General features: G+C 37.9%; 4 protein-coding genes and 2 non-coding genes across 29 annotated transcripts; 4 read left to right on the forward strand and 2 right to left on the reverse strand.

Moving 5' to 3' along the window:
- The first annotated feature begins 61370 nt into the window (after positions 1-61370).
- Positions 61371-639983, forward strand: PDE4B (phosphodiesterase 4B). Of its 6 annotated transcripts, none has more exons than XM_074380971.1 (17): positions 61371-61492; positions 171049-171161; positions 177515-177753; positions 513811-514005; positions 524472-524508; positions 524618-524688; positions 530489-530538; positions 599047-599159; positions 622023-622116; positions 627948-628126; positions 628999-629097; positions 629238-629402; positions 631467-631566; positions 633498-633652; positions 633745-633867; positions 634589-634771; positions 637715-639983. In XM_074380971.1, exons 2-17 carry the CDS (start codon positions 171120-171122, stop codon positions 638078-638080), a joined length of 2211 nt encoding a protein of 736 aa, XP_074237072.1. In that variant the 5' UTR covers positions 61371-61492; positions 171049-171119; the 3' UTR covers positions 638081-639983. The 6 variants fall into 6 exon arrangements, with proteins under 6 accessions (XP_074237072.1, XP_074237071.1, XP_074237074.1 ...); XM_074380970.1 differs by lacking the exon at positions 61371-61492 and adding an exon at positions 61756-62125; XM_074380973.1 differs by lacking the exons at positions 61371-61492; positions 171049-171161; positions 177515-177753; positions 530489-530538 and adding exons at positions 262927-266261; positions 539642-539653; positions 584456-584487 and having other exon boundaries at positions 524618-524675; positions 599016-599159.
- On the reverse strand, positions 364595-364733 carry LOC120366293 (U4 spliceosomal RNA). The gene has a single exon (XR_005581017.1). It is a non-coding gene; the product is annotated as a U4 spliceosomal RNA (small nuclear RNA).
- A 132930-nt stretch (positions 639984-772913) lies between the features above and the next one.
- On the forward strand, positions 772914-992788 carry SGIP1 (SH3GL interacting endocytic adaptor 1). 19 transcript variants are annotated; one of them, XM_074380980.1, is made up of 26 exons: positions 772914-773048; positions 773901-774023; positions 873007-873070; positions 879420-879444; positions 880440-880523; positions 886230-886286; positions 889570-889624; positions 890323-890498; positions 908371-908382; positions 913770-913781; positions 917223-917247; positions 918135-918186; positions 919501-919586; positions 923198-923290; positions 926088-926162; positions 928286-928786; positions 935503-935630; positions 936639-936765; positions 940864-940929; positions 966002-966113; positions 977391-977546; positions 982381-982513; positions 987480-987682; positions 988693-988757; positions 989296-989460; positions 990778-992788. In XM_074380980.1, the coding sequence occupies exons 2-26, from the start codon at positions 774014-774016 to the stop codon at positions 990798-990800; spliced, it is 2505 nt and encodes an 834-aa protein (XP_074237081.1). In that variant the 5' UTR covers positions 772914-773048; positions 773901-774013; the 3' UTR covers positions 990801-992788. The 19 variants fall into 19 exon arrangements, with proteins under 19 accessions (XP_074237081.1, XP_074237082.1, XP_074237076.1 ...); XM_074380981.1 differs by lacking the exon at positions 940864-940929 and adding an exon at positions 941881-941940; XM_074380974.1 differs by lacking the exons at positions 772914-773048; positions 880440-880523; positions 940864-940929 and adding exons at positions 882326-882397; positions 941881-941940 and having other exon boundaries at positions 773673-774023.
- A 4799-nt stretch (positions 992789-997587) lies between these two features.
- Positions 997588-1027599, forward strand: DYNLT5 (dynein light chain Tctex-type family member 5). Its single transcript, XM_003921448.3, has 5 exons — positions 997588-1000173; positions 1002238-1002359; positions 1018706-1018797; positions 1024849-1024973; positions 1025799-1027599. The coding sequence occupies exons 2-5, from the start codon at positions 1002241-1002243 to the stop codon at positions 1026000-1026002; spliced, it is 540 nt and encodes a 179-aa protein (XP_003921497.1). The 5' UTR covers positions 997588-1000173; positions 1002238-1002240; the 3' UTR covers positions 1026003-1027599.
- Positions 1023561-1023701, forward strand: LOC120366279 (U4 spliceosomal RNA). The gene has a single exon (XR_005581006.1). It is a non-coding gene; the product is annotated as a U4 spliceosomal RNA (small nuclear RNA).
- A 12495-nt stretch (positions 1027600-1040094) lies between the features above and the next one.
- Positions 1040095-1043615, reverse strand: INSL5 (insulin like 5). The gene is made up of 2 exons (XM_003921447.3): positions 1043321-1043615; positions 1040095-1040600 (listed from the first exon to the last, which is right to left on the reverse strand). The coding sequence occupies exons 1-2, from the start codon at positions 1043493-1043495 to the stop codon at positions 1040368-1040370; spliced, it is 408 nt and encodes a 135-aa protein (XP_003921496.1). The 5' UTR covers positions 1043496-1043615; the 3' UTR covers positions 1040095-1040367.
- Between the last annotated feature and the right edge of the window lie 2809 nt (positions 1043616-1046424).

Below are 1046424 nucleotides of genomic sequence, written 5' to 3' on the forward strand. Positions count from 1 at the left end.
AATTCTGATTCTTTCTCTGTGTTACCTTGAATTTCTTTGAGTTTCTCAACACAGCTATTTTGATTTCTTTTTCTGAAAGGTTACGTATCTCTGTTTCTCCACGTTTGGTTCTTGGTGCCTTATTTTGTTCATTTGGTGAGGTCATGTTTTTCTGGATGGTGTTGATATTTGTAGATCTTCTTTGGTATCTGGGCATTGAAAAGTTAGGTATTTCTTGTAGTCTTCTCAGTCTGGGCTTGCTTTAGCTGTCCTTATTGGGAAGGCTTTCCAGATATTTGAAAGAATTTGCATATCATGATCTAAGCTGTGTCTGCTCTAGGGGGTATCCCAAGCCCAATAATACTGTGGTTCTTACAGACTTATAGAGGTACCACCTTGATGGTTTTGGACAAGATCCAGAAGAATTCTCTGGATACCAGCCAGAGACTCTTGTTCTCTTACCTTACTCTCTCCCAAGTGAATGGAATCTCTTTCTCTGTTCTGAGGCACTTGGAGCTGTGGGTGGTTTGATACAAGCAGCCCTGTCACCATGATGACTAGGACTGTACTAGGTCACTCCTGAAGCCAGCACAGCACTGGGTCCCACCAGAGGCCTGCTGTAACTACTTCCTGGCTACAGACTATAATTAATTGGTAAAGGCCCTGGGGCTCTACGGTTAGCAGGTAGCAAAGCCAGCAAGGCCTGTGTCCTTCCCTTCAGGGTGGTGAGTTCCCCCAGCCCTGGGCAGGACCAGAAGTGCTATCTAGAAGCCAGCAATGAGTGTCAAAAACCTTAGAAGTCTGCCTGGTGTTTTCTTGTATTGTAGTTGATCTGAAACTCAAACCACAAGACAAGTCCTTCCTATTCGTCCCTCCTCTTTCCAAAGACAAAGGAGCCTCACCCCATGGTCACCACCACGACAGGCCCACAGGGAATGCTGCCAGACTACTAATGTTATTCCTTTTAGGCCTAAGGACTCTTTAGTCAGCTTGTGGTGAATGCTACCTGGCCTTGGACTCAATCTTCAGGGCAGTGGGCTCTCATCTGACTCAGAGCAGGTCCAGAAATGTCATCCAAGAATCAAGTCCTGGAATCTGGAACCCCAAGAGCCTGCCTGATGTTCTACACCCCCGTGGCAGTGTTGATACCTAAGGTGCAAGACAAAGTCCACTTTGCTTTTGCTTCTGCTTTTCTCAAGCAGAAGGAATTTTGCCCCATAGCTACCACACCTGGTAATATGCTGAGTCTCACCTGAAGCCAGCAAGTCTCATAGGCTCACCCAAGGCCTTTAATATAGCACCTGGGTATCACTGATGGTTATTCAGGGCCCCAGGGCTCTTCAGTTAGCAGGGGATGAATACTGCCAGAACTGGGTTCTTCCCTTCATGACAGTGGGTTTCCTTCTGCCCAGGGTATGTATAGGAACACCATCCAGGAGCTAGGGCCTGGAATGGGAGCCTCATGACTCTGACCCATGCCCTACCCTGCTGTGGCTGAGCTGGTATTTATGGTATTTAAGATGCAAGAAAACGTCTTTCCCACTCTTACCTCTCCTCTCCTTAAGCAGAAGGAAGGGGTCTCTTTGGAGCTGAGCAGCCTGGGCTTAGGGCAGGGGTGATACCCACACTCCCTAGCTGCCCCTTGCTGGTGTCTCAGTAGGTTGCATGCCCCATCAGTCCACTGTCTCTGGGCCCAGTTCAGCACTAGGACCTGCCTGGAAGTTGCAGTCCTTGTGGTCTAGACAGCCTTTCAAGTTTACATAGGGCTCCAAAGCATGTTAGCCTGTGGTGGTGGCTAGGATTGTGGGAACTGAAGTTTACACCACTGGGATTGATGGTTCCCCTCTTGCTATGCTGATTTAATTGCTCTCTCCATGGGCAGGAATCCAATGACTTTTGTTTTGTTTTGTTTTGTTTTCTGTTTTAATAGGGCAGCACTGAGTTCAATGCCTCACAGATGCTGCAATAAATATCCTTCTCTCCAGCACGAAGAAACACTCTGCACCATGCTGCTGCAGCCAGGGGATCAGGTAGGGGCAGCGTTGGTGATTCAAGACAGTTTCCCACCTCTCCAGTGCCTCTTTCAGTGATATGAAGTTAAAACCAGAATCTCAGAGTGTTCCCCTGATTGTTGGTTCTTAGGAAGGTGCTTCTTGTGCGTAGATAGGTATCCTTGTGGCAGGGGATTGAGGGGTTGATCAGTGGAGCCTTCCACTCCACCATCTTACTCATCAATGCACCACTAGTCAAAAAGAACTGGGTAAATATCCTGGCTTTGTTATCTGTATATATTTATATCTTCTAATCTCAAGATATTAAAATACATACCTTGCAGAACCATAAAGGATGAAAGATCATTTATAAGCCAGTGAGCCTGAGACAAAATATGCTCTCAACAAATAGCATTAATAATAAGTAATATATAAAGTATATACTTCCAAAGGGTTGTTAATTGTGGTCATATGCTGAATTCCCCCTCCTCTAAAGCATTTATCCAATAATAAGTACTCATTAAGTAAGGAGAATTTTGAAACATGAATTAAAGTAAATATTACATTGAATGAGCTCTGCTTATGGCCAAATATAGATCCAGAAAATATTTATATGTGACCTCATCAAACTGTAGTGCACTGATTATGCATTAAATAAGGCTCCCCTAAGCATAATACTTTCAAATACTCCTTTATTTGGTTCCCCTGAGTTTTTACATTCTTTTCCAGTACATCGTGGTAAAATTCTCAATGTATTAGGGACATATGCTTTAAAAAATTCTTTTAAAATAAGAGTAAGTCTACTGTGAAAAGGTAAAAAAAATCTTTTAAAAAAAGAGTAAGCCTACTGTGAAAAGGTAAATGGGAAAGAAGAACCTGCATAATGCTAGGAAAGGGCACATATAGAAGTTTGGGACCTGGAAATTGATTCCTTTGCAATTATAAATAAACACATACCATTTGGGGTGTTCAGGTACTCTCAAGGAGATACACATTCTAGTTTGAAGACCAGTCTAGGGGAATGGAATGGCTTTGCCCAATATTAAATCCTGTAAGGGAGCAATACATCTATCTATCTATCTATCTATCTATCTATCTATCTATCTATATACATATATATATCTATACACAAAAGAAATAAAATGATTTACACATGTAATAATGAGAACAAGTAACATTTTGCTATTTTTACTAAGTGCATTATTATAATTAAACTTGTTGAGTATTTATAACATCACTGTGAAGAAGTTTGGATGTTAGTATTTTTTTTTTTAAAAGAGTAAGTTAGAATTAAGAGAGTTTAAGTGGCTTTCCTAAGGTCTCAAAATGAAGTGGCAGAGCCAGGACATGAACTCAGTCTTCTGGTTCTAAAGATGTGTACCAGATAACAGTTATTACCTACATTAATAAAATCTGCAACCACTGTAAATAAACACTTAAAATCTTCCTTAAAGATTGATTTTTGAAAACTTCCTAAAAAACAGTTTTTTCAAGTGTTTTAGTAAGGGAGAATGTAAAGTGTATAGATTGTTTTTTCTTACAGCTCAAGTTTTCTATGAATTATGAAGCTAAAAATTCTATTGCTATTTAGTTTTTAAATTAATATTTCTAGGGCATGACAGAATATACAAAATGACTTGCAATCAGTAGCACCACAACAATTTCAATGACCATGACTTTTTTTTTAATATAAGATATTCAGTATTTCATTTTGGGATATGAAACATTAAAGAAGTAATATGGTGTTTGTAAACTTAACTGAGTGCCCTTTCAGTAGGTTAGAAATTAAAGCTGACATACTTTTTTCCAAAATATTCTTTCTTAAGATATTCTGACCTTATGGTTTTTCTCTCACTACTAGAATGGGATTATTTACTTATTGCCAATTTTGAATTTAAGCTATTGTTTTTGGAGGAGACAATTTTGAGACTAAATTTTGAGACTAAAAATCTGTGTGGTAAAAATCAAGGCAGGTAACCAACAAAATAATATAATTTTATAAATATAATTTTATAATACTACTCTTATAAATAACATATTATAAAAAGAGTTTTGGGAAATGCTTTCTGGTACTTACTGGCAAATAGATTGCATCTTCTCCCCAGGAAAGCCTTCAATATTTGGGTCCTACATCCCATGGAAGGCCCCTATGGAGGCTTGGAAAACCTATTGCATCTCATCACTGCTAACTGACAAATTAGTTAAAGCTTATTTCCTGTCCATGAAAGTCAGTGGTCTTTCCATGAAAAGCAAGTTAGGAGATATTTATTTTTCATACTATAGTGTATACATTTAAAGAAAGTATGTGATTTAAAGAAAGTAATGTATAAGAAATTACAGTCCATTCCCAAAAGAAGATCCTTTAAATTAGAAAGATCCATTCAAAAATCTAGGCACAAGAATCATTTATTAACCCAAGAATGTGAAAAGGAAACTGTCCTTTGATAAATATATTAAAAGAAGAAATTTAAAGAAAATATGCAGATGTTTCAGAGTTTAGAAATGGAACACCACCACAGGAAATTATTAAATAGAAGCATAAGTCTGGCCTAAGGACAAGTGTCAATTACTGGTGTAAGGTGAAACAGGAAAAAGGGACGGTGCAGTGACTTTTTAATAATGCTATTTTTTTAAAAAAAAAGTACGTTCTGAGATGGTATCTTTCTTACCTTTTTGTTTTACTGGTATTTAAAATACTTTTTTAAAAATGAGATGATAATGATAGGAAATCATGGTAATTGTTTATTTTCTAATGCTCCACCTCTACAGAAAAAAAAAAGGGCTGGTTTTCTTATGTGGGCCTCCTCTGCCTCATCCTAACTCTAAATGCATGTTTAACACCACAGCATCCCAAAGCTTAGGAACCACATGGGATCTGAGGATGGAGAAGGCATGTATAGGTGAACAGTGTCCTTCTGTTCTTTCAACACACTTATAAAAAACTCCACATTTCTTGCCTTGCCCCAAGAGTCCCCGTATGACCACCTGCCCACACTTTTTAGCCTCATCTCTTCTCACTCTCCCATATGCTCACTGAGCTCTGGCTGCACTGTCCTTCGTCTCTCTTCAAGGGTTTGTACGTTCTCACTTTGCCTTGTGGCCTTTGCACCCACTAGTCTGCTGGTTCTTCCTTCCTCCTGGCTCTTCAGATGGCTAGCCTCATATCACCCTGCAGTACCCAGTGCCCTTGAGCATCCAATTTAAAGGGGCCCCCTTTCTCCTCCATTCATTTTCTAACATATCAGCTTATTTCCCTCATTTCACTAAGTGCTAATTTTTATTATTTGTTTATTTCTAGCTTATTTGTCGTCTATCTCCTCCTGCTAGAATATAAGCTCCCAAACTGTAGAATGTTTATCTTTTTTGTTCTCTGTTGTAACCACTTTTCCAAGAACAGTGTTTGGCAAATGATAGTTATTGGGTACCATTAATTGTAAAGGAGTGAAGGAAGGGAGAAGAGAAGGGAAGGAAGGAAGGAAAGAAGAAAAGAAGAAAGTAAGGAACAGGGGAGGGAAGGAGATTGTAGAAAGATTTTTTTTTTGAGTGAAAGAAAACTCAATTGATTTTGTCAATAGCATGAGTTTAAAACTATTTTGATTATATTTATATTTGATAATTATCTGTAATCTTCTTTAGAATGAAAATTTTGCAAGTACAAAGACCTTTTTGCTTTTCCACTATTCGATTTCCAATGTCTAAAACAGGGCCTGACATGAAGAACTAAATAAATATTTGTTGAAATAATGGATAAATGATGAGCTCCACTTAGGAAATCCTTTGAAATACTATTAAGAAGCAAGAATATTTTGAATGGCAAGAAGTAATCTTTCTAGTAATTGAATTTGAAAATACATGAGAAACTATACATAATGCTAAATAAGCTTCAGCAAAAGCTTACATAGCAATGTTTAAAATAACTACAAATTGGCTGGACACAGTGGCTTACACCTGTAATCCCAGCACTTTGGAAGGCTGAGGTGGGTGGATCACCAGAGGTCAGGAGTTCAAGACCAGCCTGGCCAACATGGCGAGACCCCATCTCTACTAAAAATACAAAACATTAGCCAGGTGTGGTGGTAGTCACCTGTAATCCCAGCTACTTGGGAGGCTGAGGCAGGCTTGAACCTGGGAGGCAGAGGTTGCAGTGAGCCAAGATTGCACCATTGCCCTCCATCCTGGGAAAGGAGCAAAACTCCGTCTAAAAAAAAACAAAACCAAACAAAAAAACAACTCCACAGATTATTCATAAGATTTGCTCAGATTACCTACTTGCTGCCTACTGAACTAATAAAGGAAAGAATGCTTATTAGCATCTAGTATGGCCCAGGTAATGTGTTTACCATTTTCACCTGTGTTACTTTACTGGGTCCACATAACAACTAAATCATGTGTGTTTCATGGAAGTTATAGGGTGTCTTGGCTACGCGAACATTCCTAGGAAATACAATTAGGAATAGTCCTATCATGTCCAGGCAGGATCTAGAACATAGAAGCTCCTCGCAAACGGAATTAGTCGGTATCTATCCCCTACTGTGTGCATTTGCACCCACTGATCCACACAGGGGCTGAGAACCCTTCTGGGTGGAGGGCTTACACCTTCAAGTCACTGGATTTCAAGTATATTTGAATATGTTTGACAGATTCACGTGACCCTGACAGATGGCAGCTTTTAGGGAACAACATGGAGCCTCTGAAAGTGACATTGCTATCGCATGAAAGGAAGCTGGCATTGTAAGCTACACCTAACCATATGGCTTGTTCTTCAGAGGAGCATGCTGGGTTCTTCTGGGCATCAGTATGGTGCTGATAATGGAATCTTCTCTCATTCAGCCACTCTGTTGGTATATTTGTACCCTGGGGAGAAACTGGCTGTATTTCAGTCAAGGTTTCAGTTCTCGATCGCAGAAACTACTTTAAGCAGAAAGCGATTTAACACAGATGCTTACAAAGTTGTTGGAAGGACTGGGGCACCTGGAATTGGCCTGAGCTTCTGGGAACAGTACTGAACAGTCTCTGAACAATACTGTAGAACTGACTAGTTAAGGGTGTCATTTTAACACCATCACCACAACGTGGAGGAATCTATAAGTTGCTGGAAGCAGAATACTCCACCTCATCCATAAGCTGAGGAACCAGAAGATGCCACCACCACTGACAGCTCCAGCTCCACTCCATCTCAGCCATGATCCACTCTAGCAGAGTGAATGCCCCATGCCTAGCCTCTTGACATGACAAAGCCAGGGACCCCTGTCATCATCACTGTGGAAAATCCTTATGCTTCTATGTCATGCTTTTCACAAAAATGACGAAAGCAGGAGAATGGCTGCCCTCACATCACTCTTGTCTTCTACATCTTGGGTGGGTGTCTCTTCTTGGAGAAGCGAGGTCACATACAGAAGAGGAGCTGTGAAAGAGGTCAGAGAAATGTTTTTATGTTTTATCCTCCATTGGGCGGGGAACCAGTGGGCAATATCTGCAACAGCTTACATGTGTGAATTGAAAGGTATGTCTCTGGATGCTGAAGTCCCTTGGAGCACAAGCAATTTTGCTGTGGGATGACTACAATAAACAGAAGGGTACTCAGATAACTTTCTGGCAATTTCTTCAGTGAAACACACAAATGGCAGTCTCTTCCATATTTTCCAAGAATGACAACAGAGATCCCTAGCATAGCGGGGTGGGGGTAGCATTTCAGGCCCACTACAATCCAGGTATGTAGGTCTCTAACTCCACTAACATCAGAGCAGAGCAGAAGAATGAGAACAAAGGTCCCACTTGGGAAAGAAACCACAAGGAATTGTCAGTCCTGAAGCTTTGAGCTCTAAATAAAGGTTGATTCCTAAATACATGTAAGCTTCCTTAGGGTTGTGTAGAGAACTGGAGATCTGGAATTGTCATCGTAACATCAAAAAGGAGGGGTTAAAGTTCTCAAGATTACTATATTAATATACCTTCATTTGAATTCATGTGGGTCTTTTGGTTGTATTGATGAGGATGATGAAGCTTAGAACAACTCATCACCTTGCCTAGATAGGAGTGGGCCTATAATTTGACCATCTCCAGTGTGGATGGTATTTATATTGGGATACTTTTGACTGAAAGTGACAGAGTATCTTGCCTAATACTGTCTTACACAACAAAGATGTTTATTACTGCCCATAATGGGAAGTCTGGAGATGCCATGAACAGGGTGGCAGGGCTCTAGCTCTCCTCTGATTCCTTTAGCTCTATTTCACTCTGACACTTCTGGTTGGAGACAAGATGGCTGCCCTGGGTCCAGGCCTCAGGCCAAGCATGATGATGGCATTTTGAAGAAAGGGGTCATATTTACCTCTGGTTTTTCTAAGATGATGAAAACTCGTTTTCTGTAAGTACTCCAGCAGACTTTCTCTCATGTCTCATTCACTAGAACCCATCCCCTTCTCTCAGCCATCCTTGGGAAAAGAAATAAGATGATTGTGGTGGACTGCACTAATTAGGATTTGCCACTGGAGCTGGGAGTGGACTTAACTTCCCCTGAAGCACAAGGCAATGCGAAGAAGTGTGGTCACCTAAACAAAACTAGTTATGCTAGAGAGGAGGATGATGAGGGTAATGGAGGGTGAGTAGGCAAAGAATGATGCCTGCTTTGACCTCTTCATTAAATACTTCAGTGTTCTCCTGGGGAAAAATTACAAGAAAATTAAGGTTGGGTGATACACTGAGCAATGACGGAACACCCAAATGCCAGGGGAGAAGAGGCAAATTTAAAAAAGAGTGAGAGAGAAGATGGATTGTTTCAAAAGATGGAGTACAGAAGGGAATCTGTTCTAACATGAACACGACAAAGGTGCTTGTATATACCCTGGTAAAGGTTTTTATGAGAAGGACCTCTGAAGAAGAGGCAGGACACAAAGAATTCCACAGTTAAAGGGATCCAGGAGACGAGTGGAGGAGTGTTTGACAAGAGAGCAGGAATAAAGTGACAGATGAGAAAAAGAAAGGAAAGAAAAGGATGAGAACTGCTGGCCTGTAATTAGTCAGTGCAAGGTGCTGTTGCTGGGATACCTGTTCAAGTGCTGCTGGGAATTAGTCTCTGGCAGCTGGGTTCTGAAGAGAAGAAGTGGCTCTTTAATAGCTGATGTCTTTTGTGTCTCTGGTTATTAAAAATACAATTTAATGATGAGAGAATTCAGCAGAGCAGCAACTCCAAGGCTATCGCCTTGTGCTTACTGCCTAGTAAGAGAAGATCACCAAAAAAAAAAAAAAAAAAAAAAGGAGACATTTACCACTCCTCTGTTTTCTCCTGGCTGACTTTGAATCTGCAGAATCTGAGTGTGGTCTGTAAAAGGGGTAGCGGCTTTACATTAAAATGAACAGCACTGTAGTTCTCCCAAACGTTGCCCAGAATGTCTTAGTCTCTGAACCATAAGTCAGTCACTGCTGTGGTCCTCTGGGATGCTTTCTAGGAATATCCCTGTACAGATGTTCTCCAGGAACCCTTTCAAACCTCAAACCTTTGTCTCCCCTGATTCCTGTTACGTTGCATATAATGCTTAAGTCTGTAGTACCTGACACCATTATGAATGAATATATAGTGATTTATGAATGGATATTTGCGCTTTGGAGGTATTTTACAATCTAGGTACTATTTTATAAAATGTGGACACCTGGTATTGGCATTTAAATGAAGTTGCCATATAAGCATAATCCTATAAAAAGGAAGGAAGAGCTAGTCTTAAACAACAGCCCTCATTTGGTACCTACTTATCCAATCAAACTTTGACTCTTTGATTCTCATATGTATGTCCCAACAGTCGTGACCTGGTTGAGGCTGCATTACTTGTAACCTCTTTTGGCTGTGTATGTGGACTTGACATCTTGGTCCCATTTTCCAATTCCAGCTCCTATGGATTGCTATAAAGGAAATTTTCTGCAGCATCCCTGAATGTGGTAGTGTTAACTCCAAACCTCCTCAAAAAAGAATCAGGATCAGGTACTAGCATATCAGGAACATCTCTTTGCTCTACAAGAGCTAAGCACTCAGTGTGGCCAGCTGATGTGTTTTGCTGATTGTATTTTGAATGTGTTTAGATTAAGACTGAGCCACATGTTCCACTCATGAGCCTCAGCAGAAATCAAGGGAGAAGCTGATTTCCCTTTAGAAAATCAAGATTCCGGCTGGGCACGGTGGCTCAAGCCTGTAATCCCAGCACTTTGGGAGGCCGGGGCGGGTGGATCACAAGGTCAAGAGATTGAGACCATCCTGGTCAACAAGGTGAAACCCTGTCTCTACTAAAAATACAAAAAATTAGCTGGGCATGGTTGTGCGTGCCTGTAATCCCAGCTACTCAGGAGGCTGAGGCAGGAGAATTGCCTGAACCCAGGAGGCAGAGGTTGCGGTGAGCCGAGATCGCGCCATTGCACTCCAGCCTGGGTAACAAGAGCGAAACTCTGTCTCAAAAAAAAAAAAAAAAACAAAAAAAGAAAAGAAAATCAAGATTCCTTGCTGGGAGAAGAAAGTATACATACTGGACATCAAGACTGATAGATGTCTGCTATAATCATCTGCATAGAAGTTTCAGGAATTTAAAGGTTTATCAGCCTGAAGTATTTATGTTTCAACCCTGCGTAGTGATTTTCTATAACGTTATGTTGCATAGGCATCCATTTTAATAGGTTTAATTTTCTCATGCCAGAAGTGAGCTTGGTCGGCCTTGACGTAATTTTTAGTTGTCTGCCTTTTCCCAGTTCCTTGATGTGGTAGATCTAGATATCTGTCTTGTGCAATCCCCTCCTGGTGACCACCTCACCATAGCACAGCTAGATGCAACCTACTGGACCTGCCCCACTGACTCCCACACCCCACATGGGCTGCACAGATAGGCTGCAGCAACCATCTCTCCCTCATAACATGACTCCATGGAATTTTTGCTGGCTTGCTCAAAATCCAACAGTTAGAACTCCCCATGGAAAACCTGCTTGAGTAACACCCTGAACCTCAATAAATACTTCAGTCCACACGTTCCTCTTTCTCTCTCTTGCTCCTCACTCACTGGTTGAGTGTGTATGTCCTAGACAGGTCCCACTTTCCATTGGCCCTGTGAGGCATGCTGCCCTCTTCTCTGATCTGCAAGTAATAAACTACTTCTGTTATTTTACGTGTTTTGTTGAGTTGTCTCCTCTGTGTCTCACCTGGCCAACACATTTGAGCTTAACATTTTTCTTCATCAGGGTTCCCCTAGGGAGTGACTTTCTGGTAGGAATAACCTGGACACAGATCAGACAAGAGTCACAAAGATGTCATCAGTATGAACCGGTTTCTGTGAGAGGCACATTGTTCATGGGTCAGATGCTTAGGCATCAGACTGGTCTGCCAGAATAAAGAAGAATCCTGTGAAAGGCTCATCGGAAGCATTCATGACCAAATTCCTGGAGCCCCGTCAGGCAGGAATACAGTCTATAGCCAGTTTTGTAAAAGAGACCTCAAGACCAAATTAGAAAACAAAATACAACTCCCTGAAATTAGATTTTTGAATATCAAAATAAAATTTCAGATTATGGAGTCTACATCCTTTTTATAGTACATCTTGAGAACCTCATCTTTCTTCTTGGTTATTTTAATTATGTATCTAATAAAGGCAGTAAAAATGACTTCAAAGTAAAAAATTATTTTCCATTCTTTGGAATAGATCATTAGTAACTTATTCCTAAATTATAATATCTAGGAGAGTTTCTGCTGCACCTTATTACAAGGTGCAAAACTGCAGCAATTCCATAGTTGCTTAGTTGGAATAATTTCGTAAAATGCAAAACACCATCAAAAGTGCCAGAAAAGGAGGCTAAAGACATAAAGTTTAACATATAAAACAATCTTCTGAAGGGGAGTGTGAAGCTCACTGCAACATGTGATTGGGTATTAGCACATAACAGTATAAAAGGTATTACTTAACTGCAAAGATATACTTTACTAATAATGGGGTATTGTTATGCAGAGATTGTATTTTTGATTAGAGAACAAATACCGTATGTCCATCTGCTCCATGGGCATTCCAGTTTTGCATACCATGCACGTACTCTGCTACATGCATGGCAGCACTCAATTTGGAAAGTGCTATGTTGCTTGACAACATCCCCAGATCTGCTCAATAGGAATTAAAGAGATTGCCAGTCCTATGCAGTCTTGACAATCATCCCCTTTGCACATGCTGGAAACAACACTAATGGTCCTGTCATCCTTACCTCCTCAAGTACTCAGGCAGACAAGGCTGTAGGGGATAATGAGGTCCATGATCTCAACTATTCTTGGTTTCTGCACCTATGTGTTTGCAGAGGCTCAAGGAGTTCCTCTGAAAGCTGAAGATCTGAGGATAAAAATGATTCACAGATACATGCTTAGTTAATGAAGTAGAATCTCTTTGTTTATCTTGTTTTTTTTTTTTTTTTTTTTTTTTTTTTTTTTTTAAAGAATCCACACCTGGATATGAATCTGTGTCTCCAAGGGCTTTATCGACTACTTTTATTGTTATTTGTGATTTTAGTTCTGCAATTCTTTGACTACTAACCACCTTCCTTTCTGATATAGGGATCTTGCTGCTTTTGACAAATCTTATGGAGGAGATAAGACAGAGTATGAGTTGTGGCTGCTCATGTGGACAAGGTTAGGGGTGAGTATAATTAATTAGGATGCTTGGAAAGTTTGTGAGTTGCCAAAGTGATAAAATCTAAAGTACTGATGAGAGAATTTGGAGAGGATGGAGAAGGAGATCATGGAAGTTTTGCATCATGGACATATTTTTCTCCTCTAGTCTATAAGAGTATATGTGCAATTCTTGGCACAAAGTAGGTGTTTAATAAATATATATTGCATGTTGAACTAATAAAATATAAAAACATGATGAGGGCAGGATAATTTGATTTTCTAATTATGTCTGGGTAAAAATGATGTAGTGAGGAGAAAGCACACAATTTCCCTCTAGTCCTTAATTGAATAAGATAAGAAGTGTTCATTCAATAAAACAAACAAATCCTAGCAAAAAATAATCACCAAGAATCTAACAGGAAAAAGGGAACAATAGTTTATCAAATAAAATTTAAAAACATGGAGGTAGCTCTGGAAAGAAAGGAAACTTCAGCCTTGCTTTCTTGGCTCCTAATCTGGCTTCAACTTTACAAAGTCAGTTATAGGGAAAGAAAAAGTGTCAACCAAATTCTGGTAATTCTGTTTTTACCCTTCATTCCTAAGAATAGGACTTAGAAAGTGGTTTTCTAATTTCCTCTCTTTAGTCCTGGATAGAGTAAAAGTAGTTTTGAGCAGAAGGGGCAAAATGGGCAACCTTAACAACCACTATCAGCTGAGTCTGATGAAGTCTAAGTACCAAAGCTCCATATGAAATAGTGGTAACAATACAAGGCCAAAGAAACTCACCACTGAATAGGCTATACCTCCTCCAGGCCAAGTATATAATGATAAGAGTGTCAACCTGAAATAACTGAATATTAAAGCAATGCCAAGTGTGAGCTTCTATTGCAATGCAAAAGGGCATATTTTTCTACCTGCTTTAGAGTGTTTTATATTCTAATAAAATTCTCTGGGCTGAGTGCTAGTAAGAAATGTAATAAAACTGCAGATTCTGCACATGTATCCCAGAACTTAAAGTAAAAGAAAAAAGAAAAGTAAATATATAAATACTGATGAAAGATGATCTCCCTTCCTCACCATTTAAAACTGGAAAACAATTTTACTTTTGCTAGGCTCATTTCTATTGGTTTAACTTACCCCTTAACCTGCTTTTAACCATATTACAGAAGATGCATCATTATTTGTCTCTCTCCTCCTTTATGTTCATATAGAGTGGTTTTCATTTGAAATATTTTATGATTGCAGAGAGCAGCAAAAATATACCCAAAAGCATTGGGGAAATGATGGCTCTTTCTGTTCATTTTTTTCTCCCACAAATGATGCTTCATATAGTAGCTGGTTCATCCAGTAGAAAGAATGGCAGATGGAGTTTACTAATACATCAGTACATGAAATGAAAACAAAAACAAAAACAGGCCACCAGGAAGAGGGCTTCCAGAAGAAACATTATGATAGGACATTTACCCAATAAATGCGAGCTCAAACATATCTCATCCCTGCAAATCAAGTTAAAACACACAGCCTTGATATGCTTGCTATTTCTGAACCAGGCCCTGTGTAGCCTTCCTGAAGCTATCCAGACAGGACCAGGTTAGCATCTTTTTAGTACTGCAAAAGGCAAAACGAAACCAAATACCAATAATGACAAACCCTATGTCTTCTGTGTACTATTTAAAAATTGTTGAGGCTTGATATATTTGTTCAACAACTCTTTAATAATTTCTTACTACGTGTCAGGTACTAAGTTAAACAAGAAAATATTATTAATAGAATAAACAAGTCACTCTGTACTCCAGATATTCAAACATGTAAGACTGGCTGGTCAGGGTTTTCTTGGCTCACCTTAGCAACAGAAGGCCAGGCTGGCCTGACCTCAGAGGGCTGCAGGCGGGAACGTGACTGATACTCTCCCTCACCTTTCTCTCTTCTCTGTTCTCCCTCTTGCTCTTCCTTTCTCTCCTTCTGTCTTAATATCTCCTCTCTGTTTCTCTCTGCATATTAACTTTGTTCTCCCAAGCTACTTATTCTTATAAGCATACTACTACAGCCACAGGGAGCTCTGGACTTGTATCCTTACAGATTTGTTTCTGGAAAAGAAAGCAAGCTTTTCCCAGCCAACTTCAGTTAATTGCAAGGATCCTACTTGGCCTGAGGATGAGCCCAACTCTTCAGGTGATGGGTTACAACTACTAGCCCACTTATGGTCATATGCCCACTCCTGTGGCCAGGAAGTTGGATCTGTTACAATGATATGACCTAGTGAGAGGAGATAAGGAGTATAGTATTATGTAAAGAAGAGCTGTTGCAAAGACAGCATGTCATTAGTGTGCGATTACAAGACATGCCATGAGAAAAACCATCTAAAATTATCCATTGTCAGTTTAAAAGAAGATAGAATTTTAATTAAAAGAATGTGAAGCAACAAATCAGAAAATTGAAGTAGGGAGACATAAAATAGCTGGAAACAACTAAAAAAATACCTAACAAGGTATTTTCCTCTAATCATCAAGACTCAGCTTAAATGTCACTTCTCTTTCTATCTGACCCTCAAGTCTGGCTAGGTCCTCCTTCTCAGACATACAAAGCCAGTGTTTCTCTTCTCTCACACGTGCCACATGGAAATTTGTTGTTTAAAGTTTTTTCCTCTGGTGAGATTGTAATCTCCATGAGAGCAGGAACATATCCAGAGTTCAGCATAATGCCTGATACACAGTAAACACTCAACAGATATTATTATAAAATGAGACAGTAAAAACAATCAAATACAATTTTTACATTTAAAATTTGTAAGGATTTTTTTAAACTGATCATTTTCAGTGCTAGTTAGGATCGTTAAAAAGGTAATTCTTACACACCACTGATAAAACTGTAAGTGATGCCACATTGCTAGAGAATAATTTGGCAATTGGGACTAGAGCTCAAAATGTTCCTAGCCTTTGAATTTTATTTAGAAACTTAAGTAAATAATCAGGCAGTTATACTCAAGGCTATAGCTGCAAATGTCTCTTTTATACCTTTCTCCTGTTTTATTCTTTCTAATTACCTTCATGACCAGCTGTAAACCTCATCCTCATGCAAGTAAAATATATCAGCTGCTATTTCTCCTTACACAATTATTGAAAAATTATGGCTCACCTCCTCTTCCTCCTCAAGGTGTGATCTGGCTCATCACCAATGTCTCTGGTACTGCTCTTGAATTAATTCTTAGTGAATTTAATATCTGCATACATTATCCTTCCAAAACCCTGGCCTCCTAATTACTGAGCCTCTTCTCTTCAATGATTTTCACCCCCATCCTTTGAGATAGCCACTTCCATGGTTTTCCTCTAGACTTTGTCAGGCTGTTTGCTACTATAGTCTTAGTTTTTAGAATTCCAACACTCTAAGCAACCAACACCCTCTGTCTTTAAAGTTAATTCCTTCTATGATACTGTTATAAGGACTGTTAAAGTACCCTAATTCTAACAATTCTTTCAGCCCACCAGGACTATGTTAGTCCATTTTTGCATTACAATAAAGGAATACCTGAGGATGTATAATTTATATAGAAAAGAGGTTTATTTGGCTTATGGTTCTGCAGGTTGTATGGTAAGCATGGCACCAGCATCTGCTTTTGTTGAAGCCTCAGGAAACTTCCAATCATGGCAGAAGGTGAAGTGGGAGCAGGAACACCACGTGGTGAAAGGAGCAAGAGAGGAGAAGAGGTGCCAGGTTCTGTTAGACAACCAGCTCTCATGCAAACCAACAGAGTCAGGACTTACTCATTACTACAGGGAAGCCACCAAGTCTCCATGACCAAAATTCCTTCCACTAGGCTCCCCTGTTCCAACAGTGGGGATCACATTTCAACATGAGATTTGGAGAGGGCAAACATCCAAACTAAATCAAAGACTTACAGTCCATCCTGTCTTTCTCATTGTCCTAATCATCTTCCTCACACTATTAGATTCTATGTTACTTCATTATGATCATTCTCCTGTCCCTTTCTATCCTCATTGCACTCACATGGCTCAAATAAAATTCTGGTTAAAGCAAATTCTCCATTTATGTCTGTATCTAAGTTGCTGAATTGGCTGGTGGAAAATAAAAAGCATGGTGACTGCTCTGTTTAAATTAATGATCTGCAACTCCAAGAGAAATCCTTATTATTTCTTGGTAACCCTGCTATTTTACATTAGACTTTTTCCTTTCTCATCAGCTCTTTAATTCTCTAACATTGTCCCTTTCCTCTTCTGTCACATCTGATGCTCTTGATTCCTACTTCACAGAGAAAAATATAAGCAGTTGGATTGTACTTTCTACAATCTCTTCCCAAGCATGTTTACCAGCCTACAGACACCTGTGCCTCCTCTGCTTAGTTAAAGCAAGCTTGTACACTGTATCTCATCCTTTTCTGCTTACTCAAGGGCATTGTTCCAGCAAATCTCTCTCTCTCTCCCTCTCATGTATCATCAATTTTTTGTTTTATACTGGATCATTCCCACCCATACAGGTCATGGTGCTGTTTTCTTGAAAAAACAAAAGCAAAACTTTCTCTGCTTCTGCCATCAGCTACCAACCTCCTTTTTCTGCTACCCTTTAAAGCAGATTCCTCGGAAGTGTTGTTTATACTTGATTCTACTTTGCTTTGCATATTTTCTCTTAATTCCCTTCTAATTAGGCATTCATTTCTACCACTCCAAAGAAACAGCTTTTTTCAAAATCATCAGTGATCTTTTTGTTTCCAGATTTAACGATCGATTCCTAGCCCTCAGCCTATTTAATATTATCAGAAGCATTTGACATAGTTAACTCTTCCTTCCTGTATCACTTCCTTCACTTTGCTTTGGGAATGTCAATCACTCAGTATCTTACGGTTTTCTTCCTACCTACTGATCATGCATGTTTAGTCTCTTTTGCTGGTTAGTCATGTCCCTGACTTAAATATTGGAATGCCCTGGAACTCCACCCATAGATCTTTTCTCTTTTCTATCTATGTTGCCTCCCTAGGTGATTTTGTCTATTTATGTGGCTTTAAATACCATGTAAATGTTGATGATTTCTGAATTTTTTTTTTATGTCAGACTACTCCTCGAATTCCAGGTTCACACATCCAATTCCTACTTGATCTCTCAGATGTTTGCTTTGCATGTCAAACTTAATAGATCAAGTTTGTTATTTCCTGGTAACCCTTGTTATTTCCCTTAAGTGTATATTGGCACTTAATATAACATAGAACTTAATATATCAAGTCCTGATCACCTGATCTCTCCATCTTGCTTCTCCTATAATCCTCCATATCTCATTAATTGACAACTTCATTCTTTCAGCAGTCAAGGTTTAAATCTTAAAATTATCATTAACTCCTCTGTCTCATATTATCTGTTAGCAAATTCTGTTGGCACTATCTTCAATGTCGAGTCTGACTGCTTCTCACTACTTTCCCTGCTGTCTCTCTAGTTCAAGATACTTTCATCTCCCTAGATTGCTGCAAGGCATCCTGACTGGTCTCCCTGCAACCACCCTTATCTTATTTTAACCCTCTCAATACAGCATTAGAGTGATCCTTGGAAAATGTAAGTCTGATAATTTCATTTCTCTACATAAAACTCTCTAGGGTTCCTTTCTCCTTGAGGTTGAAAGTCAGAATTTTCATCAATGCCTACAATTATCTGGCAATTTATTCTCTATGACCACATATACCATGCACACACTTGCTCAGTCCACTCTGACTACTCTGCTTCCTTGTTGTTCTTTGAGCACTTGAGCAAAATTTTACCTCAGGGCATTTGCGCTGGCACCATTTGAAATGCTTTTCTTTCAGATATGTATACAGCTAACACCTTAACTCTTTTAGTTCTCTGCTAAAATAGCACATCAAAATGAGATTTTACGTTATCATTCTATTTAAATTATAACTTCCCATTGTTGTTGCTGCTACAGTGGGCACTTTTGCGGTTATCTGGAGACCTGTGGATCTACCACCCTGTCTGCCACCACTAATGCCCATGTACACCTTCTGGGTGCCTGAGGATAGGCCTGCCCTACCCCACCACTTCTACCACTCATGCTGACCAGAGGTCTGGAGATAAGTCCTGCCCTTCCACTGCCACTAGTAGATACACAGACCATCCAAGGGTATAAAGATGAGCTCATGCTACCTGCTGCAAGTGCCTGGGTGCACCTCCTGGGGGACCAAACACCAGCTTGCACAGCCTGCTGCTATCACCACCAGTGTCCACCTGTTACACCATTGGGAGTCTGGTGACCTGCCCACTCATTCCATTGCAGCAATTGTACCTGCGTGCACAGCTTGGGGGCCCTAGTATTGGCCCATTGCTGCTACTGTTACTGCCAATGCCACACATTACCCAGAGGCCCAAGGACTGGCATAGCTATTCTGCCACCACTGGTGCCCAAGGACTGGCTTACCTGGCATCCCTATCCTAAGGAAAGTCTTACCACAGCCTTTATTAAAAATCACAGCTTGAACCACTGAGGCACTTAGAGACATCACTCATGCTGGTAACAATTGACTAAGTCATATAGAGACTACACTACTGTGTACATCCAGAATTGAACCTGAAGGACCCTATCTGATCAACACTATGAATATATCTACAGGCAAAAGTTGTTCCTTGTAAAAACCAGTCTACAAAATTAGAAGTCACTGTTATATCAGATATCAACATAAGGACATGAGAAATATGACAGATTTCTTGAAACAAATGTAAATGAAAACACAACATGCCAAAACCTATGAGATGTTGCAAAACCAGTACTAAGAGGGCTGTTTGTAGTAATAGATACCTACATCAAAAAAGTAGAAAGATTTCAAATAACCTAATGAGGCACCCCAAGTAACTAGAAAAGCATGGACAAACCAAACCCAACCTTACTAGCAGAAAAAAAATCAGAGCAGAAATAAATGGAATAGAAATACAAAGGATCAATGAAGTAAAAGTTGTTTTTTTGAAAAGATAAATACATCAACAAACTGCTTGCTAGACTAAGAAAAAAAGGAAACCCAAATTAATAATATCAGAAATGAAAAAGATGTTACAACTGATACCACAGAAACACAAAGGATTATTAGACACGATTATAAATAACTAATTGCTAACAAATTGGAAAACCTAGAGAAATGAATAAATTTTGGCTACATAGAAACCATGAAGATGGAACCAGCAAGAAACAGAAAACTAAAAGAGATCAATGATGAGTGACATAATTGGCTCAGTAATAAAAAGTCTCCCAATAAGAAAAATTCAAAGACTGGATGGCTTTACTGTTAAATTCTACCAAACTTATAGAAAGAACTAATGCCAATTTTTCTAAAACTATTTTTAAAAGTTGAAGATAAGGAAATTCTTCCTAACTTATTTTATGAGGCTAGTATATAAAAAACTAGGATATCAAAATCACAGAAGGACAAAACAATGAAAGAAAACTATAGGCCAATATTCCTGATGAACATAGATACAAGAATCCTCAACAAAATACTATCAAACCAAATTAAATAACACATCAAAAAGATAATACATCATGATCAAGTGGGATTTTTCTTAGGGATGCAAGGATGGCTTAATATATGAAAATTAATAAATGTGATACATCACATGAACAGATGAAGAAAAAAACTGTATTATGACCTCAATAGATACAGAAAAAGCATTTGATAAAATTTGCCATTTTATCATGACATAAATGTTCAACAAATTAGGCATAGAAGGAACATACCTGAATGACAAAGACATAGCTAACATCCTACTAAATGGGGGAAAGTAGAAGGTTTTCCCTCTAAGAACTGGAATAAGACAAGGATGCCCACTTTCATCATTTTTATTCAACATAGTAATGGAAGTCCTAGCTGGAGCAATGAAGAAATAAAATGAATCCAGATTGGAAAAGAGAAAGTCCAATTGTCCCTCTTTGCAGATGACATACTCTTTTATGTAGAAAAATTTTAAAACTCAGTGAAAGAACTCTTAGAACTGATAAATTAAAGTTGCAGGATACAAAATCAACATACAAAAATCAATAGTGTTTCTATATGCCAATCACAAACTAGAGGAAAAGAAATAAAAAAGTAATTTCATTTACAACAGCTACAAAAAAAACCCCAAAAATCCTAGGGATAAATTTAATCAAGGAGGTGAAAGACCTCTACAATAAAAACTACAAAACACTGATGAAAAAATTTGAAGAGGGCACACACCCGAAATAGAAATACAGCTCATGTTCATGGATCAGACAAATTAACATTGCTAGTATGACCATACTACCCAAAGCAATCTACAGATTCAATGCAATCTGTATCAAAATGCTGGTGACATTCTTTACAGAAATAGAAAAACAATCCTAAAATGCATATGGAACCACAAAAGACCCTGAATATCTATGGCAATTCTGAGCAAAATGAACAAAGCTAAAGGCATCACACTACTTGATTTCAAAATATATCACAAGGCCATAGTAACCACAACAGCACTGTAGTGGCATGAAAAATCAGACACAATAGACCAATAGAACAGAAAAGTGAACTCAGAAATAAACCCATGTATTTACAGTTGACTGACTTTCTACAAAGGTGCTAAACACATACATTGGGGAAAGGACATCCTGTTTAATAAATAGTGCCAGAAAAAAATTTTGTTTATGCAGAAGAATGAAAGTAGATCCCAATCTCTTACCATATAAAAAATTAATACAAATTTAATTAAAGACTTAAATATAAACCCCAAACCATGAAACTATTAAAAGAAAACATAGGGAAAATCCTTTAGGACATTGATCTATCCAAAGATTTTAAAGCTAATTCCTCAAAAGCACAGGAAACAAAACCAAAAACAGGCAAATGGGACAATGTGAAATTAAAAAGCTTCTGCACAGCAAAGGAGACAATCAACAGACTGAAGAGATAACCTATAGAATGGGAGAAAATATTTGCAAAGTATTCCTCTAACAAGGGACTAATATCCAGAATACACAAGGAACACAAACAACTTAAGAGCAAAGAGACAAATAATTCCCATTAAAAAGTAGTCAAAGGATCTGAGTAGACATTTATCAAAACAGGGCATATAAATGGCCAAGAGTTACATGAAAAATGCTCAGTAGCACCAATCATCAGGGAAATTCCAATCAAAATGTCAGTGAGATATCATCTCACTCCAGTTAGAAAGACTATCATTGAAAAGACAAAAAATAACAAATGCTGGTAAAGATGTGGACAAATTCCTGTACACTACTGGTACCTAATGCACGAGCAGCTTAAAACCTAGGTGACAGGTTGATGGGTGCAGCAAACCACCATGACACATGTATACCTATGTCCCAAACCTGCACATTCTGCACATATATCCCAGAACTTAAAGTAAAATAAAAAAAAAAAGGAATTGCAAATTATTATAGCCATTATGGAAAACAATATGGAAGTTTCTCAAAAAACTAAAAATTAAATTCTCATACAATTCAGCAATCTCATGACTGAGAATTTATCCAAAGGAAAGGAAATCAGCATGTTAAAGGGATATCTGCTCATCTGTGTTTATTGCAGCTGTATTTGCAATAGCCAAGATACTGAATCAACTGAAGTATCCAACAGCAGTTGAATGCATGTAGAAAATGTGGTGTTTACACACAATGAAATACTACTCAGCCATAAAAAAGGAATGAAATGCTGTCATTTGCAGCAACTTGGATGAGCTTGGGAGACATTATGTTAAGTAAATGAGTCACAGAAAGACAAATATCACATGAACTCACTCACATCTGACAGCTAGAAAAGTTGGTCTCATGGAAGTAGAGAGTAAAATGGTGGTTACTGGAGACTGGAAGGGTGGAAGAAGGAATGAAGAGAAGTGGTTAATGGGCACAAACATTCCATTAGAAAAAGGAATAAGCCTAGTGTTCAATAGCACAGTGTGGTGACTTGTTAATAATAACATATTGCATATTTCAAGATAGCTAGAAGAAAAGATTTGAAATGTTCTCAACATAAAGATATAACTCATGTTCGAGGTGATAGATATCCTAGATACCCTAACTTGATCATTACACATTGTATGCCTGTATCAAAATACCACACACACCCCATAAATATATACAATTATTGTGCATCCATTTAAGAAAAGAGAGAGAAATAGACAATGGGTTTCTCCTTTGATGTATACAAAGCCTATATAAATAATAAATAAATAATTTAGTAGAACAAATTAAGGGGATAGCATAAAGAGAATGCTTTCAGAAAAATATGAATTTCCAGTGCACATATTGCAAAAGAAACTATCATCAGAGTGAATGGGAACCTACAGAGTGGGAGAAAATTTTTGCAATCTATCTATCTGACAAAGGGCTAATATCCAGAATCTACAAAGAACTTAAACAAATTTACAAGAGAAAAACAAATAACACCATCAAGACTTGGGCAAAGGATATGAACAGATGCTTTTCAAAAGAAGACATTTATGCAGCCAAGAAACATGAAAAGAAGCTCATTATCACTGGTCATAGAGAAATGCAAATCAAAACCACTATGAGATACCATCTCACACCAGTTAAAATGGCGATCATTAAAAAGTCAGGAAACAACAGATGCTGGAGAGGATGTGGAGAAACAGAAATGTTTTTACACTGTTCATGGGAGTGTAAATTAGTTGAACCATTGTGGAAGACAGTGTGGAGATTCTTCAAGGATCTTGAACTAGAAATACCATTTGACCCAGCAATCCCATTACTGGGTATATACCCAAAGGATTATAAATCATCCTACTATAAACATGCACACATATGTTTATTTTGGCACTGTCTACAATAGCAAAGACTTGGAACCAACTCAAATGTCCATCAGTGATAGACTGTGTAAAGAAAATCTGCCACATATACACTATGGAGTACTATGTAGCCATAAAAAAGAATGAGTTCATGTCCTTTGCAGGGACATGGATGAAGCTGGAAGCCATTATTCTCAGCAAACTAACATAAGAACAGAAAACCAAACACTGCATGTTCTCACTCATAAGTGGAAGTTGAACATTGAGAACACATGGACCCAGAGAGGGGAACATCACACACTGGAGCCTGTTGAGGGGGTTGGGGAGGCTAGGAGAGCCTAGTGATCAGTAGCACAGTGTGGTGACTAGTTAATAATAACATATTGCATATTTCAAGATAGCTAGAAGAAAAGATTTGAAATTAGGAGAAATATATAATGTAGATAATGGGTTGATGGGTGCAGCATCAAACATGCTGCTTATACCATGGCATGTGTATACCTATGTAACAAACCTACACATTCTGCACATGTACCTCAGAACTTGAAGTATAATTAAAAAAAGAAAAAAAGTAAAATGCTCAATCTTACTGGTAAGAAATCCATGTCACAGGTAAAATGACAATGAGATCATTTTAAATTATCTTTCATATTGAGATAAATTACAGATTTTGATGATAATGTCTGTGATAGTTTGAAGTAAAGGGTGCTGGGATATATTTTGGTGATAGTAATTGTTACTGTAGTTTCTCTAAATGGCAATTTGATGGTTTAAATAAAAATGTATACGGATATACTTTTTGAACCAGGAACTTGAAACTAAGGATTGAACCAATAGATACAGGTACAAAATTAAATAAGATGTATAATGATATTTTTTAAAAGGCAAAATATTTATACAACCTGAAAAAACCCCAGAGTATTATAATGATATTTTAAAAAGTGGTATTGGTAATAAGAAAACAAAATATATGACTATATATGTTCACCTGTAGAAAGTTGGTTAAATTAAATGAACTTTTGAGTAATGAAAGATCATGTTACCAGAAAAAAGAATGAGATGGTTCTGTATATGTTAACATGAAAAGAATTTGCAAAAAATAAACTTATAAAGTACAGGTATTATATGTAAATATATAATAAAGTAAATAGAAATAAACATTGGTATATGAAAACATATATGCCAGTATATGCATAAATATTTTCTGAATGAAAACATAAAGAATTATTCCAGTGGTTGTTCTTGGGAAGTGCAGCTGGTGGGAAGAGGACTTAAATTTTTATTTTTCATCCTTTGCATTGTTTGAATATTAAAATCATTTTCATGTATTATATAATTTTCTTAGAGATATCATTGTGTGTTACTTGCATGGTAGAACTATGGTTTTCTTTTACTTACGTTTCTTTATATAGTTCAGAATTTTAAAAAATAATAAATTCTTTTTTTTTTTTTTAAATCCCAGTAGTTTAGAGTCTGGACAGTCCTACATCCTCTGTGACCTTTAGGATAATCCTGCACACGATATGTATCCATGTTAAATGAGTAGGGCGATAGGTTCTATAGAACTTTAGAAGACAGATAACAATAAAAATTCATTTTTAGTTTGAGAATTGTTAATCTGTAGCTTTTCTCTCATGGAGCAATCAAATATTAGGGGTAACTGCTGGAAAAGGCACTCCTAGGTAATGATATAAAACCATTTTCTCTCTGATAAAGCAACATGAATCTTGCTATTTTTTATAGTAAAAGAACATGCAATCATACTACCCAAAAGGGAACTGAGTTCATTTCAGAACATTTAAAAAGATACAAAGTTTCTTATTTGAATGTTTTCACTGCCAATTTTTAAATCCTTTTATTGAAAATATGGGCTAAAGAAGAAAAGGCTTCACAGATCTCATGTCCAAAGCTAAAGAAAGCAAATTCACTTTCTATGTGATAATGGCTTCATCTTTACTTGCATAAAGATCTTTTACCTACGTTAATGTTAATTCATTTAAATTGTCAGAATAATCCTTTGAAATTTGTATTATTATCACATCCCTTTTATGATTGACAACCTGGGGCTTTAAAGAAGTGAGTCACTGGAGGAGTTTCAGCACCAATGAGAGTGCCTGAGAAACACAGACAGTGGTGATATTTACTGAATGAATGACTTCCTAATATCATACCAGCTCTGTCACCCAGGCTGAAGTGCAGTGGCACAATCTCGGCTCACTGCAGCCTCTGTCTCCCAGGTTCAAGCAATTCTCTTTAGGTTGGTTTAATTTTGATCAATCTAGTATAAATAACAAAGAACAAGAAAGCTAAGAAACTGATTTCTTGACTTGTTAATATCTACAGTTAGAATGTTTTATTTACTGTAGTTATATTCTGCAATCCCTCTTTATGCCAATGTGTTCTGTTGACCTGTGCTGTCATCCACCAGAAGAAAACTCAATACAGCTGGAAAGAAATACAAATGAGCAGGGAAATGTGTGTGTTCTGTATATAGGAAATTTCACTCAATGAAGATCATGAAAACATAGGTAGTATAATATATAGTTAAATTAATGGAGCATGTTCTATGTGCCAAGCATGTCTTTATTGCTTATAATAAAATGCCCACCTAGGTCTCATTGACCATTTTGAAACACCACAGCAAATATATTATGTCCAGGACATAACCTGCTGCTCTTTAACTGTTGGGTCTTTCCATGTGGGCTGGCCAGAAAGACACTTGACTCTGAGGTGATCCAATGCCCTAAAGCAGAAGAACCACACAAAAAAATCAACACAGAAATTTAATTGAGTGTAGTTTCCAAATAGATAACCAACAGATGGGATTACTAATGTGCTAAATAAAACTTCTCCTGATAATCTAGGAAGCTAATATGTCACTTTTCAAAAGTTTTGGAAGCAATTCAGGAGACATAGTTGAAAAATTATGATTGAACTCTAAGTGATATGTTTATTTGGGTTACCTTTTGGTGCTCTCCTATTTACAATTCCTTATGTTTATGTAGCAAATTAGACACCGGTGCTTTATAGTTTACTTGATGTTATCACATGGATTTTCTCTTCTGAGCCTTAAAAATTGATGTGAAGTAGATAAGAAGCTATTTTATTCCTCAGATAGAAGAGGAAACTAAGCTACACAGAAGTTACATGATTGGCCCAAAAAGACACGCTGGAAATGGTACCCTTGTCTTCACATTTGCACTCCCAATCTCTCTTGACTACACCACACTGTCTCTCAAATACCACCTGGGCCTCAGTGTTTTTTTTTTTTTTTTTGCTTTGTGGTGTGGGAAACCAACTCTGAATGCCAGAATCAAGTCAACCTACAGAAAAGCAGAAAAGGACTTACTATTGTAAAGGAAAACATAGTCTACAACCTCAGAAAATCTAAAGAAAGCCCTATGGGTTAAGGAAGTGTTCTCTTGCCGGTGTGAGCCACATTTTGTGTGGCTTTCTATCTTGTTAAGTTTGCACTCAGCCACCTTCTTTTTCATTGCATATAATAACAGCCCTGCACGCTCAGAATTATTTTGCTGTCCTGCTGTGAAAGCTTGCTGCCACCCTTTTTAAAATGGAGACATTAATTTATTACTATTAAGACACTGAAAAAGATTGGGCAGTATACATATAAATAATCTAGGCATTCATCAGGAATGAGTTGCTTTCAAATACCAAGAATGCTCAGTAAACAGCTGATGAAAAACTAAAAGATATCTTAGTGGAGGTGAATTATCAGAAGAGTGGGATCTCACTGTGTGATTTGGTTTGTTATTAAAGGAATTAGTGGGCCAGGTGCGGTGGCTCATGCCTATAATTCCAGCACTTTGGGAGGCCAAGGCTGGCAGATCACGAGGTCAGGAAATTGAGACCATCCTGGCTAATACGGTGAAACTCTGTCTTCATGAAAAAATACAAAAAATTAGATGGGCATTGTGGCATGCGCCTGTAGTCCCAGTTATTCAGGAGGGTGACGCAGGAGAATTGCTTGAATCCCAGAGGTGGAGGTTACAGTGAGCCAAGATCATGCTACTATACTCCAGTTTGGGGGACAGAGCGAGACTCTGTCTCAACCAACCAATCGATCAATCAATAAACAAGTAAATAAATAGCAAGCATTAGTGAGCAGTTTACTTCCTTATAAGACTTGAATACAAGAGAATCAGAAACATTGACCTTTTCATGTATGTGTGAAAACAGGAACATTTTACAAATAAATCCTGCAAGGAATCACATTATTTTCTTGTTTTTCCCACTGAGAAACCTGATACATCGTAAAGAAAAACAAAAACCAAGAAAATCCCACAAACTTACCAGTTCCCCTCTTGGGAGCAGAGGTTACTATAAGCCTTGATTTCGCTCCCTCTGAGTCATAATTTTAACTTTTTATGAGCCTATTATCTATCTAAGTTTCTAGAGTTGGTTTTTTAAAAATCAGTTTTTATAGATTTGCTCCTTAAGTTTTACACTAATTTATCTGTTCTATAGTCATTTCAAACAATTTCAAGTAGCTATTCTTCATAGGACACCATATCACAATATCGGAAGCACCTAGGAAACATTTTAAAACACACCTCTCTTTTCTTTTTCTCTTTCCCACTAAGCTATGCCCCCATTTGTGGAGTCATTCCTTATAAAAGTCCTTGGATCAAATTCATAGAAGCACTGGTAAGATCATTTTTTTCCTAAACATTTTTGGCAGCATAATCAACAAGATAGCAAGGAATTTTACTGATGATGAACCGGAGTCCCAAATCACTCAAGCTTAGCAAAACACACAAAATAAGCTAGAGCAATAAAATATGAGAAGCAAATTACATTTTTAATATTCTTTCCATGTTAATAATCTCTAGACTGTTACTGACAACAGTTGCAAGGAACTTAAAAATGCATTACCTATGTACAGTCATGCTCCCAATGGTTTATTATAATAAGATTTTAATCTGCCTGAGTTGTTCCAATTCATTCCTCCAAGAAATTATTACTTTGCAGAATAACTAAAAGGTGTGCAAGTACTTATCTGACATACTCTAGGGTGTTTATCATTAGCTCTGGATACCTATACCTGAAGAATTCAACATAGTCACTATACTTAAAAAAATTAACTGTGTTAAAAAAATAAACATAAGTACGTTAGGGACAGCTTAGGTATTTCCCAGAAGAAAGACCTGGAATTGGGTATGGGCAAGGAGAAAAGTTAAGAAGACAGATTCTGGATACCCAAGAATAAAGAGAAAGCAGAGAGAATGAGTGTCCAATGTTAGACATCCTTAACTTTGTTCATGGTCTCTCATTTTTCTGAGCCTTGAAATTGTAAATATTTGAAAGTCTCTGATCTCTCTGAGGTCCTCCTTAATCCTCCCATGTGGGACTGATTCTCCTCCTGATACATCATCATCACTATAGGGACCTGTCCCACTTTTAGCTACTTACTTAATAGTCTCCTCTTCCTGCCATTGCTGTCCTCCAGCTATAGCTAATTAGACAGGAAGTAGAAAACAGATCTAAAAGATCTTATCCATAGATTGGCCAAAGCTTTCAACTTGAAGTGAAAATATGGGCCAGAACAATCAGATTTCCTTTTGGGATTCTTGAATTAAAATGCAGTTCTTGGGAAGAGAGCCGAGATGGAAAATTATAAAAACTCAAAGGCTGAATATAGATCAAGAAAAGATTTCGTATACTTACTGATCTTACGCAAGGTAAAAGGGATATTTATTATAATAGAAAGCTGATAATCAGAAAAATTATTCAAAACTTGGAAATAGATAAAAGAGAATACTGGGTATTCCTTCAGGACAGTATTGGGCTTAGTTTTCTATTAATAGGGTATTTTATAACTCAGTGAGAACAGAAGATACTTTATAGATTTTTGTCTGGTAGACAAGCAAATAATTTCTGTCCTTTGGAACAGATACAGTAAAAGTTACAATTTATGGCCCAGAAAGATATTAATCACCTTTGCATCTAAGCCAGCCATCTAAACTTAATATCCTTTTATTAAATTCCCTACATACATCTTTCTCCTAAAATATTATTTGGGGCTGCTTTAATATATTTAATAACTTTCCCATTAATAAATTAAATAAAAGCTTTGGAAAGTATTTATTTTATATTTATATGAAATCACTTTTTTTTTCGTTTTTAGTATTTTGGGAATTCTTTCTTTTTTGAGACAGAGTCTTGCTCTGTTGCCTGGCTGGAGAACAGTAGCATAATCTCTGTTCAGTGCAAACTTCTCCTGGATTCAAGTGATTCTTATGCCTCAGCCTCCCAAGTAACTGGGATTAAAGGTGCTCACCACCACACCTGGTTAGTTTTTGTTAGTTAGTTAGTTAGTTTGTTGTTAGTTTTGTAGACTACTAGAGACGGGGTTTTGCCGTGTCACCCAGGCTGATCTTGAACTCCTAGGCTCAGGTGATTTCCCTGCCTTGGCCTCCCAAAGTGCTGGGATTACAGGCATGAGCCATGCGCCTGGCTTTGGGGTTATTCTTTAACAGTTTTGGCAGTCACCCATTATGTGCTTCATAAAACTCACCTAACAGAGATAAGTAAATTGTGTTGCCTGTTGAATACTTCATGAGCTACTAAGTCCAGGTACATGTGTTTTGGCTCCAAGTGTGAATTTCAAGTGATAGGAGAACTTCAAACTTTTCTAACTCTCTTTTTCCCTCTAGTTTCATTCCCTGTTTCCTTGGCTGATTTTCTCATGGCTGGCATGTTATTTCCTGTGAATGGTAGTTAAACCTGTGAATTTGGCTTTATGACCTGACCTGACCACTTGGTGATTGTTATTGTTAAAATAGAGGTCATTAGACTGATGAAATGGACTCTGTGGCAATGAGATACCAAATATAAACAAGAGCTAAGGCCATTCCAGGCAAGGGTTAAGTCATGCACCTTTACACATGAAGAATAAACTGTGTTTTGAGTATCACAAGGTTCTTTTTCTTCAGCAGCTAAATAAGCACTGGCCTTGAGATAAGCATTACTGAAACAATTGCGGCTCACCTACTGCCTCTTTGTTCAACAAGCTGACCTCTTCGTTCAACAGGCTATAACTACAGCTTTGCTTGGACAAGAGACTGATCTCGGTAACTTGCTCCTGATAAGAGATCATCATCCATGGACTGGTTCTTGTCTGTTTACAGAGGCTGAGCACTGATTGACTTTGTGTCCTCTGCTTCACACAGGGCCTAATTGCAATGCATTTAAATGTTACGTTTCCACCCTAAAGTAAACAAGAGACACATGTAATACGCATATTTGCTCACTACACAATTGCATGCCCCCTGTTCATGAATATTCATAGCTTCACCTATAACCTGTTGTGTATGTATACTTAGCCAATCTGTTCAGCTTAAATTCCTGTTTCACCTTCCCTCCTTCAAAGTGCCTGCTTTCAGTCTCTGCTGGAGGGTACACTTCCCAATCTGTCAGGATGGCCACTCTGCAGGCTGCAACCCTTTATAAGAAATAAAGCCCTCTCCAAGTTCATGAGCATCATGATTCTTCAGTTGACATTGTGGGAAGAAGATGGAAATCCATTATTTGCTGGGTGAGGGAAACAGAATCCAGCTTGTTCATTTATTTTGTTTGCATGTATTCATGAGGGCAAATCAGTTAAAAATTTGATGCCCACTGAGGAAAAAAAGTTATTTGAGCTCTATACTCATGAGCTTTTTAATTATTATGCTGTGATATTTTGTAATATATTGGTCTTTGACCCCGTTTTCTGGCATACAACTCATAAAAGCTGTAGAAACTCCAAAATGATGTCTTTTTGTATGCTGAGTTTTTGACTGATGGCTGGCAGCCTATAGGTAGCTTCGGTATGGGAACTAGCCACCAGAAAGATCATGGCAGGATTAGAGGGTTGGGACTTTCAGCCCACATCCCAGCCTCCGAGAGAGAGAGGGGCTGAATGTTACATTGACACTAATGGCCAATGGTTTAATCAGTCATGCCTACATAATGAATCTTCCATATAGAATCCCAGAAACAGAAATTTGAGAGCTTTCAGGTAGGTGAACACATGGAAGCTCCACATCCCTTGCCCTTTCCCCCATACCTGGCACTAGGCATCGCTTTATCTGTATCCTTTATAATACTTTTTTTTTTTTTTTTGACACGGAGTTTCGCCCTTGTTACCCAGGCTGGAGTGCAATGGCGCGATCTCGGCTCACCGCAACCTCCGCCTCCTGGGCTCAGGCAATTCTCCTGCCTCTGCCTCCTGAGTAGCAGGGATTACAGGCACGTGCCACCATGCCCAGCTAATTTTTTGCACTTTTAGTAGAGACGGGGTTTCACCATGTTGACCAGGATGGTCTCGATCTCTCGACCTCGTGATCCACCCGCCTTGGCCTCCGAAAGTGCTGGGATTACAGGCTTGAGCCACCGCGCCCGGATATAATACTCTTTATAATCAACTGATAAACATAAGTAAGTTTTCCTAGTTCTATGAGGCATTCTAGCAAATTAATTGCACCCAAAAAGGGAGTTGTGAGAACCCCAACTTGAAGTGGGCCAGTCAAAAGTTCCAGAGACTGGAACTTGCAACTGATATCTGAAGAGGGTGGCAGCTTTGGGGGACTGAGTTCTCAATCTGTGAAATCTGAGGCCATGTCCAGGTAGAAAGCGTCAGAATTGAGTTAGAGGACACCCAGTTGGTGTCTGCTGCTAGTTGTGTGGGGGACTTAGTCACAGAAGTATTTTGTGTTGATTGATTGTTGTGGTGCAAGAACAGAATAAATGTAGTTTGCATTGTTCTGCTCATGTATTCACTTCATATCTGTGACTGATTTGTAAAACAAACTAAAAACTGTGTGCCTGTGATCAGAGAAGTCTTTACGTCTCATTGTATGTGAAATGACTTTCTAACTCTGGAAAGTGTTAATACATTAGATTATGTTTCTGAAATTACTGGAAATGGTTTTTGATTGGTTTCATAGATAAATAATTGGTTATAACAATACAATATTTACTAAATTTGCAGAAATAAAGAGGCTTAACTTCTAATTATTTTAAATGTGCTAAACTTTTAAGGAAAGAACATCCTTACATAAGCTGCTAGATCAAAATCATTTTTTAATAAAATCTGAGTTTCTATAATTATAATTGGTATTTGGACAAATTTGACTGATTTAATAATTCTGGCTTAAACATCAATAATTGCTTTTTGTTGTTTTCTTGAATTATTCATGATGGAATGTGAAATAAGCATACTCAAAAATTTTAAACAATTTGCATTTGTTTTCTCATGAAAAGACTAGTTCAGATGAACTTCTAAGTCTTCTGGTTATACTGACTTCCTGACCAAATAGTTAACATTATGCCTAAGTACTGATTAAGATTATGAATAATGCAAATTTGTGTTAAACTGAATTGAATAATAATTCCAGCAAACATTTTTATAATGGTAGATCCCTAGAACTCCTGGGATCATGCAACCCTTTTGTCTTAGCCTCTCCAGGAGCTGGGACTACAGGCCTGCTTCACTGAGCCCCACTGTAAAACTTTTAAGTCCGTAAAGGACCTATAAAATTTGTTAAATTTGGCAAAGTTCATACGATTTGGATGGACAAGCTGATTTAAGGAGAAAAAGGGAACCTAACAAAACTTGTATTGCCAAATATAGTAATGTAAAACTAGAATATGGCTATCTCTCTGATAAGATAAAAAAAATTGGTGTCAGAGCTTTACCTTCCATGTAATCTACCCAAGAGGTGCCATAATTCATCAGAATAAGCTCTGTTTTGGTTGGCTTTGTGATATATTTTCTTGAAGGGAGAGTATCTCCTCAGTTATAAAGAGCTAATTCCATAATGTGCTTTTATGTGTATTTGAAAATATTTTATTGTCACCTTGACTAAATAGATAACCAAGTATTATTTCTCAGAGGTCCGCAATCCAATATTAATCAAACTACCATATTTTCTTACACGTTTTGCCTTTTCTTTATCCAGACTTGTTTTCAAATTAAGAAAAAATAAAGTGAATTATCAGGATATTTTTCACACTCAAGATTATTTTTGAGATTTCGTACAAAGCCCCTGGAAATTTGCAATATTTTTTTTGTGTCTTATAAAAAACTATGCTAAAATAATTAGATTTGTCTGATGTGCTCATATTTCTTAATTAAATTAACATTATTATAAAAGCAGTATAGAAAAAATAGTCAAATCAGAAAAGATGCCCAGTCTATCCTAGGTTACATTTGTGTAAGAAATGTGCTATTCATAGAGGTATTTCACATATTGCACACTTTATGGGAAGGCCATGGAGATTTTTCAGTGCCTTAGTAATCCATAATAGCGTTTTACCCTCAGGGGAAACATTTATCAGCTTCTTAAGAAGTAGTAATATGCTGCACATCAACAGAAAATTGTATTCTCCTCCACAGTCATGTTATTGGTCACTGTATTAAAATAACCACAGCTACTCAGTTGCACTCTCAAACTCAGTTGCACTCTGCTTCCCTCTAATTCTTGCTTTAAGAACAGGCTACGAGTTTGGGCTACGGTTTGTATTTTCAACATAGACTGACTCAGTCACTTGCAGAAAAAAACTTTACCAGAGACTCTGAGTTATTGGGTGCCTCAAAAAATTAACTCCTGGTGTTAGAATAGGCAGATAGCCAGACATGGGCAGAGAGGAAGCCCTTGAGAAAAGGGAAATACCAACGCAAAAATAAATGACCCTTAAGATGCTCAGTAATCATTCACTCTGCTGTAAACCTGTCAGATTGTATCGAGATGCATGCTGATAAGGGGCAGGGGGCAAAGAAGAAATTCCTGAGATACAAGGCACAATTTGTATCCAATACTGGCCCCACGTATGTGCACCAACTAATAGGTAGGAAGGGTCCCACAAGGCTGGGGTGGGAACTGGGCAGGGAAAAGGAGGGCTCTTAAGGCAGGAACGTGAAAATTCAAGCCAGAAAACAGGTGGAGACTTAAAACAGAGACGGGAACATCAGGAAAGAATCCAGCAGCATCTAAACCCACCAGCAGGACTCTCAGGCTACTGACGGCCCACTCCTTTCAGCAGTCTACTCTGTCTCATCTTTTCAGAGTCTACTGTCTCTCTAAATAAGCTCTCTGCTCTCTATTTTCCTTCAGTACATTCTCTTTTTAGGCTAAATCAGTTGCTTGGCAGGATTCTTTCTCCAAGTAAGACTAAGAACCAAATATTCTGTACTTCCTGGTAACCCTGGTACAGGTCAACTGACCCTGCTTAGACAATTTTCAGATTGTACCAGTGTACTGAATCAGGATTTTCATGACTTTTTCCAGTCTGGAAGTCAATGTATTTCTAAAATCTGACTTCTGAAGCAAGAACCATATCAATAATGAGAGAAATATAATTCATTTTTGGGGGCGTTATTTTTGATATTACCTAAAATGTTTGATATTACCTGAAATTTTTCATAGATATGTGAGGAAGTCCCTTTTCCTTCATCTTAAGCCATTTCTGTCTAACCCGTTTGGTAGACTATGCTTTTAAAAGCTGAAATGAAATGTTAAAAAATGGTGTTTGAGTTTCACTGACTCCTTGGAATTCAGGGAAAAAAAAAAAGCCTCCTGAGTAGCTGGGATTACATACGTGAGTCACCATTCCTGACTAATTTTTGTATTTTTAGTAGAGACAGGGTTTTGCCATGTTGGCCAGGCTGGTTCTTGAACTCCTGGCCTCAAGTGTTCCACCTGCTTGGCCCCCCAAAGTGCTGTGATTACAGACGTGAGCCACTGTGCTCGGGCTATAGTTTATATATATTCAAATTATATTAGCTGATTTTTAATGGTGTAAAGAAATACCTGAGACTGGGTAATTTATAAATAAAGGAGGTTTAATTGACTCAGTTTTGCATGGCTGGGGAGACCTCAAGAAACTTAACAGTTATGGTGGAAGGTGAAGGGGAAGCAGGCATCTTCTTACATGATGGCAGGAAAGAATGTGAAACAGGGAAGAGCCCCTAGTTTAACCACCAGATTCTTTGAGAACTCACTCACTATCTTGAGAAAAGCCTGGGGGAAACTGCCCCATGATTCAATTTCCATCCACCAGGTTTCTCCCTCAACATGTGGGGATTACAGTTTGAGATGAGATTTGGGTGGGGACTCAGAGACAAACCATCAAACCTGTTTTCTTTTCTACCAATATGTAATTGCTAAATCAATTATGCAAACAAAGCTGGACCTGGAGTGCCATACTTGACAATAAATCTCATTTAATCAGGTATGACAAACCCACTGATAAAGAGCAAGCACAGATTTTATGTGAGGAGGCTGAGTACAAAGTCCTTTTAAGAAAATTGGCATGGTGCCTGGCATAGAGGATTTTTTCTTTTAGATTTAAAAAAGGATTTTATTTGAAAAAGAAAACATATGCTTTGAGAATGGTTGTATTCTTTTTAAAAACATTTATTTGTTATATTTTAAGTTCTGGGGTACATGTGCAGATCCTGCAGATTTGTTACGTAGGTATTCACATAACATGGTGGTGGTTTGCTGCATCCATTGCCCCATCATCTGTATTAGGCATTTCTCCTTATGCTATCCCTCCCCAATCCTCGCATTGCCTGCTGTTCCTCCCCTATCCTCCTCCCCACCAGGCCCTGGTGTGTGATGTTCCTCTCCTTGTGTCCATTCATTGTTCAACACCCATTTATGAGCGAGAACATGCACTGTTTGGTTTTCTGTTCTTCTGTCACTTTTCTGAGAATGATGGATTCCAGTTTCATCCATGTTTCTGCAAAGGACATGAACTCATCCTTTTTATGGCTGCCTAGCATTCTATGGTGTATGTGTGCCACATTTTCTTTATGCAGTCTATCATTGATGGGCTTTTGGATTGGTTCCAAGTCTTTGCTGTTGTGAACAGTGCCACAATAAACATGTGTGCCTGTGTCTTTATAATAGAACGATTTAGAATCCTTTAGGTATATACCCAGTAATGTAATTGCTGGGTCAAATGGTATTTCTATTTCTATATCCTTAAGGAATCACCACACTGTCTTCCACAATGGTTGAATTAATTTACACTCCCATGAACAGTGTAAAAGCATTTCTATTTCTCCACATCCTCTCCAGCATCTGTGGTCTCCTGATATTTTAATGATCACCATTCTAACTGGCATGAGATGGTATCTCAATGTGGTTTTGATTTGCATTTCTCTAATGACCAGTGATGAAGATTCTTGTCTCAGGTGATAAAGAAGGATACTCCTTGGCAGGCCACTCCTTAGTAAATCTTGGGAGGCTCAAAAAGAGAAATATTCATCCAAATTTATAGGTACTGTAGGTAGAATCTGGTGAAGAATGTATTCTGGTTTGCTAGGCTCAGGATAGAAGGACAAAATAATAGAGACTTAAAAGTTCAATCCAAGATTCTTTATGAAAATCCCCAGAGAGCCCACATAGCCAAGTCAATTCTAAGCAGAAAGAACAAAGCAGGAGGCATCACACTACCGGACTTCAAACTATACTACAAGGCTACAGTAATCAAAACAGCATGGTACTGGTACCAAAACAGAGATATAGACCAATGGAACAGAATAGAGGCCTCAGAGGAAATACAACATACCCACAACCATCTGATCTTTGACAAACCTGACAAAAACAAGCAATGGGGAAAGGACTCCCTGTTTAATAAATGGTGTTGGGAAAACTGGCTAGCCATGTGCAGAAAGCAGAAATGACCCCTTCCTGACACCTTACACCAAAATTAACTCCAGATGGATTAAAGACTTAAACATCAGACCTAATACCATAAAAACCCTAGAAGAAAATCTAGGCAAAACCATTCAGGACATAGGCATAGGAAAGGACTTCATGACCAAAACGCCACAAGCAATGGCAACAAAAGCCAAAATAGACAAATGGGACCTAATCAAACTCCACAGCTTCTGCATGGCAAAAGAAACAGTAGAGTGAATCGGCAACCAACAGAATGGGAAAAAATTTTTGCAGTCTACCCATCTGACAAGGGGCTGATATCCAAAATTTACAAAGGACTAAAACAGATCTACAAGAAAAAAACAAACAAGCCCATTCAAAAATGGGCTAAGGATATGAACAGATACTTTACAAAAGAAGACATACAGGAGGCCAACAAACATATGAAAAAATGCTCATCATCACTGGCCATTAGAGAAATGCAAATCAAAACCACATTGAGATACCATCTCACACCAGTTAGAATGGCAATCATTGAAAAATCTGGAAACAACAGATGCTGGAGAGGATGTGGAGAAACAGGAACACTTTTACACTGCTGGTGGGAATGTAAATTAATTCAACCATTGTGGAAGACAGTGTGGCGATTCTTCAATGACCTAAGAATAGAAATCCCATTTGACCCAGCAATCCCATTACTGGGTATATATCCAAAGGATTATAAATCATTCTACTATAAGGACACATGCACACGAATGTTCATTGCAGCACTGTTTACAACAGCAAAGACCTGGAACCAACCCAAATGCCCATCGATGATAGACTGGATAGGGAAAATGTAGTACATATACACCATGGAATATTCTCAGCATCATTCTCAGCAAAAGACACAAGAGCAGAAAATCAAAACCATCATTCTCAGCAAAAGACACAAGAGCAGAAAATCAAACACCGAATGTTCTCACTCATACGTGGGTGTTGAACAATGAGAACACATGGACACAGGGAGGGGAGCACTACACACTAGGGTCCGTTGGGGGGAAATGGGGGAGGGATGGGGGGTGGGGAGGTGGGAAGAGATAGCATGGGGAGAAAGGACAGATACAGGCGAGGGGACGGAAGGCAGAAAACCACACTGCCATGTGTGTACCTATGCAACAATCTTGCATGTTCTTCACATGTACCCCAAAACCTAAAATGCAATAAAAAAAAAAAGAAAATTATCTTGCATTTGTAGTTGCTTGATACTGGGTGGCTCTAGATTTGCAGTTAATTCAAGGAGGCCTGCATCACTATTAAAATTCTTGTTGGTCTAAAACTTAATGAAACCAACCATTTTGTGATTACTAATATTATTTTGAGATAATACCAAAGAGAGAGACTAACAGAAAAATTATTCAAAGTTTGGAAATAGACAAAAGAGATCACTGGGTATACTTTCAGTGTCATGTTGGGCTTGACTTTCTTTTGACTAGGGACTAATTTTTGGTGCCAGGACTAATTTATAGGTTTCTGTCCTGTTTTCCTTATTAATTTAATATTCAAATTAAACTACATATTTGACATATGTTGACTTCATATTTGTATGAGAATACAAATTTTTCTAACCTTTGGAAAATTACACTTTAATGCTGCTAATAATAATAGAGGTTATAAGATAGATATTTGGTATTACAATATGTCATATTGCTAAATATGTTAATGCCAAATCTTTGAAATCTAGTGCTAAATTCTGATAAGAATTGAGGCTTTTAACTTTCCCTAATCATAGCTCTCTTTCCTCACTTCCATGGAAGCCTTTCCTTGAGAATCAATAACTCTGTACCTGCAGTTATTTTAAAACCAGTGGCCTGGTAGTAGCTATTGAAGGGTCTAAATTGGATTTTGAGCTCCCCACAGTCTCATATTTAGAGAATTGCTACTATTTGCCTCATGGAGAAGTTTACTGAAAACCTCCATTATTAGAATTTGTCTCATTTAACCTGAATTATATCCCAGTGGTTCCATCTACACGTACAGTAACATTGGAGGTGGGAGTTCAATATGTGAATTCTGAGAGACAAAATTCAGTTCATCGTACATTTGAACAGTACCAAAAGAGAGCTGGTTTTCCTATGCCACTACCAGAGAAAGTAGGCTTTAAGAAAAAAGTTGTTCTGAAAAAAACCCTAAGGGTTTATGATGATAAAAGGGTCAGTCCATCAGGGAGATATATAATTATAAACATATATACACTTAATAACAGAGTCCCCAAATATGTGAGGCAAGAACTGATAGAGTTGAAGGGAGAAATAGATAATTCAACAATAATGAAAACCTCAATATGCCTCTTTCAACAGTGGATAGTAGAATTAGGCAGATTAATAAAGAAATAGCAGACTTAACAACAAACTTGAACTGTATTAATCCCTTTTCATGCTGCTATAAAGAACTGTCCAAGACTGGGTAATTTATAAAGGAAAGAAATTTAATTGACTCACAGTTCCCCAGAGCTGTGGAGGCTTCAAGAAACTCACAGTCATGGCAAAAGGGAAAGCAAACAAGTCATTCTTCACATGGCAGTAGGAGGGAGAAGTGCCGAGCAAAGGGGGAAAAGCCCCTTATGAAACCATCAGATCTCACAAGAACTCACTCACCATCACAAGAACAGCATGGGGGTAACCAACCCCATGATTCAATTGCCTCACACAAGATTCCTCCCATGACACATGGGGATTATGGGAACTACAATTCAAGAGGAGATTTGGGTGGGGACACAGCTAACCCATATTAAGAACTAACATCTATAGGACATTCCATCAATAGTAGAATATACATTTTTCACAACTGCACATTAAACACTATCCAGCATAGACCATTTATTAGGCCATAAAATAAAACTCAATAAATTTACAAAGACTGACATCATACAAAATATGTTCACTGGCCATAATTATATTTACTGTCCATAATGGAATGAAATTAGAAATCAAGAACAGAAGTGAATTTAGGATATTTACAAACAAGTTGAAATTAACATGCTTCTAAATAACTAACAGAAGAACTCACAAGGAAAACTCACAAAGATAAATTAAAAAATAAACTGTGATAAATGAAAATAAAAACACAACGTACCAAAACCTAAGAGATACAGCTAAAGCAGTAATTCAAGGGAAATTTATGATTATGAACATCTATGTTAAAAAAGAGAAAGATCTCAAGTAAATAGGTTTTAACTTTTTACCTTAAGAAAATAGAAAGAGAAGAGCAATAAAAATCCAAATAAAGCAGATGAAAGAAAATAATAAAGACTAGTGGAAACAATAGAAAAAATAGAGGAAATTAGAAAAAATAAAAGTTAATTCTTTGAAAATAATCAACAAAAGTGAAAAACCTGGGCTGACCTAGAAAACAAGAGAGAAAAGTCAAACTACTAAATCAGTAATGCAAAAATAATATTGCTACTTACCTTATAGAAATAAAAAAGAATTATAAAGAAATATGAAAATTATCAACAAAATTCTTTGTCAAATTAGATAACCTAGATGAAATGAATAGATTTCTTGAAATAATTCTTAGAAAAACGAAATCTTTGAGTTCCTAAAACTGATTATAGAAATGAAATAAAAAATCTAGGCCAGGTACTGTGACTCATACCTATACTCTCAGCATTTGGGGAGGCCAAGGTGGGAGGATCAGTTGAACCAGGAAATTTGAGACTAGCCACAGCAATATAGTGAGAACTAGCAAAAATAATTTTAAAATTAGATGGGTGTGGTTGTGTGAAACAGTGGCCTGAGCTTCTATGGAGGCTGAATCAGGAGGATCACTTGAAGTTGGGTGATGAAGGCTGCAAAGAGCTATGATCACGCCACAGCCCTCCAGCCTAGGTGAAAGAGCAACAAAACTAAAACCAAAAAACAAATAAACAAACAAAACCCCAAACAATTAAATACATCTATAATAAGTGAAGATATTTTATTAGCAACCAAAAACTTCTCACAAAGAATAGCACAGGTCTAAATGGCTTCACAGACAAATTCACAATGATTTTAAGCAGAATTAACAACAATCTTTCATACTACTACTAAAAAAAAAAAAAAGAAGAGGAGAGAATGCTTCTAAAATTATTCTATGAGGCATTATTGTCCTGATACTAAAATCAGACAATGACATCATTAGAAAAAACAAAACAAAACAAAAAAAACTACAGATCAACATCCTTTATGAAATAGATGCAAAATTCTTCAACAAAATACTAGCAGATCGAATACATAAATATATAAAAAAAGATTATGCACAATTACCAAGTTGGATTCATCCCAGGATTGCAAAGTTGATTTAACTTATGATAATAAATTCATATAATGCACTGTATTAATAGAATAAATGACAAAAATTATATGATCATCTCAACAGGCACAGAAAAATTGACAAAACACAACATCCTTTCAAGCTAAAAAACACTCAATAAATTAAGATTAGAAAGGAATTTCCTCAACTTGATTAAGGTCATCTATGAAATACCCAAGCTAATGCCATACTTAATGGTGAAAGCCTGGAAGCCTTCCATTTGCTGTTTGAAAGAAATACAACGCATCCAGATTTGGAAAGAAAGAAGTACAGCTATACCAAGCTATCATTTTTTTTCCTTGAATAATGGTGCAGTTCAGAATGAGCCAAAGTTCACCACCCCGGGTAAGTACTGCACATTTATTAGCATCACTCCAATAACCATAATGATGACTGCTAATATTCTGAGAGCAACTCAGCATGTCCCATGCATCATACTAAGAATAATCTCACTCTCCTTTTTTTTTTTTTAACTTTTATTTTAAGTTCAGGGATACATGAACAGGTTCATTACATAGGTAGACTTGTGTCATGGGGATTTTTGTACAGATTATTTCATTGCCCAGGTATTAAGCCTAGCACTCATTAATTATCTTTTCTAATCCTCTTTCTTCTCCAACTTTCCACCCTCCCATGGACCCCAGTGTGTGTTATTCCCCTCTATGTGTCTATGTATTCTCATCATTTAGCTTCCACTTATAAGTGAGAATATATAATATTTGTTTTTCTGTTCTTGTGTTAGTTTGCTAAGAATGGCTATCTCTATTATTATTTACAGATGACATGATCTTGTATATAGAAAACTATAACTAATTCACTAGAAATTATTACATGCAATAAATGAATTCAGCAAGGTTGCAGCACGGAAGATCAGTGTAAGAAAATCAACTGTATTTTTACACAATTGCAATAAAAAAATCCAAAAATAAAATTCAGTGAACAATTCTATTTAAGATAGCATAAAAAGAAATTTTATTCTTAAAGGAGAATAAAATTCCTCAAAATAAGTTTAACAAAAGAAGTACAGAAGTTATACACTAAAGACTACAAAACATTGTTGAAACATATTAAAGTAGACCTAAACAGTTGGGCGTACACTCCATATTTTTGCTTTGGAAAACTTAGTATTGTTAAGATAGCAGTATTCCCCAAAATGGTCAACAGATTTAATGCCTATTAAATGCTTATTAAAATTCTACTGGCTTTTGGCAGAAATTAATAAGGTGATCCTAAAATTAATGGAAGTGCAGGGGACACAGAATAGACAAAATTATCTTGAAATAAAACAAAGTTGGACTACTCACACTTTCCAATTTCAAACCTTACTACAAAGCTACAGTAATTAAGATAGTGCGGTACCAGTGAAACGGTAGAAATATCTATCAATGGAATAGATTTTGGATTCCAGAACTCCTTACGTTTGTGATCAACTTATTTTTTGATAAGGAGGACAAGACAAATGAAGAAAGAATGTCCCTTCAACAAATGATGGTGGGATAACTATATAGCCACTGTGACAGAATGAAGTTGAACTCCTACCCCATACCATATAAAAAAATAAACTCAAAAATGGATTAGATATCTAAACATAAGTAAACGTAAACATATAGCTATGACTATAAAATTGTTAGAAGAAAATGGGAGTAAACTTTTGTGCCTTTGGATTAGCAGCAGTTTCTTACATTTAACACCGAAAGGTTAAATGACAAATGAAAAAATAGATAAATTGAACTTTGAAGCTTTTGTGCTTTAAAGGACATTTAAAAAAAAGTGAAAAGACAACTCCTGGAATGGGAGAAAATATCTTCAGGTCATATGTTGGCTAAAGAAACTATACATTGATTGTCCTGGCTATGCGGGCTCTTTTTTGGTTCCATATGAAGTTTAACATGGTTTTTTCCGGTTCTGTGAAAAAGGTCAATGGTAGCTTGATGGGGATAGCATTGAATCTATAAATTACTTTGGGCAGTATGGCCATTTTCATGGTATTGATTCTTACTAACCATGAGTATGGAATGTTTTTCCATCTGTTTGTGTCCTCTCTTATTGTCTTGAGGAGTGGTTTGAAGTTCTCCTTGAAGAAATCTTTTCCCTCCTTTGTTAGTTGTATTCCTAGGTATTTTATTCTCTTTGTAGCAGTTGTGAATGGGCGTTCACTCATGATTTGGCTCTCTGTTTGTCTGTTATTGGTGTATAGGAATGCTTGTGATTTTTGCACATTGATTTTGTATCCTGAGACTTTGCTGAAGTTGCTTATCATCTTAAAAATGTAAAACTGTGCATTTGCTTTAGAAAATGGTTAGCAGTTGCTTAAAAGGTTAAACATAGTGTTATCATACAATCCAGCAATTCCACTCCCTGATTTATACCCAAGAAAATTAAAAACATATGTCTACACAAATTCTTGTATGTAACTGTTCTGAGCAGCATTATTTGTAATAATCAAAAAGTGAAAACAACTTAAATATCCATCAACCAATGAATCAATGAATAAAATGTGGTATATTCATATGATGGAGTATTATTCAGCTGTAAGGAGAGGAAGTCATAATCAACATGAGCACTTTAGAAAACCAGGAGGGACTGAAGTTATTTTTGAGGAATATTGTAGGGGGAAACATGAAGATTTGAGTTGCTTTGAAGCTGTTCTTTCACCTTAAAATAAATCATTGTTTACTCAGTCTTGCTCTCCCAAAGAATGGGTTATAGAGGTCAAACCAAAGCAAGTCTACAATTTCCCAGCCTATTCGTAACCGTGTTGTTCCAGCATTGACAATGATCCTTATTTTGAATTTTCACTGGTGGCTGTCTATGACATGAGCTGTACATTCTTCTGAGGTTGACATTTTCAGAGGATTGCTCTGTTCCTACTTAAGGGCTGAAGTTTGGGAACAGCAGAGTTGAATTTGTAGATGCTACAAGTTCCTTAAATGGCTAGGCTTAACTTTTATGTTTGAAGTCAGCCAATTTTGGCCTGAAGTCTAATATAAAAGCTTTCAAACAGGGATATGGATAAATATATCATTTCTTTAGAAGTTGTCATTTCTTTTGACACTTGAATATATGATTAATAAGTAAATAATAAAGATTACATTCCTGAAATAACCACATGAATCATGCTTGATAACATGATTATAACTCTGCATGTGAAAATTAGTTTGACCTTTTCACAGAAAGAAATCACTGAAAGTACTGTTACTGTTCTGTGGCATCAGAATTTCCCCCCAGCATTAAAGACAGCATGGCAGATAGAAACACATAATTCACATTACATCTAATGACTTTAAAATTTTTATTTTAAAATGTTTAAATAGATAAAAATTATAAAAACTCACTAAAAGCTTATTACCCACGTCCCAGGTCCCACTCCACCTCCAGAGTTAAGCATTTTTATTTGTTTGTTGGATATCCTTTCAGAGACTAAAAAAATTTGTATTCAATTAAGACAAATGCATATTCTTACATTTATCTGTTTGTTACCCAAAGGTAATCTACTTTTTAAACTTAATAACGTATCTTGGAAAAATTTCCACGTTGGTACACAGAAGGATTACTCTTAGTTTTTTTTATATAACAAAGATATAGCCATACAATGGAATGGCTATACTTGTATGGTCATTTGCATATGAATTATTTCATATGTTAGTCAACTTTAGTAACTGTTAGTATGTTCACTTTAATATATTCAGCATGTACAGTAACTGAAATATAATAAAAATGAGGTTTCTGGATCAGAATGTACATACATTTTCAATGAGAATCTACATGACTAAATTGCCTGCCAAAGGAGCTGATTCAGTTTGTACTCCCCCAAGCAAAAGGAGGAGCTTCCAAATTTTCAAATAATTTATCCCAATTCATCTTTTGCTTTTGACTTTGCTTATTGTTGTTTGCTTAATCTCTCTTTTATTTTTTTTTCCTTTTTGGTATACAGAAGTTTGCTTTTTCTTATACAGTCAAACTTTTCAATCTCCTTCTAATGGCGTTGGATTTAAGATTTGTGTCCATGTTTTCTTCTAGAACTTTTCTTTTTATTCTTCTGCATGAAATTTAGAAATAGTGTTTTTGATTCTAAAAAATTCTATTTTGGAGTCATTACTTTAAATTTATAAATTAATTTAGAACACTTGTTTTTATTATGTTGAACCTACCTGTTGAAAAACATGGAATGTCTTTCTGTTTGTTTATGTTTACTTTTGTTTCTGTAGTCAACCAGAGTTTTCTATATATTGATAGTCATGCATCACTTAACATTAGTGATTTTGGGGAAAATCATTTGGGGAAATGCAAGGTTAGGTGATTTTGTCATGCAAACATAATGGAATGTGCTTATGCAAACCTAGATGGTATATCCTATTATACACATAGGCTGTACAGTATAGCTTATTGTTCCTAGGCTAAAACAGCATGTTACTATATTGAATACTGTAGGCAATTGAAAGTATTTGTGTATCTAAACATAGAACAGTTACACTAAAAATTTGGTATAAAAGATTAAAAGTGATAGAACTCTAAAGGGTAGCTTCATTATAATCTTATTGGACCACTGTTGAGAATGCATTTATCATTGACAAAAGCATGGTTATGCATATCATGGCTCTATAGGTCTTAAACAATTTCTGTGTAGTCTATTTTTAGATATTTCAGCTTTTTGTTGCTAATGTGAGACATTTTATTCATTATGTCTTACTGTTTGTTTGTATTTATAAAAGCTGTTTTTCTGTATATTGATACAATACTTACTGTTTATAATAGTTTTCAATTGATTTGCTTGGAGTTTCCAGATATTCTTATATTTTCTACAAATAGTGAAGGTTTTACCTCTGTATTAGTCAGGGTCTTCCAGAGAAACAGAATCAACAGGAGATATATATATATATATATATGCACACACATATATACATGTATGTGTATATATACACACATATGTAATGTGCACATATATATGCATCTATACATACATATGTATGTATATGTATTATAGCCATATATACATATATGTAACATACATATTATACACAATAGTTCTAAATTAATTTATACATTTAATTACTCCAAAATAGAATGACTATTCTGTTTTGACTCCAAAATAGAATTTTTTAGAATCAAAATAGCTATTTCTAAATATACATATGTGTATATATATATATACACACATACATAAAGAAGTTTATTATGAGGAATTGGCTCACATGATTATGGAGACTGAGAAGTTTGACAATCTGTCACTTGCAACCTGGAGGCGCAGGAAGCTTGTGTTATATTTGCAGTCTGATTGAGTACAAAGGCTTGGGAATGAGGGGAACTGTGATGGTATGAGTTTTAGTCCAAGTATGTAGACTTGAGAACTTGGGGGCCTATGGTGTAAGTCCCAGTCTGAGGGCAGGAGAAAAACAAATGTTCCAGCTTAAGGAGTCAATAAGAGAGAGATAATTCTTTCTTCCTTGGCCTTATGTTCTAATCAGGTCCTCAATGGATGGAATGATGCCCACCTATATTGAGAGGGGCGATCTGCTTTTTAAGTCTACCAGTTCAAATGCTAATCTCTTCCAGAAACACACTAACAGATATACCCACAAATAATGTTTTTCCTTTTATTGATACATAATATTTTATTTATGTAGTACATGTGTTTTTTCATGCATAGATTGTGTAATGATCAAATAGGGCATTTGGGGGTATATATCATCTTAAGCATTTATTATTTCTATGTGTTGGTAACATTTATGTCCTCCCTTCTAGCCACCTTGGAAAATACAATATGAAGTGTGACAATATAGTCACCTTAGTCCACTATTGAACATTAGAACTTATTTTTTCTATTTAACATGAGTTTGTATCCATTCACCAGACTCATACCTTCCCAGATCTGATACCTGTCATTCTGTTCTCTGTCTCCATATAGTCAAGTGCTTTTAGCTCCCACAAATGAATGAGAACATGTGGAATTTGTCTTTCTGTGCTTTGATTATTTCACTTAACATAATGTCCTCCAGTTCATTTATGTTGCAGCAAATAACATAATTTCATTCTTTTTTTATGGAGGAATAAAATTATATTTTAGGAATAATGTTTAGATATCTGGGCATCTTTTGGCTCAGCTGAAATGCCATAAAAATTAATCATGATGAACCTTCTTAATTCCAATGGTTAGAACTTTAATTTCTTTTTCTTCTCTGCACTAACTTATAAGCCAAGTATAATGTTAAAGATAGTTACAAAATTTGCATCATGGTGTTTTCCTTTACTTTAGTGAAAATGCCTTTACTGTTTTACCTTTAATATGGCTTTTGGGTTGACATGGACAAATTTATCTTGTTGAGCAAGGATTCATATACACCTAGATAACTGGGTGGGAGGTTTTGTTTTTTTTTAAATAAAAAAATCGTTGTTGATTGAGACTTCTGGTTTCCAAATAGTGACATAGAAGCAAGCTAGCTCTGCTCTCCCCCACAGAAAAGCAAGAATGAATATAAAGCATCGAGATTATCACTAGCGATATTCCAGAACTCAAATATGAGGAGACAGTTCCTAGGGCCACAGAGAAGAGGAAAAACTCAAAGCAGATGGTATGAAACCCCAAAGACAAATCTATCAAAACCAATAATAGCTATGGCAACCTGTTAAGAGTTATGCAATAGAAATAATTTTTAAATTGCAACAACATAAAGTAAAAATGTGGGAGGGAGTTAAAATGGAGAGTTTAAAAATTTTTTTCTTTGATTGTTTGTTTCTACTCTTTTTTGTGATTTAACATAAGTTGTCTTCCCCTTAAAATAGCTTTTTATAGCTGTAAGATGTTTTTGTAAGCATCATGTTAACCATAAAGCAAAAACTTATAATAGATTCACTAAAAATAAAAAACAATGAATTAAAATATATTACCAGAGAAAATCACTTAACCACAAAGGGAAGCAGTTAGAAAGGAAGATAGGAAGAAGTTAGGGAACAGCCAGAAAATAAGCAATAAAGTAGCCACAGTAAATCCTTGTTTATCAATAAACACAAAAGTAAATGGGTTCAGTTGTCCAATTAAAAGGCACAGAACAGATTAATAAATAATCAAGAACTAACTATATGCTGTTTACAAGAAACTTACTTTATCTATAGCAGGCGTCCCCAAACTATGGCCCGCGGGCTGCATGCGGCCATTTATCCGGTCCCCGCGGCACTTCAGGAAGGGGCATCTCTTTCATTGGTGGTCAGCGAGAGGAGGACAGTATGTGGCGGCCCTCCAACGGTCTGAGGGATGGTGAACTGGCCCCCTGTGTAAAAAGTTTGGGGACACTTGATCTATAGAGACACACATAAACTGAAAGTGAATAGGTGGAAAAAGATATTCCATACAATTAGAAAGCAAAAAGAGCAGGAATCACTATAGTTATATCAGTTAAAATAGTTATATAAGATATAGTTATATCAGATAAAATAGACTACAAATCAAAGACTGTAAAAAGAAGCAAAGAAGGGAACTATTTAATGATAAAGGGGTCAATTCAGCAAGAGGATATAAGTGGTTTGAAAAGATAAAATCAACAAATCTTTAGCTACACTAATTAAGAAAGAAGAGAAGGTCTAAATAAATGAAATTGGAATTGAAAAAGGAAACAACAACCGAGACTACAGAAACATAAAGAATCTAATATGAGAGGCTATTATAAACAACTACATGCCAACAAATTCAAAAACCTGAGGAAACTGGTAAGTTTCTGGACATATACAACCTACCAATATTGAAAATTAAGAAGTAGAAAACCTCAACAAACCAATAATGAATAATGAAATTGAGTCAGTAATAAAATATCTCTCATCAAACAGAAGCCCAGGACCTGATAGCTTCACTGCTGAATTGTAACAAACAGTTACAGAAGAACTAATACCAATTCTACGCAAACACTTCAAAAAACTGAGGAAGAGGGACTCTTTCCAAATTTATTCTATGAGGCCAGCATTATCCTGATACCAAAACCAAATAAGTATACCGCAAAGAAAAATACATGCCAATATCACTTTTTAATATAGATGCAAATATTCTCAACAAAATACTAGCAAACTGAATTCAACAACACATGAAAAACATCATTCAACGTGGTTAAGTGAGATTCATCTCAGGCATGCTAGGTTGGTTCAACACACACAAATCAAGAAATGCCTACATTAAACAGTCTGAAAAAGCACAAATAGACAACGTAATGTCATAGCTCAAGGAACTAGAGAAATAAGAACAAACCAAATCCAAACCCAACAGAAGAAAAGAAATAATAAAAATCAGAGCAGAACCAAATGAAATGGAAACAAAATAAAATTTAAAAATCAATGCAAAAGATAAATGAAACAAAAAGCTGGTTGTTCGAGAAGATAAACAAAATTGATGGACCATTAGTGAGATTAACCAAGGAACGAAGAGACACGATCCAATTAAGCTCAATTAGAAACAAAATGGGCTATGTTAGAGCCAATACCATAGAAACAGAAAAGATCATCTAAGGCTACTATGAACCTCTTTAGGTGCACAAACTAGGAAACCTAGAGGAGATGGATAAATTCCTGGAAATATACATCCCTCCTAGATTAAGCCAAGAAGAAATAGAAACTTTGAACAGACCAATAACAAGTAGTGAGGTTAAAATGATAATTTAAAAAATTTCCAACAACAATAAAAAGGCCAGGACCAGATGGATTCACAGTTGAACTCTACGAGACATTTAAAGAAGAGTGGATACCAATCCTATTGACACTTTCAAAAGATGGAGAAAGAGCAAATCTTCCCCAAACCATTCTATGAAGCCAGTATTGCCCTAATATCGAAATTAGGAAAGGACATAACAAAAAAGGAAAACACAGACCAATATCCCTAAGGAACATAGATGGAAAAATATTCATCAAAATACTAGCTAACTGAATCCACCTGCATATAACAAAGATAATTCACCATGATCAAGTAGATTTCATACCAGGGATGCAGAGATGGTTTAACATCTACAAGTCAATAAATGTGATATACCACATAAACAGAATTAAAAACAAAAATTACGTGATTATCTTAATAGACACAGAAACAGCATATGACAAAATCCAGCATCCCTTTATGATTAAAAGCCTCAGCTAAAATCAGCACAGAAGCGACATACCTTAAGGTAATAAGAGCTATCTATGATAAACCCACAGCCAACATTATATCAAACAGGGAAAAGTTGAAAGCATCCCCCCTGAGAACTGTAATAAAAAAAGGATGCCTATTTTCATCATTTGTATTCAACGTGGTACTGGAAGTCTTAGCTAGTGCAAACTTACAAGAGAAAGAAAGAAAGGACATTCAAATCAGTAAAGAGGAAGTCAAACTGTTGCTGTTCACCGATGATATGATTGTATATCCTGAAAGCCCTAAAGACTCATCCAAAATGCTGATAGAACTGAGAATGAATTTAGCAAAGTTTCAGGATACAAAAGTAATGTGTATGAATCAGTAGCTCTTCTATATATTGATAGCAACATAGCTCAGAATCAAATCAAGAAACCAACACTTTTACAACAGGTGCAAAAAAAAAAAAAAAAAAAAAAAAAGGAATAGAATGAACCAAAGTGATAAAAGATGCATACAAAGAAAACCACAAAACACTGCTGAAAGAAAACCACAAAACACTGCTGAAAGAAATCATAGACTTCACAAACAAATGGAAACACATCCTATGCTCATGGATGGGTAGAATCAATATTGTGAAAATAACCATACTGCCAAAAGCAATCTACAAATTCCATGCAGTTCCCATAAAAATACCATTATCATTCTCATCATCATCTACCATCATTGAAAAAACAATCCTAAAATTCATATGGAACCCAAAAAGAGCCTGCATAGCCAAAGCAAGACCAAGCAAATAGAACAAATCAGAAGACATCACATTACCTGACTTCAAACTATACTATAAGGCTATAATCACCAAAACATCATAGTACTTGTATAAAAATAGGCAAATAGGCAAATAGAACAGAATAGACAACCCAGAACTAAAGCCAAATACTTATAGCCAAGTGATCTTTGACAAGGCAAACAAAAACATAAAGTGGGGCATGCACATCCTATTCAACAAATAAGGTGGAATAATCGGCAAGCTACATATAGAAGAATGAAACTGGATCCTGATCACTCATCTTACACAAAAATCAACGATGGATCAAAGACTTAAATCTAAGATCTGAAAAGATACAAATTCTAGAAGATAACATTGGAAAAACCCTTTTAGACATTGGCATAGGCAAAGACTTCATGACCAAGAACCCAAAAGCAAATGCAACAAAAATAAATATAAATAGATAGGACTTAATTGAACTAAAAAGCTTCTGCACAGCAAAAGAAATACTTAGTAGAGTAAACAGACAGCCATAAAGTGGGAGAAAGGACGAATATCCGGAATTTACAAGGAACTCATACAAATCGGCAAGAAAAAACCAAACAATCCCATCAAAAAGTAGCCTAAGAATATGAGTAGACAATTCTCAAAAGAAGATACACAAATCTCCAAAAAACATGTGAAATAATGCCCAACAGCTCTAATTATCATGAAAATGCAAATCAAAACCACAATGTGATACCATCTTACTCCTGCAAGAATGGCCATAATTTAAAAAATCAAAAAATAATAATAGATGTGGGCATGGATGTGGTGAAAAGGGAACACTTTTACACTGCTGTTGGGAATGTAAACTAGTGCAACTGCTATGGAAAACAGTGTGGAGATCCCTTAAAGAACTAAAAGTAGATCTAACATGTGATCAGCAATCCCATGACTGGGTATTTACCCAGAATAAAAGAAGTCATTATATGAAAAAGACACTTACACATGCATGTTTATAGTAGCACAATTTGCAATTATAAAAATATTAAAGAAGCCCAAATGCCCATCAATCAACAAATGGATAAAGAAAATGCAGTATACATATTCCATGGAATGCTACTCAACCATAAAAAGAAATGGAATAATGGCATTCACAGCAACCTGCATGGATTTGGAGGCCATTATTCTAGGTGAAGTAACTCAGGAATGGAAAGCCAAACATCAAATGTTCTCACTTATAAGTGTGAACTAAGCTATGAGGACATAAAACCATAAGAATGATACAACAGGCTTCAGGGATTCAGGGGGAAGATGGGAGGGAGGTGAAGAATAAAATAGTACACACTGAGTATAGACTGCACTGCTTGGGTGATGCGTGCACCAAAGTCTTAGAAATCACCATTAAATAACTTACCCATGTAGCCAAACACTGCCTGTTCTCCCCAAACATACTGAAATTTTAAAAAATAACAACATCTAGTCAAATACTCCAAGAGAGAAAAAAAAAATGTGATAAATCACATCTACAGAACCAAGGACAAAAGCCATGTGATAATTATAATAGATGCTGAAAACACATTTGATAAAATTCAACACCCCTTTATGATAGAAATTCTCAACAAATTGGGTATGGAAAGAGCATACCTCAACACAATAAAGTCCATATATGACAAATTCACAGATAACATTGTACTGAATGGAGAAAAATTGAAAGCCTTTCCTCTGAGATCTGGAGGCCATTTTCAAGAATGCCCATTTTCACCATTTTATTCAACATAATACTGGGAGTCCTAGCCAGAGCAATTAGGCAGGAGTAAGAAATAAAGGGCATCTGAATTGCAAAAGAAGAGTTCAAATTAGCTGTGTTTGCAGATGACATGACCTTATACTTAAAAAAATCTAGAGACTCTACAAAAACTGTTTGAATTTATAAATAAATTCAGTAAAATTGTAGGAATGCAATATCAACATAAAAAATCAATATTTACATATGCCAACAACAAACAATCTGCAAAATAAAACAAGAAAGCTTATTTACAATAGCTACAAAGAATATAAAATGCCTAAAAATCAATTTAACCAAAGAAGTGGAAGCTCTACATAAGGAAAATTCTAAAATTATGATGAAAGAATATTGAAGTGTAACAAAAATGGAAAGATATTCCATGCTTATGAATTAAAAAATATATTTTAAATGATAGTATTATCCAAAACAAATTACAGGTTCAATGCAATCTCTATCAAAATACCAATGATAATCCTTCACAGAAATTAAAAACCCTCAAAATTTATATGGAAGTGCAAAAGACTTAAAATAGTGAAAGAAATCCTGAGCAAAAAAGACAAAGCTGGAGGCATCACACTATGTGATTTCAAAAAATGCTGTAAACCCCTAATAATCAAATCAGCATGGTACTGGCATAAAAACCGACACAAAGACCAAGGGAAGTAAATAGAGAACCCAAATATAAATTCACATATTTATAGTAAACTCATTTTTGACAAAGGTATCAGGAACATACAATAGGAAAGCAACAGTCCCTTCAACAAATGGTGCCATGAAACTGAATAACTATATGCAGAAGAGTGAAACTAGATTTCTATTTCTCATAATACAAAAACATAAAATAAAAATGGATCAGAAACTTAAACTGAAGATCTGAACTATAAAACTACTAGAAGAAACTTTTGGGGAAATGCTCCATGACATTGGTCTGGGCAAAAAAAATTGGGGGTAAGACCTCAAAAGCACAGGAATCAAAGCAAAAGTAGACAAATAAGATTATAGCAAGCTAAGACAGTTTTGCACAGAAAAGGAAACGATCAACAAAGTGAAGAGACAACCCACAGAACAGGAGAAAATATTTGCAAACTATCTGGCAAGGAATTAATAAGGAGAATATGTAAGGAGCTCAAACAACTCAAAAGCAAAAAAACCCAAATAATCCCAAATTTAAAAATAAACCCAAACTTAAAAATGGGCAAAAAAAGCTCAACACACATTCTCAAAAGAAGACATATAAATGGCCAACAGGCATATGAAAAAAATGCTCAGCACCACTAATCATTAGAGAAATGGAAATCAAAACCACAATGAGATATAATTTCATTCCAGTTAAGATGGCTCTTTTTAAAACGGCAGAAAATAATGGATGCTGGTGAAGATGCGGGGAAAAGAGAACCTTCATATATGATTGGTGGAAATGTAAATTAGTACAGCCACTATGGAAAACCGTATGGAGCTTCCTCAAAAAATGGAAACTAGAACTACCATATGATCCAGCAACTCCACTATGAAAATGTTCAAAAGTATAAAAAAAAATCAAAGAGATAGCTGCACTCTTATGTCTACTGCAGCAATATTCAGAATAGCCAAAATATGGAATCAAACTATGTGCCCAACAGTGAATGAATAAAGAAAATATGGTCTATATACACATTGCCATATTGTTTAGCCATAAAAATGAAGAAATACTGTCATTTGCAGCAACATGGAAGTAACTGGAGGTCATTATGTTAAGTGAAATAAGCCAAGCACAGAAAAACAAGTATTGCATGTTTTCACTCATACGTGGGAGCTGAAAAAGTGGATCTCATGGAAATAGAGAGCAGACTGATAGTTACCAGAGACTGGAAAGGGAAGAGAGATTGATGAACAGGTGCACATACACACTTCGATAGATGAAAGAAAACCTTGTGTACCTTGTGTTTGATAGATCACTAGGGTGACTAGTTTACAGTTATCTATTGGATATTTTGAAATAGCTTGCAGAGAATAATCAAATGTTGCTAACATAAAGAAAACACACTTAATGTGATGGATACCCCAATTACACTGATTTGGTTTTTACTATTTATATAAATGTATTGTATTATCACAGGTACTACCCCAGATATGTACATCTATTATGTACCAATAAAAAATTAAAAAGTGAAAAACACTCAAAATGGCTGATGAATTTTTCAAGTGCCTTTTTAATGTCTCTAGAAAATAATTTTTATAGTTCTTGCTATTTAGGTCTTTCCCTATGATTCGTTATCTGAAAAAAATTGCTAATATGGAATTGTGCTTATATTCTTGGATTCTGGACTTAAAAGTAAGACTGGTCTATAGGCTTCCTTTATGTGTGGTCATTGTTAGATTTTAGTATTAATGCTAAATACCTTGTAATATTTAATTGAAATTAAATATTATAAGGTATTTAGCATTAATACTAATGCTAACAATGACCTCCTTTTTTAACACTTTTTAATAGATTAGATATCATGTGAATTATCCATTCTTCAATGGTTTGGTAAAATTTCCTAGTAAAATTCATATTGGCTTGGTTACTCATTGGAGGAGGGCAAGGAATTGACAATTTTCTCAGCTTTTTCCCTTTGGAATTTCTGTCCTTTAGGGTCGGTTTAGGTTAATTATATTTCCCACTAAAAGTACCCATTTAACCCACGTTTTCAAATGTATTTCCTTTTAGTAGAGCATTTACTGTCAATTGGGGCAATATATCTCTGATATTACAATAGTATCTAATTAGAGAAAAATTTATTTAAAATTTTCTTAGGGAGCAAAAATGAAAAAATGGTTGAGGAACATTATAACAGATAAAAGTTGTCTTTAAAATTATATTAATATTTATTTCTATGTTTAACCCCTTATAATTTCTTACTTTGTATTTATATTTTCTGATTAACAATTATCTTAAATATTAGAAAGACTGACTTTTCAAATTACACATTAGCTCTAATCACCTTCCTTTCCTAACTCATTTATTAATTCTTCTAAATTGTTTAATTCTTTTATTTTCCTTCTATTTAATAATAGTTGTTCTAACTTTTTGAGTTGGTGCATAATTCATGAATTAAGCTTAAGCTGCATCACAGAATTCTATTCAGAAGTGTTTTCATATCTTATTATTTTCAAGAAATCTTACAATTTTTGTCATGAAAGTTATTTAGGAGTTTTTTGTTTATAATTTTTAGGTGAAAATATTTTTGTTTTTCTGATTTTTCTATTAGTTTCTGTTATTATGGAATTGTGATCAAATAGTGTTGTGTGTAATTTCTTATTTCTGCATTATATTTTTATGGTTTAATACACAGAAATTTTTATGAATATAATATTAGCCCTTAAAAAGAATATGTAATCTCTACTTCTGAGGCAAAAAGTCTAATATATCTAGAATTTGACTGAGGGAGATGAGTGAAAGTCTCCTGTTTTTGATCTGTTAGTTTCTATACGTGTTTATATCTCTTGTAATCAAATTTGTATATACAAGTTTCTGCTATGTATTTGGTTCACGGATATTTATAATTTTTACATCTTCATTGTGATATTTATTTTTTATATCACAACATGTTATTCTTTGTTTTATTTGATACTTGTTTGTCCGAAGTCCAACTTTGCAGGTTTTAAAGTCATAAGTTCTGCTATATTATGGTTATTCCTTTTCCATGTATTTGGGTGGGGGAAATGTGGAGGGGCATTATTTGGGTAAAATTTTGCTCTTCCTTTTATTTTCAACCATCTGAACCTTTCTTTTTCAATGTGTATCTTGTGTATAGCATGGAGTTTTGGTTTCAATGCAACTGGAAAATCCTTTTTAAAAATAGCTTAAAATATGTATTGATTGAGAAATATTTGTCTCAATTATTTGATATATACATGTGTGTATACATATGTGTATCCATGTGCTTGTATATACATGTGTGTATACATGTGCACATGTGTTTATGGTTCCTCTGATATTTAAGAAGGTGTGCATTAAGGTGCGAATTTGCTCTCTAGCTGCTACTTTTATAATTCCATCTTTACACAATACTCATATTCTCTATTGTTTTGGATGTAACTATTAGTTACGAGCAATGATAAATTTGTATGTACTCTCTTCTTTTTCCTACACTGCATTTTATCAGCTGTCACAGTTTGTTTAAAAATTAGATTTCTTAGTGTTTGTCTTTTTACTGTTACACATTCTTAATCCTCAACAGTTACAAGTGAATCAATCAGTGAATTTATTCTAATTACCACCACCTTTTCTTTTTCCCTTCTTAGTGTTGGTGATTTGTGTAATTTTCATATTTTCAAAGCCTATGACATTCAAAAATTTTTTGTAATATTAGTTTTATAGTAAAAATATATTCAGTGTTCACCACCAGTCCTTTTGAGAAAGTTTTCCTATTTTTATTCTAGTATATTGCCTTACGGGAGGAATATTCTCTGAGTTCTAATGTTTAAAAATGTGACATTTAAATATGATGAGTAACTAGCTAGATATAAAATCCTTAGATTATGTATTTTTTTTCCAGGAGAACGTAATAAGTTTTGTTTCCATTGTCATCGGAACAAAAGCCCATAGTCATTAGGTTTTGAATGTTGTTTTCGAGAAAACTGAGGGTAGTTTGATTTATTTTTCTTCTTACAAGAATTGATCTTTTTGCTTTTCTGCTTCAAGGTTTCCTTACTTATATATATAATTTAATAGTTTGTTAGTATAGTTTTTTGTTCAAACATTATGAATCAGCTTGTTTACTACATATTTATTTTGAGCATGTAGATTGAAGTCTTTTTTATCGATTTCAAGAAAGTTCTTTTATAATTTTGTTTTAAACGATTGGCTATGTTCCACTAATAAGGTTTTCTTCTTTAGAGACTCCAGTTATATGTGTGTTGTATTTCATCTGTTATTATCAGTTTCACACAGATAATTTTATTTGCTATCTCTTACTTATCCACAATACTCACTCCTCCTTTGTGTTTCTTCCAATATGTTCTTCATTTCTGTCATGGTTTGGTTTTCTTCTTTCTATAAAAATATAAGCTAATTTCATCCTCCTCATCTCTCTCTTGGGTTTCTTCATTTGTGTTTTTTGTTGTTCCTTAATAGATGATGTTTATTTCTTATCATAGCAACAAATATACTTCATTTAGAGAAGTACGCTGCCTATGAATAAGAGCAAAGACACTAGAAAAAGATTAACTGGGTTTAAAGGGTCCTCCTCTAACTAACTGTGTGATCTTGAGTGTTACTTAATTTGTGCCTTAGGTTTTTAAATCTATATAATGGTGACAATAAACACAATATCTAACGTACAGAGTTGTGGTGAGAATCAATTGAGTTCATACCTTTGTAAAGTGGTTAGAATGGCAACAGTAAATACTATGCAAAAGTACTATTAATTTTTTTCTTTCGTTGCAAAATTTAGTCAGAATTTTAATTGTCTCTGTGACATCACATTTTCCCTTCACCTATTAGAAAGTTTTGATGCTTATTTTCTGAATTTTAAAAATAGTATGCCTGTATCTGTATTATTCCAGTTTCTTCTTTATCACTGATCATTACTGAATGGATATTTTTTTCTGGTGAAAGTCCTTAGAGAAAGTTCTGAAGTGGAGGTTGCAAAGTGGCATTCCTGCTCTCAAAACAAAAAGCTGACACTTAATGATCCCCAATAATTGACACTTCCCTCTACCCATGCCCATAACATCCTCCCACATTGACTCTGGACTTACCTACATGACTTGCTTTAGCCAATGGGACATTAGCAAACATGACACATACAGAAGCTTGAAACTTGAAAGGGTGCGAACACTAGAGCATGAACACTAGGCTGCCATCTGTCTTGCTGCTGGGAATGTCTACCTCCATGTGAAAAAGCCTGACTAGCTTCCTGGGAAAAGGTCCTAGGTGTACAAGCCATCCCTTCAGAGCCCCAGATATGTGAGTAAGACCTGATGATACCACATAGAGCAGAAATTAGCCTTTGAACTCACATAGCTGCCCATTCCAATTTTTCATCTCACTAAATTGTAGGCAAATCACTGGTAGCTTTTTAAACCATTGTTTTGGGTGGCTTATTATGCAGCAAGAGATTACAGATTCACTTTTACTGCTGTCTCACAGACTGCTTCCAATAATTATGGCATCTTTGTATACTCACTTCCTCTGAGACTCTGAAGGAAATTAAGTCCAGAAGATCCTTGTCCAATAGTTCTCTGCTCCCAAGTTCCAACAAAGAAGAAACAGAACTTTTACATTTTTATAGTGATTTGATCATCTTCAAGCACTAAAGTTTTGCTGACCCTGAGGTCTGCTGCTACTGTGTTTCTGGAAACTCCCTGTGTCTCCTTTCTTCATCGGTATCTGTGTATCTCTTTTGTCTCTTCCTTCTGCTTCTGCTCCAGTTTTTCAGAGACATAGCATTTGCATTTTATGATACACCTCTCATTTCCCAGAAAATGTAATTTTGCTGGCACTTTCTGATATTTCTACTGCTAGTTCCCATTGCCTCTCCCTGGGCCCTTTTCATATGACTTCTGCCCAAACTCAGCTGCTTTTGGCAACCTTTAGAAGTGCTTTGGAGTTTGCAGGTAAAAGCAATCAGTTGACACTTTTTCTCCATTCTCTTTGTTAGTTTATGTAATTTTTAGAAAGACATGGGAAAGATGCCTAAAAACCTGACATCATTTTCTACTGGAGTCCATATAAGAATTCTTTTTGCAGTAAGAACTCTTTGGACACATTTTTCTGAAGATGATATAATAACCTTGGAAAGCTTAGTAATTATTAATACCTTTCAAGTTTCTCATATTCAGAAAGGGGAAGCATGACACTCAAACTGGTTCTTTATTTCCCTTAGATTGAACTACAATTTAGGTTCCTTATACCCTCTTTAGGCAATGTTTGCCGTATATTTAATATATCCAAACAATTAATCCTAAATCTAGTTTAGAAACAGAGATTACATTGTCATCATTTTATGGATGAAAACTGAGAGAATAATGACTACAATGCAGAATTTATTGGCTTCCTTTTAGGTACTTATTGCCTCACTATTATTAATTTTTGCCTTTGGGATCAGTTTCAAGGTTTTGAATGAGGTAGGTGGTATAGTGTAAGCAACAGGTCCAAAAGGGCAGAATAACCAGTGAACACTTGGTGGCATCTCAGATGTGGAGAAATGGGTGTTCTACACTCCAAAGGCTAGTGTTTGAATATGTTTACTCCAAAACCATGAAGGGGAGAGTTCATTAAGTCCCTACACTGATAAGCTCTTAGATGTGCCTTTCAATGTATAGGCTTGTAAAGCTATTTTGGGTTAATGGGTAAATACAGGTTATTGGGTTATAGCCACTTCTTTGGGAAGTTCCTATTTGTCCTTTAATACACAGTTCAGATGGGATTTAATTCCCTGACCTGTTCCTTCTTTTACAGAGAAAAAAAGTGCTTCCACTTATGCAATTGGCATGTGCTTCTGTTATGTAATACTTGTGTTTGTCTTGGGCTTTCATAGTTGGTTCTCCCATTAGGCAGTGAGCTCCTTGAGTGCAGAGACTTGTCCTAATCGACTCTGCACCCTCACCTCTGCAAAGTGCTCAACGCAAAGTGGGTGTGCCATGAGGTATATTACAATAAATTGGGAAACAGGCAAATGTTATCTATTAAAGTCATTTTGGTCTCTAGCCAGTGTAGTAGTCGGATAGACAACGTTAATTCATGCCTGTCTTCCTTCTCTTTTCCCTGCTAGCTTCCTTCTCTTTTTCTCTGACTGAAAGGGCTGGACAACCGGGGGAAAGGAAACTTGTGCTTTCCCGCATACCTCTCCCACACCATACACACACATCCCACACAACAAACACATAGATAAACACACACGCAGGAACCCACCCAGTTGTATTTCTAAAGCAGGCTTAGGTTCCTGAGTGCCTGTTGCTTCATTGCACGAATTCCCAAGTTGCGGGACCCACCTTCAGGGGTATCTGTCTTGGTGGAGCACCTCTTGGGAGGTGATCCGACCTGTTGGTTCAGAAGCACTGCGCGTATATACTCTGGAGCGCCTTTGTGCAACAGGAGACCAGCAGACTCCCACGGTCCCACTGGCTCCTTCCACGTAATGGGCCCCGCTGACTACCTCGCCTCCCTCGATCCCGGGATCTGTGTCCTCTGCGCCCCAGTCCCTCATTGTGCAGCCAGTAGCTGCAGAGCTCTTCGTCCTGTATTCATGGCAGATGCACAGCGAGAGACTGACACGTTCCAGGGACGGCGAATGGGAGCGAGCGCGGGCGGCCGGGGGAGGGTTTGTAGTGGCAGACGGCCGCTGGGATTATGAATGGGGGCTGGGGGGACGGCGATTGTGGGGTTCAAACTGGGATTTTCGGTCTCTGGCTTTGGATAGGCACGCAGGGCTGTGCGTAATCCTTCAGCTCCGGTGGCAAGGGAGATGCCGTGAGCTCTCGGCTGGGAGAGAGGGTTATTTTGTAAAACTCCCTTGGTACCGTGCCCGTGGAATATTGTAGGAGGTCTGCGAGGTAGGTGGGGGAAGAAAATAACCTGGGAGGGCAATCGGGGAGAGGCCAGCCGACTGGGGACGGCGTGCCTTGCACCCTAGAATTGACAGGTGGTGGCCTCAGCAGTTACAACATACTACACAGCATTTCGTCCGTGCGATACGGTCACATTGTTATTCCCCGTACCTGGCTGAGGAGCGCAGCGCGGCAGACCAAGTGGCACCGGCGAGCTGTCTCTTCCGGGAGGCGGGGGTGGACAGTAGGGAGAGGGGGTTTTAAAGGGCCAGAGGAGGAGAGAGGAGCTCAGGGGCGCGTCGCCGGCGCCTGTGTCTCTCTGGCGCGGGTCCCCCAGGCTGGCCCGCCGGCCCGTCCGCGCGCGCGCTCTGCGGTCGTCCCCGGCCCGCGCGCCCCTTCCCAAGGCTCCTGGCCTCGCCTTAGCGGCTGCGGGCTCTTCGTTGCGGGCCGGGCTGCACGCGAGCGCCCTCCGGGCAGACTTTCGCCCCCCCCCCCCCACCGGGAGCGCGGAAGGTTCGCTCTCAGCGCGTGGTCGAGCCGCGCCGGGCGGAGTCCTGGCGTCCAGAGCGCGGCGGCCGCGGCGGTGCAGCAGAGGCGCCTCGGGCAGGAGGAGGGAGGCTTCCGCGAGGGCAGCCTGAGGTAAGGGCTGCCTAGCAGGCTGCGGGGTTATTTTTCCTGATTCTCCTACTTCATCACACACTGAAGCCGCAATGGAGAGTGTGGGGTGCTATGGGGCTGATGGAGGGCAAAGGGGAAGTGGGGCCGCTGGGCCTGGATGGTCGTCTTGACGGCGTCATTGTCACCCCTTGTAGGAAATCCGACAACCGGTCCCTAGCCTTTTGCCCTCACCTTCTCTGCCTCAGCTTCCTCCCTTGGACCTCTGGACAAGTCACTGGGGAGGAGAGGATGGAGAGACCCTAAGGGAGGGTGGAGAGACGCTAAGGGAGAATGGAGAGTGGCAGAAGGATTCAGGACTCGGAAGCCCAGGAGTGGGTGACCCATGGGCGCGCGGTGCCCAGTATTGACTGCGGGCGGCGGGCGCGGGAGGGAACCTGAACTACCCAAGAGTTTGCTGGGCTGCGGTTCTAAGGAGGTCCTGCGTGCCATGGCGGCTGTGGCACCAAGGGGGGCGCACTCAAGCCTCGGCATCAGCAAGGCTCTGCCAGGAACTTTTGGGAAGGTCTGGTGTTTGGTGAGGGGGCCTAGACCTTTCTAAGCTACAAGAGTGTGTTGGGGAAAGAAGAGGCTCTCCTTCCTCCTGTCACTTTCCTTCATGCCTACTCTTTTTCCATCTTCCTGTTTTGCCTCCTTCCCTCCGTTTTTTCACAGACCACCTTCCTTGTGCAGTACTTCAAACACAAATCGGAACCCACTGTGGCCAACAGCATTAAAACGTGTATAAGGAGGAGTGCACAGAGGAACCGTTCTTAATTACAGTGGTTATATATACGTGTGTGTGTGTGTGTGTGTGTGTGTGTGTGTGTGTGCCACACACGTGCCTGGGATAATTTTTAGCAAGACTTTGAGACTGTCACCTAAAATTACATTGTACTTACATTAGGTTTGCATCATAAGTATATGATGCCATTAAACAGAAATGGTAAATCTATGCATTTTGTGTCTTAGATCTAAGATTTAACTGTTGCTTGAATTACATGCACTGTTTAATTTCAAAGATTTCCAGCTGCTGGAAAACGGCTACGATGTAAGACTCAAAGGCACATTAATTATAAAAAAACAACAAAAACCCAAAAGTCCAAATGCTATTTTTGTTAGCAGATCATACTCCCCCCTCCCTTTCCTTTTGCTGAAACCTGTTATTGTGCCAATTATATTCATAAAAACAAAACCAATTTGGAGATTTCAAAGTGTTTTTGCCTACAGCCTGTAGTGTAGGCAGGAATTTATTGTAGACGAATTGATCAGAAGACAGATAAGGCCAATGATTTCACTGCAGGTAAAAGGAAGTTGAGCTGCTTCTTTCTCAGGATACCTCATTTCTTGACATCCCAAGAGAGAAATCCCCTTAATGTCAACAAGCACAACACTAGCCTTTTCAACTCTTCAAATCAATGCCTGTAGGACTTTACTGTAGTATATTTGCTGGCTGTTTCTATTCTTTTTCAGTTTCTAAACAATAGCATGCCAATTTGTTAATTTACAAAAAATAAATAAGATTGTTAAATGGACTGGAATTGTTGAGATGGCATGATTGATGCATTGAGGCTGTTTATCTATATATCTATCATCTTTCTATTTTCCTTATTACAGTTGTGAGCTAAACGATGTTGCAGTGTGTCTACTTGTATTTTTCTCAGCCGATTTGGTTTTCAGTTTCTTTGTGGCTTGACATATTTTGCAAAAATGAATTATCTTATATTTCTCTAGAGAGTAACCAGTTAGACATACTTGTTTGCTTTCAAAATAGGACTGTTTTTTGATTTGAGAAATAAGAAATCTATCATACATGGTTTTCTGATCTTGGAGTCCTTTGCCTGCTAGAGACAGGTATTTAATAATAGCGGATAGTGTATGTACAAGCAAAGGTTTGTTTGATAAAGTTACTGGACACACACAGAAATAATAATTCCATTTTGATTTACAAATGGAACATTTAACATTGTGAAGACATAAAGAGTTCTAGGTTATTCTTAATATCTTACTTGACTTAATTCAGCCAAGGAGCAAGAGGTATATGAAGAGGTCTTCAGTGAAAAATTTGGGGGTTAGTAATTTATTATTATGTCACAAAATTTCACCCATTTCTATTCCCCCCAAAATTCAAGCAGCATAGTTTGCGGCAGGTATAGGATGTTGTTGACCACAAAACAATTGGTTCCTTCAGGCACTGACTGTTGTAGCCACCGTGTGATGATGTGGTGGACATTGTGATGTGCCAAACTGTTCTTCAAGGAGAGACTTGTTGCTCAGCTTCTGGGAGTGCTGTCAACAGACAGTCTTCGATGGTCAGACTCTTTGGGTATTGAGCTGTAGAAAGCTCCCTTGTCTAAGGTCACACCTCTATCCAGGGCAGGTCACATCCAATGGCTGATCAATGTGGGAGTGTAAAGGTCAGGTCATCACAATACAAATCTGGAAAACTCTGAAGGGTCTTTTTAGCTTTGAAGCTCCCTGAAGGATGGTGTTGCAGCTCTACTTCTCCCTTTGGCCATTTGTGTTTTCGTCCCCATCCTTCCTCAGGTGTGGATAACAAGGCAGTCCCAAATAAAATAAGGCTTTGAACTTCATTTCAGAATTAGCTTGCCAGGGAAATCAACCTGTGATGATGCTCCTACCCCATACATCCATTTTGCCAGTTTTAATCCATTGGTCTTTTGAAATGTAGTGTTTCAGTCATCAAATATGATACAGAAAATGTATATGTGGAAGGAATTTATAGTTGACAGTTTCTGTTTTTTCAGCACTTGAAAAATATGTCACTTCCTTTCAGGCCTCCCTGGTTTCAATGAGAAATTTGTTGTTCGAATTGATGCTTCCTTATAGGCAATGTGCCATTTCTCTCTGGATAGTTTCAAGAATATTTTCTATATCTTTACTTTTTGGAAGTTTAATTATGATGTGTTTTGGCATGAAAGTCTTTTGGTTTGTTCTGTTTGGGATTTGATCAGATTTTTAAAATGTAGGCTTGTCTTTCATTGAGTTGGGAAATTATTAGGCATGGTTTCTTCAAACACGAAAGTGTTTCAGCCCCACTCTCTTACTTATCTCCTTTTGTAACTCTGATAATATGAAAGTTGGATCTTTTGTTGCTGTCCTACAAGACCCTGAGGCTTGGTTCATCATTTTTTTTTCTGGTCTATTTTCTCTTGGTTCAGATTGAAAACATTCTATTGATTTGTTTTCAACTTCATTGATTCTATCTTCTGTCTGTCTTTGGAGCCCATCTAGTGAGTATTTTATTTTGATTACTATATTTTTCAGCTCTATAATTTCCATTTGGTTCTTTTTTCAGCTTATACTTATTTGCTGAGACATTCTATTTTTTTATTAGTTTCTAGAGAATTTGTACTTGCTTGTTGAAACTTTTCTTTTTTTGAGACAGAGTCTCGCTCTGTTGCCCAGGCTGGAGTGCAGTGGTGTGATCTCGGTTCACTGCAGCCTCCACCTCCCACATTCAAATGATTCTCTTGCCTCAGCCTCCTGAGTAGCTGGGACTACAGGGGCACAACATTACACCTGGCTATTTTTTATATTTTTAGTAGAGATGGGGTTTTACCATGTTGGCCAGCCTGGTCTCAATCTCCTGATCTTGTGATCTGCCCATCTCAGCCTCTCAAAGTGCTGGGATTACAGGTGTGCGCCACTGCACCTGGCCTGAAACATTTTTAGAATAAATGCTTTACAATCTTTGTCAGATAATTCTAACATCTGATTCAGTTAAATGTTGGTGTCACTTGATTGTCTTTTCTCATACTTTGGGCATGTTAGCTATTGTGCTAGAAGACCCTGGGTTTCTATTTAAATCTTGTATTTTAACAGGTAAACACTCTGTTTAGGGTTAGCACACAGATCCTGGCCTACTTTTGTGGGCGGTGGTTTCGATGACAATTTAATTTCTAGAGGCTTTGAGGTGCTGTTAGTCTGCCTGGTTTGTCTGGTGCTTCTGGAATCTCCCACTGAACGCTGCTGGTACCACCTGAAGGGGAAGAAAAAGCCTCCCAGGATAGGCTCTCTGGTGCCACTAGGTCAGGGAGTGTCTCTAAGTGTATTTCAGCCTTGTAGAAATAAGGAGCACTCTTAGGCATGGACCTTGTTGTGGCAGGATTCCTGGTGCCAGTGCTTTGAGGCCACTTGGCATTGTCAAATGGACCCCAATTAGATGCAGAGGAGGAATGAGCCTATCTAGATCATCTTCTACTACTAGGTTAGGAGTTGGGAGACTCTGGGCCTGGGTAATCTGCTGTTGAATAGAGAGTTGGAAGACACCCACTGCTCTACTGCTCTATTGTTCCCCCAGTCCAGAGGTCACTAAGCAGTTCATCTCCCTCTTGCAACCATTCTCAGTCCTCCTTGGGATGCCTCTTGCATTATTTTTGTTTTTTTATTGTATTTGGGCTCTGGGGTACATATACACATCCTGTATCCTGCAGTTTGTTTCATAAGTACATACATGCCATGGTGGTTTGCTGTCTCCATCCCCTGACCCCCACCCCTTTGAAGTCCATTTTGTCAGAGACTAGGATTGCTACCCCTGCTTTTTTTTTGCCCCCCATTTGCTTGGTGAATCTTCTTCCATCCCTTTATTTTGAGTCTATGTGAATCTTTGCATGTGAGATGGGTCTTCTGAATACAGCACACCGATGGGTCTTGACTTTTTATCCAGTTTGCCTGTCTCTGTCTTTGGATTGGGGTATTTAGGCCATTTACATTCAATGTTAATATCGTTATGTTTGAATTTGATCCTGCCATTTTGTTACTGGCTGGTTGTTTTGCCCATTAATTGACATGGCTCCTTCATTGCATTGTTATTTTTTACCATTTGGTACGTTTTTGCAGTGGCTGGTACTGGTTGTTCCTTTCACTGTTTAGTACTTCCTTTAGTAGTTCCTGTAAGGCAGGTCTTGTAACGATGAAATCTCTCAGCAATTGCTTGTCCATAAAATATTTTATTTCTCCTTCATTTATGAAGCTTAGTTTGGCCGGATATGAAATTCTGCATTGAAAGTTCTTTTCTTTAAGGATACTGAATATTGTTCCCCCACTCCCTTCTAGCTTGCAGGGTTTCTGCCGAGAGATTCGCTGTGAGTCTGATGTCTTTCCTTTGTGGGTGACTTGACCTTTCTCTCTGGCTGCCCTTAGGATTTTTTCCTTCATTTCAACCCTGGTGAATCTGACAGCTATTTGCCTTGGGGTTGTTCTTCTTGAGGAATATCTTTGTGGTGTTCTCTATATTTCCTGGATTTCAAGTTGGCTTTCCTTGTTAGGTTGGGAAAGTTCTCTTGGATAGTATCTTGAACAGTGTTTTCCAACTTGGATTCATTCTCCCCGTCACATTCAGTTAGGCCGATCAAGCATAGATTAGGTTTTTTTCACATAATCCCATGGTTCTTGAAAGCTTTATTCTTTTCACTTTTTTTTCTCTAATCTTGCCTTCCTTCTCATTTTATTTCATTGATTTGTGATCTTCTATCTCAGATGTCCTTTCTTCTGCTTGATCGATTTGGCTGTTGAAACTTGTGTATGCCTCTCGAAGTTCTCGTACTGTGTTTTTTGGCTCCATGAAGTTGTTTGTTTTTCTCTAAGCTGGTTATTCTACTTAGCATTTCGTCTAACCTTTTTATTGGTTTAGAACATGGTCTTTTAACTCAGAGAAGTTTGTTATTACCCACCTTCTGAAGCCTGCTTCTGTCAATTTGTCAGATTCATTCTCTTTCTTTGTTCCCTTGATGGTGAGGAGTTGTGATCCCTGGGAGGAGAAGAGGTGTTCTGTTCTTTGATGGTTTCATCATTTTGCACTGTTTTTTCCCCATCCTGGTGGATTTATCTCCCTTTAAGATTTGAAGTTGGTGATTTCAGGAGGAGTCTCTGAGTGGACTTTTTTTTCTATCGGGGCTGGAACTGTATCTATTTTTTTTTTTCCCCCCTGAGACAGAGTCTGGCTCTATTGCCAGGCTGGAGTGCAGTGGTGTGATCCTGGCTCACTGCAACTCCTGTTTTCCGGTTTCAAGCAATTTTCCTGCCTCAGCCTCCCGAGTAGCTGGGACTACAGGCATGCACCACCATGCCTGGCAATTTTTTTTTTTTTTTTTGTATTTTTAGTAGAGACGGGTTTCACCATGTTGGCCAGGATGGTCTCGATCTCTCGACCTCGTGATTCACCCGCCTCGGCCTCCCAAATTGCTGGGATTACAGGTGTGAGCCACCGCTCCTGGCACTGCAGCTGTATCTTTTTTGGCCTGTAGTGCTAAGCCCTCTCAGGTTCAGTCAGGTTGTTTGATGAGTGGTCCTTCCCTGGAGTTTGTTTGCAGGTGAGATTGGCCCCGCCTTCCCAATGGCGTCTCTCCCAGAGCGCCAGCTTCCTGGTTGGGGTCAAGCTGGTGTATTTGCTGCCAAGCTCACTAGCGAGGGCTTCAGTTTGAGCTCTGTGGAGGTAGGGCCTACCAGGCCTTATGGCCTGTTTCTCTGCTTTGAACTCTGCCTCCCTCCGTGGGGTGGTCCGCCTGCTGGCGTTAGTCCAAACTCCCGCCCGGGTCCCTGCGACAACTTGCTGCTCCCGGCTGTAGAGGCTGCTCAGATTTGCATCAACTATGCACAGCGCCCCACAGTCTGGCAGGGCTCTCGTGGACCGTGAGTTGCAGGAGGGATGAGGTAAGCACAGCATCCGAAACCCAGCGCCTAGGGGATTAAGTCCCCTGACCCTCCGAGCTGGCTGCACGTTTCAGGTGGCCGCGCCCGCACCCCCGGTTCCCCCGTCTTGATTTGCACCACCCCCCCCCCCCCCCCGGGCGGCTCACGCCCTGCAGCTCCTTCCCTGGGCCTAAATTCAGCGCCCTATCTGTCCCACAGAAACGAACCCGGCATCTCGTTTGGAATCGTGAAGTCCTCTATCCCTCTTGAGTCTCGTTTGCTGGGAGCTGCATTGGAGTGCTGGCTTCTCTCGGCCGTGTTGGCGCCCCGGCTCCTTATTTTTATTTTTTAATTTAAATAATTTTAAAAAGTTTTAAAAAATTATTATTATTATTATTTTTTGAGATGGGGTCCTGCTTGGTCACTCAAGTGATGTGATCGTGGTTCACTGAACTTTTGATTTCCTGGGCTCAAGCAATCCTCTCGCTGCAGCCTTCTGAGTAGCTGGGACTATAGGCATGCACCACCATGCCTGGCTAAGTTTCGTATTTTTTGTAGAGACATGATCTCACTATGTTGCCCAGGCTGGTCTCAAATAACTGGGCTCAAACGATCCACCTGCCTTGGCCTCCCAAAGTGTTGGGATTACAGACGTGAGCCCCTGAGCCTAGCCCACCTCTTGCATTAACTCCAGCGTTTATAGTTATACTGAGAAGGAAGAGGCAGGGAGAGACAAGCATATGTCCTCTTGTCAAGCAAGCTTATGCTTTTTAAAAAAATTCTAGTTTAAGTCCTCAACCACATTATCCATTACTATTATTGAAAATACTAGTTTGGTTGTATTTTCCTGTCATATGTATTTGTTGTGGAGACATAGTTAAACCTTAGTTCAAGATATCTTATTTAAATTAAGTTCATTAATATTACTGCAATTGGAGAACTAAATGTCAAGTCATACCCTGTCAGTAGCGTCTAAGACAAAAATCTTCCTATGTGACATTTACTCTATGGAACATTTTTTTCCAAGTTATCTTAATGCATTCGAAAAATATTATTAGTACTTCTTATTTATTGCCGTCTTTGTGGGAAATGTTAAAAAATCCTTTATCCAGTGGACACTTTAACTTTAGAGAAAGTAAATGACATTATTTGCCTAAGGAACTTGCTGATATTTTGAATGGATTAAGGAGCAGATACCAGGATTCTGTCTTTGGCTCTCCTGGTATACCACAGTGCTGACTCATAGAATTACGGCGTTTTCAGAACTGGAAGTGATCTTAGAGATCACCTATTTCAACCTTATTGTTTTATATTTTAGAAAACTGACACCTTAAAAAGCCATAAGGGAATCTAAGTTCCCTTCAGTTCAATGATGGGAGGACTTGTTTGTTCTGAGTTCTTAGAATTTCCTAGTTTGATATTTTCTTTGAGAAATCAGAATTGTCTTCCTTTGAGAAGGCTTATTAAACATTTTTGTGAGGTATAATCTCTCAGTACAGCTTTTATAGCAAGAAAGAGTACTTCAGTAAGTTGGGAGGACATGTTTTTTTTTTAATAAAAAATAAGCTTGTTTGAAAATCTGAGGAACAGATGGATCAATTATCTAGAAAAATGAACATATAGTCAAAAGTTTACATTCAGCATTAAGGATTTGTGGATTCCTAAGTAAGACTTCCAGATACTGTTTTGTGTTCTACTTATGCGTTAACTGTGGATTGCCTGTTGGGGAAAAGGACTTAGGGATAATGACTTATTTTATAGTCTGGGTCAGCCTTAAAGGCCTGTGGATGGTGGCAGTTGTCCTGGGCATGGTACATTGGTATGCTGCAGGATTCGTTTCCCTGCAGGTTCTAGAGTGGCAGTAGGTGAGAAGGATGTAGCAGGACCGGCAGGTGTTCAAATAGACTGACTGTGAGAAATACAAACAGGCAGCTCAGCCCACAGTGCTTGCTCTCTCCTCCTCCATAACACACACACTCACTCTTACATACATATATTAAGATTCCTTAGAAAGATTCTCCATCTCTTTCTTTCTGCTCTCACCTTCTTACTGTATGGAGAAACAGTGTCCTTTTGAGATAATTCTCTCTTTTTCTGATAAGGCTGCTCTGGTGGTCATTTAAAACTAATTTCACCTGTATGAAATGTTATGGGCTGAAAAAAGAAAGCTTAAAGTGGCATCTGCTGTATTTACTGGGGAGGTTTTTCAGAGGGCAAAAACAAAACCACATCCATGTTTTCCTTATATTACGGATAAAAATAATTTAAGACCATAGAATGATAATGACTGAATTTAGAGATCAGGAGGCAAGGCCAATATTGAAATTACTTTTAAGAAGTAATTTCAATATATACCTAGATATACTGCCTATATATACTTAAAGGAAGCCCCTATATACATCTCTGTGACTAGAACAACTCCCTGGATGAGAAATAAGACTGAATTGTTTTTGCAGTGTTATGGAATATACCAGAGTGAAAAACTCAATGCAGAAAAATGTAAGAAGGAAGCCTTCGAAGTCCTGGGCACTGGGTGAGAAAGTGATGCTAGTGGGGGCATGCTTTTGTGCACACTGTCTGGGGCTTCAGTGTGAGAGGTGTGCTGGGGCCGAGGGCCTTGTGGAGGATGGTGGGTGATGGTGATGGAGGTGGAGAGTATTAAACTGTCTGCACTGAAAGAAAAAAAAAAAAAAGGAATGTTATACAAAAAGACATAATAGAATGAGACAGTTTTTTTCTAGTTAATTATCCTAGAAAGCATTTTGTAGGACTTCTATTTGCAAGGTTACATTTCTGTAACTGAATAAATGAGGACTGGGGATTGGAAGTCCTGAGTTCCAGTGCATGGAACCCTCAGGGTACAAAATACGGCCACTTTATGATAATTTCTAAAGTTATTTTCAGCATTATCATTTGGTGAAACTTCAGATTAGTGGATATTGTTTGACAAAACATTTGAGGCATTTTGTGATAGGCCCATGCAATTAAGTATTATCCATAAGAAAGATATCCAGGAAGTTAATATTTGAATTTGAAATTAGTTTAATACCTTGATCTGGTCAGAATTTGCAGCAGTTAAGAGTAGTCGTGGTTGGGTTAAGGCTATCCAACTGTATGAGTATAGCAAATAGCACAATTTGGGGAACAAACACTTTACTGACAATGATAATGACAATGGTCATGATACTAGTATGGATAGCACTAGATTTAACTGGACTGGAGTTGTGGCAGATACTGTAGATTGACAACATCAATTCATCCCCTTTCTCATCTTCCTCTGCTATACAAGTTGGAAAGCAAAATATTCAATTTTCCAGCCTCCCTTGAAGGTAGCAATGGACCCTATGACAAAGATTAGATGAAAGCTTCTGGGTGCCACTTCCCTTTAAACCTCTTAAAAAGAAGTCTGTTTCCCTGTCTCCTACCCCTTCTTTCTCCATAGAACATGGATGATGCTTTGAGATGAGTGGCCATCTTGCAAGCACAGGGAATAAATCCATAGGCTTCAGATGATGAAGCTTGGATTCTTAGTAATATTTTCAAGAAGACATAGCAGCCCGGCACTGCCTACCACCAGACTTACTATTCCATCAGAAAAATATAAACCCCTTCATTGTTTCTTCCATGATTTTTGAGGTTTTCTGTTACTTCCAGCCAAACACATTTCCAACTGAATACATAAAATAATTTTTAAGACTTCACAGTTTACATTTCTGAAGGATAAAATTAGTATCTACAGATCTGTGTAATTACTGACCTTGGCCTAAGACATTTAGGCTACTTTGTACCAATACTTTCATTTTGAAGAAATTTGGGTGTGAACATTTTGAATAATTTGTATAATTTTCATCTTATTTTTCATTGCATGAGACTTCAAGAGTCTCTGTTTTGCATTGCTTAGAGAATAGTTCAAATTTTATTCAATGGGTGAAATTTATATTAAGAAAACTCTTTTTCTGTGAGTCATACCTCCTACTTAGCTATAATCCTCGGTAAGATAGGGATACAGCTGAGGAATACCAATGAGTCTTGAAAAAATTGTTTTCCACATTTGGATTATAGGCAAAATGTATAGCAAAGTGGGTTGCCCTCTTTACCATTTAATGTAAGTTTGTTTCCACCAAATTCCTTCTGACTTCACACTATCACAAACTGAGAAATACTTTAAAAAGAGGAGTTTAAAGGTTAAAGAAGTTTGGCATTTGCAGTAAGTGGATATAAAGATGGAAAATTATTTTGTGCATATGACAAAGGATCTACGGACTCTCCATTTGGATTTGACTGCTTAAGTGCAGGGAATTAATTTTTGATTTAAGCCATGTGATAAGAGAAAAGGATTCAATTGGGATACACTGATAATATTTTATCAGTTAAGATTGCATTCATTTCTAATCAGTTAAGATTGCAATAATTTGACATACAATGCTGTAACCAGCAAGAAGTTTTTTTTTTTTTTTTTTTTTTTTTTTTTTTTTTTTTACACAACATAAAGTGTCAGGAGGAAGATAGTTCTTAATAACTAAGAAAACGCTGAAGGAATTGGGCTCCTTCTTGCTTTTGACTCCACTATAATTAGTGTATGTCTTTTATTCTCCTGGTGAAAAGACAGTTAGTAAAGCTCCCAGGCACGACATCTGTACCACAGACATGTAGAGGGTGCCAGGCACAAGGTACACAGCAACTGAGTCAGTCCTTTTCAATAAGGAAAATATTAGCTTCCTGGGAAGTTGCATCTGGTAGACTTCTAAAATCTTATTCATCAGAACCATGTCAACAGCCATACCTAAGTACCAGAAAGTATGAGAAATAGTTTATTTCTGTTTTAATTGTTGTTTGGAAAAACTGGCACCTCTCCAAAATGTCAAGGTTCTGTTATATAATATAAAAAGAGAGAGTAGATATGGGGTAGGGAACTGCTATTGTCATTGCATATGAAAATATTTTTCAGCTTTTAAAATATTTGTGGTGTTGTATCATAAATTTGTAATCTGGAGATTTCTTAAAATATGACAGTTTAAATGGTTATAAATTATATGCCTTATTATCTAATGTTTTTAATCAGTTGTCACTGTGACAAGAGAGCTGACTGATATATAAAGTTGAGTGATAGTGTTGCTATTAAGTGAATCTTATAAAAAAAGTCATAATTTCCTTCTACATTAATAATGTCATATATGTGTGAAATTCTGAGAAATCAGATAGTTATATTATTATGTATTATTTATTTTTAAAATATGCTTTTTTGGCTTAAATTTATTTTGTTGTATCTGAATTTTTAATGACATGTATTAATGTGATCTAAGAGCAAATATATTTTTTAAAAGAATAAAATAAAATTGGCTGAATCTCAGCATTTCTACTTTGCTATACTCATTCATGATATTGACAAAAATATCCTTCATAATTGAGGGTTTATTCTGCAATTGATGTAGGCACTCTACTTAGCAGCTGTTTATCCACATCAAGGATAATGGATTTCTTTTTCTAGTTAATTTTTTCCCTATTAAAATAGGGAGAGGCAACTGTTCTCACCACACATCAGTAGGGTATTATAAAGATAATGAAATAATGGATGTGAAGTGCATTAATCTGCTCTAAAAGAAGGTGTTATATAAATTCTATAAATAGTATTATTAATAGAATTTGTATATACAAGATGATGGATGATCATTTCCAAAAGTGAGTATCATAACCAGAAATTTTTAGTGTGGTCCTCCGTAAAAGGAGAACAATATAGCAACACATTCTTAAGTTGTTGTATTGCAATATCACTGGTAAACCTCATTGTGAGGGGAAGATAATGTATACAGATAGCTTCAAAGCCAGGCAATTTCTTGAATAATGCAACATAGTAATAGATTTTGCCCAGATATAAAAAAGTCCTTTGGGTCTCTTAAATGGTTTGTGAGATGGGAAAACTCTGGTTAAAATGTACTATTCCAGTGCTGGAAATAGAATCTTAAATGTAGAATGGAACTTCCAATGCCATATCTTAGAAACAGTGAGGCTCTGGTTGACTCAAAAATCTTCAGTAAGGGCTTTTGTAATATTGTCAGTTAAGGTTTTTGTCAGCCCTTTGGGCACCAGCTTCTATTTCTTGAAAAACAATTTTAAATAGAAAGTTGTTCTTTATTTCTAACCTAAATGTCATTCTTTCTATGTGCTGGTCACTAGGAAAAATGAATTGCATGATATGTTGATAATGCTTGACTTTGAGCCAGGGAGCAAGGCTTGTGTCTCAGTTTTGTCACTAACTTAATTGTGTAACTGGGAAAATTATTCAACTGCTTTGTGTAAAGAAACAGCCTTTAAACTACATCCTTTTTCTCTTTAGACTTTTTAGGCATGAGATGCTTAGAGAACTTGTCCAATCGAGGTTGAATGGAAAAGTTACACCTCCATGGGAAAAATACTGGGTCTCTTTCACATCAAATTTGTGGTGATGAGTGTTTAGCCATGAAATTGTCAGGTGAAAAGTAATCTGGAAATAGGTACAAAGAGGGAAGCTTTGCTTTTCTCTGCTTTATTCTCTTGCTTGATTTGTTGAAGATAAATGCATAGGTGTGAGCTTCCAGGTGATGTATGCTAAAGAAACAGTAGCTAAGATGGAACAAACGTGGTCAGTTAAGGAGAGCATGTCCTGCTTTTTAAATCAGATTGTCAAGGTTATGTTATGTCTTTTTGCTTTACCCCAAGTCATTACAAAGCCTTGTTTAATTGTCGTGGCTGTCTTATGAAAATTAAGAGGGAGGATAAATTCAGGCAAGTGCTTTGGGCAGGAAGAGGTGCCCCTTCACTTAAACCATATTGTGGTAGTAGCAGTAGCAGCAATAATTAGAGAGTGGGAATTCTTAAGAGAAGATAGGGGAGAGAAGGCGGGGAGTAGGGGAATTATGGCTGCCAAACACAACTAGAGGTCCAGCGGTCATTTTTCAAATGGATAATTTTCTTTCACTATGCATGACAGAAATATATTTCTGGGTCATGTAATGATACTGAGCTATTCCAGGTGGGCTGGGAGGAGGAAGTGGGACCTCTTACCTGCTGTTTCAGATGAGTGGCATTGTGGCTGCTCTGCTTCTTGGAGTCACCCAGGGACCTTAGAATAGAGGCACTTCTTTTAAAAAATTCCTTAATTAATAGACTTTATTAATTTTAGTTGATATACAAAATGTGTACATATTTAAGGGGCACGTCTCTTTTCTTTTTTTTGAGGGGGTGCTGGATGGAGTCTCACTCTGTCTCCAAGGCTGGAGTGCAGTATGATCTCAGCTCACTGCAACCTCTGCCTTCCAGGTTCAAGTGATTCTCCTGCCTCAGGATTCTGAGTATTTTAGTAGAGACGAGGTTTCGCCATGTTAGCCAGGCTGGTCTCAAACTCCTGCCTCGGGTGATCCACCTGCCTCAGCCTCCCAAACTGTTGGGTTATTACAGGCATGAGCCACCGCACCTGGCCAGGGGTACGTCTCTTTTCGATACATGGATTTCACAGCTGTTATGATCAACTCCATTCTGACAGAGCATGATGGAGAAAGAGTGGGCAAATATTATGGTGTAGTTCTAGAAGAGGCACCCATATCTTACGTTTATATATTATTGTTTAAAAATCTGTCTTATGGCCAAACCTAATTGAAAAAGAGACTGGAATATTTTGTCTAAGCTGTGTGTCTGGAGAAAAGAAAACACTTTTTTTAAAAATAATAGTATCTGCAGTACAATCATTGTGCAGATTTTTATTTTTAACCTCTTTCCTACATCAGATTCCTTGTTTCCTGATTTCTATAACTTGCTGTTTTTTGGGTTAATTTTTTGTATTGATAGGTGGAGCCTATCTTCCAATGTCTTCCTAAGGAGAAGTATATTAAAGGTAAAAGTTTGGAAATGTTTTACATCTGGAAATGTTTTTCTTCTGTTTTACACCTGTGGATATAGAATTCTGGGAAGTCATTTTACTCAGAATTTTGAAAACATATATCCATGTCTGTTGGCTGCCATTTTAGCAGTTGAGAAGTTTGATGCTATTTTGAATCTTGATTCTTTAAATGTAAGTTTTTTTCTCACTTGAAGCTTTTAACATCATCTCATTATCCTTGAAAATTTTGAAATTTCAAGATTATATACTTGGATGCAGGTCATTTCTAATTTTTTGTGGGGGAGGGGTACTGAGTGGGTTTTTCTTTCTGGTTACCGTGCTGTTCTTTAGTTCTGGAAGTTTGTCTTCTATTTCTATTTTATTAATTCTAAAGTTAATTTTCCCCCATTATTTAACACCTCAGATCAAGATGCACCTTTAATCGATGGTGTCTTATAAAAGCCAGGTGTCAATTGTGACTTGGTTCTGTAAAAAACATTCTACTGACACCTTTGACATGACTTTGTAAAAAGTGCTAACATTTAGGAGTCTTATAGTCCATGAAGTAGTCTAGATTATTTCATTTGGTTTTCTTGGTTCTGTTTTTCTAGAATTTCTTTTATTTCATAGTCATACATAAAATAATGCTTGTTTTCAATTGTAAGATACACCACTTTTTAATGTATGATTAAGAAAAAATATTAGCAATGAAACTGTAAAGTGTTTTCTAATTACTTACAAAATTAATTTTTTTATTGAAAGAACAGTTAGACTTAAATATAAAATATTAGATATATTTCTCCCATGTATGTACAACAAAGGAACATATACTAAAATAGCTTAGATGAGTATTCTAAAAACTTACTCACTTTCAGATTTTTAAATTCACATTCAGAATCCTGAGTCACTCATGTCTTTGTTTATCTATGCAGTCCCACTTTCTGTAGCAGCCGTAGTGCTGGTCCTGAAAAGATGCCTAGCAATTATGTTGATTGAGCTCGCAGTGTGGTTCCTGCTTTGGGGATATTGTTAAACATGCTTGATTCCCCACTGATCCTATCTCTTCATTACAGGTATATGATTTCTTGGTGCCAAAAGATGCTCCATTATTATTTCTTAGATTTCTTCGTGACCAAACTAATACTCATTTTGTAAGTTTTTATGAACATGCAGGTCATGACAGTTACCTCATTACTGTTGAATAGAGTGCCAGATAGCAGTTATAAGATACTGTCGATTGTAAAACATATTCTGATTTCGGGGCTGTAACTGGAAAATATACATGGTATTTAGATGTTGAGCCATCAGGATTAATCTTCTAAAAATTTCTTATCTTTTTAAAACAAAATTTCTTTCACATGTTACATATTGTTGTATGTATAGTTACTCTTCCACTGTGTACCTTAATTGCAAGGTAAAGATAAATTTGAATTTTCTTAAAGTGAGACAGAAATGGCAAGAATCCCTGGGGTCCTTTTACCTCTAAAAGCAGCACATCTGCTAGAAAACTCACCTGAGCTTGGAGATGATCAGATCATAAAGAGAACCACGTTTGTGATTTAGGCACCCCTTTGTAGGTGCTTCAGGGAATCATGTCTAGAAGCAGTAGGAAACATGTCTCACCTGTCCCTCTCCATAGACTCACATATTCATAATCATATTAGGCACATTGTTCTATAACTACATGTATTCACTCAAAATTGAGTAAAAAATGGATTTCTCTCATTGATGTGAATATGATGAAGGGCTGCAGAGTATTCTATTGAATAAGTGTACTGTATTTTATTGAATCCATTGTCTAGTGATGAATATTCAAATTGCTTTTATTTTAATTATTGGAATTTACCAATGCTTTAATAGGCATCCCAGTATAAATGTTTGGAATTGCTAAGGGCTATACACATTTTAAAGGCTTTTTGACATAAGCTTTTCTTCCAGAAAGTGTATACAAATTTATGGTTTCACCAGCTGTTGATTGGAGTGCTGGTTTCCTCATATCCCTCTAATTCTTAATTTTGTCAAGTCATTGGTCAATGCGAGGAGAGAAAAATGGTCTTGTGGCTATTTTCAGTTGCTTTTCTTTGATTACTAATGAGCCTGACAAACTTTTCAATGTGATATGGTATCCCTTTGAGAGAGAAGCAGCTGCCCTAGTAGGGTTGGAGTGAGCAGGGCAGCCAGAGTGGCTCCTTGGTTGATGTCACCAGAAGGTATCTGTCAGGAAAGGAGTAGTTACTGCTTTGGAGTCCTGGAAGGTTGGAGAACTCTGTGATTTAAGCCCTTTAGCCTTCATGGAGATCTTTTTTATTAACTTTCCAAAGTGGCTGGATTGCCTTCCAGGTTCCACAGTGACTGTTACTTTGACCATAGTGTCTGTGTGATACCTAGGTTGATACAGAGCATCAACCTCTAGACTGTACTATCCTCAGCTAGTCCCAGAGACAGGATGGCCTAGGAGCAATAAATCCGTCAGGTGGAAGTAGGGCTTTGAGTCAGTGGGGATTAAAGAGAGAGTTGGGTCCACCAAGTAGATAGACAAATACAAATATTTTTGTTTTTGTTTTTTTCAGGCAGAGTCTTGCTCTGATGCCCAGGCTGGAGTGCAGTAGTACCATTCTAGATCACTGTAACCTTGAACTCCTGGGCTCAAGTGAGCTTCCTGCCTCAGCCCTCCAAGTAGCTAGCACTACAGGCAAGCACCACCGCACCTGGCTAATTAAAAAAAAAAAAAATTGTAGTCCTGGCATGGTGGCTCACGCCTGTAATCCCAGCACTTTGGAAGGCCGAGGCAGGCGGATCATGAGGTCAGGACTGAGATCACATTGTGAACTTTGAGCATATGTGAGTTTTAGGAGGGGGATCTTTATTTTAATGGCACTGGGGGCCCTCTGAAATTTTTGGAATTCTGATATGGCGGGACCTGACAAGTGTCATGTTTTAGGAAATTTAATAGCAGTGGAAAGCAATGGAAATGAATGCAGGCAGTACAAAAGGCTCCTACGTGTATCCTGTAGTTGGTAAAGGGTAGAACCTTTTTAGTTATGGCTGAAGTGTGTTTAGAGGGACGTAGAATCAGTTGATTACTTCTAGTACATGATTGTTGTTATTTTCTATTTCTCAGAAAAAGACAACATGGGAGTAGCTCATTTTTTGGACACACGGGTCAGGCTTTTAGAATATGTTTAGGTTGTAACAGAATAATAAAAAGTGGAGTTGTTTTTTGAACATGCTATGTGGTGTATGAGTAGATATTTAGCATTTAAAAATGCAAAACAGGCCAAGCTCGGTGGCTCACGCCTGTAATCCCAGCACTTTGGGAAGCCAAGGTGGGTGGATTACTTGTGGTCAGGAGTTTGAGACCAGCCTAGCCAACATGCCTAAACCCTGTCTCTACTAAAAATACAAAAATCAGCCGGGCAAGGTGGCACAGGCCTGTAATCCCAGCTACTTGGGAGGCTGAGGCAGGAGAATCACTTGAACCTTGGAGATGGAGGTTGCAGTGAACCGAGGTCACGCCACTGCACTCCAGCCTGGGTGACAGAGTCAGACTCCATATTAAAAAAAAAATTGCAAAATGAATTCAGAAAGTGTATCAAAAACAACCTACAGAATTGCCATAAGATCAACTTTGCCAAATGGTAGCAGACATACAATTTCAAATGGAAAATACACTCATTAAGCTATTTAGACTAGTGATGTTGTATATGTTATATTTTATATTTTATTTGTATATGGACTCATTTTTCATACTGAAATATTAGCATAAATGAGGAGATCTAAACACTGCCTTCATTTGATTTGGAAATTATCTTAAGCACATATTATAAGACATTTAAAGTGGCTTTAGCATTAATAGCTTGGAACTGGATAGTTTATGGCTATTTTCTTATTTTTGTTGAAATCTAAACTGTACTTTCTGAAATAGCATTTGTTATACTTTTAGATATAATCTGTCGACCAGGAAGTCAGCCACTGAATAAGTAATTTTGTTTCTGGTATTACTGCCTGACAAACAGTGATTTTCAGAGATGGTCATAAAAGCAGCATTAATGATCATTTTTAGAGATAAAGTGACAAATATCTTGATAAATCATGCCTTGTGCTTAACTTATTTATGAATAGTTTCTGCCATGGATCTTTTTGGTGCTCTCAAAATGCAGTTAAATTTGTATTTCAAGAATTCAATTTTCATTCTTCCAGTAATCGCAGCCAAGGGCTGCATTCTCTTTCAGCCTAGATAAGTCATAGTGACATTCCTAGGCCAAAGGAAGGATGCATGTTGAAAGCTGGTGGGTGGTGAAAAGGACATGCAGTATATAGCTTCCCTTTCAAATGCAGAAACAGGGCTTCTCCAAGGTGGGGTGTTGATAAATTATGGGATATTCCAGAAGTCCTTAGTCCACACTTTCTGCTCTAGCAAACATAATTTTTGCTGTTTATTTCGACCTCAGTACCTTTATAAAGATTTTTTTTTTCCTCTGGGGGAGGGTAACTAATATTTATTGAGTACTTGCCATGTGCCAAGTATCTTAGGAAATGCTTTAAATGCAGTCTCATTTAATTCTTACTATTATCGTGTGATAAAAGCATGTTATACTCATTTTGAGGATGAAAATACTAAGCCTCAATCAAGTAATTTGCCTAAGTTCATATAGTGAGGGATGGCTTGTTTTATTGTTTCGCTAATCCAAAGTCTATACTTTTTTCTAGTGCCTGCTTAAGACTCAGTATGTTGAAACTTTAAAAATATTTATTGAGAGTTTTATTATGTTCCAGGCATATAACTTAGATATATTTATTTTCATTTTAAAGATGAGGAAATGGAGAGGTTCAGATTAATACTTTTTTCAACATTACACAGAGCCAGGATTCAAATTTAGGTCCATCTGACTCCAAAGCCTATGCTCTTACCTACCACATTGACTTGTAAGACTTTTTCTTAAAGGTTTATATTTTAAAATTATTATTAATATTTACAATTATTTTCTATTTAATTCTTAAGTACGTAAATGCCATAAATGCTACCACCTTTTCATGCAAATATAGTGAGTTAATGGGGAGGACCTACTACTAAATGCCTTTAGGATTATGCTAAATGCTCCATCTACATTATGGTTTCTCAAACTCAATGCTATTGACATTTTGGGCCAGATGCTTCCTTGTTTGGGAGAAAGCCTGTCTTGTGCATTGCAGGATGTTTAGCAGCATCCCTGGCCTCTACCAACTAGATGCCAACAGCACTGTCTTTTTCCCCTACCCATTGTGACAACCAAAAATGCTTCAGACATTGCTAAATATCTTTTATCAGAGAGGAAGTCACCTGAAGTTGAAAACTAATGGTATACATTATGTAATCTTATCCTTAAAACACTCCATGAGGCTCATATTATGATCTCAGTTTTACACAATAAGAATAACTTGCTTAGGGTCATATTGCTGAGAAATAGTATCTTCAGGGCTCAGATTCAAGGCTTATCTATGACTTTGGACTAATTTTTGTTGTATTTCATGGACTATGTCTTGTTTCAGACTTAACTTGAGCATTCTGGAAGGCTTAGCTATGTCAGATTCTCCTTTTTCTTTTGCCCAAAGGCATCTAGAAAAGTACTTAATACTCAGCTGTGCTTTGACAGATGTTCATTAAGCAAATGACCCATTTTATGTGGGTCATATTTAAGCATATTTTAAATGAAATGGCACTGAGTGCAGCAATTAAAAATCAGACACGTCACAGGTTTGTATCTCATTTCTACCATTTATTTGTTATAGAATTGTGGAAAAAATTTTGACCTACTTGATTTCCTCATTTGTTTGTGACTAATAATCCCTTCTGTGGATATTGTGAGGAGTGAGTTGATATATAAAGTCATCTAGCATAGTACAAGACACAGATTACAAAATTAAGTAAATGGTAACTACTAGTAATACAAAGAAAATTATAATAAAGTGGTTTGGATTTTCTCTTTATATTATGAGATAATTTACATATACTTTTTGAAAGGACAATTTAAAAGCTACTGTTTCATTAACATTAAACAAAAATTGCATAAATATAAAACATACAGAAGGTAAATGAGGAAAGTAGGGGGAAAAAGTAAAACTAAACAAACCAAAAAAAAAAAACCCAGGACCATTAAAGGACAAAATTAACATGTTAAATTACTTAGGTCTCAGTGAAGAATTAAGCTTAGTTCCTTTCGTTTCACTAAATAAGTTTTAACCCTCTTGGTGGCTCAAGGGCTAGGGCTTCTTTTGGCCTTGAGAGCAGATGAATTGACTCATCCCTGACCTCAGCCCTCAGCCTTCTGCTGGTTTGGCATCTCTAGCTTCCTTCCCCGAGGTCTGACCTTTTGCCTCATTTCCTCTGACTCATTTTTGGGTTCTGTTCTTGGCTTTCAGCTTCTGCTGTGTGATTTTCTTTTCTAAGTTTCTGGGTCCTCTTGTAGGTTAGTTACTCTCTTGTTTTTCTTTTCTGCTGGTCTCCTTCTTAGGGTATGGCACTCCATGCTCTGCCACACCTGGATTGCATCAGCTACTCAAAGGCAGCGTTTCTCACCTTCAGCTGCTCCCCCTGGTCCTGGAACAACTTGGACAAATCCCTTCTAAACGTAATTGGCCATAACCATGTAGGTTTTAACTATAGGTTGATGGCATTAAATTCCTAAGACAGTGAAATGCCAGGGTGCAAATTTATTGTTTTTAGACACTGAAGGGCCTTTCTGTGTTTTAAATGCCCCTCAATGTTTTTTTTTAATCCATTGGCACATTTTGGAATGTTAATATTTGTAGTAAACACTGAACTACATAGATAATGCTATTTGTGGTTCTAGGAATTACATGGCTATCTTAGGGACTGAGGGGATGGCTATCTCAGCCTCCTGTGTGATATTATGCATAGGTATACACTGGTTGAGAAGCTCTATTCTAAAGTCTTCATGAAAACACAAATAGATGGCACTGGGTAGGATTTGGGAGAGAGTATAACACCTTAAACAATTATTCTCTAGCTTCTTTATTTCTGTTCGTCTATCAACAGCTCTCTAAAAGTCCTAGCCAGCCCTGGAAAAGTTGCCCCAATAACTTAAGAATTGAAGATAAGGACACTGAAGTTTCTGTAGGGGCTGGAGAGGGAATACCTAAATCTATTCTAAGATATGTTGAGAGATGTTAGAACAAGATTGGGAACAGGCAGAGAGAGTTAGGAGGCTACTGAGCGTTTGTTCTATTAGCTACTCACCTGAAAAGGAATGAGTCACTTGTTTAGATTCATACAGAAAATGTTTAGGCATATATTGTGGGTTGGTTGTTAGGTACACAGTTAATACTTTGTCAAATGAATGCCACTTAACTAATTGTGGGAGGCCACTATAATTACCATTTAGAGGTGAGAGGTATAGGGAGGGAGAAGTCAGCAATATGCAAGTTACTACTTTAATTAATTGAGGGAATTGAGTTGCCATTCACTAAAGAAAGAGTAAGAAAAAGACAGTTTTGGTGAGGGAGGTGGCATGTTGAGTTTTGAACATTCGAGTTTGAGATGTTTTTGCAATATAAAATAATAGCAATCTGAAAAGTATTTGGAAGCTGATCTGGAACTCTCAAGAAAAAGCCAGATCAGAGGAAACAGATTTTAGCAGTGAACAATGTAGAGATTTATACATTCTCACTGTGGACCCTGGAAATCATATGCAAAATTGCATGAAAAACGTTGTGTGCCAGTGTAGTTTTTCTGAGGAGAGGGTCCTCTATAGTTTCAAAGAATCACTGGTACAGATAGATGAGATAGGTAAATCAAAACCTTAATGACAAATGGGCAGAAATTATGATTTTTAAAGTAAAAGATGGAAATGAATCAAAGATAATTTCAGAGTATTTTTTTCTTTGTCAGCAATGTGGTAGGAGAAGAAATTGGTTTGGGAAGCCATGGAGTTAGAAATACTGAATTCGAATTAGGACGTAGCTTTGGAAATTAATGTATCCAATAGGTAGTAGGCATCGTGGCAAAAAAAAAAAAAGTTGAGAAATCTGGAATATAGATTTGTCTTCAGTATTATGATGATAATAGAAGCCCTGAGAGTATGCGAGTTTTAAGCAAATTATTAGAATAAAGAGAGAACAGTGAAGAAGTCCAAGTTTTGAGCTTTGGGTATTACCCAGAGTCGAGAGCCAGGTGAACAGAAGGGCTGGGACACTCTGGGCACTTGACAGAAAATTCAGTCGTGAATTAACTACAGCACATTGCTTGCCAAAGCCTTGCCTGAGGCAGCTGCTGGTTGATGGAAACAGCTCAGGGTATGTATCAGTATTCTTCCTCTAGCTGACTGGACTATTAGTCTTCAAATCCTTTTTCTCCCTCGTCCCGATAACAAAATGTATTTAAATCACACCATCTTATTATATGTATATGTGTTTAGATGCTGTACAGAATATGTGAAAGCAGAAAATTATGAAGATGAAATACATTGATAAAAGATGGATGTAATATATATTCTTATAACCAATGGATTTTTTTGTGCACCTTCTATGATGCTTCTTTTAAAAGAAACTTTATTGAGATACTGCTTAAGTACAATGAATTAAACTCATTTAAAAGGCTACAATTGGTGACTATTGACAAATGTGTTCAGTTACGAAACCACCACAATCAAGATATTTCCATTACTCTCGAAAGTTTCTCCATTCCTCTCTCCAACCCATCCCTTGGCACTGATCTGCTTTCTTTCACTGTGAATTACTTTTAGTTATTAGAATTTTATATAAATAGAATCACGTAGTATCTACTTTTTTTGTTTCTGTCACTCAGTGGATGCTTTTTGTTTTCCCTTTCTCCCTTCTTCCCCTCCTCCCCTCCACCCTTCCTCCTTTCCTTCCTTTCTCTCTTTCTCTCTTCTTTCTTTCTTTTTTTTGATGGAGTTTTGCTTTTGTTACCCAGGCTGGAGTGCAATGGCATGATCTTGGCTCACTGAAACCTCTGCCTCCCAGGTTCAAGTGATTCTCCTGCCTCAGCCTCCCAAGTAGCTGAGATCACAGGCATGTACCACCATGCCCAGCTAATTTTGTGTTTTTAGTAGTGATAAGGTTTCTCTATGTTGGTCAGGCTGGTCTCGAACTCCCAATCTCAGGTGATCTGCCCACTTCAGCCTCCCAAAGGGCTGGGATGCTTTTTCTTTTTATTGCTGTATGTAGTAAAATGTACCTGTTGATTACCATTTAGGTTGTTCCCAGGTGTGAACGATTATAAAAATACCAGCTACAAATATTTTTTGTATCAATTTTTCCATGGATATATGTTTTTATTTGTCTTGAGTAAATAACTAGTTATGGAAAAGCTTGATTGTTCTAAATAATTAGAAAATGCTTGGCTATGCAAAAATTATTGAATTTTCCAGCGTAAGTGCATTCATTCATTCTTCGTTCAACAGACATTTGAATGTGTCTGTTTAATGTGTGCTTTAAGAGCCAAATTAAATATTACATCTCAGCTTTTGAAGAAATTTAAGATATATAAATTTGGAAGCCATATATATGATTAAATTGGTGTTTCAAGTCATGAGAGAACACAATTATTTATCAAATGATAGTTCAATTTGGGAAAAGAAATTGAACACCGTTGGCTCTAAGTAACAAAAAATATAACAAAAATTAAAAGTTAAACTGATATTAAATGCAATATGGTATCCTGGATTGGATGCTGGAATGGTAAAAGTACATTAGTGAAAAAATGGGTGAAGTGTTTATGGAAACTGTGTACTATCTTGACAACTTTTCAGTAAATTTAAAATGATTTGAAAATAAAAAACTTTATTTTTTAAAAAATGTTCGTTGAGAAACCAATTGTACAATTATGGATTTCTGCTCAATAAAATTTGTCCTAAAGCTAAAAAAAAAAATGAACTAAACATAAACTGAACATTTGATTGTATATGACAAAGATACATTCTTATTAAATATAACTCACTTGTGAGTCCATAATAAAAATTCTAATCTCAGATAGTACTGGGCCAACTATATAAAAGCAATCAGTAAAATGATTTGTACCTTTTGCTATATAAGGCAGGAACCATATTCACCTGCTTCATGTTTTTACATGAAAGGACTTCAGCTCTAGTACCTTGTCCAGTTTCCTCATTTTTCAATCTGTCCTAAGCTAACTGATTTTAATAATTGGGGAGAAAAAAAATAACACCTACTTGGCTCAAGTCTTTCTCTATTTTCTCTTTGCCTATATATGTACCTCAGCTGTTTGTGTTTTGATTTTAGAAGAATCTTGGAAGGCTCAAGTGTTATCAAAAGCCAAGTATTCTTTTCTAATCAGCCTAAACATTAAGAAAGCTATTTTTTAAAATTGGTGTGATTCCTGTTTGTTTTTAGTGATTATTAATACACTCTGTGTATATGTATGTGTGTGTGTGTGTGTGCACGTGCGCACATGTGCATGTGTGTGCACCTGCATGCACATGTATGTGTGTTTGTGTGTGACAGAGAAAGAGATTTGGTTTGGGGGTGGGGTGTAGAGTACAATTAATTATCTCAACTCCTGACAGCTAATAAGTGCTTGAAGATATAATATATTAATTCTCCATAGTAACCAAATAAATGCAACTTGAAGCAAGATTGCTGCTACCAAACTGGTAATTCATAAAAGGTTGCAGAAGGAAAAATAGCCAGTTTTGAAGAATTTGTAGTGAAAGGACCTTTAAACTGTGAGTAGAAATATAAATTGGTACAATTTCCTCAAAAGGCAAGTTGGCAGTTTGTATCAGTAACCATAAAATGGTTCATAGTCAGTTTTGATTTTATGACAAAATCTAAGGAAGCAATCACAGATTTCATCACAATAATTTATAAACAAGGATGTTAGTCACAGCACTATTTGTAATGGATAAAAAAGGGAAACAGCCTTATTGTCTAACATGGGGATATTATGCTACTTATTATTAAAGCCGTGAAAATTATTTTTTGAAGAGTGTTTGTTGACTTGGGAAAATGAATATAATGCAGTATAAATTAGATAAAAGCAAGATAAAATACTGTATGTGTGTTTTAATCTGAGTTTTATAAGCAGCTTCTTTCTATGTAATAAGTTTTGTAAAAAGCATTTTTATAAAATTACAATTTTGAAAAATAATTTTGTAACAAAGTCAACAGAAATATATTCATAAAAATGTTTGTAAAAAAGTATTATTAAGCGAGGTGGTTCTTGTATTCTGGACTTGTAGATGAGATTCAAAACTGTGAACCAAGTTTACTATGTATTGTGCAGAAATGGTTATTTTTGGGGGAGCACAGTGTTTGTAAGGAGTGGGCCCAATGAAAGGGCTGTTATCATGATGCCTGCCTGCCACACAGGAAGCATTTAAAGCCAGTGTGACATTATGAAGCAGAGAAACAAAAGCCAGGAAAATAATCAGAAGAGGGTGACAATCTCTCTCAGTTAAGTTAGGAGAGATTTATTCCTTTTCTCTTCCCTGCCTTTGGTGGAGTTAGCCTTTAAGAGAAAAGAGGCAGTATGTAAGGGTGCTTCCTCTTGCATTCAGAACTTTTTGACATGAACACAGTCTAGCTTTTATTGGTGGCAGGGTAATGGAAGAACTTTAAATTTAAGGTTGAAGATTGAAATCTTAAAATGAAAGGACTGAGCCTTAAATATCAAAGCAAGATTGTTTTATAATGATAAGTTTACATGTGTACATCAGTGCATATGTGGTTTGCTGATGGGGTCCCAACTCATTGCAGTGTACACGTGAAGTGGTTTTTGTTTATTTATTTTTACTGTGGCAGATCAAACTCTAGTCTTTCCCTTTATTATTGCAACTCTTCCTCGTGTGTTGACTAGACTGTATATCTAAATTTGCTGTTTCGTTTTTATAGGATTGTGTTTATATTTTGTACATCATGAATGAGTGAAAAGAGCTAGAAGAATGTACACTAAAAATTGAAGATTAATTAATGATCTTTTAGTCATAGAATTATTTATTTTGTTTGCATCTTTAGACTTGTATTTTCAAAAATAATTTTGTATAATTTATAATCTCACAAAATATATTTCAAAAATGTCTTCTGTAAAATTATATCTGAAGATGATATTCATTGTGTTACTTGATTTACATATTTTACAAGGATATCCACATTACTTTTATTTTTAAAAGATTAACACCTAGGAAAATGTTTCTTCAGATAAACTTGTAAAATTTCTTTTATCAAATAAGAATATAGATCCTCTTCTGCTCTAGTCATCAAAAAAACAAAGCTAAATTCATTGCTCAACTGTCACTGTTACTAATTTTGCCCTCATCATGTCTAATTTCGAATGCCTCAGCAGCCTTCTAGCTATTCCATGCTCTAACCTCTTCCACCCTCAACAATGCCTTCCAAGGGATATTTCTAGCCTGCAAATTTGGCTATAGTTATTTCCATGCTTAAAATTCTTCAGTCAATTTCTATGTCATGAAACCAAAACTCTGGGTCTGGCACACTAAGCTTTTCCTGCTCAGAACTCTGCCTAAAAGTATTTTCTTGTATATTATCCTTTCCCTGTTTGCATTTTATTCTTCAGCCTTATTAAATTACTTGTAATTTTCCTAGAGAGCTGTGATCTTTTCATGCTTTTGCTGTATTTCTCATGTTCTTTTCTTTTCTGCCCTCCTTCTTGCCACTGTCTCTTTTTTTGGAGAAAACTTTTTCCTTCCCTTTAATGAGCTCCCTTTTACCTGGCAGAATCTGTTCTGTTCTTGTGTTTCCAACACCACATGTACAGAACTGTAATTCTTTGTTTTCTTGTTTGTGTCTTCTGTGTAAATATTGGGAGATTCTCAAAGGTCAGAACCATGTGTTTCTCAATTAGCTAAGGGCTTATTATAGAATGCATGTTTAATTTATACATATATATGTATATATATATATACACACACACACATATATACATACATAGATACACACACACACATATATACATACATAAAATAAACTCTTCAAATACATTGCCTTTTAAAATCTCTGCAACAAATGTATAAGGCAGATGTTATTATACAGATGAAGAAATGGAAGCTTAGAGATATTATATTTATTGTGTTATTTGCTTAATACCTGTCTCTTCCACTGGAATCAACAAAGCCAGGGATAGTATTAGTCAAGGATAAGCTACAATATGCTGCAATAATAAAACACCTCCAAATTTCAGTGGCTTCTTAAAAACCCCAACATAGTTTGTTTTTGACTCGTACTGCATGCTTCTCGTGAGTGTGGTACTTTTCTGCCACACTTAGATTTTACTCTGGGATCAGTCTGACAAAACAGCTGCTACCTAGAACATTGTCAATTGCCATAACAGAAGGAAAAGGGATGTGGAATCACACATTGGACTTTTGAACTTCTGCCTGTGTTTCATTGGCCAAAGCAAGCCACATGACCTATCCTAACTACAACAGGATGGGTATATATAATCCTCCTAGAGGGATGGCACCACAGAGAAAAATGAAATATATGGCAAACAACATAATCTACCATAGATAACCTGTTTTGTTTACCATTGCATATCCGGTACCCTATGTCTGATTCATTATAGGTCTCAGTATATGGTGATTGCATGATTGAATGTCACAAGATTTGTAGGAATGCCAGAACTGTTATTTGATTAGTGTAACTCCAGAGACGAGTCAGAATGACTTTGCTGTTTATATAACTTGGTCTCAGATACTTACAAATATCCCTTCTCTGCTTATTCTCTTGTTTTTGCTTTGCTTTTAATTGTTTTGTAAAGAGCATGGAATTAGTTGCTGTGACTGTAAAATAAATTAGAGAAAGGATGACCACAGAGGTAGAGTGATTCTACCCATGTATAGCTCCAGAGAAATCATGTTAAGAAAAAAAAAATTTCACAAGTAAAAGAATATGAGACAGTGTCAACAGAGCAAGAGACTGATTAGACAAAAAGACTAAGATTTGGTTGGAAAAGGTCTTTGCTGTTAGACTCTTCAGGGGAGTCATGGGAGCAACTAAGTGAAGGTTTTCAGATTTGATCAAACTTTAAAAGACAGAAGTAATAGCAACAGTATTTATTTTTCAGAGCATTCTAAGACTGAGGTTGGGAATGGGGGTGTGGTTGAGATCTCATATTGAAGGTATACAGAGGTTTTCTTTTTGCAGTTCAGATATTCAAGTGGGCTAATTCTCCATTTTCTTAGAAACAGAGAAGAAAAGAAATCTAAACACGAAGAATGGATTTTGTCTCTGAATAACCACATGAATTTCCTTGAATGACAAATCAATCTGAACAATTCACTATGGAAAAAAACTTCAAATTCTGTAGGTTAGATAGGTACTTTTTGAAATTCTAATAATCTTAGTTTATGGTTAAAGTAAAATATGAAATTATAAGGATTAATTGAAGTATTGTTTTCTCACGAATGAAATTAGATTGTCTGTGGTCAGAAATATGTGTTAGTACAAGAGATTTAATAGAGGTGAGATGAATTTTCTGAAGAGGAATTCTAGAGGCAGAATGTTTTAAGTAAGATGTATCTTGGTCCTTTAAACAATTACTTTACCCCCGTAGATTTAGGTTTTAATTCAGCCTGTAGTCCTTGATAGCAGTGAGTCCATGGGAAAATTAATCCCTGTGTTCTTCCTTTCTTCATCTATAGAGATACAGTATTTACCTTGACATTTTGTTTAATAAATAATAATGCATGTGAAATATTGACAATCAATGGTAGCTCCAATGATGGACTAGTATAAGTAATTACAGTAATAATCATTTACTCATCATCTTTAGCTCCGAAGAGCAGGAAAAGTGAGATTAGATGGACAGAATTTGATCAATAGTAGTTTACTTTTTGACACATTGATATCTCTGCAAGGTAAGTCAGGCTTAACAGTGCTGCATGAGGGGCCCCAGGCAAGGAAGGTATTTTTCCTTAGAGCCTCATAATTCATTTAGCTACTTGGAATCTTAATAAACAATTTTAGTGACCCTGGCCATAATTTACAAAACCTGTGGCTTGCCTGAATCCATTGAGGAGAGATGAGTACAGTGCAGGAAACAGGGCACTCTGTCTCTAGTGATGGCTCTAATCGACCACAGCTTGGTCAGGCACGGTGGAATGCAACTCATTCTGCCCCTAGAAAGCTTAAAGTGGTTGTGTCATTTATAAACAGCCAGCCTTTTTTATTCTTGCTTAAGTTTGCAGGAGAGTAATTGCCATAGCAACAGTTATCCCTTCCAATGCTGTTAAGTACAAGGGTGCCCCTTGGTAGAATGATTCAAGATTCAGGAAGTTCTAATTCTGTTATGATTTATTCAATATTTCTTCAATTTTAAATCTATTTAACAAGTTCTTTGCCTCATGTTCCTGGAAAGTAGCATAGATGCTGTATAATAGTTCTTAGGGCTAGAAGCTACCTCCTAAAGAAATCTACTTTTTCCAGTCCTCATCTTCAGATAGATAAAAGTTCTCTATTTTTTTGAAAACTAAAAAGTTAATGGCTTTATCCAGTTACTTGTGTCTTAAATCTGTTTTATCTATACCTCTTTCTAATCCACTTCTCCTTCCGATTTCTCATTTTAGTTAACGGTATTAATTTCTCTTTCTACAAAGAGAAACTCAGAATTGAGTGTCATTTTATACTCATCCTGCAATCTAAAATTGATCTGCCAATTTTGCCTATTTAGTTCAGTGGTTCTCTCATTCCTGGCATGCATAAGAATCACTTGCAGAGTCTTTTAAAAATGTCACTCTAAAACTTATCCCTGGATATGTTGGGATATGAATGTCCATCTTATATATTGTGAAAATTTCAGAGATAATGAAAAGTACAAAATAAAATACAAAAATAAGGTGTAAATTTAAGAAAACAACTGTTTAGCTACAACTTAGCTCAGAAAAACAGAACATTACCAACACAGCTGATGCCTCCTATGTATTGCTGGTCTATCATTTCCTTCTTCCTTTCTTCAAGGGTCATTCCTATTCTCAATATTATATTTATTTTTCCCTTAGATTTCCAGATAAGTATGTGTCTTCCTGAGCAATAGCTGGTTAAATTTTGATTTTTATGTAAATGTCATACAGTGTGTAATCTAGACCTGCCTTTTTTTTTTTTTTTTTTTGAGACGGAGTTTCGCTCTTGTTACCCAGGCTGGAGTGCAATGGCGCGATCTCGGCTCACCGCAACCTCCGCCTCCTGGGTTCAGGCAATTCTCCTGCCTCAGCCTCCTGAGTAGCTGGGATTACAGGCACGTGCCACCATGCCCAGCTAATTTTTTGTATTTTTAGTAGAGACGGGGTTTCACCATGTTGACCGGGATGGTCTCGATCTCTTGACCTCGTGATCCACCCGCCTCGGCCTCCCAAAGTGCTGGGATTACAGGCTTGAGCCACCGCGCCCGGCCTGACCTGCCTTTTTATTCTCTATTTTGTTTTGATATTCATGCTGATGCCTGCACCTGTGGCTCACTTATTTAGTGTAGTACTCCATTAATGTCTATAGATCAATTAAATCACACAGTCTCCGATGCATGGAATTAAGATTGTTTTTGGTGATTTTTTTTTTTTTGGCCAGGTGCACATATTAACTAGCATCTCTAGGGCATATATCTAGGAGTGAAATTGCTGTCTTCAACTTTACATTTATATTTTCAACTTTGCAAAATGATGCCTCCCCCCCCCAAAGTGGTTGTATCAATTTACTCCAACCGTCATGTAAAAGAATTTGTGCTTCATATCTCTGTCTTTACTTGTTACTGTCTGCTATGGTCTGAATGTATGTGTCCCTCCAAAATTTGCATATTGGAACTTAAACCCCAAAGTGGCGATACTAAGATTTGAAACTTTCTGGATATAATTAGGCCTTGAGGGCTCTGCTGTCATGAATGGGATTAAGGCCTTATAAAAGGGCTAGAGGGAACTAACTAGGTCCTTTTTCCCTTCTGCCCCTTCTACCACATGATGACACGGTGTTTGACCCCTCTGGAGGACATGGCAAGCAACAGGCACTATCTTGGAAACAGAGAGAGCCAACTGAACCTGCCGGTGATCTTGGACTTTATCACAGTCTCTAGAACTGTGATAAATTAATTCTCAGTCTGTGATATTTTGTAATAGCAGCAGGAACATACTGAGGTACTGCCCAAGTTTATTTTATTTTTTTCCAATTTTATATTAGAGGATGTAAAGTGGTATCATATACTGATTTTAATTTCCATTTTCCTGATAACTAACGAGGCTGAGTCTCTTTTCTTATTTATATCTACCATTCTTCTTCTTCTGAAAAATTCTTATTCTTCTTTCCTGCTGTTAATCTGCATTTATAAAAATTCCGGAGAGGCCAGTGGCTCACGCTTGTGATCCCAGCATTTTGGGAGGCTGTGGCGGGTAGATCACAAGGTCAGGAGTTTGAGACCAGCCTGGTCAACATGGTGAAATCCTGTCTCTACTAAAATTACAAAATTTAGCTGGGTGTGGTGATGTGTACCTGTTATCCCAGCTACTTGGGAGGCTGAGGCAGGAGAATCACTTGAACCCAGGAGGCAGAGGTTACAGTGCCTGGCAACAGAGCGAGACTCCATCTCAAAAAAAAAAAAAAAAAAAAAAATTCTGGAGAGGTTATTCTGAAGTGCAGCCAAGGGTGAGAGTGACTGTCATTGTCTCACTTTTGTCCCTTCCTTATTGTTTCCACTGTGTCTGCATTTGCTCAGGCCCTCACCACCTTAGAACATCTCATCTGTGTGCAGTACTCTTCTCACTGATATCTGAGCATCCAGTCTCCCCACTATCAGTTCATCTGACCAGCTTCTTCCTGGACCCTAGTTCTGACTTATCATGTAACTCCCTTGTTCAAAATATTGGTGACTTCCAACTGCCTGCAAAGAACATTTGAACATCTTATGTGCCTCTTTGATTAATGCCTACCTACATCTCACACACACACACACACATATACATATTTATATATACAAATATATACATATATACATCATAAACCAAGAAATTCTCTAGTGTACATATTTGAAAATAATTTCATTTACAGCAAGCCCTTCTTGGTAGTTTCCTTGTGCAATTGATGCTGAATACAACTTTATTGCTGCCTCCTCAGGTCTGAGTTGGTGTGCAGGCAGTAAGGAGGTCCAACTTTCTGAAGCCCATTTGAATCAGCCTGTCTAGCAATGTTACAAATCATTAGAATGGTTAATTTGGGGGCAATAACAAAGTTCCATTAAACACAGTCTATCTCTCATAATGATGGCAGAAGAATGTGGCTGTTTTCTTTCATGAAATCCCCCAGTACCGTCTGGATTTGTAGCAGACATGGTTAACTGGTGACCCCAAAGCATTACTTATTGTTTATCCCTTTTACCCCTTGTCCCTTTCCACTAGAATTTGAAAAGCCAGATACATATATGTGACCCTGTTCTGGCCAAATAAACTTAATGGAAAGATTGTTGAGGACTTTCTGAGAAAGATAATTTGCTTCCCAAGGAAAGGGGTATATGAAGAGAGATCATTGACATTGCCCTTTCCCACCCCACCTTTTTCTTTTGTAGACATTGTCATGATGATATTGTATCTGGAACTGTAACATTCTGTAGCTACAAGAGCAAAAACGTAAAACAATTAGGTGGTGGAACACAAAGATGGAGAGGCTGGTTCGTGATGACCCTGTTTAGCAACGGAATGAACCCTGGAAAAACTTTCCTCCATATATATGTATAAATAAACAATAAATCCTTTTTTGGTTTACTGCTCATAGATATTCGATTACTTGAAGCCAGATACATCCTAATTGATAGAGTCACATGTTGAAAGAGTCTACTATCCATAATTATTTCTACAATCTGTTTGAAAACATCAATTGGGGCCAGGTGCAGTAGCTTACACCTGTAATCCCAGCATTTTGAGAGGCTGAGGTGAGCAGATCGCTTGAGCTCGGAAGTTCAACGCCAGCTTAGGCAACATGGCCAAACCCCATCTCTATAAATAAATAAAATATCTACCTGTCTATCTATCTGTCTGTCTATCTATCTGTCTCTCTATCTATCCTCTTGGTGAGTTTTCTATTATCTGTCCTGAAATGAGCTTCAAGAGTCTCCTTTAGTTTTCCTTTCCTGAGATTTTTTTTCTTTAAAAACAACGTCTTACTCATTTTCCTTATATACTACATCCTTCTGGTACTGGCTGTGAATACTTTTACAGTGATGGTATTATCATCTTTGTGGCAATCTGACTCATATTTGAATTTCATCATATTTTGCATCTGGACTAACATATTCTGTGCTCATCTACATGGAAGACTTGTCTGGTTTACTGAGAAATTGCTAATTTTTTCCCTTTAGGGATTTGTAACAAACTCTTCACCTACAGGATAGTTTTCCTTTCCAAAGTCCACATTTCCTAGGAATTCATGAAATTTATTACTTTGGAAAAGCTGGGTTATGGGAGCTAGGTGTATTCACAAATCCTCTTGATATTTCTTGCAAAATAATATTGGTAGTCTAAGTTGTTATTTTACTGTCCATGCCTCCTAAGTTACTGATCATTGGACTTGAAGCATAGGTATTTAATAAATACGGAGTTTTTAATTCTAGGGAAGAAGTGGCATATAAGCTGATAATATTCAGGTAGAATATTTAAAAAAATTGCTGAGGCTGATTGTGGCCTAGCATGGTAGTTACAAGTCTCTGGGACCATAGCATTTTCTTTTTATTGTATTTTGGGCTCTGGTATACATGTGCACATCCTGCATCCTGCAGGATTGTTGCATAGGTGTATGTACCTGCCAAGGTGGTTTGCTGTCTCCATCCCCCCACCCCCCTGCCCCGTTGCTTACATCAGGCATCTCTCCCGGTGTTATCCCTCCCCATCCTCCCTGACCCTCCTTTCCCTTCTCTCCCCTCCCCTCCACCCCCACACCTATCCCAGTGAGTGCTGTTCTCTTCCGTGTGCCTAAGTGTTCTCATTGTTCATCACCCACCTATGAGAGAAAACATGCGGTGTTTAGTTTTCTGTTCTTGTGTCATTTTGCTGAGAATGATGATTTCTAGATTCATCCTTGTCTTTACAAAGGACACAAACTCGTTGTTTTTTATGGCTACTTAGTATTCCACGGTGTATATGTGCAACATTTTCTTTGTCCAGTCTATCACTGATGGGCATTTGGGTTGGTTCCAAGTCTTTGCTATTGTAAACAGTGCTGCAAAAAACATACATGTGTATGTGTCTTTATAATAGAGTGATTTATAGTCCTTTGGGTATATACCCAGTAACGAGATTGCTGGGTCAAATGGAATTTCTATTTCTAGATCCTTGAGGAATTGCCACACTGTGTTCCGTAATGGTTGAACTAATTTATACTCTAACCAACGTTGTAGAAGTGTTCCTTTTTCTCTACATCCTCTCCACCATCTGTTGTCTCCAGATTTTTTAATGATCGCCATTCTAACCGTCGTGAGATGGTATCTCAATGTGGTTTGGATTTGCATTTCTCTAATGACCAATGATGATGAGCATTTTTTCATTTCTTTGTTGGCCGCATATATGTCTTCTTTTGCAAAGTGTCCGTTCATGTCCTTTCCCCACTTTTGAATGGGTTTGTTTTTTTCTTGTAAATCTGTTTTAGTTCTTTGTAGATTCTGGATATTAACCCTTTGTCTGATGGGTAGATTGCAAAAATTTTTTCCCATTCTGTTGGTTGCTGGTTCACTCTAATGATTGTTTCTTTGCTGTGCAGAAGCTCTTAAGTTTAGTTAGATCCCATTTGTCTATTTTGGCTTTTGTTACTATTGCTTTTGGTGTTTTAGTCATGAAGTCCTTGCCTGTGCCTATGTCCTGGATGGTGTTGCCTAGGTTTTATTCTAGGATTTTTGTGGTGTTAGTTCTTATGTTTAAATCTTTAATCCATCTGGAGTTAATTTTTGTATAAGGTGTAAGGAAGGGGTCCAGTTTCATCTTTCTGCACATGGTTAGCCAGTTTTCCCAACACCATTTATTAAACATGGAATCCTTTCCCCATTGCTTGTTTTCATCAGGTTTGTCAAAGATCAGATGGTTGTAGGTGTGTGGCATTGTTTCTGAGGCCTCTGTTCTGTTCCATTGGTCTGTATCTCTGTTTTGGTACCAATACCATGCTGTTTTGATACCAATACCATGCTGTTTTGATTACTGTAGCCTTGTAGTATTTAATAATCAGGGGCTTCGTACCTTTTACCGACTTCTTCCTCCTGGGGTCCCACCAGAGTTACTTTGAGGGTCCCACCAGAGTAACTCAGAGTTACTTTGACGGAAGATCCAGAGTGAATCCTAAGAAAGCTGTGCTTGTTCTCTATAGTGCTAGCTGAAGGAAGGAATAGTATCCGTTCTGAGATTACCCAGACACATTTCCCTTCTCTATAGTGCTAGCTGAAGGAAGGAATAGTACCCACTTTGAGCTTACCCAGACCCATCTCCCTAATCTTCATTTGGACAAATATCTTAATAAACAGGAGGAAGAGTAACTAAAACTGTAGCCTTAGAGAACTGGTGCAAACACGCTACATCTTGGGGGAGAAAACAGGAAAAATAAAAAAGTCCTACTCTGCGGAAGGGGCAGGAATGTAGCTTTGGTCCAACCATACTTCTGGAGGATAAGAAGGAACACTTAGGAAAATTATAGCCCCTATTGTGGCCCAGGTTCACAATGTCTGATTAAGAATGAGGCTGAATCAGAATATTAGATACTTTCCACACCCTTTAGCCCTACCCCACCATGTGCATCAAATAAAAATAGTAGTGACATACAACTAGGAAAGCTCCAGCAGGAGTTTCTTTCTTAAAAGAGGTGCAAAGGGATTGCCTGAAGCAAAGAAGAAAGACTTTTGAAAATTTACTGCATGCATTAAGCACAAGTTATCACTAGAGAAATTTAAATTCTGAAATTTGACTGAGTGTAATCATAGCAACTGCAACCATCAAACACAGACCAATACCTGTTTAGATTAAAACAAAGCATACTCTAATGCCAAACCAGTCAAAGATCCTATAAGAAAAATAAACTCCAGATGAATATCTCCCAGGAACATAAACATAAGATTCCTCAATAAAATATTAGTAAATCAAATTCAGCAATACGTAAATGTGAGACTCGTTCCATTGTTGAATATCTAGAGCTAAATGAAAGCAAAAATGTCTTCATTAATTCATTCAGCTATTTTTAAGAATTAGACACACATTCAATATTTGCTATGTGTTAGATCATATATCAGGCACCTAAATAATGACAGGAAGAAGAACTTCTGTTGTGACCCTCAGAGAAAGAGATCAGTCATAACCATTGGTGAATTCCTTTTGGGAGACACAAAAATGACAAGATGTAGGCATGCCATCTTCTTGAGATTCCACGATATTGCTGTGAGTTTCCTGTTGCTTATGAAATAATTTGGACTCCTAATGTTAGGTGTAAGATTGAAAGAAATAATCACAATATCTAGATAAATTCTTACAAAGATTCTGAGGTAGGAGGTAAAACTTAAGGATTTGGAAGCACATAGAAACACATTCAGTGTTTCCACTGCAGGATGAAACTTTAGAAGAGAGAAGATCTGGAAGTTGAACAGCTGCTGTCTGTAAACTTAAATAAGGACTGAAATAGCTTTTGGCTAAAGATAAAAAAAACATGATATGCCTGCAAGAAATGTATTTAATTGGCATCTAGGTAACTTGGTCAAGAGTGATTTTAATTAAATGTGAAAATAAAGGGAGGATTTGGTCCAGATAAACACATGACTTTAATTTCTGTGTGGTGAGCACAGAGCAGGAAGGCAAGACTAAGAGTTCTTGTGGGATGCAGTGAACTACTGTGGCACTCAGTGATTCAGTTCCTAAGAAGCAATTAGGAAAAGGCTCAGGAATGCTAGTGGTAATTCAGAGACCAATTCAAATATCATAGGAAATATGCAAAGTACGTTGAGATTTTAAGTTGGGAAAGAATAATTGGTCTTTTATGTATCACCAGGTCCTGGTAGGATAGAAGTCAGCTTCAGAAATGGTGGAGAGATATATCTTCTGAAAAACTGAAACAGAAAACAAAGAGTGATGGTAATGAATACCAGAATTTCATGTGGAATTTTAAGAGATCTAATTGAGTATGTTGCTCATTAAAGTTATTAGGTAGGACATAGGTGTAGGCAAGGACTTCATGACCAAAACGCCAAAAGCAATGGCAACAAAAGCCAAAATAGACAAATGGGACCTAATCAAACTCCACAGCTTCTGCACGGCAAAAGAAACAGTCAGTAGAGTGAATCGGCAACCAACAGAATGGGAAAAAATTTTTGCAGTCTACCCATCTGACAAGCGGCTGATATCCAGAATTTACAAAGAACTAAAGCAGATTTACAAGAAAAAAACAAACAAGCCCATTCAAAAATGGGCAAAGGATATGAACAGATACTTTACAAAAGAAGACATACAGGAGGCCAACAAACATATGAAAAAATGCTCATCATCACTGGTCATCAGAGAAATGCAAATCAAAACCACATTGAGATACCATCTCACACCAGTTAGAATGGCGATCATTAAAAAATCGGGAAACAACAGATGCTGGAGAGGATGTGGAGAAATAGGAACACTTTTACACTGTTGGTGGGAATGTAAATTAATTCAACCATTGTGGAAGACAGTGTGGCGATTCCTCAAGGACCTAAAAATAGAAATCCCATTTGACCCAGCAATCCCATTACTGGGTATATATCCAAAGGATTATAAATCATTCTACTACAAGGACACGTGCACACGAATGTTCATTGCAGCACTGTTTACAATAGCAAAGACCTGGAACCAACCCAAATGCCCAACGATGATAGACTGGATAGGGAAAATGTGGTACATATACACCATGGAATATTATGCAGCCATCAAAAACGATGAGTTCACGTCCTTTATAGGGACATGGATGAACCTGGAAACCATCATTCTCAGCAAACTGACACAAGAGCAGAAAATCAAACACCGTATATTCTCGCTCATAGGCGGGTGTTGAACAATGAGAACACATGGACACAGGGAGGGGAGCACTACACACTGGGGTCTGTTGGGGGGAAATGGGGGAGGGGCGGGGGGTGGGGAGGTGGGAAGAGATAGCATGGGGAGAAATGACAGATACAGGTGAGGGGACGGAAGGCAGCAAAGCACACTGCCATGTGTGTACCTATGCAACAATCTTGCATGTTCATCACATGTACCCCAAAACCTAAAATGCAATAAAAAAAAAAGAAAAAAAAAAAAAGTTATTAGGTAGGTATACATAGTGTAGCCAAATGATTAGAAGGTTGTAATAGACATTAGGGCTGCTCAATAATATTTTGAGTTTTACTCCTGAGCACAGGGAATATAGCCCTTCTCAGCCTCTTTTAAAATTAGTATGACTTTCTATGATGAATGAAAGTGAGCAAAGTGAAGAGTGTTATCAGGATTTGGAGCACATTTGTATGAGTGAGAAATAATTACTTGCTATATTAAACCATTTAGATTTAAGCATAATTTGTTACTGTTGCATAATCTAGCCCATCTTCATTGATACAAAGATTATGACACTGTAAAAATTTATAGATTAGTGGTAGTATATGATAGATGATTACAGAAGTGGGTTTCAATCAGCTTTTAACTATAAAAATGTTTTCTCAAGTACAAACTTACAGAGATTCCCAGTATATAAAGGATAAATTATCCAACTGCTTTGTTAGAAGCACAAGCTAGAATGGTATCCTCAAGCCAGCCTTTCCAATACTCCCCTCACCAACTTTAAGGCCTCTGAGGTCATTGGGGCCAATTTGTAGAAACTCTAAAGCATAATAAAGCACAGTTGAAAAACCACAGCTATAGCAAGATAGATTTTTAACTCAGTGAAAGGAAGTACTTTCAGTCAGAAATGTTCAAAGATAGAATTGGCTACTAAAGTAGTGAGCTGCTGTCACAGGAAGTGTTAAAGCACCAATTGGTTATACTAGGCAGATGTAGTGAGAGAAGGTACTCTGTCATTGCCCGGCCACTTCTAGCCTCAGAGGTTTTGATTCTTAGGCTTCTTCCAGTGGATAACGTCTGCTATTATTCTTTATCTCCAGCCTTTTCTTCATTAAAATTATCACTTGTTTACATTATGTAAAAATTCATCTATCAATCAGTATACGGAACCAATTATTAAATTTTTTTGAGTCAGTTATTCAGCAGATTGTTAAAAATTAAATTATTCCAACTTACAAATAAGTTATATTAAAAACTAGGTAATAACAACACTCAAAATGCATCACTTTCTAATTACTTTGCTACATTTTGCTATTACCTATGCTCTTGAGCTTATTTACATCTATCGTATATGTATGGTAGAAACATTATATAATGATGTGCTATATAATGGTGTGCTATGACACTGAGTTTCTCTAAGCAAGATTTTTTTTTTTTTTTTTTTTTTTTTTTTTTTTTTTTTGAGATGGAGTCTCATTCTGTCACCCAGCTGAAGTTCAGTGGTGCAATCTCAGCTCACTGCAACCTCCACCTCCCAGGTTCAAACGATTCTCCTCCCTTAGCCTCCAGAGTAGCTGGAATTACAGGCACCTGCCGTCACACCCAGCTAATTTTTGCATTTTTAGTAGAGACAGGATTTTGCTGTGTTGGCCAAGCTGATCTTGAATTCCTGACCTCATGTGATCCCTCAGCTTTCCAAAGTGCTGGGATTACAGGTGTGAACCACCGCGCCCAGCCTAAGCAAGTTTCTTTAAGCAAACATTTGGGATGTGATGCTGAGTTTCTTGCTTAAAGAATGTGTAAAGCACTTAGCATGAGCCTCTTACAGAGTAAAACTTAAATGCATGTCAACTAGTAAGCTTTTTATACCTTATATGAAGGATTTTAAGGTTCACATTGGAATTTTAAGAATGAGAAAAGGGGAAGAAAACACTCACCATTTACTGAGTTTCTACCATATGCCACAGGCTGTTCTAGAGAATGTACACTAATGGTCAAATTAACCTTTCATAGTCCCATGAGAGAGGTATAATTTGGTATAACTAATATTATTTTGTAAATATGGGAACTAACAGACACATTTATATATAGCCAGGTCCTCATGTCTAAATTGAGGCAGAATCCAGATGGTAGCCCACTTATTTTTGATTCCAGATTTCATTTGGCCACCTCCTGAGTTGTACTGATAAGCTCTAAATCACACCAAAATCGATAGAGAAGCCAAGCGCAACTTTGCATTCATGATGTTAGTTTGAAATCAGACATGGTACAAGTAATTACATCACAGGAATCATCAAACTCTATAAATCAGAGCTTCATCCATAGAGAACTGCTTGTTAAATATTTACCAGCACACCACTATATTCATCCATAGCTCTCAATGCCTCTGGAATGTAACCTCCATAAGGATACGGCACTTTGTAATGTTCATTGTTGTCAGTTCTCAACAAATACTTATTTAGTGAATAAATTAATAACCAACAAATAATAGGACAAGCAGGAACTTTTAAAGAAGCAAGTTGAGAAACCAGGGAACATGAATGGGAAGGCCTAGATGAGACTGAAATTGCCTTCTGTCCTTTTCAGGTGTGCTACTTTGGCTGACTCATAGGGACAGTACATAGGAAATGGCATCTAACACTGTTCAGTTTGCATATAGAAGTCATCCCTCTCTGTTCTCCAAAGAGAGCTTCCCAGGGCAATTTCTGAGCCATTCACAAGTTTCTAAAGAAAATTTGACATTTTTCCTTTCTTGTGTTGTTCATTGTAAGTGTATTTGCAAGCAGGAGTACTGATTTGATGAGCAGAGATAAAATTTTAACCCAGAAAAGTGTTAATTCTCAAAATATGATATCAGCAAACCTAAAGGAAAAGCCAAGTCCAATTAGATGGCCCTCAGAGAAGTCTGAGCAAGTGAAAATAAAGGCAAATCCAACCATCTTAAGTAGGTTTTACTGAAAAGTTCTCTTGATTGAAATCTATTGGTTATTTTAATGAAGTCACTAGAAGTATCAACTTTTTACCAACTTGCCCACATTTAAGAAATGTTTTCTGAGGACATTTACACTGCTGTAGACTGGGGTTCATGAGCTAGAACCCTTCAGGCAGTTTCTGAACTGTCAACATGTTAGGTAGGTCTGCATGGCAGTTCAAAAAACTGAATTAGTTTCTAGAAATTAAACATCAGAAGATTTCCACTAAAAATTTGGATTTCTGAGTTGTCTTGAAAATTCAGTGTATCCAGTAACACCAGACCTGTGTTCCCACAAAACAAAAATCCCCTTGAGTGAAGTATCTTTATTCTCTTTATTTTTATTTATGTATATTTTTTTCAGAGACAGAGTCTCACTCTTATTGTCCAGGCTGGAGTGCAATAGTGTGTTCTTAATTCACTGCAACCTCTGCCTCCTGGGTTCAAGTGATTCTCCTGCCTCAGTTGCCAGAGTAGCTGGGACTACATGTGCTCACTACCACGCCCTTCTAATTTTTGTATTTTTAGTAGAGATGGGGTTTCACTATGATGTCCAGGCTGGTCTCAAACTCCTGACCTCAGGTAATTCACCTGCCTTGGCCTCCCAAAGTGCTGGAACTACAGGCGTGAGCCACTGTGCCCAGCCCTAGTAGCTCTACTCTCTTTAGATGGGTCATACATTTTCCAGCTCACCGCCATCCTCACCGGGTCCCAATGTCCTATGCATGGTCAGCACTACTCTGTAAGATCATTTATTTCCTCCTGTATTCCTCTGATATTTACTCAGAGTTGTCTTCCTCATGTAATATTGATTACATGTGGCGGTTGAGTAGCTAATGAGGGCTATGATCTATTGTTTAGCATCCAGTAATTCTTCTACTAGGCCATTAACTTCCCTGCGTCTCATTTTTCTCAGGTGTAAGTGAAGTGGTTGAACCGGGTAAACACTGGGGCATCTTGTTGCTCTGGCATTCTGTGCTTACCCTGACTAAGCTATGTACTTATACTCTCCTCTGACAACTTTTGTTCAAATTTTTTTACATTTCTGTCTCTTATTACTGTATCTCTCTTTCTCCATCTTTGCCTCTGTCTTTATCATCATCTAAAAGATTGTTGTTCTTCTACTGTCTGTTTTAGAGAAGAATGCCTACATGTTATCCATGGTAGAGAGAAAGTGTGTGGGACCTTCACGGAGGCAAAAGAGTATGTGTGGCCATCCATTCTCCATTCTTCCTTCCTATGAGAGACACTGCTTGCTTAGTTTATAGTTTTCATGGGATTTGAAGCAGTAAAACATGCTCATTCTAAAAGGGTTCCAGAACTCAGGGAGAAGACTTCCTTTTTTACTTCCACCATACTTCCTGAGTATAATTTGCTCATAATATAGAGATTAACTGTTGGAAATGTCACTGTATACTTTTTAAAATTAAACATACCAGCCAGCACCAGGATTTTTTTTTTTTTTGGCCATTAAGCTACCATAGTGATAGATATCCTAGACACACATACATAAACAACAATTTGCATTTTTCTATATATACTGCACTAGAGATTATTTATATATCATGTATTGTTTATATAAAGGACAAAGGGCTTATCACACTTAAGTGCATAGCTTTTGAAGCAGTATTTCTTAAATCTTGTTCACAGGGATAAAGATGTTACCTACAGGTGGGGCACAGTGGCTCACACTTGTAATCCCAGCACTTTGGGGAGGCCAAGGCAGGAGGATCACCTGAGGTCAGGCGTTCAAAACCAGGCTGGCCAACATGCCAAAACCCTGTCTCTACTAAAAATACAAAAATTAGCTGAGTGTGGTGGCTCATGCCTGTGATCCCAGTTACTTGGGAGGCTGAGGCAGGAGAATTGCTTGAACCTAGGAGGTGGAGGTTTCCCTGAGCTGAGGATACACCACGGAACTCCAGCCTGGGTGACAAATCAAGACTCTGTCTCGAAAAAAGAAAAGAAAAGGAAAGAAAAAAGATGCTATCTATAATACTCTAGCATCTTCAGTAACCTGAGAACCACAGTATATGAAAAAAGCTGACAAACAACCTTACTAACAAGGATTTTGTCTTCTTTAAAGTTCCTGTTTTTTTTTAACTTTTATTTTAAGTTCAGGGGCACATGTGCAGATTTGTTACATAGATAAACTTGTATGTCAGGGGGAGATCTATTGTACAGATTATTCCATCACCCAGGTATTGAGCCTAGTACCCATTAGATATTCTTTCACCCTCCACCCTCTGAAAGGCGCCAGCGTGGGTTGATTCTATGTGTCCATGTGTTCTCATCATTTAGCTCACACATGGGATTTCATTTTAGCACATCTCCTATAGTGTCCTTTTGCAGTATTTTGCACCCCTTTGGATATAAAACATCATTGTGAAAATGAAATGCAATTTATTTTAGTGTCATAGCTAGGTGGGAGTTACATAGTTATGTGAAGGAATTGGGTTTTCTCCTCTCAACTTCCTTTTTTGTTCATTGGAGGTGTATGTCTTGCCAGTGGAATCTCCGTATGTACTTTTTATTTAGAGTTCCTAAGAATTAACATTATTTTTCAAAATGGGTAAAATATTTCACTAATACTTTTATTTTATGTTGTTCTAGGTCATCAAAAAAAATGAATAGTGACAAGAAATTTAATTGTCTCGCTTGTGGAGGATGACAGAGATTATGTGGAAATAAAATCTAAAGCAGAAACACACTTTCCAGCCTTTATAAAGTTTCTACTTTAGAAATAATTTTGTTTAGAACAATTTACATTTTGATCTAGTTGATCTTTTCTTCTTCCTTCCTTTAGATTGTTGCTGTGTGTGTGTGTGTGTGTGTGTGTGTGTGTGTGTATTTTTTCCCCATTTATGGCAGGAACAGATAGTGCTAGTGATCAATTTAGCCCTGAGGGATGACTTGATAATACTAGGTTCCTCTAATCGGATTCCTTGATAATACTAGGTTACTCTAATTGGATTCCTTTACTTTCTTTTTCCTTTAATAAGAAAGGCAGGAAAAAAGAAATTCTGTTTTTCTTGCGTGTTTGGAAAAGCTCCACTAATGTTAATTATTCTTTCTGATTCATAAGCTCAAGAGGTTTCTGTTGATTAAAAATCACAATTGCAAGCAAAGTTTCTGTGAAACCAAAAATACCTTGAATCTAATAAGTGTTTTGTGTAATTTCATTGTGTTGCATGATGAACTTAAAAAGTTGTACTAAGGAAAATAATTTGTTGCTGAAAACTAGTTGTGACTTGTGGCTTATACAGTAGGTGTGTAAGATAGAGTTTTTGTTCTATTCTTTAGGATTTGGAACTACTTATTACAGCTTATATGCTATAAACTTAAGTTATGAAATAACAGTTATAAAAATCTCTATATATTTCCTCTAGCTTTCCAAGATTAGATGAGTTCTTTTGTTAGGTGCATGTTTTGCTGTGATTTTATTTTGTACTTTCATTCTATACCAATGATTTTAAATATATAAAAAATAGAAGAAATAAGCCAAGCGAAGTTAGTATGTGTAAACTGCACCACATGAGGATAAAAAGATTGCTGAATTTCATGGAAAACTATACTGTGGCATCTAACCATATCCTTAAAACTCAGTAATAAATAGTTCTGTTTTATATGTGTATGTCTGTGTGTGTGTGTGTATGTATGTATAAAATGGTGAGAAGTATGAAAAAGTTGTAATAGAAGCAAATGAACATAAATTGCTCAAAGGAAATATAGCTTGGACCAAGACATCAGATACAATGTAGCACACTTTAACTGATTTATAATAAAAGTTTTAAAAGAAAAACATACAGTTATACTAATTAAGCTTGATGTATAAAATAATACCAAATTGAATTTGAAAAGAATTTATTAAGATATTAAAAAATTGTCCTGATTTTTAATGAGTAGTTACAATTTTATTTTAACCTTTTAAAAGTTTGTTTGCCTTTAGCATTTCTTAATATTATTGTAAGCACTAACAATACTAAACAAACAAACAAAAAAGAGATTGAATATTCAGTCAAGACAAATAGAAATAACAGTGAAAGAATTTCCCAGAAAATATGAACTATTTAAGGACATGAGCCATCTCTTATGTTGTTTTAGTTAAATAAATGTTCCAGCTTGTTAGCTGCCAGACCCCGTACTAGGCACTGGATGAATCAGACATATTTCCTCTGCCCAACCAAGGTCAGATGAAATGGCTATCTTTGCTCCTTATGTGTGTATTTTTCATCTCTGTACTTCTGGTACCTAGCTTAGAGCTGAAGTCGTAAAAGGCAGTCAGTGTCCACCTATTGCATTGAATAAAATATATGTTGTAAGAGTGAACATGTAAAAGTTTGGAATCACTTTTTGAGTCATTTTGGGCTTCTCAGAAATTTTGTAAATGAAACAGAATACATATGTAGGATACTTTGAACTTGCTAGGCTGCAAATTATTTAGCAACATTCAAATGAAATTGTTGCACTTAGAGACCAGGCACGTACTCCCAGCACTTTGGGAGGCCTAGGCAGGCAGATTGCCTGAGCTCAGGAGTTCTAGATCAGCCTGGCTAACATGGTGAAACCCTGTCTCTATCTTTTTATTTTGTATAAAAATAAAAAAAATTAGCCGGGTGTGGTGGCACATGCCTTTAATCCCAGCTGCTCTGGAGGCTGAGGCATGAGACTTGCTTAAACCCAGGAGGTGGAGGTTGCAGCAGTGAGCCGAGATCATCACCACTTCATTCTCTCCAGCCTGGGTCATAGAAAAATAAAAATAAAAAAGAAAGGGAGAGAGAAAGAGAGAAAGAAAGAGAAAGAAAAAGAAAGAAAAATTATTGCACTTAGAGTTTACTGCCATTTCTATTTATGTTAATGCTTAGTCTAGCAGGAAGAGCAGGAGTCGGGGGTAAGGTACTTGTGTGATCTTGTGCAACAGCCTACCATCCTCAAACCTGGGATTTCTCCATCTAACATGAGGGTCAAAAGCAGGTTTTGAACCAGAAGTTGCAGTCATCTAATACTTTAAGAGAGACGTTGAACTAGTTAGAATGGTATGTAAGATGATTTAAATATGTTTGAAAATATATTTTTTACTTGGAGAGGATCCAAACTTCAGTAGATTCTAAAGAAGCCTATATTGCCATCTCTCTGATATAAATTATCTCTAGAGTTTATTTCACCTTAAAAAATAGTTTTAGTGTAACGTGCAAAAATTTTAATCAAGATTAAAATTAGGCAACAAAGCTTTCACCATGTAATTATATAAGAGAAATTCCATTTTGGGTTGTCTGTTTTTAACCCTGATCTAATAATTTAACCATGAAGCAGCTAATGAACATTTATTGATAATTATTATCTATTCCAAATGGCAATAACAAAGGGAAATAGTGAAAGATATACCAGTAACTTTCTTCAAATAATCTATTATCTAATTAGAAATATTAAATCAACTTAGTCTTTCCTTTCGATGTAGTCATGGAGATGAGTATTACATCATGGAAAGTTAGAGAGAAGCTATATGTAAGACTATGTGCTGCTTTTTTTTTTTTCTTGAGATGGAGTTTCGCTCTGTCATCCAGACTGAAGTGCAGTGGCATGATCATGACTCACTGTAACCTCTGCCTCCAGGGTTCAAGTGATTCTCCTGCCTCAGCCTCTTGAGTAGCTGGGATTACAGGTGCATGCCACCATGCCAAGCTAATTTTTGCATTTTTAGTAGATACAGGGTTTCACCATGTTGGTCAGGCTGGTCTTGAACTCCTGACCTTGTGATCTGCCTGCCTCAGCCTCCCAAAGTGCTGAGATTACGCACCCGGCCTGACTATATGGGTTTTAAGTGAAACAGATCAATTCTAAGGTCTTTATTAGGGAGATACTATTTTCAAGGTGTTGTGCTAATCCATTCATGCAAAGCATATTTATTGGGTACTGAGTTGCCAGATACAAAAAACACTACTAAATAGCATATATGATCTCTAACATTAAGAAAGTGTTGTTTTTGTGCAGTTAATTATAGTATTGTTATACAGTATTATAATTCATATATGAAAGAGTTGCATGGGAAAAGAACAGGCACTCTAAGGTGACCCCTTTTGGTGATCCCTGGCTCTTAGTAGTTTGAAGTCTAATTGAATGATATAATAAAATATGCAAGCAACTAATACATAGGACAACATATGTTGTGTCATAATTAGCTACAAAGTGCTGTGCTGTTTCTGAGGACGGAGAGTTCTTTGTCACATCTGAGGAAGGAGTTTGAGGGAAAGATCAAAACAAAGTTTGTGAAAGATGTGGAAGAACCACAAATGTGGTGGAATTTATTAATAGTAGAGGTGAGCAGCATGAGCAAAGACATTGGCTAAGGGCATCCCTGTGACACACACATCTTCCACTTTACCTGGGACCCAGGGCATAAAAGTGTTGTTGTCTGCCACAGCAACAAAGGTTAGAAAGGTGGATCAGGGTCAAGGGTGGGGTCCAAACCTTATCTTTTAGATAGTAAGGAAGCATTATGGACTTAGGCACAAAAGAAAAATGAACAGAACTGTGCTTTCTGAAGCTTACCTGGGATGAATTGAAATGAGGAGAGGGCCAAAGAACGATCTGCTGTAGCAATAGACCATTGAGAAATATGAGAAACTAGGCAGCAGTAGGTGAAGTGGGAACAAACAGATTTCTGTGGCATCGCAGAGACAGAGCAGCAGGCTTTAACTGTTGATGAAGTATGGGGATGAGCAGGATAACAGGCAAAGATGAGTCAGGGCTTTTTTTTTTTTTTTTTTTTTTTGCCTGGGTCACTGGCCGGATGCTGTTGCTGTTGGCAGAAATTTAGAAAGTCAGATGGATGAATTGTTTGAGGAAGGAATAATGGTAATGAATTTAATTCTTATTGAGGTCAGTGAGGATTGGAACAGTCATGTAAAACTTGGGAACTTGGAATATGGCCTGGATGTTGAAGGACAAATTAAATTTGGATACATGAAGAGGAGAGGTTTGGACTCTTTAGGCCCAAGAACAGTATGCGCAGAAGTTCATAAGTGGATATATTTATACCAACTGTAACAAGGAATATTTAATTCAGCAGATATTTATTGAGCATTATTGGATTTAAGTCCTATAATGTTCCCTATCTTCCTGGCATGAGCTCCTATTCATCCTCCTAGATGCTATCCATTCTCTAAGCATGTCAGACGACTTGTTATTACAAGCTTAAGATGGTACTTAGTACTTTGCATGTTTTCAGTAAATATTTGCTGAACAGATAAAGACCCACTTCATGCCAAGAATAGTGCAAAATACTCACATAGAGGCAGAGAAAAATAAGTTTGTGCCCCCAAAATGCTCACAGTCATCATTTATATGCCTGTGTATTTATTTTCAAAATACTATGTTACATGGTAATAGAGTTGCATGCAGAGCACAAGAGGTACTTCTGAACAGCCTTCAGAGAAAAGACATTGACATTCTCAGACAATGGGTGGCATCTAGGAGGATGAATAGGAGCTCATGCCAGGAAGATAGGGAAGTGGAGGAAGGAGTTCCAGACTGAGGCTGTTACATATGCATAGGCATGGGCAATTGAAAGTTTATTGACTTTGGGGGATAACTATCAAATGTGTAGGATGTATATGCATAAATGAAAGAAGAAAGATGAGACTGGAGATGTAGACCACTGGAGACCATTTCTTAAAGGGTCTTTTCTGTGATACTAAGGAGCTGTGAGTTATTCTGAAGGCCTGAGGTACATTGAGGAATTATGAAGAAAAGAGGTTATACAGGAGGTATACTCAGGAATAGCTGCCAGCAAGAGGGAGGCTGAGAAGGCCCAGCTTCCTACACATGAGAGACATACGCTTCCTAGGAAGGCCCCTAAGGAAGAGAATTACAAAGATTCATTTTCTAGCTTCTCTTTCATCATTTGTTTTTAATCTTCTGGAGCCTGGATGTTCTAATTCCTATATGGCAAACTTTGCCATTTTATTTCCCACCACCAAAAGTCATTGGTGGGCATGAGAAGCACCTCTTGTTAACAGGTAAAAAGTAAAATACATTTGGACTTTCTTTCTTTCTTTTTTTTTTTTTTTTTTTTTTTTGTGATGTAGTCTTGCTCTCGCCCAGGCTGGAGTGCAGTGGTGTGATCTTTGATCACTGCAACCTCCACCTCCTGGGTTCATGTGATTCTCTTGCCTCAGCCTCTGGAGTAGCTGGGACTACAGGCACGCACTGCCATGCCCAGCTAATTTTTCTATTTTTAGTAGACGGGGTTTCACCAGGTTGGCCAGAATGATCTCAATCTCTTGACCTGGTGATCTGCCCGCTTTGGCCTTCCAAAGTGTTGGGATCAACACTTCGGTGTGAGCCACTGCACCTAGCCTGGACTTCAGCTTTTTATTTCCTAACTATGGGACATGGAAGAATGTTTGTTAGTATATATAAACTTGGAGTTTCTTCAAATTAAAAATAAGACTAAACGTTTTTAATTAAATATATGCATTTAATCAGTCTGTTGGATTGATTTAAGTCAGCAGGTGTTGAAAGACAGGATTTGTTTTTTTTTTTCCCAAGTCTGCTTTTTTCTTACATTTGCAAATAAGAAGTTTTGTATCCAAACATATTATTCTTCCAAAGTTTTTAAGGATAAAGATGTACTTTTAAAAAAGCTATAATTTAACATTTTCTTTTGGTTAAATATAATTATTCTAAAAATGGCATATCTCTACATTATGTTTGCTTGGTAAAACTGAATATTACTCGCCTGATTCCAGGATATGACATAAGTGGAAATAAGACAATTATAGAAAATTTTCATAACAAAGTTGCCATATAAAGCTTGTATGAGTGGATGATTTAATTAGATTGGTTTTAGAGTTTCAGGTAGTCCAGTCTTTTTTCCTGGTTTTTACTTTCTGTTTGACCTTCAGGGAAGCTAACTGTATTTGTTTCAAACATTTCTTATCCACGTGTCTTCATTATATAATCATAATATTTGGTACATTTGAAGTGCCTGATACCTGACACTTCTAAATTTCTTCATAAATGTGGATTTAGGCTTTATAGGCCAGATGGCAAAAGTCAACAGAATGGCAGTATTTATTAGGTATTAATGATTGTACTGGATGCTGTACTAAATAACAAAATTGAGAAAGAAAATATTTTCTATGATTTCATACCTGAAATTTAGCCAGGCAGTCCAAACACAAATACATTTTTGAAGAGGAAGAAAGTAGTGCACGTGGAAATGACTGGCATTGCCTTGATGGTAGATCTAATATTACCAAAGAAATGTCGTCTCAGAGCTGGAATCTTACAGACCGTTGTGTTCTCTTAGGCAGATGGAAACTTTCCAACTAAACTGGTGTAATTCATTACTATTTACTTGGTAGCCCAATAATGTACTGCCTTATTTCATGTTGAATTTGAAATTCAAAAAAGGAAACAAAATAAAATAAAAACAAATTTGAGTTTCTTATAATTTATTTTATTATAGGGAGTTTTGTTCCAAGGCTGTTTAGTGACCAAAACCGAAAAGGCTGCCGTCTTTAATATATAGCTTATTTCCCCACAAACACATTACTTGAACAGCAACTGAAAAAAGAGATAAAAAGATGTAGGCGGAATATACTAGGCAATCTTTTCTTCTTGACTCAAAGCTAAGAGGTTGTGACCAGCTGGACAGCTTTCCAGAAATCATAAGCAGATGACTGGGCCAGTTGCTTTTATTACAGAATTATAGAGGAATTCTGAGGTGTAAATGATTTGTAAAGCAGCTCTATTTAGGAGTATTTTTGCAGAGGTTTGGATCACTTCAGTGGGTTGAAGTTTGACATATGAAGTGGTAACTGTATGCCTAGACAGTTCCAGCTGCTGAATTTGCAACTACAGTGAAGAGTTGTATCCACCCCATCTGTCTAAGGGGCATCCCCACCTGTCATTTCTGTACCCTGGCCTCTATGACATGATAAATTGTTTTTAATTAGAATTGCAGACAATTTTTCATTCTCTGGATAATGTCCCAGTATATAACATGACATCCAACATAACTTTGGCAGTTTAGAAGCGAGCTTAAACAAACATGTAGTAATTCTTTCCATAGTTATAAAAAATTGGAAATAATTTGTTGAGAGATACACACTCATTGCAATATAAACATGAAATGCCTTTATTTTTTCCAATCTAAATTTTCAGCCTTGCTCTGTAGATCCTTTTCTAGCATCCTTTAGCAACACTTTGGCTAGCTTCTGTAGCTTCCTAGTCACTTCTCAGTTACTAAGGTTTAGTCTAGCCCAGTTTAGAACTTGAATCTCATGTATGAGTCAAAGCTCCCTCTCTCTACAGCATGGGCTGGAGTTGTAATCCTAACTTTATTGTAGGGGTGAGATATGGTTCAGCTCTGAGATGCCTTCTGTGTTTTACTCTTTGAGGTGAAGAAGCTCTTCTGGTTTAAGGAAATGTGAGCAGAATGAGGGAGTAGGGAAGCACAGGTCTTGGAGTATAGCTGCTCTCATGTTGGGGATGCAGGACAGTGCTCCTGCTGTCACTATATTCCATCTGGTTCTGGTCTCTGTCCATGTAGAGCGATAATCCACCTAAGTGCTGTGCGTGGTCCTTGGTAGCTGTCAGCTGTCAGCTTTACCCCTGTACCCTGTATCTTTTTTTTTTTTTTTTAGAAAGAAAAAGAAAGGAAGAAAGGAAGGAAGGAAAGAAGGAGAAAGAAAGAAAGAAGGAGAAAAGAAAAGAGAAAGAGAAAGAGAGAGAAAGAAAGAGAGAGAGAATGGGAGTCTTGCTCTATTACCCAGGCTGGAATGCAGTGATGTAATTATAGCCCAGTGCAGCCTCAAACTCCTTACCCCAAGCCACCCCTCCCCCTCAGGTTACCCTACCAAGTATCTGAGACTACAGGCATGCACCTCTGTGCCAGGCTAATCTAAAATAAAAATTTCATTTCCTTTCTTTTTTATTTTTATTTTTTGAAAATTGTTTTCTAAAGTGACTGTCTTGTTTTGTATTTTTACCAGAAACATATGAGTTTTGCTCCAGTTGTCCCACATATTCACCAGCATGTTGTATTATCAGTTGTTTTATTTTAGCAATTCTAAAAAGGTGTATAGTAGTGTCTTAATTTGATTTTATTTTGCATTTCCCGTGCTGTGACCCACTGCATGGGCTGAAACAGAGGCGCTGAGATTTGGGGCGTTTTTTTGCCTGAGAATCTTCTGGCCTGGCTCTCTGTTTCAGTCCCCTTTTTAATCAGGTGAATGGGTGACTCTGCCTTCCCAGAGCTCCATTTGCCAGCCAAAAGGGCGCCCAGTCCTGTGTATTTTGTATTGAGAACCACTGCGCCCGGGTGCTGGCAAAAGAGTCACGCCAGCCAAAAGAGCTGCCCTCGTGACCCATGGGGCTCCTCTGCCTGGTAATCTCCTGGTCTGTGGGCAATAAAAATCTGTCTGGAAGTGCAGGGTCCACTCAGTCTCTGTGCTTTCACTGGGAGCTGCAATCCTGAACTGCTGCTAATCGGCCATCTTGGATCTCTCCCTCACCCCGTATCTTTAATGACTTAGATGGAGGAAGACAGATTTTTCTTAAGTTCTGCATTTTCTTTCTCTGGATGGATGTCTTATTACAGAGAACCATGAGAACTCTTTCAAATTTTTCTCCAGTTCGTATTCAGGGGCTCAGAGAATAGGGAAATAAATTCCCATCTTGTTCTTCAAAGCCACACTGTATCTGAGTATCTTGAAGCCATGCCTGGCTGGCGACCTCCATGGGCCTGTGGGCCTTTCCTCTTCAGAAATGTGTTTTTCAGAAGAGAGCCTCAATCCCTGTGTTCCCATATCTCTCCAACTTCAGGATTTATGTTCTAAGTTCTTACTGTTACTGTTCAACTCCATGACAGCGCTAGGTAGGTCTACAGGTTGTTTCTACCCAGAAAGCAGCCAGCCAGGGTAGACGGCAGAACCTTCCAGTCTCTATGAATGAATCTCTAGGAGTCACTCTCGCTTAATTCCAGTGAGGAGAAAGCACAGAGAGAGGAGGGTATGGTCTCTATCAATGAGCTCTGCATTTTCCAACACTTGTGGGAGATGACAAGAAACTACAGTAGACTGGGTTAAGTATAGAATAAATCATATTTTAATAGATAAACTTAGGATAAGATTGTGGGATTCAGAAAGGCTGAAATGAACACAGCTGAGAAACAGAACATGTTTGGAGACAAAGAAATAGATCAGTTTGGTTGTGGCATAGGGAGGTAATAAAAAATCCAGTTTCAGAAAGAAGAACAATTTGGGATTTAGTTTTAATGACCTTGAATTCCAAGTTGATGAGCTTTGAGTTAATTTAATTTATGAAGGGTTAAGAAGCTAAGATGCTAAGGATGTAGCTGTGAATGAAACGGAGGGGCAAATTCTTACAAGTTTGGATATTGTTGCCTAAATTGCATTTCCAGAGCTTTTTTGGGTAGTAGCAAGTGATTCTGAAAGCTCTAGAATTCTAGCTGCGTATCTCTAGTGTTTGTTAGAGTTACTTCATTTATAGTTACAGAGAGGACTAGTTTTTATTTCAGTTATCTGGCACAAATGGAGCATTTTTTAATCATAAATTTGTATTATTAGCAATTTCTTAGCTCTTGGCAGATAAGCTTAATAAGATGTATCAATCCATGATAACCTATACTTAGAGTTACAGAGAAAACTATGCATTCTTTGTGTATGGTAAATAGCTCTTCCCTGGTATTGATTCATTGTGGCAAGAAATGTAACAATAAAGCAGCAATATGAAATTAAATTCTTATTGATCACATTAACTGTTGTAGATTTAAAAAAAACGTGTTTCCTGCTAACAGTCATACCGTTTTCTAATATGGTTGGGCAATAGCATTGTTCGCTTTCGTTATGATCACTGTTCTAAATACTGTAGTAGTATGTCATGACAAATAACACTAATAATAACAATATATAGGCCGGGCGCGGTGGCTCAAGCCTGTAATCCCAGCACTTTGGGAGGCCGAGGCGGGTGGATCACAAGGTCGAGAGATTGAGACCATCCTGGTCAACATGGTGAAACCCCATCTCTACTAAAAATACAAAAAAAATAGCTGGGCATGGTGGCACGTGCCTGTAATCCCAGCTACTCAGGAGGCTGAGGCAGGAGAATTGCCTGAACCCAGGAGGCGGAGGTTGCGGTGAGCTGAGATCGTGCCATTGCACTCCAGCCTGGGTAACAAGAGCGAAACTCCGTCTCAAAACAAACAAACAAACAAACAATATATAACATTTATTGAGATCTTACTTTATGTCTTCCATTTTGTAAACACTTTCCATGGGCTCATTTGAGCCCCACAACAACTTCATGAGGAAGGTACTGAAGGAACTGAGCCATAGGGAGGTTACATTTTTTTATTATGACCACATCACATGTAAAGGTAGAGCCAGGATATTGTTCAGGCAGTCTGAGTTCAATTGCTGGGCTCTTCAACATCTCAGCTGTGGCTGCGGCCATATGGAAGTCAGGATGGACATTGTGTTACAGTCAAACATAAGAGGAATGTGATGGTGGACTTATTGTGAGTAGATTATATGGCTGTGACCTTCAAATCTTTAATAGTTTGGTGGGGCTGCCTCTTTCTCTTAGCCTCTTTCCTTGCTGAAAGTCTCTGAATCACTTTCTGATTATAGCAGAATGGATGTCTCTAAAGCATGGCAACCTGGTGAGTTGCCATGATTTTCTGTAGTTCTCAGCAGCCTATGAGTGGCATAACTGCAATCATTGTCCTTACTTCACTGTCATTCCTACCTTCATGTTTAAGTGTGGAGCACATAGAGAACTAAGAAGCAGATAGTATCAAGGGCAAGTCCAGAAAGGTGGCAGTTCTTCATTATAATATCATCATTTGACATCAAGCCCTGAGCTTGAAACATTTGGAATAAGAGTTGAGCAAGCCCAGGGAGATTACTTCATACAAATTAAATTAGTGGGGAGTTGATATCTTGATTAATTTTGTGAATTCATTAATTATTTAATGAACTATGAGGTATAATTTTTTAATGAACTATGAGGTATAATTTTTATACAATAAGATGAACCCATTTTAAATGTACAGCTTGATATTTTTTTTTTTTTTGAGACAGAGTCTTGCTTTGTCACCAGACTGGAGTACAGTGAAGTGATCCTGGCTCACTGCAACCTTTACCTCCTAGGTTTAAGTGATTCCCTTGCCTCAGCCTCCTGAGTAGCTGGGACTACAGGCGCATGCCACCACTCCCAGATAATTGTTTTTGTATTTTAGTAGAGATGGGGTTTCAAATGTTGGCCAGGATTATCTCAATATCCTGACCTTGTGATCTGCCCACCTTGGCCTCCCAAAGTGCTGGAATTACAGGTGTGAGCAACTGTGCCCGGCCCACCTTGATAAATTTTGACGTATGTATATATCTATGAAATACCAACCACAATCAACATGTAGAACTTTCTGTTATCTTAAGAGTCCCTTGTGCCAACTTCTAGTCACTTCTTATGCCCTACCCTCAGCCCCAAGCAAACACTGATATGCTATCACCATAGATTAATTTTTCTTTCTAAAGTTTAATGTAAACCGAATAATATAATATATACTCTTTTGTGGCTGGTCTTTCTTGTTCAACAAAAGTTTCTGAGATTCATTCATGTTGTTTCATGTACTGATATTTCATTCATTTTTATTGCAGACAGTATTTTATTGTATTGACATATGACAAATCATTCATCCATTTACCTTTGATGAACATTTGAATTCTTTCCAGCTGTCAGCTGTTATGAATGAAGCTACTCTGAATATTTGTGTAACAGTCTTATTGTGGATGGAAGGAAGTATTCATTTCTCTTGGTATATAAGTCAGGGTCCAATCAAGAGACAGAAACCACACAGTGTAGGGAACATTTAATTTAAAAATATTATTGAAAGCACTTAATAGATAATTATTAATACAATACTATTATTACTATTATTAGAGCATTGGAGTAATGGGAAATTGGCTATTAAGAGATAAAGAGAATTCTACAGAATATCAGATTAGCAGAATAGGAAGAAGCCACCACTCTATTTGAGAGGGCATGTTCATGTCTCAATGGACAGTGGGGTATTTCTGTGAAGTGTCTCACCAACAGGACTCTGTTGGTTATCTGCCTTCAGAAGTGCAAGGGGTAAGTCTTGATGGAAAGGAACTGTGCTTCAGAACTTATTGCACACCAGCCTGATAACAACAACAACAAAAAATTATCAAGCTGTACATTTAAAATGGGTCCAAGTGAGGGCTGGGAAGCTGTTGAAGTGGAGGTGCCTTACTGGTAACACTCACTGGGAGATGATTATCTGAAAGCTATTTACCCAGAGCATGTCCACAATGTCACTCCATAAGGAAGCATCCTGAAGGGACTTCAGGGGAAACTGAGACTGGGGAGGTGCCAGGCTGGCAGTACTCCATTGGGAAACATTCTGAGGAGGTGTTGAAATAAACTGGTTAAGTTGTCCTGCCAGTGACTCTTCTCTCTGGGTACCAGTGAATGCCATTTAAGGGAATGTGTTTAGCAGGTGGCACTGGTGGGGATTCCACTCTTTGGGCCCTGAAGGAAGCTTCCCTGCCAGTGGCACTCCACTACAAAGCTACCCAAGGGAAAGCCAAGGGAAGCTGGCCATGAGAACATGTCATATACTTTTAGACACTGGTAACTGTGGGGAAAAAAATAACTGTGTGCATTGTGAGAGCCTGATGTAAGAAACATACCAGAACCAGAACAAGAAATCCTTTTTTCTCTATTGTCATTTTAGAACCTTCTGTTACAAAGCCTCATATTGTGACACCTGGCAAAGGAGAACTATTTATAGGATTCAGCTTGATTATTACAGGCAGGTATTGCAAATTGGATATGGAACTAAGAGTCAATAAATTGGTAACTGACACAAAATACATAAGAGCACAGTCACTAAGTCATGTTATGGTTGTATGTTTCTATAAGCAATTGTCGAACTGTTTTCCAAAGTGGTTGTACCATTTGCATTCCCACCAGCAATACACGAGAGTTTCAGATACTCCATATCATTACCAACGTTTAGTAGTATTGCTCTGTACTATCTATCTACTATCTATCTATCTATCTATCTATCTATCTATCTATCTATCTATCTATCTATCTACTTATTTATTTGAGACAGAGTCTTGCTCTGTTGCCCAGGTTGGAGTGAAGTAGCATGATCTTGGCTCACTGCAACCTCTGACTCCCGGGTTCAAGCAATTATCCTGCTTCAGCCTCTGGAGTAGCTGGGATTGCAGGCGCCTGCCACCATGCCCCCCGCTATTTTTTGTATTTTTAGTAGAGAAGTGGTTTCACCAAGTTGGCCAAGTTGGTCTTGAACTCCTGACCTCAGGTGATCCACCAGCCTCGGCCTCCCAAAGTGCCGGGATTACAGGTGTGAGCTACCATGCCTGGCCTGCTCTGTACTTTTTGTAGTGAATGTGCAGTGCATAGTGTAGAATGGTGTAGTGAACAGTGTAGTTATTTTGGTGAGTTTGATGCAGTATCACTTTTTGGTTTTAATTCACATTCCTCTGATGTTGAAGAATGTGGATAATTATTTTAATTTGTCATTTTTATATCTATTTATGAGAAGTATCTGTTCAAATCTTTTGTCCATTACAAAAATATGTTATTGGTTTGTCTTCTTATAACTGAGTAAGAGTGTGTATTTGTGTGCATATGTGTGTCTAAGTGAGTATATATATATTCTAGATTTGGGTGCAGTGCCAAATATATGTCGCAAATAATTTCCGTTGGTCTGTATCTTGCCTTTGCATTTTGTTAATGATGAGTTTCAAAGAGCAGAATTTTAAAAAAATTGATTAAGTCTGGCATTTTTTTAAACAGTGTTTTTTTTCCCTAAGAAATCTTTGCCTAGGTAGCAAATATTTTCTTTCATGTTTTATTCTGTAAGTTTTAGTGTATTCGCTTTTACATTTAGGTCTATGATCCATTTCAGATTCATTTTTTGGTATGGAGTGAGATAATACTTGAAGTTCACATGTATATGAATGAGTCATTCCACTATCCCAGGGAATACTCAGTTGTTCTAGCAACCTTTGTTAAAAAGACTTTCTATTACTCATTGAATTAGCTTAGATGCTGTCAAAAATCAATAGACCAAATATGCTTGATATGTTTCTGTATTCTCTAATTTGTTTCATAAATCTATGTTTTATTCTTATGACAATACCATACTGTCTTTATTACAGCAGCTTTTTGGTAAAATTTGCCATCCAACAGTTTAAGTCCTCCAAATGTGTGCTTTGTCAAAACTGTTTTTGCTATTTTCACATTTTTTTCTTTTTTTGCATTTCTATACACATTTTTCTCTATATACATGTTAGAATCATTAATATTTACGAAAGCATCTGCTGAGATTTTGGTTTGGATCAAGTTGACTCAATGGATAAGTTTAAAGAGAACTAAATGTGAACAATCTTAGTCTTATGATTAGTGAACATTGTGGGTTTATTTATTTAGGTCTTTCTTTCCACAGTGTTTTGTAGCTTTCATTGTACAAACGCACATATAAATTGTTAAATTTATTTGTACATCATTCATGGTTTTTGGTGCTATTTTAAATGGTATTTAAACATTTATTATCCAACTATTTGTTGCTAGTATATAGAAATAAACTTAATTGTTAAAATATTGGCATTAAACCTTGATTCCTTGTTAAATATACTTATTGGTTTTAAAAGTTTTTTTCCCCCTCTTTTTTTTTTTCAAAAGGAAATCTGTCTTTCTTGTCTGTATTCTTTTTAGTTTCTTTTCTCACCTTGCTTCACTACTTACTACTATAACGCTGAATAGAAGTAGTGAGATTGGAGTTCTTATCTTTGTTATCTAATATTGGGGGAAAGCACTCTTTCATCATTAAGTCGGATATTAGAAGGGTTTTTGATATGCTTCTTCTATGGATAGTTTTCTGAGAGTTTTAAAATATGTTTTAATCAGGAATTTTTTTTCTGCATCTACTGAGATGGATGCATTTTAATATGTTAATGCAGTGCATTACACTGATTGATTTTTGAATATGAAATCTACCTTCTTGATTATGGTATATTATCCCCTTTTTGTATAGTGCTGTATTCTATTTTAAGAACTTTTGAAGATTTTATATCTATTTTCATGAAAGACATGTATCTGTAGTTTTCTTTGTTTTACTTTGGTTAAACTATTGGTTAAACTATCAGGTTATGCTCACCTTGTAAAATGAAATGATAATTTTTCACTCATCTCCAGGTTTCCAAAAGAGTTTATGTAGGATTGATATTATTTTTTGCTTAAATATTAGATAGAATTCTTAGATAAAGCAATCTGAGTTCAGAAACTTTCATAGTGCTTGTTCAGATTTTAATAAAGAATTTAATATTTAATTGATATAGGAGTATTCGTAATGCTTTCAAAAAACCTGTTTTTGTTTCCATTTATTTTTCTATTTTATTAACTTCTGTTTTTATCTTTATTTTTTCTTCTATTTTGAGCTTACTTTGCTGTTCTTATTCTACAATATTGATGTGAAAGCTTACAGTACTGATTTTGGATCTTTCCTCGTTTCTGTCTTGTTTTCTAATTTAAATCCATGTCTCTCACTGTAAACACTGTTTTAACTGTTTATCACAGAATCTTATATGTCTTACTTTCATTTTTATTCAGTTTAATATGTTTTCTAATCTTCATTTACTTGGGGATTTCCATGTAATTTTTTTCTATTGACTTCTAGTATCACTCTGTTGTGGTCAGATACATTTTTTGAATGATGAGAGTTCTTTAAAATTAATTAAGATTTGTTTATGACCCATACTATTATATCTCTTGGTATACTTTGCATATACTTGAAGACAATTTGGATTCTACTGTCATTGGGTGTATATTTTATAAATGCCAATTGGGTAAATTTGTTAATAATGTTGTTTAAGAATTATTTATACTTACAGATTTTCTGTCTGTTTGTTCTTTCAATCACTGAGAGAAGAGTCAGAAGAATGTTGAATTTTCCAATTATAATTGTACCTTTATTTATTTTCCTTTTCAGTTCTGCCAGTTTTTGCCTCTTGTTTTTGAAGTTCTGTTATTAGGTGCATACAAATTTATAATTTCTATGCATTCTTCATCAGTTGATTCCATCACCATTGTGACGTGCTTCTTTTTGTCCTGATCACATTCCTTGTTTCGAAGGAATGTGTCCTGATCACATTCCTTGTCTAATGTTAAAAACAGTATTCTCATGATTACAATTTTTGTGGTATATCTTTTTTTTTTTGTCATTTCCTTGTATGTATCTATAACTTTACATTTTAAGTGAATTTCTTGTAGACAGCATAAAGTTGGATTATGCTTTTTATTTAATCACGTTAGTCAATCTCTGCATTTTAATTGGCACATTTAAACTTTAATGTTACTATAGATATGTTTCAGTTTAAATCTACCGTATTTGTATTTATTTTCTATTTGTCTTTCTTGTTTTCTTCTTTTTGTGACTTTTAAAATTTTAATTGTTAACAAAAGTATTTTATGTTGTTCTTCATTATTAGCTTATGTATTATAGCCCTTTGATTTATTTTTATTTCTGTTTTTTATTTTTGAGATAGAGTCTTGCTCTGTCACCAGGCTGTAGTGCAGTGGTGTGATCTGGGCTTACTGTAACCTCCGCCTCCCAGGTTCAAGCAATTCTCCTGCTTCAGCCTCCCAAGTAGCTGGGACTATAGGCATGTGTCGTCACACCCGGCTAATTTTTGTATTTTTAGTACAGATGAGGTTTCGCCATATTGGCCAGGATGGTCTTGATATTGTGACCCTGTGATCCATCCGCCTCAGCCTCCCAAAGTGTTGGGATTACAGGCGTGAGCCACCGGGCCTGACTGATTTATTTTTAAGAAGTTATTCTAGGGTGCCGTTGCTCAATTTGAATTTAAAGGCAGAATTATACCAATATCTGAAGGCATCTGTTGTATATAATGAACTGTTTTCTTTCTTATTTGCCTAATACGGAGTTATTTATTGACTATCCTTTGGAAAATGAAATAGTCACTCACATAGTTTTCTGTGTTCAGTGGTCCACATGAGAGCCTTGGGGTGATTATAGATGATATAAGAAAGTTTACAATATGCTTATCATGTTCACCTTTGAATAACCTTCACACATAAGAACCCCAACCCACCTGTACTTCTACCTGTCCTTTTAAAAGACCATACATTTTCCATATATGTATACATATATGTATGTATACATATATATATATGCACATTCTTTTTTGCTTTAAATGGTAAATTTTGTTTTAAATAAATTAAAAATGGGAAACAAATTTTTAATACTTCCTAATATATTTACAGATTTTCAATTTCTCCATTCTTTTTTGGGGACTCATTTTCATTGATCCTTTTCTTTCTCTTTGAAGAACTTTCTTTAACATATTCTATAGTGCCTATTGGCTGGCATTAAATTCCTTCAGCTTTTTTTTCTGAATGTGTTTATTTTGCTCTCATTTAAAAAATATGTTCTCTAGGTGTAAAATTCTAGATTGTCTGTTTTTTCTTTATCAATTTAAAGTCATGGCTCCATTGACTCCTGCACACATATTTGTTTCTCTGTAAGTAATGTATCTTATTTTCTCTGGATGCTTTTAAAAACTTATATTTATCATTACCCTTTGACAATTTAAATATGAAATGTGTGATATAAATTTTTTATGTTTATCCCACTTGAGTTTGCTGAAATTCCTGCAAGGTTTATAATTTTCATCAAATTTATTAAAATTGTAGCTTTTAAAAAGAATTTTTTTCCATTTTCCATGTCTTTTCTCTCCTCTGGAACTCCATATCTCTTGGTTAGACCTTTTAGTATCATGCTTCAAGTCACTGAGTTTTTGTTTCTTGTTCTCCCATTTTTTCTTTCTCTGAACTCCATTTGGATATTTTTTTTTTTGGATATGTTTTCAAATTTACTACTTTTTTCTATTCATTCAATAGTATCTAATCTGCTCTTAATATCATCCAATGAATTTGTTTTTGAAATATTGTTTCTCAGTTTTAGATATTCCATTTTATTATTTTCTGTATTTAATTTCTCATCTCGTTTAAAATTTTTTTATTTTAAGAAATAATTTTAGTATCTGCTTTTACATTTTGTTTAAGCAGATATTATATTATATCATTTCTACCATTTCAGGGTTGGTTTTTATTGAATGATATTTTCCTGGGTAAGAGTCATATTTTCCAGTTTCTTTTCCATTTGTAATGATATTTTATTAGATACAGGAAATTGTGAATGTTACATTGTTGAGTATCTGGATTTTGTTTTCTTTTTTTAAATTATATTGGATTTTTTTTCCTAGCAGTTGGTTAATTGCAGCTTAGGTTGATCCTTTTGAGGCTTTTAAAGAAGTTTCAATAGAATAAGTCTGGAATAGCCCGTTTTCTGGAGGTAGGTTACTCCTACTACATGCACAGAACTTCTAGGTCTTTACTGATTATTCCAAGTGGTCAATGAGGAATCTCTATTCCATCAGAACTCAGATGTTTCCCGCTTCTGTGTGGGCTCTAGGAATAGTTGAGCTGATTGCCACCTGATTATTCCGTGTTACAATTTTGTGACATAAGTATGACTCAATATTCAGTGGATTCAAGAAGATCCCTGTAAATATTTCTGGAGCTCCCACTTTTTCCTACAACTCCCTCTTCTCTGTAACTCTACTGCATATAGTCCAGCCTCCAGAGCCTGTTTGAAATCTGATCATTATGTCCTTGACTTGATGAGGATTGCTGTGTTCTGCTTAGGATCTTTTTTCCCTCTCTGATATATAGGGCGTAGCTCTAGGCAGAAAGCCAGGGCAAGCATAAGGCTAACCTCATTTGCCTGCCTTTTCATAGTGATTGCATTCCTGTATCGTCTCTTTTTCTAGGTCTGAAAGTGTTTTTTTGTATGTTTTCCCAATTTTCATTTTGTTTATGGTGGAAGACTGCATATAGGCTCATTGTTTTATAACTAGATGGAGAATCAGTGGATTAAATTAATAATTGAACGATTTACTGGTGAACATGCAGTCAATGTGCAAGGAGATGGAGATTCTATTTTTTCTTATTTTACTTTAAGTTCTGGGATACATGTGTAGAATGTGCAGGTTTGTTACATAGGTATACATGTGCCATGGTGGTTTGCTGCACCCATCAACCCATCATCTAGGTTTTAAGCCCTGTATGCATTAGGTATTTGTCCTAATGCTCTCCCTCTCTTGTCCCCCACCCCTCTGACAGACCCTGATGTGTGATAGTCCCATCCCTGTGTCCATGTGTTCTCATTGTTCAACTCCCACTATGAGTGAGAATATGCAGTACTTGGTTTTCTGTTCCTGTGTTAGTTTGCTGAGAATGATGGCCTCCAGCTTCATCCATGTCCCTGCAAAGGACATGAACCCATTCTTTTTTATGACTGCATAGTATTCCATGGTATATATGTGCCACATTTTCTTTATCCAGGCTATTATTGATGGGCATTTGGGTTGGCTCCAAGTCTTTGTTATTGTAAATAGTGTTGCAATAAACATACATGTGCGTGTGTCTTTATAGTAGAATGATTTATAATCCTTTGGACATGTACCTAGTAATGGGATTGTTGGGTCAAATGGTATTTCTGGTTCTAGATCCTTGAGGAATTGTCACACTATCTTCCACAGTGGTTGAACTAATTTACACTCCACCAACAGTGTAAAAGCATTGAGATGGAGATTCTTAAAGGTTTGTTTGGCTCAACCACAGGAAAACCATATGAACACTGGCAGTCTCACAGATATACTCCTTCCTTCCAAGTTGCTCCACCCCAATTTAATGCAACTGCCTTGTCAGTGGATCTTGTCAGATATCTTGGAGTCCTCCTTGACTTCTGATCTTGTTTTTGGTGATAGAATTGAAATTTTGTCAATTGTGTCATCAAAGCAGCATCTTGTCCCCATTTCCGTTACCATCATGCCTGTGCCTGTTCTAGATCCCTGTTTTCTCTGCAATTTTTCTTACAACCTATACCCACACCTCTCCCCAGTTTAAGGTTGACAGAGTAGCTAAACTACTACTTTAAAAATGTAAGTCATATATAGTAATGTTCTGTTCTAAACTTTAATGATTTTTTATCTTACCCGGAGTCAAAACCAGATTCCTTAGAATAGCCTACAAGGCCCTTCACCAAATAGCCTCAGTTAACTTCTCTTTTCCTGGTACTCACTGCATTCCAGACATAGTGATGCCCTTGATTTTTCTCAAACACACCAGGCATGATTTCACCTCAGGAATGATTTCTGCGATTCTACCTCTTAGCATTACTGTTCTCTTTACTTTTTTATTTATATTTTTTAGAGACAGGGTCTTGTAGCTTCAAAGATGACTTTGAATAAAACTATGCTCATGTTAAGAGAAGCAATGTGAATACCTGATGCAAGAATAAAAAATAAACTAGGTCCAGTGATGTGCACCTATAGCCCCAGCTACTAGGGAGCCTAACCCAGGAGGATCTCTTGAGCCCAGGAGTTTGAATTCAGGCTGGACAACATAGCAAGACCCTGTCTTGTCACTTATTTTTCTTTTATCTTGCCTTGAATGTAATTTTTTTCTGTTTTAATCGTTGTAATATTCGGTTGCCAAAAACAGCATTGAGCATATGGTGCATACTCCAGATATATTTGTTGGATAAGTGAATACTTGAAGTCGGATATCTTAATGACCAGTTACTTGTGCCTTCTAGACTCAGTATTTCTTTGCTCTTGGCAATGTTGTACAAAAAGTTAGAGAATCCTCATCTTGACTCCTTTTTTTTCCTTTCTCTAGACTTCACATAGGCCACCATGTTGCCATGTTTACCATTTTGCAGGCTGGTTACATAATGCAGATGACTAGGCTGGAGATTTCTTTTGTATTCAGACATGATTTTTTCTGGCTTTGCATGGTGGTTATTTTGTCTGAACTTCGAAGTTCCCAAATAGACTCAGGGATCTATCTCTTGGAGTGGCTTATTTCTACTGAGAACTAATTTTGTCATTTGTGGTTTATTTCTGAGATTTTCATTCTCAAATGGTGACATTAATTTAAATTCTAGGGCAACTCACTGTAGTCAGTAGGAACACTTTGAAAGTGTTAAAAATAAATTCAGTTCAACTGAGAACATTTGAATTCGTATAATAGTGTTTATTCCCTGCCACCTCCTTATTATAAGTGGTGGTTAGGTGTATAGACCAACCCACAAAAACCTATTTTATTCACATGAAGCTGAGCTATAGTTCTAATACTCTCATTGTACATACCTGATTTATAATCTTTTTTTTATGAGAAAATATATCCAAGTTTTAAACAGCCTTGACAGCTATTTGGCTGCAAATTCCAACACATTAATCTATAAACATTTTTAAAATATAGCTTAATGATAAGTTTACATCTACTTGGAAATATTTCATTAACTTGGATAAAATGTAACAACCGATGTTGACTAAATATTGTATATAGCAATTGGAAATTAGAAAGTGTTAAGTTGTAACATTTATACTTAATTTTACAGTTTTTCATCTGTCTTTTATACAACATTGTGGCCCTTCTCTTGAGTCTGTATACCATGTTTTCTTGTTTTCTGTCTATATCTTCTGGTTAGCAAATCATATACTGAGACTGACTCCTTTAGCATTTAAAAGTTTAGCAATTTTGTTATGAAAAAGACTGAGAATTTACTGCAGAATGGCAAGGGACCATTTTCATGGCCTTTGTTTTGTTTTAATAGGGTGGTCGAGAGGAAAAAGATGCAGTTCAGCTCTGAATTCTGGTCTGGAACATCTGTGTAGATAATCAGTGTTCCTGCCGTTGTGACTGTGGTCCCTTAGAATTGCAGAGTGACCCCCTCCCCCCGCCAAAAGATACCAGTGTCCTCCAGTAAAGTGAATGAACTTTTAGATCATGATGGCCGTTCACAACATGAGATTAGGCTATATGGTATATCTAGCCTGATTCAATACATTTACAAAGAATTTATTACATGTCCCTATCTTTGAATACTTCAGGTTCCCATCTATTATTTAGCAATCACCATTCTGTCGTAGACCACTATTAAGAGAGATGGGAAGAAGGAGCTCTTTACTTCCATTTCAGGGATGTTTGCACTTGGAAGTATGTGAATTCTCAGGTTTTCTTTGGAACTATTTGAATTTTATCATATACTGTACACATTAGCATCCAATTATTCAACTTCTGATATTTGTATATTCCCCAAATATTCTTGCACAAGTGCTAGAAGTACCTAGCATTCCTCAAACTGACACCTATGGATTCCTTGTATCTTTGAGAACTTATTTTTGATTATCCATGAATACAACAATAATGTTTAGATTTTCTATTTGATTATATAAAATAATCTATATAAGATATTTTGGATTGCCTAGATGCCCCTTTTGTACTATTTTACATTTATATTGGAACAAAGTAAAAATCAATTGATATCACAATAATGAATGCAGAGTTTAGTCTTAGTTTAAATTTAGAAAATAGTTGGGAGAATTGAATCAGCATAGGACTCTGGTACAAAGATGTAAAATACAAAAGAATATGCACCATATCACATTTACCTTTTAGGTGAACATGCTGGGTAATTAGGTAGATCCCATCTTTGTATAAATTACAACATTTGTTTCTTTTTGTTTTGCAATGTTATAAAAACATTTTCATTAGTGATATTTTAAAATTTGGTATTCAATTTTGATGTAGAACTATGTGGACTGTCATGTAAAATGAACAGTTGGTCATCAAAAGCAAGCTTGCTGTTAGAAAAATAACAAAAATTAATCAATGATCAATATATGCTCAAAACAACAATAATTAAACCAATGGTAACTGACACACAATCTCTAAAAGCTGTAGATAAATACAGCTTTCCACTAGAATACTCATTATAGGCAACTAAGTTTTAGAAAAAGCATTATGTATCACATTAAATTGACAAAGATAAATTAATTGCTTGTTAAGAAAGTTCTCTACTCTTCTTATTTCCCTGTAGAGAGATATCCCCTTTATCATTTTTAGTGTGTCTCTTTGATTCTACTCTCTTCTTCTTTGCTTTTTGTTAATCTTTTCAAAAAACCAGCTTCTGCATTCATTGATTTTTTTGAAGGTTTTTTTTTTTTTTTCATGTCTCTATCTCCTTCAGTTCTGCTCTAATCTTAGCTATTTCTTGTCTTCTGCTAGCTTTTGAATTTGTTTGCTCTTGCTTCTCTAGTTCTTTCAGTTGTGATGTTAGGGTGTTGATTTTATATCTTTCCCACTTTCTGTTTCAAATAACTTCTTTATTCCTGCCTTAATTTCATTATCTACCTAGTAGTCATTCAAGAGCAGGTTGTTTGGTTTCAATGTAGCTGTGCAGTTTTGAGTGAGTTTCTTAATGCTGAGTTCTAATTTGATGGCACTGTGGTCTGAGAGACTGTTATGATTTCTGTTCTTTTGCATTTGCTGAAGAGTATTTTACTTCCAATTATGTAGTTGATTTTAGAATAAGTGCTATGTAGTACTGAGAAAAATATATATTTTGTTGATTTGGGGTGGACAGTTCTGCAGATGTCTATTAGGTCTGCTTGGTCCAGAGCTGAGTTCAAGTCCTGAATATCCTTGTAAATTTTCTGTCTCATTGATATGTCTAGTATTGACAGTGGGTTGTTAAAATCTCCCATTGTTATTGTATGGGAATGTAAGTCTTTTTGTAGGTCTCCGAGAACTTCTTTTATGAATCTGGGTGTTCCTTTATTGGGTGCATACATATTTAGGATAGTTAGCTCTTGTTGTTGATCTCTTGGCCATTATTTAATGCCTCTTTTATTTATTATTATTATATTTTTGCCTTTTTTGATCTTGTTGGTTTAAGGTCTGTTTTATCAGAGACTAGGATTGCAACCACTGCTTTTATTTTTGCTTTTCATTTGCTTGGTAAATATTCCTCCATCTCTTTATTTTGAGCCTATGTGTGTCTTTGGACATGAAATGAGTCTCCTGAATACAGCATGCCAATGAGTCTTGACTCTTTATTCAATTTGCCAGTCTGTGTCTTTTAATTGGGGCATTTAGCCCATTTGCATTTAAGATTAACATTGTTATGTGTGAATTTGACTCTGTCTTCATGATGCTAGCTGGTTATTTTGCACATTAATCGAAGCAGTTTCTTAATAGCGTCATTGGTCTTTATAGTTTGGTTTGTTTTTGCAGTAGCTAATACCGGTTTTCCTTTCCATATTTAGTGCTTCCTTCAGGAGCTCTTGTAAGGCAAGCCTGGTGGTGACAAAATCCCTCAGCATTTGCTTTTCTGGAAAGGATTTTGTTTCTCCTTCGCTTCTGAAGCTTAGTTTGGCTGGATATGAAATTCTGAGCTAAAATTATTTTCTTTAAAATGTTGAATATAGTGTTCTGCAGAGAGATCCACTGTTAGTCTGATAGGCTTCCCTTTGTAGGTAACCTGACTTTTCTCTCTGGATACCCTTAACATTTTTTCCTTTGTTTCAACCTTGGAGAATCTGATGATTATGTGTCTTGGGGTTGCTATTCTCGAGAAATATCTTAGTGGTGTTCTCTGTATTTCCTGAATTTAAATGTTGTCCTGTTTCACTAGGTTGGGGAAGTTCTCCTAGATAATATCCTGAAGTATGTTTTCAGAATTGGTTCCATTCTCCCCCTCACTTTCAGGTACACCAATCAATAACAAATTTTGTCTTTTCACATAGTTTCATATTTCTTGGAGGCTTCCTTTATTCCTTTTCATTCTTTTCACTGTAATCTTGTCTTCATGCCTTATTTCAGTAAGTTGATCTTCAATCTCTGATATCCATTCCTCTGCTCAATCAATTTGGCTATTGATACTTGTGTATGCTTTACAAAGTTCTGAAGCTGTGTTTTTCAGCTCTATCAAGTCATTTATGTTCTTCTCTAAACTGGTTATTTGAGTTAGCAATTCCTGTAACCTTCTATAAAGGTTCTTAGCTTCCTTGCACTGGGTTAGAACATGCTCCTTTAGCTCAGAGGAGTTTGTTATTACCAACCTTTTGAAGCCTACTTCTGTCAATTCACCAATCTAATTCTCTGGTTTTGGGCCCTTGCTAGAGAGGAGTTCCGATCATTCGGAGAAGAAGCATTCTGGTTTTTGGAATTTTCAGCTTTTTTCGTGCTGGGTTTTCCTCATCTTTGTGGATTTATCTACCTTTGATCTTTGAAGCTGAATGACCTTTTGATGTGTTTTTGTGTGAGAGTCCATTTTGTTGATGTTGATGTTGTCACTTTCTGTTTATAAATTTTTCTTCTAACAGGCCCCTCTTCTGCAGGTCTGCTGGAGTTTGCTGGAGTGCAGCTCCAGACCCTGTTCGCCTGGATATCACCAGTGGAGGCTGTGGAACAGCAAATACTGCTTCTTGCTCCTTTCTCTGGAAGCTTCATCTCAGAGGGGCACCAGCCTGATGCCGACTGGGGCTCTCCTGTTTGAGGTGTCTGTCGACCCCTGTTGGGAGGTCTCTCCCAGTCAGGAGGCCCAGGGGTCAGGGACCCACTTTAGGAGGCAGTGTGTCCCTTAGTAAAGCTTGCGTGCTGTGCTGGGAGAATCTTCCTTGTCAGTATCAGCTGCTCTCTTCAGAGCTGGCAAGCAGGAATGTTTAAGTCGCTGAAGCAGCACCTACAACTGCCCCTTTCCCCAGGTGCTCCGTCCCAGCGAGATGGGAGTTTTATCTATAAGCCCCTGACTGGGGCTGCGGCCTTTCTTTCAGAGATGCCCTGCCCAGTAAGGAGAAATCTAGAGAGGCAGTCTGGCTACAGCTGCTTTGCTGTGCTGTGGTGAATTCTGCCCAGTTCAAACCTACGGGCCTTAGCATTGTCAGAAGAAAACCGCCTACTCAAGCCTCAGGGATGGCAGACACCCCTCCCCACACCAAACACCATCATCCCAGGTAGACTTCAGACTGCTGTGCTGGTAGTGAGAATTTTAAACCAGTGGTTCTTAGCTAGCTGGGCTACGTGGGAATGGGACCTGCTGAGCGAGACCACTTGGCTCCCTGGCTTCAACCCCCTTTCCAGGGGAGTGAATGGTTCTGTGTTACTGGGGTTCCAGAAGCCTCTGGGGTGTGAAACAAACCAAAAAAACCTCCTGCAGCTAGCTCAGTGTCTGCCCAAACAGCCGCCGAGTTTTGTGCTTGAAGCTCAGAGCCCTGATGGTGTAGGCACATGAGGGAATCTCCTGATCTGCACATTGCAAAAACCATGGGAAAAGCATGCTAGCAGGGCCAGATGGCATAGTCCCTCACGGCTTCCTTTGGCTGGGGGAGGGAGGTCCCTGGCTCCTTGCAATTTCCGTGTGAGGCAATGCCCCACTCTGCTTCTGCTCATCCTCCATGGGCTGTACCCACTGCCTAACCAGTCCCAATGAGATGACTGGGTACTTCAGTTGGAAATGCAGAAATCACCTGCCTTCTGTGTTGGTCTTGCTGGGAGCTGCAGACCTGAGCTGTTCCTATTCAGCTATTTTCCCAGATCCTCTCGAATTCAGTCTCTCTCTGATACAGCCTGTCTTTCTCTCTCCCTCTCCCCCACCATCTTAACTCCACCCCACCACCTTTGAACTAGCACAAAGCTGTGGTCCTGTGTAAATTGTAGCTGCTCTGTAGATCTAAACTTTCTATAAGTAGGCTGTCTCAAGATTTGAACTCAGACAAGTTATCCTCAGCCCAAGCCATGTTCTTCAACAACTTTATCAGTATGAAAGATGATATTCTGCTCTCCACTTGTCTCTTTCATTTGATTGGTTCCAATCTTGGGAAAGGGAGGGATTAATCACTGCTGAGCCTCTAAAGCTCCAAGTTTCCTTTTATTTTGTAAATTTGTCTTAGTTTTATGGTTAATGAGCACTATATGCAAATAACTTTATTTATTTTTACATTACATAAATATAAGTACAATTATGAAAAGAATTTAAGCCAACACCAAAAACCCCTGAACATGTTTTTTCTTTAATATGCATCCATATAACACATAAGTTGGAGAAAATCTGAAACAGCAGAATTGTCATTAACACACTCAAACTCAATCAAAATAAAGATTAAAGCAATTTCCCTAGAAACTTAAAAAAAATAAAGTCAACAACAACAATTTTAGAATATGGTAATGATTATAAGTAGTTTTTGAATTTCCCTGCATTCACCATAAAAAGTAAAGAAAGAAACTTTTCTTGCTTTCAGACAATATATATGAAAAAACTAGCTGATGAAATATGAATCCTAAAATGTGACTAGGTCAGACAAAGCTACCAACAGCAGTAAAACCCACATCATAGAAACCTCTAGATATGATTACCCATTTCCTGGAAATAGAACTGTTATACCTCTCGATAGGAATGCACTCAACATATTTCAGTCTATGGGAAGAACCCTGCTGGAGAAATGGAATCTTTAACACATAACTAAAAGAGTAAAAAAAGGTTGATTAGAGAGACTTCCAGGGAATATTGGCATGTTGAGCAGCTGCAATGTATGACTCATAATTGAATCTTGACTAAAAGTATAAAATTATAAGAAGTTAGAAGACACGAATGTAACTGAGTGTTTGCTTTATTAATCAAAACTTTTTAGATGATATAATGATATTGTCATTTTTTAAAAAAAGAATTTCTAACTTTTAGAGGTGCTTAATGAAATATCTACGTGTAAAATAATATGGTGCCTGGAAAGGAGGATATAAAAGAAGGCATAGATGGAATAAGACTGATGAGTATTGAATTCTTGAATTATTGAAGTTGGATTATTGAGGTACATTATAGTATTCTCTTTAGTGTGGAATACGTTTGAATTTCCTGTAGTAAAAATTAAAAAACCCCTTAGTAGCACAAATGGACATTTAAATGAGACCATCAGGACCAAATGATGGATTATTAGACTTCAGAGAAAGTGTTTTCACAGTTCAAAGAAAAGGAAGGCCAAAGAGGTTTGAAATCCTAAGTATCTAGTAAAATTATTTCCAACTCTGTTCAAATATTAGGGCTCCCTAGCAATCTATAATAGCAGGTAAGAACAAAGTTATTTCTTTTAACTTTGGAATATATTTTCTTCTTACAGCTAAATAGGCTTATCCAATACATTGACAATTATCCTAAACATTTATCAAACCATAGATTTACAACACGTGTGGCTGAGAATGATTCACTTTAGCTCTTCTGGGAGCTGGGACATCTGATCTCTGAGCTAAGCTTCCAGCCTCTAGCTGTATGCAGCATTGTCTTTTTTATCTTTTAAATTTATTTATTATACTTTAAGTTCTGGGGTACATGTGCAGATCGTGCAGGTTTGGTACATAGGTATACACGTGCCATGGTGGTGGTTTGCTGCCTCCATCGCCCAGTCATCTACATTAGATATTTCTCCTAATGCTATCCCTCCCCAATCCCCCTACTCCCTGCTATTCCTCCCCTAGCCCCCGACCCTGCAGGCTCTGGTGTGTGATGTCCCCCTCCCTGTGTCCATGTGTTCTTATTGTTCAACACCCACTTATGAGTGAGAACATGCAATGTTTGGTTTTCTGTTCTTGAGTCAGTTTGCTGAGAATGATGGGTTTCAGCTTCATCCATGTCCCTGCAAAGGACATGAACTCATCCTTTTTTATGGCTGCATAGTATTCCATAGTGTATACGTGCCACATTTTCTTTATCCAGTCTATCATTGATGGGCATATGAGTTGATTCGAAGTCTTTGATATTGTGAACAATGCTGTAATTAACATACATGTGCCTGTGCCTTTATAATAGAATGATTTATAATCCCTTGGGTATATATCCAGTAATGTAATTGCTGGGTCAAATGGTATTTCTGTTTCTACATCCTTGAGGAATTGCCACACTGTCTTTCACAATGGTTGAATTAATTTATACTCCCACCAGCAGTGTAAAAGCTTTCCTATTTCTCCACGTCCTCTGCAGCATCTGTTGTCTCCTGATTTTTTTGATGATCGCCATTTTAACAGGCACGAAGTGGTATCTCTTTTTTATCTTAATAAACTTACAGATATTGTTATTTTAAAATCCCTGTTATGCCCTAAAAATGTATCGGAAGCGCTAGACTGTACTATAAATCTGACTTGTGATTTCCTCTACGTAGGAACTATTCTCTTTGTCCTACATCATTGTTCAGAAGGTCAATGTGTTTTCTCAAACAGAGATATACACTTCACATAGAAGCAGATGTCAATCCCCCAGCTAACATTTATTTATTGATTTTCTAGACACAGTGGGGAGGGAAAATACATACTTTATCTTACCATCTGTTCTCTCTAAAAATCCCTTTATTTCTCCACTGGCTCTGATGTCACAAAGTCACTAGTGCACTCAGTCTATGGTCAGTTAATAAACATTTAATGAGTGGATAACACATGTCTGACTCAGTGTTGGATTCTAGAGCTAAAGAGGTAAATATGCAAGACATGGTTCTTGCCATTCTTTTCTTAGTTCTCAGTCTCCTTGCTGTCATTGCTAACACTGATACCAATGAAATCTACCTTGTAGAAACTTTATAATTCTTAAGCTACCAGATGGCTCCCTAAGCTCTCTGCTCCAAGCTTATTGCATCATTCTAAAAATTTACTGATTGATGCTGCCTCTGATGAAATATACGCATTTCTTTTATCATTTCTCATTTATTTAACAGTATTGAGACTACTACTGAGTTCTGGGCTCAGGGAACCCATCTGTCCAGCAGGAGACAGAGATTGCTAAAGACTAGTGAAGTACAAGAAAGTACAATTAACTAAGAGTTCTGAAGGACACTGTCTGATGGCCAAGGGAGCACTTCACAGAAAATGGAAGTTAGCCAGGGTTTCAAAGGATGACACACCCAGTTGGGCTGATGTTTTATTTTCACTGTTCCTCCTTCTTCCACATAGCTGGGATTAGCCAGAAAGCATTCACCTATTTATTCATTCATTGAATAAATACTTACCAAACACCAACTATGTCAGAGGGACTCTGCTAAGCAGATTCAGCAGGTGAATTGTTACCAAACCAGCAAAGAGACTGTATAGAAGGGGTCCCCAACTGCCAGACTGTGGACCAGTAGCGATCTGTGGCCTGTTAGGGACCGGACCACACAGCTGGAGGTCAGCTGCGGGTGAGTCAGCAAGCATTACTGCCCGAACTCCACCTCCTGTCAGATCAGTGACAGCATTAGATTTCTATAGGAGTGGGAACCCTATTGTGAAGTGCACATGCGAGGGATCTGGGTTGCACACTCCTTATGAGAATCTAACTAATGCCTGATAATCTGAGGTGGAACAGTTTCATCCTGAAACCAGCTCCCTCACACCCCCATCTGTGGAAAAATTGTCTTCTACAAAACTTGTTCTTGGTGCCACAAAGGTCGGGGACCACTGCCCTATAGGGAATATAATCTGGGTCATTGACAGAGAGTCACTAATACAGGATCAGACATTCATGGATCAAGTCCAGACAGAAATAGAAAATCTAGTCTGATTCTTGGAAGATAGTGTATCCTCAGGAATTTGTGACAGTGGTATAATCAGACAGTTTTGGAAATGCAGGCATATAATGCAGTTAAATCATTTTCCATTTCAGGTAAAATCTGTGCCATTTACATGAGTTCACATCCCAAACATGTTATCTTGAGCAAAGTTATCCATTCTGTGTTCTTGTTTTCATATTTGTAAAATGAAATAAGAACTTTATTTCATTTTACACATATGGAAACAAGAGCACATTTTACAAATATGGAAACAAGAACTTCTGTAAGTTCTTGTGGGGGTATTAAATGTAATTTATATAACTCAAGAATTTTTGTCACCTGAATGTGCTCAATAAATGCAATTGTTTAAAGTTTGTGGATTTTGAACTAATGATGTTGTAGTGTTTCCTGAAAGGATGAAACAGCAAAGTGTGTGTGTGTATGTATCTGTGTGTGTCTATTATAGACACAAAGGGTGCAAGACTTTATAGACTGTCACAGAAATAATTACTTTGTGAACTATTGATAGTGATTAATCATTATCATGAATTTAAGTATCAGTTGTCAGTTCTCAATTACAAGAATAGTATTCAGGAGGCTTAAAATTCCACTCTTTTTCTGAGAGGGAGGCTGGATGGTTTATGTACATTTGTTAGGAGCTGAGTAAAATTTACTCCTTGTAATTTGTGAGGTTATCTTTGTATTAGTTTATCTGCTTTAATTTTTAATGACCAGAGTGCTGGAAAAAGCTGTACTTATTACATGGCTATCTCATACTTTTTAAATGGCATTTTTGTATCTTTAAGTAGGAAAGATGAAATTTCAGTTTACTTTCGTTTGTAACTTGTGACTTTTTCCATTAGCTAACAGAAACCCTCTCATAAGGCAATTATAGCCTTTAGTCATTATTGCCATAACTGACTACTTTCATTAGAGATGGTAAAAAATGTGAGTGTGGTTGTGGGAAGAATTTGAGAACTAAGACAGCTCACATATGTCATAAGAGTAATTTTAGACTAGATATATTTTTTCATTCAATGCTCACTTACTTTCTCCATTTTTTCAGTATCTTGCTAAGATTTAAAATATCCGAGAGATTTTCACCCAGAGAGACAGAGTATTGTTTTCCAAGAGGATTAGTTCTTATGCATTTATATTCTTCAAGCTGAATAGATTGCAGAGCTAGGCCAAGAAATGTGTAAAAGGTTTGCATAACCTAACCATGTCTCCAGAAATAATATGTTCATTCTCTTAGATGTTATTTTGCCTTGAAATCATATCTGAATGCTCACAACAGCACTATTGAGCATAAAGTATATAATTTCTCTAGTTTTTCGTTAAGTCCCTGCTTTGCTTCCTTGCTACCGGCTATAAAAACAAACCAGGAAACAAACAAACTAACTAAACTGAAATTTTAAAGATTAGAAAGGCCAAAAATTACTTTCTGCTTAAGATACATCAAAATTTTCAGTTTTTTTTGAGGTTTATTTTAAAAAAGAGATAAAAACAAACAAATTAATACCTTTCCATCTGTGTGCATGGATGGCACTCCTTAATAAAAAGTCTTTGTGACTAACAAAAAAATTAACGAAATAGTTATAATACAGTATTAATCTTTCAAATCACCAAGAACTAAAGTTTTTAGTGAGAAGAGGGTTACAACATTTTTGGATCCTTTAAGTCAAGTGTCCCCAAACTACGGCCCGGCCCACAGGCCGCATGCGGCCCCCTGAGGCCATTTATCCGGCCCCCTGCCGCACTTCAGGAAGGGGCACCTCTTTCACTGGTGGTCAGTGAGAGGAGCACAGTATGTGGTGGCCCTCCAACGGTCTGAGGGACAGTTAACTGGCCCCCTGTGTAAAAAGTTTGGGGACTCCTGCTTCAAGTAAATTATCAGCATTAAGACAGATCTTATTATTACTATATGGGTGTGACCAACCCTGTCCTTGTTTAATTTCAAGCTAAGCAGGATAGATTATCAGAGAGCATAGTAATAGATAGCAACATGCTGTGACTTAGATAGGTCCAGGTAATATTAATAGTAATTTTAATGGTCTAAAAGCTAGGTAGATAAGAATGAGACAATCTGGGTTAAGAGAGTCAGACACCAAATTAGAAGTGCCAAAATTCGAGGAAGGATCAGTAAGACTGAAGTCTAAGGGCAGAGCTGCAGCCCCAGGGTCTGATCAACATTGGAATATTGGGCAGAATATTTAGACCACAGGGGATGATGACAGGGACCTAGTTAACAAAACTGGAAGTCAAGGTAGAGATTTGCTTCTAAGGACAAGATAAATACTTGGCTATTAGGGTGAGTCCTAGAGTCAGAACCCGTCAAAGGACAGCCTGATTTGATTTCCTTAAAGTATGCTTTATATCTCTTGATGACTTAGGTTAGAACTGATCCAGGACCTTGGAGTGCTAGAATTGGGCTTGCAAGTGAGAGTTAAGATGTAAGCATTTTCCATTTATGCTTCATTCCCTAGTGACACAGAGTTCCTTTTTCTCTAATCTGAACTAGTCTGTCAGTTTAACTGTTGATTTAATGTATGGCTTGGATTAAAGATAGAAGTTCTAGTATTAAACAAATGCCTTTACTAGCTTTGGAACCCAGGTCAGCTTATTCAACCTCTCAAAGCCTCTGTTTCCTTATCTACAAAATGCAAATAAGAAATTTTTTCATAGTATTATTGTTAGCATTGATGTAAAACACTTGGCATAATGCCTGACATACAGCTCATTAGAATTTGTACTTTATTTTTATTTCTAACTGATTACCAGGTATGAAAAGAAGACTTCAGTTGCCTGAAAGGTTGATACTTAGGCACCAGTCGACATGCAACTTCTATTATCTGAACATGACTTGTGTAGGCTGCTCTACCACCTCTTTCATTGTGTCTGTCTGCCTAGCTGACTTGTGTCACAGTCCCATAATAAATATCAAATCCTGTAATGAAGCTTGCCAAGAAATATAATATCTGAAATTCTATCTCTGGATATCTGTTTAATATATTAATCAATTTCACCTAAGCTCTGAATGTGATTTTTAACTCTTGAATACAATATAATATGGAGTGCTTTTTTAAATGGATGTGACTCTTTTGTGAAAACTTAAGCATTGTACTAAGAATAAGATGTGAGTATGTTTTTTAAAAAAGAGTAGATGAAGCTAAAAATTATTATCTAATGGTTCTTATTTTGGTTTCCTGCATGATTTTATGGGAAAAATCTATATAAATTGTGTGTAGGTATTCAATTTCTTCCTTTGTGCTTGTCAGACTCACAGTTTTCTTCCCCCTGAAATGTATATGCACCAGATATAGCCATATTTCAGTAAATGTGAATTAAAAAAATTTTTTTCTGACTGCTCACCAAATTACTTAGAATTTTTCCTGAAATCATTCTCAGAAAATGATCACATTTACAAGTGATAAAATTACATGTTGCAATTTATTGAATAGTTGTTAATGACAAATAATGAACCACATTCAAGAGATGGATTCTGGTCTCAAATAATTTACAGTTCTTAAAATAATAAGCAGATACTTCTTGGTAAGGTCCTTGTTTCAGCTGACACTGGGCTTACTCTGAGAACAGGAAGTAATCAGAAAACAGTGGTGGTCTAACGCTACCTAACTTAGAACTTAGATCAAAGAGTTATAGCAGCTTTATAATCTTCAGCACTCAATGAATAGATTGCCAAAGTAAATCTCAGTTTGTTTAATGTCTAGTGAAGAAGAGGAAAAAGCAGCTATTAAGCCACCACAATTTTAAAAGGAGGACAGAATGACAGTGTTAGTGGATGTGGAATTTTCTCTGTTCTCAGTCAGCATGTTTCATTGAATACTTATGGTATGAAAAGTACTCGGTGCAAATCCCCACACAAAGCATTGTGGTGGGATATAAAATTATAATAAAGGCACTTGTGTAGCACATTGGAGGTAAAAAAAATTATTTCACATATATCATCTCATGTGATATTCACAACTTCCCTGTGAGGAAGGAATATAGATGTTATTATTTTTTTCCCACTTTACTGATAAAATGACTGAGAATTTTTGAGATTATTTGACTTATTCCATGACCTGCAGAGCTAACATCAGACCCGCATCTTCATATACAAATATTCATTGATTCAAACATATTTGTCTAGCGATCGCTATGTGCAAAGCACTGCGCCAAGTACTGGTGCCATGCCAGAACAAAAAGCTTCTGCTTTTCCAGAGCTCATATTCCACACGGGAGGTGAAAATATAACAATTTCAATTACTAAATGCTGGGCTGTGGAGGGATGGTGCAGATGTAGTAAGATGTACTGACAATTCAGAAAAGGAAGTCCATTTACTCTGGCAAGAAAGAAGGGGGTGTCTGCTGGATTTTAAAATTGTGTGTGGTGGGAGTTCTTCAAAGGGAAGTTGGGTCTGGCTCAAGCATAAGATAGAACTCAGGAAGTATGAGATGAGTAGGAGCAGCAGAGAAACGTGACAGCAAAGAAAGGCTGGGGAGGGCCAGATACAATGTTTGTTTGAACTTTCTGAGGTGAGGATCACTGAATATTTTTAGGTGTCAGAATGATAATAAGATCAAGAGGGTAGAGTGTGATGTGTAGATGTAAAGTGTGAAATTAGAGGCAAGAACCAGTTTTTTAAGGATTAGTTTAAAGCATTTATCTTCTACATGTATGTTGTACAATGCAGTTATTACAATAATCATCACATGCTTTCCTCAATTACTTCTTTGAATTGTGTAAAAGACATTAAACATACTCGAAAAATTAATTAAGAATTTAATATAAAATAACTCTTTTAACTGAGTATATAGAATGAACAATTTTCTTTGGTTACCAAGATCATTGTCTAAGACCAACATTTTTGGAAAACATGGAATTCTACATACATGTGTTAGGGTTTGACATGATATTTCATAAATAGAGGTAAAGTTTTTTTAAAAATCCTGATTATTTTCCTTATCTATAGTTTGTTCAAAGGCATTCTTTAAAAGGTTTTTTTTCTTCATATTGTACTCCCATCTTCATTCAATCGCTTTATTTATTTTCATGGACAGTCAAACTGGTTCATGGGGGGCACAGAATGAATTTTTTAGGATTTAAAAAACAATGCAAATGAAAGGAGTTTTATTACATATCATAAATTTTCATTTTTAGCCCAAATCACTTAAAAATATTTTATAATAATTTAAATTTTCTCACTACTCACCAGTAGATTCATGGTATATTTTTTACTATAAAAATTTCTGTATGTAATTTAATGCTTGCCACTACTTACAGAAATTCAATGAACTAAAACATTGTCTCTAATAAGTTGTCAGTATCTGTTTTTCAGGATCAGAAAATTTATAAATATGACAGCACACAATGGAGCAATACTTAATATTTTGCCAAATAGTTAAAACAAATATGTAAATACATATTACAAATACATACACATGTATATAAAGTTTTATTTTTAGACTGAAGTTTGTTAAATTAGAAAAATATAATGTAAACATTATTGTATTTACTTGTAAATCTTTTTACATTGGTGTCAGTGTCTGTCCAAACTCTTCAGAGTTCTAACTAGTAAATTATTTAAATTATTGGTGGTCAGAGTTCCTTAAACATATGGTCTTACAGCTGTTGATTAATACAGTTTCATAAATTATGACATTACATATACATAGAATTATTAATAACTGTTACTTATATTCATACAATTTGAAATATTTCCATGGTTGGAAGCTGTAGCCTGGTAGTATGTTTCTGTGTAACATTTTCAAATTAATGTGATCATTGGCAATTGCTACAAAGAAAATAAAATACCCAGGAGTACAACTTACAAGGAATGTGAAGGACCTCTTCAAGGAGGACTACAAACCACTGCTCAAGTAAATAAGAGAGGACACAAACAAATGGAAAAAAATTCCATGTTCACTGATAGGAAGAATTAATATCATGAAAAAGGCCATACTGCCCAAAGTAATTTATAGATTCAATGCTATTCCCATCAAGCTACCATTGACTTCCTTCGCAAACTTAAAAAAATGACTTTAAATTTCGTATGGAACCAAGAAAAAGCCTATGTGGCCACGACAATACTAAGCAAAAAGAACAAATCCAGAAGCATTATGCTACTGGACTTCAAACTATGTTAAAAGGCTACAGTAACCAAAACAGCATGGTAATGGTACCAAAACAGATACATAGAACAATGGAACAGAACAGAGGCCTAAGAAGTAACACCAGGCATCTACAACCATCTGATCTTTGACAAACCTGACAAAAGCAATGGGGAAATGATTCTCTGTTTAATAAATGGTGCTGGGAAAACTGACTAGTCATAGGCAGAAAACAAAAACTGGACATCTTCCTTATACCCTATACAAATATTAACTCAAGATGGATTAAAGACTTAAACATAAAACATAAAACCATAAAAACCCTAGAAGAAAACCTAGGGAATACCATTCAGGACAAAGGCATGAGAAAAGATTTCATGACTAAAACACCAGAAGCAATTGCAACAAAAGCCAAAATTGACAAATGCAATTAAACTCAAAAGAGCTCAAGCATAGCAAAAGAAAACTTATCATCAGAGTCAACTGGCAACCTACAGAATGGAAAAAAATTTCTGCAATCTCTCTGTCTGACAAAGGCCTAATAGGGCTAATATCCAGAATCTACAAGGAATTTAAACAAATTTACAAGAAAGAAAACAACCCCATAGAAAAGTGGGCAAAAGATATGAGCAGACACTTCTGAAAGTAAGACATTTATGTAGCCAAAAAACATGAAAAAAAAAAACAAAACAAAACAACTCATCACTGGTCATTCGAAAAATGCACATCAAAACCACGATGAGATACTATCTCATGCCAGCTAGAATGACGATTATTAAAAAGTCAGGAAACAGGCTGGGTACGGTGGCTCATGCCTGTAATCCCAGCACTTTGGGAGGCTGAGGCAGGTGGATCACAAGGTCAGGAGATTCAGACCATCATGGCCAACATGGTGAAACCCCGTCTCTATTAAAAAAAAAATACAAAAATTAGCTGGGTGTGTTGGCACGTGCCTATAGTCTCAGGTACTTGGGAGGCTGAGGCAGGAGAATCACTTGAGCTTGGGAGGCGGAGGTTGCAGTGAGCCAAGATCACCCCACTGCACTCGAGCCTGGTGACAGAGCGAGTCTCCATCTCAAAAACAAAACCAAAAAATGTCAGGAAACAACAGATGCTGTATAGGATGTGGAGAAATAAGAACGCTTTTCTTGTATATCTATGTAACAAACCTGCACATCCCAGAACTTAAAATAAAAAAAATTATAAAGACAATATGAAAACTTTTTGAACATAAATAATGAGAATAATTTGTTGAGGGGTTATGATGTGCCAGTTATTATCTAAACTCTTTACAAAGTTATGTTGAGGTATACTTTATGCAAATTGTTGTTCCCGTTTTAGAAATGAAGAAACTGAGACAGAAAGGTCACACCCTGGTTTCTTCCCTCCTTTTGCCCTCTAGATTCCCATTAGTTATTTTATTGGCTGAACTCAGGAATTAACTGTCAGGGGTGCCTGGGATAAGCAGTAGTCAAAATTCTCCCTCCCAGGCCATTAAATACAAACTCAAAGCAGGAAAGGGCAAAGAGTGGATCCCAGGGAAAACAGGTCTATAACTAACACATAACTACTGCTTAACAGCTCCAGGTATGTGCTATTTTTTTTTTCTGATAGTTCTAAGGTTTTATATGAAATTTTACTTGGTCATTTTTTTGTTGTTTTAAAAATGTTAAGCTCCTGCCAGGTGAGTGTGACTGAAAGATAAATAAAATAAGAGCCTATTGGAAGAAGAGACAAGTTCATATGTAAATAAAATATATAAAACATAATTCTGTAAGGTAAATATGTAAAAATGTTTTATGGAAAAATATGAGAAGAGATTTAATTTGAACTGGAGGAATCAGAAGTCTGGAAAAGATAAGAAAAATAATGCGATCTGAGCTGGGCTTTGAAAGAAATAGGAGACTGGAGCCCAGTTAGGTAGACATTTATGAACAGGATAAACATAAATAAAAACATGGAAACTATAAAGGGAGTTGTATATCAGGCACAATAATTTGACCTGTGTAGCTGTAGTACAAGGGATATGGAATAAAGTAGAAATATTATTCATTGCATGAGCTCAAAGTCTTTTATACATTTGAAGAGTATTCCTAACCAAACTTACGGGCTCTTTATGTCCCAGATTTATGAAAATTGGTTGCATCCATCTTTCTCTTCTCATTGTTTGTACAGACCAGCATAGTGTTAATGTTGTTCTTGGTCTATGTATCTTTCCTGCATCATATAAGAACCGTGGAATTACAAAGGAAAAATGGAGTTGACTTGCCTTACCCAAAACATCTGTATTTGTGGCTTCCCAAAACGTTAATATGAATCATTACTACAAGACTTGCAAAGGTGATGCTGATGTGTCTGTGTGTGGCTTGTTACTGTTTGTACCTTCATTTGCTAGATTTGAAGTCTGGCCAGGGAAATAATCTGGGCAATTGCTCAATTATGCTGCTTCAGCTTCCCTTTAATACTTGGTCAAGTGCAGTCTCCAGTGATGCTGGGCACTCTGAACACCTCTGCTGCTCCTTGACTAGCAAGGACTCAGAATTTAGACAAAGGTGAGTCATGCCAGGCCTGAGTAGGTGGCCATCAATATAATGTAGATATTTTAAAATAGCAAAGTATTTCCCTGCTTATGCTGGTCATAGTGCTTACTCCTTCAGATCCATTCTCTTCTATTCTCTGTGCTGTAGGAGGTTGATCTCTGTAGAACCTCTTGTTATGGTCTGAAACTGGGTATCCCTGTACGAACATTCACATGCTGACATCCAATCCTCAAGGTGTTGGTATTAGGAGGTGGACTTTTGGGAGATAATTAGGTCATGAGGATGCAGCTCTAATGAATGAGATTAATGCCCTCATAAAAGTGACCCCAGAGGGATCTCTCGTCCCTTCCACTATATGAGGACATGGTGAGAAGGTGCTATTTGTGAATGAGGAAGTGATCCCTCAGCAGACACCAAATCTACCAGTGCCTTGATCTTGGACATCCCAGCCTCCAGAACAGTGGGAAATAAATCCATGTTGTTAATAAGCTACCCAGTCTATGGTATTTTATTATAGCAACCTGATCAGACAGACAGTGCTCCCTTGATCTTTGGATTGCATTTGATTTTTGCCTATGGGAGGAAGAAATAGAAGTTAGGGAAGATGAAGAGCAATTGAGATATTTATTACCTCTCTTTCTCCTTTCTAGGCCATAGCTTTTGCAGAGTCTGTGTTCTTTAATTACTGTGAGATAATGAAGTGACCCCCCCCCCCTTATTGCTGACTTCAGCTCTTGAAAGGTTTCAGTAGCACTGTACTCTACTTTTGCACCACAGGCCTAGGGATGGCAACAACTCCCCATTGTGACTAGTCACCCTATTCTGCTATTGAACATTAGAACTTATTCATTCTATCTAACTGTATGCCTGTAATCATTAAATAACCTCTTTTTATCTCCCTACCCATCTACCTACACACACTTCTCAGCCTCTAGTATCTATTATTCTACATGAGACCAACTTTTTATCTCCAGTACAATGAGTGAGAACATGTGATATTTGTCTTTCTGTACCTGGTATATTTCACTTAACATAATGATCTCCAGTTCCATCCATGTTTCTGCAAACGACATTATTTCACTTTTTATGGCTGAATAGTATTCCATCACATACATATACCACATTTTCTCAATCCATTTTTTGATGGAAGCTTAGGTTGATTCCAGATCTTTGCTATTGTTAATAATGTAGCAATAAACATGTGAGTGCAATATCCATTTTATACACTTACTTGTTTTCCATTGGATAAATACCCAGTCATGGAATTGGTAAATTGCATGTTTGTTATATTTTTAGTTGAGAAATCTTCATACTGTTTTTCATAGTGGTTTACTAATTTCATTCCCACCAACAGTGTATTAGAGTTCACTTTTCTTTGCATTCTCACCAGCATTTGCTGTTTTTTTAAATTGTCATTCAACTAGAGTAAGATTATAGCACATTGTGGTTTTGATTTCTATATCCCATTTTTTCTTTTCATTCTCTTCCTTCCTTCCCTCTTTCTCTTTACCTCCTTCCCTCCTTCCCTCCCTCCCTCCTTCCTTCCTCCCCTCCCTCCCCTCCCTTCTTCCTTTCCTCTTCTCTTCCTTCCCTCCTCTCTTCCTCCCTCCCTCCCTCTGTCCCTCCCTTTCATTTCTTTCCTTCCTTCCTTCCTTCCTTCCTTCCTTCCTTCCTTCCTTCCTTCCTTCCTTCCTTCCTCTATCTTTCTCTCTCCTCTCTCTCTCTCTCGCTCTCTCTTTTTCTCCCCTCCTCTACTTTCCCCTCCTCTTCCCTCCCCTTCCCTTCCCTCTGTCACCCAGGCTGGAGTGCAGTGTTACAGTCTTGGCTCACTGCAACCTCCATCTTCCAGGCTCCAGAGATCTTCCCACCTCAGCCTCCAGAGTAGCCAGGAGTACAGGTGAACACCACCATATCTGGCTAATTTTTGTATTTTTTGAAGAGATGGGGTTTTGCCATGTTGCCTGGGCTGGTCTGAAACACCTTAGTTCAAGCAATCCACCCACCTCAGACTCCCAAAGTGCTGGAATTACAGACATGAGCCACCATGCCCAGCCCAGCATTATTTGTTCATATACGTGTTAAGTCATTTGTTTGTCTTCTTTTGAGAAATGTTGATTTATGTACTTGCCCACTTTTCAGTGGGATTTTTTTTAACTTGTTTGAGTTCCTTCTATATCTGGATATTAGTCCCTTATTAGATGAATAGTTTGTAAGTTGTTTCTTCCATTCAACAGATTGTCTCTTCACTAGGTTGATTGTTTCCTCTGCTGTGAAGATGCTTTTAAATTTACTATAGTCTCATTTTACCGGTGAGGAAACTGAGGCCTGCTGAGTTATTGTACGTACTTGCTTAAGAGAATAGTGAAAAAACCAGACTGAAGCTAATGTTTTCTGTTTCCAGGTATCTATCTACAAACCAGAGACTCATAATATTGATAATATCTACTTTAAGAGCATACAACTTAAATGTTTTGACAGGGCTTACCATAAATAAGTCACTATTTTAATTGAATGACCTTCTTTAAACAGATTAGGATGTTGTTTTACTGTTAAAGGGAATCACCAAGCAAAACATGCCTTAAAGCCTATTTATGCCTTTTGCTCAATTATTAAGTCTTGAAAGTTGAGACATCTTCAGCTCCCTAAGATCAGAACAGTATTTTTTTTTTTTTTTTGAGGTGGAGTTTCGCTCTTATTACCCAGGCTGGGGTGCAATGGCGCGATCTCGGCTCACCGCAACCTCCGCCTCCTGGGTTCAGGCAATTCTCCTGCCTCAGCCTTGTGAGTAGCTGGGATTACAGGCACGAGCCACCATGCCCAGCTAATTTTTTGTATTTTTAGTAGAGACGGGGTTTCACTATGTTGACCGGGATGTTCTCGATCTCTTGACCTCGTGATCCACCTGCCTCAGCCTCCCAAAGTGCTGGGATTACAGGCTTGAGCCACTGTGCCCGGCAGAACAGTATTTTTAAAAAAGAAAATTGTGAAGCAATCCATGCGTCTACTTATGGCTAATTTTCTATCTGTGCTGTAGGTCTCTCTTCTGCCACTTCTTCAGTTATCACTTTACCATTAACCTCTTCCTGTTCTTTCTAAAAAAAAAAAAAAAAAAAAAAAAAAAAAAAATACTTATTCAAGTCCTCTCCTACCCCCTCAAAAAACAATAACTTTTTATTCATCTTCTGTTGTTTTTCTTTTTTTGTGTGTATTAATCCCTTCTCTTTTTTTCTATAGAGTTAAGTTTCACTAAGAAATTACCTACATTTGCCAGTTCCATTTTATTAGCTCAAATTCACCACTTAGACAGTACTTTCATAAATTTTTATAAATTAAAAATTTATCTATTGAAAGTAAATAAATAATAAACATTAACATGAAAGTAAAGCTTGAAAATAAAATTCACTATAATAATTTTTTATTGTACCCCCTAAGAAAGAGATGAATTGATGAATGGTGGTTGTGGAAACAAGTATCTATGAGGTATTCTTTGGAAGGAGTATTTTTTTCTGCACTGTTTTTTTTTTTTCCCTGCCAGTTTTTGGACCTTTTAGGGGCCCATGGTTATCTCCTGCTTAAGTTGCCCATAAAGATAAATTCAGGGTGGACTTACTTTTGGTTAAAAATTAATGTTTCCTAAATTTATATTAAAATGCAGAAGTCTCTGACTTGCTAAACAATTTTTGATAAGAAAAAACATAGTTGGTGGACAAAGGACATGAATAGACATTTCTCAAAAGAAGACATACACGCAGCCAACAAACATATGAAAAAACAAAACAAAACAAAACAAAACAAACAAACAAAAAAAAAGGCCGGGCGCAGTGGCTCAAGCCTATAATCCCAGCACTTTGGGAGGCCGAGGCGGGTGGATCACTAGGTCAAGAGATCGAGACCATCCTGGTCAACATGGTGAAACCCCGCCTCTACTAAAAATACAAAACATTAGCTGGGCGTGGTGACGCGTGCCTGTAATCCCAGCTACTCAGGAGGCTGAGGCAGGAGAATTGCCTGAACCCAGGAGGCGGAGGTTGCGGTGAGCCGAGATCGCGCCATTGCACTCCAGCCTGGGTAACCAAAGTGAAACTCCGTCTCAAAAAAAAAAAAAAAAGAAAAGAAAAGAAAAAGAAAAAACAGTCAACATCGCCAATCATCAGAGAAATGCAAATTAAAACCACAATGAGATACCTTACTCCTGCGAGAAGTATATCTTACTCTTTACTCTTGCAAGAATGGCCATACTTTTAAAAATTAGATGTTGGCATGCATGTGATGAAAAGGGAATACTTTTATACTGCTGGTAGGAATGTAGATTAGTACAACCACTGTGGAAAACAGTATGGAGATGCCTTAAAGAACTAAAAATAGAACTACCGTTTAATCCAGCAGTCCCATTGCTGGGTATCAATCTACTCGAAGGAAAAGTAAGCATTATATGAAAAAGACACATGCACACCTGTTTATAGCAAAACAATTTGCGATTGTGAAGCTATGACACCAACCTAAATACCCATTGAACAATGACGGATTAAATAAAATGTGGTATTTGTACAAAATGGAATACTACCCATCCATAACACAGAATGAAATAATGTCTTTTGTAGCAACTTGGATGGATCTGGAGGCCATTATTCTAAGTGAAGTAAACCAAATATTGTATGTTCTCACTTATAAGTGGGAGCTAAGCTATGAGGACACAAAGGCAGAAGAGTTATTTAATGGACTTTAGGTACTTGCAGAGAGAGGTTGGGAGGGGAGTGCCAGATAAAAGACTACATATTGGGCACAGTGTACTCTGCTTGGGTGATGGGTGCACTAAAATCTCAGAAATAACCACTAAAGAGCTTTTCTGTGTAACCAAACACCACATGTACCCCCAAAACTATTGAAATAAAAAATAATGAAAAAGCACAGAGGATTTACACTAAGTGATTTCAAGACAATGTTATATTGGCATGAGGATAGACACTGAAATAGAGAGTTCAGAAAGAATTCCATGCCTATATGATCAAGTAATTTTCTAAGTAACTTAAAGAGGAAAAAAGTATTTTTAACAATTAATTTTGGATGTTTTGACATATATGGAAAAGATTAACTTGCATAATAACTCATACCATATATGAAAATTAACTCAAAATGAGCATAGATATTCATATGAAACTTAAATATATAATTTCTAGAAGGAAATATAGCAGCATAATCTATATAACGATGGGTTAAACAAAGATTTCTTAGAACACAAAATGTCGAGCAACATAAAAGTAATAAATTGGAAAACTCTAAACCTAAAACCTTTGCTCTTTAAAAGCCATTATGCAGAAAATTGACATGTCTCAGCCTTGGAGGAAATGTTTACAAAGCATACATCTTGTAAATAATTTGTTTTCAAAATATATAAGTAACTTGTACAAACCAGTAAGGATAAAATAACCAAATAAAATTAGGGGAAAAAAATTGAACATAACTCCACAAAAGAAGATATATGAATGGAAGATAAACACATAAAAAGATGCTCAACATTATTACTTCTTAGTGAAGTGTAAATCAAAACCATAGTTAGATACTACTACACTCCCACTAGGATGGCTACAATGAACAAAAACAAAAACAAAAGTCCTGGTAGTAATGTTTTGACAAAGGTGCAAAGTGTCTGGAATTCTCATACACAGCTGCTAGGAATGAAAGTAGTTTAGCCATGTTGATAAGTAACTTGGTAGTTTTTTTAAAAGTTGAACATACATTTACCAAATGACTCAGAAATCCCAGTCTTAGGTACTTACCCAAAATAAATGAAAACATTTATCTTTAAAAATACTGTATTGTACTTAAACGTTCATTGCAACTTTGTAAGATGTGAGGGGATGGAATTTATCATAAACAGGCAAAATGATGGAAAAATTGTGTCTTGGTTTTAGCAATGTTACAGAACTATATACATTACTCAGCATAAAGCAGATGAGTTTTAATATCAGTTTTACTTCAGGTATGCTGATTAAAACAAAATGACACTTCAGGCAGGGCATGGTGGCTCATGCCTGTAATCCAGCACTTTGGGAGGCTGAGGCTGGTAGATCATGAAGTCAGGAGTTAAAGCCCAGCCTGGCCAACATGGTGAAACCTTGTCTCTACTAAAAATACAAAAATTAGCTGGGCAAGGTGGTGCGTGCCTGTAATCCCAGCTATTCAAGAGGCTGAGGCAAGAGAATGGCTTGAACCTGGGAGATGGAGGTTGCAGTGAGCTGAGATCAAGCCACTGCACTCTAGACTGGGTGACAGAGCAAGATTCCATCTCAAAAAAAAAAAAAAAAAAATAGACACTTCAACCACAGGATAAACATGGGATCTGTATGAATACTGACGTGTTTCTCACAAACACAAACATTCATTTGTGTTCTGCCACCTGGTAAATATATACAGTATCTAGCTTCTTTAAATAAGTGGATGAATGTCTTATAAAAATTAGGATGGAGATTATTGCCTAATTTCCCATTAGGCATTAAAAATCATGACCAAATAATAATGAAACAGGAGAATTCACAGATATAAATCCTAGAGAATAAAGTAAATTTTCTCTCTATTCAGTATTACTTAATACAGTATTAGAGTTAACATGCATTGCAAATGATAATAATGACTGTTGTTTTATTTTCATCTGGGCAAAGATAAAAAAGAAAATAATAATAACACTTCAAATCATTTATATTAATTCCCTAAGAAGTGAACAGGAAGATTTTCTGTAACCTTTGCATTCTATATTTGAAGGATGTTATATTTGTTTTAAAAAAGATATACATTCTATTTTTTACATATGCATGTGTGTGAGTGTGTGTGTATGTGTGTGTGGGGGTATTAGTCTGTTCTCCCACTGCTAATAAAGACACATCCATGACCAAATAATTTATAAAGGAAAGTGGTTTCATTGACTCACAGTTTCACATGGCTGGGATGCCTCACAATCATGACAGAAGGCAAATGGGGAGCAAAGTCACATCTTACATGGCAGCAGGCAAGAGAGCTTGTGTAGGGGAACTCCCCTTTATAAAGCCATCAGCTTTCAAGATACTTATTCACTCTCACTAGAATAGCATGGGAAAGACCCACCCCATGATTCAGTTGCCTCCCACTGGGTCCCTCCCATGACACATGGTAATTATGGGAGCTACAATTCAAGATAAGATTTGGGTGAGGACACAGCCAAACATGTCAGTGTATATATACACACAGTCTGTGTAATGGCAGTCTGAGAAATAGAGGTAAACCTTTCTTTGATCCAGGCAATGTTATTTAGCTTTATGATAAAAGAGATAAATAGATATTGGTTCCTATTCACCAATACTGAGGGAGAGTATTATAGATTGCATTCATGGCTGGATAATAATTTTTCAGAATTTGTTGTTTGCTATAATAATTCATGATTATATATAATCTGAAAGACTTGGAATAAATGCCATGTTAAAAATTGTATTATTTCCTCCTCTTAATGATTCGTCCTTTTGTGATGATGGTAATGTTTACCTTGTCAATTTCATCTTGACCGCCCATCCAGTTCCTTGGAGACTGTGAAGCAGTTGTTATGTTCTTTGGTAGTAAGAAAATTTAGGCATAAATAGCTCTAAAGAAGAATTATGTAAGGGGTTCTTTCTATTGTGTTTTTTAAAAGGAAGTGAGGTTGAAAGGAGGCATTTTGTGGCGAGAGGAAGAACATAAGACTTAACTGAAATGTTTTGGTGGAATCGTAATTCAACAAAGTATTTAATAAGGACCTACTCACGTGGAAGACCCTGCCAGACACTACTCACTGTTTCATTTAATCCTCAAAATAACCCTGTGAGACAGATAGGATGCATTATTTCTATTTTAATAACTAAGAATATAGTTTCAGAAGGGTCAAATGAATTCCTGAATGTTCCACAGATACTATGGACAGAATTAGAATCTCAACCCAGAGTTTGTCTGAATCTAGTTGCAGAAAACTTACCTGTAATATAACTTAACAGACATATAATGCATTGGCATGCATTGAATATAGTTTATATTGGAGAATCTTCAAATGCCTATCACTAATTCTAGAAATATTACTGCTCCCGTCTTCCTAAGGCATGCAATAAAATTTCAGCTTTTATTTAAGATTTAGGGGGTACATGTGCAGGTCTGCTACCTGGGTAATGAGGTTTGGAGTATGAATGGCTCCATCATTCAGGCAATAGGTAGTTTTTCAGCCCTTAACCCCTTCCCTTTTTTCTCCCTCTAGTATTCCCCAGTGTGTATTTTTCCTGATGCTTGGCTCCCACTTTTAAGTGAGAGCAAGTGTATTTGGTTTTCTGTTCCTGTATTAATCTGCTTAGGATAATGGCCTCCAGCTGCACAGGACATGATTTTGCTCTTTTTAATGACTGTATAGTATTCCATGGTGTACATATAACACATTTTCTTTATCTGCTCTACCACTGATGGGCACAGAAGTTGATTTCATGTCTTTGGTATTGTGATTAATGCTATGATTAACATATGAGTGCATGTGTCTTTTTGGGAGAATGATTTATTTTCCTCTGGGTATATACCGAGTGATGGGATTGCTGGATCAAATGGTAGTTCTGTTTAAGTTCTTTGAGAAATGTCCAAACTGCTTTCCACAGTTGCTGAACTAATTTACCTTCCCACCAACAGTGTATACGCCTTCCCTTTTCTCTACAGTCTTGCAATCATCTGTTATTTTTTCACCTTTTAGTAAAAGCTATTCTGTCCGTTGTGAGATTGTATCTCATTGTGATTTTGATTTGCACTTCTCTAATGATTAGTGATGTTGAATATTTTTGCATATGCCTTTTGGCCACTTAAATGTATTTTTTTTGAGAAATATCTCTTTACGTCCTTTGCCTTTTTAAAATGGGGTTGTTTTTTGCTTGTCAAAATGTTTAAGTTTCTAAAGATTCTGGATATCATATGGAATAGCCAGGTGCGGTGGCTCACGCCTTTAATCCCAGCACTTTGGGAGGCCGAGACGGGTGGATCACGAGGTCAAGAGATCAAGACCATCCTGGTCAACATGGTGAAACCCCATCTCTACTAAAAATACAAAAAACTAGCTGGGCATGGTGGTGTGTGCCTGTAATCCCAGCTACTCAGGAGGCTGATGCAGGAGAATTGCCTGAACCCAGGAGGTGGAGGTTGTGGTGAGCTGAGATCACGCCATTGCACTCCAGCCTGGGTAACAGGAGCAAAACTCCGTCTCAAAAAAAAAAAAAAAATCATTTGGAACCAAAAAAGAGGCTGTGTAGCCAAAGCAAGACTAAGCAAAAAGAACAAATCTGGAGGCATCACATTACCTGATTTCAAACTATACTATGTGGTCATAGTCACTCAAACAGCATGGTACTGGTATAAAAATAGGCATATAGTCCAGTGGAACAGAAGAGAGAACCTAGAAATAAACCAAAATACTTACAGACAACAGATCTTTGACAAAGCAAACAAAAACATAAAGCGGATAAATGGCACCCTTTTCAACAAATGGTGCTTGGTTAATTGGCAAGCCACATGTAGGAGAATAAAACTGGATCCTCACATCTCACCTTACACAAAAATCAACTCAAGATGGATTAAGTACTTAAATCTAAGACCTGAAACTATAAAAATTCTAGAAGATAACACTGTAAAAACCCTTCTAGACATTGGGTTAGGCAAGGAGTAATACCAAGAACTAAGAAGCAAATGCAATAAAAACAAAGAAAATTCCTGGGGCTTAATTAAACTAAAGAGCTTTTGCATGGCAAAAGGAACAGTCAGCAGAATAAACACACAACCCACAGAGTGGGAGAAAATCTTCAAAATCTATACATCTGACAAAGGACTAATATCCAGAATATACAACAAACTCAAACAAATCAGCAAGAAAAAAAAAAACGATCTCATCAAAAACTGGGCTAAGGACATGAATAGACAGTTCTCAAAAGAAGATATACAAATGGCCAACAAGCATATGAAAAAATGCTCAACATCACTAATGATCAGGAAAATGCAAATTTAAACCATGATGCGGTATCATCTCACTCCTGCCAAAATGGTCATAATAATAAAAAAATAGTAGATGTTGGTGTGGATCAGGTGAACAGGGTACACTTCTACACTGCTGGTGGGGATGTAAACTAGTACAATCCCTATGGAAAACAGTGTGGAGATTCCTTAGACAACTAAAAGTAGAGCTACCATTTGTTCCAGCAATTCCACTACTGGGTGTCTACCCAGAGGAAAAGAAGTCATTATACAAAAAAGACACGTGTACATGCATGTTGATAGCAGCACAATTCACAATTGCAAAAATATGGAATCAACCTAAATGGTCATCAATCAATGACTGGATAAAAAAACTGTGGAATACATATACAATGGAATACTACTCAGCCATAAAAACAAATGAATTAATGGCATTCACAGCAACCTGGAAGACACTGGAGGCATTATTTTAAGTGAAGTAACTCAGGAATTGAAAAGCAAATCTTGTCCTCACTCATAAGTGGGAGCTAAGTTATGAGGATGCAAAGGCATAAGAATGGCACAATGGACTTTGGGGACTCAGGGACAAAGGGTGGGAAGAGGGTTAGGTATAAAAGAGTACAAATAGGGTGCAGTGTATACTGCTTGAGTTATGGGTGCACCAAAATCTCACAAATCACCACTAAAGAACTTATCTATGTAATCAAACCTCACCCGTTCCCCCAATAACATATGGAAATAAAAAGAGTATTTCCTAGATTTTCTTCTGGGATTTTTATAGTTTAAGGTCTAATATTTAAGTCTTTAATCCATCTTGAGAAAATTTTTTTATGTGATGAAATGTAGGGATCCAGTTTCATTCTTCTTCATATGACTAGCTAGTTATGCCAGTACCACTTATTCAATAGGGAGTCCTTTACCATTGCTTATTTTGTTGACTTCGTTGAAGATCAGATGGTTATAGATGCATGGCTTTATTTCTGATTTCTCTATTCTGTTCCATTAATATATGTGTCTGTTTTTGTTTGGGAACCATGTTGTTTTAGTTACTGTAGCCTTATAGTATAGTTTGAAGTCAGGAGATATGATTCCTCCAGCTTTGTTCTTTTGCTTGAGATTGCTTTCACTCTCCAGGTTTTGTTTTTTTCATTCCATATGAATTTTAGAAGTTTTATTCTAATTATATGAAAAATGATGTTGGTAATTTGATAGAAATAGCATTAAATTTATAAATTGCTTTGGGCATTATGGCCATTTTAATATTTGTTCTTCAAATCCATGAGCATGGAATGTTTTTCCATTTGTTGGTGTCATCTATGATTTCTTTCAGCATTGTTTTAGAGTTCTCCTTCGAGAGATCTTTCACCTCTTTGGTTAGATGAATTCCTAACTATGTTATATTTTTGCATGACTATTGTGTATGAGATTGCATTCTTGATTTGGCTTTCAGCTTGAATGTTATTGATGTATAGAAATGCTACTGATTTTTGAACACTGATTTTATATCCTGAAACTTTACTGTAGTCATTTATGAGTTCTGTGAGCCTTTTGGTGGAATCCTTAGGGTTTTCTCCATATAGAATCATCTTGTTTGTGAAGATAGATAATTTGTCTTTTCCCCTATTTGGATGACTTTTATTTCTTTATTTTGCCTGATTGCTCTGGCTAGGACTTCCAGTACAATGTTGAATAAGCATAATGAGGGTGGAAATCCTTGTCTTGTTCCTGTTCTTAAGGAGAGTGCTTCCAGCTTTTGCCAAATCAGTATGATGTTGACTGTAGGTTTTTCATAGATGGCTCTTATTATTTTGGGGGTATGTTTCTTTGATGCCTAATCTGTTGAGAGTTTTTTCGTGAAGGGATGGTTGAATTTTATTTAAAGCTTTTCTGCATCTGTTGAAATGATTATATGGTTTTTGTTTTTAATTCCATTTATGTGATGAATCACATTTATTGATTTGCCTATTATGAATTAACCTTACATTCTAAGAGTAAAGCCTATTTGATCATGGTGAATTAACTTTCTGATGTGTTGCTGAATTCAGTTTGCTATGTATTGTTGAAAATTTTTGCATATATGTTAATCAGGGATATTTCTGTAGTTTTCTTTTATTGTTGTGCCTTCGCCAGATTTTGGTGTCAGGGTGATGTTGGCTTCATAGAATGAGTTAGGGAGAAGTGCTCTCCTTGTACATTTGGTAAAATTTGGCTGCGAGTCTGTTTGGCTCAGGGTTTTTTTTGATTGGTAGATTTCGTCTTCTTTTTTTTTTTTTTTTTAATTACTGATTCAATTTTGAAACTTGATATTGGCCTATTCAGTTTCAATTTCTTTCTGATTCAATTTTGAATTTGACATTGGTCTAGTCAGAGTTTCGATTTCTTTCTGATTCAATCTTGGGAGGTTGTGTGTTTCCAGGAATTTACCTGTTTCTTCTAGATTTACTAGTTTGTGTGAATAGACGTGTTCAGAATAGTCTCAGAGAATCTTTTGTATTTCTGTGGGATCAAGTATAATGTGACCCTTGTGATTCCTGATTGTGTTTATTTGGATCTTTTCTCTTTTTTTCTTCGTTAATCTAGCTAGTGCTTTATCCATCTTGTTTATCCTTTCAAAGAAACAATTTTTGGTTTCATTGATCCTTTGGATGGATTTAGGAGTCTCAGTTGCATTTAGTTCTGCTCTGATTATAGTTATGTTTTTTCTTCTGATGGCTTTGGGATTAGTATGTTCCTGTTTTTCTAGTTCCTCTAGGTGTCATGTTAGATTATCGATTTGAGATGTTTTCAACTTCTTGATGTAGGTGTTTAGCACTATAAACTTTTAACATTGCTTCTGATGCTTCCCAGAGTTTTGTATGTCTCTATTTTCATTTATTTCAAAGAATTTTTTACTTCTCCCTTAATTTTTTTACTTACCCAAAAGTTATTCAGGAGCAAATTGTTTAATTTCCATGTCATTGTGTGGTTTTGAGAGATCTTCATGGTATTGATTTTTATTTTTATTCAACTGTGGACCAAGAGTATGGTTGATATGACCTGATTTTCTTGAACTTATTGGAACCTAATTTATGGCTGAGCCTGTGGTTGATCTTAGAGTAGCATGCAATGTTTTAACACTCTCTTATATTGATTATGTGTTATTACAGCCATTTTAAAATATATACAACAATAATTGTTTTGCCAATGGAAATACAAGATTAGAAGCATCAAATGACTCATTAATGATTTCATAGTCACTCGTTGAAATCTTATTGGTAGCTAAGTATCAGTGATAAGAAGTTTTGTTTATGAATTAACTACTGTTCCTCATCTTCCTGATAAAATTCTACTTATCTTACAAAAGCACAGTTCGGATTTACTTTCTCCATGAAACTTTCCCTGGTTCTCTTAGGCAGACTTACATAGCCTTCCTCTCAGTTATTGCTGCACCTTCTAAAGCACCTCTGTTATTTAACTGGTTGTATCAGTTGTGCATTGCCATTGTGATAATACTTTACTTAGACTCAACAGTTTTTCAGGACAGAGTCATACTGTTTCATCTATGATTTCTTAATTCCTATGCAGTACATGGTGCTCAGTAATGCTCAATAAATTGTTGTTGGATAAATGAATGAATAAATGTCTGGAGTATATGACCATATGAATTCATAAAGAATAAAATTTTTGGTGGGTGCAGAAGTTTTTTTTTTTTGGGTTTTAGAATGCTTCCCAACATATAAATAAATAAGCTTTTGCTAAAACAAAACCAAAACTAAACAAAACAACCCTGTAATTTAGAGTCTGCAGATATAGGCACTGTAGTGAAATGAACTGTGGACCAAAAGCCAAGTTATGCAATTAACTAGGTGAGTGACTTGTTATCTTTTATGGACCTCTATATTTTATCTGTAAAATGAGGAATCTTGGGATGGCAGACATTCCAAAGATGGTATTTTAATGAGTAAAAATTGAAAATCACTGCTCTAAGACATGTTATGGAAGTAGGTAAAATAAGCAGTAATGTAGTGGTTTTCAAGCTTTTCTTTTTAAGTGGCAGAACTTCTTGTCAAGTTAAAACTTACACAGAGTTTCAAAATGTAAAATAGTTAAAAATTGAGATGTTGTAGCTGCTAAGCCTCTTTGTCCTCTAGTATTTGTTCCTTCTGGTCTCTCCCTTTCTGCATATCAAATGTATTAGGTGCTTGCCAAATTTCATGGATTAGTCCATTCCTAGGGTAAAGCTTAATTTCTTATCTTTAAAAATAAATATGTCCTGGGCAACATGGTGGAACCCATCTCAACAAAACACACACACACACACACACACACACACACACACTAGCCAGGTGTGGTGGTGTGCACCTGTGGTCCCAGCTAATTTGAGAGGCTGATGTGGGAGGATTGCTTGGGCAAGGTTGAGGCTACAGTGAGCCATGTTCATGCCTGGGCAATAGAGCAAGAACTTGTCTCAAAGTAATTTTTAAAAATTAACAAAAAATAAAGAAATGATAGTTTTTAAATATGAAGATACTTAAAGACCAATCAAAAATGTATTTCTGGCCTGGCACGGTGGTGCATGCCTGTACTCCTAGCACTTTGGGAGGCTGAGGTGGGCAGATCATGAGGTCAAGAGATTGAGACCATTCCGGCCAACATGGTGAAACCCCGTCTCTACTAAAAGTAAAAAAATTAGCTGGGCGTGGTGGCACGCACCTGTAGTGCCAGTTACTTGGGAGGCTGAGGCAGGAGAATTGCTTGAACCCGGGAGGCGGAGGTTGCAGCGAGCCAAAATCGTGCCATTGCACTCCAACCTGGTGACAGAGTGAGGCTCTCTCTCTCTCTCTCAAAAAAAAAAAAAGAATCTCTATGTTCCTTTATGCTCTATCAAAACAGTATTATGTGGCATTCTGGTATTATCACATGAGTTTCAGTCTTCTGCTTTTGAAATTGTTTCTGTTTGTATGCTTGTTTTTCATACGTCCACATAGACCTGAATCCTCTGACATTTTAATAGAGCTGGGACACATAGGCCCAAATTGGTTGTAGCTTCTAGGTAGGGAATCACTGGCAGACTTAATATCCAATTATATTTCAGTTAAGCCAGTAAATATTAGGCCGTTAATTCATCTGAAGTCCTGGAAAGATTTCTTACATTTTTATTGTCTTCCTCTTATGAAGTCTGTAATGATGTAGTTTTTATATTTCTGAGAAAGGAATGCACAGAAACTTTGTGTGCTCGCCTGCTTAGGAAAAGAATGAACTGAACTGTTGCACTTTGTAGTTTCAGTCTTCATCACAAGAAAGGAAAAAAAAAAATTACTTGATGATGAATGTCTGGGGTCTTTGAGTCTAAAAAGAAGACTTGGACCTAGTCTTGTCTGTGTTCCATATATGCTATGAAGCAAGTTTAAACAGCACTGTACTGGTGGACAATTTTTAAGTCTAGAGACATAGCACTTGTGAATGAATGTCAAGAGTCTTCTGTGTGAACCTAGAAATAATTTTAGTGCTGGATTGAAGCCTAATTTAGAAGAAAAAATACTTGATGAATTCTTGCTGAAGCATAAGATAAAACAGAGGCAAATTATTATGTTTTTAAAGTTATGTTTAGATATACAGTTTTATACACACAATCTACATTTTCTAATTTAATGCAAATTCTTATGAGATTACATAAAAGAGTAGCTGTTCATAGGCTCCATATGTTTTGCCAACTGCATCCCTCTCTTTTTTGTTTCATCATTTAAAACATCTTCTAATTCCTTCTTATTCTGAAATACCACTTTTATTCCCAATTATCTTGTTGCTTGGCCCCAACCATCCTCCTTTGCTGCTTGTTCTCTGATAAATAATGCTTATTGCTGCTTCCAAGTGGCAGCAGAGGTAATGGTTGGTTTCGTGAGCTCTGCAAGCGTAGTGCCTGGGTGTGAATCCTGTCTCTCTGCCTCTTCCTAGATTACTGAGCTTAGATGAGTCATTCACCCTTTCTGGGCCTCAGAAGTTTCCCCTGAAAAATGGAGATAAAAATAATTGTGAGAATTACATGAGATGATAGATTTAGGGACTATACCAGAGTACCTGCCACAAAGCTATTCATATCTCTGTCAGAAGAGTAGGAATATGCATCCTGTCAATATAGCTGACATTTGCAGTTACCAGGCATTCTGATTATATTTCATGCCCCCTCCTATCTGCTGCTTTTGGATTATCACACTTTCAGAGAATCTAGCAAGAGGCCTCAAGCCTATCTAGTCTACTCATTCAAACATTTTCCAGCAAATATTTATTGCTTGGCACAAGAGACATAGTGGTTGGCAGTATTCTCTATGAGCTTCTGGGAAGCATAAAACCATTCATACCAACAAATATGTAATTGTGAAAAATACTGTGAATAGAAAAATAATGTGATAATACCTTCTTACAAGTAGCCGAAGTTCATGAAGGCTTTTCTGAACAAATGACATCAAAGCTGAAGGCTGAAGAATGGGTTAGCCAGGCAAAATTGAAGACGTGTTACAGTGTAGCAAAAGTCTGGAGACAAGAAAGGCATGCTGGATACACTCTAAATCCAGTTGAACTAAACCTAAATGAGTTACAGGGGAGAGTCACCTGGCATAAGCATAAGGTGAACAAACAAGTGGAAGCCAAAATAGGAAGTTGAAGCTTAAAAGTCAAGCAGGGACAAGATTTGTAGGGACTTCTATGATTAATTTTCATATTAAAGATTTTGCATTATCCTAAAAATTACAGAAAGCCATAAAGAATGCAAAGCCAAGGATTAATATAAGGAATTTTGCATTTTAAAAGATCACACTGGAGAATAGAGAGAAGGGGAGTGGAAGGGCTTCTTTCTTTGTTCCATAGTTACAGTACCTCGAAAAGGACAGTATCTTCTTCAATGAAGCTTTCCTTGATAGTATTTTTGCCATATAGGTGGCCATGGCCTTTACTCATTTTTTCGCATGATAAACCCATGAGCTATTGCACTTCTCACACCGCATTGTGAACCTGACGCAGGCCACTGTGTTCAGTATTGCAGGAGGAATAAGCATTGATTCTCCTCTCCTAAGATGAAACAGCAGCATTTTAAGGTCAAGGACTATATGTATTCATCTTTGTTTTATCCACAGCATCTGGCAAGTCTCTGCCGCATGTTAGGCTCTCAGTCTTTTGTTGATGTTGTTTTGAGAAATCAGATGAAAAGAAGTGATTTTCATGATGGATGGAAATGGGGGTTTTGGATCATGAATGCAAATTAATTTTTTATACTCTCATTGAAAGTTGGTAATATTAATTAAGTTCCTAGAGTGGCTGTTAGAAGGTGGCATTTAGAAGATCTAAGTTAGAGTATGAGCAGATACCCAGCAAATACTTATTAAATGAATCGAATGTGTTTCAGTCATACTTGCCTTTTACATATTTGTGGATCTCCTGTGGTTCATCTTAGGAGATGGCAAAAATTCCCTAATCCATCCTAAACCTCCTCTAATGTCATCTTCACTTTGGCACAGTGATAACTCAGAGATGAAAACTCTCAGAGGTGGACAAAGCTAGCAATACCAGGTTATTAATATATTTAAATACAGGGCTTTTTTGTTCTTTTCCCTTTGTTTAAGATGAAACATAAAATGACTGAAACCAAAGTGATTTATATGTCACTTTACGGTATTTTAAACTATAAGAGATTATTCAGGTTACTTTTTTTAGACTAAGAAAAATAATTCAATGCTTTAAAACTTTCCTACTTAGTATTTACTGCAGGGAAGTTCACTAACAAATTAATTAAGGCATTATTTACACACGGAGAAACATGGGATTCGTTTGTCCCTTTCTCTCTGTTGTTATTGTTGAAAATTAGCATCAAGCTCAGCAAATTGAATACTAACAATTTTTCTTTTTTCGTCACCAAGTGTATTGATTTCAAATTTGTGCCCTATTAGTAATTTACAAAGAACATATTTTACAGTAGAAATTGGTTTAAGTGGTTGTTCAGGAGACATGTTTTACTCAAAGAAGCATTTAGCCTTGCTACTTTGTCATTTGATGATTATTTAAAAGGATGCCATTATCTCTTTGTTATGTGTTATTCTCTCAGGCTAAGCTGATGGTTTAAGTTCATATTAATTCCTAACACTTTTCAATTTTTATCTTAAAAGTCCTTGATACTTAGTACTTAATTGAAAAAAAAAACTGGATTCTTCTCTCCAAGCAATGCTTCCCTCTAAATATTGAGCAACTTTACAAAGAAAATGACCTTCCTTATTATGTATACATTTTTTTCCTCAAATTTACTTGCTCTTTATTGTTTGTATCATACAATTTCAAAAATTTTTAGGAGGAAGCACATTTGTCTCTGTTTATCTCTATCAAATTAAAATCAAAAAGCAGCAAGAACTGAGTGTAATAGTCCTGAATTTCTGAAAGTGTGGTGAAAGCAGTAGATGCAAACTAAAGAGGGAAGTCTAATATTTTATGTATCAAATTCTGGATATGTTTATCTGATTGTTGAGTCTTGAGAGCTGTTTTTTATAGTTTTCTGGAATTTCATTAGCGTTATAAAGTTTATGGATAATTATATTCCAATCCCTTCATTTGACAATTGAGGAAACTGAAGTCCCAGAGCTAAGCGGATAGCTATAGCTAGTGGGGTCTGGGAGGGGAAAGAGCAGTTCAGGGCCTACCTTGTCTGGTATGTCTTTTTTCAGTTCATAGTGCATTAGATGCTAGCACAAACCAGAAAACCTTCCTTTTCTTGAACTAAACCTTAATGTTAGTTGTAAAAGTTAAGATCTCATGATCTAGTTTTGAGGTTCTTCGACATTTATACTTTATGAATTGATAAAATTTCCAAAGAATTAGGTGACTCACACAGAATGGCCAATTTCTAGTTTTCTCAGTTCAGAACATTAAGAAACAAAGCAAAAATACACCAATGCCTCATTATATTATCATTTCATAAATGAACATTTTCTCATCTAAAAGGATGATGAGTAGGACTTTTCCTATTAAGCTAGAAAGGGCAACTATAACTCAAAACAGTTAATTAAAAGCCATCAAACTAGTTCACGTTCTGTATACAGGTATTAGAGGATGAAAGTGAAAAGTGACCAGCAAGGCAACCCAAAGATTAGTTAATTGCAAGAAGCAGCTACCATTCCTAGCAATGAGGAAAGAAAGCGGAAGATGGTGTTAGGAGGGTCAAGGAATGCAAAGTAGGGGTCACCTCTGGAAGACCTGTGACCCGCAAACATCCACTCTGAAGCTAATGAGAAGATGTCAGAATCTCACATGGCTGGTTTTGGGTCTGCCAAGAGGGAATGCCCAATTTTTCCATTTTCCAGGAAGAATAAAGAGGGTCTTTCTCCAACTCTCTTGTAGTCTCCTACCAGTGATTTCCATTGTCAGCAGCTAAAGGAAGTCACCTAGAAAGAGAACCTGTTAAATGTAGTTTGACTCACACTGCAGAATTTAGAATGATTGGCTTGGGGCTGAAAGACATTGTTAAATAGCCGACAGTATCTTTTCTCTCCATGATCACTTATACAGAAGAATTTTTGCATTTTTGAGAAGGAGAAAGAGAACTGGAGAGATATAGCAGGGAACAGAGAAGAAATAGCAGCAAAGCAGCCTATACATTTAGATATATCTATACATTTGTGTACGTACATTGACATTGAGTGTATACATTTAGTGTGACAAGGATGCTTGAGCTTATTCTGGATCAAGTGGACATTGCAGCTTGCGCCATCATGTCATTATTCCAATCAAGAGAGTAGACTTTACCAACTAGAGTGTCAATGTGTACCAATGTGGGCGAAATGGAGGAGACTAGAAAAGTTATTTCTTTCCAGTGTGAAGTTCCTACTGCCCCTTTAGAGGAAGAGCCTCATCTCAACACCTGCCTTAGAGAAGGCATCAAAGTAAGTCTAATTTTACCAGAGAAGCAGAGACACTCAAAAAAAGGACTACAATTAAATGCCTAGTTAAGTAAGAGATTTTTCTTTTTTGTCATTAATTCTTCTACTCTGCCACAATATGGAAAGAGCTAGAACCTGAAGATAAAAGCAGGGAGGGGGAATAAAAGAGTAGACCATTCTCTCTTCCCACTCCAAGTCCCAGACATTGTCCACTGAATTAAAGCAGTTATAAGATGGGAGTTATTAAATCAATCTGAATTGTTGTTAAGGAGGAGAGTGTAGATTTGATATTGCATATGGAAAACAGTTACTGGAGAAAAAATTAAGACTAGTTCATATCTGTGCTCTACTAAGTTCAGAATGTTCAGTAAATTAGTTCCATAAAAATAGAATGATCATCTCCAAACTAAAAGATAATTTTTAAATTGGGAAAAAGTCATATTTTCTTAAATCTCAAAATACTACTTTTGTTTTTATCATTTATGCATGGTTTTGTCTAGCATGTGTCCATGATATAGAATTTTAAAGTAATTATCATTATTTGTTGAAATTCTTTTCAGCTGTGTATCACTAATACTGATAACTCTAACCCATGAAAGGCGAAAAGACCCTTTCCTCATTTTAGCCTTTAAATACCTGTGGAGAAAGGGGAAAGAGGAAATGATGCAATTATTTAAAGAATATTACAGTCTGAATATAACGGAATATTATGAAGGACTAATATGAATTTCAAAGCAGAATTTAAAAATTTAAATATTTATAATATAAATTATAAAGTACCGCTTTTAAGTTGTGAAATATGAAACCACAGGGAAAACTATTAAACATATATCATAAATGGAATTTGTCATCACATTTGTTACCTTATAAATTTTTAGAAATACTTTGCTTTTATGAAACATATGGTGTTTTATATTATTCAGAAGCAAATTTTGTAAGGGACAGTAATCTTAGATTAAGAGAACCTGACCTGTCCTCTCATTTACAACATGAGTGAGGCATTTAAAAATGTCAGTATCTTTTAAAATTACTTCTTTTTGTCCTTACAATAGCAGGGAGCATGGCTCCAGGAAACTGATCAACTTAACTTGTATTACCAACATCAGAAAAAAAATGATATAAAAACCATTTCACTTAGTTCCACCTTGAAAAGATGTAAATAAGACCCAATCAGCTGTGCAGTGATAGGTTAATAGTCTTTGTTTTAGAACAAGAATGTTCTGGTCTTAACCAGTAGAGTGCATGCCTTTGGGCAGATTTCATTACCGTTCTGAAGACATGATTCCCTTTCTTGTCTTGATACTTGTGCCTAGCTCATTTGGTTGGTTGCTTTTATGACATAATTGAAATCACATATGTAGGGTGCTTAAAATGGCTCAGTGTAAATCCTTCATCTCTCTTAGCCTAAACAAAAGGCAGCAGAGGTTCCTGAAAAGAATCTCCATTGTCACCTGTGAATGAGGACACCAAACTATTTTTGCCTTACAAACACAACTTGAGATAATGCTTGCTGACCTTTTCTCAAATTATCAAAACCAATCTAGATCTTCAAGGAGATTTTACTCATTTATTCTTTGAATAGTTATTTACTGAGACTTGCTTGTGTCAGTCACTGTGCTAGGAACTGAGGGGGAGCTATTTAACAGTTACCTTCTAACTATTGTAAGGTTTTGGAACCAAGTCTGTATTAGTCAGGGTCCCAGTAGGGAACAGATTATTCTTTCTTTTTTTTTTTTTTTTGAGACGGAGTTTTCTCTCTTGTTACCCAGGCTGGAATGCAATGGCGTGATCTCGGCTCACCGCAACCTCCGCCTCCTGGGTTCAGGCAATTCTCCTGCCTCAGCCTCCCGAGTAGCTGTGATTACAGGCACGCACCACCATGCCCTGCTAATTTTTTGTATTTTCAGTAGAGACGGGGTTTCACCATGTTGACCAGGATGGTCTCGATCTCTTGACCTCGTGATCCACCCACCTTGGCCTCCCAAAGTGCTGGGATTACAGGCATGAGCCACTGCACCCTGCCCCTATTCTCTTAGAGGATGAAAGAGAGTTTAATGGAGGTACTATTCACAAAGGCTGTGGACAGTGTTCAGGATAACCAAAAAGGACTGTGAAATACCAGGAGGCTAGCAACAATGGGAAGCTGCTTCCAGTTCTACAGCTAGATAGGGAGGCCTGCAGGATCTGTGATCTCAAGTAGAACATTTTAGCCATGGTTAAACTATGGCCAGCAGAGAGGGACCCCTCTTTCCTCCTGCCCTCTGATATTTTGCAACTGCCTTCATTGGCTGAACATACCCAAGAACCAGAGGGCTAGACAATCCCTGAGGACCAGCCACCCAGGGCACAGACCAGCATGGAGAAGGGCCAAGAGTGTGTCTGAAGGGGCAGATGAGCAATATCCAGAAAATAATCTATATTTCTTGCTTTTTTTTTTGTCTTAGATATTGACTTTTTTCCCCTAAATACAAAATAATATATTTTTATTGTCGAACATTTGGAAACTGCCTTGTAACTTGTGATCCTGCTTTTTCCTAGCCAGGACATGTTTCTGGTTGAAGGCACATGAATTTATACAGTAAACTCTTATACTCGAAGGATCATAAAACAAATTTATTTCCATGGCTAAAACCTTACAGAAATACTCTTGCTTGTCAAAAGATCTACTGATGTTACCCTGGAACATTCTGTCTCTCTGCCTGTTGTAAGCATCCTCATGACAGCATCTTTCTACATGTATTACACTCTTGGCATTCCTTTTTATATTTTTGAACATCATACCGTTCTACGTTGTCTCCACTAAACAAATTCAACTCATTTAGAAAACTTTCTATAACCCTTATTTTATTATTATTATTCCACCATCATCATTTCACATAGCGTCTTTATATTTTATATGCTTACAACTTTACAGTTATAATCATTGAGTATATATAGTTTTATAACCAGCATTTAATACAAATTTAGATCTTGCTTTTCTTAAATTTAGGAGTTTGAACTTTTTTTTCAAGTTTAACCATACCTATAGAGGCCCTTAATATTGACTATAATCCTGGTAAGATATCTCTGTTACTTGTCTACTTTTGCTGGATTTCAAGCAGCCTTTGAGTAAAAGCCTTAAAATTCTGCCTACTGCTGTTCGGTCAGCATTAGAGGAGCACCATAGTTTGGTATATGCTGAGGAAATTCTTTTTCTGGCATATTGAATCAAATACCTGAAAAGCCCGTTGGGTTCTCGCGCTGGAGCACTTATAAAGGCAAAATTTCTCCCTTCCCCCATTCTCTTATCTACTTTGTCAGTTTCACTGCCAACTTCTGCATAATGTAGTCAAATTATGTGTTAGAAATTCAACCCCGGTTTCCTGGGTGATCGTACAATGTCACTACTTAGTATTCCTAGTCACGTAGCTACAATTTCATCATGCTCTTAATCTATATATATCTTCATGTTAGAAAACCAGACTTTTTTTTTTTTTTTTTTGAGACAGTTTCACTCTTTGTTGCCCAGGCTGGAGTGCAGTGGCAATATCTCAGCTCACTGCGACCTCTGCCTCCCGGGTTCAAGCAATTCTCCTGTTTCAGCCTTCGGAGTAGCTGAGATTACAGGAGTCCACCAGCATACCTGGCTAATGTTTGTATTTTTAGTGGAGATGGGGTTTCACCATGTTGCCCAGGCTGGTCTCGAACTCCTGACCTCAGGTAGTCTGCCTGCCTTGGCCTCCCAAAGTGTTGGGATTACAGGCATGAGCTACCACACCAGGTCAGAAGCAGACATTTTTTTTTTTCAATAAGGCATGCATTAAGGTTTAAATGGACACAGTGAAAAAATATATAGGAGTCTTTGAGCTCAGCAACAGTAGGACGTTTTTGGTACTGAGACCTTGTGAAACTATCATATGGACTAATACTTCTTGGATCTTGTATTTTTTTTTTTTTTTGAGACGGAGTTTCGCTCTTGTTACCCAGGCTGGAGTGCAATGGCGCAATCTCGGCTCACCGCAACCTCCGCCTCCTGGGCTCAGGCAATTCTCCTGCCTCAGCCTCCTAAGTAGCTGGGATTACAGGCACGCGCCACCACGCCCAGCTAGTTTTTTGTATTTCTAGTAGAGACGGGGTTTCACCATGTTGACCAGGATGGTCTCAATCTCTTGACCTCGTGATCCACCCGCCTCGGCCTCCCAAAGTGCTGGGATTACAGGCTTGAGCCACCGCGCCTGGCCTGGATCTTGTATTTTTTATATTACATGTTTTTTGGTTAAATTCTGCAAACACAGAATTCTTTGCATTGTCTTATAGTCCATTGTATGACAATTTTATTTTTTTTTAATTTATTTTAGATGTAGGGGGTATATGTACAGGTTTGTTAAATGGATATATTGGGTAATGCTGAGGTTTGGGCTTCCAGTGAACCCATCACCAAAATAGTGAACATAGTACCCAAGAGATACTATTTTACCTTTTACCCTCCTCTTACCCTCTCCCTTTGAGTCTTCAAGAACCAGTGACTTCTTTTTCTTTGGTTTGCACAGAGCGCATCCTTAAATTTTGTTGGTGTTATTGACGTTCTTTGTTTTTACAGTGACTTCCAATGATCTACACAAAGCAAATGTCATGAACTCCAGCATCTCTATCTCAAAATAGCTAGATTTGTTTGACTTAAACCAGGAAATTCAAGCTCTACCTACTGGTTGCTGGAATTTTCTGTGATAAATAATTGCCTACTAGTTTATGTACTAGACGTATGAGAAGTTTAAACTAGTGGTAAAAATTAAGAGTAAAGGTTTTTTATGCATTTATTTTGTATATGTTTATTTTTCTTTCTTTACTTTTTTTTTGACAGTATAAAGGAGCCATATTCTTTAAATTCTGAACTCGTCATATTTTAGATATCTTACCTTGACCAAATAATTTGTTTTGACCCTCTGTTCCTTTATTTAAAAAATGATGAAAATAATCTTGCAAACTGTTATAAACATTAAATATTTTATGGGAATGTGCTTTGTAAAGTATAAAACATTTGTGTGAAATGTATATTATTTTTGTATTTTTCATGATTATTGATTATTTGGGAGCCCAATTGTTACTCATTATTCTTATTCTCTTCTCCCAAACAGTGTTGTACAAATTTCTTGGATTTTTTGTATTAATATGTGGTGAAACTCTTTTCTCAGCATGTCAAATTTAATTAACTTGGTAAATTATGATGTTTGCTTTTGCACATACATTGTATGCATTTCAAATGTTACTTTAGAGAGTATACCACATATTTTTCTCTAAGGACACAGAGCTGTTGTTTTTTTTGTGTGTGTTTTTTTCTTCTGTAAGTATTAAAAAGTGTCAGCAAAACTGTTTTTTGTGCTTTTTTCTTCTGTAGGTATTAAAAAGTGTCAGCAAATCTGCATTGAATAACAGACATCCTAAGAGGGGATATTTTCCACCTCTATAATGAAGAAAAGCAGGAGTGTGATGACAGTGACAGCTGATGACGTAAGTTCCAAAAGGTCCTGATCATGTTTGCTTTGTTCAATAAAGAAGTCACTGGATAATTCTAGTCAAGGGGCAGATGGGAATGTTTAACACACCACTCTGTAACTAGGTGTTTCTAAGACATGAGAATAGCCAGCAGCTGGACCTGACATTCTGTGAGTTGGACAGCAGGAACAATGCTCTCTTTGCATCTTGGAGATGGGCTGAGTTTCACTTTTATGGTTTTCAATCACAGAGCCACCAATCTCTGGTCTATGTCCATATCCTCACTCTCAGATAATTCCGCTTTCCACACTGTTTGCATTATCAGTTCCCTGATAACTTTCTCCCACACTTTCACCCATGTATGGCTAACCCTTGAAAGTCACTTCCTATGGTGAGGTCTTTGACAACTACTTCTAAGAAGCTTGTGGTATACACATCCCCTAGGACTTTGCTACTCAAGTGTGGTTCTTGGATCAGCAGCATTTACATTACCTGGGTGTTTATTGAGAATGCAGAATCTCAGGCCACACCTCAAACCTACAAATCAGACTATATTCTAGCGGGATACCAGGGTAAATAGGCATGTACTTTATTTGAAAAACCCGAATCTAAATCGTCTGAAGAAGTCTGTAAACTATCTTTTATAGCTTTGGATCTTGATCCTTAATTATCTCTTTGCTTTCAATTAACCAGTCCTCCATTAGTGTGTCTTTAATTTTCTTGTCTTTACCCAATTACTGTTTGTAATTGAGCTAAAAATTAAGATCCACTGATCAGATATGTGAAAGGAAAGAAGGGAGGGAAGAAGAAAAAACAAGTTAATTTTCCTTGCTTTCTGTAATAACCCATCTTGTTAAGCTCCTGTTTCATAGATGCTCACCCCATGAACCCTGTGGTCCCTTTGCCTCATCCTGCAGCAAAGTCTTTGGCAGGAAGGTTAAAACTGATTCTCAGCTTCCTTCTGTGTTTCTGTAAGACCCACAGTGCAGAGGGAGAGTTAGGTATGCTATTTAGGTTCTTGCTTTTAAAATACTCTTCTTTTCCATTGCCATTTCTATTCTTTTGTGTCAAAGAACATAGTCAATGTGTTCTGTTCTGTCAACTTGTGGCAGCATTTACTTCTTTTTTTTTCTTCCCTCCTGGACCAGAAGGGCATTTCCCTTAAGTTACAGTCTGAGTTCTCAGTAACAACCTTGCTCAGGATATCTAAAAGAAAACTTCTGGAATTTAGAAAACTTTTTTTTTTCTTAAAAAAAAGAAAAGAAAAAAAAAGCTTGGGATTGTCCCTTAATACTATTTGTATACTGTGTGCTCCAGTATTTTGCTTTTTGGAAGAATAACACTCAGCAATGCATTCCATCTATAAAAGATGGAAAAACAATTAGTTCTTTATCATTGCATCCAGGATACTAATCCTGATCCTCCATGAGGGAATGGTGGCCATATTCAAAAGGAGTGGAAGGTTGCCTGCAGGAAACATGCAATGAATATGAACATTAACACCACCATACTGGATAAATATTACCTAGATTTACTCTGTCTGCTATGGTAGCCACTAGCCACATGTGACTATTAAGCACTAATCTTAATGGAAATTTGCTGTAGGCATGAAATAGATCTTGTATTTTGAATATACAGTACAATACAAAACATTGCATTAATAATTTTTTATAATATTATATGTTGCAATGGTCATATTTTGCATAGCAAGGCTATGTTAAATATAGTATTAAAATACTTTTTACCTGTTTCTTTTTACTTTTTTAATGCAGTACTAGAAAATTTAACATTATACATTTGGCTCTCATTTCTGCCTTGCCCTTTGTTTCTAGTAGACAGTGCTGACCTAGAACTTTTCATTGTGTAACTGAATCTTTCAAGTAGAGTGAAGATGCATTGAATACTTCACATAGAATCACTTCCTTCACAAAAGCAACATGGCAGAGTTTATATTTTATATACCATGCCCTTGAAGTAAGTTTTCACCCTTAAGACAGACATATGTTATTATATTCTTACTTATTTCAACTTAGCAAATTTTATTCAGTGATTTAAATATATACCTAATTATTAATTTAATACCTATTGTATGCTAAACACTGTTCTAGGTTCTAAAGATTCAGCAAGAAATAACACAATGTCCTTGTCCTCTTGGAGTTGACATTCCAGAAGGGAGGACAGAAATAAATTCATAAATTATAAAATAATCCAAGCCATGATAAAAGCTATACAGAAAAATGAACTTGGTCAGGGGTGCAAACAATGGTTGGTTGGTGAGAGTAGGGTATTTATGGGAGGGCAATGTGAGGAGATGACATACTGGCAGAGATGACATGTGAGCAGTGAGGGAGTGAGCCCTGTGAAGATATGGGCAAAGAAGACTCTGAATGCAGAGGCCTTTACTTGTATGCAAGGTGCTATGTTTGGGTCTGTGGAAATACAGGAATGTGCTGTGTCTCCTGTCTTTATATACTTGCGGTACATAAATAAATTTATGGAGGCTTAATGCAATGTATGTATAGGAACAGTATTAAGGAGGCTTAATGCAATGTATGTATAGGAACAATATGCATTTAATGCTTTGGATTTGAAAAATACTTTCCAGAAGTGAGAGGTAAATTAAGTGCTATTGAAGTACTAAACACAAGCAATTAATTATGACTAAAGGGATTACAAGATCGTTTATAGAGAAGGAAGTTACAGGTTTAGGGAAAAAGTGAAAAGGAGAAAATAGGTGAGATGTATCAGGAGATAAGCATATAAATGAGAAAAAGAGGGAGAAAGAGAATAGCTAATATATACACACACACACAGAGTATAGTATATATATATGAGTATACTCTAGTATATATGTATATATATCATATATTTTACATTATATATATATATATATATATATATATATATATATATATATATATAGTACAACCCAAGGACAAATATTCCAGTTATAGTTTTGCATTTCTAATCACAGAAATTATATACACAAGTATATTAGAAGATTGTTTCAAAGAAGGGAAAATAGATAGTAAGAACAATAATAATTGCCTCCAACAAACTAGTCTTGTAATTGATGGTGACTGTCTACAATAAATCACATTTTTCAAAGAAAAAATTACTTTTATTATTGTCCCATGGAGTATCATGACCTTTAGCCTCAATGGGGACTCGTGTCATTTGCTGCTTTCCGTAATTTCAATTTCTGATTTCATAAGACTTGAAACATTCTATCCTATGGTCCAAATTGAACGTGTACTGAAGCACAGTAGGAAACCTTAAAAATACCTTATTCCATTTTCTCACTCTGAGTTTAATCAGAAGAATTCGAAAAGTAGAGAAAGCTTCAAAAATGACTGAAATGGACAAAACAAAAGAGAAGTAACAGCAACAAAACCTTGGCTGCTTAAGCACCAGTATTTCTCATCTAGACATTTCAATGGTCCCAGCTTGCTTGGTTTTGATGTGGGGATATGACAAAGAGCTCACTCCTCTCTGCAAACTTATACTTAGGTGCAGGATTTCCCATTACCTTTTTCTCTGTGACAATCTTTTGAAATTTTATTGGCAAGAATATTGACTTTTAAACAAACAGTTATTCAGAAACATGAGGTTAATCCAAAACTAGATTGTTTCCTTAGGGATTGTTCATATTTCAAGTGAATTTTGGAAAGTATGATGCATTTTAAAAGTTGTAATTTCCAGAGGTAACATTCAAATTAATGTTTCTTTCCCTAAAATCTTTGAAAATCTAGAAAAAGACATTCAAGATCACAAATCAGTAATTGAGAATTGACTAAATTAAATTTTACTTCGATGTTTTTAGTAATTTTTAAGGTAGTGGTATATAAATTATGGGTATGAATTATAGGGTGTAATTATTATTAATTGTGAATAAATGTGCATGAGTTAATTAGTGTTTGTAAAACAAGATTAAGTTTTCATCTTGATTTTAATTTTTGAAAGCTATTCCATCATGTTCTTACTTTGTGGAAATGCATTTAATGTCAACTGAGGTCTTCTGGAACAAATCTTTTTAACTTAAAGAATGACTTCAAATTTGAAAATTCAAGCTTGTTTGCAAGTTAGTGTGGGAGATACTTTGTGATAGGCATGACTTTGTTATTTTTCAAATAACAAGTACCAAATAAGTACCCATTAAGGTCACTTACTACAATTAAACCTGGTTGGTAATAGTTCTTTTTTTTTTTTTAAAGGAGAAAAATATCTAATAATCATATTAGGAGGCTAGGATGATTGGTGGTTTAGCAATATGATATCCTTATTTCTGTTCTTGGGTACAGTGTTTCTTATATGAGAGGTAAAGTATATAGTCAACTGTAGGAGATCGGTCAGACAAGATTTTGCTTTCCAGATAAACAATGCTTTCTTTCCATGCATCTTCAGAACTAGACTGATTTACAGCTAGAATTTCCAGCCTTCAGTTTGTTCTTAAATCTCTTCAAAAAGGTTTTATATATTTTGTCTCCTAAAGTAGTTTGTAAGTCTTTTAAAAATAAACATATATATTAGTGTTTCCTTTCAGTCTCTAATTTACACACACACACACACACACACACCCATGCAGTAAGTGCTAGGCCTGCAATGGATTTAATATAATAACTAGTTGCTAAACAGTGAAACACTGATGCATTCCAGAATGTTTCAAACTCTGAAAAATTTTAAATTGTTGTCTTCTTCCTGATACTGAATTATGGTTCTACTGAAATTCAAATAAGTAGTATTTGAAAACTGTAAGTCAAGCACAAGAAAATATAATGATATCCCATTTTCTGGCATGGAGGGTGAGGCTCCTGAAAATTGTCAAGCCTGTTCTTGCCCAGATTTCTATTATCAAAATATGTCTTGCGTGGATCAGATAAGTGTAAATCACTAGATTCTGTGTTCTATGAGAAAAGATCCTATTCCACTTTCTGCTGTTGTATCCTTCTTAAATAGTACAGTGCAAAATAATAATAGATGTATGTCAAATGATTGTTGAATTAGCCCAGCTAATTACTTAAACTTGAGTTAATTATTCTTGTATGAACTAGGATAAGGGCTGTGGGATGGAGAAGTGAAGGGTAAAGAACTTTGTTTAAACTTTTGGAGGTCTAGTCTCAGGATCTCCTAACTCTAGTCTTAAGGGCTAATGGGAAGTACCTGTTTTTAGGGCCACAGTGTAATTTTCAGGTGAGAAATTTTAGCCGGATGCTAGGACTTCGTTATTCCCTGCTATATAAGTGTGGATGATGAAAATTTTAACTTTTAAACCTTAAGTTGCTGTAAGTGGCCATTGCCGAGCTGTAACATTTTCTATCTTTCAGCTGATATGATCGGTATATCAGGCAGAGGCTCGTTTGGGGTTCCTACTCCCGACAATCTCAGAACTCATAATCACCAAAAGATATGAGAAGAATAAATAGCTTGTATCATTGATTATAGCAGAATGTCTTTGTCTTCTCACAAAGTATATGATTTATGTCAGCATTAGGGCATGTTCTTGAATTATTCTGAGTTCTTATACAACTTCACGAAAAAATTATCACCAACTGTAAGAAGACCTTCCATAAGAACATAACAGTCACCTATAATTAGCAACATTCAGCTGTCCTAAGATAAAAAAATATTTTTACTTAAAACACTGAACTGCTAGGAGCGGTGGCTCATGTCTGTAATCCCAGCACATTGGGAGGCCAAGGCAGGCAGATCACCTGAGGTGAAGTGTTCAAGACCAGCCTGGCCAACATGGTGAAACCCCATCTTTACTAAAAATACAAAAATTACCTGGGTGTGGTGGCGCTTGTCTGTAATCCTAGCTCCTTGGGAGGCTGAGGCAGGAGAATTGCTCAAACCCAGGAGGAAAGGTTGCAGTGAGCTGAGATCACTCCAGCCTGGGAGACAGAGTGAGACTTCATCTCAAAAAATAAATAAAAATAAATAATTACATAAAATAATGAATAAGAAACTTTATATTTTTTCATAGTTTGTTCCCATAGTTGCAGAATAACATTGATTTCAAAAATATATTTTTAATTTTAGCAAATATCATTTTAGCAAATTATAAAAAGAAATTAAACTAGAAAGAAAAGAAGGAGGCCTCCAATGCACATACTACAACTAGTAAACACTATCTCTATGCCTAAAGATCTCTAAGAATATGCAACTGGTAAGTTTATTCTAAAAGCTGAGAATCAGCCCCTTCTACTGTTTTCTGTTAAGCTTTTGACATCAATGTTAGATTCTGATTGTGAGATAATCAAGACATCATAAGTGACAGCTTGATCATTTTAGTTTCTTGTTTCACTCCATTTAACATTTGAATTTCATTTTCTTTCTCTTCTTTTTTTTCTTTTCTGTGGTTCCTCCAGAATGTTAAAGATTATTTTGAATGTAGCTTGAGTAAATCCTACAGTTCTTCCAGTAACACACTTGGGATTGATCTCTGGAGAGGGAGAAGATGTTGCTCAGGAAACTTACAGTTACCACCACTGTCTCAAAGACAGAGTGAAAGGGCAAGGACTCCCGAGGGAGATGGTATTTCCAGGCCGACCACACTACCTTTGACAACGCTTCCAAGCATTGCTATTACAACTGTAAGCCAGGAGTGGTGAGTAGCCTCAAAATCAAATATCAATTCTAAATTTTATTTTCCAGTTTCAACAAATACAATTTCATGGTATTAAAATGTCAGTTTTCTGTGAAATATAAGATGATTGCTATTTTAAGAATTTGTTTCAATTTGGAAACAAAGATAAGGTCTTGTAAACAGTGGAGATATTTTCTAGTTCTTCAGAGAAGAAGAAACACGCTTCATTTAAAACTACTGAGAAAGAAATGAGATGCATTTGCATTTATGTAAAGAGATAATAAAATTACTACTTATGATCTAACTTTATAAAAAGAGCTATACAGTGTGCATCAGTATTTTTTAACTTAGAAAAACATTACATATGAGCTACTATATGTACGTGATATTCTTATTGCCAAACTCTATACTTAGCTCTAGCTTCTTTTTATTGTCATATCACTTTATTAATCTTAGTTTGTTGATTATCTATAAAATAGAACACTTCATTGTAAATCAAAAGAGCAATGAAAATGGTGCTATCAAAGTTGCTGGGACTGTTTTTCAGAGTCTAAATTTGTGAAAGAGGCTATTTTAAACTAGTGTTGAAAAGTAATCATATCATCTTATAATTGTGGTTATTGTGCCATGACTGCTTCAAATATGTGTTTTATTATATATTTAATAATTAACATTCTTACTTTTCATTTCTGTTTTCCTACATAATTTTAAAATATTTTTCAAGAATGGTTGGCTTACATATTATAGAGATTTATCATAAAAATGAAAATATATTCTCTGATATGATTTTGAATTAATAATGTATTGCTTTAAAAATCACTTTTTGTTTACATAATTTATCAAGGCAAAAGGCTAAACATTAAATTATTGCACAACATTATTCTAGTAAATCATTAAAAATCTATGATTTTTGTGGTGTGCCACATACCTCTGCCACATGCTGAGCTCTCCAGGGCTGATGAGTAGCCCAGTATGTGCTCTTTGAATGATATATGGCATCTTGACATCCTTTAGTCAATGTTTACCTGACACACTGAGCATTATTAGATCACTAAAACTCCAGGTATTACAGTTAATAGCATCAAATATTTAATCAGACAATCTGTGTGATAGAGAAGCATGCTAAAACATTATAAAGAAAATGGGTTAAATATTTGAGAAGGACTGTCTTGCATCTTCTGTTCAGCTGAATTAACATTATGTAACAGTCAGCCAATCATTGAGAATTAAAAGGGGGCATGGTGCTTCTTTATAGGGTACTCAATCACACAGCTTATGTGATTAGTCTTGATTATGCTTCTGTATAATTACAGATTTGGAGTCTCAAAGATTTCCAGATTTGTTTTTCACCAAGTTGGCAGTGATACAATTCTACCAGTTGTTAAAATATTGAAATGCTTTCTTACCGGTTGGTAAATATACGCTTTCCTGAACTCTCTGATTGCCCCTACTACTATTCCAGAGTATTCTCCAGAAGCCTCCAGAATTCCTCACAACCTAAAAACAAAGAGGTGAAAACTGGCACAGAGGAGTCTGGTTTTGGTGGGTGTTGGTGCTATATCTGTTGTTAGATATTTCGAATAACACATAGGAAACAATGTAGAGTGCCTTATAAAGTTTGAGTGCATCTAATTAAAGGACATTTTGGCAGTTTTAGAATTGTTCCTTCCTTGGAAGTATCAAATATAGACTCTGCCATTTGGAGCATGCTTGTTTATCTTTCCTAGTTGAGTGTTTTTATTTTAAAAGAGGGCAATAATATTTACCCCATAGGATACTGTGAGGATCAAATTAGGTAATCTAAGGTACTTTGCTTAGTAAAATGCATATATTAGGTAATCAGCAAATGTTAGTTTTTATCCTCTTGATCATTATCCAATAAAGATTTTTTTGAAGATTAGACACCTTGTCTCAACTATTAGTAGCCTCATTCTGGGTGTCAGTATTTTAGGGTGAAATAGAAAATTTAGGCATTATTCATATTGTAGAGTCAGTGAGCACCATATATTAGTAATTCATTCATAATATGTTTGTTTTATTTAACTAACTGGCTACTTTTTAATGTATGAGAGTATGCAGTTATCAACTCTAAATTTATTTTTTTTAAAATATAAGCAACTAAAAGCATTTGTAAACATCTCTTGAAAATCCAGCTTCCACTCTAATACTAATAGCTGAAGACTGGTGAAGGAATCTGATTGAAAAATGATTTGACTAGAAGTGAGGAAATTGGGTTCAAATTATCAACATTGCCATCAACTTGATGAAAGTTCATAGAGTTGAATACAGCTGGTGACTAAGTGAGAGAAATAATTATACTTACCACTTAGAATACCAAGAATATGGAATCAATTTCCATGCCAAGACCAGCAATGAGCAAATATTTTCTGTAAAGGACCAGATAATAAATATTTTAAGTATTATGAGCTCTACAGTCTCTGTCCTAACTACTCATCCTTGCTGTTATATTGTGAAAGGAGCCATAGCCAATGTGTGAACAAATAAATGTAGCTGTGTTCCAATAAAACTTTGTTTACAAAAACAGGCAGCAGGCTGGATTTGACCTGCCAGAGTTTGCTGATCCCGACTAGTAAAGATCTCTAAGATATGATTCTAGGATTTGATAATTGCTTTTACAGTTATCAAGGACAAAAAATGACTTTGAGGTCCTGGCTGATGTGCTAAATAAGTCATAGTATGGGACTATGTGTTCTAGATCAAGCCATCAAAGACAGTGACATAATTTGAGTGAGTCCTATTGAAAAATATTGCCCAATTTTTAAGAAAGTTTTATATAGAAATATTAACCTGATTTTATGATATGTTTATTTGCAGAAAACTAGCCATAATTACAGACAAAAGGCCTGGAATATAAGAACAGTGGTTTTATTTATCATGGAGCAAGAAAGAGTTAGAAAGGGTCAAGCCCTGTTTTATTGGGTGACCTCCATTCTGTAGCCTTTTAGATGAGCTGCTACTATAGTACATTCCCCAAAACACAAATGAACAAACAATGAAGATGACAATACCTTCGTTTCAGAGTTATGAGGATAATTTAAGAAAAGGTTTGCCGGGCGCGGTGGCTCAAGCCTGTAATCCCAGCACTTTGGGAGGCCGAGGCGGGTGGATCACGAGGTCAAGAGATCGAGACCATCCTGGTCAACATGGTGAAACCCCGTCTCTACTAAAAAAATACAAAAAAATTAGCTGGGCATGGTGGCGCGTGCCTGTAATCCCAGCTACTCAGGAGGCTGAGGCAGGAGAATTGCCTGAACCCAGGAGGCGGAGGTTGCGGTGAGCCGAGATCACGCCATTGCATTCCAGCCTGGGTAACAAGAGTGAAACTCCGTCTCAAAAAAAAAAAAAAAAAAAAAAAAAGAAAAGGTTTGCTATGCATGTGTCACAGTCACTTGTTCTTAATGGTTATTTTGATGTTATTATTTTTTGTCATTTTTATTGCTATATTTAGACTGAGTAGCCAAAATTATCCATTTTCTATTATTGGAGGTTTTAGGGGAATTTTACCTCCTGAATTCTTGGAACCAACTTGGAAATATGATGAAAGAATTCAGATATGAAAGCAAGATGTTATTTTTGCTTTATCAATACCAGCATTGATAAAGTTGATATTGAAAAATGTAATTTATGCTGGGTGAGGTGGCTCACGCCTGCAATCCCAGCACTTTGAGAGGCCGAGGTGGGCGGATCACGAGGTCAAGAGATCGAGACCATCCTGGTCAACATGGTAAAACCCTGTTTCTACTAAAAATACAAAAAAATTAGCTGGGTGTGGTGGCTTGTGCCCCTAGTCCCAGCTACTTTGGAGGCTGAGGCAGGAGAATCGCTTGAACCCAGGAGGCGGAGGTTGCAGTAAGCCAAGATTGTGCCACTGCACTCCAGCCTGGTGACAGAGTGAGAATCCATCTCAAAAAAAAAAGAGAAAAGATAAAACAATGTAATTTATGTCTGTGGGTAAGTGGGTTCCTAATACTGAACCCTATAATTATTACATAGATGCTAGATCTGAGCAGGATCCCCTCACCCCTAATATACACATGAATAGAAGGCCTACTGCTACAAAACATGTAGCATGGAGGATCTATAGAAATCCCACTCATGTGAGAAAGTAGAGGGAAGCACTTAATTGTACATGGCCAGTTTCTTCTTCTGAAAACACCAACAAAGATTAAATTATTCATTCTCCCTGGTGAATAGTGAGTAAGGAGGCAGAAGGAGGCTGGAAGTGTGATGCTGGTGCATTCTGGACACTTGCAAGGTGTATCAAAGAGTGGTAGAACTATGTTCTTCCTTAACTTTTCTCAATTTTTAAAATCTTTTCACCTTTAGTTTAGGGGCACATCAGGGATGTGGCTGTTCTTTCCAGAAAGATATCAGGAATATACCACGACCGACTTACTACCACATTTGTGAAGCTGTTCTCCCAATAGCGATCATTGCTCTTTTGAGTATTATGCACCCCCCCCCCCCAAAAAAATCTGATTTCAAAGTTTCCAGCTCTCATAAACTGAAGTTAAGAGAAATTAAGCCCTCATTTTTCTCATTTTGTTAGCAGGACTTTTAAGCATGGTGTAGAGGAAGGGATTCCTAAGCAGTTGCAGCCTAAGTCATCTTCTGCTGTAAAGGCTGTGGTTTTTTCAGGCCCATATAAATTACATTAGTATAATGCCAAGTCCCTGATGGATTTCACTTTTTAAATAGTTACTGATCTATCAAATTTATCAGTGCAATACCGCATAACCAAATTTAGAAAATAAGCCAATTCTGGGCTTTGAATATCTGTAGTTAATCTATAACTTTAATCTTCTTAGATGAGGATCTTAGAACACTACTCTTTCAAGCCCTTGCCTGTTTACAGTTTGCTTTTATGTATTTTAATTATCTATCTATCTATATATCTTACCACATAATACATTAGCATTATTTTTTGCATTCACTATTTGATTTGAATTTTCCCCGATATTTACCAATATTTTTTATTTCAATTCCTCTTCTTATCTTAGACCCTCTGCTGGGATTATTTGCCTTTTTGCCTGAGTAAATTCTTTAGAATTTATTTCGGTGTATCTGAAAATGTCTTTACTTCATTTCAACACTTTGAAACTATTTTTTTTCCCTGCTTTTTGTCTTCTGTTGTTACTATTAGGAAATCAGCTATCACTCTAATTTTCTTATAGATAAACTTTCAATTTTTTTTGTCTCTGGATTTGGGCAGTTGAACTTTGACGTGCTTAAGGGTAGATTTCCTTTTATTTATCTTATATGGGATTTCCCAGACTTCTAGAATATGTAAATTTATGTCTTCCTCATCAGATGTGAGATATTCTTTATCATTATCTCTTCAAATATTTTCTATGCAAATCTTTTTCCTCTGCTTTTGGACTTCTGATTAAATGTATTTTTTTAAAACTTACTTCTTTATCTTCCATTCCTCTTAAATTATTCCACTTTTTTTTTTTGCTAATTTTGTCTTTCTAGGCTGTATTCTGATAATTGTTTCTAATTTGCCTTCCAGTTTGCTAATTTTTTAAAAAACTGTCTCATTTGTTATAAAACCTATTATTTTGATACTTTTCATTTTCGTTATTGTATTTTTTATTTTAAAGTTTATATTCATATATTTAAAAATATACTGGATAATGTTATGTGGTTTTCTTTTCCCTGAATATATTCACTATCTATTACTGCATAAGAAATAATTCTAAAATTTACTGGCTTAAATTAACTAACGTTTTTTATTTCAAGAGTTTCTATGGCTTGGGAATCCAGTCGTGCCTTAGCTGTGTGCCTGTGACTGAGAGTCGTTCACAAGGCTAGAATCAAGTAATCGGCCAGTACTGTAGTCATGTACATGTGTGGAAAGTGGGCAGATCTGCTTCCAACCTTCCCAACATGGTTGTTGACTGGCTCAATTCTTGGCTCTGGTTGACTAGAAATACCAGTTCCTTGCCATGTGGGTCTCACAGACCCATCTGAAGGCTATTTTTAACATGTTAGTTTGCTTTCTCCAGAGCAAGTGTTTGGAGAAAGAGAGACCAATAGAGAGTGAACAAGACAGACATCAAAGTATTTTTACAGTCTTAGAAGTGACATCTCATTGCTTTTGTATATTCTGTTCGTTAGGTCTTGCACATGCACAAGGGAGGGGATCCTGCAAAGGAATAAATGAGGTGGAGATCATCAGAGATCAGTTTAGAGGCTGTATATTGCACTGCAGATATTTTCAAACTTTTTGAAAGAGCAAGAATAGTTATTTTACCCTTGTGCTAATTTTAGTATGTAAAGTTTTTAGTGAGTCTGTTTTCTATTATCTGTATTTCCTGATGGTTATTGGTCATGCTTTTAAAAAACTTTCTTAAGAAAAACAGCTAACGCATGCTGGATTTAATACCTAGGTGACAAGTTGGCAGATGCAGCAAACTGCCGTGGCACACATTTACCTATGTAACAAACCTGCACATCCTGCACATGTATCCCAGAATTAAAAATAAAAAAATTTCCTTACTACTATTGAAAAAAACTTTATTAAAGTACAATCAGTGTGCAAAAAAGTGTACATATCATAAGAGGGCATGTTGATAAAATTTCACAGTTTGGGCACAACCACAAAACCAGGAGCAAAATCAAGAAAATGTTCCTAGCATCTCAGAAGCTCTTCTTGTGTATCCCCTGCCCCCCTGCCAAGCTCCTGTCCCATCACTACCTCCTCCATACTTCTAACAACATCTATTAGTGTTGTTTGTTTTGAACTTTACATAATAGAATCACGTAATATGTACTCTTCTGCGTTTGACTTATTTATTCCCTTCAACATTAGGTTTAAGAGGTGTGCTAAATTTTTAAAAATTTATTGTGCGCTGCTCATTGTCCTTGAGACATTATTTGTAGGCACAGTTTAAAGTATCAGAATAAGGTTCACCATGGAGAATTTGCACATGATTCTACCAGGTCTGTAGGGGCATTGGGGCATTGGTAGATTGGTTAGAGGATTTCTCAATCATCCCTTTGAAACATGTTTATAATCTGTTAAGGTCCGCTGCCTTTGATTCCACACCCTGAACACCTGGCTTTGCTTGGATTATCATGGAGGCTAACCTTCTGGCAGTCTCCTGGATGTAGAGTAGGGGCATATTTACTTATGTTTTACCTTTGCTCTGAGAAAATAGCCCTTTGAAATTCTGATTTAATTTGGGAAGACTCCTTTTGAATGCCTCACCGTGGGCATGGCTGGCTTTGATTAAGATTTCCCCTTGACCCTCAAGGTCATCAGACCAATGTTAACTTTTACACTGTGTGATAAATATCCTCAGGCCAAAAGCAGCTTTGGTGTCCATTAATGTACCTTTGGTGAGAAACGTCCACTTAGACTTTGGCTTGCTACTTCCTTAGTAACTTGGTATTTCTTCAGTAGCATCAAGAAAGTAACATGATACTTTTCCTTATTTTTAAAGCAAGGGTTTTGTTGAGATAACCTTGTTAACAATATTACAGAAACCTTTCATAATTACTTCATATGGAGCTCTTAGGCCCTTCATCCCACACTTGTTTTGGCTATAAAATTACCTTTAGTACATTCTTTTTTTTTTTTGAGATGGAGTCTTGCTCTGTTGCCCAGGCTGGAGTGCAGTGTCACAGTCTCAGCTCACTACAACTTCCGCCTCCTGGGTTCAAGCGATTCTGTCTCAGCCTCTTGAGTAGCTGGGACTATAGGTGTCTGCCACTATGCCCAGCTAATTTTTTGTATTTTTTTTAGTAGAAACGGGTTTCACTGTGTTAGCTAGGATGGTCTCGATCTCCTGACCTTGTTGATCCATCCACCTCAGCCTCTTAAAGTGCTGGGATTACAGATGTGAGCCACCATGCCTGGCCTTTTGTACATTCTTAAACTGAAGCTTCTGATGATAATTCTTAAGTTTGTGTTCCTAAGGACCTAGTGAGGACCTATTTCTTTGACTTTTGTTCCTGAAGACACTGTCTTTCCCCAGTATCTGAATGTTCCTGGCTTTGGGTAAAATGTTTTCTTATTTTATATAGTAGATATTAGTGTCTTTACTGTTTTATCTCCCTTTCAGAAAGGAACATCTGAGTTTGCAATAGTTTAATCTGAATCTTATTTTAGTGTCTTTTCTTCTTTCGTACTTGTAGACCTACGTGAAATTGATTACTTTACTTCTTTTACTATCTCTTGATATTTGATCTAGGTATTGGTAATTATCCACGGATAAGAATTCACACACACACGCACACACACACACACTCACTTTTAGGCATATCATATTCAAACTGCAGAAAACCAAAGACAAAAATTGCTAAAGAAGTCAAAGAATAAAAGCAGACATATAGAGGAACAAGAATAAGAATTATACTGGACTGTTTGTCAGAAACCATAAAAGCAAGAAGAGAGTGGAGTATGTTATTTAAAGTGTTGAAATAAAAACCTTCACCAGGCTAGAATTTTATAACTAGCAAAATTATTCTTCAAATGTGAAGGAGAGAGGGAGACTTTTTCAGACAAACAAAACTGAGCAAATTCATTGTTAGCAGATCTGTATTATAAGAGCATGTTAAAAAAGTTATTCATTAAAAAGAAAAATGATATAGAGCATAAGCACAAATCTACACAAAGAAGAGTGTCAGAGGAGAAATAAATGAAGATAAGATAACATTGTTTAGTTTTTTTTCAAGATAAACTTTCTTAACTATATAAAACAACTGTTTCAAGCAATATCAACAATGTACTGGGTGATTACAGTATAGGGATAAGGGAAATGAAAGACAACAGTGTGAAATGAACAAGCAGGAGCAAATAGGAATATTCTGTTTTAAGATATATATATATACACACACTATATGTGAAGGTAGACTTAGGCTACTTAAAAAACATATATATATATATATAATATATATGTAAATATACATAACATATGTTTATCACATCTGGTACAGCAGCCGCAATTGGAGTCACCACTTGGTTAAGCTTATGATAATCCACGGGCATTCTCCAAGTTCCGTCTATCTTCTGCACAGGCCAAATGGGAGAGTTAAATGGGGATGTGGTGGGAATCACCACGAGTGTGTCTTTCAAGTCCTTGATGGTGGCACTCATCTCCACAGTCCCTCCAGGGATGAGATATTATTTTTTATTTACTATTTTTCTAGGTAGAGGCAATTCTAATGCCTTTCATTTGGCTTTTCCCACCGCAATAGCCCTCACCCTACCAGTCAGTGAGCCAATGTGCAGGTTCTGCCAGTCGCTAAGTATGTCTATGCCAATTATGCATTCTGGCACTAGGGAAATGACCACAGGGTGAGTCTGTGGGCTCACTGTATCCACTGTAAGTTGGACCGAGCTAAAACTCCATTAATTACCTGACCTCCATAAGCCCCTACTTTAACTGGAGGACCACAATGATGTTTTGGGTCCCCTGGAATCAACATCAGCTCAGAGCCAATGTCCTGTAGTTTTCCAAAATGTCAATCATTTTTTTTCCCCTCAGTATAATGGTAAAAGGCTGGAGACTTCCTTGGGGAAGGATGGAAGAAAGATTCACTGTAGGAATTGTTAGTAACATATAGGGGTCTTTCTCAAGGGGACCTGGCTTCCCCTTCAGTCAAGGGGTTCTGGGTCTGTAAATTGGCTCAAGTCTAGAAATTGATTGAGGGGCCATTATTCTCTCTTTTTATAATTTAAATTAGTCTTTTGTCCATTCAACCTAGAAGTTTTCTGCTTGTATAAATTAAGTAGGAATGCAATGGGCTTCCTATCAATTTCACTTCCAGGAACATTGCGTTTAATTAGCCCATGCCAGAGCGCTACACCAGTCAGACTATCTGATTTCTGCTTCGACTTTGCTGTCCAATAAGGTGGCTATGCCCACCTTGCCTTTGACGGTTGAGTGCCACCAGGATCCAATTACTCCCATTGTATTTAAATTTTGTAGTTGAGTGACTGCAGTTTCCGCTATTAGATCTGGCATTCAGAGAAGAGCAATTACAGGGCTCTTCAGAGATGTACGTGCTGCCCTCACAAGTCTATTTTGCAAGGAATTGGTCAAGGGTATATCTTCTAGACCTTCCCAGCTGGGATGAGGTGGTCTAAAGTGACTAATCCACTCTACTATCCCAATCTCCCTAAGCCTCTGGATCCCTTCCTGTACATTAAACCAAGGGAGACCAGGCATTTCCAGCTTGCTCACAGTGGGCCATGTTTTCTTTTGAAAGGGAGTCTCCCTCTGTTGCCCAGGGTGGAGTGCAGTGGCAGATCTCAGCTCACTGCATCCTCCGTCTCCCAGGTTCCAGAGATTCTCCTGCTTCAGCCTCCTGAGTAGCTGGGATTATACATGCCACCACGCCCAGCTAATTTGTTTATATTTTTTTTAGTAGAGTTCAGGTTTCACCATGTTGGCCAGGCTGGTATGGAATGCCTAACTTCGTGATCTGCCCATCTCTGCCTCCCAAAGTGCTAGGATAACAGGCTTGAGCCCTCACGCCCAGCTGTGGGCTATCTTTTAATCCATATTTCAGCTAACCAAGCAAATAAACTATTAAAACCTTTCTTAACTTCCAAAGGTGCAATATTAAAACCAGAGTCCCTACTTAGTGGGCCCAAATCAATAAATTCAGCCTGATCCAACTCAATGTTCCTTCCACCATTATTCCATACCCTTAATATTTATTGCCATGACTGTTCTTCAGATTTCTGTTTATGTAAATGAGAAAAATCAAGCCGTTCTTTTTGAGTATAGTGCAACTTCTCATGGGTTACACTCTCAATCTCACCTCTAGGGGCCCGCCAGGATTTTGGTATAGTTATAGGTTTAGAAGCAAACAAGGGTGTTGAAGGTGGGTCCTGAAGAGAATCAACATTACCTTGCCTGGCAACTGCATCAGGGGAGGCCATCACTGCTGCCTCAGGCAGAACAGGGTTTATCTCCTCAGACGAAGGTGGAAAGGCTGATGGCAGCATTGGTCAGGGAGGGGATATTGCCACTACTGAGGATGGGGAAGCTGTTCCTTCTGGCAAAAAAGGTTCATCAGAATTTACACACTCATTGTCCCCAGCTTTATCAGGGTCCTCCCACATGTCCCCATTCCAAGATGCAGAGTTCCATTCTTTTCCAATCAATGCCCTCACGTTAACAGTTGACACCTGGAGAGGCTGTGCACCCACCTTTTGTTGCAGATCACCCACTTGCATAAGAGCTTGTGTCTGTTTATCCACTATTTCAGCTCTTTCTCTATAGAAGATAAGATCCTCACTCAGGGAAATCTTAGCAGATTTGAGGTTCAGTATCTGCTTCTGAAGCCAGGAGACAGAATCCCTAAGTTCATCACTTTCTTTCATCACTTTGTCTGCTGAACTTAGAAGCAACCTACCAGCTTCATTATGTTTCTTGGTTCTCCACATATGGTCAAAGGAATTATATATAGCATCACCAAACTCCTTGCCTCTCACGAGTAGTGAATCGGCAGTGTTAAATGCATTTATTTTGCATAACTGTCTACACAGTCCATGCCAAGGACTATCAGGATTCTCCATACTATTAGAAGTAGAGTTCTTAGTGTTTTGGGGTCTAACCATATTAAGCAACCAATTCCAGAAACCCCAAAAGCAATGAAAGAACTCCCTGCTTAATATTCTGTTCCTCTAGAATGATTCCTGGTACCAAAATCTGTAATAATCAGGGTTCTGTAGAGGGACTACTAGGATACAAAGTCCTATAATAGGCTATCTGTAAGCTTGAGAAGAAAGGAGGACCAGTCTGAGTCTCAGAACTGAATAACTTAGAGTCTAATGTTTAAGGTCAGGAAGCATCAAGCATAGGAGAAAAATGTAGGCTTGGGAGACTAGGCCAGTCTGGGCAGTCTCTCCTTTTCACGTGTTTCTGCCTGCTTTGTATTTGCTGGCAGCTGCTTAGGTTGTGCCCACCAGATTAAGGGTGGGTCCTTCTTCTCCAGCCCACTGACTCAAATGTAAATCTCCTTTGGCAACACCCTCACAGACACACCCAGAATCAACACTTTGCATCCTTGAATTCAATCAAGTTGACACATTAACCATCGCAGAGGACCACTGTTCTCTAGACTCCAGAATGGTAGATCCACTGACAGCTTATACCCAGCACCTGGAAAAGACACAGGCATTCAACGCCAGCCCTTGAGAGCAGCTTTGGGGGTTGAGCCCTGGTCGGCCACAGAAGTGGAGTTTCCCAAGGCCTTGGGAGCCCAGCCCATGCATTAGTGTGTTCTGGATGTGGGACGTGGAGTCAAAGGAGATTATTTTGGAGCTATATAATTTAATGACAACTCTGCTGAGTTTTGGACTTGCATAGGGCCTGTAGCCCTGTTCTTTTGGCTGATTTCTCTCTTTTGGAATGGAAGTATTTACCAAATGCGTATACCCCCATTGTATCTTAGAAGTAACTAACTTGTTTTTTATTTTAAAGGCTCATAGGCAGAAGGGACTAGCTTTGTCTCATATGGGACTTTGGACTGTGGACATTTGAGTTAATACTGGAATGAGTTAAGACTTTAGGAGACTATTGGGAAGGCATGATTGTGTTTTACAGTGTGAGAAGGACATGAGATTTGGGAGGGACCAGGGACAGAATGATGTGGTTTGAATCTGTGTCCCCAGAATGATGTGATTTTGAATCTGTTTGAATCTGTGATGGGTCCCCATGTCAAAATCATGTCCAGTTGTAATCCCCAATGTTGGAAATGGGACCTGGCGAGAAGTGATTGGATTGTGGGGGCAGTTTTGCATGAATGGTTTAGCACCATCCCCTCAGAGCTGTTCTCGTGATAGTGAGTTACTGAGTTACTGTGAGATATGGTTATTTAGAAATGTGCCACACTTCTCCCCCTTCTCTCTCTCTTCCTTCTCAAACCACGTAAGACATACCTGCTTCCTCTTTGCCTTCCACCATGATTGTAAGTTTCCTGAGACCTCCCTAGAAGCAGAAGCAGCTATGCTTCCTGTACAGCCTGCAGAACCATGAGCCAATTAAATCTTTATAAATTACCAGTCTCAGGTATTCCTTTATAGCAATGTGAGAGTGGCCTAATGCAAAGAGGCATACAATTTGAGATAGAAGAAATAAAATGATCTTTGCAGATGACATGTTTGTCTTTATAAAATATCCTAAAGACTGGCAAAAATGAACAAAGAAAGAGGCAAAAAAGAAACACCTCTCCTTGAAGGAAATAATAATCATGTAACAAGCTTTCAGGATGCATAGTTAATTTATAAAATCAGTTGCTTTCCTATACATTGGCAATAGACAATTGAAATTTGAAATTATAATAATAAAATGTCATTTACAGAAGTGATACCCTCCTTCCCCGAACAAACCCACCAATTAAACAACAACTCAGACAGCTTCTCTTACTCAGAAATCTAAAACTAGTTGAGAGGCTCCTGTATCCAGACACATCAAATCCCACAGGAAAATTGAGGGCTTCCTCTTGTCTGAATCCCTACCCACAGCTCAGTGCCACATGACTGAAAGGAAACTCCTAGCTCCCAGCTTCTCCCTGGGGAGTAAAAGAGTTGGACCGTATTTATGACACTATTCCAATTTCTTCCTCCCCAAACGATGGACTTATCTCTTCCAGTCTTGGAGCAGTAATGGAACCCCACATAATCTAGCCACTCAGGGGCTGGTGAGAACAGAAACAGAAATTTGGACTGATGGTTCCCATACCCTTTTCCTCAGCTCAACACAGAGCAAGAAAATGAAAAACCCCTGCTTCCAGCATCTCCTGGGAAGAGAAAAGTTAGTTTGCTTGGTTGTGCCCACAAGATTAATGCCCAGCTTTTCTGGGAGCTTCCCAAAGGACTTCCTCTGTCTGGCTTGTTTTGGGGCACTCATGGGACCTGGCATACTCTAGTTGGCTTGGGGCCAGTGTGAACAAATATGCTGGTTTGATCTAGCACCCAACTAGACGACACAGTCCCTCTCACAAGCTCAGTGTAGGGTGATCAGGTAAAAAACCACATATCCCAGCTTCTCTCTCTCTCTGTGGTGGGAAGAATTGGAAAGGGCATCAAATGATTAGACTTTTCTGGTGGCTACTTGAGGAATGCCTCCAATATCACTTGCCTTGGAACACTGAATGTACCTAGCATACTCTATATGGTAGCTGCTAAGAACAAAGAAAACAGGTTGGCAGGTTGGAGAGGCACCCACAATCTCTGGCTGAGCTGGTTAGTGAGGGTCTTCTCCTATACAAGGTAAGTCTGTGAAGATTGAGAGAGGTTGCTGTTTTGTCTAATGTACAAGCACCAATACAAAGAGTCAAAGAAAATAAAAACATGGAAATAGATTCCAAACAAAAGAACAAGATACATCTCAAGAAACCAAGCCTAGTGAAAGAGAAGTATATGATTTACCTAACAGAACTCAAAATAAATCATTAAAAAGATGTTCAACAAAACTGGGAGAACAATGCATGAACATGAATATTTCAACAGAGATATAGAAAGTATAAAAAGTATCAAACAGAATTTGTAGAGCTAAATAATACAATAATGCTGAAAAATTCACTAAAGCAGTATGACAGCAGACTAAATCAAGCAGAAGAAAGGATAAGCACACTTGAAGACAAGTTATTGTTACTGGAAATTATTTAGTCAGAAGAGCAAAATGAAAAAAAAAAAGAATGACAAAAATCAGCTTAAAGGACTTATGGGACATCATCAAGTGGATCAATGTACACATTATAGGAGTCCTAGGAGGAGAGGGGAGAGAAAGAACCACAAAACTTATTCAAAGAAATAATAGCATAAAACTTCCCAAATCTGGGGAAGAAAATGCACATTCTACTCTAGGAAGCCCAGTAGATACCAAATGAAATGAATGGAAAGAAATCTACATGGAGATACATTATAATTATATTGTTAAAATCAAGGCATAGGGAGAATTTTGAAAGCAGCAAGAGAAAAGTGATTTGTCATGTACAAGGGATTTCCCACAAAACTAAAAGTGGATTTTTCAGTACAAAACTGTGAAAGCCAGAAGGGAGTAGGATGATATATTTAAAATGCTGAAACAAAAAAACCTGCCAACCAAAAATACTATGCATGCCAAAATTCTCCTTCAAAAATGGAGACTTTCCCAGACAAATAAAAGCAGAGAAAACTGATGAGCTTCATTCTTATCTTAAGGGAGTGATAATGGAAGCTGTTCAAGTTGCAACAAATGACACAAACAGTAACGTGATAGCTCAAGAAAGTAAAACTTGCTAATGATAAATATTTAGATAAATACAGACTACTGCAAATACTGTAACTGTTGGGTTAGTAACTTTTAATTATAGTATAAAGTTAAAAGACAAAAAATATTGAAATGTAATGAAATATTATGTAAAGCGATATGGAATACTAAGAGATGTGAATTTTGACATCTGTAACATAGTGTGTGATGAGAAAGAAGGGAAAGTATAAGGAAATTGAATGTAAGTTGTTATCAGTTTAATATAGACTGTTTTAAATAAGCTATAAAATAGACTAATAGATATTTTCTGTAAGCCCCATGGTAGTCACAAATAACTATAGAAGATACAATAGAGAAAAGAGAAAGGAATCGAAGTATATCAATACAAAAAATTCACTACAACACAAAGGAAGACAGCATGAGGGAGTAAGACATGGGAGGTCAAGGCAGGAGGATTACTTGAGTCCAGGAATTTGAGATCGGCCTGGGCAACATAGCAAGACCCTGTCTTTACAAAAATATTTTAAAAAAATTAGTTGAGCATGGTGGCATGTGCCTGTAGCCCTAGCTACTCAGGAGGCTAAGGCAGGAGGATTGTTTAAGCCTAGATTACAATGAGTTATGATTGTGCCAATGCACTCTAGTCTGGGTGACTCTGTCTCAATAAAAATAAAAGACAGAGAGAGACAGACAGAGAGAGAGAGAGAGAGAGAGAGAGAGAGAGAGAGAGAATAAAAGACAGCTTTAAGAACCACAAACAGACAATAATGAACAAAATAGTAATAGTAAATTTTTCTCTATCAATGATTACTTTACATAGAAATGGACTAAACTCCTCAATCAAAAGACAAAGAGTAGTTGAATGGATTAGAAAAATACGAGCCACCTATATGCTGTCTATAAGAAACTCACTTTAGATTTAAAGACACAAATGGATAGTGGAATGGAAAAATATATTCCACGTAAATGGTCACCAAAGCAGAAGTGGCTATACTTATATCAGACAAAATATATTTAAAGTAAAAATTATTACAAGATACAAAGAAGAACATTATATAATAATGAAAAGGCCAATTAAATGGGAAGATATAATACTTATAAATATATGTGCCCAACATCAGAGTATCTAAACATATAAAGCAATAATTGACACACCTAGAGAAAGAATACACAAAGATACAATAATTATAGGAAGCTTCTCTACCTCACTTTTAATAATAGATAAAACAACCCGACATAAGATAATGAATAGCAATCTTGAGCAACACTATAGACCAAATGAGCCTAACATATTCATCTCATAGCAGCAGAATATACATTCTTCTCAGGTGTATATGAAATATTCTCTAGGATAAATTACATATTAGGTCACAAAACAATTCTTTTTTAATTTTTTAATTTTTTATTTTTTATTCTTTTTTTTACAAAACAATTTTTTTTATTGCATTTTAGGTTTTGGGGTACATGTGAAGAACATGCAAAATTGTTGCATAGGTACACACATGGCAGTGTGGTTTGCTGTCTTCCGTCCCCTCACCTGTATTTGTCATTTCTCCCCATGCTATCTCTTCCCACCTCCCCACCCCCCCGGCCCTCCCCCATTTCCCCCCAACGGACCCCAGTGTGTAGTGCTCCCCTCCCTGTGTCCATGTGTTCTCATTGTTCAACACCCGCCTATGAGTGAGAATATACGGTGTTTGATTTTCTGCTCCTGTGTCAGTTTGCTGAGAATGATGGTTTCCAGGTTCATCCATGTCCCTACAAAGGACGTGAACTCATCGTTTTTGATGGCTGCGTAATATTCCATGGTGTATATGTACCACATTTTCCCTATCCAGTCTATCATCGTTGGGCATTTGGGTTGGTTCCAGGTCTTTGCTATTGTAAACAGTGCTGCAGTGAACATTCATGTGCACGTGTCCTTGTAGTAGAATGATTTATAATCCTTTGGATATATACCCAGTAATGGGATTGCTGGGTCAAATGGGATTTCTATTTTTAGGTCCTTGAGGAATCGCCGCACTGTCTTCCACAATGATTGAATTAATTTACATTCTCACCAACAGTGTAAAAGTGTTCCTATTTCTCCACATCCTCTCCAGCATCTGTTGTTTCCAGATTTTTTAATGATCGCCATTCTAACTGGTGTGAGATGGTATCTTAATGTGGTTTTGATTTGCATTTCTCTGATGACCAGTGATGATGAGCATTTTTTCATGTTTGTTGGCCTCCTGTATGTCTTCTTTTGTAAAGTATCTGTTCATATCCTTTGCCCATTTTTGAATGGGCTTGTTTGTTTTTTTCTTGTAGATCTGCTTTAGTTCTTTGTAAATTCTGGATATCAGCCCCTTGTCAGATGGGTAGACTGCAAAAATTTTTTCCCATTCTGTTGGTTGCCGATTCACTCTACTGACTGTTTCTTTTGCCGTGCAGAAGCTGTGGAGTTTGATTAGGTCCCATTTGTCTATTTTGGCTTTTGTTGCCATTGCTTTTGGCGTTTTGGTCATGAAGTCCTTGCCTACACCTATGTCCTGAATGGTTTTGCCTAGATTTTCTTCTAGGGTTTTTATGGTGTTAGGTCTGATGTTTAAGTCTTTAATCCATCTGGAGTGAATTTTGGTGTAAGGTGTCAGGAAGGGGTCCTGTTTCTGCTTTCTGCACATGGCTAGCCAGTTTTCCCAACACCATTTATTAAACAGGGAGTCCTTTCCCCATTGCTTGTTTTTGTCAGGTTTGTCAAATATCAGATGGTTGTGGGTATGTTGTATTTCCTCTGAGGCCTCTTTTCTGTTCCATTGGTCTATATCTCTGTTTTGGTACCAGTACCATGCTGTTTTGATTACTGTAGCCTTGTAGTATAGTTTGAAGTCCGGTAGTGTGATGCCTCCTGCTTTGTTCTTTTTGCTTAGAATTGACTTGGCTATGCAGGCTCTCTTTTGGTTCCATATGAAGTTTAAGGTGTTTTTTTTCCAGTTCTGTGAAGAAGGTCATTGGTAGCTTGATGGGAATAGCGTTGAATCTGTAAATTACTTTGGGCAGTATGGCCATTTTCACGATGTTGATTCTTCCTAACCATGAACATAGAATGTTTCTCCATCTGTTTGTATCCTCTCTTATTTCGTTGAGCAATGGCTTGTAGTTCTCCTTGAAGAGGTCCTTTACGTTCCTTGTTAGTTGTATTCCTAGGTACTTTATTCTCTTTGTAGCAATTGTGAATGGCAGTTCGTTCTTGATTTGGCTCTCTTGAAGCCTATTACTGGTGTATAGGAATGCTTGTGATTTTTGCACGTTGATTTTGTATCCTGAGACTTTGCTGAAGTTGTTTATCAGTTTCAGGAGACTTTGGGCTGAGAGGATGGAGTCTTCCAGATATACAATCATGTCATCTGCAAATAGAGACAATTTGATTTCTTCCTTTCCAATTTGGATACCCTTTATTTCTTTTTCTTGCCTGAGTGCTCTGGCTAGAACTTCCAATACTATATTGAATAGGAGTGGTGAGAGAGGGCATCCTTGTCTAGTGCCAGATTTCAAAGGAAATGCTTCCAGTTTTTGCCCATTCAGTATGATATTGGCTGTTGGTTTGTCGTAAATAGCTTTTATTGTTTTGAGATACGTTCCGTCAATACCTAGTTTATTGAGGGTTTTTAGCATAAAGAGTTGTTGAATTTTGTCAAAAGCCTTCTCTGCATCAATTGAGATAATCATGTGGTTTTTGTCTTTGGTTCTGTTTATGTGGTGAATTACGTTTATGGACTTGCGTATGTTGAACCAGCCTTGCATCCCCGGGATGAATCCTACTTGATCATGGTGGATGAGCTTTTTGATATGCTGTTGCAGTCGGTTTGCCAGTATTTTATTGAAGATTTTTGCATCTATGTTCATCATGGATATTGGCCTGAAATTTTCTTTTCTTGTTGAGTCTCTGCCGGGTTTTAGTATCAGGATGATGTTTGTCTCGTAAAATGATTTGGGAAGGATTCCCTCTTTTTGGATTGTCTGGAATAGTTTCAGAAGGAATGGTATCAGCTCCTCTTTGTATGTCTGGTAGAATTCGGCTGTGAACCCATCTGGACCTGGGCTTTTTTTGGGTGGTAGGCTCTTTATTGCTGCCTCGACTTCAGACCATGTTATTGGTCTATTCAGGGTTTCGGCTTCTTACAGGTTTAGGCTTGGGAGGATGCAGGTGTCCAGGAATTTATCCATTTCTTCCAGGTTTACTAGTTTATGTGCATAGAGTTGTTTGTAATAATCTCTGATGATGGTTTGGATTTCTGTGGAATCTGTGGTGATATCCCCTTATCGTTTTTTATTGCATCAATTTGGTTATTCTCTCTTTTCTTTTTTATTAATCTGGCCAGTGTTCTGTCTATTTTTTTGATCTTTTCAAAAAACCAGCTCCTGGATTTATTGATTTTTTGAAGAGTTTTTTGTGTCTCTATTTCCTTCAGTTCTGCTCTGATCTTAGTTATTTCCTGTCTTCTGGTAGGTTTTGAGTTTTTTTGATCTTGCTCCTCTAGCTCTTTCAATTTTGATGATAGGGTGTCAATTTTAGCTCTCTCCTTTCTTCTCATGTGGGCACTCATTGCTATATATTTTCCTCTAGAGACTGCTTTAAATGTGTCCCAGAGATTCTGGTATGTTGTGTCTTCGTTCTCATTGGTTTCGAAGAACATCTTTATTTCTGCCTTCATTTCATTGTTTATCCAGAGCAAGAGCAAGTTGTTCAGTTTCCATGAAGCTGTGCGGTTCTGAGTTAGTTTCTGCATTCTGAGTTCTAACTCGATTGCACTGTGGTCTGAGAGACTGTTTGTTATGATTTCTGTTCTTTTGCATTTGCTGAGGAGTGATTTATTGCCAATTATGTGGTCAATTTTAGAGTAGGTGTGATGTGGTGCTGAGAAGAATGTATATTCTGTGGATTTGGGGTGGAGAGTTCTGTAAATGTCTATTAGGTTTGCTTGTTCCAGGTCTGAGTTTAGGTCCTGGATATCCTTGTTGATTTTCTGTCTGGTTGATCTGTCTAATATTGACAATGGGGTGTTAAAGTCTCCCACTATTATTGCGTGGGAGTCTAAGTCTCTTTATAAGTCATTGAGAACTTGCCTTATGTATCTGGGTGCTCCTGTATTGGGTGCATATATATTTAGGATCGTTAGCTCTTCTTGTTGCAGTGATCCTTTTACCATTATGTAATGTCCTTCTTTGTCTCTTTTGATCTTTGTTGCTTTAAAGTCTATTTATCAGAGATGAGAATTGCAACTCCTGCTTTTTTTTGCTCTCCATTTGCTTGGTAGATCTTCCTCCATCCCTTTATTTTGAGCCTTTGTGTATCCTTGCATGTAAGATGGGTTTCCTGGATACAGCACACTGATGGGTTTTGGCTTTTTATCCAATTTGCCAGTCTGTGTCTTTTGATTGGGGCATTTAGTCCATTGACATTTAGGGATAGTATTGTTATGTGTGAATTTGATACTGTCATTTTGATGCTACCTGGCTGTTTTGTTGGTTAGTTGATGCAGCTTCTTGATTGTGTTGGTGCTCTTTTACCATTTGGTGTGTTTTTGGAGTGGCTGGTACTGGTTGTTCCTTTATATGTGTAGAGCCTCTTTCAGGAGTTCTTGTAGAGCAGGTTTGGTGGTGATGAAATCTCTGAGTGCTTGCTTGTTGACAAAGGATTTTATTTTTCCTTCACTTATGAAGCTTAGTTTGGCTGGATAGGAGATTCTGGGTTGAAAGTTTTTTTCTTTAAGGATGTTGAATATTGGCCCCCAGTCTCTTCTGGCTTGTAGGGTTTCTGCTGAGAGATCTGCTGTGAGTCTAATGGGCTTCCCTTTGTGGGTAACCCGACCTTTCTCTCTGGCTGCCCTTAGCATTTTCTCTTTCATTTCAACCCTGGTGAATCTGACAATTATGTGCCTTGGGGTTGCTCTTCTTGAGGAATATCTTTGTGGTGTTCTCTGTATTTCCTGGATTTGAATATTGGTCTGCCTTGCTAGGTTGGGTAAGTTTTCCTGGATAATATCCTGAAGAGTATTTTCCAGCTTGGATTCATTCTCTTCATCACATTCAGGTATACCTATCAGACGTAGATTGGGTCTTTTCACATAGTCCCACATTTCTTGAAGATTTTGTTCATTCCTTTTTGCGCTTTTTTCTCTGTTCTTGCCTTCTCTTTTTATTTCATTGAGTTGATCTTCGACCTCTGATATCCTTTCTTCTGCTTGGTCAATTCGGCTGTTGAAGCTTGTGCATGCTTCACGAAGTTCTCGTGTTGTGTTTTTCAGCTCCATCAATTCACTTATATTCCTCTCTATGCTGTCCATTCTTGTTAGCATTTCGTCCAATCTTTTTTCAAGGTTCCTATTTTCTTTACGTTGGGTTAGAACATGTTCTTTTAGCTCACTGTAGTTTCTTACTACCCACCTTCTGAAGTCTGATTCTGTCATTTCATCACCGTCCTTCTCCATCCGGTCTGGTTCCCTTGCTGGTGAGGAGTTGTGATCCCTTTTAGGAGGAGAGGTGTTCTGGTTTCGGGAGTTTTCATCCTTTTTGTGCTGGTTTCTTCCCATTTTTGTGGGTTCATCCACCTGTTGTCTTTGTAATTACTGTCTTTCAGATTGGGTCTCTGAGTGAGCTTCTAGTTCGTGGATGCTGAAGTTACTTCTCTCTCTCTCTCTCTCTTTTTTTTTTTTTTTTAAGCTTTCCTTCTAACAGTCTGGCCCCTCTGCTGTAGGACTGCTGAGGTCCTCTCCAGGCCCTGCTTGCCTGGGGGTCACCTGCAGCAGCTGCAGAACAGTAAGGGTTGCTGCCAGTTTCCTCTTCTGCTATCTTTGTCCCAGAAGGATGCTCGCCTACTGTCAGTCCGTTCTCTCCTTTATGAGGTGAGTCTTTGGATCTATGGGGGTCAGGGAGCTACTTGAGGAGACAGCCTATCTTTTATTGGGGCTTAAGTCCTGAGTTGTGAGCTCTGTTGTTTGTTCAGAGCTGCTGGGCAGGTATGTTTAGGTCTGCTGCAGCTGAACTCATAAAGCACTTTTTGTTCTCAGGTGCTCTGTCCTAGGGAGTTGGAGCTTTATGAGTTTCCGTTGCACTACTGCCTTTTTTGATTTTTCTTTCAGGTCTGACCCGCCCAGCTAGCAGCACACCTAGCCACTGCCTGCCCGCAGGGGCTTTGCTGAGCTGCTGTGGGCTCCGCCCAGCTGCCCTGAGCTCTTCCCTGCAACCCTGTTTATATGGGCATAGTTAGAACTGTCTCGGCAATGGGGGCCCCGCCTCTGTTATAGCAGACTCTCTCTGTTGTGGCAGGTTGCCTTGGGAACGGTGGGTTGCCTCGGCAACGGCGGCCTGCCTCCGTAGTGGTGGAGAGTCTCAGTAATGGCGGAAGCCCCTCCCCCACGGAGCCGGACCCTCCGGGTTCAGCTGTGCTTGGTTTGAAGGGCTCAACCCAGAGGGTTTCCAATTACTGTTTTTGTTTTCGTTGTTGTTGGGGGTGGAGGGGTGGGACCAACCGAGCCTGATCACCTGGCTCCCTGACTCAGAGTCTTTTCTTTTAAGTTGAAGGACCCCGCGTTCAGGTCGCTTGTTGAAAAGGCGCCGGGATCTCCCGTGCTGCGACTCACGGAGTCGGTTCGAACCGCGGCGCCGGCTCCTGGCGGATTTTTTGTCTAGGAATCTCCTGGCCTGGCTCGCTATTTCAGATGAATGGGCTATTCCGCCGTCTCAGGGCTCTGCTCGCCAGCTAAGAGGGCTCCCAGACCAGTGGCTTTTGTAAGGAGAACCGCAGCAACAGGGAGTGGTCACAGCAGCCGCGCGGGCGGAATCAGTCCCGCGGGGGCCAAAACAGCCGCACCGGCTGGGACTGCGACGCTGGCGACCCCTCTGCCTGGGTATCTCCTGGTCTGTGGGCAGTAAGAGTTCGTCTGGAAATGCGGCGTCCACTCACCCTCTGCACTTTCACTGGTAGCTGAAGTCCTGAGCTGTTCTTAGGCGGCCATCTTCCCAGCATTCCCACAAAACAATTCTTAACAAAATTAATAAGATTGAAATTATATCAAATATCTTTTTGGAGCACATGGGAATGAAACTATAAATCAATAGCAGAAAAAAAACTGGAAAATTCACAAATATGTGGAAACTTAACACACTCCTGATATCCTAGTATTCTTCAGCTAATGGATCAAAGAAAAGAATAAGGAAAGAAATTAGAAGATATTGAGACAAATAAAAATAAAAATACAACATACCAAACCTATGGGATGCAGCAAAAACAAAACAAAACAAAATGTGATATGCCTGTATAGAGCATTTACCATGAATGGAATTTGCAAGACTGATCATTGTTCTGGGTGAGTCAGCGAGTGAATGTGAAGGCTTAGGACGTTACTATACACTACTGTGGATTCTATAAGTACTGTACACTTAGGCTACACTAAATTTACAAACAAATATTTTTCTTCAGTGATCAATTAATCTGAGCTTACTGTAAGAGCTTTTGCTTTATAAGCCTCTTAATTAAAAAAAAACTTTTGGACTTTTTGTAATAATACTTAGTTTAAAACACAAACACATTGTATAGCTACACAAAAATATTTTCATTTGTTATATCCTTATTCTATAAGCTTTTTTCTATTTATTTATTTTTACTTTTTAAACTTTTTTCTTAAAAACGAAGACACAGCACACACAATAGCCTAGGTCCTTACAGGATCAAGGTTATCAATATCTCTGTGTCCCACTGGAAAGTCTTCAGGAGCAGTAACACACATGGAGTTGCCATCTCCCAGAATAACAATGCCTTCTTCTGGAATAGTTCCTGAAGGACCTACCTGGGGCTGTTTTACAGTTAACTTTTTTTTTTTTTTTTTTTTTTGTATATGCAAGGGTATATTCTAAAATAATGATAAAAAGTCAGCACGGTAGGTTTGTTTACACTAGCTCACCACAAACATGCCAGTAATGTAATGACGTTGTAATATCATTAGGCAACAGCAATTTTTCAGCATCATTATAGTCTCATGGGACCACCGTCATATATGTGGTCCATCTTTGACCCAAACATCATTATGCTATGCATGACTGTGCTGGAAATAACAAGGAAAGAAATAGGAGAACCTCAGTTCCCAAGGTGGAGATCAGTTGTTAAATACTAAAGTGCATTAGAATCACCTGAAGGACTTCTTGAAACAGACTGCTAAACCCTTAGAGTTGAGTGTCTAGGGCAGGCGTCCCCCAAACTACGGCCCGCGGGCCGCATGTGGCCCCCTGAGGCCATTTATCCAGCCCTCCGCCACACTTGAGGAAGGGGCACCTCTTTCATTGGTGGTCAGTAAGAGGAGCACAGTATGTGGCGGCCCTCCAACGGTCTGAGGGACAGTGAACTGGCCCCCTGTGTAAAAAGTTTGGGGACGCCTGGTCTAGGGTAAGACCTAAGATTTTGTATTTCTAAGAAGTCTCCAGGTGATACTTAAACGATACTGGCCCAGAGGCCATATTTTGGGAACGACTGACATAGATTTTCTCAAAAAGTACCTAGGACCTTAGGTCATCTGCTGAGAATAAGGGATAGTGGGCCCTTGAACCCTCTTTTCAGCCAAAGGCAGGCATGTCCTAGAACACTGACACACGTTAAGATCAAATTTTAATCTGGGGCAATTTTTTTTTTCTATGCTAAGCCAACTGATTTGTGGTGCGATTAATTCCCAGGTTTTAGATAACAGCACTGCTTTGAGAATGCTCACAGCTTAATGATACCACAGAACTATTATCAGCCTCATTTTCAGTTGTGTAGGAAGAGGCGCAGAAATAAAGAAGGCAGGAGTCTTGTTTCAGATTTCCTTATGGTGGACTTTTTCCTTAAGAAACAGTTCTGGCTTCTCCTTTGTTGTTCTCTCAAAGAAGATTATAAATGTTTGCTCATCTCCCACCTCCATCTGCCTGAGGGCTGTGCTTTGCTTCTGTTAATGTTTCAGTTGGAACATGGTGAATCTGTTTGGGCATCTATTAACTTAGGTGTGATGTCTAATGTTCACTGTCCCAATGTTCACCTCCACTGGGGAGGGTGGTGCCGATTTCCCTGCCACTGTCTAAGGCTGGAAACAACATTATCTGTTGTCATTAAGGGAAAAATGGTTGGTTCATGGAGGTGGGGGCTCTGAAACACAGGCTGTGCTTTATTGCTCCCACAGTCAGTCACAAGTTGACAGTTGCATGAGACTTTCAATAAAAATATTTTATACTTTTGTTCTGCCTCTTAGCTGCAGATCCTAAAGCTGTGTTTTAAAGATCAAAATACCTACAGATGTGTGAATGTCAGGAATTCAACAAAAGCTAGTGCAAGGATGGGAAACTGATGACACACACATCTGTTCAGCTCTCATCAGGCTTCATCACCCACTGGATTCTTTTGGCTACAGAAACTGCATTTGCGATTTGTACATCAAGCATTGCAGTCAATAACTCAGCAATTCACAAAGTCTCCTCTAGGATGTCTGTCCTATATATATGAAATGGACAATGAATATTTTAAATTATGCTTCAACTCCGCTTTACCACATCACTTATTCTGGTATCAGTTAAATTTATATTAGAATATGGGTGTGCAGGTTTTATATAAAAGGTGCCTAGGATAGATTCTGGACTATATAGCTCTAAAAATTGTTATAATAGTTTAAAATATAGATGATGTTCTCACTGTAACACATTATAGTATATAATGTCCATTCCATCCTCTACTTTATTTAAACTCAACTCCATAACAACCTTATTAGATGGGCATCATTCCTTAAGGTAATAGAGCAAATAAAATATGGCTGCAATCAAAATTTAATAATTAGTGTAACGGTTTCATGATAAAAATAAAGACTTCACTTTTGATTTTTGATGGCTGACGCCTTTCCGTTTCCCACCTATCTTCCTTTTTGTCCTTAGTCCCACATTCTGAGAGGATAAGAGAAGCTGGCCTCTCCTCCTTTGGTGCCCATGGGGAAGTTTGAACTACACAAAATGCCTGTCCTCTAGGAATTCTCATTCTAGTCCCAACCTCTTAACTATGATTAAAAACCCTAAACCATCAACACCACCCTCATCTTGACTTGTCTCAACTTAGGTAGAATCTGAGCCCTTCACCTTGGGGAACACGTGAGTAGTAAACTGTATTTTGTATCTGTAATTCCTATGTTCTATTCATGCTATCTGTCATAAATTTCTGAGGATGCTGGACGTTCATATAAATAGGTTTATTAGCTTTAGATAGACTGTACTTGATTCAAATGTATGGTGACTTAAGATCAAAGAGAAGGAAGCATTGTGCTTGACACAGGGCTAAGAACTGAAAGATGAATAAAACATGGCCTGTGCCCTTTCCTCAGCAGTTGCAGTCTGGTAGAAAAGGCAGATGTGTACATTAAAAAATTATAAAACAGTGTTACATGTAGCATGTACAAGGTATTGTGGGAATGCAGAAGACAGAGTGGCTGGTTCTTCCTGGGTTTAGCAATATGCGTGTGAAGTCATAAGAGCATAAAAGAAGATTGCATGTTGAGGGAGCTATGTTTAGTTGTATATAGTTGGAGAGCCGGATTATTGTGGTGAGATGCAATTGGAAAGGACCTTACAGGCTCTCCTGGTACATTTGTTTTATCCTGAGGGCTTTAAGAAATGAAATAAAAGTAGAACACTTTTAAAGAGTTCACTTTGATGGCAGTATGGAAGATAGATGGGAGCTGAGACAAAAAGATACTTGAGAACAATACTACTTTTGTCCAAGTGAGCAATGACAGTGGCTGAATCAGGACAAAATCAGAACAAAAGCAGTGAGAATGGTTAGAGGAAGACACGTGTCAGGCACTGTTCCAGGTGCTGGGACACAAGATTGAGAGAGGACAGAGAAATTCTGTTTGTACGATATTTTTATTCTAATAAGGGTACAGAAAAGAACCATTAAGATTCATTCTCTTCTCTCCGGCAGTAAGAAAACTCCAGAGTTGCCGCTGAACACATGACTGCTCAGAAAACAGACTGTATTTTTCAGCCTTTCTTGCAGCGTCCTCCAAGTTTAGCTGTACTAGGTTCTGGCCAGAGGCACCCTCCTCCTTTCCCTTTCCCCTTTCTGCTGTTTGCAATGGGTACACAGTGGTGCGATTTCTTGCACCATGTAGCCAAGGTTACCAGAGACCTGATAGAGAAGCAAGACTGAGGGCCCTGACTATGTGACAGCTTTGTGGAGAACCGTCATACCAGGCTGAACTTTTATGTGAAATAACTAAAATTCTGTCTCGTTGTTCTGCCTGTCTGTCACAGAAACTGAGCTTACCTCATAAGTAATACTGGGGAAGATATACAATCATAATGGAGATTTATGTGAAGAGAATGCTCAGGTCTTGAACCCCACAAAGGCAGTCATCTAAGTATAAATAAGTTATACAAGTATCTAAGAGTATAAATAAATTATACAAGTATAAACTGAGTTTGTTAAGCTTAATATATAATTAGTAAAAATAAGTACCAGCTGTACTTTATATGCAAGGAAAAGCTCTGTAGACTGTTTGAGCTCATCAGTGAGGGCTCCTCAGACAAGAAAGATCCACTGATGCAAGGCACTTATACGTGGGAGTGCCAGCCACTACAGAGAAGATAGAGCTGAATATCTCATCCTATGTCTTATTATTTGAGGAACTCACTAAGCCTATGTTAAGAATTTGGTTAATTATTTGATAAAGGCATGAGTCTGTTCATTGAGATGCAAGCTGATTACAGGAGTAATTACAATAACTAACAAGAAAACTAAGAGATAAATGCAATAAATGAAATAAACAAGGTGATGTGATAGAATAAATGTAAGCTGAGCAAAAGTATGCTGCTTTAGACAAGTTGCTATGGAAGTCCTCCAAGAGAGTTAATGTTTGATTGATACCCAAATAATAGATGGCAGTTAACTGTATAAAAAGTAGGGGGCAAGGTAGGAACTTTATAGGCAGAGGGACTAGAAATACAAAAGCTCTTAGGTGAGAAAGAGCCTGGTGTATTTTCATAGGAGAAAAAAGGCCACGGTGATGGGAGAATGGAAAGCATGGGGCTGGGGGAGAAAGAAGGAAGTTGAAATTATAGAGGTGGGGAGCAGTTAAATCATTGAATGGCTTGTAGGCTATATTAAGGAATTTTGTTTTATTCCAACAGCAAGGGGAAGCCATTGTATAGTTTTAAAGAAAAACACGATATTATCTGACTTGTAAAAAATAATGTTTTGGTTATAGATGAATCATAGAAACAAAGTGGAAGCACAGATTATTGTAGGAAGGTGAGTTGAAACAGGGTGATGCCAGAGGGAATGGAAAGAAATAAAAGGATTTAATTGGTTTTTAGAAACATTGATGGGGCTTACTATGAAATACATGTAGAGGTCTGAGAAAAGAAGTGATCAAGAATCAATCTCATGCTTTTTGCTTGAGTTGCTAGGTTGATAGTGGTACCATTTGTTAAAACTGAAAACACTCAGGGAAAGATATTTTTGGTATAAGCCAAGAAATCAATTTTGGACAAGTGTAAAAGTGCTAAAGGCAATTAGGTGTATGAATCTGGGCTTCAGAGGAGAGAGTGAAATTTCATTAGTCCTCAGAATAAATATAGTATTAATACTTTAATAGCTCATGTTATTTTTTAAATACTTCAAATATACTAAAAGTACAGAAAATAATTTAATAGGCATAATTTCTTGATGTACCCACCATATAGATTTAATAAATGTTGATATTTTGCCTTATTTTTTTCCTCAGAACTTAAAAAAATCTAATGTTGCACATAAAGTTAAAGAGCATTCTTAAGGATGATGGGAAGACAGAGGCTTGAATGTGTCTTACTTCTTGTTCACTCCCAACTGTACCTCTTCTGCCAGCAGACAGGTCCTAGAGGATAGGAATGAAGCCTCTGGTTCTGTCACAGTCTTGGCAAGGAGAGCAGAGGAATTTCTCTTCTTTGGGAAGAAGAGAGCTTGGGCATCAACACTGAAGAGCCCCAAGATTAGAATCAGAATGCCTGGATCCTGGGACAGCTTCGCTTTCAGAAACTCATAATCTCCCACAAATTCACATCTAAAGAAATATACCAAAATTCTTATTTCCAGATGCCTAAAAACCGGGAAGTGACCAAGCAGGCAGCTGGACCTTATCTATCTCTTGGGTTGGGAGGGCATGATGAAGCCAGAGCAGGAAGATCAGAAAAGTTTCCTCCTGATGCCTTGACATGGCCCCAACAAGGTGTCCTTTACCAGAGGAAAAACCAGAAAGGAGAAAACCTATAACGTATACCACATGAAATAGAGTTACTGGGGGAGACAGACAATGACCCATGGCAAAAAAAGAAAAAAGTCCTTAGGAGATTCAAATACAAAGCAGAAAAAAACTTTCTGGAACCAAAAGTAATTTTAAACATTTACAAAAATATGTATACATTGTGAAATAGATAAATCAAAACATATGCATTACCTCATATACTTATTTTTTGTGGTAAGAATGCTTAAAATCTATTCTGTTAGCCATTTGCAAAAATACAATATGTTGATGTTAGCTATAGTCATCATGTACAGTATATCTCCTGAACTTATTCCTCCTAAGTGAAATTTTATATCTTTTGACTGACATTACCCCAATCCACAATCTCTCCATTTTCTCTGGCATCACCCTTTTTCAAATCACCTTCCTGCAATAGTCTCTGCTTCCACCTTGTCCCTACAGTTCATTCTACCCATACCCAAAACATTATTATTTAAGGTCAGATTACATCACATTTTTGTCCAAAGCTGTATAATGGCTTCTTATTGCTGTTAAGATCAAACAAAATTCTTTACCGTAGCCTATTAGCAATTAGGTTGTCAAACTACTCCCTGCCTCTACCATCTCAGCTTCCTTCTTTCTCTTCCCTTGCTTTTCATTCTCCAGACACACTGGCCTCCTCAGTCCCTGCTAAGCATGATTCTACTCTCCACTTCTGAGTTCAACTTTTTTACAATCCACATATAAATGAGATCATGTGGCATTTGTTTTTCTGTGCCTAGCTTATTTCATGTAACATAATGTCCTCCATGTTCATTCATGTTGTCACAAATGATAGGAATTCCTTCTTTTTTTGAAAAAAGATGAAGGAGATTTCTTTTCATATATATACTACATTTTATTTCTCTGTTCATCCATTGATAGACATTTGGGTTGGTTCCATATCTTGGCTATTGTGAATAATGCTGCAATTAACTGGGTAGTGCAGATATTCAACATAGTTATTTCATTCCCTTTAGATATATACCCAGTAGTGAGATTTCTGGGTCATATGGTAGGTCTATTTTTAAGATTTTGGGGAACCTCTCTACTGTTTTCCACAATGGTTGAGCTAATTTACATTTTCATCAACACTATAAAAGGGTTTCCTTTTCTCCACATTCTCTTCAACACGTATCTTTCACTTACTTGATAATAGCTTTTCTAACAGGTGTGAGGTAATATCTCATAGTGGGATTAATTTGCATTTCTCCAATGATTTGTGATGTTGAACTTTTTTTTTTTTTTTTTTTTTTGAGACGGAGTTTCGCTCTTGTTACCCAGGCTGGAGTGCAATGGTGCGATCTCGGCTCACCACAACCTCCGCCTCCTGGGTTCAGGCAATTCTCCTGCCTCAGCCTCCTGAGTAGCTGGGATTACAGGCACACGCCACCAAGCCCAGCTAATTTTTTGTATTTTTAGTAGAGACGGGGTTTCACCATGTTGACCAGGATGGTCTCGATCTCCTGACCTCGTGATCCACTGCCTCGGCCTCCCAAAGTGCTGGGATCACAGAACTTTTTTTATATATCTGTTGGGTATTTGTGTTTCTTCTTTTGGGAAATGTGTATTCAGATCCTTTGTCCATGTTTAAAATTACTATTGAATTGTTTGAGTTCCTTATATATTTTGGCTATTAAACCCATATCTGATGTATGGTTTGCACATATTTTCTCCCATTTTGTAGGTTGTCTCTTCACTCTGTTGATTGTTTGCTTGGCTATACAGAAGCTTTTCAGTTCAATATAATCCCAATTGTTTATTTTTGCTTTTGTTGTCCATGCTTTCAGGTTTATATGTAAAAAATTATTGCCCAAACCAATGTAATGCAGCTTTTCCCCTATGTTTTCATCTGGTAGTTTTTCATTTTTGGGTCTTACATTTAACTCTAATGTATTTTTAGTTGATTTTTGTTTGTGGTGTGAGATGAGGGTCTAATTCATTCTTTTGCATGTGAATATACAGTTTTCCTAACACCATTTATTAAAAAGACTATTCTCATTGTGTATTCTTAGTACCTTTGTCAAAAATTAACTGACCATCAATGTGTGGATTTATTTCTGTGCTCTCTCTTCTGTCCTGGTGGTCTATGTATCTGTTTTTGTGACAGCACTATTCTGTTTTGATTATTACGGCTTTGTGGTATATTTTGAAATCAGGTAGTGTGGTCCCTTCAGCTTTGTTATTTTTGCTTAAGATTGCTTTAGCTATTCAAAGTATTCTGTGGTTTCAAACAAATTTTAGAATTTGTTTTTCTATTTCTGTGAAAAATACTATTGGAATTTTGATAGGCATTACATTGAATCTGTAGATCATTTTGGATAGTATAAACATTTTAGCAATATTAATTCTTCAAATTTATGAGCATAGACTCTTTCCATATATCTGAGTCTTCTTCAGTTTCGATGTTTTACAGTTTTCAATGTAAAGGTCTTTCACCTCCTTGGTTAAATTTATTTCTAAGTAATTTTTCTGTAGTTGTAAATGGAATTGTTTTCTCTATTTCTTTTTTAGATAATATGTTATTAGTATATAGAAATGCTACTAATTTTTGTTGATTTTATATGCTGCAACTTTACTGAATTTTTTTTAATAGTTCTAATAATTTTTTATTCTTTGCTTTCTGTTGCAAGAAGGTCCAACATTCAGCAGCAGCAGTTCCTAAATCAGCTTTGATTTATGGAGTTTTTAGGGTTTTTTTATTTATAAGATCTTGTCATTTCCACAAAGGAACAATTTAACTTCTTCTTTTCCAGTTTGGATATCTTTTATTTATTTCTCTTGCCTAATTGCTCTGGCTAGGATGTCCAGTACTGTGTTGAATAGAAGTGGTAAGAGTGGGCATCATTGTCATTCATGTCTTAGAGGGCAAACTTTTAACTTTCACCTTTGACCATAATGTTAGCTATGGGTTTGTCATATATGGTCTTTACTGTGTGGGGTACATTACTTCTATACCTAATTTGTTGAGTTGCTTTTATTATGGAAGGTTTTTGAATTTTGTCAGTTGCTTTTTCTGTATCTGTTGAGATGATCATACGGTTTTTGATTTTTTTTTAGATTCGCATATGTTGAATCATCCTTGCATCCCTGGGATAAGTCCAACTTGATTATGGTGAATGGTGCTTTTAATGCACTGTTGAATTCAGTTTGCTAGTATTTTGTGATGATTTTTGCATCTGTGTTCATCAGGGATATTGGCCTGGAATTTTCTCTTCTTGTAGTGCCCTGTCTGGCTTTGATATCTGTCAAATGCTGGTCTGAAAATATTCATGTAACTCAAGAGCAAGATTAGATATAGAGAAGCTGACTTATAAGTTTGGGGCTTATAAAATGATAGTTGAATGTTTTATAGACAGGGAGATGGAATCCCCAAGTGAGTTTCTAGGATGAGAAAAGAACAACATTTGAAAGGAAGGGGAATGCAAAGGGCAAGTTAAGATGATGGAGATGACCAGCCCTGACCATATAGGAACAAGGTCAGAGACAGGAAAAATGAAGTAATTAAGCATACTTCAAGTAAGTCAAGTAAAATAAAGGCAGGAAATGTAGACTGAGTCAGGAGATTTGGAGAGCATTTATGACTTCCCATTTCCCCGTAGGCTTTATGAATCTAGTGGTTCTGGTTCTTACATGGGGAGCATTTCTACCAGGGAACACAATAAATGTACCACTAAACTTGAAGTTATAGCTGCTAACTGATCACTTTGGGCTCCTTATACCAGTAGATGAATAAGCGAAGAAAGAAGTTAAAATATTCACTGGGATAATGTATCCTAATCATTAAGGAAAGATAATGCTGCTGCTAAATCCTGGAAATAGGCAGCCACAGATATTGCAAGGACAGTAAAGGTGAGCAATGACACTTCTACTTCTATGCCTTGGTTCCCTGCCCATGTGTTCTCCTATTTGGGCTATAGAACCACATAATGGCTATTAGTTTAAAGTGTATTCCTCATCCTAAAGTACAGTGTTCCGTGCTATAGAGTGTCATCTTCCTGCCAACCCCTCAGTGGCAAATTTGAGCCTATTACATATTTTTCTATTGCTGGCAGCTTCTGGATGGTGTGTTGGTCATAGGACCAGTGCACTCCATGGTTATTTCCTCTACATTACATATCCTTTGCTGTAAAGTGATCCCTTGGCCTGAGTAAATATCTTGGGGCATTCCAGTTGGGTTATCATATACTTTGAATCTTTGGATAGTGAACTGGCTGAGACACTGTGGGCAGGAAAGGCAAACCCAGACCAAGAATACGTGTTAATTCTGGCTACAGTAAACACAACCTTTTCCTGGGTGAAAGGGTTCGTATGTAATCAACTCGCCACCAAATGGCAGGTTGGTCTCCTTGAGAGATTGTCTCAGCTTTGCTTTCGTTGCAAGGAGGTCCAACATTCAGCAGCAGCAGTTACTAAATCAGCTTTGAAGTGATGGAGCCTATGCTGTTAGGTCCATTCATAGCTTCTGTCTCAATCACTGTGGCTACACTGAATGTAAGACCATTTTCCAGGCATTAAGGTGGCCAAGTACAGAGAATTGCTGACCTTTCTGGCCGTTATCTTTGGGATTCTGTAGGATTCTTCTGCAGTGGATTCTGTCTGGGAAGCACAAATGTACAACAGAACAATCCCTGTACTTTGTGCTCACTCTCATAGGTTCATCCATATGCCTCTTACCCAGACCTTTTCATGCCTGGTCATTCAATCTTGTTTACTCCAAGGCCCCAGCCAGTCAGCTGGGTAAGTCATGAGTCCATATATCCCAATTTCAGGCCACGTCTCATCTTTCCCTAACTACAATTTTTCAGTGCTACTCTGTAATACAACAGCAATTCATTTTCAGCTTATACCCACATACCGAGTTGATCCATCCATGTACTAGTCTTGGGATTTTTCTCCCTCATCACAGGTCACAGGAAACCCTTCATGAATTCACAAGTGTGAAATGGGGGAGAAGCATTGTAACAGTGACAGATGGCATGTGGGTTTGTGACATATTTTTATATATCTTTCTTACATCCTCTTACACCTGCTTACATTTGAACCTGAGCATATCCTATCCGTGTTATGGTAGATTGCTGCTGGGTCACCTGATTTTATGATTTGTTGGATCTATCAGTATCTGTGGTATGCTAGTAAATGTTTAATGATCACTTCTGAAAAATATTGCCTTGGCTTGTAGCATTTGCTAACTTCTGTGGCATAAATATTTCCACTATGGCTGATTTCAAGTGCCAAAGTGATGTCATAATGTGGAGTTGGGAAGAGATGTGCTGATATGAACTGTCTCTAGCACATCACTGTCTTCAGCTGGTGATAGGCAGTTCTGGTCACACAGTCACTTGATGTCACTTGAAGTTCCATGGTTTGATACTCATTTTCTATGGAGCCCAGTGGTATGCCAGGAATTGTTTATCAATAGTTTATAGTTCTGTACTGCAGATGTCATAGCCTTGCTTTGGAACCTAGAAGTGTGAACTATATAAAACACATTTTGGTACTACAGATACTTCCAGTACTATGGGTAATGTGGTACAAGCAACAGTCCTGGACCTTATGCAGATCCATTTGTTGTCTGGGGCTCCTCTCAAAAGTAACATCTCTTTGCCTTGTCTGGCAAATGAATCATAACAGTAGTCTCAAATGTATATTATATGTTGCACTTCAATGTCAAAGAGGTCTACTGAATATTGTGGTTCTCTTTCAATACTAGGAGACAAGATCATAATTTATCCTTTACTTTATATCCCAGGATGCTCAGAACACTGGAACCCTAAGATGTTTACTTATGTGGCAGCTTCTTGAATATGCCTGTAGAGCACACATTTCTTTCCAAAGTATCCAGAATACTTGCCACTTCTTGCACATCAGGTATGATTAACATGACATAGTCAATATAGTGGACCAGTGTGATGTTCTGCAGAATGTCCAGATGATGCAAGGCTGTGCTGACAATAATATGACAAAGAGCAGGAGAATTAATACAGCCCTGGGGTGAGATTGTGAACCTACACTATTACCTGTTTATGTGAATGAGAACTTCTTCCAATCCTTCTTTCTGATAAGAATGAAAAAGGAAACATTTACCAGTTCAGTGGTGACATACTTTTGATGTGCTTGGTGACTCTTGGCTAACAGGTGGTCTATACAGTTTTTGCAAGGTCAGGCTAGTGTATTAAATAGGGCCCCATTAGAGGCCACCATTCATCTATGCTTTAAGGCTTGGAGGGTGGCACTAATTTTTGACATTTCCTTGAGATGCTGTTATGATTTGAATTATGTCCCCAGGAGATATATTGAAGTCCTATCCCATGGTATCTATGAATGTGACTTTGTTCAGAAATATGGTCAATGCAGATGTTATTAGCTAAGGTGAGTGAGTCATACTGGAATAGGGTGGACCCTTTCTCCGATATGACTGGTATCTTTATTAGAAGAGGGAAATTTAGACACAGATACAGACAAAGAGGGAAGACAGACAGTTATGTAAATGTGGAGCCAGAGATTGGAGTTATGCTACCACAAGGATTGCCTGAGAGCTCCAGAAGATGGAGAAGATGAAGAAGAATCCTCCTTTTAAGACTTTGGAGAAAGCGTAACCCTGCTGACACCTGGTTTTTAGATTTCTAGCCTCCAGAGCTGTATATTAAACTTCTGTTGTTTGAAGCCACTTAGTTTGTGTACTTTGTTATAGCAGTCATAGGAAACTCATACAGATGTAATATATATACGATATGTTATATATGACTACATATACATAAATACATATACTATATATATGTATACGTACATATAAATATATATAATCATATATATATTTATAAATTCATTATCCTCATGGACATGTCTTACTGACATATCTAGGATAATTCTCTTGGCCTTTGCTATAAGAACAGCTCTAACTTTACAATTCAAGGAACAAAGAGTTCTGCCAGCTGCTAAGTATGACCATCCCAATTGTACATTTGGAAATTGGGCAAAGGCCCACCTGTACCCATTGTGAGACAGACATTGTTTGGACTCTGTTTACTAGCTGACTTCCATATACCTCTACTCTTAGCAGGAGGGTAATGTATTAGTTCTCTAGAGGGACAGAACTAATAGGATATATATATTATATATATCTTATGTATATATATATATACACACACATATATATTATATATATCTTATGTGTATATATATATACATATATATACACATATATATTATATATATCTTATGTGTATATATATATACACATATATACATATATATACACATAAGATATATATATATACAAACACACACACACACACACATAAAGGGGAGTTTATTAAGTATTAACTTACATGATCACAAGTTTCCTGAATAAGCTGTCTGCAAGCTTGAGGAGCAAGGAGAGCCAGTCCAAGTCTCAAAACTGAAGAACTTGGAGTCTGATGTTCAAGGGCAGAAAGCGTCCAGTATGGGAGAAAGATGTAGGCTGGGAAGCTAGACCAGTCTCTCCTTTTCACGTTTTTTCCACCTGCTTTATATTCACTGGCAGCTGATTAGGTAGTGCCCCTCAGTTAAGGGTGGACCTGCCTTTCCCAGCCCACTGACTCAAATGTTAAGTTCCTTTGGCAACACCCTCACAGACACACCCAGCGTCAATACTTTGTATCCTTCAATCCAATCAAGTTGACACTTAGTATCAATCATCACAGGCCATGGTGGTGTTTGGGATCTTTGACTATCAGCATCAGTCTGTATTCAATTCTTTGGAACTAGCTGAGTAATTTATGGATTGATCTATGGTATTGTAACATCTTTCCTTTTTTTTTCAGTTGATGTGTTCTGGGTCACAGAACTGGCTCAGGCCTAAAAGCTGAGCATGGAAATACGGCTTTTTGCTGAGCATAGCTGACCTCAAACTTCTACTCCACAGTCACCTATCTCTTTTGAATATTCATATTCAAATACCCTTATTGGCTGCTTATCTATCTTACCCCTAGGGACAAAGGGAGCCCTTTCCGTAAATTCTATGGGTCATGCCTTGCTGACTCATTCAGAACTTACTATGGATTATAGTTATTCTGTCCACTGCTCTTCTATTGGGTACATGCTGCCACCTGGCCTCTGCTTTTCTCAGATCCTATCATCTGCATTGCCATTAGGAAGCCCAGTGCTCTAACAGTATCTCACATCATTATTCCCAGGGGTCCTTCTGACCTCGTTGCCTTGGAAAAGGGCATGTCTTGTGGGCTGCCCTAGGAAATATGGTCGGTACAGGGTTCTCTGTCTCATAGAATGGACCCATTCCTTGCATGTTGTTTCCGTGAGCCTTTTAAGCTCTTCCTCTATCATTTGCTCCAGCAATTTTGGCATCTCTATATTGCTTACTATAGGCCTTTCCTTTTTTCAAGCTTTCAAAGTTAATTATATCAGCCGATTACAGCAATCATTGGGGCTCTTGCCAGGGCATTTAATCCTGTGCCACTGGAAAGTGCCACCATATTGCAAAACTCTCCCTAACACAGCTTTATAGCTTATCTTCTCTTGATCTCACCCCCTGCAGAACCGCTGCCAGTTCTTGATGGTAACATGTCATCCAGGTCTTGATGTTTTTAGGCGTGTAATTTCTTTTCTGCTTTACCTGGCCCAACACTCTTTGATCAGGTTGTGCTGAGATTTTACTCTAATTATGAACCAAGAGAGGAAGTAGAGCAAGTCCTGAGAAGGTCAAGAAATGTCTAAGATACCTGCCTCACTTGATATCTTTGTATAACTTCAAATGTGTGTGTCTGTGTGTGTGTATAGCTCTATCTTCCAGTAAGAGAAAATTGGTCACATTTTCAGGTGCATAGGATTCAGGGTAACCCAAAATTCAAGGTTCTTAACCATGTCTGTACAGATATCCCCATCTGAGCATCAGGGTCCCACTCCTTTCAGGGCCTGAAGTTTGTGTGAGACCTGCCTAAGCTGAGATCCAGCTTTCTCTGATGCACTGCTAACAATTAAGTTTTTTTCCCCCGTTCTTCAACTGTGGCTGCCATCCAGGTGCAGAAGTGGAAGTTTTCTTTAAATGATGCCTAGGAGTTCCTCTTACTCTCACTTTGCCAATTTACTTTGTTAATAGACTTGAACCTGTCATTTTTTTCTCTTCAATCACTGGTGCTGAGCAATGGCCAACCAATTCCACATTTTTATAGTTGTTATTTCCTCATATCTCTAAAATACACAGAGCATTGTCCCAGCTATTGCACCGTTTCCACCTGTATCCCATCACAGGTCACCATAGACGAGAGCCAGTAAAATGCACCAGCATTCCAAGGACTGTCAGCACTCTACTTATCACCAGCAATAGGGTTCTCATCACCCAGCTGGAAAACGATCCAACTCCAGGATCCTCATCTTTACAATCTGTCTCCTTGGAGTGTTTATTGCATCAGTGGCCATAGATTGGATTCTGCAGAGCAAAATCTGAGCTAGGGATCCTTGTGTAAGTGATTTACTGGGGGTGTGCTCAATAGGGGAATGAGGGAACCAGAACAGGATGGGGAAAACACCAAGCAAGAATGTGGTCTCAGGAGGGACTAGCTTCAGTCTGATCCTACAGGACACTCTGGAGCCCAAATTACACAACAGAGCTAGTCCTACATAGAGAAAAAGAGACTGGCCTTGTGTATCCCTTCAGGAGGTCACTGGCTGAGTCAGCCCTAAAGGAGGGAGGGGAAGAGGTGTATCCACCCAGGCAAGGTGGCTTCCATCTGTGTCAGGGTGATTCTCTGGAATAGGGGTGAGCTGTTTATTGTTACCTCCAAAACTCACAGCAAATGGGAGATGATACAACTGAAGAGGGAGTGTGGGAAAACACCAGCCACATTCACCACAACGTTACAGAGCAATTAGAAATTGTAATAATTAGTACAGTAAAAGTTTTCTGTACCCTAGCTAAGAAATACATTTCTTTAAACTCTGGAAATCTTTACTATCTTGGCTAAGAAGGTTGTATTTATCTTTCCTCTTTTTAAGTGAAATTATACTCAATTATACGTCCTGGCATGGGATTCACAAGGCCAGCCTCTTTTTCTCTATGTAGGACTAGATCTGTTGGATAATTCCAAATGCCCATTCACCATCTTTAACAAGGGACCATCATCCAAATAGAATCTCCCCTCCTGGTCTACTGTCTCCACATCAAGAATGTTATTCCCCATTGTGTTAATTTTAGTTTTCTTTCTTGCTGTATAATGGTTGGAGTGAGGGATTATGAGAACATCTCCTTTCAGATATGTTGTCATATTTGGAATCATGTGATCTTTAAATGGTGCCTAGGAGTTCCTCTTACTCTCATTTTGCTAATTTACTTTGTTGATTAATAGATGTGAACCTGTCATTTTTTTTTTTTTATCATTTTGAGAGATGCTTAACCTTTTTTCTTTCCAGGTGCAAGTGAAAATGTCTCTATACTAGTACACGTTATTTCTGAAAAGGGGACAGAAAGAAAGGGACAAGAGAAGGGATGATACAAAAGTAATATAGAAGTGGCCAAGAATGAGATTTGGGTTTCCTGTTTTTTCAGGTTGAGTTTGGAAATTTATGCATTCTTTTTTTGTTTGTGTGTTTTTGATCCAATTAAAAAAAGTATAACATCTGGTCAGGGTTTCAGCACTTCTGAAGGGTCTGGAAATAAGTCATTGTCTCCTGAGTTGATTTAAGGCCATTTATAATGAGTGCCATTCTGTTTTTTATTCCCTAAAACCCTGAGCATGCTGCTGAATGAATCATCTGTGCTCTACAAACAGTTGAAAAATGGTGATGCAGTCCAAAGTGTTTTGAAAACTGTAAAAATCCATGTAGAAATGAGGTATTATGGTTGCTTTAAAATGACCTCTCCAAAGGCTGTATAAAGTTGTCTTTTACCTTTTATTCTGTTTTACCTGATATATAGATTCCAAGATTCTTTCTCCCACTTGCTGCAGAATGCCCTTTTCATTTCATTTTTTCCTTTTTAGCCATAAAAATTCCAAAGATAATTCTAGGGCTTGGTTTGAATCCCACTCTGAGGAAACAAATCCCAATACTCTAAGGTTTGGCAATGGAGGATGAATATCTCTTTGAGGAAAATGATGGCTGAAACTTGTGGGTTTCACTCGTGTCCACTGAGATTCTCCTAAGGGATCTTCTTTTCTTAGGACAGTGTTTTCAAAGTGTGGTCCCCATGTCAGAGTATTAGCATTACTAGAGGACTTGTCAAAAATGAAAATGGAGAGTCAACTGGGGAGAGGATCTAAGATGGCCAAATAGGAACAGCTCTGGAATGCAGTTCCCAGCCAGAACAATGCAAAGGGTGGGTGATCACTGCATTTCCAAATGAGTTTTTACTTCCCACAGACTAGGAGATTCCCAGGCCAAAAAGTGCCACGAGTTTCCAGCATGGCTGTTTCAGCTAGTGCTGTGGGTTTCCACACAAAAACTCACACAAATCTGGGTGGTCGTTTCAACTGGTGCCTGGGAGACAGAGCTGTCCGTTCAACTGAAAAAGAGGGGCTGAAACAGGGAGCCAAGTAATCTGGCTTGGTGGGTCCCACCCTCACAAAGACCAGCAATCTGAAACACTCTGGACTGAGAGATTCACAACAAGCACAGCTGGACCCAGGGTGGTTCAGCTCAGTGGGGGAAAGGGCGTCTGCCATTACTGAAGCAGTCCGCCACTACCAAGGCAGTCTGCCATTACTAAGGCAGTTGCCATTACTGAGGCAGACCACCATTACCAAGGCAGTTTTAACTGTATCTCTGTAAACAAAACCTCAAGGAAGTTTACACAGAAGCTGGGCAGAGCCTGCGGCAGCCCAGCAATGCCTCTGCCGGCAGACTGTGACTAGACTACCTCCTTGCTGGGCAGGGCATCTCTGAAAAAGGCAGGAGCATGTCGGGAACTTATAAATAAAGCTCCACCTTCCCAGGAGAGAGCATCTGGGAAAAGAGATGGTTATGAGTTCCACTGCAGCAGACTTAAACATACCTGCCCAGCAGCTCTGAATGGAACGATGGAGCTCCCAGCACAGCTCTTGAGCTCCCATAAGGGACAGACTGTCTCCTTAAGCAGCTCCTCCACCCCCGTATATCCAAAGAGACACTTCATAAAGGAGAGATCAGGCTGTCATCTGGCAAGTACCCTTCAGGGATGAAGATAACAGAAGAAGAAACTGGGAGAAACCCTTTCTGTTCTGCAGCTCACACGGGTGATTCCCAGGCAAACAGGGTTTGGAGTGGACCTCCAGCAGTCCTGCAGCAGAGGAGCCTGACTGTTAGAGGAAAATTAAAAAACAGGAAGAAATAGCTTCAACATCAACCAAAAGGATGTCCACTCAGAGATCCCATCTGAAAGTCACCAACTACAAAGACCACAGGTAGATAAATCCATGAAGATGGGAAGAAACCAGCACAAAAAGGATGAAAACATCAAAAACCAGAAAGCCTTTTCTTCTCTCAGGGATCACAACTCCTCATCAGCAAGGGACCAAAGCTGGATAGAGAATGAGTCTGATGAATTGACAGAAACAGGCTTCAGAAGGTGATGAATAACAAACTTCTCTGAGCTAAAAGAACATGTCCTATCCTAAATCAAAGAAACTAAGAACCTTGAAAAAAAGGTTAGATGAAATGCTAACTAGAATAAAGAGCTTAGAGAAGAATATAAATGACTTGATGGAACTGAAAAACACAGCACAAGAACTTTGCAAAGCGTGCACTAGTTTCGATAGCTGATTGACCAAGCAGAAGAAAGGATTTCAGAGACTGAAGATCAACTCAATGAAATGAAATGAGAAGGCAAGATTAGAGAAAAAAGTAAAAAGAAATGAACAAAGCCTCCAAGAATACATGGGATTATGTGAAAAGACCTAATCTATGTTTTATAGGTATACCTGAATGTGACAGAGAGAATGAATCCAATCTGTGAAATACTCTTCAGGATATTATCCAGGAGAATTTCCCCAACTTAGCAAGACAGGCCAACATTCAAGTCCAGGAAATACAGAGAACACCACAAGGATATTCCTCAAGAAGAGCAACCCCAAGGCATATAATTGTCAGATTCACCAGTGTTGAAATGAAGGAAAAATGCTAAAGGCAGCCACAGAGAAGGGTTGGGGCATCCACAAAGGGAAGCCCATCAGACTCACAGTGGATCTCTTGGCAGAAATCCTACAAGCCAAAAGAGAGTGGGGGCCAATATTCAACATCCTTAAAGAAAAGAACTTTCACCCTGCAATTTCACATCAAGCCAAACTAAGCTTCATAAGTGGAGGAGAAATAAAATCCTTCATGGACAAGCAATTGCTGAGAGATTTTGTCACCAGCAGGCCTGCCTTACAAGAGCTCCTGAAAGAAGCACTAAACATAGAAAGGAACAACCAGTACCTGCCACTCCAAAACCTATCAAATGGTAAAGACCATCAACACAATAAAGAAACTGTCTCAACTAACGGGCAAAACAACCAGCTATCACCAAAACGGCAGCATCAAATTCACAAACAATATTAATCTTAAATGTAAATGGGCTAAATGCCCCAATCAAAAGACACAGTCTGGTAAATTGGATAAAAAGTCAACACCCATTGGTGTGCTGTATTCAGGAGACCCATCTCACATGCAAGGATACACATAAGCTAAAAATAAAGGGATGGAGGAAGATTTACCATGCAAATGGAGAGAAAAAAAAAAAAAGATTTGCCATCCTAGTCTCTGATAAAATGGACTTTAAACCAACACAATTCTAAAGAGACAAAGAAGGGTATTAAATAATGGTAAAAGGATCAATGCAACAAGAAGAGCTAACAATCCTAAATATATACACACCCAATACAGGAGCACCCAGATACATAAAGCAAGTTCTTAATGACCTACAAAGAGACTTAGACTCCCACACAATAATGGTGGGAAACTTTGACATTCCACTCTCAGTATTAGACAGATCAACAAGACAGAAAATTAACAAGGATATCCAGGACTTGAACTCAGATCTGGACCAAGTGGACCTAATAGACGTCTACAGAACTCTCCATCCCAAATGCACAAAATATGCATTCTTCTCAGCACCAAATCACTCCTACTCTAAAATTGACCACATAATTGGAAGTAAGTCACTCCTTAGCAAATGCAAAAGAACAAAATCATAACAGTCTCTCAGATCACAGTGCAATAAAATTAGAATTTAGGATTAAGAAACGAATTCAGAACCACACAGCTTCATAGAAAGTGAGCAACTGGCTCCTGTGTGTCAACTGGATAAACAATGAAATGAAGTCAGATATAAAGATATTCTTCAAAACCAACGAGAATGAAGACACAATGTACCAGAATCTCTGGGACACATTTAAAGCAGTGTTTAGAGGGAAATTTTTAGTAATAAATGCCCACATGAGAAGTGAGGAAAGATATAAAATCAACACTCTGTCATCAAAATTGAAAGAGCTAGAGGAGCAAGATCAAAAATCTCAAAAGTTAGCAGAAGACAAGAAAGAACTAAGAGAGCAGAACTGGAGGAGATAAAGACATAAAAAAATCCTTCAAAGAATCAATAAATCCAGGAGCTAGTTTTATGAAAAGATCAACAAAATAGACAGACTGCTGGCCAGTAAAAAAGAAAAGAGAGAAGAATCAAATAGATGCAATAAAAAATGATAAAGGGGATATCACCATCAATTCCACAGAAATACAAACTACCATCAGAGAGTACTATAAACAGCTCTATGCACATAAACTAGTAAACCTGGAAGAAATGGATAAATTCCTGGACAGTTGCACCCTATAAAGGCTAAATCAGGAAGAAGTTGAAACCTGAGTAGACCAGTAACAAGGGCTGAAGTCGAGGCGGCAATTAATAGCCTACAAACCAAAAAAAGTCCAGGTCAAGATGTGTTCACAGCTGAATTCAACCAGACATACAAAGAGGAGCTGGTACCACTCCTTCAGAAACTATTACAAACAATACAAAAAGAGAGAATCCTCTCAAATCATTTCATGAGACCAACGTCATCCTGATACCAAAACCCCGCAGAGACTCGACAAAAAAAGAAAACTTCAGGCCAATATTCATGACGAACATACATGCAAAAATCTTCAATAAAATACTGGCAAACTGACTGCAACAGGACACCAAAAAGCTTATCCATCACAATCAATTAGGCTTCATCCTGGGGATGCAAAGCTGGTTAAACATACGCAAGTCTGTAAATGTATTCCCCCACATAAATAGAACCAAAGACAAAAACCACATGATTATCTCAATAGATGTAGAGAAGGCCTTTGACAAAATTCAACAGCCCTTTATGCTAAAAACTCTCAATAAACTACGTATCAATGGAACATATCTCAATAAAAGCTATTTATGACAAACTCACAGCCAATATCATACTGAATGGGCAACTAGAAGCATTCCTTCTGAAATCTGGCACTAGACAGGATGCCCTCTCTCATCGCTCCTATTCAGTATAGTATTGGAAGTTCTAGTCAGAGCAATCAGGCAAGAAAAAGAAATAAAGGGTATTTGATTAGGAAAAGAGGAAGCCAAATTGTCTCTATTTGAAGATAACACGATTGTACTTTTAGAAGACCCCATTGTCTAAGCCCAAAATCTCCTTGAACTGTTAAGCAACTTCAGCAAAGTCTCAGGATACAAAAATCAATGTGCAGAAATCACAAGCATTCCTATACACCAATAACAGATTAACAGAGAGTCAAATCAAGAGTGAACTCCCATTCACAATTGCTACAAAGAGAATAAAATACCTAGGAATACAACTAACAAAGGATGTAAAGGACCTCTTCAATGAGAACTACAAACCAACACTCAAGGAAATAAGAGAGGACACAAACAGATAGAAAAACATTCCATGCTCATGGTTAGGAAGAATCAATATCGTGAAAATGGCCATACTGCCCAAAGTAATTTATAGATTCAACACTATCCCCATCAAGCTACCAGTGACCCTCTTCACAGAACTGGAAAAAACCACCTTAAACTTCACATGGAACCAAAAGAGAGCCCACATAGCCAAGTCAATTTTAAGCAAAAAGAACAAAGCAGGAGGCATCACACTACCAGACTTCAAACTATACTACAAGGCTACAGTAATCAAAACAGCATAGTACTGGTACCAAAACAGAGATATAGACCAATGGAACAGAACAGAGGACTCAGAGGCAACACCACACATCTACAGCCATCTGATCCTTGACAAACCTGATGAAAACAAGCAATGGGGAAAGGTTTCCCTCTTTAATAAATGGTGTTGGGAAAACTGGCTAGGCATGTGCTGAAAGCAGAAACTGACCCCTCCTCAAACCTTACACTAAAATTAACTCCAGATGGATTAAATACTTAAACATAAGACCTAACACCATAAAAAAAAACCCTAGAAGAAAACCTAGGCAAAACCATTCAGGACATAGGCATAGGCAAGGACTTCATGACTATAGCACCAAAAGCATTGGCAACAAAAACCAAAATAGGCAAATGGGTTCTAATTAAACGCCAGAGCTTCTGTACAGCAAAAGAAACAATCATTAGAGTGAACGGGCAACCAACAGAATGGGAAAAAAACTTTTGCAATCTATGCCTCTGACAAAGGGCTAATTCCAGAATCTACAAAGAACTAAAACAGATTTACAAGAAAGAACGAAACAAACCCATTCAAAAGTGGGTGAAGGATATGAATAGACACTTTTCAAAAGAAGACATATATGAGGCCAACAAACATAGAAAAAATGCTCATCATCACTGGTCATTAGAGAAATGCAAATCAAATCCACATTGAGATACCATCTCACACCAGTTAAAATGGCGATCACTAAAAAATCTGGAGACAACAGATGCTGGAGAGGATGTGGAGAAATAGGAACACTTTTACACTGTTGGTGGAAGTGTAAATTAGTTCAACCATTGTGGAAGACAGTGTGGCGATTCCTCAAGGACCTAGAAATAGAAATTCCATTTGACCTAGCAATTCCATTACTGGGTATATACCCAAAGGATTATAAATTTTTCTGTTGTAAAGACACATGCACACGTATGTTCATTGTGCCATTGTTTACAATAGCAAAGACCTGGAACCAACCCAAATGCCCATTGATGATAGACTGGACAACAAAAATGTGGCACATATGCACTATGGAACACTATGCAGCCATAGAAAACGATGAGTTTGTGTCCTTTGTAGAAACATGGATGAATCTGGACTCATTCTCAGCAAACTGACACAAGAACAGAAAATCAAACACCACATATTCTCACTCATGGGCAGGTGTTGAACAATGAACACGTGGACATAGGGAGGAGAACATCACACATTGGGGTCTGTTGGGGGGGACTAGAGGAGGGACAGTGGGGTTTGGGGAGGCTGGGGAGGGATAACATGGGGGGAAATGCCAGATGTAATTGATGGGGGGATGGAGGCAGCAAACCACATTGCCATGTAGGTACCTATGCAGCAATCCTGCATGATCTGTACCCCAGCACCTAAAGAACAATTTTAAAAAATCCAAAGATTAAAAAAAAATGAAAAGATTGACTCTACCCTAGACCTATTACATTTTGAACCCTGATTGTAGGACCCTACAGTTCATGTTTCAGTAACTCATCCAGGTGTTTCTGAGGCCCACTAAAGTTTGAGAACCATTGTCTTAGGGACTCACTGATGATTGATGACTTTTGATACCATCCTGTGAGCTTCAGTGAGTGCTCCTCAACTTAGCATTTTACACTGAATTAACTCTTAATTATTTTGGCACAGTTAAAACATTTAAACTAGCTTTCCTACCTAATGCCTTCTCCATCATAAAAGGAAAATGAATTTCTAAAATTAATGTATAATTAGGCCAAGTGCAGTGGCTCATGCCTGTAATCCCAACACTTTGGGAGGCTGAGGTGGGTGGATCACCTGAGGTGAGGACTTCGAGATCAGCCTGACCAACATGGTGAAACCCTGTCTCTACTAAAAAAAATATACAAAAATTAGCCAGGCTTGGTGGTGTGTGCCCATAATCCCAGCTACTCTTGAGGCTGAGGCAGGAGAATTGCTTGAACCCAGAGCTGGAGGTTGCAGTGAGCCAAGATCATGCCATTGCACTCCAGCCTGGGTGACAAGAGCAAACTCTGTCTCAAAATAAATAAATAAATAAAAAAGATTAACATATAATTGGACACAATGATTCCTAAGATTTGGAAGTGCATTATAATGGTTAAAAGCACCAGTTTTACAGTCAGGCAAACTACACTTTGACTTCTGCTTGTCATTTAATCATGTTGATATTAAAGCTCTGCATCTGTTAAATGGTGATAATAGCAATACCTATCTTTTAAAACTATTGTGGAAATTAAGTGATATGGTGAAAGGAAAGCAATTAGCAAAACATCTGACTTGTAGGTAGTGTTCACTAAATGATTAAAAAAAAATCATAATTTAGTTATGTCATCCTCATTTCATAGCCCCCTATTGGCAGTGGGTCTCAGCAACTAGCCACCTCCACCCAGGCCACCTCCACTGGGCACGGAACATTTTTTACCCTTGGAATTTAGGGGCACCCCTAAGCATGTCTTGGGCCCTTGGAGTCTAGGCCAAGAAAGAAGTAGGAATTCTGTCTTCCATATCTAACTCACACTGTCCAGATTCTAGTTTACTGTCTTAAGACCCTTCTCTCACCTAGAGTATTGTTTTTGGGAAACATCAGGCCCATTCCCAAAATTTACAGGGCCTCAAGCAGGAGTACACATGAAGGCCAGCACATCATATGTGTATTTATAATTTACAGAACAAGCTGGAAATGCTTTATACTCTGTGTAGGCAGAATAACCACCCCCACAATCCCAGGAAGCTGTGACTATGTTACATTATGAGATAAAGGGACTTTGTGGATGTGATTAAGTTAATAGCTTGAGATGGGTTGGTGATCCTAGATAATCTAGTCCAATGAAATCACAAGATCTTTATAAGAAAGAGGCAGGAGAGTCAGAGGAGTTGTAACAAAGGAAGCAAAAACTGGAGTTATGTGAATCCATGAGTGAGGCAGTGGGTAGTCTCTGAAGCTGGAAAAAGCAAGAAAAGGGGTTCTTCCCTTGATCCCCAGTGGGAGTGCCATCTTGCTGGCCCATTTTAGACTTCTGACCTTCAGAACTGTGCCATAATACATTTGTGTTTTAAGTCACAAAGTTGTAGCAATGTGTTACTCCAGTGGTAAGAAACTAATAGCCCTCCTACCTTCATAACCGCACAGTTTTAAAAAAATGTCTATGTATGTTTTTATAAGACTGAAAGTTGGCAAAATATCAATGGTGATTGAATTTGATGATTATTTTGCATAGCAAATCGTCTTTGAATGATTCAGTAATATTTGGGTGAATAATAAAGTAAAGATACAATTTACTAATTTTTTTTTTCTTTTTAAGCTGGAGTCTTGCTCTGCCACCCAGGCTGGAGCACAGTGACATGATCTTAGCTCACTGCAACCTCCATTTCCCAGGTTCAAGCAATTCTCCTGCCTGAACTTCCCAGGTAGCTGGGATTACAGGCATGTGTCACTACACCCAGCTTATTTTTGTATTTTTAGTAGAGACAGGGTTTCACGATGTTAGCCAGGCTGGTCTCAAACTCCTGACCTCAAATGATCCACCTACCTTGGCCTCCCTATAAAGCTAAGATTACAGCCATGAGCCACTGTGCTCGGCCTCACCAATCATTTTTATCCCTTAAAACTTATTTTCTTACCTTTATTTCAGGACCATCATGAGTTATATGGTTCAGATAACTTGTTTCTTCTAGACAGTATTGCCAAACTAGGCCACCTTTCTGTTGTTCCTAGCTAATATTTTAAAATTAATTTCAGTTTGAAGAAACTTGGTTCTACTGAGGCAGTAGCAACTGAATTGTCATTAAAACTCTCAAAGAATACTGGATTAAGAAATAGATATTAACTTACATATCACATTCCTACATTGTCTATGATGAATATCATGATCTCAGAAAAAATGACCAAGTATTTACTTAAGCAAGTGATTACTGTTACATATATTTTGCTTTTCAACACCTACAAAGCAATATCTAGATGCCTAGAGTTTTACTTCTTTCTTTTTTTCCCAGTTTTTTTCTATGCTGAAATATTAGATTAAAATTTACAAATAGAAGTATGATGCTTAATTTGATCAGTTCTCTCACTACCTTTGATACTGTTGCTAAATGAGAATGACCAGCATGCAGTTTCTCATTTATTTGGGTATGAATCTTCTCCTTTGTGCTCATGTAAATGTTTTCTAGTTTTTTTTTTCTACTTTTTGAATATTTTATTGCTGTATCTCATATGCAGTTTATTTCAATTTAGAGAAAAGTAATTCAAAGTATTTGGAAGTACTTTTTATTCTTTTTAAAATAAAGTAGCCAAATCTAGATTGTTCATGTTTTATAAACTTTTGCTCTTTAATAAGTAGCAAGCAGCAATTCGTACTGCATCAATTTGCGAGTCCCTTGAGAATCACAAACCACAACACAGAGATATAAGACAGCAGACACTTAGCACTAGTGGAAAATGGTGTGTGGTTATACAAGAATCTTGTGCATTTGTTCGTCAGGGCAAAATGGAGTAATTACTTTGTCATTTCTTTTACTGAAATTCTTCTCTGTACACTGAAGTCATGTCCATCCATCTCAGATGTTAGTTTCAGCACAATCCCATAAACCTTCAGGCACTGACACATAAAGACCTTTTGTTCTGAGGACTGAGATGATAGATGTAGAAAAGTGTTTCTCTAGGGTGTGGACAGTTTATAGTACATCCACTAAAGTCAAGCGTGGTTCTGAGGCAACCCTTTTATGGGATTTTGGATTCTCTACTCATAGAAATGTGTCTTTCTCTTCTTACTGAAAAAAACAACAAAAGCATAGAAATAGTAATAGAACTCACTACACCAGCATAATGCACCAAGTGGCACATGTGTGCACACGGACACACACACAAGTGAAGAACTGAAGCAAGTTGCCCAAATTTGCACGAGTAACAGATTTGGGATTCGAGCTCATGTCTACTTCTCATTGAGTTCGTTCCGGTATGTCATCCTGCTTCCTCAAGAGCAGTTACCTTTATTTCTCTGGTTTATCTATCATCTTACCTCTATTTGTGACTCAGAACTGACTCACATTTCACTTCTTGGGGAAAGTCTCCCAATTCCCTCTTGAACTTTCTACAGTAACATGCTATTCAGTCATTTATTGGGTTAAATAAAACTGGTCTCTGATTCTTTGAGGACAAGGATTGTGTTTTACTGGTTTCTGTATTTCTGAAGCCTAACAGAGTGCCTGGAATATATTAGGAACTGAATATGGGATAATAAGAAAGCTCTTAATTTTAAAAAAGAAATATACTATCACTATAATTCAGCATATAGAGCAGTAAGCATGGGCATGAAATTCAGAAGTCGCATGAATTCATTGTTAGGTCCTAGATTGATACCTGCTGGGATATTTTAAGAGAATTCTGAAAATTCCACAGTTTTCTTCAGTAATTTATTCAAATATGGGCCATTTTATACTGTCAGCAAATTCTTTCTGATATTTAACCTGAAGCAGTAACCTATAAATGGTATGCTGAGACTGAGAGAGTTGCTGTAATAGCCAAAGTTTCATCCTTACTACTGGGATATATTCAAGGTTTGGGAAAGTCTTAATTCAGCATATTTTAAAGAGCAGTATTTTTAGTTTCTTGAGCTAAAGGTCCTGTTTTAATTCAGGAAACAAAAGGTGTTGGTTTAGCTAACAGTTTGATTTCACTCTCTGAAGCCTTTTTACCAATCATTTTCTTTTTCAAGCAAAATCAGTCTTTCCTCCTTGTTCTCAAATCCATTTTATTTAAAGCACACACTACCTGTCTGCAGGCACACATACATACACACGCATAGTATTAAAGTACTACTATTATATGCTGCTTTAAATGTAGATACAGAAAGCAAGTATAGACGTAGATTGTAGTTTCTTGAGTTTCTGAGAATTTCCTTATTGTGTACTTCTCCAGTGACTTTGCAATAACATAGCAAACTTCCAGCAAATGTTTGTGAAATACGTGAATAATAAAGGAGAGAAATGAGGTGGAGCTTGAAATAATCCTGCCACCTTTGTTTGTATCATTGTAACTGTTATGTATACCATCTCCTTCAGTAGAAAGTCTTGCACATATGTACCCGGAAAAGAGATAGTCATTGGTGATTGCTGTCTTAGAGGGTATCCACAGCTTGAACTTTACCAGGAAACAGCAAATTATTTTTGAAAGTGATTGAAAAGTTATACTCCTAACAGCCATGTATAAAGGTTCCTGTTTATCTTATGTACTCTATGACCTTTGACATTGTCTGACTTAATTTTTGCCAATCTAGTAGATATGTAATGGTATCTCATTGTGACTTTAATTTGTGTTTATATAATGACTGATAACTTTGAACAAATCTCAGATATTTATTTGCCATTTATTTTTTATTTTCTGTGACATCTCTGTTAAGCTTTTTTGTCCACTTTTGTTTTTCTTCTTTATTAGTGATTTGCAGGCATTTTTACATTTATGTAAATACTAATATTTTGTCTCAGGCTGGCTTGTCTTTTTATTCTCTTTCTGGTATTTCTTGAATAACATTCTTCATTTTGATGTAGTTGAATTTCATCAACCTTTTATTTTTATATGGCTTTGTGCTTAAAAAATCGTTTTCTACCCCAACTTCATAAAGATATTTTCCTGTATTTTTCTCTAAAAATTTTAAGGTTTGCACACCAGTCATGGACTGATCTTTCTCTAAATAATTTGCAATGCCATCTCTGTTACAGAAGAAGATATCATTTATGCAGAGGTCTGATTCTAAGCTCTTTATTCTGATTTGTTTGGCCTGTGTATCTGTCCCTAATTAGTAATTTATATCAGTAAGGCATTTTCTCCTACTCTTAATTCTTCAGAAATGGTGAGTTCTTCCTGATCCTGTGCTCATTCATGTAATTTTAAAATCACTGGTTAAATGTGGTGGAAACTCGTTACAACTTTCATTGTAATTATATTGAATTTAAAAAGCCATTTCTGGAATTTGGCGTTTTGTTTTGTGGTATTGTGTCCTTCTATCTATTAATATGCTGTATTTCTTGATTTATTTAGGTCTGTCAAAGTCTTTAGAAAATATTTATAATAATTATTATTAGGTCTTGCACCTCTTTGTTACGTTACTTCACTTTTGCTACTATAGTAAGTAGTACAGTTTAACAACATATATTTTCAGTTTGTGACTGATCATGGAAATAAAATTAGATTTTATATTTTGATCTTACAGCCAGCTGTTTGTTATTGATTATTATGTATAACAACTTGTAAATAATCTTTTGTGTTTTACATAAAAACCCTAATACTGTGTTTCTTTCCTTCTAATCTTTACTCCTTTAATTTTTTTCTTGTAATTGTATTGGGTATTTAGTACAGTGCTGAAAAGAAGTGCTATTATAGACATGCTTGTCTTGTTTTATATTGTATGGGGGATTGCCATCAGATTATGTCTGTTGTAGGCTTTTTATAGATGCATTTGATCAGGTTATGGATGTTTTCTTGCATTCTTTTAAGATTTTAAAAAATATGCTTGTGATATGGATTTTTAAAATTATATTTTTCCCTGTACTTGTTGAGATATTCTTGTGTTTTTTCTTTTTGAATTTATTGATATGGTGATAAACATATTTTCTAATGTTAAACTGCCTTTTCATTCCTAGAATAAGTTCGTCTAAGTCAAGATATATTATCCTTTTAAAGTTAATTTTGAAAATGTTGCCTATATTTTATTTATTTTTTTTGCATCTAGTTTCATAAGTGAAGTTGACCTATATTTTTTCCCACATTGTGATATTTTAAAAAGTATCAATGATATGCTAGACTCTTAGAGTGACTTGAAGATTGTGCCATCTTTTTTTTTTTGAGACAGAGTCTCGCACTGTCCCCTGGGCTGGAGTGCAGTGGCATAGTCTCGGCTCACTGCAATCTCTGCCTTCCGCGTTTAAGCAATTCTCCTGCCTCAGGCTCCCGAGTAGCTGGGATAACAGGCCCCCACGGCCATGCCTGGCTAATTTTTTGTATTTTTGGTAGAGACGGGGTTTCACCATGTTAGCCAGGCTGGTCTCAAACTCCTGATCTCGTGATCTGACTGCTGCGGACTCCCAAAGTGCTGAGATTATAGGCGTGAGCCACTGCGCCCGGCCCTGCCATCTTTTTATGTTTTGGAGAAGAGTTTAAAACATATAAATGATATAAAATATCTATAAAATATTTGGGACTTATATTTTCTTCGTGGGAAGATTTTTTAAAACTCTGATTTAACTTTTTAAGCTATTTTAAGCCTACTCTTTATTCTCGATATTATCTTAATGTTATGTTTTTTCTAAGAATGCGTCCTTTTTGACTAAGTTTTTTAGTGTATTGGTAAAATGTGATACACACACACACACACACACACACACAATACAGTAGTACCTTATTTTTAAAAACGGTTTTATTTGCAATTACATATCCTCAGTAATCTGCAGTTTTGTATCTGTAGTTATATAGTTATTTTTAAAACTTCTTTTTGAAACAAATGTTTGTAACTATATATCAGAAAAGTATTATGGAAAGTATTTAATCATTTTAATTTGAGTGTGTTCTGTGCCTCCCAGATACAGAAGTAAAATATTTTCATTTGTTTTATTTTCCAACACAAGGGGGCACCATTGCTGCACTGTTAATTTCCTATAGGCTAACTCCGCTTTCTTTACCTTGTGTAGTTTTAAATACACAGCACGTTTCTTTCAAATGGATAATCATTTGAGGATTGCATAAATGTAGACCTTGTCTATTTTTCACTTACATGATATTCACTGAAATGTTAGTTTTGAAAACAATACCATCTGATTAGCGTTCATACATGTTTCGTATTTGCTTCATTGTTAGTTATTCTGTATCACCTAATTCTGAGAAGACAACTAGGTACTATTGCATTTGATAGTGTTTATGTATGGTCATTTTGTAGAAGTCTGAATTTTGAAAATGGCTTTTCAATAATAGATAGGGTACCATTTTGACATGAAGGATGTAGAACCCACAAAGCCCATGAGCTTCCTGTCAGATGTGAGATTAAAACTGATGCTAACTACACTGTCAGGTCTATGCCAATGAACTCATTTGGAGATGGGGGTAAGAGTGGGAAATTAATAATAATAACAAGATTAAGTACCATTATTGGCTACTCATTATAGCTTAGATTTGATCTAATTAGATTTTTTAAAAAAATAAAATCATCTTATAAAGTAGGGATTATTACCCCCATTTATACAGATAAGGAGGCAGAAGCTTGGGTTGGCTGACTCAACCCTTAGTTTATGTTGAATTCAACGATTCAACAAAAAAGTAATTTTGATAGTTGATAATTTTGATAGTTTCCTTCATTGCTTACCATATCTAGTTCACATATATGATGATGATTTTTCTGGTGGAAACGAGGCCTTTTTATGTTGTCCAGGCTGGTCTCAAATTCCTAGCCTCAAGCAATTCTCTCCCACCTGAGCCACCCAAAATGCTGGGATTACAAGCATGAGCCAAGTTCCTGGCTCACGATTTTGATTTGGTCTAGGCTACTTTAAGCCAGATACAAAGTGCTTTGTAAAGTCTACATTTTGTTATTTTATTTGCTACTTTTAGCAAATGAATTTTACATCTGAGCAATTGTTTAATGCCTGTGCCTGAGAATCTTGTTCTCAGCAGGGGAACTGTGGGGGAGACTCCAGAAGTTCCTTTTAGAGTTGTTGTTTCACTGTATCGGTGCATCAGTGACTCAGAAGGAAGTATTTGCTTTAGCGTGGCAGCATAGTAAATTCACAGAACATAGTTCTGAGAAGCCCAAGGCATTGGCAAGAATGATAGGTCACCATCTCCATTATCTGTCAGTAGTGGATAGCACGCCATATTAACTTTTGAGAAAGAAAAACTGAGGCAAGAACAGACTGCTGAAATAGATTGTCTGTGATTGCTGATGGTTGAAGTTCCTGAGCTAGCATTTTTATTCCTGGCCAAGGAATAATCTTTGGGGTTTAACATCACTTTAAGAGTCAGCCTTGAATGTTAGACTGAGCTTTACATTTAGGTCATGACTTTAGGTAGACTCCCTAAGCCTCAGACTCATCATCTGTGAAAGAAAGATAAGATTAATACCAATTTCTCCAGGCTACAAAATATATAAAAATATATTTTTTTGAACATACATACTCAATAAATAATGGCCATATTTTTAAATGCTACCCTACATTGTGTCAAGTGCACCAGTCTCTAATGTAGAGGCATTTGCAATTCTGAGCAGTGCCTTTTGAGGCCACTGGGTGTCTCTAGATAGCTTGAATTTTAGGAGTGAACAAAAAGATGCTTGGAACATACTTTATAAACTGTAAAGACTTGTAAAAATATAAAAATCATTATAATGGCTCCTCTCTCTGAACTCAACTTCCACTGCATATATGGCATATACTTTTGCATGTATCAAGTTGTTCAAATCAGTAAAAAAACTTTTTTGGACTCTTAATATGTGCTGGGAAAACATCCATTCATTAAAAAAATATTTATTAGGGACCTAAATGTGCACTGTTTTAGGCACTGGAGATTGGACAATAAACAAAACAGATTAATCCTTTGCCTGTGGAGCTTGTATTGTAGAGGTGACACATACAGAACACACATAGGTAGGATGTTTGGTAATATAGAGAAAAATAAAGCCTAGGCAAATGGCTAGCAAACAGTGGAGGCTTGCTATTTTAAATGGAGTTGTCCAAAAAACCTTCTTTGAAGACACAAAAACTGAGCAAAGACTTGAAGGAAATAAAGAAACCAGCTACACATCTGTCTAGAAAAACTGAGTTGTTGTCAGAGAGAACAGAAAGTCAAAAGGCTTTGAAATGAGGCTGTGTGTGCCTGGTATGTTTGCACAACAGTGGAAAGCTGTGGTAAACCATAAAAATTATTGGGTTTTCCATGTAATTCATTGTCTCTTTGAGAGACAGTATCTATTATAATTTTATAGCTCCTCTTTTATAGGTGTTCATAATAAGGATAAAGATAATAATTACTATTTTTTGAGTACTTGCCATGTGCTATTTTGTCCTTACAACCCTCCCAAATAAATATAATTATCCACTATTATACAGAGACTCGAAATAGCTTTCTTAAGGTAGCATATTCAATAAAGTTGGTGGGGCAACAGTTTGTTTTACTTCAAAGTGCAGGGTGCATAATAACCCAATGTGAAGACAAATGAGTGAAAAATGCATAGTAATGTCAGAGGGCTTATGAGCGTTACCTAGGGAAGCTGTCATGTTGTGCCATGGAGGATCAGTTTGTTAAGGAAGGAGAAGATGGAATGGGAGTGGACAGAGAATCTCCTGTGAGAAACAAAGGCATGGAGGCTCGGAAGAGCATGGGGTACCTGTGCAGTAAATAACAAACAGTTAAGAGGGGCTGATGACTCTTTAGCATGCAATTTAATACAGATGTTCCTCCACTTTTGATGAGATTACAACCTGATAAATCCATCGTAAGTTGAAAATAATGTAAGTTGAAAATACATTTAATATACGCAATCCATAAAACATCATAGCTTAGCCCAGCTTACCTTAGATGTGCTTAGAACATTTACATTAGCCTACAGTTGGGCAAAATCATCTACCTCAAAGCCTGTTTTATAATGAAGTATTGAATATCTCATGTAATTATTGAATACTGCAATGAAAGTGAAAAACAGAATAATTGTATGGGTATTCTAAGGCTTTTACAGCATGTGCATTCCTTTCATACCATCCTAAGGTCAAAAAGCAGTAAGTTGGGGACCCATCTGTAGACATGCTCAGGTGCTACTATGCTGAGCAGGGTCTGCTACTGTAATATAAGATGCCTCCCAGCCATGGCTGATTCGACAGAGGTGAAACTCTGACCCAAGTGAAGCAGAATCCACTGTTTTACCAGGGACATAGCACGTGCGTGGCTTTCAAAACTTTGAAGCAAGAATGCAGAGAATGTTGCTAGTCCATGAAGGGCCCTGGGTTAGGGGGGTCATTGTGCTGTGGGAGAAAGCTGATTAGGCAGCTGTCTGCAGAAAGAGCAAAGTGGAACTAGCACAGAGAGAAGCAAAGATGAAAGCTCGGAGAGAAATGGGGATTGCAGATCCTCAGTTTCTGTCGCATTACCTGTTCCTGTTTTTTTATGCCTCATGAGGCAGGTCTATGTCCTGGCCTAGATTTAGAGAGCTTTCTATCCCAAAATTAGGGAGACCATATAATTTAGAATCCAAACTGTTACTCTTTTGAAAGTGAAAGTGGCTGCTGTTAATAATTACAGGCATAAAGTTGCAAGTCACTGGGAAGACTGGGTTGTGTGCAGTGGTGGGCCAGGAAGTATTTAACAACTGGGTCCCCAGAAAACAACAGCAACACCGAACCAGAATTTGATTAGTAGCATTTGTTGTTTTCCATAAATACTCCCACCATAGCTGATTCCCAGCTACCAACTGGCTTGAAAAATTCCTGAAAATTTAACAGTCACAAGCTGCAAGCTGCTGCAACAAGTCAGCCCCGCACACCACTGGATGCATATTGCCCTGTCTGAAGGACTCTCCCTCTATACTCAACCCTGCCCCCACCTCTACTTTTACTTAGGTGTTGTGAGTTTATTTGAACCTTGCAACTCCAAAAGCACCTATTAGAACAGTAGTGCGTTTGGCTCTGTGACTGTAGGCAGTGGGAGGCCTGCCTACAAGCCTGCCCTCCAGCTCCTTGAAGAGCGAGACTATTTTAAACTTCCTTTTCCTTCCCAGCATGTCCAGCACAGTGAGGAGAATGCTGTACCTGTCAGTAAATGCTGACTGCATTAATGCTTGAGATGTCCCTTATTGCACTGCTGCAGCAAGGTTGGCCGGCTGTGATTTACAATTTGTCTGTCAGCAGTGGGAAAGTAACTTTGTGACAGCAGCAAACACCAGCTTTTCAGAGGATTTTGAGACCTGGGCTCTGACACTTTTACCTAGATCTGATTGTCATCAAGTTATCATCCCCTGTCAAGCTCTAAGCTTCCATGAGCAGAAATGAAGTTTATTAATTCAGTTATGGGATGATCGGACTCTTTGGTCACATGGGTACTAACTGCCTGATCAGTGCCTCCCTTAGCAGGTTCACATTGGCCTGAGGCGAGCCCTGTCACACTCATTCTATCTTCTTCAAATAACACAATCATTGTCTTCCAAAAAAGCAGAATTATCCATCCGGTTTTAGAAATAAACTGGTTACCCAAACTAATTAGCTGAGCCTGGACTGTACAAACACCTTCTTACCTGGAATCCAGGTTTTTCTTTATATTTTCCTCTCTATTATTCCTTTTTAAATTTTATTTTATTTTTATTTTTCTTGTACTTTAAGTTCTGGGGTACATGTACAGATCTTGCAGGATTGTTGCATAGGTGCACACATGCCATGGTGGTTTGCTGTCTCCATCCCCCTGTCACCTACATCAGGCATTTCTCCCAGTGTTATCCCTCCCCAACCCCTCCACCCCTGTGTCCATGTGTTCTCACTGTTCAACACCCATCTATGAGTGAGAACATGTGGTGTTTGGTTTTCTGTTATTGGGTCAGTTTGCTGAGAATGATGGTTTCCAGATTCATTCATGTCCCTACAAAGGACATGAACTCAACCTTTTTAATGGCTGCATAGTATTCCATGGCATATATGTGCCACATTTTAAATGTGTGATTGTTAAATGATTGATACAGCACTTACACTGGGAAAAAATTTACTTCAAGTCAAGTACATGGGTGAGCTCACACACACATAGACAGACACACATATGCTTACTTCTCTAGCAGTTTTTAGGTGAAAAGAAATCTCAGGTGAAATGACAATTCTATGCTTGCACTAATACTGTCTTTTAAAGTTGTTTATTTATGAAAGTCTTCCCAGGTTACATGCCAAGCAATAAAATGGTTAAACAATTAAAAGGTTTCCAAGACAACTTATTCCAAAGTACTATAAAACATCAGCTATAAAATCACACTTGTAATTGAAGACTCTAAGTCTCAGCTTTCCGTAGGTATGCAGTAGTATCAAGAAGGTCAAGATTCATGGTTTCTGGTATTTTTGGTTATAGCAAGAGAAATTAACTTTTATAAACCATAGTGTGAAAATCAATTCACCACAAAATTCTGTGTGTTTACAATGTGTCTGTTAATGTCCTGGTTAATGTAAAATAATGAGGACATTTAAGTAATAGATGTTCATAAAGTAGAATATATAGAGGTGCTTTCTAGAGCATTGTTTAATTTTGAAAAAGAATGACAATTCTATATCTCTAATAAGTGAGCATGATTTAATTTGCAGCCAGGTAGTGAATTGTTATCTGACCACTGAAAACCATGCTGTAGAAGAATATTTGCTGTTGTGAAAAGATATTCAGAATATATTGTGAAGTGGTGAATTCTGCTACAAAACTCTATAATAACAATTTGTATATATTGTGTGTATGTTCATTTGTGCATATTACATATAGGACTAGAAAAATATGGTCACTTAACAGTGGTTATATCTAGGTAGCATGATTAAGTCGTATTGCTCTATTTTCCTATTTACATTTTTTATTATGCTGTTTTTACTGTGAGTATACTTGGCTATTTTAGTTACAGGAAAAGTTATTCTCCCGAGCATACTGAAATTCGAAGGGAATAGAGTCTTACACAATTAACTATAAAATGAGCCATATGTATGTGCCAAATTTATGGTGTAGGGACCTGTAATTCATTAAATTCCTGCCCTTTTATTTAGGGACAGGTTTTAGAAGGTGAGCGAGGGTAACCTAGAGGAATGAAAACACCTTGGGTAACATGAATTGATGAATGCTTAAAGAGTTAAGGCATCTCATTCCCCCATGGAGAAGGAGAACAAAGCCTTTACTGTACGATTAATTAGAATTCAGCTTTGCATAGTCTGTCGTTACAAACTTCAGTGAAATTGGTGCAGGATCCTATTCTCAAAGGGTTACAAAGCACATATTGTTGTCAAAGTAAACCCAGTACAGAAAGATGGCATCCTCAGAATAAAAATTAAGTGCATTTCATATGGAGCAATCCACATTAGATGCTTTCATAGGTTTAAATATTAAACAATGGTGAACAGTTCCAGGAATCTTCTGAGCGTTTCTTACTTAAAATGAATGCCCTTATTTCCCAGAAATCTAAAACTTACATTTCTCAACAGCTTATCTGATGGGAACAAACCTAACTGGCATGTAATTATTATCAACCATGATGGTTTCCAATTAATGGTTCAAGGTAAAATAAAATTTATGTTTTATTCAACTATTAACCCTAATGCTTAGCACAGTGCCTGATGTATTAAAGGCACTCAACAAAAATACTTTTCTTTAAGAATGTTGAATAAACAGAACCAATGACAAAAAGCACATGATTATCTCAATAGATGCAGAAAAGGCCTTCGATACAATTCAACACCGCTTCATGCTAAAAACTCTCAATAACCTAAGTATTGATGGAATGTATCTCGGACTAATAAGAGCTATTTATGACAAACCCACAGCCAATATCTTAATAGGCAAAAGCTGGAAGCATTCCCTTTGAAAACTGGCACAAGACAAGGATGCCCTCTCTCACCACTCCTATTCAACATAGTATTGGTAGTTATGGTCGGGGAAATCAGGCAAGAGGACAAAATAAAAGATATTCAAATAGAAAGAGAGGAAGTCAGATTGTCTCTGTATGCAGCTGACATGATTGTATATTTAGAAAACTCCATCGTCTCAGCCCCAAAACTCCATAGGCTGATAAGCAACTTCAACAAAGTCTCAGGATACAAAATCCATGTGCAAAAATGACAAGCATTCCTATACAGCAATAATAGACAAACAGAGAGCCAAATCATGAGTGAACTCCCATTCACACTTGCTACAAAGAGAAAGAAATACCTAGAAATACAACACAAGGGACATGAAGGACCTCCCAAAGAAGAACTAGAAACCACTGCTCAAGGAAATAAGAGAGGGCACAAAAAAATGGAAAAACATTTTATGCTCATGGATAGGAATAATCAATGTTGTGAAAATGGCCATACTGCCCAAAGTAATTTATAGATTTAGTGCTATCCCCCCATCAAGCAACCACTAACTTTCTTCACAGATTTAGAAAAAAACTACTTTAAATTTTATATGGAACCAAAAAAGAGTCCATATAGCCAAGACAATCCTAAGCAACAAGAACAAAGCGAGAGGCATAATGCTACTTGTCTTCAAACTATATGACAAGGCTATGGTAACCAAAATAGCATGGTACTGGTACCAAAAACAGATATATAGGCCAATGGAACAGTAAAGAGGCCTCAGAAATAACACCACAAATATCCGATATTTGACAAACCTGACGAAAACAAGTAATGAGGAAAGGATTCCTTATTTAATAAATAAATGGTGTTGGGAAAACTGGCTAGCTATTATGCAGAAAACAGAAGCTGGACCCCTTTTTTGCACCTTATACAAAAATTAACTCATGATGGATTGAAAAATTAAATATGAGACCTAAAACCTTAAAAACCCTAGAAGAAAATCTAGGCAATACCATTCAGGACATAGGCATGGGCAAATACTTCATGACTAAAACACCAAAGCAATGGCAACAAAAGCCAAAATTGACAAATGGGATCTAATTAAACTAAACAGCTTCTGCACAGCAAAAGAAACAATCATCAGAGTGAACAGGCAACCTACAGAATGGGAGGAAAATTTTGCAATCTATTCATCTGACCAAGGGCCAATATCCAGAATCTGCAAAATTCTTAAACAAACTTATAAGAAAAGTGGGCAAAGGATATGAACAGACACTTTTCAAAAGAAGACATTTATGTGGCCAAAAAACATATGACCAAAAGCCCGTTATCACTGGTCATTAGAGAACTGCAAATCAAAACCACAATGAGGTACCATCTCATGCCAGTTAGAATGGTGATCATTAAAAAGTAAGGAAACAGGTGCTGGAGAGGATGTGAAGAAATAGGAACACTTTTACACTGTTGGTAGGAGTGTAAATTAGTTCAACCATTGTGGAAGACAGTGTGCTGATTACTCGAGGATCTAGAACTAGAAATACCATTTGACCCAGCAATCCTATTACTTGGTATATAAAGGATTATAAATCATTCTACTATAAAGACACATGCACAAGTATATTTACTGGAGCACTGTTCACAATAGCAAAGACTTGGAGCCAACCCAAATGTCCAGCAATGATAGATTGGATAAAGATAATGTGGCACATATGCATCATGGAATACTATGCAGCCATAAAAAAGGATGAGTTTATGTCATTTGCAGAAACATGTATGAAGCTGGAAACCATTATTAGCAAACTGACAAAGGAACAGAAAACCAAACACTGCATGTCTTCACTCATAAGTGGGAGTTGAGAACATGTGGACATAGGAAGGAGAACATCACACGCTGGGCACTGTCAGGGGGTGGGGGGCTAGGGGAGGGATATCATTGGGACAAATACCTAATGTAGATGATGGGTTAATGGGTGCAGCAAACCACTATGGCACATGTATACCTATGTAACAAACCTAATATGTTCTGCACATGTATCCCAGAAGTTAAAGTATAATTAAAAAAAAAAAAAACCTAGGAATACAACTAACAAGGAACGTAAAGGACCTCTTCAAGGAAAACTACAAGCCACTGCTCAACGAAATAAGAGAGGACACAAACAGATGGAGAAACATTCCATGTTCATGGTTAGGAAGAATCAACATTGTGAAAATGGCCATACTGCCCAAAGTAATTTACAAATTCAACGCTATTCCCATCAAGCTACCAATGACCTTCTTCACAGAACTGGGAAAAAACACCTTAAACTTCATATGGAACCAAAAGAGAGCCTGCATAGCCAAGTCAATCCTAAGCAAAAAGAACAAAGCAGGAGGCATCACACTACCAGACTTCAAACTATAGTACAAGGCTACAGTAATCAAAACAGCATGGTACTGGCACCAAAACAGAGGTATAGACCAATGGAACAGAACAGAGGCCTCAGAGGAAACACAACATATCTATAACCATCTGATCTTTGACAAACCTGACAAAAACAAGCAATGGGGAAAGGATTCCCTGTTTAATAAATGGTGTTGGGAAAACTGGCTAGCCATGTGCAGAAAGCAGAAACTGGGCCCCTTCCTGACACCTTACGCTAAAATTAACTCCAGATGGATTAAAGACTTAAACATAAGACGTAACACCATAAAAACCCTAGAAGAAAATCTAGGCAAAACCATTCAGGACATAGGCATAGGCAAGGACTTCATGAGCAAAATACCAAAAGCATTGGCAACAAAAGCCAAAATAGACAAATGGGACCTAATCAAACTCACAGCTTCTGCACGGCAAAAGCAACAGTGATTAGAGTGAATCGGCAACCAACAGAATGGGAAAAAATTTTTGCAGTCTCCCCATCTGACAAGGGGCTGATATCCAGAATTTACAAAGAACTAAAACAGATCTACAAGAAAAAAGCAAACAAGACCATTCAAAAGTGGGCAAAGGATATGAACAGACACTTTACAAAAGAAGACATGCAGGAGGCCAACAAACATGAAAAAATGCTCATCATCACTGGTCATTAGAGAAATGCAAATCAAAACTGCATTGAGATACCATCTCACACCAGTTAGAATGGCGATCATTAAAAAATCTGGAGACAACAGATGCTGGAGAGGGTGTGGAGAAATAGGAACACTTTTACACTGTTGGTGGTAGTGTAAATTAGTTCAACCATTATCGAAGACAGTGTGGCGATTCCTCAATGACCTAAAAATAGAAATCCCATTTGACCCAGCAATCCCATTACTGGGTATATATCCAAAGGATTATAAATCATTCTACTATAAGGACACATGCACACGAATGTTCATTGCAGCACTGTTTACAATAGCAAAGACCTGGAACCAACCCAAATGCCCATCGATGATAGACTGGATAGGGAAAATGTGGTACATATACACCATGGAATATTACGTAGCCATCAAAAACGATGAGTTCGTGTCCTTTATAGGGATATGGATGAACCTGGAAACCATCATTCTCAGCAAACTGACACAAGAGCAGAAAATCAAACACTGCATGTTCTCACTCATACACGGGTGTTGAACAATGAGAACACATGGACACAGGGAGGGGAACACTACACACTGGGGTCCGTTGGGGGGAAATGGGGGAGGGACGGGGGTGGGGAGTTGGGGAGAGATAGCATGGGGAGAAATGCCAGATATAGGTGAGGGGAAGGAAGGCAGCAAATCACACTGCCATGTGTGTATCTATGCAACAATCTTGCATGTTCTTCACATGTACCCCAAAAACTAAAATGCAAAAAAAAAAAAAAAAGAAAAAAGAAAGAAAAAAGTGCATACTTGATTGAGCTAGAAAATGTGCTTGTCTGGAGGTCTCTAGTCTGTGCTTGCTGATAAATAGAATGACATAACAGAAAGACTATGGAACGGGAGACCAATACTCAGAGCAGCTGGGACTGAGTTCTGACACCAGCTCTTCTGTTAACACAGTGTATGGCTTCATCTCTTTGTGGCTCTGTTTACTCATTTGTTAAAAAGAGGATTAGACTAGATTAACTCCAATGAGAGTATCTTTCAGATCAGGGTACCTAAGGGTTTCTTTTCTTTCTCTATTTCCAAAGCTCATGTACTTATTAATGTATTCTACAGATGCTTATTGAATATCTTCACTGTTATGTCAGGCCTGCAAACAAGGCATACAGTCCCTGACCTTGGGGTTCCTTTCTCTGGTGAGAAAGTTGTGTTCCCTTCTATTTAACTGACTGTAATTTTTTTTTTTAAATAAACTAATTGTTTAAAGCAAGATCTTAGAGAAATGAAAAGTTATTCTTATTGGGAGAATTACATGTCATCATAGAGTTCTCTTTGATGAGACAGAGAAATTTAGAAAGATTAAACTCCTAAATTGCATTTCCTTGTGAATTGTTCAAATGGACCAAAATAATGACAAGTTTGGTGTTTTCTAGCTTTTTAGTGACAGTAAGGGTACACCTCACATCACAATGTAAATGCATTTTTAAATGCAGTTTGTAAAGTATGTTTTATAAACTGTCATATTTTTAGAGTACCAGAGTAAACTAACCATTTGAAGGAATGTTTTATATAGTGAGTCATGTTGTCATGTAATTATGACCCAACCTATATTTTTATTTCATATTAGGATTTTTCTTAATGCAAAGCATCTTCAAACTTTAATATAAAGGAGATAATTCTATTAAAATATTTATAACCACATTTTGACACAGCATAGCTCTTTTCATTGCTTTGATCTAATGGTTTGTGGAAAATAGAATGTACCAAAATATCTCATCTAATTTTAACTGGGAAACATCCTACTTTTTCCAGGTGTATAAGTCAGGATAGGCTAGCTATGATGCTGTAACAAACAACTCCAAACTCTTGGAGGTTTAAAACACTATAAGTTTTCTTCTTGTCCATATGACACATCATCTTGGGTATGGAAGAATTGGACGAATCACAATTACTCTGGAATCCAGGCTGACAGTAGCCACTATCTCAAACTTTTTCATGATAAGTGCAAGAGAGCAAAAAGAGCTCGGAGAGGGTCTCACTTTGGTGAAGAATTGAGTGGTTATATCCGGTTACAAATCACTGGCTAGAATTAGTCACATGCTTCGTATTTTCACAGGGGCCAGGAAGTACTGTCCTACCATCTGCCTAGGAAGAAGACAGCTGGGACACTTGATGAGTAACACTAATTACTACCAAACACGGTACAAAAGAGTTGTTTTCAGGCATTAGCTCTCTTAATTTGCTAGAGAATCAATTAACACTTAATTAGCCAACTAAATACATTGCTAGGCTAATCTACATCTTAAAGTATCATTTTTAAATCTATTAATAATTTTAATCACTTATAAATTTAATTATTTAACAAACTTTTATTGTATTCCTACATAGCAGACATTCAAACTGATTCAATGGTTTAAAATATATGTAATTGTACACTAAGAACTTCTGAGAATTTATGAATATTTTTTTAAGTAAGTTTGTTATGCTTTAAAGGTTATACAATTCTATTCTTTCATATGAAACTGACAATACAAACCTAATAATGGGAAATACATTTTGAACTACATGTCCAGAGGCAGGAGGTAGACACCTTCTTTCCTGTTATTTTTTTTGCAGAAGAGTGATATACATATTTGGAAGATAAATGATGTGAAGACACTAGTGTAATATATTACTGTCAAATATTCTGGGATTCATACTTTGTTCACTTAACCAGCCCAAAGTGACTATATGCATACAGTAGGCCTTATGATTAGGTAAGGACTTAAAATATAAAGATTAAGACATAAGCCATATTCTTTTGGAGTTCACACTCAACTGGGGGAAATAGATATGCCAATATACAATTAAGTATATAATGTAATAAATTCTATGGTAAAGGCATCTACTGAGCACAATGGAAGTACCAAGAGGTTTTGGAAAACCAGCTTGGAGGCATCAGTGAGATCATCCAAGAATGGAAGTGACATTCGATTGGGTCTTGGGGTAGAATGCACTGGGGAAGAAAGGAGGGAGAACATTGCATGTGTAACCAGCAGCATGAGTGACGAAATGCGTGGAAGTGTGAACTAATGTGCACCTGGAGGACTCCATACATAAGTGTGAGGTGCAGTAGCAGGAAATTGAGGCTGAAAAAAAACACGGTGCTGGACAGGACAGGATCTGTGTTTGAGTTTGCCTCAGATAAGAAAGGATAGGCTAAAGGATAAGAGAGGAGAGGCTAATGAACTTCTGAAGAGGCATTAGCTAAAGGGATTGGAATTTATCTTGTAGGCACCTGGGATCACTGAACTGTATACAGGAAGAGAGTGGCATAGTATTCAGTAAACTAAGTAATTGTAGTGAGACACAGAGAGGAAGAAATTAGAGACAGTGAAGGCTGGAGGCACAAAAACTTACATCTTGGCTTCATCAGCTTAATTTGCCAGTGACTAGATGCTAGGCAATTGAGATAGGTGACTAATTTTTGTACTTTAATTTATAATATCATGACTATGTGCTTAGAAAATAGCACCTGGTCCTTTAATAACTTGATTGCTTTTCTATCTAAAACATCTCCATTAAATTTTCTGTGAAGTATCAATGCATTTTCTAGAAAGCAGAAGGCATGTTAACAGCAGCAATTGCCTTTCTCCATTATGAACATCTATGTGGTACTAAGTAGTTATTTAGGCATTTCTATTAATAGATAGTAATAGGTATACCAGGAAGATTTCTAAGGGAATCATTTCATGGAGCACCTTATATAACTTAAATGCAACAATCCCATTAGTGAATAAAGGAAGATATTGATCAAGTCACACATTTGTAGCCACCAGCATAGTTTGAAGAATATGTAATTGAAGTGAAATGAAAATGCTGAGAATGATATTTATTCCAACTATTTCAAAAGTAGAATATGATAGTCCCTGACAATATTCAGGGAGGATGCTGTTATCAGCAGTATGAGCTGTTTTTGACAAATCAAGAATATAAATGAGGGATAGTGATTCGTGCCAAAATTGATTAACTCTAAGTAATCATCTCTAGAATGCTTAAGTAGGTGTTTTGCTATATTCCTGTAGTTATAGCAATATAACATTTGAAAGATTTTCAGAAATGAGCATCATTATCAATGATGAAAAAAGGTAGGACATAATCTCTTCTTCCTTTGGACTTTTAAATGCCAAGCCTTGTATCTTATGAATATAAAAGCCATTATCTGTGTTACCAAGAAATATCCATCATTGTTGCTGCTCTTTGTTATGAAATGACATCGTTTTTTCTAGGTAGACTAGGTAGAGATTCTGGTACAAAAAATGGATAATATTTATGACTGTGGATTTATTGGATTTTATGTTTATTTTAAACTTACATGCTTTGCTTTTTAAATTTCTAAACATTTAGATCCCGTGCACATTCACATAGAAGTGTGTTTCAATGCATATGCCTTGTGGTTAGATAGCCAGTTGTTTTGGGAATCAGTTTGCCATTTAGATGGTCAGTCCAGGAGATTATTCCTTCAAATGGTCCACTGGACACATGTGCATACTTCTTTATCTTGCCATATGTCAGAGGTGATATTTTTGTCAATTGGGATTATGCATTTATTAGAGCTGGTGAGTTATTGGGAGATCTGTGTATCTTAGCTTTTTGAGTTTTAGAATTCTTTTTTTTATTGGCATAATGTTTTACAGGTCTAGATTATTTGGGGAGAGGTGTGGTAAAGCTGAATATTGTCCTATAGAAGAAACAACTTGTAATCTATTTTAGCTTTCTGTAATGGAAAGTAGATTTGGCCAAAAGGTGACAATATTCTTCAATTGGTAAGTGTGGAATTGGATGAGAGACCAAATCAACCTGAAGGTGTATGCCAGGCGTCCCCAAACTATGGCCTGTGGGCCGCATGCGGCCCCCTGAGGCCATTTATCCGGTCCCCCGCTACACTTCAGGAAGGGACACCTCTTTCATTGGTGGTCAGTGAGAGGAGCACAGTATGTGGCGGCCCTCCAACGGTCTGGGGGACAGTGAACTGGCCCCCTGTGTAAAAAGTTTGGGGATGCGTGGTGTATGCTATTTAGTAAAAAGTAGATTAGAAGTAGAGAAAAATGAGAAAGTAAATTCTAGCTAATAAACTTTTATTTACTTAGTGTTTCTGCGTAACTCTTTCTGGGCAGTATTTTCAATTTTTTTTCTTTATTTAGATGCAGTTCCACTATAACTAGTCGTACTACAAGCAAGCATTTTCAGCAAAGAGAGGAAAAAATATACTCTATTGTTTGTAATTTCTTTTGAGCCAAATATTTGTTGAATGCTATGTTGGGCCATGCATAGAGTTGAACACAACAAATTGTTGCCAAAGAAAATTCTAGATTGGTGAACAATTTGTCTTGAATATTTTTTGATTGCATGTAGGTAAAGTTCTTGAAGCAAAGTGTTCCGCCGGCTGCAAATCTGTCCCTTCTGTTTGTATCAGAAAAACCCAGGGCTAGCCAGCTTTGAGCATTAGTTAATTGACAATATTAGAAAAAAAATCAGTATCAGAACCAATCCCTTTTTTCCATTGATTGGGAAGACACACAGAATTATTCCTTAAAGTGGTCCCATTTCCATAGAACAAAACTGAAAATAAATGAATGACAGAATTGCTTCAATCCAGATAATTATGAATGAATGCAGGTTTACTAATGTAGGTACTCAAACTTAGTGACTATGTTTATATTTATATATAAAATATATGTGTATCTTTATAATTTTATGTATAAATTAATATGTATTTTATAGAGTAACTGATCTTTAGAAGAGACATTTTGGTTGGAGAAAAATTCTTGGAGTGAGACAACTGGGTTTGAATAAAACTTTCAGTACTTAATGTTTTTCAGCTTTGAATCTCAGAACAAGAGTTTCTTTGAATGTACAATGGGAGACGAAAGTACATATCATACAAGTTGTTATGATATTTGCAAATTAGAACACAATAGACACCTAGGAATTGGTAGTTATTATCCTTTTGCTATTAATTTATTTTTCACAAATATTCCAGTGCTATTGCGTTCAGAAGACTGCAGGAAGATATTGTGGGAAAAACACTAAGAGGAACAGTACAAAATCTCTCTCTTTAAAGGACGTTGATACAATTTAATTGGAAAGATAGATATATTCCCAGTTCCAACAAATCTTAAACAATTCTAATCTAAAGTATGCAAAACAATGCAAAATCTTTATAGGGCATAAATGTAGCAGTGGATTTTTTTTTTTCTTTTATTTTGAGGCAGAGTCTTGCTCTGTCACCCAAGCTGGAATGCAATGACGTGATACCTGCTCACTGCAACCTTTACTTCCTGGGTTCAAACAAGTCTCCTGTGTCAGCTTCCAAAGTAGCTGGTACTAGAGGTGCATGCCACTAAGCCCAGCTAATTTTTAGTAGAGATGGGATTTTGCCATGTTGGCCAGCCTGGTCTCAAACTTCTGACCTCTGGTGATCTCCCCAGTTTGGCCTCCCAAAGTGCTGGAATTACAGGCATGAGCCATTGTGCCTGCTCTGGAATAATTTTGATGTCACCAAGATGGAAATTCTAGGTCATGGTTGCCCTCTCTTCCAATCTCTACTTAGAGATTTCCTCCTTAGATGTGGCCTTAATAGAATACGTTTAATAAACTAAAAAATGTTCTTAAAAACTATTATACATAATTATGATGTGATCAATGACAATAAATAAACTATTTGTAATTATCATGGATTGCTTCAACCTGATTCTATATTAAGGTCTCATTGTTATTTCTGATAAGCTACTGATTGCTAAAGCAACATCTTTAAGTTGGCTCCTTATATAGGAAATATTCAGATGTTAACATAATTATAGGTGCTTATAGTTGATCACTCTACAATGCTTGGGTGTTACTATCCCTGCCTGGGTCATGGCAGACATTACCTATTAACCATGGCATTTTTTTTTTCTATTTATTGCAGTCTCACTAACCTTCCCATGTCAGTGTGATATGGTTTAGATTTGTGTCCCTGCCCAAATTTCATAGCGAGTTGGAGGAGAGAACTGGTGGAGGTGAATGGATCATGGGGGTGGACTGCCCCTTGGTGGTTTTGTGATAGTGAGTGAGTTCTCACAAGATCTGATGATTTAAAAGTGTATGGAACGTCCCCATTTCTCTCTTTCTTTTGCTTCACCATAGTAAAACGTGCTTGCTTCCCTTTCACCTTCCATCATGACTGTAAGTTTCCTGAGGCCGTCTAGCCATGCTTCCTGTACATCCTGTGGAACTGTCAGTCAATTATACCTCTTTACCTCATATATTACCCAGTCTCAAGTAGTTGTTTATAGCAGCAAGAGAATGGAATAATACAGAAATTTGATACTGGGAGAGTGGGACACTGTTACAAAGGTAACTGAAAATGTGGAAGCAACTTTTGTACTTGGTAATGTTCGAAGGTTGGAACAGTTTGGAGGACTTAGAAGAAGACAAGAAGATGAGGGAAAGTGTTGAGCTTCCTAGAGACTTGTCGAATGGTTTTGACTAAAATGCAGATAGTGATATGGACAGTGAAGTCCAGGTTGAGGTGAACTTAGATGGAATTGAGGAACTTATTGGGAAATGGAGTATTGACTCTTGCTATGTTTTAGCAAAGAAACTGGTGGCAATTTCCACCTACCTTAGAGATCTGTGGAACTTTGAACTTGAGAGAGATGATTTAGGGTATCGATGGAAAAAATTTCTAAGCAGCAAAGCATTCAGGATGTAACCTGGCTGTTTCTAAAAGTGTACACTCATATGCATGAACAAAGAGATTATCTGAAACTGGAACTTATATTTGAAAGGAAAGTAGAGTGTGAAAGTTTAGAAAATTTGCAGCCAAGCCATGTGTAGAAAAGAAAAACCCATTTTCTGGGGAGAAATTGAAGCCTACTGCAGCAATTTGTGTAAGTAAAGAGGAGACAAATGTTAACAGCCAAGACAGTGGGGGAAATGTTGCCAGGGCATTTCAGAGACCTTCACTGCATATCCCATTACAGGCCCAGAGGTGTAGGAGGGAAAAATGGTTTTGTGTACCTGACCCAGGGTCCTGCTGCTTTCTGTGGCCTTGGGACAAGGCACACTGCATCCCAACCACTCCAGCTCCAGCTGTGGCTAAAAGGAGCCAAGGTACAGCTCAGGCCATTGCTTCAGGGAGTGCAAGCCTCAAGCCTTGGTGGCTTCCATCTAGTGTTGTGTCTGCAGGTGCACAGAAGACAAGAGTTAATGTTTGGAAACCTCCACTTAGATTTCAGAGGATGTATTAAAGCACCTGGATGTTAAGGTATAAGTCTGTTGCAGGGGCAGAGCCCTCCTTGAGAACTTCTCCTAAGGCAGCATGGAGAGGAACTGTGGGGTTGAGGCCCCCACACAGAGTCCCCACTGAGGCACTACCTAGTGGAGCTGTGAGAATGCTACTGTCCTCCAGACCCCAGAATGGTAGACCCATCAAAAGCTTGTACCATGTGCCTGGAAAAGCCTCAGGTACTCAATGCCAGCCTGTGAAGGCAGATATAGGGGCAGTACCCAGTAGAGCCATAGTGACAGGGCTTCCGAAGGACTTGGGAGCCCACCCCTTGAATCAGTATGTCCTGGATGTGAGACATGGAGTCTAAGGACATTATTTTGCAGCTTTAATATTTAATGACCACCCTGCTGGATTTCAGACTTGCATGGTGTCTGTAGCACCTTTAAGGTTGGGCCACTTTCTTCCTTTGGAATGGAGGCATTTACACAATGCCTGTACCTTCATTTTATTTTGGAAGTAGCTAACTTGTTTTTGATTTTATAGGCTTATAGGTGGAAGGGACTTGCCTTGTCTCAGAAGAGACTATAGACTTGGACTTTTGAATTAGTGCTGGAATGAGTTAAGACTTTGTGGTACTGTTGGGAAGGCATGATTGGTTTTGAAATGTGAGAAGGTTATGAGATTTGGGAGGGTCCAGGGACAATTTGTGTCCCCACCCAAATTTCATGTCAAATTGAAGGTGGTGCCTGGTGGGAGGTGATTAGATTATGAGGGCAGATTTCCCCCTTGGTGTTATTGTGATAGTGAATGAGTTCTCCTAAGATCTGATGGTTTAAAAGTGTGTAGGACTTTCCTGCTTCTCCCCCTCCCCCTCCCCCTCCCCCTCCCCCTCCCCCTCCCCCTCCCCCTCCCCCTCCCCTCGATGTGCTTGCTTCCCATTCACCTTCCATCATGATTGTAAGTTTTCTGAGACCTCCTAGTGATTCTTCTTGTACCACCTGTAGAAATGTGTTAATTAAACCTCTTCATAAATTACTCAGTCTCAGGTAGTTCTTTATAGCAGTGTGAGAATGGACTAATACAGTGTTTCAGGTAGTCACAGCCAACTAATTTGACTTGACACATGTGATAGCATGTATTTTTCACCCCATCATAAGCATTTCAGAGTTTGAGAAAGTTCATGGTCACTATGTTAACTGAAGCTCCCTTATAGCCCTGTAAATCTATTTTTAGGAAACTTGATCTACTACTAGTAATAATTCTGCCTTTTTCTTCTGGTCTTATTATATGATGGAAACTGTTGATTATCAACTCTGAACACATGGCAGAATGCAGTGGTTTACAAATACTGGTGTGCATCAGATTCACCTGAAGACTTGTTAAGAGATTTCTGGGTTTCACTTCCCAGAGTTTCTGATTTAGTAGGTGGCAATATTTTAAAACAGGTCCAGAAAGCTTTTAGGAAATATAAACTCAAGCAATGCTTTTGGTGCCGATCATAGAACCACATTTGGAGAAAGAATGACAATGAAAAGAACAAACACTTACTTACAGAGAGAAAAGCACTGAGAGCATCATTACTGGATCCTTGAGCCTCAGTTGTTCTCAGTGAAGTGTTCCCAATAATAAAGCCTGTAACATGGAATTACTTGAAGCATTACCTGAGAAATATTTCAAGTATTTAGTAATAATAAGCTTTCAGCCAATGTTCATTTCCCTTTGTGTACTTTTTTTTTTTTTGCATTTGTAATAAAAAGTCAGATCTTGGGGAGAGATAGCATGGGGGGAAGTGCCAGATATGGGTGAAGGGGAGGAAGGCAGCACATCACACTGCCATGTGTGTACCTATGCAACAATCTTGCATGTTCTTCTCATGTACCCCCAAACCTAAAATGCAATAAAAAAATTTTTTTGAGAAAAAAAATGAAATAGAGAAATAAAGCAAATTTTTTAAATTGTGAGAAAAAAAGTCAGATCTAGCATTGTTCTATATACAATAGGGAAATGGAGATGGTGATATATAGTTCTTGTCCTTTCTTCCATGAGCTGTTACATATTCTAATCTTCAGAAACTCCCTTTGTGTTATCCTATACAGCATTCTATATTTGTTTTTTGCTCCAGAAAGCTTGCTTTAGGCCCTGAGGAGAAAGTTTTACTTTTTTATTTTGAGTTTGGAAAAGTGCACAAATGATAATCCAGCAGGTGACTGTCTATAAAAGCTGTGGAGCCACATTAGGCTGGAATTTCCCTCTTTACATATAATATTTTTAAAATGAATGTGATGATACCTAGAGCACATTTTACATCCTGCAAAGGAATATACTATTCAAATATTTGTGCCAGGTTGCATTGTAAGTGTAGTAAGATTTAATTTTAATTTGATTTTTATTTATTTATTTATTTATTTTGAGACAGAGTTTCATTTTGTTGCCAAGGCTGGAGTGCAGTGGTGTGATCTCAGCTCATTGCAACCTCTGCCTCCTGGGTTCAAACAATTGCCCTGCCTCAGCCTCCAGTGTAGCTGGAATTACAGGTACCTACAACCACACCCAGCTAATTTTTGTATTTTTAGTAGAGGTGGGGTTTCTCCATGCTGGCCAGGCTGGTCTTGAACCCCTAACCTCAGATGATCCACCCACCTTGGCCTCCCAAAGTGCTGGGATTACCCTTGTGAGCCACTGTGCCTAGCCACACTACCATTTAATTTTAAATTGTAATTTATTAATTCACATGAATTGCCCTGCAGAGTACTTTGTCTGAACATCTACATCTATGGACAAAGCACTGAGAAACAGAAAGCCTGAAAGGATTTCTCAAGGATGATGAAGAACCTGGCTTAGGTTTGATCTCAAAACATAGACTCCTGATAAATAATTCACTCACTTAGGTCATTCTCCTCTGATTGCTCTTCAATTTACTAGGGGTTTAATTTGTTTCCACAAGTATTTTCACATGCATATTCTTTATAGATTACTGTATTTTTGTGCTTGGTAATCTTAATAAAAACATCAAGAGTACTGTTTAGGAAATATAATGTTATCTATGGCAAAATAGTTTTTAATTATAATGTAGTGTGTTTGGACAGTATAAATGATAGCTTAGAATTGAAAAGAGAATTACTATGCTTACCATAAATCTCCTTGACAACAAGTTCAATGTTTTGAATACTGAATCATTTAGAATTTTATACAGATTTACAGGTCTCTCACCTTGGCATCTCATTCCTTTTTTTATACATGTGAGATTTTAACAGGTAGTCTTCAAAAACCCCATAATTATTACTGCTTTAACAAATATTTTTGACTATCCAACTCATTTGTATTTGAAGTGTTTGCCTAATTTTTACTATCATCATCATCATCCATCATCTTCACCTTTCTTCAATATTTATTGAGCTTTGAAAAACTGAAAATTAAGTTCAAAGAACATCTTGATTACTTTACTGAAATGAAGGTCCTTATTGGAACTCCCACTCCAGAAAAAAAGAAGTGATACGCAGATTCTTGGTCTTCTTTCTAAGGAATATATAATGTGAGTTAGGCAGTTACCATCCCTAAAACTGCTTGCTTCTCATTTTGCAACAAAAAGAAAGCTCTCGCAGCATATAGTATTCTGTACAGATTGCCTTCTTGCCTTTGGCGGAGCTCCTGTTTCTCCTGTGAATCATTCCTCGGTACACAGTGTTACCATTGTGTTATCTGAAAGAGCGAATCCTGCTGGGTGGTGGTGCAGCTACTCCGTTGGGAAGGTCACAAGTTCATGTCTGCTTTGCCTTCTGTCTAGTGAAATGTGTTCCCACTAAGGAATAGAGAATTGCAATGTTTTTCTGCTTATGGAAGGTCAGGCTTTCAGTGGTACCCCAGCAGTGTTGGCTAAAAGGCCATCAATAGTGGCGAATTCAAGGCAAGGCTTAACCTTGCCTGTTGTCTATCATTCCATGTGTCTATTTGCACCTCCTCTCAGTGGCTCAAAAAATGAATTTGCTTAAGGACTTGGTTGAAGTGACTGCGGATGAAGCAGATGGCCCTTAATAGAACCCCAGAGTGAATGCTCTTGCAGTTTAACTAAGTGGCCTTTATTGATTAAGCAGGCATTTATTGAACATCAGCTGTATGCCAGGCACTGCTTTAGGTGCTGGAGTTACTGAGGTAACTGAAACACTAGAGGTTTCTGTTGTTACGGAGCTTTTGTTCTAGTGGAGGCATAAGACAATAGCAATGGCAGAGAGTGAGTGATAGATTAAAGCGGAGATTAAAACTGAGCAAGGTGAGAGGAAGGGCAGGGCTGTTGTTTTACATCGGGTCATTAGGGACAGACTTTCTGAGGAGAAAACACAGATACCTGAAGGAAATGAGAGAGGGAAGCGTAGAAAGATCTGGAGAAAGAGCTTTCCAGAAAGAGGTAAAAGCAAACAGACCCTGAGGAGTGAGTATGCATGGCCATGAGATGGGGCCACATGTGAATTCAACATTTTTTTGAAATGAGAATATTTTGTTAATAATGATTATATACATCTATAAAATACATTTGAAAATATGACATTAAGTGCAAAAAGCCATCACCACTTTAAAAAATATGTGTATATAATGAAGGTATAAAATAATATTTTCTGTCACAAATTTTTTCCCCAGTAGAGCCATCACAGGGTTAAAACAATATGTTTTATACATAATGTACTGTAACTGCTTTTTTAACAACTGAAAATGTACAGAAAATGGTGTTTTGACTGTCTATCTTTAGTCTTCAGCTGTTGCTGTCACGATTCAGAAATTTGGATCTCTGCCTTAAGAAGCACATTCTCTTAGCTGTAAAAAAATCTGATGGAATCTACAACTGTAATCATAGGCTATGATTTTAGAATATAAATCACTTGTTATAAAGGGGGGGTGTTAGTGTTTCTTTTCTTTTCATTTGATTCTCATTTGTGTTCTCAATATGCTTTACTTTGAGTTTGTTTGTATTTGGATCAAGATAAAAATTTCCTTGGCTTCAGTGTGTGGCAAGCAGTGCCCATTTATTTTAATAGATACTGTACCAACCAGATCCCAGTGTGTGTCAGGAAATCCAGAGAACTGAACCCGGAAGTGATGCTAGACACAGATAGAAAGGAGGACTTCAAAAATTCCTACATGTTACTTTGGTAACTGGTGTAAAGGGATACTTTATAGTATCTTCTAAAAGCACAGTTACTTTCAGAAAAAATGAGAAAAATTTAAAGAGATTTAAAAAACACAATGTCATTAAGAATTGGATCTCTTGCCTCTAAAATTTCTAAGTTACCAGAAATAAAATAAAATAAATTTATTGCCTATAGGTAATATAGCACAAATCTAATAATTTAAAATCTCCGGCATGTAAAATGAGAACAGATTACATACCAAAACACTATTTGTAGCAATGATAGCCATGAGAATTAAGTATCTGACCTGGGAGGCCCCAAAACATCAATCTCAGGAGTATCTATTAGAAGGTAAAAAATCTGGAAGAAGAATCCTAAGATGATATTTCTTATCTTTAATATTTAAGGTAAAAAAGAAAAGGAGGTATATAAGAAAGATTTCTAGAATTTTAACACATGAAAGACAAATTATATTTTACATGAAAGACAAATTTTGAGTTGCAAATGAATGAATATGGCAAGGCACATTAAATCAATATACTGTCTTCTCAAACTGGCTCAGAAGAAACACTACAAAGTATGACTGAAAGTGACAGAACTGGGATGAAGTAAAGGAAAATGGTCAGACTTCTGGGGATTTTACAAGCAGAAAATGGGTTGATTGAACTATCTGATGGCTTGATAATACAGACATCATTATCTTTTAAGAAAAGGGAAGAATGATCCAGAAGGTAGTTTAGAGGCCTGCGGAACTGCTTCTTCTGTCATCATCGGCCCAGAGAGCACAAGCCTGGTGACACTGGGGCCGTCTCCTCCTTGGTTCCAGAAAATGGGACCACGTCCTTGGTTTCAGAGGGCAGGTCTGGCCATCAATGCTTAGGTCCTAGGCAACTGGTGCCACCACATTCATGGACCCAAAGGACAGAACACTGAGCCAAAGAGGATTATTCTCAAGCCTCAACATCTAATGGAATTTTTCCTGCTGGGTTTTGGACCTACGATCTATTTCTTCCTTTTGGAATGGGAATGTCTTGTCATATGCCTGTCCCACCATTGTATTTTCAAAGCATATATCTAATTGTCTGGATTTACAGGTTTCCAGATGGAGAAGAACTTTGCCCCAGGATGAATCATACTTCACCCATTGTTTCACCCATTGTTGATTTGGCTGATTTAAATGAGATTTGAGGCTCAGAATTGATGCTGGAACAATTAAGACTTGGTGGTGTTGTGATGGGGTGAATGCATTTTGCATATGACAGACAAAGACATGAATTTTGGGGGTAAGGAGATGGACTTTTATGGGTTTGGGTCCTCCTCAAATCATGTGTTGAAATTCTGACTCCCAGTATCTCAGAAAGTGACCTATTTTGGAGAAAAGATCTTTACAGAGATTATCAAGTTAAAATGAGGTCATTAAGGTGGGTTCTAATCCAATATGACTGGTGTCTTTATTAAAAAGGGTAATTTGTGCATTGAGACAGGATAAAGGGATAGCCATGTGAAGAGGCATAGAGGGAAGGCAGCCATCTATAAGCCAAGGAGAAAGGCCTGCAACAGAGTATTCCCTCATAACCCTCAGAGGAGCCAATTCTGCTGACACCTTGATTTTGGATGTCTGGCCTCCAGAACAGTGAGACAATGCATTTCTGTTGTTTAAGCCACCCACTCATTTGTACTTTGTTATGGAAGCCCTAATAATGTAATATACTATTGTGTATGTCAGAGATTCAGACTGTATTATTAAAAAGTGTCTATCCTATTGTATAAGGATAGTTGAAAGAGTGTAGTTATTTAGGGTGGGAGAGAAAAGTACTAAAGAAAATATCTTTGCAGGCTATGTGTGACCCAAGAATCCTACTCTTGGGTATTTACCACAGAGGAATAACAGCTTATATTCACACCAAAAACCTGTACATGGATGTTTACAGAAGCTCTATTTATAATTGCTCAAAACTAGAAACAGCCCAATTGTCCTTCAGTGGGTAAATAAGTAAGCTGGTACAGGCATACAATTGAATACTATTTGGCAATAAAAATGAATGAACTATTAATAAATATAACATCTTGGCTAAACTTCAAAGACATTGTGCTGAGTAAAAACTTGATCTTAACAGGTTAAACACTATATGATTGCATTTATATGATATGATTGAAAAGACATATCAGTGATGGAGAACAGATCATAGGTTGCCAGGGATTAGTGATGGCAGGAAGGATGTGACTATAAAGGTGTAGCACAGAAAGTTTTCTGAGGGTGACAGGACTGTTCTATATCCTGGTCATGGTGGAAATTGCAAGAATCTATATGTGTGTCAACTTTCATGGAACAGTATACCAAAAAAGTGAATTTTATTTCATGATAAATTAAAAAGCAAAACAAAAGAGACAAAAATAGTAACCAGGGAAGCTTTCAAAAATATATATATTCTTCTTCAAGACCAGCCTGGCAAACATGGTGAAACCTCATCTCTACTAAAAATACAAAAAATAGCCAGGCGTGGTGGTGGGCACCTGTAGCTCCGGGTACTGGGAAAGCTGAGGCAGGATAATTGCTTGAACCCGGAAGGTGAAGGTTACAATGAACCAAGATTTTGCCACTGCACTTCCAGCCTGGGTAACAGAGTAAGACTCCGTCTCAAAATATATATGTGTGTGTGTGTGTGTGTGTGTGTGTGTGTGTGTGTGTCTGTATGTGCATATCTATATATTCTCTTTAAAAGTCTTTGCTAGAACTCTCAGCATGCTTATATATCAAATATCTCAACTCTTTGATTTTTACATATGTAATATTGCAGTGTTTTGATAATATGAAATATTTATATTGAAGTAAATTTGAGTTACTCTAAATGTAAATTTGAAGTCTAGGATTTTATACCAGGTCTTCACAAATAAAATCATATTTTCTTCATTATAAACTAATAAGCCATCATAATTAATGTTACTGAAATTTTTTAAATTCCTGATATGAACAGATTTAAAATAAACAGACTGTAGTGAACAAACAAATCTTGAAATTAGGTGAGCTGATCTTGATCTAACCTACTATTTTGGAAGCATTTTCTACATTGATATGTATTATGTACCCTTACAAGGCTCAGAGTAGTAAAATATTAATTTAGGAAATTATTGTTTCTGTGAAATAGCTTACAAATGTCCACTTAAACACATAATGGATCCCTGCATATTATTCTTTTTTTAAAGAGCAATGAAGTGGATTTGATTTAATATTCATGTATGCTATACTCTGTGATCTCTGTAGTATCACAGTTAGCTGGACTTACATAGGCAATTACTTACATTTGAAATTTTAAAGTGTAGATAAATACTATGTTATTTTTTTCTTATCTATTTCAGACAAGACTACTGACAAAATAGGAAACAATTAAAAGATAAAATCTCATTTTAGAGAAAGAGGTTTACCCAAATATAACTTTGTTTCCAACAGCTATGTCCCTAATGTTTTATTCATTTGAAATCACCCTTTTCGACAATTTTCTGACAGGTTAATATTATCTTTGGGAACTGGAGTACCCTCTTTTAGTGTGGTTTTTTTACAACACATACCATGGGAACAGCCTCCCCTTGCGTTTATGTATCTGACTCATCCTTGCTAATATATCTTGATGTTAATAATGACCTAGGGAAGAAAGAGAGGAACTCCCTTAGTATTTTTATTCTATGTAATCTGCCTTCTCAGAATGTGCCTTGTGAAAGAAGCACCTAATTACTCTGCCAAAACCAGAAAGCACTGTAAGGAGAGAGCCTGGCAAGTTTTTCCTACCAGTCTGCCACCTAATGAATAGACAGTATAACACACTGGTATTCTGCTTTTGCACTGCAGCAAGAATGTGAAAAAAAATAATAGTAATTACGATTAAAAGAACAAAGAAATGTTAGCTAAAATGGTAAACATAGATAAACTGCTGTGATTTAAAAAGTTTTAATTTGGAATTCTCTGTAAGCTCAAGTATAAAAAGGATACTGGCTGTAATCGCTTTCAAGACAGTAAGAAAAATCCAGGGCTAATAGCAGGGCATGATTTGAGGCACTAAATTTATTTTTCATTCATGTATTTAACTGCTAAATATTAATTAGTTGGAATACACAATGTCAGGCTTTGACGATACAAAAGTGAATACATTAGTTTATGCCCTTGGAGAGCTCATAGATTAGGCGAGGAAACAAATGAAAAAAAGTATTATAACATATTACAAAGTGTTCTCAGGGAGGCAGCCAATGCTGTTGGAGTATGGAAGTTGAGAAAAATTTTACTGAAGAGTTTTCCTTTGAATTTAGCCTTAATGGATGAGACATGATATGCTTGACAAAGAAAATAGAGAAATCACACTTCAGACAGTGAAAACTGCAAAAAATAATAAATATACAACACTTTGAAAATGCTACTGCTTAATGTCTATATAGCTCTTACTTGAATTTGAAAGAAATAGTTTATTTCATTTTGTTTGATGCCCCCTGCTTTGTCTTATTCTGTACCAAGATCAGCTATTTATTCATTCAATGAATATTTGTTTAAATACCTACTATGTAGCAAATATTATTTTGGGAGTTGGGATTATAGGATTGAACAAACAAAGTCCTGTTCCTCATGAAACTTAAATTCTAGGGGGAGCAAACAGATAATAATAAAGTTATTAAGTAATATGAACTGTGATAAACAAGCCGATAGTATTATATGCTGACAAGTACCATGGGAAAGAAATGAAGCAGAATGGAGGAGGTTGGTAGTTTCAAATAGGGTGATTATGGGGGACTTCATCAAGCAAGTGATATTTGGGCAAATGCTAAAGGAGATGAAGGAACAAACCATGCAGATATACTGGGAAAAAGGAAACTTGAACAACATTTTCAGTGAACAGAAAGGAAGCCAGTGTGGCTGAAGAAGGACCAGGGGGAGAGTTGAAGATGAAATAAGAGAGGTGCTGCAGTTGTGGATGGGGAAAACTCATGTAGGGACCTCAAGGCCATTGTGTAGACTTTGCTTTTACTCTAGGTGATGAGGTGTTACTGGAGGGCTTTGCCTGGGCAATTCTTTTTTGAATGGGACCATCTCTAAGAAACATGAATCCATGCTCAGGCATCTGGGATACAAGCCTCTCACCTAGGATTCAGGTGACATTATCAGGTGTTACAGGCTAAAGCTAATCTTTCTGAAGCACCGTTTTACTAAAGTTGAATAATTAAATAGCATCATGTGCATAAAAGTGAGGTATTCACATCATCTTATAAAGATATCATGCTAAGTAACTTCAGACTCAAGGATGCTAAGTAAATGTGAAGATGAACTTCTAGCAATATGACTGGACCACCCTGAAAACATGAATTCCCTCTTCTGTCCCATAAGATATCCTCTGTTATAAAAAGCTTGGGTAGCATGGGTGTAGTGTAATAAAATGGACACTCTAGTTAGAGTGGAAAGGCTTGGTTTTGAGTATTGGATCAACTCTTTAAAAGCCATGTAATTTTGTGTCTTGATATTCTTATTTGAAAAATGGGTAAAATAATGTACATTCATTCTACAAATACTTATTGACTGTCTACTCTGTGCCACACTGTATCCCAAATTGCAGAAATACAGTATTAAATAAGACTCAGCCCAACCCTAAAGGATTTTATATTTCAAACAGGGAATTTCAACAGTATTTGTCTGAAATATTTATGAGGATCAAATAAAATAATATATTAGAAATGCTTACTGCCATATATGGCACCTCAATAGGTATGCAAAAAATGTTAAGTTACATCAAAGAGTTGCTCATTTTCTAAGATACCTAGAAGATCATTTTCATCCTGTTAGAATAATTCTAATATTTTTTGTTAGAATTTTTAAAAATAGAATAGGAAAACTGGGAGAAGTTGCAATTTGGGGTGCTGTAGTTATATATAACAGTATACTTACTGTTATATATTGTTGTATAACGGCATACACTGTTGGAAGAGGCATGGTTGTTCAATGGTGTTCTGTTACCTTGTCTTTGACTGAAGGAAGGGATCTTGTATAGCTTTATTTGAATAAAGTCTAATTGTTGTGTGTTGTTTTAGAAAAAGGAAACTAGCTAGTGAAATAAATAAAGGCATGATCAACAATAATTCAACTTCGTTAATATTGTTAGTCTTAAATCTCTTCTTCTTTTAAAGTTTTTTTAAAGAAGTTTTTGAATTAATTATCTTTTTTAAAAAAGCTTCTGAATTAATTGTCTTTTTTGAAAAAGCTTCTGAATTAATTATCTTCTCAAATATCCATCTTTGTATTTGTAGAAAGTGGGAACCATGTTATTTTGGGTTCAATGTTGTGCTTGGTATAATATTGTATGCAAACTGCAGTTTTGTGCCTTTAAAATACTTTCATTTTATAATAGTTGAAAAGTGGTCACTCATTAGAAAATTTATTCCAGGTCAACTTTTAAAGTTTAAAGGATATTGAATATAAAAAGAATATAATTATTTTCATCCAAAATAGTTGTATTACAAGGATGTTGAATTTTAAAAGCATTTTAAAACAAAGTTATTATAGTATCACTATAAATTTATAGTATTTTTGGCTGGAATTAATTGACCTTTCTTTTCAATTCAGTAAAAATCAAAATGATTTCAATTTTTTCACAATATTTGTAATCATAAGTAATGTAATGTATTATTTAATTGCTATTGACTATATAACTATTCAAATCCTTCAATGATATTTTATTATGATAAATTATTGATTCTTATTGCTTTGATAGAATATGAATACTAGAAATTTCATTATTTAAAACTGAGACAGGCCAGGCATAGCGGCTGACATCTGTAATCCCAGCATTTTGGGAGGCCAAGGCAGGCGAATTACTTGAGGCCAGGAGTTCGAGACCAACCTCGCCTACATAGCAAAACCCTATCTCTACTAAGAATACAAAAAATTAGCCAGGCATGGTGGTGGGTGCCTGTAATCTCCTACTGAGGTAGGAGAATCACTTGAACCCAGAGGGAGAGGTTGCAGTGAGCCTTGAGGATGTTACTGCACTTCAGCCTGGGTGACACAGCAAGACTCTTTCTGAAAAACAAAATAAAATAAAATAAAATGTAATTGAGTTATAAAAATAAATAAAACTGAGACATACCTTTAATTTGAATTCTCAAATAATTCCCAGGCATCTGTACATTGATAAATTAATTGAGAATTACTCATTTCTCTTTTTGAGATGCCAAGGCTAAGGATTATACATGAACAGGAAAGTTTTCATTTTATCCATTAGTTCCTTCCTAGGCACTTGACAGGGCACATAGATTCTATCATATAGACTCTATTTGCTTTTCCTTTTGTTCTCCTGGTTGTGTCTCTCAAATAGTATTCTTTGCTGAAAATATAGCATGGGATTTCTTTTTACTGTGCTTATGTTTACTTTTTCTTAGATAGTATCGCCTATCTCCTATCTTGTAGACTAATCTTTGATTTCAATATTTGGCAAAGCATCTCACTTTTTAATTTTTTTAGCAGTTTGACTCTAAAAACAAACTTTTATGCATTTGCCTTAAACTTTTTTTTTTTTTTTTTTAGAAATAAGTAATTCAGATTTTCAAACAGTCTGATTATCTTTTAAGTTTTATATTTCAATTGACTGTCTTTGGTATTCCTAATATTCTTTCTAGAGTAGGTAGAGTTAACAGACTTTACATGTTTTTGAGAACTTCACATCTTAGGATGATTCTCAAAATTTCTTTAATTGGGACCTTGGCTGTCATAGTAAGTAAAGTGAAAAGAGTAATGTGGAATGCCACATGATGTCACATATATTGGCAATAGGAATTGGAAAGTAATTATAAATGCATTATTGTACTGCTTTAGGTAGGTTTCTGTCAACATTTTCTTATCTAAACTCCTGTTCACATATAGCTAAATCTGGATTGTGAGATTTGCTGTAATATTTTTAGGAAGAAATTTCTAAAAATTCTTACTATATTTTGGCAGCTTTGAAAAGTAAATATGAGAAATACCTTTTGTAACTTCTAATTGCTATTTTATTTTTTGCTAATATGTCACTCTGAATAATGGCAAAATCACATATTTTCATCTCCCAGTTTTAAGTCATATTATTGCTGGAGGGAAGTCCCAGCTTTGTTTTCGTAATTCAGTAAATAATGGGTAGCATAGCTATATTTTCTCCTAATAATCTGTCTTCCCAAATAGGGCAGTTAAAATATCGTTAGATATTAAAAAATGCATTAGAGCCTAGCTGAACAAAATTACCACTTTGTAATCGAATCAAAGAACATTCAACTACGCATCAAAAAGCCTGGATTTTAGTTTTAGCTCTAACATCATCTGCTAATGCGACTTTATGAAAGTTGCTTAAATTCTCTAGCTCTGCTACCTTGTCTTTCACATGAGGAGCTGAACAAGGTGATGACCAGGATTCAGTGCAAGTTCTAAGATTCCATGACTGTGTTTTTATTCATAATAATTTTAGTTAATTATTAAAATGTTGTTATGCTTTCCAGAGTAGTACCTATAAATCAGTACTCTAAACTCTTCCTATAATGTTTGAACCACTTTCCCACGGGATGCTGTGGGTCTTACTGACTCCTACACTTAGGAGTTGGTCTGCTCTTATTTAGTCCTTTAGATCAGGCATCCCCAAACTACGGCCTGTGGGCCGCATGCGGCCCCCTGAGGCCATTTATCCGCCCCCCCAACCCCAGCGCACTTCAGGAAGGGGCACCTCTTTCATTGGTGGTCAGTGAGAGGAGCACAGTATGTGGCGGCCCTCCAATGGTCTGAGGGACAGTGAACTGGCCCCCTGTGTAAAAAGTTTGGGGACGCCTGCCTTTAGCTATTTAGCACATTTTAACCAGAATATCTGACACAGATGAATATTTTATTTTTTGAGACAGAGACTCACTCTGTCACCAAGGCTGGAGTGCAACAGCATGATCTTGGCTCACTGCAACCTCCGCCTGCTAAGTTCAAGCGATTCTCGTGTCTCAGCCTCCTGAGTAGTTGGGATTACAGGTATGTGCCACCGCGCCTGGCTAATTTTTGTATTCTTTTTTAGGAGAGAGGGGGCTTCACATGTTGGCAAGACTGGTCTCAAACACCTGCCCTCAGCTGATCTGCTTGCCTCGGCCTCCCAAAGTGTTGGGATTACAAGCATGAGCCACTGCACCCAGCCCAAATGATTTTATAAGGGTAAAAGACTTCACATCTTAGTGGGAGAATTAAACATCTCCCTTTTTCACTGAAGTCTTACAGAGCATCATTTTTGTGTGTGTCATTCTTGCTAATGAGCCCTAGTTCTGCTTTGTCAAATTTATTTGAGATCAGGCTGGCCCTTGTGGCAATCATTGCTGGTATAGACTTTTCATAACATCCAGAAACTGCAGGCACCACTATATTCGTTCTACTTCCCCATGTGCCTTTTAAAGTGTAGAAGCTGTATTCTAACATGTATCTGAATATCAGGTTACAGTGATATTTGGACTTGAGGCATTTTTTGGACTTTCCTGTCCATAGGTCTCACTTGCATTCCTGTGAGAGCACACACACTCTCAAATGTATATGCCCACACACAAGTATACAATATCTTGTACACATACCTGCACACACACAAGCACATGCATAGTGCTTGACTTTGGACTCTGCGCTTTAACTGAGAGTATTCATTCTTCCTGGTTGTTACCTTCATTCCAGTTTTGGTGAGCTTTGCTGTCAAAGTGGCTGTGCGTCTAATACAGAGTAGCTGCTGTTGGCAACCCATGAACAATGAGCTTAAACAGAAGAATGAGGGTAATGTTTATTGGAATAAAGATTGGGCATTAAATTCCTTGGGGGCATGAACCAAATCCAGTGTTTTCCTGTTCACTGACATTTTTTATATTGATGCTGTTTTGGATCTTCTAGAGAAGGGAGGGGCAAAAAAAAAAAAAAAAAAAAAAACTTCAGCAAATCAGCTCTTTCTTTCAAAAATGGAATTCGGAGGCTATTTTAGCTAGCTTTTTTTTTTTGACAATCCCGTATTTAATCAGTTTTTACTGTGGTAAAGACAGCCTCGCAAATTTTGTGGAAATCTAAAGCGACGAAGGGTGTTGTTAAGGGAGAAACAGAGTGCAGTTGTTTAAATAATCCTGGGCCAATAGCATTTGGTAGGTGGAGTTACTGTTGTGTGCATTACAGAGCAAGATAATTCTGAATGAAGACTTTAAACATTACACATGCTGGACGGTTTCTGGGTCGGCTCTTTGTGCACACAAAACAAGTGACTAGGTTTTACTTACCATCCCTTAGTGAATGCAGCTTGTTTGATAAGATTTTTTTTAGGAAAAAAACATGTAAAGGATTTATCAGAAGCCCTTATGAATATTTCATGAGTTGATACATTCAGCTGAATGAATTCAGTGAGTGTCAGTGTGTAGCTTGCAGACAAACCTCATCCACAAGGAGGCTACTGACATTGGAAGCACTTTGGCGCATTTTCAGAGGCAAACCCAGCCTGATAAAGCTCCTTGTGACAGCCTGACTTGCCATTCTTCGAGTATGCTGCTCTTTCTCTGAGAAGCTCATACATTGGAGTCACAGCTTCGTAAATTAAACTGGGAATAGTTTGCAGACTTATCAGTCTTCTAACCTGCAGCAGTGTCTCTGCTATGTTTGAGATTTTTGTTTTGGATGGTGAAAGCTAGCACTCCTTACAAGACATGACAGCAAAAGATTCTTCAAAGGAACTTACTGCTTCTGAACCTGAGGTTTGCATAAAGACTTTCAAGGAGCAAATGCATTTAGAACTTGAGATTCCGAGATTACCAGGAAACAGACCTACATCTCCTAAAATTTCTCCACGCAGTTCACCAAGGAACTCACCATGCTTTTTCAGAAAGTTGCTGGTGAATAAAAGCATTCGGCAGCGTCGTCGCTTCACTGTGGCTCATACATGGTAAGACAAGACTTGGAGGTACCTACAGTGCTTTTCAGATTCTTGCGTTAGCGCTAGTGATCTAGCAATGTAGAAAATGTAACATTTGAGTTTTTTTCCTAATACATACCACAAGTGTGAAATAAATAGAGACCAGGTCAGCTGAAGAGTACATAAATGTACTGTGTGCTAAATTGTCATTGTGCTACTAGCTATTTCCACATAAAATATGCTTTTAACTCTAGAGTCTTTAAAATTGCTGCTTATCCGAATACATAGCTAATTCTAGGTAAGTAGAGTTATAGATGAATTTTTAAAGTCAGTTTTTTGTTTCATCTCTGTTGAGGTGGTAGGTGACTTTTTTGTTTTGTGATTGTTAGTGATTTAAATAAAATAATTTTGGGACATGAATAAGTCTCTTATTCTTAGTTCTAATTTATTTTTAAGATAATGTATGAAGTCAAACTTAATTTATTGTGTCACCATGTTTATAGTGTATAAACCAGTGAGATTTTGATTTATTGACTTATCTTTGCACTACTTAAGGAAAGGGAAAACTAAGTTCCTACTTCTGAAATTGCATTGTTACTTTATGATTCCAAAATGCTGTTATTTTTAAGAGCCTCTTAAAGAAAAAAAAAGGACCTTAACATTTATAGATATTTTTGTAATGCCCAGCAAATAAATTCAAGAATGCTCTGTAAAACTTGCACTGAGAGTGCCACCTTTAATGTATATGTTTAAAACGTATATAAATATAATAGGGTAACCTCCTCAAACAGTATAATGATGAAATATAAGGAAAAAACACAACAAAATTAAATCATTTTTACTGTAAAAGACAGGCCACTTCAGATTTTTTGGAGAATATGTTTTCTTTCAGATTAAGGTACCTTTAAAAATTAGGTAGCTGTACCTTAGTTTTATCTAGCAGGGACCATAGCAATAAAGGGAACTTGTACATCTTAAAGGCAATTCTAATACAGTGATTTTGTGACTACATGCTGGATTGCCAATCAACATTATAAACTGAGGAGATCTGATTTTTAAAAATTAATATTCACTTGAGTTATTTTCTATCTATCTAAAATGTTTGTCTGCTTAATCTACTGCATAGTGCATTGGCAAATTAAAGTTACGCCTAGAAAGATATAGCTTGCTTTTGATGGATACCACATGCTTAGCCAACACATTCTTTGCCTGGCATATATGATGTGCTTGTTCTTGCTTTGTGACAATGGACTGTTCATATAATGGCTTTATTGCAGAATTTCTTTGGTAATCTTCTCGATGTATTAAATCATGTTGTTTAATTGTAATCTCATTTTTGCAGAGTACACGTGGTTAGTCTTTCAAAGCCTACCAATGGTGGTAACATTTGTAGAAAGGGAAGGTTTACGTATAAGGATGTACTGATTTGAAGAAGTCTTCTCTTTTGTGCTTTATCCCACCCCTAATGTGTGTGTCTATTTTCATATAGTTTGCTAAGTAGTATAACTGAATAGGGAATATATATATATATATATATATATATATATATATACTCTAAATTAGTTAGAAAAATTATATATGTAGGAAATATGTGATTAATAGATGAAACATTTAAGGAAATGTTTCATTAAACATACTCAATTAGTTAGGAAAATAATATATGTAGGAAATATATGATTAATAGATGCATATGTTTTCTTACTTGAGTAAATATTAAATCACTAGTTTGACCAAAAGGATATTTTTTTAGATAGCTAATTTTTAGGTAATAATAAGTCTTCTTAAACCCTATGTAATATTTTTCTTAATACAGAGTTTTGGTTCTGAATACAATAGTGTGACCTTTCTTTTTCTTATAATAGATTTTTGATTTGCTAGGAACATAGAGCTATAAATCCTGGAGTTTTTTACTTTTCCAAAGAACCCAAATTTTAAAATAATTAAAGGGCTAGTTTTACTCATGCATTATACAAATATTCTTGCAGCAAGTTGTAAAAGGAACAATTAAATGATATCTGAGGTTACCTACGCTAATAAGATGATTTTCTTAATTGAGTTAAAACAAAATTTTGCAATTGCCAAAAAAGAAAACATAGGACTTTGATATAATGCTCTGTAATATAGATTAAAATAATCTATTAATCATTAAACTTATAAAATAATTTTAGTTATGACTATGATTCATTTTCACCCTTTATTCTTCCAACTCACACATTCCTCTTCTGATGTTTCTCAGTAAAACTATATCACAGTTTGTTTTCAGCTCGTGATTAAGTCTTTATTTATATTTATTTGTATTGTTTTATCTGAATATATGCTTAACATTTTTCAAATTTATTTTCATAAAACATGGAATGAAAATCTCTTTCTGGAAAATAGACATATATCTTACATATTTTCATGATTTTTTTCAAATCTTAAGAATTGTGCCTTTTCCAGGGGAACCCCAATAAAAGCTCTGGCCTAATGCTTAATGCTTTCTTCTTGCTTCACATTTTTGTCTCTTGAGCACCCTAACGTCTCTCCAATGAGTATATGTGGTTCTTTATGGGCTGCCATATCTCCTGTCTCTAAGATTTGTGAGTGTAATAAACTTTTCTTTCTTGAGTCTCCAAAAAATTTTATGTGCTTTTTAACATTAGATGAAATGGTTACATGAGGAAATAAGAGCATAAGTACTTTATTTTTGCCTCTTTGTCATAGTGAAATGTAACCAGCTTTTCACGATCAACGATTGGCATTTTCCAAAGCATGCACTTAAGTTAGAAATTCCAAGATATGCACTTAGAAGTCTCTAAAAACATGTTATTACTTTACAGTAGACAGTAGGCTTCTTTTAAGAAGATTGGATTGTTTTGATTCCAGCATTGAAATTAAAGTAATTTTCATGATGAAGCTAAACAATGCAGAGGATGCAGTTTATATGCAAACCCACTGAACAGTTTTTATTTGTGGGTTTCATATTTTAGTCATATGAATGTGAAGTTCTGGCTTTGAAAACCCAAGTTATGAACGGTAGACTAATGGCAGAAGATTTAAGAAATATTTATGAAATTCTGACTCTGGGATTGTTTAAAAATATCTCAAGAAATGTAGGTATTCAATGTGTTATCACTAATCAGAATATTTACAAAATCCTAAATCTGGAAGGAATTTGGATGATTATCTCATTGCTTCCTTTTACCCTTGGGCAGGACCACAGTCACTCCATCTTTAACATATGGAAATCTGTCCTACTTTTAAGACTCTAAAGAAAATAATTCTAAAACCTCACTTAGTACACAGTCTTACTACTTTATAGTCCAGGTACTGAAAAGTTATTTGTCATGATTAATCTATTTTATTTATATGTTATATATAATCTGTTTTCCACTCAGTGGATATTATTAATAAAAAATGCATAAGAGTTTGCTTGAATCTGTAGATCATTATTAACTGGTGCCAGAGTTTTCTTTTTCATTCACTCAACATATGTAATTGAGCACTGCTGTGAGCATGAAGAGAAAAAAATCTGATTCAACCCACATGTATTCCAACACCTACTATATTTTAAGGTTGTTTTTTTTTTTTTTACTAGGATGTCTGCATATGTTATCTTATTTAAGTTTCATTTGGAGTATAAGTATACTCCAAATTCACGATCCTTTCAATATTACCTGTGGCAGATATCAGAAGTGTTCTGAATTGCTTTAGCTTCTTCTAGGTGTTTATATTCCATTAATCATCATTTTGAATCTGAACCACCATCTCAAATTTCCAAATTTTTCTTTGAATTCTGAAACCCAAAAGTGGATACCACACTCTTTGCTAGATGATATGAAAACATATAGATATGGAGCATGTAATAAGTGCAAAGTCGACGGAACCTTCAGCATTAGTGAATTGGAAAATTACTGCCAGAGTTCTCAGGTAAGCGTAGTGTTTATCCCCAACCCCACATTAGGGCTGACAACTTCTGAAGCACAGTGTTACCCTACCTGGTCTGTATGGCCTTTCTATGCTTGCCTGATACTTGTCACATTGTCCAGCTTTTATAACCTTCCCTTCTTTGTTGATGTCTCAACCTCAGTCATCAGTTCTCTTTCATCATTAGCAGCATGATGCTCTCTGAAGAAAGCTACAGCAATGGTCTTGAATATATCCTGGGCCCACCACACACCACCGCCCCCCCCAACACACACACACACACACACACACACACACACACACACACACACACACACTGCCTCGTTGCATTGCTGCTCTTTTCTGGACCTCTCTTCTTATACTGGTGAGCACCATCCTCTATCTGTCTGTCCGTGCTTGCACACAGGAAACAATATTTTTCTAATTAGAAGTTAGTAGGAGAAAAGAGATTTGTATTTGTTTTCCTCATTTAGTTTTACCTATCTCTATCTTGGAAATCTTTTCTCATTTTAACAAAGCTTCATGAAGTCTTTACTTGTGTATCTGATATTTGAATACAACAGTTTTAAAAGCCATGGTTAGTACTCTAAAGGGACTTATACTTGGCAAGACAACACTGGATTAAGTGGAGGAGTATAGGACAAAAAAAAAACAGTGAGTATGATACATGATTGACCTTTCTCAGAACTGTAGACATGCTTGTTATATTATACAATTTAGTCCTAGTTTGTTAGCTAAATCTGCTGAATCTGTGCTAGCATTATTGATCAATTTCCTCAAATTCTTTCTTGGTAATATTGAAACTTTTTTGACAGATATCTGTCTTTACATATTTATTGATTGAACATTTGTTTGAACAAAACATTTGTTAAGAGCCTGCTATGCACCAGGCTTGGCTCTGGACTTAGGAGACACAAAATGAGAAAGAGTCCTTGTCTTCAAAGAACTCCCATACTAGCTGGAAGACAACCTTGTGAATTAATAAGTAATCCATGGCATGGGAATAATGCTACTGAAGTGTGTTGTTCAACTTGTCACGAGAGCACAGAAGAAATAACTACCACTAGAGAGTGAGTCAATGTGTTAAGGGAAGTTTAGAGAAAAGATGACATTTTTGTGGAGTTGTGACAAATGAATAGGAGTTGTCTAGGAGAAGAATGGGCAGGAAAGGTATTCTTTTGGCCAAAGGAGTAATAATTGGAAATCCTGTTAACTAAAAATAGCAATAATAGCTCTAATATATTCAGCACTTATATACTGTGATGGATATTAGTTCTAAATGTATTTACTCATTTAATCACATAAAAACTCCATGAGTTATATACTATTATTTTCATTTTATAGGAAAAGGAATAAAGGACAGACAGCACAAGTAGTTTGTTCAAATTTACACAGGAAATAAACAGCTGAGTTGAGATTTGACTCTGAGCACGAGTAAAGGTACATATAGTTTACTGGGGTTTCAGCCTAAGGATGCAAGGTAGGAAAGCCAGGAAATAAGACTATGCCAGTTGATTGGAGCTATTTGCTAGGGCTTCCAATAACATGAACAAGACTTGGCCTTTAGCCCATCCATCCTCAAGGGGAGCCATGACAGGTTAAGAGAAAGGGATTGCCATGTATCATTTTTATTTTGGAAAGGTACTTTGCAGGTCAGGTGGAGAATGGATTAGAGGATGAGGAGTTTAAAGGCAAAGGGAAAAGGGACACTTGCATTTGAGATATAATGACTTCTACTTATTTTGTATATCCCATAAAATTGAAAACTATGCGTATGACTTGCTTTGTGACTTAACAAATTATGGTTTCTGGAAACTGAAAGGAAAGCATGTGAACTTGGTGTCTCTTGCATTTATCACTTACACCATGATGCTGTACATAGTACTAGCTGGTACAATACCCCACATGCATCAAACAATCAGCAAAGGTGCATAGGAGTATGGACACATCTGGGGAAAACCCTATTAGCTCAGTCCTAATTTACTAAAAGTGCTTTGTATTTTGCTTTAAGTGGAGACCGTTAGTGGGTTTTTGTTTTTAAATAGTAGGCATTATCTTAGTCCACAGTCTGGATCAAATGCCAGTAGAAATCTATGCCTCATAGCCTGAGTCTGTTGCTTTAATCTGAGCAAGCATTTTATCAGTACATCTATAAATAATGTTTTCCTCACCTTTTAGTGTCCTAAAGTCTTCAATATATTGGATTTTTAAATACTTACTGTAAAAAGGGCTTTGTAAAGTAATGCTGACAACCCCCAGGACACATGCCGGAAGGTGGCCCAGCAAGCTTGCCAGCTGCCTTACTGCTAAAGGCTAAGCCCATTTTGCTAAATCCCACTTGCTTTCTTTTTCTATTTCTTTCTGTTTTTTTTTTAATCTCTCAGTTTTTCTCCTTGGATGTTTATAGTGCTTCCTTCTCTAACATCACTGTCAGAGCACTTGCAACATTATGCCAGAAGCATTTAAGTGATTCTTAGAAAAGAATCTCAAATGCTTACCGTGGTTTTCAGGCTCTATATTATCTGGCCCCAGGCTGCTTCCAACCTAATCTCCTGTTCTCCAGTCCTGTGAGCTTTCTTTCTTTTCTTCAACAAACTAAGCCTATATACACTTCTGGGCCTTTGCTTGCTTTTCTTCTACCTGGAAGAAAAGTATCTGGATGTTCCCATGGTTTCCTCTTATGTCCATTCAGGATTCTACTATCTCCAGATATCACTATCTGGAGAGGCCTTTGCTGGCCCCCCTATGTAAATAGTACCCTTTCACCTTCTACCTCCTTGTCTCTTTGGTACTTATTATTACTTGAAAATACATTATAGACATGCTTATTTGTTATATTGTTCCTTTTATTGTCTGCCATCCCTGCTAAATTGCATGAGGGCAGAGATTCTGTCTTGTTTTCTGTATCCTGAGAGCCTACAAGAAAGGCAGTCATTTAACAAATACTTGTTGAATAAAATAACGAATGAATATGGTTTCTGTTTCCTGCTCTTTATTCTTTGAGCACTTTTCCTTTAGCTTGATATGAAGGAAGCGGAAAGGAAGCTTTGTTGATACTTACTCTACAAGCATCCTTCTCCATTCATCTCTTAGTAGCTGTGCTCCATTTCTGTCAATACAGCCACTCTGATTTGCTTTCTATATTGTATTCTCAGATATTGCAGATACAGGTTTAATTATAATATTTCACTAGAGCCTAAGTGCTTTACAAGGTAGCCTATTTAATTAAGTCACCATGTACAAATCATAATACCTAGCCTGTAGTGCTGTAAAGTAAATATTTGTAGCACTGTACAATTATTTATTTGGTTATTCTTCATGCATCAAGTAGCACGGTTGGTGCTTCAACTCAGGAAAGCTCTACATATCTTTCACCAACTGCGTGAGGAGAAGCGCTGTATGGAGGAATCTATTTGTTATTTTGTCTTCAAAATGTTTACATAGCATACATTAGAATGCTTGATTATCTCTGTTTTTTTACTGATGCAACATTTACAATATTAACTCTAGCAACAGCTACAGCAATTTGAGCTTTTTATAGGATTTCCCCAGGGAACTTGGAAGGAAGAAGTCTGCGACTTGCAGAGTGAGGAAATTGCGAATTAATAACCCTTGTAACTCTAGAAAAGACATCACTGGGAGGGAAACTATTCACTTGGTTTTGTCTCATTTTTTTTTCCCTGAACTAGGGTTGGGGACCTCTGTCACTGGCAGTATTTTGTTTGACATAAATATGTTTGAATACCACTATGTATAGTTTAGGTTGAAATGAAAAGTAACTCAACTTCTCAGGTTACTTCTTGCTGGAACTTAGGGAGAATGAGGATGACTGCTTCTCAAGACCTTTGTGAAAGAGAATGCCTATGAGAAGATGTGTTCCCCTGAGAGACTTAGGCTTGTCCTCCTCTTCCTAACTATACCTCTTACAACTCAGGTTTATTGAAAACTATGCAGACTGGAATTAAGGGGGTGGAGGATAATGTGACTTCAAAGAGTGCTTCTTTCAAACTATATTTTCTGGAAAATCAGTGTTCTAGGAAATTTGGGAATTCCTTGAAAAAGAGGGTGGTGATAATCTGTTTCCTGGTTCTGGGTCAGAACAAAGCAACATGGTTGATCATATGCTTAGAGAATTTTGGAGGATTTTCACACACATTCCATAATCTCCAAATACTTGAAAACTACCAGTTTAAGAGTTAAATGAATATAGAGAGAAAACAATGTTTAGTTGTGTTTGATAAAGTCACAGACATTTTCAGGATAATTTATAACATTAAAATTATCTTCATCTAACACGTCCAGGAATGGCAGCAGGATAAATGAGGAGGATGTAAGCAACTGTGGGTCCATGAGACGTCACTGGTAGTGAAAATTTAAAATTTCAAAGTTGGAAGAATAGTATAATGAATGCCTTTTACCTAGATATACTAATTGTTAGTGGTTTCTCTTATTTATCTCTGTGTCTCTTTCTGTGTAAAAAATCATATATATGTTTTCTTAATGTTGAAGAGAGCACATAGATGGAGAGCAGTAGTTTGGGGATCAAAAGAAAACTCTTATTTATTTTAAAATATGAAATAGTTTCTATGTTATTAGCATGATGTTATTACAATTGATCCATGTTTTTACATTTGTCAGTAGTTTATTCTCTTTTATTATTAAGTGGTATTCCTTTGTATCGGGTATACTACAATTTGTTTATCTATTCACCAACTGGATAGAAATTTGGATTTCCAGTCTTTTGGCTATTGTGAATAAAGATGATATAAACATTCATATATAGTTTTCTGGGTAAACATATATTCTAATCTTTCTTGGGTAAATATCTTTGAGTGGCATTGATGGGTTGTATGGTGAAGTGTATATATATATATATATATATATATATATATATATATATATATATATGTATTTGTAATTTGTCTGTTTTTTTGAGACACAGTCTTGCTGTGTCACCCGGACTGGAGTGTAGTGGCATGGTCTCGGCTCACGGCAACTTCTGCATCATGGGTTCAAACAAGTTTCTTGCCTCAGCCTCCTAAGTGGCTGGGACTACAGGCATACGCCAGCACACCTGGTTCATTTTTGTATTTTTTGGAGAGACAGGTTTTCACCATGTTGCACAGACTGGTCTAGATCTCCTGGGCTCAAGTTATCTGCCCACCTCAACCTCCCAAAGTGGTGTGATTACAGGCATGAGCTACCATGCCTGGCCTAAAGTATATGCTTTACTTTATCAAACACTGCCAAACTGTTTTCCATCATGGATGTACCACTTTATAGTCTTACTAGCTATATATGAGAGTTTTATTATTCTGTATCTGAGAGAGCATTCTGTATTGTCAGTTTTTAAAAATTTTAGTCGTTCTAATAGGTAAGTAGTGGTAACTTACTGTGATTTTAATTTGCATTTCCCTTATGACTAGTAATACCGAACACCTTTTAATGTCTTTATTTGCTATCCTTATCTCTTTGGTGAAATAGAATTGTTTATACAAGTCATGTGTCAATAAACTTTGCAAATATTTTAATTCTTAACAGTGCGCTAACAGACTGACAAGTTTTGAACACATTTGTAGCACCATTTAAAAAAATAAGACTATTAAAATAGTTCTAGTAGAGGGTTAAAGGCATCTATAACAAAGTATGATTTTTCTTGCTAATAAATTATTGGTTTTCATCACTTAAAATGGCTTCTAAGAGGTGATGTCTATAGCATTCAAATTCTTCTTCCTCAAGAAAGGATGCTGTTTTTTTTAAAAAAACATATATCTATAAGAATGAAACACTGTATAATGTCTTAATGTAGTATACTACAAAACATGGGGTTCTATCATTGTATAATTTTGGTGTTATCTTGAATTTATTTTTTATGGTGAATCATTGTTTTATGTGACTTTATCTGGAGTTAAGAAAGCCAGGTTGTGTATCGTTATTTTACTTTGATTTGCAATTGAAACTTTGGATCAATCCTAGACCTAATTTAACTGTCCTCGACCTCAATTCTTTTATTGGAAAAATGGTGAAAAGAGTTTTATGTCCAGATATTTTCAAATGTTAATTTAATTTAAGTATATCTACCTAGACTGTGAGTTACCTATTTCTTGAGATTATTAAAGTACTTAGAACAGTGCTTCAAGCATTGTAAGTTGTATAATAGATGTTACTGTTTAATTATCTGACTAACTCTCTAAACATACACAAACATGCACATTATTGTCAGGGTTGGTTGGAAAAGCAGGAACTAGTTTTTAATTTTTTTGAAAAGCATCTGAGTATGGACTGTGCCAATTTGAGAGTCAAACTGCATATGGGCTGGTTAAGAAATACATTTATAATATCCACAATGTGACAATTCAGTATACTAAAGAAACAAAATACTATTTATTTGCTGTCATGTAATAATCACATTCTAATGAACGAAGCTAAATTATACCAAAATGCACTAATTATCAGAAGACCCTGTATGAATAGCTTAGATTTCCAATAAGAAACTTTATAGTTTTCTTTTGCTCTCATCAATAGATTTTTAAAAACCATTTATCATCTTCCACTGTGTGAAAGAGATAGGAAGAGAACCACTTTGAAGTCATTCCACCCACTTGTACCAATACGCTTGAAAGCAGAAAGACAAAACAAAACATAAGAAGATGCCTTGTCTATTTCAGTATCTGCATATTAAAAGCCAATATAGGATTCAGTGAACAAATGCCTTGGAAGAATTCCAGTCTTGTTAAACTTATTTATCTCAAAATGTCTCCTTTCCATCCTTTCTAGTCTTCGACAAAATTAATAAGCTGAGACTATTTGTTGCAGTGTAGAGGATCCTAGCTTGCTTCCGTTGCTTATTTATGCTGTAATTTCCTCAGCAGTTTATACTAGAAATCTTTACCTCACCATCAGGACTGTTTAGGCCTGAAGACAGGTCAGAGAAGACAGGACAAATAAACTATGGGTTCCTAGTCTTTCTCGCTGGGGTCCTAACTGCTCAATACTTCCTCCTGAAATTTTGCTATTGAAATTTGTATGCAAATTTCAATTTCATGGGATTAACCCTGGCTTTTGTCTTTACCTGTCAACCTGCTTAGCCAGGTATGAGTTCATCCATAAAACAGTGTCTTTCACATGCTTGTTTACCAAAATGACATAGAGACTTTAGGAGGCCAGGTGATATGATGCAAAAAGCACAGCATTTGGTTTCTAACTGCACCTTTTACCAGACACTAGTTTAGAAAAACTAGAAAAATTAGAAAAATTAAATTATACTTGTAATTCTTTAGGCCTTTATGAAGATTAAATGAAGTAATGTGTGTATGATAGGTAGTATAATCCCTGGCTAATGGCAGGTAATAAGCAGTCCTTAGTTCACTAATGTATCGAGAGCTTATGATTTTGTGTAAAATTTATGTAATATGTATTATACTGTAAACTACTTAAAGATCTTTATAACATGCTTTAATTAAATCAGTTTTCACTGAGCAAATGTGGTGCATCTTAAATCCATTCTTGTGGACCACTTAGATACTATTTAATTTCATAGGATATGACTATCATAAAGCCCATATTAATTGTCCTTACCACAATACAATAAAAAATAAGTCCTTATGTGTTATGACATGTAATCACTCTTATTCATCACAGAGGCCATTTCAAATTGCAGATTTTGACTACAAAATAATCTTTTTTGTTTAAAATTTCACTTTCTTGAATTTGATACTTTCTCCATTAGTTAAACTATTAATAGATACCAATGAAGCACTGTTTTTTTAAGTTAATGTAAAAAAAATTTAATGGTCTTTTCAAAGTGCCAGAAAGTCTCTGAAGTTGTTTTCCTTAGTAGGATATAACCTCCTAGTGACTTGTTTATATAAGAAAGTTTATTCATGAGAGGCAGTGGAAAAGTGCCTAGGGATTTAGATTGACAGAATCTAGACATGTATCCTGGCGCCACCACTTACAAACTGGTTATTTATTTATTTACTGAATGGAGAAAAAGTAGTCATTTAACTTTTGGGAGCATCAACTTCTTCATCAGTAAATTAGAGATAAAACAACACATTTCTCTACTTATATGGTTACATAATATTTGCAAATATTAGTATGGTTGAGAAGCATGGGAAAAGAAAGATAAAGATTACTGGGCAGAAAGTAATGGTACTCTATCATTAACATATAAAAATCAGTGTGCTTGACTTAAATGCCGCAGTTGTATTTGGGTGTACGTAAATAGCATCCCATTAATAAATAGTATCAAATACCATACACTTTGCTCCAGACTTCTATTATAAAAGAGGGAGGAGTTTCCGCTGTCTGGGACCAGGTAAGTGAGAGACTGGAGACAGGAGATAGACTAAGTGGTATCTTAAGATCTCATCTACCCCATGGTTCTTTATATCACTTTTATGCTTCCTGCAGAAAGATAATAATGAGCTCATATAACCAATATATAATGAAGTGAAAGTTGTATTTAACCTTTATTCAGACTTTACAACACTTAAATCAAATTGCTCTTTATTTCTTGGTCATTTCCAAGAATATTTAAGGTTGAAAACAAAAATAAAGGTTATTGCTTTTCCTTTGAGAAAGGCTTCCTTCTCACATAATCTTCGATCAGGCCAGTATGTCCCTTGGCTACTTAAAGGCAGGAAAAGGTTATATCTTTAAGACCAGGGGTTCTATTTAAATGAATTGTCATTGAAAAATGGCTATTCAAATCAACTCAAAGCTTAGGAACAGTGAAAAATACAGTAAACTACTTTTGGGTTTCACGAGTATCATGCCAAGTGCCTGGCTCTGTCTAAATTAATACAAATAAGAGTTTTAGGAACCTATCTGGAAATTGTAGATTAAATTAAGCAACTGCTTCATCTGAATAAAGCTTTGCAGAGTCTAATATGAAGGATCTATTTTCATGAATATAGTGCTTGCTTGGGATTGAAGGGATTTGAGTTTTAATGCCAGCTGAATCCCAAATGCCCACGGAGCACATATGCATTCATTTGCTGCTGGTAGCTTTTCTGTCAAGTGGGATTAATAATTACCTGCTCTACCACCCTTACCTTAGGTATCATGGTATGAATATTCAATACCGGTGTTCATAGAGTGCTCTGCTTTTCTGCAAAATAACATGCAAGAAGCATTCAGAAAGAAAAAAAAGTTTTCTAAAAAAGTTTTATGCATATCAGATTTTCAAAAATGTGTCTCAGCTTTAGAATGCATTAATGAATTTTGTATTTTATGTGAACCCTAAAAATGTTCTTGTCAAGTACTTAGTAATCTGAAAGCTAACATAATTGTTTTGGGTTTCTTACAGCATTGCTGCATTTGTGTATGTTAGTCCTCCTTCAATTGATAAACACCAGATGGACATTGCTTAGTGAGTTCACTCTGATGGGTGGCTTGTATTTTTATTATTTATTGATTACAACCAACAGATATTTATTGGTGGATAATGCAAAAATGATGGACCATGCCATCAAGGAGCTTTAATCTGGGCAAGGAGAATATATAGTCATTTAGCATGTGAAATGATTTATTTTGCATAGATACAAGTGTTAAAATCATGTGAGTATAGCTAGGCATAGTGGTTTGTACCTTTAATACCAACCACTTGGGAGCTGAGGCAAAAAGATTGCATGAGGCCAGAAGTTTGAGACAAGCCGAGGCAATGTAGTGAGTGATATGATTTGGCTGTGTCTCCACCCAAATCTCATCTTGAATTATAGTTTCCATAATCTTCGTATGTCATGGGATGGACCTGGTGGGAGGTAATTGACTCATGGGGGAGGTTCTTCCATGCTGTTCTCATGATAGTGAGTGAATTCTCATCAGATCTGATTATTTTGTAAGGGGATTTTCCCTGCTTTGCTCTGCACTTCTTCTTCCTGCCATCATGTGAAGAAGAACATATTTGCTTCCTCTTCTGCCATGATTGTACGTTTCCTCAGGGGTCCTCAGCCATACGGAACTGTGAGTCAATTAAATCTCTTTCCTTTGTAAATTACCCAGTCTCGGGTATTTCCTTATAGCAGTGTGAGAATGGAATAATACAGTGAGACTCCCGTCTCTACAAAAATTTTTTAAACAAATAAATTAGCCAGGCATAGTGGCACATGCTTGTCACTCAAGTTACTCTGGAGGCTGAGGTGGGAAGATCCTTGAGCCCAGCAATTCCAAGCTTCAGTGAGCCCTGATTGCATCATTGCACTCTAGCTTGGGCAACAGAGTGAGACTTTGACTCTGAAAGAAAAAATATATAGAAAAGTATAAAATACAGGACCAAGCATGGTGGCTCACGCCTGTAATCTCAGCACTTTGGGAGGCCAAGGCAGGTGGATCATTTGAGGTCAGGAGTCCAAGACCAGGCTGACCAACATGGTGAAACCCCATCCCTACTAAAATGCAACAATTAGCCAGTTGTGGTGGTAGGCGCCTGCAATCTCAGCTTCTCAGGAGACTAAGGTGGGAGAATTGCTTGAACTCAGGAGGTGGGCATTGCAGTGATTCAAGATTGCACCACTGCTCTCCAGCCTGGGTAACAGAACAAAAAAAACAAAACCTAAAAATTCCAAACTAACAAAGAAAACAAGCATAAAACACAACGACCCTTCCACTGCTACCAGGTGGAAACAGTCTAATTATGAAACTCTAGGTTTGAAGAACAATGGTTTTACTTCTTTTTCAAAATGGCTATGGGCCTTGACTCTGCCCCTGTTAATTGTGACTTGCTGAGCAATTAATCACTAGTGAGCTATACCTAAGAATCTGGTATACTAGCAACAGGCTAAGTAGTCTGCTGATGTGAGCATGTAGGAAATATCTTCTAAGACAGAGGGAAACAAATTAACATTTTAATTGTTTCACATAAAAATTAGGCAATGACAGAACAATTACATCATATACTTCTTATATTGTTTAGTCTTCATCTCCACTTATAGATGAGAAAGTTGAGACTCAGGAAGGTTGATTAATTGATACCAGGTAAATAAGCTACAAAGAAATAAACCAAGATTTATTCCATGAGTTCTAATTTGAAGTAACACATTTTATATATTGACAAGGTCCATAGATACAGAGGTATATCATTACACCACCCACCCCATCCCCTTTGCAACTTCCAACTCCCAGCTCCTGTGGGAAAACATTCAGGATTACCAGACTCAATTCCCCTTATTAAAAGCTTCCTCTCAGTGAAGACCTGTTAAATTCATTTGCACTTAGACATAATGGACTCATGGGGTTTAATGTGTGGTTCCATTTTGGGAGAATAAACAATGAAACTAGAAGAATTAATTTCTACTTACAGAATTTGGCACATTACAGAGAAGAGACAAAATTGGAGTATTTTGGAGGACGAAAGGGTATGTTCCAGGCATGGCACATAGATGATGGGCTGAATGTCCAGGCATGTTGTTGTATTTGCATATCATTCATTTGTTCATTCGTTCATTCATTCATTCATTCACTCACAATGTCAACCACCTGCTTGTTGTCTGCCCACGTTTTCTGCTTTTTTTCCGTTTCTATAGATGAGTTATCTGTGAAACTGATTAAGGCCACCCCTTACTGTGCACTGCAGTTTATCACTACTCACCCACAAAGGCTTTGCTCCTGCACGTGTCCCTGCTGTCTCCTGTGTCGTAAGTTTTCCATTCTATTCAATGGTTCTTATCCGTTTGCATTTACAAGCATGCTATTTCCCTTTTAAAAGCCCTGTTTTATTCCTCTATCTATTGCTCTATTTTATTTCTCCCTTATAAGAAAAACTCTTCCAAATAATTGTACTGCTCTCCTGGTTTCCTCTCCTCCACTCCTTTTCTGGAAACTTCTAACCCAATTTTCTCCTCACAACTTCACTAAAAGTGTTTTTACTGAGGTTATGACATTCCATGTGCCAAATCTAATGACCAATTCTTTTTTCTAAATAAATTTTAGTTTTTTCTTTATTGTAAAATATATTACCTTATAACAGTAAAAGGTAAGAGGGGAGAGAATCTGTATATTTATCCAAATAAACATTCACTGCTGCCTTATCTATATAAACGTTTACCTAGACAGCTTTTGGGTACCAAGATTTCTTTTTTTTTTGTATCATAATAATGAAAAATATCAAGAATTATATCTTATCACTTTTTATACAGGTCCAAGTGATGCTTTTTGAACTTCCATGCTAGATTTTCCTTAGCCAAGTTTTCATCAGTTGGGAACTCTTAAGAGTTGTTTATTTTTCAGTGAAAGACAATCTTTTAAGGACTTTACATCCTAAATATTTTCTGGTTTTGCAGTAGCATACATCAGACATAGTTATTGTGTTTCGATTGGGATTTTCACTTTTAACATGTTCTCAAATTCTCTAGGCGTTTAATGTTTCCATCTGGTCCTCATAAAAGATTTCACATTTGTAATGCAGCTCAGGTTTCTACTCAGAGAGCATCATTATAATTCTACCCATGACTCTGGTTTGATAGAGCAGCTACTTTTAAATCTTTGGATTTGATTTTGCTTTTTTGTTCTTTCTTGAACCTAGGAATGACACTTGAGTTTAAGGGTGCATTTCTCTCTGAAAATAATCATAGTGTGCACACCATGACAACAGGTTCACACCCCGCTTCCTTCTGTGCAGTTTGAAGCTCCTAGGGCAGGAGGAGTAACCATGTTGTGAGCCCAGTATGAGGAAACTTAGCAGTCATCTTACTTTCTGTTCATTAAACAATCTGTTCTCAGTCATCACAGATGGAGAGGATATTTTCAAGGACTTGAACACTTTCTTGAAATAGCCCAAACAACTAGGAATGTCCTATTGCCATGTTAAATAATAGGTTCTAGGGCACAGTTTGAGCAAAGTTCACAGCTTCTAGCAAGGTGCTTTCTATGTAGTTAGGTGTGCAGTACATGTGGATTTGTTTAGTGAATATGTACTTAAGTAGCACTTATTATATGTCAAGCAATGCTCTAACAACTTCACAAATATTAACTCATTTAATTCTCACAGTACTTTATGAATAAATGTTATTAGTATCCATATCCTAGGATGTAGAAACTGAGGCATAAGGCAAAAAGACCACAGCTAGCTAGTGGCAGAGTCAGAACTAAAACCTAAGTGGTCAGGCTCAAGAGTCCATGGTCTTAACTCTAAAACTATGCTATGACTGACTGTGTTCACTGTCAGGTTTCCTAAGATCTATGATTGCTTTCCCAGAATTGAATTGCACACTTTGTGTAACTCCCCCCAACACCGTCCTTGACTCATAGTTGGCACTCAAGGAATGTTTGTTTGTCTTAGCATTTAATTAAGAATGAGTGAAGTGATAACTGAGTTTGCCATCATTTGGAAAAAGGCAGAACCAAAGGTGAATCACAATGGTAGCCAGTGGAGAGGCTGTTTTTCATTCAGTAATATCAATGATGATCCTGTTATCCAAGGAAAACCTATATTTAAGGCCCAGAAACTTCTAAGATGGTGCTTTGGATTTCGCATTTACAAATCTGGAAGAACTATCTTCATTTCTTTAATTGTTCTTTACTGATACAGTATATATATTTTTAAATTTAAGTGTGGTGAAACACAAATAACACAAAATTTACCATCTTAGCTATTTCTAGGTGTACAGTTCAGTAGTGTTAAGTACATTCACATTCTTGTGCAGTCATCCTCCAGAACTCTTTTCATTTCTCAAAACTGAACGTCTATACCACTTAAGCAACCACTTTTTGTTTTCCCTTTCCTCTAGCTCCCAGGAACCACTACTTTTTTTTTTTTTTAACTATCTCACCCACCTATGAAAATTTGGGTTGATTCCACCTTTTGGCTATTATTAATAATGCTGCTATGAACATAAGTGTAAAAATATCTCTTTGAGACTCTGCTTTTATTTCTTTTGGGTATGTAGCCAGAAATGGAATTGCTGAGTCATATAGTAATTCTGTTTTTAATTTTTTGCCCATACTGTTTTCCACAATGGCTGTACTATTTGACATTCCCACCAACAGTACATAAAAGTTCTACCTTCTCCACATTCTGACCAATATTTATTGTTTTCTGTTTTTTTTTTTTTCTGGTAGAAGTTATCCTAATGGGTGTTAAATGGAACTTCATCATGGCTTTGATTTGTATTTCCCTAATGATTCGTTATGTTGAGCATCTTTTCATGTAATTATTGGCGATTTATCTATCTTCTCTGGAGAAACGTATTTTGAAGTCCTTTGTACATTTTTAAATTGGATTGCTGTGTTGTTGTTGAGTTGTAGAAATTCTTTATATATGCCAGGTATTACCCCATTGTCAGATATATAATTTGCAAATATTATCTCCCTTCTGTGGGCTGGCTTTTCACTATACTCTTGTGTTCTTTGATGCAGAAAAGTTTTATATTTTGATAAAGCCTAATTTATCTATTTTTATATTTTATGCCTATACTTTCTGGTGTCATAGCCAAGAAATCATCATCAATTCTAGTGTTACAAAGCTTTCCCCCTATGTTTCCTTATAGAATTTTTATAGTTTGGGTTTTTTATCTATTTCAAGTTGATTTTTGCATATCGTGTAAGATTAGAGTCCAACTGCTTCCTTTTGCATGTTGGTATCCAGCTCTCCCAAAAACCATTTGTTAAAAAAACTGATACAGACTTAAGTGAAACTCGGACCACATAGCTATACGCCTGTAGTTACTCTCATAATTTCGTCCAAACCGTAATGGATTTAGAAAAAAGTCATGACTTAAGTTCTCAACTGGGGCTCTTTTCTCCCCCCTAGAACATTTGCCAATAGGTAGGGACATTTTTGGTTGTCACATCTTGGGGTGGGAGTAGGGATAGCAGTTATTACTGGAATCTAGTGAGTATAGGCTAAGAATCTTGCTAAATACCTTGCAATGAACAGGACAGCTCCCTAAAACAAATAATTATTTGGCTTCAGATGTCCATAGTGCTGAGACTACCGAGGAACCCTAGCCTAGAGTACAGTGAAGCACAGATTATGTTCTAGGACTGCAAAATTGAAGAATCTCCTTTTCTATGCCATTTGAGGGCTTGACAATGATTGCTGCAGAGGTGACTATATAAGGGTCTAATTATTGACTAGTTGGTAGTTGGTTTTTTAAAGAGACCTGAATATCATATACATTCACTTAGGCATTAACGATAGAATGCCATTTTGCATTTAATTTTTGCCTTCAAGACTGTTCTTTCTTCTCACTTTCTTTCAGCATGATGTTGTCCATTTATACATTCATCTTCTCTTCTCTGTAAGAAAACAAGTAAATAATTGTAGGGTCGATCATAAGAATTGGAGTCCTATTAGATTATACAATAATCAAGGATTACAGGAATTCCTAGAGATTGTTTTGACAGAGCTGCTTCTCCTAATTCTGAGCTACTTACAGGAGAAAAGTGCCCAAATGACAATATAAACATGAAATTAGTTACTTTATAATAAATGATTAATTTATAACACCCAGACTTGTATTTAAAATTCCAGAGCTTGGCTCTCTGCTGAACTGAGGTGGAGTACATGACTTCAGCCCAAGGTAATTTTATTGGGTGGTTTTGGTCAGGGAAACTTCATTTGCAGAGGTCATGCTTGAGCTGACACCTGACTGGCTACAAGTCTCAAGCCATGAGAAAATTTTGAAGAAGAGTATTTCTATAGGAAAAAAAACCAACAAAAAACAAAATTACAGTGCAAAGGTTTTAAGGTAGGAATAAGCTTGGCATGTTCAAGAAATAGAAATAAGGCCAGTGAGGCTGATGCTGTGAATTCCTGAGGATAACAGAAGTATGATGCAACTGCTGAAATCAAATTAATATTTCTTTTTCCAGAAATAGAAAAAGAAATATTAAGGTAGGGGGTGTTTGCTTATAACTTCTCCTGGTATAAGGAGCATATTTGAAGAGTTTCTCTCAAACTTTGAGACCTGAAGTTGGCAGGTGTGTAAAGCATTGGTTTTGTATTACATGGTTGGTTCATGTTATCAATTACTGTTAAAGTATTCATTTATTCACTCATCAAAAACTACTAAGAATTTTCTGTATTCTAGGCACCATTATAGGGCTAGGCATTGGAGAGATTGAGATGATTAAGACAAAATGCTTATGTTTTGGAGCTTGTCGTATGCATTTATGGATGGGGTAGTTTGATAGGACTCTTCTAATTATTGACTATGTGACCTTGGAAAAGTTATTAAACCTCTCTGTGTCTGAGTATTTCCATATATAAAATGAGATATTTATTGCAGCTACTTCAAGGAATTGTTGTGAGGATTAAGTGAGTGAATACATTTAAAGCAGTACCTGAGACATAATAACCACTCAATAACTTACCTATTATCGTTGTGATGGTTTTACAGAACATAAAGAGACTCATTAATTCAGTCCGAAAAGTTAGGGACAATTTAAAAGAAGAGGTGAAGTTTGAGTTTATTCATTAACTCTTCATTTGTTTGATAAATATATATCAAGTGCTTACTGTGTTCCTAACACTGCTTTTCTGCTATGGCACATACTTCCTTTTTGCTGCCTAAATTATCTTTGACACCATTATGCAGCTGTCAAACTTTAACATCCACATCATCCTCTTCAATGTAACCTTCTTCAGTTCAGGGAAGTGTATACATATTAGAGACAAAAATTATACAAATAATAATTTAGTTATTAGTCAACATAGTTGACAACTGTAACTAAATTAACAATAATTTAATTATTAGTCAACATAGTTGACAATTGCAACTAAATTAACAATAATTTAGTTATTAGTCAACATAGTTGACAACTGTAACTAAATTATTATTTACTGCCTGTAATCCAGTCAGTGAGAGGAACAATGCAAGGAACATCGAAAAAGTGTGAAAGGTAAGGAAACATCTTAGCTAAGAGATGCAATATATGAGAGAGAAGAAAAGGAAAATACCGTAAGAAAAAATAGAATAATAATGATCATCAACTTTGTAGGTTTCCTAAACTTCTTAGATTTTGTGTATTTATCTTCTAATTTTCTAAGAGTTGAGCACTTGTAACCAAAAGGGCTTCAATGCTTGCTTTTGGGTCAGCCATAAATGGATAAGGAGCAAAAGGATGCAGCTTGCTTTCAACACCAAGTCAGACTTGTGTTGGAGGAGGTGTTAGGGAGGGGTTTTCTAAGGGAGAAGAATATGTAGGGCACATACTGAAGGAGAAGGAGGAGAAGAATATGTAGGGCACATACAAAGGCACATACTTTGGCCATTCATGTCAAGAAAAAAGGCAAACAGTGTGGGTAGGGTAGGAGCAGAACTAGGCTAGATATGGAGGAATAGATTGGAACAGGAGGGCTGGAGGGTAGTTCTCTGGAATTTTGATTGTGACTATAAAAGCAATTCTTTGCCTTTTTTTGGATTTACATGCTTGATGTCTTCTTTCAGACTGTTGAATATTAGAGAAAACATTTGAGAGCAGAGGATTCATTGTATTTGTGTAACCAGCATCTATCATTCTGCTGCATATATAAAAGACCTTCAGTAAATGTTTGTTAAATTACCGTATCAATTTATATATCAAGTAATGAGATAATAAATTGAAAGAAAGGATCATATGCAGTAGAACTAGTCTATAATTTGTTCAATATTGATTTTTTAAAATAAAAAAAACTACCTAGGTAAAAGGCCAAAATATAATATATAGTTATGACAGACAGGGTTTATTTAGCATTTCTACAAGCCAATAGCCTTTCAACTTATTCTACATGTATTCAGTGATGGTGGTAGACAACTGTTTTTGTGTTCAAAATTGCATATAGAATCATATTTTACTGCTAATTCAATTTTCTCATCTCTAGGTTGGTAAACTTTGTGGAAGTAGTAAATTATTTCCCATATATCTATAGATTTTCTTGTTTTAATAGCTTCACTTGTGACTGTGAGAACCAGAATACTGTAGAAAATTTTAAAATAAAACAAGCCATTTATTCCTCGAATAAGTCCCTATGCCATGCATATCTTGAGTTTAGAAATTCAGCTGAGAGCAACTAGTGATTATCCCCTGAATACACCTATTTGTGAGATACAGAAATCTTAATGATGATAATCCAGTATTAGTGAAGTTTTTAAAAAATAGATATTCAAGGGTGCTTTCCAAGAGCAATTTTTACCTCACCAATTATTTACAGAGTTGTATGTGGAAATTGGAATTAACTGGAACCATTTATTTCAGTTACATTTGAAACCACTTACAAATTGACACCTGGGTAACTGGCTGTATTTTGTATAGCTCTGCACAGATCATAGAGGCTTAGAGATGGAAGTTATTTTTTCTTTTAATGTTACTCTTGTAACAGGAGGTATTTGACTGTTTCAGCAAAAGGAAGACACACATTTCCATCTGAAGAGTATGTGATTTTTGACTGTTATAATACAGTAGATTCTGCATGAATAAGTTTTAAGTATTTTAATTTTGTGCTTTGTGTAGATACAACAGAAATATCAAAGAACAATTCCAATATGAGGTTAATATTTTAATATAGGAAAATATCTGAGCACCTAGAAACTGTTTGGCAGTGACAATTAACAGCTTAAATAGCTCCTTGAATAATTCGATTTAAGGGTAGGATTTGGAAACAAATAGCATTATCAGACTGAAAACAAAATTATTTTATAAGAATGTCTGTGGATACACTCTTAAGTTAGTGGCATATGCTTGTTATATATTTATTAAACCAATATCAACTATGTGCAAAGAAGGTGATCTAAGTAAGCACTTTGGGAACCCAAGTCAAGTGGATCACCTGAGGTCAGGAGTTCAAGACCAGCCTGGTCAACGTAGTGAAACCCCATCTCTTCTAAAAATAAAAAATTAGCTGGGTGTGATGGCAGGCACCTGTAATCCCAACTCCTAGGGAGACTGAGGCAGAGAATCACTTGAACTTGGGAGGTGGAGGTTGCAGTGAGTCAATACCATGTCATTCCACTCCAGCCTGGGTGACAAGAGGGAAACTTCATTGCCAAAAAAACAAAAAAAGGAATGTGTAAAGGCAGATAATATATGCATATTATAATAATTAAAAGGTTCTGTGATGCAGACTGACCCAAGGATAAAATACTATAAGATAAAATAATTACCATAATTTTATATTTTATAGTGATAAAACTACCTATAAAATGAAATACTTTATATCTTACTTTTTGCTGCTTTTGGGGTTAATTATGCACTTAAGTAAACGGTAGAAGTTTTTACTCACTGTTTTCACATTTAAATTCATTCTGATGTGATGACATATACTTTTAAATGACCTGGTTAATACTGATGAAACTTTCAGTGGCAGTGCCTGGGGCCAGTAGTCTGCTGCATATTTTGTTTTGATATTATTGCAGTAATAACAAAATATATTGGTGCTTCTGTTCACCTACAATTCATCAATTAAGGAACTGAAGGCTTTTTTATTTAAAAAGCATTTTTAGTATTTTAAAATAGTATTGGCTAATAAATTATGAATTCTATAAAGTGGTAAGACTTGGTATGGCTGGAATCTAGGAATGAATATTCATTAAATGTTTCTTATTGCTTTTCCTTCCCTAATTCATACAATGAATGTATGGTATACTTACATATTATAAAATAAACTAAACCTCTTCAAGAGGTATCCTGTTCTGTAAGATCAGATGTTTTTATTGCAGGTAAATATAATACTGCCAGAGATGGAAAATACCCCCTTATCAGTCCCTTAGTGCATCTTTCTATTTGTGGCATGGTAAGAAAACCCATGCTGAAAAGATTATACTTTGTAATCTCAATTAGAGGTATGCAGCTGATCTTTTTGCTGTTGAAATAAGAATTCATGAGAAACTTTTTAAAAAAAGCATTTTTAGAACAAGTTGATAGTTCACATAGAGCTATTTAAATGTCCTATGCAAATTTATGGAATGTTCTAGGAAATATTATTTAGAAAATTTTATTTTATTATTATTTTGACATGGAGTCTCACTCTGTCACCAGGCTGGAGTACAGCGGCATGATCTTGACTCACTATAGCCTCTGCCTCCTGGGTTCAAGCAATTATCCTGCCTCAGTCTCCCGAGTAGCTGGGACTACAGATGCGTGCCACTATGCCCGGCTAATTTTTGTATTTTTAGCAGAGACAGGATTTCACCATATTGCCCAGGATAGTCTTGATCTCCTGACCTCATGATCTGCCTGCCTTGGCCCCCTAAAGTACTGGGATTATAGACTGAGCCACTGCGACCTGCCTAGAAAATTATTTTTAATAGTACTGGGATTATAGACTGAGCCACTGCGACCTGCCTAGAAAATTATTTTTAATAGCTCACCTTCTTTGCCCACTCATTTCAAACCAGGATCCCATAGGAGTTTCTTTGCATCCAGAAACAGAAACAATTAGATTTTTATACCATCTAACAGTATTCTTTTGTTATGTAATCACACTGTATAGTGCTAACCTAAATCCAATCTGGAAATCTGTTCAGATTCGGTTTGAGGAACTAGTTAAGTAAACAATACTCTCAGAGAGATACAGGAGCTAAATGTCCATCTCTGATTCATTTCTGGACATTATTCCAGCCTCAAGTTTGGATTCTTCATTTAGGTCAGCCAGTCAACAAGAATTCACTGAGTGTCACTCATGAGATTGAGACCTGAAGAGGACTGTATACCTAGAAGTCAAAGAAAAATAATCACTATCAACAAGCATATATTGATACATATAGGCACAATTTCTCTTTCAAAAGTTTGCATTACTGTTGAGAAAAGATCTGTACTTTTATAATGCCTATTTGAAATTTGTTCAGGAAATAGTGTTGCTGGGCAACAGTGTAACTAGGCCTGGTACAAGAACAGGTCAGACAGTAGGATTCAGATTAAGGCAGGTGTCTGGCATCATAATATTGAAAGTCAGGAAGGTAGGATTCCTGGTATATAGCGTTACTTAAAGAACACTTTGAACTGTTACCATTGTTTGGATGGGGAGTCTAAATGGTGACAATCTGTTGGTACCTTGGAGAGCTCCCAATAACTTCTATCTATGATTCATTAAGGTGTTACTGAGGCTTTTTGTTGTTGTAGCTTTAGGCCTACTTTATTAGCTCTGCCATCCTGGTGGACCTAAGAGATAGTTAATGCAGCTGTACTTCAATTTGCTGTGATTAGGCTGTGTGATACTAGGACATTATCTACATCCTGCTAAAGCCTTTTGGCCCTCACACCAGATCATAGGCAATATTTTTGGGTTCCTCAAAGTTTCCTGTGCACTGAGAAAGACAGACTTATCAGTTCACAGTGTTGGCACACTTTATCTCCAGGGGAAAGAGCATTTTTTTTTGTCTCAGACAAAAGAAGTGTTTCTGAGGACAAGGTGGCATATGTTCAGCTCCAATTAGTGGCAGAGATAATGAACACAGTAAGAGCTTAGAGAAGAAAGTTTTTTCCGAGGACTATGGAACCAATGAAAAACTCGACGCAATAGCTGGCCCTATAGTAATGAAAGCATTCAGGTGGAAGAGGGAATTCAGGTGAAGAAAATGGTTAACATCAGATTCCGTTGATTTCAATGGAAGACAATTAAAAGGCAAAGTCTTTTATCTTTCATTAGCCTATAATCCACTCTAGGGAGAAAAGAACCGTGAAAGCAGGAACCAATATTAGAACAACTGCCATTTATGTAGTGAAAACTTAAACAGTATAAACTTAATAATAATGTTTAGGAGATAAAACCTTAGGAATAAAGGATCTGTGTTGGATAGGGCTATTTAGGGCACTATATGGATTATGTCTCCTGATTTCAGTTATTTTTTTCTTATGTTAGTACTTCATTACTATATGTGTCTTAAGTGGAGTTGAACTCAGGAAAACAGTCTCATGAAGAAAAAGAAAAAATACTACATATAGGTCTTAGCTATACATATTTTGATAATTAGTAATGTGAGTTTTTTCAGCCTGAGTTTCTTTTTACCTTTTGTGCTGCCTACCCACTACTTTTCATGTTCTGGCCAGCCTCTTGACTTTGGGGTTCTCCATTCTGAGAGACTCTCCATACAAATATCCTCCATTAATGTGAAGTAGAGTTGCTTACACTAGCAAAAAGTCCTAGAAGATGGAAAAACAATCAATAATGGGTAAAAATAATAGATACTCTTTTTGATAGTATTCAAGTAGGTCTCTTACCTAGTTATTTTCAGCATATCCCTAAAAATATAAATCTGGCATCACAGTACCTTCGAGTTAGAGGTGCTTCAGAGATCATCTTATTTTTCCCTTACCCAATCAGATAGCCATCCAACTTGCATCACTTTTCTGTTCACTAGGTTCTGTCTGAACATTTTCAGATATGGAAGGGTTACTATCCCCAACGAAGCCATTCTGCTGTTGACCAACACTTAGAAAGGTGTTGCATTAAACTAGAATTTGTTTGACTTTAAATTGATTTTTCCAGTTTCTTTCCAAAGAAGCTACGCCAACTATGTCAATTTATACATTTATTAAACAAACTGTATTGGTCATATAATACATGCAAGGAATTTTATGAGCCCTACAAATGATAACTTTATAAATATAGATATAATATTGCCCTCTATGGGAAGGCAGATTCTTAATAAATTTTTTTTGGATCAGCACATAGCTGGTTAGGTGAATCCTTTTCACCATTAAATAATGATAAACTCTTGATATATAGGTAAAGTTGGTGTATTCCTTGATAAGTGAAGGATGTGGGATAAGCATATTAATATTCTAATGTCCTCTAGAATGGTGATGTATTTTATTTCATAGCCTATCAGTATAAAAGAACAGGTAAATACAATATTTATGTATTTATTTTCAAATTATAAATATGGATTACTTAACTAAAATATATATGAATGAAATAGATGTTTTTAAAGATTTAACACAAGTATATATAGATATATATTTTAATAGTTTATGCAGTGCCTTATATACCCCAAAAGTGTGACTTATAGCTTTGTTAGTTATTCAAATATGCTGCCTTTCTAGAAAACCAGCATTTTAGTTGTCCATTATATCTTTGTTGTTTTCCTAACTGGAGTCAAGTGATTGCAATATGGTAGCATTTAAGATTTGTCTCAAGAACATATTAGAAATCACCAGGTTTTTTTTTTTTTTTTTTTTTTTTAAAAGGCTTTGAGACAATATTTATTTATTTTTTTTTTGAGACGGAGTTTCGCTCTTGTTACCCAGGCTGGAGTGCAATGGCGCGATCTTGGCTCACCGCAACCTCCGCCTCCTGGGCTCAGGCAATTCTCCTGCCTCAGCCTCCTGAGTAGCTGGGATTACAGGCACGTGCCACCATGCCCAGCTAATTTTTTGTATTTTTAGTAGAGCTTTGAGACAATATTAAGAAACAGTGTACTTAAAGGAAAGATGTGATAGTAATTTTTGAAAAAATTTATAAGAAAACTTTGTACTTTTAATATAGAAGTACTATAAAAAAAACTGTAGTGATGCATAAAAAGGAGACGTTTGAAGCAATGTCGAATAAGCTAAAGTCCTTATGTTTTTAGAAGCCAGTTGGAATACCTCACAGAGTAGAAGTCTGGGATCTCATTAAGAATAAATATTTTCAAATAACAATGATGCAGAGGCAAAATGTAAGAAATAGAAAAAAGGAAGAAAGAAGGAAAATAATGCCTTCATACTCTTCTTACCTATTGTCAGCTATGCCAATTTGGATTACCACACTACATATTTAGCTTGAAACTGAACTCATAATTTCTCCCCAGACTAATGTTTCTATGTGAGCTTCCTAATTCTGTGTATGGTGTCACCATCCTCTGGGTGTCCCAGGCCCCTAACTTTGAACTTAACCCCTGTTTCCCATTTCGTGACTAATTGGTTACCAAATTATTTTGATTCTCTGTAATATCCAGCAAGAAAATTTTACCATATACTTAGGTAAAGCAAAAATTTAGGTCTGCTAACAATCACAGAGGTTGGTGCTTTAAGTTTAGTTGTGAGCTCTGAAAAATTATAGAGTATTAAGTGTCAAACTTAAGATGGCAAGTCTATTTTCAAAATTTAATTTTTAGTTTCAATTTCGAAGAATCTCATCAAATGTGTATGTCTCAGAATATAAGCCTTTATGAGTATACATATATTTTTCTAGTCGATGACATGTCTTATTGTTTTCATGGTCCTTAGACTTACAACTTCATGTAAAAATGTAAATGTCTGCAACATTTTTGCAATATTGCTTTATAGATGAAAGTGTAGACAAGTTCAGTTTCTTACATCTTCGAATCTAGGAAATGCCCCTGAAGCACGAATGACAATGTTTCCTCAAGGGTTTAACCTTCCATTACAGTATAAGGCATGGTCAGGACTCATGCCTACGCTTTTAGCTTTGACCCACCGTGGCTTTGGACTTTGGGTAAATGATTAGTCTTACTCAGAATAAAACTTTGACTGGGCTTTTCATGTCAATGGTCCCTTTCTAAGCCGAGCTAACATTGCATCTCAAGTTCTCTATTATCCTCATCTGACCCTAATTAGGTGAGGCTTATCATGACAGCATGGCTTCAGGATTAAGCTCACAGGCTTGAAGTCAGAGACTCTGGGTATATATCCCTGTTCTGCTACCTATGATAACAGGACAAAAGCATTTAATCTCTATGTTTTGTTGTTGATCTGTAAAATGAGATTAATAATAGCACTTAATTTATAGATTTGTTGTGAGAATACCACAAATTAATATATAAAAAGTGCTTAGGATTAGAACATAATAACTACTATGTGGTTGCTGTTATTGATATTCATAATAAAGCATAGTGCCTGGTATATAGTGTGCACTCACTAAGTATTAACTGTTATTCCCATTGCCAGACTCCATTTCAATTTCCGTAAGCCTTATTTCAGACTTTGGTCACAAAGCAAAACAGATGAAAGTATTTCCTCATAATACAAATCTGTGTTCTTGATCCACAGCCAACCAACTATGGTGTCCTGAGGAAGGGTGTGTGTGTCACCTTGCAATGCCATACATAACACATGCCTGCAAAGGACTGTTATATAATATGTGGCTCAGTAAACTTACTTTTTTCTTTTTGACAGCTGCAAACAAGATTTGTTTTGAATAATCCTATTAGTTTGTGCCGGTGTTACTGTGAAAGTGCATATTCAAATTGTTTGCCCTTGTTTTATGTATTAGCTTTAACACACTTGACTTTTTTTTTTTTTTGAGACGGTGTTTCGCTCTTGTTGCCCAGGCTGGAGTGCAATGGTGCGATCTCGGCTCACTGCAACCTCCGCCTCCTGGGTTCAGGCAATTCTCCTGCCTCTGCCTCCTGAGTAGCTGGGATTACAGGCACGAGCCACCATGCCCAGCTAATTTTTTGTATTTTTAGTAGAGACGGGGTTTCACCATGTTGACCAGGATGGTCTCGATCTCTCGACCTCGTGATCCACCTGCCTCGGCCTCCCAAAGTGCTGGGATTACAGGCTTGAGCCACTGTGCCCGGCCACACTTGACTTTTTAGTATTATAATTTACTAAAATCTAAAAATACGTGTGTTAGTTTTCATGCTGCTGATAAAGACATACCTGAGACTGGGAAGGAAAAGAAGCTTAATTCCACATGGCTGCAGAGGCCTCAGAATCATGGCTGGAGGCAAAAGGCACTTCTTACATGGTAGTGGCAAGAGAAAAATGAGGAAAAAGAAAAGCAGAAAGCTCTAATAAACCCATTAGATCTTGTGAAACTTACTATCACAAGAATAGCATGGGAAAGACTGGCCCCCGTGATTCAGTTACCTCCCTCTTGGTCCCTCCCACAATATGTGGAAATTCTGGGAGTTAGAATTCAAGTTGAGATTTGGGTATGGACACAGCCAAACCATATCATTCTGCCCCTGGCCCCACCAAATATCGTGTCCTCACATTTCAAAACCAATCATGCCTTCCTAACAGTCCCCCAAAGTCTTGACTCATGTCATCATTAACCCAAAAGTTCACAATCCAAAGTCTCATTGGAGACAATGCAGGTGCCTTCCACTTATGAGCCTGAAAAATCAAAAGCAAGCTAGTTACTTCCTAGATACAGTGGAGATACTGGTATTGGGTAAATACAGCTATTCCAAATGGGAGAGATTGGCCAAAACAAAGGGGTTAGAGGGCCCATGCAAGTCCAAAATCCAGTGGGGCAGTCAAATTTTAAAGCTTCAAAATTATCTCCTTTGACATGTCTCACATCATGTCACACTAATGCAAGAGTTGGGTTCCCATGTTTGGCTTCCCATTGTCTTGGGCAGCTCTCTACCCCTGTGGCTTTGCAGGGTACAGTCTCCCTCCCAGCTGCTTTCAAAGGCTACCACTGAAAGTCTGTGGCTTTTCCAGATGTATGGTGCAAGCTATTGGTGGATCCATCAGTCTGGAGGATGGTGGCCCTCTTCTCATAGCTTCACTAGGCAGTACCCCAGTGAAGACTCTGTGTGGGGCTTTGACACCACATTTCCCTTCTGCACTGCCCTAGCAGAGATTCTCCATGAGGGCTCTGCCCCTGCAGCAAATTTTTGCCTGGGCATGCAGGTGTTTTGATATGTCTTCTTAGATCTAGGTGGAGATTGGCAAACCTCAGTTCTTGAATTCTGTACACCTGCAGGCTCAACACCACTTGGAAGTTGCCAAAGCCTGGGGCTTCCACTCTCTGAAGCCACAGCCTGAGCTGTATGCTAGCCCCTTAAAGCCAAGCTTAGAACAGCTGGGACACAGGGCACCAAGTCCCTAGGTGGCACACAGCATGAGGAACCTGGGCCTGGCCCATGAAACCACCTTTTCCTCCTAGGCCTCCAGAACTCTGATGGGAGGGGCTGCTGTGAAAGTCTCTAACATGGCCTGCAGACATTTTCCCTACGATTTTGGGGATTCACATTAGGCTCCTTTGCTACTTATGCAAATTTCTGCAGCCAACTTGAATTTCTGCCCCCAAAATGGGCTGTTGTTTTCTATTGCATAGTCATGGGGCAAATTTTCCGAACTTTTATACTCTGCTTCCCTTATAAAACTGAATGCCTTTAACAGCACTCAAGTCACCTCTTGAATACTTTTCTACCTAGAAATTTCTTCCATCAGATATCCTAAATTATCTTTCTTAAGTTCAAAGTTCCACAGTCCCTAGGGCAGAAGCAAAATGTCACCAGTCTCTTTGCTAAAACATAACAAGAGTCAAATTTGCTCCAGTTCCCAACAAGTTCCTCATCTCCAGCTGAGACCACCTCAGCCTGAATTTTATTGTCCATATTGCTATCAGCATTTTGGGTAAAGGCATTCAACAAGTCTCTAGGATGTTCCGAACTTTCCCACATTTTCCTATCTCTGAGCTCTCCAAACTGTTCCAACGTCTGCCTGTTACCCAGTTCCAAAGTCACTTCTACATTTTTGGGTATCACCTACTCTACTGGTACCAATTTACTGTATTAGTCTTTTTTCACACTGCCGATACAGACATACCTGAGATTGGGAAGGAAAAAAGTTTATTTAGACTTACAGTTCCACATGGCTGCAGAGGTCTCAGAATCATGGTGAGAGGCAAAAGGAACTTCTTACATGGCAGTGGCAAGAGAAAAATTAGGAAGAAGCAAAAGCAGAAACCGCTGATAAACATTAGATCTCATGAGACTTATTCACTATCAATCATGAGAGTAGCATGGGAAAGACCAACCTACATGATTCAATTACTTCCCCTGGATCCCTCCCACAACACATGGAAATTCTAGGAGAGACAATTCAAGTTGAGATTTGAGTGGGGACACAGCCAAACCATGTCAATAGGTGATCAGAAGGAAGCTTGCTCTAAGTTGGTAAAATGTAATTTAATGCAAGAGAGTTTGAGTTGAAACAGTTTGAAATAAATGTGATTTATATTACAAATATTTTAGAGTAAACTTTGTATTTGCCATTGTTAAAAATGTTTTAGATGAAGATGAAAGATAGTCTATTGACTCCTTTTTCTCAAGCTAAAATAGACAATACCAATATTAATTTATATATAGTATATATGAATGTTATTGTTACTTTTTGATATGAAATATAAGTCATATGTTACTATAATAATGAGCACTACTGGCAGTTTCTTATTAATTGTGTCTTCTTAATTATTATCTTCTTTACAGTATAATGAATTCATTTTCCTGTATCTAGACATGCAATCATGAAATATTTTAAATACTGAATTTAGTATTAACTTGATTTTGTGTATACTCTTAAATTTGAAATAACCACTTTCAGATTTCTCAACCAGTGATTATAACAATAAATAATCTTTGCTTGATAAGCAAAGGTACTTTCAAGCAATAATCCTTTTGTTGCTTACCATAAATTATGAAAACATAATTTCAGAAATCTCGGATTAAGTGAGATAATCAAGCATAGGGACAAAATTGGTATTTAAACCTGGATTTCTTGGATGCATAATCTGTTTAGGTTTTTTTTTTTTAATGATGAAGGGATATTGGATTTTATTGTAGGCTTTTTCTGCATCTATTGGCATGTTCATATGGTTTTTTGGTTTTGATTCTGTTTATGTGATGAATCACATCTATTTATCTGCATATGTTGAACCAACTTAAAGCCTACTTGAGTGTGGTGAATTAACTTTTTGATGTGCTGCTGGATCTGGTTTGCTAGTATTTCATTGAGGATTTTTGTGTCTTATGTTCATCAGGGATATTGACCTGAAATTTTCTTTTGTCACTGTGTCTTTGCCAGATTTTGGGATCAGTATGATGCTAGATTTGTACATTAAGTTAGGGAGAAGCCCCTTCTCTTTGATTTTTTTGAAAGGCTTCAGTAGGATTGATATCAGTTCTCCTTGCATGTCTGGTAGATTTCGGCTGTGAAGCCATCAGTTCTGGGGCTCCTTTTGGTTAGTAGGTTTCGTAGTATTTTTAATTGCTGGTTCAATTTGTGAACTTTTTATTGGTCTGTTAAGGTTTTTACTTTCTTATTCCATCTACTCTTTGACTCAGCAATCCACTACTGGGTGTATACCCAAAGAAAAATAATTTATAATATCAAAAGGACACATATGCCCATATGTTCATTGCAGTGCTATTCGCAATAGCAAAGACATGTAATCAACCTAAGTGCCCATCAACAGAGGATACAATAAAGAAAATGTGGTACATATACAACATGGAATACTATGCAGCCATAAACAAGAATGAAATCATGTCCTCTGCAGCAACATGGATAAAGCTGGTGGCTATTATCTTATGTGACCTAATGCAAGAACAGAAAACCAAATACTGCATGTTCTTACTTGTAAGTGTAAGCTAAGCATTTAATACTCATGAAAGTAAACATGGGAACAATAGACACTAGGGACCACTAGAAGAGGGAGGGAGGGAAGTGGGCATGGGCTGAAGAACTACCTGTTGGGTATTATGCTTTCTGCCTGAGTGACAGGCTCATTGGGACCCCAAGCCTCAACAACACAAAATTCACTCATGTAACAAACCTGCATGTATATCCTTTAATCCATAACGAAAGTGGAAATTAATAAAAAACAAAATAAATTAAATAGTATTAAAAAAAACCTCTAAACTTCTAATGCCAAAGACTACATTTCCAGGTATTTAAAGTAAATAGACTAAAATAATTGATTAGAGAATTTTAGGGTAGAGGAAAACACTGTTTCTCTGTAGATTAATAAAGTACCAATTAATATTTTTTCTTTTTATTCTCACCTCACATTCCTTTATAGAGAAGAGCAATGGAAAGAAGAAGGGAGCAGGGAAATATGGTCTAGGAAGGAAAGTGATTCTCAATCAAGGGAAAAGCTAGCTTTCATTGGTGAAAATTTGGTGCAGTATACCCAAAAGGCAAAATCCAATTTACATTTTTATGTTGACAAATATTTTGAATTAGTAACTTAGAAAAAATGAAATGTTTCAGTGACCCATATATTTATTTTTCTGTGTTTATGTGTATGGGTTTGGGTTTTTTCCCTATTATTTCAGAATTGGGCTGTAGCCTGCAAGTAAATTACAGAGCACTTGTTTTCATTTTTAATTATTGATCAGCTGCCTCTAAGGTTCATTTACTATTAATGTGGAGGTAGAATTGTGTTTTTTTCCTTACTCTTTAGTTCTTCATGAACCCCATATGGTTCTGGTGCTCACAGCTCTTCAATAATTCAAGATTACCATGGAAAAAATAATCAAGTTTTGAAAATCTAGATCAGTGGTTTTCAAAGTTTTTTTTCTCCTGTCAACAATAGCAATATTTTGCCTAGTTAAATTATAATCTGAACTCAAACTTTTAAATTGTGTTTAAGTTGAGCTGCTTGGCTTTCACATAAGAAGGAAGATTTCTCCATGGCTAATTCAACTTTCCATCCTCTCTGGTGGCCCTGGAAGTGGCTCTTTCAAAGGCTGGGGCTCCCATTTAACAGAATTTGAAGTACACTGAAATACATGATAAAACAGTGAGATAGGATGTAGCTCAGGCTGAATGCTGAGATAGAGCTAATCTGGGTTCAAACCATGTACCTCATCATCAACTAGCCTTGTTACCCACAGCAAGTAGCTGAATTTCTTTAATATCAGTTTTCTCCTCAGTATAAGTGGGGAGAAAATAATGCTCACCTCATAAAACTGTTTTGAGGATTGAAATAATACATACAAAGTGTTTGGGATGTATTGTTACTTGTGTCAGTATAAAAATCTCTTCGGAGACCTATTCTATAGTGATACAATGTTGGCAGTATGATGAAGCCATAGAGATAATGCTACTTACAGTAGATATTTCTTTCTTGATGACAGACCTGAATGTTTCAAATTATAATCCTAGGAGTCTATAGTTTAGCTTCTTTTCTCAACGCTAAGATTTGTATAAAGACATATAAAAAACATGTCCATTTTGAATAATACATTTGAAGGGATACTTTATCCCTTAAGATGCCACACAGGTGAAAATCCTTAGGATAATTTGTAATTTTCTTTGACAGTATGTACACCTGAAATAGTTTCACAAGTGCAAGTTAGCAATGTAATCTTTCCACGTGCAAATAGACCCTATTCCATTGAGAGTAGAGTCTCTGAAGTAGTTTTTTTAATGCCATGGTATCATTTATCTAATTCTTTTTTTTAATTGCATTTTAGGTTTTGGGGTACATGTGAAGAACATGCAAGATTGTTGCATATGTACACACATGGCAGTGTGATTTGCTGCCTTCCTCCCCTTCACCTATATCTGGCATTTCTACCCATGCTATCTCTCCCCAGCTTCCCACCCCCCGCTGTCCCTCCCCTATTTCCCCCCAACAGACCCCAGTGTGTGATGCTCCCCTCCCTGTGTCCATGTGTTATGATTGTTCAACACCCGCCTATGAGTGAGAACATGCGGTGCTTGATTTTCTGCTCTTGTGTCAGTTTTCTGAGAATGATGGTTTCCAGGTTCATCCATGTCCCTACAAAGGACACAAACTCATCGTTTTTTGATGGCTGCGTAATATTCCATGGTGTATATGTGCCACATTTTCTGTGTCCAGTCCATCATCGATGTGCATTTGGGTTGGTTCCAGATCTTTGCTATTGTAAACAGTGCTGCAATGAACATTCATGTGCATGTGTAGTACAACGATTTATAATCCTTCGGATATACACCCAGTAATGGGATTGCTGGATCAAATGGAATTTCTGTTTCTAGGTCCTTGAGGAATCGCCACACTGTCTTCCACAATGGTTGAACTAATTTACATTCCCACCAACAGTGTAAAAGTGTTCTTATTTCTCCACGTCCTCTCCAGCATCTGTAGTCTCCAGATTTTTTAATGATCGCCATTCTAACTGGTGTGAGATGGTATCTCAATGTGGATTTGATTTGCATTTCTCTAATGACCAGTGATGATGAGCATTTTTTCATGTTTGTTGGCCTATATATGTCTTCTTTTGTAAAGTGTCTTTTTATATCCTTTGCCCACTTTTGAATGGGCTTGTTTGTTTTTGTCTTGTAAGTCTGTTTCAGTTCTTTGTAAATTCTGGATATCAGCCCTTTGTCAGATGGGTAGACTGCAAAAATTTTTTCCCATTTTGTTGGTTGCTGATTCACTCTAATGACTGTTTCTTTTGCCGTGCAGAAGCTGTGGAGTTGGATTAGGTCCCATTTGTCTATTTTGGCTTTTGTTGCCAATGCTTTTGGTGTTTTGGTCATGAAGTCCTTGCCTACACCTATGTCCTGAATGGTTTTGCCTAGATTTTCTTCTAAGGTTTTTATGGTGTTAGGTCTTATGTTTAAGTCTTTAATTCATCTGGAGTTAATTTTATTGTAATGTGTCAGGAAGGGTTCCAGTTTCTGCTTTCTGAACATGGCTAGCTAGTTTTCCCAACACCATTTATTAAACAGGAAATCCTTTCCCCATTTCTTGTTTTTGTCAGGTTTGTCAAAGATCAGATGGTTGTAGATATGTTGTGTGCCTCTGAGGCCTCTGTTCTGTTCCATTGGACTATATCTCTGTTTTGGTGCCAGTACCATGATGTTTTGATTACTGTAACCTTGTACTATAGTTTGAAGTCTGGTAGTATGATGCCTCCCACTTTGTTCTTTTTGCTTAGAATTGACTTGGCTATGCGGGCTCTCTTTTGGTTTCATATGAAGTTTAAGATGTTTTTTTCCAGTTCTGTAAAGAAGATCATTGGTAGATTGATGGGGATAGTGTTGAATCTGTAAATTACTTTGGGCAGTATGGCCATTTTCACAATGTTGATTCTTCCTAACCATGAACATGGAATGTTTCTCCATCTGTGTCCTTTCTTATTTCATTGAGCAGTGGTTTGTAGTTCTCCTTGAAGAGGTCCTTTATGTTCCTTGTTAGTTGTATTCCTAGGTATTTTATTCTCTTTGTAGCAATTGTGAATGGCAGTTCGTTCTTTATTTGGCTCTCTTTAAGTCTGTTATTGGTGTATAGGAATGCTTGTGATTTTTGCACATCGATTTTGTATCCTGAGAATTTTCTGAAGTTGCTTATCAGTTTCAGGAGATTTTGGGCTGAGACGATGGGGTCTTCTAGATATACAATCATGTCTAGTTCTTAACAAGCAATCTACTTTGCTTTCTTTCTTCTCTCCCTCCCTTTCCTCTCTCCCTCCCTTTCCTCTCTTCTTCCCTTGCTTCTACTTAGTGCCAAGCACAGTGTTTTATTTGTGCTATTAAAAAGTAAAATGAATATGGTGGTGGCTGGCCACTCATTGTTTTGAATTACTTAGAAAAAAAAATTTCAGTGGCCCATATATTTATTTTTATGTGCTTATGTGTGTGGTTTTGATTTTTTTATTCCCTTCTATCCCTAGAAGTCACTTTGATCTCAACACTGTACAAGTAAACTATTCAGCAAAAGCACCAGGTGAGAAATCTAGGAGAAGCCATTCTATAAGACAGTATGAATGGAGTGGACACAGCAGAGTGAACACAACACTCCCATTCTTTCCCTAGCCTACAAACCATCTGTGTTGCCTGGCTCAGGTTCTCCTTGTTCATCCTGCCACATTGGCACTGGCTTCTTTGAGTTTTAGCACTAACTTCTGAGAGGACGGCACCTTATTCACTACTAACTCCCAGGACCACTGCATGCTATGCTTTAATTTATTGTATTTATTAAAAGGACTCTTCTTAAAAAATTATACATGCTGCTGGGAAACATGAACACTTGAATTTTATTTAGAATCTTAGTTGAAATGTGTTGGTAGCCAGACAAAAAAGTAAGACTGATTCAGGAAAGAAGCCAGAGAGAGGGTAGTGTGTCAAGCAAAAGTAGACAGCACCACTAAATTGAAAAAAAAATATGGGAGAAGGAGGAGAAGAGGCTGAAGATACATCTTTTTCTTTTTCTCTTTCTTTGTTTCTTTGTTTCTTTCTTTCTTTGTTTCTTTCTTTCTTTCTTTCTTTTGTTATTTTGCCTTAAGCTTTTCATTCAAATCATCTTGTACTTCTTGGACTAGCTATTAGAGTTATGATTAATTAGCATTTCAAAGAGATAGAGACAATGGCTGATGATTCTGTGACTCACCTACTCCATTGAATGACAGCTTGACTAACCCAGTGACACACACAGGTTTCAGCCACACCCCTACCCTGCAGGTGACTTCTCAGAATTCTCTCCCTTAATCTTGATCTTTATGATCCTCTCTTGTGTCTTTTGCCTCTTGTAAGGAATCATCTGCTTTCCTAATCTTTCCCCTTATCTCTTTCAGTGTCTGTGTATTTCTTTCTCCCTGTTTGTGAGTGAGCATTCTCTCCCTTTCTCTAATGTTTTGCATACCCTTAATTCTTATCTGCACAAGCCATGGATTTTGAATTACATGTTTGAAATATTAACTGCAGCTCTTTAATAAAGATTTACAAATCTAGGTTTCTGTTAAATAACAAGTAAGTTGAAAGTTAAAAATTTCACATTTCACAGGAGAGTTTTTTTTTGTTTGTTTGTTTGTTTTTTCTTTTTTCTTTTTTTTTTTTTTTGCTATGTAAGACATTTCTTCTTTGGACTTTAGGTCAGAATGTTTCAGTAGAAAAAGAACCATCAGTTCTAATTTAAGCTGTTATTTTAATGTTATAGATAATAAATTTAATTTATTGGCATTGTGGAACATTCCTGGGTTTCCTGATCCTCTAGTTTTAGGCTACAGTGTTTCATGAACTGGCTTAACTACAAAAACCATTATCTAAAATCTATACCAAATATTAAAAGGGCAGAAAAGGGGAGAAGGCATCCAGACATTGAAAAATTCTGCACAAACTGCAGCCTGGTAAGTGCATTGAACTCACACAACCTTTAATATTTACCTTTTATTCTTTGAATGAACCTTGGTTTCTTGTTCAGAACCCTAGCATGTCTAGGAACTTACACTGCGTGTGCTCAATCGTGGAAGTGACCATATGTACTTTTTATTTCTACCTCTCTTTGGCTCCGTCTGCTCTAGACTTTTCCTCTCTGGTCGTAAAGTTTTTATCTTACCATTCAGTTTCTCCCAGGAAGCCTCTGAACCAGCCCAACTTTCTTATTTCTGTCTGCTCCCTCACTTCTTGATGGGAATGTGGGTGGGGATAGGGGATTGTTTAAACTTTTCACTTTTAGGTTACCATCTTATCTTCTTGTTCTCTAGTATCAATATTTTCTCTGCTAGAGAGTAACTTAGCTTCTCCGACTACTTGGGTCCCTTAGGGACATCTCTGCATGCTAGTCTTTCAGTACTTATCTGCAATCCATTACTTACTCTCATTATATACAGTTTGGATCATTTCCCAGAGTCAGTGGCAAAAATAAAAATGAATTTTTAGTTTAATTAAAGACTGGCATCATTTTTAATTTTTTTGACAAATAGTAATTGCATATGTTTATGGGGTACAATGTAATGTTTTGATACATGTATACATTGTGGAATGATCAAATCAGGGTGATCAGCATATCCATTACCTCAAATATTTATTGTTTCTCTGCGATGAGAACACTTAAATTCCTCTTTTAGCTATTCTGAAATACATGCTGTATTATTATTAACTATAGTGACCTTCCTGTGCCATAGAACACCAGAACTTATTTTTCCCATCTAACTGTAACTTTATACTTATTGACCAATATCTGTCCTTTCCCCGTTCACTTCCCCCACCCACAGCCTCTTGTAACCACCTCTCTACTTCTATGAGTTTACTGTTTTTAGTTTCCACATATGAGTGAGATTATACAGTGTTTGTCTCTCTGTGCCTGGCTTACTTCACTTGCATAATGTCCTCTAGGTTCATTTATGTTGTTGCAAATGACAGAATTTTCTGTTTTTGTAAAGGCTGAAAAGTATTTCATTGTGTATATATATCTTACATTTTAAAATCATTCATCAGTTTATGGACAAAAGTTATTTCCATATCTTGAGTATAATAAATATTGCTGCAATGAATATGGGAGTGTAGACATACTAATTTTAATTCCTTTGGGTGTACACCCAGTAGTGGGGATTGCTGGATAATATGGTAATTGTATTTTTTGTTTTGTGAGGAACTTCCATACTAGTTTCCAAAGTGGCTGTGCTTATTTACAATAACATCAATAATGTAAAATCTTGTCATTTTTTCCACATCCTTGACAACATTTGTTATTTTTCATCTAGCCACTCTAACAGAGTGAATTGGTATGTCATTGCGGTTTTAATTTGCATTTTACTAATGACTAGAGATATTAAGCATTATGGCCATTTGTATGTCTTCTTTTGAGACATGTCTATTCAAGTTCCTTGCCCATTTTTAAATACAGTTATTTTTTTGCTTGTTATTGAGTAAATCTGGGTTCCTTGTGTATTTTGGATATTAGCCCCTTATCTAGCATATGATTTGCAAATGTTTTCTCCTAATCTGTGGGTTGTCTCTTTACTCTCTGAACTGTTTATTTACCGTGCAGAGATTTTTAGTTTGGTGCAGTCCCATTTGTCTGTTTTTGGTTTTATTGCCTGTGCTTTTGGGGTAATATCCAAGAAATTTCTGCCCAGACCAATATCATGAGTACTTGCCCCTACGTATTTTTTGGTAGTTCACGGTTTCAAGCCTTATGTTTAAGTCTTTAATCCATTGTGAGTTTCTTCTTGTATTATGGGTGAGATAAGGGTCCATTCTGTTTCTTCTGTATGTGGATTTCTGTTTTCCCAGCAATATTTATTGAAGTGACTGTCATTTTCCCATTGTGTGTCCCTAGCACCTTTGTCAGAAATCAATTGACTGTAGACGTGTGGGTTTATTTCTGTGCTCTCTGTCCTATACCATTAGTCGAGGTGCCTGTTTTTATTCCAATATCATGCTGCTTTTCTGTTTTGATTACTATGGCTTTGTATATTATTTTGAAATCCTGTAGTGTGACAACTCCAGTTTGTCCTTTTTGGTCAACATTGCTTTGGCTACTTGAAGTCTTTTGTGGTTCCATACAAATTTTAAAATTGTTTTTTCTATTTCTTTAAAGAATGACATTGGGATTTTGATAAGGATTGCATTGAACTGTTGGTCACTTTGGGTAATGTGGACCTTTTAAAAATATTAACTCCTCCAGTCTATAAACATGGGATATCTTTTCATTTGTTATCAATATTTTATAGTTTTCAGTATATAGATCTTTCACTTTATTGGTTAAATTTATTCCTAAGTATTTTAATTTTTGATGCTATTTAAATAAGGTTGTTTTCCTATTTCTTTTTCAGACACATTGTTGGTAGCATATAGACATGCCACTGATTTTTTTAAGTTGATTTATGTATCCTGCCACTTTACTGAATTTGTTATTCAGTTCTAGCAGTTTTTTGGTAGAGTCATTAGGATTTTTATATAAGATCATGTTGTCAGCAAATAAAGGCGATTTTTACTTCATCATTTCCTATTTTGAAGACTTTTATTTCTTTCTTTTATCTAATTGTGCTGGCTAGGACTTCCAGTACTATGTTGAAAATAAATGATGAGAGTGGGCATCCTTGTCTAGTTCTTGATCTTAAAGGAAAGGCCTTGAGCTTTTTACCATTAGATATGATGTTAGCTGTGAATATTGGCATCATTTTCAACAACAAAAATGTTTTTAAAATTTTGGGTTTTGGCAAAAATTGCCTATGCAAGATATTTTTATCATTTTATAAAATATTGTGGATCAAAAATATTAATGAAAATAAAAGAAAATATATTAAAGCTTCCCCTATTATCCTTATTCAACTTAAGTCTAAATTGTGTAATAAATCAGAAGTGGAAAAGATTAACAAAATAAAAGGCTTTATAGAACTTTCGTAGAAATTTGAAAGATTTGCATAATTTGGATAGAGTAAAATTGGGGACAATTTTCCATGACATCATAAGTACAGGGTAAGAGGTCATTAAGGTGATGGACTAAAATTGGTTCATACTGATAGGGTACATAATTACAGCAAAATATGTGCAGTGGGTAGGATTCATTTATTTAGTCAGTTGGACAGTCAGTTATATATTTTAAAAAAATGTCTAGTTGCTCTTATTTTGTGCCAGTCATTATGCTAGGTTTTGGAATTTCAGTGGTAAATAAAAACAGACAACATGAAATGTAACTATATAAGCATTCATTGAGTAATAACACAATAATTTAATGATTATATATGTGTTTGGCAGGAAGACAACTGAAGCAATAGAACCGTATAGCTGGGGGTCTTGTTATGCAGAGTGAAGAATTGGAGATTTCCATGATGAAGTGATATTGAAGCAAGTATTAAAGTGGGAGTGGAGGACACATCCTTTTTGTTTTGTTTTAAGATTGGCAACCCTCCTCATTCTTAAAGTTCAAGGGGAAGGATTCAGTACCTAGGGAATAGTGGAAAATATGGAGGAAAAAAGATGTCTGCAAAATATCTGAGATGGTAGAAATAGGAAATGAAATTGTAGGATTTTGTGCAGCAAGAGGAGAGCAACAGTTTGGTGCTTTTCTTTAGATAGGAAAAAATGCTTGAGATTGTTTTATAGATAGGTTCTTGAAAAGGGAGGAAACTGGTGAAGGTATTGCTTTAAGAATGGTGGCAATAGATTGTGAGCGATCGGAGTAGTTTAAGGGTGAAAGACCAAGTCAGGTGGTAGATAGCTGCCTGTAAGCAGGCATTGAGTAATAAGGTCATGAATCAAGACAGCTTAATATCCAGGTGAAAATTATCTTCTATATATTCTACTTTTACAACATCTTTTCACTCCTATTTTTTTTAAAAAAACAACAAAATGAAGTTGTGTGTATCTCTGAAGTCCTATTCAGTAAAATTTTTCCTTATTCTCTCAGGAGTAGTTTTATTGCGACTTCCCTGGAATCCCACAGAATTTTATTTCTACCTCTTAGTGCATCCGCTATGAAACAATTATTTATGTACTTATTACCTGAATAAAACTGATAATTTCTCATGGGCTTGGAGAGTTGTTATTTATTTTTTATAGCGTACACAAGGCAGAATTTTTAAAAGTGGACAGATAATTAGTTATTGTTATTGATTGAGTGCCTAGATGAAGAGAATCAACATTTGCATTTTTAATATTTTCCTGTCTAGTTGCTTTTCTTCTTAGTGTATCTTTAAGTAAAATAGTTCATAATTTGTGAAATGCCAATACCTTTCTTGTTGGAATCAGGTCCATGCCTAAAGCAGACAGATTGGTTGCTTTTCAAGACACAAAGAACAAATGGTAACTGATCTAACAGTATTATTATTATTCAGTTTCAGTATAATAGAAGAGATATGTTCTGTTTTCCCATTCTTAGTGGCTGTTCTAAGATGTTCACCAACAATGTTGGTTACTTCTCTCTGTCTCTTAATTTCTCTTGTATTTCTATATATCTAAAATCTTTCCATCTATCCACTGATCTGTAATCACATGTACATACATATATGTATGCTGAAGCCAGATAAACACAGATTTAAATTGTGTTGGCCTCATTTAACTGTGACCCAGAAATGTCATATAGTCATTGAGCCTCAGTTTCTGCATCTGAAAATGGTAAATAATTTCTCTTGTCTTGCAGACTTTAAGAAAGGATTAGAAATAACTGTAAGGTTTTTAATATTTGGTATTCAATTCACAGTGGCTATTACTTTCATATATATTTTATGGTACTGGTTGTTATGTAGTTGTATATAGGCACAAATGATTATTGCTTTTTATAACTGACAGTGTATTCTGATCCATTTTGGTGGACATCTGAAAGAAAAGTCTGTGGTTTCAGATTCTGTCCCTTTAGGAATGGGTAATTTGGAGGAAGAAGCTGGGATTCTGCATTCCTCTCCCTCCATCAGCATCCAAACTGGAACCTTAGTGATAGAGGATGGGTTGGTCCTCCTGTTAGAGAAGATAGTTGCAGCATCTGAACACTGGTTGCTCTTAGGATTCTATGTTTATCTTTTAGCTTCTTCAATGAGGACGACTATTAATTGGCAGAAAGATTGCCTTTTGATATAGGCTTATGTCTATGCCCAACTCCTAATGCATAAACCTGTTAGCAGAGGACATCCAGGATACTTAGGCCCTGACTGCTGTTGAAGAAAAAAACAAGAACCTTATTTAGAGGAACCACCTCAAAGTCTTTTACAGTGATGCTCAATTCTCTCCCCTTCCTAACCCACCAGGAAGAAGGAGGCTGGAGGCACAAATACATGTTTCGTCCCACTCATAAAGAGAAAGGCTATGCAGTGGGAGTAGGCTGGATGTTACAATTCTTTGCTCCATTAGGGGATTAAAATGACAGGTGACACTTCTCTTTTATAAGCCAAGCACCTAAGGAAAAAAGGTTGCTTGCTTTGGGTTTGTTTTATAATAAGAAGACTATGCTGAAGCACAGGGTGCTAGAAAATAAAAGGTGGGTAAGAGGTTTGATGAAAGGCTGGGAATAAAAGTGGTTGCATTTCTAGAACAGCATGAAAATGTAATCCTACAATATTTGAGATTGTCTTGAATGCAGTTTTAAAGAAGCGACTTTGCTTAGGAAATAAAGTTTTTGATCAAGGAGAGCAAAGGTAAAGAAAGTATTTTCAATTTGGTGCCAGGTTTACAGAAGACCTCAAATGTTATATAGAGGCCATTTGAAATGTCAGCCCTTAGCCTAAAGTATTGAGAAAGGGGAGAGAGAGGAAGGCTTTTAAAAGCAAGTAGGAAAAATAAAATCGTATCTTACTCACTTGAGAATTTAGCTTAAAATCTGATGGGACTGAACTTAGTGGCCCCATCTTTTTAAAAACCTTTCAGCCCATCTTTTCTGGAATTGGTAAGATTAGAAGTGGATAGCAGCTGGATGTGTCTTCAAATTATTTGTTGTTGAATAGAGTAATTCCTTTTCTAGAACTAAACCATACAAAGGTGTTGTGAACAGATGGAGTGGGTGGTGATAGCTAGTTATTTCTTGGGCAAACATGCTAAGCAAAGTAGCTTAAAAAGTATGATGACCCAAAGATAAACTGTTGGCTTACTTCCTGCTTAGTGGAATATTGTTTATGAAGACTCAATTCATAGTTGGCCTCTGATTTTTTTTTTTTTTAGCACCCAGTACTCAAAGATGTGCAAAAATGGTACAGCATTTGGTCAGTGACCAAATGATCGCTTTCTTTGTGTTGACAATCTGTCTTGATATTAGTTTGTCCCACATGTTATCCAAGACCAACAATGGTTATACTAGCCTCAAGCTTTTCATCATTACAATTTACTGACCTCTTTCCTTCTTTCTCTTTCTCCAACTTAAGACCCAGGTATATAGAACCATTTGCAAAGTCTACAAAACACTGTCTTTGCCTATGCTATGACCAGTCGTCGGAACATTTTAGCTTACTTCTTCACTTGCCTCACCCTACTGAGTTCTCAAGACAGGGCTCAATGGCCTGTAGGAAGCATGGCCAATTGCAGGATGAAGTCAAAGGTAGCTGTGTCTCCTACGTGCTCGTTAGATTTCTGTGCTTTGTGACAGCATTAATCACAACATATAGCATTTTGTTTTCCTGCTCCTCTCTTCCTAGGTCATGAATAACATGAAGAGGAAGAATCTGTTTTGCTTTTGCTTTGAAATACACACACACACACACACACACACACACACACAGAGAGAGAGAGAGAGAGAGAGAGAGAGAGAGAGAGAGAGAGAATACCTAATGTATGATTCAACATAATGTCTGGCTTAATAGGTCATCAGTAGATTCAGAGAATAAATGAATATATGAATTGCAAGTGCTTTACATAATGGATGTATAATAAGTAACTGTTAAATAAATGTTTTCAAAGGAGTTACTTTCTTAAAGAACACAAACTTCCCGATTCTATTTTTACTGTAAAAGTTTTAAGATAAATTTAATGAGGCATTTTTAAAGGAAATGTCATAAACAGAGGTCATTAATCATTCACTGATTCCTTTTCAACCAACCTCAGGTGAATTTTTCCCCCTAAATCAAATAAATGTTAAAATTATCTGCATAGCTGTTAAAGTGATTGGTATAACTTAAATTTAAATAGAAGGAAAGTGTTTTAACAGCAACATTTTCAGCCCCAAGATAGCTGAAAGAAGATGTTTTCTTCATGTGTTTTCCAAAGAAAGGAAGCTAGATTACTATGACTTAATTTGTAACATATCTTCGTGTACTGATCCATTACTGATGCAATAAATACTAATTATGTATAACTGTATTATACAACATACATAATAATTATTTTCATGTGTTTGAAATACATTTTTGAATGAGATATTAATTTATTTATTGAATTCACGGGACAGATGATAAGTTCAAAGAAAGTACAAGGTACCACCAGAGCTGGGAGGTGTCTGAGGAAGATAGTAGAGTCAACTAGCACTCAAACTCTTACTTCATCACTTAATACTTCTGAAGCTTGATAAGTTACTTATCGGTCCCCTTTTCCTAATTTAGCACAGGTTGGTAATGTTACCTGTTTCAAATTGCTAAGAGATTTGAAAGAGATAATGTAGGGAAAGCCCTCAGTCCAGTTTCCATCATACAAGCTCTCTGTAAAGTATGATTTCTCTTTAAAGGATATTGTCCTTAAGGAAGTGTGTTGCAGTAGGTTTGCGTCAGGCAGTCTGGGTTTAATAAGACATTTCCCTGGCGTTCAAAAGTTTCTGTTCTGTTAAAAGTAGAAAAATTTTTATTAAAAAGACAATTTTGTATTAGCAAAAAGTGAATATAATTGTTGTTACTGTAAAAATAGATTTGATGTATTACTTAAAAAATTTTAACTATCCAATATCTTCCAAATTTCAAAACACCAACAATAATATAAGCCCAGTCAGCAGTGAATCAAATTGAAACTGTACCTCAGCAATGGATCTTTGCAGTGCAATCTATTATGTAAACTGTTTCCTTACTGTGTGAAATTCATGTGTTCTTTCCATAGACCTGGGATTATAAAAAGTCTAATGTGATATGTGAGTTTAAGGCTATGAATCCAGCTTTAATGAAAACGGGGACAGATAGATCTGTGTGCCTACTATGTGTTATAGTACCTATTGAGTGCTTTTGGAATAAAAAGATGAGCAAGTCTGAGTCCTTTAACAATAGCTCCATAGAGCCCTTGGAAGGAAGAAAGGATATTAAAGAAACTTCTTTGATTTTTTTGACAAGTTATAACATTTATTAACAAGTGAAATGAAGCAGTCAACTAATTGGATTTGCTTCACTATTTCAGTCGATCTATGTTGAATCTTTGAGCGAAACTGGTCGAGCAGCTTACATGACAGCTCTCCAAGTAAATGGAAAGTTTCCCAAGCTCATGCTGGTTAGGAAACAGAAGCCCTCTTTTAAAGCAGTGCAGAACTCAGCAGTTTGGGTTTCCTTGAACTGGTTTAGTGGTTTCAACTTATATAACTTCCATGTGGAAAGTTAAGGGGAACATAGAAACCAAACGCTCTTATTGTACCACCTGAGAGCAGCTGCTCTTTCGGGGGTTGCTGGTACATTGCCTAGGACCCTGGAGATCTTTCATTTTTCCTAAAAATCTAGAATTCTTTCCAAAGACCAACAAAACCATGAAAGTCAAACTTAAACACAAACTAATTTCTAATGGCAGTGAGAGGAGGAAATCCAGTTTAATCTCCTTTTTAAAGTACACAAACACCTGGAACTGGTTCACCTAACAGTCAGCAAAGGGTCTAGAGAGAACCAACACCAAACAGGCAACAAAATTGTGTTCTGTAGTAAATCATGGATGGTGCAATAATTTTGTTTTTCTTTTGAAATAGTCTAGAGGCAAATGAGAATATTAGGCTGAACATTGTAAGTTACAGACAGTTAGGAACCAAGGCTGATAAGGACTAAAGACGCAATTTTGAAACTAAAACAAACAGAAAACTTCTATCTCACTTGGTTATGGGAGGGCACTGAGAATCACTGAAGGTCTGTCAAGTATTATACTAAGCATATTATAGGTGCTTTGTCATCTGATTTTTTTTTTTATCACCTATGTGGTAAGGAATCATTTCAACCTAATTTTTTCTTCTGAAGAAACTGACAGAGACATGAAATATCTTCCTAAAGGTCACCTGACTGAAAAGGGGTAAATTTAAGATCAAATCTCAGGTGTGTCTCTACTTTTTTTAAACACACCACACTCTATTTTGAGGTTTTTATAGTATTTCTTTTAGATGGATGAATTTACGAATGGTAAGAGTGGGTTGCATCATTCTTAAAATATTGACAGTTTAATAAAAAATATTGTAAAAATCTTTTACATGCCTAACATTGATTACTCCTCTGAGAAAGTTTCTACATGATTGAATTTGTGTGGCCGAATGAAAAGACCTGTGTTTTAGAAGAGAAAAGTAATGAATAATTTGATGATTGTGCAGTGTTTCTATCCAGTTATTTAAAACTCAGCTTATTTGAATTGCTTTAGCAGAGGAATCACAACAATATATATTTAAAATAAATGTTTATAACATTGGCTGTATCTTTAAATAGAGAAAAATTTCTAGACTCACAATGAGCAGAGGAATTTAAGAAAATTAGCATAGTTAAAACTCAGATGTCCAGCAAGGTTGTATTATATTTCATTTGTGCCTCATAAGATGTGAATAAGATATTCCAAATAATTTTATTTTTAGAAATTTGAATGAGAATCTCCCTTTAAAATCCACATTGCCATGCCATATGTGATCATTTTATGAGTAAAATTTTACCTTTCCTAGAATCCAAGAGCAATACTTAAACATCAGCTACTGAGTTATTCTGTTAACTGCCATTGGTACAATTTTTATGAAATATAAACTTGAGTAACAACAGGTCCTAGATTTAAAAAACAGACACAATTTTTATGAAATGTAAACTTGAGTAACAACAGGTCCTAGATTTAAAAAACAGAAACAAAAGTTACCCATTTAGTTGTAATAATAATATATTTTTAAGTCCTCTATAATTGGAATAAAATAACCAACCACTATGTGTATCTGATTCACCTGCATTCTCATTCCAACCGCATGGTGAAGGTGAAACTCCTGCTCAATGCATGATCTTTGTCATGGGGTGGAGCTTACTAGGACTTACGAATGTTTACAAACTAACCTTTTCCTTCTTGGACTCCTATATTTTTCTTAGTACATGTGCTGCTGAAGTAAGCATTCTCCTTTGACTTTTTTCTTTCTTTTTATTATTTTTTCAATTTTTACTTTCAGTTTTCTGAGGGTACTCCTTTCATTTTAGAATCTCAAAGTTGCACTTGGTCACCACATGCTGTTTCTTCTGTTTTCAAGGTTAATCTAACTCCTCTGGCTCCCCTGAGCTAACGCTGATTCCCAAAGAGAAGGTGTCCTTAACTCAAAGTTAGAAATATAACCAAAGTCCCTAAGTTTCCTCAAGCATCTCCTTCCAGCATGTCTTTCTGAACTCAGTCTTATCAGAAATTTCTCCTGCAAAAATACTTTCCTGGCATGTACCTTCTAATTTTATTCAAGAATGTAGCCGGAAGTTCACAAAGCACTGATGAAGTGTCTGTTACGTGGAAGATGCTCTTAGGTGCTACACACACAAAGGTGGCTAAGACACATGCTCATCGCCCAAGATGCCCATGTTAAAGTGGGGGGCAGGGACATAAAGACATAATATATAGAGAGATGATTGTGAAATGATGTATATGAGATTCAATCAAAGCAAAGATGTTGAAAAGTAAATCTCGAAGTGTGTTTAAGATTCTGACTAAGAATATGGGAATGAGCATGATAGGCAGTGGGCTGAGAGATGTGCAAATAAATGCTGTGTTTAGGACCCATGTGCAGTTAAATAATGTTGATCACAGAAGAGACAGAGGTGGGGAGTGGAAGGAGAACAGGCTGTAAGGGTGAGAACCAGATCAGGAATGAGACCATGCTAGGGAATCAGACTTGATTTTACACATGATGGGGTGCTTTGGGAGTGTGTTTATTTTAGATAAATTATTCTGTAGCAACAGTGCAGAAGAGATATTTGAAAGGGGCAACACTGGAGGCAGGGAAACTAGTTAGGAAGTGATTATTAGTTGTCTAAGCTGGATAGGATGAAGCTTTAGACTGGGCCCAGAGTGATAGAAATGGAGGAGAGAAAATTTAGGGAAATATTTATTAAATGTACATGGTATGAAGAGTTCTAAATGTTTGCATCGAGAGTAGGAACAGATACAGATTTTGTGGAGCCTGAAAAGAAAGTAAAATTATTAATTTAAAAGTAGGTATGAATGTAAATATTTATATAAAATGAGAAAAGAAATCACAAAGTTACACAATTTTTAAAATGACAGAAGCCACAAACCTCACAAAATTGAGAAAAAGAAATGTATTTTATATAAGCACAAACTCAATATTTCTTCAGTTCAACTTCCCTTTAGCCATATTCCCAAACTATCTATATTCATTCTAGTATCTCCCAACATGAAGAAATATGACAGAGATAAAATCAGAATTCAAAGAGAATCAGGAGCAAGCAAGACACATCCCAGAACCTTTTGTTCTTGGTGGTAAATGAAGCAATCACATCTGGCAAAAGTTAGCACTTGTTATTTCTTCTCTGCATAAAATAGTTTCCGTTTTAAAACAAGAAGATTCTGAATTATCAGGAATTACACGTTGTTGGCTATAAGAGTGGAATAATGACTGTAATGAGGGAGGCTATTCAATGAGGAAAGAAATGTGTAACATTGGTTCACTTAGGAATATTATTCCCCTCTACTATTCATTATTTTAGCGCCTTCCTGATAGAATATCCTCCAATATTCAGGTACAATGGGATCTAGTATGGTCTTTAAGAATCAAAAAACTTGAAATCTATGATGAGTCAATGCAGATAAACCTTTCTGAACTTTATTTAGATTTTTATCTAATTTGATAGGTATGCACAGAAACAAGACAGCAAAACTAAGAATAAATCAGATTTTGTAAGTTACCTTATTTAAAGAATAGCAAATATTAACTTTAGGGTATTAATTCCTGTGATTTTTTTTTGACATTTTTAAAGAGAACCAGTGATTCCAGTGAGAAATGTGTCAAGACTGGTGAAACATGCCATCTATGAAGCTTTCTGTTCCTTTGAGAGACAGCACAGCATAGGGATTAAGTGCTGGAATCCTGGAGTTTGATTTAGTTGAACCCCAGGCTGCTTACTGGTTATATTCTACCTAAACTTTATTTGCCTCAGTTTCTTCTTCTGTTAAATAGAGATAATAATGACACCGATTTTACTGGGTTATTGAGTGGATTGTAGGGGTTAATGTATGAAAATACCTTAGAAGCAATACCTGGCCCATTATATAAGCATTATATAGGTTGTTATTGTTGTTATCCAAAGAGAAGGAAATGTAGTTTTCCTTAGACTAGCCTAGAAGTTGCTGTACAACTGAGTCAGTCAGATTTCCAAACTTTTTTCTTAGCTACTATACCCGGTATGCTAAGCTCTAGCCCAGTGTTGCTCAAAGTGTGTTCCATATGGATGTTCTGATATGATTTGTTATGTACAGTAAGTGTAGAGGTGAATTAAATATTTTGGAGGTGGCAGAAAGTTCCATATAGTTTTTCATGCTTTAGACTCATAACTCCAAGACTGTACGGATAGTCTCTGAAGATGATGGGGCAATATCCTTCCTGTTTGTTACCTTGAGCTTTCACTGAACATAACAATACTTGACTATGCTAAGACTTTGGCCTTTCCTGCTTTTATGATATAAGTTCAGACTCTTTGAAGAAGCTGTTGGTAAATGCCAATTAATAAATTTCACCCCAACGCTAGCTGTCCTGTTCTGCCAAGGGAAGTGTTGCTTGTTTACTTAGCACTTGTGATCTTGTTTATATGGGTGATGGCCTTCTGAGGGTATGAAAGGGCTAACAGCTATTAAGTGACAAATAATTTAGGGCATGGATACAAATTCTTCCTTTGGATGGTGTCTAGAGTTTGTCCTTGGCAGACCACTGCCATTTTAAGGGTTGCTTCCAGTATCCTCTTTTATGTGTTGCCTCGAAGTAACGTGTCCCTTCACTCAAGCAGAAAGCTCACAGTTCTCTCATTGTTGTACTTCTTGTACTGGCCTCTGAACACAATGTTTAGGTGACTGCCATTAGCACTTCCTTTGCCTTTTGGTCACTGAACTTCCATTATCCAGGCATCACTTGTATTTATGAGTAAACTTTTCATTTTGCACCACCCCCATACACCAAGCCTTCTAGATGAGCCGTTTCCTGACAGCTAAGGAGCAATCAACTCCACTGTCCTCCTACATAATAATGAATAATCTTTTCTGCAGTCAATAAAACAGGCTCCCACGATTGTATCCTTTTATGACTTGGAAATGCTGGTGAAGAATCTTGACCAGATATTATTTGATTTGGGAAAAAAGAACAATGTAAATATGGTATTCAATATGCTTTAAAATAATTATCTGGAAGGTGTGACTATCACGTTAAACATGATTTACGCTACAAAGAGAGAAGTCTAGGAGAAATAAACAATGAAACTCATGGGTGTTTAGTGATAAAAGGAGTAATATAATTGTCTAATCTAGCTCCTTTATTTTAGAGCTGTGGATGCTGGGGCCAAGTAGAGCTGACTGGTCAAGGGCACATAGTCACAGAGCAGTGGATATGCTGGAATAGAGCTTTCTGATTCATGGCCCATTGCTCTTCATTCTCAGTTGTTTTATAACTGATAATATATTTGAAAATATCTAAATATTTTTGTTGGGAGGTTACTTGAGATCACTTCCTTTTCACTGATAGGCCAGAGGACACATAAGAAGTCCACTCTTAACATATCAGTAAGTCAGTGATGGATGAAGTGAAAGGTTAAGTGTAGATGCCTCCACTTTTAAGTTATATTGTTGAGGAGAGAAGAGGAAATGCTCAATGAATTAGATCTCTGTCTTTATTCAATCTATCTACTATGATTGATCCAGTAATGTATTGGCCCCCTGAACTTGGTGCTTTTACATTTAATACATCTCCATATCTTATATTTGAGTTAACTTTTAAATATTAATTACTTGTTATTCTGAAAGTGGAAAGAGCATAAGCCTAGAATAAGGAGACTAGTCTCTGCTCTGAATTCTACTGTGAACCTGAATCCTAATCATGACTAAGTCACTACTCTGCCTTAGTTTCTTCACATGTAAAATTGAGGTGCCACTCTAAATAGCATCATCTAAAATTCATTTCAGATATTATGAATGGAAAAGCTACACTGTCTGAATGTTGCAATTGTCAGGTCAGTTACCATCATGCATTTCATACGTTTCCTATGCCTGGTTGTTGGCAGAGGGACAAGAGTGGGAGTTTGGTGTCTGTGCTCGTATTGCCAGCTGACGGGCTTTAAAACAGGAGTGGTATGGTTTGAGTAGCAAAAATACCTTCTTAGGGTGCCTCACCAAATAATAGAGGGTGCTGAAGGGAATGTCTAAGTAAGAGACCTGGCTATTTCTGGAGGTTTTTCAACTAGACCCACATTTAATATTTATAAACATGAAAACTCATGTAATTAATATGTAACTTATTTGTACTAAAATTAGTGTGTTGACATAATATTTTCTAAAACTGGATCACATATGCATGGGTTTCCTAAATAATCCTTCAGGAGAATAGAGCAGGAAATGAAGTGATACGCTCACTTGTAGTGTAGCATGGGGCTTCCTGAATGCATATATATGGAAGGCAGCAAGGTGGGGCTGGATACCAGTGACACCAGGAACCTAATCTCAGCATTTCAATCACTGTGTACATCCTCAAAATACCTTTCACTTTAATTTTGGACAAACACAAATTGGAACCTGGGTTACCTTTTGCTTTAGAGATGATATATTTACGTTTCCCACGTAACTGCTGAGAATTAAAGTGGTGTGAAAATGCCACATAAATAAATAATATATTTAAAACTATTTCTAGAAGAATAATTTGAAAAGCAAGTAGTTTTGGGGTATAGGCAAGAAAAAGTCCCTTTTACCTAGATGTCTTTGATTCAGAGATTCAGCATACAGATTTATGGAGACAGATATGTCCACAACAAATTAAAGAATACAGGATATACATTGTTGCCTGTATTATAGGAAGAAACTTTATAATTTGTTTCCATGAATTCTATGTTCAATTGGAAATATGTGTTCAATTGAGTATCAGTAGAAAATCTGTTGTTTTTACTAATGACTCAGCTGCTTAAATGATCTATTGTATCGGTAGCCAGTGGCAGGAAGGAGGCTCTGTGCAGTATTGTTGTAACCATGACATTAATGACATCATTTAGCAGAAATAGAATTTGGAACATTTGGAAAACAAAGCAGTGACCTCTTTGCTCAGCTTTGTTAGAAACTAATTCTAAGAAAGTATAATGGACGGTGTTGATTTCTCCACGTATACTTAGTGATTTTATATATATGCACACACATACCTACATACACAAAGTATTTTATTTAAATTTACCTACTAATATAGGAGATTCACAATGCCCTATAGACTCTGAGAAGAATGTTAATCTTGAATTGCAAAGCCATGCTCTACTTTAAAAGCAATGCCTTCAGATATACAGCATACTTAACAGGGCCAAGAAAACATGTAACATTGATTCTGTTCTGAGACATGCCTTTGTTAAAAAGAATCCCTTCAGTTTTTCCTGTCTGACTGCAAGTGATGAAAGGGAGGGTATCATGCATAGCTGTGTTAGAGCACCGAGGTGTTGGAGATCCGTGAAGGAGCATCATCATTACTATGGAAACAAATGCTGCTCCTGTCATGGACATACAAAGGATGGACTGAAAAATGAGGAGGGGAAAAGCAACAAGAGGAAGAGGTGCCATCAAATGAGAATAAAGAAACTGCACAGGAAGGTCCAAACTGAGAAAAGAACAGCCTGAAGCAGGGTGGGGAGCCTAGACACTAAAAATTCCCATTGAATATATAAAAAACGATCACCACTTGGGTGGGTACAAAGAAATAATAACTTTTCTGTTTTTAAAAGTTAAATTTTCTTCTAAAATACACCGTTCTTTTTTTTTTTTTTTTTTTTTTTTTTTTTTTTTTTTTTTTTTTTTTTTTTGCTTTTGGAACAAGTTTTTGAATCCTGAAGTCTCTCTTAAAAATTATATTTGAGCCGGCGCGGTGGCTCAAGCCTGTAATCCCAGCACTTTGGGAGGCCGAGGCGGGTGGATCACGAGGTCAAGAGATCGAGACCATCCTGGTCAACATGGTGAAACCCCGTCTCTACTAAAAATACTAAAAATTAGCTGGGCATGGTGGTGCGTGCCTGTAATCCCGGCTACTCAGGAGGTGGAGGCAGGAGAATTGCCTGAACCCAGGAGGCGGAGGTTGCGGTGAGCCGAGATCGCGCCATTGCACTCCAGCCTGGGTAACAAGAGCGAAACTCCTTCTCAAAAAAAAAAAAAAAAAAAAAAAAAAAAAAAAAAAAAATTATATTTGAGAGAAAACAAAATAAGTATTGAAATTTGTAGTAGACTACATATTTGAATACCAAGTCTTAGAATTTGTGACAAGTCATTTGACCTCACCTTAAAACAGGGAAAATAATAACAACCCCATGATTACTGGGTCAGTATATGAGAGAAGCAAATTCAAACTCTGCTCCATAGAGTGAACATTCTATTTTGGGAAAAAGATTAGAAAATTGAATCTGGGAATCTAAATTATTCATTTTAGTGTTTCAGAATGAAGAGAAAAGAGATTTCTTTTCCTTTATTCCTCCCTCTGAAAAAGAATAATTTGTTCATGTTTAAAGACTGTGAACAGAGGTAGAAAATGTTTATTATACACACATGTAAATATATAATTAAATGACAGTTTACAAAGTGATTGAGTAGATGCTATTAAAATACTACTTTTGACCTTCAAAAATATCTCAAATGGGTTATTATTTGGTTATTTGTTAATTGGGATAAATTGCCAAGCAAAATTTTATTTTAATCCTCTCTATGTCAAGAATAGAATATAAAATAAAGTTCTATAACATTTGATGTATTTTCTGGGAATGTTTACTTATAGATTATTAACACTCATGTATTGTGGTAGACAAGGTGATGTGCCATCCAGATACCCCTCAAACTGACATAAGAACAGAAAACCAAACACCACATGTTCTCACTCACAAGTGGGTGTTGATCAATGAGAACACATGAACACAGGGAAGGGAACATCACACATCAAGGCCTGGGGGGTGGTGGCCTAGGGGAGCAATAAGAGGGGGTAGGGGGATTGGGGAGGGATAGCATTAGGAGAAATACCTAATGTAGATGACTGGGTGATGGATGCAGCAAACCACCACCATGGCACTTGTATACCTATGTAACAAACCTGCACGATATGCACATGTACCCCAGAACTTAAAGTATAATAAATAAATTTTTAAAAAAAGAAGCACTTGCCAGCTGCTGCCTCTTTATCTAAAGTTATACTATTCATTCCTTGGGACAGCCTGCTTTCATAGCTGATAAAGGTTGGGGTATAAAGGTCTAGCCATCTTCTGGGTTCTGTTGGGTTGACTAAGGTGGTGGTGTGGCCTGCACTGAAGCTCAGCTTTTCTTCAGCCAGTCCTGCTTCTTCCCCATCCCTTTCATGTTGTTGAGTCCAACAAGGCAGCTATTAGTAAACATCCTGCAAGCTAAACTCCAATTCAGAGTCTGATTTCTAGAGAACACAACTGGCATCATGTACTTTACTATTGCAAGTAAAATATCATATGGATAAATATTTTCCATTTGAAATGTCCATAAAGTTTTACTTTTCAAGTCAGTTTTCGCATGTATGCATAGAATCAGATTACCTGCACTGTCCTTTAAAAATTCACAAAGAAAGCTAAAAAAATGCTTGCAAGAATTGTTAGCTAATGTTTTATATGCAGAATCTTAGTGACTAAGGAGTTTTAAGAAAATACTTATAGGGCTTCAAGAGACCCTAGGGATCCCATCAAATCCACTAGATGAGAAAGCTGGAGGCTAGAGGGCTAAGAGGGCTCATTCAAGGCCATTGTAGGGCTTAGAACACAGTGAGGCCTACTACTCCTTTGGGTTTCTGTGTTCAGAGACCAGTTTTTTTTTTTTTTTTTTTTTCGCCTTTCTTCTCTCTTTCTTTCCTCCTCTGTTCCTTTAACCTAATTTGCTTCCTCATATTTGTAAGCCACAGCTATTTCCCAGAACTGTGAAATCCTTTCCGAGAAAGGATTAGGAGTGTGGTGTGTGTAGGGTGGCATACAGAGGGCACCTATAACTCCTATAATTCTATCACCTTGTAACTGTGCTTAAAATTGATCAAATTAGAGGGTGTTTTCTGAACCTCATGACACTAGCAGTTTTCCTGGATGAAGTGAATGTTAGCCAGATTTCCAATGAGAATCCAGGTGACAGGCTGATGGGCAGCTTCTTCATTTTACATTCAAGGCTAGACTTTGTACCTTCCTCCCATGAGCACAAAAAGTGTATTCAATATTTCCTAGGCATTAGATTTAATAAAATGCCCTTAGGAGTTTTATAGTCTAGAAAAATGTATTATTTCAGAGCTCATTTTAGCCTTTCTTTGTGGGAGGCAGTGTATTTACTGCTAAACCTATTCCACAGTATATGGCCTGGATATAGTCTACATTTATCTCATAGCTAAGCAGATATTTAAGTAGTAGAGATCCATTTGTCTCTCCTGAAATGCATTAATAATATTTTTATAACTCATTAGCATGTACAAAATGCTTTTACATGTGTATATTAAATGTTGAATAAATTATACATGTTTTTATATTCAGACATTAGAAAAGCAAGTTGTATAATAATCTCAATTTAAGTCTCACTCTATGAAGTAAATATTGTCTCCATTTCCAATAAAAAATCTAAAATTGTGCAAGTTTAAGTTTTGATAGCTACTGGCTTACACTTGCTGTTTATTATGTCCCAGGCATGTTCTAGGAACTTTATGTGTATTAATTATTTCTTATACTCATCCATCTAAAGTTGGTACGATTGTTATCAATGGCATTTGACAGATGAGTATGCTGAAATGCAGAGAGGTAGAGTAACCTGGCCAAGGTCACATAGTGGGTGAATATTAGGAGTGGGTGCCGGGCACAGTGGCTCATGCTTGTAATCCCAGCACTTTGGGAGGCCAAGGTGGGTGGATCACCTGGGGTCAGGAGTTTGAGACCAGCTTCTCCAACATGGAGAATCCCCATCTCTACTAAAGTACAAAAAATTAGCCGGGTGTGGTGGCACGCACCTGTAATCCCAGTTACTCAGGAGGATGAGGCAGGAGAATCGCTTGAACCCAGAAGGTGGAGGGTTGCAGTGAGCCGAGATTGTGCCACTGCACTCCAGCCTGGGTGACAAGAGTGAAACTCTGTCTTAATTCTAAAAAAAACAAAAGGAGTGGGATGCATAGGTAGAATGACCAACTATCCTGGTTTGCTCAAGACTGAGGGGTTTCCCAGGACACAGGATTTTCAGTGCTCACACCATAACAGTCTCAGGTAAGTCGTCGGCCTAAATCCAGGTTGTCTCCTCAAGGACCTACACTCTTAAGCACCTAGCTCTTCTGTTTCTCATGCAGAAGAAGGTATTGGATCCAGGGTTTGAACTCTTATTGAGCAACTCTGAAGCCTGTGCTTTTATATTTCTATCATGTTGCCGTAATTTATATTTTAATACAGCTATGTCACAAAAAATGATCATAGATTACTAACTTATATGTTTGGTTAGGTAATCATATACCAAAGCCTAATACATTTAGTTAGACAGGAACATAGATTCAGATATTTGTTGTGATTCTTTTGTAAACAGCTTTATCGGGGTATAATTGATACCAAAAAAGCACATATTTTATGTATACAATTTGGACATATGCATACACCCATGGAACAGTCACTATAACCCAGGTAATAAACATATTCATCACCTCCAAAAGTTTTCTTCTGTACCTACCTTTTAGTCAGTTCTAGAGATCTGTTCAACATAGTGCCTGTAATTAGCAATACTATGTTGTGCCCTTTAAAACCTGTTAGGAAAGTAGACCTCCTGCTTTGATTCCTAATTGGCTTCATCTCATTTGACAACTTGCTGTTTAATTTTTCTTACACTTTGGTTTCTTGCAAAAGCCTATTCCATATTTTCCATAAGTTACTATGGACTTGTAGTATAGATTAATCCTTTAGTCTTCCCTCTCCCATAGGTTACTTCTGAACGATATCTTTCTCATGTGTACTCTACTTCAACTTCACTTTCCCTGATGGACCTGAAATATACGATGTATACAGTCAGTATCCGCAGGTGCCTGTCAGTTTCCTCTCTGTCATGGTTCCTCCTTATCTATAAGCGCCTCCTTCTCAAAGTGTTATTGTCTCCCTAATCCCAGACCCTCACATCCCTTTAGTTTCATGACATCTTCCTATAATATAGTGCCAATAAAACTGCCTTCAGATCTGAGAAAAGAGAGAAATCGATTTAAACTAGTGATGTCATGGACACCTTTATAGAGATGATATTAGTCAAGCTGCATTTTAAGGAGTGCAAATTATTTAGATGAGCATCAGTAATATCAAAGCCTTGATTTTACTGAATTCTGTTTTGAAGGACAATTACAATCTAGAAACTAAGCAATATTAAATTAGTTTTTCTTTTTTATTTCATAAACTTAATCATGATTTAACCGAACTACTAGCTGACTTATGCAGTTTCTAGACTCTGTCTTTGAAGGCAGTGTTCTTAAATCTGTGGAGACACATGGTGCTTAATTGTATTGGATGTTGGCTTTGCATTGTAAAGAGCATGTTTGTATAATACTTATCAGGTAAGGAACTTTTGGCTAGCATTTATTTAACTTCTTTGAGCCTCAATTGCCTTGTGGCAAGCCATACTTAACATGTAGAGTTGTTGTAAGGATAAAAATAGATAAAAGAAGCTGGGCACGGTGGCTCATGCCTGTAATCCCAGCACTTTGGGAGGCTGAGGTGGGCAGATCACCTGAGGTCAGGAGTTCGAGACCAGCCTGACCAATATGGTGAAACCCCATCTTAAAAAAAATAGATAAAAGATTAATAAAATATCTAGTTTAGTGCCTGGCACATAGTAGCTATTATTAGTTGTACCTGAAGAGTTGTTATTGTGTTCATGGATGAAACCAAGTGATTTTCTGCTTCTTTCAGTACTCTGATGAGATAACAAGTACATGAGAACGGATGACTGTAGTTAGTACTGTAGGTCAGGAATAAGAAATTATTTTTAAACTCATCCCACTGTTTCCCTCTATAGCAACTCCTTCTTTGTCTGGATTGAGATTTATGTAGATGCTTTTCCCCAGTGCAAAATGTTTAAGAATGCCAGATATTTTAATTTAAAAGCATGCTTTTTCATCTAAAGTGATGCATTAGACATATTGTTAAAATATGATTAATGTTAACATAGATAAAATTTTGAGATACAAATACAGCAAATGCTGAAAAAATTTTGCATTTAAGCATGTTGATATGTTAGTTGTTAGACTGAGGTAGACAGAGAGTTTATGATTACATATTTGTCCACTAAAAGGTAGCTATCAGAAGTGTTCTATTGTTCAATATTGTTTACATTCATATTTCAACAGAGCTACTGCTTTGATAAATACCAATATGTGCAATTTTTTCTAACTACACTTCCCTAGAACAAAATTTGTATTTTTCCTATGATTGATTTAACTGTATTATTTGAATATATTTTATAGTCAGGTATGTAGCTGATGCTTACTTCATTTATGCTACTAATTTTTTAAAATACTTATTGAACAGTGCTTTTCAGGCTGATAGGGCCTCTGGAGGCAAAAAGAAGTAACTGGGGAAAATAGGTTGAAATGTTTTATTTTAATTTCAATTGTTATTTGCATGCAATTTCTTTTCTTTCAGACCTTTTGTCTATTACAGGAATTGTGGGGGTTGGAGGAGAGAAAGGGAAAGAGATAGAGATGTGTGTAAAATTGCCTTTCCTGGCTATGGTCAGAGGTGTATATGACTATGGAAGAATGGTTGGAGACAGGCAATGCTAATAGCTTTGAGAGTGGAAGGTGGAGGAAGGTGGCCAGAAGCCAAAGAATGCAGGCAGTATCTAGACATGGAAAAGGTAAAGAAAAATAAATACACACACACACACACACACACACACACAAGTATGTGTATATATGTTTTTTCTTTTTTCTTTCTTTTTTTTTTTTTTTTGAGACGGAGTTTCACTCTTGTTACCCAGGCTGGAGTGCAATGGCGCGATCTCGGCTCACCGCAACCTCTGCCTCCCGGGTTCAGGCAATTCTCCTGCCTCAGCCTCCTGAGGAGCTGGGATTACAGACACGTGCCACCATGCCCAGCTAATTTTTTTGTATTTTTAGTAGAGACGGGGTTTCACCATGTTCACCAGGATGGTCTCGATCTCTTGACCTTGTGATCCGCCTGCCTCGGCCTCCCAAAGTGCTGGGATTACAGGCTTGAGCCACCGCGCCCAACCCTTTTTTCTTTTTTTTATAATTCATCTTTATTATTGTGATGGGCAGAAAATAATGACTCCAACAAAGACTTCCACAGATATCTACACCCTAATCACTGGATCCTGTAAATATGTTTCCTTAGTTGTTAAGGAACTTTGTGGATTGGTTAAAGATATGGAGCTTGAGATGGGTTTCATGATTGTGACCAGTCTAATCACATGAATCTTTAAAAGTGGAAAATCTTTTATGCCTGTCCTGGCTGTGGTCAAAGAGAGATGTGACTACAGAAAAATCATCAGATAGATAGAATATTTATGGCTTTGAGGATGGAGGAAGGTGATCATGAGTCAAGAAATGCAGGCCATGTTTGGAAGCTGGAAAACGTAAAGAAGTGGATTCTCCCCTAGAGTCTCCAGAAAAGAGCACAGCTCTGCTGATAACTTGACTTTTCTCCAGTGAAACCTGTCATATTTCTGACTTCCAGAACTGTAAGATAATACATTTGTGTTTAAGTCAGTAACTTTGTATAATTTATTACAGCAGCAGTAAAAACTAATACATGTACACCTTTCATATTATATTGAAGGAAATACATATACTTTTATTGTTTTGAATATATGTGTATTCATCTCTGGCATAAACTATAGTTATATATGCTTGAATTATCATCCCCTACCCAAGGCAAATTTATTTATAGGAGGCCCCAGTTTGCTGCACCATGAACTTGCATAGAGGAAACTCTTTCCTTATTTCAATGGATATTTACTGAGCACTTCGTATACACCAAGTGCTAAGTGCTGGAGATGCTGTAAATAATAATAGACATGTTTCCTACTCTTACTACGTTATAGCAACATTAGTCGTGACTAGTTCTGCCATTTTTCCTCCTTTTTAGATTGTGCTAAAAAGGAAGAAATACTAAAAGAGTATTGTACTAACAATCATACTAAAAGAGTCCTTGGACGTGGGACTCTTTCTTTCTTGGTTTGCATGTACCAGTTAGCACTGTTTCAATGACATAAACAATTTTTAAAGAATGGAAGGCTTTTGAGGCTAGTAATATTGTGGTAGTCCATTTTCATGCTGCTGATAAAGACATACATAAGACTGGGCAATTACAAAAGAAAGAAGTTTACTGAACTTAACAGTTCCACATGGCTAAGGAGGACTCACAGTCACTGGGGGAAGGTGAAAGGCAAGGAGGAGCAAGTCACATCTTACATGGATAGCAGTGGGCAAAGAGAGAGCTTGTGCAGGGAAACTCCCATTTTTAAAACCATCAGATCTTGTGAAACTTACTTATTATCATCAGAACAGCACGGGAAAGACCTGGCCCTATGATTCAATAACCTCCTACTAAGTCCCCCCTCTAACATGTGGGAATTATGAGGGCTACATAATGAGATTTGAGTGAGGACATAGAGCCAAACCATATCACATATATATTCAGGTATTTTAATATTTTCTCATATAACATGGAATCAAAAGAGAGCTTATTTTCTTTGGCTATATCATATTGTTTTTAAGATACCTCTTAGAATGGAACCCCTGAGAATTTAAAACACTTTCTGGTCAAAATGGCAGTGAGCAAGGAAAAAGCTCAATTAGAATTCTGAGTCTATACAGATTTGGAATCCAACCCTGACTTCAGAAACAGCTTTTGAGTAAGTCATTCTGTGAAAATTAAATTATGAATGACAGATAAGCAAAGATTAATTCTTTAACTGCTATAGCATAACATGCTCCCTGAATGTTAACAGCTCTTATTTGTCTCAGAAGGGACTTCAGGCAACAATTTATATCTTGTAGTTTTCAATATGGCTTCATTTGTCACTATATTCTGAAGCTCAGGATTAAATTTTGTAGAACCAGTGAACATAGAGTATTTTTCAAATGATCTTGACTACTACTAACTCTTTATGTATTGTGCAAAAAGTAGGAAGAAAAATACATAGGACCTAAATATGGAGGGGTTTTTACTTGCTGTAAAATTCTTTGCATATTTAAAATACATATTAAAATACCTATTTTTTCCTTAAAAGAACATTCAGAAAGATGTAGCACTCTCTATATGCTTTCCAATATAGTAGTCATTAGCCAGACATGTGAATATTGAATGTTTAGATTGTGGTTGTCCAAATTGGATACAAGTGTAAAACACACACTAGATTTTGAAGATTTAATACAAAATAAAAAAATTGAAAATATCTCATAACAAATTTTGTATTGATTACATGCTGAAATGGTAATATTTTGATATATTTGGCTAAGTGAGATATATTTAAGTTAATATTGTCCATTTCTTTTTACTGCTTTAAAAACATGGCTACTAGAAAATTTATAATTCTAAGTGTGCTTTGCTTTTGTGACTCACATATTTCTATTGGACAGTGCTGTTTTAGATGTTGTTAGTTATTCCAACTGTAGGACAATACAGGGAACCAGGTTTGGATTCTTAAATATTAAGTTTGAGGTCAGTGTCTCCTGCCATGTGAAGACACTCCTACTTGGTCCATCTCTTCTTCCTGAGTCTGGTCTTTCAGTGGGGGTCTCTTTTTTGTAAAGAGAGAGAAAAATAGATGTAATACATATAAGAAAAAGATTAGAATTTCATTGAATGCCATCAAAAGAAATGAACAAAATTGAGAAAGAAGAATGGGGAGCATATTTATTCTGTCAGCAATAACAATGTTCTTTGTCCTTTTTCAGGGAATCTCTAGAACATGTCCTTTGAAAATGAGAAAGACAGCCTGTTTATTCCCCCATATAAAGATTACATGTGGTCTTTAGCCAGAAATATTAACTCAGGAGAATGTGAGAATGACAGATTTTAACCTTAATTTGAATAGAGGGGAAGAGTTGTGTAGGATGGATTAAATAATGTGACTTCACACTGTCTTCATACTAGATAATAACTGAAATTGATTGACAGTATAGCATTTATTATTTTTCTGTAATACTGTTATTAGAACACAGGGAAGTGGTTATCCAAATACCCATGCTTTCTAAAGAAGAAACCATAGGTCTGATATCTGGATGTGAGTTCCGACTGTCTTCCCACTAAGAATAAAGACTTCTTGGTTTCATGAGGGACAGGATGGTGGAAGACAAAAAGGCCACCTATAAAATGGATACAGAGAGAGGAGATTAAATCATAAAGTCTCTAAGCCTTTATACCACTATAAGATTTTTTCCGTTTGTTTCAAGGCTTTATTGAAGTTCTATGAGCTACACTGATTGTGTAAAATTGATAAAGGTTAATATTATTACCATCTAATTTGTTGAATATTATTTTATTTAAACTGATATACCAAAGGAAATCATGAGCTTTGTGATAGCAAAAGGGAGAGATTTTCAATACCTTACTGTTTATGAATAACTGTTTTATCACACACCAGGGTCTGTTGAGGGGTTGGGGAAAAGGAGAGAGAAAGCATTAGGACAAATATCTAATGCATGTGGGGCTTAAAACCTAGATGATGGGTTGATAGGTGCAGCAAACCACTATGGCACATATATACCTGTGTAACAAACCTGCTCATTCTTCATATGTATCCCAGAACTTAAAGTAAAATAAAAATAATTTAAAAGAAGTTCTTAATTATCTCTAGGGAGAGAGGTTCATAAAGAATTGTGAGGTTCATAAAGAAGCAAATTAAAAGTGGCCATACTTGGTTTCCCAAATGGATCTTTCCCTGTTTTAGGATCAAGGATAGGAGGCTGCTTATACACCTAGTTTTGCAAAAGTTTGAATACTTCTGTCTAAGCAAGCAAATCCAAACACTAAAATATTTTAGTTAAAATGAAAAGCAGAAGCTACTCTGGGACCTAAATAAAAATGGCACTTCATCCATTAGCACCATAGAGGGTTTACAGGAGATGACTCTGAAATGCATACTCAGTGAGGTAACCAGGGGGTTCTGTAAAACTCTCTTAAAAGAATTCATGATGCCCTCAGATGGTAGAGGAATTTAGACTTCTTCTGAATGACTTCAGGTGAATTAAGAAGAAGGAAAAAATGTTGAAGGAGAAAGAAAGTTTGTTCAAGTTTACCAAAGAGCTTTCCAACAAATAGAGATTACAGTGAAGTTGGTGGCATTTGGAAGCCCTAAAAGTTCAGCCATGAAATAAAGTGTAAAGCAGAGGATTGAAAATTGTCACAAAGTATGTTAGAATGGAATTTCAGTCTTAGGTAGAAATTACGTAGGATATTAGGCAAGCTGACCTTCAAAAACCCTTCAATGCTAAAATTCTATGAAAAGCAATGATTGATTTGTGTTAGTTTTCTAAAAGGAAACTTTCAGTATCTGTATTGCATTAAGTGTTGCAAATCCAAATGAAAAGCATTATTATTTAAAGTTATTGACCATTTTTAATACAATTCGTTGTGATCTCTTTCACATCCCTCTTTAGTGCAGTGAAGAACATGCTTATTAGTATGGATCCTGATGTTCCAGAAGAGCCCTTTTTTTGAGCGGTAAATCAAGCATGTAGGTGTTTCTGTAGCAATCCCAAATACAACATAGCCTGGGAGCTAATGGTACTGCTGGCACTGTTTGTCTCTGGCTTGACCTTATTAAAACATTGATCAGCAATGGCCTCATGTAGCTTATTTGCACATAGCTGCCTCATAGTAGATATCATTTGTTTAGTGCCCTAGTGGATTTGTACAATGAGTAATTTAAAAGACACTAAACTTAAAAAACTTCACGACACTGCAAAGATGGGAATTTGTCTTTAGTTTTTTACTCAGTTGGAATAACAAAATATTAGAGCAAAGAGAGAAGATGAATATTATTTCCTTCAATGGTTCTAAACCCTCGCTGTCCTTTGGAATTGCCTGATGAGTAAAAAATAATTACCAGAGTCTGGGCTCCCTACCTAGGGATTATGATGTAATTTATTTACAGTGGCTGCTAGGCTCTGGTATTTTTCAACAGCTCCCCAGGTAATTCTAATATGAAGCCAAGGTTGGAAAACACTAGTCATTTCTAATCATTTTCTTATACTGTATTTTATTTTTTAAACTGACACATAGTAATTTCACATGTTTATGGGGTATATAGTGATGTTTTAATACATATATAATGATCAGATCAGTGTAATTAGCATATTCATCATCTCAAACATTTATCATTTCTTTATGTTGAGGATATTCAGTATCCCAACAGTTAGGGAACTGTTGTATCTTCTTTTTTAAAATCTCATTTAAACACCTTATACATAATGAAAAGAGAGATTCTTTATTTCAACAATTGAATCATTGAGCCAATATAAATTTCTAGAGACATATTGGGCTGGATCTTTTGGAAAGAGTTAGTGAAACAGTCTTTCCCAGGAAGTAATGCCATCCCTCTCTGTAAGATAGCATGACAGCCTCAGAGGTGATGAGTGTTTCCTTGAAGTAAGAGGTTCATACTAAAGGTACAAGGAAAAGGCTGGTCTTTCCTGCCTTCAAACCTTTGCAACTACCATGCCGTCAGACTGGCATGTTCTTTTCTCATGTTAGACTGGAGAATCCCTATTCATTTTTTAAAATCCCATGCCAGTATCATGTCCCTAAGTCTTTCTTAATGTCTTCCAGGAAATATTAGCTGCTCACCTCATCTGCATACTCAGTTCATATCTCTCCTATAGGACATATTCCCAGTTGTACAATTTATTTACTCACACACAAAAATCTGAACTCTTCAAAGCTAGACACTCAACCTATGGCTAACCTATTGGTGTATTTTCTAGTATAGTTAATGGCATGTATTATGCACTCAAGAAATGTTTATTAAAATAAAATAAATAATTGGGTTGGTACATGAATGGGTGAGTATAAGTGAAGTTGCAAATATTCTTGCTTTCGCTAGGGAAACTGAAACAAATTGATTGAATAAACATAAAAACCATAGGTTTCTGCCTTGAACCATTAAATACGAAGTATATAAATAATTTCCCAAGAACTCTCCTTTGATGTACAATAAAAGCATCTAACATCTTAGGCCCTGGTCGTGAAGACTGCATGAAATAGCATAGTGGAGGACCCTCACAAACTGGTTATGTCAGCCTGTTTCCTAGCAAAATATTGTGGAAGATGACATTTTAGCAGTTATGAGAATAAAACTTTATTTTTCTAAGTGTCCCAATAATGTAAACTGAGTTATGAAAGTCTTGGATCCAGAAACATATGACCTACAGTCTTCTGGCTGGTTTTCTAACTGTGAACCTAAGAGTAGCTGGAATCCGTTTCCTATGCACTTGCTGTGACCTTGCACTTCCCAAGGAATCAAGCTGTCTTTATACTACTTATCCTGGTTGGTTTCCCAACTCTTAAAATCTCGAGTCCTGAGAAAAATATTTAAGTCCTTGTCCAATAGATCCAATCAACTGCTACACCTACAACATAAAGAAGATAAGGAGTTGTCATCCAGATGCCCATTATCGAGTCTGGCCACCTCTCAGGTTGTCATCATGTGACATCTATCATTTATTTCTTGTGTGCTCCCACTTCCTTTCCCCTGAGTATCACCATGTCAACCATTTATGCTGCCCCAAGTTCCCAGGAGACACCTAGCTATAGTTCTATCTGTCTAAAATACTATTATAAACATATGACTTAATTCATATTCTCTCAAGTCCTTTAAAAACTTAGGTTACAGCCAGAATAGAGGAATTTTTAAAATTAACATTGAATAAAATAGTTTCTTTTTTCCATTTTGATATGTTTTTTTCTTAGATTTAAAAGTAGAAAATGTCTAAATGTGTTAAAATAAATGAATGATCAAATCCAAAATCAGAAGCAGGTTTTATATTTTATAGAGGTACTTTTGCATAAAGTAACCCACAAAGAACATCCAGTATGTTTTCTCTGAGTCCTCTGAAATGAACAAGTGCTTTCCTGTTTAGTGAGACTTCTCACTACAGAACATTATAATAATGTTTGGGAAAGATCAGAATTAACAATGAGTCAGTGAGTTACCCAAAACTGAATCAGTGCTTTTCTTTAGAGAGTAATGAGAGAACCTGTGAACAAAAATTGAGGTATGATTTAACAGAATTAGATTTTCATACTCCTCAACATTGTTTACATTTTAGGTTTCACTCAAGTTTTTCCTAGCCTTTGTCAGTCATAAGCCTAGCAAAAACAGAAATTTCCTCCAATGGTTCTAATGAAGTTTTGTCAATGAAGGAATTATTTACAGAGGTGTCAACGTACGGGACAAAGCAAAGGTTGAGATGCCAAGAAGCTAATGACAGTGGGGAGCCTGAGAAAGTGGAAGTGCAGAAAGTAAAATAGAGTTCCTGGAGCAGTAGCTGATACAGAAGAGAAGGGTCACTCAATGGAGCTATGGAAATGGAGGTCACCAGCTGCTCTGCACTACTAAAAAAATAACGAAATAAGGAAAGACAAGAAAAGGAGGCAGTCCAGAGGTAGAGGGAAATACCGAAGCAAAAGCAGTGGTCTCACTTTTGCCCTCCAATTTCTTGCTGGTGTTTACTGTCGGCCAAATGGAAGCCAAGTGGAGCTTTCTCCTTAGCCCATTTACCGGTAGACTTCCTATGGACGCTTTTTCTATGGGCTTATTGATTTTCTGGACTCTGAAGTCTAATTTTTTCCTGCTACTTCTATGAAACTTTAGAGTTGCAGTATGTTTTACTGAATTCTTGGACACTGCACTTTGCTCTCCCATCTTTATTAGAATGTTACACCATATGTTTTAACTTGAGTGCCAACTCTTAACTATTAGTAGCATTTACTTAAAAGTATTCTGAAAGAGCTTTATGTCTTTGGTATTTCTTGCCAAATCAGAGGTTTAAAAGAAAAAAAAAGATTTCAGAAACTTTTATAGTCTTTTCCCCTAAACTATATTACTGCTTTTCTCATTTTATGAAACTCTGCAACATGTATTTGGCTATAAAATAAAAATTTGGTTGCTTTTAAATAATAAATACAAAATTAACATTTTCTTATTGCTATTTAAACATTTCTATATATTTCTTTAGATTTCTGTGTCAAACTTTTTCTTTCAAGATTTTTAATCAAAGCCCAAAATTTGCTTAAAGGTAGATTTATAAATAATGTATTAAATTAATTTGTTAAACATCAAAGAAATCTCTTATGGTATCATTAATGAAAGTGGAATTAAACATTAAAATCAACTAGTTCTTAGTTAACATCAATCTTTATTAATTCATCCATACATTCATTCATGGAGCTAAATATTTATTGAGTGACTATTACCATATGTCACTGAATGTAAGTTGCCATCAGTTGTAAGTAGCATCCTGATTTCACAAACATTAAAATGTAAAAAAAAAAAAGCATACTTTAGAATTAATGAATAATATGTGTGCTGGGTGTATTTCAATTTAGAATAACTTACGGTTGGGAAATAGCTTATGATCTAGAATTTACACCCAAAGGTAAACAAAACCAAACCAGATTATTGGAGATTCAGTTGTCATTTTTACATGTTGCTCTTTGTTTTTCAGTAAGTCTGTTTATGTCTTGAATGCAGGAACTGTATTATACTCCTTTGACATTCTCTGTGATGTGCTTACAAAATGTAATCATAGAATGTTAGATACAGAAGACACTTTGGTGATCATTTAGTCATCTAGTCCAACTTCCTCATTTACAGAAGAAGGAATCAGAGAAGGGCTAAGTTGCCCTGATCACCTAGCTAGATAGTATCAGAGTGAATGAACATTGCAATTCATTTCTCAAATTCTTCTTTCAGTGTTTTATCTATTATTATACAATGTAGGTTTTAAGAGTAGGTATCAATGAATATACATAAACCTATTGTATGCTCACAAGGTTTATAATTAACTCTAATACTAGTCTTCCACTTATGTGCTAGGGATTTACTTTAATTTAACCTTAGTACAAAAAGGCTTAGTGATATCTTTTGTCACCTTTAGATATATACATGTGTTTGTAATAGGTTTTACTTTAGCACAACTTCATCCATTTTCTGCTATATTAAATGGCTCATTCAGTCTTCTTTTAGGTTCTTTTGTTCTTCCTTCTAGTAAAAAAAATTAGAATTTAGAAAAAAATAAGGAATGTATATGTATTTGCATATTTAAAAATAGAATATGGATTATTTGATCTTCATTCAATCCTTATCAAGCACTTAACTTTTAATTTCTACGATGAATGTTCTCATATATTTAATTTTGTTGTACTTAGTAATGAGATAATTCATATTCCCAGCCTCCTCTATCCCTACATTACCTAAATTAACTAGTATACATTTTTTAGTAATGTAGATATAGAAAAAGCTTGTCCTGAAGCTTTGCACATTTGGTGAGTAGTATTTATTATACAAATTTCCTAAGTGTTCAAAAATAAGTTATTTTCCAGCATACGTAGGAAATGTTTGGTAGTATTTCTGTTGAGTACACAAAGCTGATTTTGCCTAGGAATTTAACTACCACACTTTCGCATGGGGGCTTTATTGAAATGTTAATGCAGGTGTGATATGTCAACATTTAGAAAAATGTAAATAAAATTGGAAAGCTCCAGGTGAATTTATATATTCCTTAAAAGCTATAGAATATAATTACTTCTTGACCTTCTTCATTCTGGCTTAAAAGTTATAGTTTCATGTTCATTTCTGCTTTTCAGTGCCTTAAATCTTATGTCTCTTATTCACCCTTCCCCACTAATCTTCTGGAAACATAGCACATGCAGATTAGTATTTAAGAATGTTGGCTTTTTAGTTTCAAAGTTTAAATATGAATCTTGGCTCAGACTTCTAACTAGCTGTGTGATTTTATGTATGCCACTTGATCTTCTTAGACTTAGTTCTCATATATGTAGAATATTAAAAAGATTAAAACCTCACAAGATTATTCTGAAAATTTAGCAGGAAAAGTAATATAATCTTTTTTGGTTCAGTGCACAGTTTTAGATACATTTAAGCTGATTTTTAAAAATTTTGTAATATTCGCACAACAAAACGTAGATTGCTGAAGCTAAGAAACATAAGATACAGTAACCAAAAATCAGTGCCTTGGGGAGCTAAACGTATAATTGTTCTTGTTTCCCTGAAAAGCCAGGAAGAAAACACAACTTGGAGAACTCTCATTGAAAGAATAGCATAGGGCAGAAATACAATTCAAAAACCAGTGAAGCTATTCCCAGGGAAACAGAGAAAGAGTCAGCAAGAATTTTGCAAAGCATGCATTGAAAGAGAGTTGTGCAGCAGGTATTAGAATTAACTAATAGCTAGAAATATAAAAACAGAATTGATAAAGAGTTGATAAGATTTTGAGAGTAATGACATCATATTTTTTAAAGTTCAAAACACAGTGAACCCCTACCCCCTAAAAAATTTATATTTTAACATTCCTAAATTTGGAATTGATTAATATTTTGTCTTCCCCCATTAAGTTGATTTTCTGTCTTACAATCAAGTCATATTCCTGGATCGGGGTAATAGGACAGTACATGCTTTGCTATATTAACTAATATACTTTGAACAATTGCAGGTGAAAATATAGGAAAATTCTTCTCATTTAAATATATTCTCTCATATAAATACACTTTTATATAAGGCCATTAAAATATAGACAGAAATGGGTTATAGAATATAATGAGACACTGAAGAAGAGTCATCTGGGATCATGGAAAAGGGAGATCCAAATGAGATCATTTTTCGTTGCTTTGATCAATTCCTTAGTTCTACAGCTACAAGTCTGTTATTTATGGTTTGTAATAGATAGGTAGATATTGACTTCACTCTTTGGTTAACTGTAAGTAAAATTCACCTCATGGTGTGGCTAAATCACTTTGAATTAAATTTTTTGTTGTTTTCATGAAGTCCTGAATTAGAAGAATTCCATTCTTCTATGAGACATAGGTACTAATAAAACTTTAAATTGCATAGTAAGAATTATTTGACAAGGAGTGAATAGAACAGGCTGTGGCCATTCTAAGAATGATTTCCAGATAAGTCTATTTCTGTTTGGTAACTATTAACACGCTGATATGTCCTTACATGGTCCTCTATTGTATATTTCAACTTGGGCATTGAAGTGCATTAGCAGTCAAGGTCTGACCAATAACTCCAATTGACCTTCCAATCATGTTCCCATTACTGGGTCTTTGACATCCAAGCAAAGCATTGTCTTTCTCTGAGCATCCTCTATTTCTTTTTGCCTCCTATGATGCCATTCATAAAGCTTCCTTTATTGTGAAATACCCTCTTTGACTTATCTCTGTATGATGAAATCCTAACCAAACTTCAAAGCAAATCTCAAATTGTCACTATCAAAAAAGACAAATTGATTATTATAATATTAATTTCTTTTCTCAGCTCTTCCATAGCATATGATTATACTTCTGACTTTAGCATTTTCTGCAGTTAGTTTTGCATCATACTATTTTCTAGATTTATGGCTCTAATTATCTGCAATTCTGTCTTTCCTTGTAGAGGTCACACATTTATTGAATACATACTAAATTTGGGCGTTAGCAGTGTGGAGATGAAATGGCCAGGTTCCTTGCTCTCTGAGATCTCAAATCTGCCAAGGAATAGCAAAGATAATCTCTAAAACATTCCATTTTAGAGATGTACAATTATAGATAATAATAGAATGTCGTGGGGCTAGGTAATAATGAAGGCCTGGGTCAGAAAAAACTTACTGGAGGATGAAGACTCTGTAAATCGGCCCTTCATTGTATCTCTCTTTTAAACTATTTTGGGTGAAATTATTTCCTGCGAATCCTTAACTCATATTTATCATTATAAAAAATAAGATTTACTCCTTTTTGTTTCCTTATTCAAAGCTCTGTTATAATATTCACTCCACGCTTCCTTATATTTACCTGTATATGCACGTGTGTGCATGTGCATGTGTGTACTATCTATTTTTGTGTTTGTTTATCCAGGGGGAATTTGAAATTTTGATCAGGGTATACACAGTGTTTCTTTACACTTGTTACTCTGAAATTTTCTGTCTCATATTCACACATTTTTACAAAGCTCTGAATTCTTTTTAGGCAAGTGTCACCACCTCCACATAATCATAGTCACAGGTGGTCCGCTCATACAGGCCAGGCACCCTGTCAGTGTGTTCAGCTAGATTCATTAATGTGTCTATATGCATTTTTTTTTTCCCGCAGGAGAAAAAGGTCTGTTGAAATTTTTAGTTGGAATACGTGAATGTTCTTGTTACTATATATAGTCTGTAACTACATGGAGGAAAGGCTTTGAGGGTGGAAGAGACATTTGCAAGCTGGAGAAGTAAGAATGTGTCAGTATATGAGAGAATGGTAGAGGGAAAAGGAGATGGAGTGGGAAGCTGCGGGTGGTGAAAGGTGGTAAAGTGAGACACTAAGTGACAATAAACCATTTAAAAATAATTTGTCCCAAAGTTCTGGCTATTCTAAATTCATCTTTGCTGAGAAATTTTACATTTTTGGCTCACCTTTTGGGAAGGTGGAGATTTAGGCTAGGGAAAAAGTAGACAAGTACAAGTTTCCATGGAAACAATTACCATAAAATATCGACCAACAAAGATATTAGGAAGCAGGAAAGGAAAGAGATAGTTACCATGGAAACATGGACAATCAGAAACATGCACTTAAAGTGATTCCTTCTTATCTATTTTAGCTAAATAACGATTAAAATTGTTATACCTTAGTTTGTAATTTATTTTTAAACATTCCTAAAGATTTATTTAAGAACATGTTTTTCTATCTTGGTGTTATAAATTCAAAGGAATTCACAGGAATTCAGGGACTATTCTTTTATTTTTGATTTGATATGACATTTTATTGATTACAACAATTTAAAATGTGAAATTTAATATATAAGCTATGAAAGCATTATTTTGTAAACATGACTTTTTAAAATTTACTTTCTTCAGAGTAAATGATGTTAGTAATTTTTCTTAATGAATGTTAACATTTTTCTTAATGAAGTTTAAATTATTCCTTTTAATTTGCATTGACTAGCAGCATAAAATACTCTAATACTATTAAGAGAAGGTCATTCCAAGCATTTTGATGCAATAAGAGCAGGCTCACTTTTTCTCCAAACAATTTTGTATTACTTAAACTTTGAGATCCCTTTTAGGTTTACAATTTTATTTTGATTATTTTGGCTGTCCACTTACTATATAAACATGAAGGAGTTACTATTAACGATAATATATCTGTAGTGGAGAATTATATAAAGAGTAGATAATTCAAAAATATCCCATGTATATATAAATACAACTCAGAGAAATTTGGATTGCTAAAGAAGAATATTAAACTTCAATGTTGGCTACTTTTGTAGGATTCAATTTTAAAGTTCCCTTTGCAGAGAATACTTTGGTAATATATTCTGAAATAATTTCTTACTTTTTCATTGCTATAAAACTGAAATGTAAGGCCCTTAAAGAGAATAATATATCATTTCCTACCAGATACTGATATATCTTAAGTGTCAACTTAAATTGAATTACCTTTTTTGAGAATTGCTTTCCCCTCCTGGCTGTCACCTCTTGTCATCTTCTTTGGCATTTAGAGTTCAGCATTCTAAAAGAGGGGCATGTAGACCTCTTGTGGACAGCTTCCCTGTTATGACTGATCTTTTGTATCTTAAAAAGTAGGTTACAAGAAAAGCTTTTTTATATGCTATGAAGCTATGTTTTATCTATAACCTTTCCAAAATTAAGCATGTTGATTTTTTAGACTCCGTGGGCAACTAAAAAGCCCTCTTGTTTTCTTAAGGTCATACAGCTTTATAGGTAGGAAGGACTCAGAGGTTAACTTGTCCAAATCTTTCATTTTAAAGGGGAAAAATTTGAGGTACAAAGAGCCTACATAACATGCTGAAGGCTATGTATCCTGTTTTTCAGTTTAGTGTTCTCTTCATAGCATCAGTACATCTCCACCGCATGGCTTGAGTATGTTTTAACCTACATCTTCATCTCTCTTAATCTGCCCCTAAGCCACCAAAAATAAATGTATGCATGTAAACAACTCACATGCACAGGAAGCTTTAAGCCAAATCATTCACTGCATGCTTCTCCTATAAAGAAAATTCTGAAGTTCCATGAATACCACATAGAAAATGCTGCTCAAGAAACAATGAGCAAGCAGTGAAGAAAAAGAGTGGTGTCCTTATGTCTGAATACGATTAATCTTCCCCTCCAGAAGACACACATCCAAATCACTATCAAGTGTGAAAGATAGAGCTGACTTCCAAAATAACTTGATTAAGACTTTCCTTCTCTCTTCATGGTGCTAACATTTTCCACCCATGTTGCTAACGTTTTTTCAAATGTGTTGATATTTCCTTATCATTTCTATAAGAGAAATTCTACTAAAATGGTATTACCAGTTTAGTTTTTGGACTTAATATTTCTGGAGAAAGGGGTCGCAAGCAGCTAGGTAGCCCTCTAGACAGCTAACAAGCTGAAGAGTAGAGTTTTCCTTGTCAACGAGTGACCATGGCTGTTTTGAGAATCTTGATGCCTGTACAACACAGCCTTTCAAAATGGTCCACACATGGCCAACTCACTAAGATTCTCTGTCTTTCCATTCTAGTTTAGTTATTAAATTACACAGAATTATTCAAGTATTTGGTTCTGAGTACCTGCTCTATTCTAGGTAACCTGCTAGGTTCTAGGAACACCATGACAAATTGTATATGATGGTCCTTGCCCTTGAAGTTTTTTAGTCTAGTTGGGTCAAAGAGGAACAAACAGAAAGCAAAGTATAATACATTTTCATAATAGAAATGAGATCTAAAAGCAAAGGTCCCTAATGCACATCTGTGGAAACAGTAAGATTGATGAAGGTAGAAGTGAAGTAAACAAACAAAATTTTAAAAGCAAGCCAAAAAAAATCCTACTCCTCTTAACACAAATTGTACTCAGCCCTTAGCCTTTTTTTTTATATTTAGCCAGTTCCTTATAGAAAAGTATTTGCCACTGTACAGTGACTTGGCAATGTCCTCACTGTGGTTTGATAATCAGGCCCAGCAGATCTTGTGATTCTTTGGGACAGGGATTATGTCCTGCTGTGTCTGGTATGAATTGGCATGTCCAACAGATTGAACCCTTCCATGGCACACCTACACACCTTTCTTTACAATGTCACCTAGTACTCAGCAGTCTGTGGGATTAGACAGATCTGTTTGATTTGAGGCTTTGCCACAAACTGTTTGCATTATCTTGGTCAATGAGACTTTATTTCTTCAAACCTATTTCATGTCATTATGGTGAAAATTCAATGAGGCAATGTTGGCAAAAGTTTCAGAAGAGTACCTAGACAGTAAAGTCTCAATAATATGTCAGGTGCTTTATGATGACATAAATGACTATGGAGGGGATGGGGAAACTAGGTGCTAGCATTCTTAGGAGCCCAGATCTGTGCAACCAGCTCATATCACTCTCCTCCACTCTCTCTGCTTCTACCTCCCTTTTCTTTCTTGGCATGTGGTGATGCAACTGTGTCTCCCCCGTGTGCTTTGTGAAAAAAAAAAAAAATTATTTGCAGTCAACTCCAAGTTTTAGTTGGCAGCAAATCCAGTATTAAACCAGATAACATGATTCTCTCCAAAGCAAATATAAACTGTATAAATAGAAATGCAGTTTTCACAACTCTGGAAATTCTTCTCTGGCACCCTTGTGGACCATATCTGAACACTTAGCCTAGTTTCAGATGCTGCCTCTAAGGACAGGCAGAAAGAAAGCATCCCAGGAAGGGTGTGTGTATTACTTAATGGTATGAAAACGATGTCATAGAAGAAAAAAGTTCAAAGACAGAGATATTAGTGTGGAAAAGAGTAGACCCAGGGCATATGAGAGCTAAATTTCATACAGAGAGGGCTTTAATGTCGAGTGCAATGTTCCTTGGGAACCTCAAGGCTGGAATCCCTCAGCCATTGCTTATATGTTTTGAACACTGTACTTCAGTAGGTGGGGATAGCTCCTGATCTTTAGGCAGGCAATATTACCTATTTCAGACTCACTACCTGCGTCAGAGAAGGTTGTAGAGATGTGATTGCTCATGACTATATCCTTGGAAGAGGGACAGGAAGACCTTTTGTTTAATGAATTCATCTGCACATTTATAATGGCGAGCATATCCAAATGTTTTCTTGGTCCGAAAAATTTAAGTATTAATAATACCTTTCTTTTGTGATGAATAATCAGCTCATGCTTCATTTTGCTCAATAATTATTTGATCTCTCTTCTAACAGTGCTGATTAAGCCATTCATTTATTTAAGAAAATCTTGCTCAACAAAGATACTTTGACAAAAGAGATCAAAGCCCCTGCTCATTGAAAACCTAAGTCCTATGAGCAATGCCTTTAAGTTGTACTAATATCACATATAACAATATTTACCATTTTAGCCACTTTGAAATTTACAGCTCAGTAGCTTTTAGCACATTCATGCTGTTTTGCAACCATCACTACCATCTAGCTCCAGAATATTTTGATCATAACAAAAAGAAGTTCTGTACCCATTGAAGCAGTTGCTTCTCATTTCCCCCTGCCCCAGTCCTTGGCTTCACTAATCTGCTTTCTGTTTCTGTCTGTATGAATTTGCTTACGCTGGGTGTTCATGTGAATGAAATCATGTAATATGTGGCCTTTTTGGTTGTCTTCTTCTACTCAGCATAATGTTTTCAAGGTTCATCTGTGGTGTAGTATGTATCAGTACTTCATTCATTTTTATGGCTGAATAATATTTCACTTTATGGATTCACCACATTTTATGTATCTGTTTTTCTGTTGATGGACATTCGAGTTGTTTTCAGCTTTTGGCTATTGTGAATAGTTGTAATGTAGAGCAGGTGAGCCTCCAAACTGGGGCTTAGCTGAGGAGGGTTTTTGGCTGTGCCCAGGAAAGAATTCAAGGGTGAGTTGGTGGTGTTAGCTAGCAATTTTTATGGAAGTGGCAGTGCACAGCAGCAGCAGAAGTACTGCTCCTTGCAGAGCAGAGCTACCCCATATGCAGTGTTCCCAGAGTAGGCCTGCTCTGCAAGGAGCAGTACCTCTGCTGCTGCTATACACTGCCTCTTCAATAATAAGTGCTGACACCATCAGCTCACCTTTGTTCTTTCCCGAGCAAAGCCAAAAGCTCTCCCAAGCTATGCCCCAATTTTGGGCCTCAGCTGTCCTACATCAGCTGGGCTATGAACATTTTTGTGCAAGTTTTTATTTGAACAGCTATTTACAGTTATATTGGGTGTATGCCTGAGAGCATTATTATTGCTGGGTTATGTGATAATTCCATGTTAAATGTATTAAGGAACTATCTATTTTTTAAAATGAGATTTCCAGGGTTTATATTTACTGGTTTACATGCCATTTCTTTTTAAGAAATTTAGCAATATCCTCTTTGACATGAAAATTTTAAAAAGTCCATTTATAATACTGGCCAAAATTATAATCCTGTGAATAAATTTTTAGGAAAGGACTTATCTAGAAGAGACTTTCTATATGTCCTTCATATCATTCCTATTTCACAAGGCATTGTACAGTTGGAGCTCTGGCCTTGCTGCCTCCAGTTGGTCTCTGGCACCATACAAGGGACGAAAACCTCTGGGCTTCTGAGCTAAACCTTGGCTCATGTTGATGTTCACCAAACAGAAATGTTCTTTCAGATTTTTAGGTTTTTCAGGAGACACTAAATATCTACATTTTTAGGTGATGATTTTCTATATTTTCAATGCTAGCACCTCGTTCACTTTAAACAAAAACAAACCAAACCAAAAGAAAACACCATGGGCCAAGCAAAACAAGTCTGGGAGCTGAATTTGACTTGCCAGCCATTGATTTACCATGGCTTTGTTTTTCTTTCTTGTTTTTTTTTTTTTCTAACTTTTGTTATAGGTTCAGAGGGAACATGTGCAGGTTTATTATCTGGGCATACTGCATGACACTGAGGGCTGGGGTATGAATGAATCCATTTGCCAAGTAGGAAGCATAGTACACAATAGGTAGTTTTTCAGCCCTTGCCCCCTTCTCCTATATTTCCCAGTGTCTATTGTTCTAATCTTTATGTCCATGTGTATTTGATGTTTAGCTCCCACTTGTAAGTGAGAATATATAGCATTTGGTTTTCTGTTTCTGCATTAGTTCGCTTAGAAAAATGGCCTCAAGCTGCATCTATGCTGCTGCAAAGCACATAATTTCATTCTTTTTCATGGCTGTGTAGCATTTCATTGTGTATATGTAGCACATTTTCTTTATCCAATCCCGAGTAGATGGGCACCTGGGTTGATTCAGTGCCTTTGTGAATAATGCAGTGATGAACATACAGGTGCATGTGTCTTTTTGGCAGAAGAATTTAGTTTCCTTTGGGTATATACCCAGCGATGGAATTGCTGAAGGTAATGGTAGTTCAACTTTTAGTTCTTTGAGAAATCTCCAAACTCATGTACACAGTGGCTGGACTAATTTACATCCCTACCATCAGTGTATGAGTTCCCCTTTCTCTGCAGCCTTGCCAGCATCTGTTATTTTTAGACTTTTAACAAAGACCATTCTGACCCATGTGAAATGGTATCACATTGTGGTTTTGATTTGCATATCTCTGGTGATTAGTGATGATGAGCATTTTTTCATATCTTTGTTGGCTCCTTGTATTTCTTCTTTGAGAAGTGTTTGTTCATGTTCTTTGCCTACTTTTTAATGGGGTTACTTGGTTTTCGCATGTTGATTTGTTTAAGTTTTTTATAGATTCTGGATATTTGGCCTCTATCAGATGCATATTTGCAGATACTTTCACCAATTCTGTAAGTTGTCTATTGACTCCCTTGATAGTTTCTCTTGGTGGCAGAAACTCTTTACTTTAATTAGATCTTACTTGTTAATTTTTGTTTTTGTTGGATTTGCTTTTGAGGACTTAGCTGTAAATTACTTGCCAAGGCCAATATCGAGAAGGGTATTTCCTAGATTTTCTTTTAGGATTTTTATAGTTTGAGGTCTAACATTTAAGTCTTAATCCATCTTGAGTTAATATTTTTATATGATGATTGGTAGGGGTTCAGTTTCATTCTTCTGCATCTGATTGCTTTTTCTTTATGAGTATACCACCACACAGATGATTATAATTCAATAAAATCAATAATAGCTAGTGCATTTATGCTAAATACTATGTTCTAGGCAGTAGTGTAAACATTTGACACATGTCGATTTAATTGTTATGACAATCCAGTGAGGTAGATGTAATTTTTATTGCAATTATTCCCATAGCACACTTCTCAGAGTACTTTGGTTATTTATTTATGAACTTGATTTCCTTTATATATTGAAGGTTCCTCGTGGGCATGGACCATGTTGTACCCACATTTATGACCTCAGAAATGAGTCCAGTGCCAAGAATATGTAGATATTCTCTAAATTTTGGTTAAGTGAATGAATCAATGGTATCCTGCCCTGACTGTAATTCTGATCTGCCCTGCAGTAGTAAGAAGAATCACTAATATTTAAGGCTTTCTGTATGTTTGCAACAGTGCCAGGTACTCATGAGAGATATTAGTTTATTATTGAAGGCCAAATTGTGAATAATTTGGGTTCTCAATCTCTGGAAATAGACTTCTTGATTCAACTCTTGCCTCTACCAGTTTTTGTTTGTGTAATCTTGGTCAAATAACATAACTCTATGTACTTTATTTTTCATATCTTCAGATGGCGACAATGATGTAATAATAGTCATACCCAACCTGTTTAAATGATTATCACATGCTCTGTTCTGTTCTAAGCAATTTGTAAAAATTATCTCTTGCAATGGTATCTAGCTCATGGATTTTGTGAGAATTAAATGAATTAATTCATGCAAAGCATTTATATTTTGCTTGGCACATAGTAAGCACTGAGAACAGTTGGTTCTTTGTATTATATCCATTTCACAAAAAAGAAAATTAAGTGGGAAAGATATTGAGTTCATTTTTTTAAGACTGCACGGCGAGGAAACTACAGAATTGAAATTGAGACTACTTTCGATCTGGTTTAAAGCCTCTTTCTTTAATCACCATGCTGTACAGCCCATCGTCTCCTTATATACACCTTCCCCTTTTCTCCGCCTGTGTAGCATGTGCTTAATCCCTAGAATCGAGGCAAAATTAGTTATTTCTGCCTTCTCCAACCTGCTCTACTGTTTACTGGGCAATTCATCTTTTAAAAAATTGTGACATCTCCCTCATAATCATTATCATAAGTTGTACTTTAAATTTGCTCATAGATTTTAGATCTTTTTTTAAAAATTTTTTTCTGCATTACAGCCTAGCACAGGACCTCATATGAAAATGCACCCCAGAACTTAAAGTATAATAAAAAAAAAGTTTGAGATGATGGACATGCTAATTATCCTTATCTGATCACTATACATTGTGCATATCAAAATATGTACCCCGTGAATATGTAAAATTATTTGTTAATTAAAAAATAAAATATTGAAAATTTTTTTTTAAAAAAGAAAGAAAAGCACATAATACCTGAGGGGTTCTAGCAGGTGGGAAGAACAACTTTATAACTTTGATAAAGAACACGTCTGTTCTCTTGAAGTGTGGGTCACTTACAATTTTGGAGAAATGGGCATAAGGGAAAGAAAGAGACTCAACCTAACCCCCACAATCCACTCATCAGTTCCCTTATTTATTCAGAAAATGTTCTTGGTTTCAGGGCTCTCTACCAGGTATTTATGTTAGACTTGTTCCCTGTCTCTGAAGAGCTTAACCTCAGATACATGTAGATCAAATGAATAAACCTGATGATAAAAAAAATTGGACAGATTTTGCCACCAGATAGCCTACACATCTTTCTCTTATACTGTATATTGATTATCTTAAAACAGAATTAAAAATAAACATGTATGCTGTGAACACACTCTCTTACTGTTTCAGTTTCTGTCTCTCTCTGCTTCTGTTTTCTTTTTCTCTTGGCCTCTGTCAATGTCATTTGACACTTTTTATTTTCAGTGGACCCTGAAGTATTGACAGGTATTTCTAGTTAAAATATAACTACTTATAGTTAAAAACTCCTGCTGATTGTGTCACAGTTACACTGGTGCCCTATATGGTGACTTGAGGGAGCTTGAGAATTAGGCCCCTTTATCTCTGTCATTTTGTATACCTGGCAGCCTACAGGTTACATGTGAAATATGCCATATGAACCTGCCGGAGCTCTAAATTCCCAGGAGATATTCTGCAGAGTAGTTAATCAAGTGTGTAGCACATTATTTTTGTAGTATACCTGTAACGCCATGTAATGCCACTCATCAAATTCCAGCAAATTAAAGAAACTTCAGAGAATGCACCACAAACTGATTAAAAGAACAGAGGTAGTTATTTAGAGAAAAGATTAAAGGAGCTAATTAGCACAGCTTGACTGAGCGGGGACTAAAGGGAGAGCTAATGGCTGTTTGATATTATGTGAAGATACTAAATGTTGAGGAGGAAAAACATTTTGTATAATGCAACAAAGAGCTATTAAGAGCAATGAGACAGAACTGAGAATGAAAGTATTGAAATGAAATATGTGAGAACTCTATCAAAAATACAATTTGTTAAATTATGAGGTAGTCTTTTCAGTTATAAGGTAGAAGATTTTCCTCAAAGAAATAAAAATAAGCATATAAATATATACTAACAAGCTTAAATGAAAATAGTTTTAATACTTATTGGACAGTTTAAATGGCCTGCTATTTTTTAATGTTTATCAGTTCAAATTTGAGCAATTATTTCATCCCAACAAGGGCCTGTTCTGCCCTCAGACATTTTCTTATGTCCTATAATACCATAGGTTTCTAACTGTGTAAGAGAGGCTGAGAATGCCAATATTTTAAAAATTGTTTTTTAGGATTTTGTTTCATTGGCACATCTCTGAGAATAATGGGAGCTATTGACCAGACTGACATTTCCGTGACTTGTGTCATGGTGTTTTCCTTTCCCAAGTGAGAAAGTTATTCCAGTTAAACCGAAAAATTGTCAAAATGTTACCAACCAAACTCCGCAAATCATCATGACACTACCAATAGACTATGTCTATAATATAAGTTGTTGAGAGCTGAGCAAATAAGATGCTTTGACAAAACTGATCAGTCTATGAATATAGTTATATTTTTTAGCAAGTGAAAGATATTGTTTTATAACTTGAATTATAGTATTGGGGAAAAAACAGAAAAGAAGCTTCATTACATGAGTAAAAATCAAAAACACAATTATTGAAAGTGTTGGCAAAGGTTTTTTTTTTTTTTTTTCTTTTTGAGACAGTCTTGCTCTGTCGCCAGGCTGGAGTGCAGTGGCAAGATCTCAGCTCACTGCAACCTCCAGCTTCTAGGTTCAAGCAATTCCCCTGCCTCAGCCTCCTGAGTAGCTGGGACCACAGGTGCTTGCCACCATGCCTGGCTAGTTTTTTGTGTGTTGTTTTTTGTTTCGTTTTGTTTTGTTTTAGTAGAGACAGGGTTTCACCATGTTAGCCAGGATGGTCTCAATCTCCTGACCTCGTGATCCACCTGCCTCAGCCTCCCAAAGTGCTGCGATTATAGGCATGAGCCACCGTGCCTGGCAGCCTGTGACTTCCTCCCATACCCCACCTCCACTCCTTGGGGAAATGAGTTGATTGCTGGGCTAGATGTTTTAGTCATGGTTCTGCCTCTGTTTTAGGTAGAACATGCATATGTCCTTGACCTTGTTATGTATGAAACATCTGTATCACAGTTATATGGAGAGAAATAAAGGTGAGAGTATTCACAAATAAAAAAAAAAAGGCATGAAGTGGCTCATGGCAAAGGTTTTATTTTCTGCATATTATTGCAGAAATAGCTTAAGTTTATAATAAAAATGATAGGAAGTCTATAGAAAACAAAGTGGGAAAAGCATGTCTTCACTAGTGTGTCCCCAGATGCTGAGAGGTCCCATCTTAGAGGCAACATCCAGGTGTCACTGTGTGTTACAGGTACACTGTGGCTTCTTATTCCTTATTAGAGTGTCAGAGATTTTTATTTCGAAATTCTAAATTTATTTTTCTTTTCTTCCTTTTTAACTTTGATTTTAGAATCAGAGATCCATGTGCAGGATGGTTACGGAGACATATTGTATAACACTGCGGTTTAGGATGTGACTGAACTGCCATCCCGGTTTTGAGCACAGGACCCACTAGGTGGATTTTCAGCCCTTTCTTGAATCCCTCTCTCCACCACTAGGAAGTTTTTCAGCCCTTACTCCCATCCCTCTCTCCACCAGTAGTAGTCTGTTGTTCCCATCTCTATGTCCATGTGTATCCAATATTTAACTTCCACCTGCAAGTGAGAACATGTTGTTTTAAATGAGAAAGAGATCTCCCATCTTCCATTTGGCCCCTAGTCCAGACCTTCTAAACTATTCTTCCATTTTTTGTGTGGTCTTACGGACTCATGGCTATTGCATCTTTTACAGAGCTGTCTCTATGGTCTTTTGCTCCGTGTGAGGAAATTCAATTTTAATTTCATTTCTTGCTTTTCCTCCCTAAAAATTGCTGTTTAGTCATAAGATATAAAGCCTCTAACATTGGCATCAATTGAGATTAATTTGCATACTGCATATATCTCTTCTGTTATGAACGTTCTCCATTTCATTCAAGAACTTCAGTGCTGGGTCCTCTTCACTTGAATGTTAAGTCTCACCAGACTTTGAGAATCTTACATAGATGATATTCCATGTCCCAAACATTCTGAAGTCTACACTTTCCACATAAAATTTCAACAAATTCAGCTTATAAAAGGAATTTAATGAAAGGAAATCTCTTTGAAGTAATGTTTAAAAAATCTTGTTGAAATATATATTCTAATAATCATCTATCTTTACTAATTTCTGAAGTAGGATAAAGTATATATAATAAATAATTCAGAGATAAAGAAAATTCTGTGTATGGAATTAGCAATGCAATTCTATATTGTTGAAGATTCTAAAGGAAATTTTATTTTTTGTCAGGAACCCCGGTAGCAATGTGAACTAATAGAAAGTTTCCAGGCTATAGTGGTAAGTGCTAGAGAGATTTGGTCAGTTGGTGTTGTAACAATTTGCTCTGTATGACAGGCAGATATATAAAAGCCCATTTTTACTATAAAACGTTTTACATAGGAGCGAAAAGTAAAACACACACATTCTCTCTCTCTCTGTTTGTATGTGTGTGTTTAGCTACAAATACTCTGGATTTGCATAAACACCACTTCGCCCCGTTAAAATGCCATGTACTCATTTCACAAGTCATCTAGTCTAATGTGTCATCAGATTCCTGGAAAGGAAGCTTTTAGTAAAATACTCTCTAGATAGACTAATATATTTTATACAGCCTTATAAAAGAGAAGGAGAGTTGAAAGTGCATATGCAGAAAGAAGTAAGAAAATAAAATCAGAGGAACTTTAAAACAAAGGAATATGATAGCATTCGCTCCCATTCCCCAAATCCTGGCATTGATTAACCTGCATCCTCATCGCATACTTCATCGGGTGCTACTTTGCAGTCTTCTTTTCCTATTGTCTTTTATGCTTATTTTACTTTTCACATCTACTGTCCTCTACCTGCTGAGAACAAGGAGCCTCCTTTGTTCTCTCTGGGCACCTTGCCTACCCACAGTAAGAGAGCATTTTAAATCTGAGTGAATATCTACCTGTGGAATTTGATATGAAGATGAAATGCTTATGAAGTACACAGTATAAAAAAGTTAATTGGTTTCCATTACTTCTGTTACTCTTTTGACAGGACTCTCTCTTTTTCCGAGGCCCATTCTCATTTCCTTGAGTAAGTGGGTAGCCTCTGGCATCCGAAGACATAGGTTTGAATCTTGGTTCTGTCATTTTCTGGTTAAGTAAACTTGGGTGAGTTGTCTAAATGTGTGGTGCCTCATTTTGTCAGTTTTAAATGGAGAAGGTAATAGTATCTACCGTATTGGAATTTTGATAGGATTGAAATAAGATAATTTATATAAAGTGCTTACAAAGCACTCAATAGAAAGGGCCCAATTAATAAATATTTGTGGTAGTCATTAATGTTATGTATTTATTAATTTGATTTGTTTTCCAAGAACAAACTTTAATTCATTATTCATTGATGAAATTTGCTTTAAAACATTTTGAGTATCGTCTAGGCTTGAAATACTATATGCTAGCCGTCTGTGAACAAGAGAGAAATGCTGTTTTTCCATATGAGCTCAGAATCTGGTGGGAGATAAAGACAAACAGGAGGCAATCAGTAGGACAATTACTATGATTAGGTTTGACCTTTGACTCATTCATCCCTCCCACACAGCCAGTCATAAAATCCTCTCCACGGAAAAAAACACTTTCTTCAAAGTATTTCAAACTCTCTCCTTTGCTCTTCTGCTGCCCTCCTCTTCCTGCAGTTTGTTGTCGCTTTGTGCCCATTACCACAACGGCTTTCTAGTTGGTGTCCATGCCTGTAGTGTTTTCTCCTTCATTCTCTGCCTGCACGGCCACATTAATCTTCTTTAAACACTGCTTTCATCATGTCACTGTCCTGTTCAGTAACTTTAAATAGCTCTCTTGTTCCTCCTCTGACAAGTCCAAAGTTATCTGCCAACTTATAAGGCCACCCACCATCAGTTCCCAGCCTAACTATATAATCATTTTTTCCACTTCTCACAGCATAGCAGGCATTCTAGGGAGCATGAAAACTGCATGCCGGGAACACTCAGTCCTACCTCCAGAGTTAGCCGCTACTGTCATAGAAATGACTGACCTTTGAGTGCTTAAGGGGAGCTAGGTATTGTACTTGCTGTTTTCCACAGTTTATCTTTAATTTTTTTTAAAACCAAGATTCTTCATAGATGTTGTTATCCTGATTTACAAATGAGGAAAAGTATTCTGAGAGGTTCAGGAATCCAGGATCTAAATTGTGTCTGCTTCATCTCAAATTCCTGTTTCTTTTCACTGCACCTCCACTCCATGCTACTCACTTGACCTGGAATGATTTTCTCCTCATTCTATCAATACAAAAACTTTAAATTATCTTCATAACTTAAGTGCTGGTTTAAGTTCTATCTGTTTTGGAAAATCTCTAACTCTCCCTTCACTGATTTCCTTCGCTGTTGAACTCCTGAAATGCTAAACACCAATATCACCTTGTTCCTAACCTTTATACTTAAATCATGTAGTATTATTCTGTATGTGCCAGTCTTCCTGCATTGTGGGTATACTAAACATGAGCATTCCGTGTTACATCATAGTCTCTCAGATGAGTTGCAGTTTTTCTGAGTATCAGCTGTATACATAATACACGCTTGTCAATAGGATTATTTGTCATCCTCAACTGTTGAGTTATTTTATTATCTTGGGTCCCTGTGGTCAGTACGGGAAAGGGTAAGCCTTAATTCAATTAAAGAAAGTAGACAGCTTACAAGAGATATAGAAAATATAACAGATAGTATAACAGATAGTATATGTTGGGATGAAAGAAAGTAGAAAAATAAAAGTGGGGACAATGTTGCTGGCAATATGACTTAAAAAATACAATATAATGCTAGAGGTAGGTCCTGTTTCTCACCAGTCAGAGGTGAAAGAACAAAAGTCTTCTCTCATAAAATTTATTGTTCAGAAGATAAAAAGCAAATCAATTGCTCATAAGCAGTAAATCTATTTTTAGTATCAAGACCAGACAGAAATTTCTCCCCATGCATTCTCATTAAGAGGAAATTGAGTAAAGTAGTGAATACCCTTGCAAACATTATTACAGTAGTTACAAAAAAGAGCTTCATAGGAATCTTTCTTATAATGACCTTCAGTCTAGCCAATGACATCATAGCAACAAATTGAAATACATTAAGAACAATTCTGCATGTGGGGATCAGAGCAAACTCTGGTTTAGACCCCAAGAAACTCATCCAGTAGAAGGGCGGCGGGCTCAATCCTCAAAGAAGGTACTGTTCCAAATCAATGCTCTAGGGTTCTGGAGGCTCAGGTATGGAAGTGAGGATCAGATATGCTAAGTCTGGGCTGCCTTTAGTCTTTTTTTCACATATGTGGTAGTATTTTCATTCTACTTGGTGGTCTGTCTACATTTTGGTAGAAACTTAGGATGTGGCTATCACTAGAGTGGAAGGGATTCTCCCTGCTGAGAACAAGGCAGAGTCCCAAGCATTGGACTGAAATTACAGGCACAGTTCTTGTTTTGGTTGGAAACAGAGGTGCTGATCAAGAAACCAAAGGGAGCAGTCAGTCATATGCATAGAGTTAGGGCAGGGATGATGGGGGATGTGGAATTAGCTTGATAGACTTAGGAATGTGCTGGTTCACTCAGTTAGGATGCACCAAGTATCAGGATTAGTGAGGTTGGGGCTGGAAATATGCGTATACCAGGCTTTGTTCTCATTGGATCAGCGGTGGTCTCCAGTGTATAGAACGGAATCGCCTGGGGATGCTTGTCAGCATGCACATCCTTGTGCCCTACCCAGGACTTCCTGAGTCAATGTCTTTGGCATAGGTCATGGGCAGCTGTGTGTTTAACAAACCCCCAGGTGATTCTCATGTAGACTAAAGTTTGAGAACCATTGAATTAGGGAGTAAGTGGATGAACCCACAGGTTTGAGATGTAAGTAACTGTTCTTAGGTTGACTTGAAGCTAGCATTGGACACAGAGTAATTTTAGTGGGACTTAGAGGATTAGACACCATTAAATTTTTCATAAAGCATTGAATGATGAAATGGCTTGGAACAAGTCATTGAATTAAAAATGAGATTTTTTTTATTGCATTTTAGGTTTTGGGGTACATGTGAAGAACATGCAAGATTGTTGCATAGGTACACACATGGCAGTGTGGTTTTCTGCCTTCCGTCCCCTCACCTGTATCTGTCATTTCTCCCCATGCTATCTCTTCCCACCTCCCCACCCCCCTGCCCCTCCCCCATTTCAGATTTTTATTACAGAAGTGCAGACAGGAAAATTTAAATGTCTTCTTAATAATGACAGAAGGCATAATTTAATGAATGGGGAAGTTTTAATATGAGCTAGCAACACACCTGCATTTACCTTCATGGGAAGCAGCTCTCAGAGCACCTGAGAAGTTTTATTTTTGGAAGAAGGGAGAGCTAGAGGGCCCTACATGCACCTAGGGAAATAGGAACTTGGTAGCTGATGAAAACAAAATGATAGGTTGCTGTAAGAAGCGGAGTGGCTGGGTACTCTGACTCTATGTTTTTCTGGTTCTGAATACATTATAACAGCACCAGCACAAAGATCCAGGGCATGCAGTGCATATTTCTCTTGGTCTTGACAGGTTATGGGGAATCATGACAAGCTTTGCCTCTGTTATTCTAAAAAAATAGGTATTTTGACTGCAAGTCTGTGCAGCTGTCTCTGATGATGAGGAGCTCATCCCACGCTCCTGCTTGTTATGTTATTTTTTCATTTGTTTGTTGTTATGATTTTAAATAGAGAAAGAAAGGAATTGGGGAAAAGGTTTGAACCAAAGCAGTCAGACAACTTTAATAATGAAATGCTACTCAGGCTTTTGCAAGAGGAAATCTATGCAATCCTAATGCTAATGCTGTTCTCGCTATAGGGATTCATCGAGTCTATTTTATCAGCTCAGTGGAGTTCAATATCTCTCCACTCTGAAGGGAACAAAGCGGGATTATCGCCAAGGTAATGAGAAACACCCCATCCCATGTTTATACGGTGTTTTATTAAAAGTATGTTGCTTTGGCCTCATATACCAATTGCAATATGTGAGTGTAAGATGCTAGAATAGCTCTCAAGGGAAACGCTGTCCTTTGTGCTAATTTAAAATTCTTTGAAGAGCGTACAGTCGGGTGTGATCTTAATATTTTGTATCTTTTCTACCTGAGATTTTCATAAAGGAGATGGTAGCTGGAGTAGAGTAAAGGGTCAGCTGAGTTTTGGAGCCACCTGGCCAGGGCTGCCAGTTTGCTATGATTTGCTTTCAGAACTATTCATTAAGTTTCTGATATCCGACACTCTCTTATTTTATGTCATTAGTCATTAGGGAATTCTAATAAGTATTCATATTATGATTAGGTGAATAGCATTTTACTTATTATTCCTGTTAATAACCACATTTTACTTTATATAAATTTTCTATCACACCAGTGGAATTTTCATATTTGACTCTGTTTCTGAAAACCTTAACCCAATGTTGATTTTTTGCAAACTCCACTATTAGTTCCATCCAATTAACATTTCATTCTTCAGCTCATCTTCATGCTAATTCTTTCAAAACTTTAGGGCCTATGTTACGTTCTAGGACAATTAATTCCAACCACAGTGTGTAGTTAGAGGAGGTAGACTTGTAAAGAAACAACACCAATACAGTGTGACAAAGATAATAATAGAGGTGTTTGAAGAGAGAAGTTTAATTGAGAAAAGTGATATTTCAGTTAGATCTTAAAGGACTAAGTGGAAATTCACCAGACTTTGAAGAAAAAGGTGCTTATGTGTGGGAGAGAGACCTGCCTGTACAAGGGCATGCAGTTTTGGAAGAGCAGAGTGCCTGATATGTTCAGAGACTAGTGGGTAAGTCTGCCCGTTCTTTATACTCACATATTGCAATGAAGGACGATAAAGCCAGCAATGAAGGATCAAAACTGTGAAGGTCCTTATGTTCCATACAGTTGGGCTTGGTCTCTCTCCTATGAGTATTGATAGAAAGTCAGTGGCAAGTAGCCCAGTATTTTTAAAAGCATCTTAGAAAGATTACTCTGGCAGAAGTATGCAGTGTTTTGGAGCAGTCCAGACCAGAGGCAGGGAGGTCAGTTAAGAGCTTATGGCAATAATTCTGAGACTGGCTGAGGGGAACCACTGTTGGGCTGAGGTGGTTGGGACGGAGGAACATTGCTAAGTAAAGGTTAAATGAACTTGGTGATTGCCTGTGTGAAGCAACAAAGAGGAGTGGAGAGAACACAGTGAATCTGAAGATTCTAACTTAGGGAATTGACTGGTGCTGTCAACTTAGACAAGGCATCTGTGAGGAGAGGGCTATGTATTTATTTTGTAAGAACAGGAAGTTAGTAAGTCAGTGTTAGCATGATGAGATCCAAGAACCTCGGTATCCAACTGGAGATGTCTAGTATTTCGTCAGATGAAGAGGCCTGGGGCTCAGGAGGAAAATCTAGACAGGAGACGTGGATTTGAGAGCGTCGGGATGAATTTTTGATCTGCCTGAATCATGACTTTACAATGCTATTAATATAACCTGTTCATGCAGCTGCATTACCTAGATGCTCATTTACAGACTCTATTCTGATAATTCTTAAATATTTTAACATTTTCTGTGCTATGTCAGATCTACCCTATGCTATACTTGTAGTTTTGTACTTTTTTAGCCGAAGTGAAGTAGAAGCCTGTTAATTTATCTTTTTGCAATATCATACTGTTGAATATTCAACAAGGTCAAGTGGTCAGAATTTGGACTTCAGAGCCTGTGGGCTTTGTTTCTCTTCTCCTTGAAGCAATACAATTATATCCCTCCTCTTCCCCCATCTCCAAGTTAGATTTAGCTATGTGACTAGCTTTTAGCTCTTGAAATGCGAGTAGACAGATCATGTCATTTCTAGGTAGAAGCTTTAAGAGTTAGTTTGTCATTCATCACATCCTTTTTTTCTGCCTCTGCAGCCCTTGGAGATAGAAGCCCTATCAACAAGGGTTCCGAAGTGACTGTATTGAGCAGAGTTCCCCATATGACCCACATTAGACAGGTGGTAAGAATGAGAAATAAAAGGTACTGCATTAAGCCACTCAGATTGACATTGTTGCATAAGCTGGCCAATCTGGCTGGTAAAGAGGTAACTAGACATGGGCTCAAGTCCTGGCTCTCACTAGTTGACTAACTGTAAGAAAGTTACACAACTTCTTAGGGCTTCAGTTTCTTCATTTTGGGGAAAAATGACACTGAATTTACCAAAACTCTGTGAGAATTAGAGACAGGGTATACAAAGTACCTTGTGAACAATAGCCATCCACTACATAGCAGCTATTATTACAGTCTCCATCCATCCTTTTAGGTAGCTACGCAATTTTAGTATTTTGATTTTGTAATACCTTATGGTGGCTATCCCAATCAGACTGGTCTTGTGTTCAGAGTTCTTGAAAATGTTAAGTCTGTGTTTATCTGAGAAATTGTTAAAAAAAAAAAAAAACAATTAAAGCAAGATAGGACCAAGGACAGGACTGAGTGGTCATGCCAACATAGATCTTCCCACAGATACTTGGTTTATTAATGGCCATCTTTAGAGAAAGCTGTAAAATTAATTCATCTTGCAGTAGCCCCAAACTGCTCATCTTGTTTCTGAGTATATAGACCTTTTTTCATAGCCATCCTATAGAAGGGTTACTTAGCCACTCACCTTGCTAAGACTGCATATGATATAATCAAATCAACTTCTTAAACATGTGTAAACTATTTGTTTTGTGGTATGTTGGCTTTTTGTCTCAGCTGATTATTCAGTGTATTATGAAGTACACAAATCATTTCTGAGCCATTATCTTTGCTCACAGTATATTCTACACCAAAACTTCTGTCATTATGCTACTATAGAGTTATTTTTCTGTCATGATCTGATTATCTGCTTATACCACCCACCTTATTTATTTATTTATTTTTCTTTCTTCTTTTTTAAAATCATACTTTAAATTCTGGGGGACATGTACAGATCATGCATGATTGTTACGTAGGTATACACATGCCATGGTGGTTTACTGCATCCATCACCCTGTCACCTACATTAGGTATTTCTCCTAATGTTATCTCTCCCCAATCCCCCACCCCCTGCTATTCGTCCGCTATCCCCTCACCCCCCAATAGGCCACAGTGTGTGATGTTCCCCACCCTGTGTCCATGTGTTCTCATTGTTCAACGCTCACTTATGTGTGAGAACATGCAGTGTTTGGTTTTCTGTTCTTGTGTCAGTTTACTGTGAATGATGGTTTCCAGCTGCATCCATGTCCCTGCAAAGGACATGAACTCATCCTTTTTATGGCTGCATAGTATTCCATGATGTATATGTGCCACATTTTCTTTATCCAGTCTACCACTGGTGGGCATTTGGTTGTTTCCAAGTCTTTGCTATTGAAAACAGTGCCACAATGAACATATGTGTGCCTGTGTCTTTGTAATAGAATGATTTATAATCCTTTGGGTATATACCCAGTATTGGGACTGCTGGGTCAAATGGAATTTCTATTTCTAGACCCTTGAGGAATCACCACACTGTCTTCCACAATAGTTGAACTAGTTTACACTTCCACCAACAGTGTAAAAGTGTTCTATTTCTCCACATCCTCTCCAGCATCTGTTGTCTCCAGATTTTTTAATGATCGCCATTTAACTGGCATGAGATGGTATCTCAATGTGGCTTTTATTTGCATTTCTCTAATGACCAGTGATGATGAGCTTTTTTTCATATGTTTGTTGGCTACATAAATGTCTTCTTTTGAAAAGTGTCTGTTCATATCCTTTGCCCACTTTTTGATGGGGTTGTTTTCCTTTTCTTGTAAATTTGTTTTAGTTCTTTGTATATTCTGGATATTAGTCCTTTATCAGATGGGTAGCTTGCAAAATTTTTTTCTCATTCTGTTAGTTGCCGTTTCATTATAATGATTGTTTCTTTTGCTGTGCAGAAGCTCTTAAGTTTAATTAGATCCCATTTGTCTATTTTGGCTTTTGTTGCCAATGCTTTTGGTGTTTTAGTCATGAAGTCCTTGCCTGTGCCTCTGTCCTGAATGGTATTGCCTAGGTTTTCTTCTAGGGTTTTTATGATGTTGGGTCTTATGTTTAAATATTTGATCCATCTGGAGTTAATTTTTGTATAAAGTATAAGGAAGGGGCCCAGTTTCAGCTTTCTGCACCTGGCTAGCCAGTTTTCCCCACACCATTTATTAAATAGAGAATCCTTTCCGCATTGCTTGTTTTTGTCAGCTTTGTCAAAGATCAGATGGCTGTAGATGTGTGGCATTACTTCTGAGGCATCTGTTCTGTTCTATTAGTCTATATCTCTGTTTTGGTGTCAGTACCATGCTATTTTGATTACTGTGGCCTTGTAGTATAGTTTGAAGTCAGGTAGCATGAATGCATCCAGCTTTGTTCTTTTTGCTTAGGATTGTCTTTGCTGAGTGGGCTCTTTTTTTGTTCCATATGAAGTTTAAGGTGGTTTTTCCAGTTCTGTGAAGAAGGTCAATAGTAGCTTGATGGGGATAGCATTGAATATATAAATTAACTTCGGCAGTATGGCCATTTTCATGATATTGATTCTTCCTAAACATGAGCATTGGTCACACAAGATTTTATCTATTTGTATATAAACTAAAATTCAAGCTCTTCTTATGGAAAAACATCTCCTGTATCCTTGATCTATGTAGATGACAAACTCAACTCTTAGAAAAAAAGAGGAAGGGATGATAGGATTACATCTCATAATTTCAATTTGAAAAACAAAATGGCTGGTATCATGGAAGAGATAGGAATTTCAGGACAAAGTGACCTTAATTAATATACAGAAAACAAAACTGTAGAAAGACAAGAGTACTAATAAGGCAAATGTATGTGTAGAATAGTAGAAATAAAAGATTACCTTCGGAAGTAGGCTTGGTATAAAAGGAGTATCATGTCTTATGATGGTGTGGTCAAGCTATAAAGCCTATTTCTTCCAGGAATGATACAGCTGGAAATATATTTAGATTCTAAATAGGTATCGATAGATTTATAAATACATAAACAATGTACCATGGAGGGCCGGACAGATCATGGGAACATAAGTATGATATTTGAGAGGGACTTTGGGTGGCCTATCACCTCATACTCTAAGAAAGGACTTATGTTGGATGGTTCAGCAGCTTGACCAACTTTGGCCATTCCTTTGTTCTTATAAATGTTATCATAGTCAAATTACTCAGAGGCACAAATAGTTACAAGTTCACTGAGGTCTTAGATGACAAACTATATGTATATATATTTGTATTTGTATATAGATAGATAGAGAGAGAGAGAGAGAGAGAGAGAGAGAGACTGACATTATGAAACTCTTAATTTAAAAAGCATCTTAATACTTTTAGGAAAGAGGCACTGACTTTTTTTACTCTGTATGAAGGAAACTAGAGAATGCTGAAAGCCATAGGTCTGAACATGTTTAATTACAAGTGTGTTTTCGTTAAAATCTATCCTTCAGTCGAAGTGACAGTAGCTGTCACCACACCCATTTCCCTAGGTAGCCAAATTAATTGGGAAAAGAAAAAAATGTGTGCATTGGAGCAGAGTCTCACACACTATCACAGTGCCCTCAACAGCACCCTGCTGTGGCCCCCGTTCCACCTATATGATAGCCTTTTAGACATGACAAACAGTTTTTCTAGTTTCTCTAGGTGAAAAGATTTAACTGCCAATTAACAAGGCATCCTAGGTTTTTTTAAAAAGTGACTGTAACTTCGTAATTTTATTTTCCTGGCATCTGTTCTATTCAAGCCAAGCCTACTGCGGTGATCTTCATCAAGACAATTCAGGGGTTTCCTAGCAACCAAGTTTCCTGTGGTTTCCTTGGTTATATGTAATGACATAACTCTTATGGGCAACTTCAAAAACACAGAAGAAAGCCCTCCTAAAGAATGAAATTCTAGAAAAATCAGGTTACTGCTCACTGAGTGTTTAAAATGGAGAACATTATCTTCATGAGCATTAATGACACTAATAAATGATTATGTCACAATTACAAAGTAAAATCACATGTTAGATTATATTTTTTTCATTATTTTTGTTATATGTGTGATCCTCATGTGATTTCTGAAATCAGAATCCTTTTTCCACCTCTTCTAATTGACTACTGTACTTAGACATATTCAGCAGATGAAAATTAAACACTTTAAAAAATTACATGAGAGGTCGTTTATTAAAATAGCAGAGTTGTAGCTGCTCAAGAATAGGAGCCAATAATACTCCCTGTTTTTACTAATAAATTATATTTCAGAGGCTTGTATGGCAATATCAAGGGTTACTGGTGGAGGCCATTAAATAACTGTGAATGTGTATTGACCAGTAAATTTTCTGTGCCAGCATGACCAACATTAAGTACTTTTATGTACTTAATTGCTTTTTCCTTCTGTATTTACAAAGACAAATTTTATTGGGTAACTTTACTTTTTGGTGACATATCTGAAATCCATAATAGGTCAACTGAAGAAGGAAATATAAATGTTCACAATTAAGAGTAAAATTTGTGCAACATAGACTATTCATCCTTGGATTTTCAGTGCCTATCATAGAAGGTGGCTTGTAATAAATACCAAAGTTCGGATTATGAATGACCAGGCATCATTTATAACAGCTCCTTTAGTTTTTCCAGTGGAAATCAGAATTTAATATGGGGAGCTCCAGACTAAAGTAATGTACATTTAGAAAAGGAAAAAATATAATTAATACATAAGAAATTTTTAAGTTAGAGTACAGTATGTCCTCACTTATTGACAGGTTCTTGGAAACTGTGACTTTAAGTGAACTGACAAACTGGATAGTAAAACCAATTTTACCATAGGTTAATAGACACAAACAAGAGTTAAGTTCCTACAGCATACAGTACATACAGCACATTGTTTCACTTAAAGTCACACTTTTCAAGAATCTATCCATGAGGACTTACCATATATATTCCTGTGTATACTAATCATTTATTAATTAAATATTTATTATGTACCTATTAGGTGCCAGGTTCTGTGCCAAGTGCTCAGAGAACAACTGCAAACAAAATTAAATATGATTACAGCCTCAAGAAACTTGAAAATACAATGATTAGGAATTTTATATTAGCTAAATGATAGGACAAACAAAAGTACAAATACCACAATGACAAGATAGATTATGCCATGAGTTTAACAAAGAAACCTCTTCTGACTTGGGGGTAGAGTGTCCAGGCATAGCTTCTCAAAGGAGGTAGCATTTAAGCTGAGAGATGAAGACCTAGCGTAACTGAAAGCAAGTTGGGTGTGGGTGGGGAGCAGTAGAGACAAAAAAGGATGAGCATGTGCAAACAGCTTGTGAAACTTTAGAGGAATCCAAAGAAGCCAGAGACCTGGAGCTCTCATTCCAGTCAATGGGGATGAGCCTAGAATGAGATGAGATTTCAGAAAGTTTCAAAAGGATTCCTATAGGCCATGTTGAGCATTTAGCAGAAACAATCTAGAAAAAAGTTTGGAAACGTCATTCATAGTAGCAATTTAACATTTATAGTATTAAATGTACTTTAAAAACCACCTAAGACCTTGAATTGAAGGTGAAAATTTAATTCTGAAGTTACTGAAATAGTTGACCCTCAGTAGGACAGGATTGTGGAATGAATGGGGCATTTGGTCAGACTGTGCTCCTTAAGCTGATATGCAACTTCAACAAAGTCTCAGGATACAAAATCAATATGCAAAAATGCAAGAATTTCTATACACCAGTAATGGACAGAGAGTCAAATAATGAGTGAACTCCCATTCACAATTGCTATGAAGAGAATAAAATACCTAGGAATACAACTAACAAGGGATGTGAAGGACCTCTTCAAGGAGAACTACAAACCACTCCTCAAGGAAATAAGAGAGGACACAAACAGATGGAAAAATATTCCATGCTCATGGTTAGAAAGAATCAATATTGTGGAAATGGCCATACTGCCCAAATTAATTTACAGATTCAAGGCTATCACCATTAAGCTATCATTTACTTTCTTCACAGAATTGGAAAAAATCACCTTAAACTTCGTATGGAACCAAAAAGAAGCCCCCATAGCCAAGACAATCCTAAGCAAAAAAAAAACCAAAAAACAAAAAAACAGAGCTGGAGGCATCATGCTTCCTCACTTCAAACTATAATACAAGGCTACAGTAATCAAAACAGCATGGTATTGGTACCATCATTCTCAGTAAACTGACACAAGAACAGAAAACCAAACACCACATGTTCTCACTCATAAGTGGGTGTTGAACAATGAGAACACATGGCCACAGGGAGGGGAATATCACACACCAGGGCATATCATTGATCGGGCTAGGGGAGGCATAGCAGGGGGTTGGGGAATTGGGGAGAGATAGCATTAGGAGAAATACCTAATGGAGATGACGGGGTGATAGATGCAGCAAACCACCATGGCACGTGTATACCTGTGTAACAAATCTACACTTTCTCCACATGTATCACAGAACTTAAAGTATAATAATAATAATAATAAAGCTTTAGTTCTGTAAACTTTTCAATTAGCAATAATTGTGCCTGGGATAAACCTCATTGGCTCTGGTACTGCTACTGCTCAAAGCTGATTTAGACCTTTAAGGACTAAAAGCCACTCTCTTGACTTACAAACTTTGAGAATTACTTTAGAATTGTTTAAAGCAAAGTCCCAAACTGGGTTATTTTAGAGTAAAGTTGGTTTTCTGTTGTTTGCACAGTATTTTATAAATTAGAGAATCATAGAACATTAGAACTTAAAGTGGTCTCTTAATTCATCTAAAGCACCATGATAACAGCTAACATTTGTAAAGCCAGCTACCATTCTAAATGCTTACCTTTTAATAGTATATTTTGTCCTGATAACCTTTGTAGATATTATTATTATGCCTCCCTTTTTAAATGGAGGAAATTGAGGAACGGGTTAAGTAACTTTCTCAAGGTAGCACAAATGTTAAGCAATTAACCCATGCAGTCTGACTCTAATGTCTTTGCATTTAACCGTTGCATACCAGACAGGTGAATAAACTGAGACTGACTGGTTAAGTAAAATTCAAGATTGCAGCCTTGAAAAGCAAAGGTGGAATTTCAGCCTTGTCTTGTATGCTCTTAGAATTTGAGTTCTTAATCACTGCTCTGTGCTACAAGCATCATCCATCTTGGTGAACATCTAGTTTAAACTCCACTTTGAGAGGTAATACTATTCAGTAGAATGTGCATGGACTTTTTGAAATAGAAGAGTCTTTGTTTAAATTCAGTTATATACTTGCTATTATAGATTGCAATCTTGAGCAAATAACATTTTTAAGTCTCAGTTTACTTGTCTATAAAATTTGGGTAATCATACTTACCAAATTACATTGTAGAGAGAAATAAATGATGTATTGTGTCTAACATAGCATTGAGTATGTATGAGGCAATTGACATATGGAGCAACTGCTGTAATTCTGGAAAGGAAACTAAGGTCAAAGGAACTGTGTTGCATAGTTAATAGTGGAATACCTGGGATACAAATGAGTTGTCCTGATTACTATATTTCTTGCATTGAGCTACAAAAGGACTGAGTGACAAGATTCACAGAAAAATAACCTGCCAATTTCTTTCTTTGTCTCTTGTTGTTCCAGCTCAGAATCTGTGATATTACTTGCCATAGCCAATTTGCTGGAATTCTAGTGTGAACCATGCTTGTTCTGTATTATATATGATATCATGGATTGCTGTGTAATATAATATGTATCACTCTTGCTTTCCCAGTTAGATCATAACAGTCCTCTCACAGGGATTTGTTTATTGTTTGATTGTTGCTGTGTTTCTTCTGTATCCTTGAGCTTCACCTTCAAGTGTGGGAGACAAGGTCTTTTATGTTAACAAACCCACAAATCAACTACTTTAACTGCTTTTTAAATATTTTATTCTTTTAATCGACATATGGTATTGTAAATGTTTATGGGTTACACAGTGATATTTGAATACATATAATGTGGATTTATGAGATCAGGATAATCAGTATATCCATTATCCCCCTAATTTATCATTGCTTTGTGTTGGGAACATCCAATATTCTCCTAGCTATTTGAAACTATAGATTATTGTTGACTGTAGTCATCCTACAGTGCTATAGAACACTACAGCTTACTTCCCCTATCTAGCTATAATTTTGTATCCTTTAACAGATCTGTCCCTATACCCTTTTACTTACCCTTCCCAGCCTGTACTATCCTCTGTTCTACTTGTTACTTCCATGAGATCAACATTTTTAGTTTCCTCATAAGTGTGAAAACATGCCATGTTTAACTTTCTGTTCCCAGGTTTTTTCACTGAAATTGCTTTGTTGAGAGATAATTTACGTGCAACAAATAGTACCAACTTTAAATATACAATTGACATATGGAGCAACTGCTGTAATTTTGGAAAGGAAACTAAGGTCAAAGGAACTGTGTCACATTGTTAATAGTGGAATACCTGGAATACAAATGAGGCTACACAGTGTTTTGACAAATGCATACAGTTGCATAACAACCACCACAATTATGACAGAGATTACTCTGTCCAAAATGGTTGCCACTAGCCACTTGTAGCTACTGATCACTTGAAATGAGGCTAGTCCTAATTAAGTAAGGTATAAGTAAAAATATAATAGTAATAATGGATTTCAAAGGCTTAGTATAAAAACATAAATATCTCATTAACTTATGTTAATTATATATTGACTATATTTTGATATATTAGATAAAATAAAATTAATTTTACCTTTTTTACTTTTAAATATAGCTAGTAAAATATTCAAATTACATATGTGGCTGGCGCTGTATTTCTATTGGGCAGTGTTTTCATAGAACATTGTTATAGCTTCTAAAAACTTATTTTTTTGCTATTTTCTAATCAGTCTCCTTCCTGCACCTCAAATAGTGTGTAGTTTTTTATACCTGATTTCTTTCATTAGCATACTGCTTCTGAGAGTCATCCATGCTTTTATAAACCAGCCATTTATTCCTCTATTGTTGAGTGGTATCCATTACGGATATTCCATAATTTGTTTATGTGTTTATCAGCTAATGGACATTTGGCTTGTTTCCAGTTTTTTATTCTTAATAAAACCGGCATAAATACGTCAGTACAAGTTTTGTGTGGACATAGGCTTTCATTTTCTACTGGATAAATATATCAGAAGGGGATTACTGGATGGTATGTTCAACTTTAGAAGAAACTGACAAACTGTTTTTCAAGGTGGTTACAATACTTTACATCGCCACTAGTAAGGTATAGGAGTTTAAATTGCTCCACATTTTCAACAACTTTGTATTGTCAGTCTTATTAAATTTTAGCCATTCAAGTGGATGTCTTTGGTATCACATTGCGATGGTTTTCTTTTATGTTTTCCTTTATAACTAATGATGTTGGAGATGTTTTTATGTGTTTATTTGCCTGCCATTCATATTTATTCCTTGTAGAAATGTGTCAATCAAATCTATTGCCCATTTTTAAATGTTATTTGTCTTAATTGAATTGAAAGAGTAAAGTTATTTATAAACATGATATGATAGTTTCTATTTTTACATCTTCAAATTTACTTTTTTTTTTCTGCAGTGTTTAATATGGTGGCAATACAATGCATTGTAATTTTTTATTGCAGATTTTTTTCTTTAAATTTCCAGTTGGTTCTTTGTTGTAGCTTACACATTTTCTTCTATTATTTTATATTACTCTTTTTGTCTATCTTCTTGAACAAGTGGAACATATTTATAGTACTTTTTAAAAAAGATTTCTGTCTGCAAATTCTATTATATCTGTTATTTTTTAGTCTTTTAATTTGTTTTTCTATTGTTTATTATCCTTATTTTTCTATCTTTTTATTAATTATTGGACTTTTTAGATAATACGTTATTTGCTGCTGGATGTTTTGGTATTTTTTAAAGTGGCGATAGATTTTGTTCTGGCACAGTTGGGCTAGTTTGAATCAGTTTGATCCTTCTGAAGCTTGATTTTAACCTTTATTAGAATTGATCCAGAGTGCCAGTTAGTCTAGGGTTACTACTATGGTGATAACTATATGATGATTCTTGCAGATGCTCCATGTAATCACACTGCTTGGTAGAAATATGAATTACGACTACCTCGACGTGAGCTCTGACACTTGTTCAGACTGAGGTTCTTTCTTCAGAGTTGTGTAGTTTCCTCTCACACAATTGCATTATCAGTACTCAACCAGACTCAAGGGGACCCTTGAGCAGATTCTCAGAGCTCTATCTCAATGCAGCTCCTTCATCTCTGGTATTTGTTCTTGCAATCTCTAGCCCTTTTGCCTTCCATAAACTCTGATCTCTACCTTAACTCAGAGTAAATGCCAGCTCTGTCTGGGTTCCCCCTCACTGCTCTTTAGCCTCAGACCTGCCTTCAGGCTGTACACTGGATGTTCATTGAATTCACCCTGCTTCTTTACCTTTTCTCAGGAATCATGACCCCTCATTTCCTAGATTTTCAATTTCATTATTCCATCATGGCTGGAAGCATAAGGCCAGATATTTTAACTTTGAAAGAAAATATCATCTTTGAAACCTACAAAGCTTACATATGCAGACTGAGTTTTTCCTTTTCATTGACAGTTCAAAATAACAGCACTCTGCATGGGTCTTCAAGAGCTTAGTTTTAAATTTTTGCTCCCTATGTTCCAAGTAAAGCCTAGTTAGAGATGTTAACATTTTAACATTCAAGAGAGAAACTCTAAAGGCTATAATGGACACACCTGTTTGTAAATTTTTAGGGCTTCATTTCTAAATCAGATTAGAGCATTAAAAAGCAACTTAATTGAAGAACTTTTCTTTAGCTCTCCCATAAATGGCTTTGCTCAGCTATATTTCATTATTGTGCATTTAGCTTTCACTCAAGCCATACAAAACATATTGTACCTTCCGGTAACACATGCACACACAAACATAGATACAATGAGAATCGAATTACCACAACATATCTCCCATCACTTCCTACTACTAAATCTAATTCTCAGATTCTTTGTTCCTGGCATGGTGAAAATCTTGAAAAATTTTTTAAACAATTTATTATATTTTATTTTAAGTTCTGGGATACATGTGCAGCACATACAGGTTTGTTACATAAGTAAACGTGTGCCATGGTGGTTTGCTGTACCTATCAACTCATCACCAAGGTATGGCTATAGTGTGTGTTTTCCCTTCCCTGTGTCCATGTGTTCTCATGGTTCAGCTCATACTTACAAGTGAGAACATGTAGTATTTGGTTTTCTGTTCCTATGTTAGTTTTCTGAGGATAATAGCTTCCAGCTCCATCCATGTTCCTGCAAAGGACATAATTTCATTCTTTTGTATGATTGCATAGCATTCCATGGTGTGTATGTACCACATTTTCTTTATCAAGTCTGTCATTGATGGGCATCTGCATTTATGCCATGTCTTTGCTATTGTGAATAGTACTTCAGTAAACATACACATGCGTATATTGAAGTAATACATTAATGGATGCCATTTAATGTGTTTTTGGTAGTTTTGACCCTTATGTATTTCAACTTTGTTGTTCTAATTCCTTTTTATTTATGTTATTTTGATTTTTAATGAAATAATATACATTTTAAAACTATTCATTGTTTTAAAATCTATATTATTCCATTAATATTCCACATAGTTGATATTCAGTAAACTCTGATAAAATGAAAGTAATTGCTGATAGACTAAGCTAGTGAACATACGCAAGAAATAGATTAAAAGTTCATTTATCTCAGTTCCAAGCACACATTGACACCTACAATGTACAAAATATTGAGGAGGGTGCTAAAATGTAAATTGACTGAGATGTGGTCTTGTCCTCATGGAGCAATCACTTATGACTTTGATTCTGTATTGATGCAGTCTGAGCAGATTACTTTTCTCTGCTTGGAATGTTCCTTCCTCCTGCAACACACCCTAATCAGATAATCTCTCATCTTGTTCCTTACTTCATTCAAGTTCTTCCTTTAATATCATTTCATCAAAGAAGTCTTCCCTGGCCATTTTTTCCAAAAATACAACTGCCTGTTTACACTTTCGTGTCTTACTCTGTTTTATGTTTCTTCATAGCTTTTGCCTACTATATCATGTGTTTGTATATATATATACATATATATGTACATATATATGTATATATTTATACGTATGCACACATCGTGTGTGTGTGTGTGTGTGTGTGTGTGTGTATGTGTGTGTATGTATATATATTTATATATATACATTTGAGACAGAGTCTTACTCTGTTGCCCAGGCTAGAGTGCAATAGTGGGATCTCAGCTCACTGCAATCTCCATCTCCTGGGTTCAAGCAATTCTCCTGCCTCAGCCTCTCCAGTAGCTGGGACTACAGGTGTGTGCCATCGTGCTGACTAAGGTTTTGCATTTTTGTATTTTATAATCCCAAAGTGCTAGGATTATAGGTGTGAGCACTGTGCCTGGCCTATGTTTATATTTTCTTTCACTTCTACCCTTAATTTCAAAGTAAGCTCTGTGAGGATAGGGATTTGGGCTGATGTGTTCAAACAGTATCCATGAGTCTTAAAACAATGACTAGCATAAGTAAGTGTTTAATCAATCAATTAATGAATAAAAAATGAATCCTCTGGTATTAATCTGATCATAGATATGTTTAAGTTTAGCCTGAATTATCTGTAGCTTGCTAGAATTTCCACTGGTAACCAGTGTGTTTGGATTCATAAAAAAATTTTCCAGCTTCGCTGTTGTTGTGAAGAGAGTATTCTATGTGTGGAGGTTAATTGCACATCCTCAAAACAGCATTATTGATGAATAAAGATGCCTAAAGCCTTTACTATTAATTATCTGTGGCTAAGCTAAACTCTAAGCTTTTCTGTTTTTATCTTTTTATTTTAATAGTTAATTTGAATAGAACCCAGTAATTGTATAATCTAAGATCTTTTAGCGTTTTTGGGGTTTTGTTTATAAGCAAAAGGTTTCTCTTTCATAAAAATACTCTCCTTTGAATGTGAAATTTTATCATTGTGTTTTCAGGGAGAATAGATGTGTCTACCTAAATAGTCTTTATTTTGAAATGTTATGAAAATGTAACTAGTACCAGACAGACTGAATTCTGTAAATGAGAATTTATCATTCTACCAGCACATGGGAAATATTGGAATTCATTTTTCTGTGAGTATAGCTGGTGAAGTGAGCAGTATTATTGCATTTAAAGTCTTTGATGTTTTGGAACATTGCCATTAAGACCTTTTAATCATACATTTTGGACTTACGAGAAAAATCCCTGGGGCTACTCTAAAATTCTAACAGATGCCTTCTGCTCAAATGTATGTAAAATATATCTCTTTTCCTATGTTAGACTTTCATATTTATTTAACAAAATAAAGCAAACAAATATGTTTTGTATAAGAAAAAAGCACAAATATAAGGGATTTGCAAGATCATTTAGATCTGCTTCTTTAATTTCCAGTTGAAAAAACTGAGACTCGCTTTCTTGAATTGCTACAGGACTTTATCAACAACAGAAAATTAATAGCAGGCAGTTCTAGAAACCAGAAACCTATGATTCAATTTACTAATATGCCAAGCTTTCAAATACTTTACATATTGTGCCTTAAATATTGTTACAATAGTAATATTTTCCCACTACAGGTATATGTGCCAGAGAATAAACCACAGTCTACTTCTAAGGAAATTAATTATATAAAAGGAAGGTCCTGTGGTTCTTTATGAAAATAGTATTTTTAAAAACTGATCAATTAAAGATCATTATTAGTGCTAAAAAAAACTGATCAATTAAAGATCATTATTAGCACTAAAGTAGAATCACTTTTCCTTCCTAGGAGAACTGAGTTGTAGGAATGCATTGTAAATGTGTTTTTAAATTGTTGATTTTTTTAAGAATTAGCATCTTCTGCTAAAGAGTCACTATAAGTCTTGACCAAAAGGTTGAAATGAGTTATTGCTATTGTTGAGCATTACGGTGTATGAGAAATCCTGCCCTATGTAAATTTCTTTACGTTGCTTCATCCCTTTGTGTATCTTCAGGAAGTTCAAGTACCTATGACAAAGCTAATGCTCAGTGTATTTCTCCAAAGAGTTGGAACTTTAAAACATTTGTCCTTTTCCTTTCTTCAGATTTCTTTTCTTATTCTGCTTCCTATTATATGTCTTAAACTTTTGACATGAGGCCAGCATATGTGGCATTGACAATGGTCTTAGAGTTTCTCTTTTAGTTAAATTGAATATTCTCCTATATATTTTAATGGTGATATAGTATAGACAATATTTTAATGAATTATTAATAATTTAATATATTAAATAAAATAATTTAATTTGATTCAGTGAATCTCTAGAAGCAGGCTTAACTTTTCTAGTGAACATCATGGAAATCTTTTTAACTTATTGTTTTAAGTATAATACAAAACTCACAGGAAAAAACAAGTAAATAAATACAAATAGATAAATAAGATATTTCCATAGCATTGAGTTGGTATGATAATCAGTGTACACAAAAATTTTCTCTAGCTATTTCCCCTGTGCAATCTGTCAGAACGTTTTGGGCTTCCATGTGGTCTCTGGGTGAAATTCACTTTTCATTACAAAAATCTTTTTTTACTAAATAGTATGCTCCATTGCTTTCTAGGAAATGGGAAATCATAGCCCACTGTAAATGCACAAAAAGCATACCAACTTCATACAAATGAAATTGAGAGGCATCATTCATTATTTTCAATGCATACCTGAATTGAGAAAAGCAGATTAATAAACTTCGGTTGTTGATAACAACCCATTTTTCCTGTAGTTATTAAAAATTATCTTGTATTCTTAGCTTGAAAACTGTTGTGATTTCTTCACTTAAAAAAAGTTTTCAGCTGTTCACGTAATTTAGGAAACAGCAAAAAAAACCTGCCTTCCCATGAGACTTCCACCTGGATGACCAAAAAGACTTTTTATTTGTTAGGATTCTTGCTGCAAAAATAATATATTGTTATGCAGATGTAATCACTTCAAGGCAAAACACCAAATTATTTTCCAGTGTTTTTCCCTTGAGGAACTTTCATGATTCTAAACCTTGCATGAAATAGAGAAAGCAAGTCTTTCTGAAGATAAATTGAATACTGTAAAATGCAAAATTATTCCAAGCCACCAGGTGGATATGATCAATCTCAGTTCTATCAGCCTCAACTCAAGACAATAAAAGCTGTTTGCAGCTCTTATTGATGTAAAATAAATATCAGGAGTCTGAGGCAGGAGAATCACTTGAACCTGAAAGGTGAGGTTGCAGTGAGCCAATATTGTGCCACTGCACTCCAGCCTGGGTGATAGAGCAAAACTTCATCTTGAAAACAAATAAAATAAACTAAAATAAAAATAAACGAATTTTAGCTGAATAGAGATCAAACTAAAAATCGCATATGGGACAATCAGGACAGAATGTATGTGTGTGGATTGGAGAAACAAGTAAGAGTATTATATCTTCATCCTTCAGTTAGATGTTTTAATCGGAAAAGAAAATGGATATATATCTTTTTAAATCACTTATTTAGAAATATGGATATGCATATGTAAAAAGGTAACTAGTTGAAAGGCGTAATCTTTGAGAAAAGAAATGGAGGAGGAGGAAAGAGAGAACTTTGTTTTGCAAAATTGAACTTTTAGAACCATCTGATGTTTATTTTTTAATTCTACTTTTGCATGACAAATTACCATTTGGCTTTTGACAATTATGGATGACTTTTATAAAGAATAAAAGTTAAATTATTTAATAAAAATGAAATTAATAATAAATAGACTTTAGTTATTCACTGGTGAATTTCTTCATCTTGTTATTCATTTTCTTAAACATCTATCACAATTGTTTTAATGACTGTTTTATATAACTCCAATATCTGGATTTCCTATATTTTATTGTTTGTTGTTTCTGTTTATTTTTTCTTAATTTGGTTCTGTTTCCAGGCATACTTGTTGACTTTTGATTAAATGCCATATGTTATATTTTAAAAAAAGATAAATATCAACATAAAACAACAGCAACAACAAATCTCAAAACATTGTGATGAAATTAGAGTTAAGATATTTTATAAAAAAGATACACATTTATTTAAAAAATATTAAATTGGCAAAAATTATACATATCTATGGTATACAGCATGATGTTTTGATATATATATATCCATTACCTCACATACTTATTCCTTTGTAGCGAGAGTATTTAAAGTCTACTCTTAGCAATTTTCAGATACACACACCTTGTTATAACAGAGTCAACAGGCTGTGCAATATATCTCCTGAATTTATACCTCCTGTTTAACTGAAATTTTGTAGGCTTTTCACCACAGGCTTTCCAATCCCTATCGCTTGCCCTCCCCAGCCCTTGGTAGCCATCACTATACTTTCTGCTTCTTTGAGTTTGATTTTTTTTAAAGATTGATCCAAATGGATTAGAAACTAAAATGCAAGACCTGAAACTGTAAAACTGCTACAAGAAAATATAGAGGAAAAGCTTCTTTATATTGGGCAAAGATTTTCTGGATGTAACCCAAAAAGCTCAAGGAACAAAAGCAAAATTAGACAAATGAGATTGCATCACACTAAAAAGTTTCTGCACAGCAAAGGAAACAATCAACAGAGTGAAGAGACAACCTATGGAATGGGAGAAAATATTTGCAAACCATACATCTAATAAGGGGTAATATCCAAAATATATCAGGAAATCAAACAACTCAATAACAAGAAAACCAACAATCTAACGTTTTAAATGGGCAAAGGACCTGAAAAGACATACAAATGATCAACAGGTTTTTATGAAAAGTGTTCAGTATCACTAATCTTCAGGGAAATGCACATTCATATCAGTGTCTTCTATTAGTGACATTATGGTGTCTATATATATCTATTAGTATTTATTTTTAATTATAGAATCCAAAATATTCAATTTCTACTTACAAAGCTTTTAAATTATTTTGATTCAACTCTCATAAAATCAAACCAATGATTTGATATCATTTTCCAATGAAATTAAGTTTTTTAATTTCTAGTTTTCGACTGAATGCAAATAAAACTGTTGGTCATATGGAAAGTTCCTATGTCCATCCATTGCCCTCATTTTATTACTTGCTTTTTCTACTCAGTGTGTTGACTGTAGTATCGATGGTGGATAGAGAGATGAAATCTGCATTGACTGAAATAAACCAGTTATTTGAATACCCCTTGCTAATCAATAAGGTAATTAATACATTGTCATTAGGAGGTAGAGCCTGTGAAACTTTGTTTTATAATGCCATGGCAGAGATACATCTAAAATAGACCAACAGATGTTTTGAGAAACTTCTTAAAATTTTCTTTGCTTCTTAGAGTTTCTTTATCAAATTATAAGTAAGAACACAAATGTAATTGGTGATGATGATATAATTCTTTGAGCAAAACAATAGCTCTGTAGGTGAAGTTAAAAAGTTCATATTAATATTGATAAGAGATTTTAATATAGAATTTTTTTATTTTTCAGATTTTTGAGAGCTGGAGAGATGGGAATAGGAAATGAAGGAGCACTAAAGTTTGCTCAATTGATGACACATTTATGTATAATTTTTTCATGCTTAGGAAACCAATTTTATAAAAAATTATTCCAAGAAGTTATAAACACATTATAGATATGAATTAATGGCATACTATTAGTTTAAAAATTATTACCAGAGCATTTGTTACTTTTGTATATGACATTAGATAATACTAAATTCTAATGTTTTGATTTTTCTAGCTCACAGCCTTATTGTGGGTCTCCTTTTCAAGTTTTTTAGTGCATTCATCATTTAATATGTCACCTTTTAAAATTTATTTTATTTTAGATTTAGGGGATATGTGTATATGTTCGTTACATGGATATATTGAGTAGTGGTAGGGGTTGGACTTCTAATGTACCCATCATCCAAATAGTGAACATTGTACTCAATACGTTAATTTTCAACCCTCACCCCTCTCCTCTCATTAGGAGTTTTATTGCAGTAGGTATTTTTGTTAGGATATTAGAGGTTGACATAGTGGAACTCTTCTTAAAATGACCCATAGGTGACTCAGTTCATTTTTGTGCAGTACTTCTAAATTAGATATTTTTTGACTTTCTAGTTGAGAACAATCATGTAATTCATTGTCAAAACTTTTCAATCAAAGTGCTAGCCTCAATATAAATTTCCAACACTGCAGTGGAGTCTGGGTACTATATAAACCTGATTGCCTTAGCAAAAAGTTTGAAGCTTTCATAAATGCAGAACAGTGATGGTGAAGAGGAACCTGATTTAAAAATTATTACTTAAACCTAGGTTTTCAATAAAGAACAGAAATTGATGAGCATTTGAGGGAATAATAACCAATGGTTACAGTCAAAAGAGTCACTTCTTTGACGTTTCTAAGTATGGTAGTGTGAGGTGGAAGTGTTTGGAGGAACTGAGAGCTCCTCACTACCTCCAACCTAGGCAGCTTTAACTAGATCGGGAGAGTTCCAATGTATAGTACCTGGCTGCAGGTGTCCACCCTTGGAGAAAGTGGAAAAGGGCAATGAGTGAACAGATTCCACAAGTCTTGTCTGCTGCTAAACCAACGGGTCAGTGTTATTGTGGAAATAATGCATGAAAAAGCATAGAGCACAGGTCATGGCACATAGTAAATACCAAATACATGGTGGATATTACTAAAGGAGGTAGCTTATTAGCTAAAAGTGTAGACTCTGAAGTTTAACCATCTGTTTTTGTCTTGCTTCCACAATACCAGCTGGGTAAACTTGGAAATCTTATTTAACTCATCTGAGGCTTGTGAGATAAAAATAGCACTACCTCATATGGTTGTCAAGGAAATAAATGAGTGAGAATCTATATAATGCAATTAAGACAACTCCTAGTATGTAGTAAGCACTCAATGTAAATATCAGCTATTTCTACTACAACTACAACTGTGATGAGGATGGTGACTACTACTACTATCACCATTGCCTTCTGCAACTACTATTATCTGGTTTATCTTGCTAGGAATTGGCTGGGAGCTTGTACAGGTTTTGGATAAGCAGGACTGGATAAGTCAGGAGCTGACTAATCTGACCAGTTTGGACAGAGCTGAAGCTTACTTTGTAACACCCTAGGGAGCAAATGTGGAAAACTACGAGTATCACAAGGATTAAACTCTCTGATAAAACACCTTTAGCAAGATTATAAAATTATTTATAAGTAAATCCTGAAATGCTGCTATTTTAATCACAAATTGAAGGCACACCAAATTCTTACCCCACATGAAAAGACCTGAACCCCAAGATTTATTAAGAAAAAACTTAATATGATATACACTTATATGATATACACTTTAAAATAATTTTCTAACAGTTATTTTGTATGCCGCAAAAGAATTGACTTTTTTATTGTGTAAAATATATATAACCAAATTTACTATTTAAAAATTTTAAATATAAATTTTTTTTATATTTAAAAATTTACTATTTTTATAGACTTTGGTGCCATTAAGTACATCTACATTGTTGGGCACCCATCATGACCATCCATCTCCAGAATATTTTTACTTTTCCAACCTGAAACTCTTTACCCATTAAGCAATAATTCTGCAGTTCCACCCCCCCTTAAGTTTCTGGCAACCACCATTCTACGTTTTGTCTCTACAAACTTGGCTATTCTAGACACTTAATATAAGTAGACTCATAGAAGATTGTCCTTTTGTGTTTGGCTGATTTCCCTTAGCATAGTATCTTCAGGGTTCATCTATGTTGTAGCATGCTTTAGAATTTTATTGTGTTCTAAGGCTGAATAATATAGTTCATTGTATGTATATACCACATTTTGTTTAACGCATTCATTCGTTGGCAAACATTTGGGTTGTTTCTACCTTTGTGCTATTATGAATAATGCTGCTATGAATATTGGTATACCTGTAGTTCTTTATTAAGACTATTATTTAACTTAGGCTTTCCATTAAAATGTACTTTATCCCTTAATAGTCAAAAGTAGTGAGCTTTTCCTGTACTTCATTTATTTGATATTAGAATGGTACCCTAAAAGTGTAGTTATCACCTACCTAGAGGGCTTGTTAAACAAAGTTACTGTGCCCTACCCCAGAAATTCTTGCCCAGTAATTGATCTTATCCCACAGCCCGAGAATTTGCATTTCTAATACGTTACCTAGTGATGCTATTGCTGCTGGTCGAGGGACCATGTTTTGAGAACCACTATTTTATGGTATTGCTTTAGCTGAGAAAAACCACCTCTGGTACTGGTTTTGACAATAGCTTTGTCACTTTGAGCAAGCATCTTTTCCTCTCTTCACCTAAAAACTGAGGTAAGTATACTAATATGTGTGAACTCTAGTCTAAAATTTTATATATATATATATATATATATATATATATATATATATGTATATATATATATACATACATATAAAATATCTAACATATACATAAAATATATACGTTAGCATCCTAGCAGGAAACAAATGGCATTCTCAAATTTCGATAATTTTGGGAGATGTATACAGAGATTAAATTACAAAGGTGTGTAAAGGAAGGCATAAAAGATAGTTCAGTTGCCCAAGTTAGAAATGGTAGTACCACTGCTTTCCCTAAGTCTCAAGGGAAAGGGAGGAGTTATGCACAAGGATGGGTGGAGACAGCAGTCTTATAACAGATGAGCCTTTCATTTGGCCCATGGGCTCCCTTCAGGAAATAGGCCTGGAGAATAAACTCCTCCTCCCCCATCCAGCCTCTACTCCCCACTGGCTGAAGGCAAGAAGTTGGGGCAAGAGAGCCATGTGATGTCAGTCAGGTAGGTCAGGTCCGTGGAGCATGCAAGTAGAGGGATCAAACAGAGGATATCCAGCACAATGGGACCAGCAAATGTAAGGAGCAGCTGCTGGAAAATCTATCAGAATGAGTCTCCTTTATATGGTTAATTTTTTTTTCTACTGCCACTGAAGTATCTCAGAACATGCTCTTAATCATGTTTTTGTCTTTTCAGTTCCAACTGAGTATAATTGTTTGGTGTCTAGCATTTGTTGACTAGTCATACTCATTATAGTCAGGGGCCTTTTTTATGTTGCAAAAATGTTTGCAGGTGTGACTACAAGTAGAGTGATGCTTATAAAAGAAAGGCACTGTCCTCAACTTGATTTTGGCTTTCTCACTGGCCACGGATCTACCAGTGATATGTTCGTTAGGATCCAACTATTTTGGCCTGATTTGTAGCTGATAGGAAGGAGTGATAGTTCTTTAAATTAGGTGTTTTTATCTTATCTGGTTATGGTTCGTTACCAAAAGGAACAATGCCAGGGTTCATTATAATTATTGTTTCCTAATAATGAAGCAACTACATGGTACCAGGTTCTTTGGCAGGACTAAATGTTCATATTGGAAACCTGCAATTTATGAATCTAAATGAATCCGGGGCTCTGTTATTTCAGAATCTTTGCATTTTATCCAAGGATGAAGACAAACAAAATTACCAAAGAGCAATGTATATAAAAAGTTGATTACTTTATATACATTGAGTACTTTTTATAGGCAAAGAATCTCCTGAGGTGCTGGGAGAACTACAAAAAACTGAAACTGAGTCATACTTATGAGCTTATGTTAATTTTTAGACAAAAGGAAGACATCCCTGAAAAATAAAGATGCTAATAAAAGGGTCAAATTTTTTCCAAACCCTTCCAAGTTCGATGTTCTTGTGTTGCTTGCTTTTGTATTTTTCATTTAGAGAATTTACTACAATTTATAATTTATGTATTTGGAGAAATTATTAATTAAATGTCTGCCTCACCCCAGACTATAATGAGGACAGAATTGAGGTCACATCTCTACCAATGTGACTTAGGAACATTGGTAAATGACCACTGAATTAATTAGTTAAGTAACCAGATAAACATATATATAAAATATAAGTCATAGGTCAGTAGCTGAAAGAAGATAAGGAAAGATTTATTGATAGTCTACAATGAGCCAGCTGCTTTACAAAAGTAAAGATGGTAATTATAGGCCAGGTAGTGAGGACATATCTAACTCTGCAGGACCCTCTGCCATTGATGCTGCCTGACTGTTGTACAGATTCAGTCTCTCTGTCTCCCTTGTCACTTGTGTTTTCCTATGTCACCTGTGTTTTCCTTCTGTGCCTCTAGCATCATTGCCTCCATGCCTTATCATATTTAATCATTTTAAAGTGCTTTTCAGTTTACCAAGGGCTTCATATCCATACATCAGCATATCATCATAGCAACTCTCCACTTTACAAAGGAGGAAATTGACTCAGAGAAGTGTGGTGACTTTCCCAAGATACCGCATAAGTAAATACAAAACAGAACTTAAAACTGGGTCTTCCACTTCTAAAGCTAGTGCTGCCCCAAGCAATGGGATTACACTACACTTTGTCTGTAGTGATTGTGACAACTTTTGAAGTGACCAAGTTTTTTTTTTTTTTGGTTTCTCTTCTCCCTTGGTGTTGAGTTTTTGAGAAACAATTGCATTTAGAATTCTCAAGTACTGAAAGGTGCTTTTCCCCATGGATTTGAATCAAATGTGTGAATAGCATCCAAAAAGGTTAATCTGTTTACCCAACTAGAACATTCTGCACTGCAGAAATAAAACTAGAAGCTGTATTGCTGGGCTGCTCCAGATGTCTTGTGCTTTGAGCTGCTTTATTTGCATTTGGTATTTCAAAGCTTGTGATCAATTTACAATTATAATTGTCACCAAAATTTTACTTTAGTACTTTGTGAAGGAAAACATCAATTTACATTATTTTGCAGAGTTTGAAAATATCTAATGATTTATAAAACAAAAATGGGTTTCATCAAGACAAGTGAGTACAAAATTGCTGTTGCTGCTCTATGTTGTAATCATTTCCTAATACAAGATCTTGTTATTTTCATACATGCATTTTATATTCACTCTGCTAGTCCATAATGAGATAATTTTAATCATTGCATTATACAGCTGCTCGAAGAGAATGAAGAGCATAAACATGAATGAGAAAATCAGACAGCTGATTATAAAATGTGTTATTGGATGTCTGTGTTGGCGGCACATGTAACTAGATTAACAGTGAGCCTCATTCCATATGTAAGGTGCTTCTTACTTTTCCCCTCTCCTTTAGGATATGCAAAGATATATTTACTCCATATACTATTAATAGAATTCTTGTCAGTGAAGTTAGAGGAATTCTTAGAAATATCTCAGTTTCTTTAAACTCTAATAATAGCAGAAAGAAAAGACATCAAAAATTATGCATCAAATATATTGTTTTGAGAGTCAATAGATAGTAGCAAACATTAAGTGCTTGCCTTTAGCTAGGCTCTGTGCTAAGAACATTATGTGCATAAAATCATTTAATGACATAATGTGCATGAGGTCATTTAATCATTTGAGAGTAAGTACTTCTACTGTTATGAATTGCTGTGGCCTGAATGTTTGTGTCTCCTTAAAATTCACGTATTGAATGCTAATGAGATGGTATTAACGGGTGAGGCCTTTCGGGGAAGTGATTAGATCCTGAGGGCAGAAAGCTTATAAATGGGATTCATGCCCTTATAAAAGAGACCTGAGAGAGTTGCCATGGACCTTCCAGATGTGAGGGCACAGCAAGGAGACGCTGTCTGTGAACCAGAAAGCAGATGAGCCAGCACCTTGATCTCGGGCTTCTCAACCTCCAGAACGCTGAGAAATAAATTTCTATTGTCTATGAGTTACTCAGTTTATAGTATTTTGTCATAGTTACCTGAATAGACTAAGACATGTATCCTTTCTCAAAGATGAGGAAACTAAAGTTTAAAGTGGTTAAGTTTCTGAAGATTCTATAGCCAGCAAGAGATAAATAAAGTATCAAATAATAAAATAAGTTTTCAAATAAAAGTGAAATCCAAGAAAAGGCAGAAAGTACTAATGCTTCGTTCAGAATTTTATTATTAGTCTGAAAAAATAACATAATTTTTGTGCAAATTACACAAGCTTAGAATGAAAAGAAGCCTTAAAGACTTTCTGAAAACAAGACTATGTCTTACTTACCTTTTAATCTCCTTGCATGCAGTAGCCCATAATTTTTTTTTTTTTTTGAGACAGAGTCTCATTGTGACACCCAGACTGGAGTGCAATGGTGCGATCTCAGCCCACTGCAACTTTGCTTCCTGAGTTCAAGCGATTCTCCTGCCTCAGCCTCCCAAGTAGCTGGGACTACAGGTGCACATCACCATGCCCAGCTAATTTTTGTACTTTTAGAAGAAACAGGATTTCACCATATTGGCTAGGTTTGTCTCAAACTCCTGACCCCCCTCAGCCTCCCAAAGTGCTAGGATTATAGGTGTGAGCCACTGTGCCTAGTCGTACAAAAAATATGGAGTTGAATTTTGTCCAGGGTCAGAACCTTCCCACATTAGAGAGTTTACAGTCTAATCTATTCTTGAGAAGTTTCAGTTATCCAAAAATTCTTTTGTCTGTTAAGTAATAATGTTTCTCTCCATAATTTCCCTTTGTTGAAATTTTGTGATCATGGAGACTAAATGATCATTGGTAATGTAATATTAATATTCAAAATGTATGATGCAATTCATACTGAGCTGTCAGCAGCACAATATTAAATTAAACTCCTGACCTACAATGATTTACCTCAGAGCAATGGTTCTCTTTTCTTACTTTTGGGTAGACTTTGAAGTGCTTCAAATATACCAATGTCCAGTTTCCATTACAGATCAAATTGGTCTGCATATCTGGAGTTGATCTGAGCATAAATGTTTTTTAACAACTCCCCAGATAGTTCTAATGTGCAGCCAATATCGAGACTTATTATGATAGAGAAATGCATACTAAATACAGAGGATTATTGCCAGGCAAGGAACTACCTGGCTGCCCAGCCAAGACAATCAGATGGCATTATTTTTATGAGTTCGATAATATGTTAACTGAACATGAAATTGTCTCATATAGAATATAGAATGCTAGACCATGGGGACTTCCCACTGGGCACATTCGCTGTGTGAAAACTTCTTCCTCTTTTTCAGTTAGTTTGGTGGACAAATTTCTCAGATCATTGCACTGAAGGGCAAGAATCTGAGTGGAAATTGTTAATAGTGTTGGTGTATTTTGCTTAAGGTATAAAGAATCTTGATAAAATGTCCTTGTTTTGGTGATAATGTTCTTTTGTTTAAATTCTAATGTCCTATATATTCAAAGTCCTCTGGATATTCTAAATTAATATTGCCAAGCCAATTTATTTGACTCCTGTTTTTCTATGATTTTGTACATAATCCTTCCTTTATCTTACAGTTTTAGCATTGGCAACATTCTACTTCTGTTATAGTTCTTGATTGTATTAGTCAAGTTCTAGCACTCCTTAAACACAGTTTATAGAATGCTTATCAAGTATGTGGAAGACAGAAACCTTAGAGGGAAAGAACAAACATTAGAAAAGCAGTTCATTCTTAACCTACTTTTCTGCTGAGATGCTCATTAAGTTTGGTGGTCACTTTCATGGGCATACTCTGAGTTTGAAAACCTTGTCAAATTATCTCTATTTCTCTCTCTCTCTCTCTCTCTCTCTCTCTCTCTCTGTGTGTGTGTGTGTGTGTGTGTGTGTGTGTGTGTATGTGGGTCTCTCTCATGTTTTAGGCTTTCCTCAAATGTGTGATGATTCTTGATTGTCTGTTCATATTTAAGAATAAGTCCATAAAAAAGCTGGTGTGGACCTCTGTGTTCAAGGGTAGGTCTTGCTTTGGGATAATGAGGCAGAGAAAGCAGACAGATCATTTAGCTAGGTACTTTGTGCTGGGCTCTCCTCATCCCCTGCCCCCCACCACACACATCCTGGAAGGCAGCAATGTTTCTGTTTCATCATACAGTATAGTCATATTCTTTAGAATTCTTCTTCTTCTTCTTCTTTTTGCCTAAAGATTAGACTGAGGGTGTCACTGTCTAGAGGTCAGTATAAAGAGACTTTTTTACATTTTTCCCAAGACAAGATCTTACTCTGTTGCCCAGGCTGGAGTGCAGTTGCACAATCACAGCTCACTGCAGCCTCAACCTCCTGAACTCAAGCTATCCTCCCACCTCAGCCTCCTGAATAGCTGGGATTACAGGCATGTGTCACCACACCCAGCTGATCTTTGTATTTTTTTTGGAGAAATGAGTTTTTGCCATGTTGCCCAGGCTGGGCATGGGGCCCATGTTGCTGAGCCTCAAGCAATTCTCTAGCCTTGGCCTCCCGAAGAGCTAGGATTACGTGGGTGAGCCACCGCACCTGACTTTTGACCGTGTTTCCAGATTTCTAGGCGAGGGTTCATTCTGGTTCCTTTTTTGGCTACAGCTGCCAAGATGTCACCCGGCTGAGTCTATCTCTGCCTGACCTCCTTATTTGCCACCCCTCTAACCCAGTGTTGGCCTTCCAAAGTGCCGGTGACTGCCCCATGCCATTCTCTTCATCATTGTATATTGATCCCTTTTTTTTGAAAATTCCATTTTTATTTTTCAAATATCTAATGAGAAGGAGACAAATGACTGTGGATAAAGAAAAACAAGACATTCAGAAAAATTATTGAATGTGGAGTACAGCATAAATAAGTAGATTGTAGATTATACACAATTCCACCAGCTCAAGCTATATTCTATCACTTTGTTTTTTCAAGAAAACTCTTACTAATTGCAAAAAGAAAAAAGATTGATGATTGTATAGAGATCTTCCTAAATCAAATTCATGGGCCCAGGTACTTGAGTGTTAATGAGAAATTACTTCTGGCCCTTTTCACAACTGTTTATAAGCGAACACTGTTGTGCCACTGATTTAAAAGTATCATTAAAAAGACTTGGGAGGCCAGAAGACCTTCACAAGTCATAATTATAGGAACTATCTGGGCAGGTAACTTTTAATACTGGTAAATATAAGATTGTGCTTGAGAGCAGTTGGAAGAGATGTGGTAGAAACAGACACAGAATTTACCTAGGCTTTTTTTTTTTCTAAGTTTCCAGGGCTAAAACTATTTTTAAAGTATTTTTGTATGTTCCTCATAGTACCCAGTGCATAACGTTATCCATAGTCAGTACTTAGTTTTTCATTGCTAAACTGATGTAGTTTCGGGGATCCTGGAAGCCCACAGACTTATAAAATATTAGAACTGAATGGAATTTATCAGCTCATCTGATTTTTCTTTGGTTCTGGGAAATTTTTTTAATATGCCATCATTACTTAAAAAGAGGATGCAAATGAAAACGGATATGTACAGATAAGATGTGATTGCTTTTTCTTAGAAAAACAAACCCTATTATTAATAATTTGACGGATTGTCTTAGAGTGGGTAGCATTTAATAATTGAGTAAATATAGTCCTTCCTTGTTCCTAATATGCCGTATTTTTTTTTCTTTTCTCTATTTTGCATAAGTACTTTTCTTTGCCTGGAAGACTCTTCCCTCTTTCTTTGTTTCTTGGTGAATTTCTAAACCAATATTTTCAAAATCACCTCAAATGTTACCACTTTGGGGAAGCGTTCCTGGATTCCCACAGGAACTGCTAATGTCACCTCCTCTAACATACCCCCTTCTTCATCTTTATGTATACTCTTCTTCAATTTCATTTTACAAGTAGCAAAATTCATCCAGAGAGATGAAGGAGTGTTTACAAGGTTAAACATCAGAAGAGCGTCAGAGATCCAGAGGAGTCTATTTCAGACACATGTAATCCCCATGTGGCCAGCTGGGTCACCTAGCTGGTTTCTGGATTATCTCAAATTTGGGTTGAATTTCAAAGGTGTTTTAGGAGGAAATAGGGAAGTAAAGAGGTCAGAAGTTCATTTTCAGAGATGCTTTTGGAAGACTTCTTTACCATGTAATTTGTGTATGTGGTGGTGTGTTTTCTACTGTGATTTTGGCCAGGGTGTAGCTGTACAGAGACATTTGTATCATTAAGCCTTGTAGCATCAGGTAGGGCCTGACCCTTTAAGGCCACTATTATGGAACAGAACACAGAGAAGCAGCCTGTGCAGCTGGCAACAAGTGTGGGTAACGGAGTATATCTTCAGACTGCAGAGAGAAAAGAGTGCATGTATTCATTTCCCTGGAGAAATAATATTGTCTGTAGTATTCTCTATAAACCAAAATAGAAAAGCAGTCCTGTGTTCCAGGACTCTGCCCATAGCTGACATTATTGCTGCAATGCCCGGTTCTCTTTTCCTGGCATGAGCTTCTGCTGAAATTTCCAATTAGCAGAGGGAGCTCTGCAAGAGTGTTGGATTGTGGACATTGTCACTGTTCTGGGTTAAATTGCGTTCCCCCTAAAAGATGTTGAAGTCCTAACTCCCAGTGAATGTGACCTCATTCAGAAATAAGGGTCTTTGCAGATAATCAAGTTAAGATGAGGTAATTAGGGTGGGCTCTAATATGACTGGTATCTTTCAAAAAAGAGAGAATTTAGACCTCAGACAGATAAGCTCAGAGAGAAGACAATATGAAGACACAATAAGAATGCCATCTAGAAACCATGGGATTTCTGAGGTGAGGCTACTGGAAGCTTAGAGAGAGGCATGGAACAAAGATTCTCCCTTATATTCCTCAGAGGGATGCACCCTGCTGACACATTGACTTCAGACTTCTCACTGCTACAACTGTGAGAAAATACATTCGTGTTGTTTAAGCCATCCAGTTTGTGGTACCTTTTTACAACAGCCTTTGGAAAGGAATACAGTCACTAACTTGCTTTCATCTCTGTCACGTCTCCAAATATCAGCTCATTGTTTCCAAAATGAAGGAACTAGATAACATGATCTCCAGCTCTAAACTTCCCTGATCTTTCTAGAAGTTCGATGAACTTGTTCTGCAGCTCTGCCGTTCTTCCCACTGCCTCTTTGATTCCTTGACGTAGACCCTTGGTTTAGATGGGGTAAGACTAGGAGTAGCTCGCCCTTCTCTGGTCTCCTGGGGGATCTTAATTGAAGTGTATTCTCCTCCTGCCCAGTAGTGATGCCAAAAATTAGAGGAAAGACTTTCTGTGTCTCATACATTACGGATCTCTGATCCCTTATTTCCATTGTATCTCCTGAAAGTTTCAGGCCAGATATTCTACAGTAGAGATCACAGCCTGGACTCGGTACACAGGGGGGCTTTATTTGCCTGTACCATTTTTTATTTTTACTTTTTAATTTAAAAAATTGGTTACCAAAATGAAAAATTGTAAGATTTCACATCAAAATCTGAATTCCTGGCACAGCAAGCCAGGACAGTAAAATTGATCATTTCCAGCTCAGATCTGTTGAAAGGTGGCCGCTTTTGAAAAAGTCTGCACTCTGTTTTGCCACTGCCTCTACCCCTCTCTATTCTTCCTTTACCAGCTCCAATTCTGGCTTGTCTCATGAATGCTATCTCCATGGGCCCACAGGCATTTGAGTTTGGGACCTCTGTGGATATTATGATGAGAACTGTTTATTTCCTTACTATTTTCTCTAGGAATACAGAATTTAAGTCATTTTATACGTCTGACATGTTACATCAGAGTACATTATATATCTGCAAATGGATATGCCCTTTTATGTTTACAGATGTGTCCCCATAGTGTCATGGACATTGTGGACACTAAACAGGTATGTATTTAAAATATTTTTGTCCACTCTCTAAAAATCAATCTTTTTGTACCATGAGGTCTGTAAAGATAGACCAGAAAGTGGTGCTGACTCAGGGGATTACTATTCTCTCTGAGGAGGTAAGACATGGAGTCATGCAGGTATAGGATTCAAGAGGAAAGTGAAAAGTGTGAAGACAAATGCAGGCATACCATGAGGAGAATTCAGAGGAAGGAACAAGCACTTCTGACTGGGGCCATCAGGGGAATTTTGCAGTGGTAGTGGGGGACGTCTTAGCTGAGACTTGGGAAAATGGTAGGATTTGCTCCAACATGAGGAAATATGAACATTGAGTAGGCAGGTATGGGGTAATTTTGAGAACAAATAGTTTAGTTTGACTGAAATGAGGGAAATCATAGGGAATAAGTCAGAGGGGATAATTTAAAACTTTCTAAGCATGGTATGAACATCAGGTGTAAAGGGTTTAGGCAACACTGAGTTATTAATCTCCTGAAGTAGCTAAGCTTATACTTTGTCTGTAAGAACTAGACAAGAAGAATGTGTCTCACCTCTGCTGTTCAAACAGAAAAATGGCCATTTATGTTTGCATCTACTTTAAGTTTCCAGTTAGAAAATCTTCCTTTTTAATTTTCTTTTTTTAATTTATTTTTATTTTTTTATTTTATTTTATTTTATTTTTATTTATTTATTTATTTTTTTTTAAATTGCATTTTAGGTTTTGGGGTACATGTGATGAACATGCAAGATTGTTGCATAGGTACACACTTGGCAGTGTGGTTTGCTGCCTTCCGTCCCCTCACCTGTATCTGTCATTTCTCCCCATGCTATCTCTTCCCACCTCCCCACACCCCCGCCCCTCCCCTATTTCCCCCCAACGGACCCCAGTGTGTACTGCTCCCCTCCCTGTGTCCATATGTTCTCATTGTTCAACACCCGCCTATGAGTGAGAATATACGGTGTTTGATTTTCTGCTCTTGTGTCAGTTTGCTGAGAATGATGGTTTCCAGGTTCATCCATGTCCCTACAAAGGACGTGAACTCATCGTTTTTGATGGCTGTGTAATATTCCATGGTGTATATGTACCACATTTTCCCTATCCAGTCTATCATCGTTGGGCATTTGGGTTGGTTCCAGGTCTTTGCTATTGTAAACAGTGCTGCAATGAACATTCGTGTGCACGTGTCCTTGTAGTAGAATTATTTATAATCCTTTGGATATATACCCAGTAATGGGATTGCTGGGTCAAATGGGATTTCTATTTTTAGGTCCTTGAGGAATCGCCACACTGTCTTCCACAATGGTTGAATTAATTTACATTCTCACCAACAGTGTAAAAGTGTTCCTATTTCTCCACATCCTCTCCAGCATCTGTTGTTTCCCAATTTTTTAATGATCGCCATTCTAACTGGTCTGAGATGGTATCTCAATGTGGTTTTGATTTGCATTTCTCTGATGACCAGTGATGATGAACATTTTTTCATATGTTTGTTGGCCTCCTGTATGTCTTCTTTAGTAAAGTATCTGTTCATATCCTTCGCCCATTTTTGAATGGGCTTGTTTGTTTTTTTCTTGTAGATCTGCTTTAGTTCTTTGTAAATTCTGGATATCAGCCCCTTGTCAGATGGGTAGGCTGCAAACATTTTTTCCCATTCTGTTGGTTGCCGATTCACTCTACTGACTGTTTCTTTTGCCGTGCAGAAGCTGTGGAGTTTGATTAGGTCCCATTTGTCTATTTTGGCTTTTGTTGCCATTGCTTTTGGCGTTTTGGTCATGAAGTCCTTGCCTACACCTATGTCCTGAATGGTTTTGCCTAGATTTTCTTCTAAGGTTTTTATGGTGTTAGGTCTGATGTTTAAGTCTTTAATCCATCTGGAGTTAATTTTGGTGTAAGGTGTCAGGAAGGGGTCCTGTTTCTGCTTTCTGCACATGGCTAGCCAGTTTTCCCAACACCATTTATTAAACAGGGAATCCTTTCCCCATTGCTTGTTTTTGTCAGGTTTGTCGAAGATCAGATGGTTGTGGGTATGTTGTATTTCCTCTGAGACCTCTGTTCTGTTCCATTGGTCTATATCTCTGTTTTGGTACTAGTACCATGCTGTTTTGATTACTGTTGCCTTGTAGTATAGCTTGAAGTCCGGTAGTGTGATGCCTCCTGCTTTGTTCTTTTTGCTTAGAACTGACTTGGCTATGTGGGCTCTCTTTTGGTTCCATATGAAGTTTAAGGTGTTTTTTTTCCAGTTCTGTGAAGAAGGTCATTGGTATCTTGATGGGAATAGCGTTGAATCTGTAAATTACTTTGAGCAGTATGGCCATTTTCACGATGTTGATTCTTCCTAACCATGAACATGGAATGTTTCTCCATCTGTTTGTGTCCTCTCTTATTTCGTTGAGCAGTGGCTTGTAGTTCTCCTTGAAGAGGTCCTTTACGTTCCTTGTTACTTGTATTCCTAGGTACTTTATTCTCTTTGTACCAATTGTGAATGGCAGTTCGTTCTTGATTTGGCTCTCCTGAAGTCTATTACTGGTGTATAGGAATGCTTGTGATTTTTGCACGTTGATTTTGTATCCTGAGACTTTGCTGAAGTTGTTTATCAGTTTCAGGAGATTTTGGGCTGAGATGATGGGGTCTTCCAGATACACAATCATGTCATCTGCAAATAGAGACAATTTGATTTCCTCCTTTCCAATTTGGATACCCTTTATTTCTTTTTCTTGCCTGATTGCTCTGGCTAGAACTTCCAGTACTATATTGAATAGGAGTGGTGAGAGAGGGCATCCTTGTCTAGTGCCAGATTTCAAAGGGAATGCTTCCAGTTTTTGCCCATTCAGTATGATATTGGCTGTTGGTTTGTCGTAAATAGCTTTTATTGTTTTGAGATACGTTCCGTCAATACCTAGTTTATTGAGGGTTTTTAGCATAAAGTGTTGTTGAATTTTGTCAAAAGCCTTCTCTGCATCAATCGAGATAATCATGTGGTTTTTGTCTTTGGTTCTGTTTATGTGGTGAATTACGTTTATGGACTTGCATATGTTGAACCAGCCTTGCATCCCCGGGATGAATCCTACTTGATCATGGTGGATGAGCTTTTTGATATGCTGTTGCAATCGGTTTGCCAGTATTTTATTGAAGATTTTTGCATCTATGTTCATCATGGATATTGGCCTGAAATTTTCTTTTCTTGTTGAGTCTCTGCCGGGTTTTGGTATCAGGATGATGTTTGTCTCGTAAAATGATTTGGGAAGGATTCCCTCTTTTTGGATTGTCTGGAATAGTTTCAGAAGGAATGGTATCAGCTCCTCTTTGTATGTCTGGTAGAATTCGGCTGTGACCTCATCTGGACCTGGGCTTTTTTTGGGTGGTAGGCTCTTTATTGCTGCCTCGACTTCAGACCATGTTATTGGTCTATTCAGGGTTTCGGCTTCTTTCAGGTTTAGGCTTGGGAGGGTGCAGGTGTCCAGGAATTTATCCATTTCTTCCAGGTTTACTAGTTTATGTGCATAGAGTTGTTTGTAATAATCTCTGATGATGGTTTGGATTTCTGTGGAATCTGTGGTGATATCCCCTTTATCGTTTTTTATTGCATCAATTTGGTTATTCTCTCTTTTCTTTTTTATTAATCTGACTAGTGGTCTGTCTATTTTGTTGATCTTTTCAAAAAACCAGCTCCTGGATTTATTGATTTTTTGAAGAGTTTTTTGTGTCTCTATTTCCTTCAGTTCTGTTCTGATCTTAGTTATTTCCTGTCTTCTGCTAGGTTTTGAGTTTTTTTGATCTTGCTCCTCTAGCTCTTTCAATTTTGATGATAGGGTGTCAATTTTAGCTCTCTCCTTTCTTCTCATGTGGGCACTCATTGCTATATATTTTCCTCTAGAGACTGCTTTAAATGTGTCCCAGAGATTCTGGTATGTTGTGTCTTCGTTCTCATTGGTTTCGAAGAACATCTTTATTTCTGCCTTCATTTCATTGTTTATCCAGTCAACATTCAAGAGCAAGTTGTTCAGTTTCCATGAAGCTGTGCGGTTCTGAGTTAGTTTCTGCATTCTGAGTTCTAACTCGATTGCACTGTGGTCTGAGAGACTGTTTGTTATGATTTCTGTTCTTTTGCATTTGCTGAGGAGGGATTTATTGCCAATTATGTGGTCAATTTTAGAGTAGGTGTGATGTGGTGCTGAGAAGAATGTATATTCTGTGGATTTGGGGTGGAGAGTTCTGTAAATGTCTATTAGGTTTGCTTGTTCTAGGTCTGTATTCAGGTCCTGGATATCCTTGTTGATTTTCTGTCTGGTTGATCTGTCTAATATTGACAATGGGGTGTTAAAGTCTCCCACTATTATTGTGTGGGAGTCTAAGTCTCTTTGTAAGTCATTAAGAACTTGCCTTATGTATCTGGGTGCTCCTGTATTGGGTGCGTATATATTTAGGATCGTTAGCTCTTCTTGTTGCAGTGATCCTTTTACCATTATGTAATGTCCTTCTTTGTCTCTTTTGATCTTTGTTGCTTTAAAGTCTATTTTATCAGAGATGAGAATTGCAACTCCTGCCTTTTTTTGCTCTCCATTTGCTTGGTAGATCTTCCTCCATCCCTTTATTTTGAGCCTTTGTGTATCCTTGCATGTAAGATGGGTTTCCTGGATACAGCACACTGATGGGTTTTGGCTTTTTATCCAATTTGCCAGTCTGTGTCTTTTGATTGGGGCATTTAGTCCATTGACATTTAGGGATAGTATTGTTATGTGTGAATTTGATACTGTCATTTTGATACTACCTGGCTGTTTTGTTGGTTAGTTGATGCAGCTTTTGGATTGTGTTGGTGCTCTTTTACCATTTGGTGTGTTTTTGGAGTGGCTGGTACTGGTTGTTCCTTTATATGTGTAGAGCCCCTTTCAGGAGTTCTTGTAGGGCAGGTTTGGTGGTGATGAAATCTCTGAGTGCTTGCTTGTTCACAAAGGATTTTATTTTTCCTTCACTTATGAAGCTTAGTTTGGCTAGACAGGAGATTCTGGGTTGAAAGTTCTTTTCTTTAAGGATGTTGAATATTGGCCCCCAATCTCTTCTGGCTTGTAGGGTTTCTGCTGAGAGATCTGCTGTGAGTCTAATGGGCTTCCCTTTGTGGGTAACCCGACCTTTCTCTCTGGCTGCCCTTAGCATTTTCTCTTTCATTTCAACCCTGGTGAATCTCATGATTATGTGCCTTGGGGTTGCTCTTCTTGAGGAATATCTTTGTGGTGTTCTCTGTATTTCCTGGATTTGAATATTGGTCTGCCTTGCTAGATTGGGGAAGTTTTCCTGGATAATATCCTGAAGAGTATTTTCCAGCTTGGATTCATTCTCTTCATCACATTCAGGTACACCTATCAGACGTAGATTAGGTCTTTTCACATAGTCCCACATTTCTTGAAGATTTTGTTCATTCCTTTTTGCGCTTTTTTCTCTGTTCTTGCCTTCTCTTTTTATTTCATTGAGTTGATCTTCGATTTCTGATATCCTTTCTTCTGCTTGGTCAATTCGGCTGTTGAAGCTTGTGCATGCTTCACGAAGTTCTCGTGTTGCGTTTTTCAGCTCCATCAATTCACTTATTCTCCTCTCTATGCTGTCCATTCTCGTCAGCATTTTGTCCAATCTTTTTTCAAGGTTCCTATTTTCTTTGCATTCGGTTAGAACATGTTCTTTTAGCTCACTGTAGTTTCTTACTACCCACCTTCTGAAGTCTGATTCTGTCATTTCATCACCCTCCTTCTCCATCCGGTCTGGTTCCCTTGCTGGTGAGGAGTTGTGATCCCTTTTCGGAGGAGAGGTGTTCTGGTTTGGGGAATTTTCATCCTTTTTGCACTGGTTTCTTCCCATTTTTGTGGGTTTATCCACCTGTTGTCTGTCTCTGTCCCAGGGAGTTGGAGCTTTATGAGTTTCCGTTGCACTACTGCCTTTTTAAATTTTTCTTTCAGGTGTGACCCGCCCAGCTAGCAGCACACCTAGCCACTGCCTGCCCGCAGGGGCTTTGCTGAGCTGCTGTGGGCTCCGCCCAGCTGCCCTGAGCTCTTCCCTGTAGTCCTTTTTATATGAGGGTAGTTAGAACTGTCTGGGCAATGGTGGCCCCGCCTCTGTTATGGTGGACTCTCTCTGTTGTGGCAGGTTGCCTCGGCAACGGCGGGTTGCCTCGGCAACGGCAGCCTGCCTCCGTAGTGGTGGAGAGTCTCAGTAATGGCGGAAGCCCCTCCCCCACGGAGCCGGACCCTCTGGGTTCAGCTGTGCTTGGTTTGAAGGGCTCAACCCAGAGGGTTTCCAATTACTGTTTTTGTTTTCGTTGTTGTTGGGGGTGGAGGGGTGGGACCAACCGAGCCTGATCACCTGGCTCCCTGACTCAGAGTCTTTTAAGTTGAAGGACCCCGCGTTCAGGTCGCTTGTTGAAAAGGCGCCAGGATCTTCTGTGCTGCGACTCATGGAGTCCGCTCGAACTGCGGCACCGGCGCCTGGCAGGTTTTTTGCCTAGGAATCTCCTGGCCTGGCTCGCTATTTCAGATGAATGGGCTATTCTGCCATCTCAGGGCTCTGCTCGCCAGCTAAGAGGGCTCCCAGACCATTGGCTTTTGTCCGGAGAACCGCAGCAACAGGGCGTGGTCACAGCAGCCAAGCGGGCGGAATCAGCCCCGCGGGGGCCAAAACAGCCGCACCGGCTGGGACTGCGACGCTGGCGACCCCTCTGCCTGGGTATCTCCTGGTCTGTGGGCAATAAGATTTCGTCTGGAAATGCGGCGTCCACTCACCCTCTGCACTTTGACTGGGAGCTGAAGTCCTGAGCTGTTCTTAGGCTGCCATCTTCCCAGCATTCCCCTTTTTAATTTTCTTCATTCTTGTATGAGGAGCAGTTTTCAGGGAAAGTGGCCCAGTACAGTTCTTGGCAGGAGGTTCTAAAATAGCAACACAACATCCTTATCACTGCTATAACTTCCCCTCCCCTATTTTTCTAACAGGAGCATATTAGCATCCTTCACTCTCACAGAAGTATGCTCAGTAACCTATTAGCTGTTCAATGAGAAAAACTTGTTTGTCATTTTGAAACTTAAGTCAGTTAAAACATTTTTCTTTCACATTTTTCTTCCTCCTTTTCACCCTCTCAACTTTCTCTACTTCTTCCTCTCTTGTATCTCTCACTGTCTCCCTCCATCCCTGTCTTTCTTCCTTCCTCCTTTTTTCTTCCTTTCCTCCTCCTGCCCTTCCTTTCTCCTTTCTCCCTCACTGCTTCTTTCTCATCTTTGTAATAAAGCAGTTAAGAGCAACAACTTTGAAGTCACATGGCTGAGGCTATAATCCTAGGCTACTACTGACTGATTATAGAACCCTGAAATAGATACTTAGCTTATTTGAGCCTCAGTTTTCCCATTTGCAAAATAGGATAATGATAATACCCATCTCATAAGAATATTGAGAATATTCATGTGTTAACATATGCAAAACACTTAGACCAGTGCCAGGCACATACATGTTAAGTGCTCAGTAGGTGTTATTTATTGTTATTGTTATTATATTTGCTGCTTTTTTTTTGCATTTATCCTCATCGAGTTTGGGTTCTTTTAAAATTGTGTAGAGAAACACGTTATAATTGTTATTTGTTTAATTTTAGACCCAAAAAATATATTTTGATATTAAAAAGATTTTTCTGTTATTATGGAATAACATATAGAATCCACAACCTTAGATCCATACAATTAGTTAATGTATTATTGGACTCTGACTGGTTTAATTTTTACATGTAACCATGAGATCACTTTTAGAAGAATATGGTCATATTGTAGATGCCTTCTTCTATCTGCTGATTAAGATAGAGGAACTTGGCTGTGATATACATATTTTAAGTGTAAGAGAGTTTTGAGTTTCTTTAGGATTTTTTCAAGAGGTCTGTATTATGATCATTTATCTGTTTCTCTGTTTTTCCTTTATTGGGTGTATCCAGCCTATCATATTTTGACATTCGAAAAGGTCAGTATTTGTCTACATACTAGTAAGCATATTTTACTTGAAATAGGTAGACCCATGAAATTCCGATTTTTTTTTGAAGACAATAATTTTAACAAGAGAAAATAGCTTGCTTTATGTCTTTTCTAATAACTGAGTTCAACATGTATGATAAATAAGATTCTAATAGTTTTGGCAAAAGTGCATGAATGTAACTTTCTTGATAGCATTTTGAATGTTATCCCTACACAGTAGCTTTTATATCTGGGCAATTGCTTCCTAAAACACTTATTTGCTTCAGCGCTTTCAGATATTTGAATTATACTTTCTCAATGTGATTTTTTAAGTGCGGTATTAGGATATAGTTGGGAGTGGAGAATGCCTGCCTGCCTTTCTTCCTTTGTCATTCTCTCTCTCCTTCCTCCCTCCTTCCCTCCCTCCGTCCCTCCCTCCTTCCTTTTTCCCTCCCTTCTCCCCTCCCTCTTTCCCTCCATCTCTTATTCTTTTCTTTTTCTTTTATCAAAGGCTTTACCTCATTCTGCTTCTGTTAAACTGGTAAATATTGCCCTTAAATAATCATCACAGACACTTTTGCCCTTCTCACCCTCAGTTCATCAAATAAAAACGAATTAATTATGTTTATATGCATCTACTAAATTGTGAGTGCCTTTAGGCCAAGAGCAAATGCTCTTCAAAATACCTAGAAGAATGAATTTGCTCACAGTACTTGTGATCATGAAATCCCTTAGCCTACCGGTGGCTTTGTTACTTGACTTGCACACTGTGTTAAAGATTCTTGCTCTCCCTGTCAACTTCCATAGGTTATCACATCACAATAATGATATAACAATACATAGCTTTTGTTCAGGTCATACAAGATTTTAAAATGTTCCCGTATACAAAGTGATTAACGTGAAAGCTCTTTGGAAATACAAAAAGCAAAGCAAATTCAAGGTATTGTTTCCATTAGCAAGTTTAAAAAAAAACAAAACTATTCTGCACTGAAATGTCTATGTGGTGCCACTAAGCATTTAATTTTATTTCTCAGCTTATGAATTTGTCTCATGAGAGGTGATGTGCTTAACAACATCAGCATGAACGAAGCAGGACTGGGATAATGCATAAATGTAATTCCAGGGGAGTTGGGAAGACACCAAAAAATGTGCTTACTTTTGCCATAGCTTGAAATGGAAAATGATTATTCTCCTTTGTTCGTTCTGAAGAGCTAGTAGATTGACAGTAATACGAAACAGGATCTAATTTTACACTGATGCAATTTAGATAAAATATAAAAATTCTGGTTCTAGAAAGAACACAAGTACTTGCTTATCAATTATTCAATTGGATACTTTGAAAAGAGTGCAGTGCTCCTATTTTGACAACATCCAAGTAGATGTTACAATGACAGAATGTGTTATTTTTGAAAGTGACTTTATGGATCATCTGATCAGTTGATTTGATGGGGAAACTGAAACACAGAAAGGCACAATACTTTTGCTATGACCACATGACTTTTTAATTGCTGAACTAGTCTCTTTCAATATATCATCCCCCATATTTTGCCTATAATATTTCAAATTCTCACTAGATTGAGCTCACTGAAGGTAGGTACAGCAGGTCCTTCAGTAATGCAGTTGAAATACAATGTAATAAGGGTAGCAAATTTTGTTCAAAGTTTTGTTCATTGTTATTTCCTTATAACATCAATGAGTGAGAAAAAGTTAATTCCTGGCTCCAGCCTCTGTCTGGATGCAATTTATGTTCTCCTGTTTGCGTGGGTTTTCTCCCAGCACTCCGGTTTCCTCCCACATCCCAAAGACATGCTTCTGAAGTGAACTGGTATCTCTAAGTGGTCCCAGCCTGAATGAGTGTTTTTGTACACTGTAGGAACTTCACAGTTGTTTACAGCAATTAGCCTATGGTAAAATTGGTTTCCTTATCTGTGATTTCCCTTAAAGTTGCAGTTTCCAAGAACCTACTGACGACATTAAGTGAGGATTTATGTAGTCATGAATCTGTTCATTTATTCACCCATTCATCCACCCATCACTCAACAGTTTGTTGAGCATTATTTTAAGCCACATATATTAACCTTGTATTTTTGTTTTGTTTTGTTTTGTTTTGTTTTGAGATGGAGTTTTGGTCTTGTTGCCTAGGCTGGAGTGCAATGGTGCAATCTTGGCTTACTGCAACCTTTGCCTCTCAGGTTCAAACGATTCTTCTCCCTCAGCCTCTCAAGTAGCTGGGATTACAGGCATGTGCCATCACACTTGGCTAATTTTGTATTTTCAGTGGAGACAGAATTTCACCATCTTGGCCAGGCTGGTCTCGAACTCTGGACCCCAGGTGATCCACTGGCCTTGGCTTCCCTAAGTGTTGGGATTACAGGTATGAGCCACTGCTCCCAGCCAACATTGTGTGGTTGTGATAAAAGTTCAGGAATAAATAAGAGGAGGTGGCTGACCTCAAGGAGCTTATGGTCTAAGGAGGAGAGGAGAAAGAGAAAGAGAGAAAGAGGTGTCAGCAGTTGAAACACAATGTAATAAGTGTAGCAAATATCCTTTTATTGTCCATTAGTAACTAAGGGACAATAAAAACGAGTGAATTAATTACTCTGCAGAGTAAGTCAGAGAAATATATTGTAAAGTGATATTTGAGTTGAAACATGAAAATAAAAGTCAGTTCCTAACAAAATAATCAATATGAAAACTTCTTATAAGCTTCTGATATTACTAATATCAAATACAAATAAATTACTTCAGCAGTAGGTTTCACTATAGTATTTACTCTTTGTACCCTTCCCATACCCTTTTTTAAACTTTAAACTTCTTGGCCCATGGTGCCATTAACTCATCCCAACCCTGCCTTATTAAGATGAAAGCTTTGACCTAAAATGTATATATGTTTCAGAAAACCTAGAACAAAAGTAAAATGATAATTTATTTTCAAACCAAACCAACAAACAAAACTGTCCTTAAAGGTCCTCCTTTTAAAAGAATTTCGGTTATAAAGCAATGTAGAAGGAATTAGAGAAATAAAAAGTTGCCATTAGAACCCAGCACCAATAATAGTTGCAGGCAAGATCCACCAGTGAATAATAAAATTATTGGTGAAAGTTTGGGAAATGACAGATAAGTCTATAGTTGTAAAGTGTTTATTTCCAGATACTTTTATTTACAAATGCAAAAATACTGACTTGTAATGGAGAAACCAAGCAGATTTCACCTTAACAAGGTGATACATTCAATATCAATAGTATTAAGACACGTGGGCATCAGATTTTACCTCACAGGATACACTTCAAAGGTGCATCACTTATAAGGACATGCTGCAAAATGACTAACCTGTTCTCTTTAAAAACATCAAGATCTGAAAGACAAAGAAAGAGGGGAACTATCATAGATTGAAGATTAATAAGGAAATTTAAAAAACTAAATGCAGTATGAAATACTGGATTGGATCATGGTACAGAAAAAAAGACTTTAATGAAAAAACTGTCAAATACCAGTGAAGACTCCAGTTTAGTTAATAGTATTATACTATGTCAGTTCCTTAGTTTTTATGATTGTTCTATGAATATGCAGTATGAATATATCTTGCATGAAGGTATGGCTCTGCATACCTTAGAGGAAACAATAGGAGAATTGGCTGAAGGATGAACAGTACACAACAACTCTCTATTATTTCTGTAACATTTTTGTAAGTTTAAAGTATTTTCAAAATAAAAATGATGTAAATAATTGTCTTTATATATTAGGGATACTTCTAACTGATTTGGACTTTGAATAAAGGGTATATAATGTTGAAAGGTGATCCAAATCATTTCATTAAAGGATATTTGAAACAAAGAGAAAAAGATGGTTGTATTTCTGTAACATCTTTATTCTAGTATTAAAGTTTAGAATTTAAATGAAATATATATCTTAGTTGTAGATTAGTCTTAACTAATGTCAGAATTAGTCTTAACCTGTCTCGTGCCCCACTTCTCTTTACATCTTTACTCTAAAAATAGTATATAACACAAAACAGAAAGCATGTGATTTCTCAAGTATATTCAGGAGGTTGATTCTGGGGTGTAAAAAGGTGTAGGGCTATAAGGAACCTCATTAGCAGATAAAACATTTTTTTTTTTAAATTTAGAAAACATTTTTTTAATCCCAGGAGATGTTATTGGCTCAAGATTAGTGGCATTGTAGTATTGACTCATTATGAACTTTCTAATAAATAATATTTTTATTACCTCCAATTATGTCTTTCTCAGTTTCTTCTTTATTACTGAGAACATTATTTTGGTCAGCATGTGATTTCGATTGGGGAATTTTCTAAGCTAAAGTGTAAGAATTCTTAGGTAATTATATTTCAGTGTTGAGAATGCTAGATGTCTACACTTTTAAGTCATGTAAAGATTTATTTGACCTCAACTGATGTAAGTGGGTTTTATTGAGCATTATTTCTAATAATATCATGTGTTTGAAAATCTCACTCGTTTAACATAGGTAGATTCTGGGATTAATTACTAAATTTTCTTTGCTTAAAATTCTGTGCAATCAAGGTGAAAGGGTTTGTTTCCAAGGAAACAAATGCATTCCATTTTTATCACATAAAATGTTTTCTGCAAGAAAATTCCATAACCAGTCTCCAGGGAGATACCGTGTCATAAAATAGCTCTCATTGGAGATTTTTCCAAAGGAACACTTTATTTTTGTTCTCTGAAAACAATCCTATATTTGTGTAATTTTCTTTGTATTGAATTTATAAAAAATTAACAACAGAGCTGTTGCCATCATCTCATTAGAGTCATAAAATGTACAATTTGCGGAGAATGTGATTTTCCTCTTACCATTTGGTTACATTTATATTGGAGTCTAAATAGCATGTATTCAAGATGTTCACTTGAGAAGAAACAGCCTGTTCTAAGGATGATATTTGTCACCTTGAAGGCTTCATTCTTTACTGGTATTTATTTGATGTAGGACATAACAACTTCTTCTTCTTTTATTTTTTTTACATGATCTTTGATGTTCTATTTTTTTCTTTCTTTTTTTTTATTGTATTTTAGGTTCTGGGGTACATGTGCTGATCGTGCAGGATTGTTGCATAGGTACATACCTGGCAAGGTGGTTTGCTTCCTTCATCCCCCCCATCACCTGTAACTGGCATTTCTTCCCATGTTATCCCTCCCAGCTTCCCCACCCTCTACTGTCCCTCACTTAGCCCCACCCCCACTGACCCCAGTGTGTAATGCTCCCCTCCCTGTGTCCATGTGTTCTAGTTGTTCAACATCCGCCTATGAGTGCTTCTTCTAAAGAAAATTTGACAGTCACATAAATAGTCTGGCTTTGCATATATATTAGTCCATTTTCACACTACTGATAAATGCATACCAGTTACTGGGTAATTTATAAAGAAAAAGAGGTTTAATGAACAGTTCCGCATTGCTGGGGAGGCCTCACAATCATGGCAGAAGGTGAAGGGCACATCTTATATGGTGGCAGGCAAGAGGAAAATGAGAGCCAAGTGAAAGGGGAAACCCCTTATAAAACTGTCAGATCTCATGAGACTTATTCACTACCGTGAGAACAGTATGAAGGAAACCACCTCCATGATTCAATTATTTCCCACTGACTTCTTCCCACAACACATGGGAATCATGGGAGCTACAATTCAAGATGCGATTTGGGTGGGAACACAGACAAACCATACCAGCATGCTATTATGATTGAATTAAAAAATAAGGAAACTGAGGGAAGTAGATTCACTGTACACAAATCTGGGGGTTTCTTCTTATATACTTCTTTTTGTAGTAGTTGACCTTGCCCAGGTGAGTGTTTGCATCTAGAGATATTGCGTTATTTTTTTTGCAGCCTGGACCCAACATATTAAGTGCTACAAAGTGTTTGATGATAAAATAAAACAATTAACCATTTATACATTAAGAAGACACATTTTTGAAATAGAAAACAAGGTAACAGTGAAGTTGCAGTGGGTGGGGATAGGGTAATAGTAAAAATTAAAGTCATCATAGCTCTGCCCCTTATGAAATCTGTAACTTAGCATATCACTTAAACCTCTCTTAAAATGGAAAAAGATGTATCTATTTCATAAAGTTGTTAATTAAGATAATGTGTGTAAAAAGTGTATGTGCTAGAGGAATTTCTTTAAAATATGAGAACTATTCCATAAAAAGCACTGTGATGCTGCACATAATATGGCTTTGTCTTGAAACAGGGGATGTATTACGTTTTTCTTGTTTTTAATGCAAATCTCATGCATGGACCAGCTACCCTGAAATAATTTAATTACCTTGCTAGGTTAGCACTATCGTCTTGAACATAGAAGTGATTTTTTAAAAATTCTGTGAAAGTTTGGACTTCTCTCAGCTTAACCCTAATTCTATAAATCCCCAAAATTCTTTCTTCAGAGATTCGACATGTAACTAACTTATCCTACATGGCTCAAACCTTTAATGACTTAGGAGTATAGATTATCAATCAAAGCAAATGGGAGAATGGATTGATTTGCGAAATGGCAACAGGCCCCTCATGGGACACTCAGTAGCACTTCCTTAAAAGGTTTAGCTTGTACAATTTGTGAACCAAAGGGAGACACACATGACTCATGACAGACAGTAGCATACAGGAAATAGTAAATACTGAGAACAAAATGTGGCATTTGTAAAACGTTCATTCATTTGTTCTTTCATTCATTCACATGACAATTGTTTATTGAGTGTTGAGTGCCAGGGACTAGGTTAGATGCTGGCCACATACATGATCTCATTTGAAATCACAAGAAATTTGGCAAAATATGATCAACCGCATGTAGGGGATGCTGCAGGACACTTCACAGACCCCGACTTAAGGACCAAACTATACTCCCTCCCCCAGGTGTCCCCAAATGTTGGTAGTCAAAGCCTCTTGTGTGACTATCTATCAAGAAATGTACTCTCAACAAAAGATGACACCTTTCCAGAATCATGGTCCTTCCTGGGGGCAGCTTGCCTCCAATGACTGATTTATGTGAACTATACCTATTCTCAATTTTGAACATTGCTGAAGGGTATCCCAGCTCCAGATCCTCAGTAGGCTCAGCTGAGGGTCCTGTTGCAACAGAATCATAGATCATCTCCCTCTGTCCAATCCTGTTTTTCTCACCTCTTATGGGTGTGTTATTCCTAAAAGCACTAGCCAAATAAATCTGTTGCATGCAAATCTTAAAGATTCAAAATCTATTTCTTGGAAATTCATCTTACAAGTGAAGAATCTGAGGTTAGGGGAGTTTTATTATTTCACTGAAGTCCATATAGGCAATATGTGGTAGGATTAGGATGCTATCTCCAAATATCATGCACATTATAAAAGCCCAGCAATTAGAAATGGGGTTCAAGTTTGGAAATGGCCCTTATAAAGGTAGGCCTTTGCCAGGTTTAATTTTTCAATTTCAGGTTGGCAGTCCAAAGCTCTCAAAATTAGTCAAAAGTGTTGTGCAAAACTAAATATAAATGTAAAGTAGATGTGTCCAAGTGTCTCCATCAGTAGGAAGAGGGTAAGAGCCAGTGAGCAAATGAAGCTTAGTGGAAGTATTGACAACTGGCAGCAAATTTTTACATCATTTTTTAAAACTGGGACCTTGCTAATAAGTCAGTTCCACTAAGCAGGTGGTTATTTGACCTTATTATTTCCAACATGTAACAAAAGTCAGATCATCAGAATAAGGAACTGGAAACAACATAAAATATTTATGAGAAATCATGTTTAAAAAATTTACTAATGACATTGAAAACAGGTCCTGGATCTAAAATTGCTGTACATATGAGGGAAAAGTAGCACTTATAATAAAACTATTGATATTGGCTATGAAAATGGCAAAATCAGTTAATGCTAATATTATTAACCTTCAATATATTAAGAATGCCAAATATATGTTACTAACCAAGGAAAGGATGATGATTTAACGTTTTGAACTCTTTTAATAATAACACATTAATTCAATCGACAATATTTATTGAGAACCTACTATGTACCGGACACTGTTCTAAGTAATTGGAATAGAACAATGAATGAGAGACATGGTTCCTGTTTACAAAACAAGACCCTATATGATACCAGAGGTAGGAAGACAGTCAACAAGCCAACACATACGTAAACAAGGCCTCTCTGTCAGCTGACCTCTGAGGAGTGAGAACTTTGAAAAACAGAAAGAAAAGTCAGGATGGCTGGAGCAGATCAAGTGATGGGGAGAGTGTAGATGAGGCTTCAGGGTTAGGTAACAGCCCGTCACTTGTGGGCTATGAAAGAGAATTTGGATTTTATTCTAGATATGATGAGAATTTATTCGTGTGTTCTAAACGATAGAGTTACATGATCCCGTTTTTATAAGATCATTCCGACTTTAGAGCATCCCTGAAAAACTACGTATATTCAATGAACGTTCAAGCATTACTGATTGCACTGAAGAGAGATGGTGGGAGAGCACTGCAGTGTAGCTGGGAGAACATAAGCTTTGTAGTCTGATAGATCTACGTTCAAAATCCATGTCTATTTCTTTCTAACTGGAAGTTATCCTCTGAATTCTAGGGTTTTCTTTATTTGTAAGATAGAATAATAAAACTTAGTTTGCAGGGCTCTTTTTAGGGTTAGACTACTCATGTTCAGTGGCTGACACAGAGTTGGTGCTCCATATTCTGTGATACAGATGAATGTGGAGTACAGGAACGTAATATAAATTATGCTGACTTTTCTCTGATCTCATTTGTTGTTGGTGCTAGAAAGGCCTACAAATAAACTCTGACCTTTCTTGAAGAGGCAAATAATTGTTTTATTGGCCTTTCAGTTTCAACGGAAGTTAGACATGAAAGCCTGCTGAGACTGTGTGACTGGAATGTTTCTTTCTTATTCTTATTTCCCCCTCTTTTTTCTCCATTCTCTCAAAATTGCGCACCTCAGACCTGTTTTTGTTGTCTCTGGATCACATGGAGCAACTTTTGCTGGAAACTTGGGCTCACCGGGATACATTTTTGCAGTCGGGGCATTTGCACTTAACACCCCTCTTCCTGGATTTAGTGATGATTCAAGAGCAAGGCACCAGAGAAGACCAAGGTCATCCAACTTGTTTAACAGGCTTTTTAGGACTAGGGGACTCAGATAGAGCTCAGCAGTGGCATATCATGGAAAACGTTATGTTTGGAAATCCTTTTTCATGTTTGGAAATTCTTTTCTTCTGAGGTGGCAGTGAGATTCAAGAGTTGATATACCAGGGCTACTTGCTTCTAGGGCATGCTTCAAGGACCGTGAACCCCAGAAATCTCCTCCCATATTGCATTTTTAGGATTTTGTTTAAAGTAAGAAAAAAGAAGGAGGAGGTGGAGGAGATTGGGAGATAAGGACTCAGATACAGAAACAGGAAGGTTGCCTCTGTTTCTTTCAGTGAGTGATTTTCTCTTTACAGTGCTATTCACGTTTTCCCCACAATATAATGGCCCACAAAATCATAAGGTCTAGGTGAGCCTCTCAGCCTCCCATATACTAGAGACAGCTCTGGGTATCACCATCAAACAAGTATCTGAAGAAATCTCCATGAATGTTATTAACATGTCCCTTTTATGTACTATTCTGAATGCTTTCTGACTTTCTCTATTTCTTCCCTGGTAGAAAAGTGACCCTAGGGCCTGCCTCTTGCTTCAATGCAAGAGAAGGGAACAGGAAAAAGAAAGAGAAATGCATGGTTTGCTATCTCAAATACTATATAGACAAAACTAGAAAAAAAAAAAAAAAAGACTTCTAAGGCTGCCCTTAAAGAGTGGAATCTTCTAAGATGAGACAGATATCGCAGATGAGTATGTTGAAACCAAAAGAACAGTTTTCTTGTCATGCCAAAACCATGCTGGCTTCCTAGGGAAAACATACTCTGATTCAGCCAGAGAAACAATTGTATCTTAGGCAGATATTTACAAAGCTGGCACAATGGAATTGCTTCGAATAAGTCAATGCAATATGTGGTCATTTAAAGACCTCTCTATTTTCTAATTGACTTCATTAAGATAGAAGTGGTACCTAGAAGAGCAGAGCTCTCAAAGGTACCGTGGCCTTTTACCACTTCTTTCCAGACCTCTCTTTTGTTTTTATAGTATTTGGTTCTTCTCTTTTTGATGTTTCAGGGCTTGAGGAAACTCCTACTCATGTTATCAGACACTCCATGCCTTATTTTACATAGGTACTGGGACTCAGCATTCAAAGGGTACCATTGTGGCTCGTTGGGCTAAACATGGAACCTGGACTGGGGAAGCATAGGTGCACATTCCTTGCTGCACTTAACTCTTCTGGTGGTCTTTAACAGATTGTGTATGCTATCTAAGGCTATTTCCTTATTTTAAAAAGAGAAGTGAAAAATATCTAATTCATGATTTTGTTCTGAGAGCCAAATGAAACAATACGATGAGAGGTTGTCTGTGAAATATTGTTTTACACAATTGTTTCCTTTTTTCCAAAAATGTGTATTACATGTATGCCATGTGCCAAATACTTGGTTTGGTCTAGGCTTTAGAGCCCTATAGATAAATAAAATGCAGTCACTTCTGTCAAGCAATATAATCTGGTGAGGGAGCTAAAACAGAAAGATTCAGTGTGAAGTCACATCTATAGAGGTAGAACTGTGTCAAATGATGCATAATTACATAATCTGTACAAAAGGATAATACTAGAGTTGGCTTCCTGAAGTTGAATCCTGCGTTGAGTCTTATAGAATGAAGAATTTGGTGGTATGAGGTAGATGAATGTGAAAGACATGCCAAAGTATCAATAACAGAATGAACAGACAGTGAAGTAGCAAGCACCCATGTGTTGGTGTGAATTGGTGGAAGCAGAGGATAGACAGACATATCAATACAGCTGGGTGCTTACAATTGAAAGCAACACGTAGCTTGAGATAGATATGGGCAGGTAGTTAAAGAACAAAGATTACTCTGATAAGGAACTCAGATGTAATTTTTTAGGTGATGAGAAATCATTGGGGAGTTTTATACCATCAGATTTTCATTTTTTATAGATAACCCCAATGAAGGGATTGGGAGTGTCAGCAATAAATTTGAGATATCAAGACCAGAGTCAGAGAGACAAGCCAGGCTCGCCATCTGGGGAAGCAAAGATGAAGATCTGAATTAGCACAATGGCAATCAAAATACACTGTAAAGAATAGAGCAGTGCTTGGAGATTGACTTGGCTCTTGGAGATATTGATTGAAATATGGAAATCAAGGCTGATTGATGCCAATGACTGAGAAAACATATACAGATAGAAACAAGTTTAGGTGTGGATAAGTTTAGTTTGGGGTGCTCAATTTGAGGGTTATGTGAGGCATTCAGGTTAAGATATATATTCAGATGCTGGGATTATGAACATGAAGCTCAGAGAAGGAATCTGGGCCAGTAATATAGATGTATTCATACACTTAACAGGTACAGCTTGAGAGACTACAACCATAGAAGTCTCATGGTCATTTTTAGCTCCCCAGTACTCTCATTTTGATAATTAAAATATCTGATTCCATATAGTAGTTAAATTTCAAGTTTGCATTTTAAGCTAAAGAATCTGCCCTCCCAAACTTTGGGCATGAAAAAGATGAAATGAGGGAGGAAAAACTGGGCCAAGAAAGGTCTCTCTTGACTGATGCCGATGTAACATGGTATTGGGTTGCTCTGGTTGTTCCAGATGTTTCAAGGTGATTATTTCTCTTGTGGGTACTTTCATGGCTCAGTGGGGAATTATAAACTGAGCTATGCTAATTATATCTCCCTTGATGTCAGCAGTGTGTATCCTTAGCCTGGCTACTTATGGAACTCTCCCCATCCCCTCTGCTCACCATACAATTCCACTTTTTAATGGCCCACTCGTCCCACCCTAATCTAAGATATCCTTTCTACTTTAAGTTGAAGCATGGGGCTAATTGACATCTGTTTTCCCAGGGCCTCAACCAAAACCAAAGTAAAATGAACCCCGTTTTTATAATCTATTTCAGAGATGTGTGAATCATTCAATTAGAAGTGGCAATTAAAATGACGAGATCCTCTTTCTTCCCACCCTCTCCCTGCCGGTAAGAATGCTCACAAAGGGGCCAAGCATGGTGGCTCACACCTGTAATCCCAGTACCTTGTACTTTGGGAGGCTGAGGCAGGCAGATCATTTGAGGTCATGAGTTTGAGACCAGCTTGGCCAACATGATGAAACCCCATCTCTACTAAAAATACAAAAATTAGCTGGGCATGTTGGCAGGTGCCTGCAATCCCAGCTACTTGGGAGGTTGGGCTTGAACCCAGGAGGCAGAGGTTGCAGTAAGCCTCGATTGTGCCACAGCACTCCAGCCTGGATGACAGGGGAAGACTACATCTAAAAAAAAAAAAAAAAGAATGCTCACAAAGGAAATTAAGTGGAAGGCAAAATGCAGACAGATTTCTGGGAGAAACCATCATTCAGAAGGTGAGCAGAGGCAGGGAAGGAAAGAGACAGAGAAACAATGGTTGAGGTAGAAGGAGAACCTGGAGAGTAAGGAGTCAAATAAATTATGGAGTAAGAAGATCTACAAAGGAGGACATAATCTGTGTATTAGATGCCGTGAAAGGATGCAATTCGAGGACTAGGTTAGGAAAATGTTAGATTTTGCTATGAGATCAATTACTCTCCTTGCAAGCAAATCCAGTTAGAGAGAGGGAAATAGCAAGGGTTTTTGAGAAGTGTGGATGAAAGAGGAGAAATATTAGAGTTTAGATAGAGGAGGTGTGGGGTCAAGATAGAGTTTTTAGAATGGGAGTAACCAGCAATGTTCACAGGCTGAGGGAAAACAGGCATAGTGAAGGCTGATTTGAAGAGCCAGGAAGAAAGAAGGTTAATTGATGGTAGATGATTAAAGCTGATTATTTCTCTTTTGGGCACTTTCAAGGTCTCACGGGGTGTAGGAAGGAAGGCGATCAAGAGCATAGTGAAGAGGTTAGGACTGATTAGAAGTAGGGATAGCTTATCCTCTGAAAAAGGAGAAGTGTGACATAGCATGCATTTTGATTTATTTGTTCCTGGTGGCAGAAAGTTGAATGAGATCATGTCTGATGGCTTTCATTTTCTCACTGAAACAGGGGATAAGGCTACGTGCTGAGTGTAGTGAACCACGATCTGAGTCACTTCTAATCCACTCATTTAGAAATTAGAAAGACTGAGCTGAATGGAGTGGCATTATTATACCTAACATAGAGATGTGGAATCCGTGATTCAGAACACTTAAGTGACTTGCCTGAGGCTACCCTGGTGGCTAATGTTAGAGTCTGGATAGCATGTGGAGTCTCCAGATCATCCAGTTATTGGCACTTGAGAGTCTCAAGAGATTTTTATGTTCCATCTTTATCAGCCCATCAAAGAACAAGAGGTAAAAATAGAAAATTGCAGAAAGTGTTGTAAATTTAGATATCCTTTATCACCTTTCCCCTCTCCCTTTTTATAACCAAACTTTAACATTTACTGAATATCTAATATTTTCTAGTTACTGTGATAAATGCTATGCTGGGAAATCAAAGATGTAGCTGATAAATAGTGAGCACTTACCATGTATCAGGAGCTGTTCTAAGTATTTTATGCTTATAAATAAATGTAATCCTTTTATTAATGTAATGAGGCTAGAGAAGTCTTGTCTTCATATTACGGAGAAGAAAACTAAAGTCCAGTGATGGTAGCTGACTTAAACACAGATATTAAGTGACAAGACTAGGCTTGTCTAGCTCCAGTGCCCACAGCTTAATCCGTTACATTATACATGGTTTCTGCTTTCAAGGAACTTACCTTCTTTTGGGAAAGCAAAAGGAAAACATGGTTGGTTTTAACAAATAAAGCAATCAAAAGCCGGATGATATAATACTACAAAAAAAGTAGTAATGGCCGGCGCAGTGGCTCATGCCTATAATTCCAGCCCTTTGGAAGGCTGAGGTGGGTAGATCACCTGAGGTCAGGAGTTCAATACCAGCCTGGCCAACATTGTGAAACCCTGTCTCTACTAACAGTACAAAAATTAGCTGGGCATGGTAGCAGGCACCTGTAATGCCAGCTACTTGGGAGGCTGAGACAGAAGAATTGCTTGAACCAGGGAGGCAGAGGTTGCAGTGAGCCAAGATTGTACCACGGCACTCCAACCTGGGCAACAGAGCAAGATTCCATCTTTAAAAAAAAAAAAAAAAAAGGTAATAATATGGGCCATGATGAATTGCAAAACGACTAGTCCAGGCATTTAGAGATATAGGAAAGAGATGTCGGCGTGGACTAGATTGCCTGGCAGGTAGGATTAGAATGATTTCACCCACTCTAATCTGAGACAAGTGAGACTAGATAGAGCTTAAGAATAGAAAAGCAACTGTCTTGAGTTTCCATCAAAATTATATTCATCCTACATTTTCATAAAGAAATGAACAAAGGATTTCATCCACTTGCACATGCATTATATGCATTCATTCATTCAACAAATATTTAGTGGCTGGGCGCGGTGGCTCAAGCCTGTAATCCCAGCACTTTGGGAGGCCGAGGCGGGTGGATCACGAGGTCAAGAGATCGAGACCATCCTGGTCAACACGGTGAAACCCCGTCTCTACTAAAAATACAAAAAATTAGCTGGGCATGGTGGCGGGTGCCTGTAATCCCAGCTACTCAGGAGGCTGAGGCAGGAGAATTGCCTGAACCCAGGAGGAGGAAGTTGTGGTGAGCCGAGATCGCGCCATTGCACTCCAGCCTGGGTAACAAGAGCGAAACTCCGTCTCAAAACAACAACAACAACAACAACAACAAAAACAACAAAAAAAACCACAAACAAATATTTAGTGACCTATACTCAGTGATATGCACTGTATTGGAGCTGTCAGGATTCTTGGGTCAGGGCACATGCCTTAGTCATTTCTGTACCACATTGGCACACATTTTATTAATACAATACTAACGACTAATGAGTGTTTGTTGAATATAGTTGATCAAAGAGAAATAGTCCAGCTAGACTTATAATTTATGTGTACTTATATAAAACTTTAGACTAATGTTGAATCCAAATCACCAAACCAGATTTTGTCTTCTTTCACATGTTTCCCCCTAGAACTTTTATTGCCAGCAAACCTAAGTTAGAGCCTTTCCAGCCATTGGGAGAGGTTCTACTAACATTGAACTCCAAAAAAAAAAGTGGGAGAGGGCCTCAATCTTTTTCCTTCTAAGGAAGCTCTTTGACCACCATAAAAATTTGCTGATTTGCTCCCTACTTTATCAACATATATCAAAGGTGTACTGAGAAAGGCAGTTTATATTGGGACCCAGAAGGTCTAATTACAACCTCTGTACTTGTTTTCAACTGTTGTTGTTACAAATTACCACAAAGGAAGTGGCTTAGAATAACAGCCACTTGTTGTGTCTTGGTTCTATTCATCAGAAGTCCAAGTACAGCATGGTTTAACAGGGTCCTCTGCTTGAAGTCTCACAAGTCAAAATCAACGTGTCAGTGACTGCCTTTTTCTCTGGAGTTTCTAAGGATGAAGTCCCTTTAAGTTCATGAAGATATTTGGCACAATTCAGTTCCTTGTGCCTGTGGGGCTGAGGTCCCTGTTTTCCTGCTGAAAACCAACCAGGAAGCTCTCAGTTCCTTAACACTGGCCGGTTTCCTCATCACATTGTCTCCTCCATCTTCAAGCCGGCAAAGGCATGTCTTTCTAATGCTTCGAACCTCCCTGGCTTCCCACATCTCTCAGCCTCCAGCAGGAGAATGTTCTCTATTTTTAAGAGCTCATGGAATTAGATTGGGCCCATTAGGATATTCCAATATCATCTTCCTATCATAAGGTCTGTAACCCTAACAATATCTGCAAAGTCCCTTTTATCATTTTATGTAGCATATCTATAGATTCTAAGGGATTAGGGGATCAGCATTTTCTGAGATCCTTCTGCCTACTATACCTTCCACCTAGGAACAAGGGAGCATTAGTCAGAATAGCCACTGAAATAATTCCCCCTCCCCCGCCCCCCAAAAAATCAATGAGTCAAACATACAAAAAGCACATCTGCACCAGAGCCAGGTATCTGCTGACTCTCCAACTCTAGTCAGAGAAGAGGTGAACATGTTTTGAAAGAAAATATTTTTTATCAGGCATCCCATTGTATATATTCTGGACATTAGATCATTCTTGACCCGTATGAGGCACTCTTAAATGGTAGCTGCTGTGATGGTGATGAGGGCAGTGATCCCACTACATTTAAGACAGAATGCTAGTTACTGAAACAGATTCAAAGCAGATCAAACATAGCCTCTGCCTTAGGGAAAATGATAGGTACACACATAAACACAGGATGGAGCACTTAATGACTTGAAAAGAGGGACCTTTTTTTCCTTTTGATGGCTGCTCTTGATGCTTGTTTTAAACTGTTCTCGCCCAGTTAAAAATGATGCAAAGGGTGGAGAGCAGGGTTTGTTAACATAGGATTTACCTCAACTGCCATTCACTCCCTGTGCAGTGCCAATCTTGCAAATCAAGGAAGGCCAGCCACTCAGTGAAACCACCTCAGAGAGGGCCAGAAACCAGGAAAGGTCAGCAAAGCCTCTTGGATTTAAAATGAAGAACCAGGAAACAAAGGACTCAACGCAACTTTTACAACTACAAATTAAATGCAAAGAATGACACATCATTACATAAGCAGCACAAAATATAATTTAAATGTCAAAAGAACTGAAGATTCTTGAATCATGTAAGAAAAACTTGCAGAATGTGTTAAATGTCTCAATTTGTACTATACCAAAAAAAAGTATAAAGTAAAAATGGCATTGTTTTATAATGCAAAAATATAGAAATCAGTCTTGTTTTCCTACTGTTTATAGGAATCCTTATGTTTATTTTAGCCAACTTTAAAAATATTCATCTTTTTAAAATTCTTATGACTTTCAGGAACTGTGGATATATTTGAGTATAAGAGGGTATTATTTAACTTAAGACAGTGCTTAAATGTGATATGTGTGTCTATTAAAGTTACAGTTAAATCTTTTATATGAAGGATACATTTTCATTGGGAGGAGTAGGCGTTTCACAGATTGCTCTACTACTTGGAATATGATTTCACATACATTTTTGCTCTCTTGAAAATTAGCTTTGTGGCAATTGGTTTCCCTACTTCTGCCACCCACTTACATTTTAGATCTTTGTTTTGAAGCTTGGGAGATATATTTAACAACATCATATTAACATTTTAGGTCTCCGTCTGAATACAGTAGTTCCACATTCTTTGGCAGATGCAGAATTTTTCTAGTTTTCAGTTGTCAAAGATATCAGTCTAAACCATCTAAACAAAGCTAAACGTGTATGTATGTCTATATGTGTATTTGTATGTTTATGTGTATACTATAAGCTATACTTAGAAAATTTATTCTTCAATCATTTATTAAACATTTATTGAGCTCTTACTGTGTTCCTGCAATGACGTAAACACTGAGAATACTAAGGTTACTAGGACACAGTACACTGGATTCAGAGAGCTCTCAGAATATTGGTTGGGAAAACTTGGAGCAGTATATTGTGATAAATGGCAGCCAGCAACGTAGATAGAGAGCTTTGAGAATATATATATATATATATATATATATATATATATATATATATATGTACATATATTACAGAAGAAACTTACTCTAAACTAGGGCAGGAAGAATTGAGCAAAGTTTTCCGAAAATGACTTTATTTTAGTGAACAAGTCTTTTAGAAGTAATTTGTTTATTCGGGTTTCTGATATTTCTGGTATTTTCCCAGATTGGATGAATTCCCCCAGCTTAATGGAGGGTGAGATATGAAGGAAGGGAGAGTGAGTTAGGGAAGAAGAGAGAGTGAGGGGTAGTCTCAGAAAGCCAGTTCTTATTTCCCTACTCTGAACCTCTTAGGAGTAGGGCATGGGGACCATCCTCTTGCTTCTGGGAAAAGTATACAATACTTTCTGGGCCTATGAAAGGCTGGGACTCAAGGACATCTTAGGTTAGTTTCCTTTAGGGCAACATTTTCCTAGACAATCTTGAGTAGTGCTACCTGAAGTCACATAGGTTTTCCCTTCCCAGGTGGGTCATTGTTCAAACTAAGGCACCAACACAATGTATTCTGCACCTGAGGTATCATGAAAACAGCCAGGGAGCAGAAATGCAGCTGACTGTTGAACAACATGAGCATTAGGTGTGCCGACCCCTCGCACAGTTGAAAATGGAATATTGCTTTTATTCCTGGCCAAAACTTAACTGCTAATAGCTTACTGTTGCTCAGAAGTCTCGCAGATAACAGACAGTCAATGAGCAAATATTTGTATACATAACATCAACTGTATTCTTACAATAAAAAAGCTAGGTAAAAGAAAATGGTATTAAGAAAATCACAAGGAAGAAAAAACATATTTACTATTTATTAAGTGGAAGTGGGTCATCATAAAGGTCTTCATCCTTGTCATCTTCATGTTGAGTAGGTTGAGGAGGAAGAGGAAGGGGGTTTCAGGGGTGGCAGAGGCAGAAGAAAATTTGGGATAAGTGGACCTGTACACTTTAAACCTGTATGTTCCTTTAGGGCAACATTTTCCTGGACAATCTTGAGTAATGCTACCTGAAGTCACGTAGGTTTTCCCTTCCCTGGTGGGTCATTGTTCAAACTAGGGCACCAACACAATGTATTCTGCACCTGAGGTATCATGAAAATGTTAATTCTACATAACCTCTAAGGAAGTCAGTCAACAGTAGTGCTGAAAGATTTAAAGTCACTTCTGCAAGTTCACATGTTGCTTTGCTTGGCTCAGTTCAATATTAGGAAAGCTATAATCCTTTGCCAAGAATTCTGTATGCAAATATTTTCTAATAAAGAAAACCATAGGAGGAAGTTGAACTTTGTTGCAGTATGCCAACACACTGACAGTGGGTTTTTTTTTTTTTTTTGGACAGAATGCAGTGTTAGAAAGCAAGCACAATAGAGTTCATTTATAAGAACACCTGCTTTAAAAATAACCCTACTGTTAGGAGGAAACAACTTCTGGACTAGTTCTTTTGTGTGAAAAAATCCAGAAATAAATAGGAAATAAAGTTGTTGTGTACTATATACAGAGCATTTGCATCATGGGAAAAGCTTTATATTCCTTTTGAAGTACCACAGTTATATTCTCATTTAATAATACTGTAATGTCTGTGTTTTGATCTTTTGTTATCACCCCACTTCTGGTGATTTTGTGTCTTATAGCTTTCAGTCCAGAAAAAAGATAGAACAGTTGAAGGTTTCCTTCAACACTCAGTTCAGCCACCAGAAAAGGTCTCCACAAAAGATTTTTCTCCCAGCATCAGATAATGGGTGGGTAATATGGAGAGTAAGCTAAGGGAGAGAGAACAATTCAACTTACATCTGTGCTTTGCATCTGTGTTGTAATAGGCATTTATAAAAGGGTGTAGATGCAGTACGAAGACCTTAGTGCAGGAGCCACACAGCTGGTTAGAATAAGAGGCCTAGAAAATGCTGGAAGAATCAGAAAAGCATCAATTTCGTGCAAAAGGTGCTTATGAAGGACTTCTCTTTTGCTAGACACTGAGCTACAATAAAAGTGAAGGCAAGGGTTTGTCATTGTTTCTAGTGACAGAAACGGGTTCATTCACAACTAACTGTATTATGAGCCATTTATACACCAAAATGCAGAATTCATTTTAATCAAGAAAAGTAAGGATGCTTCACTGAGTAGATAGTGTTTAAGTGGAGCCTTGACGAATAGGGACAATATTTACAGGTAGAGAATGGAAAAGTGGAAATGGTAGGTGGATCTGGTGTTACATTGGGAACCCACAGCAATAATTTGAACATGGTTGAAGGACCAAGGAGTAATGCAGAGAGATGACACTAATAGGAATCTGGTTAATTGGAACAGGACAGTAAGTCAGAAGATCCTTGCTGCTATGCCAGCCAGGGTACTTCCAGGGTGGGTAGTGATGCCATATAGTAGAATAGCAGACACTGTTGAACATGCCTCCTTATGAGCAGGACTGTAATTCTAATTTGGAAGCCAATACGCTCAACATAAAATCACCTATTTTCTTAGAACCACCTTGTAGCCAGGGATGGCTATGTAACATAGTTTAGGCCATTGAGATATAAGCAGAAATTGAGATTAAAGTAGAGGACATCTGGAAGCCTCTTTAAAAGGAGATAGGCTCAGCTGACATCTGCCTTATTCATGTTGCTCTGCACCCTCCTTGCTACTCAATCTGCAGGAATGGACTGCCATTTTGTAACCAGAATGGCAGATGTCTTTTAGACAGACATCTTGCACTAAGGATCCTAGAGCAGGAAGAAAGAAGGAGCCTGGTTGAGTAGTTGCAATAACTCAGGGCTGCCTACCCCAAACTCCTTGTTATGGGAGAAAAATAAAACTTCTGATTTGTTTAAACCACTGTGGCCAGATTTCTGCTAGAAAAGCTAAATTCAACCCTGATTGATATAGATGGCCTGTGGGGAAAAGCGAAAATAGTTGAGCAGAAAAGTTGAATGGAAGTTACGAGTCATAAGAATTAGAAGGAAGGAGAAAGGAGAACTTTCTGGATTTTCCCAAGTCAGTACTGTGCGAACAGTTCCAGGTTTGTTTTCCATTGAAGAATTGCACATTATTACATTCATCCATTCATCAATTAAATAAATATTTATTGTTCCACTGTTATGTGTCAGACATTTTACTGGATGCCAGGGATACAAAAAGGTATATGATGAGACCTTTCAGGAAGCACATGATCTAATGGAAACAAGTGTGTCAACGTTAATCATAAATAGTTTGGATTTGAAAACTGATTTATAAAAATTCCTGAAGCTTTAGTAGAGAGTAAATTATTTTCTTCCAGCTGCACCAAAGATTTAGACTGTAAATTGCTTATTGGTATAGGTTGAGCATCCCTAATGTGAATATCTGAAATGCTCTAAAGTTTGAAACTTTTTGAGTGTTAACATGGAACTCAAAGGGAATGCTCATTGGAGATTTTCAGATTTTAGATTTTCAGATTAAGGAGGCTCAACCATTCAACCAGTAACTATAATGCAATTATTCCAAAAATATGAACTCCAAAAGACTTCTAGTCCCAAACATTTTTGTAGCATAAGTATATTCAATCTGTACATTAGTGCTGCAGAATAAAAGAGGCCATGGTACTTTTTTATCAGTGACTTTGTGTTAAGGGAGCACAAAATTAGTGTCTTTTTAAAGGAAAATGAGTTGAGTAACTTGATAGCTCTTATCCTGGGAGACATATATATACCACCAGTGGACTGTTATGGATGGCTACTCTACTTTCATGTACTTCCAGAGGCTCCCATTTCCACTTTTAAAAACTACTGCATCCCATCAAACTTCAAACGTTTTACAGTAGTAGAAAGGACTGATGCGTGAAATATAATCTCTTCATGCCTTGATGAGGCTATGGTGGCCATGAGTAGCAATCTACAAACTTGACTGCTAGCTTCTTAAACAAAATTTAATATCAGCATTAACCTATTCCTTTTCAGACATTCATTAGACATTATTGATCACCTACTATATGCCGGACATCATAGAAGATGATGAGAAAACAAAGTAGAGTGGCTAGGTTCTTGCTCTTAATTTTCCGGGATCCTGTGCCTCACAGCAAAAAGAAACAGGCAGGGAGCAGGCTCCAGTGCAAGCACCTAAGAGAACTGCAGAAAATATATGGATGGTTAATTAGTAAAAAACCAAGCAGATTTGATAGTATTGGAGTCCGAGAGAACCTTGTAGATAGCATAACTAGCAATGGAAGAGAGTATCTTGCAACAGTGGGCAGGGCCACTATTTCTCTGCTCTGATATTTGGACCTTACAAATAGGTGAATAAAATTTCCCAGGTATATAACTGACCCTTAGGTGCTATGAGCTCTTATGGGCTGCAAAAGCCAAAATAGGGACCTTTTGGGGGATAAGGGCACCCCATCATTTATCTGTATATGATGCATGCAGTATGTTTCGAGGTCTTGAGTCTCAGGGACCTTTGGAGGTCGGGTCATTTCCAAGCTTTTTATTTAAGTAGTAATCTTGTGGTCTTCAGATGATGGTAAGTGATTTCCGCAAAAGCTTTTATGGCTTATTATTGCTTGCCCTCTAAGAATGTGGGATGAGATAAAACAAAAAGGTGCCTTTCCAGTCAGTTCATTGCTGCTTTGCTTCCCACAGTGGATTGTTGTGCTTCTCTGGATAAATACTGAGTAGTGTTTTTCTCCTAATTATTTCCGCAAAGTGATAGTATCAGCTCGATGTTGAATAATAATCCCTGTTATTCTTAAGATTTAGTGTGTATGTGTTTTGAGAATTGTGTGACTGCTGTATGACTGCAATATTTGCTTCACTTCACAAAAAGTCAGTGAGGACAGAAAGGCATTTGACAGGTTAACTAGTCCACCCCTTACTTCTGGAAGTAACTTTTAATATTTGCTGTTAGACATTCTTCTTTTCTGTTCACAGCATAATAGAAATATATCAACACTACTCAGCCTGAACAAAACTTAGAAGGCCATTGCCTGGGCAGCATGATTTTATGGACTTAGTTGATCATGACTTTTTCCTTGGATGAGCAGCTAAACAGTTACCACTGCTGCATGACTCCACTGTCCAAATCAGAATCTATGTGAATGGTAGCCCTGAAGTTGTGCAACAAAAAATTAACAGAGTCAGACCTCACAGCTCTGAGCTAAGATACTTGAAATTTGTCCACCACATTTTAAGCATCACACTCTTTGGGAGCCTGCATGCTGTTCTGAAGACTTAAATATTAAAGTTTAATATACATTTTCCTTCTATTCTATTAATACCTGTTTATTTTAAGACACAAATCTTATTTTAAACTACTTATCATAGAGGAAAATTAGTGTTCCATTAAAAATGACCGTGTTTAAAATCCTGTACTTTCTTACTCATATTGCACACTACAAATGATGGATAACCACAAAGGACAGCTTCTCTGATGAGCTGTATGAAACTCTAGGGCCTGGAAATTCAACCTGTTGGAATTTGTGAATCTATGCTCTCACGGGTTTATCTATGATTCATTAATAAGTCAGCCAATCGCCTTCAAATAGGTTGACAGCCTGTGAAACCCAAGTGAAAAAAATTGTGCAGTAAGGACCAATTCACGTGGAAGGAAAGCAAAAATAACATATTTTATCAATACATTATACTTTAGAAAGCACTTGCACATGAGACTGATTTTTGTCAAAGACCATTTTCAAATTATTTGTGTTCTCATTGCTATAAACAAAAGTTAATTCTTTTTTTTTTTTTTTTTTTTTTTTTTTTGAGACGGAGTTTCACTCTTGTTACCCAGGCTGGAGTGCAATAGCATGATCTCGGCTCACCACAACCTCCGCCTCCTGGGTTCAGGCAATTCTCCTGCCTCAGCCTCCTGAGTAGCTGGGATTACAGGCACGTGCCACCATGCCCAGCTAATTTTTTGTATTTCTAGTAGAGACGGGGTTTCACCATGTTGACCAGGGTGGTCTCGATCTCTTGACCTCGTGATCCACCTGCCTTGGCCTCCCAAAGTGCTGGGATTACAGGCTTGAGCCACCACGCCCAGCCAAAAAGTTAAATCTTAATAAATATTTGTTATCATATTTGACCCACTCAACAGTCCTGTAAGGTTGAGAATACTGTCATTTTGCAAAGAATGAAACTGAGGTTCAATATTGACTTAACCAAAAAACACTGTTAGCTGATGGCAGGATTGGAAAAGGGAACCTGAACCATGCCCCCTGATTCATCAACAGTGCACCATCTATGACACCAGCTACCTTCCACCTGCCCACACTCGGTTTCCTCTCAATAATCACATAGTTTCAGGGGAGAGGAAAAAACAGTCCATGCCTATTGAGGTGCTTTTTCTGGTTCAAATGTCTGGTGCAGAGTAAAAGCTATTTTCTAAATCTGGTAAATCTTCTTGTCTGCTTGGATTCAGTCAGACTTCAGAATGGAATGAGCAAATTATAGACGGCAGTAATAAGGTGCTTCCAGTAGGGTGTTTCTTAGCCACTTTATTCTGCATCTTGGAGCTCCACTTGGAGATGTTTTAAACCACTCAGGAAGAGAAACTAGAGTGAGAATGCCAGACTTGTAAGGAGCTCTGTCCTGACAGGTGTCTTTAATGATTTGCTATTACTCTATCATTTGAGGTGGTAATTATATGGACTGTGCTCAAGTAAACTCTACCAAGCCTTGCAAAAAGACAATAGAAATGAGGTAAAAGTGTTTTCTCTTCTTTCGGGAATCATTATCTCATCTGTATCATTGAAAGAATACATTCTTTAGCCAGGCATGGTGGCTCACGCCTGTGATCCCAGCACTTTGGGAGGCAGAGACAGACGGATTCTTGAGGTCAGGAGTCTGAGACCAGCTTGGCCAACATGGTGAAATCCTGTCTCTACTAAAAATAAAAAAAAATAGCCACGCATGGTGGTGGGCACCTGTAATTCCAGCTACTCTGGAGGCTGAGGCACAGGAATTGCTTGAACCTGAGAGGCAGAGGTTGCAGTAAGTCTGCATCACACCACTGTACTCTAGCTTGGGTGATGGAGTGAGACTCGTTTTAAAAATAGTAATAATAATAATAATAATAATAATGAATAAAAGAATACATTCTCAGGAATGTAAGAATTTATGCTAGCTTCCCCAAGGAATTTTCTGTGATAAGCTCACTTGTTCTCTAAATTCTGTCTATTCTTGAAGGATGCTGAAATCCCCTTCTCCTCTAAAGCTTTCTATGCCAATTCTATCTCACACAATAATCTCCATGTCTTCTATAGTTTGTTTTTTAAACATTTTATTGATTTATAATTTACAAACCATAAAATTTATCTTTACAAGGTTTACACTTTAATTATTTTTAGTGTATTTACGGAATTGTGCAATCATCACCCACATTTCAGTTTAAAATTTTTGCATATCTCTCGAGATAAGCCCTTCATTAGCATTCACTCTCCATGAGTGAGCGTTCAATCTTCTACCACCATCCTTTGCCCTAGGCAGCACTAACCTACCTTCTGTCTCTACAGATTTGCCTGTTCTGGATATTTTATGTAAAAGAAATAATACAATATGTGATCTTTTGTGATTGACTTCTTTCATTTAGCATAATGTTTTCAGGGTTTATTCATGTAGCGTGTATCAGTACTTTATTCCTTTTTATCATTGGATAATATTCCATTGTATGGCTATACCATATTTTGTTTATCCATCGATCAGTTGATGAACATTTGGGTTCCTTCTAGTTTTGACTATCATAAATAATGCTGTTATGAGCATCCATGTACAAGTTTTTGTATATAACTAGGAGAGAAATCGCTAGGTCATATGGTAACTATGTTTAACGTTTTGAAGAATTGCCAGACTTTCCTAAAGCAGGTGTACCATTTTACAATCCCACCAGAAATGAATGAGCATTCTGGTATCTGCATCCTTGACAATGCTTTTTACTGTCTACCTTTGTTATTTTAGCTACCCTAGTGAGTGTTAGTGATATACAATTGTGGTTTTAATATGCATTGCTCTTGAATGATGATGGTGAGTATCTTTTCATGTGCAAATGACCATTTGTTTATATTTTTTGAAAAACATCTATCTAAATCCTCATTTAAATTATATATTTAAACTATCAAGTTATTTTTCTGGACACAAGTATATCTGATTATTGGTTACATAATTTGCAAATATTTTCTCTTATTCTATGGATTATCTTTTTACTCCCTTGATGTTATCATGTGTAGCACATTAATTTTGATATAGTCAAATCTGGATTTTTTTTCTTTTGTAATTGTGCTGTTGGTGTCCTTTCTAAGAAACCATTACCTAATGAAGTTAGGATAATTTAATTCTGTGTTTTCTTATACAAATTTAAGATTTGGGGGTGTTCAGGGTGCTAGTAATCCCAGAACTTTGGGAGGCCAAGTTGGAAGGATAGCTTGAGGCCAGGAATTTGACACCAGCATGGGCAACATAGTGAGGCCTATCTCTCCAAAACAGTAAAAAAATTAAGGCGTCGTGGCGCATGCCTGCAGGCTCACCTATGCAGTAGGCAGAGGCAGGAGTATCCCTTGATTCCAGGAGTTTGAGGATGAAGTAAGCTATGATTATGCCATTGAACTCCAGCCTGGATGACAGAGCAATACTCTGTCTCAAATATGTATATATATTAATGAGAAATAAAGTTTTGGCTTTATGATACATTTTGAGGTAGTGTTTTAATACGTTGTAAGATAGGAGTCCAAATGCATTCTTTGTTATGCGGGTAGCCAGTTATTTGCTCACCATTTGTTGAAAAGACAGTTCTTTCCCCATTAAATTGTTGTGGAACTTTTGTAGAAAATCAATTGACTATACATGCATGAATTTTATTTCATGAGTTCAATTCTAGTCCATTAATCTCTATGTGTATCCTTATGGTAGTATCATAACTTCGATTTTGACATCAGGAATTGTAAATCCTATAACTTCGTTCTTTTTCAAAATGGTGTTGGCTATTTAGGGGCCTTTGTAACCCCATGTGAATTTTGGAATCAGCTTTTCAATTTCTGCAAAAAAAAAAAAAAAAAGGCCTGTGGAATTATGACAGGGATTGCACTGGCTCTGATCACTTTGGGGAGTACTGCATCTTAGCAAACATTAAGTCTTCCAATTATTAAACACAAGATAAATCTTTTCATTTATTTTGTTCTTTAATTCTTTTCGGCAACATCTTATGTTTTCAGTGTACACATCTTGCACATCCTTGGTCAAGTTTATTTCCAAGTACATTTTTAATGCTATTATAAATGAAATTGTTTTCTTAATTTCCTTTTCACATTATTCATTGCTAACATATGGAAATACAATTGATTTTTATATGTTGATCTTGTAGCCTTCAACCTTGCTGAAGTCATTTATTAGCACTAACGTTTTTCTATCAGATTCCTTAAGATTTTCTGTTTACAAGATTATAACATCTTCAAATATAAATTGTTTTACTTCTTCCTTTCCAATGATGATGCCTTTTATTTCTTTCTCTTACCTAATTGTACTGACTAGAATCTTCAGCACAATGTTGAAAAGATGTGACAAGAACAGACAACCTTGTTTTGACCCTTATGCTAGGGGAAAGCATCCAGTCTTTCACTGTTAAATAAGATAGTGGCTGTGGATTCTTCATAGATGTCTTTCATCAGGTTCAGGAAATTCCATTAGATTCCTACTTTGTTGGGTTTTTTTTTTTTACTAAAAAATGTAGAATTTGTCATATGCTTTTACTCTGTCTATTGAAATAGTTATGTGGTTTTTATTCTTTAATTTGTAGATATGGTCTATTACATTAATTAACTTTTGTGTGTTAAACCAACCTTGGATTCCTGGGTTAAATCCCACTTGTTCATGGTGTCTAATAATTTTATATGCTGCTGGATTCAATTCCCTAAAATTCTGTTGAGAAATTTTTTATATCAATATTTATACGGGATGTTAGGTATGTTTTTCTTTTCCTATGATGTCTTCACCTGGTTTTAGAATCAAAGTTGTACTGACCTCAGATAATGAGTTGGAAAATGTTTTCTCTTCTTTTATAAGGATTTGTGTTACTTCTTTAAATGCCAGATATCATTCACCAGTAAAGCCATATGGGTTTGAACTTTTCATTGTTGGGTATTTTGTGGAAAAAGGGACTTATAGGCAAAGATAACAGTAAAATATAATAGAACCTTTTTTAGGAACAGTTAGAAAGCAAAAGCAGCTGGAGTTAAAGTGACTCCCATTGCCTGCATGTTAACATTTAATCTCATTAGTCTGATTCATGGCTCTTTCTAATGTGGAACTTGCTTAACCCCTCCAGCTTCATTCATCTCCTGTCACTACTTCTCTCACAGGTTAAGCATCTTCTATGCTGCTTTCATGATAATAATAGTTACTTTCTTCCGGGCATTGTGTTAAGTCTGTGACACAATCTCAATCAACCATTATGTTCAAATTCCCAGAAATAAGGCTGTTCTTACTTTGTGACTTTGTTCATGAAGTTCTTACTACCCAGAATGAACTATGCCTTTATTAATTCCTGTTTCTTCTCTGCTTCTGTCTTGTGAGGTTGAAAAACTCCTATCTATGGTTTAAAACTCACCTCGAGTGTCACCTAAACAAAATACCAGTGAAGAATACCTAGCAATCTGGGTACTTTTTGTTAATCTGTCTGTTTCTTGCCTATTATAAGTCTTTTAATGGCAGGCACCATATTTGATTCATCTCTTTATTTCCAATCTCACAGACTGCCTGTCACATCTGCCACATAGTAGATACTCAATAAATAATTGTTGAGCTGATGAATAAACCTGGCTATCCAGAATGAAATTCTCCCCAGCATTTTGGATAGCTGAGATGTTATTGTACTTCTCTATGCTTCTCACAGCACCTAGTGCAACACTGAGAAACAGTCACTGAAGTTAACTCAACTGAATGATAAATTAATATTATAATGTCAGCAGCACATTTTGAACTCTTCAGTAAAAAGACACCATAAAAAGCTCAAAGTAACTGTAAAAAATAGAAATGATAAAAATCTGTTTGGATGCCATCTTTTTAGAAAATATAAAAATAATTCTGTTGTGTTTTGATACATAATTACACTTGAAGATTTTTGGTGTAACAGAGCTGTGTTTGGAGATTCTAGTGATTGTAATCACATCATGATGCTAGGGGAGGGGTAATCCATTTTAGAAGCTTTTCAATGACAAGCTTTGTTTTCTGTACCTGGAAGCAATTCCCAGTGCTGTTTACTTAAATGCTTTATAACAGGCGTCCCCAAACTTTTTACACAGGGGGCCAGTTCACTGTCCCTCAAACCATTGGAGGGCCGCCACATACTGTGCTCCTCTCACTGACCACCAGGGTAAGAGGTGCCCCTTCCTGAAGTGCAGCGGGGGGCCGGATAAATGGCCTCAGGGGGCCGCATGCGGCCCACAGGCCGTAGTTTGGGGACGCCTGCTTTATAATATGGAAAACTCAGGAGCATGGTAGGATCCCCAAAGACAGGAGATTTAATGTTTCTTAAATTCTTCCTCTGTCACAAGGTGAAGATGAGCAGGCAGGGTGGCAGCATTGGCTGTAGCAGCAGCAGCAGCGGCACACCACCACCTATGCAAGGCCTGTACTTCTTAATACAGCATTGGAAGCCAGTATCAGTCATGGTTCTCCAGAGAAACAGGGCTGATAAGGTGTATGAGGTATGTGTGTGTGTGTGTGTGTGTGTGTGTGTGTGTGTGTATGGTTAAGTGTGTGTGTGTGAGTATATATGTGTATAATATATACACTAAGAAATTTATTGTAAGGAACCTACTTACATGGTTGTGGAGTCTGGCAAGTCCAATATTTGTGGGGCAAGTCAGCAGGCTAGAAATTCAGTCTGAAGTTAATGTTACAGTCTTGAGTCTGATAGGTTAGGCTAGCAGATTGGAAACTTATGCAGGTGTCAGTGCTGGTGTCTTGAGGCAGAATTTCTTCTCTGCGAAATGTATTTTTGCTCTTATGGTCTTCAGCTGATAGCAGGAGACCCCACACACATTATTGAGAGTAAAGTTACTTTAAAGTTAACTGATTACTTAAAGTTAACTGATTGGAGATGTTAACTACATCTACAAAATATCTTTGCAGCAACATACAGCCTATTGTTTGATTAAATAAGTGAGTACTATAGCCTAGCCAAGTTGATACATAAAACTAATCATCACAAGGTCCTTTGACACATGGGACATGCTCCCCTCTCCCACCTTGCATCTTCTATGACTTCTCATGCCCCACACCAGAGTACAAAGCTGGCTCTGAAGGAGCCCTACACTTCCCTGTCTTTTGGTGACTGCCATTTTCTCCATCCCTACTCTAGATTCTCTCTCCTCCCGTACAACCCAGTTGTCAAATTCCTACTCTTCTCTCTTGGATCCTGTGCAAATGTCATTTTCCTTCCCAAATCTTGGCTGCTTCCCTGTTTAAATATTGTCTCTTCCTCTCTTGAACCCCCAACAGATGTCCTTGAAGTAAAGCCCCCTTGCTCTGCTTTGCATTATTTGTAAATGTATTCATGGCAACCATCCCCTCTCCCTTGTGGCCTGAGGTGGGTCAAGAACCTCATGGTTTTTTGTTTTGTTTTGTTTTGTTTTGTCTTTGTTCCCAGGTATAGAGCTCCCATTCACATGTCAATCTTTATTCTTTTTGTGTGCCTCATGTTGTGCTAGCTTCCCAGGAATATGAAAATTAATTTGACAAGTTTCCAGCACTCTGAGACTTTATAGCCCAGTGGGGAAGGCAAATAAGTCAACCGTAGGTGTCCTTAAGAACTCATTGAACTGAATTCATTCTGGCTGTAGAAGTGCAGTCACTTTCCTTTTAATATCTCCTTACCTTAGTACTCCTACATACAGACATTAGCCAGAGCAGACGGTAAGCTTGTAGTGGGCTGGAAAGCTCTGTCCTCGTTCGACTTATAGAGGAGTAGTGTGTGTGATGCAACCTGAGGGGCATCAAGAAGCCTCACTGATCCAAAAATATCTCTGTTGCTAAGATGCCTGATATGGCATCATTTGTGATTCATTCATCTAGATTCAGAATTATCCTATCTCTAAACGTACCTGGGAGGAATTACTAAATGCCTACATTAACTTTAAAAATTCCTTTCCTTTCTTTACCTTTTTATTTTCCCTTTCTTCTTTAAGGCAGATAAATTGCCCTCCTCCCCACCAAAGACCCCCACCACACAAAGGAGTTAAGAGCTCCTCCCCTGGGTCCCAATAGCACCCCATGCGTGCCTGTTACAGCAGAGCTGTTTTATCCTTTAGTTTTTATCTGTTTATTGTTTCCCTGAGCTCCTCTACCAGACTAAGCCCTTAAAGGGAAAAACTGTGGTTTTTATCTCTGTAATCTCATCTGAAAGCATAGTGTCAAACACACAATGGAATGCTCTGTAAGATTCTTGGAATGACCACATGGCTGTCCATGAAGATATACCTGTTTGCCTTTCTTCTTTGATAGAATGACCCATGAGCATATGTAAGGGACAGGCTTGGTAAAAGACAACTGAAGGACAAAGAGAAGAAAAGAGAGATAGGAAAAAAGGGACTTTCGGGAAATCGCTTTTGTGCCTGGGGCCACCTTGATCCTGCTGTCTGCTGTTGTCCACTTTTGTGTTTCATTCATGGATAAAATGCCTCTGAATTAAACATGCTGTTTTCTTTTGTTTTGTAATACATGATCTGAAGTACCATCAGCTGGCAGAAGTTGTTCCAGAAGCATTCTGTCAAGTGGAAAGGTGGCTACACATGCTCCATTTACAAAAGCAAAAATGCTTTTAAAATATCTTTTACTTCCACATGGATTGAGAGCACAAACCTCTTCTCATGCCTGTCTCTTCCATTCATTACTCCTTCACCTTTTCTCAAGGAATACGCTTGTAAGGACAGCCAAAAAGTGCTTTTTCCAAGCCTCTTGCGGTTGCAGAATACAGACCTGCAAAAGTTTTCTCAAGTAATAAAACTGGAACTATAAAATTGCATCTAGGCTGGGCACAGTGGCTCATGCCTGTAAACCCAGCACTTCGGTAGGCCGAGGTGGAAGGATTGCTTGAACCTGGGAATTCAAGACCAGCCTGGGCAAAATAATGAGACTTCATCTCTACAAAATAAATAAATAAGAAAATAAAGCAGGTGGATCTCTTGAACCCAGGAGATTGAGGCTGCAATGAGCTGTCATTGTGCCACTGCACTCCTACCTGGACAATGGGAGTGAAAGCCTATCTTTGGGAAACAGAAAGTTACATATAGATTGGAGCTAAAATCAACATGGAAGCCAAGATGCCTTTGAGTTAGCTATTTTCTGTTTCTCTCACCCCTTTAGCTGAATCAGCTCTCTTCTGCTCTCCTTCCCTCCGCAAAGTTGCACCATTTTCCTCTTGCTCCTCTTTCCCTGTGTGTCTCTTCTCTTTCCTCATGTCTTCTGCTTACCTACACTGTCTGCTCCCTCACTTCACAGTACCCGTCATGGCTGCCCCAGACACCCAATGCCTCATGATTTCAGATTCAAAAAGATATCCCTCCACATAGATACCCCATGGTTCATTCTTATTTCAATCTTTCCAGAAATATTTTCTTAAAATTAATTTTTCCAGGGTCAATCAATAAATTGGCTAATTTGCCCTAACATAATCTAGAGCTGATTTTATATTGTTACCTGTCATTTGTAACGCCTAGATTATTTATTGTGTGTGTATATATATATATATATTCATATATACATGTGTATATATCTATATATGCAATTATATACTATATATAGCACCTAAAAAATGCCAAGATTTGTGCTAGGTACTGGCAGTACCATCATGAGAAAACATAAATCTGTCCTAGTGGTACTAATTTCTAACTGATCACTTTCCTTCTTATTTGCCCTCATCTAATCTAACTTCAAATGAATAATCTTTCCAACACATGAATCAAAAAACCATGATATTCCCTGCTTAAAATCATTAATGACATTTATCATCCAAATTCGCATAAGAAGTAGACATGTTTTACTGTCTACTTCTCTATCTTTATTTCTGGCCCCTGCCAAATTTCTTGTACTTTATGCTTCTACAAAACCAATGTTATTTCATGCCTTTGCCTTGGCACATGACAAAATCAGAAGTAGAAAGTATGGGATGAAGTAAAGACAAACTTAAGAGATAGGTTGATAGGATTGAATGTCTAAATGTTGTTATCTTAACTAATGTGTAAATATCACAAAACTTAATATTGCCTCCACATAGAAAGCATTTGATACATTTTTGTTAGAGTGGATTAAAAAGTGGCATTTGTGTTTTTATCTGGCTTCAGATTCATTGGGAAAGAGTGAGTGAAAGGAACCTAAAAGGGTGAGTTCATTGGTACATGAACAATTTCACCCTTTTTCAGTCTCAATAGCTATTATTGTGGCTAACAAAGCAACTCTTACAAATTTTGCACAAACAAGAAGTAGTCAGGAGAGTGTTTATGATGTCATCATAAATATTTATAACAGGGACATGATACAATGTTTTGTGAGACATGGCTGAGAAAGGTTAGACAGTAAATGTTCATTTAGATCAAATATCAAACACCTGACACTTGTCAAGCCTTTCTTAATTTACAAAGCATACTCATATTTATTATGCTATTTAAACTCAATCTTTCCATCTCCATTGGACCATTATCTTTATTGTGCAAGCATTCTCTAACATCTCCATTCTTAAAATTTCCTCTCAAGACTCCACATTCTCCATGAGAAACAAAACTTGTATGTCTTCCTTCTTTTACAGCAAAGCCCAAGAACTGTCTATGTTCAGTATCTTGACCTTCTGACCTGACATTCTTTCATCAGTCAAGTCAGATCTGGTTTTTGTTCCCACAACTTCACTGAAATTGCTTTCATCAAGGTCATTAGGAATGCCCATTGTGTCTATTCACTCTCTTCTCTGGAAACACTCTTTTTCACTTGGCTTCAGACACAGTATATTTCACTGGTTTCCGCCTACCTCACTGGTTTATCCTCCCTCACACTTTTATGGTACCACTGCCTAATTGTTGTCTCTCAATACACTCACTCCCAAGGTGATCTCAACCAGACCCTAGTTTTCAATATAATTTGCAAGCTGATGACTTCCAATTTCTGTCTTCAATCTAATTCTTTCCGTTAAGCTCTAAACTTGGGTAGCCAACAGTCTTCTTAACTCTCTTTAGATAGGCATCTAAAACCTACAATCCTAAAACTGAACTCTGGAAGATCCTGCTCTAATGCCAGTGCTCCCCTTCTCAGGAAGTGGTGCTAAATTCACGCACAGATGCCCTAGGTGGAAATGCAGATGTCATCCCTAAGCCCTCTCTTTTCTCATTCTCAGCATTTTGTCTATCCACATGTCCCTAGAATCTGACTAGTTATTACCACCTAGACCTCTACCAACCTAGAGAAAGTCACCATTATCATCACTTAGACTTCTGCTTTTTAACTGGGTTCTCCACTTCCTTTCTTTCTCCTTTTGCAGTGCAGCCAAAGGGATACTTCCCAGTGATCCAGTGATACTCTCTTAATATTCTGATGAAAACCCAATTTTTTTCTAAAACCTGTAGACCTTCATTACCTGGGCCCTGCCTTTCTGCTCAAACTTAGTTCTACTTTAGGGTATTTGCATTTACTGGCCCTGTTTAGAATTTTCCTCTACCAGACCTTCTCATGATTCATTCCCTCAATTCCTTCTGATTCTACTCAAAGGCAATCCCTCTTCCTCATCCTACAGCTTTTTGTCCCTAAGCCTTCTTTATTTTCCTTATTCCCTTGCTGGTCAATATAGTATATATTTGCTTAATCACTTCTGATCCCTCTTTCTTGCTCTAGAATATAAGTCCAAGAGGTTTGTTTCCTCCTGCATTCTCAACACCTAGAACAGTGCTATATTATTGCAGGTGTCCAACAAATGTATACTGAATGAAATAATGAGATTTAAATACAAATGTTTTAACTAGAAGTCAAGTGTTTTTTTTCATGACCAAAGCCCAGCTAAGAAGTGATCATCTTTCCATACTTTTTGCTATCTCTAGCATATTCTGAGGAAGCATTTTGAGAACCGTGATTTCAGATTATTTTGGATAAATGGAGATACATGATAGTAGAGCACTTGTGTAATTCCAGTTCCTGTTGATGAGGTGTGGGTTTATGATAGAGACATCAGCATCATCTCCATTGGTACAGAAGCATTTCACACTAATGTTCTACTGCATAGACTTAGGAATAATTCCAACCATGGCAGAGTATCACCCTAAAAATATAGGAATTCACAGATTTTAAACTTTTGACCCAGTGAAACTAAAAAGAGCAGCAGAGAAAACACAATGATATTACATCAAACTTAAAAGCTACTGCACAGCAACAGAAACTATCAAGAGTGAAGAGATAGCCTATAGGATGAGAGAAGGTATCCAGCAAAAGAACAATTAATGCTCTTTCAAAATGGGCAAAAGACATGAATAGACATACAAATGGGTAACAGGTATGTGAAAAAAAAAATACTCAACATCACTAATTGTCAGGGAAATGCAAATCAAAACCACCCTCCAGTAGAGAAAGGGGAGTTCATACCGTTAGTAAGAATGTAAATTAGTACAGCCATTCTGGAAAATAGTAGAGTTTCCTCAAAATATTAAAACTAGAGTACCATATTATCCAGCAATCCCACTACTAGCTATATATCAAAAGAAAATCAGTATGTCAAAGTGATATAGTCAGGCCCATGTTTATTGCAGTATTATAAACAATAGCCAAAAAATGGAATCAAATACAGCAAACATGGCATATATACACAATGGAATACTAGCTAGTCATAAAATAAAATGGAATTCTGTTATTTTTGGCTACATGGTGGAACTTGGAGGACATTATGTTAGTAAAATAAGTTAGATACAGAAAGACAAATACTAAATAATCTCACACATTCGTGGAATCAATACCATAAGGCATAACCCATAACAATGTCCCACTGTGTGGAGGAGCAGGGCTGAGAGAATTTATCAGGTATATGGAGAGTAGAGACAGACCAGAGACAGAGAGATCCAAAGGTGTTTGAATCCTTTCTGTCTTCTTTGAGGTTGGTACTGCCTCTACCCTTTCAGTCCTTTCAACTGCTTCCTTATATGAACCAATGGCTTCCTCTTTTACTTACCTCCATTTGATTGGCTATTTGACACTTGCAATTGCAGGAGCTCTATATGGTGCAGTAAATTATGTCTCCTTTTTATAGATGCAACCCCCAAAGCATAAAAAGTTAAATCACTTCTTACCTGTTAAGTGGCTAAATGAGATTTAAATTCAGGTCTGTGGGTTCTAATAGCCTCCTGCTCTTTCCAATGCATTCTATTGCCATTATTTTTACGCCTCTAAAAGGGTAGCACTCAGCAGGTAGTTAAATATGTGACACAATCTATTTTTGTTTTTGTTTTAATGGAGACAAGCATCTAATGTAGCTACAGGAATGAAAAGCTATCTAAGTGTCCTCATACATGTCCTTGTTTGTTTCTTTATTTGTAAAATGACCAAGTTGAAATCTATGACCTCTGAATTTTGTTTTTCATGGGAAGTTGTCTAAAATCAAATCGATTCTTAGTGCCTCTGAAGATCTAATTATACTGACTGTGCCTCTAGGATTTATTTAAATGTGAAAACAAAGGAGGTGCCTCTATCAGACTTCATGATCATGAGCCAAGTTGGCTTCCAGCCCTCCAGCAATAACTCTAGAGTGGCACTGTCAGAACATCAATATCATATTATTTCCAGATCAGAGTCCTATCCTAAGAGACGTGTGCATTGTCATGAAGAAATTTAAAAAATAACCGGAAACAACGAATCTTCTGGAAGATGAAAGGCAGTTTTTTTCCTTGCAAATTATAGCATCTACTCCTAAATCTTGAAAACACATTATTTTGGAATGGTTGTTATAAGCACCTTCCTTTGGCATTCAAATTGGGCATCTAACAACTCCCACAGAACATCAGCAATGCTATAGATGATTACATTGGAGGTAAAATCAGTACAGTGAAGCCTGTTTCAGCACTGACATGCACAAACAGGAACAGGCGCCAAACCTGAACGCACATACAGACACACACACACAATGGTCGTTTTGTTTTCTTTTTAATGTGTTCTCAGAAAGGGTGCTAAGAAATTGTCCCGTGTCAGCTTTTGATACTCACTCAGGCTGAAGTATCAGAATAATTTTACCCTAAATGCATCTCTGGTTTAATATTCAGTTCTTTGTAAAAGAAAATTGGTTTACCTATTAGAATGTCTTCTTTCACAGGTGCTCTAATTATGTTTAAATTCACATTGATGTGGTATTTTATTATCAAATGTTTTAATGTAAATTACCTATGTAAATTATTTAAATTATGTGCCAAACCTGTAAGGTTAGTATTATTATTATTTATATTTCACCTGCTTGTCTTTCATCACTACAGAAGCTCTATTATTATTTGCATATAAGATGAAGACATTGAGGATCTATGGAACAAATGACATCCTGGGACACACTTACTAGCTGTGTGTCCCAGGATAAGGCACAGCTAATAAGTATGTCCCAGAATAAGTCACTTATCTCACTGATACTCTACTCTGGCTTCAGATAATGCAAAGAGCAAGGGCTTTATAACCAAACATGTATGGGTTAGAATCCCAAATTCACCTACCAGCTTTGTGACTTTGAGCAGGTAACTTAGTCTCTTGGATACTTGGTTCTGTTGTCTTTAAAATGAAGGCAATAATAACCAAATTATAAGCTTTTAGTGAGCATTAAATAAGAAACTATATGAAGCTCTTAGCACCCAACAATGTAGAGGAGGTGCTCACTAAATGGAGCTAGTTTTAATTCAAGTGCTCTTGATTGCTGAAAAAAAAAAAGTGACCTATTTGGTGTTGATTATCTGAGGGCCTATGGAAGGTCCAAATATTCAGTAAAACTTTTATAGTATAACGTGGTCAGTGCTAAGGTGCCTTGAGGCACTAGAGATGTTCTCCCTCCTCACTTTATTCCTAACTAAAAACTAAAGCATAGGGACAAGATGTGTGGTTTCACATGTTCTTTAGTTGTAAGGTTCACGGACTTTTCTTTTTCTTTCTTTCTTTTTTTTTTTGACCATTCTGATGTCCCATACACATATAGCATCTATTAGTCTGTGGCTTCCAGGGAAGGGAAAGAATCAATTCTATACTCCTATGATGCTCTTATTTGGGACTAGTATCTAATAGAGCAGATAAACTCTGTCAGAGAGCGCATCAGATCTTGAGTAAGCCAGCCAGCTTCTTTCTGTTCCATAACTACAGATCTCAGCTTGATGCCCTGCCTATACAGGTTGAGTATCCTTTATCTGAAATGCTTGGGAACAGAAGTGTTTCCAATTTTGGATTTTTTTTAGATATTGGAATATTTGCATATACTTACTCATTGAGCATGTCAAATCTAAAAATCTGAAGCTCAAAATGTTCCAAAGAGCCTTTCCTTTGTGCGTCATCAATATGTTTGGTACTCAATATGTTTCACATTTTGGAGCATTTCAGATTTGCAGTTTTCAGATTTGAAATGTTTAATCTATACTTGCTTCTGGTCATACTGTGTGAATGAGGTGATGCTGCCTGTTTGATAAACTGAGGAGTGAGTTAAGTACTATCAGTTGTTACAATAATGGATCGATTAATTATCAGTTGTGTTTTTGTCTATAAGAACAGAAGACCCAAGTCAACTTTTATTACTTGAAAGCAAGGAGTCCTATTGTGGTTATAGAAAGGCTACTGAGCTTCTTTTAGTTCAGTTTTCCAATATCCTAAATCAGGGTAATAATGTTACCATCCTTCTAGCTTGTCATAAGGTTTCTTACTGTAAGAGATTAGCTGTAGATGCCAAAGAATTGTGCTCAATTCTTTTCCCTGCTTCTTACTAGCTGCAGTAATCTAATCTAATTCTTCCCAAGACTCACCTGCAGAACGAAATTAACAATACTTTCCTCAAAAGATGTTGAGAGTGAAAAATAAGATTTATTGGTAGGTAGGATTGCACCAGATGTTATACCTTGCATAACATCTAATATACTGATGTTTATTGAAACTAAATCTGACATCTGGAGGTTTAGTTTCTTATCTATAAAATGAAGATAAGGATACTTTTTTCAGAAGATTGTGATGGGGATTAAATGCAGTGATATATGTGAAAACACTTTAGAAACTCCAAAGTAATATATAAAGGTAATTATTAGTACTATTAACCTCTTATAATTATTTATATTATAATATTATATAGCTATTAATCATTTTTGCTGCTCTTATGATTTCTAAGTCAATAGTATAGATTCTGATTTTTCATATTAAAGAATTTCTCATATAAAGAGTTTGCTTAGAAATAAATTTTCAAATGTTTTAATCCATAAGATAGTGTCTAAAGACACATTTATTATAATATACTTTAACAAAAGTCATGTTTTAGCATGTAAAATTGTTGAGTGAAGTAATTTTTTAAATGTCATTTAAAGCTAGTGAGGTTAAAAATTAGTAAAATAAAATAAGTGCTGCTGTTTAAGTATTTAAAGACTATCTAGCACCTCATCACACTTCAGATTTTTAGCACCATCCTACAGAAGTTCTTCACCTGGTACTGGTGTGTGACCTGCTTAGGTGAGGTTGTTTTGGTTTCTTTTTCCTGTTAGCCATTGATGACAGCCCATGTGCATTTTCACTCTCAGATAACATTTATTCCTTGTTGTTTTTCCTCTAGTGAGCTTTAAAAACAAGTCTTGAGGTGCGTTTGTCTATAAGTATGCAAGTCCCTGCTGGAGTTTTTCTCATTTATTTCCTGATGTTACCCAGCCCTCTCAGCTACAAACCAAAATTCACTCCATCAACAAGACAAGCAAAAAGAGAGCCCTTTGCCGACATAATCCTAAAGTAATGTATTTCATATGTGTGGTCTTTTTTTCCCCAAACCTGGAAATTCCTAGTTCATCTCTTATGAAAGACAAGCAATTGGGCTAGGCATGGTGGCTCACACCTGTAATCCTAGCACTTTGGGAGGACGAGGTGGGCGGATCATGAGGTCAGGAGTTTAAAACCAGCCTGGCCAACATGGTGAAACCCCGTCTCTACAAAAAATTAGCTGAACATGGTGGCAGGTGCCTGTAGTCCCAGCTGCTGGGGAGGCTGAGACAAGAGAATCACTTAAACCTGGGAAGCGGAGGTTGCAGTGGGCTTAGATTGCACCACTGCACTCCAGCATAGGCAACAGAGTGAGACACTGTCTCAAAACAAAACAAAACACCAGCAATCTCTGTTATAGGCAGTAGGGCATAATGCATATGAAATATAGAGTCTAAGAATTTAAGTTCAAACCCTGACTCTGTATCTTCTGCCTGAGTTACTTTGAGCAAACTCTCAGACTTAATTTCTTTAACTTATAATTGAATTCCTGTACTGCTACTATATCTAATTAACCATGTCCTTGGACAAGTCATGTGATCCTTCTTAGGCTCACTTTCTATTATAAAAGGAGAATAAAAATTATTCTTTCTTCAGAGGATTGTTGGGAAGATTAGGTAATATAAAGTTTGAGAAGTGTGGTTTCTGGCATATATAATAGTTATTATTACTATGAATATTTTAATATTAACACTGCAATATTTGATAAGAGATGCAAATCACAGTTCATTATTTTTTTCTAAGACTGAAATTTATTGATCTGAGGGTCAATGGATTTCTTTCAGGAAACTCAAAAAATGCATTTATCCTCCTTTAATTCTAGTGAGCTAAATAAAATTCATTGTAAACAAACTTAATTTGCAGCTAATATGATTTTTATGAAGACAGTTCTAAGAAGCACACACATATACAAACTAAAAAACTAATAAATGAGAATTCAGCAAAGTGGAAGGATATAAAATCAATACATAAAAATTAATTGTAATTCTATATAATAGCAATGAATAATTTGAAAATTAATTAATAAAACAATTCCCTTTATAATAGCATCAAAAAGAATAAAACATTTAAAAATACACTTGCCAAGGCAGTACAAGATTTTTATGCTGAAAACTACAAAACATTGTCAAGAAAAATTAAAGAAAACCTAAATAAATAGAAGAACATCCTATGTTAGTGGATTGGAAGACTTGAATTTTAAGATGGTATTACTCCCAGATGTACAGATTCAATTACAATCCTTATCAAAATTCCAATTGCTTTTTTTTTTTTTTTTGAAAAATTGACAAACCGATCCTAGGATTCATGTGGAGATGCAAGGGATCTATAAAAAACAAATCAAACCTGGGGGGAAAAAAAGAATGAATTTGGAGAATTCACACTTTCCAATTTAAAAATTTACTAAAATAATAGTATAGTAGTGACATAAGGTAGACATATATAGATTAATAGAAAAAAATTGAAAGAATAGAAATAAATCTATACATGTATAATAAGTCTGTTTTTGACTGACCAAGGTACCAAGACAATTTAATGGGGGGAAATAGCCTTTACAACAAATAATACAGGGACAACTGGATATCCACCTGCAAAAGAATGTAGTTGGACTCCTAATTTACTCCATGTACAAAAATTAACTAAAGCGAATGTTAGACCTAAAAGTAAGAGCTAAAACCATAGCAATCCTATAAGAAAACACAGAAGTAAATATTCATGACCTAGGGTTAATTAATGGTTTCTCAGCTATGACACCAATTACACAAAGAAATAAACAGACGAAGTAGACTTCATTAAAATGAAATATGTTTCTGCTTCCAAGGACGCTATTAAAACAGTGAAAGAACAATCCACAGAATGGGAGAAAATATTTGTTAATCATGTATCTGATAAGGTACTGTTTCTAGAATATACAAAGAAGACTTATAATTCAACAACAGAAAGCCACAGGCCTCAACTAACAAATGGGCAAAGGATTTGCATAGAGATTTCTCCAAAGAAGAAATAGAAATGGCCAATGACCATATGAAAATATACTTTCACACCATTAGTCTTTAGGAAAATGCAAATCAAAATCACAGTGAGATGTTGCTTCACACCCACTAGGATCGCTATGGTCAATAAAGGAGCTGACAACAAATGCTGGAGAGAATATGGGGAAATTGGAACTCTCATACATTTCTGGTGGGATTATAAAATGGTGTGACCACACTGGAAAAGGGTTTGGCAGTTTCTCAAAATGTTAAACATAAAGTTACAGCTTGACCCAGCAATTTTACACCTACATTTATATACCGGAAAAAAGAAAACAAATTCATATAAAAACTTGTACATGAGTATTCATAAAAGTATTATTTATACACAATAACCAAAAAATAGAAACAACTCAATGACAATCAACATAAACAAAATGTGATATATGAGTACAATAGAATTTATTTTGGTAGTAAAAAGAAATGAAGTATTTCTATATGCTACAAAATGAATGAATTTTGAAAACTTTAAGTGAAAGACCTCACATAGTGTGTGATTCAATTAATAAGAAATGTTTAGAATGAACAGGCAACTCCCTGTTAGTTAGGGGTAAATGGAAATGGAGTTTCCTTTTGGGGGTGATGAGCATGTTATAACATTTGATAGTGGTGATGGTTGTAAAGTGTGAATATATTAAAAGCCTTTGAATTGAACATTTTATAAAGGTAAATTTTACAGCATATGAATTATATCTTAATAAAGCAGTTATTTTTAGGAGAACTTAAGCATTTAATGTTTCTATGGAAGTGAAAAAGAAAATCAGTTACTTCCCTTCCTTTCCATTTTCAAGAGTACAAGCAAAGTCTCTCCCTGTGGTTATGGTGGTGAATTAGTGTGAATCATGTGGTGACTAGCCACATGTCATCTTTAAATTTTCCCTTATGAAATATTCCCAGATCACCTTTGCTAATTTTATATTTCCTTCATAATCTAAAAACGATCCTTTAGTAGCAGTCTCAAAAGTCATCGTGTTGCCAGATTAGATTAAATGTAACAAAAGCACCAATGCCTCTCTTTTTTCTGTTCAGTCCTTCTGAAAAATTATATTAATCTCCAAACCACCTGAGAAAATAAAGCCTTTTCCTATAAGACAGTTACCTTAAACATTAATCCTGACCCAAAATATTATTTTCATGAAAATTACTTCTATTTATTAGGAGCTAGACCAGCTATCTTCTTTCTCATTAGCTGAAAACCTCTAGACTGGCATTTGTTTTTATTCATTTATAAATTAATTCATTTTTCAGTAAGTATTTATTGAGTTCCTACTTTGTGCTGGGCACTAAAGTGGGCACTGACAATAAAGCAGTGAGAAAACACAGAAATCCTCCTTCTCTTGTAGTCACATTCTAGTGCAAAGGTACAGATGATGCATATAATAAATATGTGGTATATTAGACAGTGATGTGCAAAAAAAAAAAAAAAGAGAGTGCCGTGGTGGTAGGGTAGTCAGGTAAGGACTCGATGATAAGGTAACATTTAACAAGGACTGAGTGAGTGTGGGAGTGAGCCCTAGAGCAAACTGCGGAAGAGCATATTAGGCAGAGAGAATAGCCATTGAAAAATTCCAGAGGTGGGAGCATGCCTTATGCAGTACAGAAACTGCAAAGGGTCACTGTGGCTTCAGCAGTGTGGGGGGTGGGGAGAAAGGGATTAATAAGATAATGAGGACCACATCTAGGATCTTGAAGACCATTGTAAGAACTCTGGCTGTCACTGTGAGCAGAATGGAGGCCAACTGGAAGATGTTCAGCTGGTGAATGATGTGTGACCTCAGTTACATTTCTAAAGAATTAATCTGGCTGCTATTTGGAAAATAAATTGTAGCAGGACAAGGGTACAAGAGGAAGTCCAATTAGAAACTGTTTTACACATTTAAGTTTTGACCTGTGCACCTGTATTGTATTTTACACCTGCTGCTGCCATTGCACAAAATGAGTCCTGTCCTAAGGTCAGCTTCTCTGAGACGTTGTGAGGGTCGGGAAGATGAAATGTGAGGCAAATCTTAAATAAATAAATAAGGCATCCCTTCTAGGAACACAGATCCAACTAAAATACAGGATTATCAGGATTCAGAAGGAAAATCAATGATACGAAGCCCTGAAAAACAGACAAAGGTGAGACCATTCAAACATGGCTTCTCATCTGATGGTAAACCAAGGTTTTTCAGTGAGTCGTGCACATTTTATTCAGAAATCTAGAATGCCAGGACCCTTGTCCTCTCTGTTGAACACCTTTGGGGTATAATTTATCACTCTGGAAATGCCATCGGTTCTTCAGGGATCAGAGGATATTTGAACCTAATACTGGTGTGCTCGGTTAATTGTGATCTCAGTAGCCGTCAAGTGCTAATGTATCTGTTTAGAGGCCAGTCTTCCTGGGCCAGTGGTGAAAGTTTAAATGTACACTATCTTGCTTACAGCAGTCAGGGGACTCAGTCCCAAATCTGAACGTTGAATTCATTATTCCAGTTGCACTGTTATTTCTTTGTGTAACATAGATATTTTCTTTGCTCTCTAATCTTCTGTGATGAAAAGGACCTATAATCTCTCCAGGGTTTTCGCCTTTGCTGTGGTCTAACATATGTCATTCAGGAAATCTGACCCCGTGTGTTAGGTGTTCTCTCATGGTACACTGAATGAGCTAAATAATGCAGAACGAGTCAGACAGGAGGTTGGATAGTTACAAATGCAACGCAAACAAGAGAAAGAGAGAATTGCATTTGATTAATCAGATCACTGTGAACCTTGGCTAAAAGAAACCCCCAAACATGTGACATATCACCAGGCATAGAGGAGAAAATGCAAAATGAGAACGAAAACAGAGGATACTGTTTAAAGGGAGATAGTTCTGCAATTTGGGAAACTCAAATTCTCTCTTTTCCTGAGGTAAATTGGAAGAAATCCTATACACCTCATGGGAAGCTATCATTCAGATTTGCTGCAGATCGATTTTCTCATTTGATTTCTTAAGGAAACTACTGATGATGTTCCTGTCGAATGCTTACATGTTGATTGCTAAGTCATTTGTATTCATATTGAAAATGATATTTACTCTACAATGGTAAGTGACATGCCATCAGAAAGAAAAAATAAAAGGGCAAAGATTTAAGTAATAATTATGTAGCAGCACGAACTCAGGGAAGTTAATGAAAAAGAACTAAGTCCCTGAGTGTGGGATACAGACAGTGTACCAGCTTTTCAGGATGTTGCATGTTCGTGATATACCTCCTTCTCGAGAACATTCATGGTAGTTGCTGGTGATGCTATGAACATCAAACTTTATTTGACAGTTCAGGAATCAAGCTGGGAGATGGTGTTATATTTAAAATCACTGAACAATGGGAAATTTTAAATAAGCAAAATGTTTAGGGAAGATATTATGCTTTGCAAAATTATATAATTTTTGGGAAAAATGCTTTGAGTACATTTATATATTTAAAACTCATTAGTTATCTTTTTAAAAAAGTTATAGGAATAGTGGCCAGGTACAGTAGCCCACACCTGTAATCCTGGCACTTTGGGAGGCCTACGCAGGCAGAGCACGAGGTCAAGAGATCGAGACCATCCTGGCCAACATGGTGAAACCTTGTCTCTACTGAAAACACTAAAATTAACTGGGCATGGTGGCACACACCTATAGTCTCAGCTACTTGGGAGGCTGAGGCAGGAGAATCACTTGAACCCAGGAGGCAGATGTTGCAGTGAGCTGAGATCGCGCCACTATACTCCAGCTTGGCCAGAGGGAGACTCTGTTCCAAAAATAAAAATAATAGGAGTTGCTTGTGAATTGAGTGGAGTTTTCCTGTAAGAATAAATTATCTGTTTTCTCAGGCCAGGCTACCATCTGTGAATGATATTTATTTTTGTCTACTTGAAGTTTAAATATGACTATTTTTAAATGGCTTTTTTTTAAATTAGACTCTTACTAAAAGAAATAGAAGGTAATGGGCAGTTATGACAAATTGCAAAGATTTTCTAAATACTCCTAGATATATATTTTTACATGACTAATGAATAGTTGATGAGTACGTTTTTTCATCTTTTTCTTTTTTTAGAGCTATCAGAGAGATTTAAAACACTTCACATTATTTAAAATATTTCTGGTGTCCATGAACTGTGTCTCCATTTTGAGGGTTAACATAGCACAAAACATGGAATTATGGGTGGTAGAATACAAAGATTATCGCAAACTAGAACCAACCAATAATTTGTACAATTGTTAAACTCATTTACCTTTCTGGAATATCATAGTACCATATATACATGTACAACAAAACAGAGGAGTGTGGCTATACATTTTAAATACAAGCATTGCTTGTTTGGAGCTGCTTTTGAGCTGCTCTGAATTCCAAGGCTTTTTGGAGAGCAGAAATTGTGGCTGGCATAATTTTTGTGTGCAGGGCCTACCTAGCATGATACATTTGGGTGTGTTAATGAGTAAATCGGAAAAGCAAAGCACTCTTAATTAAGAGTAATTACTACTCTTAATTTTGAACATAAATAATTCTCATAAATCAGTCCACAATTTTGCCTGCTCACATTTTTTTCTAGGATGGTAGAAAATACCAGAGACATTCAAGGAAAAGAAATTTAGAACTTTTACTATTCCCATAAAAAGTGGATTTCAAAAGAGAATTTTGAGTCATTGGGTCGAAAGCGAAGGCTTTTCTTCCATTTTAATAAATTCTGTTGAAGGCAGGCATGTACTTTATGAGATGGAACATCAGTGTTCTGCAGGAAAATATAAAAGAAGGCAGTTTCTTAAAATAACAGAACATGTGATTAGACAGTTAAAAGGTTTTTTGATGGTTTTCAGACCTGTGATATATAACTACTGTTGTTGTTAATGTCTTTAGAAAGAATATATTTAAAAGGGGAAAGTAATTAAAACTTATCTGATCACAAAACCCTTTTTGGAGGTGACAGGCCTATTAATCTCTCCGTGGACCTCTGAAACAGCCTGGGCGATGTGATGTTACTTCGGTGAAACGAACACTGCCTAGAGAACCAGATCAATACTGTTGAAAATCACAGCTTGTTTACCAGCTATGTAACCTCAGGCAGTCTGAGTTCTAATTTTCTTATGTGTAAATGAGTTTATAATGCTTTCCTTGAAATGCTGTGAAGATTGTGTTGTAATATGAGGCACCCAGAATAGTTACTGGCACATATGAAGCACTCAATAAAAATAATACTTACATTAAGAATGAAATATAAAAAATAATATCGATATAAGTAGTTCATTGTGGTGTTTAAGTAAGACGTAAAAGTACTTAGCACAGGGCCTTGTCCAAAGAATTAGCAAATTCTAGCTTCCTTTTTCAAAAAATTTCAACTTCCATTTTAGATTCAGGGGATGCCTGTGCAGTTTTGTTACACTGGTATATTGTGTGATGCTGAGGTTTGGAGTATGATGGATCCCATCAAGCAGGTAATGAGCATAGTTCCCAATAGGTAGTTTTCCAGCTCTACCCTTATCCTCTGCTTTCGGAGTCCACAGTGTTTATTATTCCCATCTTTGTGTCCATGTGTATGCAATGTTTAGCTCCCGGCTCCCACTTATAAGTGAGAACATGAGGTATTTGGTTGTCTGTTCCTGCATTAATTCACTTAGGATAATGACCTCCAGCTGCATCCATGTTGCTGCAAAAGACATAATTTCATTTTTTATGGCTGCATAATATTCCATGGTGTATATGTACCACATTTTCTTTATCCATTTCACTGTGAATGGGCACCTACATTGATTTCATGTCTTTGCTATTGTGAATAGTGCTGCGATGAACATATGAATGGATGTGTCTTTTGGTAGAACAATTTATTTTCCTTTGGGTATATGCCCAGTAATGAGATTATGGATTGAATGATAGTTTTGTTTTAAGATCTTTGAGAAATTTCCACAGTGGCTGACCTAATTTACATTCTACCAACAGTGTGTAAGTTTTCCCTTTTCTCTGCAGCCTCATCAGAAGTATTGTTTTTTGACTTGTTGATTATAGTCATTCTGAGTGTTGTGAGATGGTAGCTCATCATAGTTTTTGTTTGCATTTTTCTGATGATTAGTGATATTGAGAAATTTTTTAAAGAATTAATTTAGTAAATATCAGCTCCTTTACTTTTTTACATCTCCTCACCTTTACATTATGCGTAAGTTAGCAAGCACTTTGTTGGAAATCCAGATCTTTTGAGTTATAATATAATTTTAAAGCAACTTTTAAAAAATACACTTATCCATTGAAATGGTTGATTCATTCATCTTTTTGATACATACTTAGTACTTTCTGTGTACCAGGTACTGTACTAGCTTCTATAATCTAAAGTTGTATAATTATCGGATGGGTTGAGCCCCCAAATAAATGAATGATTATAAATCAGTGTGTTAAAACAATAATTGATATGTATACAGTCACTTTGGGCACATGGATACACCTATATCAGATTGGGGGTAAAGGAGTTGAACCATAATCAGAATTTTGATGGATAAGTAGGCCATAACTAAACAGAAAATCAGAAGGAAGACCTTCCAGGCATGACATAGCATAGCATGACTCATTCTGGAGAAAAGCTGTTGATGTTTTAAGTCACAAGAGGAAAAATGATTTTCTGTGACAACACTGAAAAGGCAACAGAGCTGGCTAAGCCCTCATGAGAGCTTCAACTTTCCCCTGAAAGCTGTGAGGGACCGTGAGGATATTAAAGCAGAAAAGAGCATAAGCCAAAATATGGGGCCAGCCTGGAGTCAAGAGACTGGTCAGGGTGTTTTCCATGGAAGCTAAGGGCACTTCCATTGAAATAGAATTGTATTCTGTTTTAAGAGGAAAAAAATCAAGCAAGTGCTGCTAAACCCACAAGAGTCTCTTTGAATTTACCTATAATCTTTGAGGTGGCCCAATGGCTTGAACTAGTCTTATATGGCAATTTGCAGTGATAGAAATGGAACAGTTGAATTAGATTGTTGAATTGTTAAGTGGTAAATGCTTTCAAGATTCAACAGCTAAATGCTTGGAAACCTGCCTAGAGTATCCCTGTAAGCCCTCTACCTGATAAAGAGTTATCTATTTTTATGTAACTCCTTAAGAGTTAAGAATAACTTTTTATTTTCTTCAGTTAAGCACATTTGACTTACTTTTTATTTTTATTTTATGGTTTTTTTTTTCTTTTTTCTTTCTTTCTTTTTTTTTTTTTTTGATGCAGAGTCTTTCTTTGTCTCCCAGGCCTGGAGTACAGTGGTCTGATCACTGCTCACTGCAACCTCCACCTCCTGGGCTCAAAACGATCCTCCCACTTCAGCCTCCTGAGTAGCAGGGGCCACAGGCTTGTGCCACCGTGCCTGATTAATTTTCATATTTTTGGTAGAGATGGAGTTTTGCTGTGTTGCCCAGGCTGGTCTTGAACTCCTGGTATCAAGCAATCTGATCACTCTGGCTGCCCAAAGTGCTGAGATTACAGGTGTCAGCCACAGCACCCGACTTTATTTTTTTAAGTTACTTTATCTGCATATTTTTTTTCTATTGAACTATAGCTAACAGTGAAATCAAGTGAGAAAATAAAATTGAACTCTATATTTTCAATTACACCTACGTCAATTAATTCTAGGTTAACAACCACTTAAATGCAGTAGAGGAGCTAAATTTTAGGAACTCTAGGGGAAATCCTTCAACAAAGAGAAGAATTATGTTTTTAGTAAAATCACTTTCTAATTTATTTGTTTTATATGCATTCATTTTGTACTACATGATTCTCTAAAGCCAGGCACACTTACATTTAGCAAATTTAGTAGTTGGAATTATGTATGGGCTTAACCCAAAACAGTGTTGCCTGCTGTATTCATCTATTCTCACACTGCTATAAAGAACTACCTGAGACTGGGTCATTTATAAAGAAAAGAGATTTGATTTATTCACAGTTCCAGAGGCTGATCAGGGAGCAAGTCTAGGAGGCCTCAGGAAACTTACAATAGGGCAGAAGACAAAGGGGAAGTAAGGCACGTCTTACATGGTGACAGGAGAAAGACAGGAGGTGCTACACTTAAACCATCAAATATTGTGAGCTCTCACTGTCACAGAACAACATGGGGGAACCTGCCCCTTTTATCCAATCACCTCCCACCAGGCCCTTCCCTCAGCACATGATAATTACCATCTGTTTTACAATTCTAGGTGAGATTTGTGTGGGAACACAGAGCCAAACCATATCACCTACTAAGGCAATTGTATTAGAAGCTAAATTATAGATGTGTAAACATTTCCAGAAACCAGTAAATACTTCTTTATTGAACTAGTAAAAAATCCATAGAGCCCCACAGAGTGTATTTGTCACTGCCAAACACTGAGAAGAAGCCAAGTTTTAGACTGTGCAAGAGCTCATTTTGACAACCATTAGGTTACATTCCTATATGTAGTTCTGTTGTGAAGAATACTTTTGTTAGCTCAAAGAAGACTCATTGCATTAATTATCTAAGTCCGTATGAGAAAAAAATTGTGCCTGAGACCAGGTCCCTGTGATGAAAATAAAAACCAGTAAAATAGTAACACCTGGACAAATTCAAATATATAATCTCTTACTGTTAGTCCCTGATAGGTACAGACAGAAGAAAACTTTATTCCAGTCAACAACTTTTTTATTTATAAACATCCAAGACTTTAAGAAATGTATTCTTTTTTGTGCACTGTGGACATTTTCCTCCTCCTGAGACGTGAGCCACAGCACGTGCAGTATGAATGAAATGACTGTACTCCCTACTTTGGTAAGGACAAATGTATATAACATTTGAAGAATGACATTACTTCTTCCTTTTTATGCTATATAATAGAACTGCATACATCCTGCTCCAGCAGAACACACATTTAAAAGTCAGTCTTCTATGAATCATAACATATCTGCTCTGTTTAGCATGAAGCTATGTATCAGGAGGGTGCTAAAGAAGTGTGGTGCACTTGCCTCAAACTTGGGACAGAAAAACAAACTCTTTCTGATTATGAGATTATTTCCTTGAAAAGTCATGCAAAAGATTTTTTAGGAGAAAAAGGATCAAGAAAGGACACATTCTTATTCAGTATAAAAGCTACTTAGTACTTAGAAGCTAGTTAAAGGCAGATGGCTCAGGCTGTCAGTTCAGTAGACCTAAAATTATCCTGAGAGTTGATTTCAGGAAGGGATGTTAGCTTGCTCCTAAGATCTTCCTCCCTGTCAGAAATGCAGCTTCCTCTCTGATTGCATAGTTGACTCAACAAAGGCAAGGTTTCCCATGCTGAAGACAGCTGGGAAAATTCCAAGGTTGAAGGTTGACTGGCAAGAAGAAGGCAGCTAATCTAACAGATAGTGTCTTGAGACAACCCCACCTACAAAACCACAGCATGGGGGCTAGGCATCGTCTAAAATCTGCAGGGCCATCACTCTTGGAACATTCTCTGCCTGAGATCACAGCTACCCAAAGCAAGCTCTGTTGTGCCAATCACAGTGAATTAGTCAGATGGCTAAGACTTCCTTCTTAAATAGTGCAGTAATTTAATTTTCTTTTGATAATTAGAACATTGAAGAAAATAAATCTCTTAACTATAGTCCTCAATTTATTCAAATATAAGGGTAGACAATAGCATAGATGAAGTTATCATATTAAAAGATAATCAAGTTATAAAATTAGTATTTCAATCAAGGCTATTTGTGTCAACTAATTAAAAGTTATCTTTTGAATTACCATGCCTGCTGAATCAGCTTTCAGTAAATAATGCTAATATGCTTCACATAAAATAGTTCAATTTAAAGCAAAATATTTCTTAAATGTATGAATTATTCATACTTTGTTGTGGATGGTATGCAAAGAAACATCCTAATCACAACTAATCGCACAATTAATCTTTGTTTTCCTTATGTAACTCAAAACTGCATTCACTTATTAACTGCACATTTATTGAGAGTGCTACTCGCTTTTGCTCTGTCAGTGACCCTTGCAATACAGTACTTACTAAGAATTTGTCTTTATCAGGTTCCTGCCTAGGGTCCTCCTCTAATGGGGGGAACAGATACCTGCCAATAAGAAGACAATCTGAGAAATGCCATAAAAGGGCTATGTATAAAGCTCCATGAGGTCCACAGAAGAGCTAGCACCTGCTTCACAGAGGAGGTGACATTTCACTTTAGTCTAACAATGTGACAAGGGAGGCAGTCCAGATAGAAAAGCAAATCCAAATGAGTGGAGACATAAATGGGCATGACTGACCCAGAGAAAGATAAATCCTATGGTATGGTTATGTGTATTGTTTATTTCTGTCATACCCTAGTCCCATGTTACCCCTACCACAAACTGGGATGTGAACTCCATAAGGGTAAGAAATTTTGTCTGTTTTGTTAATCCATGTATGCCAAATGATTGAAACAGTACTTAGCACATGGCAAGGGCTCAATAATTACTTGTAAATGAGTGTGTGAGTGTGTGTGTGTGTGTGAGTTATAACTGTGTGACTTGGGACTTGGGCATATCCAGGGCATAAACAAGGGTTCAATGAATACTTGTGAAGTGTGTGTGTGTGTGTGTGTGTGTGTGTGTGTGTGTGTTATAACTCTGTGACTTGGGACTTGGGCATATCCAGGAGCTCAAGTGACTTTGTAGAAATGACATCCAACAAGCCTTTGTCTTTGACCCTTTTACCTCCTTGAGAATACTTGTCCTAAAGGAAGATTTTATTTGCAAACCAAGAGTAACTCTGTGAACTTCATTCTGACAGCAGCAAAGTTTCAAAGCCCTGAAAGATCTCATTGTCACTGGGCAGTGTCATAAGCTGCAGGCAGGAAAAGTCAAGTTTAGGTTTGTGTCCACAGCGCACTGAAGCCAGATAATAAATATTCAGACTCTATGACATTTTAGAAACCTTAGTTCAAGGAGATTTAGTGTTAGGCCTTTGGTGTTTTATTGATTTCCAAGTAAGCCACAGGAATGTCCTGAAGCCTTTCCTAAAGGTGGGGTCATGATGGCTCAGTAAATAGTCAAAGCTTTACTGAAGTCCATACAGGCTTTGGTAGGCATTGTTTTTTAGTTAAAATCTAGCAAAATTCCAGTCACATCATCAAAAATCACATTCTAAGATACAAAGGGCCAAACATTAGAACTGGAATTATAATTCACATTTTAAGGTACCATCAGGTAGCCTCACAATGACCACTATTCCTTAAAAAAAGAGACAACGAAAGTAGAAAATTACGTATATGTGTCTTATTCTGACTTACTATTTGGTAAAGTTCAGGATAGGTGACATATTTTGAAGTTACCGTGTCATGTTTTTTTGCTCTTCTCCCCCCTCAAAAAAACTCGAAATAAATTTTAAAAAGTATTATACTGTTTTTAAAAAATGATTTTAAATATCTACTCTATGCCAGTTTAAGGTATCTTATGCCTGCTAATTTATTCTTTGTAAGAATCTATTAGATTGAAACTCTTATCCCTGTATTACATATTAAAAATTGAGGCTGTGATGGTGTTAAGTTTTTCATTTGCATGAAACAAATATTAGACAGAATCTGAATGAAAACTCATTCTAAAACTCTTTCTGCCATATGATAAATATATACAATTTGTATAATTATTGATTTCTTGATTGTTAATGGCAGTGATTTTAATTTTTAAGTTGTTATTTATAAAGCTTATAAATATTTAAATTTTAATGAATATGTTCAAATTCTCCTGTGACCTTTAAAAAAAGAAAAATATTTATTTCCCAGTTTATCAGAGCATTTGGTGCTCTCAACTAAAAAGATTTTGATTGCTTACAAATGCAAGTCAAAAAATGTTTATGACACTCATACTATGGACAAGAAGGACTACATAAGATATGCCATATGCTGAAACTGTTGTAAATAAGTGAAATATCTTCAAGGACCTTCTGATTACATTTGGCTAATGAAATATACATGCTCAATATCTAGTCTATGCATATCAATCAGTTGAAAAGATTTATTTTAACTTTTCTTTTTTCTCTCTTTTTTTTTTTGAGACGACATTTTGCTCTTGTTGCACAGGCTAGAGTTCAGTGGTGGATCTCAGCTCACTGCAACCTCCACCTCCCAGGTTCAAGCTATTCTCCTGCCTCAGCCTCCCAAGTAGCTGGGATTGCAGGTGCTGGCCATCATGCCTGGCTAATTTTTGTATTTTTAGTAGACACAGGGTTTCACCATGTTGGCCAAGCCGGTCTTGAACTCCTGACCTCACGTGATCTGCCCACCTTGGCCTCTCAAAGTGCTGAGATTACAGATATGAGCCACCACACCCAGACTTTAACTTTTCATTACTTTGATTGATTCAAAGTTACTGATTCTTTCCATTTGTCGACCTTACCATGGAAACTCACTATATCAATTTGTAATACCAAAGCACCATCATATAATGAATGTGCAACACCAGACTATATAAGTGTCTGTGCATATTTAGAAAGCAATGATACTTTTCTTCTTTGTCACTGGTCAGTGCAGACTGCATACGACATGGGTAGCAGACAGAATATGATGGAGGATAGGGAGTGAACACAGAAACAGAAGTTATGTAAAAAAGATCCAGGAGAGTGAGAACTACTCATTCGCAAAAATAGCCCTCTTTATGGGCTGCCCAAACATCGAAAATGTATTTGAAGAAAAGGAAAGTATACCATAGTAAGTACTCAGAAAATATAAAGTAACCTCTTTTGTCATCACTGAATTTGCAATGTATAGGATGACACAGATGCCAATCCATAGTTACTGAATGAATGAATGAATGAATGAATGGACAAATGGTCCAGGACATTTAGGTCATATAAACAAGTGTAGTTGTCAATAAATGATTAATTCGCTTGCTGTATAGACTACTGCAGGCTTTCACCTCTGGCTTCACTGCAATTTCTGCATTGACATGGTAGATTGTACACTTCTTACAAACACAGGGAACCCTTAGAGGGTGTGAATTTCAAGTATGTCGAAGAATGATTCTAGAATTTCTAGTATCTTCTGAGTTCAAAATCCAATGCTTATTTCTTCAATGGAAACAAGGTCCAAGGAGGAAGGGAGGCCTAATTGATCAAAAGTCCCCTGAAATATCTATCACTATTTCATAGAAAGGGTTTTAAAATCTCGTTGACAAGATAGATCAACTGAAATCCTAATTTTTAATGCTCATGGATTCATTTAGCATTTTTAAACACAGCATGCCTTTGTATGCCTATTTAGGGGAAACGGAAATGAGTAACATGTCACTTTTCAGGAATTAACAGTCAGGCAGAGAGGAAGACGACATGTGAACGAATACAGGTCTTGCAATCTGATAAGTGTCTGTCATAATAAAAGCATTTATTAACAGAAATTAGGAAATACATATGGAGGAAAGGGGCAGAAAATATGTGAATCTGTGAAACAATAAAGCAAGTTGAGGAAATGTAAAGATTATGGCACAGGTGGATATCAAGAGTCACATCGAGAAGGTAAAGTTAGAATGTTAATCAAGCTACATGTCATATAGAGTTTATTGTGACATGCTAAAGAACAGAATTTTTTAAATGAAATCTTTGAGAAGTCATGGAGGTTTGTAAGCAGGGAGTGGCATGGCTGGATTTATAATTTTAAAAGATGATCACGGAGATAAAGCTCAAGGCAGGGGAACTTTTAGAAGGCTGTGGCAGTAACCCAGGAAAGAGACAATAAAGACATGAATTAGGGCATCCATTGCCAGAAAAAGAGAAAACTAATTCAAAAAGGCAAAAAAGGTGGGATACTCCAGGGTAGGTAATGACTTGGGCAGCTATTCACTTGTTTATGACACTGGCAGGGTTTGGGCTGGCCACTGGCTGATAAAACAGATTGCCCACAGTTGTGAAGGAGTCTTATTTGCTTTATTAGTAGTGGTAGTGGTGATTAGATGTGGAAGGCAAGAGTGATTCTCAGGTCGCTAGCTTGATTTACTCTATGGATTGAGAGAGAGAGAGAGAGACAGAGAGAGGGAGAGAGAGAGACAGAGTATATATGTCCACTATCTAGCACTGTGCCTGGCATTGAAACACAGTAATACATATTTTTAAATAAATATCAATAAATATCTGAAACTAATAGCTGTCCCATTTAGAGTGCCTCTGAGGTGCTTTATTCATGTGTCATTTTATTATTACTGTGCATATGCAGAGTCATTCAAGGACATGTCTCTACAAAGAGATGAAGCTGGGTACAGATCTGCATGGAACAGGCCTCAATGCCCATATCAATACCATCGTGCTGAGTGAAAGGAATGATGAACCTAGTTGTGGTAGAACGTTTAGGGCTGGCTTAGTTAGGTAGTTCATACTTGCCAATAATGTACAAGATATGTGGTAGCTTGAATTGTAATTTATTGTCTGTTTCACAGCTAAATGAATTGGAGAGGGTGAAAACAAAACTTATTGTTTAAATCCAAGTACTAAAGAACCCTTCAGATACCCACCCTTGGGTAAACATTACCCGATTGGCAAGAAGTTTGTTATTCTAGCTAACCTAAACTCTTAGTGCTGACATTTAAACACATGTTCTCTTGTTTGCTCCTCATTGAAAAAGCAAAAGCAAGTCTCCTGCACAATAGCCTTTCGTATTTCTGTAACCTTTTATTAATTTAGAAGAATACGTATCATATATACTATTAGCTAACAGGATAACATAATGAGCTGAGGATGCTGTTTCTTGGATAATAGACAATTGCTGAAGAATATTGTTTCTGTGTTTCTTATCCTTGGCCAGTTTGACTTTCTACGTTGAATGGCTTTAGATTCTATTGAGTGTGGCTGCATAACCTTGAGATTGACATTGATGTTTTCACCCTTATTTTTGCTCCCAGTCTTCTCTCTACTCCACTTTATACTGATTTTGCCACCAGCATTGTTTGCCAACAAACAATCCAGAAGAAAAAGGAAGATGAGATTGCAGTTGGTTCCCTACTTTTTACTCTGGTGAAAGTGTTCTATACCTAGCTTTCCTAGGTAACTTTAAAAACAAACAAAAATCTATCTTAAGTGCATTTATTAGTTTGATTTGCTAAGATTGGCCTTGGATAGCTTTAGTAGTTAAGTTCTCTTCTTTAAAAAAAAAAAAAGAGGTGAAGAAAAGATAGAGTGAAGACTTTTACTTTAAAACTAAATAACTAGATTAAGTGCTGTATTTTTTTCAGATTTCAATACATCATTATTTACTCAGGCAAGTAAGACCATTCCTCAAAAAAGGGCTTGCAAAATCAGTAAATAATATGTTATCCCTAAGAAGCCAAAAAGCAGTTGGCTCTGCTTCTTTCTTTTCAGTTTTATATTGAATGTTTTTGAACTAAATGTTAATTCACAGAGCACTGGCTTCCTTCCTGTCAGTTGTCACAGGGTTTTTTGGTGTGGTTGTTGTTGCTTCCTAAATGATAGTAAAGCTTTGTTATATCTGTACCTAATTTTTTTTTCTGAACATTTGGGCATTTCTTGGAAATAGGTTAAAGTTTATCATTTGGACTTATTGTTTTTGTATGAAAAATCTAAACAAATTACCATAGTTTGTTTAGATTTTTTATACAAAACATATATAGTGATCTTTAATAATTTTATAAATGAGACATTAAAGGAAATTGCTCCCATATTTAAGTTAAATGTTTTAGTAAGCATTCTCTTATTTAATTCAGTTTTAATTGCATTATTAATTATCATGAACAAGTAAAATGAACAAAATTTTGCTAGGGAGAAAGCTGAAGAGATCATCTAATTGCAGCTTTTACTGCTTTGAATGATAAAGTACCTTTGATTTGGTGCTGAGCCAGGAGGGCTTGATTGATAATATCTGTCTCAGATGTCACCCTGGGAGAAAAGAATAAAACCTCAGTAGAGTTGGTGCATTGCAGCTGTCTCTGCTGCTCCAATTTCTCTGCCCCATTGACGTCATTGGGAGGTTTCAAACCAGTCCAGGGTGTCTAGTAAACCTGCACGTAAATGAAATGAAGAAGCAGAAAAACACTGATTCATAGCCCCACTCTCCAAAGAGGTGGCTGTTACAGCCTCTCAGATAATGGGCAGATGTTTTCTCCTTTACCGAATTTTAAAAAGAGAAAAAAGTATAATTAGCTATCCAGAAATGTGGGAAAGCCTCAGACAAGGAATGTGAATTGCGTAAGCTCTTCTGAAATCAGATTATATCACAATGAGCCACATTTGTCCAAGGTTCTCAGATATCATAACCTGTATCCAGCTTGTCTTTAAAATCAGGAGTTTCTGAAGCAGAACGTGGCATGGGAAACAGCTTTCTTTGGAGACAAGACTGCTCTCACCACTCAGGCCAGTTCCCGGTACCATTTCCTCCCCTACTTCTTCATAGGCAGCCTTTTGTGCTGAGTTCTAAATGAGGAGCCCCCATAGACAATGATAGGAACACAGAGTAGAATTATAGTACTTTTCAGTAAAGATTGTTTTTGTTTCCTTGCTTGGAGATATGTGTTTAAGTCTTTTTTTTATCAGCCTAATACATTAAATACATGATCAACTCTAATCCTCAAAATAATATCACAAAGAACCATTTCTAAATGCTGTCACATAACAATTTAGGGATCTGGCTGAGCATTAATGATAAAATATGTTCTGATGCGAATTTTTCATCTGCTGGGCAATTTGGCTACTGGGAGCAAGAGAATGTTCTCCTTTTCCCCTCTCCTCATTTACCAGGAGATACGACAGGAAGGACTCATAATCACCAAATAGCTTTCATTTTTTATTTATCCTACAAGTTCTGTAAAATACAGCTGAAAAATACCTGAATCTTTATAGCATTTTAAAGTTCACAAGGCATTATCACTTTCGTTTTCCCAGTTACATTTGTTCGACAAAACTGTGAGGCAGATTTTATAATTATGACCATGTTTTCCAATCCTGTGACCTATCTTTTGGAATCACTTCAACTTAGCAGAGATATGTTGATCATTTATTACATGCGGTACATTTTTTAAGGTAAAAGATAAATAAGACATAGCTGTCAACCTGAGTAAGTGTGGAGAACTGAGGACAAAACAAGCATCCACACCTACCTAAATCACAATGCAGAATACGATAGATGCATAAGACAAAGTGCTAGCATCTGACCGTGGGTCTTGAATGAAGGGGCATTTCGGAGCAATATTCAAAGACTGATAATATTTCATTAGGTAAAGATGATGGATGTGGACATCGGGGGTCAAGGGACCTGTATGAACAGAGTCAAATAGGCAAGATGATCTGAGGGATGATGGGAATGACACAAAGGATGTTTCGAAACTGAAGGCACAGATCTGGTGAAAGGTAGGTTAGGCTATTAGTGGCTGACCTCAAATGCCAGGGTGAGAAGCTTGTAATAATCATGAGGCATTTAAATGCGGAAGCGAAGGAGTAAAACAAATCTGTCCTTTAGTGAAATTCGCCAAACAGTCAAGTGTAAGGTACATGAGAGAAAAGAAAATCTGGCTCATGGTGCCAGTTAGGAGGTTCCGTAGAAATCCAGGGTAGGGAGGTTTGAAGACACAGAATAATAGGAAGTTATTTGTTTAAAAGAATTTATTGAGCATATACTATCTGCCAGCCCCTACTCCATATAACAGAATATGGCGATTGTAGACAAACTGTCTGCCTTTATAGGTCTTTCATTTTAATAAGGAAGAAATGAAAAGCAAAGGAAAATTTTACCAAATGCTATGGGTTAGAACTAACAGCACTTAGTAACAGGTGGTTCTGGATGGAAGATGATTCAGGATTAACTTGGGAATTTCTCTCTTTGAGAGAACATATCCTTTAACATGTTAGCTAAAAGTGCACTTACTCTATAAAGTTAGCTTTCTTTAGGTGTTACAGTAACACTTCACATGGACACCACATAGCTCAAATATAATGAGGTGTAGAAACACACTTGGCAAAGCACAAAGTGCTACATAAATATTATCATTATTAGTTGTGAATGGTTGTTTTTAGTGTATTGTTATAATAACAAAATAGTAATACTTCCAAGTTTTTAATTGGGTAAATTGTTTCTCGTTTTAGTTATTTGAAAGAAAAAGTTGAAATATATTTATATTCATTATGTGTCTTTAAATTATCTTTAAAGAAAAGTTTGGAACTTACCATATAATCTTTGTATTTTGTTGCTGCTGTGATTTTTGCTTACATGTTAGTATAGTATACATTATGCAAAATGGTATGTATTATGCAGGGAGCTCCTACAACTTGCATCTAGGACTCCAGTGCCTAATGGTGAAGGGGTCAATTCCTTAAAGAATGTGCTTTATGTATTGATAAATTTTCTGAGCTACATTGTCATAAGCACTTAATGCTTTAAACACCTAATCATCTTCTTTGAGGTTATTTATATGAATAATTTATTAAAGAGTTTAAGTTACTTCTCCTATACATTCACAAGTCTCATAACATTCAAAAGACTGATCTGTTGCTTCTGTTATTAGCAAGATTCTTCTTACAACATAGATTTAAAAATTAGCAGAAGTAAAATCTTAATTCATATCAAAGTAAATGTGAGCCACATAATCAGATTCCTATCCAGTCAATAGACTACCCAGGGATGTCAATAAGGACGCTACTTATGTGTCTGCCTTTTTGTCAAGTTAAGAATAAGAATCCTCAGGCAAGTGGAAGGGAAGAATCGAGAACATCATCTGGTTAATTGTCTCTAAAGAATATTAGTCCATTTTCACACTGTGGATAAAGACGTACCTGAGACTGGATAATTTCTAAAGAAAAAGAGGTTTAGTGGACTCTTAGTTCCACATGGCTGGGGAGACCTCACAGTCATGGTGGAAGGTGAAAGGCATGTCTTACATAGCAGCAGACAAGTGGGAATAAGAACCAAGCAGAAGGGAAAACCCTTATAAAACCATCAGATCTTGTGAGACTTATTTACTACCATGGAAACAGTAAGGGGTAAACCACCCCATGATTTCAATTATCTCCCACCAGGTCCCTCCCACAACACACAGGAATTATGGGAGCTACAATTCAAGATGAGATTTGGGTGGGGCATAGCCAAACCATATCAGGAGTCTTTTTGGAAAAAAATAAGATGATAATAAAATGAATTTCTTACATTGATAACTATCTCTGACAAATTGTAAATGTACTAAAAAAAGGCTTACTTAGTAAGTACTTACTAATATATACATGTATATGTAGGGTCTTTTGTCCAAAATTGTTCTCTCTCTCTCTCTCTTTGTATACATTAAAGACTCTTTTGTGATCCTTTCTGTCCAACTGAAGATCAGACAGATAAGCAAATGATTTGATCAGTGACTTCTTTTTGCCTATAAAATTTTAGTTTAAAAACACCGTTTGATAATCATAATCCCCTGCTGTCTTTTTGCTTAGAATTTAGACCCAGCTGAACTGATCACAATCTCTGACCCGCCCTTCTCAGTTCTGATCACTGCCCTTCTGCATTCTCCAGCTCTTTTCACTGTACTCTCCTTACTGTTTGCTTGTCTGTATCACAGTGAGCATATCTAATTTATACGATTCTTTCACCTCTTGGCCATAAAAACCTTGAAGAGCATGACTGTTTCCTTCATATTTGTACCCATTACACCTAGTAGAGTCTCTGTCATCTGTGAGGGTTTCAAGAAGTATAGGAAATATCCTTTAGAGTGAACTTTCTTTTGACAATGGAAACATGGCTTTCATGGCTTCTGGGGAAACTTTTATTGTCCTAAAAAAGATCCCCTCTATCCTTTATGAGAAATACAAAGGCTGTATCTCTCATCAACTCTTAGGGTAATTTTCTGAGTCTTGAGACATAGGGCAATTAACAATAATAGCAGCAGCAGCAGCAGCAGCAGCAGCAGCAGCAACAGTTCACTAAGTACTTGGTGTTTGCCAGGCCTGGATTAAGCACCTAACATATAATAATATCTCAGTCAATCGACACTTTGCAGATAAAGAAACAAAAAGTTTAAGGTACTTGCCCAAAGTCACACAAATATAAAGACTTGGTAAGGTCAAGATTAACCCAGATTTTTATGCCTTTAAAGCTTACTTTTAACAGTTACAAGGAATTGCTAAGTTAACACATAACAAATCCATTAAAAAAGATAGGGATTTTACTTGTTCACGGAGCTGAAATATGTCTGTCAGTGTGGAGGGTACCTGACTTCATGATTACATATGGAAAGAAAGTAAGATGTTTCCACAAGAAAGGAATTTCACGTTGTTTGTCTTGTCCTTTAAACATCTGGATATATTTTTGAAACATCATTTTTTAAACTGCCTTTGGTTTGAGTCTTTGAAAATGAAAAGTATGTTTTATGAAGCAGTCACTGTCCAGGGAGCCAGAAGACTTGAATTCTAATCTCAGCTTTGGATTTTACTAAACCAGATTCCTGAAACATCCTGGGCTATTTATTGGATGTCAAATCAACGATGGAATGGTATTATAGGTTCACTGTATCCCATTCTTTCCTGTTCCTCTAATGTGTTTCACTTACTTCTGAGAGACCACTGAAGACCAATTTCAAGTTATTTTGGTGAGAAAAACCTGAAACTTGTAGGCGATACTTCAGAGAAATATTACCATCTTGGAGCTTTAAAAAATTGTCTCCACTGGGTTCTCTGTGGTTTGGGATTATTTCAAAGCTTAATGAGTGAAAGGGACAACAGTTTTCAAAATGTTAGCAAGTTCCTACATTTGACCTTTTAACATTTAGAAATATTGGTCAAAGTATCTTTAAATTCTTTAAATTGTATCTGACCTTTGGAGAAAAAAAAACCATAAATTGAAGTTATTACCTACATGTACTACCTGTATGGAACTATTAGCAAAGTAAAAGTGGGACTTTAAGTACACCGCAGAAAACGCTTTTAGTGACTGAAATCATTATAGTGATAGAGTCATTGAGCTGGAAAGAAACTTGGGAAGCCATCTAGTATACCTTTCTGTCTGTGGCCGTGTCACATTTGAACCATAAAAAGAGATTTGAAATCATTTTTTTTTTTTGAGGGAGATTCCACAACTTCTCTTGGTGTCTTGTTCCAGTAACTGACAATCTCACCTGTCAGCAAGTCATTTTTCACAGCTAACCCAATTCCCTAGGGCTGCAGTTTGAAATCATTTTCTTCTGTTCTTAGAGGTAGAAAACAGCTGGTATAATAACTCCTCATGAACATTGAGATTGCTATCAAGATGTTATTCAGCTCTCATCCTAAAGCCAAATTCCCTGAACCTTTCTTCACAATTTCTTTGTGTCTAACCTTTTAGTAACCTGCCTTTCGCACATATGCCTCTGCACAAGTCTTCATCTTCTCAGTTGTGAGATCTGCAATATCTGTGAATTGCTTAGCTGAATATCTTATGTGAATATGATAACTTGGATACTGTTTCTGTTTAACAAAACATATAGTAAGAACTTTTCCTTTAAACAATAGAAACAGAAAGCATTGTATTGACAGCAAGAGAGATTACAGGGGTGTCCATTGCCTCAAAATTCCCCAATTTATAAAAATCATGAATTAAAATGAGTAAATTAAGAAAGATAATTTAACAAATGTTTGTGACTACTTTCCTTTACATTTCTACTCCCATGCTGAGCAGAAGGTTATGATGTAAGACAAGTTTTGGTATCAAACAACTCCAATTTCATACTGCATGTAACTGGACTTAATAAGCAAGTATATTCCAATTTCTAAGCTTTATTTATCTAATCTTATAGAATATGAAAATAATAAAATGGTGAGTTTCTTGAGCATAGGGTCATTCTTATTTATTTTTGTATCTAGGGTGAATTCCTTAAGACAAGGGCCATTTCTTATTTATTTTTGTCTCTCTAGGGCCTTCCCCAATTCATAACACAGATTAGCACTCACTTATGTTTGAATTTTACTGAAATGTTGCTTATTAGAATTAAATGAGATTATATATATGAAAACATTTGGCCACCTGTTAAACTCTACATAATTGTGAGTCATTACCATGAGTAATTTTAAAAGAGTAATTATTAATAATGAGTTTTTAAAAATTAAACCACACTTTGGTTTGCAGTTGTCTTTCCAGGAACATTTGTTATTCGTTTGTTGCATAACATGTAAAAAGTTTTCTAAACATGAGTTTCCTAAAATTAATAAACAATGGTATGAAGCTAAGCTTTGGAGTTTAATGCTTAGACTCTTGTTGAGCAATCTGAGAATGACAAGTGAACTCAGATGTGACCAAGGTGACCTCCCACATCCAGTCCAAATTCACTCTGGCACCAGATGAACAGGACTACCCTGAAAAATTTGTATTTTTCCAGGGCTTTCATGACCTGTGTACATATCCCTATGTGGGAGAGAAAAATCAGTGATATCTTTGATTAACAATAGCACCCAAAGGTTTAAATAACATTGCTTTATTTATTAACAACATGACTAAAAGGAGTCTTTAAATACTTGACCTTCTTCCATGGGGAACACTGCCAAAGGGCCAGAGGAATACAGGGAAAATTTTTATGTCCTGGGCTTAAAAAGCAGTGTTTATGAATAATATTTTAGAGTTTTCTAAAGAGCACCCTCCCCTGTTCTGCTATTTGGTTTACAAATATTTAAGAAAGATGAGCTTTGGAATCAAAGTGGTTCAGACTGAGATCTTAGCTCTGCCATACAAGTAGGTCCTTGAGAAAATTACTTAGCTTTTCTAGCCTAAATTTTCCTTTCTGTAAAATGGAAAATATATTACCTAGTTCATAAGATTCCTGGCACTGCTGAGTTCTTGGTAACTTTATTACCTCCTATACCTTCTGATCCCCTTCTTCACCTGTCTTGTTAGCTCCAGTTGGCTGGCTAATATGATTTACAAAGCTAGTATATCCAATGTACTTCAGATCCCTGCAAGAAGCAGCTAAAACTATTTGATAAACATTTTGCTGAATTTATTTCCAAGAGTGATATTGATTGCATGATAATGACCCAAAGCTATAAACCTCAGCTAATGTGTTGCTTTTCGAGGAATTAACTTAAAACAAGAAAAATACAGCTCTAAATGTCAAAACTGATTATAGCCTGCCAAGGCCAAATAGCATGGGAAGGAGTTCTGGAAGAGGAATTGGCAGCCCTTCATTTAGGCCCACCTGTGCCACAAACTAGATGACCTTGGACGAGTCATTTTTTTTCCTGAACCTTACTTGCTTCATCTTTAAAGTGAGAGGGCGGCGTCCTAGGCCTCTTTCTGCATCAACAATCTACAGAGCTGAGATTCTAGTATCGATACTCTCCTAAACAGATGCTGCCTAGGACACAGAAGGGGTCAGGCTCCATCTTGTTTTACTGTCAAATCTTCCAACAGTGAGGACTTCTGCAGAGTGCTGTGGCTTTTAGGCCAGCACATTTCTGTAGAGAAAACCTCAGTTGCCCCAGTGTGATGATTCTGAAGGCGCTTTGGTCCCCCCAACCCTATTTATTTTCCAGATGAAGAATATGCTGTCATAGTGAGACAGTTTGTCACTAAAAAGAAAAGTAAAAGTAACAAAAAAGAAACATTAACAGGAGCTCAGGATAAAGAAAATAACAAAACTGGCATGAAAACCATGGCAATTTGAAATCAGGCAAATAGTTTATTTTGCTAAATCAGATTTCAAGATTGAAGTCTGAATCTGTTTATGCTGCTGCAGTCCCTCTTGAAATTACCAAATAAGAATATCACTCTTAGAATTTAATTTTGATGGATCTGGAAGGTATACATATTTGTGAATCTCCCACTTAAGGCCTAAATTAGATTTCTTTATTTAGAATAAGACATATATTTTAAAAGCTTACATTTTACTTCTTTTCTCCATGTTTTCTGTACTTGAAACGGGTTCATGTCGATTTGTATGCTCGGTTTAGAGCCATATTTTTGGCTTAACAGAGGTTAATCAACTCACTTCACTAAACCAAAAAGCAAAATAACTTATAGATGTTCATCTCTCATAGCTTGCAGCAGTCTTTCCTACTGTTAGAAGGAGCAAAAAAATCATCCAGGAACATATATTTATATATATTTAAAATGGAATATTCAGGAATGTTGTTTCTCACAGTTAAACCTTTGCTGAAATACTTTACAGGTATGCAACTTAACTACAGTGAAAAACCGTCTTTGCTCTTTTCCTATGTGCTGATGAGAAAGAACATAAATCCCAAAGAGCAGTGGTTTCTTCAAAATCCCCTGTCTGCATCTTGGAACTGTATTCTGTCCAAATTCATTTCTCCTCAAAGATCAAAATAAAGAAATGAACTTATTTAAGCATAAGGCAAACAAAAAATGCATAGATAATATTTAGAATCCCTAACAACCTGGGATTTAACCTGAAAGTCTTTAAAATGCACTAGCATTTAATTTGAGAGAGAAAAAAAGAAGACCATACTGCTGTATATTTCTGTTCAAAATTTACTGCTGTTTCTCTGGAATAGAAAAGAACCAGTTTCTGTTGAGTTGGCAAATTAATGTGCTTGAATAGAATAAAGAGAGCAGGCCAAGGAAATCACACTGCTTTTAATACTCTCTTTGCAAAGAGCTTTTTTGGACCAAGTCCATGACTGTTAGAAGTAAGTACTCAGTTGCAAGAAGAATGTGAGTGGAGATCAAGTAGGCTGGGGCTTTGTGTTAATTCACTCTTAATGTTAATAATGTTAATTTGAATCTGGAGACTTAAGAACAAACCAAGTGGCTAATATTCTGCAAGGCCCCATTCCGTTTCCTAGTGAGCCCTGGGGGTAGAAGTCATTTCTTAAACCTAATATAAAAATCTGCTCTTCTGAGTGATTGCAAAATAGCTGGTGTTAGAGTTCTACATCTTACCTTCTATTCACTTACTATGTGCACAGTTGCTTTTTACATTTCTTTTTCTGTTTATAAAAGAAATGATAACCATCATGGAAAATTTATGAAAGTAACAAAAACATAAAAAAAATTCCTTTGTATTTGACAAAACATTCATAAAGCATAGTCAAACTAGATAAGCAAAAAAGTGGCCCATTTTAAGTATAATTCATCTTAGAGAAACCTCAGTACGAATACATGTGTTTCCAAAGCCTCAAAGAGGATTCACTTGTGGCCTCTTTTGCTCCTCTCTGTACTTCTTCAGTCTTTTGGTAGTTCAGCCTTCTCCAACCTATGTGACAGAAAGCACGGCCATGCCTAAGTTTTAGAATTTACGGCTCATCTATGCAAAGAAAAACTTACGTATTATGTTCCATCTCATTTTCATACTTAGATTATTTAGAAAGGGACTCATGGCCCAACTTAGGTCAGTAGCCCACCCTGGCCCAATCAGATATGGCACAGGCTGGGGTGGAACGATAAAATGACAAGACATAGTTGCTTTTACTCAAGTGAACTAGGGAATGGGGACAAACTTCCTCAAGAAAGAGACGGAGCAAACTTTGTATCAAATCTCCCTTTTAAACCTGAAATTTCTTTAGCTAGAGATAACTACCAATAGCTTTTTTATATTTTTTTCTTCTGATTTTCTCTGTAAGGTTATGTATTCTTTAATGCTGTTAAGGTCATTCTGTTTATAATGTTTTGAATCTTGCTTTTTCCAATCCATCTTTCATCATTAGCCCTCACCCATAGTTTACTTTTAACAATGATAACCAGGTAACAGCAATGACAATAGGTGATATGTAGCAAGTGTTGTATTGCTGTTAAGAACTTTGGATTATCTTATTCACTCTCACAGTAAAATAATATGTATTAACCTGTTCACAATTTGCTATGGCTTACAACACACTTTCATAGATATTCCATTTGATTATCCCAACAATGCTGTGAAAGATGGCATTATAATTAATTTCCCTTTTTATATCTAAAATAGATTCTCTCTGTGCTAGAAAGGACCATTCACTGAAAGTTATACAACTAGGGAATGATTCTTTTTAGCCAGATTTGAAATCCTGTTTCCTGGAGCTCATGCCCAGTTGCCGCACCTGGTATTTTTCTGCATTCAGGTAGACCGACTGCTCAGTTGTTCTCCAACATTGTCATTTATGCAGTCCTGTCCCTCCCACTTCCAAGGACTTTCTAGACACTCATAGTGACTATAGGGACAAAAAGGGGAGGTGGGGAGGAGCACTGAAGCAATGTGCCAGGAATCGAGGGTTTGTACGCTATGATCTCCCAGGACACTGATGGAGTGGCAATGGAAGTGTGGCTTGAAAATTGTCAGGCACATTCTCTTTCCTCCAGAAGCTCTGCTGCTCCTCATCCTGGCCTGCCGCTGCTAGGCACCCTCAGGCCTGGGTATGTTCTCTCAGGATCTCCTCCTCCTCTCACCTCCTTTCTCCTCCTCTCTCCTTCTCTCTCCTTTCTCTTTCTTCTTCTTTCTTCTTCCTCCTTCTCCTCCTCCTTCTTCTTCTTCTTCTCCTTCTTCTCCCTCTTCTTCTTCCAGTCCAGTTTCCTTCAGGGAAACTTGGAATACACCCTACAGGAGTGATATTCAATTAGGAACCAGCTCCACAAGATCTACTGGATATTCAGTGTCCCTGAATATTCAGCAGCAGGAGGCTGTCTAGCCTGGAGCAAAGAGGGACTTTCTAAAGGGGATACAGCCTAACTCCACAGTCAGCATTTTATTTATTTATTTATTTATTTATTTATTTATTTATTTATTATACTTTAAGTTCTGGGGTGTAGGTGCAGATTGTGCAGGTTTGGTACATAGGTATACATGTGCCATGGTGGTGGTTTGCTGCATCCATTGCCCCATCATCTGCATTAGTCATTTCTTCTAATGCTGTCTCTTCCCAATCATCCCACCCCTGCTATTCCACCCCAGCCCCCCAACACCAAGGCCCCAGTGTGTGATGTTCCCCTCCCTGTGTTCTCATTGTTCAACACCCACTTAGGAGTGAGAACATGCAATGTTTGGTTTTCTGTTCTTGTATCGGTTTGCCGAGAATGATGGATTCCAGTTTCATCCATGTCCTTGCAAAGGACATTAACTTATCATTTTTTGTGGCTGCATAGTATTCCATGGTGTATATGTGCAACATTTTCTTTATCCAGTCTATCATTGATGGGCATTTGGGTTGGTTCCAAGTCTTTGGTATTGTGAACAGTGCCACAATAAACATTCGTGTGCATGCATCTTTATAATAGAACTATTTATAATCCTTTGGGTTTATACCCAATAATGGGATTGCTGGGTCAAATGGTATTTCTAGTTCTAGATTCTTGAGGAATCGCCACACTGTCTTCCACAGTGGTGAACTAATTTACACTCCCCTCAACAGTGTAAAAGTGTTCCTATTTCTCCAGATCCTCTCCAGTATCTGTTGTCTCCAAATTTTTTAATAATCACCATTCTAACTGGTGTGAAATGGTATCTCAATGTGGTTTTGATTGCATTTCTCTAATGACCAGTGATGATGAGCTTTTTTTCATATGTTTCTTGGCTGCATAAATGTCTTCTTTTGAAAAGTATCTGTTCATATCCTTTGCCCACTTTTTGATGGGGTTTGTTTTTTTCTTGTAAATTTGTTTAAGTTCTCCATAGATTCTGGATATTAGCCCTTTATCAGATGGGTAGATTGCAAAATTTTTTTCCCATTCTGTTGGTTGCTGATTCACTCTATTGATAGTTTCTTTTGCTGTGCAGAAGCTCTTAAGTTTAATTAGATGATACCGCTTGTCTATTTTGGCTTTCATTGCCATTGCTTTTGTTGTTTTAATCATGAAGTACTTGCCTATGCCTATGTCCTGGATGGTATTGCCTAGGTTTTCTTCTAGAGTTTTTATGATGTTGGGCCTCATGTTTAAATCTTTAATCCATCTGGAGTTAATTTTTGTGTAAGATGTAAGGAAGGGATCCAGTTTCAGCTTCTACATATGGCTACCGAGTTTTACCAACACCATTTATTAAACAGGGAATCCTTTCCCCATTGCTTGTTTTTTTCAGGTTTGTTGAAGATCAGATGGTTGTGTGGCATTCCTTCTGTGGCCCTCTGTTTCATTCTATTGATCTATATCTCTGCTTTGGTACCACTACCATGCTGTTTTGATTATAGTAGCCTTGTAATATAGTTTGAAGTCAGGTAGCATGATTCCTCCAGCCTCTTTTTTTTTTTTTTGCTTAGGTTTGTCTTGGCTATGTGGGCTCTTTTTTGGTTCCATATAAAGTTTAAGGTGGTTTTTTCAAGTTCTGTGAAGAAAGTCATTGGTAGCTTGATGGATGGGAAGACCAAAATCTCCTTAAGCTGATAAGCAACTTCAGCAAAGTCTCTGGATACAAAATCAATGTGAAAATATTGCAAGCATCCCTATACACCAATAATAGACAAACAGAGAGCCAAATCATGAGTGAACTCCCATTCACAATTGCTACAAAGAGAATAAAACACCTAGGAATAAAACTAACAAGGGATGTGAAGGACCTCTTCAAGGAGAACTACAAACCACTGCTCAAGGAAATAAGAGAGGACACAAACGAATGGAAGAACATTCCATGCTCATGGTTAGGAAGAATCAATTTCATGAAAATGGCCATACTACCCAAAATAATTTATAGATTCAGTGCAGTCCAGCATTTTTTCTGAGATAGAGCATAATGACCAAAGATTATTCATCTTGAAAAGGAAGGTAGAGGAAGCAGCAAGAGAAGAAGGAAGAGGAAGCAGCAAGACAGTGGAAGACTTGGTCATGCTAGGTATACCAGTCATTCTGTAATTACTTCCTATCTTTAAAAAAAATCCTTTAGGTGGGATAATAAGAGATACTGTGAAATATGGATCACATACTGTAATGACCTTCATTCATTTTGGAAACAACTGGCTTTGTTCAGAAAATATGCTTGCCAGTGATATGTTGCAAGTAAGGAAACTAGTAGTTGACAAAACTGGGACCTAAACCAGGTGATCTGGATGTGGCTTTGGTGGACACCAAGTAGCCAGTCACCCATGGAATGGAGAGTATGGAACTGACATCATTATGTGTGGAACTTCAGATACTGCATGGCCCACTAGTTCAGGAATAGGTTTCATTTGTCTTTGAATCCCTAGCATGTAAGTTAAACAAACTGAAGGTAGGTTATTGGGATCAACATGAGCAAAATTCTGCGTTATGGCCTGGCTTATCATGAACTGATTACCTCTGCTGCCCTTTAGTGCTTTTTACTTTTGCCCCCAGGCAAAACATCCAAGGCTGAGTCCACTTGGTGAAAGATTACCAACACTTGTACTGAAAGGACATACTACATTTTTCCTATAAAAAGTAATCAAACTGATTAAATAAGCACAACTTACATAGCAAAAATTTTCAAATTCTTGAATCAGGTTGAGGTAAATGGAGGGTTAAAAGATTAACACTTTATTTTTGTTTATAGAGTAACTTGTTTATAGTCATGCTGTTTATCTGTTACATTTTTGGTCTTCTAGTATCATTCTTTCTTACAAATTATATGTGAATTTATAATGAGGTTGTTATAATATTCATTGATTAAAACTCACTAGCAAGATTAAAGCCAATTTCTTAGTGTAATTTATAGCGTTAGTGTAAGAATTCAGAAACTGAACCCCAATTATTTACATACATGATATTTTGATGTTGTAAATATTTATGAGCCATGGATCACTGGAGATATAAATTAATTTCCCATCAATTGATACCAGTAATTTAAGGCAAAAGAAAAACTATTTTCAAACAAACGTTTCTTGTATTTTTAATAATAGCTCAACTTTACCACTAACCTTGTTAGTGGCAAGAATCTGAGAAAATCAAATTTGGGTTTTTTCCTAACATTTTAAAATTACTGGGAAATATAGTCTGTTTAATTTCTTACATGATATACAAAGGGGGAAAAAACTATTCTAGGATGTAGTCCCAGTTGTAATGGTGAGTCATTGCCTGCAGCAGTCATAATGATAGAGGATTCTATTTATTGCCGTTCTCGAAGCCTCAGGCAATGAAGCCATGCAGAAATTATATAATTATTCCTCCTGGATGGGTCTTCTTATTGGTTTGTAATTACAAAATATTCTTTGAGTACTTTTATATCCTGAAATTAAGTCTTCAGAATTGCATAAAGAACCATAAGGTTTGATCCCAGCCTTGTTTATCCTCTTTATATTTTATTTTGCCAATTAATAGTGTAGCTTCCCAGGTGCTAAAATGTGACTTCTTTCTCTTTTGTATGGCTCAATTACTTAGACTAATTTTAAATAAATCCTAATGGAAACCTCTTATTTTCACAATTACATGGTATATTTTTCCACTGCTTATAACTTCTTCCTGTATCAATTTTGTGGTTCATGTTGCTAATGTTCCATGCTCTCTAGGTGTGCCACCTTCAATATTTCCTTTGCTTTTTCGTCACTGCTTATATATGGTTTCTAATCATTCTCATAATTTTATCTTCTTGGAGCCTTGAGAGACAGGCACAGGTTCTCTTACGTAAGTTATTAGTGATACTGGTTGCTTTTATTTTCCCTCCAACCCCCACTCTAGCTAACAACTATTGAGTACGTACCATGTGGCAAGCAATGAGAACAGACAGATGAATAAGCCCTCAAAGAATTCATGATTTACATAGCACATACTTCCAGCTAACTGTCCTAGCTACACCAGCCAGCTCTAGTGAGGTACCAATGGAGGTTTTGATATGTGCTTAACTCCTTAAAGATTCTTCTGGAATGAGGCCTAAAGTAATTGTCAGAGAAGCTATGCTAATCTTCCTCTTCAGAATATTCCCATTTCTTTCTTAGTTATTGACATTAGGAGTCTAAAATATGCTTTAACATAATAAACTTATTGTTATAACTGGAGCCATGCAAAAACTTATTAATTTTCTACAATAGGGCCGGGCACGGTGCCTCAAGCCTGTAATCCCAGCACTTTGGGAGGCCGAAGCGGGTGGATCACGAGGTCAAGAGATCGAGACCATCCTGGTCAACATGGTGAAACCCGTCTCTACTAAAGGTGCAAAAAATTAGCTGGGCATGGTGGCGCATGCCTGTAATCCCAGCTACTCTGGAGGCTGAGGCAGGAGAATTGCCTGAACCCAGGAGGCGGAGGTTGCGGTGAGCCGAGATCGCGCCATTGCACTCCAGCCTGGGTAACAAGAGCGAAACTCCGTCTAAAAAAAAAAAAAAAAAATTCTACAATATAATTTCTTGCTCCTCCAAAGTCATTCAAATATTACAACATTGGACTTATTCTATATATTTCTTAGTGGAAAGGTATCACAAATAAAAAGTGGATCACAATGAGTAGGTCAATTAAATAAATGTAGAAAACATATTGATTTATTATTGCAATATAGTATGGTGCTAAATGCTTCGCTTGCATTACTCCGTTTGATTCTTACTGAAACTCTTTGAGGTGGTTATTGTATATACTCCCATTTGCAGAGGAAAAACTGAAGTTCAAGGAAAAGACTCGTATGCTCAAATTTCTTAACTGCTAAATGGCAGCAGACCAGAACTGTCTTGACTCCAAAGAATGTGTTCTAATGCTGCAGAGCTTCGGACTCCTTCATCAGAGCTGTGATGCTTAATAACATATGTCAGGATGTGATTACTTAGACTCATGTCAGACAATGTCATAAGCCTTAGACCTTTTTCATTTGTGTTTTATAGATAGTGACCTTTCAGTGCAGTAACAATTTCTTCTCTCTCTCTCTCTTTTTTTTTTTATCATCACAGTGAGCTATACTTTTATTTTCCAAGTGGTTAGTCTTGAGGTTCAGCATGCATTTTAACTTAAGAGTCTGGTATAAATTAGTACTTTCAGAGTTTTATAATGAGTAAGAGTACCTTAGAATGCTTTGCCTCCATTTATTGCTTTCTGAATTTTAAAAATTAATTTATTTATTTTATTGTACTTTGGGTTCTGGGTACATGTGCAGATCATGCAGGAATGTTGCATAGGTACACACATGGCAAGGTAGTTTACCACCTTCATCCCCCGATCACCTATATCTGTTATTTCTCCCTACATTACCCCTTCCCTCCCTCCCCTAGACCCCCTCCAGCTGACCGCAGTGTTTGATGCTCCCCTCCCTGTGTCCACATGTTCTTATTGTTCAACATCTGCCTACGAGTGAGAACATGTGGTGCTCGGTTTTCTGATCTTGTGTCAGTTTGCTGAGAATGATGGTTTCTAGATTCATCCATGTCCCTATGAAGGACAGGAACTCAACATTTTTTATGGCTGTGTAGTATTCCATGGTGTATATGTGCCACATTTTCTTTATCCAGTCTATAGTTGATGGACATTTCGGTTGGTTCCAAGTCTTTGCTGTTGTAAACAGTGCCGCAATGAACATACATGTGCTTGTGTCTTTATAATAGAACAATTTATAATTTCTTACCACTCAGCAGTCTGCATGCAAGGAATTGCTAATATTTGCTTTGCTCAGAAGGAAGCTTGCATGTAGCATTAATTATGCCACCATGAATCCATTCAGTTATTTACTAGAACTATTACTTGTTGAGTTTCTGCTACATGCTGGGCAGTTTCATGTATTATCTCCTTTAAACTCGTTGTAAAAGACATGAGGATACCAATTTTCTATTTCTGCAATAATTTACCCAAGTTTACATAGCTACTAACTAGATTTAGTGTCTTGGATTCAGACTCAGCTGTTTGTCTCCAAAGTCTGTACCAAACTACCCTGATAGTTAAGTTAGAGCTTATGTCTAAATTACATGCTGGTGGGACATAGCTTAAATCTATGTCCCACCAGCATGTAATTGTTAAATCAACTCTGTTGAGGTATAATTTAAATAAATGAAATGCACATGTTTTAAGTGTGATGTGTTTGGTCAGATTTGATTATATACCCTTGTAGCTACCACCCCCACTCAAATTATACATTTCCATCACTCAGTAAATTGTTTTGTGCCCTTTTGCAGTCTCTCTTACTCCTTGCTCCAGGCTACCATTGATCTGATTGCCATCACTGTAGTTTTTTCCAATTCTAGAACTTCATGTAAAAGGAATAATACAATATATTTTATTTTTGCCTTATTTTTTAACTTAATGTAAAGTTTCGTGGGATTCATATGTGTTGTTGTCTATTCAGTAGTTCATTCTTTATTACTGAATAATATTCCATTACATCATCACATCATATTTGTTTTTCCCTTTGTCTCCTGATGGGTATATGGTTGTTTCTAGTCTGGGACAGTGATGAATAAAGCTGCTATGAGCATCCATAACCCAGTTTTATTGTCTCATCCGCTATTGTTCAAAAGAATTTCTTGAACTCCACATTTGTCCTGAAGAATTTTCTGATTGTTCTTCATCCAGACCCAATCTCATGGTATATAACATGGACTCAGACTAATTTCTGAAACTCATGTATTTGATTACACATTTACACTAACTGCCCTTTGCATTGAGATACATCCTCCTGATTGATGGCATTGCTTTTAGAGTCAGTGATCTTTTATTTCTCATGCAAGTCATAGTCACCACTGTCAGGATTTTTAGTTCCAAGCAACTGAAACCAGTACTGGCTCCCCTAAAAAGTAGATAAATCTGTGAACGGGAGAGAGAGGAGTTCGTACAAACACAGGAACCTATAGAACAAGGTTTGCCAAACAGGCAGGAGCAAGAAAAGCTAGGCAGCTGCGAGGTGACAGCCAAGGTCATATAACAAAATCAATCTGTTGCAGACAGTACCGTCATAGCTGCTGACACTAGACTCACCATTTCTAACCCTGATCATAAGACCATACTAGTTATGCATGACTCACTTTCCAGTACCTATTCCATTTCTTTTTTCCTTTCAGGTGGTTGTGTCTGAAAAATTTCCAGCAAGTCCTTGACCTGAGTTGGGATGAGAGTAGTAGAACAAGAGGATTAGGCACCCTAGAGGTGTGGACCAAAAGTGCTTGTCTTCTAATTATGACATCAGGGCTTGCCTAAGCAGTTTCTCCTGATAACAGAGCACAGGAGAGCAGGGCATGCCTGACTTTAAGGGTAGGAAGATAAGACGTACCATTCATGGGCAGCCTTGCCACACAGTCACCTGAATTCCGTGTGATATGACATAGTATTACAAGGTTTATGGATTAAGTCTCTCCCAATACTCAGACACTATCCTGGTGCAACTTCTTCTTTGTATAAAAGACATGACTTTCTCCAGGTAATCATATTATTCATTCCAAATCTCTTCTCTCTCCTTAAATTCTGGGTGAATATTTCATACCTTTGCCTCTCTTTACTCTCAAAACCTATCTCCACTCTTAGCTTATAATGCTTCTTTCTAATTTACTGAGTAAACAAAAGCAATGAGGAATTCCACAGACTCTCAGTTGCTAACATCCGCATTCAAATACTCTACTTCCCTGCATATAGATTATCTATGTTCCTATGTAAGGCCAATCAAATAATAATGCTATATACCGGAGTAAATGATTTTGGTTTATTAATATAAAATAACACTCTGCTAAGCTCTGTGTTTGCATCATCTCATTTAATCCTCTCAGCGTTTTCATGTAGTTTCTTTAATTAGCCTCTATTTATAAATAAACTGTAGCTTAGGGGAGCTAAGTAACTTGTCTAATGTTCTACAACTAGTATTTAGCAGCAGACCAAGTTTGCTTAACTTTGAAAGATAGCTTTAGAAAACTTTTAATCTTGACCTTGTGATGTTTTTAGTGTATGATAGAATATAGCATTGTTGATCAACAGGTCTCTTATTCCAGGTTACCCAATAAGCCTTCAGGCTGCATCCCAGTGGTAGATATTCTTACCCAGTGTGAACACCAAACCTTTATACTTGATGGGTCTAATCCTTGAGATACTGAATGCATTGCACAAGCAGAGATTTTTCTTGCCTCTACCACCAGGCATGGAGTATCCAAAAGTACTGCAGAGAATTCCTTGGATACCTCAATATTCTTCTCTACCCTCTTTGTGTAGCAGCAACTATTAGGCACAGACCATGAACCAACTTGGATGTTTACCTTAGTTTCCCCTTCCAAGACATATCACACATGGTTCAGCCACTGGGAAAATTCTTCTTCCCCACTGTCCTTCATGGCCAACTATGGGTGACCTCCCCTATTTCATGTCACAGAATCTGTTTACAGTCGGTACGAAACCTTGGCATCCTCTTTCTCTCATAACCTAAGCAAAGGCGCAGGGGAACTGACCCTCCATTGCTTCTCTGACTTCCACTTTCCTTCTTATTCTTTTGTCTTTCACTACATAGGCCTCCATACTTTTCATCGTGCCATGCCAGCCTTTGCTCGTGCTGTTATTCTCTCTGAAATGTCCCTCATCCCCATATCGACATGGAAACTCCTCTTCTAGCCTTGCTTGAATCTCACGTTCTCCAGGAGGCCTAGCTTTCCCCCCTCTCTCACCAGAACTCCTGATCTACTCTACTAGTTTCACTTCTTTGTATAGAGCTTTTCACTTTCTAATATACTATATAATTTACTTACCATTGTTATTTTATTGTCTCTCCCCCCCCCCCCCAACTAAAATGTTAACTTCTTGATTTAACATTTCTTTTTTTGTCCACTGACAGTTCACAAGCACCTAGAGCAGTCCTGGCCCATATTGGACTCTCATTAAACATTCGTTGAACTGACCCTAATCCTAGTGACCTCTATCATGGTACGCTCCCTGAGACTTGCCACAGACTCCATACAACCCCGTGACATGGCATCACAGGACAAACACAGTAACGAGGGTAAAGTGGAATCGCTGCTGTAGTACAGCCCAGTACAGCAGTGAGACCTCTCTGCCTCCGGATCCCCCTCGAAGATCACAGCTGTTCAAGTCACCTGGCCAGTGAGTCCAGACAGCACACCGTAATGTGGTCTATACTGCCTCCGAAGTCTGTAGAGGTCCAGTCAAGTTTTGTTCCTCTTCTGTCTCAGTGGCGGCTCGGTCAAGCCTCACTTTCTTTCCTTCTTTCCCCCCATTTGGGTTCTTCCCATTTATTTGGTCTCCAGAGACTCCATGGTTAATTAACCAACATTTCTATAGACATTCTTTCTTTGTGTGTCATTAAACTCTTAAAGGAAGACTCCTTTCTAAGGAAGCTAAGAATCTCCTGGAGATGATATTACAGTGGCATAATGTGAGTAACTGTCTCAAGAAAGAACCGAGGTACCTTGACTCTCTTCTTTAGAGTGATTTTGCTGCCTTCAGAGAGAACACCTTTTTAGGTTTTTTTGTTTTGTTTTGTTTTGTTTTGTTTTTCAGATAGCAAGGTGAAAACTACTAGTCTTAAAATCCTTTTCAAGATTTACCTAAAGATGCCTATTAATTACAAAGAATCTTATTGGTGCCTGACCTGATAATCCAGGTGTCCCATGGAATATTTTGATCCCTATATCTTTGCCACATACCTATGGCATTTCTACCTTTACAGCACTGTAAACTAAACACTATAATTACTATTACTGCAAAATCATAAGCTACATAGAGTCTCTTGAACTGACTTAACACAGTTTCTGTTTTTTTACTTTTAGGATTTCCTCTCTGAAACCTGAATATGTAAGCAATCACCAACTGTATATATTGAAGCCATTTTTTATTTCTTTTTCCCACTTGATGGAGATCACATGTATGGCTGCATGTCTCTGTGTTAAATTGTATTTGGCCTATTGTGTTAAATTGTATTTGGCCTATTGCTCCTCTACCATATATTTACTTTCACTTGGACTTTTAGATCATGTGTGGATTTTGGCTCCAGTATAGATTTAGTGCTGTATTTTGTCATTCGTTCAGTTTCTCATCACATTGCCCCTGAATGATTTTTTGGAAGTGGAAATATGATTACCTGATTATCTTATTCACATCCACATAAATCTTTCTGTGTTCCCCCATCACTTTCAGGAGAAAAGTTTGAACTACTTAGCATGATCAAAATCATCTTCATAAAGTCCTGTTTATCTTTCCAAAACTTTCTGCCAGGAATACAGATGCCTACGGTACAAAAATAATATTTTGTATCAAAAAGTAAATATGTCACACCAAACATACCTGTGCCAAGACATACTGTATGATCTTGGGCATGTGGCAATGAAAGCTAAGCAACATCCCTTTTTTTCTTAAGTGAAAAACTCTCTTTGATTCTTGGTTTTTGAAATATCTCTTAGTTCCAAAAGTGGAACAAGCATTTTCTACAGGAAACTGTACATCTGGGATTAGTACTATTTAGACTTTAAATGAAGAAAAGCCTCTGTTTAAGCAAAAGGAAAGATCAAAAGTATTCTCAGATCTTTTATTCATTCCTTACTTTCCCTTCTGGCATTTTTTTCCCCTGTAACTTTGAAAGATTTTTGAAGAGGAAGAAGACAGTAAGGTCACGATAAGGCAGACAGGAGGGAGTTGGAAATGAATTCCTATTTTCTCAGCGCTTGCTCTTGGCTAGGTCTTGGGCTAAGGGGTTGCACATATATTATTGCATCAATTCTATGGTACACATTGCTTTTATGTTTTAATATCTCAGAAATATGTGTTGAAATCAAAAGTATCTTAGATTTCATGAAATATGTCTTGCTTGACCTGAACATCAACTTTATTAAGTTTTACAGATTAAGAATCTGTAAATTAGAGAGATTATTTGCCCTGTATCACAAATGGCAGAACCAGAATTCATGCAGAGGTCTGAATAACTCCAAAACCCATTAACAAATTATAGAATTACTTTAGATTTCAGATAAATACCTACTGTTTATTATGAAAAATCAGGATCCCAAATAATCTTGACTGGTCAGAGCAGCCTGACGCAAACTAACTAAAACTGCAAATGATCTTCTCTCATAAGATGACCAGGTTGGAAGAAATAAATAGCAATGAGAGAGTCAGGAATTAGACAGAAGTAGAACAGGTACTGGAGTGGGGTAGGGATTAAAAAGTAAATAGCAGTGGGTAAAGGTGAGAGAAAAAAGTCTAGACTCTAGTAATAGGTAGTAGAAACTTGCTATGACAGGTGAGGGAAAGTTTAGTATGAGGTAATGGGGTGTTTTGACAGGCAGACAGAGTCCAGGAGGTACAAAGCTCAGCACAGGCAGTATGAAAAGATGCAGACAGAATGCCTCCGAGATCTCTCTCAACAGCTAGCAGGTCATGGGCAACAAGCCCACTGGCAGATTTTAGCATTAGCCAATGCTAGCACATATCTTCACTCTAGAGCAGGCGTCCCCAAACTATGGCCCGTGGGCCACATGCGGCCCCCTGAGGCCATTTATCCGGCCCCCCGCCGCACTTCAGGAAGGGGCATCTCTTTCATTGGTGGTCAGTGAGAGGAGCACAGTATGTGGCGGCCCTCCGATGGTCTGAGGGACAGTGAACTGGCCCCCTGTGTAAAAAGTTTGGGGACGCCTGCTCTAGAGGCATATAGTTTTGAAAGTCAGTGAAGAACATGATTTTTTTCTAAGATGGTTCATAGGTCAAAAGTCTAGGCCTGGGAAATGCTGGAAGGTGATGAGAGAACGAGCAGTAGCATAATGCCAAGAACCCTGGGCTTGATGTTAGAACTCCTTGTTTGTAGCTATGCTGTACTAGAAAAGGAAGAAGAGTGCTTTAGTAGCTCCTATGGCTCCACGAGAGGGTTATATGTTAATATAAGATTACAGAGGAAGGAAGAGTTGTAAGCTGGCCATGTTACTGCTGGTCAAGTAACATAACATTTTACCTTCTGCTTACAAGGGCTTAGATTCCTTTGAGGGTGGAAAAGCAATATGATGGCTTCTTTCTACAGGAGCCTTCAGAGACAGAGGATTGAACTGAAGCTGAATATGCCCCAAGTAAAGCAGTGCCCCATCCACATGGAGGCCATGAGCCAGAGAGAGGGCAGGAAGAACTCTTCTTAAAACCAGTGAGTGAACAGTTACCTAAATATATCTCTGCCTCCCTATTTTTCCTGGAGTTAGGCCTTGAAAGCAGAGCTAAAGAGATGATACATCCCCAGACTCTGTCCTCATCTCACAAGAGGCTGTACTGGGAGGACGAGTGAACGAGCAAAGGCCAAATGTTGAGCCAGTGGTGAGGGGAAGCATGACATTTGGTATGAGATTGGAGTTTTAAAGTGGCATGGAATGTAGTTCCAAAACTGAAAGTGCTTGCAAAGTCATGGGATTTGCCTGGCATGTTATTAAAGTGTCACAGCAAAGGAAAACTCAAAAACCATGTGATGGCTAATTTTATGTGTCAATTTGACTAGACCACTGGGAGCCCAGATATTTGATTAAACATTTTTCTGGGTGTATTGGTGAGTGTATTTCTGGATGAGATTAACATATTAACTGATAGGTTAAGTAAAGCAGTTAGCCCTCCTCAATGTGCATTGGCCTCATTTCCTATTGGTTCTGTTTCTATGGAGAACCCCGGATGAATACAGTCTATTTGAAGAAAGCAATTGGAAAAATAAAAATTCATTCTTAGTTTATCCCCATCAGAGTTCAGATTTTGCAATATTAACTGGTTACAGTTTTGTTATAAAGAGGTATCAGATTACTCCGTTGTGAATATTCAACTACACCACTGACAGTTTGAACTACTTAGCATGAATTTCCTGCATCACTTTTGTGGACTCCTTTTCAGTAGACCTAGCCAAAGAGTCTTTAAATATAATGATACTTTTGACAAAAGCACATCATATTATTAGACAAGGCAATGCAATTTGGCCATGAGACTGCTCTCTTAAGACATCTCTGAAAGTGTCTCAAAGCAGTCCGCTATTAGGTAGGAACAGAATTTGACATATTTACTTCCAAACTAGCCAGTGCATGGTATGCAAAAGAATAAAGGAAAAGGAATACTGAAACATCTCATTTCAGGCACAGGGAAGTGGAGGCAGGTTGGAGAAGAAGGCAGTCTTAATAACACAGCCATTAATTTGCCGAATTCTTTTCTGAACTTGACTGTGACTCTCTGGATAGCGTTTTCAATTTCAGCCTCACTGCATAGGCACAGCAAGGGAAACTGAGAACAAACCATGTCCCTAGACTCCAGCCTGTTATAAATTCCCTTGCTTTGGAGATCAAATAAATCCTTGAACTTAAACTACTCTCTTCTTATATCATCATGTCTGCTTTATTTGCTCCAAATTTATTCTCCCAGCATGAAAAATACGGAAGGCCATTAAGTATAAGAAGGAGAATGTAATGGTTTATAGTGGTGTCAGCTGACCCTGTCCAGATCCTTTCCCATGTGTGTCATTAGTGCTCACATATAGTCCTCTGGATCAGTTCAACTGTAGTTATTTTTGAAGGCCATCTGAGGCAATTATCCTTAGTCATTGAGTGTTTACCAAAACGTTGTTGCTGTCATTGGTTAGGCCGGGGTTGTAATGGGACTCGATAAAGGTATTCACAGAAGTGTAGGCAGGGATAATGAGATACCCAAAGAATAGCAACAGTGGGAAGTGGTCAGTATTGCTAGGCCTGAAGGAGCAGGAGGAAGAAATGATTAATGTTTCATAAAATGCAGCAGCCACGGCCGGGCGCGGTGGCTCAAGCCTGTAATCCCAGCACTTTGGGAGGCCGAGGCAGGTGGATCACGAGGTCGAGAGATCGAGACCAACTTGGTCAACATGGTGAAACCCCGTCTCTACTAAAAATACAAAAAATTAGCTGGGCATGGTGGTGCGTGCCTATAATCCCAGCTACTCAGGAGGCTGAGGCAGGAGAATTGCCTGAACCCAGGAGGCGGAGGTTGCGGTGAGCCGAGATCGCGCCATTGCACTCCAGCCTGGGTAACAAGAGCGAAACTCCGTCTCAAAAAAAAAAAAAAAAAAGAAAAAAAAAAATGCAGCAGCCACAAGAGCTACAGTGCCAAAGCAGGAAGGAGTAAGAAGAGGGATGCACTGACATCTTTCTCCTTCTACCTGTCTGTCTCTTTTTGGTGTCTCCTGTTGGCTGAACTCGACCAAAAGTCAAAAGGCAAAGGAACCCATGGTCAGTCCCTTAGATCACAAAGATGGAAAATGGATTGGAAGATGGGGATAGGGAGAGACAAATAGAGAATAATCAACTCAGCTATTTTTCATATTGGTATAATTGGTTTTATTATTTGTATTGGTTTTGTATTTAGTAAAAGAAAATTTAGTTCTCCATCAAGGCCTGGGTTTTGTCATGCAATTATTATTTATTATCTACTGACATTCCTGGTACTAGAACTGTACCTGGGATCTTTCAAACAATATTTCAATATATTATGGTTTAAATTTAGGAAAAAATGACACAGGAAAAAAAAGTGTGGCTGGAAAAGTAGATTGAGGCCAGATCATTGAGAATTTCTACTGGCTAGTGAGAATTTTGATAGGCAGTAAGAAGATATTGAAGGATGTTGAGGAAGGGAGTGGTTTACTTAGAAATGTATCATAGAAAGATTAAGCTGACAACATTATAACAGATGATTTGATGGAGGATAAATTGAAGGCAGGGAAACCAGGGAAGCAGCATTAGCCTGGTAATTGATTATTCTCCCAACAACTTTGTAAAGCTGTTGGGTGAAATTGTTAGTGGTTTACTATCTAGTGCATAGGAACTGAAGGAAGATTCAGTGCCCTCCAAAATAATAGCTTCTAACTACCAAATTGAGGACAAGGAGGAAGCTAGGTTACTCCCAATTGATTTCCCAAAAGAGGGCCTCATGTCATGAAGTCCAAGGATAGGGTCATTAGGGCAGGAATTCACGGGCCTCCATGAGTGGGAGATGGAAGTAGTCCCAGGCTTTCACTGTGAAACAAGCCCCAAAGTTATGCAGTCTCTTTCTAAACTGTCTGGAAAGTGCAAAGAAGGGAGGTAGGGAAATGACTCCAGCCATACTTTGGGCTTGGTGATTACTGCTGTTTCTGCTTACAGCTCGTCACTCATGGAGATGAGCCACATCCTTAATGATCTCATTTCTTTCTGTTTCCAAAAAGTTATACTCCTCCTAGATAATCAATCCTTTTCAATATCAGTCCTTACCACCGTCTCCCAGCCCAGAAGATGTTAGTCTTTCATGACCCCTCTAAGACCTCTTCCCCACCCTTCGGAAATGCTGTGATCTTGGAAGAAATCTGCTGTTAGATCCTTATACATATGTTATTCTACCACTAGACTACTGTTTTTGAGAGCAGAGATGATATTTATTCATTTTAGCCCTCTTAACACCTATTATAAGACCTAGCATTTCATACAGTTAAATACATTTGGTTGTGTGGTTGCATCCAGCTACAGATGGATAGCTGTAGCTATCTAAAAAAATCTGTTTTGTTGAGTTTTATTCATGGGATTTAATTATGTTTTGCTTATAGAAATAAATCATTCTCTCACCGCATTTACTAATATGCATTATTTCTGCCAACAGTATTTGATATCCTCAGAGTTTCCATCTTCTTAGTTTGAATAAATAAAGTCTCAAGTGACCTCTCACTTAGGGTATATAAATATGTAGGAGTTCCATTCTCACATAGTTCCCCTATTGTGCAGCACTTAGCCATATATGGCTTCTCAAGTATAGGCTCAATAAAGATAAATCACTAGAAAATTTTTCTAACATGATTTTTCCTGGAACATGGTGCAGTGGCAAGGGCAATCTGATTGTAGGGGTTAGTGGCAAGTACAGGTAGACACGTAATACATGATAATGTGAAGGTGGCATGTTTCTCATCCAGCTCTGTTGGCTGCCACTAAGAATTTATTGCTTTTACTTTGTGCCATAGAGGTTTCACAGAGGTTGAAACTTACCAGTAAATCATCACAAAGAGCAACTTTATAGTTGATACAAATCACCTCGCACATTACAGCATTTTCTTATGTTGTAATGTTTCTTAAGTTGTATGTTTCAGTTGTGAAGACATGCTATCTGTTTCCATTCTGCCTGTGGTGTTAGAGAACAAGTCATGGAAAAAAATGAAATCCAGAGAAATGTGCAAAGCTCCACATTATCCCTTCCTTTTGTCCTTGGTCTCTACCTTTGGTTTCTGCATCATGTTTATATGCTGAAAGGTGTTTTAATAATGGCTGGCCTGGGCAATGACATGTGAAGAGGTGTCACTTCACCTAGCCAATACAGAGTTCAAATTATCCACATAAAACTACTAATTGGAATCTTCAGATCAAACACAGTCAAGAAGACTATTGCTGAGGAAGGATTTTGCATGACCTTTCAGAGAGACAAGATGAGACAAAGAGTAGGGATAAGGTTGAGCCACACTGTTAATGGTAAAATTAGAGAGTAGGAACTCAGTAGAACTTGTAGTTACGGCCGGGCGCGGTGGCTCACGCCTGTAATCTCAGCACTTTGGGAGGCTGAGGCGGGTGGATCATGAGGTCAAGAGATCAAGACCATCCTGGTCAACATGGTGAAATCCTGCCTCTACTAAAAATACAAAAAATTAGCTGGGCATGGTGGTGCATGCCTGTAATCCCAGCTACTCAGGAGGCTGAGGCAGGAGAATTGCCTGAACCCAGGAGGCAGAGGTTGCAGTGAGCCGAGATCGCGCCATTGCACTCCAGCCTGGGTAACAAGAGTGAAACTCTGTCTCAAAAAAAAAAAAAAAAAAAAGAACTTGTAGTTACTATATCTGTAAGGGAGTTAGAAACTAAGCAGCAGAGGCAACATTGTACAATTCTGGAAACCTTTATTATTTCTCTAGTTTATTATTTGTATGATTTCTTGACAGTTTTTCTATAGTGATCAGTATGTCAATGTACAAAATGAGAAGGGCCTGCCTATTTGTCTTTCAAGGCAACAAGAAATTAGGGTCTAGAGGAAATTTCCAAGAGCTGGAAAAAGCGACTTAATTACAGGACAAACTAAGTAAAAGGAAAGAAGAGTGGAGTCCAGGAAATATCTGGAGGCTTGGGGGTGGTCTGGGGCTAAGTAGCCAAAAAGTTCACAAGATTGGATGTTTTACTTGCTGTTGGAAAAGAGAAGAGACGAGTAGCTGATAAGAAGAATGCTCTCTGATTCCCTCTACTTCAAAGCATTATGGATCTAGATTAATATTCAGTACTTCTTTGTTCAGGTACTTTTCTTTAAGCTTCACCTCCCTTCCATTAGAGTGAGCAAACATTTTAGAGTTTCTAAATTGTCTCTTCGTAAGTTCCAAGGGATAAAGTTGGAGACATTCAGGAGCCTGGTACATTAGCATCCTCTTAATGCAATATGAAGTTGTGGGGCTTTTAATGTGGATATCAAAACTGATTATTGAAATTGCAAAGAAGTTTGTATGCTGCTTGCAGGCTAAGATGGATGATGACAGCGGAGCCTTTTGCATTATAAATTAGAATGGATGCTCCCTTTTTAAATCATTGCTCTTTTGGGTTGCTAATTTATCTTTTTATCTGTGATTTATCCTTCCCCTCTCACATTCTTAAACTGCTTTTCCCTCTGCTACTATGTTTTAATAACATAGACTTGGATTTACTGTGACTGATTTGGCAAATTTCAAGCTTTAGAAAGGTGTCTTAAAATTGTTGCCGAGAGCTTTCTGGAGATGGGTAATAACGTTGATTGGAATTGATAGTCCCTTGAAGAAGAGTAAGTTGAAAATGTTGCCAGGGCTCCAAGGAATGACATAAAGTTGATATCTTCATTTATTTGTTCAACTGAGACTTGGCTATTTCTGTCTAAAGTGGTAAACGGACATATTATTTTTACTCCTATTAGAAGTAGCAATAGCAATAACAATAGTTATATAACATATATTAATATTTCAGTTAGGATTTTTTGATTTCTTACAGCATAAATTTTCTTTGATAAACTTAAACAAAGGAGAATTTATGGAAAAGATTTTGGGAGCTCCTACAATCATTGCAAACCTGGAGAGCCAGCCCCAAAAATAGACAAGACCAAGGCAGCCCTAGAGAGAAAAAGCCGAACCCTCCAGAGAGGCCTTCTAACCAAAACCAATGGGAAGTGGCCACCCTACTAGGAAAAAGAAAAATTCCAGCCATTTTTAGCTTTTTTGCCCTTTAGTTTGGATTTAAATTCCAAGGATAGGGCATCTTGTTTGGCTTACCTTGGATCACATGCAAGCTCCTTGTTTGGGTTGTGCAGAACACCTGATTACTTATGTCAGCAGACTAGGAAAGACAATTGCTTAAGGGCACAGTGAGATATTGCTGAAAACAGGAACTGAGTGCCCAGCAACCAAAGAATAAATCTGTGGTACTTTACGTTTTATAAAAATTGTAAAACATATCCAACCTACCCCTTGCAACAATACTCTGAAATATGTAGGAAGTATTAAATTTAGGTAATTTAGGATTAAACATTTTAGGTAAATTCTCCCAAATTACATAGTAATTTAGTGACAGAATAATATTCAAACCAAGTGTCCTCATTATATATTTTATGATCTTTCCTTGCTTTCTTTTCTATTCTTTGGTACTTTGATACTGAAACAGATAAGGTCCTTGAGGAACTTCAGTTCCAAATATTTTCTCCTTCTCTCCCTCTGGCCCTCCCACCCTCTGTCATCATTCCTCTTATCTTTCTTTGTTCCCTTTGGCTAATATTATTGAAAACGTATTGAATTCTCTTCCCTCAGTGAATTTGAAAATATGAAGTTCAGGTACTGAGTGTATTGACAAATTTTTTTCTATCTCCATGTCTGTATTAATTAGGATGCGTTTTAGCTGAATATGCTGGAAATTCTAAAATAACAGTTGTTTAAACAGAAAAAGGTTTATTCTCACACGTAAAAGCCAAGGCAAGCCAGGTCTGGTATGTTGGTTATGGGACATTGTCAGTAACCCAGCATCCTCTGTCTTTTTTTTCTACCATCTTAGCTCTGGCTTCTTTTTTTATTTTATTTATTTTTATTTATTTATTTTTTTAATTGCATTTTAGGTTTGGGGTACATGTGAAGAACATGCAAGATTGTTGCATAGGTACACGCATGGCAGCGTGATTTGCTGCCTTCCTTCCCCTCACCTATATCTGGCATTTCTCCCCATCTCCCCACCCCCCTCCTCCCCCATTTCCCCCGCAACAGACCCCAGTGTGTAGTGCTCCCCTCCCTGTGTCCATGTGTTCTCATTGTTCAACACCTGCCTATGAGTGAGAACATGCAGTGTTTGATTTTCAGCTCTTGTGTCAGTTTGCTGAGAATGATGGTTTCCAGGTTCATCCATGTCCCTACAAAGGACACGAACTCATCGTTTTTGATGGCTGTGTAATATTCCATGGTGTATATGTACCACATGGAGCTCTGGCTTCTAATTTCAAAGTCTTCTCATTAGTTATCATGACAGCTGGAGTGCCAGCCATCTGTCCTGATGTTCCAGATTGAAATAAGAAGTAAAAGCAGAAAAGCAAATGAGGGTTTTCTCTCGCTGTGCATGGTCTTCCTAAAACATCTTAGAGGTTCTTCCCAACAGCTTCTGCTTATATTTCATTGGCCAGAACTTAATCACCTGGCTACCCTAGTTCAAGGGTAAATGTAATCTCTGAGCTAGAGTTTCTTGCTTTTAATGATAATACTGAATTCTTGGTATTGTCATGAAGATTAAATGAGGTAACATGTGTGCATTTAACAAAAGGGCTTGGCAAATAATAAGCACCTAGTAAAAGCTGATTTCTTTCTACTCTCTTCCTGAGGCCTAGAGTTCAGGGCACCCATGCAGCCTCCAGTGGTTCATTTCCCTTTGCTTTTTGTGGAATCTTACGGTCTTAAAGTAGAAGTTAAAAGTTTTAAACTCAGTTAGGACTTCATCTAAATGTCAACGATTATGTTGACTAGCTGTGAAATCTTGAGCAAATTATTCAACCTTTCTGATCATTCATTTCCTCACTGCTCAATGTGAGTAATATTGTAAAATCTGCCTTGTGAATTGTAAGAATGATATATGTACAGATATGCTCCCAGCTTAGTTCTTGACATAAGAACAGATGCTCAAGAAACATGAGTTGTTCTAGCCCTCTCTCCATCACGAAGATTTGCAGTCACTTATTAATAAAAGCATTTCTCCTTGGGAAAAGAAAAATTGGCATCTTAATGGCTTTTCATTATTTTTTTTTATAAAGAAGAATAAAGGAGTAATAAAAGATAATTTAAATAGTTTTGTTTTTCTGCTTGTGAGCTCAGCATACCTCAAATATGATAGTTCCTCATTATTATTTTTTAAGGAAACATTAACTTGGACATATATCCATTGAGTTTTCACTCAATGTGTCCCAGATGCATTCCAGATCGTAGAAATTCAACGGTAAACAAAACCTGACAAGGTTTCTTTCTTTTCTGAAACACATTCTAGAGCCACAAATAAATGAATACATGAATAATATAGTTTCAGGCAGTGATGCATGTGGTAAAGAAAAACAGGAAAACGAGATAGAGAAGGATGGCTAGTGTCATGTCAGATAAGATTCTTAGAGAGAACACCCTCAAGGAGGCGATGTCTCAACTCCCTGCCCACCACAGTAAACAGCCTACAGGACCTTAAGGAAAAGGCTATATTTGGGCTGATTACTCAGTTTCCCTGAGAGATCATCAGAAGTAGCTCCATCTTGCTTCATATTCTGTTTTCCCTCAGTTATCCTCAGTAGTCCAAGCCTCCCATAATCATTTTGGCATTTTGCTGCATATGACTTGACACATTTCCTAAGTTAAAGGAATCTTCCCTAACCTTTCCACAATGCTGCTGAAATTCTGAGTCTGGCAGTCATGGAGACTCCATCCGCAGTCTCCTAGCCTATTGTTCCCTTTCCTTGCTCCAGCTGACACCTGTCTCTCCCTTGGCCTCTGAGCTACCTTTGTTCTGTTCTTTTTCATTCCCACTCCCCATATTCAAAGCACTGTAGTGCCCGGAGATAGAGGAGGGCTCTCTGCTTAGAGATCATTTTATTCCCTTCCTTTTTCAAAAACCTTGCTTTTTTGAAGTGCATGCCATCAGACTACACACCTGCTACCCTTCTTTGATGTAGTCAGCCACAGATTTCTGGATCATACCCTCGAACTCACTGAATATTGTAGCATCTGACTTTTGTCTCCATGACAAATGATGGCATCATTTGCAATCACTTCTACGTGTATGTAGATGATCCATTAAATACCCTGGTCTTATAGAGGTGGGTGGATCATCTGAGGTCAGGTGTTCAAGACCAGCCTGGGCAACATGGTGAAACCCTGTCTTTACTAAAAATACAAAAATTAGCTGGATGCATTGGTTTCGTGCCTGTAATCCCAGCTACCCAGGAGGCTGAGGCAGGAGAATTGCTTGACCCCGGGAGGTGGAGGTTGCAGTGAGCCAAGATTGCACCACTGTACTCCAGCCTGGGTGACAGAGCAAGACTCTTATCTCCAAAAAAAAAAAAAAAAAAAAAAAAAAAAAAAAAAAAAAAGTCAAGCACACAACTTGAGCACTTGAGCTCATTCTAAACTAATGACCACAAATCTCAGATGAGTTCTCACCGTTACTCTGCAATTTTATTGCAATTCTGGTCAACTTACTCTCTCAGTCTACAAAACAACTATTTCATATCATCTTATCTCTCCTTATAGCTCCAAAACTGTTTGTCTGTCTCATTCTTACTAGGAAAATAGAAGAAATCACAAGATAGCTAATTTATCTGTCACAGAATCTACCAATATGTTCTGCCTTTTCTTTGGACACAATTCATGAGCCATGTCCAGCATTTCCACCGAACTCTGGACCCCACTTCACCTCGGCTCCTCGAGGACTTTGCGCCTGCATCTCTCTTTTCCTTCACCTTGATCTTCAATTTTTTTTCTCTCTCTCTCAAACATACAAACATGACATCAAAAAAGCCTACATGGGCTCCACAACCCCCTCCAGTTATTGTGCCATGCTTGACCTTTGCTTCACAGTCTCTTTTTAAAGTCGTTTTTATTTTCTCACCCTCTGTTCTCACCTCAACTCACTTCAGCCAGGCTTGGTTCCACTACACCCAAGTGGGAACTACATCCTCAATATTCTCACTTTTGCCAAAAGTCGTGGCACATTATCAATCCTCATTTTACTCTTCTCAGTATATAATATTTCTAGAATTACTATATTCTTAATGTGAATTCAGATATACTTCTACCCTCACGTTTTATAATGGGAGTCTTTGAGAGACATGAGCTCCTTTACATTCATTAAATAGATTTGAACTGAGTTAAGTGAAGAAGTTCTGTTTCTTCTTAGGCACAGGTATGCCAGCTACCATGGCATTTCTCTGGATGGGTTTTAGAGCAAGACTTCATATGCACAGTTCCAGCCAGAATTCAACTAGACTTGGGCTCTAGAAATTCTCAACTGAATACATCAAACACCCCAGTAACCAGGGCAGGGGTGTTTGATGTTTAAAAAATCTGTGAAATCTTTTTAAAATCACCCCATTTCACTTATGTAAACTCATACTGTTCTTTGAGTTTCCTGTTTTATTTTGTTTTCCTGGTGATTGGTATTTCTAATTTCTTATTTTTGTTTGTTTGTTTCATAGATTAGTAACAACTGCTCATCAACAAATCCCTCCTTGGGGAAAGTAACACATTCATTGCATGTGTTGCGTTCATCTTAAAGAAAGTCTAGCTCATTGGATGATTTATTCTATTGCTGCAAACACTGGAGACTTAGGGCAAACACTTGCTTATGTGAATACTGAAATTCATTGTCATTCTGCTTCTGTAGCTTCAGGTCCTCAGCCCTGTAGAATTGGTGTGAGGGTCAGAAAGTGAAGTAGTAGAGTGCAGGAATTAGGAATTCCAACAGACCTTTTGATTTGTCTAGCAAAATGCTTTTAAATTTTTTAAATTTAATTTCTTAAAGCTGAGCATGCATTCAGTTCACCAAGACTCCAACGATCACTTTTTATTATCTTTACTCTGACCAGTTTTATTTAAAATATCTTTGTTGAGGATCTTCTACAGGCAGACACTGTGCTAGGCTCTAGAGATATTGCAGGAACAAGACAGAGCAAGGTCCCGTTTCTCATGAAACCTGAGTGTTAATGGAGAGATACTGATAAAAATGAGGAAACAAATGAACAAGAATGTTTCAAATAATGAGAAATGCAGTTAAGTAAATAGAATAAGATGATATGGTGTGAAAAGGTGTGCAGGAGGAAGTGTTACGATAGACTGAGTAGACCAGAAAACTCTCCTGAGGAGCTGACATTTGCTCTGAGGCATCAATAATATGAAGGAGCCACTTTGTGAAGAATCAGGGAGAGGATGCTAAGCAGAGCCAACAAAACAGCAAGGTCAAAGAGCCTGTGGCAAGGAAACTTTGGTTTGTTCCAAGAAAAGGAAGGTCAGTGCAAAATAGAAGCAAGAAGGAAAATTTTATAAAAGGAGATTAGAAAGCAGAGAGTGGATCATGGAAACTCTTATAGGCCGTTGTAAGGATCTTGATTATATTTTAAATGTGATGGACAGCTAGAGAAGATTTTAAAGCATGATCTAGTTTATAGTTTTTAAAGTTTATTCTGATTACTGTGGGTAAAAGAGTTTATAGACTTGAAGGATGGAAACAAGAAGACCAATAATGTTGAAAAAAAATCCCAATAACAGATAACGATAGCTTGAATGAGGTTTGAAACCGTTAAAGTGAACGGAATGTACAAGGATAGGACAGATGTTGGAAACAGAGCCATCAGGACTTGCTGATGGACTAAATGCATCATGTGAGGGAAAGAGAGGAATCAAGGACAATTTCAGGTTTTTGGCTTGAGCAACTGGCTAGACAAGAGTGTCATTGACTGAGATGGGAAGGACTAAAAGAGCAACAGACTTAGAAAATAAGTCTGTTTTGGCCATGTGACATCTAAGATGCATACAAGACATCCGTGTGTAAAGTTGAGTAAGTACTGGATATATAAGTCACTGCGTTTATTTACATTACCCCTAAGGGCTTCTAAGTTTGTGTCTCTGGTATAGAATGTAGGTTAAAACACTGGTTCAGGAGTTAAAAAGATCCTTGTTTGAATCCAGTTTTTTATGCTTACCAGCTCTGCGACCTTGGGCAAAATTCTTAAGTTGTCTAGACCTCAGGATCCTCATCTATGTAATGAGGTTAAAATATTATGTATCTCTTAAGTTGATTGTGAAGATTTAATAAGTTAATTTATGCAAAGTGCTTAACCAAGTGTCTGGAAAAATATAAATGTACAGTATGTATAGGGATTATTTATTGAACATCTACTCTGAGATATGCCTTTTGCATATATTACTTTACCTAGCCTTCCCACACTCCTCACATCAGCTCTACCAGCTAAATATCATTCTACAGGAGACTGAGAACAGATTGATACAAACACAGAGTTATTTCACTTTTAAAAGAAAATGTACCTACCTGCATGGATTACCCCTGACTTATTAATCTAGGAAGCGTTTCTGTGAAGGTGAAATGGGTATCTCTCCATTGAAATCCAGATTTTTATATCTGGCTGCCTACCTGATATCTTTTCTTTGATGTCTGTCATTTCAAACTTGACATGATCTGATCTCTACCCCAAACCCAAATCTTCTTCTGCTGATCTCCTCATCTTAGTTGAGGACATCTTGGGCCTTCTGATTGCTGCTATAACACCCTGTAGTCATCATCAGACCCTGTCTTTCTCACGCATGCTTTATGAAAGCTTTATATGAAATGACTTCATGGTGCCCCACCCTCACTTCCTGCTACTCACCCCTCACTCACTTTGCTCCCTCCACACTGGCCTATTTGCTGTTATTTGAACACACCAGGCATACTCTTGCTTTTGTAATTACTGTTTCCTTAGCATGACAACCAAATACCCTAGACATTCCCCCAGACATCTGTCTTGTTAACCTGACCACCTGTTCAGAATTAAAGCTCTCCTGGCACTATTTCCATTCCCTTCCCTTCCCCTGGCTCATTGGGAGAGACACTATACTCTCTGAAGCTTCACTGGAGGCAGTTCTCCTCTCAGTGAAGGTACATTGGTCGTCTGCCTGCTGACTCAGCCCCATGTCATGCATTAGGGTTATCTCTAACTGCAATAATAAGAAACCATACTGTAGTGACTAAACAGGGCTTTATTTGTCTCATGCAACAAGAAGTTCAGGGGTAGGTAGTCTAAGGGCTGACATGACTCAGTGTGTCACCAAAGATTCAGAATCCTCTTATCTTATTTTTCTACCATCCTGGTACTTAACCTCAAAGCTATACTATTGCTATTGATTGTCTATGAGTTCCCTATTTCAGGCAGAAAAAAAGGAGGAAAGGGTAAAAAGCAAAAGATAAAGGAGTTATCCTAGGTTGTAAAGCTTGTCTTCCATAGGCTGCAGTATCTGAAATTGCTGATTTTTAGCTATTTTTAACCTATAAAATGTCAATTTCATATGGTCTGACTTATTATTTGGGAAGGAACACCATCCCCAGAGGCTTCCACCTGCATCTTATTGGCCAGAACCATGCCACTTGGATACTCTCAACCTCAGGCAGAGCAGGAGACAAAAGACTGTGTGAGCCTTTAAGGCACTCAATTCAGTGCCTGTCTTCCAGTTTGGTTCTTTTTGAGTTGCTAATCTTCCATGAACTTAGTCAGCTTTGTGGCTTTGGGCCATCCCCCTCAGAGCCTCTGTTACAAGGCGGCCATTACTCCTTCACAGACATGGCGGTCCATAACTCTTCACTAAATCTGCGCTCAACCACCTCAGCACATGAGAACTTTCGGGTCTCCTGTGTGAGATCTACAGATTTTAAGGAATTATATTTCAGAGACTAGGGGAATAATGACAGAATTTAGGACCTTCTGTCTAAATAAACCCTACTGCCGTTTCTATTCTACCACATTTATCCTGTGCTGGTGTGTCTAAAAAAACCTGCAGAGCTGAACTTCTAAATCTTTATATGTATTATTTAATCTACGCCTCACAGCAAGCTTTTAGCTCTCTCTTTTATTGCTATTTTATATATGAGGAAACTAAATATCAGAGAGGTTAAATCCAAGGCCCTTTAGCTAGCAAATGACGGTACTTCTATTCAAACCCAGATCTGCCTCAATCCAAATCCTTAGCTGATCCTTATCATTAAATTGCTACTAAGTCTTATAGACCTTTCCTGGGGCAATCATTTTCTTCTATATAGGACTCCTGGAGTCACTCCGAGTATTTTTAATGAGGTTGACAACAAAGGGAAGCTTAGAAGTTTTTAAGCAGTCAGCCCCATAGAGTTGCTTAATTTGCCCTAATTCCTGGTTTTTGCATCCCCTGTCCTAGGCCCTTGCTCACACATGGACTTGAATTTGTGGAAAGGTCAAAAACGATATTCTAGATGGAGGGATAGTCTTGTAGCATGAAGAACATAAGCAGAAATGAGTAAATAAAGCTCTAGGAGAGTGTGATTCAGCTCAATTAAAGGATAGATAAGCAATGATGGCACATACGCTTAGAAGGTAGAGTTCAAATCATACCATTAGGATTTTGACTGCCAGGCAGAAAAGTTTGATCTTTCTTCTATTGGCAATGTGGATGTATTAGAAGTTTTGGCACAGGAGAGTTAAATTTTACTTTGGGTTTTGTGCTATAACTTAAAAAAATATAAAAGTTTGAAAATTGTCTTGAATACAAGGCAAGCATAATAATCCTACCACTGGGATTACAAGGCAGATTTGAAAATTTTGTGACATTTTCTGTTATCATTTCTTTTTTCCAAGATAGCGATGAGATTTAACTTTTGCATCACAAAGACTGCTAGCCTTTAAACAGACAAAACAGAAAATCCCTCTGTCTAAATTCAATTTTCCTTGTAAGAACAAAAGTTGCTCCTACTAATATTAAAAAAGAAATGACTGTAAGCATCTCCCAATTTAATGTTAAAATAGTTCCTGGCTAAGTGTGGTGGCTCACGCCTGTAATCTCAGCACTTTGGGAAGCTGAGTCAGCTGGATCATAAGGTCAGGAGTTTGAGATTAGCCTGGCCAACATGGTGAAACCCCGCCTCTACTAAAAATACAAAAAGTAGCCAGAGGCGGTGGCATGCACCTGTAATCACAGCTACTCAGGAGGCTGAGGCCAGAGAATCGCTTGAACCCGGGAGGTGGAGGTTGCAATGAGTCGAGATTGCACCACTGTCCTCCAGCCTGGGCAACAGAGAAAAGATCTGTCTCAAAAAAAAAAAAAATCATAAATTATAATTCAGCATGACAAACAAAATGAGTATTATGTTTTCCTTGTCTAGAGTAAAATGGTTATGCTTCAGAATATAATTTTTAAAAACGTATTGAAGAATATTAAAGAATTTAAGTGACTCATGAATAAAATTGAGAAGCTACACACAATAAACTCAGCTAGACCCTTTAAGGTAATGTTTTCTATTTGTCCAAGTAGTGTCACATTATTGAGGTGGCACAGAAAACAGTAATCCATCTGTGAGTCAGAAATATGTGAATCAGCAACACTGTTGAAGAGCCCTCTGTCCTTCTGATTACTCAAACTGATGTTTTGATTCAACTGAGTAATTTACCAGTAAGTTAAGATAATTGAGTATTAAAAAGGAAATCCATGTTGAGAGAATTGGTTGTAAAAAGATGAAAGGAGGAAATGGAGTTATTGACAGAGCTGGGAGGTATTCAGGGATGTCTCTATCAAATAAATCAACCCTTCAAATGACTTGTTTTACTGTTTGTGATTGAGCGAGCCCAAGGACAGGCATCTAAGAGAAGCAGTTTGAAAGGAATGCTTTGCAAATGTGTTTCCTCAAGTACTTAAATTTGAAGGCAGTAGCTGTTGCTACTATTCAAAGGATGGATTTGTAAAATAACAATGCTTCTTTAAAAGCAGGTGTCTAATTGGTATTGATATCTGAAGAGGAAAATAAACTCACATTGGTTAAAAAGTGAGGACTTCTCTGTTCACTTCAAAACACTGCTCTTATATTCCTCTTTTGAAACGATTGCTATGAAAAGAAACACTGAAGCCTATCACGGTGATTCAGGATTTTAATACTACTTGTGAGGGTCAAGTGTGAGTAAGGTAAAGAAAGGACTGTCAAAGTTCCTGAAGGATACTGTCATGGTGAGGCCATCTCCCAAGCCTGATTGGCTCCATCTTAACTTGGCTTTGGGGAATGAAATCGGGGACTGCCCAGACCGATAAAGGGCAAGCTAAGACCTGCTCATAGGCATTTGGTTTAAATTACAGGAAGATTAAATTTCTAAAAATAATGACAAAGAACAGCAAAGCCTGGAGACTGCCGGAGCTTTAATAGAATCATCATACCATTTATTTTTGGAATGTTGACGTTTCTGAAACTCCTCAGATGCAAAATCAATGCTAAGTAGTTTTACAGAAATTGGATGCATTTTCCATAAGATTACCCCTAGAGCACATGACAGTGACGTGCAAAAACAGTGCAGACACAGTGCCTCAAGTATACTGCAAAGTTCTGTCTGGGTGCCTCTCCTACAGCACCTGGCATCAGTAACACATTTCCAGACCTTTTTCTGTTAAACTGCTGTTTTGCTCTTTGGGGGATATATGGTGCGCCAGCTTTGTCATCTAGCTAGATTGGTAATTCTTCATATTCTTTCTGTAGTTCTCACTGTTTACACATTAGGGAGGCATTGGCGAATAGATAGTATTCTCTATCATGATAAAAGTTTGATAAAATCACCTAGGAAATTGGTATAGAACAAGAAAAGAGCATAAAGCTGAGCTGGGGACCCTCTAACATTTAGAATTTGAAAAAAAGTTAGAGTTTGGAAAAAGACCTAGGAGAAAACTATAGGAAGAAGATCAAGACTATAGGAGAAAAACCAGGAGAGATGATACGTTGAAAGTCAAATGAAGGGTAACCTGGGTCAAATATTCCTGATACTTGAGAAAGATAGTGACTAAGAATCGACCATTGGCTTGGACAAGATGTAGGACACTGATGACCTTGACCAGAGGGATTTCCTATGAAGTGTTGTGGATGAAATCCTGATTCTAGAGTGTTGAGAAGAAAATAAGTGTTAAGGAAATGGAGACAGCAATAAAGACAACTTGTTAGAAAGTTTTGTTTAAAAGGAATTGCTGGAAAATGAGGCAGTGGATGGAGGGGTGCATGGGATAACCACAAGTCTTTTTTAAAAAATATCTTTTTAAGGTACAAATGACGTGCCAAAAATGCCCTTTTTAAAATGTACAATTCAGACACATATACATTCATGAAACTATCACTACATTTAAGACAGTAAATATAGCCATCAAACCCAAAAGTTTCTCTTGGCAACCCCTCCCACCTCTCCCTAAGGCCACCACTTCCACCCCCGCTCCTCCCTAGGAAATTACATATCTCCTTTCTGTCACCATTGATTCATTTTATGTTCTAGAATTCTATAAATGGAATTATACAGTATGTATTCCATTTATCAGACTTACTTCACTCAGCACAATTAGTTTAGGATTCATCCATGTTGCTGCAGGTGTCAGTAGTGCATTCTTTTTTATTGCTAAATGATATTCCACTATGGATATATGACAATTTGTTTATCCATTCACCTGTTACATTTGTATTGTTTCCAGTTTTTTTTTTACTATGCCAATGATGCAATAAATATTTTGCATAGACTATTATATCATCTATTAATAAAGATTATTTTACTTCTTCCTTTTCAGTATAGATGCTTTCATATTTTTGTCTTCCCTATTGCACTAGGTAAAACCTCCAATAAAATTTTGAGTAGAAGTGGTAAGAACAGGCATTCATGCCTTGTTGCTAATTTTATGGAGAAATAATTCAGTTTTTTATCTGAAAGAATAATGTTAGCTGAAGATTTTCACAGATGCCATTTACCTGGTTGATTGATATGTATATCAACAAATGATAGCTAGCAAATGACAGTGCTTCACATATATATGAGTGTGTGTGTGTGTGTGTGTGTGTGTGTGTGTATGCATGTATAAAGAATGGATGTTGAACTTTGTCAAATGCTTTTTTCTTCACCTAAACAGATTAAATGTATTAGATTATATGTATGTTGGTTTTTCAGTCTCTTAATGTGGAGAACTACATTGATTTATTTTTTTGTGTTATAACAACCTTGCATTCCTTGGATACACCCTACCTTACTCCCTACTTAATCATAAGGTGTCATCCTTTTCATATATTATTAGATTTGATTCGATGTAATTTTGTTAAGAATTGTTCCATGTATGTTTATGGAGTTTTTTGTTTGTTTGTTTGTTTGTTTGTTTGTTTGTTTGTTTTTGAGACAGAGTCTTGCTCTGTCATCAGGCTGGAGTACAGTGGTGCAATCTCGGCTCACTGCAACCTCCACCTCCAGGGTTCAAGTGATTCTTCTGCCTCAGCCTCCCAAGTAGCTGGGACTGCAGGCACACACCACCATTCTCAGCTAATTTTTGTGTATGTAGTAGAGATGTGGTTTCACCACGTTGGCCAGTATGGTCTCGATCTCTTGATCTTGTGATCCACCTGCCTCAGCCTCCCAAAGTGCTGGGATTATAAGCATGAGCCAGCACACCCAGCCTATGGGGATATTATTCTTTTGAGTGATTGTCTTTGATTTTGATATCAGAGAAATCATGACCTTATACAATGAGTTGAGAAATATTCCTACCTCTCCCATTTTCTAAAATGATGTTTAGGGAAGGATAATTTTTAAAATATTTTGGGCAGAAGTCACCTGTGAAATTATCCAGGCATGCAGTTTTCTTTATGGAAATGTTTTTAACTTTAAAATTCAATTTCTGTAACAGATACATACCTAATTGTGTTATTTCTTTCTTCTTGAGTGAATTTTGGCAGATTGTGTTTTATAAGGAATTCATCCACTTTATTGAAGTTGTCAAAAGTATTGGCCTAATTTTTTTTTTTTGAGATGGACTCTTTTGCTCTGTCACCCACACTGGAGCGCAATGGTGTGATCTCGGCTCACTGCTAACGTTGCCTCCGAGGTGCAAGCGATTCTCCTGCCTCAGTCTCCCAAGTAGCTGGGATTACAGGCACCTGCCACCATGCCTGGCTAATTTTTGTATTTCAATAGAGAGGGGGTTTCACTACATTGGCCAGTCTGGCCTCAAACTTCCTACCTCACGTGATCTGCCCGCCTTGGCCTCCCAAAGTTCTGGGATTACAGACGTGAGCCACTGTACCCAGCCTGGCATAAATTTGTTTATGATTCTTTGTTATCTTTATAATATCTTTAGAGTCTCTCCTAATATCTCCTCTCTCGTTCTTTTGGTAACTTGTGTCTCTTCTTTTTTTTTTTCTGCTAAGTCTGAGTGGAGATTTGTCAATTTTATTACTCAAAAATCGGTTTTGGCTTCATTGATCTCTCTTTCTCTCTTTTATTTGCACTCTATCTTTATTTTTTCCCTTCTGCTCCCTTTGTGATTTATTTGCTTCTTCTTAAGCTAGAAACTAAAGTCATTTTTAAATTTTTAAAATAAAGATATTTTAGTGCTATAGATTTCCCTGAAATTGCTGCTTTAGCTGCATCCTACAAATTTTAACATATAATGTTTTGATTTTCATTCAGTTCAAGCTCCTTTTAATTTCTCTTTTTATTATGTCTTTGGCTCATGTGTTATTTACACTGTGTTTAGGATTCCAAATACTTGGGGCTTTACCAGAAATCTTTCTGGTTTTGATTTCTAGTTTAATTCCATTCTGATCAGAAGATAAACTTTGTATGACTTCAATTTTTTTTAAATGTTTAGAGACTTATTTTATAGACTAGAATGTCAGCTATGTTGGTGATGTTTCATGCGCACTTGAGAAGAATGTCTATTCAGCTATTGTTAGGTGTAGTGTTCTATCATTGTCAATTAGTTAAATTGAGGGTGTTGTTCAAGCCTTCTATATCCTTACTGGGTTTTGGTATATTTGTTCCATTCAATTATTGAAGCTATAATTGTGTATTTTTCTGTTTCTTTTTTCAGTTTTATCAGCTTTTGCCTCATGCAGTTTGAAACTCTATTATTAGGTACAGAAATATTAAGAATTGTCATATTCTCTTTAAGAACTGACTCTTTCATCATTATGAAATCATCCTTTTTATTCCCGGTAATATAGACATCCTAGATTTATGCTGATTAGTGTTATCATAGTTTATCTTTCTCATTCTTTTCCTTTTAAACTGTTTGTGTCTTTATATTTAAAGTGGTCTATTATAAGCGACATGTAGTCAGGTCATGCTTTTTTAATCCATCTTGAAAATGTCTTCCTGTTAAATGTGATGTTTAGACCATTTACATTTAAAGGTAATATTACCATGCTCAGGTTTAAATCTACCATATTGCTCTTTGTTTTCTATTTGTCTTATCTGTTCTATTGGAAAAAAGAAAAGTTTAGACAGATTACATTTAACAGAGTTTAATTGAGCAAAGGTTTTTTTCAGAATCGGGCAGCCCTCGGACCAGAACAGTTTCAGAGAGTACCACTCCACAATGTGGGACAGTAGCATTTATTAAGAGAAAACAATAGTAATGTACAGAAACAGCTTGATTAGTATGATTAGTTGGCCCTCTGTGAGTGAGGCTCGGCTGCTGTGGTTGGCTGAGCTCAGCTATTTGTTACAGAAGTATAAGCCTAAGTTAAGCTTTCAGTTAGTTTATATCCTAAAAAGTACAGAGGAAGCTTCAGGCTAAATTTAGCAGTTCATTCTATGCTTTTCCTCTTTTTCTTCTTCTTTTTGGATAGTTGTTTTTATTTTCTTTGTTCTTCATTTTCTTTGTTAGCTTATTAGGTATAGCTCTTCATTTTTTAAATTTTAATAGGTACTTCAGGATTTACAGAATAAATCCTAGTTATCACAGTCTGCCTTCAAGCTATGTTCTACCACTTTAAGAATCTTCAGAATATACTTCTGTTTCCCCCTTCTTTGCCTTTGTACTCTTGTCATATAGTTTACTTCTACATATGTTATGAACTTCACAGTACATTGTTATTATGTGTGCCTTTCAATCACTTATCTTTTAAAGAGATTTTAATAATAAGAAAAAATGTTTATTCCTTGTATAGAACCAGATTTCCATCTGGTATCATTTTCCTTCTGCCTGAAGGATTTTTAACATTTCAGGTTTGCTGGAGATGATGAATTCCTTCAGCTTTCGTATGTTTGATGAAAGTCTTTTTACTAGTTATATTTTTGGTTTGTGTGTTTGTTTGTTTTTGATATAAATCTTTACAGCTTGATTGTTTGCTCATGTGCAACATGGAAAATGATCATGCAAGAAAAAGCAGATGTATGCAGAAGAGTGGACCATAGGTAGATGAGGGAGGGCAGGGTTTAGGACAGAGGAGTTGGCTTCTCATAAAATCACAGAAATGTATTTATAGTAGCAAGAAGAAAGTCAGAATAGATGTTTACACATGTCAGTTGATTGATCCGTTAATGGACCCACCAAACTGGGTTTAAATCCATGATGTTCCATTTAATAACAAAGTGGTTGTCAGCAAGTTATTTAAACCCTTTGAATTGGAGTTTTCACGTCTATAAAATCAAGTTCCTTCCTTCCTCACGAAATGATTAGAGCAATGAAATGAGGTAATGTATACCAAATGTACAGCACACAGCCTGGCACATTGTACCCACTCAATACCTGTGAGAAAAAACTACATAGCTTTTCTGTGCTTTACTGCCTAAGTACAAGTGAAAAGACTCTGAAATACCATTTTTCCACTTCTACTTTCTCTGCTTCCCCTTCTTTCACCTCTCCTCCCTTCCCAAAAGAACATATTTAAAATCCAAATGCCAAGCTGTCTGCAGGTGCCGTGTTCAAGACTGGTAACATTTGGAAGCCAGATGTTAACTGACATAAACACTATTAAGTGCTTTGTAGACTGGAGGCTGAGGCATTGATTTCCAATTTTATGATTATTATTTGAATTTACAGCAAACCATACTGCCATTCCTTCCACCTCTCTACCTCCACCAAAAAGAAAATATATGGCCTATTCATTCTCAAGAGAATGTAAATTGTTTTTAAAAATACAAAGTTCTAGAAATGTTAAGTAATGCTATTTCACAAATCTGGAACTGAAAATGCACCCTTGGTGTGCACCTCAACACCTCCCTGGAGCTCTCCCTGAAAGGTCGAAGACTTGTGAAATTTGATCTGAAAGCCAGTCTCATTTTCTGAAATAAACCCAGAGTAATAATGACAAAAGTGCTTCAAACCTGGGACAAGTTTTTACGTCAACTTATATTTTAAATCTGAGTTTCCTTAGACTTGGTGTGGGAGCTGGCCCAATGGCAATAAATAAATAGCCTTTCTCTGAGTAAAGAAATACTTAGTAAAAACAAGTTGGGTCTGCTGTGAACCACGGAGGTTATTGTTGGTGTTTAATGCACTCACACAGTCAATTAATTCATTCATTAATCTATTGAGCAGACATTTGTTCATAACCTGCAGGATGTCCCAGGAAAGTGCCAGGCACTAGTCAATATACTGTTAAGTGCAACAGATGGCCCTTGTGGGGCTTAGAGTTGTATGACAGAGGAAGGCAATAAAAGGGAAAAAAAGACAAATGAATATAGCAAAAAGCTTTAATAGGTACTATGAAGGGGACCTACTTGAATAATGGGTTAATGAAGGAACTTTTTAGATGACTTAAACTGAAGCTTAAAGAATGAGAAGAAGGCAGCCATCCAGAGAGTAGAGGAGAAAACAAACAGAAAGACCAACATTTATTCATTCATTCACTCGACAAATATTTATTTAGCACTTTTTACCAGCCAAGAACTGTTCAAAGCAAAGCAGATATACCAGGAAGAGAAACACACACGTACAAAATTGCTGAATTGAGAAAGGATTTGGCATGTTCTAGAACAGAAAGAAAGCCCCTGAGGCTGATCACACTGAGCAGGGGGCAGTGTGGTATTGGATGAGGATGGCGGGGTGGCAAGGGCTAGATTATGTGAACATTTGTGATCCATGGTAAGGAGCTTGGATTTTATCCTACAGGCAATGACATGATTTATTTTTGTGTTAAAAGATTGCTCTTGAGCCGAGTGAGCACAGTGGCTCACGCCGGTAATCCCAGCGCTTTGGGAGGCTGAAGCGGATGGATAATCTGAGGTCAGGAGTTGGAAACCAACCTGACCAACATGATGAAACCCCATCTCTACAATACAAAAATTAGCTGCTGTGTTGGTAGGCGCCTGTAATCCTAGCTACTTGGGAGGCTGAAGCAGGAGAATCACTTGAACCCAGGAGGTGGAGGTTGCGCAGAGCCAAGATAATGCCACTACACTCCAGCCTGGGGGACAGGGTGAGGACGAAAAAAAAAAAAAAAGATTTCTCTTGTTATATGGAGAAGGTTTGGAGGATGGGGTGTGGGCAGTGGAAGTGGAGAGATCCATGGGTGGCTATTCCAGTTCAGATGAGAGAGATTAATGCCCTGAAACCATGGTGGCAACAGAGATACATAGAACTGTATAGTTTGGATATATGATGGATAGGACTTGTTGGTCAACTGAAAAGGAGAAGGAGATTGAGAAAGGAAGTAAAATCATGGATGATTATGTTCTGTACAACTGAGTAGATGGTGGCTCTGTTTACTACGATGAGGGAGAATGAGTAAGTGGTTGGGAGCAGGGAATGAAAACTAGGGGGAGGGGAGGTTAGGATAAAGGTTAATCTAAAGTTTCCTAGCCAAGTCTTGAAGAATTAAATAAATCCAAAAATCTAATTCATTAAGTCATGTGGTTACTATGGCCCCATCACTGGAATATATAAACAGAAGCTAAATGACCAGTTAACTGCAATATTTTAGATAGGGATTTCAAATGGATATCTGGAACTGATTTTCAAATGGTATGTGAGAACTTATAAAAGAAAGCAGCAATTTATTAAGGCCATCATTACTTTAGTAAGAGCTAGTTTTCCCAGATCAATCTCATTTCTCTAATTGATCTTGAGCTACTGGAAGCTGGCGCCATATTTTTGAATAAAAATCTTTATTAATAGATTGTCTTATTGCAGAGCTACTTCACTTATGAATTAAAGCATTTATACTTTAGTAATAAAACGTTTAACTATCTCTTATGATAATTTTGTTTTTAAATGGAGAATGTAGCCTGGAAATATTGAGCTAGTAGAATATTTTGTAAACTCAAAGTGCGCACTGGGGCAGAATCAACACAAAGTCATCCCCTTTCCCTGGCCCTTTATAATGTCTACATACAAAGCTCACCCCCACACAAAATTATTCTCTTTTAGAGGACCCTTGCCTTTCCTGAGAATTAATGTCCTATAAAAAGTAGTTATTACTGTTAAAAGTTGTAACATCCTTTAGTGGTTTTAGTAGATATAAGTTTGAAAGTGAATCTGTGAAATTTCAGCCATAATTAAAAAACATAAAGAAACATATACTAAGAATAAGAGGGCAAAGGTCATGTCGACGGTGTGCCCCACCCCCGTGTGCCTAAGTTCTCATGCGACTTCCACTTCTGCCCTTTTGGCTCTCTGAGCAGCACCGTGGCAGTCGGCAAGAACAAGCACCATACAAAAGGCGGCAAAAGGGAGCCAAGAATAAAGTAATTGATCCATTTTCTAAGAAAGATTGGTATGATGTGAAAGCACCTGCTATGTTCAATATAAGAAACATTGGAAAGACCCTAGTCACCAGGACCCAAGGAACCAAAATTGCATCTGATGGCCTCAAGGGTTGAGTGTTTGAAGTTAGTCTTGCTGATTTGCAGAATGATGAAGTTGCATTTAGGAAATTCAAGCTGATTACTGAAGCTGTTCAGGACAAAAACTGCCCGACTAACGTCCATGGCATGGATCTTACCAATGTGTTCCATGGTCAAAAAATGGCAGACAGTAATTGAAGCTCATGTTGATGTCAAGACTACCGATGGTTATTTGCTTCATCTGTTCTGTGTTGGTTTTACTAAAAAACGCAGGAATCAGATACTCAACACCAACAGATCTGCCAAATCCAGAAGAAGATGATGGAAATCATGACCCAAGAAGTACAGGCAAATGACTTGAAAGAAGTGGCCAGTAAGTTGATTCCAGACAGCATTGGAAAAGACATAGAAAAGGCTTACCAATCTATTTATCCTCTCCATGATGTCTTCATTAGAAAAGTAAAAATGCTGAAGAAGCCCAAGTTTGAATTGGAAAAACTCATGGAGCTTCATGCTGAAGGCAGTAGTTCTGGAAAAGCCACTGGGGATGAGACAGCTGCTAAAGTTGAATGAACTGATGGATATGAACCACTAGTTCAGGAATCTGTTTAAAGTTCAAACTTCTAATAGTGGCAAATAAAAAGTCTCATTTGTGAAAGAAAAAAAGAAACATACACTTTATAATTCCTGTTTCTGAAAAGATTTTTTTACCTGGAAATAGATGGACAGAGCATTTTGTAAGGTTGCTGGAAGTAATACTCCTATATTTATGAAGAGGGAATGTTTATATATGGTCTTGTTCTCCTTGTGCATTAAATAGTATGATATAGGAACAACGCAATGTGAAACTACTGAAGAATCACACTAAGGTATACTCCTAAGCATTTGAAATAAAACTTTTTAAAAAATGATACTTATCTTACAATTTCGGTAGAAAAACTAGGTGTTGATATTGTTTTTTGGCTGTTCACCCATTTCTTTAGTGAATTGTTTACAACCCAAAAAAGAATCTCAATCAATAAGTAAAATAACTTGCAAAATATATTTATCATCAAAATTGAAGTTTTCTAACAAAGGCATGGAGAGGTACTTGTGTCATTTCCATCTCTCACCCCATTAGTACCCAAGGATGCGAATGATTGCTGCTGTGTATGGTCATTGGCCCTCTCCTTTGGGTGTGGAGCCCTATGGAAGGCATTCTAGCCCCTCCCTGCAGGTGGCATTTGGTAGCACGTCCCCAGTTCTTCTTTATGGAGCTAGCTTTTAGGGGTTAATTAGAGTAGAGGGCAAGAGATGGGTCCCTTGACCTCAAACCATTCATTCATTCATTTCTTTATTCATCAGACATGATAGGCAGGGCCTTTAGCACTTGGGTTAAAAGTAAGAAAAAGATTCAAACCTAAGTATCATTTGACTCAATTCTTCAGTCAAAAGAAGTACAGAAATGAAGATAGAAAAGAACTCAAGGGCAAGTTTTACCACCACCTCTATCTGATCTCAACTCAAACGACACCACCTGAGAAAGGTGGATGGTGTCTCCTGGTGAAGTGCAATGGGCAACCTATTTGGCTGGATACAGTGGACCTGCTGACTACCCAAACTAAAGAAACAGTATTCTGTCTGTCTCTATCACACTATTATGTTTTATTTTCTTCATAGTATTTCTCACTGTCTGAAACTATCTTGCTTTCCTATTTGTTGGCTATCTTTCCCCCAGGGACCTTGTTTCATACACTGCTGTATTCTTAGGTGGAAAACAGCGCCTTGTTTCACAGTGGGTGCTTGCTAAATATTTGTTGAGTAAATGAATGCTCATCACCATTAACATAAAACCACACTTGAGAACCAACATTTTTTCTATCTCCAAAATGTCTGTGAGTTGTCTAATCTTAAGGGGTACCTCAGAGATCTACCCCACAGCTTCATTTCAGTGGGCAAAGAATGAGGTGTTTGGGGCAGGATACAGGGAGTCCCTGTTTCATTTCAGTTAGTTTCCCCACAGAGCTGGAAGTAGAAGCCAGATCCCTAGAATCTCAGAGCTCTTCAGCATTCCTGTGCTACCTCTGGTTAAGCCTTTTTGTGGGGAGAGCAGTTTGGATTACTGCCCTGAATGTAATTTTCAAAGCCCCTGGGAAGAAGAGAAAGTAGTGGAAGCTGCATCTAGACTTCAGATGAGCTGAACATCAGAGTTCTTCTTCCTAGTCTATGGAAGGGAAGTCATAGACTTTGGAACTGAATTCTTAGGGCATAACTGTAATATTTTACTATAGCTGTGGCCAGAGGAGTTCTGCTTGCCTTCAGCTAAAACATAGACTCTCTAACAGGCTAGCTGTGTTTTGCACAGCTTAGTTCTTCATTAGAAATTAGGACTGGCTGCAGCCTGCAATGATGAATTATAGAAATATTTGTCATTGTCATTGTGGGTAAAAACGTGTACCTGTTAAACTTCTCGGCTATAAGGATCACACAGTACATTTAAGGTGATGGTCAATATAATCACTTAAGTAAATGGATAAATAGTTATTTGTTTTTATTAAAATGATAAACAAGTATTTGAAGATGCTAGTTTCTTTTTCTTTCTTTCTTTTTTTTTTTTTGAGACAGAGTCTCACTCTGTCGCCCGGGCAGGGATACAATGGTGCATCTTGTGTCGTTGCAATCTCTGCCTTCTGGATTCAAGCGATTCTTCTGCCTCAGCCTCCCAAGTAGCTGCGATTACAGTTAGTTTCTGAGTACAAATGAGGAGACTATATTCCAACAGAACTTTAAAGAAACAGCATTTTTATTTATTTATTTATTTTTTTTTATCGCTTTTTAGGTTTTGGGGTACATGTGATGAACATGCAAGATTGTTGCATAGGTACACACTTGGCAGTGTGGTTTGCTGCCTTCCGTCCCCTCACCTGTATCTGTCATTTCTCCCCATGCTATCTCTTCCCACCTCCCCACCCCCCCGCCGCTCCCCCATTTACTCCCAACGGACCCCAGTGTGTAGTGCTCCCCTCCCTGTGTCCATGTGTTCTCATTGTTCAACACCCACCTATGAGTGAGAATATATGGTGTTTGATTTTCTGCTCTTCTGTCAGTTTGCTGAGAATGATGGTTTCCAGGTTCATCCATGTCCCTATAAAGGACGTGAACTCATCGTTTTTGATGGCTGCGTAATATTCCATGGTGTATATGTACCACATTTTCCCTATCCAGTCTATCATCGTTGGGCATTTGGGTTGGTTCCAGGTCTTTGCTATTGTAAACAGTGCTGCAATGAACATTTGTGTGCACGTGTCCTTGTAGTAGAATGATTTATAATCCTTTGGATATATACCCAGTAATGGGATTGCTGGGTCAAATGGGATTTCTATTTTTAGGTCCTTGAGGAATCGCCACACTGTCTTCCACAGTGGTTGAATTAATTTACATTCCCACCAACAGTGTAAAAGTGTTCCTATTTCTCCACATCCTCTCCAGCATCTGTTGTTTCCCGATTTTTTAATGATCGCCATTCTAACTGGTGTGAGATGGTATCTCAATGTGGTTTTGATTTGCATTTCTCTGATGACCAGTGATGATGAGCATTTTTTCATTTGTTTGTTGGCCTCCTGTATGTCTTCTTTTGTAAAGTGTCTGTTCATATCCTTCGCCCATTTTTGAATAGGCTTGTTTGTTTTTTTCTTGTAGATCTGCTTTAGTTCTTTGTAAATTCTGGATATCAGCCCCTTGTCAGATGGGTAGGCTGCAAAAATTTTTTCCCATTCTGTTGGTTGCCGATTCACTCTACTGACTGTTTCTTTTGCCGTGCAGAAGCTGTGGAGTTTGATTAAGTCCCATTTGTCTATTTTGGCTTTTGTTGCCATTGCTTTTGGCGTTTTGGTCATGAAGTCCTTGCCTACACCTATGTCCTGAATGGTTTTGCCTAGATTTTCTTCTAGGGTTTTTATGGTGTTAGGTCTGATGTTTAAGTCTTTAATCCATCTGGAGTTAATTTTGGTGTAAGGTGTCAGGAAGGGGTCCTGTTTCTGCTTTCTGCACATGGCTAGCCAGTTTTCCCAACACCATTTATTAAACAGGGAGTCCTTTCCCCATTGCTTGTTTTTGTCAGGTTTGTCGAAGATCAGATGGTTGTGGGTATGTTGTATTTCCTGTGAGGCCTCTGTTCTGTTCCATTGGTCTATATCTCTGTTTTGGTACCAGTACCATGCTGTTTTGACTACTGTAGCCTTGTAGTATAGTTTGAAGTCCGGTAGTGTGATGCCTCCTGCTTTGTTCTTTTTGCTTAGAATTGACTTGGCTATGCGGACTCTCTTTTGGTTCCATATGAAGTTTAAGGTGTTTTTTTCCAGTTCTGTGAAGAAGGTCATTGGTAGCTTGATGGGAATAGCATTGAATCTGTAGATTACTTTGGGCAGTATGGCCATTTTCACGATGTTGATTCTTCCTAACCATGAACATGGAATGTTTCTCCATCTGTTTGTATCCTCTCTTATTTCGTTGAGCAATGGCTTGTAGTTCTCCTTGAAGAGGTCCTTTACGTTCCTTGTTACTTGTATTCCTAGGTACTTTATTCTCTTTGTAGCAATTGTGAATGGCAGTTCGTTCTTGATTTGGCTCTCTTGAAGTCTATTACTGGTGTATAGGAATGCTTGTGATTTTTGCACATTGATTTTGTATCCTGAGACTTTGCTGAAGTTGTTTATCAGTTTCAGGAGATTTGGGGCTGAGATGATGGGGTCTTCCAGATATACAATCATGTCATCTGCAAATAGAGACAATTTGATTTCCTCCTTTCCAATTTGGATACCCTTTATTTCTTTTTCTTGCCTGATTGCTCTGGCTAGAACTTCCAGTACTATATTGAATAGGAGTGGTGAGAGAGGGCACCCTTGTCTAGTGCCAGATTTCAAAGGGAATGCTTCCAGTTTTTGCCCATTCAGTATGATATTGGCTGTTGGTTTGTCGTAAATAGCTTTTATTGTTTTGAGATACGTTCCGTCAATACCTAGTTTATTGAGGGTTTTTAGCATAAAGGGTTGTTGAATTTTGTCAAAAGCCTTCTCTGCATCAATCGAGATAATCATGTGGTTTTTGTCTTTGGTTCTGTTTATGTGGTGAATTACGTTTATGGACTTGCGTATGTTGAACCAGCCTTGCATCCCCGGGATGAATCCTACTTGATCATGGTGGATGAGCTTTTTGATATGCTGTTGCAATCGGTTTGCCAGTATTTTATTGAAGATTTTTGCATCTATGTTCATCGTGGATATTGGCCTGAAATTTTCTTTTCTTGTTGAGTCTCTGCCGGGTTTTGGTATCAGGATGATGTTTGTCTCGTAAAATGATTTGGGAAGGATTCCCTCTTTTTGGATTGTCTGGAATAGTTTCAGAAGGAATGGTATCAGCTCCTCCTTGTATGTCTGGTAGAATTCAGCTGTGAACCCATCTGGACCTGGGCTTTTTTTGGGTGGTAGGCTCTTTATTGCTGCCTCGACTTCAGACCATGTTATTGGTCTATTCAGGGTTTCGGCTTCTTCCAGGTTTAGGCTTGGGAGGATGCAGGTGTCCAGGAATTTATCCATTTCTTCCAGGTTTACTAATTTATGTGCATAGAGTTGTTTGTAATAATCTCTGATGATGGTTTGGATTTCTGTGGAATCTGTGGTGATATCCCCTTTATCGTTTTTTATTGCATCAAATTGGTTATTCTCTCTTTTCTTTTTTATTAATCTGGCTAGTGGTCTGTCTATTTTGTTGATCTTTTCAAAAAAACAGCTCCTGGATTTATTGATTTTTTGAAGAGTTTTTTGTGTCTCTATTTCCTTCAGTTCTGTTCTGATCTTAGTTATTTCCTGTCTTCTGCTAGGTTTTGAGTTTTTTTGATCTTGCTCCTCTAGCTCTTTCAATTTTGATGATAGGGTGTCAATTTTAGCTCTCTCCTTTCTTCTCATGTGGGCACTCATTGCTATATATTTTCCTCTAGAGACTGCTTTAAATGTGTCCCAGAGATTCTGGTATGTTGTGTCTTCGTTCTCATTGGTTTCGAAGAACATCTTTATTTCTGCCTTCATTTCATTGTTTATCCAGTCAACATTCAAGAGCAAGTTGTTCAGTTTCCATGAAGCTGTGCGGTTCTGAGTTAGTTTCTGCATTCTGAGTTCTAACTCGATTGCACTGTGGTCTGAGAGACTGTTTGTTATGATTTCTGTTCTTTTGCATTTGCTGAGGAGGGATTTATTGCCAATTATGTGGTCAATTTTAGAGTAGGTGTGATGTGGTGCTGAGAAGAATGTATATTCTGTGGATTTGGGGTGGAGAGTTCTGTAAATGTCTATTAGGTTTGCTTGTTCCAGGTCTGTATTCAGATCCTGGATATCCTTGTTGATTTTCTGTCTGGATGATCTGTCTAATATTGACAATGGGGTGTTAAAGTCTCCCACTATTATTGTGTGGGAGTCTAAGTCTCTTTGTAAGTCATTAAGAACTTGCCTTATGTATCTGGGTGCTCCTGTATTGGGTGCGTATATATTTAGGATCGTTAGCTCTTCTTGTTGCAGTGATCCTTTTACCATTATGTAATGTCCTTCTTTGTCTCTTTTGATCTTTGTTGCTTTAAAGTCTACTTTATCAGAGATGAGAATTGCAACTCCTGCCTTTTTTTGCTCTCCATTTGCTTGGTAGATCTTCCTCCATCCCTTTATTTTGAGCCTTTGTGTATCCTAGCATGTAAGATCGGTTTCCTGGATACAGCACACTGATGGGTTTTGGCTTATTATCCAATTTGCCAGTCTGTGTCTTTTGATTGGGGCATTTAGTCCATTGACATTTAGGGATAGTATTGTTATGTGTGAATTTGATGCTGTCATTTTGATGCTACCTGGCTGTTTTGTTGGTTAGTTGATGCAGCTTCTTGATTGTGTTGATGCTCTTTTACCATTTGGTGTGTTTTTGGATTGGCTGGTACTGGTTGTTCCTTTATATGTGTAGAGCCTCTTTCAGGAGTTCTTGTAGAGCAGGTTTGGTGGTGATGAAATCTCTGAGTGCTTGCTTGTTCACAAAGGATTTTATTTTTCCTTCACTTATGAAGCTTAGTTTGGCTGGATAGGAGATTCTGGGTTGAAAGTTCTTTTCTTTAAGGATGTTGAATATTGGCCCCCAATCTCTTCTGGCTTGTAGGGTTTCTGCTGAGAGATCTGCTGTGAGTCTAATGGGCTTCCCTTTGTGGGTAACCCGACCTTTCTCTCTGGCTGCCCTTAGCTTTTCTCTTTCATTTCAGCCCTGGTGAATCTGACGATTATGTGCCTTGGGGTTGCCCTTCTTGAGGAATATCTTTGTGGTGTTCTCTGTATTTCCTGGATTTGAATGAAACAGCATTTTTTTTTATGACTACACTTCCCTCCACAAAACACACACTCTATGCAGAAACATACAGCTTATTATGAATGTAACACTTTCCATAAGCAAAAACGCCTGAGATGGAGTTCCTGGGATACTGCAGGGAGGGTGGGGAAAGAAGAACCCGGTGGCTGACTCCCTTTAGAAACTCCACTGGGGTCATCACCTGCCAGAGGTTTCAATCCAAATGAAACTGTCTTTGTCAGATGTGAGATAAAACTATGAGATCTTTGCATTCATTTAACAAATATTTCTTATGTGCCTTTTGGTGTGATAGTCAGCTCTAGGCCCTGGGAATACAAAACCGAATGAAAGTTTAATTCCTGCTTCAAGGTCACAGTCTGGTGGAATGAGAGAGAGAAGTAAATGGAGGAGTACAGTCTAGCATGGCAGATCCTGAGATCAAGGAGTCTGAGGGGACATCGGAGGGGTCAGGGCACAGATTGGAAGGTGTAATGAAAAGAGGTCACCGCTCACGATTTTTCAATTGAAGCTTCACATTTTGGAGCCTCCATTTTCTCTTCTTTGAAATGGGGCAAAGAGATTAGCCTGCCAGCGTTGTGATAATTCAAGATATAGAAGAGACTCAGTAAGTAATTTTTAAGGGAAAAAAAAAAAAAAGCAGAATTGAGACAGCAAGAGCTCTCTCCCAAAAGGCAGTGCAACATTCTGTGGACCTGTGGATTTAAACCTCTTTTGTGGCATTCACAGTCTTTCTAGCGGGTTATTTGTTAGAATACCAAAGAAGCTCACCTAGAGAATGACTAAGTTGTGAAAGAAAAATCTCCGTTGGTTTGGAAATGAATTATTTCTAGGATGTTTCTCCGTGAGTCTTTGTTACAGAAATTGGAGTTTGAGCAGGTAATTGGTGATCGGGAAACAACCACCCTGGGGACAATTGCAGGCAATTCTGTGACCACTTGGCTTAACTTGAATTCTTGGAAGTAGAGCTTCTCTTAGGTTAATCAAAGGTTTCATGGTACACCTTGTGGCTCTTTTCTTTATTCCTGATTTTTCCTCCCAGGCTTGTGAATAAGGCTTCAGTTATGTTTCTCCCGCCAAGACTGCCAGCCGCCCCACCTGCTGAGCTTGAAGGCGGAGGCTTGCAGCCTGAGGACAGTGTGACAGTCTGCTGCCATCTGCTGGCTCGTGCGTCAGCAGCTCCAGCCTGGCTTTGTGAGGATTCCCCAGGAATGGAAACCACCAGGAGAATAACTGTGGGGCAGAGAACGTTCCTGCTTATATTGAAAAACAAAGAGATGAGAGGATGGCAGACAGAAGCCGATATAAGAAGGCTTGTTCCCTCCTGGGAGTTTGTGTGAAGATGTGACCATCTCAAACAGCAAGCCAGTGATATTTCTATACAGATGTGTTTTGCTCAGGGAGAATACAGCAGTGCTTTCTTAAAAAATTATTTTATTTAGATCACTGTCTCACAAGGCCAAATAAATAAATTAATGTCACATCTCTATAGATTCATTTAAAGAAAACAGCAGAAACGCAATGCAGTGGGGTCTGAGGTGGGTATAGGAAGGCAGAGAGGGGAGGGACTGGAGAAACGTTTCACAGTAAGTTCCAGTATATTTTAGTTGGTTCTGTCCACATTTTGGAGACCTGCTATTTACAGGCTCTGCCCCAGATGCCTGGGATCCAAAAATAGTAATACTCAGTAATATTGAGTCCCTTCTGGCTTGGTGATAACAATGTATTGGGGAGCAGTACAGAATTAAAATAAAATAGAGAATTAAAATAGAAGTCCAAGTACTGTGATAAAGTACTATAGTAAAGGAATCTAGGGGAGCACAGAAGAGGAGCGTGTATCAAGATCAAACTAGACTGCAGTGTCAGAGAGGTCGTGCTAGGGGAGATGGCATGAAGTGAATTTTGAAGATACTGGCTTGATGGAGACCATGATGGGAAAGACATTCTAATTATGGAAAGCGCCGCTTCTGATACAGCCCATCACCTACCATCACTGCCTGCAGGAGCTGAGAACACTAGACACAAAGCAAGAGAAGGCTGTTAAAATATTAGGTCTCAGATGAGCAATTGGTTCAGTCCAGGGATATTGGCAGAGGCAGGGAGAAGCAGGCAGATCCAAGTGAGCAGGCAGCACAAATCGTCCTGAAGGGCAGACAGCGAGCTCGGAGGGATCTCTGGTCCCAGGGAAAAGGCCACTTTCAATGCCATTTCTATAGGTTGGATATGAGCCACCCCTTCCAGACAGGTATAAGTCACAATCAAATATTCAGAAACTTGTGTGTAACTTCCTCTCTTAATGTATCTGAAACTTCCGTGTGACCTCATTTAAATGTTGAAGTAGCTACAAGCTCAAAGGTATCAACTGCAACATTATTCAGAATTGCAAATATGAAAAGCAAGAGTAGAGAAAATTCTTGAGAAAACTGTGATACAGCAACTGAATGAAGCAGCTCATGGAAAATGCTAATTCTGAAAACTATAGCACACATCAAATACTTGTGAAAAACATCAAGATTCAAACCTGCAGAAAAAAAAAATTCAGAATAGAAAAAAACAAACTACTAGTAATGATACTGTTCTTTTCTCTATTGTCTATGTTTTCTATAATATTCTTCTATTTATTTTATAATGATTTTTTAAAATATATAATAGCCTCAAGGTGAAATGTGTGTCCTGATGAAGGCACAGGCAAAAATTACCCTAAACAAATAATGGTCCTATTTATGTTTTTGTTTCTGCTACTGTAGATTTCATTTTCTTCCTAATTGTATTTCAGTGTGTGTGGTATATTCATTTTGCTTATTAAGCCTGTCCTCAGTCTTCCCCTTGCCCACACCCCTTCTCACTCCCTGGATCTGTGGGACGTATTGTGATGTCTGCCTGCTAATTTTGCTGTGACTGGGGCTGGTGTCTGGTCGGTGATTCATGTTTGTTCCAAAGCTGTATATCTGTGTTGGTTGCTTTGAAGCAGTGCCCCAGGGAATATGAAAGGCCATTTGTCTCCCTAAGACTGCTTCTCTGCTTCTTTGCATCAGAGACTTCTTCCCTGGCTTCTTTTAAATTCCAGCAAGCTCTCCTGTGAGTTTAAGTAGGGTAAGAAGGAAAGAAAACAAAAGCAAAGAGAAGCAACATGGAGAGAGCTGTGGAGTTAGGGTCTTACCTTAGTTTATCTGGCAGAAGTGAACTTCTTGGATTCTAATAGTAGGGACAGAATGCCTGTGACTTTCACTTTAAGAGTAATGCTTTGTGTACTTACCCTCTGCCCACTAGGAATGCCTTTAGCAAAAAAGAAGGCAGGATGAGCCGTGGTGGAAACCCTCAATGGAAAGAGTTCTGAGAGCTCGGTGGGCATACCCACTTGGCACCTCCTCTAAGATTTTAGCACAGATATACACAGCAGTGGTATTCATAATATTTAATGGCTGGCACTGCATGAGCACTGACAAATTAATGGACACAGACACAGTGCTTTCAGACACCAGTCCTTTAGTTACTGAATCACTGGGAAGTCCAGCTGATCCTGGAGGGCCTGGAGCAGTGGCTGGATGCTAAACTGTTTAAAAAGTATGTTAGTGTTTTAATATCCAGATGTACAGATACATACCAGATGAATAACAACATGAATACATGAAATTTCTAAACTCAGACCCACCATTAAGCTTTGTGTAATCCCCCCTGTTACTTTTTAAGAATCTACATACTTTGCCATTAAAAAGTTTCAGAGCCCATGACCCAGTGGTTCTATGGGATTTAGGTGGCACATAAGAAAGCTCTTATCCACAAAGGGGCTCTATTTTGCCATCAGCTACTGCAGGTCTCACCTAAGAAGTGTTCGCAAGTCACTTCTTTATATTTTTGCTTGCTGCAATGTATGTGACTAACAGCAGAGTTCTGCCAGGCAGGCTGGCACACAGGCTGGTAGTATGAGCGCCTGCCCACCTGCCTGTCTACCTGCAGTCTTTGAAAGGCAGCCCCATCCCAGATTGTTAGCCTACTGAGAAATTCCATCTGTAGTACCTTGAAAGACCATACACATATTGGATTGTTGTAGCTTTTCCTTGGCCTTTCACTCAGATGTTATCACTTGCTGCTTCTTATCAGGCACCTGGAGTTTGTGGGTTGTCCAAAAGCAGCTTCTCAGGATGGTCTCTGGGGAAGCATTATAACCCTACCTTCTGTCATTTCTTGTCCTCATATTTCAAGGAAACCTACAGCTTCAGGGTAATTTGCCACCTCCCTGTTTTCATTTAAGATAGAAGCCAAGGTTGCTTATAGTCTAACCAACTCTTTATGTACCAAATTCTTTTGGTTGTACACGGAGGCTACAGGGGAATTTCATTCAGTTATTCATTGGGCCATTCAGGAGCTATGTCATTAGGAAAGTCTGAGATTGTAAAGAAATTAGTTTGGAAAACATGAGTCTTCTAATTCTGCTCTACGAGTTACTAGCCTATGACTTTGAGCAAGGTATTTACATCTTGCTAAGCCTCATTTACCCCAAATGTAGACTGGGATCACTTTATATACTTCATAGGGTTGTTAGGATTAAATGGGATAATGTATTGGGAAGCACTTTGTAAAGTGAAGAAATATTAGCAAAATGTACCCAAATGGAGCAGGTTGTAAGAACTAGTGAAAGGCAAGAACCAAGAATGTAGACATAAATTACGGCAGCTGAATTAGTATACAAGAAGTTCACTGCTGTGGTCTGATTTGGAAGAGAGCATTCTCAGCCCCATATCTTTTGTTCAACATCTCTCTTCAAAGCTTTAGCTTGGGAGCAGTGAGAGTTTTGGAGAAACACTAGGGAATAGGGTTACTGTCAATTTGAGGCTAAGATAAATTGTGTGTGCAGGGAAAAATGCATATGTAATGATAAAGGAGAATGTGAGAAGGGCACAGTGCCCAGGGAAATACCAGGAGTGGGGATACAGAAAACAAGAGACAAAATCTCTACTGCTCCCATCTGTGTGTTTGTTGATTAGAGCTTGTTCAAGCCATTCTGGGCTTGAGGGCGCCTTTCTAGAGTGAGGAAGACTGATGAGAAACCTCATGGCACTCTTCTGCGGGAGCCAGTGAATGCACCCTCCCCCAGAGACAAAGCTCTGCAGCCTTGGAGACTAATTTGGTGTTATCAGATTAATTAAGTCATTTTCTGTGGTTAAATTTGCAGATGAATATTAAATCTCAGGTTGGGCCTCCCATCTAATCAGCCAGCGGAGGTTGTCAGGATGACACTTTGTTCCTGAAATATTTAGAAATATGTGTATTGTATATTTAATGAGACTGTGATATTTATTCACGACAGGAAGAAGTCTTACAGCCAGGAAGCCTTATTCATGTGATTGTTCAGTGTCTGACACCTAGAGCTGTGCTGAATTCCCCTCTAGAGTTGCTTATTATCACCAAGTTCTTGTATGGGTGACACCAATGCTTAATTTGTCAAAGTTGCTCCTGTCACTGAAAGGCCATGGAGTTTGCTCCTGGGTGCAAGTTCTGGCTCCATTATTTGCTAATGGTGGGCATGGGTAAATAACTGAACTTCCTTGAGACTCAGTTTCCTATACATAAAATGAGAACAATGATTGCAACTCCAAGCTGTTTTGAGGATTAAAACGGTACATACAGTTTTATGTAAAATGCTTAGCATATAGTACCTGCGACACATTGGTTCTCAGTGTATCCTATGTGTCCTCCTCCACAGTCATCGTGTGACCAGACTTTCCTGCTTTCTCTTTAAGCTTTGATGTGGAAAATGGCCCTTCCCCAGGTCGGAGTCCACTGGATCCCCAGGCCAGCTCTTCCTCTGGGCTGGTACTTCACACCACCTTTCCTGGGCACAGCCAGCGCAGAGAGTCATTTCTCTACAGATCAGACAGTGACTATGACTTGTCACCAAAGGCGATGTCGAGAAACTCTTCGCTTCCAAGTGAGCAGTAAGTACAGGCTCTGTCTGGCTTCCAGTCTCACACTTACCTCATCTCTAGCCTTGTCACAGTGGCAGCAGCAATAGTTCCCCTTTAATCCACGGGAAGGATGGAGGAAGAACATGAATATGAGCAGGAGTGACATGATGACCATTTTAAGGACATTAATGCTCCACAGCATGAGGAATAGGCAGCTGGATGTTAAAAAGGGTGTTAAAAAAAACCCAGGCACAGTGTTCAGTTTACATGTTAGTGATGCCTTCAAACATTTTTTATTTTGCTTCATTTCCTGAATCGCTGAGTCATTTACAACATGAGAACCTTAACACATTTTATACCTCACACTTGAATTTTCAGCTGCATACGCAGTTTTCATGAGGCTCCAGCAAAGAAGAAAAATGGTGCCTGGTTACATGCGTGCTGTCTCAGTGGCCTTTGCTTGGTGACTTTAATAAGCTGCCATTTGGCCACATGCCTGTGTCCCTTCTCTGGAACCTTAACACAATGCCCACTTGTTGCCTGGCTCCTTGGTAAGACACAGCACACTCCACCACACTATGAAGCACAGCTGATATTTCTGTTTTGCCGCTATTAATTGTATATTTCTTAATTTTTATTTAAAGAACAAGGACTAGGTTGTGTCATCCATTTATTAAATTTCCAAAACCAAATAAAATTGGAAACTGGAATTCATGCCTTAAAAGGTTTCTGGGCACAGATACAATGGTTTTTAATATTATATGTCATAAAAGTATCAGTAGTTCCCTAAAGTCTCCAGTTTGGAAAATTCCACTGGATTCTCTACTGCTCTTGAAAAGGAAGTCAAAAAGTTTCACCCTCTTGTGAAAGGAGCAGGGGGCATTTTGAAGCTACCAGCAAAAAAAAAATATTCCTCATGGCATTTCCGCCAGCACATTTTTATAGAAGCACCCCTGCCCTAAAATATCTCAATCATTGTGTGGGCACAAATTCATTTTTCAGTCATTTGGCAAATATTTACTGATTCTCTCCTATGTGCCATACATTGTGCCAATCTCTGGTGATAGAAGACAAACAAAACAGTGTAAAAATTACAGATGAGCTAAAAGCATATCTCATTCTCAGCTAAATAGGAAAGATAAGAGAGACACACACACATACACACATAACAGAGTGGAAGGACATTAACGTTTAATGAGCACTTCCTGTGGAGCTGAATTCATGTCCTACGTTATCTCTGTTCATCTTCACAGCACCCCTGTCAGGTAGGTGCCCTTATTATCCCCACTCTACAGATGATGAAACTGGGATTTTAAGAGATTGGGAAACTTGTCCCTATCCCATGACTGTATATCATGCTGTGTCCCATGATGTAGCTAAAGATGATCATATTAAAAACTTTTGGAATCTTTCCATCCATGTTCTTCAGTTTACGAAGTGGCATCTCTACCGCTAGGTAGAAAACAAGTGACTGCAGAGTAGAGGTGTCTGAAGCTGGAGGATAGGTAGATAGCCAGCCATTTTGCTGCAGATCTTGTAGAATCCAAGGCATTTCTGACAAAAGTTTGGATGGGGGTCTTTGAATGCTAAGGTATTGGGAATTCTTTCCTTCACCAAGATAAACACGTTTCTAGGCTTTATCGTAGGGGAGCGTAGGTCATGTGGTGAACTCAAAGTAGATAGAGCTTAATTCACATTGTATTTTGCAGGGGAAAGACTAGCTTTGAAATCTTTTCATTCCCCAAACTAATTCCCTGGAGAAGAGTTCTCTAGACTCAAGCCAAGAGGCATAAAGATCCTTCAGAGTCTCCCCAGAAAATCTACCCCAATTCCAGCTTAACTCTTGTGTTTCATTATTTGAAATAAAAAGTTACAGAAATGTTAAACTTGAAGAGTCCTTAAAGATCACAATCCAACTCAGTCTGCAGCAGTCAAAACAGAGATACAATTCTAAATGACTCTCCATCCAGCATCCTTGTTACTAGTAGTTTACTCTCCTTTCAACTTTACTGGTCAGTAAAATTTCCCCCTGTATCTTTAGAACCTAAATTTTCCAACTTCAAATGTAGGCAAGTAAAAATTACATATGTAAATTATCTAATATCATTCTCACTTTGTAAAGAGAAGGACTTAGATAAAAAGTAGCATGGGTACAATTTCATAATAAAAAACAGCCTTTCCCAAGAAAACACAGTTGGTAACATAATACCACCCTACCAAAAATAGTTATAACAGGATATAGTAAAATATTTGTGTGAATAAAAATAGCACAAGATTTTGTTTTTCAAATATTTCAGTAGCACAGAAAAAAAACTTCCATATATTTATCAGTTTTGGAGTTTATATTTCACAACACACTGAGAAGTAGAGTTTGAATAATATCAAGCTTCTTCTAGTAATTTAATTTTATGTCGGCAAGTCCAGTTTCACACCAGTATCTGAATCTGAACTAAAGTAATGCTCTTAAAGCTATTTCACCTGATTATTAACCCTTTAAGATAAATTGAAACAGAGGAGCAGCACCCCTAAGCTTCTCACTCCTTTTCTTGCCTTCTACACATAGATCCAGGAAGAAGAAAGATGATAATAGACCAAGAGTCTAGATGTGAAGGCCATTGGGTGGGGACTGCAGGATGGTCCTTGCTCACAAGGTCCTCATATTCAGCACAGAGCTGTCATGAATTTTGTATGAAAGGTGGAAAACTCTCCATAATTCCACTGCATTAAATCCTAGTAATAAAGGAAATACTAGTAATAAAGGAAATTTTAAATTTTTCTCATCTGAACTTTTTCAGAAAAGTAAGAGAAAATATAATCAGGGGGGAATGAGTGAAAAGATATTACGAGTAAAAAGGCGAACAAGAAAAAATACAAGTGGCTTTAACTTTGAGCAATGAAGGAGAGATCAGAATGAGGCTTTATAGTAAAGTAAAGCAAGATCACCCTTGGATCCCAAAAGGAAATTTCAGATGCTTTCCTAGATGTGGCAATAGTTTGTTGGTTTCTGTTCAGTTCCTGTGTTGTAGTCATACCAAACGTAATGCCTTCATATACTGAGGTACAGATTGCCTCATGGGAACATAAAGTACAGGAAACTTACCAGGCCAGTTTTATTGCTGAAAACTGTGGTAGGAACCACCATGGACAGGATGGAGTTTTGATTATCCACCTGCAAAGCCACAGGAAAGGACACTCCATGTTTTTTTCATTTGGTCATCCCATTTTGCAAAGCTTTACATAGACAAGAAGCTTTTGAAAGCCACCATTTACATGTGGACTAAGTGGTCTCTAGAGAGATCTGTCAAGGGAAATGAGACATAAGAACCAAGAGGAAAAGCAGAAATAACAACCCACTTAAATTTAAAACCTGTTTATCGATAGACCACCAAAAAGTGCAGTGTAGTTTCTAAGACTTGAGTTAAACTTACAGCCATCACATTTGCTAGCACCATGGCTTTTAAAACATTGAATTGATTTTATTATTTCTAAATTATCTGAAAATAAAAGCACACAATTATAGAGTATTGTCTGTATGCTATGTGTTAAAGTGCTTTACATTTTTTTTTTTTTGAGGCAGAGTCTCACTCTGTCGCCCAGGCTAGAGTGCAATGGCGCGATCTTGGCTCACTGCAACCTCTGCCTCCTGGGTTCAGGTGATTCTCCTGCCTCGACCTCCTGAGTAGCTGGGATTACAGGCACGTGCCACCATGCCTGGCTAATTTTTCTGTAATTTTTAGTAGACATGGGGTTTCACCATCTTGGCCAGGCTGGCCTTGAACGCCTGTCCTCGTGATCCACCCGCCTTGGCCTCCCAAAGTGCTGGGATGACAGGCATGAACCACCGCACCAGCATTACATATGTTAATTCATTTAACCTCCATATCCCCAACGTGGTAGGTACTATAACTTTCTTGTTTTAAAGATGAGGGCATTGGGGCACAGAGAAGTTAAATGACTTCACCAATAATGGGAACAAGGCTTGAACCCAAGGAGTCTAGATAGTAAACTAAATGGATATCCAATATGTAAATAGACTCTAAATGAGGCTGAAAAATAAAAAAAATAATAATGCTATGGATCTCTGTTCTGCCTACCTTTCCAGCTGTTAAGAAGATCGTTTTCATTCTCTCTTTTGATAAACACATAAATTTAGGAACTTCACTAACAAGTAAGACAGTTTCTGTGTCTTCAAGGTTACTAAAAGATTAGTAGGCCAATAGGCAGTTTTAGTAGCTTCAGGTAAGAGCAGGCATAGAGAGCTATGCACTGGTTTGAAAGGTCTGGCCAGGCACAGAGAGCAGCCCACTTTGAGGAGGTTCCAGCTCAGCTAGAGCAGTCAGGCAGGCAGAAAGACATGCAGGAGGTGAGGTCAGGCACTAACTAATTCTCCAGTTAGGGCAGGAACATTTTGGAGAACCACAGCTCAGTGTGGTTGATCCAGAGGATATGAGAGGATGAGGAAGTGGTGAAAAACGAGACTGGAAAAGTGAGCAGGAACTTTATCATGAAGAGCCTATGTTAATGAATTGGCCTTCATGCTGTTAGCAGGGGAGTGCTTCTAAGCACTTTTAAGCAGATAAATAGGTAATGCAACTTTTTTTTTTTATAATAGCTCTGATTGCAGTATAAAAAAAGGTTTGGAGGGTAGAGAAGCTTAAAGACTAGTATTCAAACCTACACAGCCAAATGGGAGGCTGCTGTGATATTTATGTAAAAGAGGACGGGGGTTTATACTACAGACGATCTAGTGAGCAGATAATAGATATTTGCGAGTCAGGATCTGCAGGAGTTAGTGTTTGATTGTAGGATAAGGGAGAGGGAGGTTTCAGGCTTGGTCAAGAAGATAGGTGGTTGCTCCTGGGATCAGGAGCATTCTCTTGCTACATGAAGTAATATACATGATAGTGCTTTGCAAACTGTAAATATAACATAAATACGAGTCCTCTTGATTGCAATGGACAGACATGAATATTTTAAAGGAACTCTCATCATCTGGAAATACAGACATGCAACCCTTTAATTACAGAAACCCTTCAACTTACAATGTCCCAAAAAGCCCATCCTAAGTTGAAAATACTGTGAGTTGAAAATGCATTTAACACATCTAATCTACCAAACATTACAGCTTAACCTAACCTACCTTAAATGTGCTTAGAACACTTAATTAGCCTACAGTTGGGCAAATCATCTAACACAAAGCCTATTTTATGACAAAGTGTTGAATATCTCATGTAATTGATTGAATACTATACTGAAAGTGAAACAGGGAATGGTTGCATGGGTACTCAAAGTACAGTTTCTACTGAATGCATGTGGCTTTTGCAGTATTGTGAAGTCAAAAATTGTAAGTTGGACAGGGTGCAGTGGCTCACTCCTTAATCCCAGCACTTTGGGAGCCCAAGGTAGGGGGAATCACTTGATCTCAGGAGTTTGAGACCAGCCTGGACAACATGGCAAAACGATGTCTCTACACAAAATACAAATTAGCAGGGAGTTAGTTGTGTGTGCTTGTGGTCCAGGCTCCTCAGGAGGCTGAGATAGGAAGATCACTTGAGCCCAGGAGGCAGAGGTTGCAATGAGCTGAAATTGTCCCACTGCACTCCAGCCTAGGTAATAGAGACTGTCTCAAAAAAAAAAAAAAAAAAAAAAAGTCAAATAATCATTAAGCTGAGGACCATAAATATAAAAGTAAAGATGCCTACTGGTATTAATAATAACTATAACTCAATAACTAAGCTGCTTTTATGTGCTAAGCACTTTTATTTAGAGTTCTACATGTGTAATAATTCATTTGATTCTCACAGAACCCTGTTTTACATGTAAAAATGTTGAGACATGGAGAGGTTGCCTAATGTCTCATAGCTAGTAGTAATGCAGCTAAGAAACAAATCAATGCTGTTTGGCTCCAAAATCTGTGCTGTTAATCACTATAATATAAATCTCTCTATATGACAGACTAAAATCAAGCAAATTACTAAATTCTGTGTGTAGTGAGAAAACGGAGCAAGGTGGAATGGATTAATAAAATTCAGAGTGTAGCAGTGAAAGACAGCATTTTTGCTTTCTAGAAAAGCGTTTTATTGTTTAGAGTAGACCTACACTCAATTCTATGACTCTGTCCTAAGACTGAAGTGCTCACTTCCAGCTATTGTATAAATGTGTAATGTGCTGGCTTTGTCACTAGATGTTGCTCATACAATGGTTCTGAATATCCAGGAGAGGCATTGCCTTCTCTAGTGGTTTGTGAAAGTAAGAAATGTATCAGTTTTCATAATCAATCAAATGTTTTGGTGTTTCTATGCCATTTGATTCTTAACTGGTAATTTATCAAACTATCACGTTTTTAATGTATAGTATTTCCATAAGTAATCTGGATGTACTCAAAGAGAAGTTTTTTGTTTTGTTTTGTTTCTTTTCTGTTGCTTACTATAAATTATCTGATAATTTCTCTAACAGCAATTTTCTAACATACAGCTTTAACTTTGGCAGCTCAAATTCTTTAAGGAAACCAGTGCTGGGAATCTGTAAAATCTATTTTTTGCTTGTGAATGTTCTCCTAAATTTCAGAAGTTCAGTAATGATAAAGTCATGTTGACATTATACTCTGTTAATGTATATTTATCTCCTTTAATCTTTGGATTGTACAATTTTAATAACTCCTCCAACTCATTCAACAATACATCAGCTCAAGGTACTACCAATCCATGAGATTTACTTACAATATTTAGCTTTTATTAGATATTAGACTCTGGAAATCCAGGAGTCATAGAAGATGCACTTAAATCTAAATCCATTATCTTGTCCCAAATTCACCCTGATGTCTTATCAACAATGGTAACTTCATATCAGAAATCAGAACACTTCACTTGACTAGCCTAAAAAAAAATGAAAGAAGAAAGAAAGGAAGAAAGATACCTGTAATCCCAGCACTTTGGGAGGCTGAGGTGGGTGGATCACGAGGTCAAGAAATCAAGACCATCCCGGCCAACACGGTGAAACTCCGTCTCTACTAAAAATACAAAAATTAGTTGGGCATGGCGTCACACACCTGTAGTCCCAGCTACTCAGGAGGCTGAGGCAGGAGAATTGCTTGAACCAAGGAGGTGGAGGTTGCGGTGAGCCAAGATTGCACCACTGCACTCCAGCCTGGCACCTGACAATGAAGTGAGACTCTGTCTCAAAAAAAAAAAAAAAAAAAAAAAAAAAGGAAGGAAGAAAGATTAAGAGAGAAAGAAAGAAAGAGAAAGAGAGAAAGATCAGAACAAACTGCAAGATCTTCACCCATCTTGGGAACAATGGTTGGAAAGGGGCAGTTTCTGATACAGTTCACCACACTCCATTTATCGCAACTGCTCCTCTCTTGATTACTCTGTTTGCTTCTCTCCAAGAACCCTGAGGCTCTTCCTTTGGCTCCCTGCTTACATATACTCCCACCTCAGGAGGACATGTCCTGCTATAGTCTTCACTCTTCCTACTTTTGTAAAGAACCCTAAATCTATAGCTCAAATTCCCATGTCTTAATCTTCCTGCTCAGTGTTTCCACCTGGATATCATTCAGTATCTTAAAGTTCAACACGTACCTTAAAAACTCAGTGACTACCTTAAATTCCCCCAACGCCTTCCTTACTTTTTTATTTCTACTCATGACTTCACTGTTTTCTCAGATATCCATTTTTAAAATTGAAAATGGTATTTCTTAATGACCCCTTATCCAATTAAATGTCGAGTCCTGCAAAACCTCTGGGTTGTCTTCAAGTTGTCTCATTCTGTTCCTTTCTTGGCCTTACCTTTTGCTTCTCGTCGGAGTGAGTGCAATTTCTAACTATTCTTACCAGGTTTGTCCCCTCTCCAATCTATCCCTCTACATCCAAGGCATTTTACTTTCTAAAACATGTTTCTGTTTGCTCATCTCACTTTCCATCTCACCAAAAACCTTCACTGGCTCATTTCTTTCTATGGAGTTATGTACTGATTCTGTAATCTTTGTCCAAATTGTCCATAATATGAGTGTTGGGGGGGAGCCTTCTACCCTTATTCTCTGCAAATGTCTATAGTTAATATGCTCTGCTCCACCCAAATAGCCATCAAACATCTTAATAAGCTTGTTCAGTATTTTCCCATTTCAATGCCTTTGTTCCTGCCATTTCTTTTCATTGGCCGGCCATAGCTACCATCCCTGACTTTTTAAATCCTTCAAAGTTCATCTGAAACACTGCTCACTCAGTCAAGACTTTCCTACTTTCTCTAACCTGTAATTATCATATCTCCTTTGGACTTCATGAAATATATCTGTTGTTTTTAATTATCATTTAATATTAAATGTCTATTACAGTTTTTAAAGTATTTTTTGTCTTCCCTACTTCATTTTAATTTTGGTTATTATGAATATTTTGTATGATTTGATCTGTCAACTATGCAGCAAGTCATTAAATAGGAAGTATAGGCCAGGTATAGTGGCTTACGCCTGTAATTCCAGAAATTGGGAGGCCAACGTGGGCTCATTGCTTGAGCCCAGGGTTCAAGACCAGCCTGGGCAACATGGCAAAATTCTGTCTCTGCCAAAAAAAAAAATTAGCTGGATATGGTGTTGTGTGCCTGTACTCCCAGCTACTCCAGAGGTTGAGGTGGGAGGATTGCTTGAGCCTGGGAGGCAGAAGTTGCAGTGAGCTGAGATCGCTCTACTACACTCCAGCCTTGGTGACAAAGTGAGACCCTGTCTCAAAACAAAACAAAACAATGACGACAACAGCAAAAATGAAGCATAGTGTTTAAAAGCAGAGATTTTTGAAACCAAACAGTCTAAGTTCTTACAATTGGAATCAGTGTCAGTTCTTCTACTTACTAGGTATGTGCTAGTTACCTGCTCTGTGGATTGATATCATTTATATAATAGCAATTTTTAATTTTTTTTTGAGACAGAGTTTCACTCTTGTTGCCCAGGTGGGAGTGCAATGGCACAGTCTTGGCTCACTGCAACCTCACCTCCTGGTTCAAGTGATTCTCCTGCTTCAGCCTCCCAAGTAGCTGGGATTATAGGCATCTGCCACCATGCCCTGCTAATCTTTGTATTTTTAGTAGAGGTGGGGTTTTGCCATGTTGGCCAGGTTAGTCTCGAACTCCTGTCCTCAGGTGATCCTCCAGCCTCGGCCTCCCAAAGTGCTGGCATTACAGGCTTGAGCCACAACGCCCAGCCCTGTAATAGTAATATCAAGAGTACCTGCCGCACAGCTCTCTTAAAAGAATTAAATGAGATAACACATGTAAACTGCTTAGCACAAGGCCTGGCAGACCGGAGTAGTCACACAAAGAAGGCTTACTCCTTGTTAGTATTCTTTTCATTGTCACTGTACAAAGTGGGCACAGAAGAAATATGCCAGACTAAACTGAAGCTCAGAGGTTTCTAGCTAAAGACAAAGGTGGAAAGAAACATATCCTATAAAATAAGAGGTCAAGTGAAAAGCCTGTGATAGAGGTGAGGCCCAGGTGGACATATGTGTTGTTCAACTCGGGAGCCCCAGGTGTCGCGTGGTGCCTGGTACAGGGCACATGATTAATAATTATTGGTTGCACTAATGTGGTTAATAAAGAAGGTATCATATTTGTGTGACGATTATGAGGACAGGGAAGGTAGGCCAGACAGTGAGGGAAGTTCACTGTTCCTAGCTTCTGTGCTGCTATGATGATTCACACTGTAATAGCAAATTGGCCTAATTTTGTGACTGTAGCTCAGACGAACATGTCTTCTAGTATCTTCAAGAGAGAGCTTGCTGAATGTGGGTTTAAGTAGATTTCTCAAAGCATATGCCAGGGAGACAGCATGCACATCTGAAAACAGATTTTCAACTCTTTCTAAATACAGATATAACACTAGATATGGCTGAATCAGTTCTTTGGTACAAAATGAGTGACTATGGTATGACTATGATGGGTTCAGCCACACACTTCTATTGAAAGCTTTTCCTTAGGTACTTTAAGAAAAAGGTTATATTAAAAACAAAAAGTAATGGGATTCCCAGACAGAAATCTGTGTTTAAATGGCATTAAGGCTGTGGTTCAAATCAACAAAAGCCAGGAAATCCAAAGTTAACCTTTATCCAGACTGTTATACCGTTTTTTCCAACTGTGTGTGTCCCTGTGATCAGCCCTCCCTTTGAATTTCCTGGCTGTGGCAACCAAAATCCACAAGTCGCTTTGAATTACAGTACTCTGGATCTGTTATTTAATAGGAATATATCCTGAGGATATATGCTTACTTGCAAATGCTTTTATGTGTAGTCACTGTAAATTCAGGAGTCATGAATCTCGTACTAATTTTTTCCTTTCAAGCTCTTGGGATACGCTTTCTCGCCAAATTGTGAGTCCTGCCTTATATCCAGGTACAAGGACTTGTATAACATTTGTGTTGTTAACACTGATAGAATTTAATATTATAGCTTATATGTCACAGTTATAATTCAAGTGAATTTCTAAAGGTTGTTTTTTCCTCTTTTCACCAGACACGGCGATGACTTGATTGTAACTCCTTTTGCCCAGGTATGTGTTATGCTGGTCCTGGCTTGCTTTCACTGTTGCTGATTTCTAAGTCTGAACCTGGCCATTTGTCTTCTTTGGTCCTTAATCATTTGAAATATTTTTCTTGTAGGTCCTTGCCAGCTTGCGAAGTGTGAGAAACAACTTCACTATACTAACAAACCTTCATGGTACATCTAACAAGTAAGCATTGACTTTTTTGTTGCATTTGAATCCCTAACATAAAGGCAAAAAATATTGAACAGCATTTTAAAAAATACAACTATTACATGGAAAATTGCCTTCTAAGCTAAGTTAGTATACACAATGAAATTTGAAAATAGGATGGAGCACTATAGTATTTTAGAACTCATACAACTTTAAAAGTAATCTAGTTTGGGTCTTATTAGTCTTTAGTTCACACATGAAAGAACAAGAAGAGGATTTTATTTTTTGTTGACTTCTGTATTTACCACTTTGACCAGTAAAGGCCATAAATTCTATTAATGGTCATTTGGAATAAGTTATTAATGAATTCAGATATTCAAACTTAAATGTAGCAGAAAGTCCAAGTTCAATTTGCCTACTTTTTTATTGTATATAACAACTTCATGCAGTTTAATAAATAAGAGTAGGATTATCATCTCCTCCACCTTCAATTAATTACATGATCTTGGCATTTAAATTAATATTGCCGATCCCTGATCTCCTTATCTGCAAAATGAAGGGTTTGAACTTTATATTCCTTGCAGTAACACTCTCTCCAAAATCATTTCAAGTATTTGTGCCTAAGCTAAGTGCTACTGAGTTCACTCTCCTGCATGCTTTAAAAAGTTATCACAGAGCTCAGAGAGTAATAGAACCCACGATCCTGGAATGAGAGGTCTGGAGGAAGCGTTTGAGACCATTTATTCTCTTTGTTTTACAGAAGGAGAAACCTAAGCTCTCAAGAATCCAGTGACTTGCAAACAACCCCCCACCCCATAAGTCAGAGACACATCAAGGCCAAAACCTACATCTGATTTTTCAGTCAGTGTTCACTACAGAGTATCCTATCTCGCCAGTCTCTGTGAAATTCTTTATCAGCCCTTTACTTTGCTTTCATAGAAATTTTCATAGAATAGATTTGTTAAAAGTGGGAGTAAACCCTGCTTTGAATGTTTGCTTTTCCTTTCACTGTTTTATGACTCGGCCTTCTTGTGAGATGACTCTGTATACTCTGATCAAGCTTCTATGTGAGTGATCTTTCTCACATGTTCCATGACTGTGTCACCCTCCAGCTTGAGGCATTTCAGTGGTCCAGTGTTATCATTAAGATAAAGTTTAAATGCTGGTGCTTGGTACCCAAGACAAATTAATTTGATTGATAGTTACTTGGGTTTCTATTTAGTGCAATGTATATGAAATCTAGAGACTTGTCCCAGCCTCTTTTGGAGTGGAACTCCATTTAATTATTTATTAATTATTTATTTATTTAACTTATCTGTTTATCTATCCAACAATTATTTATTCAGTACATACTATTCATTTGTAGATAGATATGTGCATTTAACAAATAACTACTGAGCATCCCCATCAGTACCAAGCACTGGTAATATAATAGTGACCAGAATAGACAAGTTCTCTGCTCTTTTAGGGCTTCATTCTAATATGAAGTGCTGAAGGATGCAGTGTAAACAATCAGACCAGGTAACTAGCCACATGGAATTATTTTCAGTAATCATGGTCTGTTGTTCTCTGCATGCTCTCTTCTCTATCCTAATTATGGACTTACTGTTCTTTCTTCCTAAAATGTCTCTTTCCACTTGCTGGTGTCTGCTTGGCCAACTCCTGATGGTCTTTATGTTTCATCTCTAGTATCACCTTCACCGAGATGCTTTCCCTGATCTCATCAGTCCTGGCTGAGTGGCCCTCATTTGAACCCAGAGCACTGTGAAAACCTTATCACTAGCTTTATGGATCTCTGCCCACCACTAGATTGTGTGCCCCTTAGAAGTAAGAATTGTGTTTAGTTTTTCTTGAATTCCCAAGAATAGCAGAACGCCTGACATACAGTTTGTGCTCCATAAAAATTCACATATGGGAATTTCTGAATAAATAATTGTTAGAGGAAAGACCCCAATTATTTAGAAGATTATATTTGCAGGAGTGATCCTTCTCTGTTGTTTTTTCCTGGTAGGATATGGCCTCTGGAACCATGATTACTGGCTTCATAGCCCATTTCTACTCCTTTGAAAATGATGCATTTGGGCAAGCTAATTACCCACTCTATTTTTCCATTTTCTAATGTGTGAAAGAGAGTTGTTGTGAGGATTAAATGAATTGATATTTGCAAAGCACTTAAAACAGAATCTTGCATGAAGTAGGTGCTCAATAAATGTGAGCTATTACAATGGATTATTACATTTCTCTTGCTGAATCCAGAAGTAGTGTAACACTGGGGTTTTCATATCTGTTATGTCAGCTAAGATCACCATAAATGATATTCATGATATTGAATAAATGAATATCATATGAATATGAATATTGTTACTCCCCACTCCATGAATAAGGAAACAAAGCTTAGGGAGATTCAATGACTTGGGCAAGAACATACAGCTTCTAGTGGGCAACAGAGGTTTCCTTGAAACCTGGAATCCTAACTGTCACTGCAGTATTCTTTTCATTTGCCACATCTGTTTAAGTCTTCTGGGTTATAGGAAGAAGTCCCTGGAAGGCTTTAAAACAGAAAGACATTTAGAAAGAACTTATGGAATAGATGAAGATCAGAAAGCCTGAAGACAGAGACAGTAGTTAAAACAGTATTTTCAGGAATTAAATGTGAGGATGTAGCTCTGAACCAGAATGATGGAGGTAGGAATGGGGAGGAAGGGATTAATACGGACACATTCAAGGCTTCTTAAGCATGGTTGGACTGAGAACCATCCATTGCACAGCACTAGGGAGAAGGTGGAGCAGATGCTGATGTTCTTATTCTTATTTGTTCGCAAGGGCTTGAGGTTTTTTCCTCCGTTAGTAGTATCAGGACATTCAGCCTAACCCTGCTGAGATTAATAAGCTGTGCCAAGTGAAACTACTATCTCAAGAATCAGGTCTTTCCACACCCTTGAGGGTTTTGGTCCTTGTGAACTTTTAGGAACCAAGTACCCCAAGACCATAATTGCCATAGCATAGCTGAAGCACAGCCCTTCCCACACTCTGGCTGAGGACTACCCTTCAAATCATGGCCCCTTGTGTCACTTTTGGTTCAAAGCAAGCCACACTTACCACACAAAGCAGGTCTCCAGTGGTAAGACGGTACTATCTCATGATCTTTCTCAAATTCATACCCATGTGTACAGAGTTGATCCTGTTACTGATTGCAGGTACTACCTTGTCACCAACAAAAGTTCAAGGCAGGGCACATTTACCACTAGAACTTCACCAAACGGAGTTGAGAGTGGTGTCGTCTAGCTCAGACTCATTCCTGAATCATGGATTTCAGACATCAGGGAGCTGAAATCAATGAAATAAGTTAGCCATCTATGGAGCAGCCTGGCAGGGACACGTTGGAAAACTGAGTGTCCATTTAATGCACTCCATTTTATTTTTAAATAGTGAATACCCTCAAACAACTGAAGAAAATCCAAGAGAAGGAATTGAAGACAATTAACATTTGCCAGGAATGGATATAACATACAGAAAGCATCCCCCCATCCCAACACACACACACACACACACATACACACACACACACACACACACACACACGTTATCCTAACAATTGAAACTGTAGAATTCACATAACTCAGATACTGCTTTCTGAGATACCTGACTTTGGTTCCAGGGTGCTACTCCCTGCCTTGAATGTAGCATTTAAGCAATAATTATGTCCTTGGAGTGGTTTTCATGAGACATCTGGCTAGTGTGGTTTATTGTATGAAAAGGAACTCCCACATAGAGCTATACTTCTCATAAGTCAAGATTTCTTTTATCTTTTGGCTCTTTGCTCTGCATAAAAGCAGTCCATTGTCTGCTTGTACTTTACCACCCAAAGGGTGGAAATCTCAAAGTTCCTGTTGAGGTGGTTTCCTTGCACCTTCACGAAATATCCCATTGAGGGATGCTTGATTGGGCCTGTATTTCTTGGCTGCAAATTAAACCTACACTTCCTTTGTCCCAGGAGTTAATTTTGAAAATATGGCTTTCATTTAGAATTGTTAATTCAGATAAGCATTCTTAAAGCATTCGCTGACTTCAGACAGACTGCTGGAGTAATCAGGTGCGTGAGTGAGTGTGTGCCTGCCATTCAGAAGTCTGATATCCAGGGGATGGAGCTGGGAGCAAAGAGGTGTCATTTATCAAGCAACTCTGTCATCAACATCATGAATATCACCTGTGGCTATCGGGAAATCATGCAACTTCTTTATATTAACATTCTTTCAAAGAATAATTTAATCAACATGTATGTAATAGGAAAGATTAACCACTTACATTTTTTTTAGTATATATCTATCCAAAATGTCTTTTATTGCTGTATGTACTTTGGCATGTGAATTAAATTAGCGGAGGACCATAAAATTTTGAGCATTCAGTGCTGGAAAGAACCTAGCCAAATTTCCTCAGATTAAGTGAAGCACTATATGTAAAACTCCCCACGCAGGACCTGGTACATCGTAAATCACCAGTAAATGTTAGTTGCTGCCTACTCTCCTCAAGTGAGGAAGAAACTAAGAGATTCTGTGAGTTGCCCAAGGGCTATAGAGTGGGAAGATGCCAGAGCCAGGATTAGGATTTCTGTCTTCTTAGTCATAGTCCAGTTCTCTCTACACTGAACTGTCGTGGTCATATTATCCTCCCTATTTATATCACTGTCTTCAACAATCAGCCACACAACTTCTTATGATTCTTCCATAAGGTAGGGACTTTGGAAATCAAGCAACCAAAATGACTTTCCTCTGGCACTGTTTACAATTTTCCGTCTGGCATTCTTACGCAATTTTCTATCTGGTATTCTTATGCCCTACGAGCAATCATGTGGCTTACAGAACTTATTTATTCATTGAAAATGTATTGAGCCTCTTCTTTGCACCAAGTCTCACGAATAATTAACAAACCAAATAAACATAGTCCCTGTCTTTCCAAAGCTTCCACACAGAAATGCTTATCTGAATTGATAACCCTAAATAAAAGCCGTATTTCCAAAATTAACTTCTGAGACAGGAAGTTCTGAGAGCCCTGCTCAACAGTATTCCTGAGAGGTTCACCAGCAATGCAGCCGGAAATGGGAAAGTCTGGTAGAAGTTGTGCAAAGCATGAAAAGGATGGTGAGATCAGTGAAATTGAAGGGTGGGGGGCAGAGAAAGAAAAAGAAACAAGAAAATCGGAGGAGCCCCAGTACTATGTGAACATGGGTTTGCTTGTTTCGTTTAACCCCTGACATCAGCAGGCTTGTGATGACACGGAATGACATCCTAGTTCCTCCATGTAAATACCTCTCTCTAAGTAAAGCAAGCTGGATGACTGTTCCTAGTGGTTATGTGACCTTGGCAAGTGACTTCACGGTGTCTCAGTCTCGGTCTCCTGAGGTACAAAAATTAGGGGCCTCAAGTGATTGATCAATGAGGGTTCCTCTGGCTCTAACTTTTTACAGCAGTGCCCAAAGGAATTGGGACTCACTCTGACATTTCAACTGATGCCTGAGCAAACAACTCTTCTGAGGGCTCCTTGGAGGAGCAAAACCTACATCAGGGGGCCGGTTGGGGACCTGGAGTAAACAACGTCCTTCCTGCAGAGTCGGAGCATCCTGAGGCTGTGCAGAGGGAAATTCCAGGCCATCTGGATGTGAGAGAATTGCAGTCATCTACCCAGGTTACAGGACTCTGACTTCCTGAGATAGCATTATGTCATTACATAGTTCATTACGACCTGGAAGACTCCTCAGTAACCATGAGGGTGGGGTGCTGGGGGTGGAATCGGGAGTTCTGATACCCAGACTCAGTCCTTCTTTTCTCTGTCTCCACAGGAGGTCCCCAGCTGCTAGTCAGCCTCCTGTCTCCAGAGTCAACCCGCAAGGTAGGCCATGTCATAAGGTCTTTCTCAATGTTTAGAGTTAGAATAATAAACGTGCCTCCTATTCAGAACTGTTTTTTAAAACAGTGACGTTGTTTGCATATTGTGGCTCTCAAAAGTATGTCTCTTGGTGATTTTTTTCTAAGGCACACTGAAGCATTACTTCACTCTATTAAAACCACATTAAACGCAGTACTAATTTGCCCATTGTATGCACAAGCTTTTGGAACATGATAAACGTGGGGTAATGCTGCTTCTTCCGCACAGAGGAGCAGGAGGCAGAGTTGTATTGACAATACAACTTGCCCTCAGCTTGCTGGCTCCAATAAACTGCAGAAGAGCTAACCTCAAAGACCTAAGGTGCCCCACGTTGGCCTGAGGTCTCCTGCCGATATGTTAGTGGTTCCCCTCTTAGTGTCAACTATAGATCCCACTTGAATCTACATCCATTCCAGGTGTGAAACCAAAGGCTCTTGCCAGGTCACCAATCATTTCTCTTGGAGGGCATCCAATTTTGTTCCTCAATGGTGGTATTTTTTTTTTTTCCAAAGAACTTAACCTCTCATCTTTCGGGACAGTGCATGCACTTTTCTTGCTGTGTTGAGAGCTGCGGAGAGGAAGGGCCACCTTGAAGGGACACCGTGGAGTTGTGTTGAACTGAAATAATTCTTCACACAAAATGCAACCAGTTCTATGACATTTTTAAAAGTCCAAATAGGGTTTCCTCCTAAATCTGTTCCCTACTATTGTAGCAGTAGATTTAAAACCACAGGAGAAACAATTAAGATGAACTCACACTGAGATCACCTCACACCTGACACCTAACAATGCCTCCCATGGTTTTCTGTTTCCAGCACTGCTTCGTACTTGCAGTCTTTGTCACTTGGTTGTTGCGTTTTCTTACTGGTACCATGATCATAGGTATAACAGAAGTATTACAAAAGCTGAGCTTCTAAAAGAAGGGAACAAAAGAAGCTGATTCTGTTGGCTCATTGGCTTCTGAAGTATTTATGGAAAGCTTTTAAAAATACTTTTATAAGACAAAGACTGAGAATGAGAATAAAAGTGAAAGAAAGATATCAAGTAAAGGTGAGTTTACTCTAGAACCCTGAAATACAATGAAATACAAAGAAATAAATAGTACTCCATAGACTTCAAAAACCTAATGTGCTGTGTGTACTGTTTCCTTTAGAGCTTTTATAAAAAGAAACAAAATATGATGTTTTAATATATAACTTGTGTTACGTACTTGGAGATCAAAGGAGGTAGCTTTGAAACTCCCATCATTTCATCATATTGGCCTACCAGTGAGGCAATGTTGCTCACATTTCTATTAGCCAAATTTACATCAATTTGAATATTTAGACTATGTTTTCTTTTTCTTATAATAAATAAACATTAGGAGAATATGTAAAATTTATGGTTCTGTAAATTAGCTTATTATCCAAAGATGGGCTTGGAAAGATCATTTTGTGATTATTGGCACAGCAACTACAGCTTGACAAACAGAGATTCTTTCGATAAATTCTTCTCAAACAATAAAGCAAAGAAATGACAATACCACTTAGCCAATTCGTTTCCTTCTGTCTCTGTGGCAAACTACAAAAATCCTGGCTTTTCACTGCAAAGAGAATTTAGTGAGACCGATTATTACGTAATTATGGGTTTCAAAATCTCCTTAACGTTTAGCCACGGTTAGAAAAGGAAGGAGGAGACACACATCCCGTGTTTTGTTCTTATTATCAGCTTAAATAAGTCAGGCAGATTTTTCCTGTTATTTTAATATTTATCAGCATATGACAAAGAGGTGTGTTTAAATAGAAACTTTAAAGGGGAATGAAAAGTAAGTGGCTCAGGGCAAACAGAATTGAGAACTGGAGTGCTGCTTCAACACAGATTTTTCATGATATTAAAATCAGGTTTTTACTTGTCAGTACTGATGTTGAATTCTTGTATTTCAATTGAAATCTAAGATAAAAGGTACAAGAAATCTACAATAATTTAAACAAATTTAGAAACAACCCAGTTTGCCAGAGAGCCTGACTTAGATAACTCAAGTCTTGTGTAGAAGCAATTGAGAGAGAGAGAGAGATAAAGAAATACCGAATCTTAAGAGGCTTCATTTTTTTTGAACATATAAATGAGAAAAAATGCAATTTATTTCAAAAGTTAATTGTCAGAAACCATGGTACATTTACTTTTACAAATTGATTTTTAACTGAAATATTAAATGGATAAATCAAAGGAAATCTCTCTGTTTGAAATACTCTACTTTGGCCGAGCGTGGTGGCTCACACCTGCAATCCCAGTACTTTGGGAGGCCGAGGTGGCTGGATGACAAGGTCAGAAGATCGAGACCATCCTGGCCAACATGGTGAAACCCCATCTCTACTAAAACACAAAAACAATTGGCATGGTGGCACACGCCTGTAGTCTCAGCTACTTGGAAGGCTGAGGCAGGAGAATCACCTCAACTCAGGAGATGGAGGTTGCAGTGAGCCAAGATCACACCACTGCACTCCAGCTGAGCAACAGAGCAAGACTCTGTCTCAAAAAAAAAGAAAAAAAAAGAAATACCCTTCTTCCCACTATCCAAGGTTCTTATCAGCTGCCATATCTCGATGCAAATGTCCTTACTTTGCAAAGACATCTTACTTTTTTTAAGTTTGCCTAATTGCTCCTTTTTTGTGCTGTGGCAACAATTTAATTCTCTGATATACTTTAATTCATGGCTTCTTGTATGTCTTTCCCATTGGAGATAAAGCTCTTGAAGACAGGGTTGTGCCTTATCTATCTTTTTTATCACTTATGGTGCTGTAGCATAATTATTTTCACGTAGTAGGAACACAGTAAGTGTTGAATTGACCAGGAGCACTACATAAAATTTGGGGCCTTTATGTGAAGGAAAATACATATAAAATTCTAATAATGAGCCAATATTTTTATTTCTATTGCTATGAAAAGTATTCAAATTGTGTTTTTTTACTATTAAAAATCAGTTATTGCACTGAAATTAATAGAGGTTTGAAAAACACTCTTTAACTGCTTATGTATGTTACTGTGTTCATAGAGGTTTTGAACCAAAAGTGTGAAATCATAGGAAATGGCATTTAGTGCTTTGAATAAGAAAGCTAGAGTACAGCAATGGAGAATTTTAAGCCCAGAAATAACAATGAGGAAGCCATATGCTCCCAGGTTAAGGAGAAAGACGTTGTAAATCCTCCTGGGGGTGCTGAAATGCCAATGTAGAGTTTAATGAGCATCTCAATTTGTTTCACATTTTGCCTTTCACAAGCATGAATTCCAGGCTCTCCCTACATGGTGCTCAAGGATTGAAACAGAAAGGAAAAAATAGAAGAAGGAAGAAAATTCCAAAACAAGGCAGGAACTTGAATTCTGTCAGCTGTACATATTCACAATGGAAAATTCAAGTAATTCTCAGGATTTGGGGTCCCAAAACTATTTTCAACAGGAAATTGGGGTGCATGTATACACAAGTGTGGTATGATAATTGTCTCACTTTTTCCACTTCATCCTATCCTTTGCTCTTCAATAGTGATTACACATATGTCATGACAGTAAAAATTCACTAAATAGATAAATTATCAAGTGTTCACTGTATTTACAGAATGATTTTTTGCTTTATGGAAGGATTGGATAAATATCCTTTTAAGTGCCAGCACATCTGAGTCATATAAATGTGACTTGATGTAAAATGATATGTATCAAGTATGCAATTTTTTAGCAGCCAACTTGATACATAAGGTGGGGTACTCTATACTAAATTCCTTTTTCTAAAATGTGTCAGTAAATTTACTAAGCAAAAATATCATCACTGGTAACAGATCAGTTTAGATGTTATTAAAAACAGCACAGAAGTCTATGGGTCTTTGGAAATGACAGCAAACCATAGCACCAAGATGACTAGGGAGTCACTTTGAAGACTTCAAGCCAGATTGCTGCAGATACTAAGTCTTTCAAAGCCCAGATATCCATAACCTTGCTTTATGGTGGTTTTCAACACCAGTCAATTAGAAGGCCTTTCAAGAAAAGACTGTGTTCGGAGAAATAGGATGAGGCAGTATAGGGCTTTCCAGTAAAGCCTGAAATAGGTTGGCATATATGAGAAACAGACTTAATTAAGGTTTTTCCAGTGCTCACGGGAATGCATTTCTTTTAATATGTGTCTAGGTCATTCTGGGGAGGAAATGGCTTTCTATCAGTTGATAAAACAGAAGAAGAGGCTTTCTCCTAGGAAACCTATTTCTCCATATGGGTTCTGCCCTTAGCTTTACTTGATTATGACTATCCTTCGGAGTTCATGTGGGTGTACCAGTTGCAGGGTCTGTTCAAATAGTGGACAAGAGGGCCAGTGCGCTATCTTTGATTTTAAGGAATTCGGAAAGTCATGACATTGATTCAGTTCTTATTCTTTGCCAGAGCTTTAGGACCTGTGATGAGACAGGATCTATGTGTGCATGGGTAAAGGGCTCTCTGAGAACCACAGCAAGAGCCCGAGAGTGGTGCTGCGTCAGATGACTGGAAATGAAGCCCAGCATAAGCAGAACCTTTGCTTAGTTTCTGCATTAAGCAAGAACTGTCAGGCAGGATTACAACACTTAACGAACAAATAGGAATAAAATCAATCTTGTGACCAAAGGCTGTGACCAGTCATGATAAAGGAAGGATTGGAGGGAATTATAAGAAGAAAGAAAAAAAAAAAAAAAGGAAAGGAAAGGAAAAAGAAAAAGTCAGAAATACCAAATGATGTTTTCTTCCTTATTCTGAATTTTGTGTGCTGAATTATTGGAATAATTGCCTTAATTACTCACCTTCGTTGTTTAGACAGCCTGCTTAAAAAATGATAGTGCAAATGCACCAGAAAAGCCCCAGTAATTTTGAGAATAATTTTCCAAATGGTTGTTTTGTAATAATTGATTTTGTCTAAAATAGCCATCTTGTGAAAGTTTACCCCAGAGCATCAACATTGAGCTGTTTGTATTGATTTGCAGTTATTTTTGCATATCTAAAATTAAGTATTGGTAGCCGCAATAACATTAAGAAGTCAGCTAAAGTGCAAAAGTTAAAATGTTTCCCTTAAGCAGATATTGCCAAATATAACACCCTGCTTATTATGGTTATTTCACTAGTTCAAAATTAATTAGCAATTTAGCATAAATATTTCTTCTCTTTGAATGAAACCGATGAGACCTGCATCTAATTTCTCACTAGCTGCCAGAACAGTTGAGTCCGTTCCGTGTTGACTCCACTTCACGTTTTTGTAATGCTGAGAAACACCATCCACCCACCCTCCCCTTGAAAGTTGGAATCATGCATGTTAGTAAGTATTTCAGTTATGCTATTGACGTCAATGGAGTCATTAAATAGATTGCTGGCCCTCCCAAAGGCAAATCGCTGCCAGGGACCTAGATACAGACACGTTTTTTACAAAGACAACCATCAGGTTTTGCTATAGCAGTAAGCCAGAGAAAAGGAAAAGTTTATACTGTAGCAGACCTATCTCCAAACACAGTTTCTTTCTTTCTTTTGCATTTTGGTTCCGGCCTTTCTTTCTCTTTGGTTACTGTAGGATCAAGCAGATACCCAGATATTGTTGCCTGAATGTTTTGTGTGCAAAAGCATCTCCTGTAATTGAAACCATAAAGGGAGTACCCTGCTTTTAAAAATGAGTCTCACCTTTTGCTCTGCCCAGCCCATCTTGATGTTGATTTGGTTGCATAAATTATCAAGGCAAATCACTATCGTCTGCCAGTAAGGTTGTATTTGATATATAGTTCCCTGAATAAAGAGAGAAAACACACACACACACACACACACACACACACACACACACACATTTTTGTCCTTTCTGCCGTCTCTGCGTGCCATGTAGCTGCATCCCCTCCTCTATGAATCAACCTTTATGCAGCTAGCACTGTGCTGTAGCATCAGGGATCTGCAGCAAAGGGTGGAGGAGGAGGCTGGGAAGAAAGCTTCACTTCTCTCAGCTGCCTCATCTGCAGCACTCCCACAGGAGGCTGTCCACGTGCCTGGGTCCTCCCAAACCCCAGCTGCTGCCTGTCTCGAGCCTGGTCATGCAGCTCCCAGGCGTGGCAGACAGAGCTCTTTAGGAAATATCTGCCTCTTTCTGGGCATTCTTGACAGCTCTATTTACCTGCACAGCCCCAGGAGTCAGAGCCAGAGATTCACCTCATACACCTGGACTCTTCCACCTCTGGGATTGAAGTTAAGGGAGCCACCTTGAACAGACAGATTTCTTCAAATCGGGTTGTCAGAATCTATCCCATTGACTTTAGAACCCATTTCCCCCTTCAGTCTTTGTTCCTTCACTCCCCGGACACCCCCAGCCCCATTACTTACAAGCAAGTATGCCAGACAACTGACTACCTCTGATAATCCCTTTTGGTTCATCTGGAGACCCAAATTCATCCCCGACACCATTGTCCCTTTTCCTGTGTTCCTGACTTTGAGTAGCATCTTCATCATCCACCCTTTTATCTCCCTCTTCACCTACCACGGCCAATTCCTTTAGTCTCTTCCTCTAATCTTTCTTTTTCCTTTTCTCTCCTACTTTCTCTGCCTTTGTTTCTTGTTCCATCTTCCTGTACCTAAAGCATTATGGTGGCCCTCCAATTTAGATTATTGTCCTCTTTCTTTCTGGTACTAGAATTATTCTTATAAACCCCTGTTATGATTACATTATTTTCTGTTTTAGCTGTACTTTGCCTTCAAGACAAGACCTAAACATCTCACCAGGTAGGCAAATGCCTTTAGAATTTCCTTCTAACTCTTTCTTTGTGCTCATCTCCCACTTTACGCTGCCACCTCCATGCACAGCTGATGGCTGAAGCGCACTGAATATACGTCCCTGAAATACCCCAGGGTCTTCTTGCCTTCCTACCTTCACATATGCTGTTCCTCCTACCTGGTTGCCTTTTCCCCAAAATATCATTGACATATTCAGCTCAGGGATTTTTTTTTCATATTGTCACTTTGAACAAATTCTATATATCATCTGATTCTTGGATTCAGGATTAAAATAAATATACAGTCTCAATCCAGGACCTCAGCTCTGCTATATATTATGGATGTAGAAACATTACTTCCTTTACCCATTTCCATCTGGAAAGTGCCTTATAATCCTTCATCTTCTGGATCTACCTCCTACAATTCACCCAAAATTACTCTTAATTATTATCTCTAAATCTCTGTTATTATGCTTGTTATACTGTATTATAATTATTTCATTTTTCCCATTCTTAAGCCAAAAGCATCCCAAATTCAAATACTAATCCTCTTTTTCTGTATTCTCAATTTATAGCATAAAACCTGGAACATAGTAGGTGCTCAGTAAATGTTTATGGACTGAACAAACAAGAATGAATTAATGCCCATGCCTGAACCGGATAAGATTAGAAAGGAAGTGATGCTCATATTGGGCTTTGGTCAGGCTTTTACTGAAATATCTGCTATCTCTCCAAACATGTGCATGATGCTGACATCCCTTGCTAATCTTGACGACATGTGACTTTCAAGGCACTTAAAGTGAACTCTTTGTTATCCATTACTTCAGGAAGAAGTGACAGTGTTAGAAGAAATGGAAGAAAATGGAACAACTAAATATGAATTTATATCCTACTATATTGTTCTCTTAGTGCCTGGCACTGTGCTTGCCACAAAGTAGGCACTCAAGCAGCATATTGAATGGAATTGGTTTAAGAACCCAGTCAATCCTTCAGATAAGTTATTTCTCTGAGACTCACTTTTCTTGTCTGAAAAATGGGCATTTTTTTTTTTTTTTTTTTTTGAGATGGAGTTTCGCTCTTGTTGCCCAGGCTGGAGTGCAATGGCACGATCTCAGCTCACTGCAACTTCTGCCTTTTGGATTCAAGTGAGTCTCCTTCCTCAGCCTCCCAAGTAGCTGGGATTACAGGTATGAGTCACAATGGCCGGCTAATTTTTTTTTATTTATTTTTAGTAGAGACAGGGTTTCTCCATGTTGGTCAGGCTGGTCTCGAACTCCTAATCTCAGGTGATCTGCCCTCCTTGACCTCCCAAAGTGCTGGGATTACAGGCGTGAGCCACCACACTTAGCTGAAAATGGGTATTTTAATATTCTATATGTTAAGATCATTGTGATGACTAAATGAGAGAAGCTTTATATAGTGATTAAGAGTGAAGACCCTGGAGTCAGACTGCCTCTTTCAGCTACACCACTTTGTGACCTTGGGACAAATTGCTTATCCTCTCTGTGTCCTAATTTCCTCATCTCCAAAATTAGGATGGAGATTGTGTGTTTGGGTTGTAAGGATTAAATATGTTCACATGTATAAAGCTCATGAACATGCCGGCGTTAGTATTGGTGTTATGAGCGTTATAACATGCCTCAGAGAGTACCCAGCATATAGCAGGCCACTAATATGTGGAATATAACAACCCAGCCATCTGGTATCAGTAGGGAACCACTGTTGAGATCTTTCTAGAAGGTTCTACTCTACTTCACTTTCTTTTCTTTTCTTTCTTTTTTTTTTTTTTTTTTAAAGGACCGGAGAGCGCCCGCGGGTCTCGAACCACACAGAGTGGTTTCATTTTCCAGCAAGGAAAGCATTGTCAAAGTAACCGCTGAGCTAAAGCCGGCCCCAACTTTCATAATAATACAATCTAAAGGGGATCATTTTTGAAGTGTAAGACTTTTTTTTTCCCTCTCAAGACCATAGAAATATGATTATATAGAAATAGTTTTAGAGCTGAAGGTTGGGTTCTCCAACTCATACATGGGAAAGCTGAGGAGTCAGGAGGGAGAATGGAGCTGACACCAAATATAAAGGGACACCCCTAAATACAGTTTTTTCTCTTAAAAGCAGAGTGCCAAAAAAAATTGTTAAATTATTTAGGATTTCTGGTAAATAAAATCGTAGTTAACTGAGAGCCTCATCTTGCATTTGCCTGAGAGGTTGCCACTTTATATGATAGCAAAATTACAGCTGTACAACTCATCAAAGTGCTATTGAAATACAGCTTTCAGGGTTGGCATACACCTATTCAGGCACAGGTGTTTCAATCCAGGTAGCTTAGCAGGGAGTAGCAGTAGGAGCTAGTGCAGAGCTTCCCTTTGCAGAGAAGACAAACCCACTAGCAGAGTCCAGAGAAGGGAAGAGGATTGGCCCCTTCGAGAAACACTTTATGCCCTCTCCAATTACTGCTAAGAAGGAAAAAGCACCCTCGTACCCATCTGAACCTCTTCTTCTCTCTTTATTGGAAGGGAGGGAGATAAAAATGAGGTTGGGCTTAGCCTACAGAAGAATGAATATGGAAGTTTGATAGGAGACAAGGAAGGAAGAGGCATCGAAGTTCCCTTTTCTGCCTCCTGCTTCCCCAAGAGGGTCTGATCTTGGGGGCAGGGTGAATTCTGCTTGCTTGCTTGCTTCTGATCAACCGGAGGCCAACACTTTATGAGGTTGCCTCCAGAACTGTTCTCAGAAGCCAGGAGCACTTCAGGGAACAGTCTTTCACCCAAGAAAAGAGAAACAAAGCAGGGACTGTCCCTTTGAAATAGAGAACAGGCAACAGAACTCACAGGATCTTTTTCTTGGTTGATTGTCTTGACTTCCGCCCAGCCGGAGCTGTTGATAAGTACCAAAAGTAACCCTTTGGAGTTTTCTGTACTTTTCCTACCCCCTCTTTGGCTGTGTCCACAGAGTAAGCTGGGACCATGGCGATTATCCAGCTTATTTGAATCTTAGAGGCAGCCAGGTCAGATAATGCTATTTTCTCTCTGCCCCCACAGTTGTATTTGGGGCTTCAAATTTCTAGGGTCAAGTCTGGCTAGTACTGCTGGTCTTGTAAACTAGATAATGTCCAAAGCCCACATGTGTACCTCTGAGTTCAAGAGAGGTAAAGGGCTAGTGGTTATTCCATGTCTGATATATGCTGGGCACAATGCTAGCCCCTTTGAATGTATCACCTCACATAATTCTCCAAACTAAACTTCTTTGCATATATTATTGTTTCTATTTCACATATTTGGAAAAAGAAGGCTCAGGAAGTATATGGTACTTACTCAAGACCACAAAATTAGTGTTAGAATCAGAACTGAAAGCTAGATCCGTATTTCTTGGAAACCCATGCTCTTTCCTCTACAGTCTAAACCACACTGTCTCTGCCTCCATCCCGCTGTAAACGTCAGATGTTACAGCTTCTCAAGAAGGGGATGGGGAAAATGCCACAACAAGAAAGCAAAGTGACTGGATTGCCAACAGCCTTAATAATTACTACATTCCAGAGGACTCTAATTTCTTTGTCATCTATTTTATTGTAAGTAGTAAGCTAATGTGTAAATCTCGAGAGAAATACATCTCATGCATGTCCATTATTCATTCATTAATTTATTTAATAAATGTGTTAAAGTCCTACTGTATACAAGGTATTGTGTTAGCCACTCATGATGCAGTGATGAAGACAATGCATTCAGACCCTGATCTCATAGATCTTACAGCCCAGGAAAATATACACAAATAAATTTATGATTGTACACTTGATAACCGTAATGAAGGAAAGTACAGAATGCTATGATATTGGCTTACTTTTTCACCTGTAAAAATGGGAATAATACTAGTACTTACCATTAGGGTTGTGGTAATATCTAAATGAGTTATTGCATGTAAAGCCTTCAGAACACTACCTGGCACCCAGTATTATTTAGTGTTTAATTACTATGATCATTAGTTTTATCATTATTTATCATTATCATCATTATCATTAGTCTAGTTATTATTGTTATCATTCTGAGGACTAAAGTAGATTAGAAAATAGGAAAGAACTCTATAAATAAATGACTTTAAACTGGAGTCCTGAACACTGAGGAGCTGGGGTAGATCGAGGGGTGGTGGTCCCTGAGACAGTAACCAACACCTCAGAGGTGCCACAGCCAGAGACCTGGACAGCCTGAGCAACAGTAAGATGCAGCCAGAGAGCTTGAGAGATGCCAGGTGAAGCAAAACATTTGTAGGTCATGGTAGACATGTAGATTTTCCTGCAAGTTCAGTTGGGAGCCATTAAAAGATTTTGAGAAGCAGATTGACGTGATCTGATACTCATTTTAAATACACAACTTCTCTTTGAGTCCCAAGTCTGAGTTATTGACACTTCCTACATACTCCCAGTACCTATATTTTCTCTGTCATTATACTCAGTTCCTGTCCCTCCCATGCACCTCCTGGTTAAGAAGACAGATTCTGCAGCTAGACTGCCTTTCTTTCTCTATGACTATAGACAAGTAATTCAACATCTCTGGGTCTTGATTTTCTTATATGTTTAATGGTAATAATAGTAAAACCTTCTGCATAGAATTGTTTCGAGAGCAAAATTAAAAACACTTAGAACAGTGGCTGGCACACATAGAGCACTAAGTTAACATTAGTTGTTTTTAATGTATTGTAACTGCCTATTTTCTTGACTGTTTATACACTAGACTGTATGCACAGTTCAGGTGCTCAAAAAATACTTACTGCGAAAAGAATGAGCAAGGAAAGAGAGGTAGTTCAATAAATTGTAAGTGAAAGGAGAGAAAAATTGCTGTCCTATTCATGGAAAAATGGGCTTTCTTGAATCGGGTATATTCTGTTAAGGAGGAGCTTGCTTATGGGGCCAGAGAAACTGAATGACTTTGCAGCTGCCCAGCCGCTACAGCTTTGGGGAACTTGAAACAACATCCATGGGACAAAAATTGGTTTCAGAATCTGTGATGCCAATCTGGACTGCCATCTGCACAAAAAGAAAACTGGGCCCATGAAAGAGCTTTTTCATTCTCTTGGGCTATGTGACTATCTCTCTGGAAAGCAAAGGCAAGGCTAAACCTCCGGAGTTCTCCATTTGCTGCCTTTGGAGGGACAGTCTCACCAAAAGAGCCAGTCATCCTACTAAGAATATAACACTCTGACTTCCTTTTCATCCCTGCGTTGCCAGTAGGGCCTCAAAGGAACAAGGGCTCAGTTCTGTGAAGTAAACACACACCTTTAGTGTAGTGAATAAGCACTGGAAGAAGCTTTTCACATATTTGTAAGCTCGGAAGTCTTTTAGGCATTGAGTAGCAACAGCTCCTTTGTTGCTTCATGCAGCTGCCCGAGGTACCTGCCCTGACAAACAGTGAATCCTTCAGCTCCCTGAATGTTCTAGTTCTGTGCTGTGTGTGTGTGTGTGTGTGTGTGTGTGTGTGTGTGTGTGTGGTGTGCATGCATACGTGCATGTGTGCTGGTTTGTTACTTTTTTATCCCAGTGGAAAATAAGGGTTCTTTGCATGCTTTTTGTCAACACAATGGGTCTCTGTTCTCACTGACCTGGTTTTCCTTTATTTCTCCCTCTCATCACAAGTTTAGGCAGTCTGGCTTTCTTCATCCACGGAGCACTTCAAGGCCTTCCCTTGATTTACCCCTCTCTGCATGTTCTTTATACTTCCAAACCATGTTGCATATAGGCCTCTTAAATCTAATTTAAATACTTCCCTCTGAAAGCCTCCTACAGTGAGTCCTGCTTAATTGCTCTCTCCTGAACATGTCCTATGCTGCTTTCAAAAAGCATCAGTTCTTTATGTCATGGGCGTAAGTTCTTCCTTCATTATTTGTTAGGTGTGTACACATTCCTTAAGCTAAAATTTTATATTATGGCTTCTCACTGAGCCAAGGGGAAGGAGGAATACTCGTGTGAATAAGACCTAGACTCTAATTGTGAGTTTAAATCATCTGGAAATAAGAAATAAGATACATTACTTGAGGCCAGGAGTTCAAGACCAGCCTGGCCAACATGATGAAACCCTGACTGTACTAAAAGTACAAAAAATTACATAGGTGTGGTGGCACACACCTGTAATCCCTGCTACTTGGGAGGCTGAGGCAGGAGGATTGCCTGAACCTGGGAGGTGGAGGTTGCAGTGAGCTGGGATTGCACCACTGCACTCACTCTGTCTCAAAAAGCAAAAAAAAAAAAAAAAAAAAAAAAAGACTGCATAAGGCCTTCCAACATCATTGGAGATAATCTCCTTTACCTTAAGTCTATGGATTGTAGGTGTTAACCACATCTACAAAATACCTTTCACAGCCAACACTTAGATGAATATTGATTAAATAACCGGGTACTATAAATTAGCCAAGTTGGCACATACAACTAATTATCAAGGACGCACCGGCCAACAGTCCAAACACTTGTCTTTGGAATTTGGGTAGAATTATGCCTAGCTCCTCTACGAATAAGATGTATAAAATTCAGGACAATAAAACTGTCTGTATTATTTCTGATGGAGTCTTTTCTTCAAAACAAAATAAAATAATCATTCATTCCAGCTTACGGAATTGTTCTGAAAGCCAAATGATAGTTCGAAAGACCAGAAGTGCAAAGTATTGCTACTTTGAATGCCTTGACAGTGTACAAGTAGTGTCAGCACACCTATTAAATATTGGTGGCCACACAAGCACATCACCATTCTCTCTACCGAGAAGTCATGAGAGAAGAGAAAATCTTGGGCTTTAGCCTTACAAGAATGCCAATTAATTTGTGCCTAGTATCTAGAACACACAACTGATTATCTGAAACTCAACAGAGAAAAATAGCTTTAAAATAAGTTAATTTTGGCCAGAAATATCTCAGGGGAGGAGGAGTGAGGTGGGAGCATTTTTTAAAATTATACTTTAAGTTCTGGGAAACATGCGCAGAACCTGCAAGTTTGTTACATAGGTATACATGTGCCATATTGGTTTGCTGCATCCATCCCCCTGGCATCTGCATTAGGTATTTCTCCTAATGTTAGCCCTCCCCAATCCCACCACCCCCTGCTATCCCTACCCTAGCTCCCTCACCCCCGACAGGCCACAGTGTGTAATGTTCCTCTCCTTGTGTCCATGTATTCTCATTGTTCAACACCCATTTATGAGTGAGGACACGCGGTGTTTGGTTTTTTTGTTCTTATGTTGGTTTGCTGAGAATGGTGGTTTCCAGCTTCATCCATGTCCCTGCAAAGGACATGAACTCATCCTTTTTTATGGCTGCAGTATTCCATGGTGTATATGTGCCACATTTTCTTTATCTAGTCCAGGCGTCCCCAAACTACAGCCCGCAGGCCGCATGCAGCCCCCTGAGGCCATTTATCCGGCCCCCCGCCGCACTTCAGGAAGGGGCACCTCTTTCATAGGTGGTCAGTGAGAGAAGCACAGTATGTGGCGGCCCTCCAACGGTCTGAGGGACAATGAACTGGTCCCCTGTGTAAAAAGTTTGAGGACGCCTGATCTAGTCTATCACTGAGGGGCATGTGGGTTGGTTCCAAGTTTTTGCTATCATAAACAGTGCTGCCACAATAAATATACCTGTGCATGTATCTTTATAATTGAATGTTTTATAATCCTTTAGGTATATACCCAGTAATGGGATTGCTGGGTCAAATGGTATTTATAGTTCTAGATCCTTGAGGAATCACCACACTGTCTTCCACAATGATGGAACTAATTTATACTCCCACCAACAATGTAAAAGAGTTCCTATTTCTCCACATCCTCTCTATCATCTGTTGTCTACTGATATTTTAATGATTGCCATTGTAACTGGCGTGAGATGGTATCTCAATGTGCTTTTGATTTGCATTTCTCTAATGACCAGTGATGATGAGTTTTTTTTTTTTTCATATGTGTGTTGGCTGCATAAATGTCTTCTTTTGAAAAGTGTCTGTTTATATCCTTTGCCCACTTTTTGATAGGGTTGTTTGTTTTTTTCTTGTAAATTTGTTCAAATTCTCTGTAGATTCTGGTTATTAGCCCTTAGCCAGATGGGTAGATTGCAAAATTTTCTTCCCATTCCTTTGGTTGCCAGTTCACTCTAATGATAGTTTCTTTTGCTGTGTAGAAGCTCTTAAGTTTAATTAATTAGATCCCATTTGTCTATTTTGGCTTTTGTTGCCATCGATTTTGGTGTGTTAGTCATGAAGTCCTTGTCTATACCTGTGTCCTGAATGCTATTGCCTAGGTTTTCTTCTATGGTTTTTATGGTGTCAGGTCTTATGTTTAAATCTTTAATCTACCTGGAGTTAATTTTTGCATAAGGTATAAGGAGGGGATTCAGTTTCAGCTTTCTGCATAAGGCTAGCCAGTTTTCCCAACTCCATTTGCATTCTTTATGCATATTTCCACAGAGTCGAGTATGAAGCTTTATTCAAAAAAAATGGAAATTTGAATGTCAGTCAAATTTGCTAGATTATCCTTGAGATGCCCTTCCTTCTCATACAGAATATTAAAACTTATCTCCTTTTTCCCTGTGAGTCTTGTATTACTGTCACTAAGAATGCCTCCAGACTCTTTGCAGAGCATATTGGCACCAGGACCCCTTCTAAAGCCTTCTGTTCACCACAATGCCGAAGTTCTGATTGCACCTCCATATTCCTGTGTTTCCAGTAAGCCTTTTAAAGGCATTTGGCTCCTGCCTCTGGTCTTCAATTTTTAGGACTACCGAGTTTAGAATCTAGAGAAGACAGCAGATTAAATGTAGCTCAGGAACAAGAGGGTGTTGTCCAGAGAAAGCTGAGAGTGATTGGCACAGCAGATGTAAACATCGTCATCAGGGTGTACATAGCTTTAACTCAGGTACCTGCACAGGCAGGACATGTAGCATAGCACAGGTAGCCCACAGGCCTGGTTATCTACACTTGTATGCTTATGGACTGGCCTTCCAAGTGCAGTTTCCTGCTTACTCTTATTTATCTTCTGATAAAGAATTGCTCCCAGCAAATTACTAAACTAAACCTACCGCTGATACTTTTACTTGAGTTACAGAAACATGTAACTCTACCTCCTCTGCTTCTGCACCAGTGGAATATGCTTCTACAATTTGCTTTCTTAAATTTGTTGATGGATTATTTATTGCCCCACTCCTCAAGTTTCTGTGGAGGGGATTGCATCTAATTTTTAACCAGGAACAGTTTTGGGGAAATAATTACCTTTTCTCTATTCTGTGCTGCCAGAGCAGAGGGCAAAGGCAAGTGACAGTGAGTGGGAATTATAGGAAAGGTTTTTGCCTCGGTGAGCCTTTTAAGTCATTAAAGATCTGGAAGAAAATGGAGTGGGTTTCTCTGGGAAGTGATTTGTTCTGCATTTCCTTGCTGAAAGATCATTTGCCTAGGCATATATAGGAAGTTTAACATGGGTTTCCCTCATTCAGAAAAAGGGTGAATTCAATCACTTTTGAGATTTTTTTCTGTGTTAGGAGCATATATGATGGAACTGTGGTTTTATTCAGTGAGTCTCAGCTCTACACTACCTCCAAAGTATTTTGCTTGTTTTCAAAGATCTCTTCATAAAGCATTTGCTTCAAATACAAGGCATTGAGGAGGAGGTATTGCCATAATATCAAACCCCTACTAAGTGTCAGATTTTCTAGTAGGCACTCTGCGAAGGAGATCTGCAGGAGATCTGTTATCCTCGGCAAACTTTTATTAAGTCAATATTGTTACCCCATTTTTTTAACCAATACAACTATGCCTCAATGAGTATAACTAGTAGCATAAAGACGCTCAGCTCAAAAGTGACAGATCTAGGATCTGAACCATAAAAGACTCTCAGCTAGTAGTGGTAGAGTTAGGATTTGAACACTGGCTTGTTTGGCTCAGGAGCCTATGTATACTTGGCACGAGCTCTCTGTGCTGTTCAGTAAATGAAAGTGCATGTGATGTGTGATGCTTGCACAAGTAAAAGTACATGTGATGCTCATGTTAAATTTCCTACACATGCCTAGGCAAGTGATCTTACAGTGAGGGAATACAGAACAAATCACTTCCTGGAGAAACCCACTCCATTTTCTTCCAGATCTCTAATGGGTTAACAAGCTCACTGAGGCAAAGATGATGTTTACATCTGCAGTTCCAAACACTCAGCTGTCTCTGAACAATACCCACTTGCTCTTTAGCGACATTTAATCTGGCTTTTCTTTTTCCTCCTGATTCTAGAACTAGAGAGAATTTAGGAGCAAATATATGTCAAGCTTTAGTCTTCAAGCCTCAGGGGAATAACTGAGCCAATAAGGAGATGGCAGCGTCTTCTTTTCTCTTCTAGGAATAAGTCTCCTTCCCTGAAAGACTTTGGGTTTTGAGTAGGCCGTCCTGGCAGGGAGAGGAGGCAGGGGAGAATCTTGAGGACATAGCAGAGCTGTGGGAGACATATCTCCAGAGCATTACTCACTGCATAAAAGACACCCCCAGCCTTTGACATCACAAGGAGAGAGAATTAGATTTCAGATCTGTAGTGAAACTGAGGTGTGTCTTGCCTGAACACAAGGAGGCAGCCATCCAACTCTAGGCTGGCTCTGGAAAGTCCCATTTCGAATAATTTGCTTCTTATGATGCTTTGTTCAGCTTCCCTACCTCAAGTGAAACTGTGTGACTGAAATGAAAGAGCACTGAGCTGAAACTCAGGAAACCTAAATTTCAATACTGGCACCAACCAGGTGTGTAACCAGAAGCAAATCCTTTAACCTTTCTAAACTCAATCATCTTTAGTTTATTTTGAGTCTTTGAGTCTTAGAATCCAATCTTACTTCAGATTTCTAAAATGGCTCCTGGCTCGGAAATAGTGTTGTGTATTTGTTGACGTAAGTAATTCTTTGTCAGGGAGGAAACAGCCGCTAGGTAAGAATCTGGAATTCAAACCTAGGTCTCATTGGTCTAGCTACAAAACCTGGGCTTCTTCCACCTCTCCTACCCTGATAAGCGGCCATACCTTTGTTTTATAACAAAGTGTATCTTTATTGTTTTTATAATCCCTGTCAGCCTTGTAATTGGCATGGTTCATTAGCAAACATTCATTGAGTGCTTATGAGTGCCGAGAAAACAAAAATGAAGGGGACATGGTGCCTGACCTAAGCTTAAAAGCATTTTCTTAAGGAGATTCTGGAGCCAGACTGCCTGGGTTTAGATCCCAGTTCTACTACTTTTTAGACTAATTACTTCTTAAACTTTCTGCATACTTCAGTTGCTTCATCTCATTTTCTTCATCTTTAAAATCTTCCTCTTAGAGTTGTTTTAAGGATTAAATGAGTTATTTCATGTAAAACACTTAAAATAGTGCCAATCATAGGATAATGACCAAATAGATCATTGCCGTTATTGTGACTATTACATATACATGTATGTTTGCCAGCCCCTTGTGCCAGGAGTCTTGAAAGATTGCAACTGGGTCTTGTTCACTGGCACTTAATAAATGTTTGTTGGATCCAATTATTTAACATGTATTTACAATGTCTCTACTATGTGCAAAGCCCTCTGACGGGTCCTTGGTAGAATCCAAAATTTTTACCACTTTTTAAAAAAAATCACCATGTCTTAGAGCTTACATAAGTACAATTTGGAAATTTTTTTCTCTTTCAATATTTCTCTTATTTTTCTGTGGCCCTTATATACAAAGCATTAAGGAACTGAGAGGAAGATATCCCACACATATGCTTGCAACCTTAATCAAATGAGCCATCCTGGAGGAGGTGGGGTTAACAACACATCAAAGGGAAGATTCTCATCTTTGTTAAATGAGAAATTTCTTTTAGAACTCTGAGATCAGACAAGAGAGTGCTGCTTACTTTCAATGGGTTTTCTGTGTCAGAGAGGGGTGGGGAGAGAGAGAGTGAGAGAAGGAGAGAGAGAGAGAGAGAGATTCATTTACTCAACTTTTCATTTACTCATTCATTCACTGTACAAGTACCTAGTGAGTACTCACCACAACATGAATCAGGCATTGTGCCTAGGTAATGCTGGATAATGTAGATACAGGAATGAGTAAGACACGGGTTATTGTTTTTGTTTTTGTTTTTTTTTTTGGAGGAGTTCACAGTCTTGGGGCAGACAAACATAAATTGATATATAATACAGTGTAATAAGATTTTTTCAGAAGCATGAATAAAGTGCTCTGAAGGACAGAGGAAGGCAGGTGGTTTGGAGCAGGATCCTATCCTAAGTTCAAATAACACCCTGTACTGAGCTGTCCCTAGGAAATTTATAAATTGGGTTTTATGAAATTTTAAAAATTAGTACTTCCCATAGCTGGGTCATTCATTAGACAGCTAAGTTTTTAGCCATTTCAGCTCAAGTTAGCATATTCTTTGAGCACCTATTATAACCAAGTGGATTAGGAGAATACATATTAATTTTGACCATGACTAGGACAAAGAAGGTATAGGAGATATGATCTAAACCCTGCCTTAAAGAATCGACAATATTTCATAAAGCAAGATGAGAAATACCGGTTAAGAAGGCAGACCATGCTCAAACAAATGGAGGCCACCCAGATGCAGTATAGTTCCATCTACTCAGGAGGCTGAAGCAGGAGGACTGCTTAAGCCCAGGAGTTTGAAGCTGTAGTGCACTATGATCATGCTTGTGAATAACCACTTCACTCCCACTGGGCAACATAGCAAGACCCCATCTCAAAAAAAAAAGTATGCAGACCGAAAAGTATAGGTTAATTGTTTAGTTATTGGAGTGAAAATCATCCTGAGGGATTAGTGAAGGAAGGATGGGGTATAGGGATATGACAGGACATTAGACAAGAAAGATGGCTAGGCAAGGAATAAAGGGCTTTGCATAGCTACCAAGATTTTATTTTATGTTTAGCAAAGAGCTAAATATATTTGTTCAGCAGGGAAATACATGATCAAAGCAGTGCTTCTTGAGATGGTTAATGTGGTTTTGGACAGATTCAGGCTTGGAATCAGAAAACATAAGATGTGATTGATGAACTGGATTAGTTGTGTGATCCTGAGCAAGTTCATAATCATTTCTGAGCTTTAGGCTCGTCATCTATATAGTAAGCAAGATGAAATTACAACAACAGCAACAATCGCAACGATGTTTATTGATCATTACTCTCTAAATAGCATTGTGCTAGGCCACTTCCTTGTAACCTTTAAGCCTCAAAACAACTCTGTGAGTTCTTAAAAAGGTAAACAGAAATTTACCCGTGTAACTCACCAGTTTCACTCTTAGATATCTAACAAGACAATTGAAGACATATATCCACAAAGTCTTGAACACAAATGTTATTAGCAACATTGTTTATTCATTTGTTTTTAATTTTTAAAAATATATTTGGGGGTACAAGTGCAGGCTTCTTACATGGATATATTGCATAGTGATGAAGTCTGGGCTTTTACTCTATCCGTCATCCAACTAGTGAACATTGTATCCAATAGGAAATTTTCAACTCTCACCCCCACTTATCCGTCTACCTTTTGTAGACTCCAGCAGCTATTATTTTACTTTATATATCCATGTGTTCATTGTTTAACTCCCACTTATAAGTGAAAACATTCAGTGTTTGACTTTCTGTTTCCGAGTTAATTCACTGAGGATGATAGCCTCCAGTTCCACTCATATTCTGTGAAAGATATGATTTCATTATTTTTATGGCTGAGTAGTATTCCATGGTGCATGCATATGTATACCACATTTTCTTTATTCAATCCACTGATGGAAACAGGTTTATTCTGTGACTTTGCCATTGTGAATAGTGCTGCTGTAAAAATACAGGTGAAGGTATCTTTTTTCTATAATGATTCTTTGTAATAGCCAAAAGTTGCAAAAATCCTAACTGTCCATCAACTGGTGTAAATAGCTAGACAAAAGGTACTCTATCCATACAATGAAATATTATTCAGCAACACAAGGGAACAAAACACAGAAACATGCCACATATGACATGGATGAACCTCAAAAATAATATACTCAGGGAAAAAAGCCAGATATGAGATACCTCATATTACATAATTCATTTTACATAAAATATCCCAAAAAGGCAAATATATAAAGACAAACATTAATAATTAGTGATTACTTGGGGCTGTAGCAGGGCTCGTGGATTAAGAGTAAAGGTGCGTGAAGGATCACATTAGGGTAATAATGATAAGAATGTTTTTAAACTGGTTTATTGTGATAGTTGCACAACTTAGTAAATCTGCTAGAAATAATTGAATTGTATGTTTGAGAAGGTGAGGTAGATGATATGCAAAATATGCCTCAATAAAGTTATTTTAAAAACAAAAACAGCTCTGTGAAGTAGGTACTCTTCCTTTTTTTTTTTTTTTTTAACTTTAAGTTCTGGAATACATGTGCAGAACATTCAGGTTTGTTATGTAGGTATACATGTACATTTGCTGCACCTGTCAACCCGTCATCTAAGTTTTAAGCCCCACATGTGTTAGGTATTTGTCCTAATGTTCTTTCTCCCCTTTCCCCCTAACCCCCAGACAGGCCCTGGTGTGTGATGTTCCCTTCCCTGTGTCCATTTGTTCTCATTGTTCAACTCCCAGTTATGACATGCAGTGTTTAGTTTTCTGTTCCTGTATTAGTTTGCTGAGAATGATGGCTTCCACATTTATCCATATCCCTTACAAAGGACATGAAGTCATCCGTTTTTATGGTTGCATTGTATTCCATGGCGTATATGTGCCACGTTTTCTTTATCCAGTCTATCACTGATGGGCGTTTGGATTGGTCCCAAAGTAGGTACTTTTCTTACTCCTACTTTACAGATGAAGATACTGACTTTCCCAGTCTCCACTAAAAAGTAGTGGGGCTACAATTTAAAATTCCTTCTGCCTCATCCTGAGCCCATGCCCTTGGCCATTGTCGTATCCTTCCTTATTTCACAGAGTGTTTGCAGGAATTATATTAAGTATAATATACATGTTCAGTCACATAATGCACAGAGCAGGAGTGTGGTTGGCTGTCAGAAAAACTTAGCTGATTCTGACTTGGGCAGCAGTTGGCCAGATGGATTAAAGGAATGAGAGAAACCAAGAAAGGCGCTATACAATGCTGCTGGCAGAAAGTAACAGGAGCTTACCCAAGGCACTGTCAGGAGGAAAGAACAGAAGATGTAGACAGTGGAGCCAAGGTAAGGTAATGCTCTTAACTCTACCACATTTTAACATCTCTAAACAATCGTTTAGGATGCTCGGTTCTATAAACAGAAGACAAAGAATAGAGGTCTTCCCTTCAGCAACGGCTGACACACTTTCCCATCATAAACTTCGTAATTCAGGATGTAAAACCAAATCCAACAACCAAACCCAGCCAGAAGGTTAAATAAATAAATGCTAAATAAATAAACATGATTTTTCCCCTCTTGTCCCATGAGTCTCCATAGAAGATGCCACGTGCTTCTGGTAATTGAAGTCTACTAGTCAATTTTCCTTCCTTTGTAAAATTGGGAAAATGGCCTACTCAGGGTTATAAACTGAAACTCTGAGTAGTTGAATCTTTCTGTATATTTTGTTTTACATTTTCTCATCATGAGCCCTGTCATTAATAATAATAATGAATCACAGGTGAGGGAGTGCACCTAACATTTCATCTTTTATTTTGAAATGTTATTAAAACTCAAAAGGCAGAAACATAGCCTGTGGCTTCCGCAGATGCAGGACTAGGTGATTTAATGGGGTTTTTCCTGCATGACTTTCTATGACTGATATTTTGTGGCTCAGATGTGCCTGCCACATTGAGAAACTTTGTTATTAATAAACCCACATTCCCTGAAACAAACAAGAGAGCATGGCAAACAGTGGTGTTTGCTCTGTATACATTTGGGTTGGTTTTTCATCATTTCCTAGGACCAAGGCCCTGGTGCTTCCCATTAAATTGCTGAAAAAAAAATGTGAGAATTCACAGTTTGCCTATTTTAGCAACATAAACATGGGAAAACTTGTGGTCATAGGGTCATGACTGTTCGTTTTGGAGGGCTTGGTAGCAAGTGGATGGGGTCGTGAGGGAGCTTCCTTAGGGAGGACAATATTGAATCTGGAAGTGCACAGGACTTAGCCCACGCAATAAAGAAAATATTCTGAATACTTTTTGGTATTCAGTCTTTCAGTCACTGTCCCCAAGGAGCCAAGAAAAGCTAACATATGTCCCCCATGGTAATTAAATGTTCAAGCTTGAAGAAACTTGAAGAAATCTTAAACATAGCAACACTAACTGCTGGTTTTAAGCTGTTACAAGAATTCAGTCAGTCACAACTCATTCAAAGTGCCTTTATTGGGCACTGACTCTGTGTGTAACAGGGTTCTAAATTACAGTCCCAGTCCTCAAAGGGATTACAGTGAATGCAAGTGGGGATGATATTTAAATGTGACACATTTACATATTAAATAACAAAGTGCATGGTGGTGGTTTTCTTCTCAGTGAAGACTTTCAGAGTTGTCCGGCCCCCACAACTGGCAAGCAGAGCCTTCATCTTTGAACCCAAACAATTTGATCCCACTCTCTTAGAGACAACAGAAAGGTCTTGAGTTTTGGCATCAGAAACTCATAAGTCTTAATCCCACATTGCCTGTGTATGAGCTGGATTATAAACTGCCTGAGGACAAAGTCTGTTTAAACACTGCATATCTCAGAAACCAGCACAGGGCCTAACATTTAGTAGGCACTCCACAAATATTTAATGTTGAACACATAATATTAACTGTAAGTCTAGCAAAGTTAACCTCTGAATCCAGCATTCCTCTTGGTGAAACAGGAGGAATCACACCTACTTCACAGGAGCACAAAGGTTGACTAGAATGGAGAGTGAGAATGAAGACTCTAGAGTTGCCTTGCCTGGAACCAAATTATGGATTGGGAATCATTACCTCTGTGATTTTGAGCAAATAACTTGTCTTTGCCTCTGTTTCCAATGCTATCAAATAAGGATAATAATATCACCTACCTTTTAGGTTGGGCACAGTGTCTCATGCATTTTGGGAGGCTGAGGTGGGAGGATTTCTTGAGGCCAGGAGTTTGAGAGCAGCCTTATATCTACAAAACAAAAACTTAAAAAAATAGCTCAGTATGGTGGTGTGCACCTGAAGTCCCAGCTACTTGGGAGGCTGAGGCAGGAGGATGACTTGAGTCCAGGAGTTGGAGGCAGCAGTGAGCTATATGATTGTGCCACTGCACTCCAGCCTGGTTGAAAGAGTGAGACCCTGTCTCTAAAAAACAAAACAAAACAAAACAAAAAACTGTATTAGGCCATTCTTGCAGTGCTATAAACCAATACCAGAGAAGAGGCAATTTATAAAGAAAAGAGGTTTTATTGGCTCACAGTTCTGCATGATGGCCTACAGGAAGCATGATGATGGCATCTGCTTGGCTTCTGGGAGACTTCAGGAAACTTACAATCATGACGGAAGGTGAACGGGGAGCAGGAATGACACATGGCCAGAGCAGGGGCAAAAGAGAGAGAGAGGGCAAGGTGCCACACTTTTAAACAGCCAGATCTTATAAGAAATCACTCACTACCGCAAACACAGCACCAAGAGAATGGCGCTAAACCATTTGTGAGAAAACCACTCACGTGATTCGGTCACTTTCAACCACGCCCCACCTCCAACACTGAGGGCTGCATTTCAACCTGAGATTTGGGTGGGACCTCCAAAGCATCTCACAAACCTACCTTTTCAGTTTGTTATGAGAATTAAATATTTGTATAGTTCTTAGACTAGGGCCTGGTGCATAGTATGTTCTATGAAAATAGTTATAAAAGGCTTCATGGCTTCATGTAGCCTGTTGCAAATAATGTTGAATAAATATTACCTAAAGAATGTTATGTTTGACACCCATTTCCTAAACTAGTACCTGGTTTACTATAAATGCACAGAATAGAATATGATTATTAATTGAGTGTTACAGGTTTTCTGAAGCTCAAGCTAGAAATATGGGCTTGTGGGCTAGAAATATGGAGAAGAGTTTCATCAAGGACAAAGAACAAAATTTGGACCTCAGTGGAATTCAATGTCAGTGATAAGGAGTTCACAGAGAAGGCATGTAATCTGCAAAAGCTGGAGGAAAGAAGGATCAGGTCATAGTCACAGAATGCTCCACCATCAACAAGACTTGGCACTGGTTTCTGGGAGAATAATTTGTCGTGGTCCAGCTTTTCAAGTGAGTTTGACCAAAGCTCTGCTTTAGTTCTGTGGTTTCAACTGCACAGATTAACACTTTAATGGCTGCTTGTTTATTCACTTACTTATTGAGAAAGTATTTATGTAGATCCTACTACGTGACAGACATTTTGCTAGGCAGTGGTGAATAAAATAGAAATGGAAGTCTGGGCAACATAGCAAGACCTGTGTCTAGCAAACAATAAAAATAAAATAGCCAGGCACAGTGACACAGGCCTGTAGTCTCAGCCTCTTGAGAGGCTGAAGCAGGAAGATCCCTTACGCCTAATAGTTAGAGGCTATAGTGAGCCATGATGGTGCCGCTGCACTCCAATCTAAGTGACAGAGCCAGATCTTTCTCACAAAAAGAGAAAAAGAAAATATAGATTTCATCTCTTTTGTACCAGGAGGGAGATACAGACTATAAACAAAAAAATAAATAGATTCTGATGAATGCTTTGAAGGATATTAAAAGGGTACAGTAGTAGAACATAATAGATGGGGAAGGAGGATTGCTCAGACAGAAACAATGGGAAAAGGTCTGTCCGAGGAGGGGATATTTCTATGGAATCCAGAAAGGTAAGAAGGAAAAAGGATACTATTCCAGGCTGGGAAACATAATATTTGAAGGTCTTGAGAATGGTGTATTTGCGAAAGAAGGCAGGTGTGGCTGGAACAGAGTGAGCTAGGAGTGAGTGGTGAAAAATGGGGTTGATGGCATATGGGCAGGGCCAAGTCTCATAGTATCTTGTAGGTGATGGTAGGCAGTTTGGATTATATTAAAGCAAATTGGGCAGCCACTGAAAAATCTGAAAAAAATGGAGAAGAGAAAATGCTATTTAAAAAAAAAAACCTCACTCAGATGTCAATGTGTGTAATAAATTAAATTGGAAAGAGAGGACATGAGAGGAATGTTGGAGAAGTCTGAGCAAGAGGCGATGTTTGCTTAATCAAGGACGGTAGCAGTAGGAAGTGAGGAAGGTGGACCGATGTGTAATATATTCTGTAGGTGAAATAGATAAGACTTGCTGATGAATTAGATGGGGAGGAGCTGAAAGTAGATGAAAGTAGAAATAGTAAGGAAGAGAAAAGGTTCAAGAATGAAATCCAGGCTCCTGGCTTGAACCACTAAGTGAATATTAGTGCCAGTGACTAAGTTGGAAAATGTTAAGAGGGAATATTGGAAGGTGGATTGAGAAAAAAATCAGGAGTTTGGTTTTAGATGTTAATTTTTAGTGCTCCGATGTATTCAAGAAGAGATTTCAACACAGCAGAGAAAAGGTTAGGCTGGAGAGATACGTTTTGAGAGTTGTCAGCATATAGATTGTGGACGAGCCGTGGGCATGAGTGAGAGTACGGAGGGAGCAGAGAGAGGCCCAGGACTATATCCATGGAAATCAGTGAAGTGTAGATGTCAGTAGAGAAAGAGGAGACCAGAAAGAAGACAGTATCAGAAATATCAGAGAAGAAAGAGAAAACCGCGGAGAGTATGGTCTCAGGGAAACTGAGAGAAAACAGCATTTTAAGTGGGAGACAGCTGTCAGCTGTGTTGAAGTAACTTGAGGTGGAAAGGTGACCACTGGTTTTGGCAACAGGGAAGTCATTGATGATTTTGATAGGAGCAGATTTCAAGGACTTATACAGATAGAAGCTAGATTCAGAGTGGACTGAACATGTGAGAACAGTAAAGCATATCTGTATGTAGCTGAAAAAAAAAACTCAGAAGGAGAGATTATTGATGGAGAGAAAGGAGAAATAGACAAAGGCACAGATCGAGAGAGGATGAAGGGCAGTGGGACCCAGAAAGCAGATTGAGGTGTCAGCCTTTAGTAACAGCAGGGACACCTGGTGAAAGAAGCAGAAGAGAGGAAGTGGGTGTAACTGGAGGTGATAATCATCATCATTACTGTAGCTAATATTTATTGAATTTACTGTGTACCAGGTAATGTTCTAAGTTTCATTTATTAATTCATTTAATCCTCATAATAATCTTATGAGTCAGTTTGTACATACACTGTATCAAAACTGAGAGAGTTCTCATTCCAATGGTCTACAGGAGTCAAGGGAGACATTTGAGGAGAGAAGCTAGGACGCAGTTGGGATAGAAAGTCTTCAGTGGAACTTCCAGGCAGGACTGAGAGTTCCTTTGAGATTTTAAGTTATGAATGTAAAGTGAATCTCAACCAAAATGCAAATGGATTTTCCACAACATTCAGCAACTAGACTTCAGTGGCCTTGCTCAATAGGTGCTTCATGTGGAAGCGGGGTTAATTTCTAGTGTCAGAAGTAATAATCAAGTACACTATCATCCTCTACTAGTATCCTAGTACTTTATGTACTTTCATGAAGCTGCTTTGGAGATTTGGCCACAAGAAACCTTCTACCCAGCAGCTACCCTTCATTCTCCTGCTCAGAAGCAGAAACTATGGTTTCATGAAAGAATGGTATCTAGGGTGAACTTTAGCCAGGAGAATGAAGAAATTGGTGGCTGAGTTTGAGCTTCATTTCTAGAAGAGGTTCAAACTGGATGATCTGTGGTGTTCTACCTCATGGCTTTCCTGGTTCCTCTCAGTGACCAGGGTACCTCCTCTACCTAAGAAATCACCATCAGTTCTCTCCACTGCCAAGAGCTCATAAATGAGGAAGGGATGCAAATCTTTACTTGACAAAGAAAGCTTTAGGGTGACAACAAATAGCAATAGCTAACACTTACTGAGCACATTTACCATATAAAGCTATGGGCTAAGTGCTTTTATATGTAATATTTCCCTTAATCTTTAAAACAACCCAGTGAGATAGGAATCCTTATGATCTCATACTACAGATAAGAAAAGTAAGCTTTAGGGAGCTTAAATAATTTTTCTCAGACCAAGAAGCTAATAAGTAGAGCCGCCAAAAGTGGAATCCAGGCCGTCTGACTCTAGATCCTAGGCTCTTTTACCATGTACAGTATGATGGCAAATCAGCAAATCTCCCTGCTGAATCAAGCTGTTGTAATATAGCCATTTTCTATCACATGTTGCCACCTCTCTATGGCTGTTTCTTAGAAAACGTATGAATTTTATTTCCAACTATATTTAGACTGGTTTCTACTCTCCCATGTTCTCAAAATGAGGGACTAATTGTGGGATAATTACGAAATTAATAGATTTTATTATTTCCCTCTTTTGAGAGCAAACAGCCTGTTACAGAGTCAAGTTTATGGTTTGTTGGTTTTTTGCAAGCCTGGTGACCTATGTTAAGAGAATTTCCCCTGAAGTCAAGTGTGCTGACACATGTGACAGCATAAGCTGCACTCCGTGGGCTCCAAGGACTGGCAATAATGACCTGATTTTTTCCCACTATGTAATTATGAATTGAGATTTGATTTTTAAAACAAATTCCCAGATAATTGAGGTCAATATAAAAATTTTAATTTCAATATGAGTATCTTAACTGTATAGGTTATTTGTGGGTATACTGATAATAAGCTCTTCCTGTTGACCTACCTTTAGGTGGTTATAGCCTGTGAATTGGTTTTTTCATAAATGAAGAAGATATGGATTTGCATTCACACATTCTGCACATAATTAGAGCCGAATGGTACTCATTCGGATTGAACATGAGATGTGAATTTCCATTAGAGCCTGGGGAATCAGCATTTTAAAATAAAGTCCCAGGTGATTCTTGTATAAACTGAAGTTTAAGAAACATTGAATAGATGTGCTCTAGTTGTTTGATTTCTTTTTTCTTCTTTTCCTATTAAGAATAAGAAAAACTAAATGAACCTTAACAGGCCTGGCTATCCCTACAATAGTAATAAAAGCCAGTAGCTGATGAATGTTTATCTTTGCTAAATAGTGTTTTATGTATCTGTTTCATATGCCACACATTCTTCGGCAGAGATTATCCTTAGCCCCATTTTGAAGATAAAAAACAATGAGATGGAGAGAGACTGAGTAACCCAAGATCACATAGCTTCCGAGTGGCAAAGTGAGGGTTTAGAATGGCATATTTGCCTTTGAAGGCCCAATCATTATCTGGAGACAGATAACAATGGATATAAATAGCAGCTTTGCTACTTACCAGCTTGAAAGACGAGTTTAATAATACTGACTTTGCATGGTTATTGTAAAAATACAAAGTAATGCATATAAAGCACCAAGTACATGCGTGCCAAGTAGTAGATACTCATTAAATGATGGCTGTTGAATGTAGTGAGCTGGAAAGTTGCACAGGTATTCCGTGATTTTGATCACTATAATCAGTGGACACACATAATCCAAATGCCTGTCTATATAGAGTACACTCTTCTTATTGTTTTAACTCTCCAAATTACTTAGATAATTAGCCTTACCTCCTCCTTCCTGCTACGTCTTTTGATGTGGTCTGTGCCTAAGACTCCCTAAGACATTAATTCTACATGATTGAGAAAGTAGCATAAATACTTCTGTTGTCTTTCTGTCCTAAGGAAGTTTGAATGAATTTATTTTCCAATGACTTTAGGTATGAATGTTTGCAAAGGGCCAGAGCTTCCTGGAAGTAAGTTGAAAAACAAACCCAGCTGTAATAGCCTGGTGACCCAGCAGCCCAGACCTGCCATAATAACCCATTTGGGGATTGCATGGTAATTGGGTCCATGGCATTTGGCTTAGTGGTTCTGATTGTGACATATGATGATTCAAGTTTACTCATGGGCACACTAGAGCATCACAAAATGACCTTTTTTGAGGTCCTTGAGGTCAGGCCGGGAGGGAGGGAGAAGTACTGGGGCACGCTGAACAAAGCAGCTTTGTTTTCACACCACTTGCTTGGACAAGTGTCCCCTCACGTGCAGCAGTCATTTGCTGTGGAGCTCTTGGCAGAGGAACTAAAATGTGACAGAAATGAAGGGCAAATTCTGAAATCCCCTGAAAAATCACCTTCCCAAGCAAATATTTGCCATGGTATTGTAGCTCCACGAGTTATTTTTTGTCATTCACTTTTTTGTTCATTCCTTTCCTTTACAGCCATTTAAAAGGTGAATGGGCTGAGTATATATTGAGCATCTGCTATATGCATTGCATGTATTATACTGAGTTTACGGAAGATAGAGTCTGGGCTAAAATCATTTACCGTCTTTAGGATTCATTCTCCTGGTCTGCAAAATGGGGATTTGGGCTACGTCAGTGATTCCCAAATTAGTTTATGGTTTATTAAACCATATTCAACATTGCATTTTCTATTTAAAACACACACACAAAGGCTTTAGAAAGATCTTTAGAAACCAGGAGCTTTAAAATCTTCTCAGTCGATAGATATATAAAAAGCATAGAATCTCAACCAATGGGCTACCTGAATCTACATAAAGGCCAGGTATGTGATTTTGTTGTTATTGTTCTAAACCGTATAAAACTCATTGAGAAACTCCAGGTCAGATAATCTCTAGATTTATTTCAAGTTCAAAAACTGTGTGGCTGGGATGGTGGTTTATGCCTGTAATCCAAGCACTTTGGGAGGCTGAGGTAGGCGGGTTACCTGAGGTCAGGAGTTCCTGACCAGCCTGGTCAACATGGTGAAACCCTGTCTCTACTAAAAATACAAAAATTAGCCAGATGTGGTAGCAGGCACCTGTAATCCCAGCTACTCATGAGGCTGAGGCAGTAGAATCCCTTGAACCCAGGAGGTGGAGGTTGCAGGGAGCCAAGATCACAGATCACACCATTGGACTCCAGCCTGGGCGACAGAGCAATACTCCGTCTCTCTCTCTCTCTCTCTCTCTCTCTCTCTCTCTCTCTCTCTATATATATATATATATATATATATATATAAAATCTGTGATTTTATTTGGGCTTCTCTCAACAAAGATGGTGTTTTCATAGGGAAGATACATGTAGCATTAGAGAAGGATAAATTTAGGGCTTAAGAGATAATCAGTCATTTCTAACATCAACTTCTGATTGTTTATTCATGGACAAATGTATGTGCTAACCCTCAAAACACAGTTTTCTAATTGATTCTACTGATACTGGTCATCAAATCTAATTAATTTCGTCCCAAAGCAATTTTTTTTTCAATTTTTAAAATCAGTCTCCACTATCTTCATAGCCCAAATTAGCCAGATAATTTTGGTAAGAAATATTTACTCAACCACTTCTGTCAGCTTTCTCACAGACGCCTGTGCTTTGCAAACAGGTCAGTAAAAAATATAAAAGAAATAAGCAATAAATCTTAAGGTTTTTTCTTATCTATTTGTATTTTATCTGTATTTTTTGGTATATTAGCTCTATTTTTATTAATTCAGAATGTTCCAGCAAAAGAGGAGAAAAAAAAACACACAGTAAAGAGAAAATCGAAGAGGAGAGAAACTGTTGAGAGATTGACTACGTTAAAAGAGAAAGTGGAGGAATTAAATCCAAAAAGAATTTTTAGGGAAAATCCCTCAGTAAAACAAAAAAAGACAAAGATACTGCGTAGGGTGTGTTTCATGACTCATTGCTTGGCTCTGTACCTGGGTGATTCATTTGGTGGAAAACATAGCTGGCTCAGAGAACCTTTCACAGGCCCCAGACTTTGTTGAAATCATTTGAAGCTTCATTTTGTGTTTATGTTCTTCTCACTTCTTTAAGACTGAAATATTAACTGCTTATCAGAAATAGGCCCTGATCATCAGAGTTTATGTGTATGGGCCACTTGAGATTTAGAAGTAGATCACGGACTTTGAAGTATGGAAAGTGTTTAAGAACCTAGGACAGGTTTGTTCCTAGTGACTTCTCTTTATCTCCCAACAGAAATAAATAGTAGGTCCAAGGGAATTGTGTTGAATAGGGTTCAAAGGGAACAGGTCCTTTGTAGAGACAGACTAAATTAGTGACTTTCAAACTTTTCGATCATGACTCACAATAAAACATAAATTTTACATCAAGACTCAGCCCCACATGTCTTGTGTTTTGTGAAATAATATTTACCTTTACTACATATCCTTTACCTGATATTTTCTATTCTGTTTTATTGCTATGTTTTATTTCATTCTGTTCTTTTTTTTGGTTTTGTTGTTGAGACAAAGTCTCACTCTGTCGCAAGTGCGGTAGCAATCTCAGCTCACTGCAACCTCCACCTCCCAGGTTCCACAAATTCTCCCAGGTAGCTGAAACTACAGACATGCACCACCATGGTTGGCTAATTTTTGCATTTTTGGTAGAGACAGAGTTTCACCATGTTGGCCAACCTGGTCTTGAACTCCTGACCTCAAGTGATCCTCCCACCTCAGCTTCCCAAACTGCTGGGATTACAGGCGTGAGCTGCCGTGCCTGGTCCCCGTTCAATTCTTTTGTTGTTTTAAATAAATGCTGGTGAAGACCTATTGAAAAGATTTCACAACTCAGTAGTAGATTTATATGTGTAACTTTCCAATTTCTGTCCTCTCTGCAGCACCCCCTATACACACACATGTTAAAATACAGTACAGTATAGCCAATTTTCAGGAACATTTCTCTGCCTTCCATCCTTCACACTAAAATACTAGCAATTTCTCAAATACCATGCTGTCTTTCCCTTCACGTGTAGCCCTCTCTGCGCACTGAACTTCGGTACTTTCCCACACCAGCTCTGCTTTGTTCATCAGGCTAACACCAGCTAGTTTAGACCCAACTCAGAGGTCAACATCTCTTACCAGTGCTATTTGTTTTCTGCACACTCCTTAGCATCCGGGGCTTATCTTTATCTCAGTCTTATCATGCTATGTTATGATGACCCATTTATATGTTTTTCTTTCCCACTAGACTTACTGGAGGCAAAACTATGTCTTATTTGATATCCACAGGACCTGGCCTAATGCTTGGACATACCTGATAAATTCTGGGTGAATGAGACCTACCTACTGGTTAGGGAGTGGGCTGACTTCTTGGTACACTGTAGTCTGTTTACCATAAACAAGACAGCATACTTTTACACAGAGTGCTCAGCTTCTTTTAGTTGATGTGCTGATCCTCATTGCAATTCTTTTTCTGTTCCCAGTAGGAGATAATGCAGCAAAGTAGCTAAGAAGTCAGACTGAGGAGCTGCACAGAACTGGATGTGACTTTTGGCTCCTGAGTTACTAGTTTTGTGACCTTAGGCATGTTACTTAATTCTTTTAAATCTCAGGTTCCTCATTTGCAAAATAGGAGTAAGAACCTTCTATGGCTGTGGTTAGGATTGTGTGAATGTTATTAAATAATGGCATATGAACTCCATGAGGTCAGGATTTTTGTCACTTCAGTTCATTATCATGAACTTAGAAGAGAGGCTGGCACATATTTGTTGAATCAATGAACATTTTGTACATAATAGACCCTCAATAATTCATAGCAGCTCTTATTCCTGTGAATTTTTCACCAACTCTTACACGGAATTCCTTGGAGTAAGTATGATGTGCATAATAATTCCATAACCCTTCTTTAATCAGAAGTTCGGGTGCCACCTGTGAGGTGACCCTTCCAGATCCTGACATTCAGTGACACAAGATGCATGTAGAAACAGTTGCCTTTCTAAAGAAGTTGTTTTCAGGCTAGAATTAAGTTTAATCACTTCAAGCCTGTTTGATTCTCTGAAAGTCCTATGGTTCTGTTTTTGAGTCATCACCCATTGACATTTGATTCTTTCTTGTCTCTTGTCATACATCTCTTAGCCATATCATCATTTGCCAAATATTAGACTCTCACAGATTCAGATTCAGAGTCTTGGAGAAAAATGACTGAGTTTCTCAGTGTTCCTGGAACTGTTTCATTCCCTTCCTTGACAAAGATCTTGTGTAAGATCCATATGGATAGAAAATCCATTATTACCTAAGACCCTTTAGTGCTTCCCATTTCATGAATAGATGTTTGTATTTCAGGGTTTCACTTGGGTTCTTCCCATGTTCAGTACTTTTATAAGTAACTTATTGTGCTACAATGAAGGTATTGTCTTAGACTTTTTAAATTTCATCAGCATACAGACATCCCTACGTTATCATATTTCTATAAAAAACCCGTAAACTTTAAAAAGTAATTCCCAAACTCTTAAATAAGCCAGGCCAAATAAAAGGATGACATTGCTTTATTTCCATAGCATATAAAACAGGAAGAATGAAAATAGATCCTCAAGAGGATGTTTTTACCTTGCTTTTACTTTCTTGTGCATTTATCCAAAAAGTCCTTTTATTATGTTATTCATTGCAGAATCTTCTAAGTAGCAAGGTTAAATGATCCAACTTATTAGTCTGTTATGGTTGCTTACCTTACATTTTACTGAGGTGCTAAACAAGGTTGTTATCACATACCCTATTATATGTAAAAGTCTGCCCAAAGCTGTTTTAATCATTTGTGTGAATGTTGGTACCATTTCAAAGTGCACTTCTCATTATAAACTCCTCAGATACATACTAAGCAGATATAAAAGAAAGTGGTAAATCCTATAGCACTGTGCTAATTTAATAACTTACAAAGTTCATCAACAGAACAATATACTTTTGTTCTCATGCTGACTTGTTGTTCTCAAATTGAAGATTATTCCAAAGTCATTATAGTCATATTAGCTGTCTAGGGCTCTTCATTTAAATTTTGAAAATAGGAGGAGTGTATCCAGTTGGGGAAAGAGAAAACATTTTCTTAAGTGGACTTGGGAGAAAAGGAAGCTTGCCTCACTGTCTAACAGGCCTTACTTAGTTGATCCAGACATGGGGACAAAGTAGACCAAAGAAGGACCATGTTGTCTGAAGAAGAAATGGGTTATCCTTTCTGGAACCCCTACTGTGTGCCAGGTACTTCGCAAGTCTTTTACATCTTTAAGTTGAACGTATGGGGGAAATTATTGCATTTGTTTTAAAGATAAGTTAACCTCTCTCCATTTCAAAAAGTAAGTACAGTCGCTTTGCAAGGTCACACAACTTTTATGGGGCAGGGCCTGGACTTGAGTCCAAGACTTCAAAGCTCGTGTTCTTTCCACTAGCCACCTACTCTCAGACTGCTCCTGCTTAACCCATTATGTGGCAAGTCAAGTATGTATTGCACTTGACATCTTTTTTAGATTTCCACATTACAAACATTCCCCCCAAAATTGTGGAGAGGTTCCACACAATGGAACTTGAGATTTCATCTACTCAGCCTTCTATCCTGAAAGGTTCCTATAAGGTCATCACTGTAACCTGAAATGTCTTTCAGGTGGATCTGAAAACATTTAGTGAAGTAGAAAGTATTGTGTTCATAGTAGTCAGTCTGTGGGACTTTTTTTTTTCTTTTTTAGAAAAGGAAGTTTAGTTTATACCAAATAGTTGTATATGTTTGTGGGATACAGAGTGATATTTTTATGTATGTATATACTGCATAATGATCAAATCAGAGTAATTAGCATATTCATCACCTCAAACATTTATCATTTCTTTCTGTAGGGAACATTCAAAATCCTCCCTTCTAGCTTTGAAAATATACAATAAGTTGTTATTAGCTAATTTACCCTACAGTGCTGTAGAAAACTAGGAGTTATTTCTCCTATCTAGCTATAATTTTGTATTCATTGCCCAACCTCTCCATCTTCCTCTCCCCACTAATCTTCCTAGCCTCTAATAACCATAATTCTACTCTCTACCATGAGCTCAATGGTTTTTAGCCTTCAAATATTAGTGAAACATGCAGTATTTGTCTTTCTGTACCTGACTTATTTTACTTGTCATCCAGGCTCATCCATGTTGCTGCAAATGACAGAATTTCGTGTTTTTTTTCATGAGTGAATAGTATTTTATTATATATGTACATATATATGCATATATGGAAATGTGGTACATATATATACAGATATATCACATATATATACAGATATATATGTGCCACATTTCTTGATGGACATTTAGGCTAATTCCATATGCTGCCTATTATCAACAGTGCTGAAATAAACATGGGGCGCAGATATGTCTCCAATATATTGATTTCTTTTCTCTTGGATAAATACCCAGTAGTGGGATCACTTTAATGTGGTAATTGTAAAGCCTCCATGCTGTTTTCCGTAATAGCTGTACTAACTTACTTTCCCACCAACGGTTTATAAGAGTTTCCTTTCCTCACATCCTTGCTGGCATTTGTGGTTGTCTTTCTGATAATGGCCAAAATCTTTTAGCTTTTCCTCGGTCATTGTGACGTTAGCTGTGTGTTTCCTTTTTTCTGTTGAGGTATGTTCCTTCTACGCCTAACATGTTGAGAGTTTGTATCATGAAGGGATATTGAATTTTATCAAATGCTTGTTTCTACCTTTATTGATTTGTAGAACTTTTCAGTAACAATGAATTTGATTACAGAATGAAAATATTATCAGGAAAATTATATTTTATGATATGAATTAATAATGGCATGAATATTAAAATCAAACAAAATGCATATTGGAAAAATTGGCACTATTGCACAAACAGATATCTAGGGAATGTCTTTCTCTCTAGTATTCTTGTTTTCACCTTATTCAGCGATGTGAGAAGACTTTCAAAGGTTCTATTTTAGTGTCAGAGTTGACAGACTCACCCTGCAACAGATTGGGCATCAAAAGCCAAGCTGCGTTGAGTAAGTTAATTTTCTGTTGATTTTAGTTCCCCTTTCTTTAAGACTTCCTGAGATACTGACCATGGAAATGAATATTAGCAATTTAATTCTGGCACCTCAGACTGCATTCCTGAGTGCAGCCTGGAGCATCACTGCTGGCTGGACTCACTTCTCCTTGCCCACCAAGGGACCTGAAAACCACATTAAGGTGGAGAGGAAAGGGTGGCACCATCTCCTCTCTCGGAGATCGGCCAGTTTACTGGACTTTATTGACTGTGGACTGTTGATATATCCAGGATTCTCATTTCATATGTGAGGAAGAGAGACTTGGCGTCACTTCCCTGCACTCACATAGCTGATGATAGAGGATAGAACAGAATCCACATCTCCAACTACTAGTCCAGAATTCTTTCCATTCCCCAGTCACTTGCTTATTCATGCATTCATCTAACATTTATTGGATACCTACAGTGTGTGTGTAGCTGTGACTACAAAGATGAATTGGACATAGACCCTGAACTCAAGGTCTTTACCCTGGCTTATGCTTTTTATTTCCCTGAGGGTGTGAGATCCATTAGGAAGGTGATTCTCTGCCAGGGCAGTCTCTCCATGTAGACTGGATTAGGCAATCACTACTGGCCATATACAGTTCCATTTTCAGTGTCCAAATGCGTTCTTCATAATTGGCTTATTCTCCATTTTTCTGACTTTCTCACTGGGGTTTCTCACCCAAACATAGCATTAATGATAAATAATATTTAAGTGGGTGAACTCTGAAGATTAAGCTGTTAATATCATAAACAAGCTCCATATTCTCTCTAGTAAAGAGAGAAAAAGTCAGTGTGTGTGTGTGTGTGTGTGTGTGTGTGTGTGTATGAGTGTGTGTGTGTGTGTGTTTACACATATGTGCATGTGGTGTGGCTCTCTGAGACACTTAGAAGAAAAGTTCCTGTGTGCTCAAGAATGAACCTTAGTACAAGCTACAAGTATATTCTAGGCCTCACATGGCTGCAGTGTTCACCAGATTACCAATATTAGAGAAGCAGATTTTTTATATGGGTAATTTTTAATAACTTAAGGACACTCATTTCTCAATATTTTAGGAATCCAACTTGGAGCTCCTGATTTGATCAGCAAGTATTTTCCAAGCGCCTCCTTTATTCTCAACCCTGTAAAAGGTTCAGGCCTTGGAGACTGAGTTCGAGATCATGAGACTCAAACCATTTTCACTTTCATTTTGTTGTCATTTTTGCTCCATTTGATCCTGACGTAAAAAGGACTAGCAACGTTATTTGTATGTCACAAAGAGGAAGCTGAGGCACACGGAGGTTTAGTGACTTGCCAAGACCCTTAACACTATAAGCGTGAAAGCAGGGGCAAGACGCCCAGGCTTCTTGCCACTAGGACATTGCTTTTTTTTTTCTAACCAGATTGCCTGTCCACATTTGTTTTAATTCAGGAAGGATCAGAGAAAAAATATTGCAAGCATATAAACGTAACCTCATGATAGAATAGTAACAATTAAATAAAAAGACTAAAGTTCATTTTAAATACTACCTAAAATAGGTCATGAATTCATCCGATAGCTTTTTCTCCTGGTGGACATAATTGAATTTCTTTCCCAAATGCCAGATTTTTCTACCCATGTGAGTTATAAAGACCTTTTTCCTGAAGGGATTACTGCTGAACTTCTCCTAAGTTATGACTTTGATGGGAAAGATATAAGTAACATGTTCACTGGGCTTTTATGACTCTAGAGAAAGCTTTTCCTAAATCTTGAAGCTTACTGCTCAGCCATCTGATTGACTGTGTCTAGAAAGTGCCCATGAGCCTCTTGAATAACAGAGGTTTGAACTGTTCAACTTAGAAGCAAAGAGAGATTCAAATACAGCATCACTGGGTGAAAATGGGAAAAGCTAAACTGCTTCCAAATTGCAGTGCTCTGTCCTATACTCATTTCTGGAGGCATTGAGAGGAGCCTGAAGCAGAAGTGACCCACTGGCCTTGGAGACAGGAGGCAATGGAAAAGCACAGTTCATCCACAAACCAGCCTCTCTGAGCATCAGTTCCCAAGCTGGGTGACATTCCTGAGACTCTTCCCTGCACCAGTTTCCACATTTATAAAAAAGAATCACAGATGTGCCCTTGCTGGTCATCTTACTGTTATGTTACCACCATATAGGCTGTGGTGTTGAGTGGCTTGGGAAAATCTACAAACTGGTCTTTTGGCATTCACCTGATTGATTTACTGTCAGCAGATGATATTAAAATTAGCTTTCATTTGTTGAGCAAATCTGGATGGGCAATTGAGGATGGAAACAGGGAGTGGCCTGGGTGGTGGCTGGAATTAGAATAGTAATCTCTTGTGTTTTAGAGGTTACAAAGCACTTTCCCACATGTAGTGTCATTGAATTACTGCAAAGTCATGCAAGGGCCGTATTCTTAAACCCATTTGACAAATGGGAAATTGATGTCCCAGAAGGTAAAGTGACTAGTCAGGGTTCACAAAAAGATTTGGTGGTAATATGAAAAGCAGAATAAAAGCAAAAGTTCTTGCTTTCTTGTGCAACACATGAGAGAGTGATTAAAATCCACATAAGGCTTTTTGGCTATGCTGAGATGATCAACAATTGATTATAAAGCACTGTCAACATGGACTCTGGTGCTCTTCTCTTACCTGCTCTTCTTGAGATTTCCCTCCCTAACGTCCGTCTGGGTAACTCCTTTAGTTTATCACTTGGAAACCACTTTCTCTAAGAAGAGCCAAGGCCTTGCTAGATGGCCATCCTATGGGTTTCCACAGCATCCAAAGATTACCCACACTCTGTTCACACCACTCTAATTTAATTGCCTGTGTTGGAATATAGCTCCGTCTAGGCACTAAGAATACTTACTCACAAGTCATTCATGAGTAGTTATTTTTTCACTAATGTAACCACAACATCTTGCACAGTAGACCCTGGATAAACATTTCTTGAGAAAGTGCTGCAGGATCTGCTCTAGTCAAGAGGAAGTTTTGCTTCCACATTACCCTTGGGGCGGGGAGGGAATTGAAATCTCTTCCCCTACCCTCCAGCTTTATTAAGGTATAATGGACAAATAAAAATTATATATATATTTATGGTGTACACCATGGTGTTTATATATATATATATATATATACACACACACACACAGTGAAATGATTAAATCAAGCTAATTAATATAATCTGTCACCTCATAGGCTTTTTGTTTGTGGTAAGAACATTTAAGATCTACTCTCTCAGCAACTTTCAAGCATACAATATCTTTTTTTTTTTTTTTTGAGACGGAGTTTCACTCTTGTTACCCAGGCTGGAGTGCAATGGCGCGATCTCGGCTCACCGCAACCTCCGCCTCCTGGGTTCAGGCAATTCTCCTGCCTCAGCCTCCTGAGTAGCTGGGATTACAGGCACACGCCACCATGCCCAGCTAATTTTTTGTATTTTTAGTAGAGATGGGGTTTCACGATGTTGACCAGGATGGTCTCAATCTCTTGATCTCGTGACCCACCCATCTTGGCCTCCCAAAGTGCTAGGATTACAGGCTTGAGCCACCACGCCCAGCCCCGCATACAATATCTTATGATTAGGTATAGTCACCATTGTGTACAATAGATCTCCAAAACTTATTCCTCGTAACAGAAACTTTGTACCCTTTGACCAACCTTCAAAGCCATCTAAGACAGTACCATTTGCAGGAGGCCCTCAGGAAACCAAACAGAGCAAAACTCTAGCTCTTTGCCTAAAATGTTAGATTACTTCCAGAGGTAAGCCTTAGAGTTGAGAGAGTACCAGAAGTGTGACAAGGATGGAGGTTAGTGTTTGCGTATCCATATGGGAAGAGAGGTAAGAGCGGATATTTTTGGAGTTACTGGGAAACTTAGTCATGATACTTGGCCTGCTTGTGTGTCTGGTATTACTGCTGGGAACCAAGCTTCATGCCGAAGCTCTAGCTATCAGATATCAGTTTTGGGAATAGACTTGAACTTGCTTTTGTGGTTATTTATAACAATAATTTTCTCTTTTATGTCATGTTAGAAGACCCCATCACACCACTGAAATATCAGAACCACATGCAGATGAAATATAATAAATGTGGTAGATGATGAGTAAGACCTAAGACTCACAACTCATAAAGTTATGGAACCCAGCATTTAACCTAGTCCCTACATGTGCAAAATCCTTTCAACCATTTTGGAGTTAATAAGTATATAAACATAATCATCCTACACAATGAATTCATCAAATCTTGTCAGTGAGGTTATTTCTGCAATGGCAGTATTTTAAAGGACTTGCAGAGTTTGACAAGAGGTAGACATTACAGGGATTGTGCTGAACTTTCAGCAAAAGCAAACATAGACAATATAAAACAAAAGAGCATGACTGAGTTCCAAAAAAGCTTTATTTACAAAACTAAGAAGTGGACAGCCATGTTTGCTACATCACAGTTTCCTGACCCTGGTAAAAATTACAGCTAATAATTCCCATTTTCACTCTTCATTTCCTTCTGGAAATCTTTCCTGTGTTCTCCACTGTTCATAAGCCAAAGCCCAAACTCCTTATCTCTGCTCTGATCTGCACAGCACTTCCACACTCCTTCATACTAGTGCTCCTTTTCCTCTGTGCTCACATCACATTTTTCCATGCCGATAATGCCATTCTTCATGCTTTCTGCTTAGTCCAGTCCTACCCATCCTTTAAGGTAGAGGTCTTCAAATGAGGTAGAGAGGCCATATCAGAACAATCTGGGAAGCCTTTTGACATTAAACACAGTGCTCATCTCCCACACTAAATTCTTATAGGCCCAGTGAGGAGAATGGGGAGAGCAGGGACATGCAGAATTGGAAAATGCCACTCACGTTATTCAAGCAACTCATACTTTCTTTTAAAACTACTGTTATAGAGCATAACTAAAATCCACTTCCTCCAAGAAGCTCTCCCTGATCACATAAACCCATATTCACCTTTTATTTCCGTGGACTTCCTCAGTCTTCACTGTTCGCAAAATTCATTTTAGCACCTAGAGTGTTATTCGGTGATTTAAGCTTTTCCTGTACCAGTCAGTGTTCTAGGGGCTGGTGTACAGCAGTGAACATGACAGTGAAGGCCCTTCTCTCTAAGGACGGGAGAGACAGACAAGAGCATGTGCCCAAAAAAGTGAAAAGATAATTTCAGACAATAAAAACAATGGGATAAGGAGTGACTGGAAAGCAAGGAGTAAGGGGTGGCTGGAAGGAATAGAAAGGGGAGGGTAGGCTGGGGAGGGATAACACCTGGAGAAATGCCTGATGCAGGTGATGGGGGTGGGCGGCAGGGGCAGGGATGGAGACAGCAAACCACCATGGCATGTATGTACCTGTACAACAGTCCTGCAGGATGCAGGATGTGCACAAGTACCCCAGAGCCCAAAGTACAATTTTAAAAAAAAAAAAAAACCTACTGTAATGACCACAGCACAAGTGAATCCTCTCTGTAAATTCACTTGTATTTTTTTCTTGAATATTGTAAATGAAATGTAGGAAGAAATTTAACATCCCTGAGAGGGAAAAAAAAAAGTGGTGCTTTAGACAAAGGTCAGGAAAAGCTTAAGGAATCTAGATTTGAGCTTAAAACCTGAATGTAAAAATCTAGAGGAAAAGAACTGCCGGCAGAGGAAGCAGTGCAGCTTTATCTTTCCCTTCTTTGAGAATGCTATTGAACATAGAATGTTGGAGAGGCCAGACTCATAGGGACAGTTAAAAACAGTCTTCTTATTTAGGGTTGCTAGATAAAATATTGGATGCCTAATTAAATTTGAATTTCACATAAACAACAGGTAATTTTTTAGTAGAAAGACTAATTGTAGCATAATAGCTGAAAAAAGCCTTTTATCTGAAATTTAAATTTGACTGGTGTCCTGTTGCTTGTTTGTTTGTTTGGGGCTAAACCTGACAATCTTACATTTTATTCACAGGAAAAAGGTGGACCATGGTGATTTGTGTCTGATATCCTCCAGCTCCTTTAAAGCTGTACTGAAACAAAATCCAAATCTAAAGCAGAAGCAATTTAATCTGTTGTTGATATTTCAGAAGATCTTATATTGTTTTCTGATTGTCTTGTGGGATAGTAATTTGTCTCTCTCTAACAACAGATTTCCTATGACTTTTAAAATATCATATATTAAGCTCAATATTAAGTAATTAATTTTTTATTCTTCTTCTATCACAAGCCTGTAATAATGGTAATTTCCCGACTAAAAGGTGACAGTTCTGTGCCTTCAAGTATAACAGGAGAAATTAGCAGCCATAACTCATTTAAAATCAACTTGGATTATGATAAATGCCCACAACAGAGGTACCCAATGGGCTGGGTTTCTGAGTAGGAAGATCCAGCATGGGAATCAAAGAAGACTGATGTGGGCCTTGATTAATGGCAAGAATTTCAATAAGGGATTTTAGAAGACATCATTCAGGGAAAACAAATCAAACAAAGACAATCTGATGAATATAACAGGACTTGTCTTGGTGACAAGTCCATCTCTGTGGTTGAAACAGAGAATAGCTAAAGGAGAAGAGCATGAGATGTTAGACCTGGGTTGTCACGAACCCTGAACAACAAATTAAAGTATTTTATTTGTTGCCTTTATTGGATACCTTCGAAAATTTGTGGGTGTCTAAATTTCTGAGCTGGCACGTGATGTAAAAAAGAGTCACAAACAAAGAAAAGCAATCTGATATGGTGTAAAACGTGGAGACCAGTAGGAGACTGACTGCAGAAGTCCTAGTTATTCAAATGAAGGCTTGACTCTGCTATTTATAATAAGACAAAAGGAAAGAGGGTACTGAATGCAGTAGATATTTCTGAGATAGAAACCCGGGAGCCTCCCAACTGGTAGGTTGTAGAAGTTGAGAGAAATGGAGGTGTTGAAGATAAAGCAGAGATTTTTAAATTTACATGACTGGGAGGAAGACGGTGCCATTCATAAAAATATGGAAGTCAGAGAAATCGGTAGACTGTAAGTGGTTGGGACTTAATCATTTGTAAATATTGCATTATAGAATGTATAGCTACAAAAAGCATCATGATAATACCCAAGCCCTTTATTTCATATAGAAGAAAATCCAGTGAGAGTGACTTGCCTGTGATCACTCAGTACGTTAGTGAAATAGCTAGTTTTGGAAATCTGATGTCCTATTTTCCCTGAACAGGGTTTCATCCATAAGATGGGCTGTCTTATGATGAGTTTATAGAAGTAGAATAATTATGTGGTGCTGTGCAGTGATCAGTTAGAAATACAAATGTGGCAGTTTGGTAAAAGATCAGGGATAATAATTTGGGAGGCATCTAAATGAAAATAACATTTGAAGTTGTGAAAACAAATGAGATAGCTAAAAGAGATATAGTTCCTATAAGTCAAATGTGACAGTGAGACAATGAGGACTAAGAAGAAGTCTCCACTAAGCTTCACATTTAGAAGACCATTGGGATGAGAGAGAGAGAGAGACAGAGCAGAGTGAGGGGCTGGGACAAAAACGGAAACAGGATTCAAAATTATTTTTCTGGAAGGTGGCAGTAAAAGGAGAACGAATATCCTTGAAATGGGGCCTAAAGAAAAGCTTTCAGGTTGTTATTAGATAAGAGAAAAAAGAAACGCACGTGTAGGTGGAAGCCATGAGCCATGGAGAGAAAGAAGGTAAAGATAAAAATTAGGGAGGATAGAATTGAAATTGGGGAGGTCCTGCAAGAATCTAGAGGAGCTAGAGGAACAGGAACCATGAGGACACTGAATCAGATGGTTAAAAGTAGAAATAAAGAAGCCTCCACAGCACAAAGTGGTGAGGTGGATGGAATTCAAATTGACCTTTGTCTTATCAGTGAGGTAGAAAGTTAGGTTCTTGGTTAAAAGTGAGAGGATAGGAGGGGGAATGGGAATTTGTGAATAGTAGGAATGTCTTGACAATGACTGCGGAGAATCAGTGGAGAGATGGTAAACCCAAATTTAGGGACCTGCTGAGGAGAGAGTAGTGCATCTGTGGTAGACCTAATCAATCTAGTCTCCATGCTGTTCAACTATGGAAGCAGAAGAACAATGGGAGTTTTCCAGGAATTCCCAGGTGGTGGTGAATACTGTTTTTGTTTGTTTGTTTTTAATTACCATTGATGGAATTAGTATTAGGTAAAGAGTCAAGCAGACTGGGCAAATGCTGGCTTGACGTTTGCTGAATGAAGGAGTTAAGTCGAAGGCCAAGGTCAGGTTTCCAAGGGTGCTTTTATGCCAGGCTTTTGCTGGATGTTGCACACATTATTTTTTTATCCTTGTGATAATAGAAAAAATTAAATAAATCATAAACTTGTGAGGTAACCATTATCACCCCAAATTTACAGATAGAGATCCTCAAACTAAGATTGAGTAAACTGGGTACACAAAGACCCACAACTGTAAATGGGAGAACTTGAAACCCTGCCTTGCCGTTGCCTCCAGTAACCAGGAAGGAAATGCAAAACTGGGCAGATACGGTAGTTGAGGTCAGATGAGGAATTTCAGAAATAGAGATGGAACACTTGGTAAGCGATGGAACCCGGTGATAAGCTCCAAAGTGAAGCAGTGGTGACAGCGGAAGAATCAAAGTGCTGGTTATAGATATCAAGGCACAAGGAATTAAAGAGTCCATCGATTTTTCCCCCAGAAACTTGTTATAGAAGTATCATATGCAGAGAGAAAAGTGCATAAATCACAAGTGTAGAAATCAGTGATTTTTAACAAAATGAACACACCCATTTAATCACTATGCAGACCGAAAAAATAGATGACTGCCAATTCCATAGAAGGCCCCTGGAAATACTTCTTAGTCACTAACCCCTGAAGGTAATTACCGTCTTGACGTCTTGACTTAATATCAAAGATTAGTGTTTGTTAAAGTACATTAAATCATACTATTTAATGTACTTTTTAACATCTAGGCATTTTTTGCTCCACATTTGTGCTTATAAGATTCATTCCTATTGTTTCATGCTACAGTTGTTCCAGTTGATTTAACCACTAATACAACCTTGCAAATAGTTACCTCCTTTTCTAATGAGAAAAGAGTCCCATTATGTGAGGCACATAAACAAAAGATCATGTACATTTGTTTCTATGCATTTTTATTGGATAGATAGAAAGTGTGGGCAACTTGACAGATATATTTCTTATATAGAGAGAGCTATCCTAACATTGCATTTAGATATATTTATTAGAAAATTATAAGAAAGTTCTGTATGTTCTACTTTATAGTAGCACAAACAGCCTTGTAATTAGAAAAAAGAAGGTTCAAAATTTAGTGTGGTTTATATATACATTGTTGATTTAGGAAAGAGGCTAGGTTCAATGAACGCACTGACATTTTGAAGCAAACAAACAAAATAACCTGTGTCATTATGAGTGTTTGGAACTTCAGGATTCACCAAACTATTCTTAGTTGTTTGGAAATGGCATACACTTATTCCTGGAAGAAGCTTTAAAGAAACACCATCTGCCTTTCAGTAGTATCTCTCTGGGAAGGCTCTGTGTTATCTGTTCTGCAATACAAATATAAATAACTAGATACACTTTAAGATACAAGACGTAACATTCTAAAAAATGATGCTCCAGTGCAGTTAGGAAATCAGACAAATACATGATTAATATCGCAATGGGTTTATAAAATCTCCAAGCTGCTCAACCTCCCTTGAGACTTAGTTTCTTCTTCTCTAAAATAGAGATAATGCTCCATCTAGTTCCCTGGGCTGCTATGCAAATCAGATGATGTGGTGTATAAGGCAGCACTTTCCAAATTGTAAGGCAAGAGTATGGTATGATTCTTACTTGCTGTAAATCCTTTCCAGTTGCTCATTGCAGGTCAATGTGAAGGGGGAGTACCCAGATTCGTAGCACTACAGATTGCAGCAAAGTTCAGCCAAGTGATGAAGTTTGCCTTTGGAATCAGACAGTCTTGGATGAGAGTACACGCTCTGCCACTCACTAGTGGCTGTGTCACTTGAGGCAAGTTATTAATCTCCTGGAGCCATAGATTTCATTTGCAGAATGGAGATTATAGTACTTGTTAAACTTTGTAGAGGAATAAGTAATTGTAAGAAATGAACCCCTCATGGCACCTTGTGCTCAGAATTATACCAATAAATAGTGTCCGTCACCATAAGTCTATTATGATAATAGCAATAATAATAGTATAATGGCTTCAAGCAGCCACTTAGTGCTGTTGATGTGCAAGGCAAACATTGACCTCCTGGGGCACCTGCCAGGGTCTCCCACTGTTTGGTTATTTCATTATTTATGGGAATTCTTCCAGGCCGATGGCAGCAGGCTTGGGATCTTGGTAGCTTATACCTCTGGGCACCTACAAAATTCAGGTGCCAAAGGAGCCTCATGTGGGAGAGCCTCTGATGGAGGAACTACTCTCCTCCTCTCCACTCACACATTCCCAGGTAAGCCCTGTGCCTTTCTATACTTCCTTGATGAGTTTTAGAATAATGGAACATTGGAGCAGAAGGAGACCTCTATATGTCATCTGGTACAACACCCACATTTCACAGCTAAAGAACTAGGGTTCATAGAGGCTAAGGGACTTTCTTCTAGAGTGAGTTGGTGACAAAGCTGGGACTAGAACTAGTCTTCTACACTGCCCACAGAAGTGGCTTCACCTCCATTCTCTCCATGGAAATGGAGGCTTGTTATCTGCTTTAGAATTGGGCTTGAGTCTTACTACTCCATGGAATCCCTTGGACAATGCTTTGCATATAATACTCAGAAAAAAAGTATCTTTAAGTAGAATTCAATTTCTAGGATACCCTCTTCTCATATTTAATTTTTATAGTAGAAACCAACCTTAAAGATCATCTTTGATCTTTAATGACCAAGCTCATTTTTCTGTGCTGCACATGTCCCATTTCTGAGGAAAATTCTTCTCTAGTTGCCCTGGGCGGTCAAGCCATCTTTCCATTGCTCTCACACTGTCTCACTGGACAGCTAAGTGCTAATGCTTAGCCAGTATACTTGAGTATACTGGCTAAGAGTATAAGATCTGGAGTCAAGAGAGAATGTGAATCCCGACTGACACTTACTAGATCTTTAATGACTCTAAACCTGTTTTCTTATCTGTAAACTGGGGACAAGAATACCTACTTTATCAGGTATTAGATATTAATAGTATGTGAAGTCTTTGGTATAATGCCTTGCCAATACTGAGTGCTCTATAAATTAATATTAGGTTGCATCACAATTTATACATTGACATGTATCTCTCCCCTGTTAAACTGTTATCTTTGGGTATTGAACCTGCCTTAATTAATTTTGTATCCATGGGATCTTGGATGGTGTTGTCTGGTACAGAGTAGATTTTCAGGAGAGAGAGAAAGAGAAGGAAGGAAAGAAGAGAGGACCAGTTATGGGGTGCAGCTGAGCTCCAACCTAAAAAATTAAAGACCTGGGATCAAGCTTCAGCTTTTCCGTCTACTGGCTGTGGAGTTCTAGCTAGTCACTCAATGTCTGCAAACGCATTCTCTTTATCAGCGAAATGGGTTTGCTAATACTGACATCATAGCATTGCTATGAGGATAATTTGAGACAATGTGAGACTGTTTTGCATACTGAAATGTACAGATTTATACAGATCATCATAGTTATGAAAAGTTGTGCCTTCACTGTCTCCCTCATTTTACCAGATAATCAGCCAGTCTGCAGTGACTCCATCTATAGAGCAGAAAGCTCTCTGTTAGGTGCTGTGAGGTCTTTCCTTTCAATATGTCTACTGTGCAGAAGGGAGGTTAGAATCCACAACCTCCACCCACAGCCATGGCAGGTAGCTTGAGAGAACTTCTGGCTGGGAGCCTTTGACCTCTGTTGACCCACTCCGAGTGCCCAGCAGCAGCAGTCTCTGAAGTGACCCTAATACAGCATGTGCATGCCAGCCCTGCTCAAGTTCATCTTTGGAATGCTGTCTCCTTTGTCAAATGTCACCAGCATCATTTTCTCGTTTCCCTCATAACACACATTTTAAAGCAGCAGAGTGTATTCCCCATGACGTAAATGGTACAGTGGCACAGAGTGGAAACAGAGGGTGACCTAATGCCAGTGGAATAGAAAGTCAGGGCTGATTTCTGACAGCCACTTTCCCACTCTGAGCACCGCATATAGGAGCCAGCTCCGAGACCTTCATCTTTACCTTCATGCAGAGCTTCTCTTCCTCAGGTATAAATCCTCAAATGTATAGGCCTGGGAACCTCTAGAGAAACACAAATAAAGAGAGAAATTCACCTCGGTGCCCCATATTCTTCAGCAGGGATCTCTAAAGCTTTTTCAAATGTAAAAGCATTTCCTTTTAAACACTCTCGGAAAGCATTGCCTGCTTTCCTCACATCTAAATCCAGGTTTCTTTAACCTTCTCTTTTCATCTAAATGAGGCATTTAGGTGGTTGTTGAATCTGCATTCTTCATTCTGTAGACTTGGGTTTCTCCAGAATGTTTAGAAGGTTTAGCTCACATGGGTGTTTTATTCATTTCCTATTGCTGCAGTAAAAATTACATAAACTTAGTGTCTTAAAACAACCCAAACCAAGGTTTTGGCAAAGCTGTGTTTCTTTCTAGAGACTCTGAGGGAACATCCATTTTCCTGCTCTTCCAGCTTCTAGAGGTTGCATGCATTCCCTGGCTCCTGGTCCCATTGCATCCTCAAAAGCAGCAATATAGCTGGTTAGACCCTTCTCGCCTCCCATCACTGTGACACTAAACCTTCTGCCTCCATCTTCAGCATGAAGAACGCTTTCAATTACGTCAGGCCCGACTGGATAAACCACAATAATCTCCTTGTTTTCAGGTTACTTCACTAGCAAAGTTAACTCCATCTGCTACCTTTTGTCCTAAAACAGCATATGTTTACAGGTTGCCAGGATTAGGATACAGACATCTTTAGGAGAGTGATTTCAGAATCTCAGAATTTCTCTATAGCAGGATCAACAAACTATACCCTATGGGCCAGCCACATGTTTTTGCAAATAAAGTCTTATTGGAATACAGTCATTTGTTTATATGTGATCTGTGATGGCTTTCATGCTAAAATGGCAGAGTTATTTGCAACAGAGACCATATGGCCCACAAATCTAAAATATTTACTGTCTGGCTCTTTTGAAAAAGTTTACCTCTGCTCTGTAGCACTTTTTATATCTCTGGTTCTGACTGTAACTCTTTAGAAAATCACTCAAGACCTTGTAGATATCTGCTTCATGTTTTAATTACAACCCCACCCCAAACTTTTTAAATTCTAGCGGTGTTCTGCCTGCCTTTCCAGCGGTTCCTCCTCCATCATCAATGACCGTAAAATTATTTACCCCTTGTAGTAACTCCAAGCACCACAGAGTGTGAAGTCTCTTTACTTTGATAAATGCTGTTCCCTCTGCTTGAAATGCATTTACTTTCTTTCTCTATCTCTTGCCAGGCAAGTTCCTATTTATCCTTTAAAACTCTGCCAAGGCATAACTTCCTCCAGGAAGCCTTCTCTAACATGCCCACCCAAGGAAAAGTACTCTACTCTCAAATTGCTTCTAGAATTCTAGAATAGAATTACTTCTCCTCTTAAAACAGCCTTACTGAACTATAAGTGCCTCAAGGGCAGTAACTGCTGTATTTTCCCTTCCTATTGCCCCAGCATCTTGTTGGAGAAACTGGTTCTTTCCATTTCGGGGAGGGAATGGCTGTTTCCCTGAAGATTCACTTCTCCTGTCCCGGCCTCAGTCTCATCATCTGTGAACCCAGTAGTTGGATTAAATACAATCAGTCTCTAAAGCCCCTTCCAGATGTAATAATCCTTTCCATCCCAGAAGATTTGGCCTGGTTCCTTACAAATGCTGAGGAGAGAGAAATCTCCTCCATTAAGCTTGTGCCCTACAGAGTTGGAAATCATCCAAGATATTTTCCGCTTATAGCTTTGCTTTGACTGTGTGGCAACTGGGAACTGGAGAAATGGGAGAAGAGTGACTGGAGGAGAGCAAGGAGTTGCTGAGATAATTTGGGAGAATTTCTTATAAGTATTTGTTTTTGACCTTTCTTTAGGAACCAATGATAAGGCAGCACAAGTGGCCTGGAGAATTGTAGTCCTTCACAGCAATCCATGCCTGGAGCTCCTACACTTGTTACGGATGCACCCTAAATCCTTGCAACCACGTGGGGGTCAGGCCAAACTCAATGTGGTCCAAATTAACATGTCTCCCCCTCCCCTAACTCCATCACATGTATCGGTGTTTCTGCTCTGGTGTTGCACTCCGAGGCTTTGTGACAATTTTGGACACAGTTGTCACCTTTGTGATGATATTGGACACTCCTGTCTTCAGTCTTCCATATCCCATTCCTTGAACATATATTTTTTCCTTCCAAACATGGCTTAGAACTTAACTCTTCTCTGTCATCCTATTGCTACCACCTATTCTAGCCTACATAGGTGCTCCTGACCATAGAATCTTCCTGAGGTTCCCAACTCTAGCTACTTCCCATTGAGAGCCATCTTACATTCTCCCACCAGCCTCACTGTTGCATATTCCCTCTCTCCTCCTGCCTCACCCCTGCTCAAGAACCTACAATAGCTCCATGCTATTCCTGCATCAAATCCAAACTTCTCTGTCCCATTTCATAATCTGGCTTCACTGTTTTGTCATCACCCTCTGTTCAGTGAGACCTATCTCATCTCTGCTTCACATTTCATTTTGTCCTCCATGCCTTTCCTCCAATGGTTACCATTACCTGGCTTGTAATTTAGTTTAATTCGGTGCATTTTCACAAGCACTTAGGAAGTATCCTGCTCTGTTCAAAGCACAGGCACACCTTTGCTGCTCCCTGTCCTTCTCTGGTCATCCAACTGCAGCCCATGGTTTGCCCTTGCTGCCTTCACTTTGTGTCTGTGCACTTCTCCCCTTCTGGACACACATTCCTTGAGGACAGTGACAACTGTGTCTTTCACTCTTGTATCTCCACTGGGACCTACTATTCAGTCCAGGCTCCCAGGCCACCTGTAGCCAGACGCCATTCTCTTCCCTCTGGTTCTGTCATCTATAAATTAATGATAACAAATCTGTCTGACAGGGTTGTTTTGATTATTAGAGATATTTTGTTCAGGGTGGACTCTTGACTGATGGTTGCAATGGTTAACATTATTCTTGCCGGGCGCGGTGGCTCAAGCCTGTAATCCCAGCACTTTGGGAGGCCGAGGCGGGTGGATCACGAGGTCGAGAGATCGAGACCATCCTGGTCAACATGGTGAAACCCCGTCTCTACTAAAAATACAAAAAACTAGCTGGGCATGGTGGCGTGTGCCTATAATCCCAGCTACTCAGGAGGCTGAGGCAGGAGAATTGCCTGAGCCCAGGAGGCGGAGGTTGCGGTGAGCCGAGATCGCGCCATTGCACTCCAGCCTGGGTAACAAGAGCGAAACTCCGTTTCAAAAAAAAAAAAAAAACATTATTCTTTACATCGTTACATCGACCCCCTTAGAGTACTTCAGTTTTTGTTGCACAAAGTCTTACGCATTTGGAGTTAGAGAAAGTAAAACACATTTCATCACTTCTTAACAGACATAGAAGTTATTTCTGCTTCTGAGTCTTGATTGGAAAATTCCACACTCAACCCTACAAATTACAGTAGCTTGATACATCTGATTTCACCTGTTCATAAGAAAAGTATTTATTAGATGCTTACTGTTTACCAGGCACTTTTCAGTCCTTACCATTCGAAATTTCAGTAGCCTTTTTTTTTTGTAGGTGAGTCATTCCCTCTTCCTCATCTCAGACCCAGCCCTCTCTACCTAAGAGGAAGTGTAGTATGGGAACTATGCAATTACAGGTTTTCACTGAGGGCTTGGTTCTGAGCCTTGGCCACGTAAACCTCACTCACTCTCCACCCTCCTGGGTTCTTCTGAGGCTGTGTCTGCTGGGTGCCAGCTAGAGCCTTCTGTCTGCTGGCTGCCTAGTCTATTCAGCTTCAGAAAAATAATTTCTAATCCAAACTACAACTATTTGAAATTCAGTCAGAGTGTAGTCGTAATTCATTCATTCAAAAAGTTCAATCAGGGAGTAAATTCAATTTGGTAAATGATTGCTAAATTAAAGCAATCTCCCAGCAAGACTGACTGAACAATCTCAAAATGTCTGCTGTATGTTTCTGCAACAAACTTTGTAGTATAATCTCTTCATTAAAAGGTTAATATTCCCTTGTTTACTACTATTTCAAATAATACGAATTTGCATAATTCAAGGAAATCTTCCAAACTAGATAACATGACATTATATGATAAATGCCAGAAGAACCATCAAAACAAAACAAAAATCAAACCTTCACTAATGAGAAAAGAACTTTTAAAAATTACTCCATACATCTGTAATCTAGATTATCCCAGTTCTAAGACTGTTCAGAATCTGTGTCTAGTTGTTATATGTGTGAAGTTGGCCGTAAGAGGCCAAAATGTCAGAAGTGACATGCAAAACATTTACAGTCCTGTCTGTATGTGTGTGTTCAGGGGGAGATTGATTTAAGCCAATATTTTCTACCTAGCCTGCACATTTATGTTGGCAAGATTTCACTGGTAAATATTGGTCTAAACCAAACACTGAAATCTTTAATCACATTTAAACAGACATTGCATTATACTGCATTAGACGCTGCATTAGAAAGCAACTAACAGGGAAAGAGTAAGCACAGCTGATAGCTACAATCTTTCAAGGGTAAAAAGGAAAAATCAGAATTCAGTAAAATTCTTCAGAAGGAGAAATGCCAAGAAAACCATAGCTGAAATACAAAATTTTGTTTTTCTAAAGTCTGGAGCTGAGTTCAGTTAAGTGACGTAGTTTACAAACCAGGGGAAATTAGGGCAGGAACGGAAGTACTACTAAATTAGGAGAGCTCAGCCAAAGGAAAGTGAGCTAGCTGTGACATACACAGTATTGGCTTCTTTCTCTCATTCTCAAACAATTCTTGTTTGCTACTGTGTGGCGTTGGGTTGCCATGAAACCTGAGGACTAATTTTATATTTCATTGGAAGTTCTGAATCTGTCACATAAAGCAACTGTTTGTCTACCCACAGAAGCTGCAAAAATCATAACTATTAACCTTTCCTAACACGCACAGAAAACCTGAACCCAAAAAGTGTTGCCTGGCGTTCTTTGTTCAGTGTCTTCATTCACATCCAGGGGTTCTTACTGAATCATCCAGAACCCCATAAATCACCTCAAGAGCCTGGGAGTCTCCTGCTGAACTGTTCCTTCCTCCATCCCTCACCACCTCTACCCGTACCAAACCCCATCCCTCACACTTCAGACATAGCCCTAGGCTGCTTAGATGCTTGCTAAGAAAGTCTTCAGGAGGAATAGCTGTTTTATCTCTGAAATCTATGCTTATTCCTGCTTAATTAAACTGTCATGCCACACATTTTGGTATAGATGATAAGATTTGAGAAAAGCAGGGACCCTGTGGAGATGAATGGTCAGTTCCACTGAAGGGTGCCTGAAGGAAACACTTTTTATTTGTTTCTTCCTTATTATTTTTTAAAGTCAGGCCTGGTGCAGTGCCTCACACCTGTAATCCCAACACTATGGGAGGCCGAGGTGGCAGGCTCACTTGAGCCCAGGAGCTCGATACCAGCCCGAGCGACACAACAAGACCCCCATCTCTACAGAAAATTAAAAAATCAGCCAGGCATTGTGGTAAGCACCTGTAGTCCCAGCTACTTTTGATGCAGGAGGATCATTTGGCCTAGGAGTTTGAGGCTGCAGTGAGCCATGATCACGCCATTATGCTCCAGTCTGGGTAACAGAGTAAAATCCTGTCTCTAAAAAAATAAAATAAAATAATTTATCAGCTCTTAGGAGAGAGTGAGGAGGTGGGACTCTCAGGAAAAAAATGTTGTAAGACTCAGTGAGGTTATTGCCCAACCTGGCTGGCTGAGGATGGAAATCATCTGAAGCAACTCTTAAAAAGAACAAATTCCCAGAACTCAGTCTGCCAAGACTGCTTTATGGAGGTTAGCCTGGGAATCACCCCCAGGAGATTCAGATGCACCTCTTCTATAGACTGGTATAGTAATGAATATGAACTTGGAATTCAGGCTGGATTAGAAACCACAATCTAGTATATACCTAGTGCTATAACTTTGGGCAGATTATGTAACCTCTCTGAGCCTCGGTTTACTCATCTATAAAATAGGGATAATAACTATTTACAGGAGTTATTGCAAAGATTAATGAAATAATATACATAGTCTTTCACACACTGCCTGACTTATGACGGGTCAGAAATAAAGTTAAGCCAATCCAAATGTTCCCTTGAGACTCACCCAACTGAGATAGCCCCTAAGGCATTCCTGATCACACTGGAGGCCAACTGCCTCAGTCTGAATTATGTCTCCACTAAATCTGTGACTCTGGAAAGTTACTGAATTTCTCTGTTTCTCATCTATAAAATAAAATAATTATATATAAAAGAATACTCAGGTCATCAAATTATGAGGGAGATTAAATTAGTTAATGAATATAAAGGGCTTAGAAGCAGTGACTACTACCAAATAACTATTAGCAAAAATCATTATATGTATTACCATCTCTTTTAAGATAAGCAATTATGGTGGAATGAATGCTGGCCTTTAAGTGTTCAAGTCCTGACTGTAAATTTATAACCTAGAATAGTGCTTCCCAATAGAAATATAATATACACCCTACAGGTAATTTAAAATTTAAAATTTTCTAGTAAATACATAATAAGAAACAGGTGTAATTAATTTTATTAACATATTTTACTTAACTCTACAAAATATGCAAAATAGCTAACGTGTAATCAAATATATACACTTATAAAGCAATTTACACATTTTTTCATACAAAGACTTTGAAATCCGGCATCTATGTTGCACTTACTGCACATCTGACCACAGACTAGCCACATTTTAAGTACTCAGTAGCCACATGTGACTAGAAGCTACCATATTGCACAGTGTAGACATTCCAGATTCTAAAACAAGTCCCATCACCTTCGTGAGCCTCAATAATCTCATTTGTAAAAATGGAGATAACTTTATTGGCTTTGTTTGCAGAAGAAAATGAGTACACTTGAAAGTGCCATGTCAACTGGTAAAGACTGCATATAGCAGGCTTTCTGCTCTTTACAACACCCGGACTATCAAATATAATGTGATTCTCATAAAGTGATGTGCCCAAGGTTGTGTGTGATCTGAGACATCACCCAGGATAGCATCAGGCAGAGACGCTTTCTTATAGGCACATAAGAGAGATTTTAGTTGGATGTTTCAAGAGATTGGAATTTTTCTAGTTCTCTTCCCCTCCTCATCCACCACCTTCATTCTCAATAGGAAACACATTTGCTTCTACTCTTCACTGACTCTTGAAATTCCTATGACTGTTTTCATTCTACAAATAAAGATAAAATTGAGGGATAAATAACCCTGTGTTCTCTCTGATAACATCTTAATTTGAGGCCTCCTTATTTCTTAAGCTCCTATCTTTTTCTACAAATTATATTCTGAGTTGATAATATACCAAGTGCTTATTCTCTACACTGTCTTATAATTGTTATAAAATTCTGCTATCAGACCAATAGCTCTTCTTTTAAAGATTGTATTGTATATATCAGGAGCTCTGAAATTGGAGTCAGAAATCCTACATTCAGGTTTCTGCATTTACTAGTTATGGGATTTGAGGTAAATCGTATAATGACCGGAAGACATGAAAATTCCCTGAGCTTCATCAGTCTTTTCCTCTGTAAAATAAAGATAATAATATCTCTCTCACAAGACATGATAAGGATTAAAAGAGCGCATAAGAAAGTGATCTGTAACTGCAAAGCATTAGACAACTATAAAATGGTATTTAGGGATTTATAAGCTATTTTATGCATGCTATTCTTCCATTGAGCAGTTTTGGCTCCTCATTCCCTGCCAAATAAAGTCAGATTCCCTAGTCTAGCATAAAAACCTCTCCAGAAATTGACCCTCACCACACTACTTCTGCAAGTTTATCCAACTCAATCCACTTACTCAAATCAAATGTTCTAACCAACAGGAACTCTAATGTTTGTCCCCCCCAAACAATACTGAGACATGTGACGTATTTCTAATTTTGTATCTTTCTTCATGCTGTCTATTGCCTTACATTTCAATCTCTCAAACTTCCACCCATTCTTCTTTGCCTGGCCTCTAAATCGCTCATGATCTCCTTTTCCCTCATGTCCTTGAGCTCTATCTCTGAAGCCTCTGAACTTTGCTTGTGTCCTTCTTATGACAGCTGTGAAAACCTATGTGGGATTCTAGTAATTCTTGGTGCACAGAGACTTGCAATAAGATGCCTGAATGTAGGTACTCAGTGAGAGTTAAATAACCAATTCTGCAAGTGATTTTGCAGAAGTACTATTGAGAGGCAAAATGTTTCCCGCACAAAATCTAATCAGCCTAGAAATCTAATCAACACACGAATGTGAAAGAAAGACAGGGCTGATTAACTATGGTAACACTGAATAAATCAGTAAAAAGAAAGTAGTTTGTTTGGAGACTAGCAAAAAAAAGAACAAAGGACAAGTATTGGACATAGTGTCTTTGATACTGTTCAGTAGCAAAGGCCTCCCTTTTTTTTGGTAAGGCATAGCCCATGTTGATGGTTGGGCATGTCTACAGTTCAACCAATATTTTTTGAGCTTCTACTAGGTAACAGATGCTATGGTGCACAAAAGATAGCTCAAAAAGATACTTCCCCTGCTCTCAGGAAGGTTAGTATCTAATAGATGAGAAAAACCAACAGAAATATTTGCAACGAAATATGGTCATTTGGAAATAGAGGTTTGCATATAGTGTTGTAAGATCTTAGAGGAAGGAGGCTTAATCCCACCTCAGAATATTTAGAAAACTTTGTAGGCTGAGTCCTAAAAGATAAGGAAGAGCTAGCCAGGTGAACAAAGTTAGGAAAGCCCTTTCAGGCAGATAGAAAAGCTTGAGCAGAAACAACTATTATACAATCTATCTCACTAAGGGAGCTGAGTATATCAGGCTTAAAGAAAGGAGCCATTTAAACCTTACAACTAACTAACTAACTCTCCTACTCTAATTTCATGCTTACCAAGCCATCTTTTTTTTTTTTTTTTTTTTTTTTTTTTTTTTTTGAGAGAGAGTTTTGCTCTGTCACCAGGCGCCAGGCTGGAGTGCAGTAGCATGATCTCCGCTCACCAAGCCGTCTTATGATTAGAATTTGGCCTCCCACATAGGGAAACATGTGATGACCAGAAGACGTAAAAAGCTTTTTACAAATTATTGTTCTTTATTTATTAATTTACTGGACTCTGATTTGCCATTGTGCTCTTGTGAGTTGAACTAGCATAAACTGAATGAAATCAAAATGCACTAACAAAATCCCTTTTCTGCCCCTAAAAGGCTGAAGTGACTTGAATTTTGGCCATCAGCCAAATTCCACCACCTTAGAGGCCATGCGGTTTTAACTTACAAATGTTTTAAATCCATTCACCTCTCTCCATCTCCATTGCTACTACATAGTTGTAGTTGTCATCATCTCCAGCATAGGCTACTGTGACAAAGAAATTATAATGCTATCTGTGTCCATTCTTGCTGCTATAACAAAATATCTGAGACTGGGTAATTTGTGAAAAGCAGAAATTTATTTCTCACAGTTCTGGAAGCTGGGAAGTGCAAGATCAAGGCATTGGCAAGTTCAGTGTCTACAGAGAGCTGCTTTCTTTGCTTCAAGATGGCACCTTGTCGTTGTGTCCTCTGGAAGAGACGAACTCCGTGCCCTCACATGGCAGAAGGGATGAAGGAAAAAACGGCCTAGCTAATTCTCCCCAGCCCTTTAAAAAGGTTGCTAATTCCATTCATGAGTACTCTGCCCTCATGACTTAATCACCTCCAAAAGGCCCCACCTCTTAACACTATCACATTGGCAGTTAGGTTTCAATATAGGAATTTTGGGGGACACATTTAGACCATAGCAAACGCTACCAGCAACTATCACGAATACTTAACTAGGTTACTGGGTAATGTTTTACGTGTTTTGGTATGGCTTACCTCATTTAATCTTCATAGCTACCCCACAAGAAAGATATGCTTACCACCATTTTAGAGATGAGGAAAATAAGGCTTAGAGAAATTGAGTAACTCATTCAAGTTAATACTGGTAATAAATGGCAAAGCCAGATAGCAAACTCATGTATGTCTTCCCGTAGATATGGGGCTCTTGAATATTAGTTAGCTAACATCGTTGCTAGTCTCTAATGATCTTTCTTGCCTTCAAGTTCATTCACCAAATTGCAGCCAGAGGGATTTTTTTTTCAAAGCAAATTTGGCTGGGCCAATCCTTTGACAGAGCTCTACTAACTTTGCCAGTTGCTTCCAGAATAAAATTCAAGAACTTTGCATGGCCTTCCATGGCTGTATATAACCTCATCCTAACTTCTTCTACCAGTCTTTCCTGAGCATGCTCTGATGTTCCCCCTTGCCTAAAATACTTGTCTCTCTCTTAATACTTAATTCTTACTCTTCCAAATCTGATAACTTTCCAAGGCAGGCCTTCCCTCACATCCCCACTTTTCAGATTTTGGATCCCTAATTATCCCTATTTTAAATGTTTTAGCATTCTACACTTCATAGTAGCTCTGTTCCAAGTTGTACTAAGTGTTTGCATAATTATTTTTTATTCCTCTTAGGATATAGGCTTCAAGTAAGCAAAACTCTTAATATTCACCACTATACCCTTAGAGTTTCATGCTGTGCCTACGGCGTAATGGGCACTCAAAAATTTTACTCATTGCCGGACGTGGTGGCTCAAGCCTGTAATCCCAGCACTTTGGGAGGCCCAGGCAGGTGGATCACGAGATCAAGAGATCGAGACCATCCTGGTCAACAAGGTGAAACCCCGTCTCTATTAAAAATACAAAAAAAAAAAAAAATTAGCTGGGCATGGTGGTGCACGCCTGTAATCCCAGCTACTCAGGAGGCTGAGACAGGAGAATTGCCTGAACCCAGGAGGCAGAGGTTGCGGTGAGCCGAGATCGCGCCATTGCACTCCAGCCTGGGTAACAAGAGCGAAACTCTGTATCAAAAAAAAAAAAAAAAAAATTTACTCATTGTTTATCGTATCATATTCAATAAATAATAGCCAACATTCATCTGGTACTTGTACCATGCACTTTCCTTAGCACTTTACATTTATGTATTTGTTAACCAAATGCTACAGCCATTAAAGTAGATGCTGTTATTATTCTCATTACACAGATGAGGAAACTGGGGCACAGAGAAGTTAAGTAACTTCTTATATAACAAAGTTATAAAACAGTAAATGGGAGTACTGGAATATGAACCAAGGCAGCCTAGCTCCAGAGACCAAGCTTTTAATCACCACTCTGTACTCTTCATACATCTTTTGTCAATGTATTTACTTTATTAGAAAAATAATTGGATAGCAGCTTGCCTCTATCCTCATCACTTTCTTGTGTCATTGGTCTTTAATACAAATACAGGTAGACAATTAAGTTCTTTGAACATCTTTCATATTGGTGATGCATGTTTTAGCTGGATGAGAGCAAATTCTCATTAGTATTGAATGCCAAAGTCAGAGTTCTGGAGAGCAGATTTTGATAAGGGTAAGGACATTAAAAGAGTGGGAAGTAGACCAAAAGGAAATAATGCTATGAGGCTGGCATATCAAAGACTTAGTTTTGCCTTGTCTAAGCCTATCTCTGTAAAAGAAAGAGAAACTTAGACCATTTATTTATAACAGGCCCCATGGCTTAGCAAAAAAGATTTATAGAATTTAGAATCAAAGAACTTAATAGAATTTAGAATCAAAGAACTTAAAATGTCTCCATTCTCCCTTCTTTTCCCATCTTTCCCCCTCAATCTCTCTGTCCTTCTTCTTCGCCGCCATCCCTCCCATCCCCATCATATCACTTTAAGCAAATTGTTAAATGCATCCAAGTTCTCAATTTTCTCACATCATAATGGAAAATGTATGTCATAATGATAATAATTTCTCTCTTGGGGTTATTTTTCAAGGAAAAAATTCGATATGTAAGTGAAAGTGCTTGGTAAACTGTCAAGTTACATATATGAAAGCCAGTTGTGATTAATTTTTTTTTTTTACTTGTAGTCTTGGAGGAATTTGCTAAAGAAATCAGCATCAAAATGACCTACTTTTCACTGTTATTTCCCTTAAGGGCAATGAACCTCTTCATTTGTGAATCCACCCAGAGTGAAATCCCCGTCATATGCAATTGCAAAGTTCCATATTTATAAAGACATGGTAACAAAAGAAAGGCTACATAGGGCTTGCAAACTTTGCCCTTGGAAAAATTACGTTGTGGCGTTTACATGTTTTCCTATTCTTATGATTTGTTCCATAGATGTTTTACACAAGGTTAAAATAACATGCCCTCTTGAAATGTTGCACTCTAACCTGTGTGTGCTTCACTTACCAAATATTACACACACACACAGACACAGACACACACACACACAAACACATACACACACATATGAAGAGAGAGACATAGAGAGAGCGTGCTTTGGGCATAATAACTCACAATGAAGAGAAAATATTCCTAACTCTAAGGAAAAAAATCACAAATAAATCACCAAATAAATAAGCCAATAGCCTCAACCTAACATTTTTGCATAAAGAGATGCCAATTATTTCTATATGTATGAAACTATTTTACATTTTAGCAAGTATTTATTACACTAAGGAAGGAACAGAAGAATCGAATCAATATGCTAACTTAAAGGCATGTAGAGCCTTAGGAGTAACCCAGACATAAGCCATCTACAGGGCTAGAAGCTTGTGAATGAAGCTAAAAGTCAAGCTGAATGTAAACAATCCAATTAATACACACTTCTCATTTATAAAGTTCAGAAGATTATGAGAGGAAGCTGAGAAGGCACCTAACTTCACAGACCTACCATTTAGAGAAAGAAAGGGATTTCCAATATAACCATTCAGTGCAATAGACAATACCACTCCTGAAGCGTGTTGTTCATTGCTGTAATCCAGCACCCACCCAGCAGCAGGCTTAGCACATAGGAGATGCTCAGTGTACTTCTGCTGAATGAATGAATAAACAGCTTCCTTACACAGTTCTCCATGTCCGAAAGGCCGCAACCTGGTATATCAGTTAAAATTTTGTGAAAGCCAAACGATCCATTAGGTCAGGTGTATATTTTAGAAGTGGAAACTAACAACCTCTAACACAAGACAAGTGTCAAGAAGGCATTTTTCTGAAGTCATGCAGTAGGAGGGATGTTTTAGAATTTCATGGCCAACCATACACATGCTTCCTTTCCAAAGGCCAAAGCAAAACTCTCTCAATAACTCAGCTGTCAAATACACATCAATATATCATCAGGAAAGTGACCCAGGACCAGAGAAATGGTGGGAGGGAGAGGAGAAGTTCCTGACACATGCCAGATGCTATACCAAAGGCTTGGCATATATTGAATCACTTACTTCTCACAGCTAGTTTAAACTAACTTCCTGTTTTACAGGTGAAGAAATGGACACTCAGTGGGCTACTTACCTTGTCTGAGGTCACACTGCTATTAAATAGCACAGTTTTGATTTATAAACAGCTGGGGCAGACTCCAATGTGCTCCACCAAATTTCGAGTTAGTAGGAGCATCCTGGTCTATCCATAGCACATTAAAACCAGCATTTGTTGTTGTTGCTTTTTACCTCTGTGAGTTTTACTCTAACTCTGTTGATACCCATTGCTATAGCTAAACAAAAGGAAAAGAAATATGTTTTTAGAAATTCTGTGCTTGTTTTTTTAAACTAGGTTTTCCCTAGATGGGACCATCTGTTGAAAGCCTACATGGATATCCAGAAAGACAGAAAAGTGCACAAATCACAAGTGTAGAAGTCAGTGAGTTCTTATAAAGTAAAAATACCTATGTAACCAGTTCCCAGACCAAGAAATAGATAATTTCCAACCCCATAGAAAGCCCTTCAAGTCCCTCCTGTTCACTAACCTCACAAGGTAACCAATACCTTGACTTCTATTACTATAGATTAGTTTTTGCCTCTTTGGAACTTTATGTAAGTTGAACCATACTATTTTTTCATGTACTTTTTAATATTTGGTTTCCTTTGTTCCACTTTGATGTTTATGATATTCATTCACATTGCTGCATGTGCCAGTCGGTCCAATTGATTTAATCACTAGCATAACTTTGCAAATAGTTACCACCTTCTCTAACAGAGAGTCCAATTGTGTGAAGCTCATAAAGGTTATGTATAGTTATTTTCTATGTGCTTTCATTGGATAGAAAGTGTGGGTAATTTGACAGACAAGTGTCTGATATATGGAGCTATGTTGGAATATCATTTTTATGTAATTTGTAAGAAATTTATATTTGGGGTATATTTTGATGCTTTCAATTGCTAATTATGTGTAATTTGGGGCAGAGCACTTATCTCTCTGATCCTCAGTTTTCTCATCTGTATTACGAGCCATGAGAGCTAGGGTTTCAAAGTTAAATGACATCAGATACATAAAGGGCCTCTGTGCCTACTTTTCCAAGAGATCAGTGTAGTCATAAGATTACACTTCCCTGTACTGATTGCAGGGCCAGCTTTTAGGGCACCTGAGGTCTTTTACTAGTGGGACCACTGATTTCATAACTGCTAAAATGTGTCCCCATGTTTTCTAACTATGAGCAACTAGCTATTTGTGGCCAGGCAGAGGTTTCTAATTACCCTTTCCTGTCACTCTTCTCTGGATCTCTCCCTCTTCCCAACACAGCTCTGCTAACACACACACATTTCTACTAGATTTGCATAAAAAAAGCTGGGGAAATTGCTCTATGAACCTAAGTATTAGATGAACTGAAAAATTATTAAAACAGAAAAAAAGGAAAAGATCATTGACCAAAAATAAGAATTCTGCTCAGCAGTTTGTACAATGTGATCCTATTTCTATTATATACATATGTACGTATACACACACACACAAACACATACATGAGAGGATATGCACAAAGGAGTCAGCAATGATAATCTCCGCTACCAATGTGAGATTTTTTATCATGTGAATTTTTGGCTTCTCTGCAATTTTCTAATTTTCTAAACGTGACTATATCCCATCTGTAATAATAAATGAGATATTTGCAAAATGTATATAATACTAAAAGGTTCACAGTCCATTTTCGTGTGTATTCTTTGATTCTACCTTTCCGTGAGAATAGGATATTTTTTTCTTTTCCTCATTTTAGAGATAAATAAATTTACCCTTCAAGAACATAGGTAATTTACCTGAGGTTACCCACTGAAGCGAGATGCAGGACAAAAACCATACCAGGTCTTCTGGGTAAATATTGCACAGCTTCCTTATGCTAAGGCCTGCATTAGGTAGAGCAGAAGAGGGAAGTGGAGACTCAAGAAATGACAACACTTAGGAAAGCAGTTATGCAATTTTAAATAGAAGAGATCCAAGGGTAAGATGCAACTTTAAACGCCACATTTTCAGAAATACATGCATCTTTCAGTGCTAAACTGAATCCTCTATTACATAGGCCAAAATATAGTCTTGCTAGGAATCTGGAGGGAACTATTTGCTCCAATAATTTAACCTCTGACTTCTTAGTTTATGCCTTAAGGTAAATAAGATAGTCATCCCCCTTCCGTATCTATCACACGGAGATGTTGCAAGGATTAATGAATAGTGTGCTGGGAGCTCCTTTGAAAAAAGAGCTATTTGAATGCCACATATCATTAGCAGATTAATATTAATTATAATTATTTACTCAATTTATCTTCCTGTTTCTCAGAGTCAAATGCAATACCCAGCAGACCCACAGAAGGAAGAAAATCTTTCTTTGCTACTTTTGTTGGCGTGAAAGAGGGAAAGAAGAGAGAAAGAGAAGGGAGGTTGGTTCTCCCTGCTTCTTCCCTCTGGATGTTTTTGAAAACGAAGTTCAACCTCATGGCCATACATATGACTTATTTTTAGTGCCTCTGAGGTTTGCTTCTGTGGTGTTAAACATTGTTTCTTCTCAGGCCATGTAAGACAGGAACAGAGCCCCCTTCATGGGCATGTAACCCGTGCGGCTGCACAGAGCCCTATGCTCAGAAGGGCACCATATTTGCCATCTTAAAACTTGTAATAATATTATCTTTGAACTTGTGTTTTGTAAGTGATATCTGATGGGACAATGGAGTATATGCCAGGGGCTTGGAGCCTTGGCTCATGCCCTTTCTTACTTCCTGTCACCTTCCTGTCTCCCTGGTGCCTTCGGAATCGTCCAGCTTCCTTTTCCCACCTGCACCTGTGACCACTGCTGTCCTCCATCCCCAGTCAGGGTACCTGCACAGGGAGCATCTGAGTTAGCCATGTGTGCTTTGTAGCCTCAGGTGGGGTATGGTAGCAGCTGTCTCTGCCCTGAGCTGGCATGGCTGTGGTAGACAAAGTCTGATGGGGGTGACCTCTTGTCCACTTCTGATTCAGGAACCCAGCATGTCCCTGCTAAGAGGTTGCAGTACCCTTAGCAGTATGCTAAGTACCCAAAGGGTTGTCTGCTGTGAATAGGGACATGGGGACCATGGAAAGGGAGAAATAACCTAACTTGACTTCCCCAGCTCTCGTGCCTAGTGGGGGCACAGCTCATCAGTCTGGCAGCTATCAGGAAGGAGTAGCCAGCTGTTGGTGAGCTATGCATGTACCCTTAGTCATAAGAGGCAAGGCCTTCAGGTTGCTGTGAGGGTCCGCACTCACCTCAAAGTATCCCAGTGCCTGAAATAATATAATATTTAAACACACCAAGCCATTAATTGTGACAAGTGTAGCATAATAATTAAGATGTTAACATTGGGGAAATCAGGATGCAGGGTACATGGGAACCCCCTGTATTATCTTTGCAGTTTTCTGTCAGTCTGAAAGTATTTTAAAATAAAAAGTGTATGAAGAAAAAGCCCACCATGACAAGTTGGAAGAGAGAATGCAGAAGAAAGGGAAAACACTTTATATTTTAGTATATTTTATAGCACTTTTACTGCTTTTTGAACAAGGTGCCCTACACTTTGAGTTTGCACTGGGCCTTTCAAATTATGCAGCCGATTTTTGCTGTAAAATTCCTTGTTGAATATGTAATTCAGCTATCTCCCTTGCTTTTCTTCCTCACACTCTTTCTTACCCCTCACCACTCGGCCTCTGGATTTCTCCAATTGCCATTAATAATTCTCCTATGCATCTGTCACCTACTAAGAACTGGCTACCATCCTAAGCAATTCGTATATTTTATCTTATTTCATCCCCGTATAACTTTGTGAGATAAGTCTTTTTATCCTTATTTTACAGATGTAAGAAATTGAGCTAGGACCACACAGTAAGTGGTAGAAGAGAAAGTCAGTAGTCATGATTCTCACTCCAAATATGGTGCTTTTTTCCACAGTGCTACAGACAGACCGTTTAGTCTCCAGGTGCCCAGGTATTTGTAGGCTGCTTAGGCACTTTGGTTTCCATTCCTCCAATTATTTACGGAGTATCTTCCAGGTTCCAAGCACTGGGTGTGGTGCTAATTAAGCTAGAAAGTTATAGCAGGGATGCCTGTCCTGAGCTGCTCTGGTCATTTTCTTTGATTGTATTCCTAGGTAGCAGGTGTTTGATGTTTCTCTGTTTAGTACAGTCTGACCTCTGTGCCCCTGCCTTAGTTGCCGTGATAGGAAAACTATAAAGTGGACACAAAATCAATGAAAAAATGAAGCAAGAAATGAAAAACAATGAAGCAAGACCCCTTCATATCCGTTGTCTAGTCACCCACATCTCACATTGTACCAACTCTGGAAGTACGTCTGGGCTTGTTCCATATAATAGACGCATGAGCTCATTGGTGTATCTTTGAAGAGTCCTTCTCTTTTTCAGTAATTTTGTTGGCATAATTACTATAAGTATTTCTTCTGTCAAACTTGAGTAGAAATCAAATCCTTTTTTTCCTCTTCATGAAGGAGAAATGTGACGTATCATCTTGCAGTCGTTTTGCATATCAGTGGATTCAAAAGGTTAGGGGCAAACTGCTTTCTCGCCACGGTCCTGGTGAATGTCTGATCTTATTGACAGAGAACCACAGGTCGTGATGTGGAAGACACGAAGGTAGTAAATCTCCAGCAGCTGGGAAGTTGTTGGACTTTTTCCTTTATTAGAGGCAGGGAATGAGGATGGGAGGGTTCTGTCTCTTTGGAAAAAGCTTCCTTGGAAGAAGTGCTCTTCTGGAAGCAAACAGAGGAGGCAAGGGGGGTGTTTTGGACACACTAGAGAGTAAGTCAGAGAATCTTCCGTGTTGAGGCAACATTGCAAAATTGAAGTGGAAGAAAGGAAGGAAGGTATGTGCAAGTCTGGCTTGAAATGAATTTTATTTAAAACACCTCAATTCTTCTCTGCACATTTTTGAGGAGTATGAAAAAAAAATGGAGGAAGTTACCTCCAGTGGTTTTGTGGCTTTTTAAGTATGACATACAGGATATTGAATTTAACCCCTGTTTACCCTGAGGTGTGTGAATATTCTGAGGACAAACAAAGCAACTATTCTTTGAAATATGCGTCTGTGGCCAAGTGATTCCAGTTACTTGGAATCACAGTTCTGTTGATTCTCTTTTCTGCTTCAAGTATTTGCACACCACAGACATAAGATTATTCACATAATAATTTTTGAAAACTGTGGTCTTGCTAGAGTTTCTGTATAAATGTATAAAAATGTGTTTTAAATATGGCAGGAATGTTATATTAGAACTCTATACGAGATTTTACATTTTATTAGTGCCTATTGTGTGTTTGTATTTCAGAAAGCTTGGTAAAGTTAATAAATGCTGTTTCTCTCAAAAACAGTCATGTATGCAGGAGAGTCCGACTGCTTTATACAACTCTCTGTAGCTTCATCATTTCATCTAGCATTTATAAAGTTAATTCAGTGTTTATTAAGATAGATTTCTTAAGCCAATAATCTGAAGTATTTCTTGAAGTATAGACTCTCAAACTTTTGGATGTAAAATGACATGTTAAGGATATGTAAAAAGAGTTTTAATCACCTAGCAAAAAAAAATGTAATCTTCAAAACAATATTTTTCATATGGACCACCAAAAAATATTTCCAGAAAGTCTAGATTCTTAGAGCAACAAATCAGAGCCCCCAGCTTTAATCAAAATAAAAATCTGCAGCATTCACATCTGGCTCCACCTGAAAGTCCGGTTCAGAATTTCCCTGTGATCCTGGCACTTGCAGAAGGGAAGTTTTAGCTTTGTTTAGTATAACAAGAGCTGCAGGACTCCCAGGCCAATAAACGTGTTCACGTAAAACTCCAGACAGTTTCTCTTAGACTGAAGTCTTATCAGGGAAACCTCATTTTCCCTCTAATTAAAGGAAAGATTTAAGGGAGAGAAAGGAATAGCCTATGCCTCCTACTTGTGTGGGTAGGTGTTAGCTGAATTAAAAGTTATTCCAACATGAACACATTCCCCAGCATGAATGACTGCCCAGACGTTGAACGTAATGGTCAATCAGTTTTCCCCAAAATTTTAACTGTTTCATTTAGAAGAAAAGCAAAAATGAGAAAAAGCTTTCTTCATTTCTCCTTGAGATGGCAAAACACTCAGAAATGACATCACATACTCTAAAGAACCCTGGGATGACTAAGGCAGGGAGAGCCTGAGAAAACTCTTTGCTGCTTCTGCCTTTAGTTTTAAGACACATTTATGCAGATGAGCTTATAAGAGACCGTTCCCTCCGCCTTCTTCCTCAGAGGAAGTTTCTTGGTAGATCACCGACACCTCATCCAGGCGGGGGGGTGAAAACTTGGCACCAGTCATCCCAGGCAGAGCACCACTGTGATTTGTTCTCCTGGTGGAGAGAGCTGGAAGGAAGGAGCCAGCGTGCAAATAATGAAGGAGCACGGGGGCACCTTCAGTAGCGCCGGAATCAGCGGTGGCAGCGGTGACTCTGCTATGGACAGCCTGCAGCCGCTCCAGCCTAACTACATGTCTGTGTGTTTGTTTGCAGAAGAATCTTATCAAAAATTAGCAATGGAAACGCTGGAGGAATTAGACTGGTGTCTAGACCAGCTAGAGACCATACAGACCTACCGCTCTGTCAGTGAGATGGCTTCTAACAAGGTAAGAGGTAACCTTTTTATTCATTAAAGTGTGATCTTGCAGGGAGCTCTGGCTCCCCTCGTCCCTGTCTGCAGCAGAGTGTACCAGGGGACGCTAGCGACCCTAAGAATATGTTTGTTGCTTTGTCTAGAAGAGTCTGTTCCAAAGTGTCACAATCTACTTGTGTCTTGATGCTACTGCAAAAGTTTAAAATCTTCAGTACGCTTCAATTTCCAGAAACCAAACTTCTCTCTTACTGATGCAATTTGGAATATGATGAAGGTGAGAGGTGTCTGTCTGTAAGGTTCCCAAACCAATATAAAATTGAAAATGCTTTAAAATTTTTTAATAATTACCAGGAAGCTAAAATCTGTGTGAGTCTACAGGGTAAAATGCGTAGCATGTTGCATTGCAATCAGGTGTTACATATGTATTTTTAGACAAGAAAGTAGTTTTAACCTTCATATACCAATGGGAGGGAATGGTTTGTGTTCGAATTTGATAAATACCCTCTAAGAAATAGGACATCCTGGGATTTTCTAATGTTTCTTTTGTGATGCTGGCATTGCCTAAGATAAAAAGGAAACAATATGCTTTGTCTCCAAAACCGGAGGTTTACTTTTTTAAAGTGTGCTGATTTTCATAGAGAAATCATTTGAAATTGTTTCATGCATAGTGCCCCCAAAATGATTTTATTTACAATCCCCAGACAAAGCTTAATGTGGAAGAGCTTTAATTATCTATCATTATATCATTTGTTTAATTATCACCTGGACTTACAGTGCTAATTTATGTAGTGAGAGTTGTTGCTTTTTTTTTTTTTTTTTTGTATTTTTACCTTGGAGAATATTATATGAAATACATATCATTATAAAGTTATACAAAGTTATATATGTGTATACACAGATATGCAGACACACACACACACACACACACACACACACACACACACACACTTTGTTAGAAAGCCCTACACCATACCCTCATAAGTACACACTTTCAGAGTCCCAATCATTCTGGCCTGAGGTATCATCTTATTGTCTGTGTTTTTGGGGCTGGAAAAAGATTTTTCTCCACACCTGCCAGCATGCCCTGAGGTGCTCCAGCGAGTGTGTGTCCCTTCCCCAGCTTTCCTGGGGTAAAAGTACCACCTTTGAATCACGGCCTGCTGGCTGCCACTCAGAGGATCTGCGCAGAGGAAGCAGTGTGTCCTCAGGAGATCCTGAAGGAGGGGAGGGGGGACTCTTCCTACTTGGAACTCTTTGTTTATTGGTTAATGAAAGGGTGAAAATAAGTCCCTTTCTAAAATTTTAGTTTAGAGTTGAAGTTGGAAGGGAAAAAAGGGAAAATAACACATTTGAGGATTAACTATTTATTGACTTTTCTCTGAAGGTCTCCATTGAAGGTTAAACTCAGGGATTTTCCAAGCTAGGGTAAAAACTCAACCAACTGCTTCCCCATGAGGAGGGCTTTGCTGTGTAACTTCTCCAAATCACGCTAGGACTTCATGTGGAAGGACTTTCATAAGGCTTCAGCCTACTTTGGAGGGTTAGCAGACACTCTGTTTCCTGCATTTTGTGATGATTGACAGCCAGGCAAGATGTAGATCCAACATTTATGGGGCAGTTTTTCAACAGTTTTCACCGGAGAGAACGTGGCAAACTTAGATAGTCGCCAAAATAAACTAACTAGAGTCACCAATATAAAGCAGGCAATTAACTCCAAGAAGAAGGAAAGAATACTCCCTGAGAAACTACAAATTGCCATTCATTTTCATGTTGAGTGTTGATATGCTGTAGTATTCTAATCCCATTCATGCCTACAGTGCTGAAATTAGACATTGGCTGTCTCGCAAATTTATTAAAAATAATCTCATATTCAGCATAGTAGTAAGGTTCTGAGACCAGGCACTCTGTAGACACGGGTGAGGATTGCAATCCCTCAGGCTTCCGCTCCTTCTTTATGGTGCTGTGTGCAGGAAGCAATGAAAGTTGAATAGAGCTAACCCTAACAAAAGGGCTAACCCTCACAAAAGGGCTAACCCTCAATGCTGACACCGTTAGCTTAAGTAAAAGGCAAGCAGCGTCAGTCATTTTCTAGATCTATAGAGGAAAGGGTGTTAGGCAAAGCAATTATTTAGTGCATGAATGATGCCCAACTGACAGCTAAGATCATTTTTTAAAAAGATCTCTTTTTACTTTACTACCTTTGAAAAAATTGAGTGATTGTTCAGATAATTGTCTCAGGTAAAGCTTAAGCAAAGCAAGCACTGTGGCACATATGATATAATGCAGTGAGGCCAGGGCGTGTTGGTTCACACCTACCATCCCAGCTCTTTGGGAGGTCGAGGCAGGTGGATTGCTTGAGCCCAGGATTTCGAGATAAATCAATGCAAACATTTTTGTGGCCACCAGAAAGAAGTTGATCTATACCAGTTGTTTGGGAACTGAATTATCCATGGCAAGAAAAAAAAAATACCATTCCATATTCAGTTTTAAACGTTGTTGAAATTATCTGAGATTTCCATCCACGCTGACATTTTAAAACTTTATCACGATCATTCCTCCCATTACTGTGTAGTCTTATACGGCTGTATTTTGCTTACCCTCACCAACTAAGGGGCCAGGGTAAGTCTCTGAGTTGCAGATCTGGAAGTGATGTGAAGACATTATAGAGGGAGTGCACTTAGCAGCAGCATGCACTACACTTTTGCAGAAATCTGTGTTCCTAGTTCTGTTCTAGCTAAGTGCCCACTAAGTTTTGTTCACAATATCTGATCTTAAGAATGGTGATAGGTGAAATCGTGTTATACTGAGGAGTATTTGGGAATTACGTAAGTGCCGTCTACATGCAACTGGTGAAGAGTTAACAGTGTTTGGTGGAGGAAAAGCAAGCATCTTTCATCTTTACCTCGTCTAGGTAGGGTGGTGCTTTTTTTGTTTGTTTGTTTTCCTTAATCCCTTAAGTTTTGAAGAAAACTGAGTGACTCAAAGATCCTAAAAGACTTTCTCAAATGTATTTGACAGCCCAGACAGAGAGTTAGTTAAGGAACTGCTTCTGTGACTTACAAAAACATCATCTTTTCTGGCCCAAATTTCTCTAATCCCTTAATGCTGGCCATAGGCCAAATAGAATTCCAGAATTTCAGAGAACAGTGCAGCCAGGTAGGTCAGTCTTGTAAATTATTCTCCTCCAAGAATTACTAGAAGATGGAGTAAGTTAGCAGAAGATTTTACAAGGCAATGGTATTGTTACTTAAGATGAAAGGGATGTCTCGTGAACCTTCTGCCAGCTGCCCGAATTCTATTTGACGTGTTAGAGCTAGCCGTTTCGCTTAACGACAGACTGCCTTCTTAGAATCGTTCGTTAATTTTTGTTTTTCAATTTTCATTGCCTCCTAAATTAGAAGAATTGTCTTACACTTCAGTGAAACGTATCAGAGCATGAGTTCCTCATGGCAAAACAGCCAGATGTTTTGAAAACAGGATGCTCTGGCTCTACATTATAAAAAGAGGAACGGAAAGAGAAACAGTACAGAAAGGAAGAAAGCAAATAGCCTCAGCAGGGTCCCCAGCCCAACAACGGCAGAAACTGTGACCTATCTTCCTGACCTTCACTGTGGCTCAGTTCCTGACCTCGTGTCACCAAAGCCAACCGACGTCATTAGAGGAGGATAGGAGGAATGGCACAGCTGCTGTGAGGGTGACTAGAATTTCCTGTCTCCTTCCTGACAGACGCAGTCAGAAAAGTACAGGGTTGCAACAACAGTGGCTGAGGCAGGACCGACCCAGAACAATCCCAGGGAGGCGTAATTGTAATTGTGACTGACGGGGAGTGGGGAGGTGTTCCTTCCCTCACGGTACTGAGAAACCTAGTCTCTCACCTAGAATTTTCAGGTGACAAACATCAAAGGGGGCATTCTTACCCAGCATGCTAAATGTTTTTCAGAAGATGAACATACCGTGGTATTCAGAAAGGAGCTATGTTCAAGCAACTAGTTACTGTCTTCACTTCCCCGACAAACTCCCTCCACTGCTCTCCATTGGTTTTTGCTCTGGGCTGTTTTATATGCAGTACAAAGGTTGGGTGCTGCTGGGTGAAAATGGGTATTCTGTTGTTGAAAAGAGCTGCCCTGTGTATTCATACTTTTTTTTTTTTTTTTTAGAATGAAACATTAGGACCTAGGACTTCAGTCAATGTTTGCCAAGATAAGAATGGTAGATAGATGGCCCTTTTTCTCTTAAGGCATTGTGAAGTCGACTGCGGATAACCATCTTGGGGAAGTGAGTCCTCCTGGCTATGCAGGCCTATTTTTCCAGTTCTTCAGGTGTGGCTGTGCTAGAGCACTAAACACAGAGCACAAAGACAGCTAATTGCCAGTGCTCTTGGGTGTGCAGGATAAAGTCACACAATTCTACCAGCTGGAGCCAGCTGGGAATTAGGCTGCATGACACTGGATGGTTATCATGGCAGACTGATTGCCCTAATGAGAGGTGAACCATTTTGTATTTAACTGAATAATCAGTAACTATGGAAAATGCCAGGTCCAGCAGAACTGACAGGAAATAGATCTTACTGGCCAATGGATTCATCCTAGAACCCTGTCAGAGAGAAGGAAGACAAGTGCTCAGTCCTTGAAAGGAATATTCATGCCACTTTTGCCTAAAATGTAATGATACGGTTATAGCAGCGCTACCCTTAGCATAAGATGGATCCTTTTCCTGGGCCCTGTGCTTTCATCAGAGGGCCTTAGCCTGGCCTTCCTTCTGCCCTCCGCCCCAGGAAGTGAGGAGGTCCCTAGAGATGGGAGGGCATGGGGAAAGAAGAGGGCCAACCTATATCCAAGGATTTCAAGAATTTTAAATTCAACCTGACCTTCCAGGCTATTATGGAGGGATATCTGTCTAGGGAGGGGTAAAGGAGATAGTTCAATGTATATCTTTGTATATTTAGACTTACGGTTTGTGACCCCACACATGTTAGCGGTGACCTGGATTAGAGATAAGAGTAGAATTAAAATCAGCTCTGTTAGCCAGGTGGGCACTCATACTTTTTTTGGTTCAACTTTTCTCTCTTTATTGCTCGGGTCTGTGTAGAATAAATTAGGGAAGCAGCAAAATAAAGTGAAAATAACCTGGGAATAAGCCATGAGTTTGAGTTCTAGCTCTGCCTTTACGTAGGTATAGTATTAGAGACAATAAACCCATTTGTAATCTTTCCATTTTCTATTCTATAAAACAAAACTGTTGGAAAAAACCCAGCTCTTCTGTTTATTGATTGAATAATATTAGTAAACAACAGAACAACCTTTACAGATGTATGCAGACATTGTGCTAAGTTCTTTACCTCATTCTGTGATCAATATTCACAGTAACTCTTTGAAATAGGTACTAATATTATTCCTGCCTTACAGATGAGTAAAGTGAGGCTGAGAAAGCTGAAATAACTTGCCTAAGGTAAATCATAGAGTCAGGATTCATACCCAGTCCATCTGACTTACCATTAGTGATGCCAATGAGGCATATAAAGATAGAAAAATGTTTAGAGTTATTTAGTAATTCTTCTAAAGGGATTTTGGATTGGTTGGTGGGTGATCTTGTTCTTTCAACTGTGGCAAGCATTGGTGAGATCTGGTTCAAATTTGTATTCCATAGCTACCATACTCACAACCTCTAGCCATTCATTGCCCTAGGCCCAGTCTTCTTGCCTGGGAAGCAGTGTCTACTGACATAGATAAGGGGAAAGAACAATCACAATTATAGAAAATGGTTATAAAGTGCTCATGAAATGCAAATAACAGTGTTAAACTAATCCATTACTTATTTAAGATCAATTTGCTAACTTCAAGATCTGTTTCTTAAAATTATCCGACATGGCTTAAGATAAGATAGTAAAGGTTTGTTTAAAGGACCTTTGACTACCCCCAAATTCCCTTTTTCCCTGCTTCTCAAAATAAAAAAGGAAATGGAGATAAGCTATTCTTTTTTTTTTTTTTTTTTTGAGATGGAGATTTACTCTTGTTACCCAGGCTGGAGTGCAGTGGTGCTATCTCAGCTCACTGCAACCACCGTCTCCTGGGTTCAAGCGATTTTCATGCCTCAGCCTCCCAAGTAGCTAGGATTACAGGTGCCCACCACCACACCCAGCTAATATTTTGTATTTTTCATAGAGACAGGGTTTTACCGTGTTGGCCAGGCTGGTCTTGAACTCCTGACCTCAGGTTATCCACCAGCCTCATCCTCCCAAAGTGCTGAGATTACAGCAGTGAGCCACAATGCCCTGCCTATTTTTAAAAAATTATATTATTCAAATGATTGGGGCAATTTCATTATAAGCCACAACCTTTCCAAGGCATGGAACATGGCCAAAAAATAGAGAATTAATGCTTCAGCAATATGTAGGGAAATTTTTGGAAGTAACATGACTGTTTTCCTTGGGCTTTGTCTTCAAATGAAGATGGAAAAGAAGGTTAAGACATTTATTCTTTGTCATTGTTTCAATTACTCTTCATATGACAAAGTGGAGTTTTATTAGTGAGTATGAGTATTAGTACAATTCATTATTCCAAGTTCTGTTCTTCTCAAAACTTAGCAAATCAGAGTTTGAAAGTTATTTGGTGCTTTGTAATAAGTTTGATTTGTAACCTGTTTTGTTTTATTTAAATTGTTCTTCACTAGTTTTAACAGAACTGTTTCCTTTGTTCAATGGTAATCCAGACCCAATCTTTCTGCCTAACTCACATGAAATCCCCAAGTGAGCAAGTCCCTAAAAAGCAAGCAGAAATGAAGTGAGAGGCCATTACCTTTGATTGTTTTACCTCTGGCTAGCTGATAAGAGAGCATAATAGTCTCAAAATCTGATAAATAAATCATTGTAAGGGGAACCTCTTTCTCCACATTGGGGAAAAAATAATAGCTATGTTTAGAGTGTCAAATATAAATATAGAACACTAGTCTTGAAAGTTAGAATTCAACACATTAACAGAATAAATGTTTGGTCTCCATTTTTTAATACTTATTTCTCATCTTTTAAAAATTTTTTAGTTGTCTTTTTAGCATATATCCCAGTCTAAAAGGCTCCTAAGTTCTATGCCATTGTTATCTATGAAATAAAAACCAAGGGTGGAGCTTACATTGGCAGTATTCTTCCAAAACATTTTTCTTCTGACTGAAAGTGTGCTCAACAAATAGATATAGCTCAGACATCTGGAAGCCAAGACTTCCTAAGCAAGAAGATGCCAGGGCAAACTTGTGCCACAGTCACTAGGTTTCACACTCTTGAAGGCACGGTGCCAGTAGTTAATGTGCTTTCCTGCGCATCCTTTCTCTCTAGCATTTTTCAGGGGCCTACCAGCCCTTCTCTGTCTTGCCCACTTGTACGTGATATTTCCCTCAAGTGGTGCCAAACTGTTTAGTCTCTTGGATATTTCACTGTAATTTCCTTTGTTTTATTTACTTTAAAGTAGCCAAGTGCTTCCACAAAGAAAGGACTGTTAAGTTATTTGGAAATGAAGAAGACAGTAAAAATCCTGTTTCTTTTGTTTCTGTTTTGGAAAGTGCCTGGTATTTTTTTTCCTCTTATGGAGTAGATTTTGAAACTATTAATCATGCCATTCTGTTCATCAGTCACCTTCTTCCTTCTGCTAATTACTTGCAATTTTAAAACATACCACTTTTGAAATCTAGAGCCCCCAAAGATTGAAGTTTAGCAAATTTATTAAAATAAAATGCATCTTCATGGCTCACTTTCATCTTCTAATTTTTTTAGCTACTCAAAATGATCATAATTTGTAAATCAATTGTTAAATACTTTGCATGGCCACCTCTCCTCACTCTGTGCTAACAGCATAATGTATAACATTACACATTTAAGGCATTATAAAAATGAAATTTGAATACAGACACCAGCATGTAAAAATTACTAAGCCAATTTTAAAATTTTAGGTTTAGTACACGAGGCATTGGCATTTGATATCTAAAAAAGATTTTAAATAGTTGTTTTAGAAATAAAATAGTAAAAAGAGAAATTATCATTAAATCAAAATATATTTCCAACTAAATTATATAGGCTTTGCTAAAGCCAATCAGACAGGGTACAGGGAAGTATTAATTTGTCAACTATCTAATGTCTCTCTTCACTATTGATGATGACATTTGATAAATCAAACCAAAAAGATCTAAACATTTTGTTTCCAGTTATAGTTTTACATGGTTACATTAGACAAAGACCTAGAAGAGAGCCTTAAGTATTATTACCTATTTCTATTTGAGGTCATTTTATAGATGAGAAAATGAGGTATGGCTTTTGCCACTAATAAAAAGTGAGGATTGAAGTACCTAACATACTCCAAATAACTTTGTAAAATCTGAGGCACAATATAAATGAAAAGTAATTTAATTATGGCACGACTTCTCCAGAGTCTTAAGGTGAATTAGTGGATTAAGGTATTAAAATGTAGGTCTGATCATAAATCTGGCTAACTGTTCATCTTCCGCAAAAGTCTAGATATGTTTGAGAAAGACATGGGACATTTCCTCTTTTGTTTACATTGACTTTTAGCCTTCTCATTCTTCATTGACGTTTCTTGAGTAAAAGGTATACATAAATGTCTTAATAATTTCAAGTAAAGAAACTAATTTAGTATGCCTGAAAACGTAGTGATTAAAACATAGCAAGAACTAGTTGACGTGAGTTACTTTAAATCTCCCTGGTTTTAATTTCAGAATTTTTAAAAAGCCTTAAATTTTTGAGGTTTTTGATTGGTGTTTGATTCTCACTAATTCCAATGCCAAAGTTTAGGTAGTAAAAATACCCTGTGGTTAGCGTAATTGCCCTTGACTTCTTTCTATTTCTTTCTTTCCTCTCTCTGGAACTGAAGATGATAAACTGGAAAGTTTTACCTCTGGGATTGGTGAGCCTTGGATTCTCTCTGCCACTTTGCAGAGCTGTTAGCATAGAAAGTTGAACTGGAGATAGTGATTTGAGTGATAGACCCTCTCCCTACACCCTAGAATGCTTCAGCCCAATTAACTGGATTATGTACAGCTCTCACAACTCAAATATAATTTCTTGACCCTTGAATCGCATTACCAAGATCCTAGTGGACTTACCTTCAGTGGTGTTCGCAGCTACCTATTGAGAAATAATATAAATGTAATTAATGCCTTGTAAATATTTTAAATCAAGTAAGTCTACTTTACAGCATATAGAGACACATTTTTATGTATTTAGCAAACTTAAAATGAGTCTTAGTGCTTGTAGACCCCAGAGTTAAGCCAATACTGCAAATATTTTGCCATTAAGTTTGGATAAACAATAAACTATTAATATAATAATCTTAAATGTGGGGAAAAATCATGGGAAAATGACTCGGCGAATTGATCATCTTGGGATAATGTTCATAAGGGAAATTATTCCTAGAAGATCCTTGACAGTCTAACGTTAGCTCTTTTTGTCTCCATAATTTCTAATCATTATTTATATTATAAAGTAGAACAAAGTAAAAGAAAATTCCTTAGCATATATTGTAAGAAATGAAAAGAGAATTTCTAATTCTTAAGTGAGTAAGAAAGCTTAGTGTTTTGACTATTGGAATAAGATATAGAAAATGTGAAGTAAAAAGCTAAAATGAGGCTGGGTGCAGTGGCTCACGCCTGTAATCCCAGCACTTTGGGAAGCTAAGGTGGGTGGATCACTTGACATCAGGAGTTTGAGGCCAGCCTGGCCAATATGGTGAAACTCTGTCTCTAATTAAAAAAAAAAAAAAAAATGGCTAGGCGTGGTGGCACGCACTGTAATTCTAGCTACTCAAGAGGCTGAGGCAGGCTTGAAACCTGGAGGCAGGGTGGCAGTGAGCCGAGATCACATCCACTGCACTCCAGCCTGAGCAACAAGAGCAAAACTCTGTCAAAAAAAACAAAAGATAAAATGAGGCCAGGCCAGTGGCTCACATCTATAATTCCAGCACTTTGGGAGGCCTAGGAGGGAGAATCACTTGAGGCCAAGAGTTCGAGGTCAGCCTGGCCAATGCAGAGAAATCCTGACTCTACTAAAAATACAAAAATTAGCCAGGCCCTGTGGTGTGTACCTGCAGTTCCAGCTCCTGGGGTGGCTGAGGCACAAGAATTGCTTAAGCCCCGGAGGCGGAGGTTGTAGTGCGCCGAGATGGCACCACTGCACTTCTGCACTCCAGCCGGGCAATGGGAGAGAAACCCTGTCTCAAAAATAAATAAATAAGAAGCCAAAGAAAAGAAAACATAAGATAAAATGGAGATTTTGTTGAGGGAAAATACATTTAAGGGCTAGGAGAATCATTTGAGTATAAGAAAGGAATGGCACAGATTTTTTTAAGAGAAAAAATTTTAGTAACAATTTTAGTAGCCGATTTAAACAGTGGATTTCCAACTTCCTCTCTACCCTCGATGTCAGAAAACCTATGGACAATGTAGTTTAAAAATATCAGTAAGAGTTTGATCATCACTTGAGAATAAAGAAACACAGGCATTTACCCTCCATCGTCATATTCCTTTCCTAGAAAACTTCCCCTCAGCTCAAGCGTGTCATCAGATCAGACCCTGTGCTATGATTCTGCTCCTAGGACACCAAACACTGGGGCTTTTTTGAAACCCTGCCTTAGCTATCCTAACTTCCATGACATTTTCATAGGCCATCCTCTTACCTATCTTGTCAATTAATACCATAGCTAACATTTTAGTTATCTGAGATTTTATTTATATCTGCTCAGATTGCAAGTTTTGAATGTTTGAGACTCCACTTTCCTTGCAGGATTCGAGTTAAAACATGCCAAGGAGGCATAGATCTTTTTCTGTTTAAAAGCTGTCTGCAATTTTCTTGGTCATTTAAGAAATCTGTTGATGTGGGGACTTTTAATAGACCATCTTGCTTTTAAACAATGCTGGGATGGGTAATGACCTCATTGGTGGGCACAGCACAGTAATAAAGATGGAAACTTTTTTTTAGTATTTTCCAAAAATGTAAAATAATGGAATATTCTTAGACTATCCAATGACAATATGCATTTCCGGTATACTTTTGTGTGATGGTGAGAAGCTAGAGACCTTCTACTGGGTCACTAATGAAATGGACTCCAACTCCCACTCTGGATCTTTCACTCATAATCCACAAGGATTAATTTAACCAACCAGATGCTACCCATTTGACAAGCTGAAAGGACACAGTGCCCTCCCTGCCCGTAGCCCTTGTCTGTTGTGATTGCTACTGCTAGCTCCATTCTCTAAGTGAGTCAGATGATTTAGATACATATATGTTTACTAACACAATGAGTATGTTTTTCTTGGCCGGGCCCCAGTATATTATTTTTTGTTCTTGACAGGGAGAGCTATCACTGGAGTTTTTTCCTGCTGTGTTTTAACACTCAGGAACTGGTTGTGCAAAACTTATTTGCATCTTTTTTGTGTACTGCATGGGAGCGTCCTTGAGAACACCTTATCAAGATTTACTAGTATTATTTTTTAAATATTTAAAAATCAGTATCATTTAATTTCAGTGAATTTGCTTCAATTTATTGGAATTAATTACAAATACTTTTGTACTTATACTTTCTTTTATATAGTTAAAGTATTAAGATAAAATTATTGCCTAAGGCTGTATTATATGTCTGACATAGTAAAATTTGCAAACTGAGAAAGGTCACATATTACTTATTAAGACACTTTAGGGCCCTAAATACAGTGCTAAAATAGAAGAACCTTGTCAAAAATAAACAAGTAGGAGTACACACTCTTTGTTTTAAAAAAGTTAAATACATTGGGTTGAGCTATTTTTTGTAAAGTTAATAAAGAGGAATAGAGATTAGGAAAAATTCAGGAAATTCTGATCACTGCTTTTCAAATTTAACCACACGATCCAGGACTTCATTTCCCAGAAAACTCCATGTCTGCCCGAGGGAACATTCGTTATGAGACAGTGCAGAGATGTCTAAGGCTTATTTCCTCACTTAAAATTTATTTGCTCTCAAAGTTCCCTGTGGTACCAGGATAGAGCATTAAAAGAGTTATTCTCTTTACGTTGTAGCTATTTCTTATTTGCATTTTGTTAGATCCAGCGTAGCATGGTACTGAAACATATTTGAAGTGTCCCTTCCTGCATACACAGCGCTCTCACTTGTGTTCTCATATGACACTCACCCTGAGGAAGATCTCACTGTATCCCCATTTTCAGATGTGAAACTGACGTTCAGGAAAATCGATTTATCCAAGTCCTTTACCTACTAAATACAGGACTTAGAGTCAAATCTTGTTCTCTTTTCTCAAAAGTTGAATAATTTAAAAATAAGAGTTAAAGGAAAATCCACAGTGTAATGTATTATATTCTTGTATAACTTGTTAACAAAACATATTATCATAGAATTTTAAAGCTAGAAATCAACCAAGTCTTGTTTTTCAGACCTCAGTTTAGATGGCATCTCTTTAGAAAGACCTTCTGTAATTACCGTAACTTGGCAGCTTGTTGGTTTTACAATATACTATCACAATTTATGGTTTCTGGTTTTGATCACGGAACTTGGTTTTTACTTACATCTTTCATTAGACTGTAACATTACTGAAGACATAAATTGTGTCTACCATGTTGACTAGCAAAGCTCCAGCAGTTAGAATAGCTTCAGGCACATGGTAGGCATTAGAATAAATACTTTTTGATCAATTGCATGAGGTTCATAAACTTAATCTAATTTGTTCAGGACCAAGTATTTGTTAGTGGCAAATCCATGAGAACCCTGGAATCCTGTTTCCTGTTGTGCTGCAATGGCTACATGCCTGCCATGCCTAATTCCAGCTTCTCAATTGTTAGGATGCATGAGAAACCCTCATCTGGTTCCCAATAACTCCCCAAAGTACCCCCAAAAAAGGGAAAAATTACTCCTACCCTTCTCCTTCATCCAAAGTCAGATAACAAAGAACAAAGTTGTGAGGGACAAATGCTTTCTTCTGTGAGCAGAAGGTTTTGGTTAAGGTTTTGGTTTGTTCCGTTGGCTTTTGGTTCAGTTTTGCACTGTTTGGCTTACCATCCTCTCAAAAAGTTTGCATCCCTGGGCAAGAATCTAAGCCCTTCAGAGACTGGCATTGGCTATTCCACGAGCACGTGTGTCTGTAACTTCACCATTCTCCATATCTGCTGGAGAATAGCAGCCTAATTATCTGCCATTGTTTGATTATGTTTTTTGTTCCTAGCATATTGGTGACACTCCTCTCACCTCAGCCACATATTCAGTTAATTCATATGTGTTACCACATTGGTTTCAACTGTGAAAATCTGAGCCAAAAGACTTGTTGCAGTTATCCTTATGACAGGCAGATTTTGGTCATTTGTGGCTTTTAATCAATAGATAAGAAATTGTAAAGTGTCTTAATTTGAGAAAATTGGCTAAACCAAAGAAGTATGAATGGATAGTTATCAACAGCTGGATTTCTCCAAGTAGACTGTTTTTTTTGTTTTTTTTGTTTTTTTTTTTTGAGATGGAGTTTCGCTCTTGTTACCCAGGCTGGAGTGCAATGGCGCGATCTCGGCTCACCACAACCTCCGCCTCCTGGGTTCAAGCAATTCTCCTGCCTCAGCCTCCTGAGTAGCTGGGATTACAGGCACGCGCCACCATGCCCAGCTAATTTTTAGTATTTTTTTTTTTAGTAGAGACGGGGTTTCACCATGTTGACCAGGATGGTCTCGATCTCTCGACCTCGTGATCCACCCGCCTCGGCCTCCCAAAGTGCTGGGATTACAGGCTTGAGCCACCGCGCCCGGCGACTGTTTTTTAAAGTATGGCTTAAACATAAGGCCATGTTGAGTTATGGTGGTTTTCATTTGACTTGCTCCATCTATCTTTCTGGCAATTCTGGTTTAGACTTCTTAGCCTGGTGAATAATCTAAATGTCAACCAGAGAGTCTGAACTTCTATGAGTAACTCATGTGTCACATAATCTGTGTGACATAGCACTGTGTCACACCTGCAGCAGCATACTATGGGAATTTTTAAATTAATTATATACACCGCTGTCAACAATGAAAAGAAAGGTGTTTAGGTATCAAAGAACCAACTGAAACTTCCACCCAAAAGCAAATCCAAAGTGAGAAAGGTGCCATGAGCTCATTTTAAAATTTTAAATTATTTAAATTATTTTAAAATTTGCAGATAAAACCAACTTCAAGTACAAATTCTGCAGAAGAAGGAGAACATACTAGGTCTCAGACACCTTGTGAGCCACTTTACATTTATTATTCCTAATCTTCCCATTTCAAAGATAGAAAATTCTAGTCTCTAAGAGACTCAATGACTTGCCAATTTTCTCAAACTAAGTTACAGTACGTATATTTTATTTCCAGATTCAGTTGACTCTTCAGATGCTCGTATGTCATGCTATTATGACGTTGGGTTAGCTGTAACTCTGGTAAGGCAAACCTGCAACCGGCACCCCCTCTACTTCATGTTTGCAGTAGAAGCTGCCTTTTTAAGCTTTCATGAACCCAACAAACCTATATATCTTGGGGTGCATTGTCATTCAAAGCATCTCTCCGTCTCTTCTAAATTATGATAGCTAATAATGGAAAACACAAAATATGTAACAAGCATAACTACCTTTTTAAATAGGATAAAATTACAGAAGACATAGCTATGTCTATGATATTTGTCTATTTTATAACTATGTTATGAAACTATTTTTGTCTTTTACAGTTTAAAAATATGTGCAAACCACCAATCTGTAACAGATTTTTCTCAATTTGCTGATGCATACTCTAGCTTAGGGATTAGCGAAATATCGAAACAGATAGTAATATACACGTTTTCAGGGAAGAAAAGGGTGGGTCTATGTAGCCCAAAGTTTTTTTAAATTTATTTGATAGACCCTAGAGTTGATCTTGAAAATTGCCAGGTTAGTAGGCTGTCCCAGCCCTGAGAAACCACTAATCCTGAAGTAGTAATTCCCAAGGCAGGTTTGGAAGCACTCCATTGTCTTTCACCTCAAGGGCTATATGAAAGTCACTAGCTGAAATTCACACAATTACTGTTAAACACAATGTATTCTACATGATTCTTTTAAGGGGTGGAGTAATAATCTCAAAAACAAACTATGGTAGATTTTTGTAGCTACAAAAAATATTAGATAATTTAATAATACAGGATTTAAAACCTGTATTTAAAACCTAAGAGGTATAGACTCAAAATGAAATTCAGTTCTTAAAGAGAATCATGACCAATATGTACGGGTTATGAAAAGAAAGTAGAATATTTGGGTGGTAGTTTCCCTGTTCTGTGTAACTACTTTCAGGTCAGATATGAAGGTCCTAAAACATAGGTCCTATTTTTCACTAGTCAGGAAAGGACACTAGACTGCGTGGTCTGGGGTCTGACCCACGGAAAGTCTTCTGATTGTTGAAAAATACTATACATTGTAGAGCTTCTAGCTGTGAAATGTTTCTAAAGAAACCTTAGCCATCTACTTTGGAATCATGTTAATGTCCTGTGGCCTTAGAACTGGCTCTAGAAGTTTTCAGTTAAATATTAGCCATTATACCTGCACACAAAAAAAGTTGTAGAAAGGCTTAAATGGAGAAACAAAAGAGTAAATGAATAATGTACCTTAATTCCTTGATTTTTAAAATTTTTCTCAGTTACTATGAAAATTTTTCTCATCTGTTAAAAAAGGCTTCTGCTATATTTAATTATCACACCATTATCTCAAGTCTTCAAAGTTCCTTTTTTTTTTTTTTTTTGATCTTTCTCTATTAACAGACAGATTAAAAGGGAAAGGTCAAGTATATGAAATAAAATTGCGAGGCTCCAGGAATAGTTTTAGGTCTTATGTTTCTCATTGGACGAAAAGGCTTCTGTCAAAAAGAAAAGTTCGAAAATTTTAAATTATCTGAAAATATATAGTGCCCCTAAAACCAGCATATATAATGAGTATATGGCCTGGAAATCCCATCTCTTCATAGGCTATTAGGACATGCAGTATCAGGACCATAGTTACAGAAAAAAAAAAAAAAAGATAAAGAAAATTGTTGTTTATCTGAAATTCAAATTTAACTGGGTGCCCTGAATTTTTATTTGCTAAATCTGGTAACCTTATATATGTGGAAACATACATAGAGTTTATAAATATTATATATGTAGTTTACAATGCGTAGTGAATGTATCAGTCTTTAGGTATAGTTACAGTATCTTTTGTCCATTTGATTATTACACCACTACAGCAACTTTCAGAGTTAAGACAATGTTGGATCATGAGAAATTGCTATAAACATTCTTATGAGAATCACTTTGGGTCTAGGAAATGTCAGTTTTTTAGTGTTTCAAAAATGTGTATTATATTGTCTCTTGAGAAGTTTTCAGAAATTCTGAGAAAAAATGGACAGCAGAAAAGGGTTAGATAGATAGGAAGAAATATCTAACAATTTGGAGAGCTGTTCAAGCCCTAATCTCAAGTTGTAGAGTAGATATATTCAAATTTGTTTGATCTTTTGATATTTTTCAATTCTGAATGAAGACACTGATAGTTTTTCTCTGCTTTGCCTTTTAATATGCCACTTAAGCAGATACTTGTCCTTTAACCAGTATGTAGAATTGATTCTACTTTTGCTTCATCCTAATTTTTGATGCGGAATAATAGTAAATGTATTCATGCTTGTTTTTCATTAGATACTTACTTATTGATTACTACATCTCTGGGCAGTTAAGAAAAGAATCACTCAATTCTAATATGTTTAGAAGAGTTTCATTCTGATTTGGCACATGGACTGTGAGAATGACCTCACTGTGTTTGTTCCCTGGCACATCAAAGGTTTGCTGCAGATGTTAGTACAGCAGAACTTGTTTGCTAAGATGACCCATTATGGAACTCTAGCTGATTAAGCAGATGTTAACGGACAATTGCATGTCCATTATTACTTCTTTGACCATATTGCCAACTCAACTCAATTTCACTTGCTTTTCAAATAAGACAAACCTGTCAATAAAGAAACTGGACATCAAGTTTCGAAAGATTGGTAGAGTTTATAGAGAAATGCAAAAAGGAGGGAAGAGATGATACACACATTGTCAAATATTCTGAAATGTTAAGAATTTTGGAAATTGTAAGTTTCATAAGGAGTTTTAGACAAAGGACACTACAGCCCCCATTCTGTTTTTTCTTTTTCATTTTAGACTTAGATTTGCTTGACTTCTTTGGGTCTTCATTTCTTCCCATGTAAAATTTCTGTAAGTCAAAAGGAAGGTTAGAAGTTAGCCATTTTACCATTAAAGAAACTGAGCCCCAAGAAGTTAACTTAGCTTACCCACGATTACACTTGTGGTTAGTGCCAGAGCTAAGACAAGGATAAACTCTGTTGACTTCATTTCTCACTAAACTGTACCACTGCAGTTTCAACTTCTTTCTACCACTACTAGCATTCTGTGCCTTCAGGAGGAATTTTCAGCCTCTTCACTTTCCTGATGCCCAGGAATTCTTTTTAAGTTATATGACTAACAAAGTATAAAATATGAGTCAAGAGTTAGTCCCTAATAAAGTCATTGTGACTTTAATGACTTCGGCAGTTGTTTCATACTGCAAAAACAGGAAAATCCCACACAATAAGGCGCCTGTCTAACAGCTGGGCTCCTGCGTAGAAGGCCACCCACAAGAGTAACTAACTGCTGGGGCTGCCTTCCTCTCTTTGACACCTTTTTATCCCCTGTTCTTACTGTTTTCCCCTATTGACCTCATGAGGTTATCAGTGAGAGGAAGGTACCCACTTTAGCTAGTCTTTGATAGGCTGAAGAATAGTTTTGATCACTTAGGATTCACTCCTAAGTGATTTTCAGTTCACCTTCAATAGGCCTAACTTAGTCTTAGAAGTAGCTCTTTGATGGGCTTTATACTAGCTTCCTTATCACTCTTCTGGATTGTTTTATTCTCAAAAACATAAAATCGCCAAATTTTAGATGTGAGAGGACCCTGCGATCATTCCAGTTCACTCCTCCTTCGTGATTAGTTTAACTAAAAACTCATTATCAAGATAGTACCTATCTTGCCTATGGATCTTTGCATAAAGCTCAAACTAGTTCTCCCATGAGAAATATAGAAAAGTAAGGAAGTGTCCTATCCATTCAGAAGAAACTGACTCAGAAGAAATAATCTCTATATGCAGTGTTGAAACTAAAATAAAATGGAAGCCATCAAACAAAATGTTCCTACCAAGTGTAATTGAATTTCAGCTTTTGTTATGTATTCTCTACTTTTAAAATGACTTTTCACTATTAAAGGAACTTGTTCAAAAAAAATCAGACATTTTATAGAAAAGGTATATTCTAGGCAAATAATATTAAATCACTTATATAGAAAATATATGTACTTCCCTTTTCAAAAAATAGCTGCAATTTCTGGCAGTGTATGTGAGTCTAGTGTTGGGCATCACCTTAAGAAGGCATTGGAGGAATTTTTATTACTAAGACTTCATTCATAAACTTTGCTTGTCTGTGTTGAAAAGGGGCATTGGCCATTTCCTCTGGGGACATTATTTCTAGGTAGGCTCTGACAGGGTTTTCTTGTGAAGGCAGATTCTTAGGAAAAATAGTATCTGTGTACATGAGACGGTAGAGACACATTTATCTTTAAAATAGTGTGTTCCTGTTTATGGATTTCTCTACTGCATTTGATAAAGTAAATAACACCCATTTCCTTTCAATTCAGTAACTCCTTGGGACACAGTTTTACCCAGGAGCTATTTTACCATCAAATCTGAACGAAACGTGTAACTTAATAAATAGAGAGACTCCAAAAGTCTTAGACTACAAAACTCTGAGGAATGATAAATGCTTCTCTTCCTTTGTTCCGGTCTGAAGCATTTTCAGTTTGAGTTGTTTTCCTCAGTCATGTAGAGGGGGTTTTGTTTTCTGAGAAGTCTTGGTTGCTGGTAAGTAATGTGTCCAAACTGTAGGAGGCAGCCACAAAATTTATTATACAGTATAAAAGGTTAGGGTTGAAAGGCTGCAATCCTAAAATCATGCATCATTCTCATTTTACACATGAGAGGTGATGTGACTACACAGGAGAGTGAGAGCTGAGACTGAAAAGTCAAGATCTGTCTACTACTACGTCGTGGCTGCCTCTGGCTCACCAGAAACACTCCTACGTGGGAGTCAGATGCTTAAAGCCCAACTAAGCATAGGTCCTCAACTGTCTCCTCAGGCTTAACCTCAAACAAAACATAATTCGTATCTATTCTATTTCTTAATGCGTCTCATCACACGGTTAAACACTAGTCATACTAACTGGACTCTACGTAAACTAGAATCTAAAAGATACCCTTCCACCCCCCGCGCCCCACTGTCTGCTCCTTGAAGGCCGTGTCTGCCTTTCTTAGTTGTACAGAGCCCAACATAAATGGGCCCTTCATAAGTGCTTTTTGATGAGAGCAATGATTGCTTTCGTCAGTGTGGTTGGGCCCTCCCTTATGGAGAAGGAAAACCAACAGTCGTTGCTAAGCAACATTAAAGGACTAGGTTAGTTTCTGACACCAAGTGACCGCCATCTGCATACTTCGCCATGTTTTGTGTTTTACTGTTGCCTTGAGATGACTTTGCTTTTTGGTAGCATTGCTATGCCCTTAGCAAAGGCTTATAGAAGAACTAGTTTAGACCTCGGAAGAAGGGAGATGATATTCATCTGTTAATGTTTTACATGGGTACACTGATTCCTTTGTTAAACTATATGAGAAAGGTGAGGAGTTTGGTTTATTTTCACCCCACAGCTGTGAACCACCTCTCTGATCTCATATTGGAAGTGGTTGACAATGTATCCCAACAGGGCCCTATGGCAATGGGAGGCTGTAGAAAAAAAAATAAACAGAGAAGGCTTTCCTCCTACAGCGTTTTATGATTCAATTTGTACCTGCTCCTATCTTCTGAGCAGAGATGCTGATAACAGCTAATAAAGAATGGGCCATATTCTCTCCAGACCATTTGCTATTGTGGTTAAACACCATACCCTAAAATACCAATTTCTACTGGAATGAAAACTGATTAAAAGCAGGGGAAGAGTTTTTGTTTGTTCCTTTGTTATTGTTGTTGTTTTCACTGCTATATCATCACTATTTTCCCTGATCATTTTAGGTATTCAATAAATAGTGGGAAAATACATGAAAAAAAAAAAGGGCATTATTGAACTAACCCAACCCTAACTGACTCTAAAACGTTCCTAAGTATTTCGGAGAGACTAAAGGAGACAAAATGAGACGATTGTTTGAACGTTACATTTGACTAAGTCTAGTGCAGAGAAAATTATGGAAGAAATTATCTGTCTCTAAGCTTTTTGCAAGATATTTTTACAATGATCCAAGTAAAGTGTACCTCTCTGCCAAAATTCAGTTTATCGGTCAGAGCATATAAACCTGTCTTCTCCAGCTTCTGAGTCTGCAGCGTGTCTGTCTTTTGAGGATTTAAAATGGGAGGTGATTGTGACTGAGCAGTTGTGTCTTTAAAAATAAATAACTTGGAATTCATGCGATTCACCTGGAGTTCAAAATTGCACAGAGGTTCAATAAGTAAAACATTCTAGCTGAGATGATTGTTTCAGAGATGCCTAGTTACTAACATATTGTATAATGGGAAACACACACACATACGCAAGCAGGGTTACCCAGAAGGAGGGTGTTTGGACATCTTTGAGAACAATGCATGGTGTGGTGAGCCAGCAAGCAGAAATACTGACTTGCATTGGCTTCACTTCCAAAAGCAAGGTCTCCTAGGCACAGGCGATGGCACGACCCGGGGCTTGGATACTTGAAATAAAGCTATTGTTGGATGCGGATGCTCATTTGAAAGGGGAATGCCTCACAGGAAAAAGAGCCAATTGCAAGTTGGGGCTGTTGCCATGGTGCTTTGCTATTCCTTCAACTTGCTATAAATGAAATCCTGGGAGTCCAGGGGTAGGGTAACCATGGGGAGAGATGAGGGAAAGGAGATGAGCCTGGAGGCAGGAATCCCACTGCAGTAAATCCCTAGTGTTTCCTCTTGCCTGTGCTCTAAGGCTGACAAGGAGAAGGGAGGGGCTGGGAAGAAGGGAGAGAGAAAACTGCAGGGAAGGAATGACTTTCTCAGCATGCCCGGGATTGCTGAGATAAAATAAAAATTAATTTAAATCCTCAGATTTCGAATGTGAATTGGAAGATATAACACTAAATATCAAACAAGCATAGTCACTCATAACCCCAAGTAATTCACCATTCTATCGGGAAATGAATGTTCATGTTTCCTAACACACTCTCAATCCTAGATGGAAAGGTGAAAAGAGTTTAATACATTTGTCATATGCAATCTAACATGCATATTAATGAGCTGATGGAAGTCAGAAACTTGCAGGCTGCATAGAAGTACTTTTCAAATTAATTTCATTTCCATTCATTTTACTATGAAAAGAGACTAAGTGCATTGGCATACGTTTGGTGTATGACGAGGAATCCTCCAAAAAGCTAGTTTTCAAAAATTCTTGCATACCAGCAGCCTAGTCTTAAAACAGCGACAGTCCTAACTTTTTTGAAATGTTTGTTTAAATGTTCAGAAGTCGGTTAATCAAATGCATCATCACATTGATCAGTTAGAGCGGCTGGATTTTTGTGCAGAGGCTGCATCTGCAGAATTCTGGTCTGCAGTGGAGAGAGAGGGTTAAGGAACACCTAGTTGAAATGGGGGAGGGTACCGACTTCAGATTTACTTAAATATTCATGGGGCTTCCTCCATTTTAATCTTCTCCTTTTTAAAAGATGGCTGTGTTTCCTAGTCTGGCAATTCCTCAGGAAAGAAGAATTGCTTCTTCCTTGCAGAGTTCAGCTGAGTAGGACTAATGTAGAGTGGAAACTCCTTCGGCCACCAGGACTCTTCATAATTCATAAGTGCTTCAAACCAGCCAGCTGAATACATTTGGACAGGCTCTTGCTCCTTCGTGCAATTCCTGATTTCATTACTCTCTTCTGCCAGGAAATAAGCGGGGAGCATAGGCTTCTTGCAAGAATGGAGTGCGAAGATGGGCTTTGTTTGGCTTAGGAAATGCCATACATTTTGGAGGTTTTGTCTTTTCTAAGTTTTGATTATTTTGTCACTGGATCTGCAGGGCTTTCCTGATCCTTTCAGGATTGCTCTCTCAGAACTGTGAATTCTTTCAAAGGGATTTGTGGATTGTGGCAAAGAGAGCATTCCAAAATGCCTGAGGCAAATTATTTGTTATCTGTATCTTGGGGTTACATCAAGGTGGGTTAATTTAATTGTGTTCTGTGTCTTTGACAAAATGTGAAACATTTACCTCTGTGTGTTTTCTGTGAAGTAGAGGACATCTGTAATGATTTAATTTGTGTGTTCATTTAACCCACTGGGACCTTTATTTTGAAAGAAGAGCATGTTATATTACATTTTATTTCAATGTACTATGCTGTGTTTTAAACCTATTCTTTTTACTTAACTATGTTTTTTAAGATGCTTTTTTCTTTTCTTTTTCCCTTAAACTTTTCACATATAATCTCCTCTCACCAAATAGGTTATTAAATTATATTTTAGAGGTAATTTCTGACAAATGTATTTTTAAAAGTAGTTACAGTTTCAAGTGGAATGATCTTGACCTCTATTAAAATTCCTTTTCCTATGTTTGCATCTTCAAAAGTAATCAAATGTTAATTCTAAGAAATCTTAAGAAACCCTCTTTTCCTAAAGTGACGTTGGAATAATTTCAAATTGAAGCGATATATTTTGTAGACACAGTGTTATTTATCTAATGGTGTCTGCTCATCCAGTCTCTTTATTCCTGGACAGTAACGTTGGAAACATTTAAAGTGAACATTTGCTCTTTTTAAAGTGGTTAATGCATTTTTGTTCTTTATAAACAGTTTAAAAGAATGCTGAACCGGGAGCTGACACACCTCTCAGAGATGAGCCGATCAGGGAACCAGGTGTCTGAATACATTTCAAATACTTTCTTAGGTAAGATATTAACTGGAAAAAAACCTGTTTTATAACTGGGGTTTTCAGAATTAATTTCTACAACCTATCAAGGACATCCCCATGTGAATTTGGGATGGAATTGAGTCGTAGGAGAAATCCATTTAAAATAATAACTAAGGCCAGCCTTCAAAAGAAAAAAAAATAAGCAGGAAGAGCATCATGTTTTTGAAAAGAAGAATTAAAACACCCATCCAAGAGAGAGGGTTATTATGGGCTAATTGTATTTAAACATCTTGTCTGCCTGCCCACTTCCATCTTTACTAAGACCTCTGAAGTAATGAGGGAAATCCAATCACCCAAGCCTCAGAGGCAGTGCCATTGGCTCCTTTGACAGGGTACTCTTTCAATTCTTTCAATAACTGGGCTTTGAGCAAAAGGTTTCCTATATGATGTTTTAAGGGGATACGGCTGAAGAATAAATCTATAGTGATTTAGTCTGTGAGAATATGCTTTAGAAATGCTTTGGCTATTGCTTAGCTAAGTTGTTTAGGATGGTAAGGGGGAGAATTTTAATAATATCTGAAGGATTTCGTCTTCTTCACGCAGCCTCATTATCTTCCCAATCTGATGCTTTATCTATTGTTGTCTGTTGTTGCATTACTGGTATTTAACACATGATATTGACCAAAAAGGATTACATGAATGTAATCCTCAACTATTGTCATGCATGTTATTTGATTATCTGGGATTTTTGAATTCGGACTTAAAGGCAACTCTTGTATAATGAACCTATTTGGACTGTTTTGATTTCAGTCCTACAGAATCTGCAAGTCTGTACAGCAAAGTAAATGGATGGCATTTAGATTCTGATTCTGTTGCATTCTCTCTTCTTTTTGGCATAGCCATGTAGCATTAAATCAATGAGCATTTTCCTTGATGCCTTATTGAAACAAATACCTCTTCTGGTTTTATTTCTAAAATCAATCCTATTTCTCTAACACCAAAGCAGTTCTTGCTATGAGCAGATCAATCAGCCCTCTCTTTGAGCAGCCTCATGCAGAGCTTTACTGTATTACTCTGCGGCGGATGGTCACCAGACATGATTATCAAGTGCCTTTCTAACTGTTTCTAGTATGTGAATGTCTGCAGCACATGATTTTCTTCAGCTGCAGTTGCGACACCTTTGTCAGAGAACAAAGGAGAAGAATTTTCATCTATCCTAGCTCCCAGAGGTGCCTAGAATCTAACTCTACAGAAAACATTACACACTGATCCTTTTCTTCTCCCTTTATCCCTTTGAAGACAGGGATCTTCTGCTGAGCAATTTCAGATATACCCTGGTCTGTGTAACGCCCAATTATTTTTCATTAGCTGGAAGCTGTTTTAGGGACATTTTTACCAGTTAATGTCTGTGGGAGAGGAGAATAAAATCAATACTGCAAGAACCCATTTTTGTCTTCGTAAGCATTGCATTTTAAAATATGAGGGCTTGGGGACTTCTCAGAAGAGACTCTTACTACTGGAGTTAAAGCTATATGAAATCTCTGAAACCTTAATCATCCAAGACTGGACCTAAGCAGTCCTCTTGCTTGGTAGTCTCTTTCAGTAGCTACTTACCAAGGACAGCAAGAATATCTTAGTCTACTAATTAATCTTTTTTATCATGATAGGCAACCAAGAAAGAAAGTTGATAAGATAATAAATATAATTCATTCCTCAGAGTAGAAAAAAATAAAAATTTAAAGAGATACTAAATATGAGCTCTCAGTCTCAACACTGTCTTAAGATCAGGCAAACGTCAACTCTTTCTTGCCTATTCTGCTTGCTATTTAGGCAGATCTCTTGAGGAAAATCAATCATTTGGCTTCTCATTGTTCCAAAAATTAAATTCAAGAGCAAATAGATGAGGAAGATGATTAGAATCTCAATCTGTATAGACTCTTAGCATTGGGAGGGTGGTGTATGTGAGTGGGTGTATGTGTTTGAGGGTGTATGTGGTAAACCCCATCAAACAGACTGGACAGGCAGATGAGAACTTTAAATGTTTTCGAAAAAAACAGAGAAAGAAAAAAACTTATCATATTACAAAAGATGCATCAGTTGCCTCACCTGTAAAGTGGGAGCACTGGTATAGATGACATCTCATATCCCTTCCAAATCTAACTCCCTATGACTCTGATATGAACTGAGTTTATCAGTTTTGCTAAAAGGCATGTCTGACCACCTACATTCTCTGTGGTGAACCCTAGGCTTGTAATTTGACAATCTTAAAAAACAAACACATGAAGCTTGTTTCCAGACTGCCTATGCAGAACATGGGACTTTTAGTCTTAACCTGTGAGCATGGTGAATGTGCCTGGAAGACCATGAAGCCTTCTTCATAAACTTACAGATCTCCAAGGGAACCTAAAACCTTGTAGTCCAATTCTCTCATTTTATAGGAAAGAAAACAGGGGGCCCAGAGGGATGAAGTAACTTGACCAAGATCACTTGGCTAATATTTTAGAACTAGGACTTAGCTCTCTTGACATCTAGACCTAAATACTTTGTCAATTCTTTAACAAGGAAGGAAGGCTGTTAGGAACGCAGAACATACAGAAGAAAATCACATAAGGACTCTTAAGTAATACATATAATATTTTGGCAACAAATCTTTAGGAATCAGGATGGTTGGACCTAAAAATAAAATGTTTACTAACAGGCTGGGTGTGGTGGCTCATGCCTGTAATCCCAGCAATTTCGGAGACTGAGGTGGGCAGATCACTTGAGGTCAGGAGTTTGAGACCAGCCTGACCAACATGGTGAAACTCTGTCTCTATTAAAAATACAAAAATAGCTGGGCATGTTGGTGCATGCCTGTAGTACCAGCTACTCAGGAGGCTGAGGCAGGAGAATCACTTGAACCCAAGAGAAGGAGGTTGCAGTGAGCCAAGATCACGCCATTGCACTCCAGACTTGGCGACAAGAGGGAAACTGTGTCAAAAGAAAATGTTTATTAACAGTTTCCAATAATAGGAAAGGTCCTTGTAAGACCATAGCAACCATCTCAGTGAGCACAAAATAAGAAGATCTTAGCAATTTACCTTAAACTTGAAGAGCAATATCTCAATAATTGCCATTAAATGTTAAAAATGTGTCATCCAGGGAGGAGGGAAATCCCTTAGTCTAGAGATATGTGAAACTTGTGTGGTTCCTATCTTTTAAAAAAAAAAAAAAATGGTGCAGGAGGACCGGGAGAAAGGCTGGCAGCAGACTCAGCAGACTCTAGTTACCAGTCCAGGCACTCACCAATGCTGTCATCTAATGGGCTCCTGGTTGCTGGTACAGGGGGAAATAGAAGTGTCTAATTTCAGGGGAAATAAAGCAGGACCTAGGGAGGAGGAGAATAAATAATGCAAGATTTTTAGATGTTATATTACAGTTAGTTAATATTTTCATGAACAGAGAAAAGTCATCCTTTTAAATCCTCTACTTACCATCTCAAAAGCCAGAACTTAGAATTTTCAAGATGCAAAGGAAAGAGCTTAGGAATTTTGCATAATTGAAAAGTGTGACCTAGCAAGACATGAACCTCAAATTATGCCAGTAGCAGAATTTAGATGAGACTCATTTTTGTCTCTGCTTTTTGTTTGTTTTATACTGGCCAACTGTTTGCCCACTGTATTCTGACCATTCCATAAATGTAAATTCACTCAGTGTTTATTGTGATTTTTTTGAGTCTGAATTTCCGATTATTTCCACACTGTGCTGGCTAAGCATTTAATAGAGGAAATTCAGAATAGGGAAACCTATCAGCTGTTCCAATGCCTGCATAGGGAAATACCCATTAATGTCAAGTTGGCACTCTTTGTGAATAATAGTCTACTTCTTTATTGCAGTGTTCCAGACACAGTAGTGGTTCAGCTCAGTTACTCACTGGTGCAGTGAATCTTTAATTAAACAAAGGGAAAAAGCTGCTAGTCTTACTAGAAATGGTTATATATGCAGTGACAGGAGATTCTAAGAGCCTTTTTAACCAGAGATAAAGAATGATGGTTAGAAAGGCAGGTCCTATCATGGCCTTTCATTTTAGCAAAAAGTAGTAAAATAGACGTTAAAATGACAGGGAAAAAAGTAATTTCAAAATAATATAATATATAGTTTTTATGCCAGAGATTGCGTGGCAGGAAAGAGATTTTTAACAGGAACCTCAAGGCCTGGGTTCTATGCTATTAAATCACTATGTCTGGAACAAAGTGATTACAAAATAAATATCTGTTAAATAAATTGCCCTTTGAGCTTGGGCAAGTTGCTGACTTCATCTGAAAAATGAGAGTGTGGGATTGTTATTGGTTCTCAAAGCTGGCTCTGATTGTCCAAGTCACTCGGGAATCTTTTAAAAAAATACTGATTCAGTAGGGTTGGGTGGGGTTGTAAATCTGTATTTTTCTGAAGTTTCCTGGGTGCTTCTCGTGGTGGACTAGGCTGGAAACCCCTAAACTAATTGAGATGACCACTAAAATTCCTTCCTAAGCGAAAGTCATAGGCTTGTGAGTGTAGGTGCTTGTGGAACCTAGGGACAATATTGAGACGTTAGGGATGGAGAATTCCCTTGCTTCAGCCCCACAGAGAAGTAGTAAGGTGTACACAAAGCTGGTGCTGTCTCACTGTTCTTGCTTTGCTCTGATGAAGTGTCCACAGGGACTTATGAGCAGCCAGAGGTCTCTGGGGAAAACATGTGAGTGTGCCATTTTCTGCAAAAGTCTGAAAGCAAATCGTCTAGATCCCAGAATGCCATCTGGGAGCATGTCATTTTCACTGTAAGTAGCAGTAATAAATGTAGGTACTTTTGAAAGCTGCATTAACTCTTTCAAACACAGAGTGTCATTTAGTTCAGTGAAGTAGTAGTTATGCAATTTAAGACATGATTGCCTCTGTGCACTCGTTTGTTAATGAGCGGCATCCCTGTGGCCTGAAAGAATTAATGCATTTTTTCAGAAGTACTCAGGATACAGCTCCCTGTGAAGTGAAATGGCATATTTGATTGCTGATATTTTTAATAGCACAATGTAAAGGAAAGAGCTTCTATAAGCAGGGAGGCACTTTTTTTTTTCACTAATCCCAGCTCTGCTGTTACCTTGTTGTAACATAATTTTTAAAAATATTATGAGGTATCATAAATACTTAATAACCTTAAATATGTTAATAAGTATAATGCTTATTATAAATGAGAGGCCTTATTATTATTTATTAGAATTAATGGACATAAGGCATGAAGTAAACTGAAATTATAGTCTTCCTCTAACCTCAGTGGTAATAAACCAAGCCCTTAAAGTAATTGTTTAAAGATTATGAACCACTTATATTTCTAACATATATACTGCTCATTTAAACTGAGCCCTTGCTAAAGCCTTATGGATTTTTAAATATTTTTAAGTAAAAATAAGATGAGCAGAACATGAAGAAGCCTGATTTTTTTTATTAACCTGATGAACATTTTTATTTTATAAAAATGTTACTCACTTTATTTAAAATCTACATGTAAATATTGGTGCTTCATCTTGCAAATGTATAAGTGTAATTCTCCTAAATTACACTGAAAACAGAAGATCTGGGCTTGTATCCTATTTTTTGCTGCTTCCTGGACAAGTTACTCTGTGCCTTAATTTGCCTAGCAATAACATGAAACAATAAATCTTATTTTCCTCAACAAATTTTGTATTTTCCCTGCTTATTTCACAGAACTACCCTAGAGATACAGTGAAATAGTTCTTTAAGAGTTTTTTTTATAAGATTCTAAAGCTGTTATAGATGGTTAGAGTTGCTCTGAATATTGCAATGGGTTCTCATAGACACGTGTGCTGAAAAACATATTCCTTTGTCTGTTGCAGACAAGCAGAATGATGTGGAGATCCCATCTCCCACCCAGAAAGACAGGGAGAAAAAGAAAAAGCAGCAGCTCATGACCCAGATAAGTGGAGTGAAGAAATTAATGCATAGTTCAAGCTTAAACAATACAAGCATCTCTCGCTTTGGAGTCAACACTGAAAATGAAGATCACCTGGCCAAGGTGTGTATGAACTCAGTTTTTGCACGTATAGCTCTCTGCTTTACAGCAGACAGATGACCATATACCTTTTAGAAAATAGTAGGGATTGCTTTTGCATTATTATTAAGTTTTGCATTAGGGAAGTTCATATGAAATGAGTTTACCATGAGCAATAAGGCCTCTGAAAGCTGTCATTAGAGGAAGGTTGATTAAACATTAGGCCAAGTCTGAGGGGAAAGCCTGGATCTCTTACTCTGGCTAGTTATTAAGAATGAAATAAATTGGTCTTTAAATCAGATAACCTTGGTATAATCCCACAACACAGGCCTGAGTGATGTTTCTTCCAGGTCCATCTGTGGCCCAGGAGCCCTAGGATGTAATTAATGACTGGCATTCTTCACGATCTTTTACATTAAATTGGGTTGACTTATGCACATTCTGACAGCTCAATCTTCATGATCTGGCTTTCAGTGATGATAACCAATGGGCAGAGGAGTTTTCCCTGAGACTGTTTTCCAGTTGTTACTAATGGGCCAGTAAGCAGCAAGAGGAGAGACAGGGAAATTGAACTAGAGTGATCTCTATTCACTTGTGGCCACCTTTGAAAGCAACATTGGTTGAGGACTGATGCATGTGCAATATAGGTCAGCAACTGAATTTATGAATACATACTCTGCTTTTTCTGAATATAAAATGTTCAGAAACTTGTAGCTATCATGAAGAGGACACTTGACCTCTTAGGCCATTTAACTTTCAGATTTTCATGCAACTAATGCACTCTAAGGAGACACTCTAAAGACTTAAGCAGCCCGTGTCCAAAAAATAAATTAAGAGATGAGTCATATTAGCACAACTGTCCTTATTTCTAAATTCCTCTAAATTTTTAATTGTAGGAGCTGGAAGACCTGAACAAATGGGGCCTTAACATCTTTAATGTGGCTGGATATTCCCACAATAGGCCCCTAACATGCATCATGTATGCTATATTCCAGGTGAGTGAACAGGAGTGAATGCTGGCTTTCCAACTGGATGGCTCTTTATGATTTTTTTTTTCCATCTTACTTTTCTGATTTAACTTTCCTCCACCTTTGGACATCTACTTATTTATGTTCTAATCCATTTTACAACATAGGAAAGAGACCTCCTAAAGACATTCAGAATCTCATCTGACACGTTTATAACCTACATGATGACTTTAGAAGACCATTACCATTCTGATGTGGCATATCACAACAGCCTGCATGCTGCCGACGTAGCCCAGTCGACCCATGTTCTCCTTTCTACACCAGCATTAGATGTGAGTAGTTGTGATCCGTTTTGCATTCCTGACCATCCTCCTCCAAAAACGCCATGCTAGCTGGATGTAGTAGCATGTGCCTGTAGTTCTAGCTACTCAGGAGGCTGAATTGGGAGGACTGCTTGAGCCCAGGAGTTCAAGGTTACAGTGAGCTATGATTGCTCCCCTGGACTCCAGCTTGGGCAACAGAGCAAGACCCTGTCTCTAAAAAAAAAAAAAAAAAAAAAAAAGTGCCTTACTATATGCAATATACTTACAAAAATAATCAGACCACCCTGCATGCTTGAACTGGTTCTTTATAAGATGTATAGCATCTGTTTACCGAGTTATTTATAAAAAATGAATGACATGTCTACTTGCTTTGCTTTCTAATATCAGCGTAATCTTCCCTTCACATCTCTTACAATTAGAAGTTGTTCAACATTAAAGTAATGAGCAGAATTTCAGGGTATGAATCATGTCTTATTCTTCATTTCCTTCTTAGTACGGGATGCAGTGTATCTCAAAGTATCTCATTCAGTGTCTGGTAGATAGTATAGTCTCAATATGCAATTACTGATCTCAACTGCCCAACACCACCCTAGGCATATATTGAGCATTGTATCTCCAGGGGTTTATCATAGAAATATAAAATATTCTCTATATTTCTTATTTGTAATAAGCATCCAGAGGCTTATTCTTCTAAAAATTTATAAAACGGATTCTATGTGTTGAAGAAGTAGTAATTGAAAATCTAGAATAGAAGAATAAATAATGCTGAAACAGAGAGAAACAATATTCAAATTTGCCATACCAAACCTGAGAAGGTGGCTGTGGCTCCTTCCTTTACAGATTAATGCATTTGTGTATACCAGTATAATCAACAATGTGTACAGCAGGTCATACTCTTACTTGAGAAATGAAAATGATGATCAGTCACTCCCAAAATGTGCTGGACCACTGCAGGAAGGGACTGGCCATGCCCTATCCAGCCCCACCTTTACAGATTCAGTTTGGAAGTCGAAAAAAAAGGATTGACCACAACTCGATTGCTTGAGTTGCATATTATCTGAGAAAAAAAATCCAGGTGGTCTTGAGAAAGTGAGATGGAGCTAAGGGTGTTGCTCCCTCTGAAGGAGAAAAACAGTACTGTTTTTATATCGTGCATAAGTATCATAGAGTGAGCCAACACTATTCATCAACTGCCCGCCGTTATTAATAGTATTGTGTGGCCAGAAATTGGCCATGAGTGCTGCAAACTTTTTAGAAAAGGGGGAGTTCAGTGAGTGCTTGAGTAATGGGATTGGTCTTTACAGGAGAAGTGAAATGCACCTCAAGCTGACATTTTGAAGGACCAGAAGATTTAACTAATCAGAGAGGATGAGGAAAGAAATTTCAGCCCTAGAATGAGCACCAGTATATACCTTATTAATATTAGTTTGAATCACTGTGCATGGGTGGGGGCAGAGAAGCCTTCATGACATGGCATGAAGGAGTTGAGCAGTGGGGTTTCAGGTTTCACTTCTTAGGAAGGTTCTCAAATCTTGCCCATAGCAAATAATTAGTGGATACATATCGAATGAATGAATAATATCTAAAAGCTGTGACCACACCATCAATTTAGCTTTGGGAAACAATTTGCTTATCTTATGAATCAGAAATTTGGCCACTTTTCTCCAAGTTATACAGCTGAGAGCATATGAAGGTTGTTATATCTCAGTGCACAGCACAGTCTGACTTGCTTCTTTGACTGGTATGTGCTTGTGTTACATAAGCACCATGCTGCCACATCACTGGTCCAAGAAACAAGCATTAGATGGTTACACACACCATGAGATTTGTGCTGATGTCTTTCCAAGCATCAGCCTTTAGGCTTGATATGAGACTGAGCTCTGGACATCATTTCTTTAACATCAGAGACTTGATGAACAGAAACTATATTTACTTAAATTAATATATTGAGATATTATATAAATGAACAATCCCTCTCCCAACAAAAATAAAATAGAATACTTTGCAAATGAAATTGAATAAGCAGGATAGGCAAATTGGATGTGGAGTTAAATGTGTTTATTTGCCCGACAGGCTGTCTTCACAGATTTGGAAATCCTGGCTGCCATTTTTGCAGCTGCCATCCATGACGTTGATCACCCTGGAGTCTCCAATCAGTTTCTCATCAACACAAGTGAGTTCACCACTAGAGCAGTCATTCCAGATAATTGTATGATTCACTGCTTAATTTTTTTTTCCTCCTGATGTTTTCATTTTGGATAATCACAAGGATAATAATGAGGCAATCCTTCCGTTCCTCTCAAACTGGTCAGGCCTTTCCTGGATACTTGGTCCAGTCTGGCAACACAATGTTTGAGCTTCATGAAGAACTTGGAGAGGGTCACAGGGAACCATAAAAAGTACTCAAAATTTGGCAATGCAATATGTAAGGAAAATATACCAGATAGGGAATTATTCAGTAAGAACAAGAAAAGGTTTGGGGATCACATGATAAGGACTTTCGATATTATGCAAAACTCACACAGAGCATAGGAAATCAGTACTGCTCCTATCTGCCTAGGAAGCAGCTACAAATGTTGAATCTGAGCATGGGAACCTCCAAGCAAAAATAAGATTCCATAAAAAGCCCTGGAATGAGTTTCCACAGTTCAGAAGGAAGGGTCATTAAAAGTTCCACACATTTTCTTCCAACTGCATAGATTTGATTATGGATTGGGAGTAGCTATGGCCTCAGTGACCAAGGGTGGTCCAGCCTTAGGATCCCAAGCCATACTCAAAGGTTTTTTCATGCTTAAAATGTTTGGTTTTCATAGCTTTGAAAATCTATTCATTCTCTCAAATAATACACTAAGTAGTGGAAATCTAAGTACTTTGAGAATATTGGTTATTCCACTGTGGTCATGAATAACATCAAGTACTGACAGTTTTCTAGAAATGCTTTTTGAGCTATTGGCTGTAAAAAAGTCCTGATCATTAGACCTTGACGTTTATCCAAGGAATATGTGAATGATCTGGGTTTGGAGTACCCTGGGTTCTTTTACTTCATTCTTCTATTGAATGAGCAAAATGTTGGGGCAGCTACTTGTCTGCATGGGTTATATCAGTTGGTAGAGTGTGGTGTTATGAATTAATCCATATATAAGCCAGTCAGCCTCACACAGAAAAATGGTCTTCCTACTGCAGTCATCTATAGCACTGCAACATATAAAGCTTGCCTGTAGATCAGTGCCCTTGATCATAGGATGAGCAAAAGAAGAGTACTCATCTGAGGTTGTAACTGAGAGCACACTATGAAAGCAATGATAGATGCATAACAGCACCTGCAATAAAGTTACACATTACCACCACTTGTCTGGTATTGTTGATTAAGAGAAAATGTAGTTTCATAAGTCTGAAAAGTCTGACAAGTCTGACAATCATATTCCCAAGCAGATTTCTGTCTAACAAAAGATGCCCGTGATTCTTCTATATAAAGGCAGGCTGGCAGCTGCAGCTTGGGTTTCCAGATATTGCAACTTCTGGTGAAAAGAGCCAGAAAATTTGACATCAGAAATGTTCCCAAAAAGTAGTAATGTTTAGTACCCTATTCATAGAAAGCTCTAAAAAGTGACATTATTTAGGTAAAATGCGGTTTTATGCATTGTCTTCAACAATCCAAAATTCACAATTGCCACAGATTAGAGAACAAATAAAATGTGAATATAGCTTGAAAATCTTGATATCGTTCATAAAGTTTAGTGGTACTTTCATGTTGTGCTTTTCCAAAATACAAAATTTTTGAAGAAACATAAAAATAGGATTTAGCTGCTCAGGAATGCCCTTACTAATATTAAATTCTTTATCTGAGATATGGAAGGAGCAAAAGGATTTTAAAATACAATGAATTTTAATCACAGAGAAAGCTTATATACCAAGAGAAGCATTTTTTGCTTAGAAATGACTTCTGTTTGTAACGGGCCACTGCCTCTCTACGAGGAAATGAGATGTAGCCGGTGGTTCTTGAAATAATGTGGAGAGAACTAGGTCCGATTTCACTTTGAGATAATGCCAACATTCAAATCATAGCCCTTTCTTATTAAGTCATCATTTTGTCTGATTTATTAGATTCGGAACTTGCTTTGATGTATAATGATGAATCTGTGTTGGAAAATCATCACCTTGCCGTGGGTTTCAAACTCTTGCAAGAAGAACACTGTGACATCTTCATGAATCTCACCAAGAAGCAGCGTCAGACACTCAGGAAGATGGTTATTGACATGGTAAGACTTCAGCCTCTCCACGTTCCCCACTTACTGCCATTCTCTCTGATAGACTGAGCTTATTAACAGTTTTCATCTTCTTTTTACCCAAGGTGTTAGCAACTGACATGTCTAAACATATGAGCCTGCTGGCAGACCTGAAGACAATGGTAGAAACAAAGAAAGTTACAAGTTCAGGCGTTCTTCTCCTTGACAACTATACTGATCGCATTCAGGTATTTGTTGAAAGTCTTTTATTTAATGCAATACCAAACCAAACTAAGCTGAACAATTAGAAAAAGAAAACAAAGATAAATTGTGTTATTTGTATATCCTAGGCTACTACTCTAGCTTAGGGCTTATTTTAAGAATAAGCTAAGGAATATGGACACTCAAGTTTATGCTCCGATTTGTCAGGGGGAACAAACCCTATTTGTGGAATTGCGTATTAGTTCTATAAATAAATTGCAAAATCTATTTGTAATAGGGCATACGTGACTGTTGGTTCCAAAAGCTTGTGTTTGGATTTAAATCCTATTGACTTGAAGTTTGTGAGGTCTGTTTTGGATATACAAATTGCCATCAGCTGTTCTCGTCTTTCCACAAGTGGAAAATATGAAGTTATCTACTTTGAGTAATTCTTTGCATTCTTTCCAAACTGAGAAAAGGAAATGATAGCAGCATCTGACCTCTAATGTTCCTTCCCATTTTTAAACTCGGTGACTGTGAGTCTAAGAAGACACACATTTTCCCTTTTGGGACTCTATAAAGGTAAATAACTGACCCAGGCTAGCAGCACTGTAATACTGTTTGTTCGGTGCATACTTCATAATTATAACGCACCTAAAATGTTCTTGGGTTTAGTACCAAGTGTACTAGTATGAGATGAGAGGGATGAGATGTTCTGGCAGTATTTGCACCTAATTTTATGGCATTTCCAAAACTTGATGATTTCAGGTTCTTCGCAACATGGTACACTGTGCAGACCTGAGCAACCCCACCAAGTCCTTGGAATTGTATCGGCAATGGACAGACCGCATCATGGAGGAATTCTTCCAGCAGGGAGATAAAGAGCGGGAGAGGGGAATGGAAATCAGCCCGATGTGTGATAAACACACAGCTTCTGTGGAAAAATCCCAGGTATCTAATAAGAGATTTTCAAAGGTTTTGCGAAAATTTGAAAGTTGTAGAGCTGGAGGGTTATATTTAGTTCCATTCTTCCAATAGAATATGTATAAATGAAACGATAAGGAAACAACTACGCATTTTGTTCCATTATAGCCAGGACTCATGTGACTTCTCCATTATACTCAGTTCACAAGGTAGGAATAAAGTAGTTACCAAAAACCCATCAAAATTTGGACTACGTATCCCTAAATCACTTAGATCATTGCCTCTGATGTTAGCATATCCAGCTGAATGACCTGAACACTGGTGTCTCCTCCATCCCATCCCTGTGGATTTCTCCTAGCTCTGTCTTCATTCAAAAGCTCTACTCCTCATCCTTGCTTCCAACCCTGTTTTTATTTTCTCTCCTTAATCAAGCCCACTGCGACCATCACCAGAGGCAGTCTCTTTTACCCCCTAGTCAAAGCCCTGTCTTGTGGCCCCTCCCAAGGATGCTGCTATGATTTTGAGAACATGCCAACATTTTCCAGTTGTGTCCAAAGCTACACATTCTGTATGTTTAGGACAGGGGACGATAGTCTGGAGGTGGTGGATACAGAAATGTCCAGATGCCAATAGCTGCAGAATATGCAGCAATGGAAAGTGTCAGTATCCCTACAAAGGCTTCCGGGCTCCCTGAAACACCAGTTTTTTCAAGAAAACAAATGGGCTGAGCCAAGCAGCTGAGATGGAGAATGAGTTCATAGATTGTCCAAGGTCTTTATCCCAAAAACATTTGGATTGTTTTTTGTCAGTATTTATCCTCTTTCCCTACTACTTGCAAACCCCAAATTTGCATATAGCTGTAATAATGTACAGTTCCTTTGCAATTTTATTTTGTGGCTTCTTAGAGAAACCCAACTAAATGAGTTTTAAAATTTGAAAGTGCTGTGAAGCTAATATGCTGTAAAAATGCACGATAAGATTGTTAATGAGGGTCAATTCAAACAGCCCAAAGGCTTAAGTGGAACAAGATATGAATCAGTAAGGAGGAATAATACCCTTTCATTAATGGCAGGGATGTTTTATGTTTATATGATGTTCTGTGGAGCATTTCACACATTTTGCATATATTCTCCTACTTAGATCCCCAAACAACCTTGCAAGATAGATAAAGCGGATATTTCCCCAGCATGTCAGGTACAAAGCTGTCCTCTCGGTTCACTACAGCAGGTGTCTCCATCCAAAGCTCTTCACTCTCCATCTCAGGGACATGTCTTCAAGTTACTGTGACATCGTTACCCACTCTTGTATTTCCCACCGATGGGTGCTGCTGAATACGTCTGATTAGCCCAGCAGTAAAGCTCTTTACTGGGTGCTTTCAGGATCCGTACAGCTCTGTCATCCTCTGACCTAGGAAATAACTAGCAGCTACCTCTGAAAAAAATTCTCAGCATTTCTTAGCAGAAACAAAACAAGTAAAGAAAGGAAATGACTGCACTGTGTTCCACTTATTTAATTTTCTCCATTGCCTTGAGCTTGTTATTTGGGCTCCCTGGAAAACACCTTGAAAATAGTCTCTAGCATTCATTAAGCAGACATAAAGAAGTAAAGGGGAAGGAAAAGGAGTGGGTGTAAGTGAGAGAAATATCTGAATCATGTACAGTTGAGTTTTATAACCAGTGCATATCAGAGATGCCCTGACTTTGCTGTGAATCTTGCTTTTTGAGGCTATGAAAGTACCAGAAAGAAGAAAAAGAAAAAATATATACATATGTATATGCATTATACATTTTATATATTATATATATAGAGAGAGAGTATGAAAGTCACATATGACCAAAATTCTTGTGTACAGTACAACTTGGATGTATTAAATGACTGGCCAAATACCATGTTAATAAAGAGAAGTTTGTAGCAGTGTTGAAAGAGACCTATATGACATCCCATGGGTGGGTCCCCTTTGCCCATCTACCCCTAAATCCCAGCCCAGCATCTCTCTACCGCTCCAGACTGTGGCGGGGGAATTCCATTCCCTCATTCAACTAGTGCCTATTCTTTTTCTCTACTTGTCCCCACCCCCAGTGTTTCCTGTTTGTCCAACAATGAGGAGGCCAGCATAAGGCCACACTGCTAGCTCATGCAGGATGCATAGCCTCTGAGTAAACCATAACAGACCCATAAGCCTGGTATTTAATCACAGGAACACCAGCAAAAGGAACTGCTTAATTGTTTTTTATTTTCTCTTCTTTCTCCTGATGGAAATGACTGTGTGCTCTGTAGATCCAAAACAATTGCATACATGTCCACCGAGGGGATATGTGTTTCTTTCAGGGCTTGAAGTAGTTTCAAGTGTTTCATCAAACTCCTCTACCAGCCAAAAGCACTCCACAGGATTTGAGAAATTCCAGAGTAGTCAGGGGCCAGCTCCTCATCACTTTGGAATAGCAACATATTTTAAAGTTAACAAGGAAAAAATATTGAGTCAAAACACGTTAGACCTGGACCTTCCTTCTTCAGAAAATGACTCACAGAATCCGAGTAGTGTAGTGACAAAGTCATTCCTAACGCAGGTTCCATCCAGACTTCTTATCTGGCACACATAAAAGGAAATGCAGTCGGCTGTAGTGGGATGAGCACAGGCTTTGAAATAAGACGAAACTGGGACTGAGTCCCAGCTCCACCACTTACTAGTTCTGTGACCTCTGACAAGATATTTAATCTCAGTAAGTCGTAGTTTCCGCCTTTGTAAACAGTAAACAGCAACACTTACTTTACAGGATTAAGAGAGAGAGAGACTACATCTATTGCATTCAGTGTAAGACCCACCATATAGTGAGTGCCCAAAACACAGAATCCATTATGACTGGTTTTTCTGAAGCCATTAATGTTCTTTCTTTGCATGGAAACCAGGACAGCTCATTAACATTTCAAGCACCATCACAATAACAGATGTGTAATTTGATTTTTCTCCAGGTTGGTTTTATCGACTACATCGTCCATCCACTGTGGGAGACCTGGGCAGATTTGGTACAGCCTGATGCTCAGGACATTCTCGATACCTTAGAAGATAACAGGAACTGGTATCAGAGCATGATACCCCAAAGCCCCTCACCACCACTGGACGAGCAGAACAGAGACTGCCAGGGTCTGATGGAGAAGTTTCAGTTTGAACTGACTCTCGATGAGGAGGATTCTGAAGGACCTGAGAAGGAGGGAGAGGGGCACAGCTATTTCAGCAGCACAAAGACACTTTGTGTGATCGATCCAGAAAACAGAGATTCCCTGGGAGAAACTGACATAGACATTGCAACAGAAGACACGTCCCCAGTTGACACATAATCCCCCTCTCCCTGTGGAGATGAACATTCTACCCTTGATGAGCATGCCAGCTATGAGGTAGGGCCAGCCCACCATGGGGGCCGAGGCCTGCACAGGACAAGGGCCATCTGGCTTTTCAGTTACTTGAGTTTGGAGTCAGAATGCAAGACCACGAAGCGAATAGCAGCTCAGGAAATCCCACGGTTGACTTGCCTTGTTGGCAAGCTTGGTGGAGAGGGCTGAAGCTGTTGCTGGCGGCCGGTTCTGACCATGATACACGGCTTGAAAATGGAAGACACAAAACTGAGAGATCGTTCTGCACTAATTTCGGGAACCTATCCCCGATAGTGACTGAACTCACTAATAACTTCATTTATGAATCTGCTCACCTGTCCCTTTGTCTGCCAACCTGTGTGCCTTTTTTGTAAAACATGTTCACGTGTTTCAAATGCCTGTTGAATACCTTAGAGTTTAGTATCAACTTCTACACAGATAAGCGTTCAAAATTGACAAACCTTTTTGACTCTTTCTGGAAAAAGGAAAGAAAATAGTCTTCCTTCTTTCTTGGGCAATATCTTTCACTTCACTACAGTTACTTTTGCAAACAGACAGAAAGGATACACTTCTAACCACATCTCACTTCCTTCTCCACAGTCACTCTTAGAACTTATCTCTGTTTGCCTGCCTCCAGCAGTATTTTTTCTCCTCTGGAGTTTAACTTTTTGCTTTCAACACAATAAAATTGAACAAATTAGGAGGTAGAAAGGGGCAGTTGTGCCGCTCACCATGAGCGTCCACGTAGAACTCAGCAGCACGCCCTGCTGTCTTGGACCCCCCACCGCAGGAGCTGTGCATTCTGTGTCCCATTCCCTACCTCCTCTCTTCACCCGGTTACGCTGTTCTCAATGTAATGCTGCTGTCCTTCTCTCGCACTGCCTTCTGCGCTAACACCTCCAGTCCTGTTTATAACTGTGTATTTATTACTTAATGTATATAATGTAATGTTTTGTAAGTTATTAATTTATATATCTAACATTGCCTGCCAATGGTGGTGTTAAATTTGTGTAGAAAACTCTGCCTAAGAGTTACGACCTTTTCTTGTAATGTTTTGTATTGTGTATCATATAACCCAAATGTCACTTAGGAGAGACATACAGCCCCTTTTGCAGAGAGGAGGGGGCGGGGGGTGGGGGGGCGCTTTTTTTCAGAGGGTCTGCCCTTTCTTTCCCTGCCTGAGTTGCTACTTCTGCACAACTCCTTTATGAACCGGTTTTGGAAACAAGATTCTCACATTAGATACTAAATGATTTATACTCAGCTTTTACTTTTGTATAGTTTGATAGGGGCAGGGGGCAATGGGATGTAGTTTATACCCAGGTTCTGCCCAAATCTGTGTAGGCATGAATTGGGTTCTAACTGGGTCCTCCTATCATTATGGCTTTGGTTCAAAAAGCAACACTACATTTGCCTACAGATGATTCTTCTGAATGCTCCCGAACTACTGACTTTGAAGAACTAGCCTCCTGCCTGCCATTAAGCAGGAATGTCATGTTCCAATTCATTACAAAAGCAAACAATAAAACAATGTGAATTTTTATAATAAAATGTGAACTGATGTAGCAAATTATACAAATGTGAAGCCTCTTCTGATAACACTTGTTAGGCCTCTTACTGATGTCAGTTTCAGTTTGTAAAATATGTCTCATGCCTTCAGTTCAGCATTGTGACTAATTACAGAAAATGGCACAAATGTGCATGACCCATGGGTTTGTATGTCTATGAACACTGCATTGTTTCAGGTGAATATTTTATCGTTTTCAAATGTTTCTCACAATGTATGTTATAGTATTATTATTATATATTGTGCTCAAATGCATTCTGAAGAAACTTTTATATGAAGTGAATAAACAAAAGCATGATTAGATTACTCTGTAGGCCCAGTTATTTCACGGTTGGGTCTGATGTATGAAAAGCAGATCTTTCTCTCTGCCATTCCCCACAAAGAAAGCCAACCACTTTGTCTGGCCAATATCACAACTGAAGTTTTAGAATCTATGTCCAAAAAGTCCCCTAGTTTGGAACATGACACTTTTTTCTTAGCAACTTTTCACCCAGCTCAGTGATGCACGAAACAGGTTGAGGAAGGGAAACGAACAAAACCACTTTGCTCATCTTGAACAGTTTCCTTCTACCTCTTTAAGAGTCTGAAGAGTTTAATCTAGATAAATAAAGGGAATCCCCAACTTGGCTGGGTCCTCTAGAAAGTGAATCATAGATTATAGAACATTAGTATAATGCAGTCAGAGAGTCCCATTGATTCATTTGACACATAAAGAATCTGAGATCCAAAGAGTCATCTGAAACCACAACCCACAGAGCATGGGTGGACACTCAGGTTTTCTCAGTGATCCATGCAGCCTCTTGTTGCTCATATGGCTATGATTTTCTTTCTGGAAATCACTGTTTATAAGAAAAATACTTAAATGCTTTGTTGAAACCTTAAAGTCAGCGTTTTAAAATATTTTATCCTGAGAAGGGTACGTGTTTGTGTGTATGTATGTGTATGTGTGTATATGTGTGTGTGTATGTGTTTGTGTGTGTGTGTTGCAGAATGTTGCAAACAAGAATCAGTGTTGGCCCATGATAATTTAGCCACACGGAGGTGCTCTGTGAACCAGTAAGAGGGTCTTCTCTAAACACAGCTAAAGTTAAGATGAGCCGACATTGCAAACCGGCTTGCCTGCTGGTTGCAGAGCTATTTCCAGTACTTTCCATCATCTCTGATTTCTGATTGCACCCCCACATCTCTGAGAGTTTGAAATGGAGCAAGGTAAATTGCTTACAATAGCCATAGTTGTGAATAATGCCTAGAGCTATAAATATTCACAGGTCTGTTTTCTACTGAGAAGAGGTTCTTAATTAACCCTTGTTGCAAATAACAATCATGTGGGAAATAAATATTTTTAAAAATACTTGTTTGGAGCCCATCCTCCTCCTAGATTTATGATTGAATTGATCTTGGTTGAAGCCCTGGCCATCAGATTTTTTAAAGTTTCCCAGGCTGAAATGCAGTGGCACAATCTTGACTCACTGCAATCTCTACCTCCCAGGTTCAAACAATTCTTGTGCCTCAGCCTCCCATGTAGCTGGTACTACAGGTGTGTGCCACCACACCTGGCTAATTTTTTGTTTCTTAGTAGAGATGGGGTTTCACCGTGTTGCACAGGCTGCTCTCAAACTCCTGAGCTCAGGCAATCTGCCCACCTCAGCCTCCCAGAGTGCTAGGATTGCAGGAAGGAGGCACTGCACTGAGTCTCTCCCAGGTAATTGGAATGTGCAATTGGAGCAGAGACCCGCTGCTCCAAAACAAAGAATCACGCCTGCAGCTGAGGTGTTCTTTCACTCCACTATCTTCAGATATTCATTGTGCATTCATCATGGCCAGCATATCATGCCCAGTATAGCTATTTTAAACAGTAATTATTGTTATATCCCAGTTCTATCTTACTGGCCGACTTCTAACCTAACTTCTAGGTAAGATGAAACTGCACAGTTTCACTAGTTTCCTATATGGAAATCTCAAGAACCAGGCCAGACCTGAGGAGTCCAATCTGACGGTAACCTTCGTGAGTGCAGAAACCATGCCTAGTACTTTCTCCTCCGTTTTCGCTATGCCTAGCGTCATACCTGGCACAACGTTCATGCTCAAACATTTGTTGAGTAATCTGGAGGTTGAGGATGTAAAACTTCAATTAACAAGAAGATCAGAAGAATGCACATTCTTGGCAATTTAACTTTCCGCTTCTCTCACTTGATTGCAATGATCTGTTTTCAGATGCCTCCCCATGCAGCACCGAGCCCTCTCCAAGACAGAATAATGTTTTTCTGCCTGGTCTCTTTTTTAACCTGTGTATTCTTCACCGACAAACACTATACTCACTCTTAGCAAAAGGAGAGCCAGTGATATTTGTTGAGCTGATAACCCAAGACACAAGTAGAACACTTTCTATTGAAATTACTTGTAAAATATGAATCTACTTGATTTTCTTGCGGAGGAGTAGCATATACTGGGAAAAACATAGTCTGACAAACCTATGTTCCATGCCTTTCCCTGTACCTTCGTAGCGGTGGGAATATGTGCAAATCGCTTAAATTTTTGAGCCTAAATTTTCTCCTTATTAAATGGAGCTAACAAACAGCCAAAGCTGAAATCAGGCATAGCATCACATACAGTAGACGCTCAATAAATCTTTGTTATCTGAATGTATGTACTCATGGATGAAGGGATTAATATTTAAAAACTTCTAAAAATCACCTCTAAAAGCAGAAGGCAGCAACACATTTTGATTAATTGAGGGTTCCTGAAATCAAGTTCCAGTTAATCTAGATTTTCGTACATCCACTTCCTACATGTACATAGGAGGATAAATGCTCTCACTTCAATCCATCATATAGGACTATGCTGACACTGACAGGCTTGCTGAGTTGGAAGGAAACTTGTAAATCATATTACTCATCCTTTTCCATGCTATAGAATCCCTCCAGAAATAGGCCTGTTTGAAAGCATCAAGTAATAGACAACTCAGCAAGGCCCTTTTGAAATAATGTAAATTACTAGGTTTCTGGGAATCAAATTGTACTCTTCTAAAGCAGCCTTTCTTGTTTGATTTTTAAAAAACATTTCTAGCTAAATAATATATGTAATTCCTCCTTTAATTTCCTGTTTTAGTTGAAAATAGGGGCCAGACTTTTTGACTATGTGACCTTAGGAAAGTTTATATGACCTCTATGCACCTCAATTTCCTCCTCTGTAAAACAGAGGTAATAATAACAGCACCTATTTAATAAGATTATCTTGAGAATTAATGAATTAAAGCTGAAAAATAGTAAAACTCGTGTCTGACTCATAGTATGCATGAACAAATGTTAATATATAGCTAAAGGTAGCATGTTTTCTACACTGTAGCTCCTTTAACCATTATTCATGTGACTTAGCTTCACCATTCTGGTCAAATTATTCTAGGCTTGCACAGACAGACAGTGCTCTTTTAGGATGAGTGCCTCAGAACCAAGCACCATATTTCACTCATGGTAGGGCATGGTAGGGCACGGCATGACTCTTGCTCTTCTTTGTTGTGGGATCTGTTCTATCATCCAAGATTATATGCATTTGGAAGGATGTCAGTGACTCACCTGGATAATCCATAAGATGCTTATGGACAACAAAACCCTTCACTCATTTTCACATAAACCACTGCTAAACTAAATTATCTCCACTTTGTTCTTCTACAGTTAAGTTTCTGAATTTGAGTGCAGAATGTATACTTCTCTGATACATTTCATCTGCATTTTCAGTTTGAGTGTCAGACTGACTTATTTGTAAATGCCAGCTCCAGCACTACCTGTGCAACCTCATAGAAGGTATGCAATTTGTTTGATGTTCAATTTCCTTTTCTGTAGGAGAAATATCATATCCACATAAAAAATAATTTCGAAAGGCAAAGGAAAGCATCTAGCCCATTCAGGGCATACAATAAATGAGGGTTATCAATAATATTAATACCCTACTATGATAATTGAATGAGATAATGTGTGCATGGAAAAAATTCTCATATTACTGTTTTCAGTTCATTATTTTTGGCCTAAAACTTATTTTGAATTCTGATCCTGATAACTCGCAAACTACATCCTTCCTGCCAGAATGTGTTATCTATATTTTTGACAATAATGTATTTTATATTTTTATTTACACTTTAGTAAAATGTTAACCAGAACAGGACAAGGAATAGATATGTGTTAAGCTGCCAAAAGTCTTCCTCATCAGCAAAGAACCATTAATCAATGTCCCATGGGTAATGGCACTATGTCGATTATAAATTCACCTACGTACACCATCACCCAGGTCAATCTGGATAAAAACATATCAGGAAAAATGTGATTAAAGACTTTTCTGAAATTCAGATATAACATCTGTAAAGCATTTGCCTTCTTGTATAATCTATTAGCCCTAACTGAGAAAAGAGACTATGACAGCGTGACTTGTCCTAAGGGAATTAATGCTAGTTACTGCCCTCTCAAATAGCCTGCAAACTATGAGCTAATAATCCATTCCAGAATTCTTCGTACAATTGATGTCATGCTTGACATTGTGTAGTGCTGGACTCTTTCTTCCTAAAGAGTGGGAAAATATTTGCCTATCACACACCTCCAGATTTCTGGTCTGTTTTGTGTTCTCTCTGATTTCTGGTAGATCACCAATTATGAGCCAAAAACACATTAAAAAGCCCTTTCAACATCATGGGAAATGATGCGCCTAGAAACATGAAACTACTTACAGAACAGAGCTGCTCTCACAATTCCTCTTTGCTTTATGTGGCAAGTCTAGCAGAAGCACATGATATTTGTGCACATGGATATAAGCTTAAAATTTATATACTTTTAAATGAAGAACACTGCCTTCTTCCACCAAATACAGTTTCATAAAGGATCCCCACTGAGTAGAGAAGGAAGACTGGGGAATCTACCTAATTTGAATGGGTTCTTTAGAACCTACCATTACTTAATTCTGTAAACATGCACTGAGTCCTAAATACTTTCTGGCACTGTTCGGAGGCATTGCCCCTACATCTTATGTATTGGAGTATATACGAAAATGGATGTACAAACAAAAACCCTCAGTAGAAGTATAAGAAATGCTGACTGAAGGAACACACAAAGAACACAAAAATGGGAGCATCTAACTCCTTTGGGAGAGTAAATCAGGGAACTTTTCTGGTAGAAGGACAAGGTTGAGTCTTTAAGAATGTGTAGAAAGCTGTCAATAGACCTGGATCAAGAGGCGAAGAGCAGGAAGACCTTTGTTACAGGAGGAAGGAAGAGCATGTACAAAGTAGAGAATAGGAAAGAGTATTTTTTTTTTTTTTGAGACGGAGTTTCGCTTGTTACCCAGGCTGGAGTGCAGTGGCGTGATCTCGGCTCATTGCAACCCCCACCTCCTGGGTTCAGGCAATTCTCCTGCCTCAGCCTCCTGAGTAGCTGGGACTACAGGCACGCGCCACCATGCCCAGCTAATTTTTTTGTATTTTTAGTAGAGACGGGGTTTCACCATGTTGACTAGGATGGTCTCGATCTCTTGACCTCATGATCCACCTGCCTCGGCCTCCCAAAGTGCTGGGATTACAGGCGTGAGCCACCGTGCCCAGCCAGGAAAGAGTATTTTTGAGGCCCATTCATACATTCATTTATTTCAAAACTATTTATTGAGTACATACTATGGACCAAGTATTCTACTAGACATCAAGGATACAGGTACATAACAGAGGAAAGCCTGTTCATTAAATAAAGCTGCAGTCAAGGAGACAGATACTAACATTTTTTAAAGTGAACGTGTTCTGAGGAATTGGTACAGGTTCCCCTAAGGATGGAAATACACCGATGTGAGACTAATTTTAAAAAATCACCTTGGCAAATTTGCAAGAAAAGGGAGAGGAAGCCCTTTATGACTATAAAAACAACTTGTCCTGAAGCCCTGTAGTGAATGGGAGGAGCAGAGCATCGAGGAGGAACTGAAAGCTGACCGGTTTGACTCGGGGGAGTGGAATCATCAGAATCGGTGCTGATGAGGTAGCACAGGCCAGATTCCACAGGACCTGGTGGGCTATAAGAATGCGCTCTTTCTTATAATGGATTTCTGCCAAAATTTTTAAATAGAGAAACGATATGATCAGATTCCATTTAGAAAGATCCTAATTGCAGTGCAGGAACAAATCTTAAGAGGACAATAAAGAAAGCGGGAGATCTGTTAGCAGGCTGTTGTCGTTATCCAGCCAAGATGAGACGACATCTTGGACTAGAGTGGGGCTGAGAGATGGAGATAAATGGAAAGATGTGGAGTTTTTAGGCATTGCATTTATAGATCTTCATGATGGATCCTATTGAGAAGAAAAAGAATCAAGAATAGATCCCAAGTTTTTGCCCAATATGACTAGAAAGGTGAAGTCATTCTCCGAAAAAAAAAAAAAAAAAAAACCAGGGAAATATTAGTTGGCATGGAAGCATGGTTCCAGTTCTGACTGTGTTGATGTGGGTGACTTTCTGACAGCAAGGTGCAGCTGAAGTAGGCAATTGAATATGACCGTCTGGAATTCAATGAAGTCCAGATGGAAATGATCACAGGGCTCATATATAAGGGACCTGAAGCCATGGGATGTCCCAGGGAGAGAGTGTGGAATGAGGAAAGTTGTGAAAGTCAAGACTAACACTTCAGGTACTCTATTAATTCATAAGAGAACATAAAGAGATGGGCCTGTAAAGGAGATTGATAAAGAGAAACCAGAGAACTAGGACATCTACCAAGAGACTCTGGTTTCTAAGAAGGCTAAAAAAAGAGAGTATTTTTAAGAAGGAAGTGGGTCACAATATTAAATGTTCCTGAGAGATTAATTTTAAAAAAAGAAAGGAAAATATTTATTTAGAAATATGAATATCACTGATGAACTTAGAGCATTTTAAGTGGAATGATGGCACATTAGCTAGTTTTTAGTAAGTAAAGAGTAAAAAAAGAGGTAAGGAAAAAAATAGAGGCAGTGAGAACAGATAAGAAGTTCAGTTACAGTAAGGAAGATTGAGCAGGCGTGCTATCTAGAAGAGGCTGAGAGGTAAGGGAAACTTTTCTTTTGAAAGTACTAAAATTACTTAAGAGCTACTTAAGTATATTTTAATGAAAATAGAAAGCATCCTGCTAAGACAAAGCAATCGAAAACACAGGAGAGATTGAATCATTGATACTGCCTGCCTGAGAAACAGAAATAATGCACCAAGCACTGACAGAGGGATTAGTCTTGAAGGAAATTTCACAGTGTAGTCACAGGGCTGAATGCATAGCCCCACCATATGTCATGGCCTTGTTGATATCATGTTAATCTCTGATTCTCTTGCAGATTTAGAAGCAACAACACTCCTCTTGCCTGAGATTGGGATGATGTGGCTGAGACCGCCTTCCTGGCAGCCAAATGGGCTATCCAGCAGGCATGAGCCCTACAGGTAGTTGACCATGGGTGCCTGTTTGAGCTGGGTGTGCTTGTGACCACAGATAGTTACAGTTGGAGCACTGCAGTCGGGGCCTGGGGCAGTGCACAGAGTGCTTGAGAATGCCAGTAGACTTTCAGTCACAACTACAGAAAGGAGCTGAGCTCTGGTATTCCTTGTTAGAGAAACAGCTGCTGCAAATGGCCCCCCTTCAGCCTCGTGAGAGTGTGACAGGACAGGCTGCAGTCATCATGCAGATGACGTACTGGATAGTGGGATAGGTACATTCCTGGATAATGATTCCCGGGGCTGGGACAGCACAGACATCCACTTTAGCAAAGTGGGGTGCCTACTTAGAGCAGCAAGGTGCTCTGAGTACAAGTCCCTTAGCAGCAGAGTTGCAAGAGGTCTTGGGACCTGGAGTCCTAGTGCAAGATAAGGCCATGGGGCCTGAGGCACCCCTCTATTCCTCGTGGGGCGTGGTATACGAATGGGTCTGGCCAGGGTGCTACTGCTGCCTGGACCACTGTTGCAGTCCAAGTTAGTACTGAAACCGTATGGTTTGAAACCAAGTGTAGACACAGTAGCCAATGGGCTGAACTCAGGGCAATGTCAACAGTGGTCACCAAGGAGGTGACACCTACAGTAATCTGCACCAATAGCTGGGCATTTTATCAAGGCTTAACCTTGTGGCTAACTATCTAGAACTTACAGAAGTGGCTAGTTGGTCACTGGCCCATGAAGGGCCAAGCTATGTGACAAAGCCTGTGGGGGGAAGGATGAGCTCCTCCAATCATGTATGAGGATGAACGGTAATCTGTTGCTGCCTGTCCCAGTGCCTAGAAAGGTGGGGAAATAAAAACCTGGCTTAACATATAAAGCAAAATTGGGGTTCTATCACCATGGGGTCGTTGCCTGCTGTAACTTAGAGTCGTTGCCCCCTTTATTACTACTGTGGCCTCTGGGTCTAAGGTTCCTCCTTATGGGCACATCTCCCCACTAAAAAGACTCCCTCCGCCTTGGGGGTGGCATATAAGGCCTATGTGTCAGACCTGTGTGTCCAAGCCCAATGTTTCCTTTGGCATGCGGGGGTGGAGTGCAAGGAAAATAGATGTGCTGTGGTCAAGAATAGGTCAAGGCAAACATCCGGTCCAGCATGACTCAGCAAATTTATAGCGCAGACACACAACTCCACTAATGACGTAACCACGCCACGTGAGGCACATTAGTTGATCACCCACATGAGCCACTATTATTTGTAAAAGGTATAGTTGCCCTGCTAACACTGTACATATGGCTTGTGCCTATGGCTCGCACCCAGGCTTGCTCGCATCTAGAGAGAGAATAAAGCCACGTTGAAACTGTCTATGATTCAAGTGTTTTTCCGGCTATCACCAACCATCCACCGACTCCCCTTGGACCTCAATTAGAACCTGACACCAAGATTTTGTAAATTTGAAGCTGGTGTGGTCACTTTCTCCAAAGCTGCCTGTTGTTTCCTCCTCAACAGCAAGCTCTTCCTCTTTGGTTGTAATTACGTGGAATTGCAGTTCCCTTAGTTACTTCCTCAGTTATAAAGAATGATTATTAAATTATTGAGTGAACTTTCTGGGAACCTCTTTTACAAAATTCTCTTGAATACTAACGTTTCTTAAGTAGTCTGAACTAACTCCTCTGAGTCAAACTATTCTGCCTCTTTTGAGCTCTCTTGTGTCTAAATTGTTCCTGTAAGAAGCCTGTCAATGCCAACCTCGACAGTGCATCTAACCATTCATCTGTTGGTCAGTCAGTTAAGAAAATAATTTACTAAGTACCTAAGATCTGCCAGGCACTTTGTAGTAATTGGAATAAGTAGTTGCCCTTTTTGTTCTGCTAGCGCTCCTATTTTTCCTTTTCTTAGGGTTTTTGTAGTTAATATATAAACCTACCCTAGAACCTCAGGTTTTTAACATGCTATAACTTTTCTACAACGTATCTTGCTCTCCTACCCATTTTACAGGAACACAGAACTTTAAAATTGAAAGGGAACTTTGAAATTAGCTGATCTGGCACCTCTTACATTTGAATGTGCATATAAATCACCTGAGGATCTAGTGTAACTGCAGCTTCTGTAGGTCTGGGATGAGGCCTGAGATTCTGTAGATTTAGCAAGCTCCCAGGTGATGCTGATAGTGCTGGTACTTGAACAACCCTTTAAAGAGCAAAGATGTCGTCTCCTGGTTTATAAGTAAGAGTATACATCAGAATGCCCTGCTTTTGCAAAATACAGATTCTGAATCAGACTCTAGCAGTGGGACTGGGACATAGGAAGTTTGAAAAGGCAGTCTCAGACTTCTACTTCCAGTCAATATGGAATAACAGGAATTGGATTTACCATCCTACCTGAAACAACTAAAAGAAAAAAACCTGAAAAAACGTGATTCATTGGTTTTCAAGACATTAGTGAAAAAGGAGTGATTTCTGGTGACATGAAACAAATGAGATAAACCCCATGATTGTCCTAGTTTACTGCTTTGAAAGTGTCTCCAAGCCATCGAATAGAGGAGAGTAACCCAAGCAGAGCCCAGCTGACTCCAGAGCTGAGAATCAGGCAAGAAAAAGATAGGCAGAGTTCTTAGAGCAGAGTACCAGGAAAGAAGGAGCTACACAGAGAGAAGAATCCAGAAAGCCCCCCTCAAATATATAGAATACTGATTAGCACACAAGTGCAAAAAAACTACTCAAGGCAAAGAACAGCTAGAAAGGATAAGAAGTAACATGTCCTGTGCTTACACAGGACTGACAATAGTACCTGTACTCATCAGCCAAAAGTGTCATGGTTTGGGGGCATTTTTAGAATACTCAGGAAGGACGTTCACAGGTAAGGAATAATGAGTTCTAGACTGAGCACTACTACAATCCCACCTAACAAATCTTAAAGGCAAGACTCAAAAGATCAGTGTTGCCAAGCAATTTAACTGTATCACAGAATAAATCTCAAGAATATTTACAGAAATACACATTATCCAGCACCAAACAAAGTAAAATTCACAGTGTATAGCATTCAATTGAAAATTATCAGGCATGGAAAGAAGAAAGTATAATCAATAAAGAGGAGAAAAATCGATCAAACAAAACTGACTCTTAACACACAAAAATGTTAGAATTAAGAGACAATAATACATTTGTAATAGTTCATATACATAACTCCCATATATATAGGTTATCATCCATGGTTACAGGCTCATAACTCTCATAGCCCTTGTTACAAACTGATCTACAGAAGTTACAAATAGACTCTTTCTCTCTGTCTCTCTCTGATACTTGCCTGCCCTCCTTTTGCCTGCCCAAGGCAGGACTGTAATCTAATTGTGGACCATAAAACACTCATTCCAGAGGGGGAAACCTGACCCATATCCTGGAAAAGGAAATGTTGTGGGAAGGTCAAGTAGATTCTGAACAGACAGGCCTTGCTGGGTGTAGATCACATTTTGGCATGATTTTGTTCAATCACATTTTGGCATGATTGTCCATGCTTCAGTCATGCCTACCCAATGAAGTCTCCATAAAAGGTCCAGGAGGATGGGGTTCACGGGGCTTCTGGAAAGCTGAACTCATGAAGGCTGACAGAAAGGTAAACAAGAACCCATCCACATGCTGGGAGGGTGATTCATGCCAACTCCAGAGAGACAGAGGCTTCTGTACTCAGGACTCTTCTGGATGTGGTCCTATGTATCTCTTCATTCAGCTGTTCATCTGTATCCTTTAAAATACATTTTATAACAACTTGGAAAATGTGTCTCCCTGAGTTCTCTGAGCCCCTTTAGCAAATTAATGGAACCCAAAGCAGGCGTCATAAGAACCTGAACTTGAAGCCAGTGGATCAAAAGTACTGGAGGTCCAGACTTGCAATTGACATTGTGGAGTTGAGGGTTGAGACTGAGCCCTTACACTGTGGGATCTGATGCTGTCTCCAAGAGACAGTATTGGAATTCAATTGGAGAACACTTAGCTGGTGTCTGCTACAGAATTGATTGCCTACTTGCCAGTTGGGAGAAATCCCTAAATGTTTTGGTGTTGACTGTTGTGTTAGTGTGAGAGCAAAGGAAAAATGGTTTGGGTTTTTCCTAATACCAGTAAAAACCGTATTCCATATGTTTGCTATATTAAATAGAGATAAGGAAGATATTTTCAAAGTACAGTAAATAGGGTTAATTTGAGAAGATTAGATATTGTGGAAGAAGAGTAGTGAGCTTAAAGTCAGAACAACAAAAATGAAACCCAGAGAAAAGAGAATTAAAAAAAAAAAAGGATCAACCATCATTGTGATCATTGTGCTTTAGGACAATGTCAAGTGGCCTAATAATGTATAGTTGCCCTGAAACTAATTTTCTTCCAAAATACACAAAAAATAAATATTGACTATGCTTATATTATATATTTAACATATTAAAATATTTTTTAAATGCTGGGAATTTTCCAAAACTGATTTTTAAAAATACATGCACAAATTCAAGAAGCTCAAAAAACCCAACCACACACACACACACACACACACAAAAACTTGAAGAAAACCACATTAAAGGACATGATAATCAAATTGCTCAAAGTGATAAAAGTCTTAAAACATTTGGATGGGGAAAAATGTCATGTTCTGCACAGAGTAACAAAGGTAATTATGTTCAGCAGATTTTCTGTCAGAAATAATGGAAGCAAGAAGACAATGGAACAACATCTTTAAAGCACAAATAAATAAATAAATAAATAAAATCCTTTTAGCCAAGAACTGCGTACTAAGTGAAATACCTTTTTAGAGTGAAGGTGAAATAAATATTTTTTCAGATATAAAAAAAGCTAAAAGAATGCCTGGTCCAAGTAGACCCATGCTACAAGAACTCTTAAAGGAAGTCCTCAAACAAAAGGACTTCCTTCAGGTGGAAACGTGAATCTGTAATCAGGAATGAAGAAGCCTAGAAATGGTAACAATACTATTACATATATACCTTTTTCTAATATAAAAAAAATCCTCTTTAAAAGATAATTGGGTCTTTAAACAAAAATAAAAACAATATGGAATATATGATATTTACAAAAGTTAAAAAAATGACAGCTATAGTATAAAACAGAAGGAAGAAACAGAAGCATACTATTGTAAGGCTTCTTATTATATGTGTGTATAAAAAAGAACATCTTCAAAGTAGGTTGTGATAATGTTCACTTGCAGTACCAGATACCTTACAGGTTGAGGTAGGAGGATCACTTGAGCCCAGAAGTTTGAGTTTGATTGTTTTTCTCAAAATGTTATTTGGGTTCTGTTCTTTAAAAAATGGCTTATTTTATTCTTTCAGCACCTATGTATTTACTGCTAGAGAAACAGAGGTTTAAAAAAACAATCCGTGACTTCACTGAGCGTCACTGAGCTTACTTTATGGGGGAAAAGGGAAGATAAAAGAACCTTCCATTACAATATGATACGGAAAGTACCAAGCTAGCAGTAAATGAAGAATGTTTAAATGAAGAACATTAAGAAATAACAGAGAAAATGTTCTGCTAGATCTCTTAAGGAGCTGGAAGCAACGTGGCAAGCATTCTGGGAAAAACTAATTAGAATTCTGTAGCCTCTTCATAATTTCGTATGATCTTTTAAGACTTTATTTAAATCATGCACATCTGTGCTCAGGCAATTATGTGAAAGTGTGTTTGTGCATTTACATAGTGCCTGACACAGGGGTTGGCAAATAGAAAGTACTCAATAAACATTTGATAAATTAACAAAAATTCTCACACACACACACACACACACACACGCAAAATTTTATCTACCAGAAACTGCATTTACCTTTTTATTTTGTGCTTGTGTTTATTTCTACTAACTTTGGAACACCTACAGCTGCCCAGGCTTGGACCTAAGGGTTGAGGTTTCTCCCCAGTTTGGTTTACAGACTTCTGTCAGACACCTGCCTTTGGGACTGTATTAGTTGATTAAAGCTGCTTTAACAAATGACTACAAACTTGATGGCTCACAACAGAAATGTATTATCAAACTGTTCTGGAAGCCAGAAGTCCAAAATCAAGGTACGGGTGGAGCCATGCTCCATCCCAGTGCTCCAGTGCAAAATTATTTCTTGCCTCTTCCAACTTCTGGTAGTTCCAGGCACCCCTGGCCTTACGGTTGCAAAACTCAAATCTCTTGTGTCTGTCTTCACACAACCTCGTCTGTGTGCCTGTGCCTTTTCTTCTCCTGTCTCTTATAAGGATATTTATTACTGGACTTAAGGTCCATTAGATTATCTAGGATGATCTCATCTTGAGATTATGAATTACATCTGCAATGATCCTTTTTTTCAATTAAGGTCATATTTACAGACTCTAGGGGATAGGACATAGGCATATTTTTGGGTGGAGGGCATAATTCAAACCACTACAGGGGCATTTCAAGCAGGTTCAGGACTATGGTGAAATGAAGAAGGTACTCACATCAGGTACAAAATTTAAGAGAATGCCAAAAAAAAAAAAAAACCCTCAGTAATCAAAGAATATTTTAATGCAGTATTTCTTAAAAAATCAAAATTAATGGTAAAAGTCAACGAACAAAATATAAATTTTAAAAATCATACAGAATCAGAATTCTGATTATTCCTTCCTTTGTGATCTCCAATATGGTTCAGCATTGCGCTAATTTCCAGCAACAGCCCAAGCTTCCGATCCATAGCGAGGATGAGCTCAACCACGTCTGTTTCCTTCGTCACAATTTAGATCACTCTTCTCAGAAACACTGCTCCAGGGAGCTTTACTCAGGAGACCAGGCTGCTATAAACTGGGCTTCCCACTTCCAGTGTAGGCTTATTTATCTTATGAATTGTGCAAACACCTCCTGAGAAGCTAATTAAAATGGAAGTCAGTGCTGCCAAGTCCGGGAAGCCTCCAAATAAGCATCATGGGGCTTCCAGAAAGCATAATTAATACACACACTCGACTCCTCGCTGTGGCTTAAGGGAGGGTTGGGGGAGAGGACTCTGAAGGATGAATGAACTCTGAAAGGTGAATATAAAGTGGAAGTTTCTGAGTCCCATTACCAAGCACAGCATGAGCCAAAGAAAAGGCACTGGATATGGGTATAAAGAAATACTTGGTGGTGGATGGATGTAGTTTAAGAATAGGAATAAAACTGAACTACCTGTTCAGTTTAAGAAACAAAAAATGCTGTTTACATTTGATTTGTGTGCTACACAAACACCTTTGCTCATCTCGAACCATTTTCTTCTACCTCTTTAAGAGTCCGAAGAGTTTAATCACTAGATAAATAAAGGGAATTTATTTTAAAATACCTAGGAATAAACTTAAGAGGAAATAAGTAGGACCTCTAAGAATAAAACTCCGAGATTTTACTTAACAGCCATAAAGAAACACTTTACAAGATTTTACTAAGTGATAATATGCATTATACTGGATGAAAAGATTTGATAATAATATAAATCCAACTCAAACTGAGATATAAACAGAGCAATTTTAAGAAAAGTATCAATGGTAGTTTGTGAGGAAATTTAACAACCTGATTTTTTTCACATCTTTTTTTAAAGAATAATTTCAACTTTTATTTTAGATGCAAGGAGTACATGTGCAGGTTTGTTACAAGGGCATATTGGGATGCTGAGGTTTGGAGTACAATTGATCCCTTTACCAAGGTACTGATCATAGTACCCAATAGCTTTTCAACCCTTGCCCCACTCTCCCCAACTCTAGCAATCTCCAGTGTCTATTGTTGCCATCTTTATGTCCATGAGTACCCAGTACTTAGCTCCCACTTACAAGTGAGAACATGAGGTGTTTGGTTTTCTGCTCCTGCATTACTTCACTTAAGGATAATGGCCTCCAGCTGCATCCATGTTGTTGCAAAGGATTTGATTTTGGTTTTTTTTTTTTATGGCTGCATACTATTCCATGGTAACCTGATTTTAAAATTCATCTAAAAGGTCAAAGCAAGAGACTAGTTGAAGAAATTTTGAAAGAAAAAATGGATAGCATGAACTTCCAGGTAACTAAAATTATTACAGAATTAAGATGCTTAAGAAAAGAGAGAACGTTACTGGCAAAGAAAATTGACACAAGAAACAAAATAGCCTATAAACTGAGTTTGCTATGTGTAAGATTTTAATGTGGAATAGAGGCTTTGTAGCAAATAATTTTTGAAATGAAGATATTGATCTAATGTGGAACGATTTATGAATTATTAGAGGAAAATAGTTGCTTCCTTCATATATCACTTAAAATTGATTAAAGATAGAAATGAATTACAAGAAATTATATGAGACCATCTGATCTCAAGACATTTTTTGAAGCATGAAAACAAGGAAGAATATAGAGTAAAAAATTAATCAACTTTTCTAAAAAAAATGATTGAAACTCATGATTGAACAATGGGTTCATTTTAAAAAAATCTAAATGGACAATGTTGTGTGAAAAATATTAACTTCATAAGTAACAAAATAAATGCAAGTTAAATAAAAACAGAACACTATTTCTGTAACTGATAAAATTATTTTCTAAAAATCAAACCAAATATGTGATGAATACAACTCAGGTCTCTACATGCTGACTTTTGGCAGAAATATCAAGCAGTGAACTCTTTTGAAGTCTTTTGACTATGATATATCAAAAACCTAAAAAATCCTGCCAATTCTTTGCTAAATAAATAGAACTGAGGAAATAATTTAAATGTACACATAGGTTTACAGATAAAATATTCATTACAATATTAATAGCAAAAAGCATAAAATAGTCTCAGCATCCAACAACATAAAAATAATTCTATGATGAAATCTTATGATGCTATTAAAATATTTTGAATAATGATTATACATTGTAATGCTATATTTAGGTTTAAATTTATTAATGTTGTATAATAAATACATAACAAATAAACACCTGAGCACGCAAATACATACTACAGGAAAAAAGAATAATTAACCCAGATATATTAAGATTAACTTTTGGCCAGGCACGGTGGCTCAAGCCTGTAATCCCAGCACTTTGGGAGGCCGAGGCAGGTGGATCACGAGGTCAAGAGATTGAGACCATCCTGGTCAACATGGTGGAACCCCATCTCTACTAAAAATACAAAAAATTAGCTGGGCATGGTGGCGCGTGCCTGTAATCCCAGCTACTCGGGAGGCTGAGGCAGGAGAATTGCCTGAACCCAGGAGGCGGAGGTTGCGGTGAGCCGAGATCGCGCCATTGCACTCCAGCCTGGGTAACAAGAGCGAAACTCCGTCTCAAAAAAAAAAAAAAAAAAAAAAAAAAAAGATTAACTTTTTCTCAGAGCTAAGCTTTTGATTGGCTTATTTTTTTACACTTTTTTATGTTATGTTGTCCATATTTGCTGCAATTAGAATACATTATTTTATAATGTATTATAAAATTAATCAAAAAAATTAATTAGAAAATTTTAAAGGCTTAATCACCATCTCATAGGATATCAACCCTAGAAAGAGCATTAGCAAAAGCCTGACCTACCTTCCCATTTTTCCCATATAGAAACCAGAGAATCAGAAAATTAGATGGTTGGCAAAGGTCAAATGCTATTTGCAAGCAGAATAAATGTGCCTTCCCAAACATGCAACCAAATAGGCCTCCCCAAGATAGCCTATTTCAGAAGATCCCTTTGCAGGCACCCACAGGGAGAAGCGAGCACCCCCAGTGTTCCTGGGGACATGACAGGTCAAGGGCAATTTTCCAACTCACCTCAAGCTCTGGCCATTCTTGTTGCAACCTTAAGACTGGAAAGTGGAGCTATGATCAGGCCTCAGTCCTACTGCCTCAGAGACCAACTCTCTCCTGCCTAGACCCTTGAGCAGATTCTGAGTTCCTTAGGATCTGAAGGGCTCCGTGCTTATTTGAGAGGTGAAGGAATTGAGGGAATCTGCAAATTCTACTCACCTCACATCCAAATATACCATGGTTTTCCAGCCCTGCCCTAACACTCAGATCTCCTTCGTCTAAAAGTAGGTGTCGGTGGTAGTGGCAGTCGTGGTGGGGTCATTCCATAGATTGTAATGTGAATGGTAGAGTTGTGGCAGGTGGTGGTCTTGGTCTGAGAGAGCTTGAAGGAGTCTGCCATTCAAAAAGGGCAGAAATGTACAGGTTTGCGGAGCAAGAGGAACCGTGTGCAAAGGCCCAGAGTTTTGATACAATGTGATGAGAAGTTCAGCCACATGGGGTGTGGGGGTAGGAGGGGAAGACAGCCGACCTGGCTGGATTGTGAAAAGCCTTGGAGACTGTGTGAGGGAGGACTGTGGGAAGTCAGGAGCAGTGGGTGGGAAGTGGAAGGGATTGGGAGGTGGGCACAGCGGGGCCCAGGCCCTGGCAGAGGAGGAGCCATGTACCAAGAGGGGACGGGGCAGACTGGCCCAGCACAGAAATGGAAGTACATCCCTGATGGACTGCAACCACATCCAGTCAACAGCCCCAGCCCCAGCCCTAGGCTCAGGCTCAGGCTCAGGCCAGCCTGGACACAGTGCAGGAGGGTCTAGCTGGCCAGGGCCATCTCCCCTGCCCTACTGCACATTTCTCCTCGTGTGGCTCAGGGTGGACACCTAATAGGGGATCTGCGTTTCAGAAGAAAAAGATGAAACAGGGCCACACCAAAAGAGGAAGTGGCAGAACTTTGCTCAGAAGAGTTTTCAGCTGCGGGGAGTCTCCAGAAATGCTGAAAGGAGGCCTGGGCCACAGCTGCTTGACTGAGAACAGTGAGCTCTGTTCATGAGTGACAGACACGCTTGGGTGGTGGGGTCAGCTTAGAAGACGGAGGCCTGTGTTCACGCACCAGCTCTACCATGTCTGTAGTGATGGGCAAGTCATTTATCCTCACCAAGCCTCAGTGTTCCCCACTTTCCCTGTCAACAGGGCATAATAATAGTCCCTATCTCATATGGCTATTGAGACAATAAAACAATTTATTGCATACAGCATGAATAATATTAAAGATTGTTAATGTTTTAATCTCCTTTCATCTTCCTGGGACCCAGATCCATTATTTGTATTCCAAGAGAAGAGGAAAGGGGTATGTGAACAGCCACATATTGGGTCACTTTACATGAATTACCCTCTGAATTTTCCCATGGGCCCCAGAAGAAGGGCATTATAATCTCTCATGGGCAGAGAAGTTGAAATTCAGAGAAGCAAAATCACTTGTGTAAGATCCCAAGCTAATTTAAGGCAGAAAAATAATTCTATCTTCCTCCAAACTCCTGCCCATCCACCAATCAGGCTGCCTTCCCCAGCTTAAATCTCCACAACCTGTTTGTGCCACCTGCCCCTATACACCTGCTGCCATGGGAACAAGGGTCCCATCCCCTTAAGTCTCACACAGACCTGGAACATGGCCTTTGTTTTACTGGCCAAGCTGACGCAGGCCAGGACACAGCCAAATGCACCATCCCTGGGCTCAGGACTACTGTGGGTCAGACACTCCTTTGACAGTGAGATGCTACACCTGCACTCACTACCTAGCAAAACATAAGAATTCGGAGTAAAACGCTGTGTTAAAAAATCTACATGTTCCTGTATCCCACAAGGTGTTCCTGGAGCTGCAGGGAATCTTTCAGGGACCCAGAAAACCCAGGGGGATCAGAGGCTGGGAACAATTTTAATGGTGTAGGATCTCATAGGAGGGAGTGAAGTGGAGAGTTGTGGGGAGGCATTTTCACACTGCATATCTTACAACACTCTCTAATATGGTTTAGCCCTTTCACTACACAAAGTAGGAAACTGAGGGTTAGACACACAGAGGAGAGGCTGCTTCACATGGCAGAAAGAGCTGGGACTGCAAGTCCCTGAGATATTTGCTCCAGTTCTCGTTTCTTCTTATTTTGCTGGGTGATCTTGGGCAAGTGGCCTAGCTGCTGTTATAACACAACCACAACGGTGACTGTCATTCATTGGGTGCTTCCCAAGGGCTAGGCCTTGTCCTAGGCTCTGAAGGTTATTATATTTCTTCTTCACAATAACCATAGGAGACAGCCACGATGTTCTCCCTCTCATGGATGAGGGTTGAAGCACACTGCAGACTGAAAGCCCCTCCCCAGGGCTCTACATCTACCATAAAGCCACCTTGGGCAGACACTTCTGTAGAGAGCAGGGAGCCTCTGACAATCCAAAGATCAATGTCAGATAATTTTTTTCTTTTCCAACCATCACTCTAGATAATGCTGGGGTGCTGTGTGTGTGAGGAGTGTTTCCTAGAGAGATATGCATGACAGTTCTCAAGGTCAGGGGCAGTATGACTGGAGCCACATTTGTGGAATTTAATCACCAAGATTCCCCCTCTTTCAAAAGAGCAGAGCTCCCTCTTCCCCTTGCCAGACTCTGTTTCCGGAACCTTGGGCTTTACTCTCTAAGAGTTTCAGATGTGTTGAAACTCTGTAGAATTCAGGGGAAATCTTGCTGGGTCAGAGCCTGTGCAGCTATCCCTCTGGGAGTTTCCAGCTTTGTGTGGGCTCAACGTCAACAATTTTCGTTCGAGAAGCTCTAGAGCTGGCTGAAGGTCAATGTTACCCTGGCCAGGTTGTTGGTGAGAAAACTCCAAGGTTATACTTTTATAAAAAGAAGAAATTGTCTCAGCCACAGGCAAATGACAGATGTGTACAGGGGTTTTACATTTACCATCAGGGATTTTACATTTAATTCAGCTTCAACCCAGAAGATAGGCGATAGGAGACCCATTTTAAAGAAGGGAGCATTGAGTTGGCCAAGATCACCCAGAGAAGCGTAGAACTGGGGGATATTTCTCTTTTCAAATCCAACTCTTCATTGAGTCCTTGCTAATTCTCCAGCTGACACACAGGATTATGCTGCAGTCTATGAACACACCAGACTGGCTGGGATTAAATTTTGGACCAACTGTCTGACTGTGGGCTAGTTACTTAATCCCTCTGCATCCCAGTTCCTCACGCATGAAATGAGCCTGAAATGGCCATTATTTGCTTCATAGGGCTCTTGTGAGTTTTCAATGGGTTAGTATGGAGGAAATGCTTAGAACAACGTACATGACATGATGTCAGCCATTTTAATCATATAACTTGATTTTAGAAATACACTGTTGTTTTGGCAGATACATAGTGTACACTAGGGGAAGGAAAATAATTCTCAGACAGCAAACTCTGCGCTGGGTGGGTGCTTCAGACTTGTAACCCATTTAGAGTCCTGCCACAATCCTATGAGTGAAGCATTTAACAGATGAGGACCATGAGGAATAAAGAAGTTGAGCAACGTGACTAATGTTGCTCAGCTACAGAGTATCCAAGCTGGAACTCAAACCCCAGGCCGACACCAGCACTTCCACTTTTCCCTCTGTCATGGTGTCCAATGCCACCAGCAGAGATGAAGCAGACCAACAAGAAAGGATGTGTCCAAAAGCACGTACGTGTGACTAGAGAACCACCGGGGCGGGGAGCGGGGAGGGCTGCTATCTTATCAGTGTTGCCTTATTTTACAAATACATAATTTCCTGACCTGACCCTCTGTACATTTCATTGTGATTAATACTTAAAATTTAAATGCACAAAGCACAAAAGAATCCGGTTCCTATAATGATTCAGAATTTGAAGACATTCATCTGTATTTTTTTGTTTCTTGTCTGCCTACTATGTGCTGGATCTGGGAGTCAGAAAGTTAGAGGAGGAGTGACACACAGATTAAATAATGACACACTGAATGGCATGTTCACAAACGATGATAAGCACCATTAAAGAGAGTTCGACAGTATTTAAAGGGGTAGATGGTAGTCTGGTCTGATCTAGCTGAGGTCTCAGGAGACAGCATGCAGAAGTCTAAAGGAAGACAAGAAGGAGAGGATGAATATCACAGAGAGAAAGAACAGCATGTGCAAAGGCTTAATGGTAGAAGAAGCATAGACTATTTGAGGAACTGAAAGATTTTCTCTGTGTCTAGAGCACAGAAAAAGTGGGTTCAAGAAGTTCAAGATGAGGTCGGAAAGGCGGGAAGGGGCCACAGTATGCAGAACACTGGTGATCACATAGAATCGGTCTTTGTTCTAAGAGGATGGGGAAGGATTCAGATAAAAAGAATTAAGAATTTTTACAGAGGCTGCAAAAATGCAAGTCATCTGTTTAGGTTATGATTAATACAACATCGTATTATTATATTATATACTAACATAAGGTTACTATCCCTTATATTGTGAAGGCGTGACAAACAGCCTTCAACTTACCTCCAATTCTGAGGATAATTAATGGCTATGGGAATTTGAGACTTGGTGGATATATCTGGATCCAGCAGGAATGACTACTATTATCCATTAACAATGTAAGCCTGGCTAGGCACAGTGGCTCATGCCTATAATCTCAGCACTTTGGGAGGCTAAGCGGGGCAGACTGCTTGAGTTCAGGAGTTGAAGACCATCCTGGCCAACAGGCTGAAACCCCGTCTTTACTAAAAATACAAATATTAGCCAGGTGTGGAAGTGTATGCCTATAATCTCAACTACTTGGGAGGCTGAAGCATGAAAATTCTTGAACCCAGGAGGCGGAGTTTGCAGTGAGCCGAGATTGTGCCACTGCACTCCAGCCGGAGTGACAGAGTGAGGCTCTGTCTCAAAACAAAACAAAACATAAACCTGGAATGGACTGAAGGTGGGTGTTCTAACTCTGGCTGCATAAAGTACAGGGGCTCTGTCATCAGACATCAGACGTCCCTAGGTCTGAATCACAACTGTGCCACTGGGTATCTGCTGGAACTTGGGCAGTTTACTTAGTAACTCAGAATCTCAGCTTCCCAAGCTGTAAATTAGACATAGAAGTACCCACCTTCAAGGGGTTTTGTGAAGATTATTGACCTGAAATGTTTCTCAATTTGACCCATTATGGACTTCATAATAGTAAACTTTGTTAGTGTATACAGAGAATTTGGAAGTATAATCATGGAATATTTAAAGTTGGAAATACCTTAGAATAAGTGGGAAGGAAAAAACAGAAAAGACAATTTATTTCACCTTTTCTTAACATAAATTGTCTCTCAGTATGAGTTCTATGCAATAGACCTTTACAAAAACAGCCAAGAGGGCCGGTGTATACTCTGCATTATTCGGGTTTGATAAATGAGCTACCCCTTCACTCCAGTAGTATAAGAGGTTATTAAACGGTGGCACCAAAAGACAAGCTAGATATTGGACACTTGAGCAAATTTTTAAACTGTCCATCCAAATTTTTAAGGCTGCAAAAAGGAAATTGTTAGAAAACCATTAGATGACTTGCATACATTGAGGGGATGAGAGGGTTGGGATTTATGAAGAGAGAGGTGTTAGTGAACGGAATCACAGATACCGCCAGGGTTTTAACTTTTTCAGGCATAGTGCCAGGTACAGAGTTGATATTCAATAAGCATCTATTGAATAAATGGTTGAATGAATAACTGACATATGACTATAACCTGACATAAGTAAGAAATAGAGAAAGAGCATTATAAGTCTTCAACCTTGAGGCTTCAAATACATATAAATTACAACACACAAAATTAAGAAATTTGGCCAGGTGCAGTGGCTCATGCTTGTAATCCCAGCACTCTGGGAAGCCAAGATGGGCAGATGACAAGATCAGGAGTTTGAGGCCAGCCAGGCCAATATAGTGAAACCCCATCTCTACTAATAATACAAAAGTTAGCCAGGCATGACAGCGCGTGCGCAGTCCCAGCTACTCAGGAGGCTGAGGCAGAAGAATTGCTTGAACCTGGAGGTGGAGGTTGTGGCGAGCCGAGATCATGCCACTGCACTCCAGCCTGGGCGATAGAGCAAGACTCTGTCTCAAAAAAAAAAAAAAAAAAAAAAAAAAAAAAAAAAAAAAGAAAAGAAAGTTTGCAGGTGTGATGAGGGAGCTATGTTTTATAATCTTGGAAGAGTGTGGAGTAAAATTATAGAAGACTAGAAATAGTTTCTCCTTTACAAAAAAAAGCTAAATTTCAGAATGATAAATTAATTTTTTCTCTAGTTTTTTGCCATTAATTTTGGCAAAACACTAGAGCATGTTTCTAAACAGTTAATCATGAAAGTAGTCCTCACCAAGAGCTAGCATTTGTCTGTTAGGATTACTAGAGTAGCCTGTACAGAAACATACTAAAAATAATGTGTTCTGATTTTAGGGAGAGATTTGATTGCTGGGTAATTGCCAAAAAAAAAAAAAAAATGTGGTTGCAATGATAAGACAGGCATAGTTGTACTTTGTAACTACCTTACCCAAATTCATTCATGGCAAATTAGTCTAGATGGGATCCCTAGATTCAGGATGTAGAGTAGTGCTTCACAGTCCTGGTCAACCGTTCAGCAAGGGAACTTTTACAACACAACAATATCTGGCTTCACCCTCCGAAATTTAGATTTTGTTTATATGGTATGGACTCCAGCTATTTGAATATTTCAAAAATTCTCTAGTGTTCTAACATGAAAAGGTTTAATCACTATTTTTCGAATGTTCTACTGTTGGCCATAACCTTTACGATATATTTTTAAAGAACATATTGAAGACAGAAAAGCTGCTTGTGTTGCGTTTTTAGATGAGTCAAAACTAGAAAATGATGAAATTAAGCCTGAAATGAGCAAACAAATGAAACCCTTCAACAAGACAGAAAAATCAGCAAGGACACTCACAAAGTAAAATGTCTTATAGAAGAGATATTTTGCTGATGAAATGAGTCAGTATATAGAAAGAACTTAGAGCAGAATCAGACATGCACACTCGTACATTTATCACACCAACTCCTGCTTGCTGTAGGTCAGCATTCTCTCCATATTAGAGAAACGAAGGTACAAAGAATGTGCCTTCTAGCCCAAGATCAAGCAATAACTGGACTTCAAACCCAGTCCTGACTCCAGCGTCCAAGCTCTTATTTACTATTCTGAGTGTTAGCGTGAACTTTGATTTTAGGACTGAAAGGGATGTTAGAATCTACCTCATACGTTTTAGAGAGAAAAAGCTTTGGAAAGGTGAGTCATTTGCCCAATGAAAGAAAGCAGCCAGTTCCTGTGTTTACGGCCCTTTCCAAATCAAAGGAAATCTGGGAAGGTTCTAATTTATTACACGGAAATGGAATGCGTCGGTAGGGAAATCCCCAAAAAAGCTTTGAGAAATGCTCTCCAAGAGATTCTTCTGACTCTCACAGGCAGTGCTAGAGATCTCCCAGTAATCTTGAGATCAGACTGGGGTCGAATTTTCCCCCTCATGGCCCCATACCTGAACAAAGGCTTTTTTGTCTTGTCTTGTTTTGTTTAGAGACAGGGTCTCACTCTGTCACCCAGACTGTAGTGCAGTGATGCTATCAGGGCTCACTGCAGCCTCCACCTCCCAGGCTTAAGTGATCCTCCCACCTCAGCCTCCTGAGTAGCTAGGACTACAGGTGCACACTACTACACCCGGGTAAATTTTTTTTTTTGTAGGAATGGGATGCCACTATGTTTCTCAGGCTGCTCTCAAACCTTTGGCTTCAAATGATCTTCCTGACTCAGCCTCCCAAAATGCTGGAGTTACAGGTGTGAGCCACCATGCCTGGCCTAAAGGTTTAATTAAAGAGGTGAACTCCTGTCTGGAGAGTGTTAAAAGGTAAGAGTTGAAGTTTGTTTTCTCTGGCATAAGGAAATCCTGACCCAGAGACATGGAGAAGGATATTGAAGATGTTTTATAGCAAATCATAAAACCTTGGATTAGGAGATTTCAGAAGACTTTCTAACATGTACTGTGGTTGCACTTACCACATGAAAAACCCTTAGTCCTGGAGAGTATGCTACAGTGATTTTTGGGAATCCCCAGGTAGAGTCCCACATGTACTGATGAACCAGCTTTATTGGCTATTATGTTCCTTCTACCTCATTTTTTTTTTTCCTAGACTCATTCTGCGTGATGAAGCTGCCTCACTCACTAGTGAGCATGAAGATTAAATATGATAGCACATACGCACTCAGTACATCAAAACGCATTGTAATAATGCCATTAATAATTAAGAAAAATTACTAATTGCTTCTGTTATTTTAAACTAGGTGTCCACTGGAGTCAAGATGAACTAGAATAAACTATGAAGAAATATTTGAAGGGAAAGACCATCCTTTTATACCGATGACAGTGATTCAGGCTTCAAATGCAGGAGGATGACCCAGCCTGGACACAATAACAATTCCAGGCATAAGTTGCCGCTTGTTGCAGGCAGCATCTCCTAAATGGAGTCTGGGTGGACACCTGACTAACTGCACCCAGAGCCCACACTGCTCCGGCCTGCACCTCTTTCACCTCCAGCAACCTTGGAGAATGAAGATAAAGATAGTGCTCACTACGGCGTGCTTGCTAAGGGTCAGGGCCTGTGCTCAATGCCCCAAGTATGTAACCTCACTGAGTCCTCACAGCAACTTATAAAGCCAATGCCCTTTGCAGAAGGAGAATATATCAATTCAAAGGGATTAAATACCTTGCCCAAGGAAGAGTTCGTTCTCTGACTCTAAGACACATCCTTAACTCCTCCGCACACATCAGGAGTTTGTGGCAAATGTTCTCTCCCTAGATGGGCAAGAAGGGCCCCTTCTCCTCTGCTTATCTGCTTAGACCCTAAACCATCCCCACATCCTGACCTCCTATGAGTCTAGCCTGGCTGCTTTGCCTTCTCCTCTCATGGGAGTCTTTGTGAAGAATGGATGTAGCTTCTTGGCTCTGCAGGTTTGCTTCTGAGCCAGACAGAGGACTCACATGACTCCAAGTGTCAGGTCCCCAGGGACAGCAGTGCAAACACCAGCTGCGGCTGTGGCTCCTTTGGCACGCACTGTCATTGGAGGAGCTTTTCCCCACACTCTGAGGTACTGAGCACACTCTTCACTTTCTGAAGGGCCCTGAAGGAACATCTGGGGTCATCCTGCATTGATCAAGATGCCTATCTCTCTTCAGTAAAAGGCAAGCTCTTCTCACCCTTCCAAGCATAGAAATGCCTGCTGTCAGGGACAAAACTTCCAGCAAGAGCTGGTGCTTTTGGACTGTACCAGATCTCCCTATCCCAGCTGATTTTCATGATTTCCTATTCCTGAAATGGAGGCAGTATTCACCAACGTCTGTGCTTCCTGCTAGACAGAGGATAGAGTCTCAGCAGAACCTGCATGCAGCACTTTGGGGAAGAAACCCTGAGTGTTTCGGACGTCTGTCCTGCAGGCTCGATGTCCCGGTTCCTATGCAGGTCCTTGAAAGGCATATCTAATAGAGCTGTGTACTACATGTGCCTCAAGCTGCAAAATCCTGTGTCAGCAGCTCGAGGTGACATCTGCTACTGGCTTAAAGCCTCTTGTCCTTCTTGAAAATATTAGTCTCACTCTCACATTAATTTAAGATCCTCAACAAAGAATTTTCTAAAGAGCCTATGTTAAGGATTTCCCAGGAAGATATCCTTGATCTTCCTCTAATACATCTCAATTCCTTATAACCTAACGCAAATACAACAAACCAAAAGAATTGAGATTAGACAGGGTAAAGCTGAAATCATCCCAAATGCCACTGGTCAGGTTTCCCGAAAATACACTTAGAGGGAGATTTGTGCCACATGTTTCTTGGAGGCTGCTCTCGGGAACATCTATAAGGGACCAAGGGAAACAGGACTGGGCACAGAGTTGAATAGAATGAAACAGAGCTTTATGCTGATCCCATGGGGCAGCTCTGAATCTGGGTTGGCCTTTTAGAGATGTCTCAGATTAACCTCTCTGAGCTTTGTGTCTCTGCACAGACCAGCTTCCAGGGAGGTGGTTGTGTGTAACCTTAGACAAGGCAGTTACCTTTGGTAAAGAGAGCAATTTTCAAAGAGGAACTTATCTGCAGGCCATCAGCAGGCAATGTTTGCAACCACTGGGGGGACCGAGTGCCTTTGTTCTAAAGGGGGGATTTAGGTGGCACACCACAGCATCCCCCACTGCACAAGCAAACTCTCTCACTTTCTGGGAAACAGGGCCCTAGAGAAGAAAAGTGGATGGCCCAGGGTCACACAGCAAGGTGACAGAATAAAAACCAGCATGGACTGCTATGGAAACTGGGGGGCATTTTTAAAAAAAAACAGAATTGCATTGAGGACTATAAACCTCAAAACAACGTTTTCCCCGTCATATCAATACACCCATTGTTGGCTGAGCATCTCCTATTGTGCCAGCCAATGTGATAAGCATGTCACATTAGTTAATATATTAACGAATCAGGTGGAACCCCACAGAGTATTATTGGCCTTATTTTGTAACTGAGGAAATTGAGGTCTCAAATGTATTTAGTAGCCTAGCAAAGTGCCTAGAACACATTAAACATCCGTCTGTCTCCAAACCCTGTACTTATAACCCACATCTTTCTCTCTACAATTCACCTAGGAGCCTTCTCTCTACCATTGTAAATTATGCTATCGCCCCAATCATCCACAATTTAAGAGAGGAACAAGTCACTATTCTCTGCCCAGCAGTCCTTCATAGCCATGAGAACTGCTATTTTGATCACCATTTGTGATTCCTTTCTAGCCCGCCACAATTCTTATGCTGGCTTCATAAAATGAATTTCTGGTTTACTCCACCAAAGGCGCAAGGATCACAACCCTGTGACTAAACACTGTTTCGAGCACACAGCAAATATTTATTGGGTGTGCACTCTGTGTTGGCATCCTGCTAAGCACTTTGTATTCATTCTCCCATATTACACGGTGAAGCAACTATTCGGATTCCTACTTTATAGATGAGGAAAACAGAGGTTTAGACATTGCAGTCACTGACCCAAGATCACGTAGCCTAGCTTTAAATCCAGATCTGTTTTGCTTTGACAAAGCTGTGTTCATTCATTCTCTGTTTTTAAGCAAATATTTATAAGTGCCTAAGCACAGCCCAGTACTATGCAGAACTGCGCTGGAGATAAAGCTTCACTCAGGACATATGCTCTCATTCCTTGCCTTTGTGACAGTTGCATTCTAGAGGAAGAGTCACAAATACAAAGGCCTCCAGGGGCTTTGAGTGAAGTAGATGGGTGGGAAGTGCAAGGGAGGGACAGCTGGTTTCTGCCTTCTTAAGGCGGTGACTACTCAATTCTAACCAAATGTCGCTATGTGAGAACATCGGCTCAGAACTGCCAGCTTTTCCATTCTTCTAGAGAAGCCAGAAATCTATATTTTATGTGAAATGCCTTGATGTCTTAAAATTGTGGACTAAGCCAACCATTCTGTTAGCATTAATGTGTGTTAAACAGTAGGCATATGCGGCCATATTGAGCCCTGAAGGACACCATGAATACCATCTTACTCTGAAACTCCTAAAGAGTCAGCCCACCTGAATCCAGGTTAATCTCACATCAAAATATCTAGTGCACCTCCATGTTCCCTGAGTCTGGGGTCTTTGCCTATGGTACAGGAAGCTTTAAGTTATAACTCAAAGGTTTCTTGCTAGAGAAGCCCTACAGATTCTTTCTCTCTCTTATTCCTTGTAATTCCATTCTTCTCTGAGTCTAGGCTATTAGCTGACCTGCTTCTGTCAGGAAGCTGGATTGTGGACGTCTACAAACAGCAAGAGAAGGCTACGTGACCACTGCTCACAGCCTCCTTCCCCCTTCTCGTTCCTGCTGCCACCAGATGGTTCTGAGATAATGCCACGTCTTTCCTGCAAGAAACAATATTTCCGAGCTGTTCTGCCGATCCATTCTGGCAGTCTTGGGAATGCAATTTCTGGGCCTCTCCCCTCCTGTCATTGCTTCCCCTGTCTTATCTTCAGAGGGGTAGGAGACCTGAGTTGGTCCCTTTCCAAAGATAGTCAATCATCCACCATGCTGGAAGTTCAGGGGCTCACGTAGACGGTATAAACATGCAAACTCGAGTTCCGGCTCACCCATGGATGCTTATCGTATGTTTGGGATCACCCAATCATTTCCAAAATCATGTGTGATACCAATCTCACTCCTTATCTCTGCTGCGAAGGTTCATATTCTCTAATCAAACAAACATATTCTCTAATCAAATCTTGTCTTTCACAAATCCCGTGGGAGACAAAACAAGATGATCTTTGCCCACAAACCTGGCATCCAGCCAAGCTTTGATCGCTGACTCCAGCCCCTCCCTCAGTCCTCAACATGATTCTGCCACAGTTAAACATCATCTCTTTCTAGCTCTGCTGATGACACAAGAGGCAAAGAGTGGGGATCTAATCACTAGTTACTGCCTGCTCCTGGATATTAATTGGTAGAAAGGAGACTTAGGCCCCTGAGATGAGATCAGTATTAGCTGTCAGAAAAAGCTGGCATCATTAATCTGTTTCAGTGTGAAACTGAGGGCTGACATGCAAAGACCTAGGGCTGGCTGGGGGCAGTGGCTCACATCGGTAATCCCAGCACTTTGGAAGGCCGAGGTGGGTGGATCACCTGAGGTCAGGAATTCAAGACTAGCCTGGCCAATATGGTGAAACTCCGTCTCTACTAAAAATACCAAAATCAGCTGGATGTGTTGGCATGTGGCTGTAATCACAGCTACTCCAGAGGCTGATGCAGGAGACTCGCTTGAACTTGGCAGGCAGAGGTTGCAGAGAGCTGCAATTTTGCCACTGTACTCCAGCCTGGGCAACAGAGCAAGACTCCACCTCAAAAAAAAAAAAAAAAAAAAAAGACCTGGGGTTTCTAACTCAGAGAATATGGAAGATATTCTGAATACATTGCTTAACACTTGCAAACATTGGCTCTTACATTTTACATTCGGGATTTCAGTTCTTTTCAAGCTACCCTCCAAAGGCCATGCCAAGCTACCATTTTCAAATTTTGCTAAGGTGCAAAGTTGGATTGCACAATAAGAAGCAAGTAATTAGGCAAAGAATGAGCCCAGCTAACTGCCTGATATCTACCTTTCTATGGTATTTGGTCTCCACTTAATACAGGATTTTCTTTAATCTCCACAAAGAGCCTGTTTGGGAGGTATGATTACTCTCATTTTACAGATTCATAAATAGATCATGGACTATGGTACTCTACATAAAAATGAGAATTTAAGAAAATCTCAAATAGTATCTCATTTGCATGTCAAGAGTCTACAGGACTAATTTTTGTCTTCTTTATTTAAAACAATCTAGTTGAAAAAAAGAAACAAAACCATGACTGCAGTGATTTGGAAAGAATCTTCCACTTGTACCTCAAGCATCAACTGAGGCCTTCTAGACTATGCAATGTATGAGATATAATTAGAGTTACCACACCCTCCAATTCCACCACCTAGATGAGCCTGAATCCCAGACTTGCTTGTCAATTATCTGGGTTTTACACTCATAAGGGAGCTCCCTTGTCTACAAGTGCTATCTCGATTCCTTTGGGGAGTTCTATAAAAAGCCTGGTTCTCAATTCCTTTGGGGAGTTCTATAAAAGCCCAGGTGTGAGCCACTGCACCTGGCCAGCCTCAGGTCTTTGCATGCCAGCCCTCCGTAATAGTTGACTTTGCAGAAATTTATTTGCTTGTTTGGGGAAATGGTGGTTAAAAAAAGAGTTTCATGGAGAAGCACACAGCTTGCCATCATTTATCTCACTCTTCATCCCTCTCTTCCCCTTTTCTGTTTCTCTGGCCTTTTCCCAGCCCTCAGGAACTGCAACTCATTAGTGCAGTCCCCTGGTCCCTTTCTCTGAAGAGTCACCAACCAACTCCCAGGCCTTCAGGGCCTTAGATTTGCCTCAGGTGAGGCTATCATGGCATTTTCCTATAAAAATATTCTATGTACATTGCTGTAAGAATAAAATTCTCTCCCTTTGATGATAACAACTATGAGAATTGTCCTTACAACTATGGAAGAGGCTGCCCCAGAAAGTAAGGAGATTAGCTCCTCTAGGTCAAAGGCCTAGAAAATCATTTATAGGGATATTAGAGAAGGATTTATGTTGATGATTATGCCAAAGTACTTAAAAGATCCTTCAACCCAGAGATCCCCTAGTGCAAGATTTCTGAGCACTTCCAGATTTTGACAGCAGACAGACCTGGATTTGCATCAGTGTTCCATGTCTTACTAGCTGTCAGATTACAGGACGGTATATATCCCATTCAAGACACATTTCCCACATCTGTAAAGTGCACGTGATAATTGATAAATCACAAAGCATTCATTAGTTATTTAACACAATGTCTCCTATACAGTAACGTAAAAGAGGGCTTCTAGTATTATATTCATTTTACCGTCATTGTTTAGTTGGTAGGTTGTCCAAGTCAGAAACACAGCAAGACTAAATTTTAGAACAGGTATTCAGTTAGGAACCAAAAAAATAAACTCTAGCACCACTTCCGCCGCATAGTACTGAGCGACGTTAAACACATCACTTAACTGATCAGACCTTCGCTTTCTGCACTTGAAACTGGGGGGTGATAATACTCCTCTTTGACTACCACAGTTGTGTTACATGAGAAAATTAAGGTAGCTATACTTTAAACATTTTAATTACCTTAAAAATTAGTAAAAATGGGAAGATTTACCAAACTAATGGAAAGCAAAAAAAAAAAAAAAAAAAAAAAGCAGGGGTTGCAATCCTACTCTCTGATAAAACAGACTTTAAACCAACAATGATCGAAAAAGACAAAGAAGGGCATTACATAATAGTAAAAGGATCCATGCAATAAGAAGAGCTATCTTAAATATATATGCACCCAATATAGGAGCAGTCAGGTTCATAGAGCAAGCTCTTAGAGACTTAGACTCCCACACCATAATAGTGGGAGACTTTAACACCCCACTGTTAACATTAGGTAGATCAATGAGACAGAAAATTAACCAGGATATTCAGGACTTGAACTCGGCTCTGGACCAACTGGACCGAATAGACATCTACAGAACTCTCCACCCCAAATCAGCAGAATATAAATTCTTCTTAGCACCACATAGCACATGTTCTAAAATTGACTACATAATTGGAAGTAAGACACTCCTCAGCAAATGCAAAAGAACGGAAATCATAACACTGTCTCAGACCACAATGCAATCAAATTAAAACTTAGGATTAAGAAACTCACGCAAAACCACACCACTACATAGAAACTGAATAACCCACTCCTGAATTGCTACTGGATAAATAACAAAACTAAGGCAGAAATAAAGAAGTTCTTTGAAACCAATGAGAACAAAGACACGATGTACCAGAATCTCTGTGACACAGCCAAAGCAGTGTTTAGAGGGAAATTTACAGCACTAAATGACCACAAGAGAAATGAGGAAAGACCTAAAATCAACACCCTAACATCACAATGAAAAGAACTAGAGAAGCAAGAACAAACAAATCCAAAAGCTAAGAGAAGAGAAGAAATAACTAAGATTAGAGCAGAACTGAAGGAGATAAAGACACAAAAAATCCTTCAAAAAAAAAAAAAATCAATGAATCCAGGACCTAGACCTAGTTTTTTTTTTTTAAAAAGATTAACAAAATTGACAGACTGCAAGACAGACTAATAAAAAAGAAAAGAGAGGGAGAGAGATCCAAGATGGCTGATTACTAGCAGCTCAGGATTGCAGCTCCTAGTGAAAGCGCAGAGAACGAGAGGACGCCACACTTTCAGACGAATTTTTGTTGCTCACGGTCCAGGAGATTCCCAGCAGAGGAGTCCCATGGGTCACCAGTGCGACTCTTGTGGCCGGCGGGACGGTTTTGCCAGTGCCCCGGCGTGGTGGTTCTTGGTGCAGAGTAAACGGGACTAGGTCCCCTTTTGGTCAACGTTTGCAGTTCCGGGAGGGCAGAGTCACCTATTTAGCTGATTGAAAAAGGGATTTAAGCAGGAAGCCAGACCCGAGATTCCCGGGCAGAAAAGCGCCACGAATCTTAACGCAGCTGTTTTGGCCTGCGCAGTGGGTTGCTTAGATTCAGGTGCTGGGAATCAGTAAGTTGGACATCCACTCAGAGATCTAATTTGAAAGTCAGTAATTACAAAGACAACAGGTGGATAATTTACAATGATGGAAAGAAACCAGTGGCAAAAGGCCGAGAATACCCAAAATCAGAATGCCTCTCCCTCTACAGGGGATTGTAGTTTCTCATCGACAAGGGAACAAGGCCTGATGGAGAACGAGTGCGTTCCATTAACAGATTTAGGCTTCAGAAGGTGGATAATAAGGAACTTCTGTGAGTTAAAAGAACACGTTCTAGCCCAATGTAAAGAAACTAAGAACCCTAGTACTTCTGGTGTTTCAGATAACCTCTCCTCTAACCCCGTTACTCTCTCTGCAACCTCCCACTGAAGCCAGGCTAAGGCAAATGCCAAGACAAGGGTGGATTTGCATCCTTTAGGAAGGCAACATGGACTTTGAAGGGTGTGCTACCTCTGCTTAAATCATTATTTTCCTCTTCATCAGAAGGGCCTTGATTAAATAGCAAGCACATTTCAGAACTGGAATGAGAGGGTAATGCATAAAATCACAAGCCTAGTTTTAGAACAGTCTCAAAGCTCCCAGGCTTTTGCCTAGAGAAAATAATTTGGTCAGAGGGCTTTTAGCTCCTCATTTGGGTGTGGGGGGACTATAGTGATCTGCAGTTTCCATGACAACCACGTTTTTTCTACAATAGAGCTGCCCCAAGCAAGGTGCAAGCTTGTAATCAGTTCTTAACACTTTTTTACAAATGACAGATCAATGCCTGGAAATACATCTCCCTTCTCCAGTACACAACTTGCTTGTTTCCAGCAGTGACAGAGTTCATAGGGTTTCTTTAGCATTACGGGGAAATTTACTCTAGTGTTTATGGCAGCTATCAGGAGTGTATTTAAATAGTCAACTTTGTCTTAAAAGAGTCTGTAATTAGTATTTCTCCAGGCCAAACCAGCTTGGGTCTCAATAACTCAGTAACAAAGCAGTATTTCTCTGGCTCTTTCCCTGCCAGCCGTTGCAATAATAACAGCTCTCTCCAACTTCTCTTTTGCCTTTTCTGGGAATCCTCAGGGAGTGGCCTATGTCATATGGGACTTGAACAGAGTTCCTGGCTATCATTTTTCCCTGTTTCTTTTCAGAATTGCAGTGATGATGTCTTCTGTCACTGCCGATACCAAACGCTGCATGATATAACTACAATTCTCGAACACAGAGAGCTCCCCATTCCAGACGTGAACTTTCTCTGGCTCAGACAGTGTCCTTCATGAGGACATGCATTGGAGGCCTTCCCACCTGTTCTTCATACGTGCTTGAAAGGGTCTCTTTCCCATGACGAGTACAACTTGGATGGCCACGCTGGGACCCCTGCTGCAAGCCAAAGTGAGCAAGTGTCTGCACTGGCTTTGCATCGGGAGTTGAACTAGGCTAGATTTGACCCAGAAGCTGATGATAAGTGTGCAGACAACACTTGAGTCTCTTATTTCTGATGTAAGTAGTTAAGCTGATTCTACTTTTGTTCTCAGAGTGACCGTAGGAAGGAGAACCAAGCTCACTTACTCTTTACTTTGGAAAAAGGAAACGGCAGAAACTTGGGGCACAGTCTCTTAATGGAAAGTCACCTTAGAACACAATTTCTCAACCAGAAGTTGAGTCACATGTCAATCAAGTGGGTTTATTCGTGCGTCGAACAGGTCATTTGGAATGAAGTTTCTTTCAGATGCTGCATTTATTGTTCTATGTCACTCCATGCAGGAATTAATGTCACTCCCAGAAATACTTAAAGATCTCAAAGAAACTTTAAAAAGAAGCTCATATAAATTAAAAAATAAAATAAAATAAACATGATTGGGGCATAAGACAGAACTGAAAGGAAGCTCATGTAAAAATGCCATTCAAGCAGGCCTAAGCTTTCCAGCACTGACACACACACACACACACACGCACACACACACACACAAAAGCCTGACAGAAGTTATGGGATTCCTAGTTTTCTTAGGATTTAAGTTTCTCAAGAAAAGATAGCTATTCCTGATACCAAATGGAAATAAATTTCTCTCAAGAAGACCTATAAAGTGTGCTTCATGAGTAATTCCAGAAAATGTGGTCAACAAAACCAAGGAAAGCATTCAGTGGGCAGAGAGGGTGATGGTAAGAATGCGAACTGCAGTGGGGGAGCACAGAAGACGAAGAGGCCCAGCTGAGAACTGTAGAGGCCCTTGGCCTCTTCTTCCTTTTCCCCCTGCAGGCCTCTCTTTCTGCCGCATCTAGCATCTTCCTTCCAGTCCTTTTTCCCTCAATGGCTTTGTCCTCTATCAACCTCTCTGTGTTCCTCAGTAAAATTGTTTCCTCTTCCTGTCCTGAAGTTCAGAAAAGACAAATACATGCCCAAGGTCATACATTACATACATTACATAACCAAGGTCATACAGCTGAGCAGTGTAGTTTACGTGTCTTAAGGCTTTGGGTCAGACCTACGTGTCAAACCAATTTCTATCCTTAAAGATTCACTCAATATGTAGCAAATATTTATAGAATTCAAACTACAGTGATCCCATCTAGTATTAATACTTGAAAGATGATCTCTGAAGTGTATACTTTTGGTTCTGACCTCTTTCCAGAAATTCCAACTCCTCTATCCAGTGCCTGTGAGCATATTTACTCAGATGTCAAGTAAGCAACCCCGAGTGTCCAGATCCATACAGCATGAGTCTGGATTTTTCTACCAAAGCATTTCCTGCCCATGTCTTTGGCATCTCAAGAAATTATAGCTCCATTTTCTCAGATGCTTGTCAGCTTTCTTGCCCTGCCCGCATCAAATACATTAGGAAACCTATCTGCTCCAACACATGTTCAACCTCTTCTTACCATCCCCGATACCATCATTCCAGATCAACTCTTCTCTCTTCTGTTTTAGTGCTACCATAGCCTTCTACACAACTTCCCTGTTTCTAATCTTGCCCCACTCCACACAACAGACATAACAATCTAGTTAAAACTAAATCAGATCATGGCATTTCCTTGATCAAAACCTTGCAGTGCTGCCCTTATACTGAACAAAACTTAAATAAGAAAGTGTCTTCAAGGTTGTATACAGCCTGGCCCCATCAGTCTAAACTCATTTCTAAGCACGTTACCCCTTTATTCACTGGCTCTTGTGTGTGTGTGTGCGTGTGTGTGTGTGTGTATGTGTGTGTGCATATATGGGCATTTATGTACATAAACATAATTAGTATTGTGTTTCATTGACAAACCATAATTGTATATACCTTTATGGGATACAATGTGATATTTTTATATATGTATACAATATGGAATAATTACATCAAGCTAAGATATCTATCACCTCACTTAATTTTTGTTAGGAAACATTTGAAATTTATTCCCTCAGTTGTTTTGAAATATACATTATTATTGACTATATCAGCCTATTGTGCAATAGATCTCAAAACTAATCCTCCTGTCTAACTCAAACTTTGTACCCTATGACCAGCAACCCCTATTTCCTACCTCTCCTTCCCACCTGCCCACTCAGCCTCTGGTAATCATCATTCTACTCACTACTTCTATGAATTCAACTTTTTTAGATTCCACATAAAAGTGAGATCATGCAGTATTTGTCTCTGTGCCTAGCTTATTTAATTTTGCATAGTGTCCTCCAGATTCATCCACTTTGTCACAAATGATTTTCCTCTTTTTTAAAACTAAATAGTATTCATTTGTGTACATATACCACATTTTCTTTATCCATTCATCTGTTGAGGGACACAAGTTGATTCTACGTCTTGGCTACTGTGAACAGCACTGCAATGAACATAGAAGTCCAGATATCCTTTGGACATATTGATTTCAATTCCTTTGGATGAATACCCAGAAGAGGTATTGATTGATATGTGACAGTTCTGTTTTTAGCTTTGTGAGGAACTTCCATTCATTTTTCCATAATGGCTGTACTAATTTACATTTTCACCAAGAGTGTACAAATGCTCTCTTTTCTCCACATCCTTGCCAACACTTGTCTTTCATCTTCGTGATAAAAGTCATTCTAATAGGTCTGAGGCGATGTCTCATTGTGGTTTTAATATGAATTTCCCCAAATGATTAGTGATACTGAGCATTTTTTCACAAACCTGCCAGCCACTTGTTTATCTTCTTTTGAAAAGTGTCTGTTCAGGTCCTTTGCCCATTTTTAAATCAGGTATTTGTTTCCTTGCTATTGAATTGTTTGAGTTCCTTACATATTTTGGATATTACCCCTGTGGGCTGTATCTTCACTTTTGTTCATTGTTTCTTTTTCTGTGCAGAAGTTTGACGCGATCTCTTGTCCACCTTTGCTTTCATTGCCTGTCCTTTTGATCCATATCCAAAAAATTATGACCCAGACCAATGTTACAGAGCTTTTCTCACATGTGTTCTTCTAGTAGTTTTATAGTTTCGGGTCTCAAAGTGTGGATGTCAATGGATAAATCTGTGCTTCACCAAGCAATATCTTGCTCTTTGATCAGGAAGAGAGCAGTGTGATGATGCAGACACCTCAGGGTTGTTAAAAATCCCCAACTTTTAACAAAGGGGATTTCCAGTTTTGGGGTGTAATATTGGCTGAGATTCAGGCTTCCCTGGTCTAGCATCATCAGTATGAGCCCAGGCATTTGTTTCTAGCAGTGGCAGTGGTGTGGATACCTCTTCCATGAGGGGATTTTGAGCCCAAATCTTTGGCCCTCCTTGGAATTCTGTGTGCTCCCTAAGATCCTTATTACATTTCTCTTCTGTTCAATCTAGTTGGATTCTGTGTGTGCAACTAAGAACTCAGGTGACATATGGATCATCTGAGCTATTAAGTAGTTTAGGTCAGTATCCTTGACCTGTACAAGCCCCTCATCTGTAACCAAAGTAGTGATCTTTCACCAACATATATCTTTCACTTTCTTGGTTAGATATAGTGCTAGGTATTTTATTTTTTTTAAGCTATTATAAAAGGGGTTGAGTTATTTATTTGATTCTCAGCTTGGTTGCTATTGCTGTATAGCAGAGCTACTGATTTGTTTACATTAATATTGTATCCTCAAACTTTCCTGAAATCATTTATCAGGTCTAGGAGCTTTTAGGAGAAGTTTTCAGAGTTTTCTAGGAATATGATCATATCATCAGCAAACAGTGACAGTTTAATTTCCTCTTTAACAGTTTGGATGCCCTTTATACCTTTCTCTTGTCTGAGCACTCTGGCTAGGACTTCCAGCACTGTGTTGAATAGAAATGGGGAGAGTAGGCATCCTTGTCGTGTTTCAGTTATCAGGGGAAATGGTTTAAATTTTTCCTCATTCATTGTAATGTTGACTGTCAGTTTGTCATAGATGGCTCTTATCACCTTAAGTTATGTACCTTTGATGTAGATTTTGCTGAGGGTTTTAATCATAAAGGGATGCTAGATTTTGTCAAATGCTTTTTCTGCATCTATTGAAATGATCATGTAATTTTTGTTTTTAATTCTGTGTATATAATATATCACATTTATTGACTTGCATATGTTAAACCATCCCTGTATCCCTGTTGTGAAACCCATTTGATTGTGGCGGATTATCTTTCTGATATGCTGTTGGATTCAGTTAGCTAGTATTTTGTTAAGGACTTTTGCATCTATGTTGATCAAGAATATTGGTCTGTAGTTTTCTTTTTTTGTTATGTCCCTTCCCGGTTTTGGTATTAGGGTGATACTGTCTTCATAGAATGATTTAGGGAGGATTCCATCTTTCTCTGTCTTGTGGAATAGTATCAATTCGTCTTTGAATGTCTGATAGAATTCAGCTGTGAATCTGCCCGGTCCTGGATTTTTTGTTGGCAATTTTTTAAAATTACCATTTTGATGTTGCTGCTTGTTATTGGTCTGTTGTGAGTTTTTATTTCTTCCTGGTTTAATCCAGAAGGGTTGTATATTTCCAGGAATTTATCTGTCTCCTCTAGGCTTTCTAGTTTATGTGCATAAAGGTGTTCATAGTAGTCTTGAATGATCTTTTGCATTTCTGTAGCATCAGTTGTAATATCTTCTGTTTCATTTCTAATTGAACTTATTTTGGTCTTCTCTCTTCTTTTCTTGGTTAATCTTGCTAATGGTCTATCAATTTTATTTATCTCTTCCAAGAACCAGATTTTTGTTTTACTTACCTTTGATATTTTTTTTGTTTGTTTCCATTTTATTTAGTTCTGCTCTGATCTTTGTTATTTCTTTTTTTCTGCTGGGTTTGGGTTTGGTTTGTTCTTGCTTCTCTCGTTCCTTAAGATGTGATCTTACATTGTCTATTTGTGCTCTTTCAGACTTTTTGATGTAGGCATTTAATGTTATGAACTTTCCTCTTAGCACCACCTTTGCTGTCTCCCAGAGGTTTTGATAGGTTTTGCTACTATTACTGTTCAGTTAAAAGAATTTTTTAATTTCCCTCTTGATTTCATTGTTTACTCATTGATCATTCAAGAGAAGGTTATTTAATTTCCATGTGTTTGCATGGTTTTGATGATTCCTTTCAGAGTTGACATCCAGTTTTATTCCACTGTGGTCTGAGAGAGGACTTGATATAATTTCAGTATTCTTAAATGTATTGAAACTTGTTTCGTGGCTTATCATATGGTCTATCTTGGAGAATGTTTTATGTGTTGATGAATAGAATGCATATTCTTCAGTTGTTGGGTAGAATGTTCTGGGATATATTTAAATCCATTGTTTCTTTGTTGACTTTCCGTCTTGATGACCTGTCCAGTGTTGTCAGAGGAGTATTAAAGTGCCTCACTATTTATTCCATTGCTGTCTGTCTTATTTCTTAGGTCTAGTGGTAATTGTTTTATAAATTTGGGACCTCCAGTATTAGGTGCATATATATTTAGGATTGTAATATTTTCCTGCTGGACAAGTTCTTTTATCAATATGTAATGTCCTTTTTTGTTTTTTTTAACTGCTATTGCTTTAAAGTTTGTTTTTTTCCTGATGTAAGAATAGCTATTACTGCTCACTTTTGGTGTCCATTAGCATGAAATATCTTTCTCTCCCTTTTCTTTATGTTTATGTGAGTCCTAATGTGTTAAGTGAGTCTCTAAGACTGCAGATATTTGGTTAGTGAATTCTTATCCATTCTTCCATTCTGTATCTTTTAAGTGGGGCATTTAGGCCATTTATATTCAATGTTAGTATTGAGATGTGAGGTACTATTTTATTCATGATGATATTTGTTGCCTAAATATGTTGTTGTTGTTGTTTAATTTATTATGTTTTTGTTTTACAGGTAGTGTGAGATTTATGTATTGAGGAGGTTTTGTTCTGGTGTATTTTAAAGATTAGTTTCAAGACTTAGAGCTCCTTTTAGCAGTTATGGTAGTGCTGGCTTGGTAGTGGTAAATTCTCTCATCATTTGTTTGTCTGAAGAGGATTTTGTCTTTCCTTCATTTATGAAGCTCAGTTTTGCTGGATACAAAATTCTTGGCTGATAATTATTTTGTTTAAGGAGGCAAAATATAGGACCCCAATATCTCCTAGCTTGTACAGTTTTTGCTGATAAATATTCTGTTAATCTGATAGGTTTACTTTTATAGATAACCTGATGCTTTTGCTTCACAGCTCTTAAGATTCTTTCCTTTGTCTTGACTTTAGAGAACCTAATGATCTTTTGTGATAAATTTCCCAGGTGTCCTATGGGCTTCTTGTATTTGGATGTCTCAATCTCTAGCAAGGTTGGGGAAGTTTTCCTCAATTATCATCTCAAATATGTTTTCCAAACTTTTATATTTCTCTTCTTCCTTGGAAACATCAAATATTGTTAGGTTTGGTCATTTAACAGAATCCCAAACTTCTTGGAGACTTTGTTCATTTTCTTTTATTCTTCTTGGTCTTTGTTGGATTGAGTTAATTCAAAAGTCTTGTCTTCGAGCTCTGAAGTTCTTTCTTCTACTTGTTTGATTCTATTGCTGAGATTTCCCAGTGTATTTTGAATTTCTCTAAGTGTGCCCTTCCTCTTCAGAAGTTGTGATTGTTTTTTAATTATGCTATCTATTTCACTGAAGATTTTTCCCTTCCTGTAGTGTATCTTTTTTTTTTCTTCCTCATTAACTGGGACTTCACATTTCTCTGGTGTATGACTCCTTGATTAGCTTAATAATCAACCTTCTGAATTCTTTTTCTGGTAACTCAGAGATTTCTTCTTGGTTTGGATCCATTGCTGGTTAGCTAATGTGATCTTTTGGGGGTGTTAATGAAACTTTTTGTCATAGCTGTTTTTGTTTTGTTTTGTTTTGTTTTGTTTTGTTTTGTTCTCATTTGGGTAGACTATGTCAGAGGGAAGAGCTGGGGCTCAAGGCTTGCTGTTCAGATTCTTTTTGTCCAACAGGGTACTCCATTTATGTGGTACTTTTCTCCTTCCTTTACAGGTATGGCTTCCTGAGAGCTGAACTATAGTGATTGTTATTTCTCCTCTGGATCTAGCCACCCAGGGGAGCTATCAGCCTCCCAGCTCTTATGAGGGAGTGTCTGCATAAGGCCCTGTGAACCATCTTCAGGTGTCTCAGCCACAGATACCAACATCTGTTCCAGTGGAGGTGGCAGGGGAATGAAGTGAACTCTGGGAGGGTCCTTGGTTGTAGTTTTGTTTATTGCTTTACTTTTGTGTTGGTTGGGTTCCAGCCAGGAGGTGGTGCTTTCAAGACAGCATCAGCTGTGGTAGTATAGAAGGGATCAGGTGGTGGGTAGGATCATAGAGCTCCCAGAAGATTATGTTCTTTGTCTTTAGCTACCAGAGCAGGTAGAGAAAGACCATCAGGTTGGGGCAGGGTTAGGCATGTCTGAGCTCAGACTCTCTTGGTGCAGGGCTTGCTGTGGCTGCAGCGAGAGATGGGGGTGTGCTTCTCAGGCCAATGGAGTTATGTTCCCAAAGAGATTATGGCTGCCTCTGTTGCTTCATGCAAGTGGCCAGGGAAGTAGGGGAAAGCCAGCAGTTGCAGGCCTCACCCAGCTCTCATGCAGCCCTAAAGGCTGGTCTTACTCTCACCATGCCCCCCAATAGCACCAAGTTTATTTCCAGGTAGCTGGTGAACAGGGCTGAGAACTTGCCCCAGACTGCCAGCCTTCCTGCTAAGAAAAAAGTAGGGCTTTAAGGTTTCTTTGCCTCCCTGCCTGTGGCAGCTTCTGTGCCGAGTCTGCGCTCTGATTTCCCCCTCCCCCAGGGTTCCGTCCAGGTAACTTCTCATTTAGTCAAAATTGTTACACAGTTTAGCCGGAAGTTTCCTTCTCCCTGTTGTCTTTTCCCAGTTCCTCTGGCAGCCCTCTCCAAGGCACCCTGTGAGACAAAGTCAGAAATGGCTTCCCTGGGGACTGAGAGTGCCCACAGCACTCTTCTTACTGCTTCTTCTACTCCTATGTTTTGCTCTCTGAATTTGTCTAGCTCCAGGTAAGGTGAAATTCTTCTCCCATTATATGGACCTTCAGCTTCCCCAGTGAGGGTGCATGCTCGAGGGCAGAAGAACCTCAAGCAAACTTTGGACACTCACAGTTCTTCAGCAGCAAGCCACTTCCTTCAAAGGGTCTGTGGATTCTCTTGGCTTCCCTGGTATGTTCCTGCAGTAGTTCTTGGAGCAAAAGTTCATAATGCGAGTCTCCATATGCTGCTCTGTCCATCTGAGTGGGAGCTGCAAGTTAGTCCTGCCTCCTAGTTGACATTTTTTTCCACCCCCACCCCCACCCTCACCATTGGTCTTTCTTAACAGCAGGAGAGGCTCCTGTTATCCTCTGCCTTTTATATTGTTGGCAGCATTTATTAGCCCTTGTTACAGTCACCTAGCTCAAGGCTTATTGTCATCTCTCTCATTATCTTCCCTTTCTGTCTGCATTCCTTTAGCTTTCATTGACCACCTACTCTGTGCCAGACACTAAAGACATAGAAATGAAAATGCATTACACTCCCTTCCACAGAACTGACAGTATTCCCAAATGACCAGCCTGCAAACAAGGCTCAATGATGTTAAGTCATCTACAGCAAAGTAAAATAATGTAATAACTAAATGCATAGGCTTTGGAGTCAGACTCGCCTATGTAAAAATTCTGGCTCTGATGCTAGCTGGTAATTTTTGTGAAATTATTTAATCCCTGAAGCTTCAATTTCCCTATCTATAAAATAAGTTTAATAATGAGTAATGCATAGGGTAGTTGTGAACATGAAATAAAATAGTGTACATTAAGTACTTAATAGAGTGCCCAATTTTAGTAATATTCAATAAATATTATTGTTAAAAACAAGTTTGTCTGAGAATGTCAGGAAATCCCTCACAGAGGGAAAAGAACATTAGTACTTAAAGGAAGCATTCTTAATCTAAGCAGACAGTTGCACCTGTGCATTTTGTTTCTTAGTCAACAATTATTCATTTTAAAAAACTGTTTCTTGTAACATCCTGGGATGAGGAGTATCCTGTTTTGATTCTTCTATTTTGCAAACAGAGAAAATGTCAGAAGCTAATTAGCGCGTCCAAGTGCATACCAGTTTTGTTATTTAACTACTAAAGGCTTTCTGTGAGAAAAGACTGCACAGTTAATCTACATTGAATACTTACTCTGTGCAAAGCCTTGTGATGGATATAAAAATGCAAAACCACCGAGAGACATCATGTGGTGACACTGGGAGTGAATGTTGATTCCGAGACGAGCACTCCACAAAGGCAGAAAAGATAAAACTGTCATTTTGTGTGCCAGACCAGAGTTATAGGTATAAAGAAGAGATCATGGTCAAGAGGGATGATCAGAAAAGATCAACACAAAGGAAGCGAACTTGAAAAACTGGGCTTTAAAAAATAAATGGAATGTAGACAGTGGGGAGAGAAGGGTACGGGGCGTGTGTAAGGAAAAACATAGTATTTGAGCAAAGGGCATGGTGGTGAACACACGTAACACTCGGGACAAATCAAGCAGGCAAATTCTCTTTTTGCAGTTAAAAACTCAGATGACTTTCCCAAGGTCACACAATTATTTAGAACTAGGATGAAGTCTTTGAATTTGCAGTTTGACTTGTTCTGCCATGGCAAGATTTATAACTGATGACTGGGTGTTGCAAGAAGGACAATATTTCATCATCCTCAAAGAGGAGACTAAAGGACTGGCTCTAAGGCTTATTGGATGCAGATGTGGTTGCCTTAAAATACCAGCAGGCTCATGTTCACCTTCTGTGGCTAGCAGGACAATCCTGTAGGGAGGCTGCTACTCCCGACCTGGTACTCTCACCACATCCTGACTCTCAGACTCTCAGTATGTGGCTTTATGGGAATATCCAAGGCCACAGGACTTCCTTAGGGCAGCCTTAGCACGTGGCCACAGAAAGGGGTTTGGGCCACATAGACTACCACAGCTCTGCAGAGGGACAGCAGTGCAGGGAGGATTTCCAGACTTTATTACCCTGGATGGAGCAAGATTTGTGAGTTTCCAGTTTGCTGTTCCTAGTGTTGTCCTTTTTGATAGGCAGTGTCATTTAGAAGATTATATGCTGGAGAAAGATCTGGGTTCAAGTCCTTTTCTAGCTTTGTGACTTGGAAAAATTATGATATCTTGTTACCATGAGATTGGTTAAGCCATTCTCCCTATTTTATTATAGGTTAATAAAGAACAGAAGCTCAGAAGAGTTTAATAAGTTGTTCAAAGTTATATAATATGTTAAATCTATAAATTTCCATTGAATAGTGACACCTCTACCTTCCTCACAAAACTTTCACGAGGCTCAAATAAAAAAATAAATGTGAATGTTCACCACAGTATTTGATGTTTATGTCAGAAACCCTAAATGTTCTCTTTCCCCATGATTAAAGTGGTAGTAATCAGTCACACACACACTCCTGCAAACACACACACACACACACACACACACACACAGCGCATAGTGCATAACACACATACATATAAAATTTAAGTGGTAGTAATTGGTCACACACACACTCCTGCACACACACACACACACACACACACATACGAACACATACAGGATAGTGCATAACACACATACATATAAAATTTAAAATGCCCTTGAGAAGAAAATTATCAACTCTGGTTCAGATGTGTTTATAAGCCTATTTCTGGGACCACATTCTGGGCTCTACCATATGGTGTCTTGGGATTGAGGGACTGTGTTAAAGAAACTTCTCTTTCTGGGTCCACTAGGGGAGGGGTTTCAAATGCAGGGGGGCTCTTTGAGCACCTCCTCCACATGGGCCAGGCAAAATTCTCCATCTGGTCTTCCCATGTACGGGAAAGCCAGCTGGGGCTCTTTTGTCCCAAATGTCTGCCAAAAGCTCTGGGAGGAGGGGTTTGTAACTCAGAGTTGTAGAACAAGTAGCCAATCTGGTATCAGAGTCAAAGATCAATCACTCCAGAGGAAGTTTGAAAAAACTCCTCTCATTGGATGAGAACATGAATAGGAAGGGAATAACTCAAGGGTTAGAACTTCAGCTGCTCCTACCTGAACGGATTTCCCTCTTTGAGCTCCCCTCTCACAACTGCATGGGAGCTTTCTTTGTCTCTCTCTTTCTGTCTGATAAATCACTCTTCTACAAAACTCTTGGGGTCCACGATTTTATTCGGACGGTAAACTCACCATGCCTCTGGGGTCCCTTTCCTCATTCTTCGGGGTTAGAGAGGCCAAGAACTTATAACCTGGGTACTCACCAGTAGCATGGTCATGTCTCTCCCACAACTGGAGACACGTACTCCAAGCCTCAGTTCAGAAAATCTGTTACTAGCACACTACCTCTATCCTGTTTTTTTTTTTTTAAGTAATACTATTTACTTTGTCTTTTCTAGATGCAAATCCTAGCACAAATGTGTCTAATCAGATGCCCAAAACAAAGGGAATTGCATTAATATTTGAACCTGGGATACACAGCAAAGGGTCAAAGACTCACAGGACCAGGAAAGGTTGTGACTTGACTATCCTGCTCGTGATGAGGTTTTATATAAAGGTTCTTGAATGAGATGTGCCTGCATTCATTTAAGGACAAACACCAGACAACCCTTCTCCCAGCTTCAGAACAGACTAAAAGTAGAGGAGAAGAGCTGAGAGAAATTTTGTTTTGTTTTGTTTTGTTTTGTTTTGTTTTGTTTCATTTTAGGAAATAATTTACAATATTTATACTCTAGGAGTTGCCCTACAGAAGTTAGAATTTTTTAATTAAATAATTTATTTTCCTCTTAACCTCTTGCGATGTCCATACTATATAGTGCATTGAAGCTATAAGGTCTTATTCCTATTTCAGCAATTCTCAATCAGATAATCTCAAAATGCTTGCTAAAACACAGATCTGTGGGTTTTGGGCCCAACAACTGATTTAGAATGACTTGCATAGGTAAGTTACGTAAGTCCTAGGTGAAATTCTCATGTCCACTAGAATTTCGAAACCTCTGACAACTCCCTTCTAGCGTCTGAAATCACTTCTATTTTTATAGATAAAATAGTCTGCTTTCAAACTCTTCCATATGTGTAGTCTTTGGGCTTCAGATCTCTTTTAAGCTCACCAAGATCCAATATTTAGTCTCGGACTCAGCCAGAGAAATTAGATGGAGTAGAATGGAAATACAGCCTTGTGCTTCCCATAATAAAGCTTCACTCTTTTCTTCCTGCTTCAACTTTCTCCACAAACACCCAACAGTAAAATATACCTATTTTTAAAGTTCTATTCTTATGCACTACAGAGCTTAGGAAACACTGCCCCGCTTTGTGGTAGGTGCCGGACCAGCCAATGTTTCTGATTAGTAGGTGAGGCCCATAAAGAGTTTGTGGTGAATGCATTCATGAGAGGAAGGAAGGTAAGAAATGAAGACGCTACATGATTGTGGTCCCTGGAGCCAGAGAGTTAGGTGCTGGTTCCAGCTCTGGTATTAACTAAGGGTGTGATCTGAGGTGAGTCACACCTCTCTTAGGGCTGCAGGGTGATACCTTAGGGCTACGCAGAATTCCTCAAGGCAGAGCTTCCTAGCTTACATGTAGTCTCACACTGGTGTGCCACAAATGGATTACAGGTGTGCTATGAAATACTGAGTTCCTTGGCTCTGAGAGCATGCCTCTAGCCAAAAGAAGCCTCATCACAGTCTTCTTAGGGACTGGTCTTAGGAGTCTAAGGACCACCGTCATAGTCCCTAGAGGAGGCAGTGGGCACCATGAGCCACATCTACCATGCATCTCGCTACTATAATGCCCTGAGTGCATGCAGCCAAGAAGGCAGGCGTTCTACTGCATGAGCATCTCAGCAGCCAGCCACAGAGGGCACCGCTAACCATCTAGGTGAGGCTTGAGGATTAGTAGGGAGTTTGTGTCCAGGTGCCCAGAAGCTTAGCACTTAGCTCAAGATGCAGCCTGTGGGGATGAGTAAGTGCAGAAACATGGTGGGGGGTTCTGCCCAGTGACAAGTGATAGCCCAGAATCTCTGTTTTCACGTATATGAGATACTCCTGTTCATGTTCAGCAGATGGACAAAAAAGTCCACTTAGTGATTGCCATGCAGATGCACGGCCATGGCTCTTACAATGCATATGCAATATAAAAATTAAACCTTCGTTATTATTTCAAAACACAAGATAGCATAAAAGTCTGAATTTAAAGTACCTTTGCGCTATCATAAATAATTAAACATTAACTTGTCAGTATAAGAAAAAAAATAAGTTATTAGGTTCTTTGATTTCAAGTGTTGCAAATCTTTAAGTAGTTGTATATGATGGCTTTTAAAAAAATTATCTTATTATGGGAATGAAGGTTCTTGATGATAGGCACCACTAGGAATTTGAAACAATCACCACTAAAAAGTCTTAATCAGAGTTTTGTATAGCTATTTTGAATATGCCATCTGTTGGCAAAAAGATAGGCCAACACTAATAAGTTCAAATTTCTAATTTTTTGAAATTATTTTATTTGGAACTTTTATATAAATTTAATATTTGATATTTTTCTAAGCCTCTTGTATTACATTTTTCCTATAAGGATATAAATATAAACGGTGACAGATTTTTTCACTGAGCTTTATTGAGTTATTCCCAGATCCCTCTCCAGTTTTTGTAGAGAAAACATGTGTACAGAACAAAAAGTTTTTCTATGTGTGGAAGATGTGACAAAGATTGGATATAGTGTTTTAGGATAATGGTTCTCCACTGGGGATGATTTTGCTTCCCAAAGGGCGTTTGACAATGTCGGAAGACATTTTCTGGTTGTCACCACTGGGAAGCTACTTATGGCATCTAACGGACAGAGACCAGGGATGCTGCTAAATATACCCTGCAATGCACAGGACAATTATCCGTAAAAATTATTATCAGATCCAAAATGTCAATAGTGCCAAAGATAGAAACTCTGTGCTAGGGCCTGTCTCATTCTTCTATTCTGATTCAGAATTATAAATGTTCTGGTAGTGGCTGGCAATAATGGATGTGGCCAGAAATGGCCAGCTCTAATCTCCTAACTGCATCTGTAATAGCAGACCCTGCAGGCAGGCAAAACGTGGGCAGGAATTCCTATGGGCCTGCTGGAAATCAGGCTACAGATATTTGCTTGAGATGGTATGCTTCTCAAAGCGGTAGTTGTGCAATTTTTATGGCTATAATCTGAGTGCCCCCAAGTGAGCGTCTTCTTCTTCCCTTTTACTGGTTTTAAAATATCATATTCTAGAAATGACATTTTTGTTCCATTGGATTGTGATTCATGTCATTTTTTAACAACGCGCCTTCCTCTAGCCCCAACTCTGGATCTCACCATGACGAGCTGGTCTGGGATGGGTGGCCCAACAAGCAGAGATCTGCACTCAACATCTTTTCAACATTCCCTTCTCCTTCCCCTTGGAATTTGAAAGGGGAATTCTAATTCCTTCAAATTCTTTCAAAGTCTAAGCCATCCTGTTTTTTGGCCTTAATGTGCTGCTTCTAAGACTAAACAAACCTTCCATATCCTTCCTCTCTGATGCACTCACCCTCTTGGCTGTTTTGTTTTGTTTTGAACACGTCAGGATGATTCAAGTGATTAGGGATTAAATCAGTCTGGATAGCCATACGCTTTTATCAATATGCCTCCTACCACCCCTTCAGTCAGTTTTTACAACAGTCACATCTACCATCTGGTACCAAGAGTAGGTTTAATGGAGCATCAGACACTTTCATTTGTCCTAGGACTTAACTGAGGATAGGTGATTCTATTAATCAACGTACTTGGATAGAAGAAAGAGCAAAAGATTTAGGGTATTTGTTATGTAAATTTAAGCAAGTTATTCAGTCATTGGGGCCTCACATTGCTCGAATAAAAGGGTAGTAGCAACTACAGGGCTGCTGGTTTTTCCTCAACTTAAAAAAAAGAAAAAGCACTGAGAAATTGTGAAAAGCATATCAGTATTAGGAACTGCACACTTTCATGGTATTGACTCATTGTTAATGTATTATTTCTACTGAAATGAGGAAATTGAGTTTTACAGTTGGAATCAGGAACTAGTTTACATCCTTTCTGGGGTTTAGAAGCCCGGGAAGATTATGGTCATCAGTGTGACCTGGATAGCACTTTAATGTTGGCAAAAACAAGGCACTAATTTATTTAAAAAATACATATTAGGGCCCTCATATGCTCTTTGTAAAAAAACAGTAAAAAATATTTTTCTGTTTTTCAGAGGAGAAAGATGAAGCACCAGATGGTTAAAAGGACTGTCCAAGACAGCCCCCAGTTCTGACCAAGGAAGAAAGCTGAAGGGTACTAGGGCAAGAGAGGAACTATATCCAGGACAATTCATAATTCTGGATTCTCACTTCCATGATTTGAATGCTGATTGTGTGCTTCTATAGCTAAAACTACAATTGCTTAAGTAAAATCGTCGTTATTCACTGTCTTGCTAAATTGTAGTGCTGTTATTAACCAGAAACAACAGCTTAAGTCATTGTGTTTCAAAATACTTGACTTATTGTCCTGATTGTTTGAAAATGCTACCTGAAATTTTTCCTGGCACTTTTGAGTCATTCTCACCAGGTAGACACATCTGGTGTTTCTCCATGACGCAGTAACCATCCCCCCTTTAATTTCCTTCTTCTTTCTAACAGACCCTGGAGTTTTAAAAACAAGCTTCCATTCATGATGAGTATTTGAACTACTATGGAGACTGAGAGTCCAGGGAAGAAAATGTGTTCTGTTGATATGTCTCAATAGAGAAAGCTTCCTTTCTGTCTTCTTCTTGGGGCAACCTCACATGTAGTTCAGTTAGGAACCCCATAAATCCTGATCCTTGCTTGGAGCCCTCTGAAATGTCAATGTGCATTAAACTCTCGAAACTTCCCAGTCTCTGAAGTTCTTTAATTGCTCAGTGTTCCACATCCTCAGATCTCCTTTTACTGCATTTACCCTAGACTTGAGTTCACTAATTAGGTATGTGAGTGTTCAGACAAAATACTCTGGTGGTGTTGGCAAAGACAGACAATTGGAAATGCATTTGGAGAACTGGCTCCAGGTTCGGTCCTAGTTAAAGCTCTGTATGTTTTCAATATCTGATATTTTCAGTTTTTTATATTTTTAGTCATAATAGGTGAGTGGTGGTATCTCATGGTAGTTTCAATTTGCATTTCCCTAATGGTTGACCATTTTGAGCATGTTTTCTAGGTCTTATTGTCCACACGTATAACTTCTTTGATGAAGTGCGCCCTGAATATGTGTGCGTGTGTGTGTGTGTGTGTGTGTATGTGTGTGTGTGTACGGTTCTAGATATCTTAACAATGAAGGTACATTTTGAGAAACACATCATTAGATGATTTTGTCCTTATGCAAACATCGTAAAGTGTACTTACACAGACCTAAGTGGCATAGCTTACTTTACACCTTGGCTATATGGTATAGCCTATTGATCTTAGGCTACAAACCCGCACAGCATATTACTGTACTGAATCCTGTAGGTAATTGTAGCACAATGGTAAGTATTCATGTACCTAAACATATCTAAACATAGAAAAGATATGGCAAAAACACAGCATTATAATTTCATAAGACCACTATCATGTATGTGGTCATACATTGACAGAACCATCATTAGGTAGCACATGAATGACTGCTTATATAGATACCACCTCTCTCTCTCTCAATATATATATAAATTTATATTATCTAAGTATGTACACACATATATACATATAAAAATGTACATTTGTGTGTACATATATGTATGTATACATATATGTATTATAAGCATGTGTATATATGTACATACTTATACATATATACACATATGTATACATGTGTGTATATAGGGAAAGAGTGAATGGTGGTATATATACATACATATGTATATGAACATATATATACACATATATACACACATACACATGTATATACATGTATGTATATATGTGCATATACACCCATACATACATTTACATGTATATACATATATACTCCACACACCACACACTATATATCTCATTTACATATAGGCACATATGCATATATGTATTCATATATGCACACATACATATATGAATACATATGTTTATGATTATGTATACACATATGCATGTACTTGTACATGCATACATATGTGCATTGTGTGTGTGTATACACATCTATGTATGATACATATATAAAAAGTTATGCATATATGTGTGTATGTGTGTATATAGAGAGAGCACTAATATATACGGATGTGTGTATATATACACATATATGTTTCTGTGTATATATACACATGCATACATGTGTGTATATATACAAATATGTGTATGTGTTTGTACATATGGGGATGTGTAAATATAGAGAGAATAAAATTGCTGTTAACTGTATGTATGAGGCACATATATGTATATATGTATAGGTGTATGTACACATGTGCCCCTGAACTTAAAATAAAAGTTAAATAAAAACTTATTATAAAGTTAACAGTCATCAGGAATCTTATATGGTACTGGCATTAAGACAGGCAAATAAATCAGTGGATCAGAATGGGGGTCCAGAAATAAATACACATATATATATGTGTATATACACATACATACATGTATGTATCTGGTGTATACGTATAAACACACACATATATGTATATGTATATATATAAAGAAAGATAACATAAATAACTTGGTTAAACATTACAGAAAAAATGCCTATAGATAACCTGGTGAAAATGTATGATGGGCTTATTAAGAAATTAGAACACAATGCATTCTCGAGCAACACATTGTATCAGTTAATAAAATCAAGGAAAGACTTCTAAGACAAAACTGTTGTTAGTGGAGCAGATGACCGGAGAAAACATTTTTAAAAGCCATCCAACAGAATGCCTCCTCATCCCTGGAGGTTCCACTTCCTGCTCCTTCAACTGCTATGACGATTCTTCTCACCTAAAAAAACAGAATACAGTGTACAGTAAGCTTTTAATCAAAACACAGCTTCACAGTCAGAGGCTGAAAGCCTGGCTTTGTTTGTTGTTGCTGTTGTTTAGCAGCTAACGCAGGTATTCTGGAAGCTACTGTGCTGCTCTGTTACCCTGAACACATTATTGTTTTTCACTCTATTAACCCATTTGTACCTGAGGTTGCAAATTTTTTAAGTTTTGCAGTCAGACCTTGGCGATGACCTTGAGCAATAGGATATGAATAATTCCCACATGCTTAGGATTCCAATAACGTAACACTAAGCATAAATGGGTTAATGGTATGTCATACTTTTTGTTATTAAGAACCTATGTGCAAGTAAGAGTAAGAAATTGATTGCTCATAAGCAGCGTAAAAGTTCAGAGTCAGGAATGATGGTGATGCCACACAACCGCAGAATGTCCACCCAGGTGGCTGAGCTAGTGACGTTTTCGCTTTCTGAGGGTTCAGTGCACACAAAGTTTGTTTCAAGCACAAAATTATTTTATTTATTTATTTATTTTTTATTGCATGTTAGCTTTGGGGGTACATGTGAAGAACATGCAAGAGTGTTGCATGGGTACACACATGGCAGTGTGATTTGCTGCCTTCCTCCCCATCACCTATATCTGGCACTTCTCCCCATGCTATCTCTCCCCAACTCCCCACTCCATGCTGTCCCGCCCCGATTTCCCCCCAACAGACACCAGTGTGTGATGCTCCCCTCCCTGTGTCCATGTGTTCTCGTTGTTCAACACCCACCTATGAGTGAGACCTTGCAGTGTTTGATTTTCTGTTCTTGTGTCAGTTTGCTGAGAATGATGGTTTTTAGGTTCATCCATGTCCCTACAAAGGACACGAACTCATTGTTTTTGATGGCTGCATAATATTCCACGGTGTATATGTCATGCACAAAATTATTAAAAATACTGTATAAAATTGTCGTTAAGCTATGTGTATGAGGCACATAAATGAATTTCATGTTTAGACTTGGAGCCCACCCTCAAGATGATCTCATTATATATATGCAAATATTCCAAAAGCTGAAAAATTTAATAGAAACACTTCCAGTCCCAAGCATTTTGGATAAGGAATACTCAATCTCTATATAATCAAGTGTTTTATCATTGCAAAACATATGCTGTTAGCCTATAGATTGTCCTTTCATTCTCTGTAGTGTGTTTTTAAGAAGTACAAGTTTTAAATTCTGATGAAGTTCAAATTGTTAATTCTTTTCTTTGATGAATTGTGTTTTTGATGCCATATCTAGGAAGGGTTTTCATAACCCAAAGTCACAAAATTTCCTGTGTCCTAGAGGTTGTATAGCTTTAGGTTTTAAGTTGAAATTCATTTTTGTTTATTGTACAAATTATAAATCAAGCTTCATTTTTTTTTTGCATACAACTATTCAATTTTGCCAGCACTATTTGCTGAAAAGGTCATCCTTTCTCCATAGACTTTTCTTCGTACCTTTGTACTTTCACTAAAAATCAGTTGTCTCTCTCTAAATATATATATATATATATATATATATATATATATATATATATAGTTTATTTCTGGACCCTCTATTCTGATCCACTGAATTATTTGCCTATCTTAATGCCAATATCATATACTGTTTTGATGACTGTAACTTTATAATAAATCATTTTTTTTACTTTCATTTTAAGTTCAGGAGCACATGTGCAGGTTTGTTACCCAAGTACACTCATGTCACGGGAGTTTGTTGTATAGATTATTTCATCACCCAGGTGTTAAGTCTAGTACCTATTAGTTGCTTGTCCTGATCCTCTCCCTCCTCGCCCCCCGACCCTCCGTTAGGCTCCAGCGTGTGCTGTTTCCTTCTATGCGTCCATGTGTTCTCCTCATTTAGCTCCCACTTGTAAGTGAGAACATGAGGTATTTGGTTTTCTGTTCCTGAGTTAGTTTGCTAAGGATGATGGCCTCCGGCCCTGTCCATGTTCCTGCAAAGGACGTGATCTCATTCTTTTTATGGCTGCCTAGTATTCCACAGTGCATGTGTACCACATTTTCTTTATCTACACTACCATTCACAGGCTTTGTGTTGGTTCTGTGTCTGTGCTGTGTAATACGTCTTGAAATCAGGTAAGGCTACTCCTCCAATTTTGCTCTTCTAATTTCGTTTATTTTTGAGACAGGGCCTCCCTCCGTTCCCCAGGCTGGAGTGAAATAGCATGATCGTGGCTCACTGCAGCCTTGACCTCCCAGGCTCAGGTTCGCTCTTCTTTTTCAAAGTTGCTTTGGCTATTCCAAGTCATTTGCACCTCCATTTGAATTCTAGAATCAAATTACTAATTTTCACAAAGTCCTGCTCCAGAAGTCCATCAGGCTCCTCTTGTGTTCCTCCTCCCTGGTCACACCTGGACTTCCTCAAGGCGACAAGCTCAGGCAATGGCTTCAACTTGCTTCAGCTGTCACTGTCCCTCATTCCTGATGTCTAGAGACTTCAAAAACACTGTTCACGTATTTTTTTTCTTTTGTTGTTACTGTTGTTGTTTCGGGCAGGAGGATAAATTCAGTCCCTGCTACTCCACCTTGGCTGGAAACTGACTTGTGTTCACATTTTTTGAAGTATCCTTATCTTTTAGATTAACATGTGGAGTGATGTACAGATGAAATGAAAAGACATCTGGAACTTACGGTAACATACGACTGACATCTGAAAGTACGGGGGCACAGATGAAACATAACTGGCTCCACGTTGATAACTGCTCATACTGGGTGACGAGTAAAATGGGGACGAAAGAAATAGAGAGAGAGAAAGGCAAAGCAAGGCAGAGAGAGAGAGAGAAAGAAAGAAACAAAGAAGGAAGGAAAGAAAGAAAAAAGAAAAGAAAGAGAAGAAGGAAGGAAGGGAGGGAGGGAGGGAAGGAAGGAGAGAAACTTTCTATGAACTTAAAGTTTTCCATGAAACCGTTTTCAACATAAAGATCTTGATACTACTGCCTAGCTCAAGGGATTGTTGTGAGGATTAAATATAGAATTATATGTAAATTTCCTAGAGCGATGCTTAGAACTTAATGAAGAGTAGCTATTAACACTACATGACTGTATAAAACCAACTACCAAATGTATATAAAAGAAGTCTGATAAAAATTTCTCCTAAAAACAGGTAAGAACTCTTGAGCCCAGAATGAATGCAGATCTCTGCTAACCCCCAGCACCCTCGTCTTGCCTCTCTTGGTGCCGTCTTTCTGTCGCCGTAAGGTCTGGCTGCCTGGCCCAAGTAAGTCAACACATCAGCATCAGGAAAGGTATTTGAAGAAGGACTGGAGAGACCGTTTTAAGCTCATGCAAACGTCTCTTCTTTCTCTCTTTATTTCTCCCTCCCTCTCTCCTTTCTTTTCTTTTCTTTTTCTTTCCGTGCATTAGTTCCTTCAGGAAGTCTCCCAAACGCAGCAACACTAGATTTGGTACCTTTTCTCTGAGTTTCCCTGGCGCTGTGTCCCTCCTCCTGTCAAAGGACTTAAATAGCTCTCTAGTTTGGAAACTCTCTCCCAATTCCTAATATTTCCTTACGTTTATGTCCGTATCCTTAGAGCCCAGCACATAGTGGACACTCAAAACACGCTCGGGGACCGGAGTTACGTCATCGTCCCACCTGCCATCTTTGCACCCCTCTTCCCTGTGTGCTTTGTTCCTGCACAGCCTGTGTCTGTGCACAGCCTGCTGGGGTGACGCTTTCCTGTTTGAGAGTCTTGACATTCAGTTTTCTGTTTATGTACTTCCTCCGCCTCATTATAAGAACCGGTTTTCTTTTCTCTTTCAATGAATTGCGCTGCCATGAAAACTCTTGTCTCTCCAATCCTTCTCCAAATACTTCTCGCCACTGTGTTGTTATTTGGGCCAGGCAGCAAGAGCTCAGCGAGACGGTGGAAAGACAGTACCAGGAGAGGGAAGAAGAGGGTGTTGGGCGTGAATAGAGACCTGTAGGGCTCTCCTTTCAGGCTGGTCCAGAGCCCCACCTTCTCTTAGTATGCACACAGGTAGACCAGGGTGAAAAATTCAATCGCAAGAACGAAATAACTTAGAATCACAAATGTGAGGGCTAGAAGGGCCATCAACATAATTGAGCCGTTCATACTTGGTTCAATCACCAAACACACACATGTGCACACACACGTGCACGCGCACATGCACACACCTTGTCAGGGGACGTGTCTCTGAAGACTCCTTAGGTCATCGAGGAACAAGAGCAAAATTTGAAAACTACCAGCCAAGTTACTTTCACTTTGAGGAAAGGCACAGAGATGTTGAGTCTGGGATCCAAATCTCACAATTCCTAGTTTCTTTTCTTTCCATTAATTAATCTACACTGCCATCTCTGACCAAAACAACGACCATGCTTCATAGATGTGTCTGCAATCTGGATGTCAGAGCCATAGAAATCTTCCCAGTGTGAATCAAATATTAGTAGATGTGTTTGTTGCTGGAACAATCACAGCTTTCAGGAATGAATCTGAAAGATTTGAAACTGTTCTCAGAAATTAAAGGTCACGTGATATCCGGATTGAGATGATTGGAAAATCAGAGTGGGGAGATGAACCTTCTGCTTGGAAGGCCAGAAAGCAACGAAGGCGATTTTGTGCGTGTGAGAGAGAAAAAGTGGTTTTATATCACCATCTAGTGGTAGAAACAAATACTGTAGCTAAAGCTCAAAATGGTTCATGATTTTTTAATTCAACTAACAAGTTCTTATTCTAAAGTCTCCAATTTGTCAGCGCTTACACTAGGCACAATTAACTAGCAAATGTTGATTACAAAAATTCATATGCCAATTTCGGAAATATCTCTCCCACTGTTACTCTTGCAAACATCGCCTGCAGCCTTCGCTAACAGGTCCCTCTCACTCCTCGATCTGTAATCAAGTGAGCTCAGACAGCTCAGTTCCCAGATCTCAGACCTCTTAAACTCCAAGCTCCTGATGTGGACATTTCTGGGGAAGGGGAGACTTTGGTAAATTCTCCCTGAATGATAACCATTCCGTTGCTATCAGTCTGAGAATGCAAATATATGTGCTTTCTTGAGTCTTGGAGAATGAGACATCAAGACTCAGGTCATTCTCATGGAATTTTGAAGAAACATTCTTATTATGGAATAGGGCACTATATGATGTCTTGAAGAGGACAGCCTATGATGTTCAGGGCTCAAAAAGTGTCTAACCAATTGGTAAATTTCCTTTTCTTCCAATTTATCATGACTCTACCTTGTAGGTGCTGATCAAAATTGAAGCGGAGAAAATCGTGGTTTGCACGCAAAACACGAGTGAAGAAGGCATCTTTGCTTGATGTCCTGGATTTCTTGGCGAGGCCAAGCCGTCCAATGCTAGGAGAGCCCTTTCTTCGCCATTGCCTTTGAATTTTTCTGAGACTACTGGATAAACCCGAGATGTTTCCATTTATAGTAATAAATTCTAATCTTATTACTTCTTCAGTTGCTGGAAGTGAGTTGAATAAATCATTTCATCCCTCTGACTTTCATTTCCGCCACTGGAAAAAGTTGAATTCAGAATAATTTGACACAGATAACCAGAAGGTGTGTTATCCTTCTGGAAAATGTATGCAAAATTCCTTAGCGCTTCAGACAACTCAAACTCTTAGCCTGACATGAAAATACGAACTTATCAAAGAAAAATGTGGATGACAATTTCTGGCAAGATGGCACACTCATTGCTTTAGAAGACCTTCCAGATAAGGTATAATCCAAGGATGAATTACATATGCATAATAAATATAATTTTAATGCATTTTTACACTTATTAAAAAGTGAAGGGAAACTTCCGAGGCTCTAAGAGTTAAACAAATAGTCCCAGAAACAATGAACTACAGCCTGAGCAGGCAGCAGTCACAGTAAGCAAGTGAGCAGAGGAGGGAGTTTAAGGTGGGATTGTCTGGAAATAAATTCTTACATTGCTGCAATCGGCACCTCCAACACAGGTGATTGGATCCTTACAGATTTTATTCCAGAAAATGCAGCCCGTTACTAAAACAGAAAATCCAAAACCAGAAACACACAAGGAGTACATGGGCGACAACAGAAATAATACATGAGAGATTAGATTTTTAAAGACTTTAGATATTAAAGTGATCTGATAAAGAATGTACAATGTAAACCAAAAATAAATTTCTAAGTGCCCCCAACCAACTAAACGGAACCCTCCTGTCGGCCAAAGGGATTCCAAAGAAACATAAAATACTAGTTCCAGCCATGACAGGAAAGGCAGGGGAATTGGATATACCTCATTACACCCTCCCCTGATTGGAATTCAGGCACAACTGTCCTGCAGCAGGCCTTGAAAGAAACAAAAGTATTTTACCCCAAATTATAATTCTTTGACATATTTTGAAAAAGGCCCCGCAAAGCTGTCTCCTATGGGGAACATTTACGTTCTGTAGAGAATCCCCTTTCCTTTCCAGGTATTTTACTGACTCTGAAGGGATTAGATGAGAGTCTAGCACTTTTAAAGATCTGAACAAAAAATATTTGCCATTTATTACCTCTAAGGACAGCTGCCTACGGGACTTCACCTATATAATAAGAACTGTGGTCTCCACAATACCTTATGTTAACCCAAACACTCCTTTCTGTTGATTCCAAGTCTTTAGATAATAACTCTTTCAACACATTGCCAATCAGAAAATCTTTGAATTCATCTATGACCTGGAAGCCCCCACTTCAAGTTGTCTCAACTTTCCAGACCACACAATGTATACATCATATGTATACATATGTATTGGTTGATGTCTTATGTTTCCCTAAAATGTATAAAACCAGTCTGTAACCCAACCACCTTGGGCACGTGTTCTCATGACCTCCTGAGGTTGTGTCATGGGTCATGGTCCTCGCATTTGACTTAGAAGAAATCTCTTCAGATATTTTACAAAGTTTGGCTTTTTGTCAATGGAAACAACCATGCCTAAAAGGCCAAAACAAATGGAAAAGGAAATTTAAAATAAGCAAGAAAAATAGAATGTAAAACCTGGACTGGGTGCAGTGGCTCATATCTGTAATTCCAGCACTTTGGGAGGCCAAGGTGGGAGGGCTTGAGCCCAGAAGTTCGAGACCAGCCTAGGCAACATGGTGAGATGGTGAGACCACTATCTCAAAAAAAAAATTTTTTTTTTTAATAAAAATACACATTTTAAAAACCAATACAGCAGATTTTAGAAAGAACTAAATAAAACTTGCAGATTTCAAATATACACCTAGATCTCAATGGCCGCATGAAACAGCAAATTAAACAAAGCTGAAAAGACTATTTGAGAGTTGGAAAATATAACTTAAATAGATTACCTATCGCACAGCCCAGAGATATAAAAAGATAGCATATCTGAACAGATGGTCAAGAGACATAGATGATGGAAGCAGATTCTAACACAACTAATTGGGAGTCACAGAAGTCAAAGTTGGTGGCCAAGCAGGAGGAAGTCTTGCCGAGCGGCCGTTAGGAAGGTGGGGGCTGGACGCTGACCCGAGACGACGATGATAGTTAGGATGATGATAAGAAACAGGATTCTGAGGTTTACAGCCATTGTCACCATTTTGAAAGCACATCCACAAGGAGTAGAGGTGATCAAGCGACAAAATGAAAGAAAAGACACAAGAGGGTCGCTACTATTTTTAAACGATGAAAGTGAATAAAATGGTCTTCGGGAGAAAGCAAAAACAAACTTAAAAATGTGCAATCCAGGCCGGGCGCGGTGGCTCACGCCTGTAATCCCAGCACTTTGGGAGGCCGAGGCGGGTGGATCACAAGGTCGAGAGATCGAGACCAACCTGGTCAACATGGTGAAACCCCGTCTCTACTAAAAATACAAAAAATTAGCTGGGCATGGTGGCGCGTGCCTGTAATCCCAGCTACTCAGGAGGCTGAGGCAGGAGAATTGCCTGAACCCAGGAGGCGGAGGTTGCAGTGAGCCGGGATCGCGCCATTGCACTCCAGCCTGGGTAACGAGCGAAACTCCGTCTCAAAAAAAAAAAAAAAAAAAAAAAAAAAAAAAAAATGTGCAATCCATAGTCCTGGAGTCGGGAACATCGGATCATGAATGCTTTGTGTACTTTTTTGTTTGTTTTCTTAAACTTTCTACAATCAATAGACAGACAGGTTCTATTGCTTAGGATTGCAAGCTGTATTAGGTTTGCACGGGGAAAAAAATGATTTCTCTCTACCCTTTAGGTTCTTTGGCTAAGCCATGAATTAAATCAACATAAGGCATATTAACTGGTAAAAAATAATTTGAATTATGTGTGTATGCACAGGAGTCCCCCAAAGATACGAGACTCAAACAAGAGCTGGACGATTGATGCTTATATATTATAGTATCCTGAGCTACAGAAAGAAAGCAGGGCTTGGGGCTTCTGCGGGATGGAGGAGACAAGTGACCGGAGGGTGGGGTATAATATAGAGTGAATAAAGACGGTCTCATTATACAGATAAGGGTCTTTCAGGTGGTAAGAGTTGTCTCAGGAGCAGCTCTTTCTTTGATACACATATCTTTATTAACAAAATTTTCCTTATAGTTCTACATTTATTTTACAAAAGGGCAGCTATTCAGACCTGCTCTTGCATCTACAGTGTCTCAAAATAACCTGCTAATAATCAGCGTGCCAAAGAGGAATATTCAGGGGTGATTTGTCCTGAGCTCCAACAGGTTTTTAGAGCTACTGTAACAAAGTGCCACAAACTGCTTTGCTTAGAACCACGATAATTTAATGTCTCACAGGTCTGAAGACTAGAAATCTAAAATCAAGCTGTTGGTGGGGCCACACTCTCTGTGAAGGCTCTCGGGAAAAACTGTTCCATGCCTGCCTCCTAGTTTCTGGAGTTACCAATAATCTCCATGACTCTAATTTCTGCCTCCTGCGTCATTACACGGCGTCTCCCTGTGTGTCTGGTCTCTGTGTCTCTTCTCCTCTAATAAGGAAATCAGTCTTATTAAATTAGGGGTCCAGCCTACTCCAGCATGACCTCATCTTAACTGTATGTTAAACTAATTACATTTGCAACAACCTTATTTCCAAATACAGTCATATTTGGAGGTTCTGGAAAGCACATGAATTTTAGGGGACACTATCCAACACAGTAGATGGGCGTTTGGTTTAAATCTTGGCTCTGCTACCAATTAGCTGCGTAAACTCGAACAAGGTAGTGGCTCATTTTGAGCACCCTTTTTTCTCATCTGTGCAGTGAGGACAAGAATACTCACTCCACAGGCCTTTTGTGAGGATTTCTGTCAAGGGCTGTGCCTGTGCTTACTGCTGAGTACTCAGCGGGATACAGCTATTATTTTTGTTTTCACTGTCAGAAATAAAAACTTTTTTAACAAATTTAAAGACAGAGAAAAAAGGATCACCTTGTCACTAGCCCAAAACATGCCGTTTAAACAAAGCAAGCTTTGGGAAACACGTTATTTACCTAACATTCTGTTCTCTCTCACATTGTATTTAGCTCAGGAGACACTAGGTTGTCGTTAACTGTTTGCTTCTGATGCAGGAGACAGCATTTGCATCTATTTCCGTCTCAGGCTAAGAGGCTCGGAGTAGATATACAATTTCGGCTAAGAGTACCTGCCTAATCTAAAAGTATCAATTGCTACCTTTTTCATTTTTTTTTCCTGCTATGCGCAAGCTTGACTTTCCAGTTCGTTTTATCTTGATGCCAAGTATATCCAAGGCCTTTTGCTAAGAGAAGGGAGTTGTAAGATCTACTTGGCAGAAAATACTGCCTCATCAACCTAATTAAACTTCTCGTCATTAAGGTTGCATATTACCAATTTAAAGATATGTTATGTGGGAAGTCTGTGATACTAACGTGTAAGAAATTGTTAACATTTTAGGATGTATTATTTTTCCAAAAAATTAGAGCCTTAAGAGGGCAGGTCATTCTGAGGAGAGGAAGGAAGTTGAGGAACATTCCAGAGCCTGGCGTCACTATACTTTTTATGTGGGAAAAGGTAGTTGAGAGGGTAACTGAGAGCCTCTGAGAGGCAACAGATTTGCCCCCTGAGAAAAAAGCCCCTGAGGCAATGACTGTGTTATTTACATGTGCACAATGTTCCATGGGCTCCTCTAAAATCACCCACGTGGCTTTGTGTACACACCTGTTTAGAGAATGTGTCAGCAAATATAAGCAGATTACGAAACACACACAAACAACAAGAAGAAGTTGGGTGCTGGAGCCACCCGGCCAGAGCCCACAGTCAAGCCCCCCATCTCCCGGCCTGTGATCTGGGCAAGTAACAGAAGTTCATTGGGTTATATCAGTTCATTGGTTATAACAGAACCCCTCAGGTTGTTTTAAAGATTAAATTTGTTACTACTGTAAAACACTTAAAATAGTGTTTTGCACAATATACGTTCTTTAAACGTTCTCAGTAATTCGCCTTTTTTTTTTTTTTCCTGCCAAAGACATGAAGATGTGGCTCTACTGGTTCTTCATAATCTCATTATGAGTTTTGCTTCGGAACAGTCGGTTATAATCACCTGAGGATTCCCTTTTGAGTTGATGAACAGGATTAACCTAGCTCATTTCCAGCTGAATCTACATCAAATTAAGGAAAGCAAAAATATTTTTAAAAGAACAGACTGATGTTTACTAACGGAAGCAACAGTATTTTAGCAGTGAAAAAACTAATAATAATAATAAGCAGTGCCTGCTGTAAAGACTGACAGCCCAAAAGGCAAAGTATGTCTCTGTGGGTGGATGCTAACACAATTGTTTATTTTTATTTATTCATTAATTAAGTTGTTTGGTAGAGACTGAGTCTCACTATTTTACCCAGGCTGGTATTGAACTCCTGGCCTCAAGCAATCCTCCCACCTCAGCCTCCCACAGCACTGGAATTAAGGTGTGAGCCGCGGTGCCCTGACCAACAGTTTTTACTTGTGCTGTTATACCCAAACGGGTTAGAAGGAAAGCATCACACTGACTGAGTTCCATTTCAGAGACTTTTATTGCTGGTGACCGAGAGTCAGCTCGCACTCAAAATCTCTCAGCCCCGAGGAAGGGGCTTGATTCCTTTTCATACCTTGCTTAAGCATGGGGAGGGGTGAGGCAGAGGTTAAGATGGAGTCTGCCTGGCTCTCAGCAAGATGGAGTCTGTCAGGCTAACACAGGGTAGGTCAGCACATTCCCCACTTGTGTTTTTGTGGAGTCAAATTGTTCCTTGGTTATAGCAAGGGGGTTATAGTGGGTTCTGAGATATATAAGTTTGACAGAGCTATGTGCTGTTTTATGAAATTAAGAAGCCAGTTAAGTATACAAGGTCTAAAGATTAAACCTAACAGGAGAAGAAGGAGGGCTCCCACTAACCCAGTTATTAAAGTAGTTAGCCATGGACTCCAGTTAAACATCTTTTGGTACCATGGGGTGTTATTTTCCTGCTCCTGTTGGCGTCTATCGAGATTTTTCCAGATCCTCTGAAGAATGTCCTTTATGACTCCAGACTGGTTAGCACAGGAACAGCAGCTCTCTCTCAACGTAGAGCATAAACTTCCTTGAGAGAGGAACAGTAACTCTAATCCTCGACAGTTTCGGAGAGCACCTTCAGCTAAGGATTCTACCTGGGTATGCAACATATTTACGGCTGACTGCAGATTTCTTAAATCAGCATTTATTTGTTGAGATAGGGACATTAGTCTAGTTTCTCCTCAGACCAGAGCAGCAGTGCCGATAGCTGCTGACTCAGCTACACTAAAGCCAGCCAGAAGGGGCACAAGGAGAGGAACTGTTGACGAAATCTGCAGTGTAGCTCAGCGGGAGCGATGAGATGTCGTTTTTCTGGTCTGCTGTGCACACAGACCCGGGGAAACATGTGAACCTACACGTACAGGACAGGTCCAGGGTCAGTTCCATTGCTGCAGCAGGTGAGGCTGGAGGTGCAGGCCAGCCAAGTATTGTTGGGTGCCTAGTAGGAGACTGAGGGGTTTAGGGAAGTAAGCAGAGACTAGTTACAGGTAGCCTGAAAAGGAGAAGCAGAGGTCCTTTCCAGGCAGGAGTGGAACTTTTTGACATACACCAGGCCACCAGGATGGAAGGAGTGGCAGGGCCCAGTCTGGTCAGGAAACAAGATTAGGGTGTGTTCCCCAGAGAAGCAGCTGGATGATGTCTTGAACACGTTGGAGAGACTGCAGGTGCTGTAACAAGTTAGCTTGGAATATCTCTGCTAGATGGGTATCTTTTAGTCTAGGCAGTATGGGCAGAGCCCTTTCATACATGATTTCAAAAAGAAAGAAACCTGCCTTATTGGGAGCACATTTAACTCTAAGAAGGGCTAAAGGAAGGAGTTTTGTCCAACCTTTACCAGTCTCTAAGATTAATTTGTAAGAGTACTTTTTAAGGCTCAATTCATGTGTTCTACCTCTCCAGAGCTCTGAGGTCGATAGGCACAATGGAGTTTCCATTGTTTCCATTGAATGTTTAATACCTTGAATGTTTAATACCTTGAATGTTTAATATCTTGAATGTTTAATACCTTTAATACCTTTCATTGAATGTTTAATACCTTGCTAACTGATTGAGCTATGGACGAGGTGAAGGCTGGCTCATTATCGGACCCTATAGCAAATGGCAACCCATGTCTAGGGATGATTTTGTTGAGTAAGAATTTAACTACTAGAGGCAGTTTTGTTTCTGATGGCAAATGCCTCAGTCCCTCCAGAGAAAGTGTCCACCATCACTAGGAGATAGTTATATCCCACCCAGTGTGGCTTTACTTCTGTGAAGTCTATTTTCCATCTTTCTCCTGGGCTGCATTCTCGGAGATGGTGGCCCAGTTGAGATCTAGGACCTTGCTTGGCGTTTACCTGTGCCCAAGCCGTATATCATGAGGCTGCTTGTTTAGTTAAGTCCTGAAGGTGAGGAATTTTGAAATGGCTTTTCAAAAGCTAGGTTAGTTTTATTTTTCCTAAGTGGATGGAAGAATGGCGGCAACCAACCAAGGCTTCTCCTAGGGCACGGGACAGGAAAATTCTGGAATCTAGGAGAATTCACCAACTCTCTGGGTTTTTTACTGGCCTGAAGATCTGATGTTTGCTTTTCTGCTTCTGGAGAGTATGCTGGGTGGTTAGGTAACTCAGGCTGCAGAAAAGACATGGCAGGTAGTAGCCTGTGACTGGGAGCCGGGCTGCCTCTCGGGCAGCAGAATCTGCTTTTTTGTTTCCTCAGGCAATGGCTGTGTCTTCTTTCTGATGTTTTTTGCAGTGGATTACAGCCACCTGTTGAAGGAGACAAACAGTCTTGGGCAGGGCTAAAATTTCTTCTTTGTTTTTGATAGTCCTTCCAGCTGAGGTGAGTAGCCCACGCTTTCCACAGATGGCTCCATGTACACGTACTGTGGCAAAAGCATATCAGCTGTCAGTGTAAATCTTAATACGTTTGTCCTTACCCCATTGGAGGGCTTAGGTGAGGGCAATTAATTCAGCCTTTTGTGCAGAAGTACCAGCTGGCAGGGCTTGGGCCCACAGTATGTACGTTTCTGTGGTGATGGCTGCACTGGCTCCCCACACTCCTTGCTCAAGAAAGCTGCTATCATCCGTAGATACAGTGGTGTCCACCTTTTCCAACGGAACATCCTGGAGATCAGATCAGCCAGTCTTCATAATCCCTAGCAGTTCTTGGCAGTCATGGACAGGCATGGGGGTCTGGATCAGGAAGTAGAGTAGCTGGATTTAAACACCTTGTTGGGGAGAAAATTAAATGAGGCTGATCTGACAGCAAACTCTGGTACTGTAATATGCAGGCATTTGACATTCATTTACCAAAAGCGCTGTGCAGCAACTTTTCAACAGCGTGGGGAGCCGTGAGGGTTAAATTCGGGCCCAGGGTTAGTTTATCAGCTTCCTGGACCAGACTTGCTGTTGCCACCATGGCTCGCAAGCACCTCAGCCACCTGGAGCCTACAGGGTCCAGTCTCTTAGACAGATAGGCCACTGGGCATAGCAGTAAGAGGTGTTGTGGCCCCCAGTGTAAGATGGATGCCTGTAGCTTATGGAGTACGTCCCATCTGAGGAGGAGGAAAGGGCGCTCTGGCATTACAAGAAATGGATGAGTTACTCTTTTTTGGCCCAAATTCACTTATTGTGTGTGGGTGAGAGACACTACCCAAGGGTGTTTGCAGTACAGAGTGCTCCACCCCGGTGTTGATCAAGAAGCATACAGGCTGGCCCCCTACAGTGGCAGTAACCATGGGCTCCCGGGGGTCAAGAGAAAAGGAGCCCCAGCCCCATGAGTCTTTTTCAAAATCCCTTGTTTCTGGGAGAGTGAGAATCTTTTTCTTTGGCTTTTCTGCACATTCATTTTTCCAGTGTTCAACTTTCTTACAATACGCAGATTGATTTTTTTGTAGGGATGTTCTTTCTCTCTTCCCACAGGAGTCCTGAGTTTTCGACTCAGGCCTCCCATCAGTATAACTTTTTCATGCAGGATTGTGTTGTTTAGCTACCTGGATTGCAGAAACTATGATTTTTGCCTGCCTTTTTGATGGCCTATCAACTGCCTTTTCAGCTGCCAGAGCAGCCTTTTTCTGTTTTTCATGGTCTTGATTTTTAAAATCCTTTGAGCTATTTCCAGGAGTTTGGAAATATTTATTCCAACAAATCTCTCAAGTTTTTGTAACTTTCTCTGAATATCAGGGCCTGCCTGGGCCACAAATGCTAAGTTAATAACATGGCTATATTCAGGAGCTGCTGGATCAAATGGGGTGTAAATGCCTCCTGGAGGCATTTCAAAAACATTCCAAGTGACTTATTGGGCCCCTGGACAACTTCAGTTGTCTTAGACAGATTTATGGGTTTTCAAGTGGCTCCTTTAATAACTGCAAGGAGATACCGGTGGAAATTGTCCAAAGCTCTACTCCCCACCCCTGAGGTATTTGGGTCCCAGTCAGGCCGAGTAGAAGGGAAAAACTTCCTCTGGGAGGTCTCGGGTTCCCTCATCCGGCATACTGGCTGAACTAAGGAACAACTTTCTGGCCTTTCTTTGAATACGGTCCCTTTCAACCAGTGAGGTTAGGACCTGAGGTTTCTCAGAGAAAGGTGGGTATTTGAGCTTTCCAGTTGTACAGATATGAAGTAGAAAAGGGACACAGACCAAAAACAGGACAGCTCGCTCAGTACCTGGTGGGGTGGTGCCTCCCTTAAGGGGAGGAGTGGGGCAGCCTCCTCCAACCAAGGCCGCAGTCAGGAGGCTATAGTTGGAGAGACCACAAGGAGATGAGGACGAGGAGACTGAGGGAATCCCAGGGGAACAGGAAGCTGCGGGTTGGAGCAAAGGAGAAGTCCAGCACAGCCAAGGAGGGGTCAGACTAGTTGCTGGGGAGAGGGGTGTGATAGTTTAGGCACCGACAACTTTTACGGTGTCAGAAATTCCAGACTAGTGGATGCTTAGCACAATTTTCCCCGTAACAACACCCGATCTGTTTTTGACAGAAAAGACGGGACTGAGATGGCCAGCCCAAATGGCTAATGAGAGATTTGACTTCCTGAGATAGGAAGTCTGCACTAAGAACCTTGAAAAAGTTTTCACCCAATTGTCTCGGCAATAAGGAGGATAGAACATACAAATTCAAATGCTAGAGACAAATAGGACAACAGACACGAGACATACAAATCCAGATGTTAGGAACAAAATGGGACAACTGACATTGAGGTAGATAAAATGCTGAGGGAGATAAATTATTAAGACAGTTTATCAAGGACAAACAAGGGAAAGGGAGTCCAGTATTGGGATCACTCAGATACCTGCCTGGCCACACCCCTTGCAGGGACTTAGATGACTCTTATCATAAACAGGTCGGTATAAACCTCTGACTCAGACTGGGCCTAGCCGGATGTTGTCTTTAAGCCATATGAGGTCGCCACAGAACTGCAGGTTAGGGCCCACTTGGACTCCGTAGCTTTTTCCATGGAGCCACAAACTGGATCCTTAGATGCAAGGCTCTAAGGTCCTCATGGATTCACACATGCACGCACACACACACTCAGAGGTTGTGACAGTTTTTGCACTTTTGTAAACCAGTCAGGATCCCGGAGAAATTTCCTTTCCCTCAGAAATTTCTCAAATCAGACAGTAGAACAACTAATTTCCTTTCCCTCAGAAATTTCTCAAATCATACAATAGAATAAGTAATTTCCTTTCCCTCAGAAATTTCTCAAAGCAATCAGAAATCAGAATACAGGAGTCAATCCCAGTGTCTCAGACAACTGAATGACTGATTGACTCTTTAAGGAATGACCCTTGCTAGGGTTTGCCTCCAGAAATAACCCAGTCAGGCCTGACTTATCTTCTCTGTGGAGCAGGCCTGAGGACTCAGAAGAATAATCTGGTGGGGTGCACTGAGGGTAAATCCACTTTCCTCTGGAAAGGGATGGCCTACAGGGCCCTGGAATGGCTCAGGGGGCACCTCCCTTGTAGTCTACCTCCACCCAGCAGAGCCCAGATGGAGTCCAGTCCGTGTCTGGTGGAGTAATATATCTCGCTGGGGCCTCAAAATGTTATACATGAGTGAGTTAGAAAGAAAGGGCCACACTAACTGAGTTCCAATTGAGAGTCCTTTATTGCCAGCGACCGAGAGTCAGCTCATGCTCAAAATCTTTTGGCCCGATGAAGAGGCTTGATTCCTTTTCATACCTTGCTTAAGAATGGGGAGGGGCGAGGCAGAGGTTAAGGTGGAGTCTGTTTGGCTCTCAGCAAGATGGAGTCTGTCAGGCTAACACAGGGTAGGTTAGCATAGTACCAAAGTAAAAAAGATTTTTTTAAAAGGCATATTCTGTCTTATCAATGTTGTTTCTAATTAGAAAGGCAAACAATGTAGACAGGAGCAAGCTTACCCTTTGAGGGAAGTGTTTGTTTAGTAAATATCACATTTTTTAAATCCAATAAGTTCTTTTGCTTCAATCTGTTAGCAAATAGAGGCCTCCCTGAAAATCAGTGTTGTGCATCTAAAAAGAATAACTTGACTGGACAAGACCAGTTGGGTCTGACCACAAGAGGAAGCATATTCTGATACTAGGCTTTCTCTCCTTAATAGGTTGGATGTGATGGGCCACTAAAAAAGGGATGACAGGTCTTTAGATTTAAGGAGCTGATGAATTCATGGAGAGAACCAGATGTGAATGCATTTTGACTGAACTGATTCCTTGCAATATTTTTTTTTCAAATTATTCTATTACTGTAATGATCACAACAAACAGTGGTAAATCCCTGTGTATTTTCATCCAAATCTATATATTACCTAGGCCCAGTTATCAGCCCCTTCCTTCCCCCAGGATGTGTAGAAACATAAAATAGAGCCTGTTAAGTGCCAGACAGTACTATAAATAGTTGGATATGACACTGAGGTCCTCTGATCTCATGGAGTTTACAATTTAGAGAGGAAAGTGGGCTACCTTGGTTCAGGTGGCCAGGGAAGACCTCCCCAGAGAAGTGACCATTAAACACAGACATGAGTTGATGATAGAATTACGCGATGAGAGGCTCCAAAGCCAGACAGCTTGGGTCAAAATCCTGGGAGATTTAATGGTCTCCGTTTTAATTTTCATGGGCGTGGGAAGAACCAGTAGTCAATCACTTCAGTGGAAGTTCTAAGGAACTCCTTTCATTGGCCAGGGATCTTAGAGAAGGTGGGGGTTCCTCCCAGGTTAAAAGTTCCCTTCTTTCACAATCCTCTGGATTCCATGTTTGGATCCCCTTCCACACACACTCTCGCTTTCTCTCTCATGTGGAAGTTCTCTCTCTTCTTCTCCTTTTTTTTCCTCTTTCTCTACCTAAATAAAATCACTTTTCTGCAACACTGTTTGGGGTCCGGTATTTACTTTATGAGTGCACCTGGTCGCCTCTCTCATTCTAAGAACCTTGGAGAAACATCCTTGCAGGGCAGCTGAGGGCTCCCCTGAACCCCTGAACCCCAACATTTTGGTGAGTCATCCAGGAGAAGGGTACAGCCAGGAGAGGGGTACAGCCAGAAAAGAAGACTTCAAACCATGAGTAAAACTGGCCCCATTCTGTCCTGTCTCTTTAAGAACACCAGAGCGGCACCAAGCCTTGGAGGTGTGGGCCAGCAAGAATTAAAAGTGCAGTTTTTCCTCCAAGCTCTCTCTCTGCTTTCTGCTCCTTTTCTCTCTCTCTCTCTCTCTCTCTCTCTCTCTCTCTCTCTCTCTCTCTCTCTGTTGTTTCTCTGGGCAAAAACCATCAGAAGCCAATGGGGCAGAGTGGATGAGCACTTTCCCCAGGCCTTTCACTCCTTGCCAGCCGCCAACGGGGCCGTGGAGACCACAGCGCAACCCCGAGGGTAGGCCCCAGCATGTGCAGAAAGCTGTAGCAGCCACCGGTTCTGTGGGTGCAAAGAAGGGCGCAATGGGGGCAAGGTGTTTCCCAGCCAGGCATGTAGGCTCTAAATGCTGTAACTTCCCTGAACACTCCTGCCACCCATGCTAGGCAGAGAGGCAGCACTTAAGAAAGGAAAGTGGTGCCTAGGCTCCTACTGCTCCTCTTCACCATATTGTAGCTTCTAAACACATTCTTTCTCCTCCCACCTCATGCCTTTCTACTTTTTTATGCACACCTGGAACTCCTGATGTACCAAAACCCACTTGCTGCTCCAGTAGTACAAGTCCTCTCACACACACCAGGGCCTGAGCCCTGAGTACTGTCCCCTCTGGTATGTCTGGAAAATCCCTCCTCCTCTATCAAATAAAAGATCTTGAAGTATACCCTAACCTTCCCATATGAGATTCCCATGACACCCAGTGCATCTTTTTTTTTATTATTATTTCTTATTTACTTCCCTTGAATTACCACAATTTACTACTTTCTGTATTAGTTTCCAGAGAATATTTTTCCATTGCTCTCTTCCTCATTTTCTGTTTTGACAAAGTTCTCTGAAATTCAAGTTGCATTCTCCAGAATATTATCCACTGTTTTCACTCTAGAAAAATATTGACAGACCTGCTCATACAGAAAAAGCCTGTTATTTTCATAAATAGGAAGATTATCTAATCAACATCCTTGTTTCGATGATAAGGAATTTGAGGTCATCAGAAGTGAAATGACTTCTCTACGTTTATAGAATTACTTTATAGTGAAACCAAAACACAAACTCTGATATTGCAATAGACAGTAAAGTATTGCTGTTTTTTCTAAGACAAAGCAAAATGAAGCATCTTAAATTTAGCTCACTCATAATCCATATTGAAAATACCAAACATCCCCTGAGTGATATTCACATTCATTTCAGAACCTCTGGCCATCGCTTTGAATGCAGGGTATTCTAACCAATGGAATATATGGCAGGCCCATAGCATGCACAAGAAAGGAGAGCATTAGCATGGAAAAAGACACCTAGCAAAAAATATAATATACTCCTTGTAACAGTCTCAGAATTTGGCATTCTTACAACTGAGAAGGATCTTACATGTTACCCAGAGAAATGCCTTCTATATATCAAGCATTTTAGCAGACTGTTGACATACCAGATCATATTTACTTATAACAAAACAAACACATTGAGGAAAGTGTTACCTCTAATTCTAAAATGCCAGGACTTGATGCCAGGCGTGGTGGCTCACTACTGTAATCCCAACACTTTGGGAGGCCAAAGCGGGCTGATTGCCTGAGGTCAGGAATTCAAGACCAGCCTGGCCTACATGGCAAAACCCCATCTCTACTAAAAAACACAAAAATTAGCAGGACGTGGTGGCAGGTGCCTGTAATCCCAGCTATTTGGAAGGCTGAGGCAGGGAGAATCTCTTGAAACCGGAAGGTGGAAGTTGCAGTGAGCCTAGATTGTGCTGTTGCACTCAAGCCTGGGCAACGTACTAAGACTCCATCTAAAAAAAAAAAAAAAAAAAAAATTGCCAAGACTTGGATTAAGATGAGATAAATGCCTAAATGTCTTCCTCAAATTCCTAGCCAAGTAATTATGGAGCTGGCCTACAAACTCAGTTGTGCCCTACTTCAAGTCTTTCTTAATTAACCCTTTGCTCCTAAATCAGAGTTACTCCCTCCTCTAATCGCAGGATTTTTTTTTTTTTTTTTTTTTTACAAATTACATAAAGTGGAGTTCCCAGCTTCAGCTGGAAAATCTCAGTCTGGGTGAACTTTGTTTTAAGAAACAACTCTCTTTCTATAGTTGAAAACTTCTGGGTTTTCTTCCTAATTAGATCCCCAAATTTGTTTACTAGCAGCTTCCACTGAGACTTTATGCAGCCTTTTGGAGCAAACCTAACCAAGCTAATTCTTTGGACACTTCTTCCAAACTTCTTCCATTGTTCCTTGAGCTTGATCTTGTTCAGTAACTAACTAATTGAAGTTAGTCAACCCTGAGTCTTCATTTCTTCAGGGAAAACATCCAGTATTCACTCAACAATTATTGGTAAACCTTTCTTCCTAGGCTCATTCCTGGATGGCACTTCTTGTACTTTATATTCCAGTGTTGCTGTGTAAGCATAGGTCTCAGAACAGGACATGATTACTCTACTTGTAGTCTGTTTTCAACTTGATATTACATTTCAATGAATTCAGCCTAAGTTTATTAGCTTTTTCATCAGGATCCCAACACACTAAACACAGATTTTCTGAGTACCACTCTACAAAGCTTAAGAACACTCAAGAGACTCTCAGAAATTTAGCCAGCACTTAAGATTCATCCAATTAAAATGAAACACTATTAACATGCAGTCAAATGTAACTGAATTGGATCTTAACTCCAACATTCAAGACTTTTATAGGAAATCACAAGCTACTTAGCTCTGTATTACTTTGCCAAAATAGTTAGTTACAGGACCAAATCAAGCTTTGTGGGATTTTTGCCAGCTTCTGTGAAGAGATATGCACTGGCCTCCATCTAATGCCATTTCTAGGAACATCCCAGTTAGTGAAACACTAAAGCAATAAAACCACAAATTCAAGACTGGGTCATACACTAAGAAATTATTTTATTTCTCTGTACTTTTTAAGAATGTTCTTTTATTTTCATGAAATGAAAAGAGAAAGCACCAGTTGGACCTTTCTTTTCCACACAAGGGAGAATCAACAGCAACCTAGAGAATCATGTCTTTCTATGTCCTTAACAAACAAGAAAGATAAGGGGCAGTAGTGACACTTTCTACCAACACTGAATAACACACATCTGACATACTGTTAATATAAAATAGTATCAAAAATGAAAAATATGTATATATTTGTGATAGATAAAATGGATCAGCGAGATTGTAAGTAGCATGACAACATTTCTGTCTTTACAATCCTATTCCATATGTGACAGATAATGCTGTATCCATTTGGATGAACAACTAAATGAACCAGTAGAATCAAATCTATAAATGGTTGATGCTGGCTTGAATCATGAGGTTGCGTGTCTCCTGGCGGGGGCTCTAGATTCTCTTTCAATAAGATGGTCTTTAGATTTTTGCTGCCATTGACAATTAGCAATCTCTGTAAGCAATGCTTTTAGACAAAGCCAAATTCCTCAGTCTTGTGTTCCTTCATTATTCAGGTGGATAAATTGAGTGAACTGAGTTCTTCCACCCATACAAGTCTATTCAGTTATCTTAAGAGAGAAGATATGGTCAAAAAGAGAAATTAAGGCAGAGCTCCAGTCATATGAATTGGCAGCCCCGTGAGTGTTGGAGGGAAAAGATTCAGAAGATACCAGGGCACAGAGGGTTTATTCAGCACAGCAAGGCTGAGTCTACGGCACTAAAGGCATACCTACCTTTGTTGTACTGGATAAGAGCAGTGACTTGGGTGCTAAAAAGCACTAGTTCTAAACCCTAGCCTTGCTGCTTACCAGCTGTGGGACTTCGAGGGATAAGTTAATTATCCCTTTGAGCCTCAATTTTTTCATTTTTAAAATGAGATGATGCATAACTCATGGCCCTTGCCAAGAAGATTAAATAAAATACTATTTTAATTTGTAGTTGAGTGTGTAACATGAAGGAAGCATTAATAAAAAGGTAAACATTATTTTAGTTATTTTTCACTGATGGGTCCAAGGTTGTTAATATGCCTCTGGTCTTAGACAGAGCTGACTTAGAAATTGGATAATTTTGCTTGGCATAATGACATCAATTCTAGATGAGCAAACCAAGAAAGTTGAGAAACTTAGAGGGGCAACCTGTCTCAACCAACAAGGGAGCCTTTAAAAAATGCATCTATTTTATTAAAATCTTCTTAAAGTTTGTTGCTAAAAGTGGAGTACAGAAATTTTATGGCCTGGTCTCTGCAAAATTTTATTGTTTTAAAGGTCAAACAAGGGCCAAAGTTAGCACTTCAATTCAAGATTCTACTGGACCTGCTTTGCTCAATAGAATGAGTCATTTAAAGCATTGGCATGAGTGCATTGGCATTACTGAATATTCTAGAACACTTGGATAAGAATTATTTTCTTAAACTGCTAAGTAGTTCTCCTTAAATCTTGTTCAGATTATCAACTGACAGAGCAAAATCTTAAATCAACTAATGAGCAAGATACAGTCCAGATCTATTTCTGTTCATACCATTACAAATTTATGAAAGCTAAATAAATGAGGCTTTACAATGCCTGAGAATATCAGGCAATTTCCTTAAGAAACTTGCAAATGGGAATAAAAATTAACTTTATAATTTCTAAGGATTTCTGTCTTCCCATTAGTTGTGAATATGGAGACACAGTGTAAACTTAATATTCTGAACAGGAAAAGACAGTTTTAGCTTAACTGAGTAAATAACTAAAAAAGATAAAACCATAGACCAGTGTCTGTTCCAAACCCTTTCTGCAATTCACAGAATTGTAGAGTTTTAGCTCTGCCCAAGAGAAGCTCAAAATATGGAAATCATTCATTCATCCATTCAACAGAAAACAAAATTGAGTGTCTACAGCACTGGGAAAACAGAAGCGAATACTACAAAGACTACAAAGTGCCTGTCCTCAGGGAGCTTGCATTCTAGTGTAGGGAGACAGACAATAAACAAATAAAAAACAAAAACATGTAATTCAGGTAAAGATAAATTGAATTTTTAAAAAAATTGCAGAATAAGTGCTAGGATACTAATGTGAGATGCATACATTTCTTACAGATAGCATATCAGGGATGAGCTCTCTGTGAAAGTGACAGGTGAGCAGAGCCAAAATGAAATGAGAAAGGGAATCTAGCAGAACCCAAGCCTGGCAGGGTCCTCTGACACCATGGTCCCCAACGTTTTGGGCACCAGGATCTGGCTTCAGGGAAGACAATTCTTCCATGAACTGGGTGGTGAGGGAGGTGGTTTCAGGATGAAAGTGTTCCATCTCAGATTATTGTCAAGCATTAGATTTTCATAAGGAGCACACAACCTAGATCCCTTGCATGTGCAGCTCACAATAGGGTTCCCACTCCTATGAGAATCTAGTGGTGCCACTGATCTGACAGGAGGTGGAGCTCAGGCAGTAATGCTCACTCATCAACGTTCATCTCCTGCTGTGTGTCCTGTTTCCTATCAGACCATGGGCTGGTACCTGGGGGTTGAGGGATCCCTGTTCTAAGGGATCAGACTCTGTCCCAACAATCACAGCAGTTTCTTCCTTGACAGCAATGACCTTTAGAGGTTCAGGAACATGACTCATGTTTTCTCCAAGGATGTGCAGCAAGAGCATAACTTCTGTTCATCATGTAGTACATCCTTTGTCACCAACAATTTCAATTTCTTTTTTCTACCATCAATATTCTAATACTAAAGATTTCACAGCCCAACTTTTTAAATGCCAAAAACAGTATGAAAACGTCTGTTTCTTTAGGAGTCTTGGTAAAATAAAATTATACACACACACACACACACACACACACACACACACACATATAGTTTGGGTAGCTTGAACAGTCCTCTTTATATCAAGAAGCTTCAAAATTGTTTTGGTAGCAGAAGCTCTTTTCTCAGATGAATCTAATGCAAAACTGATTATGTGTTATATAGAAAACAACAGAACTGTTCTAGATAAAGCACAGACTGGACTTCCCAGAAACCGCTTGAAAATTCCTCAAATGCCATGGAGCAAGGTCTCTTTGGACAATTGGAAAGAAGATTAAGTTCACCAAGAGTGTCTTTTTAAAAACGCTCATTCATATATTGAATAATATTCAATATTCATTCTTTGAATTTCTGCTCAGTGCAAGGTAATGCCCTATAAACTGAGAGCAACAGTGAAAGATAGAGAAGGGATAAAAAGAAATCATTTCCTGATCTCATTTGGAAGGAGATAAGACAATTTATTAAAATGGTTAAAAATATGACATTTGGAGCTACATAGTTTCAAACCTGAGATCTTTCACATCATACCTGTGTGGTCCTTGGTAAGTTATCTAATCTTACTATGCCCCAGCTTCCACAGATGTGAAATAAAACCCATTAACTTGGTTCTTCACCAAATTACTGGTTCCTGCTAGGTGAGTATCTCCAAACATTGTGAATGAATCACATTTTCCCTTAACAAAAGCTTTACTGGATTGAGCAGTAAGAATATAGCACAGTGAGGTATCTGTATGAGTCAGGAGTCAGGGCAGAGTGCTCTGGCACCCAGTGGATGATTCTGTAGTGGGGTGTCTACAATCTTTCCTATACCCTCATTACCTCCTGTCTCTAGGGAGGCATTTAGATCAAAGATTCATGCCTCTAATATGGTAAATGAAATAAAAGTCCTTTCTCAGGCCTTGGAGACTCAAAAGTTTCTTTGCAAGGCTTAGTTATTAAAATAAGTTTCTGGAAAGCAAGGACTTCCATCTATTTATTCAAATCCCAGTGCCCCTTGTCCCGGCTCTGTTTTCCAGAGTGAACAGGCTACAGAGAGAATTCATTGTTGTTTCTGTATCTTTGGCAGTATCACTCACACATCAGATGTCATTTTATTCTGGCATGCAGAGGTTTTTCTTCTTTGGTAAGAGGAATAAACCAGTTCCTTGAAAATAAGTATGAAGTCTTCCCACCTGGTCACTGATAGAGGCAGGGAAAGAGCTCAAGTGACTGTGGGAACACAGTGTGTGAGCATGCATATGTGTGTGTGTGTGTGTGTGTGTGTGTGTGTGTGTGTGTGCAGAGTTGTGAAGAGGTAGAAACGAATGCTGAAATAGCCCTCTTTGATTAATACACCGACTGACCTCATATCAAGGAGAATATTAAATAAAATCATGTATATAAAGTAGTCCAACACTTTATATACATTCTAGTGTAGGGAGACAGACAATAATCAAGTAAAAAACACTGTGTTTCTTTTGCTGTTCTACTCAGTAACCATAAAGTATAGTAGTGTTGGTCAAGAGCAATCTGATTGCAAGAAACAGAACCCCAGTTTAAACCACCTAGACAAAGGGGAGTTATTTATGTATCTCTCAGAAAAATAAAAATCACAGTTATCTAAGGGAATCATATATAGTACAGGAAATAGTTTCACAGGTGTTGGAAGAATTAAAGGGCAAAAAAGGGAACCTGAACTAACACAGAAATGGTAACTGCAGGGAGAAGCTACCTCCTCTCAGACGGGGAACAGAATAGGAGCATGTTTCCAGAACCATGGATTTCAGAGGAGGTGCTCTGTGGACTTCATGCTAAGATTGCTGAGGAAGAGGCAGCTTGCTTTCTAGCTGTTATTGGTTCCTCTGCTAAGCCTGCTTCACAGAGGGTCAAAGACACTGGAAGCTGCAGCCAGCTGCCACTGGTGCAAAGATGCTGCCAAAAACAGAAAACACAAAAGAAGGTCTCTTTCCCTTGGGCATTCTTATGTCCTTTAGTGCCTCTTCTAAGCTAACGCAAGCCAGCTAGCAGAGGAGCCTGGGAAATGCAGTTTGCAGAATATAGAAGGATGGGATGAGCTGAGAGATAATAATTTACAAATAACTGGCAAATTGGCTCATGGAATCCAAGGAAGGCTCAATTCAGAAACCATATGAACCAGGACCTGCATGGAGCTAGGACTTCCTGTTTCTTCTCTAAATTGTTTTTCTCACTGCTTATCAGCATAGGCAGTTCTGTTCTCCATGGCAATGGCAGCACACGGCTGCCCAAATCCCCCACATCTGACTCCCCACAACTGTGACCACCAGAGATAAATTTAAACTCAGTTCAGTGATATCTGCCTTTATGTTAGTTTTACTCTAGTATGACATTGACCCAAATTTGTAGCCTTTTTGAATTTCAGATTTTTTTCTTCTTCTTCAAGGTGGATTAAATAAAATTGTTGACTTAGGGGAAATAGAGATGAGTGCATGTCAGTTAGAAGTCACGAAGTGCAGTTTTCACTCTATTTCATATTCTTTAAATGACAGGTCATTGTATAATATCTCAGGAGACATCAACATTTCCAAAGGAATTATAGTCACTTCATGACCAAAACACCAAAAGCAATGGCAACAAAAGCCAAAATAGACAAATGGGACCTAATCAAACTCCACAGCTTCTGCATAGCAAAAGAAACAGTCATTAGAGTGAATCGGCAACCAACAGAATGGGAAAAAATTTTTGCTATCTACCCATCTGACAAAGGGCTGATATCCAGAATTTACAAAGAACTGAAACAGATTTACAAGAAAAAAACAAACAAGCCCATTTAAAAGTGGGCAAAGAATATGAACAGATACTTTACAAAAGAAGACATACATGAGGCCAACAAACAGATGAAAAAATACTCATCATCACTGGTCATTAGATAAATGCCAATCAAAACTACATTGAGATACCATCTCATGCCAGTTAGAAAGGCAATCATTAAAAAAATCTGGAGACAACAGATGCTGAAGCGCATATGGAGAAATAGGAAAACTTTTACATTGTTGGTGGTAGTGTAAATTAGCTCAACCATTGTGGAAGACAGTGTGGCGATTCCTCAAGGACCTAGAAATAGAAATTCCATTTGACCAGCAATCCCATTACTGGGTATATACAAAGGATTATAAATCATTCTACTATAAGGACACATGCACATGAATGTTCATTGCAGCACTGTTTACAATAGCAAAGACCTGGAACCAACCCAAATGCCCATCAATGATAGACTGGACAGGGAAAATGTGGCACATATACACCATGGAATATTAGGCAGCCATCAAAAACAATGAGTTTGTGTCCTTGTAGGGATATGGATGAACCTGGAAACCATCATAGTCAGCAAACTGACACAAGAGCAGAAAATCAAACACCGCGTGTTCTCACTCATAGGCAGGTGTTGAACAATGAGAACACATGGACACAGGGAGGCGGGCATCACACACTGGGGTCTGTTGGGGGGAAATAGGGGAGGGACAGTGGTGGATGGGGAGTTGGGGAGAGATAGCATGGGGAGAAATGCCAGATATAGGTGAAGGGAAGGAAGGCAGCAAATCACACTGCCATGTGTGTACCTATGCAACAATCTTGCATGTTCTTCACATGTACCCCAAAACCTAAAATGCAAAAAAAAAAAAAATTTAATGCACACCTCTGTTCTGCTCTCAGAGAACTATAGTTAAGTCTTAGGCATGATTCTCCCTTTGTGGCTCCTTTTTTTCCTCCCGCATCCTTTTGGCTAGAATTCCACTAACAACTGCAGCACAGTGAGACAAAGAAGAGAAAGATAAAATCGATGAAATTTAATTCAGACTGTTATGTTTGTACTTCAGGGTTTGCGAGCATTTGGCAACAGGCACGGCAGCAAACAAGCCAACAGAGCCCTGGCCTGCAATGTATTCGCTCTTGACCATGAGTCTTCTCTGAGCTTGGGCTTTCAAAATTTTTATTTTTATAATGAGAATAATAACAATTACTTTTTCACAGATAACATGAGAACCAAATAAGATAACATTTGCAATTTTTTAAAAAATCACTTCTTGTCCAGGCGCGGTGGCTTGTGCCTCTAGTCCTAGCACTATGGGAGGCTGAAGCAGGCAGATCACTTGAGGTCAGGAGTTCAAGACCAGCCTGGCATGGCGAAATTTCATCTCTACCAAAAAATTTAAAAATTAGCCGGGTGTGGTGATACACGCCTTTAGTCCCAGCTACTTGGGAAACTGCAGCAAGAGAATCGCTTGAACCCAGGAGGCGGAGGTTGCAATGAGCCAAGAGTGCGCCATCGCACTCCAGGCTTGGTGACAGAATAAGAACCTGTATATATATATTAAAAATCACTTCTGAGGCTCCCTTTGACTTCTAAACATAGACACTCTAAGGACCAGCATGAATGGACCTGGAGGACAGTCCCCCCAGGCTTGTGTGTGTTACACAGGTGGCCCTTGCTGACCTTGCTGCTTACCTGTTTCACTGCCAGGATTAGAGGTGATCAGAGTCAGGGAGGCTCAAGGTCAGGGACAAGGAAATTTAGATCTCAGAGTGGCCCAAGAATAAGAAGAACCCACAACTCAGAAGGAGCATGGCTACTTTGGAATCTAGTTCAGCTCTCCTACAGATGCATTCACTTGAGTGGAATAGCCAGGATTGAAAACTCTGTGCACAAGTTGTTTGACAAGAAGACAGCAGCCCAAAGAATGTGTGAGTAAAGGCACAAGAATCATAATCATTTATTTTTAACAAAGTGAGTCCATTCCAATTGAGTTATCTCTTTTGTTGACACCCAGTGGCTTAGTCACTTAAAGGCAGCCATTTTAAGACTTTCAAAGACTTCATATTGGATTCAGGGTAAAAGCCAAAGTCCTTAGTCCTGCATCCAGGACCCTTCCAACATTGGCTCCCACTCATTGCCTTCACAGCTATAGCTTGCATTACCTTCTCTCCATAGGACAGCTCATCCTTGATTCTCATGACTCTGCCTTTGACATAGGTTGCTCTCTTTCCCAAACTGCCCATTACTACTTCTCCTACTCACCTTTTAAGGCAGAAATTGACTATCACTTCCTCCAGGAAGCTGAGTGTTCTTATCCACTCCTCATAGCACATCCTCCATGACACACAGCAATAAAAATTACTTGTCTTCCAACTAGACTATGAGTAATTCCTTTAAGAAGATGATAGGGCTGATTCATCATACACTCCACCCCCTTGTCTCTTTTGATCCCGTGTCTGGTATTTGTAAAATTTTTGAAATACCAGTCAGAGTGGCTATTACTAAAAAGTCAAAAAATAACAGATGCTAGCAAGATTGTGGAGAAAAGGGAATGCCTATACACTACTGGTAGATGTGTGAATTAATTCAGCCATTGTGGAGAGTAGCATGGCAATTGCTCAGAGAACTTAAAACAGAATTGCCATTTGATCTAGCAACCCTATTATTGGGTATATCCTCAAAGAAATAGAAATTGTCATCATTCTCCGCAAACTGACACAAGAACAGAAAACCAAACACCACATGTTCTCACTCATAAGTAGGTGTTGAACAATGAGAACACAGGGATACATGGAAGGGGACATCACACACTGGGGCCTGTCAGAGGGTGAGGGAGGGATAGCAAGGGGTGGGGAGATAGGGGACAGACAGAGTCAGGAGAAATACTTAATGTAGATGATGGGGGTGATGGATGCAGCAAACCATCATGGCACATGTATACCTATTTAACAAACCTGCACATTCTGCTCATGTATCCCAGAACTTAAAGTATAATTTTAAAAAAGAAATTGTTTTATCATAAAGACACATGCATGTGTATGTTCATCACAGCACTGTCCACAATAGTGAAGTCATGGAATCAACCTAAATGTCTATCAGTGGTAGACTGGATTTTAATAACACATACATAATGGAATACTATGCTGCGGTAAAAAAGAATGAGATCATGTCCTCTGCAGAAACATAGATGAAGCTGGAGGCCATAATCCTAAGTGGACTAACACAGAAACAGAAAACTAAATACCCACGTTCTCACAGGTGGCGCTAACATTGAGTACACGTGGCGCTAACATTGAGTACACGTGGCGCTAACATTGAGTACACGTGGCGCTAACATTGAGTACACGTGGAGCTAACATTGAGTACACGTGGCGCTAACATTGAGTACACGTGGAGCTAACATTGAGTACACGTGGCGCTAACATTGAGTACACGTGGACACAGAGAAGGAAATGGCAGACACTAGGGCTTACTTGAGGGTGGAAGGTGGGAGGAGGGAGAGGATCTAAAACTACTTATTGTGTACTTCACTTAGGACCTGGGTGATGAGATAATATGTAAACCAAACCCCTGTGACATGCAATTTATACATAGACCAAACCTCACATGTACCTGTAGATGTCAAATAAAAATTAAAAAAAAAAAGAAAAAAAAGAAACAATAAAAAAGTGGGGTCTCGGGGTCTCCAGAAGAGAAACCTTGAAAGAATGAAAAAAATCTCTCAAATAAATATTTACCCCTAAATGCACTCTTCTATGTGATTTCCCTTTCAATGAGAATAGCATGGTAGAGTGGACATAGGTCCTGGGCTTCACGGGCCTTATTCTATTTCTGGTGAGTCACCTATTAGCTATGTCCTCACAATCAAGTTACTTAACTTCTTTCAGTCTCAGTTCTTTCATTTTTGTAATAAAAATGGTAATAATAACAATTACATTTCACAGAAAAAAGATTCAAACAAGAAAATATTTGCTATTTTTAAAAATATAAAGGTAGAAATGTTATATAAAAGTTAAATATTTAAACAGGAGAACAACTACAATTTTTAAAAACGTCTTTACTCTGGGGATAGGGTAGGAATTAAAATTCAACCAGAACCAAAACACAGCTAAAAAATTAAAGGTGGGAAATAGAATGAGGGCATTTCATAGTTGGTTCTTACCTGTAAATAAAAGGTAAAGAGGTAATAAAGAGGTAAATAAAAATGGCTAATATTAATTTCTGAAATAAAACTTTGAAGATTTTCAAAGATTAATCAACAGCTTCATCATCATAAAGTGGGAAAATTGCTATTACTGTTTTAGTATCAATAATTAAACCAAAATGACAATAAACAAATTGCTTGCTATTAGAAGGCAATAAAACACAAGTTTATATTTGAAATACAGTTTACAATTTTAAGCTTCTTCTCTTCTGCTGTGCATTACCATCCCTTTATTGTCACATCAATTCTTTGGAACTGCCTCTCACTTTTACTGTCTTTCTCCTTCCATCTTACCAACTCCTCTTGATTCTGATTTTAAATTTCTGCCTTTCCTCTCCTATGAGAATGATCTTTTAAAACAACTTGGAAGATCTTTCGCAAAAAAACTTGGAAGATTTGAACATACAATCAGATCACTTACAATGTCAACTTAAATTGAGATGCAATTCCAGTTACAAGAACACAAGTTTAATTCATAAATGAGAATTTCAATTCTACTTTTTAAATATAAATTTACCACAGTAGTTAATTATGTCATCGCATGTTGCCTCCTGTTCAACAGCCATCTCTTTTTTTCTGCTCAGTGATGCTGTAAATAGGCTCTCCATCCCAGCTCCAGGGGGTGAATGTCAATTATTACGGTTAATCTAGAGTCACGATAATTGTGTTTCCTTTGTCAGTGATTGGTTTAATCAGGGGTATGTTATGTGACTCTGGCAAATTAGGCTAGAGGGAATTATGCTTCTGTACTTTTTGAGGAAAGATTTTTCATCCTGATAAAAAGAGCTAGGTGATGAGAAATAGCTCATTTCTGCTTCTCCATATGATTGTGGGAGCACATGACCTCTCTGGCTTCAGCCAAGATGAGGGGAGGCAATGCCTCCAGAGTGGAAAGGTTCAAGACTCCCGCGTCGCTTATAAGAGCATTAACTCGCTAGATTAGCAAACTATGAAAACACCTACTTTCAGATGTGATCTTATATAAAATAACAAATCCTTTAGTGTGTAAGCTACTTTAAAATTTTGCTTTGTTTTGCTTTTCCAGTTGAAAACATCCTAAAAATGTAAACTTCTGGTGAATTGAAGTGTCTGGTTAACCAAGAATTTTAAAAAATATCTTCCAGATTATCCAAAGTGAATACTAATAGTGCCATCCCCCAAGTTTGCCTGTGAAATTCTAATGAAATACAGAAATAAATACAAACATTCAATATTATAAGAACTATCAAACTTCTAAAAGAATCTCTAAAATATAGGTGAGACCCTAAAACATAAAAGATTATATATAATATTAGAAAAAAATTAGATGACATCAGATACAAGATTTGTTAGACTTGACCATATAAAAATTTAAACTCCTAAACATGACAACTAATTCCATAAACAAAATTAGTTTAGAAAAACAAATTAGAAAAAATATAGGCAACATATATATATATATAAGAAAGTAGATATCTTACAGGTCAATAAGAAAAATAAATCAGAAAAAAAAGTTAAAAGCATACTCATTCAATAGACAAAAATTCAAACTTAATAATTAATGTAACAAAAATAAAGAAACAAGGAAACTCTATTCTTTGAATATCAATTTGTGAAAATTGTTAATGAAGAAGGCATGGTGAAATGGGTATCTTATAAGGTAGAACTGTGTTGCAACTTTTCCTGATTAAAGTTTGGCAACTAATACCAAAAGTTGACAATATTCATTCCTTTTGACCAGATTATTTTGCTTTGGGGTATTTGTCATTAAGAAAATAATCAAAACTATTTACAAAGTTATATGCACAATCACACCCACTTCTGATTTATATACATATATATACATGCCCCAAACTATGGCACTTACTATTTAAAAGTTAGTACTTCCATAATAGGAAAAATTTCTATGCCATAACTAAAAACCATTTTTTTTTCAGCTTTAACAGGAAGGTTTATTTATACATTTTGTTTTGCCAGAAATTGTTTTTAAAAAGTTATTTAATATAATTTTCTTTTTTTTCTTTAATCTTTCTTATTATTCTATCTTGTACTCTTTTTTATTGCATTTTAGGTTTTAGGGTAAAAACCATTTTTAATAAGCAACGTGCAAAAAACTCATAAAAAGTGAAAAGAATTTGATTCAATATATATATTTTTTTGAGATGGAGTTTTGCTCTTTTCACCCAGGCTGGAGTGTAATGGCATGATCTCGGCTCACTGCAACCTCCGCTACCTGGGTTCAAATGATTCTCCTGCCTCAGCCTCCCGAGGAACTAAGATTACAGGCATGTGCCACCACGCCAGTCTAATTTTGTATTTTTAGTTGAGACAGGGTTTCTCCGTGTTGGTCAGGCTGGTCTCCAACTCCTCACCTCAGGTGATCCATCTTCCTCATCCTCCCAAACAGCTGGGATTATAGGCATGAGCCACCATGCCTGGCCAGTATTCAATGTTCTATACACACAGCATGATCTTGACTTTTAAATGTGTTCTACATACATTTCACCCAAAGTATTGCAAACACAAACTTCAAGCGTACAATGGAGTTTTAGTTAAATTTTGGTGAAAAATTGGGTTGGTGAGGATCCAATAAATAAAACAGAGAAAGGAGAACAATTTGCAGGTCAGTGGCAGATATTATCATTTCTAGAAGTCTAGCACATACCAATCTTCCATTTCTTCACTGGCTCGGTAGCACTGTGCATCCCCAGGTCCCCACTAAGATGACAGGTCTCCTTGTAAATCCTGAGATTTCCTGTTACTCTTTCTTCAAGGAAATACATCTCCCCTTTTGCGCTGTCCTTGTCCATCCAAGTCATTTTCTGTGAAAGTGTATACCTATTGACACCAAAAGGGCTTGTCAAATGCTTTCCATCCTGCTTCCCCTCAAACAAACCAGAAGAACCATCTACCATAGTTCTGCCATTAATCAAGAAGGGAGACACAGCTGCCGTGAGTTTTTAAAAATTACTTTATTTAAAAATAACATTTCCTATACCTGCTTTATAAGTATATGTATATATTTGTATGTTTAGCAATACTTTATCTGGAAAGGATTACTGAAGATTTACATTTTTGTTTTTATGTTTCTTCCTATTTATAAAAATCTCTGTAACAAGTATGCAATCAGAAAACAAACCAAAGTATTTTTCTATTCTGTTTATCAAAAATATATGTAAGGCATGCTGAAATGCTCTCTTGCATTTGTAATACTGACTCACAAATGTAACTGTATCTTTAATGAGTTTGGATCAAACAATAAATCTTGTAGCAGGAAGGGTCATCAGTAGGAAAAAGATACTACTTCTTATTGCAAAATCCTACTGGGGTAGAAAGAAATTGAGGAGACTGGATGACCTAATCACTATAATGGCCTTTTGTTCAAAAGGTGCATCATTCTCTAGTATAATGGACTTATCAATGAGTGTGAACATGAGTCTAAATGAGCAAGAGTCTAAAATGAAACTGACAGTCAACATTTTGAAATAATATTGGCTATCAATTTATTTTATTGTCACTCATTTCTGCTGAAAGAGACAACACATCACAGGAAGAATCATGACTCGACAGCTGTTGTTCATTAGATAAGGCTGTGTGTGTGTGTGTATGTGCATGCATTTGCACTTGTGTGTGTTTATAAAGGAATAGCTCTGATCTTTGGAATAAACTGTGTATTATATAATTGATTGTATGTTGCACAATGCTCTCAGAATCAAACTTTCAATTAATTTATTTATAAAATTTTTCCAAATTTTCAGTCTCTCAGAGCCTACCTTTTCTGCCAATATTTATTCATATTAACCTATATTTCATTTAATATTTCCTTGACTGCTCAGTGCTTACACTGCCATTTGACTAACAGTATCATTATAGCTTCATCTTTAAACAGAGAGATTCCACACCCATCCCTATATCTAAACCCAGAAGAGAAGAAATAGGGCTAATTTTCCTGTTCTCTAGACTACTTGAAAGCTAATTTTCTCAGTTTCTTGAGTCATATCTCCGACTAACATTTGGGTTAGTCATGAAAAGAAGAAAAGGAAGTGACAGAGAAGACATTCTGAAATAAACCCTAGGGTGTATGCACCTGACTCTGTGATCTGGTAAAACAGCTTGGCCTTTTTTTGTCAGACAGTTCTAGCTCCAACAACTTCTTGCTATGTGACCATGAATGTGTCATTAAAACTGAGTCTCAGCTCCTTCGCTGTAAAATGGGACAATATATTTACCTAGCAAGATTATTATAGGATTAGAAATACTATATATAAACAGCTATGATTATATGCCTATATCATATATCTAATATCAAATATATCCCCTAATGTAAATCGCAATATGAAATATTCAAGTAAACATTTAACTTTGAACAAGTGATTAGATTTCTCTGTGCTTCAGTTTTTTGTTTGTTTGTTTGTTATAATCTGTAGTGTGGTCAGTGCTTTTCCTTACTTATCTCCAGTTTTCACTGATCTATAAAAATACAATGCAAGGCATATGCTGTCTTCATTTTTGATGCCAAAAACATTGATTATATTTTTCAGAATTCATTTCATTAACTGATTGTTTATATAATTATCATCCAAGATTACTGTGAAGATTAAATACTTAAAGTGATCCAAAAATATTAACTATTATCATCATCTTCATCAAGTAATTTTACCTTTCTTATATTGTCAGACCTTGTTCTTCATTTTTGGTGTGAAAAATATTCCTGGTAAGTGCGGTCTTAATTTAGCTGTTCTGTCTGGGTCAGCACTATCCAGGAAGGCCCTTTTGATTTTCCTGGAGTTACTTTCAATTATTTGTAGGAGCAGCATGGGCACACTGGCTACAATGCTACTGTGACACTTGTTCTTTGTGTTGCGGATACTCTGGCAACTGTGCAAATTATTTCATTGCTGAATGCTCTCTGCTCACCATGAACTCCCCAGGACACTTGAGCACTCATGGCCAAAACCATTAAAACCCAGTCTATGGAAACATATGAACATGGCAAAGACAGTGTTCCTTCACTAGTGGCAAGGATTTGCACTGTCAGAGTTCAGTTCAGGTAAAGCTCCAGGATGGTAACTACATTGGCATTTCCAAACTAGTCATAGTAATGTGTAGCCCCTCAACCACCGATAGATTTTTAGACATCTAATTATATTGTAAAATTGGCTTTTCTTCCATGGACAGATTTGTGAACTATTTTAAGATAAGAAATAAAATAGATAAGAGGAACCTGCTTCTCTTAAAACTACGTAAAATGATAACTGCTGATTTTAGGGGAAAACAAGTAAACTGAAATGTAATTGAAAGGTAAATTGGGGACCAGGGAATAATAAAGCCAAGCAGAGCTGTAATGAGAGTTATCCAATTATAATTGTGGGGAATAATTCTCCATCAAGCTCTCTACCACAAAACACATTCATGTAAGGCCTTCAATTGTGAATAATTTTTCCAGTCAAAGATTTAAGTGAGGTTACAATAGGTGGTATGTATACAATCAGTTAATGAAATGAGCCATAAGGAGCAGAATGAGTAGTTCTAATATTAACTATAAATTCAATTTCTCCCTTGCCTTCTCTCCTTATAGAGCAATAAGAAATAGAGGCTGGTTGATGGATATAAATAAAACAAATATACATGCAGTACAGTAGAATTGCTTAATTGGAGGCCTGGGGTCAGTCATCTGAATTACAGGCAATGGAGTCTGACTGTCTGGAGAGAACAGATTTGACAAAACCTGTAAATCAAAGTGCATACTCTTATTTCATACACGAACCCCTGAAGTGCAATTTGTATTTTTAAAAAGAGTCTTAACAGTTATTTGGTGGCTTTTTAAAAATTATTAAAGAAAAATTCACTTTTGGAAGTTTAAATAAAATAGAATAAAGAAAAGTTTAAATAAAACAAAATTAAGCAACAGTAATCCTAGAACACAGAAAAAAACCACTATTGGCTATTTTATATATTTCCTTCTAATCTTTTTTTGTTGTATGCATATATATATATATATATATATATATATATATATATATAAATGATTCTCTCTTTAAAATTTATATCCTGCCTTTTTCATACTGATTGTTTTTAAGCACAGAGCTAACAAGTTTGTCTAAAATATTCACAGCATTTTAGGACAGCAAATTAGAAGAGAGATTCAAGGATATTTAAAGAGAAATAAGCTCTCAACTGTAAAATGAATGTCTGAGTGAAGCAAGCTAAAAAAAAAACCCTTGGTGAATAAAATAAGAAAAATACTAGGATTAGAGGGGAAACTCAGAGAATGTGTAATTCAACTATGGTGCAAATGTTTACTTCTTTCTAAAGCTGCCTTGCTAAAGGAATACCTTAGAGGCACAGAATGCAGTACAGAAAGCCCCCGACTTATGATGGTTTGGCTTGCAATGTTTTCAGCATGTTTAAGGCATATTAGGCTAAGTGATGACGTTCAGTAGGTTAGGCATATTAAATGCAATTTCAGCTTATGATGTTTTCAATTTACAATGGGTTTATTAACTCATTGTAACTCCATTTTTAGACAGTTTTTAAATTAGCGAGGGCAGTGCCAGTGTCTGTAAAAGATAAAGTAATCAAATCTAGTTAAGTAACATCCAAAACATGTTACCTAATTAATGGCACATATTGATTCTGGGCCTAGGGTCCTTCCATCTTAAGCACATAACTTCAAAGGCTTCCAGATTCATCAGCATCAAGCCAGTGGAAGAAGAAAGAGCAAAGAAGAAAGAGCAAAGGAGGTGTTCATTGGCCAGGCCTGAAAGCAGCCCACCTCACACTCCCTTGGTCAGAACTTAATCACAAGCACACACCTAACTGCAAGGGAGGCTAGAAAATGTGATGAAAATATGGAACCCAGATGAGGAGAAACAAGTTTGGTAAATAGGGCCAATCTCTGCCATAGTTCTATTCATTAGAAAGTTCATCCTGAAAATGAGCTAAAATTCTGCACGAATTGCTTCTAATTTTTTTCCTCCAGGACAACAGAATTCTCATCCCACTTCCCCAAGACAACCCTTTAAATGCTTAAAGAATAATTTTATATCTCTCATATGTCTTGCTTTGTTCAGTGTAAATACTCCAGTTTTCTTCAATTTTGTAATGCGACATTGCTATTAGAGTCATTTGGAACTGTGTATCATAGAAATAAGCAAACATACGCTTTAGTACTCCTTTAAGGCATGACTTTTTAGACAAAACAAAACCAATATGCATAATAAAACTCCTTAGTCATCTAGAAACTATTTAAGATAGCAGACAAAATATGTAACACACATTTTTAAAATGACATGTAACAAAATGGTAGAATGGAAATTGCCCTTAGTGTCAACTGAAGCACCCATATAGATGTCAGGATACAAAAATAACCCAGAGACAAAGTGCCCAATTCCATATGTTCCCCATATGAAGATTTACAAAGAAAATGACCCCAAGAAACTAGTCCAAGTCTCTTTGATCCTTCAGCCAGATCAAAGATCAAAAATGGGCTCAGAAAGGAAAAATAGAAAAGGAGATGTCTTTGAGGGGTGCATTTGTCTTGCTGTGATTCTCTAACTGCCCCACCTTTGGGGCAGAAGTAAAGTTGCAATCTTTTCACCTCAAGTCTAGTGAGGTGATCTTCAAAGGAACCACTTGGAGAAAACGTATGTGTTCTCGGCAAGTGAGAGATGCCGAGCATACTGTTATCTAAGAAAGCAAGAACTGAGGTCTCACTAAAAGGTGAGAAAGAGGTTGACTGATTAAAGACCCAGAGCTAGAAGAGCACCCCCACATTGGGATCAGCCTCTACTCTAAAGTATGTCAGATCAAACAGTGCAAGAATGTTTCTGGTGGGCCATATGTGGGCCTCACAGGAGAATATCAATCAGTGTGGAGTTTCTTGGGGCCTACCCAAAAGAGTCACCTAGCAGAGGAAGAAGATACCTGGAAGCTGAAAATGTCATCACATATCTTATAATATAGAAAAGGAATGCTTCTGCTCAGGTCAAAAGAAATGGAAGAGTGAGGAATCAGCACAACACATTCATAGAGCTCACAAAAGCACCCCAAGAGAAAGCCAGCCTTGATGATCTGTCAGGCACATCCACAGATGCCAATTTATCCATCCACTCAGGACACAGGCATTGAGCTACACAGCCAGGAGAACACTGTTCTATCCCCTGACCTCATCTCCCCATACTTCACCATATACAAACCACAGGTACCGTGTTGGAAACCTGTGAGTAGGAACAAGAGAAGAAGAAACTGAAAATGCCCCAGCCTTAAGCAGACTCGGTGAAAGGAGGGAACAATGAATGAGTTCAGAGTTAGGATTAAAGTCTGACTCAGCAATCCAAATACTTAATTGAGACTATTCTTACTACGTGAAGTAACCTTCAAGACTGGGCAGAATATTTATGGAACCTCCCCAGTTTACATCCATGGATAGGGGAAGATGATCATAAGTCGTTTTTGTCCAACATACTGATTCCATTTGGGTATTTGGAAAATTCACTAATGTGGAGCACCCCCTTCCCAGATGATTATGGATAAAAGAAATTTAGTGTAGCCACAGGATACTTATGACATGAAATGGACAAATAGAAACATTCCTATATTGAATGGGATTGGCTATGGTAACAAATAACCCCAGAAACCTAGTGTTCTTACACATAAAAGTTTACTTCTTATTCACAAAGTCTTTAGCTCACACAACTCTCCAAGGCTGTTTCCTTCTGCTATGGGCTGAATGTTTGTGTCCTCCAACAAATCCACAAGCTGAAATCCTAACCTCCACAGATGGCACGAGGGGGTGGGGCCTTTGGGAGGTGATTAGATCATGAGAGTGGGGCCCTTGTGAATGAGATTAGTGCCTTATAGAAAGACATAATGGCATTTGCTTTTCCTCTGCTCTCCACCATGTAAGGATACAAGGAGTTAGCATTCTGTGACCCCTTCACCAGAACTCAACCATGCTGGCACCCTGATCTTGAACTTGCAGCCTCCAGAACTGTGAGAAATAAATGTCTGTTTTCATAAGTGCCAACACTATTGTAATTTATTACACCAACCCAACTGAACAAGACACCTTCCAAGCAGGGATCCAACCTCCTTCCTTTTTGAGGCTATGTGCCAAACAAATAGCTTCCAAAGTCACAAAGAAGAGAGTCTTCAGAGCTCACACCTGCTCTTAAATACTACAGAGCAGAAATAACTCATGTCACTTTTGCCCACAGACCACTGTCCAGAACTTAGTCATGTGGCTTCATCTGACATAAGGGCCTGGGAATTCTTCCTATGTGGCCAGGAAGGAAAGAAAAGCTGAATGTGATAAGCACTAGTTTTCTCTATCACAAATCTTCTGCATAGCAGCTGCAACACTGATAAGATGAACATTTAATGTTGCACAACTAGAAGGTTGTAAGATCCAGTTTTCAGTTCAGGCCCCTCTTGGGAAGTGACTCTTCACAGCAAAAAACAGAGGAATGAAATAATACACTCTTTAATTACAGTGGATATATGTAATCTAAACAGAGAACACACATATAAAGAGGTAAGAATAGGTTAACAAAAATGTTACAGGTTTAAATAAAGATATATCATTATTAAGTTAAATATTAGAGTCAAGCAAGTTTCAATGCATATTTGAAGAAACACTCTCTGAAGAAATCAACTGATACGAATTAGTATTTGAAGTACATATTAAGGATCAGTATTAAACAGAGACATATGCAAATCATGCTGAGTGTTTTGAAAGAGCAATAATAAAGTATAGTTGTAATAATATGGTTAGACAGACTCAATATGTCAATAATGGGTAAGGTAAAACAGACATTTTATCTTTACTAAAAATACATTATTAATGCCATTTTATAGATGAAGAAAGAGGAGACTCAGAAGGGCATATCAGGGTTCTTTTAGCTGCAAGCAACAGAAACTCTTTTGCTTAAGCAACATGGAAATGTACTATCTCACTTAACTGTGAGTCTAGAGGTCCGGAGCTGGGGCACACTTCAGGATTTAAGTCTTTACCATGTTACTAGGGCCCCACATTATTTCCATCTTTCCATTCTGCCACCCACAGCATCAGCTGATTCCTCTTTTGGTCTTAAGATGGCTGCTACCAGAAATACTCCCCACTTTATACCCAGCAGGAAAGAGAGGAAAAAAAAAAACCCTGCTTTCCCCTTCTCAAAAGCCACTTGTTTCTCATTAGACTAGTGGTTTACAACTGAGAACAATTATGCCTCCACAAAGGAAATCTGGTGATGTCTGGAGACATTTTTGGTTGTCGTGACTGGGACCAGTGGTGTTCCTGGCATCTGGTGCGAAGGGCCGCTGCACAGAATATGCACATGATAGCCTCCCACGCAAAGCATGATCCAACACAAAATACCCATAGTGCTGAGGTGGAGGAACCCTGTGTTAGACTAAAGCTTCCTACGGCCCCAAAACACATCTGTGTTCATCAGTGCATCCGCAGCATCTGGCAGAGTGCCTTACACAACCTTCCTCTAGACACAGGCCCACACTCACCTTGCGATTTATTATGGGAGCCCATGTTTACGTGGGAAGCCATTTTCTCTGGTTCCAGACACTTTGAAGCTAGTCTCACAGCAAGATGAGGTCTCCATTATATGCAAGCCTTTAGCCAGAGGTTTTTAGAGGTCTGATCTTAGTGAATTTTCTTCTCCAAGCTGTTGAAAAGAATTCCGTGGTTTGAGTGATCTTCGGGTAAGGAAGGCAAGTTGTTCACTCCACTGAGCTGATTCTGGTGATCCATATTCACGTAAAAGCATAGGTGAGTCTCCATGGCCTGGGATACTTGGAGACATCAGGAATTTAAAAGGTCCTGAGGATTAGAAAGAGCCTTCAAGACAGATTGCTGAGAGCAAGGACTTTTAATTCTGATGTGTTTTGTCACCCTAGCCTCTCCCAAAAGACAGTTGGTAGAATAGGATAGTGTGTGTAAATTATCCTTTGCAGAGGAGCAGTTAATGCAGATGCTTTCTTCCTGTTTCTTTTTTCATCCCTGAGCTTTTAAGTCCCCATTCAGTTTTACAACCAAAAGGTAAAATTTGAGAGGAATGCAGAAACTCTATTTTTAATGATGTTGAAGAGAGGAATCTAAAAAGAGCCTTGTAATATTCAAGGAGTCCTGACTGCCACCTTCACTGCTCTTCACATTTACTGGATCATTAGACTGTTTTGTCAAAATATAGAAATTAGTATTTAAAGTAGAACTGGAGAAAGACAGGTCCTTTAAATAGTGATGAAGACAAGGAAGATACAAACAATTCAATTAGTTGGCAAACATTGACGTAGTCTGTGTCTAACACTGCATTGGACACTGTGGATGACTCAGGCTTAGGCTCCATCTCCAGACGTTCATAACACTTCTAACTTAAAATCTCATGGGTGGTTTTAATATTAATAGTGTGTATAAATGTTAGTAAAACTCAGTATCAAGTGTCCATAATTAACAACAATTTACTACAACTACCAAGGAGAAGTCTCAAGACGATATGAAAGGAATGGCCAAGTGGTAGTGAAACTCAATGGTAAACAGATTAGTGCAAAATGGAGATTGCTGTAGCTTAGCTTCATTTGAGAAGTTTTCAGAAATCAGGCCATATAAGAGATAATTTTTAAAGGGTACATGGGTTTTAGGTTGCGTGGGTTTACAACATGTGACCCAGGCCAGTTTACCCAATATAATTTGTTTATGGGAGTAGACATTGATTTATTTTGCTTGTTTCCAAAACAGACACAGCTCCAGAAAATGATTCATCATTTCTTGTATTTTCTTTTTGAATTGAGCTTCCTGAAAACTCTACTTTAAGAATAACAAACTCAGAAGGTAGTTTCATGTGTGTGTGTGTGTGTGTGTGTGTGTGTGTGTGTATACATATGTATATATATATGTGTGTGTGTGTGTGTGTGTGTGTGTGTGTGTGTGTGTGTGTATCCCATTGTTCCCTGTGGTTCTTCTTACATAGTACCTCGAATCTGGGCAGATATAAAACACCAAGGAGATCGTGAGTTAATAGTTCTTAACCACACTAACAAAATTTTATAACTTTCCTATCCCTAATTTCCTTCTATGGCTCTTATTGTCGAAGTGGCCTCTGTTTTATTCCTTTAGCCTCTGATGCCAATCCCTTCCCTTCACCATCTGCCTACTTATGTCTGTCTCCTACAACCCAAGAGGTCTTTCCAAAACTCAGATCTGAACATACTACTACCTTGATTAATGCTGTCAAAGTTTTTTCCTCATTGCTTGCAGCAATAGTCTGCAGGGTATACATATTCCTGTGGATAATAAATGACATCCCAAGGAGTGCTCAAACAAGGATAGTTTTAAAAGAATTGATTTTCAGATACACAACTTCCATTTATTCTCTTTCCTAAAGCTGATGTGCCTGTGGTCACAAAATCTTCAATTGTTCCTCTTCAACTTTCCCTCAAAACATGCGAATATTACACTTTTTCTAAATTGTTAAGGAAAATTCCCTAGGTTATAAACACCTTCCAGGATCCACAAAAGGCAACAATTTGAAATATTAGTTTAGAACAATTCAAAATATTTGTGTAATGGAGAAAGTGAGTATCTCTCACAAGTGCATAAAAAATTCCATTGCAAGTTTAGTGAGTTTCACATTCATTGTTTATAAAGATTGAGAAAGAAATTGAAGGAAAACCCAAATTGTTAGCTGACATTATGTAATTTTAGGCCCATAACTCATAAAGAATTCTAAGAACTGAGGGACATTGCTGTAACAAAACTTTTTCCATTTTCTATATATTGATATGAAAGGTTTTTCAGAACCTCCATCTTTAAAAATGAAAATTAAAAAATCCAAAAGAATTGATGCTGATCCTTGCCTTATTCTAGCAAAAAATTGACATTTATCCATGGGTTTTAAAACTAACTTTTAAAAGGGCACTATCTTTTATTAAGAGATTCAATGCCAATAAACATTTTATGTTTGTTTAATATTTATTAAAATGTATAATATAATTATTTTTTTGGACAGACTATTCATGTTCTATAACAAGTTTAGACAGGTTTACTAGACAAATATATTCATTGTTAATTTAGAAAAATGTCTTCATTTACAACATTTTCAAACATTTTTGAATTTTGAATTTTTGGATAAGGGCTTGAGAAATAATTCTGTGCTAATAATTGTAGTGATAATCAAGATGAAAATGTAATAAAGATATGTTATGGTTCCAGAAAAATTCTTAATTGTTATATTTTTAAGGGAAATATGAGGAAAGATCAATAAAATGCTTTCATAAAAGAAAGTAATTATCAGGATAAGATTTTAAACAGGACCACGCTTCTGTGTGAGAGTAGTTTTGTACAAATGGATTGTCTACCCATTGTCAATCATCTTAGGAAGAAGTCAATTCTCGGGCAAGCAAGGAAGGTTCAAGTGGTGGCCTTTAGAATTGTGGAAAGAACGTTTTTCTCTTGCCGATCAAGATCTTATTTTGGCTGGTAATTACTTATACTCTAACACATGGAAAAGTTGACAATAACTAGACACGTTAAAGCTAAATGATAGCAGAGGGAAGACAATCAATTCAGACACTATTTTAAATATCAGAAATTACAGTGAGATGTTTATAGTTGCCACAGAATAAGGAGCTTAGTTCTGGGTGGGGAAAAAAGCACAGGCACACACACATGCACACACACGCTCAGAGAAATAAACAAAAAATATATTTTTAAATACCCTCTTCATAGTGTTGATAAAATATAAGAAACCTAGAAACATATCTAACAGCATCTATGTAAGATTTTTATGGAGAAGAATTATAATATTTTACTGAAAGACTTTAATGAAGCCGAAATATTTGTTCATAAATTGGAAGGCTCATAGGATGTCAGTTCTCTCCCAAATCAGTTTATGAATTCAAAAAGATGAAAAATAAAATCCCACCAGTGGTTTTCATGTAACTTAATATTAAAGGCTAAATTAAGGACTCCCCAAATTAATATATTGAAGTACCTCCATATGTAACTGTATTTTATAGATAGGATCTTTAAAGAGGTGATTAAGTTAAATGAGACTATTTGGGGGTTACTAATCTAACATAGCTGGTGTCCTTGTGAGAAGGGGAAATTCAAACATAACAAGTATAGAGAGACGATGACAGAAAGACATCGAGGAAGACAATGACATCTTTAAGTCAAGGAGAAAGGCTTGGCACACATTCTTCCCTGTGGCCTTTAAAAGGAGCTAATCCTGCCACACTTTGATCTTGGACTTGTAACAACCAGAACTGTGAGAAAATAAATTTCTATTCTTTAAGCCGCCCAACCTGTGCTACTTGTTATGGCAGCCCTCACAAACTCATACACTTGAGATGCCTTTTCTAAAATTTTATATTGAGGAAGCCCATGAACAGGCAAGACAACTATGAAGAAACACAGGAGCTCTAAAGGATGTTAACAGTTTATTTTAAAACTATATGAACTAAGATAGAGTAAGTAGTTTTGGTATAGAGACAAATGGACTAGTAGAATAGAACAGAGAGCAGAAATAGAGCCTGTGTTTACCAAAAGCTGGTGAATGACAGATGTTGGAATAAGATTCAGTAAAAGGTGCTATGACAACTGAAATTGTCTGAAAAGAAGTAAAAGTGAATTCTTACTTCACATGACATATAAAAATCACTGCCAAATGGCATAGAGCCTGAAGTATGGAAAGAAAACCTTTAAACATCTAGAATATATTGGAAAACATCTTTAAGTACTCAAGTTAGTAATAAATACAAAGAAAAAGTGAACAATAACTCTACTACATTAAAATTGAACACATCTGCTCACAAAAGACACCTCAGGCTGTGTGCAATGGCTCATGCCTGTAATCCCAGCACTTTGGAAGGCTGAAGCGAGCGGATCACCTGAGGTCAGGAGTTGAAGACCAGCCTAGCCAACATGGTGAAACTCTGTCTCTACTAAAAATACAAAAATTAGCCAGGCATGGTGGAAGGCACCTGCAATCCCAGCTACTTGGGAGGCTGAGGCAAGAAAATCACTTGAACCCAGGAGGCAAGCTTGCAGTGAGCTGAGATCGCACCACTGTACTCGAGCCTGGGTGACAGAGGAAGACTCCATCTCAAAAAAAGAGAAAGACACCACAACATGTGTGAAAAAGATGTTGTATAACAGCACAAATATTTATAAGACATATAATCAATAAAGGAATTATTCTCAAAGTATATAAGTGACAATTATAAATCAGTAAGAAAAAAATAACCCAACAGTCCAAAAGAGAGAATAGGGATATCTCAGAGGAGGAAACTTATGAAAAGAGGCTCAATCCCACCTCTAATTTGCATTTCAGGGAAATAAAAACTAAAACCATTCCTCACACAGGCAAGCATTACAACGTCTGGTACCACCAAATGCAGGAGAGGATGTGGGTCTGGAGAAGTGGGTATACATCTCTTGTGGCCAAAGACAGTGGCAGAACCGCTTTTGAGAAAAACTCAGCAACGTTTAGGAATATCAAAATGAAGAATACCCTATGATTCAGTAATCCAACTCTTATTTTTATATATTAAATATATTTTGATGTGTACACAGAGATATGTACAGGAATTTTCATACAAGTAGTTTTGTAATAATAATTGAAGAAAGCCTAAATATTCACCTATAGGAAAAGAAGTACATGATTTAACCAGTGAAAATAAATGAATACCAGTGTCACAAATAAATATGGATGATTCTCACAATTACAATAATTAGAGAAAAAATTAAGTTGCAAAAGAATATATATATAAATGTGTGTATGAACATGTATACATATATATAATGAGATGCTATTAATATCAAGCTAAAATAAAATCATTGTTAGTGGGAACATACAAATGAAATTTTAAAAATATGTATTTTTATGGAATTGGAATTTCGAGATCAAATTTGGGACAGTATTTCTGTGTGGGTGATGACATAATGTGGAGGAAGGTGATACATAAAAACACCATTGATTTTGGTAATATTTCATTTTTAAGGTTATTACACTAGATTTATACCTTTCATATATTTTAAATACTGTATAACACATTAAAAGGTCTGTTATCCAAATTATTGCAAACAAGTAAAACTTTATTAGCAATCATTACCTCCTTTCCCAGCCATGATTTATCATTTCTCATAATGACTTTTATCATTTCTCAGAAGTATAGTCTTCATAAAAATATAGTTGTTTACATTTCAAATGGGTAGAGGCAGAGTCTCTTGTAGAAACACTTGATTGAAAGAGGGTTTTTACGTCTCTACATCGAATGACAGGAAAATGCAACAGATAAATCTTTTACATGACAGACCAAAGAAGTTTTCCTTAAAAACAATTGCCATAATTCATCATCCAAATGGAAACACTTGAGAGTGAAATAGAGAAATATTAAGTTAAATTAAATTAAACGGAGAAATAATAAATCTGGCAACTGAAGCAAAAAGAGGCACTGTCTGAGACAAAACGACCGTCAGTTGATCATTTCACTAACCAACGCCCTTTGCTTCCTTCACTGATGGTTAAACCGAGCTTTCTTCTCAGCACACAAAAGTACCTGAATAAACAATATATTTTGTGTTCCTGTAGTTTTCCCTTTACAAAGGCTGATTCCTAGATTTCCATTTCCAATAAATTATTGAGTAATCTGGAGAAAAATTCCTGGTATATATCACCAAAGAGTGCTTGATAAGTTTTTTTAAAGATAACAGCTGAGCTAGAGAAAAGTAAGGTCAGAAAACGTGAATGCCAGAATGGACAAAAAAGTCGGAAACGAGGGAGATAAGGGAGTTCTTTGCCTTGAAAGTGTCTTTGGTCCTTAATGCTTCAACTGGGAGACCAGAGACCAAGTGGGAAGATGGTCCAGAAACCACTTTTTCCATCTGGGACATGAAAAATGACATCCTCAAGGAATAATTAAAGGAAAGATGCTGTGTAGTGAAAATATTTTTCTTCTCTACATGAACAGTGTGAAGAAAGGTAAAAAAAGAAAGTAAATCTCTGAATGTTCTCAAACACAAGCCCGTCACGTGACTTTGGGCAAGACTTCACACTTCAGTGTGGCCTGTGAACTTGAAATTTAAACAATTTAAAAAAATTCCTTGAAAGTAGTCCCATGGTGGTAGTGTTTGGCAGGTAACTTACTGACAGAACATAAATAGATCCTTTTTAGGGAAAAATTATGTTTATTCACATTAAATCACCCACACGAAAAAAGTATACAGATAAGGTTCCAGTCACATGAGCTCAGAAGTCATACGCAGCAAGATTGAGCAGAAACAATAAACTGCCGAGTTAGATCTGATAGATTTATAGATTAAAATTAATAGATATTTTAAAGGATGTTTAATATGCATAAAGAACTAAGGGGAGTATTAAATTATGACCAAGAAGCTGTGAAAAGAAAACAAAACTTTTAGAAATAAGAAATACAATAACTGAAATTAGAACTCAGTAAACAGGCTGAATAGAATGTTAGACAAAGCTAAAGATAATTAGAAAAGTAAAGGCTATGAAAATTTCACAGATTGCATTATAGAAGATTATTTTATTTTAATTTATTTTTTTATTTCAGCATACATTTATAAAAAAACTCATGGATCAAATAAGCACTTATAATGAAAAACAAAATACTGAATATAAAAACTAAAACACTGGTGGGGTCCAGCCAAAGCTGTATTTGAAGGAATTGTGTACTATAAGTGGTAATATTAAGGAAATAAAAAGAAGGAGGTCTTAAAATACATGTGCCACACATTCTTCTTAAGAAGTTAGAATGAAAACAAGAGAATAAACCCAAGGAAAGTAAAAAAGAAAGGGTATTTATTATAAAAATAAAATCAAACACAATTGAATAGACAACAAAGATGCAATAGAGAAATCTGGCAAAGCAAATTCAGAAGTGCGTAACAAAATGAATGTGTAATATCTGTGTTTAATTTATCTCAACTAGTCAAAATTTTAAATGTTAAAAAAAACTAGCTAATATAATTGGATACCTTATGTTCTTAAGAAAGGAGAAAAAAAGTGAAAATCTCAGTAGCGGTGAGAAACACATTCGATAAAATTTAACACCCAATTATGGTGATTAACAGGAAAAAAAAGGGAATTGTCCTAATCTGATATTATCTATTTAAACCCTATGAGGAAATACTATATTTAACGTGGTACTTACCATTGCTTCATTTTATAGTAAAGACCAACTTATACTGCAATAATATAAACTCCTGCAAGGAAATGTGTTCTCTGTATGGGTGCTGGGTATACCTGGTTACATTTTAACATAACAATAGTTAACTTTTTCACTGGACAATTGGGTGTTTATGGGTAGCTTAGTGGCACACATGGCTTGCAGTACTCCTAAATTTCTGTTCCAGAAAGTGAGTTGGTGGTGGTTTGGGTTGAAATGTACCAGTGTATCCTTATGTCTCAATTTCAGTGACTATGTTTTCAGAACCCCAAATCAAAGTTTATTGCCTGAGAGGCATTAGAGAAGTTGAGGGAAAAAAAGGGACAGTATATTTGAAATCTAGATTCTTCTGTAAACCTTGAGATGCATGATTATTGGAACTGGACAATGATACAGGACCTTGCATCTGATTAGTAAGGTGAGTTCAAAAAGTGCATGATATACCATGGAAAGCCTTTCTCATTTTATAAGAACAACATGACTTAACGCATGGATGGTCTTTTTAAAAATCCTTTGAAATGAACTGTTACTTAACTGTTTCTAGAATTATCATTTCTAGATTAAAAACAAAAACAAACAAAACTTCCACTTACGATATCTGAAGGCAGACAGAACTGGGCTAAAATTTTCATTCTTCCTTTTACTAGCTATTTACTCTTTGGAAGATATTTAAACTGCTTCGTTCTCAGTTTATCTGGAAAATGGGAATGATCACCTCTGTATCATAAGGTGTTGTACTAATTAAAGAAACACGGAATTTACCATGCACCCAGCACAAGGTCAAAGCTCAAGAAATAGAGAACAAATTCTTATCTATTTGTATTTCCATGTCTATTTCTCTTTTGGAGTAGCTCAGACTTTAAAATCCTACTTACACATTTCTGGTTTTATATTTATCGGCACACTGGGGATTGAAGGCAAAAGTCTACATGTAAGACTAGGACTGAGTGTTAAAAGTGGAACAGCCCCCTCCTGAGGACAGAGTGGATTTGACAGTCATTGTCATCTCAAGAGTCCTTAGAAGGTAGCTAGCTGCCACTTGCCTTGGGAACCAGAACCAGCAACATAATTGGTAGGGTCCAGGGCAGAATAAAAAATGGTCCCCCTTGTTTAAAAATCATCTAGAATTTTGAGACAGCAGTAACAGAGCATTGGGCCAAGCAAGGGACCCCTTGAGCTATGGGGATTTTTGTCACTCCATGGTTGCATGCCCATGAAGCATCTCCATTTTTACTCTTAGAGAAACAGGATTTGGTTCTTATTATTGAAACCAAAAGGTCTCTTATGTGCAATCTTCAGTCAGTAAAACTTAATTTCAATTGGGGGTTTTGCTGAAAGGCATATCCAGATAGTCCGTTTCCTTCTACTGGGTGTTTTTGTTTGTTTATTTCTGTAAGCAGATTTTATTTGCATTCTCTTATTAACATGAAAGGTTTAATGATTTTAATAAGAATAAAAACTCTCTGTTAATATAACTACTTTTAGAATTTATTTCTTTTTAAAGGCATTACTAAAGGAATTCCTTAAAAATGCCAATTTTTTTAGATGATTACCCCTGAGGAAAGGGAAAAGTGATGAGAATTTTGGAGGAGAACATGGGAGAAGGGCTTCAGCTCTACCTATAATATTTCATTTCCAAATCTAAATACGTATTAAAATTCAATAAAGCTAGGTGGTAGGCATGCATATAATATATTCAACTCTGAAGGTTTTGCCTTTGCAATATCTTATAATAAAAGTATTTCCAAAAATTCTAAACTAAAGAAATTATGGTCTTTAACTATAATTTGGGAGAGTTAAGAGAAGAATCCAAATTTAAGTTCTGCCATGCAGTGTGGCTGCATGAACCTGGCCATATTCCTTTAATTCCTTGAACTTCCATTCTCTTATAAATTGAGATGGTTGAACATATAATCTTTAAAGCCCCTTTTAGGCTATCAATCTTTACTGCAATGAAATAAAGAATATATTTAGAATATAATTTGATATAAATTGCAATTTAGAAGTGTTCACCCAAAGTGTATAATTAATTGTGAACTGGTAGGGCAATGGGGTAAAACCCGGTAAACCTCAAGTCCAACTGAAAAGAGAATGCAGCATACAAATATTTTTCCCTCTCTCCACTTTACTTTTAAGACAAACAGGCTAACCGTGAAAACAAAAACACATTAAAAGCCTCATGTCAAATATTCAAAAGTTTCTCTATTTCATTTTTTTTGTTGTTATGGTAGCTGTTGTTTGTTTGCTTAGTTGTTTTTGAGATGGAGTCTTGCTCTGTTGCCCAGGCTGGAGTGCAATGGTGCAATCTCGGCTCACTGCCACTTCTGCCTCTCAGGTTCAAGCAAGTCTCCTGCCTCAGTCTCCCAAGTAGCTGGGATTACAAGTGCCTGACACCATGCCAGGCTAATTTTGTATTTTTAGTAGAGAAGGGGTTTCACTATGTTAGCCAGGCTGGTCTCGAACTCCTGACTTCAACTGATCTGCCCACCTCGGCCTCCCAAAGTGCTGGGATTACAGGTGCAAGCCACCTTGCCCAGCCTATTTCAAATTTTAACTTGGAAGATGTGAAACTCTCAGCTGGGTGTGGTGGCATGTTCCTGTCTCCCCAGCTACTTGGGAAGCTGAGACAGAAGGATTGCTTGAGCCTAGGAGTCTGAGGTTGCAATGAGCTATGACCATGACTCTGCACTCCAGCCAGGGCAACAGAGCAAACCTAAAACAACTTCTGCAGAGATTATGACAGTGAAAGAAGTCCAGCATGGCTGTCTCCATCTTGCTTCTAGCCCTACAGGCTGATTGTCATCAGTCATTCCTGGGTGTAGGCCAAGCTAACCATGTGAGGAATTTAGTTTACAGTTTAAATTTAAAGCAAGGATGATTGATTAGTCCCTTACTAAAAGTGATCCCCTCCTGTTCAGAAATGGAAACCACCTTTGTATTATAAAACTAATGAAAAACCAAAGATGAGAATTATGGGAGGGGCCTGAATTCTGCTAAAATGTAGGTGTAGCTAAACAATAACCAGTCATTGTCCCTAGCTTGTTTTTCTATGATCTCTTACTGCTCAGGTATTATGTGGCCAGATGTCACAAGATTTGTGACTTTTCCAATTGCTCCTATAGATAACATCACTATCATAAAACTTAAGTTTGATCTTTTGAGATATTTTTCAGACTTTTACATTCTGGCAACTGACCCCACTGAGACCAATGACTCATGACTCAGGTGGTCCTGTGTTCCCCACCCAGAGGTGGACTTGGTACACGAGGACCATTTTCCACACTCCTATGATTTCATCACCAACCAATCAGTAGCACCCATCCTTTAGCTCCAAATTGTCCATAAAAGCCCTAGCCTCTGAGTTCTCGGAGAGGCTGATTTGAGTAATAATAAACTCGAAACCTACCACTTGGCTGGCTTTGCATTAATTAAACTCTACTGCAGTAATCCTGTCTCAGTGAATTTGGCTTATGTATGCTACAGGCAAGAAGAATCTGTCAGAAGATTCTAAGACCATGTCCAAAACAAAACAAAAAAACAAAAAAAAAAAAAAAAGAAAAGAAAAGAAAAGAAAGAAAGAAAGAAAACATGAAACTTCTCTGTTTCCAAAACATATTTTTCATGTTGGAAAAATATGAACAAAGCTAGGATTTCTAGTAAGGTGGAGTTCATACACTTTCCTGTTACACTTCTCTGTGTGAAGAGTCACCGGGTGAGAATCTAGACATGATTAGAATGGGGTGATGAAGACTGTGGCAAATTGGAAAGAGTATGTCTTAACTGGACAGTCGGCACTTAGCTTTAGTTTATTATTCCCATGTGTCAGCTTGAGCCTGACATTAACAAAGTTTCCCATTTTCCAGAAGAAGATCCAGAAACCAGAAGATCCAGAAACTGGACTTCGGAGATTTTCTCAGTTTTATTTGTTGGCAAAGCATGCAGATCTTTCCTTAGAAGTGTGGTGTCTATCAGATAAAAACATCAAAGGGCTCGATCGAATTCATAGTATTAATGTTTTACTGACTTCTGGGCTTACGTGTGTTTGTTGATTATGCTCTGTTTTGAGGTTTTCAGTAACATTATTACCATGTCTACAGGAATTGAGTTACTAAGCCCCAGGTTATTATCCCATACAAACATTTTTCTGGGTGACTTCAGCTCCTAGTTCACTTTCCTCTGTCTGTACTATTGATTATTATGTCTGCACTCTAGGTAATTTCGATATATGCATATGTGATGCTTTCACAGGCTGACTGCTCAGGTTCTTAATGTCTGTGCCCCAAGGATCTTGCTGTTCACCTGACTGCAGCATCCTTACTCCCCAGATCACACTGTAGACGCCAAGACTGCTAACTTCAATCTGGCCGTAACCACACCCCACTCTCTGATCACCGTCTTTCATCTTTCCAGTTTATTCCCTCTACCCTGACTGCTGCTTCCAACAATCTTTTGACTCTTTAAGGCACCCACCTTCAATTGATCATTCTACCTTCTGACTATCCCTTTGAGGAAAGAAAAGAAATTTTATTCTAGGAATTGAGTCCTTTCAAATTATCAAACTCAAAGAGGCATTAAAATGAGACAGCAATCATGTCCTGCTTCCTCCCTTTGAGTTATGCATTCATCTCTAGAAACTGCTTGCTATTGCCCCAAGTAGCTATTAATTAACCAAATAAGGCTCCACTGGACACTACAACCCACACCCTCTAGGTTAACAATGTGTAACCAATCACTAATCAATGTTTCTGTAAACCAGTGAGAATTGCTGACAAACCACTTTGCATCAGCCCACTCCTGTATCCCCTTTCTTTTGCGTTTTTTTTTTTTTTTTTTTTTTTTGAGACGGAGTTTCGCTCTTGTCACCCAGGCTGGAGTGCAATGGTGCGAAATCGGCTCACCACAACCTCAGCCTCCTGAGTTCAGGCAATTCTCCTGCCTCAGCCTCCTGAGTAGCTGGGATTACAGGCACGTGCCGCCATACCCAGCTAACTTTTTGTATTTTTAGTAGAGACAGGGTTTCACCTTGTTGACCAGGATGGTCTCGATCTCTTGACCTCGTGATCCACCCATCTTAGCCTCCCAAAGTGCTGGGATTACAGGCTTGAGCCATCGCCCCTGGCTCTTTTGCCTTTAAAACTGCTTGCAGCAAAGGCCAAATGGAGCTTATATCCAAGGTTACGTGGATCTGAGTCTTCCAGGCAGCTATCCACACTTAGGCTCAAGTAAACTCTTTAAGTCATATTTTATGCTTTAGCCTTTCTTTTAGGTCAACACCTTAATGCTCCGATATCCTCTCTTGCTTCCTATCCAGTTACAGATTCCAAGGTCAATATTTATAGTCACTTACTTGCACATATTCAGTTCCATACCCATCTCTCTCTTTATTTTACCTGAAGGCAAAACCACAACCCCGGCTAAATCCAAGTCTCCAGTATTCAACATCTGCATCTCAGCTGGGAGTGCCTAAGGAAAAACATTCAGCTATGCCAATTGCAATCACCTTAAATTCCTGACTGGAACCACAAGGGGACGCTTATGTTTTCAGATAATTGTCCTATATTTCTCTAGTGTATTACAAGATGAATGTTAGTATTAAGAGGTATATGTGTACAACAGAAAAAAAAAAAGAGAATGTCTAACATCAGAGAGTGGTATGAAGATTATGACTATTGCAAATAAATGAATTTGCAGTAGGGTAAGAAGGAAAGGTTTTTGAAGGACAAAGATTAAATCATGCCATCAACAGTAAGTACAGTGCTCCCGCAAGACATAAGGAAGTGTTAAGGGCAGAATGGATAACTTCCTAAGTGTGGTTTGAGAATCAGCATCCATGCTGGAAGCCCGCTAGTTTAATATTCACTGAGGAGAAGGATCAAAGTATGTTAAAGCACTAAAGACAAAGTGAGTTAAAAATGCTATTGATGAGCATTTTGGTGCAGCTCTTGAATGTGCAATGGTTCAAGACCCTATTGAACGCTGTGCAGCACCAAAGGAGTAGTGAAGAGGCCGACAGACACTGGGGCATTCTGTGGCTGCCCTGGAGGACATCAGTGAACGTGTGAGTGGGGAGAGGAGCTGATGATCAGCTTTTGCTAGTTTTTAATGTAGATGAAACTGGTCTAACGGATCTGTTTTGGGAAATGTTATCTGAGAGAATGACCATCAGTAAGATAGAAATTTGAACCCTCGCCTACACCTATGTCCTGAATGGTTTTGCCTAGATTTTCTTCTAGGGTTTTTATGGTGTTAGGTCTGATGTTTAAGTCTTTAATCCATCTGGAGTTAATTTTGGTGTAAGGTGTCAGGAAGGGGTCCAGTTTCTGCTTTCTGCACATGGCTAGCCAGTTTTCCCAACACCATTTATTAAACAGGGAGTCCTTTCCCCATTGCTTGTTTTTGTCAGGTTTGTCGAAGACCAGATGGTTGTGGGTATGTTGTATTTCCTCTGAGGCCTCTGTTCTGTTCCATTGGTCTATATCTCTGTCTTAAATGCCAAAAGCAATGGCAACAAAAGCCAAAATAGACAAATGGGACCTAATCAAACTCCACAGCTTCTGCACGGCAAAAGAAACAGTCAGTAGAGTGAATCGGCAACCAACAGAATGGGAAAAAATTTTTGCAGCCTACCCATCTGACAAGGGGCTGATATCCAGAATTTACAAAGAACTAAAGCAGATCTACAAGAAAAAAACAAACAAGCCCATTCAAAAATGGGCGAAGGATATGAACAGATACTCTACAAAAGAAGACATACAGGAGGCCAACAAACATGAAAAAATGCTTATCATCACTGGTCATCAGAGAAATGCAAATCAAAACCACATTGAGATACCATCTCACACCAGTTAGAATGGCGATCATTAAAAAATCGGGAAACAACAGATGCTGGAGAGGATGTGGAGAAATAGGAACACTTTTACACTGTTGGTGGGAATGTAAATTAATTCAACCATTGTGGAAGACAGTGTGGCGATTCCTCAAGGACCTAAAAATAGAAATCCCATTTGACCCAGCAATTCCATTACTGGGTACATATCCAAAGGATTATAAATCATTCTACTATAAGGACACGTGCACACGAATGTTCATTGCAGCACTGTTTACAATAGCAAAGACCTGGAACCAACCCAAATGCCCAACGATGATAGACTGGATAGGGAAAATGTGGCACATATACACCATGGAATATTATGCAGCCATCAAAAACGATGAGTTCACGTCCTTTGTAGGGACATGGATGAACCTGGAAACCATCATTCTCAGCAAACTGACACAAGAGCAGAAAATCAAACACCGTATATTCTCACTCATAGGCGGGTGTTGAACAATGAGAACACATGGACACAGGGAGGGGAGCAGTACACACTGGGGTCCGTTGGGGGGAAATGGGGGAGAGACGGGGGGGTGGGGAGGTGGGAAGAGATAGCATGGGGAGAAATGACAGATACAGGTGAGGGGACGGAAGACAGCAAACCACACTGCCATGTGTGTACCTATGCAACAATCTTGCATGTTCTTCACATGTACCCCAAAACCTAAAATGCAATAAAAAAAAAGAAAAAAAAGAAATTTGAACCCTGTTTTAAAACTGCAAAGAGACAAATCAAACTATAATTTGGTTGGAACTGCATCAGAGTAACACATGTAAGACTCCTTTCCAACACTTCATAGTTATAAGCAAATGGACTCAAGAGTAGCTTTTTAGAAACTGATCTGCTTTATATTTTAAAAAGGAAAACTTCTATAATTAAATAACAATGAAACTTTTGGGTTATATTTATTCTTATGTCAATAGACTGAAATCTTGAGGAAAGAAACTATTTCTTCATTTCTTTTATTCCTAGCATCTAGCAAATTCTATTAAAGCAAACACTAAGAAAATACACTTAGATTAAATGCATCCCTGAAAATCAATGATAACACAGGCATCCTTAGATATCAACCAAAAAAGGAATCCCAGGAATATACATATTTTTAGACTATAATTAGAAATTTTAAAATTTCTCCTTGAAAGATTTTTAAACTTAAGAGAAGGAAAAATGGGTTTTAGAACTACTTCTCAGTTCATTAAAATTCTTCTTTCCTCTGAGCATTTTGGCTGATAGAAGAGGGCAAGGTGGCAGACTTGCTCCAGGTGGAGCAGCCGCCACCAAGGGACCAAACCTACTGGCACACTCCTATCAGAGCTTCAGAGGGAAAACATGGAGAGTAGACAGAGGGAAGACACAGAAGCTGGGGTGAAGGGCAGGGAAGCTGGGGACCCTCCATAGGGCTACCGTGGGCTGGGATTCATTCCCGGCCCCCAACAGCCGTGGGGGAACAGGTGAGTTAAACTGGCAAGGAACAACCCACTCTAGCTATGGGCCTCTGGAATTCTGGCAGGAGGATACCGCTTCAACCACCTTGGACAAAAGTTAACAGGGAGAGCTGCTTAGAGAAGTGAGAGGGGCAGCAGGCCAGCTGTTGTAGAGCTCAAAGGGTTTGAGGCAGGAGCATCTGTAGAGGAGCAGTCACTAGGGATGGTCATCCCCCCAGGCTTGACCTGCACCCATAGGAGACTTTACCCCTGGGGCAACTATGGGACATGGACTCTGCAGGGCAGTCTTGCCCATCAGAGTGGGTGATCTGACCTGAGCACCCGTTGGTCTGCTGGCTTCTCCCAAGGCCCCAGCCTTGCTGTGACTGCTTGAAACGCAGCCTTGAGTGCCCTGAGGGCCCACATCATCGCTCCTGCACCGGTGGGCCCTGCCTGACCAGTGGAGAGCTCCAATGGGGTGGTCCCCATCACCGCACACGAGCCCAGCCCACAGCTCACTCCCTCCCAGCACTGCAGCTTCTTTCAGGCCCAAAGCAGCAGCCCACATTGGTTTGCCAGCAAGGCACACACAGGTGGACGGGTTTTGCCTTCCTTGCCCCTCCTGTGTGTGTGTGTGTGCGCACCCTGCCCTGCCACTGCTGCAGAAGTGGAGCAGTCCGCCCCCACCATCCACTGCCATTGCAGTGGGAGCTTTGATGTGCACAGAGTCAGCCAGCCCCGTCTCTGACAGCACCCATCCCTTACGCCAATACACAAGAGTGGGAGGGTCTGCTGTTTTCTGTGCCTGGTTTCACTCCCTGCAGTGCACAGAGAAGGCACACAGACCTGCGCCCACCAGTACCCCACCCCGAGCCACCACCACCACCACCATGACCTTCCACACAATTGCCAACAGGGTTCCCCAGACCCCGCCTCCAGCTGCATTGCCTCCAGGACTGTGGTGAACAGAGGCACAGAGGCAGTCACTCTAGCACCCACCAGCACCCTGCCATAGCCAATGAGTATTCACCTCCCCACTGCCACTGAAGTTGCTGCTGGCACATGTGAATGAGGATGGATCGCACTGTCACTGCATTATGAAACACTTTGCCTGACACCATCCAACAGTCTGGGAGTACCTCACCCCTGGACCCCCAACACAGTGGGCTCCTAACCTCAAGGAGCCAGAGAACAAAGTCAGGGCCCAATACAAGTTCCCCAAACTTAGAACACACAGTCCAGGAGTTCAGAGCTGAATGTTGGCCCCCTAAAATCTTCCAGAAATGAAGCCAGTTGGCTGAATCCACCTTATACCACAATCAAACCCTCAAGGTCATCAAATAGGATAACAAGAAAGAAAAACCATCCAATGGCCAACAATTTCAAATAATAGAGGAACATCAACCCATAAAAGTGAAAAAGAACCAGTGCAAGAACCATGAAAACTCAAAAACCAAGAATGCCTTCTTCCCTGCAAAGGATCCCATCCCTCTCCAGCAAGCATTCTGAACCAGGATAAGATGGCTGAAATGACATAGTAGAATTCAGAATATGGACAGGAAGGAAGATCACTGAGATGCATGAGTTCATTGAAAACCAATGCAAGAAAGCTGAGACTCACAATAAAACAATGCAGAAGCTGACAGACAAAATAGCCAGTGATATGATTTGACTCTGTGTCCCCACACAAATCTCATCTGGTAGCTCCCATAATTCCTACGTGTTGTGGGAGGGACACGGTGGGAGATGACTGAGTCATGGGCGGCAGGTCTTTCCCAAGCTGTTTGCATGATAGCGAATGGGTCTCGCGAGATCTGATGGTTTTCAAAATGGGAGTTTCCCTTCACAAGCTCTCTTCTCTTGTCTACCACCATGTGAGAAGTGCTTTTCACCTTCCACCATGATTGTGAGGTCTTCCCAGCCATGTGGAACTGTGAGTCCAGTAAATTTAGTTCTTTTGTAAATTGCCCAGTCTTGGATATGTCTTTATCAGCAGCATGAGAATGGACTAATATAGTAAATTGGTACCAGTAGAGTGGGGCACTGCTGAAAAGATACCCAGAAATGTAGAAGCAACTTTGAAATTGGGTAACAGGCAGAGGTTGGAGTGCCCAGAAGAAGACAGGAAAATGTGGGAAAGTTTGGAACTCCCTGGAGACTTGTTGAATAGCTTTGCCTGCAATGCTGATAATGATATGGACAATGAAATCCAAGCTGAGGTGGTCTCAGATGGCGATGAGAAACTTGTTGGGAACTGGAGCATAGGTGCTTCTTGTTGTGTTTTTGCAAATAGACTGGCTTAGCCTCCCAGCCTACATGTTTATCTCATGCTGGATGTTTCCTGCCTTGAGCATTGGACTTCTAGCTCTTCAGTTTTGGGACTCGGACTGGCATTCCCTGCTCCTCAGCTTGCAGATGACCTGTTGTAAGACCCTGTGATCATGTGAGTTAATACTATTTAATAAACTCCCCTTTCTCTAGAGAACCCTAATATAATTACCAAGAAAAAAAAGTCCAGGACCAGATTCTCAGCTGAATTCTATCAGACATTTAAAGAAGAATTGATACCAATCCTACTGACACTATTCCACAAGACAGAGAAAGAGGGAATCCTCCCTAAATCATTCTATGAAGCCAGTATCAACCTAATACCAAAAGCAGAAGGGACATAACAAAAAAGAAAACTATAAACCAATATGTTTGATAAACATATATGCAAAAATCCTTAACAACATACCAGCTAACTGAATCCAACAGCATATCAAAAAGATAATCCGCCATGATCAAATGAGTTTCATACCAGGGATGCAGGAATGGTTTAACATCTGCAAGTCAATAAATATGATACACTACATTAATAGAATTAAAAGCAAAAATCACATGATCATCTCAATAGGTGCAGAAAAAGCATTTGACTAAATCCTGAATTGCTTTATGATTAAAATCCTCACCAAAATCAACATAGAAGGGACAAACCTCAATGTAATAAAAGCCATCTATGACAAACACACAGCCAACATATTACTGAATGGGGAAAAGTTGAAAGCATTCCCTCAGAGAACTGGAACAAGACAAGGATGCCCACCCTCACCATTTCTATTCAATCTAATACTGGAAGTCCTATCCAGAGCAATAAGAGAAAGAAATAAACGACATCTAAATTGGTAAAGAGGAAGTCAAACTGTTGCCGTTACCTGATTATGTGATTGTATACCTAGAAAATCCTAAAGACTCATCCAAAAATCTCCTAGATCTGATCAATTAATTCAGAAATGTTTCAGGGTACAAAATTAACATACACAAATCTGCAACTTTGCTATACACCAATAGTGACCAAGCTGAGAATCAAATATAGAACTCAACCTCTTTTACAGTAGCTGCAAAAAAAGTAAAATGCTAGGAATATATCTAACCAAGGAAGTAAGTGACTTCTACAGGGAAAACTACAAAACACTGCTGAAAGAAATTATAGATGAAACACATCCCATGCTTATGGATGGGTAGAATCGATATTCAAATTCAATACAATTACTGTAAAATGCCACTATCGTTTTCACGGAATTACAAAAAAAAAAAATCCTAACATTTATATGAAACCAAAAAAGAGCCCACATAACCAAACCAAGAGTAAACAAAAAGAACAAATCTTGAGACATCACATTACCTAACTTGAAACTATACTGTAATGCCATAGTCACAGAAACAGCATGGTGCTGGTATATATATATATATAAAAGGCACATAGACTAATGGAACAGAATAGAGAACCCAAAAATAAACCCGAATATTACAGCCAACTGATCTTCAACAAGAGAAGCAAAAACATAAAGTGGGGAAAGGACGCCCTATTCAACCACTGGTGCTGGGATAATTGATGAGCCATATATAGAAGAATGAAACTGCATTCTCGTCTCTCACTTTGTACAAAAACCGACTCAAGATGGATCAAGGACTTAAATCTAAGACCCAAAACCATGAAAATTGTAGAAGATAACAACGGAAAAACCCTTCTGAAAGCAAATACAACAGAAACAGACAAATAGATGGGACTTAATTAAACTAAAGAGCTTCTGCACAACAAAAAGGAACAGTCAGCAGAGTAAACACATAACCCACAAAGTGCAAGAAAATTTTCACAATATATACATCTGACAAAGTGCTAATATCCAGAATCTATAAAGAACTCAAACAAATTAGCAGGAAAAAAAGAATCCCATTAAAAAGTAGGCTAAGAATATGAATAGACAATTCTCAAAAGAAGATATACAAATAGCCAACAAACTTGTGAAAATGCCTACAATCAATTATCTGGGAAATGCAAATAAAAACCACGATGTGATACCCTCTTACTCCTGCAAGAATGGCCATAATAAAAAAATCAAAACATAATAGACGTTGGCGTGGGCGTGGTGAAAAAGGAACACTTCTGCACTGCTGGTGAGAATGATGTGGTGACTCCTTAAAGTAGAACTAACATTTGATCCAGCAATCCCACTACTGCATATCTACCCAGAGAAAAAGAATTCATCATACGATAACAATGCTTGCACATGCATGTTTATAACAGTACAATTTGCAATTGCAAAAATGTGGAACAAGCCCAAATGTCCATCAGTCAATGAGTGGATAAAGAAATTGCAGTATATATACATTCATATATATATATGTATATATATATATATATGTATATATATATGTTCTCTTTAGATATATTCATGTATATGAATATATATGTTTTCTCTATATATATTCATATGTATGTATATATATATATATATATACCTACTCAGACTTAATAAAGAATGAATTAATGGCATTCATAGAAACCTGGATGGAACTGGAGACTATTATTTTATGTGAAGTAACTCAGGAATGGAAAGCCAAACATCGAATGTTCTAACTCATAAGAGGGAGCTAAACTATGCGAATGCAAAGACATAAGAATGGTACAATGGATTTTGTGGACTCAGGGGAAAGGATGAGAGGGGATGAGCAATAAAAGATGACAAATTGGGTTTAGTGTTACTGCTCAGGTAATAGGTGCACCAAAATTTTACAAATCACCACTAAAAAACTTACTCATGTAAGCAAATACCGCCTGTTTCCCTAAAACCTATGGAAATAAACAAAAATGCAAAAATCAGAAAGGATGGTTGGGCGCAGTGGTTCATGCATGTAATCCCAGCACTTTGAGAGGCTAAGGCACATGGATTACAAGGTCAGGAGTTCAAGACCAGCCTGGCCAAGATGGTGAAACCTGTCTCTACTAAAAATATAAAAATTAGCCAGGCATGGTGGCGGGGCCTGTAATCCCAGCTATGAAGGAGGTTGAGTCAGAGAATTCAGTGAACCAAGATTGCACCAGTGCACTCCAGCCTGGATGACAGTACAAGACTCCATCTCAAAAAAATGTTTTTTTGAAAATAATGAAAACAAACATACAACATACAACATACCAGAATCTCTGGGACACAGCTAAGGCAGTGTTAAGAGAAAAATTTATAAGCACTAAACTCGTATAACAAAAAGTTAGGAGGATCTCAATTTAACAACCTAACATCACAACTAAATGAACTAGAAAATGGAGAGTAAACCAAGCCCAAAGCTAGCAGAAGACAATAAATAACCAAAATCAGAGCTTAACTGAAGGAGATGGAGGCATGTAAAACCACTCAAAAGATCAATGAGGCCAGGCACAGTGGCTCACGCCTGTAATCCCAACACTTTGGGAGGCTGAGGTGGGTGGATCATGAAGTCAGGAGATCAAGACCAGCCTGGCCAAGACAGTAAAATTCCATCTCTACTAAAAAATACAAAAATTAGCCAGGCATGGTGGCACAAGCCTGTAATCCCAGCTACTCGAGAGGCTGAGATATAGAATTGCTTGAACTCAGGAGGTGGAGGTTGCAGTGAGCTGAGATCTTGCCATTGCACTCCAGCCTGAGCGACAGAGCGAGATTCCATCTCAAAAAAATAAAAATAAAAATAAAAATAAATCCATGAATCCAGGAGTTGGATTTTTGAAAAAATTAATAAAATAGACCACTAGACCACTGACCCCATGGAACTACAAATAACTGTCAGAAAATATTATAACCACCTCTATGCATATAAAAGAAAATCTAGAATAAATTAATAAATTCTTGGACACACCCACTCTCCTAAGACTGAGCTAGGAAGAAATTGAATCCCTGAACAGATCAATAACAAGGTCCTATATTGAATCAATAATAAATAGCTGAATTCTACCAGATACACAGATAAGAGCTAGTATCATTCCTACTGAAACTATTGCAAAAAATTAGGAGGAGGGACTCCTCCCCAACAAATTCTATGAGGCCAGCATGATACCAAAACTCAGCAGAGAGACACACAAAAAAGAAAACTTCAGGCCAATATCTTTAATGAACACTGATATAAAAGTCCTGAGAAAAATACTTGCAAACCAAATCCAGCAGCGCATCAAAAAGCTTATCCACCATGATCAAGTAGGCTTTATCTCTGGGATGCAAACTTGGTTCATCATATGCAAATCAATAAATGTTATTCATCACATAAACAGAACTAAAGACAAAAAATCACATGATTATTTCAATGGATGCAGAAAAGGCTTTGGATAAAATTTAACACCTTTTTGTGTTAAAAACTCTCAACAAGTCAGATATAGAAGGAACATTCCTCAAAATAATAAGAGCCATCCTTGACAAACCCACAGCCAACATCGAACTGAATGAACAAAAGTCAGAAGCATTCTTCTTGAAAATCAGCACTAGACAAGGATACCCTCTCCAGCCATTCCTATTTAACAAATATTGGAAGTCCTGGCTAGAACAATCAGGCCAGAGAAAAAAATAAAGGGCATCCAAATAGGAAGGGAGGAAGTCAAACTATCCCTGCTTGCAGACAACATGCTCCTATATCTAGAAAACCCAGCTCAGCTCCTAAAGCTGATCAACAATTTCATCAAAGTCTCAAGATGCAAAATCAACAAACAAAAATCACTACCATTCCTATACACCACCAGCAGTCACGCTGAGAACCAAATCAGAAAAGCAATCCTATTCACACTTGCCCCAAAAGAATAACATACCTAGGAACACAGCTAAGCCGGAAGGTGAAAAATCTCTACAGAGAGAACTACAAAAACACTGCTCACAGAAGTTAAAGACGACACAAACAAATGGGAAAACATTCCATGCTCATGGAGAAGAAGAATTGTTAAATGGCCATACTGCTCAAAGCAAGTATGAATAAATATGAGTAAAAATAAGGAATACATTATTAATCTTCAATCCAAAGAAAGATTCCTGCCTTATACATACTGTAGACCTTGATTGCTATTGTTTATATAAAAAACATCAGTCACCCAAGCTGAAAACTTGGACTCAATATGCTCCATCTACTGCATCCCCCATATTCAATGTAAATATATGACAGTACATGTCATTTTAAGAAAATTAAATGTATAATACTTAGTCATACAAAGAAGGTATAGACTCAGAAATGTCATAGATCTTCCCTCTGGTTCAACTGCTTTGTTTTTCAGATGAGTAAACTGAAACTTGAGAAGTTTAAGTCATCCATCCAAGGTCATCTAACAAGATAGCAACTTAGGTGAAACTAGAACAGAGCTCTCCTGATGGTCTGTTAGCACTCCTTTCTTTATATTATGCCGTCACCTTTACACGGGATGCTATGTTGCTATCAAATGACAAATTCATCAAATATTTACTGAATGCCTATTGTGTTTCAGGCACTGTGATGTAATGGTAAGCAAAAGAATGTAATGGTAAGCAAACATAATAGAGTCTTCATACTCTTGAGACTTATGGATCAGTAGGAGTTAGAGACATTTATCAAATAATTACATAAATATATAATTGCAAACCATAAAAGCACTATAAAAAACTACATAGTGCTGCTATGAGAATGTAGCTAATCTGCTCTGACAGAGTAGATTAGATTTGTGGAAAGTCAGAAATGATTTCCACAAAGGAAGTGATGTTTCAACTAAAATCAGTGTGAGTGGTGGGCCTTAGAGCAATGGAAAAGCAGAGTGGCTCCTACCTACCTATGGAGACTTGATTTCCAAAAACCCAAAGCATATGAAAGTCAAAACTGAGTTCAGACATATAAACCAATGGCTCACAAATGTGGTCCCCCAAACCAGTGTAATGATCTGACAAGCAAAATTAAAATATGTCCTGAGATCAAATGCTCAGCAGTTACTTTTAAGAGGTAATCCACTCATGCTAAGAGGAATATGCAAAAGCACACTGAAGTCACATAAACGGGTACTAAAACACTAGGGTTGTTACATGTGGTGGTTTGAAAATGGAGATTCACAAGTAACTACAAAATTGATGAGTGTGTGACATTTGTTGTTGGCAACTTGGAACCATCACCATCAGTCCCTCCTAAGGCTGAGAACTGCAATGCTCAAAATTTCCTTCCCTGTAAGTTTCAGGATTAGAATTTGCCAATGAGGAAAACTTGCATGACATTTGAAAAGTAGAAGTGAAGCAGAAACTGTTATATTGGAAGACTGTGGCCATCCTACATGATAGGTTTCCAGACTTCACAGCCTTCTACTTTTAAGTTTCAGTGGTTTACAGACTTTCCCATAAGAGGTAGCTTTATGTTTCAGTGCTTTCCCTAATATCACAATAAAAATTTCTCCAACTGACCAGCCTCAACTTTTAGATATTTCAAACCTTCTATATCCCAACAATTTCTGTAAACTCTAATTCCTATATTAAAATACGTATTCTCATAATACTTGTTATCGGTCCATTTTCCCAACCAACCCCAAACTAATGCAATGCTGGGAATTAAAAGTAGTCTCAGGCACATGTAAATTTATGGATAGGAATCTTTTATTGGTTTTCTCACCCGATTAGATTTAAAGATATTAATAACCTTCATTTTCAGCAGCAATGAGCCACTGGTGGTTTATGGCAGCCAGTGGCAAAATAGTTACTTAAATTATCACTGTAGCCATCTGGAGCCAAGTACCAACAGAAGTCAAAGATGTAAGTTGACACAATAGAACATTATAGTGAAAATAATGTGTATCATGACTGTGGGATGAATTAATTGTTTCTAAATGTAATAAATAACTTGGGATTGGGAAAGAATAATACACTTAGGACTCTAAGAAGTCCAGCTCAAGGCTAGATTTAAAAAATCAGAAAACTACGACTGTATTGAAAGAAACTCTATCTTCTTTAGCCTTAGAGTTGAAATCCTATGGGTAGCTGAACTGCAATACAATTTGAGTTCACATCCACTCAGGATCCCTCATGTTTAATTGAGGGTATTAATTGGGAAAAAAACCTGACCCTTAAAATTGGGGAGATGATACATGGCCAGATTTTGATTAAGCTAAAGACCTGGGATTTCCAAATTTCCCTGCCAGAAGAAGGGATCTTCCCTTTCTTGTGTAAGAGGGTGAGATTCCTCTTGCTCATAGACTAAGGACTACTCCAGGGATAGTTTTCTCATAAGCAAATGCTGATCTTTAAGACTAATCCCCACCAACTCCATTGATTCTAGACCTGTAGTATAACTCCCAGTATACACCAGATGGTCAGATGTTAAGTAAAAAATTTTGCCAGCTCAGATCAACAGAAACTTGGAAAATATGGGTGAGAAGAGTTCTGAAGGGTGTTAGACTAGTGTGGGAGAAATATAATATTGGGTGAGACTGAATTTAATACAGATGCATTAACTAGAGATTATGAATTCAGTGTACTAGCTCAAGTAGCTAGGAATGATTCTGACAGTTCTTGATTGGTTGACTGAAATCTGGGCTCAATAGTGGCTTATAGTATGAAGTTAAGGTATCAAAACTCCCTTGGTATACTACAGAGCAAGGCTTTCGATTTTGGCACTATTGACATTTGAGTTAGACACTTCTTTGCTGGGATGAAAATTAGTCATTGGAACTGTAGATTGCAGAGGTTTGGCAGTATTCCTAGCTATCAGATGTCAGTCACACCTCTCACAAGTTATGATGATAAAAAATGTCCCTAGGCATTGTCAAATGTTCTCTTGGAGATCAAAATTTGCCCCAGTTGAGATAGAAGCATCCAAAGACTATGGAGATATGAATGCTGGAGCAGATTTATTATGAATGAGCTTCTTACTCCCCTGCTAGTTATGTCACCTGGGAGAATCCAGGATACACACACTTCATCAAGGCTTTGAGAAATAAATTGGCAAAGGCAGCATCAACATCCATAAAAAGGCTCTGTAGTAGCAGTTCTCTGCAAAGAAAATAAGTGATGCTGCCATGGAAATGAGCTCCTTGAATTAAATGGGTGATGAGATCCCAGAGCAACAAGGTCCAAGAAGTGAAGAGAATGATTTGGCCTATAGATATCTTTAGTGGGGACTAATTTATCATGGGGTCCCTAGGACCATAATGAACTACCTAGTAAAGTCTTACTTGTTTTGTATAAGCAAAATAAACACATAAAATCCAAAAACTGGTCTGGTGACAGAGGTCCAACATGAATCACTACAATAGATAGTCATGTTTCCTCAACAAATACCCAGACTTGAGTCTTGTATAGATCTAGATCCCTTTTTAAATGTATGGTGTGCAGAAGAATGGCCCTCAAAGATAGCTACAGCCTCATTCCCAGAACCATGGAAAAGGGGAAACTAAGGTTACAGATGAAAATAAGGTATTCTAATCAGCCAAACTTAAAATAAGATTATCCTGAATTATTAGGGATAGGGTGTCCAATGTAATTGCAAGGGTCCTTAAAGAAGAAAGAATGAGGCAAAAGAGTCAGAACCGAAGAGATGTCATCATGAGATTCTGCTTGTCACTGCTGGTTTTGAAGACATAAGGAGGTGATAAGTCAACATAAGTAGCCTCTACAAGTGGGAAAAGTCAAGAAAATAGACTGTTCCAGAGCCTCCAGAAAGGAACTCAACCCCACTGACACCTGGATTTTAGTCCAATGAGACACATTTTTGATTCCTGACCTCTAAAACTGTAAGACAATAACTTTGTGTCATTTTAATCCACTATATTTGTGGGAATTTATTATGGCAGCCATAGAAAACTAATATTCTAGGACACTGTGAATAAAGGCTCTGCTACACTTAGAAAAATTTTACACTGCCAGTCTTCTTCCCAACATTCTCCAAGGGAACTGTGTCTATTTACCAGGATGACTGTGTGCTGGGAAAATGAAACCAGCCAAACTTTCCAGGGTTTCGTAGAAACTGAGTCTGAACTGATGCTCATTCCTGGACGTCCAAATGCCACTGTGGCCCAGTAGTCAAAGTAGGAACATATATGGAGGTTGAGTGACTAAGTTTTGGCTCACGTCTGTCTCACTGTAGGCCCATTTGATCTCCAAGCCTATGGCTGTTTTCCTAGTTCTGGAATGCATAGAAAAGGCAAAGTCAGAATTCCTGTATTAGTTCCTCGATCTGTGGAGTGACAGATACTCTTGTCAGATAGACCTCTCTTTACCAAAATAGTAAACCAAAAGTAGTGCCACATCAAAGACTTGAAATATGGAGGGCTATTGGCCCCTATCACTTTGCCCATTCACCCTATCTGGCCTGTGCATAGATAAGATGAATTTTAGATAACCATAAACTTAATCAGGTGGTGACTTTGAAGCTATTGATCAGATGTGGTTTTTTACTGGAGTAAATCAACACAGTCCTGATAGCTTATCTGCAGTATTGATCTAGTGAATGTTTCTTCTCTAAGCTTGTTAATAAATAGCAGGAAAAAAACTTTCCTTTATATGGCAAGAGCAGCAGTACATTTTCACTATGTTGCCTTACTTCAACTTCTGTTATAACCCAGTCCTCCGGAATCTTGATTGCCTAGCAATTCAACAGGGTATTATTCTAGCCCATTGCATTGGTGATATCAGGTTGTCTAGGATTAGTGAGCAGATATCAGACTGTTTAGGACTGGTGAGGAGAAAGTAGCAAATATCCTAATAAACCTTTAAAAAGCCTGTGACAGGTGGCAGGACCACAACATTCAGGGCTTGAAGACTCAGTAACATTTCTAGGAGTTTTGCAGTCTGGGATATTTTGAGTTATTCCCTATAAAGTGAAGGACAAGTGGTTTTAATCACTAAAAAAGCCACAGCACTTAGGATGCCCCTTTGGATCTTGAGGCTATCTATAATTTAGTTAGTCATGCTGCTTTGATCCATTTACTGAGTAACATTTTCACACTGCTAGTTTTGAGTGGGATACAGAGCAAGAGAAGACTCTGCAATGGGTACAGTTCAAATTGCTCCACCACTTGAGCCATATAACTCTACAGATCCAATGGTGGTGAAGTTCCTGTTACAGATTCAAACGTTGTATGAAGTCTTAGCAGGTTCCTAAAGATAAATAACACTGCCAGCCTTTTGAATTTTGTGGTAAAGCTATGTCATCTTCTGTGATAAGTATTTTTGAGAAACAGCTTTCAGCTTTCCCAGCAACTCACCATGTTTCTCATCATAAATGTGTGTTTTCTGGCTCACCCAGTTATAAATTTGGTTGTATACAACAGCACTCCATCATTGAGTAGGAGAGATTTATAGAAAGTAAGACTTGAGCAGGTGTTGAAGGCACAAGTAATTTGCACAAGCCAGTGACTCAGACTCTTCATGCTTCTACTCCAGTTGCAGGACTTCCTTTACTTTACTCAGCACCTATGGCCTTATGGTTAGTCCCCTATGACCAGTTCATTTGCAAAAACAAAGCTTTTTTTTTTTTATTTTTAACAGATGATTCTGCATTATATTCTGTTAACAACTGAATGTGGATAGCTGCAACACATCAGCAGCACTCAGGGGTGACCCTGAAGAATGGCAGTAAAGGGCATCCTCCAGTGAAAAGAATTTTGAGTCACGCTACTTGTTGCTCATTTGCTTGTAGGGAAATCTAGGCCAAGGTATGGATCTACACTGTTTTTGGACAGCAGTGGTTAGTGGTTTAGCTGGATGGTCATGGAATTAGAAGGCACAAAATTGGGAAATTGTTTACAAAGAGATATATGAATAAAACTCTCCAAATTGATACAGAATATGAGAATATTTGGTTCCCATGTAAGTGCTTACCAAAGGCTACCATGACAGAGGAGACTTTCAATAATCACAGGGACAAGATGGTCCTATTGTGGATGTCAGTCAATCTTTTTCTCCAGCTACAGCTTTCCTTACCCAATGTGTTTGATTGAAATGACCTTAACAGCAAGGTTAAAGACTGTGCACTCACCAGGACTATTGGCTATATCCTATACTGTGTATAACTGCCTAAAACAAATATCAACACTGATTTCTCCAACATGCCCATTCTCTAGAAGGGCCAGACAGCCACCTGGTAGCAGATAATTGTTTGTACTTAGGCAAACATTTATGTAGGCTATATGAGTATATACGGATTTGCCTTCCCACTGACAGTGATTTTACTAAAATAGTCATTTGGACTTACAGTATGCCTCATTCACAGTCTGGACAATGCTTTTAATCAAGGAGTAATTTTATAGTGAATGTAATGTGGCAGTAGGTTTATACCCTCAGAATTTATTTGTCTTGCTACATTTCCCATCATCCTGAAGCAGGTGACTAATGTAACACTGGCATGGCCTTTTTAAAGGCACAGGGATTTAGCTGCTTGACAAACAGTGCTTGGTTATGTGCTCTGAATCAGGAAGCTATATATCATGTGATTTCACCTACAGCCAGGATCCATGGATTTAGGAACCATTTGGTAGAAATAGCACTGGTTTCTCTCATTATTATTCTTAACAATTCATCAGCTAAATTTTTTATTCCCATTCTTGCAAGTTGAGCTTGCTGCATGTAAAATCTTAATTCCTAAGATGAAATAACAATAGTCATGATGAACTAGAAACTGTCAGTACCATCCGGCCTCTATGCATACCTCATGCCACTGGACCAACAGCAAAGTAGAGTGTGGCAATAATGGTTGAGGCAATTCATCCCCATTATAAAGGGGATATTAAGTTCCTACTACAAAATGGGAGTAAAGAGGCTGTGACTAGAACTCAGAAGACTCCATGGAGTGCCTCTTAGTACTCCTAAGTCCTACAGCAAAAAATAATAGGAAACTGTAGAAACCTAATACAGACAGAACCACTAATGACAGAGAGCCTTTGCGAAGATTTGGGTAACTCTATTGGGCTAAGAACTACAACCAATTAAACTGCTTACTGAGGACAAAGTGACTAAGCAAAATTTAATGAAATAAGAAAGATATAAATACCAATTGTTACCAGGTCATCAGTTATAGAAATAATTATAATAATTATTTTCATTTCCTTTATTGCTGTGTTTATATTTATATACATTAATCATTTTTTCTTTTTTGTATCTTTAATTTTATATTATCTAATGTACAATATTGTAAGAATGATTACCCATATATTTCAGTGTTTATATTACAGGATGTCAAAGGGGTAAGCACAACTCAGCTAAAGATAGACAGACATTATCTGGAGATAGTTAAAAAGACTTGACTCTCCTCTGGGAAAAGGACTTTTTAGTTTTTTGTTGTTAAAGGATAGTTGCATGGTGCTACTTAAAAGCATGATGTTGTTATATTCTTTATTTAGATGTTAAATGTGGGAAAGAAAAAAAAGAATAGATGTTAAAATTCCCTAGAGAAGATCCTGCTAGATTGGTTGCAGTGAATTTGATAACATCTTGACATTTCCTTTTTGAGCCTGGGAAACAGGTTTCCTAAAAATCTTCCCCACGTGGTTCTGGATTCAAATTTTCCAGCAAGAACAACTTGCATGAGATTTGAAAGGTAGAAGTACTTTGGGAAAGTCATTGCAATTCCATTCATTAGGCTTCCAGACTTCTTCACAAGCTCTCACCTAGCAGCCACAGGAAACTGAAAACTTGCCCTTAAGTTGCACCATTTTGTGCCTATAGTTGTGTTTCCCTCTGACATTTGTGACTGTTCCTTGATTCTCCAACCTCAGCCATCCAGTTACTATTCCCCTAGTTCTTTCCATATTTGTGTAAGTCCTGTTTTCTTTATTAAGCCCACTTATACCCGCTAATACTTGCATTTGCTCTATTTCCTTGAACAAACCCAGACTGATTCAGTAAGTGATCACTTAGTGCTGGTTTATATTCAGTACCCATTGCCCCTGTGGTAGTTGTGCCCAGTGATGTAAAACTGCAAGTGGCAAATGGATACTGTGGAAATTGTTTGGCAAAACCAGAAAATGGGACAGAGCCCCTTTCAAGCAGGTCCTGTGAAGAAGCCAGCAGGAAAACCAGGGGCAGATTAGAATACAACGGCGGAGGGTGTTCCAGAGTTCAGAGTTCATCCTCTGCACACTGATACCACAGTGCAAACACAAATCATTCTAGGCTTCACCTGCTGTTTGGAATGAATGCAATTCCTAACATTCTTTCCAGCTTTTTTCAGGGTAGGTTCACAACCAGAGCAGTTGAAGCTTCAGATGGAAGATATCAATGATTCTGGTTCAAAGGAACTGAAAAAGGGTTGGCTTGACAATGGGGCTACAAATATACCCAGGGTAATTATAGACCAGAACTATAACTAGCACAAAGCTTATCACCAATTGTATTAAATTAACATACTGAATTATAATCAGCTAATGCCTTGATGAAATTAGTAATCACTACATTGCTTTGGTTCACAAAGAGAATCTATTTCTCATCTCAAATCCATTTCCGAAGTCCACTCTGTGCATCCAATTTAGAGTGTACAGTTTCTCAGATAATAGAATTTATATCTCTGTCACTATTTATCAAGCAACCCTGAAATCAAAATGATTTATTCAGCAAGACCTTTCTCTTATTCCATTTTATGGGTGTAATAACTTGGTTTAATTGTCAACTGTAAAAGAGATGAGATTAGAGAACTTAGTAATTTGTCCCTTTTATGTTAGAAATATTTCACCATGGCCTAGATCCAAAGAGATGAGTAACTAGCGGGCACAACCATTTCCTAAAGAAGAAAAAAAGCAATTGTAAAAGCATCTCTGATTTTTTGGGTATATACCCTAAGCTATTCCAAATCTTTAAAGTGTTAGCTGAATAGGTTGCATGATTAATATTATAGTTTGGAAACATATTGATCCATTTAAATGCTCAGCTTTCAACAAATTGTGTCATACTATTCATACGGGTGGTAGATTCTGAAATGAGTTGGGCTGGATACTGTTCTTGTTCTGGACAATAATCGCAAAACCTACAAGAAGCCATTGAAGTCTATTTCTACCGAACTCTGCACATGCAAGTGTGTTTATCAGCTAAGAGTGAGCAGTAAAAACACTGCACATGTGCGTGGGACAGGCCTGATTTTAGCAGAAGCCCCCAAGGCTCATCTTACTTTTCTCTGCTTCTGCAGTGACCCCCTTGAATGGGATCTGTTGGCAAGGCCCCTTCTGGACAGTTGCTAACAGGCACAAGGAGCTTATGGGTTTTGAATGGAAAGGATTTGCTAAAAAAAGCTTCAATCCGAACTTCAACCCTCCCTTTCAGAGGTCAAGGCACTGAAGTCTTTGGTAGCTATGGCAATTACAAGGTGAACCAGTGAATTATTGACCTCTTAGGGCTTGCTGCTTGACAACTATTCCCAGTGAAGTGCAGTTAGAAAATTAAGTTCATGCAATTATATTTTCAAAATGAAAATACACAGCGAGAAAGCTTTTTTTTTTAAGTAGCCATATAATTAAAGATGGTACATGCCTCTGCAGTTCATTGTCAAATATTATCTCCTAATCTAAACCTCAACACCTTATCCTTTTGAAATTAAGTATACCAAGAGTCAAGACTCCTTTTCTTCTAGGAGTTAATTCTATATAACCTAAGTTCCTCAGCTAATATGACATCTTATGTATTCAAATGTCTTTTATTTCCTTTTGATTTTTTTCCCTTTGTTGTAGCATATTATTTATTTAGTTTGTAATGGTCATTAAAAAGAAGGTAGTGGATATCAGTGAAAAATACTATTTTAGGATGGCAATGGCCTTCTTCGGGCTTGATTCTTAAAAGGAATAATTTTATTTTATGATATTCTGATTATTCTCTAACTTCATTCATATCTTTGAACTAAGCTGACCCACCAACCTCTTATTTTGGCTAGTAACCTTTGAAAAGAAAAGAACTCAGGTCTTACAGAGCTCTTTCAAAGTAAATGGTCTTAAATGACTTCACTTCCATTGTCTCTCACTCTCTAATCCACTTTTGGTACTGTCTGACTTGCAGCTTCTTGGCTTTATCTCCTATTTCTAGCATTTCATTTGCTTCTTGCATGTGCTTACAGGTCTCAGTATTAATGATGTTTGACCTTCAGTGCTTCCTAGAATGGACTGAATCATTTAGGACCCCTTTTCAAGTGACAGATAGCCAATCTGAATTTGCTTGTGCAAAATGGAGAAGTTATTGGTTACTGCTACGGATACCATGTCTGTGTCCCATCAAAAATTCATGTTGAAACTTAATCTCCAATGTAGTAGTATTAAGAAATTGGGCCTTTAAGAAGTGATTAGGTCATGAGGGCTCCTCCCTTGTGAATGAGATTAAGGCCTTTATAAAAGAGGCTCCACTCAACATTCAGCCCTTTTGCCGTTGCACCTCTTTTGGCATCTGAGACCCAGCATTGTCTCTGGAGGATGCAGCAACAAGGCACCATCTTGGAAGCAGAGACTAGGCCCTCATCAGATACGCAACCTGCCAGAGCCTCAATCTTGGACTTCCCAGCCACCAGAACTGTGAGAAAAAAATTTCTACTGTTTATAAGCTACCCAGTTTATAGCACTTTGTTATAGCAACCAAACAGACTAAGGCATATATAATATGCATATGTTTGTAAATACTTCTATACAAGTAGTAGAGAGATTAACATAATGAAGGTTTAGTTTTCACACATTCAAAGTCTGATGAGGGCCAGACAGCCCTCTGAAATTTGGAAGAGGAAGAAAGGAATGGAGAATATGCAGGATGTTTTTAAAGGCCAGGCCTGAAAATGTCCATTGGCCTTAATTTAGTCATATAACCCCATCCAGCTGCAAGGAAGGCTGACAAATACGGTCTTCCTGTGTACCCAGATGGAGAAAATGGTGTGATAAGCATGTTCCACTCTCTCTGACACAATTTTATTTCTTTTTCTTCCTAATATTTTGGCTAGCATACATAAAATAGTATTAAATAACAGTGATGCTAAAGAACAATTGTCTTATTTTTGATTTTTATTCTTGCTAACAAAAATGTTTTCATTCAAAAAATGGCCAATTTTGGGTTAAGATATGTATATTTTATCATCCTGTGGAAGTTTTATATCTCTTCCTTTGTTAATGTTTATTTATTTAGTGAGTGATATAAGCTGAACGTTACCAAATACCTTTTCAGCAACTATGAAGATAATTATATGTTTCTTTTTAAAAATTTAATATTGTGAATTTAGTAGACCTCTTACTGTTGAATTATTTTTCTTACTTTTAGAATCATCTAATATATCATGTTCTTGAAAAGCTCAATTATGTTTGCTGTCATTTATTTCCATTTTTACATCAATATTCATAAGTAAGATTGAGCTATAGTCTATTTTTAATTATTTTTGTCATGTTTTATAATTCATAAGTTGAAGTTTTATAGAGCTTTTTCTCTTTTTCTAGTTTTCTGAGCTGTCAAAATTTCATCAGAGTGATTTGGTTCTCCAAAGAGAAAAAGAATTCCACTAGGCTTGAGCCAGTTGCTATTATTGTAGGTTTATGCTTCAAGCACATAGCCACTGGGCTATCAATGTTCAATCATGGCAGTACCCATTATATCACTGATTACAGCTATAACATTTTTAAATGTTTAATGAGAATGTTTTTATTACTTCCATGCACTCTTTCTGGCTCTCAGTATGCTCTTTTATCATAGCAATCTGCTCTTATTTTTGCTGCTGTATCTCTGAAATTATATCAAAACTAAAAAACAGATTTTTTGAAAAAATGTTTCTCACATTTCCTCTGCCTCAGTGGGGACATTTCCTTTGCTTCAGTGAGTGATAGTTATTTTCCTTCTCTTTTGAAACAGTTGATTCTTTTCATGGATTCAGTCATTACTGCTTATCTTTATCAATGTAGGTCTAAACAGTACTCCCGGCTGATATAAATTCCTTCAGCACTCATGAAGGTATGAATACATAGCTCTCTGGGTGTTCATAGACCAGTGGGTGACAAGCATACCAGGGCATGTCTTGGCTTTGGTGTAAGTGGGCCCACACATAGGGTCTTCCCCTCAGGAAACAGGAGCATGACTACAGAGTCTGGTGGTTTCTCTCTGGATATAGCAAGTGAGCATGTATGAATAATCTCTTCAGTATGTTACATAGGATTCATGTGGCATTTTGAGTCCCTCTATGACCATGAGTCCTTTAGCAAGCTTTATTTTAGGTACATTGATTAATATCAAGGTGGGGAACAGCTTTTGTTTCTTTTGTTTCATAGTTTCTCTCCCCACATTTATTCTGATAATAACTTCCTTTTTTCTTCGACAAAATCTTTTCTAATCCTCCAATCATATTAGGGGTTCTGTTTGCCACAGAAACTTGTATATATAAGTACATACATAGTCACAGTAGTGAGCACATCACTAACTTCATTGTAAGCTTTGGTTTAAAAAAATCTATCCTGAGAACTCATCAACATGGCCCTCATTGACTGGTTTGAAAAGTGAACAATGATCCAAGCCAGGTCAATCAGAGTCCTTCTCTGGAAGTTTTTTGAAGGAGATCTAGGTTGGTAAATCTGTGAGGAGGTGATCTTAGAGGATGCTAATTGCCAGGCCCTCGATCATGTGGATAAAAATTAGTAAGAGAAAAGGAGATGGCGTGCTGGGAGAGACAGAGAGTTCTGAATTCTTGGTTCAGGTAACAAAATGTTCTGGAGTGTCCTGGTTCTTGCTTTCCCTCAGCTATTCAGTTCTTGTCGTAATTCGATGAGCAACCTCAATAAATTTCCTTTTTGCCCATGTTAGTTCACGTTGGAGTTCTTTTATTTTAGCCAAGAATAGAGTGTGTATGGGAATACACAGACAAAAAGATATATGTATCTCTCTTTCATCTATATTGTCTCATGGAATTCCAATTTTTCAGTCTTACTGTTTTCCAAGACTTAGGCAATATTTTTCCTTCTACATTCACTGAATTACCCCACTAGGGATAGCAAAAGGGGCAGAGTTAATTGTGATGTTAACATCACTACCTTAGAGATACACACACACACACACACACACACACACACACATACACAAACACACACACACACACACACATCTGGGTCCATATTTTAATGTTAATTTTCTTTCCTCCTTTCCTTGTGACTCAGTTCATATTGTCTTCTTTCTCTTCCTAAAATATAAACATATTTCCCCTTAAACCTAAAATTGGGAGATAGTGAAGAAGCTCAGCTTTTATAGTAGGAATATGATAAGATTTTGTTCTGAAACACTATGTAATCAGTCATTACTACCATGAAAATGTTATTTTGGAAAAAATGTTGAATGTCCCGTTACTTTAGCAATTAAGTTTGGTCTTGGACCGGTCATCTCAGAGCCTGGTATGATCTGGGTTGACATTCACATCCTGAGCTGAACTCCTGAGCAATTCTTGCACTTCGATGCAAGTCAGTTATTTACCATATCTTTTTCATATACTCTTTGACTTCCATTTCAGATTTTCAAAACGTATTCCATGATTTGGGAGGTAGATATTCTTCTTTGCTTTTGCTGGCAAGGGAAATCTATAATATGAAGTGAACCACAACCTAAAGTATTGTCTTTGTTCCTGATGAAAACATTTTTTTTTTTTTCAAAAACCTATGAGAGGCCAGGTGCCATGACCCATGCCTGTAATCTTAGCAATTTGGGTGGCCAAGGTGGGTGGATCACTTAAGGTTGGCAGATCAAGCCCAGCCTGGCCACCATGATGAAAACCCATCTCTACTAAAAATACCCCAAAAATTAGCTGGACGTGGTAGTGAATGACTGTAATCCCAGCTACTCAGGCAGCTGAGGCAGGAGACTCACTTGAACCCATGAGGTGCAGACTGTAATGAGCCAAGATCGCAACACTGCGCTCTAGCCTGAGCAAGAGTAAGACTCTGTCTCAAAAAAAGAAAAAAGTATAAGAAAACACAATAAGGTTAATCTCTTTTGATAACACATTGAGCAAATTTTATTGAAACAGAACTTTATTCATTGTATGTTCTTATAATCTGTAATAGCATCTTTTTTTTTGAAGGATAAAATACACACAGCTGATGAAGTTGCAGTGAAGTTTAACCAGCTTTTGGGATTAGCTTGACCACCTTTAAATGCACATCCCTTTCTTGGCCCTTTTCTGACAATATCTCCACATTTCTGCTTTTCCTGTAAATACTAACCAAAAGAATCTTTCCATTGACTTGCTGTCTCTAGATAGTTGCTGCAAGTCTAAAAAAATAAAAAGCCGAAGTGTGCCCATACCAAATCTGTATGAGACAATTGCTCTAACACACTGTAAGACTTATACTGCGGGGAAGAAGGCAGGCAGCCTGGGTTTCTCTGCCTTTCCCAATCACTTACATCCTAACAATAGCCTCTATTTCTGCACCTCAGTGCTTGTACTCACCTCCAGATTTTACGTGCGACTTTTTTCTTGTTTACAACTCCCTATATTCTTTAGAACTACCACGTCAAGCCCCTTCCAATTAATTTCTGAACGCTGAAATTTCACCTGTGTAAAAAAGTCTTTCCTAATTAATCTCATTTGGTTCTGATCTCCTACTTAGCAGTTTTTCAGAAATCTCCAACACGTTACACCTTTGGATGCATCACCTGGTCTTTCACTAACTTGTTCTCTGTGCATTTGGTATGACTCCCAGTTGGCTGCAAACTTCTTTGATGCATCTGCCAGCCCTTTGATGGTAATAATACTAATACTAAAAAGCTAGCATGCAGGTCTTATTATGCTCCAGACACAATGCTAAGTAATTTACTGGCAGAATATTTGAATACTGTCTGGCACGTAGTAAGCCATTAATACAAGTTTGTCGTTATTACCGTTTATAGCTCAATTAACTTGGTATTATTATTACTCCGTTTCAGGACAAGAAAGCTGTGAGGGACAGAGAATTACATAAATTGCTCAGAGTCACAGAGCTCATTACGTGGCAGAAACAAAACTTGGTGCCCATCTATTTGACACCAATACCCATCAATGTTCTTAATCATTACAAAAACAATTTGCTAAACACACACACAAATCAATCAATCCTTTTTGCAATCATACCTCTCCATTTCAGAGCAGCGTAAGCTGTATTCAAGGCAAGTTTTACCAAGGAATTCTTTCCCCTTTTAAAACGTAACTGTCTTAGAGATATAAGGAAAAAGTCACAGGTATTTGTATCTCCCTAGAGATTTTCATTTGAAATTTAGAGGCCACTGAAATATGTGTCCTTAGGAAGAACGAGTTTTTCAAAACTTCTAAGTTGCTAAGGAACTGCGTTTTGTGCTTTAACTATTAATATGCTACTTCGGTCAGTCACCAACATGTCATCTTTGCTTTGGTAGAAAGAGCTAGGCCATGTCCAGGGCTGAGCAATAGTAAAAGTTCATGAGTATATTGCTAATATAAATGATTGATAATACGAGCTCAACCCTGATCATGGTATGCCTCTTCTTACAGTTATTTTGAGTACATTTTCATTTGATGCTCACAATTGCTCTCTACTGTAACAGTTTTTCTCCTGGCCATGCTGTGAAATTGTACCGGGAGAAATGCCCACTTCTGCTCTGATCTCTCCCGAGTTCTGAAGAGCGCTTTTCCTTTCCTCCCATCTCCTTTTCCTTTCCTCTTCCTTCTGCCTCTCATAGGCTGCCCTGCCCTTTTCTTCCTTAGCTGCCTGAGCTTTCTTGAAGGGAACCAAGGGTCATAGACCCAGGGCCTGGACCCCTCTGAAAGCCTCCAGGGTCTCTGGAGAGCAGTCAGGTGACAGACTCAACCCAACCAGGCCCAGTGCCGTAACTTCCCACTTACGCAGCGGCACAGCGCCCAGATCCCAACCCTGCAAAACTCCCGGCTCCGCCACCACCAGGCATAACTGCCTCCCTCCAGGTTTCCACTCGGGGGAGTGAATGGGCTTGAAGGCGACTCCAGGTGCAGGAGGCACGTCGCGGAAAAACGTGTCATTTAGAAGAAAGTTCGTTTTCTACGGAGACTGCAGTTGGCAGCTGCAGCCCCAATCGGCTGCGAGAAAAGCTCCCCACCTGGGGAAGCGAGGCAGCTCCCTTGTGCGCTCGGCGGGGAGGACGCTGTGGCGGCGGGACTCGAACTCCGTCGTCTAGGGGCGCCCCGCAGGGTCCCGTCTAACGCCCGGACGGCGGGCCGCGTTGCAGTGGGAGGAAGCCGGTGTGCACAGCTGTCTTCGATCGGCTCAGGCTTCCGTTCCCTGCCTGCTCCCCTTTCCAGCCTTCCGCCCCAGAAATTATCTCAAGCGTTCCCAGTTTGATTCCAGAGCCCCGCTCGGGTGGGTTCTTTTGTTTCTTTGTTTTAATGACAGTTCCCAGCCCTTCGGCATGTCATGAGCAATTAATTCCCTGGCTCTCACGAAGGCAGCTGGGGTGAAATTTCTTCTGCATCATCCTTTTGGGGATAATTGTTTATGATGTGACGTCAGTCGGATTGATTTTTCTCTCTTGAATGAAGAGTGGGAGGGGTGAAAGAGACAGACAGAGAGAGAGAGAGAGAGAGAGAGAGAGAGAGAGAGAGAGAGAGGCGCACAGATGTGCACGGAGGCCACAGACACTGACATTTGGAATTCCTTCAGGGTAAAAGGAGATTGGAATGGGAGCTTAAGCGTGTATGGCTAAGGTTTCAGACTGCACGGAATTGTTAAGTTTTTCTTAAAGAAAGAAAAGGACCCCTCCTCCGCAGCGAGCCGCTTAGGTGCTCCTTTCACGCCAGAGTCCCCTGTTAAGGTGGCAGCGCCTGATAATTAATCTCGGGCGCCCAGCCGCCGCTGTAAGCTTTTAAGGAGACGACCAGGAGGGGCGGGGGAAGTGCGTCACCAGGTGGGGAAGGGGCTGTGTGTTCGGTGACAAGCGGGAGGCGTTGGGGGTGGAGGGGAATGGGGACGGGAAATAGGTTCTGTGTGCTCTCCGGGGGTATTGTGTCAGGAGATGCAGGCTGGCTACCATGTGACGCGGTCCAAAGCTGAAGGGATTGGCCGAGGCAGCGCAGGCGGTGCAGCTCGGCCGGCTTGCCGTTCCTCTCCCTTTCTCTCAGCATCTTCCTGGTAGCCTGCCTGTAGGTGAAGCAGCACCAGCAGCATCCATGGCCTGTCTTTTGGCTTAACACTTACCTCCTTTGGCTTCGGCAGCGGACGGAACAGACCTCAGCAGCGGCGTGGTGAGGACTTCGCTGGGACCTGGAATCGTATCCTCCTGTGTTTTTTCAGACTCCTTGGAAATTAAGGAATGCAATTCTGCCACCATGATGGAAGGTAGGATGCTTTCTGCTGTGGTTGACGGGCTTCAGGCAAGGTTTGAGCAGAACAGCATTAAGGGATGTGTGCAGCCAGTGTATCTGGCGGTTCTAGAACCTGGTGGCCAACGTTTTGCAAGCAGAAATGCTGCAATTTGCTTGCCGTGGATCTGGGCTCAGACTGATGGAATCAAACCACAGTGCTGCTGCCTAGCTCAGAACCTACAGAGCTCCCAGCTCCTTTGAGAGAGAAAAGCTTAAAGTGTTTGCAGGAAGCTGAGATAGAGCTAGGAAAGAGCTTGCAGAGCAAATAAGTTGGGCGAGAAGATAAGGTTTTCTGTTCTGGGTTCCTGAGACTACACTGATTAAACATTTACAATGGAAACTTGTTTTCTGAAATTGACATTAGACAGGAGAGGTCATTAACAGAGTTATCCATACTGTCATTTCAGTACACTGTTTAAAAATTCTCATAAGGTATTTTTATCTCTGCAGTTTACATGAAATTATTGGGATGGGGAGGGCAGCAAATTTGGTCCATAAACTGTAGTTGTATGAGAATGTCATTGCAACAGAATGAACAACATAAGGGAAATATCCGGGCCTCTTGGCTCCTGATTCAGGGTCTTATCAGGTTAAAAAAGAATTTTGTGCTCCCTAAATGCTTTCCCTATCTAATGGTTTTTAGCCAAGCATCAAATGATTACTTGCTGATTATCTTTGTGCATTCAATGTTGAGTGTAAGGAGGAACTTTCCCTGGGGAGATGCCATTTAAACTATATTTTATTCTACTAAATTATCCTTCCCAGCCTGAAATTGTGACAGCCAAGATTGTCTTAAAACAGCAGCAAGCTGATCAGGAAAGAAGCAAGCAGCTCTATGCAGGCTTTGATTTTCTGTTTTCACACTACAGGATGGTGCAAAACTCCTGGCCTTTCCTAAGATGACAGGCAGAAATTTGTCCCCAGCCTGGATTTCACAATGCAGAATTGAGTGCATAATGGGTCTCAAATCAGCCATGAAAATGGCGAGAGGCCACCACTTAAGCCAAGGTCTGTCCTACGGATGTTAACTGTTCCTTAGGAATTTACCAAAATGGAATAAGAGGAGGATGGTTTCGTAAAAACAGCAGTGTAGCCTGTACTTATTTGGCAGAAATGAATTCGTTCTTTTTCCTCTCCCTGTCATCATGTCAAACGTTGTTAATGTGATTTGAGGGAGTTAAGAATTCTAGAGTCGAAACCCACAGATTTTAGAATATAGCCTTGAAAGAGAGGTTGGGTGTGATTTTGTTATGGAGCTGGGTCTTGTTTGCAAAAAGCTCTCAAGCTAGTTCTTTAAATCCAGGCCTAAATAAATTGAGATTGCTAACACTCTCAGATTCAATCATTTTCGTAAATTCAAAATGGATTGTCTTTGAATAACAAGGCAAGAGAAACAGAAAGATTATTATTTATGCACTTTTCAATTAAAAGCTCACGTGGATTATCTTTTTCAGAAAAAAATCTTGCCTATAGAGGTACTGTATTTATTCAGCTCAATTTCATATAGCATTTCTTAAAAATGCATCTGCACACATTCTGATTAGATTTCAGTCTTACATGGAGAATTAGATGCTCTTTATTTTTGCTTCTTTCCTTGCTAACTATGGCACTAAAGTATCTTCTCTGAAGGTTGTAACATTTTCTGATGCTCATTAATGATTCTCCTGGTAATATGGTCTATTGTGCCATCCAAGAATGTCAGTTCAAAGCCCTGTGATAAGCTTATCCAGGCTGCCTAAACCAAAATGAGAACCACAACAAAGACTTGTGTTGGAGCTGAATTAGCACTATTGCTCTGGGTTTGCCAAATTTTTCTAATGGAGGATGTTATCTTAGCACTGGTATGAATTAGAGGTGACACTATGGATACAGTTGTCTTTCACCAGATCTTTGCAAGAGAAATTGGACAGGTGTTCCCACTGGCTTAAATACTAAATGAAATTAACATTTATTTCTATCCGTAGCTCCTACTTAAGTGTTTTTAAGCCTTATTATCTTAATAGTTCAGTGACCTTAAAAAGGCAAATAGTAGCTTAACCAAAAATCAATTTGCTATAAATGGCCTTCCAACTTAGTTGCCAGTCTTTTTGGCAATATGCATTCATGTTTCTGGTATTGCATGGCAGAATTTCACCTCTGAATTGCTCTTATTCTGAAGGCGTGGTATATCATTATTATTTCCACTTAACTCATCTCTAGAGATAGCTAGGCTCTGTACATCTACCACAATAACCTTGGAAAAAGAAGGAACCCCATAAAAGGCATCCCAAAATTGTCATGGCAGCTCTTTGTTGAAACATCAGTGGACTCTGAGAATGTGCCACCAAATATCTAGTTAAAATCATGTTTCTTCTCAACCATTGTGTCTCATACACACACATAGAGTCATCCACATGAATATATTTCTGGAGAGGGAGAAAACATATAGTTGCACTCTTGTGTATGTACATTTCTATATTGCTAATGTGTTTTAGTCTGCTGCTCAGAAAAAGCATGGCCATGGCAGGTTTTCAAAGGCCCTTCTTGACTTTGTGTAAAGTAAGAGTAAACAAACATTCAGCAGAATGGGTCATAGCAAACTATGTTTGGTTTGTGTGGAACAGGACATAGGCTCCATTCATTCAATGCCCATTGGAAATCCATCTTTGTCATAGATGAGGGATGCTACTACCTCCTCAGTGATCCTAACATCATGGAAGTCAACGAAATAATTCCCCAGGGACCACAAGCCTGTGATCAGTAGTTTATGGCTTCATGGTTCGTTTAACATATTTTAATTAAAAAATATATTTTTAAGGGACTTGATTTGCTGCTTCCTGTACGCTTTATCTTTTGGCAGTGGTTGGCATTGAGTTATTTCTTTTCTAAAGAAAGCCACATGATGTGGAGCCTTCTGTAGTATGAATAAGAAGGGAAAGATGATGAGCAAAGGGAATTATTCACTACGGAGTGTACTTATTGGCTAAACTTACAATGCAGTCTATGTGGTTAGGGCAACTATTCAAGGACTAATGTTTTACATATATTATTATTAAAGTTTGAAAATAGCATGCTTTAGCTATCCTTTCTGAGTGAAACTAAGTCAGAGTTTCTTGGGCTATCCGTCTGTTTGTGAGGCTGTCTAGAGAGTACTTTCCTTGTTCATGTAGACCCAACTGAAAGTGCTTTGTGTTTTTAGTTCCATATTCAGGCTCTTAGGAGCCATACTAGAAAGATAAGTTTCTGGGTACCAATGGTTTCATTTCATTCAACAATTTAAAAAATTAACAAGCATATGTTTTTAAGGGCTTACGGGGCTTAATTATAATATTCAGGGTAATTTAATATATTTTATTATATTTACTACTCATAATAACCTGAAAACAAGTATATTGTATATACAGTGCTTTTTTTGGTCCTTTTCTAAATTTCAAAAGTAAAAATAATGCATTGAGGTAAAAAAGTGATGGAGTGGAATTTGAACCTACATTCATTTAACAACAAAGCTCATGTTTTTGAACATCCAGGAACCTCTTATTTTTACTTTACATCAGGTTGGGCATGTTAACCTAATTGAAAAATAGGCCATAATGCCTTTGGTTGCATATTTTGTCTTTCTGTTTTAAATATGCATATTCATAGAACTATACCCTTTAATTTCTTATTAATGCATTTTATGTCCAAAATCACTATTTTAAAAAATTTGCATAATTCAAGAGTAACTAAATTTCTGTTGTTGCAATAAATCTTAAACAGTAAGAGTTTCTTCTTTTCCTATCTAGATATGGAGTTTTATTAAAATAACATTTGGAAAATTCTTTGGTTTGGTCAGAAAAGAGCAAGACTTCTTGAAGCTGGAGCTGTTCATTTTATAGTTAGCTAAGAAGTTTTAAAGGGAATGCTTCTAATTTTTCTACTGATTCTCTTCTTTGAATGATGAAAATACTTTAAAGTCTAAACATGCAGATATAAGATTCTAATATATGTTCCATCACTTATGTAATTTCTCATCTTCTCCAGTGTTCTGTGTCATAAAAAAACCTCTTTAGCTGTATATATTCCCATCCAAATTTCAGGGGTCAACATTAAACTTCTAAAAAGAATATGTAGTCTTTTAAAAAGTTAACTTAGATAAACCATACTAGACGACTCTGGATCATTCTGTCTGTTGGATGTAGCACACACACTATCCTTGTTTCAAATAAACAAGGTACAGGAAGTCACCAATTCACAATTTTTATGTCCTTGAAAGTTTGTTTATGAGTTGGTTACTTGGAACATGTGTTCCCTCAGGAATAGTGATACAAAATTATGCAAATTTTTAAAAATAGTGATTTTGGACATAAAATGCATTAATAAGAAATTAAAGTGATACAAATGGTACTTAGAGTCTTTCACGAGTCTGTCAAAAGCTATTAACCCAATATCTAGCTAAAATACAAATATTTGCTATAAAATGTGTAAAGGCCAGTATGGTTCCCATAGTAATCAGATAGAAGAAAATTATGGCATTAATATGTTTTTAATTTTGAATGTTACTGTTTGAGGGAAAGAAGCTATAGTTGAAGGAAAATGAAAAGCTGGAGAGAAAATTTCAAGGTATTTTTAGAATACCTTCAAATACTTTAGGTATTTTGAGAAGTTGTAGATATGACACTGGATTTTTCAATTATGTTCAATTTTACTTCGATACTGTAGCTTCCCTTTTCTCAATTCAATTTTATCATATAAACTGCTTTTAAATCATGAGTAAGGTCATAATGTAAACTCACAGATGGAATTAAAAGTGGGAGAGAGAATTTACTGAGATAACAATAAAAGAAGTCAGAAGAGAGAAAAATGATAAGGGATTATAATGAGTTCGAGCTCGTGTGTCTGAGTAAGTTCCTTTTGGAGAAATTAACTGAGTAAGAAAGAGGTCATAGGTAAAAGGGAATTGGGAAGCATAGTAAAAACAGGGAAAAGTAGGGTGTGAGGCAGAGGTATAGGGTCGAACAGGTTTGTGTGCTGATTACCACTTGTAGGTACTGGCAACAATGAGCAGCTTTCCATGGGAGAGAGATTGAGGAAGCGTGATTATACTTGGGGACAGATAGGCCTCTATTCTTTGAACCTGTATGTCAGTTAATTACATCTGCAGGATATTAGAAAGATCTGATATTAGAAAGATGTAAAGCATCTAGAATTAAATACTTCACATCATACGCCTTCCTTGTTTAAAAAAACTTCTGTATCTTCCCATTTCTCTTAACATCCATACCCTACAAGACCCTGCATGCTCTGGCCTGCTGTGCCTTTTCAAGCTCATCAAATACTTCACTCGCACTGAAATCCACACTGCCTGCCTCCTGGTGTTTAGAATAAACACTTTCGTGCCTCAGGGCTTTTTCTTTGCCTAAAACACCCCTTTGGCAGGTCATGGAGTTACCAATTCTCTTGTGGTCCCAGCAAAACTGCCACCTCCTCAGGTGGCCTTCTCTATCATCCTTGTCATCTCAAACATACATCCTGGGCTACTGAGTCCATCTTAGCCTCCCTCTCTCTCCAAAAAGCTGTGTTTATGGCTTGTGGTTGTTTTCAGCACATGGGCTGAATCTCTCCTTTAAAGGTAAGCTCCATGAGGGCAGAAATCTGGTCTCCCATATCCACCTCTGTATCCTTAGGCCTTGGCACACTATAAATGCTTAACATGTTTATCAGTGAATAAGTGAATAAAACCAGATATAAATGACTCAGATAACTGCATACTATTCATCGTTAGGTATTATTTGGGGCATTATGGTGGACAAAAGAAAAAATGCTCAAATATGTATTCTCACCGGAGAAATAAAATCAATAAACATGAAACAATTTGGAAATAAGACAATATTCTGCTATGATAAATTGCGAGAAATAGATAATACATATGAGATGCAAAAGAAAAGAAGTAGTTCATTTGAAAATATGTACTGGAGCTTGAATTGTTTTGGTGATTAGCTCCTAGGAAATGATTTCATAATGGAAAGAGACACATTGTAGCAGAACAATTCAAAGAATTCCCAGAGTCAGTTTTGTCAATATTCTGTATGCTTTTTTTTTTTCTTTTCTCTCTTCCTTTGTCTTTCTCAGATTTCTGCCTTTTCTTTCTCTACTTTTCTCATTCTTTCATCCCACCTTTCCCTTCCTGGGTTCTCATTCCTTTTCTCTGGTTTATGACCAATCCTGAAAATGGTGGCTTGTAAAACTATCAGGTTTGACTTGGAATCTGGGAAAGTATTTTTAAATAAATAAATGAATGAATTTAAATCAGTGTAATGTAGTTCTATGTATTTGTGTATACAGTGGCAATGTCATAGTATGTGAGATTTTTTTAGATGCGAATTACTCCTGACTAAAGAATTTGTTAATCTTAGGAGCTCAATGTGTTAGATGATTTTATGCAGTTGGGCTTTTTGGTAGAAAGAACATGAACCCGACTTGAGTTTGAGTCTAAGTGTTGTGACTGCTTGGCTGTATGCCGTAGTTACTTTATATTCCTGGGCTCTGTTTCCTTGCAAACAAAATGAGATAATTGATCTGTCATACCTCTAGAACTTCCAGCTCTAACAGTCTCTGGCAGAAGCTGAATGATTGGGATTCCTCACATCCACTCCCTCCAAGGTTTGAATTCTAATGATTGACTCCTTTCCCTCCCACCTCAAAATATATTCATCCCTGACACACAAATAATTCAAATGCATTACTATCTGCCTTTCATTAGTGTAATTTTTCTCTATTATCATTTTGCATCCACAATTAGTTTTGCCTCTTTGCTGTACTGGAAGACAAAAAGTGCAATTATGGCAACCCTCTTCTACAACTCCTAGTCTAGAACTGTTTATTTATTCATCAAATATTCTGTATCAAATGCACACCAGGCATTGTTCTAGGTGCTGTAAGCTCAGTAATGAACAAAAAGATTAAAATGTCTGCCCATGTGGGCATCCTTTTGCAGAAGTTGGTCAGTATGAGCCTATGTGATCCATGGATTAGGTGACTGGTGGGCATTCAGAAGTCTAGCATTTAGATACCGGTTCTGTGAATGTCTTATGACAATGCTGCTTGGGCTCATTCTTCTCACACATTTCACAAATGAATGAATATCATGTCCTTGCCTTAGCTTACTGTCCCAAGCCCAAAGTTATAGCTGAAAGCTCAGCAACAGCTCTAGTCTTGAACATTTTCACGGAAAAGATATAAATGCCATGAAAGGGTCATTTCAGGATCAAAATTACACATCTACTCACACGTTTTTTGGTGTATGCCAAAAAACGTTTGTGTTTATGTTCATATCCACTTCTGTTACGTGTCAGGACTAGTGTTTCAGGATTTTTGAAAGTCTATGCAGAGTTACCTATGTTTCTTATCTTAACAAACAATATAAAGGGAAAATATTGTGCTGACTTAGGGCATTGTCAAAGATTATGTGACATTTCACAATGCTTAAAAGTTTTTAAAATGCTTTATTCATCTAACAGATATATCTGGAGTGTTTCTGATATCTCAGTTGCTGTACTAAGCACAGTGAAAATGGCAACAAAATGCACAGCAACAATGGCCCCCGTATTCAGAAGCACAGAGTGTAGTATATGATACCACGTTTGCATGTACATATTTTATTCTTGCAATGTCTCTGTGTGGTGAAAAGAATAAGTACAGTAATCCTCCCTTATCTACAGAGGATATGTTCCAAGGCCCCCAGTGGATGCCTGAAACTGTACATATTACTAAACCCCATATACACGTTGCTTTTTCCTTTCATATATATGAGATACAGTTGATTTATACATATAATTATATATGTACCTTCATAGGTATCAATCAATAGGTATCTATTTTACCTATGAAAATTTTACCTTTATCATAGGCAAAATTAACTTTACCTATGATAAAGTTAATTTATAAATTAGGCACAGTAAGAGACTGGCAATAATAACTAATAACATTTAGAACAGTTATAACAATCTGCTATAATAAAAGTTATGTGAATGTGGTGTCTGTCTCAAAATATTTTGTTATACAGTAGGCACCACTCTTGTGATGATGTGAGATGTTACAGTGCCTACATGATGAGATGAAGTGGAGTGAATGACATATGCTTTGTGACGTAGTGTTCAGCTGCCATTGACCTTGAACACAAGCACTGTGATATCCAACAGTCTGGTGACAGAGATGACTACTAAGTGACTAAAAGCAGGTAGTGTAGACAGCGTGGGTACCCTGGACAAAGGAATGATTCACGTCCCACACAGCATGGAGTAGGATGGCACTCGATTTCATTACTCTACTCACAATGGCATGCAATTTAAAACTTATGAATTGGTTATTTCTGTAATTTTTTATTTAATATTTTCAGACCAAGATGGATTGTGGGTAACTGAACCCACAGAAAAGAAAACCTGGGATAAGGAGGGGCATTTGTATTACTATCCTTATTTTAAACAGAATGAAACCAGGGCCCACCAAGATGAAGTGACGCTCAAGGGGGCAACCTTACTAGTGGCAGAAACAGCACTTATCAGCCAGGCCTGACTCCTAGTTAAATGCTGTTTATTTGTATAATGGCATAACTGGAAAAAATGCTCATATCTAAAGGGCTCGGCCTAGCTCTCTGACTGGCAAGTAAACAGCAGATTGTTTAAATCTGACATGATGTTTCAAAAGCCTTCTTCAGAACTAAGCAAGTTAATTTTATTATCAGGTCATGATCTTTTAGAACAGTCATCAACTTGAAGAAGCCACCTCACACAGAAGTGTTTTGTCCCGGTGGGCTCTTTTCAGTAGCACCCCCTGTTTTTCTACAATTTTCTGAGGAAGAGGGTCATGATATGATGTCACTAGTCCAGCGGACTCTAAACTTTCACAGCTTACATGCTACCACACATCTTATCAAAAAGCCTGGTTCCCACCATGAACAAAAGCCCTTTTTTCCCTGAGAAGGACAGCTCGGTGTTCACTGATATTTTATGAAAGCTGTGGCTATTCTCATGAAAACACGATAATGTGTGCCATCATTTGAAGATTAACCAAATGGTTTCAACCTTATTTTACAGTTGCGGAAACCAAGGCCAAATGAAAAGACTTACCTAAGGATTTTTATTCTCTCTGTAAGAGGACAAGTCAAAGTTTATTTTAGTAATGATTCCAAAACTGTGAATAGACAAAGACTTGGAACCCATGGTGTCTTTCACGTTCAAAGGTGCTGAGGCTGGCTGGGTGGCTGCCAAAAGACACAAATGAATGTGTCCCCAGGGTCATCATTCTACTGAGTACACATACAATGTGACCATTTATAGCTCTCTCCCCTGATTTTCCCAGTGAGTCAGTACAGTGTTGGGGGAAGGACGAGGACTTGAACAGGGACTATACCGCCTCTGTGACTGTGTGACCTTGAGTGAGTTCTGGAACCGCTGGCCTCAGCTTCCCCACTTGTAAAGAGGGAATAATGCTGGCTACCTTCCTCGTAGTCATTACGAAGATCAAATGAAATAATAAATATACATCTGAGAGAATGTGGTGCAGATGCCAGTTTTTTTCCTCAGATATTTTTCTCTCAACCTATAGGAAGTTTAATTTATAAATTAGGCACGGTAAGAATAATAATAAAACAGAATAGTTTCCATTGTTTTACTGGGTGTTACTTGTGGATTTCTTAGCCTTTGGAGGCTAGACATTACTGCTTGCTGTTTTGCTTTTTATGTAGATTACTGCTATACCTCTCCCGAAGACAGGCCTTGCAGATTTCTCTCTCCTCTTCACCATACTATTAAGTTACAAGCATACTCTATCATCCTTTATTCTCAATGTCCGTGTACCATGCCACCCCTTTCTTGTGCATGTACAGCATCACTAATCAATCACAGCCATCTTTCTCCCTGGCTTTCGAATCTATCTCAACATCATATTCCAGGAAACTTTTGTGAACTGATTGGAATTGGCACAGGAGATAATATTACCTTGCGTTCCTTACCACAAGCAGTTTCCCAAAGTTGAAACACAGGGAACAAAACTAGCATGTAGGCCAGGCAAGGCGGCTCACACCTCTAATCCCAGCCCTTTGGCAGGCTGTAGATGATTTTTCCTAAATAGCTCTTGACTCTGTTCTCTCCCTTTTGTCCCCTTCTAACACACCTGCTCAGACCTTGCGGCTTCCACCTTCCAGTGAATCCTCCTCCCAGCCACCAAAGCCATCAATCTCCTCACCTGCCTTTGATTGTTTCTCATGCTTCTAAGATGAAGTCCAAACGCCTTAGTGTGGTGTGCAAAGCTTTCACACACAGGCTGCCTCAGACCTCGTCTCTCACTGGCCCAGCCAGCCAGAGCTCTTGGCCATTCTCTTGCCCTTGCCCTTGCTATTCCTTTCATTCTCTATATGGAAACAGTCTGTTCTGAGTTTGCAAGCGCTAATGAAAGACTGTCTGCCTTCAGCGAAGCCTTCACATATGCAGCAGGTTAAGAATGAGAGCACTGGCTTTGGAGTCAGGCTGATCCAGCTTAAACCCACGTGTGTCACCTTGGCGAGCTAGTGAACATGTTTCCTCCTCAGGAAAGTGTGTGCGATGATCACAGTTGTTCTCATGGGTAATTTGATCATGTCAGGTTGAAACAATTAAATCAGAAAGTGCACTTGTGGCACCCAGAGTTCTCCAGAGAGACTGAACTGAACAAATTGTGTGTATGTGTGTGTATGTATGTGTGTGTGTGTGTCTACATATGTACATACAAAGAGAAAGAGAGAGAGGAATGTTTAAATAAGAAATTGGCTCACATGATTGTGGGGACTGACATGGTAAGTCCAAAATTTTTAGGGCAGGCTGATGGGCCAGCAACTCAGGCAGGGGTTGATAGGACAGTCTTAAGACAAAATGTTAAGCTCCTAACAAATCTTAGTTCCTATTCTCTTTTAGGCATAGCACATTCTTATACCTGCTTTGTTCCCTGCCCCAAAACTAAGGACCCTGCCACAGTGGAGACCATATGTGACTCACTTTAGGACTCCCAAGGTGTGGCATGTGTATAAATGCTCAATAAATACCCAGTTTTAATAAATGAATCCTGTGTAGGCATCACAGATTTTTGATGAAAGAGTCAAACCACCTAGCATATGGTTACTATGAGAATTAAATGAGTTAAAATATGCAAAATATTTAGGAGAGTATTTGGTCCATAGTAAAAGCTTATTAAATGTTATTGTGCTGTGCTCATCAAAGGCCCTAGTAAGGTTCCTGGATGCCAGGCAGTACCTGGATCATGCTCCCTCTGCTCTCTCCAAAGCATCCATCTGCCACGTAGGATCGCTCAGGCTGAGAGCCACATTCTGGTTCCAGGAGTGTGCAGTTAATATAGTATCTCATGGGTGTCTGCCTGACTCCTTTAATCATGTCCTCTGATTTTAAGAGTCCAGATTTCATGGCAGAAAACTTGCAAAATAAGAAGATACAAAGAAGGAAATTAAATTACCAAATATTGTTATGAAAGAACCAACCACTACTACAGTTTGTTGAGTGCAGAACATGAGCTTTGGACACAGACAACCTGAGGTTCCTTAACCCTTGGTGGTCTCATCAGCATCATAATTTGTTTTAGTATTCTTCTGTCATCAAACATTTAGGCTTGATTTGTATACTGAGCAAGAATTGCTCAGATTAAGGAGTCTTGTGGTATGGTATGACTTCTTAGCCCTTATTTAATAAGTTACCCTGATGAGATGGTGAGACTTCTGCATTGGGTTCTAGTCCTGGCATTGCCCTAGCCAGTTGAGCGACTTTAGACAGGCCTTTAACATTGGGGAAAGAAAGCAAGGTAGTAAAGAGAAACTCACTTTCATTCAAAAGATTCTAATATATCCTGGCACTTTTATTAGTTATGAGGATGAGACCAAGAATTTGCTAGGTGGGTAAGAACCAGTTTGGAGGAGTCCTCTCTGCAAGTCCTAACTGTGTCTATTGAGCAAGTCATCACCTCCCTATTTTCCCATCTATAGACTGGTAAATTATATGAGTGTTTCTGATTTTCATACTGGATTGAATATTGAAACATAAAATATATGAGAAAGTATTCTGAAAATGGTAAAATTTTTATATAAGTATAATGTAGTATTAGAACATTATTAGTTTTAGTATCTTGAAAATTCTGGTTTCAGTTAGAGAGTTGAGTTAGATATTTTGAAAGCACCAACTTGTTTTAAGATTCTATGAATCCCTGCTATAGGCAAGACTTTTCCCCATATCCTGACATTTGCATGTCTACAAATGATTATTTTTCATTTTTGGATACCAGAACATGAGCAAGTTTCCAAATTTAATGAATTGTTTAAATGGGAATGGCTATATGTAATTTTGTTAAACTGGATAAAGATTATTTTTAACAATAATGGATATAGTGGGACAATTTAAAGTGCAGTTTAAAGTGTGCTCAACTGAAATTTATCTTGGCTTAGTTACAAAACCAAATATAGTTTTGTATACAATTTCACCAAAGTCTAATTCTCTCCATCTAGATGCCAGATCAAACGATTTCATCTGGATTTCTTCTCTTGAGCTCCCTGCTATCTTCTGTGTTCATGGCAACCCAGTTCAATTTGGCACAGTGAAGAACAGAGCTTATCACATGCTTGATCAAATTTTGACTAAGACACATAGGAAATGTTGTAGCGGCAGTACAAGGCGATGAGCTAGCCATGAGCTAGCCAGGGGTCCAGGTGTGGGACACAGGCGAGCAACACACATAGAGATCTTGCTGTCATGGAGCCTGCATTCAAATATGAGGAGACAAGATTAATAAATCAAATGAATGAACAAGATTATCTCAGATTATGGCAAAATCAGTTAAAGAGGCAAAACAGAATCACGTGGAGGAGAATGCAAGCGGTGGTGGGGAGGGCTACCTTAGGTGCTAAGGGAAGGTTTTTCTGAGAAGGGGTGCTTGAGCTGAGACCCCTATACCTTGTGTCCTGCAAAGCTCTGGAACAGCATTTCAGGAGTGAAAACAGGAGGGTGAAGGGCCTGGCCTTGGTGAACTCAAGGAAAAGAGGAAAACCAGAGACTAGTGGAGAAGGGAACAGAGGCAGGAAAGAAGAATAGGAGATTCATGTCAGGTAGGGCTTTGTGAGCAATGGAGGTGGATCTCGAATGGATTCTGAAGCAATGGGAAGCCACTGGGGAGGGTGAAGGAGGAGGTCACGCTTTTGCTTGCATCTTTAAACAATTGCTTTGGTTGTTGAATAGACTTCAGTAGCTACAGATGACATTCTGGCTTTTCTTTTCTTCTTCTTTTTTTTTTTTTTTTTTTTTTTTGGAGGAGGAGGGGTTGTCTTGAATTTGTGTTTGAGTAATAAATATTTTGATTTTATTTAAATTTGATGTTTATTTGCGGGAAAGCTGGCGGAGATCCGAAGGGATGGTGGTGCCCTGCTCCAAGCCACTCTTTGGCACCATCGCTTTTGAGGTCTGCAGGCTCAAAGTGAAGGTTTAATTCAGCTGTCGAATAAACTCTTTCTAACCTAAACAATTCTGGCATTAAGCTTTTTCAAAGACATGCTGACAACTGGAAAAGATGAAGATATTAGAGATCCGAGGGTATCATGCACTTTTCTTTATGTACTTATTCTTAAGTGGCTTTGAAGCACTTCAATATTTGACGGTTGTTCTGATACTGAATCAGCTGGTTGATTAGGCTGGCTTTCATCACTGAGCCTCTTTTCTCCAGGCCAGATCAGAAAGATAGAAATACTTAAGAGATCTTACCGTTGACAGAGGTTGACCTCTTCCTGTCCTATTTTTCTCTCCAAATGTTTCCATTAAAACCTTTTGTGCCCTCTCTGAATGTCATCTACTGAGATGCTTACTGTCCGCCTTAACTAGATTCACGTGTGCCTTTCTCCAATTCCATAGCCCTCTCCCCCTACCTGCAGGTGCCGAACTTACTATCTTCTAAATTGCATTTTTACCCAAGAGAAAAATATATACAAGGCTTCCTGTAGGTGAAAATTGCTCCTATTCTAGTTTTCTTTGGGACAGGAATGGGCCTCTGGTTTTCTTTTATAATTTCTTATATGATATAGCAGGTAAATGCATAAGCTTGGAAGTTAAAAAATACTTGAGTTCTGATCCTGACTCTGTGACTTGCTGGCTATGTGCTTCTGGACAAGCCTGAGCTTCAGTCTCCTCCCTCCCTCCTTTCCTTAATTCTTTCCTTCCCTTCCATTCATTCTTCCTTCCTTCTTCCCTTCCCTTCCATTCATACTATCTTCCTTGCTTCTTCTTATCTCTTTTTTCTTTTTTACCTTTTTAAACCATCACAAATTAACAAGCCTGTCAGCAAGTATTTATTGAGGTTTCAAATACTGTGCTAGGTACTAGATGTACATGGTGAGCAGACCTCATGAAACAGACATTGTGGAGACAGTTTAGCGACAATGACTTTAAAATAACACAGATAACTAAATAATTGTAAGTGAGCAAAGTTATGTGAAGGAAGCATCGAAAGGGATTCTCAAAGAGCTTTTTAAATAAGGACCTAACCTGATAAGGTGAGAGTGAGTCCAAGTGGCAAGCATTAAATGACACTATAGAGCCAAACATATGAGTCCAAGTGGCAAGCATTAAATGACACTATAGAGTCAAACATATGAGTCCAAGTGGCAAGCAATAAATGACACTATAGAGTCAAACATATTTTTCTGTTACATTTTCCTGTTTTACATTCAATTGCTCATGTTATCCTTATTATGACTGCTGTTGGCATTGTTAATACTACCAGCACCCCTATGCTTGTGCATATCCTTGATTCAGTGAGCTTCCTCAGAACTTGCTACAAGATGATACAAAAATGTCTTTTTACAATATGCTTGGTCATTTGCCTAGATCTGCTCTGCATCTGAGCTTCCTGACCCCTGCCAGCTTCCCTAGTTTCTGACGGGGTATCCGAGCAGTTTCTGGGACTAGCTACTCATATTTTGGTTTCCATTCATACCTTGACTCTCCAAAATCCTTAGAAGATCTCTGATCTTATTGCTCCATCTCATAAATAAGTGTCATCCAAACCCAACATCACATCTGTCCTGTTGCTCTGTTCTTCCAGAAGGAAGCAGGGATCTTTTAGGGAATTTTCCAAAAGAAAAGAAGAGTCCCTTCCCCCTCTTTAAGTTCTTCTGAAGAGCCCATTGCAATTCCCACTCTGCTCTATAAGCACATGCTCTGGCTGAATTCATGGGGGATATTCCTTCTCATTATTTTTGAGAAAGTCTTTTTCATTCACCACTGACCTAGGTCCTAGGCCATAAATCGAATCCTCAGACTTCATCATTTCTCCACACCAAAGGTTGTGAAATTACGGGGTTTTTAAAATTTTTTATATTGTCAGTGCATATGTGTTACATATATCTATGTATGGCGAACCCTTGATTTTCCTAGCAGATTGGTAAGTGGAATAGTTCTTAATAGCCAATAACCCTGAATCGCCTCTTCTACTAAAGTTTCTCTTAACTGGCGTTAGTTCTCCTTTCCTTTTCTTCCCATTCCCTAATTGGACCTTACCAAAAGATAGTTGCCCTGTAACTTATCAAAACACAGCTGCCCCAGAACAGCCCTAGATCTCTGGATATTGCATAATGAAAAAGGCTGAGAATAACATTATCCAAGAAGTGTTCCATAATTTCTCTTAACAGGTAGACACAGTTACTACTACTGCCCTTCCCCCAAGAGGGGGGAAAGAGTTAAGTCATGTTCAGATTTATTAACATAAAAATAGCTATCATTTCTTAAGCTCCTGCTATGTACCGGAAATTGTTCCTAAAGTATCTATAAACATTTATTTCATTTAATATTCACAACAATTTCAGAAGGTTGATAGTATGATAATTATTTCTATTGCACAGATGAGAAAACTGAGATTCAGAGAGTGTATGACTTGTCCAGACTTAGCACTTAAATACTTATCTGATGAGATCAGGCACGTTCAAGGTGGTATGACCATAGACTTGAACACTGATCTATCTGATTCTCAAACTTACATTGTGAAACACTAAGAATTATTGTCTCTTAATTTTTATCTTTGGGGATTTAAACTTACTATATTACCATATAGGGGCGAACAATGGCATTGCCCAAACACAGCAATTGATAGTGATAATAATTAAGATTATTATAGCCTGCTTACCTACTATCCCTATTACACGGATGAGAAAACTGAGGCCCAGAGAGCTTATAACGCACCATATCAATGGTATGCTTGAGAAGAGTCATGTTTGATTCTTGTAACACTATGAAATGTTCATAATACCACATGTAAATAATTGCTAGCTAATAAAAAATCAGCAAATGATGATAGAAGTAACAAAATCATTATTAAGGATGTCTTTGTTCTGGTTGTTTTAAATCAGATTGGTTTGTAGTTTCTCATATTTTACTTTATCGGTTTCTGTGGCATTGTATGTTCAAGAAAACTTTAATGAATGATGTTGGATGTTTCAGAGAAATTTTCAATGTCTTTTTCAGTACTTAAAGCAATTCTCCTGCATTAGAATGGGTATCTATTTCCACCTTTTGCTTAACATCTATTGGGCACATCTCCTACTTTCAGTTGTAACAGAATTTATGGTTTTTAGCATTTCAAAGGCAATTCGACCATCAGTTGACTTTTGTTTACTATGAAAAATATAGTCATTGTGACTTTGTGGTTTGCAAAAGGTTATAGTTCCCAACTTTGTGTTAATAACTTCATTGTAGTTAAGGCCTAACACTGCTTTTGATTTTAATAGTCTTAACAGATGCTCAACTCTCAATAACTATAATAAGACATACATTTTGGAAATATGTAAAAATATGCCAATCCTAGCCGGGCGCGGTGGTTCAAGCCTGTAATCCCAGCACTTTGGGAGGCCGAGGCGGGTGGATCACGAGCTCAAGAGATCGAGACCATCCTGGTCAACATGGTGAAACCCTGTCTCTACTAAAAATACAAAAAAGTAGCTGGGCATGGTGGCACATGCCTGTAATCCCAGCTACTCAGGAGGCTGAGGCAGGAGAATTGCCTGAACCCAGGAGGCGGAGGTTGGGGTGAGCCGAGATCGCGCCATTGCACTCCAACCTGGGTAACAAGAGCGAAACTCCGTCTCAAAAAAAAAAAAAAAGCCAATCCTCTCCACATTTATTTATAGAACTGAAGTAGAGTATTTATGCTGTTTACTCTGCAGTAAATACAAATACAACCCTTAGGTGTTTTCTTTTTACATTCCTGTTGTGTTTCTTGTTATCATCATAAGTTCTTTAGTCAGAGCATGAAAAACAATTGCATAGATGACTTCCATATATAAGGCACCTGCCTCCAAAGTGTGCAAAAGTCCAAGACTGTAGATTGTCAGATGAAATTAACTCATAGAAGATGACCCAAGGTTGGTAGTAATAATATTCATTGTTAATTATTCTGCACAACTTATGAGTGTACCAGGCTCTGAGTGAGGGGCTGTATAAACAGTGAATCACCTATCTCTCACCATACCCCTATGAAGAATAGTCTTAATCCCATTTGGTAGATGAGGAAACTGAGGCTGAAGATCACATGCACAGCTAGGGAGTAGCAGAGCCGGGTGGGACCGCTGGGTCCTAGCTGGTGTGATCTCTGAACCACTGCGTTTGCCCCCAGCCGTCATGATGGGCTTGTTAAGAAAGCTGAGTTGGTGAGGTTCTTGTCCCTTGTCACGAGCAGAGACTTCATGCAGAGCCACCTGATCGCTTCTCCTCACCTCCTCTGAGTTCTTGAACATGCCCACTTTGTTGGGTATTGGCTATGTATCTTGAAGAGTCTTTACAGGCTTCAGGAAATTTGTTTAACAACACAACTTCTGGGGCTGTGCCACCCTGGGTGCTTCCACCTCGCCCTTCTTTTCTGCACTGTGTGCTCATTTGCGCCATTCCACTGCTTCCTCTTTTCTTCTGCTCTCTTACCTGGTTGACAAAGTGCTGCTGCTGCTTCCTGTGTTCCTCCTGTTCTGTGGTCTCTGCTTCGTTCTTCCCCCAGACAGGCAGGTTTACGTAGCAGCAAAGCATCGATAAGACGGCAGCCTTCTGAGCTAGGCTGCTTGACTTTACTCCTTAACCCAGTTTCGCTCACTACTGCACGATCTTGGTTAATTTACTTCTCTTCTCTGTGCCTCTACTTTCTATTTTCTCAGCTTTTAAATTAACACCTGTCTCATGGAGTTATTCTGAGGAAAAAATACATTAACATAGTTTAGTGGCTGGCATATAATAATTGCTCACCTAATTAATCTTCTTTTTTTGTTTACATTTGTATGATAAGAGGTAATTTACATTAGGAAATCCCATTATTTGGCTGAGAGAGAAAATGACCGCAACCACTATAAGGAAAACCCTTCCTTCAGGAAGAAGAAACAAATAGGTTTTTTCTTTAAGGTGCTTCCCATTCTCTCATGTTCAAGCTCCCGTTGGCCACAGCAAAGTGAGCTGGCTGACTGCCACTGGGACCTCAGAGACCAACACATCAGCCAAGTTTTGTTTTCCACTTAACTCTTGCAATTCCCATCTCTCCAACTCCCAGCTGCCTATATTCACAATGCTGGGGCAACAGCTCCATGTTTGGGTTACGGTTGACCTTAGTCTTGCAGTCTTCAGAGTGTAGGCAGAAAGCTGTGGGAATAGTGGCTTCCTGTCCACTCAAACCACAACAGTCAGGCACTGGGGAATAGGTGATAACTTTATGTTCATGTGGAGAGCATAGACATGTAAAGGAGAATTCAAAATGACCCTTAAAGCCAGCTGCATGTAGAAATGTTCATGAAGCATTTAACTTATGCTCACTGCCTCTTGTTACAGATGGCATTTTTTTTCCACTTTAAAAATAAATAAAATCATTAAAAAATGAAGCTAATGGCCTGGTTTGGTGGCTCATGCCTGTAATCCCAGCACTTTGGGAGGCCAAGGTGGGTGGATCATTTGAGGTCAGGAGTTCAAGACCAACTTGGCCAACATGGTGAAGCCCCACCTCTACTAAAAATACAAAATTAGCCAGGTGTGGTGGTAGGCACCTGAACCCAGCTACTCAGTAGGCTGGGGCGGGAGAATGCTAGAAACCAGGAAGTGGAGGTTGCAGTGAGCCAAGATCACGCCACTTCAGCCTGGGTGACAGAGTGAGATTCCAGTTTCAAATAAAAATTAAAAAAAATGAAGCCAAGGAAAATGAAATAGTTTGACTAACATCTACAGGATTTGGACACCTGTGCTCTTCATCACCTCACAGTGATGCTCCCTTCACGTTGCTATACAGCTTCTTTCCTATCTTACCCTCTCCCGGTCTCAGTGTCTTCATCTGCAAAATGATAGGTTTGTCACGACGATGTTGGATTTCCCTTTCAGTTTTGACATTCTGGCACGTTGGGTTGGCATCCGAATTTAGAAACACTGTTGCCAGCGGTCACTTTCTGAGTGTCCAGCAGGATGTGTCTGGACAGGTCTCACTTACTCCTTGCTGCCTGGTTTATGCTGTAGTTGTCTGTGACTCTGTCACTGAATCACATTACAGGTTACGTTATCCCGTCTCCCGTACCAACCAAACATACTTTGTTCCGTTACCACTGAGCAAATCCTCTAAGGAATCTAATACAGCTCCAAGAATTCTCTTCTGGTTGTTGTTTAATATGTGTTTCCTTCACCCACGAGGCAATACAATTTCAGAACAAGATGCTCCACAGAGTCTAAATGAGGTTGGGGTCAAGCATAGAAGGGAAGGAACCCAACAGCCACTGAGCTCTGCTGAGTTAAATATCTTTTTCTTTGCTTTTCACAATCTTGTGAGATCAGATGCTTTCTCCAAGGTTCAGACAGAATAAGGCCCCATAACCAATGCAAATAATTCCGTTTTGAGTCTGTCTATAGGTTTTCCACGCAGCTGTAACCATTCCCTTGGTTGAGCATCCCTAATCCTAGAAAGTCCCAAATCAAAAATGCTGTACGATGTGAAAATTTTTGAGTGGTAACATGATGTCATAAGTGGAAAAGTCCACACCTAACCTCATATGATAGGTCAAAACTTTGTTTCATGGACAAAGTTATTTAAAATTGTGTATAAAATTACTTTCAGGCTATGTTTATAAAGTATGTATATAAAACATAAATGAATTTTGTGTTTAGACTTGGGTCTCATCCCCAAGATACCTCATGAGATTTATGCAAATATTCAAAAATCTGAAAAAATTCAGAATCTAAAACACTTCTGGGTCCCAGGCATTTTGGATAAGGAATACTCAAATTGTAGTAGAAAGAGTCACAAATTGGAAATACCATTCCAACTTAGCCACCAATTTTTAACACATTGTTTTGATTAAAGCACTCATCTAACCAATGCATCTATAATATTGATTATCTTTCAGCTGAGTAACCTTAGAGAGTCTCTATCTTGAGCCAGGTTAATGCGTAAATCATCTCAACTGGTTAGGAGAACAATGAATCATCTTTCATTCTCCTTTCTTCTTTATCTCAGAAGTTCAGTCACCAAGTACTATAACTGCTCTATTCAGAAGGCCTCTATATTTCTCTTCCCTGTTTCTGTCACTACCACTGTAAACCTGAACCTATGCTACTCCTGGAATCCTGAAATTGATTCCAAGCTGCACATATCCCAGGTTCTACCAAAATTCCCCCCTCATCCTTCATGTGTGCCCTCCTCATATATATAGTGCTCACTTCCTGCTCTCATCTGAAACTTCAATCTTTTCCTTCTTCCTCACTTGTGTTATCAAGTTCTCTGGGTTTCAATAAACAGAACCCACCCAAAATAAACTTTCTGTTCTCCCACCTCCACCATCTTTATCTTATATCTGAATCTTTGCCAAGGCTGTTTTCTGCAACTCTCTTCATCTAATTCTTCCAATTCTTTCAAGGCCCAGCCCAAGTACATAAAAAGAGCCCTGCCCTTCTTATTCACCAAGAGGGATATATCCCAAGCACTAACACAAGGCCAGGCTCATAATAACGGTTTAGTAAATATTGGTTGAATTAACGAACAACCCCCTTCCACAAGCGTTTCCCCGACTAATTCAGCCCAAGTCACGTCAGAATGTTCTAAACCCCAATGGCATCAATTTAGCAGCTGTGTGGTCTTGCAGTTTCAGAGGATTGCTTTGTTTTCATCCACTTAAGGAAGACCAAAATCAGTGAAACTAAAAGAAGATGTTGAATTGGATGAATCCTAGTTCTGATCATATCTCTAGCAGGGTAGAGGAGAAAAAAAGCTCTTCCTATGTGTCACGCCCAGTTCCGATACATAGAACTGGTTCTTGCTCAAGGTAAGAAAGCTAGAACATGGTTAAGCCAGGATTTGAACCCAGAGATTCTGGTTACAGAATGTTCAATCATTAGCATTATACTATGCTACCTCTCACATCACTGCAAAACATAGGAAAACACTGAATATTTCACCAGAGTAATGCCAAGACTAAAACAAACAAGGAAACAGACAAACAAAAATAGCTCCTAAGTCAGCCTCTCTGGTCAATGGAGCATAATGTAATCATCTTATTAGGAATGGACAGCTCTTTAGATTTAGCTCTTGCTTATTCATAATCCCCAGTAAGATGCTCTCCTGGCTGCTTATAAATAGGTCTGCTCTTGTGCTTTGGCCCTCAGTGATAGCAACCTCGCTCTAGCTGGAGCTCTCCTTTTCCTTTGAATTCTCGGGCCTTCTGAAATGCTACAAGGCTAACGGCAGGATGTGCCTTCTTTAAGGAAGCTCTACTTCCTGGAGCTTCTCTGGCAAGCTGTCCTAGGGAGCTCTTCACTGCAAGCCTCTGGTCAGCTGAATGAAAATGAAGTGGGCATTTGTATTTCCCCACTGATTGAGTTGGCTCAACTTGATGTAGGTTCAAATTCACAAAAGCGTGTACAGGCTTGCTTCCAGGCTTGCAATGGAGCTAGAGGAGGGCAGGCTGTGTGCCCAGCTTTCTTGCAAAGCATGGCCTTGGATATGTGTCACTGGTACCCTCTAAAACCAAGGCTCCAAATCCCCCACCCCCACTCACAAGTCATGGGATGATTTGTGCAAGGTGCCCCACTTCTGATGCCACTGGACCCTGTTCAAATGAGCATGGAGATCAGAAAGTATTCTTTAAAGGCTGAGTGAATCCATCATGGCTAGAATGATCTGTAAAACAAAATATCTCAAACTGTCTCCCTGTTGATTATTCAACTTTAATATTTTTGCTCTACTTGAAAGCTTTTTCCTTAGAAAAGCCTAGATCTTGGTCAGTGAATGCCAGTTACTTACGAGAATGTCAGCCTGGTTAAATCACATTTTCTGAGTTCTTGCTTGACAAACAACAATTATAGTAGTACCTTGATATTTACAAGTTTAACATTTGGGTTTTTCATATTTGTACAATGCACTTTAGGATCACAACAAGGAATAATTTGTAGGTGTCCTGAGATGTGGTTTAGGTGAGGGTCAATTTGAGAATATACGTAGCTGAGTGTCTAGCATTCACATCTCAACAGATCTATTATTTTCTAGAGTGGTAATTATAATTTCGGAATTCTTGTCCAGATATCAAGGGTAAGCTCTATTTCTGAATCAGTAAAATAGCTTTAGATTTTTGTACAAATGATTGTGACACAGACTTTTGAAATTTTCCCGTTTCACACTCAGAGCAGACATTGCTAATAAATCAAGTGCTCTAATCAAATGCAGACTAAATCAAAATTTTTCTACAAAAGGTTAATTGGATTTGGTGCTTGAAAATGTGAAAATTGCTCAGTATTGCTGGATTTTGGAAGGTCTAAAATAAGCTGCCTACTTTTTTTCTCTTTAACTTGAGCCTGACATTAAATGCAGATTTCTCCATCCTCTCCTGCTCATGTTTGGGTCTCTCAGACAGAACGTACCAAGAATTCTCCAAACATGTCAGGGAACTGGGCCACTTCATTTGGTCTGCACACCTCTGGCAATGAGATTGGGATAAATGTTTAGGGAGGAGTAGGTTAAGAAAAGGAGGAATAATGATCAGACTTCATGTAGAGAAAACTAGGTAGGCACAAGCTAGACAAAACTTCCATTAAGCATAATAATGTCCCAACCATAAAGTTACCTTATGTTACCAAAAACAGTCTACTTCTTGGCTTAATTGATGAATTATGCTGCACCTGAAATTAACTTTTGTTAGAAGAGGAAATGTACTAATCTACAGAAGATACTTAACACCTTGTAGATTTGTGATTCATTTTTAAATACTTAGTACTTATTTCTTCCATTCTAACAATCAGATGCCTTATATGATAGGCCTGTTTGCATGTCGGTTTGCCTACTGGAGCATGAGCACTGTGAGGATGGGGAATGGGAGATTGGGAAATACTGTTTTCAAAAGCTGCTTCCAAGAAACTACCACTATAACTTTCATGTAGTAAGCATGAATGAATAAATAATATTTAGTATGAGTGGTTTTTACCCTAGGCTTATTCACCATGAAGCAGGTATAGATCTGTTCCAATGACAATTTCTCTTGACTGCAAGTTTTCCAAAACTGGAAACAATGGCATTCATATCTCTCCTGTTCATTTTACCTTGAGAGATAGACTGGCTTCATGAGTCTGTGTCCTGCATATAAGGGCCCATGCTTAGAGGGGCCCTACACTTGGTTTAATGCTCTGCTGTCACTTTCTTATAATTTGTAATAATTTTTGAGCAAGGAGCCCTGCATTTTCATTTTGTACCAAGCCCCACAGATTATGTAGCCAGTCCTGCCTGGCTACGTAATCTGAAGTCTAAGCTAACCCACAACCGCCCATCCAGCACAGTGAATATATTAGACTATATACTATGTTATGTAGTATATAATACTGAAAGTATGTAATGCTAAACAACTCCAAAAGATTATGTGGTATTGCAACTATCATTAACTAATAATAGCTAACATTAATTGAGCGCCTACTATGTCCTGACACCGTTCTGGCTACCAAACAGGCACTACGTCTTTGAAGCCTCAAAACGAGTCACATAATTAGACTATCTTATATAGTCTAATATACTCACTGTGCTACATGGGCAGGTGTGTGTTCGCTTAGCCTCCAGTTTGCCTTTTCTTCAAGTTGAATTCACAAATAATGTCTGGTTTTGTTGGTGTGTAGATCTCTTTGTTTTTGTTTTTTTTTTTTAACCTTCTACAGCATCCATGTTATCAGAGAGAGGAATTCTTGGTCACTTGGGTTCCAGATTAAAAATCCTAGAATCCTGCCATGCAGGAGTTGTGATTGAAATTTCGGAAAATCGAAGAGAACAATTTTAAGAGGAGGAAACTCAGAGAGGGGCTAGAGGTGTAAATGACTTCCAGGCCCTACCTTTCATCTGGGGATGAGGGAAAGGGGAAGGATGCTGAGCAAACTTGAAAGCTCCTCAGGAGATCCTTAGGAACCTCAACTGCTGGACTCCTTTCTCCCGCTTCTCTTCCAGGACTCGAGCGTCCTTGGACAATGCTTCTTCAACTTTCCTGTGTGTGCAGAAAACACCTACCAATCTTGTTTATGTATATTCTGATGCAGTAGGTCAGAGCTGGGGTTTGTGATTCTGAATTTTTAATAGGCTGATAGGGGAACTGAGGCTGTTGGTTCATACTTTGGGTAGCAAGCTGACAGGCTTGCCATTTTTCAGATAGTTGGGCAGGTCCTGAATTCCTGTTTTACCCTGACTTACGGAGCTCCTATTTTTCCTACAAGTAGCCTGGCTTAACCTATCTTATAAATACAAATACGGACACACGCCTACAGAAGCACAAGTATGAGTGCTATGACTTAGAATGTTTAACGATTTGAGGAAGAGAAAACTCTAATCCAAACTGCCTTAAGAAAGGAGAAGATTTATTATTTTATACAACGGAAAGAGCAGAGGGAGTCAAAGGTAAGCGTGAGGAGCAATAGAGGATTTGGCTCTGTAGTGCCATCCGAGACCTGGGCTTTCGCTCCTCAATTCTGCCATCCTCTGCTTACAGTACATGGCTGTGACTGTGATGGGCATCACTTTCAGATGAAACAATGTCCAGATGCAGAAAGGAGCCGTCTCTGGTGTCTCTGTATAGAACCCAGACACATTTCCCAGAAGCCCCAAGCAAACATCTCACACTTCATGTCACTGATCTGTTTCCAACCCAGTTATTTAGCCAGGGGGGTTGGATGACTGGGATCGCCTTAGCTTAATGAAGATAATCAGAGTCCACTTGCTGGAGTGGAGTGGGAAGGGGGCCGGTCAGTGTCCCTTTAAACACATAAATATGTAGAAGAATGAATACCTGAAATAAGTCCAAATTATGTTGGAGAGAGGAAATTCGTCATAATTCAGGGGAGAGGGAAGGTACTAAGTTGGCAAATGACCAACATCATGTAGGTGTCTATTCACATACACTCCCCAGCAAAGGGGCTTTATTTCAAGAGGAACAATAGACCATCTCACCACAGATCTGCAGCAGAGAGGTCTGGAGGCTCAAACCATTCTCTCTTTGCCATCGTTGGATGTTTCCTCCCTAAAGCTGACCTCTAAAATGTTTGGTTTGACTTTGGAAAAATCACCTTTACTGCAGCTTTCTACTGGGAAGCTAATCGTTGATGCATAATGACAATGTAGGACGGAAATAAGTACCCAGCTGATTTTGTTGTTGGCTTTACTCGATTGAAATACTGTAGGTTTTCCAGGCCCACCCTCATTAGCTCGGCACTGTATCCTTGTAGTTCATACCTAAACAAATAGAGAGAACTCTGATGCCCAATACTTTCTTGATCCAATCCTTGAAATCTCATGATTGATTTTTGCCAGCATTGTACAATGTGTTCCCTCTGTTTAGACACTAGATAAATTTTATAGTGAACAATTATGGATACATTTTACCGTAAGCAATTAAAAAACAACCAGGTTTCTTAATAACATTCCTGGGAGACCCAGTGAACTGCCAAAAACTACTTTTAAGAATATGTTAAGAGAATTCATTTCTTGAAATAAATTCCTATAATGAGAGATGCATTGAGTGAAATGCTTTCCTTATTTACTCATAAACATTTACTAATAAATGTTACTTTTAAAAAAAGCAGGACTACATGGTGGACAAAAACATAGACTCTGAAGACCAATGACCTGGGTTAAATCTCAGTTATGCTCTAACCAGCTGTGTGACCTTAGGAAGTTAAGCTTTATGCTTTGGTTTCCTTTTCTGTGAAATGAGGATAAGAAAAGCACCTACCTCTCCTGGGCTTTGTGAATGTTAAGTGTGCATATAAAAAATATGTGTACTTAGCATAGAGTAAGCCCCTTATAAGTGTTAACACATTTATATTTTTATATGCCTTCTTCCATGAACCAGCACCTGTATTTACATGTTTTCTCTAATCCCCCAAACCACCCTGAAAGATTATATAGTATTACAACTATCATTAACTAATGATAACTAACGTTAATTGAGCACCTACTATGTGCCAGACACTGTTCTGGCTACTAAACAGGCATTATCCCATTGAAGCCTCAAAACAAGTCACAGAAATATGATTTTTCTCCTTTTACAGTTGACAAAACTGAAGGACAGAAAGATCAATTAAATTGCCCAGTGACATTCACTTTGTTAGCGGCATTGTTGAGACTGGAACTCAGTCAGCTTGACTCTCACACGCCTCACTTTATGCTACTTACGATATGAGCGTACACAGACTGTGATGTTAAATGACTTGTTCGCAATCTTTCCATCACCCTTGTTTCCTTCCCTCAGTTTGGTCAATAAGCACGGTACTAAAAATCTACTATATGTCAGAAAATGCGTGGGAAGTCAGGAATTGTGATCCATAGAACATAACAGAACTTGAGAAAATGAACAGATATATTTAAAAGGGTGCTAATAAGTATTCAGTCAAAATTAGAGTCTGCAGCGCACTCTCCTATTTAACTGAACTGAACTAAGGCACTGACTGTCTCATGAATAGTACCTGCTTTATAGAAGCTGGCTAAAATGTGGTGCTTGTGGCAGGATGCGAAGTAAAATACTGTATTCACGGCACAAGTGAGGAAGACACATGGTCCCACCTGTCGGACTCTCTTGCCCCTCAAGTATTACCATATCATAGTCTTCAACTGACATTGTTACTGCTTTAGATAGCAGAGGCTTTTTATTCAAACGAAATATTGTAAGGGGAGGCTAATGTCTGAAGAAGATATGTTTTTTTTAGTACTCATTTCTATATTCAGCTTTATAGAAGTTACAATAAAGTCTGCAAACAAGACTTGTTAAACCACATCAGGGTTAAAGTTTGCTTCCAGTTTTCATTATTTTGCTTTTGGTTGCCCATTCCTAATAAAATCTTGAGTCACCAATAGTAGTAGTCACACATGGTAACAGCTCCTGATTTCCCAAATTCCAGAGATTTTTTTCTGTATCCGTTTAAGTAGGTGTGGGAGTTTCTTTTAGCCAAAAGAATATCTGGCTTTCATTCACTGACATATATGAGTGAGCACCTCCTATGTGCTAAGCACCCAGCAGAGGGCCAGAGGATATAACAGACAGGGTAGACACAGTCCCCGCCTTTGCTGTTTTGGAGAGTGGCAACTTTTAATCTGGACTCTGCACAACAGCTAGTTTTAATTTTTCATTGCATTTTTCCAAATGTGATCGATATTAGAGGACATTTTAAAAAAAGAATATTTGCTAGATGAGGGTTTCAGGGAGATAGAATTCTTCTCTGCAAAGGGGGGAAATCCTGTATCTGATGGAATTTTAGAAGGGATTAAGGCTCCTGGGGGCTGCAAAAGAGGGAGTATATGAGCAATAAAAACTGGGATAGAGACTGCAGCTGAAGCACCAGGCTGAGAAGAGACAAAGAGAAGATGAGTGGGTAGATTCCATTCCATTCACCAAGGAGGGGTGGTAGAGTCTTTTGCCACCAGTGACAGAATATGCTTAGGACCGAAACTTCTTGCTCATTTTGTTTCTTTGTTTTGGTTTTTTTCTTTAGCAAAAATACTTTGGGCCTCCTTAGATGTGGAAAACTAGCCACTGGGCAGAGGCCAAGGAAAATCGAGGGGAAAGAAAAAGTTGAATTGCTCTACAAAATGAAGTTGGAAAATTTTAAGTATTTAGGAATTGCCCAGGATGAGACCCGGGAAGGAGGATCATGAGCAAGTTTCTGCAACAGGGCGAGGCATAGAGGGGCGAGGCAGTCTGGCAGGTGAAAGGTTCTCTGTGATTTTTAAGAATATAAACGTTTAAAATGTTATCTGCCTTGCTGTAATGCAATCCTTCCCTTGTTATTCCTTATTTTTGTGGCTGTTTGTTAAAGTCTATTACCCACTCCTCTCTTACATGTGGTATTTACAAGAAATTGAAGGAAAAAATAGGGAGGCAGGACAGTGTCCTGAATTATTTAAAACATTAGCAGGAAGTGGAGGGAGAAAAAAAAAATCAGCTACAAGAGGAAAACCACATCAAGAGTTTGGTACAGACATTCTGAACAAGAGATGCCTAAAAGGAATATAACCCCCACCCCCCACCGAGTAAACCTTGGGGTAATAGAGGAGGGGCAGTGTGTCTCATGGTCCTACAGCTGGCACTGAAGTGCTTTAATACTGCGGAGTGTTACATCAGGCCAGAGGACTTGGAGCTGTCCATCTGGCTGACTCCCGGTATTTGGAGAAACATGCCATGTTGTTGCAAGAAGAAACTTTCGAGACACAAATCTAGTCCAGGGCCTTCCTGTAACAGATTTGGTCACCAAGACCAGAGAAGAGGGTGAATTGCCCAATTCCACCAAGGTGAAGGAGAAGAAAGACAACTACCAGATCTCCTGACTGTGACCCTGGCTCTCAGGCCACTCGGCTCCTGCGTCTTCGCTAGGGAAGACTGTGCTTTGAGGGTGTTTTGAGAAAGTGCTAGTGATTTAGAGTTTTCCAGCAGGCTGATTGGCTTAGCAGCTGGGAAATTCTGAATCACATCGGATGGAATGTTTTGTTTACTTCCTCCCAGCAGTGCTAAAGGGGAGAGAGAGTTTGTTCCCCACCCCCCTCCACCCAACTAATTTGCTGGTAGCAGTAAATAATTTCCCAGTTCATCTGCTGTCCCTTCTAACCAGTGTCTTCCTGTGGTAATTGATGAGAAGGAATATCATTTGAAATACGTGACTTCTTTTCAGAAGCTAGCAAGGAGAAGAATAAATGTCCCTTCCTTAACTCTTAGAAAGCTACTATTCCTTACTGTTAAAGGCAAACTGTGACACAAAAGTCCCATCTAGGGCAGCTGGTACTGCCATGAATAGATGTGTGTCCAGAGATTGTTAAGCCCAGTCTGTTAGCAATCACAGAGTTTAGCAGGTCAGAAGCCCTTTCTTAAACCAAATTAAAGTCAACATTCAATAAACAAAAACTGGAGCGGCTTAGGTTGAAGTTAGGAGTTGAAAACATCTTAATCTCCCCCTCATCCTGGGGTAATAGTCTCTGAGACAGATCTCTGAAAAAGCAATTTGGAAACTGGTAAGCTTGTTCGGCTCAGATTTCAGAATGACCTTCCCCATGTCCCATGGATAAGGAGTGGCATACCTGAACTTGAACTCAGGTCCCCTTAGGCTCAGTCCATTGATCCTTCTGTAATTCACTAGCATGGTAAAATGCTCTCATGACTTATGCCTCATCTGGAACTAAGATCTCCTTGAAAGCAGAGAGTGACTGGATGAGGTTAGACAGGCAATATGTTACTGTATCCAGAATTTTACTGAAAATTCAGTGAGATCGAGTCAGAGGACGCTGTGGTTTGACCTGACTGATCTAAACAAATGCATACAATCGAAGCAGGCAAAGCACTATGTATTTTATGTAATTCTTGAGATACTTAGGATGCCTGTGTCATCTCAGCCCAAGGATGCCCTGTGGTCCTGAGCAGACAATACAAGCAGGAAATCATGCTGCATCAGTCATTCTTTTTGTGAAAGTGTAATGGTAGGAGGTGTTCACCAGTCCACACAAAGGTAAAGAAATTAACTTCATCTAGTGCTCACCAAGAATCACACAATCTACTTTCTGTGGGCTTTTAGGGTGATCACTTCAGTCCCCTCCTTCCCAAGGAGGAAATTAAAGGGAAATGAGATTTTATGGCTAGAACCCTCAACCTCATGCCTGGGTATAGTAAGCATACAATAGTACTAGTGAGTATTTTTGTTATGTAACTAGTATAATAACTTCTTGCAACAACCCTGTGGGGCTTATAATGATCAGTCCTCATTTTCCAAATGAAGAAAAACGGAGGTCTGGAGAGCTTAAGTGCCTTGCCCAAAGTCATGAGTCAGGAAGGGGGCAGACAGTAGATGTACAACCAGGACCACCTGATTCCAGTGCCAGTTTGCTTTGTGCTACAGTGATTTCCCCAGTAAATTTCTACTTGAGTTCCATTTCAGGGGAAAAACATTTCGGCCAATGCATTGTCATCTGACAGGCAATTTTGGTGTCTCCCTTTTCATTTTAGCGCTAGAAAACTTGTAACCAAATTTATTGCCCAAGTATAATACTGTAACTAACTCTGAAATAATTTATCCCTTTTCTTCCTTTTACATGAGCTCTTACTTTTGATGTCCTGATTTTCATTTATTTATTTATTTATTTATTTATTTTTTTGAGACGGAGTTTCGCTCCTGTTACCCAGGCTGGAGTGCAATGGCACAATCTCGGCTCACCGCAACCTCCGCCTCCTGGGTTCAAGCAATTCTCCTGCCTCAACCTCCTGAGTAGCTGGGATTACAGGCACACACCACCATGCCCAGCTAATTTTTTGTATTTTTAGTAGAGACGGGGTTTCACCGTGTTGACCAGGATGGTCTTGATCTCTTGACCTCGTGATCCACCCGCCTCGGCCTCCCAAAGTGCTGGGATTACAGGCTTGAGCCACCGCGCCCGGCCGATTTTCATTTATTTTATGTTTGAAACATCTTACCATATTACTCTTGGGATGTCTTTACAAAAACTGTCCCAGTTATAAAAAATGAGTAGAAATTCAAACTTCATTATGTTAGAGTTGTATTAAAGGATAAGGGGCATAAAAAGGATAAACCAAGGTTTCTGGCATCAAGACACTTATAGTTTAATTGGGGACAATAGAACTATACATGAAAATGATGAGGCAGTAAATAAATTCCAAGTGAGAGGGTTATAAGCGGAAAGTACAAGATACCTCTGAAGAGAGGGAGAGATTTCTATAGATAACGTCTGAAGAGAGATTTCTAAAATTGGAAGTTATATTGGGAAAGACTTTCTGAAATTTGGGCTTAGATTTCCAGAAAAGGCTGGTCACAGTGGAATCCAAAAGCTAAAAGACTCTCATTCCTCTACATTAAGTAAATCATTTGCTTACGCATTTATTCAACACACTTTTGTTTACTTCCCCAGTGCTAAACTCTGTGTAGGCACCAGGTGGTGAGTACAGTAAGAATTGTCTTCACTAATGTAGAATATAAAGTGTAGGGTTTCAAGAGAAACATTGTTAGTACTACCATGTTACATTTCTAGAAGAAAGCAGAGAGCAGGAAGTACTGAAATCAAGTGTAGTGCAAATTGCAAGCAGTCATCGTACTCTCATTTGCCAGCCCATTTAATAGAAAATTTTTTCAAGTAAATTATTTTAGATTCTTTTGGCTTCAGTTAGGTTCAACTCAAACTAGCCATTACACTGAATGAAAGATATATTCACGTAATGTCTTACTTTTATTGGGAGAAATTAATCGTTCCTCTAGAATATATTGGAACAATCAGAAACTCTAAAGTCCTGTTTTTAGAGGAAGACAGGATGGTCTCTCTAGTGGTAAGCAACCCACCTCGACACACTCTGTCAGTTGAATTGCTATTTGCATCACAAGATCTTTTAAAGATCGATGTGAAAAATGAGCAAGAGTTGTCCCTAGGGACCATCAGCTTTCTTAAGCATTGATTCTTATTCCATCCTTCATTTTTGTTTCAGAGACATTAGGAATAACAGCTGATAATTTGGAAAGGGGTGCTTTTATATATTTGTCTCCAAAGCCTTTTATTTTATCCATCAAGAAAAAAATGCACTTTTTCTGTGGGATGAGTTCTTTTTATTAATTTTTAAAATGGATTATTATGAGTAATGATTAATGAATATTGATCCTCATATGCAGCAGAATCTAGTCCAATGGAATAACAGCATTTAAGAGTGTGTTGACCTGAATTGCAGTCCTAACCATACTACCCGATGGGTCCAGTTTTTTGTCTGTCATGTGGGGATAATAATGAAAACATGATAGCTATGAAAATATAGTATAAAATATAGAATGATTTATTGGTTTTACCTTCCTCAGATGCATTTACTCTTTTTTTTAATTTATTCTACTTTAGGTTCTGAGATACATGTGCAGAACGTGCTGTTTTGTTACATAGGTATACTTATGCCGTGGTGATTTGCTCCACCCAGCAACCCATCACCTAGGTTTTGAGCCCTGCATGCATGAGGTGTTTGTCCTAATGCTCTCCCTCCCTCCGCCACCCTAACAGGACCGTATGTGATGTTCCCCTCCCTGTCTCCATGTGTTCTTATTGTTCAGCTCTCACTTATGGGTGAGAACATGCAGCATTTGGTTCTCTGTTGCTATGTTAGTTTGCTGAGGATGATGGCTTCCAGCTTAATCTATGTCCCTGCAAAGGACGTGATCTCATTCATTTTAATGGTTGCATAGTATTCCATGGTGTATATGTACCACATTTTTTTTTAATCCAGTCTATCTTTGATGGGCATTTGGGTTGGTTCCATGTTCCTGTTTCTCCACAGCCTCACCAGCATCTATTGTTTCTTGACTTTTTAATAATTGCCATTCTCACTGGCATGAGATTATGTCTCATTAAGGTTTTGATTTGCATTTCTCTAATGACCAGTAATGAGGAGCTTTTTTATATATGTTTGTTGGCTATGTTTTCCCATCTGTTTGTGTCCTCCCTTATTTCCTTGAGCAGTGGTTTGTAGTTTTCCTTGAAGAGGTCCTTCACATCTCTTGTTAACCGTATTCCTAGTTATTTTATTCTCTTTGTAGCAATTGTGAATGGGAGTTCACTCATGATTTGGCTCTCTGTCTACTACGGGTGTATAGGAATGCTTGCAATTTTGCACATTGATTTTGTATCCTGAGACTTTGCTGAAGTTGCTTATCAGCTTAAGAAATTTGGGGGCTGAGATGCTGGGGCTTTCTAAATATAGAATCATGTCACCTGCAAGCAGAGACAATTTGACTTCTTTTCTTCCTAAGTGGATACCCTTTATTTCTTTCTCTTGCCTGATTGCCCTGGCCAGAACTTCCAATACTATGTTGAATAGCAGTGATGAGAGAGGACATCCTTGTTTTGTTTTAGTTTTCAAAGGGAATGCTTCCACCTTTTGCCCATTCGGTATGATGTTGGCTATTGGTTTGTCATAAATAGCTCTTATTATTTTGAAATATCCACCATGATGAAGCAGGCTTCACCCCTGGGCTGTAAGGCTGGTTCAACATATGCACATCAATAAAAGTAATCCATCACATAACCAGAACCAATGACAAAAACCACATGATTATCTCAATAGATGCAGAAAAATCCTTCGATAAAATTCAACATCCCTTCATGTTAATAACTGTCAATAAAGTAGATATTGAGGAAGTATTTACTATTTTTTTAGTAATCGTATTCAAAATTTCTCTTGGAAACTAGCTGCTACCCCATATAGCACAGTGCATGTGGCACAGAGCTAGCCAATTAGAATAATAAATGATGATGCTTATGAAAAAAATAAAAGGACCTCAGCAATTGGCTCAGGAATGCAGGTAGTATTCAAATTGGTTAAATAAGAATGAATCATAAGCATTGTATAGGATGAGGTACTTGATCCCTTCTCCTGAGCTTATACCTGGAAGGATACAAGCCTGAGACTACAATCTCCAAATGGTGAAACTTGAGAATGAAGTACCCAGAGAGAAAGAGTTTTATGTCTTCCTTTTTGACGTATTTCTATTTTCTTTTCTTTCTTTGTCTATTGCATTAGCAAGGACTGTGGTACAATGTTGAAAGGAGGTAGTGAGAGAAAACATCCTTGCTTTGTTTCTGATCCTAGAAGAAAAGCTTTGAGTTTCTTACCACTAAGCATAATGTTTTGTTTCCTGTAAGGTTTTTTGTAGATGGTCTTTATCAAATTTAGGTGATTCTCCTCTATTCCTAGTTTACTGAAATTTTTTTTGTTTTTAATCAGAAATGGGCATTGGATTTTGTCAAATGCATTTTCTGCATCTATTGATACAGGGATGTGATTTTTCTTCTTTAGCCTGTTGATGCAATGGATTATACTAGTTGATTTTTCAAATGTTGAGCCAGCGTTGTATAGCTGGTGTAATTCCTACTTGATTGTGGTATGTAATTTTTTTTATGCATTGTTGGATTTGATTTGCTAATACTTTATTGAGAATTTTTGCATCTATGTTCATGAGATGTATTGATCTGTAGTTTTCTTTTCTTGTAATATTTTTGGTTTTGCCCTCATAAATGAGTTAGTAAATATCTCTTCTTCTACTTTTTTGGAAAATACTGCAGAGGATTAGAATAATTTCTAAATATTTGGTAAAACTCATTAATGAACTCATCTAGGCCTGGTGCTTTCTGTTTTGAAAATTATCAACTTTCAATTCAATTTCTATAATAGATAAAGAATTGTTCAAATTGTCTCTTTATTCTTATGTGAGTTTTGACAGATTGTGCCTTTCGAGGAATTGGTTCGTTTGATCTAGGTTATCAAATGGTGGGCATAGAGATGTTTATAATCTTCCTTTGTTATCCTTTTAATGTCCATGGAATCTGTAGTAATGTCCCTCTTTCATTTGTGATATTAGTAATTTATGATGTCTCTCTTTTTTTCTTAGCCTGGCTACAGGCTTGTAGGTTTTATTGATCTTTTCAATAATACATTTTTTTGGTTTTGTTCTTCTATTATTTTTAATGGTCTTAATTTCACTATGTGAAATGCCATCAGTGAGCATGCATAAATTCTGCCATTATTATCATCCCAGGAACTTTTTGAAACTTCCCCTGTTTGGTTGGTTGGGGGAGGTGTAGAGGGAAAGCAAAGTCAGTTCCTACATTCCTATAATCCAGGTATGCATTCCAGAGAGTACACTCAGATCCGTTTGGGTCTTTCTGCACATTCCTGGGCTGTGGTAAAATACTTTACAATGTTAAGCATTTTCATGAGGCACTGATAATAGACAAATATCCCGCAGTTAAGTCAAATTGGAGGAAGTTTCATACTCTCTCCCCAACTGTTTGATCTTTGTTAATAGTGTGACTACCCAATAGTTTCCTTTTTCTTCTTCTTCTTCTTCTTTTTTTTTTTTTTTTTTTTTTTTTTAAGACGAAGTCTTACTCTGTCACTCAGGCTGTAGTGCAGTGGCACGATCTCAGCTCACTGCAATCTCCACCTCCTGGGTTCAAGCAATTCTCCTGCCTCCACCTCCCGAGTAGCTGGGACTACAGGTGTGTGCCACCACCCCCAGCTAAATTTTTTGTATTTTTAGTAGAGATGGGATTTCACCATGTTGGCCAGGATGGTCTCGATCTTGTGACCTCGTGATCCACCTGCCTCAGCCTCCCAAAGTGCTGGGATTTCAGGCGTAAGCTACCATGCCCAGCCAATAGTTTTCTATTTTAGAAGTTTCAGTGCCATCTATCCATCAAATCATTCGTTATATCTATATTTAGCAAATGTTTACTGAGTGCCTATTGCATACCAAGCACTGTGCTAAGTATTAAGGATTTAGTATTGAGTAAAACATATGTAGTTCCCTACTGTCATGGAGCTTACAGTCTTTTCGTCTTCATCACTTGCTCACCCACCATGATTCCATCCTCCATTTAAACTTGTAGTAAATTTCCAGTCTTACATTAATCAATCTGAGAATTATTGCTTGGGTCTGACATTCTGTTTCTCTGCTATTCCTGTCTCAGGTCATATCCACTTCCTCTTCCCTGTAAGACTAATTTCTCCTCTCCCCACATCAGAGTACCTTCACCATAGTCCACATTTCATACAGCACCTGTAAAATTGTCCTCTCAGAAATAAATCTGATGATAAGTCTCAGTATAACTATGAGTGGGTCAGCCAGATAAATGCCTCCCAATGGGATGCAATAAAAAGTACACGCTACCACCAGTGAGGTATTCCTGCATTTAACAAATTAAAGTTGAGTTGGATTAGGCCTTTTAGAGTAAACTACCAGTTATAGAAAACAGAAAAGACAGAAGCAAAAGTTAAATGAAACCAACAAGGAAGCAAACAAACAAATGGAGTATATGAGATAGTCCTACGACGTTACACCAGGTTTCTCCACTCAGTCAATGCTGAGAGGGTGAGGGGAAGAGAAAGTGCTCTAAATTAAGATCTCTAAGAATCATTACAACCTAGTGCAACATGAGACAGTGATTGGGGTCGCAATTTGAGCAGACATACTATTAAAAGCATATGAGGCATTTGAATGTAGGCCTGATTAAACAATGCCAATAAAATATTTTTAATTTAGTTCGCTTAGAAAATGGACTGTGGTTCGATAAGAACAAATTCATCTGTACATATCTAGCCATAAAATGAGGTGAGAGATTTGCTTTAAAATTATTCATTTTGACAAATGAGTGGCTGATGTATATATGGTAATTTTTATATTACTCTCCTTCGTGTTTGTTTAAATAGTACAATTTTTAAAAATTGTTCAGTTGTAACTATTTCCTTAAAAATAATCTGCAAGTTCTCTTCTGGCTACAGAACAAAATCTAAACTCATCAGTTTGCCATACAAGTCCCTTTATAAACTGAGCCCAAACTAGTTTTTGACCTATTTCTGCATTCCCCATGATTCTGCCTTGCATAACATCCCTTTTCCTAAATCCACCATGCCCTTTCATGACTCCAAGTCTTTGTGCATCCCATTCCCATGTCCAGAATGTCCTTGCTCTTCTTCTCAGGTGATAAATGTACTCATCCCTAAAGTCACAGCACAGAATATTTAGCATTGGGACCAAGAGCTTAGCCAGAATTAGTCATTTTCTTCAAGCTGCTTCTTTTCCCATGACTCGCTTACAGGTTTCACTACATTCTGTGGTAATTAGCAAGCCAATGTCTCTCTGTCTCTGTGCTCCCAGCACCACTATACTGCCCAGCAAACAAGGGGTGCTTATACTCGCCTGTCACATGAATGCCTGCAGAGTGGATCCTTTCTCTGTGCACATCCTCCTCATTACCTAGATAGAGAGAAATACAGAAGGACCATTTTTCTACCTTGCAATATTTTTCTCCTATCTTGTATATCCCAGAGATTTGACTTCCCTAGAACAGAAAGACCATGACAGTTCTAAACTCCCAGGTGACAGAAATATGCTAATATTTCATTTGTAAACACCACCAACAAATTGACTCTGTCATTAAGATTTAATGATTTTTAGAATAGCTGGGATTTATCTTTAGAAAAACATTGAGACTTCACTCCCTTAATGAACTTTTTTTCCTGACCCAGCAATACCCAATTTCTACTTAATTGCTTTGTGTTGACATTCAGTTTAGTTCCTTGGGTTCGTCCCCAAAATATATCCTTAAGGAGGCTGTTCCCAGGCTATTTGGCTGCAATGCATTATTTTGTCCTTAAACCTTGAATTCAAACACTTGAAACCATGCACTCTTTTTTTTTTTTTTTTTTTTTTTTTTTCACTCTCAGGGACTTTGTATATCATCAACTTACAACAGTAGTTTTAAGCTTTTTGAGTGATTTTAAGTTCATCATTTTTGGTAAAATGTAACCCACAAGACTGAATATGCAGCCCCTACATAAAAGTGTCTCCTCCTCAGTGTGGTGCTAGGATATTTTAAGGAGCCTACAAGAGAAAGAATAAAAATTTGACATGCGTTGTCAACTAATGAAAGACAAGTACAATGCAATAGATCCATAAGATGAAATATTATTCAGCAATGAAAAGGAATGAAGTGCTGATACATATGATAACAGGATAAGCCTTGATAATATTGTGTCGAGTGGAAGGACCTAGTCACAAAGGACATATTGCATTATTCCTTTTACATTTAAATTACATTTACATTTACTGTAATTTACAGTAAATGTAAATGTAATTGTCCAGAATAGGCAAATGTCCAGAATAGGCAAATGTCCAGAATAGGAGACAATCTATCAAGACAGTAGATTAATGGTTGCCTGGAGCGGGGAGGGTTGGGAGGAAATGGGAGGAGACTGCTAATGGGAGTAGAATTTCTTTGTGGAGTTATTAAAATGTTCCAGAATTAGAGAGTTTTGACGGTTGCACAAGTCTGTGAACATACTAAAAATTATTGAATTATCCACTTATGGTATATGAATTATATCTTAATAAAGCTGCTTTATCAGTCACAATGGCTATTACTAAAAAGTCAAAAATAACAGATGCTAGGTGAGGTTGCAGAGAAAAAGGAATGCTTATAAACTCTTTGTGGGAGCGTAAATTAGTTCAACCATTGCGGAAGACAGTCTTTCCTCAAAGACCTAAAAACAGAAATGCCATTTAGCCCAGCAATCCCATTACTGGGTATATATCCAAAGGAATATAAATTATTCTATTATAAAGACACATGGACTCATATGTTCATTGCAGCATTATTCACAATAGCAAAAACATGGAATCAACCTAAATGTCCATCAGTGGTAGACTGGATTAAAAAAAAAGGTGGCATATATATATATATATATATATATATATATATATGCACACACACATATATACCACAAAATACTATACAGCCATAAAAAAAGAAAAAGATCATGTCCTTTGCAGAAACATGAATGGAGCTGGAGGCCATTATCCTTTACAAACTAATGCAGGAACAGAAAACCAAATACTGTATGCTCTCACTTGTAAATGGAAGCTAAATGAGAACACATAGGCACACAGATGGGAAGAACACACACTGGGCCTATCACAGAGCAGAGGGTGGGAGGAGATGGAGGATCAGGAAAAGCAACTAATGGGTACTAGGCTTAATATCCAGGTGATGAAAAATAATCTTTATAACAAACCCACATGACACAAGTTTACCTGTGTAACAAAGCTGCACGTGTAGCCCTGAATTTAAAATAAAGTTAAATTAAAAAATAAATAAATAAAGCTGGTTTATTTTTAAGCTTAGGCATGATAATTGGATACAGTATTTTTAAAGTAATGCTGCCTGGTCTATCAAACAATCCCAAACCTTCTAGTGGCTTCACACTAGCACATTTGTTTATTTCCTCATTCACGTAACTATCCAATGCAAGTATTCCTGGTAGCTGAGAAGCTTCCCATGCAGTCATTCAGAGACACAGGTTCTTTCCATCTCTGTATTTCTAAGATCTCAGAGTCCTCTGCAGTCAGCTGACAGATGGGGATAGGGGGCAGAAAAAGGCATATCTATTTCTCTACTCTCTTGCTTGGGAGTACCCCATGTTACTTCCATTCAAGTTCCACTGTATTGAATGGCACACCTAATTGCAAAGGCCTCTTGGAAATGTAACTTAGTTGTGTATCCAGGAAGGAGAGTAAACTGGTTTGACAAATGGCTAGCCATTCTCTGCCATGGTGTCCCCACCCTCTTCATCTTCCCTACTTATTGGTGCTTATCTCCAACTCTTTGCTACATATTATTCATCACCTAATATAATTCTGTATTATATACATTCTCATTGTTTAGGCACATGTGGTATACATCTATGAGAACAATTAGATTGTTTTTAATCCATTAAGGGAAAGGAGAATATGATTTTCATTATATACAGAACATAGAAGTTATCAACTTGTTCCTTTACTCTCCTTAATTCACTGCCTTTGTCATCACACATATCTTTCTTAAGCAAATGTATTTTTTTTTTTAAGACAGGGCTTCAGCATATTGGTCAGGCTGGTCTTGAACTCCTGACCTCAGGTGATCCGCCCACCTTGGCCTCCAAAGTGCTTGGATTACGGGTGTGAGCCACCACGCCCGGCCCAAGCAAATGTATTCTTGCTACTTCTCAGAACATTCACTGGCTCCCCCTTTCTTATAGCTATTGTTTTCACATGTCTGTCTATAAACTGCTTTTAATGTGTAGTAAAACAGTCAAAATTAAGACAACGTAGTCTGTGTGTGTGTGCATGCATGCGCATGTACATGTATGTGTATATTTGATGTCACATTGGCAACTGCACTTGCTCAAGAAATCTATTTTGAGATTATGTCCCTCTGATCTTTTGGAGCGTTAAACTATTATTTTCTTTTATGAAACCATGGTACTAGTTGATTATTTTTAAATGTTCTTCTATTCCAAAATAGATTTAACCTTCTACTTTGTCAAAATGTGGGCAAGCATATGACTAAAGAGCAATAGAACTTTTAAAGATGTCTTTTGAGCAAAGAGTTTATAAAGTTGCCACACACAGGGCACGTGGAATGCACGTCATCTTCAAAGTCCTGATCACATGGTGTATAGTTTTGTCCTTCTGCTTAGAAGGCTTGGATAAGTGTGTGTTCATAGAGATAAGACTGAAGGGTCTTCCAGGAATTTATAAAGCATTGCAAAGAGAATGGGAGGGCTTATATTAGGTCATGTGTGAATTTCCAATAAGATTGTTAGAGAGAGAACAAATTAAGGTCTTAACGACCATCAATAATGTGCATCTACAAGACCCTGTTTCATTTGGCCAAGTTTTTCACTCTTACATTTACTTGTCCTTACATTTAGATCCAACGTGGATCTTACATTTACTTGCAGGTGCATCCCCAAATCCTCTCTACCTGCTGTGGTTTTGGAAATAAGCCATTTAAAAGTAACTGTCAAAAAAACTCAAAATTGGACCTAAGTATTCTGGGAACAAATTTAAATTTAGTTAATATATAACCTATCAAACACATGTGAATTGACATTCTATATGCGACTCATCGTGGGTCTTCATGAAAGTCAGGCCGGCCCACTGGGGTCCAGTTTTCACCAATAGAAAAATGAGAGTGGTCCAGTCTGACTTCTAAAGTCTCTTTCCCTCTAACACTGTATACCCTAAATTATTCATGCCTGGACTTTATTTTCCTTTCACAGTTAGAATCTGACACACTTCAAAGTAACTAAAATGTGTTTTGTGTGTGTATGTTTAACGTTTTAATAGAAACCACCTGTGATTTGAATGTCTTGGAAAGACAAGTAGAGACAGCATTTGCCTTTGTTATGGGTGACTCATGCTCCAGCAGATCCAGGCTTCAGTAGCAGTTTCATTAGTACGCTAGGAGCCATGTGCCCCTTGCCTAGTCTGCAGGACCTTTTTTCCTAGGAACACATATGCACTAGCACTGAGCTTGAAGGTGGAGAGATCCAAAGTGAGCCAATATTTACTTACATATTGCAGCAAGAGGTCAGAAAATAAGAATTCACAGTAATAGGATGCAGATGGGACTTGGGATGGGTCCTTCTGGAGTCCTAAAGATACATATTGTTTTAAAGTTGTTAACAACGAGGTACCGTGTCAGCAATCACGTTTTTCTTCTTGAAAAGGAGGTGTTAATATAGTATCAAGTTAAAAATCACTGAAGAGGAGGAAAAAAATAAAAAGTCTTTCTCTGTCCTGTGAACCCAGATAATTGTAACCAAGTAGCTCCCGTTGCTGAGCCCAAGTAGTTGAATGTTGTAATGTGAGGTTAGGAGCACGGGCTTCTGGAGTCAGCAACCTGGGTTTTAAGTCTGGTTCAGTTGCTTAAAAGCTTTATAAAACACTTCAAGTTATTTACCTTTGCAAGCCTCGCTGTCCTCGTCTACCAAATAGAGATGATAGTAGTGGCTTATGGTAAGGATTTAAAGAGGTAATAAAACCAATGCAGATGTGAACACTCAAGGAATTAATAGCCACTTTTCTTATTACCTCAACCTTTAATATCAATACATATCCCCTTCTGTATTTTTGCTCTCCAAAATACTATCTGTTTAAATTTTCTAGCAGCATTTGCAGATTGTTTCTTTTTTTCTCCTCCTCTTCTTTCTCTTCTCTTTTTCCAGATCCCTCCTCTCAAGAGTAGATAAGAGTGGTGCTGGCCACAAGCCAGACTCCTCTTGAAAGAATATGCTTTCAGATTAGCCATGTGTCATCTGAAGTTGCGGTTCTGGAGATTAGTCTTCAGTGATTACAAACCAGACAAGGGGAATTATTGTCTTATTTTCCCTCCCACCTCCTCCCCAAGCAGAGCTGCTGCCTGCTCAGGGTGGCAGCTTCAGCTGGGTCGTGCCTGGTGCTTGGCGTGCAGCTGCAGCAGTGAGAGCTGAAGATGCTTCAGTGCTTCAGGGTGTTTTTGGTTTTGTTTTGTTTTGTTTTCGTTTTTGTTTTTGAGAAGGGCAACTTTCAGTGCATTGGAACCCAGTGTCTTGAATTACTACCTGCCTGTTAAAAGCTGGCAGGGTATTTTGCCCCAGATGAATACAGGTTGCTACCAAGACCATCCTTCTCTTACCTCTGCCTGTTAAATGTCTTGCCTATTCTTCGAGGTTCATTTCAAACATCTATTCCTCCATGAAGGCTTTTCTTGGTCTCTCTTCTGGACTTCCTTTCCTGCTCAGTTCATGGCATATGCTTACAGCATGGATCTTTAGGTCTCCTTGATTAATCTGGTCAAGTATCCAGGGCTACATCATATAAACTCCTTAAAAGAATGTTTGTTGCTTACGGACTGACCCTGAACAATTTCTTTTAATTTCCTTGCATCTTGGTTTGATGAACTTTCTCTGATTTTAATCTAATCTAACCCTGATGCTTAACTAATCAATTTCATACTTCCTGGCTTCTGATTCTGACCACAACGGAGACTGGTCACATGTAAATGAAGAACAAAGAGGAAAGAGGTCATGGGACTATTTTAACTGATGGGTGTTATCTTCACTTATTTGTATTATAGCGACAAGTGTATTTATCCTGTTTCTTTCTTGTAAGCACAATTCTAGGGATTTGTTTTTCTATGTAAATTGGGGCTTTGAATATAGGAGGTGCCCAAATGATTAATAATTAGAATTGATAAGCTAATTATCAGTTTAGAAGAGTAATACTAATGCAGTCCTCTGTGTGTGTGTGTCTGTGTGCATGTGTGTGTGTGTTGCATACCCAGAAAGAAGAGGAGAATGAATGACAGCAGGCTCAACCATAAGTTACACTTTGCAATTTTTCTTTCTTCCCTTCTTTTTCATTTATCCTTCTTATATGAAGTCAGTATCCAAGACCGGATGTTTAATTTTAGCATCAAGATTGGTTTCTATGAATCATTGCTCTATTAAAACCTATTCTAACCAAAATATCTCATTGTTATTTATGAGTTGATATGCCTTTTTAAAGCATTTAGCTCTTGTAGAGATATTTATATTTTAATTTTTCCATTGTTAGAACTATGTTGCTGTTATCCGGGTATTTTTGAATTATTGGGGGTAGAAAATACCCAAGGTCATATAATAATAGTTCCCCAATCTGGTCGATCACATGGGCTCTACTATTCTCTGGAATCACTTGGGAGCTCCTATTCCTGAGCCCATCCCTGGAGATTCTGAGTCAGGATATCCTCAGGCACTGGAAATTTGTATCTTTCAAAAGCTTCCCAAATGGGCCTAATGAGAAACGAATGTAGGAACTTGGGTGAAAAGATTCGGTCCCACCCATTAGGAGTTTATAAGCTGCTCAGGAAGATCAAATCATAAGAAACACTAACTGATAAGCTGAAATATAACATGAGAAACCTTACATATTTAATTTGCTTAACCATTTGTGAACCATTTCATAAAGGGAAATTTCACATAGTCCATTCCTCCTACAAGGTAGGTAAAGCAGCTGTTTTTATTCACTTTTTTCTTAAGAGGGTATTGAGAAAATGACATTAACTGACTCACTTAGAAATTCAAAGTCCTGACTGAGCCCAGCTTCAAGCAATACGTGTCCCATGCCCTTAACTGTACAAATGGATTCACTGGTTCAAGGTAATTTCTTTGTAGTGAAGCAAATATCTAGAACAGCAAGCAGAGAGAATTCATGGGGTACATCTACAAGTCAGATGAGACTGATGATTCAGACTCACATCTGTAACCATGCCAGGAAGTGTGGTTCCACCTCTATTTATTTTTGGGTCTGTAAAAGGACATACACATTCACTGATAAGATTAGCCAAGTCTTGTTATTGTTATTGTTAATTTTAATTTTTTTTTTTTTTGAGACGGAGTCTTGCTCTGTCGCCAACCTGGAGTGCAGTGGCGCAATCATGGCTCACTGCAACCTCCGCCTCCTGGGTTCAAGTGATTCTTCCACCTCAGCCTCCCGAGTAGCTGGGACTACAGGCGCATGCCACCACACCCAGCTAATTTTTGTATGTTTAGTAGAGGCGGTGTTTCATCATGGCAAGGATGGTCTTGATCTCTTGACCTCGTGATCCACCTGCCTCAGCTTCCCAAAGTGCTGGGATTACAGGCTTGAGTCACCGCGCCCGGCCTATTTTAATTTTTTTAAGAAGCTAAGGTGGAGAGAAGTGACTGCCTAACCCACCATGTCAGTACCCAATGTGCTGTTTCCCAAAGCTACATGTACTCAGCCTCACCAATCTTTCGCTGTCTCAGACCTTTCTTTTAGTGTCTGTGGAGACACCATTAAGGTTTAGGATGATAGAGCCCCTGATGGTAGACATGGGAATGCCTATTATCAGAAGTTTTTATAAGTTTTCATAAGATGATAGACATAGACATTTCATAGGCTGAAAAAGAGATCCACATGAAATTATGGCAGAGGGCAGATTTGAAATGAAAAATTTTTAAAGCTGTGCATTTGGACCATGTTTCTTAAATTCTGTGCATGTAGCAAGGCACCTACAGAATATCATCCAAGTTCATCAGATCACATTACTAGGGTTCAATCTTACATGTTCTGTTTCAGTTCTAACAAACCACTTGTAATTCTCACAATATTCTTACGTTTTTGCCCACCCCTCCCTTGGCTCCTGGTGCCTATACTAATGGAAATAATCTTTGTTCATGCTTCTTGGATGACCTTTCCTAACTTTATAATATCTAGTGAAGACTTTCCTCAAGCATCATTTATTGTTACAAAACCTTTCTGGGCAACATCTCACCCAAATACAACTGATCATTCTCTTCTCTTCTCCACTTAGTAAATGCCAACTTTGTTCTTCGAGTTGCTCTAACCAAACATTTTTGTATTTATTCCTGATTTTTCTCCATTTCTCATGTTCCACTTTCAATCAACCAACTATTCTATGATCTCTACTGTCAGAATATGTCTCAGGTATAATCACTCCTCACCTTCTCCAAATCTTTCACTCTGGTCTAAAGCACAATATGCCCACAGCTCTTTATTTTAATAGACTCCTAATTATCTTCAGTTTCCATTTTAGCCCCACTTCTATGGATTACCTACATTACAAGGAGAGTGATCCTTTTAAAATTTAAGGCAGATCACGTCACGTCTTTTTAATATAATTGAATAGCTTCCATCACACTCGGAAAAAGACCCAGACTCCTAACAATCATGTCTGCAAGGCCCTATATAACCTAGGGGCCCACTGCAACTCCCAATTTCCACATCTACTTCTCTCCAACCACAGGAGGGTCTTGCTGTTTCCTGTACCTTTAAGCATTTTCTTCTCTTAGGGTCTTTGCACTTACTCTTTTTGCCTGAAACCTTCTTCCCCTGATAACTATATAGTAGGTCTCTGCTCAGATATCACCTAAAAAGTCTTTCTTGAGTATACCACCTAAAACAGCAATCGCTACCTCAAAACTGCCTATCTATCTGAATCTGCTTTTTACTATTCGTAGTACTTCTCTCCATCTGATACAAGATGTATTTATATTATTTGTGCATCATCTATCTTTCCATATACAGCAAGAATTTTGTTACTGTGTCTTTAGCAATTCAGTATAGTGTCTATGTAATCATAAATTAATTAAAAACATGCAATGTAGCAATTTGTCATGGATACTTCTTTATGTATTTGGTTTTTTTCTTAATTATACAAGAATTTGTTTCTTAATTATTTTTATCTTCAATATCTGGTACATAGTAGGTACTCAATAAGTGTTTTGATTCATGCATGACTAGCGCTTTTTATGAAGCACCATTCAATGCTGAAATAGTTCATTGCTAATTTTACTAGCAGAATATATGACTTTATTCTGTATATTCTAGTATAAAATCACAGTGGCAAACATACATCATTAAAAAATGATGTGCTGTAACTAAGAATCAGCCGTTTCTAAGTTTTATGTTAAAGCATATTTATTTCTTCATTTGTTGGGATCTGTGCACTCTAACCTATAGAAAAGTCATCATATATACCAAAAGCTTAAGATAACATATGAAAAATTTAGAGAAAATTTATTTTGTAACTTTTTTCTTTTCACAATTATCTTCTTAGTGATAAAAAAAAAAAAAAAAAAAAAACTCAAGACCTCACTCTACTGAAACACTTGAAGGCATGAGAGTGTGTAATTAACCCTCACTGTTTTAGACCAGTAAAACCCAGTCTGTTTAAACTGACAATTCGTTCATGTAAAGCAGCATAGTATGTGGTTTGAGTCCAAATTCTGCATTCTGACTGTATATTTTTAAATCCTAGCTTGAACAATTACCAGTTATGTGAACTTTGGCAAGTTCTCAATCTTTCTTTTCTTGTATGTAAATAGAGGGGATAATATCTCTAGCTCGTGGTGTTAATGAAAGTATTTATGATGTATCCATAAAACCCACAGAGCCTGAACCAGGGAGGGGTAGGTTCCAGTGAGCCAAGATTGTGTCACTTCACTCCAGTCTGGTGACAGAGGGAGACTCCGTCTTAGCAACAACAAAAACCCTATAGAATAGTGCTTTGTAAATAGCAGGAGCTCAATCTTAGCTATTATTGTTGTTATTATAGAATATAGTTTTTATTACATTTAAGTGTACAGCATAACCCTTAACAAGGTATTTCTTAATAGGCTCTGCCAATCTTGACTCAAAGAATAAATAAGAACTATGTATGATTAAATCTATTTCTATAAAAATAATTCACGTGTTGAGGTTCATTCCTTCTCTCTCTTTTTTTTTTTTTTTTTTTTTTGAGACGGAGTTTCGCTGTTGTTACCCAGGCTGGAGTGCAATGGCACAATCTCAGCTCACCGCAACCTCCACCTCCTGGGTTCAAGCAATTCTCCTGCCTCAGCCTCCTGAGTAGCTGGGACTACAGTCACACACCACCATGCCCAGCTAATGTTTTGTATTTTTAGTAGAAACGGGGTTTCAGCATGTTGACCAGGATGGTCTCGATCTCTTGACCTCGTGATCCACCCGCCTCGGCCTCCCAAAGTGCTGGGATTACAGGCTTGAGCCACTGCGCCCGGCCATCATTCCTTCTCTTAAGTTTAAAATTCTTTGCCTAGCACATCCTCAGCCCAGCTCAAGATGAGTTATACATGATTCATGAGAAAACTCCAAATTAATAGTTTTATTTCGTGCTCCCTGCTGAAGACTGAAGAGTGATTGTCTTAGTAACACATGACATCAGATGCGAGTTCGGTCTTGTTTTATTTAACAATTCACCATTAAAAAAGAAGACTGGAGACTTTTTACCAAATTTTATTTCAACAAATGAAGAAAGGCAAGGGACACTAATTAGAGTTTGCTTCACTAAGTATCAGCTGCCTGTGCATCATCTGGCTTTCCAGGTGGGCTCTTCCACTCTGTGTGTGGGGTGCTTGTAACAGATGAAACGTGACCTGGTGGACAGTGTGTACGTTGAAGAGCTGCAGCACGGCCCACAGTTGGTGTCTTAGTAGAAACAAAGCTAGGGAATCAACTGCTTTGGCTTCAGGAAAATTATACAAAAAGAAAAGGAGAGACATTGAACTACAACTCTGAGACAAAGAGGATGGATTCTAAGTATCTTACCTCACAAAAAGAAATGACTGCCTAGTTAGTAGCAGTAACAGGATAAGTCAGAATCTATGTCTTCCACAGTCTACTCAATGCACTTTCCATTCTGCTGTGCTTTTAGGGCTGGGAAAAGAGGTTGGGTGTGGGTTATCTGGAAATTTGGGAAAAGGTCATCTTGATTTAAAAGGGCTCATAAATTCTGAATGAGACTAAATGGACTGGAATAGTAGTGGGACAGATAATATAAAACATTACTTGCATAACGTTGCCTCTGAAAATGAAACCCTTTGATCAGAGGTATTTTTTCTTAGAGGAAGTGGCCAGATGAACGGGTGAATGAAGATAGAAGGGCGTTACCATCACCATCCCTTCTAGGGATACTTTGTGTGAAAACAGGTCAGGTCTCAGTGCCACAAATATGAATAGAGAATCATTGCTCTCTGGATGATCTGAGGAAAGGCTTTTAGCTCTAAGTTTTTTATTAAGTGAAAGGAGTACACACTTCAGTGGGTGAAGATGATTTTTTTTGTAAAGGGCTTTGCCAATTTATGTCAGTGGAAAAGGAGTTAAGGTTTCCAGTCAAAGACGTAGAAAGTAATTAGAGTCATCAGTGCATGAAATAAACATCGTAATTATATTGATTCATAAATACCTGAATTGCACATGTCTTTTTAGATGCTCCCTGAAAACTATTTATCAAGGAGAAGGTGAGATGAATATGCCTATAAGTTTATCAAAGTATATGGTTCTTCAGACAGATGATCCAGCTTGAATAATTTAGGATTTTGTTAAGATCAATTAGCCCCAGATTCTCATGATTAAATCCTTAGGTCTTTGTTTAAGAGAGTGGCAACAAGTTACTCTATGCTAGGAAAAAAAAAAAAAAAAAGCTGTAGAATCTACAGATATATGTTGCTTTTAAAGCAAACCCAACTTAAATTGGGGTTTGTACAAAAATTACATGATTTTATGTCACACATATTTATAACATTTTTAATATATCAAATCTCTGATATGTTTGACATCGATTGATTGATAAGTATCTGAATCACACATGGCTTTTTAGATACCACCTACAAAGTATTTCTCAAGGAGAAAGTGAGATACGTCTATGCTATAGGTACCTCAAAATTACGATTTCTCAGATAAAAAATTCAGCTATAATAGTCAGAAAAGTTCAAGTGGTTTTGATGGACTGAAAGTTGGAATTGTGCAAGAGATGAGCCATCAGCTCTTTTTCTAGTAGTAAAAAGTTGGGATACATCTTAAGTATTCTCAAAGTGTATTCTATGAAATGTTTGCACCAGAACATTTTAAAGTGCTTGTTATAAATTCAGATTAACCCATTCCTTCTGAGTCATGGGGAGTAGGCGCCAATTATTGATTGCACTAACTTCTTTAGTTTGCTCTTATGCACCCTTGTGCTTGTCAACTACTGGGATTAACTATTTGCTTCAAGGCTGGTTTTACCTTTGCAGAAATTTATGATCCTAATTTTTATTTTCCTGAATAAAAATACAAGTTCCTCAGTTCGTAATTAAATACATTCAGGCACAATCCTCTAAGCCCAAATACCCTTTCATTAGGTAAACTAAAGAGGAAACTTGTATGCAGCCTCAGCTGTGTTTCATTTTACATCCTTGGTTAAGACTTCCTATTCCCCATCTATTTCCCTACTGCTTCCCAGTTAGTAGTCTTTCTTCTGCATACTCCCTAGTCACTTGGTATTGCGTTTGTTCACATAGCTTGCTCCTGTCTGCATCACTGACCATGAGCCCCATGAAGGGAGAAAAGTTATTCATCTTTGATGAGTATCTTCTAGTACAGTAGTCAACACATAATAGGTGCTCAATAAATTTTTGTTGCATGGCTTTAGCTTTGGTTCATAAAGGTTAATGTTTCATCTCTATGGTGAACTAAAAGTTGTACTTGGGTAAACTTGAGACATTTTTGCTGAAGAGCCTAGCTCCAAGAGGAAACCAGTGATCCCAAGAAATGCATTTGAGAGAAATTAGTAAGCAGAATCTTTAGAGTCCTGTTTTGTTGTTTTTGTTGTTTTAATTATCTTTGAAATGGTACCAGAGGCTTGTCTGATTAAAGTGAAATTGTTATTTTGGTGTCACTTCCAATTAGACTATGAGCTTCTTGAATTTATGAATTGGATCTCAATAATCTCCATATCTTCAATACTTATACCTAGTATAGGTGCTAAAAAGAAAGTTTAAATTAGACTTAATGTTAGTAAGCATCAGCCATAGCCTTTGAAGAGAATTAATACTTATCAGATGCTGTTTGGATTTCCCAACACCTAGATAAATTTATGTTCTTTAAAGAGAAGCAAATCTCTGAATCTTTAAGTTGGAAAGGACTTCACAGGTCATTGTCTAACAGTGCAAGTATCTCTTCTTTAGCCCCTGTTAGAATTTCTCTAGCTTCTGTTAAAATTTTTCTAGTACCAAGAATTTCAGTAACACCAAATGCAAATGAGTACATTTAAATTGCTCTAAATATTCACAAGTTCATTTTTTTCTTATTTTTTCATGAGCTAGAATCACTCAGGTCAATACAGTACTGTTAGCTTCCTTACCAGGTTGTAATTTTCAAGAGTTTCCATATTGGTATGTATCTAGGAATAACTGAAACATGACAGTAATTTTTAAGGGGTTAATGCACTGTGTTTAATTAACAGAGAACAGCCTTAAGATAGCGGTAGATATACAAATCAAGCAAAATCTTCTTCCCTGTAGCAAAATTTCTGTGTTCACGGGTATTATTCAGCAAATATGATAGATGAATATATGGATATTTCTTTCCTAGTTCTCAGTGTTTTCCTGACGCCAATGCTGTGTGGACCTTTCTTCATGCCCTTCTCAAATGTTTTCCACAACTGTAGACTGGTGGCCAGGTATACCACCCTTCTCCCTCAAAATAAAAAAAGAAGCATTTTTACTCTTTCCCTTGAACTGAATTCAGGCAACATCTCTACCTGGAAGCCTTCCTTGAACTATATTCCAATTCCTTCCTGGAACTGTGTTCTAATTATACCTGTGTTTTCTTCCATCATTGTAATTATTTCTTCCCTCTGGGTCTATTTCCTGCTCTGTACCTTTACCTCTGGTCACAGGATGATTTTCTATCTTGTCTGGAGGCCTTTCCTTATTAGTCATTTCATATGTGCCCTTCTCATGACTAAGAATGCTTCTTGCATTCTTAGTCATGTTTTTGTTTGTTTTGTTCTGTTTTATTGTTTTTGACTGTCCTCTGTAATCTTACATTTATTTTGTGCTGAACTCTGCATTCCTGAGACTTTGATCCAATGTCTTTATATCTGCCTTCAGTGTAATATCTATTAGGTCTTCCCTCATGGAGTCTGAGACTTTACTTTTGTGCTGTGACATGTCAGAACATTTCCTCTGCATGGAATAGGTCTAGGATATCAAGTTATGCTAACTTTGGATCTGCAGATTTTTTAAGTCTTTGAGAAAGCAGAGTGATTCTTTAAGCCCTCCCACTATGGGCAGTGCTATTATGAGAAAAATTAAAAAGCGTTTTGGAGTTTGGTTCTTTTTTACACCTGGCTAATTTTTGTGTTTTTTGTTTTGCTTCAGTAGAGATGGGGTTTCGTCATGTTGGTCAGGCTGGTCTTGAACCTCTGATTTCAGGTGATCTATCCACCTTGGCCTCCCAAAGTGCTGAGATTACAAGCATGAGCCACCAGATCAGGCCAAGAGCTTTGGAGTTTTCTAAGGAATCCAGTGAATACCAAGTTCCATGCTTATGAAAAAGTATATGTTAGAGAAATTCCAAACTAATACTATCTCCAAGGGCTCTACCAAAATAACTTACTGATTTTCTGTCTGATTGATTTATCACTTGTTGGGAAAGAGGTCTTAAAATCTCCAAATATAACTGTGGATTTGTCTTTCTCTTCTTTCATGTCTATCAATTTTGTTTTGCATATTCTGCAACTCTACTTTTTAGTACCTAAACATTTAGAATTGCTAATGTCTCTTTTATCATTATATAATTTTGCTCTATGCCTCCAGCAATTTTTCTTTTCTGAATGTTTACATTATCTGTTACTAGGTTAGTCCTGTTTTCCTTTGATTAGCGTTTTTATAGTATATTTTCCCATCTTTTGCCTTCAATTTGCCTAGGTCATTATATTTGAAGTGAATTTCTTGTAAACATTATATAGATGGGTCATATTTTTAAATCCCCTTGGCCAATCTTTATCTTTTAGTTAGTATATTTAGGCCACTTACGCTTAATATAATTGATTAGAGTTTAAGTATGGCAATTTTCATTTTCTGTTTCCTAATTTCTGTCTTCCTTTTCTTGCCTTCCTGAAGGTTACTTGAACATTTTTTTTAGAATTACATAATGTTTTTAAGTGTATCTCAATGTACAATATTTCTAGGTATTATATCATATATACATAACTTATTACTATATACTGGTGTCATCATTTTACCAATTTGAGTAAAGTATAAAACCTTACTTCCCTTTATGTCCTTTAATATTTCCCAATTCATAATATAGTCATTTTAAATATTTCCTCTATGTGCTTTTAATACCACATCAGACAGTATTATAATTTTTGCATAAACCAAAAATAATTTATAAAGCTCAAGAGAAGATGAAAAGCCAATAGCCAATATATTTACCCATATTTTTGTTTACTGTGCTATTTTCTTCTTTCCTAATGTTCTTCATTTTATTATTTTATTGTTTCCTTCTATTTAGAGAATTACCTTTAGCTATTTTTTTAGAGGTCTGCTGGTGACACATTTTTAGTTTTCTTTCATCAAAGAGTATCTTGATTTTCATTCATTTCTTCAGGGTGTGCTCACTGGGTACTAGGTTCTGGGATGATGGTAGTATTGCTTTTTTCTTTTTATTTTGTTGGGGGGTGTGGGTGATGGAGTCTGGCTCTTGCTCTGTCATCACTCAGGCTGAAGTGTAGTGGTGCAATCTCGGCTCACTGCAACCTCCGCCTCCCAGATTCAAGCAATTCTGCCTCAGCCTACCGAGTAGTATCTGGGACTACAGGTGCATGCTAATTTTTTGTATTTTCTGGCTAATTTTTTGTATGGTCAGTAGCAATGGGGTTTCACCGTGTTAGCCAGGATAGTCTTGATCCCCTGACCTCATGATCCACCTGCCTTGGCCTCCCAAAGTACTGGGATTACAGGCCTGAGTCACCATGCCCAGCCCAATGATAGTTTTTCTGTTGTTGTTTAGTCTTGGCACTTAAAAATATTGTCCCACTTTCTTGTAGTCTCCATAGTGTCTGATAAGAAATCCACTATCATTAGAATTGTTTCTTCTCTACAAATAAGATGTCATTTTTTTTCTGTTTTCTTTTAAGAATGTATTCTTTGTATTTAATTTTCAGAAGTTCAATTATGGCATGTATCATTTCTTTGGGTTTGTCCTCTTTAGAGTTTGCTCAGATTCTTTTGAATCTGTGAGTTTGTGTCTCTTGATAAATGTAGAAAATTTTAGGCCCTTATTTCTTCAAGTACTTTTTCAGCCATGCCTTCTTTCTTCTCTCCTTCTGAGATGCCACATGATAGTTTTATTGTTGTTGTTATAGTCCCACATGTCCTTAAGGCTCTGTTCATTTTTTTCTCAGTCTATTTTCTCTCTTTTCAGATTTGGTAATTTCTATTGTTTTATCTTCGGGTTCACTCATTCTTTTCTGTTATTGAGCCATCCACTGAGCTTTTTATTTCAGATTGCATTATTCAGATGAAATAAATCAACTTTCTAATCCAATCCCTGCCCTGTTTATATGTCTTCTTTTGGGCCTCTTGTTATGTTGGAAACTGCTGTTCATAACAGATTAGAATTATTGCTTAATCCTGTAATAACTGGGTTCCTGATTCCCAGGGTTTATGTGGACATTCTAGGATACTGCTAGTTCTAGTTGACATTATCTTCAATTCCAGGCAGTCATCTTTCTGATAGTGGAACCAAGATCCTGTTTAATTAACCACATTGCCTCTACCTTAAATAAGCCCCCTTTTTCTTGTTTGAACCTCTATCAATCATCTTCAAAAAAGTAAGGAAGATGAAGGCCAGAAAGGGAAGGGAGGAAGAATGAAGGGAAAAAACCCTTGTAAAACTTGGTAATACCAAGTATTCTCTCAATAAAAGCATCTATTTCCTTAATGTTTACCTGGAACCTCTATTACCTGCACTTTGTGCCTTTTGATCTTCTTTTTATTAAACAAGACAATAACAAGAAGAGGAACAACAACAAAATCATTGGGGTATTATTTCATCTGAATTACAATATTACAGGCATGAGTCCTGTAATATTGAAGTCAAAAATGAAATCTGCTGAAGTTATTATGGGAGTATCATGCTCTGTTTGTTATTTAGATCCTCTTTGTAATAATTTCACTTATTAAACTTCCAATGGGGGCGTGTTTTATTCTTTGATTTGGAAGATTGCCAGATCATCTTTCGTGATCACTAACTAAAGAAAATGGAATACCCGTGCATATATTTTTCTCCTTAAAACGTTAGAGTATTAAGGCAAATGCTGCTGCCTATAGCCCAAGTTGCCCCTCACTCCCTGTAGTATCTCTGGGAAGGTACTTGCCCTGATTTTTTCTTCAGCATCTCTACCTGAAAAATGTGAAAATATTAGAACCACCCATCCTTCACTGGTCTGTGAAAGAAGAGTAGAACAACAGTGGTTCAGTGTTCTGTGAAAGAAAGATTTAAGATTCAGATGTAAGATTTGGCAATATTTGAGACCAAGTGCTCTAAAGCAGAGATGTATTTAGTCTAATAATATATAGTAATTTGACTTTTACAGCAAAATAAAAGAAATAATAATTAATTGAAGAAGCTAACTTTTTACTCTTTCTAGTTAGTGTCTTTTCTGCATTTAAAAAAATTTTGCTCCAGATCTGTGATCTACAAAGCTGTAAGTGCAGTTAACCCTCATGATGTCCTGTTCGCATTCTTCATTCTTACCACCCTTTGGATTTTACACTTTGTTTGTGTTTTATTCTTTGCAGACCATTAGCAATATATTCTCAAATGAATATCTTTTTAGAAGGAACCAAAACTTTATTAGTAGCATTTGAATTTTAAGGTTTTAAATAAGGCAAGCATCCTGCCTCCTTGGTTTGAGAACTTTAAAGGTAAATATTTGGTAGAAATGTGATTAAAAAAAAATAATAATAAGCATCTACTTAGCACAGGAAACAGAAGCAGAACTCTTACCCATTTTTTCTTAATTTTTCTCCAACAGTAAAGCATGGGCCTTTTAAAATCAATATTAAATTAGAACTTATGTTCTGTTCAGCATCTGAATATGTCATCATTATTTTTTTTTCAACTTAGATTCCTAATACCTACATGGCAACATTTTATTGATAGGGTTTTTTGTTTTGGTTTTGGTTGCTTTTTTTTTTTTTTTCTGTCCCTCCTGCACCTGCTATTTATTTATTTATTTATTTATTTATTTATTTATTTATTGTACTTTAAGTTCTGGGGTACATGTGCAGATCATGCAGGGTGGTTGCATAGGTACATACATGGCAAGGTGGTTTCCTGCCTCCATCCCCCGTCACCTATATCTGCCATTTCTCCCCATGTTATCCTTCCCTATGCTCCCCACCCCCTGCTGTCCCTCTCCTAGGCTCCCCCAACAGACCCCAGTGTGTGATGCTGCCCTCCCTGTGTCCATGTGTTCTCATTGTTCAACACCCGCCTATGAGTGAGAACATGTTGTGTTTGATTTTCTGTTCTTGTGTCAGTTTGCTGAGAATGATGGTTTCCAGATTTATCCATGTCCCTACAAAAGATACTAACTCATCATTTTTTATGGCTGCATAGTATTTCATGGTGTATATGTGCCAGATTTTCCTTTTTCAGTCTATCATTGATGGGCATTTGGGTTGGTTCCAGTCTTTGCTATTGTAAACAGTGCTGCAATTAATATATGTGTGCATGTCTTTATAACAGAACGATTTATAATCCTTTGGGTATATGCCCAGTAATAGGATTGCTGGGTCAAATGGAATTTCTATTTCTAGGTCCTTGAGGAATTGCCACACTGTCTTCCACAATGGCTGAATTAATTTACACTCCCACCAACAGTGTAAAAGAGTTCCTGTTTCTCTACATCCTCTCCAGCATCTGTTGTCTCCAAATTTTTTAATGATCGCCATTCTAACTGGCGTGAGGTGGTATCTCAATGTGGTTTTTATTTGCATTTCTCTAATGACCAGTGATGATGAGCATTTTTTCATGTTTGTTGGCCTCATATATGTCTTCTTTTGAAAAGTGTCTGTTCATATCCTTCACCCACTTTTGAATGGGTTTGTTTGTTCTTTTCTTGAAAATCTGTTTTAATTCTTTGTAGATTCTGGATATTAGCCCTTTGTCAGATGGGTAGATTGCAAAATTTTTTTCCCATTCTGTTGGTTGCCAGTTCACTCTAATGATTGTTTCTTTTGCTGTGCAGAAGCTCTGGAGTTTAATTAGATCCCATTTGTCTATTTTGGATTTTGTTGCCAATGCTTTTAGTGTTTGAGTCATGAAGTTTTGGGTTTTTTTTTTTTTTTTTTTTTTTTTTTGTAGGGATTGGGGTAAAGAGAAGGTGAAGGATTCAAAAATTTCTCATGACTAAATGGAAAAAGAATGAATCAATTTAATGTTTGCTGAAGAGGCTAAGACCTACCTATTTTAGACTTTGTTTTCTTAAATCATTTGGGCATAAAAATTTCCTCTGGTCTTAACCCCAATTTCTCTTCTTTACTCAAAAACAAACAAAACAAATTCCCTAAACACTGGACTAGAAGGACAAAAGTCCTTGAAGCAAATTCAAACTGTTGCCTTTCTGGATCATCAATTCCAGAAGGATGGATTTTCCCAGGGGCTTTTGAGCTTGTGATGGGACTTTATGCCTCTCCACCAACCAGCTTCCAAACAATACCTGTGGTAAAAACCCAAATGCTCGTGAAAACACTCTCCCAATGCCACTTTTCTTTATGTCTAATTAATTCCAACCCCCGAAGTCTCAACAAATGGGAATTTTTAACAGCATATTCCTAAGACATTTTCTTTAAGTAAATGTTTGTTTTTTTTTCTTAAGAAATCATGTTCAGGTGCCATGAAAATGTCTAGCTATTTAAACCCTCCATCGGCTATAAAAATTTCATGTATTTTTCTGAATATCAAGATCCTACTCTATTTTTTTGGCCTGGCTGAAGTCACATCTCTGCAATAAAACTATTATCCATTGTTTTATGAAATTTGTGTTGCATTTATAGACAGTGACACAGTTTGTCACATGATGATAAAATGCTGTAGATTCTCTTTTTGTTACCTGTGTGTGAGTTGCCTCATTGAGATGTTAAATTCCCTGGGGCAGGATTAGTCTAATACCTCAAGTAACTCTAGGTACTAAAGAGATTTTGGCATCCCCTATAACCACCAGGTCAAATTCAAAATCAAAATATTGTCATTCAGTCACATAAGAATAAGAGAGGCTAGCAAACCACAAAATTTTTCATACTCATTTTGAGAAATGTCATTTTTTAAACATTATTTTCCATCTTTAGTAGGACAAGCAAATGCATACATGGCTCACTGGATAATTCTACTCACTTTGGAGATAAAAACAAATGTTATTTTTCTTGTGTATTCCTAGGAACAATTAGAATCTATCCACATCTATTTGTTTGATTTCGGAACTCTATCAAATTTGATGATGTTAGAAAATAATTTTCATCTAATTATTAGTTGTATAAATGTGGGTTCCTTATATCAGAATTTATTTTATTTTAATTTTTTTATTTTTACTTTCTAAAGAGATGTGGTCCAGTCTGGAGTACAGTGGCATGATCATAGCTCACTGCCACCTTGACTTCCTGGGCTCAAGGTATCCTTCTGCCTCAGCCTCCCAGTAGCTTGCCAAAACTTAGAAGCAACCATGATGTCCTTAGAAGGTGAATGAATAAACCCTGGTACATCTAGATCATAGACTATTATTCAGTGCTAAAAAGAAATGAGCTATCCATGGGGAGAAATGCCAGATATAGGTGAAGGGGAGGAAGGCAGCAAATCACACTGCCATGTGTGTACCTATGCAAAAATCTTGCATGTTCTTCACATGTACCCCAAAACCTAAAATGCAATTTAAAAAAAAGAAATGAGCTATCAAGCCATGAAAAGACATAAAGGAAGATTAAGTGCATATTACTAAATGAAATAAGCCAATCTGAAAAAGAATGCACCACCATGCTTGGCTAATTTTTAAATGTTCTGTAGAGATGGGGTGTCCTTAGTTGCCCAGGCTATTCTCAAGTGATCCCCCAGCCTCAACCTTTCAAAGTGCTGGGATTACAGGCCCGATCCATTGCACCTGGCATATATCAGAATTTCTTAAAATGAGAAACACATTTTATTTCTGAAGCCCAGCTGTCAGTGGCTCACTTATCCTCCTTTTCAAACTGCCCCAATAACAACAATAACAAAATCCACTCTTACCAACATTTCTATATTAGTGATCAATCTAAATTTTTTAGGGCAATGGAGATATTTTTATATCATGCATCCACAGTAAATTTGACATCTGTGTTCATTGACTTTTCTCTACAGTTGAGCACTGACCATCTTACTGCAAGAGTGAGAAGAGGTCTCTGACCCTTCCCTCTGTCTACAGCCTTTCCATACATTCTGAATTTGATCTGGAAGTATCTTATCAAATCATCATATTCAGGTGCCATGGAAATGTCTAGCTCAGCAGGCACAGTGACTCATGCCTGTAATTCCAGCTACTCAGGAGGCTGAGGTGGGAGGATTGCTTGAGCCCAGGAAGTAGAGGCTGCAGTGAGCCATGTTCTCCAAGCATTCCAGCCTGGGCAACAGAGCAGGACCCTGTCTCTAAACAAATATAAAAACAGAACCAGCTGCGATCCATTTCTGGTCTCCATTTGCTCTGCAACTTGCCAAGTTTTTCTTTTTTAAAAAATCTTCTATTTCCTCTTCTTCTAAATAAGATTAAGAGATGCCAACATATTTTAAAGAATATTTATCTACTAATATTCTTAAAGAATAGAACAAATATTAGCATTGAATGTTTCTTAATGAATAATATTATGAGAAATGAAGTTAAAGACTATTATTCATGATTATCCAATAACAAGAGTGTTTTTCCTTCTTCACAACTTAAAGTTATAAAGTGCAAAGTGAGTATAAATTTAGAAAATTTTTAATATTTTTGTAGTTGTAAAATCTAGAAGTGAGGACGAAGGTTGTCCATGGGTATTCCAATGGGAATAAACAGCTATGTGAAACGAAAAAATAGAAACTTTTTTCACTTAAATGTAAAGATGTTTACCTATGTAAAATTCCTAACACTTGTTTAGTCCCCAGAACTATTTCTTTGTATTTCCTTGTAGGTCTCCCTGGGAAACTTGAACTCTCCAGTTCAGCTCTTAGACATGTTGTCATTAATATTAACTTACTTTCTTATCCTGTGAGTTTAACTTTTTTTCCAGTGTTTTTTATCATTTGTGATAGGGAGTGTTCGGTGGTTTGCTAGTGTGATGAAGAAGAGTGGGGTTTAGGAAGGATGGTTCACAACTGAGCAAAGTAGCTTCAGAAAACTCACTTGGCTCTCTATTTCCCAGGTCTGGTCCTTCGCCTTGGAGATCCATGTACTTGGTTTTGCCAGTGCTCAGAGATAAGCAGGCTCTGGGAATGTGGGAGCAGTCATGCAGCCCAGACTCACCAGAGTTTTGCATGTAAACATTTGCATGTAAAATAAACTCCAGTTTATTAACTTGTACTAGGAAAGAGAAGAAGGAGAAAGAGAGGCAGTGGAGACGCACACCAAGGGCATCCCTCTCCTAGCTTGGGTGGATTGCTGAATTTCTCAAGTCCTCAGTCTTCAGTCCTCATCTATACATGAGGATAAAGATAGGACCCAACCTCACAAGATTGTGGGAGACTTAATGAGATAATGTATACAAAATGCATTAATACTCTGCTTGCACTCTCTATTCACTCAAATATTAGGAAAAGAAAATGTTTTTAGCTCCTTTGGTCAGTGTTTTCTCTCTCAGAATGAGCTATTTCCTGGATGCATGTGCAGTCAGACTGAAAGGGAACCATCCTTTCACACTAAAGGAATAAATCTGCCAGGGGCACACTGCTTCCTGGGAGCACCTCACCTGAGCAATGCTAAAGACACATGTATCAGGTTTGTTTTTCTAAATATTGTTTTCATACACTTCATGCTAGTCACTGATTTTTCAGCTTGTGTGGCCTTTCTCTAGTTCTGTTAACACCACTGTTAACAGCTGGCGCAGATGTGGCGATATCTCTGTCAGTGCCTGTGGCAGACATCAAGCTTCAACTACGTTCTGTTCCTGCTGAGCCTGAACTCATCCTCTGAATTCTTCTCATCACTGCCCTCCAGGCAGCCACTACCAATTGTTCATAGTTTTTACTGGAAATAAAATGTATTTGTGATCCAGGGAACAGGCCACAATGAAGTTATCAGTCCCTGCTAACAGCTGAAAGCATATTATTTCTCATCAGTGTGCTGTTTCTGTTAATCAGGTTTTCACCATGCTAAAGGTGATAACTTTCAAACCTTCCACAACCTCACAAAATATGAACAGATAAAAATAAAAGTTATATTGGTGAACTCCTGAGTTCACTCAGGTTTTGTGCCTGGAAGGGAGCTTGCGCTTTTAACATTTCCGTTTTCTAGCTTTTCTAATCTCTTCATAAAATGTGCAGTAAGGGTGATTGATTAAACAAGCCATAATATGAAATTCATGTTATGGAATACTGCTTAGTGATAAAAGGAATGAACTACAGATGCACACAACAAACTGGATGGATCTCAAGGGCATTATGTTGTGTTGAAAAGACAAATCTCAAAATGGTATATACTGTATGAATCCACTTGTTCGTATTCTTAAAATGACAAAATTAAAGAGATGAGTGGCTTCCACAGGCTTGAAGAGGAAAAGGAAGAAGATGACTGTGACTATTAAAGGGCAGCACAAGGAATCCTTGCAACAGAACTGTTCTGTAGCTTGACTGTGGTAGTGAGCATAAGAATCTACATGTGTTATAAAATCACATTTAAAATACAAACCTACACAAGTACTTGTGTAGGTTTGTATAAAACTGGTGAAATCTGAATAGGTGGATGTATTGTATTGATGCAGAATTTTTCTTCTCAGTCACTTTGCAAGCTAGCTGGCATGCCCCAGCTAACCAGTGTTATAGCTTGTACCCACATTTAGCAGTTCCTGAGTTCTTGTCCCATATCCAATAAGAGGATATGCTGAACACTGAAGTGTGAAGAGGTCAGAAAAGAATTTTATTGAGTGAAGGAACAGCTCTCAGTAGAGAAGGGATGTGGGGTGGGTGGGATAGTTCCCCCTACCAGAAGGCAGGAAAGTTCCCTCTGTGGCTGGGTCTGGGGCCTTTTATGGACTCAGAATCTGGAGTGTGTAATGATTGGTTTGGGAGTATGCAAAAAAGTTTAAACTGAAGACACCACTCAGATGTGGGCACCACAGTGCAGAAAAACCAATTAGGAAAGGGTAAATATATGTAAAATAGGTGAAGGGTGGAAACAAATCAGAGAAAATCATGCCAAATAGGAAGACAAGTTCTCAATCTGGTCAAAGGATTTAACTTGTGGCTTGGCTTTAAGGCCTTAAACTGTCTTACACTTAGAGGTGGGGTTTCCATGGAGATCTACCTTTATCAGACTAGGCATTTGGCTGCCTCCTGCCACTCTTAGTATCAATGTCAATTTCCTGATTATGGCATTGTATCATAGTTATACAAGATGTTTACATTGGAATAGAAAATTGGGTGAAGGGTGTAGGGGGGCCTACTGTTTCCTACGACTGCATGTAAATCTACAATTATCTCAAAAGATTCTTAAAAGATCTGAAATGAGCATTTCACGAATTGCAATTTCATCTATTGCAATTAAGTATCAAAGGGAATTATTCCTTCAGAATAGGAAAGACTGCTGCTCAAATATTTCAAATGTAAGATAGCTGTATTCTTAAAATTTTGTAATATTTTTTTGAGGACAGTTCCCAAAGATGTATTTACTCCCTCATCTGGCCTGACTTATCAATAATGTAACAGAAAACTTGTTTTAAAAAAATTTGTTTTAGTACATGTGCAGGTTTATTTGGTACACGTGCAGGTTTGTTGTACAGGTATGCTCGTGTTACAGGGGTTTGTACAGATTATTTCATCAACCAGATACTAAGTCTAGTACCCAGTAGTTATTTTTCCTGCTTTCTCTCCCTCCTGCCAACCTCACCCAGAAGCAGGCCTCAGTGTCTATTATTCCCTTCTTTGTGTTCATGAGTTCTCTTCATTTAGCTTCCACTTATAAGTGAAAACGTGCAGTATTTGATTTTCTATAACAGAAAACGATCCAACATTCTATTAGCCTGAGCACCTGATTTAAAACTTGACATTGTGTTGGTTTATAACTATTTATTTTATTTTCTGTTTTAATATGAAACAGTAAAATAACTAAGCAAAAGTGTGATCTGGTGCTTTGGTCCCCTTAAAAATGGGAGATGGGGGGAATATTCTGCAGTACTACCTATTTCCAGCCAGAGACGGCAAACATGCAGCAAGTATGTTTCACTTAGCCCTGACTCTCCAGTCCATGACAGACATCGTTGGTTGATCTTGGCACTGAATTTTCTGAAGATCTTATTTCCTCAGAATCCTTCTCGACACACACTCAAGGTAGACATAAACAGTAAGTTGCCATTGATACAAGATAGAGCCCTGGAATCAGCATTTATATACTCTTCTCCTTCTCAGAGCATGGGGCTTTCTTGCCTACCCTATCCCCTGTACGTACCAAATCAAAAGGATTTTATGAATTAACATTTTGTTTCCTTTCCCAGCTTCACCTCTTCTAAGTAAGATTCACATGCTTGCTGAATGTTTTTATCTGGCATAAATAAAAAGTCTCCAAATTGAGTGATTGTGCATTAAAATACAGCATTCCTGAAAATGTGGTGCCATATGCAGCTTGTAAACTGTGAACAGACTTTAAAGTCCTGTATAGTTCAAGCAGAAAGGGAGCACAACTGGCCAGCATAGAGAAAAGTAAGTTCTTCGATGCAAGTACATATTTTTAAAAGACATTTGTCCCTTTTTGCAATAATTAAACTAGCAACCTTTTAAGTATCAAAGATTATCAGTATTTAGATGCCGACACCAGTTACTTGATTTGATAGTAAAGGGGTCTTTTAATCCAGAAGCAAGATAAATGAGTGATTTTAATTGATTTTCTTTATATGTACTCTATCCAGACTAGTATGAATAAAGCAATAAAAACTAATAAATCATAGAATGGTTTATCTGAAAGAGATAATTCATCTACTTCAGAGCCTCTAAGTACCTATCGCGTACTACAGCCACAGTTTCCAAACTGTGTACCAAATTTAAATTTTAACTTTGGAATGCTTTAAATTTCCAAGGAAACCGAAGTAATATCTGTCAGATGCTGAATGAGCTTAAAGTACTTTACACTTTCAACCTCTGACCGCGTGTATTAGTTTGTTCTCATGTTGCTATAAAGAAATACCTGGGACTAAGTAATTTACAAAGAAAAGAGATTTACTTGGCCCATGGTTCTAAAGGCTGTACAGGAAGCATAGCAGCATCTTCTGGGGAAACCTCAGGAAACTTAGAATCATGGCTGAATGTGAAGGGGGAACCAGCACTTGTCAAGGCCAAGCAGGAGGAAGAGAGGTAGTGGGCGAGGTGGGGAGGTGCTACACACTTTTAAACAACCAGGTCCCATAATAACTCGAACTCGGTATCCCCAGCATATCTCCAAAGGGATGATGCTGAATTCATGAGAACTCCACAATCCAATCACCTCCCACCAGGCTCCATCTCCTACACTGGGGATTACAACTGAACATCAGATTTGGGCAGGGACACAAACCCAAACCATATCACCCACCACATTCCTTTAGATGATGTCATATCTTTGCATAGCTGAATTTTAGAGGCTTACTGGGATGAAATGTAAGCACAACCAAAAAATAAATGTAGAACAAGAAATGAAGAAGGCAGTGTTCTACGCAGGGGCCAACAAGCGACATACCCCTCATTAGTAAATAACTGTGGTTAGTTATAAATACAATACTGTTGTTATTTTTTTTTTCAAATGACTACTAAGTTATTCTGGACATAAATGTTCATGTTATTTGAACCTAACTGCTTAATGAATGAAACTGTTAGGTATTTCTGTTTTATGAAAATATTACTAAAATATCAAGTAAATTTGGGAACCTCTGTCCTAGGGCATAGGGGAACATAGTTCATCATGTTATTTCATTTACTCCTCATAGAATCCACAAGGTGGGTATAATCAGCCTAATTTTTACTCAAAGAAATTGAAATTATAAGTTTTACTAATTTTCCCAAATCTATACCACTGGTAAATGACTGGGCTACAGAGGCTAAGTGACATGCCTAAAAATTCACAGCACGTCAGAGGCAGAACCAAAACAAACAAAATCCTGGTGTCCTGATTCTCCTCCCAGGAGAATCCCTTCTACAAAGCCCTACTCTCTCTCCAAATCCTCATAGACCTTCTCTCTTCCGAGTCTGAATGTAGAGTATAAAAAGATAGACTTCCATGCTACACATCTTATTTAACTACAGGAGTATTCATGTGGCTTTAATAGTTGCCCCACTCAATTTTGAGCATGCGAGGAAAACGTACAAAATACTATTACTGAGGATTTTTGTTCAGTCTGAATAAATGTGAAAACAATATTAAAACAACTTTAGGCTCCTGTAACCAAGGAGACTCTGAGGACTTACAGAGAATATTACCCTCTCCTCGGGTTTCCTGTGGCTAAATGACTAATCCTGCCTTTCAGGGAATTGGACACTTGGGATCTATTTTCAACCTGATGAACTCCAATTGAACACTGAACAGAGTCTGGATTTTCCCTTCAGCCTTCACACAAATGATCCCTGATACCATCTTTGTAATCCAGAGGGGTGGGCAATATTAAAACTCAAGGTCTAATGAATGCTGATAGAACCTTTACAAGATTTGACACATTGGTCTCCATTGTAATGGGTATTTAAAACACAGCTTTCTCCGGCTCAGTGAGTTTTTGCTTTGCTTTTGTTCAGTGGCGTTTAACGTGCAGCCTTGTGAAAAGCAAGTTAAATAGTCAGCCTTCGTGCCTTTGGGCTCATTTCAATAAGCTTATAGAAATTTAATTTTAAAAAGAAGATTCATGACAAAAATTGTGTTATTATGACTCACATTGAAACAAAAATTATTATCCAGCAGAATGATTCAAATGAAAGCTATTCAAATCAATGAAAGGTTGACTCTTTTGTTGATTTGAATAGCTTTCATTTGTTCAATCCTCCTGCTAGAAAGTAGAGATTCAGCCGGGCGCGGTGGCTCAAGCCTGTAATCCCAGCACTTTGGGAGGCCGAGGCGGGTGGATCACGAGGTCGAGAGATCGAGACCATCCTGGTCAACATGGTGAAACCCCGTCTCTACTAAAAATACAAAAAATTAGCTGGGCATGGTGGCACGTGCCTGTAATCCCAGCTACTCAGGAGGCTGAGGCAGGAGAATTGCTTGAACCCAGGAGGCGGAGGTTGCGGTGAGCCGAGATCGCGCCATTGCACTCCAGCCTGGGTAACAAGAGTGAAACTCCGTCTCAAAAAAAAAAAAAAAAAAAAAAAAAAAAAAAAAAAAAAAAAAAAAAAAAAAGAAAGTAGAGATTCAAAGGGGAACCAGCACAGAGACCCTCCCCAAGAATGGAAGTCATGCCAGTGAAAAGTCACACTCATGGTAGTTGCCATAATAAGGCATTACAAGTTCTGATGGTTGCATCAAGGAAAAAGTAACCAGTTCCACCTAAAATATGCAATGAAGGCAAAGTTCATAGAGAAGGCAACAATTATGTTTTGTCACGAAGTTCAAGTGTTTTGCTGGGTGAACACACTGAAAAAGTAAATTCAGAGCAGAAAGAAGAGTGTGCTCGGAAACCAGAGGCTGAAACAGTGGGCCGTTAGAAAGGCTTCAAGTGGTTGAGTGTTACTGGACTGTGAAATGTCAGAGGGAGAGCAGCCAGTAAAGCCAGTGGGTAGATCAGGTCATGTTGATAACTGGTCTCATAAGCATGCAAGCCTATGGATTTTACCAGACAGTGTGCTGATTTTAGGGGAAGCGTGACATAATTAGGTTTGCAGTTTGAAAACTCACTCCGCTAATAGTTTGTAGAGTAGCTTGGAATAGGTAAGACACCAAAAACAGGAAGGATCTCCTGGGATGGTGTTTAGTGAACACTATTTGCTTGGTAAAATCTTACTAATTTAGACTTTGTTTTTTGAAAATTTGTGGTAACTTAGTGCTCAAACGTTTTCCTACCAGTGAAAACGACTTCCCCATATGAACACAGATTGTAGAGCTTGGCTTTCCAGTACACACATGTTGGTTCTACTCAAAAGAGGTAAAAAGATTCTGCTAAAAGAAACCTTTATAGTGCTTCAGAAAATGTATGCAATTTTCTCTGTCCACTATTTTTGTCAGAGTTGGGGAGGGGTTCTTTGTTTTTGAGTGTGTGTGTGTGTGTGTGTGTGTGTGTGTGTGAGAGAGAGAGAGAGAGAGAGAGAGAGAGAGAGAGAGAGAGAAGAGAGGTGGAGAGGGGAGGAGAGAAGAAGGGAGAGGAGAGGAGAGGAGAGGAGAGGAGAGGAGATTCCTACCAATCTGTAATGAGAAGAAAGCTAAATGATCTAGTTCAGTGTTTTCAAAAATTTCTTTACTTAATCCCCACAGTAATGAAAACATGTTCCACTGGACCCAGAATACAGATATACACATAAAAATCAAAAGTGAAATATTTAAAAAACAAAAACAAAAACAAAAAACAAGCCAGGCGCGGTGGCTCAAGCCTGTAATCCCAGCACTTTGGGAGGCTGAGGCGAGTGGATCAAGAGGTCAAAAGATTGAGACCACCCTGGTCAACATGGTGAAACCTCGTCTCTACTAAAAATACAAAAAATTAGTTGGGCATGGTGGCGCGTGCCTGTAATCCCAGCTACTCAGGAGGCTGAGGCAGGAGAATTGCCTGAACCCAGGAGGCGGAGGTTGCGGTGAGCCGAGATCGCGCCATTGCACTCCAGCCTGAGTAACAAGAGCGAAACTCCGTCTCAAAAAACAAAACACAGAAACAACCCAAAATACCTATTCTTCCTGTGTATAAGGAGCCCTACTTTTTACCATATTCAATTTCATTTTTAGAATGCTTGTCAAGACCCTGTAAATTGATTTCCTGACTGATTGAGTTGTTGCCTGCAGTTTGAAAAATACTCAGTTCAACTTTCATTCTGATTCAGAAAGCTTTTCTTAATAACAGATTAGTAAAGCAATATCCCTAAATTAGTACATGGATCTCTTTCTCTGTAGTCCCCAAATTTCTGATGCAATGTCCCAAGCATATCTTTGTAATTCTTTTACATACAGACCAAGGAGTTCCTGATATCAGATGTACATAGAGAAGACCTCATTGAGCTGAGAATCAGTGATCTGGATAAAGCAGAATCTTGGTCTCTCAGACTCCAGGGATTTTTCTACTAGAAAACTTGCAAGTCTAAATAGATCCAAATTTAAAGTCCAAATAATAGATCTGAAAGATTAAAAGCTGGGGTGTATGATAGAAAGAACTTTGTCATAGGATTTGAGAGACCTGAGCTTCCCAAATACTGAGCCACAGAGCAACTGCATCAAAATCACCTGGAGACCTTTTTAATGTATAAATCCCTGGTCCTCAATCCCAGAATTATGATGGAAATATGAATATTTTTAAAGCTCCCTGCATGATCCACATGTGACCATGATTAGAAGCCTCTGATCTGGGCTTTATGAACCCCGGGAAATTCTAGAGAATGGTCATGAGATCTGCCTCCCTGCCATGACTCTTATGGAGAACAAATGAAATACTGGATGTAAAAGGCCCAAAACAGTCAAAAGCCCTGCAGATGCAAGATGCTTTATGCAAAGCATAAAGGTATATCTCACGCTATCTCCTGGCTCACCTTGAAAATTACTAATAAGAGCTGGGTGTTTAAAAAGAGAGCTGTTTTTTTTGTGATAAGTTTGCACATTCAGCTCTTGGTGATACCAGAAAATTCCTAGAACTTAGTAAGACTGTTTTACCTAAATTTTTACAAGTGTTAGAAAATGAAGCCCTCAATTAAAACTTTAGCCTCTCTGAAAGAAAATAACACTATGTGCTCTGGTTATTACCTGTGGGAAACAATTATTTGTTTGCGTGCTTGTTTTTCTCTGCCTTACAAATGTATATCAGAAGAAAGATATGAGAAAGTTCACCTTATATATCCTACAGGTAGGTGAAGCCTAAATGAATTGGTCCAAAATAGATGATAAATGTTAAGCTAATGCTTTTTGACAAGCATTTGTCTTGGAAAAAGAGAAATAAATAGAATGCGCAGTGTTTGAGGATAAGATGTTAATGGTTTCTCAGGCTATTTACGAAAAACCTTGTTTCACTTCTTCCATGGTGCTTATCAAGTAGAGATTTTTATTAATAACTATTAGATGTGTACTAGGGTTTATAGAAATCATATCCTGTGTAAAAAGTATATATCAAATCCCATACTTTCTGAGTGAGATAATTTGGACAGTGTTTATGGTTAGTGATCTACATAGTTAAATTTTCATTTAAAAAATTAGCAAACAATGCTTTCTCAATGATTTGATATAAATAATTTTTTAACTGAACTATAGAATTAGAATATTCACTTCTATTGCTTCTGATAGAGCATCGAAAATATAAATCTAGAACCAATCACACTGACCACACACTGTACTGGAAACACATTGAGAGCTAAGAAACACATTGAGAGATGCTTTATTAAAAGCTTAATATAAATTTTCAGAATAGAAAGCCTAATACTTGTAAGCAAAATACTTAAAGCAAAGTCTAGAATGGAAGAATAAATTTAGTTAGAAAAAGAGACCAAGGCCGGGCTTGGTGGCTCAAGCCTGTAATCCCAGCACTTTGGGAGGCCGAGGCGGGTGGATCACGAGGTCAAGAGATCGAGACCAGCCTGGTCAACATGGTGAAACCCCGTCTCTACTAAAAATACAAAAAATTAGCTGGGCATGGTGGCGTGTGCCTGTAATCCCAGCTACTCAGGAGGCTGAGGCAGGAGAATTGCCTGAACCCAGGAGGCGGAGGTTGCAGTGAGCCAAGATCGTGCCATTGCACTCCAGCCTGGGTAACAAGAGCGAAACTCCGTCTCAAAAAAAAAAAAAGAGACCAATGCTAAGTATGGTTAAGATTATTATCTTTGATAGACCTATGTCTAAACAATTACTTTCCAACTTTCCCCCAATATCTTAACAAGAAAAGTTGCTATGGAGTATTTTCTTTTCATTTTCCATAGCTAGATATAATCAACACCTAGCTGCTTTATCAACCTCAGATAAACTTTGGAATGTGCTAATGTAGGGAATATACTAAGAATCAGAAAGGAGTCCAGAGGATGTTGACTACCATTTTTTTGTCTTCTTTCCTTTTATTCCATTACTGACTAGATAATAACAACACAAAAATATGTGTTGGGCAGCACTTTATAGTTTATCAATCCCCATTATATGTATTATCTTATTTTACTTTCATGATAACCTGATGAGATAGGTAGGATCTGTCACTGGAAAAATACTTCGAAGATAAGCTAAATATGATGAGATGTTTAAGAAGAAAAGGTGCTAGGGAAGGAAGGACACGTTTCTTCTGATCAAAGAAGTTACTAGCACTAAACTCACTCCTTGGATTTATTACCAGAGTTCTGAGTTTCATCTCATAGTACAGCAAAATATTCCATGCAAGAAACCACTGCAATTCACCAGCAAAAGAAAGTTGCCAAAATAGTGAATGAAAAAGCATTTCCATCATGGTCGTCTCAGACAATGAGATTCCTCCACAGAGAAACAACATAGCATATTGCCACGTCAAATAACATGAAAATACCAAAATAGTCATAATGGACAATTTTATATGGTTTAATTTTAAAAGAAGTCATTTTTTTACATTTAGCTGTGTAAACTTGTGTCTGAGCCTTCACTCTACCGTTGCTTCATTATGTGAGCTTGACCAAGTTTATGTAACTTTTTCTCAACCCATTTTCTTATCCAATAGTAAATAAACAAAACAATGCTTAAGTCATAGGATGATTGGAATGATGAAATATGTGATGTAATGAATATCCAGTCCACAAACTATCACCACTATGTAAAAACTTGAATTACTGAATTGGATCAGCAGTGGGTTAATTGATTGTACAGTCTGAGACATCCAGTCTTCCCAGGTCAATCTGTAGCCCCTTACTTCTGCCTATGAATCATTTTGAGTTCTTCCCACTCCCTCAACCCAACATACAATCATTCACTTAGTTTTTCCTACTTTATCTCCTAAACAATTCTTTAATCCACTATTTTTCTACTTCTCCATTTCTATAGCACTGTCCTCTTTAGGGCTCCTATCATATCTCTTGACTAAATTGTCACCATGGTCTCAACTAGTGTCCTTGTGTCTAGTCTTTGCTCTTCACTTCATCTTCCCTGCCATGTACAAATCTAACACTGTAAATGTTTCACTAAAACCTTACATTTGCTTCCCAGTAACCTGCAGAATGAAGTACAAGCCACTTCCATGAAACAAGGGAACCCATGATCTGACTCTTACCTATCTTTTTAGCCTCATCTCCTGTCACTGTCTTCTTATTTAGTGTTATTAACAAGTAGCAAATGTTTTTATTTCTTTATACACAGCATCCATTTCATCCTTCTGTGTGTGACTTTGGAAGACATCATTTGAACAGACATTAAAGGCTTTTTATCTGACCAGGCAATTGCTCTGTGGCAGTAATTCCCCAGATAAAGCCCCTTACCTTACCCCAGTTACCTCCCTTAAGGGGTAGAGAAATTTTAAAAAATGTATAAATGGGAAGTTGTCAAGGCAGACAAGAGAGACGTGACACCCCCAAGTCATCTTCCTGCAGAACTCTGATGTGGCTTTGTTTTTAACCTGGATACTTGAATTAAGGAGACTGATGCCACAGCCATTATACCAAAATGTGTTTTAAAGAGATGTAGGAGGAAGCATCAGTCTGGATGTTATAAAATTGCTGTGCTATCTAGTGTGCCTCAGAACCCTTAACTAATAAAGCTTAAACAATGACTCATGGCCCCTTTATACCCCAAAACAAGCTGGTATTCTGGTCATGAAAGTTCATAGAGGTTTTTATTTTTGATCCACAAGGTCATGCAGGTGAAGGATAATTTGGTGTCTGGGGGTGAATGGAAAGAGGATACAACATTTTAGCATTACTACTCAATACCGCTGGTATCTTTGTAGTATTAGCCATGTCTTGAGATAAAAGGCAGTGTGAATCTGTACGCTCCAGGACTGAAGCCCAGTTCTCCAAGTAAGATTTTGATTGTTTTGTAGTTCAGCCAAGACCACCTGGCCTTAATGTTGGAATTCACCTGAGTATTCTAGAAGATATAAGTCGCCTTTTTTCCTCCCTCCATGCAAATCTTTTCATCTAGGAAAGATCTGAGGTTTCTCAGACATAGATAATTTCAAAATACAGGAAGCATGAACTTACGTCTCAGATTTTTTTAAAATAGGCATTATATAGCAGGAAAAATACTAGACCTGTAGTCAAGCTCAAATATATTTAAATCTTAGTCCCATTTATTCACCATGGGGTCTTACATGAGTCAGTTAATCTCTCAGAACCTCTGGCTACCCATATATAAAAAGCTGATGGATAATACCTATCCATCAGGATTTATTTAAGGATTAAACAAGATAAGGTATGGAAAAGGGTTTAGCATTGTATTAAATAATTAGCACAGAGTAGGAACTATGTCTGTTTTTTTCCTTTATCATTGTTGGTAATTATCAAGCTCTTTATTTCTATTTCTGCTTCTGAAATGACTAGTTTGGGTTTTTTTTTTTTCCCCCTTCTACTTAGCTTTGAAAGCTGCAAGTCCAGCAACAGCACTGCGGCTGTGTAATAGAAACAGATGGATGACTAGACAAGCCAGAGGAAAAATAGGAGGGCTCCATGACGGAGACATGAAAGTGGGCTTGGCTGGTTGACTATAATTTACAGCATCCATCATCATAAGTCCAGGGACAGATACTCTGTATTCTAAGCCTGACTCAGGCTCTGATTCCTTCTAAGGTTTTAAGCAACTCATTTAGTATCTGACAAAGAGTCATCATAATGCTCAGCATAGCTGGGTTGTCTCTGCCAAGATAATCTATCATTCACTGTTTTTACACATTAATGCAAAAAAATATGTATATTGAGTTCCTATAGAGTGAGAGAGTTAAATTGGGATTTGTGGATATATTTAGGCAGCCTGTAAACTCCCAAGAATGTTATACACAAATTGGTAGATATGTTTTGCCTGTATTTTATGAGAGGATTTATAGCTTGTATTAGATTCTCACTGGAGTTTGTGACCAAAAAGAGATTAAGAGTCACTGCTATATGGTGTAAGGCCTATTATACCATGTTCATGAATATGTTTTTCCTAGAATCTTAAAAGACGTGCCCTGATGAAAAAAGGTTGGAACCATGTACCGTTTATGTGAACTGTACCATGTTCTAATAAGAATTTTACTCCATCTGATTCTCAATAACAGAATTCAAGCAGACATCCCAAGTCGCTTCTTAATTGCTGATGAAACATGCTTGAGTTTATGGTACTCATCTCCTAACCATAAACTTTTCCTCACTCTCTCATATTTCATAAATGAAACACTGTTTAGTTATCTCAAATGACAAGTGCCTTGAGACAAAAAACCAAGACTTGGAGTTTTATCACCCACAGTGTCCAGGTAGCCCAGGATCCTTGCATATACATTATTTCTAAATAAAACCTGCTAAATACTGGGGAGTGGCCTCAGGCAGACAGTGACAGCAAGCTATTTCAGACGTGGCCCACCACTGGCCATTAGCTGAATGGCAGAGGGTGCGCCATAGCGGTGGGGTGGGTTTGGCTGGAAATTGATGGCTGAGAGGATTTGAAGTGAAAAACCAGAAGTCATCTCTGTCACTCTGTCACTAAAATAAAACTGACAATTCAGAAACAGAAACAGCACTGCTTTTCCCCTTGCCCTCTGATTGTTTGGCTGGATATATTCCGTAACAAGGGATTCCATGAAAGGTCTAGAATGATGCTCCCTCCCCCACCACCACCAGGGGACATACTTCACAAAGATGCCTGACAACTGACTCTTCACATTCTTTAGAGGTGAAGCCTACTTAAAAAGTGAGCACTTTGTAGAAAGGGAATATTTGGTTCCCATTTGCCAATCACTGACAGTTCTTGCTATTGCTTTTTTGTTTTCTCTCTTCATTTAAATTTTTTTCTTTATAACAATGCTAGCAAGAAAATTGAGTAGAAGTAAACCAGAGAGAACAGACCAGATACAGCAGATGTTCCCAGGAGTGCCAAGAGAGGAAAATAGGGATGCATGAGGGGATCACCAAAGAGTATGTTAGCTGAGTTCAGCATGTGCATGGGCTAGGCACTGTGTACACCACATGCCCACTCCTCAGCCACCCATCCAGACAGAGTTAAAAGGGGGCAAGAATACAGGCCTTGGGTTTCCATGAGCCTGAATGTGACCCCAGCCTCATCACTTTCTATCCATGCCATGCTGGCAGACTGCAGGACTTCTCAGAGAGGTCTTCCTCATCTGCAAAGTGGAGATGCTTCTACCCACTTCACAGTGTAGTGCTGTGAATTTCGTGTGATAATGCATGAAAAGCATGCAGTAGGTATTTTTAAAATGCTAGCTTAAATTCAGCTCTCCTTATTTCACAGAATCTCATTTTCTGGGAGATTAAGATATGCCCTTTTAAAGCCTCATATCTGATGATAATATTCCTAATTTGTAATATATGTATATGTATTCTTATTAGTACATTTCTTAAACAAAGGTAATTACACATAACCTATATTTTGATGATGAAAAGTTACATTTTTGTAACTATTTAAAAACATTTAAAAAGCACTTTTACATTGATCATCGTTTAGAATATCAATTAATATGCTGTGCTGTAATTCAGCTATTAGACACTGTTGTTCTGCTCCAGGCTGGTGGCCTAAAGATGAAAGCTCTCTGGTTTTCTGCAGTGTATAATGTGTCATTTCCTCTCTGGCAGCTCCCATGAATACTATGTTTAAATTTGCCTCCTTGGCTCATTCTAATTTTCTGCTGATTTTCTAGTCTGGAAAAGGAGATTAACAAGATTTTAGCTGACCTTAAAACAGGAGGGAAGAGGCATCGAGTGAGAGTGTGAGGGTCTCTTCAGTGCTGTATGGACTCGCCATGCCTTATCTCATTTTTCCTTCTACCTCTTTATTTACTTTGCTGTATTTTTAGGGTGTTCACTGTATTTATGATACATGCTCTTTTACAACTGCCGATTAGCAAGTAAGTATTTAGTGGAGGTTCTCGTCTCAGTGATGGAAGAAGTCTTAATTTAAAAGCTCCTGGTTTGGTCACGTATCCCAAAGGGATGAAGGTCACTTTTGACAGCTGAGCCTTTGCTTGGCTTCGAGCCCTCTTCTCAGCATAGTGAATGTTCCACCTGCTGTCAGGACACTGAATTAGGGTCACCAATGGGCACAAGATGAATCAGATAAGATGAATACCTTTGAGCGACTTAAAATCTGAAAGAACAAAGACAATATAAACTGTAATATGAGGCAAAATTGGATATGTTTTATAAGGAAGTCTTAAGTGAAATTTGGAAGAATCCAAGGGAAAAAATATCCATTTCAAAATCCAACTTCCAGCAGGTATAGTGGGGCATTTCTGAGCCAGCTTGAGAAGAGGAAGGTTTCTGTGGCCATAGTTTGAAAACAAGGTCATCCAAAGAGAGAGTCATCCAAGAAGAACCCAATAGGTAGACCACAAATGTGCAGAGTTGTTCAGGGAATAGAAAGAATTTTTGTTTGATTTCAGAGTGGAGTGCTTTAAGAGTTACAGTGACAGTTAAAACTGGAGAAATATAGCGAACCAGATCCTAATGCCATGCCAAGTAAGGAGTTCTGTGTTCTGGTGACTTCATAACAGATTGAATTCTGCTGAAATCACAGAGGTTTGCTCTACTTAAACCAAATGGTAGAAGTGAGCAAGATGTGTGGAGGTATTTGGATGGCTAGCAAGTCAGCAGAAGGGACTAGAGCTAGCCTCTGGTTCCGGTTGAGTTTCAGAGGAGAAATATCTGGGCCAACTTGACTAGATGCTAGCAAACTTTTGAATTAAGCATATAATTTCTCTTGTAAATGTGACTATTTTAGAAAAAACAAAATACATTTGTTCAAAGCACCACCCAATTAGCTTAATTCAGTTTTGGCATTTGGATCTTGACTTCTCTGCAGACCCCATTTCTAATGATATCTTATTCTGTTTTTTTTTTTCCATCATTATTAAAGTCACCCTTTACTTTCCTTCTGCCTTTGAAGTTATAATCTCATCAGTTGAAAGCCTTTTTAGAGCACTTAACAGAAAATTTAATCAAAATGCTAGGCAAAATTTCATCTAAAAAGCTATTAGCATCACTGGAAATGTGAGTCAGATTTTCAGGAAATACTATTCAGCCAAATAGAGTTCACTACGCTATTCTAGGCATTTAGAAAGTAATTAGATATATTTGGTATAGAAGTAGATACAAAAACCATACTCAAAAAACCCAAAACTACTTTATATGCTGGAGTACTACAGAAACTAGTTATGAGTTGGTATTCTCTCTAGATAAATATATCAACATTTATTTTTCTATGTGTTTATATACAGTTATTTATTACACACATACACCCACTCATTTTTAATGAAGCAACTTGGTAAAGTGTACTAAACTGAAGTAAAGGAATGAAAGTTGGAGACCAGGCTCCTCTAAAATGTTCTGTGTGCCTGTGAGCCTGTTGTCTGAATCACCCTCAGTTCTGCTCATCTTACTGAACCAAACAATCTCTTCCCTGATGTTATGTAAGTTAGCTACCCATTAGCTGTGTCTTATCATTGCCCCTTTCTCATCCTTCAGTGGAAGCTGGTTAAATGTCCCCATACAAGAACAATAATATTTTTTGCTTAAATTAGGATTTTAGTAAGAAAAAAAGGAAACAAAAAACTTTAAAGTCTTCTTCAACCATCATCTTTTGGGGAAAAAAGGAATTCAGTAAGTCATAGCATAGATTTTTTTTTTTTTTTTTGAGACAGAGTCTTGCTCTGTCGCCAGTGGCACAATCTTGGCTCACTGCAACCTCCGCCTCCTGGGTTCAAGCAATTCTTCCGCCTCAGCCTCCTGAATAGCTGGGACCACAGGCACATGCCACTATGCCCGGCTAATTTTTGTATTTTTGGTAAAGACGGGGTTTCACCATGGCCAGGATGGTCTTGATCCCTTGACCTCATGATCCGCCTGCCTCAGCCTCCCAAAGTGCTGGGATTACAGGCATGAGCCACTGCGCCCGAAAATTTTTTTTAAAAATTCCATTGATTTTAAGGATTATCCTGCAGTCAAACTTTACATTCATATTCAATTTCTCAAAAATATTTATTGCATTAAAAGGATTTAAATAATGGCATTTGCAGTGACCTGGGTGGAATTGGAGACCATTATTCTAAGTGAGGCAACTCAGGAACGGAAAATCAAACATTGTATGCTCTTACTCATAAGTGAAAGCTAAGCTATAAGGATGCAAAGGCATAAGAATAATGCAATGGACTTTAGAAACTTGGGGGGAAAAGGTGGGCGGAGGGTAAAGGATAAAAGACTACAAACTGGGTACAGTGTATACTACTCGGGTGATGGGTGCACCAAAATCTCAGAAGAATTTATTCATGTAACCAAGCACTACCTGTTCCACAAAAACCTATGGGAATAAAAAATAAAAATTAGAAAATATATATTTGTTATGGTAAGTCATTGATTTTGATAAGCTTTGGCATGCATGATTTATTTAGTCTTCATAGCTAACCGGTGGGATAAGATCCATTTTGTGGATATGAATACTGCGGCTGAGATAAGTATAAGTTTATTCCTAGTAACATGAGTAGCAAATGGCAGAACCAGTTAAGTATGTGGGGCCAGAGCTCAGGGCTGCAGAGAAGAGATAATGGGGTTTGAAAATAACAGCTAGTTGACTTCCAAAGAGCCAAGTTTCCCTTCTGTGTAGGGCAGAGCTGTTGCTGGGGAGTGGCTTCACAGCCAGGGACTTTGTTTCCAGTGTCTCATATCTAGGTGAGGCCACATGGTACATAAGCCAAACTTCTGCTGGTCCATAGTATATAAGCACAATTCTATCTCTTCCTGACTGAAGTAGTAAAGTATCTGAGGTGACTTCCTTACATTCTCTTCTTTTTCCACGGTAATCTTGGAGGCCATGTCTCAAAGGAGATAGCTTCATGGGAGAAGCCCATGTGAACAGATTGGTTGGACACAATAAAAAGACGTAACAGCACTCCCTGGTGGTTTGGCCATGGAAAAGAAAAATCAAAGATACATCCTAGGTTTCTAGATGGAGCATCTCAGAGAATGATGGCCCCAGTTTCCTTGAAGAGGGAACCCTGGCAAAAGAACTGGCTGGAGAAGAAGATGATGGATTCGGCTTTAGTTTATACATGCCTCGTGTGAACACGAGATTATCCTGATAGATTAAAAAATAAATAAGATGTTACAGAATCTTAGAGTTAATGTTACTCGGTAGAAGGTGTCCTAGTCTGCTTGTGTTGCTATAAGGAAATACTTGAGACTGGGTAAGTTAGAAGGAAAGGAAGGTGTATTTGGCGTCCAGTTCTGCGAGCTGTGCGATGAGCACAGCACCAGCATCTGCTTCTGGTGAGGACCTCAGGCTGCTTCCACTCTTGGCAGATGATGAAAGGAAGCCAGTGTGTGCAGAGATCACATGGCAAGAGAAAGCAAGAGAGAGGAGGGGAGGATATGCCAGGTTCTTTTTAACCATTTCTCATAGAAACTGAGAGTGAAAACTCATTCACTGCTTTGAGAATGATACCAAACCATTCATGAGGGATCCATCCCCATGACCCGAATACTTTCCACTGGGCACCACCTCCAACATCAGGGATCAAATGTCAACATGAGATGTGGAAGACAAACATCCAAACTATAACAGAAGGAACTGGAAAGCTTAGTGTTAGATGGTTTGTGAAGAGATGTGGATTTTCCTCCCCTTTTTGTATTAACAAAGGAAGAGAAAGACCTTACCATTTGAAATGGGTTGGATTCTTTACTTTTATACATTGTATACTATGACACTTTACTATTTCTCAAGTCTCAATTAAAATGGTAATTGTAATTCTATCAATAAATGATACTAATTTTTGCCTGGGTAGCATTTTATGTATATATCCAAACCCATTTTCTCATTTAATGTGATAATCATGTGAAGAAGGCATAGAAACAGTATTCTTGAGAGATTAAATGATTTTTTTCTATATTACACAGCTGGTTAGGTTTTAGTAAAGCTAAAATCTGGTGTCATGTCTGACTGACAATGTAACAAAATTCCATGAGGGTTTGAGTTCAGGAATTATGGAGATTTAAAAAGAAGGCTCTAGGCTCTAAATTGGTTCAAATTCCAATTAAGATGGTCAAAATTGGTATATTTACATATTGTCACAATTGGAAAACTCTGAAGTGCTAAAAACTCAGAACTGGGTTATTACTGTCACAACTAGAAAACTTTTAATAGTTAAAAATTGGCCAGGTATTCAGCTGTTCTGGTAAATTAAATATTCTAGTTAGGGAAAGTTTGCATTTCATAACTCAAATACAGATCATAATTTAAATGCTAGTTTTTAAACAATTATACAGCATAGTACTTTTAAAACTAAAATAATATTGTAATTTTGTCTTTTGTTGTGGTAGAAGACATTCTAGTTATTTATTTAGCTTATCATAGCGCATATTATGCAAATTAATTGCTATTGCTGTGAAGTTTTCTGGCATTAGGTAATAGACATTGCTGATAGGGAAAAAAATGGAGGATGTCACTTTCCTATCCTTCTACTTTCTCTACTTCTCTAGTACCTTCAATGACTGCCCATTCCACTTAGAATCTAAGGTCTTTTTTTTTTTTTTTTTTTTTTTTTGAGTTAGAGGCTTGCTGTGTCACCCACACTGGAGTGCAGTGGCACAGTCTCAGCTCACTGCAGCCTCTGCCTCCTAGGCTCAAAAGATACTCCCACCTCAGCCTCCCTAGTAGTTGGGGTTACTGGCGCATACCACCATGCCCAGCTATTTTTTGTATTTTTAGTAGAGATGGGATTTTGCTATGTTGGCCAAGCCAGTTTCCAACTCCTGAGCTCAAGCCACGTGCCCACCTCAGCCTCCCAAAGTGCTGGGATTACAGGCGTGAGCCACCGCACCCAACCTAAAATCGAAGGTCTTTAACTTGACTTTCTAAAACTTGCATGATTGGCCCCTGACAACCTCATCTCATGTCACTCTTCACCTCAAACACCATGCAATTATACGTATGTACCCCTTTGATGGGCAGATAACTAAAGTGGGTGACAGTGGCTGAATGGAAGGAGGGTTTTAGGTTTTTAGTAACTGGTCTCTAATTGAACAAAATTAGAGGGTGATATTAAATGCTGTGTCTCTAGCCTAGAAGAGTCTCTGGCACATGATAGATGTTCAACAGGTTCCTTTTCTACTGACCACTGAATGAGAAGAGGAAGGTATCTTCTGATAATGATGCCAAATGCTCCAGAGCTTGTATGACTCTAAGCACTGCATGAAATGCTAGAGTTTTATACATGCACAATGCTGAACAACTGGCAAAGAAAATATGACCAGTGATGAGAAAAATTATCATTCTAATCCTGCCAGGTGATATGAGGACCTAGGATCTGAGAATCGTTAGTAGAGCGACAAATATGTGTTTAAATGTTTGAAACAGAAGATCTGCAAGTAAAGACAGAGAATAATGATGGCCGTTTAAAAGTCTGAGGGGAAGCCTTAATAAATCTGCAGGCCTGCCAAGGGTTAATTTTCCAAGAGAGTTGACTTGAGGAAAGGCTAAGGGAGAGCAGGTGTTCACTGTAATTTGACAGATTTATGTGACCCACAGGATGAATTTCCTGACAGTGAATTTATGTTACCTATTGTGATTTATAGCCAAAGGATGGATGGATTGAGGACAGATGAATAAATAGATCGATGGTCTTTATTATAAATGTTGCACACAGGATCAATCCACATGGATCCTGGCAGCCTTTAAGGCCTTGCCAAAGAAATTAGAACATATACTGCATATTTAGTTTCCTTTTTAAAACCTTTTATTTCTATGTGTGTTTATCTGATAGCTGATTCTTTCAATAATAACTTTGTATGTGTATATTTTTGACTTTTTAAACCATTTCCATCCCTTTTTGAAAGTAGACTTCATGGATCCTTACTAAATAAAGTTGGCCCATAGTCTGTGGTATACAGAAAAGGCAGTACTGTGTAGTCTCCTACTTTACCTCTCTGCCTCCATGTAGTAGGTTAGAATTAAACCATAAGAATTTTAATGGGAAATATGTTCCAGCTCTCTTTTCTTTTTTTTTTTTCTTTTTTTTTTTTTTTTTTTTAAGACAGAGTCTTGCTCTGTCGCCCAGGCTGGGATACAGTGGCATAATCTTAGCTCAATACAATCTCTGCCTCCTGAGTTCAAGCAATTCTCCTGCCTCAGCCTCCTGAGTAGCTGGGACTACAAGCACACACCACTGTGCCCAGCTAATTTGTTGTATTTTTAGTTGGGACAGGGTTTCAGCATGCTGACCAGGCTGATCTAGAACTCCTGACTTCGTGATCTGCCTCCCTCGGCCTCCCAAAGTGTTGGGATCACAGGCGTGAGCCACTGCACCTGGCCACCAGCTTTTGTTTTAAATTGGCCTTTGAAGAATTTAACTTGAACAATTAAATGATTCATGTAGTAAGAATTTATAGATTTTACTGAAAGATGGTCCCTTATTCCCTGAATGAAATATAAAAAGGAAAGGGCATATGGAAAAGCATTTCTGGTATTATCCAGTTCACTTACTTTTGAATTTATTTTCTTGTGGAAAATGGAGGTTTTTTTAAACCTCATTTGGTTTGGTGAATTACAATTCAATTGAATTTTTCTGTTTATGTTTAAGAAGTCTATCTGAGCAGGACCATTAATTTAAATGCTTCCTACAAATCATCGTCAGGCCGGCAAGGGACTGGAAATGGAAGGAAGTGAAGAAAATGACTGTAGAGGGAGAAAATGAAGGAGAGAAAAAGAAAGTAACTTTGATCTATACAAGTTAATTTACCTAGCGTTTAAAGTTTTCTCTTTCATGCAAAACTTATGTGTCTCCCAACTAGGCTGGGCAAGAAACTCCAAATGCTGTGATATCTCTAGCCCAAGTAGAAGAAGCACTGACCTCCTTTCAGGTCACACTGGAAAGATCAACCGACCAATTAAAGGTTATAATAGACTTGCACAAAGAGAAGGCTTCATCAATGCTGTATTTTCCTGCTGCATGAGAGAGTTATATTTCTTGTTGTGAATGTTTTAATCCCCACTTATCTTTTATGATAGATGTTAGTCAATGACATTTCTTGAGACTGAGTTTGGTTTTGTTATTATTGCTGTAATCAAGGAAAGCTTGAGGTTTTGAAATTTTGATTATTTTCAAATCTTGATGCCATATTTTTATTTCTAAAGGAATAGAACTATGAGGCTTCTGTGTCATTTAGTGTCTTTCATGTAATTCATTAAAAGAGCTGATTTCTAGTTGTTTTATAACTATCAAAATTCCAAGAAAAGCAAGAAAAATCTGCATAAAGTGATACACAATATATTTTAGGTGTTGTACTGTGTTTTTATACTTATTATACCTTACAAAAACCTTTTATATTATAGAGAAAACTGAGACTCAGAGAGGTCAATAAACTTGTCCTAGGAGGTAGTAAAGAAGACATTTGAGATCTTTCCAATCTCAAAGCTCATACTTTACAATTATGTCTACTTCCCATGAATCTTTGTACTGTTCTCAAAGCTTCACAGAAATTGACCAACTGCTCAAAATTCTTCCCAATTATATTCAACTTCATCATTACATTAATACTGGCACAGCAAACACCAAGTCCTTTTGCAGAAAACCTATTTCATGATCATCTTTTTAAACATTTTCTTCTATGTCACCAAAAGACCAAATATTTCTTTTTTTAAAAAATGTCATTTTTAGCCCCTTGAAGTTCTTAATTGCCCTCTAGAAATCTCCATTTTACTGTCTCAGCATGAATTTCCATATACCAAATCTGAACTTCAAGTTGCTGTTAATATCAGACCTTTCTGCAGTCTATGGCTAATGGAGTGTGTTCTTAAGATTTCTCCCAAAAGGTTCGGTGCTCAGCTCTGAATGATGAGGTATCATCTTGTAAAGAGGTTTTGTGCATACTAAGTACAGAGATCACCTGGATTTCCTTTAAGTAAGTAAAAATGTAGGTGAAGCATTCAGGAAAAAACCACATGCCGACCACCTTTAAACAGTTCATTTTGGTTAGAATTGCAAATATGTAGAACAGCTTGTAAACATTTACTGACTGACTTCCTTGCACCAGATACTGCTAGACACTGAACTCTACTTTTCCTACTTCCTGACACTTACCTTTGTGAAACATCTCTTATATCCTAGGCACTAGTCTATGTGCGGGAAATCATAAATATCATAAAAAATCATTGGACCGACTGGCCTCCATCTTAACTGATCTTAGGTCTTTCTGCAAGAACTTTTGATGACAAAGAATCTGAATTTGATTACAGTGACTATATTTAAAACCTAGAGGAAAAGTTGATACACAAAGCATCTTAATCTTTTCTGACAGAAATACAGTGAGCATCGTAATGAATAGATATAGGCAGTCTAGGGTTGCTGTCAATATGCGGCATTGTGCCCAGGGCAATTAAATTTGTCTGTTTTTTATTACTGAGACAAAATATTTGGCCTGGGTTCCTGCAGAAAATAAGTAATTCCATTACATGTGATTCACCTTTGAGTAACCCTCCAAGTTAATGAAGACTCAGGCAGAAAATTTATATTTATTACAGAAATAATCCATTTAGCAAATATTTATTGGGTCCCTGTATGTTCACTGGGCAGTGTATAAAGATTTAAACATGCAAAATACCGCTTTTATATATAACAAATGTGCAGCCTAACTTGCTTAAAAATATCTCTCCATTTTTTCAAAAACATCACATTGTTGTTTTTTGTTTTTAATAAGAAAATAAAATGAATTGTATTGACTAACAAAAGATATTCCAAGTCATAAGAAGCTTGGACTCTGGAGTCAGGCAGAAGGAGTTTTAAAATGTGATCTGCTATTTATCACCTGTGTGACCTGGTGTCAGGTGCTTCTTATGCACCATGTTATAGAATCAATATGATAATAGCTCCCATCTTAACAGATTGGCTTGGGCTGAGATAACAAAGTTCCTGATAAGTTTCCTGAAACATCACAAGTACTCAGTACATTGTGTCTATTAATTTTTTTATGATGTGTGTTTTGGGCTACATTGAGTTTTCAGTGTATCATTGTGCACATTCTCCATCTAAAACGTAAGGAGCACACCCCTCACTCTGAGTCTCTGCTCTCTGGCCGAAGGCCTAGGTATTGAGATTGGTCCGTCTGGTATAGTTTGGGGCTCCTTCTCCTCCTTCCCTAATACATCTATATACACAAATAAATATCAAAAAATTGGGCACTAATGGAATGTGGATTGCAAACATCAGAAAAAGTCATTAGTTTTCAAAAAAATGATTATATAAACACTAAGCCGCATTTTAAGAAATTGTTAAACAAATTGATGACATGTCTACCGTCCATGAGATACTGCAATCACCATGACCACTCTGTAAGAAGTTGCTTGACTATGGAGCCAAACAGACCTAGCTCAACATCTTGGTCTTGTTACTCATTTGTTTAGTGACTTTGAAAGAGAAACTTACTTCAATTCTGTTTCTTAATCCAAAAACAGGGGTTAGGAATACCTTCTGGGGTTGCTGAAAGAATTCGTCTGCGTTCAAGTGCTTGGCACAGCACCTGGCACATGCAAGGGTCTCAGTAAACAAGAGCTGCCTTTCCCTCACTCCTGCTGATTACAGGGAGAGAATTAAGGTTGTCCGTCCAAACGTTGTATCTTGTGAGAACAGGAATCTTATATGGAAAGTGGCACATTACCTCTTAGATTCTCTATCAATGTTGCTGCAAATGACAGCTGGGAGGTAGTCAAACTGGGTTTTAAACACAGATTTTTGGATTCCAAGGAAGGCCATATATTTTGCTCCCTTCTAGTGTCACCCTACTTCAGTTTTTGGAAGTGTGCATTTGCATGCTTCTGGGGGAGATACGTGAGAAATGGATTGCATTCCACTATTAATGGGGTTCTATGTATTGATCCTAAAGAGCAGTCATTGCCAACACACCTCCTCTTCCTAAAGCTCCTTTTCTTCTCCAGAGCTCTAGTTTACTCCTAGAGCTGGCTTTGTACCTAGTCCTTGCCTTGTCCAAGCTCTTTTTAAAAGCACAGTACACCCCAGGAATATGATCTCCAAAAGTCGTGCCTTTTCAACGATTTTAAAGGCAGTATATGTATAGGGAGGTTCTAACCCCACGATAAAGAGCTATTAGAAAAAGCAATGTGTAGCAAGACTATGAGGTGAGTAAGAAAGGTGGGAAAAAAGAAGGGCTTTCAAAGACAGAACGCCCTCTCCCGCAGGCTCCCCCTGCTCCAGTGTCAGAACCTGGCTTTGTGTTTGGCTCTTCTCTGGGTCGTATCTGCCCCAGCTCGCTTCCCACACAAGCTCGTTAAGTTAGCTTGGGTGATAAGCCCATTTCTGCTAAGAGGCTGATAGGGAGGTGAGCATTCTACATTTGGCCTCGCCACGTTGTTCTGTTACCAGCTAGCAATGGAATGGTAGGAGTTCAGGACAAGAGAAAGGAGCAGTTATTGGCAGGACTTTCCACTTACACTTCTAGGGGACAGCATTGCGGGTTAAGGCTGGTAGCGTCTTGTGTCTGGTCTTCAGCTTCTGCCTACAGGATGCAAACACCTCAGTGTCTTCTGTTTAGGTCTCAGCTCCAGGAGTGTTACCTCCACTTGGTGATCTACAGAAGCAGTATTCATTTTTAGGGAGAAAAACATTTCAGGTGTGTTTTTAAAATAAAATAAAATAGAAATAAAACTAAACAAGCAAAAGCTTTATAAGTTCTTTGGAGTATCAGACTTGGATGTTTTACCTAAAATTAGTATAGAGTCCACGTTTCCTTTCTGAAGTTTTCCTCCAAACAATTCTCCTTTCAGTGTAACCTTTAAAGGTGGCCCAAATTCAGAATTTGATGTTTACTTAATGAATCCCTACAATCCCTATCAGTTGTACTCAGGAGAAAAGAAACTGGATAGAGATGGTTTATTTTTTTTTTTTAGCTGTACTGTTTCTTCTTCTCCTGCAGGTCTATATACTCTTAAAACCAGAAAATTCTAAGGTACTTTGTGGGAGCATTTTTAGTTAGTTTAGGGAAGCTTCAGAGAAAAACACCAGAAAACACACTAATTTTTGTTTCAAATTAAAAGGGTGGTTTTTTTTTTTAAAAAAGGTATTTTTAAAAAATGACTTTCTTACTATTTTTGACCTACCACCTATCATGATGCACTAGCTCATTCTGACACTGCTACAGAGATACTGCGCAAGACTGGGTACTTTATAGAGAGAGGGGGTTTAATTGACTCACAGTTCCACATGGCTGGGGAGGCCTCAGGAAACTTATTATGGTGGAAGGCAAAGGGGAAGCAAGGCACGTCTTACATGGTAGCATGAGAGTGAGAGAGAGAGAGAAAGAGAGAGAGAGAAAGAGAGAGAGAGGAGTTGGGGGTGTGCCACCCTTAAAGCATCAGCTCTCCTGAGAACTCCCTCACTAGCATAAGGGAAATTGCCCCATGATCCAATCACCTCCCGCTAGGCCCTCCCTTGACACATGGGGATTACAATTCCAGATGAGATTCGAATGGGGATATAGAGCCCAACCATATCACATAAGAAATGTATTTTACATCATCGCCAATTTGGCTAAGAGTTTCATGAAACAGTATTTATTCATCCTTTCTATAGGCAATGTGCATTTTTCTATTTCATTTTAAAATTGAGGTTTTGCCCTAGCAAATTGCCTTTATAAGCTTGCGGTGGGGCTTTATTTGCAGTTTGAAAAGGGGATTGAGAAATATTGCCTCTCTTTTATACAGTTGAGCCAGTGATTTTAAAGAATGTTCTATTCATGCGACATGGGGAGGTGAAAATAAACAAGATGCCCACATAGATGGAGCTGCTGACTTCATGGAGTTCACCATCTAGTAGGATTTATATAACGTTGTGATTTTAGAAGAACAGATCAAAGAAGCAAGCATCATGACAGAGTACATTTGCTTATGAAAAGCTTTTTGCAAATATCTGATACATGAGTGAGAAAAGCTTGATGTCCTGTTGTAAATTCTCATGAAAGTATTACTTTCTTGATAGTGAAGGTAACTATGAACAGGAATTTGTGACTGTATTGATTTCTTTAGTAAATATTTGACAACTTTGGCAAAAACAAAACAAAAGCAGTAACATGTGCCACAAACTTTTAAGCAAATCTGCCTTGTTTCTTTCTTTTCTTTCCCACTGTTCCCATCCTTGTCCCCACCTTGTCACAGAATAATCTAGCTTGAACTATTCCATTTCTTTTGTATCATGGTAAAACACATCCAAGATAAAATTTCCCATTTTGGCCATTTTAGAGTGTAAAACTCAGTGGCAGTTAGTACATTCTCAGTGTCATGCAACCATAACCACCAATCAAGTTCCAGACCTTTATATCACCACAAAGGGAAATCCTGTACCCATTAAGCAGGCACTCCCCTTTCTCCCTCCACTCAGCCTCTCTCAACCTCCAATCTGCTTTCTGTATGAATGAATTAGCCTGCTCTGGAAATTTCCTACAAATGAAATCACCCAGTATGTGGCTCTTTGCATTTGGCTCCCTTCCTTTAGCATAATATTTTCAAGGTTCATTCACATTGTAGCCTATATCAGTACTTTATTCCTTTTTATGGCTGAATAGTATTCCATCATATAGCTAGGCCACAATTTGCTTATCCATTTATCTGTTGATGGAGAACCATTTCATTTTAAAATGAATTTTATTCAGAAAATAATTAGAAACTAAATTATTGGGCTTATCTTTACAGCTTTTATTACATACGTATTATAAGTAGAGTCTGAGGCTTTTGAAGAAATCTGATGTCACTGTAGGAGTTTCAGTATGAGAAGTACTCTATATTCAGAAGCTCATGAGATTGTGCTGGACCTCACCTGTAAATTCAGAATTTATCTGCATACATATGATGAATGAAGCCATGTGAGTGAATGAAATCACCCTCGGAAAATGATATAGAAGTACCTAGGACAAAGCCCTGAAGAACCCCAACATTCTGGGGATTACTGGAGTAAGAGTAGCCTTCAGTTTCCTCACTCACTGGGGATGAAGATAATAAAACCTAACTTAGGCAAACTCTGAGGCTCACTACTTTAGGGAAAAACACCACCTACTTTTTCACAAAGTTCGTAAGAGATTTAAATGAGGCAACATATGCAACCACTGCCTGAGCAATAGGTAGGACCATAGGTAGGACCTCAGCAATGGCAGCTGGTAGTATCACAATGACAAAACACCTTCCCACTCTATCTTTTGACATTATCACTATCCTCGACTTCTACCTCTGTTGCTTTATTTATCTTATCTGGTAAGATATTGATGGTATTTATCTGGTAACATTGTAACCAGGCTGCCTAGTTTGAAACAAGTTTTCAACGTCCTAAAAATCCCTCTATATTTAAACTTTTTGGTGTGTGGTTGTTTCCCACAACACCGAAAGGAGCTAAAGGAATCTGAATTCAGTGGATACGTTAGAGGCACAGGCCAGACTCCCAGGGTGGCTGATGAATGACAGTAGTTTTATTTTATTTTAGTTTAAATTTATTTATTATACTTTAAGTTCTGGGGTACATGTACAGATTGTACAGGTTTGTTACATAGGTATACACGTGCCATGTTCGTTTGCTGCATCCTTTGCCCCGTCATCTACATTAGGTGTTTCTCCTAATGCTATCTCTCCCCAACCCCCCTGACCCCCTGCTATTCCTCCCCTAGTGCCCCACCCTCAAGGCTCCAGTGTGTGATATTCCCCTCCCTGTGACTGGGTGTTCTCATTGTTTAACACCCACTTATGAGTGAGAACATATGGTGTTTGGTTTTCTGTTCTTTTGTCAGTTTGTTGAGAATGATGGTTTCCAGTTTCATCCATGTCCCTGCAAAGGACATAAACTCATCCTTTTTTATGGCTGCATAGTATTCCATGGTGTATATGTGCCACATTTTCTTTATCCAGTCTATTATTGATGGCCATTTGGATTGGACCCAAGCCTTTGCTATTGTAAACAGTGCCACAATAAACATATGGGTAACATGTTTCTTTATAATAGAATGAATTATAATCCTTTGGGTATATACCCAGCAATGGGATTGCTGGATCAAATGATATTTCTATTTCTAGATCCTTGAGGAATTGCCACACTGGCTTCCACAATGGTTGAATTAATTTACACTCCCATCAACAGTGTAAAAGTGTTCCTATTTCTCCACATCCTCTCCAGCTTCTGTTGTCTCCTAATTTTTTAATTATTCCCATTCTAACTGGTGTGAGATGATATCTCAATGTGGTTTTGGTTTGCATTTCTCTAATGACCAGTAATGAAGAGCATTTTTTCATATATTTTTTGGCTGCATAAATGTCTTCTTAGGAAAGTGTCTGTTCATATCCTTTGTCCACTTTTTGATGGGGTTTGTGTTTTTCTTGTAAATTTGTTTAAGTTCTCTGTAGATTCTGGATGTTAGCCCTTTGTCAGATGGGTAGATTGTAAAAATTTTTTCTCATTCTGTTGGTTCCATTTCACTCTATTGATAGTTTCTTTTGCTGTGCAGAAGCTATTATGTTTAATTAGACCCCATTTGTCTGTTTTGGCTTTTGTTCTCATTGCTTTTGGTGTTTTAGTCATGAAATCCTTGCCCATGCCTATGTCCTGAATGGTACTGCCTAGTTTCCTTCTAGAGTTTTTATGGTGTTAGGCCCCCTGTTTAAATCTTTAATCCATCTAGAGTTAATTTTTGTATAAGGTATATGGAAGGGATCTAGTTTCAGCTTTCTGCATATAGCCAGCCAGTTTTCCCAACTCCATTTATTAAATAGGGAATCCTTTCCCCACTGCTTTTTTTTTGTCAGGTTTGTCAAAGATCAGATGGTTGTAGTTGTGTGGCATTCTTTCTGAGGCCTCTCTTCTGTTCCATTGGTCTATACCTCTATTTTGGTACCAGTACCAGCTGTTTTGATTACAGTAGACTTGTAATATAGTTTTAAGTCAGGTAGTACGATGCCTCCAGCTTTGTGGTGTTTGTTTGTTTGTTTGTTTTGCTTAGGATTGTTTTGGCTATGTGGGCTCTTTTTTCGGTTCCATATGAAGTTTAAGGTGGTTTTTCCAATTCTTTGAATAAAGTCATTGGTAGCTTGATGGGGATAGCTTTGAATCTATAAACTACTTTGGGCAGTGTGGCCATTTTCATGATATTGATTCTTCCTAACCATAAGCATGGAATGTTTTTCCATTTGTTTGTGTCCTCTCTTATTTCCATGATAGTGGTTTGTAGTTCTCCTTGAAGAGGTCCTTCACATCCCTTGTAAGTTGTATTCCTAGGTATTTTATTCTCTTTGTAGCAATTGTGAATGGGAGTTCACTCGTGATTTGGCTTTCTGTTTGTGTACTATTGGTGTATAGGAATGCTTGTGATTTTTGCACATTGATTTTGTATCCAGAGACTTTGCTGAAGTTGCTTATCAGCTTAAGGAGATTTGGGGCTAAGATGATGGGGTTTTCTAAATATAGAATCATGTCATCTGCAAATAGGGACAATTTGAGGTCCTCTCTTCCAAATCAAATACCATTTATTTCTTTTTCTTGCCAGATGCCCCTAGCCAGAACTTCCAATACTATGTTGAATAGGAATGGTGAGAGAGAGCATCCTTGTCTTGTGCCAGTTTTCAAAGGGAATGCTTCCAGTTTTTGCCTATTCAGTATGATATTAGCTGTGGGTTTATCATAAATAGTTCTTATTATTTTGAGATATGATCCATCAATGCCCAGTTTGTTGAGAGTTTTTAGCATAAAGGGCTGTTGAATTTTGTCAAAGGCCTCCTTCTCTGCATCTATTGAGATAATCACGTGGGTTTTGTCATTGGTTCTGTTTATGTGGTGGATTATGTTTATAGATGTGCAGATGTTGAACCGGCCTTGGATTCCTGGAATGAAGCCAACTTGATCATGATGGATAAGTTTTGATGTGCTATTGCATTCAGTCTGCCAGTATTTTATTGAAGATGTTTGCATCTATGTTCGTCATGGATACTGGTCTGAAATTTTCTTTTTTAGTTACTTCTCTGCCAAGTTTTGGTATCAGGATGATAATGATCTCATAAAATGAGTTATAGAGGATTCCCTCTTTTTGTATTGTTTGGAATAGTTTCAGAATAAATGATACCAGCTCCTCTTTGTACCTCTCGTCGAATTCGGCTGTGAACCTGTCTTGTCCTGGACTTTTTTTGTGTGGTAGGCTATTAATTGCTGCCTCAACTTCAGACCTTGCTATTGGTCTATTCAGGAATTCAATTTCTTCCTGGTTTAGTCTTGGGAAGGTGTAAATGTCCAGGAATTTATCCATTTCCTCTAGAATTACTGATTTATTTGCATAGACGTGTTTGCAGTAATCTCTGACGGTAGTTTGTATTTCTGTGGAATCAGTGGTGATATCCCCTTTATCATTTTTTACTGCATCTATTTGAATCTCCCCTCTTTTCTTTTTTATTAGTCTGGCTAGCAGTCTATCTATTTTTGTTGATCTTTTCAAAGAACCAGCTCCTGGATTTATTGATTTTTTTAAAAGGGTTTTTTGGATCTCTCTCTCCTTCAGTTCTGTTTGATCTTAGTTATTTCTCACCTTCTGCTAGCTTTTGAATTTGTTCGATCTTGCTCCCCTAATTCTTTTAATTGTGACATTAGGGTGTCAATTTTATATCTTTCTTCACTTCTCTTGTGGGTATTTAGTGCTATAAATTTCCCTCTAGACACTTTAAATGTGTCCCAGAAATTCTGGTATGTTGTGTCTTCATTCTCCTAGATTTTGAAGAAGATCTTTATTTCTGCCTTCATTTCATTATTTATCCAGTGGTCATTCAGGAGCAGGTTGTTTAGTTTCCATGTAGTTCTGTGAGTTTGAGTGAGTTTTTTAATCCTGAGTTCTAATTTGATTGCACTGTGATCTGAGAGACTGGTTGTTATGATTTCTGTTCTTTTGCATTTGCTGAGGAGTGTTTTACTTCCAATTATGTGGTCAATTTTAGAATAAGTGCAACGTGGTTCTGAGAGGAATGATATTCTATGGATTTGGGGTGGAGAGTTCTGTAGATGTCTATTAGGTCCACTTGGTCCAGATCTGACTTCAAGTCCTGGATATCTTTGTTAATTTTCTGTCTCGTTGATCTGTCTAGTATTGACAGTGGGGTGTTGAAGTCTCCCACTAATATTGTGTCAGAATCTAAGTCTCTTTGTAGGTCATTAAGAAACTGCTTTGTGTATCTGGGTGCCCCTGTATTGGGTGCATATATACTTAGGATAGTTAGCTCTTCTTGTTGCATTAATTCCTTTACCATTATGTAATGCCCTTCTTTGTCTCTTTTGATCTTTATTGATTTAAAATCTGTTTTATCAGAGACTTGGATAAAAAAAGCAAGCCTGCTTTTTTTTTTTTTTTTTTTGGCTCCCCATTTGCTTGGTAAATCTTCCTCCATCCCTTTATTTTGAGCCTATGTGTGTCTTTGCATGTGAAATGGGTTTCCTGAATACAGCACATCAATGGAGCTTGACTTTTTATCCAATTTGCCAGCCTGTGTCTTTTGATTGGGGCATTTAGCCCATTTACATTTAAGACTAATATTGTTATGTGTGAATTTGATCCTACCATTTTGATGCTAGCTGGTTGTTTTGCTTGTTAGTTGACGCGTTTCTTCATAGTGTCGATGGTCTTTACAGTTTGGTATGTTTTTGCAGTGGCTGATACTGGTTGTTCATTTCCTTTATTTTTTTTTTTTTTTCCAAAATAAAAACTGCTTTATTCATAGAGCCCCATAAACTAGAACTAAATTGATTTTAAGAAATAAGCCTTGCTCAAGCGTGGTGGCTCATGCCTGTAATCCCAGCACTTTGGGAGGCCAACGCGGGTGAATCCCGAGGTCAGGAGTTCAAGACCAGCCTGGCCAACATGGTGAGATACTCTCTCTACTAAAAATACAAAAATTAGCAGGGCATGGTAGCTTTTGCCTTTAATTCCAGCTACTTGGGAGGCTGAGGCAGAATTGCTTAAATTGTGACCCAGGAGGCAGAGTTTGCAGTGAGCTGAGATTGTGCCACTGCACTCCAGCCTGCACTACAGAGCAAGACTCCATCTCAAAAAAAGAAAGAAAAAGAAAGAAAGAAAGAAAGAGAAAGAAACAAGCCTTGTGCCTAAGATATGGACCACACAAAAGTTCACCAAACTGCCCAATGTCATGACCAGAGACATTCAAACTACAAATCAAAAAGAAAAGTTAATGGTTAATGTTTTTTTTTTGTTGTTGTTGTTTTTGTTTTTTTTATAAAGAAGAAGAAGAAAGAGAAAGAGGAAGAAGGAGAGAGGATGGGGGTATTGCTTTATTGCCCGGGCTAGAATGCAGTCTAAATGTGGGTATGCCTATAATTGTCCTTAATGGAGACATGAAAGAAAATGAGGGAAGAGAGTAACAAACAAGGAGCCAACCAACATTTCGTTTAAACTTCTAAGTTGATATGATGTGGTACTGATAAGAGTGTATATTTTGTATATTTAAAGTGCAGAGTTCTATAAATGTTAATTACATTTACTTGTTCCAGATCTGAGTTCAAGTCCTGAATATCGTTGTTAATTTTCTGTCTCATTGATCTGTCTAATATTAATGTTGAAGTCTCCCACTATTATTATGTGGGAGTCTAAGTCTCTTTATAAGTCTTGTATGTCTGCGTATTCCTGTATTGGGTGCGTATATATTTAGGATCTTTAGCTCTTCTTGTTGTTGCATTGATCCTTTTATCATTATATAATGTCCTTCTTTGCTTCTTTTGATCTTTGTTACTTAATTGTAACTTCTGCTTTTTATTTATTTATTTTAGCTCTCTGTTTGGTTGGTAAATCTTTCTCCATCCCTTGTTTGGAGTCTTTGTGTATCCTCGAATGTGAGATGGATCTGGATGCAGCATACTGATGGGTTTTAGTTTTTTATTCAAATTGCCTGTCTTTGGATTGGGGGATTTAGTCAATTTAAATTTAGAATTAATAATAATATATGTGAGTTTAATACTGCCATTAGCTGGTTATTTTGTCCATTAGTTGATGTAAATTCTTCATTATATTGATGCTCTTTTTGATAATTTTTTTAGAAAGGCTGATACTGTTTGTTCCTTTCATATGTGTAGTGGTTCTTTCAGAAGCTCTTGTAAAGCAGGCCTGGTGGTGATGAAATCTCTGAGTGCTTGCTTATTCACAAAAAACTTTATTTTTCCTTCACATGTGAAGCTTAGTTTGGCTGGATGTGAAATTCTGGGTTGAAAGTTCTTTTCTTTAAGGATGTTGAATATTGGCCCCCACTCTCTTCTGGCTTGTAGGGTTTCTGCTGAGAGATCTGCTGTAAGTCTGATAGGCTTCCCTTTGTGGGTAACCTGACCTTTCTCTCTGGCTGCCCTTAGTATTTTCTCCTTCATTTCAACCCTAGTGAATCTGACGATTATGTGCCTTGGAGTTGCTCTTCTTGAGGAATATCTCTGTGGTGTTCTCTGTATTACCTGGAGTTGAATATTATCCTGCCTTACTAGGCTGGGAAAATTTTCCTGAATAATGTCCTGAAGCGTATTTTCCAGCTTGGATTCATTCTCTTCGTCACATTCAGGTACACCTATCAAGCGTAGATTAGGTCTTTTCACATAGTCCCATATTTCTTGGAGACTTTGCTCGTTCCTTTGTATCCTTTTTTCTCTAATCTTGTCTTCTTGTTTTATTTCATTGAGATGGTCTTCGACCTCTGATATCCTTTCTTCTGCTTGATCAATTCGGCTGTTAAAACTTGTGCATACTTCACGAAGTTCTCCTATTGTGTTTTTCAGCTCCATCAATTCACTTATATTCCTCTCTAAATTGTGTATTCTTGTTAACATTTCATCAAATCTTTTTTCGAAGTTCTTAGTTGCTTTAGATTGGGTTAAAACAAGTTCTTTTAATTCACAGAAGTTTCTCATTATCCACATTTTGAAGCCTGCTTCTGTAATTGGAACACACTCGTTCTCCATCAAGCCTTGTTCCGTTGCTGATGAGGAACTGGGATCCCCCGCTGAGGGAGAGGCGTTCTGATCTTGGGCATTCTCAGCCTTTTTTGGCCGTTTTCCTCCCTTCGCCATAAATTTATCCATCTGTGGTCTTTGAATTCACCATCTTTGTAATTAGGTTTCTGAGTGGACGTCCAACTTACTGATTCTCAGCGCCGAAATCCGAGCAACCCACTGCACCGACCAAATCAGCGGCGTTAAGATTAATGGTGCCTCTCCGACTCTGCACCAAGAACCGTCGCTCCAAGGCGCCGGCAAAACCGCCTCAGCGGTCACAAGAGTCGCACTGGCGACCCGTGGGGCTCCTCCACTGGGAATCTCCTGGTGCGTGAGCAACAAGAATTCATGTGAAGGTGTGGCGTCCTCTCATTCTTTGCGCTTTCACTGGGAGCTACAATCCCGAGCTGTTAGTGATCAGCCATCTTGGATCTCTCTCTCTGGTTGTTCATTTCCATGTTTAGTGCTTCCTTTAGGAGCTCTTGTAGAGCAGGCCTGGTGGTAATGAAATCTCTGAGCAGTTACTTATCCATAAAGGACTTTACTTCTCCTTCTCTTATCAAGCTTACTTTGGCTGGATATGAAATTCCAAGTTGAAAATTCTTTTATTTTAGGATGTTGAATATTGGCCCCCACTCTATTCTGGCTTGTAGGGTTTCTGCCAAGAGATCTGCTGTGAGTCTGATGGGCTTCCCTTTGTGGGTAACCGACTTTTCCCTCTGGCTGCCCTTAGCATTTTTTTCTTCATTTCAACCCTGGTGAATCTGACGATATGTGTGATGGCATCCTAGATCCACATAGGAAAGTGTTCTCAATTCCATAGCTTAGGAGGGAACCATTCTAACCCCAGATTATCAAGACAGTAAAATTATTTCCCTTTAGATGTCTTTGTTTTGATATTGGCAAGAGAAGAGTCACCACATTTCTTAAAGGACACTTCGTTTTTGCTCTCCCATTTTTGGTAAAAAACAGTTGATGAAAGATTTATCCTCCACTCCAGATGAAATTATACTATAATCATAACTATCTGAAGTGGAAAATCACTGGATACAGTGTTTTTAAACTGTACAGATTATTGAACATAGTATCTTAAATTTGTTATTCCTATAAGATCCTCGACTATTGTTGCTCTCTATTAAAGAGTTTCAATATTTTTTGAGACATTCTCAAAAGACACGAGCACACCTGTCTTTACTCACTTTTAACGCAGTTGGTGTGATTGCTTTCTTTTTGGATCATCTGAAAGATTCATTAAGATATGAATAACTTACTTTCATAAATTCATTTGCTTTAGTCTTTCAGTTTTCACATTTTTTGTAAACTTCTTAAACCTTTTCACTTTCAAAGAAGTAAAGTGTTCTTAACATTTTTTTTTTGGGATGAAGTCTCACCCTGTCACCCAAGCTGGAGTGCAATGGCACCATCTTGGCTCACTACAACCTCTGCCTGCTGGGTTCAAGTGATTCTTCCACCTCCCAAATAGCAGGGACTACAGGCATGCGCCACCAGGCCTGGCTAAATTTTTATATTTTTAGTACAGACAGATTTTCACTATATTGGCCAGGCTGGTCTTGAACTCCTGACCTCAAGTGATCCACCAGCCTCAGCCTCCCAAAGTGCTGGGATTACAAGCATGGGCCACTGAGCCCAGCTCAACAATTTTTTTTCTTTTTTTTTTTCTTTTTTTTTTTTTGAGACGGAGTTTCGCTCTTGTTACCCAGGCTGGAGTGCAATGGCGCGATCTCGGCTCACCGCAACCTCCGCCTCCTGGGTTCAGGCAATTCTCCTGCCTCAGCCTCCTGAGTAGCTGGGATTACAGGCACGCGCCACCACGCCCAGCTAGTTTTTTGTATTTTTAGTAGAGACGGGGTTTCACCATGTTGACCAGGATGGTCTCGATCTCTCGACCTTGTGATCCACCCGCCTCAGCCTCCCAAAGTGCTGGGATTACAGGCTTGAGCCACCGCGCCCGGCTCAACAATTTTTTTTCTTATTCAACAATTTGATTAGGGGATTTTTTTTTTCTAGAATTTCACGTTTAGTGTATTCCTATTCATATTCCATGTATAAGTGTATTTCATGTGTTCAAAACATGATTTCCAGTGAAAGAAAAGATACCATAGTGATACTACAGATATTGGCATGGCATTTTGTGAAGGTGTGCAAATTATTTCATCTCCTATCTTTGGCTGATCTGTTATAGTCTGAGAGGTTGAAACATAAAGATAATGTAGCTTGTATTAACCTACACACTTAGAACTGATGCTAGGAATGGACTCTGCCTCCTGGATCCTCATTCAGTGCATTTTTTCACTGGAAAGTGGACAACTCATGATGTTCATGACCTAGTTCCTGTTGGCTATTGTCCAAACTTGGTGGTCAAAACCAGGACAGGGTCTATGGAAAACAACTATTGCCTATTCTGTTACCAATTTAATACAAAGAGTATTGGAATGTGTGGGTATTTTCTGATATATTTGGTAAGGCATGCTATCTCTTATCTCATAGGTCAAGTTACAGGAAATAAAGCACTTGAAAACATAAGATGATTATAGCATTGGTTTTATAGTCCTGTAAAAACCAGTAGTGGTTGCTGAGTATGGCATTCATTGTGAACTCAAAGCTAAATCAGAAGCAAAAAGAAGCCAATTAGGAGACTTGAAACCCACAGAAAATTGAAGGGAGAGACTGATGATTATATAACTATGATACTTTGTCCTTACAACAGAATAAGACAATTAGAGGTGAGAAAGAAGTTTCTCATAAAAAAAATTAAAAACAACAGGGGAGAAGGTGTTTCTAAATATTATGGGTGGGTAGTTTTAAATGTCAATAAAACTATTTTCTGTTACTCTCCACGTTATGTACTCTCCACATAACGTGGAGAGTAACAGAAAATAGTTTTATGTAGGAGGAGTTTTTTAAAAAATTGACATTTTAAAGAAATGTCTTAAATGGGTGACTATTAAAATGCAAAATTAGACAGAATGAAGACATTTTGAAGACTGTATTTCAGTAGTATCCTAAGAGGCAGATAATGAATGACTCAGATAATCTGAGAGGTTTGGGCTGACTCACATGTTTTGGAAGAACATATCATCAACTCACTGATTCTGTCCTTGTTTTTCCCTTTGTCCCACCTGGTAGTGCCAAACAAATCTGAAATACCAGTGACCCTCAGATCCATTTTCTCAAGAAGACTTTCCAAACTACCAACAACAAGTCTAAGGTTTGAATATATAAGCATTTAGTATATTTGAATAATACTAACAGAAGCACAAGCCATGTCTGTAACTATGGAACATGTCGGGGATGGGAAACCCAAACAACCTTGACAGGATAAGTACGGAAGAAGCAAGACTGGGCTTGGCTTGTCAGGATGGAAGAAAAGGGCTTTCCTAGTTAGTGCTGCTGTAATGGTGCTTCCTGGAAGATATTTTAAATCACAAATATTATCTGGACTTATAAATGAGGGAGCCTTGGCCTTTGTTCAAGAAAGGATCTCAGCCTACTAGGGCAATGGACATAGGAAGGAATAGGTGGTATCTATGTAGGTGATGTATCATAATACATATAAGAGCAACATTTTGAGGGGAGCGCAGAATAGTCAGTGTCTTATGCCTCTAGGTTTGAGAGGCCCTGCAGAAGGAGTGGCATTTAGCCTGGGCCTTAAGGGATGAGTTGAAATTCTAAATGTCCACAAAGTAGGGAAAGCATTTCAACCACAAGAAAGGACCACACAAGAGAGAAAGAGATACTGGAGTGCAAACGTCGGGGTGTGTTCAGAGTATGGTTAATAATTCAGTGCAGACATAGATTGGAGGAAGTAGTAAAAGATAAGATGGGACTAAGGGACACAAAGATGTGTCATATCTGTGCAATTCTCTTGATATGGGTCACATGATCTGTGTCTTGGCATTATCTCAGTCCAAAGAATATGTCTAACCTGAAAATGGTTATTCTTCTAAATCTGCGATTTGGCTTCTTGGCAGAACCCCAGTTTGGGTGATGAATAACAGTAGTCTAAGAAAAACTTGCAATCTTTTCTGTACCCATGCATCCTTACGTTGCTTATATGCTAAGAATTTATAGTGTGAAGTCCTTGATAAATATCTATTGAAAAATGTAATAATGAATCCTGTGCACATGCAAACACACATAGCTATACATAGAACTTAAGAAACATCATTGCTTTTTGAACGTTGAAGTCTAAATGGTGTATTACAACTTTCAAAATATGTTCACTTGAATGTTGCTGAGTTTTTGACCCTTTGCTGTTTTCCCACAGGATTGAAAAAACGTACAAGGAAGGCCTTTGGAATACGGAAGAAAGAAAAGGACACTGATTCTACGTAAGTACTTTAGGAGTTTGCCGCCTCAAAGAAGCTATTTGCATAAGAGATGCTTTGTCACAGTCAATATAAGATTGTCGCACAGTTTTCTCGGATATTCTGTACTATTTGCTTTCCCCATTTCTGAATAAATTGTAATTATTCAATATAAACAGTTTTTGGATTTATGCTAAAATGGTAAAAATCTTTCAAGTGTTCAGTTTTTTTATCATGTTTTTTTCTTTCTTTTTTTTTTCCTTTGGATCATCATACTTCCCAGCAGTCTCAGGAGGCAGAAAATGTGACTGTTACTTTTGTGAAAGATAAAAAGAATTCATTTTCACAGATAGGGTTGACCCTATGATCTGAACTAACAACAAAACACCTGTTTGGATAGATTAGACCCAGCCAGACATAGAAATGTAGACTAGAGAACATCTCAAAGCTCTTACCTGAGATGCCGAGATTTTGTACAAGATGAATTGTAAATCAACAGAATTCAGGAATGATTGAATATTTGGCAGTGAACAAGAAAAAAAATGCCAGAAACAACTATGGGGGTGCTCTTACATGTTTAAATGATCATGTTCAAGGAAATTAATTGCCCACAGACACTGACAGACCCCGAAAATGTCCAATGACATAACGGTTTTTTTCCCCCTCTAACTTCCTTCCACTTATTTGACCATCTTGAATTCTCCTGCAGAAGTATTTGGCTCTGACACAAAATCTCAGTTGCCTTTTGGAGCCAAGCAGGTAACTTAAATACGTGAAGTCCACTGGCCAGGAACTTGAGACTTCAGCACAAGACCAGTGTAAGGAGGGCACAACTATCCAGCTACAAGTGGTTGTGACCAGGTAGAAATGCAGATCTGGTGTGGTTTGTTATACACCAGAACTGAGACCATTATGCCCTTAATTTGACTAGAATCTCTGAAAGAAAGTTAGAAAATGGGAAAAGCAATAGTTGTTTGGGTACAGGTGAAAATCAAGAAAGCCACATTCTCACCTTTAGCTTTTCATTATGTATATTTTTATCATGCCTAAATCTTATCACAAGATGCTGAATATTTCCCTGGGCCCTTGTCCTTTGAGAGTTTATGATTCATAAGATGAAATATCTACTACACAAATTAAAGTATTATTTATACACCTAATGTGGTAACATATTTGAAATGCCTAATATGGTACCTAATACTTAGTAAATGCTCAGCAAATGGCAGCTGCTGGTACTTTTCTTATTACTGATACAAATTAATATGTGGTAAGTTCCTTACAAGCAACTAAGATGGGATTTCATGAGAATTTGAGGGTGAGAAAGCTCATATTTGGACTGATGATCACTGACACTTCAGGGAGGGAGGAGACTTGAGCTCGGCCTTCAAGAAGATGAGGATGTATATTTCATGCAAAGGGAATAACAAAAGCAAAAGCAGAAAAGTAGAAAAGTCCACTAGGCATATACCAACAAGAAAAATGGGCAGTTTGTCTACTTGGGGGTTACAGGTAAAGGTGACAATGGAAGGCAAGGCTGGAAAGGAGACCAGTACCAGATAGGAAGGGCCTTAAGTAGCAGGCTGAGGTGTGTGGGCTACTCCCATAGGCAGTGGGCCACCTGGAAACCTTGAAAGTTTTTAAGCCAAAGAGTATAAATGATTGGGGGAACAAAGTTATTTTTGTCTAGATGCCAAATATTAAGTTCTTGTATTTTCTTTGTACATTTTCTTCTGTAACTATTTATTTCATGGAAATTACATTTGCTGGAATTTCATGGAAATTACTGTTGTCCTACAAATTTTTCTCAATAATTAAGTTAGGAATATTTTTCTGAGGATTATGCAATTTACATTGTTTCTTAACAAGTTTGCCATTTTCTAAACATTTGCCACACAGACTATACGATAGTGCCTTCACTGGCTGAGGAGATCCGGCTGTAGTCCCAGCACTGCCAGAACTCCATGGCTTTGGGAATTACCCTTTTCTTTGCTGGGCCTCAGTTTCTACCTCTGTAAACAACAACAAAGAAATTTACACAGATGGAATCTAATTTCCCTAAAGGGCCAGACGCTATAAGAGTTGTATAAGGGAAGACATTATAGGCTCGTATAGTGACCATCTGCAATGTGCCAGGTGTTGTGGGGGATGCTACACGATGGATCTCAGGAGAACATCGTTAACAGAAACCAAATCCATTTCTGAATGAAGACAATGTCTGTAACTGACTGCACCAGAGATTTCTGGCATGTGAGGAAAGTTAGAAAGGAAAAAACTCTCTTGAGAGAGAAAAGAGGTTGAACAACATCTCCAGGGCAGGCTGGACTAATTTACACATGGCCAAAGCACTGTTCTTCCATCACTGTTTCTAAAGTTATGAAAATAACTGAGTTATTCCTCACGGCTATCTGATGCACTCTAACGAGACATTTGTTTATAGAATCCCAAGTGTCCTTCCTTAACTTTTTATCATTTGAGAGTCCCAAATTACTTACGTGGTAGCAAAATAGATGTAAGCTGGTTCCACCATCAGTGATGGTCAAAGGACAAGCTGTTTAGTATGTTTAATATAAGCCTTTGCTTTTTATGAACTCCTTAATGCTTTCATTAACTCTCTAATTGGATCACATATCATTCTTGGAAAAGAAATCAGGATAAATGCAAAGGGGTTGGGAAAGTGCTCTAGCAATTTGCTATCCCTTCAGCTTTAGTAAATGCTTGTGTTTGTCTGCGATCATTGAAGCCTTGTTGATGCAAACTGTTTACAGCGATGTTACGGCTCACTATGAGTTGCTAAGCAACCTCCTAGCATAGACACCAGCACCAACTTCAGCTGATTGAACCTCCTTAGATATACAGTGAGGTTAGGACCAGAGTTTCCTGATTTAATCATCATTACAGCAGCTGATAGAAAGAGGAAGGGAGAGAGATTGTGCTAAGTGGCAGACCCTGTGCAGGACCTATGTTGTCCTAGTAACATTTTTAGTCTTCCCAGTAATTCACTAAGGTTAGTAGTATTACATCAATTTTAACGATGAGATATCAGTGCCAAAAGGGGTTAAGTAACATTTCGAAGGCCACCCAGAAACTAAGACTTGGAGCCAATATTCTAGTCTAAAATCCAATGTCTGTGCTTTTATCACCCAAAAGAAAAAATGTCAATGGGTAGAATTAAAATCCAGACAGACAGGAGGGTAAAAAAAAAAAAAAGACAGTAGTTACAAAAGGTGACTGAAACTTTAAAATAGATGCCAAAAGTCCGTGGTAGATGATTCTTTTTTTTTTCCCCCTTTGGTATGTGTATTTGGAATTAAAATATTAATACTTCATTAGTGGTTTTTAAAATGTATATTTTATTGCATTTTAGGGATCCTTTTTAAAATAGAAATCAGCAAATACAGTTAAGTCTGCCAAGAAAAAAGAAAAAAATCATTTTAAAATACAACATAACACCTCATTAGAGAGGGTTAGGAAGTGAAATTAGAATGCATGCCCAGGTGTCTGAGGCTGCTAAAATCTCTTCACTCCCTGTCCTGGGTCATATTGCAAAAAAATTATTATTCTAGAAAATGCTAGTAAGCATTTACTATGTTCTAGGTACCGTTTCAGGTTCTTCACTTACGTCAGCTCATTGCATCCTCTAATAGCTCTGTGTGGTATATACGCTGTTACAATGGCTATTTTACAGATGAGAAAACTAAGAAACAAAGAAGTGAAGTAACTTGCTCAAGTTTCTGCAGCTAAGAAATCTACATTGGTTGATCCCAGGTAGTCTGGCACTGGAGCCAGTACCCTTAGCCACCATGCTCACTGACTCCTTAGGACACATAAGCCACATTTCCATCAGTAGAGAAGACAAAGGATCAGAATGGGACTCCAATGCTGCTATGTACAATCACAGTTTCTCTGATTAAAAATTGTTAAGACCATCCCAACAGCTGCAATCAGCATGAGGTCAATGCCTCCCATTTAAGATCCCCTACTGATAAGACCTTATACCTGAATCCACAGTGGGCGACACCACAGCCAGGCCAATCTCTGAGCTTCTGCTGCATCTATTTCTTGCTGTTCCCAAAGAATCCCCACATGGATCAGTGACTCTGAACACATCCTACCCAAAAGTTAATGCAGTCTCTCCTCTCTCTCAGCTCCATTAGCAGAGGTTGAAGTCCTAGTAAGAAATACTCATATGTATAGATATTAAGTCCTAGTAAGTTGAAGTCCTAGTAAGAAATACTCAGTATATTGGCCAGGCACAGTGGCTCATGCTTGTAATCCCAGCACTTTGGGAAGCTGAGGTGGGTGGATCACCTGAGGTCAGGAGTTCAAGACCAGCCTGGCTAACATGGTGAAACCACTTCTCTACTAAAAATACAAAATTAGCTAGGCATAGTGGCTCATGCCTGTAATCCCAGCTACTTTGGAAACTGAGGCAGAAGAATCACTTGAACCTGGGAGGCAGAGGTTGCAGTGAGGCAAGATTGCACCATTACACTTCAGCCTCAGTGACAAGAGCAAAACTCCATCTCAAAAAGAAAAGAGAAAGACAAACTCAGTATACAGATATAAAAAAGAGAATTGGTTTTGATGAGTATGGATCGGTACCTATCCTCAGTGTCCTCCTTCTACCCTGGGCTTACTATGGCCATGATAACCCACTGGATTTACTAGCCCACTTTATTCTTTTTGTGACGAACGTATCTTCATTATTTTTATCTCTTGGTCCTAACCAAGCACTTAGTTTATTACAAGCACTTTTGTCAGCTGAGATTCTTCCTGTCGTTCTATTTTAAATACAATTTTTTCAAACTGGTTAATTTCCGGATAATGTTCAAAAGCCCCAAGATTTCTGTCAATTCCCATGGTCTTTCAATATCAGGATCTTCTCTGTGTCTTGCCTCTGTATCACTGATTCACCTGTGCATCTGTGTGGACACAGAACTCACTCTTTATGAAAAATGATGCACTCTATCAAGTGTATTATCATCCAAGTAGAATATCCTGCTAATTTTGAAGGGGTGTTGGTGGAGAAGGAATCACACCTTGGAGTCCAGATGGCATCCCACCAACTCTGCATTGCCTTCTCTCTCTCTCTTTCTCCTTTGATTGACTTTCTGCCATGAAGCAATAATTTTCTTACCTGGTCACACCTTCTGAAGAACAGTTCCAACCAAACGCCAAACTCCTCAAGACATCACAGTCCACCTCAAGCACTTATTAAGTTTTTCTCCCAAATAATGCAGGTCCCTTTCCAAGTGTAATACATATCCCTGGGTTTTTTTTTAAGCCTCTTAAAAACTGAATTACATTTTTAAAAAACTGAATTTTACAGTTATAAAATTACAGTGACTACCTTCTAGTTTCTCCCTCTGCTCCTCTCATCCAGTTTCCTAAAATACGTATAATACCACTCCTACACTGCTCTAAAGTCCAGTGCGGCTGCAAGTGGCAGCTTTGTGTTCCTAGTGAAGAGAAAAGAAATTATAATTAACTCATAGTTTTAATATTCTGTGTTAGGAACCACTGTAAGTTCTCTCTCTATATTATCTTGTTTAAACTGGCTTAGAGAGCTTAAGTGTTCAAGGTCACAGGACTGTTTGGACACCCAGCTTCCTCTTACTCTAAAGCCCTTGCTCTTGACCACTGTAGCATAGTGCCACCGTCGACTAGCTGCCCTGGGCTTTAGTCATCAGGGGGAGCCATTTAGCAAAATGTTGTTCTCCATTTCCTGCTCTTCTATAACGGAAGGAGAGGTAAACATAGAAATAGGGGGGAAAGTAACAATTTTCAAAATGAAGTTCAAAAAATATCGCAGAAGTTTTATCACATAGGAGGCAATTCTGGACCATTCACAGAAGAAAAGATACAAGGGCTGGGCTCCTGCAATCCCAGCTGCTCGGGAGGCTGAGATACAGGTTCACGGGAGCCCAGCAGTTCAAGGCCGTAGTATGCTTTTGATTATGCCTGTGAATAGCCACTGCATGCCATCCTGGGCAACATAGTGGGACCCCATCTCTTAAAAATACACAGATGAGAGAGTAAATTGGTTTACTTGCCTCGTGATAGTTTTAAATGGAGCCAGCTAGGCTGGGACAGTCTCCTTAACGAACTCACCTCTCAAAAGTGGACCAATGCACTACCCTACCCACTTGTGCTGCAAGTTTTTAATGAGAATTTCCTTCCCTCATACACATATCCCACACTTAAATATCACTCAATCAATTCGTTTTGATTTAGTTTTCATTAGCCAGGTTTACTGGGGCGGGAAAGCCGGGCAAGGGGAGGGTGGTGGTTAATGGTTCTTACTGTTGCGCTTTAGTCTATGAGGCAGGAATGATTACTTTTCATAATAGGTATCAATTTCTTTTTGTTACAGAGGTTCACCAGATAGAGATGGAATTGTAAGTATTTAAATGACCATTTTTATTGAGTTTGTGCTTCAAAATATGCTATGTTTAAATTTCTTGAAGCCCCCCCCTCCCCGCTTTTCTTTTTTCCTGTAGGGAAACAAGTAGCTCGAATGACTTTTTAGACCTCTCACTGTTGTAATTTTCTATAATAATTTCATGGGACATAAATGTAGTCTTGGTCAAGCTAGACTTATTTTATAGCATTTACCTAAATCTTTGCCCCAGAGCAGGCAGGTAAACTAGTCATTCAGATAGTGGGTCACAAGCCAGACAGTTCATGCAGGCGCTGCTCCCATCAACTGTTATTTCATTTCCAATTTAATTATGTAAAAGCTCATTATGGGAGAACGTTTTTTCCAACAGAGGCCACAAAGTTGTAATGAAGCTGGGATCCAAGCAAATCGAAAGAAGCGTTTCCCCTTTAGTAGCATACATTTTCTATATTAAGTTCAAAAGTAGGAGATGGTCTTGAAAACCACTTCAGCCTGAATTTACAGCCTGAAGGAGGAAAATCTGTCCACTGGGTTTAGATTTAACAGTTAACTCTAATTCCTTGCTGGCCGCCAGAATTCTTGCTTTTTTAAAAAAGTCTGTGGTGCACGGGCTTAGATGTACCCAAGTTGTGCTTATGGGAGTCTGCACCGACTCCTAAAATGACTTCCTTAAAATCTAAATCAGATGCCTATTCAGAAGGTTCAAAAGAACAGCTGTTACTGAAAAAAAAAAATGGACTTACATTAAGCTCATTGGAGTGGGAACGAAAATAAACCTGATGGTTAAAAAAACTTTTTAAATCACCCTCCATAATATTATACCTAAACCGGGTGTTAATTGCAGCTATTGCAGGAATTTTTCTTCCACACTTGACTCAAGGTTCTTAGCTTTGGGGTGCTTTTGCTTTCATGTGGTTCTCACCATGAAATGTTAAGAAAATAGGCTGAAATTGATCAGACATTGGGTAACACTATAATCAAGGCTCTATTCAGCAGGGGAAAAAAAAGACCCAGAAGACCCAGCTTCTCCTCACCTCTTGCTTCTGGCTCAGAGCCCTCTCGTTAACTCTGTCTCAGGTACTCTGCTTCTGTGTCTCTTCTTTGCTTCCAGCTTGGTCCCCTCCCTGGGTTCTCTGGTCCCCTCCATTCTGAACTTTGCAAAGCTCTGTTAGCTACTCTGCTTTTTATCCTTGCTGCTCCCAGACTGAATTGCTATTTCTTGCTTCCCTACCCCTGCTGCTCTCAGTCTTGCCCTTATTTTCTTTCTCCAAACCCCCGCTCATTGTCTCTAAGGCCCCCTTGCTGCCTTACTGTTCTCTGTGTTCCGAGCAGCATCAGTTTAAATCTCTGGTAGAATGTGCACCTCGGCACCTGGTACAGCAGCTGGCACATGGCAGGCAACGATGAGTATGTGCTGCGTTAATGAACCCAGCAGTTATTCTGGGGATGCAGCCCCCCCAGGCCAGGGCTTCATGCCTGAGTTCCCCGAGCCCTTCACCATTCCAAGTCATATGAATTTCTTTATTAGCAGTTTTGCCCACTTTGTTACTTAATTAGAAATGCCATAAATATCACTGATCATGATTATTAGGAAAGCTAAATTAGGCAATTTTGATTTCTTAGGAAATAACACAGCCCTGTTCTGGAAAAGGCTACGTTCAAAATGAATGCACTTCCTCAGAAACAGGCTTTATAGGTAATGGGAAATTACCAGCTGCTGGTTTTACCGTTTAGAAATGTTCTCCAAGTTTTCCAAGTTTACCCTGGTCACTGAATTTTGGAAACCAGTGCTATCTGAGTTTCTGTCTGCTTTCAGTTCTTAGAGATACCACCCTGATTTTCTTTCAAACTCAGATTTCTTCAGGCCTTATTTCTATAGACTCAGTCCGCTTTGGCTGATACAGCTTTCAAATGATTGCCTTTTGAATGTCAGGTATTGAAACGTATGTTTTCATTAGTGTCGTGCCCCAAACTACAGGTGGTGGTGCACCTACCTAGTGCTTATAAACTACTTGGTAAACGCAGGCTTTAATGTACTGTTGTTTATTTAATGCCAGTTTCTCAAAATCTAACAAAGCTCATCTCTGGTGGCAATGCTTCTGAGGTTTAACCTATAGAGGCTTCGCGGCAGGGCTGCATGCATGCAGGTGGGCCTTGCTCCCCACTGGCTGAATGTACCCATCACTGGCAGAGCTGTCTGTCATGGTGTCTGAGACTTCAGGCAGCTGTGTGTGATAATGCATCCTATCCCAGACACAAACTCTAATTTGTGCAGGGCAAACTAACTTTTTTCTAAGCAGTTCCAGTTTCCTTCCACACGTAGACTGGGAGCATCAGGGTCATAGCCTTTGCTGTGAGAAGGTCAGTTTTGATCATTCTGAGCAGGTGCGCAGGAAAGGGCACAGATTTGGAGCTGTCAGCTGTGTGTGCTGTGTGTATTGGCAACCCACAGGAAGGCTTTGACCCAAGGGAAAATATGGTGAAGCTAAACTGAACTTTTCTTACTTAGATTAGAAATACAACCATTTTTATTCAGTCTCTTCTTGTGTGTCCTCGTGTCTGTTCTCTATGTGTAAATTAATTGCTGGCTGTATGAGAAATCGATCCACCTGGTCCCTAGAGCCTGGGACACATCTTCCTCCTCCTCCTGTCTTCTCGTGGCCTAACCAAGCTGGCCTGCTGAATAGAGCCTCATTATGGGCCCCAAAGTCCACTCTTTGCTTAAGGAACCCTGCCAAGATTGGTAGGCCGTATGATTTGGCCTAGAGTTGGTTTCTTCTATGGTATGTTTGCTGACTCCATGTAATTCTTTATATGTGTCTTGAAGAACAGGCAGATCTTTTAACCACTTTTTTCTACATGAAAACAATCAATTCCAGCAGCCCAGCCCACACGAACCACCCTACAATAGCAAAGCAGAATGTGCGCGTGAAGGAGGAAAAAAAGTTTCGGTAAGGAAACAGATTTTAGTTTAAAATTTCCAAAAGGTTGTAGGAAACAGTGAGTAAAATCCCAGTTTAAAACTCGGAAAACACAGTAGTTTCCACTTGCTCCATTTAAGAAAACTCTTAGGTATTTCCAGATTATTTCTTGAATATCTGGGACCAATTTTTAAATTAACCATATAGACTTTATGGACTGACATCTGAATGTACTTTTAAAGAGTAATCATACATAAAAGATGTGTGTTTCCTGTTTCACTGATAAAGGAAAGGAATTCAAACTTTAAAAAGAATCTACTATCTATAAAGAAGCTTTTGGCTATAATAAAAATATCACCACATAAATTGAGTAGTCATTTCTTAGGATAAACACTATCTCAATAACATCAGGAATTTGGCATGATTTGTAGGAACCAGTGTATTTAACCGAAGGACATTGAGTCAGGGATGCTGACCCTAGCCCAAACTCTGTAGTAGCTATAGAAGTGTTGTACATTATGGTAGCCACGTGTGACTAGGTATTAAAATTCAGTGCCTCAGTTGCTGTGAGTACTCCATAGCCACTTGTGGCTAGTGGCTACCATCTTGAATAGCACACAGGTAGAACATTGCCATCTTCACAGATATTTCTATTGGGCAGTGCTGTCCTATAGAATTATTTACAAAGTGAGTCAAGTCTACCTTGGTGGAGAAAACATAGTATTTAGGCAGTACATCATGTATCTTTAACACGCTTTACCCAAGGATCATTACCTGGCCATGAGCTGATCTTGAAAACCAGAGGCATTCCCAGTGGAAATTGAGAACTTTGATGAATGTATGATTGAACATAATTGTCACTATATTTACCTATTGAGCCCATCATATTACCTAAGAACAGATAATATGCCTAACCAAGTAAAATACCTATGAAGACATGATTAGCATCACTGTGAGCCTCAATTATCTGTAATAATCATATTCACGTTATAAAAGTTACTTATTCTAAAGGTAGGATTTTTTAATTTTAAAAAATACTAAAAAAAGGAAGAGGTAAAAATCTATATAACTACAATTCCAACAGAAAAATCATTGTTTATATATTGGCAAATAACTGATATGTCTTTCACGATTAAGTCTGGTTTTTAAGTGGCGTTTCCCCACTTAACTGATATTCTTCCTTGCTTCTTCTTCAAAGTTTTCCATTTGAAAATCAGTAGAGTTATTATCTTCACTATTACTAGTACCACAGCTGCACCTTTCTCAATGGTTAAACCAACAAAGAATTCTTTTTTTCTTGGGTTTGGGCCAGAAGAATTCCATGTAGGCTCTGGCATAGCTTTAACTTGATAATTTTCACTGGTGAAACCACAGATATTTGTAAGAATCCACTTGCATAACTGAGACCAAATTCCTCTAATAAAGCCATGCGTGTGTGTGTGTGTGTGTGTGTGTGTGTGTGTGTGTGTGTGTGTTGAATATCTGCCAAAAATAATGTATTGTTATGATTCGTTGTTTGTTTTTAGTATTTGTTTTTAAAGTGTCCCTATGTTTGATGAAAAAGTTTCTACAGGTTTTGCTTTCCCTTTGTCTCAATCTTCCTTTGGTTTTCATGCAAACTGGGAAATTTTCACTCTGCCTAGATCTTTAAATTTAGAAACCTTTTTTTCTACAATGTTAGATATATGTTGTAAAGAAGGAAAGAAAAACCACTATACATATTTATCTGTGTGTGTGAATATGTATAGTATATGTATATTTCTATATGTGAGTATATGTGTGTGTGTATGTATATGTGTGTGTATGTGTATATGTACACATACGTATATGTATATATGTATATGTGCACACATATATATACACACATACATACACACACAAATATATGTATATATATATAAACTGTTTAGCTGAACATATAAACCATCTTGGTTTTTAAGGGCTTTAGTTATGAAGATGAGATTATCATGGACACAAACTATAGAACTTTGAAAATGTTGAACTCAGTAATTTATCTAATCTCTGGTTTGGGGTAAAAATCCTAAATCACAAAATTCATGAGTTTACTTCTCTGGAAGCTACTTAGTTCTTTTGATCTCCTGTCATTGTAAATCAAATGTCTGTATTGAACATGTTCATTGCATATGCTTTCTAAGAAAGAGTGGAGCATTTTGCAAAGAAGTCGTAAACAAAAAGACTGGTGAAGAGGGAATTAAAAGAGAAAGTAAGCATGAGAAAGAGAAAATAGGAACCCTGTTTATTCTCAAGTGAAATAAGAATTTTTATTAAGTGGCACATTATATAATGGACAAGTTTTCAATAGCGGCTTCATAAGGTATACACAGGCAGAGTTGATATGACCTTTGAACAAAGGTTTTACAAAGACCTTTCTTCAAAGCAGAAAAAATATCACTTAAGCACTAATTCAACAAAGGCAATTCTATGGGAAGATTTAAATGACGTAGTCTGCATACAAATAATCTGTCAGGAGTGGGGCAAAGAGGGAGATGGTCACATATCTTATGTCCCTGGATGCTGATCTGTGAAGGCATGGCCCAGTTCTTATATTTGTAAATTCAAGTGCAGTGGTAGTATATTGGAAGACAGAGGGAACGAACACATTAGCTATTTCTTGTGCGCTATTTACCCTTGCCAAAGCCCTGCTAGTCCATAGAATGCCCAGTCGACATTCACTGTTACTCAATGATGATGGTTATTCTGGGTCATCTAGTGATCCTTTGTGCACACATAAAAAGCTTATTTCTCCACCTATTTGTCAAATTGGGTATTAGTTGTTTACATTGCAGTTCAAGTGATCTTTATTTGTGATTGCAAAATTAGAGGTCCTGTGTTCAAGCCTCATGCATCACCATTTGATGTGTGTTGTTCTGAGATCTGCTATGCATAGTGACATGACCTTGCTCCATGTGCTAAATATAAGAATGTCTTTGGGTGGACCCTCCATTACCAACCTGATTTGTGTTTTTGTCCTTTGCTCACAAGACATAGAAAATCTTGGTAATTTCTATTTGGGTGATGCTACATCCTTACTCAAGTGCTTGTGATCATGTGTCATGGTTGTACTAAGGAGCAAAGAAAACTTTAAGATAATTGGAAGAGAGCAGTGCTGACATCCAGTCAATGATGTATGGTCAATGATTGGCTGTCAATGATTGACATCCAGTCAATGATGTGCAATGATGTGTGCTCATGAAGGCACAGATCACACAGATGACAAAAATCCACCATTAATCCTCAAATTCTATTTTAAAAATTTGATAAGAAAAACCATTTTTAAAAAGATTATTTTTAATAACTAGGAGCTGGATGAACTGATTTGGAGCTGACTTCCTCTATGTTTTATCAAGGGGGTAGTAACAGAAAAATTGAGTCAGTGCTAAAAATGCTAAAAGATTAGTTAATGACTTGGATGAGTACTCCTTGGATATGTCAGAACTAATTGTATAATAGTGGCAGCATGGAAGTAAAAATGTTTCCATTTAATATACATATACACATGGTTATATCCCCTGTAGGTTTAGAAGATTAAATTATAATGAAGGTGCTGCTAATTCTTCAGTAACTGAATAAAATTTGAACAGTCCATCATTAATATCCCTGTACCTCGGTATCCTACAATCTTTTGTGAAATAAGCACGTAGGCCCTTTTCTTCAGTGTCACGGCAGCTAGATTTACCATTCCGTTACACCATTGTGGCTCCTTAATAAGCTGCTCTAATATGTCTTTCCAGTGCTGGAGTTTGATAGCTCTTGCTAAATGCAGATAAGAGTTCAATGTTCTTTGTTCCTTTGTTTTTATTCAAATATTTTCCTTCTAAATTCATTTTCAAATTTATTACAGAAGAAAAGCAATGGGGCACCAAATGGATTTTATGCGGAAATTGATTGGGAAAGATATGTGAGTATCGGAAGATTGTTTCTCTGTATCAAGTATTTCACACTTTAAAAATGAGTTGAGACATTCTTATAAGAGGACTTAGAAATAAGTAAAATGCTCTCCATGTCATTAGGAAGTGTCTGGCATGTTTATGATGGGGCTAAAGGAAATGGAGTCTGTCAGAACCGGGTTCAAGATCTAGCCCAAGCTTGTCTAATATTATGAGGTTTCTTGCAATTTATTTATTTATTTATTTATTTTGGCTAATCTGCTATTGTCAATGTTAGCGTATTTTATGTGTAGCCCAAGACAATTCTTCTTCTTCCAATGTGGACCAGGGAAGCCAAAAGATTGGACACCCCTGATCTTTTTTAAAAATTTATCTATTATACTTTAAGACCTGGAGTACATGTACAGGTCATGCAGGTTACACATGTATACACGCGCCATGGTGGTGGTTTGCTGCATCTATCACCCTGTCATCTACGTTAGGTATTTCTCCTAATGCTATCCCTCTCCAATCCCCCCACCCGCTGCTATTCCTTCCCTAGCCCCTCACCCCCCAAGCCCCGGTGTGTGATGTTTCCCTCTCTGTGTCCGTGTGTTTTCATGGTTCAACACCCACTTATGAATGAGAACATGTGGTGTTTGGTTTTCTTTTCTTGTGGACACCCCTGATCTAGCCCCTATAAATATCAGCCGTGCATGGCCTTCAAATTGTTATTTACTGGGTAGCAAAAAAGAAGTCAATAGTTATCTTGTGTTATTTTTGCAAGGATTCAATGAGCTAATTATTTGCAGAACATTTTAGTAACCTGCTAGCCTGTAGTATTTGTTCAAAAAATGTTTTTCTAATATTAACTCAGGGTGTTTCAGCCCTGGTTCTATTTCTTAGAAGCTTTGAGAATAGAGGCAAGTCAACTTGATTTTGGCAGGAAAGGACGTGACCTCTGAGCAAAGGCCTAAAATACACATAGAGGCTAACTGGCTGAACATTTGGTGGAAGAGAGTTGCAGGCAGAGGGAACAACATTGATGAGGTCCCTGAAATGAGACAGCGCTTGCAGCACCCAAATCAAAAACATTGAGAAGGAGAGAACATGCGGCTGAGAGGGGATCAATGGAAGGTAATTACAGACGTGAGACTAGAAAGAGGGGTAGGAGCCAGCCCTGCTGGGCCTTATTGGCTACACAGAGTCACTTGGCCTTTATTCTAAATGCAGTAAGAAGCCAGGGTCACGTTTTCGCAGGCAAGTAACCTCAACACACTTGTATAAAAAACAAAAAGCAACTCTGAGAACCAAAGAAGGAGGACAAGAGGAGTAACACAATAAATGCTCAAAAAAATGGTGTTTCAGATATAGAAGGAAAAATACTGTATGATCTTGCTTATATGCAGAATCTTTTAAAAAAAAAAAAAGTCAAATATGGGAGGTTCAGGAGGATTGTCCTTGAACCCAGAAGGCAGAGGTTGCAGTGAGCTAAGATTGCACCACTGCACTCCAGCCTGGGCAACACAGCAAGACTGTCTCAAAAAAAATAAAGAAATAAAAAAGAAGTCAAATACATAGAAACAGAGTAGAACAGTAGTTAGCAGGGGCAGAAAGAAAGAAGAAATGAAAGGAGTAAGTCAAAGAGTACAAATTTGCAGTGAGGTAAGACGAAGTCTAGATATCTAATGTAGTAAAAATTTGCTAAGAGTTTAGGTGCTCGAATCATACACACACAATTAGAAGGGTTACTATGGCAGGTACCAGAAATGTAAATTTAACTGTAGTAGTCATTTTACTATGCATATGCATATCAAAACATGTGGTACACTTTAAATATAGACAATAAAAATCAATTTTTAATGGGCCTTTTTCCATGGTATATAGACCCACTTCTCTCTCCATGGTTATGGCATTTTTACCACTTTATTAACTCCCAAAAGTAACTGTCCAATTCTGCCTTCTCTCACTGGCAGATCTATCAACTCAACTTCAACAGGGCCACCTACAAATGCTTCATTTTCCTCCCCTCTAGGACATAGGGTATAGTCTGAAACGCCAGGGGTCAGAACCTAGGTCTAACATTTGCTAGATGTGTTTCCTTGAGAAACGGCGTCTGATTTCTCTTATTTTCTTTCTTGATAAATGGGATAATTCTTTTCGCATATGCTTTTTAAGTGGTTCAGTGAGGTAAAGTATGGGTCACAATGCTTTCCGTATAATAACAATCCAAATCTGATCATTCTAATCCCAACAATGCAAACTGCCTTTATATGTTTTCTGCTTCTTTCCAAAAAATATTAGTTGTCTGCTGTCAGAATTAGCCAGCACTCTCCCATAATTTGAGGGTAGAAATATTAAAGTCCTCTTGAACCTTCCCTCTGCCTTTTTCTTATGACTGATCTGTTACCAAGAATCAATAATCCATCCTTTCAAATGTCCTCAGTTCATCCCATCCCACCAATTAACTTTATCCATATTCTTAGTACCTCTTGCCTGAATTAATGCACATGTTTTGAATTAGTTGTTCTTTCTCCAGTTCTTCTACCCCAAGGCTATCCTGGAACATACTTCCAGAACTCCTGAAGATTTTGCTTTCAGCATGTCCCACCCTAGCTGAGAAGCTGCAGTCGCTACCTGAAGTCCAAACTCTTTCCCTGGCATGTTGGCTCTCATCAGCTCATTTCCCCATCTCCCACTGTGCAGCTGCTTCTCTAGCCGTGTTAGTGTTGCTATCGCCCCATCTGTCTCCCCATCTGAGTCACCCAGTGTCCATTCCCATTTTGGTGTATCTGAATAGGCTCTTCCTTACCACCTAGAAGGAGCTCCCACTCTGCCCTCTCCTGTCTGTCCTGAAAGATCCATAAAGACCGCTCTGATTCTTGTAAACCTCACTAGTTTCCTTTTATTTGAACCCTGTCTAACACAGGTGTTTTGTGTTTCGTATTTTCTTTTTAATTTTTGCCTACCAAAATACATTTCGATTTCCCTGAGGTCAGATAATTTCCATTTCTTATACCCATATTGCTTAGCACAGTCCTTGGCTTACAGGAAATGCATGTTAAATTCCGTTTGAATGCTTTCTTTCATTGACAGTTGATTCCTCCTCGTTTATTTTCCCAGTAGGAGGACTCTCCAAGTATCCTTGAGTAAATATCTAAACACATTGCTCAGAATTCATTTCAGAAGTTAAAAGCTTCCTCTCCTAAAAGAAAAGACTTTTCTATGTCCTTAAATAGAAGACTCTAGGAAAAAAAATAATTTCTTGATCACGGTTAGGATAATAATTACTGAATGTGCACTTGCATTTTATAGAACTCACCTGAGCTGGATGAAGAAGGCTATAGCATCAGACCCGAGGAACCCGGCTATATCCTTTCTTTATTTTTTTATTTTAATTTTCATTTACTCTCAGGAAACAGTAAGATAAATTCAGATTTTACACAGGTAATGAAATAACCTAATCTTCACAAGTCCTGTTATTCCTAATATTAGAGATGAATAGACAGCACTGAGAACAGCCGGAGCTCCAGCAAACAGGCATTTTGCCTTAATCTATTCATAGAAAAGAGAGAGGAGAAAGAGAAAAACGTGCTAAAAAACAGTTGTTGAAATGGTGGGTATTGGGCTGTTTGCTAAACCCTGATATGACTGCCATTTATAGTGACTGGAAAATAGCTCTGTCTTCTCCCTACAATTCATCTCTGGGCAAAGCATGTCACACCGATGCATTTAAAACTCATCATGGATCACCCATAAAGCAGCCTTCCTCTCTCTGTAGCTGAGTAAGCTCACATGTGCCTGTCTGTGTGTGCTGAACGTGACACAACCAATGGCCAACTGCAGCAAAAATGTAGCATATTATAACCATTGCTTCTTGAAATTCACCATCCTTGATCATGTTCTGAGGAAGGGTGAATAAATTCTAACCCTTTCCTCTTTTATTTTTCTATGCCTTGCTTTGATTGTCTAAGGACACTTTTGCTGTCTCTATGTGCAACCACTCTGGCCTTAGAGTCGTTGTCTCCCAGTAGAAGAAAGAGTTATGTATCTTTAACTGTGTTCTACCTACCAAAGGAAAGCACTTTTATTCTTCGAGTGAATCGGAAGAGGAAGAAGAATCACATAAGAAATTCAATATCAAGATTAAACCATTGCAATCTAAAGACATTCTTAAGAATGCTGCAACTGTAGATGAATTGAAGGCATCAATAGGCAACATCGCACTTTCCCCATCACCAGTGGTGAGTGTTTCGTGTGTGCGTGAAGCTTTGGTGAGGCTGAGCAGAGCTATGTTCTGCCTATATGCAGTAAGTCGATCAGAAACTCCTCAAACTGAAGCCTGCATATGGTCACCATTTCATGAATTCTATAAACTTTAAGAAGCTCATTCTAGCTGGAGAAAGTTGTGCTTATTTTGTACTGCGGTCTTGTGCTTTTCAAAATGGTGAAAAGATGTGGATCCATATTTTCTTTTGACTTACTTTACTGCAAGCATTTTATAAAGAAAAAAAAAAGTTTATCCAGACTTATCTCTGAGGCAGACTTAGCAACTAGAAATAACATGAGGTTCACAAATTTGCTAACAGTAATTTTCAAAAATACGTCTTCGTTTCCTTTTTTATGATACAACACATGAAAACACGTGGAAGGAAATTGTTCTTTTTTTTCACTGCTATGCTCTAAAACCAAAAATTAATCAAAATCATAGCCTAAATCGATACTAAAACTCATATCCTTCATTTTATTGTATTATCAAGTTGACTTAAATCATCTCACCTTTAAGGTACCTCAGATATGAGTATGGTACTGTTTATATTATTCAAATAGGTATTTTCCTATAGACAAACTAAGGCTTCAGTTGGTGGGGGGGAAAGAGGTATTTTTGCAATATTTGCACTTCCATTCCCCAATTCTCAGCTACTAAATTTCTTTAGTTGCTGAATTCTGAGTTCCAGCATCTACAGTCTTTTCTCTGTGTTTGATAAATGCCACCATTGTTTCCTAAAACTAGTTCTGAGCAACAGATGAAGGCTCTCAAACTGGCAGCTAATATGTTCTTGGCATCTTCCTTAGAGAGATGTGATCTCCCTATAGCATTATCCCGAACAGGGTAGTTAATAAATGCTGAACCATTTTCGAGATGCTTCAGGAAACATCTCGGCTAACTTTTCTAAATGACTTGTAATCCTCTATCTTTGAGAATAAACTTTTGTCTTTCTGGGATGAAAAATGTCTATAATGATGCTTTCTTTAGTGTTTAGTGCTTTTAATCGACTTGATTGCTACTATTGTTGACGACCAAAATGATTGCTAAGAGTAACTAACCACAGCAAATGATATTTAAGATAATTTTTAATCATATGCTCCCCTGCTACTTTAAGATATCTTCTTGAAAAGAGAAGCATGAAATATATTAGTTTTCTTTCCCTTCTGCAATGGAAGGAGCAGATTTTAAAGTTACATATTGACCTGTGAGTTTGAGTAATAGTTGTATTTTAAATGCATACTCTTTCACTTTTCAGTGGCATCTTTCAAACTATTTTTTACTTACTGAATAATCTTTTTAACTAAAAATCTCCTTAAATGTCTAAAACCAGTTTATGGCCACGTCTATGCAGTTTACTTTACTCACTTCTCTGAGTTTATTCTCTGTGTAATAAACTGGCCCTTTGGAGGCTACCTGGGGTAAGTAAAAGAAGGCAAGTTCAGAGAATTAAGTGAACAAATTTATGTGAAAGCAAATGTACCGGAACAGTCCCAGAAACATAGTAGATGTTTGCTAGAATCTAGCCGAATCCAGGAAAGAAGAGATTCCTTCCGTTGAATAGAATATGTAGGCCTAAGTTATCTGGTAGCTATTCCTCCAACCAGATATGTTGCTGAGATGCAACAAAAAGTGGTGGTTTACTCTGAGCTCTTCTCAACATCTGTTTTTGAAGTAAAATATTGACATGATGTGGTTAAGATTCTGGTGAAAAAGTATTAAGGGAAGCAGAGTGAAAACCAGGTGGAAACACCCAGAGGCAGTGACCTCAGAGGTACTCTGTTTCGGCAAACCAGCAATGCCACAGACCAGGGGACACTCAGCTTCCCCTCCCACCACCCACACCTCCAGTTTGTTCCCTGTTATGTGAGAATCTGGATCTTCGATTTCTGTGATTCCTAAATAGTTATTATTTTTGATATTTGCTGTAGAACAATGAGCTGTTGCTTTAGGAAAAGGTGAGCATGTTTCTGGATATACATAAGTCTAAAGACAGAATTGTAACTGAAAACATATTCTAGGTTTTAGAATCCTTGCCCTCTCCTAAATAACCCATGTGTAGATAGATAGATAGATAGATAGATAGATAGATAGATAGATAGACAGATAGATAGATAGATAGATAGATTTTTTTTAAGATGGAGTCTGGCGATAGATGATAGATAGATAGATAGATAGATAGATAGATAGATAGATAGATAGACAGACAGACAGACAGACAGATAGATAGATAGATAGATAGATAGATAGATAGATAGACAGATAGATAGATAGATAGATAGATTTTTTTTAAGATGGAGTCTGGCGATAGATGATAGATAGATAGATAGATAGATAGATAGATAGATAGATAGATAGACAGACAGATAGATAGATAGATAGATAGATAGATAGATAGATAGATAGATAGATAGATTTTTTTTAAGATGGAGTCTGGCGATAGATGATTGATAGATAGATAGATAGATAGATAGATAGATAGACAGATTTTTTTTTAAGATGGAGTCTGGCTCTGTTGCTTAGGCTAGAGTGCAATGGCATGATCTTAGCTCACTGCAACCTCAGCCTCCCGGGTTCAAGAGATTCTTCTGCCTCAGCCTCTCAAGTACCTGGGATTACTGGAACACACCACCACACCTGGCTAATTTTTGTATTTTTAGTAGAGACAGGGTTTCATCGTGTTGGTCAGGGTGGTCTCAAACACCTAACCTTAGGTAATACACCCGCCTCGGCCTCCCAAACTGTTGGGATTACAGGCATGAACCACCATGCCTGGGCATGTATGTATATTTTATAAATGACATATGCAGCACTTCATCTCCAGAACCAGATAAGTACCTGAAATTCAGCTGGTGCCATGATAAAAATGGCAATGATTTTGGACTTTACATGTTTCCATGTTTCCAGCCAAAAGAGCTGACAATTATACATCTGTACTTTCTTTAGGTACTAAAAAAGAAATAGGGTCTACACCAGTTAATGATATTTCAGGATGTTCTATTTAAGCTATGGTTCTTATACTATAAAAGCATCAATCATTACATTAATAGAAATAGGGGAAATTTCAATAATAAACCATTCATAAAAATGGTTTACATTGAACTTCAGATTTCTGTTTCTTTTGAAGTTTTTAAGATATAGTTGTGCCTCACTTATTCTTTTCATTTATTTATTAATATATATCTAAGTTGATCTCTTTTATGATGAATTGGTTTTATTTTACTTGAATAGTTTGCAGTCAAATTAATGAATGAAAGAAAATGGGAGGAATGAATGAATCATATATCTATGTGTATATACAATATAAACTTATCTTAAAATTACTTCTCAAGACAATGTCAGCAGCAAGACAAATCAAGTTTTTAATTGCTGGTGACAATCCTACTGTATAGTTAGACAAACATAATTTCAGCCCAGATCTTGCCTTAGCTCTTGATTTTTATATTGAAATAAATTATAATGTGGGCCAGGACAAGGCAGAGCATCAGAAAGGAAGAAGGATAATGCAGGATTTAACTCACAGGTAAAGGATATTAATTCTTATTCTTATCGTATTCCGGTCTTCTGATAAGATACCATGCTTACAGGGCAAAGAATGAACATCACCAGGTCTGAGATGTTGATTTGGCATCTGTATACATTAGAATATTTGTTAAGTCGTTTTAACAGAGACCAAAATCATAATGACTTAAACAAAATAGGTGGTTTCTTTCTATTCCACATAAAAGTCAAAGCTGATAGGCAGTCCAGAGATAGAAGAGTCTTACTCCAGAGGTCACTCAGAAACCCAGGAATTTTCTGCATTATTGCTTCCCCTTTCCTAGAGTGGCATTGCTGCCTTACCACCAGCAAGTACTGCTGTGTGCCAGCCTTGGGATGGGCAAAAAAGAAATAAAAAGCAAGAAAACAAAAATGCATGCATCATTACCACCCAGATCCCACTACCGTAATTTAATCACATGGACTCATTTGCTTCAAGGGAATCTGGGAAATGTAGTGTTTTGCTAGATAGACATGTAGGCCACTAACATTTGGGATTTTATTACTGAAAGACAGAGGAACAAATGGCTATTGGTGGACATTGACAGTTTCTGCCACTGTGTTCTGAATTATATTGTATCTGCATCTTAAGGTTAGAATTAAGTAATCTCAGATTATTTCAGGGAGTTCATTAGGAAATGGGATTTCTTCCCATATATGTTTAAAATTATTCCCAGTACCTATTGAATCCAGAATGTTCTATAATCATTTTCTAATCACTAATTTATAAACACTAGTGATACTGTGCTGTGTGTTGGCTATCAGAAACACTCCAACACTCCAATAACAGTAGTGAACAGAAACACTTCAACAACAGTAGTGCCCCTCTGTCTTACACAGATTCACTGCTTTCTGAAGGCAGGCTGTTCCATTGTTGAAAGACAAGTCTTTCTTTTATCAAACCAAATATGTAATTTTGTCCTTGATCATAGTTGTACTCTTTAAAAGATAAACAAAGGGTGAGGCCCTTTCTTTTACCGATTTTCCATGAAGCAGAATGACTTCAACTCCAAGTTTAGTGTGTAGGATATTTAGTAAGGAGTGACCTTGGACCTAATACCTGTGGTGTAGGGTGGGCAGAGGGAGAAGCTGAGCTGTTTTACACAACCAACAACAGCCTGAGCGGATCCCAGGGAAACTCTGGAACTACTAGGAGCCTTCAGAGTTCATGTGAGTTCGGCTAAGATGAATAACCTTGATACCGCTCAATCCATCCGTGCTCTGATAAGGGCCACACTAGGAAGCGGTATGCCCTGGGGTTAGCTAGCTCTCTGGAGATGAGGCAGATCCTGAGGCACTGACAATTGAAGGCTGCCAATAGCACTCCCAGCAGCTGGTGCAAGAAACCCTTCTGAAGATTCTTCATGGCACATTTTGGGGTCCATCCCAAATTCCCTGTTCTTGACATAAGGCCTAGTCTATCATTGCCATTCAATTAATGCTTGCGAGTGAGTGAGTGGTGAGTGAGTGAACAAATATGTGAATGGGACCAGGCCAAAAACAGAGAACTGGCAAGTCACCACCCTCCAGTTTTACAGCTATCCACTGATAACACCATTCTGCCTCCTATGTTCACACATAATATAATGATTCTCCTAACTGTGCTCTAATCCTGGGCACATATTTTCATTCATTTTTTTCAAAACAAGACTGAATTTGAGACACTTGGGGTGTCTACAACCTTGCCTGGATCTACCAGGGCAGAAAACCTATCAGAGAGAATGATAGGTTGTTTGTCCTGTTGCTTTGGGCTGGCACCTAGAGTTATCACCTTCTTTTCCAAGTGCTTTCTGACCATCTGTTTAAATATCTTGTTCTAGAATTTTGGATTAATAACAGACAGGTGCATAGTAACAGAAAATACATATCACATGGATTCAGATTGTCCTGGGTCCCAGCCCAGGTCAACCACTTTCTGACTGTGTAACCTTAGATAAGCCCCATAACTGTGCTGATCCTCCATTTCCACCACAGTAAGGAAGGATGACAATAATCCTTATGGATGTTTGGTGTAGAAAATCCTAATAACAGTACCTGATGTATAATTGGTACTCTGCAATTGTTCATTTCTTCATTACTTAGATTCTAAAAAAAACAAAAACAAAAACAAAAACAAAAAAAAAACACTTATTTATTTTCAAGGGTCATGCTCCGCTTCCCCATGTTCAGCCTTCTGACCTAACAGCATACTGTTGTGTTCGTGTCCCGGATTAGAAACGTATCTACATCTCAAGGTTGGAATTCAGTTAGCTTGGAACTCTCTTGCCTATCTCAGATTTTAATTCTGAGCCAGATCTGATCTGCCTTCTAGGAACTCGTTTTAAGTTAGCTTTCTCCATCTTGGACATTTGTGATGATTTCTCTTTAAACACAAATAGAAACTTTGTACATATCCCCGAAAGAACTGAGATACAGTGGGAAAAGTGACAGCCCTGACCTCAGCCTCTTGCTAGCAGTACTGCTTAAGTAAGGTACTTAAACCTCAGTGAAAGCCTGTTTCTTTCTGTCTAAAACGGGACAAACAAACAGCTACCTCACAAGTCATGGTCATCTCTTTCTGCTAGTGCAATGTGAAGATTACTCTCCCTAAAGGAGGAGATAGAGACAGAGATGCAACAGGAACATTTCTGTGATTTGCTTGCCTTTGCACCACACTCCCTACATTTAGTAGAAGCAAAGCTCCATTATATCATATGAGAAATGGCTTTGTTCTTAAAGAGTAAAATAATTTTTTGAAGAAAGCTAAATAAAATAATCAGTGCAAGAATGAATTATAAGGAAATATGCCTTCATACACACACACACACACACACACACACACACACACACGTTGGAATTCAACATACAATTGAATTGAATTAAATGCAATTCTCTTTAAGATAATTTGAGGGAAATAGAAATGACACTTATTCTAATGATATCTCAATTACTCAAGCAAGCGGGTTCTACCTCCTTTTAGTTGATTACCTTTGGTATGTTGTAAACCCAGTGCCTTGGTTTTCTTCATCTATAAGTGTGATGACTCCCATACCTACTTTTGGGCTATTTTGAGGGTTGAATGATTTAATATGTGTAAAGTACTCAAAATAGAAGCTACATGTAAAGATTGTCTCATTGCTATAGAGCCTAGGGCACATTTTAAAGAATATCATTTAGTGATACATAAGGTAACTCAAATATCCAAAAGTAATTTAGAGCCAAGACCCGTAATTAATTACCCTAACCATCAAACTGGAAAAATGTGTTAATTTTTTGTGATGCCTGTGAACTGGTTTTGAAGCAAACGTCCCTAAATTGTTTTGAGTACCATCGACATTCCCTGAACACATATGGTACGTCTTCAGGAGACCTACTGAAGGCTAACAGTCACGATGGCGTATTTCACTGTGCATCATGGATAATCGACTTTGTTTCTAATTCCCCCTTCAAATTATTTCACCAAATATATGTGGAGCACCCTCCATGTAGCAGGCACTGAGAGCTACTACCAGAAATACTGAACAGTCTGAGAAAACAACCTCCAGCAGCAACCAGAAGCTGAAATTTTTCTTGTGGTTCAAACCCTTGCCTGTCTTCACGTCAGCTTCCTGATTGAAGATGTGGTCTTCTGCAGTCCACATCCCTTCTGGCCTCCATTTCAAGGTCTCCTGGCTTGCTCACCCTTCCTAGGGTCTCAGATATGGACATCCCCATTCCTTCCATATCCCACAGGGAGCACTGTCTGACACATCTGTACCATATTCTGTGCTCACCGGGTACTTAAAAACCTGTGGCTCCCATGGCTTTTGTGGAAGTGAGAAGACAAACGCTGTGGTTTAATCCTTGGTGTGATCTTTTCCTTTTATAATGTGCTGCCATTGATTCCTTTATTTTTGTTTTTTTGGTGAGCCAATAATCCCTTCTGGCTTACCTTGAGAAGGTGTCTTTTAACTACAAGCATTTGTTCCTTACTGATTAAGAAATTGTGCTCTGGAGTAAGTCAGAACTAAGTTTGCATTCTGGCTTTGTTTTTATAATCCATGTAACCCTGAGAAAATTACTTAACTCTTTCAACCTCAGTCAAGGTTTAATCAAGTGTAAAGTGAGATTAATAATACTGCCCACTTGATAGGGTATTTGCAAGGATTAAGGAATAATGCATATAAGGTACTTTGTACATAAATTTAAGTAAGGTGTAAAAGAGGTGTTTAGTAAATGTTAGCTGTTATTAATCAGACTAACAATAGAATATCAAAGTCATCCTTTAAGATCATTGATGACTTGAGAACTTATTGTGGTGATGAATTTGATAGTGGCAGCTGTGAACACGAGTGCTGTGTGTCAGATGTTTCACATATATCAACTCATTTATCCTCCCAACAACCCTGTGAGATCAGTACTATTATTATCCCCACTTTACAGATGAGAAAATTGAGACATTGAGGGATTTATTAACTCACTTGAGGCATCACAGCTAGTAAGTGAAGTTGCTGGGATTTAAACCCAGAAAGTTTGGTTTCTGCTTGAGAACTCTTAACCACTATATTATACTAGTTTTGATGAAAGCTATTGGCTCTCTTTCTAGAAAACAAAGTTCGCTAGCTCATTCAAATTATTTTACACACAACTTCTGAATGCCCACATGAAACAAACCCTTTGAAGGATATTGATGGATGCCCAAAGGGCCCATGATCACAGACCAGAGGGCCCGCCTCAGAGGCTTTCTCCCCAGTGAGTCAGTCTACAAACACTCTCTTCTGTGGTACAGTACTTCATATATTGTACCACATGACAGGAGAGAGAGGCTGAGTTGACACCTTGACAGCTCAGGCTGAAATGCGGCCGTGTGATATGTGATTTTTCATTTATTAAAATTATCTTACTTTATATCCAGATTGTATGCACTTCTATTTTTGTTAAGGAATAATGTCGTTTTTATATGATTCATTTATTTCAATTCCCCTAATCAACTAATCAATCGGCAAGCACTTTTTATGTTAATGGCACATTACAATAATGCTGTATGTTTTGTAAATGCCCAGTCATGATCAAAAAGATGAAATGAGCAGCAGCACTGTTACACAATCTGTGAGGTAGTGCTAGCCCTATTTTATAGAGAAACCAGCGCAGAAAGATCAAGAGACAAAGATAAATAGAAAGAGCACAGACTTTTGAGGATGTATCTTATTATCTATGTGGCCATAGGCAAGTTTCTTAACTCTGAGCTTCAGGAAAACATTGTGTCTACCTTTTAATAACATGAGAAAATATTGTAAAATACCCAGTTCAGTGCTGTCTCCCGGAAGAGGCGCCATTAAATTCCAGTCACCTTCTCAGCTTTGCTTTCCTTTTCCTTAAGTTCAGAGACTTGTAGGAGGCAGAAGGAAAATAAAAATAGCGAGGGAGGACTTGAGCAGAGTCACAAGGGCTGAGAGAAATGATGTGAGAGCAGGAGTCGACCTACCCTGGCATTTAGGCTAGTGCCTTCTCCCCCTGGAAACGTAAGTGGTTCGATGAAGTAAAGAATCTGACACTGAGTTATGAAGGAACAATTCGTTTAATCTTCATCCTGGAGATCTGTGATGCATAACTGTTTAACCAAAGAAACAAGTGAGGAGGGGGAAATAGCTTTGAACTGGAGGCAGTCTGGTGTTGTTCGCCTGTTCCAGGTGGCCCACCCACCCTTCCACCCCCAAATTAGCCTGCCGGAGAGCAAAATCCATGAATTTGCTGCTGCTTGGTAACACCACCCCCTTTCCTGTCCTCACTTCAGCAGAAGGTTCAGCACCCCACTGAGTTCAGTGAAAACAAAGAGTCATCAGTGGAGGAGGAGAGCTCCGTCTCCTACATACCAGCATTCTCTCCTGGTAGAAACAGTGCACGGTGCAAGAAGAGGCTAAAGACTGCATGCGTTCTGGTGCGAGGCACTCAGCCCAGAACTCTTCTGCAGGGAATTAGAAGGCAGAGGTTCAGCTTGGGTTCTACTCATCAAGGAAAGCTTCGGAGGGTAAACGTGATTTGGATTGGTCTAGACCAGGGATAGCAAACATGCAGCATACAAATTGCCACTCCATCCCCAAATCTTCAATAGCCATTGCCATTAAACCGCAGATCTAGGCTGAGGAGCCAGCCCCCTCTAGACAGACCTGCAGGCAGTTGGACCAGTAACGGCTAGCGTTAGCAAATGAGATGCAGCTTTTGTTTTTTTCCAGGCTTATAGAGGATAGATGGGAAAATAGGTGGAAACTTTCTTTTTCAAAATATACTTTTTTCATCTCAACATTTTAATAAACCAGGGACTGTGTGCAGAAGAATTAGTTTTGTATCTGATAAGCATTTTTTCTTTCCTTCATTACCATTTTTTTTCTCTAGGAAATTATCTGTTGCTTCCATTTCCTGATATTTAAAATCCACATCTTTCATGCCCACCTTACTCTAGTAAAAATAAATTACTGAGCTGAACGAACATTCGGTATTCAATCTGGAGTACCATTGTCACGATTTATTCAGTTAATGTTGGTTGTATTCTCTGAGCACATGGTATTTTGCTTCTCTTTGTGAAATGTAAGGGTTAGATTTTTCTTGCATAAACACAATTCCTACATAGCGTTATACTGTCTCAGGCAAGCTGATCTGATTTGAGGGTTCTGGAAACATGATCACCATGGCTAAAGACCACAAACACTTTATTTCTGTAACCAACTCAAAATTTAATTAATAAGGCTATGTGCTCACAATATTGACACATTTTATAAAATGTTAGCATGGTCTCAGTAGAAGTAGCAAATTATTGAATCATATGGTTATTATAATGTTAATTGTAATCAAGAAAGACTACTTTCTGTATCTTTAAGGTCTGTGTTGATTTTAAATGTTAGTAGCATTTAGAATTTAAAACTCTTTTGATTAGTTAAGGGCCGTAATCAGGGTAAGAATGTGCTCTGTACGAAGCAATCAGTTTGAAGGTAAGTTTTTAACAGAAGCGTACTTTGTGAACAGTTTACTGAATGTTGGGTTTCTAACAACTAAATCCTGTACCCAGAGCTTGTAGGTTGTCTACTTTTTCTCTAAGGAGGCATTTTCTCTAGGGCCCACAGCAGTGAATGACACATAGTGGGTATTTAGAAAACCCTCGTTGATTGGCTGGGTGGATGGATACACCATGGGACAGTGTATACAATTCCATGTCTAGCTCTGCTGTAACGCAACTTAATTACCCGCGTTATTTTATAAGCACAGCAAACTTATTGTTCTCAGTTCCTTTGATCTTTTCCTCTTCAATTTAACCAAGTTTCTTTTCCCACTACTTGATGGGTGAACAATAAAAGTGATAATTTCTTATTTCTTCCTCTACAATCTGTAGGTTCTTTTAAAAGTTTACTAATGTGTTCTCTTTTTTTTTTTTTTTTTTGAGACGGAGACTCGCTCTATCACCAGGCTGGAGTGCAGTGGCTCAATCTCGGCTAACTGCAACCTCAGCCTCCTGGGTTCAAGTGGTTCTCCTGCCTCAGCCTCCCAAGTAGCTGGGACTACAGGTGCGTACCACCACACCCAGCTAATTTTTGTATTTTTGATAGAGACGGGTTTCATTATGTTGTCCAGGATGGTCTCAATCTCTTGACCTCATGATCCACCCGCCTCAGACTCCCAAAGTGCTGGGATTCCAGGCGTGAGTCACCATGCATTCTTTTCTGTGGGTCCTGGTGCACATCCAGTGAGACTGTTTTTTCATCTAAAGCCTGAGGTTTTCAGTCATTTAGTTGTCTTCAACTTTGAGGGTCACGTATCAATGACTATCTTTCTAAAACAATTTTTTTTACTAAGTTTCTACACATACATGAATAATGTGTAAATAAGTATAAAAGTATAAGAAAAAAATCTACCCCTTTGCCCTCTGATGGAGATTTTTAGTGCCAGCCGTCTACAGCAGTAAATGTATTTTTTATTGTTTTAGAAATAATATCTTAGAGTGTGAATCACCCACATTAATTTTGTCAAAACATTTGTCCTCAAAGACTGGGAAAATGTTCATTTCTAAACAGAACGAAGGTGATATTTCCTTCTGACTTATGTCCATCCAAAGGACAGCCTCTAACTGCCCACAGACCTTGGAGCTGCAGCTTGAAACAGTGACCAGCACAGAAAAGGTGCAGAGCCGTGCCTGCCGGCCGAGCTGCCTGTCCTGGCGCGGGCAACAGAGACCGGGCGGATGAACTGACCGCAGTCTGCTTTGCCCTTTCCACTTTGTAACCTATTTGAAGCCCATCTTTATTTCATAATTTTTTAAATGCAGTATACGGGGAATCAAAATGATTCCAAAGAGGAATGACAAATGACAGCACCTATCATAACCAGGTGTTTTCTGATGTTTTTTATCCATGCCTCTTCTCAACACCCAAGAGTTACTAAATGTCCACACCTCAGAACTCCTGAGAAGTAACAGCAATGATCTGCATTGGAGCAGAGTAAAGCCAAAGTCTTCACAGTGATCTTCGAGAGCCTTATTGTCAGGATCCCCCCACCCCTAGACAAATGCCTGCCATTCTTCCCTCTCCTTCCACTCCTCCCGGCCCCTGGGAGCCCTCTTCCCCGGATAGCTGTATTGTGACCTCCCTCACCAACTTCAGGTGTTTGCTCAGTTACTTTCTCAAGGAAGTCTACACTGACCACCTTATTTAAAATCACAAAACTCTTTGCCCTGGCATTCCCGAACCCCTTTCTACGCTTTACTTTTTAAAATTCCATTTGTCTTCTAAAATACTAAAAATTTTCCTTATTTAATTATTACCCAGTTACGCGTTGCTTAATTGTTATGAGGCAATCATATCATTATGTGCACATCACAGAGTGCACTTAGACAAACCTAGATGGCATCGCCTGCCCCACGCCTGGGCTGTATGGTATGGCCTATTGCTCCTAGGCTACAAATGCATATAGCATGTTACTATATTGACTACCACAGGCAAATGTAACACAATGCTAACTATCTGTGTATCTAAATATATCTAAACATAGAACAAGTACAGTACAAATCTGGTATAAAAGATTTTTTAAAATGGTATGCTAATATAAGGCATTTACCATGAATGGAGCTTGCAGGACTCAAAGTTGCTCTGGGTGAGTCAGTGAGTGCATGTGAAGGCCTAGGACATTACAGAACACTACTGTAGACTTCGTAAATACCATTTAGTTAGGCTACACTAAATTTATAAAATTAGCTTTATAACTTTTTTACTCTGTAAACTTTTAATTTTTTAAAATGTATTGGCTCTTTTCTAGTAACATTTAACGCAAAACATCGTATAGCTGTACGTAAATACTTCATGCCCTTTCTTGATAGTATTTGAAGTATTGTAATGCTTTATAATATTAAAAGTATTCCTAAATACTTTCTTTATACTCTTATCCCACAAGCTTTTTTCTATTTAAAATTTTTCTGTTTACTTTTTAAACTTTTCAGTTAAAAACTGAGACACAAGCACAAGCATTAAAGTAGACGTACACAGGGTCAGGACCACCCTCATCACTGCCTTTCTGCTCCACCTTTTGTCCCACTGGAAGGTCTTCAGGGGCAATAACACACATGGAGCCGTCACCTCCTCAGGTAACAATGCCTTCTCCTGAAATGCCCCCAGGACCTGTCCGAGGCTGTTTTACAGTTAGCTGACTTGCTTTTTTATAAGTGAAAGGAGTATACTCAAAAAAAAAAAAAAAAAAAAAAAAAACAATGAATAGTAGAGTCAATACATAAACTGTAACAGCCATTTATTATTAAGTATTCTGTGCTTAGTAATACTGGCAGCACAGAGGTTTGTTTACACCAGCATCACCACAAAGGCATGGGCAATGCATTCAGTGCATTACGCTATGACATCACTAGGCATAGACATTTTTCAACTCTATCATAATCTTAGGGGACCATAATGGTATATGTGGTCCGTCATTGACCAAAGCATCCACATACAATGCATGACGGTATTTATTGCTGATTGTCTAGCTCCTTCCCCTACTCCCAGACGTAAGGCCATTGAAGCTTTTATTGCCCTTTCTGTTGTTCACTGATGTCCCTAAATAGTGTCTGGTATTTACTAGGCGCTCAATAAATATTTGCATAAGGGCTTAGAAACCAATTCAAAACTGAATTCTGTTGAGAGTCAAAGCTAATAGAAGTGAGTGAAAAAAATACAAACCAGTTTGACGATCACTGACATGAAGGTTTCGTGCTCTGATTACAGCCCTGCTCACTTCCCAGCTTAACAAGGAATTGAGCTGCCGTGAGAATTTTTGGCATCAAGCATCACAGATTAGGATCAAGACATAAAAAGTCCGTTAATGGCTTAATAAATGAATAATCCGTTTGCACTTTGTGAATACCAAACTAGTCATAAATAACTGAAACAAAGTGATTATTTTATAATAGAATCCCATTTGTTAAAATATAAAGATTCAGGCTGGGCATAGTGGCTCATGCCTGTAATCCCAATGTGGCTTTGGAAAGCCACATTGAAAGGATTGCTTAAGCCCAGGTGTTTGAGACCAGCCTGAGCAACATAGCAAGACCCCGTCTTTACAAAAATAAAAATAAAAAACAAAATTAGCTAGGTGTGGTGGCATGCACCTGTAATCCTAACTACTCATGAGGCTGAGATGGGAGGATCACTTGAGCCCAGGAGTTTGAGGTTAGAGTAAGCTATGATTACACCACTGCACTTCAGCCTGCGGAATAAAAGTAGACTCTATCTCTAAAAATACACCATATAAATAAAAATAAAAATAAAAGGAAAGATTCAGGATACAGCCTTTGTTTATTTATTTATTTATTTATTTAACTTATTTATTTTGAGATCGAGTCTCACTCTGTCACTCAGGCTGGAGTGCAGTGGTGCAATCTCTGCTAACTGTCACCTCCACCTCCCGGGTTCAACCAATTTTCTCCCTCAGCCTCCAAGTAGCTGGGATTACAGGCACCCGCCACCATGTATCTTTGGTAGAGATGGGGTTTCACCATCTTGGCCAGGCTGGTCTTGAACTCCTGACCTCATGATCCACCCACCTCGGTCTCCCAAAGTGCTGGGATTACAGGCCCGAGCCACCACACCCGGCCCAGCCATCCTATTTTTAAAGTTCAGTGATTGCGGATTCTTTAAAGGCTTAGATTCAACCTGACTTTTTATGTCTTGATCCTAACCTATGATGCTTGATGCCAAAAATTCCCACGGCAGCTCAATTCCTTGTTAAGCTGGGAAGCGAGCAGGGCTGTAATCAGAGCACAAAACCTTCATGTCAGTGATCGTCAAAACTGGTTTATACTTTTTTCACTCACTTCTATTAGCTTTGACTCTCAACAGAATTCAATTCTGAATTGGTTTCTAAGCCCTTATGCAAAAATGTAGACTCCAACAAAACATAACTTGGTTGACTACTTGCATTTTACCATGTTATCTGGAGTAACAATAGCCAGAGAGACTCTCCAGCTGCAGAGGATAGAGGTCTATGAGTTTCTTGGAAAGCTGTTGATTATGGAATAAGCCGCCTTTCAACAAGCCTTGTCAGTTAGAAATTGTATTCTCTTAGGCTAGCTACTGGACAAAAAAAAAAAAAAAAAAAAAAAAAAATTCCCTGTACTTTATAACCATTTAATGGTTGTATTTTAGGTAAATGTATATTTTAATTCAAAAATTCGCTCACTCTATTTCCACTTACAAGTAAGCCCAGAAGCAAATCTCTCTTTCCCAGTTACCCTATTGATCTTTTCCATCATTAAAAATAAACTGATGCTGTTAGCCAATTTTAAATTTTAAAAATCTTTGTTTCCCCCATCTTCATTTTTATTGTTTTTTCAACATTCTGAAGAAACCTTTAAGCTAAGAGGTTGAGGTCGTAGCCTTGGTGTTGATAGGCACTGCCAGAGCAAAATAACATATTAAATAAAGGTGGTTAAGTATATCAGGCAGCCTGAGGTGGAGAGGTGTAGGGAGGAGGAGAGGGGTAACCCTTATCATTTGTGTGCTCATGTTTAATCTTCTGATTTTAGTTAAACAAGATGCTGAGAAATTTACCTTATAATAAGAGTTTTAGTTCAAGGACTGAAAACTACAAGGATGTAGCCTCTTCCTTGGTCCTTAGCTATTTGCTCTAGAAGAAAATTCTGCCCTGGAGATCTGAACACATAATCTACACTAATGTTGTACCAAGCCGTGCCGCTTCTTTAGAGCATTTGTAACATGTGTAAGCTCCTGAAGTCACTAATAGGCAGAGAAATTAACAGTTAAATCGGAGCTAACTGAAATATTTATGGAGCTGTTGAAAGAACCATTGCAACTGAGGACACATGGCTTGTGCCATATATAATTCAGCCTTATTTCAGAGAACAATTTTTTTTTATGTTTCAAAAGACACTGTGCTTCAAACATTTGTATAACGTTGTAATGGCTCCCGAAAAGGGGAATTTGTAAACGTGTTGAGTGCCTCGTTCTATGTTTGGAGCTAGAGAGAGTCCATGCATAGCCATTACTGTGTGTTAATAACTGAGTGGATACATCTAAATAATACAGAGCAAAATAAAAATTGTGGAAATGTACCAGCAACGTGTACCTTCACTTTCTGAGGCTAATAAATCTCAGGCAAATAGAAAGGCCTTCAATATTTATTTATTATTTTGAACAAAAGGAATGGGTCACAATCAAACCAGAGAAGGGAACAATTTATTTTGACAGGCAAGTCTGGGAAAGGTCTGATGGAAGAAATGTGACTGACCTTGAGGAATGGGTAATTTTGATTGGGGGAGAGGGAGAAACAGCATGGGCAGAAAGCAGGGAAGCATGTAAGTGCATGGCACATCCAAGAGAGCCAGGAGAGCGCAGCCAAGTGCAGGCTTCATAGAAAGGCAATGGAGGAAGATGAGGGTGGGAAGGGAAGCCGGAGCCCATCACCAAAGCATTAAGTGCCATAGAATGAAGTTGGCTTTCTATTTTCTGGGTAGCAAGGAGGTTTTTTAAGGGCAGAATGATATATTCACTTCTCTATTTTTGGAAAATGATTCCAAGGATAGTGTGAAGGATGGATTAGGAGATGGAACTGGAAATAGGACCATCAGCTAGGAAGCATGTATGCTGTCAGTGAGTGTTAATGAAGGCCTCACTAAGACAGGTGCTGAGGAAGTAAGAGGGATTCCAAGGGGCCATGGACTACTCATAGGGAGAAGAATTCATAATTGTCTATGGAAAATGGGGGGACATTAAGGATGGGATCAAAGAAGCAAGGGTGATTTGGGAGAAGATGATAGGTGCTGGGTTCCCTGGTGAGACTGGAGTTTCTTGAAAATCTCATATTTTCATTTCATGACCATACCTGGCTACAATGCATGGGTAGCATTTTCCAACTCCTCCTAATATTACAAGGCATCATTTTTTTGTTGTCAAGCCACAAATCTGTTAATAAAAGTAAACCATTCAAAAGAAAGATTAAGCCAGGCATAGAAGTTGACACCCGTAATCCCAGAACTTTGGGAGGCTGAGGTGGGAGGATCACTTGAGCCCAGCAGTTCAAGACTAGCCTGGACAACACAGCAAGACCCTATCTTTACAAAAAATAAAAATAATTAGACAGAGATGGTGGCACATGCCTGTAGTCCTAGCTACATGGAAGGCTGAGGTGGGTGGATCTCTTGAGACCAAGAGTTCAGGGTTTCAGAGTGCTATGATTATGCCACTGCACTCCTTCCTGGAGCAAGACAGACTCTGTCTCACAAAGAAAGAAAAGAGACGAGAGGAGAGGAAACGAAAGAGAAAGAAAGAGAGAGAGAGAAGGAAAGAAAGAAAGAAGAAAGAAAGAAAGAAAGAAAGAAAGAAAGAAGAAAGAAAGAAAGAAAGAAAGAAAGAAAGAAAGAGAAAGAAAGAAAGGAAGGAAGGAAGGAAGGAAGGAAGGAAGGGAAAGAAAGAAAAGAAAGAAAGAGAGAAAGAGAAGAAAAAGGAGGGGGGGAAGGAAGGAAGGAAGGAAGGAAGGAAGGAAGGAAGGAAGGAAGGAAAGATAGATTAGAATGTGCTCAGAGGAAAGGAAAGGAAAGGAAGAAAGAAAGATTAGAATGTGGTTAGCTGCTCAAATGAAGTCCACGCCTATGCTCTCTGTTGCTTGAACTAAAAACAGCAGCCTAGGAATGAGCATATCAAACATCCAGCCTAGGAATGACCTAGGAAACATTTGTAAAAGCAATGCCTTCAAGAGCTGCCTTAAAGTAAGGTTATCCTGAGCCTTGACCTGTTTCTTCTTGAAAATACATTTCACCTCTCTCATTTTCTCTTTATTCTTCCTCCCCATGCCTACACTTTTAGAGGAAAAGTCCGGTAAGAAATAAGTCCTTTCCACTTTGGGGGCAAACATTATTCATTCTATTTATTTTCATTATCTGCATATCTAATGACTGACTGTGTTTAATACCTAAACAAGGTTCTGAACTTTAAAAACAAACATTTGCGAACCATGACCAGGTCTCATTATGGAACATGGGAAAAAGGGAAGTTGGTTACTGATTAAGGGCCCTGGGGTAATTTTGTTAAGATTCACCTCTGCCTCAATCACAGGCATATGATCAAATGTTTTTGGTACTAAGTTTCATTTATTGCAGCTTCCAATGGAATTAGTCAAGCTACATCTACATATCATGAGCTAAGCAAACATTTTTAAAGTTAATTTCTGATTAGCGTTCAACATGGTAGCATCTGGAATGCATATGAAGCTGGTCTGGGAATGGGAAGCTGGGGGATTTTATTTTGTTTTTGTTTTAGTAAATCAAAATATCCCCTCCTGGAACTGTCAGAGACTGCAAAAGACGATCTTTATAAAATGTAAATTACCTCCTGGATGTTAATTTTTAGTAGCAGTGGGTGATTTTTGGTGGCAACACAAATCTTATATGATGTACCTACATCGTTTTATTTTAGAGAAACACAAGGAACAGATCTCCAAAAAAAAAAAAAAAAAATTTGGTTCTCTTCTTGGTTGCCTGGTTTGTTGGGAACGTGCTCTCAGGATGGCTGACAGAGTTGACCTCTCTGCTAGAAAATAGGAAAATATTATGTTCCATGTTCACAGCACCAAGAAGTGGTTGGCTTATTGTTAACACACCTAGGTGGATGTTGCAGTAAGTGCTTTCACCTCTGATCCTTCCCACAGACCAAATCCTGGCAGCCACTGTCCCACATACGGGATACTGTGCTTATAGAAAAGCCATAGGATAGGAGGGAGGAGGGACAGAAGGCACAGGAAGGACCAAAACATGAGACCAAAACATTAAAATGTCTCAGACTGTGAACCCAAGTTCTTTGGTTTCCAAAAATAAAATAAGCAGCTATGATTATGATTATTACTAAGCTAAACGGCCCGCTTCTGAAATCAACTATGCCTCGCCGGCTCTGTGGCAGCAAAATATTACTGGTGCTCTTTAACAGCCTTTCCTTCCATTATGCAATTTCATTTATTCTGGTAGACCCTGAATCTTTTTCTGAATTAACCACATTTGACCACTTCAAATACCCACAGGATTCTGTGGCCTGAGGTTTGCCCGTGGTGCTTTAAAAATTCTCTTTTTCAGCCGGGCGCGGTGGCTCAAGCCTGTAATCCCAGCACTTTGGGAGGCCGAGGCGGGTGGATCACGAGGTCAAGATATTGAGACCATCCCGGTCAACATGGTGAAACCCCGTCTCTACTAAAAATACAAAAAATTAGCTGGGCATGGTGGTGCGTGCCTGTAATCCCAGCTACTCAGGAGGCTGAGGCAGGAGAACTGCCTGAACCCAGGAGGCGGAGGTTGCGGTGAGCCGAGATCGCGCCATTGCACTCCAGCCTGGGTAACAAGGGCGAAACTCCGTCTCAAAAATAAATAAATTAATTAAAATTCTCTTTTTCATTAGTTTTTCTCGTGTTGTTCTTCATGGCAATTTTAACTACAGTAATTTACCCCCATCACTCCCTCACCTCATTTTTCTTTGTAAATGTCCATGTTGATTCCTCTGCCTGGTCATTTTGATGATACCTTGGTTACTAGCAGGTTCTTTGTTTCTCTTCCCAAATGAAATTTTAGAAGATCATCTCAGATATGTCTGATAATAGGCAGTCTCTGTAATCTAACTTGTGATATGTAGTAGACCCAAGTTTAAATACATTCAAACACCTACAATAATGGGGCAAATATATGCTTGCCAAATAGTTTGTCTTCACCCTAAAGCATTTAAAAACAAATAGGAATGCTTGTAAGAATCTTAATAAACATAGTGATCATGCATTCTAATTCCTTCCTAGCAAATTCTCTAACTTTAATTACTCAATTTGCTAAAAGGAGACTATAAAAAAATCATATTTGTTTAGTGCTTTGTAGTTCATTGGCCGTTTTCATCTGTGTTTGCCCAGAGCACTGAATTTAGCAAATTAGAATGTCATAAAACTTCAAAATCTCGGTTATTTAATGAATTTGACAAGCAGGATAGATTGTTTGGTTAATTGGAAATGATAAATATGTTAAAACACTTTATTCACGTTGACTAAGACTAAGGTATCTCAGTTAACTGAATTTAAATGAACTCTGTTATGCAAAAAATAATAAAACAGAACTGCCGTGTGACATAAAAACACTGTGAAGACTGTGATGACATAGGCTGCAGTATTTTCTTTTATGTAGACATATTCATTTTGAAAATTTTAGAAATATACCATATTCTAGATCTTCATTCCAGTGACAAAATCACAGATTAGCAGTGTTTATCCACTTTGAAAATAGCCTCAAGGTAGAAAATAAGAGTTATCTCTAAGTGGAACACCAAAATAAAAGTAGAAGGGAAAATAAAATGTTTTCCAAAACCTTCTCCAGAAGGCACTGGAAGAAAAAGAGAAATCTGGATATTGAACACAGTATTTAATTAAGAATGAAGGAAATTTGTTCAGAAAACAAGTAGACCACTTGCAAGGTCTCTGAGTAATCAGACACAGAAATGAAGTAGTAATAGCAGCAGAGAGTACTTACTGAGAGCTTGTTATGTATGCTACAAATGCCTGCAATCAGAGATAAATTGACCTCCTGCAGATTCTGAACAACTGAATAGGTGTTTTGTTTGGTTGTGTGGTTAAAAACAATTTTAGCACACATTTCAAAACTAGAACATTTCAAATTAAAAAGAAAATCCGGATGCCCATCATCTCTCTGAAGACCTGGCAGGCCTAAGCCCACATTCTCACGTGGCAGACATGGGGTGCACTGAGTAGTGGCCAGTTTATTCTAGAGTCTCATAATGTGTATGTGCCTGACTGCCAGCCCCCTAGCCCCCCACCCACTTCTTACTCCTGCAAGCATTTGGGTTTGCAACTCTGGACGTAGTTCGCTCAGCTTATAGAATATATCAAGACCAGAGACTGAGTTAGTTTTCTTCTGCCTTTGAAGAAAATTCTATATTTAAACAAAATATAGAATGCTAAAGGCTTTGACATTCTTGGGAAATGATGGGAGAAAGGGTAAAATAAAATTTTGAACAGGCAAAGATCCTACCCTCCTGGGATTTTTCTGTCCTTGTCCAGCATAGCCTAAGCCGGTTTTTGCTCGTCAATGGTGATAATTGACATATATAAAGCCCTTCCATTTGCTTCTGGAATTCTTTTTCTTTTGAAGCTTTCAGATGGCTCTTAATCATAGCCCTTGAGGCTTTCTGGGTCTATACTTTGGACAGCTTCTAGCTGTATCTTTGGGGTTCTGTTTAATCAGCCTGTGACTACATGGATTTGAACAGCTATTCCCTGATGAAGGCATTTTTCAAGTGGAGTTTCCAAAATGCTGTATTGCAAGGTTGTCTTTTAGTAGAAAAAATAAAAGCTTGAACTTGCGATTAGAAATATAGGTTTATAATTTATTGGAAATTAAGATATGACTCAATTTGGGTAGATTAATATATTTGAAATTAATTTGAAAAAGTGTTCTGAATAACCTTAAATTAAAAGTAATGGCAAAAACCACAACTACTTTTGCACCTACTTTAATAATAAAGCTTCTTGAATGTAAGGTTCTGCCTCTGAATGCTTGCAATCTGTATTCTATTTTGCATATTTCCATCTTGGGTCACTTTTAGTCCTCTAATTGCTGTATTTTAAAAGTGAATTGTTTACCATGAAATTCCCACATTTCCTTCTACACAAAGAACTTTTTAATCTGGTCACTAAAGAATAATATATAAAAAAGTGTTTGAATTTTTCTCAAAACACAGTATGGATTAGTCAATAAGATCATTTAAGCCCAGAAATAAGTATTTATGTGTCCTTTTTTTCTCATTTTATTTAAGACGCATCCATGCATATAGGCAGGTTTATTTAAAAGGTGGAATTAATAGGGAGAATAAGGCAAATAATAAAGTCTATAATATTACAAGTAAATTGACTAGAGTAATATGTCAATGCTGCTTACAAACTGGTCTGAAAAATTACCATTCCCAGTGTTAACCACAATGGCTCTCTGCTTTTGGAGTTCTTCAACAATGCCATGCTTGGCATCATAGAAAGAATGAGAAAATGAGAAATCAGAGATCTAAATTCTGTCTCTGGTTCTACCTGTTTCCTAGCTGTGTATCTGAGAACCTCACCTTCCTCTCTATAGCATATAGCCAGTTGAACTAGATATCCGTGGAGGCCTACTAGATGTAAAAAGCTACAAGTTTTTGCTTCCTATCTATGTTCTAGAAAGACCATCTCTACGTTTGAACAAAGTCCTAGCTGTCTTTGTGTTTGTGTTCCCAGTTTTGATTTCGGGAGGCTGCCTCTGGCGAATCCATGCATTAGCCCACATATTGAAAGGAAAACCGAACAACAGCTCTTCCCCACTCACTTCCTAGTCACTCATGTTACATTAGAAAGCTCCCAAAGAGGCAGAGCTATCAGAGATTGTTGGAGTACATTGATAGCAGCCACAGTCAAGGTCTGAAAAGCAAAAGAAAGAAGTCATACAGCTGCTTGTTGTGTTTTCTAAGGTCATCTGGTCCACCGGCATTTTGTTGCTGCTGGACAGGTTTTGTCACTCCCAACTATGTTTGTCAGGCGCTCCTCGTCTTTCCCATCACATTCTCATCATTCACATCCTATTGGTAGAAGCTGCCCAAATCGCTAGGCCAAGAACATTCAACATAAAAAAAAAAAAAAAAAAAAAAAAAAAAAAAAAAATCCTCATAAGCATACCTTCCATAGAACACGAAAGAAAAAATCCAGACAAAGAAAGGGGCTGTCTAAATCCTGCCTCTGGTTTTTCGTAAGCTTTTTTTGCACCCTAACTATGTGGGAAATCCATGATTGTCTATATTTGCTAACACCCTGCTCTGTAGGGAAACAATTTGCTTTGTACTATCTCCATTTTCTAAGTACCCTCTCCCCAAACCATCTGGAGAGAAACTTCTCTGACAAGACATTAAACACTGTCAGTATGTTTCTACCTTATTCTTATGTACACATAACTAAAGCTTATATATTCATATTAGCAAAGCTGTATCGTACAACTAATAGCCTCTCTTTAAGGTTTCCCAAAGCCTCCTGTGGTTTAAATAAGCTTTAAACACTAGAACTGCCTGTCTTTCTTTGGCCTGATTGTCTGGAGGGTGTGTTTGGTTAGCTGTAGCTATGTATGAAGTCTTCTATTACCCAAGCCTGTTGACTGATCCATCATTCTCTGACTAGGTGTCTGTTCTCTCTTCCTTTTTGCTGATCACAGAGGCGCAGCCCGGTAAGAACTCTCAACATTTTTACCTTAAACATGTATAGAGAAAATTGCTGCCAAGGCAAGGTTGCCAGGTTGGTTTCCCATTAAATTTATGATAACCCAGTATGAATGAGGCAGATGAAATAGGTTTACTGGTGGAAAGCCTGTGACCCTCTTTAAGTATCAGGGGCATATTTTAGAATGGTCAGAGCACTTTCCCATAATGAACCAAATTAATACATGGGAATCCCAACTCCTAGTACTAAATTTGGAAAATATATGGAGTGTGCATGTGTGTGTGTGTGTGTGTGTGTGTGTGTGTGTGTGTGCATTAAAGGCCTAGAGAGTCACCAGAAAATACCATACAAGTTGATAGCAAAGAGATAATAAAGAATAATAAAACTATTAAGAACGTAAGGACACCTTTTTTAAGCCATCATTGCTTTTAAACCTGAATTCAAAATAGCTCCCTGGACCATAACTTACAGTGGTGAGAATATGCTGATACAATGTTACGATTTCCATCTTGGGAGAGGGAGACACACTTTCAAGTCAATATTCCTAGGCTATCACATAATTCTAAATAAATTTCATCACAGAAGACAAACTTTGGGAGGGTAAACCAATATTAATTGTTCAAAGTGAAAACTGTCATTTTCCTCAAGTTGAAGAGTATCATGAATTTAAAGCAATAAAAAGAAGGATCTTTGTTATGTTTGAAATGACCCCCATTTACCTGGTCAGTCCCTTAAGAAAGGAAATGGAACTGAAAACAGTGCTCTCTGAAATATCCCTAGGCCTGTGCCAATCCAGTTAGTCCATTATTATTTGATGCAAATATCCAGCCCCAGGTGACCAGTTGGTGGCTGTCTGCTAAACTACGTAACAAATGCCATCCAAAGATGGCATCTGCAGAGACTGCTAATCTATGGATGATTCTAACCCCGCTGTTAAGTGACATCACAGATTATGAAAAGAGTGAATTCATTCATTCAAAGTGAGGAAACTTATTCATAATGTACATGTAACAACAAACAAGCATTGAAAGAAGGAATATACGGTCACTTGAAAAGGGAAGGTTTTTGAATCCAATGGTCTTTTTTCCTGAATGTGGTTTGTATGATCATCACCTCAGTCTTTTTCTAGATATGTCTTGCTGCAACAACACTGAGGTCATCAGAGATCAGTATTCCCATCGAGCAGATAGCAGGACTTTTCTTTTGTTGCCGACTTGCTGCTGATCTGTCAAACATTTGTTTCTTTCTAAACTGATATTAGTTTTGTTCTTCCTAATTTCTAAACAACTGAGTTTTCTTGAAAATTTCTGCCACGTCTTGCTTGCACTTAACCTGGTATTGTTCATTCATGAAGACTTTTTAATAAAAATGTTACAGGACCTTCTTCTTTAGTGCCTTTCCACTGTGAATACCTATTGAATGAATTGACAAATCTGGGAATTGATGGTTGTAAAAGGAGCTCTGTACCTTTCTTGGTTTTATGGATATTAACACTTAAAGGAGTAGGGCTGAGAGACAAAAGGGTCTTCAATATAGCCTCTGGGACCTCCAGGGTTTCAGGCCTCACAGTGCTAGGTAGGCTGTGTTCCCTCAAAGCCATTTACCAATCTTGTGATTGACTGCTTGGAACTGAATCCCCTCTATCTCTTCCTTCAGATCTTATTAATGAAATTCTATCTGAGGGTTCATAATCCAGAAAAACATTTGTTATCTAATTATTTCTGTTATCCAATCATGTCTGTATATAGAGCCTTCTTTTCCAAAAGCAAACCTGTATCCAAACTTCCATAATGGCCTCAGCAGATATATGTGGCCATATTTATTAGAAAGTATAAATAATGTAGTAATTCTCTATATGGCACACTTAGTAGGGAGAAACAGATCATATTATTAGACCAAAAAAAAGCCAGAAAATATAGTTTTGAGATATGGAGAAAGCATTGAATGGAACTTTATTCAGATTGGAACTGCTCCTCGCATAAATGCGTTCAAAATGGGACAGAAAATCTTTATATAGCCTTAGGAACAAGGGAAAGAAGCTTCTTTTAGGTCTATTACAGAGGTGCTAAATCTTGTCCTAAGCTGTTAATGTTATACTTTGAGAGAAGAAAACATATCTGTGACCACCAGATTGAGCCTTCACTAAAAATTAAAAAGTAGGAAAAAAGGGTTTGGTGACCATCCGCCAAATGTGTTCATGGTGTCGCCTTTTGGAATACTTTTTTTTTTTTTGAAAGCGAGTTTCACTCTTGTTGCCCAAGTCGGAGTGCAATGGTACGATGTCAGCTCACTGCAACCTCTGCCTCCTGGGTTCAAGCAATTCTCCTGCTTCAGCCTCCCAAGTAGCTGGGAATACAGCTGCCACCACACCTGGCTAAATTTTTGTATTTTTAGGAGAAACAGAGTTTCACCATGTTAGTCAGGCTGGTCTCGAACTCATGACCTCAGATGATACTCCTGCCTCGGCCTCCCAAAGTTCTGGGATTACAGGTGTGAGCCACCATGCCCAGCCTTGAAATACTTTCTTCTATGTACTTCAGCTTTCCCTGTCCTCAACTCTGCCTCTGTCATTCTCCTACAGCAAACATGCCAAGCCATGCTTTACCCCACGATGCAACCATCCTGGTGGTCTACTTTTCTGGTAGCATTCCACACGAAGAACTTTTCACCACTTCTGTTTTTTAATCAAAACTTTTTATCTAATCAATCCTTCTACTATCTAAATAAGTTTATGCTAAGGCATTATAAAAACTGGAAATGACCTGCTCAGATTATTCCTGCCAGGGTTATTTGTATTCCAGTAATATCACAATACCTTGAGCTAAAGACATTACTCCCAATTCATGACTGATGGGCCTGGTGGCAGACAAGTGGAAGACATTGGGAGAATGAGTGCATAGGGTGGAATTCCCTGGCTTTCTGAATAAAACAGTTCACTCAGTGGCAGATGGTTCAAGTTTCCTTGCCTTTTACTCTTGCCACCTATACCTTTTAAAATCACATTTGTCAACTGATGACTGTTTCCATTAGCAACCTAGGGACCCCAACTGACAAGGAGCATGCACTACTCCTAAATACATACTGTAATTTTTGAACATCAAAAAACATATGCTAAACATTCTTATCAGCTAGAGTTCAAGAGTTTTTTTTTTTAATGGACTATTCAATATTTGAATTTGATTTACCAAATCTACCCAGGTAAGGGTTTTTTCTTGTCCAGAAGACTTACGATTTACCCTTCCTTCCTCTCTATAATCTTTGAGTAAAATAAAAAACTGATTTCTATGTGTGTATCTACAATTTCCAACTTAAATGCGGTTCTGAGAAAAATTTCATTTCCCTATCTGTATTTATTTGAGTTCAGTTTAATTGCAATGAGAGAAATAATACATATTGTACATAACATATATGTGGTCTTAAACCTTATAGTGTCTATTTCTAATTCTAGGGTGCAATTAAAAGGAACTTATCCAGTAAGTATATCTTAGCTACCAGAAATAGCATATGATTTAAAAGAAGGAATAGTTCCTTGGATCTTGGAGTATATATACATATGAATTATACATTCTTGGGCTTAATTTTTATTTTTTTTTTTTACTTTTACAGCAAAGAATTCTTGTAATGATAGAGGGCCCCTGTGAGTGATTAATATTTAAGTTCTGAAGATAAATATTTTAATTGCTATTTTCTGTCTATATTTGTCAACTCTTGCTATATTGTTTAACTTTAGAAATGAATTTAATCAAGTATGTATTTGATGCTAGGGGTGGGAAGAACAGGGGGGCAGAAGGAACTGAAAGTAGAAGCAACTTACCCATTCTTTGATATAAGAATGTTAGTCAACCAAAGTGATATAAGTTATAACATACATAGGGCTCAATTCTCCTCTGCTGCATACAACACATACTAGGAAATTCTAAATTCATGGTTCATAGTTAAAGATACATTTTCTTGGCATTTCAAGAAAAGAACAGGCAGAGAATGCTGGATTCATGTACTACACATATGGCCTGGCTTAGTATTTTCTTAATTGGAAAGCAGAACCAGTCAAGGCAGCAGACATTCCAAGAATGGCATGCTCTTTCACTAAGCACTGCAGTATACAAATCTTCTCTTTGATGGCTTGTCACCGGAAGTTCCTCAGTTAATGAGGTTTTACAAATGCCAGAGAAAACACCACTACATATGCCTAATATATGGCTGTTGCATTGCCAAGGGAGAAGGTTTGTTTTGTAAAGTTTTCATTTGAGTTGCTTATTGATGAGACGTAAATCTCTAAGTGTTTCCAAACATAGGTTATAAGACGTATCAGGGAATGGTAAAAAATATGTCTAAATAGTTCCTTTGTCCTGTGCATCAGGTGAAGAAGTGGCAAGACCCAGGCGTTCCACACCAACTCCAGAACTTATAAGGTGGGTGTGAAAGACGTTAGTTGTGTTTTATGAAAGGCATCAGGAACTTTTAACAAGTAAGCAAATCTCCTTTGGGCTAAACTCTCAGCTCCCATTAATAAAGGATCTACTAAAACATGTCAGTTCAAATGTCCATAGCATGGTCCCAATATGTTATTATTTTTCGTAAGTCAGCCCAAGGGAGACCTTTAGGGAAATACTCTGCATTTATCTGAAGTAACTGTCTATCAGAATGTTCAGTCCCCTTCCTGATGGGGCCACCAAAGTTCTCTAAAGAGGTCTTTTGGTGTCTGGAATGCTGATCTACAATATCATTATGTTACCCTATGAAAAGAAGCCTGTCTAGTTGGATACCATCTCATGATGCATTCCACCTGCCACACACTGAAGGAATTTTCCATTCTGCTTTTAGCTTTTGGCAAAGCATTGTATTTTACAGTGTACTCTGTGGGTTAGGTAAGTATTGTACAAATGGGCATTGTTTTATAAGAAGACTGCTATTTCTATTTATAAACTGGATTATTTTCAATATTTATCCTCCTTCTCCAACCTCTCTCCTCTCCTTTTCACTCCTTACCCCTTACCATACACACATAGACCTCATTGGGATCAATAAGGGGAATCAGATTTGGAGAAGAAATGAAGATAATCATGCATCATTTTCTTAATAATCAGTCTGGAGTAATAATTAAGAGAAGGGATGCCAGTGTAACTTATTATCCTCCTGTTCCCCTGATTTCTCAATATTTCTCCTTCTGAGATTTATTGTATCAGGGTATTAGGAGGTTATAACTAGTCTATTGAAGGATGAAACTTCTCAGTAGCTTTTTATTTAATATCCTTATGCCTGACTTTCACTACTTATAAACTGCATTAACCACAACACAGAGATGTGGTGAAATCAAATATAAATGGTATTTGAGATCTTGGGGAGAAAGGTGCTTTGCAATAAACTCTCATCTCTAGTATTATCTCTTCTAGGTATAGAGAATCATGATGCTTTGAAAGAGTTATTCTCCTTCAACTTATTTCTATTGGATGAGCACCTCAGCCCTCCATTGAGAACTAAGGATCTCACCTTCTACCAGTTCTTTTGTCCCATAATACATCTGACATCCTTATAAAATCATTTCTAGTCCTAATAGAGCTTGTACGTACATGCATGCATGCATGCACTAGTGCACACACACACACACACACACACACACACACACACTTGTTTTACTGAGAAAAATATGTGAAGGCTTGTATATATTTTTGAGCAATAATTTTTGAGCCTTTTCCCTCTATTTTGCCCTAATGTGTATGATTTAGCAAAAAGCCTCCGGATGACACTATGGCCCTTGCTCCTCTCTTTGGCCCACCACTAGAATCAGCTTTTGATGAACAGAAGGCGGAAGGTAGGAAAAGAAACTATATGTATTATAGATTTGTTTTTTCTTTTATTAAAGTACAACTTTTCTAGATTAAATGTATGTATTTTGAAGGATACTTTTAATATATTATTCTCATGGGAAGGAAAAATTCCAATCTAGGTGTGCTGTAAAGCGTAGGAGTTTAGTTTTCAAATCTCTTTATTTTAGGATTTGAAACTTTATTTCAATAAATAGCTAATATTTCTAACAAGTTCATTCTTCAAAAGAAATCAGTAAAAATTACTGCCTATCTACACATATCCCTGTCATGGAGTAAATGTTCTGGGAGCCAGACCGTCACCATTTGAGGTATCAACAGGTTCACAAATGGAGACAGACCTTCATATACCCGTCATTGTCACCATCATTGGGGTCTAGCCTCCCTGACCACATTTGCTCTTTCCACTTCATAATGAAGGCATCAACTGGATTTCTCACAACAGTCATTGTTTGCTGGCTCAAGACCCAGGAATGACCTTGAATCATTTAGAAAATTAGAAATAAGGCCAGGCATAGTGGCTCACTCCTTCAATCCCTACACTTTGGGAGGCTGAGATAGAAGCATTGCTTGAGCCCAGAAGTTCGAGACCAGCCTGGACAACATATGGAGACCCCCATTTCTACAAAAAAGAAAAACTTAAAAATTAGCTGGGCATGTTGGTGCATACCTGTAGGCTTAGCTCCTCGTGAGGCTGAGGTGGAAGGATCACTTGAGCGGAAGTCAAGGTTGCAGTGAGCTGTGATGACATCATTACCCTCCAACCTGGGCAGCAAAGCAAGACCCTACCTAAAAAAAAATAATAAATAAAATAAAAATACAATGCTGCTGAAGAAATATCTTTATTTCAGCCATTATTATTGAGATTACCTATTAAATATTTATTTCTAGAGTTAAATATTTAACTTTTTAAAATTAACCCTGTTTTTGGATGGCTGTAAATACTGTGTGCTTTACTGATATAAAATCAACTTTCTATAAAATGTATCTTATCTATTCCTGAAATGTGTTTATGGCTAATGCATGCATCTCCAGTAGCTATTTTTGGTAATATAAAATGTCTTTATAAAAAATTATTTGATTTAGGAGCACCCTGGTAAATATATAATAACATGTTATCTTTCTAGAACCTATTGGTGAAGGGTATTAAGTGTTAAAGATGATAAGAATTAGAAGCACAATGAGTAGACTAAGCTGCATTAACAAAGAGACGCCAAGTACAGTAAATTAAACAAGATAGAATTTTCTAACTCTTTCATGTTAACAGTCTAGAAGTAAACAATAGAGGACTCCTAGAGTAGCTCTGCTGTCTTCAAAATGTTACTTTTATCTCTGGCTCCAAGGAGACTGCTGAAGCTCTCTTCTCCCATTCAGAAGAAAGGAAGTGGGGTGAGGACACTGAAACTCACTGCTAACTATTCTAAGAGCAAAACCTGAAGATACACAGGTCACTTCCTGCCAAAGCCGAATGGACAGAATTTGGTGCCATGTAGCCAGCTACGATTCTGTTACTACAGAGGAACTGGAGAATGACTTCTGAGAGATAGCCAGCAGTCAGCCACACCTGATTATTTTCAATGTTTTTGTTAGGAAAACGTACAAAGAACATTTCTAAATACTCCCTTAGTGATTTAAATGTCCGTAACTTAGAATCCCTATGTAAAGATGGCCTTGCAGTGAGACAATCATTTCCTTATTGACTCATCTGTGATCGATCTCACTTTTCATGACATAAGTGTATGGTGACTGGAGATGGGATTTGATTTGTTGCACCTAAATCTGCCTGCTTAAGGAATCCCATAACTATTTGGAAACTTTACATAAAAAATGGAAATCATTCTTAAAAAGCAAAGCTGTGTTCCGCATTGAATTCATGAAGAACATGCTGTTTCATATCTTTGGAGAATGTCTGCTTTCATGTTAAAACAGAGCGAAGACCATCTTTGAGGTTTGTGATAGAGAGGAGACACATACCTGGACGTGTCCATTATCGTGGACTCAACTACTCTTTAAATGACTTCATCCCCTGAAGTCCTGTAAAGTTCCTGCATTTGTACCAATCACACTACCTCTTTCAATACCCACACTTCCCTTTCGTACCTACTCATTCTTCTTTAGATCGATTTTTTATGTTTCTTTCTCTTTTTTTTGAGACAGGATCTCACTCTGTCACCCAGGCTGGATTGCAGTGGCAGGTTCTTAGCTCACTGCAGCCTCGACCTCCCACAGTGATCCTCTAGCTTCAGCCCCCCAAAGTAGCTGGGACCACAGGCACATGCCACCTCACCTGACTAATTTTTGTATTTTTTGTAGAGACTGGGTTTCACCATGTTGTTTAGCTGGTCTTGAACTCCTCGACTCAAGCAATCCTCCCATCTCAGCCTGCCAAAATGCTAGGATTATAGCTATGAGCCACCGTGCCTGGCCCAGAAAACATTTTTTCTGTCACTAATTGAAATGGCCTGGGGAAAAAAATGTGTATTTTAGAGTTAGGTATGCCTGCATCAGATCTTAGCTCTTCTGCTTTTACCGTGGACACCTCATTCAACCACTCCAATCATTAGTTTCCTCTCCCACAAGTGGAACTGGTGTCAACCACATGGTGGGGTTGTGAGTATTCAAATAAATAATAATAGCTACTGGCCTTCTGATACATGTTTTACATACATTTTATATGCACTATATTAATATCTCTTTCCTCCATTAATCCTCCTCATAACTCTCTAAGGTCACTTTTATTATCTCCACTTTACACGGAAGGAAGGCAGCACAGAGAGGTTAAGTAACTTGCCGCGGTCCTATCAGTGCAGAAGATAGATTCAAACCCCATCCAACTGACTTCCCGGCCTGTCCTAGATGACATAATGAGTTACAGCAGCGCTCGCATAGCCCCTGACACAGGATAGATGCTGAGAAGCACTAACTATTTACATTGCCGTAGCTATTTTAAAAATCAGAACAGGAAGAAAAAAGGAGAAGAAATATTGAATTTAGTGTCCTTAGACCCAAAACCTAATTGCCCTATGTTAGATATCTAAATACTTACTTTTCTGGCTCTCTTAACATATTCACCAAGCATTTTTAGAATAATATAATTCCTTTTTATGATGCTGTAAAAGGTTTATTTAAAGACCCTGTAGAACCATTCAAGGATAGGAACCACTGCACAGAACCCAGACATTTTCAGTTTTGAAGCATATTCATAGGAGACTTTAAATAAACCAACTTACAACAAAACAAGTGTCCATGGGGTTAATGTCTGGATTTTCAAATGGGCACCTGAGACAGAGCCAGCACATCTACTGATACTCAGAATGTCCTTAAGTGACCACCCAGAAAGAAAATGCAGATTCTGCACTGAAAGTTTTTATGTAGCTATATGTACACACACAGACACCCCTCCCACCCACACTCACACCACACTCCTATTTCTATTCTCTGCTTGAAAAGAATAAGGAGAGGCACATTCCTAAATTTATTTTTTAGTACTGAGACAAGAAGAAAATAATTTTGTAAAGCTCAACTTGAAATGTTAAGTTCTAAAGTATGGGGATTTTTTTTTTAACTCACCCTGGGACATTTTCTTTTTTGTTTCCAGTTCTTTTAGATCAACCTGAGATATGGGGTTCAGGCCAACCAATTAATCCAAGCATGGAGTCGCCAAAGTTAACAAGGCCTTTTCCCACTGGAAGTAAGTTATGTGTCTGCTCTGTCTGGAAAAATAAGTGACTCATTTTACTGTCTGTCTGCATAGTGAAATTAGGCAACTCTTAGAAAGTCTACATAAGCAACGTTAGAACTGAGTAATATTAAGAAGAGATGTTATTCTCACAGGCTTTCAAGTTAAAGAGCTAAGAGCAGGTTACGAAGACAGGAGGAAAATAATACAATAAAGCAAATTGTTAACTTTGAATCATAGCCTTTTCTGAAATACCACGTGCTTATTCATTTATTCACTGTATATATGTAAGAATAGGTATATATCTGAAATCCCACATTCTTATTCATTCATTGTATATACGAACGTAGTAGGTTATTTAGCTGACTTGCTTGTTATTCTTACATATATACAATGAATAAATATATATTACATATTTATATTGTACGTATATACAATGAATAAATGAATGAATTTATTGACGTATATATTTATCCATTGTATATATGTAAGAATAAGAAGCAAGTGGGCTATTAACCTACTGCGTTCCAGGCATTAGGCTATCATACATCACAGAGGTGAACAAGTCTGATACGGTCTCTGCTCATCCTACAGAAAAACTGAGGCTGCATAGTACAGAAAGGACACATTGAAAGGAAAGAGTGACAATTAGGGAACAAGAGAAATGAGGCTACCTGGTAGAGAGAAACTGAGACACTAGATCAGAGTACATTTATGTGAAAGTTGCCATTAGCCTGGCTTCTTCAGCATGGCCCAGGCGGCTGGGGAAGGAGGTGCTGAAAATCTGGATAGCCCTTCACGGGTGATGGGTTCGCTATTTAGACCGAATGGACTGTTCACCAGGTGAAGCCACCCTTCTTACAGATTTATTGAATTCCCTTTTCAGTAGACTGCCTCTGAAACATGCCTGTGGAAGGCACTCTTTGAAGAATTGGATTTCAAAAAAAAGGTGTTTGGGGAACGGGGGAGATGCAGAGGGTATTTTCATCCTTTGGGCTCACATACAGACCGACTAATACTTTTTCCAGTTCAGCATCTTCAGAGTTTTGCTTCTTGGTGCCTAAACATGATCATGAGAATTAACCAAGGGGATTCGTAATCAAAGTCCAAGAGGTTATTTGTTGGAAATAATATTGCTATAAAGCCATGTGATCTAGCCTTTCCGAAGATATTTCCCTCATTAAACAGGATAGGAAAAACATCATTATCAACCATTTTTGTTAAAACTTCTAACTTTAAAAAATGTATTTTTAAAATATTTAAACCATGCTTTTGTGGCATGATTTTGAATGTCTTTCCCTGCAAAACAAAGCCAGTGAAAAAGCTGTAACTTCCTTGAAAACCTTTCATTACAGACCTGAGCTATCCAAGTGATCCCTGGCAAGCCCTTTCCTAAATGTCAAGGGAGTAAATGAATTGTTTATGGAGGTGATGGATTGGTTTTGACTGCTGGTGTTTCAGAGTTGTGAGTCTTACGTGCGGTGGTTACACTTAGCACAGCAGAGGCTGTTGCTTGGTTGATGTCCATTGTGTCATTCTGCTCATTTTGTAGTTGCAGCATAGCTTTTCTATTTTAGATTATTAGGCTTTTATAGTATTTTATTTGTTTTTATGGTATTTTGTTGATTATAACCTTGATTTTTGGCAGAAATCTTTAATTAGGAGCAGAACCCCTGATTGACTCTTAACTTCCATGGGAAAATATGATCCACTAGAGGTGTCGTTTTCAGAAGCTCATCACTGAGATTAAGAACCACATATTGCTAGGCTTTAGGATGAGGGTTGTTAGTCATACTTGCTGTGTGGAAAAACAGGATGCTGCCTAAAAATAATAAATAAAGTATGGGAAGGGGAGGAGGAGGGAGGAATGACAGAATAAGCTTCTTCCTAATTTAGGCAGGTGGAAGGTAACCAGCAGGCACTCTCCAGCCATGTGCCCACCTGCCGCCCTCTACATTTAGGTTGTGAGAGATTGGACAGCATTCAGATTCACAACTAAACTTTGGGGTGGCCTATGACATTTATGTGAATGCTTTGAATCTACCAAATAGGGCCAGTGACAAGAAAACATACTCTTAAAGAAAGAGGAAGAAGAAATGGACCCACTGAAACAGTAATTCCAAACTTTGCCCACAAAGTGACAATCCAGCTTGGAAGGGTGGATCTCTTGGTAGGGGCCATGATACTTGTTTTGGCTGTAATTTTTATCAGAGGAATCTATTCATTCCTCCTTGACCCAAGGAGGGTCACTTTGCTTCTAACTTTTAAAAATGTACTAAAATTTAGGAAATATTATTTTGAGATATCTTTCTGGACTCAATCCAGGCCGTCAATCCTGACCGGATTAAAAACCTTTCACAGGAGCCCTCACCCAGTCTGTTAGGTCCGTAATTAAACCCTCGACTGTTACTGTCAGCTAACATGATTTCATTCAGTCAGTGAAAAAATCCCTTGAGGGCAGAAGCTATTTTTATTCAACCCTATGACCCTAGTTCCTAGTACAGGAGGCAGGACTTAGTTGTGGCTTGAGGTTTGTGTGTTGAATCATATTTAAGTGAATAAAGTGGTGATATTATTGTCCGACATTCTTTTGATGATCTCTTATTTTCATAAAATGGAAGAATCTGAATGGGTTCTGCTTCAGTTCTTTGACTTTGAACTAAAATCTATATAGGCCACTAATTGCTATTCCATTTCCAATAGCAGGAATATAACTGAAAGTTCAAATCCTGCTTATTTGAAGTGTGTAACTATTGTGTAACTTAGGAAGAACATGATCAATGATACTTGGTTTCTCATCTCTATGCAGCACCTCCACCACTGCCTCCAAAAAATGTACCAGCTACCCCACCCCGAACAGGATCCCCCTTAACAATTGGACCAGGTAAGCTTTTGTTTTTTCAGTTCTGGGATAGCGTGTCAAATAGAATAGAGCAATGACCCAGACAAACATGCCCTTGATGTGCCGAAAACTGTAGGCTACACTAAAACGTTACAGTGTCATAATTTAGTTTTGCTTCCATTAGAATTTCTTATGCAGACTTATTTTAAAGCATGACTGCCAGGTTTCACACACACACAAATTAGTAATAATTTCTCAATTAAATTTTTCCTTGGTATAATGTTGTTGAATGAGGGCCATTTTATAAAATGAAAGGAAAAAATCTCTATATGAAAAGTCATTGTTTAATTAACCCCTCACTTCTTTGGATCTCATTTTAATGATTTACAAATTCATAGTCTTCAAGCCCAATTGGTATTCTTTCAAGACAATTTCCTGAGACTAAAACTATCTAGTCTATGAAGACATAAAATGGTTCCCAGGGTGTGCAGCATACTGGTGGTGGTGAAATTCTTTTTCCAGTGGTCATTCAAGTATTTATTACCCCATGGCAAAGAGCTATATAAAGATTATGAAATATGGCAAGAAATTGCTACATGCCTGTAGACAGATAATGCTTAAGGCACACCTTTATCATCTATTAAAATCAATGCTATGTATTCATACAATTTATAGCCTGCCAAGTCTTACTGGACTAGCAAATCAAAAATAGTAATAGCTGTTTTATGTGCCTGGGCCCTTAGAATGTGGTTCTTTATCACTTTCGGAATTCTATTGCAGCTTCATCCTTTTATGCAGCCTGGTGAGTTTGATAGCTGCAGAGTGGGCATTCATCAACAAAAGCAAAAGCAAGATGTAGTCATTTATGAAATTTATATTGACTCAAACCCAATAGAGAGTCATCCAGAGCTTCATAAGTAAAGATGTTTGCAGGTTCAAGCCATTTTGGCCCCTTGTATTTCCACGAATTGTGTTAGATATAAATACACCTCCTAGCACAAGATTATAAATATTGGGGACCATGCAAAATGCTTCCCCATTTATCTGTAGCCTTGGAACCTTGAAAGTTAATTCCTTTTAAATCAGAAATATAGAAATACTAAGACAGTTCATCTAGTTCAAGAGTTATATAAAGATAAAGTGACTTCTGCTCTTGCTTTTCAGTTATTTAGGTAACAATTTCTAATGTGAATAATCTCAGTTTTTAAAAAGTGCATTTCTTCATACAGAGCTGTAGAAGATAGTTAATTTTTTCTCTTATTGCTATGAATTAAAAAGAATAGCTGATGCTGATGTTTCAGCAAAACAGAGACTTTTCGGTATCATGATATCCTATAACTAAATATCAGTTATGCCTGTGATGTTGACAGGTTAGACTTAATGAGAAAAGAAATTATAAAAAATTTTTAAATTATTTTCTTCCCTATTAAGCAGGTAGATATGTAACAGTTCTAATAAGTAGCAAATGCCTCCTCAATAATCTGTGTGTGTGTTGTGTATGGGGTGTGTATATCTGTATTTGTATCTTTGTGGTGATAACTTCTTAATCTTTGTACTGTGTTTCTGGTGTTTTTAAGGTTAAGGATATGCAGCTAAATATGATGTTACTTTTTTTAATTAATGAACATTATAATCAGTTTCACCAAAGTCTTGATTTAGTATACTGGAGTAGACAATCTTTATAAAATATGAGGATGACTTTCACTTCTCAATTCTTTTTATATTGTGTGATGTGTATTTCAGTAGGCCAGATTTTCAGAAGGGACCTTGCTTTTGGACCTTGCTTTTTGGAGAAGTCCCAGAGCCTGTAATTCTCTGTGAATCTAGCACTGCCTTGTCAAAATGTTCACGCTGTGTTCACCTGTGGGCAGCCTTTGAGAGCAGTATCATGCACAGCACTTTAAATGACGGTAAAAGTAGCTAGCTGTGCTCAGCTTGCAAAAAAGAGTAAATAATAGCATAAAAATATGATGCTCACTTTACGGAGCGGGAGATCTCTCCCCTCACCTTCAGCTCCTAATCCAATAAAGATATTTTTACATCATGAAGTATGCCCACTGAGGCACCTCACACAGCAATGTATTTTCCAATCTTTGCCTCCCTCCCTCACTCCCCACACAAATCATAAGTCAATTGAAATTTAAAATCAACTACTTTAACCACAGGAAATGACCAGTCAGCCACAGAGGTCAAAATTGAAAAACTACCATCCATCAATGACTTGGACAGCATTTTTGGCCCAGTATTGTCCCCCAAGTCTGTTGCTGTTAATGCTGAAGAAAAGTGGGTCCATTTTTCTGATACATCTCCGGAACATGTGACTCCGGAGTTGACTCCAAGGGAAAAAGTGGTGTCCCCACCAGCTACACCAGACAACCCAGCTGACTCCCCAGCTCCAGGCCCTCCCGGCCACCCAGGTCCCACGGGCCCCCCAGGGCCTCCTGGGCCTCCTCGCAATATACCATCGCCGCTCAATTTAGAAGAAGTCCAGAAGAAAGTCGCTGAGCAGACCTTCATTAAAGATGATTACTTAGAAACAATCTCATCTCCTAAAGATTTTGGGTTGGGACAGAGAGCAACTCCACCTCCCCCACCACCACCCACCTACAGGACTGTGGTTTCGTCCCCCGGACCTGGCTCAGGCCCTGGTACAGGGACCACCAGTGGTATGTCTTATGCTTGAGTGTGCTTCGTGTGACCGGGAATGGCCGTGGCTGCTGCAGTGTGAGCAACACCCTCCTCCTGCCTGGCAGCCGGCTTCAGAGCTTCAGCCCTCATGCCTCTGGTCTGGGTGCCCTGTGGCCCCACAGCATGTCCTAGTTCATCAGATGCTCGCAGTCATGGTCCCAGTCTGTGGATGTGTTCTGCCTTGCACTCCCAGCCCTTAGGTGTGCCCTGCCGTCCACCCTGCATTTAGGAGGTCTCGATTTCTAAAACAAAGCTGTCATGCCATTGTTTGGAATTCAGGAAAGTCCTAGGAAGACAGATTTCACAGAGAGTGGGTTTCATGTTAAATGTCTGATTTCCTTGCTGGATGCCTCCACAAGGACACTAGGTTTTGTGGTTCAGTGTGTTGTGTGTATATGTAGGCAGGCAGGAGAGGGTGAATGGGCTTCTTTTTTTTTTTTTTTTCTTTTCTTTTCTTTTTTTTTTTTGGTTGTGGGAGAACTGTGTTAACCCCTCTGATTTCTTTAGAAGAAAAGATGTAAGATTTAAAAAGGATATTTTAGGAAAAGACAAAAGAAGAAAAAGGGATACATATACTGCAACCCTAATCTAATCAAGCTGTCACTGAAGACAAACTTGTTTTCTGTTCTCACCGTTTGACACACTCATCAGGCTATGAGGTCAACTCTAAGTGTGGTGACAGGTGATGGAGTCTGCCGATTCTGACATTGAATTTTATTGTTTTTCTGATTTGAAGCTTCATTTTGTGTTTTTTAATAATGAAAGCATGGATCACCTGCCATGCACACCAAAGCAATATCAAGATTTTCAAATGCATCTTCCCCCATATCATTTATTCCACTGATGCCCAAATTTGTCTGACAACAGCCCCCAGTGCTTTCCTTCCTGTGCACGTGAGTTCAGTTTAGGGACCTTCGGGGGGGTGCCATGTATTTGTTTTGCATTTGATGTGAAAGAGGCAGTAAAGCACAAGGTACTTAAATCTAGTAAGAGACAGAAATTACAAATGCTTCTGTGCTTAAAGTGAGAGCATCCATGGTGGTCAACAAGAGGGCTAGGTGTTCACCTGGACTGCACACAAAACCAGTGTTTTTTATCATTAGGTGCGTATGTCCCCAGGTCCTCATCCCCCCAAAAGGAAAACTATTCAATATCAGCAGGTATTTTTACCATAGGACCTTTGGGAGTCTTTACTTTGCAAATAATAGAAACTGTAGTTTCTTGTCCTGGGCACCACGCTGTTCGGTTGCTTTGTTTTGCTTTGTTTTTAGACAGAGAGTCGCTCTGATACCCAGGCTGGAATGCAGTGGTGCCGTGTAGGCTTACTGTAACCTCTGGGTTACAGTCTCGTGGGTTCAAGTGATTCTCCTGCCTTATCCTCCCTAGCAGCTGGAATTACAAGTGCATGCCACCACACCTGGCTAATTTGTTTGTATTTTCAGTAGAGACAGGGTTTCACCATATTGGCCAGGCTGGCGATCAAACTCCTGGCCTCGAGTGATCCACCTGCCTCGTACTCCCAAAATGCTGGGATTCCAGGCGTGAGCCACTGCGCTCAGCCTTATCTGCTTTTTGGCCTAAATGCTTTTTGTACATTATTTCATACAACACCACCATGTAGTAGATACTGTTATTTTTCCCATTTTACAGGTGGGAAAACTGAGGCTCAGAGATATCAAGTAATTTGCTCAAATTTACAAGCTGGAGGCAATGGACTGGATTCATACTCAGCTGTCTGATCTGGAGCCTATGTTGTTCACCAGTGTGCTCTCCAGGCACTTTTGTAAGGTTTAGTCGTAAAGATTCCAAACTTATTTGACTACTGAGACCTGTCTGCACTGCACAGTGTCATCAATAAGATCACTGAAAGTCTTCTCTCAAAATGTACTCCTCTGTGCTCCTCTCCCTAATTCTAGAGGGTTACAGCATCCATCTTCATCCCTCTATTGTTTTCTTAGGTCTTTTATGGGATACGAAGCTCCTTATCAATCTATAAAGATAATAAAGAATCAGTATGTAAAGCCTCCAACCACACAGCCAGAAAAACATTAGTTGTCCATTGTAAAAGAGGGGTGTGTACTTCTGTTTTCTATGCAGCGCTCCTAATCCAGGCCCTCAGTCTTCTGAAAGGACATTTAAAGAATATCCACCTCCCTCCACAGGTAGGCCACAATGCTCTCCTCAAACGAAACACCTTTAGCCAGGCGTAGGGAGGACAGGTGGTTTTGGTAATTCATCTGTGTTTCATCTAACACCTTTAATAAAGCTCTCGAAGACACTTGTTCAATTGAATTTACCACTGATCTAATTAGGAAGAAAGGAACTTTCGTTTTCTTTCTGGAAAATTTGAGAGTTTTGTGGTGATTTTTAATGTTTAGCTTCCATATCCTTATTTTAAATTATTTTAAAATGTTACCAGTAAAGACTTGATTCTTAATAATTGAGCTGGAAATAGCTTGACTTTACTAGTATTAAAAGATTGGATTTCTAAGTAGAAGATTGAACTGGGTCACTGAAGCCCATGAATAAATAAAACTCTGCAGCACTGTCTCCTTAATTAAGTCCCAGTTTATTTGCTGCTTAATCTTTCATTGATAGAACATACACAAGCTGGCGGAAACATAAATTTGAGATTGATACAATAGGTCATGGCCTCATGTTTTAAAGATTAGCAATGCTTCTCACTACTTGCTTTTTATAGCATTAGGCCTGATGAAACTAACTTTCTTGCACTTCTCAAAGCATATTTAATTATATATCACTATGCATTCATTTTTAAAATTGTATTCACAGCAAGGTGACTGTCACTGACCAAGTATAGACAGTACTGACAACCTTGTGAACCAGAAGAGTTACCTGCTGTTGAAAAGCAGTTGGAAGTTAAGAATTTGCTCCAAGAACTTCAATTTCCTTATGGCAAAAAGTTATCAATATAAATATACCTATTTTGCTCAGAACAGTACTTAACCGGAATGCAGACACTGGTTCTTGGCAAAGGCTATCTCTTCTCTCATGTGGGTTGCATGCCAGAGGTCGGGGGGGAAAGAGTTTTGTTGGCTTGCACCATGTTTGGGGGCCAGGGAAAGAAAGGAGGAAGTAAAGAATGTTCAGTGCAACATTTTCCAACTTGGGAAACTAAAGATGTTATATGCAAACATACAAATCAATAAACAAATGAGTCTGAGCTACCTGGGGTTAAATTAACCGAATATATTTTCTAACTACAAGCCTTTCAGAGCAGCGATGTCCAATAGAGTAGTCCCTAGCCACGTGGGGTTATTTTAATTATACTCTTGGTTGCTCAGCATTGCTGTAAAAAGTCCATTCTTTACATACCGTAGCCACAATTCAAGTGCTCAGTGGCTACATGTGGCTAGCAAATCTACTAACAGTTCTAGAACGTTTTCACATGGCATAAAGCTCTATTAGTAATGTTTCAGGGCTTTTAATGTGTTAGTCATCAAAAAGAGAAACATAGCATGTAATCATTTATATGTATATTTAATAGTTTTTTTCAAAGAAATGGTATAATGATGTTCTAAGAAACACAATGTGGGAAAGGTTGTTTAGCTCTTCACATATTTCAAAGTGCCTATGTTTTAATGCACTTGATTCTCCCAGCAACGACATGGTCTGTTAACCTCATTTTGTGGATAAGGAAACAAGCTTAAAAAGGTAACTTAGCTGTGGTCATAAAGCTAGTAAGTTGCTGAGCCAGGATCTGCACCCCCCCGGATCTATTGGATTCCACGGGCTGTGCCTTGACCCCTTCTTCCAGCTGCTTCCACTGCTCTAGCCCAACATACACTTTAAAAAAAAAAAAAGAGATGAAAGTTGCAGCTGTAGATATGCGGTCTTCGGAGGTTGCCAAGGAAATTGATTAAACCAGGTTGAGAACAACAAATGGATTGAGAGCATGTCGATGATTGCCAACCTTTTTAACTCACAAAACTCAATGTATTTTGGTTTTTTAATTTAAACCTTAAAGAGTGGTGCTGTCCAAATCATTTTCCAGCATTGTTCTGGAAATAAACACTCTTTAAGGGGGAAATGAAAATGCAATTGAAAATTGAAGAGTGAAGATAAAGATGCACAAGGATAGCCATCTACATTCTTAAAATATGAAAAGATTGGGTAATTTCACAAAAGTATGTGAAGACTTAGTTCAGTTGTGAAATACTCCTCAGGACCTGAACATCCTCTGCTGAGCCTCGGGGTTTGGTCAAGCAGGGTTTTAACTGAAGTATCCTTTTGCTTCTTAAACACTCTTTCTTAGTGTCTTTCTAGCTGCACAACATATCAATTACTTCAATTCAGTACAGAAAAAGTGATTTCAATGGGGCATCCATAAAGGAAAACAATTTTCAATTAACAACTAACTTTTTTAAGTTTTTAGTTGTATTTGTATCAAAAAACACAATCTTAATCATCATCACCAGTATCTATTACTTTCCATTTGTGTAAAATTTTATATAGTCAACATTTTCATAAGCATTTTCAATTATATTTGTTAAAAATACCTTGCAAGATAGAAACAGTGTCTCACTTTTTAAAACAAGGAAGCTGAGGTTTCAGGCCAGCAAGGCCAGAACTCAAATCATCTGGTTCTTCATCCAGTGTTTTTTAGTATTCCACACTGCCTTGATCATGGCTCCTTAGTACTTTCCCAGGCATCACTGAAAGGAGTTTTAAATTTTTTTTCTGGAAAATGTAGGAAAAGAATAAACAGCTGGCACTTTTTTTAGATTGATTCAAAAGACTATTTTTGGAAACAGATCTACAGATAGACATTCTGGACCATTCCTATGGTATTGTTTTATGAAGCTAAATAGAACAACTCCTCCATCACCATAAAAAAAAAAAATGTCCTAAGACTTCACTGTTTAAAGATGTATTTACTCTATGCTGTTACTTCTGTCTTCTGAAAACATCCTGGGTGTAAATATACTGACACAATAATCAAAAGAAAACTTTGTAGTGGGGTCTGTCAAAACATACCATTTATTTTTAAGAGAAGATTAGCAAAAGACTAAAAACATCTATATTGAAAGAGAGATGTGCAAGCCAAGCAAAAGTAAGAACAGACTTTATGCAAAATGTGGGAGTCTACATCACAGTCCATCTCAAACTATAAGAGATTGCATTTAAGAGAGAGCATGGGCTTTGGAGGTACATACACAGTTTGACCTATGTGCCATTGGACAAGTTACTGAATCTCTGATCTTCAGATTCCACATAGATACCTAATAATACCTACCTCCAACATTTATTGGGGGGTAAGATATAATATATATGAAGTGCTTAGCATAGACCCTGACCCAATGGAGAATAAAAAGTAAGAATATGGGTGCTAGTAGTAGAAGAAGGTGGAGATAGAGAGGGAGTAGAAGAAATAATTGGTAGGATTTCACACTAATATGATTACACACAGAATAAACAGCACAGAGAAATACACTCAGGATTTCAGATTGTTTAAACAAGAGGAGCAAGGTTTAATACCCCAGGGACTCTCCTAAAACAGAGATTTCTGAAATGATAGGTTTTGCTGCTCAATTTTAAAGCTCTTGAGAATCTGAAAATTTGGAGACTGAGATGCTAATCTAACACTCTCCAGAGGTCCCAGTTTTGTGGCGTGTTGTTTGGGGGGCAGCAATGGGGCAGCAGGTGTGGGGGATGATGTGTGGGTATTTCCCCAGGGCAGGATTTCTTAGAATTTTCTTGGGACGATTCAATACCTCTGCTTCTAACCAGTGACAAAAACCTCAGGAGTAGTCAGAACTTTACTAAACAAGAACTGTTTGAACATTGATTTGACTTTTTTAAAGTTTTCAGTCAAGTTTCTCCGTGTATCTCAGACATATGACTGAAGTTAGGCAGATTCCTGAATTCAGAGACCCCACTGGTGTGCTGACTGATGTGCATGCCAGCCTCTGTGTGTCTTCTGTGTTTCATACGCTTGTCATTGACAGCCAGAAAAGTAAATCCAAGAGACTCTTCCAAAAATCATCATGTGCAAACTCCGCCTTGACAGATTCCTAAGCAGCCTCCTTTGCAAAATAAGATCCTCTAAATTCAATGCATTTCTATTAAGATTCTAAATACAAAGTATTCATGCAACATCTAATTTATTTTCTTATATTTTGTCTTTCACTTACCCTCCAGTGTTTGTGTACATTGATAAAGTTGGCTCTCATAATTTGACCACAGTCAAAAGCATAATTCTCTTATCACGTTTAAAGAAGAAAAACTAAAGTGGAAAAATCATTCATCTTCCTTCGTGTTCTAATCTTCCATTATCATCTCGGACATAAACAAATTCCAAATACATGCAAAATGCAAGAGAATTTGTTACGTGTTTAATGTGTATGTGATGATAATGAAAGGTACCTACCACGCAGCTGAGGGTCTTAAGACTTTGCCTTCTGTCATAGAGCAATCAAAGGATTTACCTTTCACTGGGTGTCACATGGCAACAAAAGGCAATGAGCTTCTGCCATCAACCATAGATGAATGGAGTAAATTTTTTTTTCTTTATCAAGAAAAAAAAGAGAAAAAAAAGTGCTACAGTGTTTAGTGTAGTAACTGCCAAGGCAAAAAAAAAAAAAAAAAGTGTCTGGGACTGGCATTGTACTGTGATAAGAGCGCTTTGACCCCCTGTGTTTCCAGCCATTTTTAATACTAGCTTGTTTTTCAGGTGCATCATCCCCTGCTCGACCAGCCACTCCTTTGGTTCCTTGCAGCAGTACCACTCCACCTCCACCCCCTCCCCGGCCTCCATCCCGACCAAAGCTACCTCCAGGAAAGCCTGGAGTTGGAGATGTGGTATGTTCCCCTCTGCCCTGGCTTGCTCAGAAACGGTGAGAATGACAAACAGAAGCTCCAAATGCCTTCAGGTCTAAGCGTTTAGAGGACTTATACAAACAACCCCAAAAGGTGTCATCTGAAAGACAGTCACTGTGGTATGAGTGTACATTTCAACCCTCCTCAAATTTCTACCATCTTCAAGCCAAGGTCTAAAATGATAGGAATGGGATGCTTGGGCCCTCACCTCTGCTACAGTGGGTTAGATGCAAATGCCGACAATAACATTCAATTGCACTAAATCCTTTAGAAAGACAAGTGTTTCACAATATTTGTCGGCTGTTAGAAAACTCCGAGAGGGCGAATCCTGGCTTCTGACCCCAGAATGCAGATGACTTACTGAGAGTATGCACACTATGTGAATATACAGAAAAGGAGCAGTGGCATGAGGAATTTGTTGCGAAAGTTTCTTGCATTGCGTTTTAAGGCTGAGGAGTGGAAAATATTCTGTGTTTAAGGCTGAAGAGCAGAAAACATTCTGTGTGAACAATTAGGAGAGACTCGTGGCAGAGGTAGATTTCTTCGGCATTTGCACACAGGAGCCACAAACTGATGACATCCATAATATTTGGCTGGACTAGCATAGTGCAGTATTTTTGTATTTCACTAGCTTTAGATGAGCATGAGCTCTCACCCGGTGTCACCTGCTGAGTCCCTTAGGGCATGTGAGTTCAGTCCTAAAACAGACCCGCTGATCATGTCACAGACCTCAGCTTCCCTAAGCTCGGGTTTAGCATGTTATAGTTTATAGTTTAGCATGTTATGGTTTATAGTTTCTCCAGCAAATGCCATAAACTTTCCACTCCACAAACTCTCGTATAGATATAATTAATTTCAGGGTAAAAATGGTGTCATCTACTTTTTAAAAACCTAAGTTGTCATATCTGGGGCTGGAAGACATTAAAAATATAAAACAAAAATACTGCAACCTGTGTATCTAACTTCTCATCTCTTTTCTTCTCCCTACAGTCCAGACCTTTTAGCCCTCCCATTCATTCTTCCAGCCCTCCTCCAATAGCACCCTTAGCGCGGGCTGAAAGCACTTCTTCAATATCGTCAACCAATTCCTTGAGCGCAGCCACTACTCCCACAGTTGGTAAAAATCCTCTCCTCTCTTTTAATCTGTTTGTGGTTTTGACTAGCTATTTTTTATGATCTGAAATCCCCAAGGCTTGTGTTTCTGGTTGAAATTGTTTTGCTGTGTGTTTTGCTACTATCACCTGACTTCTTTTTAAACCACCTTCTCAGCAAAGGAGGCAAAGTGTTTTACCTATGCAAATAAACAAATACAAGAACATTAACACCTGTATTTTGCAGGAATTTTCTGATGGTGTTCCTTACAAAGCTATTCAAAAAAATAAAGAAGAAATCGCCAAGGACGGTCTTGTAATTTAGATATCATTTCTTAAAACAAAAAGTCTCCTTTAAGGGGAAATGTTATTTAAATTCCAACCATGTACCACATCAGAAATCACAAAATTTAGAACTTGTATTTTCTTGAAGCTTTCATTTCTTCATCACTTTTGGTTGTCCTTATGTTGACAAATGGTATAAACATTGGCATCATGTGACTTGAGCAAACTTTTCAACATTCTTTTCTAGTGCATTTTGATGATGTGTGGTCAATTTTCCTAGAGAAATAAGTAGTTGGTGGCATTTTCAGTAAATGCTTTTGCGCCTCTTTCCTTATGCTGTGATGAAAGTGTTGAGAATGGCTGTTCAGCCAGATGGTTTTCCAAGGTATCAATGCTTTATTTTGCCTGGAGCATCATCCCCCTTTCCAAAGCTGGTCTCTTTCTTTTCCACCTCCCAGCAGGAGACAGGTTTCTGCCGCCTCTCTCATTTTTGTATCCTGTCTCCCACCTAGGGCTTTCCCATTTCATTTTCCCATGGAATCCCCATTCCCCATGGTCTTCCTTTATTGTTGGAACTCCCCTCCGGCTCTTCCATAGTGTAAGCCACCTGGCCCATCCCACATTGCTTGGGAGAATCATTAACTAAAGCTAAATAAATTCCTTCTGCTGCTCTTGGAAGAACAGATCGCACAGTTGCCTTCTCACTGCACAACCTGTGAGAAGTAGGTTGGTCAAAGCCTGAAGCTCTTCCAGAGAAAAGAATTGCCTGTTTTCACAGAAATATAAGTTAAGGTGTGCCTCTTAAGGCCCCCAAAGAGAATTTCGACGATGTCACATGCTTTATATCTTTAATCAGATCCTTCCAAAAGAACCTTTCAAGTTTGGTGAAAATATAGCCACTTACCTAGTTTCATGTGAGTTAGTAACAGACAGATACTTGACATTATTTATGTAGCCAGGTTTGTTTCTGTCTGCAACATCAATTGGGGCAACTTGGGGCTTCCTACCTTCCAATGCCTAGTAACTCATTTCCCTTTTTTGTTTGTTTGTATTGTTCTGTAACTTTTTTTTTTTTTTTTTTTTTTTTTTTGAGACGGAGTTTCGCTCTTGTTACCCAGGCTGGAGTGCAATGGCGCGATCTCGGCTCACTGCAACCTCCGCCTCCTGGGTTCAGGCAATTCTCCTGCCTCAGCCTCCTGAGTAGCTGGGATTACAGGCACGTGCCACCATGCCCAGCTGATTTTTTTGTATTTTTAGTAGAGACGGGGTTTCACCATGTTGACCAGGGTGGTCTCGATCTCTTGACCTCGTGATCCACCCGTCTTGGCCTCCCAAAGTGCTGGGATTACAGGCGTGAGCCACCGCACCTGGTCTTTTTTTTAACTCTATCTCTTTAATACTCCTTGATTGCTACAAGCCATTCCTCGCACTGCCACCCTTTTTCAAGATTAGTTGTTTTACTTACTTCATGTGATTTGCCTTGTTGGTCAGAGAAGAAAGTAGGAGCAAACTGTCACTCAGAAAGCTGACTCCCAAGTGACCTCAGATAAACCTGTCACATGTTCTTTCAATGCACTGTGGTTCATAGAGAAAATAGCACACACAAAGAATTGAACTTTGTACATGTTTTGTGCAATATGTTTCTATACTCTCTGCTGCAGAAATCTCAAATCCTGGCCAGAAACTTTGATTCTTAACACATCTAGTATGGGTTCTTTCAAGATGAACCAGAGTGGATTTTTTTTAAAAATAGCCATGTAAGAGGATAGTCACGTTGCGTCATTATTGAGAAGCATACTGATTTCGTTTGGTTTCGTTACGTTTATTTGGTGTTCATCTTCCTGTTGAATTCTTCACCCTCCTGCTCTGTCTTTTCACCTGCTGTGGGTCACCTGACAGCCACTTTTTTCTGAAGTAAATATATTGTGGAGACTGACTGTCCCGAGGCTTCCTGTGCACTGTGCTTTCTCTCTGGAGAGGATGCGCTTTGTCTGTCCAGCACCAAAGGGCCTAATCATGACTGATTTGGAACGTCAACTTAATGCAGTCAAATGGTGTGAGGGAGGTAGAGAGTTTCAGGAGCAAATTCTCTGAAGTTGATAGCTCAACGTTTCCCTCCCACCACAATACTTTTTTTGACATTTCCTATGGTACTCGAGCCAAAATTGGGGCAAATTTAAAGTAATTCAAAAACTAAAGTTTTAAGAGCAAGTCTAAACCTTCCACACAGCAATTCATATAAGAAAATTGCCCCTAAATGACTTCGGATATGAAATTTCTCATGACAACTGTGCTTACGCAATAGCAAATCTGATGCTACACCTAAAAACAGGACTTTTTGTGTGTTGTCACACTCGAATAAGGAAGAGCTCCTATACAGCTGCCTTTTACTGGTTTAAAGACACCCTCGACTGAAAAATGCACCATTATTTTGTATATGACTAAGAAAGGCGGGGAACTGCCAGTTGAGCTAAGATAAAGTGCTTTTTTATTACGTTAATTATTTCAGGCATGTTAGAATGTGAAAAAGTGCACAGTTTAGAATCAATGAGCCAGGCTTGGTGGTGTGTGGTGGTAATCCGGTGGTAATTCCAGCTGAGATGGGAGGATTACTTGAGCCCAGGAGTTCAAGACCAGCCTGGGCAACACAGCAAAATCCTCATGTCAGTTTTTAAAAATAATAAATAAATAAAAAGAATCAATGAAGAACAGTAAGTTCTTTTGCACTAGTAAAAGCTCACAGGACTGCTACTATATGATTTGGGGGAAAATCCTATTTATATTACAGGGATAGGGAAATTGCTTAAAGTTATTCTAAGAAACAAGCTACTAGACATTTCAAGATACAGAGATAACAATAGAGATAATGAGGAATATTATCATTAAATTGTAAATATGGAGTCAAGCTAGTAGAGTATTTATCAAGGAACATTATTAGTTGTGGAATATTTTTTTCTACCCTAATCCATTTCCTTCTCAGCATTTTTCTTACTGGTCTTTGTGCAAATTTTATTCAATTTTCTATTAAAATTGTAATATTATGCAGAAGACCTGTGGCACTGAGTACTTTTTTAAAATCACATAGAGTCAAAATCCCAATTACTTGCATTTGTTAGTTGCTGAGAAGAGAGACCTTGTAAAGAGCTAAATCGGTTAAAGTCTAGAGCACCAACTCATGCTTTTGTGACCAACTTACAAAGACATTTAGCCACAGCTGGATACCACAGACAAAGATGATATTATGATAATGCTGTTCAAAATTAACAGCCTATAACTATCAGGTGCAAGGCAAATTGAATTTGGATATTGATGAGGCCGAAATGGGATAATTCATGCAGGGACCGTGGATTTATACTGTTGCTTTTTTATGGTAATGTTGAAAGCATCTACTTTCCCATGGGAGGAAGGTTCATGCTGAGTGATCCTATTGAGCTGTCAGGGCTATGTCAGGAGATTCTTGTTGAAGGACATATGTCTGACCACTTGAGAACTGTGTTGGAGTGAAACACACTTGCATAAGTCAATTATTAATTGCAATTCCTTTAGCAACTCCCTGAGAAGGTGGGACGTGACTTCTTCCCTGGAGCTGACTTAAGACAAATTCACAGATGCTAAACTCTGGCATTTTTTAACATTTTAATTTCCTCTCACAGAATCATCACAAAATAAGCAAAACACATTTTAATAACGAAATCGTAATTCCAGTGTTTTAAATTTTGTTTCCCTTTTTCATTAAAGTCATTCCTGTGTTCCAGTCAGTAGAGTGGGCTTCTTGATTTCATTTGGGATTTGTATTTGTGTTTTTGTTTTCCATTCGTTTATGTTTCTTTGGTTCGTAGTGTCAGAAGATGATGTTTTTTATGACAAACTGCCCTCGTTTGAAAGGCGCTGTGAAACGCCTGCAGGTATGGTGCTAGCCAAGTGAACTCTAGAGACCTAGATTTCAAAAATCCAAGCCATTATCCATCTGAATGCTACAAATGTCATGGACATGCTCCTCACCTCATGAGTGTCCAGTGCCTCTCAGATGCACCCTGTATATTTACTGTTCATTATAGAACTCATGCCACTGAAATTTTTTAAATGACTGTATTAAAAAGCAGCAGGTTGCATGACAGTTTCTCAGTGAAGAGGTTCAAAAGAAAAAGGTGAGATGCTATTGCTTTGTGACTCTACAGAGGAAGGAATAATTGAACTGCTCAGAATTACATGTCCGGTCACTGCTTTTTAATTTAAAAAATAATAGAGCATCATTAGTAATCTTGTTTTCTCTTTGGTGCATAGTTAAAGGGTGTTTTGTGTCTGGATGCCTAAGGTGATTCCAGGGGAGCGGATGGAAGATATGTGACATCTTCCCTGAAATTTATATTGATATGCAATGCTTTGTCATTTAAAACCTAAGCTAATGTTTTCTACAATCCATAAGTCTGAGTTTATCTTTCTGGAAACATAGAAGGGGATGACATTGAAGATGAAATGGATACAGCCATTGCTGAATGACAGTTTGCCCAAATTAGTGCAGTTAAAATACGCTGACGCCCCTGCATGGCCAGGAAGACTTCCACTCCATGCACACAAGCACCAAGTATCAAGCGACCACCAACACGTGCCCATTCCTTTAGGCCTCCATAGCTTTGCTTTTGCTTTTTGTTTCCTGAACTAAAAAAAAAAAAAAAAAAAAAAAGAAAAAAAATGCGTAGATTGCCAGCCTTCCCTTTTTCCTGCACGCTAATGGCATGTAGTGCCTCCACCCTTCCCCATAGTGAGATTAATAACCTGCTCTGTAACTCACATTGTGTCCTTCTCTCTCCCTCTCCTTAACCCTTCCCATCCCGCTTCAACTCCTGGCCATACAGAGAATGAACAGCCTTCCCTCGTTTGGTTTGACAGAGGAAAGTTTTATTTGACTTTTGAAGGTAAGTAGTGCATAGCATACCAGATTCTAATCTATACTCCCCATCCTTCTTTTCCCATCTGCATCTCCAAATCCCAGTTCTCTTCCAAAGTTCTGGTCTCACATTCCATATGAAAATGCTATGGCTACTTAGAAAATGCTAAACACTAAAGGAAATATTACATGAATTTGGTTAGTATATGATCTTCAATTTTTCACATTGAAAAAATTAAAGCTAATTTGCAGTTAATATTGGTTATTTAATTAACTGTGGTCAATTGAAAACAAAACAAAACACACCTTTTTTGGCCAAGGAACTTAACTCTGTCAACCAGGGCTCTTTCCTAACTCTTTTGCAAATGCAGTGCAACAGACATGACATTTTTGGTTGGTATTGGCATTTAACTTGTTTTGGATAATTAATATTTCAGATGCAACCTCCACTATTATAAAATCTAAATATGTAAATACATTCTTATGACAAGGAATGCTGTATAAGAGATGAGAAAAACTGGGAAAAGAAAAAAAGAGTATAATACTAAGTTTGATCTGCATCTCCTGAAATTGCAGTGAGGTGACCGCAGTAAAATGGACAACTATTGCTGGACTTGCCATTTTAGAAGATTAATGAAAATATACCGAAATATGATGTCAAATATCTAACCTCAATGTTTGATCATTTGTTATATTCTGCATTAAGGATAAGCATTCTTCTGTTTTATATTTAAGTTCTAAATCATCTTAACAGGCCAGTCGTTTGACTAAATAGACCATTTAAACTAATGGTGGTGGGGCGGGGGGAGAAGTTAAGTAATTTAACTTAATTTATGGGCTATCTTACACATAAAAATTTATCACATAAGACCCTACTTTCCAGGATTTTAAATTGCTACCTTTATCCCAGGGTCAAAAGTTGGCCAAAAAGCATTCCACTCTAGAATTGAATCTAAATATTGAACTTGTCTTTGTGTTTCATGAAAACAAAATAGAATCTTTATAACTTGAGTGTGTGTTTTCATGCAATTTTAAAATTTAGAATGGCTGATATACATAAATAGTTTGTAGAGTTGTGGATTTTTTTCCCTCAACAATGAATTTTGCTGGCAAGATAGTCGTAGAGATGGAAGTTCTTAGCTAGGACTTACCCAGAAGTAGCTTGGGTAGTAGTAGGAAAGATAATCTGATTTCCAGTTTCGCAAACATTCTGATTTCTTAAACTGGCTTGGGTAAAAGACGGGTGAATGTGCAGTCTTTAGTAGAGGATGTATCTTCTGTACATGAAGTCAAAGACATCATCGCCTTGGGTTATTAATTTTGTGATGACCAAGATGCAAAGTCCACAACTTGTGACCTCCTAAACTTTCTTTTAGAATTAGATGAAATTAATAAGGGCCAAGTATTTTTTTTTTTTTTTTTTTTTTACTAATCAGCGTGTTGAACTTACAGCTGCATAGGGTGGTAATCCTGAAGGAAAGCACTCCCTGTATACTTAAAGGCGCTTTGGTTCCAGCTGGTCACAGCAGATGATGTAGTTTACCCTCTTTTAACTAGGAAATCAAGCAAGGCACTTTGACAACCCTCAAATGATTGTCTGAGGCTCAAAAAAAAACAAACAAACAAACAAAAAAAACCCAACTCTGACAGTTTTTTGTTGTTTGTTTTGTGTTTTGGCTACCGCATATGCTGGCTTATTTGTTTATACTTTATTGTGGGTCATTTTTGAGAGACAGAGACCCTTTTTGAAGAAACCAATCTAAAGACATTTTTGGTTGTTAGTTTGTTTTAAAAATACATATTCTCAATCAAATGTAAATATTTAATAAATGTGTGGAATAGCATATCATGTTTTGTGAAAATATATTTGTCAGTAGATTTCTGGGGATTTAAAGTTGGCAATATTGCCATTTTAATTAGTTAGATTCAAATTCCTTAAGCTTCTCAATTTGGGCCAAGAGAAATCATGCAAGAAGAGTTTCAATAAAAATTAATTGGAATCTCTAGTACTGTATTATCTTAATCTTGGACTTTGTTCAAGATTAAGTATAAATGACGCTTCTTGAAAGAGTATGTGAATAGCCATGTCATGAATGTAGGTGTCACTGTTTCTCTTGCTAAAAAATGTTTATGCAGATAAAAGTATATTGAAATGCACTTCAAGGGAAGCCTTAGAAGAAACAATATGAAGCCTTACTACCTGAGCAAAAATAGCTATAGTTTTTAAATGGAGATTTGTTTTCAATACTTGGATATTTTTAGCTAGTGAAACCAAGAATAATTTTTTTTATTCTGCTGTGATGATGAAATGATATAGAAATGGTGACATTTTAATTTACCTTGAGAATAGTGACCACACCTACATTTCTGCACTTCAAAAACATTTTCCTTCAACATGTTTTATTGAGTAGGATTTCTAACATATTCTTCTAGGACACTCTGGTTTTACCCACATTTGTTACTATTAGTATTAATTACCATTATCTTCAATTCTTCATTCTCCGAATGTAGAAGAAGAAAGATTCCCATGTCAAAGTGGCCATCAGTTCCAAATAGCTTTTCAATTATTATTTATTGACTTCTAAATAGTGTTTTTATAGTGTTCGAAACCCTACTGTCTTATTCATCATTTTATTCTTACAGTGCTTTAGACATCATTGTCGCTTTAGACATCATTTTCACTTTAGTCAATGTTTGAGCTACTGACCAACGAATCAACAAAGTAATCAATTGGCATATGAGTTTATTTGAAGATAACATGAGGTGCCTCACACTTCCAAATTTAATAATAGAGATAGAAAACTGTTAGTGGTTCTAATTCATGAGACTCAGTGCTTTTCCAAATGTTTTACTTTTTTAAACAGCTTCACTGAAATATTCATTAATAATTGAAATTCAATTTATTTTAAGTTGGGGAAAAAAAACAGGAAAGGTTGCAAATGGCGATCACTTTTTAAATCCATCAAAGACTGTATCCTATTGAAGCTATCAAGTATTCTGAGGTGGGAGGGCAAGATATTTCCATGACAAATATTAAATAGAAGATACGACTGCTAGGTATTTGAGCAATTCCCCAGAGTGTTTGAACATTGAGATGTTTTCAGCAATGTGCTGCACTTCTCCTTGGCTAGCTTTTTTAACTACAAAATCATCTTATATGTCGTGATGAAAAATGAACAAAAACCTGCTACCTTCCATTCTTCAGTGGCCTCGTGTGGGACTATCAGCTCTATCATACAGCCTCTTATACAGCCTCTTCTATCTCACACACGCTCATCTTTAGACTGCTCTGTGCTTCTGTTCACTGGTCTTTCTCCCATCATTCCCACTGGGAACATCACATTCCTAACAGTCCCCTTCTGTACATTTCAGTCTCTCAGCTGAACTTACCCACCCGTTTCCTGAAGAAATCCTGGCTCTACTGGGAGCCATCATTTCCATAGCACTCTCCATGGAGACCTCTCTTCAGTCTTCCATGGACTGTTCATCATGGGACTAGGAGGCAGTGTTTCGATTCCCCCAGATCCCTAATGCTACTTCCAAAACCTCCCTGATTGTGAAAGCAGCTGTCTGATAATTCCAGGATCTTCCACTCCTTCTTGCTGTTAACAGCTGACTGCAGAGCAGTCCTCTGCATTTATCTTAGAGATGCTGGCAGTTTGCATGTTACCCTCTGGGCCACCTCACTTCCCAACATCATCCTGTGACATGGAGTGTATGTGTGTGACCCGTCCCACATACTGGCTCCAGAGTCTCTTGATGTCTTCTCCAGCAAGCTTTCTCAGGCTTTCTCTCCACTTGACTCGGTACTCCACACCTCTGGCCACACCCTGGAAATCGTTCCCACTGGCAAGTCTCATTTCAGCTGTTTCATAATGAACGATTTGCCACCCTTTTGGTGCACGAGGGACTTTATGAAGCAATATTCTTTCATTCAACAAATATTAAGTGACTGCCTACTAGGTACTGGCACTGGGCACTCCCCGGTAGTAAACAAAACAGAAAAATATCCCTGTCATCACAGAGGTTATGTTCTACTGTGAAAAGTTAAAAATAAAAAGATAAATAAGTAAAAGATATATAGTATGAATACGGTAATTTTATTCAATAGGAAAGGAGAATGAAGCATAATGAGGGTTGCAGTTTTAAATTGGGGAATTTGAGGTTGAAAAATTAAAAATAAAATAAAAATAATAATGAATATGAGTAACCAACATCTGAGTATTTACTATGTATAAAGCATCTCCATCTATTATCTCATTTCACCTGCACAACTCACTAATAAAAAAACTGAGATTCAGGTGATATAAGTAATTTTCACAGGGTCACACAGTCAAAAAGAGACAGAGTGGCAGGGCATGGTTTCTCACACCTGTAATTCCAGCACTTTGGAAGGCCAAGGTGGGTGGACCAACTGAGGTCAGGAGTTCGAGACCAGCTCAGCCAACATGGCAAAACCCCACCTCTACTAAAAATACAAAAATTAGCTGGGCGTGGTAGAACACGCCTTTAATCCCAGCTACTTGGGAAGCTGAGGCAGGAGAATCGTTTGAATCCTGGAGGTGGAGGTTGCAGTGAGCCGAGATTGCACCACTGCCCTGGAGCCTGGGTAACAGAGTGAGACTCCATCTCAAATAAATAAATAAAAGAGACAGAGTAATGATTTAAACTCTGGCCGCCTAGCCAGAGGCCACTCTGCTCCACCACCTCACCCTACTGTACATACATAATCTCATCAGTCCTTGCAACAAAGGTTTGGCCCTAATCTTCTAGACTTCCAGCTCTCTAATTTCCTGATACTACACCTTATTTTTCTCTTTTATTTTTAGTTGACAGCTAACAATTGTCCTATTTGCAGGACACCAAGTAATATTTCAATACATGTGTAATATGCATACATAAAAATCAAATCAGGATAATTAGCATATCCATCATCTCAAATATTTATCATTTTTGGGGTTGTGAACATTCAAAATCCTCTTTCAGCTTTTTGAAAATATGCAATAAATTAGTGTTTTCCCTGTTTACCCTACAGCGCTATAGAATACTAACATTTAGTCCTCCTATCTAGTTGTAATTTTGTACCTATTAACCACCCTTTGATCCCACTGAGACCTCTGTTTTCATATTCTTCCTGTTCTCAGTCCACTAACCCTGATGGAGACATTCATGTTCTTTTCATTATCCAGATGAGATCCCAGAGAGGAAAAATATGTTTCTGAAAGGACCTTAATCATTTGCATAATAGGAGCTACATTTTTTCTCTTTGGAGTTATATTATCTCTGTGAAGAAAAATAAATGCTTGGGCATTTTAAATGTCTGACCTTCTTAAGCAGATTATTAAATACCCCTACTTAGTAATTGGCAAGTCACAATTATAGTCACAGAACATTCAACTTTCCTTACCCTAACATAGCAATAAAGTAAGAAATTAACAGGTCAGATTACTTACACGCAGTCATAAGAATACTAATTCATTCACTTGAGAGTCACTAAAGAACGGAAAACTGGAAGATGTGACCACTTTTCTGGGAAGCAATGCCTCTGCTAATTTCACATTATTCTCAAGTGGGACATGTTTGCTAATAGTACTTACCCCACTGAAGGCCCCTTTCAATCAATAACAGGAAAATTATTAAGTATCCACTCTGCAAATCACAGCATTAAATATGACCAGGTTGAGGAAACAATACAGAAATATTAAAAGCAGTTTTACAAGGCTGTCTTCATTAGAAATATTAAAACCACTTTCCCTAGCTATTCTGAGTTTTTGTATGTGGACTGTATTGTATATCTAAAATGAAAAATCCATTCTGTTAAAAAAACTGAAGGTCACAGAGAGTTTTTTTTTTTTTTAATAGCCTAAACCTGTTAAGATTAAAGCAGAGCTGAACCTGCAAAATGTTCTCTCAGGCTGTCCTGCTGAGAACAGTAGTATACTTTACCTCTTCATAATAAATTAGTTGCCTCATTCTGAAAGTTTTGAGATTGACCAGCATGCTGATCATATTTGGTTTCCTGCTCTCTGAGGCAGTTGTCCTTTCTCATTCATGGTTAGTTTACAACTGTCATGCTGGTGATAGAACAGAAAGCCAGCAAAGTGTCCCCTCTTTCTGGTCTGAGATCTTGGCCAAAATTGAATAAATAGGCCTCTAGGGAGGAATCCTGTACATATGCAATTTCATATGTACGGAATTCATAAATGGACAGAATTCACGTTAGGATTCTACTAATGGGAAAGCTGGAGAGCAGGTGGTGCCTTCTATCCCAAGCACATAACCATGCAAGGAGTACCTGATTGATGAAAATATCATTTTGCTTGGATTCAGCATATCTAGGGTGCTACTGTTTTTACCAGTAATGCTGATGCAGTGTATCGCTGATGAGCCCTTAGCATGGGCTACATTCTGAGCTAGTTACTCCATATCCACAAGCTCATGTCATTCACAAGACAATCCTAGGAAGAGGGTACTATTGTTAATCACATTTTACCCTTAAGTAACTTTTCTGAGATCACACAGCTAGTTGGTGATTAAATCAGTTAGAGGGGAGTTACTGATAACACAGCTAGTCAGTGGTTAAATAAGTCAAAGGGAGTTACTATTACGTCACAAAACTGATGTTCCTAAGCACGACGATACTAAAGTCTTGGTTGTGCCGCTCAATAACCAAGTGATCTTGAGTATTTAATGTCACTGAGTCTCTGTTCTGTCATCTTTAAAATAGAAAGCGTAATACCCATCTGACAGGATAATTCGGAAAATCAGATAAAATGCACTGTTTTTGTTTCATAAAGTACTATGTATATGAAAGGTTCTAAATTATTCATACTTTGAGGTTGCATTCAAACTAAATAAGAATTAAAGGAAGAAACCAAGAAGATATTGCATCCAAGATGCATTTGTTTTCTGGTATTTTCCTCATCTCTAAAGTGGCCTCTTGAGTGTCTGGTGGTGACTGTGCTTAGAAGTTTCTTGTGTCTCTATCAGACTGACAATGTAATTTCTTATAATGGCACAAAATACAAAGTTGTTTCTGAATATGTCTCTCACATTCAGAAAATCAACCCAATCCAATAGGTTTAAAATAAACACTGGGCAGCAGTTGCTTTGCTCAAGATTGAAGTCGTTCTCTCTCCAGAGAGGAGAACACTGACAGTCAGCTGCTCTTCCCTGTGTGCAAAAGTAGATTCAGTAACGAGACTTCTCATATGACTAAAGCAATCAAATGGGGAACTAACAAGAACAGCAGAAAGTCTTGAGTCCCCCAAAAAGAAAGGTTGCTATGTGTGGGCAATTTTAAAACCTGAGGCATAAGTTAAATAGTTCCCTAGAGCAGGAAAGTGAGAAACAGAATAGAAAAGTTAAAGGATATTCACTCATTTTTCTGCATTTTGTGCTTCGCAATCAGTCCATGAGCTCTTCTTAGCTAAAAGCGCCTGTGCAGGAATTATGGAGGTAAAATCATATGACGTCTGCCTTCTAGGAATTCACAAGAAACAGAAGAATAGAAGAAGTAGAAAAGTTTGGCACTTCCTATACAAAGCATCCTGTAGCAAAAACAATGTTAGAATTGCAAACATGTTCTGGTAGTTAGGGTGATGGAAGAAAAGGGAATGACATTTGAACCTACATAGACTCTACTTTGAAGCAATGTAACATGTTACGTGAGAGTCTAATAGAAAATCTTACATAATATGTAAATGTTAACCTAAGGTATATTTGATATTATCGTAGGTATTAGAAACAGAAAGATTCCTCAATTAATACATATCTGTTTGATCTCAGTACACATATACATACACATGCACACACACATAGAGATAATAGAGAAAAAATATGGAATACATATGATGTCATTTATCACATATATATTCTGTATTATATGTATGCTATATTGATATATATTGACCTAGCATACATATGAAATACAGTACATAAGCTATATCACATTTTATATATGATGTATCATATATGCTTTCATGTATAATATGTATGAAATATGGAATATATGCTATATTGCATTTCACATATATTTTATATCACATCTATAAAGAAAGAACTGTGTGTGTGTGTGTGTGTGTGTGTGTGTGTGTGTGTGTGTGTGTGTGTGTTTATGCATGAGCCTGGAATAAGCCTTCTGGGTCTTAGTTATAGCCTCAGCACAATGTGTGACTTCAGGCAAATTACTTAACCTCTCTAAGACTTAGTTGCCTCCTCTGAAAATTGAAATACTAATGGCACCTCTTTCCTATAGGGCTGTAGTCAAGATTCAAGTCAAACACTGAGTACAGTGCATGCAAAGCACTGAGATATAAGCAACTGTTGTCCAGCTTCATGCATCCTTGGCTTGTAGCATGGCTGTGTTTTACTTCATTCTTGCCTGCTTTGGAGAAGCTTCAGCTGTAGCGTTCTTGTCTTCCTTCACATAAAAACCTGACAGTTTGATTCTGCTGTTAAGTTGCTACATGGTCTCCCTTCCTTGTTAGCAGGGATGACAAGTAGTGTTTTGTCTGCTAATATAGAGCAAGACAATGATTTGGAAGCAAATCCTACTGCGTTGTTGTACACCCTCTGCCTCCACTAGAGCCTGTTATTAAAGCTGACTTGTTGCGACTAATGGTCTGACTGGCAGTAGACTCCTGAGGGTTCTGTGTTAACACTGATGGGAAATGTGGCAGAAAATCTTTTACCCTTTCTTTTATTAAAGGATTTGTAAGTCATAGCACTTCCACAGATTTGACAAGTAATTTCAAACTTCCTGAGAAAAGAGTGGAGAAGCTGGGAATTCCCGGGGGCAACGGCTTCATCTTTAGATGGTTCTGAGCCTTCAATATGCAATTGCTGGCTGATGACCTCTCTAACCTTCGTTCCTGTTACGTCTTTTAAGAAGAGCTGTCCATAGACCTCGGCTGCCTACCCCATTTCAAAATACTTGTTTTATGAACCTCTGACATAAATGAATGAAGAAAGTATACTAGTGATTCAAAGAGATTTTACTGAGACTCAGGAGAATCTCCCATTTATGAGCCTTTTTGTGTGCCTGGTGTGGATATATTTAATCAGCACCACGTATACTCCAAACAAATTTTAGACAGCTACTTGTGAAAGGCTTTTGCAAACTATAAAGTACTATTCAAAAGTAATCATTTGCTAAGATAATAATCAATATTAATGAATATTTAATATGTACTAGGCATATGCTAAGAATTTTATATTAATTGCTTCATGTATTAAATCAAAGATTGGCTTGGAGATGTTAACATAAGGCATTAACATAAGTCATTGCCCTTAAGATTTTAACCCTTTTGTGTCTTCAACTATTTTGCACTGTGTGTGATAATCATTTCTGCTAGAGCATCAACTGTCAGCAGACAAAAAATTTCATGGATTTTCTCTTCTCTTCTGCTGATTCTGCTGCACCAAGTCACCAGGACACAAGTAAATATGGTCTTGGGGCTTCTTTTCTTGCTGACACACATTCACACAGGCAGCATGTGCTATTTACAACTGTGTTTCTTAGTCTTCTATTCTGAGTAATAAAAGCATGACTTCCCCTAAGACCTGATTTAGAGAATTGAAATATGCCTCTGAGAAAACATGAGAGGATTTTCTGGACAAGTGTCCCAAGAGTAATATCAATTGTTCAAGGATGTTTTGGAAGAGTTGCAATTACCACCGTGGCAAATGAGTCTGGGAAGAGGAAGTATGAGTTATTTAATGTCAGTTACTCCTTTCCTCAGATTTTTGCCTTTTTTGGAATTTACACACAGCCCATTTGCTATGAAACTAACAGCTCAAATAGCAGGTTTTCAGGCAGTCAGACTATGGCAGACTGCATTTTTCCTGCTTCTCCTATCATATTTATCAGTCCCATCGGGAGAATAACTTTCAGTAGTGCTCAAAATTACCAGCATCCAATTTGTAACTGCAAGGAACCTTTCAAGAAATGAAGAGTTCTCACTCACAAATGGGAGTTAAACAATGAGAATATATGGACACAGGGAGGGGAACAAGACACACCTGGGCTTGTCGGAGGGGATCGGGGGAAAGGGGAGGGAAAGCATTAGGACAAATACCTAATGCATGCAGGGCTTAAAATCTAGATGACAGGTTGATAGGTGCAGCAAACCGCCATGGCACACGTGTACCTATGTAACAAACCTGCACATTCTGCACATGTATCCCAGAACTTAAAGTAAAATTTAAATAAATAAATGATATAATTTTTATTAATTTCATTAATATTAAAACAAAAACAAGCAAAAAACTTCATTACTTTGGTTCACAATTTATTTCTTCTTTTTAATGATTTATTGTTTTTGGTATAACCTGAAAATTTTTTTGTTATAATTTGCTTCTTGCTATTAAACCATTTATTTTAATTTCATCATTCATCTTTATTACCTTTTTCTCAAATTTTAGTCAAATATTTTTAATTTTTCATATATTTATATTATATATCAAATATATAACATGTTATATATTTGATATGTAATAGTTGATATGGAAATATAAAATGTTTTAAATATGATACGAAATATATTAATATATTTATAAAATATTTGTACATATAAAGTTAATATCTATAATTTATATGTTTATATATTTATATATTATAAATGTTTATAATATTTTATATTTTAATCAAAATATCGTCTTTTCTCTTTAATACATATAAAGACGACAAAAGAAAGAAAGAAAGGAGAAACGTAGAAATCTCAATGTTTTTTAGAATTCCAAAGTAATTATCAATGTGTACTTATATGTTTGCCTCAATATCAAAGTAACACATATACATTATAGAAAACTTGGAAAAACTGAAAGGTATTTAGAAAAAGATTTATAATAAAATAACTGTAGATGACTATTATTATTTTGATATTTTTCAGTTCTAACATCTTGCATGGGAATGTGATTCTGTGTGTGTGTATGTATGTTCTATATTATCACACAGTGTATAATTATCACCCCAAAATCTATTTAGAGATCAGTAGAAAAAGCATTTTTGATGTTTTGGTGAAAATTCTCGATGAAACTCTCTCTGTATCTATCTACACACACATGCACTGACACACACACACACACGAATGTGCACTACATTTACTTGATCCCAAGAAGCCATACATTGGGATATGCTCCATTGTTTTCACAACTTTTTGGGTGCAAAATAAACTTTGTCAAGTGTAGAAAAGCATTTTTTTTCTAACCAATAATAATACACCAAGTGCAAGCCACTATCTTCAGTATAACCATCAGAAACTGAGCCTAAGTCTATTTCATATTCAGAATCTGTGACACATCTGAATCACTTCTGGCCATCAGCAGTTATAATTAATATCATAGGGGCTTAATGATTTCTCTGTAACACATGTTTGTAACCTTGACCTTTTTATACTCTTTGCCTTGATAGTTTAATTTTATGACACATAAAAAATTCCAGAATTTTATCTGCGTTCACTTTCCAGAATTTACTTGTAAATTGTTGCAAAGTAAACAAATTCCTTGAAGTCAACAAGAAGTTCTTGACAGATACAGTTTTAGCTCACGAGTATTCCTTTAGGATGCATGTCAGTCATAACCTACTTGTTCCATCTTTCAAAATTCTGTAGCTTCGATCCCAAAGGATGTGGTAATTTCTTCTGCCAGCAGTTGGATAGTCTGGTAGATAACTGTTAATTTTCCAAGAGAGTTGATGAGTTGTCCAGGGGCATTCACATCTCTGGCCCTTTTAAGCCTGTAGATTAGTGCTTCTCAAACTTTCTTTTCATTATCCTTTTTCATTTCCTTGCCCAGAGAGCCTGTATTAGACTCCGTTTTTCCCTAATTGCTCTCCAAATCAAATTCTAATATCACAGACGTACTGTACATCTGACCATGTGCTGTACATATATCTGTGTGCTTTATACATTTAACAAGTAAGATTTCTTTCACCTTCCCCAAAGAACCAATTTTCACCCCCTTTGGGGTGATACTTCCCCTTTGAGAATCCATGCCATGCCCGCATCTGTATCTTGGATCACAGCTTCCTAGATGTAGGGGTGAACATCCTTAACACAGGGTATGGTTTAAGAATACAATGGAAGTTAGACCTGGTTTTCAGTCCCAGCTCCCCTACTTCTGTAGAGCAAGTTACCTGGAGCAAGTTATTTAATTTCACTAAGCTTTCATTTAAAAGAGTGTACCTCAAAGCGACGTTTTGAGATTAGAAGACATGAGGCATGTAATGTGTTCAGCACAGTGGCCATCATATATAAGTGCTTTACATAAATTAGCTTTTTATATATTTATTCATATTCTTCATAGTACCATGATGCAACTGGTTCAGTTTCCGATGCTTGATCAGACTCTCATCACTGTCTGTATGAGAGTGTTTAGGATTTGGCTGCATGAGTCTTCATACTAAGGCAAAAAAAAACATTAAGATTTGAGACTAACTGAGGAAATCAATTTGAGCAAGTGTGCATTCACTTTCCTTTAATTATTATGGCTTTGTCTTCTGTTTTATATTCCTATTTAGCAATAGTATTTTCGTTGAAGGTACTCGTTCTGACTTGGATGATAAAAAGAAAGCGTAAGTTTCTTCTTTTCTGAGTCAAACATTTTAGGAAGTTAATTGAACTCAGCATTAATTTTGGATGACAGCTTAGGTGCTCTAGGCATAGACCCTGGCTGAAGAAAAATTCTCTACAAAACATGATGAAAAATGTCAATTGATTGTATGTTTCTGGACTGAACAGAATTTGAAAAGCAAAAAAAAAAATTGCACATGAAATGTATATATAACCAGGGCAAGTGGGCAGAGACTTATGAAAAGGAAGACTGGAAATAACTTTAATCCTATTTTCATACTCAGAAATTCAGTACTCTTAACTCCACTCCTTAAGAACTGACTTTTTTTTTTTTTTTTTTGAGACGGAGTTTCGCTCTTGTTACCCAGGCTGGAGTGCAATGGCGCGATCTCGGCTCACCGCAACCTCCGCCTCCTGGGTTCAGGCAATTCTCCTGCCTCAGCCTCCTGAGTAGCTGGGATTACAGGCATGCGTCACCATGCCCAGCTAATTTTTTGTATTTTTAGTAGAGACGGGGTTTCACCATGTTGACCAGGATGGTCTCGATCTCTCGACCTCGTGATCCGCCCGCCTCGGCCTCCCAAAGTGCTGGAATTACAGGCACACACCACCATGCCCAGCTAATTTTTTGTGTTTTTAGTAGAGACGGGGTTTCACCATGTTGACCAGGATGGTCTCGATCTCTTGACCTTGTGATCCGCCCGCCTCGGCCTCCCAAAGTGCTGGGATTACAGGCGTGAGCCACCGAGCCCGGCTAGAACTGACTTTCGTAAGTACACTTTCTTCATTTTCATGAAGAAGAACACGTAGCACTCTGAAAAGTATGTAGCAAGGATAACTCCCCGAGCGCTGCCGTGGGTGACAACGAGACCTATGGGGCTCTTATGTGGAAAAGTGTGGAGTCAAGTGGATCTAGAGTTGAACTGACTCCACCATTTCCTGGCTGCAAAAACATGGGTAAATGGTTCTCTCCTCTCACACTCAGTTTCTTGATCTGTAATATGAAGTAATGCCTTTCTGGACACTGGTTGTAGTGATGACTGAATGATGCACTATGTGTAAAGCGTAAAAGACAGTATCTAGCTCATAGCAAGTACTCAGTAATATTGTTCCTCCCTTTTTGAGGTTTGCCCCTTTCCCTCTGTATTCTCACTCAGCAGTAGTGGTGCTACTAACCTCAGGACAGGAGAAGCCGAAGCGGCACTTACAGAAGCTTCTTGACTGTTTTAAGCATAGTTTGTCAGCTGTAAAGTGGGGATCGCAATACATCTTTCTTAGAAGTGTGAGGATTTAATAATGGAATGCATGTGGAACATTTAGTGCAGTCCCCAGAATTCAGAAAGTTTATACTCTTTCAGTTCTCATTCTAGCATTATTAATAATTAGGTTAGGTGATAGTATAGGACTATCAAAACACCCAAGAAAATACTATATAAAGATAGATTTTTATATGCAGTATGCACACACACAGTTTCCACATGTATAAGATATATTTTATATAATCTAAGCCAACTACAATCATAATATTCCAAGATTTAGAGAAAAGGGAAAAAAATTAAAATTTGCATATAATAACTTCATTTTGACTCCTTTTCTCCCAAACCTATTCTAAACGTTTTTGAAGTTTTTGCTATGATAAAAAAGTAACTTTATAAATCATCACTTCAGCTAAGAGTCACAAGGTCACAGGAGAATACTTACCTTTTCAAGTTAAGCTCTCATAATACAGTTCTTTCTACTGAACTATATAGAAAGAATTTCTACTTTTCTTTTTATGCTTCCCTCATATAGTAAATGCATAAGGTGCTGAGGAGAGCCTGAAACAATATGTTACCTATCATGACTATCAGGCAAATTCTTCTTCACTGCTAATGATAATGGCTGCCAAGTTATCGAGTTTTTACTGTGTGTCAGGTACTGTAATTTACATAAACTAATGAAACTTTTTTTTTTTTTTTGAGACAGAGTCTCACTCTGTCACCAGGCTGGAAAGCAGTGGCATGATCTCTGCAACCTCTGCCTCTCAGGTTCAAGAGATTATCCAGCCTCAGCCTCCCAAGAAGCTAGGACTACCAGGTGTGCAACACCACACCCAGCTAGTTTTTTTGTATTTTAGTAGAAATGGGGTTCCACCATGTTGGCCAGGATGATCTTAATCTCTTGACCTTGTGATCCACCTGCTTCAGCCTCCCAAAGTGCAGAGAATACAGGCGTGAGCCACTGAGCCCAACCCTAACGAAACTTTTTACCCCAGTGTTCAATATCGGTTACCTTGCAGTTACAGGATTCTGAAGACAAGCAAAGACCATAGCAACATGAAAGTATTTACTTATAACCTTAGTTCCCATTCTAATACACTTTTTCCCAAATTAACACTAGCATCCACCAGGCATGGTGGCTCATGACTATAATCCTAGCACTTTGGAAGGCTGAGGCAGACAAATCACCTGAGGTCAGGAGTTCAAGGCCAGCCTGGCCAACCTGGTGAAAGCCCGTCTCTACTAAAAATACAAAAATTAGCCAGGCATGGTGGCGCGTGCCTGCAATCCCAGTGACTCAGGAGACTGAGGTGGGAATGCTTGAACCCGGGCGGTGGAGTTTGCAGTGAGCTGACGTTAAGCCATTGCACGCCAGCCTGGGGGACAAGAGAAAGCTCCATCTCAAAAGAAAAGAAAACAAACAAACAAAACAAACCTACTAACATCTATCTCACCCATTCCATGAATGCAGTATCAAGTTTTTCCATAAACATCTGATCATATACACAACGTATATGCCATGCAAATACAGGCCATATTTATTGCAAAGTGAAATTGCCAGTCTTAGGAAAGATACAGGATTCCATGAAGTCAGTGAAATTGATGATGTAAAACTTCTTATCACACTCAAAGTCATTGTCAGTTTAGAATTTAACAGATATTAAAACTATTAATTATTAAGAGGGAAAGATGTAAGCTTACATCAGAGCCACTTCAAAAAAAAGACAAGAAACTGAGAGACCCTTAGAAGAATTTATAAAACTCTCAATTAATTCTGCAATAATGGCTCCCTTTATGATTGTGAATCAAAGCCAAATCTGAATCTTGAGTGGTGTGTAAAGCTATAATACAATTTTATCAGAAAAATATACCCTTCCCAAAAATATCAACACAAATTATTTTTGTTCCTTTTAAGAACTTATTAATGTAGCTTAAACTTTGTTAATAAAAGATTGTTTCACAAGTTTAGTTTATGTCAACTTAGAATCTCAAACCTTTCTATCGTTATGTACTGTGAAATTTTAATATCCATTTTAAGTACCTTAATTGTTAAATGACTTCTCTGTTATTGACTATCCTCAAATAACAAGAACATAGAATATCCTATGTCATCATATTTAATCCTCCCAATGTCTGTAAAAGGTACTATCTTCATTTTACAATATGATGAAGCTGAAACTCAGAGAAGTCAGATAATTTTTCAGGGTCACAGAGCAGGGGATAAAATTCCGACTCAAAATTAATTCAATCTCTTTCCAACAGTCTCTTTGTCCCTGCATTATATATAACATATTCTATAAATTATTGTTGAATTGAGTCTAATTTATGCTTTTCTAATTCTAACTAATATTATCAGCTTTTAAAGAAAAAGCTAGTCTAATTTTCACTCTTTGTTGCTTTATGCATCTTCTGGAACATCGTCTCTCTTGTATGCACTCTGAGACTTTCTGATGTCTCCATCTGTCGGTTATATCCCTGTATTGTCATCCCCGGGCATAAGGGTCATTTGCCTCCTACCTGCAGCAGACCTGGTAAGGTGGGCTGTTGTTTGGCCTAATAGCCTGTAAAATGGGGACAGTCTTTAAACAAATCAGACCACTCTCTCCTGCTGTCCATGCTTCAGTTTGTGTTTTTGGGGCGACTATTTCCAACCCCAGATGAACAGAAGGTAGTTAAAATATGCAGCTCTCATGGAATCTGACGTTAGTGGTGCGGAGCCTTCCTGAATTTGGATAAGACTGGGAGCACTGGCGTTATCGTCCTAATTTAACAGAGGTGTAGCTAGAATCACTGACCAGCTCAGGTCAAGTATTGAAGAAGCGCAGTCAAGACCGAAGCCCACACCATCCGACACCATCCTAAACTCCTTATTGCAGGCATTTGTTAACTGAATTTGAGGCAGGTTACTTAAGCACTCGAACTTTCCTCATCTATAAGAAAGAGATGTTTAAAATAGCACCTACTTGGTGAGATGGTGGTGCGAATTACAGGAGATAGCACATGTGAATGATTGCACAGAGTCTGAACACATTACATAATAGTTATTACCGTTGATAGTTAATTTTGTGACAAATACCGTGTCACCCCTGAGGGAGCTGCTAGTCTGATATAGATTTATACTAAATGTAAAACAACTGAAAGTAAGTTGTTCTCATGAGCCGGTTTTGGTGGGAGAAATTGCAACATTGCAAAGTGGAAGAGATTATACAGAAAATGGAGACAGTGCACGGGAAGGGGACCCTGGCCTGCCAGATCGCAAGCTTGCTCACTACGCATGATTGGCAGTAGTGGATAGGAGGCACCTTGATTAAACTCAGGAGGCAAACAATCACTTACATATAAAGGAAATCTTCATATACTTGTATTCCATTTCCGTACCTGTGCATTTTGCTTTTTTGGCTCTTATGTCTTCTTTTTTTTTTTTTTTTTTTTTTTTTTTCAAATTTTTTCTCATTCTTCTAAAAACTCTTTTTTAAAACACTTAAATATAGAGTATGTATTCCTTCCCCATTCACTTTTCATTTGTCTCCTTATGAAATGCTTTCATAAGTTTATGAAGGACCTCATCTTTTAAAGGTGTCAGATGTCATGCTGCTATTACAAATTTATTTTTGGCCTCAGGCTGTCTACATGTGTCTGTCTGTGTGACCTTGCTGTAATGAGAGTCACAGAAAACTGCCTTTCAGAAAACACACAGTCACACATTGGTGACCCTCTGTGCTCTCTTCCATTCCTCAGAACCCCCCAAGTGTGCATGTCAATAGCTTCCCAGTACTCTAGAGTTGCTTTTTTTGTCAGAGGTCCACAGGCTAAGGGCAGCCACTCATCCTTCTGGGGGTACCACAAACATGTCATCAGGTTCCTAAGATAGCTTTCTCCTGACTTCTAAACTCCTTGAGCAAGGTAGGGAGGAGGGTGGCATTCAGAGTCAGGCAGTGCTTGCTTTGATTCTTTACTTGCCAGGTGGCCATGGCAAGGCTGTTGAATGACTTGAACCTCCATTTTCTCATCTGCAAAATAGGAGCAAGAGTGGTACTTACAGCCCTCATAAACTTACAGTGGGGAGTTGGGGAGAGATAGCACGGGGAGGAAGGCAGCAAAGCACACTGCCACGTGTGCACCTGTGCAACAATCTTGCATGTTCTTCACATGGACCCCAAAACCTAAAATGCAATAAAAAAGAAGAAAAATAATAATAATTAATATAAGTAAAGTCCTTTGAATACTGGTTGGTATACATTAAAAGATAGAAATTTTCCATTCCTGTTACAACTACCATTCAGAAAGCCAGAAAACTTAGGATTGAATTTCAGCTTTGCCACTTACCAGCAGGGTTACCTTGGGCTACAGATAATTATACTTAGCCTGTGTAAACTCCAATGTACAAAGAACATAAAGCCACGTTAGTGTTTGATTTTTGATGTTATCGAAGGACAGGACAGACATAGAAGCTATGTCAATAAATACTGCCTCCAGTTGAATTACTTGTAAATTATTCTTAACAACCATAATATAACAATTACAATGTTAAACTATTCTCTAACTTCATGTAGTGTTTTATGTGTATTTAATATTATAATCCTCTTTTATACAATAAACTTCATAGAGGGAAGGGTATGCCTCATACATTTCTGTGTTTCCCTCAGCAGCTCCTACAATGTCTAATTATTATGGGAACTCACATTTCAATAAATCAATTTTGATTATTCCAATAATAAATGTGTTTATTTGAATAAAATAAACATGTATTCAACCAACTTAATCTCCTGTTGATACAAGTATTATATCAAACCACTTAAGTCAACGTAATAGCCACCTATGTGATATGTGAAAAATTAGGCACACATGCACAGAATATATGATAGAATTTTCGTGATGGAAGGAAGCTGAAAAAATTCTACTCTAACTCCATGCACAGTGAAGAATTCTATTTGTTTTATATCTCCCTTTGTTTCTGCCTAAAAACCTACTCAACTTCAAAGAACCAACTCTAATTCAACAACATCAGTAAAGCTCACCCTGACAAAATGACAGCAACAAAAACATTAATATTCATCATATGTTTTCCAAGTGCATACCACGTTAGGTACTTCACAGATGTTACCCTATTTGATGTTCACCATGAACCTTTAACATTGATACTATCGTTATACCATCTTAAGATGAGGAAACTGATTACAGAGAGATTGAAATACATGGTCCCTAGACATAGAGACTGTAAGCCAAAGAGCCAGGATTCACACCCAAGTCTATGTGACTGTAGAGTCCAGGTTTCCTTTGTTAAATCAACTAATAGCATCTGCCACACTGCTCATTTGGTAATTAATCTTGCAGCGAAATAATGCCATAGCGGTGTCACTTACACTATTGTCTTACCTAACCTCTTGTTTGCATACATTATTGTTACTTAGTTTGCCATATGTTTATGCCTTTTCCTCCTGAAAGACTACATATCTGTGTTCTCACCACTATCTTGCACATGGTAGTGTTTCAGAAATATGCCAGATCTACCCAAACCCCCAGTGAGGATAGGCTGTTTTCAGGGCAGTTTATTCTTCTGTTAAAAAGTTGTTCTTACTGTAAAAATTTTAAGTGCCTATAGATAACTTAAAATCATAGGATCTTAAAACACAGACACTATGCAGTCTATTGCCTTCATTTCACGATTGAGAGAACCTAACATTAATATAGTAGATTTTCCCAAGGCTACAGAGCCATTAACTTACAGATCTATAGCCTTGAACTCTGGTCTCCAAAGTCGCTGTCTGTTAATATTATTTCAGTTATTAGAAAACAATTTTCAGTCCACTCTTAGTCCTCTTAGGCCATAAGGTTTGAATTTCTCATCATGTTGGACACTTTTCTGGCTTTAGCCCTGTTTTCCAGTAAAGAGACTAAACAAAAACTCCCTGAGGTGCTATAGGGGGAACAAAAGCATTCATTTATTACTCATATCATTCTCATTGAGTATAATCTTTATGCAAAACACCTGGTATTCTTGTCAATTAAACATTGATCTGCCTTTGGATTTGGTCATTCTACTTTGTAGGAATAAATTACCTCTTAAGGAAATTAAAAAAGGAAAAGAATACCCGGTTATACAAAGATGGATTTCGTTTGCTATCTGGACGTGGTTCGACATCAGGAGAATGTCTGTAGCGTAACAAATAGTTGTGGGAAATGACATGTAGACCAAATAGCAATAAGGAATATTGTTAAGTGGGACAAAGTAAAACACAAAATGGGATATCAGTGGAATGTATAGGGATGTGAAGAAATTAGGGTTGTAAATTTTGGATCCTTAGAGGTAGGAAGGTTCTTTGTAAATGTTTGTTGTTCTGTGTGCTTCTGCTTCCCTGGCATTATTGATCAATTCTACAATAAGGACGATGGTGTCCAGAGCTGAGCATAGCCAGAAGAGGGGTTGTTGTTGGGGCGTGGGAGGAGGTGGGTAAGGAAAAATGGGTCTTGATCACGCCACAGGTGGCCTGGTGTATCATCACACTGAAGAGTGTGGTCTTTAACGTGCGGTTATGTGTTTCGATTCCCATCGATGAGCTTTAAAACAAAGCACACAAGCAAACAAAAAGCGGTCCAACCCTCATTTCTAGTGATGTATGTCTTACTCATCCTTTGATATAGCCCAAGCTAGGGAAGGTGTTTAGAACTCAATAATAGAAAGTTGATGATCAAAGAAAGCCTCCAGGTGCTTTTTTTTTTTTCACTTATTCTTCTACCAAGCAAGTTTTCACAAACCACAATTGTTTCATTAATTTTAAATCTTGATATATCAGAATTTTACATTTGTTTCTGCTGATATTTTTCTTATAACTTCCAGTTTAGTACCTCAAAAATTTAAGAAAAATTTTAGCACTTTTAATGAATCTGCCATGATGATCATCATAAAAATAGTTAATCGTTACTGAGTGCTTACTGTGGTTCAAGCGCTGTGCTAAATGCTTTGCCTCATTTTATCCTCAGAACAGGCCTACAAAATGGGTATCATGACATCATCCCTGCCAAAGATCATTTAGATAACAAGTGTCAGAGACAGGACTCAATCCCAGGTATGTCTGATGCCAAATCCCATGCTCTTAGCCACTACAGTGTGCCCTTTCTGAGCACTTCATTGAGTTTTGTCCAAGCCGCTGAAGACCCCAAGGCTAGGGACCAATCTCTGAGATAATCCACTAGAGAGTTCCTTCACAATGGATATATAGCTACTGATTCATGCTCTTTGGATGTTGTGATTTGTCTAATTGTCAATTTCCTTGGCAAGACCATGATCCATACAACTTTTACTATTTTCTTCACAAGACTATCATAGAAGACTATTAAATGCTTTACAGAATTGAAAAATATTATGATGATGACATTCTCTTTCTATACTAACATCTGCATTTCTCGTTTTTATCTTTTTTCCTAAGAAATATCCTCACTGACATTATTGTCTCCTTCACTAAATTATTCACCACACTTTGAGCCTTGTTTCCATCGAACTGTAAAATGAAGACGGTACTTACTTCACACATTTACATAGCTAGCATGCTCTAAACTCAAGTCCATTGCAAATCACCCCTGGTTCAAATACTTCAGAGGCCTCCACTTTCCATTCAGGGTGTTCTAACCCTAGTTTCAAAACTCCAAGAACCTCAGGAAATTTATAATTCTACTTTAAATAATAAAAATGATGCATATATGTGTGCTTTGCTCTGAAAAGTATTCTTAGATTTGTAGTAGATTATCAAAAATGAATTATGATTTTAATGGCTATAAAGACAAATTTTTCTAAGTATTTATATAAAATTCTTCATGACCTAATTGCTAACTCCCCAAGCCTCATACTCAAATTACCCTGCTCCTGTCACCCTTCAATACCCACTACACTCACATACACACACAACACCACACTGCCTGTGGTTTCTTAAAATGTGTATGCTCAGCTCCCCACGTACATACACGGTGGGCCTCATTCCTTCTACCATTTGTGAGGTCATATTCATCGTCAGACCTCAGTTCTGACATCATCTTAATGAAACCCACGCTGATCTATACAAGCAGCCTTAAGTGCTTTCATAGAGCTTTGCTCATACCATTCTTTTAAAGAATTTATCAAATCACTTTATTTGATTGTAGATTTATCTATCCTCCTCACCAAGTTTCAATTGCATAGTGAAAAAGACCCTGATAGAACAATTCAGCCCTCTTACCACCGTGGCCTAGTTCTAACCAGCAGTTAGAGAAGCCAGTAGCCATTCTTCTCCAAAATCTGGTAGTTGCTCAATAAACATTTGAACTAATGAGTGAGCAAATAAACTGAACAACACTATTGCAAATAATGGCCTGTGTTTTTGTGCCTTTATTGTTTATAAATGCGCACAAACCTTACCTTTCTGAGACCGAACTGTGAATAATTCGACATTTATTTAGTGAAAGGCCAATATAGTACAGGCTAGGTTTTAGGGAGTGTCACGGTCTCATTAAAGAAGCTAATGCCATTATTCCTTCCTTTTAAAATTTAGGGCTCTATGGGCAGCGAAGACTTAGCATGCACACGCTAACTTCAGACTCACCCATTGGCACTGTAATTATACACTTGGTACTGTAATTCCCTACTAAGAAGGCAAAATAATAAAACCCTCAGAATTGAAACTTTGAACTCTTACATACCCTAGTGCCAATCTTAAACTTTATGCAAACCAGCTGTGCAGGACTGAACACGTTGTATAAACTCTTTGCGCCTTGGTTCCATCAAACTGTAAAATGAAGACAATGCTTACTTCATACATTTACATAGGTAATATATAAAACACTTAGAAGTGTGCAACAAATAATGTTAATGGAGGTAATTACGATTAGCAAATGTTGATGATGTTGATGATTGGCATACTGCTGCTGCTAACATCAGCACATTGAACTGTAACTCATTGAGGACAAAGTACTATTGACAAAGTACACATTGACTCCTCAGTACCTACCGTAATACCTGTTACATAGTAGATATTAGATAACTGTTTGTTAAATTAATTGTCAATTGCCAAGTCCAAGAAATTGAAAGCCAAGAGGAGATAGAAAAGAGACTAGAATGAACTAGAATGATAAAGGAAAGCTTTATCGAGGAGGGAGGTGTACAATCGGTAGATTATTTTCAGACCTGGAGAAGAGGACAAAAGTTATTGAAGACAAAAGAAAATAAACATAACACTAAAGTATGTAGTCTGTGCCAGTCGTGGGAAGAAGTAAATGCAGTGTTTGGCAGGAAAGGGAAGCAGTGAGTATGTGACACAATTAAATACTTTATGTAACAATTACCAAAACTTTACTGTTCAATACCATGCCTAGAGATCAATAACAAAAACAATAATCCTAAACGTTGATACTTTCAGAAGCTACACACAGCAAAATGATTCAGGAAAATGATTCATTTGGAACACTCCATGGTATAGTGGGAAAAACATGAGTTTCAGAGGGAGATAAACCTAGGTTTGAATTTTTGTTTTACCACTTAACTAACTATATTATCTTGGACAAGTCACATACATGAAGCTTGGGTTTCCTCTTCCACAAAATGGGAATAATCATACCTATCCCACTGGGCAGATGTGGAATTGGAAGGAGATTATTCATGTAAGGCACCCAGTGAGTGCCCTGAGAGCTTCTGTTACTTTTAATAGTGTGAATTAGTGCATTTATGTGTTGTACTAAGTCGATGTGTATATTTTGGTTGCGTATGTTTTTGGACATGTAAACTTGAGCTTACTTGATCTGAGAGTAACTGGGCTTTTTGAAATGGAAATATCCAGAAAAAAACAAATGGGTTACGTGATACCACTTGGCCGCTATTCAAAATGAAAAAAGTTTTGAGTATGGGCAATTTATTGGACTGAATGCTTAACAGGAAACTAGTAATTGTCTTTATTAACCACCTGCTGTACAAACTGTCATGCAAATACTGCCTTATGTTTTATGCAAAACATTTGAAAACCCCTGTGCCTTTGTTCTGCTTGGATTTTCGTTTCTGTAGCAAAATACATAATTGAATTAATTTCAAGTGTGTTTGTCTGTAAACCAGCCAAATATTTCCTTTTAAATACTTGAGCTCTATGTTGAATATACAGAGTTATGGTTCTTAGTGCATTTACTTTTTTTACATTAAGGGGTAGATTTTGTTCCTTAATCCTTTAATGGGCTTTTAGTTTCACATACGCTAAAGTGTCTCCTATTTGCATAATAAATGAAAACTTTCCATTTCATGCAGGTTCTTCCAGGGGACCCAGCCCCCTAACCATGGGAGCCCAGGACACTCTCCCTGTTGCAGCAGCATTTACAGAAACAGTCAATGCCTACTTCAAAGGAGCTGATCCAAGCAAGTAAGCCTGATACTTGGTCCACAATCAGAAAAAATAGAACACTTTAGCCTGTTGAGTGTGAAACATCCTAATATAACCTTTTCATTCTTTATTTTAAAAAGCAAAAAAATAATTCAGTTAGCAATAGTAGATGGCACAGCTAGAATAGAGGTAAAAAATGTCATTAGGAATATTGATTTCATGCTTTTAAAAATGTATCGAGAACTTACCGTAGAAATCTTTGGTTCTGTTTTTATTGCAAGTAATGGAAAACTCTAACCCAGTTCTGTCAACAATGAGGAAATTTATTGTCTCATGAAAGTAAATGTGCAGATCATGTCTTTTATTGTCTTAGTTTTTCCTGGATGGGAATCACCCACATATAAATTAAAACAATTGTTCATTGGAATTAGGACATGAAAGAAAAAACACCTTTCCAAAACATCTAAAGTAGCAAGGGAACAAGTTTTCTGTGATCTTTACTACGTAATGAAAAACTGACTGAAAATGAAAGAGAAAGAAAAAATTATAATCAGAGCAAAGTAAAAATTATAGGGAAAATTCACCACCTTCTATTTACATGAGCCTGATTTCACTTATACGTGTAAATACTGGCAACGCACTTGATCTGAATGCATATGTGATGTAATTAAATATCTGACTTCTTGCTAAAGAATTCCATGGATAGGATTCAGAAAATTGATGGATTCCCTGAAATTATATTGTGTATTTTATGCATGTGTATGTGGGCATTAATCTATAAAAAGAGACTATAATAACATTTTTCACTTAACAAAGGGATTTGTAATCTAAAAAAAGATTAAAAGTGATTAGTGATCTATACTGAAAACTAAAAAACTAAGAGTTATTTTCAATAGTGTCGTTAATATGATTCCAGGTCTGAATTTGATCAACAAAGAGAAAACTTAGGTGAGGAAAGAATTGCTCTTAATTTTTTTACTTACAAAGACTAGTGTTTGGAAAAACTTAGTATTCATGACAATAAGAACAGGAAACCAGGCACAGTGGCTCACACCTATAATCCCAGCACTTTGGGAGGCTGAGGCAGGTGGATTGCTGAGGCCAGGAGTTCAAGACCACCCCTGGCAACACAGGGAGACCCTGCCTCTGCAAAAAAATACAAAAATTGGCTGAGTGTGGTGGTACACATCTGTAGTCCCAGCTACTCAGGAATTTGAGGTGGGAGGGTTGCTTGAGCCTGGGAGGCGAAGGCAGCAGTGGGTCATGATGACCCCACAGCACTCCAGCTTGGGTGACAGAGCAAGACTTTGTTTCAGAAAACTAAATACAATTTTAAAAACTGGAGAAAAAAAGTAAATGTGTATAAAGAACACTAGACTATATTATAAAAAGTTTTTGAAACAGTGATAATTAAATATAATTACAACTTGGATCACCATATATATATTAAGTGGAAATTGGTACGACTAATCATGAATCCTCTTGACAGTTCAGAAACACTAGTTTTAGATTTAAAACTCAAAATCTAACAATATTATACTGGAAAACTAATATAATTAGTAACTCCACCTTTTAGTGTACTAGCAAGCCACTAGGACCTTTCAACTTCATGTCTCTTTAAACAACATCTAGATTTCATTCTATGCCCAGAATATTATAGAGAAACAAACACTGTGGACTCTGGATTCTCCATGTCCTTTCTCTTTCATCTTCAAAACAGAAAGGCCATTTGCCACCTTCACATATCAATAGAAATTACAAGCTACCTCCTACAGAGCATACATCTGAACTGTTAAAGCGAGTAGACAACATGAGCGTTAGCTGTAGATATGCTTTATTCATACATATTTGTTCTGCAGAATCTTCTCTGGCCAAAGAATTTGCATAATTTTCTGTCATTTCAGTTCCGAAAAATATTTATCACCGACTACTTATGACCTATACCTTAGAAAATCAAGTTGGCCTGAATTGAGAAAAGCAGACAGAAACACCATTTAGTTTTTATTTTATTTTTTGAGCTAGGAATCTCTCCTTGTCACCCAGGCTGAAGTGCATTGGCACAATCATAGCTTACTGTAGCCTCAACCTCCCAGGCTCAGGCAATCCTCCCATTTCAGCCTTCAGAGTAGCTGGAACTACAGACACATGCTACACCCAGCTAATTTTTGTATTTTTTTTTTGTAGAGATGGGGTTTGATCATATTGCCCAGGCTGGTCTTCACCTCCTAGACTCACACGATCTGCCCATCTTGGTTTCCCAAAGAGCTAGTATTGCAGGTGTGAGCCACTGTGCCTGGCCAAAAACAACCTTTTTAAAAAATAAGAGTAATCAGGAGTGTGGAGTGAATGTATATACCTGAGTGAAAACCATCGGGAATCACACAAGAATGAATTCCTCTTTGCTTCCCAATTGGCTTTCGTTCATTCATCCACTAATTTATTCAGAGAGACCTACTTGGTCTCCCTTCTTCAGCTTTTGCCCCCCTACAAAGTCTCAACATACCATGTCACTCTTCTGCTCAAAATCCTCCTATCTTGTTCAAGGTAAAAACAAAGTGTTTCATAATGCTGTTATGAGGCCCTCCATGATCTGCCCTTTGAGACTCCCCAGCCTCACCCCAGTGGCTGTTTCTCTGATCCCATCTCCACCTTTCTTCCCTTATCCATGACTGTGCCTCCATCCCTCACCTCCATATTTACTCCACTCCATCCACATGGCCTCATGGCATCTCTCTTCTATCACCCCAATCCATCTGCATCTCAGGTATTTTCATTTGCTGCACTTCCTGCCTTCGTGAAATCTTCTCCTAGGTATCTGAGTGACTTGTCCCCTCGTTCCCTTCACGATTCTTCAGTAAATTTATCAATCCTATATAAAATGTTATTCCTATATAAAACAACAATATTTTTTCTATCCTATATAAAATAACAACACGTCTCCCCACTCCCGTCAACATTTTTTTCCTCTTTACCTCACGTTCTCTTCCTCCATAGTCCTTCTCTCTAACATCCTACATCTTTTGTTGTTGTTGTCATCCATTATCTGTCTTCTCCCCCACTAGAATGCAAATACCATGAGAGCTGGATTTTGCCTATTTGGTTCACTGTTGTATCCTCGGCTAAACAGGACAAAGCATATTTGCTCAACAAGTTGAATTGAATTACTCACCTAACATTTACAAAATGGCTACTAGGTACTTGTATTGTGCTAGACAGGAGATATATTAGTGATAAAGACTCCTCGTATGAAAACTAGGACTTGTGCACAAATATAATACCAAGTGCACCATAGAACAGGTGTAGCTATGGTGCAATAGGACTCAAGAAGCCCAATAACATTTTTTAAAATTCCAACAAGTGGTATAGCAACCTATCCCCTGTCAGCCTGTCACAACATAAGCCAGGGTTTTCATCCTGGTTCAGTTTCCCAATCCACTAAGACAGGCATAGGGTGCTCTGTACCTGCAAGCCTGGTGTTTGCGGCCTTGGCACTCCAATGACATGGCACTTGAGCCAAATTAATATTAGTGTTTTTCCTATACCTTCCTAAATTGAGCCTTTGACTTGTGGATGTATATAGAATCAGCTTTAATTATATTGCCATAAATAGTTGTAGGATACCCTGAATGCTGGCAGGTGGGAGATCCAATATAGTTCATTAAAAATTTGAGATCAGAAACTTATAAATGAATCATAAAGTGACACTCTTCTGTATTTAACTTCATCTTCAGCAACCATTTTATTGTTCTTCCTTTATTATTCACTTTCAAGGAAACAGCTCAAGTTCTATCACCAGGTGGAAATAATGCCAACCAAGGTACCAAACAGAGAAATGATGCAGCAAAGGCATTTGGACTTGATTTTGTCTATAGTTCCCTGTCATTCTTCATCAAAGCCATTCTTCTCAGACCATCCATTGGAAACAGAAATCTACTATCTTAATTATCATATACTATGATATGTAACCCATTTAAATATAGTTATACTCTAATTATTCAGAGCACCTGTAACAGGGATTCTGATATCTAAGACTTTCTCAGTAGCTGACAGGCAGCGAGTTCCTCGACCTTTGCTGCTGATTGGGGAAACACATCTCCCGCTATTAGTTCCTATTTAAACAATGTTGGTGCTTAAAAATAAGGGTCAGAGATTAGCTCTCTAATTCCCTGGAAAAGCTTAGGTTTCTCAGCTCTAGCCTATCTTTCTTTTATCAACACATTTTAATTATTTATTCAGTATCTGTCTTCCTGTTTAAAGTAGAGGTTTGCACAAGGACCATTTGTCCAATTTGTCACTGCCAATTCGAGCTCATTACATTGTGCCTGGTATGTTGTATAGGCGCTCTATAAATAAATATGTAAATGTATTAATTCATTTTTTAAACATTGAGTTCTCACTCTGAGTTCTGTGTTATGCACCGTTGCCCTCCCAGAACCTATGACACAGAACTTGTCTTCACAATAGTAGATCAGATGTGCACTAAACTGGAACACAGTTTTCCAGAAAAAGATCTGTACCAGTCTCCAAGAGAAACCAGGAATGGAAAAACCAAGGAAGGCTCAATGGAGAGGATCTTAAGAAACATTTCAGAAAGGCCTTCTTTTGAACTGAGTCTTATAATATGAAAAGTAGTACATAAGCCAAAGAAAGGGAATGGTAAAGAAGAGAAGAGAAGCTACATCCACACAGATGGACACCGAGAAAGAGATGTGGGGGGTTATTTAGCAGTTCATATAAGTCGTATTTTATGAGCGGGATGCATTTCTGATGACGTCACACCTTCCCTGAACAAAACTGGCCAGTGTTTCTGTGAGCAGCCCACGGGTGCTGCCGGTGGCACTAGAGAAAATCCAGTGTATAAGTCACTTGGCTGGTTGACTTTGAAGTTTTGCCATTTTTTGGCAAATATTTCATTTGTGAAGATTCACATGATTTCTTATTTTATTCATGAAGTAAGCATCTATTCATATTTCCATCTCACATTATTTCCACAATTCAAACTCACATGAAATGTAGCCACCTTGCATGCTGGTAGGAACAATCCTTATGATTTTTAAAAAAAGATATTTCTTTAGTAAGTATAGAAAATACTAAACTTTTATATGGAAAATTCCAGTTCAATTTAGACACTGGATGGATTAATACATCAACAAAAGTTCTGACTCTGACAGTAGTGATACTGAAATGTAATTGAGGCCTCAGTACTTCTTACATTGGCCTACATGGACCACTTCTCCCACCTTCTACCCAACACTGTAATCCTTTTGAAAGCAGAGGCTATTTTGCTCATTTTTAAATTACCACCCCACTGGAAAAAATAATAACAACTTGCATAGATAAGAGTGAATAGATAGATGTCTATTGAGTTAATAAATGCCAGCTCCTCCCCTCTCTGACTTGCTTTCAAAACAGAAATTTTATCTCCTACCAAGATACCATTTAGATCTTATTTTGAACAATCTGGAAAGACAACTGAGAAAATTCCCTACCAGTTAAAAAACATTTTAACTGGTAGGGAGCTACCACTGCTAATAACAATATACTGAGTGATAGTAGGTGCTGAAATCTAATTTTACAAGTGCTCTAATTGTTTCCTTTTTTTTTTTCTTTTTTGAGACGAAGTCTCACTCTGTCGCCCAGGCTGGAATGCAGTGCCATGATCTGGGCTCCCTGCAACCTCTGCCTCCCAGATTCAGACAATTCTCCTGCCTCAGCCTCCTGAGTAGCCAGGATTACAGGCGTATGCCACCACACCCAGCTAATTTTTGTATTTTTAGTAGAGACAGGGTTTCACCATGTTGGTCAGGTTGGTCTCGAACTCCTGACCTCGCGATCGACCCACCTTGGCCTACCAAAGTTCTGGGATTACAGGCGTGACCCACCATGCCCGGCCTCTAATTGTTTTCTAATAGAGCTGCCAAGCAATATTTTCTACATGTCCACATATGGACAAATATCAAGAGTAGACTCAGCTTGAGGGGGAAGTCTAGGCTCAGAACCAATTCAGCACTAGTATACAAACAAGGTTAATGGATCTAAAAGGTAGAGAGGGACGGCAGCAGTTTGCTCCCAAACTGGGAGATCATCAGTATTCTCTGGGAGAGATGGAGATGCAAACTTCCAGAAACCAAAACTCTCATTCAGAGCGCGACAAAGTTATGGATTTAACACCTGTGTAAGAGAGGTCCACATGGCAACTTTAAGACTCATCTGCTCCCCGTCTCTGCCCCAAACCCAGCCTTATACATACAAGGCTATAGCAGTTCATCACTTAAGCTATTTTGAATGTACGCCAGAGAGCACCTCACCTGAATGAAGTATATTTGTATATTTCATCAGAGTTCCACAATATATAAGGTGACTATGGGACAAAATGGAGTCCCCATGCTCCAATGTGAGCAAAGTTTTCATTTATTAGCATCAATTTCCCTAGAAAGTACATACCTGTGAAGTAATACAAGAGTCAGCTATGGAAACGTTGGAGGAAGTCGTAAAGAAGCTCACTCACTTTAAGTATTTACTGTTTCCCAAAGAAGAATAAGCCTTGTGAAACTTCTGCTTCTAGCCAACGTAGAGTAACAGACCAATTTATCCTTCTACCTCAAACAGCTTAAAAATGAGCAAAATATATAAAACAATGACTTGCAAGACTTGAAGGACAGTGATCCCTAAGAGGAGAGGTGTGCCCTATGATTGCTCCAGCTTACTTCCTTGAGAGTTTTCAGGCCTGGCATAAGGAGAGCCCAGCTGACTTCCAGCTGCTCATGGGGAGGTGTTTCACTGAGGCTCTCTACTACAAAATTGGCTGAGGGAAGTGCCCGGGGAAGCTAAGGTAGATGGGTGCTGCCACCACCATGCACTGCAAAAGATGGCAGTGGAGAAGGTGTGAACATGGCAGGAGCCTGGAGCCAAAGAATCCATCTGCATTATAAGATCTGGGCATTGTGGCAGCCCGGCCAGTCGTTTTACGTGAGTCAGATGATAGGAAAGCTGTCTGTGCTACCAGGTGCTGCGAGAGCTATGTGGCTTGCAAAACCCCCGCTCTGGGGACACTACATGCACTGCAGGAACCACAAACAAGCCTCTTGCACTGCAAAAACCTGGCACTACATAAGCCTTCTGCATTGCGAGAGCGTGTATTTGCAAGCAGGCTGAAAGGGAGAAAGAAAACCCCTTTCTCCTGCAATGTGTCCGTAGTGTCTCTATTGACAAAACTAAGCGTGGTTCCTGTAAGCAAAGAGAAAACATATTAAGGGTCCATTAATTTTCTCAGAGTAGGTGGTAAAGGGTGAATTGGCACTGAGAGGCAATGAATTGATTTTATATAGACATTGACACAGTGATTATAAATCTCATGTGGAAATTCAAAGGGCCTACCACAGCCAAAACAACTATGCAAAGGAACGAAGTTAGAGGACTAACATTATTTGATTTCAGAACTATTATAAAGCTACTGTAATCAAGACAGTGTGATATTGTCTTAAAAGTAGACCAAATAGATCAATAGAACAGAATTGTGAATCCAGAAATTGACTCACACGGATAAGGACAATTAAATTTCAACAAAATTTTCAAGGTAATTCTGTGGACGGTCTTCTCAAAAAAAATGGTGCTGAAACAACTGAATGTTCATACACACACACACACACACACACACACACACACACACACAAACTGAGATTCGTACTTGACACTGTTTACACTGTAAGACTAAAATAGGTGAAAATGGGTAATGAAGCTAAATGTAAAACCAAAGATTTTTTTAAACTTGTAGAAGAAAATATAAAAGAGCCAGTTGCAGTGGCTCATGCCTGTAATCCAAGCATTTTGGGAGGCCAAGGCATGAGGACTGCTTGAGGCCAGGAGTTTCAGGCTGCAGAGAGCTCTGATTGCACCACTGCACTCCAGTCTGGGTGACAGAGAAAGACCCTGTCACAAAAAAAAGGGAAAAGAAAGGAAAGAAAAGAAAATACAAATGAAACTTTTGTGACCTTGGGTTTGGCAAAGATTTCTTAACTAAGACACCAAAAGAATGACTGGATTAGATATAACCCATAAAAGAATAAACTGATGAATTAAAAACTTTGGCTCTTCATAATAGAATGATTTATAATCCTTTGGGTATATACCCAGTAATGGGATTGTTGGGTCAAATGGTTTTTCTATTTCTAGCTCCTTGAGGAATCACCACACTGTCTTCCACAATGGTTGAACTAATTTACACTCTCACCAATAGTGTACAAGCATTCCTATTTCTCCACATCCTCTCCAGCATCTGTTGTCTCCAGATTTTTTAATGATCGTCATTCTAACTGGCGTGAGATGGTATCTCAATGTGGTTTTGATTAGCATTTCTCTAATGACCGGTGATGATGAGCATTTTTTCATATGTTTGTTGGCCACATAAATGTCTTCTTTTGAAAAGTGTCTCTTCATATCCTTTGCCCACTTTTTATTGGGGTTGTTTACTTTTTTCTTGTAAATTTGTTTTAGTTCTTTGTAGATTTTTGAGGTTAGCCCTTTGTCAGATAGGTAGATTGCAACTATTTTTTCCTATTCTGTTGATTGCTGATTTACTCTAATGATTGTTTCTTTTGCTGTGCAGAAGCTCTTAAGTTTAATTAGATCCCATTTTTCTATTATAAAGACACATGCGCATGTATGATCATTGCAGCACTGTTCACAATAGCAAAGACTAGCAACGAACCCAAATGCCCATCAACAATAGACTGGATAAAGAAAATGTGGCATATATACACCATGGAATACTATGCAACCATAAAAAAGGATGAGTTCATGTCCTTTGCAGGGACATGGATGAAACTGGAAACCATCATTCTCAGCAAACTGACACAAGAACAGAAAACCAAACACTGCATGTTCTCACTCATAAGTGGGTGTTGAACAATGAGAACGCATGGACGCAGGGAGGGGAGCATCACACACTGGGGCCTGTTGGGGGTTGGGGGAACTAGGAGAGAGATAGCAGGGGGTGGGGGATTGGAGAGGGATAGCATTAGGAGAAGTACCTAATGTAGGTGACAGGGGGATGGATGCAGCAAACCACAATGGCATGTGTAAAAATCCTGCACAATCTACACATGTACCCCAGAACTTAAAGTACGATAATGAAAAAAAACCTTCTGCTCTTCAAACGTGATTTTAAGAGAAAGAAAAAACAAAACAAGCCACCGACTGGGCTGCAAATTATATATCTGATAAATGACATGCCCAGAATATATAAAGAAACCTTAACATTCAAAGAGAGAACAAACAACTCTATTTTAAAACTTGGCAGACAGTTTAAGCAGTCACTTTGCCAAAGAAGATAACTGATGATAAGCATATAAAAGATGCTTACGATTCTTAGCCATTAGGGAAATGCAAATTAAAACAACAGGAAGATACCACTACTCACCTATTAGAATGGCTAAGATTAAAAAGATCAATTCTACCAAGTGTTGGTGAGATATGGGAGAACTAAAACCCTCATGCACAGCTGTGTTTTTCACTTTAGAAAACATGCAGTTTCTTTGAAAGCCTACACCTATTGCGTGAGCTAATGACTTAAGTAAGTACCCTCCTGTGTACTTACCAAAAGAAATGACAGAGTATATTCATAGAAATACCTGTACACATGTATTCATTGCACCTTTATTTGTAATAGGCAAAAACTGGAAAGAACCCAAATGTTCTTTAGTAGGTGAATAAATGTTTTTTAAATGTGGAATATCCATACACTACACAGCCACAAAAAGAAATGAACTATTGGTGCAGACAACTACATGGACAAATCTCAAAATAATTATGTGGAACGAAAGAATCAAAAAAGCACACATCTTACAGTTCTGTTATATAAAATACTAGAAGTTGCAAACAAAGGTATAGTGACCAGACGCATATTAACTCTTGCCTAGGGACAGGGAAAGGAAATAGCGGGAAAGCTTACAAAAAGGCATTACGAAGAAAGCATGAGAAAACTTTTAAGGATGATGGAAATATTCACTCTTCTTAATTGTATGATGATTTTACATCATATAATCTCATGGAATTTTATACTGTAAATAAGTACAGTTTATTATATATCAATTATATCTTCATAAAGTCTTCTTTTAAAAAAAAAAAAAGAATTATTTTCTCTTCCACACTATCATCCCATTGTGTTAACTCATGTGACTGATTTTACAATTTGACCAAATAGACCAATTAATGGAATGAAGCACTAGTTAAGTGCAAGGCAAAAACTTTACCTCATGAGTACGTAAAAGAACATGCTAAAGGCATTACTCACGTTACTTGAAGAACTAAGACAATCCCTGGGAAACAATGTGATAACATTACATAATTTAATATCTTCAAATATGCTGCCAAAAATTCAGGAATCAAAGTGAAGGGGAACCACTAGAGTTCAATGCATGAGGTGAATCTATAGACTTCTACAGAAAGAGAAAAGCTATGCTTTTCTTCTTACATTTTGAAACACATAAAACAAAATAGTCACTTTTTAAAATAAGTGTTAACCATTGAGTTCTCAGGTAAGTTAGAAATGATACACTGCTAGTGGGAGTGTAAATTAATTCAACCATTGTAGAAAGTAGTTTGGTGATTCCTCAAAGAGCTGAAAGCAGAACTACCCTTTGACCCAGAGATCCCATTACTGGTTATATTCCTAAAAATATATAAATCATTCTATCATCAAGACACATGCACTGGCGTGTTCATTGAAGTACTATTTGCAATAGCTAAGACACAGAATCAACCTAAATGCCCATCAGTGGTAGACCAGATAAAGAAAATGTGTTACACAGACACCATGGAATACTAGGCAGCCATTAAAAAGAATGAGATCTTGTTCTTGCAGGAACATGGATGGAACTGGAGGTCATTATCCTTCACAAACCAACACAGAAACAGAGAAACAAACACCACACCACATGTTCTCACTTATAAGTAGGGGCTGAATAATGAGAACACGTGGACAGAAAGAGGGGAACAACAGAAACTGGGCCTACTTGAGGGAGGAGGATGGAAGAAAAGAAAGGTTCAGGAAAGAAAAAACCTATCAGATACTGCGCTTGGTACCCAGGTGACAAAATCATCTGTACACCAAACCCCCAAATCACGTTTGCTTAAATAACAAACCCGCCCGTGTACTCCTGAACTAAAATAGAAGTTAAAGTATTTTTAATGGAATTGTAAAAGCTATTTCGTCTATTCTGCTGTTTAACATTGCCTCATACATTTTTTTTCACAGTGGTTTTGATTCAGAGTATTGACATGGGTTTTCTCTCTTTTTCCTCTCTTTTGATATGCCAGATGTATCGTTAAGATTACTGGAGAAATGGTGTTGTCCTTTCCTGCTGGCATCACCAGACACTTTGCCAACAACCCATCCCCAGCTGCTCTGACTTTTCGGGTGATAAATTTCAGCAGGTTAGAACATGTCCTGCCAAACCCCCAACTTCTCTGCTGGTAAATATGATTTTGCATAAATTTTTCAGAGATATAGGTGTCTTAGTACTTTGTACTTAGATGAGGGATATATCTTATCAAGATAGTCGCACTGGAATGAAATTACCACCACTCAGATATATTTATAGATTCAGACCCAGAACTTTTACCAGCTACCAAAATTCATTGCAGGTGATTGTGTGTGTATGTGTAACTGCATACGCATATATGTATTTTAATGGCCGACTATCTCAAGTGGTTAGAGAGAATCAGAGTAAGAAAATCTGTATCGGCAACAGTTTATTCATTGTCTGCTTCACTTATTATCAACAGGCAGTGGATGACGATGGTGGGAAATTAGCCAAATAACAAGAATGAATTCCTTTCATTGTATGAGCATCTTTTTATTTTTATTTTATTTTATTTTATTTATTTATTTACTTTGAGATGGAGTCTTGTTCTATTGCGTAGGCTAGAGTGCAGTGGCACCATCTCAGCTTACTGCAACTTCCACCTTCCAGATTCAAGTGATTCTCCTGCCTGAGCCTCCCAAGTAGCTGGGATTACAGGTGCCTGCCACCACGCCTGGCTAATTTTTGTATTTTTAGTAGAGATGGGTTTCACCATGTTGGCAAGGCTGGTCTCAAACTCCTGACCTCAGGTGATCTGCCCACCTTAGCCTCACAAAGTGCTGGAATTACAGCCATAAGCCACTGTGCCTGGCCCTCTTTTTAAATCAATTGTGTGTGTATGTGTGTATTTAATAGTTAGAAAATGTGAAAAATTACATTTATGTAAACATATTTGCATAAGTTTCCTTTATGTCATACATGTAAGGTTCCATCAAAATAACAGCCATTACAATGAAATTGTATTAACTATTAAACCTGAATTTGATGTCTTTATTATGCATATGCACAGGCACAGTAACACAAACCCACATGCATGCATGCTGTGAAAACGATCAATTATACAAGTTAATTGTTTGCAGTGAATGAGCAGAAAGGAGTCTTCTTGACAGTTTCTCCATCAAGTCCTGATGTTCATCTACAAACCTCTAAGTGGTCACCTTTTTCTTTACTGCAATCCCCCTTGTCTAAGTGACCACGGCTTTTTCCCTGTACCATTGCAATCGTTTTCTCCTTCTCTCCTGAATCCAATCTTGCCCTCTCCAATACGTTTTAACAGCCAGGTGGTCTTTTATAAGTAAAGCAGGTCATCGTTGTTCGTAACTCCCTGGTGGCTTCACATTACATCTGTCCCAGAATCTAAACGTGGAGCCCTGAGTGGTTGACCTTGTCTACTTCTCTGTTCTCATCTCCCACCATCCTGCCTCAGAATCCTTTTAGCTCCAGCAAGACCTGCCAATCTCAGAAACAGGCTGAGTCCTTTCTCACAACAGGGCTTGGTAGCACTTGTTTTGCCTGGAATACTATTTCAACTTTCTTCACCTGACTCCAACGCATCCTTTAGTCTCAGCTCTACTCTGCCTCTCGGACTATCCCGTTCTCCTCCCCATATCTCCACTGACCAGCCCCAAACTATTAGCTTGGTGCAAAAGTAATTGTGGTTTCCAAACACCACATGTTCTCACTCATAGGCAGGTGTTGAACAATGAGAACACATGGGCACAGGGAGGGGAACATCATACACTGGGGTCTGCTGTGGGGTGGGGGGCTAGAGGAGGGACAGCAGAGGCGGAGTGGGGAGGTTGGAGAGGGATAACACTGGGAGAAACACCTGATGTAGGTGACAGGGCCACCATGGCATGTGTGTACCTATGCAACAATCCTGCAAGATCTGCACACATACCCCAGAACTTAATTTTAAAAGTACAATAATAATAATAAAAAGTACAATAAAAAAATTAAAAAGTAATTGTGGTTTCTACCATTACTTTTTTTTTTTTTTTTTTTTTTTTTCTGAGAAAGAGTCTCACTCTGTCACCCAAGTGATTCTCCTGCCTCAGCCCTCCAAGTAGCTGGGATTACAGGTGCCTGTCACCGTGCCCAGGTAGAGACAAGGTTTCACCATGTTGGCCAGGATCGTCTCTAACTCCTGATCTTAGATGATCCACCCGCCTCGGCCTCCCAAAGTGCTGGGATTACAGGCTTGAGCCACCATGCCCAGCCTTTACCATTACGTTTAAATGGCAAAAACTGCAATTACTTTTGCACCGCCTTGTTATTCTCTCAAAAGGTACCTGTTCTTTTCCTTTGTAGCACTTACTACAGTTAATAATGACATACCTATTTGTGTTTCTTCATTCATCCATCTTGCCCACAAGACTGTGCAAGCCGTGAGGGAATGGAACAAGTCTCTTAATTCAAATTATTGATTCAGCTTCTCTTTGTGTTTAGGTTGTGCACGTTCAGCCAGTTTAATTTTCAAGGTTTCTCCATCTGAAATTAGGAATTATGTGCGAATATCTTGCCAGTTTGTTTGTAAATCTGACTGGTGTGATAGTTACAGCTTTTGTTGCATTTTTAGGCAGTTACGTTGCCAAGTTCTTAGGCATATGTGCAAGAGTTATATACATATATTAACATATTGGTCTAATAAATAGAATCAAAATCACTCAAAATGGTTTTAACAAAATATTATATAGACCCTTGAATTATTATTTGCAAAAGTAAAAAAAAAAAAAAAAACAGAAATAAAATACTTCCCATTAATTTGGATCTTAAGAACTCTAAATACTTGATCCCTGTAACAGGGCTGTGATGAGTGACCATTTAGTCATCTATAGCCTCTTTAGTTATGCAGTGCAACCCACTGCCATGACCACCACAGCCATCCCCAGTTTTCAAAAGGCATTGTTGACCACACATTATTCTAGATTGCAGTATGAGCCTTTAGTGTCTATCATCAACCAATCCAATCGTTTCCTTGATGTTTACTGAAGAAGACTTCATATGTCACCGTGGCCCCTGGAAACATTTAGGTTTGCAATCCTTATGACAGGAGCCACATTGAAGTTTACATCTGCTTTTTTCTTATGAAAAAAAGTTTGCTTGTTACAAAAATATTTGGGAACAATTGTCAACTCCAGTATGACACCGAAGAATGCTCAAGGCTTCTTGAGCATTTAAGAATTTCATCTCTGTGTAAGCATTTGATTAGCAAAGCATTCTTGAATATTTATTAAAGCAGGTTCTCTAAGAAATTACCACAACCTATGGCAGCCTATTTTGTTATTAAACTCAGCAAATGCACTTCTGTAAAATAGTATTATATAATTGAGGGTTTCCCAATTATTCAAATCTACTTAGTATACAGTAATGACATGTTGCTGGATATTAATTCGGAACCTCTGTTTTGGCGTAGTGGGAAAGTGTGACCTGTACAACCAGCATGGGCTGGGATCAAGCTCTGTTTCTTATTCGCTGCATGACCTTAAGCAAGTCACTTAATTTCACCGACCCTCTGTTACTCTTATCTCCTGTCTGCTTGTGCAGCAACAGCTCTGGAAACTTGGGTAGCTTAGATGCTTTTCAATCTAAAAAACTCGGACAGCCCTTATCAGCATCCCCAGCTCAGCTGACCAGGGGCAAAGTCTTAAGCACCAGGTATATTTTCCACCCCCTTTTTCCATTCCCAGAGTCAAAGAGCTTTACCTTGTCCTCAATAACCTTCTATCCAGAGACAACAAAACCACACTGGTCACACTGAGACTTGGGCACCCTTTCCTAACAGACCAGTGACAGTTTTAAGGCCCTGGTGTTTTTTTTAACTCAACTTTCTTGATTTATGTGACTTCTGGAAGCTGAATCATAGCAACTTACTTTTGACCTGCTTTTTTCATGTTTTCACTGTATCAGCCTTCTCCCGTCTCAACCCCTAATTTTCTCTTTTTATAACAAGTTTGCTCATCTTTAAAAACAAAGACAATAATTCTCCCTTTGCAGGGTAGATTTTAATGAAATAGTTTATAATGCCTAGCATAATTTTTTAAGCACCTATTATATGCTATTGTACTATATAGGATATTCTGAAAGTGAAGTGTCAGCAAATGTGTTGTGTGACAAGTAACTGAATCACTTGGGGCCTCAGCTTCCTCATTATATGGGAAGTAAGTCAGATATTTGTATTCTCTTGCCTATTCTTTTTTATCATTGAGATGAGCATTTGCAAGATTGATTTGGTAAGTGGTCTGTATTCAGGCCTCTGAGCAAAGCTAAGACTCTCAGAGGGATATAAAACCCCTTAGCTTGTAAAGACTGCACTTTTCTTCTGTGTTATAATACCATTATTACTATCATTTAAACTCCAGGATCATCTTGTAAGTGAAGGGAAATCTTTGATGATTTAGATACTCATGGATGAACTATTATGTATGCTGAAAAGGTAGACTGGGAATTTTAGTATCACTCTTTTCTGCTTAGTTGGTGATAAAGATCATGTTTACATTTGGCCAAATATTTCACTGGATAATTTCTGAGGCACTACTACTCAAAGTAATTCAAAAGAAAATAAATGTATTCAGTTCCTTAATTGCATTAAGTGACTAATTTAGACAAAACTGGTGCTGTAGAAAGGACTATGAAGTTTGAGTTAACAAATAATTCACTCTTTAAAGCTCCCCGTCATCATTGTGTTTAGTGAATATTACTAGACACTCACTGAGATTGATAGCAAGACAATAGCTCCTCCCTGTGGATTAATCTACCATCACAATAGCATTCAGAACTGTATTTGCATGAAAACCACACTACTGTTAATAGACTCATAATAATCTCTACAAATAGTCAAAAGATGACTCTAGATATCAGACGACAGTTTGCCAAGCTGCTTCTTGTAGGGTTTTGATTTGTTATAAGATGCTACTCAATCATTTTTCTTCCCAAATGAACAGTGATAATACACAAAATGATGCCAATACCAAGGAATTCTGGGTAAACATGCCAAATTTGATGACTCACCTCAAGAAAGTGTCTGAACAAAAACCCCAGGCTACATATTATAACGTTGACATGCTCAAATATCAGGTAAGCCTATTTACATGGTACGGATTTCTTTCACATGACATATTTGTTTTCTAAAGTACCTACTATTGTTTTCTAAAGTACCTACTATTGAATAAAAGCAACTAAAGTAACACTTCTTTAACATTATTTAAAAGCTTTAATTCATTTTTTTAATGGAAACTTCAAAAGACAATTTGGGGACTACTGACAAAAAATATTCATACATATTCTTATTAGTTTAAGCTTACAAGTAAATTTTTTTATCACAAAATTAGAGAAATGTGCTACAAAAAAATGAAGTTGCAGAACATTATACCAATGAAGATTATAAGTTTATACTGATAAACCAGACAATTATAATTTTGTTAAGAACATTACTATACTAAAACCTCTTATTTTAAATGATTCAGTGTAAACAATCTGCTTTTGTTTTTCTAGTAAGATAGTCCTATGAAAGAATTCTAATAAAATCTAACATTTTTAAAAGTTCAATAATAAAATAATATTTGATAGATATAGTACAATATATGCAAACTTTATTTTAATATCTGGGATTGCCTTTACCTCAAATTATTGTTGATACAGTAAATAATCCTAATTCCTACCCGGACCCGGTAGCGCCTGAGTCTCTCATTGATTCCCAGCCACTTGACTGCCTATATTTTTGGGGGTTTTTTTGAGATGGAGTCTCACCCTGTCCCCCAGGCTGCAGTGCAGTGGCACAATCTCAGCTCACTGTAATGTCTGCCTCCCATGTTCAAGCGATTCTCCTGCCTCAGCCTCCTGAGTAGCTAGGATTACAGGTGTGCACCACCATGCCCAGCTAGTTTTTTGTATTTTTATTAGAGATGGGGTTTCACCATGTTAGCTATGCTGGTCTGGAACGCCTGGCCTCAGGTTATCTGCCCACCTCGACCTCCCAAAGTGCTGGGATTACAGGCATGAGCCACCACACCCACCAACTGCCTAGATTCTGTTACACTTTTTTTTTAATTGACAGGTACAATTATATGTCTGTATTAGGTACAACATGATATTTTGAATATATGTACATTGTAGAATGACTAAATTCAACTAATTAACATACGCATTACTTCACATAGTTATTTTTGTAATGAGAACACTTTACATTCACTCTCTTTAGCGTTCTTTAAGAAAGCAGTATATGATTATTAACTGTAGTCACCATATTACACAATTGATTTCTGGAATTTGTTCCTCCCATCTAACTGAAATTTTGTGTCCTTTGACCAACATCTCCCCAAACAAACCCCCACCCCCACCACTGCCACCACCTCAGCCTCTGGTAACTGCCATTCTACTCTAATTCTGTAAGATCAACTTTTATTTTTATTTTATTTTATTTAGTTAGTTTTTTTTTTTTTTTTTTAAGACGGAGTTTCACCATGATGGCCAGGCTGGTCTTGAACTCCTAACCTCAGGTGATCCACCCACCTCAGCCTCCCAGAGTGCTAGGATTACAGGCGTGAGCCACCGCGCCCGGCTTACTTAGTTTTTTGAGACAAAGTCTCACTCTGTTGCCCAAGCTGGAGTGCAGTGGCACAATCTTGCCTTATAGCAATCTCCACCACCCAGGTTCAAGCAATTCTCCTGCCTCAGCCTCCCATTTAGCTGGGATTACAGGCATGCATCACCATACCTGGCTAATTTTTGTATTTTCAGTAGAGACAGGCTTTCACCATGTTGGCCAGGCTGGCCTCGAACTCCTGGCCTCCGAAAGCGTCACTGTGCCCAGCCAAGATCAACTTTTAAATATTTCATATGAGAGTGAGATCGTGTGGTATGGGTCTTTCTGTGCCTGGATTATTACATTTACCTTATTTTTAATGCATTATAATTTTTTATTAAATATGTTCAGATTATTTTTCTTAAAATGAAGAAACTAATACGTTAATAAAAATCAGGATATCTCAAACTTGGCTGTATTTCTCAATCACCGAGGAACTTGTAATTAAATGCTGGTTCTGAATTGATGCTAGAAAGAAATATATATGTATATCTATAGTTAACTATAATAAATATTAATAACAGGTTATATGATTACATTATATAATTATATATAGTATAACATACTATATATAATTATGTTATACTATATATGATATATAAGTATGTTATACTATATATAATTATATAATGTAATTACATTAGGTATTATATTGTATGTTATAAATAAATATTATATAATATACAATATATTATGTGTTATAATGTATATTATATTATTATAAATTAATATTTAAATTATTTAAAGATAATATATTATTTATATATATTTATGTATGTGTGTACATATATACATATATACATATATACATATATATGTGGCGTTAGGGTCTAGCAGATATATATATATTAAATATACATATATTTTATTTTATTGGCTTAGAATGCAACCCAGGTATCTGTACTTTATACAAGTTCCTCAAGAGATTTTATGCATCCTATGCTTTGAAAAACATTTCTTTAAAATGTTGTAAGGATACCATTTTAAGTAAAATATCTATATAATGGTACATTTTCCAAAAATGCAAAAGATTATAATTTTTTATTGTGAGAATAGTATCTACTCTTTGAACATTACAGATAATACTAATATATAATATGGCATAAATTCATCACTTATAAATTAAAATATAATAGAAAACACATTTTATTTATCTTTTTCCCAAAATATTTAAATATGCTTAGTGAGAAATGAAAGGAAATAAGAAAGGAAAACTGTAAATGTGATTTTTTCCTCTGAATGAAAAGTTAAATTCCAAGGCAGAAGGCAAATTTCATGCATGGTTTGTATCCCCAAAGTATAGAAATAGGATGGCAGTTCTTCACCTTCGTGGACTCTAATTATATACACTGCGTGTACATTTTCACTTCAGATAAAATGTTTGTTTGAAATTTTAAAATCGGGTGGAGTTTTTTTTTTATTTCTCTGTTTGTTGTTAAGTAAATCTAGAAAGTAGATAGAATTCACCTATTGCAGTATGAGCTGTGTGTAAACTAAAGTATTAAAATGTAGGCAAGGTCTAGGATTATACCTGTAATCTCAGTACTTTGGTAGGCTGAGGCAGGAGGATCACTTGAGTCCAGGACTTTGAGACCAGCTTCGGCAACATAGGGAGACTCTATCTCTATTTTTTTTTTTAAATAAATAAATAAAGTGTAAGCAAGATACTGAATTCTAGAATTAAGTCAGCTTTCTACTGGCCACTGACCTTGGCTGCTTTATATCCTGGAACCTCAGTTTCCTCATCTAAGGGTAAAAATGACATCTACCTATTTTATAGGTTGCTATTAGAAGCTAACAGCCTAATATATTTCAAAGTACTTTATGAAACGTAAACAGTCCTAGACTTGCTGTTTTATTTTAACATGTGCTCTGAAGAATTCCTTTGCTGTTGCTTACCTGTCTTTTCGTTGTCGTTTTTCAACAATGCAAAGAATTGGATGGAGAAGCGCAACCAGCATTTTGTGGAATTGCCCTTAAACTGCAGCATGTTTAGTTTCTGGCCCCGTAGCATCCCCCCCAGAAATTGGAACAATCAAAAACACATTTTCATATACCCAAAAAGCACCTCCCCAGGTAGAGGAACTATAATCAGGTTGAGAACTGTCACTGAGGACAGAGTCCAGAAAATGGGGTTGGGGAGGGAGATTGCTCTGCTTTTGATCCGCTGTAGTTAATAGATTTTTAAATAAATGTTTGTCTGCAGAAAGCATTATGCTGCCAATAATATTTAAAGTTTAAAAACTATAATGGTTAACTAGTTTAAATTGTCATCAAAAGCCATATCTTTCATGTTATAAAAGAATTCATTTTGGGTCTTGTTTCTGCCACGACCACTCCTGCCTTGAAAGTTCAACCTGCCTTCAGGACCCTTCTCCGTGGCGACCATATGCACAAGCATTTCCTAAACAGCTGTTTATATCCTTCAAAATCAGAAAAGCTCATCATACTCCATGAATAAAAATCCAAGGGCATAGATAACACTCATCTCATCCCTGCAATGTACATGTACGTGTGAGAGGTGACTCTCTTGGAGACTTATTTTCCACGATAGTGAAAAATCGAGAAATTGTAACACTGTAAAATTTTCACTGTGGACCCAGAATTCACATCAATATTATTGCCTTTAGATAAATGTTTGTTTTTTCTTCAAACCTGGTGGGTTTTTGTTTTTTTTTTTTAAGTCAAGCTCACATTTGATTCTAATTAGTATTGACAGTAGGTTCTAGCACTGTAGCACTTTCAGCTAGCGGAATCCCAAAGGAAGTAAAGGAAGTAAATCCCTTTGGGATTTGCCGCAGTAAGGACTTGAAACCAGGTGTAAAAAAAGGAGTAATAATAATCTACGCTAGTCTAGCTCATTGGTTTGTTGTTGAAGAGCAAATATGGTAAGAATATTAAAGGTAACACTTAACCAAAATGTCATTCCTTAGTGTGTGCCAGGCGTCCTGCCGCGTGTTTCACCAAAAAACATCTCCTTCAATCTTCCTGACAACCCTGTGGGTAAATATTATTGTTATAATGCCCACTTAGCAGATGAGGAAAGAACAGAAGCTCAGAGAGGTTTAGGAACTTGTCCAAGATCACTTAGCTTGTAAGCGGAATGGCAGAATCAGAACCGACACCTACAACTGTCTAGCTTCTCGGCCTTAGCTCCTGGCCGGCCTGCTATCCCACCTCCTTAACTGACGTGAAGGGTATTGGAAACTCCAAAGTGCTACGGAGACTCTCGTAGCTGCATTCGTGTTTTCAGTCTGTAACGGTTTACCTGAAGTACCCAGCTCTGTCTCACAGCACCCTTCATGGTGCCTCTCACTCATGGTTGCTTGTGAGCGGCATAAAAAACATTATGACATTTTGACGTCTAAGAATATCCCTGTGGGCGAAAATCACAGCTTCTGGTTTTGTTTCAGATTATTGATCGAACCTTAAATATTCTCTTTCCTGTCATTTGGCAAGGTGTCTGCCCAGGGTATTCAGTCCACGCCTCTGAACCTGGCAGTGAATTGGCGATGTGAGCCTGCAAGCACTGACCTGCGCATAGATTACAAATACAACACAGATGCAATGACGACCGCCGTGGCCCTCAACAATGTGCAGTTCCTGGTCCCCATCGACGGAGGCGTAACCAAGCTCCAGGCAGTGCTCCCACCAGCAGTCTGGTATGATGCCTTCTATTCTCTCAACCCAGGGGGGGCTCCTCTGGGTCAAGGGGTCACAGACTTCTTAGCACTTGTGTTTCCTGTAGGAGGAGAGGACAGCAGTCCTGTGTATTGGGGTTCAGGGCAGAAAGTAGAAACCGCTGGTATCTATTTTAAGCAAAAACTAATTCAACAAGGACTTCAATGCTTGCCTAACGGTGTAAGTGGGAAAGGAACAGACTGGATCTCTAAACATGCCTCCCAGACCTCTGCCGAACTGGCCTGCCACAATCTGGAGAAAGAGAGAAATCAGAAGGCTCCCTGTAGAACCACTGAATTCAAGAAGCCAGAGCTGTAACTCTGATCCTATGACCAGCAAGGACCTATTGGCAACTCCTTAAGTGTTTCTTGGCCCCCCGCAAACCAGAGGCTAGAGTGGACTCTAGGACCTCATTTGTACCTAGGACTCTAACTGCAAAGGCCTCTGAGAAATGTAGTGTTTTATTTTCTAGCCTCTGAACCATAAAAGGCACACTAGAGAAGGTAAGGGTCTAGAAACTGAACAGATTCATTGTGCCTGTATCATCCGTTATAAAGGACTTGTTCTAGAAAGGGCATTTCATTTTTTTCCATATGACTGTCAGAAGCAAAAAGTCGAATGTGTTTTAAAGATGAATGTCAGCCGGATCATGACCCCAATTTTAATTACCTTAATTAATTGATTAACTAATACTCTCATCTATCTTCCCATGTATCTGTTTTAGCAGATGTATTTGAAAAAAATCATTTAACTCTACTTTGTCCTCTAAATGTACATCTCATGGTGTTCTAGCTAGTTACAATAAGGTCAAGGAAAAGAGAGATGTATGTATGTCTGGGAGGGGAGAGAGAGAGAGACAGAGAATTTTTAAATTGTAGTGAAACTTTTCAAGATCTTGTTTTAAAAATTAATACTATCCAGAAAGAAACATGGCATCCACTAAACAAAAATCCTTGCATATGCAAAAAATTTTCACCTAATTTGTTTTTAGGAATGCTGAACAACAAAGAATATTGTGGAAGATTCCTGATATCTCTCAGAAGTCCGAAAATGGAGGTAATGAAATCACGAGCTTATTTTATTTAACATGTAAAACTAAAATAGCTTTTAGGTATTTGCCAACTATTACCCAAAACATGTAGCACTAAAAACAAACAGAATATTTCACTCCATTTTTGCATTTATTTATTTCAATTAATAAAAGCAAAAAATTCTTCAGTGAATTCTCTTTTTCGTTTTCTACAGACTCCATATCAAACAAACTATTGCTCAGGCCTCTTAAGGAGTCATGTTTCCATCCTGTGTCAGATTCCACACTCCCGGATTAGATATTTTTCACTCTCCTCAGATATTAATTATAGATTGGAAATTACAAGGGCTTCCAAGTAGCACATCTTCCAATTTTGAGGTACCATCTAACAGAAGTAGACTGTTACCAGTGTGCAAATAGAGTTGCTCATAATATTCAGTGATAAATTTCATTTAATCACCATTTTGTCAATAAAGTCTGATTTTGTATGTTCTTTTGAATGCAATGTCCAAAATTACATCCAGAATATTATGTTGACTGTTACCTTGTAACACTTTTTTTTAGGGGTGGGTTCTTTGTTGGCAAGATTTCAGTTATCAGAAGGCCCAAGCAAACCTTCTCCATTAGTTGTGCAGTTCACAAGTGAAGGAAGCACCCTTTCTGGCTGTGACATTGAACTTGTTGGAGCAGGGTATCGATTTTCACTCATCAAGAAAAGGTTTGCTGCAGGTAAATGAGTATCTCGATTTTTTTCATTTGCAAAAATAATGCTGCCTTGACTACTCTTTCTTAAGAGGAATAGGTTGTGATTTTCTCATCTTTTTCCTCCACCTCTTTCCCACTTTCAACTACCATCCCAATTAGAAAACAAATCAATTATTGAATGAAATAGAAATAGGACAATGAACTAGAAATCCGAAGTCAGGAGGCTCTGGCTACTCATCCTAATGCTGTTTCTTAAGTGGGGCTAGCCAGTTGTTCCCATTATGTAGATGTGTATACACAGGTTAATGGAGTAAATCCTACCTTTATTATATTGACAAACGAGATAAATATTGTTTGTGGTTTGTTTTTTTTTTTTTTTTTTTTTTTTTTTGGAGACAAGAGTCTTGCTCTGTCGCCCAGACTGGAGTGCAGTGTTGCGATCTCGGCCCACTGCAATCTCCCCATCCCGGGTTCAAGCAATTCTCCTGCCTCGGCCTCCCGAGTAGCTGGGACTACTGGTGCACGCCACCATGCTGGCTAATTTTTTGTATTTTAGTAGAGATGGGATTTCACCATGTTGCCAGGCTGGTCTCCAACTCCTGAGCTCAGGTAATCTGCCCACCTTGGCCTCCCAAAGTGCTAGGATTGCAGGGCAGGTGTGAGCCATCGTGCCCAGCCTTGCCTTTTAATTTATTTCCCACCTGAAAACTTCTTGTTCTCTGACAAGGCTTCGTAGAGTTTAGAACGGGAGAATCTATTTTTTCACTTTGAGTTATTACAAACTCAAAGAATCTAGGTCACAGATCAAAACTTGTCACCCAAAAGCTGAATATGGCCATGAGACAGGTTTTAGTTAGCACAAAATATGGAGTTTTGTTTTGTTTTTTAATTGGGGGAGAGGAATTCTCTAATACTAGAGTGATTATACTTTTCAGTGATTTGCTGGAATAAATCCTGGTTTTTTAATGTTTATTGTACTGGTGTGATTATTGATTATACCCCTTTCACTCTAAAAAATGATTCAAGTTGGAAAATAAGTTATCTGAGCATCCTTTCTAAAGTAAGTTGGATTCTCACATCCAGAAATAAATCTCCCAATCTATTCTGGGCAAAACCCAAACCTCTGCAAACTGTTCTATGGAAATGTGAAAAGGGAACTAGCTGATCTGAAAAACTGAAAATTGATTGGGAAACTTTATGTATCTTTTATTCGTATTGTACCTCTAACATATGCAGTATCCGCTCCTAGGGGCAGGGAGGGAGGAATAGAAATGTTACCCATATAATAATTACACTATTGAACTAACGGGTAACCTGTCGACATGTTATTTTGTTTTGCAGGAAAATACTTGGCAGATAACTAATAAAATCTCATGCAAGGATTTGGAAGATTCATGTAATGGAGAACTGATATATGAGAAACAGGTTTTAATTTGGGTTTAATGAAAAGAAACCAATATCTGCACTTGGGACACAGCAGGTGGAAAGTCAATGACTTTCAGCTGTGATTTCCCTCACACAATACCCTGATGACCAGTCCTACAGTATTTACTTCTAGGTGTAATATTGTTAATGGTTTTAAAATGTAATTATTGTATTTGTAAATTGTACTCTCATTCCAGTAAGACAGTTAGACACTTGAGTTTTAGCATTTTACCATTCCTGAAATGGATGTAATTTAAACTGTGGTATGTAAATTTAATAGTAGTATTGTTGAATGGCACAATGCTTACAGAGGTAGATTGCATTTTGTCAATATATAAAATTTAAATATAATATTGATAGCTGTCATAAAGGGGGTGCCACATATTAAAGAAACTTAAGTGGAACCAGAAGAAAAAGAAACAAACTTACTTTTCTTCAATCCTTAGTATGTTTTACTCTAGTGCTAAATATAAATTCTATCTTCAAATGTTTAGTGGGTTAAATTGAGAAACTATTTCAGAAAAAAAAATTCTAAGGTTACAGCATATTCAAAAAAAAGCATTAGTTACCACTTTTTAAAGAGCTTTTTTTTCAAACTGCAAATTTCATAAAAATGCAAACTGTGTAAACAGGGCCTCTTATTTTTATAACTTGTGTAAAAAGGGAAAGCAATTCATATTTAAAGTTTAAGTATATTAAATTATAATCAAGAGTAAAGAAGATGTTGAAGTCTTAACTACTTGCCCCTCTCTACAGTTTAGCAAATGTGGAGATTGCTGAATAATCAGATGAAAATCAAAATTGTGGTTTTAAGATTTCAAGGCTTTCCATAGTTGAACTGGTTAACAACTTTTGCTCAATTACTCTGAATAGATGGTCTTACTCATCCAGTATGGAGGAATGATATCTTGCATCTTCCTCTTTACCCACAGGAACCAAAACACTGAGACTGAGAATTTAAAAAAAAAAAAAAAAAAGTCCCCTCTTTTAATCCAGGAGAGTTTTAATCATTGTTTATGTCATTTGAGAATGGAAAAATAAACTTTATAAATGAAATTCTATTCACATTACTGTGTGATAAATTTCCTTTTGGATGATTAGGATTCTTGTATAAAACTAAATATTTGGCGTTCTCAGAGAATCAAGAGGAGAGTTATCTAAAATGTATGTCATTTCATGGTTGCAAGGTATAATAAAAACTGCTATTATTCAATCTGGTCCCACGACATGAACATTTAGAAAGACGAACTTCTTCAGGAATGTCGGTTGTAAAACCTTCCCTCATTAAGCTCTGAAAATGATAGTCTTCCTTTAAGTCATAGGACTTATTTAAACATAAACCAATTTCTATTATAGGTTATGCTGTTAAATAACTATAATTATTAAGTTATTATTTTAAAATTAGTTGTTAACTTTCATTTTATATCCACTCAAATTTAACAAAGAATCTTTAGCCCCTTTACATTTTAGAATCAAATTAAATTTTTAAAGTCTTACTTCTAAAATGAGATTGTGACTGGCAGTTGTTTATAGTGAAACTTTTTAAATTAATCTTTGTACTCCTCTATGAGTGCTTGCTACCAAGAGAATGTTCAAAATGATTTGTTTTACCTTGGAAAAATTCTTCCTATTCAACAAACTCTCCGTTGGCTCCCTAAAGCAGTCTGGTGTTGAAGCTTCTTTGAACGAACGAATTAATATACTCCTTTTATGTAAAGGTATCCAATTTGATTTTGAAACCAAAATAGAAAATGCAAGATTTTAAATTCCGTGAAACATGGAATTTATGATGCTAAAACCAATGGAGAGTAAGCAGCAGAAAATTGAGAATTATCCAGCATATGAATATAACAATGTGTTTTTAAGTAATCAATTCATTTAAAAATTGAATATTAATATGAAGCATATTAAAAATGTGTACATATTACTGGTTCTCATGTCTTTGTATTTGTATTTTATTTTGTTTTATTTTATATAGCTCTAGAATGAATTAGTAATTAAACCCAGGGTTTTTTTCCCCAAAAAATAATTTTATTGATTTTTAAAAATGTAATTAAAAACAGAGATTACAGTAATCTCTAACATTATTCAAATGTTTCTAGGGACTAAATTAGAAACTATGAAGAAATCCTATGATCCCTTAATTGGTCTGTATGAAACAGAATGGGAGTCAGCAATTTCAAAATGATTAAACTTTGAATAACCAGAATCTCAATAGAAAATGTATCCCTTTACCTTTCAGAAAAGAGATCAAATAATAACACAATAAGCTGGTATCAGGGATTTGCATTTTGACATTTTGTTTTGTTAATTTGGTAGGTTATAATCTCCTGTTAACCTATATCCGCAGTACTGTAGAATAAGGATTCTTATCCTGAAAAATGATCCTACGCAATGGAAGAGTCTGTTATTAAAGACACATTAAGTCAGATTCATTTATTCATTTTATTCCCAAGTCAGAATAAAATAAACTACTATGTATTAAAATGACTTTTGGTACTAAGGGTTAAAACAAAAAGAAATGGTTCTAGTTAACCAGAACGCCATTTCCTGAATGTTATCATCTTTAAAAGGTTCTGGTTTAGCAAGATAAAAAGTATGAATGATGCTACTTTATTTTGGCAACATGGAAAGTATGTTCTTCTTTTCCAATAAAATCCATATTTTCATGAAATTTTTAAAAATAAATTTTTATTAATAATTATTCTGAATTTTATCATAATTGAAATTTGTAATTACTACGAATTAAATTTTTAATCATTTTTAAAGCTGTATTCTTCTCTACACCCACAGCCAAAATGAAAATTCACTGCATGGTATTTGGGAATATATTTCACCTGTAGAAGAAAAAATGTCCACAATTCAAAGGGTTTTGAGTTAATAGGAATCCCTCAGTCAAACTACATCATTTTTTTGTTTTATATATTCTTAATCAGCAAAGTGTTTGAGCCATAATCACACATATTTCCATTTCTAAAGCTCGCTTTAGAAAAGCAGATAACTATAATACATTGGCTGTACCACTAACTCCTGCTGTATGATATTGGACAAGTCACTGCCCTTTTCAGTTTCTCATCTTTAGCTGAGGAGTTGGGATTGCCAGTGGTATTCAAGCTTTTCTTAACAGCAGGACTTTTTTCCTAATAAAATTGTACATGGAATCCTGGTAGTCAAAACAGCTCAAAGCAAAGCAGGAGTTTCTCCAACAGTTTAAATCTGAGTTCCTGAGAGCATGGTTTAAACACCATAACAGCACACAATGATCTATCAAGTGTCTTCCAACTCTGAAGTTTCACAATTCTAACTTACATAGAGAAACCACCTTTTGAGGCTTTATAAGCAAACTTGTAAACTGATATACAATAAAAATTGACAGAGAGCTTACTGTATACCAGTCACTAGAGATATTAGCTCATTTAATCCTCTTATCAATCAAAAAATTGTAAGTACTCTTTTAATTCTTGTTTTACAAGTGATGACAATTGAGGCTTAAATCGAATAATTAATTTCCCCAAAATGACAGTGCAGCTGGAAGTAACCCAGTTATTCTCACTGCAGAGGAAACACCTTATTTGCTTTATCTACCCTGAACCAAAAAAATCTGTCTTATGTCACTATACATACTCCATTTGAATGCCAAGAGACAAGGCACCATGAAAAAACATTACCAAAATAAGGATAATTCCAATAACTAAGTTGTCAAAAAAGAATCAATGCTTCTCAAAGTATGATTTGTATCATCACTTATTAATGATTTTGGTTTGGTCACCACTATATCCTTAGAGCCTAGAATATTATAGGCATTTATCATCATGTGGGGTTACAGTGTTTAACTGTAAACACTCACTGTAACACCACACAAATTATACACAGTAGGCATCGATACATTTGTATTGAAGGCATAAACTTCTAGGGATGAGACTTGGGATTATACATTTTGATAAGTGCCCCAAATTTGAGAATCGCTGCTCTAGTGGATCTCTAAGGTCCTTCTTAGTTCTAACATTATATCAGATTTTAAGCATTAAATTCTAAGATGAAAACCATTTTTCTAGTCAGTTTTTCATTTAGTCCACTTAATTTCCTCTCATCTTTCCCTAGGAAAATCCCTATCTTTTTTGTAAAGTTATTCTCTTAAACCATCTCAGTTTAACAGAATAACAGAAATGCATTTTCTCATTTTCATATTTCTGTCCTTTTCTTCAGTGTCTTAAAAGACTTGAAGTAGTAGGGAGGTTGCAAGCTGTTATTTATTCAAATACAAAGTTTTAATAAATGTTTCCTTCCTTGCAAGGGACATTCAGATCTCTAACTTGTGAGTTGAATCTGTTTATTTTATAAGCTTTTGACTTTACAAACATGTAGTAGCCTCATTCTATTTTTTCTCAAAGTAACCACAGGCTATAAATTAAATTGAATGATACAGCAAAATATGCAGATACCTACTAAACAGATGAGTGTGTGTGTGTGTGAGTGTGAGTGTGTGTGTGAGTGTGTGTGTGTGTCAGCTTTTCCTTTTCCAAAAAAATATACATTTGAGCAAAATTCCATTCAGTCTAAATGTACTCATTTTGCCACATGGCCTTCTGATCAGCAATTTTTTAAAAATGGAAGCATGATATTATACTTAATATCAAACCAAGAGTGATCTCTAAATATAGCTTTGAAAGTTAATATAGGTAAATATGATGTGTCCATGCAATGAGTCTAATTAAATTGTTGATATGAATGAACAAATCAATCCAAGTTACATTGATTAAAGCGACTGTTCTGATGACCCATCTTTCCTACCCTTTCCTGTGTGCACTTTCCTCTTAAGGCTTTATTTTATTTTCCCTGCTCCTTTCGGCTTTTTTTCCCACATGGCCAACAGTATCTAAATGCCATTCTCTCACTTATGAATTAAATAGAATTAAATATGGCTACCATTATGTTACTTTTTGTCAGTGGAGTGTATGGAAGATGAGATAGGAGTACATTGCTTAAGTCTCTAAATATTAAAAACAGCAACAAAACACTTGCCTTTCTCTTGTGTCATTGCTTCAATGTTCTGTCAACATCCATCAAGCTGGAGTTGCACTATTATCATCTAATTAAGATCTAAATATCTGTCGTGAAGGCATGTCAAATGTAAAGTCTGTGGAGATGACCGTGGCAAACCGCTTGATTGGCCCTCACATTTAATATCTGATTTCTATCCTACATGGGTATGTCTATGAGGAAAAGACACCCATTTGTTGACATTGACCATGGATATAATAATTTATTCTCTAGGTTTAACTTCTAAAATTATTTGTCCTCTGATTTCTGACTGCCTCCTTCTATCCCTAGAGTAATAGCTTGCCTGTCTTAAATACATCTTTATCCTTGTAAAAAAAAAAAAAAAAAAAAAAAAGGTTTTCATGAAAACTATATTTTTTAATGTCCCATAATGTTTTAAAGAAAAGAAGTAAAGTGTATTTGGGCTATATTCACCAAATATTCCAGTATTTTACAAATCATGTTCTGGCAGATGTTCACTGTGGTCTGAAAAAAAAATGGTCCTGTACTATAATTCTCTCTACTCGGACATTAACAATAAATGTTAGTGTTTAATGAAGCTTAAGAAAGTTATTAATCAGGTGAAAACTTTTTTTTCTAAACACACCTGAAAAAACCTTTGGAAAAGTTTTCTTTTAACACTAGTTTATATATCCTTCAATAATTGCAAATAAAATAATGAGGAATGCTTAAAAAATGCTTCTGGAACTTTGTTTTAATTTTAAGGGAATTCCTGTTATTTCAAATGAATTGTTATCTATTTTAAATTTCATTAGTATCTTTTAGTGAATTTAACTTTATCATCTAAAATATTCAAAACAAAACAATAAAATTATTTTAATTGTTTTAGTATAAATTTCCAGGCTTGCACCTATGACCAGAATATTGGACCCCTATCTATTGAAGAGGTTGCCAATTCTTTGCAGTGTGGAATTAATGCTAGTGAATAATCTCCAGTAATGTTTTATTAAACAGCTTTAGCAAACTGAATCATGATAGATAAATGTTGATAGCATTTTTACATAAACTTGTCAGAAATTATATTAAAAATATTTTGGTGAAAGCTAAGAGCAGTGTACTCTTTAGCACAGATTTTGCAAGATTCTATACTCTTCTAATAAGCATGTCATTGTTTTATCTTATTTTGCTTTTCTTTGCTTTTCTTTGCCAATCAGTTGCTTTTATATCAAATCAACAATATTTCTTTTAAAACTTCCTGGGTAAATTGTTATCATATAGAAAAAAATCAAACTGAGTCACTTTACATTTATCTAAAGAATAGTTCAGTTTTTAATCTGTCCAGAGTTTATGAATCAGCCTGATAGGTCATAAGCCATTTATAATTTATAATTTTTAAATGTTCCATTGAATGAGTATATCATGCAAATGTTAATTTCATCTCACTCATTCAGTTTTATATTATTTTGATGACTTTTTTCTGGCAAAGTGAATGCTTGATGTTATTCATACACCATCACTTTAAGGTTTTTAAAATAATACAACAAGTAACTATCACAAAGACTACTGTCCCAAGATCCAAAGTCAGATTTTTTTTCTTCAAGTTGCTAGAATGATAATTCGTATAGCTGTGTTGATTTTTCAGGTCGGAATTTAATTCTTGCTTTATCAAATGGACATGCATGAAAGAGATTGACTCCTATCTAATTCATATTCTCTCTGCTCTCTCTCTCTCTCTCTCTCTCTCTCTCTCTTCTCTCTCTCTCTCCTCTTTGTCTAAGGGAATTGGAAATTGCTGCTGAACAATTTTTCTTGAAAAAGCCAAGTGCTGATATGATGATACGTTAATCTTATCTATGAGCAGAGCTTCACTGCAGGCCAAGCAGTAATGTATAAAAGCTGGCTTTTTAAGCCATTTCAACACTATTGTTTTCAATTAAAGAGAATTCTTGTTTGTTTTTCACTTGCATAGTCAAAGATCATATGAATTAAATGCTCAGATATTAATTTTCATTCCTACTAAATGGCAATGTAAGGCATTGACTTTTTAACTTGAACGATAAGAGAAACTAGGAATCTCAGAGATTTTGCTGTTTCTATAGATAATGAAATTCTGTTAATTAAGGAAAATGCTGTGTGTAGTTTGATTTGGTGGCAACCTTTGTTTAGAGTTCTCTTTGATCTATCATTAGAATCTCAATAATCTAGATTGATCTATTAGCAAACATAGACTAAATTTCTTTATAATCTTGTAATGACTACATAATTTCACAAAATTCTTTGGGCATAAAATATTTATGAAAAGAATTGTGAATAAAAATACTCAAGATACGTTTAAAATTTAATCAAAATGTTGATTAAATGCCCGGCCCTTTTCCTACACGTATATTTCAAAAGAGTAGACTTTATTCTGATAGCCATCACTGCTTAGTCTGTGATGGAAGCTTTACTGCTTCTATGCTGTGCTCAAGAGAAACCCAGCAGTGGAAGCAAAGGCTTGCTCCTTCACAGAATTGCAGCAAAGCTCTCTGCTGAACAATGGTGACAGGAAAGTGTGTAATTACCTTGTTGAAGATAATCATGAGACCGTCTTAACATTACTTGCCTCATAAGTTAGAAAAAGTATGGATATCACTTTTTGTAAATAGTAATTTTTATAAATGTTTTTTGTTCATAATTTTCCCAATCGCCTATTTCACAAAATCCTGAATATGCAATTATTTATTATGACACATTACTGCAATGAGGGCTCCCATTCCAGAACAAAGTTTAATTCTATATGTAAGTTGTTACTGAAATGTGATTTCTTTTTTCTGGAAAATAAATGAAAAATATAAAAATAAATGAATTGTGAATCTCTTTTACTGTCAGTCTCTTAAAATTTTACCCGCATTTCCAGAAAACTTCGTTCCATGTTTAGGGTAGGGATGATGGGCTTAAGGTCTGGCAAAGGTCAAAGGTTAGAGTCAGACAAATCTCAGCTCTGTGATTTCTATCGACCTGAGCATGTTACTCAACGATTCTCCATTTCCTTATCTTAAAAAAAAAATAGAGTAATGTCCCCTATGTCATAGTCACTGAACAGATTCAATGAGATAATGTTTATCAATCACGTAGCAGTTCCTACCTAGTTCATAGTAGATACTCAATCAACAATCCTTTCTTGTTCTTACCTTTCTATGAGTAGGGATTGGGGGCTGGAAAGTTGTATTGCTCTCCTTCTAGTGCTATCCTAACACTGTGCTCTACCGGAATCCCAATGTATTACTTTCAGCTAGTGCTAATTGCAGCAGGACACTCATCAAGAGCCACGCCCTCGGCTAGGTGCTCGGAGGCATCTTGTTCGGCTTCCAAGGATTGCCCACTACAGGAGGGTCCCTACAGTGTTTCTTTTGTTTGCTTTTGGTTTGGGGAGGCCCAGTGAGCTTAGGCTGGGGATAGTCGCTAAGGAAGAGGAAAGGCCCATTTATATCGGCAAGGTAGGTCCTCACCCCCAAACAGCATCCATTTCAAAGATTCTTGGGCATGAATAGGCTCTGAAGAGTCGTGCTAAGGAAAGTGAAGGAACCCAGCCCCGTTTGTAATACATTGATTGGAGTTAAGACCATGAGTTTCAGGGGCCCGGGCCATATATTTTTTTTAACATTTTAGAATCTCAATTTTCCATATCGTTTAAAGAGAGAACATTTCCTGTCTCGACAGAGTTGTTGGGACTACGAAATCCCAATGTTTGTCAGTATTTGGGGTATCTGGCCAATGTAAGCGCTTAATTACCTCCATTACCCACCGCCTGCACCTTGGAGCGGAAACCTGGAAAGCAGCGTCAGGGGTCGGGAAAAGGGCAGGGGCTGCTTGACTGTGCCTTTGCGTCTCGAATTTCCTGTCCTAGGAAACCGCAGCATTTCCCACTCCTGTCCCTAACCTCTGCAGGGAAAGGAACTTGATGAGGGGCCCTCGTGGTGCAATGCCTTTAGTCCCAAATGTCCTCCTCTCTGCAGAAGGAAGCAGTTCCCCTCCAGCTCGCCGCCGCCCCAGGACGCAGGCGCGGCTCAGGGCGACCCGCTCCGGGCAGTGAAGATGAGATCCTCTACATCTTTAGGGCGGCTCAGAGGGCCACTCAGCGGCCCAGTCCGGCCGGGGCGGGCCGAGGGCGCTGTTTGAGGTCACCCTGGAGACGGGCCGCAGAGCTCGCGGGGAGCGTGCAGGCGGCCGCAGGCTGGGTGAAGCCTGGGAAGCGGGGCCCCGCCGCGCGCAGCGTCCGCAGTGAACCAGCCGGAGGTCTGGGAGGCTCCGGGCGAAGCATCCCTGCGGCAGGTAAGGTCGCCCTCTCGGCAGCGCGTCTGGACCCCGACGGGAGGACAGGGGCAAGGGAGCGGCCCTTTGTTGAGAAATGGCAAGACTTGGTCCCGACCTCTCCGCCACCTATTCCTCCTTTTCCCAACAAGTAAGAAAAAATGGCCCCAAATTTGGGATCTGAAAGTAGGTCCCAGCTGTTCGTCCCCTGCCCCATTGCATGGCTGGGCCTCAAGAGGAATGGCCAAAGCAGAGCCGGCCAGCATGGTCATCCCCTGGCCCTGGGCAGTCTTCCTGTGGCGGGTGGCACCCATGAAGACCTCCTGGTCCCAACCCTGACCTTTCTTGGGGAGGGGGTGGCCTGCAGGGCAGCTTAGGAAACAGCTGAGGCTGAGATGGGTCTACGTGGCTTTGCAGCAAAACCTGAATGATCAGTTAGGCTGTGTTCAGGCTGTGTGTCTTTCCACACTCATAGACACACCCACGCTGAGACACACAAACGCAGACACACTCATACAGGCACCTGCACACAGAGATGCACACTCACAGGTATACACTCAAGGATGCTCACACTGAGGTGCACACTCACACCTCGCTGCCTCCCTCACCCACACACAGTACCTCTGCTCCGCACTGATGCCACTGGGTTTAGGGTATGTTCTTACCTGCCCTACTCACTCATCCACCAACTCCTTGAAGGTGGATTCCCTTTTATTTTTATGCTTTGGTGTCTAGCACAGTATTTTCTTTTTGCGGCGCTCACATTTACAGATTATGAAATAATTTAAATGAATACTTAAATTTGTAGGTAGACAGGGCATTAGAGTTATAATCTAAGTTCTGGGAAGTCCCTTGCTACTACCAGCTTTTTAACAAGTATTAGTAGGAAGGAGGAAGTTTTCCAATACATTATTCATTTAAACATTAAGTTCTATTTGCTCCTTACAAAGTATGTAACTGTTACTCAAGAAAACAAAACAAACAAGAAATCTTTGGGAAAGACAGTTAATTTTAATTTTTATTTATTTTTTTTCTAGCCCATTACCCCTAATTTTAATTTTTAAAGTCATGGCAGGTCAGGGACAGTGGTCTATGCCTTTAATTCCACCATTTTGGGAGGCCAAGGCAGGAGGATCACTTAAGGCCAGGAGAGTAAGACCAACCTGGGCAACATAGCAAGACCTTGTCTCTACAAAATTTTTTTTTAATTAGCCAGACATGGTGGTGCAGGCCTGTAGTCCTAGCTACTAGAGAGGCTAAGGTGGGCGGACCGCTTGAGCCCAGGAGTTTGAAGTTACAGTGAGCTCTGACCGTGCCATTGCACTCCAGCCTGGGTAACAAGAGCTAGATCCTGTCTCTCAAACACTAGATCCTGTCTCTAAAACAGTAAAATAGGCCAGGCAGAGTGGCTCATGCCTGTAATCTCACCACTTTGGAAAGCTGAAGCAGGATTGCTTGAGCCCAGGAGTTCAAGACCAGCCTGGGCAACACAGACCCTATCTCTACAAAAAATAAAAAATTGGCCCAGCATGGTGGCATACACCTGTAGTCCCAGCTACTCAGGTAGCTGAGTTGGGAGGATCACTTGAGCCCAGGTGTTTGGGGCTGCAGTGAGCCGTGATCATGCGACTGCACTCCAGCCTGGGTAACAGAACAAGATCCTGTCTCAAATATAAAATGTAACACTGACAACAAATACTAATTAGCAAACTTGTATTACAATTAAATTTGGAGGACAGTATAAATATTGGTTTCTTATGTAGGATAGCATCTTTCTTCTATACATGTGTATCTTTTTTCAGTGACCTCCCTCTTCATTAGTTAAGCATTTTTGCTCTAGCTTAATATCTGCTTATGTAAAGTAAGTATATTATTGCATAAATAAACATTTTCAGAGTTGTCACAGTTCCAGTTTTACTGATCAGAACTAAAATGAATACTGTATATTGCTCTTGAGGAAACCCCACTTCCGCACTCAAAAATGGTAGAAAAAGAATCTGTGTACTTTGAGATTAGTCTCTATTATACTAACAAAAATGTTTCCAGATATTTCTTTTGCTAATTTACAAAAGTCTTCTTCCATAGGTTATGATGATGTCAGACAATGCTAAAGACAGAGCAGCTCGTTCATGGAAGAAAAGAGGGAGTGTTTCTTCTTTAAGTAATCATGAATTTCGGCGAAAGGAACTTCATGGGCACATCAAAGAGTGAGTAACTTGTCTAAAACTGTAAATTCATTTATTGAATAAGTAACTTCATAATATTAGATAAAAAAGCTCTTCCTCAGGAACATAAAAAGAGATAAAATGGCAAGTACAAGGTTCAGGTCATCTTTAGAGGCCATATTTAAAAAAAAAAAAAAAGAGAAAGGGAGAAAGCTTAAGTGATATGTTAATCCTAGCAGCATTTTTGCTGTTTCAAAGATTATCCCAAAAAACCTTTTACTCAAAAGAAACACCACATGGAACATAAACCAGCCACAGTTATATGTCTTTAAAGTTCTTCTCAATATTTTATGACATAGGTTTTGCATTTTTGTAATTAACAAATACATATACAACATACTTTAGGTTATATGATTTCATCATGTATTTTCAGAGTTTTTTCTATATCCTCTTAAATGCATAATATTTTGTCAATTTATGATACTGAGTTGCTTAGCCATTTTCTAATTATTGCACATTTTAAGTTTGTTTTCATTTTTTTTTCTTTTTCACTATATAATATGCCTCTGTTTGGTCATTTCCCAGAAGAATAATTAGTAGATCAAAGGGTAATCAGTACATTTTTTTAGGTCTTGCTACATATTGCATCTTTTCTCCTAAAGACATACATTAGTTTGTTAATATTTTCATGGCATTTCCTTTTGACTGCTGTTGGGAAGAAAACAAAACAAATTATCGATGTAGCAGTCAATTAATAATAGATTTCCATTCTTGGTTTCTACAGCATTGGAGGATGTAGTATAGTGGGTATATATTGGGAGGCAGGAGCTAGGGTCTGCAGAACAGAGACTAGAAGAACTGTAAGAATTAGAATTCTGAAACCAAAATCTTTCTGTTCTCAGAGTGTATTAATGCCTACTTGCAACTCCACTTTCCAGCCCTGGAAGTTTGTAGATTACACATACAATGTCTTTTACAGGTAGAAAACTGGCTATAAAGGAGTAGCAATCCCAGCACATGTCAGAGAAAAGTAAAGGTGGGAGAATAATGAACCTTTGTAACTTTTGCTTCTAAGCTTTTCTGGTTGCTATTTCTAATAGTTAAGTGCACGGGTTATTTTTAAAATTATTTAAAACTAATTGTTGACTTAAATTCAACTTACTTTTTCTAAGATGCTATTTAAGTAACAGTCTGACATAAATTATGTAAATTATGTACCCATGATTTTTTTTAACACTCCCTCCAAAGATTATATTGTCATCCCTATTTGTGTGACTTTCACTTACCTTTTCCCCTTCAAAATAAATTTGTCATACAGAATCAGAGAATGGCTATATTTGAAGAATTAGAGGTCACTCTTTTTAAGCTATTATTGATGAAGTATAAATACATATTAAAGGCAACAATAATACAAAAATCGTATTTATCAACACATTAGAACAGATTTTTCACTAACAACTACATTTAAATAACTATTTTGGTTTTGGACTCTCAAACAAAACATTTAGAATGGATCCTCTATTAGTAATTTTTTTCTTAAATAGCAAATGATCAGCTTCCAAGTCCCCTTGCAATACAGACTGTTTAGGAGGCTGCTGTCCCCCCATGCTAACTTGTATTAATACTTGCTTTCCATTAGCTTCCTCACTGTCTGGAATTAGACAGTATATGTGATTCTCCTTCATGAATGAGGTTTCAACTAGCAGAAAAATTCTGAAAGCTTAGTGATTACCAAATGCAGGCATTGTTTTGAAATTGCAGTGTTTTATGGAAAAACATATACCTTTCATTTAAAAATTATTTTAGAACAATTTGGAAAATAAAAATTTCCATCACGTAAAACATTCTGAAGTTTATTAAGGCCTGAATACATCAGCTCATTTAATCTCCCTGGCATTAATCCTACTAGGTAGACATCATTTCTACCGCTTTACTATGAAATAACTGAAGTTTACAAGTCAAGTCACTTCATTTAATGATTAGGATACAGTCCCAAATTCTGAATATGAGATTCAGAGTCCACAGACCCCTGTCCGCTTCCATAACACCGTCTTCCCCACCATCTTGTGGACATCCTCTCCTCCAGCCATCCTCAATCATCCCTCAGTGCTCTACCCGGCCCCCAGCCATGGCCCCATGTAGCTTCCCCTTGGGATACCCTGACTCCTTGATTGGAATGCTCTTCTTCTACTCTTCCACTGGCTTTTTTTGCTTGCTCCATCAGAATTTAGCTCCATCTCCACCTCTTTGGGAAGTGCTCTCTAATTACCCATCTATGACCATCTCTGCCTCCAGACTGGGCTGGATGATCTTCCTTTCTTCTCCCACTGCTTTCGCCTTCTATATGTACCTGGATTTGGTGATTTTCTTGTCTATCCCGCTTCAGTACACTATGAATGTATCTGTCTGTTTAGCAGTAACCACACTTATAAGGAGTACAAGAAAAACAGAGGTAGGCCGGGCGCAGTGGCTCACGCCTGTAATCTCAGCACTTTGGGAGGCCGAGGCGGGCAGTTCGTGAGGTCAAGAGATCAAGACCATCCTGATCAACATGGTGAAACCCCGTCTCTACTAAAATATATATATATATATATATATATATATATATATATATATATATATATATATATAAATTTAGCCAGGTGTGGTGGCACGCGCCTGTGGTCCCAGCTACTCAGGAGGCTGAGGCGGAAGAAACGCTTGAACCCGGGAGGCGGAGGTTCCAGTGAGCCGAGATTGTGCCACTGTGCTCCAGCCTGGTGAGAGAGCAAGACTCTGTCTTAAAAAAAAAAAAAAGAAAGAAAAGAAAAGAAAAGAAAAAGAAAAACAGAGGTAGACTGCCTTGAAAAGCTGCTTCTCATATGTGGTATAAGATCAGCATGGATTCATCCCTAAGTCTTGATCTGCATGTCTACATTCTTCCACAGTTGTAACTAAGCTTCACAGTGATCCCTAGAGGGAATAAATATCTAAAATGCCTTCTGAATTGTAACAAGAAAATTAAATTTATATCAAATAATATTGTGAATATAAAATATTTTCTAGATTGGGTCTTTAGGTTATCTTTTCACTTTAATGTGATTTTTATGTTTTATTAAAGAAAAACCAGAAACGTATTAAGCTGGGTCTTATTATCCTAACATCGTAACTGTTAAGTGTGTTGGCTTTTTTCTTTCAGACCTGGACATACATGTATCAGACCAGACAGTATACTACACGATTGTCATCATACTCCATCTGTAATTTCAAATTACTTTTTACCTAAATAATTTAAAAGCATAAGGATAATACCTAATATTTATACAGCCCTTACCATGAACCTGATTTATGTATCATAGAAGCTCCATAATAGGAGTTGGCAAACTATGACTCAAGGGCCAATTCCAATCTGCATTCGTTTTGCTAAATACGGTTTTTACATAGGTCAAAAAAAAAAAATCAAAAGGGGAACAGTTTTCTTGCACCATGTAAAAATAATAAGGAATTCAAATTTCTCTATGCATAAAGTTCATTAGGACACAGCCATGCCTATTCACTTATGCATTGTCTCTAGCTGCCTTCGTACTGTAACAGCAGAGTTGAGAAGTCACAATAGAAACCATAGGGCCCACAATCCAAAAATATCTACTATTTGGCCTTTTACAGAAATGTTTGCTGACTCCTGCTCTATAAAGATAGATGTTATTATCTTTCCCATTCAACAAATGAAGAAGCAGAAGCCTAGAGAGATTGAGGCTCCAAAGCTACAGAATTAGCAAGCAGCAAAATGGGCTTTTATTAGTCGAGTATTTTCATTTCCCAAAAATTGGCAATCCATGTGTGATTTGCATTAATAAAACTATTCTATTCATTCAGCAGAACCTTCTGTTTCCCATTCACAGTAAGAGCAGGTCTTTACAATGACGTCAGGCTTTGGCAGACACTGAACAGTATTCGAACAGATGTGCTTCTCTTAAACTGGAAACAGAAGCTATGAGGTCAAGTTACTTTCACAGGATCACTTGACATGATATCCAGGCTTGTTATCTGTGAACCCAGGAGTCCCACTGGTAGATTGGGGACAAGGTTGGGGGCTGAACATTCTCTCCTTTGCTTCAAACCAAATTATAGTGATGTCATGTTACCAGAACTTTTTGTATAGAGCCCACAGCTTCCTGTGTGAACCCACCGATGGCATCTAACAGACTAGTTAGGCTACACTATATGTATTACTTAGTTAGTAATACATACTAGTTAGGTTATACTCTATGTATTTCTTCATTTATTCAGGATTTATTGGCTTCTATTATGTGCCAATTACTGTGTCACATCTTAGACATATACAGGTGAATAACTATAGGTTTCTAATTTAGATAAGTTCATTTTTCAGGGAAACTGAGAGCTGCCTGGTAACTTTTTTCACATCATCTAATCTTCCTAGTAAAAGTGACCAAAATGAAAACTATTGCATTCATTACTTCATTTCAACAGTGATGAATTTATTCTATCATTCAGTCTAAACAACTGTGAGCTGCATGTAGGCAGTTGAAAATGGTGTTGCCCGAAAAATTTCTTCATTTTGATACCTGAAGGAAAAGGCTAGAGAGTAGAAGATCAGAGTTAGGACATAAGTTGTATCACCATCTATGTTAAACTAAAGCCCCCAACAAGGTCTGAGATACAGCCTCCCCCTAAAAGAGAAAATGGTTTGGGAAAACTGAAATGGCCATGTTTCCAAATGAAACCACAATAACAACTAATAGTGTATTGTACTTTAAGATATTTTATCCCCATTTATTTTTGTAAATGGGGAAATCATAGATTGTGTTGGCAAAAAACTGGCTCACTGTATGGAGGAAAATGAAGCTGGCCTCTTACCTTATACACTTTGCATAGGTCAACTCCAGATGGAAGACCAACTGTGGAAATCTATTAATTCAAAGCTAATAGAAGAAAGCACAGACCCATATCTTCATGTTCTATGAGTAAGAAAAGACTTCTGAAAGAAGATCCCAAAATGAAAACTTAAACCACAGAGCAAAAAAATATTTGGATAACTATAACCGCAATAAAATCTAGCACTTCTGTTCAACAAAGGATACGATAGACACAGTTAACAGGCTGGTCAAAGACATATATATATATAATCCTGCACATTAACAACTTAGGCTTGGAAAATAATTTTTAAAATAGTCAAGGAAGACAGTAATTTACAGAAACAAAGCCCAAATGGCTACACAGAATATGAAGAGGGGCTGAAACTCACTTTCAAGCAGAAAAAAATGTAAATTAAAACAAGATACCATTTTGCACCCATCCAAATGGCAGAACATAAGTAAGGAGAATAATACCAAATGTCAGCAAGGCATGTGAGAGTTAAACCTGATATCGCCATTTGGCAAAGAAAGCTAATGGTATTTAGAAAATACAGGGATATGTCTGCTTCATCAGAGTAAGAGCCAAAGCTTATACAATGGCCCACGAAGCCCCACACAATCTAGCTACCTGACACCTTTGCAGCTTTATCTTCTTTCACTCCTTTGCTTCTTCCTCCCTCTGCTACTGGTCTCTATGCATTTTCTCAAACACATTAGCAGCCTCCGGTCTGAAAGCCTTTGCATGTGCTGTGCTCCCTTCCTGGTGTATCTTTTTTTCCCTCAGCCATCCACGTGGTCCATTTCCTCACCTTTCTTTGTTCATGAAGGCCTATTTTGACCACTTCATTTGAAATTGCACATCACATCTTCTCCTTCACCCACTTCCAAACTCCCTTAACCTGCTCTATTTTTTCTTTTCCCTGAGGCATATATCACCTTTTATCATAACATACAATTTACTTGTTTCGTATTTTATTGTCTACTCTCTGTCTTTCCTTACTAAAGTATCAGTTTCATGAGAGCAAAGACCATCATTTCGTTTTTTGGCTTTTTTTTTTTTTCAGTATTGTATTCCAAAGTCCTAAAATAGCGCCTTGCATAGAGTAGTCATTCAATAAATATTTTGTGATCATTGAATGAATAATTGTTGCATTGTATTAATTCCTGAGCAAGCAAGTTTCTTTTGCTCACAAACAAGTTAAGTTCCCAGGTTCGAGTACGTGTTAAGTCCAGGGTGACTAGGGGCTTTTCTCTTACAGGCATAAGATCCATTTACAGCAAATAGAAAAGTGCTTCTTTAAGTTTTGTTTTGTTTTGTTTTGTTTTTTTACTGTCGACTTTCACCTCCATGCTGAAACATTCCATTGTGCATCTATTTTTTGAAAACCCAAAAGAACAGTTTTATTTGTGTTGGAAATCTGTTGTAATCGGCCACACTCCTCCTTGATGATCTCCACAGCTTTGTAGAGGTATTCATGGCACCCACACTCCCAGCACCACCTCTCTGATGATTTCCCAGCATGATGCAGCTTTGAACCGATGCATTTCATCCAGGAGCTGCAACAAAAGTTGACCATCACCTCCCTTGCTCTTGGATGAGCATTTGCTCAATAGGCTTCAGACCCTAACTCTGGTCTTCTATCTACACACTTAAAATTGTTGTACTTTGTCAATCACCGTTTCTGGATTGCCGTCAATCACTGCAGAGCTGAGCTTTTCACAGGTTTCACAGTTCATTCTTTGTCCTTCAGAATCACTCCTGCTCGAAAAAAAACATGTACCACAAGAATGTGTTATTTGTCATGTTCCTGCCTCTTTCACTTCTGAAAATTATCTTTTCTTTTCATTATAACCTTTCTCTTACTAGTAAAAGGGAGCAAATAATGTCAGTAAAATACCTAAAAACTACAGGCATACTTTGGCGATATTGCCGGTTCAGTTCCAGACCATTGCAATAAAGTTTATTTTGCAATAAAGGAACTCAAATGAATGTTTTGGTTTCCCAGTGCACATAAAAATTGTTTACACTATACTGTATGTAGTCTATTAAGTATTCAATAGCATTACATCTAAAGAAACAATGTACATACCTTAGTATAAAATCCTTTGTTGCTAAAAATGCAAATGATCATCTCAACCTTCAGCAAGTTGTCATCTTTTGCTGGTGGAAGGTCTTGCCTCAATGTTGATGTCTGCTGATTAATCAGGGTGGTGGTTGCTGAAGGTTGGGATAACTGTGGCAATTTCTTAAAGTAAGACAACATACTGGCCAAAGTGATTCATGCCTATCATTCCAACACTTTGGGGAGCTAAGGCAAGAGGATCACTGTGGCTAGGAGTTCAAGGCCAGCCTGGACAACATAGTGAGTCACTCTCTTCCCTACAAACAAAGAAGCCAGCCATAGTAGTGCCTGCCTGTATTCCTAGCTACTTGGGAGACTGAGGCAGGAGAATCCTTTGAGCCTGAGAGGCTGAGGCTGCAGCGAGCTTTAATCACATCGCTGCACTCCAGCCTGGGCCACACAGAGAGACACTGCATCAAATAAAATAAAAATAAAACAAAATAATAAAATAAATTTTTAAAGTTTGCCACATCAATGGACTCTTCTCATGAAAGATTTCTCTGTAGCATGTGATGCTGTTTGATAGCATTTTACCCAAATAGAACCTCTTTCAAAATTAGTCCATTCATCTCAAACCCTGCCACTCCTTTATCAACTAAGTATATGCAATATTCTAAAATATTTGTTGTCATTTCAACAGTGTTCACAGCATCTTCATCAGAAGTAGATTCCATCTCAAGAAGCCACTTTCTTTGCTCATTTCTAAGAAGTAATTCCTCATCTGTTTAAGTTTTACCATGAGATTGCAGCAATTCAGCCACATAGTGAGGTTCCACTTCTTTTGTTAACCATTTTAAATTTTATGTTTTAATTGAAAATTTTAATTATACATATTCGTGGGGTACATAGTGATTTTTGCATACATACAATGCATAGTAATCAGATCAGGGTGATTACATATCCATTACCTCAAACATGTATTATTTCTTTGTGGTTAGGAACATTTGATGTCCTGATGTCCTCTTTCTAGCTATTTGAATCTACATATTATTTTCACCTATGGTCACCCTACTATAACTTATTTCTCCTATCTAGCTATAATTGTGTATCCTTCAACACTAATTCAAGTTCTCTTTCTATTTCCATTGCATCTGTAGTTACTTCTTCCACTGAAGTCTTGAACCCCTCAGAGTCAACCCTGAGAGCTAGAATCAACTTCTTCTAAACTCCTGTTAATGTTGACATTTTGACCTCCTCCCATGAACACGAATGTTTTCAATGGCAGCTAGAATGGTGAATCCTTTTCAACTTACGTTGCTCAGATCCATGAGAGGAATCCCCACCTATGACAGCAATAGCCTTACAAAATAAATTTCTTAAATCAGATTTGTGGAGTAAAAAGAAGTTGGTGAATGCATACAAAAATATAATTAGATAGAATGAGTTCTAGTATTCAATAGTACAGTAGGGAAATATAGTTAACAATAATTTATTATATATTTTAAAATAGCTAGTGAGGGTTAAGGGAAAAAATAGCTAGAGGAATTTTAATGTTCCCAACACAAAGAAAAGATAAATGTTTGAGGTATTGGATATCCCAGTTATCCTGATTTGATCATTACACGTTGCATATATATGTATCAAAATATCACATGTTCCCCAGAAAAATATACAACTATGATACATCAATTAAAAATAAGTAAATAAATCAATAAGACTTGAAGGTTGGCCGGGCACGGTGGCTCAAGCTTGTAATCCCAGCACTTTGGGAGGCCGAGGCGGGTGGATCACGAGGTCGAGAGATCAAGACCATCCTGGTCAACATGGTGAAACCCCGTCTCTACTAAAAATACAAAAAATTAGCTGGGCATGGTGGTGCGTGCCTGTAATCCCAGCTACTCAGGAGGCTGAGGCAGGAGAATTGCCTGAACCCAGGAGGCGGAGGTTGCGGTGAGCCGAGATCGAGCCATTGCACTCCAGCCTGGGTAACAAGAGCGAAACTCCGTCTCAAAAAAAAAAATAAATAAGACTCGAAGGTTGAAATACTCCTTAATCCATGGGTTGCAGAATGAATGTTGTGCTAGCAGGCATGAAAGTAACATTAATCTCCTTCTACATCTCCATCAGAGCTCTTGGGTGACCAGGTGCATTGTCAATGAGCAGTAATATTTTAAAAGGAATCTTTTTTTCTGAGCAGGAGGTCTCAATAGTGGGATTAAAATATTCGAGAAACTATACCATAAAACAGATGTGCTGTTACCTAGTCTTTTTTGTTTTATTTATAGAACACAGTAGATTTAACATAATTCTCAAGTGCCCTGAGATTTTCAGGATGGTAAATGAACATTGGCTTGAACTTAAAGGCACGAGCTGCATTAGCTGCTACCAAGAGAGTCAGTCTGTCTTTGAAGCTTTGAAGCCAAGCGTTGATCTCTCTCTAGCTATAAAAGCCCTAGGTGGCATCTTTTGAAAGAAGACTGTTTCATCTGCATGGAAAATCTGTTGTTTATTGTAGCCCCCTTCATCAGTGATCTTAGCTGATCCAATGATCTTAGATCTTCTGGGTAACTTGCTGCAGCTTCTACATCATCACTTCCGCTTCACCTTGTACTTTTATGGTACAGAGATGGCTTCTTTCCTGAAGCCTCATGAACCAACCTCTGCTAGTTTCAAACGTCTTCTGTAGCTTCCTCACCTTTCTTAGCCTCCATGGCCTTGAAGTAAATTAGAGCCTTGCTCTGGATTGGGCTTTGGCTTAAGGGAATTGGTGACTAGTTTGATCTTCTATCCAGACCACTAAAATTTTCCTCATGTCAGCAATAAGGTTGTTTTGCTTTCTTACCATTCATGTATTCACTAAAGTGACACTTTAAATTTCCTTTAAAAACTTTTCAGGCAGGTACAGTGGCTCACACTTGTAATCCCAGCACTTTGGAGGCCGAGGTGGGTGGATCACTTAGGTTCAAGAGTTCAAGACCAGCCTGGGCAACATGGCAAAACTCTGTCTGTACAAAAAAATTAAAATTAGCCAGGTGTGGTAGTGTGCACCTGTAGTCCTTGCTACTTGGGAGACTGAGGTGGGAGGATCACCTGAGCCTGGGAGTTCGAGGATGCGGTGAGCCAAGAGCATACCACTGCCCTCCAACCTGGGTGACAAGGCAAGATACTGTTCTGAAAAAACAAAACCAAAAACAAAACTACTTCTTTGTATTCACAGCTTGGTTAATTGTTGGCCCAATAGGCCTAGCTTTCAGCCTATCTCAGCTTTTGACATGCCTTCCTCACTACACTTGATTATTTCTAGCTTTAGATTTAAAGTGAAAAATATGGGACTCTTCTTTTCACTTGAACACTTAGAGACTACTGTAGGGTTACCAATTGGCCTAATTTTAATATTGTTGTGTCACAGGAAATAGGAAGCCCAAAGAGAAGCAGGGCGGTGGTGGTGGGGGGGGGGGTGCAGGAATGGCTGGTCCGTGAAAGAGTCAGAACATACATAACATGTATCAATTAAGTTAGCTGCTTTATATGCATGCAGTTAGTGGCACCCTAAACCAATTACAATAATAACATCAAAGATCACTTGTTATAGAGCTCCATAACAGATGAAAAAGTCTGAAATATTGTGAACATTAACAAAATGTGACATAGAGACATGAAGTAAGCATATGCTGTTGGGAAAATGATGCTGATAGACTTGCTCAATGCAAGGTTGCCACAAACCTTCAATTGAAAAAAAAAAAAGCTGTCTACAAAGCAGAATAAAGTGAGGCACAATAAAATGAGATATGCCTGTGCATAAAAATCCAGCAAATTTGGTGTAAATTAAATGGCTGCAAATTAATTTATCTTACCAGACAAATAGCATGATCTACTGATGTGGGGGGGACAAGTCGGTATGCTTTGGTTCTTAAGCATGACACTCATCAAAATATCCATGGATAGTGTTAAGTGGAAAGTGCCCGAGTAAAGGAGTTTCTATGCACATTTAGTCTTTTTTCTTTCTTTTTCTTTTCTTTTCTTTTCTTTTTTTTTTTTTTTTTTTTTTTCTGAGATGGAGTTTCGCTCTTGTTACCCAGGCTGGAGTGCAATGGCGTGATCTCGGCTCCCCACAATCTCCACCTCCTGGGTTCAAGCAATTCTCCTGCCTCAGCCTCCTTAGTAGCTGGGACTACAGGTATGCGCCATCATGCCCAGCTAATTTTTGTATTTTTAGTAGAGACGGGGTTTCACCATGTTGACCAGGATGGTCTCGATCTCTTGACCTCGTGATCCACCCGCCTGGGCCTCCCAAAGTGTTGGGATTACAGGCGTGAGCCACCGCGCCCGACTTTGCATATTTAGTCTTATATTGTACATCCTGTTTTTTGGCTTTTATTTTTATTTATGTTACCAGTACTTCCCACTGTGCCTGACACATTGTGGACAATAAATATTTGATGAAAATGTAAAGTATAAATGTACCAATTTATACCCTGAAGACCTTATTTTCCTCTGTGCACTCTGAAATATCTCCACTGGGAGGCAGCACATGATTTCAGTAACAGCTTATCCCCCCTCCCGCCCCCCACCACCAAAAAAAGACACACTTAAATGATACCATTACAAATATATAGAAGGAAGTGATGATATTCAGACCTTTAAACCTACTACTTTAATGTCTTCTAAGCCAGTTACGCATTCAATATTATTTCCTCCTGCAGCTTCAAAACATCTAGGTAAAATAATAATAACATTGAAAATGTCGGGAAGTAAGTTCTCAATAATAATTACATGCTATTATGGCTGATGAGAATTAACTGAAATTATTGTTACCATCTCTAACTGTCATAACAAAAAGACATGCCTTGTGTTTATCTATGTAATCTAAAGACTGGTCAGCAAGCAAATTTGCAAGATGTTTTTAAGAAAAAATAAATTTCATTAAAGAGTAATTATGTTCTAACTTAACTAATTTTTTTGCCTTTTTCCTGCAAATAATCAGAATGCATACTCTTGGATTAGCACGGTGCATTTCCAGTGTCGGCCAGGTACACATAAGGAGGATTACTTTTGTCGTTTTGGACCAATTTCATGCAGCTACTTCTGTATGCAGGCTGTCTGTCCTCAGCAATGGCACATGTGGTTCCAGATATTCACTGAATTTTTCGTTGAGTTACGAGTGGTTACTCTTCCATCTGCGATAATATTATTTAATTAGCTGAGTGTTCTCACCAGTGGTTTACACCAGGCTTTCTTTTATTACATTACTTTTCTGTCTTTCTTTCTAAAACTTTCTAACTCTCTGGGACACATTTTATAAACTGAATTTTTTCTCCATAAATGCCAACAAGCTGGTAAAACACATAGACAGCAAGAACCTTTTTTTATATTTAAAAAATAAAACGATAGCATTCACTTTGCAATGAGATCACATGTCTAGAAGGGTTGTCATTGTAAACTAGGGAAAGTCTGATGATAGACAACTGAAACCCATCCATTTGTAATGTTCTGACATATATCCCAAAAATGTATTGTGCCAGGTACACAGCACTGGTAATTAAATTATAAATTTACTTTTTGGGTATCTCACATATTTATCTTTAAAGATTTCAAAGGATGTGAGTGAATCTGTTTACCAAGAGAAAATATGCCCAGGGTTTTCTAAACCAGCATTCTGAACTGATACTGGCAATTCCCCAATTTTAAAAGATAGAAACAGTTTTATCTCTAAAAATATACCAAGCCCATGTTCTGGCTTAATGTTATTTTCCCATACTGCAAGCATTTTAAATGTTTTCTGTCTTCCTTTTGTCTTTTCTCAAGGACTAAATATCTTTTTTCTATTCAACTTTTTCTCCTTTTTTTTCTCTCTCTTTTTCTAACCCATTTCATTCTAATGTAGGAACTATCAGATCTCAGATTTTTATAATGCCATAAACACAGGTTTTAAAAAGTAAACGTTTCCTACAACTTTTCAGAAAGTTATAGTCTTACTTGATACACAGTCAGCCTTCTAAGGCACAGAAAGCAATAGACTAAATGTTTTCCCTCTGCATGATAAGAATTTCCAGGTTTCACTAGCCTTTGGGAGCTAAATGACAAGAATTCGTGAACACAAAGAGGGGAACAACAAACACTGGGGCCTACAGGTGGGTTGAGGGTGGGAGGAGGGAGAGGAGCAGAAAAGATAACTACTGGGTACTGAGCTTAATACCTGGATGATGAAATAATCTGTACAACAAACCCCCGTGACATGAGTTCACCTATGTAACAAACCTTCACATGTACCCCCAACCTAAAATAATAGTTTTTTATAAAAAAAGAATTACCAGATTTTCAGCAAAATATTGCAGATTTACTCCTCAAAGTCCCAGTTCCTTTCTAAAACAAATTCCAATTTTTATGAGGTTTTTTTGTTTTTTGTTTTGTTTTTTGAGACAGAGACTTGCTCTGTTGCCCAGGCTGGAGTATAGTGGCATGATCTTGGCTTACTGCATCCTCCACCTCCTGGGTCCAAGCAATTCTTGTGCCTCAGCCTCCCAAGTACCTGGGATTTCAGGTGTGCACCACCACACCTGGCTCATTTTTTGAAAATACGTTTTTAATAGAGATGGGGTTTTGCCATGTTACCTAGTCAGGTCTTGAACTCCTGGCCTCAAGTGATCTGCCCACCTCGACTTCCCAAAATCCTGGGATTACAGGTGTGAGCCACCACTGCCACCCCCAACTTTTACATTTATTGATTGTTTGTAGCATCCTACTTCCAGGTAGCAAACTCTGTATTAGTTAGACTGCTGCTTATAATAATAAACATTAAACAAAATAGAAATTTATTTTTCTCTTACATAAAATAAGTCTGGAGAGAGGAAGTTCAGAGGCTTCTGTCTTTCTTATCTGTAATCAACAAGGTCATCTCAAGACCCAAGATAGTGCTGAGCTCTGGAACATCCACATTCCAGTCACCAAGACAGGTAAAAACAGGCTCCTATAGGCTGCATTAGGTCTTTAGAGGTACCGCTCAGAATTTTCGCAAAACAGTTCCGCTTACTTCTTATTGACTCATTAGCTACATAGGCCACAATAGCACAAAAAGAGACTGAGAATTTGTCTTTAGTCTGCACAGGAGTATTCCTACAAATGTAGGATTCTATTACTAAGGAAGAAGGAGAGAACAACATTAGAAAGTAAATAGGAGTCCCTGACACAATGTTTGTTGTAATTTTTTAATAATAGCAGAATAATGGAAACACCCTGAAAGGCACGGAGTATAAATGGTTAAATGAAATCCAGAATGTGCATATATTAAGTATTGGCTTGATATTTAAAGTATTGTTTGCCATTTATTGACATGGAAAGTTATTCTTGATACATTTTAAATTTTTTAAAAAGCATCTATAATATGATCCTATATGTAAAATCAAATGTCTGAACTGATTTTCTTAATGTTAACAGGGTTTAAACACTGGGGTTGGTAATTTTTGTGCAATTTTACTTTCTTCTCTCTGTTTTTCTGTATGTTTTGAATTTTTTTAAATGAGCATCTACTGTTTACATGATGACTGTGGAAATAAAAGGGCACTGAACAAATTCATCATCATCAAAAAAAAGTCAATCTGCAAAACTTTCTATTTGCGCACGAATCTTCAACCAGTGGGGCTTTTAAGCTGCCCTTATGACACTTACCAATTTCATAAGGATAATAATAGTAAGTGCACTGATTGTCAATCTTTCATAATTGATAGTGAAGACAGTTTATAAAAATCCTTATTTGCTTTTTTGTCTTGGACTTTTCACCCAGCTAATTTGGGTTTTGCACCACCTCTTCTTCTCCATAAATTTTTAATATGGTGTTCACTAGAAAAGAAGCCGAGTTTTTATAAATACCTTCTGCAGGTTTGCACAAGTTTTCATTGCAGTGGTTAATTATTTCAGGTAGTCATTGCCCCATCTTCATTCTGTCAGTTGTAATCAGATGTGGGACTTTGTCACTGAGAGGTAAACAGGACGTTTGAAATCTATCTCCCTTTTATACATGTACATTAAGTCCTTTCTCTTATTCCCTTTATCTCTGAAATGGGTAGAACAATGAATATTTTACTTACCTCAACGGGTATTGTGAAGGTAAAGTGAGATAATTTATGGGAAATGTTTTACAAAGTTAAAAGTAGCATATATAGTAATGGGGCAGACTGGCTTATCTTGAAATCAAAGGGTTTATGTAACATTGAATATTTTAAGTGGCAGTGATCATCTTTGGTATTATCCACAACACCTGCAGCCAGTGTGGCCAAACAGGTTGGCTGCTATTTCAAAGGGCAGCATTAAATTGAGGAACCCAGGTGTTCTAAGAATAAAGACTAAGTCACTCATCCAGAAATCCATCATGAAAAAAACAGAATTTATTCCACCATTTTCTTGGGCTGCTAATTTATCATGTAAGTTGTATTGCATTAAAGGGTTTTTAAAAATAGAGTATCTCTGATTTTCTTAAAATATCAATTTGCAAGAAGTTCATTAATTCCTAACAGCATAGAAGTATTTTAAATTCCTTGGAGAGAAAAAATATCTCCAAAGATAAAAAGCAAATATCTCTTTTTTATTTAATTAAAGCAAAAATAGCCTGCTTAGGAAGAAAGTGGTCACTCTGAACACACACACACACACACACACACACATGCTATTATAGCCTCCCCTTTGAAATGACATCTGTCTTAACGTTCATTTTCACAGGTGGAGAAAATTGAGGGTGTGGAGTTCTGAGACTGTCATTAGTTACAGCTGAATTTCCTCTGAACTAAATTGAATTAAATAGTGCTGGAGAGGCACTGGGGGCTCCTCTTTGCATGGGTCTCCTGTTTAGCACAGGGATAAACTCATATTGCCTTGATAATGAAACCAAAACCCTTTTTTAACGTTGAAAAGGGCTGATGCTTATTAATTTGTGATAGTTTTGGTGAATTGCGGTTTCCTTTACCACGTAGACAAGTCTCTCGTTTTTCTTTTTTTTATACTAAAGGGATTTTGTGAACTACATATAATAGTGAACCCTTTATAATACCCCACGTATATACAGAGTTGTTTCCCAACATTTTAAGCTTCCTCATATAACCCCCGTTTGTGAGCTTTGTCTACTTTGAGGAGAGCCTTTTATCAGTGGTGGAGACTCGACTGGCAATGGATTTTGAAGTATGTACTGTTACCCCATACACATACATCAACCCAGGATCACTTTCTGGATAATCTGATGATCTGAGTAACTGCCCTGGGCCTCAACCATCACATTGAGACCTGCTCCAGATAACTCCTCTGCATCTTAATATTTCCATCTCTAAAATGTTTTGGCCTTTTAGTATATCACTGGGATATTTACATAGGACTTGAAATTTTCTGAGAAAACTTTCTTTGTAACATTGAAGCTTAAAGCAATATTGTATTTTGTTATTATTGTTATAATAATGATGAAAATTTATTTTCTCCCTGTTTTTAGCTCTATGAGTACTGTGTCTTACATGGATGAACCCAGTCAGCGTGATGACATCTCTCGCCTTACAGTTCGGATGGAAAACACCTATCAGTTGGGTGTGTTCTTTTATCTCTTATCCCTATTTTAAAGTTCTAATTTGGTGACTGGTGTTCGTAAAAATGACATTTGATAACCTGGCATTATCTTCAATTCTAGCACAGTATAAAGGACTTTAATTACTTGAGTGATTTGATGCTGCTTTAGTGTCTTCCTCAGCAAAAAGGTAGCAACACCCGCCGTCTTACTTTTCTTTACCAATACTTCCCAAATGCTAAGTAATTCACTGGGTGGCACTGACTGATGTATACAGTATCCTACCGACTTAATACATTCACTGAGTATTTCTGGTACATTGACAGAGAGATATGATTAAAATGAAAGAGGTAAGTATTGGTGTTTTATCCGACCAAACCAGTCAGTGTTGTTAATAGATAAATGTGGGGAAGAAAACCTCAAAGCAAAGGCAAATGACTCATAGTCCCCTGTTGACAGAGATGTTTATCCATTACCACTGAGGTTTTGAGTCTTTGAAAACAAAGATCTTCGCACCTGCCCCTATACTCCCAGGTGGAGACCATGGCAAATATCTTTTCCCATCCATGTTTCCTCATAGACCCACTTGTTTTCTCTAAATGCATACCTGCTCACTATTATCTGAATTCATATGTAATTACTGCTATATAGAAGTTCCACAGAGATTTACCAAGGGGCAAAGGAAGACTCTGTGGGCCAACATGATTCTATCTGTGCCCAGTTAACTGCAAGAAAATTATAGACCATCAGCATGTCCCCTTTGGCCTTGCAGCTGGTTTTCTACATAATCACCAAGACTACATGGATTACCACGGCTCCATAATTAGTCAATCTACTGGTATTTTCACAGTGCCTGTTGTGGACTGCTAATATTCCTGCCATTCAATATACTTTTATACCTCTCTGGTAACCCTACTAAATTTCCTTTGAAATTCCACCATCATCACCACTTTTGATCCCAACATTCTGCTGAAGCTGGCACTGGCTTTATAGATAGAGCAGAGACTGATTCTAGGATGGCATGTAACCACGGTCCATCTAATCAAAGCCTCTGAGATTAAATTCAGGAAATATTGTTTGGCCTGTTGCAGAAGAACATAAAGCCCTGGACCCTGAACAAATGCAGGGGTTATGGCAGCATCTGCCATCTTGCCCTGACTTGAAACAGAGAGAACAACCGAATCCTGATGTCATCATTTGAGTCCTAAATCCATTTGGCTACCCTTAAAGTTTTCCGTTAGGCAAGCTAAGTTTGGGTCAGATTTTCTCTCCCTTGCAACTAAAAGTTCTTAGCCATAGGGTGTCCATTACTTTGAGCTGTGCATGCTGAAAGGGTTTGAATCAGATTTCAACAAGATAAGGCAGGTAAAATGCAAATCCCTGTGTTTCTTCATAAGGGTATATTTTGCAACTTGTTTTCTCAAATAAACAAAATAAAGCATCTTATCAGCTTTAGAAGTACTGAGTATGAATCACATTAGAAAAGTAATTTTAAGATGGCTCTATCTTGAAAGATGACATTTAATATTGGTAGTGACATTTCAGCCAAATTCCTTCAGCTGAGTTTATGAATCGTATTTTTTTCTAAATTAATAAATTGCTTATGAAAAAAAGAAAAGTAATTTTAGAAAAAGCTTAGTATGGATGAAATATATCCATATTTTCTTACAGTAGTCTATGTGAATTTTTATGTAATTAAAGTATTTTATGCTTGACAATTCACTTTTAAAGTATTCATCCAGTCATTTTATTAATGCTTCATACTGTATTTCCACTTCTCCTTGTTTCTGGGTTTATTTCACATATGAAAGGTACTTTGTGGGTATATTAATCCACTTTTGCATTGCTGTAAAGAAGTGCTCCCTGAGATTGGTAATTTATAAAGAAAAGAGGTTTATTTGGCTCATGGTTCTAGAGACTGTACAGGAAGCTTGGTGCCAGTATCTGCTTCTGGTAAGACCTCAGTGAGTTTTTAGGCATGGCAGAAGGGAAGGAGACTTGGCATGTCATATGGCAAGACAGAGAACAAGAGAGGTGCCAGGCTCTTTTAAACACTCAGCTCTCATGTGAACTATTAGAGGGAGAACGACAGAGCAAGAACTCAGTAATTACCACTGGGACAGCACCAAGCCATTCATGAGGGATCCACCCCCATGGCCCCAACACCTCTCACCAGGCCCCACCTCCAACACTGGGGAGCACATTTCAATATGAGATTTCAAGGGGACAAATATCCAAAGTATATCAGTGGGCCTTTGGTAAAGAGTTTATCATATCTTTACAATGTAATACTGGCCAGAAACATAGAGAAAAATATCAGCCAATCACTACCACAATTATGTTTAATTAAGTTTTCATTCTGTTCAATAATGTTTGCATCATTTAAACACATCTTAGATGAGAGCATTTGTGTAATTACAGCTACAAAAAATGAGATGAAACGTGAGTATAATTTACGAGAGAAAAAAGGGAATAGAAAAGGAAACTAAGTTTCTTATAATAAAATACCGTTTACATATTTCACATTAATTACTAAACGGAGTATAGAAGAAAATGCAAGCTGTGGCATCTGTCGTATCTGAATTTGAATACTAATTTTGCCAATTCCTAGGTAAAGGATGTTTGAGCAAGGTATTTAGCATCATTGAATCTCAGTGCCTTCACTTGTAAATAGGGATAATAGTCTATATATCATAGAGATGCTATGGGACTTAAATGAAATAACATGTTTAAAACTCTCCATTCATCATGTTACTGCTCCTGAAAATGACTGACTGTAGGACCTTATTACAGATCACTAAGAATAAAGCCTTCCGTGATAGTCATTGTGACTTCGTAATAATTATAGAATAAGTTTTCCACAAGACTTTTTCTGGAACTATGATTAAAGTGGCACCTGGTTGTTTATGAACATGGATTGTGAGGACTGGGCCAGACTAGAACTATTGGTGGCCATGTTTGCTACCACATCAAGATAGCCTGCCTTAAGAATGAAGCCAGCACAATAGAAAGTAGATCCAAAATACTGATAGAGAAAGAGAGACATCATATGAGTTTAGCTTCCATGAAGTGTTCAGAGGGCCCTGCCTGTATGTCAGGTTTTCTTAGACAGACCCTGTCAATCTCAGCATCGATTTTGTACCACCCCATGGGGTCCTTCCCAACCCTGCAGTTCTCACTGGTTCCCTACTTACGTCCTCTTCCATCTTTCTGCCTTCTCAGCAAGGTAAATTGAATTTCTTCTTTCAGCATGCAATAACTACAATAACAGCAATAACACTAATAAGATCACTTATCTAAGGAGTGTTTTATTGTGAGGCAAGCACTGTTCTAAACATATTCAATATATTGTCTCATTTAATTCTAACAAAAAAATACGTAGTAATTCTTATTATTACCCCAATTTGGGGTAGTGGAGGGGCACATACATTAGGTAACCTTATCTTTATCCTCTGTTAAATCTGTTTTTTGTTTTGTTTTGTTTTTAGTTTTGTTCTGATTCTTCAGGTCTTTGCTTTTTGATTTCCAAAACGTATTTTTTCTCCTAAGGAAAAAACAAAAATCTCAGAAGAAAACCTTTACCATTCACATCAGTTGACTCTGAAATTAGTTGTAGGAGCTTATTACAGAAATCAGAAGCTGAACACTTTTGGATAATTCTGGATGTTTAGAGGAAAGGTAACAAAGAAGTAAGAAAAGAATAGTTCATTCCCATATTTCAAAATATTTTCAGAACAGAATCTGGTCACTGACTTTTTATTAATCTAAGCAAAGTGTGAAAAAGACATTGGTAGCATTGTACAGTGAGAACTACTGGAAGCAGATTCAAGTGCCACCAGGATCCTCTTTCCAGCACTGATCTGTGTATACTCCCTTCTCTTTTGGTGGCCTGGCCTCCTTTCTACCATGAAAAACATGGCCTCCAGCAGGTCCTAAGAGTCGCATGGTAACTTTTGCCACCAGAAAAAGTCTGACATTTTTTTTCCTACTTGCAGTTTAAAATCAGAATTCCAAGAAAAGACTCTCATTGTCCTGGCCCAGGGCATTGCCACCCCTGGGTCAATCACCCATGCCCTGGGCTTGGGCTCGCCCAAGGTGATGGGAGATGGTTAGGAACTACTTTACCTACCCAGATTCATTCTCCACCCCCACCCTGCCACAATTTAAAGGGAATTCAACAATTTCTATATTATCATCAAAATAGAATCTCAAGAGGCTCACCTAACTGAACTGCAGTCCGAGGCTGTGACCTTCTGGTTAAGTACAGCCAGTGGGAAACCTCAGCAGAGCGGCAGAGGGAGAGAGGAGTGTGAGGGGGAACTGTTTCTTTCCCTGGCTCCTGCCTGTGGGTTCATCACAGCCTGGTTACATTCCTCAACCAAAGGACAGAAGCTAATCCCAAGGGACCCCTCTCTACATGACCCTTCTGCGATCTATTAAAAGTTTTCCTCTATTCCCCAGTCTGGGGGTGAGAGACAGGCTGACAACCTTACTTTCACTGGCTGAGGGGCACGGAACTATCCCTTATGATTTTCTCCATCCCACTCAGAACTTCCGCCTGGAATTATTTTAACTTTAAGGCACCATACGTTTCCTTTGACCTTGATAGATACAGTCATCACAAACAAACACTTATTAATAGATACTGATGACCATTAAAAGAGAATTGAATAGAATTCTTGATCTCACTCCTTCATCTTTATCAATTCCTCAAATAGTGATTGAGCCTCTGCATGCGAAGCTTCTTCTCTGAACGTGGATGAAATGTGGTTGAGAATATAAGCTGAGCTTTGCACAGTGGCAGTATCGTAGCCAATGAGGTTTATCCAAGGCGTGCTTATTGCTAATTGAAAACTTTTCCCAATACCCTGCCGTGACGACTTGAAATATAGTCGGCATTGGCAATTTTTGACAGTCTCTACAGAGACTGAATTATAAAAAAAAGAAAAAAAAAAAAAAAAAAGAGAATATAAGCTGTAGCATCAGATAAACCTGGGTTTGCAGCTCAACCCAGCTCTGCCTCTGTGTGTGACTCTGGGCAGGTTAGTCAATGTATTTAAATCTCTGTTTCCCTATCTGCCAAGTGGAGATAACAGTAAGATTCACCTCGGAGATCTATTCGAAGACTGTATAAGGTAATAAATATGAAGTGCTTATCGCACTGCCTGACATGAAGCAAAAGCTTAATAAAAAGTATTCATTATTGTATATGTATACAATATACAATCATACATCATATATAATGATTATCTATAAAATTTTTAATTTGTTTTAAATTCAGAAATCATACATTAAAAATTTCTTATGCCTTTAGCATTGTGTTAGACTCTGAGGAGGATAAAATCTGAGCTTGCTTACCATTTCACTGGAAACGCAGGTATGCTTTAGCCAATATCAAATAGATTAGGAGCCAGATGGCAGTGGGGACCCATCGCAAGGAAAGAGGGGCAAACGAGGGGACATTGTCCCAAAGGAGGACATTTTTTCCTGAGAGGAGGTAGAGGACTACCTGGAGAAGAAGAGATTAGAGGCGGCCTTGAAACATGAGTGGCTGTTTCTCAGATGAACAAGATGGGGGAAAATATTCCATTTGAAAACTGAACAGCAAGAGTAAAGACAGATGGAGCCTGTGAGGCTGGAGCAGTCCACAAGTGAGGCACTGTGGTAGCGGGAGAGGAGGCCTCAAGGAACCACCCCTTAGACCTCGCTAAAAGGAGTGTCACTTAAGATCTGCTGACAGATCTTAAGATTGGAGGGGGAGATATAAGAGGTAGGGAGCCAGTTAGAAAGCTGTTGAGACTTTGAAGTATGTCCCTAACAATGGATCCTGGGAAGGAAGAGACTTTCAATGTCAAACCCCAGCAGTATTGAACACACTTTTGAGGTAGTTGGGTAAGCATATGAAACTATTGTCTTCTTGTCTTCTCCCAGAGCACCTAACGGGAAACCTAATTAAGGCCACCCAGAAGATTAAATCCCTCCATGTTTCCATACTCTTTTGTTTAGCCTGTGGGGTGGATGGGCGGGTGTGATTTGAAATTATTTTTCAGAAGGAATTTGATGTATATTTTCAGGTCCTCCCAAGCATTTTCCTGTGGTCACGGTCAATCATATTTTGAAAGATGTGTTAACCAGCTATCTACAAGTAGAAGAATATGAACCAGAGCTCTGTAGACAGATGACTAAAACCATTTCTGAGGTACATGTGTGATTTGCCCACAGTGTTAACCATAGCTAGAATATTTGCTGAAAGCACAATAAACCCTCTACTTTTTGATGAGGGGAATTAATTTGCAGAAAAAGTTATAATGTATATTTATAATTAGGTCATATTCTACGTATATGAGTGTGTGTGTGTATATGTAGCCTTTGTCTAAAACAATCATGTGCATCACATTTGCATGCATTACGTAAAAGTGTACAAAACTGCCCCATTTATAAGTCTTTATTGCAAAATATGTAACATTTTAATGATTATTTTCTCTTCACTAAGGAAGCTTATTTGAGTGCCATCAAAAACAGACATTGTGGTCTTTAAGCACGTTTCTATTTTTACCAACCCCAGGGCTGGCACTTCATCAAGATTTTCTCTGCTTTCTTTTTTATAACAAACGTTTTAATAAACATTAATGATTAGTTATATTACAGGAGACTCCAAATGGTTCCTTAATTAGACATGAACAAGACAGTGTAACTCCAATGCCGACATTCTTTGATGAGAAGCCATCTTAACAAAATTTTTCAAAGAATGTAATTTATTAAATTCTGTGCTCTGGATTATAATTATTTCATGTATCTTAGAAGAAGAGGTAGATTTATTGCTAGTGTTATAATTTTGTACCTGAATTTTCTATATCAAGAGGACCATGCTTGAACGGAATCACAGTTATGGTTCTACAACAATTACTCAGTGTCTATAATGCATCATGCTATTAATTAAAATCCCCTATATTTATAACAAAGGTTAATACTTTTGAGTTTCAATGTAGCTAAATTCAGACCCTCCCTTTCTTTAAATTTCTAGGTTATTAAAGCCCAGGTCAAGGACTTGATGATTCCACGATACAAGCTAATTGTGATTGTGCACATTGGACAACTGAACAGGCAGAGCATAATTATTGGAAGCAGATGCCTCTGGGATCCTAACAGCGATACCTTTTCATCTTATGCTTTCAGAAATTCTTCCCTCTTCGCTCTTGCGAATGTCTATGCAGTTTACCTTGAGTGACTGAAAATAAGAAGTCCAGTTCTTACCTTGGAAAATCATGAGGCGGGCTGTATGTCTGTACACGAAAGTTTTACTGCCAAAAACTTAAGAAAGAAACAACACTGATAATTCAACCAGCTGGAAGGTTTTGAATTTTTTCATATTCTAGCAAAGGCTGGGGAAGGAGAGAGTAGCACAGAAAGAATCTTGTTTATCTAAAGCAGAAACTTGGTCTTGGTTTTGCTGGATTGTTTTCCATGGATACAGATTCTTATTAAATATTTGTTTTGGTACTAATTATTTTAATTATTCTTTAATTAGAGAGTTACAATTTCCTGCATTGTTTTTTTAATAAAGAGAAGCTTTAGAAAAACTATGGCTATATACCCTGACCAATAAATGACGGTAGAATATTCAACATGGTATACACAAATGATAAATAATATGCCTCAGTGCTGCATGTAAAAGAATACTGGTTTTCATTTTATGCTTAATAAATTGAGCAGCATTCATTAAGTGCAATTATTGTTACATGTACCTGACAGTTGAAACTGCTGAGGTAGAATTAATGGCTTCATAACAAGTTTCGTGGTCCCACGGGCTGCAAGCTAAAACTAGAAGCTCTTGTGGCCTGCCTGCACTTTACACAATTGTGGGAGAACTGAATGTTGGCTCTCCAGTAATGGAAACTATAAAGTGAACAAAGGTTTTTTGGGGCACTGAAGTAGACATTGTGATATTAAATATACATGATACTTAATACTAAATGTGTCTGTAACACATAAAATCATTTATTGGAGAGAGACATTGCTTTTAAATATCTTAGGCTAATAAACTTTTTCACCAAATATATAGCTGGCACCTTAACAAATAAAACGTGTGTATTTACCATTTTACTCCTATGAATTTAATACTAAAATGACCCAGGGAGGTTTTGAATAGATGGGCACTAAAATTTACAAGGCTGAAATAGCTTATTATTCTGCCGGTTAATGTATCTTGTGCCACGGATCATTTATTTTTATGAAGCTTTCAAGTCTTTGTGTACAAGTAAAATGATGCTGTGGCGTTGTTCTTGGAGGGTAAGTGGACTGCCTAAAGGACATTTGTTAAAGGTCAAAGACAAACTGTGCACATATGGAGAAAATTAGCAAAGCTGTAGTCTTAAAAAAGATTTGTCATGTCAAAAAAAAGTTTAGCAAATGGAAGCCCAGTCAATGCTTTAATTTTTAAATGTTTTGGTGTCTTACTTTTCCCCAAAATGAAATGTAATAAAAAAATGGATACTTTTAAAATCCATTTCCTCCTGCTGTTTTCTGGCTTTTAAAGCCAGATTATTCATTTTGATTATTCAAAATGAATTTGTCAATTTTCATTATTTTTTTCCTGTTAGTGCATTAGTGGAAATATGTCTATATCATGATTTATCACAACCAATATTTGTCAATTTCCATAGGCCAGTTTTAAATCTGGGTTAGATTACAAGTATAATAAATAAATGAGCTTCCTATTTTCATTATGCATTTGTGAACTTCTCCCTTCTTGGAACAACAGCGGGGGTAATCATCTTAAAAATTTGTATGAATCAATCAAAGTAAAGAAACGTCTTTAACATATAGAAAGTCTGTTATAACAATGACTGTTTGTTTTAGAGTTCTAAATTCTAATCCATGAGATAACATCTTACCATCTTCCCCAAGCTGTGCTGGGAATCAAAACTATAAACGATGGCTGGGCGTGGTGGCTTATGCCTGTAATCCAAGCACTTTGGAGGCCAAGGCGGGTGGATCACGTGAAGTTGGGAGTTCAAGACCAGCCTGACCAACATGGTGAAACCCCGTCTTTAAAAAATAAAATTAAATTAAAAACTATAAAAGCTAATGACAGTTAAAAAACAAAAAAGAAAGCAGTTTGCCGGCATATTGCCATGCACTGTAATTCAGATACTCAGTGATGAATTCTAGCAATTACATAGCAGTATAGGGATACATAGTAAAAAACTCACTCATTGCAACTAGGGAGAAGCTAGTCATCACACAGAACCTTACCATGAGAAATTTTTTAAAAAGTTACACTATAAATTTGAAGGAATTATTTTACTTTGAAACACCCTCAATTTCCCTGCTATTTTTTCCTCTCCTAAAGTGCCAACCTTCTTCCCCGACCAGCCGTGCCCATCCCTGCCCCAGAGCCTTTGTTCACACTTTCCTGCCTCCCACTCAAGCAACTTTCTTCACTTTTCAGGGTTACATTCAGGTCTCACCTTTTCTCTTGGTCCTTCTCTGTTCATTGCTCGCCTCCTGGTCTCTCTCTCTTCTCTAATCATTCTCATGGTCGAGCTCTTGATTGTTCTCTAGCTAACTTTTGATTTTAGTTTTGTTTCCTTACTATTAATAGATTGAAGACATATTGAGGACATGGACCACATAACTTGACAGTGCCTAGCAAGAAAAATTATTTTTACTTTTAAAGTAACCATCGTGTGCATTGCACTGTGCTACATAACTCCCAGCTACACAGATAAAGCAAACACAGTTCAACCCCTGAGGAACTAGGATCCTATTGGGATGAAAAAAGTCCACCAGTGACCACAGTATAGGCTCAAATATATTGTCATAAGAAAAGTCCAGAATATCGTTATCCAATTAACAGAATCATGGAAGCCTTCGTGAAAAGAAGGAAAATTTAATCTAGACTGCGAAGGAGATAGTAGAATTTCAACAGGCAGAAGAGTACAGGAAGTCTAGACTGGATACCACACAGTGTTCGTGAAGATAAGTGGTTAGAACTAAGATTAGAAGGATACATTGTGAACGTCTGGGTTAGAAAATGAGTAGTCATCAAAGGTTTTTAATTTGACTAACACTGTAAATGAAGTGACGCTCAAAGAAGATGATTATTTTGGAAAAGATCAGGAAGACTCACTGGGGGTGGTGAGAGGTAATAGAGGCTGGATGAGGCAGTGGCATTTGGAATGGAAAGGAGAGGATGGTTGTATGAGACTCTGTAGGGGCAAGGCCTACAAGAATAGGCCAGGGGAAGGAGGAGTCAGAAGAGACTCTAAGGCAGGTGTCCCCAGACTAGGGCCCGCGGGCCGCATGGCGGCCCCCTGAAGCCATTTATCCGCCCCCCTCCCGCCGCACTTCAGGAAGGGGCACTTCTTTCATTGGTGGTCAGTGAGAGGATCACAGTATGTGGCGGCTCTCCAACGGTCTGAGGGACAGTGAACTGGCCCCCTCTGTAAAAAGCCTGGGGATGCCTGCCAGTGTGAAAAGACAGTTGAAAGTTTCGAGCTCTGGACGTTTGCAGACTTAGGTCTGAGTCCTGCTGTCCTGGGCACAAGTTAAGTGACCTCAAGTAAATTACTAATCTCACTAAGCCACAGCTTCTTCATTGTAAAGGAATAATAATACTGGTACCTACCTCAAAGAGTTTTGGTGACAATTAAATACATATGTTGGCTAAACTCTTAACATCATAATTCCTGATCTCAGCAAACTGACATAAGAACAGAAAATCAAACACCGCGTGTCCTCACTCATAGGCGGGTGTTGAACAATGAGAACACATGGACACAGGGAGGGGAGCATCACACACTGGGGCCTGTTGGTGGGGAATAGGGGAGGGACAGCAGGGGGTAGGGAGGTTGGGGAGGGATAACATGGGGAGAAATGCCAGATACAGGTGACAAGGGGATGGAGGCAGCAAACCACATTGCCATGTATGTACCTATCCAATCCTGCATGTTCTGCACATGTACCTCAGAACCTAAAGTGCAACAAAAAAAGTATATATATATAAAAGAATATATATATGAAAGAAAGCTCTCAATGCAGTAGGTCTTATGACTGAAGTCTGAAGTTGAATGTTTCAGTATGGGTCACGAGTTCAATAGGCCTATTAACAAAAATAAGGAAGTTAGCAGGAAGAGTTTGAGGAATAAAATACGAAGTTTGATTTTGCACTTGTTGAATTTAAGTTAATGATGGGATATTAAAATGGGGCTAACCTCCGGCAGCTGAGAACATGGGGCTGGAGCTGAGCCAGGATGTCAAGGTGAGAGATTTAGACTTGGCAGTCATCCAAATTGAGACCTCACATCCTCCTGCTTTATAAAATATTCAGTAGCAGAATCTTCAGCAAGTATAGTGAGTACTAATAACAAATTACTGAAAACTCAGCTCTGGGAACAACAGCGAGAAACCCTGCCCAAAATTAATAGGAATTTTTTTTTTTCAAAAACTGAAATTAAATTATGCCTTCTTTTCTTCATTAAAAAAATTCCTATATGATCCATTTCTTCTCTCTGACATCATAAGAAATGTAAAGGTTCTCCCAAAAATACATCAACATCTTGAATGGAGGTGTCCGTGCTGTCGTCTGCTGCCATTGTTAATAAAACGGCTTTAAAGAAAATACATACTGGGAGGTTCTTCCAAGAGAGTCCAATAGATTATATGTTGGGAAATGAAGTGCTAGTTCAACTCCTTTATTTAAAAACAATAACAGCAACAACAACAACAACAAAAAACTTTTAAGAAGTATCCAGTATATGGGAATGATTTTAAAAACAATGATTGAGGCTTTAGAGCTTGTAAATGTCACCATCCTAGAGAATAAACACACTCTTTGTTGGGACCATCATTTCACCTGTGTTTCTAGATATTACCCAAAAATACATTAAGAAAACTCAACATTGAATGGTTTTTCATAATTTACTATGCATTTTGCTCCCAAAATTCTTATAAAGAAGTGGTCTGCGCCCACTACCTCTGATTTTTCTCTTACTTCTTTCTACGTTACTTTCAACTTCTGCAATGTAGTTCTCATCCCTGCTAATGTGTTACTTTCACAAGGAAAAGTGGTCCCCCAGGCCAATCTGCAAAACATTTATCCAGCTGCATTCACCTCAGCTGTCTTCTGAATTCATTTCTTTTGAATGGCATTGTAATATAGATGGTTAGGTTTTGGTTGTTTGGGGTTTTTTTGTTTTTAAAGCATAAGTTTGACAAAGATCTCCTTTAGCTGCCAACCCTTACTAGCTGTGTGCAACTTTGGTTTGAGGTGGCTGGTGTCTTGAACCTTAGTTTCCCCAAAGGTGAAGACCATTATAATTACTACTTATGTTCTTGTCATGAAGACTAAAAGGAAAAGTGTGCATAGGATATCTGACTCACAGTAGATGCTTACACTCAACCTCTAATATTTTCCTGCAGAAACTGTCTTCTAAAAAATTAAGCAGGTATTTTTGCAATTTCTGCTCATACCCTAATGTAATACCCTAGGTTACATTTTTTTCTTTTATCACCTTTAATCATCTGCTGCTGCCTTCTTTGAATGACAATTTTGTCTTAAGTCTACATTTATTAGACAGCCCTATTCATCTCCAAATTAAGCTTCTCATGGCTGATGTCTACCTGTTTTTATATTTGTTTCATTCAGACGTCTTAACTCTCACTTTAGTACTTCCTTGGTTCCTTTGAACATTTTTGCTTAATGCCACCTATTTTATCCTGTTAGCTCCCATTTGAATGTATATGTTCTCCTCTAGTATGTTCTGTTTGTATAGAATACATATATTAGAAGGTTTATTAAGACTTGTATATATTAAGTATCTGATTAAAGTCTCCCATAATCTCTTCACAATTTCTTTCCCTGCCAAGTTGAGTACACTTTTTTTTAAATTTTAGTGCAGGATATAACTTGAAACTTGTGGTTTTCCACCCACCCACCAGGCTATTTCCCTACCTAGCAAGGCAAGAAACCAGTATAACCAGTACGGGAAGCACTAAGCTTCATTTTACATTAGTGATCAGAAAAGGAGTCATGTTTCCCACAGATGATGATGAGGGCGAATCATCTACCTCTTAAAAGGACAGAATATCCAGCCCAATTTGTTTAGGGGTTGCTGGGAAATAGTCCTTTAAATTCCTATGAAAAATATTAAGCTTAAAGACCCATCATTTCAATTTGAAACTAAAGAAAAATAAACTGTGTGTTGTTAATTATATAGTTATATTTATTTTTTCCTTCAGGAAAATGTATTCTATAACAAGAACTTAACTTTGGTAGGATAGATGTAATAATTTTTTTTTTTTTTTTTTTAGATGGAGTCTCGCTCTGTCACCAGACTAGAGTGTAGTGGTGCATCTCTGGTCACTGCAAACTAGGACTGACTGCCGGGTTCAAGCGATTCTCTTGCCTCAGCCTCACAAGCAAGCTGGGATTACAGGCATGTGCCACCACGCCCAGCTAATTTTTGCATTTTTAGTAGAGATGCGGTTTAACCATGTTGGCCAGGATCATCTGGGTCTCCTGACCTCATGATCCACCCTCCTTGGCCTCCCAAAGTGCTGGGATTACAGGCATGAGCCACTGCACCTGGCCAGTGTAATAATTTGTCTTAAAAATATAGGTAAATTGCTTTCTTGCATCCTAATTCATAAGTTCAAGTAAAAGCCATTTAAGGGCCCAACCATTTGAAGAAGAAATAGTATCAATCTTAAACATTCAAAGATTAAAGAAACAAGGACCACTTTCCAACCCATTTTATGAAGCTAGCTTAATGCTGATATCAAAATCACTAAAGGATATTACAGAAAAAGCATAAATGTTATTTAAAAATTTATTAACGTATTATAGAAAACACAAATGTTGTTGATGAAAATATATGCTAAACAAAACATTAACAAATAAAGTACAGTGGTATGTAAAAAAGAGAATACATTATTAATAACTGGAAACATACCAACAATTCATTTGTGTACAAATAAGTAAAAATTCACTTAAAAGTCATCCACTTAATTGTATGTGTATTACACTCCAGTGAATTTTTTTCAGCCATAAGGCTAAAGATACTATTACAGCTCTTTTCTTCCAGATTTTTAAAGAACAAAAATGCCTTCATTTTATAAAGCTAGCATAATCTTTATTACCAAAACACATAGAAACCATCAGTTTTATTTATGAACCCAGATACAAAAATTCTAAATAAAATATTAACAAATGCAATGCCTCTGAGTATTAGAAGAATGCTATACTATGATCAAATGGATTTATTCTGAGAATACGGAGACATTTCAACAGAAGAAAGATTATCAACAAAACTCTTCACGTTTACTAAAGAGAAAAATACCATATGATGAAATTAAATGTGTATTTTATGAAATTTAGAAGAATTTTAACAAAATAAGTCCTTAAGCAATATGTACTAGAATAATGCTTTTAAGATAATTATGAATATATAAAAATGTATAATATAGACTAATTATTTATTGTTTTATTCATATTTTAACCAACAAATATCATACTGAGTAGTGAAGGCTAAAGCCGTTTCCATTGCAAGTAAGAACATGGAAGGGATGTCTGCTGTTGTTTTTATCATTTAGATCAGGGTGTCCAATCTTTTGGCTTCCCTGGGCCACACTGGAAGAAGAGGACTTGCCTTGGGCCACACTTAAAATACACTAACACTAACGGCAGCTGATGAACCAGAAAGAAAATCTCGTAATGCTTTAAGAAAGCTTATGAATTTGTGTTGGGCAGTATTCAAAGTCATCCTGGCCGCATGCAGCCTGTGGGCCACAGATTGAACAAATCTGATTTAGACTTTTTAGTGTCACCTTCCCTGTGAGGTCTTCCCTGGCCACCTTGCTTAAAACTCCATTTCCTTTATTTCCCCACCCAAGCCTTCCTATCCCCCTTCCATGGTTTATTTTATTCTCAGCAGCAATTATAATCTAATATTCCTCCTGTTTACATATGCCATCCATTAGAATACACACTTTATCTGTTCTAGTCACAGCTGTATCCTTATCACCCAGAACCATGCCTGGCACATCACTCTCTCTGTAAATAATTATTGAATAATGAGTAAGGTAATGAAACAATCAGCTTAAATCCTGGAAAAGAAGAGACAGAAGTATCTTTTCATTTGCAGATGATAATATTGTGTACCTCAAAAGTACAAATTGAACTAGTAAAGCAGCTATTTAATTTAATGAAATTACTTGCCAAGATGCTTGGAGATAAGATACTTTAAAAATCAAAAATTTTCTTTGTACGGCAACAAATAATTAGAAATGAACATGGAAGAAATTTCTCATAGTGGCAAAAATTCAGGCATAAGTTTAAATTAAAAAGTATAATGCCTAGCCGGGTGCGGTGGCTCAAGCCTGTAATCCCAGCACTTTGGGAGGCCGAGGTGGGTGGATCACGAGGTCAAGAGATCGAGATCATCCTGGTCAACAGAGTGAAACCCCGTCTCTACTAAAAATACAAAAAATTAGCTGGGTGTGGTGGCACGTGCCTGTACTCAGGAAGCTGAGGCAGGAGAATTGCCTGAGCCCAGGAGGCGGAGGTTGCAGTGAGCCGAGATCGCGCCATTGCACTCCAGCCTGGGTAACAAGAGTGAAACTCTGTCTCAAAAAAAAAAAAAAAAAAAAAGTATAATACCTATATAAATAAAATTATTTAAATATTTAAAATAAACTATGTTATTATAGTAATATATTCTAAATAGGAATTCTTGACACCATAGAATGTAAATGTTTCCTACATTTGTATGCATGTAATGCAATTCAAATCATAATTCCAGTGAGATTTTTTTTAGTACAGAGTAACAAATCCATATGGAAGCATATATGTCTCATAATAGTCAAGAAAAATTATTTCTAGAAAAGCTATAGAGATAGGAAACTTTTCTTACTAGAAATTAAAACTTACCACAAAGCTACTATAGTCAAAATATGATAGGGTTAACCTAGGGTAAATAGATCAGTGAACAGAATAAACAGACTATAATAGTTCAAAGTATAATGGAAACAACATATGACTAAAGTGACATGTGAAATTTTTATGGGAAAAAATGACTCATTTAATAAATGATGCAGGCAAAATTTGCTATCCATCTGGAAGAAAATTAAAATTAACCACTTGATGCTATGCAAAAATAAATGTAGGATAAATTAGATCTAAATTTGAATGATAAACAGTAAATTATTAGAATAAAACAGGATAATTTTTGTGTAACCTCACAGTAAGGGAGATCTTCCTATGCAAAGCAGGAAATTCAGAAACTGTAAAAGAAAAGACAGACATCGTATGTCAAAGGACATCATAAATGAAGTAAAAAGACTAGGGGAAAATATTTTACATAAAGGGCAGTCAAAAAGTTAGTATTCTTAATATAAAATGTTTTGAAATTGGATAAGAAAAATCAATAGAAAAATGGGCAAAGCATATGGACAGATTAATTTACGCAGGAGAAAATACAGTGACCAATAAACACAAAAGATGATCACTCCATAGTCAAGTAAAGGCAAATCAAACCGAAAATTGTGTTTAATATTTCACCTAATTTCACCAAATTTTGGCAAGTGTAATGACATTATAGACAGGTGAGAATATAGATGAATAGGCTATCTCATAAATTTCTAGTGGAAATGTGAATTAATGCACACTTTTTAGATGGTCATCTCTTGATATATGTTTACATTTAAAATACATATATTGAGATGTTATTGAAATATATGAAGATATATTAAATAATGAGATGTAGGACAACAATTAGATGTAGCGCACTGTGTATAATCCATTTTGGTGTGAAATAGGATGATAGATTCAGTAGATACTGTGTTAGAGTAGGTTTGCTACCTTAAAAATAGACTCAAACAAAAAACAACTCAAAACTTGTTTGTTAAGTTAAGGGAGAGGTTGGGAGATTCGATGGACTAGTCTTAAAAGTGGCACATATCACAGCTACTCACATTTAATTGGCTGGAACTCAGTCACGTGACCAAACATAACCACAAAGGCAGCTGAGTAATGTGGACTTGCTGTGTGCGCAACAGGAAGAGGAGAAGAAATTTTCGGTGGACAGATAAAAGTCTACGCTATAGAGCTAGATCCATTAGACAGATTACATAGATAGATGGATGGATGGATGGATAGATAGATAGATAGATAGATAGATAGATAGATAGATAGAGCTGTCTAGCTGTATTTGCAGTTACACCAAATTCAGTATAAATACGATTTTTACTTCTGACAGCAGTTATAAGAAACCCTTAATAAAGGTTATGTTATTACTTTAAAACCAAATACAAAAGAGTGAGGCTTTTGATTTATTTTATGCTTCTGTGGACTGTTTGCATTTCCTAAGCTTATGTATATATTCTCTTTTTTTCTCTGCAAAAAAAGTGGTTACAGGATTTATTGAGAGACTAAGTTCTATTTTTCTTCTTTGTTTCTCCATGTACTTAAATTATGTAAATACATTTATAATAACTAATATAAATAAGAATGTAATAAATAATAAAAATATAATGCATATATATATATATATATATATATATATATATATACTACTTTCCCCAACAACTTGGTAAGCTATCCCACAGAAATAAGTGATAGTAAGCTATCCCACAGAAATAAGGATATATGAAAAAAGTTGTTTATTGCATCTTTATTTGTAATTGCAAATTCTGAAAACAATCTGAATATATATTGACGGGATCAAAAAATGTGGCAATACATATCATAGAATAGCAGTTCTCAAATTGTTTAGTCTCAGAACTCCTTTGCACTCTTAAGTATTATTAAGAACTTCAAATAACTTTTGTTTATGTGGGTTGAATCTATTAATATTTATTACATTGAAATTTAAAACTGAGAAATTTAAATTTATTAACCCATTTAAAAATAATAAATCCACCATGTTAACACAAATAAGATATTTTATAAAAAGCTGGGGCCACAATCCCATTACTGGGTATATATCCAAAGGATTATAAATCATTCTACTATAAGGACACATGCACACGGATGTTCATTGCAGCACTGTTTACAATAGCAAAGACCTGGTACCAACCCAAATGCCCATCGATGATAGATTGGATAGGGAAAATGTGGTACATATACACCATGGAATATTACGCAGCCATCAAAAACGATGAGCTCATGCTCTTTGTAGGGACATGGATGAACTTGGAAACCATCATTCTTAGCAAACTGACACAAGAGCAGAAAATCAAACACCACATGTTCTCACTCATAGGTGGGTGTTGAACAATGAGAACACGTGGACACAGGGAGGGGAGCACTACACACTGGGGTCCGTTGGGGGGAAATGGGGGAGGGATGGGGGGTGGGGAGGTGGGAAGAGATAGCATGGGGAGAAATGACAGATATAGGTGATGGGGAGGAAGGCAGCAAACCACACTGCCATGTATGTACCTATGCAACAATCTTGCATGTTCTTCACATGTACCCCCAAACCTAAAATGCAATTAAAAAAAAAAAAGCTGGGGCCAGGCGCAGTGGCTCATACCTGTAATCCGAATACTTTGGGAGTCCCACGCAGGCAGATCATGAGGTCAGGAGTACGAGACCAGCCTGGCCAATATGGTGAAACCCCATCTCTACTAAAAATACAAAAATTAGCTGGGCATGGTGGCGCGCACCTGTAGTCCCAACTACTCCAGGGCTGAGGCAGAAGAATCGCTTGAATCCGGGAGGCGGAGGTTGCAGTGAGCTGAGGTTGCGCCACAGCACTCCAGCCTGGGCGACAGAGCAGACTCCGTCTCAAAAAAAAAAAAAAAAAAAAAAAAAGTTGGCCAGGCTTGGTGGCTCACTCCTGTAATACTAGCATTTTGGGAGGCCGAGGCGGGCAAATCACTTGAGATCAGGAGTTTGAGACCATCCTGGCCAACATGGTGAAACGCCCTCCCTGCTAAAAATACAAAAATTACGTGGCATATGCGAGGCAGGAGAATCGCTTGAACCCGGTTGTAATGAGCCAAGGTCATGCCACTGCACTCCAGCCTGGGCAACAGAATGACATTCCACTTCAAAAAAAATACTACTTATACTTCAAAACAACAACAAAAATATTTACTAAGAACACTTGCATTGTTTCAAATTTTTGTAACTCTCTACTGGCTAGCATAGTAAAAACAGCTTGATTCTCATACTGGTTTCTGCATTTGGGAAATCCAGCCTCATATAGATATTTACTTGGAAAGGAAAGATTATTTTATTAACTTTTTCAGATAGTTTTTAAATTTTTTAATATATCCCCAAACTCAGCAAGCATTTATTAAAGTTAGATTGCCATGTAAATATGAAGTCATATCAATGAATCATTTGTACTGTATTAAAATTTTCATTTTGCACTTTGAGTGGATATTTTACCCATTCATTATTTTATGCATTGATAATTTGGAAAATATTGATTTACTAAGTTATGCATATCTTCCAAGTGTTGACACACAACGTCAAAAAATCAAATTCATTAATATCATCACTGATGCTGATGGTAGGGGATACATTTCCCAAAATTTCTCAAAAGCTTAAATTTTATCATCAGCAAAAAATAGTCAGTTGTTTTCTTTGAAATGAGTTTCACTTCATTCACTTTTCAAATCTTACTTCATTTCATTTCAAATCCCCAAATCTGAATAACTAGATTTTCACTCTTTCTTTAAAAAAAAAAAAGAAAGAAAGAAACGGTGCTTCATGGAAAAAGCAGCTCACAATTTAATTACATAAATTTTAAGTTTGCTAATTAATTACATAAATGTTTGTCCTTCAGACAACCATCATACAGCCTAAGTTTGGAGCCAGTAACCCTATCTGCTAACCTGTGTGATTTAGGGCACATTTACTTACTTCTGCTGAGCCTGTTTCCTCATCTGCAAAATGGTGGCAAAGTACTTTCACACCCTCACACGTTTCCTGCAACAAATGTGTGAAGGAAAGTGTTTAAATTCCATGCACGATGCCTTGTCACAATTTAAGTGCCCAGTGTTTAGTAGATGGTTTTCCAATATGGACTATTATATTAGTAAGAGCGGCACTTGGATGAACAGAGATTCTGACCACTGTTACAACTCACTCAGGGAGTTGGCCATCAGAGTTAGAAAGAAAAGCACAGTTTTGTGATATCCTTAATCTGTCTTCTGTCGTTTTATCTAGGAAGACATCCAATTGCATAACAGTGACTTGGTTTTCTGAGTCTTTGTTTCTCAACTTCCAGAATGAGAATAGAATGCAGTAGAAAGGCAAAACCAAAGAGCCCATACTACAGGAGGAAGCTTATTACTTAAACATACTCTGGGTTTCAGCTGTTTGTGGGACCTGGTAGATATATATATTCCCCCAGCTATTTTCGAATAGAATGTTGAAGGGCTATGTGATACTAGGAAACACTAATTGAGCACTGTACAGTACTTTGAGAAAAGCACTTTGTTTAGATTCTTATATTAGACTATTGTGAAAGGAAACTCAATCTCAGGACTCAAAAATTACTAAGCCAAAGGGAAAAGTCAAGGGAACGGCATCACGCAAACCTGCCTCCCATTTTATTTCTAAGATAACTATAAAGATTTAAAAAGCTACATACCTCCCTCACAATTTGCCCACTAGGAAATTTCTTGTGGGCCCCAAGATCTTTACCCTAAAACAGTTCTGTCAAATTTCACTAGGACAATGTAAGTTGGTAGCTTCTCTTCACAGGTATGGGACAAAGTACAGAACTCAAAGTCTCTCTCACTCTGCTCACCTGGAACAAATGCATGTCTGATTGCTTCCTCTGCCCTACGTTTATCTTATGCAAAAATGCAGACTCATTGACCTAGATTAATCCACAAGTGCCCATTTCTCTACTCCCCTCTCACATGTGAGTGGTTGATCAAAGGCTCAAAGGCATGCAACCCTTTGCTTATCACCTACCCACACCTTTGAAAAAGTTATTCCTCTTTCCCCGACATCCACCCTTTCCCTTTTAAATATTGAAGCCTTCAAAGTCATCTTTGGAGAAAAGCACAGACCTGTCTCCTGGGTGCACGTCCTTAACCTTGGCAAAATAGCCTTCTAAATTGATTGAGACCTGTCTCAGATACTTTTTGGTTTACACTATGAATCTATGTTTAAGTTTTCAGTAACAATACCCAGTAACCCAAACGTTAAGAATGAATAGTTATTTCTGTATGATGAGATAGTAGCTGATTTTTATTTTTTATGTGTATCTTTAGATTTTCCTACCACCAGTATTTTCTGTTTACTGTTTAAAAGTTGTCTACAATTTTTTAAAAATAAAAACAACACAGTGAGCTTGGTTTATAGCATTTTTATTGCAATTTTGCACAGCATTTGAAGTTTCAAATCATTAGTAGAATTTGAAAAGAACAGTTCATTAACCTTGGCAAAGAGAGAAAATAGAGATCACTGTGGTTCCAACCAATCATCTATACTTTTTAGAAAAGAAAGTTTGCCTACCCAAAAGCCATTATTTTAATAACACAATATTAGTGTTCTACCAGGCAGTAAAACACTGCAATTAAACATGAGATACAGCTCCGCCACCCATTGGGTATTCGCTCTTGTCTTAGCAAAGAGCACTCAAATCAGTCATGGAACAGCCATCAGTGCAACATAAAGTCTGTAAATCTCGTCTTGACATCATCGAATGCTTCTTTGACTCCCAAAGCCCTTCAGTGGGCATCTGTCTACCCCAAAGACGGTCTTCCCCTGAGGCATCCACCTTCGAAGGGTTTTGCTCTGGATTCTCCTCTGAAAACTCATGTTTATTTGGGAGCTGGAAGGATCTTCCTGTCTCAGCTGTATGGAAGAGAAAAAAGTAATACATCCTTAGACAACTCCTACAGATAAGGCAGCAACCACATTCCACTCTTGGGGCAATGAACCGGAACTCTGAAATGAAATAGAATCTCACACATATTTTTTTTAAATGTTGGTCTGGTTTCAGAGAGATGAGACATTTTGGGGAGAGCACAGTCATCTCCACTCCCCACATTTTACAGAGGCAGAAACTTTAGTACAAAGAGAAGTAGTACCCAGTGTCGGCTCAGCTAGTCAGGACTTGACTTCTTTTACTCGCTACCTCTGCTGGATGACCAGCAGCTTCCAAAGTTATTAGTTATGTGCTATAATGAAAAAAACACATAAACAAAAAAGCCATCCTGTGTGTGCCCTGCCATCTTGAACAGTAAAGAAGGAAATGAAGATTCAAACCTGTATATCTGAAAACAAAAAGCAAATTTCACAGTTTTTGCCTAAGTGTTGTTTCCAAAGTTCACATATAAGCTTCTCTTACTTTAATTTAGTTCAAACTGACTTATCAGTGCCTTAGCACACCAGCAGGCACCAAGAAAATGGTGAATGGATGCTGGTTGGCAAACTGGTAATTGAGCACATAAATAATGTATGGGAAAACACTCTGAAAATCTAAGAAAGATTTAATAAGTAGTAGTATGATTTCAGAGATGTCCAACAGAGCTAGCCTTATAGATATCCATTCCACTGCCTTATGTGTGTCAGAGATATCCCAAATGTATTTTTTATAGTGCATTTTGGTTTACTATTCCAGAAATTGTTGTACATCCTGGTAAGTTATGCTTACTCTCTTAAGGTTAAAAACCCATATAATTTTTGTTAGCATCCAGCAATACGAACCTCAATGTTAAAATGGTAATGGAAATGGAAAATGCATGCTTTTCCAAGACATTAGCCCACCCAAATACGAACACTATAGGTCATTTTCTAAAATGTTTCTATTACTGACATCATTTCAAATTAAATCGAAACCTTAATAATCATACATATGGTCTCAACATTTATTATGTAATCCCATTTTTCCTTTCTAACTTTTTACTATAAAACATAGCAAATAAAGCCAGTTATTAAAATAGACTCTTAAGCAAGGCTCAGAAAGACAAACACCACATGATCTCACTTACATGTGGAATCTTAAAAAGTCAAACTCAGAAATGTAAAGCAGAGAATGATGGTTATAGGAGGGTGAGGGTGAGGGGGTTGGTTGGGGAATAGATGGTCAAGAGTACAGAATTTCAGTGAGACAGGAGGAATAATTTCAAGTCTGTTGTACCACATGGTGACTATAGATAATAACAATGCACTGTGCCCTTGAAAATTGCTAAAAGAGTAGATTTTAAGTATTATCACAAAAAAGTATGTGAGCTAATGCAGATGTTAATTAGCCTGATTTAGCAATTCCACATGTATATTGAATGTATGCATATTTCAAAACAATATATTGTATACAACAAATATATATAATTTTATCAATAAAAAAATAATTTTTAAAACAGGATTTTCAGCCATGCCCAGTGGCTTATGCCTGTAATCCCAATACTTTGGGAGGCCAAGATGGAAGATTGCTTGAGGCCAGGAGTTTGAGACCAGCCTGGGCAACACTGCAAGACCCATTCTCTACAAAAAAATTTAAAAATTAGCTAGATGTGGTGGCGCACACCTGTAGTCCTACCTACTCAGGAGGCAGCGGTGGGAGGATCACTTGAATGCAGGGGTTTGAACTATAATTGTACCACTGCACCCCAGCCTAGGTAAGAGGGCAAGACTGTCTCTAATCAAACAAATAAATAAAAATTTTAAAATAGGATTTTAAATAAATTCTACCTCATAATTTAATATAGAATTAGCAGAAAGAATTTCAGTCAAATGTTTAAGTTAGTTGAATTGAATAACAAAGAAATATTGTGAAGTTAGTCACTTCACCATTTCTGAAAGACGTTCGGATCATTTCTACCTTCAAAATCCTGATCATACAATTCCTACTACTAGAATTCCAACCCTGCTTCCCCACCTTTCATAATCCCCAAATCCTTCAGGACCTCTGTCAGTAACCACCACCTCCATGATACTATTATTTATTACAACAGTCCATCACCTTCTCTTCCCCACCTGAGACTCAGTATGGAATAAGTAAAGACCTTGGCTCCTGAAGCCAGATAGGCCTGGTTTGCTAAGTTGTCTTGGTAAAATGATAAATGGTGGTAATTTTGCTTGCTTCACAGGATCCTTCTCAGATAGCTAAATGAAATGCTGCACACGTAACTTCCTGGCACTTGAAAGTGTTCAATTAAGGTCAGCTTCTTTCCTTGCATCTGTATTTGACACCTGCCTGAATTCCAACTTATTATATTGTATAATTATTCATGTGTGAACGTCTTGCTACTTCAACATGCTCCTTGAAATCAACGCTTCTGTAGCCTCCATAGTACCTTCCACAGATGCTGAGCTCATTGAAGTAGTCATACAATCAAATGATTTCAAGCAAGGGACTAAAGAAAGAGGTCCTTATTTTTGGAAAGGTAGCATGCTCATCACTTTCCCAAGCCAAATTCAGTATATTTTGATAATTAATCCCGTAAATTGACATAAAAATGCCTCAACAGTACTTAGAGAAACACTTAATTAAATAATGGTTTTAAAAACAGTTTGAAAAAATAAAAGACACATGTGAAAGGAAAATAAAGAGACACACGATTTACTGTTACCTTGCTGAGCTTGAGGGATCCCCTCCAGATGCCTTCTCCACCTGGAGCTAGCGCAGATGTAGATGACTGTCCGTATGTATTCTAGCCCACAGAGTCTCACAGACTCCTTGCTCCTCACTTCTGAGATGGCAAATAGGACAGAGAATAGAAACAGAGTGAAAATGGAGCCCTTCATTTTGCTGAGGATTGAATGAGAATCTGATGTGGTAAATATGGTCGAATCAAATTCTGGAGTGACTCACCCTCTTGATCAATTTATACTAACTTTCCTGACATTCTATTGGTCAGAACCTCATCTTTACAATATTTGCTGAGCACATAGGGTTACACAGTAAAGTTTTGAAAATGTGGTTTTATGATTATTGCCAGCTATTCAGTCACCCCTGAATACCATCAACGCATCTGTGAGATGATAAAAACAGATGCCCTATTGGAAGGCATTATGGAAAACTCATGGACTTTGGAAGTTGCCAAGAATGAGTTTTAATCTCAGCCTTGCTACTTACTGAGTAGCATAGGGCAAGTTTAAACTTTTTGAGTTGGGGGCCAACCCTGGTGGGTAACACCTGTAACCCCAGCACTTTGAGAGGCCAACATAGGCAAATCACTTGGGGCCAGGAGTTCAAGACCAGCCTGGGCAACATAGCGAGACACTCGTCTCTACAAAAAATTTAAAAATTATTCAGGCAAAGTGGCACACTTGAGCCCAGGACTTCAAGGTTACAATAAACCATGACAGTGCCACTGTACTCCAGCCTGGGTTATGTGAAATGCTATTTTTTTAAAAAAAAACAAACAACTCTTTGAACCTCAATAACCATATCTCTAGAATAGGGAATTCACATCTCGCAAGGGTTTTGTGAATATTGAAAGCAACATAAATGTCAGAACAATGGGATATCACACTCAAGTAGGCAAGTTCTCGTGTCCTGGGTTTGAATCCTGGCTGTTGCCGTTACCTGGCTGTTACTTACCAGAGCTAGACTCCAAAGCAAGTTTTTAAAGCATCCTTCTTTGTAAAATAGTGCTCATGATTTAACTACCTCATGGAGCTAATGCAATAATGTGTGCCCCGCTGGGTTCAATAAACAGCTAATAATTATTAGCTGCTTCTCCTCTCACCACCAGTATAGAAGAGTAGAAAAGATAACGTTGGAATTCAGAAGATTTTATCTAACTAGAATCTTGTTATCCTTCACTTATAACCTAGGTACACTTTTCTCAACACACACATCTATGAAAATAGAAAGCTGAGTCCATATCCCAAAGAGCTAAATAGTACAATTTCTTTTTTCGTAAAACCTCTGAAAGCACTAGTTCTTGCAAAGGTCTTATCTAAACTGAGAATGCTGGAGTTTGAGATCTTAAAGAACTGTTGACTCTGTTGACCCAGTTTTTAGCAAGTTGAACAAATAATTGTTTAGTTGATTCTGTGGAATCCTTGTCTGTGATTCCTGAAATCGCTAAAGTATGTGGCCATGATCATATCGTGTGTACTTCTTGTGAAATCACTGTTCTTCTGTAGGGAAGCTGGAAAATAAAACAAAAATCGATTCTCTAATGGAAAGCATTTTTTGCTCTAAAAGATGAAAATTATTTCCAAGACTCTTGCTTTCTCCATTTTTTTTGGCTATAGTGAGAAGAATGGTTTAAGAAAGGCAAGACTTGAGGCAGGAGAAACAGAGAAAGGCTGTTTCAGTGATTTAAATATGATGGTGGCCTAAAGTAAGGCCGTGGCAGAGAGGATAGGGCACATGAGTATTCAAAACATAGAAGGGCTTGGTACTGATTGAATATCAAGGGCAATGGAGGGAAAGCTGTCAAATATGATACCTAGATTTCTGACTTGTTCAACTGGGAGGTAGGGAGGTCATTGGCTACAAAAGGGATCAAAGAAGCAGCAATGGTTCTCTCATCAAAGTTACTCCATTTTTGGATGGGTCAAAGTCAGTGTCTTTTATCAACTCCAGAGGGATATCTGTATTATCGTGCTTGGAACATCCACAACATCAATAACTATTGAGCCATGTGTTACCAAACTTCTTGTCTTCTTTGGAGATGTGTATTGCCTATCTTGACAATGCCAGGCTTAATACAACACTGCAGTAAACCTATGGTTGGTGGCTATGGATTGGGCTTCTGCACAACCCCAGGGATATTGAGCCAAGGGATGATCCCTACCTTGGATGTCAGATGGACTCTAGCATGATCCTGCTACCACCACCACTTGTTCCCCCTAGGTGCAAAGTAGTCCCCTCTGCTGCCAGTTCTTAATACCTCATTAGGGCTCATTTAATTTGGGATGAAAGGCTGGCAATACTTGAGCTCATTCTGTGACCTAATGGAGGCAAGTTAGTCAAGTCAGCTACCCAGATGAAAAAAACTCATGACAATAATAAAAGCCCTAGATGTGAAGCCTGAAATTTGAGGGCTTTAGTTTCCCCGTTTATATATTGAGAAGGTTGGATTGAATTGTTAAAAGTCTTCTCTGCACTTGAAATTATCCGTCTTGCTGTAATTGTCTGATTATATTACTCCCACCTCACAAACCTTCAGTGGCTCACCATTCCCTCCAGAAGACAATCCAAACCATAGGACATTTAATGCTTTTCACACAGGTCCCCAAACATCACTCTTTTCACAAACCTCAAGGTTCACGAAATGATCAGCAACTGAAAAGGAATCTTTCCATCTTTTGACCGACCATAGTTTCTTGTTTACAACTCTCACAGGAGCAATCTTTTTCATTTGAAGATGGACGTGACTTTTCTTCCTCATCTGGTCTGTAACTCAGTTTACTATCTATGTGGCAGTTATTATGTGTCTTATTTCAGGTTTCATTCAGGTAGCTCTTAAAAAATACCAGAGACTGGATAGCTTACAACAACAGAAACGTCTCACAGTTCTGGAGGCTGGGAAGTCCAAGATGAAGGTGACAGCATAGTCTGGATTCTGGGAGTTCTCTTTGCGTCCTTACACAGAAGATGGGGCAGGCTAGCTCTCTGGGGTCTCTAAGATCATCAATCTGATTCAGGAGAGTCCTGCCCTCATGAGATGTTCACCTCCCAGAGACCCCATCTCCTAAGTTCATCACTTGGGGGTTA

This window comes from Saimiri boliviensis, chromosome 11 (genome assembly GCF_048565385.1).
Source record: "Saimiri boliviensis isolate mSaiBol1 chromosome 11, mSaiBol1.pri, whole genome shotgun sequence".
Lineage (NCBI taxonomy): Eukaryota > Metazoa > Chordata > Mammalia > Primates > Cebidae > Saimiri > Saimiri boliviensis.

What these genes read in the sequence shown, in the direction of transcription:
- DYNLT5 (XM_003921448.3), top strand. Translation starts at nt 1,002,241, where the DNA reads ATGATGATGTCAGACAATGCTAAAGACAGAGCAGCTCGTTCATGGAAG. An exon ending in GGAAAACACCTATCAGTTGG is followed by an intron (nt 1,018,798 to 1,024,848) that starts GTGTGTTCTTTT and finishes GTATATTTTCAG; the next exon opens with GTCCTCCCAAGCATTTTCCT. An exon ending in TGACTAAAACCATTTCTGAG is followed by an intron (nt 1,024,974 to 1,025,798) that starts GTACATGTGTGA and finishes TTAAATTTCTAG; the next exon opens with GTTATTAAAGCCCAGGTCAA.
- SGIP1 (XM_074380980.1), top strand. An exon ending in GAAAAGGACACTGATTCTAC is followed by an intron (nt 873,071 to 879,419) that starts GTAAGTACTTTA and finishes TTTTTGTTACAG; the next exon opens with AGGTTCACCAGATAGAGATG. An exon ending in CCAACTCCAGAACTTATAAG is followed by an intron (nt 918,187 to 919,500) that starts GTGGGTGTGAAA and finishes TGTATGATTTAG; the next exon opens with CAAAAAGCCTCCGGATGACA.
- INSL5 (XM_003921447.3), bottom strand. Translation starts at nt 1,043,495, where the DNA reads ATGAAGGGCTCCATTTTCACTCTGTTTCTATTCTCTGTCCTATTTGCC. An exon ending in GATCCCTCAAGCTCAGCAAG is followed by an intron (nt 1,040,601 to 1,043,320) that starts GTAACAGTAAAT and finishes TCTTCCATACAG; the next exon opens with CTGAGACAGGAAGATCCTTC.
- PDE4B (XM_074380971.1), top strand. Translation starts at nt 171,120, where the DNA reads ATGAAGAAAAGCAGGAGTGTGATGACAGTGACAGCTGATGAC. An exon ending in GGAAGATGGTTATTGACATG is followed by an intron (nt 633,653 to 633,744) that starts GTAAGACTTCAG and finishes TTTTTACCCAAG; the next exon opens with GTGTTAGCAACTGACATGTC. An exon ending in ACTATACTGATCGCATTCAG is followed by an intron (nt 633,868 to 634,588) that starts GTATTTGTTGAA and finishes TGATGATTTCAG; the next exon opens with GTTCTTCGCAACATGGTACA.